The sequence below is a fragment of the Moschus berezovskii genome, chromosome X (genome assembly GCF_049115385.1).
Source record: "Moschus berezovskii isolate FMDL1 chromosome X, NW_MosBer_1.0, whole genome shotgun sequence".
NCBI classification, from domain to species: Eukaryota; Metazoa; Chordata; class Mammalia; order Artiodactyla; family Moschidae; genus Moschus; species Moschus berezovskii.
The window spans coordinates 44,911,884-45,991,988 of NC_142488.1; the positions used below are offsets into that span (position 1 = coordinate 44,911,884).

The 1,080,105-nt window shown below is 40.2% G+C and overlaps 6 protein-coding genes and 2 pseudogenes across 13 annotated transcripts; 2 read left to right on the forward strand and 6 right to left on the reverse strand.

Annotated features, from left to right (window-relative positions):
- Positions 1-150,820: 150,820 nt before the first annotated feature.
- On the forward strand, positions 150,821-153,251 carry LOC148773275 (Y-box-binding protein 1-like; annotated as a pseudogene).
- Positions 153,252-182,812: 29,561 nt separating this feature from the next.
- On the reverse strand, positions 182,813-183,238 carry LOC148773276 (Y-box-binding protein 2-A-like). Its single transcript, XM_088834263.1, has one exon. The coding sequence runs from the start codon at positions 183,236-183,238 to the stop codon at positions 182,813-182,815; it is 426 nt and encodes a 141-aa protein (XP_088690389.1).
- Positions 183,239-220,131: 36,893 nt separating this feature from the next.
- On the reverse strand, positions 220,132-224,279 carry SPIN4 (spindlin family member 4). The gene has a single exon (XM_055438595.2). It carries the CDS (start codon positions 223,763-223,765, stop codon positions 223,016-223,018), a length of 750 nt encoding a protein of 249 aa, XP_055294570.1. The 5' UTR covers positions 223,766-224,279; the 3' UTR covers positions 220,132-223,015.
- Positions 224,280-354,789: 130,510 nt separating this feature from the next.
- ARHGEF9 (Cdc42 guanine nucleotide exchange factor 9) lies at positions 354,790-870,384 on the reverse strand. Of its 7 annotated transcripts, XM_088834153.1 has the most exons (14): positions 869,907-870,384; positions 741,132-741,200; positions 738,705-740,294; positions 714,574-714,718; positions 709,535-709,629; positions 555,587-555,766; positions 492,464-492,655; positions 478,053-478,232; positions 437,588-437,820; positions 431,815-431,944; positions 421,762-421,893; positions 381,588-381,831; positions 374,612-374,680; positions 354,790-355,026 (listed from the first exon to the last, which is right to left on the reverse strand). In XM_088834153.1, exons 3-14 carry the CDS (start codon positions 740,238-740,240, stop codon positions 354,845-354,847), a joined length of 3,318 nt encoding a protein of 1,105 aa, XP_088690279.1. In that variant the 5' UTR covers positions 740,241-740,294; positions 741,132-741,200; positions 869,907-870,384; the 3' UTR covers positions 354,790-354,844. The 7 variants fall into 7 exon arrangements, with proteins under 7 accessions (XP_088690279.1, XP_055294760.2, XP_088690280.1 ...); XM_055438785.2 differs by lacking the exon at positions 741,132-741,200; XM_088834154.1 differs by lacking the exons at positions 555,587-555,766; positions 741,132-741,200.
- On the reverse strand, positions 586,268-586,912 carry LOC148773277 (uncharacterized). The gene has a single exon (XM_088834159.1). The coding sequence runs from the start codon at positions 586,445-586,447 to the stop codon at positions 586,268-586,270; it is 180 nt and encodes a 59-aa protein (XP_088690285.1). The 5' UTR covers positions 586,448-586,912.
- Positions 792,844-793,626, forward strand: LOC148773278 (large ribosomal subunit protein uL29m pseudogene; annotated as a pseudogene).
- A 128,395-nt stretch (positions 870,385-998,779) lies between the features above and the next one.
- AMER1 (APC membrane recruitment protein 1) lies at positions 998,780-1,030,083 on the reverse strand. 2 transcript variants are annotated; one of them, XM_055438782.2, is made up of 3 exons: positions 1,029,920-1,030,083; positions 1,009,546-1,009,599; positions 998,780-1,006,870 (listed from the first exon to the last, which is right to left on the reverse strand). In XM_055438782.2, the coding sequence occupies exon 3, from the start codon at positions 1,006,769-1,006,771 to the stop codon at positions 1,003,415-1,003,417; it is 3,357 nt and encodes a 1,118-aa protein (XP_055294757.2). In that variant the 5' UTR covers positions 1,006,772-1,006,870; positions 1,009,546-1,009,599; positions 1,029,920-1,030,083; the 3' UTR covers positions 998,780-1,003,414. The 2 variants fall into 2 exon arrangements, with proteins under 2 accessions (XP_055294757.2, XP_055294756.2); XM_055438781.2 differs by lacking the exon at positions 1,009,546-1,009,599.
- A 28,560-nt stretch (positions 1,030,084-1,058,643) lies between these two features.
- On the reverse strand, positions 1,058,644-1,070,521 carry ASB12 (ankyrin repeat and SOCS box containing 12). The gene is made up of 3 exons (XM_055393231.2): positions 1,070,367-1,070,521; positions 1,059,934-1,060,782; positions 1,058,644-1,059,503 (listed from the first exon to the last, which is right to left on the reverse strand). Exons 2-3 carry the CDS (start codon positions 1,060,715-1,060,717, stop codon positions 1,059,370-1,059,372), a joined length of 918 nt encoding a protein of 305 aa, XP_055249206.2. The 5' UTR covers positions 1,060,718-1,060,782; positions 1,070,367-1,070,521; the 3' UTR covers positions 1,058,644-1,059,369.
- Between the last annotated feature and the right edge of the window lie 9,584 nt (positions 1,070,522-1,080,105).

A 1,080,105-nucleotide genomic window follows, 5' to 3' on the forward strand; every position in this document is an offset into this window, starting at 1 on the left:
AGCATGATGAGGACATTCCTCAGCTTTCTCTAGATTCTCCAGCACGTGGAGGTCTCTGGACAGCAGTACTGGTGAAATGTGATAAGGTTAAACCCTAAGTTACTATAGTGGACTCTCCTGAGAAAAAGGCACAGATGCCTTTTGCCTGCCCGGTAGCCTCGGTGTGCCTGCTTGCACTTAAGTGTGGTGTCCAAGTCTCACTGTAATGGATTTGGCCTGTGATGGCTAATGATCTTATTAACGTTGATGATGATCCTCCAATTTGTTAGTCATCGGTGAGTTGGGAATTGATATAAATATAGTGTGAATTATCTGGCAAGAGAAACGTTTCAAGTGCTGACTAGATTATGGGATACCTATAGTTTAAATGAGCTTCCCTGGTGGCTTAGTAGTAAAGAATCCTCCTACCAATGCAGTAGACACGGGTTCATCCCTGGGTTGAGAAAATTCCTTGGAGAAGGAAATGGCAACCCTCTCCAGTACTCTTACCAGAGAAATCCTATGGACAGAGAAGCCTGGCCAGCTACAGTCCATGGGGTCCCGAAAGAGTCGGACATCTTTAGTGAATAAATTACAGTTTAAATAATCCCTTCTTTCACATTTTCTAATGATAATGAACATTTGCTGCTCTCTTGATTAAAATATCAAGTTTTTCATCCATAGCAGTTCAAACATCATAAAAATTTCTACGTCACACATTTTTCTATTATGTTTTTTTGAGAAAGCATTTATTTTTTCAAATCTGAGGCACAGATGTGCATATAACGTATATGCGAGGTTTAGATAATGCCCTTGTAAAAGCAAATACATGTAACTAGGACCAAAGTCAAGAAATAGAATATCGCCATCATACAGCCACTGGTATGCCTCTCAATCACAACCCACACCCTCCCCTATGGATATAGTCGTTATCTTGACTTTATGATAATCATTTCTAAAATGCTTTTTTAAAAACATAACTTTACAACTTTTGTATGCATTCCTAAACAATACAATTTATTTGAAGTTGTGTCAGTGGAGTCATACTGTTATGCTCCCTTTTATGGCCTGCTTCTTTCATTCTGTATCATATTTATTTGAGAGACTCATCCATCTTGTGCCTAGTAGCCTTAGACCTTTTGTCTCCATCATTGACTAGCATTCCAATGCATGATTTAACCAAAGTAATTGTGATATGATTGTATCATTCTACACTGGATGAACACTGGGGCTGTTTTTAGCTTTTAATCATGAACAATGGTGCAATGAACAATCTTGGGCATTTTTCATGGGACTATATTTAAAAGTCTCTTGGGTATACATGCAAGAACAGAATCACTGGCCCATAGAGTATACATATCTTCAGCTTTTCTACATGGTGCCAAATTGTTCTCTGTAGTGGTTGTACCAACTTATAGTCCCAGCAGCAACATAGAGAGTCCCTCTGCCTGCATATCTTCATCTACACCAAGTATTGCCAGAATTTAATTTAATTGTTTTCCTCTACTATTAAGTTTTTGCACATTCGCATGTTTATGAACATTTTGAACATTCTCTCCTATGAAAAGCCTGTTCATGTTCAACTCTTTCACCATTTTTCTATTCTATTTCCCATCTTGTTTTTATTGATACAGTGAGTTATTTATGTGTTTTAAATACGAATCCATTGGTGATTATATGTGTGGCTAAAATAATCTTTTGCTTTGTTGTTTGCATTTTCTCTTCTGTGCTGTGCTTTGTGAACAGACTTTAATTAAGACATGCTTACTTATATAACATACTTAATGATAGCATAGTCAAAATTTATCATTCTTTTCCTTATAGCTAGTGCTTTTCTGTTTCAAGCAGTCTGTCCCTGTCCTGGGGTCATGAAACTATTCTCTATATTGCCTTCAGAAATTTTTATGGTTTTTCCTCTCACAGCTAGATCATAATCCACCTACAAGTGATGTTTGTGTATAGTGTTGAGTAGGGTTTCTTTCTTTTTTTAATGTGGATATCTGATTGTCTCAGTGAACCACTTATTGAAAAGTCTGCCCTTTTCCGACTGATTTGGAGTGCCCCATGTGTCATACATCAAACATATACCTATATATGGGCTAGTTTGTGTACTCTCTATTAAGTACCATGGCTCTATTTATCTGTTTACTTAAAATACCACAAATTCATCCCTACAGTTCTACAGCCAATTCTGATATTTGGATAAGGCCTCTCAACTCTACCTTGTTCTTCAAGAATCTCTAGGTTATTTTTTGCCTGTCTCGAATCCTTTTCAAATATCAATTCATTAGAAAAAATTCAACCAAAATCCCATTTAGGGTTCTAATCGGGACTGCATTGCACTTTTAGATTTGATTTCTTGTCTATAATATAGAATGTTATTGAATGGATATGGTGTGCCTTTTCTTTTAATAAAAACTTCATTAATATGTCCCAATAATATTTCATTTTTTTCCCATAAGAGAGCATTTTATCCTAGGCATTTCATATTTTACAAATACTGCCTTTGAAATTTTCATTTTGTAAATGTGTTGCTGGGTAAATAGAATAAAATTGACTTCTGTATGTTAATATTTTATCCAATAAACAGCCACCTAAACTCTTTCATTGATTCTACCAATTTTTCCGTAAATACCTATAGAATTTAGTGTACAGAATTATATCATCTGCAAATAGTGCCAGTTTCACGTCTTCCTTTCCAAGCACTTTGTTCCTTCTTTTCCCACCTACTATACTTTCTGGGTGACAGTGGACATTCTTACTTGATGAAACTCTCGAAAGAAAGCTTTCAGTAATTCCAGGAATGATATTTTCTGTAGGTGTTGTGTTCTGTAGCAATCTGGATCCAATCAGGAGATGGAAAATATACAGTGGACAGGAGAAATTTAACATAAAATTAAACATAATGTTTAAACATAAGGAATCATTAAATATGACACATGTAGGATATATAGGATATAGGAAAACTCTATATGGTATCCTGGGTTTGAGAAGCATGCCCAAAGAAAGACAAACTTGGAATGGGGGTTTCTCCCCAAGGCTAGAGATCAACCTCATTGGAGAAGGTGTAGCAGAACCTACTGGATGGCAGGGAAGTTTGCTAATTTACCAGTGCCAGAGCCAGTCTGTGGAACCAGAGCTGGTCTACAGTGGCAGAGTAAACAGGAAGGTATCCTCTGGAGCATATCAGTGTGGGAAAGCTACAGCTCATGGCCAGCATGTGGACATGTAGTAGGAACAAGGGACCTGGTGGAGTTGGAGGCCTGGAACTAGCCATGTCCTATACATAGGATCAGGAGGGCCTCGATGTTGTGAGGGCTGCAGCCTTTGGATAAGTACAGGAGATAAACCTAGTGGTGGGGTAAGGTGAAGAATGAGTGCAATCAAGTAGGACGAATCAGCAAATAGGTGGCTTGGAGCACAAGATATCCCTATGAAGAGGCCCACAGAAAGCTAATGACCAGGCCACACTGGTTCTTCACAATAAATGAGAACAGTTATTCTGGGCCCATGCTTGGAGCAGAACACCTAGGCTATCATTACACTCACACTTCTGACAGTCAGAAGTCACAGGAGAGCTACTTCCTCCTTCAGTGTCCATCCAGTGTCTTCTAACTGAGAAAACAGAACATCATGATCACTCTAAAGGAGAGATTCTTAAAGTAATCCATCCATTATCAGAGAACTTATCTTATAGGGTGAAATTAGAACAGGGAGGCAATACATTTATAATTGGCTTCATATCCTTTATCAGTTTAGGGGAGTCCCTTCTATTATTACTTTGCTACACGAATCATAGGCACCCTGTTGTTTTCCAGTCACTAAATCAAGTCCAACTTTGAAAACCCATGGACCGCAGTGCACCAGGCTTTCTTGTCCTTCACCGTCTCCTGGAGTTTGCTCAAATTCATGTCTATTGAGTCAGCGATGTTATCTAACCGTCTCATCCTCTGTGGCCCCCTTCTCCTCCTGCCCTCAATCTTTCACAGCATCAGTCTTTTCCAGTGAGTCAGCTCTTCGCATCAGGTGGCCAAAATATTAGAGCTTCAGCATCAGCATCAGTCTTTCCAATGCATGTTCAGGGATGATTTCCTTTAGGATTGACTGGTTTGGTCTCCTTGTTATCCAACGGACTCTCAAGAGCTTTCTCCTTCACCACAACTTGAAAGCATCAGTTATTTGGCACTCAGACTTCTTGTTGGTCCAATTCTCACATCCATACATGACTACTTGAAAAACCATAGCTTTGACTATCCATACCTTTGTCAGCAAAGTCATGTCTCTGCTTTTGAATACACTGTCTAAAATAGGCAAAGAGTCAGACAAGACTGAGCAACTGAACTGAACTGAAAATAGGCACCCACTCTATCATAATACTGTTTCTCTGGTGAATTACTGATTGAAGCAACAGGACTGGCCATTTCCAGAGTTATAATAGACTGCTTATAATTCTTGTTGGACCCAGGACTCCTTGGACTGAAATGAGTTTTACTGCAAAACCCAGGCTCTGGCACAAAGTGGGTGTCATGGGGCTAGGGCAGAGACACTGTGACCTCTGCATTCTAGGCCTACCCAGGGCTTGCCTGTTCTACCTGCACGAAGAGACTAGGTGCATGGTGAGATTGCCTCTTACACCATGAGTGTGAATAGCACATGTTCTCCTCAGGAATAGACTAGTTTACACCTGAAATATAGCTCTACTCTCTTGAATAGTACCTGATTTAGTACCTGAGCTAAACAGGGAGAGAAGATATTTGGATTTCATTCAAAGCCATGCTCATTAGAACACTGTCCGTGGAGGAGCAGGGCAAAAGATGCCTGTGGGCTAGCAAAGTGCATGTATTTGCCAGTGTTGGCAACTTGAGTACTTTAACTGAACTTTTCTAGCTTGCCTTTAGGCTCAAAAGTGGAGAAAAATTGATGAGGGGAAATGTCCCATAATTTTGCCATTCTTAAATGACAAATTATCCGTTCTTTAGTGGTTGAACTGGCATCTTATACTGGGAAGGAGAGACTATTTAAAATAAATAAAAGCTTTATTCTTTAGGTGCATCCATATTCATAGATAGAATAAGATACCACTAAATCCAGAGGAGGGAAAATATTGTTATAGTTGCTCATCTTTGGAATATTGAACTCTCTTCCTAGTAATTCCAATGTATAAAGCATATTCACCTCTTTTGTTCAGAAGTCACACAGGACACATTAACCCATAGCCTTCTGTTCTCACCCAGGACTGGGTTGGCTTCCTATCCCAAGCACCATGACACCTTGTACAGGAGGAACTGAATATGAACAGTAGGTTTATCCTTTAAAGGCTGTTGGACCAACCGCCTGGGCTCTCTTAACCACCAGGCATGCGATGATGAGACACAAATGTGAAATCTGAAACTTGTTCACTAACAAAAGGAGAAACTCTCTAGGGCTGCCACATGGGAAGTTTTTACCACTGGGGATCCAAGCAGGCAGTCTCAATTGGTAGAAATCATTGAGAGCCAGGTTTTGTGGAGATACACACTTCTAGTCTGGTTTCTGAAGGTGGGCAGTGTAGCTGCAGCTGTTGGAGCTCTCCTTGCAGCAGGAAGGTGAATTTGTGAGTTCCCCACAAGCCACTGTCACAGAAAACTAATCAAAATGATCACATGGATCACAGCCTCATGTAACTCAATGAAGCTATGAGCCATGCCATGCAGGACAACCCAAGACGGACGGGTCATGGTGGAGAGTTCTGACAAAACATGGTCCACTGGAGAAGGGAATGGCAAACCACTTCAGTATTCTTGCTTCGAGAACCCCATGAATAGTATGAAAAGTCAAGAATATATGACACCGGAAGATGAGCCCCCCAGGTCAGTAGGTGTCCATTATGTTACCAGGGAAGAACAGAGATATAGATCCAAAAAGAATGAAGAGGCTGGGCCAAAGTGGAAATGATGGTGTTCTGTGGTGGATGTGTCTGGTGGTGAAAGTAAATTCTGATGCTGTAAGGAACAATACTGCATAAGAACTTGGAATGTTAGGTCCATGAATCAAGGCAACTTGGTCATGGTCAAACAGGAGATGGCAAATGTGAACAGTTACATTTTAGAAATCAGTGAACAAAAATGGATGGGAATGAACGAATTTAACTCAGATGACCATTATATCTATTACTGTGGTCTAGATTCCATTAGAAGAAATGGAGTTGCTTTCATAGTCAATCAAATAATCTGAGCTACAGTATTTGGGTGCATTCTCAAAAGCAGCAGAATAATCTCGGCTGGTTTCCAAAGCAAACCATTCAGCATTACAGTAATCCAAGTCTATGCCTCAATCACTAATATCAAAGAAGATGAAATCAAACAGTTCTATGAAGACCTACAAGACCTTATAGAACTAACACCCAAAAAAGATGTCCTTTTAATCTTAGAGGATTGGAATTCAAAAGTAGGAAGTCAAGAGATACCTTGAGTAACAGGGAAAATTTGAGCTTGGAGTACAAAATGAAGCAGGGCAAAGGCTAGCAGGGTTTTGCCAAGAGAACACACTGATCATAGCAAACACCCTCTTCCAACAACACAAGAGATGATTCTACACATGGACACCAACACATGGTCAATACCAAATTCAGATTGATTATATTCTTGACAGCCAAACATGGAGAAGCTCTATAAAGTCAGGAAAAACAAGATTTGGAGCTGGCTGTGGCTCAATTTATGCATTCCATATTGGAAAGTTCAGGATTAAATTGAAGAAAGTAGGGAAATCCATTAGACAATTCAGGTATGGAGGTGACAAATAGACTGAAAGGAGTAGATCTGGTAGAGAGAGTGCCTGAAGAACTATGGACAGAGTTTTGTAACACTGTATAGAAGGCAGTGACCAAAACCATCCCAAGGTGGAAGAAATGCAGGAAGGAAAAATTGTTGTCTGAGGAAGCATTACAAATAGCTGGGGGGAAAAAGGGAAGTGAAAAGCCAAGGAGAAAGGGAAAGCAAACCTTCCCAATTGAACAATGCAAAGAAATAGAGGAAAACAAGAGAATGGGAAAGACTAGGGATCTCTTCAAGGAAATTAGAGATACCAAGGGAAATTTTCATGCAAAGATGGACACAGTAAAGGACAGAAAAGGCAAGGACCTAACAGAAGCAGGTGACATTAAGAAGAGGTGTCAAGAATACACAGAAGAACTAGGCAAAATGGTCTTAGTGACTCAGATAACCCTGATGATGAGATCACTCTCTTAGAGCAAGACATCCTGGAGTGTGAAGTCAAGTGGGCCTTAGAAAACATTACAATGAGCAAAGCTAATGCAGGTGATGAAATTCCAGCTGAGCTATTTCAAATCCCAATAGATGATGCTGTTAAAGTGCTGCACTCAATATGTAAGCAAATTTGGAAAACTCAGCATTGGCTGCAGGACTGGAAAAGGTTTTCATTCCAATGCCAAAGAAGGACAGTGCCAAAGAATGTTCTAACCTCTGTATAGTTGCTCTCATTTCACGTGCTAGCAAGGTAACGCTCAAAGTCCTTCAGGCTACGCTTCAGCAGTAGGTGAACCAAGAAATTCTGGAAGTACAAGCTGGATTTAGAAAAGGCAGAGTAATCAGAGCATATTGCCAACATCTATTTAATCATATAAAAAGCAAAGGAATTCCAGAAAAACATCTACCTCTGCTTCATTGACTATGTTAAAATTTTCAACTGTAAGGATCACACCAAAAAAAAAAAAAAAACTGTAGAAAATACTTAAAAGGATGGTAATACCAGACCACCTTACCTGCCTCCTTAGAAACCTATATGCAGGTCAAGAAGCAATAATTAGAACCAGACATGGAACAATGGACTTCTTAAAATCAGGAAAGGCTTGTGACCCTGCTTATTTAACTTATACGCAGAGTATATCATGTGAAATGCCAGGTTGGATGAATCACAAGCTGGAATCAAGATTGCCAGAAGAAATATCAGCAACCTCAGATATGCAGATGATTTCACTCTGATGGTAATAAGCGTGAACTAAAAGAACTAAAGAGCCTCCTGATCAGGGTGAAAGAGGAGAGTGAAAAGCTGGCTTAAAACTCAACATTCAATATAGTAAGGTCATGGCATCTGGTCCCATCATGCACTTCATGGCAAATAGACGGGGAAAAATTGGAAACAGTGGTAGATTTTATTTTCTTGAGCTCCAAAATCACAGCAGAAGTTGACTGCAGCCAAGAATTTAAAAACTCCTGTTCCTTGGTAAAAAAAAGCTATGAAAAATCTAGAGAGAGACATCAGTTTGTGAACAAATGTCTGTAGAGTGAAGGCTATGGTTTTTTCCAATAGTCATGTATGGATATGAGAGTTAGAAAAAAAGGAAGGCTGAGTGCTGAAGAAATGATGCTTTCGAATTTTGGTGCTGGAGAAGACAACTTGAAAGTGTCTTGGACAGCAAGTAGATCAAGGCACTCAATCCTAAAGGAAATCATCACTGAATATTCATTGGAAGCAGAGCCAAACTCCAATACTTTGGCTACCAGATGTGAATAGCTGACTCATTGGAAAATTTCCTGATGCTGGGAAAGATTGAGGGTGAGAGGAGAAGCGGGCAACAGAGAAAGAGATGGTTGGTTGGCATCACTGACTCAATGGACATTAATTTGAGAAGCCTGGCATGCTGCAGTCCATGGGGTCACAAAGAGTCAGATATGACTTAGGGACTGAACAGCAACATGAGACTTAGCCTGGGAGGAGCCGAGTCTACTAGAATGACCCTTGTTCTGTCACTCCTGAACCATGGCAAAACAGTGAAAGTCCCCCTGTTGTGTCAAAGGCAGAATGGTACAGTCTTATTCCCTGTGTCTCTCACTCCAACCTGCTGTGCTCTGGCAGAAGATGCAGAGCAAGAATGCTGAAAGTTCACGTAGTTGTTTCTCCCTGGTTCAACTGAGAGAAGAGGGCATGGGGCCAGGGTAAACTCTGTGTTTACTTCTGGGAACCAGCTAGCTGTGCTTTGTGTTAACTATAACACCACAGAAACCTCCTCAAATCAATAATAATTTCTGAGGATGCCCAGGCTTCCTTACATAAGCTCCAGTTTCCCCCTAAGGATTATATGGGTGAGAGAGGTTTCATTCACTCTCCCTTTCTTCTTATTATAAACACCCCAAACCACACTCAGAGATTGCATGGGCACTGCAAGACTTGGCCTAGGCCTGGGTTCTCTGCCATCTGCAGCCTTGGTGCATTTTGACTGGCTCAGGGGAATTTAATCTTAAGAAAATAACTCATGGGGCCAATCCTCTCCCTAAAGAATATCTCTCTGGGACCAGAAAATGAACCAGAGACTGATGGCCTGAGCCCTCCTCTGGAAAATTTTTTCACCATCTGCCAACAGATGGCATGGCTGAGAGGGAGTGTCTACTAAGCACAGAACTTTGCATGGCTTGACCCTCTGCCTTCCATAGCTGTTGGAAGTTTAACACCCTTCATATCCTGAGGATGGTTTAACTTCTCAGAAGGATACATAGTATATTCCACTCATGATCTGGTGATCATAGAAACCACCATCTATCCACATTTATTTTCAACTTCTGTTCATTTCACTGTTGTCCTCACACCCTCCCCCCTCTTCTAGGATTTTGTTCCCCAGGGCTCCATGCCACAATTAGACAACCTCACATGCATCTGAGCTTTGGCTTTGAGTTCTCTGTGAAGTAAACTTTGTACTCAGGCTCAGCACAGAAGGCAGGGCCTAGAATGAAAAGATGTTCCAAGCAAGATGACTACTTTGGTAAAAAAATATATATATATCTTTTCCTTGCAGCCTGCTCGGCAGGATCTATTGGTTTTCACATTATTTATCCCACACATGCAGATGCAAAATGCTCATTTAAAAGCCTAGTAGACTCTGAGGCTAGAGCTGCCACTGACCATCTTTGACACAACAGAGAGCAAACCTATCTGACCACATACAGGTGTACCTTGGAGGTATTGCAAGTTTTGTTCCAGATTGCCACAATAAAACAAATACCAATAAAGTGAGTCACATGAATTTGTTGGTTTCCCAGTGCTTATAAAAGTTATGTATACTCTATGATGTTGCCTATTCAGTTAAAAAAATGTACCTATGTTCATTGGAAGGACTGATGCTAAAGCTGAAACTCCAATACTTTGGCCACCTCATGCCACTCACTGGAAAAGAGTCTGATGCTAGGAAGGATTGGGGGTGGGAGGAGACAGGGACAACAGAGAATGAGATGGCTGGATGGCATCACCAACTCGATGGACATGAGTTTGAGTGAACTCCAGGAGTTGGTGATGGACAGAGAGGCCCGGCGTGCTGTGATTCATGGGGTCGCAAAGAGTTGGACATGACTGAGCGACTGAACTGAACTGACTTTAAATAAAAATATTAATACTTTATTGCTAACAATTATTTTAGAAGCTTTATTTTCTTCCTCAGCATCTCCTAAACTCTCCAGGACCAGGCCAAAGATTATTCCCAACCACTGCTGCATTTTACCTCAGCTTGTTTTGCACACGACTTACCTTTCTAGAAAGGAAGCAATTTCACCAAAGTCAGCTGTAGACTGGTATGCAACCTTAGACTGAGATCTTGAGGGACAAAAAGGTATTGGGAAAAAAGAACTGAGGACAGGAATTAGTTGAAACTTTTTGGTAACAGAACAGTCTGTACAAGCCCGGTTTGTACATTTGAGTCCTTGACTTACCAAGTGAAATTTGCAATAACTGCTCATCGCTTTTTTGTTTTCCCAACAGCAGATGCCTAGTCCAGAATGTTCCTTAAATTTAAGACTTCTGACACATACTTGTGCCTAGAAGTGGTTCACATCAGAATCAGACAGGCTCCTGGACTGGCAAACTGAAAAGCAAGACCTTACTGGAGATGCACATTACTAATAGTATAGAAAAAACCATATTTGTAGAATACAAAGAAATAGTTGTAAAATATGACCAAGAATACAAAAAGGACAACACCACATTAAATAGAAAAATTTTTGAACATTTTGATTTAGTATTCACTTTAAAGAAAATCCATTTGGCTAATAAGTTGACAAGCACTTTCCAGACCTTAAATTATTTGAGGATTCTTCCACTCCAAACATGATTTTCCATTCCTTAAATTAGAAAATAAATCCATGTTTGAATTTTCCTGAACACCTTTACCACAATCAAAATGGTTACCATACCTGTCACCTCTAAAAACTTCTTTTTCCACTTTGTGTTACTTTCCTCTCTACTTAGCCCATCCCTGTCCCTGCTGCTGCTGCTGCTGCTAAGTCACTTCAGTCGTGTCCAACTCTGTGCGACCCCATAGACGGCAGCCCTCCAGGCTCCCCCGTCCCTGGGATTCTCCAGACAAGAACACTGGAGTGGGTTGCCATTTCCTTCTCCAACGCATGAAAGTGAAAAGTGAAAGTGAAGTCACTCAGTTGTGTCCGACTCCTCACGACCCCATGGACTGCAGCCTACTAGGCTCCTCTATCCATGGGATTTCCCAGGCAAGAGTACTGGAGTGGGGTGCCATTGCCTTCTCTAATCCCTGTCCCTAGGCAACCACTAATCTGCTTTCTTTCACTATTGTCTTTATTTCACTAAATGCCTTTTGCATTTTGTTGAATTTTTTATAAATGTAATAATATGCTATATTCTCTTTTTTGTCTTTTTTAACTCAGCATAATTATTTTGAGATTTTTTTCCAATACTGTTATTTTGAGCAATAAGTTATTTCTTATTGTTGTTGTATGATGTTTCGTCATATGACTAGTTGGGATGTTTTCAGTTTTAAATACTACAGATAAGCTGCTATGGATATTCATGTACAAGTCTTTGTGAGACCTATGCTTTCATTTCACTTAGATAAAATCTTAAGAGCAACACTATGTTAACTCTATGTTTAACATTTTAAGAAACCTCCAAACTGTTTCCAAATATCTGTAACATATAATCTCATCACTTACTCATATGATGAGTTCTTTTTTTTTGAACCATTCTAATAGTTGTGTTGTGATATATCATTTTAGTTTTAATGAATATCTCTTCAATAGCTTATAATGCTGAGCATCTTTTCATATGCTTAATTGCAGCCAATTTATCTTATTTGGTGAAGTGTCTGTCCAAATGTTTTCCCATTGTATTTGTTTAGTTTACTTGTTACTGATTTTTAGCAGTTTTTTTATATATTCTAATTACAAGACCTTTAATGCTTATATATTTGCACATTTTATCTCCCATTCTGTTTTACCTGCCATTTTCCTAATAATGTCCTTATTGGAATGAATTATTTTAATTTGAATGATATCCTACTTATTGATTTTGTCTATTATACTTTGGCTACCTATTTATTTTTGCCCAATCCAAGTTCCCTTAGACTTTTTCCCTATCATTTCTTCTGTAACTGTCATGGTGTTAGCTCTTAAAATTAAGTCTAATGTTAATTTCTCCTTTTTAATCCTTTATTTTTATTATTGTGGTATACCACATTTATTGATTTGTATATATTGATACATCATTGCATCCCAGAATGTGTCTAAATTTGTTTTAGGTTGTGCCTATATTTATTTTATTTCATTTTTTGATTGGAGGATAATTTCTTTACAATATTGTGTTGGTTTCTGCCATACAGCAACATCAATCAGCCATAGGTAGACACATGCCCCTCCCACCTTAACCTCCCTCTCCCTTCCCACCCCTTTGCTTTTTCAGTAGTGATTTGTTCAATTTCCACATATTTGTGATTTTTTTAGGTTTTCTTCCTGTTATTAATTTCTTTTTAGTTTCATATCATTGGAGTTAGGAAAGATTCTTGATATATTTTCAGTCTTCTTGAATTTGTTAAGATTTCTTTTGTGACAAACATATTATTCATCTTAGAGAATATTTCACGAGCTCTTAAGAATATGAATTGCTGCTTTGTATGGAAAGTTCTCCATATATCTGTTAGGTTCATTTGATCTAAGTTGTTGTTCAAGTCCAATGTTTCTTTTTTTGATTTTTCTGTCTGTGTTATTTATTCTTTGCTCATAGTGGATGACTGATGCCCCCTACTGTTATGTGTTGTTGCCTATTTCTACCTTTGGATCTGTCATGAATTGCTTTATTTATTTACATGGTCTAGTGCTGGAGATATTTTCTCCTGAGGAATTGACCACACATTTTGACCACGTATTTTCTTTCTCTCTTATCACAGTTTTTGTCCTAAAATCTATTTTCTTTGAAATAAGTATATCTACCCCTGCTCTATTTTGGTTTGTGTGCATATGGAATATCTTCTTCAGCCATTTACTTTAAGCATCTGTATGTCTTTAAGTCTGTAACGAGTTCACTGTAGGCAGCTTATGGTTGAGTCTTTTTTAAAAAAAAATTCCATTTAACTACCATGTCCTTTGATTCGACAATTTAGTCTATTTGCATTTAAAATAATTATTTATAAGTAAAACTTACTGAAGGCTTCACTAGTGGCTCAAGCAGTGAAGAATCTGCCTGCAATGCAGGAGACCCGGTGTTCAATCAGTCCGTGGGTCAGGAAGATCCCCTGAAGAAGAGAATGGCAACCTACTCCAGTATTCTTACCTGCAGAATTCCAGGGACAGAGGAGCCTGGCAGGCTACATTCCATGGAGTTGCAAGAGTCAGATACAACTGAGTGACTAACAGTTTCACTTTTAAGGACTTTTGCCATTTGTTAACTTCTGAGAGTATTATACATTTTTTGTTACATTCTTTTTCTTGTGATTTAGTAATATAGCCTGTAGTAATATACTTTGATTTCTCTCACTTTTGTGTATTGATTATAGGTTTTTGCTTTCTGGTTACAATGAGGCTTACATAAAATACCTTATAACCTGATAACAACATAAATTTGTTAGCATACAAAATATCTTTCTCCCAAACACATTCTATATTTTTGGTATCATATTTTACATGTTTTTATACTGTATACTCATGAGCAAATTATTGTAGCTTTATATTTTTTAACATTTGAACTATGGTTATGATTTACATACACCACTGAATATTACCTCCACTATAGTTTGGCCCCAGGTAAATACCAGGGAGGGAACACAGCTCCACCCATCAACAGAAAATTGGATTAAAGATTTACTGAGCCTGGCCTTAGAGAGCATCACTACAAACAAAGCCAGTGGAGGTGATGGAATTCCAATTGAGCTATTTCAAATCCTGAAAGATGATGCTGTGAAAGTGCTGCACTCAATATGCCAGCAAATTTGGAAAACTCAGCAGTGGCCACAGGACTGGAAAAGGTCAGTCTTCATTCCAATCCCAAAGAAAGGCAATGCCAAAGAATGCTCAAACTACTGCACAGTTGCACTCATCTCACATGCTAGTAAAGTCATGTTCAAAATTCTTCAAGCCAGGCTTCAGCAATATGTGAACTGTGAACTTCCAGATGTTCAAGCAGGTTTTAGAAAAGACAGAGGCACCAGAGATCAAATTGCCAACATCCGCTGGATCATGGAGAAAGCAAGAGAGTTCCAGAAAAACATCTATTTCTGCTTCATTGACTATGCCAAAGCTTTTGACTGTGTGGATCACAATAAACTGTAGAAAATTCTGAAAGAGATGGAAATAGCAGACCACCTGACCTGCCTCTTGAGAAACCTGTATGCAGGTCAGGAAGCAACAGTTAGAACTGTACATGGAACAACAGACTGGTTCCAAATAGGAAAAGGAGTGCGTCAAGGTTGTATATTGTCACCCTGCTTATTTAACTTATATGCAGAGTACATCATGAGAAACGCTGGGCTGGAAGAAGCACAATCTGGAATCAAGATTGCTGGGAGAAATATCAATAACCTCAGATATGCAGATGACACTACCCTTATGGCAGAAAGTGAAGAGGAACTAAGAAGCCTCTTGATGAAAGTGAAAGAGGAGAGTGAAAAGGTTGGCTTGAAGCTCAACATTCAGAAAACAAAGGTGATGGCATCTGGTCCCATCACTTCATGGGAAATAGATGGGAAACAGTGGAGGCAGTGTCAGACTGTATTTTTTTGGGCTCCAAAATCACTGCAGATGCTGATTGCAGCCAGGAAATTAAAAGACGCTTACTCCTTGGAAGGAAAGTTATGACCAACCTAGATAGTATATTAAAAAACAGAGACATTACTTTGCCAACCAAGGTCTGTCTATTCAAGACTATGGTTTTTCCCGTGGTCATGTATGGATGTGAGAGTTGGACTGTGAAGAAAGCTGAGTGCCGAAGAATTGATGCTTTTGAATTGTGGTGCTGGAGAAGACTCTTGAGAGTCCCTTGGACTTCAAGGAGATCCAACCAGTCCATTCTAAAGGAGATCAATCCTGGGTGTTCATTGGAGGGACTGCTGCTGAAGCTGAAACTCCAATACTTTGGCCACCTCATGCGATGAGTTGACTCACTGGAAAAGACTCTGATGCTGGGAGGGATTGGAGGCAGGAGAAGCCGGGGACGACAGAGAATGAGATGGATGGATGGCATCACCAACTCAATGGACATGAGTTTGAGTGAACTCTGGGAGTTTGTTATGGACAGGGAGGCCTGGCGTGCTGTGATTCATGGGGTGGCAGAGAGTCGGACACGACTGAGTGACTGAACTGAACTGAGCATGGCCCCGCCCATCAGAAAAAGACCAAGTTTCCCCTCAGTCTGTCTCTCCCACCAGGTAGCTTCCATAAGCCTCTTATCCTTCTCCATCAGAGGGAAGACAGACTGAAAACCACAATCCCAGAAAACTAACAAATCTAATCACATGGACCACAGCCTTGTCTAACTCAATGAAACTATGAGCCATGCTGTGTAGGGCCACCCAAGACGGACAGGTCATGGTGGAGAGTTCTGAAAAAATGTAGTCCACTGGAGAAGGGAATGGCAAACCACTTCAGTATTCTTGCCTTGAGAACCCCATGAACAGTATGAAAAGGGAAAACCCATATGAATAACAGCTGATCTTTCAAAAGAAACTCTACAGACCAGAAGGGAATAGCAGGATATATTTAAAAAGAAAGAAAAAAATTGCAACCAAGATTACTATAACCAGTGAGGGTGTCATTCAAAATTGCTGGAGAAATCAAAAGCCTTACAGCACAAAGGGAGGGCCTGGGGTGCCCAGAGAGGCACAGCATACAAACCTCTCCAGTGCACACAACACTCACAGCACAGAGGGCAAGCCCAGGGGATCAAGAGAGGTGTGACATACAAACCTTTCCAGCACACTCAAATTGCGGGGCACAGAGGGCAGGCCCAGGGAGCCAAAAGAAGAACACACAAGCCCCTTGACATACAGGGCAGGCTGGGGAGCCAAAACAAGTGTACACAAGCCACGTGACACAGAGGGCGGGCGCAGGGAGCCAAATACACAGAATCCCCACAACACAGAGGGTGAGCTCATGGAGCTGAGGGAAACCCCCACGAGTTTCCATGATGCAGAGGGCATGGTCGGGGAGCCCAGAAAAGATGCACAGAAATCAATACCTAGTAAGCTTATGTGTGCAGTGTAAGGTGGGACCAGGGAACAGAAGCACAAGCAAATATTCCAGGGACAAGTAGGGGGCTGGAAGCAGTGAAGATGTGCTGAGATGGCCACTTTGACTTGGCTGCGGAAATAGATGTGCCTAACACTGACAAAGCCAGAAGGACTGCCCAACAACATACTGAACCTATAGAAACCCCAAAACCTACTGCCAGACATGCACTGCCCAACTAACTTTCAGTTTACAGCTAACTAGCATTCCAAAGCAGAAAATACACCTTTAGTCAAGAGACTCAGATTCCAACATTTACACACAGCATTTGCGTGACCAGTGTAAAGACTATACAAGACACACTGGATGATTCTTTTTGAACACTGGTGTAATCTGAGAGTTCTGTGACTAGTTAGTAATATACCTATAACTAACTTGTTTACATGAAAGTGTTCTCTAAGATGACCACCCAGCAAGGAGTTCCAAGGAACCCATTTATTTTAGAAAACTCAAGCATTAGACTAAGGAAGTATTGACTGAATACAACAGAAGCAACCAACGTGTTTTTCAACTAACTTTCTATCTACAACTGACTAGCTTTCAGAGGCAGAAAATACACTTTTGGCCAAGAGGTTCTCATTTCAATATTAACAGAAAATACTTCTGAATAGTGTAGAGACTCAAACAGGACACACCAGATGCTTCTTTGTGAACAAGGTGTGATCTGAGAGTTCTGGGACTAGTTAGTATAATACCTACAATTAACCTGCTTAGGTGAAAATATACTCTGAGATAACCTCCTAATAAAGAGTTCCAAGGAGCTCTATCCTTCAGAAATTCAAGGTTTAGCTTAAGGAAGTTATTGAGTGAATACAAGAGCAATCAAAGTGTTTTTCAACTAAGTTTCAGTTTACAATTCACTAGCATTCTGAGCTGTAGTCAAGAGATTCATATTTCAAGATTCACACAATGGATGTTACTGAACAGTGTAGCGACTCAAGCAGGACACACTGGATCCTTCCTTGCGAAACTTGCCTTGAGGCAAGGATTTTGTAACTAGTTAGTATTATCCGTATAAGTAACCTGCTTAGGTGAAAATGTCCTCTGAGATAACCTCCTAACAAGGAATTCGAACCAGTGAGTTCCCTTCAGAAAACACAAGCATTATACTAATGAAGTTGCTGACTGAATAAAATGAAAGCAACCAAAGTTGTTTTCAACTAACATTCAGTCCGAAACTAATGAGCTCTCTGAGGCAGAAAATGCAGCTTTAGCCAAGAGGCTTGGGTTTCAAGATTTACACACAGCATGTTTCTGATGTATGTAGAGAATAAAACAGGACAAACTGTAAGCTTCTTTGTAGGAAGCTGGTAGGAATCCAGCTTTCTGTGATTGGTTAGTCAGTCAGTCAGTTCAGTTGCTCAGTTGTGTCTGACTCCTTGTGACCCCATGAACCGCAGCACGCCAGGCCTCCCTGTCCATTACCAACTCCCGGAGCTTACCCAAACTCATGTCCATTGAGTCCATGATGCCATCCAGCCATCTCATCCGTACCTCTAACTCTCTGGTGTTCTGTTGTTCAGATGTTAGCCACTAGAAGGCGGGCTAGAAAGTGAAAGTGAAGTCGCTCAGTCGTGTTAGACTTCCCTGGTGGCTCAGATGGTAAAAGCGTCTGCCTACAATGCAGGAGACTCCGGTTCGATCCCTGAGTTTGGAAGATCCCCTGGAGAAGGAAATGACAACTCACTCCATTATTCTTGCCTGGAAAGTCCCATGGACAGAGGAGCCTGGGATGGCAAAGAGTCGGACATGACTTTCTTTTTTTCTTATACTTTCTTTTTTTATATACCTATAACTAACCGTATGGATATGAGAGTTGGACTGTGAAGAAAGTTGAGCACCGAAGAATTGATGCTTTTGAACTGTGGTGTTGGAAAAGACTCTTGAGAGTCCCTTGGACTGCAAGGAGATCCAACCAGTCCATTCTAAAGGAGATCAGTTCTGCGTATTCACTGGAAGGACTGATGCTAAAGCTGAAACTCCAACAATTTGGCCACCTCATGCGAAGAGTTGACTCACTGGAAAAGACCCTGATGCTGGGAGGGATAGGGGGCAGGAGGAGAAGAGGATGACAGAGAATGAGATGGCTGGATGGCATCACCGACTTGATGGACACGAGTTTGAGTGAACTCTGGGAGTTGGTGATGGACAGGGAGGCCTGGCATGCTGTGATTCATGGGGTCGCAAAGAGTTGGACAAGACTGAGTGACTGAACCTAACTGAACTGAACCTGGTTAGGTGAAAATGTGCTCTGAGATGACTGCCTAACAAGGAGTTCCAAGGAACCTATTTTTTTTCAGAAAACTCAAGTGTTAGACGAAGGAAATGTTGATTGAATACAACAAAAGCAACCAACGTGTTTTTCAACTAACTTTCCATCTACAACTTGCTAGCTTTCTGAGGCAGAAAATACACCTTTGGCCAAGAGGCTCACATTTCAATATTAACACACATAATTTTTCCAAACAGTGTACAGACTCAAACAGGACACACTGGATGCTTCTTTGAGAACATGGGTGTGATCCGAGAGTTCTTGGACTAGTTAGTATTATATCTATTATGCTGGGAAAGGTTGGGGGCGGGAGGAAAAGGGGACGACTGAGAACGAGATGGCTGGATGGCATCACCAACTCTGTGGACATGAGTTTGAGTGAACTCCGGGAGCTGGTGATAGACAGGGAGGCCTGGCGTGCTGTGGTTCATGGGGTCGCAGAGAGTCGGACACGACTGAGCGACTGAACTGAACTGAACCTGGTTAGGTGAAAATACACTCTGGGATAACCTCTTTATAAAGAGGTCCAAGCAGCTTCTTTCTTTCAAGAAATTCACAGTTTAGCTTAAGGAAATTGTTGAGCGAATGCAACAAGAACAAGCAAATTGTTTTTCAACTAAGTTTCAATCTACAACTAACTTGCATTCTGAGCTGTAGTCAAGAGACTCAGATTTCAAAATTCACACAAAACATGTTACTGAATAGTGTAGAGACTCAAACAGGGCACATTGGACAATTCTTTGTGAACACTGGTTTGAGCTGAGTGTTCTGTGACTAGATAGTACTATACATATACTAACCATGTTCTCTGAGAGTACCTCCTAACAAGGAATTCCAAGCAGACTGTTACTTGCTGAAAACTTAAGCATTCAAATAAGGAAGTTGTTGTACTGAATAGTATAAAAAGAACCAAAGTGTTTTTCTCCTAACTTTCAATCTACAACTAAAGAGCTTTCCAAGGCTGGAAATAGACATTTAGTCAAGAGGCTCAATTTCAACATTCACACAAAGGATATTTCTGAACTCTGTAGAGACTCAAACAGGATACACTGGATCCTTCTTTGTGAACACTGTTTTGAGATGAGAGTTCTATGACTAGTTAGTACTATACCTATACCTAAGCTGATTAGGTGAAAATATACTCCTAGATGACCACCTGACAAGGAGTTCAAAGCCGACTGTTTCATTAAAAAAAAAAAAAAACCCAAAAACTGAATAAAACAAAAGAAACCAAAGTGTTTTTCAACTTACCTTCAGTCTACAACTAAATGATATTCCGAGGCAGAAAATACAGCTTTACCTAAGAGGTTCCAATTAGAATATTCATAAACAGCATGATATATAAACAGCATGTAGAGACTCAACAGGACACACTTGCTTCCCTTTGCTTAACTCTAGAGCTCAGCACAGAGTCACAAGTACTGCTAGTTGAACACTCATTCCTGGGGGGAAAGACTTTGCTTCCAAAACCTGTTTAGCTGTCATAATGGTGTAACCTGCTTTCTGCTTCTTATCCTGAACAAAAGAACTGGCATCTGTAAATATTTCTATGTTAGAATTGTCTAATGGTGTATCCATTAGATCTTCCGAAGCTGCATAATTTAAAGTTATAAATTGGGAACAATCATCATCAGGTGTTTCATTTTCCTTCTCAGAAAGAAAAGTGGCAGGATTAAGTTTCCACAAACTTTAAGCTTAGTTATTGGTCCTTCTAACAACGACTGTTATTTAAGAAGCTGACTATCTGTCATCCAAATATTAACCTTAGAGTTTAAAATTCACATCTTATTTTCTTTTTTTCACTAAAGCAGTTCACACTTTATTGACTTAATGTAATCATTTTAGATAATTATCATTATAAAATATGATTAGGATAATCACATAGATGTAAGTAGCAATGTTTATATAATCTTAAATGTGAAGACTCACATCATGAGAAGTCAGTACAGTAAGATTTTGCCCATTAGTAAACTTAAGAGATTTCGGCACTAATAAAGCAATAGTAGCTATCAACCTTAAATTCTTTAGATAAGCTACCATTTGTTGGTGAGGTGCTCGGAGTTGTGTCATAACTCCCAAGGCTATACCTTTTCTTTCAGTGACAAATAAATTAAACTCTGGCCCTGTGGGCAAGCTCATAGTGGGAGCTTGCAGGAGAGAAGTTTGAGGAACCTTAAAAGCCTTTTGAGTATCTGGAGACCAAACCAGCTTGTTGGTTTGGGCTTGCTGAGTTTCAGTTACAAGTTTATATAAAGGCTGGGCAAGTTCCTCATAACCCAGAATCTAACTGTGGCAGTAGCCTGTGATGCCCCCAAATCCTTTCAGTTGTCTTAAATTCATATAGGGGATGATTAACTATAGGCTTAATTTTCTCAGGGCCTATGGCCCTCCTCCCTTTGGATGTGATTAGGCATTCAAATCAATGACTGAAAAATACTTGGCTCATTCAGAAATTTCAGACAAAGTATAAGGATTAGGCACCACGGGCTGTAAAGGAACCACAGCCTCATTTATTATTTGTAAATCTTAAAATAGTTTCCATTTATCTTTTGACTGTTTCCCACCCAAAATACCCCTGTGCCTCTAAATATTCAATGATTGGCTTTAACCCTTCCTTAACCTTGGGTTTTAGAGGATACTGTTCTCGATGTGGAAATAGGTGAGGGTCTTTGAGCTGACAATGACATGAATAGAATTTGTACTCGACCCACACAGTTTTTCATACAGCCCACATTCTAGGATTTGCATCTTGTTCCGTTAATGGGAGAGAAAGAGAGGGTTCCATATTCATGAAATCAGAGGCATGGACATTGCTCAGTATATCCCTCGCCAAAAGGGGTGAGGGAGACTCTGGCACGATCAGAAACTCGTGTGAAACCAGCATAAATTTCCAGCTGCAGCTTAGAGGACAATTGAAATAATAACATTTAACTCATCCAGACAGTCCTATTACAGAAGTGGCTCAGGGAGAAAGTGGGCCAGGGGCTTCAACAAGCGCATAGTAACTTGCCCCAATGTCTAAAAGTAAATCGTCTGGTTTGATCCCCACAGTTGTTACCCAGGGTTGCTCAGGTGTAATTAGGATGGGAGCTTTTGTGGGGACCCCTGGGCACTTTAGTCCTCACTGTCTTGAGAATCCGACCCCTGGGGCCTGTGTCTCTGAGGATATTCTCTTCTCCAGTGTGGTCATTTGCAGACCAGACATGGAGCTGGGGGTGGCTTAGGCACCTGAGAGCAATCTTGCTTGAGGGGTCCCTCCTTTCCACAATAATAGCAAGTCCATCCCTTTTCACCTGGGTGGGTCCCTCAAGACATTTTCCTCTGGCTGTTTTATAGCAGACCTGAGAGCCGTCGCTGGGGCTTCAGTTTTCCCAGTCTTTTTTTGCCTCTTCTCCTCCCTATTCTTTGCATTAATAAACTGTCTGAGCCAGTTGGACAGGTTGTCTAAGACTGATTCATTCCATACACTTGTTTTAGTAGTTTATGGTAGATATCTGGAGCTGACTGAGTGAGAAATCTAATTTTCAAGATCACTCCTCCCTCTGCATTTTAGAGATCAATCTCATTGAATCTGTGAAGGTCTTCCCACAGTCTACCTAAGAATTTACCAGAAACTCCCTTCTCTCCCTGGTCTATGCTTGTCAAATTGGCAGAGTTTAAAGCTGTAACATGTGGTCACCTGAGTACTGCAAGAATATATCTGACAGAGTGACGCTGGTCCCCAACTTTATTTAACCATGCTATAATCCAGTCTGGCTCTGTTTTGGGGACTGTCTGATTCCAAGTAGCTATCTCATCCTCCCCCTTTTATTGACTTATTATCAAGTCATTCATTTCCCTAGGCAAAAGTTCAGTTCAGTCGCTCAGTCGTGTCTGACTCTTTGCGATCCCGTGAATCACAGCATGCCAGGCCTCCCTGTCCATCACCAACTCCCGGAGTTTACAAAAACTCATGTCCATCGAGTCCGTGATGCCATCCAGCCATCTCATCCTCTGTCATCCTCTTCTCCTCCTGCCCCCAATCCCTCCCAGCATCAGGGTCTTTTCCAATGAGTCAGCACTTCGCATCATGTGGCCAAAGTACTGGAATTTCAGCCTCAACATCAGTCCTTCCAATGAATACCCAGGACTGATCTCCTTTAGAATGGACTGGTTGGATGTCCTTGCAGTCCAAGGGACTCTCAAGAGTCTTCTCCAACACCACAGTTAAAAAGCATCAATTCTTCGGCGATCAGCTTTCTTCACAGTCCAACTCTCACATTCAAATGTGACCACTGGAAAGACCATAGCCTTGACTAGACGGACCTTTGTTGGCAAAGTAATGTCTCTGCTTTTTAATATGCTATACAGGTTGGTCATAACTTTCCTTCCAAGGAGCAAGCGTCTTTTAATTTCATGGCTGCAATCAGCATCTGCAGTGATTTTGGAGATCAAAGAAATGAAGTCTGCCACTATTTGCACTGTTTCCCCATGTATTTCCCATGAAGTGATGGGACCAGATGTCATGATCTTCTTTTTCTGAATGTTGAGCTTCAAGCCAACTTTTTCACTCTCCTCTTTCACTTTCATCAAGAGGTTTTTTAGTTCCTCTTCACTTTCTGCCATAAGGGTGGTGTCATCTGCATATCTGAGGTTATTGATATTTCTCCTGGTAATCTTGATTCCAGCTTGTGCTTCTTCCAGCCCAGCGTTCCTCATGATGTACTCTGCATATAAGTTAAATAAGCAGGGTGACAATATACAACCTTGACGTACTCCTTTTCCTATTTGGAACCAGTCTGTTGTTCCATGTCCAGTTCTAACTGTTGCTTCCTGACCTGCTTATAGGTTTATTAAGAGGCCGGTCAGGTGGTCTGGTATTCCCATCTCTTTCAGAATTTTCCACAGTTTATTGTGATCCACACAGGCAAAGGCTTTGGCATAGTCAATAAAGCAGAAATAGATGTTTTTCTGGAACTCTCTTGCTTTTTCGATCATCCAACAGATGTTGGCAATTTGATCTCTGGTTCCTCTGCCTTGACTAGACGCACCTTGGTTGTCAAAGTAATGTCTCTGCTTTTTAACATACTCTCTAGGTTGGTCATAACTTTCCCTCCAAGGAGTAAGCATCTTTTAATTTCATGGCTGCAATCCGCCTCTGCAGTGATTGTGATTCATGGGGTCGCAAAGAGTTGGACACGACTGAGCGACTCAACTGAACTGAACTCCTCTACCTTTTCTAAATCCAGTTTGAGCATCTGGAAGTTCACGGTTCATGCGTTGCTGAAGCTTGGCTTGGAGAATTTTGAGCATTATATTACTATTGTGTGAGATGAGTGCAATTGTGCAGTAGTTTGAGCATTCTTTGGCATTTCCTTTTTTTTGGGATTGGAATGAAGACTGACTTTTTCCAGTCCTGTGGCCACTGCTGAGTTTTCCAAATTTGCTGGCATATTGAGTGCAGCACTTTCACAGCATCATCTTTCAGGATTTGAAATACCTTCACTGGAATTCCATCACCTCCACTAGCTTTGTTCGTAGTGATGCTTTCTAAGGTCCACTTGACTTCACATTTTTGGAAGTCTGGCTCTATATGAGTGATCACACCATCATAATTATCTGGGTCGTGAAGACCTTTTATGTATAGTTTTTCTGTGTATTCTTGCCACATCTACTTAATATCTTCTGCTATACCATTTCTGTCCTTTATCAAGCCTATCTTTGAATGAAATGTTCCCTTGGTATTTCTAATTTTCTTGAAGAGATCTCTAGTCTTTCCCATTCTATTGTTTTCTTCTATTTCTTTGCACTGATCACTGAGGAAGGTTTTCTTATCTCTCCTTGCTATTCTTTGGAACTCTGCATTCAGATGCTTATATCTTTCCTTTTCTCCTTTGCTTTTCGCTTCTCTTCTTTTCACAGCTATCTGTAAGGCCTCCTCAGACAGCCATTTTGCTTTTTTGCATTTCTTTTCCATGGGGATGGTCTTGATCCCTGTCTCCTGTACAATGTCATGAACTTCCGTTCATAGTTCATCAAGCACTCTGTCTATCAGATCTAGTCCCATAAATCTATTTCTCACTTCCACTGTATAATCATAAGGGATTTGATTTAGGTCATATCCGAATGGTCAAGGGGTTTTCCCTACTTTCTTCAATTTAAGTCTGAATTGGCAATAAGGAATTCATGATCTGAGCCACAGTTACCTCCCGGTCTTGTTTTTGCTGACTATATAGAGCTTCTCCATCTTTGGCTGCAAAGAATATGATCAATCTTATTTCTGTGTTGACCATCTGGTGATGTCCATGTGTAGAGTCTTCTCTTGTGTTGTTGGAAGAGGGTGTTTGCTATGACCAGTGCGTTCTCTTGGCAAAACTCTATTAGCCTTTGCCCTGCTTCATTTCGTCCTCCAAGGCCAAATTTGCCTGTTACTCCAGGTGTTTCTTGACTGCCTTCTTACTTTTGCATTCCAGTCCCCTATAATGAAAAGGACATCTTTTTCCACGTCCGAGGTCTGGGGCGGCGGCCAGGAGGAGCTACCCCACGTCAGAGGTCGGGGGTGTCAGCCTAGAGGAGCAACTCAACGTCCAAGGAGCGGCGGCTGTGCAGGTGCAAGAGGGCTGAAAGGAGCTACTCCACATTCAAGGTCAGGAGGGGCAACCTCGTCCAAGGTAAGAAGGAGCAGATGCACTTCGTTGGAGCAGCCATGAAGAGATACCCCACGACCAAGGTAAGAGAAACTCAAGTAAGACAGTAGGTATTGTGAGGGGCATCAGAGGGCAGACAAACTGAAACCATAATCACAGAAAACTAGCCAGTCTGATCACACGGACCACAGCCTTGTCTATGAAACTAAGTCTTGCCATGTGGAGCCACCCAAGATGGACGGGTTATGGTGGAGAGGTCTGACAGAATGTGGTCCACTGGAGAAGAGAATGGCAAACCACTTCAGTATACTTGCCTTGAGAACCCCATGAACAGTATCAAAAGGCAAAATGATAGGATACTGAATGAGGAACTCCCTAGGTCGGTAGGTGCCCAATATGCTACTGGAGATCAGTGGAGAAATTACTCCAGAAAGAATGAAGGGATGGAGCCAAAGCAAAAACAACACCCAGTTGTGGATGTGACTGATGATAGAAGCAAGGTCCAATGATGTAAAGAGCCATATTGCTTAGGAACCTGGAATGTTAGGTCCATGAATCAAGGCAAATTGGAAGTGGTCAAACAGGAGATGGCAAGAGTGAACGTAGACATTCTAGGAATCAGTGAACTAAAATGGACTGGAATGGGTGAATTTAACTCAGATGACCATTATATCTACTACTGTGGGCAGGAATCCTTTAGAAGAAATGGAGTAGCCATCATGGTCAACAAAAGAGTCTGAAATGCAGCACTTAGATACAATCTCAAAAATGACAAAATGATCTCTGTTCGTTTCCAAGGCAAACCATTCAATATCATGGTAATCCAAGTCTATGCCCCAGCCAGTAACGCTGAAGAAGCTGAACTTGAATGGTTCCATGAAGACCTACAAGACCTTTTAGAATTAACACCCAAAAAAAGATGTCCCTAGGCAACAGCTTTCCCCAAAACTCAAGTTTCTGAGTCAGGGTTAGCATCTGTCCTAGGATATACTATAACTCTTTAAGTAGGGTTAAACTCTGGAGATAGAGTTTATCCTAGTTTCTCATAATACGTTTTAGAGGGGGTGGTTCTAGAACTGCTAGCTCCCACCTGCAAAGAAAAAAGCAGTGCCCAGAACCTTGCTTTATTCCGACAGAGGCGTTCCTTCCTGCTCTAGATGGGGTTGGAGACAGATTTTCCACCAGAGCTTTCCTTTCCTGGTAGGGCTTAGTCTGTTCTTACTGACAAAGGTGCCTTACTCATCCTTCCCAGTTCTATCACTGAGGTGGGATGAAGATGAATCAGTGTTAGACCTGATAGCATTCCAAATTGATGTCCAGTTCCTCACCATTAAGACCTTGATTTGATTTCCCTTCCTCCTCTGATGCCACACAGAGTGCAACAGAATGTTTTGGGAAATGGGATGTTTCCCAGGCTAAGACTACTAGGGGAAGGATCCATCTTCTATGTGCCTGTGCACATTCTTGAATGCAGTCCTGACTGCAGTATAATTGGTGAGTAATAATGGAAGAACAACAACCAAGATGTCCCTTCTGAGTGTCACTGCACCAGTATATGTGATAACGAAAGAGGTAATGAAGGGTCAGCCAGTTAGGAAAAAGTGACTTTTGTTCTCCAGCTATTATTGCCAATCTTTCTAGTTCATTCCCACAGATTCCACAGAAAGAATACCTAAGGAATTGAGACAGAAGCCACTGGAGAGCCTCCTCTGGTCCATTAAAAGCTAGCTCTATCAAAGGAATAAGCCCCCTGTACTTCCAATCTGACCAGATCCTGGGATTCCTGATCTGTGTCCTCAAAACTTCATGGTCACCAGAAGTGTTCCTATCCACACAGACTGGAGGTGCAACCATGACCTGACTCACTTTCAGGTCACTAACACCTGAGGCAGGCAGTTAAGAAAGCAACCTCTAGCCTGAAAGACGATCCTAGAGCCCGAACATGCTCCTAGTAAGGCTCAGTTCAGTTCAGTTCAGTTCAGTCGCTCAGTCGTGTCCTACTCTCTGCGACCCCATGAATCACAGCACGCCAGGCCTCCCTGTCCATCACCAACTCCCGGAGTTCACTCAAACTCATGTCCACAGAGTTGGTGATGCCATCCAGCCATCTCGTTCTCAGTCGTCCCCTTTTCCTCCCGCCCCCAATCCTTCCTAGCATCAGAGTCTTTTCCAGTGAGTCAACTCGTCGCATGAGGTGGCCAAAGTATTGCAGCTTCAGCTTTAGCATCAGTCCTTCCAATGAACACCAGGATTGATCTCCTCTAGAATGGACTGGTTGGATCTCCTTGCAGTCCAAGGGACTCTCAAGAGTCTTCTCCAACACCACAGTTCAAAAGCATCAATTCTTCGGTGATCAGCTTTCTTCACAGTCCAACTCTCACATCCATACATGACCACGGGAAAAACCATAGCCCTGACTAGATGGACCTTTGTTGGCAAAGTAATGTCTCTGCTTTTTAATATACTATCAAGGTTGGTCATAACTTTCCTTCCAAGGAGTAAGCGTCTTTTAATTTCATGGCTGCCATCAGCATCTGCAGTGATTTTGGAGCCCAAAAAAATAAAGTCTGACACTGTTTCCACTGTTTTTCCATCTATTTCCCATGAAGTGATGGGGCCAGATGCCATGATCTTTCTTTTCTGAATGTTGAGTTTCAAGCCAACCTTTTCACTCTCCTCTTTCACTTTCATCAAGAGGCTTTTGAGTTCCTCTTCACTTTCTGCCATAAGGGTACTGTCATCTGCATATCTGAGGTTAAGGCTAGGCACTTCCAAACTTGAGGTCTAAGTAAAAGTACATAGTCACAGCATGGATCACAAGTCCCTTGAAAGTCTATGATCTGACAGATTAGATTAGTAGTTTCAATTCCCAGGCAGTTATGAAATGGTCAAAGAGACCAGAAATTTTGACTGAAAAAAGTGAATTTGATCCACATGCCTCGTCCATCTCTAGTTGCTCCCTTGTAGGAAACATTGGGTGTCTCTTGACATTAGCAGGTCGGTATAATCCCCTGACAGGGTTTCTGCCATAAACTGTATGTGGTCACCACAGAACCACAGATTAGGATACATTTGCTTCAAACCTGTTTGAGCATTTCTTTCAATCAATCGCACATGCAGGTACACTATACAGTTAGTAAAGCAGAAAATGTGTTTACTATGAGACCAAAGAACTAGAACTCTGAGCATCCTTCAGTTCAGTTCAGTTCAGTTCAATCGCTCAGTCGTGTCCGACTCTCCGCGACCCATATCCTTACTCTGTGCTAAAGAATCCCAGACCAGCCCAAAGATAAAAAGTTGTGGTTGCCAGCTGTGTACTACTCCAGGATTCCTGACTTCTGGAAGAGAGGACTTTGATCTGGGGCCACAGATGAGGCTTGACCACTTGGAGCTTTTTGTGTAGCAACATTTTATTAAAGTATAATAGAGATAGGGAAAGTTTCTGACATAGACATCAGAAGGGGACAGAAAGAGTGCTCCTTTGCTAGTTTTTAGCAAAGTGTTTTATGTCCATTAACAAGGTGTTAATCAGATAAAAGAAACACCTCAAGGCTGAGGGTGTTTCACGAGACCCCTCTTCCACAATATGCATTTTTGAGATAGAATGGCACAAGGTGTGTCATCCCTGGCCATAAAACAATTGACATGATACTGGCTTGTTGAACCATTATCAGTCCAAGGTTTGAGAAAAAAAAAAAAGGTTAGTCTTAGAGAGAACCAAAAGGAATATTCCAAAGCAAATACTTGGTTTTATTAACATAACTTAAAAAAATTTCAATAAGAAAAATGCATTGTTTACGTCAAGGTTTGAGAAAAGTTAAGTTCAGGCAGAACCAGATGTCGTCAACAAAGAAGGAAAAAAAGATCTGTCACTTGCAGTTTATTTCCTCCTGCTGCGTGGGAACCTCTGGCCTCACCACCAAGGCTGTTACCACTCTTGAAAGTGTTGTATGCTTGAGTTTACAGTCTTGTTTCCATCAGAAAACTCAGGCATACAATTAAGGATGTTGTTGAAATGAATACTACAAAAGCAACCAAAATGTTTTTTAACTATCTTTCAGTCTAAAACTAACTAGCTTTCTGATGTATAAAGCACACTTTTAGTCAAGACGCTGCGATTTCAAGAATGATGAACAGCATGTTTCTGAACAGCGTAGAGACTGAAATGGGACACATTGGATTGTTTATTTGTGAACATTGATTGAGCCCAGAGTTCTGTGACTAGTTAGTACTATACCTATAACTAACCTGGTTAGGTGAAAATGTACTCTGAGATGATAGCCTAACAAGGAGTACCAAGCAGCCTGCTTCATTCAGAAAACTCAAGGGTTAAATTAAGGAAGTTGTTGACTGAATAAAACAAAAGAAATGACAGTGTTTTACAATTAATTTTCACTCTGCATCTAACTAGTTTTCCAAGCAGAAAATAAACCTTTAGTCAAGAGGCTTTGATTTCAAGATTCAAACACAGAATGTTTCTGAAAAGTGTAGAGACTGAAACAGAACACACTGTATCCTTTGTGAACACTGGTTTGAGCCAAGATTTCTGTGACTAGTTAATATTTCACCTGAAACTAACCTGGTAAGGTGAAAATGTACTCTGAGATGACCTGCTAAAATGAGTTCAAAAGACTGTTTCTATCAGAAAATTAAAGCATATGAGTAAGGAAGTTGTTGAACTGAAAACTACAATAGCAACCAAAGTGGCTTTCAACTAACTTTCAGTCTACAACTAACTCATCTTCAAAGCAGAAAATACACCTTTAGTCAAGAGGCTCCAATTACAAGATTCACACATAGCATATTTCTGAACAGTGTAGGGACTCAAACAGGATACACTGGTTCCTTTACTGTGAAAACTGCTTTGAGTCAAGAGTTCTGTGACTAGTTAACATGATACCTATAACTAACCTGGTTAGGTAAAAATGTACTTTGATTTGATGTCCTAACAAGAAATTCCAAACAGCCTGCTTCCTTCAGAAAACTCATGGGTTAGACTAAGGAAGTTTTTAACTGAATACAACAAAAGCAACCAGGGTGTTTTTCAACTAACTTTCAGTCTACAACTAAATAGATTTCCAAGTCATAAAAGACAGCTTTTGCCTAGAGACTGGGATTTCAATATTCACACAAAACATGCTTCTGAATGGTATAGAGACTCAAAGAGGACACACTGTATCCAATTCTCAAAAATGGTTTGAGCCCATAGTTCTGTGACTAGTTAGTACTATACCTGTAAGTAACTTGGTCAGGTTATAATGTACTTTTAGTTGAACTCTTAACAAGGAGTTCAAGCAAACTTTTTCTATCAGAAAACTCAAGAGTTAGGCAAAGGAAGTTGTTGAAATGAATACTATAAAAGCAACCAAACTGCTTTTCAACTAACTGTTAGTATACAATTAGCTAGCTTTCAGAGGCAGAAAATACCTTTAGTCAAGAGATTTCAAGATTCACACACAACATCTTTCTGAACAGTGAAGACTCATACATGACACACTGGATCCTTCTTTGTGAATACTGGCTTGATCTGAGAGTTCTGTGATTCTTTAGTACTGTGTCGATAGTTTCAGTAACCTGGTTAGGTGAAAATGTACTCTAGGATGACTGCCTAACAAAGAGTTCCAAGCAGCCTATTTCTTTCAGAGAATTCAAGGCTTAGACTAAGGGATTTTGAACTGAATGCAACAAAAGCAACCAAAGTATTTTTCAACTAATTTTCAGTTTAAAACTAACTAGCTTTTCAAGGAAGAAAGTACAACTTTAGCCAAGATTCAATATTCACACACAGCACATTTGTGAAGTGTAGAGACTCAAACAGGAAATACTGGATCCTTCATTGTGAACACTGGTTTGAGCTGAGAGTTCTGGGACTAGTTAGTGCTATACCTATAACTGACGTGGTCATGAGAAAATGTACTCTGAGACGACTTCTAACAAGGAGTTCCAAGCAGACCGTTTCAAAAAACTCATGTGTTCGACTATGGATGTTGTTGAACTGAATACTATAAAAGCAACCAACCTTTTTAAACTAACTTTCAGTCTACAATTAACTAGCTTCCCAAGGCAGAAAATATACCTTTACACAACAGGCTTGGATTTCAAGATTCACACACAGCATGTTTCTGACCAGTGTACAGACTCACGGGATGATTCTTTATGAACACTGGTTTGAGTTGAGAGGTCTGTGACTATAGAACCTAGTTATGTGAAAATGTACTCTGAGGATACCTTCTAACAAGTAGTTCCAAGCAGCCTGTTTCCTTCCAAAAGCTCAAGCGTTAGACTAAGGAAGTTGACAGAATAAAATGAAAATGAACAAAGTGTTTTTCAGCTTTCAGTCTACAACTAACTTTCTAAGGCAGAAAATGCATCTTTAGCCAAGAGGCTAGAATTTCAATATTCACACACAGCATATTTCTGCACAATGTTGAGACTCAAACAGGACCCACTAGATCCTTCTTTGTGATGAGTGGTTTGAACTGAAAGTTCTGTGTCAGATTTGTACTATACATATAACTAACCTGGTTAGGTGAAAATGCACTGTGAGATGACCTCTTAACAAAGAATTCCAAGTTGCCTGTTTCCTTCAGAAAATCAAAGTTTAAACCAAGGAAGTTGTTTACTGAATACAAATATAGCTACTGAAGTGTATTTCAACTAATTTTCAGTCTACAACTAACTAGCTATCCAAGGCTAATACAGGTTTAGCCAAGAGGCTCGAATTACAAGATTCACACAAAGCATGCTTCTGAATAGTGTAGAGACTCAAACAGGAGACACTGGATCTTTCTTTGTGAACACAGCTTTGAGATGAGAGTTCTATAAGTAGTTAGTACTATACCTATAACTAACCTGGTTAGGTGAAAATGGACTCTGAGAGGACCTCCTAACCTGAAGTTCTGAGCAGGCTGTTTCTTTCAGAAAGCCCAAGGGTTAGATAGAGGAAATTGTTGAATCAATTGCTACAAAAGCAGCCAAAGTGTTCTTCAACTAAAATTTAGTCTACAACTAACTAGCTATCCAAGGCAGAAAATACAGCTTTTGCCAAGAGGATCAGATTTCAAGATTCACACATAACATGTTTGTGAACAGTGTAGAGGCTCAAACAGGGCACACTGGATCCTTCTTTCTGAACACTGGTTTTGAGAGAGTTAACTTAGACAGGTTGATAAGGATTCTAAGCCAAGGACCCTTTAAGTAGGAAGTGAACATTTTTTCTTTTTCACATTCTTTTGCCTTAGACAAAAGGCCTCATAGGCCTACTTGTATCTCTTGTTCAAGGACATGCTTTTTTTTTTTGAGGTTTGGATGTATGTTATGGGAGATGGTCTGGGTATAACTTCGACAGCTTTGAGCTCTGGGTTAATCTGTTCCTTCTGGTTAGTCACATGCTGATGTCAACCCAGGATGTTTGTTTGTTATGGGAAAGGGTCTGGGCAACATTTTCACAGACTTGAGGCAGTTTTTTCTATTCTCAAAAACTAGCAGAAAAATATATAAGGTTTCACTGAAACTAGACAAAGCTGGTACTCTCCTGCCCACTTCCAGTGCCTCTTTCTGGAAGTTTTCTCTGTTCCTGTTACTTTAATAAAGTCTACACAAAGCTCTACATGAATGAGACTGTCTTTGGTCCCAGAGTTATATCATCTCCTTCGGAGACCACGAATTTGGGGGCACCTTTCACTGTAAGCTATCTTCTTGGAAGTTCATCCAGAATCTTCAAGACAAGGTAAGAATACTCAGAGTTGGGACACTTTTGCTCTTTTACTGTAAAGTCTATGTTTCCCTAGTGGATCAACTGGTAAATAATCTGCCTGCAATGCAGAAGACCTGGGTTCAATCCTTGGGTTGGGAATATCCCCTGGAGAAGGGAACGGCTACCCACTCCACTATTCTGGCCTGGACAATTGCATGGATTGTATAGTCAATGGGGTCATAAAGAGTCAGACACTGCTGAACAACTTTTGCTTTGTCTATTTTACTAATCCAGAAGCACATGGACCAAACTTCTTTTCCCCAGTTAGCTTTTCCTGGTCTCTCTGACGATTGAAAGGTTGCTGCTATGAGCAATGAATGATGCCAGAATTCGTGGCCTCCAGAAGACAGGAATTCAATCTGGGACCAGTGATGAGGCTGGATCGCTCAGAGCTTTTTGTGTAATAAAGTTTTATTAAAGTATAAAAGAGACAGAGAAAGCTTCTGACATAGACATCAGAAAGGGACAGAAAGAGTGTCCCCTTGATAATTTTTAGCAAGGAGTTATAGACCTATTAGCAAGCTGCTAATTCAGTTCAGTTCAGTTCAGTTCAGTCGCTCAGTCGTGTCCCACTCTCCGCGACCCCATGAATCACAGCACCCCAGGCCTCCCTGTCCATCACCAACTCCCGGAGTACACTCAAACTCATGTCCACAGAGTCGGTGATGCCATCCAGCCATCTCATTCTCCGTTGTCCCCTTCTCCTCCCGCCCCCAACCTTTCCCAGCATCAGAGTCTTTTCCAGTGAGTCAACTCTTCACATGAGGTGGCCAAAGTATTGCAGTTTCAGCTTTAGCATCAGTCCTTCCAATGAACATCCAGGATTGATCTCCTTTAGAATGGACTGGTTGGATCTCCTTGCAGTATAAGGGACTCTCAAGAGTCTTCTCCAACACCACAGTTCAAAAGCATCGAATCTTCGGCTATCAGCTTTCTTCACAGTCCAACTCTCACATCCATACATGACCACGGGAAAAACCACTGCCTTGACTAGACGGACCTTGGTTGGCAAAGTAATGTCTCTGCTTTTTAATATACTATCAAGGTTGGTCATAACTTTCCTTCCAAGGAGCAAGCGTCTTTTAATTTCATGGCTGCAATCAGCATTTGCAGTGATTTTGGAGCCCCCCAAAAAATAAAGTCTGACACTGTTTCCACTGTTTTTCCATCTATTTCCCATGAAGTGATGGGACCAGATGCCATGATCTTTGTTTTCTGAATGTTGAGCTTCAAGCCAACCTTTTCACTCTCCTCTTTCACTTTCATCAAGAGGCTTTTGAGTTCCTCTTCACTTTCTACCATAAGGGTAGTGTCATCTGCATATCTGAGGTTATTGATATTTCTCCCAGCAATCTTGATTCCAGCTTGTGCTTCTTCCAGCCCAGCCTTCCTCATGATGTACTCTGCATATAAGTTAAATAAGCAAGGTGATAATATACAACCTTGACGTACACCTTTCCCTATTTGGAACCAGTCTGTTCCATGTACAGTTCTAACTGTTGCTTCCTGACCTGCATACAGGTTTCTCAAGAGGCAGGTCAGGTGGTCTGGGATTCCCATCTCTTTCAGAATGCTCCACAGTTTATTGTGATCCACACAGTCAAAGGCCTTGGCATAGTCAATGAAGCAGACATAGAAGTTTTTCTGGAACTCTCTTGCTTTCTCCATGATCCAGTGGATGTTGGCAATTTGATCTCTGGTGCCTCGGCCTTTTCTAAAACCTGCTTGAACATCTGGGAGTTCATGGTTTACATACTGCTGAAGCCTGGCTTGGAGAATTTTGAGCATGACTTTACTAGCGTGTGAGATGAGTGCAATTGTGCGGTAGTTTGAGCATTCTTTGGCATTGCCTTTCTTTGGGATTGGAATGAAGACTGACCTCTTCCAGTCCTGTGGCCACTGCTGAGTTTTTCAAATCTGCTGGCATATTGAGTGCAGCACTTTCACAGCATCATCTTTCAAGACTTGAAATAGCTCAACTGGAATTCCATCACCTCCACTAGATTTGTTAGTAGTGATGCTTTCTAAGGCCCACTTGACTTCACATTCCAAGATGTCTGGCTCTAGGTCAGTGATCACGTTATCGTGACTATCTTGGTCGTGAAGATCTTTTTTGTACAGTTCTTCTGTGTATTCCTGCCACCTCTTCTTAATATCTTCTGCTTCTGTTAGGACCATACCATTTCTGTCCTTTATCGAGCCCATCTTTGCATGAAATGTTCCCTTCGAATCTCTAATTTTCTTGAAGAGGTCTCTTGTTTTTCCTATTCTGTTGTTTTCCTCTATTTCTTTGCACTGATCACTGAGGAAGTCTTTCTTATCTCTCCTTGTTATTCTTTGGAACTCTGCATTCAGTTGCTTATATCTTTACTTTTCTCCTTTGCTTTTCGCCTCTCTTCTTTTCACAGCTATTTGTAAGGCCTCCTCAGACAGCCATTTCACTCTTTTGCATTTCTTTTCCATGGGGATGGTCTTGTTCCCTGTCTCCTGTACAATGTCACGAACCTCCGTCCAGAGTTCATCAGGCACTCTATCTATCAGATCTAGTCCCTTAAATCTATTTCTCACTTCCACTGTATAATCATAAGGGATTTGATTGAGGTCATATCTGAATGGTCTAGTGGTTTTCCCTACTTTCTTCAATTTAAGTCTGAATTTGGCAATAAGGAGTTCATGATCTGAGCCACAGTCAGCTCCTGGTCTTGTTTTCGCTAACTGTATACAGCTTCTCTATCTTTGGCTGCAAAGAATATAATCAATCTGATTTCGGTGTTGACCATCTGGTGATGTCCATGTGTAGAGTCTTCTCTTGTGTTGTTGGAAGAGGGTGTTTGCTATGACCAGTGCATTCTCTTGACAAAACTCTATTAGTCTTTGCCCTGCTTCATTCCGTGCTCCAAGGCCAAATTTGCCTGTTACTCCAGGTGTTTCTTGACTTCCTACTTTTGCATTCCAGTCCCCTATAATGAAAAGGACATCTTTTTTGGGTGTTAGTTCTAAAAGGTCTTGTAGGTCTTCATAGAACCGATTAACTTCGGCTTCTTCAGCATTACTGGTTGGGGCATAGGCCTGGATTACTGTAATATTGAATGGTTTGCCTTGGAAACGAACAGAAATCATCCTGTCATTTTTAAGATTGCATCCAAGTACTGCATTTCGGAGTCTCTTGTTGACCATGATGGCTACTCCATTTCTTCTAAGGGATTCCTGCCCACAGTAGTAGATATAATGGTCATCCGAGTTAAATTCACCCATTCCAGTCCATTTTAATTCACTGATTCCTAGAATGTCGACGTTCACTCTTGCCATCTCCTGTTTGACCACTTCCAATTTGCCTTGATTCATGGACCTAACATTCCAGGTTCCTATGCAATATTGCTCTTTACAACACCGGACCTTGCTTCTATCACTGGTCACATCCACAGCTGGGTATTGGTTTTGCTTTTGCTCCATCCTTTTATTCCTTCTATAGTTATTTCTCCACTGATCTCCAGTAGCATACTGGGCACCTACCGACCTGGGGAATTCCTCATTCAGTATCCTATCATTTTGCCCTTTGTTACTGTTCATGGGGTTCTCAAGGCAAGTATACTGAAGTGGTTTGCCATTCCCTTCTCCAGTGGACCACATTCGGCTGTGGTCCATGTGATCAGATCAGCTAGTTTCCTGTGATTATGATTTCAGTGTGTCTGCCCTCTGATGCCCCCTAGCAATACCTATGGTCTTATTTGGGTTTCTCTTACCTTTGTCATGGAAAATCTCTTCACAGCCGCTCCAGCAAAGCTGCTAATTAGAGAAAGGAAACACCTCAAAACTGGAGAAGTTTCACCAGGCCCCTTACCCACAACATGCATGTTGAGATAGCATTGGCACAAGGTGAGTCATCTTGGGCCATAAGACAATTGACATGAATCTTGAAGAAAGGCAGATTTCCAAGCAAATTCGTAAATAGTTTGTTAACAAAGCTTAAGAAAACATTTCCATGAGAAAAAATGCGTTGGTTAGCTCCAGGCTTGAGATAAAGTTAAGTTCAAGGGGAACTGAGTGTCACCATGGCAACATAGGATTAGAAGACAAAAGAAAAAGGAAGTCTGCTAATTGCAGTTTATTTCCTCCTGCTGCTTGGGGACTTCTGGCCTCCCTACCTAGACTATTAACACTCTCATTCCCCCTTTTTCTTTAAGGAACATTCACAGTCCATCCCTTTTCATCTGTATGCCTGAGAGGGTAACAGGCAGGAAGGCCAGGGGTCTCCAAATGAAGGAAATAGGCTGAAAGTGTCAGACATTTTTCTCTCTCTTAAGCGGCAGGAGGAAACGAACTAGCGATATTTTTTTCCTTCTCTATGGGGGCAGGAGGAGAAGGGGACGACAGAGAATGAGATGGATGGATGGCATCACCAACTCGATGGACATGAGTTTGAGTGAACTCCGGGAGTTGGTGATGGACAGGGAGGCCTGGCGTGCTGTGATTCATGGGGTCGCAAAGAGTCAGACATGACTGAGCGACTGAACTGAACTGAATACAAATTTAAAAGGAGGTTTCTCTTAAAATACTGTGTTGCCATAATGACACCTGGTTTCACCTGAAGGTAACTATTCTCAAACCTTGAGTTAACCAATGCATTTTTCTTATGAAAATGTTTGTCTTAAGCTATATTAATGTACAAAGCCTCTTGATGAAAGTGAAAGAGGAGAGTGAAAAGGTTGGCTTGGAGCTCAATATTCAGAAAACAAAGATCATGGCATCTGGTCCCATCACTTCATGGGAAATAGATGGGGAAACAGTGGAAACAGTGTCAGACTTTATTTTTTTGGGCTCCAAAATCACTGCGGATGCTGATTGCAGCCATGAAATTAAAAGACGCTTACTCCTTGGAAGGAAAGTTATGACCAACCTAGATAGCATATTAAAAAGCAGAGACATCACTTTGCCAACAAAGGTCCGTCTAGTCAAGGCTATGGTTTTTCCCATGGTCATGTATGGATGTGAGAGTTGGACTCTGAAGAAAGCTGATCGCCGAAGAATTGCTGCTTTTGAACTGTGGTGTTGGAGAAGATTCTTGAGAGTCCCTTGGACTGCAAGGAGATCCAACCAGTCCATTCTAAAGGAGATCAATCCTGGGTGTTCATGGGAATGACTGATGCTAAAGCTGAAACTCCAATACTTTGGCCACCTCATGCGAAGAGTTGACTCACTAGAAAAGACTCTGATGCTGGGAAGGATTGGGGGCAGGAGGAGAAGGGGATAACAGAGAATGAGATGGCTGGATGGCATCACCGACTCGATGGAGATGAGTTTGAGTGAACTCCGGGAGTTGGTGATGAACAGGGAGGCCTGGCGTGCTGTGATTCATAGGGTCGCAAAGGGTCAGACACGACTGAGCGACTGAACTGAACTGATGCATTTACCTCAGACTCTGTCTTCAATTCGGTTCCGCCTAATGGCTATGAACCTACTTGACAAACCAGAATGTTATACTCAGATATTGTTCCCCTAATCTATGTAAATGAAACTATTTGTATGGCGATCTGCCTTTCTATAAGATTCGAGTCAATCGTTTTATGGCCCAGGATGAATCATCTGGTGCCAAGATTATCCCAAAATGCATCTTATGGATGAGGGGCCTGGTGCCATTCTGAGTTTTAAGACATTCCTTTCTTTCATTAACAGACTGCTAGTGACTATATACCCTGGTGGCTCAGAGGTTAAATCATCTGCCTGCAATGCAGGAGACCTGGGTTCGATCCCTGGGTCGGGAAGATCCCCTGGAGAAGGAAATGGCAACCCACTCCAGTATTCTTGCCTGGAGAATCCCATGGACGGAGGAGCCTGGTGGGTCCACGGGGTCGCAAAGAGTCGGACACAACTGAGCGACTTCACTCACTAGTGAGTCTATAACACCCAGCTGAAGACTAGCAGGGGGGTACTCTTTCTGCCCCCTGCTGATGCCTATGTCAGAAGCTTTCTCTGTCTCCTTTATACTTTAATACAATTTTATTACATAAAATCTCTGAGTGATCAAGCCTTGTCTCTGGCCCCAGATTGAATTCTCCTCCAGAAGCCAAGAATCATGGCGTATTTTTGTTCAGCAACAACTTTTCATGCCTCTGGGCATTTTCCCTTAGAGTGTTTCAGAGCAGATTTTAAAGCAATCAGTTTCAGATCTTCAGTCTTTCCTGGTTTTATATGGGCTTCAGTCTTTTATGTTCATAAAACATCCCTGGGCTTTTATGTTCATAAAATCCCTTTGTGACTCATTACTTCTACTGCGGTCAGGATTGTACTCAGGAATGTGCACAGGAAGACAGATACTTCCCCTAGTAGTCTTAGCTTGGGAGGCATTCCAGAAGGCTACTCTGTTGCACCCTGAGTGGGATCAGAGGAGAAGCAGAAATCATTTTTTATGAAAAAAGACTGGGCTTCAGTCTTTCCTTGTCTTTTTCTGCCTTTTCTCCTCCTCCTCCCTGCCATAATAAACTGTCTGAGCCAGTTGCAACAGGTTCTCTAAGAGTGATTTGGTCATACACCTGTTTTAGTAGCTTACAGCAGATATCTGGAGCTGGCTGAGTGAGAAATCTATATTTTAAGATCATTCCTCCCTCTGCACTTTTGAGATCAATCTTAGTGAATCTGTGAAGGACTTCCTGTAGTTTATCTAGGAATTTACCAGGAGCTTCCTTCCCTCCCTGTTCTGTGCTTGCCAGTTTGGCATAGATTAAAGTCTTAGTGAGCACCTGCTTGAGTCCTTCAAGAACACATCTGACAAAGCGACTCTGGTCCCCTCTTCTTTAGCTGTGTTATAATCCCAGCCTGACTCTGTTGTGGGGACTGTCTCATTCTCAGTAGGGAACGTGCATATCTCACCTTCCCCTCCTTTATGCTGATTCATTACCAAGCTGTTCATCTCAATAGGCAATAGCTTTTTCCCCAAACTCAAGTTTCTGAGTCAGGAGTTAGCTTCTGTCCCAAGACATTCATTACATATCTCCAAGTAAGGTCATAAAGTATAGCTAGTCCCATAAAGGATTCTATGTACTTTTTGGATTCTCTACTGCTGCTGCTAAGTCACTTCAGTCATGTCCGACTCTGTGTGACACCATAGACGGAAGCCCACCAGGCTCCCCCGTCCCTGGGATTCTCCAGGCAAGAACACTGGAGTGGGTTGCCATTTCCTTCTCCAATGCGTGAAAGTGAAAAGTGAAAGTGAGGTCGCTCAGTCGTGTCCGACTTTTGTATTCTCTAGATAGTCTCAATTGCAATTGGGACTGTTTGAATTTCTACCGAGACTGAGGCAACCCCTCCTGGAGGGTGTCCTGTTTCTCAGCCTGTTCAGTTAGAATCCCTGGATCCAGGGGCAAAGTAAGAGGAGGGGAGGGAGCTGAAGGTTTCACACCCAAATCTGCACCCTTACAACGTAAGTCTGGCAAGTCTCGCAGAGACTAAATGAGCAACACGTATGGCACATCTACCCATTTCCCTTGTTTTCTACAGAACCAGTTTTATTGTAAAACAGTGCTATAATTAAGAGACCCTTCAACTGGCCATCATTCCCCATCTTTCAAAGGATACTGTGGCCATTCAGTATCACTGAAGAAGATCAGAAATATATTTTTTAAACTCTGGGGATCAAACTTGTCCCAGCTTTTTAAAAATACACTTTAAAGTATGTGGTTCCGCAACTGTTAGGTCCCATCTGTAACAGAAAAAAGCAGCATCTACAGCCATGACGTTTTTCTACCAGAGGCGTCCCTCCCTGATCTAGATGAAGGTGGAGACAGACTTTCCACTGAAGCTTTCCTTCCCTGGTTGGACTGAATCTGTCCCTTATTGATGCAGGTGCCTTACTTGTTCCTCCCAGTTTTAGCACCAAGGCAGGGTGGAGATGCACCAGGGATAGGCCTGATGGAATCCCAGACTGATGTTCAGTTCCTCACCATTAAGACCTTTGTCTGATTTCTGCTTCTCCTCTGATGTCACTCAGAGTGCAACAGAATAGCCTTCTGGAATGCCTCCCAAGCTAGGACTACGGGGAAGTATCTGTCTTCCATGTACCTGTGCACATTCCTGAGTACAATCCTGACTGTAGTAGAATCGGTGAGTCATAAAGGGATGAACATAAAACTCCAGATGAACATAAAACCCTTCTGAGTGTCACCACACCAGTATATGATAGCAAAAGAGGTGGTCAGTGAGGAAAAAGTGATTTTTGTCCTCAAACTATTAGGGCCAATCCTTTCAACTCATTCCCTCAGATTCCACAGAGAAAATATCTAAGGAGTTGAGACAAAAGCCACCAGAGAACCTTCTCTGGCTCTCTAAGAGCTAGTTTTATCAGAGGAAGATACCCATTGCACTTCCTGTCTGACTAGATCCTGGAATTCCCAATCTGCGTCCTCAAAAAGCTCATGATCACAAGCATTGCTTTTATGCACATAGATCAGAGGCACAGCCATGACTAAGACTCACCTTCAGGTTGCTGGTCCCTGAGGCAGGCAGCCCAAAGAGTGATCTCTAGCCTGAGAGACGTTGGGACTCTCAGGAGCTAGAACTCCACCTCACTCACAAAGGTAGTCTTGTAACTTTAGGCTCCTATTAAGGCTAGGTGCTCCCAAACTTGGTATCTAAGTAAAAGTACATAGTAACAGCATGATCACAAGTACCTTGAAAGTCTATGATCTGACAGTAGTTCTAATTCCCAGGCAGTTATGAAATGGTAAAAGAGACTGGAAAGTTTGAGAAAGGAGAGTTCAGGGTCCACACGCTTCGTCCAACTCTGGCCTCTTCCCCCGTAGGAGACTTTGCTTGGCTCTTGACTTTGTCATGTCAGTATAATCCCTCAACAGTGTCTCTGCCATAAGCCATTTGAGGTTGCCATGGGATTGCAAATTAAGACACAACTCTTGCTTCACACTTGTTTGTGCATCTCTTTCAATCAATCACACATCCAGGCACACTGTAGAGTTAGTCAAGTAAAGCAGAAAATGTAAGGAAATGTCAAGGAGCACATTAGCGAGCTAACTGGATCTCTAGCTCCAGTGACATCTATCAGACTGGAAATCACCATCATGACCCCAGAGGCCCACAGGCAAGTTCTTGTCATGGTTATGCCTCTGGACCAAATGAATGAATTTGGTTAACTCAAGCCAGGGAAGGAAGCTCAGATGGAAGAACTGTCTCCAATCCCATCTAGAGCAGGGAGGAATGCCTCTGGTAATAAAAAACTGTGGCACTGGGCGCCCCTTTTTTCTCTCTTACAGGTGGGAGCCAGCAGTTCTAGAACCACCCCTTTGAATTGTATCTTGAAAAAGTGGTATAAGTTTGATCCTTAGAGCCTAAAAATTCCCTTATATACAGGTTTTCTTTGCCTTAACAGAAGACCTCACCTCCCCAGAGAGACAATCCCTGCTGGGAAAACATCTTATCAGTCAGTCTATCCCTGTCATTAGAGCCAATTTGAACACTCTCTGGTATAAATTTCAACTATGAAACTATGACTACAAAAAGGAGAGATGACATTTTTGACACCTAATGGTCATGGCTCCTGAGAAAACTTGCTAAAATGAATATTTTTGAAATTGCAAAACTGATTATTTATGCATGTGCAATTAGGAAAAAGCTGGCTTGCTAAAATACTTTCTTTGGAGCTCCAGCCCTGCCTGAGAAACAAAAACATGCCTGGGGAAAAACCTAAAGTTAAGTCTTATGTCCTTGAGATACACAGCCCACTCTGCCTGGGACTCCAGCCATGAGCAAATTGATAGAACTTCAAGCCAAGGGGGGCAAAAAAAAAACAAAACCCAGGGAAAGAGACATTAGATTTCAAGCGAAAAACAGAGTTCTCTATCCAGATTTGTGTGTGTCTTAGTGTGTGTCTTCGTGTGTGTCTTCATCCTTGGACAATATTGCTGAAGGCTAATTGGGCTAGAGAAGTAAGTGCTTACAAATCAAACAATTCTGAGTTCAATAAAATTAAACTAAAATGAATTCCACGCTTGTGAGAACTGGGAAATATTCACTATTGAATTGATATCTGGTATTGATGTTTGTTTATCGATCTAATTAGCATAGACATTGTGAAGATACTTTTGCAAATGATATAGCTTTGGCTGATTTATATTTACCAATCTATAGATTGATGATATAAAGTAAAGTTCATGATTGCTGAAGGAAATAGGACATGTGTTTACAATAAAATGTTATAAGGAATGGAACTGCATTTTACTAAGGGTAAAGGAAGTAAATCTGAAATTACATGTGGCTGTTCTCTGAATGGGCAAATAAAGTGATGAATACAAAAAATATATGAAAGGTTTGTGACAAATGAAAAAAAGGCTTGTGGCAAGTAGAAGAGAGTTTTGTGCACGATACAAGGTTCTTAAGACATCAAACTGCCTTTGAAGTGTTTTATTGTTACCTTGACAAAGTGAATAAATATTGTTTCACAGTGAATATAGGCTGGTTCAGTTCAGTTCAGTTCAGTTCAGTCGCTCAGTCGTGTCCGACTCTCCGCGACCCCATGAATCACAGCACGCCAGGCCTCCCTGTCCATCACCAACTCCTGGAGCACACTCAAACTCATGTCCACAGAGTCGGTGATGCCATCCAGCCATCTCATTCTCGGTCGTCCCCTTCTCCTCCCACCCCCAACCTTTCCCAGCATCAGAGTCTTTTCCAGTGAGTCAGCTCATCGCATGAGGTGGCCAAAGTATGCAGTTTCAGCTTTAGCATCAGTCCCTCCAATGAACATCCAGGATTGATCTCCTTTAGAATGGACTGGTTGGATCTCCTTGCAGTATAAGTGACTCTCAAGAGTCTTCTCCAACACCACAGTTCAAAAGCATCGATTCTTCGGCGATCAGCTTTCTTCACAGTCCAGCTCTCACATCCATACATGACCACGGGAAAAACCATTGCCTTGACTAGACGGACCTTGGTTGGCAAAGTAATGTCTCTGCTTTTTAATATACTATCAAGGTTGGTCATAACTTTCCTTCCAAGGAGCAAGCGTCTTTTAATTTCATGGCTGCAATCAGCATCTGCAGTGATTTTGGAGCCCAAAAAAACAAAGTCTGACACTGTTTCCACTGTTTTTCCATCTATTTCCCATGAAGTGATGGGACCAGATGCCATGATCTTTGTTTTCTGAATGTTGAGTTTCAAGCCAACCTTTTCACTCTCCTCTTTCACTTTCATCAAGAGGCTTTTGAGTTCCTCTTCATAGGCTGGTACCAAACTGGAATTTGGTTTTCTCTCCCTGTTAAAAGAACAAAGTTTTCTTGGAATGTGGCTTTTGGTAACAGAGTATGGCACACACAGACAAAGCTCATTCTGATTCTACAAAAATTAACCCCTCATCAGGGAATTTTAAATGAATAAACAATGGTTATAAACAGTGGGGGCTATGGGAAATTCAAGAAAGCTGCTTGGCTTTTCCAAGCTCCCTGACCACGGATTGGGGCACCCATTTTGCTGGACGGGTCATATAGACATTGGCAAAAAGCTTCACAAGTGCCTTGGAGACTATGACTTTTACTGGCATCCTCAGTCATTGGCAAGGAGAGTAGAACAAAGGGATCAGTTACATGGGATTTTGTCCAACTCTTTGCAGCCCCATGGACTATATGGTCCATGGAATTCTCCAGGCCAGAATACTGGAGTGGGTAGCCTTTCCCTTCTCCAGGGGATCTTCCCAACCCAGGGATCGAACCCAGGTCTCCTAAATTGCAGGTGGGTTCTTTACCAGCTGAGCCATGAGGGAAACCCAAGAATACTGGAGTGGGTGGCCTATCCCTTCTCCAGTGGATCTTCCTGACCCAGGAATCGAACCCAGGTCTCCTATATTGCAGGAGGATTCTTTACCAACTGAACTATCAGGGAAGCCCTGGGATTGAATAGACTGCCAAATAGGATTACAATTTTCATGACTTTTTGTCTGCCATATGACTGACTTCTAATCTTTGTTTACAGATATAAATAAGTTCTTCTCTTTGAGTTACTGATGGTTTAAACCAATTTACACCTGTGGGTAAAACTATAAAGATTTTTCTCTGCCTCATCCCTCCAGAAATGGGAGACACTTTGGTTCTGAACAGCCTTATCAGGTATAAATCTCAAAGGATACTGCTACTGCTGCTGCTAAGTCACTTCTGTCGTGTCCGACTCTGTGTGACCCCATAAACGGAAGCCCACCAGGCTCCCCCGTCCCTGGGATTCTCCAGGCAAGAACACTGGAGTGGGTTTCCATTTCCTTCTCCAATGTGTGAAAGTGAAAGTGAAGTCGCTCAGTCGTGTTCGACCCTCAGCGACCCCACGGACTGCAGCCTACCAGGCTCCTCCATCCATGGGATTTTCTAGGCAAGAGTACTGGAGTGGCTTGCCATTGTCTTCTCCGTCCAAAGGATACTAGAGCTCTAAAAAAAAAGAAAATCCACTCAACTGACTTGAGGCCTATGGCATGTATTATGTTTCACTGAATATTAAGTTCTAGTTTTGTTAATTAAGGTCTGTATTTACTAAGACTCTCTTCTGAAATAGTCCCTTGTGGTTATAATACATTGCTAAGAGGTTTAATTAAGTTACTAAAAAACATACTCTATATTTGTTTCTAAAGCTTATCTCAGTAACCAATCTATTAACTAAGGTCACATGTTCCAAGATCTGCAACCAGGAGATTAACAGCAGGTTATAGTCATTTAACAAACTAAGTCAGATTACCTGGAGATGTCACTGGACTATACCTAACAGAAGATCTTAAGTTCTCACTTATGATTTTACTGTTATTGCTAACTATATTTTTTCTATATTGCCTGTTTCAAAAAGTGTTGTCCCTTACACAATCAAATGTGTGACTGAGACACTGATATGATGATGGTGGATAGTTCCATATGGAATCCATAGTTATAATGGGGTGACTCTGTATATGAGAAGAAGCAAGAGGGAATATTTTCCCGTATCAAGAGACTAGTGAAACAGGTGCAGTCTAGAGACTTTTGCTACTCCTGGGCCTAGTCCAGTAACAGCACATTGAGTAGCCTATCAGTGAAATCTACAGACCTGGAAATGAGCCTTCCCAGAACTGTGGGACAAGATAGTCATGAAATGCCCCTGAGACCAGGGTCAAACTCATGACCATAAAGGGGCCCTGCAACTGGAAACTGGCACTTGCCATCTGCTTCTACAAAAAGTAAATCGTGGACACTACAACTGCTGACCTTCAACATCTTCTGAAAGGAATTCAGGGTGGAAATCAGAAATTAGGCACTCACTCTGTGATCTGGGAAAAGTGGACAAAACAGGTCTTCAGAAAAATATTTTCAGGATTGAATTTTCTTGAGTCCAAATTCTTTCATCTTCTCATACTTAGAAAAACGCTAAAATTGTTAATGGTGACAACTACTTTGGCTAATAACACACTAGGAGGCTGAGGCCTCCTTGGACAAACTTGACCACATCTCCCTAAAACACCTCCATTGGGGTTCAGGCTCATTCTTCTAAAAAGACATGGTAAGATTTGTCTGTTAAAGTTCAGTTGTCACTCTTTCAACTACTTCTAAGTGGGTTTGTTATGTCTGCATTCCCAAAACATATAAACATGTGAAGTGGCTCCATTCTTACAAACAGGGCACCCCCAAGCTGGGATGGACCAGGATAAAAGTTACTACCAAATGTACTCTGATTTCAATAATACTTTTACTGATTTTGGTCTCTGCATTTTAATCTACTTGTCTAGTTTTTTCTTTCTAAAGGAAACAATGACTTCAAAAACAAAGTAATGGTGATGCAGAGATTCTGGTCACTCTTAAAATGGACTCCCTTGATGTTACACTCTGGTCACAGATGCAATCATGGTTTACAAGCTCTCATGGTGGAAAACTATCTTGACTGTAATAATTATAATCATCTTATTCTTGCTGTTTGCTCCTTCTATCTAAGCGATTTGAGGCTTTTAAGTTACAAATGACTGTTCATTTTCCTACAATTTCTACTGTCTCCTCCAACTATCACTTGGGGCCCCTGAATTATAAAACCTAAATAAAAGAATAAGGAGAATAAGTTGCTTCAACAACTTAGGATTGGCACCCCTCACCCATAGAAAGCAGTTACAGACAGATTTTTTCCATCCTTTTCCCCTCAGCAACAATATTCTCCTCAAAGAAAAAGAGGGGAATGAGAAAGTTAATCTGGCAAGGTTGATAAAGAGTCCAAGCCTAAGGCCCCTTTAAGGAGGAGGTAAACATTCTTCTGTTTCACATTCTTTTGCCTTAGACAAGTAGGCCTCATAGACAGCAGTATCTCTGGTTCAAGGAGATATCTTTTTTGAGAATTGGATGCATGTTATGGGAGACAGTAAGGGTAAACCTTCCACAGCCTTGAGCTCTGGGTTAACCTGTTCCTTCTGGCTAATCTCATCCAGATGTCAATCCAAGATGTATGTTATGGGAAAGAGTCTGGGCAAATTTTTCATAGCCTTGAGCTGTTTTCTTTCTATTCACAGCAGTTAACAGAAAAGTGTATAAGGCCCTGATAAACTAGTGAGGTGGATACATTCCTGACCTATTCCAGTGCCTCTTGCTAGAAGTTTATCTATCCCTATTACTCTAATAAAAGGTAAACAAGACACTGAATGACTGAAACTGTCTTTGGAACTGGAGTTAAAACTTCCTGGGAGACCACGAATCCAGTGGCAGCATTCACCGTAAGCTATCAGTTTGAGTGGAGACATCTGTGACTAATTAGTACTCTACCTATAACTAACCTGGGTAGAAGAAAAGGTCCACTGAGATGACTGCTTAGAAAGGAGTTACAAGTGGCCTGTTTCTTTAAGAAAACTAAACTGTTAGGCTAAGTAAGTTGTTGACTGAATACAACAAAAGCAACAAAAGTGTTTTGCAACTACCTTTCAGTCTGCAACTAACTACCTTTCCAAGGCAGAAAATACACCTTTTCCCAAGAGGTTCCAATTTAAATATTTACAAACAGAGTGTTTCTCAAGTGTGTAGAAACTCAAACAGGACACACTAGATTCTTCTTTGTGAACATTCGTTTGAGCTGAGAGTTCTGTGAATAGCCTACCAGGCTCCTCCATCCATGGGATTTTCTGGGCAATAGTACTGGAGTGGCTTGCCATTGCCTTCTCCGAGTTAATATTATACCTCTAAGTAAACTTGTCAGGTGACAAAGTACTCTAACAAGTATTTCAAAGCAGAATTTTTCTTTTCAAAAACTCAAGAGTTTGAATAAGGAAGTTGTTGAACTGAATACTCCAAAAGCAACCAAAGTGTTTTTCAATTGAATTTCAATCTACAAATAACTACATTTCTGTGGCAGAAAATACAGCAATAACAAAGAGACTCCGATGTCAGGATTCACAGGTTGGATGTTTCTAAACTGTGTAGACAATAAAACAAAAGACACTGGATCCTTCTTTGTGATTTCTGCTTTGAACAAAGAATTCCATGACTAGTTAGTGCTATACATATACTTATCTTTGTTAGGTGAAAATGTACTCTGAGATGACCTCCTAACAAGGAGTGCCAAGGAGCCTGTTTCCTCCAGAAAGCTCAAGATAAAGATTTAGGAAGTTGTTGAACTGAATACAACAAAGGCAATTAAAGTGTTTTTCAATTAACTTTCAGTCTACAAGTAATAAGGTTTCTGAGGCCAAAAATAAACTTTAACCAAGTTGCTCAGATTTCAACATTCACACACGGCTTGTTTTTTATTACTGTACAGACTAAATAGGAACTACTAAATACATCTTGGTGAACACTGTTTTGAGACAAGAGTTCTCTGACTAGTTAATTCTATACCTATAACTAGCCTGTTTAGGTGAAAATATATTCTGAAATGTGCTCCTAATAAGGAGTTCCAAGCAGCCTGTTATGTTCAGAAAACTCATGAGTTAGACTAAAGGAAGTTGTGGAACTGAATACAACAGAAGCAACCAAAATGATTTTCAACTAACTTTCAGTCTGCAACTAACTAGCTTTCCGAGGCAGAAACTACAGCTTTAGCCAACAGGCTATGATTTCAAGATTCACTCACAGCATGTTGCTCAACCAGTGTAGAGGCTCAAACAGGACACACTGGATGTTTCTTTGTGAACACTGGTTTGAAGTGAGAGTTCTGTGTCTAGTTAATATTATAAGTATCTTGATCTTGTGAAAATGTACTCTTTGTAAATCTCCCAAAAAGGAGTTCCAAGCAACCTGTTTCTTTTAGAAAACTCAAGCTTTACACTAAGTATGTTGTTGACTGAAAATAACAATAGCAAAGAAAAACTTTTTCAACAAACCTTCACTCTGCAACTAACTAACTTTTTGAGGCAGGAAATACAGCTTTAGCCAAGAGGCTTGTGTTACAAGATTCACACACAGCATGATTCTGAACAGTATAGAGACTCAAAAAGGACACACTGTATCTTTCTTTTTGAACACTGGTTTGTCCGAGATTTCTGTGACTATACATGTACTATACATGTACTCTGAGATGACCTCCTAACAAGGGATCCAAAAGCCTCGTTCCTACAAAAACTAAAACATCAGATTAAGGAAGTTGTTGACTGAATACAAAAGAAGCAAACAAAGTGTTTTGCAGCCAACTTTCAGTCTACGACTAACTAGCCTACTGAGGGAGAAAATACATCTTTAGCCAGAACACTCGGATTTAAAGATTCACAGGCAGCAACTTCTGAACAGTGCAAAGACTCAAGAAAAACACACTGGATGGAGAACAAGATGGTGGGGGAGTACGTGGACATGGAGTACATCTCTCTCCATGGTTACAACAGGAATACACCTTAAGACACAGAAGTGCATGCAGAACACCAGCTGAGAGCTGCCAGGAGTACCTGAGCAGTGGAAAAGAATATATAGAACCATGGAAAGCTCAGTAGGATGAAGGAACTATGGGGGAAAACAGGAGTGTTAGTAGGACTGGACCTGCCCTAGGCTGGTAGGGGAGCTGAAGCAGGCGTCTGATCCTCACATCAGGGCAATTGTCAGAATCAGAGGAGAAAAATTTAAGGCTGAAAGTGAAACAGCTGATCTGTGGCAGCCTAAATGGAATGAAAATCAGACAGTCCTTTCCACAGCCATTCATACCCCAGACAGGGATACAGGTCCCCTGAAAGGTGCAGAGTTTGAATCCCAGGGCAAGGGCTGCTATTGACTGAGGAGACATGGAGGAGATGTGAGGGAAGAGATTGTTGCGGGAAATGCCTTTGGAGGAAAGCTGGGCAGCCATGGAAGCAAGGCGACACTGCTGAGTCACATGAAGGGAGTGGAGCCATCACCATAGCCTCTCTTTCCCCCTAATATGCCTGCATCAACAGCTGAACAATAGAAAGACTGGCCCATCAAATGCCTGATACAACGAACGACAGAGTAAGACCCCACCCAGGGTGCCTGTTTAAGTGCCTGATGAACCATTCCACAGAGTAGGACCCAATCAGGGGTCCCCTCTATGTGCCTGATGCACCAAACACCAGAGAAGGACCCCAGGCAAGGGAGTTGTTTAAGTTCCTGAATGGGCGGAGCTCTGGAGAAAGACTGGCCAAAGAGGCCTTCTGATGCTCTAAAAAAGACTCTGATAGGGCCATAACTCTTGCAGTGGAGGCAACCTATGTCCCTGCACACTTGATGCTGTCAGGGTCCCCACAATCCAAGCAGCTGCACCACGTCGATGCTCAACTCTCACTGGGGCAGAGCTGCCACAGGCAAAAAAACTTTTGCATCTATGTACACAGGGTTGCTTCATTAGAGTTCAACTCTTTGCGACCCTGTAGACTGTGACCTGCCATTCTTCTCTGTCAGGGAGAGGGGTTCTGCAGGCAAGAATACTGGAGTTTATTGACCAATACTGGTTACCATACCCTTCTAGAGCACTATATTTCCTGTTGCAATAGCTGTTAACTCTCCTGAGTACATGGTGCTGCCAGAACCCCTGAAACCCAAGCAGTTGCACCACCTCCACACCTGGACTTCACAGGGGCAAACTGAAGTCCTCCAAGGAAGCCTCAGGAGCAAACCTCAGTGGCTGACACACATGCAGAGGTGGTAATAAAACCATAATTGAAACCCATCAGCAGTGTGACTAAGGAAGAAGACACAAAATCTTCGCATCAGCTGTACAAGCTGAAGATTAAACCCACATGATCAACTATGCAGACTTTGTGTCTATGGAACATATAAAAGGTCAATGAGAGCTCCCACAAAAAAAAACAAAAACAAACCCACACACTAGTTCTGATAGCTGTGGGCATTGGAGGCAAGAACACAGGAGTAGGAAAATATTAGACTCTGAGCTGCCCCCACAGCAGGTCCAGAGATCAGTACAGTGTTGGAGGACATCCTAGGGAGAGATCAAGCCCTCAACCTTTGGAGTGGGGACATTGACTCTAAGACCCTAGGCTACCAGAGACTTAATAACCCTGAAAGTGAAAGTGAAGTCACTCAGTCGTGAGTATCAAATAGTGGGAACTCACACAAAGGAAACCGCTTGAATAAGAGACTCAGCATCACCCAACCACCAGTAGCACCCTGTGCAGGACGCCTCATCTAAAGAACAAACAAAACAAAAATACAAACCCAATCATCAGCAGATAGGATTAACACCTCACTCAGTCTTGCCAATCAGAGGAAAAACAAACAAACAACAACAACAACAAAAAACACCTCAGCACAAATCTCCCCCTGTACAAAGCTTACAAAAACCACTAGGCCAATCTTAGTAGGGCAGAAATCAAAAGGAAGAACGAATTCTACCTTGAAGCCTGGGAAAAGGAGACCTCAAACACAATAAGTTAAAAAACAATAATGAAAAGGCAAAGAGACACTACAAATGAAGGAACAAATTATAAACAACAAAGTCGAAATAAATGAAGAGGAAATAGGCAAACAACCTGAAAAAGAATTCAGAATAATAATAGTAAAGATGATCAAAACCTTCAAAACAAAATGGAGAAAATGCAAGAATCAATTAACAAAGACTCAGAAGAAGTAAAGAATAAACAAACAGAGACAATCAACACAATTACTGAAATTAAAAATACTCCAGAAGTAATCAATACCCGAATATCTGAAGCAGAAGAATCAGTGAGCTGGAAGATAAATTGGTGGAAATAATTTCTGAAGAGCAGAATAAAGTCAAAAGAATGAAAAGAACGACGATAGTCTCAGAGACCTCTGGGACAATATCAAATGCACCAACTTTCAAATTATAGTGGTCCCAGAAGAAGAAGAGAAAAAGAAAGGGTAAAAGAAAATTTTTGAAGAGATTATAGTTGAAAATTTCCCAACATGGAAAAGTAAATAGTCAATCAAGTCCAAGACGTGCAAAGAATCCAATACAGGTTAAACACAAGAAGAAACTCTCCAAGACACGTACTAATCAAACTAACACAGACTAAATACAATGAAAATATTAAAAACAGCAAGGGAAAAGCAACAAATAACATACAAGGGAAGCTCCATACATTTAACAGCTGATCCTCAGCAGAAACTCTGAAGGCCAGAAGGGAATGGCAGAATATAGTTAAAGTACTGAAAGGGAGAAATCTACAACCAAGATTACTGTATCTGGCAAGGATCTCATTCAAAATTGATGGAGACATAAAAAGCTTTTCAGACAAGTAAAAGTTAAGATAATTCAGTATCACCAAACCAGCTTTATAACAAATGTTAAACAAACTTATATAATCAAGAAATACAGAAAAATAAATCTACGAAATTAATCTCAAACAATTAAGATAAGAGCAGTAGGAACATATATCTCAATAGTAACTTTAAACCTAAATGGATTAAATGCTCCAACCTAAAGACATACTGGCTGAATGGATACAAAATCATGATCCATATTTGTGCCATCTACAAGAAACCAACTTCAGGCCTAAAGACACAAATAGATTGAAAGTGAGAGGATGGCAAAATATATTCCATGAGAATGGGAAACAAAAGAAAGCTGGAGTAGCAATCCTCATATCAGACAAAAATAGAACTTAAAGAAGATTACAAGAGATAAGGAAGGACACTATATAATGAACAAGGGATCAATCCACATGAAAGACATAACAATTGTAAATATCTATGCACTCAACATAGGAGCACCTCAATACATAAGACAAACACTAACAGACATAAAAGGAGAAATTGATAGTAGCACAATCATAGTAGGAGACTTTAACATCCCACTCACACCAATGGACAGATCATTAAAACAGAGTATTAATAAGGAAATACAAGTCTTAAATGATACATTAGATGAGATAAATCTCATTGATATCTTCAGGACTTTCTATCCAAATGCAGAAGAATACACCTTCTTCTCAAGGACACATGAAACATTCTCCAGATTAGACCACATCTTGGATCACAGACCAAACCTCAGTAAATTTAAGAAAGTTGAAATCATATCAATCATCTTATCCAATCACAATTCTATGAAATTAGATATCAACTTCAAGAAAAAACTGCAAGACACACAGACACATGGAGATTAAACAATGTGTTTTAAAATTACCAACAGGTTACTGAAGAAATCAAAAGGGAAGTAAAAAAATTTCTTCAAACAAATGATAATGAAAACATGACAACTCAAAACGTATGGGATGCAGCAAAAGTAGTTCTAAGAGGGAAGTTTGTAGCAGGACAATCCTATCTCAAGCAAAAAGAAAAACATCTAATAGACAATCTAACTTTACAATTAAAACAACTGGAAAAGGAAGAACAAAAAACCCAAAATTAGTAGAAGGAAATAAACCATAAAGATGTGAGCAGAAACAAATGAAAAATAAATGAAAGAAACACTAGTAAAGATTAATAAAACTAAAAGCTGGTTCTTAGAGAAGATAAACAAAATTGACAAACATTTAGCCAGACTCATCAAGAAAAAAAAGAGAGTAGAATCAAATCAACATAATTAGAAATGGAAAAGGAGAGGTTACAAGAGACAATGCAGAAATACAAAGAATTATAGTTCAGTTCAGTTCAGTTCAGTCGCTCAGTCGTGTCCGACTCTCCGCGACCCCATGAATCACAGCACGCCAGGCCTCCCTGTCCATCACCAACTCCCGGAGTACACTCAAACTCATGTCCACAGAGTCGGTGATGCCATCCAGCCATCTCATTCTCCGTCGTCCCCTTCTCCTCCCGCCCGCAACCTTTCCCAGCATCAGAGTCTTTTCCAGTGAGTCAACTCGTCGCATGAGGTGGCCAAAGTATTGCAGTTTCAGCTTTAGCATCAGTCCCTCCAATGAACATCCAGGATTGATCTCCTTTAGAATGGACTGGTTGGATCTCCTTGCAGTATAAGGGACTCTCAAGAGTCTTCTCCAACACCACAGTTCAAAAGCATCGATTCTTAGGCGATCAGCCTTCTTCACAGTCCAACTCTCACAACCATACATGACCACGGGAAAAACCACTGCCTTGACTAGACGGACCTTGGTTGGCAAAGTAATGTCTCTGCTTTTTAATATACTATCAAGGTTGGTCATAACTTTCCTTCCAAGGAGCAAGCGTCTTTTAATTTCATGGCTGCAATCAGCATCTGCAGTGATTTTGGAGCCCAAAAAAACAAAGTCTGACACTGTTTCCACTGTTTTTCCATCTATTTCCCATGAAGTGATGGGACCAGATGCCATGATCTTTGTTTTCTGAATGTTGAGCTTCAAGCCAACCTTTTCACTCTCCTCTTTCACTTTCATCAAGAGGCTTTTGAGTTCCTCTTCACTTTCTGCCATAAGGGTAGTGTCATCTGCATATCTGAGGTTATTGATATTTCTCCCAGCAATCTTGACTCCAGCTTGGGCTTCTTCCAGCCCAGCGTTCCTCATGATGTACTCTGCATATAAGTTAAATAAGCAAGGTGACAATATACAACCTTGACGTACACCTTTTCCTATTTGGAACCAGTCTGTTGTTCCATGTCCAGTTCTAACTGTTGCTTCCTGACCTGCATACAGGTTTCTCAAGAGGCAGGTCAGGTGGTCTGGTATGCCCATCTCTTTCAGAATGTTCCACAGTTTATTGTGATCCACACAGTCAAAGGCTTTGGCATAGTAAATGAAGCAGAAATAGATGTTTTTCTGAAACTCTCTTGCTTTCTCCATGATCCAGCGGATGTTGGCAATTTGATCTCTGGTGCCTCTGCCTTTTCTAAAACCTGCTTGAACATCTGGGAGTTCACGGTTTACATATTGCTGAAGCCTGGCTTGGAGAATTTTGAGCATGACTTTGCTAGCGTGTGAGATGAGGGCAATTGTCCGGTAGTTTGAGCATTCTTTGGCATTGCCTTTCTTTGGGATTGGAATGAAGACTGACCTCTTCCAGTCCTGTGGCCACTGCTGAGTTTTCCAAATCTGCTGGCATATTGAGTGCAGCACTTTCACAGCATCATCTTTCAAGACTTGTAATAGCTCAACTGGAATTCCATCACCTCCACTAGCTTTGTTAGTAGTGATGCTTTCTAAGGCCCACTTGACTTCACATTCCAAGATGTCTGGCTCTAGGTCAGTGATCACGTTATCGTGACTATCTTGGTCATGAAGATCTTTTTTGTACAGTTCTTCTGTGTATTCTTGCCACCTCTTCTTAATATCTTCTGCTTCTGTTAGGTCCATACCATTTCTGTCCTTTATCGAGCCCATCTTTGCATGAAATGTTCCCTTGGAATCTCTAATTTTCTTGAAGAGGTCTCTTGTTTTTCCTATTCTGTTGTTTTCCTCTATTTCTTTGCATTGATCACTGAGGAAGTCTTTCTTATCTCTCCTTGCTATTCTTTGGAACTCTGCATTCAGATGCTTATATCTTTCCTTTTCTCCTTTGCTTTTCGCTTCTCTTCTTTTCACAGCTATTTGTAAGGCCTCCTCAGACAGCCATTTCGCTCTTTTGCATTTCTTTTCCATGGGGATGGTCTTGTTCCCTGTCTCCTGTACAATGTCACGAACCTCCATCCAGAGTTCATCAGGCACTCTATCTATCAGATCTAGTCCCTTAAATCTATTTCTCACTTCCACTGTATAATCATAAGGGATTTGATTGAGGTCATATCTGAATGGTCTAGTGGTTTTCCCTACTTTCTTCAATTTCAGTCTGAACTTCGCAATAAGGAGTTCATGATCTGAGCCACAGTCAGCTCCTGGTCTTGTTTTTGCTAACTGTATACAGCTTCTCCATCTTTGGCTACAAAGAATATAATCAATCTGATTTCGGTGTTGACCATCTGGTGATGTCCATGTGTAGAGTCTTCTCTTGTGTTGTTGGAAGAGAGTGTTTGCTATGACCAGTGCATTCTCTTGACAAAACTCTATTAGCCTTTGCCCTGCTTCATTCCGTGCTCCAAGGCCAAATTTGCCAGTTACTCCAGGTGTTTCTTGACTTCCTACTTTTGCATTCCAGTCCCCTATAATGAAAAGGACATCTTTTTTGGGTGTTAGTTCTAAAAGGTCTTGTAGGTCTTCATAGAACCGATTAACTTCAGCTTCTTCAGCATTACTGGTTGGGGCATAGGCCTGAATTACTGTAATATTGAATGGTTTGCCTTGGAAATGAACAGAAATCATCCTGTCATTTTTAAGATTGCATCCAAGTACTGCATTTCGGACTCTTTTGTTCACCATGATGGCTACTCCATTTCTTCTAAGAGATTCCTGCCCACAGTAGTAGATATAATGGTCATCTGAGTTAAATTCACCCATTCCAGTCCATTTTAGTTCACTGATTCCTAGAATGTCGACGTTCACTCTTGCCATCTCCTGTTTGACCACTTCCAATTTGCCTTGATTCATGGACCTAACATTCCAGGTTCCTATGCAATATTGCTCTTTACAGCACCGGACCTTGCTTCTATCACTGGTCACATCCACAGCTGGGTATTGGTTTTGCTTTTGCTCCATCCCTTTATTCCTTCTATAGTTATTTCTCCACTGAGCTCCAGTAGCATACTGGGCACCTACCGACCTGGGGAATTCCTCATTCAGTATCCTATCATTTTGCCCTTTGTCACTGTTCATGGGGTTCTCAAGGCAAGTATACTGAAGTGGTTTGCCATTCCCTTCTCCAGGGGACCACATTCGGCTGTGGTCCATGTGATCAGATCGGCTAGTTTCCTGTGATTATGATTTCAGTTTGTCTGCCCTCTGGTGCCCCCTAGCAATACCTACCATCTTATTTGGGTTTCTCTTACCTTGGTCGTGGAAAATCTCTTCACAGCCGCCCCAGCAAAGTGCAGCTGCTGTACCTTACCTTGGACGAGGGGTATTTCCTCAAGGCCGCCCCTCCTGACCTTGAACGTGGAGTAGCTCCTCTCGGCCCTCCTGCGCCAGCGCAGCCACCGCCTGTTGGACGTGGGGTAGCTCCTCTCGGCCGCCGGCCCTGGCCTCAGGCGTGGGGTAGCTCCTCACGGCCGCACCTCTTTGTGTGGTTCGTTGCGCCGGGGCCGGCGTCTCTCGCGTCGCGTCTGCGCCGCCGGGGCCGGCGTCTCTCGCGTCGCGTCAAACAACTATATGGCAATAAAACAGATAACTTAGAAGAAATGGAAAGATTCTTAGAAAAGTTCAATCTTCCTGAACTATGAAGAAATAAAAATTATGAACAACCCAATTACAAGCACTTAAATTGAATCTGTGATAAAAAATCTCCCAAGAAACAAAAGCCCAGAACCAGATGGCTTCACAGGAGAATTCTATCAAACTTTTAGAAAAGAGATAATGCCTATCCTTCTAAAACTTTTTCAAAAAACTGCAGAGGAAGGAACACTTCTAAATTCATTCTATGAGGCCACCATCACCCTGATACCAAAACCAGACAAAGACAAAACATAAAAAGAAAACTACAGGCTAAAATAACTGATGAATATGGATACAAAAATCCTCAACAAAATTTAGCAAACAGAATTCAGCAACACATCAAAAAGCTCATATACCATGATCAAGTTGGGTTTATTCCAGGGATGAAAGGATTCTTCACCATATAAAAATCAATCAGTGTCATACACCATATTAACAAATTGAAAGATAAAAATCATATCACCTGAATAGATGCATAAAAAGCATTTGACAAAATTCAACACCTATTTATGATTCAGTTCAGTTCAGTCACTCAGTCGTGTCCGACACTCCGCGACCCCATGAATCACAGCACGCCAGGCCTCCCTGTCCATCCCCAACTCCCGGAGTTCACTCAAACTCATGTCCACAGAGTCGGTGATGCCATCCAGCCATCTCATTCTCTGTCGTCCCCTTCTCCTCCCGCCCCCAACCTTTCCCAGCATCAGAGTCTTTTCCAGTGAGTCAACTCGTCACATGAGGTGGCCAAAGTATTGCAGCTTCAGCTTTAGCATCAGTCCTTCCAATGAACACCCAGGATTGATCTCCTTTAGAATGGACTGGTTGGATCTCCTTGCAGTCCAAGGGACTCTCAAGAGTCTTCTCCAACACCACAGTTCAAAAGCATCGATTCTTCAGCGATCAGCTTTCTTCACAGTCCAACTCTCACATCCATACATGACCACGGGAAAAACCATAGCCTTGACTAGACGGACCTTTGTTGGCAAAGTAATGTCTCTGCTTTTTAATACACTATCAAGGTTGGTCGTAACTTTCCTTCCAAGGAGTAAGCGTCTTTTAATTTCATGGCTGCAATCAGCATTTGCAGTGATTTTGGAGCCCCCCAAAATAAAGTCTGACACTGTTTCCACTGTTTTTCCATCTATTTCCCATGAAGTGATGGGACCAGATGCCATGATCTTTGTTTTCTGAATGTTGAGCTTCAAGCCAACCTTTTCACTCTCCTCTTTCACTTTCATCAAGAGGCTTTTGAGTTCCTCTTCACTTTCTGCCATAAGGGTAGTATCATCTGTATATCTGAGGTTATTGATATTTCTCCCTGCCATCTTGATTCCAGCTTGTGCTTCTTCCAGCCCAGCGTTTCTCATGATGTACTCTGCATATAAGTTAAATAAGCAAGGTGACAATATGCAGCCTTGACGTACTCCTTTTCCTATTTGGAACCAGTCTGTTGTTCCATGTACAGTTCTGAATGTTGCTTCCTGACCTGCATACAGGTTTCTCAAGAGACAGGTCAGGTGGTCTGGTATTCCCATCTCTTTCAGAATGTTCCACAGTTTATTGTGATCCACACAGTCAAAGGCCTTGGCATAGTTAATGAAGCAGAAATAGGTGGTTTTCTGGAACTCTCTTGCTTTCTCCATGATCCAGCGGATGTTGGCAATTGGATCTCTGGTGCCTCTGCCTTTTCTAAAACTTGCTTGAACATCTGGAAGTTCACGGTTCACATATTGCTGAAGCCAGGCTTGGAGAATTTTGAGCATGACTTTACTAGCGTGTGAGATGAGTGCAATTGTGCGGTAGTTTGAGCATTCTTTGTCATTGCCTTTCTTTGGGATTGGAATGAAGACTGACCTCTTCCAGTCCTGTGGCCACTGCTGAATTTTCCAAATTTGCTGGCATATTGAGTGCAGCACTTTCACAACATCATCTTTCAGGATTTGAAATAGCTCCCCTGGAATTGCATCACCTCCACTAGCTTTGTTCGTAGTGATGCTTTCTAAGGCCCACTTGACTTCACATTCCAAGATGTCTGGCTCTAGGTCAGTGATCACGTTATCGTGACTATCTTGGTCGTGAAGATCTTTTTTGTACAGTTCTTCTGTGTATTCTTGCCACCTCTTCTTAATATCTTCTGCTTCTGTTAGGTCCATACCATTTCTGTCCTTTGTCGAGCCCATCTTTGAATGAAATGTTCCCTTGGAGTCTCTAAGTTTCTTGAAGAGATCTCTTGTTTTTCCTATTCTGTTGTTTTCCTCTATTTCTTTGCATTGATCACTGAGAAAGGCTTTCTTATCTCTCTTTGCTATTCTTAGCATTTGACAAAATTCAACACCTATTTATGATTAAAACGCTTCAAAAAATGGGCACAGGAGACACATACCTCAACATGATAAAGGCCATATATGAGCAGAGAGATTACTTTGCCAACAAAAGTCCGTCTAATCAAGGCTATGGTTTTTCCCATAGTCATGTAGGGATGTGAGAGTTGGAATGTGAAGAAAGCTGATCACCGAAGAATTGATGCTTTTGAACTGTGGTGCTGGAGAAGACTCCTGAGAGTCCCTTGGACTGCAAGGAGATCCAAACAGTCGATTCTAAAGGAGGTCAATCCTGGGTGTTCATTGGAAGGACTGATGCTAAAGCTGAAACTCCAATAGTTTGGCCACCTCACGCCACGAGCTGACTCACTGGAAAAGACTCTGTTGCTGGGAGGGATTGGCGGCGGGAGGAGAAGGGGACGACAGAGAATTAGATGGCTGGATGGCATCACCGACTTGATGGACATGAGTTTGAGTGAACTCTGGGAGTTGGTGGTGGACACGGAGACCCGGCGTGCTGTGATTCATGGGGTCGCAAAGAGTCGGACACGACTGAGCGACTGAACTGACTGACTGAACTGACAGCAAACATTATTCTCAGTGGTGTAAAACTGAAAGCATTGCCCCCAAGATCAGGAACAAGACAAGGGTGACCACGTTCACCACTAATACTCAACATAATTTTGGAAGTCCTAGCTACAGCATTCACAGAATAAAAAAAAGCAATCCAGTTTGGAAAAGAGGAAGTAAAGCTCTCACTGTTTGCAGATGATATGATACTGTACATAGAAAACCCTAAATATACCAGAAATTTGCTAGAGATAATCAGTAAATTTAGCAAAGTTGCAGGATACAAAATCAATACACACAAATCACTTTCATGTCTATATACTATCAATGAAAAATCAGAAAGAGAAGTTAAGGAATCAATCCTCTTCACCACTGAAACAAAAGGAATTAAATATCTAGGAATACACTTACCTAAGGAGACAAAATAATTGTTCACAGAAAATTACAAGACACTAATAAAAGAAAAAATGACATAAACAGATGGAGATATATTCCATGTTCCTGGGTAGGAAGAATCAATATTGTGAAAATTAATATGCTACCAAATGCAATCTACATATTCAATGTTATCTCTATCAAGTTGCCAGTGACATTTTCACAGAACTAGAATAAAAAAAATTCACAATTCATATGGAAACACAAAAGATCCCGAATAGCCAAAGCACTCTTGAGAAAGAAGAATGGAGTTTGAGGAATCAATCTTCCTGACCTCAAATTATACTACAAAGCTACAGTCATCAAGACACCATGGTACTGGCACACAGAAATATAGACCAATGGAACAAGGTAGAAAACACAGAAATAAACCCAAACACCTGTTCTGTTCTGTCACTCAGTCGTGTCCGACTCTTTGTGACCCCGTGGACTGTAGCCTACCAGGCTTCTCCATCCATGGGATTCTCCAGGCAAGAATACTGGAGTGGGTTATTGTTTCCTTCTCCAGGGGATCTTCCCGACCCAGGGATCGAACCCAGGTCTCCTGCATTGGAGGCAGACGCGTTAACCTCTGAGCCACCAGGGAAGCCCGGTACCTTATTTTTGACAAAGGAGGAAGAATATACAATCGGGCAAAGATAGCCTCTTCAATAAATGGTTTTGGGAAAACTGGACAGCTACGTGTAAAGGAATGTAATTAAAACACTTCTAACACCATATACAAAGATAAACTCAAAATGGATTAAAGACCTAAATGTAAGACCAGAAACTATAAAACTCTTAGAGGAAAACATAGGCAGAACACTCGATGAAATAAATCAAAGCAAGATCCCCTATGACCCACCTTCTACAGTAACAAAAATAAAAACTAAAGTAAGCAAGTGGGACCTTATTTAACCTTAGAAGATTTTGCACAGCAAAAGAAATTATTAGCAAGGTGAAAAGAAAACCCTCAGAATGGGAGAAAATAAAGCATATGAAATAACGGTCAAAGGATTAATTTCGAAAATAAACAAACAGCTCATACAGTTAAATAAAAAATAAATAAATAAACCTAATCAAAAAGTGGGAAAAAAAACCTAAACAGACATTTCTCCAAGGAAGGCATACAGATGGCTAACACATGAAAAGATGCACAACATCGTTCATTATTCAGTTCAGTTCAGTTCAGTCGCTCAGTCGTGTCTGACTCTTTGGGACCCCATGAATCACAGCACGCTAGGCCTCCCTGTCCATCACCAACTCCCGGAGTTCACTCAAACTCACGTCCATCGAGCTGGTGATGCCATCCAGCCATCTCATTCTCTTTCGTCCCCGTCTCCTCCTGCCCCCAATCTCTCCCAGAATCAGAGTCTTTTCCAGTGAGTAAACTCGTCGCATGAGGTGGCCAAAGTATTGGAGTTTCAATTTTAGCATCAGTCCTTCCAATGAACACCCCGGATTGATCTCCTCTAGAATGGACTGGTTGGATCTCCAAGGGACACTCAAGAGTCTTCTCCAACACCACAGTTCAAAAGCATCGATTCTTCGGTGCTCAGCTTCTTCACAGTCCAATTCTCACTTCCATACTTGACCACGGGAAAAATCATAGCCTTGACTAGACAGATCGTGGTTGGCAAAGTAATGTCTCTGCTTTTTAATACGCTATCTAGGTTGGTCATAACTTTCCTTCCAAGGAGTAAGCGTCTTTTAATTTCATGGCTGCAATCAGCATCTGCAGTGATTTTGGAGCCCAAAAAATAAAGTCTGACACTGTTTCCCCATCTATTTCCCATGAAGTGATGGGACAAGATGCCATAATCTCATGCAAAATAGGTAGCCAATGGGAATTTGCTGTATGGCTTAGGAAACTCAAACAGGGGCTCTGTATCAACTTAGAGGGGTGGGATGATGGAGGGAGAAGGAAGGGGGTTTCAAAAGGGAGGGGGTATATGTATACCTATGGTTTTCCCAGTGGTCATGTATGGATGTGAGAGTTGGACTGTGAAGAAAGCTGAGTGCTGAAGAATTGATGCTTTTGAACTGTGGTATTGGAGAAGACTCTTGAGAGTCCCTTGGACTGCAAGGAGATCCAACAAGTCCATCCTAAAGGAGACCAGTCCTGTGTGTTCGTTGGAAGGACTGATGCTGAAGCTGAAACTCCAATACTTTGGCCACCTCATGCGAAGAGTTGACTCACTGGAAAAGATCCTGATGCTGGGAGGGATTGGGGGCAGGAGGAGAACGGGATGACAGAGGATGAGATGGCTGGATGGCATCACCTATTCAACGCACATGAGTTTGGATGAGCTCCGGGAGTTGGTGATGGACAGGGAGGCCTGGCGTGCTCCAATTCATGGAGTAGGACCTGACTGAGTGATTGAACTGAACTGAGCTGATGGCTGATTTCATGTTGAAGTTTGAGAGGAAACAGCAAAATTCTATAAAGCAGTTATCCTTCAATAGAAAATACATTAATTAAAAAAAATAAAACCTAAGGGTCCAAACAAACATACGGAGGCCAGAAAACACGCTTTGGAATAACCAACAAATCACAGAAGAAATAAAAAAGGAAATCAAAATATGCATAGAATGAAATGAAAATTAAAACATGACAACCCAAAACTATGGGATTCAGTAAAAGTAATGCTATGAGTTAGGTTCATAGCAAGTCACGCCTACCTCAAGAAACAAGATAAATATCAAATCAATAACCTAACTTTATATCTAACACAACTAGAAAAAGAAGGGCAAAAAACACCATAGTATAAGGAAAGAAATCAGAGCAGAAATAACTGAAAAAGAAATGAAGGAGACTGTAGCAAAGATCAACTAAACTAAAAACTTGTTCTTTGAGAAGATAAATGAAATAGCCAAACTTTTAGCCAGACTCATCAAGAAAATAAGGGAAAAGAAGAATCAAATGAATAAAATTATAAATGAAAGTAGAGAAGTCACAACAGACAAAACAGAAATACAAAAGGCCATGGAGACTATTATGAGCAAGTATATGCCAAAAACTGACAACTTGGAAGAAATGGACAAGTTCTGAGAGAAAAAACATAACCTTCCAAAACTGAGCCAGGAAGAAATAGAAAATCTGATTAGACCAATCAAAAGCAAGGAAATCAAAACCGTAATGAAAAACCTTCCAATAAACTCAAACAGGGACTCTGTATAAACCTAAAGGAATGGAATGGGGAAGGAGATGGGAGGGAGGCTCTAGAGGGAGGGGACATATGTATACCTGTAGAGGAATTATACTTCAATTTTAAAAAATAAATTTTTTAAAAATAATAAAGAACCAACAAAATAAAAAGAATTCCAACAAACAAAATCCCAAGCAGGACCAGATGGCTTCACAGCTGAATTCTACCAAAACTTTAGAGAAGTGCTAACACATATTCTACTCAAACTCTTCCAGAAAATTGCAGAGGAAGGCAAACTCCTAAACTCATTCTATGAGGCCACCATCACCCTATTACCTAAATCAGACTAAGATACTACAGAAAAGAGAAATACAGACCAATAACACTGGTGAACAGGGATGCAAAAATCGTCAACAGAATTATAGAGAACAGAATCCCACAACATAGTAAAAGGTCATACATCAAGTGCGCTTTTTCCAGAGATGCAAGGATTCTTCATTATTCACAAATAAATCAATGTGATTCATCATATTAATAAATTAAAGAGAAAAGCCATATGAATATCTCAATAAAAGCAGAGAAAGCCTTTGGCAAAATTCAACACCCATTTATGATAAGAACTCTCCAGAAAGCAGGCATAGAAGGAACATATCTCAACATAACAAAAGCCATTATATGACAAACCCACAGCAAACCTTATCCACAATGGCAAAAAATTGAAAGCATTTCCTCTAAAATCAGGAATAAGACAAGGGTACCAACTCTCACTATTACTATTCAACTTAGTTTTGGAAGCCCTTGCCACAGCAATCAGTGAAGAAAAAGAAACAAAAAGAATTCAGATTGGAAAAGAAGAAGCAAAACTCTCACTGTTTGCAGATGACATGATCCTCTACATAGAAAACCCTAAAAACAGCACCTGAAAATTGCTAGAGTTAATCAATGAATATAGTAAAGTTGCAGGATGTAAAATTAATACACAGAATTCCCTTTCATTCCTATACACTAACAATGAGAAAACAAAAAGAGAAATTAAGGAAACAATCTCATTCATCATTGCAATGAAAGGAATAAAATACTTAGGAATAGGACTTCCCTGATAGCTCAGTTGGTAAAGGATATGCCTGCAATGCGGGAGACCCTGGTTTGATTCCTGGTTTTGGAAGATCCACGGAGAAGGGATAGGTTACCCATTCCAGTATTCTTGGTCTTCCCTTGTGGATCAGCTGGTAAAGAATCCACCTTGAATCTGGGAGACCTGGGTTCAACGCCTGGGTTGGGAAGATCCCCTGGAGAAGGGAAAGGCTACCCACGACAGTATTCTGGCCTGGAGAATTCCATGGACTGTACAGTCCATGGGGTCACAAAGAGTCGAACACAGCTGAGGGGCTTTCACTTCACTTCAAAGAAACAAAAGACTTATATATAGAAAACTATAAGACATTGATGAAAGAAATCAAATATGACACAAATAGATGGATAAATATACCATGTTCATGGATAAGAACAATCAATATAGTGAAAATGAGTATACTACCCAAAGCAATCCATAGATTTAGTGTAATCCCTGTGAAGCTACCAACATTATTTTTAACAGAAGTAGAACAAATAATTTCACATTTTTTAAAATGATAACACCAAAACCCTCAAATATCTAAGCAATGTTGAGAAACAGGAATGGGGCTGGAGGAATTAGCCTTCCTTACTCCAGACTATACTATAAAGCTACAGTCATCAAGACAGTATTGTACTGTCACAAACACAGAAGTATAGATCAAGGGAACAAAATAGAAAGCCCAGAGATAAATCGACATGTCTGTGGACACTTTATCTTTGACAAAGGAGGCAAAAATATAAAATAGAGAAAAGACAATCTCTTTAACAACTAGTGTTGGGAAAACTGGTCAATTATGTGTAAAAGAATGAAACTAGAGCACTGTCTTACACCATACACAAAACTCAACTTGAAATGGTTTAATGATCTAAGTGTAAGACCAGAAACTATAAAACTCTTAGATGAATACATAGGAGGAACACTTTCTGACATAAACCACAGTAAGATCCTCTAGGACCCACCTCCCAGAATAATGGGAATAAAAACAAAAATAAACAAATGAGACTTAATTAAACTTAAAAGCCTTTACAAACAAAGTGAACTATAATAAAGGTGAAAGGCCAGCCTTCAGAATAGGAGAAAATAATTGCAAATAAAACAACTGACAAAGAATTAATCTCCAAAATATACAAGCTGTCCATGCAGCGTAATACCAGAAAAATAAACGACCCAATCAAGAAATGGCTGAAGGACTAAACAGACATTTCTCCAAAGAAGACATACAGATGGCTATTAAGCACATGAGAAGATGCTCAACATCACTCATTATCAGAGAAATGCGAATCAAACCACAATGAGGTATCATCTCATGTTGGTCAGAATGGCTGCTATCAAAAAGTCTACAAACAATAAATGCTGGAAACGTTGTGGAGAAAAGGGAACCCTCTGACAATGTTGGTGGGAATGCAAACTAGTATAGCCACTATGGAGAACAGTGTGGGGATTCCTTAAAAAACTGAAAATAGAACTGCCACATGACCCAGAAATTCCACTGCTGGGCACACACACTGAGGAAACCAGAATTGAAAGAGACACGTGTACCCCAATATTCATTGCAGCACTGTTTACAATAGCTAGGACATGGAAGCAACCTAGATGTCCATCGGCAGAGGAATGGAAAAGGAAGTTTTAGTACTATACACAATGGAATACTGCTCAGCTATAAAAAGGAATGCATTGGAGTTGGTTCTAATACAATGAATGAAACTTGAGCCTATTGTACAGAGTGAAGTAAGTCAGAAAGAGAAACACCAATACCGTATATTAATGCACATACATGAAATTTGGAAAGATGTTAATGATGACCCTATATGTGAGACAATAAAGAGACACAGATATGGAGAACAGATATTTGGACTCTGCAGGAGAAAGTGAGGGTGGGATGATTTGAGAGAACAGCATTGAAACATGTATATTACCTTTTGTGAAATAGATAACCAGTCTAAGTTTGGTGCATGAAACAGGGCACTTAAAGCCGGTGGACTGGGACAACCCTGAGGATTAAGGATGTGGAGGAAGGTGGGAGGGGGATCAGGATGGCAGACACATGTATACCCGTGGCTGGCTCATGTTAATGTATGGCAAAAACCACCACAATATTGTAAAGTAATCTGCCTCCAATTAAATAAATAAATAAATTTAAAATAAAGAAAAAGACACATGTATCCCATTTTTCATTTCAAAACTATTTACAATAACTAGAACATGGAAGCAACTTAGATGTCTATCAACAGATGAATGGATACAGAGGTTTTGGTACATATACACAATGGAATATTACTCAGCCATAAAAAATAATATATTTGGATCAATTTTGATGAGGTGGATGAACTTAGAACCTATGATACAGAGTGAAGTGAGTCTGAAAGAGATAGATAAATATCATATTCTAACACATATATACAGAATCTAGAAGAATGGTACTGAAGAACGTATTTACAGGGCAGCAGTGGAGTAACAGTCATTGACAATAGACTTATGGACATGTTGAGAGGGGAGGAAAGGTTGAGATGTATGGAAAGAGCAACATGAAACTTACATTCATTTCAGTTCAGTTCAGTCGCTCAGTCGTGTCTGACTCTCTGCGACCCCATGAATCACAGCACGCCAGGCCTCCCTGTCCATCACCAACTCCCGGAGTTCACTCAAACTCATGTCCACAGAGTCGGTGATGCCATCCAGCCATCTCATTCTCTGTCGTCCCCTTCTCCTCCCGCCACCAACCTTTCCCAGCATCAGAGTCTTTTCCAGTGAGTCAACTCGTCGCATGAGGTGGCCAAAATATTGCACCTTCAGCTTTAGCATCAGTCGTTCCAATGAACACCCAGGATTGATCTCCTTTAGAATGGACTGGTTGAATCACCTTGAAGTCCAAGGGACTCTCAAGAGTCTTCTCCAGCACCACAGTTCAAAAGCATCAATTCTTCGGCGATCAGCTTTCTTCACAGTCCAACTCTCACATCCATACATGACCACGGGAAAAACCATAGTTTTGACTAGATGGACCTTTGTTGGCAAAGTAATGTCTCTGCTTTTTAATACACTATCAAGGTTGGTCATAACTTTCCTTCCAAGGAGTAAGCGTCTTTTAATTTCATGGCTGCAATCAGCATCTGCAGTGATTTTGGAGCCCCCCAAAATAAAGTCTGACACTGTTTCCACTGTTTTTCCATCTATTTCCCATGAAGTGATGGGACCAGATGCCATGATCTTTGTTTTCTGAATGTTGAGCTTCAAGCCAACCCTTTCACTCTCCTCTTTCACTTTCATCAAGAGGCTTTTGAGTTCCTCTTCACTTTCTGCCATAAGGGTAGTGTCATCTGCATATCTGAGGTTATTAATATTTCTCCCAGCATACCATAAGTAAAACAGAAAGCCAACAGGAATTCACTGCATGGCTCAGGAAACTCAAAATGGGGCTCTGTATCAACCTAACGGGGTGGGATAAGGAGGGAGATGGGAGGGGTTTCAAAAGGGAGGGGATATATGTATTTCTATGGCTGATTCATGTTGAAGTTTGATATAAAACAGTAAAATTCTGTAAAGCAATTATTCTTCATTAAAAATTAAATTAAAAAAAAGAAAAACAAACTGGATGCTTCCTTGTGCTCACTGGTTTGAGTCAAAAGTTCTGTGCCTAGTTAGTAGTATAGATAACTAAACTGGTTAGATGAAAATATACTCTCAGATGACCTGCTAAGAAATAACTCCAAGCAGCCTGTTACTTTCAGAAAACTCTAGCATCAGACTAAGGAGTTTGTGTAATTGAATGCACCAGAAGCAAACAAAGTGATTTTCAACTAACTTTCACTCTGCAACTAACTAGGTTTCCTAGGCAGAGACTATAGATGCAGCCAAGGAGGTTGGATTTCAAGATTCACACATAACATGTTTTTAACCAGTGCAGAGACTCAAACAAGGCACTCTAGGTGCTTTTTTGTGAATACAGGTTGGAAGTGAGATCTCTGTGTCTAGTTAATATTTTAAGTATAAGTAACCTGCTTATGTGAAAATGTACTCTTTGATGGCCTGTTAATAAGGAGTTTCAAGCAGTCTGTTTCTTACAGAAAACTCATGCATCAGACTAAGGAAGTTGACTGAATACAAAAGGTGCAAGCCAAATGTTTTCCAACTAACTTTCACTTTGAAACTAGCTTTCTGAGGAAGAAAATACAGCTTTAGCCAAGAGGTTTGGATGTAAATATTCACAGCAGCATATTCTGAACAGTGTAGAGACTCAATAAGAACACACAGGATGCTTCTTTGTGAACACTGGTTTGAGTCAAAAGTTCTGTGACTGGTAACTACTATACCTGGAACTAACCTGGTCACATGAAAATGTATGCTGAGATGACCTCCTAACAAGGAATTTCAAGCAGCTTGTTACTATTAGAAAACTCAAACACTGGACTGAGGAAGTTGTTTAATTGAATACATCAGAAGCAAACAAAGTGTTCTGAGACAGAAACTACAGCTTTAGCCAAGAGGCTTGGATTTCAAGGTTCACACACAACATGTTTCTAAACAGTGCAGAGACTCAAATGAGACACACTGGATGCTTCTTTGTGAATATAAGTTTGCAGTGAGAGCTCTGTGTCTAGTTAATATCATAAATATACATAACCTGGTATTTAAAAATATAGTCTTTGGTGACCTTCTAACCAAGGAGTTCCAAGCAGCCTGTTTCTTTCAGAAAACTCGTGTCAGAATGAGAAAGTTGTTGACTGAATACAAAAGAAGCAAACAAAGTGTTTTTTAGCAAACTATTCATCTGCAACTAGCTAATTCACTAAGGCAGAAAATACACCTTTAGCCAAGAGGGTCAGATTATAAGATTCACACCCAGCATGATTCTCAACAGTATTGAAACTCAAATGGTACACATGGATGCTTATTTGTGAATCCAAGGTTGAGCTATTAGTTCTGTGACTAATTAGTACTATACTAGTAATTAACCAGATTATGTGAAAATGGACTCTGACATGAATTCCTAACCAGGAGTTCCAAGCAGAATGTTTCTTTCAGAGAAATCAAGTTTTTGACTAAAGAAGTTGTTGAACTGAAAAATATGAAAGCAGCCAAAGTGTTTTTCAATGAACTTTCAATATTCAACTGACTAGATTTTCGAGGAAGAAAATCTATCATTAGCAAAGAGGCTCTGATTTCATAATTTCAAACACAGCATGTTTTAGAACAGTGTAGGGACTCAAACAGGATGCACTGTATCCTTCTGTGTGAATACTAGTTTGAGCCCAGAGTTCTGAAACTAGTTCTAATTATACCTACAACTAACCTTGTTAGGTGAAATGGATTCTGAGATGACCTTCTAACAAGCAGTTTCAAGCATCCTGTTTCTTATAGAAAACTCAAGCATCAAACTAAGGAAGTTGTTGAATGAATACAAAAGGAACAACCAAAGATTTTTTCAGCTAACTTTCACTCTGAAACTAACTTTCCGAGGAAGAACTTGCAGCTTTAGCCAAGGGGCTCGCATTTAAACATTCACAAAGAGCATGATCTGAACAGTGTAGAGAATTAGTAAGGACACACTGGATGCATCTTTTTGAACACTTATTTGAGCCAAAAGTACTGTGACTAGTAAGTACTATACCTTTAAATAACCTCATCAGAAGAAAATGTATCTCCTAAGAAGGCATTTCAAGCAGCCTGTTAATTTCAGAAAACTCAAGCATTAGATTAATAAAGTTGTTTAATTCACTACACCAGAAGCAAACAAAATGTTTTTGAACTCACTTTCAGTCTGCAACTAACTAGCTTTCCAAAGCATAAACTACAGCTTTAGCCAAGAGGCTCAGATTTCAGGATTCACATGCAGCATGTTTCTGAACAGTGAAGACACTCAAACAGGACACACTGGATCCTTCTTTGTGAACACTGGTTTGAGTCAAGAGTTCTGTGATTAGCTAACCCTATAACTATAACTAAGTTGTTTAGATAAAATGTACTCTGAGATGACCTCCTTATTCTAAGTAGCCTCTTTCAGAAACTCAAGGCCTACACTAAGGAAGCTGTTGAACAGAACATAACAAAATCATCCAAAGTGTTTTTGAACTGACTTTCACTCGGCAACTGCTAACTCTCCGAGGTGGACAATACAGCTTTAGCCAAAAGGCTTCAATTACAAGATTCACAAACAGCATGATTCTGAATATTGGAGAGGCACAAACAAGACATTCTGGGTTTTTCCTTGTGAACACTGGCTTTAACTGAGGGTTCTATGACTAATTAGTATTACACCTATAACTAACCTGGTTCTACAAACATGTACTGTGAGATGACTTGATAGGAAGGAGTTATGAGCAGCCTGTTACTTTCGAAATCCAAGTGTTAGTCTTAGTAAGTTGTAGACTGAATACAATGGAAGCAAGCAAAGTGTTTCTCAACTAACTTTCACTCTGGAAATAACCTGGCATTCTGAGGTAGAAAATAACTGCTTTAGCTAAAAGGCTCAGATTACAAGATTCACACACAACATGATTCTGAACAGTTTAGAGACTGAAAAAAGGACAAATGCGTGCTTCTTTGTGAAAACAAGGTTGAGCTGAGAGCTCTGTGACTAGTTAGTACTATACCTCTAACTAGTTGGTCAGGTGACAAAGTACTTTGACATGAACTCCTAACAAGTAGTTCCAAGCAAAATATTTCTTTCTGAAAATAGTTTGACTAAGGAAGTTGTTGAACTGACTACTACAAAAGCAACCAAAGTGGTTTTCAACTGACTTTTAAACTACAACTAACTAGATACTTGTGGCAGAAAATACAGCAATATCCAAGAGGCTCTGATGTCGAGTTACACGCAGCATGTTTCTGAACTGTATAGGCTGAAACAGTGATTTGTGTTTTGAATGGACAGATCTGTGACTACTTACTACTATGTCTATACCTATCCTCATTAGGTGACAATGTACTCTGAGATGATCTCCTAACAAGGTGTTCCAAACAGCTTGTTTCCCTCAGGGTACTCAAGGGAAAGATATAGGATACTGTTGAACTGAACACAGCAAAGAAAATTAAAGTGTATTTCAACTAACTTTCAGTCAATAACTAGCTATCTGAGGCCAAAAATAAACTTTAGTTCAGATGCCCAGATTTCAACATTCATATACAGCTTTTTTTTTCTTCTATCATTGTACAGACTAGAAAGGAACCACTGAATATGTCTTGGTGAACACTATTTAGAGACAACAGTTCTGTGACGGTTAATTCTATACCTATACTTAATGGGGTTAGCTGAAAATGTACTCTGAAATGACCTCATAATAAGGAGCTAATGGAATTCCAGTTTTCCCTACTTTCTTCAACTTAAGCCTGGATTTTGTAATAAGTACTTCATCATCTGAGTCACAGTCAGCTCCTGGTCTTATTTTTGCTAATTGTGTAGAGCTTCTCCATCTTTGGCTGCACAGAATATAATCAATCTGATTTCGGTATTGATCATCTGGTGATATCCATCTGTAGAGTTGTCCCTTGTGTTATTGAAAGAGGGTGTTTGCTATGACCAGTGTGTTCTTTTGGCAAAACTCTGCTAGCCTTTGCCCTTCTTCATTTTGTTCCAAGGCCAAATTTACCTGTTACTTAATTTCCTGCTTTTGCATTCCAGTCCCCTATGATGAAAAGGATATCTTTTTTTGGTGTTAGTCCTAGAAGTTCTTCAGTAACCTCTTTGTTAGTTTACTGTGTATCTGTCCAGAATATCTTTACGCTGCTGCTGCTGCTAAGTCACTTCAGTCATGTCCGACTCTGTGTGACCCCATAGACAGAAGCCCACCAGGCTCCCCCGTCCCTGGGATTCTCCAGGCAAGAACACTGGAGTGGGTTGCCATTTCCTTCTCCAATGTGTGAAAGTGAAAGAGAAGTCGCTCAGTCGTGTCCAACCCTTAGTGACCCCATGGATTGCAGCCTACCAGGCTCCTCCATCCATGGGATTTTCTAGGCAAGAGTACTGGAGTGGCTTGCCATTGCCTTCTCCATGTAGGTCTTCATAGATCCATTCAATTTCAGCTTCTTCAGCATTACTGGCTGGACCATAGAGTTGGATCACTGTGATACTGCATGGTTTGCCTTGGAAAGGAACAGAGATCATTCTGTTATTTTTGAGACTGCACCTAAGTACTGCTTTTCAGACTCTTTTGGTGACTATTTGGGCTAATCCATTTCTTCTAAGGGTTTCTTGCCCACAGTGATAGATATAATGGTCATCTGAATTAAATTTACCCGTTCCAGTCCATTTTAGTTAACTGATTTCTTAAATGTTGATTTTCACTCTTTCCATCTCCTTTTTGACCACTTTCAATTTACCTTGAAATGTGCAAAAGACATAAGACCACATGCATCTCAGGAAAGTCTTTTTCTCTAATCTCAAAAGTATTAAGATTCTAACAAGTGATAGTCAAAAGGGCAAAAGAAATCTGTCTTCAATAACATGGTTGCTGCTGCTGCTAAGTCGCTTCAGTTGTGTCTGACTCTGTGCGACCTCATAGACGGCAGCCCACCATGCTCCCCTGTCCCTGGGATTCTCCAGGCAAGAACACTGGAGTGGGTTGCCATTTCCTTCTCCAATGCATGAAAGTGAAAACTGAAAGTGAAGTCGCTCAGTTGTGTCCGACTCTTAGTGAACCCATGGACTGCAGCCTACCAGGCTCCTCTGTCCATGGGATTTTCCAGGCAAGAGTACTGGAGTGGGGTGACATTGCCTTCTCTGCAATAACATGGTTAATTGCATATAAAAAGTTAAAAAAAAAAAAACAGAAAGTCAACATTGCACATCAGCTATGTGTTGTTCTTAATTGCTCAATCATGTCATCTCTTGCAAACCCATGAACTGTACTTCAACTTTGAGAAAGAACATTGTATGTAAAATACAAAAAAAAAAAATGTACATTTTGAGAATGTGGCTAAAAACTCACCATATCTATTTTACAGAATGCCTTGTTAATAATAAGATAAATTCAGGACATGACTTTCTCAAGGTCAGTTCCATATTGTCTCAGATTTCCTATATTAGTGACAAAAATGAAAAACATAGAACAAGTAAGTGTTCTTTCTGATTTCATGTGTCTTTAGTTAATTTTTTTCTTTCTTTCTGTGTCTGTTTTTTCTTCATAGACCTGAATGATTATATGATATATGTGGCTTATTTGGCTATTGTCTATCTCCAGCTAACTTGGGAGTAAAATATAAATTCAGTGAGAACAAGGATTCTTTTTTTAAACACTGTATCTCCAGTGACTGAAACACTCTGTCACATGGTAGGTGCTTAACAAATATCTGGTGTATAAAAGAATGATTCCAGTATATTAATAGAGAGATAAATGCCACAGGTTCTATTATCATGGAACACATAAAATGAGATGAATGTTTGATAGAAATGTCATTATGTGTTTCTATATATATATATCTGCATATATATTTATATGCCTTTATGTGAAAGAGCAATGCTGAGTTAATTTGCTTCAATTTCAAATAATGACTAATATTTACATTAATAAAGCTGTTATACTGTGAAGTACAATAATATTTTGTTTCATTCTAAGTGTTTTCTAGTTTATTGATATTTTTGTCTTCTCTGAAAGTTTATTTTATTTTCTGATTTTTTTCTTTTAGTTTGGATTATACTTGGTTATCAATGTTGTGTTAGTTTCAGATGTACAGAAAAGTGATTCATTTATACATATGTCTATTCTTTTGCAAACTCAATTCCCATTTAGATTATTATATTCAGTAGAGTTCCCTGTGGTATACTGATGGTCCTTCTTGGTTATCCATTATAAATATAGCAATGAGTACATTTCAATTCCAAACATATTTAATTTAGTATGTCTTTTATCAAAGTCACTTTAAATCAGTGTTGGAATGTACAGTTTACTAATGAAAACATATTAATTAGAAAAACATACATTAGGTACAGTACCAGAAACTCAAAAACAAGTATCTAGTTTAGTATTTTTTTTCTCTTGAAAATCAAAAGCATTGAAATACATTGATTAAATGCTCTCCCCTCCAAGAGAGCTAACACATTCTCTTTACTGACAGAAAAACAAGAATGTTGATAACTGAGCTGTAACAAGACTCTGAGTTAAACTTTTTAAAAGTGAACATTATATCCTCTATAAATCCATGATCAATAGAGGCACTTGCTAATTTATCATTCCTGTTTTTAGACTATATGCAAGAGCATTTGACATTAATAATTACAAAATACACTGAGAGAAAACTAATTTTGATGAGAAATAGCAAATGATTTAGTTATTGTTTGCTTTAAAATGTATTTCCTTCTGTAACTATATTTTATGATTGTTCCATCTTTCTAACATTATATAAGTAGATTCATTTGAATCTCAGTAGAGAGGAGGCACAGACTATAAAAATACTTGAATAATGAGCATTTAGCTTTTCAAATAATATAAAGGAGACACAATAAAGTTAAGATTCTGATAAAATAATTTTATACTTGTAAGTAAAAAATTCAGACTAAATGTAAAACTGCACTCTGTACTAAAACGGATTTGGTTAACACCTAGTAAGTATATAAGGAAATCAAAACAAAGAAACAAACAGGAAAAAAGAGATGGTTGGTCATGCTGAATTTAACTTTTGTGTGGAGACACTAAATATTAGTGAAGCAACACTCAGGAAAAGAAAATGTGGTCAGTGTTGCTCAATTAAAAATAAATATTTTCCAGTATACATGATCTAAAGTTATGAGTCTTTCATGAAAAAAATTATTAGAGGACTGATATAGCAAAGTAATAACTGATGGTATAAACAGCAGCAGAAGCTTTACTGAACAGAAGATCTGTTTACACCTCAGTTTAAAGATAAAACACCTGACGAATGTATGGTAATAAAACACAGCGGAAATGCTATAATGGGAATATGGAAATAAGACAACTTTTTAAAGTAGACTGGTGAAATTAATGAGATACCACTGCACTTATTGGAATTGCCAAATACAAAAATCTGATAATACCAATTACTGGCAAATGTGAGGAACAACAGGAGATCTCATTGATTGTTATGAGGAATACAAAATGATACAGTCACTTTGGAAGCAATTTCTTTCATATCTAAACATTGCCATGCCATATGATCTAGCAATTAGCCTGCTAGATAGTTCAGCAAATGATATGAAAGCTAATGCCCACACAAGAACATGCACATGCATTATGTAACATCTTAATCCCTACTCTCTCTCACTCTCTCTCTCACACACCCACACAAACTGGAAGCCAGCAAAATGTCCTTTAATAGCTGAATGGAAAATAAAAACTAAGGTACTTCAATATAACACAATATTATTCAAGAATAAAAAAAAAATGAGCTATGACTAAGTAAAATAAGCTAGTCTGGAAAAGGTTATACACTATATAACACCAAGTGTATGACATTGTGGAAAAAGTAAACCTGTAGAGGCAAAAAAAAAAAAAAATCAGTGTTTTTTTTTTTTTTTTTTGCTTCGGAATAGTTTTTTTTTTTAGTTTGAATGCAGTTTGTCAACACTCAACTTTTCCTCTCCTAATTTGACACACAAATTGACTCATTTGGAGTCTCCATTGCCCCATAGCTCATATATTGTAATCTTATTGTGTGCATCTGAAGGCACCTCGAAATTGGGAAATTTGAGGTTACCTCTGGATGCTGTTGCGAGTTTTAGATTGTGCAACCTGGAGACAAATTTCACAAGGTCCATCTTGAGCTGGGTTAAGGTATCAACCATAAAGATTTTGTTGGAGGAAGCATTTTTATGTTTTTTTCCTGGAGAGCCAAATGAACAGCCCAGAAGAGAGAAGTCTGCACCTTACTCTTGTACTGACTCCTGGAAACTTCAGTATCATGTGTCCCAGTTCAGAGTAACAAACCCCAAGAAGGGAACATGTTTATAAAATGGTTGCCTGGAGTGGGTGTCAGAAGCTGAACATGTTAAGAAAGGCATTCACTTGGGTTGGGCACAATCCAGCATTTTGTGATATCAGAGCCTGAGCTTATGGGAGGATACACACACACATGTACACTTTTCAAACTCTGTCTAATGAGAGGAACTGGGAAATAATGAGTACACATAGAGCTCATATACTGGGTGCTAAATTCCATATTCCACTAAAAATAATTGGACCTTCTTGGAGAAATTTTTAATTCCATGGGTGAGGCAGGGAAAGTACAAGATGAGCCTGGAATATCTAGTAACAAAATCATCAAATTGTTCAGAGAATAATGAGGATATGTAAAAAGGACAGAGAAGCCAGCTTAAAGAAGTTCCCACTGTGCAAGGCTGGAACAATGCAAACATCAAAATAAATAATGATAATGAGATATGATTAATTAGTAAAATGAGATTATTAAACAAGTAGAAATAAATTAATAAATCTAAAACTTCATGAGAAACAAAACATTTACATATTTAAAATACAAAATAATATATTAACTACAAGATAGGGCAGAGTAACTTTACAGTGGAGACTGCAACCAGTTCAATCAAGTGATCCAAGTGAACAGCACTAACTATGGTACACATTGAAATCATGAACCACCTGATAGAATGAGATGATCTCCACATCCATTATTCTCTCTCAAGACTCCTTTGGCTATTCAGTGCCTTTTACATTTCCATATGAATTGTGAAAATTTTTGTTCTAGTTTTGTGAAAAATGCCATTGGTAATTTTATAAGGATTGCATTGAATCTGTAGATTGTGTTTAGTAGTATAGTTCTTTTCAGAATATTGATTCTTCCTACCCAGGAATGTGGAATATCTCACCATCTGTTTATTTCATCTTTGATTTCTTTCATAAGTCTCTTATAATTTTCTGTGTACAGTGCTTTTGTCTTGTTAGGTAAGTTCATTCCTAGATATTTTATTATTTTTGATGCAATGGTGAATGGGACTGATTCCTTAATTTCTCTTTCTGAATTTTCATTAGTATATAGAAATGCAAGTGATTTCTGTGTATTGATTTTGTATCTGGTGACTTTGCTAAATTCACTAATTAGCTCTAGTCATTTTCTGATAGTATCTTTAGTGTTTCCTTTGTACAATATCGTGTCATCTGCAAACAGTGAGAGTTTTACTTCTGCTTTTCCAATCTGGATTCCTTTTATTTCTTTTTCTTCCCTAGTTGCTGTAGCTAGGACTTCCAAAGCTATGTTGAATAATAGTGGTGAAAGTGGACACCTTTGTCTTGTTCCTGATCATAGGAGGAATGATTTCAGTTTTTCATCACTGATAAAAATGTTTGCTGTAGGTTTAACATATATGGACTTTACTATGATGAGGTAGGTTCCATCTATGCACATTTTTTGAAGAGTTTTAATCATAAATGGGTGCTAAATTTTGTCAAAGCCCTTTTCTTCATCTATTGAGCTAATCATATGGTTTTTATCTTTCAATTCATTGATATGGTATATCACATTGATTGACTTGTATATATTGAATAATCCTTGCATTCCTGAAATAAACCCAACTTGATCATGGTGTATGAGCTATTTATTGTGTTGTTGAATTCTGTTTGCCAGAATTTTTGTTGAGTATTTTTTCATCTATGTTCATCAGTAATATTGGCCTGTAGTTTTCTTTTTATTGTCTTTGCCTGGTTTTGGTATCAAGGTGATGGTGGTCTTGTAGAATGTATTTGGACATATTCCTTCCTCTGCAATTGAAAGAGTTTTAGAAGGTTAGCCATTAGATCTTCTCAGAATTCTCCTGTGAAGCTATCTGGTCTGGGCTTTTGTGTTTTGGGAGATTTTTGATCACAGCCTCAATTACAGTGATTGTAATTAGGTTATTCATAATTTCTATTTTTCCCTGGTTCAGTCTTGGAAGACTGAATTTTCTAAGAATCTGTCCACTTCTTCCAGATTATCCATTATATTGCCATATAGTTGTTCATAATAGTCTCTTATAATCCTTTGTATTTCTGCATTGTCTGTTGTAACCTCTTCTTTCCATTTCTAATTTTGTTGATTTGATTCTTCTCTCTTTTTTTTCTTGATGATTCTGGCTAAAGGCTTGTCAATTTTATCTTCCCAAAGAACCAGCTTTTAGTTTTATTAATCTTTACTATTGTTTTCTTCATTTCATTTTCATTTAGTTCTGCTCTGATCTTCATTATTTCTTTTCTTCTGCTGATTTGTTGTTGTTGCTCTTGTTCTTCTTTTTCCAATTACTCTAGGTGTATAGTTAGGTTGTCTATTCGATGTTGTTCTGTTTCTTGAGGTAGGATTGCATTGCTATAAACTTCCCTCATAGAACTGCTTTTGCTACATCCCATAGGTATTGAGTTATGTTTTCATTGTCATTTGTTTCTAGAAATATTTTGATTTCCCTTTTGGTTTTTTCAGTAACCTGTTGATTATTTAGAAATGTATTGTTTAATCTCCATGTGTTGGTGTTTTATACGTTTTTTTTCTTGTAATTTATATCAAGTCTTGCCGGGAGCCAGCGAGGGAAATCCTACCTGTGGCAAAGGTCAACTGGGGAAGAGGCCTGACGGGCAAAGGCTAATCAGGGCTCGAGGAACCCCCTGGACTTACCTGAGCATCTACCCCAAAGAAAACTGGAGTCTGACTGCTTTACTATCTTACGCCTCTTACCAAGTCCTCTAATACTTACAGGGGCTTCCCCCCAACCACCTTTCTCTGAAAACATTAATTCAGAGCTGTAGTTTAAAAGTTCTCCTCGGCTTAATAGGAGTGTTCCAATCCAAGCCCCTCTGATAGCTTTCTAACTTGCATGACAAGTTTGTCCGGGCTCTTACAACTATGAGTGTGACTGTTTATAGCCTCCCAGCCATGCAAGGACAGAAAGTCTGATATTCTAAAATACAGAAATCTGTTGAAGAAGTTAAAATCATTAGAATAGTACTAAAAGAGATTTCATTGTTGAATCAATGCTTGCTGCAAAGTTTCCTGTATCTGTTGTATCCTTGGAAATATATTAATCACATATAGAGAATATAAGTAGTAGCCTTTGATTTAACCACATCAGATCTTAAGTTAATAAATTCCTTTCTTGTAGCTCACTACACCTGTACCTTATAGGAATGTAACCTTGTCATGTGTATAGCACCTGACTTTAGGAAAATCAACTTAAAAGAATATAAGCCTTTTTCTAGCTAACTAACCTTTGTTAGGAGAGAGGGCCATAAACTGTTAGCAGGCCACCTGGCCAGAAGATGATGTAAACCACCCAAAACTTTTGTATATCACGAGACATACAAAAATGAGCCCTGATCCTGATAAGGGTCAAGACTGCTGACCCCGCGTGATTTTGGCGTGACTCTATACCTCTCTTTCTCTGTTTTTTATGTGCACAACTTAGGGTATAAAAGCAGCACTGGAAAATAAAGTTTTGGGCCTTGCTCACTGAAGCTTGGTCTCCCCGTGTCGTTCTTTCTCTTTTTCCATCCTTTTCTCTATTCTCCTTTTTCTGGTTGAGATCCTTGGAGCGCTGGGCCCTCTGAGTTTACTTATCTGCCTGGGCTTCTAAGACCCACTCGAGGGGGTGCCCTGGTGGGGTGCCTCAAGTGATTCGAGAGGGCGCCTGCGGCCTACGTAAACAGAGCAAGCCCCGTGCTGGGGTTTTATTGGTTTCCAGCGTAAACCAAGGAATCATCAGCCCCTGTCTCTCTCTCTCTCTCTCTGACGCCGACGCCGTTCATCCCGAGGATACCCTGGGTCATATCGGGGCTGGACCCCGATAAAGTCTCATAGTGTTGTGGTCAGAAAAGATGCTTAATATGATTTCAATTTACTTAAATTTATTGTGGTTTGATTTGTGACCCTAGATGTGGTGTATCCTGGAGAATGTTCCATGTGCACTTCTGCATTTGGATGGGATGTCCTGAATATATCAATGAGTTATGCCTCTTCTAATGTATCACTTAAGACTTGTGTTTCCTTGTTAATTTTCTGTTTTGATGATATGTCCATTGGTGTGAGTGGGGTGTTAAAGTCTCCTACTATTATTCTGTTACTCTCAATTTCTCCTTTCATGTCTGTTAGTGTTTGTCTTATGTATTGAGGAGCTCCTATATTAAGTGCATAGATATTTACAGTAGTTATGGCTTCCTCGTGGAATGACCCCTTGATCATTATGTAGTCTCCTTCCTTATATTTTGTAGTATTCTTTATTTTGTGATCTATGTTGTCTGATATGAGGATTGCTACTCCAGCTTTCTTTTGATTTCCATTTGCATGGAATATATTTTTCCATCCACTTACTTTTAGTTTATAAGTTTCTTTAGGACTGAAGTGAGTTTCTTGTTCAGTTCAGTCACTCAGTCATGTGCGACTCTCTGCGACCCCATGAAACACAGCACACCAGGCCTCCCTGTCCATCACCAACTCCCAGAGTCTACCCAAACCCATGTCTATCGAGTCGGTGATGCCATTCAACCACCTCATCCTCTGTCGTCCCCTTCTCCTCCTGCCCTCAATCTTACCCAGCATCAGAGTCTTTTCAAATGAGTCAGCTCTTCACATTAGGTGGCCAAGGTGTTGGAGTTTCAGCTTCAGCATCAGTCCTTCCAATGAACACCCAGGACTGATCTCCTTTAGAATGGACTGGTTGGATCTCCTTGCGGTACAAGGGACTCTCAAGAGTCTTCTCCAACACCACAGTTCAAAAGCATCAATTCTTCGGCGCTCAGATTTCTTCTCAGTCCAGCTCTCACATCCATACATGACTACTGGAAAAACCATAGCCTTGACTAGACAGACCTTTGTTGGCAAAGTAATGTCTCTGCTTTTTAATATACTATCAAGGTTGGTCATAACTTTCCTTCCAAGGAGTAAGCGTCTTTTAACTTCATGGCTGCAATCAGCATCCAAAGTGATTTTGGAGCCCAGAAAAATAAAGTCAGCCACTGTTTCCACTGTTTCCTCATCGATTTCTCATGAAGTGATGGGACCAGATGCCATGATCTTAGTTTTCTGAATGTTGAGCTTTAAGCCAACTTTTTCACTCTCCTCTTTCACTTTCATCAAGAGGCTCTTTAGTTCTTCTTCACGTTCAGTCACAAGGGTTTTGTCTTCTGCATATCTGAGGTTATTGATATTTCTCCCAGCAATCTTGATTCCAGCTTGTGCTTCCTCCAGCCCAGTGTTTCTCATGATGTACTCTGCATATAAGTTAAATAAGCAGGATGACAATATACATCCTTGATGTATTCTTTTTCCTATTTGGAACCAGTCTGTTGTTCCATGTTCTAAGTGTTGCTTCCTGACCTGCATGCAAGTTTCTCAAGAGGCAGGTCAGGTGGTCTAGTATTCCCAACTCTTTCAGAATTTTCCACAGTTTATTGTGATCCACACAGTCAAAGCCTTTGGCATAGTCAATAAAGCAGAAATAGATGTTTTTCTGGAACTCTCTTGCTTTTTCCATGATCCATCGGATGTTGGCAATTTGATCTCTTGTTCCTCTGCCTTTTCAAAAACCAGTTTGAACATCTGGAAGTTCCTGGCTTGGAGAATTTTGAGCATCACTTTACTAGCGTGTGAGATGAGTGCAATTGTGCGGTAGTTTGAGCATTCTTTGGCATTGCCTTTCTTTGGGATTGGAATGAAAACTGACCTTTTCCAGTCCTGTGGCTACTACTGAGTTTTCCAGATTTGCTGGCATATTGAATGCAGCACTTACACAGCATCATCTTTCAGGATTTGAAATACCTAGAAACCGTATATATGTGTTTTCTTTTTGTATCCATTCAGCCAGTCTGTGTCTTTTGGTTGGTTGGAGCATTTAATCCGTTTACATTTAAAGTATTTATTGATATATATGTTCCTATTGTCATTTTCTTAATTGTTTGGTGCTTGATTTTGTAGATCTTTTTCTTCTCTTGTATTTCTGACTATATAAGTCCCTTTAACATTTGTCGTAAAGTTGGTTTTGTGGTACTGAATTCGCTTAACTTTTGCTGGTCTGAAAAGCTTTTGATTTCTCCATCAATTTTCAATGAGATCCTTGCTGGGTAGAGTAATATCCAGGTAGAATATATCCTGCCATTCCCTTCTGGCCTGCATAGTTTCTGCTGAAAGATCAGATTTTAAACTTATGACATATGGGATTTCTCTTGTATGTTACTTGTTATGTTTCTCTTTCTGTTTTTAATATTCTTTGTGTTTAATCTTTGATAGTTTGATTAGTATGTGTCTTGGTGTGTTTCTCCTTGGGTTTATCCTATATGAAACTCCTTGCACCTATTGGACTTGATTGACTGTTTCTTTTTCCATGCTGGGGAAATTTTCAACTATAATCTCTTCAAAAATTTTCTCATAACCTTTCTTTTTCTCTTCTTCTTCTGAGACGCCTATAATTTGAATGTTGGTGTGTTTGATATTACCCCAGAGGTCTCTGAGACTATTCTCTTCTTTTCATTCTTTTTACTTTATTCTGCTCTTCAGAAGTTATTTCCACCTTTTTTTCTTTCAGCTCTCTGATCCATTCTTCTGCTTCAGATATTCTGCTGTTGAATCCTTCTAGAGTATTTTTAATTTCAGTAAGTGTGTTGTTTGTCTATGTATGCTTATCCTTTCTTTTTTCTAAGTCTTTTTAAATTTTTTCTTCACTTACTCCATTCTGTTTTCAAGTTTTTTGATCATCTTCACTATCATTATTCTGAATTATATTTCAGGTAGTCTGCCTATTTCCTCTTCATTTATTCGGACTTCTGTGTTTCTAGTTTGTTCCTTCATTTTTGCAGTATTTCTCTGCCTGTTCATTATTTTTTAAACATATTGTGTTTGAGGTCTCCTTTTCCCAGCCTTAAGGTTGAATTCTTTCTTCCCTTTGGTTTCTGCCTACCTAAGTTTGGTGCAGTGTTTTGCATAAACTTTGTATAGGGTGAGCTTTATTCTGAGGTGTTTTTTTTTTTCCCCCTCTGATCGGCAAGACTGAGTGAGGTGGTAATCCTGTCTGTTGATTATTAGGTTTATATTTGTGTTTTGTTTGTTGTTTGGATGAGGTGTCCTGCATAAGGTGCTACTGGTGTTTGGGCAATGACAGGTCTTTTATTCAAGTGGTTTTCTTTCTGTAAGTTCTAACTATTTGATACTCCATAGTGTTAATTTTCTGGAAGTTTAGGGTCTTGGATTCAGTGTCCCCACTCCAAAGGCTCAGAGCTTGATCTCTTCATTTTCCTTTCATTTGATGTTCCTTGTCCTTGGTTGTGTTCTCCAGGAAACAGATGCTGAGATGATATTAGGAATTTGGTATGTGTACTGGACAGTAATACCGTCAAGAATATATTTTTCTTCTTATCATCCTCTGAGATTTGAAGGTGATCTGGACAGAGATGCCTGGTCAGAAGTGTCCAGGTTACCTCTGCTAGTGTCCTCCACTTTCGCCCTTCTTGGAAATCTTTAGCTTCCCTGGTATTCAGATGGTAAAACATCAGCCTGCAGTGCGTAAGACTGGGAGAAATGGGTTCAATCCCTGGGTCAGAAAGATCCCTGGTTTGGGAAGATCCCCTGGAGAAGGAACTGGCAACTCACTCCAGTATTCTTGCCTTGAAAATCTATTTGACAGAGGAGTCAGGCAAACTACAGCCGATGGGGTCACAGAGAGTCAGACTCAACTGTGCAAGTAACATTTCTTGGGAATTGGGCTGAGGATTGACCTTTTCCGGTCTCGTGGCCACTGCTGGGTCTTCAAGATTTGCTGACATATTGAATGCAACACCATGATAATAACATCCTCTTGAGTTTTGAATAGTTCTACTGGTACTGTATCACATCCACTAGCTTTATTAACAGTAATGATTCCTAAGGACCTCTTGACTTCACGTCCTTAAATATCTGGCTCTGGGTGACTGACCACACCATCATAATAATCCCTTTCATTAGCATTTTTGTAGGGTTCTTCTATGTGTTCTTTCCATCATTTCTTAATCTCTTCAGCATTTACTAGATGTCTATATTTGATGTCCTTTATCATGCCCGTCTTTGAGTGAAATGTTCCCTTGATATTTCCAATTTTCCTGAAGAGATCTGTACTCTTTCCCCTCTTGCTATTTTCTTCTAGATTCATACACTGTTCATTGAAGAAGACATTCTCTCTCTGTGCTCTTCTTTGGAATGCTGTGTTTAGTTGGATGCACCTTTCCCTTTTTCCCTTTCTTTTTGTTTCTATTCTTTCTTTAGCTATTTGTGAAGCCTCCTGAGATAACCATTCTGCCTTCTCACTTTTCTTTTTCTTTGGGAGTGCTTTGCTTTCTCCCTTCTGCTCAATATTTTTTACCTCAGTCTATTGCTCTTCAGGAACACTCTAAATTAGATCTAATACCTAGAATCTACTTGTTACCTCCACTATATATTTATAAGGGATTTGATTTCAGTGGTACCTGGCTGGCCTAGTGATTTCCTCCACTTTTTTAGTTTAAGCCTAAATTTTCCTGTGAGAAGCTGATAATCTGAACCATGGTCAGCACCAGGTCTTGTTTTTGCTAACTTGTTTTGCTTCTCCTTCTTTGGCTACAAATAATGTGATCAGTTTGATTTTGGTGTTGACCATTTGGTAATGTAGATGTGTAAAGTCGTTTCTTGAGCTGTAGAAAAAGTTTATTTGAGAGGGTACGGTCCCAGAATGGTGGAGGGATAGGACAGCGAGACCACTTTCTCCCATACAAATTCCTCAAAAGATCTTTTGAATGATGAGAAACTTTCACAAAACAAATTTTGAACACTGTGGGAAGACACCAGGCACCCAGAAAAGCAAGAGAAAGTAGGAGAGAATGTAAAAGATGAAAACGGAGGCAAAAGATTTTGGGACAGAGACTCGTCCTATGGAGGGAGTCCTGAAGGAGAAGTTTCCATGTAGTAAGAAACCCTCTCACAGATGTGTCTGTGGGGAGCTTTGGAATCCAAGAGGACAACATCTCCAGGAGAAAAAAAAAAAAAGTCCCACAGAATACAAGCCTAACCTGAACTACTCTCAGAGATATGACACAGATACTCATGTCCAGCAGTACCAAGTGAGGGCCTGGCAAGGAGACATGGGCTACACTGTTGGTCCTTAGGGTAATTCCAGCAGTGAATGCCCTGAAGACAATATGAGGGAGCTAATGTGAGATTACAACCCAAACCATTGGATCGCTAGAGAGAAAAACAAGCAAGCCTTTCCCATGAAAGCTCAAAATCCACCAATGACCCCTGGTGCACTCACAAAAAAAGGATTGGGGGAATACAAAAGGAATACAAGCAGCTGCCTTATAGGGCCCTCTCCACCTGGAGTCAGAGAGGTAGGTTTGTGACAGCTAGAGCCAGAAGGCAAGGGGCTGCTGCGATCTGAGCCCCGGGGACTGCATCTTCTACCAAACTCTGAGCAGGCTACCAGTTGCTAACCATGTCTTCCTCGGATTCTGGACGGTTCATATCTTCCAGGAGTGTCATAGCCTGAGATCAGCTGCCCAGAGGAGACACATGGAACACCTGGAATGTATCCTCAAGGCGTAACCTGGAAACTGATCAGCCAGGACCAGGAAGATGCATGGACCCACTGGGACAGTGTACTTGCTAAGCACCTGGTCTCCTCAGTTGCTTGGACATGGGAAGGGAACAAAAAGCAGTCTTCCTGTGTCTGTGCTCTTGTTGAGCAGAACACCCAAGAACCTGAGCAGCTTAAATCTGGGACATGGAAAAAATGCAGGGCATACTTGGGACAATGCCCTTGTAGAACACCCTGGAGCCTAAGCAGTGTGGACCCGGAAAGTACATGCTGCATTGGGCTTTGACAAACCCAGTGTGGTCCATTCAATGTGAGCACTCCCCACACATGCAGTATTTGTTTTCAGAGTCCCTCAATCCCCAGAGCACAACTGAACAAGTGAGCCTAAATAGTGGCCAGCTTCTCCCCCTTGTGTCAGGGTGGAAATTAGACACTGAAGAGACATGTAAACAGAGGAAGCCAAAATAAAACCCTGCAGTTAATGCTGGGACTGTGCATTTAAGGGTCATATTTCATGCAAATTGAGACCAAAAGGACACAGGAGTAGCAGTAACAATTTCGGATAAAACAGACTTTGAAATAAAGACTGTGATAAGAGGCAAAGAAGTATCAATTCAAGAAGAAGTTATAGCAGTTATAAATATATATACATCCAACATTGGAGCACCTCAATACAACTTCTATACAATACAATACACTTAAATACAAATTCTAGCAAGTATGAAAAGGGAAATTAATAGCAACAAATTAATAGTGGGAGATTTTAATACCCCACTCACATCTGTGGATAGAACAACCAACAGAAAATTAGCAATGAAACACAAGCTTTAAATAATGAAATGGATCAATTAGACTTAATTGATATCTATAAGGCTTTTCACCTAAAAACAATGGATTTCACCTTTTTCTCAAGTACACACGGATCATTCTCCAGGGTAGGTCACATCCTGCACCATAAATTGAGACTTGGCAAATTTTTAAAAAATCGAAATCATTTCAAAGATATTTTCTAATTACAATGAGGTAAGACTAGATGTAAGCTACATGAGGAATGCAATTAAAAACACAAACATATGGAGTCAAAAGAGCACGCTTCTGAATGGCAAACAGATCACAAAAGAAATAAAAAAGAAAATCAAAATACGCATAGAAAAAAATGAAAATGAAAGCAAGACAACCCAAACCTATGGGATTCAGTAAAACGTGTCTAGGAAGGAGGTTCATAGCAATACAAGCCTACCTCAATATACAAGAGAAATATCAAATAAACAACCTAACTTAACACATAAGGTAACTAGAAAAAGAAAATAAGAATCTCAAAGTTAGTAGAAGGAAAGAAATCATAAAGATCAGAAACAAAATAAATTAAAAGGAAACGAAGGAGGCAAGAGGAAACATCAACAAAACTAAAAGTTGGTTTTTGAGAAGGTAAATAAAATAGACAAAACGTTAGCCTGGAAAATCAAGAAAAAAGGGGAAAAAATCAAATCAATAAAATTTGAAATGAAATTGGAGAAATCACAACAGAGAACACAAAAATATGAAAGATCATAAGAGACTACTATGAGCAATTATATGCCATAAAATGGACAACTTGGAAGAAGTGGGCAAATTCTTAGAAAAGTATATCATTCCAAAACTAAACTAGGAAGAAATAGAAAACCTTAACTGATCCATCACAAGCACAGAGATAGAAATGGCAATCCAAAATCTTCCAACAAACAAAAGCCTAGGACCAGATGGCTTCACAGGTGAATTCTACCAAAAATTCAGGAAGAACTAGCACAATCCTACTCAAACTCTTCTAGATAATTGCAGAGGAAGGTAAACTACCAAACTCATTCTATGAGTTCACCCATCACCCTAATAACAAAATGAGACAAAGGTACAACAACAACAAAATAAGAAAACTACAGACCAATATCACTGATGAACATAGATGCAAAAATCCTCAACAAAATTCTAGAAATCAGAATCCAACAACATATTAAAAAGATCATCTATCATGACCAAGTGGACTTTATCCCAGGGATGCAAGGATTCTTCAATATTTGCCAATCAGTCAATGTGATACACCATATTAACAAATTGAAAGATAAAAGCCATATGATTATCTCAATAGATGCAGAGAAAGCCTTTGACAAAATTCAATACTCATTTAGGACGTTGGGCCCTTGGTGATGTCACAGAGGGCCCCATTGTAGCTAGAACACATTGGCCATTGTGATGACTTCAGGGCAGAGGATAAGGAGGCTTATGGGGTTCAACTGGGGATAGGCTTTAAGGTGAAGTGGTGACACTTTCAGCAGGCGATCGAAAAAGTGATGTGGATTGACAGAACACCATCTTTTTGTCAGTGTATTCTTTCTGAATGTGGTGCTTGACTGGGAGGTTGGATCCAGCTTCTATTTTTATTTTTCCATTTGTTGAATCTAGACACGGTGGTGAGAGGGAAGGCCTGTGGGCATGTGCCCCTGTGGAGCAGATAGCCAAGTGGGAGAGAATGATATTAAACCAGAGGCCACAAATGAAGAACCACTAATGTGTTTTGTGTGGTCTACAGTGTTCCTAAAATTGATTGTGCTGAGGTTTAAGTCCTATCTGTCTCTTTGCCACCCCAGGGACTGTAGCCCTCCAGGCTCCTCTGTCCATAGGATTTCCCAGGCAAGAATACTGGAGAGGGATGTCATTTCCTTCTCCAGGCATAGAGGACTTTTTAGGGCAGTGAAACCATGCTGTATGATGTTATGGTAAATACATGACAATACATGTTTGTTAAAACCTATAGAACCTTACAGCAAAACAAGTGAATCAATGTATACATATTAAAAATATATTTTGACATGAAGAATCAAATAGAAAGTTTGAATAAACAATGTAATTATATGACAAATGTATGAATCCACCTCACTAAGATCCCCTGACTTGTGTACCTTTGGGAATGAAAATATTTGCAAGACTAAAATCAAAAGAGAAAATTACTGTAATCTAGTTGATAGTGTTATTTCTTATAGCTGTACAGGCTAACAATCCTGCTACTGTTATACATGTATACTTGAATTGAACAATTAAATAAATGACACATGAGTATACTTACCTGTATGTCTTTGTTCTTCTAGTTGAAAAGGTCTTAAAGAAATGATACTCCTGAAATCTGAAACAATGGCATAGAAGGAAGCACACATCTTGGTTCCCAATACTGTTTCCCAATAAAAGAAACCAGGCTTCTTGGAGAAATGACTGACTGTAGAGCTCAGAGAGGAAATTTAGAAGAGGAGTCTGGAGGATATTAATGTGTCCAAAAGGAAGTGCTAAATAATAAAAGAGGGCTTCTCTCATAGCACAGTTGGTAAAGAATCTGCCTGCAGTGCAGGAGACCCGGGTTTGATTACTGCGTCAGGAAGATCCCCTGGATAAGGAAATGGCAACACACTCCAGTATTCTTGCCTAGAGAATCCCATGGACAGAGCAGCCTGGCAGGCCACATTCCTTGGGATCACAAGAGTCGGACATGACTTAGCAACTAAACCACCACCAAATAATAAAAGAACCCCATGGTTATGGGTTTATGTAAAAGAAGACAGGAATTAGTTTACAATGGCCACCACTATAACCAGAAGAGAAACACAATAAATTATCTTTTGTGATTATACCCTAAATTTTAAAATAAATATCTATGAGTCCATACTGAGATAAATAAATGCTTCTATGCATGTGAGAGAATAGACCAATTTCCCTACAGACAAATTTCAGATGATTGACACAGGTAATTTAGCTCTCAGGGAGGTGGAATGTAACTCCCTATTCCTTAAGTATGAGTCAAACTTAGTGACTTCCTTCCAAAAATAATACAACAATATGGAAATGTGGAAAGGGATCAAAAGTGTAACTTGTCAGTGGAATAACCTGAAACCAATTCTTCAGCCATGTTCTCAAGGTCAACATTAAGGGGGATAAGGCATGTTGATAGTATCATACAATGCAAAAGACATTACACTTCTGCAGTCTTCCTCCCCACCAAGTCCATAGTCCCAGGAAAACACCAGACAAATAGAAGTAAGGGAACATTTTATAAATTGCCTTACTAGAACTCCTCAAAACTATCAAGATTATAAACATAAGGGAAGTGTGAGAAATTGTCACATCCAAGAAGAGCCTATCAAGAGATGGTTACGAAAGGCAATGTGGAATCTGGGATGAATTCCTGGAACAGAAAAGGGACATTAAGTAAAAACTAAGAAATTCTTAGTGGGAGAAATCTTAGAAATGAAATAGGCATTCTAGTTAATAACCATACATGTGATTTATGAGAAATTTATGATATATGGGAGCTATCTCTTTTTTTAAATCTAAAACTGTTCTAAGATTCTAAGTATTTTCCCCCCACATATCTGGTGGAAATTGTCACATGTGTGCATCCTCTACAAGTGGTTGTGCTTTTGTGTACTTACCACATATTACTGTACAGAATACATTAGTAAAGTTCCCTTATTTCAAGCCCAGGATTTCCGAAAGCATGTGTAAAAGCTGCAGTATATAGCCAAATGTGTTAGTCAGGTACTATGGCTAACTGTTGGACTTAAGAACAAATTGAATTTACAAGCACACTCTCAGAATGGAACTCGTTCATATGCAAGAGCCAACCTATATGAGACAAGTCTGCAACTCAGAAAAGGGTCGTCATCTGGCAATGCTGGTACCCTGATTTTCTACCTCTAGTTTCCAGACCTGTGAGAAATAAACTTCTGTTGTTCATAAGCCCTGTGTGCAAGGTATTTTGTTATACTGGCCCAAATCAAATAAAATATATGCACACACATACATCTGAAGAATATGATAAATGTAGAAGGAATCATTTTACACTGGGAGATAAAAGTTTGCTCAACAAATTGTGATGTAACTATTTAGTAACCTTCTGGATAAAGCTCCGAGGACTCAAACAAAACTTTGTGCACACCAGGACCCAGAAACCCCATTGAAATTGAGCCAGATCTGCCTTTGAGTGTTTGAGTGTCTTCTGCTGAGGCATGGGTCAGCAGGAGTCCGTTGGGACAGGGGCTCTGGCTGCAGCAGACCTGGGACATGCAGGGTATAGCATAAGAACTCTTAGAGGAGGTTGCCATTGGCCCCACCATGAAGCTGCCCAGCAAATGACCCCATAAAGTGCAGACCAATTATACCAAAGAGATTCTTGCACTGTTAAGAAAATTCTATAACCCACAACAGATTTCTGAACCTGGGGACATGCCAAAGGGACTGAGAACACCCAGGGAATTTGACTTTGGAGGCCAGTTCAGTTCAGTTGCTCAGTCATGTCCTACTCATTGTGAGCCCACAAACGCCAGGGTTCCCTGTCCATTATCAACTCCCAGAGCTTGCTCAAACTCATGTCCTCGAGTCGGTGATGTCATTCAAAGATCTCACCCTCTGTTGTCCCCTTCTCTTTCTGTCTTCAATCTGTCCCAGCATCAGGGTCTTTTCCAGGGAGTCAGCTATTTGCATCAGGTGGCCAAAGTATTGCAGTTTCAACTTCAGCATGAGTCCTTCCAATGAATATTCAGGACTGATTTCCTTTAGGATTGACAGGTTTGATCTCCTTGCAATCCAAGGGACTCTCAAGAGTCTTCTCTAATACAGTTCAAAAGCATCAATTCTTCAGCATTCAGCCTTTGTTGTGGTCCAACTCTCACATCCACACTTGACTACTGGAAAGAAACATAGACTAGGCAGACCATTATTAGCAAAGTAATGTCTCTGATTTTTAATATGCTGTCTAGGTTTGTCATAGCTTTTCTTCAAAGGAACAAGCATCTTTGAATTTCATGGCTGCAATCACCATCTGCAGTGATTTTGGAGCCCAGAAAAATAAAGTCTTTCACTGTTTCTATTGTTTCCCCATCTATTTTCCATGAAGTAAAGGGGCTGAATGCCATGATCTTAGTTTTTGGAATGTTGAGTTTTAAGCCAACTTTTACACTCTCCTCTTTCACTTTCATCAAGAGGGTCTTTAGTTCTTCTTCACTTTCTATCATAAGGATGGTGTCATCTGTGTATATGTGGATATTCATTTTTCTCCTGTCAATCTTGATTCCAGCTCGTGCTTCATCCAGCCTGGCATTTCACATGATATCCTTTGCTTATAAGTTAAATAAGCAGGGTGACAATATACAGCCTTGATATACTTCTTTCCCAATTTGGAACCAGTCTGTTGTTCCATGTGCAGTTCTAACTGTTGCTTCCTGACATGCATACAGATTCCTCAGGAGGCAGGTAAGGTGGTCTGGTATTCTCATCTTTTTAAGAGTTTTCCAGTTTGTTGTCATACAAACAGTTAAAGGCTTTGGCACAGTCAATAAAGCATAAGTAGATGATTTTCTGGAACTCTTGCTTTTTTGATGATCCAGTAGATGCTGCCAATGTGATCTCTGGTTCCTCTGCCTTTTCTAAAGCCAGCTTGAAAGTATGGACGTTCTGAGTTCACTTACTGTTGAAGCCTGATTTGGAGAATTTTGAGCATTACTTTGCTAGTGTGAGAGATGAGTGCAATTGTGTGGTAGTTTGAACATTCTTTGGCATTGCCTTTCTTTGTGATTGGGATGAAAACTGACCATTTCTAGTCCCGTGGCCACTGCAGTTTTTTCCATATTTGCTAGCATATTCAGTGCAGCACTTTCACAGCAACATCTAGAATTTGAAATAGCTCAACTGGAATTCCAACACTTCCAATAGCTTTATTCATAGTGATGCTTCCTAAAGCCCACTTGACTTCATGTTCCAGGATGTCTAGCTCCTGGTGAGTGATCACACCATCATAGTTATCTGGATCATGAAGATCTTTTTCTTGTACAGTTCTCTGTATTCTTACCTCCTCTTCTTAATATCTTCTGCTTCTGTTGGGTCCATACAATTTCTATCCTTTATTGTGCCCATTTTGGCATGAAATGTTCCCTTGGTATCTCTAATTTTCTTGAAGCAATCTCTAGTCTTTCCCATTCTATTGTTTTCCTCTATTTCTTTGCACTGATTACTGAGGAAGGCTTTCTTATCTCTTCTTGCTAGTCTTTGGAACTCTGCATTCAAATGGGTATATCTTTCCTTTTCTCTTTTGCCCTATCACTCCTCTTCTTTTCATGGCTACTTGTAAAGCCTCCTCAGACAAACATTTTGCCTTTTTGCATTTCTTATTCCTGGGAATGTTCTTGATCACCGCCTCCTTTACAATGTCATGAACCTCCATCTGTAATTCTTCAGACACTCTGTCTATCAGTATTAGTCCCTTGAATCCATTTGTCACCTCCACTGTATATTTGTAAGGCATTTGATTTAGGTCATACTTGAATGATTTAGTGGTTTTTCCTACTTTCTTCAATTTAAGTCTGAATTTGGCAATAAGGAGTTCATGACCTGAGCCACAGCAGTCAGCTCCTGGTCTTGTTTTTGCTGACTGTATACAGCTTCTCCATCTTTGGCTGCAAACAATAGAAATAATCTGATTTCGTTATTGACCATCTGGTGATGTCTATATGTAGTGTCATCTCTTGTGTTGTTGGAAGAGTGTGTTTGCTATGACCAGTGTGTTCTCTTGGCAAAATTCTGTTAGCCTTTGCCTTGCTTCATTTTCTACTCTAAGGCCAAATTTACCTGTTACTTCAGGTATCTCTTGACTTCCTATTTTTCATTCCAGTCCCTTATGATGAAAAAGATATCTTTTATGGGTGTTAGTTCTAGAGATCTTGTAGGTCTTCATAGAACCTTTCAACTTCAGCTTCTTCAGCATTACTGGTTGGGACATAGACTTGGATTACTGTTGATATTGAATAGTTTGCCTTGAAAACAGACAGAGATCATTCTGTTGTATTTGAGATTGCACCCAAATGCTGGATTTTGGACTCTAGTTGACTATGAGGGTTACTCGGGTTCTTCTAAGGGATTCTCGCCCACTGTTGTAGATATAATGTTCATCTGAATTAAATTCTCCCATTCAGGTCCATTTTAGTTCACTGATTCCTAAAATGTTGATATTCACTCTTGTCATCTCCTTTGATCACTTCCATTTACTTTGATTCATGGACCTTATATTCCAGGTTCCTATGCAATATTGTTCTTTACAACATTGGACTTTACTTCCATCACCGGTCACATCCACAACTGGGTGTTGTTTTTGCTTTGGAGGCCAGTAGGATTTGATTACAGAACTTCCACAGGACTGGGGAAACAGACTCTTGGAGGGCACAAGCAAATCCTTGTACACACTAGGAGCCAGGAGAAACGAACAATATTCCCACAAGAGATTAACCCAGACTTCCCTGTGAGTGTCCCAGAGTCTCCAGTGGATGCATGGGCTGACTGTGCTCTTCTGTAGGCTCAGGGTCACTGAATGCATCTGTGTGTGCATATGTCATTTTGAAGGTGGTCAAATTTACTGTCATTATGGCTACCATAGTTTGGCCTTAGCTCAAATGACAGGGAGGGCACACAGCCCTGCTCATCGACAGAAAATTAGAATAAAGATTTACTGAGTATGGTCTTGCCTATCAGAACAAGACCCAGATTCCTGCACAGTTAGTCTCTCCCATCAGGAAGCTCCCACAAACCTCAAATCCTTAAACATAAGAGGGCAGACAGAATGAAAACAACAATCACAGAAAACTAACCAAACAGGTAACATGGATCACAGCCTTGTCCTACTCAATGAGACTATAAGCCATGCTGTGTTGGGCCACCCAAGACAGATGGATGGGTCATGGTGGAGAGTTCTGGCAAAACATGGTCCACTGGAGCAGGGAATGGCAAACCACTTCAGTATTCATGCCCTGAGAACTCCATGAACAATATGAAAAGGTAAACAATGATTACACAGACAGATGAACTTCTCAGGTTGGTAGGTATGTAATATGCTACTGGAGAAGAGTAGAGAAATAACTCCAGAAAGAATGAAGAGATGGCGCCAAAGTGAAAACAGTGTCCAGTTGTGGATGTGACTGGTGAAGGAAGTAAACTCTGATGCTGTAAACAACAATATTGCATGGGAACCAGAAATATTATGTCCATGTATCAAAGTAAATTGGCAGTGATCAAACAGGAGATGGCAAGAGTGAACACAGACTTTTTAGGAGTCAGCAAAGCAAAATGGGCCAGAAAGTAAGAATTTAATTCAGATGACCATTATACCTACAACTGTGGGCAAGAATCCCTTAGAAGAAATGGAGTAGCCATCATAGTCCTGAAAAGATTCCAAACTGCAGTACTTGGGTGCAATCTCAAAAATAACAGAAAGATCTCTGTTTCCAAGGCAAACCATTCAAAATAACAGTAATCCAAGTCAATGCCCCAACCCCTAGTGATGAAGAAGCTGAGGTTGAATAATTCTATGATGATCTACAAGACCTTCTAGGACTAACACCAAAATAAGATGTCCTTCCAACACAGGGGACTGGAATGCAAATGCAAGGAAGTCAAGAAATACCTAGAGTAACAGGCAAATACAAAATGAAACAGGGCAAAGGCTAACAGGGTTTTGCCAAGAGAACACAATGGTCACAGCAAACACCCTCTTCCAACAACTCAAGATATGACTCTATATATGGACAACAGCAGGTGGTCAATATCAAAATCAGATTGATTATATTCTTTCCAGCTGAAGATGGAGAAGCTGTAGAGTCAGCAAAAGAAGACTGGGAGCTGACTATGGCTCAGATCATGAACTCCTTATTGCCAAATTCAGACTTAAATTGAGGAAAGTGGAAAAAAACCACTAGACCATTCAGGTATGACCTAAATCAAATCCCTTATAAATATACAGTGAAAGTGACAAATCGATTCAAGGGACTAGTACTGATAGTTCTGAATAACTATGTATGGAGGTTTATGACATTGTGCAGGAGGCAGTGATCAAGATCATCCCCAAGAAAAAGAACTGCAAAAATGCAAAATGGTTTTCTGAGGAGGTCTTACAGATAGACGAGAAAAGGAGAAAAGTTAAAGGCAAAAGAGAAAAGGAAAGATATAACCATCTGAATGCAGATTTCCAAAGAATAGCAAGGACAGCTAAGAAAGCCTTCCTCAGTGATCAGTTCAAAGAAATAGAGGAAAACAATAGAATGGGAAAAAGTAGATATCGCTTCTAGAAAATCAGAGATATCAAGGAAACGTTTCATGCAAAGAATAAAGGACAATAAAGGACAGAAAGTGTATAGATCTAAAAGAAGCAGAAGATATTAAGAAGAGGCTGTAAGAATACAGAGAAGAACTATACAAAATAGATTCTAATGACCCAGATAACCATGATAGTGTGATCACTTACCTAGAATCAGACATCCTGGAATGTGACGTGAACTGGGCTTTAGGAATCACTACAAATAAAGCTAGTGGAGGTGATGGAATTCCAGTTGAGCTATTTCAAATCATAAAAGATGATGCTGTGAAAGTGCTTCACTCAATATGGCAGCAAATTTGGAAAACTCAGCAGTGGCCACAGGATTGGAAAAAGTCAGTTTTCATTCCAATCCCAAAGAAAGGCCATGGCAAAGAATGTTCATGCTACTGCACAATTGCACTCATCTTACACATTAGCTAAGTAATGTTCAAAATTCTTCAAGCAAGGCTCTAACAGTACATAAACCAAGAACTTCCATGTGTTCAAGCTGGATTTAGAAAAGACAGAGGAAGCAGAGATCACATTGCCAATATCTGTTTCTTCATTGAAAAAGCAAGAGAGTTCCAGATAAACATCTACTTCTGCTTTACTGACTACACTAAAAGGTTGTGTGGGTCACAAAATACTATGGAAAATTTTTAAAGAGATGGGAATACCAGACCACTTTACCTGCCTCCTAAGAAATCTGTATGCAGGTCAAGAAGCAGCATTTAGAATTGGGCATGGAACAACAGACTGGTTCTAAATTGGGAAAGAAGTATGTCAAAGCTGTATATTGTCACCCCGCTTATTTAACTTATATGCAGAGGATATCATGCTAAATGCTGGGCTCAATGAAGCACATGTTGGTATCAAGATAGCTGGGAGAAATGTCAATAATCTCAGATATGCAGATAACACCACTCTCATGGCAGAAAGCAAAGAGGAACTCAAGAGCCTCTTGATGAAAGTGGAAGAGGAGAGTGAAGAACCTGGCTTAACCTTCAACTTTCAAAACCCAAAGATCATGGCATCCAGTTCCCACCACTTCATGGAAATGGTTAGGGAAGCAATGGAAACAGTAACATGCTTGGTTTTCTTGGGCTCCAAAATCACTGCAGATGGTGACTACAGCGGTGAAATTAAAAAACGCTTGCTCCTTGGAAGAAAAACTATGATAAACCTAGAAAGCATGGTAAATAACAGAGATACTACTTTGCCAACAAAGGCCCGTCTAGTCAAAGCTATGGTTTTTCCAGTATTCATGCATGGATGTGAAGTTGAAACATGCATATTATGATATGTGAAATGAATCACCATTCCAGCTTCGATGCATGATTCAGGATGCTTGGTGTTGGGGAGCTGGGATGACCCAGAGGGATGATATGGGGAGAGAGGTGGGAGGGGCGTTCAAGATGGGGAACACATGTACGCCTGGGGCGGATTCATGTCAATGTATGGCAAAACCAATACAAAAAGAAAGAAATAAAGAAAGCTGAGCACTGAGGAATTGATGATTTTGAACTGTGGTGTTGGAGAAAGAAGACTCTTGAAAGTCCTTTGGAATGCAGGGAGATTAAAGCATCAATCATAAAGGAAATCAGTCCTGAATATTCATTGGAAATAGAGGGTAACAGGCGGGAAGGCCAGGGGTCTCCAAAGAGAGGAAATAGGCTGCAAGCGTCAGATATTTTTCTCTCTCTTAAGCGGCAGGAGGAAACAACCTAGCGATATATTTTTTTTTCCTTCTCTGCTGCTACTGCTGCTGCTAAGTCGCTTCAGTTGTGTCCGATTCTGTGCAACCCCATAGACGGCAGCCTACCAGGCTCCTCCGTCCTTGGGATTCTCCAGGCAAGAATGCTGGAGTGGGCTGCCATTTCCTTTTCCAATGCATGAAAATGAAAAGTGAAAGTGAAGTCGCTCAGTCGTGTGTGACTCTTCGAGATCCCATGGACTGCAGCCTACCAGGTTCCTCCGTCCATGGGAGTTTCCAGGCAAGAGTATACAAATTTAAAAGGAGGTTTCTCTTAAAATACTGTGTTGCCATAATGACACCTGGTTTCACCTGAAGTTAACTATTCTTATCAAATAAAATCCATTGCCTTTTTTCCCCATTACATTAACTGAAGATTCACCTAATCTTGAGGCAGCTTCTGAGTTGAGAATTGTATTGTTATACAATACTCTTGATTCATTTTGAATCTTTAGACACTTATCTCTTGCCGAGTAGGCTCTTTTTAAAGGTGCTTTCACGTAGCACAGACATTACCTGTCCTAATGTCATAGCAGTTCGTGTCTTTTCGTTTTATGTATCCTGATCCTTTTTGAAGTGTCTGGAGTGGTATTCTGGAAAGACAGGATTGGTGAGGGAGTGACACAACCGTGTCCCAGTAGCAAGAGGGTTGCATGAATCCTTCTAGTCTTCTAATTCAAGAGCATCTCTTTGACCCAAGGGTGCATTCACCTAAACCAGGCAAGTGCTTAACTGCATGGAAAGCACTTTGAAGACAAAAAAGAAATGTTCTTTTTTTTTTTTTTTTGTAGCCATCCTAATACTTGCAGTAGTATCATTAACTGTTTTCTTTATTGATAGCAAAAAAAGACACTTTTTGCAGTGTAATTAGATTTTCAATAGCACAGAAAGGAATTGCCTCTGAAAGGGGATTCATGTATAATACTCATTTACAAGTGAGCATATAATTAATCACACAAATAATTTTTAACTATAATCAATAATAAAGACTGTTCTGTCGGAAAAAAAAAGTGAGCTAATTCAGAAAAAAAAAAACAGGATTCTATTAAAGAGATATTATTAACACACACACACACACACACACACAACTATTCTCAAACCTTGAGTTAACCAATGCATTTTTCTTATGGAAATGTTTGTCTAAAGCGATGTTAATGTACTATGTATTTGCCCCAAACTCAGTCTTCAAGTCAGTTCCACCTAATGGCTCAGAACCTACTTGACAAATCAGTATGTTATACTCAGACATTGTTCCCCTAATCTATGTAAAGAAACTATTTGTATGGCAATCTGCCCATCTACAAGATTCAAGCCAACCGTTTTATGGCCAGGGATGAATCATCTAGTGCCAAGATTATCCCAAAATGCATCTTATGAATGAGGAGTCTGGTGCCATTCTGAGTTTTAAGACATTCATTTCTTTCATTAACAGACTGTATAACATCCAGCTGAAGACTAGCAGGGGGGTACTCTTTCTGCCCCCTGATGATGCCTATGTCAGAAGCTTTCTCTATCTCCTTTATACTTTTATAAAACTTTATTACACAAAAGCTCTGAGCGATCAAGCCTTGTCTCTGGCCCCGGATTGAATTCTTCTCCTCTGGAGGCCAAGAATCCTGGTGTCTTTTTGTTCAGCAAAAACTTTTCAGAAGGACTGATGCTGTAGCTGAAACATGAATACCTTGGCCACCTGATGTGATGACTTGACTCATTGGAATAGACCCTGATGTTGCAAAAGACTGAATGCAGGAGGAGAAGGGTATGACAGAAGATGAGATGATTGGATGGCATCACTGACTCAATGGACATGAGTTTGAGCAACCTGCAGGAGTTGGTGATGGACAGGTAAGCCTGGCATGCTGCAATCCACGGGGTCACAAAGAGTTAGACACGACTGAGCTACTGAACTGAGCTGAACTGAGTGGTGAAGAAGATATCCATGCAATCAAAATAGCCTATTATGTGGAGTCAGAACTCAAACAGGGTGAAGAGATAAGATCCACAGAAGCAGGGATATTAGGTGTGTTGCATTAGATGTTAGAACTGGAGCAGGGAAAACATGATATCCATTTTAATACTTGTCATGGCAAGGGGAGGAGGGCATCCATGCATGCAAGTGGGCCAGCGCTATGAGGGTAATTAGAGGCTGAGTAGAACAAGGAGAGCACCTGCACATTGAGGTGTCCCAGTGCAGAGTATCAAAGCCCAAGCAGACTAAGGGGTGTATGTTTATAAAAGGGTTGCCTGGAATGGGTGTCAGAGTGTAAACATGTTGAGAAAGGCATTCACATGGATTGGGGTCAATCCAGCATTTTGTGATATTAGAGTCTAAGCTATATAAGGAGGACACACACACACAGGAATGCACATGTACACTTTCCAAACTCTGTCTAATGAGAGGAACTAAGAAACAATGAGTACATATAGGTTCATATGTTGGATTCTGAATTCCAACTTCCACTAAAAATAATTTGGCATTCTTGGAGAAATTGTTCATTTCATGCTTAGGGCTGGGAAAGTACAAGATGAGCCTAGAATATCTTGTACCAAAAGCATCAGATTGTTCAAAGAATGATGGGGAAATGTCAAAAGGACAGAGAATCCAAGTTAAAAGTTTCCAGTGTCTGAGGCTGGAACAATGTGAACATCAAAATAAACAATGATAGTGAAAGCTCATGATAGAATTAGTAAAATAAGAGACCATTAATCAAATAGACACAAATTAATTAATCTAAAGCTTGATGAGAAATAAAATGCATACTTGAAAATACAAAAGAAATATACTAATTACAAAAGAGGGGAGAGTAAACTGATAGTGGAGAAACTTGACTGCAACCATCTCAGTCAAATGTTCCAAGTGAATATTATCAGTAATGGGACATATTGAAATTCAGAACCACCTGATAGAATGAGATAATATAAATATTGTATCATTTCTGTCATTTTCCTGTCAAAGATGTAAAACATGAAATTCATCATGAATCAATAATGGAGAAACCAAAATTGAGGAATATTCTACAAAATACTGGCCTCTACTTTTGGCATCCAAGTAATCTGGCCTCATAGAATGAGTTGACAGATGTTCCTTTCTAACTCTGTTAAAATGCATGAATGGATAATTGGCAAGACTGTTTATTTAAATATTGTGGGTCTAGGTGTATTGCGGGGAGGGGGCTTTTCTGAGATTAGTTGGTGAAGAAGTTTAAAAATTACTCATTCTCCCTGCTATTTAGATTTTTGATGTCTTGAATCAATTTCAGTCATTTGTGTATTTCTGGAAATGTGTCCATTTCATTTAAATTTTCTTATTTGTGCCATAGTATACTCTTACAATTATATTTATTTCTCTAAAGTTGGTAACTTTTTTTCCTTTTTTATTCCTAATCTTAGTAATTTGAGTCTTATTCCTCTCTCTGATCAATATTTTAAAATTTGTGTCAATATATTGATCTTTCTAAATAACCAACTTTTGAATTGATGATTTTTCTGTGGTTTTTCTCTTCTCTATTTCATTTATTTTGCTCCTGTATTTATTGTTCGCTATGTATACTTACTTTTTTAGTTTGCTACATCCACTAACTTAGGTGTGGTGTGATTCTGTGTCATTTCTTCTCAAATTACTGTTGACCCTTGGACAATAGGAGTGTGAATTATGCAGGTGCACCTATAGAAATATTTTTTTCATTAGTAAATACTAGAGCATTACACTATCTGAAGCTGGTTGAATCAGCAGAGGTGAAAACACGGTTATGGAATAACCACATAGATGGAGGTCCAACTATAATTTAAATGCAAATTGTCACCTGAAGTAAAGGTTGGTACCCTATGCCCTGCATTGTTCACGGGTCAACTGTATTGTCTACTATATCTTGTGATTCTTTCTTTGATCCTTTGATTATCTAGGAGTATGTTGCTTAATATCCACATATTTGCCTGTTTCTCAATTTTTTTTTGTTTTCTAATTTCATTATATTCAGAGGTTGTACTCTATATGATCTCAATCATTTAATATTTATTTAGGTTTTTCTTAAGTCTTAGTATATAAAGTATCCTGGAGAATATTGCATGCACTCTTAAGAAGAATGCATATCCTGCATTGGATGGAGTGCTCTATAGATGTCTGTTAGGTCCAGTGGGTTTATATTATCATTCAAGTTCTCTATTTCATAGTTGATCTTCTGCCTAGTCTTTCTTTCCCTTATTGAAAGTGTATTAGTAAAATTAACAATCAATGTTGAATTGTCTATTGCTCTCTTCAATTCTATTAGCTTTTTTTCCCCTACATCCATTTTTGGGTTGTCTTGTTAGGTGCATGTATAATTGTTATGTGTTCCTAACAGAGTCCCCTTTATTATTATTATTTTTTAATTTATTTATTTTATTTGGAGGCTATCATTATAAAATATGTCTTTATTCCTAGTAAGAGTTCTTAATAAAATCCTTTGTGGTTGACATTAGTACAGTATAGCCAATATTCTCTGGTTGATGTTTGCATGATATATAGTTTTTAGCCATTTCACTTAAAATTTACATCTTTGATTCTAAGTTGTGTCTCCCATAGATAGCATATAATTGGAGCTTTTAAAAAAATCTAGTCTCAAAATGCCTGCTTTTCTATTACTTTGTTCAATTCATTCATATTTTTCATCATTATTAATATGATTAAATTTGGGCCTACCATTTTCTGTTTTCTTTTTTCTAACATTCATGTTATTTTTCTTTGTTTTTATCTTAATTGCCTTCATTTGTAAATGAATATTTTCAGTATAACATTTGGTTTCCTTTCATGATATATTTTAAATTTTGTTCTCTTAGTGATTACACAAGAACTTTCTGTTTATGCATTAACTTAGTAGCTGTAATTCAGATTTACACTAATTTAATGACAGTGAGAATAAACATCGAGATTCTGGGAGTCAGTGAACTGAAACAGATGGGAATGGGTGAATTTAATTCAGATGGCCAAAACTTCCAGAACTATGTTGAATAGTAGTGGTGAGAGTGGGCACCCTTGTCTTGTTCCTGACTTTAGGGGAAATGCTTTCAGTTTTTCAACATTGAGGATAATGTTTGCTGTGGGTTTGTCATATATAGCTTTTATTATGTTGAGGTATGTTCCTTCTATTCCCACCTTCTGGAGGGTTTTTCTCATGAATGGATGTTGAATTTTGTCGAAGGCTTTCTCTGCATCTATTGAGATAATCATATGATTTTTATTTTTCACTTTGTTAATGTGGTGTATTACATTGGTTGATTTGCGGATATTGAAGAATCCTTGCATCCCTGGGATAAAGCCCACTTGGTCATGATGTATGATCTTCTTAATGTGTTGTTGGATTCTGATTGCTAGCATTTTGTTAAGGATTTTTGCATCTATTTTTATCAGTGAAATTGGCCTGTAGTCAATGAATACAGTAAAGTTGCAGGATATAAAATGAACACATAGAAATCCCTTGCATTCCTATACACTAATAATGAGAAAATAGAAAGAGAAATTAAGGAAACACTTCCATTCACTGTTGCAACAAAAATAATTAAATACTTAGGAATATATCTACCTAAAGAAACAAAAGACCTGTACATAGAGAACTATAAAACACTGGTGAAAGAAATCATAGAGGACACTAATAGATGGAGAAATATACTGTGTTTGTAGATTGGAAGAATAAATATTGTGAAAATGAGTATACTACCCAAAGTAATTTAAACATTCAATGCAATGCCTATCAAGCTCCCAACGATATTTTTCACAGAGCTAGAACAAATAACCTCACAATTTGTATGGAAATACAAAAAACCTTGAAGAGCCAAAGCAATCTTGAGGAAAAATAATGAAACTGGGGGAATCAACCTGCCGGACTTCAGGCTCTACTACAAAGCCACAGTCATCAAGAGAGTGTGGTACTGGCATAAAGACAGAAATATAGACCAATGGAACAAAATAGAAAGCCCAGAGATAAATCCATGCACTTATGGACACCTTATCTTTGACAAAGGAGGCAAGAATATAAAATGGAGAAAAGATAGTATCTTTAACAATTGGTGCTGGGAAAACTGGTCAGCCACTTGTAAAAGAATGAAACTAGAACACTTCCTAACACCATACACCAAAATAAACTCAAAATGGATTAAAGATCTAAATGTAAGACCAGAAACTATAAAACTCCTAGAGGAGAACATAGGCAAAACACTCTCCGACATAAATCACAGCAGGATCCTCCAAGACCCACCTCCAAGAATATTGGAAATAAAAGCAAAAATAAACAAATGGGACCTAATTAAAATTAAAAGCTTCTGCACAGCAAAGGAAACTATAAGCAAGGTCAAAAGTCAGCCTTCAGAATGGGAGAAAATAATAGTAAATGAAACAACTGACAAATAATTAATCTCTAAAATATACAAGCAGCTCCTGAAGCTCAATTCCAGAAAAATAAACGACCCAATCAAAAAATGGGCCAAAGAACAAAACAGACATTTATCCAAAGAAGACATAAAGATGGCTAACAAACACATAAAAAAATGCTCAACATCCCTCATAATCTGAGAAATGTAAATCAAAACCACAATGAGATACCCTTTCACACCAGTCAGAATGGCTGCTATCCAAAGTCCACATGCAATAAATGCTGGAGAGGGTGTGGAGAGAAGGGAACCCTCTTACACTGTTGGTGGGAATGCAAACTAGTACAGCCACTATGGAGAACAGTGTGGAGATTCCTCAAAAAACTGGAAATAGAACTGCCATATGATCCAGCAATCGCACTCCTGGGCATATACACTGAGGAAACCAGAATTGAAAGAGACACATGTACTACAATGTTCATCACAGCACTGTTTATAATAGCCAGGACATGGAAGCAACCTAGATGTCCATCTGCAGACGAATGGATAAGAAAGCTTTGGTACATATACACAATGGAGTATTACTCACCCCTTAAAAAGAATGCATTTGAATCAGTTCTAATGAGGTGGATGAAACTGGAGCCTATTATACAGAGTGAAGTAAGCCAGAAAGAAAAACACCAATACAGTGTATTAACACATATATATGGAATTTAGAAAGATGGAAATGACAACCCTGTATCAGTTCAGTTCAGTTCAGTCGCTCAGTTGTGTCCGACTCTCCGCGACCCCATGAATCACAGCACGCCAGGCCTCCCTGTCCACCACCAACTCCCGGAGTTCACTCAAACTCATGTCCACAGAGTCGGTGATGCCATCCAGCCATCTCATTCTCTGTCGTCCCCTTCTCCTCCCGCCACCAACCTTTCCCAGCATCAGACTCTTTTCCAGTGAGTCAACTCGTCACATGAGGTGGCCAAAGTATTGCAGTTTCAGCTTTAGCATCAGTCCTTTCAATGAACACCCAGGATCGATCTCCCTTAGAATGGACTGGTTGGATCTCCTTGCAGTCCAAGGGACTCTCAAGAGTCTTCTACAACACCACAGTTCAAAAGCATCAATTCTTCGGCAATCAGCTTTCTTCACAGTCCAACTCTCACATCCATACATAACCACGGGAAAAACCATAGTCTTGACTAGACGGACCTTTGTTGGCAAAGTAATGTCTCTGCTTTTTAATATATTATCAAGGTTGGTCATAACTTTCCTTCCAAGGAGTAAGCGTCTTTTAATTTCATGGCTGCAATCAGCATCTGCAGTGATTTTGGAGCCCCCAAAAATAAAGTCTGACACTGTTTCCACTGTTTCCCCATCTATTTCCCATGAAGTGATGGGACCAGATGCCAGGATCTTCGTTTTCTGAATGTTGAGCCTCAAGACAACCTTTTCACTCTCCTCTTTCACTTTCATCAAGAGGCTTTTGAGTTCCTCTTCACTTTCTGCCATAAGGGTAGTGTCATCTGCATATCTGAGATTATTGATATTTCTCCCGGCAATCTTGATTCCAGCTTGTGCTTCTTCCAGCCCAGCGTTCCTCATGATGTACTCTGCATATACGAGACAGCAAAAGAGACACAGATGCATAGAACAGTCTTTGGGACTCTGTGGGAGAAGGTGAGGGTGGGATGATTTGGGAGAATGGCATTGAAACATGTATATTATCATATGTGAAACGAATCGCCAGTTCAGGGTCGATGCATGTTACAGGATGCTCGGGGCTGGTGTGGGGGGATGATCCAGAGGGAGGATAAGGGTAGGAGGGAGATGAGAAGGGGATTCAGGGAGGGTAACTCATGTACACCAGGGGCAGATTCATGTCAATGTATGGCAATACCAACTAATATAATATTGTAAAATAATTAGCCTCCAATAAAAAAATAATTCAGATGGCCATTATATCAACTTCTTGTAGGCAAGAAGCCCATAGGACAAATGGAGTAGCCCTCATAATCAACGAAGAGCCTGAAATGGAGTACTTGGGTGCAACTTCCAAAATGACAGAATGACCTCGATTCATTTCCAAGGCAAGTCGTTCAACATTACACTAATTCAAGTCTATGCCCCTGCCCCAGATGCCAAAAAAGCTGCAGTTGCTCACTTCTATGAAGAGCTAGAAGACCTCCTAGAACTAACACCAAAAAGGGATTTTCAATTTATCATTGGGGATTGGTATGCAAAAGTAGGAAGTGAAGAGATAACTGGAGTAACAGGCAAGTTTGGCCTTGGATTACAAAATGAAGCAGGGCAATACCTAACTGAATCCTGCCAAGAGAATGCACTGATCATAGCAAATATATATTTTTTTCTTTATTTAAATTCGTGCAGATTTAATATGATTTTATCAAAAAGTGGATACAAAAATCTTTAAAAATCTTAAAAATGGTTTACAAAATGGATTACAAGAACTTATTTGAATTGTCCCTTACGTGGCTGAATTCATTCATCTTCAATTATTTTCCCAGTATCTCATCATATTTCCACTCATTTGCACAAAAGTCCTGGAGTCTAATGGTTCCATGTTTTTAAACACAGTGTTTTTCTCTGTATACATTTCATTGCCCTTCATACCTTATCCACCTGGCAAACTCCTACACATCCTTTTATGATCTATTCAGGTCACCTTCTCTGCAAACCCTCCCTTGACATTGTTTTCCTCCAGTGTAGGAGGGATGCTTGTAATTCTCACACCATGCTTTATATCTGTCTCTTTGATGGCAACCATATAATCCAAAACTTAATACTCTGAGGATTTTCTTAAATGATCTCACTACATTTTCTTTCAATAATGAAAAATTTCTCAGAAAATCATAGTTAGCAAAGCCTCATTTCATTATAATTCTCGTTGTATCTATGTGAGATAAAAACTACTGGGATCATATATTTTCCATAGAAAAGAAAGGTCTCAAAAAAGATATTTTACGTTACAACATCTAAAATCAATTTTTCTATTATTGCTGGTATTACATAGATAAGAGTAACAAAGTCATCAGTATTTGAAATGAGCTGTAGACTTAAATTCCTTAAGAGAAATAGTTCTCTAATCAACTCCTTTGATTTTTCTCCCCATATCTCGCAAATGCTATCAACTTCTGGCAAGCAGTGAGTGTTAACCCGGGATGAAATTTAGAAACATTGTGAGATAGCATGTTAGAAATAGAGTTCAAGGAAACGAAGTCCTATAAGAAAGAAGGATTTGGAACACAGGAATGATTTCCCCACTGTATTGGTGATGCTGTATGTTGGGAGAGATTAAGAATAATAATAACCTCCTAATTATCAGCTTTCATTGAATGGAAAATAAAAGTAAAAGTAAGTAAGATAAATTATACAATCTCTTTAAATTTGGCTGAATAAAGTATCAATGAACTAAAATGAAATAGTATAAGATTTTAAAAATATATTTTTTTAAATAAAAAATGCATGAAATTGAAACTGTCCTGAATAAATTACAGGTACTAATCAGATATCTGGAGAAGGAAATGGCAACCCACTCCAGTGTTCTTGCCTGGAGAATCCCAGGGATGGTGGAGCCTGGTGGGCTGCCGTCTATGGGGTCGCACAAAGTCGGACATGACTGAAGCTACTTAGCAGCAGCAGCAGTCAGATATCAGAATTATGGAGAGAATTATGCAAAACATAATAGCTCTGGAGGAGAACAATGTGATCAAGTTTGCTAAAAGCACATTCAAATCTATTTTGCAGCTCGTTATGGAACTGAAAAAATTAATTAAACATGCAAAATCATTTCAAATTCAGTGTTCAAAGCATTAAGTCTAGAAATATTTATGTTCCTTTTAAAAAATAAATTGAACAGAGAACCATAGATTCAGAGAGTAAGATACAGAACAAAATAAATAATGCATCAAATTTAGCTAATATTTTTTCTATCTTACTTCTGAATTGAATCCCTACTCAGGCATAGAAGCAAATTTCTTCAGAGATTATGAGAAAGGAAATCAAGCTAATAATATGGAATTGAACCATACATAGACAATGATGTCAAAATAATTTTTAACTCAGAATCAATAGGTGATGAAAGACTTATGAAAATAATCCAGAGATTTATTTGACTTAAACCATATGCTTCCTAACCAAGGCAGCTTTATAGTAAAACTAGTCAAACTTTACATGGTCAGTGTTCAAAGCGTGCCTTTTTCACCATATAAGTGATTGCCCTCCAGTTTCCAAAATATAACATGCTAATATTATTTCTTAAAAGTTTGAATTGATTGTGCATTCACATTGTTCAATATGAAAGATATATAGTGAAAATTCTTCCTACCATGCCTGTCTCTCACCCAGGTACAACCTTTTTAAGCATCCTGTATATTCTCTGAGTCTCAAATAAAAGTGTCCTTTGAGAGTTGTCAGATAAAAGTTACTGTGAATATACAACTTTGTTTTTTCTTTTTACAAACAAAAATTTGTATTTTGTAGTTCCTCTCCTTGCTTTCATTAATAAACGGTTATTGTGGTAATCTTTTCATACAAACAGCATTTCCATTTATATGTAAATAAATTTTGGGGAAATGATTATTCTCTTATGAGTCTGCTAATTTCCTTAGAAATGCTGTTCCTTAGAATGCTTTTATTTCCAGTGTTCTATATGAGTGTCTTTCTTGTTTTTTATAAAGTTAGACTGTATGTGGGTAAACCTATGGCTGTTTCATGTTGATATTTGACAGAAACCCATGCAATACTGTAAAGCAATTATCCTCCAATTTTTAAAGACAAATAAATTTTAAAAAGAGTGAATCAGCAGAGTTGGCAGAAAATAAAATTAATTTGTGGTTTGTCTGTTTTATGATTTATAGAAATGACACCAATAATAGCATATGTTGCATATACATATGTGTGTTTGTGTGTGTGTGTGTGTACTGGTGTGCATTGTATGTGTATTATATATGATTTTGATTCCCTGGTGGCTCAGATGGTAAAGCGTCTGCCTACAATGCTGGAGACCTGGGTTCAATCCCTGGGTCGGGAAAATCCTCTGGAGAAGGAAATGGCAACCCACTCCAGTACTCTTGCCTGGAAAATCCCATAGATGGAAAAGCCTGGCAGGCTACAGTCCATGGGTTCGCAAAGAGTCGGACACCACTGAGCGACTTCACCTTACCTTAAACTATAAATTAATTTGAAAACCTGACTTTTTACAATTTCAATTCACTCATCCAATAACAGAATATTGATTGTTAATCGTCCAAATCTTCTGTTTGTCACTTAATAAAGTGTTATATATTTGTTTCTCACTTTTCTTATTTAAAAATCTTTAATTTATTTATTTATTTTAATTGAAGCTTAATTACTTCACAATACTGTGGTGGCTTCCACCATACATCGATACAAACCAGCCATGGGTGCACAGGTGTCCCTATGTCCTGAAGCCCCCTACCACCTCCCTGCCCACCTCATCCCTCTGGGTTGTCCTACAGCACCGGTTTTGAGTGCCCTGCTTCATGCATTAAACTTTCACTGGTCATCTATTTTACATATGGTAATATACATGTTTCAATGCTATTCTCTCAAGTCATCCCACACTTGCCTTCTCCCGCATAGTACAAAAGTCGATTCTTTACATCTGTGTCTCTTGTCGTCTTGCACATAGGGTTGTTGTTATTGTATTTCTAAATTCCATATGTTGCATTTATATAATGTATTGGTGTTTCTCTTTCTGACTTACTTCATTCTATATAATAGGTTCCACTTTCATCCACCTCATTAAAATGGACTCAAATATGTTTTTTTTAATTGCTGACTGATATTACATTGTGCATATTTACCACAACTTCCTTATACATTCATCTGCTGATGGACAAGTAAGTTGCTTCCATGTCCTAGCTATTGTAAACAGTGCTGCAATAAACATTGGTGTACATGTGTATTTTTCAATCCTGGTTTCCTTAGTGTGTATGCCCAGTAGTGGGATTGCTGGGTCATATGGAAGTTCTATTTCCAGATTTTTTAGAAATGCCCACACTGTTCTCCACAGTGGCTGTACCAGTATGCATTCCCACCAACAGTGCAAAAGGGTTCCCTTTTCTCCACACCCTCTCCAACATTTATTGTTTGTAGACTTCCTGATGGCAGCCATTCTGACCAGTGTGACATGGTACCTTATTGTGCATTTGGTTTGCATTTCTCAGATAATAAGTGAGGTTGAGTACCTTGATAATGAGTGAGGTTGAATACCTTTTTCTGTGTTTATTAGCTATCTGTATGTCTTCTTTGGAGAAATGTCTGCTTAGTTCTTTGGCCCATTTTTTGATTGCGTCATTTATTTTTCTGTTATTGAGCTGCATGAGCTGCTTGTATATTTTGGGGATTAATTATTTGTCACTTGTTTCATTTGCAAATATTTCTTCCCATTCTGAAGGCTGCCTTTTCACACTGCATATAGTTTCTTTCATTGTGCAAAACCTTTTAAGTTTAATTAGGTTCCATTTGTTTATTTTTGCTTTTATTTCCATTACTCTGCGAGGTGGGTCATAGAAGATCTTGCTGTGATTTATGTCAGAGAGTGTTCTGCCTATGTTTTCCTTCAAAAGTTTTATACATTCTGGTCTTACATTTAGATCTTTAGTCCATTTTGAGATTATTTTTGTGTATGCAAATAAAAAGTGTTCTAGTTTCATTCCTTTAGAGGTGGTTGACCAGTTTTCCCAGAACCACTCGTTAAAGAGATTGTCTTTTCTCCATTGTATATATTCGTCTCTGCCAAAGATAAGGTGTTCATAGGTTTGTGGATTTATCTCTGGGCTTTCTAATTTGTTCCATTGATCTATATATCTGTCTTTGTACCAGTACCATACTGTATTGATGACTGTAGTTTGTAGTATAATCTGAGGTCAGGAAGGTTGATTCCTCCAGCTCCATTCTTCTTTCTCAAGATTGCTTGGCTATTTCAGGTTTTCTATGTTTCTGTGGTTTTTCCAGTAGTCATTTATGGATGTGAGAGTTGGACTATAAAGAAAGCTGAGCGCTGAAGAATTTATGCTTTTGAACTGTGGTCTGTGAGAAGACTTTTGAGAGTCCCTTGGACTGCAAGGAGATCAAACCAGTGAATCCTAAGGAAATCGGTCCTGAATATTCATTGGAAGGACTGATGCTGTAGCTGAAACTCCAGTACTTTGGCCACCTGATGTGAAGATATGAAACATTGTAAAAGACCCTGATGCTGGGAAAAATTGAAGGCAAGAAGAGAAGAAGAGGATGAGATTGTTGGACGCATCACCAAGTCAATGGACATGGATTTGAACAATCTTCAGAGTTGGTGATGGACAAGAAAACCTGGAATGCTGCAGTCCATGGGGTTGCAGAGTCAGACACGACTGAGTGACTGAACTGAACTGAGTTGAACAAATTGTGAAATTATTTTTTCTAGTTTTGTGAAAAGTACTCTTGGTAGCTTGATAGGGATGGCATTGAATATATAGATTGCTTTCGGTAATATACAGATTTTCACTCTATTGATTCTTCCAATCCATGAACATGGTATATTTCTCCATCTATTTGTGTCATCTTTGATTTCTTTCATCAGTGTTTTTTAGTTTTCTATATATAGGTCTTTTGTTTCTTTAGGTAAATTTTTTTCCAAAGTATATTCATCTTTTTGTTGCAATGGTGAATGTGATTTTTTCCCTAACTTCTCATTCCGTTTTTTCATTGTTACTTTATAGGAATGCAAGGGATTTCTGTTCTAATTTTAAAAATTAATTAATTAATTTTAATTGGAGGCTAATTACTTTACAATATTGTGGATTTTTCTCATACATTGACATGAATCATCCACAGGTATACATGTGTCCCCCATCCCGAAACCCCTTCCACCTCTTTCCCCAGCCCATCCCTCTGGGTTGTCTCAGTGCACTGACTTTGAGTGCCCTGTTTCATGCATCAAACTTAGACAGGTCATCTATTTCACATATGGTAATATACATGTTTCAATGCTCTTCTCCCAAATCATCACACCCTCGCCTTCTCCCACAGAGTCCAAAATTCTGTTATTTCCTTTTACTTTATAGGGATATAAGGGATTTCTGTGTATTAATTTTATATCCTGAAAATTTACTATATTCATTGATCACCTCTAGTAATTTTCTGGTGGTATATTAGGGCTTTCTATGTAGAGGATCATGTCATCTACAAAGTGAGAGTTTTACTTCTTCTTTCCAATCTGGATTTTTATTTATTATTTTTTCACATATGATAATATACATGTTTCAATGCCATTCTCCCAAATCATCCCACCCTCGCCCTCTCCCACAGAGTCCAAAAGACTGTTCTTTACACCTGTGCCTCTTTTGCTGTCTCGTATACAGGGTTAAGTCTGAATTTGGCAATAAGGAGTTCATGATCTGAGCCACAGTCAGCTCCTGGTCTTGTTTTTGCTAACTGTATACAGCTTCTCCATCTTTGGCTGCAAAGAATAGAATCAATCTGATTTCGGTGTTGACCATCTGGTGATGTCCATGTGTAGAGTCTTCTCTTGTGTTGTGCAAGAGGATATTTGCTATGACCAGTGTGTTCTTTTGGCAAAACTCTATTAGCCTTTGCCCTGCTTCATTTTGTGCTCCAAGGCCAAATTTGCCTGTTACTCCAGGTGTTTCTTGACTTCCTACTTTTGCATTCCAGTCCCCGATAATGAAAAGGACATCTTTTTTGGGTGTTAGTTCTAAAAGGTCTTATAGGTCTTCATAGAACCGTTCAACTTCAGCTTCTTCAGTGTTACTGGTTGGGGCATAGGCTTGGATTACTGTAATATTGAATGGTTTGCCTTGGAAACGAACAGAAATCATTTTGTCATTTTTGACATTGCATCCAAGTACTGGCTTTCGGACTCTTTTGTTGACCATGATGGCTACTCCATTTCTTCTAAGGGATTCTTGCCCACAGTAGTAGATATAATGGCCATCTGAGTTAAATTCACCCATTCCGGTCCATTTTAGTTCACTGATTCCTAGAATGTCGACGTTCACTCTTGCCATCTCCTGTTTGACCACTTCCAATTTGCCTTGATTCATGGACCTAACATTCCAGGTTCCTATGCAATATTGCTCTTTACAACACCGGACCTTACTTCTATCACTGGTCACATCCACAGCTGGGTATTGGTTTTGCTTTGGCTCCATCCCTTCATTCTTTCTGGAGTTATTTCTCCACTGAGCTCCAGTAGCATACTGGGCACCTACCGACCAGGGGAATTCCTCATTCAATATCCTATCATTTTGCCTTTTGATACTGTTCGTGGGGTTCTCAAGGAAAGTATACTGAAGTGGTTTGTCATTCCCTTCTCCAGTGGACCACATTTTGTCAGACCTCTCCACCATGACCCGCCTGTCTTGGGTGGCCCCACACGGCATGGCTTAGTTTCATTGAGTTATACAGGGTTGTCGTCCATATGATCAGCTCAACTAGTTTCCTCTGATTATGATTTCAGTGTGTCTGCCCTCTAATGCCCCCTCCCAATACCTACCGTCTTATTTGGGTTTCACTTACCTTGGTCGTAGAGTATCTCTTCACAGCTGCTCCAACAAAGTGCAGCTGCTGTAACTTACCTTGGACGAGGGGTATCTCCTCAAGGCCGCCCCTCCTGACCTTGAATGTGGAGTAGCTCCTCTCGGCCCTACTGTCCCCACACAGCCACTGCCTCTTGGATGTGGGACAGCTCCTCTTGGCCACTGCCCTGACTTGGGCATGGGGTAGCTCCTCTCTGCCACGCTTCTGCCCATGGTCGGTTGCACTGGAGCCGGCGTCTCTCACGTCTGTGCTGCCGCAGCCGTAGGCAAAACCACTAGACCATTCAGATATGACCTAAATCAAATCCCTTATGATTATACAGTGGAAGTAAGAAATAGATTTAAGGGTCTAGATCTGATAGATCGAGTGCCTAATGAACTCTGGATGGAGGTTCGTGATATTGTACAGGAGACAGGGACAAAGACATCCCCATGGAAAAGAAATGCAAAAAAGCAAAATGGCTGTCTGAGGAGGCGTTACAAATAGCTGTGAAAAGAAGAGAAGCAAAAAGCAAAGGAGAAAAGGAAAGATATAAGCATCTGAATGCAGAGTTCCAAAGAATAGCAAGGAGAGATAAGAAAGCCTTCCTCAGGGATCAATGCAAAGAAAGAGAGGAAAACAACAGAATAGGACAAACAAGAGATCTTTTCAAGAAAATTGGAGATATCAAGGGACTATTTCATGCAAAGATGGGCTCGATAAAGGACAGAAATGGTATGGGCCTAACAGAAGCAGAAGATATTAAGAAGAGGTGGCAAGAATACACAGAACTGTACAAAAATGATCTTCACGACAAAGATAATCATGATGGCAGGATCACTCACCTGGAACCAGACATCTTGGAATGTGAAGTCCAGTGGGCCTTAGAGAGCATCACGACGAACAAAGCTAATGGAGGTGATGGAATTCCAACTCAGCTATTTCAAATCCTGAAAGATGATGCTGTGAAAGTACTGCACTCATATGCCAGCAAATTTTGAAAACTCAGCAATGGCCAAAGGACTGGAAAAGGTCAGTCTTCATTCCAATCCCAAAGAAAGGCAATGCCAAAAAATGCTCAAACTACCGCACAATTGCACTCATCTCACATGCTAGTAAAGTCATGCTCAAAATTCTCCAAGCTAGGCTTCAGCAATATGTGAATCGTGAACTTCCAGATGTTCAAGCAGGTTTTAGAAAAGGCAGAGGCACCAGAGATCAAATTGCCAACATCCCCTGGATCATGGAAAAAGCAAAAGAGTTCCAGAAAAACATCTATTTCTGCTTCATTGACTATGCCAAATCCTTTGACTGTGTGGATCACAATAAACTGTGGAACATTCTGAAAGAGATGGGAATACCAGACCACCTGACCTGCCTCTTGAGAAACCTGTATGCAGGTCAGGAAGCAACAGTTAGAACTGAACATGGAACACAGACTGGTTCCAAATAGGAAAATGAGTATGTCAAGGTTGTATATTGGCACCCTGCTTATTTAACTTATATGCAGAGTACATCACGAGGAATGCTGGGCTGGAAGAAGCACAAGCTGGAATCAAGATTGCTGGGAGAAATATCAATCACCTCAGATATGCAGATGACACCACCCTTATGGCAGAAAGTGAAGAGGTACTCAAAGGCCTTTTGATGAATGTGAAAGAGGAGAGTGAAAAGGTTGGCTTGAGGCTCAACATTCAGAAAACGAAGATCATGGCATCTGGTCCCATCATTTCATGGGAAATAGATGGGGAAACAGTGGATGCAGTGTCAGACTTTATTTTTGGGGGCTCCAAAATCACTGCTGATGCTGATTGCAGCCATGAAATTAAAAGACGCTTACTCCTTGGAAGGAAAGTTATGACCAACCTTGATAGTATATTAAAAAGCAGAGACATTACTTTGCCAACCATGGTCTGTCTAGTGAAGGCTATGGTTTTTCTCGTGGTCATGTATGGATGTGAGAGTTGGACTGTGAAGAAAGCTGATCACCAAAGAATTGATGTATTTGAACTGTGGTGCTGGAGAAGACTCTTGAGAGTCCCTTGGACTGCAAGGAGATCCAATCAGTCCATTCTAAAGCAGATCAATCCTGGGTGTTCATTGGAAGGACTGACGCTAAAGCTGAAACTGCAATACTTTGGCCTCCTCATACGATGAGTTGACTCACTGGAAAAGAGTCTAATGCTTGGAGGGATTGGGGTGGGAGGAGACGGGGACAACAGAGAATGAGATGGCTGGATGGCATCACCGACTCGATGGACATGAGTTTGAGTGAACTCCAGGAGTTGGTGATGGACAGGGAGGCCTGGCGTGCAGTGATTCATGGGGTCGCAAAGAGTCGGACACGACTGAGCGACTGAACTGAACTGAACTGATACAGGGTTATCATTATCATCTTTCTAAATTCCATATATATGCGTTCGTATACTGTATTGGTGTTTTTCTTTCTGGCTTACTTCACTCTGTATAATAGGCTCCAGTTTCATCCACCTCATTAGGACTGATTCAAATGTATTCTTTTTAAATGCTGAGTAATACTCCATTGTGTATATGTACCAAAGCTTTCTTATCCATTCGTCTGCAGATGGACATCTAGGTTGCTTCCACGTCCTGGCTGTTATAAACAGTGCTGCGATGAACATTGGAGTACATGTGTCTCTTTCAATTCTGGTTTCCTCGGGGTCTATGCCCAGAAGTGAGATTGCTGGGTCATATGGCAGCTCTATTTCCAGTTTTTAAAGGAATCTCCACACTGTTCTCCATAGTGGCTGTACTAGTTTACATTCCCACCAACAGTGTAAGAGGGTTCCCTTCTCTCCCCACCCTCTCCAGCATTTATTGCTTGTAGACTTTTGGATAGCAGCCATTCTCACTGGTGTGTAATGGTACCTCATTGTGGTTTTGATTTACATTTCTCTGATACTGAGTGATGTTGAGCATATTTTCATGTGTTTGTTAGCCATCTGTATGTCTTCTTTGGGTAAATATCTGTTTAGTTCTTTGACCCATTTTTTGATTGAGTCGTTTAGTTTTCTGGAATTGAGCTGCAGGAGTTGCTTATATATTTTTCAGATTAACTCTTTGTCAGTAGCTTCATTTGCTATTATTTTCTCCCATTCTGAAGGCTGTCTTTTCACCGTGCTTATAGTTTCCTTTGCTGTGCAGAAGCTTTTAATTTTAATTAGGTCCCACTTGTTTATTTTTGCTTTCATTTCCTATATTCTGGGAGGTGGATCATGGAGGATCCTGCAGTGATTTATGTCGGAGAGTGTTTTGCCTATGTTCTCCTCTAGAAGTTTTATAGTCTCTGATCTTACTATTAGATCTTTAAATCATTTTGAGTTTATTTTTGTGTATGGTGTAAGGGAGTGTTCTAGTTTCATTCCTTTACAAGTGACTGACCAGTTTTCCCAGCACCACTTGTTAGAGAGATTGTCTTTTCTCCATTAAATATTCTGGCCTCATTTGTCAAAGATAAGGTCCATAGGTGCATGGATTTATCTCTGGGCTTTCTATTTTGTTCCATTGATCTATATTTCTGTCTTTATGCCAGTACCATACTCTCTTGATGACTGTGGCTTTGTAGTAGAGCCTGAAGTCTGGCAGGTTGATTCCCCAGTTCCATTCTTCTTTCTCAAGATTGCTTTGGCTATTCGAGGTTTTTTGTATTTCCATACAAATTGTGAAATTATTTTTTCTACCGTTGGTAGCTTGATAAGGATTTTATTGAACCTATAAATTACTTTGGGTAATATATTCATTTTCACAATATTTATTCTTCCGATCCATGAACATGGTATATTTCTTCATCTATTAGTGTCCTCTCTGATTCCTTTCACCAGTATTTTATAGTTTTCTATATATAGGTCTTTTGGTTCTTTAGGTAGATATATTCCTAAGTATTTTAGTCTTTTCGTTGCAAAGGTGAATGCAATTGTTTCCTTAATTTCTCTTTCTATTTTCTCATTATTAGTGTATAGGAATGCAAGAGATTTATGTGTGTTGATTTTCTATCCCGCAGCTTTACTATTTTCATTGATAAGCTCTAGTAATTTTTGGTAGAGTCTGTACGATTTTCTATATAAGGATCATGTCATCGGCGAACAGTGAGAGTTTTACTTCGTTTCCAATCTGGATTCCTTTTATGTCTTTTTCTGGTCTGATTGCTGTGACCAAAGCTTCCAAAACTATGGTGAATAGCAGTGGTGAGAGTGGGCACCCTTGTCTTGTTTCTGACTTTAGGGGAAATGCTTTCAATTTTTCACCATTGAGGATAATGTTTGCTGTGTGTTTGTCATATATAGTTTTTATTATGTTGAGGAATGTTCCTTCTATTACCGCCTTCTGTAGGGTTTTTATCATAAATGAATGCTGAATTTTGTCAAAGGCTTTCTCTGCATCTATTGAGATAATCGTATGGTTTTTATTTTTCAGTTTGCTAATGTGGTGTATTACATTGATTGATTTGGAGATATTGAAGAATCCTTGCATCCCTGGGATAAATCCCACTTGGTCATGATGTATGATCTTTTTAATGTGTTGTTGGATTCTGATTGCTAGCATTTTGTTAAGGATTTTTGCATCTATGTTCATCAGTGATATTGGCCTGTAGTTCTCTTTTTTTGTGGCATCTTTGTCAGGTTTTGCTATTAGGATGATGGTGGTCTCACAGAATGAGTTTGGAAGTTTACCTTCCTCTGCAATTTTCTGAAAGAGTTTGAATAGGATAGGTGTTAACTCTTTTCTAAATTTTTGGTAGAATTCAGCTTTAAAGCTGTCTGGACCTGGGCTTTTTTTTGCTGGAAGATTTCTGATTACAGTTTCAATTTCCGTGCTTGTGATCGGTCTGTTAAGATTTTCTATTTCTTCCTGGTTCAGTTTTGCAAAGTTGTACTTTTCTAAGAATTTGTCCATTTCTTCCAAGTTGTCCGTTTTATTGGCATATAATTGCCGATAGTAGTCTCTTATGATCCTTTGTATTTCTGTGTTGTCGGTTGTGATCTCTCCATTTTCATTTCTAATTTTATTGATTTGGTTGTTCCCCCTTTGTTTCTTGATGAGTCTGGCTAGTGGTTTGTCAATTTTATTTATCCTCTCAAAGAACCAGCTTTTGGCTTTGTTGATTTTTGCTATGGTCTCTTTTGGTTTTTTGCTCTTATTTCTGCCCTAATTTTTAAGATTTCTTTCCTTCTACTAACCCTGGGGTTCTTCATTTCTTCCTTTTCTACTTGCTTTAGGTGTAGAGTTAGGTTATTTAGTTGAGTTTTTTCTTGTTTCATGAGGTATGCCTGTATTGCTATGAACCCTCCTCTTAGCACTGCTTTTACAGTGTCCCACAGGTTTTGGGTTGTTGTGTTTTCATTTTCATTCGTTTCTACTTTAATTTCTTGTTTGATTTCTTCTATGATTTTTTGGTTATTCAGCAACGTGTCCTTCAGCCTCCATATGCTGGCATTTTAAAAAGTTTTTCTCCTGTAATTGATATCTAGTCTTACTGCATTGTGGTCAGAAAAGATGCTTGGAATGATTTCAGTTTTTTTGAATTTACCAGGGCTAGTTTTATGGCCCAGGATGTGATCTATCCTGGAGAAGGTTCCATGTGTGCTTGAGAAGAAGGTGAAATTCATTGTTTGGGGATGTAATGTCCTATAGATATCAATTAGTTCTAACTGGTCTATTGTATCATTTAATGTTTGTGTTTCCTTGTTAATTTTCTGTTTAGCTGATCTATCCATAGGTATGAGTGGTGCATTAAAGTCTCCCACTATTATTGTGTTATTGTTAATTTCCCCTTTCATACTTGTTAGCATTTGTCTTACATATTGCGGTGCTCCCATGTTGGGTGCATATATATTTATAATTGTTATATCTTCTTCTTGGATAAATCCTTTGATCATTATGTAGTGTTCTTCTTTGTCTCTTTTCACAACCTTTGTCTTAAAGTCTATTTTATCTGAAATGAGTATTGCTGCTCCTGCTTTCTTTTGGTCTCTGTTTGCATAGAATAACTTTTTCCAGCCCTTCACTTTCAATCTGTATGTGTCCCTCGTTTTGAGGTGGGTATCTTGTAGACAACATTTATAGGGGTCTTGTTTTTGTATCCATTCAGCCAGTCTTTGTCTTTTGGTTGGGGCATTCAACTCGTTTACATTTAAGGTAATTATTGATAAGTATGATCCCGTTGTCATTTACTTTATTGTTTTGGGTTTGAGTTTATACACTCTTTCTGCGTTTCCTGTCTATAGAAGGTCCTTTGCCATTTGTTGGAGAGCTTTTTTGGTGATGCTGAATTCTCTCAGCTTTGGCTTATCTGTAAAGCTTTTGATTTCTCCTTCATATTTGAATGAGATCATTGCTGGGTACAGTAATCTGGGCTGTAGGTTATTTTCTTTCAACACTTTAAGTATGACCTGCCATTCCCACCTGGCCTGAAGAGTTTTTATTGAAAGATCAACTGTTATCCTTATGGGGATCACCTTGTTTGCTATTTGTTGCTTTTCCCTTGCTGATTTTAATATTTGTTCTTTGTGTTTGATCTTTGTTAATTTGATTAATATGTGTCTTGGGGTATTTCGCCTTGGGTTTATCCTATTAGGGTCTCTCTGGGATTCTTGGACTTGGGTGATTATTTCCTTCCCCATTTTAGGGAAATTTTCAACTATTATCTCCTCAAGTATTTTCTCATGGTCTTTCTTTCTGTCTTCTTCTTCTGGGACTCCTATGATTCGGGTGTTGGGGCGTTTAACATTGTCCCAGACATCTCTGAGATTGTCTTCATTTCTTTTAATTCGTTTTTCTTTTTTCCTCTCTACTTCATTTATTTCTACCATTCTATCTTCTAACACACTTATTCTATCTTCTGCCTCCGTTATTCTACTGTTGGTTCTCTCCAGAGTGTTTTTATCTCATCTATTGCATTATTCATTGTATATTGACTCTTTTTTATTTCTTCTAGATCCTTAGCAAACCTTTCTTGCATCTTCTTGATCTTTGTCTCCAAGTTATTTATCTGTAACTCCAATTTGTTTTCAAGATTTTGGATCATTTTCACTATCGTTATTCAGAATTCTTTATCAGGTAGGCTCCCTATCTCTTCCTCTTTTGTTTGGGTTTGTGGGCATTTATTCTGTTCCTTTATTTGCTGGGTATTTCTCTGCCTCTTTATCTTGCTTATATTGCTGTATTTGGGATGGCCTTTCGATCTTCTGGCAGTTTGTGGAGTTCTCTTTATTGTGGAGTTTCCTCTCTGTGGGTGAGGTGGACTGGTGGCTTGTCAACGTTCCCTGGTTAGGGAAAGTTGTGTCAGTGTTCTGGTGGGTGGAGCTGGATTTCTTCTCTCTGGAGTGCAATGAAGTGTCCAGTAATGAGTTATGATATTTTAATATGTTTGGGGTGACTTTGGGCAGTCTGTATATTGAAGCTCAGGGCTATGTTCCTGTGTTGCTGGATAATTTGTGTGGTATGTCTTGCTCTGGAACTTGTTGATCCTTGGGTGGTGCTTGGTTTCAGTGTAGGTATGGAGGCGTTTGATGAGCTCCTATCGATTAATGTTCTCTGGAGTCAGGAGTTCTCTAGTGTTCTGTCACTTCCAAGATGTTTCCCTCTATTTTAGCTTCTTTTGTTTACTGGTCTCTTCAGTGTCTAATTTCCACCCTGACACTAGGGGGCATTGGTGGACACTTTTTAAGGCTCACTTGTTTAGTTGTGCTGTAGGGAGAGAGGTACGCTGCAGACAAATATCACTGGTGTTTGTTGGGAGTGTTCACAGTGTCTCGGCCACACTGGGTTTGCCCCCGCTCACGGTGTGTGTGCTGTCCCAGTCTACACTGCACAGGCTCTAGGTTGCTCTACCGGGAACTGTCTGATTCCGGTGCTGGGTTGCATGTACATCCCAGGTCTAAGCCGCTCACATTCAGGTTCTCAGTTATTCCACAAAGACACAGACTTTGTTGGGCTTGCGTTTTGTGCCCTTCCCCGGTCCGAGCAGCTCAGGTGACCAGGTGTTTGGTGAGCAGAGTCGCTGCGGCTTATTGCTTCCCCAGTCCCTGTCGCTCGGTTTTCTGAGTGTACAACCAGCGCACCTTCTCAGGCGGATGTCGACTGGCCAGAAACCCAAGAATTCTTTGTTAGCAACAAAGCCTGCTTGCAGTTTGGTATCGCATGCCTCTCTGGGGCTGTGATTGCCCTCTTCTGGCTCTGACTTCCCTCCCCTGCCTGTCTTGGTGGGGGATGGGCCATCAGCAGCCGGCTAGCTCTGCTCAGCTCTTTGTTCTGTGAGTGGGGCTGACAGAGTCTTAGGTTAGGGCTTTTCACCTTTTTGCGGGGTAGCTATCCCACAGTTTGCTTTGCTAAATCCAGTTAGCTGTCTCAGATTGCCCTCGGGGCATTCAGGCCGGGTCCTCACTCTAAGCAGTGCAGCCAGCTCCCCCCTGCCCAGCCCCCACTTGCTAATGGCGGATGCTGGCATCTGTGCTGCTTCTCAGCTGGGAGTTACCATTGGGCGAGTTATCTGTGGGGTTTAAGTATTTATTTCTTTTTCCTCCCAGTTATGTTGCCCTCTGAGGTTCCAAGGCTTGCCACAGACTTGCCAGTGAGAGTGTTTCCTGGTGTTTGGAAACTTCTCTCTTTTTTAAACCTCCCTTCCTGGGACAGAGATACGTCCCTACCTCTTTTGTCTCTCTTTTTATCTTTTACGTTTTTTCCTACCTCCTTTCGAAGATAATGGGCTGCTTTTCTGGGTGCCTGATGTCCTCTGCTGGCATTCAGAAGTTGTTTTGTGAAATTTACTCAGCGTTCAAATGTTCTTTTGATGAATTTGTGGGGGAGAAAGTGGTCTCCCCATCCTATTTCTCTGCCATCTTCTTCCCTCCTCCTGGATTTTTTAAATTTGTTTTTCTTCTCTGATTGCTGTGACTAGGACTTTCACACGTTTGTTGAATAGCAGTGGTGAGAGTGAGAACCCTTGTCTTGTTCCTGATTTTTGAGGAAATGCTTTCAGTTTTTTGCCATTGAGGATGTTTTTTTGTGCGTTTGTCATATATGGCTTTTATTATGTTGAGGTATGTCCCTTCTATGCTTGCTTTTTGGAGTGTTTTTATGATAAATGGGTGTTGAATTTGTGAAAGACTTTCTCTGCATCTATTGAGATAATCATATGGATTTTATCTTTCAATTTGTCCATATGGTGTATCACATTGATTGTTTTGTGAATATTGAAGAATCCTTGCCTCTCTGGGATAAAGCCCACTTGATCCTGCTCTATGATCTTTTTAATGCTGTTGGATTCTGTTTGCTAGAATTTTTTGAGGATTTCTTCATCTATGTTCATCAGTGATATTGACCTGTAGATTTCCTTTTTTTGTGGCTTCTTTGGTTTTCATATTATGGTGATAGTGGCCTCGTAGATTGAGTTTTGGAGTTTACTTTCCTCCCTCAATTTTCTGGAAGAGTTTGAGTAGGACTGGTGTTAGCTCTTCTCTAAATTTTTGATAGAATTCACTTGTGAGGCCATCTGGTACAGAAATTTTGTTTGTTGGAAGATTTTTTATAGCTGCTTCAATTTCCGTGCTTGTGACTGGTCTGTTAAGATTTTCTATTTCTTCCTGGTTCACTTTTGGAAGGTTATATTTTTCTAAGAATTTGTCCATTTCTTCCAAGTTTTCCATTTTATTGGTGTATAATCGCTCAAAATAGTCTCTTATGATCTTTTGTATTTCTGTGTTGTCTGTTGTGATTTCTGCATATTCATTACTCATTTTCTTGATTAGATTATTTTCCCTTTTTTTTCTTGATGAGGCTGTCTAATGGTGTGTCTATTTTAATCTTCTCAGAGAACCAGATTTTAGTTTTGTTGATGTTTGCTGTAGTCTCCTTCATTTCTTTTGCATTTATTTCTGCTCTGATTTTTATGATTTCTTTTCTTCTACTAACTTTGGGGTTCTTCTGTTCTTCTTTTTCTAGTTGTTTATTTGATAGTTCTCTTGTTTCTTGAGGTAGACTTGCATTGCTATGTACCTCTGTCTTTAGCACATCTTTTCCTGAATCCCATAGGTTTTGGATTGTCGATTTTTCTATTTTATTTGCTTCTATGCATATTTTTATTTCCTTCTTGATTTCTTCTGTGATAAGTTTGTTATTCAGAAGGATGTTATTTAGCCTTCATATATTTCTTTTTTTAACAGTGATTTTCCTGTAGTTGACATATAATCTTACCACATTATTGTCAGAAAAGATGATGGAAGTGATTTCAATTTTTTAAAAAAATTTACCAAGTCTAGATCTATGGCCCAGGATGTGATCTATCCTGGAGAATGTTCCATCTGCACTTGAGAAAAAAAGGTACAGTCCTTTCTTTTTGGGTGAAATGCCCTGTAGATAACAATTAGGTCTAACTGGTCCATTATATAATTTAAAGCTTTTGTTTCCTTGATAATTTTCTGTTTGGTTGATCTATCCATAGGTGTGTGTGCGGTATTAAAGTCCTCCACTACTATTTTGTTACTGCAAATTTCCTCTTTCATACTTGTTAGCATTTGTCTTATGTATTGAGGTGCTCCTATGTTGGGTGCATATGTACTTGTAATTGTTATATCTTCTTCTTGGATTAGCCCTGTGATCATTTTATAGTGTCCTTCTTTGTCTCTTATCACAGTATTTATTTTAAAGTCTATTTTATCTGATATGTGTATTGCTAATCCTGCTTTCTTTTGGTTCCCATTTGCATGAAATATCTTTCTCCTGTCCCTCACTTTCAGTTTGTATGTGTACCTAGGTTTGATGGGGGTCTCCTGTAGACAGCATATATGGGGGTCTTGCTTTTGAATCCGTACCACAAGTCTTTGTCTTTGGGTTGGAGCATTTAATACATTTGCATTAAAGGTACTTATTGATAAGTATGATCCTGTTCCCATTTAGTTCGCTCTTTTGGGTTCATTTCTATAAACCTTTTCTGTGTTTCCTGTCTAAAGAAGATCATTTAGCATTTTTTGAAGAGCTGGTTTGGTGGTGCTGAATTCTCTCAGCTTTTGCTTGTCTCTAAAGCTTTTGATTTCTCCTTCATATCTGAATGAGATCCTTGCTCTGTAGAGTAATCTTGGTGGTAGGCTTTTTTCTTTCATCACTTTAAGTATGTCCTGTCATTGCCTTCTGGCCTGAAGAGTTTCTATTGAAAGATCAGCTGTTATCCTTATGGAAATTCCCTTGTGTGTTGTTACTTTTCCCTTGCTGCTTTTAAATATTTTCTCTTTGTATTTAATTTTTGTTAGTCTGATTAATATGTGTTTTGGGATTTATTGCCTTGCATTTTTTCCTGTTTGTGACTCTCTGGGTTTCCTGGACTTGGGTGTCTCTTTCCTTCCCCATTTAAGAGAAGTTTTCAAAACCATTATCTCCTCAAGTATTTTCACATGCCTTTTCTTTTTGTCTTCTTATTCTGGGACTTATGTTGGTAACATTGTCCCAGAAGTCTCTGAGGTTGTCCTCATTTCTTTTAATTCCTTTTTCTTTTTCCCTCTCTGCTTCATTTATTTTTACTATTTTATCTTCCATCTCACTTATGCTCTCTTCTCCCTCATTCTCTTTTAATCTCAGTTATTGCCTTGTTCATTGTTGATCGACTTTTCTTTATTTTGAGATCTTGTCCGCCGAAGAATTGATGCTTTTGAACTGTGATGCTGGAGAAGACTCTTGAGAGTCCCTTGGACTGCAAGGAGATCCAACCAGTCCATTCTGAAGGAGATCAATCCGGGGTGTTCATTGGAAGGACTGATGCTAAAGCTGAAACTCCAATACTTTGGCCACCTCACGTGACGAGTTGACTCAGTGGAAAAGACTCTGATGCTGGGAGTGATTGGGGGCGGGAGGAGACGGGGAAGACAGAGAATGAGATGGCTGGATGGCATCACCGACTCGATGGCCAGGAGTTTGAGTGAACTCCGGGAGTTGGTGATGGACAGGGAGGCCTGGCGTGCTGGGATTCATGGGGTCGCAAAGAGTTGGACACGACTGAGTGACTGAACTGAACTGAACTGAAACATTTCTTGCATCTTCTCAATCCTTGTCTCTCTCCTATATATCTGCAACTCCATTTTGTTTACAAAATTTTTGATCATCTTTACTATCATTATTCTGAATTATTTTTCAAGTAGTCTCCCTGTCTCCTCCTATTTTGTTAGGTTTGGTGGGTTTTTACCATGTTGCTTCACCTTCTAAATATTTCTCTGCCTTTTTGTTTTGTTTACATTGCTGTATTTGGGGTGCCCTTTCTGAATGCTGGAAGTTCATGGTTCCTCTTAATTGTAGAATCTTCTCCCTTTGGTGGTGTTGAATTAGTGGCTTGTCACAGTTTCCTGGTTGGGGGAGCTTGTGTCCATGTTATGGTGGGTATAGCTGGATCTCTTTCCTCTGGAGTACAATAAACTGTCCAGTAGTGAGTTTTGGATAATCTATGATTTTGACATGGCTTTCAGCAGCCAGTCTTTTAATGTTCAGAGTTGTGTTCCTATTTTGCTGGAAAATAAAGATGGTTTGTCTCGTACTGGAACTTGTTGTCTCTTGGGTGGAGCTTGGTTTCAGCTTAGGTATGGAGACATTCAGGTGAGCTCTTGTCTGTTAATGTTCACTGGAATCAGGAGTTCTCTGATGTTCTAAAATTCTGGAGTTAGGCCTCCTGCCTCTGGTTTTCAGTGCTTCACTTACAGTACCTTCAAGACTTCTCCATCCATACAACAAAAAAGAAAAAACCCCTAGGCTAATGGTAAAAGCATGATCCACAGTCAGGAACACCCAGAAAAATTCACAGAGTTATATTGAGAAGACAAGAGGGAGGAGGAATATATAAAGTTGATCAGGAGGAGAAAAGGGAGAGTCTAAAGGGGAGAGAGCAATCTAGCCCATAATCAAATCCCTAAGTGATCTCCACAGCCTAGGACACCCGGAGAGATTCACAGAGTTTTATATATATATATATATATATATATATATATATGAAAAGGGAGGAAGGGGATAGTTGTGACCTGGAAGAGAAAGGGAGAATCAAAAGGGGAGAGAGAAATCAAGCCATTAATTAAATCCCTAAGTGAAAATGGATACTGAAGATTAGATTCTTAAACGTACAAAATTGATAACAAATATAAAAAAGAAAGATTAAAAACCTAGAATAGAGGTTAGATTCTCAAAACTACAAAACAAAATTGATCACAAAGATTAAAATGATATATATGGAATTTGTTTTAAAAAATAGTTTTTTTAAAGGTAGTAATAGGCTATAAAAATGAAAATTAAAGGAGTAATAACATTTTTAAAAATATGAAAAAGTGATAAAAGTAAAAATACATCAAGGAATTTCTCTGGATCTGTTGTACATAGTGTGGGGTCAGTTCCGTTTAGGTTAGTCCCTTGTTCCAGCTTGTAGTTGTTCTCAAGGTGTATAGTTAACATTCAAATGCACAGTCTCAGCACTAACTGCAGGGTTTTAATTTGTTGCACCTGTCACTTCCAGAGTGGTTCCCTCTTATTTGTTTATTTTTGGCTTCTTCTGTTTGTAAGTATCTTCCTTGTCTAATTTCTGCCCTGACACATGGGGGCAAAGATTGCCACTTATTTAGGCTCACCTGTTCAGTTGTGCTCTAGGGAGGGAGGGACACTGCAAAAAAATACCTCTAGAATGTGTGCAGAATGCTTGCAGTGAATGGACCACACTGGGTTTGACACAGGCCAAGGTGACATGTACTTCTCACGTCCACACTGCTCAGGTTCCAGGGTGTTCTGCAAGGGTACTGTCCCAAGTGGGCCTTGAGTTTTATACACACCCCAAGTCTAAGCCACTCAGGTTCTCAGGTGCTCCACTCCACAAGGGTGTAGACATAGATGGACTGTGCATTTTGTGCCGTTACCGGGTCAAATCACCTCAAGCTGGGTGCTTTTTGAACACACTGTCCCAGGGGGCTGTGGATCTTATGCACCTCCCAGTCCCAGTTGCCTAATTTCCCAGGTGTGCTGTGAAGGCACAGGTCAGGTGTGCCACATGTCTCCTCTGAGGAACTGATCTCAGGCTGTGACACTCCTGGCAGATGTGAACTATCCAGAATCCTAGGAAGACATGGTTAACAGCTGGCAGTCTGCTTACAGTTTGGTGGAATATGCGGTCTCTGGGGTAGAGACTGAAGCAGTCCCTTGCCTTGTGGCTCTAGCTGTCACACACCTGCCTCTCTGTCTCCAGGCAGGGAGGGTCCTATAAGACAGCTGGCTCGCTCTTCTTTGGTATTCGTCCAATCATTTGTTCTGTGAGCACACCGGGCGTCAGTGTAAGGATTTAAAGCTTTTTGCAGGAAAGTTTTTTTGTTTGTTTGTTTCTCTGGAAGTCCCACAGATTGGGTTGCAATCTCACATTAGCTCCCTCAGATTGTCCTCAGGGCATTCAGGGCTGGACTTTATTCTAAGTATCATCAATGCAGCCCATGCCTCCTTTCCCTGCCCCCACTTATCTCTGATAGTCATTGCAGTTAGGCACGCATTCTGTCTGTGTGTGCTTTTTTCTCTCCTGGTGATGTTGCCCGTTGAGATTCCAAAGCTCCCCACACAGACACGACTACGAAAGGGTTTCTTACTGTATGGAAACTTCTCCTCCTTCATGACTCCCTCCCAAGGACAGGTCTCCATCCCTAAACATTTGTCTCTGTTTTCATCCTTTATATTTTGTACTACCTTCTCTCTAAGACGTTGGGCTACCTTTCTGGGTTCCTGGTATCCTCCAACAGTGTTCAGAATTCGTTTTGTGGAAGTTGCTCAACATTCATAAGATCTTTTAATGGATTTGTGTGGGAGAAAGTGGTCTCCCCATCCTATTCTTCCATCATCTTGGGACCATACCCTCAAAAATAACGTTTTTCAACAACACAAGAGACAACTTTACACATAGACATCACCAAACGGTCAATACAAAAATCAAATTGGTTGCATTCTTTGTAACCAAAGATGGAGAAACTGTATACAGTCAGTGAAAACAAGACGTGGAGCTGACTCTGGCTAAGATCATCAGCTTCTCATAGGAAAATTCAGGCTTAAACTAAAGTAGGGAAAACCACTAAGCCAGCCAGGTACCACTGAAATCAAATCCCCTAAGAATATGCAGTGGAGGTAACCAATAGGTATCAGTTCAGTCGCTCCGACATGTCTGACTCTCTGCAACCCCATGAATCACAGAATGCCAGGCCTCCCTGTTCATCACCAACTCCCGGAGTTCACTCAAACTCATGTCCATCGAGTCGGTGATGCCATCCAGTCATCTCATTCTCTGTCATCCCTGTCTCCTCCTGCCCCCAATCCCTCCCAGCATCAGAGTCTTTTCCAGAGAAATATGGATAGAGGTCCATAATACTGTACAGGAGGCAGTGAAGAAAACAATCCCAAAGAAAAACAAGAAGCAAAATGGTTATCTCAGGAGGCTTTAAAAATAACTGAAGAATGAAGAGAGATGAAAAGCAAGGGATATAGGGGAATGTACCTCCAACTAAACAAAGAGTTCCAAAGAAGAGCACAGAGAGACAAGAATGCCTTCTTCAATGAACAGTACATAAAAGAAAACAGTGCATAGAAGAAAAAGTACATAGAAGAAAACAGCAGAAAGGGAAACACTGTAGATCTCTTCAGGAAAATTATAAATATCAAGGGAACATTTCACCCCAAGATGGTCACAAGTAAAGATAGAGACCAAGTAGACACTGAAGAATTCATGAAGTGATGGACAGAACACATGAAAGAACTGTACGAATAGATCCTAACGAACTGGATTTTTATGATGGTGTGGACGGTCATTCAGAGCCAGATATTTTGGAGTGTGAAATCAAAAGGGTCTTAGGAATCACTGCTCTCATTAAAGTTAGTGGATGTGACAAAATGCCAGTTCAGTTCAGTTCAGCCGCTCAGTTGTGTCCGACTCTTTGTGACCCCATGAATCACAGCACGCCAGGCCTCCCTGTCCATCACCAACTCCCAGAGTTCACCCAAACTCATGTCCATTGAGTCGGTGATGCCATCCAGCCATCTCATTCTCTGTCGTCCCCGTCTCCTCCCACCCCCAATCCTTCCTAGCATCAGACTCTTTTCCAGTGAGTCAGCTCTTCATAGAACTAATCAAAACCCTAGAGGATGTTGTCATCATGGTGTTGCATTCAATATGTCAGCAAATTTGGAAGATGCAGCAGTGGCTTCAGGAGTGGAAAAGGTCGATCATTATCCCAATTTCCAAGAAGGGTAGTACTAAAGTATGTGCTAACCATCAGGTAATTGCACTCATCTCCCATATAGTATGGTCATGCTTAAAAACTTGCATGTTAGGCTTCAGAATTATACAAACCAAGAACTTCCAGATGTCCAAGACGGATTTAGAAAAGGAAGAGGCAGCAGAGATCAAATTGACAATCTGCTGGATCATAGATAAAGAAAGGGCATTGAAAATTACATCTAATTCTATTTCATCGACTATGCTAAAGCCTTTGCCTGTGTGGATCGTAACTAACTGTGGAAAGCTCTCCAACAGAAGGGAATGACAGACCATCTTACCTATCCCCTGAGAAACCTGTATGTGAGTCAAGAAGGGACTATGGGGCAACAAATTGGTTCAAGATTGAGAAAGCTGTACAACAGGTCTGTCTGCAGTCACCTTGCTTGTTTAACCTGTATGCTGAACACATCATGAAAAGTGCCACGCTGGATGATTTACAAGCTGGAATCAAGATAGACAGGAAAAACATCAGCAAACAGAAATATGCACATGACACAGTCTAATGGCAGAAACCAAAGAGGAACAAAAGATCTTCTTGATGAGGGTGAAGGAGGAGAGTGAAAGAGCCAGCTTAAAACTAAATATTAAAATTAAAAAAAAAGATTATGGCCTCTGGCTCCATTACTTCATGGAAAATAAAGGGGGAAAATGTGAGCATAATGATAGATTTCCTCTTTTTGGTCTCTAGGATCACTGTGGATATTGATGGAAGCCATGAAATCAGATGATTGTTTCTTGGTAGGAAAGCTATGAGAAACTAAGACAGTGTGTTGAAAAGCAGAGACATTACACTGCTGACAATGATCTGCATAATCAAGGCTATGGTCTTCCTACAGGTTATGTAAAGTTGTGAGAGATGGACTGTAAAAAGGCAGAGCACTGAAAAATTGACACCTTGAACTGGGGTGCTGGACAAGACTCCTGAAAGGCCCTTGGATTTCAAGGAGATCAAACCAGTCAATCTTTAGGGAGATGAAACCTGAATACTCATTGGAAGGACTGATATGAAAGCTGAAGCTCCAGTATTTTGGTCCTCTGATGCCAATAGCCGATTCTATGCTGGGACAGACTGAGGGCAGAAGGAGACAAAAGCATCAGAGGATGAGATGGCTGGATGGCGCCACCAATACAATCGAAATGTACTTGGGCAAACTCTGGAGATGTTGAGGAATGGGGAAACCTGGCGCGCCACAGTCCATGAGGATGCAAAGAATAGGAGGTGACTGGGTGACTGAACAACAGCAGTGACAGTGAGATACAGAAATGTTATTTTTATACAGCTCTATCTCCTCTTCTGCTTCTTTTGTGTTAACTTTGCTCTCCATCAAAGCTTGTACTTCTTTACAGTATGCTTAGTCTTGAACTTCCTCAGTCTCCATTCCAAATAAAGTTAGTCTCTTCTGGGAGAGCAACAGGCCTCCGTTCGTAGGGCCTACCACTCACCCTCTGCAGAATCACTGTGCTACTGCTCCAGAGATGGGAAAAGAACTTTTATTCTTGCAGTGCCATTCCTGTACAAGCAAGACTCTAGGCTGGGGGACAGGAGGGGATGTGGCATCACTGATCTTCTTTGTTTTTCTCTCCCAGTATGGAGTCTCTGCCCTACAGGGAACCTGGAGAAAAAGATTATTGACACCTAGTATCCTTAGCTTACTATGCTTGAGATAGAATTTCTTTTATTTTTGTAAATTTTATTAAAAATTTTAATTAGAGGCTAATTAATTTACAATATTGTATTGGTTTTGTCATACATTGATATGAATCCACTCCAGTTGTACATGTGTTCCCTATCTCGAACCTCCCTCCCACCTCCCTCCCCATATCATCCCTCTGGGTCATCCCCGTGCACCAGCCCTGAGCATCCTGTATCATGCATTGAACCTGGACTGGTGATTTGTTTCACATATGATAATATACATGTTTCAATGCCATTCTCCCAAATCATCCCACCCTCGCCCTCTCCCACAGAGACCAAAAGACTGTTCTACACATCTGTGTCTCTTTTGCTGTCTCTCATACAGGGTTATCGTTATCATCTTTCTAAATTCCATGAATATGCATTAGAATACTGTATTGGTTGTTTTCTTTCTGGCTTAATTCACTCTGTATAATAGGCTCCAGTTTCATCCACCTCATTAGAAATGATTCAAATGTATTCTTTTTAATTACTGAGTAATACTCCATCGTGTATATGCACCACAGCTTTCTTATCCATTCGTCTGCAGATGGACATCAAGGTTTCTTCCATGTCTTGGCTATTATAAACAGTGCTGCAATAAACATTGGAGTACATGTGTCTCTTTCAATTCTGGTTTCCTCTGTGTGTATGTCCAGGAATGGGATTGCTGGGTCGTATGGCAGTTCTATTTCCAGTTTTTTAAGGAATCTCCACACTGTTCTCAATAGTGGCTGTACTAGTTTGCATTCCCACCAACAGTGTAACAGGGTCCCTTTTCTCCACACCCTCTCCAGCATTTATTGCTTGTAGACTTTTAGATAACAGCCATTCTGACTGGCGTGAAATGGTGCCTCATTGTGGTTTTGATTTGCATTTATCTGAGTAAAACATGGGTAAAACACTCTCTGACATAAATCACAGCAGGATCCTTCATGACCCACCTCCCAGAATATTGGAAATAAAAGCAAAAATAAACAAATGGGACCTAATTAAAATTAAAAGCTTCTGCACAGCAAAGGAAACTGTAAGCAAGGTGAAAAGACAGCCTTCAGAATGGGAGAAAATAGTAGCATATGAAGCAACTGACAAAGAATTAACCTTAAAAATATGCAAGCAACTCCTGCAGCTCAATTCCAGAAAAATAAACGACCCAATAAAAAATGGGCCAAAGAACTACACAGACATTTCTCCAAAGAAGACGTACAGGTGGCTAACAAACACATGAAAAGATGCTCAACATCACTCATTATCAGAGAAATGCGAATCAAAACCACAATGAGGTACCATTTCAAGCCAGTTAGAATTTCTGTACTATGGATGTGAGCTGGTGGAGGAAGGGACTTTTGGGTCTCTCTTGCCTGTAAATAGCTTCTGCTGAGAACTGGGAAGGATTAAAGCATGATTAATGTCTTAAAATTTTGAGGAAAAAAGCAAGTCTTGTGTAATTAGCTATACCAATCTGAAATAGAGTTTCCATTGCATTGATCTGGGAAAGGTGGGAGATGGGGAATAGGTCGTGGTTCAAATGTCATAGACTCTAGCTGATCTTACCAAGTTTTACTATATTTTCTTGAATAAATGTTTCCCCAGGGCCTTCTCTGGTGTTGCTATGGTTAGGAATCTACCTACCAATGCATGGCACACATGTTCAATCTCTGGTCCTGCTCTAGGAAGATCCCACGTGCCAGGGAGCAACTAATACTGGGTACCACAACTTGTGAGGCCTTGTTCTAGAGCCAGCATACTGCCACTACTGAAGCCTGCAGGCCTAGAGCCAGTGTTCTGCAACAAGAGAAGCCACTACAATGAGAACTAATCACCACATCAAAGAGTACACCCTGTTCGCTGCAACTACACAGAGACCTGGAGTAACAACAAAGACACAGAGCACCAAATTTTAAAAATTAAATAAAAGATAAATTATTAAAAAAAAGTTTCTCCAAGTGCTTTAGACTTTGAAGGCCTTCCTAGATATATTAAATATTTGTTTGTTTAATATACCAGTTACTATTGTTTTGCTTATAGAGCAGATCCTTGGAGCTTCTCATGAAGTCACAATTCTAGAAGTTCTTTTTAAAATAGCTTATTTTTAGAGTGAATGAATGTAGGGCTGTTCTGAGCATGAAAATAATAAAGAGATCCCATTCTAGTTTTAATACTTTAAATGTATTATTTAACCTAAGTTTTTCTTCACTTATAATATGGATGATTCTTATATCTTTCTCACAGATTGTGGCGAGGATTGAATGTCTATGAAAATAGTGTTATATAAAACACCTAGCATAGAAGTTATCTCCCGGTAGCCATTTAAGAAATATCACTTATCTCCCCTTACAGCAAATGACTGTGTCAGGCTGTATAACTATTTTTGTGACCATCACAGTGTCTGGAATATGGTTTATGTGTGCAATAAATGTTGAACTGGATTTAAGGATGGGCAAATGACTGGATGTATGGGTGGGTGGTAAGTGATTTCTAAGGTTCTAATTATTGATTTATCAATATTAAAAACCAGAGGTGATGTTCAAAATATTTTAATGTTATATCCTGAGCAGAATAGAATTACATCCTGAGCATCAATTAAAATTGTTATTGGATCTCAAGAATGTCTACAGAATACACAGAATATAGTAAGAATAAAATATGGGGCCCCTGCTTCAAAAAACATTCAAAATTTCAAGATGATGACAGCAGATCATTAAACCAAGGTTGAGGCCATTTCAAGCATCCAAGAATATGGCCCTGTGTATTTGCACAGAACACATACCCATCAAGTACATCCTCACTCACTTTTGCCCATGAGTAGGATCCTAGGGAACTCATCCTGCTATTCCTTAGTTGCTCTGAGAGCCTAGAGGAGGGAGTTCAAAGTCAGGGGCTTGGGCAGCCTTACATGGAAGAAGACAGATGGCCAAGAGATGGAACACTCCTTAAGGCATCGTGTATATACCAAGCATTTGGGAAATATTCATTAACCTGAAAGCTCTATCATAATGCAAAATAAATTTTTAAAAGTGTGATTAAAAAATTCAATTTTAGAAAAGTTAGGGTCACATTACCTAAAGTTTAATAAACTTATACAGTTAGGGTGTCAGGAGTTCCAGAAGTCCTTTTGCAATTTCCAACTCTGTGTAGATTTGGTGCCACAATCAGGCATAGACAGTTTATTGGCACAATTCTGGTAGGGACTTCTAAGTTTGCGGCAGGGAGTCCACAAATCTTTGATTTAACGCACTTGTTATGCATGTTCTGAACTGGAGAATAGAAATACTAGGGCCCAAAGACCCACTCAGCCTTCAAGTATGGGGTTGCCTACCATTACCCTGTCTATGGGGAAGTCTCTGTGTTCTAATTTTCCCATATGATTTTATTTTAAATTTGTCTTTCTAAGTATTTCATAATATAAAAGTGGTAAACTATTAACATAGTGATTAGATAAACACACTTTATATATCTAAACTCTCAATAAATCAAATGTTCATATCATACAATGCTGTTGTGAGTGAAAGTTGGTCATCAATAAAAGTCTTAGTGCAAATAATGGAGTTAGTCTTTTAAAGTCATGTTTTTAAAGTTGTCTCACATTCTGGAGACTGAAGAAATGAAGTTTTATTTATCTTTCTTATTTTTTTCTTTTTAGGGATGAAGTTTTAAGGCTTCTTCGGCATAGTAAGTGTTCCTCTGGTGGCTCAGTCGGTAAAGAGCCTACCTGCAATGCGAGAGAGCCAGGTTTGATCCATGGTTTGCGCAGATCTCCTGGAGAAGGAAATGGCAACCCATTCCAGTATTCTTGCCTACAGAATTCCACGGACAGAGGAGACTGATGGGCTATAGTCCATATGATCACAAAGAGTCACACATAATTTACTGAGTGATTAACACTTTCACTTTCAATGCAAAGCAAGAAATGAGCAATCACTGGACAAGCTTAAAAAGTACACAAGCCTTGTCCTTTCAAAACTACTATCTCCCACCAATTTTTGATATACAGTGGAACATCTTGAATCCTAGGCTTAAACCTATAAACAAAACTGTCTCGATCCCCATATTTTCTTGGTGTCTTATTCCCTTAGGATTTTATTTTCTACTAAAAAATTACTGAAATCATACACTAGGTTCAGTTAAGTGTTAGAAGGATATAATCCAGTGAAATGACTAATAGTATGAGCTTTTTGGCATGCAAAATTAACAGCGGGAAAACAGGCTTATTTCCTGAAGTTCCAGAGTTATTCCTGAATAGAGTATGTTGTCATTTTCAAAAAAAAATTAATGTGCTATTTTTCTATAACTCAAAATATCCGATAAGAAATGTGCAAAAGACCTAAGACCACATGCATCTCAGGAAAGTCTTCGTTTCTAATCTCAAACTTACTAAGATTCTACCAAGCGATAGCCATCAGGGCAAAAGAAATCTCTCTTCAAAAACACGGTTAAGTTTCCATATAAAAAGTTTCAAAAAGCAGTAACATCAATGTTGTAAATCAAATACATGCTATTCTTAGTTGCTCAGTCATGTTTGACTCTTGCAACCCCATGAGGTGTACTTCAACCTTAAAAAAGAAGATTGTGTGTAAAATACATAAAAGAATGTACATTTTGAGGATGTGGCTAAAAGCTCACCATGTCTTCTTTATACAATGCTTTGACTAATAACAAGTTATAATTCAGATCACGACTTTCCTTTATTAATGACAAAAGTGAAAAACATAGAACAGATAAGTGTTATTTCTGATTCCATGTATCTTTAGCTAATTGAGTTATTTCTCTTCCTGCAAGGTTTTGCTCCATAGCCCAAAGTGATTGTGCAATATATTTGGCTTATTTATTTATTGTCTATCTTTGCTTAAATTGTGAGTGAAATATAAATTCAATGAGGACAAAGATTTTTTTTCTTTTTTTTTAATGCTGTATTTCCAGTGCCTGAAACGTTCCGACACATAGTAGGTGCTTAAGAAACAACTGGTGGATTCAGGAACAAGATGGCGGAGGAATAGGACGGCGAGACCACTCTCTCCTCCACAAATTCATCAAAAGAACATTTGAACACGGAGTAAAGTCCACAAAACAACTTCTGAATGCTGGCAGAGGATGTCAGGCACCCAGAAAAGCAGCCCATTGTCTTCGAAAGGAGGTAGGAAAAAACATAAAAGATAAAAAGCGAGACAAAAGAAGTAAGGACAGAGCTCCGTCCCGGGAAGGGAGGCTTTAAAAAGAGGGAAGTTTCCAAACACCAGGAAACACTCTCACTGGTGAATCTGTGGTGAGCCTTGGAAGATCAGAGGGCCACATAACCCTCTTTTTTTTTAAGATTTTTTTAAAACCCACAGACAACCCGCCAAACAGTAACTCCCAGCGGAGAAGCAGCGCAGACGACTGCATATTCCATTAGCAAGTGGGGGCTGGGCAGGGAGGAGCCGGCTGAACTGCTTAGAGAGAGGACTGGGCTTGAATGCCGCAAGAACAATTTGAGAGAACTGGGGAGAGCAAAGCAGACTGTGGGATAGCTTCCCCACGAAAAGGCGGAAAGCTTTAACCTAAGACTCGGCCAGCCCCGCTCACAGAATAAAGGACAGAGCAGAGCGAGCCGGCTGCGGTCGGCCCATCCCCCATCCCCTGCCGAGACAGGCAGGGAGCGCAGCCAGAGCCAGAGCGGGCAACAGCGGCCCCAGAAAGGCATCTGATACAAACTGCAGACAGGCTTGTTGCTAATCAGGACTTCTTGGGCTCAGGCCGGTCGATATTCCCCTGAGAAGGTGCGCTGGTTGCACACCCAGAAAACTGAGTGGTGGGGACTGGGGAGGCGATAAGTCGCAGAGACAGCGCTCACCAAACACCTGGTCCCCTGAACTGCTCGGACCAGGGAAGGCACAAAACGCAGGCCCAACCAAGCCTGCGCCTTTGTGGAGTACCTGAGAACCTGAACTTGAGCCGCTCAGACCTGGGAAGTGCATACAACCCGGCGCCGGTCTCAGACAGTTCCCAGGAGAGAAACCTAGAGCCTGTGCAGTGTAGACTGGGACAGCATACATGCTGTGAGCGGGGGCAAACCCAGTGTGGCCGAGACGCTACGAGCACTCCCCACAGACGCCAGAGATATTCGTCTGCAGCGTTCCTCCCTTCCCAGAACAGGACTGAACAACTGAGCCTTAAAAAGTGTCCACCCACCCCCTAGTATCAGGGCGGAAATTAGACACTGAAGAGACCAGCAAACAGAAGCTAAAACAGAGGGAACCACCTTGGAAATGACAGATAGAGACATCTAGAGGCTACTCCAAGAATAAGACCAAAAACCAGAGGCAAGAGGCTTAAGCCCGAATCCTGAGAACACCAGAGAACTCCTGACTCCAGGGAACATTAATCGATAGGAGCTCATCATACGTCTCCATACCTACACTAAAACCAAGCACCACCCAAGGGTCAACAAGTTCCAGAGAAAGACATACCATGCAAATTCTCCAGGAACACAGGAAACTAGCCCTGAGCTTCAATATACAGGCTGCCCAAAGTCACTCCAAACCCACTGACATCTCATAACTCATTACTGGACACTTCATTGCACTCCAGAGAGAACAAATCCAGCTCCACCCACCAGAACATCGACACAAGCTTCCGTAACCAGGGAACCTTGACAATTCACCTGTCCAACCCCACACACAACGAGGAAACTGCATAATAAAGAGAACTCCACAAACGGCCAGAAGTGGGAAAGGCCACCCCAAGAAAAGCATTATAAGCAAGATGAAGAGGCAGAGAAATACCCAGCAAGTAAAGGAACAAGATAAATGCCCATCAACACAAACAAAAGAGGAAGATATTGGGAAAATACCTGATAAAGAATTTCGAATTTTGATGGTGAAAATTATTCAAAATCTTGAAAGCAAAATGGAGTTACGGATAAATAACCTGGAGAAAAAGATTGAGAAGATGGAAGAAAGGTTTAATAAGGACTTAGAGGAAATAAAAAAGAGTCAATATACAATGAATAATGCAATAGACGAGATCAGAAACACTCTGGAAGGAACAAACAGTAGAATAACAGAGGCAGAAGACAGGATAAGTGAGTTAGAAGATAGAATTGTAGAAATAAATGAAACAGAGAGGAAAAAAGAAAAACAAATTAAAAGAAATGAGAACAATATTAGAGACCTCTGGGACAATGTTAAACGCTCCAACATTCGAATCATAGGAATCCCAGAAGAAGAAGACAAAAAGAAAGACCATGAAAGAATACTTGAGGAGATAATAGTTGAAAACTTCCCTAAAATAGGGAAAGAAATAATCACCCAAGTCCAAGAAACCCAGAGAGTCCCCAACAGGATAAACCCAAGGCGAAATACTCCAAGACACATATTAAACAAATTAACAAAGATCAAACACAAAGAACAAATATTAAAAGCAGCAAGGGAAAAACAGCAAATAACACACAAGGGGATTCCCATAAGGATAACAGCCGATCTTTAAACAGAAACTCTTCAGGCCAGGAGGGAATGGCAAGACATACTTAAAGTGATGAAAGAAAATAACCTATAGCCCAGACTACCGTACCCAGCAAGGATCTCATTCAAATATGAAGGAGAAATCAAAAGCTTTACAGACAAGCAAAAGATGAGAGAATTCAGCATTACCAAACCATTACCAACAAATGCTAAAGGATCTTTTCTAGACAGGAAACACAGAAAGGGTGTATAAACTCGAATCCAAAGCAATAAATAAAATGGCTATGGGATCGTACTTATCAATAATTACCTTAAACGTAAATGGGTTGAATGCCCCAACCAAAAGACACAGGCTGGCTGAATGGATACAAAAACAAGACCCCCATATATGTTGTATGCAAGAGACCCACCTCAAAACGACAGACACACACAGACTGAAAGTGAAGGGCTAGAAAAAGACATTCCATGCAAATAGAGACCAAAAGAAGGCAGGAGTAGCAATACTCATATCAGATAAAATAGACTTTAAAACAAAGGCTGTGAAAAGAGACAAAGAAGGAAACTACATAATGATCAAAGGATCAATCCAAGATGAAGATATAACAATTATAAATATTTATGCACCCAACATAGGAGCACCGCAATATGTAAGACAATTACTAACAAGTATGAAAGGGGAAATTAACAATAATGCAATAATAGTGGGAGATTTTAATACCCCACTTACATCTATGGATAGATAAACTAAACAGAAAATTAACAAGTAAACACAAACTTTAAATGATACAATAGACCAGTTAGACCTAATAGATATCTATAGGACATTTCACCCCAAAACAATGAATTTCACCTTTTTCTCAAGTGCACATGGAACCTTTTCCAGGATAGATCACATCCTGGGCCATAAATCTAGCCTTGGTAAATTCAAAAAAGTTGAAATCATTCCATGCATCTTTTCTGACCACAATGCAGTAAGATTAGATGTCAATTACAAGAAAAAAAACTATTAAAAATGCCAACATATGGAGGCTGAACAACACGCTGCTGAATGAACAAATCATAGAAGAAATCAAAAGAGAAATCAAAATATGCATAGAAAAGAATGAAAATGAAAACACAACAACCCAAAACCTCTGGGACACTGTAAAACCAGTGCTAAGGGGGAAGTTCATAGCAATACAGGCACACATCAAGAAAAAAGAAAAAAGTCAACTAAATAACCTAACTCTACATCTAAAGCAACTAGAAAAGGAAGAAATGAAGAACCCCAGGGTCAGTAGAAGGAAAGAAATCATAAAAATTAGGGCAGAGATAAATGCAAAAGAAACAAAAGAGACCATAGCAAAAATCAACAAAGCCAAAAGCTGGTTCTTTGAGAAGGTAAATAAAATTGACAAACCGCTAGCCAGACTTATCAAGAAACAAAGGGAGAAGAACCAAATCAATAAAATTAGAAATGAAAATGGAGAGATCACAACTGACAACACAGAAATACAAAGGATTATTACAGAATACTATCAGCAATTATATGGCAATAAAATGAATAACCTGGAAGAAATGGACAAATTCCTAGAAAAGTACACCTTTCCAAACTGAACCAGGAAGAAATAGAAATTCTGAACAGACCCATCACAAGCACGGAACTAGAGGCTGTAATCAGGAATCTTCCAGCAAACAAAAGCCCAGGTCCAGACGGCTTCACAGCCGAATTCTACCAAAAATTTAGAGAAGAGCTAACACCTATTCTACTCAAACTCTTCCAGAAAATTGCTGAGGAAGGGAAACTTCCAAACTCATTCTATGAGGGCACCATCACCCTAATCCCAAAACCTGGTAAAGACCCCACAAAAAAAGAAAACTACAGGCCAATATCACTGATGAACATAGATGCAAAAATCCTTAACAAAATTCTAGCAATCAGAATCCAGAAACATATTAAGAAGATCATACATCATGACCAAGTGGGCTTTATCCCAGGAATGCAAGGATTCTTCAATATCCGCAAATCAATCAATGTAATACACCACATTAACAAACTGAAAAATAAAAATCATATGATTATCTCAATAGATGCAGAGAAAGCCTTTGACAAAATTCAACATCCATTTATGATAAAAACCCTCCAGAAAGTGGGAATAGAAGGGACATACCGCAACATAATAAAAGCTATATATGACAAACCCACAGCAAACATTATCCTCAATGGTGAAAAACTGAAAGCATTTCCCCTAAAGTCAGGAACAAGACAAGGGTGTCCACTCTCACCACTACTATTCAACATAGTTCTGGAAGTTTTGGCCACAGCAATCAGAGCAGAAAAAGACATAAAAGGAATCCAAATTGGAAAAGAAGAAGTAAAACTTTCACTGTGCGCTCATGACATGATCCTCTACACAGAAAACCCTAGAGACTCTACCAGAAAACTACTAGAGCTAATCAATGATTACAGTAACGTTGCAGGATATAAAATCAACACACAGAAATCCTTTGCATTCCTATACACTAATAATGAGAAAATAGAAAGAGAAATTAAGGAAACTATTCCATTCACTGTTGCAACGAAAAGAATTAAATACTTAGGAATATATCTACCTAAGGAAACAAAAGACTTGTACATAGAAAACTATAAAACACTACTGAAAGCAATCAAAGAGGACACTAATAGATGGAGAAATATACCATGCTCATGGATTGGAAGAATAAATATTGTAAAAATGAGTATACTACCCAAAGTAATTTATACATTCAATGCAATCCCTATCAAGCTACCAACGATATTTTTCACAGAATTAGAACAAATAATCTCACAATATGTATGGAAATACAAAAAACCTCAAATAGCCAAAGCAATCTTGAGGAAGAAGAATGGAACTGGGGGAATTAACCTGCCGGACTTCAGGCTCTACTACAAAGCCACAGTCATCAAGACAGTATGGTACTGGCATAAAGACAGAAATATAGATCAATGGAACAAAATAGAAAGCCCAGAGATAAATCCATGCACCTATGGACACCTCATCTTCGACAAAGGAGGCAAGAATATAAAATGGAGCAAAGACAGTCTCTTTAACAAGTGGTGCTGGGAAAATTGGTCAACCACTTGTAAAAGAATGAAACTAGAACACTTCCTAACACCATACACCAAAATAAACTCAAAATGGATTAGAGAGCTAAATAGAACTAAATGTAAGACCAGAAACTATAAAACTCCTAGAGGAGAACGTAGGCAAAACACTCTCCGACATAAATCACAGCAGGATCCTCCATGACCCACCTCCCAGAATATTGGCAATAAAAGCAAAAATAAACAAATGGGACCTAATTAAAATCAAAAGCTTCTGCACAGCAAAGGAAACTCTAAGCAAGGTGAAAAGACAGCCTTCAGAATGGGAGAAAATAATAGCAAATGAAGCAACTGATAAAGGATTAATCTCCAAAATATACAAGCAGCTCCTGCAGCTCAATTCCAGAAAAATAAATGACCCAATCAAAAAATGGGCCAAAGAACTAAACAGACATTTCTCCAAAGAAGACATACAGATGGCTAACAAACACATGAAAAAATGCTCAACATCCCTCATAATCAGAGAGATGCAAATCAAAAGTACAATGAGATACCATTTCACACCAGTCAGAATGGCTGCTATCCAAAAGTCTACATGCAATAAATGCTGGAGAGGATGTGGAGAGAAAGGAACCCTCTTACACTGTTGGTGGGAATGCAAACTCGTACAGCCACGATGGAGAACAGTGTGGAGATTCCTCAAAAAACTGGAAATAGAACTGCCATATGATCCAGCTATCGCACTCCTGGGCATACACACCGAGGAAACCAGGATTGAAAGAGGCACATGTAGTCCAATGTTCATTGCAGCACTGTTTATAATAGCCAGGACAGGGAAGCAACCTAGATGTCCATCTGCAGACGAATGGATAAGAAAGCTTTGGTACATATACACAATGGAGTATTATTCAGCCATTAAAAAGAATACATTTGAATCAGTTCTAATGAGGTGGATGAAACTGGAGCCTATTATACAGAGTGAAGTAAGCCAGAAAGAAAAACACCAATACAGCATACTAACGCATATATATGGAATTTAGAAAGACGGAAATGATAACCCTGTATACGAGACAGCAAAAGAGACACAGATGTATAAAACAGTCTTTGGGACTCTGTGGGAGAGGGTGAGGGTGGGATGATTTGGGAGAATGGCATTGAAACACGTATGTTGTCATATGTGAAATGAATCACTAGTTCAGGGTCAATGCATGTTATAGGATGCTCGGGTCTGGCATGCGGGAATGACTCAGAGGGAGGATAAAGGGAGGAGGGAGGTGGGAAGGGGGTTCAGGAGGGGGAACTTATGTAAACCCGGGGTGAATTCATGTCAATGTATGGCAAAACCAACCAATATAATATTGTAAAATAATTTGCCTCCAATAAAAAATAAATTAATTACCAAAAAAAAGAAAAAGAAACAACTGGTGTATGAAAGAGAATGATTCCAGTATATCAATAGAGAGATACCAAGCACAGGTTCCATTACCATGGAACAACATAGAAGGAGATGAAAGACTGATAGAAATGACATTACATATTCTGTCTATATCTGCTATGTATTTATATGCCTTTATGTGAAAGAGTAATGCAGAGTTAATTTCCTTCAATTTTAAATAATGACCAATTGATATTGATAAAGCTATTATACTGTGAAGTACAATAATATCTTGCCTCATTATGTGGGAGACCTGGGTTTGATTCCTGGGTTGGGAAGATCCTCTGGAGAATGAAAATGCCACCCACTCCAGTATTCTGACCTGGAGAATTCTGGTCTATACAGTCCATAGGGTCTCAAAGAGACACGACTGATGGACTTTCACTTTCAATTTTTTTTTAGTTTATTGCAATTTTTGTCTTATATGAAAATTTACTTTCTTCTTTTATTTTATATTGGAGCATAATTGGCTAACCGTGTTGTGTTAGTTTCAGGTATACGGCAAAGTGATTCATTTATTCATATTTTATATATATATATATATATATGCTTTGTCAAATTCCATTCCCATTTAGATTAAAGAGTATTCAGCATAGTTCCCTGTGGCATAAGTAGGTCCTTGTTTGTTATCCATTTTAAATATTGCATTGTGTACACTTCAATCCAAAACATATTTAATTAAACATGTCAGTTATTGTAAGTCACCTTAAATCAGTGTTGGAAGTAAACAGAATGTACATTTTACTAATGATAACATATCAATTAGAAAAATATTCATTAGACACAGTAGGAGGCACTTGAAAACAAGTATCTACTTTAAGATTTCTTTTCTCTTGAAAATCAAAAACATTGGAACATATTTTTTAAAATAGTGTTCCCCCAAGAGAATTAGCACCTTCTCTTTACTAACAGAAAAAACAATGTGGATAACTGAAAAAGACTGTGAGTTAAACTAGTTAAAACCAAACATTAAATCTTCTAGAAACCTATGTTCAATTGAGTTGCTAGCTAATTGAGCTTCTCTGTTTATGGACTATATGAAAAAGCATTTGGACAATTATAATTACAAAATACACTGTGAAAAAACTCCTTTTGCTGGTTTTAAATAGCAAATAGTATAGCTATTCTTTTTAAAATATATTTCCTTCAGTAACAATGTCAACATATTTTATTTTTGTTCCATCTTTCTAACATTATATGAAGATTCATTTGAACATCAGTAGAAAGAAGCACAGACTATAAAAATACTTGAATAATGGGCATTTCGTGTTTTTTTTTTTCAAAATCACGTAAAAGAGACACATAATAAAGTCAAGATTCCAATAAAATAAATATATGCTTGTAATGTAAGTAAAACTTCAGAGTAAATGTACAGCTTCAACTGGTACTAATATAGACTTTATTAACACCTAGTATGTATATTAAAATATCAAAGCAAACAAACAAAAAAAGAAGGCCTTCATGCCGAATTTAAACTTTGATGTGGAGACACTAAATATTAGTCGGCAAAACAGTACTCAGGAAAATAAAATGTGGTCAGTGTTGTTCAATTAAAAATAAATATTTTCCAATATACATGATATAAAGGTATGAGTCCTTCCTGAAAAAATTATTAGAAGACTAATTTAGCAAAGTAATCACTGACGGTATAAACATCAGCAGATGTTTTGCTGAGCAGAAGATCTATTTAAACTTCAGATTAAAGATAAAACACCTGAAGAATGTATGATAATAAAACACAATGGAAATATGGAAATAAGATAACATTTTATAGTAGACTGGTGAAATCAATGAGACACCTACTACACACTTGTTGGTATGGCCAAATACAAATTCTGACAAAACAAATTACTGGCAAAGAGGAAGAACAATAGGAACTCTCATTCATTGTTATGGGAAATGCAAAATGATACACTCACTTTAGAAGCAATCTCTAAATATTGCCATACCATACAATCTAGCATTTATGCTCCTAGATAGTTCACCAAATGATTTGAAAGCTAATGACCACACAAAAACATGCACATGGATTATATAAAAGTTTAATTACGACTCTATTTCTCTGTCTCTCACACACACAAATTGGAAGTCTCCAAAATGTCCTTTAATAGCTGAATGGATAAACAAACTATTGTACATCAATGTAACAGAATAGTATTCAAGAATAAAATGAAATGAGCTATCAAATCACAAAAAGAAATGTATGAAACCTGCATGAATGTTATTGAGTAAAAGAAACTAGTCAGGAAAAGGTTATACACTGCATGATGCCAATTATAGGACATTCTGGAAAGGGTAAAACTGTAGATTCAATTATAAATATCAGAAATTTTTCCTTTTGCTTAAGAATAGTTTTATTAGTTTGAATACAGTTTGTCAACTCGCAAATTTTCATCTCCTACTTTGACACACAAGTACACTCAATTGAAGTCTTTGTCGCCCCATAGCCTATATATTGTAATGCTATTGTGTGCATCTTCACACACCTTGAAATAGGGAAGGTTTGGGACTGATTAGAATGGGACTGATTATTCCATGCTGATTTTGTATTCTGCATGTATTGAAATGATATGTTAGTTGATTTTTTTTTTTGCCTAATCTTCAGGGTTTTCTAAACAGATTTTCATGTCATCTACAAACAGAGGCAATTTTACGTCTTCTTTTCCATTTTATTTCTAGTTCTTGTCTAATTGCTTTGGCTGGGATTTTGGATACTATATTGAATAGAAGTGGTGAGGAGGGCACCCTTTTCTTGTTCTGATCTTAGAGGAAAAGTTTTTAGATTTGCATCACTGAATATGGTGATCGATGTGTACCTGTCGTCTAAGGACTTTTCACTTCTAGGTTCATTCCTTCTATACTTAATTGGCTGAGAGTTACTATTATGAAAGGGTGTAGAATTTTAACAGGTGGTTCTTTCTGCATCTGTTGAGGTGATGCTATGATTTCTATCCTTTATTCTGTAAATGCAGTGTATAGCATTTATTGAGATTTGTATGATGAACCATCCTTATATCCCAGGGGTTCATGTTACATGATCTCAATGTAGATTCTTTGAATGTGCTTTTGAATTTGGTTTTCCAATATTCTTCAGAAAATCTGCATGTACATTTCTTAGGGATATTGTTGTGTTATTATTCTTTCTTGTATTGGCCTCACCAGCTAGTATGTCAGAGTATGGTTGGGCTCATGAGGCTTTTGACAGAATTCTCATCTTCAGTTTTCAGGAAGTGTCATCATTAATTTTTGTTGAGTAGAATTCATTAATTCTAATAAATGTTCAGTAGAATGCACTAATGAAGCTGCCTAGTCCTGAGCTTTCATGTGTATGTGTAAGGGTGGGTGTCGAATTTTCATTATGGACTCAATTTCCTTACTAGATTTAAATCTAATCATATGTTCTTTTTTCTTCTTCTTCTTCATGATTGCGGTCTTGGTGGATTTTATGTTTATATCACTATATCATTTTTTTAAGGCTATTAAATCTTTTGGCATTTTTAAAATTCATATTGGGCTTCCCTGGTAGCTCAGCTGGTAAAGAATCCACTGCAATGCGGGAGACCTCGATTTGTTCAATTCCTGGGACTGGATGATCCCCTGGAGAAGGGATAGGCTACCCCCTCCAGGATTCTTGGTCTTCCCTAGTGGCTCAGACAGTAAAGAGTCCACCTGCAATGTGGGAGACCTGAGTTTGATCCCTGGGTATGGCAGATCCCCTGGAGGAGAGCATGGCAATGTACCCCAGTATTTGTGACTGAAGTATCCCCAAGGACAGAGGAACCTGGTGGGCTGCAGTCCATGTTGACATAAAGATTTGGACACGGCTGACTGACAAAGCATGCACACATTGTTCATCTCACTCTACTATGGTCTTTGTACTTATGCATTATCAGTTGTATTGCTTCTTCTTTCATTTCTGATTTTATTTATTCACATTATCTCTCTTATTAGTCAATCTAGCTGAGAGTTTATCAATTTTGCTTATGAGAAACAAAATATTTTGCTTCACTGAATTTTTTATTGATTTTCTGTATTTGTAGTCTGTAAAAATGTTTGCATGCTCAGTCATATCTGACTCTTTCAACCCAGTGGACTGTAGCCCACCAGACTCCTTTGAATTTTTCAGGCAAGAATACTGGAGTGGGTTGCCATTTTCTACTCCAGGGGATCTTCCTAATCCTGGGATCGAACTTGTGTCTCTTGAGTCTTCTGAATTGGCAGGTGGACTCTACCACAGAGCCACCTGGGAAACCCTAGAACAAAGTGTACCATGAAGGAAATGTGTATGGTATAAGACAGAGGAATGACAGGATAACCTACTTAAATGAAGAAATAAGAGAAAAGAGAAAACCTATCTTAGGAGGAAACATTTACGCCATGATCTGAGGGCTAAGCAGCTATCCACAATCAGAAAAGTGAAAGTGTTAGTCACTCAGTTGTGTCCCATTCTTTGGGACCCCATGGACTCCTATGTCCAGCCAGGCTCCTCTGTCCATGGAATTCTCCAGGCAATAATACTGGAGTTGGTTGTCACGCCCTCCTCCAGGGGATTATCTGTATGTCTTCTTTGAATACACACTTGTCCAAAATACAACCTGGAGAAGACCAACTGTACTCCTTCTGGACATTTGAAAATGCCTAATGGAGCTTTCAGGAATTGAAAATAGGATTCCTTACAATTTCTTCAATCTCCTGGATATGCTTTAGCCATGGTCAGGATGTTTTCACATTGGACTGAAGCCTTCCCTTGCAGACAGGCTACTTCATCTTCTGTGGCTAAGTCCTTTTGGAAAAAATAAAACCTGTCTGGGGAATTCCTCTCAAATTTCATAATGATCCAGGAACCTATTTACTGTTCGATTACTTTGACTAGTTTTACAACACTTTCACTGCACTCAACCCCCTCAGTCCTCTGATTTAATCAAACACACGAATGACATTTATTAAGATTCAGTTGGCAAAATTTGTTGAGTCCCTCCAATTGCCTTTGCCAAAATCATTGCCATTGATCTTATTGAATAACAGATTCACCCGTTTTGGAACACATAATCTCTTGCCATTTGAGATTGTCAAATGATAGCCACTTGTCTCTTGCCACTTTTGACCCACAACTGATAAAAGGAGAGGTGCTGTGATATTTCAACACATCTTGCAAACTGGAGATTTCCTCTATTGGAAGAAACACTTCCAGAAGGACCCTCTTCAATGCTGCTGAAAAGCTCCTATCAATGACTGCTAACCAACCCTTGTGCCACCAAGCTCCAGGAAACAGTCTCTTGGATTTGCATGGCACACCTAAAGAAAGAACCAATCCTGACTGAACTTGCACATCATCTGGTGATCTGAAAGTAAAGATTTTCTGAAATTGAAGAAGACGATATCTGATAAGATAGCTTTCCCAAGATATTCAGATTAGGTCTGCTGAAAGTGTATCTGACAAACCTCTGATGGTAGCACAATGCTTAAGATTGTCTCCAATGACTATGATCTTCATAACATGAACTTTAGATAAAAAGTACCTGAGAGTTCTCCCTCTTACTTCTTCTTGTTACTCTAATGTGTCTTCATTATGCTTGAAAACTGTGGACTTTCACTCTAACATGGGATACTACACCCAGGGAAGGTCCTTCCTGCGCTGGGATTTGGGGCTAAAAGTTGTTGAAAATGGAAAAATCTGGCTCTTGATCAGTTATGATTTCAGAGAAAGATCTCGATCAAAGGGGAGAAGTATAAAAATTAATAAAGAGAAACTTCAGGTAAAATAGAGTCGGGAGGCCAGAAGGAGAGGTCTCAGAAATTATAGGAGAGCACTACAGGATGAAGAAAGACTTCATCTTCTTGCCTGGCAAGATCTCAGCCAATGAGAGACTGCCAGGATTCAGCAAATGAAAAGCCACCACCCTTCAAACCCTCAGCCTCTCGTGCTCACATTGCTTAGTGTAGCCTTCTTAACCTTTCTTTCTTTAAGAGAGAGTTATCTTCCCCCTGTCAGGGAGACTTGCATGTGGCTCACCATGGTTGCAGACCCTGAATGGCAATTCTTTTAGATCTAGAATAAACTCATTTTTGTTGGAGCAATATCTAACAATCTGTTTTAGGTCACAATCTTAACACTAGTCTGGATAAATCTACACTAGTTTAGTGTCCTCTCAGTACTAGTATTCTAGGTCTGGCAGCCTTCCTTTGTCTCTGTGAAGGAAAGCAAAAACAAAACAAACAAAAATCATAGTAAGTTTGCTTGAGTGTGTCTTAAAATCATGCAGGTTTTCCTCTTGCCTAAAGTTACAAAATATACGTGATGCACATAGAAGGAACACCAGAGGTGGGGAAAGAAGCATGGAATTTTGAGAGAATACTGATAGAATGACCATAAAAGGCTATGAATCTCCCCAACCAAGGATGAAGAATGGAAAGTGGGTCCTCTCCTCACATCCACTCAAGCAAGCAAGAAGGTATTCAGTCCCCCTCACTAGAGCTCCAAGTGTGCCCCCTCTCCACCATGAACCAGAAGGTATTCAGACATGGTGGCAGGAACCCCAGGGCCAGGTGTATTTGCCCCACCCTACAGCTTGAGCCCCAACTAGAACACACCCCTACCACTTTAGACCTCACCATCACCATGGTAGCCATTGTCAGGTCTGCATCCGGTTTTCCCAGGAGTTGCCACAGGCCTCTCCAAGAGTCTAAGATTAAAGCCAGAAAGCCCTTGGCCCTTACCCACGAACCTCCAAGAAAGAGGCTCTTGCCTCCATCCCAAGCCCCCCTCCCCCACTTCCAAATTCAGAGCTGAAAAAATTCCCTCTTATCTCTGAGAAATGAGAGCAAGGGTGGCCTTATGAGTGCAGCAGGCGAGGCCACCCGCATGGAGCTGGCTGAGTCTGTCTCCCATTAAGTTGGGCAGAAACACCTGGTGCCGGGAGCCAGCGAGGGAAATCCTACCCGTGGCAAAGGTCAATTGGGGAAGAGGCCTGACGGGCAAAGGCTAATCAGGACTTGAGGAACCCCCTGGATTTAACCAAGCATCTACCCCAAAGAAAACCGGAGTCTGACTGCCTTACTATCTTACGTCTCTTACCAAGTCCTCTAATACTTACGGGGGCTTCCCCCCAACCACCTTTCTCTGAAAACATTAATTCAGAGCTGTAGTTAAAAAGTTCTGCTCGGCTTAATAGGAGTGTTTTAATCCAAGCCCCTCTGATAGCTTTCTAAATTGCCTGACAAGTTTGTCCGGACTCTTACAACTACGAATGTGACTGTTTACAGCCTCTCAGCCATGCAAGGACAGAAAGCCTAATATTCTAAAATACAGGAATTTGTTGAAGAAGTTAAAATCATTAGAATAGTACTAAAAATATTTCATTGTTGAATCAATGCTTGCTGCAAAGTTTCCATATTTTCTATTGTATCCTTGGAAATATATTAATCACATATAGAGAAAATAAGTAGTAGCCTTTGATTTAACCACATCAGATCTTAAGTTAATAAATTCCTTTCTTGTAACTCACTACACCCTTGCCTTATAGGAATGTAACCTTGTCATGTGTCTTTGGAGAATAGTGCCTGACTTTAGGAAAATCACCTTGAAAGAATATAAGCCTTTTTCTAGCTGACTAACCTTTGTTAGGAGAGAGGGCCATAAACTGTTAGCAGGCCTCCTGGCCAGAAGATGATGTAAACCACCTAAAACTTTTGTATATCATGAGACATACAAAAATAAGCCCTGATCCTGATAAGGGTCAAAATTGCTGACCCCGCGTAATTTTGGCGTGACTCTATACCTCCCTTTCTCTATTTTTTATGTGCACAAATTAGGGTGTAAAAGCAGCACTGGAAAATAAAGTTTTGGGCCTTGCTCACTGAAGCTTGGTGTCCCCGTGTCGTTTTTTCTCTTTTTCCATCCTTTTCTCTATTCTCCTTTTTCTGGTTGAGATCCTTGGAGCACTGGGCCCTCTGCATTTATTTATCTGCCTGGGCTTCTAAGACCCACTCGAGGGGGTGCCCTGGTGGAGTGCCTCCAGTGATTCGAGAGGGCACCTGTGGCCTACGTAAATAGAGCAAACCCCGTGCTGGGGTTTTATTGGTTTCCTGTGGAAACCAAGGAATTATCAGCCTCTCTCTCTCTCTCTCTCTCTCTCTCTCTCGCTGACGCCGACACTGTTCATCCCGAGGATACCCTGGGTCTATATCGAGGCAGGTCCCCAATAACCTGGCATCTTTGGGAGGTGTAGTTCCACCCCTAGCCCTAGATGAGGGCAACACAGAGGGGATGTGATCCACAAGGCCACTGCTGCTAGTGCCAAGGGAAAGGTGCCCATGAAGATCATCGCTAAGAGTGTGTGAGTCTTACTCAAGTGGTTGAGCGTGAAGAATGTGTATGGCTTCATCAGTAGGCAGGATTCCCAGGAAGATGTGTTCATTCACCAGACAGCCATCACTTGGAACAACCCTGGCAAGTACCAACTCATTGTGGGTGACGGCAAGAGGGTGGAGTTAGACATGATGCTGGGCAAGCAGTGCACAGAGGCCACAAACATAACCAGGCTAGCAGGTTAGCCTCAGTGAAAGGAAGCTTCTACACTGCCATCTGACCCCAATATCAATGGGGCTTCTACATCCACCGCTGTGTGCCACCACAAGGCAGTTCCAAGGGCACCAAGGACAATGTTGATGAACGGGAGGGAAGCAGTGAAGGATTCATCACTGCCCAGGATGTCAGAAGCCATCTGCTTGGGCACCCCCAAGACCAAAGACTGAGGCGCTTCCCACCCTTTTGCATGGCCCCAGCTGTCACCAGCCACCCATCGGTTCCAGCTATAACCTGTGGCCCCCCAATATGACCACCTGCCTGGGTCTGCCCCCACCTCAAGGCTGGAAGGCCATCTTTGGCAAGTCTGAGCCCAGCTACCTTCTGAGTGACCCTAGGGTCCTGGACAGCACTCCTGGTCCAAAATGGTCACCAGGCATCTCTGAGGAGCTGGAGACAGAGCACAGGGAGAGTGGATGCAAGCCAGCAGCAATTCACAACAGACAACCCCTCCAGGACATTGATAATGCCACTCAAATAACCTGTATTGCCACTTGCACCAAGGGCCAAGGGCCAGGACCCCTAGGGAGGAGAGGGCAAGATCAAGAAGAGCCCCACTGAAATACCTGCTTCTGTCACTGTGGCCAAGAAACAAGTTTTTCAGGAGAAACTCTTGGTCATGGATGCGCCCTCTGCCGCCTGGACTGAGTAACAGTTTGGCTCCCTCACCAGTGACTCCTTAGCCTGGGCTACAGGTGATGTCCCCTTGAGGAAATGATGCACTTTGTTGCAGCTCAGTCCAAACATCCACCTTGACTGTTAGATTTGGGCCCTGAAAAATATACATGCTCTTTATCCAAGGTGTGAAGATAAATTATAAGATCTGTGTACTTCTCAATTCCTTCATACCATCTGCTTTAGTAGTTTCTGTACACACATACCCACATACAAACACACTCACACACACTTCTGAATGTAATCTTTTTAAAGATCTGGTCAAAACCACAGCTATTATTCTGCAACCCCAGGTGAATTAGGTGAAGTAAATTTGAAAACTGGTTGTTGTTGTTTTTTTTTTTTTTTACTATTTTTTAATACAAAAACGAAGATTACCTCATACTGAAGGTGATCTGACATTGCTGTTGTGATATTACTCACCTGAATGGTCATTTTCTCAATAAAATCTTTCCTGTTGCTTTCATCTGTTATCACTGTTGTCTGACGTTTTTTAAAGCCTACTAGCCTATAATTTTACTGAGACCTTCCTTTCAATCTTTTCTTAGAATGAGTTTTAGCAGTGATCATAAACATTGATCTCTTTACAGTGAATTTAAGACTAATTCTGGACTTGCAGGTTGAAAGTCTAAGGGTATTCCAAAGCGTAAGAATACACAACACAGAAGTACCCCCAAATTCATTTGTTTTCATCTTCTTCCCCCTGCACTGGAAATGTAGCAATAAATTCCTAGTGTGTGCACTGATACCCACACTTACTGATTATATAGTACGTTATGAGGCAAAAAGAAGAAAACAGCAAAACATCATGGCAAGTAAAAAACGTGTCTCTCTGCAAGTAGAATTCACCTCTTTTGTATTCTCATTCTTTTAATGGGCTCAATTTAATACAATTTAAGTAAATAAATAAAGTGAGCATGAGGGGATGGGGTGATGAAAAATGGAGAGATGTTCATCAAAGGGTACAAAATTTCAGTTGTAGATGAGTGAGTTCCGAAGACCTAATGTACAGTATTGCCTTTCTCTGGGATTGGAATGAAGACTGACCTTTTCCAGTCCTGTGGCCACTGCTGAGTTTTCCAAATTTGCTGGCATATTGAGTGCAGCACTTTCAAAGCATCAACTTTCACGATTTGAAACAGCTCAATTGGAATTCCATCACATCCACTAGCTTTGTTCGTAGTAATGCTCTCTAAGGCCCTTACTTACACATTCCAAGATGTCTGGCTCCAGGTGAGTGATCACGCCATCGTGATTATCTTGATAGTGAAGATATTTTTTTGTAAGCTCTTCTGAGTATTCTGGCCACCTCTTAATACCTTCTGCTTCTGTTAGGTCCATACCATTTCTGTCCTTTATTGAGCCCAGCTTTGAATGAAATGTTTCCTTGATATCTCTAATTTTCTTGAAGAGATCTCTTGTTTTTCCTATTCTGTTGCTTTCCTCTATTTCATTGCACTGATCGCTGAGGAAAGCTTTCTTATCTCTCCTTGCTGTTCTTTGGAACTCTGCATTCAGATGCTTATATCTTTCCTTTTCTCCTTTGCTTTTCACTTCTCTTCTCTTCACAGCTATTTGTAAGGCCTGCTCAGTCTGCCATTTGCTTTTTTGCATTTCTTTTCCATGGCGATGGTCTTACTTATATGCAGAGTACATCATGAGGAACGCTGGGCTGGAAGAAGCACAAGCTGGAATCAAGATTGCCGGGAGAAATATCAATAATCTCAGATATGCAGATGACACTACCCTTATGGCAGAAAGTGAAGAGGAACTCAAAAGCCTCTTGATGAAATTGAAAGCGGAGAGTGAAAAGGTTGGCTTGAAGCTCAACATTCAGAAAACAAAGATCATGGCATCTGGTCGCATCACTTCATGGGAAATAGATGGAAAAACAGTGGAAACAGTGTCAGACTTTATTTTTTGGGGCTCCAAAATCACTGCGGATGCTGATTGCAGCCATGAAATTAAAAGACGCTTGCTCCTTGGAAGGAAAGTTATGACTAAACTTGATAATATATTAAAAAGCAGAGACATTACTTTTCCAACAAAGGTCCGTCTAGTCAAGGCTATGGTTTTTCCCGTGGTCATGTATGGATGTGAGAGTTGGACTGTGAAGAAAGCTGATCGCCGAAGAATCGATGCTTTTGAACTGTGGTGTTGGAGAAGACTCTTGAGAGTCCCTTGTACCGCAAGGAGATCCAACCAGTCCATTCTAAGGGAGATCCTGGGTGTTCATTGGAAGGACTGATGCTGAAGCTGAAACTGCAATACTTTGGCCACCTCATGCGACAAGTTAACACACTGGAAAATACTCTGATGCTGGGAAGGATTGGGGCCTGGAGGAGAAGGGGACGACAGAGAATAAGATGGCTGGATGGCATCACCGACTCTGTGGACATAAGTTTGACTGTACTCCGGGAGTTGATGATGGACAGGGAGGCCTGGCGTGCTGTGATTCATGGGGTCGCAAAGAGTCGGACACGACTGAGCGACTGAACTGAACTGAACTGAATGTACAACATGGAGACTATAGTTAAGAGTAGGTTATTGTATACTTGAAAGTTGCTATGAGAGTAGAGCATGAACATTCTCACCGTGACAACAAAAACAAAGTGCTAATTATGTGAGGTGAGTTTAGTTCATATCAGTCGCTCAGTCGCGTCTGACTCTTTGCAACCCCATGGACCAAAGCACACCAGGCTTCTCCGTCCATCACCAACTCCTGGAGTTTACCCAAACTCATGTCCATTGGTGATGCCATCCAACCATCTCATCCTCTGTCATCCCCTTCTCCTCCTGTTCTCAATCTTTCCTAGCATCAGGGTCTTTTCAAATGAGTCAGCTCTTCATATCAGGTGGCCAAAGTACTGGATTTTCAGCTTTGACATCAGTCATTCCAATGAAAGCTCAGGACTGATCTCCTTTAGGATGGGCTGGTTGGATCTCCTTGCAATCCAAGCACTTCTCAAGAGTCTTATCCAACACCACAGTTCAAAAGCATCAATTCTTTGGCGCTTAGCTTTCTTTATAGTCCAACTCTCACATCCATACATGACTACTGGAAAAATCATAGCCTTGACTAGACGGACCTCTGTTGACAAAATAATGTCTCTACTTTTTAATATGCTGTCAAGGTTGATCATAACTTTCCTTCTAAGGAGTAAGCGTCTTTTAATTTCATGGCTGCAATCACTATCTGCAGTAATTTTGGAACCCTAACAAATAAAGTCAGCCACTGTTTCCACTGTTTTCCCATCTATTTGCCATGAAGTGATAGGACCAGATGTTATGATCTTAGTTTTCTGAATGTTGAGAAATCTACTACTGTGGGCAAGAATCCCTTAGAAGAAATGGAGTAGCCATTATAGTCAACAAAAGAGTCTGAAATGCAGTACTTGGATGCAATCCCAAAAATGACAGAATCGTCTCTGTTTGTTTCCAAGGTCACAGTAATCCAAGTCTACCTTTTAGAACTAGCACTCAAAAAAAAGAAAAATGTCCTTTTCGTTATAGGGGACTGGAATGAAAAAGTAGGAAGTCAAGAAACACCTGGAGTAACAGGCAAATTTGGCCTTGGAGTACAGAATGAAGCAGGGCAAAGGCTAATAGAGTTTTGCCAAGAGAACACACTGGTCATAGCAAATACCCTCTTCCAACAACACAAGAGAAGACTCTATACATGCACATCACCAGATGGTCAACACCAAAATCAGACAAAGTTGGAAGCCAGGAGGAGAAGGGAACAACAGAGAATGAGATGATTGGATGCCATCACAGACTGAATGGACATGAGTTTTAGCAAGCTCTGGAATTTGTTGATGGACAGGGAGGCCTGGTATGCTGCAGTCCATGGGTTCACAAAGAGTTGGACATGATAAGAGAGACTAAACTGACTGACCTTACTTGGGAGTAAAGCATATATATTCAATAAGATCAAGGATTTTTTTAAGGCTATGACTCCAGAGACTGAAACATTCTGACAAATAGCAGGTGCTTAACAAATATCTGTTGTACAAAAGAGAATGATTCCAGAATATGAGTAGAGAGATAAAAAGCACAGGTTCTATTATCATGGAGCAACATAGAAGGAGGTGAATGATTGATAAAAATGCCATTATGTTTCTATCTATCTGTATATGTATTTTATGCCTTTATATGAAAGAGCAATGCTGAGTTAATTTACTTCAATTTCAAATGAAAACTAATATTTAAACTGATAAAGCTATTATACTATGAAATACAATAATATTTTGCCTCATTCTAAATGTTTTTTAGTTTATTGCTATTTTGTCTTCTTTGACGTTTTATTATGTTTTTTAAATATTTTCTTTCGTGTTGGAGTATAATTGGTTACAAATGATATGTTAGTTTCAGGTGTACAGCAAAGTGATTCATTATATATTCTTTTTAAAATTTGATTTCCATTTAGGTTATTACAGGATATTCGCCAGCATTGCCATTTGTGTACAGTAGGTCCTTGTTGATTATCAATTTTAAATACGGCAGTGAGTACATCTCAATTCTAAACCTAGTTAATTTAATATTTTTTAATAAGTCTCTTTAAATCAGTGATGGAGGTAAACATCATGTACATTTTTACTAACAATAACTTACTAATCAGAAAAATATCCATTAAGCACAGTCTGCTGCCAAGTCACTTCAGTCGTGTCCGACTCTGTGTGACCCCATAGACGGAAGCCCACCAGGCTCCCCCATCCCCGGGATTCTCCAGGCAAGAACACTGGAGTGGGTTGCCATTTCCTTCTCCAATGTGTGAAAGTGAAAAGTGAAAGTGAAGTCGCTCAGTCATGTCCGACCCTTTGCGACCCCATGGACTGCAGCCTACCAGGCTCCTCCATCCATGGGATTTTCTAGGCAAGAGTACTGGAGTGGCTTGCCATTGCCTTCTCCGATTAAACACAGTACCAGACACTTAAATACAAAATATTGATTAAAATGGTGATCCCCCAAGAGAACTAGCACATTCTCTTTACTGACAGAAAAACAAGGATGTTGATAACTGAATTATATCAAGACTCTGAGTAAAACTAGCTAAAAGTGAGCATAAATCTATGTTTGATTGAGGTGCTTGATAATTTATCTTCTCTGTTTATAGCCTATTTGCAAGGGTATTTGCTCTTTCATAGTGACAGAATTACTGACAGAAAATTAATTTTTCTAGAAAATAATTTAGTTACTGCTCTTTATAAAATATCATTTCCTTCAGAAACTATATCAACAGATTTTACAATTGTTCCCTTTTCCTATCATTATATAAGTGGAATCCTTTGAATCTCAGTAGAGAAGAGGCACAGACTATAAAAATACTTGAATAATGAACATTTAGTTTTTCTATACATGGACATCACTAAACGGCCAACACTGAAATCAGATTGATTATATTCTTTGCAGCCGAAGATGGAAAAGCTCTATACAGTCAGCAAAAACAAGACCAGGAGCTGACTGTGGCTCAGATCATGAACTCCTTATTTCCAAATTCAGACTTGAATTGAAGAAATTAGGGAAAACCACTAGACCATTCGGATATGACCTAAATCAAATCCCTTATGATTATACAGTGGAAGTGAGAAGTAGATTTAAGGGACTAAATCTGATAGAGTGCCTGATCAACTATGGACAGAGGTTCATGACATTGAACAGGAGACAGGGATCAAGACCATCCCCAAGAAAAAAGAAATGCAAAAAAGCAAAACAGCTGTCTGAGGAAGCCTTACAAATAGCTGTGAAAAGAAGGGAAGTGGAAAGCAAAGGAGAAAAAGAAAGATATACCCATTTGAATGCAGAGTTCCAGAGAATAGCAAGGAGAGATAAGAAAGCCTTCCTCAGCGATCAATGCAAAGAAATAGAGGAAAACAATAGAATGGGAAAGACTAGAGGTCTCTTCAAGAAAATTAGAGATACCAAGGGAACATTTCATGCAAAGATGGGCTCAATAAAGGACAGAAATGATATGGACCTGACAGAAGCAGAAGATGTTAAGAAGAGGTGGCAACAATATACAGAAGAACTATACGATCTTCACGATCCAGTTAATCACGATGGTGTTGATCACTCACCTAGAGCCAGACATCCTGGAATGTGAAGCCAAGTGAGCCTTAGGAAGCATCACTACGAACAAAGCTAGTGGAGGTGATGGAATACCAGTTGAGCTACTTCAAATCCTAAAAGATAATTCTGTGAGAGTGCTGCACTCAATATGTCATCACATTAGGAAAACTCTCAGTGGCCACAGGACTGGATAAGGTCAGTTTTCATACCAATCCCAAAGAAAGGCAATGCCAAAGAATGCTCAAACTTACCGCATAATTGCACTCATGTCACACACTAGTAAAGTAACGCTCACATCCATAAATGGCTACTGGATAAACTATATCTTTGACTAGACGGACCTTTGTTGGTAACATAACGCCTCTGCTTTTTAATATGCTGTCTATGTTGCTCATTACTTTTCTCCCAAGGAGCTAGCGTCTTTTAGTTTCATAGCTGAAGTCACCATCTGCATTGATTTTGGAGCCCCCCAAAATAAAGTCTGCCACTTTTTCCATTGTTTCCCCACCTATCTACCATCAAGTGATGGGACCAGATGCCATGATCTTAGTTTTCTGAACGTTGAGTTTTAAGTCAACTTTTTCACGCTCCTCTTTCACTTTCATCAAGAGGCTCTTTAGTTCCTCTTTACTTTCTGCAAAAGGTTGGTGTCATATGCATATCTGAGGTTATTGATATTTCTCCCAGCAATCTTGATTTCAGCTTGTGCTTCATCCAGTCCAATATTTCTCATGATTCATTCTGCATATAAGCTAAATAATCAGGGTGACAGTATACAACCTTGATGTACTCCTTTCCCAATTTGGAACCAGTCTGTTGTTCCATGTCTGGTTCTAACCGCTGCTTCTTGACCTGCATACAGATTTCTCAGGAGGCAGGTCTGGAAAAACCACATCTTTGACTAGATGGAACTTTATTGTCAAAGTTATGTCTCTGCTTTTTAATATACTGTCTAGGTTGGTCATAGCTTTTTTTCCAAGGAGCAAGTGTCTTTTAATTTCATTGCTGTAGTCACCATCTGCAGTGATTTTGGAGCCCGAGAAGATAAAGTCTGCAACTGTTTCCATTGTTTCCCAATCTCTTTGCTATGAAATGATGGGACTGGATGCCATGAACTTCGTTTTTGGAATGCTGACTTTTAAGCCAATATTTTCACTCTCCTCTTCACTTTCATCAGGAAGCTCTTTAGCTCTTCTTCACATTCTGCTGTAAGTGTGGCATCATTTGCATATCTGAGATTATTGATATTTCCCCAACAATCTTGCTTCCAGCTTGCGCTTCATCTATCCAGGCATTTTACATGATATATTTGGCTTATACGTTAAATAAGCAGGGTGACAAAATACAGCCTTGATGTACTTCTTTCCTAATTTGTAATCAGCCCATTGTTCCATGTCTGGTTCTAATTGTTGCTTCTTGACCTGCATACATATTTCTAAGGATACAGGTAAGGTGGTCTGATATTCCCATCACGTTAAGAATTTTCCACAGTTCATTGTAATCCACACAGTCAAAGGCTTTGACATAGTCAATAAAGTAGACATAGATGTTTTTCTGAAACTCTGTTGTTTTTTTCTCTGGTTGCTCTGCCTTTTGTAAATCCAGCTTGAACATCTGGAATTTTTTGGGTCATGTACTGTTGAAGCCTGGCTTGGAGAATTTTGAGCATTACCTTGCTAGCATGTTAGATGAGTGCAATTGTGCAGTAGTTTGAACATTCTTTGGCTTTTCCTATCTTTGGGATTGGAATGAAAACTGACATTTTCCAGTCCTGTGGCCACTGCTGAGTTTTCCAGATTTGCTGGTATATTGAGTGCAGCACGTTCCCAGCATCATCTTTTAGAATTTGAAATACCTCAACTGGAATTCATCACCTCCACTAGCTTTTTCGTAGTTATGACTCCTAAGGACCACTTGACTTTGGACTCCAGGATGATGGGATCTACGTGAATGATCACACTATTGTGGTTATCTGGATCATGAAGATCTTTTTTGTATAGTTCTTCGGTGTATTCTTGCCACTTCTTCTTAGTACATTCTGCTACTGTTGGGTCCATATGATTTCTATCATTTATTTTGCCCATCTTTGCATGAAATGTTCCCTTGGTATCTCTAATTTTCTTGAAGAAATATCTATTCTTTCCCATTCTATTGTTTTCCTCTATTTCTTTGCATTGATCACTGAGGTAGACTTTCTTATCTCTCCTTTCTATTCTTGATACTTTGCATTCAGATGGGTGTATCTTTCCTTTTTTTCCCCCTTTAGCTTCTCTTCTTCTGTCAGCTATATGTAAAGGTTCTTCACACAACAATTTTGCCTTTGTGTTTCTTTTTCTTGGCAATGGTCTTGGTAACTGCCTCCTGTTTAATGTCACGAACCTCTGTCCATAGTTCTTCAGGCACTCTGTTAATCAGATCTAATCCCTTGAATCTGTTTGTCACTTCCACTGTATAATCGTAAGGGATTTTATTTAGATCACAACTGAATGGTCTAGTGTTTTTCCCTACTTTCTTTAATTTAAGTCTGAATTTTTCAATAAGGAATTCATGATCTGAGTCACAGTCAGCTCCCAGTCTTGGTTTTTCTGAATCTATAGAAATTATCCATCTTTGGCTGCAAATAATTGAATCAATCTGATTTTGGTATTGACCATCTGGTGATGTCCATGTGTAGAGTCATCTCTTGTGTTTTTGAAAATAGGTGTTTGCTATATGACCAGTTCATTCTCTTGACAAACTCTGTTAGTCTTTGCCCTGCTTCATTTTGTACTCCAAGGCCAAAATTGCCTGTTAATCAAGTATCTCTTGACTTCCTACTTTTTCATTCCAGTCCCTTATGATGAAAAGGGCATCTTTTTTTTTTTTTTTTTTTGGTGTTAGTCCTAGAAGTTGTAGATCTTCACAGAACCTTTCAACTTCAGCTTCTTTGGCATTAGTGGTTGGGGTATAGACTTGGATTACTTTGATACTGAATGGATTTCCATGAAATTGAACAGAAATCATTAGGTATATTTTAGATTGCCCCCAACTACTGCATTTTGGGTGCAATCTTTTATTGACTATGAGAGCTACTCCATTTCTTCTACTTGGCCACAGTAGTAGATATAATCATCTGAATTAAATTCTCACATTCCAGTCCATTTTAGTTCACTGATTCCTAAAATGTCAATGTTCAGTCTTGTAATCTCCTGTTTGACCACTTCCAATTTACCTTGATTCATGAAACTAACATTTCAGGTTCTTATGCAATATTGTTCATTACAGTATCATACTTTTCTTCCATCACTAGTCACATACACAACTGGTTGTTGTTTTTCCTTTGGCTCTGTCTCTTCATTCTTTCTGGAGTTATTTCTCCACTCTCCTCCAGTAGCATACTGTGCACCTATTCACCTGTTGAATTTGTCTTTCAGTATCTTATCTTTTTGCCTTTTCATACTGTTCATGGGGTTCTCAAGGCAAGAAGACTGAGGTGGTTAGACATTCCCTTCTCCAGTGGACCACATTTTGTCAGAACTCCCCACCATGACCCATCCATCTTGGGTGGCCCTATAAGGCATGACTCATAGTTTCACTGAGTTAGACATGGCTGTGATCCATGTGATCAGTTTGGTTAGTTTTCTGTGATTGTGATTTTCATTCTGCTCTCTTATGGATGAGTTTAAGAGGCTTATGGAAGCTTCCTAATGGGAGAGACTGATTGTGGGTGAAACTTGGTTTTGTTCTGATCACAGGCCATGCTCAGTAAACCTTTATTCTAATTTTCTGTTGATGGGAGGGGTTTGTTCCCTCCCTTTTGTTTGACCTTAGACCAAACTTTGGTAGGGGTAATGAAGATAATGACAACCTCCTTCAAAAGGTCTTGTGCATGCTCTGTTCTATTCAGTTTCCCTGACCCTTTAACAGACCTCTGTTGTCCCACGTCTCTGCTGGGGTCTCCTGGACACTCACAGTCAAGTCTGTGTCAGTCTCTTGTGATGTCACTGCTCCTTTCTCCTGGGTCCTGGTGCACACAAGGTTTTGTCTGTGCCCTCCAGGAGTTTGTTTCCCCAGTCTTGTGTATGTTCTGTAATCAAATCCCACTGGCCCCCAAACTCAAGTTCCCTGGGGGTTCTCAGTCCCTTTGCCAGATGCCCTTGTTGGGAAATCTGCTGTGCATCCTAGTATTTTCTTAATAGTATAAGAATTTACTTGGTATAATTATTCTGCAGTTTGTGGATCACCTGCTCAGAGGCTTTATGGAGGAGACACTCAAACACTCAAAGACAGGACTGGCTCAATCTCGGTGGGGTCTCTGAGTCCTGGTGTGCACAAGGTTTTGTTTGAGCTCTGCGAGCATCTCTGGTGGTTATGGGGTTTGATTATAAACTTGATTCCACACCTCCTACCATCTTGTTGGGGCTTCTCCTTTGCCATTAGAAGTGGGGTATCTATTTTTGGTGAGATCCAACATTCTCCTGTCAATGGTTGTTCAGCAGCGAGTTGCAATTTTGGAGTTCTTGCAGGACAAGGTGAGTGCACATCCTTCTACTCTATCATCTCTCCTCCTTCTGTGACATGTATTATATAGTATCTTAATTCCTACTCTTACTGTCTTGCTCAAAACACACACAGAAATTGGAAACCACCAAACTGTCCTTTAATACCTGAATGGATAAACAAACTACGGTGAATCAATATAATGCAATATTATTCAATAATAAAAATAAATTAACTCTCAAATAAAAAAATAAGTGGATTAAACCTGAAGGATTGTTATTAAGTAAAATAAGTGAGACTGAAAAAGGTTGTACACTGCATAATGTGAATTATAAGACACTTTGGAAAAGTTAAAACTGTAGAGTCAGTAAAAAATATCAGAGGTATTTTTTTTTCTTTGAAAATAGTTTTATTAGATTGAATATCATTTGACAACACTCAAATTTTCCTCTCCTACTTTGACACACAAGTCCATTCAATCAGATTATCCATTACCTTATAGCTCATATACTACAATGCTAGCGTATGTGTCTTCAGGCATCTCAAAATCGGGAAATCTGAGGTTACTGCCGGTTGTTGTGGTGAGTTTCAGATTCTACAACCTGAACACAAATTTCAAAGGTCCATCTCGAACTACATTAAGGTATTGAACCTAGAATTTTTGTTTGGGGAAGTATTTATTTTTCTTTCCTGGAAAGCCAAATGAACAGCCCTGAAGAGCAGGAGGAGTCTACACCTTTCTTTCATACTGACTAACTGGAAACTTCAGCATTATGTACAGCAAAGTAAGGAGAAGTCAGTGTGACTTTCTCCCAAGTGAGCCTTATGCATGCTCTGGTAGATTCTGTCGAATTTGGAAGTGCCTTCTGTAGGGCAACTTCCCCGAGACTTCCTCTGCTTCATCTCTCAGACAAGAAAACAGAAATACATAAAAAAGGAGAAACAAATAACCAAGAAAAAGAACCACTTCAGGGACCAAATGGTGAGCAGAGAGAAAGTGGCTCCTGGTATTCTGGTTTTCCCTGAGGACCAGGCAGAGTTGGGCCATAGCTGATGTCACAGAGGGCCCTGCCCTAGCCAAAATGCATCTGACAATTGTGATGACTTCAGGGCAGAGGATAAGGAGACTTATGGGGTGTCACCTGGGAATAGTGTGTAAAGGGAAGTAGTGATGTTTCCTGCAGGCAATTGAGATAGAGGTATGGAGTGACAGAATGTCATCTCCTTGCAACTTTATTGTTCCTGAATCTGGTAGTCTACTGGCAGGGTAGGTCCAGCTTTTATTTTTATTTTGTCTGGAATCTGTTGAATCCAGACACTTGGTGAGCAGAGAAGACTGGCAGGCATGAGCCCCTGTGGATCCTAGAGACAAGTGGGAAAGAAAGATATTAAACCAAAGAACACAAGCAAGAAACCACTGATTTGATTTGTGTGGCCTACTGTGTTCCTTGAGAATAGATTTATGGACATGGGGGGAGGGGAGGAGAGGGTGAGATGTATGGAGAGAGTAACATGGAAGCTTCTATTGCTGCTAAATCAATTCAGTCGTGTCCGACTCTGTGCAACCCCACTGACGGCAGCCCACCAGGCTTCCCCATCCCTGGGATTCTCCAGGCAAGAACACTGGAGTGGGTTGCCATTTTCTTCTCCAAGGTATGAAAGTGAAAAGTGAAAGTGAAGTTGCTCAGTTGTGTCCGACCCTTAGCGACCCCACGGACTGCAGCCTACCAGCCTCCTCCATCCATGGGATTTTCTAGGCAAGAGTACTGGAGTGGCTTGCCATTGCCTTCTCCATTACCATATGTAAAATAGATAGCCAATGGGAATTTGCTGTATGTCTCAGGAAACCCAAACAAGAGCTCTGTATCACCTTGAGGGGTGCTATGGGGAGGGAGATAGGAGGGAGGTAAAAGGGAGGGAATATATGTATACCTATGGCTGATTCATGCTGATGTTTGACAGAAAGCAACAGAATTCTCTAAAGCAATTATTGTTCAATTAAAAAATAAATAAATTTAAAAAAAAATGATCATACTTAGTTTTAAGTCCTGTCTGACTCTTTGCCACCCCATGGATTCTTACCCGCCAGACTTCTCTGTCCATGAGATTTCCCAGGCAAAAATACTGTAGAGGGATGTTATTGACTTACCCAGCCCTAGAGGACGTTTTAGGGCAATGAATCTATTCCTGTATGATGTTATGGTAAATATATGACACTACATGTTTGTCAAAATCGAAGAACCTTACAACACAAAAAGTGAATCAATGTATGCATATTAAATAAATATGTGTTGACAAAAATAATGGAGTGAAGAATTTGACCAAACAGTATAATTATATTACAAATGTACTAAACCACCTCACTAAGATCCCCTGGCTTAAGAACCTTTGGAAATGAATGGATTTGCAAAACTAAAAATAAAAGCAAAACCAACAAACAAACAAAACACCAGTGTAGTCTAGTTGACAGTGCTTTTTCTCATAGGGGTACAGGTTAACAATCCTGATACTGTTATACATGTATACTTTAATTGAATAATTGAATAGATGATACATAATTATGCATACATATATTTCTTTGCTTTGTTAGGTGAAAGAGTCTAAAAGAAATAATACCCTGAAATCTGAACACAAACAATGTAGAAGGAAGCACAGATCTTGCTTGCCAATACTGTTTTCCAATTAAAGAAACCAGGCTTCTTGGAGGAATGACTTATCATAAGGTTTGGAGAGGAAATGTAGAAGAGAAGTCTGGATGATCTTATTGTGTCAAAAAGGAAGTGTTAAAAAATGAAAAAGCCCCATGTTAATGGGGTTATGTCAAAGAAGGCAGGAATGAGCTTCCGATGGCCAAAACTATAACAAGATGAGCAATGAAATAAATTAAGTCATCACTTGGGATTATACCCCAAAGTATAAAAGTACAAAAAAAAATTTATAAAAAAAGTATAAAATTAATATCTTTGAATCAATACTGATACAAATAAATGTTTGAGTACATGTGAGAGAGCAGACCAATTTCCCACGCAGACGAATTTCAGATAATTGATATAGGAAATTTGACTCTCAGGGAGGTGGAGTGTAACTCCCTATTCCTTAAGAGTGAGTTACACATAATGACCTCCTTCCAAAAAATACAGCCATATAGAAAGGGAGAAAAAGAGTAACGTAACAGTGGAATAATCTGACAAACACTATTTCAGCCAGGTGATCAAGGTCAGCATTAAGAATTATAAGGAATGTTGATAGTATCACAGGATGATAAAGACATTCCACTTCTTCAGTCTTCCTCCCCCAAAATTCATAGTCCTAGGATAGCAGGTAAACCATCAGCCAAATCCAAGTTGAGGAACATTTTATTAAATACCTAACTAGAACTCCTCAAAACTATCCAGATCATAAAAATAAGGGAAGTTGGAGAAGTTGTCACATCCAAGAAGTGCCAAAAGAGACATGGCTACTAAATGCAACGTGAGATCTGGGATGAGCTTCTGGAACAAAAAAAGTGACATTAGGTAAAAACTAAGAATATCTCAATAGAAAAAGTCTTAGAAATGAAGTAGGCACTCTAGTTAATAACACTAGTTGTGATTTATGGGAAATATTTGGTATATTGGAACTATCTTTGCTTTTTTGTAAATCTAAATTTGTTCTAAGTTTCTGTATTTTTTTCACATGTCTGGTGGTCAATGTCACATGCATGCATCCTTTACAAGTGATTGTGCTTTTGTGTACTTTGCTGTAGAATATTGTATAGACTACATTAGTACAATACCTTTAATTCTAGCCCAGGATGTCCAGAGGTCTGTTTAAAAAGCAGCAGTATATAGACAACTCTGATTGTTGGGTGAAGTGAAAGTGAAAGTCGCTCAGTAGTGTCCAACTCTTTGCAACCTCAAGGACTATACAGTCCATGGAATTCTCCAGGCCAGAATACTGGAGTGGGTAGCCTTTCCCTTCTCCAGGGGATCTTCCCAACCCAGGGATAGAACCCAGGTCTCCTGCATTGCAGGCAGAGTCTTTACCAGTTAAGCCACAAGGGAAGGCTAAATTTGTTGGTCTTGTGAACAAACTGGATTTACAAATGCACTCTCAGAATGGAACTCATTCATATATATGAGATATCCTATATAAGACAAGTCTGCAAATAGAAAAGGGCCCTTAGGTCACCATGTTTGTGCTCTGATATTGAACCTCTATCCTCCAAAACTGTGAGAAATAAATTTCTGTTGTTCAGAAGTCCCTCTGTGCATGGTAGCTTCTTATACAAGCCCAAGTGAACTAAGATATATGCACATACATTAAAATTAAGAATGTGATAGAGGTGGAAGGTGTCATTTTACACTAGGAAATGAAAGTTTATTCAAGAAATTGTGACACAACTATTAAGTAACCTTGTGGAAAAATATAAACTTGAAGAATTCTTTTTCTATATCCATATTTCACACATAACTTCCCTACCTAAAATATGGTTTATATATCTTTGATTGACAATGCCCAATTATTTTTCAAAGTTTAATTGAAGACTCCCCCTCCCTTCCCCTTCTCTCTCTTGTTGAGAAATTCATCATAAAGCAATTAGGTGAGACTGATCAAGACAGGAATTTACGACACAGGGGAATGGAATCATAGTGGGTCAGAGTGAGATATTAGAGGTCAAGTAGGAGTAAAGAAGGTATACATGCCATCAGAGTAGCCTAGTATAGGGAGTCAGAACACGAATAGGGTGAAGTGATAAGATCCACAAAAGCAGGGAAGGGAGGTGTGCTGCATGAGATGTCAGAGCTTGAGCAGAGAGAACAGAATATTCATGCTAGGAATTGTCATGGGCAGTCATTCCCAAAGTGGGGTTAAGAGGCATTCACAGAGAAGAGCAACTTGCCATGAGAGGCCCGTTAATTCTGCAGGATAGTAACTAGGAGGCTGGCCTGGCATACAGAATAAAAGGTTAAGTCCTGAAAAGTTGTTGCTGAGCCATGAAAGACACTGGGATTCTTGGCTTCTGGAGGAGAGGAATTCAATCCGGGGCCAGTAACGAGGCTTGATTGCTCAGAGCTTTTGTGTAATAAAGTTTTATTAAAGTATAAAAGAGATAGAGAAAGCTTCTGGCATAAACATCAGAAAGGGGCAGAAAGAGTGTCCCCATGCTAGCTTTTCAGTTCAGTTCAGTCGCTCAGTCGTGTCCGACTCTTTGAGACCCCATGAATCACAGCACGCCAGGCCTCCCTGTCCATCACCAACTCCCGGAGTTCACTCAAACTCATGTCCATCGAGTCGGTGATGCCATCCAGCCATCTCATTCTCTGTCATCCCCGTCTCCTCCCACTCCCAATCCCTCCCAGCATCAGAGTCTTTTCCAGTGAGTCAACTCGTCGCATGAGGTGGCCAAAGTACTGGAGTTTCAGCTTTAGCATCAGTCTTTCCAATGAACACCCAGGATTGATCTCCTTCAGAATGAACTGGTTGGATCTCCATGCAGTCCAAGGGACTCTCAGGAGTCTTCTCCAGCACCACAGTTCAAAAGCATCAATTCTTTGGCGATCAGCTTTCTTCACAGTCCAACTCTCACATCCATACATGACCACAGGAAAAACAATAGCCTTGACTAGACAGACCTTGGTTGGCAAAGTAATGTCTCCGCTTTTTAATATGCTATCTAGGTTGGTCATAACTTTCCTTCCAAGGAGTAAGCATCTTTTAATTTCATGGCTGCAATCAGCATCTGCATTGATTTTGGAGCCCAGAAAAATAAAGTCTGACACTGTTTCCACTGTTTTCCCATCTATTTCCCATGAAGGGATGGGACCAGATGCGATGATCTTCGTTTTCTGAATGTTGAGCTTCAAGCCAACCTTTTCACTCTCCGCTTTCATCAAGAGGCCTTTGAGTTCCTCTTCACTTTCTGCCATAAGTGTGGTGTAATCTGCATATATGCTAGCTTTTAAGAGTATGTTATATACCTATCAGCAAGCTGTTAATTAGAGAAAGGAGATGTATCAAAACTCTGAGTGGCACCAGGCCCATCACCCACAACATACATTTTCAGGTAACATTGGCACCAGCTGAATCATCCTGGGGCATAAAATGATTGACATGAATCTTGAAGAAAGACAGATTTCCAACTAAATATATAATTTCATTAACATAGATTAGGAGAACAATGTATGAGTAATGCACACAGGTTTGTTGAGCCCTTATTGGTTCTAAGTCTTAAGCAGAACCTACTTGAAGAAAGAGTCTAGGGTAAATAAATAACTTAAGAAAAGCATTTCCATAAGAAAAATGCATTAGTTAGCTCAAGGTTTGAGAAAAGTTCAGGTGGAACTGGGTGTTGTCGTGACAACACAGAATTTTAAGAGAAACCTCCTTTTAATTTTGTATAGAGAAGGAAAAAAAAAATCTGACATTTGTAGTTTGTTTCCTCTTGCCTCTTAAGAGAGACATAAAAAATGTCTGACACTTGCAGTCTATTTCCTCCGTTTGAAGACTCTGGCCTTTCTTCCTGGTACTCTCAGTCTGGAGAAGAGGAAATCCACAAGGAGGAGGTAGTATTGCATAGAAAGTCAGAGGCCAACCAGGAGCAGGAGGGCCTCCATGCCAGGAGGTGGGACAGCCCTGTGTGTGCATTAAGAGGCTGAGTAGAACAAGGAGAATATCAGTACATGGGGGTGTTCCAGTGAAGTGTATCAAAGCCCAAGCAGGGTAAAGGGGTCATGTTTATTAAAGAGTTGCATGGAGTGGGTGTAAGAGTCTAAGCATGTTGAGAAAGGCATGTGTTGCGGATAATCCAGCATTCTGTGAAATCAGAGCCTGAGGTATATATGGAGGATATACACACACACACAGGCATTTACATGCATATGTACACTTTCCAAATTCCGTCTAATGAGAGGAACTGGTAAATAATGAGAATATATAGGCCTCATACATTGGATTCTAAATTCTATTTTCGACTAAACATAATTGGGCATTCTTAGAGAAATTGTTAATTCAATAACTAGTGCAGGGAAAGTACAAGATGAGCCTTGAATATCTTCTACCAAAAACATTAATACTGGTCAAAGAATGATGGGGAGACGTGAAAAGGACAGAGAAGTCAATTTAAAATGTTTCCCACTGCCCAATGTTAAACACTGTGAACCTCAAAATAAGTAATGATGGTGAGAGATCATGATTCCTTTAGTAGAATAGACTATTGATCAAATAAATATAAATGAATTAATAAATCTAAAGCTTTATGAGAAATAAAATATTTACAAAGTTAAAATACAAAAAAAAATATTAATTGCAAGATAGGGGAGAGTAAGCTTGACTGCAACCACTTCAATCAAGTGATCCAAGTGAACATCATCAACAATGAGATACCCTGAGATACACTGAACCAACCGAAAGAATGAGATAATAACACAGTATCATTTCTGTCATTTTCCTGTCAAAGATGTAAAACATGAAATTCATCATGAAGAAAGAATGGATTAACCAAAATTGAGGAGAATTCTACAAAATAACTGGCCTCTACTTTTGGCATCTGAGTAATACTGGCCTCATAGAATGAGTTGCAAAATGTTCGTTTCCAATTCTATAGATACATGTGGAATGTGTGTATGGAGAATTGGCACGACTTTTGATTTAAGTATTCGGGAGAATTCACCAGCAAGGTTATCTGGGTCTAGGTGTCATAGGGGGTGCTTTTGGGAGGTGTGTTGGGGAAGAAGTTTAAAAAATTACTAATTCTCTCTCTTTGCTATTCAGACTTTTATTTTCTCCTTGAGTCAATTTCAGTCATTTGTGTATTTCTAGAAATTTGTCCATTTCATCTGTGTTTTCTAACTTGCACCATGGTATTCCCTTACAATTATATTTATCTAAAGTTGGCAGCAATTTTTCCTTTTTAATTCCTAATTTTAGTAATTTGTTTAATCTTCTTCCTCCCTTTGATCATTATCATTAAAGTTGTGTCAATTTATTGGTCTTCTAAGCAACTAACTTTTGATTTGTTGATTTTCTATGTGGTTTTTCTCCTATTTAATTTATTTTGATCCTACATTTATTGTTTATTATGCTTGCTTAATTTGATTTTAGTTTGCTACATCCCATAACTTAGGAGTGCTGTGTTTTTGTTTTCATACTTCTCAAAGTACAGATGTCCCTTGAACAAGAGGACAGTGAACTGTGAAGGTCCACTTACAGAAAGATTTTTTTTCAATAATAAATACTAGAGCATTATATGACCTGCAGGTGGTTGAATCTGCAGAGGTCAAATTCCAGATGTTGAAGAACCACATAGATGGAGGGTCGACTATAATTTACTCACGTATTACCACCTGAAGAAAAAGTTGTTGCCCTAAGCTTCACATTGCTTGAGAATCAACTGTGGTGCCTACCACTTATTATGATTATTTCTTTGATCCTTTGATCATTTAGGAGTATGTTGCTTAATTTTCAACATATTTGTTTCTCAAATTTTTTTGTTTTCTAATTTCATTATATTCAGAGGACAAAATTTATAAGACCTCAACCCTTTAATATTTATTTAGGTATTCTTATGTACTATCATGGAAAATATTTCATGTACTCAAAGAAGAATGTATACATTGCATGGGATAAACTGCTCTATAGATATCTGTTAGGTTCAGCTGGTTTATATTATCATTCAAGTTTTCTAATTCATAGTTGATCTTCTGCCTAATCTTTCTATCTACCTTTAAAAGTGGATTCAGTTCAGTTCAGTCGTTCAGTCGTGTCCAACTCTTTGAGGCCCCATGAATCACTGCATGCCAGGCCTCCCTGTCCATCACCAACTCCCAGAGTTCACTCAAACTCATGTCCATCGAGTCGGTGATGCCAACCAGCCATCTCTTTCTCTGCCGTCCCATTTTCTTCCCACTCCCAATCCTTCCCATCATCAGAGACTTTTCTAGTGAGTCAACTCGTCGCATGAGGTAACCAAAGTATTGGAGTTTCAGGTTTAGCATCAGTCCTTCCGATGAACACCTAGGATTGATCTCCTTTAGAATGGACTGGTTGGATCTCCTTGCAGTCCAAGGGACTCTCAAGAGTCTTCTCCAACACCACAGTTCAAAAGCATCAATTCTTCAATGATCACCTTTCTTCACAGTTCAACTCTCACATCCATACATGACCACGGGAAAAACCATAGCCTTGACTAGACGGACCTTTGTTAGCAAAGTAATGTCTCTGCTTTTAAATATACTATCTAGGTTGGTCATAACTTTTCTTCCAAGGAGTCAGCGTCTTTTAATTTCCTGGCTGCAATCAGCATCCGCAGTGATTTTGGAGCACAAAAAATAAAGTCTAACACTGTTTCCACTGTTTCCCCATCTATTTCCCATGAAGTGATGGGACCAGATGCCATGATCTTTGTTTTCTGAATGTTGAGCTTCAAGCCAACCTTTTCACTCTCCTCTTTCACTTTCATCAAGAGGCTTTTGAGTTCCTCTTCACTTTCTGCCATAAGGGTGTGCTCTGCATATAAGTTAAATAAGCAGGGTGCCAATATACAACCTTGACGTACTCCTTTTCCTATTTGGAACCAGTCTGTTGTTCCATGTACAGTTCTGACTGTTGCTTCCTGACCTGCATACAGGTTTCTCAAGAGGCAGGTCAGGTGGTCTGGTATTCCCATCTCTTTCACATCATGAATTCCTTATTGCCAAATTCAGACTTAAATTGAAGAAAGTAGGGAAAACCACTAGACCATTCAGATATGACCTAAATCAAATCCCTTATTATTATACAGTGGAAGTGAAAAATAGATTTTAGGGACTAGATCTGATAGATAGAGTGCCTGATGAACTCTGGATGGAGGTTCGTGACATTGTACAGGAGACAGAGTCTAAGACCATCCCCATGGGAAAGAAACAAAAAAAGCAAAATGGCTGTCTGAGGAGGCCTTACAAATAGCTGTGAAAATAAGAGAAGCGAAAAGTAAAGGAGAAAATGAAAGATATAAGCGTCTGAATGCAGAGTTCCAAAGAATAGCAAGGAGAGATAAGAAAGCCTTCCTCAGCGATCAATGCAAAGAAATAGAAGAAAAGAACAGAATGGAAAAACAGGAGATCTCTTCAAGAAAATTAGAGATTCCAAGGGAACATTTCATGCAAAGATGGGCTCAATAAAGGACAGAAATGGTATGGATCTAACAGAAGCAGAAGATATTAAGAAGAGGTGGCAGGAATATACAGAAGAACTGTACAAAAAAAATCTTCATGACCAAGATAATCACGATAATGTGATCACTGACCTAGAGCCAGACATCTTGGAATAGGAAGTCAAGTGGGCCTTAGAAATCATCACTACGAACAAAGCTAGTGGAGGTGATGGAATTCCAGTTGAGCTATTTCAAGTCTTGAAAGATGATGCTGTGAAAGTGCTGCACTCAATATGCCAGCAGATTTGGAAAACTCAGCAGTGGCCACAGGACTGGAAAAGGTCAGTCTTCATTCCAATCCCAAAGAATGGTAATGCCAAAGAATCCTCAAACTACCACACAATTGCACTCATCTCACACGCTAGTAAAGTCATGCTCAAAATTCTCCAATCCAGGCTTCAGCAATATGAGAACCGTGAACTCCCAGATGTTCAAGCAGGTTTTAGAAAAGGCAGGGGCACCAGAGATCAAATTGCCAACATCCGCTGGATCATGGAGAAAGCAAGAGAGTTCCAGAAAAAAAGTGGATTAGTAAAGTCTAAGAATTACTGTTGGATTGTTTATTTCTCTCTCCAATTCTATCAGTTTTTTTTTCCATGAATTTTTGGCTTTTCTTGTTAGGTGCATATGTAATTGTTACATCTTCCTAAATGCTTCATGTTGCTTTCCTCAGTACTATCTGACTGTTTGCCAATGCCATGAACTGTAGCCCACAAGGTTTCTTTGTCCCTGGAATTTTCCAGGCAAGAAGAGTGGAGTGTGTTGCCATTTCCTACTCCAGGGGATCTTCCTAACCCAGGGATCCAACTTTCTTCTCTTGCATCTTCTGAATTGGCAGGTGGATTCTTTACCATGGAGCCACCTGGGAAACCCTGGAACAGAATGCTCCAAGAAGGAAATATACACGGTACACCAAGACAGAGCAATAGCAGAATACATCTACTTAAATGCTGAAATAAGAGGAAAGAGAAAATCTGTTAGAGGAGGTAACATTTAAGCCATGATCCAAGGGCTGAGGATTTATCCATCAATATGAAAATGAAAGTGTTAGTCACTCAGTTGTGTCTGATTTTTTGTGACCCCATGGACTGTAGCCCACCAGGACCCTCTGTCCATGGAATTCTCCAGATAAGAATACTGGAGTGATTGCCATACCCTCCTCCAGTTGATTACATTTACATCTTCTTTGAATATACCCTTGTCCAACTTGTCAAAAATACAACCCAGAGAAGAAAATCTATAATCCTCCTGGACATTATAAACAGCCTAATGGAGCATTCAGGCACTGGAAATAAGACTGTTTCCAACTTTTTCCACCTCGTGGATGTTTTAGTCATGGTCAGTATGTTTTGACATTGGACTGATGCCTTCCCTTGCAGACAGGCTACTGCCTCTTCTGTGGCTAAAGTTCTTTTGGAAAAGATTAAGCCTATCTGGGGGAACTCCTCTCAAACATCATAATGATAAGGACACACATTATATTGGTCAATTACTTTGCATAGTTATTCAGCATTTTCACTGCACTTATCACCCTCAGTCCTCTGTATTAGTCAAATGCATTAAAGTATTTATTAAGACTCAGTTGGCAAAATTTGTTGAGGCCATCCGGTTACCTTGGCCAAATGCATTGCATTGGTCCTTCTGAAACACAGATCCACCCTTTTTGGAATTCATAAACTCTTACCCTTTGAGATAGGCACAGGAGAGCCACTTGGCTCCTTCCACGTTTGACCCACAATAGATAAAAGGAGAGGTGCTCTGATATTTCAACACATTTTTCAATATGGAGATTCCCTCTGTTCAAAGAAAGATTCCAGAAGGACCTTCTTCAATCTCACTGGAAAGGCCCTATCAGGTACTGCTAATCCACCCTTGTGCCACCAAACCCCAGGGAATAGACTTGGACTCACATGACACATCTAAAGACAGAACCTATCCTGACTGGCCTGCACATTATCTGTTGATCTGAAGCAAAGATTGTCAGAAATTCAAGCAGATGATATCTGATAAGGCAGATTTCACAAGATATTGAGATCTGGTCTTTTGAAAGTTTGTCTGCCAAACTTCTGATGTTGGCACGATGCTTCAGATGATCTCCAAAGTCTATGATCTTGATGGCATGAATTTTAGATAAACAGTGCCTCAGAGTTCACCCTATTACCCCTTCTTGTTACTCTAATGTGACTTCAATATGCTTCCAAACTGCATTTTCATTTTAACATGGGACACTACATCCAGGAAAGGTCCTTCCTGGCAATGGGTGTGTGTGGGGGGGCGACAAAAAGGTGTTGAAATTGGAAAATTTGACTCTTGATCAGTGACGTTTTGAGAAAGATCTCAATGAATGGGTAGAAGTGAAAAAATTAATAAAGAGAAACTTCCATTAAAGTAGAGTTGGGAGGCCAGAAGGGAGAGCTCTCAGAGATGACAGGAGAGCCCAACAGGAAGAAACAAGACTTCCTCTTCTTGCCTGGCAAGAGCTCAGCCAATGAGAGACTGTCAGGACTCATTCAATGAAAAGCCACCACACTTCAAACCCTCAGCCTCCGATGGACACATTACTTAATGTTGCCTTCCTAACTTCCTCATTCTTTCTTTAAAATAATTCTCTTCTCTCTGTAAGGGAAATTTGCATGTGGCTCACCATTTCATTACAGATCTTGAGTTGGAATTCTTTGTTGAAGTGGAATGAACTCATTTTTGTTGGAGCAATGCCTGACAGTCTGTTTAAGTCAACACAATCTTAATACAAGTCTTGATAAACCTGCGCCTCTTTAGTGTCTGCTGAGCGCTGAAGAATTGATGCTTTTGAACTGTGGTGTTGGAGAAGAGTCTTGAGGGTCCCTTGGACTGCAAGGAGATCCAACCAGTCCATCTTAAAGGAGATCAGTCCTGGGTATTCATTGGAAGGACTGATGTTGAAGCTGAAATTCCAATACTTTGGCCACCTGATGCAAAGGGCTGACTCATTGGAAAACACTCTGATGCTGTGAGGGATTGGGGGCAGGAGGAGAAGGGGATGACAGAGGATGAGATGGTTGCTTGGCATCACTGACTCGATGGACATGGGTTTGTGTGGACTCCGGGAGTTGGTGATGGCAAGGGAGGCCTGGCGTGCTGCGGTTCATGGGGTCGTAAACAGTCGGACACAATTGAGCGACTGAACTGTGTACTAATATTCTAGGCCTGGCAGCCTTCCTTTGTCTCTCTAAAGGAAAAAACAAAACTAACAAAAGCCACAGTAGGTTTCTTTGAGTGGGTCTTAAAATCATGCAGTTGTCATCTTTCCTCTAGTTTCACAAAATGTGTGACCCCATCCACACTAAGGATCCCAGAATAACCAATGCCACCACTGACAGTGAGCACCTGGCACCCAGTGCCAGGATTCCGAGGGAGGAGAGGGCAAGATCAAGAAGAGCACCACTGAAACACCTGCTCCTGTCGCTGTGGCCAAGAAAAAGGCCACCCCTGAGGAAGAGAACCTGTTAGTCATGGTTGCTCCCTCATCCACCTAGGGTGAGTAACAACTCGGTTCCCTCCCCAGGGACTACCAGGCCTGAGCTACAGGTGATGTACCCTTGAGGAGATGATGCCCTTTGCTGCAACTCATTCCACACATCCACACTGTTAGATTTGGGCCCTGAAAAAAAAAAGCCCTTTACCCAAGGTGTGATGATTAATTACAAGATCTTTGTACTTCTAAATTCCCTCATACCATTTGCCTTGGTAGTGTCTGTACACATACACACACACACTCACTCACTCACTCACACAGGCCACTGAATTTATTCTATTTAAAGATATGACCAGGACCACAGCTATTATTCTACATCCCCTGGTGAATCAAGTGAGGCAATTTTAAAAATTGCTCTTTATTTTTAATGCTAAAAAGAAAATTATCTCATACTGAAGATGATTTGACATTGCTGCTGTGATATCACTCACTGATCATTTTTAAATAAAACATTTCATGTTACTTTTAACTGTTATCACTGTTGTCTGAAATTTTTTAAAGCCTGCTAGACAATAATTGTACTGAGACAGTCTTTTCAATCATTTTTTAGAATGAGTTTTAGCAAAGATCATACATATTGATCACTTTAAAAGTGAAGAATTTAAGACTAATTCTGGACTTACATGTTGAGTGTCTCAGGCAATTTTAAAGGGTAAAATATATTTAAAAAAAAAAAAGAATCCTGATCTCTTTAATTTTCATCCTTTTCCCCTGCCCTGGTATTGCACCAATAAATTGGCAGGGTGGGAGCCTAACTATCCACACTTACTGTTTAGGTAGTACGCTATGAGGCAAAAAGAAGAAAAACTGAGCAAAGCATCATGGCAAGGAAAAAATGAGGCTCTCTGAAAGAAGGATTCACCTCTGCTATATATTTTTTTCTTTTAATGGGCTCAATCTAATACCATTTAAGTATACAAAAGAAAATGGGCATGAGGGGCTGGGGTTGTGGAAAATGGAGTGATGCTCATCAAAGGATACACATTTTCAATCTTAAGATGAGTAAGTTCCGAGGGCCTAATATTCATCATGGAGACTATATTAAAAGTACTATATTGTACACCTGAAAGTTGCTATGAATGTAGAGCAGGAATGTTCTCACCATGAAAATCACAACAAACTGCTAATTATGTGAGATGAAGAATATGCTGTTTAATCTTATTCCTGAAAACATTTTATAATATATACTTGTATAAAAGTGATCACATTGTACATCTAAAACTTACACTATATCTCAATAAATCTGAAAGAAAACATTAAAGGAAAAAGAATAGTGAGCATAAAAGCAGGTATAATTTTTGCTATGCATATCTCTGAAGCTGGAGAGAAATATCTAGTGCATAGTTCATGGGCTCTAGGGTACATGGACTCAGGAACTGTGGTTCCCAGGCTCTAGAGCCCAATTTCAGTAGATGTGTTGCACGGACTTAGTTGTTCTGCAGTTTGTGGAATTTTCCAGCTCCAGGGATTGAACCTATGTCTCCTGCATTAACAGGGGGATACTTTCCCACTGAGCTACCAGAGAAATTCTGGAGTTACTGTCTTTTTCTCTTTCATATTTTTCATTTAGTGTTACTACCGGTTGCTGTAGTATGTTTCCAATTCTGCACCCTGGCCTCAAATTTCACAAGGTCCATCTCAATCTGGGTTAATGTATCAAACGTTGAGTTTTTGTTGGGGCAGCATTTTTATTTTTTATTTTTCTTTCCAGGAGAGCCAAATGAACAGCCCCAAAATCAAGAGGAGTCTGCACCTTACACTCGTCACTGTCTGCTGAAAACTTCAGTATCACTTACAGCAACAAAAGGAGAAAAAGCCAGTGCCACTTGCATTGATAGCAGTGAATACATGCATTGAATGCAATGAATTGAATGACTGAATACATGTGAGAAAATAGACCAATTTTTGAAGACGAATTTCACATAATTAACATAGGTAATTTTGCTCTCAGGAAGGTGGAATGTAACTCCCTATTCCTTAAGAGTGAGTTACACATAGTGACTTCTTTCCCAAACAAATACAAGAATGTGGAGAGAGAGAAAACTTGTGACTTGAGAGTGGAATAAGCTGACAAACACCTACTTCAGCCTGGTAGTCAAGGTCACCATTAACAGGGATAAGGGATGTTGATAGTATCACATGGTGAAAAGGGCACTCCATATTTGCAGTCTTCCTCCCCCCAAATCCACCAGTTCAGTTCAGTTGCTCAGTCGTGTCCGTCTCTGCGACCCCATGAATCACAGCACGCCAGGCCTCCCTGTCCATCACCAACTCCCGGAGTTCACTCAAACTCATGTCCATCGAGTCGGTGATGCCATCCAGCCATCTCATTCTCTGTCGTCCCCTTCTCCTCCCGCCCCCAATCTGGGGGGCATCAGAGTCTTTTCCAATAAGTCAACTCGTCGCACGAGGTGGCCAAAGTATTGCAGTTTCAGCTTTAGCATCAGTCCCTCCAATGAACACACAGGATTGATCTCCTTTAGAATGGACTGGTTGGATCTCCTTGCAGTCCAAGGGACTCTCAAGAGTCTTCTCCAACACCACAGTTCAAAAGCATCAATTCTTCGGCGATCAGCTTTCTTCACAGTCCAACTCTCACATCCATACATGACCACTGGAAAAACCATAGCCTTGACTAGATGGACCTTGGTTGGCAAAGTAATGTCTCTGCTTTTTAATATACTATCTAGGTTGGTCATAACTTTCCTTCCAAGGAGTAAGCGTTTTTTAATTTCATGGTTGCAATCAGGATCCACAGTGATTTTGGAGCCCCCCAAAATAAAGTCTGAGACTGTTTCTCCATCTATTTCCCATGAATTGATGGGACCAGATGCCATGGTCTTACTTTTCTGAACGTTGAGCTTTAAGCAGTGTATACTATTTCTTGAGCTTTGTATAATGAACCACGCTTGCATCCCAGGGGTGCATCTCACATGATCTCAATGAGGGTTCTTTGAATGTGCTGTTGAATTTAGTTTGTCAATATTTTTGTGAATATCTGAATGTACATTTCTTAGGGATATTTGGTTGCAATTTTTTCTTATTGGCCTCATCAGCTATTGTGTCAGAGTAAAGTTCGCCTTATGATGATTTTGGTAGAATTCTATCTTCAGTTTTTACGAAGAATTATCATTAATTTTAATTGAGTAGAATTTACTAACAAGCTGCCTAGTCCTGGGTTTTCCCGTGTGTGTGTAAGGGTGTGTGTGGAATATTCATTATGTACACAAACTCCTTACTAGGTTTAAATCTATACTCTATCTCCTTACCTGATTAAATCTATTCAGATGTTCTATTTCTTCGTGATTCCAGTCTTGGTGGATTTTTTGTTTTTAACACTATATCATTTTTTTTCTCTGTTATTAAATTTGTTGGCATTTATTTTTCATATTTGGCTCCCATGGTAGCTCAACTCTTAAAGAATCCATGTGCAATGGAGGGGATCAAGATTTGTTCGACTCCTGGGTCATGAAAATACCCTGGGGAAGGGATAGGATCCCTATTCCAGTGTTCTTGGACTTCCCTGTTGGTTCAGATAGTAAAGAATCCGTTTACAATTCAGGAGACCTTGAATTGATCCCTGGGTTGAGAAGATCTCCTGGAGTAGGGCATGGCAACCCACTCCAGTATTCTTACTTGGAGAATTCCATGGACAGAAAAGCCTGGTGGGCTACAGTCCATGGGGTCACAAAGAATCGGACACAACTGAATGACTAACTCTTTCACTTTCCTGCTGGTGGATAGCTCCTTAACTCTCAGATCATGTCTTAAATGTTACCTCCTCAGATAGGTTTTCTGTTTTCTCTTATTTTCCCATTTAAGTAGGTTCATTTTGCTGTTACTCTTTCATAGCTGTAATAATTGCACTCTAATAGTTGCTCAGAGTAATAGCTGTTGTCCTGGTCAAACCTTTGAAAAGAATAGAATCAGAGGTGTATGTGAGTGTGTCTGTGTCTGTCTGTGTGTGTGTGTGTGTGTGTGTGTGTGTGTGTGTACAGAAACTACCAAGGCAGATAGTATGAGGGAATTTAAAAGTTCACAATCTTGTAACTTATCATCACACTTTGGGAAAGGGGCATGTATTTTTTCAGTGCCCAAATCTAACAGTCACTGTGGTTGTTGGGACTGAACTGCAACAAAGGGCATCATCTCCTCAATGGGACATCACCTGTTGCCCTGGCCAGGAATTCCCTGGGTAAGGAGCTGAGCAGTTAATCAGCCCAGGCAGACAAGGGTGCATCCATGACCAGGGGGTTCTCCTCCTCAGGGCCATAAATCTTATTGGCCACAGAGACAGAAACAGGTGCTTCAGTGAGGCTCTTCTTTATTGTCCCATCTTCTCCCTCAAAATCCTGGTTCTGGGTGCCAGACACATGCTGAGTGCATTGGCACGGATTATTCAGGTGGTGGTATCTGAAGCATGAAGGGGGCCTCTATCGTGAATCATACTAAAATTGCCCCCACTCTCTTTGTGCTCTTCCTGGGGCTCCTCAGAGATGCCTGGTGAGCCCCATGGACCGGGAGTGGTGCATCGACCCCTAGGGAGAATCAGACAATAGCTGGGGCCCCCACATCACCAAAGATGGCCCTCCAGCCTTGTGGTGATGGCAGACCCAGACAGGTGGTCACACAGGAGTTGGCTTGTAGTTGCCAGGATCGCTGGGCAGTGGGACACAACTGCAGCACTGCATGCGGACAGGAAGCATGTCACTTGTTGGTCTTGGGGTTGGCCAGGCAGATGGCATCTGAGACCCTGGGCTTCAGTGACGCCTTCACCACTGCCTTCATGTTCATCAACGTCATCCTCAGTGCCCTTAGCATCACTCTATGGTGTCTCACTGTGGTGGAAGAGAAGCTCTGGAGGAAGTGGGGCAGTTGGCAGCATAGTGGCTTCCCTTCACTGGGGTTAACGTGCTGGCCTGGTCATGTTAGTGGCCTTGGTGTCCCACTTGCCCTGAACCACTTCTACCACCATCTTGTGGTTGCCCACACTGCGTTGGAAATTGCTTTGGATATTCCGGGTAATGGCCCTCCAGGGAATGAACACATCTTTCTGAGTATCATGCCTGCTGACATAGCCATATAAATTCTTCAGTTTAAACCAACTGATGGAGCCTCGCACCCTCTTAGTGATGGTAATGATGGTCTTCCTGGGCATCTTTCTCTTGGCACCCACAGAGGTGACCTTGGAGATCACATCCTCGCTGAGGTTGCCAACATCTAGGGCTAGGGGTGAATCTCTGCCACTCAGTGATGCCAGGTGTTTCAGTGTGGCTTGAGGAGAGATGGAAGTGACCACCTCCATGAGGACTGTCTCTCCCTCCACACTCATGTGGCCATCCTTGCTGTCCTTTCTCAGAGAATCTGAGGGAAATCTGTCTTGAGGTTGGAAGCCTTGGATGGGGGCTCGGGCTGGAGGTTATGGCCATACACCCTCTGGTTTTAATCTGAGACTCTTGGAGAGGTCTGTGGCATCTCCTGGGACAATGGGATGTGGAACAAACAATGGCTGCTGAGAAGTAAAAGGTCAGAATTTCAGAGGTCCCCAGGTGGCAGGAGAAAATAAAATGCAAGCAGCAGACGCTATTTCTTTTCCTCTTCTCTGTTGAGAAAACCTGCTCTACCTAAAGTGAAAGTGAAGTCACTCAGTCATGTCTGACTCTTTGCGGCCCCATGAACTGTAGCCTATCATGCTCCTCCATCCATGGGATTTTCCAGGAGAGAGTACTGAAGTGGACTGCCATTTCCTTCTCCAGAGGATCTTCCTGATTCAGGGATCGAACCTGGGTCTCCTGCATTGTAGGCAGACACTTTACCATCTGAGCCACTAGGAAAGCCTTAGTCTGACTAAATCTAACCTTTTCTCTTTTCTCAAAACTTGGGCTGATAATGTCTCAACAAACGAGTATTCATGTCAGTTGTTTTATGGCTGGGGTTGACACACCTTGTGCCATCCTATCTCAGAATTACCTATTGTGGGAGAGGGACATAGTGAAATGCCCGCAGCCTTGAGATGTCTCTCTTATCTGATTCAGTTCAGTTCAGTTCAGTCGCTCAGTCGTGTCCGACTCTTTGCGACCCCATGAATCACAGCACGCCAAGACTCCCTGTCCATCACCAACTCCCGGAGTTCACTCAAACTCATGTCCGTCGAGCCATCTCATTCTCTGTCATCCCCGTCTCCTCCCACCCCCAATCCCTCCCAGCATCAGACTCTTTCCCAGTGAGTCAACTCGTCGCATGAGGTGGCCAAAGTATTGGATTAGCAGCTCATAAACAGATATAAAATCCCTTGTTAAAACTAGCAAGTGGATACTCTTTCTATCCCCCTCTGATGTCTATGTCAGAAGCTTTCCCTATCTCTATCACACTTTAATAAAACCTTGCTATACAAAAAAGCTCCAAGTAGCCAAGCCTCATCTCTGACACTGGATTGAAATCTTCTCCTCTGGAGGTCATGAATCCTGGCATAATACATGGCTCACAGCAGCAATCTTTCTTCTTGTGGTCTTGTCCAGAATCTCCAAGAAAAGGTAAGGATGCTTGGAGCTCCATTTCTTTGCTCTCCTAGTAAACACATTTTCTACTGTACTTCGCTAACTCTACAGTGTGCCTGTGTGTGTGAAAACAGCATGAAAGAGATGTGGAATTGGGCATGAAGTGAGAGTAGAGCCCTCCTCTGTAGTTTCAAAGTGCCTCATAATGACTGAAGGCAGTCCTAAGGGGAGCCTTATCGGGGGTTTATACAGGCCTGCCAATGACAAGATGCAACCAAAGTCCGTGAGAGGGAAGCCACCAGAAATGGGCAAAGTGTGTGGACAAAACCTTCCTTCTCCGTCACCTTTTCCTGGTCTCTTTGACCATTTCAAAAGTGCCTGAGGAATTTGAACTACTAACCAAATCTGTCAGATCACAGACTTTCAAGGGACTTGCAATCTATGCTACTGGTTGTTTTATCATGCATTGCAGACAAGAGCACATTCACTACCTAGGTGGAACTCTAACTCCAGGAACTCTCTCTCTCTCTCAGGCTAAAAGTTGCTGTCTTAGCTGCCTGACTCAGGGGCTAGAGACCTGAAAGTGAATTTTTATCATGGCTGTGCGTCTGATGTATGTGGATAGGAGCACTGTTGGTAACCATGAGGTTTTTGAGGACACAGATGAGGAATTCCAGGATCTGGTCAGATTAGAAGTCAATGGACTTCTTCCTTTGGTAACACTAGCTCATAGTGGACCAGAGGGAGCTCTCTGGAAGGATTGGCTCTAACAGGTCAAGGACAAATATCACTTTTTTCTCACTGGCCGGCCCTTTAACACCTCTTTTGCTATCATGTATACTGGTGTGGTGACACTTGAAAGGGACAATTTTGGCTTTATGTTTGTCCTTTTATGATTTATTGATCCTATTGTGGTCAGGAATATCCTCAGGATTGTGCACATGCATGCAGGAGATGGATGTTTACCCTGGTGGTCTTAGCTAAAGAGGCATTCTGGAAGACTACTCTGTTACACCCCAAGTGGCATCAGAGGAAGAAGATCAGGCAAAGGGTTAATGGTGAAGAACTGGACATCAACTTGGGATGCTACAAGGTCTACCCCTGGTGCATCTCAACCCTGCCTTAGTGGTAGAAGGAGGAGGGATAGTAGTGGGACACCTGCATTGGTAAAAGACAGGTTAACTATGGCCAGGGAAGAAAGCTTAGGTGGAAAACCTGTCTCCACTCTCATATAGAGCAGGGAGGAACACCTCGGTAGAAAATGCCACTGGATGCTGCTTTTTTCTCTCTTACAGATGGTAGCTAACAATTCCAGCCTCACTCCTTTTAACCACATCCTGAAAAAATGGAATAAACTTGATCCCCAGAGCTTAAAGAAGACACACCTGATCTTCCTATGTGATACTACATGGCCACTGTATCCATTGGAGGATGAAGAACAGTGGCCTGTTGGAGGGTCTCTTAATTATAATACTGTCTTACAATTAGACCGGTTCTATAGAAAACAAGGGAAATGGGTAGAAGTAGCATATGTGTTGCCTTTTTTTTCTCTCTGTGATACATGCCAGACTTAAGTCCTAAGGGTATAGATTTGGGTGTGAAACTTTCAGAACCCTCCTGTCCTCCTTCTATTCCTCTATATCTGGGGCTTCCCACTGAGAAAACTGAAAGTCAGGGCACTCCTCAGGGGAGAGCTGGGTGAGTCTCCTCAGTAGAAACTGAAATAGAAATTCAACTGCTCCAGTCTCAGTAAAGGTGCAAACTCCTGTCTCAATACAACTTAAGACTACTCTGCTTTCAATTGAAACTCAGAAAACTGAAGTAAAGGATGCACAGACAGCTAAAACTAAGGGTGAAATATAGGACGAGATGGGGGACAGGAGACAAAAAAATAAGGAAAAACAGGTTTCTCCAATCTATCCCTGGGTTTATATGCAAAGGGCAGTCAGAGAGGCTGAGGAACAGCCACATAAACTGTTGCCTCTCTATGAAGCACCCACCTGGAAAAAAAATCAATCTAAAGTATTAATAAGCCCTTTCTTATCAAGAAATACAAAAGAATCAAGGAAGATCTGAGAGAAAATTTGATGAAGACAGAAAAATATGTTAGCGCCTTTAAAGGTGTTTCTCTTCTTTATGATCTTACTTGGAAGGTGTGATGTGTATGCTGGGTCAGACGCTGATTTCTGACTTAAAGACTCAAGTTTTGGAGAAAGCTATTGCCTATGGAGATGAATAATGTGTCAATGAATAAGCAGGAAAGAGGGAGGGCAAGAGAGCCACCTTCTCTATTGGAACTCATGCAGTCTCAACTATAGAACCAGACTGGGAGTATAACACAGTTAAAGGAAGATGGGATCAGAGTCATTTTGTCAGATGCATTTCTGAAGAATTCAGGCGGGCACATGCTAAGACATTAAAAAATGCCAGACGGGCAGCATAGAACAGGAAGAGAAAGAAGCATCTGATAGCGTGTTCCTATATAGACTATGGGAAGCCCTTCACAGATTCACTGAGATTGATCCTGAAAGAGAAGAGGGAACAGTGATCTTAAAGGATGGATTTCTCACTCAAGTGGCTCCACATATCCACTGTAAGCTTCTAAGACAGGTATATGTACCAAATCAATCTTTAGATAATTTGTTACAACTGGTTCAGACAGCTTATTATGGCAGGGAATATGAGGAGAGGAAAGAAAGACCAAGGAACAGACTGAATCACTAATAATGGCAGTCAGTACCATTCTGATGCAGCCAGAGAAAAGTGCCCAGAGGAATACAGGTGGAAAGGGATGGATTTGCTATTACTGTGGAATGGAGGGGCACCTCAAGTGGGATTTCCATCAGGCTTCTAAGCTGGTCCTGGGTCCGTGTCCAGACTGAAAAGGACCACACTAGAGGAGAGACTGCCCCTAGATGGTTAGGCACCAGAGTCGAACTCTCAAGACAATCAGGACTGAAGCTGCCCGGGATACTCCACACAAGCTCCTGTCCTAATTATACCTGAAGAACCCTGGGTATTAATAACTATGGGGGTACGATCAATCGATTTCCTTTTGGATACCAGGGCAGCTTATTCTGTAGTTACTGAAGCCCCTGGCCCACATTATCCCTGATCCACTACTGTAATGGAACTGTCTGGATAATACAAACCTTATTGTTTCAGTTGTTCTCTAAGCTGCAACTGGGATTCTGTGCTGTTTACACACGAGTTTCTGATTGTGCCAGAATCTCCCTCATCCCTTTTGGGGATGGATTTATTGAGCAAGGACCATGCCTCTGATTTCACGAATATGGAGACCTCTCTTTCTCTCCCATTAATTGAGCAAAATGTAAATCTTAGAGCTGAAAGACTCGCATGTATTTCCATGTCAAATTAGTATCCTCTAAAACCTAAGGTTAAGAAAGTGTTAAAAGCTATCATTGAAAAATTAAAGGAGCAGGGGCTATTAATTCTGAAATGTTCCTGCTGTGAGCTGTGTGTTATGGTGGGATTCATAACCTCTGGTGGAGAGGATTTCAAACCAAGGTCAGAGACAGGGCATGACTACTTGGAATTTTTTATGTAGCAAAATTTTATTAAGGTATAATAGAGACAGAGAAAGCTTCTGACATAGACATCAGAAGGGGACAGAAAGAGTGTTCCCTTGCTAGTTTTTAGCAAGGTGTTTTATGTCTTTTAGAAAGCTATTAATCAGAGAAGAGGCACACCTCAAGGCTGAGGGAGTTTCACCTGTCCCCTCTACCACAATATGCGTTTTTATGATAGGAGGGCACAAGGTGTGTCACCACCCACCGATTGACAGGAATATGGATTTGTTGAGCGATCATAGGACCAAGGTTTGAGAAAAGAAAAAAAAAATGTTAGTCTTAGGTGGAACCATTTTGAAGAAAGACATATTCTGAAGCAAATACAGTTTCATTGACACAGCTTAAAAAAAGTATTTCCATAAGAAAAATGCATTGCACAGCCAAGGCAGAACCAGGTGTCCCCATTTCTGTTCAGTTCAGTTCAGTCGCTCAGTCGTGTTCGACTCTTTCTGATCCCATGAATCACAGCACGCCAGGCCTCCCTGTACATCACCAAGTCCCGGAGTTCACTCAAACTCATGTCCATCGAGTCGGTGATGCCATCCAGCCATCTCATTCTCTGCTGTCCCCTTCTTCTCCCGCCCCCAATCCTTCCCAGCATCAGAGTCTTTTCCAGTGAGTCAACTCGTCGAATGAGGTGGTCAAAAGTATTGCAGTTTCAGCTTTAGCATCAGTCCTTCCAATGAACACCCAGGATTGATCTCCTTTAGAATGGATTGGTTGGATCTCCTTGCAGTCCAAGGGACTCTCAAGAGTCTTCTCCAGCACCACAGTTCAAAAGCATCGATTCTTCGGCGATCAGCTTTCTTCACAGTCCAACTCTCACATCCATATATGACCACGGGAAAAACCATATCCTTGACTAGATGGACCTTGGTTGGCAAAGTAATGTCTCTGCTTTTTAATATACTATCTAGGTTGGTCATAATTTTCCTTCCAAGGAGTAAGCGTCTTTTAATTTCATGGCTGCAATCAGCATCCAAAGTGATTTTGGAGCCCCCCAAAATAAAGTCTGACACTGTTTCCACTGTTTCCCCATCTATTTGCCATGAAGTGATGGGACCAGATGCCATGATCTTCGTTTTCTGAATGTTGAGCTTCAAGCCAACCTTTTCACTCTCCTCTTTCACTTTCATCAAGAGGCTTTTGAGTTCCTCTTCACTTTCTGCCAGAAGAATGGTGTCATCTGCATATCTGAGGTTATTGATATTTCTCCCGGCAATCTTGATTCCAGCTTGTGCTTCTTCCAGCCCAGCGCTCCTCATGATGTACTCTGCATATAAGTTAAATAAGCAGGGTTCCAATATATAGCCTTGACTTACTCCTTTTCCTGTTTGGAACCAGTCTGTTGTTCCATGTACAGTTCTGACTGTTGCTTCCTGACCAGCATACAGGTGTCCCCAACATAGAATTAAAAGCAACCTATTTTAATTTTGTGTAGAGATGGAAAAAGTGTCTACCACTTACAGTTGATTTCCTCCTGCTTCTTGGGGTCTTCTGGCTTTCCTGCCTGTTACCCTTTCATTCTCCCCCTTTATTTTTAGGAGAATTATGTTGCCTAGGGAAACGGGAAGCATTCTCATTCCATTACTGCTTTCTGTCTGACAAGGGGTGTCATCCTTAAATTGGTTAGGCAACATATTCTCCTAACCTTCATATTGAGGGTCTCTGATCCAAAGACCCAAGTATTAGTTGGAGGAAGCTGTGACACTTATAGGAATTTGGACAACCATTTGTAACTTAAAAGGTGTCATACTGCTAGAAACAAAACCAGATACACAGTTCCAGATGCAGGGAGCAAACAGCAAAAACAGAACAATCATAATTATTACAGTTAAGACGGTTTTCCATCAATGGAAACTAGTTAATATCTCCCAAAGTAAAGTGACTGAGGCTTCAGGAGTGTCCAAAGCCTGAACCATCGTGTTCATGTGTTTAGTAAAGTGAGTAACATTAGAGATCATATCTTGTATATATGCACAACATTTGGCATAAATAATAGCACAAGTTACTCCTTGTGTGGCTGTTGGACTAACTAAGACCAATCTGTTTTGTAAAACCACCTTTCTAAGTTGTTGCTCAGCATTAAGTTCTGAAATAGCTTTTTGAGAATTTTGTAAGGCTTGTTGAGTATAGTCAGAGCATCCACTTGTAGCATGCTGCTGCTAAGTCGCTTCAGTCGTGTCTGACTCTGTGCGACCCCATAGACGGCAGCCAACCAGGCTCCACCGTCCCTGGGATTCTCCAGGCAAGAACACTGGAGTGGCTTGCCATTGCCTTCTCCGATAACGTCTGTATATCCTAGAGAGGGAATGAACATTACAGCCAAATAATTATACCAGTGAAATACAGACCATGGGCAATGAATTCTAAGGTGTGGAAATTAGCAAGCTTCTCTGAAAGCGCTGAAAAATATGAATTCATGAGTAAAAGCTAGTCCTAGGGTACATCTCCCTATCCAGCCAGGGGGAAGCCAAGCCCATAGGTAAGAGCCTGTATCCAGTAGGTCCCATTTTCAGCAAGCCAGCATGACTGAGGGATCCAGTCCCATTAGTGCCTCGCCAGGCAAAAGGAGGACCTTTACTAGAGTTAGAAAACACAGGCATGGTTATATTGAATAGTTCTTGAGGCAAAAAACCTAATCGTTTCCAGTTGGCTAACTTCTAGGAATGGCTCTATTTGTTCCCAGCATATGGGGGCACAAGACATTAGGTGTCTCTTTTCAAGAGTTAGCCATATGGCCTCATCCCATATTTGATAAACACCAGGTATAAAGTCATCAGCTCTAGACCCATTTGCCTTCTTATGGGCAGCAAAATACTCATTAAACAAAGTATAATCAAATTTAAGAGCCACATTATGTCCATAGTTAAGGTACAAAGTGTTACACCAGTCCACCTTATGATTGTTAAATGTCATCAGATTAAGAAGAGGCATCACACATGATTATTGTTGGCAAAGGTGGTCACAGACTTGGAGAAATTCCTTTCCCTAAATTGGAGACACCCATCACAGGAAGCCTTCCACTGATGAGGAAGGGAGTGCTCTGCAGGCCCAGCAATTAGACCAACTGTAGAATGCAGTGTATGAATGAGCCCAAGACAGGAAGGTGTTGTCTTGAGGGTCAAACGGCAGACTCAGGATTTTTGAAGTCAGCAGAAGCAGGCCCATATAGATTATCAGTCCCATCTGAAAAGTGAAAAAGTGAAAGCATAGAGGATAAAGAAATAAAATGACATGGCTTAGTCTGAGGTGTCAGGATGCCACTTTTTAACTGGAGTGCGGTGCACCCAGTAATCAATTCCTGGTATCGTGACGCAGTGAGAGAAGAAAGAATAACTTGGTAAAGTCCTTCCCAGAGAGGCTCAAGAGAATGCTCCCCAGGTCCCAATGTCTTTATCAGGACCTCATTTCCTGGCTCAAACAGGAATGCTTATTTGACTCAGGAATGCTTATTTGACTCAGGAATGCTTATTTGACTCAGAGGCTGGGTCAGGAGTCACCTACCAGAGTTCTCTAAAAGTCTGTTGAAAGGCTAAGAGCACAGTTACATAATTAGTTAATTCCAAGGCTATAGGGTCTATAAGCGGAGAAGGCAATGGGATGGAGGAACCTGGTGGGCTGCAGTCCATGGAGTCACGAAGAGTCGGACACTACTGAGCGACTTCACTTTCACTTTTCACTTTCATGCATTGGAGAAGGAAATGGCAACCCACTCCAGTGTTCTTGCCTGGAGAATCCCAGGGATGGGGGAGCCTGGTGGGCTGCTGTCTATGGGGTTGCACAGAGTCAGGCACGACTGAAGCGACTTAGCAGCAGCAGCAGCAGCAGCAGGGTCTATAATAAGGTCTGTGCATAAGATGGGTCTTCATAGAGACATTCAAAGGTGTGCATTCCCTCCTTTTCAAGGGCTGTTCAAGCTCTCATTAAAGCTAAGGATAGGACTTTAAACCAAGTATCCTGCATCTCTTTAGTTAATTTATGCAGATATCTCATAACAGTGTCATTAGATTTTTAAAATTTTCAAGATTGAAGTCTTCAAGAAAAGTGTAAGTGATATTCTATTCCTAGAGCTTTTGACACCCTGTGAGTTACAGAAGTTTTAAAGGCATGACAATTGTCACTCTGAAGGCTCTATGGCATACTAAACCTGGGAATAATTTCATGGATTAGAATTCTTATAACCTCCTTAGCTTGTTCACTACGACAGGGAAAAGCCTCAATCCATCCAGTAAAGGCATCCACTAAAACCTGTAAGCAAGAGAGTCCATTTTCTTTTGGCATATGAGTAAAGACAATTTCCCAGTCCTCTCCAGGATATTTTCCGCTTCATTGTAACCCCGATTTTGCTAGCTTTTCACTCTTTGGATTATTTTTTTTCTGACAAACCTCACATTTTTTGATAATGTTCTTTAAAGTTTTCATTACATTTTTGCCTCCATATAAACAAGAAGCCATCTGGTAAGTGCTTTCAATGCCACAGTGAAAGCTCTGTTTAAAAAACTTAAGAATCTTCCATTGAGCATTTTCAGGAATTGTTAACTGTCTGTCCTCAGACTATAACCATCCTTTATCAGTAATCTTTGCTCCTTTTTTTTTTTTTCATATCTTTCTAATTCTTCCTCAGTATATTGTGGTTTTTCCTGTTCAACAGTACCTGTCCAGATCAAAGCCATCTGTAGTGAAGGGGGATCATTAAGTGTCACCTTTCTGGCTTGACAGTCAGCCAGCTGAATATCCTCAGCTACTTACTCTCATCCCTGTTGTGTCCTTTACAATCCATAATAGCTACTTCTTTAGGAAAATATACAGCTGTCAAAAGTCTTTCAATTTCTTTGAAATGTTTAATAAGTTCTCCTGTTGCTGTTTTAAACAGTCTTCCTTCCATATTGCAGCATGAGCATGCAAAGTCAAATAAGCGTACTTAGAATCAGTGTAGATATTTACTCTCTGCCCTTTGATAAACTCTACAACTTGGGTCAAAGCCACAGGCTCCACTAGCTGAACTCTCATCTTGGAAGGAGAGGCTTTGCTTCTAAAACCTGTTCAGCCATCACCATGAGGTAACCTGCTTTCCACTTACCATCCTGAACAAAATAACTGTCATCTGTAAATGTTTCCATGTCAGGATTGTCTAATGGGGTATCCATCAGATCTTTCCATGCTATATAGCTTGAAGTCAGAAATTGGGTATAATCGTGAACAGGTGTTTCATTTTCCTTCTTGGCAAGGAAAGTGGCAGATGTTTCCACAACCTTTAAGCTTAGTTTTTGGTCTTTCTAACAACAATGGCTGGTATTTAAGAAGCCAACTGTCTGTCATACAAATAGTAACTTTAGAGTTTAAGATTCCACTCATATCATGAGAAGGCAGTACAGTAAGATTTTGCCCATTATTAAATTTAAGAGCTTCAGGTGCTAATAAAGCAATACCACAATTACTCTTAGACAATGTAACCACCCATGTGCCAGTACATCGAATACTCTACTTGAGTATCCTATAGGTTGCTGGTGAGGCCGTCAAGGTTGTGTCAAAACTCCCAAGGCCATGCCTTTTCTTTCAGTGACAAGCAGATTAACACTGACCCTGTGGGAAGGCTCAAAGCAGGAGGTTGCAGGAGAGCAGTTTAAAGAGCCTTAAAAGCCTTTTGCGTAAAATGTTCCTTTGGTATCTCTAATTTTCTTGAAGAGATCTCTACTCTTTCCTACTGTGTTGTTTTCCTATATTTCTTTGCATTGGTCGCTGAGGAAGGCTTTCTTATCTCTCCTTGCTATTCTTTGGAACTCTGCATTCAAATGGGTATATCTTTCCTTTCTCCTTTGCTTTTCGCTTCTCTTCATTTCACACCTATTTGTAAGGCCTCCCCACACAGCCATTTTGTTTTCTCCATTTCTTTTCCATGGGGATGGTCTTGGTCCCTGTCTCCTGTACAATGTCATGAATCTCCATCCATAACTCATCAGGCACTCTATCTATTAGAACTAGTCCCTTAAATCTATTTCTCACTTCCACTGTATAATCATAAGGGATTTGAATTAGGTCATATCTGTATGGTTTTCCCTACTTTCTTCAGTTTAAGCCTGAATTTGGCAATAAGGAGTTCATGATCTGAGCCACAGTCAGCTCCTGGTCTTGTTTTTGCTAACTGTATAAAGCTTCTCCATCTTAGGCTGCAAAGAATAGAATCAATCTGATTTTTGTGTCGACCATCTGGTAATGTCCATGTGTAAAGTCTTCTCTTGTGTTGTTGAAAGAGTGTGTTTTCTATGACCAGTGTGTTCTCTTGGCTTCACTAGGCCAAATTTGCCTGTTACTCTAGGTGTTTCTTGACTTGCTACTTTTGCATTCCAGTCCCCTATAATGAAAAGGACATCTTTTTTTGGATGTTAGTTCTAAAAGATCTTGTAGGTCTTCATAGAACCGTTCAGCTTCGGCTTCCTCAGCATTACTGGTTGGGGCATAGGCTTGGATTACTGTAATATTGAATGGCTTGCCTTGGAAATGAACAGAGATCATTCTGCTGTTTTTGATATTGCATCCAAGTACTGCATTTCGGACTCTTTTTTTGACCATGATGGCTACTCCACTTCGTCTATGGGATTCCTGCCCACAGTAGTAGATAAAATGGTCATCTGAGTTAAATTCACCCATTCCAGTCAATTTTAGTTCACTGATTCCTACAATGTCGACATTCACTCTTGCCATCTCCTGTTTGACCACTTCCAATTTGCCTTGATTCATGGACCTAACATTCCAGGTTCCCCTGCAATATTGCTCTTTACAGCCTTGGACCTTGCTTCTATCACCAGTCATATACACAACTGGGTATTGTTTTTGCTTTGGATCCATCCCTTCATTATTTACTTTTTTAGAGATCTCTTCAAGAAAGTTAGAGATACCAAGGGAACATTTCATGAAAAGTTGGGCTCAATAAAGGACAGAAATGGTATGGACCCAACAGAAGCAGAAGATATTAAGAGGTGGCAAGAATACACACAAGAACTGTCCAAAAATCTTCACGACTAAGATAATCACGATGGTGTGATCACTCATCTAGAGCCAGACATCTTGGAATGGGAAGTCCAGTGGGCCTTAGAAAGCATCACTACGAACAAAGCTAGTGAGGTGATGGAATTCCAGTTGAGCTATTTCAAATCCTGGAAGATGATGCTGTGAAAGTGCTGCACTCAATATGCCAGCAAATTTGGAAAACTCAGCAGTGGCCACAGGACTGGAAAAGGTCAGTTTTCATTCCAATCCCAAAGAAAGGCAATGCCAAAGAATGCTCAAACTACCACACAATTGCACTCATCTCATATGCTAGTAAAGTCATGCTCAAAATTCTCCAAGCCAGGCTTCAGCAATATGGGAATCGTGAACTTCCAGATGTTCAAGCTGGTTTTCGAAAAGGCAGAGGAACCAGAGTTCAAATTGGCCACATCCGATGGATCATCAGTAAAGCAAGAGAGTTCCAGAAAAACATCTATTTCTGCTTTATTGACTATGCCAAAGCCTTTGACTGTGTGGATCACAACAAACTGTGGAAAATTCTGAAAGAGATGGAAATACCAGACCACCTGATCTGCCTCTTGAGAAACCTATAAGCAGGTCAGGAAGCAACACTTAGAACTGGACATGGAACAACAGACTGGTTCCAAATAGGAAAAGGAGTATGTCAAGGCTGTATATTGACACCATGCTTATTTAACTTATATGCAGAGTACATCATGAAGAATGCTGGACTGGAAGAAGCACAAGCTGGAATCAAGATTGCCGGGAGAAATATCAATAACCTCAGATATGCAGATAACAACACCCTTATGGCAGCAAATGAAGAGGAACTAAAAATTCTCTTGATGAAAGTGAAAGAGGAGAGTGAAAAAGTTGACTTAAAGCTCAACATTCAGAAAACTAAGATCATGGCATCTGGTCCCATCACTTCATGGGAACTAGATGGGGAAATAGTGGAAATAGTGTCAGACTTTATTTTTTGGGGCTCCAAAATCACTGCAGATGCTGACTGCAGCCAGGAAATTAAAAGATGCTTACTCCTTGGAAGGAAAGTTATGACCAACCTAGATAGTATATTAAAAAGCAGAGACATTACTTTGCCAACCAAGGTCCGTCTAGTCAAGGCTATGGTTTTTCCCGTGGTCATGTATGGATGTGAGAGTTGGACTGTGAAGAAAGCTGATCGCCGAAGAATTGATGCTTTTGAACTGTGGTGCTGGAGAAGACTCTTGAGAGTCCCTTGGACTGCAAGGAGATCCAACCAGTCCATTCTAAAGGAGATCAATCCTGGGTGTTCATTGGAAGGACCTAGCTAAAGCTGAAACTCCAATACTTTGGCCTCCTCATACGACGAGTTGACTCACTGGAAGAGACTCTGATGCTGGGAAGGATTGGGGGCGGGAGGAGAAGGGGACGACAGAGAATGAGATGGCTGGATGGCATCACCAACTCGATGGACATGACTTAGAGTGAACTCCAGGAGTTGGTGATGGACAGGGAGGCCTGGCGTGCTGTGATTCATGGGGTCGCAAAGAGTCCGAAACGACTGAGCGACTGAACTGAACTGAAAAGCCTTTTGAGTGCCTGGAGACCAAACCAGTTTGTCGGTTTTGGCTTGTTGAGTTTCAGTTATAAGTTTATGTAAAGGCTGGCAAGTTCTCCAGAACGCGGAATCCAAATGTGTCGGTAGCCTGTGATGTCCCCAAATCCTCTCAATTGTCTTAAATTCATTGGTAGGGAATGCTTTAGTATAGTCATAATTCTCTCATAGACCATTAAGCCCATGGTCCTAGTCCCATCAGATATTATTAGGCTCATATATTTAACAGATTGTTTACAAAGCTGAGCCTTTTCCCACAATTCCTTATAAATGGAGCCAGCCAAAAATTTAGGAAGTCTTCTGAGGCTTTTGAGCAAACTTCCTCTGTCTCATCACATAGCACAATATCATCTATATATTGTAACATCACTGCCTCAAGGCTACTAAAGATTTATACATCCCTTGACAAACTCTGTCCAAATAAGTGAGGTGTGTCAGGAAACCCCTGGGGCAAAAATATCCAGGTTAACTGAGAATCTGGCTGGGTAAGGTCTTCAGAGGAAAATAAAAATTGTATTTTCTTCACCAATGGTATAGAATAGAAGGCATCTTTTAAATCAAGTACTGAAAAATATTAAGCTCTTCAGGAATTTCAGACTTAAAGTATAAGGATTAAGCACTATAGAGAGTAAAGGAACTACAGCCTCATTTATTATTTGAAAATCTTGAAATAATCTCCATATATCATTTGCTTTTTCACACCCAAAATAGGAGTGTTGCATGGACAGTCACATGGAATGAATAGCCCCTGGTCCTTTAAATTTTCAATGATAAGTTTTAACCCTTCCCGGGTTTTAGAGGATACTGCTTTTGATGTGGAAATATGTTTGGCAGTGACGGTAGCAGCATTTTGTGCTCAGCTCACAGTTTTTCCATCAGCCCACACTCTAGCATTTACATTTTGTTCAATTAATGGGAGAGAAACAGAGGCATGGACCTTACTCAGTATATCCCTCTCCAAAAGGGGTGAGGGAGACTCTGGTACTATCAGAAACTCGTGTGAAAACAGCACAGTGTCCCAGTTGTAACTTAGAGGACAACTGAAATAATAATGTTTGGCTCGTCCAGACAGTCTCATTGCAGTAGTGGATGGGGGAAAATGTGGTCCAGGGCCTTCAGTAAGCACAGAGTAAGTTTCCCTGGTGTCCAAAAGCAAATCAACTGATTGGCCCCCACACTTAATAATACCTGGTGTTCCTCGGGTATAATTAGGATGGGAGCTTGTATGAGGACCCCCAGGCAGCTTAAGTCCTGATTTTCCTGAGAGTTCAATCCTGGGGCCTGTGCTTCTGAGGGAAGTCTCTCCTCTAGTTTGGTACTTCTCAGTCTGGACTGAACCCAGGGGCAGCTTAGAAGCCTGATTGCCATCCCACTTGAGATGCCCCTCCTTTACACAGTGATAGCAAATCTGTCTTTTTCCACCTGGGTCCCTCTGGGCACTTTTCATAGGCTGTCTCAGAATAGTTCTATAAGGTTCTAAACCATAATAATAACAGTTTTATTATTAAAGCTTCAGTCTGTTCCTTGGTCTTTCTTTCCTTTCTTTCTGCCTTTCTTTCCTCTCCTAATATTCCCTGCCATAATAAACTGTCTGAGCTAGTTGCAAAGCATTTTCTGAAGATTGATTTGATCCATAGGCCTATTTTAGTAGCTTACAGCATATATCTGGACCAACTGAGTGATAATCTATCCTTTAAGATCACTCTTCCTTCTTCCCTTTTGGGATCAATCTCAGTGAATCTGTGAAGGATTTCTCATAGTCTATCTAGGAATTTACCAGATGCTCCCTTCTCTTCCTGTTCTGTGTCTGACAATTTGGAATTGTTTAAAGTCTTAGCACTTGCTTGTCTGAGTCCTTCAAGAATACAGCTGACAAAATGACTCTGATCCCATCTTCCTCTGGCGTGTTATATTCACAGTCTGGTTCTATAGTTGGGACTGCCTGATTCCTGGGTTGGGGTGGTGGTGGTGGTGGCTATCTCGTCATCACTCTTCCCTGCTAATTCATTACCAAGCTATTCATCTCCATAGGCAACAGTTTTCTCCAAAACTCGAGTCTTTGAGTCAGGAGTTAGCATCTGCCCCAGGATATACATCATGTACTTCCAAGTAAGATCATAAAGCAGAGTAACACCCTTAAAGGCTTTAATACGTTTTGCTGAGTCCTCCAATATTCTCCCAGATCTTCCTTGATTCTTGTATTTCTTGATAAGAAAAAGGCTTATTAATTCTCATAAACGGATTATTTTTCCTAATGGATGCTTCATCGAGAGGCAACAGTTTGACTGGCTGTTCCTCAGCATTTCTGTCTGCCATTAGCATATTATCCCAGGGATAGATTGGAGGAACCTCTTTTTCCTTATCTCTTTGTCTCCTGTCCCCATTTCATCCTGTATTTCATCCTTAGTTTTAGCTGTCTGTGCATCCCTTACTTCGATTATCTGAATTTTTTTTTGAAACCAGCATAATCTTAATTTGTATTGAGACAGGAGTTTGCACCTCTACTGAGGCTGAAGCAGTTTAAATTTGAGTTTCTACCGAGACTGAGGGAATCCTTCCGTGAAGGGTTCCCTGACTTTCAGTTTGCTCAGTTGAAAGCCCCTGATATAGGGGCAAAGTAGAATAGGAGGGATCTGAAGTTTTCACACCCAAACCTATACCTACAGGACATAAGTCTGGCATGTCTCACAGAGGGTAAAAAGGCAACACATGTGCTGCTGCTGCATTGCTTCAGTTGTGTCCGACTCTGAGCAGCCCCATAGACGCCCTCCCACCAGGCTCCCCCGTCCCTGGGATTCTCCAGGCAAGAGCACTGGAGTGGGTTGCCATTTCCTTCTCCAATGCATGAAAGTGAAAAGTGAAAGTGAAGTTGCTCAGTCGTGTCCGACTCTTAGCGACCTCATGGACCGCAGCCTACCAGGCTCCTCTGTCCATGGGATTTTCCAGGCAAGAGTACTGAAGTAGGGTGCCATTGCCTTATCCGAATATATATGTTACTTCTACCCATTTCCCTTGTTTTCTACAGGACTGGTATAATTGTAAGACAGTATTATAATTAAGGGACCCTCCAACCAGTCATTGTTCATCGTCCTCCAATGGATACCGTGGCTATTCAGTATCAATAGGAAGATCAGGCATGTGTTCTTTAAGCTCTGAGGATCGAATCTTTCTGAGGTTCTCAGGATGTAGTTCAAAGGAGTGAGGCTGGGGTTGTTAGCTACCATCTGTAAGAGAGAAAAAAACAGTGAACAGTGTCTTTTTTTCTACCAGAGGCATCCCTCCCTGCTCTAGATGGGGGTGGAGACAGGTCTTCCACATAAGCTTCCTTCCCTACTCGTAGGTAACCTGTCTCTTACAAACACAGGTGTCCCACTACCGCCCCTCCCCATTCTACCATTAAGGCATGGTGGAGATGCATCAAGGGTAGACCTGGTGACATCCCAGAATGATATCCAGTTCCTCACCAATAACCCTTTGCCTTATTTTTGCTCCTCCTCTGATGCCACCCAGGGTGCAACAGCATAGCCTTCCAGAATGTCTCCAAAGCTAAGACCCCAGGATAAACATCCATCTATTGCATGCCTATGCACAGGCCTGAGGATAATTCTGACCACTGTAGAATCAGTAAATCATAAAACGATGAACATAAAGCCCAACATGTCCCTTCTGAGTGTAACCAAACCAGTGTATGTGATAGCAAAAGAGGTGATGAAGGGCTAGCCAGCTAGGAAAAAGTGATTGTTGTCCTTGAGTTGTTAGTGTCAATCCTTCCAAAGCCACCAGAGAGCCTCCTCTCATCCACTAAAAGCTAGTATTACCAAAGGAAGAAGCCCATTGCACTTCCAATCTGACCAGATCCTGGGATTCCCGATCTGTGTTCTCAAAAACCTCTTGCTTACTAGCAGTGCTCCTATCCACATAGACTGGAGTCACAGCCATAATAAAGACTTGCTTTCAGGTCACTAGCCTCTGAATCAAGCAGCTAAAAGAGGGCCTTCTAGCCAGAGAGATGTTCTGGGAGCTATGGCTCCACCTAGCTACCGAACGTGCTCTTGTCTGCAGTGGGTGATAAAGTGATCAACATTGTGCAAGTTTCTTGAAAGTCTTTGATCCAATATGTTTGGTTAGTTATTCTAATTCCTCAGGCAGTTACAAAATGGTCAAAGAGACCAGGAAAAGCTGACCGAGAAAGGCATGTTTGGTCCACATGCTTTACCCATTTCTGGCCAGTCTCCTTGCAGGGATGTTGGGTGCCTCATGGTATTGGCAGGTCAGTACAAATCCCCAACAAGGCTCTCCTTGAGCCTGCCTTCAGTCATTATGAGTCTCCATGAAACCACAGTGTTAGGGCTCATCCCTCACTTTGCCAGGGTGCTTCTCTTTCATGCTGTTTTCACACACACAGGTACACTGGAGAGTTAGTTAAGTACAGAAGAAAACATGTTTACCAGGAGAGCAAAGAGCTAGATCTCTGAGCATACTTACCTTGTCTTGAAGATCATGGACAAGCCACAAAGATGAAAGGTTGATGCTGTGAGCCATGTGTTTTGCCAGGATTTGTGATCTCCAGAGGAGAGGATTTCAATCCGGGGTCAGAGACGAGCTTTGACTGCTTGGAGCTTTCTCTGCAGCAAAGTTTTATTAAAGTATAATAGAGATAGAGGAAGTTTCTGACATAGACATCAGAATGGGACAGAAAGAGTGCCTCCTTGTTAGTTTTTAGCAAGGTGTTTTATGTCTCTTAGAAAACTATTAATGAAATAAGAGAGACACTTAAGGCTAAGGGAGTTTCACCAGTCCCCTCTCCCACAATATGTACTTTTGAGATACGATTGCATGAAGTGTCTCATACCCCAGCCATAAAACAATTGACAGTTATATGGGTTTGTTGAGCCATTATCAGCCCAAGGTTTGAGAAAAGAAAAAAGTTAATCTTAGGTAGGACCATTTTGAAGAAAGGCAAATTCCAAAGCAAATAAGTAGTTTCATTAACATAGCTCAAGAAAATCATTTTCACAAGAAAAACACATTGGTTATCTCAAGAAAGAACCAGGGGTTCTTAAGACAGAATTAAAAGAAACCTCTTTTAATTTTGTGTAGAGAAGAAAAAGGAAAATGTCTGCCATTTGCAGTTTCTTTCCTCCTGCCACTTGGAAACCTCTGACCTTCCTTCCTTTTACCCTCTCAATTCCTTTTAATAGTCCATGCAACACTCCTATTTTGGGTTTTAAAAAGTCAAATGATAAACGGAAACTAGTTCTAGATTTACAAAAAATAAATGAGGCTGTGTTTCCTTTCCACCCCGTGGTGCCTAATGCTTGTACTCCATTTTCTGAAATTTCTGAACAAGCAAAATATTTTTCAGTCATTGATTTTAGTCCTAATCATATCCAAAGAGATGAGGGCCATAGGCCCTGAGATAAATAAGCCTATACTAAATCATCCCCTACATATGATTTTAAGACAATTGAGAAGATTTTTGGGCATCACAATCTACTGTTGCACTTGGTTTCTTGGTGATGGGGAACTTGCTCATTCTTTATGTAAAGTTATAACTGAAACTCAGTAAGCTCAAAATGACAAACTGGTTTAGTGTGCAGATACTCAAAAGGCTTTTAAGGCTCTTCAAACTGCTCTCTTGCAAGCCCCTGCTTTGAGCTTTCCCACAGGGTCAGAGTTTAATCTGTTTGTCATTGAACGAAGAGATATGACCTTGAGAGTTATGACACAATCCCAAAGACCTCACCAGAAATCTATAGGATACCTGAGTAGAGAATTACACTTAGTGGCATGTGGGTGGCCACATTGTCTAAAAGTAATCACTGACTCGATGGACATGAGTCTGAGCAAGCTCCAGGAGTTGGTTATGGACAGGGAAGCCTGGCGTGCTGCAGTCCATGGGGTCTCAAAGAGTCAGACACGACTGAGTGAATGGAACTGAATTTCTGTTATTGCTTTACTAGTGCCTAAAACCCTTAATTTTACTAATGAGCAAAATCTTACTGTACTGACTTCTCATGATGTAAGTGGAATCTTAAAGTTAATATTTAGATGACAGACAGTCAGCTTCTTAAATATCAGTCATTGTTATATGACTCAAGTTTCAGCTTTTCAACATGCATTATGGAAACTCCAGGAATTGATTCTTGATCCAGCCTCTGAGTCAAATAAGCCACTGTTTGAGCCAGGAAGAGAGGTCCTGATAAAGATATTGGGACCTGGGGAGCAATCTCTTGAGCCCCTCTGGGAAAGCCCTTACCAGGTTATTTTCTTCGCCCATAGCTTTCAACGTGCCAGGGATTAATTAGTGGGTGCACCACAACTCGAGTTAAAAAGTGGCATCCTGACCCCTCAGACTAAGCCATGTCATTTTTATGTCTTTATTCTCTATGCTTTTGCTCTTCACTCTTCAGATGGGACTGATAATCTATATGGACCTGCTTCTGCTCACTCCAGAAATCCTGAAGTCTGCCATTTGACTGTCAAGCCAACTCCTTCCCATCCTGGCCTCATTCCTAAGCCACATTCCACAATCGGTCTAATTGCTAGTTGTATGGAGCCCTCCCCTCTTAATTAGCTGAAGGCTTCCTGTAGTGGGCATCTCCACTTAAGGGAAAGGACTTTCTTCAAGTCTGTGACTACTTTAGACAACAATCATTATGTGATGCTTCTTCTTAATCTAATAACATGTAACAATCCTAAAATAGGTGTAACACTTTGTACCTTAACCATGGAAATAATGTGACTTTTAACTTTGATTATAATTTGTCTTTGTTTAACGACTATTTTGCTGCACATACAAAGACAAATGGGTCTAGGTCTGATGATTTTTTACCTGATGTTTATCAAATATGGGGTGAGGTCATATGGCTAACTCCTGAAAATGGACACCTAATGTCTAGTGCTAGGCTGGGAACAAATAGAGCCATCCCCAGAAGTTAGCTGACAACTTAATTATAACGACTAGAACAAATTAGGCTTTTTGCCTCAAGAAATATACAATTTAATCATTCCTGTGTTTTGTAACCCCAGTTCAGTTCAGTTCAATTCAGTCGCTCAGTTGTGTCCGACTCTTTGAGACCCCATGAGTACTCCAGGCCTCCCTGTCCATCACCAACTCCCAGAGTTCACTCAAACTCATGTCCATCGAGTCGGTGAAGCCATCCAGCCATCTCATTCTCTGCCGTCCCCTTCTCCTCCTGCCTCCAATCCCTCCCAGCATCAGAGCTTTTTCCAATGAGTCAACTCTTCGCGTGAGGTGGCCAAAGTATTGGAGTTTCAGCTTTAGCATCAGACCTTCCAATGAACACCCAGGACTGGGGGCAGGAGCAGAAGGGGACATGAGTTTGGGTAGGTTCTGGGAGTTGAGGCCAGACATGCTGCAATTCATTGGGTCACAAAGAGTCAGACACAACTGAGCAACTGAACTGAACTGACTGAAAGTTATTATTATTGGCACTTTCTTAATTGGTTTGGGTTTGTTTTTGTAGGTTTATTCTTCCCCTATGTTTCCTGCCAAGAGAAGTCCTTTAAGCATTTGATGTAAACTAATTTGGAAGTGTTAGATTCTCTTAACTTTTTCTTCTGTAAAACTAGTGTATGAATTTGGTCCAGGGTCTTGGGTAGGCTTTGTGTAAGGAGGGACTTGTCCCCGTGTTCTGATAGGTGGAGGTGAGATTTTTCCCTCTGATGGGCAGGGTCATTTGAGGTGGTGTGTTTTGGGGTGTCTGTGGGCAGCTTGTCTGCTGATGGTTGGATTTTCATTTCTGTCTTGCTTGTGATTTTTAAGAGGGGTACAGCACTGAATGATTCTGGCAGGTGGGTGGTGCTAGTCTCAGATTTAGATGAAGGCATTCTTGGGAGTTCTTGCCAGTTAATACGCCCTGATGCCAGGAGTTCCCTGGTGGTCTAGCATCCTCAACTCCATGCTCCCAGCCCAAAGTCTCAGGCCTGACTTATTGTTGGGGAACCAAGACACCAGAATCCATTTGTCATGACACTAAAGGGGATTGAAAAAAACAAAAACAAAAGCAAAACCCAGACTAATGGTAAAATCACAATCAGACAAACAAAAACAAAGGAACATACACATAAGAAACAAGACTAAAGAAAACAAATACAGAAGGAGTGAACTGATGAACAAATGAAGACAAAAATGAAATCAACCAATTAAAAACACCACTAACTTAAACAAAAAACAGAAAACAGAACCTAAGCAAATGACAACTGAGGACTGAAGCAAAGAAAAGAAAGTGACAAATATGGTAAACAAATAGAAAAGCAAAGAAAAAAACAATCTTTAAAAACTATAAAAGATCTCTATATATTAAAGAAAAATAAATAAAAAAGAACAAAAATGAGTAAAAAAAAGAAAAGAAAAGAAAAACACAGAACAGTAGAAAGCCATAGTCGAAGTAGAAATATATAAAAGAAATAAAAGTATGATTTAAAAACTCCCAAGAGAAAAGGGTGGTCCCAAGACGGTGGAGGAAGAGAACGGTGAGTCACTTTCTCCCCTACAAATTCATCAAAAGACCATTTGAATGCTGAGCAACTTCCACAAAACAAATTCTGAACACTGGCAGAGGACACCAGATACCCAGAAAGGCAGCCCATTCTCTTCGAAAGGAGGTAGGGTAAAATATAAAAGACAAAAAGAGAGACAAAAGAGTTTGGGATGGAGACCAGTCCTGGGGAGGGAGTCATGAAGGAGGAGAAGTTTCCAAACAGTAGGAAACCCTCTCACAGGCGGGTCTACAGGGAGTTTTGAAATCTCAGAGGGCAACATAACCAGCAGGAAAAATAAAATTAAAACACAGAATATGTGCCTAACCTCAATTGCCAGTGGAGAATTATCCCATACGCTCGCATCCACCACCAGCTAGCGGGGGCTGGACAGAGAAGTGTGGGCTGCATAATCGGTGCTTAGGGAAAGGACCAGGCCTGAATGCACTGAGGACAATCTGAGCAAGCTAACGTGAGATAGCTACTGAAACTGTGGGATGGCCAGAGAGAAAAATTAAAAAAAAGAGAGAACTTTCCTACAGCAGCCTGGCCTCCTCACAGAACAAAGGATTGAGTGAATTCCAAAATTCACTAGCCAGCTGAATACAGGCCCCTCGCTCCCCTGCCTAAGGCTGAGAGGCAGTCTTGTGACAACCAGAGCCAGAAGGCAAGGGGCTGCTCCAATCTTAGCCCCAGAGACTGGCATCCTCCACCAAATTGTGAGCAGACTCCCAGTTGCTAACCACGTCTTCTTGGGATCCTGGATGGTTGACATCTGCTAGGAGGGTTGCAGCCAGTGATCAGCTCCCCAGAGGAGACACATGGCACACCTGAGACGGTGCTCTTGTGGTGCGCCCAGGAAACCAAGTGGCCAGAATCAGGGAGTTGATTAAGACGAATGGCCCAACTGGGACAGTGCACTCACCAAACACCTGATTGTCTGAACTACTCAGGCCTTGGAAGGGCACAGAATCCACACCCAGCCAAGTCTGTGCCCTTCTGGAGTACCCGAGAACCTAAGCGGCTCAGACCTGGGAAGTGCACAAAACACAGGGCCCGCTTTTGCCAGTGCCCCTGTAGAGCTCCCTGGAGCCTGAGCAGTGTAGACTCAGGAAGCACAAGCTGCCTTGATCTGGGGCAAAACCAGTGTGGTCCATACACTGTGAACGCTACCCACACACACCAGTGATATTTGTTTGTAGTGTCCCTCCCTCCCCAAAATACAACTGAACAAGTTAGCCTAAATAAGAGACCACCTCTGCCCCTTGTGTCAAGGCCGAAAATAGACACTGAAGAGACTTGCTAAGAGAGGAAGCCAAAGAAATCAAAGGAGAGGGAACTGCTCTGCCAGTGACAGGTGAAATATGTTAAAACCATGTAGTTAACATTCACTAAGTATTGGAGGGGACCTATAGACCTACAGTGGAGAAGGCAATGGCAAGCCACTCCAGTACTCTTGCCTAGAAAATCCCATGGATGGAGGAGCCTGGTAGGCTGCAGTCCGTGGGGTCGCTAAGGGTCAGACACTGAGCGACTGAGCGACTTCACTTTCACTTTTCACTTTCATGCATTGAAGAAGGCAATGGCAAACTACTCCAGTGTTCTTGCCTGGAGAATCCCAGGGACGGGGGAGCCTGGTGGGCTGCCTTCTATGGGGTCGCACAGAGTTGGACACGACTGAAGTGACTTAGCAGCAGCATAGACCTACAGAACAAATACAGGCTGAAACGAGGAACTATCTGAAACTTAATTGACCAAACAGTGCCCTCAACAGCTCCAGAGAAATTCCTACATATATTTTTACTACTATCACTTTTTAATATTTTGAAAATTTAAATTCTTTATTACTCATTTAATTTTCACTTTTACAGTCTACTATTAACTTGCAAAAAAAGACCCTATTTTATTTTCATTATTTATTTATTTATTTAATTTTTATTGGAGGCTGTGATTCATGGGGTCGCGGAGAGTCGGACACGACTGAGCGACTGAACTGAACTGAACTGAACTGAATTATTTTACAATATTATATTGGTTGGTTTTGCCATACATTGACATGAATCTGCCCCGGGTGTACATGAGTTCCCCTTCCTGAACCCCCCTCCCACCTCCCTCCTCCCTTTATCCTCCCTCTGGGACATCCCCGCACACCAACCCCGAGCATCCTGTAACATTCATTGACCCTGAACTGGTGATTCGTTTCACATATGATAATATACATGTTTCAATGCCATTCTCCCAAATCATCCCACCCTCACCCTCTCCCACAGAGTCCCAAAGACTGTTCTATACATCTGTGTCTCTTTTGCTGTCTCGTATACAGGGTTATCATTTACATCTTTCTAAATTCCATATATATGCCTTAGTATACTGTATTGGTGTTTTTCTTTCTGGCTTACTTCACTCTGTATAATAGGCTCCAGTTTCATCCACCTCATTAGAACTGATCAAATGCATTCTTTTTAATGGCTGAGTAATACTCCATTGTGTATATGTACCAAAGCTTTCTTATCCATTCATCTGCAAATGGACATCTAGGTTGCTTCCATGTCCTGGCCATTATAAACAGTGCTGCGATGAACATTGGAGTACATGTGTCCCTTTCAATTCTGGTTTCCTCGGTGTGCATGCCCAGGAGTGCGATTGCTGGATCATATGGCAGTTCTATTTCCAGTTTTTTGAGGAATCTCCACACTCTTCTCCATAGTGGCTATACTAGTTTGCATTCCCACCAACAGTGTAAGAGGGTTCCCTTCTCTCCACACCCTCTCCAGCATTTATTGCATGTGTACTTTTGGATAGCAGCCATTCTGACTGGTGTGAAATGGTATCTCATTGTGGTTTTGATTTGCATTTCTCTGATTATGAGGGATGTTGAGCATTTTTTCATGTGTTTGTTAGCCATCTTTATGTCTTCTTTGGAGAAATGTCTGTTTAGTTCTTTGGCCCATTTTTTAATTGAAGACCCTATTTTTAAAGCAAAGTTCATATATATATTTTGTATAATTTATGTGACTGATTTTGTTCTGTATTTTTAATATTTTTTGAGAGTCTAACCTCTACTCTAGGTATTTAATCTTTGCTTTTGGTGTTTGTTATCTATTTTGTACCTTGAAGAATTAAATCTTCAGTATCCACTTTCACTTACGGATGTGATTACTGGCTTGATTGCTCTATCCAATTTGACTCTCCATTTTCTCCCCAGTTGAGTTCAGTTCAGTCGCTCAGTCCTGTCCAACTCTTTGTGACCCCATGAATCGCAACACACCAGGCCTCCCTGTCCATCACCAACTCCCGAAATTCACTCAACCTCATGTCCATCGAGTCGCTGATGCCATCCAGCCATCTCATTCTCTGTCCCCTCCTCCTCCTGACTCCAATCCTTCCCAGCATCAGCGACTTTTCCAGTGAGTCAACTCTTTGCATGAGGTGGACGAAGTATTGGAGTTTCAGCTTCAGCATCAGTCCTTCCAATGAACACCCAGGATTGATCTCCTCTAGAATGGACTGGTTGGATCTCCTTGCAGTCCAAGGTACTTTCAAAAGTCTTCTCCAGCACCACAGTTCAGAAGCATCAATTCTTCGTCAATCAGCTTTCTTCACAGTCCAACTGTCACATCCATACATGACCACTGGAAAAAAACATAGCCTTGACTAGATGGACCTTGGTTGGCAAAATAATGTCTCTGCTTTTTAATATGCTATCTAGGTTGGTCAAAACTTTCCTTCCAAGGAGTAAGCGTCTTTTAATTTCATGGCTGCAATCAGCATCCCCAGTGATTTTGGAATCCAGAAAAATAAAGTCTGACACTGTTTCCACTGTTTCCCCATCTATTTCCCTTGAAGTGTTGGGACCAGATGCCATGATCTTGGTTTTCTGAATATTGAGCTTTAAGCCAACTTTTTCACTCTCCTCATTCACTTTCATCAAGAGATTATTTAGTTTCTCTTCATTTGCTGCCATAAGGGTGGTGTCATCTTCATATCTGGGGTTATTGGTATTTCTCCTGGCAATCTTGATTCCAGCTTGTGCTTCTTCCAGCTCAGCATTTCTCATGATGTACTCTGCATATAAGTTGAATAAACAGGGTGACAATATACAGCCTTGACGCACTCCTTTTCCTATTTGGAACCAGTCTGTTGTTCCATGTCCAGTTCTAAATGTTGCTTCCTGACCTGCATATAGGTTTCTCAAGAGGCAAGTCAGGTGGTCTGGTATTCCCATCTATTTCAGAATTTTCCACAGTTTATTGTGATTCACACAGTCAAAGGCATTGGCATAGTCAATAAAGCAGAAATAGGTGATTTTCTGGAACTCTCTTGCTTTTTTGATGATCCATCATATGTGGCCAATTTGAACTCTGGTTCCTCTGCCTTCTCGAAAACCAGCTTGAACATCTGCAAGTTCACAGTTCACATAATGCTGAAGCTTGGCTTGGAGAATTTTGAGGATAACTTTACTAGCTTGTGAGATGAGTGCAATTGTGCGGTAGTTTGAGCATTCTTTGACACTGCTTTTCTTTGTGATTGGAATGAAAACTGACCTTTTCCAGTCCTGCGACCACTGCTGAGTTTTCTAAATTTGCTGGCATATTGAGTGCAGTACTTTCACAGCATCATCTTTCAGGATTTGAAATAGCTCAACTGGAATTCCATCACATCCACTAGCTTTGTTCATAGTGATGCTTTCTAAGGCCCACTTGACTTCACATTCCAAGATGTCTGGCTCTAGGTGAGTGATCACACCATCATGATTATCTTGGTCATGAAGATATTTTTTGGACAGTTCTTGTGTGTATTCTTGCCACCTCTTCTCAATATCTTCTGCTTCTGGTAGGCCCATACCATTTCTGTCCTTTATTGAGCCCATCTTTGCATGAAATGTTCCCTTGGAATCTCTAATTCTCCTGAAGAGATCTCTAGTCCTTCCCATTCTGTTGTTTTCCTCTATTTCTTTGCATTGATCTCTGAGGAAGGCTTCCTTATCTCTCCTTGCTATTCTTTGGAACTCTGCATTCAGATGCTTATATCTTTCCTTTTCTCCTTTGCTTTTCGCTTCTCTTCCTTTACAGCTATTTGTAAGGCCTCCCCAGACATCCATTTTGCTTTTTTGCACTTCTTTTCCATGGGGATGGTCTTGATTCCCTGTCTCCTGTACAATGTCACGAACCTCCGTCCACACTTCATCAGGCACTCTATCTATCAGATCTAGTCCCTTAAATCTATTTCTCACTTCCACTGTATAATCATAAGGGATTCGATTTAGGTCATATCTGAATGGTCTAGTGGTTTTCCCTACTTTCTTCAATTTAAGTCTGAATTCGGCAATAAGGAGTTCATGATTTGAGCCACAGTCAGCTCCTGGTCTTGTTTTTGCTGACTATATAGAGCTTCTCCATCTTTAGCTGCAAAGAATGTAATTGATCTGATTTTGGTGTTGACCATCTGGTGATGTCCATGTGTAGAGTCTTCTCTTGTGTTGTTGAAAGAGGGTATTTGCTATGACCAGTGTGTTCTCTTGGCAAAACTCTATTAGCCTTTGCCCTGCTTCATTCCGTGCTCCAAGGCCAAATTTGCCTGTTACACCAGGTGTTTCTTGACTTCCTACTTTTGCATTCCAGTCCCCTATAATGAAAAGGACATCTTTTTTGGGTGTTAGTTCTAAAAGGTCTTGTAGGTCTTCATAGAACTGTTCAACTTTTGCTTCTTTAGCGTTACTGTTGGGGCATAGGCTTGAATTACTGTAATATTGAATGGTTTGCCTTGGAAAAGAACAGAGATCATTCTGTCTTTTTTGATATTGCATCCAAGTACTACATTTCGGACTCTTTTGTTGACCATGATGGCTACTCCATTTCTTCTAAGGGATTCCTGCCCACAGTAGTAGATATAATCGTCATCTGAGTAAAATTCACCAATTCCAGTCCATTTTAGTTCCCTGATTCCTAGAATGTCGACGTTCACTCTTGTCATCTCCTGTTTGACCACTTCCAATTTGCCTTGATTCGTGGACCTAACATTCCGGGTTCCTATGCAATATTGCTCTTTACAGCGTTGGACCATGCTTCTATCACCAGTCACATCCACAACTAGGTGTTGTGTTTGCTTTGGCTCCATCCTTTCATTCTTTCTGGAGTTATTTCTACACTGATCTCCAGTAGCATTCTCAGTACCTACCGACCTGGGGAATTCCTCATTCAGTATCCCGTCATTTTGCTTTTTCATACTGGTCATGGAGTTCTCAAGGCAAGAATACTGAAGTGATTTGCCATTCCCTTCTCCAGTGGACCACATTCTGTCAGACCTCTCCACCATGACCTGCCCTTCTTGGGTGGCCCCACACGGCATGGCTTAGTTTCATTGAGTTAGACAAGGCTGTGGTCCCTGTGATCAGATTGACTAGTTTTCTGTGATTATGATTTCAATGTATCTGCCCTCTGATGCCCTCTCGCAATACCTACCATCTTACTTGGGTTTCTCTTATGTTGGTAGTTGGGTATCTCTTCACGGCTGCTCCAGCAAAGCACAGCCGCTGCACCTTACTTTGGACAAGGGGTATTTCCTCACAGCCGCCCCTCCTGACCTTGAACGGGGAGTAGCTCCTCTCGGCCCTCCTGCACCCACGCAGCTGCTGCCACTTGGACGTGGGGTAGCTCCACTCGGCCGCAGCCCCTGACTTCGGGCTAGTGGTAGCTCCTCTCGGCCACTGCCCCTGATCTCGGACATGGGGTAGTTCCTCTAGGCCACTGCCCCTGACCTTGGGCGAGGGGTAGCTCCTCTCAAACTATGAAATTAACACTGCTACTATGAATGTTTATATTCATAAAACTGATTATATATATATATATAATTTTATTATGTATATAAACAGATTAATATAACATTGATTATATTCTTTGCAGCAAAAGATGGAGAAGCTCTATACAGTCAGCAAAAACAAGACCAGGAGCTGACTGTGGCTCAGATCATGAACTCCTTATTGCCAAATTCAGATTTAAATTGAAGAAAGTAGGGAAACTCACTAGATTATTCAGGTATGACCTAAATCAAATCCCTAATTATTGTACAGTGGAAGTGAGAAATAGATTCAAGGGATTAGATCTGTCTGATAGACAAGAACTGAAGAACTATGGACAGAGGTTTGTTACATTGTACGGGAGACAACGATTAAGACCGTCCCCAAGAAAAAGAAATGCAAAAAGGCAAATGACTGTCTTAGGTGGCCTTACAAATAGCTGTGAATAGAAGAGAAGCAAAAATCAAAGAAGAAAAGGAAAGATATACCCATTTGAAAGTAGAGTTCCGAAGAATAGCAAGGAGAGATAAGAAAGCCTTCCTCAATGATCAATGCAAAGAAGTAGAGGAAAATAATAGAATGGGAAAGACTAGAGATCTCTTCAAGAAAATTAGAGATAACAAGGGACCATTTCATTCAAAGATGGGCACAATAAAGGACAGAAATGATATAGACCTAACAGTAGTAGAAGATATTAAGGAGAAGGAGAAAGAATACACAGAATGACTATACAGAAAAGATCTTCACAACCTAGATAATCATGATGGTATGGTCACCCACCTGGAGCCAGACATTTTGGAATGCGAAGTCAAGTGGACCTTAGGAAGTATCACCATGAACAAAGCTAGTGGAGGTGATGGAATTCCAGTTGAGCTATTTCAAATCCTGAAAGATGATGCTGGGAAAGTGCTGAACTCAATATGACAGCAAATTTGGAAAGCTTAGCAGTGGCCACAGGACTGGAAAAGGTCAGTTTTCATTCCAATCACAAATAAAGGCAGTGTCAAAGAATGCTCAAACTACAGTACAATTGCACTCATCTCACATGCTAGTAAAGTCATGCTCAAAATTCTCCAAGCCAGGCTTCAGCAATACATGAACTGTGTACCTCCAGCTGTTTAAGCTGGCTTTATAAATGGCAGAGGAACCAGAGATCAATTTGCCAACATCTGTTGGGTCATCTAAAAAGCAAGAGAGTTCCAGAAAAGCATATATTTCTGCTTTATTTACCACGTCAAAGCCTTTGACTGTGTGGATCACAATAAACTGTGGAAAATTCTGAAAGAGATGGGAACACCAGACCACCTGACCTGCCTCTTGAGAAATCTTTATGCAGGTCAGGAAGCAGCAGTTAGAACTGGACATGAAACAATGGACCGTTTCCAAATTGAAAAGGAGTATATCAAGGTTTTATATTGTCACCCTGCTTATTTAACTTATATGCAGCGTACATCATGAGAAACTCTGGATTGGATGAAGCACAAGCTGGAATCAAGATTTCCGGGAGAAATATCAATAATATCAACATACAGATGACACCACCCTTATGGCAGAAAGTGAAGAGGAACTCAAAAGCCTCTTGATGAAAGTGAAAGAGGAGAGTGATAAAGTTGGCTTAAAGCTCAACATTCAGAAAACTAAGATCATGGCATCCGGTCCCATCACTTCATGGCAAATAGATGGGGAAATAGTGGAAACAGTGGCTGACTTTTTTTTTTTTTTTTTTTGCCTCTAAAACTATTGCAGATGGTCATTGCAGCCATGAAATTAAAAGATGCTTACTCCTTGGAAGGAAAGTTATGACCAACCGAAACAGCATATTAAAAAGCAGAGACATTATTTTGCCAACAAAGGTTCGTCTAGTCAAGGCTATGGTTTTTCCAGTAGTCATGTATGGATGTGAGAGTTGGACTATAAAGAAAGCTGAGCGCCGAAGAATTGATGCTTTTGAACTGTGGTGTTGGATAAGACTCTTGAGAGTCCCTTATACTGCAAGGAGATCCAACCAGTCCATCCTAAAGGAAACCAGTGCTGAATGTTCATTGAAAGGACTGATGTTGAAGCTGAAATTCCAATACTTTGTCCACCTGATGCGAAGAGCTGACTCATTTGAAAAGACCCTGATGCTGGGAAGGATTGAAGGCAGGAGGAGAAGGGAATGACAGAGGATGAAGTGGTTGAATGGCATCACCGACTCAATGGACATGAATTTGGGTAAACTCCGGGAGTTGGTGATGGCCAGGGAGGCCTGACGTGCTGCAGTTCATGGAGTCACAAAGAGTCAGACACGACTGAGCAACTGAACTGAACTATGAACGTTATTATTAGTGCTATTAATTTCTTTTTTTTATTGGAGGCTAATTATTTTACAATATTATATTGCTTGGTTTTGCCATACATTGACATGAATTCGCCCGGGGTGTACATGAGTTCCCCTTCCTGAACCCCCCTCCCACCTCCCTCCTCCCCTTATCCTCCCTCTGGGTCATCCCCACATACCAGCCCCAAGCATCCTGTATCATGCGTCGAATCTGGACTGGTGATTCATTTCACATACGATAATATACATGTTTCAATGCCATTCTCCTATATCATCCCACCCTCACCCTCTCCCACAGAGTCCCAAAGATTGTTCTTTACTGGTTTGATCTTGCTGTCCAATGGGCTCTTAAGAGTCATCTTTAGTGTCACAGTTTGAAAGCATCTTTTGTTTGGTGCTCAGCCTACTTTATGGTCCAACTGTGACAATCGTCCATGACTACTGGAAATACCAAAACTTTGACTATATGGACATTTGTCATCAAAGAGATATCACTGCTTTTTAATATGCTGTCTAGGTTTGTCATAGCTTTTCTTCCAAGGTGCAAGTGTCTTTTAATTTCATAGCTTCAGTCACTTTCTGCAGTGTTTTTGGAGCCCAAGAAAATAAAATATGCCACTGTTACCATTTTTTCACCATCTGTTTGCCACAAAGTAATGCGACTGGATGCCAATGTTTTAGCTTTTTGAATGTTGAATATTAAGCCAACTTCTTCACTCTCCTCTATTCACCTTCATCAAGAGACTCTTTAGTTTCTCTTTGCTTTCTGCCTTTAGAGTTTTATCAGCTGCACATCTGAGGTTGTTGATATATTTCTCCAGAAATTTTGTTTCGAGCTTGTGCATCATCCAGCCCAGCGTTTTGCATGATGTACTCTGCATATAAGTTAAATAAGCAGGGTGACAATATATAGCCTTGGCATACTCCTTTCCCAAATTGGAACCAGTTCATTTTTCTGTGTCCAGTTCTAACTGTTGCTTCTTGACCTGCGTACAGGCTTCACAGGAGGCAGGTAAGGTGGCCTGGTATTCCCATCTCTTGAAGAATTTTCCACAGGTTGTTGGGATCCACACAGTCAAAGGCTTTGGAATAGTGAATGAAGCAGAAGTAGATGTTTCTTTTCTGGATTTCTCTTTATTTTTCTATCATCCAACAGATGTTGGCAATTTGACCTCTCGTTTCTCTGCCTTTTCTAAATCTAGCTTGTACATCTGGAAGTTCTCAGTTCATGTTCTGAACAGGATGCCTAGCTTGAAGGATTTTTAGCATGACCTTGCTAGCATGTGAAATGAGTGCAATTGTACAGTAGTTTGAACATTCTTTGGAATAGAATTTCTTTGGGATTGGAATGAAAACTGACTTTTTCAAGCCCTGTGGTCATTGCTGAGTTTTCTAAATTTGCTGGCATATTGATTGCAGCACTTTAACAGCATCATTTTAGGATTTTGAAAAGCTCAGCTGGAATTCCATCACCTCCATTAACTTTGTTCCTAATAAAGCTTTCTGAAGCTCACTTGACTACACAGTGCAGGATGTCTTGCTCTAGTTGAGTGGCCACACCATTGTGGTTATCCAGGGCATTAACATCATTTTTTAATAGAGTTCTGTGTATTTTTGCCACCTATTCTTAATATCTTCTGCTTCTGTAAGGTCCTTGCTGCTTTTGTTCTTTATTGTGCCAGTCTTTGCATGAAATATTCCCTTGGTATCTCTAATTTTCTTGAGGAGTTCTCTATTTTATTTATTTCTCTCTACTTCTTTGTGTTGTTACTTAAGAAGGCTTTCTTATCTCTCCTTGTTACTCTTTGGAATTCTGTCTTCAGATAGGTATACCTTTCCCTTTCTCTTTTCCTTTTTGCTTCTTTTCTCAGGTGTTTGTAAATTCTGTTAGACAACAATTTTGTCTTCTTGAATTTCTGTTTCTTGGGATGATTTTTGTTACTGCCTCTTGTACAATGTTGCAAATCATCCATTCATGATTCAAGCACACTGTCTATCATATCTAATCCTTTGAATATATTTGTCACCTCTGCTGTATAATCATAAGCGATTTGATTTAGGTCATACCTGAATGGCCTAAAGGTTTTCCCTGCTTATTTCAATTTATGTTTGAATTTTGCAATATGGAGCTGATGATCTGAGGAACAGTCAGCTTCAGGTATTGAGTTTGCTGATTATATAGAGTGATTTTGGAGGCCAAAATAAATAAATAAATAAAATCAGCCACTGTGTAAAATTTGGCTTAAAGCTCAACATTCAGAAAACAGATCATGACATGCAGTCCCATCACTTCATTGCAAATAGATGGGGAAACAGTGGAAACAGTGGCTGACTTTATTTTGGGGGGGGCTCCAAAATCACTGCAGATGCTGATTCCAGCCATGAAATGAAAAAACACTTACTCCTTGGAAGGAAACTTATGACCAACTTAGACCGCATATTAAAAAGCAGAGACATTACTTTGCCAACAAAGCTCTGTCTAGTCAAGGCTATGGTTTTTCCAGTAGTCATGTATGGATGTGAGAGTTGAACTATAAAGAAAACTGAGCGCCAAAGAATTGATGGTGAATTGTGGTGTTGGAGAAGACTCTTGAGAGTCCCTTGGACTGCAAGGAAATCCAACCAGTCCATCCTAAAGGAAATCAGTCCTGAATATTCATTGGAAAAACTGATGCTGAAGCTGAAACTACAATACTTTGACCACCTGATGTAAAAAACTGACTCATTTGAACAGACCCTGATATTGTGAAAGACTGAAGGTAGGAGGAGAAGGGGATGACAGAGGAGGAGATGGTTGGATGGCATCACTGACTCAAATGACATGAGTTTGAGTGGACTCTGGGATTTGTGATGGACAGGGAGACCTGGTTTACTGCAGTTCATGGGTTTGCAAGGAGTTGAACACGATTGAGCAACTGAACTGAACTGATAATATTGTACATGGATCTGGCCCCTGACGAACTCTCTGATATCATCTCCTCCCATTCTCCTCCTTGTTCACTTCTAGTGTGGCCACACTAGGCTGCTTTCCCAAACCTCCAGGCACATTACATCTCAAGGCACTAGCAATGTGATTTGCTCCTTCATTTTATTCATCACGCGTGCTTGCTTATTTGCTTCAGTCGTGCCTGACTCCTTGCGACATAATGGACTACAGCATGCCAGGCTGCTCTGTCCATGGGATTCTCCAGGCAAGAATACTGGAGTGGGTTGTCATGCCCTTCTCCAGGGGATCTTCCCAACCCAAGGATTGAACCCGTGTCTTTTATGTGTACCTGCATTGGCAGCTGTACCACTAGCACTACCTGTGAAGCCCCCTCAATTTATTCAGGTGTTTACTCAAATGTTGTCTGTTCTGAGAGGATTTCTCTATCCATATATGTAGAATAGCATGCCCAAGACCCTACTCTGTTTCTTTACTTACTCTGCTTTGCTTTTTTTTCAAACCCATCATCACAACCTGATGTATGTATAAGGTGTGTTGGGGGTAATCTGTCTCCTCTCAGCATGATGTAAACTAAAAGCACTATTGAAGGAAGGATTTTTTTTCTGGCTATTTCCCTCTTCTATACTTGTCATAACTATTTTGTGGTCCTGCCTCTGATTTAGTGTCAGAATTTGAGAGAACTCTGCTATCAACAAAGTAGAATAAAAGACCTGATTCTAGACTGTTGGTCCAAGAAGGGAATGACAGTCTGTCTCTTCCCAAAAGAATGTATGTAAGTTTCAAGAGAATAGATATTTTATTCACTGTCTGGTCAAGGTTGAGCCTCCTTCTGACTCAAAGCAAGCAGGTATGATATCAAATTTATCATGAAATAATCTGAAATCTGGTTCTAGTTGAGGAGGCCAGAAAGTTAGGGGATAAATACATAGATGGCGAACACGGAATTCTACATTGATTTTTTTTCTATCTTCCTCCCACTAAGATGTAGTTCCATATTTTACTCACTGCTGTATACTTAACTTCTAAAACAGAGTTAGACCTAGAGTGAAAATTTGGTCTAACTAAAAAGTTGTGGGATATATCCAAATCATGATGAGACTATGTAAGTCCTAAGGGTCAGGGGTATAAAGGTTATCGTGGCTGTCTTCCATCTCCCTTTAAAATAACAATGATTTTGTTTAGATTGTTCACTGCTCTGTTTTCAGGTTCTAGGCCAGCACTGAGCCTCACTCTCCTACTATATCCTAAAAGTCCAAAGTCATCATGGAATAATATAATGTTTGGTTCAGGACTTGGGGCCAAGTGAGAGAGCAGGGACTAGGAAACAACATTATATATCTAAAATGTATATATAGTTGTATTTTTTGTTGTAGTCCAAAGACAAACTCTACTTTGGTCACCTTATGCGAAGAGTTGACTCACTGGAAAAGACTCTGATGCTGGGAAGGATTGGGGGTAGGAGGAGACGGGGACGGCAGAGAATGAGATGGCTGGATGGCTTCACCGACTCGGTGGACATGAGTTTGAGTGAACTCCGGGAGTTAGTGATGGACAGGGAGGCCTGGAGTGCTGCAATTCATGGCGTCGCAAATAGTAGGACACGACTGAGCGACTGAACTGAACTGAAAGACAAACTATATAGTTTGTCACTTAGTACGTATTCACTCTTCTAACCCTTTAATGAAATTTATCACACTCTTTTTATGCTGTTTTGTAGTGTTTTGTACCCACCTTATATCTTGTTATTTGCCTGAAGGTTCAGTTCAGTTCAGTTCAGTAGCTCAGTCGTGTCCGACTCTCCGTGACCCCATGAATCACAGCACGCCAGGCCTCCCTGTCCATCACCAACTCCCGGAGTTCACCCAAACTCATGTCCATAGAGTCGGTGATGCCATCCAGCCATCTCATTCTCTGTCGTCCCCTTCTCCTCCCCGCCCCGAACCTTTCCCAGCATCAGAGTCTTTTCCAGTGAATCAACTCGTTGCATGAGGTGGCCAAAGTATTGCAGTTTCAGCTTTAGCATCAGTCCCTCCAATGAACACTCAGGATTGATCTCCTCTAGAATGGACTGGTTGGATCTCCTTGCAGTACAAGGGACTCTCAAAAGTCTTCTCTAGCACCACAGTTCAAAAGCATGAATTCTTCAGCGATCAGCCTTCTTCACAGTCCCACTCTCACATCCATACATGACCACGGGAAAAACCATAGCCTTGACTAGACGGACCTTGGCCTGAAGGTTACTTGAAAGATAAAAGACTATGTGTTAAAGGAAACTTTTTGTTTTGTCCACTGTCATATCCCAAACTCTTAAAACAGATCAAGGATTGGGGGCAGCCCTAATTCTGAGTGTCAGAAAGTAAGATAACTCCAATTTTATCATGGAAAAATATAAGGTCTATTTCTAATCTTGAGGTGAGTGGTGGGTGGTGGATAGCTGCCTCCCTACAGTCAGGATAAAATGTCCTTGAGAGGTGAAATATTTTCTTTTTCAGTCAATTGCCAGTGTTGTGGCTAGGGCCTGGGTATCAGGAGTGGCAAAAGTACCTAGAACAGAAACTTGCATTCTAAGGTCACTGTTACTGTTATTTTTGAAGTTGCAATCCATTTCCCAATTGGAAAAAAAAGAAGATACCTACAACAAAAACTAAAAGAAATTTCACATGATTTAAAGATTACTATTCATGTTGAATTTTTTTTAAACACAGAAATCAATACTATTATCAACTATGGTATATTTGCAATGAAAATATAAAACAAAAGCAAGGTTCACGCTAAATTTATGATAGTGTCTCTCTCTGCAGGGGAAGGAAACTTTATACTTTGCAAACATGCCAAATGTTGACATTTGCTAATTCTAAGTGAAGGTAAATACATGTTTCTTATTTCTTTCATGCTTTCCATACTATGTTTTCATTTTTCAAAATAAATAAAATGCAAAGAGAATTTAAAACAGTCGGAGATGGTTTTATTACAATGTTTTCAAAATTGAACATATCTAAGATATATGCATATACAACACACAAAGACATAAAGCATCTGAATAATACAAGCAATAAGCCTGTAATAGAGAAAACTTTAAATTTTGTATTTCACAGAAGAATATACATTCCTTTATAACAGAAAGCTTGAATAAACCAATTATCATTGAAGAGACAAAAAAGTGGATTAAAGATCTACCACTGAAATCGTCACCAGGATTAGACTGTTTGTATAGCTAGTTTTTAAAGAACAAATATAGCTAGTTTTTAAAGAACAAATAATTCTAATGTTATTTAAACTACTCCAGGATACAGTAAAATGATTGAAAACTCATAATTTCATTTTTTAATAGCTAGCACAATTTTAATAACAAAACTTGTAAAATACAATTTCACTTTGAAATGTAAATACAATAATACTAAATAAAATATTAGTTAATAATATCCAGCAATATATCAGATGATTATTACACCATAACCAAGTGGGATTTATTCCAGATACACAAATTTGGTTCAATATCAAATACATACCACTCTAATTCATTATGCCAACAAATTAAAGGAAAAAAATCATACTATTTTATCAATAGACACTGAAAAATATTTGATAAACTTCAGGAGCCACTTTTAGTAATAATGCTAAGTGAAACAGGACGAGATGAAATTCCCTAAACATGTTAATGGTTAATGACTATTTACCAATAACCAACAGCAAATGTCATATTAATAGAGAATACTGAAGACAAATCCATGAAAATTAAGAACCAGACGGGCATGTCTGTCATAATCATTATTCAACATTTTTTTGATAATCCAGATAATGTAATAATAATTAATATAAACATTGTAAGAAATAAAATGATCTTTATTTTCAGGTGAGATGACTGTATACCCAAAATTCCCAAATATTCTATTTAAAAAAAACAGTATAATTCAGAGGATTTCATAAGATGAAAATAGAAGGAAAATAACTCTAGTTTGTATATATTACCAAAAAATATAAATGAGGAGGAAAAGATACATTTCAAAATGTGACAAAAACTGTAAAAATATTTAGAGATAAATTTAATCAGATGTGACGAACCTATATGAAGAACATTACAAAAATACAACCAAAAGATTTTAATGATGTACCAAAATTCTCCAGTATTTACAATTAATATTACTATTAAAATTGTCCTCTAATAGAAATGCAGAAATGCAATACAATTCTAAGGTAGTACACTTTTTTTAAAAGTGGAAAGAATGCTGACAAGTTTCAAGTGAAAGAATGAGTGTCTAGGACAAATTACATAAGAAAAAAAAAAAGAAAATTAGTGACAGGGGACTTGCTTTACCAAAGTCCAAAGTTTATGGTCAAGCTAATACAATTAAAATAATGTGACACTGGCTCATAAACTGGAAAGTGGGTGATTTATTTAATAAATGTGATAGCATAACCAGGTATACAATGTAAACAAAATGTATAGTTGGACATCTATCTTATGCCATACACAAAAATAAATTCCTGATGTATCAAATAGTTATTAGGAAATAATGTAGGTAAATATTTGTATGACTAGGGATGGGAGCTTTCAGCTGAAAAAGACAAGAAACCCAAAAGCTTAAAAGGAGATAGGAATCTATTTAAATTAAAAAAAAAAAAACTGTACGGTAAAAAAGAGAAGATATCAGTAAAGTCAATATTAATGATAGAATGGAGAAAATCATAACACATGTGGGCTACAACTGATTATAAGCACCACATAAGAAATATATTTAGAATCACTACAGATTTAAAAGGAAAAGATCAACTATTCAATAGAAAATGAGCAAAACAGAGTTAGCAATCACAAAAAGTCCAAACAGTAAAAAACAAAAAACTCATTGAGTTTGTCAATTAAAGAGACAATACTATGTAATTTTTCACCATTCAGGTTTGCAAATACTAAAGTGTGCTGCTGTAGGAGATGCTGGAAAATGATCACTTTCATTTTGAATGGCAATTTTGTAGTATCTCTTAAAATTAAATATACACTTACCTAGCAATCCCATTTCTGGGACGATACTCTATAGAAATAAAAGCATCAGTATGTACTGTAGCAGTGCTATGGTGGAAAAAAAGAAAAATTAAAAGACCATCAAAAATGTAATGGTATATAAATGGTATCATTTTGGTACATAAGTATATACTGTGTATGCAGCTGTTAGAAGGAAGACAAGGAGAAATAGAAGGAAAGGGGAAATGAGTGATTCATTCAACAAATGTGATGGTACAATCAAGCATTCGATATAAGTACAATGTATAGTTGGACCTCTATCTTATACCATATACAGAAATAAATTCCAGGTGGAGATGGAAAAGATACAGAGGCCTGGGAGAGAGAGAGAGATATCTGTAGTTACTGACCAGAAGGATATGTCAAGTGAGAAAAGCAATTACAGAGAAATAATGTGGCTTGCTGTTTCTGTAGAAAGGACAACAAATTTCCTTTAGGAAAATGGGGAAAACATGGAAGGATATACATTATGTTCTTAACTTTTGTTACCTGGGGAGAAAAAAAAATGGTAAGGCAAATGGAGGAGGGGAAGATATAGTGTGTATACACCATTTCTTTTTCTTCATCTAGTTTTCCATTGATGGAATTTTATGAACATTTTTCAATTTTCTATTAGCATCCTATTTAAAAATCTTATTACAGAACCAGGTAATATAAAAAGTACCAAAGTATACGTGGGGCAAAATTGTGGAACTAGTCAATGTAAATTTGGCGCACAGTAATTAATAACTTCTTTAATCTCTGACACCAAAACTGTTCTCAAAATTTCACACAACATATTTTACATTTAATAGTTCCACAACTTCTGCAATAGTAAAACGAATCTTTAGGGTGTTTTCACCAAACCATAGACATAAATGTGAATATCATCATCAAACTTAATGAAGTAGACAGATGGCTTGGCCACAACTTGGTGGATGAAAATGCCGGTTCTCTTGGACCCATCATCTTTGGCGTGCTCCACCTGCTTGCCCACAAGGCTGTCGACAACTTCTCCAGGCTCCCGTTCTGCTGTAGGGAAATAGTAGTTGGAATCTGGAATGATGCGCAGGTCACCATCTTTGTAGTCATCCAGCAGTGTGTACATATAAAGGACTGGATCTTTCTCATAGGTGATGTAAAACCAAGTGTCCATCACAGGAGCTCGCGCCAGGACCATGCCCTTCCATTCATCTTTCGTACCGTGCTCACCCTCAAACACATGACCTACTGCCTTGCCAATCAGGGAATCTGCCAGGCGCGAATCAATGCGAGGAGTTGGCACTCTTTCAGGAAGGATCTCTAGCGCTAAAACTCTCTTATCTCGGTGCAGTTCTAGCCCATACACACTATCCTTGCCATCATATTTGATGATGTAGAGAGTGGGCTTCACAGAAACCTGCTCAAGCACGGTGCCCTTCCACTGCTCCACAGGCTCGTTGCCTTCTTTCCAGCCGTGTTGAATGCGGCAGCCAACGATGTTCCTACGGGTGAGGAAAGTGGGCTTGCGCCGCTGCTTCCTGTGGGTGTGCCTTTTCTTCATCAGGTATGCGGACACGCCATCTACGCCCATTGGAGGCACTGTTGGGGGCGACATGGCTAGGGTTTAAGGAGGCTCGGCAACGTTGCCACTTGCTAGATTAAAATAACAAAAAGTCAACGCTATCCAGTATGAGATCTTTTTTTCGTGATCTCCCAAAAAAGACAGATCCTGTCCTGTCCGTTCTCCTCCTTTCCCCAAAGGCAAGACTCTCACTAAGGCTTGGCAGAAACGTTCTAACTCTGGGCACTAGAATAGTGGGGGCCTCTTGACAGTATTCTCTCCCGCTCCGGAGAGGTATCTGCAAGCAGTGGCGGTTGCCGCTGGAGATGGCGGGCTTGCGTGTGTTGTCCGCGCCTTGAGCCCGCCCCGACTCCCAACCCTAAAGTCCCCAGAATTGACCACTTAGCTGTTATCGATGGTGCGGCGGATGCGGAACGGCGACGGAGGAGAGGACGGGAAAGAGATAAGAGGGATGGCTGCAGCGCCAAAGTCGCCGGCGGCGGCGGTTCTTTGAGAAGTCCGCGCGGCCTCGGTTTAGCAATGTTCCTCTGCTCGGCCTAACTCTGGCGCCAGGGTTTTTGCCGCTTCGGGAACCCGACCCCTCAGAGCCCGCCAGAGCCTCAGCCTCGGCCCCGCCCCCGCCATTCCGCCTTCCGCTCAGCTAGCAGCAGCAGCAGCAGCAGGGCGGGTTAGTGCGCACACTGCTTTCGTCCACACAGTCTCAGGCTCTCACTCCTTCATTTCCTCACGCGCCCCCCGACTGCTTCCCTCAAACCCAAGCCAGACTGTCTGGCTCCCCTCCTCCTACTCTCTGGCCGTCTGTCACCCACTACCCTCCTCCACAGCCTCTCCATCTGCTTTCTATCTTCCAGGAATTCCTCACAAAGCTTTTAAAAAATATAATATTCAACATACACACAGAGTTTGTCCATACAATTTTTTTTTCTTTTTGGATAAGTAAATGCTGTTGTACAGTCCACCATCTTGATCCAAAATCTCCTTTATATTTTCTACTTGGTAACTCGTGATAATGCTTTTCTAATATGTATAGTTTTCTGAATGCAAAATAAATGTACTGACACTGTGGAGATTTTGAAATTCAGTGAAATAAAAACTGAAACTAACCTTGATCTTACCATATAGATATACACCAAAATGTTAACACTTCTGATATCTCAATAAATCTATGCTTGTATTTCACAAAATTGGGAGCAACTTTCATATCTTTCCAGCTTCTTTTTAAATTCATATCATGAAGTTTTCCCACAGTTATTAAATACTCTGGAAACATTTTTTTTTAATTGTTCCATCATGTTCCTCTGTAAAGCTCTTCCGTTATTTATCCTAAATATTCTGAAAATGAATAAAACTAGTTTATCCTCATATATGGATTTATTGAGCTAGTATAAACCATTTTTTTCAAAGAATATTTAGTGACATGGAGATCTACATATAAGAACAATGTGTGAAAAAGCAGGATGTTGAAGCAAAATTGTGACTCCCAATTTTGTAGAGAAAGAAAAAAAAAGTTTTTTGTAGTACATATTTGCAGTTTTTCTGATTACAAAATTACTACATGTTCATATGGAAAATATGAAAACTAGAAAAAGAGGTATTTATAATTTCACCTATTTCAAGTCAAAGACCTGTTATCAGGATTAAATGAGAATGTCTGCATGTCTCTTATTCCTATATACAATTTACAAGATGGCAATATAAACCAGGGAAGTCTAGACTGCTCATTCTCATTCCTCCACTCTTTACTGGTGAGAAGAGAAGGCCTCATATTATTATCGGTTAAAAAGGCCATAATTCTTCTAGAAATGTAGGAAAACAGGAAAGAGAGGCAAAGCAGCAATTCGGGCTGCCTCCACATTTTATTATCTTCCAAGACAGGGAAATAATAGCTGATTGGGCAGAATATGTGTGGATTTTTTACTTCCCCATGTTTCTCAAGCTAAAGGCTTTGGAGTTGTGATAGCTTTCCAAAACTATATTACAAGAAAGTAATTCCAAGGAAGCAATTTCGAGAAAGCAAGAAAACTAGATATACTAAAAGGTATTTCCAAGCTCTCTAGAATTGCATAGTTGTGAACACACACATGTACAACTTACACAATGAAAGTCAGGTCAGTATATGTAAATGTCATGTCATTATGTTCCACAAATAATGCCCCCGCTAAATAATTCCCAAAACCAATATGTGCCAAGTTATTTTTGCTTAGAAGAGTGGGTGACAGGTGGGAGAAGATCATCTACCAGGCACAGAAATTCAGGACAAATAGTTAATCAGTCTTTTTGGTTATATACCTTAATAGAATTCTTGCTCACAATCTTACAGAGTAACCCAAGGAGACAAATAATTCCTAATATCTTTTCTTCTCTAAAACTATGATTCTGATGTTTAAATCATTCCCTAGCATTATAGATTCAGTGAGCCTCACTACATTAAGATACAACCTTTACTTTGTATGTCTGCCCATTATACTACAAATCCACTCAAGAAAAAACTTTCATCTTTTATCTCAAGTGCCTTATTCAGAGTAGGTATTCAAAATTATTTGTTAAATAAATAATAAGTGATTTCAACTGCCTTGCTCCAGTCCAAAAAAGTCCTCCAAAATGAAACAAGTAGTCTTATACAAGCTTCTGAAGATTGCAGTTCTGGTGACTTAAAATCTCTGAGGATAGCTTTATCTCTTCAAAACACCCATATTACTGATGTTATAAATATGTGTCTGTAAGTTTGAAAATGATAAGGACAACACGATAAAATGCAACATAGGCATACCTTGGGGATATTGTGGGTTCAGTTGCAGACCACTCCAGTAAAATTAATATTTCAATAAACGAAGTCACAACATTTTTTGTTTCTCAATGCATGTCAACATTATGTTTAACTATAGTATTGAATATTAAGTGTGAAATAAATAGTATGATGCTTAAAAATCCAAGATATATACGTTAATTGAAAATATTAACCATCATCTAATCCTTTAAAGTTCATGATCTTTTTTACTGGTGGAGGATTTTGCCTCCATGTTGATGGCTGCTGACTCATCAGGGTGGTGGCTGCTGAAGGTTGAAGGATTGGGGGGGCTATGCAATTTCTTAAGATATGATAACAATGTAGACTGCTATATCCATTGACTACTTTCACAGATGATTTCCCAGTGGCATGCAGTGCTATTTGATAGCATTTTACCCTCAGTAGAACTTGTTTCAAAATTGGAGTTAACCCTCTTAAACCTTTATCAACTAAGTTTATGCAATATTCTAAACACTTTGTTGTCATTTCGATAATCTTCACAGCATCTTAGCCAGGAATAGACACCACCTCCAGAAACAACTTTCTTTGTTCATTCATAAGAATTCATTTAAGTTTTATTATGAATATGTACCAATTCAGTCACATCTTCAGGCTCCACTTCTAGTTCTCTTGCTATTTCTATAACATCTGCAGTTACTTCCTCCACTGACATCTTGAACTCCTCAAAATCATCCAAGAGGATTGAAATAAACTTCTTACAAACTCCTGTTAATGTTGATGTTTTGATGTTTTCCCATGAATTACTAGTGTACTTATTTTAAACCTAGAATGGCGAATCCTTTCTAGAAGGTTTTCAATTTGCCTTGCCCAGATATCAGAGGAATCACTATCTATGGCAGACTATAGACTTATGAAAAGTATTTCTTAGATAATAAGACTTGAGTGTCAACATTACTCTTTGGTCCAATGGATCACAGAATGAATGCTGTGTTTGCGGGCACGAAAAAACATTAATCTATTGTACATCTCTGTCAAAGTTCTGGGTGACTGTCAATAAATGGTAATATTTTTCCCATAGTTTTATCTTTTTTTAAAAAATTATTTATTTTAATTGGAGGCTAATTACTTTACAATATTGTAGTGGTTTTTGCCATACATTGACATGAATCAGCCATGGGTTTACATGTGTTCCCCATCCTGAACCCCTCTCCCACCTTCCTCCCCATCCCATCCTATCCTCCTGGGTCATCCCAGTGCACCAGCTCTGAGCACCCTGTCTCATGCATCGAACCTGGACTGGCGATGAACATTATAATATTTTGAAAGAGATCTTTGTTTTCTGAGGTTAGGTCTCCAAAGTGGGCTTTAAATGTTCAATAAATCGTGTTGTAGACAGATGTGCTATCATCCAGGTTCTGTTGTGCCATTTATAGAGCACAGGCAGAGTAGATTAAACACAAATCTTAAGGGCTCTAGAGTCTGCTGAATAGTATAGGAACATTGGCTTCCACTTAAATTCACCAGCTGCATTAGCCCCTAACAAGAGAGTTAGCCTGTCCTTCAAATCTTTGAAGCCAGGCATTAACTTCTCTTTTTTAGCTATGAAAGTCCTAGAGGGCATTTTCTTTCAATAAAAGACTTCTATGTTTACATTGAAAATCTGTTGTTTGGTGTGTAGTTACCGTCAATGATTATCTTAGCTAGATTTTCTGGCAAAACTTGCTACAGCTTCCACATCAGCACTTGCTGCTTCACCTTGCAGTTTGATGTTTTGGAGACGGCTTCTTTCCTTAAACCTCATGAACCAACCTCTGCTAGCTTCAAACTTTTCTTCTGCAGCTTCCTCACCTCTCTCAGTCTTCATAAAAATGAAGAATTAAGGCCTTGCTCTAGATTAGGCTAATAGTGTGGTTGGTTTTATCTTTTATCCCAAACATTTAAACTTGCTCTGTGTAAGAAATAAGGCTGCTTTGATTTCTTATCATTTGTGTGTTCACTTTAGCAGTACTTTTAATTCCTTGAAGAACTTTTTTCTTTCCATTCACAATCTAGCTCTTTGACCCAATAATGCCTAGATTTTGGTCCATCTTGTCTCTTGACATGCCTTCCTAACTAAGCTCAATCATTTACAGCTTTTGATTTAAAGCGAGAGAGATGTCTCTTCTTTTCACTTGAAAATTTAGACGCCATTGTAGGGTTATTAACTGGCTTATTCAATATTGTCATATCACAGGGAAGAGACAGGAGGGAGCAGCCAGTTGGTGAAGCCATCCAAACACACACAACATTTATCCATTAAGTTTGTCATCTTATTGGGATGCTGTTTGTGGTGCCCCAAAACAATTACAATAGCAACATTAAATATCACTGATGCCAGAACACCATAACAGATATGATAATAATGAAAAAGATAAAGATATTGCAATAATTACAAAAACATAACACAGAGATATAAAGTTAGCAAATGCTGTTGGAAAAGTGGTGCCAATAGGTGCTTGACATGGGGTTGCAACAAAACTTCAATTTGTAAAACATACAATAAATTTGGAGCATGATAAAGAGAAACTCATTAGACCGAGGTATGCCTGTATGGGGATAACTATAACATCTACCTCAAGGTGTAGCTATGAGGATTAAATAAGAAAAATGCAAGTAAATTTCTTGGTATCTGAACTGTCATGTCAAGTACTTGTATAGCCTCTTAACTGCTGCTGCTGCTGCTAAGTCGCTTCAGTCGTGTCCGACTCTGTGCGACCCCATAGACGGAAGCCCACCAGGCTCCCTCTTCCCTGGGATTCTCCAGGCAAGAACACTGGAGTGGGTTGCCATTTCCTTCTCCAATGCATGAAAGTGGAAAGTGAAAGTGAAGTCGCTCAGTCGTGTCCAGCTCTTAACAACCCCATGGACTGCAGCCCACCAGGCTCCTCCGTTCATGGAATTTTCCAGGCAAGAGTATTGGAGTGGGTTGCCATTTTCTTCTCCCATAGCCTCTTAACTAGCCATTCCCTAAAACAAGCCCTTTTTTTCTTATCAGTTCTGTCTATAAACCACTTGGCTCATGCTCCACATCTGAGCCTTTGTTCTATTTCACATTTAAGCTTTCTTGGTGAAGGGAGAAGTGTGAATCAAAGAGACACTGTTGTGGGGTTTTGTTCCTTATAGTTAGTTTCAAAGCAATCTTTCAAATACTACAAGGTTCTAGAAGCCAAAACTTTGGATAAATAAAATAAAATGTTAAGGAACTTCCCTGGTGGTCCATTAGTTAAGAATCCACCTGGCAATGTAGGGGCATGGGCTTGATCCCTGATGTGGGGAGATCCCACATGCTGCAGAGCAACTAAATCCATGAGCTAAGCCCATGAATGTGGAGCAACTGAGCCCTAGTGCTGCAGCTACTGAAAGCTGAATATCTACAACCTGTGCACTACTACAAGAAAAGCCACCACAAAGAGAAGCCCACACACTGCAAGAGAGAGTAGCCCCCACTAGCCACGACTAGAGAAAGCCCCTGCACAGCAATGAAGACCCAGCACAGCCAAGAATAGAATAAGTGAAAGTGAAAGTCACTCAGTCATATCAGACTTTTTGTGACCCCATGGACTATACAGTCCATGGAATTCTCCAAGCCAGAGTACTGGAGTGGGTAGCATTTCCTTTCAGGGGATCTTCCCAACCCAGGGATTGAACCCAGGTCTCCTGCATTGCAGGTGGATTCTTTACCAACTGAGCCACAAGGGAAGGTCAAGAATACTGGCGTAGGTAGCCTATCCCTTCTCCAGTGGATCTTCCCAACCCAGGAATCAAACTGGGGTCTCCTGAATTTCAGGTGGATTCTTTACCAACTGAGCTACAGGGAAGCTAGTAGAATAAATAAATACAATTTAAAACATTGAGAATAAATTTGGGAGATACAGTGATAATAATAACTGGAAGGGTTATAGATATAAGCATAAATATTAATTCCATTGTACAAAGCAGATTGTAATACATGCTATGAAAAATACAAGTTAAGCCCTGGGGACTAAAAGGAGGTAGTGATTTCTTACTGCTGTGGAGATTGGAAAAGACAACTTGAAATGGTAAGACAACAAAGGGAAGACATTCAGTAGGAGATAAAATAGTGAGATCTATTCAGCCTAAGCAGGAAAGGGCTAAAGACACAGAGATATGCCTGGGCATAAGGTATGCAAAATATTGGTAAATAGCTTGTGGTAGGAGCACAGAGTGTGCCAGGGTAAAGAATAGGATATGTGATGGGAAACAAGATCACCAGCCTCAAATGCAGGGAGGGACTTGGCATTCTACCCACTACTGGGTGGGAGAAGATGATGTTCCAATTATTCTGATAGTGTAGTGTTGGCAGGTCCAAGTAGAGAGTTGATCTTCCATACCCTACCTGGCAGAAGTAGGCAGTTTTTCCCCAAACAGGCAGTACTTCCCTGTCAGAGTAGTATTAAGTGATATGATATCGAGCACATAGCTTATCTTCCATCCTCCACTCACCAAAACCAAGCAGTGCTATGCTGATTTTCTTGCCCATAGTAGTGTCAGTGAGGGTTTATGATAAGCTGTTACTCCAGAGTCATCTGGTGGTATGAAGCAGTGCTAGTGACATCTATACTATGACTTTTCTTAACCATCCCCCCATGTCAACTCAGCAGCAATGAGACTAAATAATGTAGAGTAAGGCAGGCCTAGTCAGAAGTCAAGTTCCCCAAACTCATTGTACCAGTGAAACCTAGTGAGGAATTGAGCTGTCATACACAACCACTATTCAATGAAACTGAACCGGGAGAATAAGGTGGGAATAAATGGTACTCAACTCTCCCTACATCCTAAGTGTTAGTGAAGCTCGGTGGTCAGATAAGCCTCTACGCCGCCTTGGAGGCAATGAGATGGCATTAGTCAATACACAATTTTCATGATTAAGGTATCGGAGATCTAAGAAGGGAGCTTAACTTTTATCCATCCAGCCCACGTGAAATGAGACAGCTTGAGTCACTGCTCCACTTTTGCAAAGGTAGTGCCAAAAGAAGAAAGAAACTAAGCATGCACATACATCCAACCCTCTAGCTACATAACAGGGGGATAATCTGATAAAGAAAAGTCAAATAGAAGGGAATCTCATAGTATAATAGGAAAAATGATAAGGATGCAAAGAAAATCATAAACAACAAAATCACAACTTGACTGAGACAATACACCTAATAATGCTGAAAGCAACTTAAGTCAAATGTTGAAATTGTCTGACATAGATTTTAAAACATTAAAATGCTTTTAATATATAAATTTGAATTATCTTGATACAGATGTAAAAAAATTGAAAATATCAGCAAAGAAATGCAAGGTATAAAAAGGAGCTAAATGGAAATTTTAGAATTGAAAAATGAAATAACAAGAATAAAAATCTCAACTGAATAAAAATCAATATGACTAGAAAGATCAAAATATAGAATCAACAAATTTGAGGTTAGATAAGTAGAATTTACCCCAAGTGAATAACAGACCAAGATAAACTCAGGAATTTTGTGAGACAATAACAAAAGAGCTAACATTTATAATTGCTTTAAAAGAAATGACATTCATATATATATATATATGCATGTACAAAATCTGTATACTGAAAATTAAAAATGTTAATGAAAGAAATTAAAAAGTCACCTAAGGAAATGGAAGGACTCTCTCCAAATCAATCTAAATTTTATGAAATTTCTATAAAAAATAAATGACCCAATCAAAAAATGGGCCAAAGAACTAAACAGACATTTCTCCAAAGAAGACATAAAGATGGCTAACAACCACATGAAAAAATGCTCAACATCCCTCATAATCAGAGAGATGTAAATCAAAACCACAATGAGATACCATTTCACACCAGTCAGAATGGCTGCTATCCAAAAGTACACATGCAATAAATGCTGGAGAGGATGTGGAGAGAAAGGAACCCTCTTACACTGTTGGTGGGAATGCAAACTAGTACAGCTACTATGGAGAAGAGTGTGGAGATTCCTCAAAAAACTGGAAATAGAACTGCCATATGATCCAGCAATCGCACTCCTGGGCATACACACCGAGGAAACCAGAATTGAAAGAGACACATATACTCCAATGTTCATCGCAGCACTGTTTATAATAGCCAGGACATGGAAGCAACCTAGATGTCCATCTGCAGACGAATGGATAAGAAAGCTTTGGTACATATACACAATGGAGTATTATTCAGCCATTAAAAAGAATACATTTGAATCAGTTCTAATGAGGTGGATGAAACTGGAGCCTATTATACAGAGTGAAGTAAGCCAGAAAGAAAAACACCAATACAGTATACTAATGCATATATATGGAATTTAGAAAGATGCAAATGATAACCCTGTATACGAGACAGCAAAAGAGACACAGATGTATAGAACAGTCTTTTGGACTCTGTGGGAGAGGGTGAGGGTGGGATGATTTGGGAGAATGGTATTGAAACATATATGTTGTCATATGTGAAACGAATCACTAGTTCAGGGTTGATGCATGTTATAGGATGCTCGGGGCTGGCATGCAGGGATGACCCAGAGGGAGGATAAAGGGAGGAGGGAGGTGGGAGGTGGGTTCAGGAGGGGGAACTTATGTAAACCTGGGGCGAATTCATGTCAATGTATGGCAAAACCAACCAATATAATATTGTAAAATAATTTGCCTCCAATAAAAAATAAATTAATTACTTAAAAAATAAAATGTTTTTTTTAAACCCCAAAAAAAGAACAAAATTTTTCATAAAAATATACAGAATTCTTCTTAGATTTATATGGACATGCACAGTATCAAGAATATCTAAAATTTTGAAACAGAACTAGATAGTATTAATAGGAAGAAGCATCCTATCTTAAAGTTGAATAGCTGCATTAATCGAAGAAGTGTGGTGCTTACAGGCCAATAGAAACATAGATCAATGAAACAGAGGGAGAACTCAGATATTGGCTCACACATTTACATCCATAAGATTTTTGACATATTCAAAAGCAATTCAATGGAGAAAGGATAGCCATTCAAAAAATACTGCTGGGGGAATTGAATATTCTGAGGCATTCATGCACACACACACAAACACACACAAATGCACATGACCTACACAGAAACTTCTTATCTTATACAAAAATTAACTTGAAATGAAAAACGAACTAAAATGTAAACTGGAAAGCTATAAAATGTTTACAAAAACAAACAAACAAAAAACTTTGGCACCTAGTTCAAGCAGAAGAATTCTTATACTTGACACCAAGAGTAGGATTGTTCATAGGAACAACCGGTAAATTTGACCTCATTAAAAAAAATTTTAGGGGGAGCACGGGAAGATGGTGGAGGAATAGGACAGGGTGACCACTTTCTCCCCCACAAAATCAGCAAAAGAACATTTGAACTCTGAGTAAATCCCACAAAACAACTTCTGAATACCGGCAGAGGACATCAGGCACTCAGAAAAGCAGCCCATAGTCGTTGAAAGGAGGTAGGAAATATTATAAAAGATAAAAAGAGAGACAAAAGAGGGAGGGACGGAGCTCCATGCCGGGAAGGGAGGCTTAAAAAAAAAAAAAAGAAGTTTCCAAACACCTGGAAACACTGGCGAGTGGAACCTCAGAGGGCCGCATAACTGGGAGACAAAAGACATAAATAATTAAAACTCACAGACTAAGTGCCCAGAGGAAACTCTCAGCGGAGAAGCCGCGCAGATGCCCTCACCCCCCACTAGCAGGCAGGGGCTGGGCAGGGAGGCGCCGGCTGCGGAGCTTAGAGGGAGAACCAGGCTTGAAAGCCCCAGGGCAAACTGAGGGCGCGAACTTAAAATAGTAAAGCAGAAGCCGCAGCTAAAAGGCAAAAAGGCTAGGAAAAGCCTGCGAAAAGCCCCAACCCAGGACTCTGCCAGCGTCGCCCACAGAACAAGGCGCTGAGCAGAGTCAGCCAGCAGTGGGCGGCCCATCCCCCAACCCCCCCCAACACGGGCGGGGAGGGTAGCCAGCGCTGGGACGGGGGCAGCCGCGGCCCCAGATAGGCTTCCCGTGCCAAGCTGCAGGCAGTCTTCCTTGCTGGCCAGGACTTCTTGGGTTCCGGCCGGTCGATATCCACCTGAGAAACTGCACCGGTTGTATTCCCAGAAAACCAAGCGGCAGGGACCAGGAAGGCGATAAGTAGCAGCAACCGCACTCGCCAAACGCCTGGTCACCTGAGCTGCTCAGACCAGGGAAGGCACAAAATGCAGGCCCAGCCAAGTCTGCGCCTTTGTGGAGTACCCGAGGACCTGAACCTGAGTGGCTCAGACCTGGGAACTGCATGCAACCCAGCGCCAGCCGCGGACAGTTCCCAGCAGAGCAAACTAGAGCCTAAGCAGCATAAACAGGGAAAGCACACACGCCTCGAGTGGGAGCATTCCCAGAGTAGCCGAGACACTGCGAGCACTCCCCACAGACGCCAGTGATATTTGTTAGCTGCATTCCTCCCTCCCCACAGTAGGACTGAACAGGTGAGCCGGGGAGAAAAAAGAAGTGTCCACCACCACATCCTGGTGTCAGGACGGGAATTAGACACTGAGGAGACCAGAAAACAGAAGAGATTTTTCAACAGAGGGAACTGCCTTGGAAGTAACAGAGGGAGAAGCCTTGAGCCTACTGCAAGAATAAGACTGAAAAACAGAGGCAGAGGCTTAAGTCCGAATCCTGAGAACACCAGAGATTTCCTGTTCCAGGGAACATTAATTGATAGGTACTCAGCAAATGCCTCCATACATACACTGAAACCAGGCACCACCCAAGGGTCAACAAGTTTCAGTGAAAGACGTACTACACAAACTATCCAGCAACACAGGAGAATAGCACTGAGCTTCAATATACAGGCTGCCCAAAGCCACTCTAAACCCACTGATATCTCAAACTCATTACTGGACACTTCATTGCACTCCAGAGAGAAGAAATCCAGCTCCACCCACCAGAACATCGACACAAGCTTCCCTAACCAGGGAACCTTGACAAGTCACCCATCCAACCCCACACACAACGAGGTAACTACATAATAAAGAGAACTCCACAAACTGCCAGAAGACGGAAAGGCCACCCCGAACACAGCAATATAAGCAAGAGGAACAGGCAGAGAAATACCCAGCAAGTAAAGGAACAGGATAAATGCCCACCAACACAAACAAAAGAGGAAAATATAGGGAACCTACCCGATAAATAATTTCAAATTTTAATTGTGAAAATGATTCAAAATCTGGAAAGCAAAATGGAGTTACAGATAAACTGGAGAAAAGGATTGAGAAGATGCAAGAAATGTTTAATAAAGAATTAGAGGAAATAAAAAAGAGTCAATATATAATGAATAATGCAATAGATGAGATCAGAAACACTCTGGAGGGAACAAACAGTAGAATAATGGAGGCAGAAGACAGGATAAGCGAGCTAGAAGATAGAATTGTAGAAATAAATGAAACAGAGATGGAAAAAGAAAAAAGAATTAAAAGAAATGAGGACAATATTAGAGACATATGGGACAATATTAAACACCCCAACATTTGAATCATAGGAGTCCCAGAAGAAGAAGACAAAAAGAAAGACCATGAGAGAATACTTGAGGAGATAATAGTTGAAAATTTCCCTAAAATGGGAAAGGAAATAATCACCCAAGTCCACGAAACACAGAGAGTCCCTAACAGGATAAACCCAAGGCGAAATACTCCAAGGCACATATTAATCAAATTAACAAAGATCAAGCACAAAGAACAAATATTAAAAGCAGCAAAGGAAAAACAACAAATAACACACAAGGGGATCCCCATAAGGATAACAGCTGATCTTTCAGCAGAAACTCTTCAGGCCAGGAGGGAATGGCAAAACATACTTAAAGTGATGAGAGAAAGTAACCTACAGCCCAGATTACTATACCCAGCAAGGATCTCATTCAAATATGAAGGAGAAATCAAAAGCTTTACAGACAAGAAAAAGCTGAGGGAATTCAGCATCACCAAACCAGCTCTCCAACAAATACTAAAGGATCTTCTCTAGACAGGAAACACAGAAAGGGTATATGAACTTGAACCCAAAATAATAAAGAAAAAGGCAATGGGATCATACTTATCAATAATCACCTTAAACGTAAATGGGTTGAATGCCCCAACCAAAAGACAAAGGCTGGTTGAATGGATACAAAAACAAGACCCCCATATATGTTGTCTACAAGAGACCCACCTCAAATCGAGGGACACATACAGACTGAAAGTAAAGGGCTGGAAAAAAGGGCTGCTGAATAATGAACAAATCATAGAAGAAATCAAAAGAGAAATCAAAATATGCATAGAAATGAATGAAAATGAAAACACAACAACCCAAAACCTCTGGGACACTGTAAAACCAGTGCTAAGGGGGAAGTTCATAGCAATACAGGCACACCTCAAGAAACAAGAAAAAAGTCAACTAAATAACCTAACCCTACATCTAAAGAAACTAGAAAAGGAAGAAATTAAGAAGCCCAGGGTCAGTAGAAGGAAAGAAATCGTAAAAATTAGGACAGAGATAAATGCAAAAGAAACAAAAGAGACCATAGCAAAAATCAACAAAGCCAAAAGCTGGTTCTTTGAGAAGGTAAATAAAATTGACAAACCATTAGCCAGACTCATCAAGAAACAAAGAGAGAAGAACCAAATCAATAAAATTAGAAATGAAAATGGAGAGATCACAACTGACAACACAGAAATACAAAGGATTATTACAGAATACTATCAGCAATTATATGGCAATAAAATGAATAACTTGGAAGAAATGGACAAATTCTTACAAAAGTATACCTTGCCAAAACTGAACCAGGAAGAAATAGAAAATCTGAACAGACCCATCACAAGCAAGGAACTAGAGGCTGTAATCAGAAATCTTCCAGCAAACAAAAGCCCAGGTCCAGATGGCTTCACAGCTGAATTCTACCAAAAATTTAGAGAAGAGCTAACACCTATTCTACTCAAACTCTTCCAGAAAATTGCTGAGAAAGGGAAACTTTCAAACTCATTCTATGAGGCCACTATCACCCTAATCCCAAAACCTGGTAAAGATCCCACAAAAAAAAAGAAAACTACAGGCCAATATCACTGATGAAAATAGATGCAAAAATCCTTCACAAAATTCTAGCAATCAGAATCCAACAACACATTAAGAAGATCATGCATTATGACCAAGTGGGCTTTATCCCAGGAATGCAAGGATTCTTCAATATCCTCAAATCAATCAACGTAATACATCACATTAACAAACTGAAAAATAAAAATCCTATGATTATCTCAATAGATGCAGAGAAAGCCTTCGACAAAATTCAACATCCATTTATAATAAAAACCCTCCAGAAAGTGGGAATAGAAGGGACATACCTCAACATAATAAAAGCTACATATGACAAACCCACAGCAAACATTATCCTCAACAGTGAAAAACTGAAAGCATTTCCCCTAAAGTCAGGAACAAGACAAGGGTGCCCACTCTCACCACTACTATTCAGCATAGTTCTGGAAGTTTTGGCCACAGCAATCAGAGCAGAAAAAGACATAAAAGGAATACAAATTGGAAAAGAAGAAGTAAAACTTTCACTGTTCGCTGATGACAGGGTCCTCTACACAGAAAACCCTAAAGACTCTACCAGAAAACTACTAGAGCTAATCAATGAATACAGTAAAGTTGCAGGATATAAAATCAACATACAGAAATCCCTTGCATTCCTATACACTAATAATGATAAAATAGAGAAATTAAGGAAACTATTCCATTCACTGTTGCAACGAAAAGAATTAAATACTTAGGAATATATCTACCTAAGGAAACAAAAGACTTGTACATAGAAAACTATAAAATACTAGTGAAAGTAATCAAAGAGGACACTAATAGATGGAGAAATATGCCGTCTTCATGGATTGGAAGAATAAATATTGTAAAAATGAGTATACTACCCAAAGTAATTTATACATTCAATGCAATGCCTATCAAGGTACCAATGATATTTTTCACAGAGCTAGAACAAATAATCTCACAATTTGTATGGAAAAACAAGAAACCTCGAATAGCCAAAACAATATTGAGGAAGAAGAATGGAACTGGGGGAATTAACCTGCCGGACTTCAGGCTCTACTACAAAGCCACAGTCATCACGACAGTATGGTACTGGCATAAAGACAGAAATATAGATCAATGGAATAAAATAGAAAGCCCAGAGATAAACCCACGCACCTATGGACACCTTATCTTTGACAAAGGAGGCAAGAATATAAAATGGAGAAAAGACAGTCTCTTTAACAAGTGGTGCTGGGAAAACTGGTCAACCATTTGTAAAAGAATGAAACTAGAACACTTCCTAACACCATACACCAAAATAAACTCAAAATGGATTAGAGAGCTAAATGTAAGACCAGATTCTATAAAACTCCTAGAGGAGAACGTAGGGAAAACACTCTCCGACATAAATCACAGCAGGATCCTCCAAGACCCACCTCTCAGAATATTGGAAATAAAGGCAAAAATAAAAAATGGGACCTAATTAAAATCAAAAGCTTCTGCACAGCAAAGGAAACTCTAAGCAAGGTGAAAAGACAGCCTTCTGAATGGGAGAAAATAATAGCAAATGAAGCAACTGACAAAGGATTAATCTCCAAAATATACAAGCAGCTCCTGCAGCTCAATTCCAGAAAACTAAGTGACCCAATTAAAAAAATGGGCCAAAGAACTAAACAGACATTTCTCCAAAGAAGACATAATAATGGCTAACAAACACATGAAAAAATTCTCAACATCCCTCATAATCAAAGAAATGCCAATCAAAACCACAATGAGATACCATTTCACACCAGTCAGAATGGCTGCTATCCAAAAGTCTACAAGCAATAAATGCTGGAGAGGGTGTGGAGAGAAGGGAACCCTCTTACACTGTTGGTGGGAATGCAAACTAGTATAGCCACTATGGAGAACAGTGTGGAGACTCCTCAAAAAACTGGAAATAGAACTGCCATATGATCCAGCAATCGCACTCCTGGGCATACACTCCGAGGAAACCAAAATTGAAAGAGACACATGTACTCCAATATTCATCGCAGCACTGTTTATAACAGCCAGGACATGGAAGCAACCTAGATATCCATCTGCAGATGAATGGATAAGAGAGCTTTGGTACATATACACAATGGAGTATTTTTCAGCCATCAAAAAGAATGCATTTGAATCAGTTTTAATGAGGTGGATGAAATTGGAGCCTATTATACAGAGTGAAGTAAGCCAGAAAGAAAAACATCAATACAGTATACTAAAGCATACATATGGAATTTAGAAAGATGGTAACCTTAACCCTGTATACGAGACTGCAAAAGAGACATAGGTGTATAGGACAGTCTTTGGGACTCTGTGGGAGAGGGAGAAGGTGTGATGATTGGGGAGAACGGCATTGTAGCATGTATATTATCATATGTGAAATGAATCAACAGTCCAGGTTTGACGCATGATACATGATGCTTGGGGCTGGTGCACGCGGATGACCTGGTTGGAGGATATGAGGAAGAGGGAGGTGGGAGGGGGTTTCAAGAAAGAGAACACATGTACACCCGGGGCGGATTCATGTCAATGTATGGCAAAACCAACCAATATATTAATGTAAGGTAATTTTCCTCCAATAAAATAAATTTAAAAAATAAAATAAAAATTTAAAAATATGTTCTATGAAACACTCTATTAAAAGGATGAATATACATTTTCCCGTGGTCATGTATGGATGTGACAGTTGGACTGTGAAGAAAGCTGATCGCCGAAGAATTGATGCTTTTGAACTGTGGTGCTGGAGAAGACTCTTGAGAGTCCCTTGGACTGCAAGGAGATCCAACCAGTCCATTCTAAAGTAGATCAACCCTGGGTGTTCATTGGAAGGACTGATGCTAAAGCTGAAACTGCAATACTTTGGCCACCTCATGCGACGAGTTGACTCACTGGAAAAGAGTCTGATGCTGGGAGGGATTGGGGGTGGGAGGAGACAGGGACGACAGAGAATGAGATGGCTGGATGGCATCACCTACTCAATGGACATGAGTTTGAGTGAACTCCGGGAATTGGTGATGGACAGGGAGGCCTGGCTTGCTGTGATTCATGGGGTCACAAAGAGTCGGACACGACTGAGTGACTGAACTGAACTGATACAAGCTACAGAAAGGAAGAAAGTATTTGTAAATTAAACAATTAACAAAAGTCTTATATCTCAAAAACATAAAATAATTTTTTCCTCAACAATAAAATAGCCTATAATCTAATCAGAAAATGATAAAAGACGTGAACAAACATTTCCATAAAGGATATACAGTCAGCAAATAAGCACAAGAGATCATTCACCATTAGGAAAATATTGATTATGATCATAATAAAGTATCATTACACATCTATCAGAGTTGGCAAAATTTTAAAAATAGTGACTATACAAAATGTTGGGCAGGTGGCAGAGAAACTAGTTATTTCTCACATTAATGAGTAGAATATAAAAAGATATGTTCTCTCTGGAAAGTATTTGGCAGTTTCTTACAAAAATAAGCATGGAAATACTATGTAACTCAGCAATAATACTCTTGAACATGTAGCTTGAGAAATAAAGACATGTTTATACAACCACATGTATGTAAATGATTATAGATGCTTTATTCATAATTCATAAAGTCTAGAAGGAAACCACACGTCTTCCATGGTGAGTGACTAAAAAAATAGTAATACAGTCAAACCATGAAATACCAATCAGCAATTAAAAGGAATATGTTATTGATACAAATCAAATTTTATATTTGTAATGAAAAGAATTATGCTGAATTTTTAAAAAGCCAATCATAAATTGTTGCTGCTGCTGCTGCTGCTGCTGCTTCTAAGTCGCTTCAGTCGTGTCCGACTGTGTGCGACCCCATAGACGGAAGCCCACCAGGCTCCCCCGTCCCTGGGATTCTCCAGGCAAAAACACTGGAGTGGGTTGCCATTTTCTTCTGCAATTCATGAAAGTGAAAAGTGAAAGTGAAGTCGCTCAGTAGTGTCCTACTCTGTGCGACCCCATGGATTGCAGCCTACCAGGCTCCTCCATCCATGGGATTTTCCAGACAAGAGTACTGAAGTGGGGTGCCAGTGCCTTCTCCGCATAAAAGGTTACATACTGTATTATTATATTTACATAGCATCCTTGAAACAACAAATTGTTTAATGACTTCCAAGAATAGAGATCTGGAATGGAAAGGAGGGGTGTGTGTGTGTGTGTGTGTGTGTGTGTGTGTGTGTTTATGTGTGCTCAGTCTTCTCCAACTCTTTGGACTCCATGGACTGTAGTCTACCAGGCTCTTCTGTTCAAGGGATTTCTCAGACAAGGATACTAGAGTTGATTGCCTTCTCCTTCTCCAGGGGATCTTTCCAACCTAGGGATCAAACCTGCGTCTCTTTGCATCTTCTGCATTGTCAGGCGGGAGGGAGGTGGTTGTAATTAAAAGTGAGGTATCTTTTTGGTGGATCTCGCTTTCATATTGACTGTGGTAGCTGCCACAATGGTCTATTCATGTGATAAAACTACATAGTACTAAATACACACAGACAGAAGTCCACATATAACTAGTGAAATCTGAATAAATTTGACACATTTTATCAATGTCAGTTTCCTGTTGTGATTTTGCACTCTAATAATGTCAGATGCTACCAATGGAGCAAACTGGACAAAAATTACAAAGAATATCTCTATTATTTCTTATAAATGCATGTGAGTTCACGATTATGTCAAAATATTTTTTAAAAAAGAAAGAGTTGAAGCTGTAGTATGTAAGATAATGAATGTTATTATATATATGTGGATAACTAGATGCAGAAAATTATATAATATAATAAAATTTCTTATTAAAATAAATAACAAAAATGTGATTTTATGTACAGGAAAAATACATAACGCAACTTTGGACAAGTCATTAAATGTCACTTTGCTTTGATCTCATCAGACAAAAAACACAAGATTTGAGCTAATTCTGCTCTAAAATCTTTTATTGTTCCAAGTTTCTATGATTCAATGAAAATGGAAAGCTGGAAAAGAAAGCTGGGATTCAGAAATGAGTTTGTGGTGTAGTTACTTAGCCAATGCATGTAAATTTTTATGAGGAAAAAATTCAACTAGGAAAGTTGAGGGCAAAGTGACAGCACTTTTAAATCAAAGATCCAGATTTTTGTTTTCTTTCTTGGGAACTATAAGGGATTTGTGGAGCTGCTAAATCACCTATAAAAATCTAATCTTATTGTAGTATTTTGGCAAGTGTGATAGTGAGAGTTGATGAGAAGAGTGAGCTTGCCAGTTGGATATATTATGAATAATGTCTTTAGGTTTGACTTTCAAGCGTGTTGGTTTAGGATTTGACACTGACTGTGTAGATCTTAATAAACTGTGGAAAATTCTTAAAGAGATGAGAATACCAGACCACCTCACCAGTCTTCTGATAAACCTGCATGTGGATCAAGAAGCAATAGTTAGAACAAACAAGGAACAACTGATTCAAAACTGGGACAGGAATATGATAAGGCTGTATATTTTCACCCTGCTTATTTAACGTATATGCAGAGTACATCATATGAAATGTTGGGTTGGATAAATCATAAGATGGAATCAAGATTGCCAGGAGAAATATCACCAACCTTAGATATATCAATGTTACCACCTGACTTATGGCAGAAAGTGAAGAGGAACTAAAGAGCCTCTTGATGAAGGTGAAAGAGGAGTAAATAAACTGGCTTAAAATTCAACATTCAAAAAACTAAGATCATGGCACATGGTCCTATCACTTCATGGCAAATAGATGAGGAAAAAACAGAAACAGTGACATATTTCATTTTCTTGGGCTCCAAAATTACTGCAGACGATGACTGCAACCATGAAATTAAAAGAATCTTGCTCATTGGAAGGAAAGCCATGACAAATCTAGACAGCATACTAAAAAGCAAACACAAAGATTTTCCGTCAAAGGTCTGCATAGTCAAAGCTATAGCTTTTCCAGTAGCCATGTGTGAATGTGAAAGTTGGAACATAAAGAAGACTGAGTGCCGAGGAACTGATGCCTTCAAATTGTGGTGCTAGAGAAGACTCTTGAGAGCTCCTTGGACAGCAAGGAGATCAGAACAATTAATCCTAAAGGAAATCAACTGTAAATGTTCATAGGAAGGGCTGATGCTGATGTTGAAGCTCCAATACTTTGGTCACCTAATGCAAAGAGCCAACTCATTGGAAAAGACCCTGATGCTGGGAAAGACTGAAGGCTTGAGAAGGAGAGGGTGACAGAGGATGAGATGATTGGATGGCATCACTGACTCAGTGGACATGAGTTTGAGCGAACTCTGGTAGACAGAGAAGGACAAGGAAGCCTGGTGTACTGCAGTCCATGGGGTCAGAAGAGTTGGACACCACCTAGTGACTAAGCAACATGACAACAACAATCCAGTTATCAAAGATTTCCTCTAAGTACTTGATTGAAAGTGGAGACCATTGATTAAAACCCAACCAAATTTTGTCTGCTAGTTTGATCCCTAACTATAGTTTTTTTATTTTTTTTTATTTTACAAAAATAGCTCTTTAAAGCTATAGGGAGTGGGTAAAATCAATGCACAGAAAGAAAATAACTCTGTATTATGGCAATTAATAAATGACACTTAAATTCTGGGTTTTATTATTTAACTCTGTTACTCAATTGCTGTATGACTCATACTTCCTGTGCCAGTTCCATACATATAAAAGACAGGAAGTACTATCTACCCCCTACTTTTCAGAAAAAAAATATGGAATTTAATTAGGTAGAAGGTCTGTTTAATGTTTTAAGCTACTTAAAAATAGGGAAATTTTTTTCTAATAAAAATTTTATTAAAAATCAAACTACTTAAAAATAATACTATGTGAATATAAGATCACTTCAATTTGTTATATTTGAAGAAATACAGAAAAAACTTTAAAATGACCTTATAAAACAGAATTTCAAAGCTTACTCTACTGGTTCTCAAGAGTAATGAATTTTGCTGCTGTTTTTAAAGTTCTTATTACAAAATCAAATTGGGTTTAATTACCATGAAATCACAAATATTGAGTATATTCTATTCTCTATGTAATATATTTTAAGTTATCACCATGCTGAAATTTACAGTAAAGAGTAAAATGAAACTTTTACCTTTGAGATATTTCTTTGAAAATCATTTTGAAAATAAAAAAGTTCTGTGATTAATGAGAATTATCTGAAGAACTAGTCCTTAGCTTTTCCCTCTTGACATATTTATTTTCTTCTATTAAAAAGAATGACACAATATAACCCCCACCATGGTCCTGTAGGTGGGTCACACACACACACAAACAAACAAACAAAAAAGCTCTTATAATAAAAGGTTATATTATTATGAGATTGATACAAAAAAATACCATATGTTTTGTTGTTGTTGTTGGGCACCAGAACAAAGCACAGATATAAAGTTAATGAAACGTAAATCAAATATAAATGAACTGAAAAATTCCCAAATACTCATGGAGGAGTTGATTCCCAATCCCACAGCTGATATATGAATCTTTAGACAATAGTTTTTAAGTCTAGAAACTCAAAAGTCTAGAGACTGCTTAGAGAAAAGGACATACAAATTCACTATAAGAAACTCAAACTATACATGAAAGTGTAAAAATAAAAAAAACAAAAGAAAAATAAAAATCACCCAAAACTTCACAACCCATACATCTGATTTCCATGGATAAGACAATCAATTTATATTCTCATATTGTTTAGAACCACATGTTAGATTACATCTACAGAAGCAAAATTATAACATATGTACATGCTTGAGTAAGGGACAGTCTTTATTTTTTTAATTTAATTTTATTTTTTAAATTTTTTATTAGAAAACTGAAATTTACAATGTGTTTACATCACTCACTGAGTACATGGCATTTAAAAACAACATCGTTACAGAAAGACAACAAAAATACAAAGTCTTAAAACCTACAGGATATGAAAAACATTATCCACTGAGGCCTTAAATGTAGTAGACTTTACATAAAGGGACAGTCTTTAAAAACAAAAAAGTGATTAAAACTCAGCCTCATATTTCTTCAAAAACAATGCTCTATCCAAAGAAAGACCAATAAAAATTAATTAGTATTTACATTTGTTTAAAGAAGTTCAGAGTACTGAAATTCATACCTCTCCACTAAGACATATTCTTTATTCTCAAGAATGTTTTCAAAGTCCATGGGATGCAGGATGAAAAGATATTTCTGGATTTGAGCAAGTCTGGTGTGGAACTGAAGATTGCATCTTAAGTCAGTGGATTTCACCCTATAGTAGGCACTAGACTTTGCTCAAAAGCTTGCAAAATAAGCATATCTCAGGTTCCAGAGGCTCTGATCAGAAGGTCTATGGTAAGTAGTTTTAAAAAAAATTAATTTATTTATTTTAATTGGAGGCTAATTACTTTCCAAAATTGTAGTGGTTTTTGCCATACATTGACATGAATCAGCAATGGGTGTACATGTGTTCCCCATCCTGAAACCCCTTCCCACCTCCCTCCCCATCCCATCCCTCAGGATCATTCCAGTGCACAGGCCCTTGGCACCATGTCTCATGCATCGAACCTGGACAGGTCATCTATTTCGCATATGATAATATACATGTTGCAAAGCTATTCTCTCAAATCATCCCACCCTCACCTTCTCCCACAGAGTCCAAAAGTCTGTTTTTACATATGTGTCTGTCTCACATATAGGGTCATCATTACCATCTTTCTAAATGCCAAGTATATGCATTAATATACGGTATTGGTGTTTTTCTTTCTGACTTATTTCACTCTGCATAATAGGCTCCAGTTTCATCCAACTCATAACAACTGATTCAAATGCATTCCTTTTAATAGCTGAGTAATACTTTGGCCACCTCATACAAAGAGTTGACTCATTGGAAAAGACTCTGATGTTGGGAGGGATTGGGGGCAGGAGGAGAAGGGGGCAACAGAAAATGAGATGGCTGGATGGCATCACCGACTCGATGGACATGAGTTTGAGTGAACTCCGGGAGTTGGTGATGGACAGGGAGGCCTGGCGTGCTCTGATTCATGGGGTCGCAAAGAATCGGACATGACTAAGCGACTGAACTGAACTGAACTGAACTGAATATATCATTGTGTATACATAACACAGGTTTCTTATCTATTCGTCTGCTGATGGACATCTAGGTTGCTTCCATGTCCTATCTACTGTAAACAGTGCTGTGATGAACATTGGGGTACACATGTCTCTTTCAATTCTGGTTTCCTCGGTGTGTATGCCCAGCAGTGGGATTGCTGCATCATATGGAGGTTCTGTTTCGAGTTTTTTAAGGAATCTTCACACCGTTCTCCACAGTGGCTGTACTAGTTTGCATTCCCACAAACCATGTAAGAGGGTTCCCTTTTCTCAGCACCCTGTCCAGCATTTATGATTTGTAGACTTTTTGATAGCAGCCATTCTGACCAGCATCAGATGGTACAACATTGTGGTTTTGGTTTGTATTTCTCTGATAATGAGTGATGTTGAGCATCTTTTTATACGTTTGTTAGCCATCTGTATGTCTTCTTTGGAGAAATGTCTGTTTAGCTCTTTGGTAAATTTTTTTGATTGGGTCATTTATTTTTCTGGAATTGAGCTGCATGAGCTGCTTGAATATATTTGAGATTAATTCTTTGTCAGTTGCTTCATTTGCTACTGTTTTCTCCCATTCTGAATGCTGTCTTTTAACCTTGCTCACGAGAGACGCCGGCCCCGGCGCGACGAACCACGCAAAGAGGCGCGGCTGTGAGGAGCTACCCCACGCCTGAGGCCAGGGCTGGCGGCCGAGAGGAGCTACCCCACGTCCAACAGGCGGTGCCTGCGCGGGTGCAGGAAGGCCGAGAGGAGCTACTCAGCATTCAAGGTCAGGAGGGGCGGTCTTGAGGAGATACCCCTCGTATAAGGTAAGGTACAGCGCCTGCACTTTGCTGGAGCGGCTGTGAAGAGATTTTCCACGACCAAGGTAAGAGAAACCCATATAAGATGGTAGGTATTGTGAGGGGGCATCAGAGGGCAGACAAACTGAAATCATAATCACAGGAAACTAGCCGATCTGATCACATGGACCACAGCCGAATGTGGTCCACTGGAGAAGGGAATGGCAAACCACTTCAGTATACTTGCCTTGAGAACCCCATGAACAGTAACAAAGGGCAAAATGATAGGCTACTGAATGAGGAATTCCCCAGGTTGGTAGGTGCCCAGTATGCTACTGGAGCTCAGTGGAGAACTAACCCTAGAAGGAATAAAGGAATGGAGCAAAAGCAAAACCAATACCCAGTTTTGCATGTTACCAGTGATAGAAGCAAGGTCCGGTGCTCTAAAGAGCAATATTGCATAGGAACCTGGAATGTTAGGTCCACGAATCAAGGCAAATTGGAAGTGGTCAAACAGGAGATGACAAGAGTGAACATAGACATTCTAGGAATTAGTGAATTAAAATTGACTGGAATGGGTGAATTTAACTCAGATGACCATTATATCTACTACTGTGGGCAGGAATCCCTTAGAAGAAATGGAGTAGCCATCATGGTCAACAAAAGAGTCTGAAATGCAGTACTTGGATGCAATCTTAAAAACTACAGAATGATTTCTGTTTGTTTCCAAGGCAAACCATTCAATATTACAGTAATCCAGGCCTATGCCCCAACCAGTAATGCTGAAGAAGCCAAAGTTAATCGGTTCGATGAAGACCTACAAGACCTTTTAGAACTAACACCCAAAAAAGATGTCGTTTTCATTATCGGGGACTGGAATGCAAAAGTAGGAAGTCAAGAAACACCTGGAGTAACAGGCAAATTTGGCCTTGGAGCACGGAATGAAGCAGGGCAAAGGCTAATAGAGTTTTTGTCAAGAGAATGCACTGGTCATAGTAAACACCCTCTTCCAACAACACAAGAGAAGACTCTACACATGGACATCACCAAATGGTCAACACCGAAATCAGATTGACTATATTTGCAACCAAAGATGGAGAAGCTGTATACAGTTAGCGAAAACAAGACCAGGAGCTGACTGTAGCTCAGATCATGAACTCCTTATTGCGAAATTCAGACTTAAATTGAAGAAAGTAGGGAAAACCACTAGACCATTCAGATATGACCTCAATCAAATCCCTTATGATTATACAGTGGAAGTGAGAAATAGATTTAAGGGACTAGATCTGATTGATAGAGTGCCTGATGAACTCTGGATAGAGGTTCATGACATTGTACAGGAGACAGGGACCAAGACCATCCCCATGGAAAAAAAATGCAAAAGAGAGAAATGGCTGTCTGAGGAGGCCTTACAAATAGCTGTGAAAGGAAGAGAGGCAAAAAGCAAAGGAGAAAAGGAAAGATATAAGCATCTGAATGCAGAGTTCCAAAGAAGAGCAAGGAGAGATAAGAAATACTTCCTCAGTGATCAATGCAAAGAAATAGAGGAAAACAACAGAATGGGAAAAACAAGAGACCTCTTCAAGAAAATTAGAGATTCCAAGGGAACATTTCATGCAAAGATGGGCTCGATAAAGGACAGAAATGGTATGGACATAACAGAAGCAGAAGATATTAAGAAGAGGTGGCAGGAATACACAGAAGAACTGTACAAAAAAGATCTTCACGACCAAGATAGTCACGGTAACGTGATCACTGACCTAGAGCCAGACATCTTGGAATGTGAAGTCAAGTGGGCCTTAGAAAGCGTCACTACAAACAAAGCTAGTGGAGGTGATGGAATTCCAGTTGAGCTATTTCAAGTCTTGAAAGATGATGCTGTGAAAGTGCTGCACTCAATATGCTAACAGATATGGAAAACTCAGCAGTGGCCACAGGACTGGAAGAGGTCAGTCTTCATTCCAATCCCAAAGAAAGGCAATGCCAAAGAATGCTCAAACTACCGCACAATTGCACTCATCTCACACGCTAGTAAAGTCATGCTCAAAATTCTCCAAGCCAGGCTTCAGCAGTATGTAAACCGTGAACTCCCAGATGTTCAAGCAGGTTTTAGAAAAGGCAGAGGCACCAGAGATCAAATTGCCAACATCTGCTGGATCATGGAGAAAGCAAGAGAGTTTCAGAAAAACATCTATTTCTGCTTCATTGACTATGCTAAAGCCTTTGACTGTGTGGATCACAATAAACTGTGGAACATTCTGAAAGAGATGGGAATCCCAGACCACCTGACTTGCCTCTTAAGAAACCTGTATGCAGGTCAGGAAGCAACAGTTAGAACTGTACATGGAACAACAAACTGGTTCCAAATAGGAAAAGGAGTACGTCAAGGTTGTATATTGTCACCCTGCTTATTTAACTTATATGCAGAGTACATCATGAGGAACGCTGAGCGGGAAGAAGCACAAGCTGGAATCAAGATTGCTGGGAGAAATATCAATAACCTCAGATATGCAGATGACACTACCCTTATGGCAGAAAGTGAAGAGGAACTCAAAAGCCTCTTGATGAAAGTGAAAGAGGAGAGTGAAAAGGTTGGCTTGAAGCTCTACATTCAGAAAACAAAGATCATGGCATCTGGTCCCATCACTTCATGGGAAATAGATGGGGAAACAGTGGAAACAGTGTCAGACTTTATTATTTTGGGCTCCAAAATCACTGCAGATGCTGATTGCAGCCATGAAATTAAAAGACGCTTACTTCTTGGAAGGAAAGTTATGATCAACCTTGATAGTATATTAAAAAGCAGAGACATTACTTTGCCAACCAAGGTCCGTCTAGTCAAGGCAATGGTTTTTCCCGTGGTCATGTATGGATGTGAGTGTTGGACTGTGAAGAAAGCTGATCGCCGAAGAATCGATGCTTTTGAACTGTGGTGTTGGAGAAGACTCTTGAGAGTCCCTTGTATTGCAAGGAGATCCAACCAGTCCATTCTAAAGGAGATCAGTCTTGGGTGTTCATTGGAGGGACTGATGCTAAAGCTGAAACTGCAATACTTTGGCCACCTCGTGCGACGAGTTGACTCACTGGAAAAGACTCTGATGCTGGGAAAGGTTGGGGGCGGGAGGACAAGGGGACGACCGAGAATGAAATGGCTGGATGGCATCACCGACTCTGTGGACATGAGTTTGAGTGAACTCCGGGAGTTGATGATGGACAGGGAGGCCTGGCGTGCTGTGATTCATGGGGTCGCGGAGAGTTGGACACGACTGAGCGACTGAACTGAACTGAACCGGTTCCTTCGATGTGCAAGAGCTTTTAAGTTTAATTAGATCCCATTTGTTTATTTTTGCTTTTATTTCCGTTACTCTGGGAGGTGTTTCACAGACGATCCTGCTGTGATTTATGTCAGAGTGTTTTGCTTATGTTTTCTTCTAGGAATTTTATAGTTTCTAGTCTTATATTTAGATCTTTAATCCATTTAGAGTTTATTTTTGTGTATGATGTTAGAAAGTGTTCTAGTTTCATTCTTTTACAAGTGGTTGACCAGTTTTCCGAGCACCACTTGTTAAGGAGATTTTCTTTTCTCCATTGTATATTCTTGCCTCCTCTGTCAAAGATAAGGTGTCCATAGGTGTGTGGATTTATCTCTGGGCTTTCTATTTTGTTCCATTGATTAATATTTCTGTTTTTGTGCCAGTATCATACTGTCTTGAGGATTGTAGTTTTGGAATATAGTCTGAAGTCAGGCATGTTGATTCTTCCAGTTCCATTTTTCTTTCTCAAGTTTGATTTGGCTAGTCAAGGTTTTTTTTTTTTTAATTTTCATGCAAATTGTGAAATTCTTTGTTCTATTTCTCTGAAAAATAACCATTGTTAGCTTGATATGGATTGCATTGAATCTACAGAATGCTTTGGATAGTATACTCATTTTCTCTATATTGATTCTTCTGATCCATGAACATGGTATATTTCACCATCTCTTTGTGTCATCTTTGATCTCTTTCATCAGTGCTTTATAGTTTTCTTATATATATAGGTCTTTTTTTTTCTTCAGGCAGATTTATTCTTATTTTGTTCTTTTCATTACAATGGTAAATGGAATTGTTTCCCTAATTTCTCTTTCTATTTTCTCATTATTAGTGTATAGGAATGCAAGGAACTTCTTTGTGCTAATTTTATATCCTGCAACTTTACTGTATTCATTGATTAGCTCTAGTAATTTTCTGGGTGTTTCTTTAGGGTTTTCTATGTAGAGGATCATGTCATCTGCAAACAGTGAGAGTTTTACTTCTCTTTTCCAATCTGGATTCCTTTTGTTTCTTTTTCTGCTCTGATTGCTGTGGCTAAAACTTCCAAAACTATGTTGAATAGTAGTGGTGAGTGTGGGCACCCTTGTCTTGTTCCTGATTTTAATGGAAATGCTTTCAATTTTTCACCATTGAGGATAATGTTTGCTGTGGATTTATCATATATGGCTTTTATTCTGTAGAAGTATGTTCCTTCTATGCCTGCTTTCTGGAGGGTTTTTTTTTTATCATAAATGGATGTTGAATTTTGTCGAAGGCTTTCTCTGAATCTATTGAGATAATCATATGTTTTTTATGTTTCAATTTGTTAATCTGGTGTATCACATTGATTGATTTGTGAATATTGAAGAATCCTTGCAGCCCTGGGATTAAGCACACTTGGTCATGATATATGATCTTTGTAATATGTTGTTTGATTATGTTTGCTAGACTTTTGTTAAGGATTTTTGCATCTATGTTCATCAGTGATATTAGCCTGTAGTTTTCTTTTTTTTGTGGCATCATTGTTTGGTTTTGGTATTAGGGTTATGGTGGCCTCATAGAATAAGCTTGGAAGCTTACCTTCCTGTACAATTTTCTGCAAGAGTTCGAGTATAATAGGTGTTAGCTCTTCTCTAAATTTTTGCTAAAATTCACTTTTGAAGCCATCTGGTCCTTGGCTTTTGTTTGTTAGAATAATTTTGATTACACTTCATTTTCTGTGCTTGTGATGGCTCTGTGAAGATTTTCTATTTCTTCCTGGTTCAGTTTCGGAAGGTTACAGTTTTCTAAGAATTCATCCATTTCTTCCAAGTCGTCCATTTTATTGTCATACAGTTGCTGATAGTAGTCTCTTATGATTCTTTGCATTTCTGTGTTGTCTGTTGTGATCTCTCCATTTTCATTTCTAATTTTGTTTATTTTATTCTTCTCCCTTTTTTTTCTTGATGTGTCTGGCTAATGGTTTATCTATTCTATTTATCTTCTCAAAGAACCAGATTTTAGTTTTGTTGATTTTTGTTATAGTATCCTTTGTTTCTTTTTCATACATTTCTGCCCTAGTTTTTATAATTTCGTTCCTTCTACTAATCCTGGGTTTCTACATTTCTTCTTTTTCTAGTTGCTTTAGGTGTAAGGTTAGGTTACTTTTTTGATTTTTCTCTTGTTTCTTGAGGTAAATTCATTTGCTGTGAAACTTCCCCTTGCACTGCTTTTACTGAATCCCATAGGGTTTGGGTTGTTGTGTCTTCATTTTCATTCATTTCTATTCATATTCTGATTTCTTTTTTGATTTCTTCTGTGATTTCTTGATTATTCAGAAGTGTGTTGCTTAGCTTCTGAGAAAGTCATTTCCTAGGCAGGTTGATAAGAAGTCTAGGGGTCCCCAAGGAGAGAGGGGTCTGGAATTCTCAAGGAGGAAGAAAGGACAAGCTTCTTTGTCCATCTACATTCCCTAGGATTACATAACAATAATGTATCCTGCTTGAAGACAGTCTCTGGAAAAAACCTTCTGGCTAATCCTGTTATTGTAAGGTGTTAATAATGGGAATATGTCTGGTGAGATCTTTATAATATCCAGACATTCTTCTGATTCACTGTAATAACTAGAGAGTATATATCTCCTTGTCTAACGTTAGCAAGGGGGTACTCTTTCTACCCACTTCTGATGCCTATGTCAGAAGCTTTTTCTATCTCCTTTATACTTTAATTAAAATTTATTACACAAAAGCTCTGAGCAATCAAGCCTTGTCTCTGGCCCTGGGTTGAATTCTTCTCCTCCGGAGACCAAGAATCCTGGCGTCTTTGCGTGGTTTAGCAACAACCTTTCATCTTGGGGGCTCACCTGAGGTTCTTCAGGACAAGGTAAGGATGCTTAGAGCGCTAGTTCTTTGTTCTCCTCAGTTCGGATCAGTTCAGTTCAGTCGCTCAGTCGTCTCTGACTCTTTGCGAACCCATGAATCACAGCACGCCAGGCCTCCCTGTCCATCACCACCTCCCGGAGTTCACTCAAACTACTGTCTATCGAGTTGGTGATACCATCCAGCCATCTCATTCTCTGTCGTCCCCGTCTCCTCCCACCCCCCAATCCCTCCCAGCATCAGAGTCTTTTCCAGTGAGTCAACTCGTCGCATGAGGTGGCCAAAGTATTGGAGTTTCAGCTTCACCATCAGTCCTTCTAATGAACACCCAGGATTGGTCTCCTCTAGAATGGACTTGTTGGATCTCCTTGCAGTCCCAGGGACTCTCAAGAGTCTTCTCCAGCACCACAGTTCAAAAGCATCAATTCCTTGATGATCAGCTTTCTTCACAGTCCAACTCTCACATCCATATATGACCACGGGAAAAACCATATCCTTGACTAGATAGAACTTTGTTGGCAAAGTAATGTCTCTGCTTTTTAATATGCTATCTAGGTTGGTCATAACTTTCCTTCCAAGGAGTAAGCGCCTTTTAATTTCATGGCTGCAATCAGCATCTGCAGTGATTTTGGAGGCCAAAAAAAAAAAAAAGTCTGACACTGTTTCCACTGTTTCCCCATCTATTTCCCATGAAGTGGTGGGACCAGATGCCATGATCTTTGTTTTCTGAATGTTGAGCTTCAAGCCAACCTTTTCACTCTCCTCTTTCACGTTCATCAAGAAGCTTTTTAGTTCCTCTTCAATTTCTGCCATAAGGGTGGTGTCATCTGCATATCTGAGGTTATCGATATTTCTCCCAGCAACCTTGATTCCAGCTTGTGCTTCTTCCAGCCCAGCATTCCTCATGATGTACTCTGCATATAAGTTAAATAAGCAGGGTGTCAATATACAACCCTGACGCACTCCTTGTCCTATTTGTTCTCCTAGCTAACACGTTTTCTACTGTACTTTACTAACTTTTCAGTGTGCTTGCGTAAATGAATGAAATGTCCTGCAAGAAGCAAGTGAGGAGCACTGCTCTGTGGTTCCGCAGCAACCTCATACAGCTTATGGCAGAAACCTGTCGGGGGTTAATACCGACCTGCCAATGCAAGAGACGCAAATTACGGTGGCACAGACACGAGAGACTCTGGCTCCTGCGCAACCAACCACACACAGAAGCATGGCTGAGAGGAGCTACCCCACGTCCAAGGTAAGGCACAGGGGCTGTGCTCTGCTGGAGCAGCTCTGAAGAGAAATTCCATGACCAAGGTTCAAGAAACCCAAATAAGACGGTAGGTATTGCGAGAGCGCATCAAAGGGAAGACACACTGAAATCATAATCATAGAAAACTAGTTGATCTGATCGCATGGACCACAGCCCTGTCTAACTCAATGAAACTAAGCCATGCCGTGTGGGGCCACCCAAAACGGGCGGGTCATGGTGGAGAGGTCTGACAGAATGTGGTCCACTGGAGAAGGGAATGGCAAACCACTTCAGTATACTTGCCTTGAGAACCCCATGAATAGAATCAAAAGGCAAAATGATAGGCTACTGAATGAGGAATTCCCCAGGTCGGTAGGTGCCCAGTATGCTACTGGAGATCAGTGGAAAAATAACTCCAGAAAGAATGAAGGGATGGAGCCAAAACAAAACCAATACCCAGTTGTGGATGTGATGGTGATAGAACCAAGGTCCGATGCTGTAAAGAGCAATATTGCATAGGAACCTGGAATGTTACGTCCATGAATCAAGGCAAATTAGAAGTGGTCAAACAGGAGATGGCAAGAGTGAACATAGACATTCTTGGAATCAGTGAACTAAAATGGACTGGAATGGGTGAATTTAACTCAGATGACCATTAAATCTACTACTGTGGGCAGGAATCCCTTAGAAGAAATGGAGTAGCCATCATAGTGAACAAAAGAGTCCAAAAACCAGTACTTGGATGCAATGTCAAAAATGACAAAATGATTTCTGTTCGTTTCCAAGGCAAACCATTCAATATTACAGTAATCCAAGCCTATGCCCTAACCAGTAACACTGAAGAAGCTGGTTTAACGGTTCTATGAAGACCTACAAGACCTTTTAGAACTAACACCCAAAAAAGATGTCCTTTTCATTATCGGGGACTGGAATGCAAAAGTAGGAAGTCAAGAAACACCTGGAGTAACAGGCAAATTTGGCCTTGGAGCACAAAATGAAGCAGGGCAAAGGCTAATAGAGTTTTGCCAAAAGAACACACTGGTCATAGCAAATACCCTCTTGCAACAACACAAGAGAAGACTCTACACATGGACATCACCAGATGGTCAACACCGAAATCAGATTGATTATATTCTTTGCAGCCAAAGATGGAGAAGCTGTATACAGTTAGCAAAAACAAGACCAGGAGCTGACTGTGGCTCAGATCATAAACTCCTTACTGCCAAATTCAGACTTAAATTGAAGAAAGTAGGGAAAACCACTAGACCATTCAGATACGACCTAAATCAAATCCCTTATGACTATACAGTGGGAGTGAGAAAGAGATTAAAGGAACTAGATCTGATAGATAGAGTGCCTGATGAATTATGGACGAAGGTTCGTGAAATTGTACAGGAGACAGGGACCAAGACCATTCCCATGGAAAAGAAATGCAAAAAAGCAAAATGGCTGTCTGAGGAGGCCTTACAAATAGCTGTGAAAAGAAGAGAAGTGAAAAGCAAAGGAGAAAAGGAAAGATATAAACATCTGAATGCAGAGTTCCAAAGAAGAGCAAGGAGAGATAAGAAAGCCTTCCTCAGCGATCGATGCAAAGAAATAGAGGAAAACAACAGAATAGGAAAAACAAGAGATCTCTTCAAGAAAATTAGAGATACCAAGGGAACATTTCATACAAAGGTGGGCTCAATAAAGGACAGAAATGGTATGGACCTAACAGAAGCAGAAGATATTAAGAAGAGGTGGCAGGAATAAACAGAAGAACTGTACAAAAAAGATCTTCATGACCAAGATAATCACAATGGCGAGATCACTCACCTAGAGCCAGACATCTTGGAATGTGAAGTCAAGTGGGCCTTAGAAAGCATCACTACGAACAAAGCTAGTGGAAATGATGAAATTCCAGCTGAGCTATTTCAAATCCTGAAAGATGATGCTGTGAAAGTGCTGCACTCAATATGCCAGCAAATTTGGAAAAATCAGCAGTGGCCACAGGACTGGAAAAGGTCAGTCTTCATTCCAATCCCAAAGAAAGGCAATGCCAAAGAATGCTCAGACTACCGCACAATTGTATTCATCTCAGACGCTACTAAAGTCATGCTCAAAATTCTCCAAGCCAGGCTTCAGTAGTATGTGAACTGTGAACTTCCAGATGTTCAAACAGGTTTTAGAAAAGGCAGAGGCACCAGAGATAAAATTGCAAACATCCACTGGATCATGGAGAAAGCAAGAGTGTTCCAGAAAAACATCTGTTTCTGCTTCATTGACTATGCCAAAGCCTTTGACTGTGTGGGTCACAATAAACTGTGGAAAATTCTGAAAGAGATGGGAATACCAGACCACCTGACCTGCCTCTTGAGAAACCTATAAGTAGGTCAGGAAGCAACACTTAGAACTGGACATGGAACAACAGACTGGTTCCAAATAGGAAAAGGAGTACGTCAAGGCTGTATATTGTCACCCTGCTTATTTAACCTATATGCAGAGTACATCATGAAGAACGTTGGACTGGAAGAAGCACAAGCTGGAATCAAGATTACCTGGAGAAATATAAAAAACCTCAGATATGCAGATGACACCACACTTATGTCAGAAAGTGAAGAGGAACTGACAAGCCTCTTGATGGAAGTGAAAGAGGAGAGTGAAAAGGTTGGCTTGAAGCTCAACATTCAGAAAACAAAGATCATGGCATCTGGTCCCATCACTTCATGGGATCTAGATGGGGAAACAGTGGAGACAGTGTCAGACTTTACTTTTTTGGGATCTAAAATCCCTGCTATGCTGATTGAAGCCGTGAAATCAAAAGACGCTTACTCCTTGGAAGGAGAGTTATGACCAACCTAGATAGCATATTAAAAAGCAGAGACATTACTTTGCCAACAAAGGTCTGTCTAGTCAAGTCTATGTTTTTTCCAGTGGTCATGTATGGATGTGAGAGTTGGACTGTGAAGAAAGTTGATCGCCGAAGAATTGATGCTTTTGAACTGTGGTGTTGGAGAAGATTTTTGAGAGTCCCTTGGACTGCAAGGAGATCCAACCAGTCCATTGGAGAGATCAGTCCTGGGTGTTCATTGGAAGGACTGATGCTAAAGCTGAAACTGCAATACTTTGGCCACCTCTTGTGACGAGTGGACTCACTGGAAAAGACTCTGATGCTGGGAGGGATTGGGGGCGGGAGGAGAAGGGGACAACAGAGAATGAGATGGCTGGATATCATTACCTACTCGATGGACCTGAGTTTGAGTGAACTCCGGGAGTTGGTGTTGAACAGGGAGGCCTGACGTGCTGTGATTCATGGGGTCGCGGAGAGTCAGACACGACTGAGTGACTGAACTGAACTGAACTGAAGTAAAATGGGTACTGAAGATTAGATTTTTAAAGGTACAAAATTGATAACAAATACCAAGAAGCAAACATTAAAAATCTAGTATTGAAGTTTGACTCTCAAAAATACAATATTAAAATATGAAACAAAATCACAAAAATTATTTTAAAATATATAAATGACGTTTATATAAATAGGTTTTAAAAATATAGTCTTTTTTCACAAGGTAATAGTAGGTTATAAAAATGAAAATTAAAGGAATAATAAAGAATTTAAAATTTTAAAAAATTAAATTAAAAATGATAATAGTAAAATATATCTAGGAATTTCTATGGAACTGTTGAGAGAAGTGTGGGGTCAGTTCAGTTTCAGATAGTTCCTTGCTCCAGCTCATACTTCTCGAGTTCTATAGGCCCCTTCCAATGTAGTCGATCCTAATTACAGGGTTTTATCTGTTGCACTTGTCACTTCCAAAGTGGTTCCCTCTTCTTTGTTTATTTTGACTTCTTCTCTTTGCAAGTCTCTTCAGTGTCTAATTTCTTCCCTGACACAAGAGGACAAAGGTGGTCATTTATTTAGGCTCACTTGTCCAGTTGTGCTGTGTTAAGGGAGGAATACTGCAAACAAATTTTCCTGGATTGTGTGGGGCGTGCTCTCAGTGTATGGACCACACTGGGTTGCCCCAGCTCATGGCGTGTGCTTTTTCCCATCTACACTGCTCAGGCTCCAGGTTGCTCTGCAGGAGTACTGTTCAAAGTGGGCCCTGGGTTTCGTTCACTTCCCAGGTCTAAGCTGCTCAGGTTCAGGTTCTCAGGTACTCCAAAAAGGCACAGAGTCGGTTGGGCCTGCGTTTTTGTGCCCTTCCCAGGTCCAAACAGCTCAGGAGACCAGGTGCTTGGCGAGCCCACTGTCTTCTGCTTAGAACTTGAACTCACGTGGCTGGGACTCAAGCCCATCCAAAACCTTGCTTGGGACTCGAAACCGCATGGCTGGGACTCAAACTCAGCCAAAACCCACGTTCTTGGTTTCAGCATCTAATGAAGCTCAGGTTCTTGATGTCTCATCACAGAAAGAATTCAGTGAAAGACAAAGTGGTGGGTAAGAATTGGATTTATTCAGATACAGAGAGAAGTACACTTCACAGACAGAGTGTGGGCCATCGCAGATGGCAAATGTGACCCTGAAATTTGGTGTGGTTAGTTTTTGTAGGCTGGGTAATTTCATATGTTAATGAGTGGGAGGATTATTTCAACTCTTTTGGGAAAGGGGTAGAGATTTCCAGGATTTGGGTCACTGCCCATTTTGTGGTCCTTTAACAATGCCTTGGAATTGTCGTGGCACCTCTGGGTATGTCATTTCACTTGCTAATTGAGGATCAATGTCTAGTCTTGTCTGCCATCTTGGTCCCATTTGATTCTAATTGGTTATATGCTGTGTCCTTGGGCTACATCATTCTTTCAAAAGTTGTGCCCTGCCCCTTTCCCGCCTGTTACAGTATGTATACTAATGACAAGGTGATTTTGGAATTATAACTTGATAGTAAGCAAGATAACAGAGTAGAAGGAAATGTGCTCATTTTCTCCTGAGAGAACTCCAAAATTGCAAATCGTTCCTGAACAACCATCAACAGGAGAATGTTGGATCCCACTGAAATAGATATCCCATGTCCAAGGGCAAAGGAGACATACCAGCAAGATAGTAGTAGAGGAGAAATCATGTTTATATCAAACCTCATACCTCCCAGAGATACTTGGAGGGCTCAAACAAAACCTTGTTTCCACCAGGACTCAGAGATCCCCACAGAGACTGAGCCAGACCAGCTTTTGAGTGTTTGAGTGTCTCCTGTGGAGGCACAGGTAAGCAGTGGCCTACCATGGGGGCAGGGGCTCTGACTGCAGGAGACCTGGACCACACAGTGTGTGGCATAAACCCTCTTGGAGGAGGTCACCATTAGACCCACCAAAGACCCACTGATCAGATGACCCACAAACTGTAGAACAACTACACCAAAGAAATTCTCGCAGTTTTAAGAAAATTTTAGGACTCAAAAGAGTTTTTGCAACCTGGGGATCTGGCAAAGGGACTGAGAAACTCCAGGGAATTTTACTTTGTAGGCCAGTGGGATTTGATTACAGAACTTTCACAGGACTGGGGAAACAGACACGTGAAGGGCACAAACAAAACACTGTGTGCACCAGGAGCCAGGAGAAAGGAACAGTGTCCCAATAAGAGACTGAGTCATACTTACCTGTTAGTGTTAGGAGTCTCTGGCAGAGGTGTGGGTTGACAGTGGTCTGCTGCAGGGTCAGGGGAACTTAAAACAAGAGTGCATGCACAAGTCTTATTGAAGGAGTCGCCATTATCTTTATTACCATTAACATAGTTTAGCCTTAGGCCAAACAACAAAGACAGAACAGAGCCCCACCCATCAAACAAAAATTGCATTAAGATTTACTGAGCATGATCCTGGGATGTGCAGCACTGGAGTGGCAGCTGTGTGGCACTGGAGTGACTGTGAAGAGATACCCCATGTTCACGGACAGAGAAGACACAGCAAGATGGTAGGAACTGGAGAGGTGGCTGCATGGTGCTGGAGCAAATTTCAAATACTAAAAGATGATGCTGTGAAAGTGCTGCATCCAATATGCCAGCAAATTTGGAAAACTCAGCAGTGGCCACAGGACTGGAAATGGTTAGTTTTCATTCCAATCCCACAGAAAGGCAATGCCAAAGAATGCTCAAACAAGAGCACAATTGCACTCATCTCACATGCTAACAAAGTAATGCTCAAAATTCTCCAAGCCAGGCTTCAGCAGTACGTGAAACATGAATTCCCATATGGTCAAGTTGGATGTAGAAAAGGAAGAGGAACCAGAGAGCAAATTGTCAACACCTGTTGGATCAACAAAAAAGCAAGAGAGTTCCAGAAAAATATCTACTTTTGCTTTATTGACTATGCCAAAGCCTTTGACTATGTGGATCACAACAAACTGTGGAAAATTCTTCAAGAGATGAGAATACCAGACTGCCTTACCTGCTTCCTGAGAAATCTGTATGCAGGTGAAAAGGCAACAGTTAGAACTGAACATGGAACAATAGACTGGTTCCAAATAGGAAAAGGAGTACGTCAAGGCTGTATATTGTCACTCTGCTTATTTAACTTAAATGCAGAGTACATCATGAGAAACGCTGGGTTGGATGAAGCACAAGCTGAATCAAGATTGCCAGGAGAAATATCAATAACCTCAGATATGCAGATGAAACCACACTTACAGCAGAAAATGAAGAAGAACTAAAGAGTATCTTGATGAAAGTGAAAGAAGAGAGTGAAAAAGTTGGCTTAAAGCTCAACATTCAGAAAACTAACATCATGGCATCTGGTCTCATCACTTCATGGCAAATAGATGGGGAAACAATGGAAACAGTGAGAGACTTCGTTTTTTTTTGGGCGGGGGGCTCCAAAATCACTACAGATGGTGGTTTCAACCATGAAATTAAAAGACACTTGCTCCTTGGAAGAAAAGCCATAACCAAACTAGATAGCGTGTTAAAAAGCAGAGACATTACTTTGCCAACAATGGTCCATCTAGTCAAAGCTATGGTTTTTCTAGTAGTCAAGTATGAATGTGAGATTTGGACTATAAAGAACGCTGAGGGCTGAAGAAATGATGCTTTTGAACTGTGGTGTTGGAAAAGACTCTTTGAGTCCCTTGGACTGCAAGAAGATCCAACCAGTCCATCCTAATGGAAATCAGTCCTGAATTTTCACTGGAAGGACTGATGCTGAAGCTGAAACTCCAATACTTTGGTCACCTGATGTGAAGAACTGACTTGTTGGAAAAGACCCTGGTGCTGGGAAAGATTGAGGGCAGGAGGAGTAGGGGATGATGGTTGGATGGCATCACCAACTCAATAGACATGAGTTTAGGTAAACTCCTGGGTTGGTGATGGACAGGGAGGCCTGGCGTGCTGCAGTCCATGGGATTGCAAAGAGTCGGACACTACTGAGCAACTGAACTGAACTGGACTGGACTGAATTGAGCACGTCCCCGCCCATCAGAAAAAGTCAGTCTCTCCCATCAGGAAGCTTACATAAGCCTCTTATCCTACCTATCACAGGGCAAGCAAAATGAAAACCACAGTCACAGAAGAGCAACAAAACTGTTTACAGTTTTGTTGAGGTAGAACACAGCCATGTCTACCTCAATGAAACTATGAGCCATGCCATTAAAAGCTACCCAAGATGGACAGGTCAGAGTGGAGAATTCTGACAAAACGTGGTTCACTAGAGAAAGGAATGGCAAACCACTTCAGCATTCTTGCCTTGAGAACTCCATGAACAGTACGAAAAGGCAAAAAGATATGACACTCAAATATGAACTCCTCAAGTCAGTAGGTGTGCAGTCTTCTCCTGGATAAGACTGGAGAAATAACTCTATAAAGAATGAAGAGACAGAGCCAAAGCAAAAACAACAGTTGTGGATGTGACTGCTTATGGAAGTAAAGTACAATGTTGTAATAAACAATATTGCATAGGAACCTGGAATGTTAGGTCCATGGAATCAAAGTAAATTGGAAGTGGTCAAGCAGGGAACATTGACATTTTAGGAAGCAGGGAACATTGACATTTTAGGAATCAGTGAACCAAAATGGACAGTAATGGGCAAATGTATTTCAGATGACCATTATATCTACTACAGTGGGCAAGAATCCCTTAGAAGAAATGGAGTAGCCATCATAGTCAACAAAAGAGTATGAAATGCAGTATTTGGGTACAATCTCAAAAATGACAGAATGATCTCCGTTCATTTCCAATAGAAACCATTCAATATCACAGTAATCTAAGCCTATGCCTCGACCACTAATGCTGAAGAAGCTTAAGTTGAATGGTTCTATGAAGACCTACAAGACCTTCTGGAACTAACACCAAAAAGACATGTCCTCTTTGTCACAGGTGACTGGAAAAGTAGGAAGTCAAGAGATACCTGGAGTAACAGACAAGTTTGGCCTTGGAGTACAAAATGAAGCAGGGCCAAGGCTAACAGAGTTTTGCCAAGAGAATTCACAGGTCATAGCAAACGACAATTTCCAACAATACAAGAGACGACTACACAAGGATATCACCAAGTGTAGATGGTCAATGGTCAGATGATCAATATAGAAATGAGTTTGATTACATTCTTTGTAGTCAAAGATGGAGAAGCTCTATAAGGTCAGCAGAAACAAGACAGAGAGCTGACTGTGGCTCACATCTCAAACTCCTTATTGCAAAATTGAGACTTAAATTGAAAAAATTAGGGAAAACCACTAGACCATTCAGGTATGACTTAAATCAAATCTCTTATGACTATACAGTGGAAGTGAGAAATAGATTTAAGGGACTAGATCTAATAGACAGGGATTTAAGGGATTAGATTTGATCGAGTGCATGAAGAACTATGGATGGAGGTTTGTTACATTGTATAGGAGGGAGTGTTCTAAACCTTGCCCAAGAAAAATAAATGCAAAAAGGCAAAATGGTTGTCTGAGGAGGCTTTACAAATAGCTGAGAAAAAAGAGAATCTAATAGCAAAGAAAGAAAGAAAGATATGCCAATCTGAATGCAGAGTTCCAAAGAATAGCAAGAAGAGATAAGAAAGACTTCCTAAGTGAAAAATGCAAAGAAACAGAGGAAAACAATAGAATGGGAAAGACTAGAGATCACTTCAAGAAAATTAGAGATACCAATGGAACGTTTCATGCAAAGATGGGCACAATAAAGGACAAAAATGGTATGGACCTACAAGAAGCAGAAGATATCAAGAAGAGGTAGCAAGAATACAGAAGAATTATACAAAAAATATACTAATGACCTAGGTAACCATGATGGTGTGATCACTCACCTAGAGCCAGACTTCCCAGAGTGCAAAGTCAAGTGGGCCTTAGGAAGCATCACTATGAACAAACCCAGTGGAGATGATGGAATTCCAGGTGAGCTATTTCAGATCCTAAAAGATGATGCTGTGAAAGTGTGCACTCAATATGCCAGCAGATTTGGAAAACTAAGCAGTGGCCACAGGACTGGAAAAGTTCAGTTTTCATTCCAATCCCAAAGAAAGGCAATGCCAAAGAATGTTCAAACTACCACACTGTTGCACTCATCACACACACTAGTAAAGTAATGCTCAAAATTCTCCAATTCAGGCTTCAACAGTATGTGAACTGAGAATTTCCAGATGTTGAAGCTGGATTTAGAAAAGGCGGAGGAAGAAGAGATCAAATTGCCAATATCCGTGACATCATAGAAAGGCAATAAAGTTCCAGAAAAGGATCTACATCTGCTTTATTGACTACACCAAAATCTTTGACTGTGTGGATGACCACGAACTGCAGAATATTCTTCAAGAGATGGGAGTACCAGACCACCTTACCTGCCTCATGAGAAACTTACATGAAGGTAAGAAGAAACAGAACCGGACATGGAAAAACAGACTGATTCCAAATAGGGAAAGGAGTACGTCAAGGCGGTATACTGTTACCCCGCTTATTTAACTTCTTTGCAGAGTACATCATGTGAAATGCCGGGCTGGATGAAACTCAGGCTGTAATCAAGATTGCCAGGAGAAATATCAATAACTTCAAATACATAGAAGATGCCACCCTTATGGCATAAAGTGAAGAACTAAAGACCCTCCTGATGAAAATGAAAGAGGAGAGTGAAAAAGTTGGATTAAAACTCAACATTCAAAAAGTAAGATCATGGCATCTGTTCCCATCACTTCATGGCAAACAGATGAGGAAGCACTGGAAGCACTGACAGATTTTATTTTCTTGGGCTCCAAAATCACTGCAGATGGGGACTGCAGCCATGAAATTAAAAGATGCTTGCTTCTTTGAAGAAAAACTGTGACCAACATAGACAGCATATTAAAAACAGAGACATTACTTTGTTGACAAAAGTCCATCTAGTCAAAGCTATGATTTTTCCAGTAGTCACGTATGGATGTGAGAGACTATAAAGAAAGCTGAGCACTGAAGAATTGATGCTTTTGAACTGTAATGTTGGAGAAGACACTTGAGAGTCCCTTGGACAGCAAGGAGATCCAAACTGTCCATCCTAGAGGAAATCAGTCCTGAATACTCATTGGAAGGACCGATGCCGAAGCTGAAACTCCAATACTTTGGTCACCTGATGCGAAGAACTGACTCATTGGAAAAGACCTAGATGCTGGGAAAGATTGAGGGCTGGAGGAGAAGTAGATGACAGAATATGAAATGGTTGGATGGCACCACTGACTCGATGGAAATGAGTTTAGGCAAGCTCTGGTAGTTGCTGATGAACAGGGAAGCCTGGCATGCTGCAGTCCATGGGGTCTCAAAGAGTCAGACCTGATGAGCTACTAAACTGAACTGCCTGAACTGAACTTGACATTACAATTTGGGCATTACCCTTTTCATGGGAAAATAACATTCTCTAATTTCCATTATATTAGAATGGTTTCTCTTTATGTTATGAAAACATATCTTAAAATGTTAAAATTTGCATTTTGTTAAACCGAGAAAGTTAATGAAGACCACAGTATGAAAGAAAAATAATAAGACATTGATTTCTAATTCATCCTCCTTAGTCTCTTTGTATTAAAGTTGTTATATTCATAAATACCACTTTACACAGTCAACTTTTCTTTATGTAAATTCCATATTCTTTGCTCAGTGAACCAAACTTAAGATAATAATCTGGCTTCCCCCACCTGTAATGGCCCACTGTCTAATTTTGGCAAAGTTCCCACTCATCTCTCTCTTTATAGCCTATGTCCTTATTTAAGCAAGAGTTTAGGTTCATAATGAGGAACTCTGGGCTGGAAGAAGCATAGGCTGGAATCAAGATTGTCGGAAGAAATATCAGTAACCTCAGATATGCAGACGACACCACCCTTATGGCAGAAAGTGAAGAGGAACTAAAAAGCCTCTTGATGAAAGTGAAAGAGGAGAGTCAAAAAGTTGGCTTGAAGCTCAACATTCAGAAAACTAAGATCATGGCATCTGGTCCCAACACTTCATGGGAAATAGATGGGGAAACAGTGGCAACAGTGGCAGATTTTATTTTTTGGGGCTCCAAAATCACTGCGGATGGTGATTGCAGCCATGAAATTAAAAGACCCTTACTCCTTGGAAGGAAAGTGATGACCAACCTAGATAGCATATTCAAAAGCAGAGAAGTTACTATGCCAACCAAGGTCCGTCTAGTCAAGGCTATGGTTTTTCCCGTGGTCATGTATGGATGTGAGAGTTGGACTGTGAAGAAAGCTGATCGCTGAAGAATTGATGCTTTTGAACTGTGGTGCTGGAGAAGACTCTTGAGAGTGACTGCAAGGAGATCCAACCAGTCCATTCTAAAGGAGATCGATCCTGGGTGTTCATTGGAAGGACTGATGCTAAAGCTGAAACTCCAATACTTTGGCCACCTCATTTGAAGAGTTGACTCACTGGAAAAGACTCTGATACTGGGAGGGATTGGGGGCAGGAGGAGAAGGGGACAACAGAGAATGAGATGGCTAGATGGCATCACTGACTCGATGGACATGAGTTTGAGTGAACTCCGGGAGTTGGTGATGGACAGGGAGGCCTGGCGTGCTGTGATTCATGGGGCCACAAAGAGTCGGACACGACTGAGCAACTGAACTGAACTGAACTTAGTTTCATCAGCTCTAACTCATGTCCTCTCTCCATTCCCATCTCAGTCCCCTGGACATAAAAGTCTAATCAGTGACAAAGATATAGGAGTTTTCTTAGATAAGTCACAGGTGACTTTTATGAAAACATTTATAGTCATTTTTAAATTGCTTTAAGATAGTAATGGTATAATAGTTTGAACACTGTTTGGCATTGCCTTTCTTTGGGATTGGAATGAAAACTGACCTTTTCCAGTCCTGTGACCCTTGCTGAGTTTCACAAATTTGCTGGCATGTTGAGTGCAGCACTTGAACAGCATCACATTTTAGGATTTTAAATAGCTCATGATAGCAAGGTAATGCTCAAAATTCTTCAAGCAAAGCTTCAACAGTATGTGAACCAAGAATTTTCAGATACACAAGCTAGATTTAGAAGAGGCAGAGAAACCAGAAATCAAATTGCCAACATCCTTTGGATCATAAACAAAGCAAGGGAATTCCAGAAAAACATCTATTTTTGCTTCATTGACTACACTAAAGCCTTTGATTGTGTGGATCACAGTAAACTGTGGAAAATTCTTCAAGAGATGGAAATACCTGACGACCTTACCTGCCTCCTGAAAAACTTGTATGCAGGTCAAGAAGGAACAGTTAGAACTGGACATGCGACCATGGACTGGTTCAGTATCGGCAAAGGAGTGCATCAAGTCTGTATTTTGTCACCCTAATTATTTAACTTATATTCATTACATCATGCGAAATGCTGAGCTGGATGAAGCACAATCTGGAATCAAGATTTCCAGGAGAAATATCAACAACCTCAGGGGTGCAGATGACACCACCCTAATGGCAGAAAAAGAAGAGGTACTAACAAGTCTCTTGATGAAAGTGAATGAGAAGAGTGAGAAAGCTGGCTTAAAATTCAACATCCAAGAAAAAAAAAAAAAACTTAGATAATAGCATCTGGTCCCATCATTTCATGGCAAATATTTGGGTGAAAAATGGAAACAGTGACAGATCAGTCATGAAATTAGATGTTTTATCCTTGGAATAAAAGCTATGACAAGCCTATAAGATGTATTAAAAAGCAAAGTCATCATTTTGTGGACAAAGGTCCATATTGTCAAAGGTATCATTTTTCCAGTAGTCATGTATGAATGTGAGTGTTGGACCATAAAGAAGGCTGAACAATTAATGTTTTTGAAATTGGTGCTGAAGAAGACTTGAGAGTTCCTTTGACAGAAAGGGGATCAAACCAGTCATACCTAAAGGAAATCAACACCAAAAATGCATTGGAAGAACTGATGTTGAAGCTGAAGCTTCAATACTATGGCCTCATGATGCAAAGGGTCAACTCATTTGAAAAGATCTGATGCTGTAAAAGAGTGAGGGCAGGAGGAGAAGGCGGAAGAGGATGAGACGATTGAATGGTATCACTGACTCAATGGAACTGAATTTGAGCAAATTCAGGGACACAGTAAAGGACAGGAAAGCCTGATGTGCTTCAGTCCATGAGTTCGTAGAGTCAGACACAACTTAGCAACTGAAAAATAAAGGTAGTAAATGCATGCAAGTTAATATATAAACATTTCATAGGAAACATTTTTAACACACTGATGGGATCAGCTAAAATGAAAAAAAAAAGAAATTCTTGAGTAGCTTGACAAAACATAGGAGAATTGTGTCAATGCTCCTGACTAGTTAAAATTGTGCATATATGACTAAAATGACTGTGCAGTGCAGGAGTGGAGAGCGGCAGACAGGAGATATCCTGTAAGGAGCCAGTAGCTGTGCTTTTCTGGAGCAGCCATGAAGAGATACCAAACATCCAAGGTAAGAGAAACCCAAGTAAGATGGTAGGCACTGAGAGAGGGCACAGTGGCTGCTGGCAGAGGAGTGGCTAGCCGAGGTTGGGCAGCACAGGAGCAGCCAGCAGCAGAGAGGAGATACCCTACATTCAAGGTCAGGAGTAGCGGCCGTGAGGACATACCACATGTCCAAGGTAAGGAGCAGTGGCTGTGCTTTGCTGGAGCAGCCATGAAGAGATACCCAATGTCCAGGATAAGAGAAACCCAAGTAAGACAGCAAAGCTGAGAGGGCATCAGAAGGCAGACAGCCTGAAATCACAATCACAGACAACTAGTCAATCTGATAACATGGACCACCACAGCCTTGCCTAACTCAATGAAACTAGGCCATGCCACGTGGGGCCACCCAAGACGGATGGGTCATGGTGGATAGGTCTGGCAGAATGTGGTCCACTAGAGAAGGAAATGACAAACCACGTCAGTATTCTTACCATGAGAACCCCATAAACAGTATGAAAAGACAAAATTATAGGACACTGAGAGATGAACTCCCCAGGTCGGAGGGGCCCAATATGCTACCGGAGATCAGTGGAGAAATAACTCCAGAAAGAATGAAGGGATGGAGCCAAAGCAAAAACAACACCCAGTTGTGGATGGGACTGGTGACAGAAGCAAGGTTCGATGCTCTAAAGAGCAATATTGCATAAGAGCCTGGAATGTTAGTTCCATGAATCAAGGCAAACTGGAAGTGGTCAAACAGGAGATGGCAAGAGTGAATGTCACCATTCTAGGAATCAGCGAACTAAAATGGACTGGAATGGGTGAATTGAACTCAGATGAAGATTATATCTACTACTGTGTGCAGGAATCCCTTAGAAGAAATGGAGTAGCCATCATAGTCAACAAAAGAGTCTGAAATGCAGTACTTAGATGCAATCTCAAAAACGACAGAATGATCGGTTCATTTCCAAGGCAAGCCATTCAATATCATGGTAATCCAAGTCTATGCCTTGAGCAGTAACACTGAAGAAACAGAAGTTGAATGGTTCTATGAGACCTACAAGGCGTTTTAGAACTAAGACCCAAAAAAGATGTTCATTTCATTATAGGGGACTGGAATGCAAAAGTAGGAAGTAAGGAAACACCTGGAGTAACAGGCAAATTTGGCCTTGGAGCACGGAATGAGGCAGGGCAAAGACTAATAGAATTTTGCCAGGAGAACGCATGGGTCATAGCAAACAACCTCTTCCAACAACACAAGAGAAGACTCTACACATGGACATCACCAGATGGCCAAAAGTGAAATCAGATTGATTATATTCTTTGCAGCCAAAGATGGAGAAGCTCTATACAATTAGCATAAACAAGACTGGGAGCAGACTGTGGCTCAGATCATGAACTCCTTATTGCCAAATTCAGACTTAAATTGAAGAAAGTGGGGGAAACCACTAAACTATTCAGGTATGACCTAAATCAAATCCCTTATGATTATACAATGGAAGTGAAATAGATTTAAGGGACTAGATCTAATAGACAGATTACCTGATGAACTATGGAAAGAGGTTCATGACATTGTACAGGAGACAGGGATCAAGATCCTCCCCATACATTGACATGAATCCGCCCCGGGTGTACATGAGTTCCCCCTTCTGAACCCTCCTCCCACGTTCCTCCTCCCCTTATCCTCCTTCTGGCTCATCCCCGCATACCAGCCCCGAGCATCCTGTAACATGCATCGACCCTGAACTGGCGATTCATTTAACATATGATAATATACATGTTTCAATGCCATTCTCCCAAACCATCCCACCCTCACCCTCTCCCACAGAGTCCCAAAGACTGTTCTATACGTCTCTGTCTCTTTTGCTGTCTCATATACAGGGTTATTGTTTGCATCTTTCTAAATTCCATATATATGCGTTAGTATATTATATATAATATTGTAAAATAATTAGCCTCCAATAAAAAAATGGATGTGTATTAAAAAAAATAAATCTTTTCAGTGATATAGATGCTTTAAAGCAGTAAGCAAGTCAAGGAGATGTAGCATGAAATTACATGCCATCTTCAGAGCATTCATAATTAAATAAAAATGTGTCACTTACAAGGTAAAAAAAAATAAAATAAAATAAAAAAAGATTCTAAAAAAAAAAAATCATTCCCAAGAAAAAGAAATGCAAGAAAGCAAAATGGCTCTCTGAGGAGGCCTTACAAATAGCTGTGAAAAGAAAAGAAGTGAAAAGCAAAGGAGAAAAGGAAAGATATACCCATTTGAGTGCAAAGTTCCAAAGAATAGCGAGGAGATACAAGAAAGTCTTCCTCAGCTATCAATGCAAAGAAATAGAGGAAAACAATGGAATGGGAAAGACTAGAGATCTCTTCAAGAAAATTAGAGATACTAAGGGAATATTTCATGTAAAGATGAGCTCAATAAAGGACAGAAATAGTATGGACCTGACAGAAGCAGACGATATTAAGAAGAGGTGGCAAGAATAAACAGAAGAACTGTACAAAAAACAATATTCATGACCCAGATAATCACAAGTGTGATGACTCACCTAGAGCCAGACATCATGGAATGTGAAGTCAAGTGGGCCTTAGGAAGCATCACTATGAACAAAGCTATTGGAAGTGATGGAATCCCAGTTGAGCTACTTCAAATACTAAAAGATGATGCTGTGAAAGTGCTGCACTCAATATGCCAGCAAATTTGGAAAACTCAGCAGTGGCCACAGGACTGGAAAAGGTCAGTCTTCATCCCAATCCCAAAGAAAGGCAATGCCAAAAAATGCTCAAACTACCACACAATTGCACTCATCTGACACACTAGTAAAGTCATGCTCAAAATTCTCCAAGCCAGGCTTCAGCAGTATGTGAACCGTGAACTTCCAGATGTTCAAGCTGATTTTAGAAAAGGCAGAGGAACCAGAGTTCAAATTGCCATCATCCACTGGATCATGGAGAAAGCAAGAGAGTTCCAGAAAAACATCTATTTCTCTTTATTGACTATGCCAAAGTCTTTGACTGTGTGGATCACAAAAAACTGTTAAAAATTCTGAAAGCGATGGGAATACCAGACCATCTGACCTGCCTCTTGAGAAATCTGTATGCAGGTCAGGAAGCAACAGTTAGAACTGGACGTAGAAAAACAGACTGGTTCCAAATAGGAAAAGGACTATGTCAAGGCTGTATATTATCAATGTGCTTATTTAACTTATATGCGGAGCACAGCATGAGAAATGCTGGGCTGGAGGAAGCACAAGTTGGAATCAAGATTGCTGGGAGAAATATCAATAACCTCAGATATTGAGCTGATACCACTCTTATAACATAAAGTGAAGAAGAACTAAAAAGCTTCTTGATGAAAGTGAAAGAGGAGAGTGAAAAAGTTGGCTTAAAGCTCAACATTCAGAAAACTAAGATCATGGCATCTGGTCCCATCACTTCATAACAAATAGATGGTAAACAGTGGCTGACTTTATTATTCTAGGCTCCAAAATCACTGCAGATGGTGATTGTGGCCATGAAATTAAAAGACGCTTACTCCTTGGAAGGAAAGTTATGACCAACCTAGACAGCATATTAAAAAGCAGAGACATTCCTTTGCCAACAAAGGTCCGTCTAGTCAAGGCTATGTTTTTCCCGGTGATCATGTATGGATGTGAGAGTTGGACTATAAAGAAAGCTGAGCACCAAAGAATTAATGCTTTTGAACTGTGGTGTTGGAGAAGACTCTTGAGAATCCCGTGGAATGCTAGGAGATCCAACCAGTCCATCCTAAAGGAGATCAGTCCTGGGTGCTCATTGGAAGGATTGATGTTAAAGCTGAAACTCCAGTACTTTGGCCTCCTGATGCAAAGTGCTGACTCATTTGAAAAGACCCTGATGTTGGGAAAAATTGAGGGTAGGAGGAGAAGGGGACGACAGATGTTGAGATGTTGGATGGCATCACCAGTTCAATGGACATGAGTTTGCGTAGGCTCTGGGAGTTGGTGATGGGCAGGGACGTCTGGTGTGGTGCAGTTTATGGGGTTGCAAAGCATTGGACACGACTTTGTGAATGAATTGAACTGAACTGATGACTAAAATGTGTTTACAGAAGGCTAGTTAAGCCAAAGTTGGCTGTATTCCAAAGTTAAGGCAGAATTGAGTTACCACCCAAACACTCATTTTTTACAGTTCAAGACTTCACAATCTCTCCCTGTCTTTCTGAAAATTAGACACAATCAACATAATAGGAAATTTCAGCAGGGTGGGAAGTTGCTGATTAGGAAGGCTAAATTGTTATTCTCTCATATCTTTTTAAAAATCAGCTTTATAGAGTTATAATTGAGAAATAATTATATATATATATATATATATTTAAACAGTACAGTTTAGTGGGTTTATATGTGTATACATTGTGAAATATCCACAATCAAACTAATTAACATGTGTTTTCTGTGGTCAGACCACTTAAATCTAGGTTCTTAGCAAGTTTCAAGTATACATTACAATTTTGTTAACTGTAGTCACTATATTGCCTGTGAATGCTAAGTCACTTCAGTTGGATCTGATTCTTTGCGACCCTATGGGCTGTAGCCTGCCAGGCTCCTCTGTCCATGGGATTCTCCAGTCAAGGGTACTAGAATGGGTTACTGTGACCTCCTCCAGTGGATCTTCCCAACCTAGGGATCGAACCTGAGTCTCTCTTATGTCTCCTGGATTGGCAGGTGGGTTCTTCACCACTAGTGCCATCTGGGAAGCCTACACTAGATCTCCAGAACTTACACATCTTGCATAACTGAAGCTTTGTACACTTTGACAAATTTCATCATTCCCCCAATAAGAAACTCTGACAAACACCACTCTACTGTTACTATGAATTTGAATATTTTAGATTTCATAGATACATGAGATTATGCAACATTTGTATTTATGTGGCTGGATTATTTCAGTTATCATAATGTCCTCCAGGTTTATCCATGTTATTACATGTCAGAATTTCATTTTTTAAGGCTGTTACTATTTCATTTTGTGTGTGTGTGTCACATTTTCTTTATCCATTCATCTATTGACAGACACGTAGGTTGTTTACGTACTTGCCTATAATGAATAATGCTGCAGTGAACAAGGGAGTACAGATATGTTTTATGGATATTTATTTCATTTCCTTTGAATATATACTCAAAAGTGGAAGTGAAGTATTGGATCATATGGTAGTTATATTTTTAATTTTGTAGGTAATCTCTGTACTGTTTTCCATAATGGTTTTATCAATTTACAATCCCACCAACAGTGTACAAAGTTCCATTTTTTCCACATCCTTGTCAACACTTATCTTTTTTTTTTTTTTTTATAATAGCCATTCTAACAGGTGTGACATCCTATTTCATTGTGATTTGTTTTTTAATTTCATTGTGGTTATACTGAAGAATAGTGTTATTGAACACATTTTTAAATGTTTGTTGGCCTTTTGGAGGTCTTCTTTACAGTCATGTCTATTCAGATCATTTGCCCATAGTTTAATACTCTGGCTTTTTTTTACACTGTTATTATTTCACTACATATTTTAAATACTAACTACTTATCAGGTACATGGTTTGCAAATATTTTCTCCCATCCTGAGGTTATCTTTCATTCTGTTGATTGTTTCCTTTGCTGTTCAGAAGCTTTTTTATTTGATGCAACCCCAAGATGACTAAAACAGTTAGTCACAGACTGAAAGTAGAGAGTTATTTAATTTGGTGGGAGTGTTTAGGACCCTGAGCCTGGGAAACAGCATCTCAGTAACTCTGAGAGAACTGCTCCAAGGAGGTAGGAGGGGGAGTCAGGCTACATACTAGTTTGCAACAAAGGAGGCAGGCAGTCTGAACATCAAAGGTTATTGTGAGGTAAGGAAAATCAGATATCAAGTAAAGGAATTTAGTGTTCATCTGTGTATGGGAAAATGAAAGCCTCTGGGATCACTGAATTCATTCCTTTTATATGTACCTCAGGTGCAAGCTTACTAAGTCGCTTCAGTCATGTCCAACTCTTTGTGACCCTATGAACTGTAGTCTCCCAGGTTCCTCTGTCCATGGGATTCTCCAGGCAAGAATAATAGAGTGGGTTGTCATTTCCTCCAAAAGGGGAATCTTACCAACACAGGGATTGAACTCGAGTCTCTTGTGTTTCCTGCATTGGGAGGCCAGTTCTTTACCACTAGCAAACACCTGGGAAGCTCGTATCTCAGCTGCTGCTAAGTCACTTCAGTCGTGTCCAACTCTGTCCATAGACGGAAGCCCACCAGGCTCCCCCATCCCTGAGATTCTCCAGGCAAGAACACTGGAGTGGCTTGCCATTGCCTTCTCCGTGTATCTCAGCTATCTGGAGCCAAATCCCACTTCCTGATTGTTTACATCCTTAATTCTTTGTTCACCTTAAGGTGTTACAGATGTGATAGATGGCTACTTCTTGCATTCCCAGAATTCCTCAGCAGTCACTGTTGGGGGGGGGGGTATATGCTGAATCACAGACGTTGTGTTCCATTTTGGGAGTCTCCATTCACATTTGGAGACCTGAAATCGCTGATTGCTATGACATGTCTTGTTTATTGATATGGCATGAGATATTTCATGTCACAGTCCCTCCCCATGGTCATGAACTCAACCATATTTGGGAAACATTTCATGACCATTTTGGGTTTTTTGTCCCATGGTGCTGGGAGGCTCATCCCAGATCAGGCAGAGGTCCCTATTGCTATGTCATTCCAGGTGTTAATTTCTGGATTAGGCCCATTGATAAATAAAGATTCTCTGGATCCTCTATCTTCTACCTTATAGGATCCAGGAGATATTTCCCTTGTTGGCTCTTCCCATAACTAGAATTAAACTATTACAATTACTTATGGCATACAGGAGCATGTTTCTGATCAACTACTACTTAACACCTGGTCAACATATTTGTTAAATGCCTGGTTACATTTTGTAAGAGATGACAATCTTATAAAATAAAGGTAAGTAATGTAGCTAGTAACATTGACAAAGTCATAGTGTAGCAGAGACACAAGTATAAACAATTTTGGAAACAACAAATGAAAGCCATTATTTGCATAACTATTTATAATCCATTTGTAATACCATCAAGTCCACAGTAGAGCCAGCTGGAGAAGCCAATCTTGCTAGGATTAGGTAGAGAGAAAAAGACAGATGTCTCATCCCCTTTCACAAAGCAAATTTCATCAACCTGTTGTAGGTCACAGCACAAGAGAATAAAGGTTATATGGAAAACAGATTTCAGCTAGTATGTTTTCCAAAGTCAAGATTATAAATCATACTCATCAGTTCATTCAGTCCCATGTAATTGACTCCTGATTGCATGAGGCAATCAGGTTTATATTAGAGTTTGTAATCTGTCATCAAGTTTATTGGCATTAAGCCTATGAGAAACATATTTGATATAATTGATGTTTCAGTATCTTCTAAACAAATAAACTTCATCACTTAGCTTAAATTGGCACAGCCTCAGAAACTTACGTTACCAAACATCTTGAAAGATCATTTAGTAGACGTTTCTAAAATATGATTATTTTAAGGCTTTAATCCCAAAGTTCTTATCTCATTTATATTTACCTTAAAGTTTTATCATGTGAAATTATTTTCTTACATGAGATTAATAAGATTTTATTTATTAAACATAGGTACAATAAAGCATTATACTTAATTTTGATGACTCAATGATGTCTATATCAATTTAGATCAACAAATTTAAACATTAATATCAGATATAAACTTAATATTGAATATTATTACCCAGTTCAGGTGAACCTGAAAGTCATCTTGGTCAGTTTTCTTTAAATTTAGGCAACTTTTATTAAAATTAAATAGAGCCTTTATAAATCCAATTCTAACAATATCTTTTGTAGTAGAGGAATTTAATATGTGTAGTATGTACACAGACATAAACAAACTAGAGATTTCATGGTTTATTAAAACTTAGATATGAACTAGGTATTACAGGATTGATATAAACTTACTAGTTAGCAAACAGTTGGACTAACTTAAAGTTGCTTGCTCAGATGATTAAAGTTTGCTATCTGTAAGATTTGGCTAAAGGAACAGTCTCAGCAATTTAAATTTAAAACTGCCACTTTTTCCCCCCCTTATCTTTCAGGTCTTGTCTGCTTAATTGGGCTGAGTCAAGGTTCTTGTGGCCTGTATTCATTCTTGTTTAGACACTTGCAAGAAAAACACAGTTGTTTAGTTTTTCAAAGAATGGTTCTGTCACCTAAAGTTACTAAAATCAGTGGCAAGATTTTGATCAAACTGAAATGTAATTTAGGAAATTCTATGTCTTATAACTTCAGAATTTTAAATCATTATGTCTTCAAAGCTTTGTATAAGGGAGTTAGCAAAAATCTTTCTAATAAAAAAATTGAATGAAAGAAAAATCACTTAAAAAATAATTAGCTCTTGCATGTTAGTTCCTAATTTACATATTTGTATGGTTTAGGTAACTATTGGTTTCCTCAGTATGTATAGTTAATATTTCATTAGTGGCAATCTATATGCCTTGCTTATTTCAAAATAATACTAAATAAAAGCTTCAGTCATCCTCCACAGTGATTTTGAAGCCCAAGAAAATGAAATCTACCAGTTTCCAATTTTCCCCCATCTATTAGCCATGAAGTGATGGGACTTGATGCCATGATCTTAGCTTTATTAATGTTGAGTTTTAAGCCAGCTTTGTCACTCCTCTTTCACTTTCATCAAGAGGCTCTTTAGTTCTTCTTCAATTTTTGCCATTAGTGTGGTGTCATCTGCATAACTGAGGTTGTTGATATTTCTCCTGGCAATCTTGATTCCAGCCTGTGCTGCATCCAGCCCAACATTTCGCATGATGTATTCTGAATAAATATTAAGCAGGGTAACAATATACAGCTTTGACATACTCCTCTGCCAATTTTGAACCATTATGTTGTCCCATGTCCAGTTCTAACTGTTACTTCTTGACCTGCATACAAGTTTCTCAAGAGACAGGTAAGGTGGTCTGGTATTCCCACCTCTTGAAGAATTTTCCAGTTTGTTGTGATCCACAAAGTCAAAGGCTTTGGCATAGTCAATTTTGGCCACCTCATGCGAAGAGTTGACTCACTAGAAAAGACTCTGATGCTGGGAGGGATTGGGGGTGGGAGGAGAAGGAGACGACAGAGAATGAGATGGCTGGATGGCATCACCGACTCAATGGACACGAGTTTGAGTGAACACCGAGAGTTGGTGATGGACAGGGAGGCCTGGCTTGCTGTGGTTCATGGGGTCGCAAAAAGTTGGTCATGACTGAGCGACTGAACTGAACTGAGATACTTTTATTATGATCCAAAGGATGTTGGCAATTTGAGCTCTGATTCCTCTGCCTTTTCGAAATCCAGCTTGTGCATTTGGAAATTCTTGGTTCATGTACTACTGAAGTCTAGCTTGAAGGGTTTTGAGCATTACTTTGCTAGCATGTGAAATGAGTGCAGCTGCATGGGAGTTTGAACATTGCCTTTCTTGGGATTGGAATGAAAATTTTTCCAGGTCTGTGGCCACTGCTGAGTTTTCCAAATTAGCTGACATATTGAGTGCGACATTTTTAGGATTTTAAATAGCTCAGCTGGAATTCCATCACCTCCACTAACTTTGTTCATAATAATGTTTCCTAAGGCCCACTTGCGGAGAAGGCAATGGCAAGCCACTCCAGTACTCTTGCCTAGAAAATCCCATGGATGGAGGAGCCTGGTAGGCTGCAGTCCGTGGGGTCGCTAAGGGTCGGACACAACTGAGCAACTTCACTTTCACTTTCACACATTGGAGAAGGAAATGGCAACTCACTCCAGTGTTCTTGCCTGGAGAATCCCAGGGACGGGGGAGCCTGGTGGGCTTTCGTCTATGGGGTCACACAGAGTTGGACTCGACTGAAGTGACTTAGCAGCAGCAGCAGCAGAAGCAGCAAGGCCCACTTGACTTCACACTCAAGGATATCTGGCTCTGAGTGAGTAACCACACCATCGTGGATATCTGGGTCATTAAGACCCTCTTTGTGTAGACCTTCTGTGTATTCCTGCCACCTCTTCTTAATCTCTTCTGCTTCTGTTGGGTCTTTGCCATTTCTGTCCTTTATTGTGCCCATCTTTGCATGAAATATTACCTTGTTATCTTCAATTTCCCTAAAGAGATCTCTAGTCTTTCTCATTCTATTGTTTTCCCCTATTTCTTTGCATTGTTCACTTAATAAGTCTTTCTTAGTTCCTTGCTATTCTTTGGAACTCTGCATTCAAATGGGTATATCTTTCCTTTTCACCTTTGCTTTTAGCTTATTTTCTTTTCTCAGCTATTGATAGAAAACCTCCTCAGACAACCATTTTGCCTCCTTGCATTTCATTTTCTTGGGGATGGTTTTGGTCACTAACTCCTATACAGTGTTATGAACCTCTGTACATAGTTCTTCAGGCACTCTGTCCACCATAGTTCTTCAGGCACTCTGAATTTACTTGTCATCTCCACTGTATATTCATAAGGATTTTGATTCAGGTCATACCTGAATTGTACGTCAAGGCTGTATATTGTCACCTTGCTTATTTAACTTATATGCAGAGTACATCATGAGCAACGCTGGGCTGGAAGAAGCACAAGCTGGAATCAAGATTGCTGGGAGAAATATCAATAACCTCAGATATGCAGATGACACCACCCTTATGGCAGAAAGTGAAGAGGAACTCAAAAGCCTCTTGATGAAAGTGAAAGAGGAGAGTGAAAAGGTTGGCTTGAGGCTCAACATTCAGAAAACAAAGATCATGGCATCTGGTCCCATCACTTCATGGGCAATAGATGGAAAAACAGTGGAAACAGTGTCAGACTTTATTTTTTAGGGCTCCAAAATCACTGCAGATGCTTATTGCAGCCATGAAATTAAAAGACGCTTACTCCTTGGAAGGAAAGTTATGACCAACCTTGATAGTATATTAAAAAGCAGGGACATTACTTTGCCAACAAAGGTCCGTCTAGTCAAGGCTATGGTCTTTCCCGTGGTCATGTATGGATGTGAGAGTTGGACTGTGAAGAAGGCTGATCGCCGAAGAATCGATGCTTTTGAACTGTGGTGTTGGAGAAGACTCTTGAGAGTCCCTTGTACCGCAAGGAGATCCAACCAGTCCATTCTAAGCGAGATCGATCCTGGGTGTTCATTGGAAGGACTGATGCTAAAGCTGAAACTCCAATACTTTGGCCACCTCATGTGACGAGTTGACTCACTGGAAAAGACTCTGATGCTGGGAAAGGTTGGGGACGGGAGGAGAAGGGGACGACCGAGAATGAGATGGCTGGATGGTATCACCGACTCTGTGGACATGAGTTTGAGTGAACTCTGGGAGTTGATGATGGATAGGGAGGCCTGGCGTGCTGTGATTCATGAGGTCGCGGAGAGTCAGACACAACTGAGCGACTGAACTGAACTGAACAGCATTTTATACAGCAGAGACATTACTGACAAAGGTCCATCTAGTCAAGGCTATGGTTTTTCCAGTAGTCATGTATGGATATGAGAGTTTGACTATAAAGAAAACTGAACGTCAAAGAATTGATGCTTTTGAACTATGGTGTTTGGCAAGACTCTTGAGAGTCCCTTGGACTTCAAGGAGATCCAACCAGTCCATCCTAAAGGAAACCAGTCCTGAATGTTCATTGAAAGGGCTGATGTTGAAGCTGAAACTCCAATACTTTGCCCACCTGATGAGAAGAGCTGACTCATTTGAAAAGACGCTGATGCTGGGAAAGATTGAAGGCAGGAGAAGGGGAGGACAGAGGATGAGATGGTTGGATGGCATCACCGACTCAATGGACATGAGTTTGAGTAAACTCTGGGTGTTGGTGATGGACAGGGAGGCCTGACGTGCTGCAGCCCATGGGGGTCGCAAGGAGTCGGACATGATTGAGTGACTGAACTGAACTGAATCTGGAGAGACTATTTTATACAGACATTCCTAAAGCATAATTATTCTTAATAGAGTTTATCTAAAAGCCAATTTTTCATTTATAATTTTTTAAGAAGTTTCTTCCCTCAAGATACTTTCCTTGCTGACAAACTTATAACAAATATAACAATATTTAACATATTAAACCTATGCACAATGAAAATATTATTCCTAATGTTAATGACTGTTAGAAATGTCTTTATTAGTTAGAGTAACAAACTTTAATACCAGGTATTTAATATTGAATATTTCCCAGTTCGTGTGAACCTTAAATTCATTTAGGTTAATTTCCCTTGTATTTAGAATTGTTTGATTTGTAAGTGCTTACTTTTCTTCAGGCCAATTAGGTTAGAGTTCATTTACAAATCAATTCCAGCAACATTAACCAAAAGCAAAGACACACATAAATCCAGACAGAGATCTCAGTTTTCTGCTTGAGACTAAACATGTCTCTTCAACCTTCCCTCCCCCCCTTGGCTTCAAGTTCTAATTCATCCATCTTTTTATTGATTTATTTTTATTGAAGTATAGTTTATTTATAATGTTTTTAATTCCTGTTATACAGCAAATTGATTTGGTTATACATATATATGCATTCTTTTTAAATATTTTTTTTTGTTATGGTGTACCATAGGATATTGTGTTATTTGCAGAATAATTATTTTACAGTTGTGTTAGTTTCTGTTGTACAATGTAAATCAGCTGTATGTATGCATATATCCTCACCCTCTTGAGCCTCCCTCCCACTCATCATCCCACCTCTTTAGGTCATCGCAAAGCACCTAGCTGATACCCTAGGTTATACAGTAGCTTCCCACTAGCTATCTCTTTTACACATGATAGTGTATATATGTCAATGCTACTCTCTCAATTCGTCCTGCCTTCTGCTTGCCCTACTGTGTAGGACGTAGCTTTTTTACCTTCATTTAATGGATGAAGACATCCAGAGAGATTAAGAAATTTGCCCGTGATTCAAGTCATTTAGTTAAGACTCCAACCCATGCTGTCTGGCCCCAAAACTTAAATACAAGCCTTTTCACTTGCCCTGACTTCTGCTAATCCTTCTATCTCAGCCTCCCCCCTGACCTCAGCTTCTCTGGTGCCTCTAGCACAGAATCCAGGCTCCCTGACACAGTTCAGAAGGGGTTCAGCCCTCCCTTCCCTTCTTTATTTTTTAAATTAATTAATTTATATTAATTGGAGGCTAATTAAATTACAACCTTATAGTGGGTTTTGCCATACATGAATCAGCCATGGGTGTACATGTGTTCCTCATCCTGAACCCCCTTCCCACCTCTTCAAGGACATGATAGAGTTAACTTCAAGCTTTCTCCTAGGTATATTTTTGTTTAACAAGCTAGCTTTTCTAATTGTATATGCAAGAAAACTTTTCTAATTGTATATGTCAAACTATTTTATTTTAACCAGCTTTCTCTGGAGTCTAATATCATGATCATACTGTTTTTCTTTTTTTTCTTTTTTTCTATGGCCATGGTCTCACAGTTGAAGTTTAAGTTAGAAAGTGATCAAATTGGCTTTGATATCAGGGTGAACTGACTGATAAAATGTTTTCCCAGCGGAGATTGTCCCTCCAGGAAGATGTGGTCTTAGTTTGATCGTCTCCAGGCTATTTATTATAGGAGGAAAGTCCTAGACAAAAGGGAATGTCAGTCCATTTTCCCATTCTCTGTCAATAAAGATCTAATAATTTTAGGTCATTTTTCTTTGTCATTGGATCATAGCTATAGGTTGACCAATCGTTTAAAGTTTTTCCAAGGGGTTCCCAGGTGGAGGGGTGGAACCTTAGAGGAAGCACTTCCCATACTAGCTCAGGCAGTTTGTACCAGATGTCTGCATGCCCAAATCAAGCCAACAAAACAAAACCAAATCAGAACCTCACCTGCCAGGAGTCACACTCCAAATAAAAAAGGCAGAGATGTCCAGAAATCAAAAGCCAAGTGACAAGAGTGCCCCCCAAATATGACAAAGTGATGCCCAGAAATCAAAAGCCAAATGGCATAAATGTCAAACACGACTTCCCAGTCCCACTATATCTGTGACCTGGCAGGTTCAGTGTTAGCAGCCTTTTTTAGTTCTGATATAGTTTCAAGCAATTCCTTGTTTTCCTGAAAATAAGTTACTCTATCATTTCCTCTTTTAGAAGGTTCTAGATACCAGTCAAAGTAAGAACGGTCAGCCTTTACTAACTGTGTGCACAAAATATCAATTTTGAAATATCAAAAGAGCCCCAATTTGGCCATTTTAGGTTGGGATCTCTTCTAGTATAATTTCCCCAATTAACTAGGTACTTGCAAGTATGAGCTCCATACCTATTGTACATGAATCTAGCTGGAGTATTAGTCAGAGGTTGACCTTCTGACACCCCTCCATTTCTGTTTTTGAGATTCTCTTTCCCATTTTAAGTTGAATTTGTCAAGGATAAAAATCACTAATGAAATTGTGTAGTGGGCTTGTGTGCTGCTTGTGAACTTAATTCCTCCAGGAGTCACTCCAGAGTCATTTCAACTCATCTTAGATGTCTCGGATTCTGCCTCTGGCAATCTAAGATCACCATGGCTGCTCAGGTCACTGAATGGCCAGTTCTTATGGGTAACTCCCAGATGAGCAAGTATTTTAATTAATGAGTTGTTTCCCTATGGGACCACTGCACCATATGAGGACTAGGCCTTCACCACTCCCATAAATTTCTCAGTCACCTGAGGAAACCGTACCTGTATGAGAGGAGTCTTGTCCCTTTTCTTTGGAGCACAGCTACCATGTATTTTCCTCACTTTTATCCTGATATATCCTATAAGGTCAGTCAAACTGAGGGAAAATGTCATGTCAGCTTCTTATCTAACCACTCAGCCAAGATCATTCAGTCCCCTACAATTCAGTGACTTCAGCATCTTTAGGCTGAGCCTTGGATATTCCTCAAGATTTTTTTCAATGAAGTCCCTCCACAGTACCTTTCCACTGGCATCTTTCAGCCAGCCCACTCTCCACCCTTCAGTATCTTTCAACTGGGTGGGAATTTCTCAGTATCTTTCAGCCAAGCCTCACTCAGTGTCTAGTGAGTGAGTATGCCCAGGGTATTTCACTACCCTCCCCACCGTATCTTTCTGTTAAGTAATTAGAATAGGAAAAAGGAGTCCAAAATGGAGGTGGCTAAAAGACAAAAAAGAGGTCGCAAAAAGGGAACAAAGGAAAACTCCACAGACCAAAGTGAGAATCTCAGGTGAAACAAACACACCCCACTCCTGGCTGACCCTAATTTGAATCGGACAGGTTCAGAGAGGAAGAGACAAAACTTATAAAAAGAGGGAGCCAATACAGATTGAGGCCTCTCATTTGGGGTTGGCCTGCCCTCACACCTCCGAGGGTGTACTATCCTCTGTTTGCTGAATAAAACTCTGAGCTGTAACCAAGCTGTAACACTGGTCTGCCATTTCAAATCTTTGTTGCAGCAAGATAGAATCAAGGAAATTACACACTCTCCCAACATATCCAAAAGGGTGGGGTCAGGTAACCTGTTCCATCACCAAATAAAACAAAATCTCAAATAATTTGGGAGATTTGAGAGCCAGGAGAGACTTACCCAAATTCGTCTGCACTCCTCAAGGAAGTGGATGGACACAAGGGGCTGCTGCTGGTATCAAAGTTCCCGTTCTTCCTGGAGTAGAGGTGAAAGAAGGAAGTCCACTGTGGGTCACTTCACCAGTCACCATAACTGTCGACCAAAAAGATGCACAACTCGAGAGTTTTGAGATAAGTTTTATTTGAGGCAACATGAAGACTGAAGCCCTGGAGATAGCACCTTATACATCTCCGAGATACTGCTCCAAAGAGGTAGTGGGGGAAGGTCAGTGTATAAGATTTTGGTGTAGGGGGAGCTCAACGCAACAAAGTGCTTACTTTACAAGAGGTTTTCTGCTAGTTAATAGGAGCCAATGTCATCATAAAGGGATTTAGTTCTTTTCTAGATATGAGGAAATGCAAGGAGGGGGCCGTGGGCGAGAGGAGCAACCCCACGTCCGAGGAGTGGCAGCTGTGCAGGCGCAGGAGGGCCAAGAGGAGCTACTCCATGTTCAAGGTCAGGAGGGGTGGCCTTGAGGAGATACCCCTCATCAAAGGTAAGGAGCAGGAGCTGCACTTTGCTGGAGTAGCCGTGAAGAGATACCCCACGTCCAAGGTAAGAGAAACCCAAGTAAGATGATAGGTGTTGAAGAGGGCATCAGAGGGCAGACACACTGAAACCATAATCACAGGAAACTAGCCAATCTGATCACATGGACCACAGCCTTGTCTAACTCAATGAAATGAAGCCATGCCGTGTGGGGCCAACCAAGACGGATGGGTCATGGTGGAGAGGTCTGACAGAATGTGGTCCACTGGAGAAGGGAATGGCAAACCACTTCAGTATTCTTGCCTTGAGAACCCCATGAACAGTATGAAAAGGCAAAATGACAGGATAATGAAACAGGAACTCCCCAGGTTGGTATGTGTCCAGAATGCTACTAGAGATCATTGGAGAGATAACTCCAGAAAGAATGAAGGGGTGAAAGCAAAGCAAAAACAATACCCAGTTGTGGATGTGACTGGTGATAGAAACAAGGTCCGATGCTGAGCAATGTTGCATAGGAACCTGGAATGTTAGGTCCATGAATCAAGGCAAATTGGAAGTGGTCAAACAGGAGATGGCAAGAGTGAATGTCGATGTTCTAGGAATCAGCAAAATAAAATGGACTGGAATGGGTGAATTGAAATCAGATGACCATTATATCTACTACCGTGGGAGTAGCCATCATAGTCAACGAAAGAGTCCGAGGTGCAGTACTTGGATGCAGTCTCAAAAACGACAGAATGATCTCTGTTCATCTCCAATGCACACCATTCAATATCACCGTAATCCAAGGCTATGCCCCAACCAGTAATGCTGAAGAAGCTGAAGTTGAATGGTTCTATGAAGACCTACAAGACCTTTTCAAATTAACACCCAAAAAAGATGTCCTTTTCATTATAGGGGACTGGAATGCAAATGTAAGAAGTCAAGAAACACCTGGAGTAACAGGAAAATTTGGCCTTGGAGCACAGAATGAAGCAGGGCAAAGGCTAATAGAGTTTTGCCAAGAGAACGCACGAGTCATAGCCAACACTCTCTTCCAACAACAGAAGAGAAGACTCTACACATGGACATCACCAGATGGTCAACACCAAAATCAGATTGATTATATTCTTTACAGCCAAAGATGGAGAAGCTCTATATAGTCAGCAACGGGAGCTGACTGTGGCTCAAATCATGAACACCTTATTGCCAAAATCAGACTGAAATTGAAGAAAGTAGGGAGAAGCACTAGACCATTTAGTTCAGTTCAGTTCAGTCGCTCAGTCGTGTCCGACTCTTTGCGGCCCCATGAATCACAGCACGCCAGGCCTCCCTGTCCATCATCAACTCCCGGAGTTCACTCAAACTCATGTCCATCGAGTCAGTGATGCCATCCAGCCATCTCATTCTCTGTTGTCCCCTTCTCCTCCCGCCCCCAATCCTTCCCAGCATCAGAGTCTTTTCCAGTGAGACAACTCGTCGTATGAGGTGATCAAAGTATTGGAGTTTCAGCTTTAGCATCAGTCCTTCCAATGAACACCCAGGATCTATCTCCTTTATAATGGACTGGTTGGATCTCCTGGCAGTCCAAGGGACTCTCAAGAGTCTTCTCCAACACCACAGTTCAAAAGCATCAATTCTTAGGCTATCAGCTTTCTTCACAGTCCAACTCTCACATCCATACATGACCACAGGAAAAACGATAGCCTTGACTAGACGGACCTTGGTTGGCAAAGTAATGTCTCTGCTTTTTAATATGCTATCTAGGTTGGTCAAAACTTTCCTTCCAAGGAATAAGCGTCTTTTAATTTCACGGCTGCAATCAGCATCTGCAGTGATTTTGGAGCCCCCAAAAATAAAGTCTGACACTGTTTCCACTGTTTCCCCATCTATTTCCCATGAAGTGATTGGACCAGATGCCATGATCTTTGTTTTCTGAATGTTGAGCTTCAAGCCAACCTTTTCTCTCTCTCTCTCCTCTTTCACTTTCATCAAGAGGTTCCTCTTCACTTTCTGCCATAAGGATGGTGTCATCTGCATATCTGAGGTTATTGATATTTCTCCTAGCAATCTTGATTCCAGCTTGTGCTTCTTCCAGCCCAGCATTCCTCATGATGTACTCTGCATATAAGTTAAATAAGCAGGGTGACAATATACAACCTTGATGTACTCCTTTTCCTATTTGGAACCAGTCTGTTGTTCCATTTTCAGTTCTAACTGTTGCTTCCAGACCATTCAGGTATGACCTAAATCAAATCCCTTATGATTATACAGTGGAAGTGAGAAATAGATTTAAGAGACTAGATCTGATATAGTGCCTGATGAACAATGGACGGAGATCATGACATTGTATAGGAGACAGAGATCAAGACCATCCCCAAGAAAAAGAAATGCAAGAAAGCAAATTGGTTGTCTGAGGAAACCTTACAAATAGCTGTGAAAAGAAGAGAGGTGAAAAGCAAAGGAGAAAAGGAAAGATATAAACATCTGAATGCAGAGTTCCAAAGAATAGCAAGGAGAGATAAGAAAGCCTTCCTCAGTGGTCAATGCAAAGAAATAGAGGAAAATAACAGAATGGGAAAGACTAGAGATCTCTTCAAGAAAATTAGAGATACCAAGAGAACTTTTTCATGCCAAGAAGAGCTCAATAAAGGACAGAAACAGTATGGACCTAACAGAAGCAGAGGATATTAAGAAGAGGTGGTAAGAATACACAGAAGAACTGTACAAAAAAGATCTTCATGACCCAAATAATCACGATGGTATGATCACTCACTGAGAACCAGACATCCTGGAATGTGAAGTCAAGTGGGCCTTAGAAAGCATTACTACGAACAAAGCTAGTGGAGGTGATGGAATTCCAGTTGAGCTATTTCAAATCCTGAAAGATGATACTGTGAAAATGCTGCACTCAATATTCCAGCAAATTTGGAAAACTCAGCAGTGGCCACAGGACTGGAAAAGGTCAGTTTTCATTCCATTCCCAAAGAAGGGCAATGCCAAAGAATATTCAAACCACTGCACAGTTGCACTTGTCTCTCATGCTAGCAATTGGAGAAGGAAATGGCAGCCCACTCGCGTGTTCTTGCCTTGAGAATCCAGGAACGGGGGAGCCTGTTGGGCTTCTGTCTATGGGGTCAAACAGAGTCTGACACGGCTGAAGCGACTTAGCAACAGCAGCACCACATGCTAGCAAAGTAATGCTCAAAATTCTCCAAGTGAAGCTTCAACAGTACATGAACCAAGAACTTCCAGGTGTTCAATCTGGAGTTAGAAAAGGCAGAGGAATCAGAGATCAAATTGCCAACATCTGTGGGATCATCGAAAAAGCAAGATAATTTCAGAAAAACATCTACTTCTGATTTATTGACTATGTCAAACCTTTGACTCTGTGGATCACAACAAACTGTGGAAACTTCTTCAAGAGAATAGAATATCAGATCACATTACCTTCCTCCTGAGAAATCTGTATGCCGGTCAAGAAGCAACAGTTAGAACCAGACATGGAAAAATGGACTGGTTCCAAATTGGGAAAGGAGTATCTCAAGGCTGTATATTGTTACCATGCTTATTGAACTTATATGCAGTGTGGTGGTGGTGGTGGTCGTGTCCTACTCTTGCGATCTCATGGACTGTATGTAGCCTGTCAGGCGCCTCTGTCCATGGGATTTTCCAGGCAATAATATTGGAGTGGATTGCTATTACCTTCTGCATGGTATCTTCCCAACCCATGAATCGAACCCAGGTCTCCTGCATTACAGGCAGATTCTTTACCAACTGAGGTATGAGGCCAGACATCATGGAAAGTGCCGGGCTGGATGAAGCCTAAGCTGGAATCAAGATTGCTGGAAGAACTATCAGTAACCTCAGATATGCAGATGATAGCACCCTTATGGCAGAAAGTGAAAAGGAACTAAAAAATCACTTGAGGAAAGTGAAAGAGGAGAGGAAAAATCTATCTTAAAATCCAACATTCAAAAAACTAAGATCACAGCATCTGGTCCCATCATGTCATGGCAAATAGATGGGGAAACAATGGAAACAATGAGAGACTTTATTTTCCTGGACTCCGAAATCATTGCAGATGGTGACTGCAGCCATGAAATTAAAAGACGCTTGCTCCTTGGAAGAAAAGCCATGACCAACCTAGACAGCATATTAAAAAGCTGAGACATTACTTTGCCAACAAAGTTCCGTCTAGTCAAGACTATGATTTTTCCAGTAGTCATATATGGATGTGAGAGTTGGATCATAAAGAAAGCTGAGTGCTGAAGAATCGATGTTTTTGAGCTGTGGTGTTGGAGAAGACTCTTGGGGCTGCCTTGGACTGCAAGGAGATCCAACCAGTCCATCCTAAAGGAAATCAGTCCTGAATATTCACTGGAATAACTGATGATGAATTTGAAGTTCCTGTATTTTGTCCACCTGATGTGAGGAACTGACTCCTTAGAAAAGACCCTGATTCTGGGAGATTGAAGGCAGGAGGAGAAGGAGATGACAGAGGATGAGATGGTTGGATAGCATCACTGACTCAATGGACATGAGTTTCAGCAAGCTCTGGGAGTTGGTGGTGTACAGGTAAGCCTGGAGTGCTGCAGTCCGTGGGGTTGCAAATAGACAGACGCGACTGAAATTTAATGAAATAAACTTGAAGAATCATGGCTCTGACTATACTGACTTTTGTCAGCAAATTGATGTCACTGCTTCTTAATATGCTGCTTACGTTTGTCCTAGAGTTCCTTCCAAGGAATAAAGGTGTTCATTTAGATTGTTTATTCAAGATTTTTCTTGTTTCCTTAGTTAAGATTTTATTGCTATAAACTTCCCTGTTAGAACTGCTTGTTGCATCCCAAAGTTTTTTGATCATCGTGTTTTCATGGTCATTTGTCCCTAGGTATTTTTCATTTCCTCTTTGATTTCTTCAGTGGTCAATTGGATTTTTATTGACATATTGTTTAGCATCAACATATTAGTGTTTATCAATTTTTTTTCCTATAATTGATATCTATTCCCATAGCATTGTGTTTGGAAAAGAAGGTTCATATGATTTCAAATTTCCTGACTTTACCAAGGCTTGTTTTGTGGCTAAAGATGTGACCTCTCCTGGAAAATGTTCCATGTGCTCTTTAAAATAAATTGTTTTCTGCTGCTTTCTAATTGTTTCATAAATATCAGTAAAGTCCATCTTGTCTCATATGTCTTTTAATCCCTGTTTTTGCTTATTGAGTTTTGGTCTGGATGATCTGTCCATTGATGTAAGTGAAGTGTTAAAGCCTTCCACTATTATTGTGTTACTGTCAATTTCAGTTTTTTTATGGCTAGCACAATTTGACATATATTCTGAGGTGCTCTTATATTGGAGTCATACACATAGTTAACAATTGTTACATCTTCAATGTAAGAACTGATTCCTTGATCGTTAAGTAGGGTTCTTTGTCTCTGTTAATAGCTTCTATTTTATATGTTCATATTGCCAAGTTGTTAATTGGATTTGATTTGTACGTATTTTTTTCTTTGCTTCCTCTTTGATTCACTTCTCTTTTCATTTGATGACTATCTTTAGAGCTATTTTTTATTGCTTTGTGTGTGTATCTATTTTAGATTTTTGGTTTGCAGTTTCCATGAGGCTTTGTATAGTAGTCTATATATATGAGATTGTTTCAGTTTTGGCCTGTTTCCAATGTATTTCCAATATGCTCCATTTCTACTCTCATAATTTCTGGATTTGATAGCATACTTTTGTGTGCATGATTTCCTACCTTTAGTTTTGGTTTGCCTTTCCTGGTGAGATTTCCCATTTTATATTTTTTTCTCATGGTTTCATTTTCAACCTAGAAAATTTCCTTTATTATTTGTTGTAAAGCTGATTTGATGATCTTTAGCTTTTGCTTGTCTGTAAAGTCTTTGATTTCTTCTTCAAATTTTGAGGAGTACAATATTCTTGTACTGAATATTTGCTAAGTACAATATTCTTGGTTGTAGCTGTTTCCCTTCACCTGTGTAAATATATTGTGTCACTCCTTTTTGACCTGCAGAATTTCTGAGAAATCAGAAATTTCTGATATCTAATTAAGGGAATCCCAATAAACTGATAATCTCGTGGGGATTCCCTTGTATGCTATTTGTTGCTTTTCCCTTGTTGCTTTTAATATTTTACTTTGTTTTTAATTTTTCTGAGTTTGATCAATGTGAATCTTGGCATGTTTCTCTTGGATTTATCTTGTATGGGACTCTCTGAGTTTCCTGGACTTCAGTGAGTATTTCATTTTCTATGTAAGGAATATTTTTAACTCTAATCTCTGGAAATATTTTCTCATGCCATTTCCTTCTCTCTTCAGCTTCTGGGATTCCTGTAATGTGAATGTTGGTTCATTTAATGTTGTCCCAGAAGTCTCTGAGACTGTCTTTATTTCTATTTTTTTTTTACCCTGTTCCATGATTGCCACTACTCTGTCTTCCAGTGCACTTACTCATTATTCCACATTTTTTACTTTGCTACTGATTTTTTCTAGTGTATTTTGCATTTCAATTATTGTATTGTTCATCTCTGTTTGTCTCTTCTTTAAATCTTTTAGCTCCTTATAAAATATTTCTTGCATCTTCTTGGTCTGTGTCTCCATTCTTATTCCAAAATCTTAGGTCATCTTTAAATTTTAAATTCTCTTTCAGTAAGATTGCCTGTCTTGTTTTCATTTAGTTGTTCTTGTGGGTTTTTATCCTGTTCCTTCATCTGGAACATATTTCTCTGCCTTCTCATTTTGCCTAACTTTCTCTATTCGTGGCCTGCTTTTTGTAGGATGAAGGATAGTAGATCTTGCTTCTGGTGTCTGCTTCCTGGTGGGTGGGATTGGTCTTGGGGCTACTGCAGGCTTTTTGCTGAGAGGGACTAGTGTCTGCCTGCTGTCAGGTGGAGCTGGACTACGTCCCTCAAGTGGGCAGGGCCATAATAATGTTGCGTTTAGAGGTGGCTATGAGCTTGGCATGACTTAAGGGTCCCGGTCTGCTCATGGATTGGACTGTGTTCCTTTCCTGATGGATGCTTGGACTGTTGCATTCTGATACTGGAGCCTGTAAACTATTTGGTAGGTCCAGGTCTTGGAGTCAAAATGGTGACCTCTGGCAGAACTCACTCTGCTCAATAATCCCTGGCCCTCTGCCACGATTCTCCTTGCACGCCAGTGAGCAACAACTGACCCCATCTGCCCAGGAGACTCTCCAAGACTCTCAGGTAGGTCCAGCCCACGTTCCTCTGGAGTTACTGCTCTGTATCAGTGTACATAAAACCTTGTGTGTATACAGAAACAGTTCAGTGTCTATTTTCCCCTGTTCTGTGGAGCTCCTGCTCTCAAGCCCCTCTGGCCCTCAAAGCCAAAAGCTCTGGGCAGGAGGGTGGATTTCTCCTCCTGATGCCAGGCCTTCAGGCTGAAGAGTCTGCCTTGGGGCTCAGAACTCTCTTGTTGGAGAACTTCTGTAATATAATCATTTTCAAGTTTGTTGGTAGCATAACTGGAAAATATGAGACTTGATTATGTTGTGAAAACACCCCTTATACATCTCATTGTGGCTTCTTTGTCTTTGAATAAAATAAATTTTGGAAGGTGCCAATCTGTTTTTGTTGATGATTGTTCAGCAGTTAGTTTTGATTTTTCTGTTTTCATAAGAGGGGTCTTCTACTCAAGTCCTTCTACTTCATCGTGTTTTCCAGCATCAAAGTGTTGCTTTAATTTGAATACCCGCTGCCTATTTTCTCAGCATATGTTCATCATTATCACCTTGATATTGGGTATGCAGGTGCAGTGACCCTTTCATGCTTCCATAATAGTGATGGCAGTACTTGGTACCTGCTTGCTATCAAGTCTCCTACTGGTGGCTGCAGCCCACCCATTCCCAAGTCAGTGGAAGCAGGGCTTTGCACCTGCTCAATAGTTTTGTAGTTGTGACTGCACCCTGTGCACTCCTGGGACAGGGGTAGCAAGGCTTTGAGTCTGCTCCTGGTACTCCTAGAGGTAGCTGCTGCTTGCGCACTCCTAGAACAGTGGGCAGTGTTTGGCATCAACTCTTGGGTTACCCCAGCCTGTGCTTGCATCTGGAGCCCAGGATGGCAGTGATGACTTGTGCCTGCCACTGCAGCTCCTGTAGGCAGTGTCCTGTTGTCTTGGAACACTCACAGGGAAACTAGCTCTCTTAAGGTGGTTCTGCCATCTTCTCATGTTCCCTCCAATAATGCTGCCCTGCTCCTCTGGTGGGTCCAGGATTCTTCTGAGTACATGCTTACTTAACAAAGCTCAGCCTCTTCCAGCTGTGTCCACACACCCAACCTCAATGATCTCCTTAGATCTGACCTTTGAGGCCTGAACTTTAGCACCCAGCCTTCATCCAGTCATGGATGAGTGTCTCAGGATAGGGAATGTAAGGTGGCTTGAGAACTTGTGTACAAATCACCCTCTGTTTTGCCTTCTGCAAACTGAATGCTGCTCTCTCATCCTAGGCTCTGAAGATCCCTTACTGTCCAGGTTGGTCTCCTTACTGGTGAGGGGACTTCCCAGGGTGTGGGAACACTTCCTCATTTACAGCTTCTTCCTTGGGGTGCAGAACCCATCCTGATTCCTTTTATTGTTTGTTTATTTTTCTTTTTGTCTTACCCAGATACATGGAGGTTTCATTGTCCATTCAGAAGTCTGTCTGAGTTCTGCCAGTCTTCACTAGCTATTCTTTGTGAATTATTCCACTTGTAGACATATTTTTAATTTTTTTGTGGGAGAATATCTTGTGCTTGACATCCTACTCCTCTGTTATGTTGATTGTGCCCCCTACATTGAGATGTTTTAAGAAGAAAGTAAGAATATAAAAGAGGACCAAACTCTAATGTCTCACCAAAAACCTACCAGAACTGGTAAGTGAATTCAGAAAAGTTGTAGGAAAAAATATTAATGCACAGATATCTGTCATTTTTCTATATATCAATAATGAACAATCAGTAATAGAAGTTTAAAAATCTCTTTTAAAACCACAACAGAAAGAATAAAATATATACAAATAATCTTAACCAAGGACCTACATAAACTATAGCCCAAAAAGTATAAAACAGTAGTGAAAGAAATTGAAGATGATACAAAGAAATGGAAAGATAACCTGAACATTAGTATTGGATAATTAATATTACTAAAATGTTGATATTATCCAAGTAAATCTACAGATTTAATGTAATCCTTAACAAAATACCAATAGTATTATTCTCAGAACAGAACAAATAATCTAAAATTCATATTGAACTAAAAAGAGCACTGAATTTCAAAAGCAATCTTGAGAAAAAAGAAAAAAAAATTACACTACTAGACTTCAGACTGTAGTATAAAACTATGGAAGTAAAAAGAATGTGGTACTGCCACAGCTACATATAAGTAAATAAATGGAACAGTAGAGAGAGCCCAGAAATAAACCCACAAACCTATGGTCAATGAATATATGACAAAAGAGACAAGACTACAAAATGAAGAAAACAGTCTCTTCAATTAGTGGTATTGGTAAAACTGGACAGCTGTATCTAAAATAATGAGATTAAAACATTTTTTCACACCATATACAAAAATAAACACAAAATGGCTTAAAATCTCAAAAGTACAAACAGAAATCATAAAAGTCCTAGAAGAGAACACAGGCAGAACACTCTTTAACACAAATCATACCAATATTTTTTGGTACTCTCTCAATGCAAAAAGAATAAAAGAATATGACCTGATTAAAATTAAAAGTCTTTTCACAGCAAAAATAAACCACTGACTAAACAAAAATACATATAAAATGGAAGAAAACATTTGCAAATGATATGACAGACAAGGATTTATTTATCCAAATATAGAAACTAGCACATACAATCCAATATAAAGAAACAAACAATTCAATCAAAAATTGGGCAGAAGACCTGAATAGTTATTATTTCCAAAGAAGACATACACATGCTTAATAGACACATGAAAACATGCTCAACATCACCAATTATTAGAAAAATGAAAATCAGAAAACAATGTGATATTATATCACACCTTTCAGAATGGCTATCATCAAACAGTTGACAAATAATAAATGTTGGAGAGAACATGTACCTAATGGAACAGTTGTACACTATTGGTGGGAATGAAGCTGTTGCAGTCACTATAGAAAACCGTAAAGAAGTTCTTCCAAAAACTAAAAAATAGAACTACTGCATGATCCAGTAATTCCATTTCTGAGTGTATAACAGGGAAAAAAATGAAAATGCTAATTTGAGAATATACAGGCACCTCAATGTTGATAGCAACACTAATTACAATAGTCAAGATATGGAAGCAATCCAGTGTTCTTCAACATGTTAATGGATAAAGAAGATGTGATAAAAGTCATAAAAAAGAATGAAAATTCTGTGGTTTGCCACAATATAGATGCCCCTAGAGGGTATTATGGTTAGTGAAATATGTCAACGAAAAATGCTCATTTTTTCACATGTATGTGGAATCCAAAAAATAAAACAAATGAATATACCCAAAAGTATTTAATGAATAGAAACAGACTCACAGATATAGTAAACAAACTAGTGGTTACCAATAGGAAAAGTGAAGTGGGATGAGGCAAGATATAAGCACGGGATTAAGAAATACATAAAAATCTGTGTAAATTAAACAACAAAGATACACTGTAAGGAGAAGGAATTATAACCATTATTTTGTAATAAGTTTACGTGGTGTATACCCATAAAAATATTAAATCACTATGTTGCACACCTGAAATTAATATAATACTGTAATTTTAAATAAACTTCAAATAAAATATCAAAGAAAGTCCAGGAACTCCCCAAACATGGGGATAGGTATGGCAATTCAGGTACATGAAGATTAAAAACTACCAAACAGCTTCATTCAAATGAGATTTTCAATGAGACACATTACAGTCAAGCTTTGAATGATTCTCTTTTCCAAGAGAAAAATCTTGAAACTAGGAAGGGATAAAAAGTTCAACTGATACAAGGGTATCCTGATAGAGCTATCAGCAGGTTTCTCAGTAGAAACATGCAACCTGAGAAAGAGTAGGATAAAATATTCAATGTACATTAAAAAAAAAAAACTACTCTTCACACAACAACAAAGTTCTCATTTATTGACAGTTTAAAACAAGATAAAAGAATGTATTATCATTGGACATGTTCCAGCAGAAATGCTAAAGAGAGTCCTTTAAGTTGATACAAAAGGGCACTAATGAGTAACACAAAAGCCTATGAAAGTATAAATTGCACTGGTGAAAATGCACTGCATAGTTAGCTATAATAGTGCAATAGTGGTAAGTCAACTAATTTCAAATCTCACATAAAGCTTAAGTTCAGTTCAGGCACTCAGTCGTGTCCCACTCCTTGAGATCCCATGAACTGAAGCACACCAGGAAATCCCTGTCCACCACCAATCCCTGGAGCTTGCTCAAACTCATGTCCATCATGTCAGTGATGCCATCTAACCATCTTATCCTCTGTCATCCCCTTCTTCTCTTGCCTTCAACCTTTCCCAGCATCAAGGTCTTTTTTAAGGAGTCAGTTCTTCGCATCAGTTGGCCAAAGTATTGGAGTTTCTGCTTCAGTATCAGTCCTTCCAATGAATGCTCCAGATTGATTTCCTTTAGGATTGACTGGTTTGATCTTCTTGCAGTCCAGGGGACTCTCAAGAGTCTTCTCCAACACCACCATAAAAAACCATCAATTCTTTGCACTTAGCTTTCTTTATGGTCCAACTCTCACATCCATACATGACTACTGGAAAAACCATAGCTTCGACTAGACAGACCTTTGTTGGCAAAGTAACGTCTCTGTGTTTAAATATGCTGTGTAAGTTGGTCACAGCTTTTCCTTCAAGGAGCAAGTGTATTTTAATTTCATGGCTGCAGTCAGCATCTGCAGTGGCTTTGGAGCCTCCCAAAATAAAGTCTTCCACTGTTTTCATTGTTTCCCCATCTATCTGCCATGAAATGATGGGACTGTATGCCATGATCTTAATTTTCTGAATGTTGAGTTTTAACTCAACATTTTCACTCTCCTCTTTCACTTTCATCAAGAGCCTCTTTAGTTCTTCTTTGCTTTCTGCCATAAGCTTGGTGTCATCGGAATATCTGAGGTTATTGTTTCCCAGCAATCTTGAGTCCACCTTTGCTTCACCCAGCATAGCATTTCACATGATGTACTCTGCATATAAATTAAATAAGCGGGGTGACAATACACAGCCTTGAGGTACTCCTTTCCTGATTTGGAGCCAGCCTGTTGTTCCATGTCCAGTTCTAATTGTTGCTTCTTGATCTGCACACATATTTCTTAGGACGCAGGTAAGGTGGTCTGCTGGAGAAGGCAATGGCAACCCACTCCAGTACTCTTGCCTGGAAAATCCCATAGGCATAGTCCATGGGGTCACTAAGAGTCGGACACGACTATGTGACTTCACTTCCACTTTTCACTTTCATGAATTAGAGTAGGAAATGGGAACCCACTCCAGTGTTCTTACCTGGAGAATCCCAGGGACGGCAGAGCCTGCTGGGCTGCCGTCTATGGGGTCTCACAGAGTTGGACACCACTGAAGCTACTTAGCAGCAGCAGCAAGGTGGTCTGGCATTCTGATCTCTAAGAATTTTCCAAAGTTTGTTGTGATCCACACAAAGGCTTTGGTGTAGTCAACAACGTAGAAGTAGATGTTTTTCTAGAACTCTCTTGCTTTTTCGATGATCCAATGGATGTTGGCAATTTGATCTTTGGTTCCTCTGCTTTTTCTAAATCCAGCTTGAATATCTGGAAGTTCAGGGTTCCTGTACTGTTGGAGCCTGGCTTGGAGAATTTTGAGTGTTACTTTGGTAGCATGTGAGTTGAGTGCAATTGTGTGGTAATTTGAACTTTGTTTGATGTTGCCTTTCTTTGGGATTGGAATGAAAACTGACATTTTCCAGTCCTGTGGCCACTGCTGTTTCCCAAATTTGCTGGCATATTGAGTCCAACAGTTTAATAGCATCATCTTTCAGGATTTGAAATAGCTCAACTGGAATTCCATCACCTCCACTAGGTTTGTTCATAGTGTTGCTTCCCAAGGCCCACTTGACTTCACATTTCAGGATGTCTGACTCTTGGTGAGTGATCACACCACCGTGGTTATGTGGGTCATGAAGACTTTTTTTGTATAGTTCTTCTGTGTATTGTTGCCACCTCTTCTTAATATCTTCTGCTTCTTTTAGGTCCATACCGTTTCTGTCCTTTATTGTGCCCATCTTTGCATGAAATGTTCCCTTGGTATCTCTGATTTTCCTGAAGAGATCTCTAGACTTTCCCATTCTATTTTTCTCCTCTATTTCTTTGCACTGATCGTGGAAGAAGGCTTTCTTATCTATCCTTTATATTCTTTGGAACTCTGCATTCAAATGGGTATATCTTTCTTTTCTTCTTTTTCTTTAGCTTCTCTACCTTTCTCAGACATTTGTAAGCCCTCTTCAGGCAACCATTTTGCCTTTTTGCAATTCTTTTTGTTGGAGATGGTCTTGATCACTGCCTCCAGTACAATGTCATGAACTTCCATCCATAGTTCTTCAGGCACTCTCTTTATGAGATCTAATCCCTGGAGTCTATTTTTCATTTCCACTGTATAATAGTAAAGGATTTGATTTAAGTCATACCTGAATGGTCTAGTGGTTTTCCCCACTTTCTTCAATTCAGCAATTCTGTCTCAGTGTATATCTGAAGGAAATTAAATCAATGGTCAAAGAATTATCTGTACCCTCATTTGACTGCAGCATTATTTACAATAACTGACACAAGGAAACAAGCCAAATGTCCATCAACAGATAAATGGTTAAAGAAAATGTAGTATATGTAGAAACAGAATACTATTAAACTATTTTCAAAAAGTAAATCCCATCATTTGTAACAAAATGGATAGAATGGATGGACCTTGAGGATGTTTCTTAAGTGAAATAATGCAGACTTATAAAAATAATAATCTCATATGTGGAATCTTAAAAAAAAAAACTTCATGAAAAAAGAGATCAGATTGGTAGAGTTGGAGCTAGTGGGTGTGGAGGTTGGATGAAGGTGGTTAAACAGTACAAACTTTCATTTATAAGATAAACAAGTACTGAAGATGGTATGTGAAACATAATATCTATAGTTGCCAAAAAATGATTTATTTGGAAATTGCTGAGAGTAGATCATTAAAGTTCTAAATACAAGGGAAAAAATTACAACCATTAAAGAACATGGATGTTATCTCTAATTATTATGGTAAATATTTCATAATATATGTATGGAAATTATTATGTGGTACATCTTCAACTTACACAGATTTTATGTCAATTATATATCTATAAAACTGAAGAAGTAAATAAAATACTTAAATTTTTCTTCAAAATTAAATAACACAGCTTAAGTCCTCATATTTCGTGGTTTCAAAACATATTACAAAGTTAGCTTAGACAAAATGTATAGTACTGGCATGAAGACCTGTATATGTATGTACACACACACACACACACACACACACATATATAAATGAAACAGAAAAGAGCCTACCTGAATCCATGTGTATACTGCCATCTGATCCTTGATAAGGGTGCCAAGAATACACAATGAGGAAATGATACTCTCTTCAACTAATGGTTTTGGTAAAACAGGATATCCACAAACAACAGAGTGAAATTGGACTCTTATCTTGCATCATACGGAAATAGCAAAAATGGATTAAAGACATAAATATGCCAAGTAAAACTCTAAAACTCCTAGGAAAACCATAGAGGGAAAGCCTCATGATTTTGCTGCTGTTAGTAATTTCTTATATATGAGAGAAAAAATAAAGGCTACAAAAGCAAAAATGGACATTAGGATTATATCTAACTACACAGTTTCTGCATAGTAAAGGGAAAAAATAGAGTAAAAAGAGTCTACAGCATGGGAGAAATATTTGTGAATTATGTAACTGGCAATGTATTAATACTCAAAATATATGAAGAATTCATTCAGTTTAGTGACCAACAAGTCCCAAATCACCCAATTAAGTAGTGGACAAAGGACTTGAACAGATATTTGCCTAAAAATGTGAAAATGGACAACAGGTATATGAAAAGGTGCTCAATATTATTAATCATAAGAGAAATGAAAAACAAAACCACAAACTACCCCACACCTGTTAGGATAGCCAATATCTAAGCAAAAACAAGCAAACAAAGAAACAGACAAAATCAGAAGTAATCGATGCATTTATTCAATTTTGAGAAATGAAATATGGTACAGTCACTACAGAAAAGAGAAATTCCTCAAATAATTTAAAATATATGATTGAGTTTATGATCGAGTAATCTCATTTCTTAGTATTTTTCCAAATATTTAAAATTTGAAACTTGAAGAGTCACATTAGTTCCATATTCCTTGAAACATTTGTCACAATAACCAAGAGGAGGCAAGCAATCTAAGTGCCCTTTGATAGATGAATCAGTAAGCCAAATATTAAATGCATACAATGGAATAACAATATTGTAAAATAATAATCCTCCAATTAAAATAAATAAATTTTAAAAAGAAGAAAATACTATCATATGTGACAATATGGATAAACCTTGAGGACACTATGCTAAGTGAATAAGCCAGTTACGTAAAGACAAATAGTTCAAGATTCACTTATATGTGGTGTCTAAGGTAGACAATATTGAATGGTTTGCCTTGGAAACGAACAGAAATCATTCTGTCGTTTTTAAGATTGCATCCAAGTACTGCATTTCGGACTCTTGTTGACCAAGATGGCTACTCAATTTCTTCTAAAGGATTCCTGCCCACAGTAATAGATATATGGTCATCTGAGTTAAATTCACCCATTCCAGTCCATTTTAATTCACTGATTCCTAGAATGTCTATGTTCACTCTTGCCATCTCCTGTTTGACCACTTCTAATTTGCCTTGATTCATGGACCTAACATTCCAGGTTCCTATGCAATATTGCTCTTTACAGCATCGGACCTTGCTTCAATCACCAGTCACATCCACAACTGGGTATTGGTTTTGCTTTGGCTCCATCCCTTCATTCCTTCTGGAATTATTTCTCCACTGATCTCCAGTAGCATACTGGGCACCTACCAACCTGGGGAATTCCTCATTCAGTATCCTATCATTGTGACTTTTCATACTGTTCGTGGGGTTCTCAAGGCAAGTATACTGAAGAGGAGAGTGAAAAGGTTGGCTTGAAGCTCAACATTCAGAAAACAAAGATCATGGCATCTGGCCCCATCACTTCATGGGAAATAAATGGGGAAACAGTGGCTGACTTTATTTTTTTGGGCTCCAAAATCACTGTGGATGCTGATTGCAGCCATGAAATTAAAAGATGCTTACTCCTTGGAAGGAAAGTTATGACCAACCTAGATAGCATATTAAAAAGCAGAGACATTACTTTGCCAACAATGTCCATCTAGTCAAGGCTATGGTTTTTCCATTGGCCGTATATGGATGTGAGAGTTGGACTGTGAAGAAGGCTGATCACCGAAGAATTGATGCTTTTGAGCTGTAGTGCTGGAGAAGACTCTTGAGAGTCCCTTGTACTGCAAGGAGATCCAACCAGTCCATTCTAAAGGAGATCAATCCTGGGTGTTCATTGGAAGGACTGATGATAAAGCTGAAACTCCAATACTTTGGCCACCTCATGCGACGAGTTGACTCACTGGAAGAGACTCTGATGCTGGGAAGGATTGGGGGCGGGAGGAGAAGGGGATGACAGAGAACGCAACGGCTGGATGGCATCACCGACTCGACGGACATGAGTTTGAGTGAACTCCAGGAGTTGGTGATGGACAAGGAGACCTGGCGTGCTGTGATTCATGGGGGTCGCAAAGAGTTGGATACGACTGAGCGACTGAACTGAACTGAAGTAGACAAATTCATGAAACAGAAAGAGTGTTATTTTCCAGCGTGTGGGGAAAGGAGGAAATAGGCAGTCGCTCTTAAATGGGTGTAAGGTTTCAGTTATGCAAGATTCTATAACAAAAATACTCTAGACTGGGTATCTTAAGCAAAATACATTTATTTCTTATAATTCTGGAGGCTGGGAAATCCAAGATCAGGATGCCAGCAGATGTCTGGTGAGCTTACTTTCTGATTCATAGATGGCCATCTTTCTCTGTGTTCTCACATGGTGGTAAAGGGGTGAGACATCTCTGGAGTATCATATAAGAGCATTAATCCCATTTTTGAGTACTCCAATCTCATGACCTGCACTATCAAAGCCCAAGATTTCAACATATAAATTATGGGGAGACAGAAACATTCAGTCCATAATATTCAGTCACTATTCTGACATCAAAATAATGTCCTTATCACCTGCAAAACACATACATTGCATCCCAACAGTTCCAAAGGTCTTTCTTCATTCCAACATTAACTCTAAAATAGAAGTTAAAAATCTCATCTAAATATCATCTAAATCAGATATGGGTGAGAGTCAAAGTAAGATTTATCCTCAAGCAAATTCTCTCTAGCTTTGAACCTGCAAAACCAAACAATTTATGTGTTTGTAAAATTCAATGGTGGGATTTGAAAGGGAAAATTAGGGTAAGAAAAAAGGTACCAAGTAAGTCTAAAACTTAACAGGAATCTTAAACATTCAGGTTCAGTAATAATTATCTTTTAACTCCACTGCAATAAGTAAAAAAGAAGAGCAAAATAAGAAGTAAAAGAAAAAAAGAAAATAATAAAGCAGAAATCAATAACATTGAAAATAGGAAAACAATAGAGTAAAAGCAATTAAACAAAAAACTGTCTTTAAAAATGTTCTATTGAAGCATATTTGATTCACAGTATTAGTTTCAGGTATACAATATAGTGATTCAATATTTTTTTCTAGATTATTCAAAATTAAAGTTATAAAATATTGACTGTGTTTGCTGTGCTATACAATATATCCTTCTAATTTGTTTTATGCATAGCAGTACTACCTCTTAATCTCTTATCCCTATTTTGCCTTCCCTTGTCCCAGTGTTAATTACTAGTTTATTCTCTATATCTGTAAGTCTGATTCTGTTTTCTTATATTCTTTTAAGTTTCACATTTTAGATTTCACTTATAAGTGATAACATGAATTATATGTCTTTCTCTTTCTTATTTATTCCATTAAGCATAATAAACTTCAGTTCCACCTATATTGTTGCAAATGGCACAATTCTATTATTCTATATGAGTAATGTATACACACACACACACATATATAACTATAAGCACACATATGTACATGCAGAAGAGTGCATGTTGCTGCTGCTGCTAAGTCACTTCAGTCGTGTCCGACTCTGTGTGACCCCATAGACGGAAGCCCACCAGGCTCCCATGTCCCTGGGATTCTCCAGGCAAGAACACTGGAGTGGGTTGCCATTTCCTTCTCCAATGTGTGAAAGTGGAAAGTGAAAAGTGAAAGTGAAGTCGCTCAATTGTGTCCGACCCTTAGCGACCCCACGGACTGCAGCCTACCAGGCTCCTCCATCCATGGGATTTTCTAGGCAAGAGTACTGGAGTGGCTTGCCATTGCCTTCTCCTAAGAGTGCATGTAAAACTTGTGAAATCTGAATAAGGTCTGAATTGTACCAATATTTATTTCCTGACTTTGATTCTCTTCTATAGTTCCACAAGATATTAACATTGGGGAATGCTGACTAAAAGGTGCATGGGATCTTCCTGTATATTCATCACCTTCCTGTTAATCAATAATTATTTCAAAATAAAAATGCTAAAACACACAGATGTGTGTTATAGTTATATATATATATATATATATAATTCAACATTTACTTATGATTAAAACTTTTAATAATTAACAATAGAAAAGGAGCATTCTCAACCTGATAAAAGACTTTCACAAATGATCAAGCTACAGCTAGCATCTACTTAAAGATAATAGACTGAATTGATGTTACCCATTGATGGGTAACAGATAAAGGGCATTTTTCACCATATCTATGCAACATTTTGCTAAAGCACAAACAGTCAAGAAAAAGAGGAAAAATATTTTCCAGTGTTGGAAAGAAGAAGAAAAATTGTTTTTATTTACAAACAATAAGGCCATCAACTAGAAAATTTCAAATAACCTACCAAAAGAATAGGAATTAATATTGCAGCAAGCACATATGATACAAAATAAATATACACAACTGTATTTCTATAACTAGGAATAAAAACTGGAAGATGAAATTTTATTTATTTAAAATTTTTATTTTATTGGAGTGTAGCTGATTTACAATGTTATGTTAGTTTTAGATGTACAGAAAAATGATTCAGTTATACATGTTCATATATTCATTTTTAGATTCTTTTCTCATATAGGTTATCACTGAATATTGAGTAGATTTCCTTTTTCCTAAACAGTAGGGTTTTGTTGGTTATCTATCCTATATATAGCAATATATGTGTGTTCATCCCGGACTTCTGGTTTATCTTACCTCCCACATTTCCATTTTGGTAACAATAAGTTCGTTTTCAATAACTATATGTCAATTTATGTTTTTAAAATAAGTTCATTTGGGTTTCCAGTTTAAGATGGCAAAGTAGAAGGAAATGTGCTCATCAACTCCTGCAAAAGCACCAAAATTGCAACTAACTGTTGAAATACCATCGACAGGAGGACACTGGAACCCACGAAAAAAGATATTCTACACTCTAAGGACAAAGAAGAAGCCACAGTGAGACAGTAGGAGGGGTGCACATGATAAAATCAAATCCCATACCCACCAGGTGGGTGACCCACAAACTGGAGAATAATAATACCAAAGTTCTCCCACTGTTGTGAAAGTTCTGAACACCACATCATGCTTCCCAGCCTCGGGATATGACAAAGGGTCTGAGAATCCCTAGGGAATCTGACCTTGAAGGCCAGCAGGATTTGATTATAGGACTTCCACAGGACTCGGGGAAACAGTCTGAGAGACTCCAGAGGGCACAAACAAAAGCTTGCACACAACAAGAAAGAGGAAAGAAGCAGTGACCCCGCAGAAGACTGAACCAAAACTACCTGCTAGTGTTGGAGGGTCTCCTGTGGAGGCATGGGTCAGCAGAGGCTCACCATAGGGACAGGGGTCATGGCAGGAGCAGTCCAGGAAGGTCCTCATTGGTGTAAGCCCTCTTGGAGGTCACCAATATCCCTACCATAGAGCCCATAGACCCCAGGACTGGGTCACCTCAGGCCAAACAAATACCAGGTAGGTAGCACAACCCCAGCCAAAAGCAGATAATTGGATTAAAGTTTTACTGAGCAAGGCCCTACCCACCAGGGCAAGACCCAGTTATTCCCACAGCCAGTCATTCCCATCAGGAAGGTTACACAAGCCTCTTAGCCTCCTCCATCAGAGGACAGACAGAAGAAGCAAAAGAAGCACAGTCCCACAGGGGCTAAAACAAAACCACATTACAGAAAATTAATCAGGATGAAAAAGCATAAAATTATGTCCCAGATGAAGGGACAAGATAAATCCCCAGAAAAACAACTAAACAAAGTGGAGATAGGCAATCTTCCAGAAATAGAATTCAGAATAATGATAGTGAACATGATCCAGGATATTGGGAAAACAATGGAGAAGATGCAAGAAATCTTTACCAAAGACCTAGAAGAACTAAAGAACAAACAGTGATGAACAATACACTAGAAAGAATCAACAGCAGAAAAACTGAGGCAGAAGAATGGATAAATGACCTAGAGAACAGAATGGTGGAAATCACTGCTACAGAAAAGAAATGAAATGAAGACAACATAGGAGACCTCTGGTACAACACTAAACACAACAACATTCGCATTATAGGGGTCTCAGAAGGAGGAGAGAGAGAAAGGACCTGAGAAAATGCTTGAAGATATAATAGCTGAAAACTTCCCTAACATGGGAAAGAAAACAGTCAACCAAGACCAGGAAGTACAGAGAGTCTCAGGCAGGATAAACCAAAGGAGGAACACACTGGCACACATGGTAATCAAACTGACAAAAATTAAAGAAAAAGATAAAATATTGAAAGCAACAAGGGAAACATGACAAATAACATACAAGGGAATTCCCATCAGGCTATCAGCTGATTTCTCAACAGAAACTCTACAGGCCAGAAGGGATTGGCATGAGATACTTAAAGTGATGAAAGGGAAGAAACTACAAGCAAGAATACTTTACCCAGCAGGACTCTTATTGACATTTAATGGATCAAAAGCTTTCCAGAGAAACAAAAGTTAAGAGAATTCAGCACCACCCAACCAGCTTTACAACTAAATGCTAAAGAAACTTCTCTAGGCAGGAAACACAAGAGAAAGAAAAGACCGACAGCAAATAAACCCAAAACAATTAAGAAAACAGTAATAGGATCATGCATGCATGCATGCATGCATTCACTTGCTTCAGTCGTGTCCAACTCTTTGTGACCCTATGGATTGTAGCCTGCCAGGCTCCTCTGTCCATGGGATATCCCAGGCAAGAATACTGGAGTGGGTTGCCATATTCTCCTCCAGGGTAATCTTTCCAACTTAGGGATCAAATCCACATCGCCTGCATTGCAGTCAGATTCTTTACTGCTCAGCTACTGGAGAAGCCCATAATAGGATTATACGTATTGGTAATGACTTTAAATGTAAATGAATTAAAGGCACTAACCAAAAGACATAGACTGACTGGACAGATGAAAACATGTCCATGTATGCACTTCCACTTATCACATCACTCTGCTTGAGCCCCCAAATTGTACGTGATTATTTTTATTGTTAGGTTAATCATATTCCCGTTATGGCTTACAACTGTAATCATCTTTTATTTTTTTGCTTGACTGTTGATTGTGAAAACGGATAAACATCGTTTGCCTTGTGATTATGTAATTATTACTCATTTAATGTCATTGTATCATACTTGGTCAACAGAAAAATAATAAAACTGAATTACAAAACCTATCATTTAATAGAAAAATTTGTAATCACTTTTTAAAAATTCAGATGTATATCAGAATTACCTTGGAATTTTTTGAAAAATAGAAATGCCCAGGTAGTGCTTTTTATTTCTCTAGAGTTTCAGATATATTTCTAATGAGCAACCATGTTTAAAAACAACTGTACTATATGAGGACCGATTACTTTCATTTAGTTTGCTTCACTTTTTCTACTTCATATGCAGTGCTCCCATTTCATTTAGCTTATGTTTTCCAATTTCTCCATCTCTTTTTTCCCTTGATTTTCTTTTCATCTTTATCAAGCATAGTAGAAAAGCTTTTGTATACATATATATAAATAACATGTATATAATATATATTTTTAAAAAGATTAATTTTTACCAAACTAAAATATTTTATTCTATTTGATGGACTTAGAATGCTAGATTTCTAATTTAAAAAATAGATATGTAACAAGCAACAAAGGTTTACTCTATAACACAGGAAAATATAGTCAATATCTTATAATAATATATAATGTAAAATAATTTCAAGAGTAATACATGTGTATATCTATAACAATCACCTTGCTGTGCACCTGAAAGATAGTAAGTCAACTTATTTCAATAATATATATATAAAGATAAAAAAATAAAATAAGTTTGTTTATTTTCTTTTTCCTTTTTAAATAGATTCCACATGAGTGATATCATATAATATTTAGCTTTTCCTGTATGACTTACTTAACTTACTATGATAATCTCCAAGTCCATCCATGTTGTTGAAAATGATATTATTTAATTCATTTTAAAGGTCAAAAAATATTTCAATGTATGTATATACCTACAACATCTTCTTTATCCATTCTTCTGCTGATGCACAACTAGGTTGCTACTGTGACTTGGTTACTATAAATAGTGCTGCAGCAAACATAGAGGTTCACGCATATTTGGCTGATTCATGTCAATGTATGGCAAAAAACACTACAATATGGTAAAATAATTAGCCTCCAATTAAAATAAATAATTTTTTAAATTGTTGTTTTCTCTGAACATATATGCCCAGAGGTGGGATAGTTGGGTCACATGGTAGTTCTATTTTTAGTTGTTTTTTTAATTAAATGAACCTCCATACTGTTCTGCATACCAGTTGTACAAAACTTAGACTTCCACTAATGGTGTAGTAGAGTTCCCTTTCCTCCAACTCTCTCCAGTATTTGTTGTTTATAGAGATTTTGATAGTGGTCATTCTGACAGATGTGAGGTGATATCTCATTGGAGTTTTGATTTGCATTTCTCTAATAATTAATGATGGCCAGTGGGCTGGCAAGGGTGCCTTCCCCAGGGATCGAACCCAGGTCTCCCTCATTGCAGGCAGAAGCTTTACCCTCTGAGCCGATGTTGAGCATCTTTCCCTGTGTCTCTTGGCCATCTGTATATCTTCTGTGGAAAAATGTCTATTTAGGCTTTTTGTCCATTTTTGATTGGATTGTTTGTTTTTTGATACTGAGCTACATGAGCTGTTTGTATATGTGTATTTTGAAGATTAATCCCATGCTGGTCTCTTCAATTGCATATGTTGTCTTCCATTCTGTGTATTGCCTTTTTGTTTTCTTTATGATTTCCTTTGCTGTATAGAAGCTTTTAAGTTTAATTAGATCCTATTTGTTTATTTTTGTTTTTATTTTCATTATTCTGAAATGTGGATCAAAAAAGATCTTGCTGTGATTTATGCCAGAGAGTGTTTTGCACAAGATTTCCTCTAACAGGTTTCTAATGTCTAGCCTTACATTTAGATCCTTGATCCATTTCTATTTTATTTTTATGGTGTTGGAGTGTGTTCTAAGTTCATTACTTTATGTGTATCTGTCCAGTTTTCTCAGCACCACTTATTGCAGAGATTGTCTTTTCTCCATTGTATATCCATGCATTCTTTGAAGTAGATTAATTGAAGTTAGGTACGTGAGTTAATTTCTTGGCAGTATATCCTGTTCCATTGATCTATATTTCAGGTTAGGTGCCAGGACTATACTATTTTGATGAGTGTGGTTTTGCAGTAGAGTCTGAAGTCTGGGAGTCTGATTCCCCCAGCTTCATTTTTTTCTCTCAGAATTGTTTTGGCTATTCAGGATCTTTATTGTTTCCATAAAGATTCCGTGGACGGTGACTAAAGAGGTGAAATTAAAAGATGCTTTCTCCTTGAAAGGAAAGTGTCAGTAACTCAGTTATGTTCGACTCTTTGCAACCCTGTGGACTGTAGCCTACTACACTCCTTTGTCCATGGAATTCTCCAGGCAAGCATTCTGGACTGGGTTGTCATGCCCTTCTCCAGGGGATATTCCCAACCCAGGAATTAAACCTGGGCCTCCTGCATTGTTGGCAGACTCTTTACAATCTGAGCTACAAGGAAAGTTTTGACAAACTTAGACAGTGTATTAAAAAGCAGAGACATCATTTTGTTGACAAAGGTCCAAATAGTCAAAGTTATGGTTTTTTCCAGTAGTCATGTATGGATGTGAGAGTTGGACCATAAAGAAGGCTGAGCGCTGAAGAATTGATGCTTTCAAATTGTGTTGCAGGAGAACACTCTTCAGAGTCCCTTGTACAGAAAGGAGATCAAATCAGTCAATCCTAAAAGAAATCAACCCTGAATATACATTGGAAGGGCTGAGCCTAAAGCTGAAACTCCCATACTTTCACCACCTGATAGGAAGAGCTGAATCATTGGAAAAGACCTTGATATTGGTAAAGATTGAAGGGAAAAGGAAAAGAAGGAGGCAGAGGATGAGGTGGTTATATGGCATCACCAACTCAATGAACATGAATTTGAGTAAACTCTGTGAGATAGTGAAGGACAGCAGCACCTGGCATGCTGCAGTCCATGGGGTTGCAAAGAGTCAGACATGATTTAGTGATTGAACAGCAACAACAAAGAAAAGATTTTGGATTTTCTTTGTTGTTGTTGTTGTTCTAGTTCAGTGAAAAATGTCAGTGGTTACCTGATAGGAAGTGCATTGAATCTGTAGATTGCCTTGAGCAATACAGTCATTCTGATGCTATTGATTCTTCCAAATCAAGAACATGGCATATCTTTCAATCTGTTTGTGTCACCTCCAATTTCTTTCATCAGCGTGTCATAGTTTTCATAGTAGAGAACTTTTGTAGCCTTAGGTATATTTATTTCTAGCTATTTTATTAATTTAAGGTGATGGTAAATTGGTTTCCTTAAATACCCTCTTTATTTTTCATTGTTAGAGCTTAGTGATCTCTATAAATTTTGTATGCTACAATTTACTGAATTCATTGATGAACTCTAGTAGTTTCCTGGGAGCACCTTTTGGATTTTCTGTGTAGCATTCTGTTTATGGGGTTCTCAAGGCAAGAATACCAAAATGATTTGTGTTTCCTTCTCCAATGGAACACATTTTGTCAGAACTGTCCACCATGATCCATCTGTCCTGAGAGGCCCTACGTGGCATGACTCATAGTTTCATTGAGTTATACAAGGCTGTGATTGTGGTTTTCATCGTGTCTGCCCTCTGGTGGATGAGGATAAGAGGCCTGTGTAAGCTTCCTAATGGGAGGGACTGGTTGTGGGGAAACCTGGGTCTTGCTCTGATGGGCAAGGCCATGCTCAGTCTTTAATCCAATTTTCTGCTAATGGGTAGGGCTGTAGGAGATAAAATAAAGTCTCTCACTGTTTCCATTGTTTCCCCATCTAGTTGCCATTAACATAAAGGTTAAGAGAAAAAATTGTTTAAAATAACTATAGCTTCCATATTATATTAATGGATACACAATAAAATATGTAAATTGGAACACAACTAAATAAGGAGAATAATTCAGATTGGTAGAATTTTCTCATGCAAATGAAAATTAAATTATCACGCAAAGGACAAAAAGGAAAGATATACCCATATTATGCAGTGACTCAAAAGTAAAGAATCTGTCAGCAATGCAGAAGCTGCAGGAGACTCAGGTTTGAATCCTGGGTAGGGAAGATACCCTGAAAGGGGGCATGGCAACCCACTCCAGTATTCTTTCCTGGAGAATCCCATTGACAATGGAGCCTGGGGGTTTACAGTCCATAGGGTCACAAAGAGTCAGACATAATTGAAGCTATTTAACATGCACACACAAGATGTATTATAAAAGCATAATAACCACCCATCAAAAATTATGATAAACATACAAACAATAAAGAAACAGAATCAAACCATACAACAACAAAAAAATCAACAACTCACAATAAAAATAGTAGAGACAAAGAAATGAACAAAGGAACTAATAAACAATCAGAAAACAGTTAAAATTCCAATAGCAATTCTTTATCTATTACTAATTAATCTGAATAAAAATTGTTAAATTCTCCAATTAAAAGACATAGATTTGCTAAATGGATGAAAAACCAAAACTCAACTATATGCTCCTAGAAGAGAATTGCTTAAGCTTTAAGGACACCACAAGACTGAAAGTGAAGAAAAATAAAAAATGTGTTTCACGCAAATGGAAGTCAAAAGAGAGCATGCATAGCTATACTTACATCCAAAAAAAAAAAATAGGCATTAGGAAAAAACTGTAGTGAGACAAAGAAGGATACTATACAATAATTAAGCAATTGATTCATCCAGAGGATATAAACAATTATAAACACTTATGTACCAAATATTGGAGTACCTAAAAAATTGTAACAATTATTAAGAAATCTTAGGGGAGAAATAGTCAGCAATGCAATAGTTGTTGGGGTTTCCAATTCTCACTTTCAACAATGTATAGATTATCCAGATAGAGAATCAATAAGGCAAATTTGGACTTGAACTATACTTTAGGACAAATAAATATGATAGATATATGCAGGACATTGCATTCAACAGCACCAGAGTACACATTCTTCTCAAGTACACAGTAAACATTCTCCAAAATAGATAGCATGACACATCACAAAAAGTTCTTAGAAAATTTGAGAAGACTGAAACCACACCAATTATCTATTCAGACCACAGTGAAATTAAACTAGAAATCAATAACAAGAGAAAGTTGGAAATTTTACAAATTGTGGAGATTTAACGAAAATACTTCTTAGCAAAAATGGGTCAAAAATCAAAAGGAAAATGAGAAACCATCTTGAGACCAATGAAATCAGAAGTTCAACATATCAAAGCTTATCTATCTAATACTACAAAAGTAGTTCTAAGAGGGAAATTCATAGTGAAAAATGCCTACATTAAAAAACATTAGAAAAATGGTAACCTGAACCCTGTATAAGAGACTCCAAAAGAGACATAGGCATTTAGAACAGTCTTTGGGACTCTGTGGGAGAGGGTGAAGGTGGAATGATTGGGGAGAATGGAATTGTAGCATGTATATTATCATAAGTGACCAGTCCAGGTTCGACGCATAAATTTTCCTCTGTTCATTTCTTTGCATTTGTGCTTTTTTAATAAAAATACTTTTAACTGTAAAAAAAAAAATAATAAAAATAAAAAACATGACATATCTCAAATAAACAACCTCAATTTACATCTCAAAGAATTAGGAAAGGAAGGAACTAAGCCAAAAGATAGCAGAGGGGAGAAAAATAACAAATGTGAGATCCGGGGTGAAAATTAATTAGAAACTACAAAACAATTTTAAAAATATCAATGAATCTAAGTATTGGCTTTTTCAAAAAATAAAAATAGTTGTCAAAATGTTATCTATATTAAGAAAAAATAGACAGGACTTACATAAATAAAATTAGAAATGAAAGAGAAGGCATTACAATCTATACCACAGCACAGAAATGCAAAGGATTATGAGAGATTCTATTAACAACACATACCAACAAATTGGATAACCTTTCTAGGTAAATTCCTAGAAATATACAAACTTCCAAGATTAAATCAAGGAGAAATAAAAAATAAAGAACACACTAATAATAATTATACAAAAATTGAATTATGAATCAAAAACATACCAACACAGAAAACACAAGGATCAGATGGTTTCACTGGTAAATTATAACGAGACCTTAGCAGAATCAATGTCAATCTTTCTCAGTCTTTTTATATATTGAAGAAGAAGGAAAATTTTCAAACTAATTTTATGAGACCATCATTACACTGATAGCAAATTCAGATAAAACACTACATAAAAAAATAACTACAGATCAATAACTCTGGTGAGTATACATGCAAAAATTGTCAGTAAAATAACAGAAAATGGAATTCAGAAGCACATTATAAAGAGCATTCACCATGATCAAGTGATATTTATCCCTGGGATACGAAGATATTTCAACATATATGAATCAATAAATGTGATCAGTTCAGTGTAGTCACTCAGTTGGGTCTGACTCTTTGCAACCCCATGGACTGCAGCACTCCAGGCTTCCCTGTCCATCACCAACTACCATAGCTTGCTCAAATTCATGTCCATCAAATTGGTGATTCCGCTCAAACTCATGTCCATCAAATTGGTGATTCCAGCCAGCAATCTCATCCTCTGTCATCCCCTTCTCCTCCTGCCTTCGATCTTTCCCAACATCAGGGTCTTTTCAAATGAGTCAGCTCTTCGCATCAGGTGGCCAAAGTATTGGAGATTCAGCATCCGTCCTTCCAATGAATATCCAGAACTGATATCCTTTAAGATTGATTGGTTTGATCCCCTTGCAGTCCAAGGGACTCTCAAGAGTCTTCTCCAACACTACAGTTCAAAATCATTGACTCTTCAGCACTCAGCTTTCTTTATGGTCCAACTCTCACATCCATACATGACTACTGGAAAAACCATAGCTTTGACTAGATGGACCTTTGTTGGCAAAGTAATGTCTCTGCTTTTCAATATGCTGTCTAGGTTGGTCATAACTTTTCTTCCAAGGAGCAAGCATCTTTTAATTTCATGGCTGCAGTCACCACTTGCAGTGATTTTGGAGCCCAAATAGTCTTTCACTGTTTCCATTGTTTCCCCATCTATTTGCCATGAAGGAACAGATGCCATGATCTTTGTTTTCTGAATGTTGAGTTTTAAGCGAGCTTTTTCACTCTCCTCTTTCAGTTTCATCAAGAGGTTCTTCAATTCCTCTTCACTTTCTGCCATAAGGGTAGTGTCATCTGCATACCTCAGGTTATTGATATTTCTCCTGGCTATCTTGCTTCTAGCTTATGCTTCAGCCAGTCTGGCATTTCACATGATGTACTCTGCATACAAGATATATAAGCAGGGTGACAATATACAACCTTGATGTTCTCCTTTCCCAATTTTGAACTAGTCCATTGTTCCATGTCCAGTTCTAACTGTTGCTTCTTGACATGCATACAGATATCTCAAGAGTCAGGTAAATAAATGAGATACAACACATTAAAAATCATATATTAGTAGATACACAAAAAGCACTTGAAAAAATATCACTTTCTTGATAATGGTATTCAACAAATTGGGTATAGAAAAATGTTCCCCACCTTAATTAAGATCATGTACAACAAGGTCACTTTTAACACCATATTCAATGCTGAAAAGTTAAAAATGTTCCTTCTAAGAATGGGGAAGAAAAAATGATCCCCATTCTTTCCATTCACACTTATCACAGTTCCGGAGGTCCTACCCATAGCCATTAGGTGTGAAAAATAAACAAAAGGCATTAATATACAGAAGGAAATGGTAAAATTCAGTTCAGCAGTTCAGTTCAGTTCAGTCGCTCAGTCGTGTCCGACTCTCCGCGATCCCATGAATCACAGCACGCCAGGCCTCCCTGTCCATCACCAACTCCCGGAGTTCACTCAAACCCATGTCCACAGAGTCGGTGATGCCATCCAGCCATCTCATTCTCTGTCGTCCCCTTTTCCTCCCGCCCCCAACCTTTCCCAGCATCAGAGTCTTTTCCAGTGAGTCAACTCGTCGCATGAGGTGGCCAAAGTATTGCAGTTTCAGCTTTAGCATCAGTCCTTTCAATGAACACCCAGGATCGATCTCCCCTAGAATGGATTGGTTGGATCTCCTTGCAGTCCAAGGGACTCTCAAGAGTCTTCTCCATCCCCATAGTTCAACAGCATCAATTCTTCGGCGATCAGCTTTCTTCACAGTCCAACTCTCACATCCATACATGACCACGGGAAAAACCATAGCCTTGACTAGACGGACCTTTGTTGACAAAGTAATGTCTCTGCTTTCTAATATATTATCAAGATTGGTCATAACTTTCCTTCCAAGAAGTAAGCGTCTTTGAATTTCATGGCTGCAATCAGCATCTGCAGTGATTTTGGAGCCCAAAAAATAAAGTCTGCCACTGTTTCTACTGTTTTTCCATCTATTTCCCATGAAGTGATGGGACCAGATGCCATGATCTTTGTTTTCTGAATGTTGAGCTTCAAGCCAACCTTTTCACTCTCCTCTTTCACTTTCATCAAGAGGCTTTTGAGTTCCTCTTCACTTTCTGACATAAGGGTGGTGTCATCTGCATATCTGAGGTTATTGATATTCCTCCCAGCAATCTTGATTCCAGCTTGTGCTTCTTCCAGCCCAGCGTTCCTCATGATGTACTCTGCATATAAGTTAAAAAAGCAAGGTGATCACTGAGGAAGGCTTTCTTATCTCTCCTTGCTATTCTTTGGAACTCTGCATTCAGATGCTTATATCTTTCCTTTTCTCCTTTGCTTTTCGCCTCTCTTCTTTTCACAGCTATTTGTAAGGCCTCCTCAGACAGCCATTTTGCTCTTTTGCATTTCTTTTCCATGGGGATGGTCTTGGTCCCTGTCTCCTTTACAATGTCACGAACCTCCGTCCAGAGTTCATCAGGCACTCTATCAATCAGATCTAGTCCCTTAAATCTATTTCTCACTTCCACTGTATAATCATAAGGGATTTGATTGAGGTCATATCTGAATGGTCTAGTGGTTTTCCCTACTTTCTTCAATTTAAGTCTGAACTTCGCAATAAGGAGTTCATGATCTGAGCCACAGTCAGCTCCTGGTCTTGTTTTCGCTAACTGTATACAGCTTCTCCATCTTTGGCTGCAAAGAATATAATCAATCTGATTTCGGTGTTGACCATCTGGTGATGTCCATGTGTAGAGTCTTCTCTTGTGCTGTTGGAAGAGGGTGTTTGCTATGACCAGTGCATTCTCTTGACAAAACTCTATTAGCCTTTGCCCTGCTTCATTCCGTGCTCCAAGGCCAAATTTGCCAGTTACTCCAGGTGTTTCTTGACTTCCTACTTTTGCATTCCAGTCCCCTATAATGAAAAGGACATCTTTTTTGGGTGTTAGTTCTAAGAGGTCTTGTAGGTCTTCATAGAACCGATTAACTTCGGCTTCTTCAGCATTACTCGTTGGGGCATAGGCCTGGATTACTGTAATATTGAATGGTTTGCCTTGGAAGCGAACAGAAATCATCCTGTCATTTTTAAGATTGCATCCAAGTACTGCATTTCGGACTCTTTTGTTGACCATGATGGCTACTCCATTTCTTCTAAGGGATTCCAGCCCACAGTAGTAGATATAATGGTCGTCTGAGTTAAATTCACCCATTCCAGTCCATTTTAATTCACTGATTCCTAGAATGTCAACGTTCACTCTTGCCATCTCCTGTTTGACCACTTCCAATTTGCCTTGATTCATGGACCTAACATTCCAGGTTCCTATGCAATACTGCTCTTTACAGCACCGGACCTTGCTTCTATCACTGGTCACATCCACAACTGGGTATTGGTTTTGCTTTTGCTCCATCCCTTTATTCCTTCTATAGTTATTTCTCCACTGAGCTCCAGTAGCATACTGGGCACCTACTGACCTGGGGAATTCCTCATTCAGTATCCTATCATTTTGCCCTTTGTTACTGTTCATGGGGTTCTCAAGGCAAGTATACTGAAGTGGTTTGCCATTCCCTTCTCCAGTGGACCACACTCGGCTGTGGTCCATGTGATCAGATTGGCTAGTTTCCTGTGATTATGATATCAGTCTGTCCGCCCTCTGGTGCCCCCTAGCAATACCTACCGTCTTATTTGGGTTTTCTTACCTTGGTCGTGGAAAATCTCTTCACAGCCGCTCCAGCAAAGTGCAGCCGCTGTACCTTACCTTGGGTGAGGGGTATCTCCTTGAGGCCGCCCCTCCTGACCTTGAACGCGGAGTAGCTCCTCTCGGCCCTCCTGCGCCCGCACAGCCACCGCCTGTTGAATGTGGGGTAGCTCCTCTCGGCCGCCGGCCCTGGCCTCAGGCGTGGGGTAGCTCCTCACGGCCGAACCTCTTTGTGTGGTTCGTTGTGCCGGGGCCGGCGTCTCTCGCGTCGCGTCTGCGCCGCTGATCAATGCAAAGAAATAGAGGAAAACAACAGAATAGGAAAAACAAGAGAGCTCTTCAAGAAAATTAGAGATTCCAAAGGAACATTTCATGCAAAGATGGGCTCGATAAAGGACAGAAATGGTATGGACCTAACAGAAGCAGAAGATATTAAGAAGAGGTGGCAGGAATACACAGAAGAACTGTACAAAAAAGATCTTCACGACCAAGATAGTCACGATAACGTGATCACTGACCTAGAGCCAGACATCTTGGAATGTGAAGTCAAGTGGGCCTTAGAAAGCATCACTACGAACAAAGCTAGTGGAGGTGATGGAATTCCAGTTGAGCTATTTCAAGTCTTGAAAGATGATGCTGTGAAAGTGCTACACTCAATATGCCAGCAGATTTGGAAAACTCAGCAGTGGCCACAGGACTGGAAGAGGTCAGTCTTCATTCCAATCCCAAAGAAAGGCAATGCCAAAGAATGCTCAAACTATCGCACAATTGCACTCATCTCACACGCTAGTAAAGTCATGCTCAAAATTCTCCAAGCCAGGCTTCAGCAATATGAGAACCGTGAACTCCCAGATATTCAAGCAGGTTTTAGAAAAGGCAGGGGCACCAGAGATCAAATTGCCAACATCCGCTGGATCATGGAGAAAGCAAGAGAGTTTCAGAAAAACATCTATTTCTGCTTTATTGACTATGCCAAAGCCTTTGACTGTGTCGATCACAATAAACTGTGGAACATTCTGAAAGAGATGGGAATCCCAGACCACCTGACCTGCCTCTTGAGAAACCTGTATGCAGGTCAGGAAGCAACTGTTAGAACTGGAAATGGAACAACAGACTGGTTCCAAATAGGAAAAGGTGTACGTCAAGGTTGTATATTGTCACCTTGCTTATTTAACTTATATGCAGAGTACATCATGAGGAACGCTGGGCTGGAAGAAGCACAAGGTGGAATCAAGATTGCTGGGAGAAATATCAATAACCTCAGATATGCAGATGACACTACCCTTATGGCAGAAAGTGAAGAGGAACTCAAAAGCCTCTTGATGAAAGTGAAAGAGGAGAGTGAAAAGGTTGGCTTGAAGCTCAACATTCAGAAAACAAAGATCATGGCATCTGGTCCCATCACTTCATGGGAAATAGATGGAAAAACAGTGGAAACAGTGTCAGACTTTGTTTTTTTGGGCTCCAAAATCACTGCAGATGCTGATTGCAGCCATGAAATTAAAAGACGCTTGCTCCTTGGAAGGAAAGTTATGACCAACCTTGATAGTATATTAAAAAGCAGAGACATTACTTTGCCAACCAAGGTCCGTCTAGTCAAGGCAATGGTTTTTCCCGTGGTCATGTATGGATGTGAGAGTTGGACTGTGAAGAAGGCTGACCGCCAAAGAATCGATGCTTTTGAACTGTGGTGTTGGAGAAGACTCTTGAGAGTCCCTTATACTGCAAGGAGATCCAACCAGTCCATTCTAGAAGAGATCAATCCTGGATGTTCATTGGAGGGACTGATGCTAAAGCTGAAACTGCAATACTTTGGCCACCTCATGCGACGAGTTGACTCACTGGAAAAGACTCTGATGCTGGGAAAGGTTGGGGGCGGGAGGAGAAGGGGACGACGGAGAATGAGATGGCTGGATGGCATCACCGACTCTGTGGACATGAGTTTGAGTGAACTTCGGGAGTTGGTGATGGACAGGGAGGCCTGGCGTGCTGTGATTCATGGTGTCGCGGAGAGTCGGACACGACTGAGCGACTGAACTGAACTGAACTGAACTGAAGCAAGGTGACAATATACAGCCTTGACGCACTCCTTTTCCTATTTGGAACCAGTCTGTTGTTCCATGTACAGTTCTGACTGTTGCTCCTGACCTGCATACAGGTTTCTCAAGAGGCAGGTCTGGTGGTCTGGTATTCCCATCTCTTTAAGCATGTTCCACAGTTTATTGTGATCCACTCAGTCAAAGGCTTGGGCATAGTCAATGAAGCAGAAATAGATGTTTTTCTGGAACTCTCTTGCTTTCTCCATGATCCAGCGGATGTTGGCAATTTGATCTCTGGTGCCTCTGCCTTTTCTAAAACCTGCTTGAACATCTGGAAGTTCACGGTTCACATATTCCTGAAGCCTGGCTTGGAGAATTTTGAGCATGACTTTACTAGCGTGTGAGATGAGTGCAATTGTGCGGTAGTTTGAGCATTCTTTGACATTCCCTTTATTTGGGATTGGAATGAAGACTGACCTTTTCCAGTCCTGTGGACACTGCTGAGTTTTCCAACTTTGCTGGCATATTGAGTGCAGCACTTTCACAGCATCATCTTCCAAGATTTGAAATAGCTCAGCTGGAATTCCATCACCACCACTAGCTTTGTTCGTAGTGATTCTTTCTAAGGCCCACTTGGCTTCACATTCCAAGATGTCTGATTCTAGGTCAGTGATCACGTTATCTTGACTATCTTGCTCGTGAAGATCTTTTTTGTACAGTTCTTCTGTGTATTCTTGCCACCTCTTCTTAATATCTTCTGCTTCTGTTAGGTCCATACCATTTCTGTCCTTTATATAGCCCATCTTTGCATGAATTGTTCCCTTGGAATCTCTAATTTTCTTGAAGAGATCTCTTGTTTTTCCTATTCTGTTGTTTTCCTCTATTTCTTTGCATTCATCACTGAGGAAGGCTTTCTTATCTCTCCTTGCTCTTCTTTGGAACTCTGCATTCAGATGCTTATATCTTTCCTTTTCTCCTTTGCTTTTCGCTTCTCTTCTTTTCACAGCTATTTTAAGGCCTCCTCAGACAGCCATTTTGCTTTTTTGCATTTCTTTTCCATGGGGATGGTCTTGGTCCCTGTCTCCTGTACAATGTCACGAACCTCTGCCCAGAGTTCATCAGGCACTCTATCTATCAGATCTAGTCCCTTAAATCTATTCCTCACTTCCACTGTATAATCACTGGGGATTTGATTTAGGTCATACCTGAATGGTCTAGTGGTTTTCCCTACTTTCTTCAATTTCAGTCTGAATTTGGCAATAAGGAGTTCATGATCTGAGCCACAGTCTGCTCCTGGTCTTGTTTTTGCTAATTGTATACAGCTTCTCCATCTTTGGCTGCAAAGAATATAATCAATCTGATTTCGGTGTTGACCATCTGGTGATGTCCATGTGTAGAGTCTTCTCTTGTGTTGTTGGAAGAGGGTGTTTGCTATGAACAGTGCGTTCTCTTGACAAAACTCTATTAGCCTTTGCCCTGCTTCATTCCATGCTCCAAGGCCAAATTTGCCTGTTACTCCAGGTGTTTCTTGACTTCCTACTTTTGCATTCCAGTCCCCGATAATGAAAAGGACATCTTTTTTGGGTGTTAGTTCTAAAAGGTCTTGTAGGTCTTCATAGAACTGTTCAACTTTGGCTTCTTCAGGGTTACTGGTTGGGGCACAGGCCTGGATTACTGTAATATTGAATGGTTTGCCTTGGAAACGAACAGAAATCATTCTGTCGTTTTTAAGATTGCATCCAAGTACTGCATTTCGGATTCTTTTGTTGACCATGATGGCTACTCCAATTCTTCTAAGGGATTCCTGCCCACAGTAGTGGATATAATGGTCATCTGAGTTAAATTCACCCATTCCAGTCCATTTTAATTCACTTGCAGAAAGCATGATTTTATATTTAGTATTTAAACTAAAAATCAATTCAATTAGTGAAAGAACACAAAATCAGCAAGGAGTAAACAAATATTAAAAATTTTTAAAAATCTGAAAAAAATAAGGTGGTAATCTCTTTTACAATAGTGCCAAAATCAATGAAACACTTAGAAATTAATTTAACTAAAAAGATGATGGGCCTGAACACTACATACCTTTGATGAAAGAAATTTAAGAAAAAAAAAAAAACAAAAATAAATGACAGTATATCCTGTTTTCTTGGATTAGTAGAATTGATATTTTTTCTAATGTACAAAGCAATTTACAGATTTAATGTAATCACAATCAAAATTTCAATATCATTTTCATAAAATAAAAATGACCATATAAAATTTATATGAAACCACAAAACACCCATTTTAGCAAAAGCAATTGTGAGACAAAACAGAAAAACACGAAAGCTTCACACTACCAATTTTCACATAGTATTACAAAGTTATAGTAATCAAAACATTATGATACTGGCATGGGCACATAGAACATAGGAGTGGAATACAAAGTCAGACATAAAGGTACACTTATGCAGTCAACTAATTCTTTCTTTATTAATTTTATTTTGCCTTACCAAATTGTGTTATATCTGCTATCTGTACAGCAGAAATATGTTGGTTTTGTTCAATAGCGTCCAACTCTGGGAACTCATGGTCTGCAGCATGTCAGATTGATCTTTCCTTCATCATCTCCCAGAGCTTGCTCAAACTCATGTCCTTTGAGTTGGTGATGCCAGCCAACCATCTTGTCCTCTGTTGTCACATTCTCCTCCTGCCTTCACTCTTTTCCAGCATCAGGGTCTTTTCCAGTGCCCTTTGCATAAGATGGCCTAAGTATTGGAACTTCAGCTTCAACATTGGTCCTTCCAATGAATATTCTGGGTTGATTCCTTTTAAGGTTGAATGGTTTGATCTCTCTGCAGTCTGAGGGAATATGAAGAGTCTTTTCCAATACCACAGTTTGAAATCATAATTTCTTTGGTGCTCAATCTTATCTATGGTCTACGTATAACATGACTACTGGAAAAAACAGTTTTGATTAGACAGACCTTTGTCAGCAAAGTAATGCCTTTGCTTTTTAATATACTATGTAGGTTTGACATAGGCTTTCTTTCAGGAAACAAGCGTCTTTTAAGTTCCTGGCTTTCATCAGCTTCCACAGTGATTTTGGAGCCCAAGAGAAGAAGATCTGTCATTGTTTCCATTGTCTCTCATCTATTTGCCATGAGGCAATGGGACCAGATGCCATGATATTAGTTTTTTGAATGTTGAGTTTTAAGCCAGCCTTTTCACTCTTCTATCTCCTTCGTCATATTTGCCCTGGCAATCTTGATTGTAGCTTTGCTTCATCTAGCCCAGAATTTCATAAGATGAACACTGCATATAAGTTAAATAAGCAGAGTGACAATATACAGCCCTTTTACAGTCCTTTTTCAATTTTGAACCAATCTGTTGTTCCATGTCTAGTTCTAACTCTTGCTTCTTGACCTGCATACAGGTTTGTCAGGAGGCTGGTAAGGTGGTCTGGTATTCACATCTCCTTTAAAATAGATAACTAATAAGAGAATACTGTAGAGCACAGGGGACTCTACTCAATACTCAGTGTTGACTTTAATCTGATGAAAATCCAAGAAAAGAGGGAATATATGTATTAATATATATACTTATCAGAGAAGGCAATGGCACCCCACTCCAGTACTCTTGCCTGGAAAATCCCATGGACAGAGGAGCCTGGTAGGCTGCAGTCCATGTGGTCGCTAAGAGTTGGACACGACTGAGCGACTTCCCTTTCACTTCTCACTTTCATGCACTGGAGAAAGAAATGGCAATCCACTCTAGTGTTCTTGCCTGGAGAATCCCAGGGACGGCAGAACCTGGTGGGCTGACATCTATGGGGTCTCACAGAGTCGGACATGACTGAAGCAACTTAGCAGCAGCACCTGCTGCTGTATAGATATTATACAATATCCTATACAGTATGTTTTTATTAGTTATCTATTTTATACATAGTCTCAATAGTATATATAATACATACTCACATATATTCCCACCTTTCATGGATTTCCTTCACATTTAGGTCACCACAGAGTATTGAGTAGAGTTCCCTGTGCTATACAGCATGTCCTTGTTAGTTATCTATTTGATATGTAGTATCAAGTCAATCCCAATCTCCCAATTCAGCTCAAAACCCCCTTCCCGCTTTGTATCTATACATTAATTCTCTACCTCTGTGTCTCAAATACTGCTTTGCAAATAAGATTATCTATGTCATTTTACTAGATTCCACACATATAAGACAATATATGATATTTGTTTTCCTCTTTCTAACTTACTTTACTCTGTATGACAGACCAAGTTCATAGCCATCACTAAAAGTAACACAATTTTACTCGTTTTTATGGCTGAGTAATATTACATTGTACCTATACACGCCTTAGAAAGCATCACTACGAACAAAGCTAGTGGAGGTGACGGAATTCCAGTTGAACTATTTCAAATCTTGAAAGATGATGCTGTGAAAGTGCTACACTCAATATGCCAGCAAAGTTGGAAAACTCAGCAGTGGCCACAGGACGGGAAAAGGTCAGTCTTCATTCCAATCCCAAAGAAAGGCAATGCCAAAGAATGCTCAAACTACCGCACAATTGCACTCATCTCACACGCTAGTAAAGTCATGCTCAAAATTCTCCAAGCCAGGCTTCAGCAATATATGAACCTTGAACTCCCAGATGTTCAAGCAGGTTTTAGAAAAGGCAGAGGCACCAGAGATCAAATTGCCAACATCCGCTGGATCATGGAGAAAGCAAGAGAGTTCCAGAAAAACATCTATTTCTGCTTCATTGACTATGCCAAAGCCTTTGACTGTGTGGATCACAATAAACTGTGGAACATGCTTAAAGAGATGGGAATACCAGACCACCTGACCTGCCTCTTGAGAAACCTGTATGCAGGTCAGGAATCAACAGTCAGAACTGTACATGGAACAGCAGACTGGTTCCAAGTAGGAAAAAGGAGTGCGTCAAGGCTGTATATTGTCACCTTGCTTATTTAACTTATATGCAGAGTATATCATGAGGAACGCTGGGCTGGAAGAAGCACAAGGTGGAATCAAGATTGCTGGGAGAAATATCAATAACCTCAGATATGCAGATGACACCACCCTTATGTCAGAAAGTGAAGAGGAACTAAAAAGCCTCTTGATGAAAGTGGAAGAGGAGAGTAAAATGGTTGGCTTGAATCTCAACATTCAGAAAACAAAGATCATGGCATCTGGTCCCATCACTTCATGGCAAATAGATGGAAAAACAGTGGAAACAGTGGCAGACTTTATTTTTTGGGCTCCAAAATCACTGCAGATGCTGATTGCAGCCATGAAATTGAAAGATGCTTACTCCTTGGAAGGAAAGTTAGGACCTTCCTTGATAGTATATTAAAAAGCTGAGACATTACTTTGCCAACAAAGGTCCGTCTAGTCAAGGCTATGGTTTTTCCCGTGGTCATGTATGGATGTGAGAGTTGGACTGTGAAGAAAACTGATCACCGAAAAATTGATGCTTTTGAGCTGTGGTGTTGGAGAAGACTCTTGAGAGTCCCTTGGACTGCAAGGAGATCCAAACAGTCCATTCTAAAGGAGATCAATCCTGGGTGTTCATTGGAAGGACTGATGCTAAAGCTGAAACTGCAATACTTTGGCCAAATCATGAGACGCGTTGACTCACTGGAAAAGACTCTGATGGGAAAGGTTGGGTACGGGAGGAGTAGGGGACGACCGAGAATGAGATGGCTGGATGGCATCACCGACTCTGTGGACATGAGTTTGAGTGAATTTCGGAAGTTGGTGATAGACAGGGAGGCCTGGCGTGCTGTGATTCATGGGGTCGCGGAGAGTCAGACACGACTGAGTGACTGAACTGAACTGAACTGATACACCCTTTATTCATTTATCTGTTGATGGACATTTAGGTGGCTTCCAAGTCCTGGCTATTGTAAATAGTGCTTCACTGGACATTGGGGTGCATGTGCTTTTCTGAACTATGGCTTTCTCTGGGGGTATGCTTAGTAGTGGGAGTGCTGGGTTTCATCATAGATCTGGTTTTAATTTTCTAACAAACTTCAAGATTGTTGTCCATAGTGGTTGTATCAATTTACATTCCAACCAGCAGAGTAATAGTGTTCTGTTTTCTCCACACCCTCTCCAGCATTTTTTATTTGTATTTATTTTGATGATGACTGTTCCAACTGGTGTGAGGTGATAACTCATTGTAGCTTTTACTTGAATTTATCTAATAATTAAGGATTTGGGATATTTTTCATGTTTTTGTTGGCCATCTGTATGTCTTCTTTGAAAAACTTTCTATTTACCTCTTCTACTCATTTTTGTTTGGTTGTTTGTTACTTATATTGAGCTCCATGAGCTGTTCATATATTTTGGAGATTAATTCCCTGTCAGTTGCTTAGTTTGCAAATATATTTTCCCATTTTGAAGGTTGTCTTTTCATCTTGCTTATGATTTCCTTTCTGTACAAAAGCTTTTAATTTAAATTGAGTCCATTTGTTCATTTTTGTTTTTATTTTCACTACTTTACAAGATGGGTCAAAAAGATCTTGCTACAATTTATGTCAAAGTGGGTTCTGTTTATATTTTCCTCTAAGAGTTTTATAGTTCCTGGCTTTATATTTAGGTCCTCAATTCATTATAGGGGCTTCCCTGGTGACTCAGATGTAAAAGAATCTACCTGCAATATAGGAGACATGGGTTTGATCCCTGGGTTGGGAAGATCCCCTGGAGAAGTGAATGGCTACCCACTCCAGTATTCTTGCCTGGAGAATTATATAGACAGAGGAGACTGGTGGGCTATAGTCCATGGGCTCAGTGATAGACTTTATTTTTTGGTCTTCAAAATCACTGCAGGTGGTGACTTCAGTCATTAAATTAAAAGATGCTTTCCCCTTGGAAGAAAAGCTACGACAAACCTAGACAGCATATTAAAAAGCAGAAACATCATTTTGCAAACAAAGGTCCATATATTCAAAGCTACGTTTTTTCCAGTAGTTATGTATGGATGAGAGAACTAGACCATAAAGAAGGCTGAGCACCAAAGACTTAATGCTTTTGAACAGTGGCTTTGGAGAAGACTCTTGAGAGTCCCTTGGACTGCAAGGAGTTCAAACTAGTCAATTCTAAAGGAAATCAAGCCAGAATATCCATTGGAATGACTGATGCTGAATCGTAAATACTTCGGACACCAGACACAAAGAGGGAACTCATTGGAAAAAACCCTGATGCGAGGAAAGATTGAAGACACAAGGAGAAGGGGATGACAAAGGTCAAAATGATTGAACGGCATCACCATCTTAATGGACATGAGTTTGAGCAAGCTCTGGGAGATGGTGAAGGACAGGGCAGCCTGGCATGCTGCAGTCCATAGGGTTGCAAAGAGTTGGAAATGACTGAACAACAGCAATCCACTATGATTTTATTGTTGTGTATGGTATTAGGGAGTGTTGTAGCTTTATTATTTTATATATGACTGTCCACTTTTCTCAGCACAACTTATTGAAGATATTGTCTTTCGTCCATTGTATAATTCAACCTCCTTTGTCATACGTTAGATTACCACAGATGCATGGTTTATCTCTGGGCTTTCTATCCTGTTCTATTGATGTATATTTCTGTTTTTGTGTCAATAAAATACTGTCTTGATTACTGTAACTTTGCACTATAGTCTGAAATTAGGGAGATTGATTTTTCCAGCTCGATTTTTCTTTCTCAAGATAGCTTTGGCTGTAAAAGTTCTTTAGAGTTTCTATACGAACTGTATTTTTTTTTGTTTTAATTCTGTGAAAAATGTCATTAGTAATTTGATAGGGATTGTATTACATCTCAACATAGCTTTGTGTTCAGTTCAGTTCAGTTCAGTCGCTCAGTCATGTCCGAATCTTTGGGACCTCATGAATCACAGCATGCCAGGCCTCCCTGTCCATCACCAACTCCCAGAGTTCACTCAAACTCACGTCCATCGAGTCGGTGATGCCATCCAGCCATCTCATTCTCTGTCGTCCGTTCTCCTCCTGCCACCAATCCCTCCCAGCATCAGAGTCTTTTCCAGTGAGTCAGCTCTTCCCATGAGGTGGCCAAAGTATTGGAGTTTAAGCTTTAGCATAAGTCCTTCCAATGAACACCCAGGATCGATCTCCTTTAGAATGGACTGGTTGGATCTCCTGGCAGTCCAAGGGACTCCCAAGAGTCTTCTCCAACACCACAGTTCAAAAGCATCAAGTCTTCAGAGATCAGCTTTCTTCACAGTCCAACTCTCACATCGATACATGACCACTGGAAAAACCATAGACTTGACTAGACGGACCTTCCTTGGTTGGCAAAATAATGTCTCTGCTTTTAAATATGCCATCTAGGTTGGTCATAAGTTTCCTTCCAAAGAGTAAGTGTCTTTTAATTTCATGGCTGCAGTCACCATCTGCAGTGATTTTGGAGCCCCCAAAAATAAAGTCTGAAACTGTTTTCACTGTTTCCCCATCTATTTCCCATGAAGTAATGGAACCAGATGCCATAATCTTAGTTTTCTGAATGTTGAGCTTCAAGACAACCTTTTCACTCTCCTCTTTCATTTTCATCAAGAGACTTTTTAGTTCCTCTTCACTTTCTGCCATAAGGATGGTGTCATCTGCATATCTGAGGTTATTGATATTTCTCCTGGAAAACTTGATTCCAGCTTGTACTTCTTCCAGCCAAGCGTTCCTCATGATGTACTCCGCATATAAGTTAAATAAGCAGGGTGACAATATACAACCTTGACGTACTCCTTTTCCTATTTGGAACCAGTGTGTTGTTCCATGTCCAGTTCTAACTGTTGCTTCCTGACCTGCATATAGGTTTCTCAAGAGGCAGGTCAGGTCGTCTGGTATTCCCGTCTCGTTCAGAATTTCCCACAGTTTATTGTGATCCACACAGTCAAAGGCTTTGGCATAGTCAATAAGGCAGAAATAGATGTTTTTCTGGAACTCTCTTGCCTTTTCCACGATCCAGCAGATGTTGGCAAGTTGATCTCTGGTTCCTCTGCCTTTTCTGATACCAGCTTGAACATCTGCAAGTTCACAGTTCACATATTGCTGTAGCCTGGCTTGGAGAATTTTGAGCATAACTTTACTAGCATGTGAGATGAGTGCAATTGTGCGGTAGTTTGAGCATTCTTTGGCACTGCCTTTCTTTGTATAGTATAATAATTTTCACAGTATTGATTCTTACAATACAAGAAAACAACATATCTTTCTATCTGCTTGTGTCATCTCTGATTTCTTTCATCAACTTCTTATACTTTTCAGAGTACAGATCTCTCTTCTCCTTGATGTTGCTGCTGCTGCTAAGTCACTTCAGTCATTTCCGACTCTTTGCGACCCCATAGACGGCAGCCCACCAAGCTCCCCTGTCCCTGAGATTCTCCAGGCAAGAACACTGGAGTGGGTTGCCATTTCCTTCTCCAATGCATGAAAGTGAAAGTGAAGTCGCTCAGTCGTGTCTGACTCTTAGTGACCCCATGGACTGCAGCCTACCAGGCTCCTCTGTCCATGGGATTTTCCAGGCAAGAGTACTGGAGTAGGGTGCTATTGCCTTCTCCGTCTCTTCTGAAATAGGTCTATTTCTAGGCTTATGTTTTCTTTTGTTGCATAGTAAATGGGATTGTTTCCTTAATTTATCTTTAGTGTTTTTCATTGCTAGAGTTTAAAAATGCAAGAGAATGATGTGTATTCATTTAATATTCCAATCTTTACAAAATATATTGATTAGCTCTGTTAGTTTTCTGGTGGCATCTTTAGGAATTTTTATGTATAGTTTCATGTTATCTGCAAACAGTGACAGTTTTACTTTCTCTCTTCTAATCTGGATTCTATTAATTTCTTTTTTTTTTCCTCTGATGACCATGGCTAAGAATTAAAAAATTATATCGAATAACACTGGGAAGAAAGGACACAAATGTGATGTTCCTGACCTTTGAGGAGACTCTTTCCTTTTTTTCACCATCGAAATAATGTTTGCTGTGGGTTTGCATTAGTTCAGTTCAGTTGCTCAGTCATGTCCAACTCTTTGCAACCCCATGGACTGAAGCACGCCACGCCTCCCAGTCCATCACCAACTCCCAGACTTTACTCAGATTCATGTCCATTGAATCGGTGATGCCATCCAACAATATCATCCTCTGTCATCCCCTTCTCCTCCTTCCCTCAATCTTTCCCAGCATCAGGGTCTTTTCAAATGACACAGCTCTTCACATCAGGTGGACAAAGTATTGGAGTTTCAGCTTCAACATCAGTCCTTCCAATAACACCCAGGATTGATCTCCTTTAGAATGGACTGGTTGGATCTCCTTGCAGTCCAAGGGACTCTCAAGAGTCTTCTCCAACACCACAGTTCAAAAGTATCAATTCTTCGGCGCTCGGTTTTTTTATAGTCCAACTCTCACATCCATACATGACCACTGGAAAAATCATAGCCTTGACTAGGCGGACCTTTGTTGGTAATGTAATGTCTCTCCTTTTTACTATGCTGTCTAGGTTGGTCATAGCTTTTCTTCCAAGGAGTAAGCGTCTTTTTATTTAATGGCTGCAATCAGCATCTGCAGTGATTTTGGAGCCCAAAAAAATAAAGTCTGACACTGTTTCCCCTGTTTTCCCATCTATTTGCCATGAAGTGATGGTACCGGATGCCATGATCTTTGTTTTCTGAATGTTGAGCTTTAAGCCAACTTGGTCACTCTCCTCTTTCACCTTTGTCAAGAAGCTCTTTAGTTCTTCTTCACGTTCTGCCATAAGGGTGATGTGATCTGCATGTCTGAGCTTATTGATATTTCTTGTGGTAATCTTTATCCCAGCCATTGATGTTTCTCCTGGCAAAATGGGTTTGCATATATGACCATTATTATGTTGAAGTAGGTTCCCTCTATGCCCACTTTCTGGACTTTATTTTTTTATTTTTTTCAGTCATAAATAGGTGTTGAATTTTGTCAAGTTTTTTTCCACATCTATTGAGATTATCGTATGTTTTTTATCGTTCAAGTTGCTCATATGATGTGTTACATTGATTGTTTTCTGCTTGTTGAAGAATTCTCACATCCCTGGTATAAACCACACTTGATCATGCTGTATGATTCTTCAATACATTGTCGGATTCTGTCTGATAGTATTTTGTGGAGGATTTTTGCATCTATGTCCATTAGTGATTTTAGCCTGTAATTTTATTTTTGTGATATCTTTGTCTGGTTTTGGGATCAGGGTAATGGTGGCTTTGTAGAAGGATTTAAGAATGTTCCTCCCTTTGCAATTTTTTTGGGAAGAATTTGAGTAGGATGTGTTTTAACTCTTCTCTAAACATTTGACAGAATTTGACTGTGAAGACATTAAGTACTTGGCTTTTGTTAGAAGATTTTTTTAAAAATTTATATTTTATTGAAGAAAAATTGCTTTACACAATTTTGTTATTTTCAGTCAAACCTTAACATGAATCAGACATAGGTATACATATATCCTCTCCCTTTTGAAACTCCCTCCTATCTCCCTCCCCACCTCACCCCATAGGTTGATACAGAGCCCCTGTTTCAGTTTCCTGAGCCATACAGAAAATTCCCATTGTCTATGTATTTTACATATGGTAATATGTTTCCATGTTATTCTTTCCATACATCTCACTTCCTCCCCTCTCTCCATGTCCATAAGTCTATTCTCTATGTCTGTTTCTCCTTTGTTGCCCTGTAAATAAATTCTTCAGAAACATTTTTCTCATTTTATTTGCATTAGAATATGATACTTATCTTTCTCTTTCTGACACATTTCACTCTGTATAATAGGTTCTAGGTTCATCCACCTCATCAGAACTTACTCAAATGTGTTCCTTTTTATGGCTGAGTAATATTCCATTGTGTATATGTACCACAACATCTTTATTCATTCACTTGTCTATAGGCATGTAGGTTGATTCAATGTTCTAGCTATTGTAAATATTGTTGCAATGAACAATGGGATACATGTATGTGTCTTTTACAACACTGGTTTCCTCAGGATATGTGCCTAGGAGTGGGATTGCTGGGTCATATGGTGGCTTTATTCCTAGTTTTCAAGGCATCTCCATACCATCTTCCATAGTGTCTGTATCAATTGACATTCACACCAACAGTGCAAGAGCATCTCCACACCCTCTCCAGCATTTATTGTTTGTAGATTTTTTGTTGATGGCCACTCTGACTGGTGTGAGGTGATATCTCATTGTGGTTTTGATTTGTCCCTTGGATTGCAAGGAGATCCAACCAGTCCATTCTAAAGGAGATCAATCCTGGGTGTTCATTGGAAGGACTGATGCTAAAGCTGAAACTGCAATACTTTGGCCACCTCATGCGATGAGTTGACTCATTGGAAAAGAGTCTGATGCTGGGAGGGATTGGGGGTGGGAGGAGACGTGGACGACACAGAATGAGATGGCTGGATGGCATCACCGACTCGATCGACATGAGTTTGAGTGAACTCTGGGAGTTGGTGATGGACAGGGAGGCCTGGCGTGCTGTGATTCATGGGGTCGCAAAGAGTCAGACACGACTGAGCGACTGAACTGAACTGAATAATGAGCAACATTGAACATCTTTTCATGTGTTTGTCAGCCATCTGCATGTCTTTGGAGAAATGTTTGTTTAGGTCTTTTCCCCACTTTTTGATTGGGTTTTTTGTCTTCCTGGTATTGAGCTGTATGAGCTGCTGTATATTTTGGAAATTAATCCTTGCCAATAACGTGTCAGACTTTATTTTTAGGGGCTCCAAAATCACTGCAGATGCTGATTGCAGCCATGAAATTAAAAGACGCTTGCTCCTTGGAAGGAAAGTTATGACCAACCTTGATAGTATTTTAAAAAGCAGAGACATTACTTTGCCAACCAAGGTCCGTCTAGTCAAGGCAATGGTTTTTCCCGTGGTCATGTATGGATGTGAGAGTTGGACTGTGAAGAAGGCTGACCGCCAAAGAATCGATGCTTTTGAACTGTGGTGTTGGAGAAGACTCTTGAGAGTCCCTTATACTGCAAGGAGATCCAACCAGTCCATTCTAGAGGAGATCAATCCTGGATGTTCACTGGAGGGACTGATGCTAAAGCTGAAGCTGCAATACTTTGGCCACCTCATGCGACGAGTTGACTCACTGGAAAAGACTGTGATGCTGGGAAAGGTTGGGGGCGGGAGGAGAAGGGGACGACCGAGAATGAGATGGCTGGATGGCATCACTGACTCTGTGGACATGAGTTTGAGTGTAATCCGGGAGTTGGTGATGGACAGGGAGGCCTGGCGTGCTGTGATTCATGGTGTCGCGGAGAGTCGGACACGACTGAGCGATTGAACTGAACTGAATTGTTTCATTTATTATTGTTTTCTCCTATTCTTTTCACCTTGCTGACTGTTTCCTTTGTTGTGCAAAAGCTTTTAAGTTTAATATTGTCCCACTTGGTTACTTTTGTTTTTATTTCTGTTACCCTAGGAGGTGGGTTATAGAGGATCTTGCTTTGATTTATGTCATCGAGTGTTCTTCCTACGTTTTCCTCTAAGAGTTTTATAGTTTCTGGTGTTCATTTAGATCTTCAATCCATTTTGATTTTATCTTTGTGTATGGTGTTAAGAAGTGTTCTAAAATCATTCTTTTACAGGTAGCTGTCCAGTTTTCACAGCATCATTTATTGAAGAGGCTGTCTTTGCCTCATTGTATATTCTTGCCTCCTTTTTAAAAAATAAGGTACCCATAGGTTCACCGGTTTATTTATGGGCTTTCCATCTTGTTCCATTGGTCTATATTTCTGATTTTGTTCCAGTACCATACTCTCTTGATAAGTGTAGCTTTGTAGTACAATCTGAAGTCAGAAAGTTTGATTCCTCCAATTCCATTCTTCATTCTCAAGATTGCTTTGGCTATTCAGGATCTTTTGTGTTTCCATATGAATTGTGAAATTTTTTGTTCTAGTTCTGTGAAAAATGCCATTGGTAATTTGATAGGGATTTCACTGAGTCTGTAGATTGTATTTGGTAGTATAGCCATTTTCACAATATTGATTCTTCCTACCCAGGAACATGGACTCTCTCTCCATTTGTTTATGTCATCTTTGATTTCTTTCATCACTGTCTTACAATTTTCTCTTACAGTTCTTTTGTCTGCCAAGGTAAGCTTATTCCTAAATATTTAACTCTTTTTGTTGCAATGGTGAATGGAATTGGTTCCTTAATTTATCTTTCTGATTTTTCATTGCTAGTATATAGAAATGTAAATGATTTATGTGTATTGATTTTGTATCCTGAAACTTTGATAAATTCACTGATTAGCTCTAGTAATTTTCTGATACTATCCTTAGGGTTTTCTATGTACAGTATCATGTCATCTGCAAACATTGATAGCTTTACTTCTTTTCTGATCTATATTCCTTTTATTTCTTTGTCTTCACTGACTGCTGTAGCTAGGAATTCCAGAACTATGTTGAATAATAGTGGTGAAAGTGGACACCCTTGTCTTTTTGTTGATCCTAGGGGTTTGCTTCCAGTTTCTCACTATTGAGAATGATGCTTGCTGTAGGCTTATCATATATGGTCTTTACTATGTTGAGGTAGGTTCCTTCTATGCTCATTTTTTGAAGAGTTTTAATCATAATGGGTGCTGAATTTTGTCAAAGGGTCTTTCTGCATCTATTAAGATGATTATATGTTTTTTTAAATCTTTCAATTTGTCAATATTCAAACAATCACATTGATTGCTTTGTGGATATTGATGGATCCTTGCATCCTTGGAATAGACGCAACTTGATCATGGTGTATGAGCTTTTTGATGTGTTGCTGAATTCTGTTTGCTAAAATTTTGTTGAGGATTTTTGCATCTATGTTCATCAGTGATATCGGTCTGTAGTTTTCTTTTTTAGTGTTGCCTTTGTCTGGTTTTGGTATCAGGGTGATGGTGGCCTCATAGAATGAGTTTGGAAGTGTCCCTTCCTCTGTAATTTTTTGAAAGAGTTTTAGGAGGATAGGCATTAGCTCTTCTCTAAATATTTGATAGAATTCTCCTGTGAAGCCTGGTCCTTGGCTGTTGGTGTTTGGGAGATTTTTGATCACAGCTTCAATTTCAGTGCTTGTAATTGGTTTGTTCATAATTTCTATTTCTTTATGATTCAGTCTTGCAAGATTGAACTTTTCTAAGAATCTATCCATTTCTTCCAGTTTATCCAATTCATTGCCATATAGTTTTTCATAATGATCTTTTATAATCCTTTGAATTTTGCATTGTTTGTTGTAACCTCTCCTTTTTCACTTCTAATTTTGTTGATTTGATTCCTCTCTTTTTTTCTTGATGAGTCTGGCTTGTCAATTTTGTTTATCTTCTCAAAGAACCAGCTTTTAGTTTTATTAATCTTTACTATTGTTTCTTTCATTTTTTTTTCATTTATTTCTGCTTGGATTTTTATTATTTCTTTCCTTCTACGAATTTTGGTGTTTTTTTTGTTGTTGTTCTTCTTCTTCATCTTCTTTTTCCAGTTGTTTTAGCTGTAACATTAGGTTGTCTATTCAATGTTTTTCTTGTTTCTTCAGATAGGAATGTATTGCTATAGATTTCCCTCTTACAACTGCTTTTGATGCATAGCGTAAGTTTTGAGTTGTGTGTTCATTGTCATGTGTTTCTAGAAATAATTTGATTTCCCTTTTGATTTGTTCAGTAACCTGTTGGTTATTTAGAAACGTGTTGTTTATTCTATATGTGTTTGTGTTTCTTAGTTTTTTTTCTTATAATTGATATCCAGTCTCATAACGTTGTATTTGGAGTAGATGCTTGATATGATTTCAATTTTCTTAAATTTACTGAGGTTTGATTTGTGCCCCAAGATGTGGTCTAGCTTAGAAAATGTTCCAAGTGCACTTGAGAAGGTGTATTCTTCTGCATTTGGATTGAATGTCCTGAAGCTATCTATGAGATCTATCTCATTCAATGTATCATTTAAGACTTGTGCTTCCTTATTAATTTTCTGTTTTGATGACCTGTCCATTGGTGTGGGTGGAGTGTTAAAGTCTCCTCCTATTATAGTGTTACTGTCAAGTTCTCCTTTTATGGCTGTTAGTGTTTTTCTTATGTATTGAGGTGCTCCTGTGTTGGGTGAATAGAAACTTACAATTGTTATGTCTTCTTCTTGGACTGATCCCTTAACCATTGTGTAGTGGCCTTCCTTATCTCTTGTAATCTTTATTTTAAGGTGTATTTTGCCGGATATGAGGATTGTTACTTCAGCTTTTTTTCGCTTCCCATTTGCATCGAATATATTTTTCCATCCTCTCACTTTCAGTCTATATGTTTCTTGAGGCCTGAAGTGGATTTCTTGTAGACAGCATAAATATGGATCTTGTTTTTGTATCCATTCAGCCAGACTGTGTCTTTTGGTTGGAGCATTTAATCCATTTACATTTAAAGTAATTATTCATATATATGTTCCTATTGCCATTTTCTTAATTATCTGGTGCTGATTTTGTATATCTTTTTTCTTCTGTTGTAATTCTTGACTATATAAGTCCCTTTAACATTTGTTGGAAAGCTGGTTTGGTGGTACTGAATTCTCTTAACTTTTTCTTGTCTGAAAAGCTTTTGATTTCTCCATCAATTTTGAATGAGATCCTTGCTGGGTACAGTAATCTTGGTTCTAGATTTTTCCCTTTCAGTCCTTTAAATGTATCCTGCCATTCCCTTCTGGCCTGCAGAGTTTCTGCTGAAAGATCAGCTGTTAAGCATATGTGATTTCCCTTTTATGTTACTTGTTACTTCTCCCTTGCTGCTTTTAATATTCTTTCTTTGTGTTTAGTCTTTGTTCTTTGATTAGTATGTGTCTTGGCGTGTTTCTTCTTGGGTTTATCCTGTATGGGATTCTTTGTGCCTCTTGGACTTGATTGGCTATTCCCTTTTCCATGTTGGGGAAATTTTCAACTGTAATCTCTTCAGAAATTTTCTCATATCCTTTCTTTTTCTCTTCTTCTTCTGGGACCCCTATAATAAAAATGTTGGTTTATTTGATATGGTCCCATAAGTCTCTGAGACTGCCCTCAGCTATTTTCATTCTTTTAACTTTATTCTGCTTTTCAGAAGTTATTTCCACCATTTTATCTTCTAGCTCACTGATTCGTTCTTTTGAATCATGTATTCTGCTATTGATTCATTCTAGAGTATTTTGAATTTCAGTAACTGTATTGTTTGTTTCTGTATGCTTATTTTTTAATTCCTCTAGGTCTTTGTTAGTTGATTCTTGCATTTTCTCCATTTTGTTTTCAAGGTTTTTGATCATCTTTACTATCATTATTCTGACTTCTTTTTCTGTAGCTAGTCTATTTCCTCTTCATTTATTTGGACTTTTGTATTTCTAATTTATTCCTTCATTTGAATAGTATTTCCTCTGCCTTTTCTTTATTTTTTTTAACTTATTTTGTTTGCGGTCTCCTTTTCCCAGGCTTCAAGGTTAAATTCTTTTCTTTCTTTTGATTTGTGCCCTCCTAAAGTTGGTCCATTGGTTTGTGTAAGCTTCATACAGGGTGAGATTTGTGCTGAGTTTCTGTTTGTTTTTCCTCTGATGGGCAAAGCTGAGGTAATCCTGACAGCAGATGCTGTCAGCAGGGCAAGGCTGAGGTAATACTGACAGCAGACACGTAATCCTGTTTGCTGATGATTGGGTTTGTATTTTTGTTTTGTTTGTCATTTAGTTGAGGCTTCTTGCACAGGTTGCTACTGGTGGTTGGATGTTGCCGGGTGTTGTATTCAAGCGGTTTCCTTTGTGGGAGTTCTATTTGATACTCCCTAGGGTTAGTTCTCTGGTTGTCTAGGGTCTTGGAATCAGTTCTCCCACTCCAAAGATTCAGGGCTTGATCTCGCTTCTTCCCTTCCAAGGGGCATGTTGGGCAAAGCCATGCTTGGCTAACATGTTTGGGGTTCAGAAGCCCTCAGAACCTTATATGTTCCTCCGGACTCCTCTCTACTTCTTAGAAATGGAGGCCCCTCTACCTGTTTGCCTCGCCTTCAAGGCAGGTTCAGCTTCTAAAGCTAAGACATTTCCTTTCTCTTCCACAGTTAAAACTTTCCAGAAAATCAGCCACCTGAGGCTGTTGTGTCTTGATAAACCATCACTGAAGTTACTCAAGCCTAAGGGCAGCTGAACCATCCCAGGGGGTCTGGGTGACCAGCACCTCCAAGGGCACCAAGGCACATGGTCTGTTTCCTTCTTTCTTCTCTTTTTGGTATTCCCATTAGACAAATGATACTTTTTAAAAAAATTTATTTTAAGTTTTTGCGTAGTCCTTAAATATTCTGTCCTCTTTTCATTCTTTCTTCTCTTTTTCAGTTTCTGAGGATTCTATTGAATCATCTATCTCAGAGATACTTTCTTCATTTGTATCTAATCTACTAAGGAGCCCATCAAAGCCATTCTTCATTTGTTTTTTTTTTTTTTACGGTGTTTGTTTATTTTTAATCTCTAGCTTGTGTTTTCTGGTCCTGTCTTAAGATTTTTATCTCTCTGCTTACATATCCTACCCTTTAAAAAATATTTATTTGGCTGTGCTGGGTCTTAGCTGCAGCTTGCAGGATATTTGATCTTTGTTGCATCATGTGAATTGTTTATTTGCAGCATTTGGGATCTTTAGTTGCAACACATGAGATCTAATTCCCTGACCAGACATGGAATCTGGGTCTCCTGCATTGGGAACATGGAGTCATAGCCACTAGACAACCAGGGAAGTCCCTATGTATTCTTACATGCAGTGTACTTTACCACTAGAATACTAAGCATATTTATCACTATTGCTTTATATTCCCAGACTGATAATCCAAACATTCTTGGTATGTCCTGATGCTTACTCTCTTCAAATTGTGTGTGTGTGTGTTCAGAGGTAAGGGTCTTTGCCTTGATACATATTATAATCTTTTTCCTTTATAGCCAGAAATGTTGTACTGGGTAAAAAGAACTGTAAAAAGGTAAATGCTGCTGCTGCTGCTGCTAAGTCGCTTCAGTCGTATCCGACTCTGCGATCCCATAGACAGCAGCCCACCAGGCTCCCCTGTCCCTGGGATTCTCCAGACAAGAACACTGGAGTGGGTTGCCATTTCCTTCCTTTAGTAAAGTGATGTGAGATGTGGGGGCAGGGAAAATGTCTTGTAGTCCTAAAATCAGGTGTCAGTTTTTTTAGTGAGCCTGTTTTTAGACTGTTAAATTCACAAATGTTTCTCAGTTGGGTCAGAATGGTTTAGAATGGGCTAGAATTGGTTATTTTACTTTTTTCATGTGGAAAGCTAGATTTAGCTATAATTGGGTACTTCCCTTCTGCCAGGGAGTTAGGTTCTGATAATACCCCAGCAGGTTAGGTTCTCATTAATTTCCTCTGGTGGTGGGCTTTTTTTTTTTTTAAGAAGAACACATTGTTTTGGCATATTTCAAAATTGTTCCTTTTCCGTGCTTCATACCATAAGCAAGATTGTTGTTATTCTCCAATTTTTATTGTTAGAACTTTGTTGAGTTCCTGGAGTTAAATCTCAAAGTTTTGTAAAGGACCCCTATGATTTTGTCCCAATTGATTTTTCAACTCTGATTTGTCCACATTGAGCTTTCAACAACTCATCAGTTACAGTTTGGGTAATTGATTCCCAAGTATATTCTGATCATGAGTCTCTGCTCAGGCAAACCATGACTCCAGTATTGAGTACAACAGTTTGCCCTGTGCTGTACCCAGCAGAAGAGATGTTGATTTTTCTGTCTCTTCAACTTTTCACTTGTTGTTAGGATAGAATGCTAACCTCTAAGCCACTTATCGAACTGGAACCAGAAGTTTTATATGTACCCCCACTCAGATATCTTGAGGTATACTTGACAAATAAAACTTGTAGATCAATATGGTGACATAGTCTTCCTCACAAGAAGACCTAGAAGAAACTATCTAAAGAAAAGGTACCAGAGTGGAAATACTGAAACCCAAGTGTGAGACTGAAGCAATCCCTGGAACACAGAGAGACTGAGAATGACTGGTTCAAAATGGTAAGAAGGGTGGCTATACTCTGACCACATTGCCATCCCACCCCCAGGCCAGCATGAAGTTATACCAAGAGGGCCTTCCTGAGCCTATAGTTTCCCTAGTGGGAAAAAAAAATGAGCCCAGAGTGAACATAGAGCTTCCCTAGCAGTGTGGGTCACTTCCTAGGAGGCCCACTCATTTTTAACCTCACAGACATGGCAGTAAATCTGCAGAGCTTGACTACTATAAATCAGATTGTGACAGAGAAGTAGATGGAGCTTTTAGCAACCTTGCATGTTGTCAACCAGGTCCCGTGGATGCTTCTGGTATGTCTGTTACCAGGGCTGCTTATGGGTCCTTGACTGTGCCCTAGGTGGGTCTCTAGGTTGTCAGGACTTCCTTAGGACTATAGTAGAGTAGGGCTAGATGTGGGTCACAGGACTATTTCAGGAAATACAGTCAGTCCCAGATCAGAGGGAAGTGTTGCCAGGGTCAGAGAATGGGTTCTCTTCTCGACGCCATGGCAGAAGGGGCTGATGGCAGGCCCATGGAAAATAAGACTGGAGTCAAGTCTACAGGAGGAGAGATAATTTCACATTTATAATGAACCATCGTTTTCCACCGCTGCACTTGTTGAAACAGCCAAAAGTTACCTAGATCAGTTCAGTTCAGTTCAGTTCAGTCAGTCGTGTCTGACATTTTGTGATCCCATGAATCGCAGCACGCCAGGCCTCCCTGTCCATCACCAACTCCTGGAGTTTACTCAAACTCATGTCCATCGAGTCGGTGATGCCATCCAGCCATCTCATCCTCTTTCGCCCCCTTCTCCTCCTGCCCCCAATCCCTCCCAGCATCAGGGCCTTTTCCAATGAGTCAGCTCTTTGCGTGAGGTGGCCAAAGTATTGGAGTTTCAGCCTTAGCATCAGTCCTTCCAATGAACACCCAGGATTAATCTCCTTTAGAATGGACTGGTTGGATCTCCTTGCAGTCCAAGGGACTCTCAAGAGTCTTCTCCAACACCACAGTTCAAAAGCATCAATTTTTCAGCGATCATCTTTCTTCACAGTCCAACTCTCACATCCATACATGACCACTGGAAAAACCATAGCCTTGACTAGGCGGACCTTTGTTGGCAAAGTAATGTCTCTGCTTTTGAATTTGCTATCTAGTTTGGTCATAACTTTCCTCCCAAGGAGTAAACATCTTTTAATATCATGGCTGCAATCACCATCTGCAGTGATTTTGGACCCCCCCAAAATAAAGTCTGACACTGTTTTCACTGTTTCTCCATCTATTTGCCATGAAGTGATAGGACCAGATGCCATGATCTTAGTTTTCTGAATTTTGAGCTTTAAGCCAACTTTTTCACTCTCCTCTTTCACTTTCATCAAGAGACTTTTTATTTCCTCTTCACTTTCTGCCATAAGGGTGGTGTCATCTGCATATCTGAGGTTATTTATAGCAGTGCTGAAACTTAACATTCATTTGAATTTCCTGAGTGACAGGTTCTACTTCAGTAGGTCTTGAGACAAGCCTTGAAATTCTGCATTTCAAACAACCTTCCAGATGATATTGATGCTGCTGGCCCACAGATCACCCTTTTATTAGCAAGATTCTAGGATAATATTCTTGGCCCCTGATCCTGATATTTAGAGGCTTCTCAATTAAATGCCCCCAAAAGGTCCTGAGTAGCTTCAACATGGAATTGACCGCAGTAACCACTCATTATTTACTCAAAGGGACACTGGCATACCAATAGCTTTATAGTGACCTCTTACATCTAATACCTGTTAGAATTTCAGGGAAAGGTGATCTCTGTAGGGGAGATAAATCTAACAGTTTTCCAGGAAGGTCCCGCTTTACCTGTGTTGATTTGCCTATACCTCAGTTTTATATGTTTCTCCACCAATCCAGTGACATATGCCTATTATATTCTCCAAATTCCTCAAACTTCCTGGCTTACTCTTATGGACAAACTCCCACATCTGTACATAGCTATTGGAAAAACAATAGCTTTGACTATATGGAAATTTGTGGGCAAAGTAATGTCTCTGCTTTTTAAAATACTGCCTAGGTTTGTCATAGCTTTTCTTCCAAGGAGGAAGCATTTTTAAAATTCATGGCAGTAGTACCGTCCACACTGATATTGGAGCCCAAGAAAATAGACTTTTTCAGTCTAAATTGTTTCACCATCTGTATGCCATGATTTTAGTTTATTGAATGTTGAGTTTTAACTCAGGTTTTTCAGTCTTCTCTTTCACCTTCATCAAGAGGCTCTTCATTTCCTCTTCACTTTCTGCCATAAGAGTGGTATCATCTGCATATCTGATGTTACTGATATTTCTCCTGGCAATCTTGATTCCAGCTTGTGGTTAATCCAGCCTGGGATTTCACAGAATGTACTCTGCATATCAGTTAAATAAGCACGGTGATCTATACAGCCTTGACACACTCCTTTTCCAGTTTTGAACCAATTCATTGTTCCATGTCCGATTTTAACTGATGCTTCCTGACCTGCATACAGGCTTGTCAGGAGGCAGGTAAGGTGATCGGGTATTCCCATCTCTTGAAGAATTTTCCACAGTTTGTTGTGATCCACCCAGTCAAAATCTTTAGGGTAATGAATGAAGCAGAAGTAGATTTTTTTTTTCTGAAATTATCTTGCTTTTTGTATGATCCAATGAATGTTGGCAATTTGATCTCTGGTTCCTCTGACTTTTCTAAATAAAGCTTGTACATCTGGAAGTTCTTGGTTCACATACTGTTGAAGCCTGGCTTGGAGGATTTTGAACATGAGCTTGCTAGAATGTTAAATGAATGCAATTGCATGGTAGTTTGAACATTCTTTGGCATTGCCCTTCTTTTGGATTGGAATGAAAAATGACATTTTCCAATCCTGTATGCACTGCTGGATTGTCCAAATTTGCTGACTTTAGCAGCAGCACCTTTTAGGATTTGAAATATCTCAGCTACAATTCCATCACCTCCAGTAACTTTGCTTTTACATTCCAGGATGGCTGGTACTAGGCGAGTGATCACACCATCATGGTTATCCGGGTAATTAGGATCTCTTTTGTATAGGTCTGTGTACTCTTGCACCTCTTCTTAATATCTTCTGCTTATGTTGGGTTCATACCATTTCTGTCCTTCATTATGCCTATCTTTGCATTAAAAGTTTCCTTGGTATCTTTTAATATTTTTGAAATGATCTCTAGTCTTTTCATTCTATTGCTTTCTTCTATTTCTTTGCATTGATAATTTATGAACGGTTTCTTATTTCTTCCTTGAAACTCTGAATTCAGATGGGTATATCTTTTCTTTTCTCTTCTGACTTTTTCTTCTGTTCTTTACTCAACTATTTGTAAGGCCTCCTCAGAAAACCATTTTGCCATTTTGCATTTATTTTGTGGGGATGGTTTTGAACACTGTCTTCTGTACAGTGTTACAAACCTCCATTCACAGTTCTTCAGGCACTCCACCTATCAGATCTAATTCCTTGAATCTATTTGTCAATTCCACTATATAATCATAAGGGATTTGGTTTACCTGAATACCTAAAAGGCCTGGTGGTTTTCCCTACTTTAAATTTAAGTCTGAAATTTTCAATAAGGAGTTCCTGATCTGAGCCAGAGTCAGCTCCCATCTTGTTTATGCTGAATGTATAGAACTTCTCCATCTTTGGCTGCAAAGAATATAATCAATCTGATTTTGGTGTTGACCATCTGTTGATGTTCATGTGTAGAATCATCTCTTGTGTTGTTGGAAGAGAGTGTGTGCTGTTCCCAGTATGTTCTCTTGACAAAAATCTAATAAGCTTCTCCCTGTTTCATTTTGTATTCCAAGGCCAAACTTGCCTGAAACTCCGGGTATCTCTTGACTTCCTACTTTCGCATTCCCATCCCCTATGGTGAAACGATATATTTTGTGGTGTTAGTTCTAGAAGGCCTGAAGTTCCATTCAGTTCAGTCGCTCAGTCGTATCCAACTCTAAACCCCATGATGACCTGGGGTCCATCATCAACTCCTGGAGCTTTCTCAAACTCGTGTCGATCAAATCGGTAATGCCATCCAACCATCTCATCCTCTGTCGTCCCCTTCTCCTCCTGCCTTCAATCTTTCCCAGCATCAGGATCTTTTACAATGAGTCAGTTCTTCGCATCAGGTGGCCAAAGTACTGGCGTTTCAGCTTCAGCATCAGCCATTCCAATATATATTCAAGACTGATTTCCTTTAGGATGGACTGATTGGATCTCCTTGCAATCCAAGGGACTGTCAAGAGTCTTCTCCAACACCAGAGTTCAAACGCATCAATTCTTCAGCACTCAGCTTTTTTTATATTCCAACTCTCATATCCATACATGACTACTGGAAAACACATCACTTTGACTAGTTGGACCTTTGTCAGCAAAGTAATGTCTCTGCTTATTAATATGCTGTCTGTCTAGTTGATCATAGCTATTCTTCCAAGGAGCAAACGTCTTTTAATTTCATGGCTGAAGTCACCATCTGCATTGACTTTGGAGCCCGAAAATATAAAGTCTGTAGCTGTTTTCATTGTTTCCCCATCTATTTGCCATTGAAGTGATGGGACTGGATGCCATGATCTTAGATTCTTGAATGTTGAGTTTTAAACCAGTTTTTCACTCTCCTCTTTCACTTTCATCAAGAGGCTTTTTGCTGCTGCTGCTACTAAGTCTCTACAGTCATGTCTGACTCTTAGCGACCCCATGGACTGCAGCCTACCAGGCTCCTCCAGCCATTGGATTTTCCAGGCAAGAGTACTGGAGTGGGTTGCCATTGCCTTCTCCGAAGAGGCTCTTTAGTTTTTTCCTTTCTGCCATAAGTGTGGTGTCATCTGCATATCTGAGGTTAGTGACATATCTGCTGGCAATCTTGATTCCAGCTTGTGCTTCATCCAGTCTGGCATTTCTCATGATGTTATCTACATATAAGTTAAATAGGAAGGGTGATGATATAAAGCCTTTACGTACTCCTTTACCAATTTTCAACCAGTCTGTTGTTCCATGTCCGGTTCTAACTCTTCCTTCTTGACCTGCATACAGATTTTGAAGGAGAAAGCTAAGGTGCGGTATTCCAATTTTGTTAAGAATGTTCCAATTTGTTGTGACCCACACATTCAAGGGCTTTGGTGTAGTCAATAAAGCAGAAGTATATGTCTTTCTGGAACTCTCTCGCATTTTCAATGATCCAACGGATGTTGGTAGTTGATCTCTGGTTCCTCTGCCTTTTCTAAATCCAACTTGAACATCTGGAAATTCAAGGTTCATGTACTGTTGGAGCCTGGCTTGAAGAATTTTGAGGATTACTTTGAAAGCGTGCGAGATGAGTGTAATTGTGCAGTTGTTTGAACATTTTTGGGCCTTGCCTTTCTTTGGGATTGGAATGATAACTGACCTTTTCCAGTCCTGTGACACTGTTGAGCTTTTCAAATTAGCTGGCATATTGAGTGCAGTACTGTAACAGCAGCATCTTTTGGGACTTGTAATAGCTCAACTGGAATTTCATCACCTGTAATCGCTTTGTTCAGAGTGATGCTTCATAAGGCCCACTTGACTTCGATTTTAGGAAGTCAAGGATGTCCGACTCTAAGTGAGAGATCATACCATCGTGGTTATCTGGGTCATGAAAATCTTTATTGTATAGTTCTGTGTATTCTTGCCACCTCTTCTTAATATCTTGTGCTTACAAAGAGTCGGACACGACTGAGGGACTGAACTGAAGCATCACTAGCTATTTATAAATGCATGAGAACAATCCCTTGCCTGTCACATTATTTGCAAATATTTTCTCCCAATCTGTGGGTTGTCATTTTGTTTTGCTTATTGTTTCCTTTTCTGTGCAAAAGCTTTTGAGTTTGAGTAGGCTCCCATATGTTTATTATTTCTTGTTTCCATTGTTCTAGGAGATAGATCAAAAAAACTTTGCCGTGATTTATTAGAGAGTGTTCTGCCTATGATTTCCTCTAGGAGTTTTACAATGTCCAGTCTCACATTTAGGTCTTTAAAGAGTCGGAAAGGACTGAGCAACTGAACTGAACAGAAGTGAATTCATTTTGAGCTTATTTTTGTATATGTTGTTAAAGACTCATCTAATTTCATTTTTGATACAGTTCAGCTCAGATCAGTTCAGTCACTCAATCGTGTCCGACTCTTTGCGACCCCATGAATCACAGTATGCCAGGCCTCCCTGTCCATCACTAACACCCGGAGTTCACTCAGCATCATGTCCATCAAGTCAGTGATGCCATCCAGCCATCTCATCCTCTGTCATCCCCTTCTCCTCCTGCCCCCAATCCCTCCCAGCATCAGACTCTTTTCCAGTGAGTCAACTCTTCGCATGAGGTGGCCAAAGTATTGGAGTTTCAGCTTTAGCATCAGTCCTTCCAATGAACACCCAGGACTGGTCTCCGTTAGGATGGACTGGTTGGATCTCCTTGCAGTCCAAGGGACTCTCAAGAGTCTTCTCCAATACCACAGTTCAAAAGCATCAATTCTTTGGTGATCAGCTTTCTTCACAGTCCAAATTTCACATCCATACATGACCACTGGAAAAACCATAGTCTTGACTAGACAGACCTTTGTTGGCAAAATAATGTCTCTGCTTTTTAATATGTTATCTAGGTTACAGTTAGTACTCCAGTATTCCCAGCATCATTTGTTGAGAGACTGTCAATCTGACATTGTGCACTTTTGCCTCCTTAGTCTTAGATTAATGGACAGTAGGTGCATGGGGTAATTTCCAGGTTTTCTATAATGTTCCATTCATCTATATTTCTATTTTTGTGCTGGTACCACACTGCTTTGATGACTGTACCTTTGTAGTATATTTTGAAGTCTGGGAACCTGATTCATCCAGCTTAATTTTTCTTTCTCATGATTGCTTTGACCATTTCATATCTTTTTGTCTCCGTAGAAATTTTAAGATATTTTTGTTCTAAGTTATGAAAAATGCCTTTGGTAATTGTAGGGATTGTGTTGAATCTGACGATTGCCTTGGGTAGTGTAGTAATTTTGACAATATTGATTCTTCCAATACATGGACATCTGTTTGGGTCATATTTGGTTTTTTAAAATTTATTTTTTAATAGAAGGATGATTGCTTCCCAGAATTGTGTTGGTTTTTGCTAAACATCAACATGGATATTTGATTTCTTTCATCAGTTTCTCATAGTTTTGAGGAATACAGGTGTTTTGTCTCCTTAGGTATGTTTCAGGTCTGTCGCTCAGCCATGTCTGACTCCTTGCGACCCCATGGACTGCAGCATGCCAGGCCTCCCTGTCCATCACCAACTCCTGGAGTTTACTCAAACTCATGTCCATTAGTCGATGATGCCATCCATGTGTCTCATCCTCTGTTGCCCATTCTCCTCCTGCCCTCAGTCTTTCCTAGGTGTGTTTCGGTTCGGTTCCGTCGCTCAGTCGTGTCCGACTCTTTGCGATCCAGTGGACTGTAGCCTACCAGACTTCTCCGTCCATGGGATTCTCCAGGCAAGGATACTGGAGTGGGTTACCGTTTCCTTCTCCAAGGTGTGTTTAGTCCTAGGTATTTTTTAGTCCTAGGTATTTTATTCCTTTTGATGTGATGGTAAAAGGAATTGTTTCTTGAATTTCTCTTTTTGATCTTTTCATTTATTGTTCAGTCACTCAGTCATGTCCATCTCTTTTGTACCCCATGGACTGCAGTGTGGCAGGGTTCCATCCTTTACTATCTCCCAGAGTTTGCTCAAACTCATGTCTTTTAGTTGATGATGTCATCGAACTGTCTCATCCACTGTTGCCGTATTCTCCTGCCCTCAGTCTTTCCCAGCATCAGGGTCTTTTCCAATGAGTCGGCTCTTAGCATCAGGTGGCCAAACTAATGGAGCTTCAGTGATAGTCCTTTCAACAAATATTCAGGGTTTATTTCCTTTAGGATTGACTGGTTTGATCTCTTTCCTGTCCAAGGGACTCTCAGGAGTCTTCTCCAGCACCACAGTTCAAAGGCATCAAGTTTTCAGTGATCAGCCTTTTGTATTGTCCAGCTCTCACATCCCTACATAACTACTGGAAAAACCAAAGCTTTAACTATACAGACTTTTGTCGGCAAAGCAATGTCTCTGCTTTTTAATACACTGTCTAGATTTGTAATAGTTTTTCTTCCAAGGAGCAAGTGTCTTTTTATTTCATTGTTGCAGCCGCCATCCACAGTGATTTTGGAGCCCAAGAAAATAAAGTTGTCACTGTTTCCATTGTTTCCCCATGTATTTGTCATGAAGTGATGGGACCCGATGTCATCATCTTAGCTTTTTGAATATTAAGTTTTATGTCAGCTTTTTCACTCTCCTCTTTCACCTTCTTCAAGAAGCTTTTTAGTTCTTCATTTTTTGCCATTAGGGTGGTGTCATCTGCATATATGAGGTTATTGTTATCTCTCCCAGCAATCTTGATTCCAGCTTGAATTTCATCCAGATTGGCATTTTGCATGATATACTCTGCATATAAGCTAAAGTAGCAGGTGACAATATATAGCCTTGATGTACTCCTTTCCCAATTTGGAACCATACTGTTGTTCCATGTCTGGTTTTAACTATTGCTTCTTGACCTGCATGCAGGTTTGTCAGGAGCCAGATACATTGGTCTGGTATTTCCATTTAAGAATTTTCCACAGTTTGTTGTGATCCACACAGTCAGACTTTAGCGTAGTCAATGAAGCAGAAGTATATATTTTTCTGGAATACCCTTGTTGGTGTATAGAATGCAACAGATTTCTTTTGCATATGTGTATTAATTTTGAAACCTGCAAGTTTATCTGATTCACTGATGCGTTCTAGAAATTTTCTGGTAGCATCTTCAGGATCTTCTATGTATAGTTCCATGTCATCTGTGAATAGTGACAGTTTCATTTCTTCTTTTCCAATTTGGATTCCCTTTACTTCTTTTTTTTCTCTGAGAGTCGACATCCTTGTCTTTTTCCTGATCTTAGAGGAAATTCTTTCAGCTTTCACCATTGACTATGATGTTAGCTAAGTTTGTCATATATGGCCTTTATTATATTGAGGTATATTCCCTCTATGCCCATTTTCTGGAGGGTTTTATCATAAATTTGTTCTGAATTTTGTCAAAAGCCTTTCATGTATCTATTGAGATATATATTTTTTATTCTTCAGTTTGTTGATGTTGTGTATCACATTGATTGATTTGTGAAGATTGAAAAATCCTTGCATACCTGTGATCATGGTGTATGGTCTTTTTAAATGTACTATTGGATTCAAATTTCTTGTGTTTTGTTGAGGATTTTTGCATCCATGTTGATCAGTGATATTGGCCTGTAATTTTTTTTTTTTTTTTTGTGGTATCTCTGTCTGGTGTTGGTATCAGGGTTACAGTGGCCCCAGAGAATGAGTTTGGAAGTGTTCCTTACTCTGCAGTCTTCTGCAACAGTTTCAGAAGATAGGTGTTAACCCTTCTCTAAATGTATGATAGAAGTCACCTGTGAAACCATCAGGTCATGGACTTTTGTTTGCTGGGAGTTTTAAAAATCACAGTTTCAATTTCAGTGTTTGTGATTGGTCTATTCATAATTTCTATTTCTTCCTGGTTCAGTTTTGGGATTTGCACCTTTCTAAGAATATTTCCATTTTTCCAAGTTGTCCATTTTTTTGGCATAGAGTTGCTCATAGTAATCTCTAATGATCCTTTGTATTTCTGTGGAGTAAATTTTAACTTATCTTTTTCCATTTCGAATTTTATTGATTTGAGTTCTCTCCCTTTTTTCCTTGATGAGTGTGGCTAAAATTTTATTGGTTTTGTTTATCTTTTCAAAGAACCAGGTCTAAATTTCACGAATCTTTACAATTGTTTTCTTTGTTCCTATTTCATTTATTTCTTCTCTAATGTTATTTCTTTCCTTCTGCTAACTTTAGTTTTGTTTGTTCTTACTCTAGATATTTTGGGTGTAAGGTCAGGACTTTTATTTGAGATTTTTTTTTTTTCTTGAGGAAGATTGTATGCTATAAATGTCCCTCTTAGGACTGCTTTTGCTGCCTCCCATAGGTTTTGGACTGTTGTGCTTTTTTTTTTTTTTTTTTTTGTCTCTAGGTATTTTTTTACTTCCTCTTTGATTTCTTCAGTGATCCTTTAGCTGTGGTATCATATTGTATTTTTTATCATTTTTATTGTAATTTCTCTCTAATCTTATAGCATTGTGATAAGAAAAGATGTTTGATGTGGTTTTAATTTTCTTAAATTTACTGAGACTCACCTTATGGCTCTGCATGTGGTCAATACTGGAGAATGTTCTGTGTGCACTTGAAAAGAATGTGTAGTCTGCTGCTTTTAGATGGAATGTTCTACAAATATCAATTAAGTCCACATGATATAAAGTTTTATTTAAGCCCTGTGTTTCCTCATTAATTTTCTGTTTGGATGGCAATGCAATTTAGGATGGGGTTTTTGTCCACACCAACAATGTGATTTATGGTGGGGGCTCTGAGTTACCTGGTATCAGTTCGTCTTCTGAGGGGACTGTAGACAGGGATCAGCCACAAGTACAGTGATAAAGCTCTAACAAAATCTTAAAAAACCTGAATGTGCTTTCCTGACTGGCAATACTCATGCATATTGTCACATATTTATTCTGGAAAGTAACATTGTCCTCACTCTACAGGAATAGGAAAATTGAAGCTCTCTGTTTGGCACTTTCTTACACTCTGCCATATGCTTCTTCCCTTGGCTGATTTTCATCTGTATCCTTTAGGTTTCATAAGGCATAACCATGAGTATACCAATAAATTCTGTGAGTCTTGTAGGGAATTATCAAACCTAACGGTGTTATTTGGCATCCCTAGACTCTCAGTTGGTGTCAGAAGAAAGGGTTGTCTTGTGTGAGCTCTTTCCCATAACTTCTCAATTGCTCTAACATTCACAATACGGTAGAATTTTCCTTGTCTTCTGAGACTTAGTTCAAACATTTCCTTCTTTGGTAGAGATGTCTAATATTCATTCATATCTAGTTCTTCTGCCCTTCTGAGTTTGTAGGACTTTTACAGTTTTCTGTTTCCTTAAAGTTGGATGAGGCCATATGATCAGTTCTGACTAGAGAATTTAACTGTAAGTGAGGAACAATCTAGGGCTCTCTCTTCATCTGTGGTGATTATAGAACTACATCTTGAGATGGAGGTGTAGCAAGGCAGCAGAAGCCCAGATTGTGTACTATCACATGGGTGATAGCTGCTCTGGAAAGTCACCTGGACTCAGAGCAGGATTTGTATGAGCAAGAAATGAATTCTTATATGTTAAGCCATTAAGATTCATATTGATTTATGAATACAACACAATATTGTAAAGCAATTATAATTCTATTAAAATAAATAAATTAAAAAATATAATGGATAAACAACAAGGAAAAAAAAGATTTGAGGGAATATCTCTTATTGCAGTACACTAAACTTATCCTGACTGATTACAAAGATCTTCCTCAATTAGAATTAACCACTCCATTTTCTGAGTGCCTTGAGGACTTAATCCATCCTTGTTATGGCCCATGTTTATATGTTCTCACTAAACTCTGAGACTGTAGGAAGAGATTTTATTTTAGTCATCTTGGTATCTCTTGTGTACCAACGACAAGGCCTAGCCCAAATTATATATTTAGGACAGCAAGTTGAATCAAATTCAGTTGGTTGGCAGCATGGCTGTTGTGGAGATGGACAAAGCCTCATCTAAAAAGCTGCCTTGAAGGACCTATTGGTGAGTTAAATAGAAGTAATACAGGCTTCTGAAGGAAACAGGACCACTGTATGGCCATGCACCATTTCTTTTACTCTTCCCCAATTATATGAGAAAACACTCATGGCCTACTGGAGAAAGAAGAAAGAAATGGGAGAGATGGGACCAGAATAGTGTGCTTCTAGTGAACATGAATTTACCTCCAAAAATTCCTCTCCAGCCATGTAGGCAAACCCAGATGATCTAATATACTTATGACCAGGCTAAACTGTTGCACTGCAGGTGGTTGTATTTGGGGGAATGCTGAAATCTCATTTTGTTATCTTGGACATGATAGGTAAAGGCCTGGGCGAGCAAGGTCCATCTAACCAGCATTCTATTCTATTCAGGACAGAAGCCTCTGGGAGGCAGGGGTAAGCAGGTCAACATAAATAGGTTAATTCCAAGGGGTCCAAAGGTTAAGCAGGCTAAGCAGCAGAGTGACTAAAACACTAAAGTAAGCCAAAACCAACAGCAGAGAACTTGGGCCTCCTGCTATTTGCTCCTGGTACTAGAGACAAAAGGATCTGTGGTCGTAGTCATCTGTTGGAAGTCTACACTAGAAAACTTAAAGAGACAGGGCTCTCGAGCAGAATATAGAGAGTGATACTCATTCCATATTCTTGCTTCCAACTCCCCTCAATCCATGCGGCACCCAGGAACACTCTTAAGAGTAAGAAACTCTGAGATCAGTTTGAAGTAGATTGCGAGATGAGTGACGAATAAGCATTTTATTAGGGTCAGTGTTTATTTCTTCTGGAGAAAGGCAGGTGAAGTAGTACCAGAACATACAAACTATTGTGTCTCTGCTGGTTAACATAAGATACCAAACAGGAGCCCTGTGGGCAGCAAGGAGCATGTATGTGTAGGAGACACCATGATGAAATAAACACTTTGGAGGATGGATAAATATGTCTATTTCAGAGGAAACAGGACTGGAAGCATTAGGAAATAGCTGGAGGTGAGGGATTCCTAAGTGCTACGGATTCTGGTTAGGTTCAAAAAGCAGCTTTTAAAATTATGGGAGAGTGTACAGGGTAAGTACTGGACTTGGCAGCTGCAAGGAAAAGGCGCAAAGTCAGGAATGGGTCTCCAAGACTTGTCAAAGGGTGAAGTGACATGAAGGACAGTCCTACCCATAAAGACATTTGAAGTGCCTCTGTTACAGAATCAAACTTGGTTTTTGTGGTCCACTCTTTAAGAAATGACATGGAAGGCCACAGACAGCCCATGGTATGCCTGGCTATAGAACAACAGGACTGGCAGGCTAGGTTGGGATAAGCTGCCCCCACCAGGCAAATTCCCTTTATTTAGCAATTGGTAAAACATACACACACAAAATAGCATCAGAGCTATGCCTAGAGGTGTCTTTTACTTCTTTTATTGAACTCCATAAATATTTTCATAAGGCTTTGTGTCATTACAACATCATATTTTTGTTAAACATTTTTTAAACACACAACTTTGACACTTGTTTGACAGGGTCAAACAATCAGATAGAAGAAATGAAATAATAAACTGGCAAGTGCAGAGCAGCAGGGGTAATCAAAATCACTGTTGCCCATCCATCCACCCCAGCCCACCCCATCCCCAAAGCACTAAAAGATCACTATTTGGTTTCACACTAGAATTGTTAGAACTCTCTTGTCTTGCTGCTGTCCTTACACATCCTTTAGAGACATACATGTAGAAGGGATGAAAGAGAGAGGGAGAAAGAGGAGTTGAGTTTCTGGATTAGGCCATTCTATGGCAGGTTCCAAGCCTTTTGGAGAGCAAATCCAGGCCTCATTGAGGTGAGGAAAAGGGATCTCTGGGCCATGCAGAAACAAGAGATTTACAGATTCCTTGGGGAGAGCACTGCTGTGGGGACACAGAATAGGCTTGGATTATGAACTCAGTTAATGGGCGCTCCCCTTGAGGCTGTCCATCACTGGTCTGCTTGCTGTCATTGGTTAGGGGAATTTTCTGACCAATGGTAAACTGATTTCTTATTGTTTTCACAAGTTATTAGCATCTGGTGAGACCAGTGAGTTGGGTGGGTGAGAGGTAGGTGGAAAGAGGTGATAATCCCTGATCCTGGAGCTCTGTGTCCTGCTTCCCTGGACACAGTCCCAGGGGAGCAGGAAGGGGGTGTGGGAGGGAGCTTGGCCAAGAGAAGTTGTAGGTCCAGGGACCTGTCCAAGCATCCTCTTTTGGTGCGCCCCCAAGCTCTGGAGAAACATGTCAAGGCCAGGCCTAATGGGAAAGAATGGAAAGTGGGAAAACAATGTACACTCAAGGGAGGTCTACACAGCCAGATATTCTGTTAGACAGGGAGGTCAATTTAGCTTCAGTTCAGTTCAATTTAGCTTAGGCACTCAGTATCAGGTTACTTGCCAAGGGGGCCTTAAGTACTTGGGTCTTGTGCTGAGCAGTGGTGGCCAGTCCCGAGCTCTAGCCTTCTGCTCAATTCAGGCTTATCCTTGGCTTACTCCTCAAGTCTCATTTGGGTGTGGTGGAATGTGAGCTTAAACAGCTTGTAATTTGATTCCCAAAGAGGAAAAATTCCCAGGCTGGACAGGGCCTGGTTTGGATTAGGAAGCATAAAAGCAGCAATCAAGCTAGCTATGTTAAGTGTCCCATGCAGCAACAGCTGCTACTCATTAAGCTGAGGTCCTTTCATGATGAAGTCTTCTTCCACAGGGTCCAGGACAGACTCAATCTCCTCATTAGAATGGCTCTCCATAGTAGGGCCCATCTTTACTCCTTTGTACTACATTCTTCTTACTCTTCAAGGTCTATCTACCCAAGAGGCCATGTGGAGAGGAGGAATAGGGAGTGCACATAGGGAGCCTTTCTCTTTGTTTGGGAAGTGTAAAGCCTGCCAAAAATTAACCTGAGGGCAACAACTCTGCCTCAGATCCTTTCTCGACAGGGAAATGTCCCTTGGGCTTCTCACTTGCTTACTTCAAATGTGGTGGGATGGGAGAATGTTGGAAATAGGGCATTCTTTGAGTTCCAGAAGTGGTTTAATTATGCTCATACCAGCAATCTTCCTGTGTAGGGGAGAGCAGGAGAAAGAAGGAAAACAGGGAGGAGGATGGAAGGAGCCATGGAAGATTATCCATGCAATCTGCTAACAATGGGGGAACTTACACCTAAGTCAGGAACTGTAAGTACATATCTTGGACTGAGGATGTCTCTTTCCATGCCCATGTTTATTCTTTTCTATAAGAGATTAATTACTCTCAGCCCTGGATTCTGTCTAAGTCAATAATTTGAATACAGCTGATGATCTTGGTCAGGTGAGCTCTGTTTTGACCTCTCACAGACTCTGAACAATGCTGCCTAAGCAATCTGCAAATTTGAAGCAGGTATAACCAGGCTGCTGAACTGACTGCAGTGGGGAACCATGCCCTAAACCTACCTGTTACTGGAGACAGTTGAATCCCTCCTTCAAAGGGCACAGTCTCAGCCTCTTTGCTTCTAGTTCAGACTTTTTAAGTTAGGGGAGGAAGAAGCCTAGAAGAAACCCCATAACCAAAGTGGTATGAAGAAGAGAGTAACTGACCCAAACTAAACCCCAGATACAAAACTGTCATGACCCAGCAGTGCTACAACATGGGAACCCCCAGTGCTAGAAGAAGAAACAGCCCAAATGCAGAACATTTTCTGAACAAAAGTCCCTTCTAGTATCATTATTCTGACGTTCTCTTACTTCTGTTTAGTTTCAATCCCTCCACAACACCTAAAACACAGTGAAAGCAATAGAAATATTGAGCAGTTATGTCACAGGGCACAACAGAGCATGTCCAGACTGGTATGACTAGGACAGAAGATGCAGGAAAAAGGCTATTTGGGGCAACTGCAGGGCTGCAGAAACATTCGCAGATGATCAGTCGAGGGAGAGGAGAAAGGGGATCCTTCCTTTACCCAATGAGAAGTAAAAGGAAAAAAAAGAAATTCAAAACTCCCAAACTCCACCATATTAAATTAAATTCAAAAGTCATCAGCATCAGTATCATCAGGAAAGTAAAAAACAATACAACACATCTATGTTAATAATGACAAGTCAATGAATCATTCACAGGAGAGCAAAAAGATTATCTCAACAAAAAAGGAACAAATAGAAATGTAAGTTTCTGAAAGTAAAGGGGAGGGGGGCAGGATAAGAACAGAAAACTTTTTAAGGGATCACATGTTTGGAAGTCATTGGTACTTCTTCCTACCAACTACAGATTTTACTTGCCCAAAACAACAGAAAACATTTTTGGTCCTTCTGCGTGTGTGAGTGTGTATGACTGTGAGAGTGTGTGTGTGTGTGTGTGTGTGTGTAAGTAGTTGGGTGGGTGAGTGTGTACACTCAAGACTTTGTGTGTTTTTGTGTATGTGTGTGTATGCATGTGTGTATATGTATATATATATATATAAATTTCAACAGTGCTTCTCCAAAAAAAGGTCCATCTATAAATATAATTTTATTTATTTTAAAATTATCTGCCTCCCTGTTGGTATTATTTTTTGAAGGGGGTTAACCTGCTGAAGTTTTGCCAGAATGGTGACTGGCTGCGCTTGGGTTCGGTGAACTCAAAGACCTGTGACTGAGCGATGCCATCGGGGACCAGGTATTGGCCCTGGTTTAACGGGTCCTGTGGTGGTGGGTAGGAAGGAGGAACTGAGCGGGCAGAGTTGACACCTAGAGTAGACGGGAGATCAAAGGGATATGGTATAAATTAAGTAGCAAGGGACTTCTCAAATCACCTAGTGCCCCACTTTAAATCCTTATCTATATTCAGAACAGAATAGGCTGAAGCACAAAGCATATGATTCATAATGCAAGGATGATTTCTCTGTTGCTCCCAAATAACTTTTTCATTTGCTGGTCAGTGTCTGAAATTTCAACATTACAGCTTCTATGTTTGTCTTTGTTTGATGACTTGATCCCATTACCCTGGAAGCAATGTCACATAAGCCATCATATATCATATTAAGCCATTGGCAGGTCAGTGAGAAGGAAAAACTTCTTTTCTAAAAGTATTTTGCTGTTTTTTTTTAATTCTTATTATTGTTTTCCAGCTTTATTGAGATATAACTGACATAATATTGTATAAGTGTAAGATGTTAAATGTGATGATTCATTACATGTATATACTGTGAAATAATTACCACAAATAATGTTAGTTAACACATCCATCACCTCATGCAACTACTTTTGTTTGTGGTAAGAACATTTAAGAACCTCTTAAGTATACAATACTCTTAGCACCTTCTAAGTATGCAATAGAGTATTGTTAACTATATTAACCATATTGTATATTATATCCCCAGAACTTCATCATATAACTAGAAGTTTGTGCCTTTCGACCAACAAATCCCCACTTTCCCCAATGCCAACCCCAAACCCTGGCAACCAGCAATCTATTTTCTGTTTCCATAACTTTGCATTTTTCAGCTTGCTCTTAAAAGAGACATCAGATAATATTTGTATTTTATGACTTATTTCTCACAGCATAACTCCCTAAAGACCATTCATATTTCCATAAATGATAGGATTTCTTTCTTTTTATGGCTGAATAGTATACCATGGTATGTATGTATATGTCTTTATTGGTTATATGGTTTATAAATAATTTCATTTTGTTAATAGTTTGTCTTTTGCTGAGCAGATTTCAAGTCCCATTTGCTTAGTTTTGTTTCTCTGGCTTGTGCTTTAGGTGTCATATTTAAAAACTCGTTGGCAAGACCAATGTCAAGGAGTATTTTCTCTATGTTTTCTTCTAGGATTTCTACATATGTGGGTCTTACACATAAGTCATTAATCAGTTTGAGTTAATTTTTGTGACTGGTGTAGTATGGGGGGAGGGTTGATGCAGTCCGCTGCATGTAAATATCTAACTTTCCCAATGTCATTAATAAAACAGTAGTTTTCCCTTGTGTTTTCACCCTGGCTCAGTGGTAAAGAAACTGCCTTCAATGCAGGAGATGCAGGTTTGTTCCCTGGGTTGGGAAGATACCCTGGAGAAGGAAATGGCAACCCACTCCAGTATTCTTGCTTGTGTAAGCCCATGGACAAAGGAGCCTGGTGGGCTACAGTCCATGGGGTCGCAAAGAGTTGGACATGATAAGTGACTAAAACAAAAACAACAAGTTTTCCCTTTCTGAATATTCTTGGCCCCCTTACAAATAGTAGTTGAACATAAGTATGGTTTTATAATTGGGCCCTCAATTCTGTTCCATTCATCTATATGTTTATTTTTAATGTAAGCACCATACTTTTTTGATTACTATAGTTTTACAATATAGTTTGAAATTGGGATGTATGATTGCCCCCAATTTTGTTCTTTCTCAGAATTTCTTTGGTAAATTAGGGTATTTTCTGGTTCTATATGAATTTTAGGACTCTTTTTTTTCTCCTTCTATGAAAAATGCCATGGAATTTGAGATAGCCGAATATACAAATGGCTTTGTGTAGTAAGGTCATTTCCACAATATCATCTTTAATCCATGAATATGCGATATCTATTTATTTGTGTCTTCAATTTTTTTCATAAATGTCTAATAGATTTAAATGTATAGATCTTTAACTTTCTTGGTAAACTTATTCCTAAGGATTTTATTATTTTCTTCTATTTCAAAGAGAGTTATGTTGTTAATTTCTCTGTGGATGTTTGTTGTTATTGAAACAAAACTGATTTTTGTACAACTGATTTTGTATCCTGAAATATTACTGAATTCTTTTACTATTCTAATATTTTTATGTCTTAAGAGTCTTGACAGTTTTATACGTATGAAATCATGTCATCTGAAAACAGAGATAATTGACTTCTGACTTTAATTGCTTTTTCTTTCCTGACTACTCTGGCTAGGACTTTCAGAGTTATACTGAATAGGAGTGATGAGAGTTGGTGTCCTCTTTTCCCTGATCTTGGAGGAAATGCTTTCAAACTCTTACCACTGAATATGATATTAGCAGTGAACTTGTCATAAAAAATTGAGGTGATCATGTGATTTTTACCTTTCTCTGTAAATGTGGTATATATTTATTGATTTGCATATGTAGATAATGTCTGCATCCTAGACATGAATCACACTTGATGATGGTGCATGATCTATTTACATGTTGTTGAATCCGGTTTGCTTGTATTTTGTTGAGAAATTTTGCATCTATACTCATCAAGGTTTTTGGCCTGTTTTACCTAGTAGTATCTTTGTCCAGCTTTGGTTTTGGGGTAATGCTGGCCTCATAAAGTGAGTTTGAGAGTGTTTCTTTCACTTCAAGTTTTTGGACTAGTTTGAGAAGGACTGGTATTCTTATTAAAAGGTTTCATGAAAATCACCAGTGAAATAACCTGTCACTGGACATTTCCTCGTTGGGAGGTTTGACTGATTAAATCATCTCACTTGTTATTTGCCTGTTCACATTTTGTATTTTTCCCCAGTTGAGACATAATAGGCATATTACATTGTATAAGATTAAGGTATGCAACATAATGATTTGATATATGTATATACTGGAAAAAGATAAGCACATAAAAGTTACTTAACATACATAATATCACATAGTTACAAAAGATTTTATCTTCTGATGAGAAATTTTAAGATCTATTCTCTTATAAAATCTCAGATATACAATATAGCTTTGCTAACTATTGGATGTGAGAGTTGGACTGTGAAGAAAACTGATCGCCGAAGAATTGATGCTTTTGAACTGTGGTGTTGGAGAAGACTCTTGAGAGTCCCTTGGACTGCAAGGAGATCCAACCAGTCCATCCTAACGGAGACCAGTCCTGGGTGTTCATTGGAAGGACTAATGCTAAAGCTGAAACTCCAATACTTTGGCCACCTCATGCGAAGAGTTGACTCACTGGAAAAGACTGATGCTGGGAGGGATTGGGGGCAAGAGGAGAAGGGGACGACAGAGAATGAGATGGCTGGATGGCATCACCGACTTGATGGACATGAGTTTGAGTGAACTCCGGGAGCTGGTGATGGACAGGGAGGCCTGGCGTGCTGTGATTCATGGGGTCGCAAAGAGTCGGACACGACTGAGCGACGAACTGAACTATAGTATTTATGCTGTATATCAGTTCCCTTATTGTTGTTGTTCAATCGCTCAGCCATGTCTGACTCTTTTTGACCCCATGGACTACAGCACGCCAGGCTTCCCTGTCCTTCATCATCTCGCAGAGTTCCCTCAAACTCATGCCCATTGAGTTGGTGATACCACCCAATCAGCTCGTCCTCTGTCTTCCCCTTCTCCTCTTGTCTTCAATCTTTCCCAGCAAGGGGGTCTTTTCCAATGATTTGGCTTTTTGCCTCAGGTGGCCAAAGTATTGGAGTTTCAGCTTCAGCATCAGTCCTTCAAATGAATATTCAGGGTTGATTTCCTTTAGGATTGACTAGTATGATGTCCTTGCAGTCCAAGGGGCTCTCAAGAGTCTTCTCCAAAACCTCAGTTAGAAAACATCAATTCTTCGGTGCTCAGCCTTCTTTATGGATCAACTCTCACATCCATACATGACTACTGGAAAAATTGACTATACTCTGTCAGCACAGCAGGCCTCTACTTTTTGATATACTCTCTAGGTTTGTCATAGCTTTTCTTCAAAAGAGCAAGTGTCTTTTAAGTTCATGGCTGCAGTCATCATCTGCAGTGATTTTGGAGCCCAAGAAAATAAACTCTGTTACTGTTTCCATTGTTTCCAAATCTGTTTACCATGAAGTGATGTGACCAGATGCCATGATCTTCATTTTTCGAATGTTGAGCTTTAAGTCAGCTTTTTCTCTCTCCTCTTTCAAATTCATCAAGAGGCTCTTTAGTTCTTCTTAACTTTCTGCCATAAGGGCAGTATCATCTGCGTATTTGAGGTTATTGATATTTCTCCTGGCAATCTTGATTCCAGCTTGTACTTCATCCAGCCTAGCATCTTGCACGGAGAAGGCAATGGCAAGCCACTCCAGTACTCTTGCCTAGAAAATCCCATGGATGGAGGAGCCTGGTAGGCTGCAGTCCGTGGGGTCGCTGTGGGTCGGAAACAACTGAGCGACTTCACTTTCACTTTTCACTTTCACACATTGGAGAAGGAAATGCCAACCCACTCCAGTGTTCTTGCCTGGAGAATCCCAGGGACGGGGGAGCCTGGTGGTCTGCCGTCTATGGGGTCTCACAGAGTCGGACACTACTGAAGTGACTTAGCAGCAGCAGCATCTTGCATGATGTACTCTGCATATAAATAAGCAAGGTGACAATATACGACCTTGATATTCTCCTTTCCTATTTTGAACCAGTCTATCATTTCATGTCTAGTTCTAACTGCTGCTTCTTGACCTGCATACAGTTTTCTCAGAAGGCAGATAAGGTGGTTTGGTATTCCCATCTTCTTAAAATTTTCCATAGGTTGTTGTGATCCACACAATCAAAGACTTTAGCAGAAGAAGATTTTTTTTTTCTGGAATTCTCTTGCTTTTCCTATGATCCAACTAATGTTGGCACTTTGATCTCTGGTTCCTCTGCCTTTTCCAAATCCAGCTTATAAATCTGGAATTCTAAGATCACATACTGTTGAAGCCTAGCTTGAAGGATTTTTAGCATTACCTTGCTAGTGTGTGAAATGACTGCAATTGTATGGTAGCTTGAACATTCTTTGGCATTGCCCTTCTTTGGGATTGGAATAAAAACTGACCGTTTCCAGTCTTTTGGCCACTCCTAGTTTTCCAAATTTGCTGGCATATTGCATGCAGCATTATAACAGCATCACTTTTTAGGATATGAAATAGCTCTGCTGGAATTCCATCACCTCCACTAGCTTTGTTTGTAGTGATGCTTCTCAAGGCACACTTGACTAAGCACTCCAGGATATCTGGCTCTAGGTGAATGATCACACCATCATGGTTATCTGGGTCATTAAGATTTTTTTTTTCGTATAGTTTTCCTGTGTATTCTTGCCACTTCTTCTTAATATCTTCTGCTTCTGTTAGGTCCATACTGTTCCTGTCCTTTACTGTGCCCATGAAGCATGAAATGTTCCCTTGGAAGCTTCAATTTTCTTGAAGAGATCTCTAGTCTTTCCCATTCTATTGTTTTCCTCTATTTCTTTACATTGTTCACTTCGGAGGCTTTCTTATCTCTCCTTTTTCTTCTCTGGAACTCTGCATTCAGATGGGTATATCTTTTCATTTCTCCTTTGCCTTTAGCTTCTCTTCTTTACTCAGCTATTTGTAAGGCCTCCTCAGACAATCACTTTGCCTTTTTGCATTTCTTCTTCTTTTGGATGGTTTTGATCACCATATCCTCTACTATGTTTAAACCTCTATCCATAGTTCTTCAGGCACTGTGTCTATCATATCTCTTGAATCTATTTGTCACTTCCACTGTATAATCATAAGGGATTTGATTTAGGTCATACCTGAATGGCCTAGTGGTTTTCTATACTTTCTTGAATTTATGTCTGAATTTTGCAATAAGCAGTTCATGATCTGAGCCACAGTCATCTTCTGGTCTTGTTTTTGCTCACTGTATAGAGCTTTTCCATCTTTGGCTGCAAAGAGTATAATCAATCTGATTTCAGTATTTGACCATCTGGTGATGTCCTTGTGTAGAGTCATCTCTTGTGTTGTTGGAAAAGGTTGTTTGCTATAACCAGTGCATTCTCTTGGGATTACTCTGTTAGCCTGTGCTATGCTTCATTTTGTACTCCAAGGCCAAAGTTGCTTCTTACTCCAGGTATCTCTTGACTTCCTACTTTTGCAATCCAGTCCCATATGATGAAAAGGACATCTTCTTTTTCCATGTTAGCTCTTGAATGTCTCTATATTTTGACCACATTTACCTATTTTCCCTAACCAACACTCCTTACATGTGGAAAACACCAATCTCTTCTCTGTTTCTATGAATTCAGTTTTATTAGATTCCCCACATAAGTGAGATCATGAAGTGTTTGTCTTTTTTTCTCTGCAATATTTCTTTTAGCAGAATGCCTTCCAGGTTAGTCCGTGATATGGAAAAGACAAGATTTCCTTCTTTATGACTGAATGTTTCATTGTGTGTGTGTTTGTATACATTTATTTTATCCATTCATCTGTCAAAGACACTGAGGTAGTTTCTGTGTCTTGTTTTTCAGTCGCTCAGTCGTGTCTGACTCTTTGCAACCCCATGTACAGTATCTTGCCACACTTCCCTGTCCTTCACCATCTCCTGGAGCTTGCTCAATCTCATGTCCATTGAGTTTGGACACTTAGTGATGCCATCCAATCATCTCATCCTCTGTGTCTTGGTTACCATGAATAATGCTGTAACAAACATGGGGTACAGAGATCTCTTCAAGATAGCTATTAGCTATTTCATTTCTTTAGATATATGTTCAGAACTGGAATTGAATTATATAGTAGTTCTATTTTTAAATTTTGAGGAACCTCCATATTTTTTTCATAGCAGCTGTATCAATTTACATTCTCACCAGCAGAACACAAGGGTTCTCTTTTCTCTACATCTTTCCCAGCACTTGTCAGCACTGTTCTTTTGATAACAGCCATTCTGGAAGTTGTGAGGTAATAGTTCACTGTGGTTTTTATTTGCATTTCCTGATGATTAATGATGGTGAGAAATTTTCATGTATATGGTGGCTATTGGAAAATTTTCTTTGGAAAATGGGTATTTATGAATTCTGCATATTTTTAAACTTTTTTTTTGGAATATAGTTTATTTTAGTTTCTGCTGTATAACAAAGTCAATCAGATATATATATATATATATATATATATATATATATCCATTCTTGTTTAGATTCTTTTCTTATAAAGGTCATTACAGAGTATTAAATAGTGTTCCCTGTGCTATACAGTATGTTCTTACTAGTTACATGTCAATCCCAATCTCCCAGTTTATCCCTCTCCCGCTTTCTGACTTTGTAACTATAAGTTTGCTTTCTATATCTGTGACTCTATTTCTGTTTTGTAAATAAGTTCATTTGTACCTTTTTTTACATTCCACATATAAGTGATATCATATGATGTATACCTTTCTCTGCCTCAGTTACTTCACTCAGCATGGCAATCTCAAATAGCATCCATGTCATGGATCCATCCATATCACCACAAATAGCATTATTTCATTTTTTAATGGCTGAGTAATATACCATTGTATGTATGTACAACATCTTCTTTATCCACTTATCTGTCAATGGACATTTAGGATGCTTCTATGTCCTAGCTATTGGACAGTGCTGCAATGGATATTGTAATAAAAGTGTCTTTTTATTATGGCTTTCTCTGGATATATGCCCAGGAGTGGAATTTTTGGATCATATGATAGCTCTATTTTTAGTTTTAAGGAGCCTCCATACTGTTCCCCATATTGGTTGTATCAGTTTACATTCCCACCAACAGTATAAGAGTTTTCTCCGCAATCTCTCTGGCATTTATTACTTGTGGATTTTTTTGATGATGGCTATTCTGAAAAGTGTAAGTTTTGTCATTGTAGTTTTGATTTGCATTTCTCCAATAATTAGCAATGTTGAACGTCTTTTCATGTGATTTTTGGTCATCTGTATATCTTCTTTAGAGAAGTATCTACTAGATCTTCTGCCCATTTTTTGATTGGGTTGTTTCGTATTTTCGATATTTAGCAGCATGGGATGTTTGTATATTTGGAGATTAATCCCTTATCAGTCGCTTTGCAAATATTTTCTCCCATTATGTAGGTTGTCTTTTCATTTTTTCTGGTTCCTCTTGCTGTGCAAAAGCTTTTAAATTTAATTAGGTCCCATTTGTTTATTTTTGTTTTTATTTTCTCTAGGAGGTGAATGCAAAAAGATATTGCTGGAAATTTATGTCAAAGAATGTTCTGCCTATGTTTTCCTCTAAGAATTTTACAGTATGCAATCTTCAGTTCAGTCGCTCAGTCGTGTCCGACTCTTTGCAACCCCATGAATCACAACACGCCAGGCCTCCCTGTCCATCACCAAATCCCGGAGTTCAATCAAACTCATGTCCATTGAGTCGGTGATGCAATCCAGCCATCTCATTCTCTGTCGTCCCCTTCTCCTGCCCCCAATCTCTCCCAGCATCAGAGTCTTTTCCAGTGAGTCAACTCTTCGCATGAGGTGGTCAAAGTATTGGAGTTTCAGCTTTAGCATCAGTCCTTCCAATGAACACCCAGGATTGATCTCCTTTAGAATGGCCTGGTTGGATCTCCTTGCAGTCTAAGGGACTCTCAAGAGTCTTCTCCAGCACCACAGTTCAAATGCATCAATTCTTCGGCGCTCAGCTTTCTTCACAGTCCAACTCTCATATAGGTTATTTATCCATTTTGAGTTTATTTTTGTGTGTGTGGTGTTAGAGAATGTTCTAGTTTCATTCTTTTATATGTAGCTGTCCAATTTTCCCAGCACCATTTATTGAAGAGACTGTCTTTTCTCCATTGTATGTTCTTGCTTTCTTTATTGTAGATAAACTAACCGTAGGTATGTGAGTTTGTTTCTTGGCTTCCAATTTTATTCCACTGATCTGTATTTCTGGGTGTGTGTGTGTGTGTGTGTGTGTGTGTGTGAGTGCCAGTTCCACTCTCTTTGTTAGTAGTAACTTAAAATTTTTTATTTTATATTGAAATATAGTTGACTAACAATGTTGTGGTAGTTTCAGGTGTACAGGAGAGTGATTCCATTATACATGTATCTATTCTATCTCTGATTCTTTTCCCATTAGGATATTACAGAGAATTGAGCAAATTTGCCCATGCTATCGGAGAAGGCCATGGCAAGCCACTCCAGTACTCTTGCCTAGAAAATCCCATGGACGGAGGAGCCTGGTAGGCTGCAGTCCATGGGGTCGGTACGAGTCAGACATGACCGAGCGACTTCACTTTCACTTTTCACTTTCACACATTGGAGAAGGAAATGGCAACCCACTCCAGTGTTCTTGCCTGGAGAATCCCAGGGGCGGGGGAGCCTGATGGGCTTCCGTCTATGGGGTCACATAGAGTCGGACACGACTGAAGTGACTTAGCAGCAGCAGCAGCAGCAGCAGCCCATGCTATACAGTAGGTCCTTGTAGTAGCATACTTTTTTTTTTTTTTTTGCTTACTGTACCTTTGTATAATAGTCTGAAGTCAGGGAGACTGATTCTTCCAGCTCAGTTTTTCTTTCTCAGGATGATTTTGACACCATAGAGTCTTTTCTGTTTTCATGTAAATTTGATTTTTTTGTTCTAGTTCTTTGAAAATGTCATTGATAATTTAATAGGGACTGCATTGAATCTGTAGATTGCCTTGGGTAGTATAGTCATTTTGACAATATTGATTCTTCCAATCCAAGAACATAGTATATAATTTGACCTGTGTCACCTTCAATTATTTCATTGGCATCTTACAGTTTTCATAGTAAAAATTTTTCCCTCCTTAGGTAGGTTTATTCCAAGGTACATTATTCTTTTTGATGCAGTGGTAAATGGGATTGTTTCCTTAATTCCTCTTCCTGATTTTTGTGTTTAATGTATAGAAATGTGAGTGATTTCTGAGTATTAATTTTGTAACCTGCTACTGTACCAAATTCATGGATAAGTTCTAGTGTGTGTGTGGGGGGGGTGGGGGTAGCATCTTTGGCATTCTCTATGTACAATATCATGTCATCTGTAACTGTGACAATTTTTCTTCTTTTCCAAATTGGATTCCACTATTTGTTCTTATTTGTCTGTTGGTTTAGGTTAGATTGTATTTTTTTCTTTTTTCCTGAAGTAAGATTGTATTGCTACAGACTTCATTCTTAGAACTGCTTTTGTAGCATCCCATAGGTTTTCGATCATCATGGTTTCATTTTCATCTGTCTCTGGGTATTTTATTTTTTAATTTCCTTTTTGTCCTCTTCAGTGACCCATTGGTTGTTTAGTGACATATTGTTTAGCCTCCATGTGACTGTGTTTTTTCCAGTTTTTTCTTATAGCTAATTTCTAATCTCTTAGCATTTTTGTTGGAATGCAGACTTGATATAATTTCAATTTAATTAAATATACTGAGGCTTCTTTTATGGCATAGCATGTGATCTATCCTGGAGAATCTCTCATGTGCACTTGAAAAGAATGTGTATTCTGCTTTTGAATGAAATGTTCTATAAATATCAATTAAGTACATCTTGTCTAATATGGCATTTTAAGGCTTGTGTTTCCTTACTGATTTTCTGTGTGCATGACCAGTCCATTGAAGAAAATGGGTTGATAAAGTGCCCAATATTATTGTGTTACAATTTCTCATTTTATGGCTGCTAGAATTTGCCGTATATATTGAGGTACTCCTATGTTGGGTGCATTCATATTTACAATTGTTATATCTTCTTCTTGGATTGATCCCTTGTTCATTAGGTAGTGTCCTTCTTTGTCTCTTGTAACAGTTTTTTTGTTTTTCTTTTAAAGTCTATTTTGTCTGATATGAGTATCACTACTCCAGCTTTCATTTCCATTTACAAGGAATATCTTTTTCCATCCTCTCATTTTCAGTCTGTAAGTGTCTCTAGATTTTAAGTATGTCTCTTGTAGACAGCATATATATAGGTCTTGTTTTTGTATCTATTCATCCAGTCTATATCTTTTTGTTGAGTTTCCATTGAAGGTAATCACTAATGTGTATTTTTTATTGTAATTTTGTTAATTGTTTTGGATTAATTTCTATAGTTCTTTTTCTTTCTCTTCCTCTTTTGTTCCCTACTGTTCTGATTTGATGTCTGTCTTTAGTGTTTGGATTGCTTTTTCTTTCTTTCTTCTTTGTTCATATCTATTACAGATTTTTGGTTTCTCTTTATCATGAGGTTTTGATATGGCAGTCTTTGTACATACAAGATTGTTAAAAGTTGCTGGTCTCTTAATTTCAAATGCATTTTCAATATCCTACATTTATACTCTTCTCTTCTCACTGTTGTTGGTTTTGTTATTATATTTTGTGTGGATGGTTGCCTACCTTTATTGTATGTTGCCTTCACCATTGAGCTTTCCCATTCATAATTTTCTTGTTTCCAGTTATGGCCTTTTCTTTCCCACATAGAGAAGTTCCCTTAGCATTTGTTGTATAGCTGATTTGGTGGTGCTGAATTATCTTAGCATTTGTGTGCCCATAAAGCATTTGTTTTCTCTGTGGAATCTGAATGAGAACCTAGCTGGGTAGAATATTCTTGGTTGCAGTTTTTTCCTTTTCAGCATTTTAAATATATCATGCCACTCTCTTCTGGCCTGCAAATCTACTGCTGAACAATCAGGAGATAAGTTTATGGAAATTCCTTTGTATGTTATTTGTTGCTTTTCCCTTGTTGCTTTTTAATATTTTCTCTTTGTCTTTAATTTTCATTACTTTGATTAATGTGTGTCTCAGCATGTTCCTCCTTTGATTTATCCTGTATAGGACTCTCTGTGCTTCCTGGTTTAGAGTAAGTGTATCCTTTCCCATTTTAGTGAAGAGTTTGGCTATTATCTCCTCAAACATTTTCTCAGGCCTTTTCTCTCTTCATCTTCTTCTGTCACCCTTATAATGCAAATGTTGGTACATTTAATATCCCAGAAGTCTCTAAGACTGTTCTCATTATTTTTCATTCTTTTTTCTTTATTCTGTTTTGCTGTAGTGATTTCCAGTAATCCATCTTCCAGCTCACTTATCTGTTCTTCTGCCTCATTTATTCTATTTATTCCTTCTACTGTATTTTTCATTGCAGTTATTGCATTGTTCATCTTTGTTCTTTTAAGCTCCTAGAAGAAACTGAAAGTGAAGTTGCTTACTCATGTCCGACTCTTTGCAACCCCATGAACTGTAACCTATCAGGCTCCTCTGACCATGGGATTTTCCAGGCAAGAATGTTGGAGTGGGTTGATATTTCTTTCTCCAGGTCTATAGTAAACATTTCTTGCATTTTCTTGGTCTGTGCTTCATTATTTTTCTGACTTCTTGAATCATCTTTACTGTCATTACTCTGGAGTCTTTCTCAGGTAGATTGCCCATCTCCACTTAGTTTCTCTGTGGTTTCTATCTTGTTCCTTCTTCTTTAACATATTTCTCTGTCATCTCATTTTGTCTTACTTTTTGTGTTTGTGGTCCCTTTTCCTCAGGCTGCAGGATTGTTTCTTTGACATCTTGTGCCAGCATCTTGTTGAGTGAGGTGAATCCAGGGTCCCTGTACAGGTTTTCTGGTGGGAGGGACTGGTGCCTGCCCCCTGGTGGAAAGAGCTAGGTGTTGTCCCACTTGTGGGCAAGGCCACGTCAAGCCATGTGTTTATAGGTGGTTGTTGGCTTAGGATGAATTCAGGTAGCCTGTCTGCAGATGGATGTGGCTGTGTTACCACTATTTTGGTTGTTTGACATGAGGCATCCAGGCACTGGATCCTACAGGCTGTTGAGTGGGTCGAGATTTTGATGCCAATATGATGACTTCTGGGAGAAATTATGTGGATAATATTCCTTGGAACTCCCACCACCAGTGTCCTTGTCCCCATAGTAACTCATAGCCAACCTCTGCCTCCCTATGAGACTAAGATTCACAGGTAGGTCTTGCCTAGGCTTCTATGGAGTCACTGCTTTGCCCTGGGTCCCAGTGCACATAAAATGTGTGATTCCTCCAAGGTTGGAATCACTGATTTCCCCAGTCCTGTGAAACTCTTGGACACAAGCGCCACTGGCCTTCAAAGCCAAATGTTTGTGAGCTTCTCCTTCCGTGGCCAGATCCTAGGCTTGGGAGCCTAACGTTGGACTCAGAACTCTCATTCCTGTGAGAGAACCTCTGCAATATAATAATTTTCAAGTTTGTGGGCTGCCCACCTGGCAGGTATAGGATTTGATTATATTGCAAAAGCACCCCCCACCACTGTCTTTTTTCTTCTTTGTTGTAGAATACATTTTTTTATAGGTTCAAGACTTTTTTGTTAATGATTGTTCAGCAGTTAGTTTTGATTTTGTTGCTTTCATGAGAGGAGGTGAGCTCAAGTCCTTCTACTCTGCCATATTGTCTGCTGCCCCTATTGTACATTCACCTTCAGGGTTTCATGTTACTAACTAGTATTCTTTCATTTCATCTTGAAGAACTTTCAGCATTTACTGTAAGTCAAGTCTAGTGGTGATTAACTCTTTCTGCTTTTTAAATTTTTTCTGGTCTGAAAAAGTCTTTTTCTTTCCTTTATTTTCTTGGTGGAGCATTCTTGGTTGGATGATACTTCCTTTTAGTAATTTGAATGCAACCATTTCTCTGTTGAGAAATCTGCTGATAGCCTCATGCAGGTTTCCATGCACATGAGATTTTTTTTTTTCTCTTGCTACTTTTAACCTTCTCTTTTTCTTTTGATTTTAGATAGCGTTATTAGAATGGGTCTTAGAGAAGACCATTTTGGGTTAAATTGTTTGGACATCAGTGAGCCACATGAACTTGGATATCCAAATATCTACCCAGAATTGGGAAGATCTAGCCATTGTTTGTATAAACAGTCTTTGTTCTCCTTTCTTCTTTTCTTATCCTTCTCAGACTCTAATATTTTGTAGATTGTTAATCTTAATTTTACCCCATAAGTCACATAGGCATACTTCATTCTTTTTTCAATTTTTTCCCCTAGTCTGACTAGACAATTTCAAATGACCTTTCTTTGACTTCACAGATACTTTTCTTCTGGGTGATTAAGTCTGCTATTGATGCTCTGTATTGTATTTTTTCATTTCATACATTGTATTTTCAGCTCTATAATTTGTTTGGTTCTTTTTATAATTTCCTCTGTTAAATTTCTTACTTTGTTCACAATGTTTCCCTGATTTTGTTGAACTGTCCCTCTTGTAGCTCTTTGAACTTCCTTAAAATAACAATAATATATTTTGAATTGTTTATCAGGCAAATCACAGATCTCCTTGTCTTTGGGTGTCAGTTTTTGGAAATTATTGCATTCCATTGGTGATGTCTTGTTTCCTTGACTTTACATATTCCTTCTAGTTTTGTGTTGCTGTCTTTGCATTAAAAGGGGCAGTCACATCCTCCAGTTTTTATTGACTAGCCTCTTCTTTGCATCCAATCATAGATTATTCTGTCTGGAACTTCTCCACTGAGCTCCCAGACTCTCAGAATGACACTCCCAGCTGCTATTAATTGTCAAAATCTGTGTTCTTTGGAGAGACTAAGGGAAAAAACTATTCTGCCATTTTGATGATATTGTCTAACAGTTTTCAAATATTGTGTCAAAAATATGACAGTACTAGAGGCCAAGAAATTATATATAGATATTAGGGAGGGAGTTTGGGGAGTGCTCATTTTAAGTTTTTAATTAAGCTTTTTATTTTGAGATCATTGTAAATTCACATACAGGAATCAAAAATATGGAAATATGCCTTGGACCCTTTATTTAATTTCTCCAATAATAGCATTTTGAAAAACTATATTATAATATTATAGTTAGGATATTAACATTGTTATAGGACACAGTCAAGAGACAGAACATTTCTCTCATCAAAAGGATTACTCTTATTACTCTTTTATAACCACACTTATTTCTTTCCTTTTCCCAATCTCTCCTTAATGCCTAGCAACCACTAGTATGTTCCTCATTTCCAAATTATATTATTTGAAGAACATTATATGAATGGAATCATACCATCTGTAACCTTTAGGTATCAGTTTTCCTCAATCATCAAGATTCCTTAGAAATTCACTCAAGTTGTTGCATGTACCAGTATTTCACTCCTTTTTATTGATGCATAATATTCTACGATATAGATGTACTAGTATATGCTTAATTACTCACCCACTGAAAGACATCTAAGTTATTTCCAGTTTGGTCTATTTTGAACAAAGCTGCTATGAACATATGTTTAGAAGTTTTTAAGTGAAAATAAATTTCCGCTTCTCTGGGATAAATGCCCAGATGTGTAATTGCTGGATCATCTTGTAGTTGTATATTTTATGTTTTAAGAAACTGCCAAACAATTATGTAAAACAGTGGCTATACTGTTTCACATTCTCACCAGCAAGGTATGAATGATTCTGTTTCTATACACCTTTGCCAACATTAGGTGTTTTCACTATTTATTTTTCTACTGTGCTTGTAAAAGATATGTAGTGATATCTCATTGTGATTTGCATATTTTCAATGATTAATGATGCTGAACATCTTTTCATATATTCAGCCGATACCCAAATATCATCTTCAGTGAATTATCTGTCTGTTGCCCATTTTCTAGTTTGAATGTATAATTTGTTTTTGTTTGTTTTCATTTATTTTTTACTATTGAGTTTTGAGATTCTTCTTTGTCTTTGTTGTTCAGTTGCTAAGTCGTGTCTGACTCTCTGTGACCCTGTGGACTGCAGCATGCCAGGCTTTCCTGTCCTTCACTATCTCCCAGAGTTTGTTCAAACTCATGTCCATTTAGTTGGTGATGCTATCTAACCATCTCATCCTCTGCCGCCCCTTTCTCCTTTTGCTTTCAATCTTTCCAAGCATCAGGATTTTTTCCAATAAGTTAGCTCTTCCCATCAGGTTGTCAAAGCACTGGAGCTTCAGCATCAGTCCTTCCAATGAATATTCAGGCTTGATTTCCTTTAGGACTAGTTTGATCTCCTGGTGTCCAAGAGATTCTCAGCAGTCTTCTCCAGCACCACAATTTGAATGCATCAATTCTTCAGCACTCAGCATTCTTTATGGTCCAACACTCTCATCCGTACATAGCTACTGGAAGAACCATAGCTTTGACTATAAAGACCTTTGTTGGCAAAGTTATGTCTCTGTTTTTTACTATGCCGTCTAGGTTTGTCACAGCTTTTCTTCCAAGGAGCAAGTGTCTTTTAATTTCACAGCTGCAGTCACTGTCCACAGTGATTCTGGAGCCCAAGAAAATAAACTCTGTCACTGCTTCTACCTTTCCCCTTCTATCTGCCATGGAGTGATGGGACTACCCTGGGATGGAATGCTATGATCTTAGTTTTTTAATGTTGAGTTTTAAGCCAGATTCTTCACTCTTCTCTTATCCTCATCAATAGGCACCTTAGCTCACTTTCTGCCATTAGAGTGGTATCATATGCATATCTGAAGTTGTTCAGTGCCATCTGTTTAAAAGGTTATCCTTCCTTCACCGAATTGCTTTTGTACCTTTGTCAAAAAATTGGTTGGCCATATTCGTGTAGGTCTATTTTTGGGTTCTCTATTTAACATAATCTACCATGTCTATTCTACCAACACCACCCTATCTTGGTTACTGTAGCTATTAGTGTTGAAATCAGGGTAGACTTATTGTTAAAACTTTATTCTATTTCATACTTATTTTAGTTATTCTCACATACTCATTTGATTTTGACCTGTCTCTAAAGCTTCTGGAGATGAGGACTGTACTTGTGGCCCTAGAGAGCTCCATAATGGCAAACTGAAACGAGTTGATGTACCAGGAATTAATTGCCAAATCTCAAGACAGTGTAAAAGGCAAATGTAAAGTGAAAAGGCCTCCCTTGGAGCTAGGCTCTGTCCTCTGCTTTTCTTCAGCCAGGCTTCCCTCCCCCAGAATAGTAGACTAAGTGGATAAGGCCCATGACATTATGGGCTTCCATGGTGGCTCATGTGACTTGGAAAAGGAAATGGCGACCCACTCCATTATTCTTGCCTGGAGAATTCCATGGACAGAGAAGATTGGTGGGCTATAGTTCACAGGGTCACAAAGAGTTGGACATGACTAAGTGACTAACACATTCTTGGTGGCTCAGACAGTAAAGAATCTACGTGCAATGCAGGAAACCTGGGTTAGGAAGATTCCCTAGAGAAGAGAATGGCTATCCACTCCAGTATTCTTACCTGGAGAATTTCATGGACAGAGGGCCATGACAAGCTACAGTCCATGGAGGTGCAAAGAGTCAGACACGATTGAGTGACTAACATTTTATTTCACATGGCATTATAGATTGTGTTGGAATCTATATTAAATCTGAATTAGAGAAATGAAAATAAAAATGCTCCTTATCGCTTCCAGAAAGGTGTCATTGGAAAGATTAAGAAAGCTGGCTTTCTTAGGTATCTCGGAAAACTCACTTGCTCTTCCCATATGTGTGTGTGTGTTAGTCGCTCAGTTGTGTCTGACTCTTTGTGACCCCATGGATTGTAGTGAAAATCACTTCTACATATGTAGTGCCCATGAGTCTCAAATATATCAGTCACCATAGTCCTGGACTAGGAGGGCCTTGAAAATGGAAACAGAAATAACAAAGGAAATTTTTAGGAATTCAGCGGTTTGAAACTAGATAAGGTTATTTGAAGACTAGATGAAAAGCTGTTCAAGTGAACAATTGTTTAGATACTGGGAGACAAGAGAGGACCTCCAAGGGATAGTCTTGAGACAAGGCAGAGAAGGAACGTGACACAAAGGCTTGGTATGAGCTAGTAGGACTGTTTTCTAATTGGTTGCTTTGTGCATGTTCTTCTGCTTTAAGGTTTCTCAGTGGAAAAATAAGCCAGTCTCACATAGACTTGGGAGAACTTGGGCTGAGGTAAAGGAATACCATCCCATTACGAAGGTCAGTGTGGTAGGGGCAGTGGAAGGATTCAGAATGAGAGAAGTTCAGGAAGAAAGAGCCTCCAGGAGACAGAGGTGGGCCACTAGGACAGTAGCCCCCTTGTAGCCTGAAGACTGTCCAGGCAGTTGGGGCTCATATCTCTAAGGAATAAGCACATTATCTCAAAGGATTCTCCTATCAACACAGATCATAGACTTAGTGTAATTAACTCCAGATTACTTTCTAACACTGTCCTGTTTTCACCACCAAGGAGTCAGGAGTGGTTGCCTTTAATTTCCTACCTAAAGTGAATCATAATTCCATGACGAGTGAAAGTGCCAGTGAGCATGTTCAAAGACTAAGAAGCAATAAGAAGTTAAAAGGATGCCCAAGCTAGGTGCATTGATCAACTGGAAATCAGATATCCACAGACACTAAACCTCTTCAATATAAAGGAACTTCATTGGGAATAATTAAGGGTGCATTATGTGACTGCTAGAATTTCAGGCAACTGGAATCTGACCACTTAAATGGTCACTCATTTTGAATCAGAGAGCCCTTTAAGAGAGCATAAGAAAGGGACTAAGGAAAATGAAGTCTCACTAAGATTGCCTACACTGGGGAGAATAATAATGGCTGTCAGTAATAGAAACAGCTTTCAGTGGTTGAGGTGAGACAAAAAATTGAGCTGTTCTTAACTAGCATGAAAGATCAACAGAACCCTGAGGTGGAGAGGAGGGAACAGTAGACTTGGAAACAAGCTGACTTAAGTTCAGAGTCAATTTATGCCAAGCATCCTCAGTTTCTTCATCTGGAAAATGAGACTAATAATGTTTATCTTTTTAGAGGTATGATAAAAGCGAAATGAAGGAACTTATACAAAATGACTGGTACTGAATAGCTTCTTGAATAAACAGAGGGTAGTTCCTTCCCTTTGTTCAATTAAGCAATTTAATGTTTTCTAGTTCATGAAAATGAGAAAATAAAGCTTCATTTCATATTCAAGTTGATTTCCGAGGTATTTTTCCTTTTAAAATACTTTATGATTCAAAAAGAGAACAAATATCTGAATTTTCTGTCTAGGTTCAGTTTGAAGTCCTCCATTCTGATTTGGGGTTCATGATTTGGCTGCTGCTGCTGCTGCTAAGTCACTTTAGTCATGTCCGACTCTATGCGACACCATAGACGGAAGCCCACCAGGCTCCCCCGTCCCTGGGATTCTCCAGACAAGAACACTGGAGTGGGTTGCCATTTCCTTCTCCAATGCATGAAAGTGAAAAGTGAAAGTGAAGTTGCTCAGTTGTGTCCAACTCTTCATGACCCCATGGACTGCAGCCTACCAGGCTCCTCCATCCACGGGATTTTCCAGGCAAGAGTACTGGAGTGGGGTGATGCCCTCAATTCAATGAAAGAAGGTTATATGCATATCCCTAATATATATTTATATATGTATTAATAAATTCCATATATTTACTAGTGTCCAACTGTTTCTAAATTGTTAATAAAGTTTTGTTTCTCACTTTTATTTAAGTGAAAATAAAAGAAACAAAGGTTCTATTTTTTTTCCTGTACCCAATGAGCTATCTGTGGACATGACAACCTTAAATTATTCACTCCTAAGCTTTAAGTCTTTTAAAGATCATTTACCACTTATCATCAGAGACACCTGGGAATTTGGACATTTCCCACAACCCTAAGTGAACTTTAGCATGGAAACAAGCATAGGAATATGCAAATACATAGTTTATGGCTTTTCAGCTTCACAATGAGAGTGAGTGAGGTCAGGGAGGTTGTAGTTAAAGGCAGTTTTACCTTTTTGTTTAGAGACTTTTCTCACAGTCATTGCAGCCTGCCTCTTCTGGTTTTCAGAAATCTCAAACCCTATAACATAAAAATAAATCATTTTGTTATGAGTAACATAGACCTTTTTAAAAATGTATAAATTAGTACAACTTTTCTGGAAGAGCAATATTAACACTTACCTACAACAATGCATTTCAATGTATAGAGGGGCAAAAAGGTGAGAACACAAGTTAAGAGGCTGTTAAATGGAGAGTGGTTGAATAAAATATGGTGAAAAGTGGAAAGACATTTCACAATCAAAAGCAAAAATACAAAGAAAAATGAGTTAAAAAAATAAGAGATTACAGCAGAAAATATATATAGACTTAAGTTTTACAAGGAGGAAAATAATTGAATGGCAAAAAGTAATTAAAGAAATAATCAAAATATCTGTGGATGTTCTTTGCCAATTTTTAACTGAGTTTTGGGTTTTAACTAATTGAGTTGTAGGAGTTCCTTATATATTTTAGAAATTATCACATTATGGTTTGAAAATATTTTCTCCCATTTAACAGGTTGCTTTTTTGTACTGTTGTTTTTTTCTTTTGCTGTGCAAAGGCTTTTTGGTTTTATGTTTTCTATTTTTGCTTTCCTGTCCATGTTTTTGGTGTCTATCCAAAAAATCATTGTCAAGACCAACATCAAGAAATATTTCCCCAATGTTTTTGTCTAGGATTTTTACAGTTTTGAGTCACATGTTCAAGTCTTCAGTCCACTTTGAACTGATTTGCACGTATGGCATAAAGTAGGAGTTCAATTTTATTCTTTTTCATGTGGATATCCAGCTTTCACATCATTCATTGAAGAAATTATCCTTTACCAATTGTGTATTTTTGGAATCCTTGAAGATATATTGAATATATATATATAGGTGTTTTTGAGCTCCCCATCCTATTGCATTCATCTACATGTCTGTCTTTATGCCAGCACCAAACTGTTTTAATTATTATAGCTTTGTAATATATTTTGAATCAGGAATTGTGATGTCTCCAGCTTTGTTCTTCTCTCTCATGGGTATACTGTGGATCCCCATGAATTTTAGGATTGTTCTTTTTTCCTGTTTCCATAAAAAAATGCTACTGGAATTTTAATAGGAGCACATTGAATCTATAGATGGACTTTAGTAAAATGAACATGTTATTAATATTGTCTTCCATTCCAAGAATACAGAATGTCTATTTATTTATGTCTTCTTTAATTTCTTTCAGTAATGTTTTGTAGTTTTCAGTGTACCAGTATTTTACCTCCTTGGTTAAGTTTATATCTAACTATTGTATTCTTTTTGAAGCAATTGTAAATGAGATTGCTTGCTTAATTTCTTTTTCATATAGTTTGTTGTTAGTACATAGAAACATAATTTACTTTTGTGCGTTGATTTTGTATCCTACAAATGAATTCACTTATTAGATGTAAAAGCTGTTTGTGGAGTCTTTAGGGTTTTTACATATAAGATGATCTCATCTGCAAACAGGAATAATTTTACTTTCTCTTTCCTGATTTGGAGGGATTAATTAGTTAAGCCTAATTGCTCTAGCTAGGACTTCCACTACTACGTTGACTAGAAGTGGTGAATATAAACATCTCTTGTTCCTGATCTTAGATAAAAAGCTTTCAGCTTTCCCCCCTTAAGTATAATATTAGCTATGAGCCTTGTGAGCCTTCAATATATGGTTGATATGTTGAGGTAAATTCCTTCTATACCTTGTCAATAGTTTTTATCATTAAAGTATGTTGAATTTTTTCACATGATTTTTCTGCATCTATAAAGATGATCATGTGACTTTTCCCCTTCATTTTGTTAGTGTGGTGTATCACATTGATTGGTTTACATATGTTAAACCATTCTTGTATCCCAGATAAATACCACTTGGTCATGGTGTCTGATCCTCTTATTTTATTGTTGAATTTTTTTCCCAGTGATTTACAGAGGACTTTCCCATGGATTTTGTTACACATATTGATTTGTAGTTTACCTTTCTTGTAGTGGAAGGCTTAATATTGTTAAATATCCATTCTGACTTGAAGCTATCTATAGAGTCAATGCAATTCTATGAAAACCCCAATGGCATTTTTTTTTTTTACAGAAACAGAAATAGCAAGCCTAAAATTTATGTGGAAACATAAAAGACCCATAATAGCTAAAGCAATCTTGAAAAAGAAGGGCAAAACTGGAGACTTCACAATTCCTGATTAAAAATATAATATGAAGCTACAGTAACTAAACCAGTATTGTATGGCATACAGAGAGACATATAGATCAATGGAATAGAGGGCCAGAAATAAACCCACACATATACAGTCAACATATCTTTGACAAGGCTGCCAAGAATACACAATGGGGAAAGGATAGTTTCTTCAACAAACAGTTTTGTGAAAATTGGATATCCACATGCAAAAAATGAAATTGAATTTCTATCTTACACCATACATGAAAATCAATGTAAAGTGGACTGAAGACTTAAATGTATGACTTGGAATTATAAAACACCTAGAAGAAAAAAAGGGAAAAATCTTCTTGACAATGATTTCTTAAATACCAAAAGCACTGGTAACAAAGCAAAAGCAGACAAATAGGACTACATCAAACTAAAATGACTCTGCACAGCAAAGAAAATAAACAACATATTAAAAAGGCAATTTATGCCACTCCAGTATTCTTGCCTGGAAAATTCCATGGACAGAGAAGCCTGGTAGGCTATAGTCCCTGGGGTCCGAAAGAGTCAGACATGCACACATCTATGGAATGGGAGAAAATATTTGGAAACCATGTATCTAAGGGCTTAATTTCCAAAATATATAAGAAACTTCTCTGCTCAGTAGTAAAAATTTTAAAAATTAAAAAAATAAAAACATATAGAGATTGAAAAAATGGTCAAAGGACTTGCATAGACATGTTCTCAAAGAAGTCATACAAATGGCCAACAGGTATAAAAAGTATTCTCCACATCACTAATTATCAGGGAAATCCAAATCTTAATCATAATAACATATCACTTCACTCCTGTTTAGAGAGCTATTCTAGAAGAAATAAAAGATGATTAGTATTGGCAAGAATAAAGAGAAACTGGACCTACAGTAAACTGTTAGGAATAAAAATGATTTAGTCACTATGGAAAACTACCATATGATCCAGCAATCCCACTTCTGGCTACATGTTCAAAATAATTGAAATCAGGATCTTGACGAGATATCAGTACTCTCATATTCATTGTAGCATTATTCCCAAAGGCTGTGATAATTGAAACAATCTAAGTGTCTGAGGATGGATACAGAGATAAAGAAAATGTGGTATGTATTTTTTTGTATATACACAGACACACACAAGAACATTATTCAGCCCTAAAAAGAATGGGAATTCTGCCATATGTGACAAGATGGATAAATCTGGAGGACATTTGCTAATTAAAATAATGTCTCAGAAGGACAAATTCTATATTTGCATGAATATGATGTGTATTAACTGGTCAAACTCATAGACAGATATAAGAATGGTGATTCCAGAGAGAATCACCAGAGAAAACAGGGAGCTGCTTTTCTATAGCTATAAAGTTTCATGTACATAAGATATGAATGGGCTTCCCTGGTGGCTCAGAGGTTAAAGTGTCTGCCTCCAATGAGGGAGACCCGGGTTCGATCCCTGGGTCGGGAAGATCCCCTGGAGAAGGAAACGGTAACCCACTCCAGTATTCTTGCCTGGAGAATCCCATGGACGGAGAAGCCTGGTGGGCTACAGTCCACGGGGTCGCATAGAGTCGGACACGACTGAGCGACGGAACGGCACAGAAGATATGAATAAATCCTAGAAACTTGTACAACAATAAGCCTATAGCTAAGATTAGTATATTGTGCCTTTAATTAGCCCCAAATTAGAATAAATAAATACATTTAAAAAAAAAAGGAAAAAATTAAGTACAGAGCTCATGGTGTTTTTGCCAGTTAGAAAACTAAGGCTGAGGTCTCCCCTAAAAGAAGAAATTTTGCTTTACAAGCTTCAGACCTACAAGCCCTATCCAAAGACATCTTTGGTCTATGCCCACGAGTTCAAGCCTATCCATGATGTTTGAACCTGAATGCCTGGAGTGCTTAGCCAGCCTTCACAATCACATAATGCAATTCTTATAATAAATTTCTTAATAATAATTTATCTCTTATTGGTTATGCTTCTCTTATTGAACCCTGACTGATACAAGGAATTATAGTTAGATTCTGTATTCTTCAACTGGAGTGTTTTTGATGATAAATTATTTTTAAGAAAGCAAGTTACAGAGTAATATGTATAGTATAATTATTATATTTTAGTATAATATTTATATTTTTATAAATAAAGTCTTACGTGTACACGTTTATATGAACTTGAGATTAGTATGAAAAGAAACACATCAAATTAATACTGATTATCTCACACAGCATAGGAGCAACAGAGAAGGGAACAGAATGCTAAACTTTATTATATTTCCATAGTGCTTAAATGCTTATTATGACTATGTATTTTATAATTAAAAAGTAAAAATAAAAAACAAAAATTATAGTAAATCCACATGACAGCCATAAAAATAATGATTAAATAGTAAATGATTTAGAGAAATGTTAATGGTATAATTTTAAGTGACAAAGATATAAATTTATATCTGTCATGAAGTGGCAGAGGTTGGGGGAGACAGAAATAAAGATTCAGGCGCTCTAATATATTTTTTCTTTTTCATTTAGACACATAGGAAAAAAGATGGGAAGGAAATATACCAAAATATTTATAAAATTTATCTCTGGGTAGTATGGTCATGTGTGATTTTTAGGTTTCTTCCCTTGTATTTTTGTGTTTTTTCCCCAAAATTGCTTTCAAAGAAAATGACTTACTGTTATAATCAGACCAAATTCTTAATATTTTTAAAAAGACGACCTGTTGGGAAGCAATTTCTGGAAGCTTTTCTATAGTGTGGGAGATATGTTGGAACCAGAGTGAATGGTATGAATCTTCTAGTTGATCTAGGATCTTCAAAAAACACACTAAAACAATTCCTCTAATAGCACTAACAATCTAGGCAGTGTCAGAGATTGTTGGTGCCTTCCATTAGGAGAAGCAGCCAGTAGAATTTTTGTAATGATTCTACATCATGTTCTAAAGCAGTGCCCAAATGCTAAAAGCAAACTGAATTCAATGGGACTTAAAGTGAATTATCAATGAGTACTCTACCCCAAACCTGAGAAGACTTAGATAAGACTAAGCAGTGTCTTTCTGATGATCCTTCCTTGCCTCTGGACAATTTCAATTCCCAATACTTCAGATAGGAGAATATATTTGTACCAGGACTCAAATGGTAGGGCCATTTTTTTTAGAGGCAGTTTCTTCCAACTTGAATACAGATGTTTTAAGGTATAATTCTCCTCCTTTAAGAGCGAGGTAAAACTAGAAACTCTGGTGTCTTCTCAAGGAATTTCAAAGCCTGGCTGTATTGTATTTTTATGCCAGAAAGGCAGGACCATGAGCAGGAGACCGGATAGTACTTTGTAAACCACAAGGTTAAATGCTAAATCCCACAGTTGGAAAGCAGTATAAAAAGTATCTCTACCAGCTATATTCCCTTTGGAAAGGAGAATGCTGCTGCTGCTAAGTCACTTCAGTCGTATCCGACTCTGTGTTACCCCATAGATGGAAGCCCATCAGGCTTCCCGTCCCTGGGATTCTCCAGGCAAGAACACTGGAGTGGGTTGCCATTTCCTTCTCCAATGTGTGAAAGTGAAAAGTGAAAGTGAAGTCGCTCAGTTGTGTCCGACCCTTAGCGACCCCACAGACTGCAGCCTTCCAGGCTCCTCCATCCATGGGATTTTCTAGGCAAGAGTACTGGAGTGGTTTGCCATTGCCTTCTCCAGGAAAGGAGAATAACTTATTTCAAATAAAAGAGTATGGTTTAGTGTGATTCTACATCATGCAAATGGTCCTGGTTTTAAATCATGCAAGTGGACCTGTTATATTTTCTATAATTTACTTTAAAATACTTTTATACAGAGAACATGATATATATAAGAACATTAATAGGGGCATTTAGTTAATACCTAAAGTGATCTAATCAGGAATACACACTCAGGAAGTGATTTGTTAACATACTGAACATTCAGAAGTCTTTGGTCAAGAGTCCACAACTACCAGCAATTCAGTCGCCTTAATTCATGAGGCCTAATTAGTCTAATACAAGTAAAAATGAATTTTCACTGATAAAAAAGAATGCTGTACAAGATGTGCCCTCTCCACAAATGTCATAAAGGCACTTTAGCCTTCACAAGAACTGGGTATAAGAATCCAGTGAACTCTATAGCCTATATATATATACTTCAGAAGGAAGCCTGAAGTTTAAGATTGAAAATGGGTACTATATTTTGGCCTAATCAGAGGATTTTGTCACCAGACTTTGACTAGGAAGTTAGCTGAAAGTGAAAGTCTGTCAGCCGCGTCTGACTCTTTGCAACTCCATGAACTGTATATAGTCCATGGAATTCTCCAGGCCAGAATACTAGAGTAGGTGCCCGTTCCCTTCTGCAAAATTACCAGATCTGCCTCGACTAACCTAAACTTTTCACAGAAGATGCTGTCGTGTATCTAAGGACAGAATTGCAACTTCACTGAATACAGAACAGGCTGTATGACTGCTTTTGTGTTTGTTTGCTAATACACTTTTGTATGTTTGGGAGAATTGAGCCTGAGGTTTGATTTAAGTGTAATAATCTCATCTAGTAGTGATAATGTAGGGGAAATCAACCTCTAAGTATCACTTAACCCTGACTAATAGAAACTATTGTTATCTGTCAAAAAGAACCTAATAATAGGAAACCACCAAAGTGGATTATATCAGTTTGCAACACAAATCTCTCTGCCTCTAGTAAAATGAAAACTAATTTAACTCTTCTATGTTCTTCATAGCCATATTCTTCTTTCTCCTCTCAGGTCACTTACCAATTTTTTCATCTTCCTGTACCATTTTCCTCTCTTCTCTGAAAGCTCTGAGCCAGCGTATCTTCTCCTCCAATTTCTTGGCAAAGAACAGATGTATCTCCTCAGTCTCCTTGTTATGAAGCTTGAAGGCATTTTTCATGCTTACATTAAAGTCATCATCTCTGCCATCTTCAATGTCCACTACCTCATATTTATCCATATCAATGCGGCCTTTGTAGTACAGGATGTCTCTCCGGATCAGGTCCTAGACAGAAAGAAAGAGAAGGCTTTTTGTTGGAGGTATGTGGAGAGTGGGTACAAGGACAGTTGGCACATAGGTACAGCAGAATGCTAACATTGCCATTGTTCTGGTGTATCAGTGAGAGGTGGTTTGGTTTAAATCTGGGCAGGTTACCTTAGCTTATGACACTAACAGCTGGCTAACTAGATGCTATTAGAGAAACCCTCTGGCCTACATCCATGGATTTTGTCTCAGATCTCAGCCTCAATGCACTTATGTGTTTACAACAAGACTGCTGATGTGAAGTAGGAAGCAGTAAGCCACACAAGCAATACTACAAAGGGCTTTTCCTCTTCCGAAATATTTGCAAGCCTTCCAGAAGTATGAAATGAACTGACTAGTTGCCTGAGTATATTCAGGAATCTAAGTGGGCCACTGAGACTGGCATATCACAGGGGGGATGAGTGATAAGAGTAGCTAGATTGCTGCTGGCCAGGAAGGATTACCTAGGGAAGGATGAACACTTAGAATTCTGGGTGTTTTTCGAAAAGGACTTGTCTAGCAGGAGACATGTGGGGAAAGTGAATAAAAAGCTTCATATGTTGACATAGATCAATCTCACAAATTCTATTGCATGAGAAAAAAGTAGTAGTTGGATAAAAAGAATATATTGCCTATCCATTATGATTGTCATTTTTATTCTTGGGTATGTGGAAGTGAGATTTAAGGGACTAGATTTAAGGGACTAAATCTGATAGATAGAGTGCCTGATGAACTATGGATGGAGGTTCGTGACACTGTACAGGAGACAAGGATCAAGACCATTCGCATGGAAAAGAAATGCAAAAAAGCAAAACGGCTGTCTGAGGAAGCCTTACAAAAAGCTGTGAAAAGAGGAGAAGCAAAAACCAAAGGAGAAAAGGAAAGATAAAAGCATCTGAATGCAGAGTTCCAAAGAATAGCAAGGAGAGACAAGAAAGCCTTCCTCAGCGATCAATGCAAAGAAACAGAAGAAAAAAATAGAATAGGAAAGACAAGAGATCTCTTCAAAAAAATTAGAGATACCAAGGAAATATTTCATGGAAAGATGGGATCGATAAAGGACAGAAATGGTATGGACAGAATGGAAGCAGAAGATATTAAGCTGAGGGAGCAAGAAAACACAGAAGAACTGTACAAAAAAGATCTTCACGACCAAGATAATCACGATGGTGTGATTACTCACCTAGAACCAGACATCCTGGACTGTGAAGTCAAGTGGGCCTTAGAAAGCATCACTACGAACAAAGCTAGTGGAGGTGACGGAAATCCAGTTATCTCAAATCCTAAAAGATGATGCTGTGAAAGTGCTGCACTCAATATGCCAGCAAATTTGGAAAATTCAGCAGTGGCCACAGGACTGGAAAAGGCCAGTTTTCATTCTAATCCCAAAGATGGGCAATGTCAAAGAATGCTCAAACTAACACACAATTGCACTCATCTCACACGCTAGTAAAGTCATGCTCAAAATTCTCCAAGCCAGGCTTCAGCAATATGTGAACCATGAACTTCCAGATGTTCAAGCTGGTTTTCGAAAAGGCAGAGGAACCAGAGATCAAATTGCCAACATACGCTGGATCATTAAAAAAGCAAGAGAGTTCCAGAAAAAAGTCTATTTCTGCCTTATTGACTACGCCAAAGCCTTTGACTGTGTGGATCACAATAAACTGTGGAACATTCTGAAAGAGATGGGAATACCAGACCACCTGGCCTGCCTCTTGAGAAACCTATGTGCAGGTCAGGAAGCAACAGTTAGAACTGGACATGGAAAAACATACTGGTTCCAAATACGAAAAGGAGTGCGTCAAGGCTGTATATTTTCAGCCTGCTTATTTAACTTATATGCAGAGTACATCATGAGGAACGCTGAGCTGGAAGAAGCACAACCTGGAATCAAGATTGTTGGGAGAAATATCAGTAACTTCAGATATGCAGATGACACCACCCTTATGGCAGAAAGTGAAGAGGAACTAAAGAGACTCTTGATGAAAGTGAAAGAGGAGAGTGAAAAGGTTGGCCTGAAGCTCAACATTCAGAAAACTAAGATCATGGCATCTGGTCCTATCACTTAATGGGAAATAGATGGAGAAACAGTGGAAAGAGTGGCTGAGTTTATTTTTTTGGGCTCCAAAATCACTGCGGGTGCTGATTGCAGCAATGAAATTAAAAGACGCTTACTCCTTGGAAGGAAAGTTATGACCAACCTAGATAGCATATTAAAAAGCAGAGACATTACTTTGCCAACAATGGTCCATCTAGTCAAGGCTATGGTTTTTCCATTGGCCATATATGGATGTGAGAGTTGGACTGTGAAGAAAGCTGATCGCTGAAGAATTGATGCTTTTGAACTGTGGTGCTGGAGAAGACTCTTAAGAGTCCCTTGGACTGCAACGAGATCCAACCAGTCCATTCTAAAGGAGATCAGTCCTGGGTGTTATTTGGAAGGACTGATGGTGAAGCTGAAACTCCAATACTTTGGCCACCTCATGCGACGAGTTGACTCACTGGAAAAGAGTCTGATTCTGGGAGGGATTGGGGGCAGGAGGAGAAGGGGACGACAGAGAATGAGATGGCTGGATGGCATCACTGACTCAATGGACATGAGTTTGAGTGAACTCCGGGAGTTGGTGTTGGACAGGGAGGCCTGGCGTGCTGTGATTCATGGGGTTGCAAAGAGTCGGACATGACTGAGCGACTGAACTAAACTGAACTGATACGGAATTGAATTAAACCCAGTCCATTAGACACTAATAATTACTCAATGCATAGTGCCTTTATATCTCTATTCATTTACTTGCTTGCTGCTGCTGCTGCTGCTGTGTCACTTCAGTAGTGTCCGACTCTGTGTGACCCCATAGACGGAAGTCCACCAGGCTCTCCCATCCCTGGGATTCTCCAGGCAAGAACACTGTAGTGGGTTGCCATTTCCTTCTCCAGTGTGTGAAAGTGAAAAGTGAAAGTGAAGTCGCTCAGTCGTGTCCGACCCCTAGCGACCCCACGGACTGCAGCCTACCAGGCTCCTCCATCCATGGTATTCTCCAGGCAAGACTACTGGAGTGGCTTGCCATTGCCTTCTCCGATTTACTTGCTTACTTACTTTTAATGACGTATTAAATTTTGATGAACCCACTGCCCATTCCAAAACCTATAACACCAAGGCAGCCCACATATTAAATCACATGCTCAAAATTCCTCTGCTTTCTATTCTATATAATTTTATCTCATCTACATGTATTCTGTTTATGTAAAGTTTTAAAAATACAAAACAATGCCACATAATATTTAGGGATATATACAAAAATTATGAGAAAAATACAACAAGGATACATGCCAAATTCAAGGGAATACAAATAGGAGAATGGGGACAAGAGAAAAGGAGGGAAATGGATGGAAGGGGAGAGGAGGAAGATGATATTTATAAAGATTTATTTCTTAAATTGAATGGTTTGCTTTGGAAACAAGCAGAGATCATTTTGTCGTTTTTGAGATTATATCCAAATTCTGCACTTCAAAATCTTTTGTTGACTATGAGCGCTACTCCATTTCTTCAAAGGGATACAAAATAAAGCAGGGCAAAGGCTAATAGAGTTTTGCCAAGAGAACGCACTGCTAATAGAAAACACCCTCTTCCAACAACACAAGAGACGACTCTACACATGACTCTACACTCTACAAGACTCTACAGAGTACACATCACCAGATGGTCAATACTGAAATCAGATGGATTATATTCTTTGCAGCCAACAATGGAGAAGCTCTATACAGTCAACAAAAGCAAGACTGGGAGCTAACTGTGGCTCAGTTCAGTCGCTCCGTCGTGTCTGACTCTTTGCAACCCATTGATCCGCAGCACGCTAGCTCTCCCTGTCCATTGAAACTCCCGGAGTCCAACCAAACCCCTGTCCATTGAGTCGATGATGCCATCCAACCATCTCATCCTCTGTTGTCCCCTTTTCCTCCTGCCCTCAATCTTTACCAGCATCAGGGTCTTTTCAAATGAGTCAGCTCTTCACATCAGGTGGCCAAAGCATTTGAGTTTCAGCTTCAACATCAGTCCTTCCAATGAACACCCAGGATCGATCTCCTTTAGGATGGACTGGTTGGATCTCCTTGCAGTCCAAGGGACTCTCAACAGTCTTCTCCAACACCACAGTTCAAAAGCATCAACTCTTCAGTGATCAGCTTTCTTTATAGTCCAACTCTCACATCCATACATGACCACTGGCAAAAACATAGCCTTGACTAGACGGACCTATGTTGGCAAAGTAATGTCTCTGCTTTTTAATATGCTGTCTAGGTTGGTCATAACTTTCCTTCCAAGGAGTAAGCGTCTTTTAATTTCATGGCTGCAGTTACCATCTGCAGCGATTTTGGAGCCCAGAAATATAAAGTCAGCCACTGTTTCCCCATCTATTTGCCATGAAATGATGGGACTGGATGCCATGATCTTAGTTTTTTGAATGTTGAGCTTTAAACCAACATTTTCACTCTCCCCTTTCACTTTCATCAAGAGGCTCTTTAGTTCTTCTACACTTTCTGCCATAAGGGTGGTGTCATTTGCATGTCTGAAGTTGTTGATATTTCTCCTGGAAATCTTGATTCCAGCTTGTGCTTCTTCCAGCCCTGCATTTCTCATGATGTACTCTGCAAAGTTAAATAAGCAGGGTGACAATGTACAGCCTTGACACACTCCTTTTCCTATTTGGAACCAGTCTGTTGTTCCATGTCCATCTCTAACTGTCTCTTCCTGACCTGCATACAGGTTTCTCAAGAGGCAAGTCAGGTGGTCTGGGATTCCCATCTCTTTCAGAATGTTCCACAGTTTATTGTGATCCACACAGTCAAAGGCTTTGGCATAGTCAATAAAGCAGAAATATATGTTTTTCTGGAACTCTCTTGCTTTCTCCATGATCCAGCGGATGTTGGCAATTTGATCTCTGGTTCTTCTGCCTTTTCCAAAATCAGCTTGAACATCTCCAAGCTCACGGTTCACATATGGCTGAAGCCTGGCTTGGAGAATTTTAAGCATGACTTTAATAGTGTGTGAGATGAGTGCAATTGTGTGGTAGTTTGAGCATTCTTTGGCATTGCCCATCTTTGGGATTGGAATGAAGACTGACCTTTTCCAGTCCTGTGGCCACTGCTGAGTTTTCCAAATTTGCTGACATACCGAGGGCAGCACTTCCATAGCATCATGTTTTAGGATTTGAAATAGCTCAACTGGAATTCCATTACCTCCACTATCTTTGTTCATAGTTATTGTTCTTCAGGTCCACTTGACTTCACATTCCAGGGTGTCTGGCTCTAGGTGAGTGATCACACCATCGTGATTATCTGGGTTGTGAAGATCTTTTTTGTACAGTTCTTCTTGCCACCTCTTCTTAACATCTTAACATCTTCTGCTTCTGTTATGTCCATAAAATTTCTGTCCTTTATTGAACCCATCTTTGCAGGAAATATTTCCTTGGTATCTCTAATTTTCTGGAAGATATCCCTAGGTTTCCCCATTCTATTATTTTCCTCTATTTCTTTGCATTGATCACTGAGGAATGCTTTCTTATGGCTCAGATCATGAATTCCTTATGGCCAAACTCAGACTCAAATTGAAGAAAGTAGGGAAAACCATTAGACTATTCAGGTATAACCTAAATCAAATCCCTTATGATTATACAGTGGAATGACAAACAGATTCAAGGAATTAGACCTGATAGACAGAGTGCCTGAAGAACTATGGATGGAGGTTCATGACATTGTTTAGGAGGCAATGATCAAGACCATCCTCAAGAAAAAGAAATGCGAAAAGGCAAAAGGGTTGTCTGAGGAGGCCTTACAAATAGCTGAGAAAAGAAGAAAAGATAAAGGCAAAGGAGAAAAAGAAGGACATACCCATTTGAATGCAGAGTTCCAAACAGCAGGGAGAATAAGAAAGGCTTCCTCAATGATCAATGAAAAGAAATAGAGGAAAACAATAGGATGGGAAAGACTAGAGATCTTTTCAAGAAAATTAGACATACCAAGGGAATATTTCATGCAAAGATAGGCACAGTAAAGGACAGAAATCATATGGACCTAACGGAAACAGAAGTTATTAAGAAGATACACAGAAAATACAAAATACAGAATTTGTGTGGCAAAAATACACAGAAGAACGATACAAACAAGATCTTAATCACCCAGATAACCATGATACTGTGATCATTCACCTAGAGCCAGACATCCTGTAATGCAAAGTCAAGTGGGCGTTAGGAAGCATCAGTACCAACAAAGCTAGTGGAGGTGATGGAATTACAGTTGAGCTATTTCAAATCCTAATAGATGGGGGAGGAACATGATGGCGGAGAATAGGACGGTGAGACCACTTTCTCCCCCACAAATTCATCAAAAGAACATTTGAACGCGGAGTAACGTCCACAAAACAACTTCTGAATGCTGGCAGAGGACATCAGGCACCCAGAAATACAGCCCATTGTCTTCGAAAGGAGGTAGGAGAAAACATAAAAGATAAAAAGAGAGACAAAAGAGGTAAGGACGGAGCTCCGTCCTGGGAAGGGAGGCTTTAAAAAGAGAGAAGTTTCCAAACACCAGGAAACACTCTCACTGATGAATCTGCGGTGAGCCTTGGAACCTCAGAGGGCCACATTACCGGGAGGAAAAAAAAAGAAACAATTAAAACTCACAGAATACCCGCCAAATGGTAAATCCCAGCAGAGAAGTAGCGCAGACGCCTGCATACGCCATTAGCAAGTGGGGGCTGGGTAGGGAGGAGCCAGCTGAAATGCTCAGAGAGAGGACTGGGCTTGAATGACGCGAGGGCAATCTGAGAGAACTGGGGATAGCAAAGCAGACTGTGGGATAGCTTCCCCGTGAAAAGGCGGAAAGCTCTAACCTAAGACTCCGCCAGCCCCACTCACAGAACAAAGGGCTGAGCAGAGCGGGCTGGCTGCGGTCGGCCCATCCCCCATCCCCTGCTGAGACAGGCAGGGAGGGCAGCCAGAGCAGGAGGGGGCAACTGTGGCCCCAGAAAGGCATCTGATACAAACTGCAGGCAGGCTTCTTGCTAATCAAGACTTTTTGAGCTCAGGCCGGTCGATATCCACCTGAGAAGGTGCACCAGTTGTACACCTAGAAAACCGAGTGACAGGGACTGGGGACGCAATAAGTCGCAGCGACCGCGCTCGACAAACACTTGGTCACCTGAGCTGCTCGGAGCTGGGAAGGCACAAAATGCAGGCCCAACCATGTCTGCACCTTTGTGGAGTACCCGGGAAACTGAACTTGAGCTGCTCAGACCTGGGAAGTACATACAACCCAGCGCTGGCCTCGGACAGTTCCTGGCAGAGCAACCTACAGCCTGTGCAGTGTAAACTGGGACAACACACGCTCGGTTAGTGGGGGCAAACCCAGTGTGACCGAGATGCTACAAGCACTCCCCACAGACGCCAGAGATATTTGTCTGCAGCGTTCCTCCCTTCCCAGAACAGGACTGAACAAATGAGCCTTAAAAAGTGTCCATCTGCCCAATTATATCAGGGTGGAAATTAGACAATAAAGAGACCAGCAAACAGAAGCTAAAACAGAGGGAACTACCTTGAAAATGACAGATAGAGAAGTCTAGAGACTACTCCAAAAATAAGACCAAAACCAGAGGCAAGAGGCTTAAGCCCGAATCCTGAGAACACAAGAGAACTCCTGACTCCAGGGAACATTAATCGATAGGAGCTCATCAAACGCCTCCATATCTACACTAAAACCAAGCACCACCCAAGGGTCAACAAGTTCCAGAGCAAGACATACCATGCAAATTCTCCAGCAGCACAGGTAAATAGCCCTGAGTTTCAATATACAGGCTGCCCAAAGTCACTCCAAACCCATTGACATCTCATAACTCATTACTGGACACTTCAGTGCACTCCAGAAAGAAGAAATCCAGCTCCACCCACCAGAACACCGACACAAGCTTCCCTAACCAGGGAACCTTGACAAGTCACCCATTCAACCACACACACAGCAAGGAAACTATATAATAAAGAGAACTCCACAAACTGCCAGAAGAGGGAAAGGCTATCCCAAGCAAAGCAATATAAGCAAGATGAAGAGGCAGAGAAATACCCAGCAAGTAAAGGAACAAGATAAATGCCCACCAACACAAACAAAAGAGGAAGATATAGGGAATCTACCTGATAAAGAATTTCAAATTTTGATGGTGAAAATGATTCAAAATCTTGAAAGCAAAATGGAGTTACAGATAAATAACCTGGAGAAGAGGATTGAGAAGATGGAAGAAAGGTTTAACAAGGACTTAGAGGAAATAAAAAAGAGGCAATATACAATCAATAATGCAATAGATGAGATCAGAAACACTCTGGAGGGAACAAACAGTAGAATAACAGAGGCAGAAGACAGGATAAGTGAGCTAGAAGATAGAATTGTAGAAATAAATGAAACAGAGAGGAAAAAAGAAAAACGAATTAAAAGAAATGAGGACAATATTAGAGACCTCTGGGACAATGTTAAATGCTCCAACATTCGAATCAAAGGAGTCCCAGAAGAAGAAGACAAAAAGAAGGACCAGGAGAGAATACTTGAGGAGATAATAGTGGAAAACTTCCCTAAAATGGGGAAAGAAATAATCACCCAAATCCAAGAAACCCAGAGAGTCCCCAACAGGATAAATCCAAGGCGAAATACTCCAAGGCACATATGAATCAAATTAATAAAGATCAAACACAAAGAACAAATATTAAAAGCAGCAAGGGAAAAGCAACAAATAAAACACAAGGGGATTTCCATAAGGATAACAGCTGATCTTTCAACAGAAACTCTTCAGGCCAGGAGGGAATGGCAAGACATACTTAAAGTGATGAAAGAAAATAACCTACAGCCCAGATGACTATACCCAGCAAGGATCTCATTCAAATATGAAGGAGAAATCAAAAGCTTTACAGACAAGCAAAAGCTGAGAGAATTCAGCATCACCAAACCAGCACTCCAACAAATGTTAAAGGATCATCTCTAGACAGGAAATACAGAAAGGGTGTATAAACTCGAACCAAAAAAAAAAATAAAGAAAATGGCAACGGGATCATACTTATCAATAATTACCTTAAACGTAAATGGGTTGAATGCCCCAACCAAAAGACAAAGGCTGGCCGAATGGACACATAAACAAGAACCACATATATGTTGTCTACAAGAGACCCACCTCAAAACGAGGGACACATACAGACTGAAAGTGAAGGGCTGGAAAAAGATATTCCATGCAAATAGAGACCAAAAGAAAGCAGGAGTAGCAATACTCATATCAGATAAAATAGACTTTAAAACAAAGGCTGTGAAAAGAGACAATGAAGGAAACTACATGATGATCAAAGGATCAATCCAAGAAGAAGATATAACAATTATAAATATTTATGCACCCAACATAGGAGCACCGCAATATGTAAGACAATTACTAACATTATGAAAGGGGAAATTAACAATAACACAGTAATAGTGGGAGACTTTAATACCCTACTCACACCTATGGTTACATCAACTAAACAGAAAATTAACAAGGAAACACAAACTTTAAATGATACAATAGACCAGTTAGACCTAATAGATCTCTATAGGACATTGCACCCCAAAACAATGATTTCACCTTATTCTCAACCGCACACAGAACGTTTTCCAGGATAGATCACATCCTGGGCCATAAATCTAGCCTTGGTAAATTCAAAAAAATTGAAATCATTCCAAGCATCTTTTCTGACCACAATGCAGTAAGATTAGATCTCAATTACAGGAGAAAAACTATTAAAAATGCCAACATATGGAGGCTGAACAACATACTGCTGAATAATGAACAAATCATAGAAGAAATCAAAAGAGAAATCAAAATATGCATAGAAATGAATGAAAATGAAAACACAACAACCCAAAACCTCTGGGACACTGTAAAAGCAGTGCTAAGGGGAAAATTCTTAGCGGTACAGGCACACCTCAAGAAACAAGAAAAAAGTCAACTAAATAACCTAACTCTACATCTAAAGAAACTAGAAAAGGAAGAAGTGAAGAACCCCAGGGTCAGTAGAAGGAAGGAGATTGTAAAAATTAGGGCAGAAATAAATGCAAAAGAAACAAAAGAGACCACAGCAAAAATCAACAAAGCCAAAAGCTGGTTCTTTGAGAAGGTAAATAAAATTGACAAACTGCTAGCCAGACTCATCAAGAAACAAAGGGAGAAGAACGAAATCAATAAAATTAGAAATGAAAATGGAGAGATCACAAGTGACAACACAGAAATACAAAGGATTATTAGAGAATACTATCAGCAATTATATGGCAATAAAATGAATAACCTGGAAGAAGTGGAAAAAATCCTAGAAAAGTTCACCTTTCCAAAACTGAACCAGAAAGAAATAGAAAATCTGAACAGATCCATTACAAGCACGGAACTAGAGGTTGTAATCAGAAATCTTCCAGCAAACAAAAGCCCAGGTCCAGAAGGCTTCACAGCTGAACTCTACCAAAAATGTAGAGAAGAGCTAACACCTATTCTACTCAAACTCTTCCAGAAAATTGCTGAGGAAGGGAAACTTCCAAACTCATTCTATGAGGCCACCATCACCCTAATCCCAAAACCTGGTAAAGATCCCACAAAAAAAGAAAACTACAGGCCAATATCACTGATGAACATAGATGCAAAAATCCTTAACAAAATTCTAGCAATCAGAATCCAACAACACATTAAGAAGATCATACATCATGACCAAGTGGGCTTTATCCCAGGAATGCAAGGATTCTTCAATATCCACAAATCAATCAATGTAATACACCACATTAACAAACTGAAAAATAAAAATCATATGATTATCTCAATAGATGCAGAGAAAGCCTTCGACAAAATTCAACATCCATTTATAATAAAAACCCTCCAGAAAGTGGGAATAGAAGGGACATATCTCAACATAATAAAAGCTACATATGACAAACCCACAGCAAACATTATCCTCAATGGTAAAAAACTGAAAGCATTTCCCCTAAAGTCAGGAACAAGACAAGGGTGCCCACTCTCACCACTACTATTCAACATAGTTCTGGAAGTTTTGGCCACAGCAATCAGAGCAGAAAAAGATATAAAAGGAATATAAATTGGAAAAGAAGAAGTAAAACTTTCACTGTTCGCTGATGACATGATCCTCTACACAGAAAACCCTAAAGACTCTACCAGAAAACTACTAGAGCTAATCAATGAATACAGTAAAGTTGCAGGATATAAAATCAACACACAGAAATCCCTTGCATTCCTATACACTAATAATGAGAAAATAGAAAGAGAAATTAAGGAAACTATTCCACTCACTGTTGCAATGAAAATAATTCAATACTTAGGAATATATCTACCTAAGGAAACAAAAGACTTGTACATAGAAAACTATAAAACACTAGTGAAAGTAATCAATGAGGGCACGAATAGATGGAGAAATATACCGTGTTCATGGATTGGAAGAATAAATATTGTGAAAATGTGTATACTATCCAAAGTAATTTATACATTCAACGCAATCCCTATCAAGCTACCAACGATATTTTTCACAGAACTAGAACAAATAATCTCACAATTTGTATGGAAATACAAAAAACCTCGAATAGCCAAAGCAATCTTGAGGAAGAAAAATGGAACTGGGGGAATCAACCTGCCAGACTTCAGGCTCTACTACACAGCCACAGTCATCAAGACAGCATGGTACTGGCATAAAGACAGAAATATAGATCAATGGAACAAAATAGAAAGCCCAGAGATAAATCCACGTACCTATGGACACCTTGTCTTTGACAAAGGAGGCAAGAATATAAAATGGAGTAAAGACAGTCTCTTTAACAAGTGGTGCTGGGAAAACTGGTCAGCCACTTGTAAAAGAATGAAACTAGAACAGTTCCTAACACCATACACCAAAATAAACTCAAAATGGATTAGAGAGCTAAATGTAAGACCAGAAACTATAAAACTCCTAGAGGAGAACGTATGCAAAACACTCTCCGACATAAATCACAGCAGGATCCTCCAAGACCCACCTCCCAGAATACTGGAAATAAAAGCAAAAATAAACAAATGGGACCTAATTAAAATCAAAAGCTTTTGCACAGCAAAGGAAACTATAAGCAAGGTGAAAAGATAGCATTCTGAATGGGAGAAAATAATAGCAAATGAAGCAACTGATAAAGGGTTAATCTCCAAAATATACAAGCAGCTCCTGCAGCTCAATTCCAGAAAAATAAACGACCAAGTCAAAAAATGGGCCAAAGAACTAAACAGACATTTCTCCAAAGAAGACAGAAATATGGCTAACAAAAACATGAAAAAATGCTCAACATCCCTCATAATCAGAGAAATGCAAATCAAAACCACAATGAAATACCATTTCAAACCAGTCAGAATGGCTGCTATTCAAAAGTTTATATGCAATAAATGCTGGAGAGGGTGTGGAGAGAAGGGAACCCTCTTACACTGTTGGTGGGAATGCAAACTAGTACAGCCACTATGGAGAACAGTGTGGAGAGTCCTCAAAAAACTGGAAATAGAACTGCCATATGATCCAGCAATCACACTCCTGGGCATACACACCGAGGAAACCAGAATTGAAAGAGACACATGTACTCCAGTGTTCATTGCAGCATTGTTTATAATAGCCAGGACATGGAAGCAACCTAGATGTCCATCTGCAGACGAATGGATAAGAAAGCTTTGGTACATATACACAATGGAGTATTACTCAGCCATTACAAAGAATGCATTTGAACCAGTTCTAATGAGGTGGATGAAACTAGAGCCTATTATACAGAGTGAAGTAAGCCAGAAAGAAAAACACCAATACAATATACTAACGCATATATATGGAATTTAGAAAGATGGAAATGATAACCATGTATACGGGACAGCAAAAGAGACACAGATGTATAGAACAGTCTTTGGGACTCTGTGGGAGAGGGTGAGGGTGGGATGGTTTGGGAGAATGGCATTGAAACATGTATATTATCATATGTGAAACGAATCACCAGTTCAGGGTTGATGCATGTTACAGGATGCTCGGGGCTGGTATGCAGGAATGACCCAGAGGGAGGATAAGGGGAAGAGGGAGGTGGGAGGGGGTTCGGGAGGGGGAACTCATGTACACCCGGGGTGGATTCATGTCAATATATGACAAAACCAACCAATATAATATTGTAAAATAATTAGCCTCCAATAAAAATAAAAATTAAAAAAAGAAAAAAAAAAAAAAAAACAAATCCTAATAGATGACACTGTGAAATTGCTGCACTCAATATGTCAGCAAATTTGGAAAACTCAGCAGTGGCCACAGGACTGGAAAAGTTTAGTTTTCATTCCAGTCTCAAAGAAAGCCAAAGAATGTTCAAAGTACTGCACAATTTCCCTCATCTCACACGCTAGCAAAGTAATGCTCAAAAGTCTTCAAGCCAGGCTTCAACAGTACATGAACCCTTACGTTCCGGCTGGATTTAAAAAAGTCGGAGGAACCAAAGATCAAATTGCCAACATCCGTTGGATCATAGAAAAAGCAAGAGCATTTCAGAAAGACATCTACTTTTGCATTATTGACTACCCCAAAGCCTTTGACTGTGTGGATCACAACAAACTGGAAAATTCTTCAAGAGATGGGAATACTAGACTACCTTATCTGCCTCCTAAGAAATCTGTATGCAGGTTAAGAAGCTACACTTAGAGCTGGACATGGAACAACAGACTGGTTCCAAATTGGGAAAGGAGTACATCAAGGCTGTATATTGTCAGCAATTCCTGCTTATTTAACTTACATGGAGAGTCCATCATGCAAAATGCCAGGCTGGATGAAGCAAAGCCTGGAATCAGGATTGCCGAGAGAAATATCAGTTACCTCAGATACGCAGATGACACCACCCTTATGGCAGAAAGTGTAGAAGAATTAAAGTGCCTCTTGATGAAATGGAAAGAGGAGAGAGAAAAAGCTGGCTTAAACTCAGCATTCAAAAAACTAAGATCATGGCATCCAGTCCCATCACATAATGGCAAATAGATGGGGAAACAATGGAAACAGAGACAGACTTTATTTTCTTGGGCTCCAAAATCACTGCAGATGGTGATTGCAGCCATGAAAAGACACTCGTTCCTTGGAAGAAAAGCTATGACCAACCTAGACAGAATATTTAAAAGCAGAGACATTAGTTTGCTAACAAAGTCCCTCCAGTCAAAGCTATGGTTTTTCCAGTATTCATTTATGGATGTGAGAGTTGGACTATAAAGACAGCTGAGCACCAAAGAAGACTCTTTTGAATTGTGGTGTTGGAAAATACTCTTGAGAGTCCCTTGGACTGCAAGGAGATCAAACCAGTCCATCCAAAAGGAAATCAATCCTGAATGTTCATTGGAAGGACTGATGCTGAAGTTGGAACTCCAATACTTTGGTCACCTGATGCAAAGAATTGACCCACTGGAAAAGACCCTGATGCTTGGAATGATTGAAGGCGGGAGGAGAAAGGGATGACAGAGGATGAGATGACTGGATGGTTTCACTGACTCAATGGACATGAGTTTGAACAAGCTCTGGGAGTCTGTGATGGACAGAGAAGACTGGCGTGCTTCAGTCCATGGGGTCGCAAAGAGATGGACAGGACTGAGCAACTGAACTGAGCTGACCTCATATTCCCAGGTCTTTCTAGGTGGCGCTGTGGTAAAGAGCCCGCCTGCCAATATAGGAGACCTAAGAGACATGGGTTTGATCCCTGGGTCAGAAATATCCCCTGGAGGAAGGCATGGCAACCCACTCCAATATACTTGCCTGGAGAATCCCATGATTAGAGGAGCCTGATGGGCTACAGTTCATAGGGTCTCAGAGAGTTGGACGCGACTGAAGGGACTTAAAACACATATACTCATGTTCCCAATCCTAAGTCTTCACACTGCATGGTAAACAGAGCTTTCCTTTTAGGGCTAAGGAAGACTGTCTTTCAGGATTCTCAGCATATCTCTGTTAATCTCAAAACCCTAGGTTGCCAAATATACCATGGTGTTCTTTTCCTTCCATAATGATTATGTATATAAATAAGCTTTTGCATAGAGACTGGTTCTAATCCATTGGGTAATCCTAATATTAAGTTTACAAGAAAGAGATAGGTCTGCTATACAGAGTGGGGCGGTGTAGTTAGAAGCCTGTTTCAGAGTTTGGATTCCTTTTACCATGCTCAAAGTGGACAAGTTCAGCCCTGCCAAAATAATGGGGTAGCTCCTTGATGGTTCAGCAGGTTAAGAATCCATCTGTCTGCAACACAGGAGACCCAGAAGATGTGGGTTCAATCCCTGGGTCAGGAAGATTCCCTGAGTAGGAAATGGCAATCCACTCCAGTATTCTTGCCTGGAAAATTCCATGGAGAGAGGAGCCTGATGGGCTACAGTCCAAAGGGTCATAAAGAGTTGGACATGACTGATCGATAAAGCATGCATGCACACCCATGAACTAACTTCTATAATCCCTAGGAACACTTTGTGAAACATATGCATAAAAAGTTCAGTTCAGTTCATTTCAGTTCAGTCGCTCAGTCGTGTCTGACTCTCCACGACCCCATGAATCACAGCACGCCAGGCCTCCCTGTCCATCACCAACTCCCGGAGTTCACTCAGACTCATGTCCACAGAGTCGGTTATGCCATCCAGCCATCTCATTCTCCGTCGTCCCCTTCTCCTCCCGCCCCCAACCCTTCCCAGCATCAGAGTCTTTTCCAGTGAGTCAACTCGTCGCATGAGGTGGCCAAAGTATTGGAGTTTCAGCTTTAGCATCAGTCCTTCCAATGAACACCCAGGATCGATCTCCCTTAGAATGGACTGGTTGGATCTCCTTGCGGTACTAGGGACTCTCAAGAGTCTTCTCCAACACCACAGTTCAAAAGCATCAATTCTTCGGCAATCAGCCTTCTTCACAGTCCAACTCTCACATCCATACATGACCACGGGAAAAACCATAGCCTTGACTAGACGGACCTTTGTTGGCAAAGTAATGTCTCTGCTTTTTAACATATTATCAAGGTTGGTCATAACTTTTCTTCCAAGAAGTAAGCATCTTCTAATTTCATGGCTGCAATCAGCATCTGCAGTGATCTTGGAGCCCAAAAAAATAAAGTCTGACACTGTTTCCACTGTTTTTCCATCTATTTCCCATGAACTGATGGGACCAGATGCCATGATCTTTATTTTCTGAATGTTGAGCTTCAAGCCAATCTTTTCACTCTCCTCTTTTACTTTCATCAAGAGGCTTTTGAGTTCCTCTTCACTTTCTGCCATAAGGGTAGTGTCATCTGCATATCTGAGATTATTGATATTTCTTCCAGCAAAGTAGGCCCTGTCAAACTAACTACAAAAGCAGGACAAGCTGAGGAAAATGTATCAATGTAATCTACTTTGATCCTGTAAAGTCTTGAAACCTACCTTACAATAGATAATACACATGCACATAGACGTGGACCACAGAGCTAATAGGTGGGTGCCCACCTGGCTAGAATATAGGCAGATTCAACCCTCCCTCTATTCCTAACTTCAGCCTGCTGCTTCCTTTCCCTCTGAATTGTTGTATCATAAACATTGTTAGCCTTCAAAATATTTAATAGTTTTCAAAAAATGGAAAGGATGCACATGATCTTAGAGCTAAATTAAAAGTATCAACTGAACCTCCTATTGTTTCTGTAGGTATCTGAGGATAATAATGAATGACAGAGAATTCTGTCTTTGTGGCAGGGGAATAGGACTAGAGGGATGTGTCATTAAAATTCTCCCTTTTCCCGTTCTTTCTGGCTCCCCAGAGGGCTGAAAGTGAGCTTTCAGACATCAGATTAGTCATAAAGCTAAGTGAAGGGATCTGATAGGAATGATTAAGAGTGACCCACTGTTCAGAAAGCCGATCAGAAAGGGTAGCTAAAGCCACTAAGCAGCACAGAATGGTGGAAAGAATATCAGTTAGAGTCTAAATTATGAGCTTGAATTTTAGTTGCTTAACCTCCTAGCTGTGTGGTACTGGGCAAATGAATTAACTTTGCTGAGCCTCAATTTCCTCAACTATAAAACTAGGAGAGTCATATTTACCTTGTAAAATTGTTGTAAAGCTCAAATCTATACAGGCAGTATCCAGGTCATGAGGCTAGCCTTATCTGATAAACATGGGGCTGAGATTTCTTGCTTTCAGACCAGTGTTTCATAGATCTTAAAAACTCCTTTTGATAAATGTAAAAACCAAACTGTCTCCTTTAGTTCATTTGAACTTTCAAAGTAAGTTAAATATTGTGACTGAAAATAAATAAAAGTTAAAGCAACTCTGAATGTTTTAAAATTTACATAGCTACCCCACTGTCCCTGGAAATTCCATAAACCTTTTCAGGGCAGGGGTGGTATTAGTGGTGGGTGGCAAATACTGTTTGCTACTCACTCACCAAAATCACAGATCTGTACCTGGGCTCACACTACTATCCCCTCCCTGACCCAAATAAGACTTCTATTCCAGTCCTTTCACACTTTAAGATCAAATTCACACATTCTTCTTCCTCAAAGCAGCTTTCCATGACTGCACCCTCTAGATCACATCATTACAGTTTTCCTTTTCTGAATGCTAGCACTGACTATGAAGACTATGAAGACACTTATGAAGACAACTATAAAGACTATGAAGACAACTGGCATTCAATTACCTCCCTAGTGAATTTGCATTAGTTCTGTTTTATATGTTTTATTGCTTATTTTGTCTGTCCATTCAGGTTGTGCCCCATACTGAGTTTTCCTTAGTTTTGCCTCACTTAGGAGTTATCCAGGGAAGGAGAGCTGATAAAGGCTCAAACGTTTTTTCTGCTCAGCTTCTACACATAGCAAGGGGACAAAGTGAGCCCTAGTTGTCTGCGGGACTATTTGGACTGTGATGCCCACATGCCAATTGTTAATGGTGATCTGAGTGCTTTCAAAGGCACATGGTGAATAGGTGTTCACTACAGATGCTATCTGGGTCTTGACAATTTCTCTGTCTAAATGGGGTTGTTTCTAATAGGATGGCCACCTTCTTCCTTTTCCTTTCTACTCATCCAAGTTGCAGGAGATTAAGGGATTTAGTGCTTCTCTAGGATGGTCCTGGAATCTGCAGCCAAGCACTCTGGCCCTGGCTCTAGCCGTGTCTCCAGGAAGGAGCTTATCCCCATCCCTGATATTACGTTATTGAAACAACTGGGAGCTGTTTGAACTTGGCCTTACTGGGTATTCAGGGGGTTTACTGAAACAATACAGTGCATTCTATACAAATGGCAGATGCTGCAGTCTGGGAAATGCAACTGTTCAAGATTGCAGTTTGCCTCACTTCCTTGTCAGCAAGGTTCTCCCTACCTCTTTTGAGGGGGCCCTGGCTACTCACCTCTAGTCTGACAACCCTGGTTTTCTCTTCAGATACTGGGGAAGGCACATGGTGCTAGGAATGGATTTATCTTTATCATTATAGCATTGCAGCATCTACAGTACATTCTCTTTTAAATTAATTTATTTTAATTGGAGGCTAGTTCAGTTCAGTTCAGTTCAGTCGCTCAGTCGTGTCCGACTCTCTGCGACCCCATGAATCACAGCACGCCAGGCCTCCCTGTCCATCACCAACTCCCGGAGTACACTCAAACTCATGTCCACAGAATCGGTGATGCCATCCAGCCATCTCATTCTCCGTCGTCCCCTTCTCCTCCCGCCCCCAACCTTTCCCAGCATCAGAGTCTTTTCCAGTGAGTCAACTCGTCGCATGAGGTGGCCAAAGTATTGCAGTTTCAGCTTTAGCATCAGTCCCTCCAATGAACATCCAGGATTGATCTCCTTTAGAATGGACTGGTTGGATCTCCTTGCAATATAAGGGACTCTCAAGAGTCTTCTCCAACACCACAGTTCAAAAGCATCGATTCTTCGGCGATCAGCTTTCTTCACAGTCCAACTCTCACATCCATACATGACCACGGGAAAAACCATTGCCTTGACTAGACGGACCTTGATTGGCAAAGTAATGTCTCTGCTTTTTAATATACTATCAAGGTTGGTCATAACTTTCCTTCCAAGGAGCAAGCGTCTTTTAATTTCATGGCTGCAATCAGCATCTGCAGTGATTTTGGAGCCCAAAAAAACAAAGTCTGACACTGTTTCCACTGTTTTTCCATCTATTTCCCATGAAGTGATGGGACCAGATGCCATGATCTTTGTTTTCTGAATGTTGAGCTTCAAGCCAACCTTTTCACTCTCCTCTTTCACTTTCATCAAGAGGCTTTTGAGTTCCTCTTCACTTTCTGCCATAAGGGTAGTGTCATCTGCATATCTGAGGTTATTGATATTTCTCCCGGCAATCTTGATTCCAGCTTGTGCTTCTTCCAGCCCAGCGTTCCTCATGATGTACTCTGCATATAAGTTAAATAAGCAAGGTGACAATATACAACCTTGACGTACACCTTTTCCTATTTGGAACCAGTCTGTTGTTCCATGACCGGTTCTAACTGTTGCTTCCTGACCTGCATACAGGTTTCTCAAGAGGCAGGTCAGGTGGTCTGGGATTCCCATCTCTTTCAGAATGTTCCACAGTTTATTGTGATCCACACAGTCAAAGGCTTTGGCATAGTCAATGAAGCAGAAATAGATGTTTTTCTGAAACTCTCTTGCTTTCTCCATGATCCATCGGATGTTGGCAATTTGATCTCTGGTGCCTCTGCCTTTTCTAAAACCTGCTTGAACATCTGGGAGTTCACGGTTTACATACTGCTGAAGCCTGGCTTGGAGAATTTTGAGCATGACTTTACTAGCGTGTGAGATGAGTGCAATTGTGCGGTAGTTTGAGCATTCTTTGGCATTGCCTTTCTTTGGGATTGTAATGAAGACTGACCTCTTCCAGTCCTGTGGCCACTGCTGAGTTTTCCAAATCTGCTGGCATATTGAGTGCAGCACTTTCACAGCATCATCTTTCAAGACTTGAAATAGCTCCACTGGAATTCCATCACCTCCACTAGCTTTGTTCGTAGTGATGCTTTCTAAGGCCCACTTGACTTCACATTCCAAGATGTCTGGCTCTAGGTCAGTGATCACATTATCGTGACTATCTTGGTCATGAAGATCTTTTTTGTACAGTTCTTCTGTGTATTCCTGCCACCTCTTCTTAATATCTTCTGCTTCTGTTAGGTCCATACCATTTCTGTCCTTTATCGAGCCCATCTTTGCATGAAAAGTTCCCTTGGAATCTCTAATTTTCTTGAAGAGGTCTCTTGTTTTTCCTATTCTGTTGTTTTCCTCACAAGAGAAGACTCTACACATGGACATCACCAGATGGTCAACACCGAAATCAGATTGATTATATTCTTTGCAACCAAAGATGGAGAAGCTGTATACAGTTAGCGAAAACAAGACCAGGAGCTGACTGTGGCTCAGATCATGAACTCCTTATTGCGAAGTTCAGACTTAAATTGAAGAAAGTCGGGAAAACCACTAGACCATTCAGATATGACCTAAATCAAATCCCTTATGATTATGCAGTGGAAGTGAGAAATAGATTTAAGGGACTAGATCTGATTGACAGAGTGCCTGATGAACTCTGGACGGAGGTTCGTGACATTGTACAGGAGACAGGGACCAAGACCATCCCCATGGAAAAGAAATGCAAAAGAGCGAAATGGCTGTCTGAGGAGGCCTTACAAATAGCTGTAAAAAGAAGAGAGGCAAAAAGCAAAGGAGAAAAGGAAAGATATAAGCATCTGAATGCAGAGTTCCAAAGAATAGCAAGGAGAGATAAGAAAGCCTTCCTCAGTGATCAATGCAAAGAAATAGAGGAAAACAACAGAATAGGAGGCTAGTTACTTTACAATATTGTAGTGGTTTTTGCCAAACACTGACATGAATTAGCCATAACAACAACGACAACAGTGAACACTTAAACAGGCATTATGCAGCAGAAACTACTCTAAATACTTTCCCCCCAGCTTTATTGAGGTATAAATAACAAAACATATATATTTAAGGTATACAATGTGATATTTTTATATATGTATATATTATGTAATAATTATCACAATCAAGTTAATTAACATATGCATCATCTCACATAGTTGTCTTTTTCTGATATGAGAAAATACTTCAGATCTATTTTCTTAGCAAATTTCAATTATACAATACAGTGTTGCTAACTATAGTCACCATGTGTATAATACGTTAGCTATCCAGAACTCATTTATCCTACATAACTGAAAGTTTTTACCCTTTGACCAATATCTCCCCATTTTCTCCACCCAAATGAGCCCCTGGCAACCACCATTCTACTCTACCTTTATGAGTTAGACTGTTTTAAATTCCATATATAAATGAAATAATACAGTATTTGTCTTTCTCTGCCTTATTTTACATAGCACAATGTCTTCTAGGTTCAACCATGTTGTTGGGCACAGCAGGGTTTCTTTCTTTTTCAAATACTGAATAATATCACATTGTGTATATGTGTGTGTATGATGCTACCTTTATGTGTACATCCCTTGGCAGCTACACTTTGCATTTATTAACTAAAATCGTTCTCACAATCTTACAAATTAGGTAGCATTATAATCCCATTTTATGAGAAACTGTGGACATAGAGCAGTTAAGAAACTTGCCCAGGAATAAAAGCTACCATTTATGGCATAGCTGGGATTTAAGTCTAAGCTATCTTGCTCTAAAAATCTGTTCTTGTTTTAACCACTGTGTATACAGCCATGAAATGAAAAGACACTTATTCCTTGGCAGAAAAATTATGATCAACCTAGACAGCATATTAAAAAGCAGAGACTTTGCCAACAAAGTTCCATCTAGTCAAGGTTATGACTTTTCCAGTAGTCATGTATGGACGTGAATGTTGGACTATAAAGAAAGCTGAGCGCTGAAGAATTGATGCTTTTGAACTGTGGTGTTGGAGAAGACTCTTGAGAGTCCTTTAGCCTGCAAAGATCAGTCCATCCTAAAGGAAATCAGTCCTGAGTGTTCATTGAAAGGACTGATGTTGAAGCTGAAACTCCAATACTTTGGCCACCTGATGCGAAGAACTGACTCATTTGAAAAGACCCTGATGCTGGGAAAGACTGAAGGCAGGAGAAGAAGGGGATGACAGAGGATGAGATGTTTGGATGACATCACCGACTCAACGGACATGAGTCTGGGTAAACTCAGGGAGTTGATGATGGACAGGGAGGCCTGGCGTGCTGCAGTCCATGGGGTCTCAAAGAGTTGTACACGACTGAGTGACTAAACTGAACTGATACTGCCTTTGAATAAAAACTTCCTGAATGAATGATTACTAAATATTTACTGTGTGCCAGCCCCTATAACTGTATTACCTCATTTAACACTGAGGTACAACACACTTGTACATGTACATGTACTTGCATGAGGTACAACATGCAACACTTCCCTTGCATGTAGATACTATTCAGTTCAGCTTGATGATTCCCATTTTGCAAATGAGGGGATAATAAAAGGCACCCAGGAGGTGCCCAAGATTACATAGCTGATGGGAAAAAGGAAATTGGTGGTCTCTTATCTGGCTCTAGAACCCATGATCTTAACATTATAGTTCACTGTATCCCATTACTTCAAGTGATTCTCCTCAAAGCCTCCTGAGGTGAATTCTATCATCAGGTTGACTTGACACTGATAAGAATAAAGACTTAAAGAACTGGTGCAAGGTTAAGCAAATTAGTAAGAGACAGTAGAGTCTTGGAATCAGGTGTTCTTGTTTTAAATCCAATGGTTTTAAAGTAGAAATCTTTTTTCTACTTTATTCCATCTCTGATGCATTTTTGAGTTGTCCCTAATGCCTCAACCTCCAAGTCTGGCCCTTAAGTTCATGAAAAAATGGTCCAAATGCAGAAAATTCCATGAACAGAAGAAATTCTCTCTCCAGCATCCCTATGTTCAATTTAGTTCCAATTCTTCCAGAATATGATGAAAGCAACAAAAACTATGCAGTTATGATGCAGGGGACAACAGAGCATGTCCAGACTGGAACAATTGAAGAAAGATAGGGAAAAAGCCATTTGAGGCAACAGCAGAGTTGTAAGAATATTGGTGGATGATTGACTGAGGAGAGGAAAAAGGGGTTCTCTCTTCCTCAGTAAAATATGAAAGGGAAGAAACAAATAAAGGGTAAAATTTCCAGAAGCAACTAAATAATTTCCAATATAATCATCTCAGGAGGAAAATAACAACAAAAAAAATTAAACAAAATTAAATTCAGATAACAATTATATGTACTACCGTGGGCAAAAATTCCTGAGAAGAAATGGATTATCCCTCACAGTCAACAAAAGAGTTCAAAATGCAGCACTTGGGTGAAATGAAAGTGAAATGTGCTCAGTCATGTCTGACTTTTTGCAACCCCATGGACCATAGAGTCCATGGAATTCTCTAGGCCAGAATATTGGAGTGAGTAACCTTTCGCTTCTTCAGGGGATCTCCCCAACCCAGGGATCGAACCCAGGTCTCTTGCACTGCAGGTGGATTCTTTACCAGCTGAGGCAGAAGGGAGGCCCAAGAATACTGGAGTGGATAGCCTATTCCTTCTCCAGAGGATCTTCCCAACCCAGGAATCAAACCGGGGTCTCCTGCATTGCAGGAGGATTCTTTACCAACTGAGTTATCAGTAAATCCTAGTACTGGGTACAATCTCAAAAACAACAGAATGATCTCGGTTTGTCCCCAAAGCAAACCATTCAATATCACAGTAATCCAAGTCTACGCTCCAACCACTAATGCCAAAGAAGCTGAAGTTGAACAGTTCTGTGAGGACCTACAAGACCTTCTAGAATCAACATCCAAAAAAAGATGTCATTTTCATCATAGGGGACTAGAACGCAAAAGTAGGAAGTCAAGAGATACCTGGAGTAACAGGCAAGTTTGGCCTTGGAGTACAAAATGAAGCAGGGCAAAGGTTAACAGTTTTGTCAAGGGAACATACCAGTCATAGCAAACACCCTCTTCCAACAACACAAGAGACAACTCTACACATGGACATCACCAGATGGTCAACGTTGAAAAAAATCAGATTGATTACATACTTTGAAGCCAATGATGGAGAAGTTGTATACAGTCAGCAAAAAACAAGACCTGGAGCTGACAGCGGCTCAGATTATGAGCTACTTATTGCAAAATTCAGGCTTAAATAGAAGAAAGTAGGGAAAACCACAGGCCATCAAATCCCTTATGATTATACCATGTAGGTGACAAATAGATTCAAGGGATTAGATCTGGTAGACAGAGTCCCTGAAGAACTATGGACAGAGGTTTGTAACAATGTACAGGAGGCAGTGACCAAAACCATTCCAGAGAAAAAGAAATTCAAGAAACCAAAGTGGTTGTCTGAGGAGGCTTTACAAATAGCTGAGAAAAGGAGAGAAGCAAAAGGCAAAACAGAAAGGTAAAGATATACCAAACTAGGGAGCACGGGAAGATGGCAGAGGAATAGGACAGGGCGACCACTTTCTCCCACAACAAAATCAGCAAAAGAACATTTGAACGCTGACTAAATCCTACGAAACAACTTCTGAATACCGGCAGAGGACATCAGGCACCCAGAAAAGCAGCCCATAGTCTTCGAAAGGAGGTAGGAAATAGTATAAAAGATAAAAAGAGAGGCAAAAGAGGGAGGGATGGAGCTCCGTCCCTGGAAGGGAGGCTTAAAAAAAAAAAAGAGAAGTTTCCAAACACCTGGAATCACAGGTGAGTCTGTGGCGAGCCTTGGAACCTCAGAGAGCCACATAACTGGGAGAAAAAAAAAACATAAATAATTAAAACCCACAGACCAAGTGCCCAGAGGAAACTCTCAGTGGAGAAGCAGCGCAGACGCCCGCACCCCCCACTAGCAGGCGGGGGCTGGGCAGGGAGGCGCGGCAGTAGCCCTTAGAGAGAGGACTGGTCCTGAACGCCCCGAGGGCAAGCTGAGGGCGCTAACGGGAGATAGCTAAGCAGACTGTGCAGTGAAAAGCCCCAACCTAAGACTCCGCCAGCCCCACTCATAGAACAAAGGACTGAGCAGAGCGAGCCAATTGCGGGCGGCCCATCGCCCAGCCCCTGCCGGGACAGGCAGGGTGGGCAACCAGCACTGGAAGGGTCAGCCACGGCCCCAGAGAGGCTTCCCATACGAAGCTGCAGGCAGGCTTCAGTGCTAACAAAGACTTCTTGGGTTCCGGCCGGTTGATAGCCGCCCGAGAAGGTGCACCGGTTGTACACCCACAAAACCGAGCGGCAGGGACCAGAGAGGCAATAAGTCGCAGCAACTGCGCTCGCCAAACGCCTGGTCACCTGAGCTGCTTGGACTGGGGAAAGCACAGAATGAAGGCCCAGCCAAGTCTGCGCCTTTGTGGAGTACCCGAGGACATGAACATGAGCGGCTCAGACCTGGGAAGTGCATGCAACTCAGCGCCAGCTGCGGACAGCTCCCAGCAGAGCAACATAAGAGCCTGAGCAGCATAAACAAGAGAAAGCACACATGCCGCAAGTGGGAGCATTTCCAGAGTAGTTGAGACACTGCAAGCACTCCCCACAGACGCCAGTGATATTTGTTAGCAGCGTTCCTCCCTCCCCACAGCACAACTGAACAGGTGAGCCAGAAAAAAAGTGTCCACCACCGCCCCCTGGTGTCAGGACGGGAATTAGACACTGAAGAGACCAGAAAACAGAAGAGCTTTTACAACAGAAGGTACTGCCTTGGAAGTAACAGAGGGAGAAGCCTTGAGCCTACTGCAAAAATAAGACTGAAAAACAGGGGCAGAGGCTTAAGTCCAAATCCTGAGAACACCAGAGATCTCCTGTTCCAGGGAACATTAATTGATAGGAGCTCATCAAATGCCTCCATACATACACTGAATCCAGGCATCACCCAAGGATCAACAAGTTTCAGTGAAAGACATACCACGCAAATTCTCCAGCAACACAGAAGAATAGAATTGAGCTTCAACATACAGGCTGTCCAAAGCCACTCCAAACCCACTGACATCTCAAAATCATTACAGGACAGTTCATTGCACTCCAGAGAGAAGAAATCCAGCTCCACCCACCAGAACATCGACACAAGCTTCCCTAACCAGGGAACCTTGACAAGTCACCCATCCAACCCCACACACAATGAGGTAACTACAAAATAAAGAGAACTCCACAAACTGCCAGAAGACAGAAAGGCCACCCCAAGCACAGCAATATAAGCAAGATGAAGAGGCAGAGAAATACCCAGCAAGTAAAGGAACAGGATAAATGCCCACCAACACAAACAAAAGAGGAAGACATAGGGAACCTACCTGATAAAGAATTTAAAATTTTAATTGTGAAAATGATTCAAAATCTGGAAAGCAAAATGGAGTTACAAAATAAAGTGGAGAAAAGGATTGAGAAGATTCAAGAAATGTTTAATAAGGAATTAGAGGAAATAAAAAAGAGGCAATATACAATGAATAATGCAACAGATGAGATCAGAAACACTCTGGAGGGAACAAACAGAGAATAACGGAGGCAGAAGACAGGATAAGTGAGCTAGAAGATAGAATTGTAGAAAAAAATGAAACAGAGACGGAAAAAGAAAAACGAATTAAAAGAAATGAGGACAATATTAGAGACCTCTGAGACGATGACAAACACACCAACATTCGAATCACAGGAGTCCCATAAGAAGAAGACAAAAAGAAAGACCATGAGAGAATACCTGAGGCGATAATAGTTGAAAATTTCCCTAAAATGAGGAAGGAAATAATCACCCAAGTCCAAGAAACCCAGAAAGTCCCTAACAGGATAAACCCAAGGCGAAATAATCCAAGACACATATTAATCAAATTAACAAAGATCAAACACAAAGAACAAAATTAAAAGCAGCAAGGGAAAAACAACAAATAACACACAAGGGGATTCCCATAAGGATAACAGCTGATCTTTCAACAGAAACTCTTCAGGCCACGAGGGAATGGCAAGACATACTTAAGTGATAAAAGAAAGTAACCTAAAGCCCAGATTACTGTACCCAGCAAGGATCTCATTCAAATATGAAGGAGAAATCAAAAGCTTTGCAAACAAGCAAAAGCTGAGAGAATTCAGCATCACTAAACCAGCTCTCCAACAAATACTAAAGGATCTTCTCTAGACTGGAAACACAGAAAGGGTGTATAAGTTCAGTTCAGTTCAGTTCAGTTCAGTCGCTCAGTCGTGTCCGACTCTCCGCGACCCCATGAATCACAGCACGCCAGGCCTCCCTGTCCATCACCAACTCCCGGAGTACACTCAAACTCATGTCCACAGAGTCGGTGATGCCATCCAGCCATCTCATTCTCCGTCGTCCCCTTCTCCTCCCGCCCCCAACCTTTCCCAGCATCAGAGTCTTTTCCAGTGAGTCAACTCGTCTCATGAGGTGGCCAAAGTATTGGAGTTTCAGCTTTAGCATCAGTCCCTCCAATGAACATCCAGGATTGATCTCCTTTAGAATGGACTGGTTGGATCTCCTTGCAGTATAAGGGACTCTCAAGAGTCTTCTCCAACACCACAGTTCAAAAGCATCGATTCTTCGGCGATCAGCTTTCTTCACAGTCCAACTCTCACATCCATACATGACCACGGGAAAAACCATTGCCTTGACTAGACGGACCTTGGTCGGCAAAGTAATGTCTCTGCTTTTTAATATACTATCAAGGTTGGTCATAACTTTCCTTCCAAGGAGCAAGCGTCTTTTAATTTCATGGCTGCAATCAGCATCTGCAGTGATTTTGGAGCCCAAAAAAACAAAGTCTGACACTGTTTCCACTGTTTTTCCATCTATTTCCCATGAAGTGATGGGACCAGATGCCATGATCTTTGTTTTCTGAATGTTGAGCTTCAAGCCAACCTTTTCACTCTCCTCTTTCACTTTCATCAAGAGGCTTTTGAGTTCCTCTTCACTTTCTGCCATAAGGGTAGTGTCATCTGCATATCTGAGGTTATTGATATTTCTCCCAGCAATCTTGATTCCAGCTTGTGCTTCTTCCAGCCCAGCGTTCCTCATGATGTACTCTGCATATAAGTTAAATAAGCAAGGTGACAATATACAACCTTGACGCACTCCTTTTCCTATTTGGAACCAGTCTGTTGTTCCATGACCGGTTCTAACTGTTGCTTCCTGACCTGCATACAGGTTTCTCAAGAGGCAGGTCAGGTGGTCTGGGATTCCCATCTCTTTCAGAATGTTCCACAGTTTATTGTGATCCACACAGTCAAAGGCTTTGGCATAGTCAATGAAGCAGAAATAGATGTTTTTCTGAAACTCTCTTGCTTTCTCCATGATCCAGCGGATGTTGGCAATTTGATCTCTGGTGCCTCTGCCTTTTCTAAAACCTGCTTGAACATCTGGGAGTTCACGGTTTACATACTGCTGAAGCCTGGCTTGGAGAATTTTGAGCATGACTTTACTAGCGTGTGAGATGAGTGCAACTGTGCGGTAGTTTGAGCATTCTTTGGCATTGCCTTTCTTTGGGATTGGAATGAAGACTGACCTCTTCCAGTCCTGTGGCCACTGCTGAGTTTTCCAAATCTGCTGGCATATTGAGTGCAGCACTTTCACAGCATCATCTTTCAAGACTTGAAATAGCTCAACTGGAATTCCATCACCACCACTAGCTTTGTTCGTAGTGATGCTTTCTAAGGCCCACTTGACTTCACATTCCAAGATGTCTGGCTCTAGGTCAGTGATCACATTATCGTGACTATCTTGGTCGTGAAGATCTTTTTTGTACAGTTCTTCTGTGTATTCCTGCCACCTCTTCTTGATATCTTCTGCTTCTGTTAGGTCCATACCATTTCTGTCCTTTATCGAGCCCATCTTTGCATGAAAAGTTCCCTTGGAATCTCTAATTTTCTTGAAGAGGTCTCTTGTTTTTCCTATTCTGTTGTTTTCCTCTATTTCTTTGCATTGAAAGGGTGTATAAACTCGAACCCAAAACAATAAAGAAAATGGCAATGGAATAATACTTATCAATAATCACCTTAAACGTAAATGTGTTGAATGCCCCAACCAAAAGACAAAGGCTGGTTGAATGGACACAAAAACAAGACCCCCATATATGTTGTCTACAAGAGACCCACCTCAAAACGAGGGACACATACAGACAGAAAGTGAAGGGCTGGAAAAAGACATTCCACGCAAACAGAGACAAAAAGAAAGCATGAGTAGCAATACTCATATCAGATAAAATAGACTTTAAAACAAAGGCTGTGAAAAGAGACAAAGAAGGAAACTACATGATGATCAAAGGATCAATCCAAGAAAAAGATATAACAATTATAAATATTTATGCACCCAACATAGGAGCACCGCAATATGTAAGACAATTACTAACATTATGAAAGGGGAAATTAACAATAACACAATAATAGTGGGAGACTTTAATACCCTACTCACACCTATGGATACATCAACTAAACAGAAAATTAACAAGGAAACACAAACTTTAAATGATACAATAGACCAGTTAGACCTAATAGATCTCTATAGGACATTCCACCCCAAAACAATGATTTCACCTTATTCTCAACCGCACACAGAACGTTTTCCAGGATAAATCACATCCTGGGCCATAAATCTAGCCTTGGTAAATTCAAAAAAATTGAAATCATTCCAAGCATCTTTTCTGACCACAATGCAGTAAGATTAGATCTCAATTACAGGAGAAAAACTATTAAAAATGCCAACATATGGAGGCTGAACAACACGCTGCTGAATAATGAACAAATCATAGAAGAAATCAAAAGAGAAATCAAAATATGCATAGAAATGAATGAAAATGAAAACACAACAACCCAAAACCTCTGGGACACTGTAAAAGCAGTGCTAAGGGGAAAATTCTTAGCAATAGAGGCACACCTCAAGAAACAAGAAAAAAGTCAATTAAATAACCTAACTCTACATCTAAAGAAACTAGAAAAGGAAGAAGTGAAGAACCCCAGGGTTAGTAGAAGGAAAGAAATCGTAAAAATTAGAGCAGAGATAAATGCCAAAGAAACAAAAGAGACCATAGCAAAAATCAACAAAGCCAAAAGCTGGTTCTTTGAGAAGGTAAATAAAATTGACAAACCACTAGTCAGACTCATCAAGAAACAAAGGGAGAAGAACAAAATCAATAAAATTAGAAATGAAAATGGAGAGATCACAAGTGACAACACAGAAATACAAAGGATTATTAGAGAATACTATCAGGAATTATATGGCAATAAAATGAATAACCTGGAAGAAATGGACAAATTCTTACAAAAGTACACGTTGCCAAAACTGAACCAGGAAGAAATAGAAAATCTGAACAGACCCATCACAAGCAAGGAACTAGAGGCTGTAATCAGAAATCTTCCAGCAAACAAAAGCCCAGGTCCAGACGGCTTCACAGCTGAATTCTACCAAAAATGTAGAGAAGAGCTAACACCTATTCTACTCAAACTCTTCCAGAAAATTGCTGAGAAAGGGAAACTTCCAAACTCATTCTATGAGGCCACCATCACCCTAATCCCAAAACCTGGTAAAGATCCCACAAAAAAAGAGAACTACAGGCCAATATCACTGATGGACATAGATGCAAAAATCCTTAACAAAATTCTAGCAATCAGAATCCAACAACACATTAAGAAGATCATGCATTATGACCAAGTGGGCTTTATCCCAGGAATGCAAGGATTCTTCAATATCAGCAAATCAATCAACGTAATATATCACATTAACAAACTGAAAAATAAAAATCATATGATTATCTCAATAGATGCAGAGAAAGCCTTCGACAAAATTCAACATCCATTTATAATAAAAACCCTCCAGAAAGTGGGAATAGAAGGGACATATCTCAACATAATAAAAGCTACATATGACAAACCCACAGCAAACATTATCCTCAATGGTAAAAAACTGAAAGCATTTCCCCTAAAGTCAGGAACAAGACAAGGGTGCCCACTCTCACCACTACTATTCAACATAGTTCTGGAAGTTTTGGCCACAGCAATCAGAGCAGAAAAAGACATAAAAGGAATACAAATTGGAAAAGAAGAAGTAAAACTTTCACTGTTCGCTGATGACATGATCCTCTACACAGAAAACCCTAAAGACTCTACCAGAAAACTACTAGAGCTAATCAATGAATACAGTAAAGTTGCAGGATATAAAATCAACACACAGAAATCCCTTGCATTCCTATATACTAATAATGAGAAAATAGAGAAATTAAGGAAACTATTCCATTCACTGTTGCAACGAAAAGAATTAAATACTTAGGAATATATCTACCTAAGGAAAGAAAAGACTTGTACATAGAAAACTATAAAACACTAGTGAAAGTAATCAAAGAGGACACTAATAGATGAAGAAATCAACCGTGTTCTTGGATTGGAACAATCAATATTGTAAAAATGAGTATACTACCCAAAGTAATTTATACATCCAATGCAATCCCTATCAAGCTACCAACGATATTTTTCACAGAACTAGAACAAATAATCTCACAATTTGTATGGAAATACAAAAAACCTCAAATAGCCAAAGCAATCTTGAGGAAGAAGAATGGAACTGGGGGAATGAACCTACCGGATCAGGCTCTACTACAAAGCCACAGTCATCAAGACAGTATGGTACTGGCATAAAGACAGAAATATAGATCAATGGAACAAAATAGAAAGCCCAGAGATAAATCCATGCACCTATGGACACCTTGTCTTTGACAAAGGAGGCAACAATATAAAATGGAGTAAAGACAGTCTCTTTAACAAGTGGTGCTGGGAAAACTGGTCAGCCACTTGTAAAAGAATGAAACTAGAACACTTCCTAACACCATACACCAAAATAAACTCAAAATGGATTAGAGAGCTAAATGTAAGACCAGAAACTATAAAACTCCTAGAGGAGAACGTAGGCAAAACACTCTCCAACATAAATCACTGCAGGATCCACCAAGACCCACCTCCCAGAATATTGGAAATAAAAGCAAAAATAAACAAATAGGACCTAATTAAAACCAAAAGCTTCTGCACAGCAAAGGAAACTATAAGCAAGGTGAAAATACAGCCTTCAGAATGGGAGAAAATAATAGCAAATGAAACACCTGATGAAGAATTAATCTCCAAAATATACAAGCAGCTCCTGCAGCTCAATTCCAGAAAAATAAACGACCAAGTCAAAAAATGGGCCAAAGAACTAAACAGACATTTCTCCAAAGAAGACAGAAAGATGGCTAACAAACACATGAAAAAATGCTCAACATCCCTCATAATCAGAGAAATGCAAATCAAAACCACAATGAGATACCATTTCAAACCAGTCAGAATGGCTGCTATCTAAAAGTCTACATGCAATAAATGCTGGAGAGGGTGTGGAGAGAAGGGAACCCTCTTACACTGTTGGTGGGAATGCAAACTAGTACAGCCACTATGGAGAACAGTGTGGAGATTCTTCAAAAAACCGGAAATAGAACTGCCATATGATCCAGCAATCACACTCCTGGGCGTACACACCGAGGAAACCAGAATTGAAAGAAACACATGTTCTCTAATGTTCATTGCAGCACTGTTTATAATAGCCAGGACATGGAAGCAACCTAGATGTCCAACTGCAGATGAATGGATAAGAAAGCTTTGGTACATATACACAATGGAGTATTACTCAGCCATCAAAAAGTATGCATTTGAATCAGGTCTAATGAGGTGGATGAAATTGGAGCTTATTATACAGAGTGAAGTAAGCCAGAAAGAAAAACATCAATACAGTATGCTGCTGCTGCTGCTGCGTCACTTCAGTCGTGTCCGACTCTGTGTGACCCCATAGACGGAAGCCCACCAGGGTCCCCCGTCCCTGGGATTCTCCAGGCAAGAACACTGGAATGGGTTTCCATTTCCTTCTCCAATGTGTGAAAGTGAAAAGTGAAAGTGAATTCGCTCAGTCGTGTCTGACCCTTAGCGACCCCATGGACTGCAGCCTACCAGGCTCCTCCATCCATGGGATTTTCTAGGCAAGAGTACTGGAGTGGCTTGCCATTGCCTTCTCCGTCAATACAGTATACTAACGCATATATACGGAGTTTAGAAAATGGTAACCTGAACCCTGTTACGAGACAGCAAAAGAGACATAGGTGCATAGAACAGTCTTTGGGACTCTGTGGGAGAGGGTGAAGGTGGGATGATTTGGAAGAATGGCATTGTAACATGTATATTATCATATGTGAAATGAATTACCAGTCCAGGTTTGATGCATGATACAGGATGCTTGGGGCTGGTGCACGGGGATGACCTGGAGCGAGGATATGGGGAAGAGGGAGGTGGGAGGGGAGTTCAAGAAGGGGAACACATGTACACCCGGGGGGATTCGTGTCAGTGTATGGGAAAATCAACCAATATATTAATGTAAAGTAATTTGCCTCCAATTAAAAAAAAATGATATACCAAACTGAATGAATAGATCCAAAGAATAATAAGGAGAGATAAGAAAGATTTAAGCAAACAATGCACAGAAATAGAAGAAAGCAATAGCATGGGAAAGACTAGAAATCTCTTAAAAAAATTGGAGATATCAGGGGAACATTTCATTCACGGATGGGCATGGTAAAGGATAAAATTGGTAAGGACCTAACAGAAGTAGAAGAGATTAAGAAGAGATGGCAAGAATAGACATAAGAACTATACAAAAAGGTCTTAATGACTCGGATAAACACAAATGTGTAGTCAGTCTTCTAGAGCCAGACATCCTGGAGTGTGAAGTCAAGTGGGCCTTAGGAAGTATTACTGCAAACAAAGCCAGTGGAGTTGATAGAATTCCAGCTGAACTATTTCAAATCCTAAAAGATGATGCTGTTCACAAGCTACACTCAATATGTCAGCAAATTTGGAAAACTCAGCAGTGGCCACAGGACTGGAAAAGGTCAGTTTTCATTCCAATCTCAAAGAAGAGCATGCCAAAGAATGCTCTAACTACTGTACATTAGTGCTCATTTCATAAGCTAGCTACTCAAAATCCTTCAAGCCAGGCTTCAGCAGTACATGAACTGAGAAATTCCAGATGTACAAGCAAGGTCTAGAAAAGGCAGAGGAACCAGAGACCAAATTACCAACATTCATTGGATCATAGAGAAAGCAAAGGAATTTCAGAAAATATCTATTTCTGCTTCATTAACTACGCTAAAGTCTTCGTGTGATGACAACAAACTGTGGACAATTCTTAAAGAGACGGGAATGCCAGACCACCTTACCTGTCTCCTGAGAAGGCTGTATGCAGGTCAAGAAGCAACTTTTAGAACAGGACATGGAACAACAGAATGGTTCAAAATTGGCAGAGGAGTATGTCAAGGTTGTATATTGTCACCCTGTTTATTTAACTTAGTTGCAGAGTGTATCATGAGAAATGCCAGGCTGGATGAATCACAAGCTGGAATCAAGATTGGCGGGAGAAATATCAACAGCCTCAGATATGCAGATAATACCACTCTAATGGCAGAAAGTGCAGAGGAACTAAAGAGCCTCTTAATGAGGGTGAAGGAGGAGAATGAAAAAGCTGGCTTAAAACTCAACACTCAAAGCAAATAGATGGGGAAAAATTGGGAGCAGTGACAGTTTATCTTCTTGGGCTCCAAAATCATTGCAGACAGTGACTGCAGCCAGGAAATTAAAAGACGCTTGCTCCTTGGAAGAAAAGCTATGACAAACCTAGACAGCATTTTAAAAAGCAAAGATATCACTTTGCCAACAAAGTATAGTCAAAGCTATGGTTTTCCAGTAGTCATATATGGATGTGAGATTTGGACCATAAAGAAGACTGAGCACGGAAGAATTGATTCTTTCAATCTGTGGTGCTGGAGAAGACTCTTGAGAGTCCTTTGGACTGCAAGGAGATCTAATCAGTCAATCGTAAAGCAAATCAACCCTGAATATTCATTGGAAGGACTGATGCTGAAGCTGAGGCTCCAACACTTTGGCCACCTGATGAGAAGAGCTGATTCATTGGAAAGGACCCTGATGCTGGGAAAGATTGACAGCAGGAGGAAAAGAGGGCAACAGAGGATGAGATGATTGGATAGCATCACCTATTTAATAGACATTAGTTTGAGCAAACTCGGGGAGATACTGAAGGACAGAGAAGCCTGGCGTGCTGCAGTCCATGAGGTCACATAGAGTCAGACACGATTTAGTGACTGAACAACAACAACAAGATGCAGAGGAGCAGAAACATAAGTGATATCATAATGGATAAGGAAAAAAAAAGCTTATCTAGATTTTTCAAAACAAAAGTGACAAAGAGGGAAGCAGCAAAAGTTAAGGAAGGGATCACATAGATAGAAGCCACTGGTGTCATTTTCCACCGAGTATAATGACCCTTAGAAAGCATCTTCATATATATATATTCACACACATATATGCACACTCTGAAACAAGCTACACGTTTTTCAAGCTGTTCTAGGTGGTGTACACAATCCCAACTTCCAGTTGGGGAAAGTTTTAGCTTAACTTTTTGGGAATGAATAGAATCTTGAGAGCTGGATAAGAACTTATTAATAATAACTGGGCCAAATTATCTCAGGAATCAGATAGGTCTTTCAATCTCTCTTATACTATCTCTGGCAGGAAAACATCTAGCTCACTTGGTGGTACATCTAGTGATGGAGGGGCTTCCCCAATGGCTCAGTAGGTAAAGAATTAGCTTGCAATGCAGGAGATGCAGGTTTGATCCCTGGGTTGGGAATATCCCTTGGAGGAGGAAATGGCAACCCACTCTGGTACTCTTGCCTGGAGAATCTCATCGACAGAGGACTGAGCATGCATGCTAGTGATGGAGACCTCACTATCTTACAAGGCTGATTATTTCTTTATTGGGTTGGGAGAAGACTAACAAGTACCTACTAGGTGTAAGGCCCTCTATCAGGCATTTTATATGCACTGATTTCATTTAATCTTCACAATCCTGTAGAGTAGCTGTTATCTTCATTTTACAGACAATAAAGTAAAGGTGGAGGAAGTGAAAAGTCATTTGTTTGAAATCATGTAGTTAGGGAGTGCTGGAACTAAGGAGCCCAAAATCTGACCATAAATTTTATTCTTTTTCTACCACTCCACATTCCTTCTATCTCCAAGGAAACCTTAGAAAATCTGAAGCACCAGGTTAAAATCATGATATTTTCTATCTAGTGCAACCTTCTCATCAACTACTCTAGTTAATGGCAAGATAGAAACTGGATTTTATGTGACATGACCTGCTCTTAGGAAACCAATGGTGAGTCCTTGTCACTGTACCTCCATTTAAATGTTCACCTCTGTTTGATAATCTATTATAGAATTCTGACAAATCTCAATGGGAATAATGACACAGAGGTTACTAATGAAAAGCCTGGAGCTAGCTTTCCTAGATTCAATTCCTGGCTCCATCACTCAATAGCTATGGTATCACCTTGGGCAAATTATATTGGGTTGGTCAACAAGTTACTTTGCTTTTTTAAGCAAAATAAAAGATACATTTTTCATTTTCACCAAGAACTTTATTGAACAATGTATTCAGGGTTTTGTTCCATTACCTTTTGTCAAATTTTAGGCAACTTCATAACCAAATAACTTCTCTGTACCTCACTTTATATATATTTAAAATGGGAAAAATAATAGTACTTACCTGATATGTTTGTTGTGATGATTAAATTGAGTTAATAAAAATAAAGGTCTTAGAACAGAATCATAGTGATACACAGTGAATGTTAGTCCATCACTGTCAATCTGTATTTTCTAGAATCTTTTAAATTTTGAAAACTGGTACATTTTCTCATCTATAGTGTTTTGATAGATCTCCTGGAACACATGATTCTGTTGAGTTTATCTACAGCAATTCTGCTGGGGACATCTGAGAATTATTTCAGTGACCAATGATGTATATATTTTTAAATTATTTTAGATCACAAGCCTGAAGAAGGCAGAGCTGGCTGGCACAGAGCAGGGGATCAATAATTACAGTATGAAATTCAGAACACTGAAGTGTTTTCTTACAACTACAGATTCTTTAGGTTTAAATTTACCCTCAACAAGTTTATGCTGTTTTTCCATTGACAGAGGAGTTTTATGTTCCTCTGTTAATTGTAAATTACTTGTCTTTAGCAGGGAGCTGACAGAATATCAATTTTTTTCTTCTTTCTTTGAACAGATCTTTTAAAATCATTGATATTATCTTAGAATCTTTAAAAACTAAATTTTACCCATTCTAGGATTCATGAAACTAATCTTTGTCACTCCTAGTAAACATCCTACCACATATAAAATGTTACATATTATCTATCCACTTGCTAGGGTCCCATGTTTCCTCTTCCTTTTAAAATATGAATTCATCAGAAAGCTTAGTGTAGTGACATTTCATTACTTAGCTTTCTTGTCCCCTTTCTTCCTTGTAAAAAGATGTATTCTGGGGCATCGTTTTTAAATCTGTGCCCAAGGCGAGCGCCTTACTCACCCAGTTCTAGTCTTGGCCCTTCTCCTTCTTTTCTTTTGTAGATTTCCTTTGCCAAAGGAATCTTCACCTTCAAGAGGCTCTGTCCATTTATTCCAGCTTTACCTCATGAGGAAAGTCTTTTATAGCAGTGACAAGAGGTCTCTCAAACACCCAGCAGACAAAGGACCTTGTCTCTTTCTATACCTCATTTTGGCTTCATGGTCATTTCTCAAAAGTTTACTCCCTATTTGCTTAATAGAAAGCCCTATTTTAGGTATCAAATAGAAATCCTCAACCATAGCCTCAACACAAGCATCATATATAGCTTTAATAGCCTTTGAAAAATCAAGCTGTAGTTGCTCATGCTCTGAGAAACAAGAGTCAAGAAGGCCCAGGTATGTACTTAGTGCCCTTTATACTCAAGAGTCTGAGTTAGCTTTGTTCTGGAAGGCGAGTCCACAGTTCTTGCTAGAAAAAGAAGGCTCTCATTGGAAGAAAACTATGCTAGCTTCAAGGTTCCACTTGTTTTTGTGATTCTTGTTGCCTACTACCCCCATCCTGCCAGGTTGACTTGCTTGAACCCCCAACCCTGCCTTGACTTCTGGTTTCTCCTTAGTCATTGGCTCGTACTAGCTGGCCTGGAGCTGATTCTCATTCCATTTTATTCTTCTGCTGCCCTTGCTCATCAACTAAGCCCACTGTCCATCTTGTTTCTTCCCTTTATTCCTAGCCTTTGCCTCACTATTTTGTGTCCTGGTTCCTGGCTCTGTCTCTTAGTTTCTTATATCTACCTCTTTCCAGAGCTGAGTTTCACATTTTACTTAAAGTAATCTCAGCCTTGGCAGACAGGTACCCAGATTAAAAGGGTCTGAGTTGTGCACAACTCTAAAATAAACCAGCCTCCTAATTGTTTTTCTGTGTCTCTCTATGACTAGTTGTTCTGAGTGTAAAAATGCCTCAGTGGGAAGAATAGGCAGATGCCTATGGGTAACATGGCTGATATGCTGAGAGTTTCCTTGGCTACCTAAATTAACCCTCAAAAATCTGCCTCCTGAATTGATGTAAGTCTAAGGAAGAGTTGGGGATAAATAATAAGAGGGCTGGGTGCTTAGCCAAGTCCCAGATTCCTAAAAATTACCTCTTCCAGGGCCAGGTCAAGACCGAGGCAGTAACTATCTCCATTAACTAGCCAGCTATCAGTTCCAAAGCTGGTACTTAAAAGCTTATCCCCAAACACTGAGGAGGTTTGACCTGAAACTCAATTTGTTCCCTCAATGTACCACCAAAGGCAAATGAACAAAGATTTAATAAAAGATGTGGCATACACAGAGAACAGTGGCTTAAAAACAAATGTGTGGTTCCTGTTCAAGGTTGAAAAAGAAAAGTCACTCAGTCGTATCCAACTCTTTGTGACTCCATGAACTGTAGCCCACCAGGCTCCTCTGTCCATAGAATTCTCCAGGCAAGAATGTTGGAGTGGGTTGCCATTTCCTTCTCTAGGTTAGAAAACATTATAGTATTTAACCTAATGTTTCATGACTTAGTATTCCCTTGCAAAGGTATTTTCTATAGGTGAGGAAGAGAACAAAGGGAGTGAATTATGGAGAAAGAGCCAAGGGTAGGATGGTGAATAAAAAAAAAAGAAAGTCACTCTAAGCATTCTTTGGTTTTGCCCTCCTCTTTTACTTTCCCTGGTGGAAATTCTTTCCACCAGTCCTTGGAGCCAAAAGTTATCTGAACTCCCTATCCTAAGGGAGGAGGTGGAGGAAACAGTATCCAATCCGGAGGAATCAGGCTGAAAACATATGCCACTCCCCTACCCTCCAAGGAGAAAATACTAAGAAACAAACACTCATACTGAGTTAATCATAAGAGTAAGACATTTTCTCAAATGATTTAAAGAGAAGGGACTGTAAAGGAGAGCACAGTTGAGAGTTATAGGTATGTGACTCACGTTATAGAGCAAATGGGTAGGGGAACAGGGAAACTTCCTATTACAAAGGTACCTACCTGTAAGGGTAAGTTAGGATGTCCCGTGTTGGTTCCTAGGGCAGTAAGGGCCAGATGGGCAAAGTTATTAGAGAAGAAATGGGAGGAGGTGCTTAGGGAAATCATTGTTCACAAACTAGGATAGAAATATTACAATATTTTTAGGAACTGGTACAGATCAGCAGTATAGTCTATCAACTCTTGGGGGAAGAGAGTGAGAAAGATCACCATAAAGAGCAGGAGGGAAAAGTGTAAAAAATATATCAACACAAAATTTATGAATTTCAGAGTTTCACAGCCGATAAGACAGCACTGCCTGTGATGTCAAGGCATACCAGTGATCATGATATGGAATTGCTGCTGATTTGCTGTCTTGTTTTTGCATAGCAGGGTTGCCCACCTCATTTGGAGCAAGGAATGACAGTGAGGCAGGGTCTGGTGCCTCCTGAGGTGACCATCTGAGGGTTACCTTCTTGCAGAGGACCATCTGGTGGTCAAACAGGAAGAAGACTCGCTGCTGGTTGCGGCCATAGGGCTGGTAGATCCAAGCCATCTCTCCAGTGTAGATCAGCTCCGAGCTCCTGTCTAGGATGTCCTCGCCCTGGAAAGGACATATGATAATGAGAGGCAGCCAAGCAGGAAGCATGGCGTCTTCATCTGTCTGGAGACACCTAGAGTTGACTATAAGCTGGGAAATAAGCAGGACAGAAAGGGACTAGTGAGGAAGAAGGAATGGAGGGAGGGGTCCCTGGGAGTCCCTGAAAGGCTCCATGAATTATAACGACCCATAGTCTTGTTTACCCTGAAGTCAAATGAGCCCCGCTACCCAGGACTGCTACAGTCCTTCTTTACCAGTTGCTCTCTGGCCGCAGAGGCACCAGCTGCCTTGAGATGTCTCTCTGTCTCTCTCTCTCTCATATTCTCCCTCTATTTTTTTTTCTATTAATCTCTCTTTCCATCACAATCTTTCATCCCAGTTCTAGACTTTAAGTCTCTTTCTTGTACCTGAAGAGTAAAGCCTGATCAGGTGCAAGAAGTCGCTTTGGTTCCCAAACAAGTAAAACAAGACAAGGAGGGAAAAGAAGGAGATGATTTTTGAGGGAGAGAAAGAGAATCCATTCACCCTCTTAAAATTGTGTTTCCTTCTTTTCTCAGTTCATTAAAATATACTGATTAAGTAGGAAATTTTATCACCACATTCTACCTTGGTCTGATATCTAGAAAGCCTGAATAACTTGCTTATCTTTCTTGTTAAGTAGAATCAGACACACACCAAAAGCCCCACCAAGACAATTAACTCTTAGCTAATTCTATTCCACAGTTTCCAAGGGCCTTTTATTTGTGGGAACTTTGATATGTAGGGGTGTATGTCAGATGCCAAGCCATATCTGGCCCTGTTCTTAAGGAGTTTACACCTCAGCAGAGGAGTCTAATACAGGTATGCTCAGAACTTGTGGAATGCAAGGCAAACCATGGGGACAAAGAGCAGTGGCTCCATGATTCAGGAGAGTTAATACTTACTGAGCACCTACAGGGGTCAGACATCATGCTACATACTTTCGCTTTCTCTTCTGAGCATCACAATAGCCCTGGGAGGTAGATAGGCTTGCTATCATCTGTATAGTCTGAGGGACAAAGGGGTCAAGTGATCAGCCATGGTCACCCAGCTAATTAGCCAAAGATCCATAATCCAAACCTAAGTCTGCAACTCCAGAAAGTGTGCTCATTTTTGCCAATACGTTATATTGTCTCTAGGCTAAAAAGGCACTGAAGGGTCAGTCCCTTCCTCTCTCTGGGTCTCAGTTTTTCTAGCTGTTAAATGAGGTATGTGAGGATGATCTCTAAGGTCCTAACCCTGACACTCTAATGCTAAGATCTCAGCCCTGCACCAAAAAGTTTCAAGTCAAAGTTAGACATGGGGACTCCTGCATTTTCCTGGAAACAATCAGAGGCAAACAATCTAGGCAAGGCAGTGGCATAAAGAGAGGGGTAGCTAGACATTGTATTCTTGAGCATATCACTTTTTTTTCAGTCTAAGAGACAGGAAGAAAAACAGGAGCACGGTGGAAATATTTTCTAATAATACAACCTCAAAAAGAAAGCTCAGCGATACTAGTGTGACTCCAGACCACAGCCCAGGGTCTCCCTGGAATTTTGGTAAACGTTCCTCCTTGGCGGGCCCACATACTAACCCAGAACCTCTGGAGGCCCAGGACTAGGAAAAGAATCCCTGAGAGTGTAGGGGCCATGCGAGGTTTTAGTGTTGGAGGGATGGGAAGCTAAAAGTGGTACCAATCGTCCATGCCCCAACTAGAGGCAGGCCAGGAACATGTATTAAAATCCATTTTAAATATGTATGAAGTGAAAAAAAGGTATAAAGGGGGCCAACGCCATACAAAGATGCCCAGGATGACTTTTAAAGACACAATTTGCTAAGCCGAGGATGATCAGACCATGGGTACTGTTCACTGCCATATGGTCTACCCACTCTACCAGCGAGGAGTACCCCAATTCTAACCATTCTGTTCTAAATACTTGCCATGAGTCCCACTTGGTGTCATTCTACCAAGAAGGAAACTTGAATAAATACACCTCTGTGCTCACCAAGCTGATTGTTGTCAGGTAACTCTCTTATGTTCACTGTTCCTAAGTTTCCTCACCTTTAAAATGACAATAATAATATGACAAACCTTATCGGGCGTTTGTAAGAATTATATAACATATAAAGTGCTTAGAAAAGTACATTCCACATAATGATAGCCATTATCTTGAATATTACTGTGTTGCCCAAATCTTGTGCCACATACTCATATTAATACTCATAACCCAATAAGGGATGTACTGTTCAGTTCAGTTTAGTCACTCAGTCATGTCTGACTCTTTGAAACCCCATGGACTGCAGCATTCCAGGCTTCCCTGTTCATCACCAAATACCGGAGCTTGCTCAAACTCATGTCCATTGAGTCGGTGATGCCATCCAACAATCTCATCCACTGTCGTCCCCTTCTCCTCCTGCCTTCAATCTTTCTCAGCATCAGGATCTTTACCAATGAGACAGTTCTTCACATCAAGTGGCCCAAGTATTGGAACTTCCGCTTCAGCATCAGTCCTTCCAATGAATATTCAGGACTGATTTCCTTTAGGGTTGACTGGTTTGATTTCCTTGCAGTCCAAGAAACTCTCAAGAGTTTTCAACAACAAAATACAAAAGCATCAATTTTTTGGCACTCAGCTTTCTTCATGGTCCTATTCTCACATCCATGCATGACTAGTGGAAAACCATAGCTTTGACTAGGTAGAACTTTGTTGGCAAAGTAATGTCTCTGCTGTTGAATATGCTGTCTAGGTTGCTCATAGCTTTTCTTCCAAGGAGCAAGCGTCTTTTACTTTCACGGCTGCAGTTACCATCTGAACTGATTTTGGAGCACCCCAAAATAAAGTCTGTCACTGTTTCCATTGTTTCCCCATCTATTTGCCATGAAGGACCAGATGCCACGATCTTTGGCTGAGTTTTAAGCCAGCTTTTTTACTCTCTTCTTTCACTTTCATCAAGAGGCTCTTTATTTCCTCTTCGCTTTCTGCCATAAGAGTGGTGTCATCTGCATATCTGAAGTTCTTGATATTTCTGTCAGGAATCTTGATTCCAGCTTGTGCTTCATTCAGCCCAGCATGTCTCATGATATATTCTGCATATAAGTTAAATAAGCAGGGTGACCATATATATTTTTGCCATATTCCTTTGCCAATTTGGAACCAGTCTGTTGTTCCATGTCCAATTCTAATGTTGCATCTTGACTTGCATACAGATTTCCCAGGAGACAGGTAAGGTAGTCTGGTATTCCCATCACTTTAACAATGTTCCGAATTTTGTTGTGATCCACAGTCAAAGGTTTTAGAGTAGTCAATGAAGCAGAAATAGATGTTTTTCTGGAAATCTCTTGCTTCTTCTATGATCCTATGGATTTGGCAATTTGATCTCTGGTTCCTCTGCCTTTTCTAAATCCAGCTTAAACATCTCGAAGTTCTCAGTTTATGTACTATTGAAGCCTGTCTTAGAGAATTTTGAGCATTACTTTGCTAGCGTGTGAGATGAGGGCGATTGTGTGGCATTGAACATTCTTTGGCATTGCCTTTCTTTGGGATTGGAATGAAAACTGACCTGTGGCCATTGCTGAGTTTTCTTTTTTTTTTTTATTTTTATTTTTATTTTTTATTTCTAAAAAAGAATTTTATTAAAAAAGCACAAATGAGTTTTCTAACTTGCTGGCATATTGAGTGTAGTACTTTAACAGCATCATCTTTTAGGATATGAAATAGCTCATCTGGAATTCATCACCTCCACTAGCTTTGTTCATAGTGATGCTTCTTAAGGCCCACTTGACTTCAGACTCCAGTATGTCTGGCTCTAGGTGAGTGATATCATCATCATGGTAACATGGGTCATTAAGATCTTTCTTGGATAGTTCTTCTGGGTATTCTTGCCACTTCTTAATATCTTCCACTTCTCTTATGTTGATACCACTTCTGTCTTTTATAGTGCCCATCTTTGCATGAAATATTCTCTTGGTATTTTCTGAAAGAGATCTCTAATCTTTCCCACTCTATTGTTTCCCTCTATTTTGCATTGATCACTGAGGAAGTCTTTCTTATCTCTCCTTGTGATTCTTTGGAAGTCTACATTCAGATGGGTATATCTTTCCTTTTTTCCATTTCCTTTCACGTCTCTTCTTTTCTTAGCTATTTGTAAGGCCTCTTCAGACAACCATTTTAACTATGCATTTCTTTTATTTGGGGATGGTCTTGATCACTGCCTGCTGTACAATGTTACAAACTTCTTTTCATAGTTCTTCAGGCACTCTATCAGATGTAATCCCTTGAATCTACTTGTCACTTCCACTGTATAATCATAAGGGATTTGATTTAAGTCATACCTGAGCAGTCTAGTGGTTTTCCCCACTTTACTCAATTTAAATCTGAATTTGGCAACAAGGAGTTCATGATCTGAGCCACAGTCAGCTCCAAGTCTTGTTTTTGCTGCCTGTATAGAGCTTCTCCATCTTTGGCTGCAAAGAGTAGAATCAATCTGATTTTGGTATTGACTATTTGGTGATGCCCATGGGTAGAGTCTTCTCTTGTGTTGTTCAATGAGGGTGTTTGCTAAGACCAGTACATTCTCTTGGCAAAACTCTATTAGCCTTTGCCCTGCTTCGTTTTGTACTCTAAGGACAAACTTGCCTGTTACTCGGGGTATCTCTTGACTTCCTACTTTTGCATTCCAGTCCCCTATGATGAAAAGGACATCCTTTTTTGGTGTTAGCTCCAGAAGACCTTGTAGGTCATGATAGAACCATTCCACTTCAGCTTCTTCAGCATTAGTGGTTGGGTCACAGACTTGGATTACTGTGATATTGAATGGTTTGCCTTGGAAACGAACAGAGATCATTCTGTCATTTTTCAGATTGCACCCAAGTACTGAATTTTGGACTCTTCTGTTGACTCTGAGGGCTACTCCATTTCTACTAAGGGATTCCTACCCACAGTAGTAGATATAATGGTCATCTGAATTAGAATCACTCAGTCCAGTTCATTTTAGTTCACTGATTCCTAACACGCCAAAGTTCATTCTCGCCATCTCTTATTTGACCAATTTCCATTTACCTTGATACATGGACCAAACATTCCAGTTTCCCATGCAATATTATTCTTTACAGCATTGGACTTTACTTCCATCAACAGTCACAAACACAACTGGGCATTGTTTTCGCTTTGGCTCTGTCTCTTCATTCTTTCTGGAGCTATTTCTCCACTCTTCCCCAGTAGCATATTGGGCAACTACTGACCTGGCAAGTTCATCTTTCAGTGTCATATCTTTTTGCCTTTTCATACTGCTCATGGGGTTCTCAAGGCAAGAATACTGAAGTGGTTTGCCATTCCCTTCTCCAGAAGACCATGTTTTGTCAGAACTCTCCAGCATATCCTGTCCGTCTTGGGTGGCCCTACACAGCATGGCTCATAATTTCATTGAATCAGAAAAGGCTATGATCCATGTGATCAGTTTGGTTAGTTTTCTGTGATTGTGGTTTTCATTCTATCTTCTCTGTGATGAATAAGGGAAGTATTGTTATTTACTCCTAAACCAATGTCAGAAATTAGAAGTAATATGCCCAAAGTAGAAGAATATAAGACAGAGTCCCTCTGAATGTCATGCTTTAAACCATCAAACTGCAGCAAAATAATGATGCCATCATGGAACATCTAGCTGCCTTGGAAGATTTCTAAGGTGGAAATGTCAAGTACTTAGGTTCTGGGGCTAGTGCTGCCGCCAACTCACTTCCTTGGGAAGTAGCTTAATTACCATCAATCTGCTTCCTCATTTAAACAATGTGGCTAATACAAAGGTTTCTGTTTGAGCCACTTTACATGGCTGCTTGAGGGCATCAAATCAGCTCATGTAAGGGAGAGAGACCTTAGAGTTTAGAGCTCTCTGCTTTGTCCCTCTGCCCCACTTGCACCACATAGTTCTTTGCCTTGACCCTTCGAGTGCAATCAATTCTTACCTCCTCTTCCCCTACATGTCTTTTGTTTTCTTCTATTCTTCCATGATTTTGCTCTTCTTAGGACATATTCGCCCTCACTGGATAGCCAAGGCCACATCTCATTCATCTCGATATCTCAGTATCTAGCACCCCATTCTAATTACAGGCTAATTATCTCATGTGGGGCTGTGTCCTGAGCACATCAAGGGAGAGAAAGACAAGGGAAATGCTATCCTTCTCATAGTTTATTTTTTATTCTTCCTGCTGGCAAGAGGGCAGGGAAGTAACAAATACATTCAGCTCCACATTTTATCTAATGGTCCCAGGAGTATGCTTCATCCAGTCACTTTAGCTTTCAAGTAGATGTTTCTGCTGCCTGCATCACATTGGGCTTTTGTATTTCCTCTAAATTCTTTGGATTCAGAAGTCCAATGGTAAAACAGAACATGCTCTTGAGTATTGTATAACCAGGCTGTTGAGGGGAGGGGTGTTATGAACAGGTAATCACAACTACACACAATCAAGTTCCTAAACACGAGCTGCAAATTTGGGATCCTGGTAAAAATCTCCAGGAAAAAAAAAAAAAAAAGATAAAAAGAAGCTGTCAGGGATATGTTCCTTTTCCCGTCCCTTCAAGTGGATCTAATGCATGTGAAGGGTAGCAAAGTGACAGCTTAACCAAATATCAGCATCAGAGAAATTAGAAATAGAAATTTCCAAGAAATTATAATTCTTGGGTACAGGTTCTTCTTCCTGCTGTTCCCCTAAGCTGTCCAAGGTACTTATTATTTAGAAGTATAGGTGATACTGATACTGACTTTTAGGAGTCCTAGAGGGTGAGGGAGAGCAAGGGGTACTCAAAGAATTCTAGGCCCCATAGGTTGACAGGGAGCAGGGATGGTAATGGGAGGTGGGCAAAAAGACCCAGAATGTTCATGGAATAAGTTAAGAGAGGGCCAGTTGTGGATATAATACAAGATCTCCTGCTCTCTAGCCAAATGTTATGATTTATTGAGAAGGCAACAATTGCTATTGCTTGTATACTACCAACTGTCCACCCTCTTTCCTAATTTCTCTTCAAGGGATATTAAGCTCTGAAGGTTCCTTCTATGACTCTTCTTTTTCATTTGACAAATTAAACTTGAATTATTCTGTAGATGTTTTTAACAGCTACCTTGTTTTTTCAAACATCTGGAGGAGGTAAGGGAGTAGCAGAGAGAGAAAAGCACTGCTTTATTTTCTTGATGTGCAAGGCTTGTCCACAGCAGCCCGCACCAAGCTGGCAGAGCTTCTCTCTGCATGTTCAACTGCTTGGGTAGGTGGAATATACAACGAGGGGAACAAGTGAGCTTGGGCCATCTAAGCCAAGAGCCAACCAGCTATGGAACAGACATATCCTGTTTCTTTCTGGGGGAGGCCCCAGCACTCATCCACCTTTAACCTTACTGGGATTTGGATTTCCCCCACCCAAGACAGTTTTACTCTCTTTCTTAGATATGGACACTTTACTGCAGAAACAAGTCCCTGTAATATCATAAAGGACAGCAACTTGGCTGCAGGAAGCAGAAGGCTACAAGAATATGTGGTGCAGCACTGAAATGAATACCCTTTTAATTGAATTATTAAAAATGGAAGCATTTAAACACTTTTGAATTTACATCTATCTCTTATGTTTACTTTTTAAAACAAAGTGCTTGTATTTGTATCTCAAAAAAAAAAAAAAAAAGACTGTGGAGACTAGATTCAAGTTTTAGTTTTGTCATTGACTTGCTATTTGGCCTTGCTGAGGAATAGGCTTCTCAGACTTTCACCATCATTACTCATATGTATATGCACACACATGTGCATAAGCATGGCCAGGGTCGTTGCTCAGGGAATTCACTAAAATCCCTAGTGACACTGACATTCTAAAAGTGTTTTAAGACTAGATATGGTACACTTGATCGAAACTTTGGGCCTGGCTTCTGAAATGTACCCAACAGGCCTTGCTAAAGAAAAGCCTTCCTAGAGGACAACCTCTCTGTAGCTGGTAAATTCCATAGTGACCACAGTCTGAAAAGTTAGCCACAAAGAATTTTTCTTCTAACCAACTTAGATAAAGAAGGGCTTTGTCAAGCAGGGTTGTGTGGGCTTAGATGAGATTAGAGGACAAATCAATCATGCTTACAAAAGAGGGAGAGAGTAACTGCCTCCTATCAATCCTACCTCAGACTTGCCTTTTTGTTTCTTACTGCCCCCAACCTATAGACATAAAAATATAAAATTTTTTCTGAGATGCTGAATCTCTAAACTATAGTTCAGTGCTTTCAAGTTGGGTGTGACTGAAACTTCCTGAGCAGGGCAAAGAATTTCAAGTTATTCTTGGTATTGTATGACCCCAGACACAGGGATTGGAGGCTCAGAGCACATGGAGGAATTAGAAAGTCTTCCAAGTATTGGGAAGGGGAAAATTGTTCCATGGGATAGAAAGTCAATTGCTGCTGGGAAACTTATATTACAAAGAATCCTATCAAGGGTAGAGAAAAAGATGCCTCCTAGCCAGCCACAGTTTCAGAGTACCTGAGACTTTATGGGCTTGCTAGAGGTCATTTGATCAGGCAACTAGCCAAAGCAAACCAGACCCAAAGGAAAGAGAATCTGTGATTTTCTAATAAGTCTGTGCCAGTGCTGGCTTCTTATGAGCAAGAAGGTCTCTTTAGAAGTTTCCTTCTTTTCCCTGAATCTCAAAGAATCAATGCTGTTTTCTATTCTATATGGGGACACTATCCTTCAAATAAGACTCAAAAATATGCCTACTGCTCAGAACTGTGGACATTTCCAGCCATTTACATTAAAGAGGAACAGAGGTCACAGAACAAAGGAAAGATGATTTTTTCTGGATCTTGGTTAAGTAACTCTAAGGCTGATATTTAATCCCCTCGGAAAGTGCTAAACTATATGAGAAGTTAGAGAAATACTACCTCTCAAATTATAGGAAATTATACCTGTGTGGAGGCCAGTGGAATGGGGAGCTGATTCAACTTTTACACTATGACCACGAGGCTTAAGATTGCCTCTTCCTCCGTGGTAGCATGTCCAGCTTTTTCTATCTTGTTTATATTAGCTATGAACTTTCATATTTTATAACTTGGGCCTGAGAGATAAATATGAAATGTCATTATTCCTGGTTCTCCTGATGGGTACAAGAGACAATAAATACTGTACTTAACATATAGGTACCTGTGAGGTGTTAAAACTCACAGCACTGTTTCTACTGAACAGACACCTCAGGAACTTCAGAGGAACCATGGCATTAGAGGCAAAAGCTCTGTTTAGTTGTTAGGCTGTGTATATCCTCTTCAAGTGAACATTTCAGATGACAAGGCTATAGTGACTTCACTGAAGGCTTTCTGAGTTCAGAGAAGTCATGATTGTTTCCAATAGAATTAAGACTCAGGGATTATTTTTATAATGAGATGATTAAAAAGCAGAATGTGGTCTATCACTTGGGAAGGGATGATGATCGTGACCTCAAGTGTGCAGGCTTAGAACTAGTAGATATGTCAGGATGAGGTGATCCCTGACAAGAGGAAAAGAAATAGGTTGGCTGGCTTGCATCAGAGAACCAACCTTGCATTCTGGGTCTGGGAAAGGATTTGTACATATTACGACTTATCCAAGTGTTTATCTGGTGGTGATAAAATTCCAGGATTTGAAATAGCTTTGAAAGGTTACTGAGTCAACCCAATTGTTTCTTAGTAACACCCAAAGAAATGAATCTTTCCTGTCCTAATAAAGTATTGCTACAGACTTTTCTCTAACTTTCTTAGAAATCTATTTAAGTACACAACACCTCTCATTAGTAGTGAGTTTTGCCTTGGTTCTAATCTAAATCCTTTCTCCTGCTTTTCAAATATAATTACCCTTTGTTCATCTTTGGCTAAAATGTGAGGTTCTGGTTAAGGTATTTGAACTCTCCAGTGTCCCTCCTTGTGAAAGTGTCCTACCTCCCAGTCCAGAACAGAGGCTTGCCACTGTGCAATCTTGTCAATATTCTCCAAGCGACGCTTGCGTTCATTGATCTGTTGAGTCACATTTCTCATGACAGCCAGAGCAGCTGCCACATACCTGTAGTCACTGTGAAGACAAAATTACAAGTTGGATGAGTTAATGTGCCATAGAACCAGTGTGCTGGGTGTAAACCCTAACATCCATTCTCCTGTTCCTACTTAGCAACAGAGCCCTCATTTTCAGATGGAAGCCATGCCATGTGGAGTAAAGGAATACATTTCCAAGAGGTGATTTATGTGATCTAGTTGTGTTAAGTGATATATAAATAGAAATGTTGGGACGAACTTTCAAGAAATCTCCTTTAAGAAAGACAGAAGGCCCTTCTTTGCTACTTACTACATCCTGATGCTTAGAATTTAGATGTGGAGGCTGAAGTTCTACCAGAAATCTTGGACCATAAGGACAACCTCCATACTCTTAAGGATAGGATAAGAGAAAACTGGAAAGAGTCTCTGATAATCATGGAGAAAGCAAGGCAGTCATAGGCTGCCTACCTGAAGGCTTTTTTTTTTTTTTTAACATGAATGAGAAATAGACTCATCTTTTTTATGTAATTATTTTTGTACTCTATTTGACACAATCAGCCAAGGATCAAGAAGGGAGCTTTACACATGGCATAGTCCAGACAACTTTACCATCTGTTCTAGCACCTATTTCTAGGGAACTCTGCCCAAAGTAACTATAAAATAACATCCAAACATTTCCCCCACAGAGATAGACTCCTTGGACACAAACCAGACTTTAGTCACTGACAAGTGGTATGGTCTTTGACAAGTCACATTTACCTTCTCAGTGACTCATATTTTTTTATCTGTAAAATGGGGGAGAATTACCGTAGAATTTGTTGAAATTTTATTAATCCATGACAACTGTTTTACTCTTGGCTTATAGCAAATGTTAGTAGTAGTATTAATACAAAGGAAACATTTCTCTAGTATAGATGCTATATGGGTTGTCTCTCAAAACCTCAGAAATATAATCCTAATCCCATTTTCCCGGGACTTTGGATGTCCTACTTGTTGAAGGTTATATCACCCTGCCAAGTTTTCTCTGCTTGTCTGCTCTAATTTCCAATCAAATAGCTCCTGTGAAAACCATGTTGAAAGTGAAATCCAAGATATTTGGTGGAATTACTGTAAACTGAGAAGGCAGGAGGATGAGTTATGGTTCAGTCTTAACTAACTTTTCCTTAAAGAGGCTGAACATGCTTTGTGGTCACTAACCTGTCCCAACACCAACTGGAAAGAAGAGAAGAGAAAGAGAAGAGCACAGCAGCTGTCTTTTTTTCCCCTAATATATTGAGCTGTGGGGTGGTAGATCAAACATAAGCACAGGAGAAAGGGAGTTGTAACTGCCAGGGCAGATGCCTCTTCTTATCTGGCTTCCCTGGCTCCAGTCTTTTCTCTGCATACCTTCCAGACTATAGTCTTCAAATGTTACTACATCTTATCACCCCCAGTAACAAGATACTCAGTAAACATCCTAAGCAGTCCATTCTGTCTCAAGACAACCCTGTTAACATGCGTGTGTACTCACACACACACACACACGTACCAAAAACTCTTTTTTATTCTGAGCCTAATGAATGTTGGCTATTACCAGTTTTTCTTACAGATCTCACTTCTGACTCATACTGAACTTACAATTAACCAACACTTCTTAAATTTCTTTAAAATATGCTTTTAGAAGCTGTGTTTCTCTCAGTTGGTCCTTGAATTGTTGACTTCTTAGACCCAACCACAAAATATTATATTTGTTCCTATTGCATTATGTTTTACAGTTACTTGCTCCAATCTATAGGAAGGTTAGCTGACCTGTCTAGAACAAGACAGTCTTGGTTCAGTCAGTATCTTCTGACTAGGGGAACTACCATGTTCTGTAAAACTGTCAAAGTTTTGCTCTGGCAAAACTATCTTAGCCTGCCATTTAGAAGCAGGGTAGGGTAATGACAGAAGGGGTAGTTGTAGTGTAGAAGCTGCTGACATAAATAAGCACCCTATTATTTAGGCTCATGTTATTCCACTCTCTGATTTGAGACCATCAGGAAAATGCCTTAAGCCACTTTCTGGGAAGTAAAGCATAGAGTTACCTGTATATATGGTAGCAACTAGCCACATTTAATTAAAATTAAACAAAATTTTAAAATTTAATTATTTAGTTGCATCAGCTACATTTCTCAGTTCTCAATATCCATATGCCAACAATGTCTACTACACAGTCTTATTGGATAGTACTGGTATGAGAATGCTCTACCTGACCCCATGTACTACTCAGCCATGAATTTATCACTGCCACTGTGCCATACTGTCAATCAATAAATAGCTGTGGTCTAGCCTGAACCCTGCTCAGAGCCCTCAGGCTTCCAGAGGGGGTCTGAGTCCAGCACCCTAGTGAAGAGACTGACTGAACCAAGGACTGTCTTGTTCTAGACAGGTCAGCTAACCTTCCTCTTGCACAGAGACTTCCTTCTTGTCAGCTTAAGCAAGGTTTGGTAGGGGGGTGAAGACATGTCACCCTTCTGTAAACAAAAGTAGCATTATTCTCCACTTATCACTCTCTATCCATCTAACCTTCTCCCTCATAAACTACTCTGATTGCCTGCATTTCAGACTTACCTAACTGAATACCTATCTTACTAAGCCTTCAAGCTGGCAGTAGCCTCTAATTGCCTTCAAATCCAAGTTACTCTGACATTTAGTGCAGGAGCTATCACCTTGATACAGATTCCTGAGGCCAGAAAGAAGGAACTGTCCATGGTCTGGGGATAGTGCTAGGTTCAGTCGTTCACCCAAATGAGGACAGGGATTGATGTAGCCTGCCACTGCCTGAAACATTCTCTCAGCACTCTAGTGCCTGGGGCTGGAAGAGGAGGAGACCAGAGACAAAGGGGGCAAAAAGGCCTTGAGGCAGGGGTTCCACTCACAAGGTGAAGGAGTATAGGAATGCAAATACCAGGGAGATATTCTATCTTATTGACTCCCACTAAACCCAAAAAGGCCTTAGGATTGCTTTGGCCTATAAGACTAACATAGTTTTTGGCTGTGCTTTTATTTATTGTTTGTTTGTTTGTTTTGTTTTTTAATAGAAATATAGTTGGTTTACAAAGTTGTGTTAGTTTCTGGTATACAGCAAAGTATAGCAGATTTTTTTCAGATTCTTTTCTATTATATTTCATTATGAAATACTGAATACAGTTCCTTGTGCAGTGGGACCTTATTGTTTATCTGTTTTAAATACAGTATTTTTTAAGCTATTTATTTTAATTGGAGGCTAATTACTTTATATTATTGTATTGGTTTTGCCATACATTGACATGAATCTGCCCCGGGTTTTAAAAATGGCATTTGGAGGACTTTTAAAAGCACCTGTGAAAATACATAATTTACATAATTAATATCATCAGTCCATAAGTTTGATTTTTAGAGCTTCCTACTAGGTAGGTTCCATGGAACAGATACTCAGGAGCAGGCAGGAGATGAGCTGTGATATAAAAACATTTGAGAATCACTCTTTGAATATACTGATTTTAGAACCATTGGTCTGAAAGCTGCTCCACTGAGATTTAGGTACAATAGTGGCTGTTTCTGGTCATTTAGCACCTTGAAATATACTTGTGGAGGCCATTTAAATTCATCACATCATGAGCTGGCAGAACTAGAAAAGGCCTTCCAGACTGTGTAGTATAATGGCCCATAAATCTTCCTGGGCATTTGGAGGACTCTGTAAAATGTTAGGCTCCCAGACCACTGTCCATACTTTGTGTCCCTGCTATGCCACAGACTTCCTCTTTGTCATTTTCTCTCTCTGGGACTCAGTCTCTCCAGTCATAGAATGAGGAAGTCTGACTAGAAGAACTTCCTTTAAGGCCCTTCCCATTTTAGGGTCATAAATGTTTTTCATTTTTATTTTTAATTTAGTGGGGTTCTTCAGTATCCTATTAGCTCTCACAAGTCTTCTCCTTCTAAAAGTTGGGACTTGGTTTTGGTAATGGGCTATATTGAATTTTTTAAGTGAGATTTAGTCACCTCCAAGTTTCATGTCTGAGTACTCCCATCCCCCAGCTAGTAAACAGAATCAAGGAGAAGAGAACACAGAGTCTTCCTTTGCAAAGTCTTTCTATACCTACTTCCCTCGCAGCCAATGGATCAAGGAAGGCAGAGCTATCACTGGTCGTGTTACTTACACAAAAGGAGAGCCCACTGCTGCCACATTTGGTTTCAAATTTGAATCTGTCCAGGGCTTCAGAAACATTGCAGCACATGACCCATGATGTGCTAAAGAAACGACATCAACTTAAAAATGAACCTAGAGATTGACTTAGAAGCTTGACATAAAGCCAGCTGACCCACACACATGGCCTTATGCAACTAAGTCTGGAAGTCATCTCCAAGGAAACTAGGCAACAGAGTTAAATGAAAGTAAGAAATGACCCTGATGAGAATGAGACAAAAACTAAAGGAAATTGGGCAAAGGCCTTCTTTATTCTTGGAGTACTCAATCAGGAGTAGAGTTGAGAGCTGGGCCAACAAGCCTAAGGTCAGATATTAAATATCAATCAAAAGCATGCTACAAATAGCCTGGGGGTTCTAGGTCATGAAATAAAGGATATGCAAAACTAGGGGATGGTTTACTGCAGGCCACTCCCATTGCTGGAGATGGCTCCCAGTACGGTGCTTTAATCCCTCAGTCATGTCTGACTCTGTGACCACCAAGCTTTTCTGATCATGGGATTTCCTAGGCAAGAATACTAGAGTAGGTTGTCATTTCCTTCTCCAGGGAATCTTCCTGACCCAGGGATGGAACCTGCATCTCCTGCTTAGCAGGCAGATCCTTTACCACTGATCCACCTGGAAAGCCCAACTTCCAGTATATACCTTACTAATAGGGGATTAGAAGTACTATTTCCATTCAGAGAGATAAATAAAGCTCTTTCATCCTTTTGGGATTTTCTTGAAAATACTGAAAAACTTTAAAAAAAAATTGCAGGGGAATTCTCAAGTCAATTTCCCCCTAGTTATGCTCTGGTTATAAGGGGAGGGTACAGTTTGGATGAGGCAGAAGAGGGAGGAAAAGACTAAAGAAGTCCAGGAATGCAGCCTTTCAGAATAATTCTAAGGTCAGTACAAGCTGACTAGTCTGTTACCAGGATATTTGACTCTATTAAGCAGAGAATAAAAAGTTGGTTCCCTTGGCTAATTTCCCAAGGTGAGGGAGTGATAAAGAATCTACCTGCCAGTGCAGAAGACACAGGAGATGCAGGTTCGCTCCCTGGGTTGGGAACATCCCCTGGAGAAGGAAATGACAACCCACTCCAGTATTCCTGTCTGGAAAATCCCAAGGACAGAGGTGCCTGGTGGGCTACAGTCCATGAGGTTGCAAAGAGTTGGACATGACTGAGCAGCCAAACACCTTCGCTTGGCTGAATTCAGGACTAAGGCCCAGGCTATAAGCTTCCTGAAGACAGTGTCTTAAGTTGTATAATGAGGCACACTGATTTTGTGTATATATTTATTTACAAGTTTATAAACAACTCTTATAAACACTACCTCATTTTATATACACAAGAGTCTTGGGAAGTAAGCAAGAATATATCATCATCCCATTGTACATATAAGCTAACAGCTCAGAAAAGGCAAAAGAACATATACTGTCAATAAGTACTAACATGTAGAGGAGCTTCTCTCCTTCACTACTGCCTCCCTCCCTTACCTATGGTCCTGGGCAGTATACTTGAGGAGCTCGGCCAACTGTAAGGGATACTTGCAGATCTTCTGTACTGGCGTCAAAAGAAAACCATCAATAGCAATGTCGATCATTTGCTGCAAGAGGCGACAGGCCTCAAAAAAGTGTTGGTAGCGGCTGTCCTTCATCAATTTGGAGAGCTCCATACAGGCGTCCAGGTGATTGTTGCAGTACTCAGAGTATATCCAGAATCCATCTTGCTGTGAGCAGAGGAAAGACAGAGAGAAAAGGAAATGCTACTGAAGACTCTAAAAGAAATTCTGGAGCTATGGAATGACAAACCGTCTTCTTATGTAGAAATATAAAAATGAAAACAACATCAGTCTTTTCTAAACTGATTCATAATTTAATAACAAATTATTTGGGAATTAGACAAAATTGCAAAAATTCATATATAAAAATAAATAAGTAGGAATAGCATGTAAATTCTATAAAAGAAGGCTAATGAGAGGAGACTGATCCTGAAAATAGTAAAACACAATATTGTAATAAAATTCAGGCACTGGATCATAGAGGTAGGTCAGAGGTCTATTTTTTGTAGTGGCAGACTAAATAGTTTTAGATGAAACTTAATCACTGAGAATAGCTAGAAAGTCTGGAAAAAACGTAATAAATTTCTATTTGAATGAATCACATCATCCAGAGTTTCAAATTGTCTCCAAAGAATATTCTGTAGGAAATACACCATGGAATTTTCAGGAGTAAAGAGGAGTGACGGAAACAAGTTAAACCCTTATGGCTGAGGAAAAGAATGTGTGTGTGTGTGTGTGTGTACATGTAAAGAAGGGAGGAGGAGAAGGTAATGGGAGTATATTCAAATGATATACCAAAATCAGAGGAATGTTAATATTAGATTAATCTGGGTAAATGGTATCTTTCATTTTATTGCACTTCACTGATATGTTTTTCATAAATTGAAAGTTTGGGAGGAAGACTTGGTTGAGCAAGTCTTTTGGCATCATTTTTCCAATAGCATTTGTTCACTTCATGTCTCTGTGCCACATTTTGGTATTTCTTGCAATATTTCAAACTTCTCCACTATTATTATATTTGTTATGGTGATCTATGATAAGTGATCTTTGATGTTAATATTGTAATTGCTTGTGGATGCTACAAACCTATATAACAAGGTGAAAGCAATACATAGGTGTTGTGTGTTATGATTACTCCACTGTTGCCCTATCTCTCTCTTCTCTGGCCTCACTATTCCCTAAGATACAACAATACTGAAGTCAAGTCAATTTATAATTCTACAATGATCTCTAGTGTTCATGTGAGAGGAAGCGTTATATGTCTTTAACTTTAAATCAAAAGCTAGAAATAATTAAACTTAGGAAGGAAGGTATATCAAAAGTTGAGACAGGCTGAAAGCTATAACTCTTGCAACAAATAGTTAGCCAAGTTGTGAATGCAAGGGAAACATTCTTGAAGGAAACTAAAAGTGCTACTCCAGTGAACACACAAATGATAAGAAAGTGAAAACAACCTTATTGCTGATATGGAGAAAGGCTGAATGGTCTGGATAGATCAAAATAGCCTAACTCAGAGCAAGACTCTAACTCTCTTCAATTCTGAAAAGTCTGAAAGAGATGTGAAAGCTGCAGAGAAGAGTGAAGCTGAGAGAACAAGATGGTGGTGGAGTAGCTGGACATGGAGTACATCTCTCTCCACAGATACATCAGGAATACACCTTCAGACACAGAAGTGCATACAAAACACAAGCTGAGAGCAGACAGGAGTACATGATCAGTGGAAAAGAACATATAGAATCACGCAAAACTTGGTAAAATGAAGAAACTAGAGGGAAAAACAGGAGTATTAGTAGGACTGGATCTACCTTCAGCAGGTAGGGGAACTGAAGCAGGGGTCTGATCCCCACAGTGGGGCAACTGTCTGAGTCACAGGAGAAACATTTAAGGCTGAGAGTAAAACAGCTGATCTGTGGCAGCCTAAATGAAATGACAATCAGACAGTCCTTGACACAGCCATACATACCCTGGACAGGGATGCAGGTCCCCTAGAAGGTGTAGCAGCTGGGAGCTGGAGTTTAGGGATTCTGGAGCAATCCCAGTGCGAGGGCTGCTGTTGACTGCGGAGAGATGCATCGAAGGGATGTGAGGGAGGAGATCATGGGGGGAAATGTCTATGGAGGGAAGTCGGAAAGCCAGGCAGCCATGGAAGCAAGGCGATACTCCTGAGTCACACATAGGGGGTGAAGCCATCTCCATAGCCTCTCTCTCCCCACATGCCAGCATCTGCAGCTGAACAATAGAGAGGGTGGCCCATCAAATGCTTCATGCACTGAACTACAGGGTAGGACTCCAGCCAGGGTGCTCCTTTAAGTGACTGATGCGCCGAACTACAGAGTAGGACCCCACCCAGCGTGTCCTTTTAAGTGCCTACTGCGCCAATCTACAGAGTAGACCCCAGTCAGGGGGGCCTCTCTATGTGCCTGACATGACAAACAACAGAAAAGGACCCCAGGCAAGGGATCCCTCTAAGTGCCTGAACAGGCGGAGCTATGGAGAAAGACTGGCCAAAGAGGCCTTCTGATCACCAGCTACAAGAGGCTTGAAAAAAGACTGATAGGGCCATAACTCCTGTCACGGAGGCAGTTTGTGTACCTGAACACTTGGCGCTGCCAGGGTCCCTGCAAGCCAAGCAGCTGCACCACCTTCACGCTCAACTCTCACTGGGGCAGAGCTGCCACACGCCAAAAAAACCCAAAACAAAACACTTTTGTGTTTATGCACACATGGTTGCTTTGGTCTTCTCCAACTCTTTGCGATCCTGTAGACTGTGGCATGCCAGGCTTCTCTGTCAGAGATGGGTTTCTCCAGGCAAGAATACTGGAGCTTATTGGCCAATACTGGTTGCCATACCCTTCCAGAGCACTATATTTCCTGCTGCCCTAGCCGCCAATCCCCCTGAGTACCTGGTGCTGCCAGAACCCCTGTGACCCAAGCAGCTGCACGACTTTCACACCTGGCCCTCAAAGGGGCAAACCCAAGCCCTCCAGGGCAGCCTCAGGAGCTAAACCCCAGTGGATGACACACGTGTACAGATGAAAATAAAGCCACAATTGAAATCCAGGGGGCAGTGTGTCTAAGGAAGAAGACCCCAAACCTTCCCAATAGCTGTACAAGCTGCAGATTAAATCCACAGGATAAAATAAGCAGACTCTGTGTCTATGGAATATATAAAGGCCATTGAGAGCTCCCACAAAAGAAAATGCACTAGCTCTGATTGCTGTGGACATTGCAGGAAAGAACACACAAGAGTAGGACCAGATTAGAACCTAAGCAGCCCCCACAGCAGGTCCAGAGATCAGCAGAGTATTGGAGGGCAACCTAGGGAGGTAAGGTGGATTGTGATTCCCAGAGTGGGAAAGGACTCTGACAGCAGAGACTCAAAAAAATAATTTATTACTCTTATTTTTTGACGTGTTCTGTAGATTATTTAGGATTTTTTCTTTTTTTTTTCTTTTTTCTCCCTTCTGTTGTAAATTTTATTGGCACTAAGAAACCCAATTAAGCTTCAGAGTTTTTTTTTTCTTTTTCCTCAGTCACATTTTTTATTGTTGTCATAAAACTCTGCCTCTACGTTGGGGGTTTGCAGTTCTGTGGAGTTTTCCTCTTTTATTTTTTTTCCTTTTTTTAATTTCAATTTTTTAAACCTATTATTATTTTTCTACGTTTCTTACTTTGTTTGCTTTTCCTACTGTTCTTTACCCTTTGCAGTTAATCTATAATGTATAGAAATCTTATTTATCTACCTCTATTTAACTTTGCATATCTATTATTTCTTTCTCTCCTTTCCACTCAACATATTTGTTAGTTTTATTTTCATTGCTTTATTTCCCAATTGGCACCTTGCTTTAGTTTTGTTTGCCAGTTTGTGCATCAATTAGTTTTGTTCTGGTAGATACAATTTTTGGTTTCCTTTGTTCGCCCGGTCAATCTATTGCAGTTATTTTTGTTGGACTGTTTTGATTTTTCTTATGTGTCTATATGTATATGTGTATATTTAGTCACACTTTCTATTGTTGTTATAAACCTCTGCCTCTACATTGGGCTTTTGCAGTTGTGTGGAGTATTCCTATTTTTTCCCCTTTTACTTTCTTCTTGCATTATTTTCTCGTTTCTCTTTTTTATACTTTTATTTTTTTTAAACCTATTACATTGTTTCTAAATTTACTTCGTTTAGCAAATTTGGAAAACTCAGCAGTGGCCACAGGACTAGAAAAGGTCAGTCTTCATTCCAATCCCAAAGAAAGGCAATGCCAAAGAATGCTCAAACTACCGCACAATTGCACTCATCTCACACGCTAGTAAAGTCATGCTCAAAATTCTCGAAGCCAGCAATACGTGAACCATGAACTTCCAGATGTTCAAGCTGATTCTAGAAAATGCAGAGGCACCAGAGATCAAATTGCCAACATCTGCTGGATCATGGGAAAAGCAAGAGAGTTCCAGAAAAACATCTATTTCTGCTTCATTGACTATGCCAAAGCCTTTGACTATGTGTATCACAATAAACTGTGGAAAATTCTGAAAGAGATGGGAATACCAGACGACCTGATCTACCTCTTGAGAAACCTATATGCAGGTCAGGAAGCAACAGTTAGAACTGGACATGGAACAACAGACTGGTTCCAAATAGGAAAAGGAGTGCGTCAAGGCTGTATATTGTCACCCTGCTTATTTAACTTATATGCAGAGCACATCATGAGGAATGCTGGGCTGGAAGAAGCACAAGCTGGAATCAAGATTGCTGGGAGAAATATCAATAACCTCAGATATGTAAATGAAATCACCCTTATGGCAGAAAGTGAAGAGGAACTCAAAAGCCTCTTGATGAAAGTGAAAGAGGAGAGTGAAAAGTTGTCTTAAAGCTCAACATTCAGAAAACTAAGATCATGGCATCTGGTCCCATCACTTCATGGGAAACAGATGGGGAAACAGTGGAAACAGTGTCAGCCTTTATTTTTTGGGGCTCTATTTTTTTTTTTTTTCATTTTTTAAAATTATTTTTATTATGGTAAAAATATATTACATTTACCATTTTAGCTATTTTTAAGTGTACAGTTTGTGGCATTAAGTACATTTCTTATGTTATGCAACCATCACCACTGTCTTAGTCTGTTTGGAATGCTGCAATGAAAATAAAAATACCACAGACTGGCTGGGTGGCTAGAAACAGAAATCTGCTTCTCACAGATCTAGAAGCTGGAAGTCACTAACCAAGGAGCTGGTGAACCTCCTTTCTGTTTCATAGACTGCCGTCTTCTCACTGTACCCAATACTGATATTATTAAGTTATTAAGTTTTTGGGGCTCTAAAATCACTGCAGATGGTGATTGCAGCCATGAAATTAAAAGACGCTTACTCCTTGGAAGGAAAGTTATGACCAACCTACATAGCATATTTAGAAGCAGTGAAATTACGTTGCCAACAAAGGTCCGTCTAGTCAAGGCTATGGTTTTTCCAGTGGTCATGTATGGATGTGAGAGTTGGACTGTGAAGAAAGCTGATCGCTGAAGAATTGATGCTTCTGAACTGTGGTACTGGAGAAGACTCTTGAGAGTCCCTTGGACTGTAAGGATATCCAACCAGTCCATTCTAGAGGAGATCAATCCTGGGTGTTCATTGGAAGGACTGATGCTAAAGCTGAAACTGCAATACTTTGGCCACCTCATGCGACGAGTTGACTCACTGGAAAAGACTCTGATGCTGGGAGGGATTGGGGGCAGGAGGAGAAGGGACGACAGAGAATGAGATGGCTGGTTGGCATCACCAACTCGATGGACATGAGTTTGAGTGAACTCCAGGAGTTGGTGATGGACAGGGAGGCCTGGCTTGCTGTGATTCATGGGGTTGCAAAGAGTAGGACATGACTGAACGACTGAAGTGAACTGAACTTGCCTTTCCTACTGTTCTTTTCCCCTTGTAGATAATCTCTAATGTATATAAATCTTATTCAACTACCTCTATTTAACTTTGCATATCTATTCTTTTTTAAAAAAAAATAATTTATTTATATTAATTGGAGGCTAATTACGTTACAATATTGTAGTGACTTTTGCCATAGATTGACATGAATCAGCCATGACTGTAAGTGTGTTCCCTATCCTGAACCCTCCTCCTTCCTCCCTCCCCATCCCATCCCTCAGGGTCATACCAGTGCACTAGCCTTGAGCACCCTGTCTTGGGTGTCAAACCTGGACTAGCGATCTATATATGCAATAACATACATGTTTCAACACTATTCCCTCAAATCATCCCACCCTCGCCTTCTCCCACAGAGTCCAAAAGACTGTTCAATACTTCTGTGTCTCTTTTGCTATCTCGCATATAGGGACATCATTATCATCTTTCTAAATTCCATATATATGTGTTAATATACTACATTGCTGTTTTTCTTTCTGACTTACTTCACTCTGTAAAATAGGCTCCAATTTCATTCACCCCATTAGAACTGATTTAAATGCATTCTTTTTAATGACTGAGTAAAAATCTACTATGTATATGTACCAGAGCTTTCTCATATATTCATCTGCCAATGGACATCTAGGTTGCTTCCATGTCCTGGATATTGTAAACAGTGTTGTGATGAACATTGGGGTACAAGTGTCTCTTGAATTCTGGTTTCCTCAGTGTATATGCCCAGCAGTGGGATTGTTGGGTCGTATGACAGTTCTATTTCCAGTTTTTTAAGGAATCTCCACACGGTTCTCCATAATGGCTGTACTAATTTCCATTCCCACCAACACAGTAAGAGGGTTGCCTTTCCTCCACACCCTCCCCAGCATTTATTGTTTGTAGACTTTTTGATATCAGCCATTCTGACCAGCATGAGACGGTAATTATTGTGGTTTGGATTTCCATTTCTCTGATGATGAGTGATGTTGAGCATCTTTTCATGTGTTCGTTAGCAATCTGTATGTCTTCTTTGGAGAAATGTCTGTTTAATTCTTTGGCCCATTTTTTGTTTGGGATGTTTATTTCTCTGGTATTGAGTTGCAAGAGCTGCTTGTATATTTATGAGATTAATTCTTTGTCAGTTGTTTTACTTGTTATTATTTTCTCCCATTCTGAAAGTTGTCTTTTCACCTTGCTTATAGTTTCCTTCGTTGTGCAAAAGCTTTTAAGTTTAATTAGGTCCCATTTGCTTATTTTTGCTTTTATTTCCATTACTCTGGGAGGTGGGTCATAGAGGATCTTGCTGTGATATATGTCAGAGAGTGTTTTGCCTATGTTTTCCTCTAGGAGTTTTATAGTTTCTTGTCTTACATTTAGATATTTAATCCATTTTGAGTTTATTTTTGTGTATGGTGTCAGAAAGTGTTCTAATTTCATTCTTTTATAAGTGGTTGACCAGTTTTCCCAGAACCACTTGTTAAAGAGATTGTCTTTTCCTCCATTGTATATTCATGCCCCCTTTGTCAAAGATAAGGTGTCCAAAGGTGCGTGGATTTATCTCCGGGCTTTCTATTTTGTACCACTGATCTAAATTTCTGTCTTTTCCCAGTACCATACCATCTTGATGACAGTAGCATTGTGTATAGTCTGAAGTCAGTCAGGTTGATTCCTTCAGTTCCATTCTTCTTTCTCAAGATTGCTTTGGCTATTTGTGGTTTTTTTGTATTTCCATACAAATTGGGAAATTATTTGTTCTAGTTCTCCAAAAAATACCATTGATATTTTGACAGAGATTGCATTGAATCTATAGATTGCTTTGGATGGTATACTCATATTCACTATATTGATTCTGCCAATCCATGAACATGGTATATTTCTCCATTTATTTGTGTCCTCTTTGATTTCTTTCATCTGTTTTATAGTTTTCTGTATATAGGTCTTTTGTTTCTTTAGGTAGGTTTATTCCTAAGTATTTTATTCTTTTTGTTGCAATGGTAAATGGAATTGTTTTTTAATTTCTCTTTTCTCACTGTTAGTGTATAGGAATGGTATGGATTTCTGTGTGTCAATTTTATATCCTGCACCTTTACTATATTCATTGATTAGGTCTAATAATTTTCTGGTGGTGTCTTTAGGGTTTTCTATGTAGAGGATCATGTCATCTGCAAACAGTCAGAGTTTTACTTCTTCTTTTCCTGTCTAGAGAAGATCCTCTAGCATTTGTTGGAGAGCCAGTTTGGTGGTGCTGAATTCTCTCAGCCTTTGCTTGTCTGTAAAGCTTTTGATTTCTCCTTCATATTTGAATAAGATCCTTGCTGGGTACAGTAATCTGGGCTGTAGGTTTTTCTCTTTCATCACTTTATGTCCTGCCATTCCCTTCTGGCCTGAAGAGTTTCAACTGAAGATCAGCTGTTATCATTATGGGAATCCTCTTGTGTGTTATTTGTTGTTTTTCCCTTGCTGCTTTTAATATTTGTTCTTTGTGTTTGATGTTTGTTAATTTGATTAATATGTGTCTTCGGTGTTTCACCATAGGTTTATCCTGTTTGGGGCTCTCTGGGTTTGTTGGACTTGGGTAGCTATTTCCTTCCCCATTTTAGGAAGTTTACAACTATTATCTCCTCAGATGTTTTCTCATGGCCTTTCTTTTTCTCTTCTTCGTCTGGGACTCATATGGTTTAAATCTTGGGACACTTGACATTGTCCCAGAGGTCTCTGAGGTTGTCCTCATTTCTTTTTAATTCTTTTTCCCCTGTACTTCATTTATTTCCACCATTTCTATCTTCCACCTCACTTATCCTATCTTCTGCCTCAGTCATTCTATTGTTGGTTCCCTCGATATTTTTTTTTTAATTTATTTTTATTGGAGGCTAATTATTTTACAATTATTTGTTGGTTGGTTTTGCCATACATTGACATGAATCTGCCCTGGGTGTACATGAGTTCCCCCTCCCGAACCCCCCTCCCACCTCCCTCCTCCCCTTATCGTCCCTCTGGGTCATCCCCACATACCAGCCCCGAGCATTTTGTAACATGCATCGACCCTGAACTGGCGATTCGTTTCACATATGATAATATACATGTTTCAATGCCATTCTCCCAAACCATCCCACCCTCACCCTCTCCCACAGAGTCCAAAAGACTGTTCTATACCTCTGTGTCTCTTTTGCTGTCTCGTATACAGGGTTATCATTTGCATCTTCTAAATTCCATATATATGCGTTAGTATATTGTATTGGTGTTTTTCTTTCTGGCTTACTTCACTCGGTATAATAGGCTCTAGTTTCATCCACCTCATTAGAACTGGTTCAAATGCATTCTTTTTAATGGCTGAGTAATACTCCATTGTGTATATGTACCAAAGCTTTCTTATCCATTCATCTGCAGATGGACATCTAGGTTGCTTCCATGTCCTGGATATAAACAGTGCTGCGATGAACATTGGAGTACATGTGTCTCTTTCAATTCTGGTTTCCTCGGTGTGTATGCCCAGGAGTGCGATTGCTGGATCATATGGCAGTTCTATTTCCAGTTTTTTGAGGAATCTCCACACTGTTCTCCATAGTGGCTGTACTAGTTTGCATTCCCACCAACAGTGTAAGAGGGTTCCCTTCTCTCCACACCCTCTCCAGCATTTAGTGCATGTAGACTTTTGGATATTGGATATTGGTTTTGATCTCAGTTATTGCATTATTCATTATTTATTGACGTTTTTATTTTTTCTAGGTCCTTGGTAAACATTTCTTGCATCTTCTCCATCCTTGTCTCCAGACTATTTATTTGTAACTTCATTTGTTTTCAAGATTTTGGATCATTTTTACTATCTTTATTGTGAATTCTTTTTCAGTAGACTCCCTATCTCTTCCTCTTTTGTTTGGTTTGGTGGGGGCACTTATCATGTTCCTTTACCTGCCGAATATTTCTTTGCCTTTTCATCTTGTTTATACTGCTGCGTTTGGGGTGGCCTTTGTGTATGCTGCAAGTTTGTGGTTCCTCTTTACTGGAGAGGTTCCTCCGTATGGGTGGGGTTGGACAAATGGCTTGTCAAGGTTTCCTGGTTAGAGAAGCTTGAGTCAGTGTTCTGGTGTGTGGAACTGGATTTCTTCTCTCTGGAGTGCAATGAAGTGTCCAGTAATGAATTTTGAGGTCTATGTTTTTGGTGTGACTTTGGGCAGCTTGTATATTAATGCTCAGGGCTATGTTCCTGTGTTTCTGGAGAATTAGTGTGGTATGTCTTGTTCTGGAATTTGTTGGTACTTGGGTGGAGCTTGGTTTCAGTGCAGGAGGAGGCTTTTGGATGAGCTCTTTTTGCTTAATGTTCCCTGTAGCCAGGAGTTTTCTGGTGTTCTCAGGTTTTGGATTTAAGCCTTCTGCCTCTGGTTTTCAGTCTTATTCTTACAGTAGCCTCAAGACTTCTCCATCCATACTGCACTGATGATAAAACATCTAGGTTAATGGAGAAAAGATTCTCCACACTGAGGGACACCCAGAGAAGTTCACAGAGTTACATGGAGAACAGAAGAGGGAGGAAGGGGATAGAGGTGACCAGGAGGAGAAGAGGGGAAGTCAAAAGGAGAGACAGATCTAGCCAGTGATCAGTTCCTTAACTGTTCTCCACAAACTGGAATACCAAAAGAGATTCACAGAGTTGGGTAAAAAAGAGAAGGGGGAGGGAGGCTATAGAGGTGACCTGGGGAAGAAAAAGGAGCGTAAAAATGGGGAGAGGGCAATCAAGCCAGTAATCACACTCCTAAGTAAAAATGGGTACTCAAGATTGTATTTTTAAAGGTACAAAATTGATAACAAATACCAAAGCAAAAGATTAAAAATCTAGAGGAGACATTAGACTCTCAAAAATACAATATTAAAAAAAAACAAAATCTCAAAAATTTTAAAAGTATATGTGAAATTTGCTTTAAAAATAAGGTCTTTTTTTGCAAGATAATAGTAGGTTATAACAATGAAAATTAAAGGAGTAATAAAGGACTTAAAATTTAAAAAACGATAATAGTAAAATATATCTAGGAATTTCTCTGGAGCTGTTGTGGGCAGTTTGGGGTCAATTCAGTTTCAGATAGTTCTTTGTTTCAGCTTATACTTCTTCTCAAGGTCTGTAAGCCCCTTCCAATGTAGTCAGTGCTAACTACAATGTTTTAAGCCATTGAAACTGCTACTTTCAAGGCGGTTCCCTCTGTTTATTTTGGCTTCTTCTGTTTGCAAGTCTCTTCAGTATCTAATTTATGCCCTGACACAAGGGAGCGGACATGGTCACTTATTCAGGCTTACTTGTTCAGTTGTGCTGTAGGGAGGGAGGAACAATGCAAACAAATATCAGTGGTGTGTACGGGGAATGCTCACAGCGTCTGGGCCACAGTGGGTTTGAACCCACTCATGGCGTGTGTGCTTTCCTGGTCTACACTGCTCAGGCTCCAGGTTGCTCTGCAGTTCAGTTCAGTTCAGTCGCTCAGTTGTGTCCGAATCTCCGCGACCCCATGAATCACAGCAGGCCAGGCCTCCCTGTCAATCACCAACTCCCAGAGTTCACACAAACTCATGTCCACAGAGTCGGTGATGCCATCCAGCCATCTCATTCTCTGTCGTCCCCTTCTCCTCCCACCCTCAACATTTCCCAGCATCAGAGTCTTTTCCAGTGAGTCAACTCGTCGCATGAGGTGGCCAAAGTATTGCAGTTTCAGCTTTAGCATCAGTCCTTCCAATGAACACCCAGGATTGATCTCCCTTAGAATGGACTGGTTGGATCTCCTGGCGGTACAAGGGACTCTCAAGAGTCTTCTCCAACACCACAGTTCAAAAGCATCGATTCTTCGGCGATCAGCTTTCTTCACAGTCCAACTCTCACATCCATACATGACCACGGGAAAAACCATAGCCTTGACTAGACGTACCTTTGTTGGCAAAGTAATGTCTCTGCTTTTTAATATACTATCTAGGTTGGTCATAACTTTCCTTCCAAGGAGTAAGCGTCTTTTAATTTCATGGCTGCAATCAGCATCTGCAGTGATTTTGGAGCCCCCCAAAATAAAGTCTGACACTGTTTCCACTGTTTTTCCATCTATTTCCCATGAAGTGATGGGACCAGATGCCGTGATCTTTGTTTTCTGAATGTTGAGCTTCAAGCCAACCTTTTCACTCTCCTCTTTCACTTTCATCAAGAGGCTTTGGAGTTCCTCTTCACTTTCTGCCATAAGGGTAGTGTCATCTGCATATCTGAGGTTATTGATATTTCTCCCAGCAATCTTGATTCCAGCTTGTGCTTCTTCCAGCCCAGCGTTCCTCATGATGTACTCTGCATATAAGTTAAATAAGCAAGGTGACAATATACAGCCTTGATGTACTCCTTTTCCTATTTGGAACCAGTCTGTTGTTCCATGTACAGTTCTGACTGTTGCTTCCTGACCTGCATACAGGTTTCTCAAGAGGCAGGTCAGGTGGTCTGGGATTCCCATCTCTTTCAGAATTTTCCACAGTTTATTGTGATCCACACAGTCAAAGGCTTTGGCATAGTCAATGAAGCAGAAATAGATGTTTTTTTTGAACTCTCTTGCTTTCTTCATGATCCAGCAGATGTTGGCAATTTGATCTCTGGTACCTCTGCCTTTTCTAAAACCTGCTTGAACATCTGGGAGTTCACGGTTCACATATTGCTGAAGCCTGGCTTGGAGAATTTTGAGCATGACTTTACTATCATGTGAGATGAGTGCAATTGTGCGGTAGTGTGAGCATTCTTTGGCATTGCCTTTCTTTGGGATTGGAATGAAGACTGACCTTTTCCAGTCCTGTGGCCACTGCTGAGTTTTCCAAATTTGAGTGCAACACTTTCACAGCATCATCTTTCAAAGTTTAAAATAGCTCAGCTGGAATTCCATCACCTCCACTAGCTTTGTTCGTAGTGATGCTTTCTAAGGCCCACTTGACTTCACATTCCAAGATGTCTGGCTCTAGGTCAGTGATCACGTTATCGTGATTATCTTGGTCGTGAAGATCTTTTTTGTACAGTTCTTCTGTGTATTCTTGCCACCAGGGGAACTGTCAAAAGCAGGCCCTGGGTTGCGTGCACTTCCCAGGGCTAAGCCACTCAGGTTCAGATTCTCGGGTACTCCACAAAGGCACAGACTCAGTTGGGCCTGCGTTTTGTGCCCTTCCCAGGTCAGAGCAGCTGAGACAGTTGTTTGGTGAGCACACTCTCCCCAGGAGTGTGGTGTGTCTTATCCCCTCCCTGGTCACAGCCTCTTGGTTTCCTGGGTGTGCAGTGGGAGCACTGTCTCAGGTGTGCCATGTGTCTCTGCTGGGGAGCTGATCTCTGACTGCAACCCTCCTGGTGAATGTCAACCGTCCAGGATCCCAGGAAGACTTTGTTAGCAACTGTTAGCCCGCTTGCAGTTTGGTAGAGGATGCCATCTCTGGGGCTGAGCTTGCCCCTTTCCGGCTCTGGATATCACCGGCCTGCCTCTCTGCTTCTGGAAAGGGATGGGCCAGTACACAGGTGGCTAGGTCTCCTCTGATATTTGCTCAGTCCAGCTTTCCTGGTAGCTCAGATGGTAAAGCGTCTGCCTACAATGCGGGAGACCCAGGTTCGATCCCTGGGTCGGAAAGATCCCCTGGAGAAGGAAATGGCAACCCACTCCAGTATTCTTGCCTGGAAAATCCCATGGACCGAGAAACCTGGTAGGCTACAGTCCACGGGGTTGTGACTTCACTTTCTTTCTTTCTTTTATTCTGTGAGCAGGCCCAGCAGTGCGTTAGGTTAGAGCCTTTCATGGGAAAGTTCTGTCTCTCTCTCTTTTTTCTTGTCTCTCTCTTTCTGGCTATCTCACAATTTGGGTTGCTATCTCACCTTAGCTCCCTCAGATTATCCTCAGGGCATTCAGGCCTGGTCCTTACCCTAAGCAATGCAGCCCACACCTCCCTGTTCAGTCCCCACTTGCTGGGGGACAGTGCAAAGGTCTGGGCTACTTCTCCACTGGAAGTTGCAGTTAAGCACATAATCTGTGGGTTTTATTTATTTATTTTTTCCTCCCAGTTATATTGCCCTCTCAGATTCCAAAACTGTCCACAGACCCGCCAGTGAGAGGGTTTCCTGGTGTTTGGAAACTTCTCCTCTTTCACGACTCCCTCCTCAGGATGGGTTTCCATCCCTAACTCTTTTGTCTCTCTTTTTATCTTTTATATTTTGTCCTACCTCCTTTTGAAGAGAATGAACTGCTTTTCTGGATGCCTGGTGTCCTCTGCCAGCGTTCAGAAGTTATTTTGTAGAATTTGTTCAGCGTTCAAATGATCTTTCCATGAATTTGCGGGGGAGAAATTTGTCTCCCCATCTTATTCCTCCACCATCTTAAGACCGCCCCCCTCTTTCTTTCTTTTCTTTCTTTCGTTTCCTCTCAACATATTTGTTAGTTTTATTTTCATTGCTTTATTCCCCACCTGGCACCTTGCATCAGTTTTGTTTACCAGTTTGTACTTAAGTTAGTCTTGTTCTTAACTGGTAAATATAATTTTTGATTTCTTTTGTTTTCTGGATCAATCTACTGTACTTTAGCTTTGTTGGACTATTTTCACTTTGCTTATGGGTGTATATGTACATGTATATATTCCATTATTTTAATTACTATGTACCTGATTTTGTAACTGCCATTTGTCCGGGGTTCATCTTTGGTTTCTCGTTTTGGGATATTTGTTTTACTCTCCCTTAATGGCATAACAAACCATTGTGGAAACTTCATTCCTGATCAGAGATCAAACCCTGAGACTTTGGAGTGGGAGTACTGACTCCAAGACCCTAGAGTACCAGAGAAATAACCCTAGGGACTATCAAATAGTGAGAACTCCCACAAAGGAAACCACTTGAATATATCACCTGGCATCACCCAATCACCAGTAGCACCCTGTGCAGGATGCCTGGTCTAAACAACAAACAAAACAAAAATACAAACCAAATCATCAGCAAACAGGAGTACCACCTCACTAGCCTTGCCCATAAGAGGAAAAACAAACAAACAAACACTGAGCACAAATCTCACCCTATACAAAGCTCACACAAAGCACTGGACCAACCTTAGGAGGGCAGAAACCAAAAGAAATAAATAATTCAGCCCTCTTCAAGGAAATAATTCAACTTTCCTTGAAACCTGGGAAAAGGAGACCCCAAACCAAATAATTTAAAAAAGAGAGAGAGAAAAGGCAGAGAATTACTGCAAAAATGAAATAACAAATTAGAAACACATAAGTCCAAATAAATGAAGAGTAAATAAGAAAACTACCTGAAAAAGAATTCAAAATAATGATAGTAAAGATGATCAAAAACCTTGAAAACAAAATGGAGAAACTTCAAGAATCAATTGACAAAGAACTAGAGGAATTAAAGTATAAACATACAGAGACAAAGAACACAATTACTGAAATTAGAAATACTCTAGAAAGAATCAATAGAAGAGTACCTGATTCGGAAGAATGAATCAGTGAGCTGGAAGATAAAATGGTGGAGATAAATTCTGAAGAGCAGAATAAAGTAAAAAGAATGAAAAGAACTGAGGACAGTCTCAGAAAGCTATGGGACCATTTCAGATGAACCAACATTTGAATTATAGGGGTCCGAGAAAAAGAAAGGGTATGAGAAAACTTCTGAAGAGATTATAGTTGAAAATTTCCCCTACATTGAAAAGGAAATAGCCAATCAAATCTAACACGCACAAAGAGTCCCATACAGGATAAACCCAAGGAGAAACATGCCAGGACACATACTGATCAAACTCACAAAGATGAAACACAAAGAAAGAATATTAAAAGCAGCAAGGGAGAAGCAACAAGTAACATACAAGAGAAACCCCATATGCTTAACAGCTGTTCTTTCAGCAGAAACTTTGTTGGCCAGAAGGGAATGGCAGGATATATTTAAAGGACTGAAAGGGAAAAAATCTACAACCAAGATTACTGTACCCAGCAAGAATCTCATTCAAAATTGATGGAGAAATCAAAAGCTTTTCAGACAAGCAAAAGTTAAGATAATTCAGTACCAGCAAACAGCTTTACAACAAATGTAAGAGGGACTTATATAGTGAAAAAATACAACAGAAGAAAAAAGATCTACAAAATCAACCACAAATAATTAGAAAATGGCAATAGGGACAAATATATCTATAATTACTTTAAATGTAAATGGATTAAATGCTCAAACCAAAAGACAAAGACTGGATGAATGGATACAAAACCACGTCCCATACAGATGCTATCTACAAGAAACCCACTTCAGACTTCAAGACACATATAGACTGAAAGTGAGAGGATGGGAAAATATATTCCATGCAAATGGAAGCAAAAGAAAGCTGGAGTAGCAATCCTCATATCAGACAAAATAGACCTTAAATTAAAAGATTACAAGAGATAAGGAAGGATACTACACAATGATCAAGGGATCAGTCCAAGAGAAAGACACAGCAATTGTAAATATCTATGCACCCAACATAGGAGCACCTAAATACATAAGACAAACGGTAACAGACATAAAAGGAGAAATTGACAGTAACACAATAATAGTAGGAGACTCTAACACTCTACTCACAGCAATGGACAGATCATCAAAACAGAAAATTAATAAGGAAACACAACTCTTAAATGATACATTAGATGACATGGATCTCATTGGTATCTTCAGGACATTCCACCCAAATGAAGAAGAATATACCTTTTTCTCAAGTGCTTATGGAACACTCTCCAGGATAGACCATATCTTGGGTCACAAATCAAACCTCAGTAAATTTAAGAAAACTGAAACTGTATCAAGCATCTTCTCTGACCACAGTGCTGAGACTAGATATCAATAAAGACAAAATGGCAGGGGAGGGATAAATTAGGAATATGGGATTAACATATATACATTACTACATATAAAACAGATAATCAACAAGGACTTACTCAATATTTTATAATAACTTATAGTGGGAAATAATCTGAAAAAGAATGGATATATGTATAACTGAATCACTGTAAAAAAATATTGTAAGAAAAACAAACACGTGGAGATTAAACAACATGTTTCTAAATTACCAACAGGTTACTGAAGAAATCAAAAGGGAAATAAAAATATTTCAGAAACAAACGACAATGAAAACACAACAACTCAAAACCTATGGGATGCAGCAAAAGCAGTTCTAAGAGGGAAGTTTATAGCAATATAATCCTATCTCGAGAAACAAGAAAAACATCAAATAGACAACCTAACTTTACACCTAAAGGAACTGTAAAATAAAGAAAAAAATCCCAAAATTAGTAGAAGGAAAGAAATCATAAAATCCCTAGCAGAAATAAAGGAAAAAGAAATGAAAGAAACAATAGTAAATATTAGTAAAACTAAAAGCTGGTTCTTTGTGAAGATAAAATTGACAAACCCATAGCCAGACTCATCAAGAAAAAAAGAGAGAAGAATCAAATCAACAAAATTAGAAATGAAAAAGGAAAGATTACAACAGACAATGTAGAAATACAAAGGATTATAAGGGCCTATTATGGACAACTATATGGCAATAAAATAGATAACCTAGAAGAAATGGACAGATTTTTAGAATAGTTCAATCTTCCAAGACTGAATCAGGAAGAAACAGAATTATGAACAACCCAATTACAAGCACTGAATGTGAAGCTGTGATCGAAAACCTCCCAAAAGAACAAAAGCCCAGGACAAGATGGCTTCACAGGAGACTAATATCAAACATTTTAAGAAGAGACAATGCCTATCCTTCTAAAACTGTTTCAAAAAATTGCAGAAGAAGGAACACTTCCAAACTCATTCTATGAGACCAGCATCACCCTGATACCAAAACCAAAGACAAAACTAAAAAAGAAAATTACAGGCCGATATCACTGATGAACATAGATGCAAAAATCCTCAACAAAATTTTAGCAAAGAGAATTCAGCAACTCATCAAAAAGCTCATACACCATGATCAAGTTGTATTTATTCCAGGGATGCAAGGATTCTTCAATATATGGAAATCAATAAATGTGATAGATCATAGTAACAAACTGAAAGATAAAAACCATATGATAATCTCCATCAATGCAGAAAAAGCCTTTGAGAAAATTAAGCACCCATTTATGATTAAAACTCTTCAAAAAATGGGCATAGAAGGAACTCACCTCAACATAGTGAAGGCCATATATGATAAGCCTACAGCAAACATTATTCTCAATGGTGAAAAACTGAAAGTATTCCCCATAAGATCAGGAACAAGACAAGGGTGTCCACTTTTGCCACTATTATTCAACATAGTTCTGTAAGTCTTTGCTATAGCATTCAGAGAAGAAAAAGAAATAAAAGGAATCTATATCAGAAAAGAAGAACTAAAGCTCTTACTGTATGCAGATGACATGATTCTGTACATAGAAAACCTGAAAGATTGTATCAGAAAATTACTAGAGCTAATCAGTGAATTTAGCAAAGTTGCAGGACACAAAATCAATACACAAAAATCACTTGCATTTCTATATACTAACAATAAAAATCAGAAAGAAAAACTAAGGAATCAATACCATTCACCATTGCAACAAAAAGAATTACATATCTAGGAATAAACTTACCTAAGGAGACAAAAGAACTGTTCACAGAAAATTATAAGACACTAATAAAAGAAATCAAAGATGACATAAACAGATGAGAGATATTCCATATTCCTAGGTAAGAAAAATCAATATTGTGAACATGAGTATACTTCTAAATGCAATCTACAGATTTAATGCTTTCCCTATCAATTTACCAATGGGCATTTTTCACAGAAATAGAACAAAAATTTTCAAAATTCATACAGAAACACAAAAGACTCCAAATAGCCAAAACAGTCTTGAGAAAGAAGAATCGAGCTGGAGAAAATAAAGCTTCCTGACTTCAGGTTATACTACAAAGCTACATCAAGACAGTATGGTACTGTCACAAAAAGAGAAAGATAGACCAATGGAACAAGATAGAAAGCCCAGAAATAAACTCATGCACCTATGGATACCTTATTTTTGACAAAGGAAGCAAGAATATAAAAGGGGCAAAGACAAGCCTCTTCAATAAATGGTGCTGGGAAAACTGGACAGCTACACGTAAAAGAATGAAATGAGAACATTTCCTAACACCATACACAAAGATAAACTCAAAATGGAATAAAGACATAAATGTAAGACCAGAAATTAAAAACTCTTAGAGGAAAACATAGGCAGAACACTGAATGACATAAATCAAAGCAAGATCCTCTGTGACCCACCTCCTAGAGTAACAGAAATAAAAACAAAAGTAAACAAGTGGGACCTGATTCAACTTAAAAGCTTTTGCATAGCAAAGGAAACTATAAGCAAGGTGAAAAGACAACCCTGAGAATGGGAGAAAATAATAGCAAATGAACTGAGAAAGGATTAATTTCCAAAATATACAAGAAGCTCATACAACTCACTACCAGAAAAACAACCAACCCAACCAAAAAGTGCGAAAAAGACCTAAACAGACAATTTTTTTTCCAAAGAAGACATACAGATGGCTAACACATGAAAAGATGCTCAACATTGCTCATTATAAGAGAAACGCAAATCAAAACTACAATGAGATATCACCTCACACCAGTCAGAATGGCCCTCCTCAATAAGTCTACAAACAATAAATGCTAAAAAGGGTGCAGAGGAAAGGGAACACTCTTGCACTGTTGGTGGGAATGTAAATTGATACAGCCACTTCCATACTATGGAAGTCGGTATGGAGATTCCTTAAAAACCTAGGAATAAAACCACCATCTGTTCAGTTCAGTTCAGTTCAGTCGCTCAGTAGTGTCTGACTCTTTGCGAACTCATGAATCACAGCACGCCAGGCCTCCCTGTCCATCACCAACTTCCGGAGTTCACTCAAACTCATGTCCATCGAGTTGGTGATGCCAACCAGCCATCTCATTCTCTGTCGTCCCTGTCTCCTCCACCCACAATCCTTCCTAGCATCAGACTCTTTTCCAGTGAGTCAGCTCGTCGCATGAGGTGGCCAAAGTATTGCAGTTTCAGCTTTAGCATCAGTCCTTCCAATGAACACCCAGGATTGATCTCCTCCAGAATGGACTGGTTGGATCTCCTTGCAGTCCAAGGGACTCTCAAGAGTCTTCTCCAGCACCACAGTTCAAAAGCATCAATTCTTCGGCGATCAGCTTTCTTCACAGTCCAACTCACATCCATACATGACCACGGGAAAAATCATAGCCTTGACTAGACGGACCTTGGTTGGCAAAGTAATGTCTCTGCTCTTTAATTTGCTATCTAGGTTGGTCATAACTTTCCTTCCAAGGAGTAAGCGTCTTTTAATTTCCTGGCTGCAGTCAACATCTGCAGTGATTTTGGAGCCCCCCAAAATAAAGTCTGACACTGTTTCCACTGTTTCCCCATCTATTTGCCATGAAGTGATGGGACCAGATGCCATGATCTTCGTTTTCTGAATGTTGAGCTTCAAGCCAAACTTTTCACTCTCCTCTTTCACTTTCATCAAGAGGCCTTTGAGTTCCTCATCACTCTCTGCCATAAGGGTGGTGTCATCTGCATATCTGAGGTTATTGATATTTCTCCCGGCAATCTTGATTCCAGCTTGTGCTTCTTCCAGCCCAGCGTTCCTCATGATGTACTCTGCATATAAGTTCAATAAGCAGGGTCTTGGTGGAGAGGACTGACAGAATGTGGTCCACTGGAGAAGGGAATGGCAAAACACTTCAGTATACTTGCCTTGAGAACCCCATGAACAGTATCAAAAGGCAAAATGATAGAATACTGAATGAGGAATTCCCCAGGTCGGTAGGTGCCCAGTATGCTACTGGAGATCAGTGGAGAAGTAACTCCAGAAAGAATGAAGGGATGGAGCCAAAGCAAAACCAATACCCAGTTGTGGATGTGACTGGTGATAGAAGCAAGGTCCGATGCTGTAAAGAGCAATATTGCATAGGAACCTGGAATGTTAGGTCCATGAATCAAGGCAAATTGAAAGTGGTCAAACAGGAGATGACAGGAGTGAACGTTGACATTCTAGGAATCAGTGAACTAAAATGGACTGGAATGGGTGAATTTAACTCAGATGACCATTATATCTACTACTGTGGGCAGGAATCCCTTAGAAGAAATGGAGTAGCCATCATGGTCAACACGAGTCCGAAATGCAGTACTTGGATGCAATCTTAAAAACGACAGAATGATTTCTGTTCGTTTCCAAGGCAAACCATTCAATATTACAATAATCTAAGTCTATGCCCCAACCAGTAATGCTGAAGAAGCAGAAGTTGAATGGTTCTATGAAGACCTCCAAGACCTTTTAGAACTAACACCCCAAAAAGATGTCCTTTTATAAAATCACCATATGACCCAGCAATCCCACTCCTAGGCATATACCCTGAGGAAACAAAAATTGAAAGAGACACGTGTATCCCATTGTTCACTGCAGCACTATTTACAATAGCTAGAACATGGAAGCAACCTAGATGTCCATCAACAGATGAATCAATAAAGAAATTATGGTATATAGTCACAATGGAATATTAGTCAGCCATAAAAAGGAACGCATTTGAGACAGTTCTGATGAGGTGGATGAACCTAGAACCTATTATACAGAGTGAAGTGAGTCAGAAAGAGAAAGATTAATACCGTATTCTTACATATATACACAGAATCTAGAAAAATGGTACTGAAGAATTTACTTACAGGGCAACAGTGGAAAAACGACATAGAGAATACACTTACGGACATGGGGAGAGGGGAGGAGCGGGTGAGATGTTTGGAAAGAGTAACATGGAAACTTAACATTACCATATGCAAAATAGATAGCCCACGGGAATTTTCTGGATGGCTCAGTAAACTCAAAAAGGGTCTCTGTATCAGCCTAGATGGGTGGGATGGGGAGGGAGATGGGAGGGAGCTTCAAAAGTGGACATATGTATACCTATGGCTGATTCATGTTGAGGTTTCACAGAAAACAGCAAAATTCTGTAAAGCAATTATCTTTCAATAAAAAATGAATTAATTAAAAAAACAGTGACGTTATCAGACTTCAGCTCATGAGATCTAAGGAAAGATGCCATCTTCATAATATAAAAGCACAAGGTAAAACAGTTAAGTATAATGTAGAAGCTGCAGCAAGTAATATAGAAGATGTAGCTAAGATAGTAAAGTGGCTACACTTTATAAGCAGACTTCTATAGAAGAAAGAGGCTGCTAGGACTTTTAAAGCTAGAAATGAAGTCAACACCTGGATGCAAAACTTCAAATGGCAGTTGATTCTTTTGTTATGAGTTAATATAGCTTCAGTGACTTCAAGTCCAAGTCAAAGTGTCTTTGGTGAAGAGGGGGAGTTAACCGCTGCGTTCACTAACCCAGGCCTGGGTTTCACTCTTAAAATTCACTGCATGGTCTTCACAGACAAGAAGTAAATGTTCTTGATGGGAGCACGGGAAGATGGCGGAGGAATAGGACGGGGCGACCACTTTCTCCCCCACAAAATCAACAAAAGAACATTTGAACACTGAGTAAATCCCACAAAACAACTTCTGAATACCAGCAGAGGACATCAGGTGCTCAGAAAAGCAGCCCATAGTCTTTGAAAGGAGATAGGAAATAGATAAAAAGAGAGACAAAAGAGGGAGGGAGGGAGCTCCATCCCCGGAAGGGAGGCTTAAAAAAAAAAAAGAGAGAGAAGTTTCCAAACACCTGGAAACACTGGCAAGTGGAATCTCAGAGGGCCGCATAACTGGGAGACAAAAGACATAAATAATTAAAACTCACAGACTAAGTGCCCAGAGGAAACTCTCAGCAGAGAAGCTGCGCAGACGCCTGCACCCCTCACTAGCAGGTGGGGGCTGGGCAGGGAGGCGCCAGCAGCGGTGCATAGAGGGAGAACCGGGCTTGAATGCCCCAGGGCAAACTGAGGGCTCGAACTTAAGATACCAAAGCAGAAGTTACAGCTAAAAGGCGAAAAGGCTAGGAAAAGCCTGCGAAAAGCCCCAATCCAGGACTCTGCCAGCCCCGCCCACAGAACAGGGTGCTGAGCAGAGCGAGCCAGCAGCGGCCGGCCCATCCCCAGGCCCCCGCCGATGTGGGCGGGGAGGGCAGCCAGAGCCGGGGTGGGGGCAGCCACGACCCCAGAGAGGCTTCCCGTGCCAAGCTGCAGGCAGGCTTCCTTGCTGGCCAGGACTTATTGGGTTTGGGCTGGTCGATATCCACCTGAGAAAGTGCACCGGTTCTACTCCCAGAAAAACTAGCGGCAGGGACCGCGAAGACGATAAGTCGCAGCGACCGCGCTCGCCAAACGCCTGGTCACCTGAGCTGCTAGGACCAGGGAAGGCACAAAACGCAGGCCCAGCCAAGTCTGCGCCTTTGTCGAGTACCCAAGGACCTGAACCTGAGCCGCTCAGTCCTGGGAAGTGTATGCAACCCAGCGCCAGCCGCGGACAGCTCCCAGCAGAGCAACCTAAAGCCTAAGCAGCATAAACAGGGAAAGCACACACTCCTCGAGCGGGAGCATTCCCAGTGTAGTCGAGACACTGCGAGCACTCCCCACAGATGCCAGGGATATTTGTAAGCTGTTCCTCCCTCCCCACAGCAGGACTGAATAGGTGAGCCGGGGGAAAAAAAAAGTGTCCACCACCGCATCCTGGTGTCAGGACGGGAATTAGACACTGAGGAGACCAGAAAACAGAAGAGATTTTTCAACAGAAGTAACTGCTTTGGAAGTAACAGAGGGAGAAGCCTTGAGCCTACTTCAAGAATAAGACTGAAAAACAGAGGCAGAGGCTTAAGGCCAAATCCTGAGAACACCAGAGATCTCCTGTTCCAGAGAACATTAATTGATAAGTTTTCATCAAATGCCTCCATACATACACTGAAACCAGGCACCACCCAAGGGTCAACAAGTTTCAGTGAAAGACATACTACACAAACTATCCAGCAACACAGGAGAATAGCACTGAGCTTCAATATACGGGCTGCCCAAAGCCACTCCAAACCCACTGACATCTCAAACTCATTACTGGACACTTCATTGCACTCCAGAGAGAAGAAATCCAGCTCCACCCACCAGAACATCGACACAAGCTTCCCTAACCAGGGAACCTTGACAAGTCACCCATCCATCCCCACACACAACGAGGTAACTACATAATAAAGAGAACTCCACAAACTGCCAGAAGACGGAAAGGCCACCCCGACCACAGTAATATAAGCAAGATGAAGAAGCAGAGAAATAACCAACAAGTAAAGGAACAGGATAAATGCCCACCAACATAAACAAAAGAGGAAGATATAGGAAACCTACCCGATAAAGAATTTCAAATTTTAATTGTGAAAATGATTCAAAATCTGGAAAGCAAAATGGAGTTACAGATAAATAAACTGGAGAAAAGGATTGAGAAGATGCAAGAAGTGTTCAATAAGGAATTAGAGGAAATAAAAAAGAGTCAATATATAATGAATAATGCAGTAGATGAGATCAGAAACACTCTGGAGGGAAGAAACAGTAGAATAATGGAGGCAGAAGACAGGATAAGCGAGCTAGAAGATAGAATTGTAGAAATAAATGAAACAGAGATGGAAAAAGAAAAAAGAATTAAAAGAAATGAGGACAATATTAGAGACATATGGGACAATATTAAACGTCCCAACATTCGAATCATAGGAGTCCCAGAAGAAGAAGACAAAAAGAAAGACCATGAGAGAATACTTGAGGAGATAATAGTTGAAAATTTCCCTAAAATGGGGAAGGAAATAATCACCCAAGTCCAAGAAACACAGAGAGTCCCTAATAGGATAAACCCAAGGCGAAATACTCCAAGGCACATATTAATCAAATTAACAAAGATCAAACACAAAGAACAAATATTAAAAGCAGCAAGGGAAAAACAACAAATAACACACAAGGGGATCCCCATAAGGATAACAGCTGATCTTTCAGCAGAAACTCTTCAGGCCAGGAAGGAATGGCAAGACATACTTAAAGTGATGACAGAAAGTAACCTACAGCCCAGATTACTATACCCAGCAAGGATCTCATTCAAATATGAAGGAGAAATCAAAAGCTTTACAGACAATCAAAAGCTGAGAGAATTCAGCATCACCAAACCAGATCTCCAACAAATACTAAAGGGTCTTCTCTAGACAGGAAACACAGAAAGGGTATATAAACTCGAACCCAAAACAATAAAGAAAATGGAAACGGGGTCATACTTATCAATAATCACCTTAAACGTAAATGGGTTGAATGCCCCAACCAAAAGACAAAGACTGGCTGAATGGATACAAAACCAAGACCCCATATATGTTGTCTACAAGAGACCCACCTCAAATCGAGGGACGCATACAGACTGAAAGTGAAGGGCTGGAAAAAGATATTCCATGCAAATAGAGACCAAAAGAAAGCAGGAGTAGCAATACTCATATCAGATAAAATAGATTTTAAAACAAAGGCTGTGAAAAGAGACAAAGAAGGAAACTACATAATGATCAAAGGATCAATTCAAGAAGAAGATATAACAATTATAAATATTTATGCACCCAACATAGGAGCACTGCTATATGAAAGACAATTACTAACAAGTATGAAAGGGGAAATTAACAATAACACAATAATAGTGGGAGACTTTAATACCCCATTTACATCTATGGATAGATAAACTAAACAGAAAATTAACAAGGAAACACAAACTTTAAATGATACAATAGACCAGTTAGACCTAATAGATATCTATAGGACATTTCACCCCAAAACAATGAATTTCACCTTTTTCTCAAGCACACACGGAACCTTTTCCAGGATAGATCACATCCTGGGCCATAAATCTAGCCTTGGTAAATTCAAAAAAATTGAAATCATTCCAAGCATCTTTTCTGACCACAATGCAGTAAGATTAGATCTCAATTACAGGAGAAAAACTATTAAAAATGCCAACATATGGAGGCTGAACAACACGCTGCTGAATAATGAACAAATCGTATAAGAAATCAAAAGAGAAATCAAAATATGCATAGAAATGAACGAAAATGAAAACACAACAACCCAAAACCTCTGGGACACTGTAAAAGCAGTGCTAAGGGGGAAGTTCATAGCACTACAGGCACACCTCAAGAAACAAGAAAAAAAGTCAACTAAATAACCTAACTCTACATGTTAAGAAACTAGAAAAGGAAGAAATGAAGAACCCCAGGGTTAGTAGAAGGAAAGAAATCGCAAAAATTAGGGCAGAGATAAATGCAGAAGAAACAAAAGAGACCATAGCAAAAATCAACAAAGCCAAAAGCTGGTTCTTTGAGAAGGTAAATAAAATTGACAAACCACTAGTCAGACTCATCAAGAAACAAAGGGAGAAGAACCAAATCAATAAAATTAGAAATGAAAATGGAGAGATCACAACTGACAACACAGAAATACAAAGGATTATTACAGAATACTATCAGCAATTATATGGCAATAAAATGAGTAACTTGGAAGAAATGGGCAAATTCTTACAAAAGTACACCTTGCCAAAACTGAACCAGGAAGAAATAGAAAATCTGAACAGACCCATCACAAGCACGGAACTAGAGGAAATAATTGGAAATTTTCCAGAAAACAAAAGCCCAGGTCCAGACGGCTTCACAGCTGAATTCTACCAAAAATTTAGAGAAGAGCTAACACCTATCCTACTCAAACTCTTCCAGAAAATTGCTGAGGAAGGAAAACTTCCAAACTCATTCTATGAAGCCACCATCACCCTAATCCAAAAACCTGGTAAAGATCCCACAATAAAAGAGAACTACAGGCCAATATCACTGATGAACATAGATGCAAAAATCCTTAACAAAATTCTAGCAATCAGAATCCAACAACACATTAAGAAGATCATGCATTATGACCAAGTGGGCTTTATCCCAGGAATGCAAGGATTTTTCAATATCCGCAAATCAATCAACGTAATACACCACATTAACAAACTGAAAAATAAAAATCATATGATTATCTCAATAGATGGAGAGAAAGCCTTTGACAAAATACAACATCCATTTATGATAATAAACCCTCCAGAAAGTGGGAATAGAAGGGACATATTTCAACATAATAAAAGCTATATATGACAAACCCACAGCAAACATTATCCTCAACGGTGAAAAACAAAGCATTTCCCCTAAAGTCAGGAACAAGACAAGGGTGCCCACTCTTACCACTACTATTCAACATAGTTCTGGAAGTTTTGGCCACAGCAATCAGAGCAGAAAAAGACATAAAAGGAATACAAATTGGAAAAGAAGAAGTAAAACTTTCACTGTTCGCTGATGACATGATCCTCTACACAGAAAACCCTAAAGACTCTACCAGAAAACTACTAGGGCTAATCCATGAATACAGTAAAGTTGCAGGATATAAAATCAACACACAGAAATCCCTTGTATTCCTATACACTAATAATGAGAAAATAAAAAGAGAAATTAAGGCAACTATTCCATTCACTGTTGCAACAAAAAGAATTAAATACTTAGGAATATATCTACCTAAGGAAACAAAAGACTTGTACATAGAAAACTATAAAACACTAGTGAAAGTAATCAAAGAGGACACTAATAGATGGAGAAGTATACCGTGTTCGTGGATTGGAAGAATACATATTGTGAAAATGAGTATACTACCCAAAGTAATTTATACATCCAATGCAATCCCTATCAAGCTACCAACGATATTTTTCACAGAACTAGAACAAATAATCTCACAATTTGTATGGAAATACAAAAAACCTCGAATAGCCAAAGCAATCTTGAAGAAGAAGAATGGAACTGGAGGAATTAACCTGCCAGACTTCAGACTCTACTACAAAGCCACAGTCATCAAGACAATATGGTACTGGCATAAAGACAGAAATATAGATCAATGGAACAAAATAGAAAGCCCAGAGATAAACCCACGCACCTATGGACACCTTATCTCCGACAAAGGAGGCAAGAATATAAAATGGAGTAAAGACAGTCTCTTTAACAAGTGGTGCTGGGAAAACTGGTCAGCCACTTCTAAAAGAATGAAACTAGAACACTTCCTAACACCATACACAAAAATAAACTCAAAATGGATTAGAGAGCTAAATGTAAGACCAGATTCTATAAAACTCCTAGAGGAGAACGTAGCAAAACACTCTCTCACATAAATCACAGCAGGATCCTCCATGACCCACTTCCCAGAATATTGGAAATAAAAGCAAAAATAAACAAATGGGACCTAATTAAAATCAAAAGCTTCTGCACAACATAGGAAACTATAAGCAAGGTGAAAAGACAGCCTTAAGAATGGGAGAAAATAGCAAATGAAGCAACTGATAAAGGATTAATCTCCAAAATATACAAGCAGCTCCTGCAGCTCAATTCCAGAAAAATAAATGATCCAGTCAAAAAATGGGCCAAAGAACTAAACAGACATTTCTCCAAAGGCATAAAAATGGCTAACAAACACATGAAAAAATGCTCAACATCCCTCATAATCAGAGAAATGCAAATCAAAACCACAATTTCACACCAGTCAGAATGGCTGCTATCCAAAAGTCTACATGCAATAAATGCTGGAGAGGGTGTGGAGAGAAGGGAACCCTCTTACACTGTTGGTGGGAGTGCAAACTAGTACAGCCACTATGGAGAACAGTGTGGAGATTCCTCAAAAAACTGGAAATAGAACTGCCATATGATCCAGCAATCGCACTCCTGGGCATACACTCCGAGGAAACCAGAATTGAAAGAGACACATGTACTCCAATGTTCATCGCAGCACTGTTTATAATAGCCAGGACATGAAAGCAACCTAGACGTCCATCTGCAGATGAATGGATAAGAAAGCTTTGGTATATTTACACAATGGAGTATTACTCAGCCATCAAATAGAATGCATTTGAATCAGTTCTAATGAGGTGGATGAAACTGGAGCCTATTATACCGAGTGAAGTAAGCCAGAAAGAAAAACATCAATACAGTATACTAATGCATATATATGGAATTTAGAAAGATGGTAACCTTAACCCTGTATACGAGACTGCAAAAGAGACATAGGTATATAGAATAGTCTTTGGGACTCTGTGGGAGAGGGTGAAGGTGGGATGATTGGGGAGAACGGCATTGTAGCATGTATATTATCATATGTGACCAGTCCAGGTTCGACGCATGATACAGGATGCTTGGGGCTGGTGCACGGGGATGACGTGGAGGGAGGATATGGGGAAGAGGCAGGTGGGAGTGGGGTTCAAGAAAGGGAACACATGTACACCCGGGGTGGATTCGTGTCAATGTATGGCAAAACCAACCAATATATTAATGTAAGGTAATTTGCCTCCAATAAAACAAATTAAAAAAAAAAAAAAGTCCAAGTCAGTGCTCTTTTACCATTATGAAATCCTGAAGTCTTTAAGTATTATGTTAGATCTACTTTGCCAGTGCTCAATAAATGGAACAACAAAACCTAATTTACTGAATATTTTAGGCCAGCTGTTGAGACTTCCTCAGAAAAAAATTTCTATCAACATGTTACCACTCATTGACAATACCCAAGAGCTCTGAGAGAGATGTACAATGAGATTAATTGTGTTTTCATGCCTGAAGTTGACTGGTTCTATGAAGACCTAAAGACCTTCTAGAACTAACACCAAATACAGATGTATTTTTCATCGCAGGGGATTGGAATGCAAAAGTAGGAAGTCAACAGATAACCTGCAGTAACAGGCAAGTATGACCTAGGAGTGGGATTCCATGGTAGCTCAGATGGTAAAGAAACAGCCTTCAATGCAAGAGACCCTGTTCGATTCCTGGATCAGGAAGATCCACTGAAGAAGAGATAGGCTACCTACTCCATTATTCTTGGACTTTCCTAGTGGCTTGGGCTCATAAAGAATACGTCCACAATATGCGAGACCTGGGCTTGATCCCTGGGTTGGGAAGATATCCTAGAGAAGGGAATGGCTACCCACTTCAGTATTCTGGTCTGGAGAATTCCATAGACTGTACAGTCCATGGGGTTGCAATGTGTTGGATATGACTGAGTGACTTTCACTTTCTTTCATGACCTTGGAATACAAAAGGAAGCAGGCCAAAGTCTAACAAGTTTCGACAAGAGAACACACCGGTCATAGCAAACAGCCTCTTCCAACACAAGAGATGACTCTACACATGGATGTCACCAAATTATCAATACCAAAATCACACTGATTACATTCTTTGCAGCTGAAGATGGAGAAGCTCTATACAATCACCAAAAACAAGACGTGGAACTGACAGTGGCTCATATCATGAACTCCTTACTGCAAAATTCAGACTTAAATTGAATAAAGTAGGGAAAACCACTAGGCAATTGAGGTATGATCTAAATCAAATTTCTTATGATTATACAGTGGAGATGATGAAAAGATTCAAGGGATAAGATCTGATAGAGTGCCTGAAGAACTATGGATAGAGGTTTAAACATAGTAGAGGAGGTGGTGATCAAAACCATCCCCAAGAAAAAGAAATGCAAAAAAGGCAAAATGGTTGTCTAAAGAGGTCTTACAAAGAGCTGAGGAAAAGAAGAGACATGAAAGGAAAGGGAGAAAGGGAAAGATATAACCAACTGAATGAAGAGATCAAAAGAATAGAAAGGTGAGATAAGAAAGACTTCTTAATTGAACAACGCATAGAGGAAAACAACAGAAAGGGAAAGATCTCTTCAAGAAAACTGGAGGTATCGAGGGAATATTTCATGCAAGGATGGGCATGATAAAGGACAGAAACGGTAAGGAACTACAGAAGTTGAAGAGAGTAAGAAAAGGGGGCAAGAATACACAGAACTATTCCAAAAAAGTCTTAATGATTTGGATAACCACTGTGGCATGGTCACTCACCTACAGTCAGACATCCTGGAGTGTGAAGTCAAGTGGGCCTAAGGAAGCATCACTACAAACAAAGCTAGTGGAGGTGAGGGAATTCCAGCTGAGCTATTTCAAATCCTAAAAGATAATGCTGTTAATGTGCTGCACGTAATATTTCAGCAAATTTGGAAAACTCAGCAGTGGTCACAGGACTGAAAAAGATTAGTTTTCATTCCAATCCCAAAGAAGGGCAATGCCAAAGAATATTCAAACTACCAAACAATAGTGCTCATTTCACATGCTAGGAAGGTAATGCTCAAAATCCTAGCTAGACTTCAACGATATGTAAATTAGAATTTCCAGACATATAAGTTGGATTTATAAAAGGCAGAAGAACCAGATATCAAATTGCCAATATTCACTGGATCACAGAGAAAGCAAGAGAATGTAGAAAAACATCTACTTCTGCTTCGTTGACTATGCTAAAGTCTTTGACTGTGTGGATCACAACAAACTGTCAAAAATTCTTCAAGAGATGGGAATACCAGAACACCTTACCTGTCTCCTGAGAAGGCTGTACCCAGGTCAAGAAGCAACAGTTAGAACAGGACATGGAACAATGGACTGGTTCCAAACTGGGAAAGGAGTATGTCAAGGCTGTATATTGTCACCCTGGTTATTTAACTTAGATGCAGAGTATACCATGTGAAGCCCCAGGCTGGATGAAACACAAGCTGGAATCAAGATTGCTGGGAGAAATATCAATAACCCCAGATATGCAGATGACACTACCCTAATGGCAGAACGTTGAGAGGAACTTAAGAGCCTCTTGATAAAGGTGAAAGAGGAATGTGAAAAAGCTGGCTTAAAACTCAATATTCAAGACACCAAGATCATGGTATCTGGTCCCATGACTTCATGGCAAATAGAAGGGGAAAGACTGGAAGCAGTGACAGATTTTATTTTCTTGGGGTCCAAAACAACTGGACGATGACTGCAGCCATGAAATTAAAAGACACTTGCTCCTTGGAAGGAAAGCTGTGACAAACCTAGACAGCATATTAAAAAGCAGAGACATCACTTTGCTGAAAAAGGTCTGTATAGTCAGATCTATGGTTTTTCCAGTAGCCATGTACGGTTGTGAGATTTGGACCACAAAGAAGGCTTAGAACCAAAGAATTAATACTTTCAAATTGTGTTGATGGAGAAGACTCTTGAGAGTCCTTTGGACAGCAAAGAGTTCAAACCAGTCAATACTAAAGGAAATAAAGTCTGAATACTCAATAGGAGGACTGATGGTGAAGCTGAAGCTCCAATACATTGGCCACCTGATGTGAAAATCTGATTCATCAGAAAAGACCCTGATGGTGGGAAAGACTGAAAGAAGGAAGAGAAGATGGCAACAGAGGATGAGATGATTGGATGGCATCACTGATTCAATGCACATGAATTTGGCAAACTCCAGGAGACAGTAAGGGACAGGGAAGCCTGGTGTGCTGCAGTCCCTGGGTCACAAAAAGTTAACATGATGTAGTGACTGAACAACAAAAACAACAATACAGGCCCTAGATCAAAGAATGATGTTGATGTTTAAGTCTTAGGATTAAATAAAATCTGTAAGGCTATAGCTGACATAGATTCCTCTGATGGATCTAGACAAAGAAAATTGAAAACCTGGAAAAGATTCACATTCTACATGCCTTTAAGAACATTTGTGGTTTATGGGAAGAGGTCAAAATAATCAGTGTTAATAGGATCTTGGAAGAAGTTGATTCCAACACACATGGATAACTGAAAATTTCAAGACTTCAGTGGAGGAAGTAATTTCAGATGTGGTAGAAACAGCAAGACAACTAGAATTAGGAGTGGAGGCTGAGGATGTGACTGAATTGTTGCAATCTCATGATAAAACTTTAATGGATGAAGTGTTGCTTCTTATTGATGAGCAAATAAAATTGTTTCTGAAGATGGAATCTACTCCTTATGAAGAAGCTGTGAAGATAGTTGAAATGACAACAAAGGATTTAGAATATTACATAAGCTCAGTTGCTAAAACAGTGGCAGGGTTTGAGACAGTTTCCATTTTCAAAGAAATTCTACCATGAGTAAAGTACTGTCCATCACCATTGCATGCTACAGAGAAATTATTCATGAAAGGGAGTCAATTGATATGGCAAATCTCATTGTTTTAATTTAAGAAACTGCCACAGCTACCCCAACCTTCAGCAATCAACACCCTGATCAGTCACCAGCTATCAACATATTGAGGTAAGACTCTCCACCAGCAAAGGATTATGACTTGTTGAAGGCTCAGATAACAGTTAGGATGTTTTATCAGTAAAGTGTTTTTAAGTAAGGCGTATATTGTTTATTAGACATAATGCTCTCACACACTTAGTAGACAATAGTATAACATGAACATAAGTTTTACATGTACTGGGAAACCAAAAACACTGTGTAGCTCACTTTACTGTGGTGGTATGAAAACAAACTGACATATCTGAGGTATGCCTGTATGGGTACCCTTTGTAGTGTTCTTATTTTTTTAATATAATTTTATTTATTTATCTATTTTTGGCTGTTCTGGGTCTTCATTACTGTGTGTGGGCTGTTCTTATTTTTTAAACTTTTCTGTAAGCTTGACATTATTTCTAAGTGTTACAAAAACCTCTACAATTTTTTGTATCCACTGTTCAGTACACATTCAAAAAATAACCTGGTGCATAACAACCTAATAAATGAGTAAAACCTAAGAGAAATAAAAAATAGAAACTGATAGACAAAGAGTTTTTATACATGGGCTTAAAATTATTATTAAAAAACTAAATAGGCAAGCCATACAGATCAAAAGAAGTCAGAAAAATGCATATCTGATAAAGAACTTGCATCCACTGTATAAAAAAATACTAGAACTTAACAATAAAAAGTCAAACAACCTATTTTTAAAAATCAGTTTTGCCTTTTGGAACTTTCTGGAACTTTTTTCTGAATATTTTCCATCTGCAGTTGGTTGAATCCACAGATTCAGAACCTGCCACTATGGAGGGTCAACTGTATTGATGGATCCTGACAAGTTACTGAATCCATTAATTGGGTTGAGGTTTTTTTTTTGGTAGATTCCTTAGAATTTTGTACATACATAATCACATGATTTCTGAATAAAGACAGCAATTTTATTTCTTCTTCTTAAATCTGTGTGCCCCCTATTTTCTTTTCTTGACTTATTGGACTAGCTAGGATCTGTAGTATCGTGTTAGTGATAAGAGCAGGCTTCTTTTTTCTTACACCTAATTTTTAGGGGCAAGGATTCAATATTTTACCATTGCGAATGATATTAGCTTTCTTTTTTTTCCAAACCCATGTCCATCGAGTCGGTGATGCCATCCAGCCATTTCATTCTCTGCCGTCCCCGTCTCCTCCTACCCCCAATTCCTCCCAGCATCAGACTCTTTTCCAGTGAGTACCTTTTATATATGGGACTTGGACATCTGTGGGTTTTGTTATCTGCAAGGTGTCCTGGAACCAATCCCCTGCAATACTGGGGAACAGCTGTTGCTAAGTCACTTCAGTCGTGTCCGACTCTGTGTGACCCCATTGATGGAAGCCCACCAGGCTCCCCCATCCCTGGGGTTCTCCAGGCAAGAACACTGGAGTGGGTTGCCATTTCTGTATATAAAATCAATTGTATTTCTATATCATCACAACAAACTACAGGAAATTGAAATAAAAATGCAATTTATAAAGTGGCAAAAAATTAATTGCTTGGAAATCAATTTTTAAAAATAAGATCAAGACCTATACAAATGATAACTATAAACAATACTGGGAGATTTAATGTAATCCTAATCAAATTGCTAGAAGAGTTCTTTTTAGTTGGTCTATTTCTTGCTTTTTGGTAGAACTAAGCAAGCTGATTCTTTTCCCCCTAGTTTTATCCAGAAATAACTGATATACATCACTGTATAAGTTTAAGGTGTACAGCAAGATGGCTTGCTTTACGTATATTGTGAAATGGTAATCACAATGTTTATTTAACTTCCATCATCTCATATAGTTACAATAAAGAGAAAAAAATTCTTATTGTGATAAGATAAATGTATATAGAAATGCCTAGAGGGGTGGGATGGGGAGGGAGATGGGAGGGAGTTTCAAAAGGGAGGGCATATATGTATACCTATGGCTGATTCATGTTGAGGTTTGACAGAAAATAGCAAAATTCTGTAGCAGTTGTCCTTCAATAAAAAATAAATTAAAAAATCATCTAAAATAAAATTATTTTGAAAAAAAGTGAATACGAAGGAGTTTACCTGCTTTCAAGACTTGCAATGAAGCTAGATTATTCAAGATGATGTGAGAAAAAATTGTAGCTATGTATGGTGATGGATGTTAACTAGATTTATTGTGGCAATCATTTCATAATATATATAAATATTAAATTATTATTCTGTACAACTTAAACTGATATAATGCTATATGAGAATTATATCTCAATTAAAACAAGAAAACAGAGGGTGGTATTACTATATAAATAGTCACACAGATCACTGGAACAGAAGAGTTTTCTTAAAGATAGAAAAAACATATATGATCAACTGATTTTTTACAAAGGTGCCCAGGTAATTCAATGGGGAAATTAGCAAGCTTTTTCAACAAAGGTGCTGGAATGGCTGAATATCCATATGGAAACAAATTAACAAATTTACCTTGATCCTTTCTTCACATTGAATATAAAAATTTACCTCAAAAATTATCATAGACCTAAATATAAATATTAAAGCTACATAATATCTATAGGAAAAAAGGATAAAAACTTCGTGACTTTGTATTGGGCAAAGATCTCTTAAATAAGAAGCAGAAAACATGAACCATGGAAAAATGATTAACTGAATTCATAAAATTAAAGTTTTATGCCTTTTCAAAGACAATGCTAAGAAAATGAAAGACTAAGCCACCGACTGAGGAAACCTTTGAAAATCACATATATGACCAAGGACTTGCAAAGAGAATACAGAAATAACTCTTGAAACTAAATAATATGAAAACAGACAACCCACTTATTAAACAAGGCCAAAAGACAAGGACACTTCATCAAAGATTTTATACAGATGGCAAATAAGCACATTTAAAAATGCTCAATATCATTAGCAAATGCAAAAATAAAATACAATAAAATGCCACTATATATATATTCCATCACCTCCATTAGCTTTGTTCGTAGTGATGCTTTCTAAGGCCCACTTGACTTCACATTCCAGGATGTCTGGCTCTAGGTCAGTGATCACGTTATCGTGACTATCTTGGTCGTGAAGATCTTTTTTGTACAGTTCTTCTGTATATTCTTGCCACCTCTTCTTAATATCTTCTTCTTCTGTTAGGTCCATACCATTTCTGTCCTTTATTGAGCCCATCTTTGCATGAAATGTTCCCTTGGAATCTCTAATTTTCTTGAAGAGATCTCTTGTTTTTCCTATTCTGTGGTTTTCCTCTATTTCTTTGCATTGATCACTGAGGAAGGCTTTCTTATCTCTCCTTGCTATTCTTTGGAAGTCTGCATTCAGATGCTTATATCTTTCCTTTTCTCCTTTGCTTTTCACTTCTCTTCTTTTCACAGTTATTTGTAAGGCCTCCTCAGACAGCCATTTTGCTTTTTTGCATTTCTTTTCCATGGGGGATGGTCTTGGTCCCTGTCTCCTGTACAATGTCACAAACCTCCGTCCAGAGTTCATCAGGCACTCTATCTATCAGATCTAGTCCCTTAAATATATTTCTCACTTCCACTGTATAATCATAAGGGTTTTGATTTAGGTCATATCTGAATGGTCTAGTGGTTTTCCCTACTTTCTTCAATTTCAGTCTGAATTTGGCAATAAGGAGTTCATGAGGTGAGCCACAGTCAGCTCCTGGTCTTATTTTTGCTAACTATATACAGCTTCTCCATCTTTGGCTGCAAATATAATCAATCTGATTTCGGTGTTGACCATCTGGTGATGTCCATGTGTAGAGTCTTCTCTTGTGTTGTTGGAAGAGGGTGTTTGCTATGACCAGTGCGTTCTCTTGACAAAACTCTATTAGCCTTTGCCCTGCTTCATTTCGTGCTCCAAGGCCAAATTTGCCTGTTACTCCAGGTGTTTCTTGACTTCCTACTTTTGCATTCCAGTCCCCGATAATGAAAAGGACATCTTTTTTGGGTGTTAGTTCTAAAAGGTCTTGTAGGTCTTCATAGAACCGTTCAACTTCGTCTTCTTCAGCGTTACTGGTTGGGGCATAGACCTGGATTACTGTAATACTGAACGGTTTGCCTTGGAAACGAACAGAGATCATTCTGTCATTTTTAAGATTGCATCCAAGTACTGCATTTCAGACTCTTTTGTTGACCATGATGACTACTCCATTTCTTCTAAGGGATTCCTGCCCACAGTAGTAGATATAATGGTCATCTGAGTTAAATTCACCCATTCCAGTCCATTTTAATTCACTGATTCCTAGAATATCTATGTTCACTCTTGCCATCTCCTGTTTGACCACTTCCAATTTGCCTTGATTCATGGACCTAAATTCCAGGTTCCTATGCAATATTGCTCTTTACAGCATCACCGACTCTGTGGACATGAGTTTGAGTGAACTCCGGGAGTTGGTGATGGACAGGGAGGCCTGGCGTGCTGTGATTCATGGGGTCGCGGAGAGTCGGACATGACTGAGTGACTGAACTGAACTGAACATATATATTAGAATGGCTAAAATTAAAAATACTGATAATATGAAGTTCTGACAACCATGTGGAACAACTACAACTCTTATAGATTAGAGTGAGAATGCAAAATGATACAGCAACTTTGGAAAACAGTTTGGCAGTATCTTATAAAATTAAATAATCACCTACAATACAGCCCAGTAATCCCAAACATGGAAGTAACCTAGTAAACAACCCAGATGTCCTGGAATGAACTAGTGAATGAGTGGTATATCCACACAAGAGAATATCACTAAACAATAAAAAAATAAATAAACTACTAATACATGCAAGAATATGGATGGACATCAAAGAAATTAAGTTAAACAAAGTCAACATAAAATATCATTATGGTATATTTCCATTTATATGAGATTCTAGAGAAAGCAAAATTATGGTAACAGAAAGCGTATCAGTGTTTGCCAAGAGCCGGAGTGGGAGCAAAGTTTGATAACAAAGAAAAACATTAGAACTTGATGAAATGATAGAAATGTTCCATAATCTTTATTATGGTGGTAGCTACACAACTACATGCGTTTGTTAAAACCCATCGAATTAAACATTTGGTAAATCTTATTGCTTGTAAATTATACTTAAACAAAGATGATAAAAAATGAAATCCTAAAAAAAAGAAAACTTAGAACTGAATTTAGAAAGGGTAAACGATCTAATACTTTTAAAAACGTGAATTAATACATAAAGAAGGATCAGTTAAGTTCAGTTCAGTCTCTCAGTCATGTCTGGCTCTTTGCGACCCCATGGACTGCAGCATTATTATGGACAGCAATCCCATGAACTGCAGCATTATTAAAGAAGGATAATACACCATGATTAGCTAGCATTTATCTCAGCAATACAATGCTCATTTAAGATATGAAAATTGTTTTATCTAAATCACCATGTTAACAGATTACAGGGTAAAAGCATAAGATCATTTCAATAAATTAGTGGTTCATTTGACAACATCTGGAGACATTTTCAGTTGTCACAACTGGAAGTGTTGCTACTGACCTCCAGTAGATAGAAAATGCTTAATAGGTATACAAGGCACAGGGTAGACTCTAATTGAGAGTCAGTATTCCACATTCTACTTTCCCAACTCAATATTATATTTATGATATTCACACACATTGCTATTGGGTACACACATCTAGTCTTGTTATTTCTTACTACATATTAACCCAGAGTAAGCATCCCACATATGGTTCACATCCATGCCTGGTGATAAATACCTAAGCTGCATCTAACTGCCCTCATGACACACAACACTGCCATGCTATCAACAACCTTGTAAATGTTCCCTTTCTCATGGACCTCTGAGAATTTCTCTGGGATATATTCTCACAATTGAAACCAGTAAGTCGTAAACATGTTTAACTTCGGCTTTTCTGGTAGCTCAGACGGTAAAGTGTCTGCCTATAATGCGGGAGACCCAGGTTCGATCCCTGGGTTGGAAAGATCCCCTGGAGAAGGAAATGGCAACCCACTCCAGTATTCTTGCCTGGAAAATTCCATGGACTGAGAAGCCTGGTAGGCTACAGTCCACGGGGTCGTGACTTCACTACCCAGGTGTTTTATGGAATGACTAAATCAGTTAAAGCTGTAAAAAAAAGAAAAGAAAGGACTTAACATATCAGGCCTGAGACTGCTATCCCTAAAAAGGCCTACTTGAAAGGTTGGCCCTTGGCTGGCATCTTGGAATTTGGATCTCAAGAGGGTTTTCACCTTTCCCTGACAACAATAGCTCACTGTGCCTAAGCTATTTGTATGAACACTGTGGTTTATGCTGAACACCTGCTTTCCTTCTGTGAGTCTGGAATTTTGGTACACACTAGGCAGAGAGTGCCTACATAACCAGCCTCCCATAGACATCTTAGGCATTGAGTCCTTAATAATTTTCCCTGGTAGACAACATTTCACATGTGCTGTCACAACTCATTGTAAAGGGAACTAATTACACCCTGTGTAACTCCACTGGGAGAGGACTCTGAAAATTTATACCTGGTTTCCTTCAGACTTTGTCCCATTTACCTTTTCCTTTTGGTGATTTTGCTTTGTATCCTTTAGTTGTATTAAATCATAACCATGAGTATGACTATATGCTGAGTCCTGGGATTTCCAACAAATCACTGAACATAGGGGTTGCCTTAGGGCTATCACCTCAACATAAATTCCCACAGTCAAAGTAGGAAAATTTGTAAGAAGACTTACTTTTAGCTGTATACTTCCATGTGTCATTTGAATTTTATACCACATGAATGTGTTATCTTTTTAAAAATAAATACTTTATAAAAATGGGGAGAAAAGTTGTCAAAATTAGGTTACCTGTGAATAAGACCCAAAAAGATATTATAGAACCATAGAAGTATAAAGTGAAACCTTCCTAAATCCATGTGAGAAGCCCAAAGAAGGTAAGGAACTTACCCAGTTACCGAGACAGTCATATTTATGGCTTGCATCCTCACTTCCCTGTTTCTAGTGCTCCTTTCTCTTAAGTCATGTGGCCCCTTTTCCTACACAAGTCACTTCCTCTACCATAGTGTTCTCCCCTAAATGCCTTGCAGGGTCCACTTTCATGGTGACCATAGTTTTTCCTTTTTCTCAGACTCCTGGAATATGTGAATAAGTTCAGAGTCCCTACCAAAATGTTGGGTCCCATGGAAACTGAGCCCAATAGAAATAGAAAAGAGAAGTTGAAGAAAAATCCTACTGGTAACTATCTGGAAGGAGAGAAAAAGAGGGGAACAGTAAAGAAAGAGTCCTTGGCCAAGTCATCGTATCATTCCAAGTTCTCATACTGTAGCAAGGGGGTGAACATCAAGGTCAGAGAGGAATGCATCCACTACTGTGGGACAAAACAGCTGAGTAGAACCAGATAGCTCAGAGACTCCTTGCATGAATTCCAAATGTCTCTCAAAACCCTCCCCAAAGGGGAAGATGCTTACGTGCTCCAGGAAGCAAGGTCCTATCTCACTGAGATGGGGGTCATCATTGTTGTACTGTTTCTCCAGGTCTCTTACAAAGCCCATCTGAAACCTGTAGATGTCTTCAATGTTCCCAAAGATCACCTTCAGTTGCTCATCACTGAACATGTCCCTTCTCTTCCGGCATTGCTTCAGGTAGCCCTGCAGACAAAGTAAAAATCCAGGATGAGGATGCCCTTCATTCCTTGAGGGTTTTACCACTTCTTAAGCATTTGGGATCCTTACTTCAGTTCTATGGTGTAAACAGGAAATAATCATTTCCATTTTTCATACAAGAAAATTGGGGTTTAGAGAAGGAAGTCACTCGATCAATGAATAATTAGGAAAGCTGGATCTTAAGGAAAGGTCTCCAGAGTGCAAAGATTCCAGAGCATAGAGCTTTGCCCACCATTCTCTATGACAAGGACCCCCAAAAGTGATAGGACTCTTTCTCAGAATCTGGTTAAGCACAAATAATTTCACTCGCTTTAGTAGCTTTTGGGTTAGCTGAACTGATTCACAACTCTAATGTTCTATTTCTTGTAGGACCAGTCCAACAGCTCTGGTAGGAAAACTTCCCAAAAAGGAACAGACAAAACCAAACCATTCTTAAAGTAAATGTCGTAGTCATCTGAGGTAGCTGGTTAGGAGAGATTGTTTAGATGAGCTTAGTGAGAAAGCCCATAGGTGCCCAGGCATGGTGTTTTCAACAGGGTACGTGTTTAGGACACATTTGTGAATAAATGGATGAATTAATACAGCTAGCCACTGATGAAAAAGGAATCAATGAAAGAAATGCTTAGTCTGATAAGAGAACTGAGATAACACAATCAGACTCAGAACACATTGTAAGTCAAGGCAAAGGAAACAAACAAACAAACATAGTTTTCCATTCTGAACCTCCAAGTGTACATTTTTAACTAACTGTAATGGTCTTCATTAGAAATCATTAGCATGTAAAAATGTTCCTGGTGGGAATGAATTATGCTCACTTGCTTTCATCTAAAAACTAAATGTGAGTTTTATAACACCTGTTGAGCCCCTAATGAAGAGCATTATGGTGAATGACTTATCACTTCTGGCCCTGTCTAACTCCATTTGTCTCCTCTAACACAGTTTGCAATGAAGGCATCTAGGCTACTCCAGGAAGATTCTCATTCCTGGTTTCAATGCCCTTTACCAACTCCTACCAAAATCTCACTTCACTTTTATCTTCTTACCCTCCAATTCAGGCATTAATGAGTAAGTGTCTTTTAACAATTTGCAAATTAATAGTTTGTGCCTGTGTTGACATTTATTTAATTAATAGCTTATGCCCTCCCTGACTACTATGCTCAAGATGTCCTGCGGCTGCTAAGTCACTTCAGTCGTCCAACTCTGTGCGACCCCATAGACGGCAGCCCACCAGGCTCCCCCGTCCCTGGGATTCTCCATGCAAGAACACTGGAGTGGGTTGCCATCTCCTTCTCCAATTCATGAAAGTGAAAAGTGAAAGTGAAGTCGTTCAGTCGTGTCCGACTCTTCGTGACCCCATGGACTGCAGCCTACCAGGCTCTTCCATCCATGGGATTTTTCAGGCAAGAATACTGGAGTGGGTTGCCATTGCCTTCTCTGCAAGATGTCCTACATTCATTTATATCCAATTCCTGACAAAGAGGAAGACACTCTCTACTCCCAGAATATCCTTTTAGCTTTAGTCTCTTCACTAAAGTTCAGTTCAGTCGCTCAGTCGTGTCCGACTCTTTGTGACCCTGTGAGTCACAGAATGCCAGGCAGGTTCCCAAATTCTGCTTTCCTCAAAAACTTTCTTTCACTAATAGGAAGAGAGGTAATAAATTCCTGAAGGTTCCTCTCTGCCTAATATGTAACTCCTAGTTTTCTTATCTCTATTTTCCTCCCTTCTCTCCCCACTCTCTCTTCTTCACTCTTAACACCTTTGAAAGTGTCTTAGCTATAGTAGAGCAAGGAAATCAGTGAGCATATCACCTGGCAGGAACTTTTCCATCTTGACATTAAGCAAGGGGCAGAGACCTACTCACCCCTGTTCCCACTTTTTCACCCTAAAGTAGGCTTGTGAGTATAACTGGAATACAATGGTAACAATGTTACAATGTAACATGTCACTTCTGGGTTAGAAGTAAGTACTAGTGAGTGACAAGAAACAGACGAACTCAGCCTGGACAGCTCATTCATCCCCTGATAAGTCAGTTCATGAAATACTTAATAGTTTTGTTTACTGCTCCCATTTGAAAGATCTCAGGGAAGTGACAAATTACCATTAAATCCTTAAAAGTGCAGTAAGGATGCTATATCTTAACATGAGTATGGAATACAACAGAAATAGGGAAAAAAGGAAAAAATGGTGTCTGAAAAAGAGACAGAGGTGTCAGAATGGCTTCCTAATTCCCCCAATATGCTATCCATTACCTTTGTTAAGGATACAATTTTCTTTATATTACATTATATAGAAAGGGAATGTGCCATAACTAGGGAATGTAAAGTTATATATTAGGCGAAATGTAACTATCCATAGGATGGTAGGGCCCTAGAATGTACTGTCAACTGTTTTTCTTTAAAGCTAATGCTAGATTATAAATAAATATATTATGGTGCATTTAGCTTAATGGAATATCACACAGCCATTAAAGTCAGAAAGACTATCTTGTAACATGGAGATGTGTTTATGGTATGATGTTAAGAAGTAGAATACAAAATGGTGTCACTGTGTCTTTATGATTAAAAATAAGACAAAAGTCTTAGAGAATATAAAGAAAATACAGCCTCGAAAAGATTGCCTTGAACACAATATTATCAAGGAAAGGAGGAGAATCCCATGTCTTCTTAAATTCTCCAGCCCTAGTGTTTAAGACATATGACTTGCTGAAGGGATTACAAATAATGGATAGAAACTGCTTTTATTGAGCTTCCCAGGTGACTCTAGAGGTAAAGAACCTGTCTATCAATGCAGGAGACATAAGAGATGTGGGTTCCATCCCTGAGTTGGGAAGATCACCTGGAGGAGGGCATTGCAACCCACTCCAGTACTTTTGCCTGGAGAATCCCATGGACAGAGGAGCTTGATAGGCTATAGTCCATAGGTTCACAAAGAGCCATACATGACTGAAGTGACTTAGCACACACATGTCCTTATGAAGGAAATTAAAAAGGGGACATAAGGATATGGGAGTAGCCAGAGAAACCTTAAATGTCATCCTTAGCCCCTATTTCACCCAACTGCCTAGACTTCTGAGGGGAGAATGGCCAGGAGAGTTGACTAGTTCTCTGGAGTCTTGATTTTATTTTTCACTCTCTTCTTTGGCTGACTCAGTGACTTTACCGAATTTTCCACAAAAATAATGAACAGGGCATTGATTAGGGGTCAGTCAATCTTTCTTTCTTCTTACCCACTCATTTTTAAGGATGTATAAGTTTAAGATGAGTTGGTGACTTTCAAAAAAAAATAATGCCATTTTAAGTTAGGGATAAAGGGGAAACAGACTGAGAAGGTGGAATGAGAGAAGTAATAGAAAGGCAATCACACTACTGCAGGGGAGCATCATTCATTTCTGAGCCCTGTTTTCAGAGAAACACGAAGAAAAGGATACAGAGAAAGCAGGAAATAGACAGGGCAGAGAGGGGCCTGAAAAGCAACACCATGAAGAATGGTGGAATGCCAGGGTTGTTTGTCCTGGAGAAGAGAAGTTGCAGAGGACCTCTGAAGGCTTGTCACAGGGCAAAGGGAGCAGAAGGGGTCTATAGATCTTACTGTCAAGCATGCTTTGAACACCTTCTAGCTCCATCTGAATGGTAAGAGAGAATAAGGTGATATGGCAGTAGGTGTGAACTAACTGAACAAAAGTAGTTTCTGAGAGCCTCACCTCTCCTAGGAGTAAAATAAGCATGAATGTGAAGGCAATACTGTGGGAGTTATCAAATCAATCACAATCAGCATGAATTAGCCCTGCTATTGCCATGATAATAGGCAATGAAGGTTGACTATTAATTTTACTATTTCTAAACCCTCCGTGTTGATCTAAAAGTCTAAATCTAATGCATTGAGCTAGAATCAGTGCCTCATATGAGATGCAAATCAAAATCATGACCTCCAGAGGAGATTCCGAAGACTTGCAGGAAATAAGATGAATCAAAGAACCTCTGGATCAACTATGGTTTTAAAAAACCTTTAGGGAAAGGCCTGTGCAAACCTGGACCTCTATAAAATGTATATATCAGAAAAGATTTCCAGGGCCTCATTCACTTCCGACTCTCTACTGATATCATGCACTGTTTTGTCTGGAAGCCTGACAAGAGACCTGATATATGTCTTGAAAATAATTTCAATATAATTAGGGAATGATAACGATGGTTGCCTGTTCATAGCCTGTATCTCTAGAGCTTTTCTTCTTTCAAATTTTTGTCCATGAAGTCTTTTTTCAGATTAAATGAAACCATTAAAACATAAGAGGATGACAGGAAGATTTGCAACTTGGAAAACTGCCAAAGGATTAATATCTGGAATATACCAGGAACTCTTATAAATCAGCCAAAAAAAAAGAGAAACTACAGGAAAATGGGCAAAGGATAGGAACAGGGCCTCGATTGTTGAGGTGGTATGGATAGGTAGGGCCTAGAGCAGCCAGAAAACCCTGGGCTGGTCACTGCAGGCCAATGAGCTGCCTCATCCTTTTAGTTTAGTGTGCTATACAAATATTATTGTTTATTTCAATGCATTATTTACTACATATACACCAAGATATAAAGACAATTGGGAATAAATCAAGATAGGCAATTCATAGAAAGAAAAAGTCAGTAAGTTTGAAAACTCCAGGCTTAAACATATCGAATGTAAATGTCTTGAAGCTATAGTATGATAAACTCTATCAGGTCTAGGAAGAATTCCTTGATGTTGTATGAGACACTAATACAAATGACCATAGAAAACTAGTCCAGCTTTTCTGGAGGCATTTGAGGACAGAATTTATTTCACAGGTATCAGATGACTGAGATTGTCTTACTCAGAGAGTATTTAACTTTGTTTAACCTGTGTCTCAGTTTCCCTGATCATAATATGATTTTTAAGACAAGAGTAAATACCATAAACCATTGGTCAAGATGGCCTAGAAATAAGCCAATTCTCTTTTATATCACTGCTTTTATTTAGAAAGAAGAATGTCATCTTTTCAGAGAATTCATTAAAAAATATACTTTCTTTTACTGGCCTCACTGAATTACTTTGATAAAAATAACTCTATTTTCTACTTCCACATTTGTAAAATGAGGGTAGTGTAATTTAAATGTTGGTGAGGCACTTTCTGCTTCTAGGAGTAACTAATAAATGAATAAATAAATACAAAAAATGAACATTTTCTGATAGTGACTCTTTTCTATACTGAACACAATATTTATAGATCTCCCTTAACCTACAGAAAGAGTAGATACAATGCTAATACATTTGTGCATGAGTAAGATGCCTCCATCGGTATCAGTGAGAAAATGGCAGAAAATGAAGAAGTAACATGGATTACTATCACAGTGTTCTTTAGTGAGAGCATACCTAGATCTCACAAAATCAGAGAAAGTAATATCCAGACAGCACTTTTAGAGCAACTCTTCCAATCTGCTAATTTTAGAATTAGGGAACAAGGTCCAGGATGGAAATGATTCACCTGTGGTTCCTCAATCAGTTAGTAACTAAGCTGGGACCTAAACTTAGGAATCCCAATTCTGGTTTTGGTATTCTTTCTTATAAATCATATTGTTCCTCATACCTTTTGGTTTAGAGGTGACACAACCCTGAGCTAAAATATTGTCTTCTGACCCAGCTACACACAAGTTTCTCTACCCTTATTTTGTCCTAGCTAAATGTTCCTTTGACATCTGTGGTTGCAGGATGGGACAAAGAGATATTTCCCATTTAAACCATTAGCTTCAGCATTAAGAACAATTAAGAGATATGGAACTCACAAATCATCAACAAAAACTTTGGTAGGTTAGTTGGACTGGGAAATTTCTCAAAGCAAGGAATGACACTCCATCTTTTGGAAAGATAAATTCTTGCATTGCTGTCCTGAGCCCATGCCCAAGAAATCTGGGAAAAGAGGCCAAGATATTTGAGAGTTGAGAATAAAATCCATCTAAGACTTAACAGATTCCCTCTGGGCCAGTGCCTGAGAACTCTAGGAAAGTAATTTTGTCTCTTAGAGATTCAGTCTGCTGATCTCAAAAATAGTTATGACAATAATAACCTATTTCCTGTATGAAAATGAAATGTCAAGATGTGAATGTACTTTGCCAAAACAGTACATACACGTGCACTTGTAATTAAATCTGACTTTCAAAAATACTTATTGAGCATCTACCATCTGCCAACCACTGTGCCAGGTGCTGAGTATGTATCAGTAAATAAATGAAGAAAACTGTCCCTCATGGAATTTACTTTATAGTAGGGGAGAATGGGAAATAGATGGAGAAACAACTTTATTTTCTTGGGCTCCAAAATCACTGCAGATGCTGACTGCAGTCATGAAATTAAAAGACGCTTGCTCTTGGAAGAAAAGCTGTGACAAACCTAGAGAGCATATTAAAAAGCAGACATTACTTTGCCGACAAAGGTCCATCTAGTCAAAGCTATGGTTTTTCCAGTAGTCATGTATGGATGTGGGAGTGGGACCATAAAGAAAGCTGAGTGCCAAAGAATTGATGCTTTTGAACTGTGGTGTTGGAGAAGACTCTTGAGAGTCCCTTGGACTGCAAGGAGAGCCAACCAGTCAATCCTAAAGAAAATCAGTCCTGAATATTCATTGGAAGGACTGATGCTGAAGCTGAAGTTCCAATACTATGGCCACCTGATGAGAAGAATTGACTCATTGGAAAAGACCCTGATACTGGGAAATATTGAAGGCAGGAGGAAAATGGGACGACAGAGGATGAGACAGTTGGATGGCATCGCTGACTCAATGGACAAGTCTGAGCAAGCTCCAGGAGTTGGTGATGGACAAGGAAGCCTGGAGTGCTGCAGTCTATGGGGCTGAAAAGAGTTGGACATGACTGAGCGACTGAACTGAACTGAACTGAGGTAGGACTACTTTAGGCAGAAGGGAAAGCCAATGGAAAGGCTATGAGTGGGGAGCATATCAGGCCTTTTTAAGGAACAACAGTAGGCCATTGTGGCTAAAGTAGTGAGAGCACACGAGAAAGGAGCAAGAGATGAAGTCACAGAAGTAAGGAAATGTTGATCACACAGGTTTGTAAGTAATAATGAGAACTTTGTCTTTGTCTTCTACTCAGGAAGGAAAGGTGTGCCACTGGAAAGTTTTGAGCAGAGGAGTGATAAAAACTTAGTTATTGACATTGTCCCTTGGCAAAGAACAGAATGTACTAACTTGTATTAAAGATTACAAGACAGCTATCATTTTTAAAAATTTGTATTGGGGTATACTTGAATTACAATGTTGTGCTATTTTCAGGTGTACAGCAAGGTGACTATTATACATAAATATATCCTGATTCTTTTTTTGGATTCTTTTCCTATGTAGGCCAAACATTTCCCTAGTGGCTCAGACAGTAAAGTGTCTGCCTACAATGCAGGAGACCTGGGTTCGATCCCTGGGTCGGGAAGATACCCTAGAGAAGGAAATGGCAAGCCACTCCAGCATTCTTACCTCAAAAATCCTGCAGATGGAGGAGCCTAGTAAGCTACAGTCCACGGGGTCGCAAAGAGTCGGACACGACTGAGCCACTTCACTTCACTTTCACCTATATAGGCCATTACAGAATATTGAGTAGAGTTCCCTACGCTACCCAGTAGGTCCTTACTAGTTATCTATTTTATATATAGTAGTATGCAGAGGTAAATCCAAGTCTTCCTATTTATCCCTTCTCTACTTACCCCTCAATAACCATATGTTTCTTTTCTATGTCTGTAACTGTCTGTTCCACAGATAAGTTCATTTATGGCCTTTTTTAGAATTCCACATATAAGCAATATCATATATTTGTCTTTTTCTTTAACTTACATCACTCAGTATGACTATCTCTAGATTCATTCATGTTGGTACAAATAGCATTATTTTGTTATTTTTTATGGCTTATTAATATTCCATTGTATATATATACCACAAAATTATTAATACATTCCTCTTGATGATGGACATTTAGACAGCTTCCATATCCAGGCTATTGTAAATAGTTTAAGATAATTATCATTTTATAACAGTACTCCACACATTTTAATATGCATTGTAAGTCAAATGTTAACCTAGTTAAAATGCAGATTTGAACTCGGGTCTGGAATGGAGTTAAAGATTCTGAATTTCTAAAAAACTCAAGGTGATTCATATGCTGGTGGTCAAGGGCAGAATAATTTGAGGGTAGGAGATATGTCCAAGGCCTGGTAAAGAGCAGAACTCCACTAAATTTTTACCGAATGAATGATATATCAGTGGTTTAATACCCAATGTTACCTAACACATTCAAGAGGGTAATATTAAAAAAAATATATTAACCATTTATAAGAAGACAGGAGGAAGAGAAAAAGATAAAAGAGAGACATGGATGGATAGGTAAATAGAAGAAAAGGGAAAGAAGGAAAGAAAAACTACATTCTCCCAAATACTTACAATATTAGATTTACTTAATTTCCTCAATGAATTAAAGAGTTTGGTAAAATGAAGCCAGCTTTTTCACTCTTCTCTTTCACTTTCATCAAGAGGTTCTTTAGATCCTCTTCACTTTCTCCCATAAGGGTAGTGTCATCTGCATATCTGAGGTTATTGATATTTCCCCCGGAAATCTTGATTCCAGCTTGTGCTTCATCCAGCCTAGTAGGTCACATGATGTACTCTGCATATAAGTTAAATAACCAGGGTGACAATATACAGCCTTGACATACTCCTTTCCCAATTTGGAACCAGTCCATTGTTCCATGTCCTGTTCTAACTGTTGCTTCTTGACCTGAATACAGATTTCTCAAGAGGCAGGTCAGGTGGTTTGGTATTTCCATTTTTTTAAGAATTTTCCACAGATTGTTGTGATCCACACAGTCAAAGGTTTTGGTGTAGTCAATAAAGCAGAAGTGTTCTTGCCTGGAGAATCCCAGGGACAGGGGAGTCTGGTGGGCTTCTGTCTAGGGGGTCACACAGAGTCAGACACGACTGAAGTGACTTAGCAGCAGCAGCAGCAGATATTTTTCTGGAACTCTCTTGCTTTTTGGATGATCCAACAGATGTTGGCAATTTGATCTCTGGTTCCTCTGCCTTTTCTAAATCCAGCTTAAACATCTGAAAGTTCTCATTTCACCTACTGTTGAAGCATAGCTTGGGGAATTTTGAGCATTACTTTGCTGGCATGTGAGATGAGTGCAATTGTACGGTAGTTCGAACATTCTTTGGCATTTCCTTTCTTTGGGATTGGAATGAAAACTGACCTCTTTCAGTCCTGTGTCCACTGCTGAGTTTTCCAAATTTGTTGGCATATTGAATGCAGCACTTTAACGGCATCACCTTTCAGAATTTGAAATAGCTCAGCTGGAATTCCATCACCTCCACTAGCTTTGTCCATAGTGATGCTTGCTAAGGCCCACTTGACTTCACACTCAAGGATGTATGGCTGTAGGTGAGTAATCACACCATTGTGGTTATCTGGTTAATTAAATCTTTTTTCTATAGTTCCTCTGTGTATTCTTGCCACCTCGTTTTAATATCTTCTGCTTCTGTCTGGTCCATACCATTTCTGTCCTTTATTGTGCCCATCTTTGCATGAAATATTCCCTTGGTGTCTCTAGTTTTCTTGAAGAGATCTCTAGTCTTTCCATTCTAGTGTTTTCCTCTGTTTCTCTGCACTGATCACTTAGGAAGGTTTTCTTATCTCTCCTTGCTATTCTTTGGACCTCTGAATTCAGATGGATATATCCTTCCTTTTCTCCTTTGCATTTTGCTTCTATTCTTTTCTCAGCCATTTGTAAGGCCCCCTCAGACAACAATTTTGCCTTTGTGCATTTCTTTGTCTTGGGGATGGTTTTGATCACTGCCTTCTGTATGATGTCATGAACTTCCATCCAGTGTTCTTCAGGAACTCTATAAGATCTAATCCCTTGAATCTACTTGTTACTTCTACTGTATAATCATAAAGGATTTGATTTAAGTCATACCTAGTGGTTTTCCCTACTTTCTTCAATTTAAATCTGAATTTTGCAATGAGGAGTTCATGATCTGAGCTATAGTCACCTCCTGGTCATTTTGTTGACTGTATAAAATTTCTCCAACCTCGGCTAAAAAGAATGTAATCAATCTGATTTCAGTAATGACCGTTTGGAGATGCCCCTTTGTAAAGTGTTCTCTTGTGTTGTTGGAAGAGGGTATTTGCTATGATCAGTGTGTTCTCTTGGCAAAACTCTGTTAGCCTTTGCTCTGTTTCATTTTGTTCTCCAAGGCCACACTTGCCTGTTACTCTGGGTATCTCTTGACTTCCTACTTTTGCATTCCGGTCCCCTATGGTGAAAAGGATATCTTTTTTTGATGTTAGTTCTAGAAGGTCTTGTAGGTTATCATAGAACCATTCAACTTCAACTTCTTCAGCATTAGTGGTTGGGCATAGACTTGGATTACTGTGATATTGAATGGTCTGCCTTGGAAGGGAACAGAGTTCATTCTGTCTTTTTTCAGATCGCACCCAAGTACTGCATTTTGGACTCTTGTTGACTATGAGGGCTACTCCATTTCTTCTAAGGGATTCTTGCCCAGGATAGTAGATATAATGGTCATCTGAATTAAATTTTCCCATTCCTGTCCATTTTTGATCACTGATTCCTAAAATGTCTATGTTCACTCTTGCCATCACCTGTTTGACCACTTCCAATTTACCTTGATCCATGGACCAAACATTCCTGTTTCCTATGCATTTTTGTTCTTTACAGCATCGGACTTTACTTCCATTACCAGTCACATGCACAACTGCACATTGTTTTAACTTTGGTTCCATCTCTTCATTCTTTCTAGAGCTATTTCTCCACTCTTTTCCAGTAGCATATTGGGCATCTATCGACCTGGGGAGTTTATCTTTCATTATCATACCTTTTTGCCTTTTCATACTGTTCACGGGTTGTCAAGACAAGAATACTGAAGTGGTTTGTCATTCCCTTCTCCAGGGGAACATGTTTTATCAGAAGTATCCACCATGACCCGTCCGCCTTGGGTGGCCCTACACAGCATGGCTCATATTTTCACTGAATTAGACAAGGCTGCAATCCATGTGATAGGTTTGTTTAGTTTTCTGTGATTGTCATTTTCATCCTGTCTGACCTCTGACAGATAGCACTAAGAGGTTGTGGAAGCTCTTTGATGTGAGAGACTGGCTCTGGGGAATCTGGGTTTTGTCTGATGGGTGGGGTTGTGCTCAGTAAATCTTTAATCCAATTTTCTCTTTATGCATGGGGGCTGCATTTCCTGAAGCAAACCTATGTTAGGAGTAATGACAACCTCCTTCCAAAGGGCTTATGCCAGTACTGTTGTATTCAGTGCCCCTGACCCTGCGTCAGGCCACTGTCGACCCATGCCTCCACCATATCATGATGTCTTATGATAGCTGTCCTTCTCCGTCTGACTTCATTCAGTATGACAATAAATAGATCCATCCATGTTGCTGCAAATGGCATTATTTCATTTTCTCTAATGCCTGCTGAAGCCCCAATACTTTGGCCACTTGATGTGAAGAACTGACTCATTGGAAAAGACCCTGATGCTGGGAAATATTGAAGGCAGGAAGAGAAGGAGACAACAGAGGATGAGATGGTTGGATGGCATCACTGACTCAATGAATATGAGTTTGAGCAAGCTCCAGGAGTTGTTGATTGACAAGAAAGCCTGACATCCATGGGTTAGCAAATAGTTGGACACGACTGAGCGACTGAACTGAACTGAAAATGAAACCCACTGGAGAAATCATAAAATCAAAGGTTATAGGAGTTAAGGGCACCTTCATGGCCACAGGTTAATTAGTGACTAAGTTAAGACGTGAAACCCAGCACTCCATGTCTACAGAGCCCTTGTTCTTTCTATCCTACCTTACTGCTTTGAGGAAGTGGAAGAAGATAAACTTTAACTTTCCTGGACGGGGTGAGAAAATGAGTTTAGGTGAAGAAAGTTAAGGTCCAAAGTCCTTGGCCTTAATATTTTCACATGCAGTTGTTGTTGGTATGTATTAGTTACATGTGGATATTTAAATTAAAATGAAATAAAATGTACAATTCCATTTCTCAGTCATACTAGCCACATTTCAAGTACTTAGCAGCCACAAATGGTTGACCAGTGGCTACTGTAACAGAGACTACATATATACAACATGTTCATCACTGCCAAAAGTTCTACTAGGCAGCACTACAGAAACAAGAAATTTACATTCCCACCAACAATACAAGAGGTTCCCTTTTCTCTATGTTCTCTCCAGCATTTATTGTTTGTAGGTTTTTTGATGATGTCCATTCTACCAGTGTAAGGTAATACATCACTGTGGTTTTGATTTGCATCTCTAATAATTAGCAATATTGAGCATTTTTTCATGTGCCTCTTGGCCATCTGCATATCTTCTTTGGAGAAATACCTATTTAGGTCTTCTGCCCATTTTTTGATTGTGTTGGTTTTTTGTTATTGAGCTGCATGAGCTGTTTGTATACTTTGGAGGTTAATCCCTTGACAGTTGCTCTATTTGCAAATATTTTCTCCCACACTGAGGGTTGTCTTTTCATCTTGTTTATGGTTTTCTTTGTTGTGCAAAAGATTTTACAGTCACTAAGAGGAACAGTATGGAGGTTTCTTACAAAACTAAAAACAGAACTACAATGCTGTGTTGTGATTAGTCACCCAGTTATGTATGACTCTTTGTGACCCCATAGACTGTAGGCTGCCAGGCTCCTCTGTCCACGGGGATTCTCCAGGCAAGAATACTAGAGTGGATTGCCATGCCCTCCTGAAGGGGATCTTCCCAACCCAGGGATCAAACCCAGGTCTTCCACATTGCAAGAGGTTTCTTTACCATCTGAGCCTCCAGGGAAGCCCAAGAATACTGGAGTGGGTAGTCTATCCCTTCTCCAGGGGAACTACCCAACCCAGGAATCAAACAGGGGTCTCCTGCATTGCAGGCAGATTCTTTACCAGCTGAGCTACCAGGGAAGCCCCAGAACCACCATATGACCCAGCAATTCCATACTGAGCATATACCATAAGAAAACAACAGTTCAAAAAGACATTCACCCCATTGTTCATTGCAGCACTGTTTACAATAGCCAGGACATGGAAGCAACCTAAATGTCCAAAGACAGATGAATGGAAAAGAAGATGTGGTGTATATACACAATGGACTATTAGTTGGTCAAAAAGGAATAGAATTGGATCTCTTGTACAGACATGGATGAACCTACAGTCTGTCATACAGAGTGAAGTAAGTCAGAAAGAGTAAAACAAATATGGTATATCAATGTATATATGTGGAATCTAGAAAAATGGTACAGATGAACCTATTTGCAGGGCAGGAATAGAGACACAGATGTAGAGAAAGGACATGTGGACGTGCAGCAGGGCAGGGAGAGGGGTGGGATAAAATGGCAGATTGAGATTGGCATATATATTAGACTGGCCAAAGAGTGCATTCAGGTTTTCCCCTTAAACCTTACAGAAAAACTCAAATGAACTTTTTACCCAACCCAGTACACTATCATGTGTAAAAAAAAAAAAAAGATAGCAAGTGAGAAACTGCTATGCATTACAGGGAGCTCAGCTCAGTGCTCTGAGGTGATCTAGATGGGTAGGATGGGGAGAGGTTGGGAGAGAGTTCCAAGAGGGAGGAGATATATGTATACATGTGGATATACGTACACATGTGGCTGGTTCCCTTTGTTACATAGCAGAAACTAACACAACATTGTGAGGTAACTACAGCCCAATTTAAAAAACAAGAAATAAGAACTTTAATATGTTTAACAAGCTCGCACAGGGACTTTGGTGTACCTTCAAGTTTGTAAACTACTGGCTTAAAGGGATGTGTGTGTGCTATAATGAAGTCAGGCCCTTACATGGGGTGGCAACAACTGGATCAGAAACCAAGAGAATAGGGATAGAGATTCCAGTGAGGGGACAGAGGAAGGGAGGGAGGGAGAGGGAATATGAATATGCATATGAAAGTTAGACAAACAGATAGATAGCAAAAAGGGGAGAAATAAACAAAGGGAGAGTAATCCCAAGGGAGCAGTTTCATCCACTGAACAGAGTCTAGATCAGTCAACTACTTTTTCTAACACCTTGGGACTATCACAGATATAGCCCAGGAAGGTTGTCAGTTCTTCATGGAAGTGTCCTCTATCTTATCCCAAGGGCACTCACACAGATCATCAGAGTTGGGCCTACCTCACAAATGTCCTTTAGGTGCTTGATGTAATGACGCTCGGTGCTCATGATCTCATTGATGACGTTGGCCCGCATCTGGTCCCGGTTTTGGAGTGGCCGGCCCAGACAGAGGCAGTCTGAGTTGGGGTCCAGGTGCCCATTCTGAACATCACTGGGCCCTTCCTCTACCCCATCCTCCTGGTTCACCCATAGCTGTAGAGGCAGGCAGAAGAAGAATAATGGGTTAGCTTCCTTCTTTGAGAAGTTTTCAGCCAAGTAGAAAAAGGATAAACTAAAATCTTCAGGTATTCATAAAGCCAGAACCTTCAACCAGAGCCCTCTTAAACTGAATGCCAGGACTGGCTCTAGGGTGACTTGTTGGTCTTATCTATGAGTCTATGCCTCTCTAGGCCTATAGTGACCTATCCATAAAATGGAGGATGGAGAAGAGTAGGACTAAATCATTTCTAAGAGACTTCTTGGCTAGGAAGGTTTCAGAGGAGAAAAGAGTTATGGCAAGCAGAACTCATTTGTGCTGGAGCATATTGAGCCATCACAGCTGGATCAAAAAATGCAGATTAAATTATAATCTTGGGAGGTGAAGGGTCCAAGATGGTGACATAAGGAGACCCTGATCTCACCTCCTCCCATGGACACACCAAATCTACACCTATACAGAGAGTAATTTCAAAACTGGACTTCATTTTATTTTTATAGAGCAATTTTTGAGGGCTGATTGGATAGTTACTGCACATAAAAGGACCAGATAGAAATGGGTAGTGAAGATGGAAACATGCTATCTATGAACCACACTGCTGAAGTAGCACTTTGCAATAGTGAGGGATATTGCTGAGCAAAGACTCACCTAAACCCAGGAGTTTAAAGAGTGGATGCACAAACTTAGGGAACAAACTTATAGTTACCAGAGGAGAAGGGTTGGGGAGGGATAGATTGGGAGTCTGGTACCGACACATACACACTGCTGTATTTAAAATAAACAACAAGGACCTACTGTATAGCACAGGGAACTACTATATATCTGCTCAATATTCTGTAATAACTTAAAATAATTTGAAAAAGGATACATGCATACATATAACTGAATCACTTTGCTCTACATCTGAAACACAGCATTGTTAATCAATTATATTCCAACATAAAATGAAAATCAAAGAAGTAAAAATAAAGAGCTCCTAGACACCTACACTATACAATTGGAGAAGGAAATGGCAACCCACTCCAGTGTTCTTGCCTGGAGAATCCCAGGGATGGGGGAACCTGGTGGGCTGATGTCTATGGGGTTGCACAGAGTCGGACATGACTGAAGTGACTTAGCAGCAGCAGCAGACTATACAGTAAGGAAATGCATTTACTAACACAAAAGCTTCATTACCACTAAATCAATCTTACAAGAAATATTAAGGGGTTTTCTTCAAGTGGAAAAGAAAAGCTCATAAACAGAAATAAAATCTATTAAAGAAAAAATCTCAATGGTAAAGGCAAATATAGAAAAGGCAGTGTATTAGCCACTTAAAAAGCAATGAAGGTTAAAAGACAAAAGCAGAATAACCAACTATAACTATACTAATTTGTTAAGGAATACATAAAATTAAAAAAGGCAAAATGTGACATCAAAAACATAAAATGTGAGGTGAGGAAATAAAAGTGCAGTGCTTTGAGAATGCCTTCAAATTGTCAGTGTGATAGACAGCTATATGTTGCTGTTTGCTGTTCAGTCTCTAAGCTGTGGCCGATACTTTGCAATCATGGACTACCTTCACTGTCTCCCGGAGTTGGATGCTATATAACCATATCATTCTCTGTTGCCCTCTCCTCCTTTTGCCTTCAGTCTTTCCCAGTATCAGGGTCTTTTCCAATGAGTCAACTCTTCACATAAGGTGGCCAAAGTATTGGAACTTCAGCATCATTCCTTCCAATGAATATTCAGGGTCGATTTCCTTTAGGATTTGCTTGTGTGACCTCATAGTTCAAGGGATTCTCAAGAGCCTTCTCCAGCACCAGAGTTCAAAAGCATCAATTCTTTGGCGCTCAGCCTTCTTTATGGTCCAACTCTCACATCTGTATATGATTGCTTGAAAAACCATAGTTTTGACTATATAGACCATTATAGGCAAAGTGATGTCTCTGTTTCTTAATACACTATCTAGGTTTGTCATAGCTTTCCTCCCAAGGAGCAAGTGCCTTTTAATTTCATGGCTGCAGTCACTATCTGCAGTGATTTTGGAGCCCCCAAAAATTAAATCTGTCACTGCTTCCACTTTTTCCCATTCTAATTGCCATGAAGTGATGGGCCCACATGCCATGATCTTCATTTTCTGAATGTTGAGTTTTAAGCAAGTTTATTCACTCTCCTCTTTCACCCTCATGAAGAAGCTCTTTAGTTCCTCTTCACTTTCTGCCATCAGGGTGGTATCATCTGCATATCTGAAGTTGTCGCTATTTCTCCTAGCAACCTTTACACCAGCTTGTGATTCATCGAGCATGATATTTCACATGATGTACTCTGCATACATATAAACAGGGAATCAATACACAGCCTTGATATATTCCATTCCCAATTTGGAGCCAGTCAGCTTTTCCATGTAAGGTTCTAACTATTGTTTCCTGACTCACATATAGGTTTTTCAGGAGACAGGTAAGGTGGCCTAGTATTCCCATCTCTTTAAGAATTTCTACAGTTTGTTGAGAACCACACAGTCAAAGGCTTTAGCATAGTCAATGAAGCAGATATTTTTTTCTGGAATTCCCTTGCTTTCTCTATGATCCAAGGGATGGTGACAAATTGGCCTCTGGTTCATCTGCTTTTTCTAGACCCAGTTTGTATCTCTGGAAGTTCTCAGTTCAGGTACTAGTGAAGCCTAGCTTGAAGCATTTTAAGCATAACCTTACTAGTATGTTAAATGAGCAATACAGTATAATAGTGTGAACATTCTTTGAAATTGCCTTTTTTTGGGGATTGAAATGAAAACTGACCTTTTCCAGTCCTGTGGCCACCTCTGAGTTTTTCAAATTTGCTGGTATATTGAGTGCAGCATTTTCACAGCATCATCTTTTAGGATTTGATTTTTTTTCAAATCAAATAGTTCAGCTGGAATTATATCACTTCCACTAGCTTTGCTTACACTAATGCTTCCTTAAGGTCCACTTGACTTCACACCAAAACATGTCTGGTTCTAGATGAATGACCACAATATCATGATTATTTGAGTCATAGAGACATTTTGTATAGATTCTCTGTGTATTCTTGCCACTTCTTAATCTCTCCTGCTTCTGTTAGGTCCTTACTGTTTCTCTCCTTTATCATGACCATTCTTCCATGATATATTCCCTTGATCTCCTCAATTTTCTTGAAGAGGTCTCTAGTATTTCCCATTGTATTATTTTCCTTAACTCATTTGCATTGTTCATTTAAGAGAGTCTTCTTATCTCTCCTTGCTATTCTCTGGAACTCTTCATTCAGTTGGGTATATCTTTCCGTTTCTCCCTTGCCTTTCACTTCTCTTCTTTCCTCAGCTATTTGTAAGCTTCCTCAGACAACGATTTTGCCTCTTGAATTTCTTTGGCTTTGGGGTAATTTTAGTCACTGCTTTCTGTACAATGTTACGAAACGCTCTCTATAGTTCTTTAGGCAATCTATCAGATCTAATTCCTTGAATCTATTTGTCACCTCCACTGTATAATCATAAGGGATTTGATTTAGGTTATACCTCAATGACCAAGGGGTTTTTCCTACTTTCTTCAATTTAAGCTTGAATTTTGCAATAAGGTGTTGATGATCTGATCCATAGGCAGCTCCAGGTCTTGCTTTTGCTGATTGTATACTATATCTCAATCTTACGCTTCAAAGAATATAGTCAAACTGAATTCGGTATTGAGAATCTGGTGATGTCTATGTGTAGAGTCATCTCTTGTGTTGTTGGAAAAGTGTGTTTGCAATAAGCAGTACGTTTTCTTGGCAAAACTCTGTTAGCCTTCGCCCTGCTTCATTTTGTACTCCAAGGCCAAACTGGCCTGTTACTCCAGGTATTTATTGACTTCCTACTTCTGCATCCGAGTCCCCTATGATGAAAATAACATCTTTTTTAGTGTTAGTTTTAGAACGACTTGTATGTTGCCATAGAACTGATCAACTTCAGTTTCTTTGGCCTCAGTAGCTTGAGCAAGACTTGGATTACTGTGATGTTGAATGGTTGCCTTGGAAATAAACTGAGATCATTCTGTCATTTTTGAGATTGCACCCAATTACTGCATCTCAGACTCTTCTGTTGACTATGAGGGCTATTCCATTTCTTTTAAGGGGTTCTTGCCCACAGTAGTAGGTATAATGGTCATCTGAATTAAATTTGCCTATTACTGTACATTTTAGTTCACTGATTTTAAGATGTTGATGTTCTCTCTTGCCATCTCTTACTTGACCATGCCCAATTTACCTTTATTTGTGGACCTAATATTCCACAATATTAGGTCCTATTAGGTCCTATGCAATATTGTTCTTTGTAGCATCAGACTCTACTTTCACCACCAGACACATTCATAAGTGAGCATCATTTCTGCTTTGGCCCCATTCATGGATCAGAGCCTTGTGGCAAAGGGAATTGTGTAACTCAATGAAGCTTGAAATATTCAATGCAGGGTCACCCAAGATAGATGAGTCATAGTGAAGAGTTCTGACAAAACATGGTCAACGATAGGAGGAAATGCAAATCACTCCAGTACTCTTGTTGCTGGAACCCCATGAACAGTGTGAAAAAGCAAAAAGACATGACACTGGAAGATGAGCCCCCCAGGTCAGAAGGTGTCCAGTATGCTACTGGGGAAGAGTGGAAGGCAATTACCAATAGCTCCAGAAAGACAGTTATATACAGGTTGATATATATGAACCTCATATCAACTATAACCCAAAAACCTACAACGGGTACACAAAAAATAATGAGACAGAAATTCTAACAACACACTAAAGAAATCCATCAGACTCCAAAGGGAGAATCCAAGAGAAGAACACAGGAATAGAGAAGACCAAATAAACCCAGAAAATAATTAAACAAATGGCAATAAGTGCACATCTATTAATAATTATTTTAATATAAATGTATTAAACATTTTATATCAAAAGGTATAGGAGAACTGAATGAATAAAAAACAAAATCCATCTGCATGCTGCATACAGGAGACTGACTGAAGGCCTAAAGGCATATGTAAACTAAACGTAAAGAGAAGGGGAAAAAAATATGCCATGCAAATTAAAAAAAAAAAAAGAATCTGGGGTGGCAATGTTTATACCAGACAAAGCAAACTTTAAAAAAAGACTGTAACAAAAGACAAAGAAGGGTAATATATGATAAAGAGATCAACACAACGAAAGGATTTAACATTTGTAAACCTTTATGCATCCAACATTAGAGCACCTAAATGTATACAAAATGTTAGATAAAATAAGATAAATCAACAGTAACACAATAATAGTAGAGGACTATAATATCCGAATTACATCATCTAGACAGAAAATCAATAAGAAAACAATAGCCTTAGGCAATGCAGTAAATCACAAATGGACTTAATAGATATATATAGAATATTCGATCCAGAAACAACAGATTGCACTTCCTTTTCAAGTGTATAGGAACATTCTTCAGGATAGATCATAGGATGCCATAAAATAAACTTCAATAATTTAGGAAAGCTGAAATCATATCAAGTATCTTTTCCATACACAAGGATATGAAACTAGAAATACAATAAAAGAAAATTTTAAAAAGCACAAACACATGGAGAATAAACAAAATAACATGCTACTAAAGAGCAAATGGATCAATGAAAAAAATTGAAGGGGAAACTTTAAAAAAATTCCTTGAGACAACTGAAAATGGAAACACAACTGTAAAAAATCCATGGGATGCAGCAAAAGGAGTGCTAAAAGGGTAGTTCATACTGATACAGCAAGAAAATCTGAAATAAAAAACCTAATACACCATTTAAAGGAAGTGGAACAATAAGAACAAACAAAGTCCAAAGTTAGCAGAAGAAAGAAAGTAATAAAGAGCAGAGTGGAAATAAATGAAATATAGATTTAAATATAGAAAAAATCAATGAAACTAACAGTTAGTTCCTTGAAAAGATAAAGAAAATAGACAAACATTTAGCACAAGTCTAATGTTTCATAGGATTCACAATTCTACCAAATATTTAAAGAAGAGTTAATACCTATCCTTCTCAAATTATCCCCAAACATTAAAGAGCAAGGAACACATCCCAAATTATTTTATGAGTCCAGCATTACCCTGATAGCAAAGCCAGATAATCACATATGAACAAACACACACGCACAGAGTTCAGTTCAGTTCAGTCGTTCAGTCGTGTCCGACTCTTTGCAAACCCATGAATAACAGCACGCCAGGCGTCCCTGTCCATCACCAACTCCTGGAGTTCACTCAAATTCTTGTCCATTCAGTCGGTGATGCCATCCAGCCATCTCATTCTCTGTTGTCCCCTTCTCCTCCTTGCCCCCAATCCCTCCCAGCATCAGAGTCTTTTCCAGTGAGTCAACTCGTCGCATGAGGTGGCCAAAGTATTGGAGCTTCAGCTTTAGCATCAGTCCTTCCAATGAACACCCAGGATTGATCTCCTTTAGAATGGACTGGTTGGATCTCCTTGCAGTCCAAGGGACTCTCAAGGGTCTTCTCCAGCACCACAGTTCAAAAGCATCAATTCTTCGGCGATCAGCTTTCTTCACAGTCCAACTCTCACATCCATACATGACCACTGGAAAAATCATAGCCTTGACTAGATGGACCTTGGTTTGCAAAGTAATGTCTCTGCTTTTTAATATGCTGTCCAGGTTGGTCATAACTTTCCTTCCAAGGAGTAAGCATCTTTTAATTTCATGGCTGCAATCAGCATCCTCAGTGATTTTGGAGCCCCCAAAAATAAAGTTTGACATTGTTTCCACTGTTTCGCCATCTATTTCCCATGAAGTGATGGGACCAGATGCCATGATCTTCGTTTTCTGAATGTTGAGCTTCAAGTCAACTTTCTAACTCTCCTCTTTCACTTTCATCAAGAGGCTTTTGAGTTTCTCTTCACTTTCTGCCATAAGGGTGATGTCATCTGCATATCTAAGGTTATTGATATTTCCCCAGGAAATTTTGATTCCAGCTTGTGCTTCTTCCAGCCCAGCATTCCTCATGATGTACTCTGCATATAAGTTAAATAAGCAGGGTGACAATATACAACCTTGACGTACTCCTTTTCCTATTTGGAACCAGTCCATTGTTCCATGTCCAGTTCTAACTGTTGCTTCCTGGCCTGCATACAGGTTTCTCAAGAGGCAGGTCAGGTGGTCTGGTATTCCCACCTCTTTCAGAATTTTCCAGTTTGTTGTGATCCACACAGTCAAAGGCTTTGGCATAGTCAATGAAGCAGAAATAGATGTTTTTCTGGAACTCTCTTGCTTTCTCCATGATCCAGCGGATGTTGGCAATTTGATCTCTGGTTCCGCTGCCTTTCCTAAAACCAGCTTAAACATCTGGAAGTTCACAGTTCACATATTGCTGAAGCCTGGCTTGGAGAATTTTGAGCATGATTTTACTAGCGTGTGAGATGAGTGCAATTGTGCGGTAGTGTGAGCATTCTTTGGCATTGCCTTTCTTTGGGATTGGAATGAAGACTGACCTTTTCCAGTCCTGTGGCCACTGCTGAGTTTTCCAAATTTGCTGGCATATTGAGTGCAGCACTTTCACAGTATCATCTTTCAGGATTTGAAATAGCTCAACTGGAATTCCAGCACCTCCACTAGCTTTGTTCATATTGATGCTTTCTAAGGCCCGCTTGACTTCACATTCCAAGGTGTCTGGCTCTAGGTGAGTGTTACAGTCCAAAATATCTGATGAAAACAGATATCAAAATCTTCTACAAAATATTGCAAAATGCATTCAGCATCACATTAGAGGGATCATATACCATTGTTAACTAGGATTCATTTCAGCAATGCAAGAATGTTTTGAATTTCATAAATCAGTGTGATACACCATATTAAAAATCATATGATCATTTCAGTAGATGCAGAAATAACAGTTTGGGCACACCTGAAACTAATACAGTACTGTTATTCAAATATGCTCCAATACAAAATAAAATTTTTTAGGAAAAATTTTGGTTTTGATGCTGACCAAATTCACTACTAATTTAACATAAAACTTCTCAACAGAGTGAGTACAGAGGGAACATAATTCATAATAAAGGCCATGTATGACAAACCTACCAGACCACCTGACCTACCTCCTGAGAAAACTCTATGCAGGTCAGGAAGCAACAGTTAGAACTGGACATGGAACAACAGGCTGGTTCCAAATAGGAAAAGGTGTACGTCAAGGTTGTATATTGTCACCCTGCTTATTTAACTTATATGCAGAGTACATCATGAGGAATGCTGGGCTGGAAGAAGCACAAGCTGGAATCAAGATTGCCGGGAGAAATATCAATAACCTCAGATATGCAGATGACACCACCCTTATGGCAGAAAGTGAAGAGGAACTCAAAGGCCTCTTGATGAAAGTGAAAGAGGAGAGTGAAAAGGTTGGCTTAAAGCTCAACATTCAGAAAACGAAGATCAAGATCATGGCATCTGGTCCCATCACTTCTTGGGAAATAGATGGGGAAACAGTGGAAACAGTGTCAGACTTTATTTTTTTGGGGCTCCAAAATCACTGCGGATGCTGATTGCAGCCATGAAATTAAAAGACACTTGCTCCTTGGAAGGAAAGTTATGACCAGCCTAGATAGCATATTAAAGAGCAGGGACATTACTTTGCCAACCAAGGTCCGTCTAGTCAAGGCTATGCCTTTTCCCGTGGTCATGTATGGATGTGAGAGTTGGACTGTGAAGAAAGCTGATCGCCAAAGAATTGATGCTTTTGAACTGTGGTGCTGGAGAAGTCTCTTGAGAGTCCCTTGGACTGCAAGGAGATCCAACCAGTCCATTCTAGAGGAAATCAATCCTGGGTGTTCATTGGAAGGACTTATGCTAAAGCTGAAACTCCAATACTTTGGCCACCTCATGCGACGAGTTGACTCACTGGAAAAGACTCTGATGCTGGGAGCGATTGGGGGTAAGAGGAGACAGGGAAGACAGAGAATGAGGTGGCTGGATGGCATCACCGACTCGATGGACATGAGTTTGTGTGAACTCCGGGAGTTGGTGATGGACAGGGAGGCCTGGCGTGCTGTGGTTCATGGGGTCGCTAAGAGTTGGACACGACTGAGCGACTGAACTGAACTGATGACAAACCTACAGCTCACATAATATCCAGTGGTTAAAATCTGAAAATTTTTCCTCTAAGATCAGATACAGGAGAAAAATAACAACATTTGCCACTTTATTCAAAATAGTATTCAAAATCCTAGACGCAGCAATTAAGCTAGAAAAAGAAATGAAAAACATCCAAACCTGAAAGAAAGAAGTAAAAATATCATTATTTGCAGATGACATGATACTATATATAGAAAACCCAAACGACTTCACTAAAAAACTCTTATAACTAATAAATATATTCAAAAAATTTGCCGGATACAAAATGAAAACACAGAGATCTGTTGCATTTCTATAAACTAATAACAAATTGTCAGAAAGAAAAATAAAGAAAATCCCACTCACAAGTCCATCTAAAAGAATAAAAGTCCTAGGAATAAATTTATCAAAGAAGGTGAAAGACCTCCTATACTCTGAAAACTATAAGACATGGAGGACACTGGAGACAATTGCAAACAAATGGAAAGGTATACTATGTTCATGTCCTGGAAGAATCACTATTATTAAAAAGGCATACTATACTAAGCAGTCTATAGATTCGATGTAATCCTTATTAGGTACCAAAAACATTTTTCAAAAAACTAGAACAACTAATCCTAAATATCATGTGTAACCACAAAAGACGCCAATTAGCCAAAGAAGTCTTGAGAAAGAACCAAGCTCAAGGCATCGAGCTTCATGAATTGAAACTATAATACAAAGCTGCAGTAAACAAAACAGTATGGTACAGGAATGAAAACAGACACAAAGATCAATAACCAATTAACAATGTTGATAGTTGGTAGTTTCAGCTGAACAGCAAAGGGACTCAGCCTTACATATACATGCATCCGTTCTCCCCTAAACTCCCCCTCCTATCCAGGTTGGCACATAACATTGAATAGAGTTTCATGTGCTATACAACAGATCCTTGTTGGTTATCCATTTTAAATATATAGCAGCATGTACATGACCTTCCCAAAGTTCCTAACTATCCCATCCCCCTAGGAACTCTAAGTTCATTTTCTAAGACTGTGTATTTCTTTCTGTTTTGTAAGTAAATTCATTAGCATCATTTCATTTTGGATTCCACATATAACGGATGTCATACAATATTTCTCCTTCTCTGTCAAACTATTTTCACTCAATATGACATTCTGTAGGTTCATCCTTTTTGCTTTGGTGGTTTTTTTTTTTTGTACTTTTCCTTGTTTTATTTGTTTTTATTTTTCATGATTTTTGTTTGTATATATTACTTACCAATTTTTTTTTTTTTGTCATGACATGCAGCTTGCAGGGTCTTGGTTCCCTGACGGGGGTCAAGCCTGGACTCCTATGGTGGGAGCTTAGAATATGGCCACCAGACTGCCAGAGAATTCCCAGGCCAAGGGAATATCAATTGGTGTGAGCTCTCTCAGAGGTTTGCACCTTGGCACCAAGATCTAGATGCACTAAACTGCCTGCAAGCTCCAGTGCTGGATGCCCCAGCCCAAACAACCAGCAAGACAAGAACACAAACCCCACCCATTAGAGACAGTGTGCCTAAAGTCATACTAAAACACCTGAACATACACCTTTGACATGGCCCTGGCCACCAGAGGAACATGACCAAGCTCCACCCACCAGAACGCAAGAAACAGTCTCTCTCAATAGGAAGCCTACACAAACCTTGGACCGATCTCATCCAACAGGGGGCAGACACCAAAAGCAAGAGGAACTACGACTATGCAATCTGTGGAAAGAGTAGTTTAGACAAAATAAGATGACACAGAAACATACTGCATATGATAAAGCAACATAAAAAAGGTAAAAGACCAAACAAATGAAGAGGAAATAAGCAATCTACCTGAAAAAGAATTCAGAGTAATGACAGTAAAGATTATCTAAGATCTTAGAGATAAGGAGAGATAAGAAAGCCTTCCTCAGCAATCAATGCAAAGAAATAGAGGAAAACAACAGAATAGGAAAAACAAGAGATCTTTTCAAGAAAATTAAAGATATCAAGGGAATATTTCATGCAAAGATGGGCTCGATAAAGGACAGAAATGGTATGGACCTAACAGAAGTAGAAAATATTAAGAAGAGGTGGCAAGAATACACAGAAGAACTGTACAAAAAAGATCTTCACGATGAAGATAATCACGATGGCGTGATCACTCAACTGGAACCAGACATCTTGGAATGTGAAGTCAAGTGGGCCTTAGAGAGCATCACTATGAGCAAAGCTAGTGGAGGTGATGGAATTTCAATTGAGCTATTTCAAATCCTGAAAGATGATGCTGTGAAAGTGCTGCATTCAATATGCCAGCAGATTTGGAAAACTCAGCAGTGGCCACAGGACTGGAAAAGGTCAGTCTTCATTCCAATCCCAAAGAAAGGCAATGCCAAAGAATGCTCTAACTACCACACAATTGCACTCATCTCACACGCTAGTAAAGCCATGCTCAAAATTTTCCAAGCCAGGCTTCAGCAATATGTAAACTGTGAACTTCCAGATGTTCAAGCAGGTTTTAGAAAAGGCAGAGGTACCAGAGATCAAATTGCCAACATCCGCTGGCTCATGGAGAAAGCAAGAGAGTTCCAGAAAAACATCTATTTCTGCTTCATTGACTATGCCAAAGCCTTTGACTGTGTGGATCACAATAAACTATGGAACATTCTGAAAGAGATGGGAATACCAGATCACCTGACCTTCCTCTTGAGAAACCTGTATGCAGGCCAGGAAGCAACAGTTAGAACTGGACATGGAACAACAGACTGGTTCCAAATAGGAAAATGTGTGCGTCAAGGTTGTATATTGTCACCCTGCTTATTTAACTTGTATGCAGAGTACATCATGAGGAACGCTGGGCTGGAAGAAGCACAAGCTGGAATCAAGATTGCCGGGAGAAATACCAGTAACCTCAGATATGCAGATGACACCACCCTTATGGCAGAAAGTGAAGAGGAACTCAAAAGCCTCTTGATGAAAGTGAAAGAGGAGAGTAAAAGGTTGGCTTGAAGCTCAACATTCAGAAAACGAAGATCATGGCATCTGGTCCCATCACTTCATGGGAAATAGATGGGCAAACAGTGGAAACAGTGTCAGACTTTATTTTTGGCAGCCATGAAATTAAAAGACGCTTACTCCTTGGAAGGATAGTTATGACCAACCTAGATAGCATATTAAAAAGCAGAGACATTACTTTGCCAACAAAGGTCCGTCTAGTCAAGGCTATGGTTTTTTCTGTGGTCATGTATGGATGTGAGAGTTGGACTGTGAAGAAAGCTGATCGCCGAAGATTCGATGCTTTTAAACTGTGGTGCTGGAGAAGACTCTTGAGAGTCCCTTGGACTGCAAGGAGATCCAACCAGTCCATTCTAAAGGAAATCAATCCTGGGTGTTCATTGGAAGGACTGATGCTAAAGCTGAAACTCCAATGCTATGGCCACCTCACGCGACGAGTTGACTCACTGGAGAAGTCTGATACTGGGACGGATTGGGAGTGGGAGGAGACGGGGACGAGAGAGAATGAGATGGATGGATGGCATCACCAACTCGATGGACATAAGTTTGAGTGAACTCCGGGAGTAGGTGATTGACAGGGACACCTGGCGTGCTGTGATTCATGGGGTCACAGAGAGTCGGACACGACTGAGCGACTGAACTGAACTGAAGATCTCAGAAATAGAAAGGAAGCAATGGATTAAAAAGTTCAAAGAAATGTTTAACAAGGACCTAGTATAGCTAAAGAACAAATAAACAGTGATGAACAATATAGTTACAGAAATGAATAAATCAGCTAGGAGAAATCAATAGCAGAATAAATGAGGCAGAAGAATAGATAAGTGAGGTGGAAGACAGAATGGTGGCAATCACTGGTGTGGTAGAGAATGAAGAAATAAAGAGTGAAAAGAAATGAGGGCACACTCAGTAACATCTGGGACATTAAGAATGAAATGGCACGATGTATTTAAAGTGATGAAAGGCAAGAACCTTCAACCAAGAATACTCTACCCAGCTAAACTCTTCTTCAGATTTGATGGAGAAATCAAAAGCTTTCCAAACAAAAGTTAACAGAATTCAGCACAACCAAACCAGCTTTACAACAAATACAAAAGGAACTTCTCTAGGCAGGAAACAAGAGAAGGAAAAGACCTACCTACAAAAATAAAACCAAAACAATTAAGAAAAAGGTAATAGGATCATTAGGTAATAGGGTTTCCCTAGTGGCTCAGATAGTAAAGAATACACCTGCAATGTGGGAGACCTGGGTTCCATCCCTGGGTTGGGAAGATCCCCTGGAGCAGGGCATGTCAACCCACTCCAGTATTCCTGCCTGGCAAATTGCCATGGACAGAGGAACCTAACAGGCTACAGTACATGGAGCCACAGAGTCAGAAATGACTGAGTGACTAAGGCACAATAGGATCATACATATTAATAATTACCTTAAATGTAAATGGATTAAATGCATCAACCAGAAGACAGAGACTGGCTGAGCATATGAAAACCTGTGCATCTTTGCACTTCCACTTACCACATCACTCTGCTTGATCCCTCAAACTGTATGCAATTATTTTATATTGTTAGGTTAATCATGTTCCCATTATGGCTTGCAATTGTAATGGTCTTTTATTTTTTGTCAGGCTATTGACTGTGAAAACTGATAAACATCATTCACTATTGTGATTATGTAAATATTACTCACTTGATAACACTGTATCATGATTGGTCAACAGAAAAATAATAGAATTCTATATAACCAAAACCACCATGTAATAGAAACACCTGTAATTACTTTTTAAATCCAGATGCATACCAGAATTATCTTGATTTTTTTGAAAAATGCAACTGCCCAGGTATTGTTTCTTTTCTGCCACCACTCCAGATATGTATCTTCTTTTTTTATTTCTTAAATTGCTTTACTTACTGTTTTTAAAAATTTGTCTAATTTATTAAAGTATAATTTATGTACAATATTATATAAGTTTAAGTTCTACAACATATTGTTTCAACATTTATATGCTTTAAGAATTTGAACACCATCTGTTAATATACAAGGTTACTGAGCAGCCATGTTTTAAAGCAACTGGACTATCTTTTACTTTTATCTAGTTTGTTTCACTTTTGCTATTTCATATTCAGTGTTCCCATTTCATTTACTTTATGCTTTCTAATGTCTCTGTCTCTTCTATTTTTGATATTATTTATTAAGACTTTATCAAGTGTAGTAGAAAACCTCTTGTATACATATATATAAATAAAATCTATCATATAAATATTTTAAGAAACTTATGAATTTTTGCCTCACTGAAAAATTTATGACATGTTTATTCCACTTGTTTGACTTAGTATAAATAGAATGCTAGATTTCTAATTTATTTTATCATTTTTATATTATCAAGAAAATTTATTAAAATCTGACATAAATTTAGAGGTTCTCTTCCCAATTTAAACTGAATAACAAAGAGTTTTCCACTGAGATACTGAAAACACTAATCTTTTTTTTTTAATTTATTTTAATTGGAGGCTAATAACTTTACATTATTGCATTGATTTTGCCATACATTGACATGAATCTGCCCCGGGTGTACATGTGATCCCTATCTTGAACCCCTCTCCCACATCCCTCCCCTTCCCATCCCTCTGGTTCATCCCAGTGCACCAGCCCCGAACATCTGGTATCATGCATCGAACCTGGACTGGTGATTCATTTCATATATGTTTCAATGCCATTCTCCCAAATCATCCCACCCTTGCCATCTCCCACAGAGTCCAAAAGACTGTTCTATACATCTGTGTTTCTTTTGCTGTCTCATTCTTGCCAGGATAATCCCATGGACGGAGAAGCCTGGTAGGCTACAGTCCACGGGGTCGCAGAGAGTCGGACACGACTGAGCGATGGAACGAACGAACGATACAGGGTTATCGTTATCATCTTTCTAAACTCCATATATATGCGTTAGTATACTGTATTGGTGTTTTTCTTTCTGGCTTACTTCACTGTATAATAGGCTCCACTTTCATCCACCTCATTTGAACTGATTCAAATGCATTCATTTTAATAGCTGAGTAATTTTCCATTGTATGTATGTACCACAGCTTTCTTTTCCATTTGTCTGCCGACGGACATCTAGGTTGCTTCCATGTCCTGGCTATTGTAAACAGTGCTGCAATGAACATTGGGGTACACGTGTATCTTTCAGTTCTGGTTTCCTCGGTTTGAATGCCCAGCAGTGGGATTGCTGGGTCATATGGCAGTTCTATTTCCAGATTTTTAAGGAATCTCCACACTGGTCTCTATAGTGGCTGTACTAGTTTGCATTCCTATCAACAGTGAAAGAGGGTTCCCTTTTCTCCACACCCTCTCCAGCATTTATTGTTTGTGGATTTTTGGATAGCAGCCATTCTGACCGGGGTGTGATGGTACCTCATTGTGGTAGTGATTTGCATTTCTCTGATAATGAGAGATGTTGACCATCTCTTCATGTGTTTGTTAGCCATCTGTATGTCTTCTTTGGAGAAATGTCTGTTTATTTCTTTGGCCCATTTTTTGATTGGGTCGTTTATTTCTCCAGAACTGAGCGGCAGGAGCTGCTTGTATATTTTTGAGATTAATTCTTTGTCAGTTGCTTTGTTTGCTATTATTTTCTCCCATTCTGAACGCTGTCTTTTCACCTTGCTTATAATTTCCTTTGCTGTACAGAAGATTTTCAGTTTAATTAGGTTCCATTTATTTATTTTTGCTTTTATTCCTATTACTCTGGGAGATGGGTCATAGAGGATCCTGCTGTGATTTATGTCTGAGAATGTTTTGCCTATGTTTTCCTCCAGGAGTTTTATAGTTTCTGGTCTTACATTTAGATCTTTAATCCATTTTGAGTTTATTTTTGTGTATGGTGTTAGAAAGTGATCTAGTTTCATTATTTTACAAGTGCTTCACCAGTTTTCCCAGCACCACTTGTTAAACAGATTGTCTTTTCTCCATTGTATATTCTTGCCTCCTTTGTCAAAGATAAGGTATCCATAGGTGCGTGGATTTATCTCTGGGCTTTCTATTTTGTACCATTGATATATATTTCTATCTTTGTGCCAGTAGCATACTGTCTTGATGACAGTAGTTTTGTGTATAGTTTGAAGTCAGGCAGGTTGATTCCTCCAGTTCCATTTTAATTTCTCAAGATTGCTTTGGCTAATGGAGGTTTTTTGTATTTCCATACAAATTGTGAAATTATTTGTTCTAGTTCTCTGAAAAGAGAAGGAGAAGGCAATGGCAAGCCACTCCAGTACTCTTGCCTAGAAAATCCCATGGATGGAGGAACCTGGCAAGCTGCAGTCCATGGGGTCGCTGAGGGTCGGACATGACTAAGCGACTTCACTTTCACGTTTCACTTTCACACATTGGAGAAGGAAATGGCAACCCACTCCAGCGTTCTTGCCTAGAGAATCCCGGGGACGGGGGAGCCTGGTGGGCTTCCGTCTATGTGGTCACACAGAGTCGGACACGACTGAAGTGATGCAGCAGTTCTCTGAAAAATATCATTGGTAGCTTGGTAGGGATTGCATTGAATCTGTAGATTGCTTTGGATGGTATACTCATTTTCACTATATTGATTCTTCTGATCCATGTACATGGTATATTTCTCCATCTTTTATGTCATCTTGGATTTCTTTCACCAGTGTTTTCTAGTTTTCTATATACAGGTCTTGTTTCTTTAGGTAGGTTTATTCCTAGGTATTTTATTCTTTTTGTTGCAATGGTGAAAGGAATTGTTTCCTTTATTTCTCTTTCTGTTTTCTCATTGTTAGTGTACAGGAATGCAAGGAATTTCTCTAGTAATTTTATATCCTGCAACTTTACTATATTCATTGATTAGCTCTAGTAAATTTCTGATAGAGTCTTTAGGGTTTTCTATGTAGAGGATCATGTCATCTGCAAACAGTGGGTTTTACTTCTTCTTTTCCAATCTGGATTCCTTTTATTTCTTCCCCTGCTCTGATTGCTGTGGCCAAAATTTCCAAACCTATGTTGAATAGTAGTGGTGAAACTGGGCACCCTTGTCTTGTTTCTGACTTTAGGGGAAATGTTTTCAATTTTTCACCATTGAGGATAATACTTGCTGTGGGTTTATCATATATGACTTTTATTATGTTGAGGTATGCTCCTTCCATGCCTGCTTTCTGGAGGGTTGTTTTTTTTTTTTTTTTTCATTCATGGATGTTGAATTTTTTCAAAGGCTTTCCCTGCATCTATTGAGATAATCATATGGTTTTTATCTTTCAATTTGTTAATGTGGTGTATCACATTGATTGATTTGCGGATATTAAAGACTCCTTGTATCCCTGGAATAAAGCCCACTTGATCATGATATATGATCTTTTTAATATGTTGTTGGATTCTGTTTGCTAGAATTTTGTTAAGGACTTTCACATGTATGTTCATCAGTGATATTGGCCTGTAGTTTTCTTTTTTTGTGGCATCTTTGTCTGGTTTTGGTATTAGAGTAATGGTGGCCTCATAGAATGAAACTGGAAGTTTACCTTCTTCTGCAATTTTCTGGAAGAGTTTGAGTAGGATAGGTGTTAGCTCTTCTCGAAATTTTTGGTAGAATTCAGCTGTGAAGCCATCTGGTCCTAGGCTTTTGTTTGCTGGAAGATTTTGGATTACAGTTTCAATTTCCATGCTTGTGATGGGTCTGTTAAGATTTTCTATTTCTTCCTGGTTCAGTTTTAGAAAGTTATACTTTTCTATGAATTTGTCCATTTCTTCCAAGTTGTCCATTTTATTGGCATATAGTTGCTGATAGTAGTCTTTTATGATGCTCTGTATTTCTGTGTTGTCTGTTGTGATTTCTCCATTTTCATTTCTAATTTTATTGATTCTTCTTTCTTTCATGATGAGTCTGGCTAATGGTTTGTCTATTTTATTTATCTTCTCAAAGAACCAGCTTTTGGCTATGTTGATTTTTGCTATGATCTCTTTTTTTTTTTTTTATTTCTGCCCTAATTTGTATGATTTCTTTCCTTCTACTAACCCTGGGATTCTTCATTTCTTCCTTTTCTAGTTGCTTTAGGTGTAGAGTTAGGGTATTTATTTCATTTTTGTCTTGTTTCTTGAGGTAAGCTTGTATTGCTCTGAACCTCCCTTTAGCACTGCTTTTATTGAGTCCCATAGGTTTTGGGTTGTTGTGTTGTCATTTTCATTCGTTTCTATGCATATTTTAATTTTTTTTGATTTCTTCTGTGATTTGTTGGTTATTCAGAGGCGTGTTGTTTAGCCTCCATGTTTGTATTTTTAATAGTTCTTTTTTTTTTCCCTGTAGTTGACATCTAATCTTACTGCACTGTGATCAGAAAAGATACTTGGAATGATTTCCATTTTTTTTTAATTTACCAAGGCTAGATTTATGGACCAAGATGTGATCTGTTCTGGAGAAGGTTCCGTGTACACTTGAGAAAAAGTGGATATTCATTGTTTTGGGGTGAAATGTCCTATAGATATCAATTAGGTCTAACTGGTCCATTGTATCATTTAAAGTTTGTGTTTCCTTGTTAATTTTCTGTTTAGTTAGTCTATCCATAGGTGTGAGTGGGATATTAAAGTCTCACACTATTATTGTGTTATTGTTAATCTCCCCTTTCATACTTGTTAACATTTGCCTTACATATTGTGGTGCTTTTATGTTGGGTGCCTATATATTGATAATTGTTATATCTTCTTCTTGGATTGATCCTTTGATCATTATGGAGTGTCCTTCTTTGTCTCTTTTCACAGCCTTTATTTCAAAGTCTATTTTATTTGATATGAGTATTGCTATTCCTGCTTTCTTTTGGTCTCTATTTGTGTGCAATATCTTTTTCCAGCCCTTCACTTTCTGTCTGTATGTGTCCCTTATTTTGAGGTGGGTTTCTTGTAGACAGCATATATAGGGGTCTTGTTTTTGTATCCATTCAGCCAGTCTTTGTCTTTTCTTTGGGGCATTTAACCCATTTAATTTAAGGTAATTATTGATAAGTATGATCCTGTTGCCATTTATTTTGTTGTTTTAGCTTCAAGTTTATAAAACTTCTGTTTCCTGTCTAGAGAACGTCCTTTAGCATCTGTTGCAGAGCTGGTTTGGTGGTGCTGAATTCTCTCAGCTTTTGCTTGTCTGTAAAGCATTTGATTTCTCCTTCATATCTGAATGAGACCCTTGCTGGGTATAGTAATGTCGGTTGTAGGTTTTTCTCTTTCATCACTTTAAGTGTGTCCTGCCATTCCCTCTGGCCTGAAGAGTATCTATTGAAATATCAACTTTTATCCTTTCAAGATGTTCCTATTTTATTTTCTCTGCACTTGACAAAATATCCTCAGAGAAATGTTCCATTCCGTCACTCAGTCGTGTCTGACTCTTTGCGACCCCGTGGACTGTAGCCTACCAGGCTTCTCCGTCCATGGGATTCTCCAGGCAAGAATACTGGAGTGGGTTACCATTTCCTTCTCCAAGGGATCTTCCCAACCCAGGGATTGAACCCGGGTCTCCCGCATTGGAGGCAGACGCTTTAACCTCTGAGCCACCATATATCTCATTATGATTATATAATTTTTCTTTTCCCTTATGTTTCTTCTGATTTTTGCTTTATATATCGTTGCTTCTGTATTGTTAGGTGTCTAATGGTTTATGATATATATCTTCTTTGTGAATTGTACCTTTTATCCTTAAAAATATTCACCTTTGTTTCATTTAAAATTTTTTTAAAAAGCAGCAAGTGAAAAAAAAAAAGAAGTCAATCCCCATAAGGTTACAAATAGAAATGCAATAGGCCAGAAAGAAGTGGCATGATATATTTAAAGTGATGAAAGGGAAAACCTACAACCAAGAATACTCTCCATAGCAAGGCTCTAGTTGAAATTTGAAGGAGAAATCAAAAGCTTTATAGATGAGCAAAAGCTAATAGAATTCAGCACTACCAAAACAGCTTTACAACAAATGCTAAAGGAATTTCTCTAGGCAGGAAACCCAAGAGACTAAAAACACCTAGCAATAAAACAAACAAACAAACCCAAAACAACTTAGAAAATGTCAATAGGAACATACACATAAAAAATTAATTTAAATGTAACTGGATTAAATTATCCAACCAAAAGATGAAAACTGCTTGAATGGATACAAAAACAAGACCACTATATATGTTGTCTACACTTCAGATCTAGGGACATATTCAATATGAAAATGCAGGGACTGAAAAAGGTATTATGTGCAAATGGAAATCAAAGCTGGAGTAGCAATACACATATGAGACAAAATAGACATTAAAATCAGACTATTACAAGATACAAAGAAGGACACTACACAATGATCAAGAGATCAATCTAAGAAGAAGACATAACAATGGTAAATATATATGCACCCAACAGAGAAGCACCTCAACCTATAAAGGAAATGCTAATAGCCAAAAAAGGGAAAATTGACAGTGTACTCCACTTACACCAATTGATAGATCACTCAAACAAAATTAATAAGGAAACACAAGCCTTAAATGACATATTAGACCAGATAGAATTGATATTTACACAACATTCCATCTGAAAGCAGAATACATTGTCTTCTCAAGTGCACAAATAACATTCTCCAGGATAGAACACATCTTGGGTGACAAACCAACCCATGGAAAATTTAAGAAAATGAAATCATATCAAGCCTCTTTCCCAACAACAATGCTATGTGATTCAAAATAATTACAGGAAAATTAAACAGTAAAATAACACAAAGATATGGAGGCTACACAGTATACCATTAAATAATCAATGGATCACTGAAGAAATCAAACAGGAAATCAAAAAATACCTGAAGATAAGTGACAATGAAAACATGACAATCCAAAAACAATGGGGTGCAGCAAATGCAGTTCTAAGAGGGAAGTTTATATCAGTAGACTTCTACCTCAAGAAACAAGAAAAATCTCAAACAATCTAACCTTATACCTAGGTCAAGTAGAGACAAAAAGGAATAAAGAAAACATAAAGATAGTAGAAGGAAAGAAATCATAAAGATCAAAGTAGAAATAAATTGAGATGAAGAAAACAGTAGCAAAGATCAATGACACTAGAAACTGGTTCCTTGAGAAGATGAACAAAATTGATAAACCTTTAGCCAGACTCATCAAGAAAAAAGGGGGGAAGACTCAAATCAATAAAATTAGAAGTGAAAAAGAAGCTACAATGGATACTACAGAAATACAACAGATTATAAGAGACTACAGCAAGCAACTATATGCTAATAAAATGGACAATCTAGAAGAAATGGACAAATTCTTCAAAAAGTTCAACTTTCCAATGCTAAACCATGAAGAAATAGGACACGTGAAAAGACCAATCACAAGTTCTGAAATCGAAACTGTAATTTAAAAATTTCCAACCAACAAAAGTTCAAGACCAGATGGCTTCACAGGCAAATTCTATCAAACATTTAGAAATGAGTTAACACCAGTTCTTCTGAAACTCCCAAAATACTGCAGAGGAAAGAATACTCCCAAGCTCATTCTATGAGAACCTCATCACCCCGATACCAAAGCCCCATAAAGATTTCCCAAAAAGAAAACTACAAGTCAATATCACTGATAAACACACACACACACACACACACACACACAAAAAAAAACCTAAACAAAATATCAGCAAACCAAAACCAACAATATATTAAAAGGAGCATACACCCTGATCAAGTAGAGTTTATCCCAGGGATGCAAGGATTCTTTAATATATGCAAGTCAATCCCTGTCATATATTACATTCCCAAATTGAAGAATATAAACCATATGGACATGTCAATAGATGCAGAAAAGTTTTTTTAAAAGAAGTTCAACACTCATTTATGATAAAAAAAAAAAAAAACTCTTTGAAAAGTGGTCTAAGATGGGACCTACCACAACATAATAAAGGTCATACATGAAAAACCTACAGCTAAGTTTATACCCTATGGTAAAAAACTGAAAGCATTTCCTCTAAGATCAGGAACAAGACAAGGATGTCCACTTGCACCACTTTAATCCAAAACTGTTTTGGAAGTCCTAGCCAAGACTATCAGAGAACAAAAAATAAATAAAAAGAATCTAAATTGGAAAGAAGAGGTAAAACTGGTACTGTTGAAGATAACATGATACTATACATAGAAAATACTAAAGATACTACCAGATAACTAGTAAAGTTCATCAATAAATTCAGTAAAATTGCAACATAGAAAACTGATACATAAAAATCTCTTGCATTCTTATACATTAACAATGAAAGAACAGAAAGAGAGATAAAGGAATCATTTCCATTTACCATCATAACAAAGATAATAAGATACCTAGGAATAAACCTACCAAAGGAAGCAAAAGATCTATATTCAGAAAGCTATAAGATACTGATAAAAGAAACCAAAGATGACAGAAACATATGGAAAGATAAATCATGTTTTTTGATTAGAAGAATCAATATTGTGAAAATAACAATACTACCCGAAGCAATCTACAGATTCAACACAATCCCTATCAAACTGTCAGTGGCACTTTGCACAGAACTAGAACAAAAATATTTATAATTTGTATGAAAACACAAAGGACCCTGAACAGACAAGCTATCTCCAGAAAGAAAAACAGAACTGGAGGAATAAGGTTTCCTGACTTCAGATTATACAACAAAGCTACAGTCATCAAAACACTTTGGTACTGGCACAAAAAGAGGAATATAGACCAATGTAACAGGATAGAAAGCCCAGAGATAAGCTTCATGCATTTATGAGGACCTGATCTTTGACAAAGGAGGCAAGAAAATACAAAAGCAAAAACACAGTCTCTTCAATAAGTGGTGCAGGGAAAACTGGACAGAAATTAGAACACATCTTAACACCATACACAAAAATAAACTCAAAATGCATTAAAGACCTAAACATAAGGCTGGATATTACAAAACTCTTAGAGGAAAACGTAGGCAGAACATTCTTTGACATAAATCACAGGACAATATTTTTTGATCCACCTCCTAAGAGTAATGAAAATAAAAACAAACAAAAGTGACCTAACTAATCTTAAAAGCCATTTTACAGCAATGGAAACCATAAACAAAATGAAAAGACAATTCTCAGAATGGGAGAAAACATTTCTAAGGAATCAACAGACGAGGAATTAATCTCCAAAATATACAAACAGCTCATGCAACTCAGTATCAAAATCAATGAAACCAACCAAAAAATGGGTGGAAGATCTAAATAGACATTTCTCTAACAAAGACATATAAATTGGCAATAAACACATTAAAAGATCAACATTGCTCATTATTAGATAAATGCAAATCAAATCAACAATGAGGTATGACCTCATACCAGTCAGAATGGCCATTATCAAAAAACCTACAAACAATAAATGTTGGGGAGGATGTGGAGAAAACAGAATGACCCTATACTGTTGGCGGCAATGCAAACAAGTACAGCTACTGTGGAGAACAGTACGGAGGTTCCTTAAAAAACTGAGAATACAGCTTTGTTGCTGTTGAGTTGCTTAGTCATGTCCGACTCTTTGCAACCCCCATGGAGTGTAGCACACCAGGCTTCTCTGTCCTTCACTATCTCCCAGAGTTTGCTCCAACTCATGTACATTGAGTCAGTGATGACATCCAACCATCTCATTTCCTGTCGCCCCCTTCTTCTACTGTATGATCCAGCAATCTTACAGCTACCAGTTGATCCAGCAATCCCACTCCTTGGCATATATCTGGCAAAAATCATAATTCGAAAAGATACATGCACCACAATGTTCACTGCGGCATGATTTACAATCACCAGGACACAGAAGCAGCTCAAATGTCCATCAAAAGAGGAATGGATAAAGAAGATGAGGGATATATATATACAATGGAATGTTAGTCAGCCACAACAAAGAAGAAAAAAATATCATCTGCAGCAACATGAATGGACCTAGAGATTTTCATACTGTGTAGTAAATCAGAAAAAGACAAATACATTAATAGGATATTATTCATATGTGGGATCTAAAACATGGTTACAAATGAACTTATCTACAAAACATAATAAGAGTTAGAAATGTAAAAATAAACTTATGGTTACAAGTGTATATGGGGAGAGGGATAAATTGGAAGACTGGAATTGACAAATATATACTACTATATATAAATAGATAATTAATAAGGTCCTAGTGTATAGCACAGGGAACTCTACTCAATACTCTATAACAGCCTATATGGGAAAAAAACTGGAAAAGAGTGGATTTACGTGTGTGTCCGTGTGTGTGTGTGTGTGTAACAGATTCACTTTGCTGCACACCTGAAACTACCAGAACATTGTACTGGGTTGGCCAAAAAAGTTTCATCTTTTTTTAAGTAAAAATAAGATACATTTTTTTTTTTCATTTTCACCAAGAATTTTAATAAACAATGTATTCACCATTTTGTTTCACTACCATCTGTCATTTTTGAGGCAACTTCATAATCCCATATTCCCAAAAGTTTTGGTCTTTTTGAGTAAAAATACTGTTCTAGGTGCCATTTTGTCTTCCAGGGAATTGAAATTCTTTCCATAAAGAGAATTTTTTAAAGAGTTAAATAAATGGACAGCTAAAGATGTGATGTCTGGTGAGTGCATTGGATGAGTAAGAACTTCCCAGCAAAGCTGTAACAGTTTTTGCCTTGTCATCAAAAAACTTGTGGTCTTGCGTTATCCTGATGGAAGATTATGTATATTCTGCTCACTACTTCCGGATGCTTTTTGTTGAGAGCTGGCTTCATTTGGTCTTACTTGTTAGAAATAATAATTTGTTTTTTGGCAAGGAGCTCATAATTGCAGATGCCCTTCCAATTTCACCATATAAGTACCTTCTCTGGATGAGGACAAGCCTTTGGTGTGGTTGGTGGTGGTTCATTTCACTTTACCCATGGTCTCTTTCATTCCACATTATTTTCATTGCCTATCACAAAATTTCTTGTAAAATGGAATGTTTTTATTATGTTTAAGTAGAGAAAAATGCAGAAATATGGTCAAGGAAATTTTTTTTTCTTGCTTAGCTTATGTGGAAACCTTTTCTTGACTATGAGGGTTATTCCATTTTTTCTAAGGGATTCTTGCCCACAGTAGTAGATATAATGGTCATCTGAATTAAATTCACCTATTCCAGCCCATTTTAGTTCACTGATTCCTAAAATGTTGATGTTCACTCATGCCATCTCCTGTTTGACCACTTTCAATTTACCTTGATTCCTGGACCTAACATTTCAGGTTCCTATGCAATATTGTTCTTTATAGCATCAGACTTTACTTTCAGCAACAGACACACCCATACCTGGGTGTTTGCACTTTGGCTCTGCCTTTTCATTCCTTCTGGAGCTATTTCTCTACTCTTCTCTAGTAGCAACTTGGGCACCTACTGACCTGGGGAGTTCATCTTTCAGTGTCATATCTTTTTGCCTTTTCATACTGTTCATGGGGTTCTCAAGGCAAGAATGCTGAAGTGGTTTGCCATTCCCTTCTCCAGTGAACCACCTTTTTTCAGAAATCTCCAACATGACCCATCCGTCTTGGGTGGCACTACATGGCATGACTCATAGTTTCATTGAATTGGACAAGGCTGTGATCCATGTGATCAGTATGGTTATTTTTCTGTGACTGTGGTTTTCATTCTGTCTTCCCTCTAATGGATGAGGATAAGAGGCTTGTGGAAGCTTCCTGATGGGAGGGACTGTATGTGGGGTAAACTGGGTCTTGCTCTAGTGAGCAGGGCCTTGCTCAGTAAATCTTTAATCCAATTTTCTGCTGATGGGTGGGGTTGTGTTCCCTCCCTGTAGGCTGGCCTGAGGACAAACTAGGGGTAATAGCAGTAATGGTGACTTCCTTCAAAAGGACTTATGCCAGCACACCAAGGCTCCAGGACTGTTGTATTCAGTGCCCCTGTCAACCCATGCCTCTGCAGGAGACTCCTGGAAACTCCCAGGCAAGTCTGGCTCAGTCTCTTGTGGAGGTCACTGCTCCTTTCACTGGGTCCTGCTGCACACAAGCGTTCTGTTTGTGCCCTGCTAGCAGCTTTGGCAGGTGTTAGGTTTGATTCTAAATGTGACTTTGCCCCTCCTATTGTCTCTTTGGGGCTTCCTCTTTGCCCTTGGACGTGGGGTGTCCTATTTGGTGGGATCCAACATTCTCCTGTTGATGATTTTTCAGCAGCTAACTGTAATTTTGGTATTCTTGCAGGAGAAGATGAGTGCACATCCATTCAATATCACAGTAATCCAAGACTATACCCCAACAGCTAATGCAGAAGAAGTTGAAGTTGAATGGTTTATGAAGACCTACATGACCTTCTAGAACTAACACCAAAAAAAGATGTCCTTTTCATCATAGGGAACTGGAATCCAAAAGTAGGAGGTTAAAAGATACGTGGAGTAACAGGCAAGTTTGGTCTTGGAGTATAAAATGATGCAAGGCAAAGGCTAACACAGTTTCACCAAGAGAATGCACTGGTCATAGCAAAAACCCTCTTCCAACAAAACAAGAGATGACTCTACACATGAACACCAACAGATATTCAACACCAAAATCAGATTAACTATATTATTTGCATCCAAGGAAGGAGAAGCTCTATACAGTCAGCAAAAACAAGACTGGGAGCTGACTGTGGCTCTGATCATGAACTACTTATTGCAAAATTCAGACTTCAATTGAAGAAAGTAGGGAAAACTACTAGACCATTCAGGAATGAATTAAATCAAACACCTTGTGATTAAACAGTGGAAGTGACAAATAGATTCAAGGGGTTAGATCTGACAGACAGAGTGCCTGAAGAACTATGGAAGGAGGTTTGTAACACTGTACAGGAGGCAGTGATAAAAACCATCCCCAAGAAACAGAAATGTAAAAAGGCAAAAGGTTTGTCTGAGGAGGCCTTACAAATAGCTGAGAAAAGACTAGAAGCTAAAGGCAAAGGAGAAAAGGAAGGATATATCCATTTAAATGCAGAGTTCCAAAGAATAGCAAGGAGAGATAAGAAAGCATTCCTAAGTCATCAATACAAAGAAGTACAGGAAAACAATAGAATAGGAAAGACTAGAGATCTCTTCAAGAAAATTAGAGATACCAAGGCGACGCGAGAGACGCCGGCCCCGGCGGCGCAGACGCGACGCGAGAGACGCCGGCCCCGGCGGCGCAGACGCGACGCGAGAGACGCCGGCCCCGGCGGCGCAGACGCGACGCGAGAGACGCCGGCCCCGGCGGCGCAGACGCGACGCGAGAGACGCCGGCCCCGGCGCAACGAACCACACAAAGAGGTGCGGCCGTGAGGAGCTACCCCACGCCTGAGGCCAGGGCCGGCGGCCGAGAGGAGCTACCCCACGTCCAACAGGCGGTGGCTGCGCTGGCGCAGGAGGGCCGAGAGGAGCTACTCCACGTTCAAGGTCAGGAGGGGCGGCCTTGAGGAGATACCCCTCGTTCAAGGTAAGGTACAGCAGCTGCACTTTGCTGGGGCGGCTGTGAAGAGATTTTCCACGACCAAGGTAAGAGAAACCCAAATAAGACGGTAGGTATTGCTAGGGGGCACCAGAGGGCAGACAAACTGAAATCATAATCACAGGAAACTAGCCGATCTGATCACATGGACCACAGCCGAATGTGGTCCACTGGAGAAGGGAATGGCAAACCACTTCAGTATACTTGCCTTGAGAACCCCATGAACAGTGACAAAGGGCAAAATGATAGGATACTGAATGAGGAATTCCCCAGGTCGGTAGGTGCCCAGTATGCTACTGGAGCTCAGTGGAGAAATAACTATAGAAGGAATAAAGGGATGGAGCAAAAGCAAAACCAATACCCAGTTGTGGATGTGACCAGTGATAGAAGCAAGGTCCGGTGCTGTAAAGAGCAATATTGCATAGGAACCTGGAATGTTAGGTCCATGAATCAAGGCAAATTGGAAGTGGTCAAACAGGAGATGGCAAGAGTGAACGTCGACATTCTAGGAATCAGTGAACTAAAATGGACTGGAATGGGTGAATTTAACTCAGATGACCATTATATCTACTACTGTGGGCAGGAATCCCTTAGAAGAAATGGAGGAGCCATCATGGTGAACAAAAGAGCCCGAAATGCAGTACTTGGATGCAATCTTAAAAATGACAGGATGATTTCTGTTCGTTTCCAAGGCAAACCATTCAATATTACAGTAATCCAGGCCTATGCCCCAACCAGTAATGCTGAAGAAGCTGAAGTTAATCGGTTCTATGAAGACCTACAAGACCTTTTAGAACTAACACCCAAAAAAGATGTCCTTTTCATTCTAGGGGACTGGAATGCAAAAGTAGGAAGTCAAGAAACACCTGGAGTAACTGGCAAATTTGGCCTTGGAGCACGGAATGAAGCAGGGCAAAGGCTAATAGAGTTTTGTCAAGAGAATTCACTGGTCATAGCAAACACCCTCTTCCAACAACACAAGAGAAGACTCTACACATGGACGTCACCAGATGGTCAACACCGAAATCAGATTGATTATATTCTTTGTAGCCAAAGATGGAGAAGCTGTATACAGTTAGCAAAAACAAGACCAGGAGCTGACTGTGGCTCAGATCATGAACTCCTTATTGCGAAGTTCAGACTTAAATTGAAGAAAGTAGGGAAAACCACTAGACCATTCAGATATGACCTCAATCAAATCCCTTATGATTATACAGTAGAAGTGAGAAATAGATTTAAGGGACTAGATCTGATAGATAGAGTGCCTGATGAACTCTGGATGGAGGTTCGTGACATTGTACAGGAGACAGGGAACAAGACCATCCCCATGGAAAAGAAATGCAAAAGAGCGAAATGGCTGTCTGAGGAGGCCTTACAAATAACTGTGAAAAGAAGAGAAGCGAAAAGCAAAGGAGAAAAGGAAAGATATAAGCATCTGAATGCAGAGTTCCAAAGAATAGCAAGGAGAGATAAGAAAGACTTCCTCAGTGATCAATGCAAAGAAATAGAGGAAAACAACAAAATAGGAAAAACAAGAGACCTCTTCAAGAAAATTAGAGATTCCAAGGGAACATTTCATGCAAAGATGGGCTCGATAAAGGACAGAAATGGTATGGACCTAACAGAAGCAGAAGATATTAAGAAGAGGTGGCAAGAATACACAGAAGAACTGTACAAAAAAGATCTTCCCGACCAAGATAGTCACGATAACGTGATCACTGACCTAGAGCCAGACATCTTGGAATGTGAAGTCAAGTGGGCCTTAGAAAGCATCACTACTAACAAAGCTAGTGGAGGTGATGGAATTCCAGTTGAGCTATTACAAGTCTTGAAAGATGATGCTGTGAAAGTGCTGCACTCAATATGCCAGCAGATTTGGAAAACTCAGCAGTGGCCACAGGACTGGAAGAGGTCAGTCTTCATTCCAATCCCAAAGAAAGGCAATGCCAAAGAATGCTCAAACTACCGGACAATTGCCCTCATCTCACACGCTAGCAAAGTCATGCTCAAAATTCTCCAAGCCAGGCTTCAGCAATATGTAAACCGTGAACTCCCAGATGTTCAAGCAGGTTTTAGAAAAGGCAGAGGCACCAGAGATCAAATTGCCAACATCCGCTGGATCATGGAGAAAGCAAGAGAGTTCCAGAAAAACATCTATTTCTGCTTCATTGACTATGCCAAAGCCTTTGACTGTGTGGATCACAATAAACTGTGGAACATTCTGAAAGAGATGGGAATCCCAGACCACCTGACCTGCCTCTTGAGAAACCTGTATGCAGGTCAGGAAGCAACAGTTAGAACTGGACATGGAACAACAGACTGGTTCCAAATAGGAAAAGGTGTACGTCAAGGTTGTATATTGTCACCTTGCTTATTTAACTTATATGCAGAGTACATCATGAGGAACGCTGGGCTGGAAGAAGCACAAGCTGGAGTCAAGATTGCTGGGAGAAATATCAATAACCTCAGATATGCAGATGACACTACCCTTATGGCAGAAAGTGAAGAGGAACTCAAAAGCCTCTTGATGAAAGTGAAAGAGGAGAGTGAAAAGGTTGGTTTGAAGCTCAACATTCAGAAAACAAAGATCATGGCATCTGGTCCCATCACTTCATGGGAAATAGATGGAAAAACAGTGGAAACAGTGTCAGACTTTGTTTTTTTGGGCTCCAAAATCACTGCAGATGCTGATTGCAGCCATGAAATTAAAAGACGCTTGCTCCTTGGAAGGAAAGTTATTACCAACCTTGATAGTATATTAAAAAGCAGAGACATTACTTTGCCAACCAAGGTCCGTCTAGTCAAGGCAATGGTTTTTCCCGTGGTCATGTATGGTTGTGAGAGTTGGACTGTGAAGAAGGCTGATCGCCGAAGAATCGATGCTTTTGAACTGTGGTGTTGGAGAAGACTCTTGAGAGTCCCTTATACTGCAAGGAGATCCAACCAGTCCATTCTAAAGGAGATCAACCCTGGATGTTCATTGGAGGGACTGATGCTGAAGCTGAAACTGCAATACTTTGGCCACCTCATGCGACGAGTTGACTCACTGGAAAAGACTCTGATGCTGGGAAAGGTTGGGGGCGGGAGGAGAAGGGGACGACGGAGAATGAGATGGCTGGATGGCATCACCGACTCTGTGGACATGAGTTTGAGTGTACTCCGGGTGTTGGTGATGGACAGGGAGGCCTGGCGTGCTGTGATTCATGGGGTCGCGGAGAGTCGGACACGACTGAGCGACTGAACTGAACTGAACTGAAGGGAACATTTCATGCAAAGATGGGCACACTAAAGGACAGAAATGGTGTGGAACTAACAGAAGCAGAAGAAATTGTGGCATGAATATACAGAAGAACTATACAAAAGAGATCTTAATGACCCAGATAACCACAATGGTGTGATAACTCATCTCAAGCCAGTCATCCTAGACCACGAAGTCAAGTGGCCCTTAGGAAGAATCACTACAAACAAAGCTAGGGAGCTGATGGAATTCCAGTTGAGCCATTTCAAATCCTATATTATGATGCTGTGAAACTGCTGCACTCAATATGTCAGCAAATTTGGAAAACTCAGCAGTGGCCACAGGACTGGAAAAAAGTCCGTTTTCATTCCAATCCCAAAGAAAGGCAATGCTAAAGAATGTTCAAACTACCACACAATTGCACTCCTTTCACACGCTAGCAAAATAATGCTGAAAAGTCTCCAAGTCAGGCTTCAACAGTACATGAAGCCAGAACTTCCAGACGTTCAAGCTGGATTTATAAAAGGCAGAAGAACCAGAGATCAAATTGCCAACATCTGCTGGATCATAGAGAAATCAGGGCAATTCAAGAAAACCATCTACTTCTGCTTCACTGACTAAGCTAAAGACTTTGACAGTGAGGATCACAACAAGCTGTGGAAAATTCGTAAGGAGATGGGAATACCAGACCACCTTACCTGCCTCCTGAGAAACCTACATGCAGGTCATGAAGCAACAGTTAACACCGAACATGGAACAAAAGACTGGTTTCAAGTTGGGAAAGAAGTACATCAAGGCTGTATATTGTCACCCTGCTTATTTAACTTATATGCAGAGTACATCATGCTTAATGCCAGGCTGGATGAAGCACAAACTGGAATCAAGACTGCTGGCAGAAATAGCAATAACCTCAGATACGCAGATGACACTACCCTTATGGTAGAAATTGAAAAGGAACTAAGAGGTCAGTCTTCATTCCAATCCCAAAGAAAGGCAATGCCAAAGAATGCTCAAACTACCGCACAATTGCACTCATCTCACACGCTAGTAAAGTCATGCTCAAAATTCTCCAAGCCAGGCTTCAGCAGTATGTAAACTGTGAACTCCCAGATGTTCAAGCAGGTTTTAGAAAAGGCAGAGGCACCAGAGATCAAATTGCCAACATCCGCTGGATCATGGAGAAAGCAAGAGAGTTCCAGGAAAACATCTATTTCTGCTTCATTGACTATGCCAAAGCCTTTGACTGTGTGGATCACAATAAACTGTGGAACATTCTGAAAGAGATCGGAATCCCAGACCACCTCACCTGCCTCTTGAGAAACCTGTATGCAGGTCAGGAAGCAACTGTTAGGACTGTACATGGAACAACAGACTGGTTCCAATTGGAAAAGGTGTACGTCAAGGTTGTATATTGTCACCTTGCTTATTTAACTTATATGCAGAGTACATCATGAGGAACGCTGGGCTGGAAGAAGCACAAGCTGGAATCAAGATTGCTGGGAGAAATATCAATGACCTCAGATATGCAGATGACACTACCCTTATGGCAGAAAGTGAAGAGGAACTCAAAAGCCTCTTGATGAAAGTGAAAGAGGAGAGTGAAAAGGTTGGCTTGAAGCTCAACATTCAGAAAACTAAGATCATGGTATCTGGTCCCATCACTTCATGGGAAATAGATGGAAAAACAGTGGAAACAGTGTCAGACTTTATTTTTTTGGGCTCCAAAATTACTGCAGATGCTGATTGCAGCCATGAAATTAAAAGACGCTTGCTCCTTGGAAGGAAAGTTATGACCAACCTTGATAGTATATTAAAAAGCAGAGACATTACTTTGCCAACCAAGGTCCGTCTAGTCAAGGCAATGGTTTTTCCCGTGGTCATGTATGGATGTGAGAGTTGGACTGTGAAGAAGGCTGATCGCCGAAGAATCGATGCTTTTGAACTGTGGTGTTGGAGAAGACTCTTGAGAGTCCCTTATACTGCAAGGAGATCCAACCAGTCCATTCTAAAGGAGATCAACCCTGGATGTTCATTGGAGGGACTGATGCTGAAGCTGAAACTGCAATACTTTGGCCACCTCATGCGACGAGTTGACTCACTGGAAAAGACTCTGATGCTGGGAAAGTTTGGGGGCGGGAGGAGAAGGGGACGACAGAGAATGAGATGGCTGGATGGCATCACCGACTCTGTGGACATGAGTTTGAGTGTACTCCGGGGGTTGGTGATGGACAGGGAGGCCTGGTGTGCTGTGATTCATGGGGTCGCGGAGAGTCGGACACGACTGAGCGACTGAACTGAACTGAACTGAAAGAACCTCTTGATGAACTGAAAGAGGAGAGTGAAAAAACTGGCTTAAAATTCAACATTCAAAAACACTAAGATCATGGCATCTGATCCCATCACTTCATGGCAAATAGATGGGGAAACAATAGAAAGAGTGACAGAGTTTATTTTCTTAGGCTTCAAAATCACTACAGATGATGAATGCAGTCATGAAATTAAAAGATGCTTGCTCCTTGAAAGAATAGCTATGACAAACTTAGCATATTAAAAAGCAGAGACAGTACTTTGCAATCAGAGGTCTATACCATCAAAGGACAACAGAGGATGAAATGGTTGAATGAACTCAATGAACATGAGTTTGAGCAAGCTTTGGGAGATGGTGAGGGACAGGGGAGCCTGGTGTACTTCAGTCCATGGGTTTCACAAATATTTGGACATGACTAAGCAACTGAACAACAAATATGGAACCTGAATACCAAAGTAATTATCATAACCTAGTTGGTGCAAATGATTTTCAACACTTGATTTGGATATTTTGAGTATGTTGGCTATCCCCCACATGGTATAATATTGTTTGTTTTCAGTTAATGTCTCAATTTGATCACCATTGAGTTCAACTGATCTACCTGACCACTGAGCATCATCTAGCAAGAAATCTCCAGCACAAAACTTTGCAAGCCAAGTCTGACACATTCACAGCACCTGCTTCATACACTGTACAAATTATTTTGCCTTTCATTTGCATTTTTATCTTTCTTGAAATAAAAAGTATAATATGACCAAAATGTTGCTATTTTCTTCTATCTTCAATATGTAAATGGCTACACAAAAATTCACCAATTTTGATGGTTTTTTTAAATGTATGCTGATATGACAGCTTTCACAATACAATCTAACAGGATCGTTTCAAATGAAATTAAAGACAATTAAGTGCTACTAGAGTATCTTCTGGGAAAAAATAAAAGAAAAAAAAAACCTTTTTGTCAACCCAATAATTCAATTATACTCCTATAATCTGTTTTAAAAAATGAAGTCTTGCCATTTTCAACAACATGGATGAACCTAGATGTTATTATGCTAAGTGAAATAAGTCAGACAAAGAAATACAAATACTATACGCCTTTATTTATATGTGGAATCTATAAAACAAGTGAAGAAACTAAACAAAACAGAAACTGACTCATAGAGAACATACTGCTGGTTGCCAGAGGGGAGAGGAAGGGGAGACCAACAAAATTAGTGAATGGAATTAAGAAGTACAAACTTTCAACTGTAAAATAAATAAGTCACAGAGCTTTAATGTACAATAGGGAATACTGTCAATAATAGAGTAACAACTTAATATAGTGACAGACTATAGTCTTAATGCTGGGATCATTTAATAACATATAATAATATAGAATCACTATGCTGTATGCCTGAAACATAATATTGTATATTAATTATAACTATATTTTTAAAAAGCTATATATCTTGGGTGCCACATCTGTATTATTATCAAACACTCCTATGTACTTGGAGACCAAAGTTAGATACTAGAGTGGGCATCTTGATTCAGGGCCTCTGGTGTAGATTTCTATCAAAGGATATAAAAATAATCTCTACACTTTGATTGTATAACTCCTTTTTTATGCAAACATCTCTACTTCCTCAAAGTTGGAGCAGAGGATGGCAGAGTTTCTCATACTACATAATAATAACAATAATAGCAACAGCTTTTGACTGAGTACTTACTATATATCAGTCACTATGCTAAGAGCTTTCAATCCTGCAGGCAGGCACATGAGTTTTACCATTTCACAGAAGAGGGGACTTACAATCAGAAAAGTTAAGGAATTTGTCCGAGGTTACACAGTTCAGAAGCAAAGTAGCTGGGATAGGAGTCAGACACTCTGACTCCAGAGCCTGTGTTCTTAACCACTGTGCTAGCACCTTTGTGCTTCTTGTTCTAAGGGAGACAGAACTTGGCCCAAAGTGAGCTAAGAATTGTTAGAATGATCAGAAATGAGTATAGTGGATAGAGACTGAGACTATACATCCCAAATCATGAAGGTAAAGGGATGTAGGAAAAACCTCCTTTGGGGAGGATGTTTGAAATTTCCTTGGATGTAGGATGACGACTTAGCTTAAACCAGGGAGATTGCTCATTTCATCCCAGTTCTAGGGGAAGTGGTTAAAATCTGCCAGGGAAATTAGCCAAAGAGCTTGTCAGTTGTATTCATAGCCTTAATCAACAATCCATCTTTCCGCTTCCATATTCCCCAGATTTTCCCACACTCCTGCCTCAAGAAGCTGAGATTAAGCAATTTAGATGCAACCCTATTTCTGTCACCAGAAAAGCCTGTTGGTGGGTGACCTTAGGGGACAGTGGCATTGGGATGAAGCCACAGGGACAGTAGTTATTTCCCAAGTCTATGGATTCTCCTCTCTCCCTTTGCTTTGCAGAGTAGGGAGCATGGTTATTACTTAGTAACCTTGGGATGTCACTAGCGTATATTCTACTTATTTGCTACAGGCCACAGAAAATAGGGCTCACTCAACTGTAATACATTTTGCAAAACAGCTAAGAGTGCAAAAATGTATCTATACCTAGAACCTATCAACTTCTGCAAATGCTCTATTGAAAATCTGTTTCCAGCTTCTGAACGTCAGATTTATATCTTTGATATATTAATAGCTGGCATTTAACACAATCAGTAGGCAATAATGTGGGAGGATTACTCGAGGAACAAGCCTGTTCACATCATATACATTATGCTATTTATAACAATAAAACCCCATCCTCTAATAATCCATTAGCTTTCCCCAGCTTCTCACAAAGCAAGCTTAGTCCTGCTATAAAAATGGTACTATAGGCAAACATTTAAGAGATAAGAATATTTCTTTGATTCTCGCAAGTTTAAGACAAATCAGGTCAAAATTCTGGTTTTAGATGGCTTGAATGAGATGACTCTTTGGAACAATTCAAGTAGGAAGGAACACAGGATATTAGAAGGGGAGGGCATACAGGGAAGTCAGGGCAAGACAAAAATCATAATTAGGTTTAAGCTACACTCCAATTGAAAATGAGAGGGCAGAAAGGCAACTGCAACCTGGGAGATGCAGATCCCTTACACAGAATTTGGTGGAAGAATCCCTTCTGGCTAGACCATTCATAAGAAGATTCTCAGCAGACAAAGCTTTTCTTTACTATACTGTAACAACCCCAGAAGTCCACTACTTGGATTAAGATACTGTCTTAATCCTAAAGAACAACTGGCAGATTCATTCACTCATTAAATCTGTTAAGTGCTTACTGTATACTAAATACCAGAGATATAGCAGCAACAGGGAAAAAAATCTGCCTTTTGTGGAGCTGATATTCTAGGGATGATATTTCTCAGCCTTGAAAAAAGTGTCACATAAGATCCAATTGGCTTTCCTGGTAGCTCAGACTGTAAAGCATCTGCCTACAATGCGGGAGATCCGGGTTTGATCCCTGGGTCGGAAAGAACCCCTGGAGAAGGAAATGGCAACCCACTCCAGTATTCTTGCCTGGAAAATCCTACGGACTGAGGAGCCTGGTAGGCTACAGTCCATGGGGCTGCAAAGAGTCGGACACGACTAAGCGACTTCACTTTCCTTTCCTAAGATCCAATTATTGTGCCTCCCACCAAGCCCAGGATCTCATAAAAGACACCTTGAGCAGGAGGCTATGACTCTCTGATCTAACCTCTAAGTTTCCTGCTCTTGAGAACGTCCCTGTTCTATGGAGATGAAGGCCCTTTTCTGCTTGCACATTAAAGTGCACTGACCCAGTTCAGCCCATGAGCTTTTTCCCTGGGTGTGCTAAGTACCCAGAGTACCATATCAATCTGTTTCCCAACAATTTGTTCAGGCTGCTCACAAGTGTGAACACACTATTCATTGACACTGAAATGAGCATACACAGGCTCCTGGGTGACAAGTAAGAAGACTGTCAGTAAGTAAGCTCAGCAGTAAAGAATCTGCCTGCAATGCAGGAGCCACAGGAGACATGGGTTCAATACCTGGGTTGGAAAGATCCCCTGGAGGAGGGCACAGCAACTCACTCTAGTATTCATGCCTGGAGAATCCCATGGACAAAGGAGCCTAGAGGGCTACAGTCCATAGGGTTGCAAAGAGTCAGACAGGACTAAAGCAATTTAGCAAACATGCACACAAATAAGAAGATAAACAATGGCCTAAACCTGGCAAATTGGAAGGCTTTCTTGGAAGCACTTTCAGAGTACTTGAAGACAATTTCCTTCAGCCTTTACTGAACTCTAAGCAAGCCTGTGTTAATGTAATTCAATTTAACAAATATCTACTTTGGACCTATTCTGTGCCTAATCATTGTGAGCAACATGGGGTAAGCAAGACAACTGACTCTTCTTCCCTCATTTCTAGAGAGTACTTTCAAAATCAGAAAAAAAAACAAAAACAAAAACCTCTGTTTTTCATCTCTTCCTTTTCCATTTCCATCGATGTGGCCCCCATCTCCTGGGTGATCTCCCAGCTCTAATCCCTGCCCACACACCACTATCAGGCTGGTTTCCTTGATGAACACTTTGATTGGCTACTCTCACACTCCCAAATTCTCAAATAGCTCCCCATTGCCAAGTCCAAGTCTCTCACGTTACAGAGACATTACAATAATATGGCTTCAGTCTACATTTCCATCATTACCTTCTATTATGCGCCTTCAGAAATACTGGACGTTTCCCAAACTGTTTAACTTTCTGTCCAGAAACATTCTCAATTATAATCTTTAATTCCATATTTGAAGATGGAAATTTGTTTAATCCCACATTTGAACATGGAAATAATGCAGTCCAAAAACTTTCAACTGCTACAGCAACTATAAATCAACATCTCAACTTCCTAATAAACAAACTGGGGACCATAGAGAAGAAATGACTACTAAGGTGTTAGCAACATACCCAGATCACCATTTTGATATGTCTTTTTATTTTCTATGCATCTTCCATTTTTCTTGTGTTTTTTTTTTTTTTAAGTTACATAGTTGGTACAGGAATACATTGCTTTGGAAAAAATTAAAATAGAAAAAAGGGAAAAGACTCCAATTGGTAAAATCAGGAATAAAAGAGGGAATATTAATACCAATCTAACAGAAATAAAAAGGATTAAAGGAAACACTCTGTACATACCAACAAATTAGACAACCTGAAAAGATGGACACATTCCTAGAAAGAAAGAAACTACAAAAAACTACAGAAATTGACTCAAGAAAAAATAGAAAATCGGAATAGACCTATGACAAATAAAATGACTGCATTAAATCAAAATGACTGCATTAGTAATCAAAATGACTGCATTAGTAATCAAAACTTCCCACTTGGGAAAAGCCAAGGACTGATGACATCACTAGTGCATTCTATCAAATATTTACAGAAGAATTAACATCAAACTTTCATAAGCCCTTCCGAAAAACATTAATAGAAATGCAGAAATTTTCAACAAAATACTTTGCAAATAAAATCCATTAAAACTTAAAAAAATTCTTCACCTTACCAGATAGGATTTATCCCAGAAATGCAAGGTTGTCTCAACATAAAAATCAGTCAACAGAATATACTATATTAATGAAATAAAGGTTTAAAAAACAGACATGATCATATCAGTAGACACAGAAAAAGCATTTAACAAAATTCAACACCCTTTCTAATAAAGGGCTTCCCTGGTGGCTCAGAGGTTAAAGCGCCTGCCTGCAATGTGGGAGACCTGGGTTTGATCCCTGGGTCAGGAAGATCCCCTAGAGAAGGAAATAGCAACCCACTCCAGTATTCTTGCCTGGAGAATCCCATGGAAGGAGGAGCCTGGTTTAGCCCATGGGGTCGCAAAGAGTCAGACACAACTGAACGACGTCACTTTCACTTTTCTTGATAAAAAAAAAAAAATTACACTCAACAAATTAGGATTAAAAAGGAACTTTTTCAAACTGATGATTCAAATTTATTTTTAAAAACACAGCTACTATCACACTTAATAGTGAAAGACTGAATGTTTTCATCCTATAATCAAAATGAACATCACTTCCATACAACATTTATACTGAACATTATGACTAGAGCAACTGGGGAGAAAAGAAACAAAAAGGCATTCAGATCAGAAAGAAGAAGCAAAATTATTCATGTATGACATATTCATATGTAAAAAATCTTAAGAAATCCACACATAAATCAAACTCCTTTTATAACTAATTATAAATGAGTTCAGCAATGTTGCAGGATATAAGATCAATATACAAAAATCAATTGTTTTTCTAGACATTAGTAATAAAAAATCAAAATGAAATTGAGAAAACAATTTACGTACATTAGAAAGAACAAAATACTTAGGAATATATTTAATAAAAGAAGTACAATATTTGTACACTGAAAAATGCAAAACATTGTTGAAATAAAGTAAAGAGGACCTAATTTAAGAGAAAGATGCCTTAAATTGTGGAAGATTTAACACTGTTAAGGTGGTACTCTGCAAAATGATTTAGATTCCACTTGCTCCTTGGAAGAAAAGTTATGCCCAACCTAGATGACATATTAAAAAGCAGAGAAATTACTTTGCAAACAAAGGTCCAACTAGTCATGGTTATGGTTCTTTCAGTAGTCATGTATGGATATGAGAGTTGGACTATATAGAAAGCTTAGTGCTGAAGAATAGATGCTTTTGAACTGTAGTGTTGGAGAAGACTCTTGAGAGTCCCTTGGACTGCAAGGAGATCCATCCAGTCCAACCTAAAGGAAATCAGTCCTGAATATTCTTTGGAAGGACTGATGCTGAAGCTGGAACTCCAATACTTTGGCCACCTGATGTGAAGAACTAACTTATTTGAAAAGACCCTGATGCTGGGAAAGATTGAGGGCAGGAGGAAAATGGGATGGCAGAAGATGAGATAGTTGGATGGCATCACCAACTCAATGAACATGAGTTTGAGTAAACTATGGGAATTGGTGATGGACAGGGAGGACTGGCATGCTGCAGTCCATGGGGTTGCAAAGAGTCGGACACAACTGAGTGACTGAACTGAACTGAACTGCAAAATGATTTAGATTCAATACAATCCCTATCAAAAGTTTCAGACTGAGTCTTTTCAGGAATTGACAAGTTGATTTGAAATGTCATATAGAAATTCAGGTGACTGAGAGTAACCAAAACATTTTGAAAAAGAACAAAGTTGGAAGACTTACACTTCCTGATTTCAAAATTTACTACAAACTTTTAATAACCAAAATGTAAAATACTCTCACAAGAATAGACATAAAGATTAACGTGATAGATGGAAGTTTGGAAATATACCCTACACTTATACTGAATTAAGATTTTTCAAAGTTGTCAAGACAATTCAAGGGGGAGAGTATAATCTTTCCAACAAATTGTGCTGAGACAATGGGATATCCAAATGCAAAATAATAAATTTGTTCTCATATTAATTCTATATATAAAATTAATGCAAACTGTATCAAAGACCTAAATATAAGAGGTGAAATTATAATTAAGAGAAAACACAGAAATAAACTTTTGTGACCTTAGATTAGACTAACTTCTTATACATGACATTTAAATCACAAGTAACCAAAGGGAAAAAATATAAATTAGGCTTCACTGAAATTAAAAACTTTTGCATTGTAAGTGATAGCATCAAGAAAGTGAAACAACCCACAGAATGGGAGAAAATATTTGCACATCTTATATCTGAAAAGGATCTAGCATCCAGAATATATAGAATTCAACAGTGAAAAGGCAAATAACCCACTTAAAATGGGCAAAGTATCTGAATAGAAATTTCTCCAAAAAAGATAATGGCAATAAACACATAAAAAGATACTCAATACCATTAGCCATCAGAGAAATAAAAAACAAAATCATTACGAGATACCAATTTATACTCACCAGGATGGCTATAATGAAAATGAAAGGATAATATCATGTACTGATGAAAAAGTAGAGCTATCAGAACCCTCATATACTGCTGGTAGGAATATAAAATGGTGCAGTCCCTGGGGCAGTTCCTCAAAAAGTTAAACACATAGTTACCATATAATCCAACAATTATATTTTTAGGCATATACTCAAGAGAACTGCAGATATATGAACAAACAAAAACTTATATGCAAATGTTAATACCAGCATTATTCTTAATAGCCAAACAGTGAAAACAACCAAAACGTTCATTAATTAATAAATAGATAGACCAAAATGTGATGATGTGGTGTACATATATACATACATACATATATATAATATATACAAATACACACAAGAATGTATGTATCCCAGCAAATTTGGAAAACTCAGCAGTGGCCACAGGACTGGAAAAGGTCAGTCTTCATTCCAATCCCAAAGAAAGGCAATGCCAAAGAATGCTCAAACTACCACACAATTGCACTCATCTCACACGCTAGTAAAGTCATGCTCAAAATTCTCCAAGCCAGGCTTCAGCAATATGTGAACCTTGAACTTCCAGATGTTCAAGCAGGTTTTAGAAAAGGCAGCAGAACCAGAGATCAAATTGCCAACATACGCTGGATCATGGAAAAGGCAAGAGAGTTCCAGAAAAACATCTATTTCTGCTTCAGAAATAGATGCCAAAGCCTTTGACTGTGTGGATCACAATAAACTGTGGAAAATTCTGAAAGAGATGGGAATACCAGACCACCTGACCTGCCTCTTGAGAAATCTGTAGGCAGGTCAGGAAGCAACAGTTACAACTGGCCATGCAACAACAGACCGGTTCCAAATAGGAAAAGGAGTACGTCAAGGTTGTATATTGTCACCCTGCTTATTTAACTTATATGCAGAGTACATCATGAGGAACGCTGGGCTGGAAGAAGCACAAGCTGGAATCAAGATTGCCGGGAGAAATATCAATCACCTCAGATATGCAGATGACACCACCCTTATGGCAGAAAGTGAAGAGTAACTCAAAAGCCTGTTGATGAAAGTGAAAGAGGAGAGTAAAAGGTTGGCTTGAAGCTCAACATTCAGAAAACTAAGATCATGGCATCTGGTCCCATCACTTCATGGGAAATAGATGGGGAAACAGTGGAAACAGTGTCAGACTGTATTTTTGGGGGCTCCAAAATCACTGCGGATTCTGATTGCAGCCATGAAATTAAAAGACGCTTATTCCTTGGGAGGAAAGTTATGACCAACCTAGATAGCATATTAAAAAGCAGAGACATTACTTTGCCAACCAAGGTCTGTCTAGTCAAGGCTATGGTTTTTTCTGTGGTCATGTATGGATGTGAGAGTTGGACTGTGAAGAAAGCTGATCACCGAAAAATTGATGCTTTTGAACTATGATGTTGGAGAAGACTCTTGAGGGTCCCTTGGACTGCAAGGAGATCCAACCAGTCCATTCTAAAGGAGATCAATCCTGGGTGTTCATTGGAAGGACTGATGCTTAAGCTGAAACTCCAATACTTTCGCCACCTCATGCGAAGAGTTGATTCACTGGAAAAGACTCTGATGCTGGGAGGGATTGGGGGCGGGAGGAGAAGGGGACACCAGAGAATGAGATGGCTGGATGGCATCACTGACTCGATGGACATGAATCTGAGTGAACTCTGGGAGTTGGTGATGGACAGGGAGGCCTGGCATGCTGTAATTCATGGGGTTGCAAAGAGTCGGACACAAGTGAATGACTGAACTGAACTGAAAATGTTAAATTTCTATATGTGGATTACAACTTTATAAAAATGAAGAAAAAGTTAAAACAGTCTAGATAATGTGAAATTCTGCTTTGCCTACTCCTCATCCTAGTTATTTTCTACCTTTTCTGAGGAAACCATGGTTATAGATTTAATCAGTGGATGAAGCTAGAACCTATTATACAGAGCAAATTAAGTCAGGAAGAGAAAAACAAATATCATGATTAATGCATATATATGCAATCTAGAAAGATGGTACTGATGAAACTCTTTGCAAGGCAGCAAGGGAAGCACAGACAGGGAATAGACTTGTGGACACAGTTGGGGAAGGAGAGGGTGGGATAAACTGAGAGAGTAACTCTATTCTTTCTTGGTTCCTCTTTGTATTATTTCCTTTATTTTTTCTTTATGTGAGAGTGAGTGTGTGGGTTTCTTAATGTGTTCCTGTCTAATTAATGTTGCTTTTTCCATTTATCTTGGAGTCCTGTGTGTCCATTGTTTTGTTTTGTTTTTTTTTTTTTTTGCTTGTTTGTTTGCACGTTTGACTTTTTGCTCTATTTCTTCCTTTCATTTTCTTTTCCATGTTGCATGACTTGTGGAGTCTTGGTGCTCCAGCAAGGGGTCAGGCCTGAAAGTAAGATGTGGGAAACCCAAATCCAGGACACTGGATCACCAGAGAACTGCTGACTTCATGGAATATTAATTGATGAGAGCTTTCCAAAAGGCTTCAACCTCAACCCTAAGACCTGGCCCCACAAAAAGGCCAGCAGGCTCCAGTGCCGGATGCCTCATGCCAAACAACTAGAAAAACAGGAACACAAACCTACCAATTAGCAGACAGACTGTCCAAAGTTATACTAAGCACACAGATACCCTATAACATACCACTGAGCATGAAACTTTCCTTTAGAGAGTCAAGAAACAGCTCCACCCACCAGTAAAAGGCATCAGTCCCTCTGACCAAGAAATCTTCACAAGGCCCTAGTCCAGCCCCACCAACTGGGAGCAGACTCCACAAGCATTAAGAAGGTATAAGAGATGTTTAACAAGGACCTAGAAGAAATAAAGAACAGACTGACAATCAGCAATGAACAACATAATAACTGGGAAAAAAATACACTAGAGGGAACCAATAGCAGAATAACTGAGGCATAAGAATGAATAAGTGAGCTAGAAGATAGAATGGTGGAAATAACTGAAGCAGAGCAAATTAAGGAAAAAAGAATAAGAAGAAATGAGAACAGTCTCAGAGACCTCTGGGACAACATTAAGTGCAACAACATTAAAATTATAGGGGTTCCAGAAGAAGAGAGAAAGGGGATTAAAAAAATATTTGAGGATATTACAGTTGAAAATGTCCCTAGTATGGGAACAGAAATACCCAACTAAGTCTAAAAAGTCTAGAGAGTCCCATACAGGATAAACCCAAAGTGAAATACAACAAGACACATATTATTCAAACTAATAAAAATCAAACACAAAGAAATATTAAAAGCAGCAAAATATTAAACATACAAAGTACTTGCCATAAGACTAACAACTGATTTTTCAGCAGAAACTCTGCAGTCCAGAATGGAGTAGCAGGATATATTGAAAGTGATAAATGGAAAAAAATATCAAGATTATGCACCCAACATACAAAGTGATGACTGGAAAAAAAAAATCAAGATTATGCACCCAACATACAAACATATGTCTCAATACATAACAAAAATGCTAACAACTATAAAAGAAGATATCAACAGTAAACAGTAATACTGGGGGACTTTCAAACTCTACCCACACCAAAGGACTGATCATCCCAACAGAAAATTAATGAAGAAACACAAGCCTTAAATGACACAGTGATCAAGACAGATATAATTGATGTCTATAAGACATTTCATCCAAAAACAGAAGGATACACATTTTTACCTAGTGCACACAGAAAATTCTTGAGGATAGATCACCTCTCGGGTCACAAATCAAACACTGGTAAATATAAGAAAATAAAAAACTGTATAAAGGTTTTTTTATGACCAAAACACTGTAAGATTAAATATCAATTACAGGAAAAAAAAAAATCTCTAAAAAAAAAAAAAAAGGAGGCTCAACAATATGCTTCTACATAACCAAGAGGTGAATGAAGAAATCAAGGAGGAAATAAAAAATACATAGAAACGATCAACAAAAACATGACAAATCAAAACCTATGGGATGCAGTAAAACAGTGCTAATAGTGACATTTATAGCAATCCAATCCTCCCTGAAAAAAAAAATGAGAAAAAGAAATAAACAACCTGCTGCTGCTGCTAAGTCGCTTTAGTCCTGTCCGACTCTGTGCAACCCCATAGAGGGCAACCCACCAGGCTCCTCCGTCCCTGGGATTCTCCAGGCAAGAACACTGGAGTGGGTTGCCATTTCCTTCTCCAATGCATAAAAGTGAAAAGTGAAAGCGAAGTCGCTCAGTCGTGTCTGATCTTAGCGATCCCTTGGACTGCAGCCTACCAGGCTCCTCTGTCCATGGTATTTTCCAGGCAAGAGTACTGGAGTGGGTTGCCATTGCCTTCTCCAATAAACAACCCAAGCTTACACATAAAACAACTAGAAAAAGAAGAAAAAGAAAACTCCAAGTTACTAGAAGTAAAGAAATCATGAATATCAGAGTGGAAATAAATGGGGATAAATGAAGGAAACAATAGCAAAGATCAATAGAACTAAAAGCAAATTACTCAAGAAGATAAACAAAATTGACAAGCCTTTAGCCAGACTCATCAAGAGAAAAAGGGAGAAGATTCAAATCAAAAACTTAGAGGTGAAAAGGGAGAAGTTACAACAGACAACGCAGAAATACAAAGGATCATAAGACCACTTACTATGAGCAACCGTATGCCAATAAAATGAACAACCTGAAGAAAATGGGTAATTTCGTAGAAAAGAACACTCATCTAAAATTGAATCAGGAGGAAATAGAAAATATAAACAGACCAATCACAAGCACTGAAATTGAAACTGTGAAAAAAAATCTTCTAAAAAACAAAAGCCAAGGACCAGATGGCTTCCTACGCAAATTCTATCAAATGGTTAGAAAAGAGCTAACACCTATCCTGATTAATTTCAATCTCTTCCAAAAAATTACAGAGGGAGTAAAACTCCCAAACTCATTCTAAAAGGCCATCATCACCCTTATACCAAAACCCAAAAGAGATACCAGAAAAAAAAAGAAAAAGAAAGAAAGAAAATTACAGGATGATATCAAGGATGCAAAAATCCTCAAAAAAGTTCCAGCAAACAAAATCCTACAACACATTAAAAGGTCATATACCATGATTATATGGGATTTATCCCATGGATGCAAGAATTCTTTAATATATACAAATCATGTTCTTAGGGTGGTATCAATTGCATATCTGAGGTTATTGGTATTTCTCCCGGCAATCTTCATTCCAGCTTGTGCTTCATCCAGCCTGGCATTGTGCGTAATGTACTCTGCATAGAAGTTAAATAAGCAGTCTGACAATGTACAGCCTTGACGTACTCCTTTCCCGATTTGGAACCAGTCCATTGTTTCATGTCCAGTTCTAACTGTTGCTTCTTGACCTGCATACAGGTTTCTCAGGAGGCAGGTAAGGTGGTTTGGTATTCCCATCTCTTTAAAAATTTTCCACAGTTTGTTGTGATCCATACAATCGAAGGCTTTAGCATAGTCAATGAAGCAGTAGTTGTAGTAGAATTTTCTGGAATTCTCTAGATTTTTCTATGATCCAACAGATGTTGGAAATTTGATCTCTAAGCCCATCAACTGCTTAGACCTTGATAGAATTTAGGTTTCTATGAGTCAAAGAATCACAAAAGGAATAGTTTGATTAAATAAGGTAAAATCATGCAGAATTTACTTCCAAAATATTGTGTGCAGAGTCGTGTGCCCTGTGGGTGGAGAGAGGGGCATATGGGTAACAAAAAAGTAACATTTGTACATGTATAGACATTTATTGACTTTGCCAGAACTTTCGGAAGTTCACTTTTCTCTGAAATCTATTCATCTCCTAGAAAGGTCACAATACTTGACAGACATCAGAAAAACTACTTCAGTGTGGTGACCTGGCAAAATGGAGCCACATTAGAGTCAGACCTATTATGTTGTCTAGGCTATACCACTTGCTACTCTACAGGTAGTGTCTCACTAACTAACCCTATAGAACTGTGCCAGTGCCCCACACTTTGCATGTTCCTTGTTTAGGGTTCTCCTGCAACATCTGCCTTGTATTTCTAACCCCTTCTCAATCCTATCCAGGTTGAAATAGTCTCCTGTAGCTACACATTTGCCTCTTTCTTTCTACTACTGAACTCCTGAACCACATCTCTTCCCTCAACATCCTCTGCCTTTCACCTGCTGACCTGTATACAAATGTTATGGAGTCCAGAGGCTGTGGTGAGGGAGGAAAGGAATTATTACTAATGGGCAGGTGTTTATTTTAGGAGTAATGAAAAAGTTCTAGAACTAAATAGTGGTGATGGTTTTACAGCATCATAAGTGCACTTAGCTGTATACTTTAAAATGGTTGAAATGGTAAAATATATATATATATATATGTTAAGTGTATTTTACATCAATGTTAAAAATTATAGAGTATGGATTAGAAGGATTCTTGGAGTTTATCTGGTCCAATCCCTCCATCTTCTAGGTGAGAAAACTGTGATCTAGAAAACAGAAAGGATTTGAGTAAGGTCAGAACTTAGGCAAGTCATTTAATTCCTATATAAGTTTTCATATCTACTATCATATTCTTGTAGGATCGGCTCCAGGTCTAAAGTACTTCTGTTGCTGTTGTTCAGTTGCTAATCATGTCTGACTCTTTATGACCCCATGAACTGCAGCATCCCAGGCTTCCCTGTCCTTCACTATCTCCCAGAATTTGCTCAAACTCATATTCATTGACTTGATGATGCCATCCAACCATATCATCCTCTGTGGCCCCCTTCTCCTGCCCTCAATATTTCCCAGCATCAGGGTCTTTTCCAAGCGTCCACTCTTCACATCAGATGGTCAAAGTATTGGAGCTTTGGCATCAATCCTTCTGATGAATATTCAGAGTTGATTTCCTTTAGGATGACTGGTTTGATCTCCTTGCTGTCCAAGGGACTCTCAAGAGTCTTCTCCAGCACCACAGTTTGAAAGCATCAGTTCTTTGGTGCTCAGCCTTCTTTATGGTCCAACTCTCACATCTGTACTTGACTACTGGAAAAACTATAGCTTTGACTATATGGGCCTTTGTCAGCAAAGAAATTCTGTATCTCCTCAGTAACTACTTGCTGATAATCTGTTGGAGGAATTTATAAGCACTTCATTTTACAGATGAGAAAACCATTATTGGTTCATTGCATACTGCCTCCCTCTGAATTCCCTGTCATCTACTTATTGGAGCACAGCCAATAATTCAATGTTGGACCCACTAACATCAACCACTTGTCATGGCAACAGAGTCACCCACTGTCTGCAGCCTGACACTACACTCTCCCTACTAAGCTGTACTTCCCCCAGTGTATGCAGTTGGAAGGGTCCTCACTCATCTCACAGCCTCAGCCAGTCCCAACCAACATGGGGAGGTGTTAGCTTTTGTCCTGTATCATTTTGTACTCCAAGGTCAAACATGCTTGTTCCTCCAGGTATCTCTTGACTTCCTACATTTGCATTCCAGTCCCCTATCATGAAAAGGACATCTTTTTTTTGTTGTTAATTTTAGAATCTCTATTATGTCTTTATAGAACCGTTCAACTTCTTCGTCATTAGTGGTCAGGGCATAGTCTTCAAGTACTGTGATATTGAATGGTTTGCCTTGGAAAAGAACCAAGATCATTCTGTCATTTTTGAGGTTCCACCCAAGTACTGCATTTCAAACACTTTTGTTGACTATGAGGGCTACTCTATTTTTTTCAAAGGGATTCTTGCCCACAGTAGTAGATATAATGGTCATTTGGATTAAACTCACCTACTCCTTTCCATTTTAGTTCACTGATTCCTAAAATGTCAATGTTCACTCTTGCCATTTCCTGTTTGACCACTTTCAATTTACCTTGATTCATGGACCTAACATTCCAGGTTCCTATGCAATACTGTTCTTACAGCATCGGACTTTACTTTCACCATCAGACACATGCACAACTGGGCATTGTTTCCACTTTGGCTCCACCTCTTCATTCCTTCTGGAGCTATTTCTCCACTCTTCTCCACTAGCATATTGAACACCTATTGCCCTGGGGGCTTCATCTTTCAGTGTCATTTTTGCCTTTTCATAATATTCATGGGGTTCTCATGGCAAGGATGCTGAAATTGTCGGTCATTCCCTTGTCCAGTGGACCCTTTTTTTGTCAAAAGTCTTCTTCATCTATTTTTTAACAAAGAACTCCAATCCACCACCACCTCAAGTGGATTTCTCCTTGTATAAATGCATCTTTTTCCAGCAAACAGGGGAAAAAGCAAGCAAAGTGAAAGAAGAAAACTGGCCATTTATGGAACTGTCAATAAAGGAAAATGCTTTCCTTTCACCTTTAAGGAAGTAACCTGAAATTGTGGTTTGCTCTGGTCTTGCCTTTTCCAGGATCATCCCTATAGAAGGATCAAGGATAAATCACACTAGATGTGCCACTTTAGATATGCTGTTATATAAAAATATCCTATCTTCAACTTTCCACTCATTGCCTTAATACGTCATCCAAAGACAGCCATATCAGTCTTACCTGAGGAAAGAAAATAAGTGAATTTTTCCATCAGCTCTAAATGTCCTATTCCAAAGCTAGAGGGTTGTATTTGTGTCTGAGGTGGGAGGAAGAGCCAGGGAATAGTCTCCAATCTGCCCCAATCAAGAAAAAGAAATTAAAGCCAGAAATAAAGCTCTTGGGAAAGTAATAAAATCTGAAGGGAAGAGAATGGTTTGGTCAGCTGTCCTCATGTTATATAATTCCTTTGGATCGCATCTCAAGACTACTGACTATTCTGAGTTCAGCCAGTTAATGCAAGAACCTAAGGAATACAATCTCATCTTGAACCAGTAATTGCTGCCCAGGAGTTAGAACTCTAGTTCTTTGAGACTGGCAGAGATTCAGTGCTCACCCTATTTTTGGCATATTGTGCTACCAATCCAACCTGAACCTCAGTTTGATGCTTATTTGGGACAATAGCTCACCTGAGCAGATGTACTGCTCTGGGAAGCAACTTGCTTCAAAGACTTACTTGGCAAGATCAAGTAAGAGAAGAGAAGATAAAGAGAGAATGAGGTACATTCCAAAGCCAAACTTTATATACTTGGAGATTTCATAGCTACTGTAAGATGTTTCCGGATCCCGCTGAGGGGAATCAAGTAAAGGAGAGGCTGGCCCTAGCAGAGTCATGAAGAGGCCTGGAGACTAGCAGTCTAATAGCCAGGGATACTTTGGCTCTAGGCCAGTCCAGAAACTTGTCATTAGTAAGTGGGACCTAAGAATCCTGCCATATTGGAACTGGAACTGGAAGACAAATAAGAGCCAAAAGAGAACTGTCAGGGCCAAGCTATCATGAGCAGGTGGCTCTGACAGTACCAGGGGCATTCATTTGTTAGGCAGCTTCCTTCTGCACTGATCTGATCCTCTGTTTTACCTGTGGTCTCTCCCTTTTAAGGAAGCCAACTCAATCTTCAGGCTTCCTTCAGGTTAAAAGCAAGTCTAATCTCTCATGCAGGCATAGGCTTCAGAGCTGTTAACCTCCTTTCACGTGAATTAACTCTTTCGAACTCCACAATGGTCATGGAGAATGCAGAAGGCACTGAATTGTGATCCTCAAGAAGCTGAAGCTTTAGGTATTACTCTAAGGTCTCTGGAGAAGATAGTCTCTCTCTCTGCTCTGATTTTCAGCTGTAACCTCTCTCCCCTGCTCTACAAGCCTTTGAACTCTCTATATGAGAGAGGGCAAATTATGCCATATCAAACTGTAGCATGCTATTCAAATATCAGGGTCTGATATTTAAGGAAAATTGGGGCTCACTGTCCTCATTTTACAGGTGAGAAAAAAAAAGTTTCAAAGACATAAAGAAATTATTTTAAAGGTCACACTGATCACAAGTACTTGGGTATAAGATATGAAGTCAGCTCTATCTGATTCTCAGGCTAGTCTCCTAGAATTTGAAATACTTCTTAAGGGGCATGAAGTCCCTGTGGAGGACCAGCTGGCACCAACCAAATGGAGGTGCGAAAAGTAAGTGTGCTTTCAATCTCTCCCTTTCCATAGTGTTTTGTGTTTCTTTCCACTTTTTTTCTCCCATCTACCTTTTCTTTTTTGGTTTTGCTGACTTTGTTTCCTTGCTTCCTTCATGGTCCCTTCTCTCCTCCAAATCTTTCTCAAGCAGAAGTCTGATACCAATCATTCACACTTCAGTATGAAGAGGCTAAAGCCTTCTCCTTTCTTCTCTGAAGTCCGGATCTTAAAGCCAAGTGGTAATTATAAAATGAAAGGAGAGTAATTATTTTTTATTGGATTAATCTCATGCAGCTCAATATCAAAAAGCAAATATCCTAATAAAAAAAAATGGGCAGAAGATCTAAATAGATATCCTCCAAAGAAGACATACAGATGGCCATAAAGGACATGAAAAGATGTTCAGCAACACTAATTATTAGAGAAATACAAATTAAAGCTACAATGAGATATCACCTCACACCAATCAGAATGGCCATCATCAAAACTCTACAAACAATAAGTGCTAGAGAGGGTGTGGATAAAAGGGAACCCTCCTACACTGTTGGTGGGAATACAAATCAGTATAGCCATTATGGAGAACAGTATGGAGATTCCTTTAAAAATTAAAAATAAGAACTACCATATGACCCAGAAATCCAACTCATTGATATATACCCAGAGAAAACCATAATTACCAAAGATACATACACCCCAATTTTCCAGGACATGGAAGCAACATAAATATCCATAAACAGAGGAATGGATAAAGATGTGGTACATATACACAATGCAATATTACTCAGCCATAAAAAAAGACTGAAATAATGTCATTTACATCAACATGGATGGACCTAGAGATTGTTATACTGAGTGAAGTAAGCCAGAGAAGCACAAATACCATATGATACTGCTTATACATGGAGTCTTAAAAAAAAAAAAAGAGTACAAAAGAACTTATTTACAAAACAGAGGTAGAGACATGGGTGTAGAAAAACAAACTTATGGTTACCAGAAGATAAGGCAGGGATGGATAAATTGGGAGACTGACATATATACTACTATATATAAAAGAGATAACTAATAACCTGCTGTATAGTGCAGGGAACTCCACATAATACTCTGTAATGGCCTATATGGGGAAAAAAATCTTAAAAATAAAACAGTATATGTATAACTGATTCACTTTCTGTACTAATACAACATCATAAATCAACTACATTCCAATAAAAAATTAAAAACATTTTAAAACATGAAATGAGAGGCTCTGATTTCTAATAGAGAGCAGCCTGGCTTCAAATTAAGAAGACGAGCCTCGGGCCAGGATATTTTCACCTCAGAAAGTTCCCTATTCAACTGATACAGGTAAAGATCAAAAGCAAATTGTCTCTTAATTTAGAATCTGGCTGTATAAAGGACAGAAGGGCACAACTTCTTTGCTGAACAGCTTCTTTACACAACCTTGCATCATCTTCCTGTTGGTACTCACTGGCTGGTGCCTCATAGAAACAGCCTTACCACATCCTGGGGATGGAGTGTTACCTATTAATGTGTCAGTGGTTCCTCCACTCTCTATTCAACAACTGTAGTGTGAAGCCAAATCCTTCTTTCTCCACCAGAAAGCTCCATCAAACCAATTTGATACACCATTCTGACTGAAAGCAGACAGGTAAACACAGGTGATCTTGGTTATAGAATCATGGAATAAGCTCAAACTGGTGCAGATATGGCCATCAGAAACCACCAAGTCCAACTTCCTGAATTTTTAGTTGAGACACTGAGGCCAAGAAGAGGTCCCTCCCTGACATCCCTAGAGAATCAGCATCAGAGTTGACCCTTAAATTCAGATCTCTGACTTTACAGCCCAATGCTCCTGCTACCTTCACTGTATTTTTCTTGGATGGTAATCTGTCAAGTGTTTCATCTCTCTGTCTCCAAGGAGCCCTATCATTCCCTATTCCCCCAAAGAGAATGCCTCCTGTTCAACACACACAAACTGATCTTTGATATTCCTACACAGCATATTTCCAATAGAGAAGGACCACCCAACCTCAAAAGGCTAGAGAAATTCTGCCCAGAGCTCCCTATTCATACACCTCTCCTGCCCTCTTAGCATCATTCACCTGTTCCTTGACTCCTTTAAGGCAAAAAACTCAACAAAAGTCACATTGCAACTCAGATCTCACTGGATCTGAGTTCTAATCCTAGTCAAGGAAAGGGGAAGTTAGTCCAGTCTACCATACTCAGGGAGTACCATTCTTGGTGGGGGAGTCTAGTTTCTTGCTTAAGGCTCTGGCCTACTTTTGCTTTGTTCCTGTCCTATTGTAGAAGAGAAAATGTCTCTAAAAAGGCAATGGTACCTATTTGTATTTAGGCCGTGAAACATCAGACTCCCTTGCTGGTTGGATCTCTAACAGGAATGGTACAGACAAGGCCTGAGCCCTCAGGCCCTTTTTTCTGTGGCTCACATCCTAGGGATTGGCAACCAGCCTTTATGTCCTCTAGAAATGACCACCCTGAGTTAACCTGAGGGACCAAACCCATTCTGGGAACAGAATTAAAGGAAAAAAAAAAAAAGGTCAATTCTCTCATTCAACACTAAGGCATTCACAAATCAAGGTTCTTCAAAGACTCACCTCTGAAAACCAAAAAAGAGACCCATGGGCATCTAAGTATGATTTTTCTGGTGACCCTCTAATAAGCAGGACAAAGTTCCTGGGAGGAGGCCTCTCAAAATGCCAGATAACTTCAGCCCTTGTCTACCTAGCTCAAGGAGGCAGCTTTGCTAAGTGCTAGACAGTCACTTTTGTTCAAGGATTAGTAAATACTGGTAAGGAGACGGTAACAGCAGTAATAATAACAAGAAGAAAAAGGTAAGAGGCTTACCTTGATTCATAATGACATATATGACCAAAAAAGAAACATATATAACCAGAAATATATGTACAATTATCATGATTTTACAAAATTGTGTACTTCCCAAAGAGCCTCAGAAATAGATTTCATCCCCAAGCATTCAATCAGTCATGATCTTCCTCTCCTCAAGTCATCAAGACCACCAAAACAATGTAGACGTGCTATTAGGGAGGCCCAGTCTGATCCCTAAATGAACCTAGGGGTTAGCTACACAGAGAAAAACAGGCCCTAGGCCTGAGATCATAGTCTTAAAACTAAGGCAGCCAATCAAATTTCCAATTAATGTTATGGATGAAGCAACAGAGCCTTGGAAGGAAAGCCCCACCATGAAGGGAATGATTCACAGTGTCTTCTACTGTTGCAAGCTCTTAAATATCATCTGTTTCATGCAAATAGCAATGTTTCAAGAAACTGGCTTAGATTACAATGTAAGGGCTAACAGCTTTAATCAAGAAGTAGCTTAGGCTTATCTGACAGATGTTAGCCAGGTTCTCAAAAGTCCAAGATGAGTTAGTTATAATTGTGCCTGGAGACTGGGACACAGACTATATGTCCTTCATGGTTATTTTCAATTTGAGGATTCTAAGTGAGACCTTAGAATGAGACCAAAGTAATGTCTCTAAAAAGCAGAGACATTACTTTGCCAACAAAGGTCTGTCTAGTCAAAGCTATGACTTTTCCAGTAGTCATGAATGGATGTGAAAGTTGGACAATAAATAAAGCTGAGCGCTGAAGAACTGATGCTTAAAGAGACACATGTGCTCCAGTGTTCATCGCAGCACTGTTTATAATAGCCAGGACATGGAAGCAACCTAGATATCCATCTGCAGACAAATGGATAAGAAAGCTGTGGTACATATACACAATGGAGTATTACTCAGCAATTAAAAAGAATACATTTGAATCAGTTCTAATGAGGTGGATGAAACTGGAGCCTATTATATAGAGTGAAGTAAACCAGAAAGAAAAACACCAATACAGTATATTAACGCATATATATGGAATTTAGAAAGATGATAACGATAACCCTGCATATGAGACAGCAAAAGAGACACAGATGTACAGAGTCTTTTGGACTCTATGGGAGAGGGTGAGGGTGGGATGATTTGGGAGAATGGCATTGAAACATGTATATTATCATATGTGAAACGAATCGCCAGTCCACGTTCGATGCATGATACAGGATGCTCGGAGCTGGTGTACTGGGATGAACCAGAGGGAGGGAGTGGGGAGGGAGGTGGGAGGGGGGTTCAAGATGGGGAACACTTATACACCTGGGGCGGATTCATGTCAATGAATGGCAAAACCAATACAATAATGTAAAGTAATTAGCCTCCAATTTTTAAAACAACAACAACAACAAAAAATTAACGCTTTTGAACTGTGGTGTTGGAGAAGACTCTTGACAGTCACTTGGACTGCAAGGAGATTAAACCAGTCCATCCTAAAGGAAATCAGTCTTGAATATTCATTGGAAGGACCGATGCTGAAGCTGAAAGTCCAATACTTTGGCCACCTGATGCGAAGAACTAACTCATTGCAAAAGACCCTGATGCTGGGAAAGGTTAAAGGCAGGAGGAGAAGGCGAAAACAGATCATGAGATTGTTGGATGGAATCACTGACTAGATGGACATGAGTTTGAGCAAGCTCCATGAGTTGGTGATGGACAGGGAAGCCTGGTGTGCTGCAGTCCATGGGGTCACAAACAGTTGGACACAACTGAGCGACTGAACTGAAGTGAGACCTACAGGGTGACCTACTTTAATATGGAGGAAATCATCTTATCTCTGAGCTGGATGACTCCTTATGAAAAAAATCAGCTCCAATTAGCCAAAAGATGAACTGGATAATGTTATCCAAAGTGTGTGTATAATGAGAAGCAATTAAGGTGGATCATGTGAATGCAAATGACTGCTAATAACACCATTTGAAACTTTAGTATGAAAAAGAGAAATTTCTGTAATCCAGGAAGAAAGGCCCTCCCTGCTTATGTCATCCTTAATTCACAGATCTTATAATAAATCATCTCTAGCATCACAAACAAGAGTTTCTACATAGATGGTTAAGAGTAGAGGTCTTTGTCCACCTGAAACTTGAATGGGTAAATAAGAGCATATTTGAACTCAAGAAATCAAAACACCGTTGCCATTAGCCTAAAATGGGAAGTAGGTCCTCAAGTGTTAACAGTCGTGTTAGCAGCCCATGTACACCCTTTCCTGACTGTTCTGTAGTCCAGAACGCACAGGATTAAGATTCAGGAGGGGGGAACATCACTAAAAGTGGTAGATGGGGATGCACAAATAATAAGTCCCTCTACTGAATCACCCTTTAGCTGACTAAGACCAACAGAACCAAGTTTTTCAGAATTCTGGAATCTAATCCAAAACTTACAGCAAGTAGGGAACTCTTTTTAAAAAATTTTATCAAGACAGAGTTGATTTACAATGTTGCATTAGTTTCAGGTGTACATCAATGTGAATCAGTTATACATATACATGTATTCACTCTTCTTTTTAGATTCTTTTCCCATACAGGCCATTACAGAGTATTGAATACAATTCCCTGTGCTATAGAGTAGGCCCTTATTATCTATTTTATATATAATAGTGTGTATATGTCAATCCCAATTTTCCAATTTATCCCACTTGATGAAGAAAAGGGTAGCTAAAATTTGATAAGAGAATTTTGAAGTATTTTGCTAATTTGTCTACCATTTCTGATTCCCCAGCAGCTGAGAGAAAGGTGGCCCATATTCCTCCTGCAGCTTGTTTATGCCAACGGGCTAATGACCTTGTTCTTAAAATACTGTGGCTGTGTGTTTTGATCTTTTTGATCCTGAGGGTCAGGCATAGAGACTGACCTTTGTCTTATACCCCTACCCAAGGCTAAATTGGCTTTAGAGGTCATGACTGCCTTTGTTGAAAGACTTAAAGACTTTCACTGCCCATGGCCATCTGCGGCAAAGGATGGCAGAAGGGGCAAGCAGCAAATGGATCCAATACCATAGGAAGAAAGAGACTGAGGAAAAATTTCTTGGGAGAATAAAGACTCAGAAGGGCCACTGTGCACACTGAGGAAGTCAGAGTACAACACACATGCCCTGAACTAGATGTATGCTCAGTAAAAGCCTGAGTAGATTGTAGGCTTGCACTTCTGGAGGATCTGTAGGTCCCATGCAATCAGGAATGTAGAAGAAAAGTAAGGCAGAGTTGTAGGCAGTCTGGATTAGTGTTGAAAGAATGCCCCAAATCTTGGCCAAGTTGCAAAGACCTTGTCAGTAATTTGTTTATTTTGGCTTCAGGTATTTAAAAGCAATCTCGGTCAGTTCACTGGCTGACTAATGAAATAATGGAATGGAGACTTCCATGATTACACATGGCAAGGAATGCAGTCTTTGCAGAAAAAAAAAAAGTTTGGAAAAGTCACTAAATAAGTAGGCAATTTTATTCCTCAACAAACAACAGCTACAAACTCTGAGGAAGGAAGAGAATCTGGATTTCCAGAGTTATCAAACTATAATATTCAAACTGCCCAGTTTTCAACAACAAAAAAAATTACAAGACATACAAAGAAACAGGAAATTATAGCCCATCCACAGGAAAACAACAGACAGAAACCATACCTGAGGAATTCCATACGTTGTACTTACTAGACAAAGACTTAATATCACCTGTTTTAAGTAAGAATCAGCAAGCCGGAGTTCAAGTCCTGGCTTTGTCACTAATTCCCTACATGAGTAAGAAAGTCACTTCCATTATCTGAGTCTATGTTTCCTCAGGATTTATAAAATGAGGAAATTAGGATGACCAGTGGTCACAAGCTGGGAACTGACATTTCAATTTAGCCTACTGATATGTTCAGTTTATTCTTCACAGTGTTTCTTTTAAAATGTGAATTACTGGTCAACATTTTTAAAACATGAAGATTTTTACATGAAATCCAATTTTTGGCTTTTCTTGAAAAATCTGGAAGATCTGAGCTCGATGGACTTTCACACTTGCCAAGAACCATCCAAGTCACTTTTGCTCCCTTTAGATAGGGCATAGATTTCCCAACTTGACACAGGCTCCCACTTACCCTAGTACCAGGCTGTTTTACTCATGTAAGCTACCTGCTTGGCCCTGTAAACATCTAAGTCAGCTACTCCTGGCTAAGATGGGTCTTTACCGCTTTAAATCTACTGTGAGTCTAGGGGTTTATATAGGTGAAAAGTTTCCCAAGTGCAATGAAAAAAGAGACACTATATAATCCAAAGCCAAGTAATACTCTGGGGCAGTGGGCTTTCCTATAAAAGGAAGGTTTAGTTTCTGTGACATCTGATCTGCACAACCCTAAGGAATGATGGTAATGATCTGACTAGCTCATCCTTTCATCTTCTGCCAGAAGGCCAGAAACCAGGGAGATCTAGAATTTTAAGAAACATGGAAAATGTACGCTGATGGCTTCTGAGTAGGCTCTTTACACTCTGAACAAACCCATGCCTTGTCACTTAGGCCTCAGTGGGATGTTAATAGCAGGTTGTTATGTATTCTGTACAGAGCCTACTCTCGAGTGGGCAGTAAGCTGACCCCAGACCATAGCCCAAAGTCAGAACAAAGGCCAATTTTTACATGGTGATAAAAGAAATAGGCCTGAATGATTTGGAATTAGGGCCCCAAATGGGATAGGAGGGCCACCACAGGAGTGGGATTTTCTACTTAAGAGACACATCATATCCTGGCAGTTGGCTCTCAGCTCCCCTAGGGGACACCAGCCCAGAAAAGCAGCTGAAGATGTCAGCCCTTAGATGTAAGGATTGGTGTTCAGCAAGCTCTAATTCACTTAACCTGATCAATTGTTGTGGAGGAGGAACTGGCAACCCACTCGGGTACCCTTGCTGGGAAAACCCATGGATAGCAAAGAGTTGGACACAACTGAGTGACTGAGCATGCATGACCAACTGCTGAGAAAGTAAATCAACTCCTGCATTGCTGTAGTGAAGTCATATCCCCAGAGATATGAGAGAGACTGATAACACACACACACACACACACACACACACATCTATGTACATACAGACTAAAATTCTGAATAATAGGAGAGGCAGATATTTGACTGGATAGAAGACATATAAACTCAGAAGTTTCTTGTGCAGCACCCAAAATGGTATCACACTTCCTATTTACAGATATCCAGCATACCTCAGGTTACAAATGATTTTCACAAGACTTAATTATCCCCATTTTACAAGGAGGAAAATTGGGCTTCAAAAATATACAGAAAACTGTTCAAGGTGCATACTTGGAACTGAGGCAAGAATCTGGGTTTCTCAGATTCCACATTGGTTTTAAACCTAATTAACAGCAGGTAAGTCTACCTTGGATAGAACAGCACTAAACATCCTAGGGCTGATGTTCACATAGCAATGAGACTTCCAGTTAGGACATGGAAATGCTCCACTATGTCAGTGACCAATTTGGTCCAATGATCCACAAAGATGTCCAGTTGGTATAGAGTTAGGAGGAAAGTCTTTTCTTTGCCATTATACTTTTATGTTATATGCCAAATATCCTAAGGACAGTATTCTCAAGGAGTTACTGAATCTTAGCTCAGGATGAGACTGGATAAACAAGGCAACAATACTACAACATAGAAGTATGTCACCTCAGGAAACCAACATCTACCTACATCAGTACTAATGAAGATTCCATAGATGAGTGTTACTTATCTATATGTCCTACCTAGATATGTCAGAGCTTGAATAGATTCTAGAGAATGCTTCAGAGATGAAGGAGAAACTAAAAACCCATGATGATTTGTCAAGTGTTTGGAAAACCCAAGATCAGAACTCAGGTCTCTCATTTTCTATATAGCTAACACTGCCTCCACAGTACAATTCTAACCTCAACCAAAATCAATGTAGAAGAATGTTGTTAGCAATTCTACTTTTAAATACCTACTAGCAAAGAGCCTGGGCTTCCCTGGTGGCTTAGTAGTAAGGAATCCACCTGCCAATTCAGGAGATGTGGGTTAGATCTCTGGGTTGGGAAGATTCCCTGGGGAGGGAAATGGCAACCCACTCCAGTATTCTTGCCTGGGGAATACTATGGACAGAGGAGCCTTCCAGGCTATAGTCCATGGGGTCGCAAAAGAGACGGACACAACTTAGTGAGTGAACAAACAACAACAACAACAACAAGAAAAGAGCCTACATAACCTCTGCCATTCAATTCCTTGAGTAACACAATCTTACCAGAATGTAAACCTATACATAAATGCTCATTTATGAGAACTGAAAGGTCTAACTTGGCATCAATTTTCACATCATTCATGCAACACTTTAACCCAATTTCCTTTTACTGGTGACACCACAACTGCTAGCTGCTAAAGTTCCATTGTATTCCCCTTTAGAGATCAGAAGTCCATTTACTTATCACTTAAAAAGGTTTGCAATGATCAAAAACTCATTACAAATACAATCTGAGGCAACATCTTGGTTTCTCAAAGAATAGACACTGGTATAATAGAATACTGGAATTCTAATTTATGATTTAGGCTCTTTCATTAATGCTCCTGGTCTGCTGTCATGGTTCTCAGTCTAGATTTGTGCTATTTGATACAGTAGCAATTAGCCACATATGGCTAATAGGCACGTGAAATGTGACCAGCGTGAATTGAGATGTGTATAGAATACACATCAGATTTCAAAAACTTAATAAAATACTAAAAAATTTATAGTGATAATATATTATTATACCGTAATATTTTAGATATATTGGGTTAACTAAAATACATTAAATTACTTTCACTGATATCTTCTTAATTTATTTTAGTGTGGCTAATAGAAAATTTTATAGTTGTGGCTTGCATTTGTGGCTCACATATTTCTATTGGACTATACTGGCCTAACCAAAATTATTCTCAATATCAAAGATTCTGATTTAACCAGCCTAGAGCTGGGGTTTTAGTGTTTGTGTCTTTTAAGCTACCGAAGTGAATTATTTCATTGTGCAGCCAAGATTGAGGACCACTAGGCTAGACTCTATACCATGTATGTCTGGCTCAGCCAGGGGTCTCCTCAAAGGTCAGCTTCAGCCCACCCATGTGGCTACTGAAGCTATTTGGTTAGAGAAACACTCCTCTTGGTCTTGGATGTATGAGCATCAATGTCAGTTCATTGATATTCTAAAGCTTGGTTCTGTTATTTGTCTCCTTGAGTCTTTCTGCTTTTCCCAGTATTTTATCCCACCCCTTGAATTACATTTTATTATAAAAATGACATTTCACTGAAGATGAAATACATGCAGATTTGGGTGATTTTCACTGAGTGCAATTTAATCCTTTTTTTAAAGAGGGGGCTGTCAGTCCAAGGCACACAAGCTGTCTGTATACAGGGTCTCATTCTAGTTACAAAGGCCCATGGTTATTGTTGTGGTCTTTCTAACTACCCCTGGGACAAATTCATCAACCAACAAAGCTGAGTTTGGACACATGGTCTGTGGAGACTCTGATGGAAGACACCATATATGTTAGAGGGAAAAGGACTGGATATTTCATTAAGAAATTCTCAGTATAGAGGGGATGAGAGGACATTTTGTCTACCTCTTTGCTTCTGAGCAGTGCCCTCACTTAAATTACTGTAACCAGATAACAGTGCTTCCTACATTTGCAACTCTCCTAGGAAGGAGGCTTCTTTCAATCACTATGGTCAGCCTTGATACACAGACCTCCTTGGAGCTATTAATAATAAGGTGGTGGTGGTAGTGATAATAAAGCAAGTTACCATGTGCTAAGTACCCACCATGTGCCAGACACTTTATTCACACAGTAATCTCATATAACCATCATAAAATTTCTGCTATTCTTATTTTTCAGATGAGGAAATAAGGCTCAGGAAAGATAAAAGTCTTGCCAAAAGCCATAGAGGCAGGAGGTAGTAAAAATGAGACTGCATCTTCATCTTGGATTATCTGATTCCAAATGCCCTGGTCCTTCCCTCATGTCACACTTCTATCCTTCGGCCCTTCATTCTCCAAGGACCCAAGCAACTCTGATCTTTTGTTTGAGGTCAGGATTTCACCCTCATCTTACAAAAGAAACTAACAAAAGGTAATAGTAAGGATGGCTATAAGACACCCTGGTGTGGCTTTGGTACTTGTATTGCCACAAATCTGTTTTAATATATATTATTTTGTTCACTGTGATATCCCCTAGCATGAAATAATTGTCAACACCATTTTGCATATGGGGAAAATCAGAGCTCATGACTGCCAAACAGCTAATTAATTCCAACTCATAACACTAAGGAAGGCCAAGAGCTGGAACACCAGGCCAGTGTTCTTCCCCCTTTAGCATCCTGTTTAGGTAACACAGAGGAAGCAGAAATTGCTAAGGATCCCCTTCTCAAGGACCCCTTCTTTTAAGGGCCAGGTCCTTCGTGGTATACCTTGAAGGTCGTATGTTAAAAGGGCCAAGGCCTTGGCAGCCTTACCAAGGTGCCTGATTCCCACCCTTGGCAGATCTTAGTTCCCAACCACCTTGCAAAAAGCAAGATTTGCAGTCAGTAACTCTAGCTCTTGAGAGGGTAGGGAGCCCAGATTCTTACATTAACAGCTGTAGACAATCATGAGACAACACGCAGGGGTGTTCACACTTCCCTAAATGAGAGAAAAGAAGCAAAGGAAGCAGAGAAGAGTTGGGAGGGGAGAAAGAGGGTGGGAAGAAAGCTATAAAAAGAAAGGATAAAAAAATAAGAGGCAAGTAAAAGAAAGAAAGCAGAAAAGAGAGATAAAAAAGGTAAAATTTCACAGCAATATAGAGTTGAAAAGGTCTTCAAAACCATCAAGGCCAAAAGGGAAGTGATTTGTGCAAAGTCACAATGGGTAGAAGGTGGGAGGCAGGAGATGGGGATTGTTATAAAAACAAGAAAAAAAACCTCAAAATTAGAAGGGCAAAGATTAAAGAAAGCCCAAGTCCTAGGTAGGAGACCAAAAACATGGAGGAAAACTGTGAGGAGCCACAAGAAGGGGAATGAGAAGGAGAAAAGGGGCTGGTGAGGGGGAAGCCAGGGGCAAGTAGCCAAGGAGAAAGGAGAGGAGAGTGAAAGCTGACACTCACCCTCACAAAGCTGGCAGGAAACCATCCCTCCTCATCGTCGATCTGGCCCCACCACCAATCCTTGTTGGAAGCATCCAAGACTTTGATGACGTCGCCAGCCTTAAATGCCAACTCCCGGTTGGCCATGGTGACGTGATCCCATACTGCCTCAGCACTAACGATGGAATCTCCAGTGATCAGCTTAGGAGACAAAATAAGAATGTGTTCAGTCCACACATCTAGCTACCTTACTTCCCCCGCTCCCCGAAGCTCTACTACTTATGGAAAAACTCACATATTAGTGGTGAAAGGTGGGGGTAATGGAGATGACACTGGAAGAGCAAGCTCTACTGGACCACAAGACAATACTAACAACTCTCCATTAGCCAGTGGGTAGAATGACCCAGAATGTGTATATGGACTATGCAGGCCTCAAACTTTTATCCCTACTCATGAGCGCCTCCCCTAGAGAAGAAAAAGCTCCAGTCCATCTGCCCTTGATGCTTCAAGGCAGCTCTGGATCTGGAACGAGTGAAGAGTCTGAAACCAATGGCTAAAATGAGGCTCGAGCATATTTGCTCTAAATTCTCTGTTCTCCCCATTTCCTCTTCTTCAACTGTCCAATTGAGAGTTGGTGATACATTATTTAACTCTACTGTACCTCACCCTCATGAGTTACAGACTATGGCATTCTTCACATATAATGGACCCCAGTCCTGCAGCCTCCTGTTCTCACCCACACATGATGCTATCCAGAAAATTCATGTGTTCATGGGTATGAAAGAATCTGGCATTTTGTGACGCCTTGCTCCCAGGAAACTCAACCTTGTCACAGATTCACTCAGTGATTTATACAACAACCATGTGAGATACATAGGGAATCTAGGTTGACTTCTGCATTTGCTAGATGTCAAAACTGAGCCACAAGGAGATTAAAGGGTAAGCTCAGATCACTCAGAAAGGTAGGGGCTACGTACGTTGGTCATTAGACTTTATGGCCAGCAGGACTTGGCTCCACATATTAGCAGGCAGACATCTATGCCACTTCCACATAAACACACACACATATGTTCATGACATTGGTCTAGGCACAGTGATGAGGATGGGTATGGGGGAATAGGCTGTTTCTCTCTGGCTGCCATCTTGACCACTGTATTATTTGTTCTCCTTTCCCCTACAACTGGTTTCAGCCTGTATGGGTCATCAATCTTCTTGGCATTTGGAGGAACAATTTCCAGAATAGAGAACATATGGCTCATCAGGCAAAGGACTTAAACATTCCCTTCCCAGATATGAATTGCTGAACATGTCCTCTAGAAGTCATCTTTTCCATCAGTCTACTCTGATGAAGGACACCAAGGTAATTATTGGCTCTGCAATACCAAAGTCAAAATAATTCAGACAACAGAGACAGAATATGGATCATGCATCCTCTCATACAGGTCTGCCTTTCAACATACCAGCCAGATAATAATCCTATGGTCATGATATTAATGCATAACACATGACACACATAGGAAAAAACACATACACTTATCTTATGACTTAGTTAAGACATTCTGTTGGTTAGCTCCTGCCTAAGGAATCCTTCATTGGGTTATAGCCATTGTTCTTTTGATAGAAGGCATAGAGGGAGCTCCTCAGCTTGGATGCAAAAGAGATTTCAAATAGGACCTTTTATAATACCACCTTTCGAGTACCTCATGAATTACTGTTTACAAAGTGTTTCACATCTACTGCATCATCTGATCCATATGAATGAGCTGGGTCTCACTATTACCCATATTTTAAAGATGAGGAAACTGAGTCTCAGAGTGGTGAACTGGTCCTTTGGCCAATCATACATGTAATAAATTATAGAGCTCGGTCTTTTGACTGCATGTGCACTAATATCTATCATGCCATACTACCAATGTCTACTAATTAGCTATAATTAACTCATAGAACTCCATTCACACCATAAACCAGATGGTTCCTATTCTTTAAGAACCCCAAAGAAGGAGATTTGGACAGCCACTTTCAGTCACAGGCACCCCTTCTAAATGGAATTTCATTTAAACTTGCTTTTTAACAATTACAGTAAAAGTCAATTTCTTCTTGTTCTGGCCACAGTGGAGGAAAAGAATTGCTGGTCACTGGCCTCAATAAAATAAGTATTTACAGAGAAGTCTCCCCTCTCCTGCCAAAAATGGGTACCAACAGGGTGTTACTAGAGCCTAACAAGTACCTGCAGCCCAACTCAGAGCATCATGAGGGTTTAAAGTTTTGTCACTGGCTGTTTATCAAGGGTCAAAAGAGTATCTTGGCATCAATTACAAATACTCTGCTCAAGACTCTAACTGTGATGCTGTTTGAATTACCCTAGGTCCAGGTCTACTTGATTCTGCTACCTGTATGTTTTTCACAGTGCAGTCTTCTTTTTAGGGAGTCCATTCTTGGCTTTCCCCAGCAGCAGCTGGCTCATTCTTGTCCCCATTTAATCTAGTTGACCTGCCTGGGCCCTCAGGTCATAAAGTCCAGCTATACTCTGGACAAAACCAATCCCTAGATAGGACCCTGTGGCCATAAACCAACTGTAAAGCCTGTTGTCAGGGCCTACTTGGAGTCAATGACAAAGCTGGATAGCACTTCAAAGATCATCACCCTTAATACCTCATTTTATAGATTAGGTATAATATAGCAGTAGTGACTTGCCTAAGATCACCAGATGGCCAACCTCCTTCCCGTTTTCCCATCATAACACCATCGATAGAAAAGGTGGAAAAAGGATACCTGGATTTAAGACCTTGCTAAAGAAGGAATGGCAAAGATGATAATATTAGCTAATACAGAGCACTAACTATATGTCAGACACTATTATAAGCACTTTATATACATAAACTCATTTAATCCTCACAGCTGCCCTATCCTACAGATGAGGAAACTGAAGCTCAGAGAAATTAAATAATTTGCTCAAATCCATACAGTCAATAAGTACTGAAGCCATAATTCAAATGCAGGCACAGTCTGATTTTTATAGCATCTTTGCTCTTACAAACTATACTGCCTCTGAGTCTCACTTTCTTCATCTGGTAATTGAAGATAATTCTACACTCCCACATGATTCATGAACTGTAAGATACTGAACCAAGAATTGACAAATGTGTGTGCAGACAATGAGAAGAGGGCACTTTAGAAGGGGATGTAGCTATATAGGGCTCCTGTGTTCTCTAGTCACAAATGCAAGCAGGAATAAGGGGATGTTCTTCCCTTATCCTCTGAGATGTTTTAAAAGTAAGCTAAATTTGGGCTGGAAATTAGTTTCAAATCTCCCTTTTTGTATATAGAATTGACTTTTAACTTGCTACAATTTTTCATAAATACGACTTTTCTCTGCTCATCCATTTTTCACCCAACACTGTACCAACAGTGAATGCCCTTCAAGCAGTATGACAAAGTGGTTAAAGGGAAGCAAACCTAGCTTCAGTTCTGGGCTCTGCTAATTTAGAACGTAGAAGTGACAATGGGAGGTGAGGAATACAAGAGAAGCCACATAAGTAATCCAAAATGGAACTGTCAGCATGTAACTAAGGATACCAAGAGTACACTATCACAAAAGCCATAGACAAAACTTTCAATCTATACAAGCTTCAGTTTAGTTTCTTCATATGCAAAATGGGGTTATTAATATCTGCCTCACAGGCAGAATTGTAGAGAAAGTGAAGTGAGTGCTAGATGTATAATGTCTAGTACTGTGCCTGGTATACTCTGGCCTAGTGCAAGACTTCAGAGGAAGGAAGGATCATTTGTGGGCTCTAAAACAGTTTTGTGGTGCACTGAAGTAGACCTTAAAGAATATGTATGATTGTAACAGATAGAGAAGGAAACAGAAAAGGTATGTGAGGCAGACTAAAGTCTCAAAGGTAAAGAGTATAGGAAATTTGATGGTAAACATGTAGTGAAGTTTGAAAAGGGCTGGGAAGATTGGGATGGAAAGACAGCTAGAAAGGTGGGCTGGAGTCTGGTTTGAAGGCTTTAAATTTCATTTGAGGAAAAGGAGATCAAAGTTGATTTGGTAGAGGGAGTTCAATCCTAAGTATGATCATTAAAGCATAAGGATAAGTAATGAGGAAATTCTTGTTTGGGCATAAAAGATGATGTTTTCTCCAATGTGCTGAATGCTGCTGGTCAGCAGGACATGCAAGTTGATTTGAAGTTCAAGAGAGAGCAAGGGAGATAGTTGTACAGGTTTGAGAGCCAATGATCCAGAAGAAATTATAGAAACCAAGAAGTTTGCCCTGGAAGAAAGTGCTAAGAAAGAAGACGAGAAACCTAGGAAAACAGCAATAAAGGGAGGTGAAGAAGAGAAGAGGAGCCAGAGAAACAAATGAAAATGGAGTTGTCAGCACATAGTTAGGATACCCAGGGGTGCAATCTCACAAAAACCAAGGACAAGTGTTTTGGGCAGCAGGAATTGATCAAATTATCAAATAAAACAGAGCTACCTATAAGAGGAAGAAAAATCAAGAAAAATCTATTTGGGAGTGGCTGTATCAAGGCTTAAATTCTCCATTTCTTATTTATAACTGGTTTATGACCCCACCAAAATCCCTAATTTCCCAATGGTCACAACTTCTTCATCTTGAGATCCCATCATCCCCAAAAGCCAGGAAATGGTACTGGGTTACTCCAGTAAGGTGCCCAAATAGCACTTAGCCTTGGGACACTGTTGATGTGACTTCTAATAAAATATTTCCCAATCCTCAGGGCATTTCAAGTACAGGACAAAATATATGTTGGTTCTTGCTCAGACTTACCACTCAGTGGGACACATGGTGTTCTGCATTCCCAAACCAAAGACACTTTTGGACATGAATAAAAAGATGAAGAGGGAGAAGAGTCATAATTCTTAAAGGAATAATATCCAATTCCTTTTTAATCTAGATTTCCCAGCAATTCTAATTTCAAATATTCTATTCCATTGTCCTACAAATAATCTGTTATCAGACCCATGTGTCCTGATTTTTTACCTGAAAATATGATCACTATACACTGTAGGCATTGGGAGTTTGATCTCTCAGGCTGGTTTCTGATCAACAATGAGGCATGTGCCTGTAGGTAACTTGGAGTGGCCAGTTGGCCCTTTTAGGAGGAAGGAAAGAAGGCAAGGAAGAGGGAGGAAGAAAGAAAAACAGAGAGGAAGAGAAGCACTAGTTGAAAACATGTGCCAGGCATTGGGTAAGGCGATTTCTTTTGTGATCTTAGTCTCTATAGCTCTCCAAGGTAAGCATTAATATACTCATTTTTACTGAATATAACCTGTGACGTTACCAAGTAGCCCACAGTCACCCAGTTAGTAGATGGTCGAGCAGATATGAATGTCTAGCTGACCTTATTTTATAGCTTTGCTTTTGTGAATCCCCAACACTACCTATCAAAAAGGCAAGGTGAGAGGGCTCCCAGCTGGTTTCTCTCTCCAGGGAGACCAGTCCACCCTGTGAATTATCTAAATCAGTAGTTCTCAATCCCCTGGAAGGCTTGTTAAAATACAGATTGCTAGGTCCCATGAGTCTCTTATTAAGTAAGTCTGAAGTGAGGCTTGAGAACTTACATTTCAAACAAGTTCCCAGGGGATGCCTGCTGGTTCAGGGACCACACTGTTGAACCACAGCCCTAGAGGGTCTTTCTAGTCTAGGCTTTACCCCTGCCTTTCCTGATGCCTCATTCTCCTAAGGATCCCCATGGCACCCCACTCCTTGTTTGGTTACAAGGTACTGCTCAGTGGTTGGTATGTCTAAGAATGAGTATTTTGGGTCACGTAGGGAGCATTCCCCGGAGAAGGCAATGGCAAGCCACTCTAGTACTATTGCCTAGAAAATCCCATGGATGGAGGAACCGGGTAGGCTGCAGTCCATGGGGTCGCTAAGGGTCGGACACAACTGAGCGACTTCACTTTCACTTTTCACTTTCACACATTGGAGAAGGAAATGGCAACCCACTCCAGTGTTCTTGCCTGGAGAATCCCAGGGATGGGGGAGCCTGGTGGGCTTCCGTCTATGGGGTCACACAGAGTCGGACACAACTGAAGTGACTTAGCAGCAGCAGCAGCGTCTGGGAGCATTCCCAATGCCAGGCCTAGTAACACAGAAATAAAACCCTCACCCAGTTTTCTTGTCTTCTTTCTTTCTTGTACCGCTTTTCTTCCTCTTCACATTCTTGACCTCTAGCTGAATAGTACCACCCCCAAAATAGTTATTTAATTAGCCTGGTTGACTGCCAAAAATACTAGAGTTTTAATGGCAAGGAGCAGCAGAGGAAAGGATTAAAAAACTGTTGTTCAGAATAATGTATGTCCAATTGCCATGAAAAATAGCTGAGCCTGGCTTTCCTTCTGAGAAGCTTCACAAGGGGATAAGAAGCGGCCTGAAGGATTTTGCCTTTCTTTAAGGTTTTTTACAGTTAATACTTGCCCCCATTCTCTCAAAAGGTCCCCTCCCTTAACAGCTGCTGCTGCTGCTAAGTCACTTCAGTCGTATCCGACTCTGTGTGACCCCATAGACGGCAGCCCGCCAGGCTCCCCCGTCCCTGGGATTCTCCAGGCAAGAGTACCGGAGTGCCCTCAACAGCTAGGCATGGACAAAAGAAAATCCCTTCCTTTGTTCCATTTGGCTGATTGGTGTTATTTGCTCAGTCATGTCCAACTTTTCATGACCCTATGGACTGTAACCCTCCAGGCTCCTCTATCCATGGGATTTTATAGGCAAGAATATTGGAGTGGGTAGCCATTCCCTTCTCCAGGGGATCTTCCTGACCCAGGGATTGAACCTGGGTCTCCTGCATTGCTGGCAGATTCTTTATTATCTGAACCACTAGGGAAGCCCTTGTTTCCTTTACGCACATTTAAAATAGCCTGGGCTTTTATTCTCTCCTGAATAAACCAGAGATATTTTTCATACGACCTTGTAAACAGACTGTTATCTTGCCCAAATTGTTCAAGGACAAGACTCTTACCCATTTCTGGGTTACAAAGGTGCAACCCAGACTGTTTCAACAATAGTGGGGAGGTATCAAAAGACTGGCTATTAGAAGAAACTCTACCAGTAAGTCACTGAATCATCTTGGATGGGTCCCTTTACCTGTCTCAGTTTCTTTATCTGTCAAGTTATAGACTTGAATCAAACAGCCCTTTCCAGTTCTGGCTTTCTACTAAGGGTAACACTTGAGCTTTGCAAAGGTCAGGAATTTCATTATTGTAGATTATTTCTTCTCACTGATCTTTGCACTTTATAGTAAGTAAGTGTTAGTCGCTCAGTCGTGCCCGACTCTTTGCGACCCCACGGACTGCATGCAGCCCACCAGGCTCCTCTGTCCATGAGATTTTCTAGGCAAGGATACTGGAGTTGGTTGCCATTTCCTTCTCCAGGGGATCCTCCCAACCCAGGGATCGAACCCAGGTCTCCTGCGCTGCAGGCAGATTCTTTACAGACTTAGCTACAAGGGAAGTTTTGCACTTGATAGGACTTTTTTTTATTGCTCTCTACTCAAGAAAATGAGAACTTGGCACTGGCTAGTCCCTACCTGAATATAACTCATTCAGGCATTGTTAGTGACACATTAAAGCACATTAAAGGCCAGTCAGACTGACTGGGAAAACTGAGGAATGGGTTTTCCACTTTAGCCCCTGACTGCTCTATTCAAAATTCAGTGGGGGGCCATAGGGCAGTTGGAGCGGGGGGTGGGGGGTGGGTGGCACGGACTTTCTTAGTGGTCCTGTGGTTAAGACTCTGCCTTCCAATGCAGGGAACTTGGGTTCAATCCTTGGTGGGGGAATATGCCATGGAGCAACTAAGCCTCATGGCAACAAGAGAAGCCCACACAACACAAATAGAGAAGCCCTTGCACCACACCTAGAGAAAGCTCACGCACCACAATGAAGACCCAGTGCAGCCAAAAATAAGTTTTAAAAAATGTCCGTGGCAGGGAAAGCTTCCCTGGTGGCGCAGTGCTAAAGAATTTGCATACCAATGCAGCAGCATGGGTTTAATCCCTGATCTGGGAAGATCCCACATGCCTTGGGACAACTAACACAACACACAATACTGAGCCTGTGCTCTAGAGCCCATGAACCACAACTACTGAGCGCACATGCCACAGCTACTGAAGCCCATGTGCCTAGAACTCGTGCTGTGCAACAAAAAAAGCCACTGCAATAAGAAGTCTCCACACTGCAACTAGACAGTAGCTCTAGCTTGCTACAACTAAAGGCCCATGCATAGCAACAAAGACTCAGCAGAGTCAAAAATAAATAAAAGTTAGTAAGGACATTTGGTCTTTGTTCTAGCCACATAACTCCTCAGATAAATCATCTTTCTCATGACATCAGCTCTTACTACCTCCAGTCCCATATTTCCAACTACCTGTTTCACATTTCCCTGGGAGCCTGCTACTGCCTCCAATAAAACATACATAAAACTCATAATATTAAGGCCCCATTCCCCTGCATCCTTATTTTTCTCATTTCTGATAAACTTTCTGGGCCTGCTGATTTTTTCTTCTACATATAGATATGACCCTTTATTGTCTTTTTCAATGCCATATCTTAGGCCTGGGCCTTATCACCTCAAGTTGCCTCCCAGCTGGCCTTCCTACAGCTCACAGGTCTCTCTCCTCCTTAATAATGCACTTCATAAAACTTCTTTGTTGGTGCCACTATCCATGCTCAAGAAGCCTCAAAAACACCCTACTGTCAATTTCTCAAAGCTCTCCTTAATCTAACCCCATCTACGGATCCAATCCTTGTCTTGAACCAACAGGGACCTTCCACTCTGGTAACACAGAGTCTCTTTCAGGCAGATGATTCCTACCTCTTGACTGATTCAGTCATTCCCTTGTCCATGGTGAAATGTAGGGACATGAGACATGCTTCCTCTTCCTTGCCATATGATCTTGGCCCACCTGCTCCTTAATCTTGTCCCTGACGACTCCACCCTGTATCTTCTCTCCCTTGCCTCTTTCACTAATTTCTACCTAGGATAAGAATATATTAAATAACATAGAGTTATTCAAGTTGTTAACCAGGGTGTTATTCTCCAAACAGATTGTATACTTGTGAACAGTAATTCTAAAACATCTGCTTAATCTATAATGAACAACATTGCTTTTAGCCTCTAAAGTTCTGTGCCCAGAGCCCTAAAACCAGGTAAGCTCTGAGGAAGATCACAGCAAAAGAGTTAGCATCTCTGTCAGGTTGCAGAATATTCTATGGGGCCAAAGAAATTGTTTGCATAATATGTACCAGATGACATATAGGCCAATCCATTGCTGATAGGATTTATGGCCAGGTGAATTCGGGTGGGCTTGCTTTTGCTGAACATCTTCACAGATGCTCAATGGTCATCAGGGAAAGAAGAAATGTCAGGTAAGAAAAAAACCTGATTTTTTTTTTAAATCATAAGGATTGCTATTTGTTTTCCATATGACTTAATACTTGACACCTAGCTAGTTTCAGCTTTAATCTGGATGCTGCAATCACCAGCTAGTTTCAGCTTTAATCTGGATGCTGCAATCACCCATAACCAGATAATTTCATTTCTGAGCAGAATAATTAATGCATTCAAGTGATGGTGACTCTAAATGTATTGAAAGGAAATATGCAAATATTGCCACTTTTCATGATGTGATTATCTTTTTCCTAGTTTGGGCATGTGATTTGTGAATCATTAGGCATTGGCTTCCTTCAATATCCCACTGTTAACATAATTTTTCACTTTAACAAAATGAAGGTTGGCTTTAGCCACACCTGGCAGACACGCAACCCAGCCCAGCTGGCTTGATTTGAAAGGAGAGGCTAGATGCAGGTCAGCTCAGCAAGAACAAGACAGACCACCTGATCCAGAGGCCAATATGTCAAAAGCCAATTCACATCTGTCAGCTCCTAAAAGCTTGGTAAATTCAGATAAGCATCTTAAGATATGAAGCCATCCAGGACATTTTCTCAATTATTATAGACTAATAACAAAGGATAACACCTCTTTCTAGACCTCTTCTAAAAGAAGTTAAGAAGTGATCTCAGCTATAATAGTGACCAAATATATGAGGTAAGGCAAGTTGCTTGTTTGGTTTACACCTTAACAATGGACTCTTCTAGTATGACACTTCAGTCATTAGCTCAACCTAATGGGCCCAGGAGTTTCTGAAGTGAGACCCAGATGCTGCCCTCAAAGCCTATGATGTCAAGAGTTTGGTCTTATTGAAGGAATAGGTCCTTTAGAGAAAATGCAGCCAATAGGGCCAAGAATTGCAAAGATCAGAGAGAAGTGTTTCCAGACCACCAATCATGATAGCATTGGCTGCAGAGGTCTCCCTCACCAGAGTAGCTCCCAACCTGATAAGCATTAGCATGCACCTTCAAAGCATCTTGGAAGTAACAGTTACTGTCAAGTTGTTGGGGAATTTTTTGGCATCATCCAGGTGCCTCTGATTCTTTATACTAGTTTCTCAATTGTCATTCCTAGACTCTTTGCTCAGAATCACCCCAGCATTCTTAACAAGCAGCCCGAGTGATTCTAAATCATATATCACACTGAGACCAAGTGTCTTTTAAATTTTCTAGAGCCTGAGTTTGAAGTACAAGAATTTCCTCTAACTGCAATGGTTTCCAAAGAAACCAGAATCTCTGAAATTCTGGCTCTTGGCTTCTCCTCCTTGTGTCAGTTTTCAGGCAGGCTAAATAATTACAGTAGTTTGTCTAAGTGGATTTTCCAAGGCTGCCTCAAGAGATTATCTGCACCTGCACCCCTACTTTCACTCCCTCCTAGACCTTCAACATTGACGCCCCTAATAGAAAATTTTTGCAGCATCTCTCTACACTACAATCTAGAAGCAATTTCCTAGAGCTATGTTCAATCTACCCAAGTCAGCTCCCAATACTCTAAGAGAAAAATTATCAGTAAAAAAAAAAAAAAATGACCCAGCAGTGCTCTTTCCACGAGTTGAGTCAGAAGCATGTCATCCCAAGCTGGAGGTCACTCTGACCCCTACCTATTTCTTGAGTCATACTGCGACCTATCTCCAAGATACTCCTGCCCTGATTATCTCACCCTTCTTGGACTTCCTGTGGCTACTAAGTTCCAGCTACCCATGTGGGTTGCTTGTTTCCTACATACCTTGAAAGATGGCCAGGGCAAGTCTAGGGGATAGGCAGGAGATTCAAAAAGCCCCAAATGCTTGAAGTGACCTATCACCCATCACCCTACACCTGGGTTCTTGAATTTCTTTACATAGTTCCACTGAGACGAGACTTGGGAGCTTTAACTTTTTCTGGACTGTGACTTGAAGGCCAGCCTTGGAATTCCTCCAAGGGATTGGTGTGGGGCTCCTCTAGGTTTACAGAAGGGTTAGGAGGTGGGGGCTAGAACTACATGAAGAATTTGTCCTCCGTGTCTCCCACATGAATAGTTCTATACTCATCAACACCGCAGCCAGAGGGTGGGTGGGCAAAGCAGCGAGAAGAAGGAAAAGTCATTTTTTATCCATTTGACAGATGTCGTGTTAAAATCTTGTAGGGGAAAGAGGACTGTAGGTGGGGGGGGGGGAGGAGCAGAGGAGGAGATAGGTTGGAACTAATAGTTCTAATGTATTCTTAAATGTGGCTATCTGGTCTAAGGTAGTGATAACAGGAACAGCATTTAGTAAGGTATACTGTGACCTGCTTCTATACTTGGAGAAGAGACAGAAAAAATAAATATATTTCAACCAACTTAAACCACCTTGAAGTCTACTGAGCATGCCCACCCAGGACACTGGTTTGCAAAGTCTCTAGCCTTGGCAAGGCATTTCCAAAGAGAATGTAATTATCTCCTGGGTAGTCCTTATAGCCCAAAAGTAAAATCTGCATTTAAACAGTCCATCAGAAAGTGAAAGATGGTTTCCAGTGGCTTATTGATTTTCCTCTTCTCTTTTACTCCCTGCAAGAGAAAAGACATTGGCCAAGGAATTTAGCAGTGTTTCTGGCCCTTGTCAGTAGTTTCCTGTTCAGGGATGGGTCATTTTTCTCCTGACAAAGTCTAGCACTGTCCTGGGTTCCTAGCAGACATGATAAATGATTGATGAGCAGGAATGGTCAGTGAGCATTCACTAGATCAGGCCCCCGGGGACTCAAACTGGCTGAGCTGTCTCCCCTTCAGACTGTGTCCTTTAAGACTACAGACAGAGGGATGTAACATCTAAACCTAGGCTAACAATGAAGACACAAGAGAAGCACAATCAGACCCACCCTCAGGGCCCAGGAAGGATAGAATGCAGATTGGATGCAAACATTCCATCTGTGTTTGCAGGAAAAGTGATTGTGCTGGTAACAAAAGATCTTCAAGTAGGTCAGTTAGGCTTATGTAAAAGATCCTCTGCCTGTCTGGGCTAGGTAAAGGAGGTAAGAGTGGAGATGGAAGGGACCTAGGAAAGCTGACTGAGGGACAAAGCATCCAGCAAGATGCTAGGGCTTGAACCTACTCTTCTTGACTCTGTCTCAGGCTCAAAAGCCTGAAAGAGTGAATTATTATACTCAGAGAAGGCCAGGATTGGAGACTCCCAAGAGCTAGCATATCTAGTTCAGGCTAACAATTTTACAGATAAGAAAACTGAGGTTCTAGTAAAAAGAGGTTGGCTAACATGTCAAGTTAGTCAGCAGCAGAGCCAAGATTAGAAACCAAGCCTACAATAGTTTAAAAGGACAGTTGTCAATTGTTTTGGTTAAAAATTGCTCCCCTGAAATTATCAAAACATTGTTAATCAGGTATACCCCAATACAAAATAAAAAGTTCACGATTTTGTAGTCAATGTATGGCAAAACCAATACAATAATGTAAAGTAATTAGCCTCCAATTAAAATAAAATATTAAAAAAATAATCAATTGGTTAAAAAAATAAACATCTATCCCAGTATCTACCTACTACTAATGTAGTATGTGTTTTATAAAAAATCTACACAAAAAAGTAGAAATGAAATGATGATATTGACAATTTAATATATAAAGAACTTGCAATATTTTCTTCCTAAATTTCCGTTTGGAGATCAGTTTTAGACATTTTCTGATGCTCTTTCCTCCCTCTGCCCTACAGATGTCACCCCTTGAATACTACAACCATCACCTGCCTCACCCTCCTCTCAGGGCCCCAAACCTGACCCTCCCTGGAAATGAAGGCTAAGTAGAGTTATTTCCAGTATCTCATTCACCACTAAATGTTTTTGCTAAGAAATCTGAAATTCAAATTTATACTAAAATGAAAATGCTATTGAAAAAACAGTGGGAAGGGAAGAATGGGCTCCAGGCTTGACTTGGTTACTGAGTATTGAACTTAAGCAAATTTAACTTAAGCAAATATAACACCCTGAGCTAGCTGGACCAGCTTAGTTCAAATGGAAAGTTAGGTTGTCTTTGACAGATGCTGCTGTCAAGAGACAGAGGGGAATTGAAGAAGACATGGAAACAAGGAAGTCAGAAGTGGGATGGAGTGAGATAAGAAAGGTCAGAAGACAAAACTTGACTATTTCAGATTTTTGCCATGGGCTACCTTTACCCAGAATAGAACTTTATTACAAGGATGGCCTTTAGGTTCTGCTGCCAGAAGAATGAGTACTGCTTTCTCCACCCAGTTCAAGCCATCGGGTTCAAGCCACCTAAAGTAGTTTCAAGAAAAGAGAAAGCGGCTCACCTACCATGATCTTAACATATTATAGTTTCTAAAATCCTTTCATATTCATTACACATTCATGAGCTCACTAGATCCTGCCAGCAATTCTGGGGAGTAAGAAGAGCAGGGATGAGACCTCATTTGTAAAATGAGAAAACAGGCTTGGACAAAGGAAGTCCCTCAGGTATCCCATGAGCAAGGGCAAAAAGAGAACCCAAATTTTCTGACTTACAGTCCAGAATTTTTCTAATAATAAAAAATGGTTAACATTTACTGAGTACTTAATATGTGTCAGGGCTTCCCTGGTAGCTCAGACAGTAAAGCATCTGCCTACAATACAGGAGACCCGGGTTCAATCCCTGGGTCAGAAAGATCCCCTGGAAAAGGAAATAGCAACCCAATCCAGTATTCATGCCTGGAAAGTCCCATGGAGGTTGGAAACGACTGAGTGACTTCACTTTCACTTTCACTTTAGTATGTGTCAGGGACAAATCTAAGTTTTTACATATACTAACTTACTTGAAACCCATTTTAAAAATGAGAAAAACATGGCTCAGAACGATGAAGTGATTGCTGAAGGTCACACAGGGTCAGAACCAAAACCCAGGTAGTCTTACTCTAGAACCAGTGCTCTTAACCTCTGCTCTCCACAACATATCCTCATGCTCCCACAGGATCACAGAAAATCCAAAGCATAGCAAGATATAGAACAGGGTGTATATTACCATAAACAGAGAAATATATATTCATATATGTTTTACATATCCATGTAACATTTCTCTGGAAGGATTCACTGATGGCCTCTGCAGAGGAAGCCAAGTGGCTGGAGGGCAGGGCTAGAGTGAAACTTTTCACTATGTACCTTTTGGACCATGTGACTGTATTTTCTTTTCAAAAAGAAAGTAATTTTTAAATGAGTCTTCTATAGTCAAGAGAGCTGAAGAAACCATGTGGCTACTTCTTGGCAGAGCTCTGGCGACTGACCCTTCCCTATCCACCTCTCTGAGTGCTCAAAATTTAAGAACAGAAGGTGTCTCTCTCCTTTTTTATTCCAGTTTCCTAACCCCTGACATTGCTTGTCCAATCCCCTAGAAAGGTTAGTATTATAGTCATTCCATAGGTTTCAGTGGCACAAGTGAAAACAGCAACAGTTTGAGTTAGGCTCTCATAGCCAATCTGTGAGTTATAGGAAAATAATGTATTAGTGGCCGGACAGATGACAAAAGACACAAAAGGCCTTCTTCCCCAGAGCCTAGCACCCAAGGCCTGAGATCCACAGATTCTTTCATTTCCTTCCTCTCACCACTTTTATCTCAGTGTGCCTACCCACCCTTCTCCTGGGCTGAGAAAGGAAAAATACACAAGCTAGAAAGGCTCTAAGAAATTTGGCCTAGCTTGTGAGTCTGCGGTGTACAAAGAAAAATACACAAAGGGAGAAAAGGTCAGCCTAGCACGACTGAGCGACCTCACTTTCACTTTTCACTTTCACACATTGGAGAAGGAAATGGCAACCCACTCCAGTGTTCTTGCCTGGAGAATCCCAGGGACGAGGGGAGCCTGGTGGGCTGCCGTCTATGGGGTCGCACAGAGTTGGACACGACTGAAGTGACTTAGCAGCAGCAGCTATATTTTAATGTTCACATCAAGGATGGTAAGAGTCAGCCCAAATGGTCTCAGGGAACTCTCTCAGCTGTGGTTTCTGGATCTCTACTATTTAACTCTCAAGAGTTGGCAAAATACCCCACAGATTAAGGCCCTTAAATATTTCTTCATATACCTTTAGGTCCAACCCCTTAGGCAGGTCAGTCACACAGGGCTTCTGTACTCAGGAAGCTGTGAGGAGGTGGGAGTAGCTAAGGTAGACCAAGCGCCTTCAGGGATCCTCCTGAAGTGAATTAAATGGGCAGCACAATTCCCTCTCACAACAGCTTAGCATCTTCTCCAACGCTTCACTGCTTCTAATATGCAGGAGACGAGTAGGACATGAGCTGTTGTGGAAGGAATGACAGGTCAGTGCCTCTCATGGGCAAGCAGGGCACTTCTGGGTTAGGCTGTGCCCCAGAAAGCCCCTGTCCCTTGCTATGTGTCAGAGACAAACCTAAATTTTTAACATTAAGTTGCCACCAGCAACTTCCTTTTAGTACTGGACTTCATGGGGTGATAGCTTGGGGCCATAGAAAGAACACTGAATAGAGTCTGAAGGCAAGGCTTCTGGACCAGAATCCACCATTACCTAATCCTGTACCCTTAGACTCAGTATTCTCATCTGCAAAATGGAGACAATACTAGTTTATAACAGGTTGTGGGGGGGGGAGAAATTGAGTGAGAAATAAAGTGAAGACAAGCTCCTAGATTACCTCCAAACTACCTGTAATCACAACTTGGATAGATTCGTAACAATTAACAATAGTAAAACATGGTCAACATTTTAAAAGACACTTTCACATATTTTGTTACCATGAATTCTTGCACCCCACAATCCTGAAACTTAACAGTTAAGCCCATTTTATAGACCAGAAAAGAGACTCAGAAGGAATTTGCCCATAATTTATGGGAGGAGAAATCTGAACTTGTGCTAATAGTCTAGTTCTTCAACAAGGCAGGTGGAAATGGCCCTGAGCACAAAACTTAGAATAAGGCACATTCTCAGGGTCAATACTGGAAATAAAGGCTACATCCTCTGGCACACGGCAGGTACAGGCTATCTAGTACCTTGCTTTTTCTAGTTTAGGAAGAAAACTGTTTCTGATGCTCCCCACTTTCCCTACCTAGAGTTCCTAAGGAGCCAAAGCTATATGACCACATAAATGTTGCAAACCTGTATTCTGGGAAAGGACTGACCGGGTACTGAAAAGCATCTGTATGAGTGAGGGTGATCCCAGCATCACCCAGTATCAGATCAACCTGACCCCATGAGGTTGCCTCTCTGGTCTTTCTTTCTACTGCTACTCTGTAAGTTAGGCCCAGTAGTTGGCAGGTATTGAGATCAACTAAGAATAGGGGAGATACAGCTTTATGGGTGAAGAACAAGTACATCTGCAAAACATTTTCTCAACTGGATCTATCTGAGCTTTGCCAGAGTCTGAGAGGCAGTATTGGTGATTTTACATATAGACCAAATAAGACTCAGAGAGAGGAAGGGAACCTGACTGAGACACACCCCAAGTGGCAGAATAGCAACTGAAATGTGTATGTGTGTTTGAAATTTTACTGCATTCTTTCTTCAGGTAAGGAACAATATACAAGAATATTAGAATTTTTTTCCATCTTCAAAATCTTCTACCCTAAGTGTAAAATCATAGTAAGAAATTGGTTTCTTGATTTCAAGCCCAAAGCTCAGAAACAGACATGAGGCTGTCACATTCAACAGTAATCCCCTGGGGCTTTGAGGATGGTGCTAAAGGGCAGACCTGGCACACTGGCCACCTGTCTCATTGCTCCCCACCCTTTACCCAGACACAGTTTAGGGCCCCTCCTTCTAGCTCCAGCCTTTGGTACTAAGGGCCAGAAAGGCCTCTCCAGGACACCCCGACCTGGTTTCCAGCTTGAGAAACTCTAAAAATAGCAGGTCCTCATTAGTGGGGCCAGATGGTCCAAGCTGCTGTGCCTAGGGGCAGGGCTGTGGTCATTAAGGATGTGGCTGTTCTCTCCATCCACCACTAACCCAGAAGAGGCTGAACCGCTGCTCCCCTTTATGCATCCTATGTACTTCCCCTCACAATCTCCCACTGACAATTTAGATATAGTTACTCTGGTCCAAGTTGTTATTTCATTCCCAAGAAAAACAAACTTTAATATCAGTTACTTTAGGTTTTCTAGGATATTACTTCACAATTGTACCATTCCCTAATGATCTGTAAGTAGATTAGGGAATAGAGGAGCAGGCTCACACTTTCTGCACTGATCAATGCCAATTTATCTTCTCCATCTGCCTGTTAACATCTCAGGGCTCAGTTCTAAGTTTTGTTTGAATGATGGAACCTGATATAACACATGCCACCTTGAGTATCCATTTTATTTCTGAGCTCACTGCTCCCTGAAGCCTGATTTCAGGGATAAAGGGGCAGAGCAAACTGATAGAGGCCCCACCAGATGGGGCCAGTGCCCTGTTGTGCCTACTTGAAAGACTGGGACAGCTGACTGGTCTTAGGGATACAATGTGTTCTTCATCAGAATGTGTCCCGTAAGGATGTGTGGGACCTGTGTGTGTGTCCCATAGATGGGTTCAAATGTGTCTCAAGGTGGGGGGGTTGTTTGTTCAAGTCCTTAGGAGTGTGTGCCCAGGGGTAGGAGTATATCTCAGTATGCATCTCAGTATACTTTACATGTATGTGAATGCGCAGTTATGTTTTATATGCATCCATGTATGCCCACACAAATTTGCATAAACATGCCTCACGTGTATATGTGTGTACTCTGCCTGTGCCAAGCATGTGCAAATGTGAGTGTGCCCCATGGCAAACTGAGTGTGTGTGCTCCAAGTGTGTCAATGAGAAAGTATATGCCACATGTGTGTCCTGTGTGTATCCTAAATATATTCCACACATGTCTGAGTGTGTGCATCACATGTGACCTATAATGTGTGAATATGGGCAGAGGCCATTGATAGACAGCAAGACTGAACTAATTTTCCTCCTGTACAATTCGTTTCTATCATCTTTCCCCTAAGACACCTGGGTTAATCTGCTCCCAAGAAGGTCAGAGCTCACTGACTCAAATTTCATGTCACTTTCTGAATATGTTGTTCATAGGTGCTTTTCCCAAGAGGCTTAGCTACCACTCCAATTATCCAAGAGGCCTCAAAAAGAAAGACAAGGATCAAGGACCAGCTCTTAAGACTTTGGGCAAGTCCTTACCTCTCCCCAGACAGCAGTTTCCTTAGCAGTACCATGAGGGAGTGGGCTTATGGGTTGCTCCTCATTCTTATCCAGTGACTTTCTCAGTTTAAGCATCATGGACTAACTGATCTCTCCTACCACCACTACCACAACAAAAAGAAAGTGCACATATATGTGCATATGGATTAGCACCTACAGATGCCTCATTCAGCTAGGCTCCCTTTAGCCCTGGACAGGCTATTGGTTGCTTCCCTACATTTGTCTTTCCACACTCATTTTTCCAGTGTCTTGAGCCACTTGGAGTAAAAAGGATAAAGTCCTAAATGCATACAATGTTCACCAAAGCTCAGGCAAAGTGAGATGGGGTTTATCCAAAGCATTCCTTTCCCATCTTTTGGGATGACTGTGGGAACTAGTGATGGTACTAAGCCATCTTTTAGGCTCAAGGTACAACTAGATAAATCTACAAAGAGAAAACCTCCAAACAGGACGTGAAGGGTCACAGGATGTAGGGCCACCCTTCTGAATTTGGCAAGGCCTCTCATGCATCCATGGATGATATATGGGCGGACTTATAAGTCAAATAACTGTATCTGAGCTGCCAATTAGTAATCCAATGCCAACCTAGTCAGAGTTACGTGGTGACATCTGCCTAGTTTTCTCTGCTATCTTGACTAACTTTTATAACAAGACATGGATAAAAAGCAAAGTGCAGAAGGCATCTTTACAAAGAACTCCTTGCTCAAGGCCATTTCGTATGGGTGGGTTGATAACATCTAACTATATATGCAATGCTCTTAAAAGCACACCACTGCTTTTAAGCGGAAACACTAATAGTTTCAATTTACTTAGCCTTAAAATGGGGAGAATAATCCCAGCCTTGCTCACCTCACAGGGTTGTGAGAAAAGAAAAACTTGGCAGGAACAGACGACTATAGAGGACTACACAATAGTCCTTATCTTCTTGCCCTGTTCCCGAGGTAATGAGACTTTTCCAAAGTAATACAGATAAAGGTAAAAAGTGCAGACTTGTCCTAATTAGGTCATTTGTCCAGAGCTTGTGAACTCTAAACACAGCTCTTAATCATATCATGAAACCCAGTAATGCCCATCACAAATTCTTGTCAAGGACCTTAGAGCAAAGAATTGGTTTTTAAAAGCCAAGTACCCAGGTGATTCTGGCTTGATGGATTTAAGAAGGCACTAAATAAAAATACAATTAACTTTGGCTTTCTTCTCTTTTATCTTTGCAGGAGATAGGGAGACAGAAAGCTAGTCTGGTATTCATAGTACCATGTGTGGCCAGGTGGCGGGGTAGGTGGAGATGGGGGTAAATAAAAGAAAGCTTCTTATAAGAAAAAAAAAAAATTCCAGCTTCCCACCAATGACCCAAGATATGGGCGGGGACATAGGGATTCTATCCTTCCAAGGGAGGAAAATAAAAGAGGCCTCCATGTTGTAACAGAGAGAAATGAAGCACAAAGACAATGGAATTTGTTAAAGGTCACCCAGCAACTAAGTTCATATTTATAGCCCTTCTTTATATTCATGTGTAAGTTTTTAACAAATCCTTTACAGAGAGGATTTGTTGAAAGTACAGGCCTACCAAGTGTCAGGCCCTTCAACTACAGCAGTCACCCAGGGATTTTAGCCTCAGAAAGTTCTCAGGGATTATCAGCCCCATTTAATAGAAAAGAAAACCAACTCAGAGAGGCTAAGTGACTCGCCCAAGGTTACAGAGCTAAAAAATGACAATTAGTTCAGTGATCCTTTGCTTTCTATCATACCATACAGATTTCCTTTACCATTCCTGAAAGACAAGAGCAGCTTGCAAGTCCCATGGATAGGAACTCACATTCTTGCAAGCTATAGCTCCAGTACTGCTTCAAACATACTGTGTGTTTCCTTTGTTTTGAGCCCAGTTCCCCCACTTCCAAAATGAGGAAATTGGACTCAAGACAGCTGTAACACCCCCTTTCTAGAAGACAGAGCTGTCCAGAATGATTTAAATGGCACTATAACTTCCAAAGCTTGAGCCCAGATCAGGCACTATATGACAATACATCCTTGAGTCTCATTTTTCTCATCTGCAAAATGCAGGTAGTCCCTGTTTTACTTACTTCATAGGGCCACGATCAAGTGAGACAATGTGCAAAACCCACTGAAAGGCTTGAGACAATGTTCAAGAGAGGCAAGAATCAAGCAAGCATCCACTAGCACCAGAGGCTTTTCTCTAAATCTGAGTAGAGAAAATGTCAATACACTTTCTATCCAATAAATTTTTCTGAGCCCTCCTATGCAGTTCAGTCTAGATTTTCAAAACAAGTGCCTCAGCTGGCTGCAAGGTCCAAAGGAAATTAGTAAAGCTCTCCACTGCCTATTAGGCCCTAAACACAAAGCAGTCTCATCATTACGCCTGTTCTGAGCATTCCCCACCATGTCAGCTCTATCAAAGCTTCTCCTAGGGATTCCTGGCTCTACCATGCCTCTTTCCAAATGTCAAAGCACCCACTGCCCAGCCCCACTGCCAACCAGCAGGGTTCACAGAGAGAGGAGGATGGAAGAGAGTGGGCAGAGGAGAGGCTGTGGGAAGTACAGCTAAAAGTAGATACTGCCTTTAGGAACCACACTCTGAGGGGGCGTGGGTGGGCTCTTAGCACATCCTTCCTGCAGCCTGCTGGGCAGGGAGGTGCATCCTTCCCCTCCTCTAATGAAGGCAGGCAAACAGGTCAGAACTGCCAGAACCATTCCCAGATCTGGCTATGGATGCACAATGCTAGATGCCTCTGGACCCTGAGGGTGGATGGCTGAGCAGCACAGTGTTGCACCCAGGGAGCTCTGCCTCAGAAGAACTGATGTAGTCTGCAGAAGATTCTCTGCTCCCCTACCTGCATCTGACTGCCTGGCACCCTAAGGGCTCTGACAGGCCTTTTCCCCTTTAGGAGGTTACATAATACTTTTGTTCTCCCAGCCTCTCTCTAAGAGCTCTCTCCAACCAAACCTGAGAGAGCATCCAGGTCTCCTGATTCAGCCAAGGGAGCACAGAGCCAGAACTTTATAGCAGAGGTAGAAGGTTATAGGGGGCAAGGGGCTGATTGGATGACTCAGGATACCAGACCCATCACTGTAACTTTGAATAAATCCCTTTCTCCCTCAGTGCCTTAATTCTTTCACTTGTAAAACAGGATGGGGAGAGGCATGCAGATTTCCAAAATACTTTAATTGCTGCCCCCATGTGATTTTCTATGTGAATCCTGGCCACGTAAATGAAAGGCACATACCATCACCACCACCCACCCACCCTGGCCTCCTCCATCGAACGTTGTCTTATCTTCCAAGCAATTTGGTTGTGCTGGGCAACCATCCCTGCTCTTCTAACTCCAATTCTCCTCATGAACGAGGTCTGCACTAGCAAGTCTGGAAATCTAGACTCTCCTCCACTCAACCAGACAAGTTCTGATTTTTCATGCCATGTTTAATAGAGAAATTTGTGGCTAAAATTTCACTTGAGAACACGATTCTCATACTAAATCTATTTCTCATTTTAGTCAGATGGAAACAAGAGGCCTAGTGGAGAAGGGCATTTATCAAGTTCTGGCAGCAAGGTAGATACAGAGCCACAGCTTGATTTTAGTAGGCCCAAGGCCATTTCTAGAGTTTTTTCTCCTACTAAAGATCTGCCTTCCATATGCTGTCTCTCCATCATGCATTCACAATTTCCCCTCTTCTCTACTACCAACTCTCAATCTTGATGCTGAAAGCCCAAATGCCCAGTTCTTGTCAGGGGCCTGAAACTAGCACAGAAGAGTGATAAAAGCAAGAACGAACTGACCTCGGACACATCCCTCCCTTAACCTTTCTGTTTCCTCTAGGTTATCCCTTTGTTCCTTTCTTCAAACTTTTCTCTTGAATTCTGCTGTATGTCAGTAACAACTTTTAAATTTTCAGAGTCATGTCCACGTTCTTACCACATAGTTCAGTATGCAGGCTACATTGGAAGAACTGAAAAGATCTGCTATCAAGAGACCTGGGTTCTAGGCCAGGAATGATCACTTTCTCAATACGTGACCTTGAGTAAGACACTTAATCTCCCAGTGCCTCAGTTTCCTCAACTACTTCCAGATTTAAGGGAACAGCCAATGAAATAAGTGCAAAACTTTATTCATTTAAATTTATATTAGCACTAGTAGTAGTATTAACTAAATGAATGGTTACTTAAAATACTGTAGGAAAGGGGTTCTGAGGTGTCAAGAGCCAGCTGCTTGCCTCTTAGGCTTTCCCAGACCTATAAGGCTGGCATTTTATCTATAAGAGGCAATTTTCAATTATCCATGCAACATGTCTCTTGAACAAATACTAAATCCCAAACTAACATCCCCCCTGCCACTCAATTCACAGTAGATTTCACTTCCCTGTGGGCAACCAGTGTGTGCTCAATGAATATAACCCCATAGTTCAGTTATTCTAGAAGAGACATAAGCTAAATATAATTAGGAAGGCAAGTCTACTACCTCCAAAATAACCCTGTGCATCCCAAACCTGCTAAAAGAGATCTTTGGATCACCAACTTTGAATAATAACATTCTTAATCATTTTGATCATTAGTATTAATCACAAAGTAAGCACAGATCATTAAACCTGGAAGAAATCTTTGAAGCTATCTAATCCACCTGATCTTACTTTGCAGATGAGGAAACCAAATTTCAGAGGGGAGAGGTAATTTGACCAAGGTCACCCAGCAAATGAACAGAATCTTCTCCACCATTATAGAAAATGCATAGGAACTTTTTTTCCTGAAAGGAGAAAAAGGAAAGTTCAAACTATTTCACAGCTGATAATTTAAAATCCAAACAGACCCTCAGACTATTCACTCTATAGGGTTGAATCCTCCATTTTGGTGTGGGCACAAGCCCCTAGGATTCATCCAGGCCCCCACAATCCTAGAATAAAATTTCACCATCTGTGAAGCCTGCCTATTCATGTGTGCAACAAGCCAGATTCAGGCTGAGCTGACATTTCCTTTGAACATAGCAGTCATTCTCAACCCTGACTGAACATTCTTGTCACCTCAGGGAGCTTTAAAAAAAATATTGATGCCAGGCCTCACCATGACCAACTCAATAAGAGCTCCCCCAGAGATCTTAGGAATTGTTGTTAGTCTTGTTAACTCCCCAGGTGATTCCAATGTGCAGCTAGGGCTGAAAACCACTATGTTAATAGAAACAATGCAGTCAACGAAAAGAAATACACATACAGAGTTACATGAACTGTTTGAAAACCAAATATATTATTTTAAAGCTAAACCTATGATGCCCTGCTTTTTCCAAAGAGGGGAAAAGAAAGTGGTACCCAAAATCTACAGTTGTGGCACTGACCCTCAGGTAAATTCTGGACTCGATTAGGAAACATTAGGTTTGAGGGTATTCAAAGAAAACAGGGAACCCCAAAGCCTGCAACAGGATTTACTAGGGGTAAGATACCAAATGACTCACACTTCTTCTCATGGGGTCACTGGCTTGGTAGATGATTGTTATGAAACTTGCATACAAATTGATGTCCACAAAGTATACAACAAATCCATCAAGCTACATTATCCTCATCAACAGGCTGATAGGATAGATGATGGTAGCGCCCAGTGGATTCTGCACTATCTGACCAGATGTACACAAAAGTTAACTGGCTCCAATTCCAAGAGGCAGCTTTGATGAGTTGCCAGAGGAGCTAGCAATAATCACATAATATTCAACACTTCTTTGAATCAACAGCTTGGATGATACTTATTCAGTTTTTAAATGATGCAATGGTAGAAGAGACTGCTAATCTGTTTCATGGCAAGGGGAAAAAAAAGAAAAACCCCCAAAGCTAGGATAGACCAACCAAAGAAAATAAAAGTTCACTTGATGCAATGCTAGAAGGAACTGCTAAGTTTTAGCACAATGAAGCAAAATTTTAAAAAGTCATAAAAAGCTAGAGTAATCGATCAACCAAACAAAATTTAGTGCTTGGTTCAAAAACACCTGAAGTTAGGTTCAAAAGGCCAATTTCACATGAGCATAGATGACTGGACGAGGCAGCAAAGCCATTGAGAAGGCTTTTAACCCTCTCTGCATGGTTGAATTACCTTGGGATACTTATTTTTTCTTTAAAAATAAAAAGTTGCCTGGAACCTATCATGTGACAATTCAATCAGAATCTCTTAGAGTGGAAACTTGGCACAGGTATTTAAAAACTCTCCAAGTGATCTGTATGTTCACTGAGGGCTGAGGACCAGAAGAAGATTGCAAAATTAGGTATTTCATAGACAAAGTCCTTTTTTAACTTGATCCTGATCAGATGGCAAATGGTATAGTATGATCAGTTCTGGGACAGACACACAGACACACACACACACACAGACAGACACACAGACACACACACAGTGTTTTAGGCTTCACCAATTCACACTGCCTTTCTCCTTGAAGATCCCAAATAGTTTTCATGAGACTACGGGGAACTCTTTGATGTATATGCAAGATTAAAAAGCAACATTTTGCATCGAACTTGGACCGGCGATTCGTTTCACATATGATAATATACATGTTTCAATGCCATTCTCCCAAATCATCCCACCCTCGCCCTCTCCCACAGAGTCCAGATGCTCGGGGCTGGTGTACTGAGATGAACCAGAGGGATGGGAGGGGGAAGGAGGAGGGAGGGGGGTTCAAAATGGTGAACATATGTACACCCAGGGCAGATTCATGTCAGTGTATGGCAAAACCAATACAATAATGTAATTAACCTCCAATTAAAATAAATAAATTTAAAAAAAGAAAAAAACTATTTTATTACAAATAAAAACTACAATGAGGTAAAAAAAAATAAAAAGCAACATTTTATTGAATAAAGAATTCTGTCTAAAATTGCTATATAAATGAAAGGTATGAAAAAGCACTAAAAATGAAAGCAAGTAACTGAGGAAGCTAGTATGATTTCAGGGATGATTCATGCTCCTTCCCTCCACCTGAATCCATTCAGCAGCACACTAACTGGGAATGATAAAATTTGACTCTTTTTCCCCTGTCCATTTGAAAGGCAGACCCACTACCATCCCATAAATCTGACTTTTACCTCTTACATCAGTAAAACCAGGAATAACAATCCTTCCTATCTACTTCACGAGGTTGATGTGATGCTCTAAATTGGGAAAGATACAGAATTGCTTTGTATAGGCCCATGCACTAACAGGGGATTATTAGTATTGTCATTACTGGATTATTTCCCCAGTCTTCTCTCCCCACTAGGCCCGTTCCCCTCTAGAGTTTCCACTCAGTACTTTGGTGCCAAGGCAAAGCACCATACCAGATACTCTTGAGAGCTGTACCTACTTAATGACAGGAGACACTCTGGGTAGACATCAGAAGAGCTAAGCTTTGATAAAGGATTCCTGGAAAGCCAGAGACTCAGTTGGCCCAAACAAGTTGCAGAGCTAGAAATAAGGGCTAGAGGGTCTAAGATTCCCTACCCCCATCCCACTTTTTGGGGCAAAGCCAATGGGACTGAATCCAGATGTTTTGGGAGGTCTTCTGAGGAGGCAGTTATTTTTGGAGAATAGCTCAATTTCCAATCATGTCTCTATACAGAGCAAGTACTCCACAGGCAAAGGAGAGCAGAGGCCAAGATGGCAAAGAGAGGCTAAAAGGAGGACATGCTTTGGCAGCATCTCTGCAACTGCTAAAGTGTACCCTCTGATCATAGCCAAGTACTCCCAGTCTAGACCTCACCAGAGTGCAGAAGAGCACCTCACCCACAGGTTCATTGGGATCCTTCAGGTCCCTAGCAACTTAATTTCTCTCTCTCTCTCTCACACACACACACACACGGATGAGAAAGTCTGAATCAGGGTCCAAATCCTGTTCATCAAACTAACAATCAAACTGGCCTCTCCAATTTGCCCAGCTATCTCAGTTGGGAAAATTCAGAGACCAACAACATAGAAACAAACAAACAAAAAACCAATTTCACACTGCAGCTAGGTTGGGAGAGTTTCCCTCAGTTCAGTCAATTCAGTTCAGTTCAGTTGCTCAGTCGTGTCCGACTCTTTGCGACCCCATGAACCACAGCACGCCAGGCCTCCCTGTCCATCACCAATTCCCGGAGTTCACTCAAACTAGCCACAGCCAAAATTGGAGTACACTACACAGGCAGATGTTACAGGTTCTGACAGATAGAAGCTGTCTCAATGGAGAGGGGAGAAGCACTGTTCAGTTTGTTCCCACATGCTATCCATTTGGGCTTCTCAGGTGGCTCAGGTAGCAAAGAATCCGCCTGCAACGCAGGAGACTTGAGTTTGATCCCTGGGTCTGAAAGATCCCCTGGAGGAGGGCACAGCAACCCACTCCAGTATTATTGCCTTGAGGAATCTCATGGATGAGGGAACCTGGAGGGCTATAGTCCATAGGGTTGTAAAGAGTCGGACAACCACTGAAGCAACTAGCATGCATGCATGCTATCCTTTTACCTCCTCCCTGCATCAGTCAAAAATCATGGTGGACAAAAACATTTTTCAGGGCCTTCAGATCCCCTTGCACTAAAGCTAGACTGTGAAATGGCTCATTTAATCTTAAGGAGAAGGCAGTGACTAGAGAGGGATTTGAACCCAAGAGCCTTCAAATAAATAGTCCCATGACTGGGATGCAGCTAGGCTCTGTATGCCTTCCCTGGATATGTTTTCTAGGCATTTGTGGGCAATGAGGATTTTGCTCTTTCTTTATCCTCTCCCCAAAAGCATCTTTCCAAGTCCTGCCTTGCCAGCTCCCGCCTTTCTCCAAAAGTGCTTGTGCCTGGACCTTTAAAGTGCCCTAGACCTCAGCGGGAGCTATATGATGCAGCAGTTGCTTGGATACTGGTCAAGGACATTTTCTTGAATCCTCTAGTGGGAAGCTTGTAGCAAAAAGTATCCTCTACAAAGGAGTTAGAAGGAAAGGGAACAAGGAGCTCTGTCAGAAAACGTTAGGGACAAATCAGAGAGGAAAAGCCCTCTTCTTTTCCTTCTTACCCCTTACAGCAGGGATGGTGGGGGAGAGAGAGGAGGCTGTATCAGGGAAGAGAGGAAAAGCTTAGAAGGGGGAAGATGAAGAGAAGAGACAGGAAAGGGGGGGGAAAGTAAAAATGCAGAGGGTTCCACTCCTCTCGGCTGCATTTTTCATTTTCTCCCACTCTTTTCTCTTTTTGCTTACTCTCACAATCTTGAAGAAGAAATGCCAAGCCTTTAGGATCTACACAAGTAAAAAGTAACCCTGTTCACTACTCCCTAAACTCCCTTTTAGCTGCTCTAGGGTAGCCTGCCATCTGGCTAGCAACATTCCCTTATGTGCCTAAAGATAAGTTAATTTGAAAAACGTTTACCCATTTCACAAACTAAATTACTGATGAAAGAGCTCTTTCAAGCTACCCCTTTAGTCTGCAGCTGTGTAGGGTAGGGGAAAACCAATAGAGGGGGACACTCATCCACCTTAGCACCAGTCAAATCCTTATAGGCCTTAGCACAAGGAGGCCTTTCAGAACTGGGGAACTCAATTCATGTCCTGCTGTTTTTCTTCATTCCTAGCACATTCAATCCTATCCAGATTCAGGAGTCTGTATCCAACACAAACACAGAGTAGATGTAGCATACACACCCACATATATACTGTCACACATCCTACACACATACATTTACAAAGGCTTTCTGCCAAGGGTCTGTCAGGCATCCAAAGGTGAAGGCTGTGGCATTTCATGACACATACTTTGTCATAAACCTGGTTCAAAGACTAGCCTTGGAGAATCCTTGAAGAAAAAATCAAAAAGCATTCTATTGTTGTAGTCCAGTTTTCTTCCCACATAACTAGGTAAAAGAATCTCTTAGGTAAAACAAGTTTCTCCAGATACCAACAACCAGATATTTCTTCCTTCCCCCCTCCCATCACCCCTTGATGAACATTTATTAACATTTCATTTGCCTTTTCAGTTATCTTCCCAGTTCATTAGCCTCTGATTTCAAGTGCCTATGGACACCCAAAATCACAGAATTCAAAAACACAGTCCAACCATCCCCAAATGCCATATTATAGAGAATCCCCAAATTGCTCAATGTCAAGAAGTCGCTGAACAGAGAAGACCCAGGTCTGTAGCTGCCTGGCGTACAGCCTTTCCTTCATCACTCTCCAACATTGTCTCAAAACAAAGTGTCCAACTAAAATATCAGGTTACTTTACACAATACTGTTGGAGCAAATGCAGGAAGGGAGGGCAAATGGGACTCACTAGATTCTCTTTGCAAAAAAAATCATGTTCTTAGTTCAACCCAGGGACTCCCACAAAGGGACTAAAGAGTAAATAATAAGAATCAATGCCAGCAAACTTCCCAGATCACGCTTACAATATGGTGCCAACCAAATTAAAATCAGTTTCTCACCCACACAGAGCCATCGAGAGCACACCTTGTGGCCCAAAACCTCTTCTAATGCCATAAAATTATACTCTTTGGGCCCCAAGGTCTGGACAATTTCAAGAGCCCCCTTCACAGCCTTTCTCTCTTAAAAATCTTTTCCAAACAGTCCGAACAACAGTACATGGTACTTGAAAGCACACTGCCAGCAGATTTGCACATCACTCATGAACAGTCGCCCACATGGGTGCCGGGGGAACATGTGAGTGGATGTTTTATGTGTCCTGATTCATTGCTATATGAGAAAGAAATGGCACTCTTTCAAGTCAGGTAAGCAACAGAATGAAGACCTGCCAACATCAGCGGGGCGGGGGGGGCACGTTATATTATGCACACTGGCATTAGAGACAAATTTTTTACTGGATTTGACAAAAGCTTTCTTAGGGGAAACAGAAATATAAAAATAATAACAACAGCAAAAATAACAGCAATCACCACCACTACCACCTGATACAGACATGCAAATAAATATCAAATTGAAATGTTGCTTCCAGCTCATGTTTTCCATAGCTTTCATCCCTTTCCATCCAGTCTTTTGGGGGGAGGGTGCTCAAAACTCTCAATTTAGCATGATCCATAATTTCATTTTGAAATGGAAACCTTCCAAATAGAGGGACCTCTGATTTTAAAGAACAAGGAAGCAAACAAAACCACCATTTTCTCATTAGCACTAGCAAGTTCTATTTAAAACGTAGTTCAAGAACATCACTGCAAATGAGATTACCCCAAAGAGGCATATCTAAATATATTATTCCCAAGGTTGGTAGAAAGCTAGTTTTAGTTGTTTTTGGAGGCCATAGAGACAAAATCCCCAAACTCAAATTCACAGGTACAATTTTTGGGAAAAAGAACCCAAACAGTTACTGTCAACGTCTTCCCTTGCTAATTCATAAAAATCAAAGAACACTTTTATGCCACATACCATGATTCCAAAGAAATTGACATTTAATTATTTTTAAGAAATGTTTTAAACGTGGCTTCTTTCCAAATTGGAAACTGTAAACGCTGGACAGCAAATTAAGATTCAGAGGACACACTCACCAACTGCCAGCACAACGCACCACACCACATCACTTCCCATATTCTCGCTTCTCATTAAGAGGCTGAAGAATAATTTCCCTAAATCCATTCCTGTATCAATTTCTTTCCTCTAAACATCTAGTGCAACACTGTTTTTCCTAAGCTACCAGAAATTCATCATGCTCTTCCCACAATCTCCCTTGCCCCAGACAAACCCAAATGCCATCTTCTGATGGCAAGAAAGAAATTCTGACTAAAATTCTCTGATGGAATTTAAAGGTCGTTTTCCAGAAAATGAATTGACAAAACACCACAATCAGCAAAGCCATTGTGTAAGGATGCAGAGCTTGCTTCATGAACGTCACATCAATGAAGAATGCACACACACACACACACACACACATGCACACTTAAATAGAAAGCATTTCTTTATCAACAATTTTACTCAAGCAATAAGCAACTACACTCACAGGCATACTTAAAAGACAAGACATAACAAAAATTTTAGGGAGAGATAATATACCAACGTCATACATATCACAGCGAGGCCATGTTGAAGCTCAAAACGTTTTCCCCCCTGAGTAAGAAAGCGTGTTCTTTCTCTCCCTCTCTTTCCCTGTCTCTCTCTCTCTCTTTTTTTTTTTTTTCCTTGGAGGTTCTCGGGATGAAATCAAAGCGAGAATTCCAGACAGCTCAGGCGGCTGGACTCCATTCAGCGCGTTCCCAGAAAAAACATGAGTATGACATTTACAAGCAGAAGGACTACAATCACGGCAAAAACGACTACAGTTTGCACATCCAGGGTCATGGTGCAATGCAGAACACTGTAGTGTTCCAAATGAGGGGCTGGCAGATTGGGAGATGTCAGTCTCTGTTCTGTCAGACTGTCCATACAGCCACCATGCTAGAAAGGAGAGGAGGAAGTCGGGTGGTTGGGGAAGGGCTGGGTTTGGCGCCTGAGTTTGGTATGGGAGGGGGGAAGGGGGGATGGGGACAGGGGTGCTTGCTTCCCCCTTCTCAGAACTGAGCTGATCTTTCTTCCCTAGCTGAGAAATCTTAGCTTGCGCTGAAGTCTGCAGAGTCCAGCATTCTCTCTCGGGCGCCACGGAAAAAGGCAAAATCCTGGCTTTCAAAGGGAAAGGCAGGAGAAACCAGCGCGAGGTTCTCTGGCGCCTGCTCAGTCTGTCTGTCCGGGGGTGCGTCCGTCCACCTGCCTGGCTGGCTACCGGTCAGTCTCGGTCTCCTCTATTCCCTCGCTTTTCTACGCTCGCTCTGTTCGCCGGGCTCCGGGCTGCCAGCTACTCTTTCGATCCCTGCCTCGCTGGCTCTCTTCCTCGCCTCTCCCCACCCCCCAGCCCATATTCTGCGTTTTTATTCACCGAACGACAGCCGGCGCCTGCGTGAGGTGCAGCCAATATGCTGACAGGCCCGCCGACCAATAACAGGTACCGCAGAGGAGCGTTTACTCGCCGGGGGGGCGGTACTTGAGCTGGCGTGCTACCAGCGGCAGCCAATCGGTGAACACATGGTCCCCTGAGCCGGCCCGCTCTATCCAGCCCAGCCGGAGCTCTAGGCTGCCAATTCTGGCGTGGGGGTGGAGAGCTTGTTGTGGGTGGGTTAAGGGAGCTGAGGAGAGAGGGGAGGGAAAGGCCTGGGAGAGAGGAAGGGAATGGACAGAACGGGCCAGAGGGGAGAGAGCATGGCAGGGAGAGAGGAGGGAATTGACGAGAAGACGGTGAGAAGCAGAAGGGAAAGAAAAGGAAAGATGGGAAAGAGAAAGAAGAAATAGCGGGGGAATGATGAAGAAATAGAAGCTTGGGGGAAAGGATGGAAAAAGAATGGGGAGAAGGGGAAAGGAATGGGGTGGGGCGCGGCGGGAAGCGACCCTTTGGAGCAACTTTGGAGCCTGGGCCAAGGAGGAAGCAAAGATGCTTTTTGCCACTGCCTTTTATAGGGCTTCCCTGGTGGCTCAGATGGTAAAGCGTCTGCCTGCAATGTGGGAGAGGGTTCGATCCCTGGGTAAGGAATATCCCCTGGAGAAGGAAATGGCAACCCACTCTAGTACTCTTGCTTAGAAAATCCTGTGGCCGGAGGAGCCTGGTAGGCTACAGTCCATGGGGTTGCAAAGAGTGGGACACGACTGAGCAACTTCACTTCAAGTATTTATAGGCCGCTCACAATTAGATATACAAATCCAACAAATCAGTACTGTGTACAGAACCACAAGGACACTTACAAAATTCAATTATATTTGTCTTTTTCTGATATCTCTGCATTTGCAGATCAGATTTCTTTTCTACTTCTGGTTTCCTTGAACAATGACAGCTTGCACTATTCCAGCATACTGGGTACTAGAAAGAGAGGACAGTTTTGCATTGGAAAAACCTCTACAAAACCTATAAAACTTTCAATCTGCTTTAAGTCACTGCCCTGTTCTGTCTTTGTGGTCTGGTGTCTGAAATGGAGAAGCCCTGGAGTAGAGACAGGTTTCAGATTTACTCCTAGGCCTACTTCAAGCTTCCTATAGGACTTTTGGGCAACTCCCTTTCCTTTTTGGGACTCCATCTCCCTTCTGCCACAGAACTTAGACCTGTCACAATTCAGTGAAACCTCTGAACACTTGCTGCTGCTGCTGCTAAGTCGCTTCAGTCGTGTCCGACTCTGTGCGACCCCATAGACGGCAGCCCACCAGGCTCCCCCATCCCTGGGATTCTCCAGGCAAAAACATTGGAGTGGGTTGCCATTTCCTTCTTCAATGCGTGAAAGTGAAAAGTGAAAGTGAAGTCACTCAGTCATGTCTGACTCTTCGCGACCTCACGGACTGCAGCCTACCAGGCTCCTCCGCCCATGGGATTTTCCAAGCAAGAGTACTGGAGTGGGGTGCCATCGCCTTCTCCGTCTGAGCCCTTACCTCATAAAAATACATAGAGCAGGCTCCTGGGCCCTCAAAACCAAGGACTAACTGACACCGAATATCTCTAAGGGCCTTTCTTACCCTTACATAGGACTGTACACATGAACAGATAGACATTGGTGGAAAGGGGAAAGAAACTAGATTATCCAGGGATAGAACTAATTAATTTCTGGTATTTCTACCATACTATAAATTCTAAGAGGAATGAGAATTGCTCTCTATTCTCTCAAAATCTTTGAGTCCAGGACAGTCACCTATTCAAACTTGGAGAGTGGAAATTATGAGTCAGTGTAGGTCATAAATAAAATGTCACCTAGCCATACAAGATAGAATAAAACCCAATGAAATGCCCACTTTAAAAGTTTGACTTGTCACATCACCTATGAATGATTTGTGCCAAAGCAAACAGCAAAATATCTTGAATCAGATCAAGCTTCTAGACCTAGCTATTGATTTATATGATACACAGAGGACAGAAAAACATTTTAAACTGCAATATGGTGATACAGACTGTAAAAAACTACAGGACCAAAAATCTGGTTCTCTAGCAAGTAAACAAGGAGAAAAAAGAGTGATTGATTCAGGTGGAACTTGTATATGTGTGCATCACCACCCATATGTGACATTTATGACACAAATGGAAACTTGAACAGGCTGAATATTCAATAATATTAAGGAATCACTATTAATTGTTTAGCTGCGGTAATGATATTGTGGCTAAGTTTAACAAAATGAGGAGAATAGGGGTACATCTTTGTGATCTTGGATTTGGTAATGGTTTCCTAGACATGACTTGAAAAGCACGAGCAACAAAAAATAGAAAAATTGGGTTGGTCAATGTTCAAAAACTTATGTGGTTCAAAAGACACTAGCATGAAAACATATATACTGGCTAAACATATACAGTGGAAAACATATCCCCACTGGCTATCTCTAAAATATATGGTAAAAATTTGCTATGTAATATATAGATAGCCAGTGGAAATTTGCTGTATGACTCAGGGAACTCAAACCGGTGCTCTGTGACAACATAGAGGAGTGGGACGTGGGGGAGGCGGGTGGGAGGTTCAGATGAAAGGGTATACCTATGTCTGATTCATGTTGATGTATGGCAGAAACCAACACAATATTGTAAAGCAATTATCCTTCAATTGAAACTAATATTTTTTTTAAAGTGACAGAAATATGAAAAAATGAGTATGAAAAGAGAATACACAGAATGAAATAGTTCCAATTATATATCTGACAAGGGAGTGTATCTAGAATACATAAAGAGCTGTTATAACTCAATTATTTTAAAAAACCCATAAAGACAGAATATAGATCAATGGAACAAAATAGAAAGCCCAGAGATAAACCCACGCTCCTATGGACACCTTATCTTCGACAAAGGAGGCAAGAATATAAAATGGAGAAAAGACAGTCTCTTTAACAAGTGGTGCTGGGAAAACTGGTCAGCCACTTGTAAAAGAATGAAACTAGAACACTTCCTAACACCATACACCAAAATAAACTCAAAATGGATTAAAGATCTAAATGTAAGACCAGAAACTATAAAACTCCTAGAGGAGAACGTAGGCAAAACACTCTCCGACATAAATCACAGCAGGATCCTCCAAGACCCACCTCCCAGAATATTGGAAATAAAAGCAAAAATAAACAAATGGGACCTAATTAAAACCAAAAGCTTCTGCACAGCAAAGGAAACTCTAAGCAAGGTGAGAAGACAACCTTCAGAATGGGAGACAATAATAGCAAATGAAGCAACTGATAAAGGATTAATCTCCAAATTATACAAGCAGCTCCTGCAGCTTAATTCCAGAAAACTAAGTGACCCAATCAAAAAATGGGCCAAAGAACTAAACAGACATTTCTCCAAAGAAGACATAAAGATGGCTAATAAACACATGAAAAAATGCTCAACATCCCTCATCATCAGAGAAATGCAAATCAAAACCACAATGAGATACCATTTCACACCAGTCAGAATGGCTGCTATCCAAAAGTCTACATGCAATAAGTGCTGGAGAGGGTGTGGAGAGAAGGGAACCCTCTTACACTGTTGGTGGGAATGCAAACTAGTACAGCCACTATGGAGAACAGTGTGGAGATTCCTCAGAAAACTGGAAATAGAACTGCCATATGATCCAGCGATCGCACTCCTGGGCATACACACCGAGGAAACCAGAATTGAAAGAGACACATGTACTCCAATGTTCATTGCAGCACTGTTTATAATAGCCAAGGACATGGAAGCAACCTAGATGTCCATCTGCAGATGAATGGATAAGAAAGCTTTGGTACATATACACAATGGAGTATTTCTCAGCCATCAAAAAGAATGCATTTGAATCAGTTTTAATGAGGTGGATGAAATTGGAGCCAATTATACAGAGTGAAGTAAGCCAGAAAGAAGAACTTCAATACCGTATATTAACGCATATATATGGAATTTAGAAAAATGGTAACCTGAACCCTGTATAAGAGACTGCAAAAGAGACACAGGCATTTAGAACAGTCTTTGGGACTCTGTGGGAGAGGGTGAAGGTGGAATGATTGGAGAGAATGGAATTGTAGCATGTATATTATCATAAGTGACCAGTCCAGGTTCGACGCATAAATTTTCCTCTGTTCAAAAAAAAAAAAAAAAAAACCCAATTTAAAAATTGGCACAGGATCTGAGTAACATTTTTCCAAAAAATGGTCAATAAGACATAAAAAGATACTCAATATATTAATCATCAGTTCAGTTCACTCACTCTGCCGTGTCCAACTCTTTGCAACCCTATGGACTGCAGCACACCAGGCCTCCCTGTCCATCACCAACTCCCGGAGTTTACTCAGACTCATGTCCATTGAGCTGATGATGCCATCCAACCATCTCATCCTCTGTCGTCCCCTTCTCCTCCCACCTTCAATCTTTCCCAGCATCAAGGTCTTTTCAAATGAGTCAGTTCTTCACAGCAGGTGGCCAAATTATTGGAGCTTCAGCTTTAGCATCAGTCCCTCCAATGAATATTCAGGACTGATTTCCTTTAGGATGGACTGGTTGGATCTCCTGGCAGTCCAAGGGACTCAAGAGTCTTCTCCAAAACCACAGTTCAAAAGCATCAATTCTTCGGCGCTCAGCTTTCTTTACAGCCCAAATCTCACATCCATATGTGACAACTGGAAAAACCATAGGTTTGACTAGATGCACCTTTGTTGTCAAAGCAATGTCTCTGCTTTTTAATGTGCTGTCTAGGTTGGTCATAACTTTTCTTCCAAGGAGTAAACATCTTTTAATTTCATGGCTGCAGTCACCATCTGCAGTGATTTTGGAGCCAAAAAAATAAAGTCTGTCACAGCTTCCACTGTTTCCCCATCTATTTGCCATGAAGTAATGGGACCAGATACCATGATCTTAGTTTTCTGAATGTTGAGTTTTAAGCCAACTTATTTACTCTACTCTTTCACTTTCATCAAGAGGCTCTTTAGTTCTTCTTCACTTTCTGCCATAAGGATGGTGTCATCTGTATATCTGAGGTTATTGATATTTCTCCTGGCAATCTTGGTTCCAGCTTGTGCTTCATCCAGCCCAGCGTTTCTCATGATGTATTCTGCATGTAAGTTAAATAAGCAGGGTGACAATATACAGCCTTGAGGTACTCCTTTCCCTATTTGAAACCATTCTGTTTCTCCATGTCCAGTTCTAACTGTTGCTTCCTGACCTGCATACAGATATCTCAGAAGGCAGGTCAGATGGTCTGGTATTCCCAGCTCTTGAAGAATTTTCCACAGTTTATTATGATCCACACCGTCAAAAGCTTTGGCATAGTCAAAAAAGCAGATGTTTTTCTGGAAATCTTGCTTTTTCGATGATTCAGCGGATGTTGGCAATTTGATCTCTGTTTCCTCTGCCTTCTCTAAATCCACCTTGAACATCTGGAAGTTCACGGTTCACGTATTGCTGAAGCGTGGCTTGGAGAATTTTGAACATTACTTTGCTAGCCTGTAAGATGAGGGCAACTGTGCGGTATTTTGAGCATTCTTTGGCATTGCCTTTCTTTGGGATTGGAATGAAAACTGACATTTTCCAGTCCTGTGGCCACTGCTGAGTTTTCCAAATTTGCTGGCATATTAAGTGTGGCACTTTCACAGCATCATCTTTTAGGATTTGAAATAGCTCAACTGGAATTCCATCAGCTCCACTAGCTTTGTTCATAGTACTGTTTCCTAAGGCTCGCTTGACTTTGCATTCCAGGATGTCTGGCTCTAGGTGAGTGATCACACCATCGTGATTATCTGGGTCGTGAAGATCTTTTTTTTTTTTTTTTAATAGTTCTATGTATTCGTGCCACCTCTTCTTAATATCTTCCGCTTCTGTTAGGTCCATACCATTTCTGTCCTTTATTGTACCCATGTTTGCATGAAATTTTCCCTTGGTATCTTTAATTTTCTTGAAGAGATCTCTAGACTTTCCTATTCTATTATTTTCCTCTATTTCTTTGCATTGATCACTGAGGAAGGCTTTCTTATCTCTCCTTGCTATTCTTTGGAACTCTGCATTTAAATGGGTATATCTTTCTTTTTCTCCTTTGCGTTTCACTTCTCTTCTTTGCACAGCTATTTGTAAGGCCTCCTCAGACATCCATCTTGTGTTTTTTTTTTTTTTTTGCATTTCATTTTCTTGGGGATGGTCTTGATCCCTGTCTCCTGTACAATGTCATGAACCTCTGTCCTTAGTTCTTCAGGCACTCTATCACATCTAATCCCTTGAATCTATTTCTCACATCGACATTTTAGGAATCAGTGAACTAAAATGGACTGGAATGGGTGAATTTAATTCAGATGACGATTATATATATCACTGTGGGCAAGAATCCCTTAGAAGAAATGGAGTAGCCATCCCAGTCAACAAAAGAGTACAAAATGCAGTACTTGGGTGCAATCTCAAAAATAACAGAATATGTCTGTTCATTTCCAAGGCAAACCATTCAGTATCACAGCAATCCAAGTCTATGCCCTGACTCGTAATGCTGAAGAAGCTGAAGTTGAATTGTTCCCTGAAGACCTACAAGACCTTCTATAGCTAACACCGCAAAAAGATATCCTTTTCATTATAGGGGACTGAAATGCAAAAGTAGGAAGTCAAGAAACACCTGGAGTAAGAGGAAAATTTGGCCTTGAAGTACAAATGAAGCAGGGCAAAGACTAATAGAGTTTTTCCAAGAGAACGCACTGGTCATAGCAAACACCCTCTTCCAAGAACACAAGAGTAGACTCTACACATGGATATCACCAGATGGTCAACACCGAAATCAGATTGATGATATTCTTTGCAGCCAAAGATGGAGAAGCTCTATATAGTCAGCAAAATCAAGACTGGGAGCTGACTGTGGCTCAGATCATGAACTTCTTATTGACAATTTCAGACATAAATTGATGAAGTAGGGAAAACCACTAGACCATTCAGTTCAGTTCAGGTATGACCTAAATCAAATCCCTTATGATATTAATCATCAGGAAAATGCAAATGAAAGATATTTGCTATCGCAGATTTGTAATGAGATACCACATTACACATGCTAGGATGGTTATAATCAAAAAGCTATATAATAAGTGTTGGGGAGGATGTGGGAAATTGGAACCTTCATAACACTGCTGGTGGGAATGTAAAATGATGAAACCACTTTGGCAAATAGTCTGGCAGTTCCTCAAAAACTTAAACATGGAGTTACCATTTGACTCAACAATTCCACTCTTAGATACACACCTAAGAAAAATTAAAACATGCCTACACAAAAACTTGTACATGAACATTAATAACAGCATTATTCACCATAGCCAAAAGATGGAAAGAATTCAAATTTCCATCACCTGCTGAATGGTCGCATCTCCATTGATGCCTTACTCCTTCTTTACTCCCTTTGCCTTGGGGACACATTCACATGACCTGTCTGATTGCATTATCTTTGCTTCCTGCTTGGGTTCTTCATTTGGTCTTTAAGGCCATGATTTCTCAAAGTTCCTCTAATCTCAGTCCCCTTTTCTTCTTATTTCACACTTGAACTGAATGATGGACCTACCCATTCCCAAGCTTTTAACTACCTGCCACCTACATTACACACTGAAGTACCACCTTTCAACAAGGTTACAGGACACCAGTGGGGGAACAAAACAGACATAGGTCTTTGCCTGCAGGGAGCTTACAACCTCCTTGGGGGTTAGCTGATAAGCCCCAGGTAACTCTCTTGAATTCCAGAGATGAATCTCCACCTGCCTTCTGGATGTCTCCTGAATATCTCACAAGAACCTCAAATTTGGTAAGTCCAAAATCAAAGCAGTTTTCTCCCACCCTTGCCAGTTTCCTCTTTCCCCTGAGTTCCCTGTCCCTTGGGAATGTCACACACAGAATTAGCCAAGGAGATACCATGGAAATATCCATAAGTCTTCCCTTTCCCTCACCTTGCTGCTAGCCAACCAGTCTCTAAGTCTTGGTGATTCTCTTCCTCCTTGAGGAATGTGTTCTTCCTCTCTCTCCCTACTGCCAGCTATTTACTGTGGTCTTTTGCACTGCTCTCTCTCCCCAGTTCAGCCTCTACTCTCCTGGACAAATTATCTCTTTCAAAAGCAGTCCTGCTCTTCTTAATCCTATGGTGGATACTATACACTGGATGCTGAGGATCCATGCCACCCTCCTTCTAGCTTGCCTTCCTGTATTGCTGAAAAGCTATTAATAAAAACCAAAATGAAAACAACCTGTGATTTCTCAAACTTCTTTGCATCCATTGTTTTGGATGTGATTTATTTCTGCCAATCATAGGCATATGCACAATATTTGAAAGAAAGTGATAATACAGAAAACATACTTCTGCTGTTTCTGGAGACAAGTAGAATGGTGGGGTTTTAGAGTTTTCTGCAGCTGTGTTACCTTTCCATAAGTCCCAGTGTCTAGACCCTGTTTTGTGTCTTTGAACAAGCAGGGAATGAGACTTATAAATATTTTTACTTATTTATTTTTGCTGTGGAGGATCTATCAGCACAATGATACTCTAGTCAATAATTAAGGCAGTGGAAGATTCCTAATTCCTAGATTGCAAATCAGGTACAGTGTTCCCACAGCTCCTGATGCCTTACCTTCTTTCTTCTGGCAGAGAAAACAGCTGGATTCATTCTGAGAGTCATTCCTGGAGGCCTAGTCTAAAGCTTGCCCCTTCAGCCCTTCTACCAATTTTGGAAACTCTAAATTTTCTATATTAAAACTCTGCTGAAAATAACTAGAGCAATATGATTTCCACAGCTGAACCCTGAGTTATACAGTTCCTCTGTTCAAAGGCCTTCCATGGCTCCCCACTGCCTTTAAGGCAAATTCTGTAGCATGGCATACAATGGCTTGCCAATTAGGTATCCTTTGCTTGACACTTAGCAGGTGCTTCATAAACATCTGCTGAATGCATGAATAGCTCCTTCACTTAGTTGTTTCTACTCAGAGAATTATATCTTCCAACCACAGAAGGTAACCTTATGAGACCTCAGAGAAAATCTACTTTAACCCCTCACATTCTAGGTTAGGAAACTGAGGCCCAGAGAAAGTAAGTTATACACGATTACATAGTTAATTGCTGTCAGAGCAGAAAACAAAACTCATTTCTTGAGTCTTGAAAGTACTTTTGGGGGATTTCAAACTTTGAAACATGACATTTGATCCCAGCCCCATTTATTTGCAGTTAGCTTTCTGTGTAAGGTGACTCCCAATTTCAATTTCAAAAAATTAGAAGAGGCCCTGATATTTCAAGAAGCACCTCAAAGGCAGCCTTTCTGCTGACAAGAATCAAGGAATCAGAGAATCTCTTGGCATAGTAAAGTCCCAATTCCATCCTTCAATTCCTCATCCAGCTTTCAGCCCCAACACCCACGACAATAGGGAGGTTCCTCTCTAAGATAACCTGGTAGTCCTTTGGATAATTTCAGTTGGTGAAAAGTTCTTTCATCTTTCTGAGCCAGATATTATCACTACTTCTATTACAGCCACTGCTGAGGAGGTAATGACAAGAATTAGAATAATTATATATTCTATATATATTCTATATTATAAATATATATTTATATATATAATTATATATTATATAATAATATATAATTATATTATCCAGAATATAAATATTTGTTTATAAATATTAATATATATTATACATATTTATAAATATATATATAATAAAATTTATAAATATTGTCTAGAATGTAAATGTTTCCAAATTCACACTGAAATTATTATAAGTACCCAGCATATTTCTCAGGATCCAAAGGGAACTCATTAGATAATAATAAATGCTTATAGAGTGCTTACTCAGAGCATTGTTCTAAGCCTTTTACATATATTAATTATTTTAATCCTCACAATAACACTATGAGGGAGATATTATTACTGTCATTATTTTACAGATGAGGGGATTGAGGCATAGACCTTAAATAACTTGCTCAATGTCACATGGCTAGTCAGTGGTGGAACCCAGGTGCAAACCCAACCCTGTCTGGCTCTAGAGCCTATACTTTTCAACACTATGCTGTATAAATGCCACTAGGTGACACACGTTCCACCTTCCAATAGCATTTGACATGATATCTCCTCAGTCACAGGAATAAACTGTTTCAATGTTCTGACTTGAATCCAAATGGTTTATCACCCAGGAAAAATGGCTGTCTGAGGAGGCCTTACAAATAGCTGTGAAAAGAAGAGAAGCGAAAAGCAAAGGAGAAAAGGAAATATATAAGCATCTGAATGCAGAGTTCCAAAGAACAGCAAGGAGAGATAAGAAAGCCTTCCTCAGTGATCAATGCAAAGAAATAGAGGAAAACAACAGAATATGAAAAACAAGAGATCTCTTCAAGAAAATTAGAGATACCAAGGGAACATTTCATGCAAAGATGGGCTCAATAAAGGACAGAAATGTATGGACCTAACAGAAGCAGAAGATATTAAGAAGAGGTGGCAAGAATACACAGAAGAACTGTACAAAAAAGATCTTCACGACCAAGATAATAACGATGGCATGATCACTCACCTAGAGCCAGACATCTTGGAATGTGAAGTCAAGTGGGCCTTAGAAAGCATCACTACAAACAAAGCTAGTGGAGGTGATGGAATTCCCGTTTTTTCAAATCCTGAAAGATGATGCCGTGAAAGGGCTTCACTCAATATGCCAGCAAATTTGGAAAACTCAGCAGTGGCCACAGGACTGGAAAAGGGCAGTCTTCATTCCAATCCCAAAGAAAGGCAATGCCAAAGAATGCTCAAACTACTGCACAATTGCACTCATCTCACACGCTAGTAAAGTCATGCTCAAAATTCTCCAAGCCAGGCTTCAGCAATATGTGAACCATGAACTTCCAGATGTTCAAGGTGGATTTAGAAAAGGCAGAGGAAACAGAGATCAAATTGCCAGCATCCGCTGGATCATGGAAAAGGCAAGAGAGTTTCAGAAAAACATCTATTTCTGCTTCATTGACTATGCCAAAGCCTTTGACTGTGTGGATCACAATAAACTGTGGAAAATTCTGAAAGAGATGGGAATACCAGACCACCTGACCTGCCTCTTGAGAAACTTGTATGCAGGTCAGGAAGCAACAGTTAGAGCTCGACATGGAACAGCAGACTGGTTGTGAATAGGAAAAGGTTGTATATTGTCACCCTGCTTATTTAACTTATATGCAGAGTACATCATGAGGAACGCTGGGCTGGAAGAAGCACAAGCTGGAATCAAGATTGCTGGGAGAAATATCAATAACCTCAGATATGCAGATGACACCATCTTTACGGCAGAAATTGAAGAGGAACCCAAAAGCCTCTTGATGAAAGTGAAAGAGGAGAGTGAAAAGGTTGGCTTGAAGCTCAACATTCAGAAAACTAAGATCATGGCATCTGGTCCCATCATTTCATGGGAAATAGATGGGCAAACAGTGGAAACAGTGTCAGACTTTATTTTTTGGCGCTCCAAAATCACTGTGGATACTGATTGCAGCCATGAAATTAAAAGACGCTTGCTCCTTGGAAGGAAAGTTATGATCAACCTAGACAGCATATTAAAAAGCAGAGACATTACTTTGCAAACCAAGGTCCGTCTAGTCAAGGCTGTGGTTTTTCCAGTGGTCATGTATGGATGGATGTGAGAGTTGTACTGTGAAGAAAGCTGATCGCCAAAGAATTGATGTTTTTGAACTGTGGTGCTGGAGAAGACTCTTGAGGGTCCCTTGGACTGCAATGAGATCCAACCAGTCCTTTCTAGAGGAGATCAATCCTGAGTGTTCATTGGAAGGACTGATGCTAAAGCTGAAACTCCAATACTTTGGCCACCTCATGCGAAGAGTTGACACACTGGAAAAGACTCTGATGCTGGGAAAGATTGGGGGCGGGAGGAGAAGGGGACGACAGAGAATAAGGTGGCTCGATGGCATCACCGACTCGATGGACGTGAGTTTGAGTGAACTCCGGGAATTGGTGATGGACAGGGAGGCCTGGCATGCTGTGTTTCATGGGGTCGCAAAGAGTCGGACACGACTGAGCGACTGAACTGAACTAATGATAACTCGGTCTTAAATATTTGCCTTCTCTCAGGGAAAAGCCAATGCTTGGTTTTCTCGTGGTTCAAATAGCTCCCAAAGCCCCACTTCTATCAGAAAGCATACCCAAGGAAAGTTCCACATTTTGTCCTGACCCCTATTGCTATTCATTCATTGGCCATCCAACTTCCACCTCAGCCACCTCATAGTCCCTAATGTTTTCCATGGACAATCTGAAGATATTAAACCTTGTCTGTTAATTTTCTTGGCAACCTATATGACTAGATGCTCTTGCACATTCATGATGTCAGTTCTATTTAGGAGAGGCAATTCCCTGAGGACAGGAACTCTTGGTTAGTTCAGTTATTCAGCACAGAGATCACTACTCCCTCCAAGTCAGTTAAATTCAATAAGCAGTTATTTTGACAGCTAAGGGGTAAAGAGAGCCTCTTGGGAAGATTACAGTCTAGTGGGGAAAAGAGTCACAAATGCATGTAATTTCAAAGTCATAGTATTTTAAGCATAATCAGATAATGAATAAAGTTTTGATGATTATAGAGCAAATCACAGAATTCCATACTTGAAATGGGAAAAAAGTTATTTCCTCCCAACCTTCCTTTGTAGGACTCCTCACTACAATATATGTGATGGGGTAGAGGAAGTAGAGTTAGAGGAAGAAACATCTACTTTGGACTAGGCTTTTCAACATATTTTATTTAATCCTTCCCAGAAGCCCCCAGAGAAGTAACTGTTACTGTTATTTTAAAGAGTAGGAAACTAAGGTGAAGGATATTTACATCATTTGTTCATAGCCATATAGGTATCCAAATCCAATCAGTTCAGTTCAGTCGCTCAGTCGTGTCCGACTCTCCGCGACCCCATGAATCACAGCACGCCAGGCCTCCCTGTCCATCACCAACTCCCGGAGTACACTCAAACTCATGTCCACAGAGTCGGTGATGCCATCCAGCCATCTCATTCTCCGTCGTCCCCTTCTCCTCCCGCCCCCAACCTTTCCCAGCATCAGAGTCTTTTCCAGTGAGTCAACTCGTCTCATGAGGTGGCCAAAGTATTGCAGTTTCAGCTTTAGCATCAGTCCCTCCAATGAACATCCAGGATTGATCTCCTTTAGAATGGACTGGTTGGATCTCCTTGCAGTATAAGGGACTCTCAAGAGTCTTCTCCAACACCACAGTTCAAAAGCATCGATTCTTCGGCGATCAGCTTTCTTCACAGTCCAACTCTCACATCCATACATGACCACGGGAAAAACCATTGCCTTGACTAGACGGACCTTGGTCGGCAAAGTAATGTCTCTGCTTTTTTAATATACTATCAAGGTTGGTCATAACTTTCCTTCCAAGGAGCAAGCGTCTTTTAATTTCATGGCTGCAATCAGCATCTGCAGTGATTTTGGAGCCCAAAAAAAACAAAGTCTGACACTGTTTCCACTGTTTTTCCATCTATTTCCCATGAAGTGATGGGACCAGATGCCATGATCTTTGTTTTCTGAATGTTGAGCTTCAAGCCAACCTTTTCACTCTCCTCTTTCACTTTCATCAAGAGGCTTTTGAGTTCCTCTTCACTTTCTGCCATAAGGGTAGGCGGCTGTGAAGAGATTTTCCACGACCAAGGTAAGAGAAACCCAAATAAGACGGTAGGTATTGCTAGGGGGCACCAGAGGGCAGACAAACTGAAATCATAATCACAGGAAACTAGCTGATCTAATCACATGGACCACAGCCAAATGTGGTCCCCTGGAGAAGGGAATGGCAAACCACTTCAGTATACTTGCCTTGAGAACCCCATGAACAGTAACAAAGGGCAAAATCATAGGATACTGAATGAGGAATTCCCCAGGTCGGTAGGTGCCCAGTATGCTACTGGAGCTCAGTGGAGAAATAACTATAGAAGGAATAAAGGGATGGAGCAAAAGCAAAACCAATACCCAGTTGTGGATGTGACCAATGATAGAAACAAGGTCCGGTGCTGTAAAGAGCAATATTGCATAGGAACCTGGAATGTTAGGTCCATGAATCAAGGCAAATTGGAAGTGGTCAAACAGGAGATGGCAAGAGTGAACGTCGACATTCTAGGAATCAGTGAATTAAAATGGACTGGAATGGGTGAATTTAACTCGGATGACCATTATATCTACTACTGTGGGAAGGAATCCCTTAGAAGAAATGGAGTAGCCATCATGGTCAACAAAAGAGTCCGAAATGCAGTACTTGGATGCAATCTTAAAAATGACAGGATGATTTCTGTTCGTTTCCAAGGCAAACCATTCAATATTACAGTAATCCAGGCCTATGCCCCAACCAGTAATGCTGAAGAAGCCGAAGTTAATCGGTTCTATGAAGACCTACAAGACCTTTTAGAACTAACACCCAAAAAAGATGTCCTTTTCATTATAGGGGACTGGAATGCAAAAGTAGGAAGTCAAGAAACACCTGGAGTAACTGGCAAATTTGGCCTTGGAGCACGGAATGAAGCAGGGCAAAGGCTAATAGAGTTTTGTCAAGAGAATGCACTGGTCATAGCAAACACCCTCTTCCAACAACACAAGAGAAGACTCTACACATGGACATCACCAGATGGTCAACACCGAAATCCAAATCCAATAGCAGGATTTAAATTGAGATCTATTTCCAAAGCCCACTTTTTCTTCCTCCAATATCCCTGATGAGTTTTGTTCAGCAACCACTAGAATATCTTCAGTAACAACAACAACAACAAAATCTCATCCTGAAGCTTCCAAAGTCATTATTCATTTTGAACTAAAATTCACCCTTCTCTGGTTTCTGTCCATTTGTTAGTCTCTGGGCCATGCAAGAAGGATCTACCCATCTAAGCAACAGTCTTCTTAAGTGTTTGAAGATATCTATCATGGGTTCAAACTCTGATCCTCCCCTGAACACCCATCTTACACACACACACAGTGGTTTTCCAAGTAAACATGACATTTCTTTAAGCTTTACCCTTGTGGAATGATTTACAGCCCCCTCCCCAGGTTGGTTGCTTGGGGAGTTTTCCCACACATCCCTCAGAACACATATGCAGGTGGAAGTGACAATGGGGAGTATGGTGAAACTGTCACCTCCCTTATTCTAAACAGTAGTTCTTAGGAAGAGCTACCTGTGAACTCATGTTCACCTAAAATGACTGATGCTTTCGTGTGCTGCTGTGCCCCCACAATGCCTTGAGAAGCTCATGGCAAAGTGAAAAAAAGACAGTGGTTGAAAAGCTAAAGCTGTATGACCTCAAACAAGTCCTTGCTGCTGCTGCTAAGTCACTTCAGTCGTGTCTGACTCTGCGCGACCCCATAGACGGCAGCCCATCAGGCTCCCCCGTCCCTGGGATTCTACAAGCAAGAATACTGGAGTGGGTTGCCATTTCCTTCTCCAATAAATAAGTCCTTAAACTTACTTAAAACTTAACTTACTTAAAACTTAAAACACCATGACTTTTTTTAACGTTGTAACTTAAAGCATTGGTTGTTTTAAAATTTCAACAGCCTTGCCAAAAATGTGGCAGACATGGAGTTGGTCTCAAGTGGGGGTACCCTGAGGAAAGAGGAGTGATTGGTTTAAGTTAAAGAATAAGGTTGCACATAATTGTACGGTTGTGTGGGTGGCATTTTACAGGGAAAATCAGACAGGATTAAGAATTTGACTCTGCCTGAAGATTTTTCTCCTAGCTGCTAATCTACAATTCTAGGTGTAATTACATCTCTTCGAAAGGAGTCCATCCCTGAACCATCCAATCACTATCTAGTCCATTACCCTGCTTTTCTTTCTAGCCTTGAAATGTTATAATTATTTGTTTATTGGTTTGTTTTCTCCCTTTATAAAGTGTAAGCTCCATGAAGGTAGAGACTGTTTTGTTCATTGCTGCATCTCTAGCACCTAGAAAAGTTCTTGGAATTCAATAAATATTTTTAAATGAGTGAATAACTAAATGGTAAATGAATGAATGAGTGAATGAAGACCAAGGCATAGTCCTCTTGATTCACAGTTTAGGATGTAGAGGAAATGTGTCACGGAATTATTCTCTGCTGTGGCCTGTGAATACCAACCTTTGCACTGCCTCCCTTCCCCCAGGGCTTTCGTTAGTCAGAATTTCTCCAAAGGGACTAAAATTTCCAGATTACAGTCTGAGAATTTCAGGACCTCTTTGGTTTTCCGTTCCCTGTTGGCAAAAGCCATCCTAAACCACCACTCAGAAGGAAGCCCTTCCCTCAAGAAACATTGCCTATACCGCCCTCGTGTGGCCAAAGACTGAATACATCGCTGAATAAATACCCAGAGCAAGCATTTCCTCCTGTTTCTTTACGTGATCTATTTTGGACCTATTTCTTTCTCTCTCTCTCATTTTTTTTTTTTATTTTTTGCGGGGGATGGAGGTGACGGTGGAGGCTTATTGCAGTTCCATTTCAAGCAAGCTGGCGGGTCAGACAACTTGCCTCTACTCAGAGTAGAAAGGACTGGTTAGAAGAAAGTAGCAAGGGTCTAAAAGACCCTTCAGAGGAAGTACAATGCTTTCATACCAGGCTCAGGATCTTTCTGGGAAGGCCAAACCCAATAATGCATTAATTCAGTATTGATATGGGCAGTAAACATTTCCCTGAGGCCCGGTGTTTAGTTTAGGAGCCTAGTCAGAATAGTTCCATCCTTGGGCCTCATGACTCACTCAACCAGATACTTCTCTGAGTCCTATGCCTAAGTTTATTTATTTACAGGTTCCATTTAAACTGAAAACTGCTGAACAGTAAGGACACTAAGCATTCATCATCAAATTAAGCATGGTGCTTTGCTCAGAATAGATGCCCAACAAGCATTACATAGATAAGCAGGTAGATTGCCTGGTAGGTAGGTAGATGATAGGAATAAGTTAAAACTGCAATAGGAGGGGAAGCAGTTAGTTCAGCTAGGGAGTTTGTAAGATACTGGATTATGTGTCAGAGGAAGACTAAGTTTAGTTTAGGAACTATATTTTCTATAGAAATCCAAGATAGTCTAGCAGTGAGGCTCTGAGTGAATATGTAAAACAGTTGGACACTACCAAAGATTGGTAAAAAATAAAAAGATGTGTGCAAGACACATAGATGGATAGAGGTTTGTAGAGATTTGTGAGGGTCAAGATGAGACTTCTGAAAGTCTTTGTGGATTGATGTGGAGACATCTGAAAAAGATATTGTATGAAAAAAGAAATATGCAGAATTAATTTTGTTAATATTCTCCAAGGCAATCTACAGATTCAATTCAGTCCCTATCAAGATACTGATAATGGCATTTTTCACAGAACTAGAGTAAATGATTCTAAAACTGGTATGGAAACATAAAAGACTCTAAATAGCCAAAACAATCTTAAGAAAAAAAGAACAAAGCTGGATTTATCATGCTGTGTATGTGTGTGTGCTTAGTAACTCAGTCATGTCTAACTCTTTGTGACCCCATGGACTGTAGCCGCCAGGCTTCTCTGTCCACAGGAATACTCCAGGCAAGAACACTGGAGTATGCTGGCATTCCCTTCTCCAGGGGATCTTTCCAACCCAGGGATGGAACCCAGGTCTCCCATACTGCAGGCATCTTCTTTACCATCTGAGCCACCAAGAAGCCCAAGAGTACAGGAGTGAGTAGCCTATCCTTTCTCCGGGGGATTTTCCTAACCCAGAAATCAAACCGGGGTTTCCTGCATTGCACCCTGAGTTACCAGCTGAGTTACCAGGGAAGCCCAGGTATCATGTTCCTTGATTTCAAACTAGACTACAAAGCTACAATAATCAAAACGGTATACTGCTGGCACAAAAATAGACACATCTATCAATGGAACAGATTAGAGAGTCTAGAAAAAAGCTCACCTTTATATAGTTAACTAATCTACAACAAAGAAAGTAAGAACGTACAATGGGGATAAAACAGCCTCTTCAATAAATGTTGTTGGGAAAAATAGACATACATATGTGAGAGAATCAAACTGGACTATTTTCTCATACCATATATCAAAATTAAACTCAAAATGAATTAACGGTTTGAATGTTAAAACCTGAAACCATAAAAATTCTGGAAGAAAGCAGATGGTATGCTCTTTGGCATCAATCTCAGTAATATTTTCTTTTAGGTGTCTCCTCGGGCAAGGGAAACAGATGCAAAAACAAACAAATTAGGCTACATAAAGCTAAAAAGATTTTATGTGGTGAAAGAAACTATCAACAAAATGAAAAGGCAGCCTAATGAATGGGAGAAGATATTTGTAAATGATATAGCTGATCAGATGTTAATGTAAAGATACACAAGGTATTCATATAACTCAATATTGGAAAAAATATCTAACTGGAAAATTGGCAGAGGACCTGAATGGACATTTTTCCAAAGAAGACATAGAGATGGCTAACAGATATGTGAAAAGATGCTCAATATCACTAATCATCAGGGAAATCAAAACCACAATGAAATATCACCTGTCAGATTGGCTATCATTAAAAAGACAAGTGACAGTACTGGAAAAGGTGTGGAGAAAAGGGAATCCTTGTGCACCGTTGGTGGGGCTGTACATTGGTGATGCCACTATGGAAAACAGTTCCTCAAAAAATTAAAAATAGAACTTCTATATGATACAGTTGGAGAAGGCAATGGCAGCCCACTCCAATACTCTTGCCTGGAGAATCCCAAGGATGGAAGAGCCTGGTGGGCTGCCGTCTATGGGGTCGCACAGAGTTGGACACAACTGAAGTGACTTAGCAGCAGCAGCAGCAGCAGCATATGATACAACAATTTCACTTCTGGGCATCCAAAGAAAGCAAAAGCACAATTTGAAGATATATATATATATATATACCCCTATGTTCATTGCAGCATTATTTAGAATAGCCAAGATATGGAAGCAGTCTAAAGTGTCCATTAATGGATGGATGGATAGAGAAGATGTGGAATATTACTCAGCCTTAAAGAGAATGGAGTCTTGCCATTTGAGACAACATGGGTGGACCTAGAGGGTATTATGCTAAGTGAAGTAGGTCAGACAGAGAAAGAAAAATACTGTATGATTTCACTTATATGTGGATTCTAAAAAAAACAAACAAATGAGCAAACATAACAAAACAGAAACAGACTCAGATACAGAGAAAAAAACTGGTGACTGTCAGAGGGGAGAGGGGGAAGGGATGAGTAAAATAGATGAGAGAGATTAACAGGCACAAACTTCCAGTTATAAAATAAATAACTCATGGTAATGTAATGTACAACATAGGGAATATAGTCAATAATATTATAATAACATCGTATGGTAGCAGATTATAACTAGAGTTACTGTCATGATCATTTGGAGGAGTATAAGAATATTGAATCACTATGTTGTACACCTAAAACTAATATAATATTATAAGTTAATTATACTTCAGTAAAGAAGTACAAAGAAATATGCTGAATAGTACATAAATGTATGGTTTGGGGGATGAAAAATAAAGAAAATAAAATAATTTTTCTCATATCTGCATAAAGAAACTCTAGTAACCTCTAATGGGGGGACCTGGATGAATAAGGTTCACTCATTGTATACATTTTAAAAGTTTGCTTGACTTGTAAAGATGTGACTGTTATATTCATTAAAATTAACTTTAAAAATGTTAAATATGCTGTGATGTTAATATGCACCCCCTTTTTCTTTCTCTCTGCTTCAATTAACCTGGTTACAAAGAGCCCTACACTAGAAGCAGTACAGTTTGAGAGTCTGAACATAAGCATTAGAGTCAGCTTGCTGAATTTCAACCTCAGTTCTTCCAGTTGTTTATTGCTTGACCTTGAGCAAGTTTCTTAATGTTTTTGAGCCTCATTTTTTTTCACCTTTAAAATGGGGAGAATTCTATAATGTCCTGGTACTCACTCTGTCCTTCATTTTAAGCAAGCTCCAGACTCTTAGTATTGTCGTTTCCTCACCAGAAAAATAGAGAGACTCTTACAGTTGTTGGTGAGGGTTTAACGAGTGAGTTCATGTAAAGCACCTAGAATAATGCCTGGCATATAGGAAGCTCAGTAAATTCTAACAATTACTGTTACTTGAAGATTTGAATATTATCTTTTCCCCCTATTTTAGGCAAATCATATACTCTCTGAGCCTCATTTTCCTCATCTATAATAGAAGAAACAAATAATACCTACTAAAAAGATGATAATATAATGAACTTGAAAATTCTATATGGAGTAAAACATTTGGTTAAGAAGAGAATAACTGTTATAGTACAAAAAGTGAGGGGAATACTAAATGAAGATTCTACTTATTCAATGCTCCCCATCCCACCCCCAGTATTCTGAATGAGATCATATCTAAGCAGCAAGTGGAAATCTCTAAAGGTCATGAGTCATTTGTGTATTAAATGTCAAAAAGTTAGTCCTGGTTCCCACTTCTCCAAAGCAGAGTGGTGAAAAGGGGCTGAACACCACTAGTTGCCACTTCATCATGAGATGCTAAATGTTTCTGTATAGCTGTTCTTATTTCTGGAGGTGCTGAGACTCATTGATTCCTCCACTGTGCTCAGAAGCTTCTGCAAAAGGAAACTTGCACTCAGTCCCAAAGGCTCACCCTCCCACCTCCACACATACAACCAATTTATAAAGTACAAAAAAAGTCACTTAAGCAGGAGTACCAGTTCTCCAGATCACAGCAAACAGCCCTTACAGGCTCTCATTTTATGACATTATCTGGTTGGGACCTCACAACAGCTGAAGAAGGCTAGCAAGGGGTGGAGGGTAATCAATCATTCCCACTTTACATAAGGGGAACACTCTGGTTCTCAGAAGGAAAGAGACTTACCTCACCTCTCACCGCTTCATGGTAGAATGGAAAGAACAAAGAATTAAAAGCCAGAAAACTCAGTTCTGGGGACAGTACTTTCTAGTCCATAAAGTTCTATACATTAAGGATTTTTAAGAAACTATTATGCCAGGGCTAGGCCTGGAACCCAAATTTCTTGTCCTCCAGATCAGAACTCTTACTACACTGATAGAAAAGAGAAAAGCAAATAAGGATCAAGCAAAATTATCTGCCCCTCCCCCAAGAATAACTGCAGTTCACATTGAAATGGAAATTCACAGCTTCTTAAATAAGCCTTTTGTCACATTTCAACCTCATGGCAAACTCGTGAGAGAAGTGCAGCCGGAAATAGGAAATTAAAATTTTAACCACCCCTATGTATACTTCTTCTTTCTCTCCCCTGCTGTATTTTTTCTCTTTAGCACTTAGAACATACTATATACTTTATGTAATAATTTACTTAGCATGTATCTACCTTACTAGAAAATTTGTTCCACAAGAACAGGATTTTGTCTGATTTGTTCACAATTCGGTGCCTAAGACAGTGTTTGGTACACAGCAGATGCTCAATATGTATTATTGAATAAGTGAATGAAGGAGTGGGGAGGGCAGTGTGCATGTGTGTGTGGGAGATAGAGAAAAAGAGAGGGATAAAATGACCCCATTTTGCATATTAGTAAAATGGTATCCAAAGGAGTTAAGCAATTTTCTCAGGAAGGACTTCTGGAGCTTCCCATTTCAGCCTGTACCCCTCACCTAACTGCCTGGCTGGTTCAGCGGCATCTCACTTGAATCAAAGAAAATATTTATCACAAATTCCTCTGCCTTTTTCTAGGGCCAGCTCCAGGCATGGTTGACTATAGGCAAATAATTTTTTCCTTCATCAGTTCACTCATCCATTCCACAAATATTCATAGGAGTGCCTGCTCTGTACACAATAGGCATTCTGCCAGGCCTCATTGACCTTTACACACCCAAATACATATGTCTCACAAACATTCAAATGGCTTCCCTGAGTTTTCACAATCTCTAGAATTTATAATGGTGAGGAAGGAAGGAGCAAGAGTTATTTGAGTTCCCAGCATGTGGCCTAAGAGTTCTGTTCTCTTCCACAACCTACCTGGTGATTTCACGCCTACCTTATAGGACTGTTGGGGAGATTAAACTAGATACACATGCAAAACAGAGCAGTGCAGTGCCTGTCACAAGATGAACACTGGCTTTGTAAATGCTAGCCCTTATTCTCAACCCGAAGGAAATGGCAACCCACTCCAGTATTCTTGCCTGGAGAATCCCAGGGACAGAGGAGCCTGCTGGGCTGCTGTCTGAGGTCACACAGAGTCGGACACAACTGAAGCAACTTAGCAGCAGCAGCAATCTCAAGCCCTACTGCATTCATGATCTTATTACTGGTACCTCTTACCACTGGAATGAAGGAAGCCAGGCAAACATCCACTCCTGGCAAGCGGAGTGAGTAATGCTCAATGTCTCATCCTGGCTTTGTTTGATCAGTTCAGTTCAGTCGTTCAGTCATGTCCGATTCTTTGCAACACCATGAACCGCAGCACGTCAGGCCTCCCTGTCCATCACCAATTCCCAGAGTCCACACAAATCCATGTCCATTGAGTTGGTGATGCCATCCAACCATCTCATCCTCTGTCGTCCCCTTCTCCTCCTGCCCTCAATCTTTCCCAGCATCAGGGTCTTTTCAAATGAGTCAGCTCTTTACATCAGGTGGTCAAAGTATTGGCGTTTCAGCTTCAACATCAGTCCTTCCAATGAAAACCCAGGACTGATTTCCTTTAGGATGGACTGGTTGGATCTCTTCTCAGTCCAAGGGACTCTCAAGAGTCTTCTCCAACACCACAGTTCAAAAGCATCAATTCTTCTGTGCTCAGCTTTCTTTATAGTCCAACTCTCCCATCCATACATGACCACTGGAAAAACAATAGCCTTGACTAGACAGACTTTTGTTGGCAAAGTAATGTCTCTGCTTTTTAATATGCTGTCTAGGTTGGTCATAACTTTCCTTCCAAGGAGTAAGTATCTTAATTTCATGACTGCAATCACCATCTGCAGTGATTTTGGAGCCCAGAAAATAAAGTCAGACACTGTTTCCCCATCTATTTGCCATGAAGTGATGGGACCAGATGCCATGATCTTAGTTTTCTGAATGTTGAGCTTTTTAAGCCAACTTTTTCACCCTCCTCTTTCACTTTCACCAAGAGGAAAAGAAGATATGTCATCTCTCCCAGTCTCAGTTTCCCCAACTTTGTATGAAGACTGTTGTGATGCCTACATAAATGCATGTATGTCACGGGGCTTTGGAAATGCAAAATACCCCAAAAATGTGAGATTATTATTTCATTAGAATAATAAAGATGATCATTATTTGAACCCTTGCTATGTGAAATACACTGTTTCAAGTGCTTTACATAATTTCATCTTCATAATAGTATCAATGACCAGTGACGACTATTATTCTAATTCCATAGATAAAGTGTGATGGTTAATGGAATGCATCAATTTGTCTGGGCCACAATGCTCAGATATTTGGTCAAGCATTATTCTGGATATTTCTGTGAAGGTATTCTTTTAGGTGATATTAACATTTAAATCTGTGGGCTGTGGGTGAAGCAGATCATACTTCACAGTGTGGGTGGGCCTCAGTTGAAGGTCTTAATAAAACAGAGACTGACCTGCCTCTAACAAGAAGGAATTCTGCTAGCAGACTGCCTTCTGACTCAGACTGCAACTTTTCTCAGATTGCCGGCTTACCCTACAGATTTGGATTTGGATCTCCACAATCACAGGAGCCAATTATTTAAAATAAATCTCTCTCTCTCTCACCCACTGTGTATGTGTATGTTTGTGCTTACTTATTTATAAAGTTGACCTTTGAACAATGGAAGGGTTAAGGGTGCTGAGCAATAACACAGTTGAAAATCCATGTATAACTTACAGACAGGCCTCCATATCCACAGTTTCACATCATGTAGTACTGCAGTCTATATTTTGGTGAAAAAATGCACATATAAGTGGACCCACTCAGTTCAAACCTGTGTTATTCAAAAGTCAACTGTGTGTGTGTGTGTGTGTATGTGTGTGCACGAGTACATACATATCCTGTTGGTACTGTTTGTCTGGAGAACCTTGATTAATACATAAGGAAACTGAAGCTTAGGATGGTTAAATCCTTTGCCCCAAATCACACAACTAGTCAGTGACAGAGCCAGAAATCTAGAGGTTTTCTTTCACATTTCCTCCCTATCCTATACCTCTCTCTCTCAATCCAGCATCAATTTCCATTGATTCTATCTTCAAAATTATGTCCAATCTGCCCTCTTCTCAGCTCCAATGACTTTATTATGCAGCAGTTTCTTAACTGGGCTTGACTTCTCCACTTTCACTCACCTGAATCTAGTCTCTATAGCCTGAAAAAGTTAATTTCTCATATCACAAAGCAGATACCATTATTCTACAACTTCAAATGCTTCCTACTGTACTCATAATAAATAGCACTTGTCAGTGTCTAGCACTATCACACACAGTGTTAGCATAACTCAATCTTTACCATAACAGTATGGATAGACCATTATTATCTTCATTTTTCAAAGGCCATAATTGAGACACTGAAAGGTTAGGTAACATGTTCAAGGTCACTAAACTAATAAGTAGCAGAGTGAGAGTTTGAACCTAGGCAGTCTGGTTGAACATGCTATTGAACACAGAACCATACTATCTTTGAGTATAGTGATATATATCTTCCCTGATATATACCTTCCCTGGGCCTGCAAGCTCCCTGAACCTAGAAGATCCTGGGTGATCTGGTCCCTGCCTGTCTTTCTAACTTTTATCATGCCACTTGTCTCCCTTTCTGACTGTGCTCCAGCCAAACTTGCCTTCTTTCTGTCCCTTGAGCATATGAAACTATCTCAATCTTAAAGACTTTTCACACACAGTTCCTGCTGCCTCTCCCAGACTCCCCACAAACTTCACTATATTATTCTTGATATTTTATTATAATGCAAGTTTGTTAAGATTTTTCTCCAAATCTCTACGTAGCTTACTCAACTTGAATGCCACTTCCCTTGTATGCCACACAGGCATTTTGACAAAATATTTCTTCATGGCAACAGGACTTCTTAGAGCTAGCTGAATGCATTTATTTTCTGCTACTGCTTGGTTTTCATTATTGAACAGCTTAATCACTTGCAGAACTAGTCACATTCTCTCTCTCTCTCTCTCTCTCTCATACTCACACACTTATACACACAACTACCCCCACAGACAACTACCCCACACACTCACACCAAAAACAACCTGATGAACAAACTTCTCAAAACAGTAGGTTCCTAAGAAGAAGATCCTCTCATCATGTCATGGGACTGCTTGGGGGCCTTTTTGTCTCTCCGCAAGCAGAGAATTCAGCAAGCCTTGGGGTGGGGTCGGAGGGATAGTTATTTGTGAATGAAATTCCTGTTGGATCTCTTGGCACTCAGAGAAGAGTAAAGTTGGGTCTCATCTTCTGAGAGCTGAATTCAGGGTAGTAGAAAAAATTATATTCTTCCTACCCACATGTGTACCTCTTCTGTCCTGTCAAGAATAATAATCTTCCCCTATGGGTAGGGAGCAACAAAATTTACACAGCTCCTTCCTATCTACTCACACATATGATTCTCACAGAAAACTGGAAAGATACATTAGGCTATGTGATGATTAATTTTATGTATTAACTTGACTGGGCCATAGCGGGGCTAGACATCTGGTCAAAAATTATTCTGGGTGTTTTTTTATTATTTTTAATAGAAATATAACTAGATGTGTTCATTCTTTTCAAGTTATATGATATATGATAGCAGAGAATTTCTTTTTATCTCTGCCACCTCCAGACCTAGATCAGTGTCAATTCATAGTAACCTCTATATTTTTGTTGAATTAATTCAGAAACTCAATAGCGTCTATGAGATAAGGTACTTTGCCCCATTTGATGGATGAGAATACTGAGATTGAAAGAGGTTTGACAATTGTCAAGTGTTTCAGAGTTGAGAAGTATGAAAGCCAGGCCCTTCAATGTCAGACTTGTGATACTGAGATCAGTGTTCCCTCCACTCAAGGTACTGTCTAACCTAGCACAAACTGACATTGCAGATACAAGCTATGAATAAATACACTGAACAATACCATCAAAAGTGAGCTCATATTTTTTTTCTTTTTTAACACTATCTACTGAGACAGATTTTATTCTGTAAATGCCAACTGATGTTTTATGTTCAAGGATCTTTGTATAACATGTGACACTTGCAATCAGTTCAATAGTTGAATGTTCAGCAAAGAAATCTTACCGTAATGAAAAGCTCAGTATGAATTTCCAGGGCTTTGGAAATGAAAGAACAAGGAGCAATGACCTTTTGACCAGTCACATTATAAAATGGTGGCTAAATATGCACTCTTATTTTTTCATAATGGACCACTAGTTAAATTTTACCCAACATTTACTTCTAGAAATCTGAGAATCTCAGATCTGGAAGGATTTTGGTAATCATTAATAACCCCATTTAATAGGTGAGAAAACTGAGGTTCAAAGCACTCCTATTACACAGCAGAGCCAAGATTAGAAGTTTCTTGCTTTCCAGGCTATAACAGAATTTACTACTCCTATCTCTTGTATTCTGGGTGTGTCTTTTCTTTTTTTCTTTTTAATTGAAATATAGCTGAATATGTGGATTATTTTCCAAGTTACACTCAGTTTGTGGTCTTGGATAAAGTACCCTCTCTATCTGAGGCTCAATTTTCACAATCAATAAAATTAGTGGCATGAAAAAAAATTTTGTGTGGGAAGTAGGGAGAACACAGAGAAAGAAAAACCCTTTTCCAAAGCTGTAAGCAACAACCACTGGAGTGGGGTGCTGCACCCCACTCCAGTACTCTTGCCTGGAAAATCCCATGGATGGAGGAGCCTGGTAGGCTGCAGTCCATAGCGTCGCTAAGAGTCAGACACGACTGAGCGACTTCACTTTCACTTTTCACTTTCATGCATTGGAGAAGGAAATGGCAACCCACTCCAGTGTTCTTGCCTGGAGAATCCCAGGGACGGGGGAGCCTGGTGGGCTACCGTCTATGGGGTCGCACAGAGTCGGACACGACTGAAGTGACTTAGCAGCAGCAGCAGCAGAAAGCAACAACCTAACACATGAAGCAAAAACCTAGGTGCTCTGGATAAATCAAAAGTAGGAGATCCAATCTTTTGCCTGCCCCTGTCCATCCCCTTCCCGTGAGGAACTGCCATGGCAACCCTAGGGATCTGAGGCAGGGAGTCTACAGTCCTTTTGTATAAAGCGCCAAATAATAAATATTTCAGACTTTTCAGGCCATACAGTTTCTGTCAAAACTACTCAAATCTGCCTTTGTACAGTGAAGGCATAGTGAGCATGACTGTCCTCCAGTAAAACTTTCCGTTCCGTTCCGTCGCTCAGTCGTGTCCGACTCTTTGCGACCCCATGGACTATTGCCTACCAGGCTTCTCCGTCCATGGGATTCTCCAGGCAAGAATACTGGAGTGGGTTACCGTTTCTGTCTCCAGGGGATCTTCCCGACCCAGGGATCGAACACGGGTCTCCCGCATTGGAGGCAGACGCTTTAACCTCTGAGCCACCAGGGAAGCCCAGTAAAACTTTAGGGACACTGAAATTAGAATTTCATATAAATTTCCATGTAATTTCATATATGTGTGTCACAAAATATTCTTCTTTCAATTTTTCCCAACTATTTAGAAATGTAAAAACCATTCTTGGTCTGTGGGCTGGATTTGACCATTAGACTGTAATTTGCTGACCCCCGATCTAAAGAGTTGGGCTAAATTATACCCAATATCAACCAGATTGGACATTATAGCTGAGGCAGTCCAGAAGCAACTTAAGCAGTATAGAAAGTGAAGCCTGAAATTATATTGTTGCCATGGAAATTCCATAAAGTAGATAACAGAGTACATTGGGTCTGCTCAAGAGTAGGGGACCACATAAAGGAGAAGGCTCAAATTCTGAACCTACCCCTCACTTTCCCAGGCTGATCTGCATTTCAAACTACTTGACAATTCATCTACTCTCAGAACTTCAACTGTAACCAATGCCTCCCAATCCTGTGAGCTCAATGTGTAGATCACAAACTGCCTATTAGCTATCTCCCATTTGAGGCTGGTTGAGCATCTTAGACTTAACGTAGCTCAGACTGTATTAGTCATCTACCCTCTCTAAATACTGCTCCTCATTTTGTATTCCCGATCTCTGTGAAGGATATTACCATCCACTTGGTCTCACAAAAAGACTGTCACCGAGGGGACATAATGGAAGGCTAGAATACATCAAGTTTTGATTGATCCTTCACCAGAGTGAGGGCAGCATTTTTACTATTGGCCACATTTTAGCTGTTGGTCACATCTATTAGGTTGTAGCTCGTAGTCCAAAGCTGAGTTCAAGCCCTAAATCTCTGCATTTCTACACTGATAGGCATACATGTGGGTTAACTGTGACAATAATTGTAGGTTGTCTCCCAATGGCCCTTTATTCCTTTGTATCAGAAATCTTGCCCCTGATTGTTAGCTGTGCACATAACCAGCCAGTTTATATGACTACATTTCCAAGTTTTCCTTGCAGCTGGAAGTGTCCATGTGACTTAGTTCTGACCAATTAGATTTAAGGAGAAGTATTAAATAGAATTTCATGGAAAGTTTCTTTTAAAAGGAGGGTCAAGTACTTTTCCTCCTCTTTTATGCTTCCTCATACCTAAAATGTGGATATTAATAAATGTTCTAGAGCTTCAACACCCATCTTGGATCATGGAGCAAACTCCAGAATAAAAACAAAATGCTAAGGATGGTGGAGCACAGAAGTCCCCAAAGACTTCTTATAGCTACCATATTGGCCCAGGTATGCCTATATTCTGACCTATTTTATGTGAAAGAATGAAATCTTCATGTTTTAAGCCACTGTGAATAGATTCCTATTATTCATAGCAGAAATAAATCAACCATTAAACTTACCAGTGACCACTCTATCTTGCTTATGGAGAGATTTCCACCAACTCAAATACCGTGGCTTTTATATTGGCAACATGAAATTTGTCATGGAATTAGTTCAAGATTCCATAGTCTCCAAAGCAGTGGCATATCAAGAGTGGAACAATAGGAGTAGACAATCCCTAGTACAGGTAATGAAAGAATACACTACCTATAGATTTTTTTAAGACTAAAAGTAAAAGTGTACTTTTATTATCACCATGCACCAGCAATTTTAAATAATCTCAGTAAGAGAATATTCCTCCTTGAAAAAAATCTTTCATTGGTCAAAACGCTAAACAACTATTGTTATTACTGTGTTTTAGTAATATATACAAACAGTTTCAAAGCAACTTTTGTTACTTATCCTTTAATAATATTGTATTCTACATGGAAGTTGATTCAGAGTTGATTCAGCTGATTCCAGTTGTACACTTGCCACTCCCAACACGCACACACATTTTACATGTGTTCCTTTAGTTCATTTTACTTTGAAAAGGTTTGTGTGCATGGGTGCTAAGTCATTTCTGTCATATCCAACTCTTTGTGACCCTATGAACTCCTGGAGGAGCCCACCAGGCTCCTCTGTCCGTTCTGGGATTCTCCAGGCAAGAATACTGGAATGGGTTGCCATGCCCTCCTCCAGGGGATTTTCCCCACTCAAGGATCAAACCCATGTCACTTAAATCTACTGCATCGGCAGGTGGGTTCTTTATCACTAGTGCCACCTGGGAAGCCCAGGCTAAGGAGCATTCAAAGTAGCTTTGGGTGCATTTCATGTCTGCAAATCCCTGTGGGACTAAATGTTCCAGAATTTAAATAGCAGGTTTGAAGTAAACAAAGATAGCACAATAATTGTAGTCAAAGATACAATGTAAGTTATTTTAATTCTGTCATTTGTGACCAGTTGGAGTTTTTATTTGTGTTTAAAATATAGAACAGAGAAAACAATACAAACTACACAGTGTAGTAGTTTTGTTCAATAAGTACAGATTTGAGATCAAATATGAGATGTTACTGAATTTGAATGTCTTTAAAATTGAATTATTCTTCTTTTTCATTGTTAATTACTTGAAAATTAAAAAATCAATAAAATAATTATTAGAACTGATTATTACATGATTACTGAAAATAATTTTGTCAAATAGAGAAGAGAGTATTAAAAATGATCCATTCCAGATGTTACATATGTTAAGTATATCATACCTCCAAAATACTAATAATATACTTAATAGTCTCCAGAATCCCAGAAAGCAAGAGACTGATTCACTGATAATCCATACAGAATCAACCCCTAGTTAGCCCCACTACAGGCCAGGAGCCCAAAGATCACTTGATCATTGACTTAGACACAAAATTCCCTTGCATGCATCTACCCACTCTGTATTCATTCTAGCTCCACATTCAGCCATCTGAGATTTGGATGACTGGCCAGAAAGGAGAAAGATACAGATCATCTATAATGCTCAGTACAGTCCTTTCATACAGATTATCATCACTCTGGCCCAAGCCACCATCACCTCTAACCTGAACTATTACAAGAGCCACCTCACAGCTCTTTGCTCTACTACAATGTATTATTCTCTTAAAATTTAAGTCAGATTAAGTCCCTCATCTGTTTGAAACCTTCCAAAAATTACCCGTCTCACTCAGATTAAATGTCCCCATGACAGTGGCCTCCTTGTGTTCCTTAAACAAACCAAATGTGCTCTCTCTCTCTTTCTCTGGCTGTTTTTACATCCATTTCACCTAAATATCGCTACAGAGCTTTTATCTTCATTTCCTTCACATCTCCACTCAAATGTTTCTTAGTTAGAGAGGTTCAACTGACATCCAATACATTATTCCAACCCTATCTCTATTCTCTTGCTAGGTTTTCTTTTTCTTCTTAGAGCTAAGCACTTTCTGACATATTGCATAATTATTTGTGCAATTGTTTAGTGAGCCCCTTCAACCCCTTGAATGTAAGATATATGATAGCAGAGAATTTCTTTTTATCTCTGCCACCTCCAGAACCTAGATCAGTGTCAATTCATAGTAACCTCTATATTTTTGTTGAATTAATTAAGAAACTCAATAGCGTCTATGAGATAAGGTACTTTGCCCCATTTGATGGATGAGAATACTGAGATTGAAAGAGGTTTGACAATTGTCAAGTGTTTCAGAGTTGAGAAGTATGAAAGCCAGGCCCTTCAATGTCAGACTTGTGATACTGAGATCAGTGTTCCCTCCACTCAAGGTACTGTCTAACCTAGCACAAACTGACATTGCAGATACAAGCTATGAATAAATACACTGAACAATACCATCAAAAGTGAGCTCATATTTTTTTTTCTTTTTTAACACTATCTACTGAGACAGATTTTATTCTGTAAATGCCAACTGATGTTTTATGTTCAAGGATCTTTGTATAACATGTGACACTTGCAATCAGTTCAATAGTTGAATGTTCAGCAAAGAAATCTTACCGTAATGAAAAGCTCAGTATGAATTTCCAGGGCTTTGGAAATGAAAGAACAAGGAGCAATGACCTTTTGACCAGTCACATTATAAAATGGTGGCTAAATATGCACTCTTATTTTTTCATAATGGACCACTAGTTAAATTTTACCCAACATTTACTTCTAGAAATCTGAGAATCTCAGATCTGGAAGGATTTTGGTAATCATTGATAGCTCCATTTAATAGGTGAGAAAACTGAGGTTCAAAGCACTCCTATTACACAGCAGAGCCAAGATTAGAAGTTTCTTGCTTTCCAGGCTATAACAGAATTTACTACTCCTATCATTTGAATTCTGGCAAACAGTTAAATAAATGCTTTCATCATACAATATTCACTACTTCAGTCCCCTAAAAATATTATGCAATTTCTCCATCAATCTTCAATTACATAGTCTCCACAAGGTTTCTGTTACCCTCTCTTCTTTCTCATACACAATTAGCAAAACTTCAGATTCCTCTATTAACTTAATCTGTTGTCAGTGGGTGGCTATGGATCCCTACACGATAATATACTTAGAGGAGGAGGGAAGTATCTCCTAGATCCAGCTTCTAGAAATACTAGGACGTTAATTTTTTTAAGGCAAATTTCATGGCATTAGTTCATTATGAAAGAAGTCCTTTACCAAGATCATGACTCTCTATTCCTTTCTGCCTTTCTCAGCAACATTTGATGATTCTGTGGAGCAGTGGAGAGGGACACTGACAGAGTCAGAAGACTCCTGTGCTGGACTGAGCTTTACCTTCATGGAGCTGTGTGGCCCTGGGCAAGTCTCTCCCACTCTCTGGTCACAACTTTCCTGGATGGACAACACGGGTCTGATGGTCTTTTCCTGTTCTACAGCTTTCTGGTTCTACAAACATTTGAAATAGCCTTATGGGACCCCACAGAAAGAGGAAGATCTGAGAAGAGTCTCTTGAAGCCCTGGCAAATACAGACTGAATGACTTCAAGAACCACTGAAACAGAGGTCTGAGGAAACTCCTCTGAACACAGTCCTAGCCCACACAAGATTTATGCCTCCCTTCCAGAATGGAAACAAAAAAGGAATTAATATCCGTTTTTTCCCAAAAGCTTCAGGCTACTTTCCTTCAGCTTCAGGTTATGGGCAGCAGCGGGGAACTGTAGGCTGGCATTGCCATCAGTGCCTGCTGACCCAACCCAGCTGCCCTCCAAGACTCTCTTGTCGATGCCTCCCAGCTGAGGACAAAGGCATGGTGGCCTCCCATGCCCCAGAGTCCCAGACCAGACTTGAGCTACCCCTCGCTGAGTCAGAGAGTCATCAAGATGAAGCCACCACTTCCTCTCTGCAAAGGAAGTCATTCCAAGGTCTCCAGGTAGAGAAGGGAACATAATAGCATACAGTGAACTGTTTGGAGGATGATAGTAAACACACACACAAGCACACACTCCTTGGATGGGGGTGGTGGAGTAGTTCTAACGGAATGGGGCCAGACCCATTTCCAGAATGGCATTTTCTGTAGCCTCTCCTTGGCAAAGCCTCAAGTGTGGAAAGGGTGACCCCAGCCTAGGCAAGGAAAGGCTTCAGGACTCTCCCAGGCAGCTTCTCTGAGAGGGGCTCTCTGGCTCTCCCAGTAAGGGGATACATACAGCCTATTTGGGGGACCATGCAGTTCTCCTATAATGCCCCCTCCACAATCCCAGGCTTTATAACATCCCCTCCTTCCCAACCCCGTGCAACTCCCCCAATCCTCTCTCCTGAGAGACTCACTGCTCCCAGAGAGTCCCTCTACCCACCCCCTTGCCTCTCTGGTCTGCCAGGTGACCCCTCCCCCACTCCTATCCCACTCCGGGGTGGTAAGAAAGAGGACGGAGAAGGGAGGGGGCTTTCCTCACAGGCAGGCAAGCAAGGACTCCTAAAATGGCCACAGCAAGCTTGCTGGTATCTCAAGGACAGCGGAGAGGGCTGTGTGCAGAAGCTAGGGGGCTCACTGCATGGCGGCTGATGAAGGAACTGGGGGTGGGGCTAGGGGACTGAAGCTGGGGAAGCTGCGGTTATGTTCACTCACCATTCCCGATCCGCCCCTTATCCACTGCATGGTGCTAATGAAGTCCGGCTTCTCGTCAAGGCCCTGGAGGCTGTCGCGGGTTGTTTCTGGCAGGCTGGGATGGCAGGGCTGGAGCAAGCGAAAGCCCCAGCGCCCCCTCCCCCTCGTTTCCTTCACAGCCCTACAGCCCAATCCCCTCCTCTCTGGACCTCGCCTTCATTCAGGTTTTTCCATCCCTGCAGCAGGCTCTGCCTCTCTGCCCCACAGCTCCCGAGGTGCTTGGCCTGGGGAGATGTGGGAGGGGGGTTCCCACCGACTGCCTTTGTCCCTTGCCAAGGCGTGAGATCTGGGAGGCAGGGGTGCAGGGAGATGATGTGGGTGAATAACCTCCGCCCAGGAGAAGGCAGCTGCCACCTCTGCCTGCCTCCGGCTGTGCTGGAGTTAGATGCTGCTTATTGTGGGGCTCCCCAATTGTGTCGAGTCAGCGAAAAGTCCTTTCCAAAGTTGCCAGAGGTGTTGGGCCAGCCTTTGAAATAATAAGATCCTGCCCCCGTGAAGCCATGCCAACACTCTCCTGCTTTATCACTTTCACTTCTCAGAACAACCTTGTGGAGGCAGGCATTGGTATCTCCATCTTACAGATAAATAAGTGGAGGTTTAGATGATGAAAGAGACCTGCCTAAGGTCACATAAAAAAGACAGTCTCAGCTTTACCCTCTGCAGTTTCCATGCTTCTTTTTGCTATAATTCATACACACACACACACACACACACACACACACACACACACACCCTCATGATTCTTCCTGATACCCTCAGGAATATAAAAGGTAGCTTGTTGATGGATGAATTTTCCATTTGCTTATTTTGCTGAGAATAAGTCAAATGAACATCAGCAAAACAGGCAAACGGAGAAACCACCCACCTCTTCATGATGTCTCTGCTAAGTCACTTCAGTCGTGTCCGACTCTGTGTGACCCCATAGATGGAAGCCCACCAGGCTCCCCCGTCCCTGGGATTCTCCAAGCAAGAACACTGCAGTGGGTTGCCATTTCCTTCTCCAATGATGTCTCTAACTCTATGCAATTCAACCCAGACTGGCCCCTCTGCATCTGCTGGGAGTTGATGCTGTTGGTCACATTCATACCCATTATTGTTTCATATAGTCTTACAATAACTTTGTGAGGAAGACATGACAGTGAATGTTAATTAATTCAGTTCAGTTCAGTCGCTCATGCGACCCCATGAATCACAGCACGCCAGGCCTCCCTGTCCATCACCAACTCCCGGAATTCACTCAAACTCATCAATCAAGTCGGTGATGCCATCCAGCCATCTCATTCTCTGATGTACCATTCTCCTCCTGCCCCCAATCCCTCCCAGCATCAGAGTCTTTTCCAGTGATTCAACTCTTCGCATGAGGTGGCGAAGAGTTGATACATTGGAGTTTCAGCTTTAGCATCAGTCCTTCCAATGAACACCCAGGATTGATCTCCTTTAGAATGGACTGATTGGATCTCCTTGCAGTCCAAGGGACTCTCAAGAGTCTTCTCCAGCACCACAGTTCAAAAGCATCAATTCTTCGGCGATCAGCTTTCTTCACAGTCCAACTCTCACATCCATACATGACCACGGGAAAAACCACAGCCTTGACTAGACGGTCCTTTGTTGGCAAGGTAATGTCTCTGCTTTTTAATACACTATCCAGGTTGGTCATAGCCTTCCTTCCAAGGAGTAAGCGTCTTTTAATTTCATGGCTGCAGTCAGCATCTGCAGTGATTTTGGAGCCCCCAAAAATAAAGCCTGACACTGTTTCCACAGTTTCCCCATCTATTTCCCATTAAGTGATGGGACCATAGACATGAACATTGAAGACTAGAGAGTGAAAGATATTTGCCCATGGTAGCACAACCAAAGAAGGCAAGAATCCAAGGCTCCTGACCCACAGGGAGGTTCAAGCAAGAAAGGGATTACAAAAAGCAGAGATTGGGGTTATAGCAAGAAGGAATTAAAATATGACATCAGAAAGAAGTGACTGAAGGCAATTGGTATGAAGACATCACTGGCATGCCCCACACACTACCTTATTGTCCTCTCCTTTCTAGCAAATTCTCACCTCTTCATCCAAGGCATTGTTTTGGCCAAACAGAGCTGGCCTAATATCAAAATAACTGCCTTAATGAGTATTCAGTCCTGGGAGAGGTATAAGCAGAAGCTGAATTTTCCTTTGGCAATGGATTCCTGAATCAAATGGGAACTTAGCCTGGGTGACCTTTCAACTTCCTTTCAAGTCTGATGGTTCAGTAATCAGAGATTCTACAATGTCTCCTCACTGTCTCATCTAGGGACCTTCACTCACACTGAGGCTCTTGAATGCACCTCCCTGGCCAACCAGCACATTCAAGGTCTCATGGCTCCATAAAAATCTCTTTTAAGACCTGACACTAGGCACGCAGCCTCTAGAAAGCTTTTCCAAAATACTCTAAGACCTGATTTTATCACCTTTCATCTAACTTCTATAGTGCCACCTTTAGTTTTCTCAATTGGAAATAATCCTTTACTCACTGATTGTTACAGGCTGAATTGTGCACCCCTCCCCCAAATTTGTACGTTGAAGTGCAAACTCCAGTGCCTCAGAATGTGACTATTTGAAGACAGGGTCTTTAAAGAGATAGTTAAGTAAAAATAAGGTCATTGTATAGGCCCTATTCAAATATGTCTGGTGTCCTTACATGAAGAGGAAATTTGGACACAGGTGAAGACCATGTGAAGACAAAGGAGAAAACAGCCATCTATAAGATAAGGAAAGAAGCCTTGGAAAAGACTACCTTGATCTTGGACTTTCTAGCCTTTGGAGTTGTAAGAAAGTAAATTTATGTTATTTAAGCCACCCAGACTGCAATACTTCATTATGGTAGCCCTGGAAAATTAATACACTAGCTATGTGTACATTTTTCTATTTAATGTCACTTAAGTGGAAATATAAGTTGTTTTTTCTTTTTTTTTAAGCAGAGGCAATGAATTACTAACCTGGCTATTTCCTACAGTAGTGACTGGCACATAGGAGATATCCAATAAAATTTGGAATTTTTTTAATGCATACGTTCAGTCAACAATATTATTGAGGGGATATTTGTATACATATAGCTGATTCATTCATTGTACAGCAGAAACTAACACAATATTGTAAAACAACTGTACTCCAATAAAAAAATAAATAAAAAGACAAAACATAAAAAATATTATTGAACTTCCTTGTTCCAGGCATTGGGCTAGCTATTCAAGATACAAGACAAAGTTCCTCATGGACTTTGTAATCTACTTGAGTGGAGAAAAGATAAACAACAAAAAAGTAAACAAGGTAATGAAAGGTTGTGACACATGCTTTGAAGGAGATACACCAATTTGTGTGATAGTGAGAAGCCTTGGGATTATAGAAGTTGCCTATATCAATAATGATCCAGTCAGGAAAATAAAAATCACTCCAGATATTTCTTCTGTATGGTTTAATACAGAGAACAAATCACACTGTCAAAACAAAGAAGCCAAATAGGGGATGGTGGGGCAAGCCAACATGTAGCAACCATAGAAAACTGTTACTAATTTTCTACCCATCTAGAGTTAGATGGGATTTTCTAGGCAAGAGTATGGAGGAGCCTGGTAGGCTGCAGTCCGTGGGGTCGCTAAGGGTCGGACACGACTGAGCGACTTCACTTTCACTTTTCACTTTCACACATTGGAGAAGGAAATGGCAACCCACTCCAGTGTTCTTGCCTGGAGAATCCCAGGGAAGGGGGAGCCCTGTGGGCTTCCATCTATGGGGTCACACAGAGTCGGACACGACTGAAGTGATTTAGCAGCAGCAGCAGCAGAGTTAGATGGGTAATGGGAAAAGGTAATGTTGTCAGTACCCAGAAACTGGTATTAAATTGAAGCTAAAAGCATGGGGTGGTTGGCGCCATGAATAGAGGAATTGTCCCCAGAAGCTAGAGTCACTGAGGAGATAGAGCCACTTCCAGAATACACCTCTCTGAAGCAGGAGGTAAAGGAATACTCTTCCTCCTGTCCACCAGTCTCCCACAGGTGCCTTCCTTTGGACAAAACAAGTGAGAGAGCAAGGGAATCTAAGAAATTTTAGTTTGCAGGAGAAGAGGGAAGAATTGACCTGAGGGCAAATATTTCAGTGCTAATGTATGACATGTGTAGAAGAACAGATAGGCATAGACACTATCAAATCCAACATGTCTGGAGTGCTATTTGCCTAAAACACATGAGCAGCCATAGGTGATACAATGAGGTGGCACTAGTGGTAAAGAACCTGCTTGCCAATGCAGGAGACATTTAAGAGACACAGTTTCAATCCCTAGTTCAGGAAGATCCCTTGGAGAAGGGAATGGAAACACACTCCAGTATTCTTGCCTAGAGAATTCTATGGACAGAGAAGCCTGGGGTCACAAAGGGTTGGATGCAACTGAAGCAACTTAGCAAGTACCCAATGTAGAAGGTTAGAGTATAAACTCTGAGGCCAGAACTGCTTGAATTTAATTATTGACTTTGGTACTTACTCAGGTAGGTATTTAATGTTCTGCATCTCAATAGTTTTCTTATCTGTGAAATAAGGGTAATAATATTGTCTACTTCATTAGATTGCTTTGAGCATTTGATAAATTTGTCCATGGAAAGAAAGTACTTAGCTCAGAACCTGGCAGTCAGTAAGTATTCAGAAAAGGTCTGTGCCCCAGACTTCTCCTTTGAAGTCCTGTGATCTCCCAAAAGCCTATTTGGTACTTAGCCTGGCATCAGCTCTCAGTGGACAAGTGCCAAATGCTGTCCTCTCTTCAGCCATGTGCAGCATGAGGAGAGAGACAATCATAGGTATGTCCCCAGCTACATTCTCTTTATTTGAATCCATCGTGATTCAAGGAACTCAGAGGCAGGCTTCTGAGGGCAGAGCTACCAGCACAAATTAGTCACTACCTACTGTCGCTGTGGCTTTGTGCAGAATAAAGAACTGAATTCACTTAGAGTTGGGTAACCTGGGTCAAGTGCCCAGCTTCTCTGCATCACATTTATCAATTATCCAATGAATAAACTAATCGTCATTTATGTAATAGTCTTCAGTTCAGTTCAGTCACTCAGTCTTGTCTGACTCTTTGTGACCCCATGGACTGTAGCACACCAAGCCTCTGTGTCCATCACCAACTCCCAGAGTTTACTCAAACTCATGTCCATTGAGTTGGTGATGTCATCCAACCATCTCACGCTCTGCTGTCCCCTTCTCCCTCCTTCAGTCTTTCTGGTTGGGTCTCCTTGCAGTCCAAGGGACTCTCAAGAGTCTTCTCCAACACCACAGTTCAAAAGCATCAAATCTTCGGTGCTCAGGTTTCGTTATGGTACAACTCTCACACCATACATGTCTCTGGAAAAACCATCAGTTCAGTTCAGTTCAGTCGCTCAGTCGTGTCCGACTCCCCGCGACCCCATGAATCACAGCACGCCAGGCCTCCCTGTCCATAACCATAGCTTTAACTAAGTGGAACTTGTGGGTAAAGTAATGAACTGTCTAGGTTGGTCATAGCTTTACTTCCCAGGAGCAAGCATCTTTTAATTTTAAATGGCTGAAGTCACATCTGCAGTGATTTTGGAGCCCAAGAAAATAGTGTCTTATTGTTTTGATTGTTTCCCCATCTATTCACCATGAAGGGATGGGACCAGATGCCATGATCTTCATTTTTTTGATTGTTGAATTTTAAGCCAGATTTTTGACTCTCCTCTTTCACTTTCATCAAAAGCCTCTTTAGTTCCTCTTCACTTTTTACCATAAGGGTGGAGTCATCTGCATATCTAAAGTTATTGATATTTCTCCCAGAAATCTTGATTCCAGCTTGTGCTTCATCCAGCCCAGCATTTTGCATGATGTACACTGCCTATAAGTTAAATAAGCAGGGTGACAATATACAGCCTTGACATACTCCTTTGACAATTTCAAATCAGTCCATTGTTTCATGTCCGTTTCTAACTGTTGTTTCTTGATGTGCATATAGATTTCTCAGGAGGCAGGTAAGGTGGTCTGGTATTCCCATCTTGTTAAGAATTTCCCAGTTTGTTGTGATACACATGGACAAAGGCTCTGGCATTGTCAATAAAGCAGAAATAGATATTCTGGAAATCCCTTGCTTTTTCTCTGATCCAATGCATGTTGGCAATTTGATCTCTTGCCTCTTTTAAATCCAGTTTGAACATCTGTAAGTTCTCTGGTGATGTACTGTTGAAGCCTCATTTGGAGAATATTGAGCATGATTTTGCTAGCATGTAAGATGTGTGCAACTGTGTTGGGATTGTAAAGAAAACTGATTTTTTACAGTCTTGTGGTCACTGCTGAGTTTTCCAAATTTGCTGGCATATTGAGTGAAGCACTTTCACAGCATCATCTTTTAGGATTTGAAATAGCTTAGCTGGAATTCCATCACCTCCACTAGCTTTGTTTGTAATGATACTTCCTAAGGCCCACTTGACTTCAGATTCCAGGATGGCTGACTCAAGGTGAGTGATCACACCATCATAGTTATCTGAGTGATTAAGATTTTTTTTTTTGTATAGTTCTTCTGTATATTCTTGCCACCTCTTCTTAATATCTTCTGCTTCTGTTGCTACTGCTGCTAAGTCACTTCAGTCGTGTCCGAATCTGCGTGACCCCATAGACGGAAGCCCACCAGGCTCCCCCATCCCTGGGATTCTCCAGGCAAGAACACTGGAGTGGGTTGCCATTTCCTTCTCCAATGTGTGAAAGTGAAAAGTGAAAGCGAAGTCGCTCAGTCGTGTCCGACCCTTAGCGACCCCACGGACTGCAGCCTACCAGGCTCCTCCATCCATGGGATTTTCTAGGCAAGAGTACTGGAGTGGCTTGCCATTGCCTTCTCCGTCTGCTTCTGTTAGGTCCATACAATTTCTGTCCTTTATTGAGCCCATCTTTGCATGAAGTTTTCCCTTGGCATCTCTAATTTTCTTGAAGAGATCTCTAGTCTTTCCCATTCTATTATTTTCCTCTGTTTCTTTGCATTGAAAACTGAGGAAGACTTTCTTAACTCTCCTCGCTAGTTTTTGGAACTCTGCCTTCAGATGGGTTTATCTTTCCTTTTCTCCATTGCCTTTCACTTCTCTTCTTTTCTCAGCTATTTGTAAGGCCTCCTCAGACAACCATTTTGCCTTCTTGCATTTCTTTTTCTTGGGGATGGTTTGATCATCACCTCCTGTACAATGTCATGAACTTTTGTCCATAGTTCTTCAGGAACTCTGTCTTTCAGATCTAATCCCTTGACTCGATTTGTCACTTCTACTATATAATCATAAGGGAATTCATTTAGGTCATAACTGAATGGTCTAGTGATTTTTTCCTACTTTATTCAATTTAAGTCTGAATTTTGCAATAAGGAGTTTATGATATGAGCCACAGTCAGCTCCCAGTCTTGTTTTTGCTGACTGTATAGAGCTTTTCGATCTTCATCTGCAAAGAATATAATCAATCTGATTTTGATATTGCTCTGGTGATGTCAATGTGTAGGGTCATCCCTTGTGTTGTTGAAAGAGGGTTTTTACTATGACCAGTATGTTCTCTTCACAGAATTCTGTTAGCCTTTGCCCTGCTTCAATTTGTAATCCAAGGCCAAACTTGCCTGTTACTCCAGGTATCTCTTGACTTCTTACTTCTGCATTACAGTCCCCTATGATGAAAAGGATATCTTTTTTGGTGTTATTTCTAGAAAGACTTCACAGAACTGTCTAACCTCAGCTTCTTTGGCATTAGTGGTTGAGGCATAGACTTGGATTACTGTGATATGGAATGGTTTGCCTTGGAAACAAACAGAGATCATTCTGTCATTTTTGAGATTGCACCCAGGTACTGCATTTTGGACTCTTCTGTTGACTATCAGGGCTACTCCATTTCTTCTCCTGCAGTAGATATAATGGTCATCTGAATTAAATTCACCCATTCCAGTCAATTTTAGTTCACTGAGTCTTAAAATGTCAATGCTCACTCTTGCCATCACCTGTTTGAGCATTTCCAATTTACCTTGATTCATGGACCTAACATTTCAGGTTCCTAAACACTATTGTTCTTTACAGCATTGAACTTTAGTTCCATCCCCAGTCACATCACAACTGGGCATTGTTTTCACTTTAGTTCCATCTCTTCATTCTTTCTGGAGTTATTTCTCCACCTTCTCCAGGAGCATATTGGGCACCTACCGACCTGGGGAGCTCATCTTTCAGTGTCATATTTTTTTGCCTTTTCATACTGTTCATGGGATTCTCAAAGCAAGAATACAAAATAGCTTGCCATTCCCATTTCCAGTGTACCACCTTTTGTCAGAACTCTCCACTATGACCCGTCTGTCTTGGGTGGCTCTAGATGGCTCATATGGCTCATTGAGTTTCATTGAGTTAGAAAATGCAGTGGTCTGTGTGATCTGTTTGATTAGTTTTCTGTGACTGACAATCAAATGTAGCCTCCAAGAATAGATGTGATTCCCAGAGTCACAGAGTAAGTTAATGGCTGAAATGGAATGAGACTAAGACCTTTGATTCTCGACAGAGAGTGGAATGTGGCAGTGAAAAAGGATAAAAGTTAAATGTACACAACTACTATGATGCTAGTATTGAAAGTCCAATGCTCAAATTCACCTTATAACCTGTGAAGTCTTGACAAAATATTATTTACATATATCACTTATCTATTCTTATTTATTCATTTGTAAATTCAATAAATATGTGTGCCTATGTGGCAGGCATATTATGTTAACCACTGATCATATAACAATGAACAAAACAGACACCATTCATGCCTTCATTTCTATCCAATAAACAAGTAAATGAGGTAAATGAATACGCTAATACAGATGGTGACAAATATTATGAGAGAAAAAAAGTGAAAGAATCGAGAGTAACTGTGAGGGAAGGCAGAATTTAGATTAAAAAGGTTTCTCCAAGGAGATGACATTTAAGTTGAGGACTATAGCCTGAATGTGAGTCAACCATGTAAAGAGGTAGGGGGAAAGTATTCCAGGCATAGAAAACAGAAAGTCCAAGTGATTCGACTTCCCAAGTGGCATTAGGAGTGAAGAACCCACCTGCCATTGCAGGAGACACAAGGACATGTGGGTTCAATTCCTGAGTTGGGAAGATTCCCTGGAAGAGGGCATGACAACCCACTCCAGTAGTCTCATCTGGAAAATCCCATGGACAGAGAAACATGGTAGGCTACACAGTCCATAGTGTTGCAAAGAGTCAAACATGACTGAAGCAACTTAGCATGCATGCGCACAGAGAGCCCCAGGAATTAGAAGCCCAATGAGGCTGAAACAGAGAGAGAAAGTAGGAGAGTGTACAAAACATATTTGACAGAAACACGTCATATAAAGCCTTTATCTTGAGAACAACAGGGAGAGAGGGGAGGGAATTGAGGGGTTTTAAGCAAGAGAATGAGTTGATCTGATTTACATTTGTATTGTAAAAGACGACTTAGGTTGTTAAATGATAAACAAATTGATAAAGAGACAATAGGTTGAAGTTATTATAGTTATCCAGGAGAAAGATGATGTAACTTGTGATGGAAAGGCAGTGAAGATGATGAACAGAAGTAAAAATATTTGAGATATATTTTAGAAGTAGAAACAACAGAACTTGGTGATGGGTTGTATGTAGAATATGAGGCAAAGAGAGGAGAAATTAAAGATGTTTTTAGGTTTCTGGCTTGAACAACTGGGTAGATGGTAGCACCATTTGCTGATATGAAGAGACTAGAATAAACAGATTTGAGGAGGGGAGGAAATCAAGACTTCCATTTTTGATGTATTAAGTGTGAGCTATACTTTAGTCATACTGTTAGAAGAGATGTCAGAAAGACAATGTGATATACAAGCCTAAAGCTCAGGAGCAAATATCTGCTGGGAAATATACATTTTGGAGTCACCCTCATGTAGACAGGATGAAATTATTTAGAGAGAGAATGTAGGTAGGAAAGGGTCCTGGACCCTCAAGAATTAGACTAACATTGAGTAAAGAGGGAGGGGTCAAAAATGGAGACTGAGAAGTAGTGGTCAGTAAAGTAGAAAGAAAACCAGAAGAAATCTTATTCAGATAAAAACATTCTGAGAAATGACACTGAGAATTTGAATGGACGATTATATTAATAGAGATATGACCACTGTATTGGTAACACAGTCATAGCCATCAGTCTTAACAAGAGTAGCTTCATTAGCACAAAGGTAACAGAAGTCATCCTGGAATGAGCTGAGGAGTGAATGAGGGGGAAGAGTTAATGAAGGTAAAGATTTTGGAAGAGTATTGATATCTCTTTGAAAAGTTTTGCTCTGAAGGGAATAGGAAATAGGGTAATATTTGGAATGGTATGTGTGATCCAGGAAGTTGTTCTTTTTTAAAATTTAAATAAGAGTTTAAGAGCATGCTTATATGATGATGAGGGTGAGAAGGAAAGGTTGATGACACAGGATCTTGTTACTTGAAGCATGGTCCACAGACCAACAGCATTATCATCACATGGACACTTAGAACCTCAGGCCCCATTCTTGACCTACTGAATCACTATCTGCATTTAACTAGAAATACAGGTGATTTGCCTGTATTTTAAATTCTCAGAGGCACTGGTGCAGCAGAAGGGATACTCACTTGAGGAGCAAAATCCTCAAGAAGGTGATAGGGAAAGGTCCAGAGCATAAGAGATGTTACTTGCTCTTGGCAGGAACAGAGCTACTTCTTATACTCCAGCAAGAAGGAAGAAAAAAAATGCACAAGGGTGCAAGTGCTTCTGAGCAAGTATATAACAGTCCTCTAAGAGCAATGGTTCTCAGTCTCGGTTACACACTGGAATCATGAGAGGAGATTTAAACAGGAAGTGTTGAGTATCCAGCTGAGACTTGTGGTAAAGTAAAATCAGTCATCTCAACTGTGGGACTTTGTATTGAGTTTACCTTGTTGTTCAATCACAAGTATAAAAAGGATAGGTGGTTGGTGAAATCTGGGGTAGATTTGCCAGGAAAACACAATAGAAAAAGAAATGGGAAATAGAGCTGAAAATGTTTTCAAGGAATTGATAATAATGACAGACCAGATAACCTAAGTTGGACAGAGAAGAGAAGACATGAGAAGGGATGATGATTATGGGGTAAGGTTAATGGAATTATATATCTTGATGATGTGGAAGAATTGCTGGAGTAGACGTACCAGTTTAAGTGGGCTGGAAGAATAGGACAGTGATCAGAAGGGAAATGCCTGATATTGAGATTCTGGAGGCAATTCATTTAGATATTTGCTATAACAAAACCAAAGATTACCACAGGAGTTTTCTGACTGCGGTAGGATGAAAGTGAGGCCAGGGTTGAATAAGCCAACTACAGGAATATTGAGGTTAGAGAGACCAGAGAAAGATGAAGACAAGTGATGATTCAGGAGCTAAAGTCTTCAATGAATGAGGAAGAATATCCAGAAAGATACTCCACCAGCTAACAATTATGCTTAAAGCACCTACTATGTGCCAGGTTTTGTTCTAGGTACTAGGGATACAGAAGTGAACAACACAGATTAGATCTCTATTCTCAGGGAGCTTATATTATAATGAAGAAATTTAGATATTAAACTCCTAAAACAACAAGTTAATATTAGGTACTGAATAGTTATTATGAAAATAATAAACAGTTCAGTTCAGTTCAGTCACTCACTCGTGTCTGATTCTTTGCAAAACCATGAACCGCAGCATATCAGGCCTCCCTGTCCATCACCAACTCCCGGAGTCCACACAAATCCATGTCCATTGAGTCGGTGGTGCCATCCAGCCATATCATCCTCTGTCGTCCCCTTCTCCGACTGCCCTCAATCTTTCCCAGCATCAGGGTCTTTTCAAATGAGTTAGCTCTTTGCATCAAGTGGCCAAAGTATTGGAGCTTCAACATCAGTCCTTCCCCTGAACACTCAGGACTGATTTCCTTTAGGATGGACTGGTTGTATCTCCTCGCAGTCCAAGGGACTCTCAAGAGTCTTCTCCAACACCACAGTTCAAAAGCATCAATTCTTATGCACTCAGCTTTCTTTATAGTCCAACTCTCACATCCATACATACTGGAAAAACCACAGCCTTGACTAGAGAGACCTTCGTTGGTAAAGTAATGTCTCTGCTTTTTAATATGCTGTCTAGGTTGGTCAAAACTTTCCTTCCAAGGAGTAAGTGTCTTTTAATTTCATGGCTGCAATCACCATCTGCAGTGATTTTGGAGCCCAGAAAAATAAAGTCAGCTACTGTTTCCACTATTTCCCCATCTATTTGCCATGAAGTGATGGGACCAGATGCCATGATCTTAGTTTTCTGAATGTTGAGCTTTAAGCCAACTTTTTCACTCTGCTCTTTCACTTTCATCAAGAAGCTCTTTAGTTCTTCTTCACTTTCTGCCATAAGGGTGGTGTCATCTACCTATATAAGGTTATTGATATTTCTCCTGGTAATCTTGATTCCAGCTTGTGCTTCCTATAGCTCAGTGTTTCTCATGATGCACTCTGCGTATAAGTTAAATAAGCAGGATGAAAATATACAGCCTTGACTTACCCCTTTTCCTATTTGAAACCAGTCTGTTGTTCCATGTCCAGCTCTAAGGGTTGCCTCCTGACCTGCATATATGTTTCTCAAGAGGCAGGTCAGGTGGTCTGGTATGCCTATCTCTTTAAGAATTTTCCACAGTTTATTGCAATCCACACAGTTAAAGACTTTGGCATAGTCAATAAAGCAGAAATAGATGTTTTTGTGGAACTCTTTTGCTTTTTCCATGATCCATCAGATGTTGGCAATTTGATCTCTGGTTCCTCACCTTTTCTAAAAGTAGCTTGGACATCTGGAAGTTCACGGTTCACATATTGCTGAAGCCTGGCTTGGAGAACTTTAAACATTACTTTACTAGCGTGTGAGATGAGTGCGATTGTACGGTAGTTTGAGCATTCTTTGGCATTGCCTTTCTTTGGGATTGGAATGAAGACTGACCTTTTCCAGTCCTGTGGCCACTGCTGAGTTTTCCAAATTTGCTGCCATATTGAGTGCAGCACTTTCATAGCATCATCTTTCAGCATTTGAAATAGCTCAACTGGAATTCCATCACCTCCACTAGCTTTGTTCGTAGTGATGCTTCCTAAGGCCCACTTGACTTCACATTCCAAGATGTCTGGCACTAGGTGAGTGATCACACATTCGTGATTATCTTGGTCGTGAAGATCTTTTTTGTACAGTTCTTCTGTGTAGTCTTGCCACCTCTTCTTAATATCTTCTGCTTATGTTAGGTCCATACCATTTATGTCCTTTATCAAGCCCATCTTTGCATGAATTATTCCCTTGGTATCTCTAATTTTCTTGAAGAGATCTCTAGTCTTTCCCATTCTGTTGTTTTCCTCTATTTCTTTGCATTGATCACTGAGGAAGGCTTTCTTATCTCTCCTTGTTATTCTTTGTATCTCTGAATTCAAATGGGTATATCTTTCCTTTCTCCTTTGCTTTTCACTTCCCTTCTTTCACAGCTATTTGTAAAGCCTCCTCCAATAGCCATTTTGCTTTTTTGTATTTCTTTTTCTTGGGGATGGTCTTGATTCCTGTCTCCTGTACAGTGTCACGAACCTCCATCCGTAGTTCATCAGACACTCTGTCTATCAGATCTAGTCCCTTAAATCTATCTCTCACGTCCACTGTATCGTCATAAGTGATTTGATTTAGATAATACCTGAATAAACAGCGTGATATAATAAAAGGTAACTGAGGAAGGAAGACATTATTTTAGCTAAGTGGCCAAGGAAAACCTCTCTGAGAAGATGACATCTGAGCTTACACCAGAATGATAAGAAGAAACCAGCTGGGACTTCCCTAGTGGCCTAGTGGTTAAAAATCTGCCTTGCAATGCAGGGGACACGGATTGATCCCTGGTCAGGGAAATAATATTCCACATACCACGGAGCAACTAAGCCTGCATACTGCAACTACTGAGCCCATGTGCTCCAGAGCCCACACCCCACAACTAGAGAGCCCACATGCTGCAACTACTGAAGTCCTCACACTCTGGAACCTGCATGTCACAACTACTGAGATTGGGTGCCACAACTGGAGAGAGTCTGTGCACCACAAGGAAAGATCACACACTACAATGAAGATCCTGTGTGCTACAACTAAGACCAGACACAGCAAAATAAATAAATTAGTTAGTTTAAAAAATGGACTGGGGGAAGAGCATTCTAAACAACAGGAATGACAAAAGGAAAGGCTCAGAACTGGAAATTAGACTGATATGTGTGAGGGGTAGAAAAAGGTCAACATGGCAGAATGTAGTAAAACATAAGAAAGTGGTGGGAGATGATGTCAGAGAAGCAGGTAAGGCCAGAATATCAGGAGAGGAAAGTAAAAAAAGAAAGGAGTGTTTGTGCCAGAGGCAGAAGACTTGTGCTTCCAAGGAGTTGAGAGTTTTGAAGGCAGGAGAGGAAGAAATGATAAACATGATACATGTCATCCCAAATAAGCAAAAAAAAGGAAAGAATTTAAAGCAAGATGTTAGTGCAATAGGAAAAGTGTGTATAAGTATATATCTAAATATATGGACTTAATATATACTGGCTTAGACTTTGAGAAGAAAAATCCAACTAGATGAATTTTTAAGGTCATCTATCCCTTTGCTGCTACTCAAAGTCTGGAACTCAGACTGGTGACATCAGCATCACCTGGGAGTTTATTAGAAATGTAGACTCTCAGGTCCACCCCAGACTTACTGACTTAACACCAGTATTTTTTCTAAATTCCTAGCGATTCACATGCACATTAAAGTGTAGAAAGCCCATCTCTAGACCAAACTCGTGCCACTAGGTTGGAGTCATTGAGGTAATTTTCTTTGCTGAAAAAAGGATAGGAAACATCTTCATGTATATATGGATGCATAATTAATAGAGATGTTGAGATCAGCTAGGGTTCCTGATTTGGGGAAGAAGGTTTGCCGAACACATGCACTCCCATTTCTTCTGAGGGAACATCAGCTAAGATATTCACTTGCCTAGGAAAACAATTCCTCATCCTTAAGCTCCCCTAGCAGCTCAATGATCTTGCAGATTCAAGCCAGAGTAGAGATCCAGTGGATCCCGAGACACTTGAAATAAGCTCTTAATGTAGCTTCAAGCAGCCCAGGGAAGAGCAGGAAGAAAGTAGTCACACTTGTCTTTCTTCAGGCCTCAGCAGGCAGAGCTGAAGCCTGAGCTGCTACAGAAATCACTTCCCTGAAATGTAAGGGTCATTGGCCCAACTGCCTTCCCCCAAGGAAACTTTAGCTTGATCACAGGAACCAGTCAGATGAAAAGCCTATTCCTTCCTCTGTGGTAGAGATCCATTAGTTACTCTTCTCCTGTAAGCTCTCCATGGAGTCTTTACCCTCAAATGTAGATAAATGAAGTAATTTCACATTCATCTCATTCAAACCCTTTTCCTAGCACTCACCTCTTTCCTCCTTTTCTCCCTCTTCTCTTTCTCCCATATGCCATGCCTTTTGGCCTCAAACAACTTCTTGTTTATCTAAGAGTTTTCCAGTCCACTACTCATTTTTAGTTACAAAAATAGGAGCTGAAATAACTTCATGAACTACTATCTTCAGTTGGGTGAACAGAAAAAATCCCTATCTGGGCAGAGGTATTGCTTGTGTATCTGCTCAAAGATTCTATGGCAAAACAAACTCACATGTTGATGTCCAACCTTATGAAGTGATGAGCTTCCCATTATTGAAGGCAACAAAATAGAGTCTGGAAGAACACCTGCCAGAGATGCTGTAGAATGAATCTTCCATTGATGGAAGGCTGTGTTAGAGAACCATGCAAAGAAGTCAGTGAGTCAAGATGAAAAAAACACTGGAATGGGAGTCAGATGACTGCTGAGTTGCTGTGTGACCTTCAGTCTTTTCACCTGTCAAATGTTGTTGTTAGAGTCTCTTAATGCTTTTTGATCTGTGGTTTTACAGAGTGTAGAGAATGTCCTTCAAAGGCCATTTCTTTTTATGGGGGACATGAGGGAGGCTGAGTAGGAGGAGCTCTGGGCCCCACTTCAACCAGAGTAGTTCTCCTTTCATCTGCTTAATGCATTAAATTTCTAGGTAAGATTCTTGTTAAACAAAGCATCCCTGCTGCTAAAAACAAACCAAGACTATATCAAAAGCTGAAAATGGAAAGTCTGGCCAACAGCCCATCAGTGCTTTAAGTTTTGGGATGCTCAACAAATATATATGGATATATTTTTTTTTAATTGGGATATTTCATATAAAAATCTGAAGTTACAGCTTCTTTAGAAACATCAGAAGGTCTGGCAGGCTAGGACTGGTATTCCCAGCATACAGCCATCAGCTGGAGCTAGGTGGCAGCTTCCTTCTTTAGAGCCAGTGTGCCTGACTACTGGCCCCTATCTAGCCTCTGCAGACATCTGAGTGGTGATTCCTGCTCTCTAGGGCTCTCTGACCTTCTGCTTCTTTACCCCTTCATAGTTCCAGGGGGCTTCCCAGGTGGTGCCAGTGGTAAAGAATCCACCTGATAATGCAGGAGATGCGGGTTTGATCCCTGGGTCAGGAAAATTCCCTGGAGGAGGGCATGCCAACTCACTCTAGAATTCTTGCCTGGAGAATCCCATGAACCGAGGAGCCTAGTGGGCTATAGTGCATAGAGTTGCAAAGAGTCAGACATGACTGAAGTGACTTAGCATGCAGACACAGTTTCAGGCAAACTCAGAATGGGATGATTTAGGAATGACTTTGTCTGTATAGGCATGTCGTCCATGCAGAGCAATGCCTTTAAAATTTTAGTATTCATGGATGTTCTGAATGAATATTCTGATTCAGTTCAGCCTGGCATGGAACCTAAGGTTCTGCATTTCTAATAGATTATCAGGTGATGCAGATACTACTGACCCATGGCCCACACTTATGGAAGTGAGAGGCCAATAGAAAAAACAAAGAAGAAGCAAGAGCCATGGGCTCTAGTCCCAGTTCTCATTGAGAGATTCTCTGAGAAAACTACTAAAACTTCTGCTAACCATTCCCCAGGCCTGGGGATGGTAAGAGTGGGACGGTAAGAGGACAAGAAGAGACTCTTCCAGCCAGAGGCATGCTTGGTCAGGAAAAGCATTGCAAAGCAAACCAGCAAGGTGTCCATTTAACAGAAGGTAAGTTTCCTTCAAGAGCACCTGTCCCCCACCCCCGACTCCCATCAACCTGGATGACTTGAGTCACCTCTCAGTTTCCAAATTCTGACTCCTGAACTCCAAGGACATTTTTTTTTTTTTTTGCTGGTGAAGGTGCTGAGGAGAGTAAGGGGAGAGGGGAGAAGAAAAGAAGGGAGAAATAGGGGGAGAAAAAAAAAGAGGAAATGAAGAGAATAAGTAGAAAAATAAGAGAATAAGGAGGAGAGGTAAAAGCACAAAGTGATGGAGGGAGAAAAGGGAGGGTAAAGAAGTTAGAGGAGGAAGCAGTGGAAGATGAGGAGGAAGGGGGAAAGGGAAAGAAGAAGAGGGAGGAGGAGGTGGGAGGAAAGGAAAGGAGGAAGAATCGGAAAGAGGTGAGCTTAAGAAGTCAAGGCTAAGACTTTCCCTAAAGGCTCCTTCCTTGCTAAATTTCATCCTCATCTGACCACTCCTCACACAGGATATCTTCACAGCAGGATCCTAAGGTCCCTTTTAGTGATCTTCTGAAATGCTATGGCAACAGGACAAGGTGACTCCATCCAGTCTAGCCTCCTAGCTTACCTATGATGCAATGTCTCTTCTTCCTCACCAGTTACATAACAGGAGACACCCATCCACACCCATGGGTCCTCTTCCTGGCATAGGTGGATTAACAGAATTCAGCAAGCTTCTGTGGAAGCCCAGAGGTGAGAGGTAAACCAGGAAGGGAGAAGGCATCAGCTCTACATGCATACGTACCTCTGCCCCTGCCCCTGTTGCCTCTGCCTCTATGGCATTTTTTCTTTATCCCCTCCTTCCCATACTTATAACAGTTGCTTCAGGCCTAGGCTTTATTTCTCTCCTGACCATCACATCAACTGCTTAAGTGCCAATATACCTCCATTTTTGCTGCCATTCAATCCATTCTCACTCTACTTCCAGAGTTAGAGCCCTAAAACATTATTTGACTCTCCTCTCATGAAACATTTTTAATGAATCCCCATGGCTTACAAAATGAAACTCAAACTATTTAAAAAGATATCAACAAGTCTCTATAACCTGGCCCTGCTGCTGCTGCTGCTGCTAAGTCGCTTCAGTCGTGTCTGACTCTGTGCAAATCCATAGACAGCAGTCTACCAGGCGCCCCCGTCCCTGGGATTCTCCAGGCAAGAACACTGGAGTGGGTTGTCATTTCCTTCTCTAATGCATGAAAGTGAAAGTGAAGTCGCTCATTCGTGTCCGACTAGTAGCGACCCCTTGGACTGCAGCCTACCAGGCTCCTCCACCCATGGGACTTTCCAGGCAAGAGTACTGGAGTGGGTTGCCATTGCCTTCTCTGAACCTGTTCCTGATGATGCTGCTGCTGCTGCTAAGTCGCTTCAGTCGTGTCCGACTCTGTGCGACCCCTTAGACGGCAGCCCACCAGGCTCTGCCATCCCTGGGATTCTCCAGGCAAGAACACTGGAGTGGATTGCCATTTCCTTCTCCAATGTGTGAAAGTGAAAAGTGAAAGTTAAGTCGCTCAGTCGTGTCCGACTAGTAGTGACCACATGGACTGTAGCCCACCAGGCTCCTCTGTCCATGGAATTTTCTAGGCAAGAGTACTGGAGTGGCTTGCCATTGCCTTCTCCGGAACCTGGCCCTAGATCTTCTAAACACTCTTTAGTCTCTCTGAGTATCTACATTTTCCAGCTCACATGCTTTTAAAATAATATCATTTGATATACAAGCAGCTCATGCAGCTCAATTCCAGAAAAATAAATGACCCAATCAAAAAATGGGCCAAAGATCTAAACAGACATTTCTCCAAAGAAGATATACAGATGGCCAACAAACACATGAAAAGATGCTCAACATCACTCATTATCAGAAAAATGCAAATCAAAACCACAATGAGGTACCATCTCACACCAGTCAGAATGGCTGCTATCAAAAGTCTACAAACAATAAATGCTGGAGAGGGTGCAGAGAAAAGGGAACCCTCTTACACTGTTGGTGGGAATGCAAACTAGTAAAGCCACTATGGAGAATAGTGTGGAGATTCCTTAAAAAACTGGAAATAGAACTGCCAAACAACCCAGCAATCCCACTGCTGGGCATACACACTGAGGAAACCACAATTGAAAAAGACATGTGTACCCCAATGTTCATCACAGCACTGTTTACAATAGCTTGGACATGGAGGCAACCTAGATGCCCATCAGCTGACAAATGGATAAGAAAGCTATGGTGCATATACACAACGGAATATTACTCATCTATTAAAAAGAATGCGTTTGAATCCATTCTAATGAGGTGGATGAAACTGTTATACAGAGTGAAGTAAGTCAGAAAGAAAAACACCAATACAGTATATTAATGCATATATATAGAATTTAGAAAGATGGTAACGATGACTCTACACGCGAGACAGCAAAAGAGACACAGATTTAAAGAACAGACTTTTGGATTCTGTGGGAGAATGCAAGGGTGGGATGATTTGAAAGAATAGTATTGAAACATGTATATTATCATATGTGAAATAGATTGCCAGTCCAGGTTCGATGCATGAGATAGGGTGCTCGGGGCTGGTGCCCTGGGATGACCCTGAGGGACGGGGTGGGGAGGGAGGTGGGAGGGGTTTCAGGATGGGGAACACATGTGCACCCGTTGCTGATTCATGTCAATGTATGGCAAACACCATACAATATTGTAAAGTAATTGGCCTCCAATTAAATAATTTTAAAAATATCATTTGAGAAATGTTTCCCCTACTTCTGCTTGTCTAAGTCCTAGCCATCCTTCCAGGCATGGTTCAAAAGTTATCTCTTCTAGGAAGCTTCAACCCAAATTGAAATCCATCTCTCTTTTTCTGTATGCTCATGACATTTTACTGGCAACCTTTTTATGTCACTTGTTACTGCTTGCCATATGTAGTTAGATGTTTATGAGCTTGTCTCCCCCATATAATTTTGTTTCCCCACAGCCTCTGGTGGAGCACTTAGTGTTCAGAGGCTTAGAAAATGTTTGTTTAATGAATTAATGTTCAGAGAAGGCATTTTAAAAAGGGCTCCACATGGGTTCAGAGAAGGGTAATTCTGAGAAAGGCACAGTGACTCATGTGTGGTTCACCTTTTACTGGAGGCTTTAAGGCATACTAGGGGTGTCTCTATCTCTGCCCTGCCCCACTAATGCTCCTTTTGGTTCTTCACATTCCAATATTAGAATGACCCCCTTTTGGAACTGGAGACATTTTGGAGGTCTCTGAGAAATGCAAGTAACCTTGAAAGGGGGCATGCAGCCTAAAGCACTGATTTTCAAAGGGTAGACTGCAAGCCGTCAATGAACTAAAGTGGACCCATTTGGGTAATAAAACCAATTAGGTGTGTCCTGATTAGCTTTTTTTTTTTTTAACTGAAGAGAAAGTTTCAGGCTACATGGCAAATAGTAAGGCATTAATGCCTTACTACATGGCGAATAATAAATAATGTCTAACTACATGGCAAATAATAAATTATATGAAAAGTTTGTTTCTATTTTGTACGTTAGATGTGATGTTGAATATATAGTTATGAGTTTGAGTGTACTCCGGGAGTTGGTGTTGGACAGGGAGGCCTGGCGTGCTGTGATTCATGGGGTCGCGGAGAGTCGGACACGACTGAGCGACTGAACTGAACTGAACTGAATGTAGGTTCCAGTCAAAAGAGTTTGAAATATGTTTTCCTAAGCCAACATTGGCTGAGAGCAAGATAAAGTAACATAAGCTATTTACTTTATCTCTCTGAATCCCAGTTTCCTCATCTGAACAACAAGAATACTAATAGTATCTATATCAAAAAGTTGCTGTGAAGAGTAAACAAGTGAATACACATAAAGTCTTTAGGACAGTTTCTGGCACATGTTAACCCTGATGATGGTGACTAACTGTGGGATGGAGGTAGGGGGTAGGGTTGAAAAGATTGCAGTAAGGGTCTCTAAGGATGGTAAAAGACCTTGACAGATCTGTTGTTGACCACATGAAGTGACACTCATACATAGTGGGTACAAATATTATACAAACTATATGTAGTTACACACACACACACATACTTGTACACGCAATAGCCCCACACAAACTATAGTCCCTACCAGTAGTGAATCATGCCTGTTACTTTGCTCCTGTGAGGAATCTGAGCCTGTCACAAAGCAAAGTGTTTGGGGTCTAATATTCAGCATAGCCAGAAAGAAAAGGGGGCCTAGGATGGGGGTACAGTTGTGTTAGGAGCAATGAAGATATCCTAGTCTCCAAAGCACAGAGCATACATTGAATTAACCTCATGAAACCTTTGGAGTCAGACAAATAAAATACAGGCAGGTATAAGACCGCTTGCTTATTTTCCATCAGTCTTTCTTTCCTTTTGGGGTGTGATTCTTCTGTGAGCCTGCTGCTTTGTCTGCTCAGGATGGTTAGGTCTATCTTATATTCTTGGGGAGATGTAAAGGGATATAAGTAGGCAGTGGCAGGGAAGAATTCTTGTCATTAATTTTTATTCAAAGAATATTTATTGAGTACCTTCTATGTGCTAGGCACTTCCTGTTCCTGGTACTGGGGATATTTTGGTGAATGAAGCAGTCAAAAGTCTTTGATTTCATAGAACTTATGCTCTAGCAGAAAGAGGCAGATAACAAGGAAAAATAAATAAATAAAATTTATGGTATATCATATGGTTAAAACTGCTCTTAGGTTAAAAGGCAGAGAAGAAGATGGGGGTAGCAAGCATGCAATTTTTAAAAGGATAGCTAGTGACAATATCACTAAGAAGACATGTGAACTAGACCTGATTGAAGTGAGAAAGCAATGTAGACATCTGAGGTCAGAGTGTTCCAGGTGAAAGGAATAGCAAGAAAGGCCTAAGACTGGAGTATGCCTGGTGATTTGGAATAAGAGAGGGAAGGGCAGTGTAACTGGAATGGAGTATCATGAGTATTAGGCTTTTACTCTAAGTGAGGTGGGAGAAAAATGAAGAATGGTGAGCCAAGAAGTAATAAGTGACATGATTTGACTTAAGTTTTAACAAGCTCATTCTGGCTGCTGTGTAAAGAATTGACTCTAGGGGGTTAAAGGAGGAAACAGAGAGAACAGAAAGAAGAATAATGCAGTAATAGTAAGAGACGATGGTGGTTTAGACTAGAATGGTAGCATGGGAGAAATAATCAATTCCACATGAATTTTGAAGGTAGAACCAACTGAATTTCCTGATGAATTGGATGTGGGATGTGAGAGAAAATGAGTCATGGAGGATTTTGATCTGAGCATCTAGAAGAAAGTAGTTGGGAGTTACTATTTACTGAAACAGATTGTAAGAGAAGCAGATATGGGGTTTTATATCAAGAGATCAGTTTGGGACATTTAGTTTGAAATGCCTACTAGATATCTAAGTGAAAATATTGAATAGGCAGCTAGATGTGTCTAGGCAGGCTGGGCCAGAGATATAAACTTGGAGTTATTAATGTATAAATGTTATTTAAAGTCATGAGGCTAGATGAGGAATTCACCAAAGCAGCAAATATAAATGGAGAAGAGAAAAGGTCCAAGGACTGAGCCCTGGGGCCTTCCAACATTTAGAGACTAGGAAAATGAAGAGAAATGAGCAGAGGAGTCTGAGAAGGAGCAGTCAGTGAGGAAGGAGTGAGACCAGAAGAGTGTAGTGTCCTGGAAACCAAGGAAGACCGAATTTCAATGATGAAGGAATTTGTCAAGTACAGTTAAGAGGGGTTCTTTTAGGGGTTAGTAAAAGGGTTAGCCCCATGGCAAGCTGATATAACAGTGGTATGTGTTTTAGGAAAGGGGAAGGGTTTGCTCCCTAGATAACAGCTTCTTGAGTGGTCTATATAGAGGCAGTGTAGCATAAAGATTCTGGTTCAAGAGGCACATGGACCTGGGCTGGACTGGCCAGCAATTCTGTGTCCTTGGTGTGTCATGTGGGACATTTAATACAGAGAGCAGAGCAGCTGTAGTTGTGAACCACATTGAAAACACTGGACTGCCAGTAATAGATATATAGGGAGCAGCTACCCATAGGGTACAATTAGAAGCACACTGAGAGTAGTCAGAAGCATACTCTCCAAACATCCTCCCATTCCAAGATCAGATTCTAGCCTTTCTTGTTTATTCAATCAACACTATGTGTGAGACACTGTTCTAAAGTGTGAAAGTCGCTCAGTTGTGTCTGACTCTTTGCAACCCCATGGACTATACTTTCTATGGAATTCTCCAGGCCAGAAAACTGGAATGGGTAGACTTTCTCTTCTCCAGAGACACTGTTCTAAGCACTTACAAATAATAACTCAGTGAATCTCCACAACAACCCTGTGAGGTAAGTTGTATAATTATCCCATTTTTACACATGAAAAAACTGAGGCAAGGGAGAGTCTAAGTGACTAGTTCAATTGCACACAGTTACTAAGAGGCAGATCCAGAATTTTAACTGCTGTCTGCAGTGTAAATGTTCTTAACCTTTTCAACCAGGCACTAGCAGAAGTGGGCCAATTCCTGCACACATGTTATTTTTGTGTATTCTTGCACATCTTGAAAGAGTTGTTCAAAAAAAAGGAAAATCATGCAACAGAGAACCTAACGTGGTCCACAAAGTTTAAAATATTTACTATAAGGTCCTTTACAGAAAAATGTTACCATCCTCTGCTCCATGCTATAAAAGGGGAAGAGAATACCTCTAATTGTTTTGTGGGTATATCAAATGACATAATATATAGAAAGCAAATGTATGTGCTCAAAAATAGCAGTTTTTCATGATTAATTTTATATCTTTCTGCTATTAACTCTCTGTTTCTTTCACTCTTCTCCAGAAGAATTCTTCTTAGATTTGATTCATTCCAGTACTCCCCATCTTCCCCATCAACCTTTGCTGAAATATTACCAAAAATAATTGAGCTAAATGGAAATATCAACCATTTATTAGTTGATGTCACCATTGACAGAACACATTAGAAAATTTAAGTTCAGTAGGACTTTCAGTGGCATTAAATTCCTAAATGAATTGGATGAAGCAAGTAAGTTCTATTTAAGAAAGTTTTGACAACAAACGGTAAATAAGTGACTAGATAATACTTCCAGAGATAGAAAATCAATATATGATGGGTTATGTCTCCTAAAAAACAAAATTTTGAATAAATATCTAGAAAACTTTAAAGAAAGTGATCTTTCATTTGGCTATTACATATAAGGAAAAATTATAGAACATCGGAGCTCAAAGACTCCATAGAAATTCTCTAGTCAAACGCTTTCAGAATAAAGATGGGGCCCATAGATAGGAAGATACTTACACATGGTCACACAGCACATCTGGAACTAGCATCCTGTTCTCAAAATGTAGCACATTTTTCATTAAACCGGTGGTTGAAAACTAGTATCTTGGGGCTAGAGTCTGTTTAGTTTGTATCACAAAATTATAAGAAAATTTGATCCAACATTTAAAAAGAATAATATTGCACAAAAATCTGGATTTCCAAATTCCACAGAACTAAATTATAAGATCTGGCAAAATAGGTCCACTTCTCCAAATGACCAGTGTCCAATGGAGCTAAGTAGTGGCTGCCTCCTTTAGAAAGGGTTTTGCCATGTTCCTCACCACTTTCAAATGAATTCATTCTATAATACCTCTCATGTAACTTATCAATTAAACTCCTAGAGACATATAAGATTTACCTCTCCCTCCTTAAATTTTGCAGCATTCTTCCAAACAAGGGTTAGCAGGTAGCATATGCCATTTTTGTCCTTCCCACTGTTTGTAATACAGATGTGATAGCTTGAGTTCCAGTAGCCAACTTGTGACCTTAAGGATGAAAACCATGTGCTAAGGATGACAGAGTCACCATACCAGCCCTGAACAGCCTACCTCTAGATCATTTTTACATGATAGAAAAATAAATGCTTAGTTATTTTAGCTACTGTTATATTTCATTTCTGTTACCAGCAGCTGAATGTAATTCCTAACACATAAGACAAGCATTGGGTTGGCTTTGAGGCAGTAAAGATGAATGCTGGAGGGAACAATAAAATGGCAATCCACTCCAGTATTCTTGCCTAGAAAATTCCATGGACAGAGAAGCCTAGTGGGCTACAATCCGTGGGGTCACAAAGAGTCAGACACGACTGAGCGACTAACACACAAAACACACACAACCCAAATAACTACCCTATAATTCTAAAACACCTTTAAATAATCTTTCTCCTGGTCCCTTCCTTGTCCCAGGCATTTTATTTCTTTATCATAAATGATACTCTTTCTGCCTCTAATCAATTATTCATATCTGCTCTCCATTAAATAAATGCCTACTTACTTGATTCAATTCAATAGTCATGTGAGCCTGGGAGTGTGCTAGGCACCGGGGTATATACATTTGAATGAGACTCCATCCCAATCTGGTTGGGATATCTGGACCATTGTTGGGTAAGTAAATAGGTAAGAGTATTAAATTCTGTAGTTAGTTTCGATCCCATGGGTTCAAATTCCAACTCTATCACTTCTTAGTTGTGGGACCTTGGGTAACCTAATTAACCTCTGCATGCTTCAGTCTCCTTGTCTGTAAACTGGAAATAGTAATACTGTCTGCTTTAAGAGGGTCATTGTGAGGATTAAGTGAGGCTAATGCATGTAAATAAATAGAGGAAAACAACAGAATAGGAAAGACTAGAGATCTCTTCAAGAAAATTAGAGATACCAAGGGAACATTTCATGCAAAGATGGGCTCAATAAAGGACAGAAATGGTATGGACTTAACAGAAGCAGAAGATATTAAGAAGAGGTGGCAAGAATACACAGGAGAACTGTACAAAAAGATCTACATGACCAAGATAATCACGATGGTGTGATCACTGACCTAGAGCCAGATATCCTGGAATGTGAAGTCAAGTGGTCCTTAGAAAGCATCACACGAACAAAGCTAGTGGAGGTGATGGAATTCCAGTTGAGCTATTTCAAATCCTGAAAGATGATGCTGTGAAAGTGCTTCACTCAATATACCAGCAAATTAGGAAAACTCAGCAGTGGCCACAGGACTGGAAAAGGTCAGTCTTCATTCCCATCCCAAAGAAAGGCAATAGCAAAGAATGCTCAAACAACCGCACAATTGCACTCATCTCACACGCTAGTAAAGTTATGCTCAAAATTCTCCAAGCCAGGCTTCAGCAATATGTGAACCATGAACTTCCAGATGTTCAAGCTGATTTTAGAAAAGGCAGAGGCACCAGAGATCAAATTGCCAACATCCGCTGGATCATAGAAAAAGCAAGAGTTCCAGAAAAACATCTATTTCTGCTTTATTGACTATGCCAAAGCCTTTGACTGTGTGGATCACAACAAACTGTGGAAAATTCTGAAAGAGATGGGAATACCAGACCACCTGACCTGCCTCTTGAGAAACCTGTATGCAGGTCAGGAAGCAACAGTTAGAACTGGACATGGAACAACGGACTGGTTCCAAATAGGAAAAGGAGTACGTCAAGGTTGTATATTGTCACCCTGCTTATTTAACTTATATGCAGAGTACATCATAAGGAACGCTGGGCTGGAAGAAGCACAGGCTGGAATCAAGATTGCTGGGAGAAATATCAATAACCTCAGATATGCAGATGACACCACCCTTATGGCAGAAAGTGAAGAGGAACTCAAAAGCCTCTTGATGAAAGTGAAAGAGGAGAGTGCAAAAGTTGACTTGAAGCTCAACATTCAGCAAACAAAGGTCATGGCATCTGGTCCCATCACTTCATGGGAAATAGATGGGGAAACAGTGGAAATATTGTCAGACTTTATGTTTTTGGGCTCCAAAATCACTGTGGATGCTGATTTCAGCCATGAAATTAAAAGACGCTTACTCCTTGGAAGTAAAGTTATGACCAACCTAGATAGTATATTAAAAAGCAGAGACATTACTTTGCCAACAGTGGTCCATCTAGTCAAGGCTATGGTTTTTCCCGTGGTCATGTATGGATGTGAGAGTTGGACTGTGAAGAAAGTTGATCGCCGAAGAATTGATGCTTTTGAACTGTGGTGCTGGAGAAGACTCTTGAGAGTCCCTTGGACTGCAAGGAGATCCAACCAGTCCATTCTAAAGGAGATCAATCCTGGGTGTTCATTGGAAGGAGTGATGCTAAAGCTGAACCTCCAATACTTTGGCCACCTCATGTAACGAGTTGAGTCACTGGAAAGGGCTCTGATGCTGGGAGGCATTGGGTGCGGGAGGAGAAGGGGACGACAGAGAATGAGATGGCTGGATGGCATCACCTACTCGATGGGCATGAGTTTGAGTGAACTCCGGGAGTTGGTGATGGACAGGGAGGCCTGACGTTCTGTGATTCATGGGGTCGCAAAGAGTTGAACACGACTGAGCGACTGAACTGAAACTGAACTGAATGACAACTAAAAATGTCGCTCACCATCTATCTCTACAGTAATTATGTCACTAACCAGTACAATCACTGACTTTTAACATACCGTGGAAACAGTTCAGGTTGGAGATCAGGAATTAGGCACTCTGTATTCTGGGAAACTGGAAGAATAGACCTTCTAATTGGTAGATATTTTCAGAACATTTTTTTCCATGAACCCAAACTCTCGCATCTTCCCATGCTTATAAAAGCACACTAAAACCATTAACTAAGACATCTATTTTTCATGACTAACAGCAAACTTCTACCAAGTTGTGTGCTTGGTTGCATGTACTCATGTCACCAAAATTACATATATGTTGATCTCCCCTCTTACCTCTTTGGGGCAGTTTCTCAAGGCTGTCTCCTCTGCTACAGTCCCCAGTAAGTTCCCAAATAAAACTGAAACTCACAGCTCTCATGTTGTGTCCTTTTTTTTTCCAATCAACACTTAACAGACACTTTAAAATGGGGAGATTATCCTGGATTATTCTTAAATGTGGAAGCAGGAGGCAGAAGAGTAGGTATCAGAGTGATGTGATATGATGTGAAAAAGACTTGACCAGCCAGTGCTGGCTTTGAAGACGGACTGTAGCCTTAAGCTAAAGAATGTCAGCAGTGTCTGGAAGCTGGAAAAAGCAAGAAATGCATTCTCTCCTAAAGTCTCCAAAAAGGAATACATTATCCCTGACACCATAATTTTAACTAGTGAGACCCATTTCAGCCTTTTGCATTCCATAACGTTAAGGAAATTAATGTTGTTTGTGTTAAGCCATCAAGTGTGTGGTAATTTGTGCAGTAGCAATAGGAAGTGAATACACATGGTAAGTGCCCTATAAATGATAAATACAAAATGAAATAACTCTTGATCCAAGTTCATATTTGCTAAAAAAGCAAAGACTTTTTCATTTGATCCCTGCAACCTATCCCTATTTTAGTGTTGGGGAAAGTGAGTGAAAAATATGTGAGCAGTGAATTAGTGGCAAGGTACTTTCCCCTTACTTGCTACCAGCTGCTGCTGCATGACTAGTTTATGACTTGTCTTTTCAGCTCCAACAGTGGCAATTTTGCAGACAGACTCCCACATCTGCTGTAACTAAAGTGTGGAAATTCGTTGCTAAGCCATGTAATTTGTTGCTAGGCTTTCTTCCCCCTCTCAGGCCCCAACACATTTCAGCAACTGGAAGTTAATAATCTGCCAGCAAATTAAATTTGGTGAAAAGATCAGACAGCATGTTAATTGGGAACCAGATGATCCAAGTTCATCTTGGAGAACTGTGTGACCCTCTACCCGTACATCACCATTGTGAGTTGCTGCTTCTCCACCAGATGCATGAACTCCTGGACCTCTGTGAATCTAAAGGGGGCCACATTCATTTATTTGAACTGCTAATGAACATCTTCATCTTTTGCCTGCTTTTCTCTGCCTCAAATGCCCTAAGCTCATGTTTTCCAGAGTGTTGTAGTTAAAGGGTGATTATGCATGATGGAAGTCTTATTGCATAGGGCAGATGTTCTCACTACTGGCTGTATATGAGAATTGTCCAGGAGCTTTCCAAAGACATAATGCCAATGTCCTACCCCAGAAATACTGATTTAATTGGTCTGGGTGGGGTGAGTATTTAAAAAAATGAGTATTAAATGTGAATGTTAAGAAAAAAAAAAAAAACCTACACGGGTGATTTTCATAGCCAACCAAGAGTGAGCGCCAGTGGAGCAGTAATTCAGAATACAGACCTGGAGCTCAAAGTCCAGCTCTGCTATTCACTATTTGTGCAACTCTGGGCATGTTGCCTGACCCATTTGGGCTATGGCTTCCCCATCTGTGAAACATGGAAGACAATCCCTATAGCATAACACTGTCACAAAGTATTAAATGAATTAGCACATGTAAAGCACTTAGAACAGAATTTATAAGCAATTAGTGTCAGAGTCAAACAAAATTATTGATTTGCAGCACTTAGAAATTCTTCTACCATGCAGTAAGTATTCAACAAATGTCAGATGTTATTACATCAACAAGATCTTTAATACATGCTTATTTTAAATGTGTATTTCAGAATAGATAACTAAAATCAATTTATAAAACCAGTATAAAGCTCTTTTATAGTATCAAATTTTTTAAAAATGCATTACTTTCAGGTAAAATAATAAGTAAAGTTATCACTGAAAAAGGCAAAAATTCTTCAGTATAAGAAACACTGCTCTATCCTCTTCCCATGGCCCCTCTTTCTACTAACTTGTTATACCCAATCCTACCTCTTCTTCCAAGCCCGGTATAACATACATGCCAGTTTTGTCAGAAAGTCTCCCCTGATCTCCACGTCTGGAAATATTTGCCTCCTGCTCTGAATTCCCACAGCTTCTTTCTCTTATATGCATCTCAAACATATCCAACAAAAAACTTGGAATTTTCACTAATTCCCTTCCCCTGCCCCCATTTTCCCTATTTCATTAACCAGCAATGCCACCAATCACATAATTGATGGGGCCAAAAAACTAGTGGCAATATTCTGATTTTTCACTTTCCCTAACACCCCATCCAGTCTGTCAGCAAAGTTCATCAGTTTTATCTTTTAAATATTAATATTTCCAGACTCTGACCACTTCGTCAAAACCAACAGTCTCTGCCACCTGGATGTTGCAGCAGTCTGCTCACTGGGCTCCCAGCTCCCTTAGGCCCTGGAGACCATTCTCCTACTAGAAACCAGAGAGCCATTAAAATCATGTTACTGCCCACCTCAAACTCCTCCAGTGGTTTCTGACATAAAATCCAAACAAGGCCTCCAAAGCCCTGCAAGATTTAGTACCAGTCTCTCAGAAGACATTCGCCTATGCCTCTTCCCTCCTTCCCAGATGTAGTCACTGGGCCTTCTAGAGGGGATTTATTCAAAAACCAAAGGGGAAAAATGAAAGGAATTTGTTTGGATTTACATTTCAGAAAAACCTTACTCTGGCTGAAGTGTGGAGAGTAGATCTAGAGGGACCATGAAGGTGAACACATTGAGGAGGTATTGTTGCCATAGGCTTGGGTAGAGGAAAGATTGAAGTTCAAATGCCACCTCCAACACTTAGCTAGCTTTATAAATTTGGGCCCCCACTCTTGACACTCCTGGCGCAGATCTAAGTGGTTTGTTTGTAGTAGTAAGTCATATAATCCTTTCTAATTGTTTCCTTTTCTCAAATTAGGGATTAAAAAATAGTCCCTGATTTTCAGGATTATTTTGAAGATTAAATAAATTTGTTTGTAATTGGTCTTGTTGTTAGAGAAAACACTGACAGAAACCACATGCTCTAGGAAGACACGATAGTAGCCACTTGTATAAATTATCTTACAAAAAGAAGTCTTTTTTTTTTTAATTTTTATTTTTATTGGAGGCTAATTATTTTACAATATTATATTGGTTGGTTTTGCCATACATTGACATGAATCCGCCCCGGGTGTACATGTGTTCCCCTTCTTGAACCCCCCTCCCACCTCCCTCTTCCCCTTATCCTCCCTCCAGGTCATCCCCGTGCACCAGCCCCAAGCATCCCATATCATGCGTCGAACCTGGACTGGTGGTTCATTTCACATATGATAATATACACACTACAATGCCATTCTTCCAAATCATCCCACCTTCACCCTCTCCCACAGAGTCCCAAAGACTGTTCTATACACCTATGTCTCTTTTGCTGTCTTGTATACGGGGTTAAGGTTAACATCTTTCTAAATTCCATATATAAGCATTAGTATACTATATTGATGTTTTCCTTTCTGGCTTACTTCACTCTGTATAATAGGCTCCAATTTCATCCACCTCGTTAGAACTGATTCAAATGCATTCTTTTTGATGGATGAAAAATACTCCATTGTGTAAATGTACCAAAGCTTTCTTATCCATTCATCTGCAGATGGACGTCTAGGTTGCTTCCATGTCCTCGCTATTATAAACAGTGCAGCAATGAACATTGGAGTACATGTGTTTCCCTCAGTTCTGGTTTCCTTGATGTGTACGCCCAGGAGTGCAATTGCTGGATCATATGGCAGTTCTATATCCAGTTTTTTGAGAAATTTCCACACTGTTCTCCATAGTGGCTGTACTAGTTTGCATTCCCACCAACAGTGTAAGAGGGTTCCCTTTTCTCCACACACTCTCCAGCATTTACTGCATGTAGACTTTTGGATAGCAGCCATTTTGACTGGTGTGGAATGGTATCTCATTGTGGTTTTGATTTGCATTTCTCTGATTATGAGGGATTCGCTGATGACATGATCCTCTACACAGAAAACCCTAAAGACTCTACCAGAAAACTACTAGAGCTAATCAATGAATACAGTAAATTTGCAGGATATAAAATCAACACAAAGAAATCCCTTGCATTCCTATACACTAATAATGAGAAAATAGAAAGAGAAATTAAGGAAACTATTCCATTCACTGTTGCAACGAAAATAATTAAATACTTAGGAAAATATCTACCTAAGGCAACAAAAGACTAGTACATAGAAAACTATAAAACACTAGAGAAAATAAAGAGGACACTAATAGATAGAGAAATATACCGTGTTTGTGGGTTGGAAGAATAAATATTGTAAAAATGAGTATACTACCCAAAGTAATTTATACATTCAATGCAATCCCTATCATGCTACCAACGATATTTTTCACAGAACTAGAACAAATAATCTCACAATTTGTATGGAAATACAAAAAACCTCAAATAGCCAAAGCAATCTTGAGGAAGAAGAATGGAACTGGGGGAATTAACCTGCCGGACTTCAGGCTCTACTACAAAGCCACAGTCATCAAGACAGTATGGTACTGGCATAAAGACAGAAATATAGATAAATGGAACAAAATAGAAAGCCCAGAGATAAATCCATGCACCTATGGACACCTTAGCTTTGACAAAGGAGGCAAGAATATAAAATGGAGTAAAGACAGTCTCTTTAACAAGTGGTGCTGGGAAAACTGGTCAGCCACTTGTAAAAGAATGAAACTAGAATACTTCCTAACACCATACACCAAAATAAACTCAAAATGGATTAGAGAGCTAAATGTAAGACCAGAAACTATAAAACTCCTAGAGGAGAACGTAGGCAAAACACTCTCCGACATAAATCACTGCAGGATCCTCCAAGACCCACCTCCCAGAATATTGGAAATAAAAGCAAAAATAAACAAATGGGACCTAATTAAAATCAAAAGCTTCTGCACAGCATACGAAACTATAAGCAAGGTGAAAAGATAGCCTTCAGAATGGGAGAAAATAATAACAAATGAAGCAACTGACAAAGAATTAATCTCCAAAATATACAAGCAGCTCCTGCAGCTCAATTCCGGAAAAATAAACTACCCAATCAAAAAATGGGCCAAAGAACTAAACAGACATTTCTCCAAAGAAGACATTAAGATGGCTAACAAACACATGAAAAAAAAAGTCCTGTCCTTTAACGACCCTCCACAGAGGGGCGAAAGATCTGGAAAATCATACCAGATTTTGTTCCACTGAAGCTGGGGAACTTGGTGTAGTCAGGGCTCTTGTTGGCTTTCAGGGTGGGAAAAGGTGTTACAAAGCCAGAGGGAAGGGACTCAGGGGATAATGGACCTGAATTCAAGCTACAGAATCACCTTGGCCAGTATTTGTTGCCCTTCCAGTTACCTGGACTTTCCCAGCCTCTATATTTTGTTGGCTTGACTGCAGCCTCAATTGGCCTCTATAAATTCCACCTTAGAACAATGATAAGATTTTTCATGGAATTTGCCAAGATTAATGCTGGCTTTCTCCCCTCAGAGCAACTTGCTGAAATTCCGGTTAATTTATGCATACACACACACAGAAACACACCCAAACATACCATAGAACTGAAGCTCTGTCACCCACTTCCAGTCTCAAAGATTAGAGACCTCTTACCCTTCACCCAGTCAAAACTTCCTTAGTCTGTGACAGTTTTACTCCTAAACTGTCAGTGTCCCCATACATAACAAAGCCCAAAGACCTTGGCCTGGCCTGCAATGGCCTTTCCACCTCTTTATTCTCCCACTCATTTTAAAGGTCAAGTTCAAATGCCACTTCCTCTAATCTTGGATGTCCATCAGTACAGTATCTATTCCATTCTGAATAGGGCTGGAGCTTAATTGAAGAGCGGAAAGACAGGACAGGAAGGCAGGCACCATTTTCACTACTCTAAAACATCTAATCTCTCCCTTTTGCCAAGTCAAGTTTAACCTGGAATATTCATTAGGTACAAGCTCTTTGCCTAGCACTTTTTAAGAATTCTTTCATTTACCCCCTCCCTACAGCCCTAAAACAGAGAAGGCAATGGTGACCCACTCCAGTACTCTTGCCTGGAAAATCCCATGGACGGAGGAGCCTGGTGGGCTGCAGTCCATGGGGTCGCTAAGAGTCGGACACGACTGAACGACTTCACTTTCACTTTTCGCTTTCATGCATCGGAGAAGGAAATGGCAACCCACTCCAGTATTCTTGCCTGGAGAATCCCAGGGACAGGGGAGCCTGGTGGGCTGCCGTCCATGGGTTCGCACAGAGTCGGACACAACTGAAGCGACGCAGCAGCAGCAGCACAGGCCTAAGAAGTGAGGACTATCATTTTAACTATCCCCCTAAGTAGAATGCCAGTTCCACAAGGTCAAGTTTTCTCTCTGTTATGTTCACTGCTACATCCCAAGTACCTAAAACAGTGCCTGAATAGCATGTGTTCAATACATATTTGTGAATAACAGGCACCATTTTCTGAGTGAGGAAACTAAAAAATACCTAAAGCTTAAGTTTTCTGGTTTGGAGAATTTAAATGATTTGCCCACAGTCACAAGGGTAATATGTAGTAGAATCAAGACTGGAATGAAAACAGACTAGCCTGGGGCCCACACTCTTACCCATTACCTAAGAAGTGAACAGCTATTGCAGTTGTAATAATCACATCCATTTATTCAATAAACTACTTTTCTCTCTGTAGCCAGTAGCAACACACATTTTATCATTTGTTTAGGTCATTCACACCCTGGAGCCCATGCTTTTAAACTGTGGGCAATTCCTTTCCCTTGGCATTTGCTACAGTGGTGCTCTCAGGTATTCTAGGCTTCAGATTCTACTTTTTTGCATCTCACTATCTGTGGCAACCCACTCCAATGTTCTTGCCTGGAGAATCCCAGGGATGGGGGAGCCTGGTGGGCTTCCGTCTGTGGGGTCGCACAGAGTCAGACACGACTGAAGCGACTTAGCAGCAGCATCTGCCCCCTCTAGTACTTTGGAGAGCTCATTTCCAGTGAAGCATCGTTCCATCCTTGGACTCTTGCAAGGAGAAAAGATGGCAAAGATACCTTCTAATTTTAAGTTGGAGCCCCTCCTTGGTACCTTGTGACCTTGTGTAAGACAGTTCACCTTTCTGATGTCTTCATGTTCATCTTCACTGCTGAGAAGTGGGCAGAAGAAAAGTCTTTGTGTCCAAGTTTAGCAACAGAGGATGTAAAAATGATTATTTTGTATACCCAGTAACAGCTTAGTGTGTGTTCAAGTGTGTATTTCATTTCAAAGAGAAGTCAAAAGAAGATTCAAATGAAGTTTAGAATAGGGGTAGACTAGAAAGTTATCCCTCAATGAATGCTTCTGGGATCTCTGACACAGTAAGTTCTAGATGATAAGCCTCCTTGCCATTAAGGTCACCACACGGTGTTTTTTTTTTTTTTTTTTTTTGCCTGTATAAATCGGGTTTTGACCTGTATATTTGGCCTTGTTGCTCTCTGAGCCTCCACTATCCTACTGCTGAGCAGCTGCTGCTAGGTGGGGGGAGCTCATCCAATCCCTCTTTGTCCTGGGCTTCCCTATCAGCTAACTGGAAGGTGCTTGCTGAAGAGGTTGGTTGGTGAGCTCTAAGCAGCTGATATTCCTAGTCAATGAACTGACCCAATTTAGAAGATTTTTTTAAACCTGAGAGGGCTGGGTTTTATGCTGCAGTATACAGCAGTGTACAAAGTGACAAGGGCAGCAAGCTTCAAGGTTTTTTAAATCATTCAACCAATTGATCACCCGCTGAGAGCCAGACATGTACAATACCATGATGAGGAAGCCTCAGATCTTGCCTTAACACAATTACATTGTATTAGTGTGTGTGTGGAGGGTAACAGTGGAGATAATACATTATACAGCTCTGAGACAGGGTAGAATATGTTAAGTGCTTTTGGAGAATTACAAATAGAGCCTGGAAACTGTACGGGTGTTCAGCTAAAATCTATATAGGTGAATGGAAGGGGACGGCATTAAATGGAGCAGGTTCAACACAGGAAAGGCTCAGAAATGGGAAAGCAGCTGCTGCTGATGCATGAAGCCACTGGAAGAACTGTGTTTATATATTAACTTTTTAAAAAATTTATTTATTTTTTATTGGAGGCAAATTATTTTACAATATTATATTGGTTGGTTTTGCCATACATTGACATGAATTCGCCCCGGGTGTACATGAGTTCCCCCTCCTGAACCCCCCTCCCACCTCCCTCCTCCCTTTATCCTCCCCCTGGCTCATCCCCGCACGCCAGCCCCGAGCATCCTGTAACATGCATCGACCCTGAACTGGTGATTTGTTTCACATATGACAACATACATGTTTCAATGCCATTCTTCCAAATCATCCCACCCTCACCCTCTCCCACAGAGTCCCAAAGACTGTTCTATACATCTGTGTCTCTTTTGCTGTCTCATATACAGGGTTATCATTTGCATCTTTCTAAATTCCGAATGGATAAGAACTGTGTTTAAAGACAGTGACTCATATGCCAAAGAGGATGGACCCGAGGGGAGGTGAGATGAGAGGTAGGGAGAACAGTTAGGAGGTTGTGGGGTGAAAAGCATTACCAGCCTTCAATTACGGCAAAGAAGAAGCAAGATAAGACATAATTAATATATCATAAAACTAGAATCTTCAAGACCTGACAAATGATTATAATGGCAGGGGAAGAGGGAGGAGTCAAAGAAGACTAAGGTTTAACAGCTACATGATTAGGAGAATGGTAGAGCTAATACCAGCAATCCCTCAGAAGGAGAGCCAAGTTTAAGTGAGATCCTAGTTGTGGTAGCAGGGAAAGCATCTGGATTGAGTTGGAAATGCCTAAGGGACATATAGATGGACAAGTCCAGCAGGCAGTTGACATACAGATCTGAATATCAGTAAGCACAGTAGTACTGATGGTCTTTGGGGGAATTCATCAGATGATGGGTATCATGGGTTGAATTGTACCTCCCCCCAAACTGATACACTGAAATCCAAAACCACAATGCCTAAGAATATGCACTTATTTGGAAACAGGGTCACTGTCAGTCAGTCAGTCAGTTCAGTCCCTCAGTCGTGTCCAACTCTTTGTGACCCCATGGCCAGGCTTCCCTGTCCATCACCAACTCCCAGAGCCTACTCAAACTCATGTCCACTGCATCAGTGATGCCATCCATCCATCTCAAACTCTGTCGTCCCCTTCTCCTCCCTCCCACTTTCTATCTTTCCCAGCATCAAGGTCTTTTCCAATGAGTCAGTTCTTCGTATGAGGTGGCCAAAGTATTGGAGTTTCAGCTTCAGCATCAGTCCTTCCAATGAACATCCAGGAATGATTTCCTTTAGGATGGACTGGTTGGATCTCCTTTATTAGTTTCCCAGGAAACAAAATTAATAAAAGATGGCAGAGTAGAAGGATGTGCACTCATCTTCTGGGAGAACACCAAAATCACACCTAGCTGCTGAACAACTATCAAAAGGAGAATGTTGGAATCTACCCAAAAATGATACCCCACATCTAAGGGCAAAGGAGAAGCCGCAGCAAGACAATAGGAGGAGTGGTGCAATCCTGTTTAAAATCAAACCTCATGCCCGCCAGAGACACTTGGAGGGTACGAACAAAACCTTTTGCACACCAGGACCCACGGAAAGGTTCAGTGAACCCCACAAGAGACTGAGTCAGACCTGCCTGTGACTATTTGAGGGTTTCCTATGGAGGCATGAGTCAGCAGCAGCCTGCCACAGGAACAGGGGCTCTGGCAGCAGAAGTCCTGGGAGGTGTGTCATGTTGCATAAGTCCTCTTGGAAGAGGTTGCCATTATCCCAACCATACAGCCACCAGATGGGTAATACACAAACTGGAAAACAATTATACCAAAAAACTTCTTGCACTGTTGTGTGAAAGTTCAGGCTCCACAACACACTTCCCAACCTGGGTATCCAACAAAGGGATGGGAATCCCCAGGGAATGTGACTTTGAAGGTCATCGGGATTTGATTACAGAATTTCCACAGGACTGGGAAAACGAGACTCTTGGAGGGCACCCTTGTGTACACCAGGACCCAGGAGAAAGGAGCATTGACCCCACAGGACACTGAGCCAGATTTACCTGTAAGTGAGAATCTCTGGCAGAGGTGTAGGTCAAAAGTGGCTTGCTATGGGGTCATGGACAATGACAGCCACAGTTCTGGAAGGCCCAGAATGCTGATATAAGTTCTTACGGAGGAAGTCACCATTTCCCCTACTATAGTTTGGCCTAAGGCCAAACTAAAGGGAAGGAACAAAGCCCCACCCATCAACAGAAAATCAAACTAAAGATTTACTGAGCATGGTCTTACCCACCAGAGCAAGACTCAATTTTCCCCACATCTAGTCCCTCCCATCAGGAAACTTCCAAAAGCCTCTTATCCTCATCCTTCAGAAGACAGATAGAATGAAAGCCATAATCACAGAAAACTAACCAAAATGATCACATGCATCACAGTCTTGTGTAACTTAATGAAACTATGAGCCATGCCATAAAGGGCCACCAAAGACAGACAGGTGTCATGGTGGAGAGTTATGATAAAATGTGGTGCACTGGAGAAGGAGATGACAAACTGTGGGAGATAATGAAGGACAGGGAAGCCCAAATGCTGTAGTTCATGGAGTCGAAAAGAGTTGGACATGACTGAACGACTGAACGACAACAAGGAAATTATGAGGAATTAACAGATTGGGCATATGTGAAAGCCCAGGGTCAAGGGAAACAAGATCTGACCAAAAAAATGCTCAGCTCAGTTCACTTCAGTTCAGTCGCTCAGTCGTGCCTGACTCTTTGCGACCCCATAAATCACAGCACGCCAGGCCTCCCGGTCCATCACCAACTCCCGGAATTCACTCAAACCTACCTCCATCGAGTTGGTGATGCCATCCAGCCATCTCATTCTCTGTCATCCCCTTCTCCTCCTGCCCCCAATCCCTCCCAGCATCAGAGTCTTTTCCAGTGAGTCAACTCTTTGCATGAGGTGGCCAAAGTTTTGGAGCTTCAGCTTCAGCTTCAGTCCTTCCAATGAACACCCAGGATTGATCTCCTCTAGAATGGACTGGTTGGATCTCCTTGCAGTCCAAGGGACTCTCAAGAGTCTTCTCCAACACCACAGTTCAAAAGCATCAATTCTTCGGTGCTCAGCTTTCTTCACAGTCCAAATCTCACATCTATACATGACCACTGGAAAAACCATAGCCTTGACTAGACGGACCTTGGTTGGCAAAGTAATGTCTCTGCTTTTTAATATGCTATCTAGGTTGGTCATAACTTTCCTTCCAAGGAGTAAGCGTCTTCTAATTTCATGGCTGAAATCAGCATCCACGGTGATTTTGGAGCCCCCAAAAATAAAGTCTGACACTGTTTCCACTGTTTCCCTATCTATTTCCCATGAAGTGATGGGACCACATGCCATGATCTTTGTTTTCTGAATGTTGAACTTCAAGCCAACTTTTTCACTCTCCTCTTTCACTTTCATTAAGAGGCTTTTTAGTTTCTCTTCACTTTCTGCCATAAGAGTGGTGTCATCTGCCTATCTGAGGTTATTGATATTTCTCCCAGAAATCTTGATTCCAGCCTGTGCTTCTTCCAGCCCAGCGTTCCTTATGATGTACTCTGCATATAAGTTAAAGAAGCAGGGTGACAATATACAACGTTTATGTACTCCTTTTCCTATTTGGAACCAGTCTGTTGTTCCATGTACAGTTCTGACTGTTGCTTCCTGGCCAGCATACAGGTTTCTCAAGAGGCAGGTCAGGTGGTCTGGTATTCCCATCTCTTTCAGAATTTTCCACAGTTTGTTGTGATCCCCACAGTCAAAGGCTTTGACATAGTCAACGAAGCAGAAATAAATGTTTTTCTGGAACTCTCTTGCCTTTCCCATGATCCATCGGATGTTGCAATTTGATCTTTTGTTCCTCTGCCTTTTCTAAAACCAGCTTGAACATCTGGAAGTTCACGATTCACATATTGCTGAAGCCTGGCTTGGAGAATTTTGAGCATGACTTTTCTAGCGTGTGAGATGAGTGCAATTGTGCAGTAGTTTGAGCATTCTTTGGCATTGCCTTTCTTTGGGATTGGAATGAAGACTGACCTTTTCCAGTCCTGTGGCCACTGCTGAGTTTTCCAAATTTCCTGGCATATTGTGTGAATCACTTTCACAGCATCATCTTTCAGGGTTTGAAATAGCTCAACTGGAATTCCACCACCTCCACTAACTTTGTTCATAGTGATGCTTCCTAAGGCCCGCTTGACTTCACATTCCAAGATATCTGACTCTAGGTCAGTGATCACACCATCGTGATTATCTTGGTGATGAAGATCTTTTTTGTACAGTTCTTCTGTGTATTCTTGCCACCTCTTCTTAATATCTTCTGCTTCTGTTAGGTCCATACCATTTCTGTCCTTTATTGAGCCCATCTTTGCATGAAATGTTCCCTTGGTATCTCTAATTTTCTTGAAGAGATCTCTAGTCTTTCCTATTTTGTTGTTTTCCTCTATTTCTTTGCACAGCTCAGTAAGGTTTTTCTTTGATACCATTTATCTCTTTTGGGTTGCATTTGCTCCACTAGTTGCTGATAAGTTCTCAAGTGCCCTTGCTGGTAAGTCACTTCAGTCGTGTCCGACTCTGTGTGACCCCATAGACGGAAGCCCACCAGGCTCCCCCCTCCCTGGGATTTTCCAGGCAAGAACACTGGAGTGGGTTGCCATTTCCTTCTCCAATGTGTGAAAGTGAAAAGTGAAAGTGAAGTCGCTCAGTCATGTCCGACCCTTAGTGACCCCACAGACTGCAGGCTACCAGGCTCCTCCATCCATGGGATTTTCTAGGCAAGAGCACTGGAGTGGCTTGCCAGTGCCCTTAGTCCATTTTAAAAAGAATCCTGAAAAGCAGAGATATTAATTATAAGATTCTGGAACTCAGTGATAACATGTATTCGATATCCGCTGTGTGTCAAATATTTTACACTTTGAATTTTCATGACAGTCCTGTTTTCCTTATTTCACAGATAAGGAAACTTAAGTTCTGAGAAATGACCTGCCAAAGGCTATAGAGCTTGTTAGTGGCAAAAGTGGAAGGAGACTCTAGGCGTTTACGATCCTAAAACCCTGAATTTTCCCTCACTTTGAGGAAAGAAAATGGATTTCTTGACTGATACAGACTGTGATCAGTTGTGTGATAGCTGTCTGTAGCACTTGATGAGGAAGGCTGCATTGAGGCTCATTGGGAAAGAGGGGCCCTAACTGATTATTGCTGTCTGATTTGGACATAGACTGAGCATGTGTGACATATTTACCATCTTGTACTACACCATACAATCAATCACCATTGGGTAAGGGAAATAGGACAAGGGATTCTTATTCTTTGTATTACTTATAAATGTGCTTTGTCATTCCTAGTATGGTCACTTTGCTATTGAGAAAATTAAATATAGGAAAGTAGTATATAACATTACATACTTTCAGAATTTCCTGAGAACATTTACCAACACACAGTTGTGGCATGATGCAACTTGAAATTGTTTTTCCAGTAGAAAACCCTCACCTCCCATCTTCCCTCACCACATGGAGGCCTGATAGATTTTAATAACCATCCAGTAAGCAGGACAATGGTTGAGAAATTTACATATAAAGGATGAAAGATGGCAATGCATGTATGCATGTTTGTGTGTGTGTGTGTGTGTGACTCAGATGTTCAAAAAAAATCAGGTCTTGGGAACTAAAAGGAATTGTTGAGTTCTGCCCCAAGCCACAGGTGTGAGGCCTTGTACCAAGCTCACAGAAGTGGAGCCCAGAATCAAGAAGAAAGCTAATTGGGCCCCTTTGTAACCATTGCCAAAAGCCCCTAACCATCACTAACAAGCTTCCTGACTCTAAATTAGGCAAAGATGCCCACTTGAGTAAACACCCTACAGCACCCCAACCAATCACCTAATGCCAACCTTCCAGAAGGAATTTTCTTTATCTTGAGGCTATACAAATTGGCTATTAACTTTTGGAAACTGTTGATTCTCCCTGGTTTGCCAGGAGGTCGGTCCACTGTGCTGTCAGTGCCCACGTTATCTCTGCTCTTTGTTCTTAATGATCTCCCTTTCTTCTGAAATGCTCTGTGTCTGGAAATGTTGGAAATGGAAATATTTTTCCAACCCATGCTTGGACTGCCTCAACATTTGGTGACCCATCTGGGGACTCTCAGGGGCTCTACCCCGTTCTCCTTTCTTCTTTATTTTCCTTTTCCTCAAACCCTCTGCCAATAGGCAAGTGGCTGTGGAATCAACTGAGGAACTCTGGTCAGAGTTGCTCTCTGTTGTGTTACAAAGGTCCCACTGCCCACTGTGCCCAAGTAGCTGCCACCCAAACAGGTGAGGGTTCTCCTTTCTTCTTTTTCCTGCTTCTCCTTTTAAGGTGAGGACCAGGCCAATTAAAAGTGTGCAGGTATGGGTTGGGCAGTTAAAAGCCATTAGGACACCTGTCACTTTAAGATTCCTGTGATAAGATAGGTCCCAGGCTACTGACCAGTGCATTTTCACACAGTTTGTGCCTAGGCTTGGGCCTAGCTGCACAGTTTTGTACCACTCTCTCACGTGCTCAGGGGTCCCCTCTCACTGTTGGACACAATCGTTGGGATCATGGACCATTTGTGCCATTAGCTACAAAATACCTTGTCACACGTGGAGGGTTCACTGGGACACCTGGAACACCTTCTGTGGCTGGTGAACTCTTGTTACCCGCACTGTAAGAATGGGCTCGAGTATGTGTTGAGAACCTCCCTTACACTCACCTCTAGGCTATGTTTTCAGGAACTGGAAAAAAACTGACCCTGAAAATCTTAAAGAGACTCAGATTCTTCTGCAACAAAACTTGAAGTCAGTACAAATTGGGGAACCAAGAAAAATGGCTTCTTAATGGCACACTAAATTATAGCATAATCCTCCAACTTGATCTCTTTTGTCATTCCTTACACTCAAATAAGCCAGAATCCAGACCTAAGGGACTCATGTTGGATATCTATTTCTGTTGATGCCCTATCTTCTCATTCCCTTCCATCTCTTCTTTCATCAGATCTCCTAGCCCAGGACTTTCTCCCATAAGAATCCTCTTCTAACTCCTCATATCTCTCAGAGCTGAGGAGGGCGGGGGCGGGGAGGTGAGGAGGGGATGAGAAAAAAACCAAGCTTTCTCTACTCCTGCAAATTCCCTTAATCCTTCAGATTCTTCTGATCAAATGAAGACCCCACTTCACCAAAGGAACAATCCCTGCTCGGACATCTTCAGTCAGTCTGCCCCTGTCAGCCGAGCCAATTTGAGCACTATTCGGTTTATACTTTAGCTATGATACTATGGCTACAAAAAAGGAGAGATGGAATTTTTGACAAAGGACGGCCATGATATTCTTTAAACCCTGGAGAAAGCTGGTTAAAATGAAATCTTTTTGAAATTGTAAAACCGGTTCTTTTTGCATGTGCAATTAGAAAAAGTGGGCTTGTTAAAATGCTTTTTTTTTGAGCTCCAACCCTGGTATAGAAGAAACATGCCTAGGCAAAAGTCTGTAGTTAACTCTTATCACGTTATTGAAATAGACAACCCACTTTGCCTGAGATATCAGCCGTGGGCAAATTAGTAGAACTTCAAGCCAAGGAAAAGAAAAGGGCAAAGAGACCTTTTAAATCTTAAAGCAGAAAACTGTGAGATCTCTGTCTGTCTGGATATATACGTATGTCTCAGTGTATGTTTTTGTCTCTGGATAATATTGCTGAGGTTAATTTGTAAATTAGCTCTAATTTAATTGGCCTAAAGAAAAGTAAGTGTTTGCAATCAAACAACTCCAAATTCAAGAAAAATTAAACCAAGTGAATTTCAGGTTCACGTGAACTGGGAAATATTCACTATTAATGTTTGTTTGTGAATCTAATCAACATAGACATATCTTAAGAATTCATTGTGAAGAAACTTTTAAGGATAGAAAATGCAAACGAGACAAAAACTTCATTTACCAATCTACAGCATATTAGTATAAATGACAGTTCATGGTTTCTGAAGGAAAGTAAGATGTATGTTTTCAGTAAAAAGGTATAAGGAATGGAATTACATTTTATTAAGGGAAAAAGAAGTAAGTGTGGCTTACAGATGGCTGTTCTAGAATGGGCAAATAAAGTGATGAATACAGAAAGTGCAAAAAACGTTTGTGGGAAGTGAAACCCAAGAAGAGAGTTCTGTGCATGGTACAAGTTTCTTAAGATATTAAACTGCCTTTGAAACCTTTTATTATTACTTTGACTAAGTGAATAACTATTGTTTCACAGTGACTATAAGCTGGTACTAGACTAGAATTTGGCTTTCTCTCCCTGTTAAAAGAATAAAGTTTTCTTGGAATGCAGCTTTTGATAACAGACTCTGTAAATTTCTTTGCCTTTTAGTGATTTATATTTGTTTTTAAAACTTATTGTTACTGTGATAAAATAAATATTATTTCACAATGATCTATGAAGACTATGGCATGCATAGACAAAGCTCATTCTGCTTCTACAAATATTAACCCCTCACTGTCAGACTTTTAGTATCCTGATGTCCTTGAAACATGGCAACAGCCTACTCCTAAGTCAGGCGGAGCAGGAAATGGCAACCAACTACAGTGTTCTTGCCTGGAGAGTCCTGTGGATGGAGGAGCCTGGTGGGCTGCTGTCCATGGAGTTGCATAGAGTCGGACATGACTGAAGCGACTTAGCATGCATGCATGCATTGGAGAAGGAAATGGCGACCCACTCCAGTATTCTTGCCTGGAGAATCCCAGGGATGGAGGAGCCTGGTGGGCTGCTGTCTATGGGGTCACACAGAGTCAGACACGACTGAAGAGACTTAGCAGTAGCAGCAGCCGCAACACAGGGGATTTAAAATGGATAAACAATGGCTATAAATCAAATAGCCTGGGCTATGGGAAATCCAAGAAAGTTGCTTGGCTTTTCCTGGCTCCCTGACAAACCTCATTTTTTTTTTTTTTATGGGATAAAGCCTTTCCTGGCTGTAGAATTGATATTCTCACCTTAGAGAAAAATTGGTTAAAAATGTGTCTTCCAGTTGGGTATACATTCTAAAATCCCTAGCAATTAAGGCACCTACTTCACTGAACAAATCATACAAGCCTTAACAAAAACTTTACAAACTTCTAAAAACTATCACTGACAGTATCATCCTCAATCATCAGGCAAGAACAATAGGACAAAAATTAATAATGAGGGATGAAATAAACTGCTACATATGATTATAATTTTCATGACTTTTTGTCTGACATATTTACTGGCTTCTAATCTTTGTTTTCAGATATAAAGAAGGTCTTCTCAAGCTACTTACACTTCAAAACAATTTGGTGATTTATACCTGTGGGCAAAATTAAAGCATTTTTCTTTTCTCTCTGCCTTGTCCCTCCAGAAATTTGCAACACCTATGTTCTGAAAGGCCTCATCAGATAAATAAAAGACTGTCTCCTGACATATACAGAAATATCAAATTATTTTGGGGACTTCTAGAGGAAAAAATCCTCACCTAAGCAAAATTTGATGGCAGGCCTATGCATCTATAATCAATGGACAAAACGTATTTTAAAAAAAAATTTGTCTTGACTGTGTTTAATAAAAATGGGTGTAACTTCAAAAAATTTATGTTTCACTGTATGTTTAATTCTAGTTTTGTTAATTACGGTCTATCTTTGCCAAGACTCACTCCCCAGTAGTTCCTTGCGGTTATATTATACTATTATAAGATTTAGCTGAGTTAATAAGAGGACATTCTAAGTTTGTTTCTGAACCCTAACTTCATAATCAATCTTTGGAAAGAATCAGACTCTCGATGATCTATAACCAGGAGATTAACAATAGGCTATAATTATTTAACAGACTAAGTCAGATGATCTGGGATATACTGGGCTGCACCTAATAAAAGTTCTTAAATTCTTACTTGTGACCTTACTATTATTGCTAGCTATATTGTTTTCTATATTGCCTGTTTTACAAAATTGCTGTCTCTTACATTACCAAATGTGTGACTGAGCCTCTAATAAAATGATGATATATAGTTCCATATGAAATCAATGACTGTAATAATGAAAACTCTAGATATGGGAAGAAGCAACAAGAGGGAATATTTTCCTAGGCTGTAAGAGACTGCTAGTAAGATAGATATGGTCCAGAATTTTGCTATTTTCATGGCCTAGTCCAATAAAGGCATATTCAGTGACCCATCAGAGAAATCACTAAAGTTGGGAATGAGCAATCCTAGCACCATGGCACAAAATGATTGTAAAATGCCACCAAATCAATGATCAAATTTATGGCCATGAATAGGCCCTGCCAACTAGAAACTGGCACTTGCTACCTCTACAAAGATTAAATCAGGATCCACTGTAACTGCTGACCTTCAACACTTCTTGAAAGGAGTTCAGGGTGGGAATAACAAAATGAGGCACTGTGTTCTCTGGGAAAAACTGCCAGGATTGGCCTTCAGATAGATATTTTCAAGTAAAGGTTTTCATGAACCCCAATTCTTGCATGTTCTCATATCTAGTGAAACACCAGTACCATGGGCCAATGTCTGGTCCCAGTTCTCCTGGATAGCCTCCCTTCCAGGCTCCTTGGCAGCCTTTCTATTTTCTTTGGGCCATGTAACTTTTTGTTAAGTTTCTGTCTTCTAGAACACAACAAATCTCCAGATGCTGTTACAACAAAGATACCAGCCGGTTAACACACAGACTATGCTGGAACCAGACACCTTGTCATCCTTTAGACTCTCATCTCTCTCTGTAAATGCACCCTGACAGAGAGTAGGCATTGGGACTCGGGACCGACAATGCTCCTGTCTAGCCTGAAGAAGCCAGAATGATATTTGCCCCTTACCCCAGTGACCTAGGTCCCCATGTCCCAAGATGGAGATAGGCAAGTAGTTAGACATGAATAGGGTGTTAAGGGGCCAACTTTGGCTCATTGATAAGAAGAGAGAAGAATGTTGAGCCTTGCCCAAGATCACAGGTGTGAGGCCTTCTACCAAGGCCACAGAAGTAGAGCCCAGAACCAAGGTCACTTCCAAAGTTAATTGAGCCCCTTTGTTCAGTTCAGTTCAGTTCAGTTCAGTCGCTCAGTCGTGTCCGACTCTCCGCGACCCCATGAATCACAGCACGCCAGGCCTCCCTGTCCATCACCAACTCCCGGAGTTCACTCAAACTCATGTCCACAGAATCGGTGATGCCATCCAGCCATCTCATTCTCCGTCGTCCCCTTCTCCTCCCGCCCCCAACCTTTCCCAGCATCAGAGTCTTTTCCAGTGAGTCAACTCGTCTCATGAGGTGGCCAAAGTATTGGAGTTTCAGCTTTAGCATCAGTCCCTCCAATGAACATCCAGGATTGATCTCCTTTAGAATGGACTGGTTGGATCTCCTTGCAGTATAAGGGACTCTCAAGAGTCTTCTCCAACACCACAGTTCAAAAGCATCGATTCTTCGGCGATCAGCTTTCTTCACAGTCCAACTCTCACATCCATACATGACCACGGGAAAAACCATTGCCTTGACTAGACGGACCTTGGTCGGCAAAGTAATGTCTCTGCTTTTTAATATACTATCAAGGTTGGTCATAACTTTCCTTCCAAGGAGCAAGCGTCTTTTAATTTCATGGCTGCAATCAGCATCTGCAGTGATTTTGGAGCCCAAAAAAACAAAGTCTGACACTGTTTCCACTGTTTTTCCATCTATTTCCCATGAAGTGATGGGACCAGATGCCATGATCTTTGTTTTCTGAATGTTGAGCTTCAAGCCAACCTTTTCACTCTCCTCTTTCACTTTCATCAAGAGGCTTTTGAGTTCCTCTTCACTTTCTGCCATAAGGGTAGTGTCATCTGCATATCTGAGGTTATTGATATTTCTCCCAGCAATCTTGATTCCAGCCTGTGCTTCTTCCAGCCCAGCGTTCCTCATGATGTACTCTGCATATAAGTTAAATAAGCAAGGTGACAATATACAACCTTGACGTACACCTTTTCCTATTTGGAACCAGTCTGTTGTTCCATGACTGGTTCTAACTGTTGCTTCCTGACCTGCATACAGGTTTCTCAAGAGGCAGGTCAGGTGGTCTGGGATTCCCATCTCTTTCAGAATGTTCCACAGTTTATTGTGGAGCCCCTTTGTAACCATTGCCAAAAGTCCCTGATCATCACTAACATGATTCCTGACTTCATATTAGGCAATTCCTGACTTCATATTAGGCAAAGAAGCCCACTCCAGTAAACACCCTATAGCACCTCAATCAATCACTAATGCCAATTTTTCAGCAAGAATTTTCTTTGTTTTGATGGTATAACAATTGGCTATTAACTCACAAAAACTGTCAACTCTCCCTGATCTGTCAGGAGTTGTCAGCCTGCTGTGCCCACGGTGCTCACTTTATCTCTGCTCTTTATTCTTAATAAACTCCTTCCCTTCTGAAATACACTGTGTCTGGAATTTTTTTTCCAATACACACTCAGACTGCCTCAACAAGAACTAGGCTAGGCTCAAAAATAGTCAAACTGATAATCACCACCTTGTCTTTAATTGAAGCTGACCATGTACAGGACTGGAGCAGACAGCATCCTACAAGGTGTGATTTATGAGACCAGTTCTCCTGAATTTCACCCACACCACCACCACCAACTTGTTGTGGTCCCCAGAATTCCACTATTAGAATCTATCCAAAGGATAATCACTATCTCAAAATGATCCCAGGGAATGAAAGTATATGCCTGAGTAGAAAAGCCTAATGCCTGGGAAACGACTCCTTAGAAAGAAATGTGAAAAGTGTTTGTCTCTGACTCAGCTGATACACTTAAGGGGTGATCCCTCTGAAGGAGCATTTACATTTTCTTAGGGTAGTAAAGACCTAAAAAGTGCCTTCAAGGCACCCCAAAGAAAACTATGTAATAGTTGATTCTAAGACCAAGTGAAATGTAGGGGGTTGAAGGGCTCTTTGACTCTATTATTTTAGCAAAAGAGGAACAGGATTGAGAAGCAGAAAATGGGAGTTCTAGTCCTGGCTGAGCAACAAACTCACTTTGTAACTTCAGAGAAGTCACTTAACTCCACAGGGCCTGTAAAGTGGCTACAAATATTTACTCTTTCCATATCACTGAGGCATCTTGGTGAACTTAGAAGAAATAAAATTGGATGGTGTTAAAGGTTATCTTCATCAAGCTTTGGTACAGTTAAGTTTCTATTCATACTGTGAGAAGCATTCCACGATTGTATCAACCCCCTTCCAAGAATTGGTTTTGTCTTTTGCCCGTCCCTCACCCTCTCCCCACATTCCGTCTTCTCCTCTCCTCTCTTTTATTCTCCCTCTTTATTTTCTTCTTCCTCCTCCTCTTCTCCCTTCTCTCTCTCTTATATGCACTGTTCCTAGGATGATACCACACATATTCTTGGCTGTTTACAGACAGCTGTTATTCCTATGCCCTGACTTCCACTTTCTCCCCAGGTTCAACATCCCTTGACCATTTTCCTCTTTTCCCTTTTCATTCTTCATCTACAGTTTCAGTCTTATGGGAATTTATGCAAGAGATTTTAACTTGCAATGACTTTATAGCTTATACTCTCAGTTCTTCCAGAAACTGGAGAACCCACAGCCCCTCCAGTCTAGATACCCTTCAATGAAGACTCTGAAGAAATAAGATCTGGCTGACGTGATGACAGCAATCTCCAATATGAGGGACACTGTCAAATATCCTTCTTTTCCTTATCAATGTGTTATGGTCCTGTCATTTAAGCATTTAGCTCAATCTTCCTTTCTTTCTTTCCCTCTCTCTCTTTCTTTCTATTCCTCTTAGAAAGAGCACTGGGTTGGGAGTCAGAAGACTGCTTGCTAATGCCTGGTCTCTGCCTTTCATTAAAATGTCTGTCCCCAAAACTCTCACATTTGATAACTTTCCCTACCTCCTCCTTTCTTTCTTGTCATATGAGTGATTGGTGCATTTCATTCTTCACCTTTCCCTACATAGGTTAATGATCCATACCACATACTCAGAGTACTCAGGAAAACAAAACACAAACTATGACCTTGAGGATATATTTATGTACTTGAACAAACATTTTTTACCTTAAAGACAAAGTTCCTGAGCTTAAGCAGCAACCAATGTGATAGGAGAGGCTAAGAATCTGTGTTCTGAAGGACATCGCACCAAACTTGAAGTTAAAAACTTTGTTTGCATTTCTCTACTCTGTCATTTACAGTCTGTGTGTTGTTTGACTATTCATTTTAACCTCTTTGAGCCTCAGTTTATTCATTTAGAAAACAGTATTAACAATGGTCTACAGTATAACCCACCATAAATACTTATATAAATTCAAGGCTTACATAAATTCAATCATGTTACTAAATTTTTTAAACCAGGGATTCTCAGCACAGGCTGTACATCTTTGAATCACCTGGGAGGATTTTAAAAATGCCCAGGCCCAACCCCAGACTAGTGATATCAGAATCTCTAAGTGTGGGAAACAGACATAAGAAGCTTATAAAGATCCTTAGTTGATTTCAGGTGCAGCCGGGATTGAACCACTTGTTTAAACATCAAGCATCTATGAATAATACCATCCCCACTGACTGAGCAGTAGATGAAGTGGCAGGTATGTATCTGACAATCTCTTTTAAGGATATATCAACAAATCACATGTAAGCAATGACAATATATGGAGATGTCATAAGACCTATACAAATAAAAATTCTCCAGAACAAAAAGAAGGAAATGGTTGATTCCAATTGAGGAGTCAAGAAAATCTTCAGGGAAGAGGTAGCATTTGAGTTGGACTTAGAAGCACGGTAGAATTCAAGAAACAGAAATGAGGGACAACAGGGAATGGTTAGTTCAGGCAGAAGAAATGTCAAATTCAAAGCCAGATATTGTTTTAAGTGCCTAACATATGTCTAACTCTCACAGCAATATAATATATCCTTTTACACTTGAGTAATCAGACCTGAGAAGTTAATTTAATGTCACAGAGCCAGGAAGTAGCCAAACTGGATAGCTGATTAAGCAGGCAGTCCATACTCTGATCATAATTTCTACAGTTTCTCTAACATGAGCAGTGTTCTGTCTTGTGAAGATTAAAGGCTTGATGATGATGAGAGGGATGAGAGATGAGGCAGAGAGATAGCTAAGTAGAATCATCAGCCTAGGATATAATGGAGGTCTGAACCATAATATTAAGTATTTGAGTTATTTTCTATGGCTTGGAAGTGTTTGTCCTTTCTGCAAAGGAAAGGAAAATAAAATGAGTTTATGCTTAATTAGGAAGGGTTTGAGTTAACTCTAAGAAAAGAGTGCCCAGTAGTGAAGGTTGTTAAAAAAGGGAAACAGAACTGGAGGGAAGGAAATTGGGGGAATCTCTTAGGAAGGGTAGGGGATGAAGAAGACCACCTAAGGTCTGTCAGAGAATTTCCAGATCACCTAAGCTCAATTAATAGCCCAGTTTGGTCCTTGAAACATGATAGAAATCTACGATGACAGAAATCAATAGATAAACCAATCTTTGCAATCAGAATCTGAACTTACCAATGAGTCACTAGGTAATTTCCAGGCAGAAAGGGAGTTTTTAGGAAGGCTGAGAATGCTCTCCTTCCCTTCTATCAATACAAAGAGCAGGAGCACCAAAGGCCAACCTCTTCCTTCAAGGTGATTTCCCAGAATTGTCACCCCATACTTTTTCTTACCTCCTACCTTCTCTTTCTTCTAGACTCCATTGGCAGTGAGCTCAGGATGCTCCTCCTAGGAGACAAGGCACTCCCTTCACACTTTCAGTTCCACCGTTTCATATATATATCCCTCTTGTTTTAAGCCAAATGATCCCTTTCCTTTCCCATCTTGTAGGAGCCACCTTGCCCCACCCTATTTGAAATTTTCCAAAACAAGTGAGGACACTCACCCCTGCCTTTTATTCCAAATGAGGCTTTTCTAAACTTTGCTATAGGAATACTGGGCTAGAGCTGGAGCCAGAGACCCCTAGAAACTAAGGAGAAATTCTGCTTGAAACAGAAAAATTAGCCAGTTCTTCCCACTGATTTTCCTGACCTGTTCATTAAATACTTTCTCCAAGGGCCTGGTAGGATGTAGTATAAGGCAAAGAGTACTAGCTAGGGAGTCAGAAGACCTGGCCTTGATAGATTTCCCAGCTCTGGTTATCATCGCCCTTGTCTGAATCTGCATCTCCCATCTGTAAAGAAATAAGACAATAACATCAAAATAGAGGCCACTGACCATTAAGTGCTTCTGAATGGGACGACATATAACTGATTGTGAAACAATCTTGCCAAAAAATGAATCTGAGTCTGATCAAGGCCTCTAGATGTCTCTTATTTGCAAGAAATAGAATAGTGGGGAACATTGAAGTCTACCACAAAGATGTGGTCAGCGAAACACAGACCAGGCTGTGGAAAGCACTATAAGACAAATCAAGCAGTTTAGGTGTGTTCAATAAATACACTGAGAGAAAGAAAAAGAGAGGTGGAGAGAAAGAGAATCTAAATTCAACAGAGTCTTAAGAGACATGTCAGTCATTTTTAATATATGGATCTTATTAGGATCTGTATGGGAATACAGCTGTTTAAAAATAACATTTCTGAGACATCAAGGAAATCTGAACATTGATTGAATACTAGGTTTGATAATGGTATTAGTTATAATGTTTAGAATCCTTGCAATTTAGAGAGATATGATGTCCAAGATTTGCTTCAAAATAATAAAGAGAATTTTGGTGAAGGATTAGATGGAGAAATGGATAAATTACTAATTGCAGAAGCCATATAATGGGTACAGGGGGGTCATTATACTGTTTTCTCTACTTTTATAGATGTTTCAAAGTTCTCATAATAAATGAAAATGTTTAAAAAAAGGAAGTATAGATTGGTGCAATCATTTTAAGGAGCCTCGGTACTGCAGTAGTAAGAATCAACCTGTCAATGCAGGAGACATAGGCAACATGGGTTGAATCCCTGGGTCAGGAAGATCTCCTGGAGAAGGAAATGACAACCTGCTCCAGTATTTTTGCCTGGAGAATCTCATAGACAGAGCAGCCTAGTGGGCTACAATTCATGAGGTCGCAAAGAGTCAGATATGACTGAGTGACTGAACAGAGCAGAGAGAGTTCTGAGGGCACACCTTGGAGACTATTGTTAGGTGAAAGAATGCATGTATAAAGGTGGGGGCATTTAAAACCCTTCCATGTTTTAAGCTCAGCATTGCTATTTTGGTATATTTTCTGTATACCTTAACACTCGATCTGTGGTAACCCAGGCCTACTTGAGATTGGCTTAAGGATAGACCAAGTCACTTACAGTTTAGACTGAGGGAGATCTACTTTTGAGCACAAACAAAAGCAGAGAAATAGTACAAAAAGTAGATTTCCCAGCCCCCAGCCCTAGACTGTTTCATGGCTTCGGAGCCCCTGACATTGTTGTCACTTGAACAATTTGTCTCCAGGACTTTTACCCTAGTACTAGGAACAGACTGTAGTGTAAGATATGTCATTTTTTTTTTAGTTTGCCTCAGAGAGCTGTCTGTCCTTGACAGGCCTTCCGCTATACCCCAGTAAATAAGGTACACCACACCTCCAACGAAAATGACTTATACCACAGAGGCCTATATCCCCCACCTCCCACCCCTGGTAGTTTCCCAGGTCCAATCATCACAGTGGTATTTACAACGTTTTTCACATGTAGTAAAATAAAAAGCCTTAATTTCTAGGAATAAGAGAGCCAGAAAAACTTGGGGGAAGTTCAGGGTTCACAGTCTTATACAAGGCCTTCCCTGACTGGGTAACAAAGGACTGGGAGATTTGGAGTGCACTCTTCTGTGAACTCCACCAAATAAACATACCACAAGCAAGTGTATTGTTAAATATGGGTCTCTTGGCCACAAGGGTACAGCTGTGGATCCTAAGCTGGGAGAACTCTTAGGAGACTGGGTGGGGCAGAAAGTCTCTCAGAGAGGGACTCTGTTAGAGTATCTCTCTCATTTGTCAACTTCACAGTCTTCTCCCATCTTATTACAGCCATAAATCAAAAATGGAAACAGCTCTGAGAATTCTATAATTCCTAAAGGAGTAGCTTCAGTAATTTTCTGGTTCCTGAGAGTCAGGAAATCAGAAAGGAGATAGGATGCTGGGTGATTCCTGTCCACAAACTGTCTCTGAAATATACCCCAACTTTCTGAGGAACAAATCCTTGCCTACGGTGAATTACATGGCTTTCATTCCTGCTTCCAACCCTAGATCTGGGCTTCAGGAATCAGTCTTCTATAAAATCCAACAAGCATGGTGCCATCTTTAGAACAAAAACTTTTCACCTTTTCCCCAAATTTAGCTTTGCTGAATGTCTAGTTAGTAGGTATATCTCCCTACTCATTCTTATCCCAGACCCTTCTTATTCCCAGGACTAGATGCTTTCCAAACAGATTGGGTTGGGAGAGTCTGACAGGGCAACACCCCAGTGTGTCAGGATCTAATAAGATGAGAAGTTCTGCTTTTCAGTGCTTGGGACTCCCTTTCAAGCCCTCTCCTATCTCATCTGGTAGAGGCAAACAAGTATTAATTATGTAACTCCAGCCCACCTCCAAGTGTCAGATACTCAGGCACCTGGACAGAACGAATGTCTTTTGCCAGATTCCCTCCTTGCTCAGACCCTTGAAGCTGCTAGGACTTTCTGGATACAGAGTCCATTTTCTGGGTAAATAAAATCCACAAATAATCTAAAACCTTCAGCTACTACCATATTATTGGAATCCTTTCTCCACCTAAACTTTTTTGGTTATGGAAATTTTCAAGCACATCAGTTCAGTTCAGTCACTCAGTCGTGTCCGACTCTTTGTGACCCCACGAATCACAGCACGCCAGGCCTCCCTGTCCATCACCAACTCCCGGAGTTCACACAAACTCATGTCCACAGAGTCGGTGATGCCATCCAGCCATCTCATTCTCTGTCATCCCCTTCTCCTCCTGCCCCCAATCCTTCCCAGCATTAGAGTCTTTTCCAGTGAGTCAACTTGTCGTATGAGGTGGCCAAAGTATTGGAGTTTCAGCTTTAGCATCAGTCCTTCCAATGAACACCCAGGACTGATCTCCTTTAGAATGGACTGGTTGGATCTTCTTGCAGTCCAAGGGACTCTCAAGAGTCTTCTCCAGCACCACAGTTCAAAAGCATCAATTCTTTGGCGATCAGCTTTCTTCACAGTCCAACTCTCACATCCATACATGACCACGGGAAAAACCATAGCCTTGACTAGACGGACCTTGGTTGGAAAAGTAATGTCTCTGCTTTTTGATATATTATCAAGGTTGGTCATAACTTTCCTTCCAAGGAGTAAGTGTCTTTTAATTTCCTGGCTGCAATCAGCATCTGCAGTGATTTTGGAGCCCAAAAAAATAAAGTCTGATACTGTTTCCACTGTTTTTCCATCTATTTCCCATGAAGTGATGGGACCACATGCCATGATCTTTGTTTTCTGAATGCTGAGCTTCAAGCCAACTTTTTCACTCTCCTCGTTCACTTTCATCAAGACGGCTTTTGAGTTCCTTTTCACTTTCTGCCATAAGGGTGGTGCCATCTGCATATCTGAGGTTATTGATATTTCTCCCAACAATCTTGATTCCAGCTTGTGCTTCTTCCAGCCCAGCATTCCTCATGATGTACTCTGCATATAGGTTAAATAAGCAAGGCAACAATATACAGCCTTGACATACTCCTTTTTCTATTTGGAACCAGTCTGTTGTTCCATGTACAGTTCTGACTGTTGCTTCCTGACCTGCAAACAGGTTTCTCAAGAGGCAGGTCAGGTGGTCTGGTATTCCCATCTCTTTCAGAATGCCCCGGCGGAACAGACATGAGAGACGCCGGTCCTGGCGCAACCAACCACGCAAAGAAGTGCTGCTGAGAGGAGCTACCCCATGCCTAAGGCCAGGGCCGGCGGCCGAGAGGAGCTACCCCACGTCCAATAGGCAGTGGCTGTGTAGACGCAGGAGAGGAGCTACTCCACGTTCAAGGTCAGGAGGGGTGGCCTTGAGGAGACACCCCTCGTCCAAGGTAAGGTGCATTGGCTGCAATTTGCTGGAGCAGCTGTTAAGAGATATTCCACACCCAAGGTAAGAGAAACCCAAATAAGACAGTAGGTATTGCGAGGGGGCATCAGAGGGCAGACACACTGAAATCACAGTCACAGGAAACTAGTTGATCTGATCACATGGACCACAGCCGAATGTGGTCCACTGGAGAAGGGAATGGCAAACCACTTCAGTATACTTGCCTTGAGAACCCCATGAACAGTATCAAAGGGAAAAATGATAGGATACTGAATGAAGAATTCCCCAGGTCGTTAGGTGCCCAGTATGCTACTGGAGATCAGTGGAGAAATAACTCCAGAAGGAATGAAGGGATGGAGCCAAAGCAAAAACAATACCCAATTGTGGATGTGATTGGTGATCGAAGCAAGGTCTGATGCTGTAAAGAGCAATATTGCATAGAAACCTGGAATGTTAGGTCCATGAATCAAGGCAAATTGGAAGTGGTCAAACAGGAGATGGCAAGAGTGAACATAGACATTCTAGGAATCAGTGAACTAAAATGGAATGGAATGGGTGAATTTAACTCAGATGGCCATTATATTTACTACTGTGGGCAGGAATCCCTTAGAAGAAATGGAGTAGCCATCATGGCCAACAAAAGAGTTCGAAATGCAGTACTTGGATGCAATCTTAAAAACGACAGAATAATTTCTGTTCATTTCCAAGGCAAACCATTCAATATTACAGTAATCCAGGCCTATGTTCAACCAGTAACGCTGAAGAAGCTGAAGTTGAACGGTTCTATGAAGACCTACAAGACCTTTTAGGGCTAACACCCAAAAAAGATGTCTTTTTCATTATAGGGGACTGCAATGCAAAAGTAGGAAGTCAAGAAACACCTGGAGTAACAGTCAAATTTGGCCTTGGAGCATGGAATGAAGCAGGGCAAAGGCTAATAGAGTTTTGCCAAGAGAATGCACTGGTCATAGCAAACACCTTCTTCCAATAACACAAGAGAAGACTCTACACATGGACATCACCAGATGGTCAACACTGAAATCAGATTGATTATATTCTTTGCAGCCAAAGATGGAGAAGCTCTATACAGTTAGCAAAAACAAGACCAGAAGCTGACTGTGGCTCAGATCATGAACTCCTTATTGCCAAATTCAGACTTAAATTGAAGAAAGTAGGGAAAACCACTAGACCATTCAGATATGACCACTGGTCTTAGGGCCTAGGAAATCTTTATTATCAGTAATTCCTTCCACTAGAACTACCACCCAAATACCTACTTTTACGTTTCAATATTTCTTTTCCAGTATGGAGGAAGACATCAAGTCTCATGTAAAGAATTGCACTAAATACCCGTCCCAGATACTGTACACACAGGAAGTGTGGAAGAAGTTTCAGTTCAGTTCAGTTGCTCAGTCACATCCAACTCTACAACCCCATAGGCTGCAGGACGCCGGGTCTCCCTGTCCATCGCCAACTCCCGGAGTTTACTCAAACTCATATCCATTGAGTTGGTAATGCCATCCAACTATCCTCTGTCGTCCCCTTCTCCTCCTGCCTTCAATCTTTCCCAGCATCAGGGTTTTTTCAAATGAGTCAGTTCTTCACAGCAGGTGGCCAAAGTATTGGAGCTTCAGTTTTAGCATCAGTCCTTCCAGTGAATATTCAGTACTGATTTCCTTTATAATGGACTGATTGGATCTCCTTGCAGTCCAAGGGACTCTCAAGAGTCTTCTCCAAAACCACAGTTCAAAAGCATCGATACTTTGGCACTCAGATTTCTTTACAGTCCAACTCTCACATCCACACGTGACTACTGGAAAAATCATAACTTTGACTAGATGCACCTTTGTTGGCAAAGTAATGTCTCTGCTTTTTAATATGCTGTTTAGGTTGGTCATAACTTTTCTTCCAAGGAGTAAGCGTCTTTTAATTTCATGGCTACAGTCAACATCTGCAGTGATTTTGGAGCAAAAAATAAATAAATCTGTCACTGTTTACATTGTTCCTCATCTATTTGCCATGAAATGATGGGACCAGATGCCATGATCTTAGTTTTCTGAATGTTGAGTTTTAAGCCAACTTTTTCACTCTCCTCTTTCACTTTCATCAAAAGGCTCTTTAGTTCTTCTTTGCTTTCTGCCATAAGGGTGGCGTCATCTGCATATCTGAGGTTATTGATATTTCTCCCAGCAATCTTGATTCCAGCTTGTGCTTCTTCCAGCCCAGCGTTCCTCATGATGTACTCTGCATATAAGTTAAATAAGCAGGGTGACAATATACAGCCTTGACGTACTCCTTTTCCTATTTGGAACCAGTCTGTTGTTCCATGTCCAGTTCTAACTGTTGCTTCCTGACCTGCATACCGAATTCTCAAGAGGCAGGTCAGGTGGTTTGGTATTCCCATCTCTTTCAGAATTTTCCACAGTTTGTTGTGGTCCACACAGTCAAAGACTTTGGCATAGTCAATAAAGCAGAAGCAGATGTTTTTCAAGAACTCTCTTGCTTTTTCGATAATCCAACAGATGTTGGCAATTTGATCTTTGGTTTCTCTTCTTTTTCTAAATCCATCTTGAACGTCTGGAAATTTATGGATCTCATCTTGTTGAAGCCTGGCTTGGAGAATTTTGAGCATTTTAGTAAGGTAACTAGTGTGTGAGATGAGTGCAATTGTGCAGTAGTTTCAGCATTCTTTGGCATTGCCTTTCTTCAGGATTGGAATGAAAACTGACATTTTCCAGTCCTGTGGCCACTGCTCAGTTTTCCAAGTTTGCTGGCATATTAAGTTAGAAACTTTCACAGCATCATCTTTTAGGATTTGAAATAGCTCAACTGGAATTCTATCACCTTCACTAGCTTTGTACTGAGCGACTTTACTTTCACTTTTCCCTTTCACACATTGGAGAAGGAAACGGCAACCCACTCCAGTGTTCTTGCCTGGAGAATCCCAGGGACGGGGGAGCCTGGTGGGCTTCCGTCTATGGGGTCACACAGAGTCGGACACGACTGAAGTGACTTAGCAGCAGCAGCAGCAGCAGCTTTGTTCATACTGATGCTTCTTAAGGGCCACTTGACTTCAGACTCCAGGGTGTCTGTCTCTAGGTGAGTGATCATACCATCGTGGTTATCTGAGTCATGAAGATCTTTTTTGTATAGTTCTTCTGTGTGTTCTTGCCACCTCTTCTTCACATATTCTGCTTCCGTTAGGTGCATACCATTTCTGTCCTTTATTGTGCCCATATTTGCATGAAATATTCCCTTGGTATCTCTAATTTTCTTGAAGTGATCTCTAGTCTTTCCCATTCTATTGTTTTCCTCTATTTCTTTGCATTTATCACTGAGGAAGTCTTTCTTATCTCTCCTTGCTATTTTTGGAACTCTGCATTCAGCTGGGTATATCTTTCCTTTTCTCCTTTGCCTTTCACTTCTCTTTTTTTCCAGCTATTTGTAAGGCCTCCTCAGACAACCATTTTGCTTTTTTGCATTTCTTTTTCATTGGGATGGTCTTGATCACTGGTAAGACCTTTTTATTGTTAGTTCTAATCCTCTTATCTTAAAATATAAAATGTGGAAGTAGATCTGGTAAGACCTTTACAACCTTGAAACATTCTTTTGATTTACTGTAATAACCAACTGAAAAACTATATAGATTCCTTCCTAAGACTAGTGAGGGGGCCCTCTCCATCCCCATTCTGATGTCTATGTCAGAAAGTTTCTCTGTCCATTTTTATAGTTTAATAAACTCTTCTACACAAAAACTCTTGAGTGATCAACCCTGGTCCTGAAGCTAAATCTTCTGAAATCGTGAATCTGACATTGTTCATATAAACTATCATACCATTCTGTTTAATCCTGAGTCAGAAGGCAGGACCTCAGAGATCTGAGATGCAGTAAGGGTAGATTTGAATCTCCTGGAACCTGGGAAATGTAGCCAGGGCCCCTCTGTCCAACTTACAGCAAGGAATCCAGCAGGCATAACATTTGGTGATGTCTCCCTCCATATAGTTATAGTCCAGGAACAAAAAAATAAAGGCAACCCAGGTTCTAGTTCCTTCCTTCCTTTCAGTCGCTCAGTCGTGTCCGACTCTTTGCGACCCCGTGGACTGTAGCCTACCAGGCTTCTCCGTCCATGGGATTCTCCAGGCAAGAATACTGGAGTGGGTTACCATCTCCTTCTCCAGGGGATCTTCCTGACCCAGGTATCGAACCTGGGTCTCCCGCATTGGAGACAGACGCTTTAACCTCTGAGCCACCAGGGAAGCCAGGCTCTATCAAATGTTTTATGTTTGATGCTTTAATGCTGATGTTTGAAGCTGAGTGGGTTTGGAGGACTTGTTCTGTATTTTATCTTGATAGAAATAATTTGTTCTCTGGGTTTAAGTTATTTTTGTGCATTTGCCTTGGCCCTTGGAGGCCCCAAGGGAAAAAGTGATAGGTGTGCCTAATCCAAATCTAAAGTGGATCTGCTTTTTTACTGAAGGAAAAAAAAGAGTGATACAAAATTGCTCACCAGGACTCTTGGTATTAATTGGCTAATTGAGCTCCTCCCTATCCTTCTCTCTTGAGGACAGCTTCTTCATTTGATCTCTTGTTTTTTTGCCTCTGATCTGAATGTTATTTCCAAGCATGCCACAGTAACCTAGAGAGCCACTCTAATGTTCATTTAAAAGTGGTTTTTCATTAGTTCTTCTGCCAAAATTACCCATGGAAAGTATTAGGCCCACATGTAATGATAACAAAAAATGTCAAAATACAAAAATTTTAAAATAGGCTTCTTCCTACAGGCACCATTGCCATTTCACCCAAGGTGAAACTCTGTCAGAAGCCAAAATATTAACCACCAATAGTGACTCCAGTATCTTCCATTCCAGAAAATAAGAAACTAGCAAGGACCTTGAAGGGTCATCTGGTTACCTCCTGATTCCAGATTAGTGAATATACAATACATTAGCAGTCAAATCAATTATAGGAGTGGCTTCTGGGGGTATTGATGACCAATACGTTTTGACTTACAAATACACTTATCTACTATCTTCCTAAAGCATGCCATGAGTGATACTCATTCACTTGGGGTGACTCTTTCATGTTTCAGATCTCCTTTGGTTCCCTGGTATATTGTATCATTTTATCTCCCAAGTTGCTAACGTCATTTGGAAAATAACTAACTCTGTGGAGAACATCAAGCAGGGGCTGGTCCATATGGTGTTGAATAGCATGAAGATCTATTATTCTTCTGTATTTTAATTTTTAATTGACACCAAAGACAACGCTGGAAACCTGATACCTATCCTTGGGAGCTTATAATTCTTCCCTTTATTATTTCTAATTCCAAGTTAAGGACCCCCACAAGGCATTTTGAAACATGTGCTTGCAATAAGTGGGAGACCATGTGAAGGCTTTGGAATTGCACTTCTGGATCCTTAATTTCCTCATTGAAAGTAGTGTGCACAAAGGGTCTGGCAGGGAACAGGCATTTAATAAATGTACAAATTCTTCTCAGCAAATGATGATCCAGTGCAGTAGCAGTATTAATTTCCCTTTTTCCTTTAACAGGGCTCCTCAATTCAATACCACTTCAAAGGCTAAGAATTCTGGCCTGGTCTATCCTGCTCTTTATCTTTATTTTATTCTTTTCATTCCCAATCCTTCCTTCTTCCTCTTTCATTTCACACAATCTCTTTCTTAATTCTCTTTCCTTCGTCTCTAACTAGCACATTGAGTTCTGTTTGTGCACAGCTAGTGAGAAAACATGAATCAGCTGAATGGCGTATATCTTGCCAAGTGAATCTGATGGATTGGAAGCCTCATTCCTACTGTGGTGTGTGATTATTATTTTGATTAAGCCTCTGGAGAAAACGGTGACAACTAAGACAGGGCCACCAACACATGCCCACTTCATAAGTCTTTGCTGTAGGCCCAGTAGTTGGCTTGACCTTCTCTAACACTCAGGCCATTCCCCAGCCCCTAGCTCAGAGAGTCAGAAAAATTGGCTCTTCATCTTCAGTTCAGTTCAGTTCAGTTCAGTCGCTCAGTCGTGTCCGACTCTCTGCGACCCCATGAATCACAGCACGCCAGGCCTCCCTGTCCATCACCAACTCCCGGAGTTCACTCAAACTCATGTCCACAGAGTTGGTGATGCCATCCAGCCATCTCATTCTCCGTCGTCCCCTTCTCCTCCCGCCCGTCTAGTCAAGGCAATGGTTTTTCCCGTGGTCATGTATGGATGTGAGAGTTGGACTGTGAAGAGGGCTGATCGCCGAAGAATCGATGCTCTTCATCTTACAGCACTCTATATTTGGGTGGAAGAAAAGGGAGGAGGGAAGAATCAAGCCTACAGCTAAAATATTTATGAAAACTGACTAACTAGGAGATCATCTCTAGGCAGAAAACAATGATAAAAATAGTCACTTGTAGCTGAAATGAAGCTAAACTCTGGTGGCTTCAAGTAATTTCATTCTTTCTTTTTCTAACACAAACAAGTTTCTGCTACAGTTAGCACTACTCAGGCAGTTGGACAAAGACTGGCAAGTGCCAAGCCAGATCCTAATAGTGAGTGTGCATCAGGACTGCCAGAAACAGCTGCTTATATTTCTGGGATTGATGGAAGAAACAGAGGAAGTAGCTGAATTCTTGGGACACAGTGAGGATACCTGGGCTCAGGTGGAGTTTGTTAGACTGTGTATTAGTTTGCTAGAGCTACCACACAAAGTACCACAAACCAAGTGGCTTAAACAACAGAAATTTATCTTCTCAGTTCTGGAGACTACAAGTCTGAAAAAAAGGTGACAGCAGAGTTGGTTCCTTCTCAGGACTGTGAGGGAGAATCAGGTCCATGCCTCTCTCCTAATTTCTAGAAAACTATTTCTAGCAATATTTGACATTTCTTGGCTTGTAGATCATGCCTTAATCTTTATGTGTACATATATGTGTGCAAATTTCCCCTTCATATAATGATGTCAGTCATATTGGATTAGGGGTCCACCCTACTACAGTATGGGCTTCTCTGGTGGCTCAGATAGTAAAGGATCTCCCTGAAATGCAGGAGACCCAGGTTCGATCCCTGGGTTGGGAAGATCTCCTGGAGAAGGAAATGATAACCCACTATAGTATAGTTGCTTGGAGAATTACATGGACAGAGAAGCCTGGCAAGCTATAGTCCATAGGGTTGCAAAGAGTTGGACACGACTGAGCGACCAACACTACTACAGTATGACTTCGTCTTAACTAAGTACTTCTGCCATGACCTTATTTCCAAAAAAAGGTTACATTCTAAGGTACTGGTGATGGGAACTCTAACATATTAATTTGAAGGGGACATAGTTAAACTCATACCAGTTCAAGGGACAGTAGTGGTAAAGTCTGAAACAGGCATAAAAAACACTCTTTATTGTTTTTGTTAATGAAAAGAACAGGCAACATCATCTATTGAATTTGTGCTAGGTACTGGGCTGGGTTCTGAGATGCATTGTTTCATTATTTGCATCACAAATCTATATAGTAGGTACTTTACTCTTATTATGCCCATGTTTCAGTGGACAAAACTAAGGCCCTAGAAAGAGAAATTACTTGCTCCTAAAGGGAATTTGACTAGGCCCAAGTCATGGATCTAGTAAATGGCAGAGTGACATTTGAACTCAGATCCATATGACACCAAGGCATCTCTGAAATGCTCTTTGCACTGTGTTGTTGTTGTTCAGTCGTTCAGTTGTTTCCAACTCTTTGCGACCTCATGGACTACCTCATGTATAGTGAGATAACATCACTATCTCCCAAAGTTTGTTCAAACTCATGTCCACTGAGTCAGTGATGCTATCCAACCATCTCATCTTCTGTCAACCCCTTCTCCTCCTGCCTTCAATCTTTCCCAGCATTAAGGTCTTTCCCAATGTGTTGGCTCTTCGCATCAAGTGGCCAAAATATTGGAACCTCAGCTTCAACATCATCCCTTCCAGTGAATATTGAGGGTTGATTTCCTTTAGTATTTGCTTGTTTGATATCCTTGCTATCCAAGGGACTCTCAAGACTCTTCTCCAGAACCACAGTTCAAAGGCATCAGTTCTTTGGCTCTCAACCTTCTTTATGATCCAACTCCCACATCCCTACAAGACTACTGAAAAAAGCATAGCTTTGACTATACTTTGATGGCAAAGTGGTATTCTGCTTTTTAATAGCCCATCTAGGTTTGTCAGAGCTTTACTTCCAAGGAGTAAGTATCTTTTAAATTCATGGCTGCAGTCACCATCCACTGTGATCTTGAAGCCCAAGAAAATAAAATCTGTCACTGTTTCCATTTCCCCCCCATCTATTTGCCACAAAGTGATGGGACTGGATGCCATGATCTTAGTTTTTTGAATGTTGAATTTTAAGCCAGCTTCTTCACCTTCCTCTTTTCACCTTCATCAAGAGGCTCCTTAGTTTCTCTTCACTTTCTGCCATTAAAGTGGTATCATCTGCATATCTGAGCTTGTTTATATTGATTCCAGCTCATGAGTCATCCAGCCCAGCATTTTGCATGATGTACTCTGCATATAAGTTATACTTTGCACCATACTTTTTTGCTAATTAGGATGCCCCCACTTGCCCCATTTCAGGACATGAAACACTAGAACCTGAAGAGAAATTCTGATTTTAGAACTAGTGGGATCTGTTTAGGGATCTTGGGTGGCTGAAGCATCTTCCTTGGAGATCGTTAAGAGTAAGAGACCTCTCTGCAAGAGGTGTGATGAGAGGCTATCTAAAGGTAGAGATGTGGGTAAGATGATCTCCAGTAAATGGCAGGGGTATAAGTGGCAGGAGGAGATTTTAGAAGGAAAGGATGTAGAGATGGTAGAGTTCTAAGGAACCAGTACAATTAGTGAGACATAATAGTGCATACTCACATAGCACTTATTATATACTAAGCACTGTTTAAGCACTTTATTTATATTTACTCATTCAACCATCAAAATTACCCTATAAGGTGGGATCCATCTTTGTCCTTGGTTTATAAAAAGGAAACTAAGGCACAAAATTTTGAATAACTTGTCTAAAATTTCACACACAAAAAAATACATATTGAGACTGAGATTTTAATCTAAGCAGTTTGATTCCAGTCAGCCCCAAGAAAATTTCTTTTCTCTGATTAAACAATTCACTCAGATACACTACCCATACTGTGAACTGCATGTTATCCAGTTCAGCTTATGTTAAGCATTAAATTGTCTCCTTTAATCTTCACAAAAGCCACATGAGGTATGACATCTGTTATTATATCAGTGCCATGGGATAGCAGAAGAAACCAAGGTTAGATTCACAAGCAGAACTGAGATTCAAATCTAGGTCTGGCTTACCTCAACACTAGGCAGCTCTGTGTCTCACTGCCTCATGGTTTGCTGGGCTGATTGCTAAATCAATTCCTTCCAAGATAAGAAAGCTGATAAAAGGTGTGATTGCTCTTAAAATGTATATGTATTTCAACAGAGATTCTTGGAAACACAAATCCTTCCCCAGAGTAAAGTTCTTCTTAATTAGATATTTCATCTCTTTTAGAAAGTTAGACTGCTTAATGGCAAACATTTTTTACATGCAAGCACCTCTTGAGAAACCTGTATGCAGGTCAGGAAGCAACAGTTAGAACTGTACATGGAACAACAGACTGGTTCCAAATAGGAAAAGGAGTACATCAAGGCTGTATATTGTCACCTTATATGCAGAGTACATCATGAGGAACGCTGGGCTGGAAGAAGCACAAGCTGGAATAAAGATTGTTGGGAGAAATATCAATAACCTCAGATATGCAGATGACACTATCCTTATGGCCAAAAGTGAAGGGGAACTAAAAAGCCTCTTGATGAAAGTGAAAGAGGAGAGTGAAAAAGTTGGCTTGAAGCTCAACATTCAGAAAACGCAGATCATGGCATGTGGTCCCATCACTTCATGGGAAATAGATGGAAAAACAGTGGAAATAGTGTCAGACTTTATATTTTGGGCTCCAAAATCACTGCAGATGCTTATTGCAGCCAGGAAATTAAAAGACGCTTACTCCTTGGAAGGAAAGTTATGACCAACCTAGATACTATATTAAAAAGCAGAGACATTACTTTGCCAACAAAGGTCCGTCTAGTCAAGGCTATGGTTTTTCCCGTGGTCATGTATGGATGTGAGAGTTGGACTGTGAAGAAGGCTGATCGCCGAAGAATTGATGCTTTTGAACTGTGGTGCTGGAGAAGACTCTTGAGAGTCCCTTGGACTGCAAGGAGATCCAACCAGTCCATTCTAGAGGAGATCAATCCTGGGTGTTCATTGGAAGGACTGATGCTAAAGCTGAAACCCCAATACTTTGGCCACCTCATGCGATGAGTTGACTCACTGGAAAAGACTCTGATGCTGGGAAAGGTTGGGGGCTGGAGGAGAAGGAGACGACAGAGAATGAGATGGCTGGATGGCATCACCGACTGTGTGGGCATGAGTTTGAGTGAACTCCGTGAGTTGGTGATGGACAGGCAGGGCTGTCGTGCTGTGATTCATGGAGTCGCGGAGAGTCAGACATGACTGAGCGACTGAACCGAACTGAACTGAACCAAGAACGCTTGACATTCTGTGTGTACCAATGTATGAGATGGAGGAGATTTCTATATATTGATATTAGTTCAAGGGATATTATAAATAAATTAAATAGTTATGCAAATTATATGTAAACACATTTAATAACATTCTTTCAGGAAAGGGATGCCAACAAGCCAATAAAGTAGGCAGTGTTTTCTGTTCCACTAATGGCTAAGCTGGGAAACTCTGTATACCCTCTATAAGCAAATGGAGATGAGTTTGTCACCTTAGTTCCCAGGAATCTGTATAAATAACTATATAATTCCAAGGTCTAATGTTTTCCCTGTATGTTCACCTGTATGGTCACTGATTCTGTCCTACAACTCAAGAACACCATGTGTTAGTGAAAAGAACCTTCTGTATGAGAAGAGCTAGGTTCTAGTTGAATTTCTGCTTTGGACTATGTATGTATCCATCGGCAAGTTATTTGACTTCTCTGAGTATCACTTACCCCTGATTATAAAGGAAGGGATAAGATATAATTATCTCTGAATTTCTTTCCATTTAAATATTCTGTGTTTAATTATTAAAACATCTTCAAATTCTTAGCCTTTGAATCATTAATGGATTGAGTGAGAAAAGCATCATCTCTTAAAGTTCTATTAAAATGTACTTGTAGGAAGAAACTACTGGAGAGCATTTGCAAGTAGATCTATTTAGACCTCACCTGCTTATAGGTACAAGAAATACCAATGTTTGCTTTGTAGATTCATATCTCACTTACTCAGCCAGGCCTGTATCTCTCCCTCTCTGAGTAACTTAGGTTCAGGACCTAAGATAGACCCTAGGAAAATTTCTATAAAGAAAGCTGTGTGGAGTGCATTTTGACAGATGGTTGGAGGCACCAAATTATTTTATATTATTATTAATTTTTGTTGGATTATAGTGACTTTACAATGCTGTATTACTTTCTGCCCTACAGTGAAGTGAATCAGTTATACATATACATATATCTCCCCTTTTTTAGATTTCCTTCCCATTTAGGTCACCACAGAACACTAAGTAGAGTTCCCTATGCTATACAATAGGTTCTCATTAGTTATCTATTTTATGCATAGCAGTGTGTATATGTCAATCCCAATCTCCCATTTCATCTCACCCCTCTTCCTCCCTTTGCATCCATAAGTTTGCTTTCTACATCTGTATTTCTATTTCTGCTTTGCAAATAAGTTCATCTGTACCATTTTTCTAGATTCCGCATATAAGTGATATTATATAATATTTGTTTTTCTCTCTCACATATTTCACTCTGTATTTTCACTCTCTAGGTCTATCCACATCTTTGCAAATGGTGCTATTTTGTTCATTTTTATGGCTGAGTAATATTCCACTGTATATATTTACCATATCTGCTTTATCCATTCTTCTATTGATAGACACTTAAATTTCTTCTATATTCTGGCTGTTGGAAATAGTGCTGCAATAAACATTGGGGTGCATGCATCTTTTTGAATTGTGGTTTGCTTTAGGTATATAACCAGGAATGGGATTTCTAGGTCATACGGTAGTTCTATACTTTTATGGTAATTTTAGTTTTTTGAGGAACCTCTATACCATTCTCCATAATGGCTGTACAATTTACATTCCAATCAACAGGGTAGCAGGGTTTCTATTTCTCCACACCCTCTCCAGCATTTATTGTTTATAGATTTTTTGATGATGGCCATTCTGACCTATGTGAGGTGATGCTTCATTGAGGTTTCTATTTGCACTTCTCTAGTAAGTAGTGCTACTGAGCACTACTTTACATGTGTTTTTTGGCCATCCGAATGTCTCCTTTGGAGAAATGTCTATTTAGATTTTCATCCTGTTTTTGATTGGGCTATTAGTGTTTTGGATATTGAGCTGCATGACCTATTCACATATTTTGGAGATTAATTCCTTGTCAGTTGTGTCATTTGCAAATATTTTATTCCATTCTGAGAGTTGTCTTATTGTTTTGTTTATGAGTTACTTTACTGTGCAAAAGTTTTTAAGTTTAATTAGACACCATTTGTTTATCTTCTTTTAATTTTTATTACTCTAGGAGGTGGATCAAAGAGGATCTTGCTGAAATTTATGTCAAAGAGTGTTCTGTCTGTTTTCCTCTAAGAGTTTTATAGTTTCTGACTTTACATTTAGGTGTTTAATCCATGTTGAGTTGATTTTTGTGTGTGGTGTTAGGAAGTGTTCTATTTTCATCCTTTTCATGTAGCTGTTCATTTCTCCCAGCATCACTTATTGAAGATATTATCTTCTCTATTGTATATATATTCTTGACTTCTTTGTCATAGATTAAGTGAGCATAGGTGTGTGAGTTCATTTCTGGGCTTTCTATGCTATTCCATTGGCCTATATTTCTGTTTTTGTACCAGTACCATCTTATTTGATTACTGTAGCTTTTTAGTATAGTCTGAAGTCATGTAGCCTGACTCCTCCAGGCACATTTTTCTTTCTCAAAAAGACTGCTTTGGCTTTTCAAAGTCTTTTGTATTTCCATAAAAATTGAAAAATATTTTGTTCTAATTCTGTGAGAAATTCCATGGGTAATTTGATAGGGATTTCACTGAATCTGTAGATTTCTTTGGGTAGTATAGTCATTTTCAAAATATTGATAACTTTTAATCCAAGAACATGGTATATTTCTCCACGTGTTTCTGTTGTCCTTATTTCTGTCACCAATATATTACAGCTTTCTGAGTACAGGTCTTTTGGCTCCTTTATTCCTAGATATTTCATTTTTTCATGTGATATTAAATGAGATTGTTTCCTTAATTTCTCTTTCTTAACTTTCTTTATTAGTGTATATGAATGCAAGAGAGTTATCTGTATTAATTTTGCATCCTGCAACTTTATCAAATTCATTGGTGAGCTCTATTAGTTTTCTAGGAGCATCTTTATGATTTTCTATATATAATATCATGTCATATGCAAACAGTGACAGTTTGACGTCTTTCCCAATATGGATTCCTTTTATTTCTTTTTCTTCTCTAATATCTGTGTCTAGGACTTCCAAAAGCATGTTGAATAAAAGTGGTATGAGCAACATGGTTATATTGTTGTTGATCTTAGAGGAAATGCCTTCAGCTTTTCAACATTGAGTATGTTATTAGCTGTCAGTGAAGTGAAGTTGCTCAGTCGTGTCCGACTCTTTGCAATCCCATGGACTGTAGCCTACCACGCTCCTCCATCCAAGGAAGTTGCCAGTCAAGAGTACTGGAGTGGGTTGCCTTGGTTTATCATATATGGCCTTTATTAAGCTGTGGTAGGTTCTGTCTAACTTTTGGAGAGTTTTAACATAAATGAGTGTTGAATTTTATTAAAAGTTTTTTCTGTATTTATTGATATGTTTATATCAATATACCATATATGTTTATATGGTTTTTATTCTTTAATTTGTTAATATAGTGTATCACATTGATTGACTTTCATGTCTTGAAGAATTCTTGCACCCCTGGGATAAATCCAAATTGATCAGGGTATATAATACCTTCAATATATTGTTGGATTTGGTTTGCTATTTTATTGAGGATTTTTGCATCTATATTTATCAGTGATATTGGCCTGTAACTTTTTTGTGTGTGGTATCTTTGCCTGGCTTTGGTATCAGGGTGATGATACCCTCATAAAATCAGTTTGGGAGTGGCCCTTTGTCTACTAATTTTTGGAAGAGTTTGAGAAGGATATGTATTAGCTCTTCTCTAAATGTTTGATAGAATTTGCCTGTGGAGCCATCTGGTGTTGGACTTATGTTTGTTGGAAAATTATTAATCACAGTTTTAGTTTCATTAATTGTGATTGGTCTGTTTACATTTTCTTTCTTCTGGTTCAGTATTGGAAGTTTGAACTTTTTTTAAGAATTTGTCCATTTTTTTTTCCCCAGTTGGCCATTTTATTGGCATATAGTTGCTTGTAGTATTCTCTTACGATCCTTTGTATTTATGCTGTGTCAGGTGTAACATAATTTTACTGATTTGATCCTCTCCTTTTTTTCTCTTGATGAGTCTGGCTAAAGTTTTTATAGCTTTGTTTTTCTCAAAGAACTATTAGTTTCATTGATCTTTGATATTGTTTTCTTCATTTCTATTTCATTTACTTCTGCTCTGATCTTTATGATTTCTAGTTTGGGTTGTTTTTTTTTTTCTCTCTTGTTGATTTAGGTGTCAAGTTAGGTTGTTTATTTGAGATTTTTCTCCTTTCTTGAGGCTAGATCGTATTGCTATAAATTTCCCTCTTAGAGTTGCTTTTGCTACATTCTGTAGGTTTGGGGTCACCATGATTTCACTGTCATTTATTTCTAGATATTTATAAATCTCATCTTTGATTTCTTCAGTGATCCATTGGTTATTTAGTAGCACACTGTTTAGCCTCCATGTGTTTTGGTTTTTTACAGCTTTTTCCTATAATTGATTTAAAAAATTGTGGTTGGAAAAATGCTTAATATGATTTCAATTTTCTTAAATTTACAGAGGCTTGATTTCTGATCCAAGATAAGATCTATCCTGGAGAGTATTCCAAGTGCACTTGAGAAGAAGGTGTATTTTTCTACTTTCAGTTGGGATGTCTTTATAGACTTTATAATAAAGACTTACAAGAGATAAGGAGGGACACTAGATAATGGGATAAATCTGAGAAGATAAAACAATTGTGGATATTTATGTACCCAACACCAGAGAAGGCAATGGCAACCCACTCTGGTACTCTTGCCTGGAGTATCATTTAAAGCTTGCATTTTTTAAATTTTCTGTCTGGATGGTCTATGCATTGGAGTAAATGGGGTGTTAAAGTCCCCCACTATTATGGTGTTACTGTTGATTTCCCTCTTATGCCAGTTAGCATTTGTCTTAAGTATCAAGGTCCTTCTGTGTTGGGTAGATGCTGCTGCTGCTGCTAAGTTGCTTCAGGTGTATCAGACTCCGTGCGACCCCATAGACAGCAGCCCACTAGGCTACACTGTCCCAGGGATTCTCCAGTCAAGAATACTGGAGTGGGCTGCTATTTCCTTCTCCAATTTATGAAAGTGAAAAGTGAAAGCGAAGTTGCTCAGTCATGCCTGACTCTGAGCGATCCCATGAACTGCAGCCTACCAAGCTTCTCCATCCATGGGATTTTCCAGACAAGAGCACTGGAGTGGGTTGCTATTGTCTTCTCCAGTGTTGGGTACATAAATATCCATAATTGTTTTATCTTCTCAGATTTACCCCTTGATCATTTTCTAGTGTCCTTCCTTATCTCTTGCAACAGTCTTTATTATAAAGTCTATTTTGCCTGATGTAACTGTTTCTACTCCAGTTTTCTTTTGATTTCCATTGCATGAGCTATCTTTTTTCATGCCCTAACTTTCAGTCTATATATGTCTCTAGGTCTGAAGTGGGTTTCTTGTAGAGAGCATATATATTTGTCTTATTTTGGTATCCATTCAGCCACTCTATGTCTTTTGGTTGGAATATTTAATCCATTCACATTCAAGGTTCAGAAGCAGAAGATATTAAGAAGTGGCAAGAATACATGGAAGAGTTGTACAGAAAAGGTCTTAATGACCTAGATAGCCACAATGGCGTGATCACTCACATAGAGCCAGACATCCTGCAGTGTGAAGTCAAGTGGGCATTAGGAAGCATTACTACCAACAAAGCTAGTGGAGGTGGTGGAATTCCAGCTGAGCTATTTCAAATCCTAAAATATGATGCTGTGAAAGTGCCACACTCAATATGCCAGCAAATTTGGAAAAATCAGCAGTGGCCACAGGACTGGAAAAGGACAGTTTTCATTCCAATGCCACAGAAGGGCAATGGCAAAGAATATTCAAGCTACCACACAGTGGTGCTCATTTCACATGCTAGCAATGTAATGCTCAACTTCCTTCAAGCTAGACTTCAATGGTATCTGAACTGAGAAATTTCAGATGTAGAAGCTGGATTTAGAAAAGACAGAAGAACCAGAGATCAATTTGACAACATCTATTTGATCACAGAAAAAGCAAGGGGATTCCAGAAAAGCATCCGCTTCATTACTAAAGTCCTTGACTGTGTGGATCACAACAAACTAGATAATTCTTAAGGAGGTGGAGATACCAGACCACCTTACCTGCCTCCTGAGAAATCTGTATGTAGGGCAAGAAGCAACAGTTAGAACCGGACATGGAACAATGGACTGGTTCCAGATTGGGAAAGGAGTATGTGAAAGCTTTATATTGTCACTTTGCTTATTTAACTTATATGCAGAGTACATGATGTGAAATACCAGGCTGGATGAATCACAAGCTGGAATCAAGATTGCCAGGAAAAATATCAATAACTTCAAATAAACAGATGATACCACCTTAATGCAGAAAGTGAAGAGGAACTAACTAAAGAGCCCCTTGATGAAGGTGAAAGAGGAGAGTGAAAAACCTGGCTTAAAATTCAACATTCAAAAAATGAAAATCATGGCACACTGTCCCATCACTTTATGGCAAACAGATGGGGAAAAAATGGAAACAGTGACAGACTTTATTTTCATGGCCTCCAAATTCACTGTGGATAGTGACTGCATACATGAAATTAAAAGGCACTTGTTCCTTGGGAGAAAAGCTATGACAAATCTAGATAGTGTTTTAAAAAACAGAGACATCACTTTGCCAACAATGATCCATATAGTCAAAGCTACGGTTTTTCCAGTAGTCAGGTATGGATGCGAGAGCTGGACCATAAATAAGGCCGAAAGCTATAAAAATGACCCTTTCAAACTACGGTGCTGGAGAAGACTCTTGAGAGTTCCTTGGAAAGCAAGGAGATCAAACCAATCAATTTTAAAGTAAGCAAATCAGCACTGAATATTCATTGGAAAGATTGATGGAGAAGCTAAAGTTCCAATACTTAGGCCACCTGATGCAAAGATCTAACTCATTGGAAAAGACTGATACTGGGAAAGATTGAAGGCAGGAGGAGAAGAGGGTGAAGTGGTTGGATGGCATCACTGACTCAGTGGACATGAGTTGGAACAAACTCTGGAAGATGGTGAAGAACAGAAAAGCCTGGTGTGCTGCAGTTCATGGGATTACAAAAGGTCAGACATGATTAAGGAACTGAACAACACATTTCCTGCTGCATTATGTCTCTCCTTGGACCAGTGTATGGGTGGAATTTTCACCAGTGTCAGTAATGCAGACTGCGGCAAGAACAGCCTGGGAGACTATGAGCAGCCCTGATGAAAAAGACCCTTATACCCACTGCTCCGTAGTCTTAACTGGCCATTGCAGAGAAAAGAAAGAGTGTGACACAATAGAATCCAGGGGAGGAATCAGAGACTCAGAGAAAAAGAAGATCTACAAGCTACAGGAGGATTGGAAGAAGAAAATAAAAACAAAGAGGGAAGTGTCAAGTAGGAGAGAGATAAGCCAACACAGTAAGGAAGTGAGCCTGAGGAAACAGAACTAAAGAAGGCTGGCCAGGATAATGAGAGAACAAGAGAAAGAATAGAGCATGATAAAAGAAAAGGAGAAAAACGCAAAAGTAGCTAAAAGGGCTTTGAACAGACAGAAAATGAGAATCAAAGAAAGGAGAAACAAAAAAGAGGCAATTAAATGAAAGAGGGGGTCATAAATTATTAGGGACCTAACCAATATATTTTTTTGCTTCATATTACACAATCTTGTCTATTTTCAAAATAGGATTGCATTTGACACCTATCAAGGTGATAGCCTTGACAAGCAAATACGAAAGATACAGGTTTTGATATTGACCACACATTTACAAGTTGTGGTAAATAGGACAAATTAGAGACGGAGATAAAGAGGGTCTTCTCGGGTGACACTGGTGGTAAAGAATCTGCCTGCCAATGCAGGAGACACAAGAAACACAGGTTTGATCCCTGGGTGGGGAAAATCCCCTGCAGGAGTATCCCTTTCCAGTACTCTTGCCTTGAAAATTCCATGGGGAGAGAGAGAAGCCAGGCAGAGGCTTAAGAAGCCAAGAAATTTTTTTTCCAAAGTAGGAATAAGTAAAGACGGAGGAGAAAGTGGAGGAGGTAGTAGAGGAGTTGGTGGATATGGAGGATGAGAAGGAGGGAGGGAGGGGAAGTTGAGATAGAAAAATACACATTTGCATACTTCAAAGCTAATTTTTGTTTTTGGATTGGTAGCCTTAATATTCACTCTTTCAGCAAATGAATGTGGTTACTTTTTTTCTGCACCTCCATCTCCTAAGCCTGTATCCATCTCTCCATCCCTACAATCCCAACCTCTATCCAGGCCTTCCTAAATCACCATTTGGGGTATTGGAACTCCATCTATCCTAGCTTCTCTGCCTCCCACCCTACATTCTGCACTAAACTCTTATTCCCAATCACTTCCTGAGCAATTCCTGCACTCTGGGATATTTACCCGGGTATGCCAGAGTTTGGGTTGCCAGGATAGAGACTGGAAGCTGTCTTTCTGTCTAGCCACCAAGACAACAGCATAGGATTCTCCCCAGTTTTGGCCAATGGTGTCTGGGCTATGGTCTGAAGAGTTTAATTTCCTCTAGGTGAAGATTCCTGTAAAGAAAGACAAAGAGAGGGAAAGAGAGAAGGATAGATAGAAAATTTTAACAATTTCCTAACCAATTAGTTTTCTATCAAGCTAATTTGTCATTATTATTCTATTAAAATATAACTCATTATTAAATTAGTTCAGCACCAAGAGTCTCCAGTTACATATTTATTGTACTTAAATGAGACAGTTAATATGTTTAGAAGTTATCTAAGTATAGTCATGGTCTAATTGAATAAAGCAAATGTTAAGTTCAGAGAGATCCTCCAATATTCCCTCTCCCCATGCACCCAATCCCTTTGTTCCTATCTTGTCTGTTACATGTATAGTATAATATAGTGTTAATTGTTCAGCTCTGACTCTACAACCCGATGGACTGTTTAATGTCTGAACCACCAACTCCATTACAGATATAATATGTCCGTAATTAGAAGTTGACTCTCCTGCCTCCTCAGCTGGACTTTGAGTTTCTTGGCCACAGGACTGGAAAAGGTCAGTATTCATTCCAATCCCAAAGAAAGGCAATGCCAAGAATGCTCAAACTACCACACAATTGCACTCATCTCTCACACTAGTAAAGTCATGCTCAAAATTCTCCAAGCAAGGCTTCAGCAATATGTGAACCGTGAACTTCCAGATATTCAAGCTGGTTTTAGAAAAGGCAGAGGCACCAGAGATCAAATTGCCAACATCCTCTGGATCATGGAAAAAGCAAGAGAGTTCCAGAAAAACATCTATTTCTGCTTTACTGACAACGGCAAAGCCTTGACTGTGTGGATCACAATAAACTGTGGAAAATTCTGAAAGAGATGGGAATACCAGACCACCTGACCTGCCTCTTGAGAAACCTGTATGCAGGTCAGGAAGCAACAGTTAGAACTGGACATGGAACAACAGACTGGTTCCAAATAAGAAAAGGAGTATGTCAAGGTTGTATATTGTCACCCTGCTTATTTAACTTATATGCAGAGTATATCATGAGGAATGCTGGGCTGGAAGAAGCACAAGCTGGAATCAAGATTGCCGGGAGAAATATCAATAACCTCAGATATGCAGATGACACGACCCTTATGGCAGAAAGTGAAGAGGAACTAAAAAGTCTCTTGATGAAAGTGAAAGAGGAGAGTGAGAAGGTTGGCTTGAAGCTCAACATTCAGAAAACAAAGATCATGGCATCTGGTCCCATCACTTCATGGGAAATAGATGGAAAAACAGTGGAAACAGTGTCAGACTTTATTTTCTTGGGCTCCAAAATCACTGCAGATGGTGACTGCAGCCATGATATGAAAAGATGCTTACTCCTTGGATGGCAAGTTATGACCAACCTAGACAGCATATTAAAAAGCAGAGACATTACTTTGCCAACAAAGGTCCATCTAGTCAAGGCTATGGTTTTTCCCGTGGTCATGTATGGATGTGAGAGTTGGACTGTGAAGAAAGCTGAGTGCCGATTAATTGATGTTTTTGATCTGTGGTGTTGCAGAAGACTCTTGAGAGTCCCTTGGACTGAGGAGATCCAACCAGTTCTTTCTAAAGGAGATCGGTCCTGGGTGTTCATTGGAAGGACTGATGCTAAAGCTGAAACTGCAATACTTTGGCCACCTCATGCGACGAGTTGACTCACTGGAAAAGGGTCTGATGTTGGGAGGGATTAGGGGCAAGAGGAGAAGGGGACAACAGAGGATGAGATGGCTGGATGAGATAGCATCACCGACTCGATGGACATGAGTTTGAGTGAACTCCAGGAGTTGGTGATAGACAGGGAGGCCTGGCGTGCTGTGATTCATGGAGTCACAAAGAGTTGGACACGACTGAGCAACTGAACTGAACTGAACTGAAGGTAATCATGTATCTTCATCTCTGAGTTGCCTAAGATATACATGAGTTGGCCTAAACAAATATTTGTTTTGTATATAGACCTCTTTCCTTCCTAGTTCGATCCTGTGGGGGGCAGGACAAAGGGAGAAATTAACATATATTGGGTACTTAGTTAGCAGGCAACATGCCTATCCTTTTCAGATGCATTATTTCCTTCAATACTCAAAATAATCCTAGGCAGTAGATATCATTACCTTTATTTGACTTATAGAATAGTGAGACCGTAAGAGGTTGCCCACCGTCACATAGCTCATCACTATCAGGGCCTAGATTTGGATGGAGGTCTATTCAGTTGCAAAAGCCACGCTCCTATGTCTACACTACCTTAGCACCTATTAAGTAAAGCCTCTTAATATCCAAAGCCACTTTTAAAAAAAAATAATAATCGTCCTATTTAAGCCTTGTAAACACTGATTCCAGTAAGCACCCTCTACTTCTCAAAACTTTCTCTTCCCTTTGCTTCTGTAGCACTATTCTGCCCTGGTTTTTTTCCCATGCTTTTGACACTATTTTTCAGCCTTCTCTGCCTGCTGGTCTCTGACTTTTTGTTCTAGCTGTTCACACTCTCCTTAGGAACTATCATTGAGTCTCAAAATTTTTCTGAGCATCTGGAAGCCTCCCAAGATCGTATTTTCAACTCTACACTTTTTTCCAAAGTTTAGGCCCAAGTCACTACTGCCTCCTGAACCTATCAAATCCAACATGTCTAAAATTGGACTTATCAGGCTAACCTCCACACCCCAACTTCTCCCAACCTTGCCCCTACTCCTAACTTCAGCAGGACAAGATGACAGCTTCACTGATAACCAGGAAAATGCAAATTTAAGCAGCCAAAAATGATCATTTTAGCCCCATCAGTGTGACAGAAGTGTAAATGTCTGATAATATTAAATGTTAATGAAAGTACAGGAATACTTTTCCTCTTACATGTTTCTGGAGAGTGGAGATGGGGTCAGAACAGTGTTTTTGGAAGTCATTTGGCAGTGCCAATTCAAGTTTTAAATGTGACTAACCTAAAAACAAACAATTTTACTTATTAGTATTTACTCTAAAAAATATTGGCATACTATACACAAAAAGAAATATATGACTAAAAATTATTAAACTGTACATTTAAATGGGTAAATTGTGTGATAACTGAAGTATACCTCAATAAATTCCTTGTCTAGCTGATAAAGATCTGTATTGTCAAAGCTACGGTTGGTAAAGAATATGCTCACATTGCAGGAGACCTTGGTTCAATTCCTGGGTCAGGAAGATCCACTGGAGAAGGGATAGGCTACTCACTCCAGTATTCTTGGCCTCCCTTTGTGGCTCAGCTGATAAAGAATATGCCTGTAATGCGGGAGGCCTGGGTTGTGAAGATCCCCTGGAGAAGGGAAAGGTTGCCAACTCCAGTATTCTGGCCTACAGAATTCCATGGACTGTATAGTCCATGGAGTCTAAAAGAGTAGGATATTACTGAGTGACTTTCACTCACTCAATCGTGGTTTTTCCAGTAGTTATGTATGGATGTGAGACATGGACCATAAAGAAGACTGAGAGCCAAAGAATTGATACTTTCAAAGTGAGGTGCTAGAGAAGACATTTGAGAGTCCCTTGGACAGCAAAGAGAACAAAGCATTCAACTTTAAAGTAAATCAACCCTGAATATTCATTGGAGGAATAATGCTAAAGCTGAAGTTCCAATAGTTTGGCCACCTAATGGGAAGAGCTGATTCATTGGAAAAGACTCTGATGCTTAGAAAGACTGAAGGTAAAAGGAGAAGAGGGTAGCAGAGGATGAGATAGATAGCATCACTGACTTAATGGATATGAATCTGAGCAAATTCTGGCAGATAGTGAAGGACAGGCTAGCCTGGCATGCTGCAGTCCATGGGGTTGCAAACAATTGGACACAACTGAGAAACTGAACAACAATTTTTAAACCAAACACTGTTCTAAGTGTTTTACAGCAAACTTAGAAAGTAGGTATTATTATTAATAATCCTATCATACATAAAAGAATACTAAACCAAAGAGAGGTTAATGCTACTTACCCAAGGTCAGATTCCCTGAAGAGATGTCAAGAATAGTTTGTTTTTTTTTTTTTAATAATAATGAAGTCAAGCAGTGAAAAGTAAAACAGATAATAGCTAAATAAGTCTATGAGGAGAGTTTTCTATCCACAAGAGTATTTGAAAGTGGTGAGTAATACAAGGTGTTTGGTAATATTTTGCATGTTTTCTTGGTAGGAATAATTACTGATTTAGTAGAACCAAGAAGACATGCATAAAACAAAACTGATAATGATTATAATAAAGATAATTAAATATTACTAAATGTTTACATCACCAGAAAATTGGATTAGAGATTTACTGAACCCTGTCCTTCAGAGTCAGACACGACTGAATGACTGCACTTTCACTTTTCACTTTAATGCATTGGAGAAGGACATGGCAACCCACTCCAGTGTTCTTGCCTGGAGAATCCCAGGGACGGGGGAGACTGGTGGGCTGCCGTCTATGGGGTCGCACAGAGTCGGACATGACTGAAGCGACTTAGCAACAGCAGCAGCAGCCCTTCAGAAAAAGACCCAGTTTCCTCCACAGTCAGTCACTCCCATCAGGAAGCTTCCATAAACCTCTTAACCTTATCCATCAGAGGGCAGACAGGATGAAAACCACAATCACAGGAAATTAATGAAACTGATCACATGGATAACAGCCTTGTCTAACTCAGTGAAACTATGAGCCATGCCTTGTGGAGCCAACTAAGATGAACAGATCATAGTGGAGAGTTGTGACAAAACGAGGTGCACTGAGAAAGGGATTGGCAAACCACTTCAGTATTCTTACCTTGAGAACCCCATGAACAGTTCAGTTCAGTTCACTTCAGTCACTCAGTGTGTCCGACTCTTTGCGACCCCATCGACTGCAGCATGCCAGGCCTCCCTGTCCAACACCAACTCCCAGAGTTGACACAAACTCATGTCCATTGAGTCGGTGATGCCATCCAACCATCTCACCTTCTGTCATCCCCTTCTCCTCCTGCCTTCAATCATTCCCAGCATCAGGGTTTGTTCAATGAGTCAGCTCTTAGAATGAGGTGGCCAAAGTACTGGGTCATCAGCTTCAACATCAGTCCTTCCAATAAATATTGAGGACTGATTTCATTTAGGATGGACTGGTTGGATCTCCTTGCAGTCCAAGGGACTCTCAAGACTCTTCTCCAACACCACAGTTCAAAAGCATCAATTCTTCAGCGATCTGCTTTCTTTATACTCCAACTTCCACATCCATACATGACCACGGGAAAAACCATAGCCTTGACTAGATGGACCTTTGTTGGCAAAAAATGTCTCCGGTTTTTCATATGCTGTCTAGATTGGTCATAACTTTTTCCTCCAAGGAACAAGCATCTTTTAATTTCATGGCTGCAGTCACCATCCACTGTGATTTTGGAGCCCCAAAAAATAAAGTCTGACACTGTTTCCCCATCTATTTCCCATGAAGGGATGGGACCGGATGCCATGATCTTAGTTTTCTAAATGTTGAGCTTCAAGCCAACTTGTTCACTCTTCTCTTTCAATTTCATCAAGAGGCTTTTGAGTTCCTCTTCATTTTCTGCCATAAGGGTGGTGTCATCTGCATATCTAGGTTATGGATATTTCTCCTGGCAATCTGAATCCAGCTTGTGCTTCTTCCAGCCCAGCATTCCTCATGATGCACTCTGCATATAAGTTAAATAAGCAGGGTGACAATATACAGTTTTGATGTACTCGTTTTCCTATTTGGAACCAGTCTGTTGTTCCATGTCCAGTTCTAACTGTTGCTTCCTGACCTGCATATAGGTTTCCCAAGAGGCAGGTGGTCTGGTATTCCCATTTCTTTCAGAATTTTCCAAAGTTTATTGTGATCCACAGTCAAAGGTTTTGGCATAGTCAATAAGCAGAAATAGATGTTTTGCTGGAACTCTCTTGCTTTTCCCATGATCCAGAAGATGTTGGCAATTTGGTCTCTTGTGCCTCTGCCTTTTCTAAAACCAACTTGAACATCTTGAAGTTCACGGTTCACGTATTGCTGAAACCTGGCTTAGAGAATTTTGAGCATGATTTTACTAGCATGTGAGATGAGTGCAATTGTGCTGTAGTTTGAGCATTCTTTGACATTGCCTTTCTTTGGGATTGAAATGAAAAGTGACCTTTTCCAGTCCTGTGGCCACTGCTGAGTTTTCCAAATGTGCTGGCATATTGAGTGCAGTACTCTCACAGCATCATCTTTCAGGATTTGAAATAGCTCAACTGGAATTCCATCACCTCCACTAGTTTTGTTCGTAGTGATGCTTTCTAAGGCCCACTTGACTTCACATTCTAAGATGTCTGGCTCTAGGTGAGTGATCACACCATCGTGGTTATCTTGGTCATGAAGATCTGTTCAGTTCAGTTCAGTTCAGTTGCTCAGTTGTGTCTGACTCTTTGCGACCCCATGAATCACAGCATGCCAGGCCTCCCTGTCCATCACCAACTCCCGGAGTTCACTCAAACTCATGTCCATCAAGTCGGTGATGCTATCCAGCCATCTCATTCTCTGTCGTCCCCTTCTCCTCCTGCCCCCAGTCCCTCCCAGCATCAGAATCTTTTCCAGTGAGTCAACTCGTCGCATGAAGTGGCCAAAGTATTGGAGCTTTAGCTTTAGCATCAGTCCTTCCAATGAACACCCAGGATTGATCTCCTTTAGAATGCTTTAGGTTGGATCTCCCTGCACTCCAAGGGACTCTCAAGAGTCTTCTCCAACACCACAGTTCAAAAGCATCCATTCTTCAGCGATCAGCTTTCTTCACAGTCCAACTTTCACATCCATACATGACCTCTGGAAAAACCATAGCCTTGATTAGATGGACCTTGGTTGGCAATGTAATGTCTCTGCTTTTAAATATGCTATCTAGGTTGGTCATAACTTTCCTTCCAAGTAGTAAGCATCTTTTAATTTCATGGCTGAAATCAGATTCCGCAGTGATTTTGGAGCCCAACAAAATAAAGTCTGACATTGCTTCCACTGTTACCCCATCTATTTCCCATGAAGTGATGGGACCAGAGGCCATGATCTTTGTTTTCTGAATGTTGAGCTTTAAGCCAACTTTTTCACTCTCCTCGTTCACTTTCATCAAGAGGCTTTTTAGTTCCTCTTCACTTTCTGCCAAAAGGGTTGTGTCATCTGCATATCTGAGGTTATTGATATTTCTCCCAGCAATCTTAATTCTAGCTTGTGCTTCTCCAGCCCGGCGTTCCTCATGATGTACTCTGCATATAAGTTAAATAAGCAGGGTGACAATATACAGCCTTGAAGTACTCGTTTTCCTATTTGGAACCAATCTGTTGTTCCATGTCCAGTTCTAAGTGTTGCTTCCTGACCTGCATACAGGTTTCCCAAGAGGCAGGTCAGGTGGTCTGGTATTCCCATCTTTTTCAGAATTTTCCACAGTTTGTTGTGATCCACACAGTCAAAGGCTTTGGCATAGTCAATGAAGGAGAAATAGATGTTTTTCTGAAACTCTCTTGCCTTTTCCATGATCCAGTGGATGTTGGCAAATTGATCTCTGGTTCCTCTGCCTTTTCTAGCTTGAACATCTGGAAGTTCACGGTTCGCGTATTGCTGAAGGCTGGCTTGGAGAATTTTGAGCATGACTTTACTAGCGTGTGAGGTGAGTGCAGTTGTGCGGTAGTTTGAGCATTCTTTGGCATTGCCTTTCTTTGGGATTGGAATGAAAACCTACCTTTTCCAGTCCTGTGGCCACTGTTGAGTTTTCCAAATGTGCTGGCATATTGAGTGCAGTACTTTCACAGCATCATCTTATAGAATTTGAAATAGCTCAACTGGAATTCCATCACCTCCACTAGCTTTGTTTTTAGTGATGCTTTCTATGGCCCCCTTGTCTTCACATTCCAAGATGTCTCGCTCTAGGTCTGTGATCACAGCATCGTGATTATCTTGGGATTTCCCTGGGGGTCCAGTGGTTAAGACTTTGCCTTCTAATGTACGGGATGTGAGTTCAATTCCTGCTATTGCTGACATAGAAGATCTGTTAGGTCCCTACTATTTCTGTCATTTATTGAGCCCACCTTTGCATGAAATGTTCCCTTGGTATGCTATTTAAAATAAATAAATTAATTAGAAAAATAAAAATTAAGAAATAAAGAAAACACTGTGAGAGGTGAAGGGAGGACTGAGTGTAGAACACTGGCTTTGGCTAAGAAAATAACTTGAGTTCCACCTTCTCTGATTTCCCAGTTTAACATAAGCATGTGTTTTACATGCCTTGGCTAAGGCAGAGAACATTGCAGTTTCTCATTCAAAGGCCTTGTATCCTCCCTTGGAGGATATCTTTGGTTTAAATCAGCACTGAATTTCCAGAGGGTCCTTCAAATCCCAGCTCAAAAATGAGCAGTCTATGAAAGTTCACATGATCCTCTTCTGCCCCCGCTCCCCCTAGTCAGATGTAACTCATCATCTGGGATTTCATAGCACATATATAGAACTTCTGCTTATGTCCTCAAAATTTTGTCTCTAAATCAATTTGCATGTAATGCATTTACTCTGATGGTTGGGGTGATCATGCCTGACTATCAACGAGGAATTGGACTGTTATTTCACAATGGAAGTAAGGAAGAACATGTCTGGGGTACATGAGATCCCTTATGGCATCTCTTACTATTACCATGCCAGTGATTAAAAGTCAGTGGAAAACTATGACAACCCAAGCCAGATAAGACTGCTAATGACCTTGACTTTTCAGAAATGAAGGTTTTGGTCACTCTGTCAGGTAAAGAACTACAGTCAGCTGAGGCTTTTGTTGAGAGTAAAGGGAATACTGAATGGATAGTGGAAGAATGTGGTTATGAATACTAGCTATGATTATGCGACCAAAGTGAAGAGGAACTCAAAAGCCTCTTGATGAAAGTGAAAGAGGAGAGTGAAAAGGTTGGCTTGAAGCTCAACATTCAGCAAACAAAGATCATGGCATCTGGTCCCATCACTTCATGGGAAATAGATGGGGAAACAGTGGAAACAGAGTCAGACTTTATTTTGGGGGGCTCCAAAATCACTGCGGATGCTGATTTCAGCCATGAAATTAAAAGATGCTTACTCCTTGGAAGGAAAGTTATGACCAACCTAGATAGTATATTAAAAAGCAGAAACATTACTTTGCCAACCAAGGTCCGTCTAGTCAAGGCTATGATTTTTCCAGTGGTCATGTATGGATGTGAGAGTTGGACTGTGAAGAAAGCTGATCACCGAAGAATAGATGCTTTTGAACTGTGTTGCTGGAGAAGACTCGAGAGTCCCTTGTACTGCAAGGAGATCCAACCAGTCCATTCTAGAGGAGATCAGTCCTGGGTGTTCATTGGAAGGACTGATGCTAAAGCTGAAACTCCAATACTTTGGCCACCTCATGCGACGAGTTGACTCACTGGAAAAGACTCTGATGCTGGGAAGGATTGGGGGAGGGAGGAGAAGGGGACGACAGAGAATGAGATGGCTTGATGGCATCACTGACTCGATGGACATGAGTTTGAGTGAACTCCGGGAGTTGGTGATGGACAGGGAGGCCTGGCGTGTTGTGATTCATGGGGTCGCAAAGAGTTGGACACGACTGACCAACTGAACTGATACTGATACTGAACTGATAGAAATGAGGACTATAATTATCGTGACTATTTCCCTCTCATTTTGTTTTAAATAGGTTTGTGTGAGTGTTTCTTCCTGGATGTTTTCACTAGATTAACTTTTTAATCAGTAAAGTAGATTTCCCTCTATAATATGAGTGGGCCTCTTCCAATCAGTTAAAGGCCTTGATAGAAGGCCCCAAGAAAAAGAGTATTTTCCAGTGCACTGCCTTTAGATTTTAACTGGAACTTCAGTTCTTCCTCCTTCTAAATGGAATATTGACTCCCCTTGAATTCAGCCCACTTGGTGCAGTCTGTAGATTGGATTTTCCAGTCTCCACAATTATATGAGCCAATTCCTCATAATAAATCTCTTTATGTATGTGATTAAATACAAATATATATAGATTCTGTTCTTTGGAGAGCCTTAACTAATACAGACAGAGAAAGGGGAGACTGGTTTTAAGTTAGAAGAGACTGTGTCTTTCTTTACCACTGAAGTGGGAGTCTCTTGAAAGGAACTGGGTTTGACCCTTTCCTATATCCTGAGGGCTCAGCACAGGACCTGGTACAAAGTAGGCACTCATGTAATCCCTATTAACCTGATGAGAGTTAAATTAACTGATCAATCAGTCCTAGGCTATGTCAGTGGAGCATGGCTAAGCACCTGAAGGAAGTTCTACTTGCTAGGCTGCCTAGAGTGGCCATGAAGCCACAGTGTAGGAAACAAACTCATCAAAAATAGTTCAACACTTTCTGAATAGTTTAAATAGATCAAAGCAATGAGTGGCTTTCAAAATTTAAAACTATCTGTCACAAGCATCGCAATAAACAAAAGCAACTTTCAGAATGAATTTACTTCATCTTTATGTCTCAAGCAACATTGTACTCCTTTCAGAAGTTTTTACAGAGCAACAGGAAGGATGATACAACAGACAGCCTTAGCCCTCTAATGTATTATCATCCTTAATCTTTAAGTTGTTGTAAACTAAAATCTTTCCAAATATAACAAAAGCAAATATTCACCAGGCACATACCACATGCCAGATTTCTTGTTTATATATTCACATATATTAATTACTTTAGCTCTCAGAATGGCCCTAAGAAGTAGGTATTAGTCTTATTCCTAGTTTATAAAAGAAACTGTGACACAGAATAGTTAAGCAATTTGTCTGAGGTCACAAGGTAATATAGCAGACCAAACAGGATAACACACTGTCTAGCTCCAGAGATAGTCACTTTTTTAAAAGAGTAAGTCACAAACCCAATTGTCATAATGCAGAAATCAAGCTTTATCTTGGATCCCTTATTGAGGTATAATTTGTCAGCTGGAGAGAAATGAAAGGAAGTTGAGCAATGTTGTGCCAAGCCATATTGTAAACCAAGGAAAAAAAGAAAAATCAGTAATACTGATCCTGTATTTATTTTAAATTCTGATATTTTGTCACATGTGAATTTTTACATTAATTTCAGTATTTTAAAGTATTTTATTAAAATATTATTTATACTTATTATTGAGTTTTTTTGGCACCCTCCTTAAATTGTGTGCCTTACTCACCTCATCTTAGTTTCAGCCCTGGAATTAAGTGGAGCAGAAGGAAAAAAAGAACATCTCTAATCACTTTGATCTATCCAGTGCTGCTTTCTCTATAGGTGCCCTGGAGCACCTATTTCCTGGGCAATCCAGATAATAGTGGGGCCTGGTTTTATGAGTATAGCCATGGATACCTCTTTGGATACCACAATACACCTTTGGTTAGGCTAAAGGGACATCTGAGGGCATCCTTTTTTTTTTTTTTTTCAAGAGGAAGGAACGTAGGCCTAGGGATGTGAAGGAAGAGAAAGGCCCCCAAGTTACCCAAGGCCAGGCCTAGAGCCCAGGGCTTCTGACTCTTCATTTAGTACTATTTCAATGGCTTGCCATCAGAAGGGAACTTTGGGTACTGTGGTATAATAAAAGTTAAATATTTGGTCCTTGTCCCCAGCTCCTGGCACATGAGCTTCCAAAACCCTTGGAAACTCCAGAGTAACAAGAGTATCTTTTATAAGCTAAAGGTATAACTGATCAATAGGGGCCTTTGGAGCTTCATATCCTGGGAGGGAAAGGCATCGTATTATTGCCCCTATTTAACAGAGTCAGAGTCTCAAGTTGATCTTAAACAACCTTAAGATTAGCTAACATTAGCAAAACCAGTATTGGACTTGGGTGTCTTGATTATCAAGTCTGTGTTAATTATACTACATCTAACTGTATTATCTTTCTAGCCTTGGATTTTAAAGTTCCTTTCTTCCTGAGAATCCAGACCATTTGATGTAAGCCATTTTTATTACTATTATTACTCTCATAAAAAGACCAAGGATGGACCAGGACTACAAAAACAGTTGCTTAAGTATTTCAAGTACTGTGAATGCCGTAGAATTCCCCAAGGATTTCTTGGTGACTTCCATCATTCCCTTTAATCATTGAGTCTGGACACTTTATCTTGCTGGAACCACCTCCCTGGATTTCACTTCCTGAGGCCTCACAAAGTCTGGCTTTCCCAAAGCAAGGGCCTTATCACACATGAATAGTTGTTGCCTTTGAGCATACAAAAACTATTGATTAGAAGTATGCTGATCATTTGTTCTCTGAGTAAAAAGAGGACCAGCATGGAGATCTGGCTGAAATGAAAACAGGTGTTCAGATTTGTCTGTTGATGCCCTTTGTATTAGGAGTAATGAACCAGTTTGAATCTGGACCAAGGAATTCAAGTGAGGAAAGGCTGGCAAGAAAGCAAGTGAGCAGAGGCAGCAAACAGAAGGCAAGCCAAGTGCCATAGAACTTTTCCTCGGGACCACACTTTGCAACTACCAAACTAACAAAACTAAACAAAACTCTCAACTTCATGACACCTCTCCCTGACCAAGAGCTTTTGTCATGCAACAGGTTTGAACTGCTGTGACTAGGTGTCTATTTCTGAGCAAGAATATTCAAGTTGGAGAGTAATGATTAGTGAAAGCTAAGTCACTAGGCCAGATATCTCTGGGGATTGAATTCTTAGCTGTAATTTCTCACCAGGGTTTAACCACAGAGCTGTAGCTACTTGTTCCCACATAGACTGACTCATGCAGACATAGAGACATATTAGAAAACAGGTATCTGCACACACCTCAAGCAAAAAGGTGCAAATTAACAGGCCCATAGATACAAATGCATACAAAAAAGTATCGAATGTCAAAATACCCAAAGATAAACTCAGATAAAAATATATTGATATAGAGAGATACAGGTATATAGAAAGGGAGAGACAGAAAGGGGGGCACACACAAAGACTTCGGTTAAAAAAACACATTGTAGTCATGCTCAAGGACAACCATACATGCATAAAAGAAGTACTCTAATTCAGATATGTAGATGGACAAAGATGCAAATATATTAGTAGGTATATTGCAGCCATGAAATTAAAAGACGCTTGCTCCTTGGAAGAAAAGTTATGACCAACCTTGATAGTATATTAAAAAGCAGAGACATTACTTTGCCAACCAAGGTCCGTCTAGTCAAGGCAATGGTTTTTCCCGTGGTCATGTATGGATGTGAGAGTTGGACTGTGAAGAAAGCTGATCGCCGAAGAATCGATGCTTTTGAACTGTGGTGTTGGAGAAGACTCTTGAGAGTCCCTTGTATTGCAAGGAGATCCAACCAGTCCATTCTAAAGGAGATCAATCCTGGGTGTTCATTGGAAGGACTGATGCTAAAGCTGAAACTGCAATACTTTGGCCACCTCATGCGACGAGTTGACTCACTGGAAAAGACTCTGATGCTGGGAAAGGTTGGGGGCGGGAGGAGAAGGGGACGACGGAGAATGAGATGGCTGGATGGCATCACCGACTCTGTGGACATGAGTTTGAGTGTACTCCGGGAGTTGGTGATGGACAGGGAGGCCTGGCGTGCTGTGATTCATGGGGTCGCGGAGAGTCGGACACGACTGAGCGACTGAACTGAACTGATATGTGAACAAGCATGCATATGCACAGAGATATAACAAAAAAAAACTACACTTACTACACTCACATAAGTACTCAACAGACATGGATATGAAGACAGAGAGGAAGAGAAGCCTCTGAACCCCTAAGCATCAGGTATTACATCTGCATTTATAAAACATCTTCTCCAAGGAAATGCATATAAACATGCCACCAGTTAGCACCGAAGATGATCATGAACCCAAAGGATATAATAAATGTAAATCAAATTACATATGCCTTAAAAATCTCACAGTCCACCATCCAGTCTGCTACAGGAAAGAAAGCCAAATACATTGGCAGAAGCAGGGTGTGTGTAAGTCATAAAAAGTCCTCAATTTATCTCATAGGAAAATTAACCTCAGGGAGAAAAGGTTAATGCTCCCATTTTTTTTTTTTGGTAGTCTTAAAATAAACCCATTTTAAAACCATTTTAAAAATTGTTTCCATTCCACATACTGGAAGCTCTAATATTTGCAATTTGTCTAATAAAAAGAAAGCTTGGAGAAAATAAATGATTTTGGATGTCCAGTAAGTTCCAAAGGAACTAAGAAAAGAGATCTTACCTCATTAATATGCTCAGTTCCTGGTCCCTGAGGTTTCAAGTATCCACCAATGTTCTTGCAGGTTTCTAGTGTCTTGGAGCCCTGGTCAAAGTTATCTGTGGTAAAAGAATACCCTTTAGATTGAATACCGACTGCAACTTCTTTTAGAGAGGTTCTGGCTGCTGGTCAACCTAGTAACCACTCAGAACCACCAGAACTGAGGTGAATGAGGCACGGGAGGTAAGGTCATGCTCAAGTGATTCCAGTAATGGGGAGAAATATCGGAAAGAGAAAATTTTTTTAAAGTAGCATTTAAAAATCACATAAAGCTACACAGAAGGAAACTTAACCAAGGAGTTGAAAAACCTACACTCTGAAAACTATAATATTAATGAATGAAATTGGAGATGATAAAAGGGATGGAAAGATATCCAGTGCTCTTGAACTGTAAGAAGTAATACTGTTTAAATGGCCATACTCCCCAAAGCAATCTACAGACGTAAAGTAATCCCTACCAAAATACTCATGACATTTTTCACAAAACTATAACAAATTATCCCAAAATGTATGTGAAGTGAAAGTTGCTCAGTTGTGTCCTACTCTTTGTGACCCCATGGACTATACAGTCCATGGAATTCTCCATGCCAGAATACTGGAGTGGGTAGCCTTTCCCTTCTCCCAGGGATCTTCTCAACCAAGGACTGAACCCAGGTCTCCCACATTGCAGGTGGATTCTTTTCCTGCTGAGCCACAAGGGAAGTCCAAGAATACTGAATGGGAAGCCTATCCCTTCTCCAGTGGATCTTCCTGACCCAGGAATTGAACCGGAGTCTCCTGCATTGCAGGCAGATTCTTTACCAACTGAGCTATGAGGGAAGCACTCCCAAAATGTATATGGAACCACAAAAGATCCTGAAGCCACAGAAATAATGAAATATTGACATTTGCAGCAATGTGGATGCACCTAGAGAATAATATGCTTAGTCTAATAAGTCAGAGAAAGAATGTACTATATGCTACAAATTGCAGGTAAAATATAAAATAAAATTAAAGTAAATCAATATGCAAAACAGAAACAGACTCACAGATATAGAAAATAAGATTGTGATTGCCAAAGAAGAGAGTTAAGGAGAGAGGGATAAATTAGGAGTATGAGATTAATAGACACACGTGGTCTGAAAGACATGGTCTGAGGTTCAGTCTGGCCCTAACAAATTTTTCCTGTTTTTTTTTTTTGCTGTGAGATTAAAGAGCAGTATAAAATCCTGTTGTTACCATAAATGTAGGTTTATGTTCCACATAAAGAAACTTAGTGGGAGAGTAGCAATGCCTGAAGAGCCTGGTGCTGTGCTCTTGATGTGGTGAGCAAGTCTGTGATGGATGGTGAATGTGTTTTCCTGAATTGTTATCACCCCAATGTTGTACTTTTCTTTCCTCCTTTATTTGGTTAAAATTGTAGAATTTTTTTTTTTTGGCCTACCATTTTCCTAATAATTTTTGATGATATAACTCTTCATCCCCCTGTCTACCCAAGTAACTCATTCTTTAATAAAGCTTGTTATTTTGGCATAATTTGGTAGGGTTCAAAACAAATATGTACCAGTATAGTTGTCATTTTATTTTAAATTTATATATATATACCATGACTTGGCTTACAATAGTTTTATGATTCTAACCACTTATATAGGCCATTTGGTTATCATTTATGAAAGAATAATGTGAAGCTAAAGTAATTGCTAAGCTCTGAATGGAAATAAAATGTTCAAGAAAAGTAATTGCCTCTGCTTTATTTTGTCCTCAAAATAAATATTGGAAATAGCCAGGCACTGAACTTGGGGTTAAGGGTGCTGTTGTTTTAATCTAGTGTATTTGCTTACAAGAGACAAAATGCAAAAATGGACTACTAAGTAGATTTAAAATGTTGTGAAATAGTCTATATTGCAACTGTTTTGGAATTTGCGCATTTATTCCATTTATTGGCTAGAAAAATGAAATTTTTAATAATATAAACTATTATATATAAAATGGATAAGCAACAAGGATATACTATGTAGTATAGGTAGTTATACCTACTATCTTACCCATAACCTATAATGGAATATAATCAGCAAAAATACTGAATCGCTATGACATGCCCATGAAACTAACATAATACTCTAAATTGACCACATTTCAATTAAAAAAAAAAAAAAGAAAGAAAACCAGAAAGAGAACTCAGGTCTTCTAACACCTGTCTCAGTCATTAAGCATATCTAAAGGACCTAACAGAAACAGAAGATATAAAGAACAGGTGGCAAGAATACACAAAAGAACTGTACAAAAAAGATCTTCACAACCAAGGTAATCACGATGGTGTGATTACTCACTTAGAGCCAGACATCTTGGAATGTGAAATCAAGTAGGCCTTAGAAACCATCACTACGAACAAAGCTAGTGGAGGTGATGGAGTTCCAGTGGAGCTATTTCAAACCCTGAAAGATGATGCTGTGAAAGTGCTGCACTCAATATGCCAGCACATTTGGAAAACTCAGCAGTGACCACAGGACTGGAAAAGGTCAGTTTTCATTCCAATCCCAAAGAAAGGCAATGCCAAATAATGCTCAAACTACTGCACAATTGCACTCATCTCACACGCTAGTAAAGTCATGCTCAAAATTCTCTAAGCCAGGCTTCAGCAATATGCGAACCGTGAACTTCCAGATGTTCAAGCTGGTTTTAGAAAAGGCAGCCGAACCAGAGATCAAATTGCCAACATCCTCTGGATCATGAAAAAGGCAAGAGAGTTCCAGAAAAACATCTATTTCTGCTTCATTGACTATGCCAAAGCCTTTGACTGTGTGGATCACAACAAACTGTGGAAAATTCTGAAAGAGATGGGAATACCAGGCCACCTGACCTGCCTTTTGAGAAATGTGTATGCAGGTCAGGAAGCAACAGTTAGAACTGGGCATGGAACAACAGACTGGTTGCAAATAGGAAAAGGAGTACGTCAAGGTTGTATATTGTCACCCTGCTTATTAAACTTATATGCAGAGTACATCATGAGGAAAGCTGGGCTGGAACAAGCACAAGCTGGAATCAAGATTACCAGGAGAAATATCAATAACATCAGATATGCAGATGACACCACCCTTATGGCAGAAAGTGAAGAGGCACTCAAAGCCTCTTGATGAAAATGAAAGAGGAGAGTGAAAAGGTTGGCTTGAAGCTCAACATTCAGCAAACAAAGATCATGGCATCTGGTCCCATTATTTCATAGGGAAACAGTGGAAACAGTGTCAGACTTTATTTTTTGGGGCTCCAAAATCACTGCGGATGCTTATTGCAGCCAGGAAATTAAAAGACGCTTACTCCTTGGAAGGAAAGTTATGACCAACCTAGATAGTATATTAAAAAGCAGAGACATTACTTTGCCAACAATGGTCCGTCTAGTCAAGGCTATGTTTTTTCCCGTGGTCATGTATGGATGTAAAAGTTGGACTATGAAGACAGCTGATCGCCGAAGAATTGATGCTTTTGAACTGTGTTGCTGGAGAAGACTCTTGAGAGTCCCTTGTACTGCAAGGAGATCCAACCAGTCCATTCTAAAGGAGATCAATCCTGGGTGTTCATTGGAAGGACTGATGCTAAAGTTGAAACTGCAATACTTTGGCCACGTCATGCGACGAGTTGACTCACTGGAAAAGACTCTGATGCAGGGAGGGATTGGGGGCAGGAGGAGAAGGGGATGACAGAGAATGAGATGGCTGGATGGCATCACCGACTCGATGCACATGAGTTTGAGTGAACTCCGGGAATTGGTGATGGACAGGGAGGCCTGGCGTGCTGTGATTCATGGGGTTGCAAAGAGTCGGACATGACTAAGCGACTGAACTGTACTGAACTGAACTCAGCAACCTCTAAGGACCTTCTTAGTTTTGACAGTGAAGGATTATCTCCCTTCAGAATTCTTCACTCTTTCCTTTCACCACCTTGCTGGCTTCTGGGGGTTTCTGAGGGATATGATGCTACAAAAGATCCAAGTTTGCAATTTCTTTGGCTCCTACCTTAATGAAATTCTGGCAAGGAATCGCAGGGTTGGAAATAAGCTCCAAGTCAAAGCATCCCACATGTTCTCCACACATGAATTGAAGATAATATAAAAGAAGTGGCCAGTTCAGAGCAACAACAGATCTTTTGGGATTGAGGGAATCTTTGGCTCGTAGACAACTAGGATCAAGGTTCCCAGAGCTTGTAGACACTATAGAAAACTTTGGAAAGGAATGTTATGAAATCTTGTGTATCCTTAGTATTCATGCAAATTATGTTGCTATAAAAATGACTGGTGGTGGGGTCTGTTAGGAGACTGTTTGTGTGTGGTCTAAGGCCCATGGGTAAGAGAGCATGGATTCTCCCAGTTGTACCAAAAGATGGAGCTTTACTTGCAAGTGACAACAGTCTAGCAGGCAGGGTCAGTGGCCTGAGTTAGAAAGGGTATACCCTGAAGTTCTAGGAGGTAACTGGTTTTGGTTGGGGGAAATCTGTTTTGAGTGAGGTAAATGAAGTTGCCTTGAGCCTTGAGGGGCTTTCCATGGTCAGTGGTCAGCAAAACAGGGAAGGATTTGGACCCACAGAGAGTAATTCTAAGCAAGATGCAAGAGAGACAGGGCTAGAATGACACCATGGGAGGTGGGAACAATGGGACTAGTCCATTTGACACCAGGAGGAAGGTGTATATAGGAGTACCATGAAAATGGTGAAGAGGGGGAACTAGAGTTTATGAGACCTGGAAGGTACTGGGTATAGAGGGTCTGGGGGGGGAAATAAGGCTTTAGCAAGATGGGATATTTGAGTGTATTGAGATTAAAGGCCTCAAATAAGAAAAGAAGAGCATGGAGAGGGAAAAATTGATACCTTGTCATTGCTAATGTGAATTTTCAAGTGCCAATGAGGAAGAGTACTAGGGAACTGGGGGAAAGAGTTGTCAGAGAAGTAGGGTAATGTCAACACAATCTGTCTGTTCATGAGGCCTGCCAAGCATGTCCCACCTCAAGAAAAAAAAAAGGGCATGAAAGGCTTACCTGTGCAAAGCTTCCTGGATCTCCTCCAACCCACTTGATCCAGCTCCATGGGGATGCTCTGTGAGATGGACAGAGAATGGCATTTTTCCAGAAGGATTTTGAGTGGTGCAGTCCTTGGTGATGGTTCAGCTGGGGGAAGGAAAGTCTGCAAAGAAAACTGTTCAGGATCAGTTACTCATGGGGTTGGGGTGTGGGCCAACACTTTGCTTAAACAAAAGAACTTCCAATCTGAAATATCATCTGATCCAGCCTCCAAATTCAGGCAGGGTTACTATGTATTATCAATAAATGTGATCAAAGATCCAAATACAAAGAGCTTAAAAGACATCAAGGAGTGTAGAAAAGGAAAATAAACTAACCTATTTAAAGAAAATAGTATCTGTTTGTTTACTCTTTCTTAGGCATTTTTTGTGTGTTTGGTTACTATTAAGATGGAGGAAGTGAGGATTCTGCATCTGCTATAAACTTTAACCTTTACTCAATGTGAGGCCTGGGGCAAGTTAATTTATCTCTCTAAGTATCAGTTTCTTCAACTACATAAAAGGGATTGTGATAACACCTAACTTGCAGAATTATTAGGATTCAAAAATGAGGTAATGCATGTAAAGCACAAAAATGAGAATGAGAGAGTGAGAGACAATGATTGAAAGAAAGACAAACTTTCTCTTGCCAGAGCACATTTTAGCTAAGACCAAGTCCTCTCCTTTGATATCAACATAACCATCTGTTTTTTATCCCAACCTTTCTTTTCCAAAATCCTGACCTCCAAGTGGAAAAAGAGGGAAGTAACTAACATCTATGAAATAACTGTATAGCACAATATTATGTATTAGATACCCTGCTGAGTATATTTATGCATATTGTCTCATTCAGTCTTCATAACTACTCCATAAGGTAGCTAGTAGCCCATTTTACAATACGGAAACCAAGGGTCAGAAAAAATAAATGAGTTGCCCACAGTCTCACAACTACTAAATTGTAGGTCTATCTAACTACAGACCAGAAAAGATAAATAGTTCTTTGAGTTGACATTCTTAAAGTTCCCTCTTAATATCCGTAAGTCACATGAACATAGTACAGGTTTCTTTCACCTGTACTATTCATCCCTGAGAAGATTGGATGTGGAGAGAAGTTAACAATTTGGATGGAACAAGTGTAAAAAACTAATAAAAACTTCAATTAAATAAAGTCCATACATGCATTAATATACAGTATCTGTCTTTCTCTTTCTGACTTACTTCACTTTGTATAATAGGCTCTAGGTTCATCCACCTCATTAGACATCCTGTATGGGAGGGGAGTTTAGGGAAGAATGGCTACATGTATATGTATGTCTGAGTCTCTTTGCTATTCACCAGAAATTATTGCAACATTGACTATACTCCAATACAAAATGAAAAGTTAAAAAGAAAAAATAAACAAAGTCCAGAGATCAGAACGGGGAGCTCTTAGGACCTGTAATGATAGCAGAGCCCAACAAGAAGAAGAGTTCTTTCCTAGCAAGTGAAGTGAAACTGTTAGTCACTCAGTTATATCTAATTCTTTGCAACCCTATGGACTATAGCCCACCAGGCTCCTTTATCCAGGAGATTCTCCAGGAAAGAATATTGGAGTGGGTTGCCATTCCCTTCTCTAGGGGATCTTCCCCACCCAGGGATCAAATCCCAGGGATCCCAACCAGGGATCTCCTGCATTGCAGGCAGATTATTTACCATCTGAGTTACTGGGGAAGCCCTTCTTATCAAGGACTAAGTCAATGAAAAGCCGAGGGCTTTTTGTTTACTATAGCCCTCCAAACTTCCTTTTCATCTCTAAGAACATGTTCTTGGGGCTTCCCTGGTGGCAGAGTGGTAAAGAATCTGCTGGCCAATTCAGGAGACATAGGTTCCCTGGTCTGGGAAGATCCCATATTCCATGGAGCAACTAAGCCTGTGAACTATAACTATTGAGCGTATGCTCTAGAGCCTGGGAACCACAACTACTGAGCCCATGTGCCACAACTATCGAAGCCCAGGCACTCTAGAGCCCATGTTCTACAGCAGGAGAAGCCACTGCAATGAGAAGCCTGGGTACTGCAACAGTATATTAATATATATATATATATATATATGGAATTTAGAAAGATGGTAACGATGACCCTATATGCGAGACAGCAAAAGAGACACAGATGTAAAAAAACAGACTTTTGGACTCTGTGGGAGAAGGCAAGGGTGGGATGATTTAAGAGAATAGCATTGAAACATGTATATTATCATATGTGAAATAGATCACCAGTGCAGGTTTGATGCATGAGACAGGGTCCCCAGGGCTGGCACACTGGGATGACCTGAGGGATGGGATGGAAAGGGAGGTGGGAGGGGGTTCAAGATGGGGAACACATGTACACCCATGGATGATTCATGTCAATGTATGACAAAAACCACTACAATTTTGTAAAATAGTTAGCCGCCAATTAAAATAAATAATTTTTAAAAAATAAATAAAAACAAACAAACAAACAAACAAAAAGCTCTAGATATAAACTATTACCTACACTATGCCTGGAGACCTCAGTCCTCAGGAAAAGTAGAGAGAGTCAACCAATTTATAAAAATAGCAATAAGAAAGAATCCAATAGACCTCTTTGGGGTGGAGAAAGGCCCTATATTTAGCTCTTTAGCACTCACATTGTACTTAGAAAACAAGTCAGTCTTAGCAACTGTGAGACATTATATGGGAGATCCTTTGTCTATGTAAATGACCTCCTCCTAGACCCAGAAACCCAAGCCCTTTGTTCCTATGCTATGACTATTGGGCAATTTCAGTGAGAGATGTGCTTATGGGCAAATAATCAGGACTCAAAGGAGCTCAAATAGTCACCTTTGTATGCTCTTGGGACCCAGGTGCTAAGCAAAGTTCGGAAAGATGAGTCTCAAGGGTCTCAACTTCCTCCTACATGGAAGGTCCCATACCCTACTTTTTTATTACTACAGCAGTCAAGGTACCAGGACACAACTCCTAGATTCACCACTCTCGAGTCAAGCTGTAGAAGGAAAAAGAAGATGCTCAGTTCACCTGCGAACCTCTGGGAGACCTCTGATATCTATTCAAGACTACAGATTAGTGCCATTCAGATGAATATTCAGGAAATTGAATTTCTCAGGTTAAGCCTGCTGCTCCGCCTATACTTTATTACAGTTACCCTCTTGATTTTCTTTTCCAGGGAAACTCTTTCCATATTTGTTATACTCAGACCCCATAAGTCTCATGCCTTAGACACCATGATGTGACACCTCTTTCTTGTCTGTCTGGCTGGCTTAGGCTATTCATAGATACATCCTTTAAGACTGGCCATCACCAAGGTCACCAAGCGCCTGAACAAATCTCACTGTTGGGTATGATTTATGGCCTGATCTGGCCATAAAACAAAATTTTGCCAATGGTAACTTGCTTGAGTGCTACCTATTGGCCATTACTGTACCCTTTGCCAACCTAACACAAGTCAATGGGAGTTGGTTAGGTTCCACTCTCAATTCTGCAAAACCTAAATGAGTTAACTCAGAAAGAAAAAATATTTTAAAGGTCGGGGAAGTTGAAGCAATATCTGGCATCATGCCCTTATGCTTTGTGAGTTACCCTTGGTGAGATGAAAAACCACTCATAAAGATGTCTAGTGATCTCTTCATTGGGGCACTTAACTCATCCTTCCACTGTAACTGGACTATGGAGCTACTGAACTCTCAACTCTGGGTTGCTAGATTCAAATATGCTAAAGCTAAAAGCTTCCCAGGACACACTTCAGAAAGAATTACCTGATGTGAAAGTCTAACCACCAATCCTTGGGGCTGGAAATGGAACCTTCTTCCCCAAAATTGGAAAACAAGTGGCACAGTGTATGGATACTAGACCTACAACAATACCAATAACTTCCCTAACAATAATAATGGAGCCTGGTTTGCAGATGCCCACAAACAATTATATACGTCTATCTGAGTTGAGATTGGGGGAGGATCTGGGGAATGTATGGGGAACAAATCTCTGAAACCCTGACCAAGATTGTGGAAATGGATGATGAATAAGACCATGCTACACTAACCATTCCTTGCACACCCTCTTAATATCATTTCACTCACCTTCTGAAACACCATTTGTCAACTAATGAGAACACATCCCTCATGCCAAACATCACCCTCAATAGTGACACAGTATTAGTGACTACAGATAAATACTGATGGTATCTATCACTTGCCCTTAGATAACACTGTCACCCAGACCCTGAGGACCCCAAGGCCTAAGAATAACAAAAGGGGTAGGCTCAACACCCCTTGCCACCACAGCTCAGCAGGAAATAGTCAGAGAGATCTTGGTGCCCCTACTCCCAAAAGTCTATTGACAGCTTGGCAGGGGTGGCACTCCAAAATAGGCAGGCTCTAGATCTTTTGAATGCAGAAAAAGGAGAAACCTGTGCCATCCTGAATGAGACTTGCTGTTTTGGAGTTAACACCTCAATCAAAGTTGAAGAAAGCTTTTCAGTCTTCAAAAAGATCATATAAATCACCCAAGATCTTAATGATTGAGCAGGGGCACCTCCAGATTGGCTCCAGTCCCTCTTTGGGATCTTCTCTTGGAAAGGAGGGATTTGGAGTTGGCTACTGCCCCTGCTGATCCCTGTTGTCACCATACTAATTCTGCTCATGGTTGTTCCATGCATTATCAACTGCTTAACTCATTTTATTTCTGCCCAGGTAACCGAATTACAAAATGCCATAATGCTACAGAGCGGATACACAGAACTACAGATAAATACTGATGGTATCTATCACTTGCCCTTAGATAACACTGTCACCCAGACCCTGAGGACCCCAAGGCCTAAGAATAACAAAAGGGGTAGGCTCAACACCCCTTGCCACCACAGCTCAGCAGGAAATAGTCAGAGAGATCTTGGTGCCCCTACTCCCAAAGAATTGGGCCTCCCATCTCTTGAGGGGGGCATGTTAGGCAGTTAGAGTAGGAAGAAAAGGGTCCAAAATTGCAGTCAGAGGAAGTGATGACTAGGAGATCACACACACACAGAGTGTGAACAAAGAAAAAAAAAGGAGAACTGTAGAACTGATTGAAGACTTTTGCTGGGAAAACATACCTGGCACATCCGCTTCCCTGTTTGGTCTCAGGCTCATGCCTCATTTTCATAGGGCACAAGCAATTAAGCCCCAGGTACCACCCAGGGGAGGGTAAAAGTGATATAAAAATGAAAGCCAAGATTGAATGGGGCCACTCCTGCAGGGTTTGGCCTGCTCTCATGTCTCGAGAGTGTACTGCTTACTGCTTGCTCAATAAACCTTGCCTCCCCGAGCTATCCTGTTCTGTCATTTAAATTCTTTGCTATGACAAGATAAGAACCAAGGGAGAGAAAATTGACCTAGCACTTTCCTTCCCCACCACCTAGTGTCAGTAGATTGGCTTTGCTGCCCATCAGGTGAGTAGGCCAAGTTTGGTTTGGAAACAATAGCAAAACTCAAAAAGAAGAGGAAAGACTCATATTCTTTCCTGGCAAGAACTCAGCCAATGAAAAGCCATGGACTCTTTATTTACTATAGCCTTCCCAACTTTCTTTTCTCCTGTATAAAAGAGTTCTCCTTCCCTTTCTGTGCAAGGACATATACATGGCCTGCCAAAGTTGAAGACCATGAATTGCATTTCTTTGCAGCTTTCCAAGAAACCCATCTTTGCTGGAGAAATATCTAGCAGTCTATTTGTTTTAGGTCAACACGGGTAAGGTTCTCCGCCAAATTCGTAACCCAGATTCCAAGGGCTGAGACAAGTTATCAAAGTCAGTTAATTCTTAGGCACAACAAAAGCCACTGGGTAGTACTGAAAATAAAGCAGTAGAAGGTACAAGTTACTGTACTAAATGTGTATGAATCCTTAGACATGGTCTCAAGGTTGCTTTTTATAATTCTCCTTAAATCCTAACTAACTCTGTCTCCTAGATCCATAAATTGTTAGAGCTGGAAAGCCGCTTATGGTCATACAATCTAACCCCCTCATTAAACAGATGGGAAAAAAACTGAGCCCCAGAAATGGAAGGGGTTCGATCATTTAATTCTTTTGATTTTGGATAAAGGGAAGGGGAGATACCCACAGAGCATGAAGTCAAATTCTACAGTAAGATTTTGGGGATACTTGCCCCTAAATCCTCTTTATATGATCTGAACATCTTCACTTCTCTGGTAACAACTACTGACACTCCACTAATTTCAACATCATTTTGCGGTAGGGGTTTACCATTCTCTGTGAGGATGAAAACAGACCTCCATATTGATTAACCTAATTAAATCGCTTTCCAGGTTGTACCTGGGGCCAGAGCTCTAGTTGGAGGAGTATACATTGTATTAAGGCTGCCATAACAAATCACCACAAACTGAGTGGCTTAAACAACCAGAATTTCTTCTCACAGCTCTGGTGGCTGGAAGGTTGAAATCAAGGTATCAGCAAGGACATGCTCTCTATGAACACTCCAGGGATGAATATTTCCTTGCCTCCTAGCTCATGGTACCTCTCAGCAATCCTTGGAATTCCTTGGCTTGCAGGTATATTACTCCAACCTTTGTATCAGTCATTCCATGGTCTTCTTCCCTGTGTCTTTGTGTTATTGTACAAATTTCTCAATTCTCATAAACACATCAGTCATTGGATTAGGGCCCACACTAATCCAGTATGATGCCATTTTAACTTGACTGCATCTACAAACACCCTATTCCCAAATAAGGTCACATTCACAGGTACTGAGGGTTAGGACTTGAAGATCTTGCAAAATTCTATGCAATTCAGGAGGACGCAGCCTTTTGGAAACTGAGCTTGGAGGGATACCAGAACTAAGCAGCTTTAAGCTAAGAGGACAGGGGTAGGGGCCTCTAAAGCGGTCAGAGGCTAAGAAAAACAAGATGAAAGTCAGCCAACTGTACTTTTACTAAGGCACATTCTGAATTAAGGTTACACTATCCATAGCCTATAATGTCTTTAAGGAAAATATACTACTGGCTGCCAAATTGGGGCTGCAACAGCATCAACTTCACAATTTGGTGCATTCAGAAACACCTTGATGTAGTACTCATTTTGGACTTTCCTCTTCCTTTTCAAGTGTCCTTTAAGGACTGGATAGCAGAACCCACAAGCAGTGGGAGGCAGTCTTACTCACTCAGGGAGTACCCTGCCCACCTCTCCATATATATATATATATATCAGTCAGTTCATTCACTCAGTCGTGTCCAACTCTGTGACCCCATGGACTGGAGCACACCAGACATCCTTGTCCATTACCAACTGCCAGAGTTGACTCAAACTCAAGTCCATTGAGTTGGTGTTGCCATCCAAACATCTCATTCTCTGTTGTCCTCTTCTCCTCCTGCCCCCCAATCCCTCCCAACATCAGGGTCTTTTCCAATGAGTCAGTTCTTCTCATCAGGTGGCCAAAGTATTGGAGTTTCAGCTTCAGCATCAGTCCTTTCAATGAATATTCATGACTGATTTCCTTTAGGATGGACTGGTTGAATATCCTTGCAGTCCAAGGGACTCTCAAGAGTCTTCTCCAACACCACAGTTCAAAAGCATCAATTCTTGATTTCTCAGCTTTCCTTATAGTCCAACTCTCACATCCATACATGGCTACTGGAAAAACCATAGCCTTGACTAGATGGAAATTTGTCGGCAAAGTAATGTCTCTTCTTTTTAATGTGCTGTCTAGGTTGGTCATAGCTTTTCTTCGAAGGAGCAAGCATCTTTTAATTTCATGGCTAAAGTCACCATCTGCAGTGATTTTGGAGCCCAAGAAAATAAAGTCTGTCACTGTTTCCATTGTTTCTCCACTTATTTGCCATGAAGTGATGGGACCAGATGCCATGTTTTTTGCATGTTGAGTCTTAAGCCAGCTTTTTCACTCTCCTCTTTCACTTTCATCAAGAGGCTCTTCACGTTCTGCCATAAGGGTGGTATCACCTGTGTATCTGAGGTTATTGGTATTTCTCCTGGCAATCTTGATTCCAGCTTGTGCTTCATCCTGTCCAGCATTTCTCATGATGTACTCTGCATAAAAGTTAAATAAGCACGGTGACAATTTACAGCCTTGATGTACTCCTTCCCAACCAGTCTGTTGTTCCATGTCTGGTTTTAACAGTTGATTCTTGACCTGCATACAGATTTCTCAGGAGGCAGGTAAGGTGTAGGGGTTAATAATAGGCCACCTGTTGCTCTGGCTAAGTCATGGGAAAAGAATAAAAGCAAATTATAGCAATACAGTACAATTTAAAGTACCGAAAGAAGGGAATCATGAGCAATGTTTAACAATGGTTCATTAAAGTTCCAATAGCCGGCCGTCACTTATTTTTTTTTTACCCCCTCACCCCCATTTTTAAAAGCTGCCTTAAGAGACATATATATGGCTGGTATCGTTCTGAGATTTCTGAATTTCCCATGCTTAACCCCAGTTTCAATACCTGAGAGAGTATTACTTAATGCAAAGGGGCATTTTCAGAGGCCTCAGCCCACTCTTCTTCAGGACCCTGCACTGATATTTCATCTTTAGCTTTGCTCTTGGCAATCCTTCACTTTGGAGCTCCATGTTGGGCACCACTTGCTGTGATCAGTGCAGCAAATAGCGATCAAAAGTGGTCAATGCACAGTCTGGGAAAAAGAAGCTAGAGACGGAATTAAAGCTTTAAAGATGGGACTGGGGGACTAAAGACCTCTTGGATCAGGAGCCCCATTCCTTGGCGTCACAACACTTTTATTTAGTGTCTTGGCAAGCAGAAAGTATCTGTTGTGCTACAATGAAGTCAGCCTCCGGTGTCCCCAGTCTTGTCTTTCATTTTATTGATTACTTTGAACTATCTTTGTTATTTTCTTATAGAAGTGGTATCACCCAGCTGGAGGTCAGAGACCCACATACGCCTTGGGAAAACATCTTCGTGTGTGCACAAGCAGCATTCTGAACTTGTGCTGACCTGGCATTCCAAGGTCCACACTATGTTTTCCCTTAGCGTTGCAGGGCTTGACGGCCCCAACTAATCAACATGATGTACTTTTGTTTAGATTATACTGTATTGCTATATTTTGCTTTTATTCTTTCCCCATGGTGTTTTTCTCATGGTTTAGCCAGAGCAACAGGCTGCTGAATATTAACCTCTGCATTTCCGGTTCTAACTGTTGCTTCTTGACCTGCATACAGGTATGTCAGGAGGCAGGTGAAGGAGGTCTGGTATTCCAATCTCTTGAAAATTTTTTCACACTTTGTTGTGCTCTACACAGTCAAAGGCTTTAGCATAATCAGTTAAGCAGAAGTAGAAGTTTTTCTGGAATTATCTTGATTTTTCTATGCACCAACAGATCTCGGCAATTTGAACTCTGATTCTTCTACCTTTTCTAAATCCAGCTCAAACATCTGGAAGTTCATGGTTCATGTACTGTTCAAGTCTGCCTTGGAGAATTTTGAGCATTACTTTGCTAGTATGTGTGATATATATGTGTGTATATATATATTTAACCTAAGAACTTCCTTACTTTAAAACAAAAAAAAATAAATCAGCTTTACCATAATGGGTCTTACAGATGCAAATAAAACATTAAGATAATTAATGTTAATTAGGTTGATTAACAAGGAAATAAGATAAAACTGAGGAGAACTTTAGAGACTTCTTCCCAACAAGGCAGAAATATTAAAAAGACTCACCTCCCCACCTCCCAGAGTAATGGAAATAAAAGCAAAAATAAACAAATGGGGCCGAATTAAACTTAAATACTTTTGCACAACGAAGGAAACTATAGGAAGGGGAAAGGACAGCCTTAAGAGTGGGAGAAAATAATAGCAAACAAAGCAACTGACAAAGAATTAATCTCAAAAATATACAAGCAACTCCTGCAGCTCAATTCCAGAAAAATAAATGACCCAATCAAAAAATGGGCCAAAGAACTAAACAGACATTTCTCCAAAGAAGACATATAGATGGCTAACAAACACATGAAAAGATGTTCAACATCACTCATTGTCAGAGAAATGCAAATCAAAACCAGAATGAGGTACCATTTCCCACCAGCCAGAATGGCTGCTATCCAAATGTCTACAAGCAATAAATGCTGGAGAGGGTGTGGAGAAAAGGGAACCCTATTACACTGTTGGTGAGAATGCAAACTAGTACAGCCATTATGGAGAACAATGTGGCGACTCCTTAAAAAACTGGAAATAGAACTGCCTTATGACCCAACAATCCCACTGCTTGGCATACACACCGAGGAAACCAGAATTTAAAGAGACACATGTGCCCCAATGTTCATCACAACACTGTTTATAGTAGCCAGGATATGGAAGCAATCTAGATGTCTATCAGCAGATGAATGGATAAGAAAACTGTGGTACATATACACAACAGACTATTACTCAGCCATTAAAAAGAATACATTTCGGGGTGGTCCTAAGATGGTGGAGGAATAGGACGGGGAGACCACTTTCTCCCCCACAAATTCATCAAAAGAACATTTGAACGCTGAGTGAATTCCACAAAACAACTTCTGAATGCTGGCAGAGGACACCAAGCACCCAGAAAGGCAGCCCATTGCCTTCAAAAGGAGATGGAGAAGTCTTGAGGCTACTGTAAGAATAAGACTGAAAACTAGAAGCAGGAGGCTGAAGTCCAAATCCTGAGAACAACAGAGAACTCCTGACTTCAGGGAACATTAATCAATAGGAGCTCATCCAAAAACCTCCATAACTACACTGAAACCAAGCACCACCCAAGGGCCAAGACGTTCCAGAGCAAGACATACCACGCAAATTCTCCAGCAACACAGGAACATAGCCCTGAGCTTCAATATACAGGCTGCCCAAAGTCACACCAAAACCATTGACATCTCATAACTCATTACTAGACACTTCATTGCACTCCAGAGAGATGAAATCCAGCTCCACCCACCAGAACACCGATACAAGCTTCCCTAACCAGGAAAACTTGACTAGCCACCTGTCCAACCCCATGCACAGCGTGGAAACTCCACAATATAGAGGAACCACATACTGCCAGAATATGAAAAGGCCACCCCAAAAACAGCAATACAAACATGATGAAAAGGCAGAGAAATAATTAGCAGGTAAAAGAACAGGATAAATGCCCACCAAACCAAACAAAAGAGGAAGAGACAGGGAATCTATCTGATAAAGAATTCCGAACAATGATAGTGAGAATGATCCAAAATCTTGAAAAAAAAAATGGAGTTACAGATAAACAGCCTGGAGACAAGGATGGAGAAGATGCAAGAACTGTTTAACAAGCACCTAGAAGAAATAAAAAAGAGTCAATATATAATGAATAATGCAATAAATGAGATCAAAACCACTCTGGAGAGAACCAACAGTAAAATTACAGAGGCAGAAGATAGGAAAGAAATGAGGACAATCTCAAAGACCTCTGGGACAATGGTAAGCATCCCAACATTCGAATCATAGGAGTCCCAGAAGAAGAAGACAAAAAGAAAGACCATGAGAAAATACTTGAGGAGATAATAGTTGAAAAATTCCCTAAACATTTTAATGGGGAAGGAAATAGTCACCCAAGTCCAAGAAACCCAGAGAATCCCAAACAGAATGAACCCAAGGCAAAACACCCCAAGAAACAAATTAATCAAATTAACAAAGATAAAACACAAAGAAGAAATATTAAAAGCAGCAAGGGAAAAACAACAAATAACACACAAGGGGATCCCCATAAGGATAACAGCTGATCTATCAATAGAAGCTCTTCAGGCCAGAAGGGAATGGCAGGACATACTTAAAGTGATGAAAGAAAATAACCTACAGCCCAGATTACTGTACCCAGCAAGGATCTCATTCAAACATGAAGGAGAAATCAAAAGCTTTACAGGCAAGCAAAAGCTGAGAGAATTCAGCACCATCAAACCAGCTCTCCAACAAAGGCTAAAAGATCTTCTCTAGACAGGAAACAGAGAAAGGGTGTATAAACTCGAACCCAAAACAAAAAAGTAAATGGCAACGGGATCATACTTATCAATAATTACCTTAAATGTAAATGGGTTAAATGCCACAGACAAAAGACAAAGACTGGCTGAATGGTTACAAAAAAAAAAAAAAAGACTCCTATATATGCTGTCTACAGGAGACCCACCTCAAAACGAGGGACACATACAGACTGAAAGTGAACGGCTGGAAAAAGACATTGCACGCAAATAGAGACCAAAAGAAAGCAGGAGTAGCAATACTCATATCAGATAAAATAGACTTTAAAACAGGGGCTGTGAAAAAAGACAAAGAAGGACACTACATAATGATCAAAGGATCAATCCAAGAAGAAGTTATAATAAGAATAAATATATATGCACCCAACATAGAAACACCACAGTATGTAAGACAAATGCTAACATGTATGAAAGGGGAAATTAACAATAACACAATAATAGTGGGAGACTTTAATACCCCACTCACACCTATGGATAGAACAACTAAACAGAAAATTAACAAGGAAACACAAACAAAATGATTAAATCGACCAGTTAGACCTAATTGATATCTATAGGACATTTCACCCCAAAACAATGAATTTCACCTTTTTCTCAAGTGCACATGGAACCTTCTCCAGGGTAGATCACATCCTGGGCCATAAATCTAGCCTTGGTAAATTAAAAAAAATTTGAAATCATCTCAAGCATCTTTTCTGACCATGATGCAGTAAGACTAGATCTCAATTACAGAAGAAAAACTATTAAAAATTCCAACATAGGGAGGCTGAACAACACACTGCTGAATAACCACCAAATCATAGAAGAAATCAAAAAAGAAATCAAAATATGCATAGAAATGAATGAAAATAAAAACACAACAACCCAAAACCTATAGGACACTCTAAAAGCAGTGCTAAGGGGAAGGTTCATAGCAGTACAAGCTTACCTCAAGAAACAAGAAAAATGTCAAATAAATAATCCAACTCTACACCTCAAGCAACTAGAAAAGGAAGAAATGAAGAACCCTAGGGTTAGTAGAAGGAAAGAAATCTTAAAAATTCAGGCAGAAATAAATCCAAAAGAAACAAAAGAGACCATAGCAAAGATCAACAAAACCAAAAGCTTTGAGAAAATAAATAAAATTGACAAACCATTAGCCAGCCTCATCAAGAAACAAATGGAGAAATATAAATCAACACAATTAGAAATGAAAATGGAGAGATCACAACAGACAACACAGAAATACAAAGGCTCATAAGAGACTACTATCAGCAATTATATGCCAATGAAATCGACAACTTGGAAGAAATGGACAAATTCTTAGAAAAGTACGACTTTCCAAGACTGAACCAGGAATAAATAGAAAATCTTAAGAGATCCATCACGAGCACAGAAATTGAAACTGTAATCAAAAATCTTCCATCAAACAAAAGGCCAAGACCAGACGGCATCAAAGCTGAAATGTACCAAAAATTTACAGAAGAGCTAACACCTATTCTACTCAAACACTTCCAGAAAATTGCAGAAGAAGGTAAACTTCCAAACTCATTCTATGAGGCCAACAACACCCTAATACCAAAACCTGACAAAGATGCCATAAAAAAAGAAAATTACAGGCTAATATCACTTTTGAACATAGATGAAAAAATCCTTAACAAAATTTAAGCTAACAGAATCCAAAAACATATTAAAAATATCATACATCATGACCAAGTGGACTTTATCCCAGGGAAGCAAGGATTCTTCAATATCCACTAATCAATGTAATACACCACATTAACAAATTGAAAGATAAAAAGAATATGATTATCTCAGTAGATGCAGAGAAAGCCTTTGACAAAATTCAACACCCATTTATGATAAAAATCCTCCAGAAAGCAGGCATCGAAGGAACATACCTCAACATAATAAAAGCTATATATGACAAACCCACAGCAAGCATTATCCTCAATGGTGAAAAATGGAAAACATTTCCCCTAAAGTAAGGAATGAAACAAGGGTGCCCACTCTCACCACTATTATGTAACATAGTTTTGGAAGTTTTGGCCACAGCAATCAGAGCAAAAGAAAGAAATAAAACGAATCCAGATTGGAAAAGAAGTAAAATTCTTACCATTTGCAGATGACATGATCCTCTACATAGAAAACCCTAAAGACTACACCAGAAAATTATTAGAGCTAATTAATGAATATAGTAAAGTTTCAGGATATAAAATTAACACACAAAAATCCCTTGCATTCCTATACACTAACAATGAGAAAACAGAAAGAGAAATTAAGGAAACAATTCCATTCACCATTGCAAAGAAAAGAATAAAATACATAAGAATATATATACCTAAAGAAACAAAAGACTTATATATAGAAAACTATAAAAAACTGGTGAAAGAAATCAAAAAGGACACAAATAGATGCAGAAATATACCATGTTCATGGACTGGAAGAATCAATATAGTGAAAATGAGTATACTACCCAAAGCAAACTTTAGATTCAATGCAATCCCTATCAAGCTACCAATGGCATTTTTCACAGAACTAGAACAAATAATTCCACAATTTACATGGAAATACAAAAAAAAAAAAAAAAACAACAAAAACCTTGAATAGCCAGAGCAAACTTGAGAAAGAAGAATGGAATTGGAGGAATCAACCTGCCTGACTTTAGGCTCTACTACAAAGCCACAGTCATCAAGACAGTATGGTACTGGCACAAAGACAGATATATAGATCAATGGAACAAAATAGAAAGCCCAGAGATAAATCCATGCACTTATGGACACCTTATCTTCAACAAAGGAGGCAAGAATAAACAATGGAGAAAAGACATTCTCTTTAACAAGTGGTGCTGGGAAAACCTGTCAACCACTTGTAGAAGAATAAAACTAGAACCCTTTCTAACACCATACACAAAAATAAACTCAAAATGGATTAAAGATCTAAATGTAAGACCAGAAACTATAAAACTCCTAGAGGAAAACATAGGCAAAACACTCTCCAACATAAATCCCAGCAGGATCCTCTATGACCCACCTCCCAGTATACTGGAAATAAAAGCGAGGAAATAAGATAAAACTGAGGGGAAACTTGAGACTTCTTCCCAACAAGGTGGAAATATTAAAAAGACTCACCACCCACTTCCCAGAGTAATGGAAATAAAAGCAAAAATAAACAAATGGGGCCTAATTAAACTTAAATACTTTTGCACAGCAAAGGAAACTATAAGCGAGGGGAAAAGACAGCCTTCAGAGTGGGAGAAAATAATAGTAAACAAAGCAACTGACAAAGAATTAATCTCAAAAATACACAAACATCTCCTGCAGCTCAATTCCAGAAAAATAAATGACCCAATCAAAAAATGGGCCAAATAATTAAACAGACATTTCACCAAAGAAGACATACAGATGGCTAACAAACACGTGAAATGGTGCTCAACATCACTCATTGTCAGAGAAATGCAAATCAAAACCACAATGAGGTACCATTTCCCACCAGCCAGAATGGCTGCTATCCAAATGTCTACAAGCAATAAATGCTGGAGAGGGTGTGGAGAAAAGGGAACCCACTTACAATGTTGGTGGGAAAGCAAACTAGTGCAACCACTATGGAGAACATTGTGGAGATTCCTTAAAAAACTGGAAAAACAACTGCCATATGACCCAGGAATCCCATTGCTGGGTATACACACCTAGGAAACCAGAATTGAAAGAGACATGTGTACCCCAGTGTTCATTGCAGCACTGTTTTTAATAGGCAGGACATGGAAGCAACCTAGATGTCCATCAGCAGGCGAACGTATAAGAAAGCAGTGGTACACATATACAATGGAATATTATTCAGCCATTAAAAAGAATATATTTTAATCAGTTCTAATGAGGTGGATGAAACTGGAGCCTATTATATAGAGTGAAGTAAGTCAGAAAGAAAAACACCAATACAGTATACTAACACATATTTATGGAATTTAAAAATTGTTAACAATAACCCTATGTGCTTTGCCAACCAAGGTCCGTCTAGTCAAGGCTATGGTTTTTCCAATGGTCATGTATGGATGTGAGAGTTGCACTGTGAAGAAAGCTGATCGCCGAAGAATGATGCTTTTGAACTGTGGTGCTGGAGAAGACTCTTGAGAGTCCCTTGGACTGCAAGGAGATCCAACCAGTCCATTCTAAAGGAGATCAATCCTGGGTGTTCATTGGAAGGACTGATGCTAAAAGCTGAAACTCCAATACTTTGGCCACCTCATGTGATGAGTTGACTCACTGGAAAAGTCTCTGATGCTGGGAGGGATTGGTGGCGGGAGGAGACGGAGACGGCAGAGAATGAGATGGCTGGATGACATCACCGACTCGATGGGCATGAGTTTGAGTGAACTCTGGGAGTTGGTGATGGACAGGGAGGCCTGGCATGCTGTGGTTCATGGGGTTGCAAAGAGTCGGACACGACTGAGCAACTGAACTGACTCAACTGACTGATATGCGAGACAGAAAAAGATACACAGATGTATAGAACAGTCTTTTGGACTCTGTGGGAGAGGGCGAGGGTGGGATGATTTGGGAGAATGGCATTGAAACATGTATATTATCATACGTGAAACAAATCTCCACTCCAGGTTCAATGCATGAGACTGGGTGCTCGGGCTTGGTGCACTGGAATGACCCAGAGGGATGGGATGGGGAAGGAGGTGGGATAGGGGTTCAGGATGGAGAACACATGTACACCCGTGGCAGATTCATGTCAGTGTATGGCAAAGCCACTACAATATTGTAAAGTAATTGGCCTCCAATTAAAGTAAATAAATTTACATTAAAAAAATTTAAAATCTATCATTTCAGTTCATTTCAGTCACTCAGTCGTGTCTGAATCTTTGCCCCCCATGAATCACAGCATGCCAGGCCTCCCTGTCCATCACCAACTCCCGGAGTTCACTCAAACTCATGTCCATCAAGTCGGTGATGCCATCTCATTCTCTGTCGTCCTCTTCTCCTCCTGCCCCCAATCCTTCCCAGCATCAGTGTCTTTTCCAGTGAATCAGCTCGTCGCATGAGGTGGCCAAAGTATTGAAGTTTCAGCTTTAGCATCAGTCTTTCCAATGAACACCCAGGATTGATCTCCTTTAGAATGGACTGGTTGGATCTCCTTGCAGTCCAAGGGACTCTCAAGAGTCTTCTCCAGCACCACAGTTCAAAAGCATCAATTCTTCGGTGATCAGCTTTCTTCACAGTCCAACTCTCACATCCATACATGACCACTGGGAAAACCATAGCCTTGACTTTGTTGGCAAAGTAATGTCTCTGCTTTTTAATATGCTATCCAGGCTGGTCATAACTTTCCTTCCAAGGAGTAAGCGTCTTTTAATTTCATGGCTGCAATCAGCATCCGCAGTGATTTTGGAGCCACAAAAAATAAAGTCTGCCACTGTTTCCACTGTTACCCCATCTATTTCCCATGAAGCGATGGGACCAGATGCCATGTTCTTTGTTTTCTGAATGCTGAGCTTCAAGCCAACCTATTTATTTATTTATTTATTTTAGTGTTAACTATAGATTTTTATTTTGTGAAAAGGCAAAATAAAAATCTATAGTTAACACTAAAAAATAAATAAGAAGAATACATTTGAATCAGTTCTAATGAGGTGGATGAAATTGGAGCCTATTATACACAGTGAAGTAGGCAAGAAAAGAAAACACCAATACACTATACTAATGAATATACATGGAGTTTAGAATGATGGTAATGGTAACCCTATATGTGAGACAGCAAAAGAAACAGAGATGTATACAAGAGTCTTTTGGACTCTGTGGGAGAGGTTGAGGATGGCATGATTTGGGAGAATAGCATTGAAACATGTATATTATCATATGTGAAATGGATGACCAGTCCAGGCTCGATGCATGAGATAGGGTGGTCAGGGCTGGTGTACTGAGATGACCCTGGGGGATAGGATGGGGAGGGAGGTGGGAGGGGGCTTCTGTATGGGGAACACGTGTACACCCATGGCTGATTCATGTCAATGTATGGCAAAAAGCACTACAATATTGTAAAGTAATTAGCCTCCAATTAAAATTTTAAGAAAATAAAATAAACAAAGAGCAAATATTAAAAGCAGCATAGATCAGTATGAAACAATACTTATTTTTTCAGCAGAAGTGACAATAAAATATTTTAATGCAGATACAGATCATTTAGAAGGCAAGGAAACTCACAATCTGTTATCAAATGTAGTTCAACATTCCAAGAAAATTTTGTCATCTCTTAACAAAGAGAGAAAACCAAACTCTAGGCCTACACCTGCCTACCTTCAGTAACTAAATTCACTTTCTTTTTTTCTATTTTTTTAAATTTATTTATTTTAATTGGAGGTTAATTACTTTACAACTTTCTTAATTAAACATAAGCATTCCCAGCCTGACTTTGTACAAAACTCTTTTCTCAGGGCTCCCTTTTTAGAAACCTCTCGTAATTTTTTGTATCTATACTTATTTGTCCAGTATTTTCGTTCCCATATAGAAATAACCAGCGTTAGGGAAAAAAATCACTTTCTTCCTCTAAACAAAATGCATTTCCATTCCTCATACCATCTTTTTCTGAAAATACAAATCCTACTTTCCTTGAATACTGAAATAGTTTTCTTACTATCCCTGTAGCTTTAATTGATATATTACAATTCTAAACCATAAAAGTCTTAATCTTTAATGAAAACGGACGAGCAAGTATTTGTATGTTCTGTCACACCAGTCGACAAGCTACAAAGTTGATAATAGGCATTTTGCCTCCAGCTTCAATATTTTGTTTCTGATAAACCATGCCTCAAGTTACTTGTCTATCATATGAAAATAATAATAATGATAATTAGTTTTGCAATCAATTTACATATGGAAAAGCACTCTGCAAAGTATAAAGTCCTGTACAGTAAAGAATGCTTATCTTTCTTCCCCTTTTTCCCTCAATTTGTACTCTACTAATCCTCACTAAAATGTTAGCTGCTGGAATCAAGATTGCAGGGAGAAATATCAATAACCTCAGATATGCAGATGACACTACCCTTATGGCAGAAAGTGAAGAGGAACTCAAAAGCCTCCTGATGAAAGTGAAAGAGGAGAGTGAAAAGGTTGGCTTGAAACTCAACATTCAGAAAACAAAGATCATGGCATCTGGTCCCATCACTTCATGGGAAATAGATGGAAAAACAGTGGAAACAGTGTCAGACTTTTTTTGGGGGCTCCAAAATCACTGCAGATGCTGATTGCAGCCATGAAATTAAAAGACGCTTACTCCTTGGAAGGAAAGTTATGACCAACCTAGATAGTATATTAAAAAGCAGAGACATTACTTTGCCAACAAAGTTCCGTCTAGTCAAGGCTATGTTTTTTCCCGTGGTCATGTATGGATGTGAGAGTTGGACTGTGAAGAAAGCTAATTGCCAAACAATGGATGCTTTTGAACTGTGGTGTTGGAGAAGACTCTTGAGAGTCCCTTGGACTGCAAGGAGATCCAACCAGTCCATTCTAAAGGAGATCAATCCTGGGTGTTCATTGGAAGGACTGATGCTAAAGCTGAAACTGCAATACTTTGGCCACCTCATGCGACGAGTTGACTCACTGGAAAAGATTCTGATGCTGGGAAAGGTTGGGGGCGTGAGGATAAGGGGACGACAGAGAATGAGATGGCTGGATGGCATCACCGACTCTGTGGACATGAGTTTGAGTGAACTCCAGGAGTTGGTGATGGACAGGGAGGCCTGGCGTGCTGTGATTCATGGGGTTGCGGAGAGTCGGATATGGCTGAGAGACTGAACTGAATGCCAAACTTGAGGTACAGTCTCTTCTTGTTATATTTTGAAGAATGGAATATTTCCTTCCATATCAGTAAACAAGGATGCCCCAGTAATCAGCCATTGCAGCCCTCCAATGTGAGCTGGTGAGTGGTAAGGGAACTCAGGAAGAAGAATATCTGCCATCTAGTAACCATCAGACTACAATCACTCCCCTTGGTGAGTCATGAGAAACTCAGAATGTGGAAACAGGATACCAGCCCAGATAGCTCAGGTGCATATCAAAGAATGATTTCAGTGAACCCAGACTCTTGCATCTTCCCATACACAGAAAAGTGCTAAATTGCTAAATTCCTTAACTTGGGCTATCTGGTTTTCCTTAACTAACAGTAACCTTTTGATGTTCAGACTACCTGCCTCTTTTTGAAAAACTTCTATATAGCCTGGCTCCTCTCCTCGCCTCCTCAGATTAGTTCTCCCAGAGATACTTGAGAAGCTGTCTCCCAGGCTTGAAGTCCTAAAAATTCCCACATATAACATTTATAACATAACATTTCCCAATTAAAACATAACTCTCAACTTCTTAGGTTGTGAATACTTTTTAAAGTAAAACTGGAAATAGAACTGCCATATGACCCAGCAATCGCACTCCTGGGCATACACACCGAGGAAACCAGAACTGAAAGAGATATGTGTACCCCAATGTTCATCGCAGCACTTCCTTCCAAGACATGGAAGGAACCTAGATGTCCATCTGCAGACCAATGGATAAGAAAGTAGTGGTACATATACACAATGGAGTATTACTTAGCAATTAAAAAGAATACATTTGAATCAGTTCTAATGAGGTGGATGAAACTGGAGCCTATTATACAGAGTGAAGTAAGCCAGAAAGAAAAACACCAATACAGTGTACTAACGCATATATATGGAATTTAGAAAGATGATAACGATAACCCTGTATGCGAGACAGCAAAAGAGACACAGATGTATAGAACAGTCTTTTGGACTCTGTGGGAGAGGGCTAGGGTGGGATGATTTGGGAGAATGGCATTGAAACATGTATATTATCATATGTGAAACGAATCACCAGTCCATGTTTGATGCATGATACAGAATGCTCGTGGCTGGTGTACTGGGATGTACCAGAGGGATGGGATGGGGAGGGAGGTGGGAGGGGGGTTCAAGATGAGGAACACATGTACACCCGGGGCAGATTCATGTCAATGTATGGCAAAACCAATACAATAATGTAAAGTAATTAGCCTCCAATTAAGATAAATAAATTTTTAAAAATTCAAAAAAGTAACAATCTTGTTTTTAATAACTTATGCAAATAGCTAATATTTATTGAACCATGACTCTTAACAAGACAATACTATAAGTAATCACTTATGTGTATTTACTCATTTCATCTTCCCCAAAACCCTATAAAGTAAGTATTATTACCATCTTTATTTTAAAGACATTCCCTGACTCAGAGGGTAGTTGTGTGATGAAATTAGTCCATATGTGTAAGTGCTTGAGTGCATAATAAGCACTTTTTAAATGTTAGCTATAGTTACTAATATCAATCCCCTGGTTTTCCTAATACAGAGGGTGAGGCACAGAGAAGTTTCAATTCCCTTGATAAACTCCAAATTAAGGACTCTGAAGAAAGCCCATCCCTACATTCTGATATTATTCCCTTGAAGGTAAACCTCATCATTGTGGGGTGCAATGATGTGGGGTATAGCCCCAGGCTTGACCACAGCCAAATCTGAACCAAAGCAGTTGCAGTTGCCAGAGTCAGTTAGCTCTGTAGGGTAGAGAGAATAGATCTCAAAAAATAAAACACCCTGGAGGAAGCAAGCTGAGCAGTTTCCCTAGGAAACACAAAAAGACCTAAGCCATTCTGAAAACAGGGTTTTTCACCTCTATTAGCATGTAATGATCCACTGTAATTACATGGTCTTTGCTACTTAACAATGTACTGCTTTCATATTCATTTTGTCAATTTAGCCTTACACTGGACCTGCAAGGTGTCTTTGGGAAGGATGAAGATTTGGTAGATGCTAAAACCCAAAGGGAGAGGGGGGTTTGTCAGGAGAAATTTGTGGCTGATCCTAGACTAGAACTCTCATATCACACTTGCCTCCCAGTTTCTGTGTGTTAGGGGAAATCCTGTCCCTGTTGCACTGTTTCCCCATCATCTGTGAAATAGAGTGATTGGATCAGATGGTCAACAGGACCCCTGTCCTACACCAATGTTCTCTGGCATTCAGCTTTTCCATTCCACTTTGCTTATTCCCTGGACCTCAATGCTTGCCTAGGCTGCTGTTTACTACTCCAAGGAAAGATAAGCAGCATCTCTGAGCAACCAGCAGAGGGCACAAGAAGCCTGCCAAAGAGATTTAATCCAAAACAATCCACTGCACAGCAAGAAGTCTCCCACTGGACTCAGAGAAATAGCTGAGAGGAAAAAAACTAGAGAATGGCAAAGAGGAAAGATACTCAGGAATTATCTGGTACAAATTCTCTGTATCATATGAGAAATTGAGGCCCAGAGAGGGGAAATATCTGTCTTAAGTTCACAAATTCAAGAATATAAATGGCACTAGAAGCCAGTTTCCTGACTTCAAACACTTCCTTCATCAGCCTTAACCAGTTGCAATAGTGTTTTGAGTTGTTTTCCTGGCTTGATATTGTTCACAATTATTAATAATTTACCAAAATTTAATAATTGCAACAGTTACCACTTTGTGGAAACCTGCAATGTGTCACAAAGTGTGATAGACTGGGTACTCTAGTTCATTTGATTCCCCATAACAAGTCCCCTTATATAGGGTGTGTTTTGTCCTGTTTCAAAGATGAGAAGGAAAATCCCACCCAAGCCTTTGTGATTGCAAAGCCCGTGCTTTTAAAGAACCTACAAAGCATCTCTGTATCCAGTCCACACAGCCACTTAGTGAGGTGCTGTGCTCATCTATGACCCTTTTCCTAGTGACTGGTAACATCAGACATGCAGTCTCCAACTGCAATTATCAGCTAATGGAATCATTAAGTATGTTTGTTTGCCTGTTTGATTGTTGGTCTTAAAACCACTGCAGTAAAATTTACTCCTAATAATATTATGCCAATCTTTATATTCTTAAAGCTTACCAAATATGATAAAAATAGAAATAAAATATTTATAAACATATGAATTCCCTTCCAGAAAAAGCAGACTTATTGCTTTTGTCCTGTTGGGACCCAATTTCTCTCAAAGTATGATTTGAAAGATGACAGGACAGGTTGAGAACTATCAGGTTAGACTACTCCCATCACCACCGCCAAGAAGAATTTTAATTAACTACCCTTAAAAAACACTTTGCCCTAAAATTATATGGATAAACTATAGCATATCTGCTTATAAAGACATTCTTAAATCTCAAAGCAAGATAGTCCGTTCTCGTACTTATCCAACATTCCTCCTCCTACTTTTAGCACATTTCTTTTTGTCCATGCATGAGGGCATGGTGAGCACCTGCTTGTCATCACTCAAGTAAAATCCCTGGAATACTACAGACAACTAGACAAAAGCACCAGACTTGGAGTCAAAAGTAAAAATTTGAATCCAAATTCTTCCACAATCTATGACTCTGGATAAGTCATTAAACTCCTCTCAGCTTGCCTCTTCACTGGTAAAATGAGGATAATCACTGCATCCTCACAAGGTTACTTTAATTAAATGAAAACAATGTAATGTGACTGCACCCTGACAGGTGTTGGATATAGTGAATGCTGGAAGAACATTATTGGGCTGTTTTGTACCTACATTCTTCAGGCTGAACAACAGAGTGTAGTTGTCAGAAGATGCCTAGAGATTTTCCAGACACCAAGAAAGCCCCTTCCCCTCCACAGGGAAACTGAGGTCCAACAAAATGAAAGGACTTGTCTCAAAGTCATACGGACAACTGGGAACAGAACTGAGACACAAATTCAGGTCTCCTGACACTCATTCCCAGAGGATTTGCTGGACACCAGTCTCTGAATTCATCTCCTGTTGGTGGGGAAGGATAGGGTGGCAAAGCCATGGAAATGCCCCACAGCTAAGGAAAATAGACTATGGCTGTCTTGAGCATCATTAAATGACCCTAGTCATTCTTCTGGCATTCCCAGAGCTTCAGTTTTTGTTCAAAGTTGAACTGAGATGTAACTGCAGGCATTCAGCCCAAAGAAGGGACAAAAATTTCCCAGTATTTTAGGATGAGTCAATTCCCAGGCAACTGACTGGTGGGAACATTCCTTCTGGGACATTCCTGATGGAAGGTAGGGTTATGGGAAAGGCATGAGAGATTAACTGGTTTCTGGGGTTCTGAATGTTTCAAATAGTGATTTGGAAAGTCAGCTCCCATCTTACCTGAGTACTCAGGACTCCAGTACTGGACTTGCTGGCTTTCCTCTCTGCACCTGCTGTTCTCATATCCAAGTCAGAATCCTGGGGCAGTCCTGCCTGGATGGATGCCCCGGGCCCCTTGCAGGCCTCTGGTTCCTCCATCTCATTGGGCTTCTCTTCTAGCTTCTCCATCACAGCTTTAGTGGTTAACTTGGCACAGGTGCCCAGCTCAGGGGGCTGTCCAGCACTGCCATCTTCCTTAAGGATGTTGACCACAGTCTCAATGTCTTTATCAAGTTCCTCTGAGGAGTTCTCCCTGGTGAAGACATGGCCATAATGGCAACTGCACCCAGTCTGTGGAGTTGGGTCATCCTGGAGCTCAAAGACAGATGAGGTGGAGGTTGAGACTAAGGCAGCAGCAGTGCAAGGGTCTTCAAGGGCCTGGCCCAAAGTCTTCTTGCCCTCAATGTTCATTTCAAATGTGCATGAGGCCTGTGAGGCCTTTTGGTGACAGTGCTGGCACCTCTCAATGACACTGCCCCACACCATAACCTCAGGGGTCTGGCTGAGTCGGAAGGAGGCCTGGGAAGCAGCATCCTCTATGATGAGAGCTTCACTAACACCACTGATGAAGTAGGTCTTGTCACGCCGGTGGCTCATCTGCAGCTCTTCCCGGGATAATGCACGCCACTTACGGGCCACCTCGGCCACATTGCTGAAGAACTTGACAACACTACCAAAAGGCACAGCCTTGTCTCGACGCAGGTGCCTAAACCTCTCCTCATAGCCCCTTTCCACATTCCCTTCCAAGGTGTAGGCCTTAATGGCAGACTCAGGATCCTGGATTCTGGAGTCTCCAGCTGATCTATACGGGGCCTCGCAGTCTCCAGGGAATGTGTGTTTCAGGTAGCTTCTGGCCCACCTGCCCCTACCAGGCTGTTCAGAGGACTCTTTTTCCCAGTGATCCTCCTCCACATGGATGCCAAAATCTTCAAAGGCCAACACTTTCTGGTTCTTGGGCATCAGTCTTTGCACATCTGCAAGAAACGGCTCCAGGCCCTCAGTGTGTTCTGAGTAGGAATAACGAAAAGGCTTTGGGGCCTCCTGGGCCTTTCTCATATGGTAAATATGTGACACCTCCTGGGGTTCCTGGACCTTGCTGCTCCTAGGAATAGTATTCTTGGAGGTCCCAGTCGAAGGCTTCAACCTCTTGAATGACTTCATTCGATCCTTTAATGTGACTTTGGGCTTCAACTCTGATGGTCTGGAAGTGTCTCCCAGTAAAATCATGGACTGGGGTCTCTTCCCCTGACTGGAGGCCCCTTTTCTACGACTCATAAAATTCCAGATCTTGTTGACTTTGATTTTCTTCTTGTTATGACCATTCTCTTCCCTGGAGTTCAAATCACCTTGGTCACACTTCTCAGACATCTCCAGCCCTACCTCTCTGGCCAGGCCTTCTACCTCAGGGTGGCCTGGGAAGACCTGAACCAGGTAACCATTGGGCACCAGATCAGAGAGGAAGGTAGTCCGACAGCTGCTGAGAGTCTCCATGGTCATAGCAGGGGATGGAGCCACAAAGGTATAGAGGGAGTGTTGGTGAGTTATTTCCAGCTGACAAGGAGAGAGAGATAAAGAGAGAGGGAGAGAGAGAGAGCTAGATTATGCAAAGCCACAAACAAGGTTCTTTGCAGATTTGTCACCATCAAATAAATGATTCATACTTTGTCACCACTGGACCACCAAATTTTTAGGACCTTTGCAAAGCAAAAGTGCATTCATTTGGACCCAACTAATTTAGGATTGGGGAAGATCACAGCTTATCCTGTGTGCCAAAACATCCTTCAATTCTTATTTAAATGCAAATATACTTGAGAAGGACAAAACTTAACAGCTATTATTATCAGATCTTGATAATTGAGTAAATACATTAAAGAGCAAAAAAATAAATTAAATAAAATAAAAACCCAAGGTATCTCAAAAGTCTATCACTTTGATCCTCTCATTTTAGAGAGAGGCTCTAGAGACCCAGAGAAGATACTTATCTTGTCTAAACTACAAAACCAAGGGAGCAGCCGGTAGGGATTCAGTCCATGGTTCCCTCTCTCTCGTTTGCTCCTCCATTCACACAGGAAAACAGCAGGAAGTGAGTTCACCAGTCAAACACCCACTCAGCACTGACCCTTTAGCTAAGAGCTGGACACCACTAAGATTATGGGCACATACAGCTACTCTTCTGAGATCATATGCTACTGGGAGAGACTTGTAGACATAAACAATTACAATACAGCCTGATAAGTGCTCTAACAGAGGTATCCCCAAGGGCAGCAGAAGCTTAGAGGGAAGGAGAGAAGGAACAGTAGAGGAGGTACCTCTTCAAGGAAGCAAAAAGGAGATTAGAGACCCCAAGAATGTTTCCCAGAACAGCTGGGACTAGAACTAGAAACTCACCTATGATGAAGTCTTTCTCAATTCAGTGCTTTTTGCTCCTCTGCCCTGAACAGGCTGGGAGAGAATTTGCTATGAAGGAGAGAGGCAAGAAGGCAGGTTAATATTCAGAGGCTGAAAGGAAAGAAAGGGAAAAAAGGAGAAAGTGGGTGGAGCCCAGAGCTTAAAGACAGTTTCTGCCTTTTTGATGGTTGTCCCGGGTGTCAGGTTACTAGCTCAGGGTCTGTTTGTTCCTCTTCCTCTTGTCTGGTCTGCAGAGTTAATTTCACTTGACCTGAAGTATGTCTTTAATCTGTGTCTTTCCTATACTTATGAGCACAGCCTGTGCAGAATCTTTTTGACTCACAAAATGTTCATTTGATCATTTGAGATTATCCATTTTGGGAAAATGAGACCAAAAAGAGGAAGGGACTTGAAACAACTGACAAAGGATTAATTTCCAAAACTTACAAGTAGATCATACAGGTCAATACTAGTAAAACAACCCAATCAAAAAGTGGGGAAAAGGACCTAAACACACATTTCTCCAAAGAAGGCATACAGATGGCTAACAAACACATAAGATGTTCAACATCGCTCATTATTAAAGAAATGCAAATCAAAACTACAACGGGATATCACCTCACACCAGTCAGAATGGCCATCATCAAAAAAGTCTATAAACAATAAATGCTGGATAGGGTTTGGAGAAAAGGGAACCCTGTTGCACTGTTGGTGGGAATGGAAATTGATACAGCCACTATGGAAGACAGTATGGATATTCCCTTTAAAACTAGGAACAGAACCACCATATGACCCAGCAATCCCACTTCTAGGCATATACCGAGAGGAAACCAAAATTGAAAACACATGCACTGCAATGTTCATTACAACACTATTTACAATAGTTAGAACATGGAAGCAACCTAGATGTACATCAACAGATGAATGGATAAAGAAGCTGTGATACATACATACAATGGAATATTCAGTTCAGTTCAGTTCAGTTCAGTCACTCAGTCGTGTCCGACTCTCCGCGACCCCATGAATCACATCACGCCAGGCCTCCCTGTCCATTACCAACTCCCGGAGTTCACTCAAACGCATGTCCACAGAGTCGGCGATGCCATCTAGCCATCTCATTCTCTGTCGTCCCCTTCTCCTCCCGCCCCCAACCTTTCCCAGCATCAGAGTCTTTTCCAGTGAGTCAACTCGTCACATGAGGTGGCCAAAGTATTGCAGTTTCAGCTTTAGCATCAGTCCTTCCAATGAACACCCAGGATTGATCTCCTTTAGAATGGAATATTACTCAGTTGTAAAAAGGGACACATTTGAGTCAGTTCTAATGAAGTGGATGAACTTAGAGCCTATTATACATGGTGAAGTAAGTCAGAAAGATTAAAACAAATATCATATACTAACACATATATATGGAATCTAGAAAGATGGTACTGATGAAAGTATTTGCAGGGCAGCGATGGAGACACAGACATAGAGATCAGATTAATGAACATGGAAGTGGGGAGGAAGGAAAAGGTGGATGTATGGAGACAGTAACATGAAAACTTATATTACCATATGTAAGATAGATAGCAAATGAAAATTTGCTGTATGACTCAGAGAACTCAAACTGGGGCTCTGTAACAACCTAGAGGGATGGGATGGGCAGGGAGATGGGAGGGAGCTTCAAGAGGGAGGGGACATAGGTATACCTATGGCTGATTCATGTGACTATTTGGCAGAAACCAACACAATTCTGTAAAGCAATCATCCTTCAATGAATAAACTAAATAAATTCAAAATTAAAAAGCAAAAAAGAGGAAGAGACTTGACCTAGGTCATATGCCAAGCCAGTGGCGGGCCAAGAATAGAAGCCTAGTCCTCCTGCCTTCCAGGCCAGGAAGTTTCCTTACCTCAGTCCCACATTTCTACCCTCATCCACTAATTCTATTTCTCCAACTAGGCTTTCTGTACAACTCAAGATGATAATAACAATAGCTAACATTTATAAGTATGAGGAACTACATTAAAATGTCTCTTTATTTACTTAGATCTCACAACTCTATGAGGTGGCTACAATTGTCATCTGAATTTTAAAGATAGTTGAACCAAGGTGCAAAAAGTTTAAATGATTTACCTAGATTCTCCATATATACTCCTAATGGACTGTAGCCCACCAGGTTCCTCTGTCCATAGGATTCTCCAGGCAAGAATACTGGAGTGGGTTGCCATGAACTCCTCCAGGGAATCCTCCTGACCTAGGGATCAAACATGTCTCTTATGTCTTCTGGCAGGCAGGTTCTTTACCACTAGAACCACCTAGGAAACCCCATGTTCTTCATAGCCACTAATAATATATTTGTGATTTGAATCCAGGCAACGTGAACCCAGAGGCCATGCACTTAACTATTACACTATATTCCCTTTCTAGAACAGGGATTTACACAGAATGATGGTTCATCACAAGTCTCCCTGCTTCGCTGCCTGTCTCCTGATTTCCTTTGGCAACATCAGAACAGAATAAGCTTCCTAAAAGGCATCTGGATACATGGCCCAGAGTGGAGCATGGTTGGGAAGGAGGGCAGTAGATAAGGGGAGATGATGACCATTTCTGACAACCCTCCTACAAAAAGTCTTCCCAAACTAGGCAGGTAAACTCAGGACTCTCACTTTCCCCAGTTTTCCATCTTGTCATAAACCTTCCCCTTGAGATTTGCTTCAAATGCATTGCCTCTCCAAAAAAAAAAAAAAGAATATTCCCAGAAAAGATCCAGTCTTAGCCTTTAAGTATAACTAAAATTGAAGAAACTTTGAGATTCCCTAGTCCACCCACTCACTATTTCACAGGATGAAACTAAGGCACAGAAAGTCACGTCAAAATGTTCACTGCAGCACTATCTACAATAGTCAGGAGCTGAAAACAACTTAAATGCCCATCAACAGAGGAATGGATAAAGAAGATGTAGTACATATATACAATGGTAGAAGTGAAAAAGTTAAGTGTTATTTGCTAAGTTGTGTTTGGCTCTTTGTGACCCCATGGACTGTAACCCAACAGGCTCCTCTGTCCATGGAATTCTCCAGGCAAGAATATTAAAGTGGGTAGCCATTACCTTTTCCAGGGGATATTCTGACCCAGGGATTGAACCTGGGTCTTCTGCATTGCAGGCAGACTCTTTACCATCTGATCCACCAGGGAAGTCCATAACAGTATATTACTCAGACATAAAGCCATTTGCAGAGACACGGATGGACCTAGAGATTGTCATACTAAGTGAATTGACAGAGAAAGACAAATTCGTGATATCACTTACATGTATAATTTTTAAAAGTGGTACAAATGAGCTTTTTTACGAATCAAAAATAGTTTCATAGATGTAGAAAACAAACATACGGTTACAAAAGAGGAAAGGGGGAAGAGATAAATTGAGAAGTTGGTATTGACATATTGGGCTTCCCAGGTGGTGCTAGTGGTAAAGAATCCTCATCACTATATATAAAACAGATAACTAATAAGAACCTACTATATAGCCCAGGGGCCTCTACTCAGTACTCTATAATGACCTATGTGAGAAAATAATCTAAAAAATAGTAGATAACTGATTCATGTTGCTGTACAGCAGAAGCTAACACACATTGTAAACTAGCTATACTCCAATGAAAGTCAATTTCAATTTGAAAGAAATAAAAGAAAAGTATACTAAGGGCTATTTGTAGCTGTGAAAAGAAGAGAGGCGAAAAGTAAAGGAGAAAAGGAAAGATATAAGCATCTGAATGCAGAGTTCCAAAGAATAGCAAGGAGAGATAAGAAAGCCTTCCTCAGTGATCAATGCAAAGAAATAGAGGAAAACAACACAATAGGAAAAACAAGAGATCTCTTCAAGAAAATTAGAGATTCCAAGGGAACATTTCATGCAAAGATGGGCTCGATAAAGGACAGAAATGGTATGGACCTAACAGAAGCAGAAGATATTAAGAAGAGGTGGCAGGAATACACAGAAGAACTGTACAAAAAAGATCTTCACGACCAAGATAGTCATGATAATGTGATCACTGACCTAGAGCCAGACATTTTGGAATGTGAAGTCAAGTGGGCCTTAGAAAGCCTCACTACGAACAAAGCTAGTGGAGGTGATGGAATTCCAGTTGAGCTATTTCAAGTCTTGAAAGATGATGCTGTGAAAGTGCTGCACTCAATATGCCAGCAGATTTGGAAAACTCAGCAGTGGCCACAGGACTGGAAGAGGTCAGTCTTCATTCCAATCCCAAAGAAAGGCAATGCCAAAGAATGCTCAAACTACCGGACAATTTCACTCATCTCACACGCTAGTAAAGTCATGCTCAAAATTCTCCAAGCCAGACTTCAGCAGTATGTAAACCGTGAACTCCCAGATGTTCAAGCAGGTTTTAGAAAAGGCAGAGGCACCAGAGATCAAATTGCCAACATCCGCTGGATCATGGAGAAAGCAAGAGAGTTTCAGAAAAACATCTATTTCTGCTTCATTGACTATGCCAAAGCCTTTGACTGTGTCGATCACAATAAACTGTGGAACATTCTGAAAGAGATGGGAATCCCAGACCACCTGACCTGCCTCTTGAGAAACCTGTATGCAGGTCAGGAAGCAACTGTTAGAACTGGACATGGAACAACAGACTGGTTCGAAATTGGAAAAGGGGTACATCAAGGTTGTATATTGTTACCTTGCTTATTTAACTTATATGCAGAGTACATCATGAGGAACGCTGGGCTGGAAGAAGCACAAGCTGGAATCAAGATTGCTGGGAGAAATATCAACAACCTCAGATATGCAAATGACACTACCCTTATGGCAGAAAGTGAAGAGGAACTCAAAAGCCTCTTGATGAAATTGAAAGAGGAGAGTGAAAAGGTTGGCTTGAAGCTCAACATTCAGAAAACAAAGATCATGGCATCTGGTCCCATCACTTCATGGGAAATAGATGGAAAAAGAGTGGAAACAGTGTCAGACTTTGTTTTTTTGTGCTCCAAAATCACTGCAGATGCTGATTGCAGCCATGAAATTGAAAGACGCTTGCTCCTTGGAAGGAAAGTTATGACCAACCTTGATAGTATATTAAAAAGCAGAGACATTACTTTGCCAACCAAGGTCCGTCTAGTCAAGGCAATGGTTTTTCCTGTGGTCATGTATGGATGTGAGAGTTGGACTGTGAAGAAGGCTGATCGCCGAAGAATCGATGCTTTTGAACTGTGGTGTTGGAGAAGACTCTTGAGAGTCCCTTATACTGCAAGGAGATCCAACCAGTCCATTCTAGAGGAGATCAATCCTGGATGCTCATTGGAGGGACTGATGCTAAAGCTGAAACTGCAATACTTTGGCCACCTCATGCAACGAGTTGACTCACTGGAAAAGACTCTGATGCTGGGAAAGATTGGGGGCGGGAGGAGAAGGGGACGACGGAGAATGAGATGGCTGGATGGCATCACCGACTCTGTGGACATGAGTTTGAGTGTACTCCGGGAGTTGGTGATAGACAGGGAGGCCTGGTGTGCTGTGATTCATGGGGTCGCGAAGAGTCGGACACGACTGAGCGACTGAACTGATACCAAGGGCACAGTACATATTTATGTACCAACCACAGCTACAGAGCTGGAAAGAATACTGGAAACTGTTTATCTGGGCCCCTCATGTTGTAGCAGAGTAACTGAAAATGACAAAGACCAAGGACCTACTCCAAGAACGTAAGTAGTAAATGAATGAGTAGAGTCAGGCTTTCCAGTATGGTGGCCAGGCCACTGTGCCCCTCTGGTTCTTTCACTGCTTTAGTGTTTGGAGGAAATCCATTGACAAAAACAAAGACTACAAAGCTGTATTTCCCTATGAGGGAATATTTAAGAATGGATACAATAAAAATGTATTTTAAAACAACCCAGTTTGTTCTGGGCACTGTTTTATGAGTCTCAGGATATAATTATGATTAAGAAAAGAGATATATGAGGTGAACCCTTATTAATAAATCTGATAAGATTCATTGGACCAAAATGATACGAAGGCACAAGTAGAGTCATCATCATAGCACACAACAGGGACCTCCTTTGTCACAAAACAAACCTGCTCCATTCGTGCCATGATGGAGCACTTACCCAAATTTTCATTACTTGTTTACATGCCTGACTACCTCATAAGAAATGGAACTTTTCCAGGAAAATACCGATACGAAGTCTTGTTTACTTTGCTGTCCTCATTATTTACCAGGTGCCTAACATACTACTGATGTTCAATAATGAGGTTATAAATCAGGCTGTCAGCAAATCAAGGCCCGCCACTTGCACTTGTAAATAATGCTTTATTGAAATACAGCCACACTCATTCATTTACATATTTTCTATGGATGCCTTTGTTCTACAAAAGAAGAACAAGTAGTTTCAGTTGAGACTGTATGGCCTTCAAAAGCCTAAAATATTTAGTATATGACCCTTTACAGAGAAAATTTGTTGACTCCTGCTGTAATATTTTGTGTGTATAGACCTTTATAGTTCACTTTTACATTCCTCTAGAGTGGGTATCTATGGCTCGATTTTCAGATAATCACAACAAGACTTAGGAGAATGAACTGATTTATATTACTTATAAGTATTCCACATATCTGGGTAAGATTTAGCAATAGAAACATTTTTTCACTTGCTTAGTCAAAGGCCTCTGGCCCCCCAGGCAATGAGTAGCAGAGCAAGGACAAGAACACTGGGCATCTGGTGCCAAGTCCAATGCCTATTCTTTTGTACCTGACTACTTTCCTAGAAGTTTTAAATAGTATAATGAAAGATGATCCATCACTGATTCCTAACTTGGTGCTATTGCATAGTATAAGAATTGTTTAGACCAATAGTTACTCATTCCCAACCTCACTTGGAACCTTAATACAGTTCTCCTAATTAACAAGCAATCTTATAATCAGCTTTCTGTGCCATGTAAGTTTTGTCAGCATTAATGAGTTATGGCCAGCATAATAAGACTAATAATAACTAATATGTCTTTAGCACATACTCTGAACCAAGCATGGGGCTAAGCACTATTTTACATGTATCATCTCACCACTCCTCATCACACAGCTAATAAATATTATAAATCTCTTTTAAGTGGAGAAAAGAAGGCTCAAAATAGAGAGATGGCGTGCCCAAGGTTACACTTAGAGACAGGATATGACCAAATATTTTTTGATGCCAGAGTCAGCGTTTTTTAATCATCACACACACTGCTTCTTTAAGTATAAAGCAGTGTCTGGCATATCATATCCCTCAATTAGCAATTCCTAGGATTATGTTTTATAACAGTAGCTACCTTTTATTGAATGCTTATGCATTTTCTTAAGTTGAATCTTCACAACCACACAATGAGGCTGGGACCATTATTATGTCCATTTTGCAATAGAAGAAGCTGAGGTGCAAAAAGACTAAGAAGCTAGCAGATAGTTGGAAGTATCAATGTACCTTGTACACTAGGGGAAGAGGGGATTGAGATTCAGGCCTGGAAGAAATCTGTAAAAACTACCTGGTAGTTCATGATCCCCCCAACTCCAGACAGAGTGATATAAAGGAAAGTGAGTAGCTTTGGGGACTAGTGAAACCTGAGGGAATAATGCCCACTTTCCTTCAAATGGTTGTGATAGGGATGAACTGCCTTCTAGATCTTTCACTTTCTGTAGAAAAATAAATAGGGCATTTCAATACGTGGAGAAGAGCCAAAGGCAACTGATGCTTTAAAGCCTCCTTAAAAAGGTGATAATAGCAGTGATGAATTTCTTCCTTGGGACTCACCTTACTCAGACCACTCACCTTTGCTCTTGCTAAGGAGAGATAAAAATCAGATTCCTCTACTTTTAATATTTCATTTAAAATATTAGCATTACACGCATAAGACAATGAACCCAGCTCTGTCACTTTCTCATTGGACATAAAGTTGTGCATGTAACTTTCAATTTCCAAGCCTCAGTCTCTGTATCTACAAAATGAGGAGAAAAACATCCCCCTCAGTAGGATGGTATAAAGACATGCCAAAAGTCCCAGCATATCGGGGGAAAATATCGGGATGGAAACTCCACCTATCATAAACTGGAAGTGAATGGAGAACCTGGACCATTTTCAGAAATGACAACAGCACACTTTGATACACAGTCTCTGAGGTGCTTCCCTGATAAACAGCATTCTAAGCAGATGAACTGTCTTATCTTAAGGAGAAGAGACAACTGGAGTCTGAAACCACAGGAGAACAGAAAGACTGACCACTCAGCCTGAAAAATGGCTAAAAACATAGACTTACTAGGAAAACCAGAGGAAATATGGCCAAAGACCTCCAACAAACAAAGGAGGCAAATCTAAAAGGTTCTAGTTGCAGATAGTTGACCTGACCATCTTTTTTTTTCCAAATTCACTTAATTTAAACAAACAAAAACTGCAAAACAGTTCACATATTTCTCCTATCCACCACACCCTACCTCTGGCAATTACCAATATGATTCCTCTGCATGTATATATATATTTCCTGTGTGTGAGTATATATATATACACATATATATCAATGTGTTCTTCTAGTACTTTTATGATTCCAGGTCTTACATTCAAGTCTTTAATCCATTTTGAATTAATTTTTCTATGCAGTATAGGATAGTGGTCCATTTTCATTCTTTTGCATGTGACTGCTCAATTTTTCCAACACCATTTATTGAAGAGACTGTCCTTGCTCCATTGTATATTGTTGGGTCCTTCGTCATAAAATGTTGCTGCTGTTCAGTCACTAAGTTGTGTCCAACTCTTTGCAGTCCCATGAACTGCAGCAAGCCATGCTTTCATGTTCTTCACTATCTCCTGGAGTTTGCTAAAACTCATCTCCCTTGAGTCAGTAATGCCATCCAACCATCTCATCCTCTGTCACCACCTTCTCTCCTGCCCTCAGTCTTTCCTAGCATCAGGGTCTTTTACAATATCAGTTCTTCACATCAGGTGGCCAAAATATTGGAGCTTCAGATTCAGCATCATTCCTTCCAATGAATATGCAGGATTGATTTCCTTTAGGATTGACTGGTTCGATCTCCTTGCTGTCCAAAGGACTCTCAACAGTCTTTTCCAGGATCACAATTTTTTAAATTAATTTATTTATTTTAATTGGAGGCTAATTACAATACTGCAGTGGTTTTTGACATACATTGACATGAATCAGCTATGGGTGTACATGTGTTCCCCACCCTGAACTCCCCTCCCACCTCCAACCCCATCCTATCCTTCAGGGTCATCCCATTGTACCAGCCCTGAGCACCCTGTCTCATGCATCAAACCTGGTCTGGTGATCTATTTCACATACTGTAATATACATGGTTTAATGCTATTCTCTCAGATCATCCCACCCTCGCCTTACCCCATACAGTCCAAAAGTCTGTTCTTTACATCTGTGTCTCTTTTGTTGTCTCACATATAGGGTCATTTTTACCATCTTTCTAAATTCCACACATATGCATTAATATACTGTATTGGTGTTTTTCTTTCTGACATATTTCACTCTGTGTAATAGGCTCCAGTTTCATCCACATCATTAGAACTGATTCAAATGCATTCCATTGTGTATATGTACCACAGCTTTCTTATCCATTCATGTGCCGATGGACATCTAGGTTGCTTCCATGTCCTGCCTATTTTAAACAGTGCTGAGATGAACATTGGGGTACACGTATCTCTTTCAATTCTGGTTTCCTTGGTGTATATGCCCAGCAGTGGGATTGCTGGGTTGTACGGCAGTTCTATTTCCAGTTTTTTAAGGAATCTCCACACTGTTCTTCATAGTGGCTGTACTAGTTTGCATTCCCACCGTCAGTTTAAGAGGGCTCCTTTTCTCCACACCCTCTCCACCATTTACTGTTTGTAGACTTTTTGATAGCAGCCAATCTCAACGGGGTGAGATGGTACCTCCTTGTGGTTTTGATTTGCATTTCTCTGATAATGAGTGATGCTGAGCATCTTTTTATGTGTTTGCTAGCCATCTGTATGTCTTCTTTGGAGAAATGTCTATTTAGTTCTTTGGCCCATTTTTTGATTGGGCCATTTATTTATTTGCTTTTTCAGATATTGGTCCATAAGATCTTTTATTTATTTTTTTAAAATTTATTTTATTGGAGGCAAATTACCTTACATTAATATATTGGTTGGTTTTGCCATACATTGACATGAATCCGCCCCGGGTGTACATGTGTTCCCTTTCTTGAGCCCCTCTCTCACCTCCCTCTTCCCCATATCCTCCCTCCAGGTCATCCCCGTGCACCAGCCCCAAGCCTCCCATATCATGTGTCGAACCTGGACTGGTGATTCATTTCATATATGATAATATACATGCTACAATGCTGTTCTCCCCAATCATCCCACCTTCACCCTCTCCCACAGAGTCCCAAAGACTGTTCTATATACCTATGTCTCTTTTGCAGTCTCGTATACAGGGTTAAGGTTACCATCTTTCTAAATTCCATATATATGCGTTAGTATACTGTATTGGTGTTTTTCTTTCTGGCTTACTTCACTCTGTATACTAGGCTCCAGTTTCATCCACCTCATTAAAACTGATTCAAATGCATTCTTTTTGATGGCTGAAAAATACTCCATTTTGTGTATGTACCAAAGCTTTCTTATCCATTCATCTGCAGATGGACATCTAGGTTGCTTCCATGTCCTGCCTATTATAAACAGTGCTGCAATGAACATTGGAGTACATGTGCCTCTTTCAATTCTGGTTTCCTCAGTGTGTATACCCAGGAGTGTGATCGCTGGATCATATGGCAGTTCTATTTCCAGTTTTTTGAGGAATCTCCACACTGTTCTCCATAGTGGCTGTACTAGTTTGCATTCCCACCAACAGTGTAAGAGGGTTCCCTTTTCTCCACACCCTCTCCAGCATTTATTGCTTGTAGACTTTTGGATAGCAGCCATTCTGACTGGTGTGAAATGGTATCTCATTGTGGTTTTGATTTGCATTTCTCTGATTATGAGGGATGTTGAGCATTTTTTCATGTGTTTGTTAGCCATCTTTATGTCTTCTTTGGAGAAATGTCTGTTTAGTTCTTTGGCCCATTTTTTGATTGGGTCACTTATTTTTCTGGAATTGAGCTGCAGGAGCTGTTTGTATATTTTGGAGATTAATCCTTTATCAGTTGCTTCATTTGCTATTATTTTCTCCCATTCTGAAGGCTGTCTTTTCACCTTACTTATAGTTTCCTTTGCTGTGCAGAAGCTTTTGATTTTAATTAGGTCCCATTTGTTTATTTTTGCTTTTATTTCCAATATTCTGGGAGGTGGGTCTTGGAGGAATCTGCTGTGATTTATGTCGGAGAGTGTTTTGCCTACGTTTTTCTCTAGGAGTTTTATAGAATCTGATCTTACATTTAGGTCTCAAATTCATTTTGAGTTTATTTTGGTGTATGGTGTTATTTTCCTGTAATTGAGCTACAGGAGCTGCTTGTATATTTTGGAGATTAATTCTTTGTCAATTGCTTTATTTGCTATTATTTTCTCCCATTCTGAAAGCTGTCTTTTCACCTTCTTTATAGTTTCCTTCATTATGCAAAAGCTCCTACGATTAATTAGGTCTCATTTGTTTATTTTTCTTTTATTTCCATTACTCTCGGAGGTGGGTCATAGAAGATCCTGCTGTGATTTATGTCAGAGAGTGTTTTGCCTATGTTTTCCTCTAGGAGTTTCATAGTTTCTGGTCTTACAGTTGCAGGATATAAAATTAACACACAGAAATCCCTTGCATTCTTATACATTAATAATGAGAAAATAGACAGAGAAATTAAGGAAACAATTCCATTCACCATTGCAATGACAAGAATAAAATAGGAATAAATCTACCTAAAGAAGTATAAGATCTATATATAGAAAACTATAAAACACTGGTGAAAGAAATCAAAGAGGACACAAATAGTTGGAGAAATATACCATGTTCATGAATCAGAAGAATCAATATAGTGAAAATGGGTATACCATCCAAAGCAATCTATAGATTCAATGCAATCCCTATCAAGCTACCAACGGTATTTTTCAGAGAACTAGAACAAATAATTTCACAATTTGTATGGAAATACAGAAAACCTCGAATAGCCAAAGCAATCTTGAGAAAGAAGAATGGAACTGGACGAATCAACCTGCTTGACTTCAGACTATACTACAAAGCTACAGTCATCAAGACAGTATGGTACTGGCACAAAGACAGAAATATAGATCAATGGAACAAAATAGAAAGCCCAGAGGTAGATCCACGCACCTATGGACACCTTATCTTTGACAAAGGAGGAAAGAATATACAATGGAGAAGACAATCTCTTTAACAAGTGGTGCTGGGAAAACTGGTCAATCAGTTGTAAAAGAATGAAACTAGAACACTTTCTAATACCGTGCACCAAAATAAACTCAAAATGGATTAAAGATCTAAATGTAAGACCAGGATCACAATTTGAAAGTATCAATTTTTCAGTGCTCCACCTTCTTTATCATCCAACTCTAAGTGTACATGAATACTGGAAAAAGCCATTACTTTGATTATGCAGACGTTAATTGAGCATATATGCATGAGTTTATTTCTGGGCTCTCTAGTCTGTTCCATTAACCTATGTATCTGTTTTTCTGCCAAACCATACTGTTTTCATTACTATATATTTGTAATGCAGATTGAGATCAGAGAGTGTGATATCTCCAGCCATTTTCTTCTTTCTCAAGAATCCCTTGACTAGTCAGGATCTTCTACAGTTTCACATAAATTTTAAGAGTTTTTGTTCTATTTCTGTGAAATATGACAATGGAAACTTTATCAAAGTATAATTGACATACAATATTGTTTCAGGTATACTGCAAGTGAGTGAAGGTTGCTAAGTTATGTCCGACTCTTTGTGACCCCATAGACTATACAGTCCATGGAATTCTCCCGGCCAGAATACTGTAACGGATAGCCTTTTCCTTTACCAGGGGATCTCCCCTACCCAGGGATCAACACAGGTCTCCCATATTGCAGGTAGATTCTTTACCAGCTGAGCCACAAGGAATGCCTTTGCAGGTGTGCTGCAAAGTGATATGTGTGTATGTATATATACATATACACATACACACATACTCTTTTTCCAGATTATGTTCCTTTATAGTTTTTTTTTTTTAATGTTAAGTATAGTTCCCTGTGCTATACAGTAGATCCTGTTGGTTATGTATTTTACATATAGTAGTGTGTATATGCTAATCCCAAACTCTTAATGTATTATTCCTTCTTTTCCCCATTAGTAACTATAAGCTTATTTTCTATATCAGTGGGTCTATTTCTGTCTTGTTTATAAGTTCATTTGCATCATTTTTCGAATTCCACATATAAGCAATATCATATGATATTTGTCTTTGGCTTAATTTACTTAGTATGATAATCTCTAGGCCCATCAATGTTGCTGCAAATAGCATCATTTAATTCTTTTTTATGGGTGAGTATGATAACTCACCTGGAGCCAGACATCTTCTAATGTGAAGACAAGTGGGCCTTAGAGAGCATCACTATGAATAAAGCTAGTGGAGGTGATGGAATTCCAGTTGAGCTATTTCAAATCCTGAAAGATGATGCTGCGAAAGTGTTGCACTCAATATGCCAGCAAATTTGGAAAACTCAGCAGTGGCCACAGGATTGGAAAAGGTCAGTCTTCATCCCAATCCCAAAGAAAGGCAATGCCAAAGAATGCTCAAACTACCACACAATTGCACTCATCTCACACGCTAGTAAAGTCATGCTCAAAATTCTCCAAGCCAGGCTTCAGCAACATGTGAACCATGAAATTCCAGATGTTCAAGCAGGTTTTAGAAAAGGCAGAGGAGCCAGAAATCAAATTGTCAACATCCGCTGGATCATGGAGAAAGCAAGAGAGTTCCAGAAAAACATCTATTTCTGCTTTATTGACTATGCCAAAGCCTTTGACTGTGTGGATCACAATCAACCGTGGAACATTCTGAAAGAGATGGGAATATCAGACCACATGACCTGCCTCTTAAGAAACCTGTATGCAGGTCAAGAAGCAACAGTTAGAACTCGACATGGAACAACAGACTGGTTCCAAATAGGAAAAGGGGTACGTCAAGGTTGTATATTGTCACCCTGCTTATTTAACTTCTATGCAGAGTACATCATGAGGAACGCTAGGCTGGAAGAAGCACAAGCTGGAATCAAGATTACTGGGAGAAATATCAATAACCTCAGATATGCAGATGACACCACCCTTATGGCAGAAAGTGAAGAGCAACTAAAAAGCCTCTTGATGAAAGTGAAAGAGGAGAGTGAAAAGTTTGGCTTGAAGCTCAACATTCAGAAAACAAAGATCATGGCATTTGGTCCCATCACTTCATGGGAAATAGATGGGGAAACAGTGGAAACAGTGGCAGACTTTATTTTTTTGGGCTCCAAAATCACTGTGAATGCTGATAGCAGCCATGAAATTAAAAGATGCTTACTCCTTGGAAGGAAAGTTATGACCAACCTAGATAGCATATTAAAAAGCAGAGACATTACTTTGCCAACAAAGGTCCGTCTAGTAAAGGCTATAGTTTTTCCCGTGGTCATGTATGGATGTGAGAGTTGGACTGTGAAGAAAGCTGATCGCCGAAGAATCGATGCTTTTGAACTGTGGTGCTGGAGAAGACTCTTGAGAGTCCCTTGGACTGCAAGGAGATCCAACCAGTCCATTCTAAAGGAGATCAATCCTGGGTGTTCGTTGGAAGGACTGATGCTAAAGCTGTAATTCCAATACTTTGGCCACCTCATACGATGAGTTGACTCACTGGAAAAGACTCTGATGCTAGGAAGGATTAGGGGTGGGAGGAGACGGGGACGACCGAGAATGAGATGGGTTGATGGCATCACCAACTCGATGGACACGAGTTTGAGTGAACTCCGGGAGTTGGTGATGGACAGGGAGGCCTGGCGTGCTGTGGTTCATGGGGTTGCAAAGAGTCGGACACGACTGAGCGACTGAACTGAACTGAACTAATATTCTACTGTGTGTGTGTGTGTACTATTTTTTAATCACTCAGCTTTAGGAGAATTTTGATACGGATTTTATTGAATCTGTATATTGCTTTGGATAGTACACACATTTTCACAATATTATTTCTTTGGATCCACAAGCATGAAATATCTGTCCATTTATTTGTATCTTCTTCACTTTGTCCATTAATGTCATATAGCTGTCAATGTACAAATTTCTCACTTCCTTGGTTAAATTTATCAATATTTATTTTAATCTTTTTGATGTAATTGCAAATGGAATTGTTTTCTTAATTTCTCTTTTTGATAGTTCATTATTAGTGTATGGAAACACAGCAGAATTTTTGCATATTGCTATTTTATTCTACAATTCAACTGAATTCATTTTCTAACAGCTTTTTAATGATGTTTTTCAGATTTTCTATGTGTAATATGTTGTCTACAAATAGTGACAATTTTACTCCTTCCTTTCCAATCTGGAGTGCTTTTATTTATTTTTCATGTCTTACTGCCCTGCCTTGGACTTTCAATACTTTCAATATATATTGAATAAAAGTGGTTAGAGTAGGCATACTGTTCATTATTACAAAGAAAAATATTTCAGCTTTTCCATGTTGAGTGTGATATTAGCTCTGGACTTGTCAATATTGCTAAATTATATCATTGTCAAAGTTATGTTGAGATACCTTCCTTGTATATCTTATTGGTTGAGAGATTTTAAAATCATAAATAGATGTTGAATTCATAAATATATGTTGAATTCTTTCAGATGCTTTTTTGCATTTATTGAGATAATCACATGATTTTTATCATTAATTTTGTTAATGTGGTGTGTCACATTGTCTTATTTGTGGATTTTGAAACAGCATTGATCTAGAGATCAGACAAGATGTTGTTGCTGCTGTTCAGTGATTCAGTTGTGTCCAAGTCTACGATCCCATGGACTGCAGGACACCAGGCTTCCCTGTCCTTCACCATCTCCGGGAGCTTGTTAAAACTAATGTCTATTGATCAGTGATGCCATCCAACCATCTCATTCTCTGTCGTCCCCTTCTCCCCCTTCCTTCAATCTTTCCCAATATTTGGATTTTTTCCAATCATTCAGCTCTTCATATCAGGTGGCCAAAGTATTGGACCTTCAGCTACAGCATCAGACGTTCCAATGAATATTCAGGATTGCTTTCCTTTAGGATTGACTGATTTGGTTTCCTTGCATTCCAGGGGACTCTCAAGAGTCTTCTCCAACACCACAGTTCAAAAGCATCAATTCTTTGGCACTCAGTTTCCTTTGTGGTCCAACCCTCACATCCATACACGACTACTGGAAAACCATTTCTTTGTCTAGACAGACCTTTGTTGGCAAAGCAATGTCTGTGCTTTTTAATATACTGTCTAGGTTGGTCATATATTTTCTTCCAAGGGGCAAGAATATTTTAATTTTGTGGCTTAAGTTACCATCTACAGTGATTTTGGAGTCCAAGAAAATAAAGTCTGTCACTTTTTTCACTATTTCCCCATCTATTTGCCATGAAAGGATGTGATCAGATGCCATGATCTTAGTTTTCTGAATGTTGAGTTTTAAGCCTGCTTTTTCACTCTCAGACAAGGTGGCAGAATAACAGACTGTGAACTCAGTTTCTCTCATGAGTACACCAAAATCACAGCAATCTGCAGAACAACCATTGGTTAAAAAGACCAGAATCTTCCAGAAAAACAATCTTCTAGAAGAAAAGACATAAAAAAGGAATCATTGTGAGATAAAATAGTCAGACTCACGATATAATCAAGCCCAGAACAATAGGTCACCCATGAACTGGAGGATGTTGCAAAGGTTCTTGTCAAAGAGTGAGAGTTCTAATTCCCACACCTTGCTACCCAGTTTGTGATCCTGAATTACCTTAAATGTCAATGTACTAAATGCTTCCATCAAAAGGCACAGAATCGCTTAATGAATATAATGAATATAAAACATAACACACACATACACACACATATGTATGCTGCCTGCAAGAGATTGTCTCAACTCTAAAGACACAGACTGAAAATGAGGTGATAGGAAAAGGTATTTCATGCAAACAGAAATCAAAAGAAAGCTGGAGTAGTAACACTTATAGCAGACAAATAAACAGATTTTAAGATAAAGACTCACACAAGACAAAGAAAGATGCTACACAATGATGAAGGATGCTACACAATGATGAAGGATGCTACACAATGATTAAGGATAAATCCAGGAAGATATAACCATTGGAAAGATATATGCACAAAACATAGAAGCACCTAAACACGTAAAGCACATATCAACAGTTACAAAGGGAGAAATCAAAAGTAAAACAATAAAGGGAATTTTAACACCCCACTTGTATCAATAGACAGATCACGCATACTGAAAATCAAAGGGGAAACATTGGCTTTAAGTGATACATTATACGAGAGAAACTTAATTGATATTAATAGATCATTCTATCCAAAAACATCAGAATACACATTTTTCAAGTTCAAATAGAAATTGGTCAAATGCTGGGCCAGAAAGCAAGCCTTGGTAAATTTTAAGAAAACTTAAACCACATCAAACATCTTTTGCTACCACAATGCAATGATACTAGAAATCAACTGCAAAAAGAAATTGCAAAAAAGCCCCAAACAAGTGGAGGGTAAACAAGATTCTACTTAGTAACCAACGGTTTCACTGAAGAAATCAAAGGGGAAACCAAAAAATACAGAGAGACAAATGAAAAAGTAAACACCATGATCTAAAAATCTATGGGGCACATCAAAAGTAGTTCTGATGTGAAATTTACAGCAATATAATGTCACTTGATGAAACAAGAAAAATCTCAGGTAAACAAAATCTAATCTACACCTAAAGATATTATAGAAAGAAGAAATGAAGCCCAAAGTTACTAGAGGAAAGAAATCATAAAAGTCAGAGCAGAATCAAATAATACAGAGACTAAAATAACAATAGAAAAGGTCAATGAAACTAAAAGCTGGTTCGTTGAAAAGACATACAACAGTGATAAGCCAGACTCATCAAGAAAAAAAAAGGAGAGGGTAAAATAAATAAAATCAGAAATGAAAACTGAGAAGTGGCAACCAATACCCCAGAAATACAAAGGATCATAGAAAACTAATATGAACAACTATATGCCAAAAAATGGACTGCCTAGAAGAAATGGACAACTTCAAAGAAAGATAAAATTTCCAAGACTGAAACAAGGAGAAACAGAAAATGTGGATAGGCAAATTACTAGTGATGAAATTGAATCAGTAATTAAACACTCCAAACAAACTTTGCAGCCAAAGATGGAGAAGCTCTATACAGTTAGCAAAAACAAGACCAGGAGCTGACTGTGGCTCAGATCATGAACTCCTTATTGCCAAATTCAGACTTAAATTGAGGAAAGTAGGGAAAACCACTAGACCATTCAGGTATGACCTAAATCAAATCCCTTATGATTATACAGTGGAAGTGAGAAATAGATTTAAGGGACTAGATCTGATAGATAGAGGTGCCTGATGAACTCTGGACGGAGGTTCGTGACATTGTATAGGAGACAGGGACCAAGACCATCCCCATGGAAAAGAAATGCAAAAAAGCAAAATGGCTGTCTGAGGAGGCCTTACAAATAGCTGTGAAAAGAAGAGAAGCAAAAAGCAAAGGAGAAAAGGAAAGATATAAACATCTAAATGCAGAGTTCCAAAGAATAGCAAGGAGAGATAAGAAAGCCTTCCTCAGCAATCCATGCAAAGAAATAGAGGAAAACAACAGACTACGAAAGACAAGAGATCTCTTCAAGAAAATTAGAGATACAAAGGGAACATTTCATACAAAGATGAGCACGATAAAGGACAGAAATGGTATGGACCTAACAGAAGCAGAAGATATTAAGAAGAGGTGGCAAGAATATACAGAAGAACTGCACAAAAAGATCTTCATGAACAAGATAATCACGATGGCGTGATCACTCACTTAGAGCCAGACATCTTGGAAAGTGAAGTCAAGTGGGCCTTAGAAAGCATCACTACGAACAAAGCTAGTGGAGGTGATAGAATTCCAGTTGAGCTATTTCAAATCCTGAAAGATGATGCTGTGAAAGTGCTGCACTCAATATTCCAGCACATTTGGAAAACTCAGCAGTGGCCACAGGACTGGAAAAGGTCAGTCTTCATCCCAATCCCAAAGAAAGGCAATGTCAAAGAATATTCAAACTACCGCACAATTGCACTCATCTCACACACTAGTAAAGTCATGCTCAAAATTCTCCAACCAAGGCTTCAGCAATATGTGAGCCATGAACTTCCAGATGTTCAAGCAGGCTTTAGAAAAGGCAGCCGAACCAGAGGTCAAATTGCCAACATCCACTGGATCATGGAGAAAGCAAGAGAGTTCCAGAAAAACATCTATTTCTGCTTCACTGACTATGCCAAAGCCTTTGACTGTGTCGATCACAATAAACTGTGGAACATTCTGAATGAGATGGGAATACCAGACCACCTGACCGGCCTCTTGAGAAACCTGTATGCAGGTCAGGAAGCAACAGTTAGAACTCGACATGGAACAACAGACTGGTTCCAAATAGGAAAAGGAGTACGTCAAGGTTATATATTGTCATCCCGCTTATTTAACTTATATGCAGAGTATATCATGAGGAACGCTGGGCTGGAAGAAGCACAAGCTGGAATCAAGATTGTTGGGAGAAATATCAATAACCTCAGATCTGCAGATGACACCACCCTTATGGCAGAGAGTGAAGAGCAACTAAAAAGCCTCTTGATGAAAATGAAAGAGGAGAGTGAAAAGGTTGGCTTGAAGCTCAACATTCAGAAAACAAAGATCATGGCATCTGGTCCCATCATGTCATTGGAAATAGATGGGGAAACAGTGGAAACAGTGTCAGACTTTATTTATTCTGGCTCCAAAATCACTGTGGATGCTGATTGCAGCCATGAAATTAAAAGACGCTGACCCCTTGGAAGGAAAGTTATGACAAACCTAGATAGTATATTAAGAAACAGATACATTACTTTGCCAACCAAGGTCCGTCTAGACAAGGCTATTGTTTTTCCAGTGGTCATGTATGGATGTGAGAGTGGGACTGTGAAGAAAGCTGATTGCTGAGTAATGGATTCTTTTGAACTGTGGTGCTGGAGAAGACTCTTGAGAGTCCCTTGGACTGCAAGGAGATCCAACCAGTCCATTCTAAAGGAGATCAATCCTGGGTGTTCGTTGGAAGGACTGATGCTAAAGCTGAAATTCCAATACTTTGGCCACCTCATGCGATGATTTGACTCACTGGAAAAGACTCTGATGCTGGGAGGGATTGGGGGCGGGAGGAGACGGGGACGGCAGAGAATGAGATGGCTGGATGGCATCACCGACTCGATGGACATGAGTTTGAGTGAACTCCGGGAGTTGGTGATGGACAGGGAGGCCTGGTGTGTTGTGTTTCATGGGGTCGCAAAGAGTCGGACGTGACTGATTGATTGAACTGAACTGAGATCGCTTCACAGTTGAATCCTATCAAAAATTTAAACATCTATATTTATCAAAAAAAAAAATGAACACTTCCAAAACCATTCATCACCCTCGTACCAAAGTCAGACAAAACTATACCAAAAAAAGTTAACTACAGTTCACTATAGTCGACTGTATCAGTTGTCACTGATAAAAACACAAGTGCAAAATTTCTCAAAAAGTATTAGGAAACCAAATCCAACAATACATCAAACAGAGCACACACCAAAATCAAGCGGGATTTATCCTAGAGATGCAAGGACTTTTTGATATTCACAAATTCGTCAATGTGATCCACAACATTAACAAACTGAAAAATAAAAACTGTATGATCATCTTAATAGACATAAAAAGGCTCTTGATAAAATTCAACATCAATTTATGATTAAAAAACCTATCCAGAAAGTGGAATTACAGGGAATATAACTCAATGCAATAAAGGGCATATATGACAAACCCACAGATAGCATCATAATCAACAGTGAAAAGCTAAAAGCATTTCCTCTATAATCAGGAATAAGATAAGGATGCTCACACTTGCAAATTTTACTCAGCATAGTACTGAAAGTCTTAATCATAGTAATCAGACAAGAGAAAGAAATGAAAGAAATCTAGAATGGAAAGGAAGTAAAACTGTCACTGCATTTGATACGTTGCTATAAACAAAAAATCTTAAAGACACCACCAGAAAACTACTAGGGTTAATGAATGAATGTGGTAAAGCTGCAGGATACAAAATTAAAACACTACTGCATTTGTAACCACTAAAAGAACTCATCAGAAAGACAAATTAAGAAACAATCTCATTGACTGTTGCATGAAAAACAGTAAAAATATCTAAGAAAAAACCATAAGGAGGTAAAAGAACCGTTGTTGTTCAGTTTCTCAGTCGCATCTGACTTTTTGCAACCCCATGGACTGCAGCACGACAGGCTTCCCTGTCCTTCACCATCTCCCAGAGTTTGCACAAACTTATGTCCATTGAGTAGGTGATGCATTCCAACCATCTCATCCTCTGTTGCTTCCTTCTCCTCCCACCCTCAATCTTTCCCAGCATCAGGGTCTTTTCCAATGAGTCAGATCTTCTCATCAGGTGGCCAAAGTATTGGAGCTTCAGTTCAAAAACATCAATACTTCAGTGCTAAGCCTTCTTTATGGTCCAACTCTCACATTTGTACATGACCACTGGAAAAACCATACCCTTGACTAGACGGACCTTGGTTGGCAAAGTAATGTCTCTGCTTTTTAACACGCTGTCTAGGTTTGTTACAGCTTTTCTTTCAAGGAGTAAGCATGTTTTAATTTCATGCCTGGAATTATTGTCTGCAGTGATCTTGGAGCCCAAGAAAATAAATTCTGTCACTGTTTCTATTGTGTCCCCATCTATTTGCCATGAAGTAATGTGACCAGATACTATGTTTTTTGAATGTTAAGTTGTAAGCCAGTTTTTCCACTCTCTTCTTTCACCTTCACCTGAAAGCTCTTTAGTTCCTCTTCACTTTCTGCCATAAGGATGGTGTCATCTGCGTATCTGAGGTTATTGGTATTTCTCCCAACAATCATGATTCTAGTTCGTCATTCATCCAGCCTGGCATTTTGCATTATGCACTCTGCATACAAGTTAAATAAGCAGGGTGACAGTATATGCAACTTTGATATACTCCTTTCCCAATTTTGAACCAATCCATTGTTGCATGTCCGGTTCTAACTGCTACTTCTTGCATTGTATGCAGGTTTTTGAGGAGGCAGGTAAGATGGTCTGGTATTCCCATCTTTTAAAGAACTTTCCATGGTTTGTTGTGATCCACATAATCGAAGGCTTTAGTGTAGACAATGAAGCAGAAGATTTTCTGGAATTCTCTTGCTTTTTTCTATTATCCAATGGATGTTGGCAGTTTGATCTCTACTTCTGTCTTTTCTAAAATCCAGCTTATACATCTGGAAGTTCTTGATTCACATACTGTTGAAGCCTAGCTTGAAAGATTTTGAGCATTACCTTGCTAGCATGTGAAATAAGTGCAATTGTGTAGTAGTTTGAACATTCTTTGGCATTGCCCTTCTTTGGGATTGGAATGAAAACCGACCTTTTCCAATCCTGTGGCCACTGTTGAGTTTTCCAAATTTGCTGGCATACTGAGCACAGCACTTTAACAGCATCACCTTTTAGGATTTGAAATAGCTCACTTAAAATTAAACCCGTAAGTCACCAAGATGACACAAATGGATGGAAAGATACATCATGGTCTTGGATTCAAAAAATTAATATTGTTAAAATGATCATATTACCCAAGGAAGTCTATAGATTCAATGCAATTCCTATCAGAATACCAAGAGCGTTTCTCTCAGAATTAGAAAAAGTAATTTAAAAATTTTTATGGATATGTGAAAGACCTCAAATAGCAAAAGCAACCTTGAGAAAGAAAGAAGATTAACAAACCTGGAAAAACTACATGCCCTGATTTCAGACTATATTACAAAGTCACAGCAATCAAAAGAGTATGGTACTGGCACAAAATAGGCATATAGACCAGTGGAACAGAATATAGTGCCCAGAAATAAACCAACATACTTAAAGTCAATTAATCTACAACAAAAGAGGCAAGAATATATATGGAGAAAATATAGTCACATCAGTATATGGTTCTGGGAAAACAAGAAATGAAATTAGAACATTCTCTAACTTGGTATACAAAATAAGCTCAAAATGGATTGAATATCTAAATGTAAGACTGGAAACCATGAAACTCCTAGAGGAAACAGACTCTGACATGAGTCATAGCAATATATTTTTTTGCTCTGTCTCCTAAAGTAAAGGAGATAAAACCTAATTTGCACATCAAAGGAAGCCATCAACAAACAAAACGACAGTCCACTGAAAAAATATTTGCAAATGGAATGACTGAAAAGAGGTTAATATCCAACCTTTATAAACAGCCGATATAATTCAACATAAAAAATAGCCCAATCAGAAAAATGGGCCTGAATAGACATTTTTCCAAAGAGGACATGCACATGGCCAACAGGAACATGAAAAGATGCTTAACATCGCTAATCATCAGTGTCCACATGTTCAGTCATTCAGTCGTTTCCCCCTCCCACCTCCCTCCTCCCTTTATCCTCCCTCTGGGTCATCCCCGTGCACCAGCCCCGAGCATCCTGTATCATGCGTCGAAGCTGGACTGGTGATTCGTTTCACATATGATAATATATATGTTTCAATGCCATTCTTCCAAATCACCCCACCCTCATCCTCTCCCACAGAGTCCCAAGGACTGTTCTATACACCTGTGTCTCTTTTGCTGTCTCGTATACAGGGTTATCCGGAGAAGGCAATGGCAAGCCACTCCAGTACTCTTGCCTAGAAAATCCCATGGATGGAGGAGCCTGGTAGGCTGCAGTCCATGTGGTCACTAAGGGTCAGACACGACTGAGCGACTTCACTTTCACTTTTCACTTTCACGCATTGGAGAAGGAAATGGCAACCCACTCCAGTGTTCTTGCCTGGAGAATCCCAGGGACAGGGGAGCCTGGTGGGTTTCCGTCTATGGGGTCACACAGACTCGGACACGACTGAAGTGACTTAGCAGCAGCAGCAGCATACAGGGTTATCATTACCATCTTTCTAAATTCCATATATATGCGTTAGTATACTGTATTGGTGTTTTTCTTTCTGACTTACTTCACTCTGTATAATAGGCTCCAGTTTCATCCACCTCGTTAGAACTGATTCAAATGTATTCTTTTTAATGGCTGAGTAATACTCTATTGTGTATATGTACCAAAGCTTTCTTATCCATTCGTCTGCAGATGGATGTCTAGGCTGCTTCCTTTAATTCTTAGCTAACTTTTTTCCTTCTTTAAAAAACTTTTTCTTTTTAAAATAAATTTATTTTATTTTTTCCTATGTTTCAGTACTCTTTAGTTATATTTATTTTTTCCACGTTTTTGCTTTTCTGTTTTTGCCAGTGTAGTTTTTAATATTCATTTCCAATTATGAGTTTGTTTATTGGCATGATTGATCCCTTCTTTTGTGATTCCTTTTTATTTTTCTCTCTCTTCTTTTCCATTTGTAAGTATGTGAGTTTGAGTGTTCTTGTTTGCTGAGTGTTGCTTTCACCATTTGTTTTCAGATTTGTCTTCTGTGCTGTTTGGCTTGTGGAGTTTTTGTGCTACCTTAAGGGGTTGGGCCTAAAGCTCTGAGGTAGGAGACCTGAATCCAGGATTTTGAATCACCAGAGAACTCCCGATCCAATGGAACATTAATTGGTGAGAGCTCTCCCAAAAGACCTCCATCTCAACACAAAGATCAGGCCCACCCAAAGGCCAGCAAGCTTCAGTGAGGAATGCCTCATGGTCAACCTTCAGCAAAACAAGAACATAATACTGACCTGCTGCTGCTAAGTCACTTCAGTCATGTCCGACTCTGTGTGACCCCATAGACGGAAGCCCACCAGGCTCCCCCTTCCCTGGAATTCTCCAGGCAAGAACACTGGAGTGGGTTGCCATTTCCTTCTCCTATGTGTGAAAGTGAAAAGTGAAAGTGAAGTTGCTTTCGACTGGTAGGACTGCAGCCTAACAGGCTCCTCCATCCATGGGATTTTCTAGGCAAGAGTACTTGTTATACCCAAGGTACTGCCTCCATTCTATGAATGGAGACTGAGTGGCAAGAGGAAGCCCCACCTTCCAACCATTCTTGCCTTGGGACTTACCTCTTTTACAGGTAGCTAGAGGTAGGATGAGAAATGTTCCTCTTAAAAAGAAAGGCTTCAAGCTGAGAGCTAGAGAGAGAGGAACCCTTCTTTTCTCGGATTCAGGAGTATTTAGTGAAGTATTGCCTCTCTCATCTGAGAGGGAGAAAAAATGGAGTGGTCTTGGTTCACAGGCCACAGACTCTCACCTTTCTTACTGAATTTCATATTTTCAATAGATGCTTCTTAACTTGCTGTTTGCCCTAGGATCATTTACATTCTAGAACTTTTAACAACTCATAATTTTTTCTTTTGCTTCATTTATTAACTACTGTCGTTCACTGTCAACAAGAAGGTATTAAGGGCAGCAGGTTCCATTGGGTGGCCTGTGCCCCATTGGGAAATGAACAACACCCATTGGAAACTTTTCAAAGGTACACAAGTATGCAGACATGGCAAAATTTTAAAGATGTTTAAAAATGACTTTATCTTGGAAAACATCACCATAGTGGAAAGGGGGTGGACTATAAAAACCAAACATAACTTTTCATTCATTCATTAATTAAATATGCACTGACTCACTAATAGGTCAAGTACTAGTCAAGGCTATGGAGCTATAAAAGTGAAGAAAGGAGAAAAAATATCTGGCCTTAAAGAGTTTACACTCCAGTAGGTTAAACCATATGACATTACTAATATTAGACCATTGTTGAACAAAAACAGCCATTTCAAACATTTCAACCTAATAGTAGGGGGAATTCCCAATTCTACATCTTGTAAGCTATCTGACCCCAAATACATCATTCTATCTCTCTGAACCTGAGTTTAACCATGTGGAAAATTGAGATAATAATGATTTGTGTGTGTGATGATTCTATAGGTTAGTAAGTGGAGAACTGTCTACCACAGTGCTTAACACAGAGCAAGCACTTGTTGCTGCTATTGTTCAGTCACTGAGTTGTGTCCAACTCTTTGGAACTCTATGGACTGTAGCAAGCCAGGCTTCCTTGTCCTTCACTATCTCCAGGAGATTGCTCAAACTCTTGTCCATTGAGTCGATGATGCCATCGAATCATCTCCTCCACTGTCATCCGCTTCTCCTCCTGCCCTCAATCTTTTCCAGTATCAAAGTATTTTCCAACGAGTCAGCTCTTTGCATCAGGTGGCCAAAGTATTAGACTTCAGCATCATTCCTTCCAATGAATATTCAGGATTGATTTCATTTATGATTGACTGGTTTGATCTCCTTGTAATCCAAGGGACTCTCAAGGGTCTTCTCCAACACCACATTTCAAAAACATTAATTCTTTGGTGCTCATCTTTCTTTGAGATTACCAAGAGAAATATCAATAAAATCATCTGTATACCTAAGGTTATTGATATTCTTCCCAGCAATCTTGATTCCAGCTTGTGATGCATCCAGCCTGACATTATGCATAATGTATCTGCATAGAAGTTGAATAAACAGGGTGACAGTATACAGCCTTGACATACTCCTTTCCCAATTCTGAACCAGTCCATTGTTCCATGTCTGGTTCTAACTGCTGCTGCTTGATTTGTGTATAGGTTTCTCAGGAGATATGTAAAGTGGTCTGATATTCCCAGCTTTTTAAGAATTTTCCACAGCTTGTTGTGATCCACAACATCAAAGGCTTTAGCGTAGGGAATGAAGAAAAATTAGATGTTTTTTCTTCTGGAATTCCCTTGCTTTTCAATGATCCAAAGGATGTTAGCAATTTGATCTCTGGTTCCTGTACCTTTTCTAAATACAGTTTTTACATCTGGAAGTTTTTAGTTCATGTATTGCTGAAATACAGCTTGAAGGATTTTGAGCACTAACGTGCTAGCAGGTGAAAAGAGAGCAACTGTGTGGCAGTATGAACATTCTTTGGCATTGCCCTTCTTTGGGATTGGAATGAAAACTGACCTTTTCCAGTCCTGTGACACTGCTGAGTTTTCCGATTTTGGTAGCATTATGGTATGCAACGTTTTAAAAGCATCATCTTTTAAGGCTTCAAATAGCTCAACTGGAATTCCATCACCTCCTGTAGCTTTATTCATAATAATGTTTCCTAAGGTGCACTTGACTTCATATTCCAGGATGCCTGGCTTTAGGTGAGTGATCACACCGTTGTGGTGATCCCAGTCATTAACACTTTTTTGTAGAGCTATGTATATTATTGCCACCTCTTTTAATCTATTTTGCTTCTGTTAGGTTCATATTTCTGTCCTTTATTGTGCCCATCTTTGCATGAAATATTCCCTTGGTATCTCTAATATTCTTGAAGAGATCTCTAGTCTTTCCCTTTCTACTGTTTTCCTGTACTTATTTGCATTGTTCACTTAAGAAGTCTTTTTCATTTTTTCTTTCTATTCTCTGGAACTGTGTATTTAGTTGTTTCTATCTTTCATTTTCTCCTTTACCTTTCACTTTTCTTCTATTTGTGAGAACAAACAATAGATATTATGAAAATTAATAAAGGAAGTCTTAACTAAAATTGAATTACCATTATCTTCATTATCTCCACCAAACTTTGGTCTAAGGTCAAACAACAGGGAAGGAATATAGCTCAATCCATCAAGAGAAAATTGGATTAGCGATTTACTGAGCATGGCCCCACCCATAAAAACAAGACTCAGTTTCCCACACAGTCAGTCTCTCCCATCAGGAAGCTTCCATAAGCCTCTTATCCTGATCCATCAGAAGGCAAACAGAATGAAAACCACAATCACAGAAATCTAATAAAACTGATCACATGGACTAAGCCTTGACTAACTCAATGAAACTATGAGCCATGCCCTGTAGGGCCACTCCAGATGGATGGGTCATGAAGAGTTCTGACAAAACATGGTGCAGTGGAGGATGGAATGCCAAACCACTTCAGTATTCTTGCCTTGAGAATCCCATGAACAATATGAAAAAACAAAAAGATTGATTCACTGAAACATGAAATCCCCAGGTTGGTAGATGCCCAATATGCTACTGGAGAAGAGTGGAGAAATAACTACAGAAAGAATCAAGAGACAGAGCCAAAGCAAAAACAAGTCCCAGTGGTGGATGCAACTAGTGATGGAAGTAAAGTCCGATGCTGTAAAGAACAACATTGCACAGGAACCTGGAATGTTACGTCCATGAATCAAGGTAAAGTGGAAGTGGTCTAACAGGAGATGGCAAGAGTAAACATAACTACTGTGGGTAAGAATCATTTAGAAGAAATGGAGTAGCCCTCATAGTCAACAAAACAGTCCAAAATGCACTACTTGGGTGCAATTTCAAAAAAGACAGAATCATCTCTCTTTGTTTCCAGGACAAGCAATTCAATATCACAATAATCCAAGTCAATGCCCCAACTAGTAATGCTGAAGAAGCTGAACAGTTCTATGAAGACCTACAAGACCTTCTAGAACTAACACCCCAAAAATGTATCCTTTTCAACATAGGGGACTGGAATGTAAAAGTAGGAAATTAAAAGATACCTAAAATAACTGGCAAGTTTGGCCTTGGAGTACAAAATGAAGCAGGGCAAACGCTAACTGAGTTTTGCCAAGATAATGCCCTGGTAATAGCAAACACACACTTCCAACAACACAAGAGAAGACTACACATGGACGTCAGCAGTTGGTCAATACCAAAATCAGATTGATTACATTCTTTGCAGCCAAAGATGAAGAAGCTCTATAAAGTCAGCAAAAACAAGACCAGGAGCTGACTGTGGCTCAGATCATGAATTGCTTATTGCCAAATTCAGACTTAAATTTAATAAAGTATGGAAAAACCACTAGACTATTCAGGTATGACCTAAATCAAATCCATTACGAGAAATGAAAGATAGATTCAAGGGATTCGATTTGATAGACAGAGTGCCTGAAGAACTATGGCTGGAGGCATGTGACACTGCACAGGAGGCGATGATCAAGACTATCCCCATGGAAAGGAAGTGTGAAAAAGCAAAATGATTGTCTGAAGAGGCCTTACAAATAGCTGTGAAAAGAAAAGAAGCCAAAGGGAAAGGAGAAAAGGAAAGATATATCCATCTGAATACAGAGTTCCAAAGAATAGCAAAGAGAAATAAGAAAGCCTTCCTCAGTGATCAATGCAAAGAAATAGAGGAAAACAATAGAATGGGAAAGACTAGAGATCTCTTCAAGAAAATTAGAGATACCAAGGGAACATTTCATGCAAAGATGGGCACACTAAAGGACAGAAATGGTATGGACCTAACAGAAGCTGAATATATTAAGAAGAGGTGGCAAGAATACATGGAACCCTACAAAAAATATCTTCATGACGCAGATAACCACTTTGGTGTGATCAGTCATCTAGAGCCAAACATCCTGAAATGCGAAGGAAGCATCACTATGAACAAAGATAGCGGAGGTGATGGAATTTAAGTTGAGCTATTTCAAATCCTAAAAGATGATGCTGTGAGAATGATGCACTCAATATGCCACCAAATTTGGAATACTCAGAAGTGGCCACAGGGCTAGAAAACTTCAGTTTTCATTTCAATCCTAAAGAAAGGCAATGCCACAGAATGTTCAAACTACCCCCCAATTACACTCTAACAAAGTAATGCTCAAAATTCTCCAAGCCAGGCTTCAACAGTAAGTGAACCGTGAACTTCCAAACGTAAAAGCTGGATTAAGAAAAGGCAAAGGAATCAGAGATCAAATTAGCAACATCCATTGGATCAGAGACAAAGCAAGAAAATTCCGGTGAAACATCTACTTCTGCTTTATTGACTACTCCAAAGATTTGACTCTGTGGATCACAACAAACAGTGGAAAATTCTTAAAGAGATGGGAGTACCAGACCACCTTACCTGCCTCCTGAGAAATCTGTATGAAGGTCTAGAAGCAACAGTTAGAACTGGACATGGAACAATAGACTGGTTACAGATCGGGAAAGGAGTACGTCGGCTGTATATTGTCATCCTGATTATTTAACTTATATGCAGAATACATCATACAAAATGCCAGGACAGATGAAGCACAAGCTGGAATCATGATTGTCTGGAGAAATATCAATAACTTCAGATATACAGATGACACCACCCTTATGGCAGAAAGCAAAGAGAAACTAAGAGCTTCTTGATGAAAGTGAAAGAGGAGAGTGAACAGGTTGGCTTAAAACTCAACATTCAAAAAGCTAAGGTCATGATATCCGGTCCAGTCACTTCATGGTAAATAGACAGAGAAACGATGGAAACAGTGAAAGGCTTTTTTTTGCGGGGAGGGGCCTCCAAAATCACCTCAGATGATAATTTCAGCCATGAATTTAAAAGATGCTTGCTCCTTTGAAGAAAAGCTATGACCAATCTAGACAGCATACTAATAAGCAGAGGCATCACTTTGCTGACAAAGTCTGTCTAGTCAAAACTGTGGTTTTCCCAGTAGTCATATATTGATGTGAGAGTTGGACCGTAACAAAAGCTGAGTGCTGAAGAATTGATGTTTTTGAACTGTGATGTTGGAGTAGACTCTTGGGAGTCCTTTGGATTGCAAGAAGATCAAGTCAATCAATCCTAAAGGAAATAAGTCCTGAATATTCATTAGAAAGACTGATGGTGAAGCTGAAACTCCAATACTTTGGCCACCTGATGCAAAGAACTGGCTCATTGAAAAAGACCCTGGTGCTAGGAAAGATTGAAGGCAGAAGGAGAAGGTGACAACAGAGGCTGAGGTCATTGGATGGCATCATCATCTCAATGGACATGAGTTTGAGCAAGCTCCAGTAGTTAGTGGTGGACAGGGAAGCATGGCATGCTAAATTCCATGGGATCACAAAGAGTTGGACAAGCATGAGTTACTAAACTGAAATGAACTAATTAAAGTTGAAGTTGAGGAGGGAGGAAGATGGTGGAGGAATAGGACGGGGAGACCACTTTCTCCCCCACAAATTCATCAAAAGAACATTTGAACGCCGAGTAATTTCCACAAAACAACTTCTGAATACCGGCAGAGGACATCAGGCAGGCAGAAAAGCAGTCCATTGTCTTCAAAAGGAGGTAGGAAAAAACATAAAAGATAAAAAGAGAGACAAAAGAGGTAGGGATAGAGCTCCGTCCTGGGAAGGGAGGCTTAAGAAAGAGAGGTTTCCAAACACCAGGAAACACTCTCACTGGTGAGTCTGTGGAACCTCAGAGGGCAACATAACTGGGAGAAAAAATAAATAAATAATTAAAACCCACAGATTACATGCCCAAAGGTAACTCCCAGTGGAGAAGCAGCGCAGACGCTGGCATTCGCCATTAGCAAGCGGGAGCTGGGCAGGGAGGCATGGGCTGCGTTGCTTAGAGTAAGGACCAGGCCTGAATGCCCCGAAGGTAATCTGAGGAAACTAACTTGAGATAGCAAAGCAGACTGTGGGATAAGTACCCCGCGAAAAGGTGAAAAGCCCTAACCTAAGACTCTGCCAGAATTGCTCACAGAACAAAGGACTGAGCAGAGCTAGCCGGCTGCGGACCGGCCCATTTCCCATCTCCCACCAAAGACAGGCAAGGGAGCGCAGCCAGAGCTAGAAGGGGGCAATCGCAGCCCCAGAGAGGCATCATCTAGCAAACTGCAAGCAGGCTTCATTGCTAACCAAGACTTCTTGGGTTTCTGGCTGGTCAACATCCGCCTGAGAAGGCGTGCCAGTTGTACACCCAGAAAACTGAGTGGCAGTGTCCAGGGAGGCGATAAGTCACATCGACCAAGCTCGCCAAGCACCTGGTCACCTGAATTGCTCAGACCAGGGAAGGGCACAAAACGCAGGCCCAACCAAGTTTGTGCCTTTGTGGAGTACTCGAGTACCTGAGCCTGAGTGACTTTGACCTGGGAAGTGCATACAACCCAGGGACCGCCTCAGACAGTTCCCGGCAGAGCAACCTAGAGCCTCTGCAGGTAGACTGGGACAGCACACATGCTGTGAGTGGGGGCAAACCCAGGTGGCTGAGACACTGTGAGCACTCCCCACAGATGCCAGTGATATTTGTTTGCAGCTTTCCTCCCTCCCCACAGCACGACTGAACAACTGAGCCTTAAAAAGTGTCCACCACTGCACCCCTAGTGTCAGGGCAAAGATTAGACACTGAAGAGACCAGGAAACAGACGAAGCTAAAAAAGACAGAACCACCTTGGAAGTGACAGATGGAGAAGTCTTGAGGCTACTGCAAGAATAAGACTGAAAACCAGAGGCAGAAGCATAAGTCCAAATTTTGAGAACACCAGAGAACTCCTAACTCAGGGAACATTAATTGTTAGGAGCTCATCAAACGCCTTCATACCTACACTGAAACCAAGCACCACCCAAGGGTCAACAAGTTCCAGAGCAAGACATACCACACAAATTCTCCAGCAACACAGGAACATAGCCCTGAGCTTCAATACACAGACTGCCCAAAGTCACTCTAAACCCACTGACACCTCATAACTCATTACTGGACATTTCATTGCACTCCAGAGAGAAGAAATCCAGCTCCACCCACCAGAACACCGACACAAGCTTCCCTAGCCAGGGAACCTTGAAAAGTCACCTGTCCAACCTCACCCACAGTGAGGAAACTCCACAATAAAGAGAACTCCACGAACTGCCAGAAGACGGAAAGGCCACACCAAACACAGCAGTATAAGTAAGATGAAGAGGCAGAAAAATGCCCAGCAAATAAAGGAACAGGATAAATGCCCACCAACCCAAACAAAAGAGGAAGAGAAAGGGAACCTACCTGATAAAGAATTCCGAAAAATGATAATGAAAATGATCCAAAATCTTGAAATCAAATTGGTGTAACAGATAAATAACCTGGAGACAAGGATCGAGAAGATGCAAGAAAGGTTTAATAAGGATATAGAACAAATAAAAAGAATACAATGAATAATGCAATAGATAAAACACTCTGGAGAGAACCAACAGTAGAATAACGAAGGGAGAAGATAGAATAAGTGAGTTAGAAGACAGAATTGTAGAAATAAATGAAACAGAGATGAGAAAAGAAAAAAAATAAAAGAAATGAGGACAATCCCAGAGACCTCTGGGACAATGTTAAACGCCCCAACATCTGAATCATAGGAGTCCCAGAAGAAGAAGACAAAAAGACCATGAAAAAATACTTGAGGAGTTAATAGTTGAAATTTTCCCTAAAATGGGGAAGGAAATAATCACCCAAGTCAAAGAAACCCAGAGAGTCCAAAATAGGATAAATCCAAGGTGAAATATCCCTAGACATATATTAATCAAACTAACAAAAATCAAACACAAAGAACAAATATTAAAAGCAGCAAGGGAAAAACAACAAATAACACACAGGGGGATCCCCATAAGGATAACAGCTGATCTTTCAATAGAAACTCTTCAGGCCAGGAGGGAATGGCAGGGCATACTTAAAGTGTTGAAAGAAAATAACCTACCCCCTAGATTACTGTACCCAGCAAGGATCTCATTCAAATATGAAGGAGAAATCAAAAGCTTTATAGACAAGCAAAAGCTGAGAGAATTCAACATCACCAAACCAGTTCTCCAACAAATGCTAAAGGACATTCTCTAGACAGGAAACACAGAATGAGTGTATAATCTCGAACCCAAAACAACAAAGTAAATGGCAATGGGATGATACTTATCAATAATTAACTTAAATGTGAATAGGTTGAATGCCCCAATCAAAAGACAAAGACTGGCTGAATGGATACAAAAACAAGACCCCCATATACGTTTCTTACAAGAGACCCACCTAAAAATGAGGGACACATACAGACTGAAAATGAAAGGCTGGAAAAAGATATTTCATGCAAATAGAGACCAAAAGAAAACAGGAGTAGTAATACTCATGTCAGGTAAAATAGACTTTAAAACAAAGGCTGTGAAAAGAGATAAGGACACTACACAATGATCAAAGGATCAATTCAAGAAGAAGATATAACAATTATGAATATATATGCACCCAACATAGGAGCACCACAATATGTAAGACAAATGCTAACAAGGATAAAAGGGAAAATTAACAATAGCACAATAATAGTGGGAGACTTTAATACCCCACTCACACCTATGGATAGATCAACTAAACAGAAAATTAACAAGGAAACACAAATGTTAAATGATACAATAGGCCAGTTAGATCTAATTGATATCTATAGGACATTTCACCCCAAAACAATGAATTTCACCTTTTTCTCAAGCGCACATGGAACCTTCGCCAGGATAGATCACATTCTGGGCCATAAATCTAGCCTTGGTAAATTAAAAATTTTGAAATCATTTCAAGCATCTTTTCTGACCACAATGGAGTAAGACTAGATCTCAATTACAAGAGAAAAACTATTAAAAATTCCAACATATGGAGGCTGAACAACACGCTGCTGAATAACCACCAAATCATAGAAGAAATAAAAAAAGAAATCAAAATATACATAGAAATGAATGAAAGTGAAAACACAACAACCCAAAACCTGTGGGACACTGTAAAAGCAGTGCTAAGGGGAAGGTTCATAGCAATACAGGTGTACCTCAAGGAACAAGAAAAAAGTCAACTAAATAATCTAACTCTACACCTAAAGCAACTAGAAGAGGAAGACATGAAGAACCGCTGGGTGAGTAGAAGGAAAGAAATCTTAAAAATTAGGAAATAAATAAATGCAACAGAAACAAAAGAGACCATAGCATACATCAGCAAAGCCAAAAGCTGGTTCTTTGAGAGGGTAAATAAAATTGACAAACCACTAGCCAGACTCATCAAGAAACAAAGGGAGAAAAACCAAATCAATAAAATTAGAAATTAAAATGGAGAGATCACAACAGACAACACAGAAATGCAAAGGATCATAAGAGACCACTAACAGCAATTATATGCCAATAAAATGGACAACTTGGAAGAAATGAACAAATTCTTAGAAAAGTACAACTTTCCACAACTGAACAGGGAAGAAACAGAAAATCTTAATAGAACCATCACAAACATGGAAACTGAAACTGTAATCAGAAATTTTCCAGCAACAAAAGCCCAGGTCCAGACGGCTTCACAGCTGAATTCTACCAAAAATTTAGAGAAGAGCTAAAACCTATCCTACTCAAACTCTTCCAGAAAATTGCAGAGGAAGGTAAACTTCCAAACTCATTCTATGAGGTCACCATCACCCTAATAGCAAAACCTGACAAAGAAACCACAAAAAAGAGAACTACAGGCCAATATCAATGATGAACATAGATGCAAAAATTCTCAACAAAATTCTAGCAATCAGAATCCAACAACACATTAAAAAGATCATACATCATGACCAAGTGGGCTTTATCCCAGGGATGCAAGGATTCTTCAATATCCACAAATCAATCAATGTAATACAACACATTAACAGAATGAAAAAGAAAAACCATATGATTATCTCAATAGATGCAGAGAAAGCCTTTGACAAAATTCAACATCCATTTATGATCAAAACCCTCCAGAAACTGAGAATAGAAGGAACATATCTCAACGTAATAAAAGCTATATATGACAAACCCATAGCAAACATTATCCTCAATGGTGAAAAATTGAAAGCGTTACCCCTAAAGTCAGGTACAAGACAAGGGTGCCCACTCTCACCACTACTATTCAACATAGTTCTGGAAGTTTTAGTCACAGCAATCAGAGCAGAAAAATACATAAAAGGAATCCAAATTGGAAAAGAAGAAGTAAAACTCTCATTGTTTGCAGATGACATGATCCTCTACACAGAAAACCCTAAAGACTCTACCAGAAAATTACTAGAGCTTATCAATGAATATAGTAAATGTTCAGGATACAAAATCAACACACAGAAATCCCTTGGATTTCTATACACTAATAATGAGAAAATAGGAAGAGAAATTAAGGAAACAAATCCATTCACCGTTGCAATGAAAAGAATAAAATACTTAGGAATATATCTACCTAAAGAAGCAAAAGACCTGTATATAGAAAACTATAAAACACTGGTGAAAAAAATCAGAGAGGACACTGACAGATGGAGAAATATGCCGTATTCATGGATTGGAAGAATAAATATTGTGAAAATGAATATAGTACCCAAGTAGTTTATAGATTCAATGCAATCCCTATCAGGCTACCAATAGTATTTTTCAAAGAGCTAGAAAAAATAATTTCACAATTTGTATGGAAATACAAAAAAATACTTGACTAACCAAAGCAATCTTAAGAAAGAAGAATGGAACTGGAGGAATCAACCTGCCGCACTTCAGGCTCTACTACAAAGCCACAGTCATCAAGACAGTATGGTACTGGCATAAAGACAGAAATATAGATCAATGGAACAAAATAGAAAGCCCAGATATAAATCCATGCACCTATGGACACCTTATCTTTGACAAAGGAGTCAAGAATATTCAATGGAGAAATGACAATCTCTTTAAAAAGTGGTGCTGGGAAAACTGGTTCAGTTCAGTTCAGTCGCTCAGTCGTGTCCGACTCTCCACAAACCCATGAATCACAGTACGCCAGGCCTCCCTGTCCATCACAAACTTCTGGAGTTCACTCAAACTCATGTCCATAGAGTCGGTGAGGCCATCCAGCCATCTCATTCTCTGTCGTCCCCATCTCCTCCCGCCCCCAACCTTTCCCAGCATCAGAGTCTTTTCCAGTGAGTCATCTCGTAGCATGAGGTGGCCAAAGTATTGCAGTTTCAGCTTTAGCATCAGTCCTTCCAATGAACACCCAGGATTGATCTCCTCTAGAATGGACTGGTTGGATCTCTTGCAGTACAAGGGACTCTCAAGAGTCTTCTCCAACACCACAGTTCAAAAGCATCAATTCTTCGGCGATCAGCTTTCTTCACAGTCCAACTCTCACATCCATACATGACCAAGGGAAAAGCCATGGCCTTGACTAGACGGACCTTGGTTGGCAAAGTAATGTCTCTGCTTTTTAATATACTATCAAGGTTGGTCAAAACTTTCCTTCCAAGGAGTAAGAGTCTTTTAATTTCATGGCTGCAATCAGCATCCACAGTGATTTTGGAGCCAGAATAAATAAAGTCTGACACTGTTTCCACTGTTTCCCCATCTATTTCACCATGAATTTATGGGACCAGATGCCATGATCTTTGTTTTCTGAATGTTGAGCTTCAAGCCAACCTTTTCACTCTCCTCTTTCACTTTCATCAAGAGGCTTTTTAGTTCCTCTTCACTTTCTGCCATAAGAGTCGTGTCATCTGCATATTTGAGGTTATTGATATTTCTCCCAGCAATCTTGATTCCAACTTGTGCTTCTTCCAGCCCAGCGTTCCTCATGATGTACTCTGCATATAAGTTAAATAAGCAAGGTGACAATATACAGCCTTGACGTACTCCTTTTCCTATTTGGAACCAGTCTGTTGTTCCATGTACTGTTCTGACTGTTGCTTCCTGACCTGCATACAGGTTTCTCAAGAGGCAGGTCAGGTGGTCTGGTATTCCCATCTCTTTCAGAATTTTGCACAGTTTATTGTCATCCACACAGTCAAAGGCTTTGGCGTAGTCAATGAAGTAGAAATAGATGTTTTTCTGGAACTCTCTTGCTTTCTCCATGATCCAGCGGATGTTGGCAATTTGATCTCTGGTGCCTCTGCCTTTTCTAAAACCTGCTTGAACACCTGGGAGTTCACGGTTCACATATTGCTGAAGCCTGGCTTGGAGAATTTTGAGCATGACTTTACTAGTGTGTGAGATGAGTGCAATTGTGCAGTAGTTTGAGCATTCTTTGGCATTGCCTTTCTTTGGGATTGGAATGAAGACTGACCTTTTCCAATCCTGTGGCCATTGCTGAGTTTTCCAAATTTACTGGCATATTGAGTGCAGCACTTTCACAGCATCATCTTTCAGGATTTGAAATAGGTCAACTGGAATTCCATCACCTCCACTAGCTTTGTTTTTAGTGATGCTTTCTAAGGCCCACTTGACTTCACATTCCAAGATGTCTGGCTCTAGGTCAGTGATCACGTTATCATGACTATCATGGTCGTAAAGATCTTTTTGTACAGTTCTTCTGTGTACTCTTGCCACCTCTTCTTAATATCTTCTGCTTCTGTTGGGTCCATACCATTTGTCTTTTATTGAGCCCATCTTTGCATGAAATGTTCCCTTGGAATCTCTAATTGGAAAACTGGTTAACCGCTTGTAAAAGAATGAAACTAAAACACTAACACCATACACAAAAATAAAGTCAAAGTAGATTTAAGATCTAAATGTAAGACCAGAAACTATAAAATTCCTAGAGGAGAACACAGGCAAGACACTCTCCGACATAAATCACAGCAGGATCCTCCATGACCCACCTCCCAGAATATTGGAAGTAAAAGCAAAAATAAACAAATGGGACCTAATTAAAATTAAAAGCTTCTGCACAGCAAAGGAAACTATAAGCAAGGTGAAAAGACAGCCTTCAGAATGGGAGAAAATAATAGCAAGTGAAGCAACTGACAAAGAATTGATCTCAAAAATATACAAGCAACTCCTGCAGCTCAATTCCAGAAAAATAAACGACCCAACCAAAAAATGGGCCAAAGAACTAAACAGACATTTCTCCAAAGAAGACATGCAGATGGCTAACAGACACATGAAAAGATGCTCAGCATCACTCAGTATCAGAGAAATGCAAATCAAAACCACAATGAGATACCATTTCATGCCAGTCAGAATGGCTGCTATCCAAAATTCTACAAGCAATAAATACTGAAGAGGGTGTGGAGAAAAGGGAACCCTCTTACACTGTTGGTGGGAATGCAAACTAGTAAAGCCACAATGGAGAACAGTGTAGAGATTCCTTAAAAATCTGGAAATAGAACTGCCATAGGACCCAGCAATCGCACTCCTGGGCATACACAACAAGGAAACCAGAATTGAAAGAGACACATGTACTCCAATGTTCATTGCAGCACTGTTTATAATAGCCAGGACATGGAAGAAACCTAGATGTCCATCTGCAGACGAATGGATAAGAATGCTGTGGTACATATACACAATGGAATATTACTCAGCCATTAAAAAGAATACATTTGAATCAGTTCTAATGAGGTGGATTAAACTGGATCCTATTATACAGAGTGAAGTAAGCCAGAAAGAAAAACACCAATACAGTATACTAATGCATATATATGGAATTTAGAAAGATGATAACAATAACCCTGTATACAAGACCGCAAAATTGACCCAGATGTATAAAACAGTCTTTTGGACTCTGTGGGAGAGGGTGAGAGTGGGATGATATGGGAGAATAGCATTGAAACATGTATATTATCATATGTGAAATGAATCGCCAGTCCAGGTTTGATGCATGATAAAGGATGCTAGGGGCTGTTGTACTGGGATGAACCAGAGGGATGGATGGGGAGGGAGGTGGGAGGGGGGTTCAAGATGGGGAACACATGTACACCTGGGGCAGATTCATGTCAATGTATGGCAAAACCAATACAATAATGTAATTAGCCTTCAATTAAAATAAATAAATTTAAAAATAAAATAAAATTGAAGTTTAGAAACATTGTAGAGGGAGCTCGTGCCCTATTACTCATAATTGAATTCTCCCAAACAGGAAGAAATGTACCTTTTATATCCAATAGAAAATGTTTGCTATACTACTACCCCAGAAACAGGAAGGAAGATTTTCTTCTTGCCCAACAATAAGCCCAGCCAATGAACAACACCACAGCTCAGCTAATGAGAAAACTTCACCATCCTGAGATCTTGCTGCTGCTGCTGCTGCTAAGTCACTTCAGTCGTGTCCGACTCTGTGTGACCCCACAGACAGAAGCCCACCAGGCTCCCCTGTCCCTGGGATTCTCCAGGCAAGAACACTGGAGTGGCTTGCCATTGCCTTCTCCGATCCTGAGATCTTACTTTCCTCCAATAAACCTTCATTTAGAACAAGCCCTCCCAATTGCCTATTTTTCTATAAAAGCAAACTTTGTTTTTTGGATTTACTTATGGTCCACCTGCAAGGAGATTCAACCAGTCCATTCTAAAGGAGATCAGTCCTGGGTGTTCATTGGAAGGACTGATGGTGAAGCTGAAACTCCAATACTTTGGCCACCTCATGCGAAGAGTTGACTCACTGGAAAAGACTCTGATGCTGGGAGGGATTGGGGGCAGGAGGAGAAGGGGACAACAGAGAATGAGATGGCTGGATGGCATCACCGATTCAATGGACATGAGTTTGAGTGAACTCTGGGAGTTGGTGATGGACAGGGAGGCCTGGCGTGCTGTGATTCATGGGGTCACAAAGAGTCGGGCACGACTGAGCGACTGAACTAAACTGAACTGATGGTCTACCATAGGTTGTATTTTCCTGGTTCCAATTTGTCTATTTCCAAATAGATTCACTTACCTGAAGAGATAACTAGATGTTTTATTTTTAAATTTGACAGTTATAATATCAGAATTGGGAATGGAAGGAAGCAACTTCTATAATTGTGCCCATGACCTCCCTGACTTGTCACCCTCTTTTGGTTTGATGAGTCTCTCAGATCCTGGGCCCACTCTCTTTTCATTTTGAGTTCTCCAATTTAATTCAGAACCATGAAATGCTTTATCCTTTGTGGTCCAAGGCTCTGTCCTTGTTGTCAATGCTTTATCATAGAGAAGTAATCAATTATTTTCCTTTTGGAAGTATGCTAACACTTTGGTGCACTTCCTCTTGGAATAAAATTGGTCCAGCTAGCAATTTTCTTTTGTTCTTGGAAAAATCCTGAGAAATAGGATCCCAGTCATCTAAACGCTCTAAGGGCATCCCTCCTTCAGGGTCATTTAAGAACTATGAGCCCTACATATACACATTTTTAAATAAATGGGCCAACATGAACAAGACTAATCTAGAACTGCAATGGCCATTATGATGAACTTCTAGTCTTCAAGCTTATTTTTCTCAGAAGTCATAATTCTAAGATAAAATGAATTAAATTTCACCCTTATTTTAATTGGTAGCTGGAGTCTTCCAATTGTATTCACAACTCCACAATCACTTCTTTGCAAAATACAATTTTTAAATTAATTGATGTGAACAAACAATTGAAATAAGACGAAATGGCTTCTGAAATTTCCTTTTCCCCTCACACATTTTCTTCGTGTTTGTAGACATCTTGTGCACCTATGCCATCTTCCATTCTCCTCCTTTTTGAAAACCTGCTCCTTTAAAATCAGGCACTCTGAGGATTCAAATACTAAAGACTTAATTACTGCTTCTAAGTTAACTAGAGCAAATAAACGATTAGAAGGAAAAATGTAAGTATCTATCAACCTAGATTTTTTATACTTTGGCCACCTCATGCGACGAGTTGACTCACTGGAAAAGACTCTGATACTGGGAGGGATTGGGGGCGGGAGGAGACGGGGACAACAGAGAATGAGATGGCTGGATGGCATCGCCGACTCGATGGACATGAGTTTGAGTGAACTCCGGGAGTTGGTGATGGACAGGGAGGCCTGGTGTGCTGTGATTCATGGGGTCACAAAGAGTCGGACACAACTCAGCGACTGAACTGAACTGAACTGAAATATATTCTAAAAGGCCCAGGAGAAAACCTGTTTTCTGTTTCTGTCTTTCTGTTTGTTAAAGATTCTTTGTAATTTACCCATCCTGTTCAATGGGAAAAAAACACTTTGTTTTAAATAAGTACACCTTAGGGGTCATTTTTAAGGAGAGGATTTCAAGCCTCTCAAGAGACAATGGAATGCATTCTTTGATTATTATGCAGGAGTTTCTGAAAGACGGATTTGCTCTAAAACAGCTTTAAGAGGACTCATACCTACAGCAAATAACCTGAACCTAGATCATCTGCCAGAAACACAACTTGGATCCATCTATTCTTTTGACTTTTGTGTTATTGCACCTGATACAAAACTAAAATTTAAAATAAAACTATAAGATCTCTATTTGCATCTGTCTATATGCTCATGTGTATCTAAACACGTGTATATATGTGTGACTTTTTTTTTCTCTTCTAGCTCTGTATGGCATTGTTAAAATTAATTTGAAAAAAGTTTTATTTAATTGGCATAAAACAAACAAATGCTCATATGAATTAAATATAAAAAAACTAAACAGAATGATTTTCAAGTTCACATGATCTAGGGTGCATGCTTCAGTTGTGTCCAACTCTTTGTGACCACATGGACGATAGCCCACCAGGCTCCTCTGTCCATGGGATTCTCCAGGAAAGAATACTGGAGTGGGTTGCCATTCCTTCCTCCAGATCTTCCTGACCCAAGGATCGAACCCTCATCTTCTGCAACTCCTGCATTGCAGGCGGATTATTTACCAACTCAGCCACCTGGGAAACACATGATCTAGGGTGAATTTTTAGTAAATAAAAGCCAACTTAAAGTTTGTGGTTTAATTGAAACGGGTGTGTCTTTGGAGTTAGCACTGAAAACTTTCACTCTGCCTGGGTTGATTGGTCAGATAAATTCACATTATCTCTGTCACAAAATTTCTTAGGAAGCAAACAACTTGATATGATGAAATTCCCATAAGCAATCTTAACATAGTGGTTGAAAACACATAAATTAAATGGATATAAATGAGTTTAATGTTTCTAAGTGAACGTTTAAAATAGTTTCCCAAAGTCTTTTTGGTAACCTGAAACTTTAGTTTTGCTAAGTTATATTAAACTATAGGTAAACATCAAATATCTAGATCGTTTCCAAATAAAATATTGAAACATTACTAAGAATATGTTCATCCACTTCTGTTTTCCTTTACAAAAGAACTAAAGATATTTGGGTCTCTTAGTAGACATTCCATATTGAAAAATGTGGAACAAGGAAAATACAATTTTAGGAATCATGAAATTTATTCATAAATTTGCCAGTAACAGACCATTCACAATTGTTTAAGGCTACTAGGAATAATAAGCGGAAAGAAAGTAATTTTGTCCTAAAGTGAAGCTAATTGTTTTAGTATCAGTTCAGTTCAGTTCAGTCGCTCAGTCGTGTCCAGCTCTTTGTGACCCCATGAATCACAGCACGCCACGACTCCCTGTCCATCACCAACTCCCGGAGTTCACTCAAACTCATGTCCATCGAGTCGGTGATGCCATCCAGCCATCTGAATCTCTGTCGTCCCCGTCTCCTCCCACCCCCAATTCCTCCCAGCATCAGATTCTTTTTGTGAGTCAACTCGTCGCATGAGGTGGCCAAAGTATTGGACTTTCAGCTTTAGCATCAGTCCTTCAATGAACACCCAGGATCGATCTCCTTTAGAATGGACTGGTTGGATCTCCTTGCAGTCCAAGGGACTCTCAAGAGTCTTCTCCAGCACCACAGCTCGAAAGCATCAATTCTTCAGCGATCAGCTTTCTTCACAGTCCAACTTTCACATCCATACATGACCACTGGAAAAACCATAGCCTTGACTAGACGGACCTTGGTTGGCAAGGTAATGTCTCTGCTTTTTAAAATGCTATCTAGGTTGGTCATAACTTTCCTTCCAAGGAGTAAGCGTCTTTTAATTTCCTGGCTGAAATCAGCATCTGCAGTGATTTTGGAGCCCAAAAAAATACAGTCTGACACTGTTTCCACTGTTTCCCCATCTATTTCCCATGAAGTGTTTTAGTATAGGAAAACGTAAAAGACAGAACAAAAGTTGAATGGAAATGAAAATAGTAAGTTGTATAAGGGTGATGGAAAGGAATCTTTGAAATCTGAGTTTTATGTGTGATCATACTGGTTAAGATTAAAATAAATTTGTTTTTAAACGATTTTAATATCAAAAATACACTGTGTAAAATTGGGATTTGGTTTTTCTCTCTGTAAGGACAAGGTATTAGTCAAAGCTATGGTTTTTCCAGTAGTCATGGACAGATGTGAGAATTGGATTATAAAGAAGGCTGAGTGCCAAAGAAATGATACTTTTGAACTGTGGTGCTGGAGAAGACTCTTGACAGTCCCTTGGATAGCAAGGAGATCAAACCAGTCAATTGTAAAGAAATCAACCCTGAATATTCATTGGAAGGACTGATGCTGAAGCTGAAGCTCCAATACATTGGCCACCTGATGCAAAGAGCCAACTCATTGGAAAATACCCTCATGCTTGGAAAGACTGAGGGCAGGAGAAGGGTGTGACAGAGATTGAGACAGGTGTATGGCATCACTGATTCAATGGATATGAGTTTGGGCAAACTCCTGGACATAGTGAAGGATAAAGAGGCCTGGCGTGCTGCAGTCCATGGGGTTACAAAGAGTCAAATACAATTGAGCAACTGAGCAACAACAACAAATTATTGGACTATTGATCTGCTCCTAATAAGAGCTTGTGAAAGTTTTTTTTTCCTTTTCTTCAAGTAATCTGTTTAGAAAATAAAGATGTGTGTTTTATCAAAATTATTTCCTATGCTTCCTGTTGTCTTAATCAAGTCTTTGATTGCTTAAGGTGATTGAATTTTCTCACCTTTAAAAAAATCTAAACATTGCTTACAACTATGTAATCTTTTGTGTTGTCTTTGAAATCTTTTATTGTTACTTTGTTCAAATAGATAATTATCATTTCTTAATAATCTGTGGTCTTTTTGTTTGATCAAATGTTCAAATTTTTTATATTGACAAACTTCCTCCAAATCAGGTTCTAAGTGAAGTTTTTTGACCCTTAGCTCATGTTGGGCTCCCATCAGAGGGCCCTTGGAAAAGTCTCAAAGGATTTGTTTCTCACCTGATAAAATCTTAAACTAGTCAAGCTTGATATGTTAAATTACATGAGAAGCATGTCAAGAACAAATACTACAGCTTTGTACCTTATATATGAAAGCATGCATGCAAAGTCACTTCAATCGTGTCCAACTCTTTGTGACCCTATGGACTGTAGTGCACCAGGCTCCTCTGTCCATGGGGTTTCCCCAGGCAAGAATACCAGAGTAGGCTACCATTTCCTTCTCCATGGATCGAACCCATGTCTCTTATGTCTCCTGCATTGGCAGGCAGGTCGTTTACCACTAGCACCACCTAGTGCAAGCATCTCTTTATATATGTATAGGTATGTCTTAGTACAAGTGTTCTAATATGAAATGTTACTTAATACAAGTGTTCTATATATAATGTTACCAGCCATAATTTTAACATGTATGTCACAGAAATAAACAGATGCCTTGTCAATTTCATTATAATGAACTTTCATCAAATTTTTTGTAATGAGCATTTTCAGGTCTTTTTGATATTTATAGACAGTTACTGCCTCACTGTGATGCTTTTTCAAATGCTTAACCATCAGAAAAACTCACAGAAAGGACACTGGTAATTTGTCTGAATACAGATTTTTGATGTCTTCAAGAACATAGTACTAAACTAGACAAGAATTTATAAAATTCTAATAGAAAATCAATTGTTTTAATGTTTTGTTTCCAGGTATAAAGGACCCCCTTCTCTTCTACTTTAAGTTAAAGCAATTGGCAAATTGTATCTTTGCAACAAAGGTTGTAGCATTTATCATTTTTCTTCTTACTTGATCCTTAAAAGTTCTTTTTTAAAAATTTATTTTAATTGGAGGTTAATTACTTTACATTATTGTATTGGTTTTGCCATACATTGATATGAATCTGCCCTGGGTGTTCCCCATCTTCAACCCCCCTCCCACCTCCCTCCTATCCCATCCCTCTGGTTCATCCCAATACACCAGCCCCGAGCATCCTGTAACATGCATCAAACCTGGACTGGCACTTTGTTTCACGTATAATATACATGTTTAAATGCCATTCTCCCAAATCATCCCACTCTCACTCTCTTATTAAATATTCTTGTTTTTCATGCCAATGTGTAAGTTTAATAGGAGTATGTTCTCCATGTGACAGGATGTCTAATGCACCTAACTGCTGCTACTTTTGATTCACAGCTAGTAAAAGGGGAATATACTTCAATATTGTAAAGTCTTACTTGTTTTTATCGAAATTATCCATGCTTTATTAAAGCAATCTTTTCATACCACATTCCCAGGAAATGAAGACTCTTAACACCATTCTGCAACCTGGAAATTTTGTTTACTACAAAAGACACTTTCAAGAGGGTCTTCTCTAGCCCCACTGGAAAGACACCTATCAGGTACTATGACTGATTTTTGTGTCACCAAACTGAAAGGAGCAGACTTTTGGAGTCACATGTTACATCAAAAAAAAAAAAAAGAAAACCACCAAGCTCCTGACTGGGTCTGCAAATCAATTGGTGACCCAAAAGTACAGAATTCCAAGAACTCAAGGAGACAGCATCTGATGGAGGCAAGTTTCTCAGGATGTCTTGGCCAGGTTTATATATCTTTTTAACCTCTGCTTGTTCTTGTTTTCCTTTTTCTTTCTCTCTTTCATGGAAAGACAATGCCCACAATATTTTATACAGGACCCATTCCACATTTCTTAATCTATTATCAAAAGGAGAAAGCACTCCAATTATTGGATTTGTCACTAGGAATCTCAATCTGTTCAAGACAGTAATGTCCCTTTAGTTCACCCTGTAAATAAATTCACTAACTTGTCCTGTGGGTCCATTTAATAAAGTTAGGTTACTAAACTCACCTAACCTCAATCCTTGCTTTAATCTAACCCAATCCAGGTACGGGAAAATGAGATAACTTAAATATCTATATAAGAGTCTCTGTGGGACAGTCAACATAAATGATGCCCTTTATAAATTTGCTAACATACCTATATATTCAGACAGCTTATCAGTTTAATGATGCCAATGCCTCTATACCAGTGAATGCATCTACAGATACCATCTCTTGCGTGGGAATATATGTTGAGACCCTGACTCTTGATCAGCAATGTTGTCAGTGAAAAATATTGATCACAAGGGAAAAATGTGAAAATAAGTGAAGGAAACTTATACTAAAAATGAAGCTGGAGAGTCCTACAGAAGGAGCTCTCATGACCTTCCATTCATTGTCAATTTCCCCAAACAGGAAGAGACATACCCTGCATCTCTAAACAGGAAGAGACTGTTACTTTACTACCCCAGCAACAGGATGGAAGAGTTTTTCCTTGCCCAGAAACAATCCCAGATGATGAAAAATGCTACAACTCAATCAATGAGAGGCCATCAATGCCATAAACTCTTATTTTTCTCCAATGAACTTTCATTTAGAACAGTACCATGTAGTGTAGAGTGAAAGTCACTCAGTCCTGTCTGACTCTTTGCAACCTCATGGAATATACAGTCCATGGAATTCTGCAGGCCAGAATACTGGAGGGGGTAGCCTTTCATTTCTCCAGGGGATCTTCTCAACCCAGGGATTGAACCCAATTCTCCCATGTTGCAGGCGGATTCTTTACCAGCTGAGCCACAAGTGAAGCCCAAGAATACTGGAATAGGTAGCTTATCCCTTCTCCAGTGGATCTTCCTGAGCCAGCAATCAAACCGAAGTCTGCTGCACTGCAGGCAGATTCTTTATCAACTGAGCTATCAGGGAAGCCCACTTTCATTTAGAACAGTACCTTAGAGTAGCAAAAAAAAAAAAAAAAAGTCTAAGAAATGGGCAAGAGCAGCAGGAGATGAGTGAGAGGGTAACAGACAGGAAGGACAGGGGTCTCCAAACAGAGGAAATAGTGTCAGACATTTTTTATCTCTCTCTTAAGCGGCAGGAGAAAACAAACAAGTGTTAGATTTTTTCCCCTTCTCTATACCCATTTAAAAAGAGATTTCTATTAAAATTCTGTGTTGGCGTAGTGACTCCTGGCTCCACCTGAACTTAACTTTTCTCAAACCTTGAGTTAATCAATGTGTTTTTCTTATGGAATTGTTTATCTTAGGCTATGTTAATGAACTATGTATTTACACTAGACTCTGTCTTTTTACAAGTTGGTTCCACTTAAGACTCAGAACCGATAAGGGGTCAACAAACCTGTATGTTTTACTCATACATTGTTCTCCTAATCTGTTAATGAAACTATACATTTACTTGGAAACCTGTCTTTCTTTATTTTTTTAATTAATTTATTTTCTTTAATTGGAGGCTAATTACTTTATAATATTGTAGTGGTTTTTGCCATACAAAGACATGAATCAGTCACAGGCACACATGTGTTCCCCATCCAGAACCCCCCTCCCTTCCCATCACATCCCCCAGGGTCATCACAGTGTACCAGCCCTGAGCACCCTGTCTCATGAATTGAACCTGGACAGGTGATCCACCTCACATCTGATAATATAAACGTTGTATAGGCTCCAGTTTCATCAACCTCATTAGAACTGATTCAAATGTATTCCTTTTAATTGCCAAGTAATATTTCATTGTGTATATGTACCAAAGCTTTCTTATCTATTTGTCTGCAGATGGACATCTAGGTGGCTTCCATGTCCTCACTATTATAAACAGTGCTGTGATGAACATTGGAGTACAAGTGTCTCTTTCAATTCTGGTTTCCTCAGTGTGTATGCCCAGGAGTGCGATTGCTGGTTGACAGTTTTATTTCCAGTTTTTTAAGGAACCTCCACACTGTTCTCCATAGTGGCTTTACTAGTTTGCATTCTCACCAACAGTGTAAGAGGGTTCCTTTTTCCCCACACCCTCTCCAGCATTTATTGTTTGTAGACTTTTTGATAGAAGCCATTCTAACTAGCATGAGATAGTACCTCATTGTGGTTTTGATTTGCATTTCTCCTATACTGAGTGATGTTGAGCATCTTTGCATGTGTTTGTTAGCCATCAATATGTCTTCTTTGGAGGAATGTCTGTTTAGTTCTTTGGCCCATTTTTTGATTGGGTCTTTTATTTTTCTGGAATTGAGCTTCAGAAGCTGCTTGTATATTTTTGAGATCAATTCTTTGTCAGTTGCTTCACTTGCTATTATTTTCTCCCATTCTGAAGGCTGTCTTTTCACCTTGCTTATAGTTCCCTTCGTTGTGCAAAAGCTTCTAAGTTTAATTAGGTACCATTTGTTTATTTTTGCTTTTATTTCCATTATTCTGAGAGGTGGGCCACAGAAGATCCTGCTGTGATTTATGTCAGAGAGTAGGAAACCTGTCTTTCTTCAAGATTCATAACAATCATTTCACGGTCCAGAATGACTCACCTGGTGCCAATGTTATCTCAAAATGCATGTTGTGGGTGAGGGGACTGGTGCCACTCTTAGTTTTGAGACATCTCCTTTCTCTAATTAACAGCTTACTGATAGGTATATAACGTACTGTTAAAGTCTAGCAGGAGGACATTCTTTTTGACCCCTTCTGATGTTTATGTCTTTCTCTATCTCTTTCATACTTTAATGAAACTTTATTACACAAAAGCCCTGAGTGATCAAGCCTTGTCACTGGCCTCGGATTGAATTCCTCTCCTCCAGGGGCCAAGAATCCCAGCGTCTTTCATGACTGAACAGCACACTTTCACGAGCACTTTGGAAAATAGCAACAACAAACCTTTTTACAGAAAATTTTACCAAGGTTGAATTGTCTTAAAATACACAAGTGGAAACAAGAGTTAGATGTAGAGGAGCACTTCTTGAAAGTGAAGATTGTTAAATACTAGATGTGAAGGATTCTTTATAGCAGGCGTTGATAGACTACCAAGTTTGGGGAAAATGCATTCAGGGGCCTGTTTTTGAAAGGCCCTTAGGGAAGAATGATTTTCACTTTTTAAAGTGTTGAAGGAGAAAGATGAGGAAGAGGAGAAGGAATGATAAAGACCACAGTGGCCCTGAAGCCCAAAATATTTGCAATTCAGTCCTTCACAGAAAAAAATTTGCCAATACCCATGCTAGGAGAACTTGCTCATCCTACCTCCTTGGGGCCTTAGTTTCCCCATGTCAAATTTGGGAAGAATTCTTGACCTAATCACCTCAGGTGACTAGTGTGAGGATATTAGGGGAGTCTAAAGGTCAGAGTGGAGGGGTGGGAGAAAGATGTGAATGTGCTGAACAGGAAATTACTATTTGGGAAACCTTGAGACCATGTTGTGGAGCTCTAGGATGGCTTGGGGATTGGGAAGAGATAATTAGAGCTGGGAGTAATTCTGAGTATGTTAAAGGAAGCAAAGAGGAAGCAAGAAGAGGAGATGATAACAATATCTTATATGAGAACCATCCCACAGGTAAAGTTACAAAGGCAATAATCAGGAAAAAGGAAAACAAAAAGGTATCAGACAAGCTTGCTGTTCCTAGAAGAGAGACTGAGAAGAAACAGATGGTTCAGCTCAGAGAAAAAGGCATAGAAAACAACCCACTAATTTGTGGAGAAGTTAATTAAATGAACTGAAGTCAGAGAAACAAAGATAAATGGCCTCCGTTTCTGGGATGCTTGAAGCACTGAGTAGGTATTTTAAGCCCAGTCTTGATTGGTAAAGGCCAATTACAGAACGTGCTAAGAGACTCAGACAGATACTCCATTCTGTTCCCAGCAAGCAATCTTCAGTCTTTATTCCCTGGTGTTGAGGAGCTCACTCATTCTTGAAGCAGTCCTCTATGATGAACCTTTTAGCTAGGACCTTCTTTTTTGTGTCATCTGTCTTCCTATAGTTGCTTTCCCCTAATTATGATTCTTGGGATCAGCACCAAGTGGGTCAACTCCTTTACTTATATAGTCAGAGGGATCTGTGACACGTATAAGGAAAAGAATATCAGATTTGGAGTCAAAACCCTGATTTGAAATCTTGGCTCTAGTATTCAATCCTGCTGAACCTCATTCTCCTGCTGGAGAATGGTCAAAATAATATCTTCCCTGTGACTTCAAGCTTATTTGTGCAGATCGAGTAATCATAATAACATATAATGATTTTAATAGAACAATATGTAAACTTGTAAAATTTACACAATTATGAACAATTTTGACTATTGCTACTCCATGAACATAGACAGAGGATGGGCTTTGGAGTCTGTCAGACTCAGGTTATGTTCCCAGGGCTGGCCTCAATCTGTTGCCTATATATGACTGTTTCCTTTTTGCCATTCCTTGAATGGCTAAATCAGAGTTGATTTCTATTGCTTGTAGCTCAGAACCTTGCCTGCTATGCTGAACTGTCCCTCTTGAGGCATAGTCCTATGGAGGGAGTCTCCTGGAGGCTAGGAGTGAGACTTTCTTAGTAATCTACTATGTCCAGAAAAGGACTGGGTACATGCTAGTTGATTCACGGCATTAAGTGTCTAAAGCTATTCTCATGCTACTCACTGCTTCATGCTCCCAGACTTAAGATGCATCAGCAACATGACCAAGTATTCCAAGGCTCAATTAATACTGTTTGCATTGATCCCTCTTATTTCTGATGCACTGGGTACATCCAGTGGCATCAGGGGTCAGCCTGTCAGCACCCTAAAAGTAGTGATAGAAATCTGTATTTGTTAGGTAGGCTCAGAATGTGATAACGAGGGTTTCTGAATCATATTTCTCAAATAAAGGAGCTTTGGGGTGAGCTCTAAAGATGTGTCCTTCAGAACTGCTTTCCTCCTCCTTCCTTTCCTTTATCCTGTTGACAGAGATGTTGAGAACACAATCAGACAGTCCTTAGTTACTGATAACCTGAGTCTACACTCTGGTTGCCACAAACATTTGGTAACTTGATATGGCAGCATGCCTCTGGGCAAAGGCAGGGGTTCGTGTGTCAGTCAAAAAGTTGCGAACCTGGGAAATGCGGTTTGCTTGCTATTGAGAAAAGATGGCTGCTGCCAGTTTGGCGGTTTTCTGCAGAAGAGTCTCGGCCGCTCTGAAGGCTTCTACGTCGTTAATAAGTTCTCAGGCCCTTGCTAGCACAGGTTGCAGGTTTTCTTAGTCTGTTGACTAAGAATACAGCAAATGTCACATCTTTTCACCAGTGTAGATTACTTCATACCGCATTGTCTAGGAGAGGACCGGAAGAATTTTTTGATGACCCAAAGAATTGGGGGAAGAAAAGGTGAAATCTGGAGCTTCGTGGACCTGTCAGCAATTAAGGAACAAAAGTAATGAAGATTTACATAAACTTTGGTATGTTCTCCTGAAAGAAAGAAACATGCTCCTAACTCTAGAGCAGGAAGCTAAGCGGCAGAGGCTGCCAATGCCAAGCCCGGAGGGCTTAGAAAAGGTAGTAGATTCCATGGATGCATTAGATAAAGTTGTCCAGGAAAGGGAAGATGCCCTCAGACTTCTTCAGACTGGTCAAGAAAAGCCTAGACCCAGTGCTTGGAGAAGAGACATCTTTGGAAAAATCATCTAGCACAAGTTCAAGCAGTGGCCTATACCTTGGTACCTAAATAAAAGATACAACAGAAAACGATTCTTTGCAATGCCCTACGTGGAATATTTTGTCAGGCTGAGAATTGAGAAACAAGCCCGCATCAAAGCAAGGAAGATAAGTTTAGCATGAAAGAAAGAAAAGTTTCTTCAGAAAAAGTTTCCACATCTTTCTGAAGCCCAGAAGTCAAGTGCTGCCTAAGACATCTTAACCATAATTTACTATTTTTTTTCTTGAATTACATACAAAAGTAAATACTAAGTGGTTTATAAATAACTTGTGGTTTTAGTCAAAGGACTGTCAACTGTTTTAAGAGTTATTATGGCATGCTAATTTTGGAAGTGGTCAAAATCAGATATAAAGTTCAGATTAAATTTCCATTTTATAAATAAAAAAAAAAAGTTGCAAACCTTTGGGAGTGTGCCAGACCTGGTACATGAGCCTACAGTCAGTTCCCTGTAGACAAGTTCCAGCTGCCATACCTCTCTTTGTCACAGTCTAGCAGTCAGCACAGGTGCATCTCTGTGGGTGCTGAAAGCTGACAGCACAGCTTCTCTTCTCCCCACCCTGATCCCCAGCCCACCAAGCTATGAAAATCAGCTTTAGCTCCACTCTCAAGAATAATGTAAGCTCCACCTTCTCCTTCTCATCTCAGCTCTGGTGATTGATACATAGCTACCCATCCCCTGCACACATGTATCACAAGATGGGAAAAGAAACTTCTCTTGCCCATTTTGTTGCTGTTGTTCAGTCACTAAGTTATGTCGACTCTTTGTGAGCCCATGGACTGCAGCACACCAGGTTGTCTTTCACTATCTTCCAAAGTTTGCTCAAACTAACATCCATTGAGTCAGAGGTGTCATCCAACCATCACATCCTCTGTCACTCCCTTTACCTCCTGCCATCAATCTTTCCCAGCATCAGGGTCTTTTCCAATGAGTTGGCTCTTTCTGCGGTTCTAGAGAAGACTCTTGAGAGTCCATTGGGCAGGAAGGAGATCAAATCAGTCAATCTTAGAGTAAATCAACCCTGAATATTAATCGGAAGGACTGATACCCCTTTTGAAAGACTGCCAATTTTATATCTACTCTGCAATGATGTTCCTTGACCCTAATGAAAAGAATAGTAAAGTCTTAGGGTGCTTAACAGATTCACAATCATTCTTTCTTTTGATGTTCACAACAAGCTTCTAATGTACATATTACTTGCCATCATTCTAACAGAGGAGAAAGTGAAGCATAGAGTAGTCAAGTAATGTGTCATGGCTAACCTGGATAGAGAGTGAGTCCTTGTTCTGAAGGTTTCAGTCAAAATTTGATTGTCCTTTTCTAGCAGGCAGTAGGGGACTTTACATATTACATGGCAGGAGGAGGACAGTGTTAAGCCAGATTATCTCCATTTCAACCTAGTACTCTAGATTTGTAAGTAGTAGAGCAAGGTCTCAAACTCAGGTCTTCTGCCTCATCATTCAAAGCTCTTTGCATAACACTACTAGATATAAGGACTTCAAGAGCAAGTGCCACATCCTATACATCACTTTTATGTTCTCTACCCAGTATGGCAGAGTATCATTGATTGAAGGGATGGTCAAGGAAAACAGTGGGAATTTAGAAAACAAAATTCTTTTTTAATTTTTTAAAGTTTTCTATATTTGTTTTTAATTGGAGAAAAATTGCTTTACAATGTTGTGTTGGTTTCTGCCTTTCAACAATATGAATCAGTCCTAAGCATAGATATCTTTCCTCCCTTTTGAACTTCCCTCCTTAAATTATTGGTTGAACTGCTTATTGACTCAATGGTGATGGTAAACACTTGTGGAGTTGTTACTGTGTGTCAGGCACTGCTGTAGGTGCTTTTCACTATTAACTCACTTAATGCTCAGAAAAAGACCACAAAGTAGGTAATATTATTTGTATTTTACTGATGAAGAAACTGAGGCACAGAGAAGTAAAATAATACAACTGGCAAGTTTTGGAGTAAAAGTTCAAACCCAGACAGTCCAGCTGCAGAGTTCTGTCCCTAACCATTCTGCTACATTGTCACTCAGTATGAAGTGAATGCATGCTTGCATGCATGTTCTCCAAAATTGCAGTTCACTGACCTGCCAAGAAGCACCATTTTCAAATACATACTGGAAACTGGTGTATCAGTTCAGAAGATACTGGGTTAACATTAGAATGTGGACCAAATAGTGCAGGTGTGGACCTGAGTCTTCATGGAGCTCCCCTTTGTCAGTTCATCTTTCTTCTCTTTTCTCCCTATTCATAAATCCCAGTTAAAGCCCTCTCTTCATATTGTTCCTGCTTACCAGCTAGAAACCTGGCCCCACCCTAGTTGAATTTCCTGTGTTCCTTGGCCAAATTCCCAGCCAGAGGAAAACAGCCCACTGCTCTCAGTTCATATTCTATAAACCAGCAAGGGCACAGCAACACTGTAAGCACAAGTAGCAGGAAACCCAGGGTTGTGCCTAGCCCAACAGAAAGAATAAGCTCCAATTCAGAGTCCACAGAAACAGAAGTCACCACTCCAAAGTATCTCACACTTCAAGGAGGGCATAGGAAGAGGCAGCTTCTCCTTGCACTGATGGCCATGATTTTCAAACTTGTTCCTGCTTAAGCAACACAACTCCTGTCCACAGTGCAATGCTGATGAAAGCCCAGGTCACCAGGAGCAGGGATGAGATAACGGTAACAATAATAGCTACCATTTATTCAGCCTTTACTTTGTGGCACAAATTTCTGAGTACTGTCAATCACCGTTTTCCTTGACCATCCCTAAAATCCTGTAATACAGGTGCTATTGGGCTCTCATTTTACAGATAGAAAACAGAAATTAAATGACTTGCCCAAAGACACATAGCTCCTAGGTAGAAGAGTCAAGACTGCTTTCCAGGACCACCTGAAAGCTTGAGATCTCTTAATCACTACCCTCTGCTGCTTTTCTAATGGTCTTATAGGGCCCATGTAGCCCTACCATGTGAGTATTTTGAGAATTGGAGGTATGACTAATGGAGATGTTACCATCTTATGTGACCATGAGGGAGCAGGTGCTGGCCCAAATTCTCTTGCATGTACCATTGAGCAAACAACTTCACATTACAGATTGTGGTACTAGGAACCACAGAAAGAAGTCAATTTACCTAAGGTCCTTAGTAGCAGGGCAACTCATCCTGGGATGCCTTTCAGTACTCTTTAAGCCTACCTTTCCCCACACTTTCCTCTTTCAGCAATCCACACAGAATTAGAGTCAGACAGTCCCCAGATGAGAGTTTCTGAATGCTTCATCCTTTTTTGCTTAAAATTCAAGCCAATTTACAATTTTAACTTCTATACTATTGTACTGTTATTATTATTCGTTTTCTGTCTCTTTCATGCACATACACACACATAGACAATGCCATAAAATTGCATTCTTTCTACGTGCCAGAAAACATAGACTTTGGCATCCTCAGACAGGTGACTGTTTAGGATTTCCTAGATTTTTCTGATGTCAGACGGGTCCAAAACCTGGGGCAAAATGACTCTGGAGAAGGAAGAGGGTTGCTAAATTCCCTTAAGTCTTACTGTATGCCCCTAGTAGGCTAGGCAGGTAGCACAAGGGATTTGGGGCCAAGTGGGTACAGAAAAGTGAAGCAGGAATGTCAAAGGCTAACTTCACTGGTTCTTAATACTTTGACAAAGGACCTTAAAGACCATTTCATCTGACCCTCTTCTCTCCCCACTCCTCAACAACCATTGCCAGCATTTGTCACCATCTAATGTGGCCTCTTGAGAAACCTGTAGGCAGGTCAGGAAGTAACAGTTAGAACTGGACATGGAACAACAGACTGGTTCCAAATAGGAAAAGGAGTACGTCAAGGCTGTATATTGTCACCCTGCTTATAACTTATATACAGAGTACATCATGAGGAACGCTGGGCTGGAAGAGCACAAGCTGGAATCAAGATTGCCAGGAGAAATATCAATCACCTCAGATATGCAGATGACACCACCCTTATGGCAGAAAGTGAAGAGGAACTCAAAAGCCTCTTGATGAAAGTGAAAGAGGAGAGTGAAAAGGTTGGCTTGAAGCTCAACATTCAGAAAACAAAGATCATGGCATCTGGTCCCATCACTTCATGGGAAATAGGTGAAGAAACAGTGGAAACAGTGTCAGACTGTATTTTGGGGGGCTCCAAAATCACAGTAGATGGTAACTGCAGCCATGAAATTAAAAGACGCTTACTCCTTGGAAGGAAAGTTATGACCATATGATAGCATATTAAAAAGCAGAGACATTACTTTGCCAAACAAGGTCCGTCTAATCAAGGCTATGGTTTTTCCAGTGGTCATGTATGCAGTGAGAATTGGACTGTGAAGAAAGCTGATCGATGAAGAATTGATGCTTTTGAACTGTGGTGCTGGAGAAGACTCTTTAGAGTCCCTTGGACTGCAAGGAGATCCAACCAGTCCATTCTAAAGGAGATCAATCTTGGGTGTTCATTGGAAGGACTGATGCTAAAGCTGAAATTCCAATACTTTGGCCACCTCATGAGACGAGTTGACTCACTGGAAAAGACTCTGATGCTGGGAGGGATTGGTGGCGGGAGGAGAAGGGGACGACAGAGCATGAGATGGCTGGATGGCATCACTGACTCGATAGACATGAATTTGAGTGAACTCCGGGAGTTGGTGATGGACAGGGAGGCCTGGCATGCTGTGATTCATTGGGTCGCAAAGAGTCAGACATGACTGAGCGACTGAACTGAACTGAACTGAATGTTTAAATCTTTCCTATGACACTCCCCATGGGGCTTTCCTGGTGGCTCAGCAGTAAAGAATCCACCTACAATGCAGGAGCTGCAGGAGATGTGGGTTTGATCACTGGGTCGGGAAGATTCCCTGGAGAAGGGCATGGTAACCCACTCCAATATTCCTGCCTGGAGAACCCCACAGACAGATGAGCCTGGTGGGCTACATCCATAGGGTCACAAAGAGTCAGACACAACTGAAGCAACTTAGCATGCAAGCATGTGTGGCACTCCCATAAAGCAAAAATTAGCTGGCATCCTTCAGTAGTGGAGAGTTCATTAACCTTATAACAGAACATTTCATCATCAGAAATGGTATGTTTGTGTGAAGCTGAAATATGTCACCCTATAGCTTTAAGGTAAGCATGTTAAGTATTCACTAAATACTTAATATTCTCACACTTTTCCTTCTATGCATACGTGGGTAGAGACACAGAGGCCCTATCTGCTCTTTCTTCTCTATATTAAAGCTCCAGAACCAAAGACTTCATCTCCCTGAGTTTCCTCTGTTGAAGGTATTAAGCACCAGCTCCTTCAATCCCTCTGCAATCTGCTCACCTGACCACATTCCTGGTTTGTTGGGCCCTCTTTCATATCTGGACTCAGTCATTTTTCTTAGTTTTCACAGCACTGGCACTGCCTTTGTCATAGTATACACACTGACTACTTTGCATACACATATCTATAGGATAATGAAAATAGAAAAGACCTTGGGAAACATATGGTCCAGCCAACCTTAAATAGTAAACACTGATAGAAACATTGAAGTCCACAGAAAGGAAGAAACATTGTTAATAAATACCTTTCTCTCTTTTGGCTAGCATCTTTCCCCTAAGACAATATTCTTAAAGTATGGTATAGCCCACTTGAGTCATAGGCACCTAATACAGAAACCCTGGTAGTTGGGACCAAGAAATATACATCTTTAACCAGTACCCTCAGTGATTCTGAGGCACACAGAGTTTGGGAACTAGGGCTTAAGAATGAAAAGTGAAGGTCTTTTGTGTCTGTTCTTACTCATGGAAAGCCACTGCCATGTTCAGTTCAGTTCAGTCACTCAGTCTTGTCTAATTCTTTGTGACCCCATGGACTGCAGCATGCTAGGCTTCCATGTCCATCACCAACTGCTATGTAGCAAGAGATAAGACACTGCCCACCTCATGTTGCTGGGAGGAACCTGAAGGGGAGTAAAACCCTAGTGAAGTAATTGAAAAAAGAAAAAAGCCAGCCCATCTGGGTCAAGAAAGAAATTAGTTACCTTGAGAAAAGGGTAATTGTAATATTCTACATATATTACATTTGTAGAATCCAAAACCTATATTTCATATTCTCTCAACAGGCTATTGTGTTGGCTCTTTCACATAGGAAAAAAGTTACTAATGTTATATTTATACAAAGATGAACTTTGAAAGCCTGTTATAATGTACATTGTTTGTAATTAATTCATTGATTAGTTTTTTGTTTACCTTTATTTAACTTTCTTGTTAATGAATGTCAACAGAGAGCCCCAGGGTCTGTCTGTGTCTAGGTTTTGGCTATGTTCTAGAAGTGATGGTGGGAACAACATCAGGGCATAAATGAGAGCATTCCGAGAAGATATTGAGGCTGGAAGGAACAAAATTGTGCCTACTGCAGGCTCCTTTGTTACTTTAGCAGTTTCTAGCTTTGAGAAGTTTCTAGCTTGTGGTAGTACATGTCCATCAACCAATGAATGGATAAGAAGATGTGGTATCAGCTGTTGAAGGAATGAAAATATGCCATGTGTTACAACGTAGATTTATCTAGAAGGTATTATGTTTAGAGAATGAAAAATACTTTATCCACTTCTATGTGGATTCTAAAAAATAAAAAAAAATGAATAAATACAACAAATCAGAAAGACACTAGCAGTTACTAGAGAGGAAAAGGTTAAGGGGAGGGGAAAATAAGTGGTACAAAGCGATTAAGTGGTACAAACTACTAGGTGTAAAATAAGTTACTAGGATGTAATGTATAGCACAAATAATATAGTCAATATTTTATGATAAAATTGCATGGAGTATAATCTATAAAAGTATCAAGTTATTATGTTGTATGTGTAAAACAAATATAATATTGTAAGTCAACTATACTTCAACTTAAAAAAAAGTTGTAGTATATTCAGACAATGAAATACTATGTAACAATGGAAATTAAGGAACTATAACTATGAAAAACTCTAGCTTCTCACATTTGAATGTGTACATAAATAATATGAAAGTGAAGTGCTAGTTGCTCAGGTGTGTTTGACTGTTTGTGACCCCATGGACTGTAGACTCTTCTGTCCCCAGGTTCTTCTGTCCATGGAATTCTCCAGACAAGAATACTGGAGTAGATAGCCATTCCCTTCTCCAGGTGATCTTCCCAATCTAGGGATCAAACCCAGGTCTCCTGCATTACAGGTAGATCCTTTACTGTCTGAGCCACAAGGGAAGCCCCTGAATAATGTGAGGATCTTATTAAAATGCAAATTCTGATTCAGTAGGTATGTAGTAGGACTTGAGATTTTGCATTTCTAACAAGTTACCAATTGATGTCAATGCTGCTGATCTGGACACCGTACTCTGAATATAAAGAGCACCTCTCAGCAAAAAGTGAGGGGAGGGTTCTCATTTCTTTCTTTCATAAACATAGTCTGTAGCTCTCCAAGGCCCCTTAGGTCTCTGAGATTTATTTCCCAAGCTCTTCCTGAGATCCCCACATAGAGTTACAACAAGATTCAGAGAACTTCCTTTCAAGCCAGTAAGTCAGTCTTCTCCTCTGCAAAATCCACTTGTAAGTTCCTGGAAACAAATGAATCACTGAGAGTAGAATTTCAGGCATGTGAAAGAGAAATCTGGGGGCAGGGAACCTTCCTAGCACTCATCAAACCACACCATAAAAATAGCCACCACACAACCCTCTGTTACACTTGCCTGTATTTTTTATTACTTCTGCCTACTGCTTCCTCTTCTTACTGTGAAGAATAAGTTGATAAGTCCTTCTCTTCTACACAGGTCCCCCAAGTTATCAGTTTGCCTCTTTTCTACTGGGCCTTTCTCTTTGTTTTCCCTCACACCCAAGGTCACATCCCTTCTAATAAATGTAAAAAGTTATCTGGAGAGAAGGAAAATTATATATGTTAGGAACTCAGAAATACATAAAAAATGGAAAAGTTTGAAGAAACACTATGTGAAGGAAAAAAAGTATTTTTATTATTCTTTATAATATTAACTGAGATATAGTTAATTAGCAATATTATATGTCATATGTATAACTTAGTGCTGAACAATTTTTAAAAATTATAATACACTTTATACTTATTATCAAATATTACCTAAACTCCCAGTGATGTACAATATATTATTGAAACTTATTTTACATATAGTATTTTGCATCCCTTAATCACCTACCCCTATTATGGCCCTTTCCACTTCCCTCTCGCCACTGATAATCACTCGTATCTTCTCTAAATGTGAGTCTGTTTCCTTCTTGTTATATTCACTAATATTGCTGTTAATTTTTTTATATTCCACATATAAATGATATCATACAGTACATTCCATTTTATTTTTGGATGTGTAGCCAGGAGTAGAATTGATGTATTATATTTTAATTATCTGAGGAAACGCCATAATGTTTTCAAAGTGTCTGCACCAGTTTACATTCCCACCAACATTGTACACTGCTCCATTTTCTCACCAACATTTGTTATTTGTGGTCTTTAAGTATTATTTCATGTACCAATTGAACGTTTTCAGTTTTTTACTGTTTGGAAAAAAAAAATAGTCTATTCAGGACTTATGCCCATTCATTAATAGGGTTCTTTGTTTTTTTCTTCCTCTCTTTCTTTGGCTATCCCACAGTTTAGATTTCTATCTCACATTAGCAACCTCAGATTGCCCTCAAGGCATTCAGGCCGTCCTTCAGTTCAGTTCAGTCACTGAGTCGTGTCCGACTCTTTGTGACCCCATGAATCACAGCACACCAGGCCTCCCTGTCCATCACCAACTCCCGGAGTTCACTCAACCTCATGTCCATCGAGTCAGTGATGACATCCAGCCATCTCATTCTCTGTCGTCCCCTTCTCCTCCCGCCCCCAATCCCTCCCAGCATCAGAGTCTTTTCCAGTGAGTCAACTTGTCTCATGAGGTGGCTAAAGTATTGGAGTTTCAGCTTTAGCATCAGTCCTTCCAATGAACAGCCAGGATTGATCTCCTTTAGAATGGACTGATTTGATCTCCTTGCATTCCAAGGAACTCTCCAGTGTCTTCTCCAACACCACAGTTCAAAAGCATCAATTCGAGCATGGGAAGATGGCGGAGGAATAGGACAGGGCTACCACTTTCTCCCCCACAAAATCAGCAAAAGAACATTTGAACGCTGAGTAAATCCCACAAAACAACTTCTGAATACCAGCAGAGGACATCAGGCACTCAGAAAAGCAGCCCATTGTCGTCAAAAGGAGGTAGGAAATAATATAAAAGATAAAAAGAGAGACAAAAGAGGGAGGGACGGAGCTCCGGCCCAGGAAGTTAGGCTTAAAAAAAAAAAAAAGAGAGAGAGAGAGAAGTTTCCAAACACCTGGAAACACTGGCGAGTGGAACCTCAGAGGGCCACATAACTGGGAGACAAAAGACATAAACAATTAAAACTCACAGACTAAGTACCCAGAGGAAACTCTCAGCAGAGAAGCTGCCCAGACGCCCGCGCCCTCCACAAGCAGGTGGGGGCGGGGCAGGGAGGCGCTGCGGCAGTGCTTAGAGGGAGAACCGGGCTTGAACACCCCAGGGCAAAATGAGGGTGCGAACTTAAGATACCAAAGCAGAAGTTGCAGCTAAAAGGTGAAAAGGCTAGGATAAGCTTGCAAAAAGCCCCAACCCAGGACTCTGCCAGCCCCGCCCACAGAACAGGGCACTGAGCAGAGCGAGCTGGCATCAGGCTGCCCACCCCCAGCCCCCACTGATGCGGGCGGGGAGGGCAGCCAGCGCCGGGGTGGGGGCAGCCACGGCCCCAGAGAGGCTTCCCGTGCCAAGCTGCAGGCAGGCTTCCTTGCTGGCCAGGATTTCTTGGGTTCAGGCCGGTAGATGTCTGCCTGAGAAAGTGTGCCGGTTGTACTCCCAGAAAACCGAGCGGCAGGGACCGGGAAGGTGATAAGTAGCAGCGACCGTGCTCGCCAAACGCCTGGTCACCTGAGCTGCTCAGACCGGGGAAGACACAAAACGCAGGCCCAGCCAAGTCTGTGCCTTTGTGGAGTACCCGAGGACCTGAACCTGAGCCACTCAGACCTGGGAAGTGCATGCAACCCAGCGCCAGCCGCAGACAGCTCCCAGCAGAGCAACCTAGAGCCTGAACAGCATAAACTGGGAAAGTACACATGCCTTGAGCGGGAGCATTCCCAGTGTAGCCGAGACACTGCGAGCACTCCCCACAGACGCCAGGGATATTTGTTAGCTGCGTTCCTCCCTCCCCACAGCAGGACTGAACAGGTGAGCCGGGAAAAAAAAAAAAAGTGTCCACCACCGCATCCTGGTGTCAGGACGGGAATTAGACACTGAGGAGACCAGAAAACAGAAGAGCTTTTTCAACAGAAGGAACTGCCTTGGAAGTAACAGAGGGAGAAGCCTTGAGCCTACTGCAAGAATAAGACTGAAAAACAGAGGCAGAGGCTTAAGGCCAAATCCTGAGAACACCAGATATCTCCTGTTCCAGAAAACATTAATTGATAGGTACTCATCAAATGCCTCCATACATACACTGAAACCAGGCACCACCCAAGGGTCAACAAGTTTCAGTGAAAGACATACTACGCAAACTATCCAGCAACACAGGAGAATAGCACTGAGCTTCAATATACAGTCTGCCCAAAGCCACTCCAAACCCACTGACATCTCAAACTCATTACCAGACACTTCATTGCACTCCAGAGAGAAGAAAACCAGCTCCACCCACCAGAACATCGACACAAGCTTCTCTAACCAGGGAACCTTGACAAGTCACCCATCCAACCCCACACACAACGAGGTAACTACATAATAAAGAGAACTCCATAAACTGCCAGAAGACGGAAAAGCCACCCTGAACACAGCAATATAAGCAAGAGGAACAGGCAGAGAAATACCCAGCAAGTAAAGGAGCAGGATAAATGCCCACCAACACAAACAAAAGAGGAAGATATAGGGAACCTACTCGATAAAGAATTTCGAATTTTAATTGTGAAAATGATGCAAAATCTGGAAAGCAAAATGGAGTTACAGATAAATAAACTGGAGAAAAGGATTGAGAAGATGCAAGAAATGTTTAATAAGGAATTAGAGGAAATAAAAAAGAGTCAATAGACAAAGAATAATGCATTAGATGAGATCAGAAACACTCTGGAGGGAACAAACAGTAGAATAACGGAGGCAGAAGACAGGATAAGCGAGCTAGAGGATAGAATTGTAGAAATAAATAAAACAGAGACGGAAAAAGAAAAAAGAATTAAAAGGAATGAGGACAATATTAGAGACATATGGGACAATATTAAACACCCCAACATTCGAATCACAGGAGTCCCAGAAGAAGAAGACAAAAAGAAAGACCATGAGGGAATACTTGAGGAGATAATAGTGGAAATTTTCCCTAAAATGGGGAAGGAAATAATCACCCAAGTCCAAGAAACCCAGAGAGTCCTCAACAGGATAAACCGAAGGCGAAATACTCCAAGACACATATTAATCAAATTAACAAAGATCAAACACAAAGAACAAATATTAAAAGCAGCAAGGGAAAAACAACAAATAACACACAAGGGGATCCCCATAAGAATAACAGCTGATCTTTCAATAGAAACTCTTCAGGCCAGGAGGGAATGACAAGACATACTTAAAGTGATGAAAGAAAATAACCTACAGCCCACATTACTATACCCAGCAAGGATCTCATTCAAATATGAAGGAGAAATCAAAAGCTTTACAGACAAGAAAAAGCTGAGAGAATTCAGCATCACCAAACCAGCTCTCCAACAAATACTAAAGGATCTTCTCTAGACAGGAAACACAGAAAGGGTATATAAACTCGAACCCAAAACAATAAAGAAAATGGCAACGGGATCATACTTATCAATAATCACCTTAAATGTAAATGGGTTGAATGCCCCAACCAAAAGACAAAGGCTGGCTGAATGGATACAAAAACAAGACCCCCATATATGTTGTCTACAAGAGACCCACCTCAAAACGAGGGACACATACAGACTGAAAGTGAAGGGCTGGAAAAAGATATTCCATGCAAATAGAGACCAAAAGAAAGCAGAAGTAGCGATACTCATATCAGATAAAATAGATTTTAAAACAAAGGCTGTGAAAAGAGACAAAGAAGGAAACTACATAATGATCAAAGGATCAATCCAAGAAGAAGATATAACAATTATAAATATTTATGCACCCAACATAGGAGCACTGCTATATGAAAGACAATTACTAACAAGTATGAAAGTGGAAATTAACAATAACACAATAATAGTGGGAGAGTTTAATACCCCACTTACATCTATGGATATAGATCAACTAAACAGAAAATTAACAAGGAAACACAAACTTTAAATGATACAATAGACCAGTTAGACCTAATAGATCTCTATAGGACATTTCACCCCAAAACAACGAATTTCACCTTTTTCTCAAGGGCACACGGAACTTTTTCCAGGATAGATCACATCCTGGGCCATAAATTTAGCCTTGGTAAATTAAAAAAAAATTGAAATCATTCCAAGCATCTTTTCTGGCCACAATGCAGTAAGATTAGATCTCAATTACAGGAGAAAAACTATTAAAAATGCCAACATATGGAGGCTGAACAACACGCTGCTGAATAATGAACAAATCATAGAAGAAATCAAAAGAGAAATCAAAATATGCATAGAAATGAATGAAAATGAAAACACAACAACCCAAAACTTCTGGGACACTGTAAAACAGTGCTAAGGGGAAAATTCTTAGCAATACAGGCACACCTCAAGAAACAAGAAAAAAATCAACTAAATAACCAAACCCTACATCTAAAGAAACTAGAAAAGGAAGAAATGAAGAACCCCAGGGTTAGTAGAAGGAAAGAAATCGTAAAAATTAGGGCAGAGATAAATGCAAAAGAAACAAAAAAGACCATAGCAAAAATCAACAAAGCCAAAAGCTGGTTCTTTGAGAAGGTAAATAAAATTGACAAACCACTAGCCAGACTCATCAAGAAACAAAGGGAAAAGAACCAAATCAATAGAATTAGAAATGAAAATGGAGAGATCACAACAGACAACACAGAAATACAAAGGATTATTAGAGAATACTATCAGCAATTATATGGCAATGAATAACTTGGAAGAAATGGACAAATTCCTAGAAAAGTACACCTTGCCAAAACTGAACCAGGAAGAAAGAGAAAATCTGAACAGACCCATCACAAGCACGGAACTAGAGGAAGTGATCAGAAATCTTCCAGCAAACAAAAGCCCAGGTCCAGACGGCTTCACAGCTGAATTCTACCAAAAATTTAGAGAAGAGCTAACACCTATTCTACTCAAACTCTTCCAGAAAATTGCTGAGGAAGGAAAACTTCCAAACTCATTCTATGGGGCTACCGTCACCCTAATCCCAAAACCTGGTAAAGATCCCACAAAAAAAGAAAACTACAGGCCAATATCACTGATGAACATAGATGCAAAAATCCTTAACAAAATTCTAGCAATCAGAATCCAACAACACATTAATAAGATCATACATCATGACCAAGTGGGCTTTATACCAGGAATGCAAGGATTCTTCAATATCCGCAAATCAATCAATGTACTACACCACATTAACAAACTGAAAAATAAAAATCATATGATTATCTCAATAGATGCAGAGAAAGCCTTTGACAAAATACAACATTCATTTATGATAAAAACCCTCCAGAAAGTGGGAATAGAAGGGACATATCTCAACATAATAAAAGCTATATATGACAAAGCCACAGCAAACATTATCCTCAATGGTAAAAAACTGAAAGCATTTCCCCTAAAGTCAGGAACAAGACAAGGGTGCCCACTCTCACCACTACTGTTCAACATAGTTCTGGAAGTTTTGACTACATCAATGAGAGCAGAAAAAGACATAAAAGGAATACAAATTGGCAAAGAAGAAGTAAAATTTTCACTGTTCGCTGATGACATGATCCTCTACACAGAAAACCCTAAAGACCCTACCAGAAAACTACTAGAGCTAATCAATGAATACAGTAAAGTTGCAGGATATAAAATCAACACACAGAATTTCCTTGCATTCCTATACACTAATAATGAGAAAATAGAAAGAGAAATTAAGGAAACTATTCCATTCACTGTTGCAAAGAAAAGAATTAAATACTTAGGAATATATCTACCTAAGGAAACAAAAGACTTGTACATAGAAAACTATAAAACACTACTGAAAGTAATCAAAGAGGACACTAATAAATGGAGAAATATACCGTGTTCGTGGATTGGAAGAATAAATATTGTGAAAATGAGTATACTACCCAAAGTAATTTATACATCCAATGCAATCCCTATCAAGCTACCAACAATATTTTTCACAGAACTAGAACAAATAATCTCACAATTTGTATGGAAATACAAAAAACCTCGAATAGCCAAAGCAATCTTGAAGAAGAAGAATGGAACTGGAGGAATTAACCTGTAGGACTTCAGGCTCTACTACAAAGCCACAGTCATCACGACAGTATGGTACTGGCATAAAGACAGAAATATAGATCAATGGAATAAAATAGAAAGCCCAGAGATAAATCCATGCACCTATGGACACCTTATCTTTGACAAAGGAGGCAAGAATATAAAATGGAGAAAAAACAGTCTCTTTAACAAGTGGTGCTGGGAAAACTGGTCAGCCACTTGTAAAAGAATGAAACTAGAACACTTCCTAACACCATACACCAAAATAAAGTCAAAATGGATTAGAGAGCTAAATGTAAGACCAGATTGTATAAAACTCCTAGAGGAGAACGTAGGCAAAACACTCTCTGACATAAATCACAGTAGGATCCTCCAAGACCCACCTCCCAGAATATTGGAAATAAAAGCAAAAATTAAAAAATGGGACCTAATTAAAATCAAAAGCTTCTGCACAGCAAAGGAAACTCTAAGCAAGGTGAAAAGACAGCCTTCTGAATGGGAGAAAATAATAGCAAATGAAGCAACTGACAAAGGATTAATCTCCAAAATATACAAGCAGCTCCTGCAGCTCAATTCCAGAAAAATAAGTGACCCAATCAAAAAATGGGCCCAAGAACTAAACAGACATTTCTCCAAAGAAGACATAAAAATGGCTAACAAACACATGAAAAAATGCTCAACACCCCTCATAATCAGAGAAATGCAAATCAAAACCACAATGAGATACCATTTCACACCAGTCAGAATGGCTGCTATCCAAAAGTCTACAAGCAATAAATGCTGGAGAGGGTGTGGAGAAAAGGGAACCCTCTTACACTGTTGGTGGGAATGCAAACTAGTACAGCCACTATGGAGAACAGTGTGGAGATTCCTCAAAAAACTAGAAATAGAACTGCCATATGATCCCGCAATCGCACTCCTGGGCATACACACCGAGGAAACCAGAAATGAAAGAGACACATGTACTCCAATGTTCATTGAAGCACTGTTTATAATAGCCAGGACATGGAAGCAACCTAGATGTCCATCTGCAGATGAATGGATAAGAAAGCTTTGGTACATATACAAAATGGAGTATTTTTCAGCCATCAAAAAGAATGCATTTGAATCAGTTTTAATGAGGTGGATGAAATTGGAGCCTATCATACCGAGTGAATTAAGCCAGAAAGAAAAACATCAATACAGTATACTAACGCATATAGATGAAATTAAGAAAGATGGTAACCTTAACCCTGTATATGAGACTGCAAAAGAGACATAGGTATATAGAACAGGCTTTGGGACTCTGTGGGAGAGTGTGAAGGTGGGATGATTGGGGAGAATGGCATTGTAGCATGTATATTATCATATGTGAAATGAATCACCAGTCCAGGTTCGACGCATGATACAGAAGGCTAGGGGCTGGTGCACGGGGATGACCTGGAGGGAGGATATGGGTAAGAGGGATGTGGGAGGGGGGTTCAAGAAAGGGAACACAAGTACACCCGGGGCAGATTCGTGTCAATCTATGGCAAAACCAACCAATATATTAATGTAAGGTAATTTGTCTCCAATAAAATAAATTTTAAAAAAAAGCATCAATTCTTCGGCTCAGCTTTCTTCACAGTCCAACTCTCACATCCATATATGACCACGGGAAAATCATAGCCTTGACTAGACGGACCTTTGATGGCACAGAAATGTCTCTGCTTTTTAATATGCTATCTAGGTTGGTCATAATTTTCCTTCCAAGGAGTAAGCATCTTTTAATTTCATGGCTGCAATCAGCATCCGCAGTGATTTTGGAGCCCGAAAAAAAAATCTGACACTGTTTCCACTGTTTCTCCATCTTTTTCCCATGAAGTGATGGGACCAGATGCCATGATCTTAGTTTTCTGAATGTTGAGCTTCAAGCCAACTTTTTCACTCTCCTCTTTCACTTTCATCAAGAGACTTTTTAGTTCCTCTTCACTTTCTGTCATAAGGATGGTGTCATCTGCATATCTCAGGTTATTGATATTCCAGCTTGTGCCTGTTTCAGCCCAGCGTTCCTCATGAGGTATTCTGCATATAAGTTAAATAAGCAGGGTGAAAATATACAGCCTTGACATAATCCTTTTCCTGTTTGGAATCAGTCTGTTGTTCCATGCCCAGTTCTAAGTGTTGCTTCCTGACCTGCATACAGGTTTCTCAAGGGGCAGGTCAGGTGGTCTGGTATTCCCATCTCATTCAGAATTTGCCACAGTTTATTGTGATCCACACAGTCAAAGGCCTTGGCACAGTCAATAAAGCAGAAATACATGTTTTTCTGGAACTCTCTTGCTTTTTCCATCATACAGAGGATGTTGGCAATTTGATCTCTGGTTCCTCTGCCTTTTCTAAAACCAGCATGAACATCTGGAAGTTCATGGTTCATGTATTGTTGAAGCCTGGCTTGGAGAATTTTGAGCATGACTTTACCAGCGTGTGAGATGAGTGCAATTGTGCGGTAGTTTGAGCATTCTTTGGCATTGCCTTTCTTTGGGGCTGGAATGAAAACTTACGTTTTCCAGTCCTGTGGCCACTGCTGAGTTTTCCAAATTTGCTGGCATATTGAGTGCAGCACTTTCACAGCATCATCTTCCAAGATTTGAAATAGCTCAACTGGAATTCCATCACCTCCACTAGCTTTTGTTCGTAGTGATGAGGCAGTCCTTACCCTAAGCAATGCAGCCCGCTCCTGCCTGCTCAGCCCTCGCTTGCTCCATTCTGTTCCGTTCAGTCGCTCAGTCGTGTCCGACTCTTCGCGACCCTGTGGACTGTAGCCTCCCAGGCTTCTCCATCCATGGGATTCTCCAGGCAAGAATACTGGAGTGGGTTACCATTTCCTTCTCCAGGGGATCTTCCCGACCCAGGGATTGAACCCGGGTCTCCCGCATTGGAGGCAGACGCTTTAACCTCTGAGCCACCAGGGAAGCCCCCTCGCTTGCTGGTGGTGGATAAAAGTGTGTGGGCTATTTCTCTGCTGAGAGTTGCCGTTAGGCATGTAATCTGTGGGTTTTATTTATTTATTTATTTATCTCTCCTGGTTATGTTGCCCTCTGAGATTCCAAAACTCCCCACAGACCCGCCAGTGAGAAGGTTTCTTGGTGTTTTGAAACTTTTCTTTAAAGACTCCCTTCCCAGGACGATTGAAGTCACTCAGTCATGTCCAACTCTTTGAGACCCCATGGACTCTAGCCTACCAGGCTCCTCCATCCATGGGATTTTCCAGGCAAGAGTAACGGAGTGGGTTGCCATTTCTCATCCCTACCTCTTTTGTGTCTCTTTTTATCTTTTATACCTTGTCCTACCTCCTTTCGAAGACAATGGACTGCCTTTCTGGGTGCCTGATGTTCTCTGCCACTATTCAATAGTTGTTTTGTGGAAGTTGCTCAGCATTCAAATGTTCTTTCGATGAATTTGTGGGGGAGAAAGTGGTCTCTCCATCCTATTCCTCCGCCATCTTAGGACAGCTCTCTTTGTTTTTTGATATTGAGTTGTACTGCCTTTTTATATATTTTGCATATTAACCAATCATTGGTCATATCATTTGCAAAGATAGTCTCAATTAGGTAGGTTGCTTCTTCATTTCATTAATGGTTCATTTCATTTCATCAATTCATTCATTTCCTTTAATGTGCAAAAGCTTTTAAGTTTAATCACATTCTGTTTCTTTATTTTGCTTTTGTTTGCTTTAGGAAACAAATGAAAATATAATATTACTAATTAATTATGTCAAATTGTGTTCTGGCTACGCTTTTTTCTAGGAATTTTATGAATCCTGGTTTCACATGTAGGTCCAAATAAATATTGACTTTATTTCTGTTTATGGTGTTAGCAAATGTTATAGATTCAATCTTTGACATATAACTGCTCAGTTTTTTAAGTACGAGTTTTCTAAGTACTTCGTGAGGGAAGCACACCCCTAGTCTGCATTACTGCAGCATTGTTCACACCCCAGTCTGTCACTGTTGACTTTTCACCTGCCAGTCACTGTCCCCTTGTTGTTGTTCAGTTGCTAAATCCTGTCTGACTCTTTGTAACCCCATGCACTGAAGCACACGGGGCTTCCCTGTCCATTACCAACTCCCAGAGCTTGCTCAAATTCATGTCCATCAAGTCTGCGATGCCATTTAACTGTCTCATTCTCTGTGGTCCCCTTCAATCGTTCCCAACATCAGGGTCTTTTCAAATGAGACAGTTTTTCACATCAGGTGGCCAAAGTATTGGAGTTTCAGCATCAGTCCTTCCAGTGAATATTCAGGGCTGATTTCCTTTATGATTGACTGGTTGGATCTCCTTGCTGTCCAAGGGACTCTCAAGAGTCTTCTCCAACACCACAGTTCAAAAGTGTCAGTTCTTCGATGCTCAGCTTTCGTTATGGTCCAACTCTCACATTCATACATGACTACTGGATAAACCATAGGTTTGACTAGATGGACCTTTGCAAAGTAATGTCTCTGCTTTTTAATATGCTGCCTATTGTTGCGTTCTGTTTGCTAATATTTTGATGAGGGTTTTTGCATCTCTGTTCATTAGTGATATTAACTTGTATTCTCTTTTTTAAAAAGTCTTTGTCTACTTTTGTTATCAGGGTGATTTTGGTTTTGTAGAGTTAGTTCAGACGTTTTCCTTCCTCTGAAGTTTTCTTGAACAATTTGAGAAGGATAAGTGTTAACTCTTCATTATATGATTGCTAGAATTTCTCTGCAAAGCCATCTGATTCTGAAATTTTGTTTCAAGGAATTTTTATAATTACTGCTTAATTTCAATTACTGATAATTGACATGTTCATTTTCTATTTCTTCCTGGTTCACTCTTGGAAGACAGTACATTTCTAGAAATTTGCCCATTTTTTGGAAGAAATATGGGCTAAGTTTTGTACCATTGTACAGAAATCAGTGACCAAAACTATCCCAAAGGAAAATAAATGCAAGAAGGCAAAGTGGTTCAGAGGAGGCTTTATAAATAGCTGAGGCAAGAAGAAAAGCCAAAGACAAGGGAGAAAGGGGAAGATATACCCAACCAAATGCAGAGTTCCAGAGAATGGAAAGGAGAGATATGAAGGCTTTATTAAGTGAACAATGCAAATAGAGAAAAACAATAGATGGGAAAGGCTAGAGGTCTCTTGAAGAAAATTGGACATATCAAGAGAACATTTCATGCAAGGATTGACATGACAAAGGACAGAAATGGTAAGGACCTAGCATAAGCAGTAGAGATTAAGAAAAGTTGGCAAGAATAAACAGGAGTTATTTAAATTCCTAAAAGATGACATTGTTAAAGTGCTTCACTCAATGTCAGCAAATTTGGAAAATTCAGCAGTGGCCATAGAATTGGAAAAGCTCAGGTTTCATTCTAATCTCAAATAAGGGCAATGCGAAAGACTGTTCAAACTACATTAATATTGCACTCATTTCACATGCTAGTAATTTTATGCTCAAAATCCTTAAAGCTAGTCTTCAACAGTATGTGAACTTAGAACTTCCAGATGTACAAGTAGGGTTTAGAAAAGGCAGAGATCAAATTGCCAACATTCATTGGATAATACGAAAAGTAAGAGAATTCCAGAAAAACATCTACTTCAATGAATATTCGGATACATGTGTCTCTTTCAATTATGATTTCCTCAAGGTAGATGCTCAGTAGTGGGATTGCTGGGTCATATGGCGGCTTATTCCTAGTTTTTAAGGAATCTCCATACTGTTCTCCATAGTGGCTGTATCAGTTTGCATTCCCACCAATAGTGTAAGACTGTTCCCTATTCTCCACACCCTCTCCAACATTTGTTTGTATACTTTGATATGGTTATTCTTACAAGTATGAGATGATACCTTATGTTAGTTTTGATTTGCATTTCTCTAATAATGAGCAACATTGAGGATCTTTTCATGTGTTTATTAGCCATCTGTATGTCTTCTCTGGAGAAATATCTATTTAGGTCTCTGTACACTTTTTGATTGGGTTGTTTGTTTTTTCTGGTTTTGAGCTGCATGAGTTGCTTATATATTTTAGAGAGTAATGCTTTGTCAGTTGTTTCATTTGTTATTAATTTCTCCCACTATGAGGGTTGTCTTCACCTTGCTTATGATTTTCTTCATTGTGCACAAGTTTTTAAGTTTACCTATGTCCCAAGTGTTTATATTTGTTTAATTTACATTATTTTGGAGATGTTTCAAAGAGAAGCTTGATGTAGTTTATGTCAGAGAATGTTCTGCCTATGTTTTCCTCCTAGAGTTTTTATAGTTTCTGGCCTTAAGTTAAGGTCTTTAATCCATTTTAAGTTTATTTTTGTGTATGGTATTAGGAAGTGTTCCAATTTCATTATTTTACACATAGCTAACCAGCTTTCCCAGCACGACTTATTGAAGAGGCCATCTTTTGTCCATGGTATATTTTTATTTCCTTTGTCAGAGATAAGGTGCCCACTGTTGCCTGGATTTGTATCCAGGCTTTCTATCTTGTTCCAATGGTCCATATTTCTTTTTTTTATGTTTATGCTATTTGATGCCTGTAGCTTTGTAGTATATTCTGAATTCAGGAAGGTTGATTCCTCCAGTTCCATTCTTCTTTCTCAAGGTGGCTTTGACTATTTGGGGTCTTTGTGTTTCCATGTAAATTGTGCAATTATTTATTCTAATTCTATGAAAAATACTTTTGGTAATTTGATAGGGATTGCATAGAATCTACAGATTGATTTGGGTAGTATACCCATTTTCGTTATATTGATTCTTCCAGTTCAAGAATATGGAATATCTCTACATCTGTTGGTACTGTCTTTGATTTCTTTCATCAGTGTCTTAGTTTTCTACAAAAACATCTTTTCTTTCTTTAGGTCAAATTATTCCTAAATATTTTCTTCTTTTTATTACAATGATGAATGGGATTGCTTCCTTTATTTCTCTTTCTGATTTTCCATTGTTAGTGTATAGGAATGCAAGGAATTTCTCTGTATTAATTTTATATCCTGTGATTTTACTGTATTTATTGAATAGCTCTAGTAATTTTCTGGTGGCATCTTTAAGGTTTTCTATGTAGAGAATTATGTCATTTGCAAAGAGTGAGACGTATCTGTTTTTTTTTTTTCCAGTCTGGATAATTATTTCTTTTCCTTCTCTGATTGCTGTGGCTAGAACATTCAAAACTATGTTGAATAATACTGGTGAGAGTGGGCACCCTTGTCTTGTTCATGATCTCAGAGGAAATGTTTTCAGTGTTTCACTGTTGAGAATGATGTTTCCAGTGGCTTTGTTGCATATGGCTTTTAATATGCTAAGGTATGTTTCTTTTATGCCTACTTTCTGGACAGTTAGTTTTTAATTATAAATGTGTGATGAATTTTGTCAAAGGCTTTCTCTTCATCTATTGAGATGATCATGTGGTTTTTATCTCTCTTTGCTAATATGATAAGTCACATTGATTGATTTGCATATATTAAAGAATCTTTGCATCCATGGGATAAAGCCCACTTGATCAAGATATATGATTTTTTTAATGTGTTGTTGAATTCAGTTTGCTAGAATTTTGTTGAGGATTTTTCTATCTATGTGAATAAGTAATATTGACTTATAGTTTTCTTTTTTGTTGAATCTTTGGTTTTGATATCAGGATCATGGTGGCCTCGTAGAGTGAATTTGGGAGTTTTCCTTCCTCTGCAGTTTTCTGCAAGAGTTTGAGCAGGGTAGGTATTAGCTCTTCTCTAAACTTTGGTAAATTTCACCTGTGAAGTCATTGGCCCTTGATTTTCGTTTGTTGGAAAAATTTTTATTATAGTTTCAATTTATTATTTTGTGATGACTCTGTTCATAATTTCTATTTTTTTCTGGTTCAGTTTTGGAGGGTTATAGTATTCTAAGAATTTGACCATTTCTTCAAAGTTGTCCATTTTATTGGTACATAGTTGTTCAATGTAGTCTCTTTAGAATCTTCGTATTTCTGTATTGTTGGTTGTAAACTCTCCCTTTTCATTCCTAACTCATAAGATGTTTTGATTCTTCTCCCTTTTATCTTGATGAGTTTGGCTAATGGTTTGTCAATTTTGTTTATTTTCTTAAAGAACCAGTTTTTAGTTTTATTGATCTTTTCCACAGTCTCCATTTTTTTCTTTTATTTCTGCTCTGTCTTTGATTTCTTTCCCTCTACTAACTGTTTTATTGTTGTTGTTGTTATTATTATTCTATTTCTAGTTGCTTTGGAGTTCATGATCTGAGCCACAGTCAGCTCCTGGTCTTGTTTTTGATAACTGTATACAGCTTCTCCATCTTTGACTGCAAAGAATACAATCAATCTGATTTAGGTGTTGACCATCTGGTGATGTCCATGTGTAGAGTCTACTCTTGTGTTGTTGGAAGAGGGTGTTTGCTATGACCAGTGCATTCTCTTGACAAAACTCTATTAGCCTTTGCCCTGCTTCATTCCGTGCTCCAAGGCCAAATTTGCCTGTTACTCCAGGTGTTTCTTGACTTCCTACTTTTGGATTCCAATCTCCTATAATGAAAAGAACATCTTTTTTGGGTGTTCGTTCTAAAAGGTCTTGTAGGTCTTCATAGAACCGTTCAACTTCGGCTTCTTCAGCATTACTTGTTTGGGGCATAGGCCTGGATTACTGTAATATTGAATGGTTTGCCTTGGAAACGAACAGAAATCATTCTGTCGTTTTTAAGATTGCATCCAAGTACTGCATTTCGGACTCTTTTGTTGACCATGATGGCTACTCCATTTCTTCTAAGGGATTCCTGCCCACAGTAGTAGATATAATGGTCATCTGAGTTAAATTCACCCATTCCAGTCCATTTTAATTCACTGATTCCTAGAATGTCTATGTTCACTCTTGCCGTCTCCTGTTTGACCACTTCCAATTTGCCTTGATTCATGGACCTAACATTCCAGGCTCCTATGCAATATTGGTCTTTATAGCACCGGACCTTGCTTCTATCATTGGTCACATCCACAACTGGGTATTGGTTTTTCTTTTGCTCCATCCCTTTATTCCTTCTAGAGTTACTTCTCCACTAATCTCCAGTAGCATACTGGGCTCCTACTGACCTGGGGAATTCCTCATTCAGTATCCTATCATTTTGCCCTTTGATACTGTTCATGGGGTTCTCAAGGCAAGTATACTGAAGTGGTTTGCCATTCCCTTCCCCAGTGGACCACATTCGGCTGTGGTCCATGTGATCAGATCAACTAGTTTCCTGTGATTATGATTTCAGTGTGTCTGCCCTCTGATGCCCCCTCGCAATACCTACTGTCTTGTTTGGGTTTCTCTTACCTTAGTCGTGGCAAATCTTTTCACAGCTGCTCCAGCAAAGTGCAGCCGCTGTATCTTACCTTGGATGAGGGGTATCTCCTCAAGGCCGCCCCTCCTGACCTTGAACGTGGAGTAGCTCCTCTCGGCCCTCCTTCGCCCACGCAGCCACCGCCTGTTGTTCGTTGGGTAGCTCCTCCCGGCCGCTGGCCCTGACCTCAGGAGTAGGGCAGCTCCTCTCGGTGCACCTCTTTGCCTGGTCGGTTGCGCCGGGGCTGGCGTCTCTCGCGTCTGTGCCACCGGGCCGGAGTTTCTCGCGTCTGCACCGCCGGGGCCGGCGTCTCTCGCACTGACTGTGGCTCAGATCATGAACTCCTTATTGCCAAATTCAGACTTACATTGAAGAAAGTAGGGAAAACCACTAGACCATTCAGATATGACCTAAATCAATTCCCTTATGATTATACAGTGGAAGTGAGAAATAGATTTAAGGGGCTAGATCTGATAGAGTGCCTGATGAACTCTGGACGGAAGTTCGTGACATTGAAAAGGAGACAGGGACCAAGACCATCCCCATGGAAAAGAAATGCAAAAAAGCAAAATGGCTGTCTAAGGAGGCCTTACAAATAGCTGTGAAAAGAAGAGAAGCGAAAAGCAAAGGAGGAAAGGAAAGACATAAGCATCTGAATGTAGAGTTCCAAAGAATAGCAAGGAGAGATAAGAAAGCCTTCCTCAGTGATCAATGCAAAGAAATAGAGGAAAATAACAGAATAGGAAAAACAAGAGATCTCTTCAAGAAAATTAGAGATTCCAAGGGAACATTTCATGCAAAGATGGGCTCGATAAAGGACAGAAATGGTATGGACCTAACAGAAGCAGAAGATATTAAGAAGAGGTGGCAAGAATACACAGAAGAACTGTACAAAAAATATCTTCACGACCAAGATAGTCATGATAACGTGATCACTGACCTAGAGCCAGACATCTTGGAATGTGAAGTCAAGTGGGCCTTAGAAAGCCTCACTACGAACAAAGCTAGTGGAGGTGATGGAATTCCAGTTGACTATTTCAAATCTTGAAAGATGATGCTGTGAAAGTGCTGCACTAAATATGCCAGCAAATTTGGAAAACTCAGCAATGGCCACAGGACTGGAAAAGGTCAGTCTTCATTCCAATCCCAAAGAAAGGCAATGCCAAAGAATGCTCAAACTACCGCACAATTGCACTCATCTCACACGCTAGTAAAGTCATGCTCAAAATTCTCCAAGCCAGGCTTCAGCAATATGTGAACTGTGAACTCCCAGATGTTCAAGCATGTTTTAGAAAAGGCAGAGGCACCAGAGATCAAATTGCCAACATCCTCTGGATCATGGAGAAAGCAAGAGAGTTCCAGAAAAACATCTATTTCTGCTTCATTGACTATGCCAAAGCCTTTGACTGTGTGGATCACAGTAAACTGTGGAAAATTCTGAAAGAGATGGGAATACCAGACCACCTGACCCGCCTCTTGAGAAATCTGTATGCAGGTCAGGAAGCAACAGTCAGAACTGGACATGGAACAACAGACTGGTTCCAAATAGGAAAAGGAGTGCATCAAAGCTGTATATTGTCACCTTGCTTATTTAACTTATATGCAGGAATCATCATGAGGAACGCTGGGCTGGAAGAAGCACAAGCTGGAATCAAGATTGCTGGGAGAAATATCAACAATCTCATATATGCAGATGACACTACCCTTATGGCAGAAAGTGAAGAGGAACTCAAAAGCCTCTTGTTGAAAGTGAAAGAGGAGAGTGAAAAGGTTGGCTTGAAGCTCAACATTCAGAAAACAAAGATCATGGCATCTGGTCCCATCACTTCATGGGAAATAGATGGAGAAACAGTGGAAACAGTGTCAGACTTTATTTTGGGGGGCTCCAAAATCACTGCAGATGCTGATTGCAGCCATGAAATTAAAAGACGCTTACTCCTTGGAAGGAAAGTGATGACCAACCTTGATAATATATTGAAAAGCAGAGACATTACTTTGCCAACCAAGGTCCGTCTAGTCAAGGCTATGGTTTTTCCCGTGGTCATGTATGGATGTGAGAGTTGGACTGTGAAGACAGCTGATCACCGAAGAATTGATGCTTTTGAACTGTGGTGTTGGAGAAGACTCTTGAGAGTCCCTTGTACCGCCAGGAGATCCAACCAGTCCATTCTAAGGGAGATCAATCCTGGGTGTTCATTGGAAGGACTGATGCTAAACCTGAAACTGCAATACTTTGGCCACCTCATGCGACGAGTTGACTCACTGGAAAAGACTCTGATGCTGGGAAAGGTTGGGGGCGGGAGGAGAAGGGGACGACTGAGAGTGAGATGGCTGGATGGCATCACCGACTCCGTGGACATGAGTTTGAGTGAACTCCAGGATTTGGTGATGGACAGGGAGGCCTGGTGTGCTGTGATTCATGGGGTCGCGGAGAGTCAGACACGACTGAGCGACTGAACTGAACTGAATTGAATTGAGTTGCTTTGGGGTTATGGTTAGGCTGTTTATTTGATGTCTCTCTTGTTTCTTGAGATAGTCTTGTATATAGACTTTTTTCTTAGTACTGCTTTTACTGAATCCTTTAGGTTTTGAGTTGCTCTGTTTTCATTGCCATTAGTTTATAAGCATATTTTTATTTCTTTTTTTTTATTTCTTCAGTGATTTGTTGCTTATTCACAAGTGTCTTGTTTAGCCTCAATGCATTTTATTGCATACTCCCCCCCTCTGTGTTTGATATCTAATCTTACACCATTGTGATCAGAAAAGATACTTGAAAAGATTTCATTTTTTACAAATTTATAATGGCTTAATTTGTTGCCTAGGATGTGATCTATCCTGGAGAACGTTTCATATGCACTGAGAAAAAAGTGAAGTCTATTGCTTTTGAATGAAATGCCCTATAGATATCAATTAGGCCCAACTGGTCCATTGTATTTTTCAAAGCTTGTGCTTCCTTATTAGTTTTCTGTCTGGATGATCTGCCCATTGCTGTGATTGAGTTATTAAAGTCCTCCACTATTATTGCATAACTGTTGATTTCCCCTTTAGTAATTGTTAGCATTTACCTTATGTATTAAGGTGTTCTGATGTTGGGTGCATATGTATTTATAATTGTTATGTCTTCTTCGTGAATTAATAATTTAATCGTTATGTAGTGTCCTTGTCTCTTGTATCAGTCTTTAGTTTGAAGTCTATTTTATCTGATATGAGTATTGCTATTCCTGCTTTCTATTTTATTTCCTTTGGCATGGAATCTTTTCCCGTTCCTTCACAGTTAGTTTGTATGTGTTCCTAGGTTTGAGATGAGTTTCTTATATACAGGATATATAGAGGTCCTGTGTTTGTATCTATTCAACCAATCTGTCTCTTTTGGTTGGAGCATTTAGCCCATCTTCATTTAAGATAATTATTGAAAAGTATGATCCTGTTACTATTTACATTATTGTTTTTGGTTAGTTTATTTTTAATTAATGTATTTATTTTAATTAGAGGCTGATTACTTTACAATATTGTGGTGGTTTTTGCCATACATTGCCATGAATCAGCCATGGGTGTACATGTGTTCCCTATCCTGAACCCTCCTGAACCCAACCTCCCCATCTCATCACCAGCCCTGAGCACCCTGTCTCACGCATCAAACCTGGTCTATTTCACACATGATAATAAACATATTACAATGCTACACTTTTGAATCATCCCACCCTCGCCTTCTCCCACAGAGTTCAAAAGTCTGTTCTTTACATCTGTGTCTCTTATGCTGTCTCGCATATAGGGTCATTGTTACCATCTTTCTAAATTCCATACATATGTGTTAATATACTGTATTGGTACTTTTCTTTCTGACTTACTTCACTCTGTATAATAGGCTACAGTTTCATCCACCTCATTAGAACTAACTCAAATCTATTCTTTTTAATGGCTGAGTAATACTTCATTGTGTATATGTACCACAGCTTTCTGGTACATTTGTCTGCCGATGGACATCTGGTTGCTTCCATGTCTTGGCTACTGTAAAGAGTTCTGCAATGAACATTGGGGTACACGTGCCTCTTTCAATTATGGTTTCCTCAGCGTGTATGCCCAGCAGTGGAATTACTGGGTTGTATGGCAGTTCTATTTCCAGTTTTTTGAGGAATCTCCACACTGTTCTCCATAGTGGCTGTACTAGTCTGCATTCCCACCAACAGCGTAAGAGGTTTCCATTCTCTCCACACCCTCTCCAACATTTACTGTTTGCAGAATTTTGATAGCAGCCATTTTGACCAGCATGAGACGGTATCTCTTTGTGGTTTTGATTTGTATTTCTCTGATAATGAGTTATGTTGAGCATCTTTTCATGTGTTTGTTAGCCATCTATATGTCTTCTTTGGAGAAATGTATGTTTAGTTCTTTGGCCCATTTTTTTTTTGGCTGGGTCATTTATTTTACTGTAATTGAGCTGCAGGAGCTGCATTTATATTTTAGAGATTCATTCTTTGTCAGTTGCTTCGTTTGCTATTATTTTCTCCCATTCTGAAGGCTGTCTTTTCACCTTGCTTATAGTATCCTTCTTTGTGCAAAAGCGTTCACGTTTAATTAGGTCCCATATTTTTAATTTTTGCTTTTATTTCCATTATTCTCGAAGGTTGGTCATACAGGATCCTGCTGTTATTTATGTCAGAGAGTGATTTCCCTACGTTTTCCTCTAGGAGTTTTATAGTTTCTGGTCTTCTATTTAGATATTTAATCCATTTTGAGTTTATTTTTGTATATGATGTTATAAAGTGTTCTAGTTTCATTCTTTTACAAGTGATTGCCCAGTTTTCCCAACACCACTTGTTAAAGAGATTGTCTTTTCTTCATTGTATATTCTTGTCTTCTTTGTCAAAGATAAGCTGTCCGTAGGTGTGTGGATTTATCTCTGGGCTTTCTATTTTGTTCCATTGATCTATATTTCTGTCTTTGTGCCAGAACCATGCTATCTCAATGACTGTAGCTTTGTAGCATAGTCTGAAGATAGGCAGGTTGATTCCTCCATTTCCGTTCTTCTTTCTCAAGATTGCTTTGGCTATTCGAGTTTTGTTGTTGTTGTTTTTTTTTTTTTTGTATACAACTTGTTTTTTCCTTACAAGTTGTGAAATTATTTGTTCTAGTTCTCTGAAAAATACAGTTGGTAGCTTGATAGGGATTGCAATTAATCTATAGATTGCTTTTGGGAGTATACACATTTTCACTATATTGATTCTTCTGACCCATGAACATGGTATATTTCTCCATCTATTTGTGTCATCTTTGATTTCTTTTATCAGTGTTTTATAGTTTTCCATATATAGGTCTTTTGTTTCTTTTGGTAGATTTATTCCTAAGTATTTTATTCTATTCGTTGCAATCGTAAATGGAATTGTTTCCTTAATTTCTCTTTCTGTTTTCTCAGTGGTAGTGTATAGGAATGTAAGGGGTTTCTGTGTGTTAATTTTATATCCAACAACTCTAGTATATTATTTGATTAGCTCTAGAAATTTTCTGTTGGAGTCTTTAGGGTCTTCTATGTAGAGGATCATGTCATCTGCAAACAGCGAGACTTTCACTTCTCCTTTTCCAATCTGGATTTTTTATTTCTTTTTTTCTCTGATTGTTGTGGCTCAAACATCCAAAACTATGTTGAATAGTAGTGGTGAGAGTGGGCACCGTTGTCTTGTTCTTGACTTTAGGGGAAATGCTTTTAATTTTTCACCATTGAGGATAATGTTTGCTGTGGGTTTATCATATTTGGCTTTTATTATGTTTAGGTATGTTCCTTCTATTCCTGCTTTCTGGAGGATTTTTATCACACATGGATGTTGAATTTTGTCAAAGGCTTTCTCTACATTTATTGAGATGATCATGTTTTTTACCTTTCAATTTGTTAATGTGGTGTATCACGTTCATTGATTTGTGGATATTAAAGAATCCTTGAATCCCTGGGATAAAGCCCACTTGATCATGATGTATGATCTTTTTCATATGTTGATGAATATTGTTTGCTAGAGTTTTGTTAAGCATTTTAGCATCTATGTACATCAGTGATATTAGCCTGTAGATTTCTTTTTTTATGGCATTTTTGTCTGGTTTTGTTATTAGGGTGATGGTACCCTCATAGAACGAGTTTAGAAGTTTACCTTCTTCTGCAATTTTCTGGAAGAGTTTGAGTAGGATAGGTGTTAGCTCTTCTCTCAATTTTTGGTAGAATACTGCTGTGAAGCCATCTGGTCCTGGGCTTTTGTTTGCTGGAAGATTTCTGATTACAGTTTCGATTTCTGTGCTGGTGATGGGTCTATTAACATTTTCTATTTCTTCCTGGTTCCATTTTGAAAAGTTATGCTTTTCTAAGAATTCATCCATTTCTTCCAAGTTGTCCATTTTAATGGCATATAGTTGCTGATATTAGTCCCTTATGATCCTTTGTATTTCTGTGTTCTCTGTTGTGATTTCTCCATTTTCATTTCTAATTTTGTTCACTTGATTCTTCTCCTTTTTTTCTTGATGAGTCTGGATAATGATTTGTCTATTTTATTTACTTCTCAAAGAACCAGCTTTTAGCTTTGTTAAGTTTTGCTATGGTCTCTTTTGTTTTTTTACATTTATTTCTGCCCTAAATTTTATGATTTATTTCTCTCTACTAACCTTGGGGTGCTTCATTTCTTCCTTTTCTAGTTGCTTTAGGTGTAGAGTTAGGGTATTTATTTCATTTTTGTCTTGTTTCTTAAGGTAAGCTTGTATTGCTATTAACCTTCCCTTTAGCACTGCTTTTACTGAGTCCCATAGGTTTTGGGTTGTTGTGTTTTCATTTTCATTCATTTCTAAGCATATTTTGATTTCTTTTTTTATTTCTTCTGTGATTTGTTGGTTATTCAGAAGTGTGTCATTTAGCCTCCATGTTTGCATTTTAATATTTTTTTTCCTGTAGTTGACCTCTAATCTCATTAGACTGTGATCAGAAATGATGCTTGAGATTATTTCAAATTTTTTGAATTTACCAAGGCTAGATTTATGGCCCATTATGTGATCCATCCTGGGTAAGGTTCCATGTTCACTTGAGAAAAAGGTGAAATTCATTGTTTTGGGGTGAAATGTCCTGTAGATATCAATTAGACCTAACTGGTTCATTGTATCATTAAAGTTTGTGTTTCCTTGCTAATTTTCTATTTAGTTGATCTATCCATGGGTGCGAGGGGGTATTAATGCCTCCCACTATTATTGTATTACTTTTAATTTCCCCTTTCATACTTGTTAGCATTTGCCTTACATATTGCCTTGCTCCTATGTTGGGTGCATGTATAATTGTTATATCTTCTTCTTGGATTGATCCTTTGATCATTATGTAGTGTCCTTGTCTCTTTTCATGACTTTTATTTCAACATTTATTTTATCTGATATGAGTATTGCTACTCCTGCTTTCTTTTGGTCTCCATTTGCGTGAAATATGTTTTTCCAGCCCTTAACTTTCAGTCTTTGTGTGTCCATTGTTTTGAGGTAGGTCTCTTGTAAGCAGCTTATATAAGGGTCTTGCTTTTATATCCATTCAGCTAGTCTTTGTCTTTAGGTTGAGGCATTCAACCCATTTACATTTAAGGTAATTATTGATAAGTATGATCCCGTTGCCATTTACTTTGTTGCTTTGGGTTCGAAATTATACAACCTTTCTGTGTTTCCTGTCTAGAGAAGAACCTTTAGCATTTTTTAGATAACTGGTTTGGTGGTGCTGAATTCCCTCAGCTTTTGCTTGTCTGTAAAGCTTTTGATTTCTCCTTCATATTTGAATGAGATCCTTGCTGGCTACAGTTTATTTATCCATAAATCTCCAGTTTATTTATTCATGCCTCCATTTTGTTTTCAAGATTTAGGATCACGTTTGCTATTATCATTCTGAATTATTCATCAGGTAGACTCCTCATTTCCTTTTCCCTTATTTGGTCTGGTGGGTTTTTACCTTGTTCTTTTATTTGATGGATATTTCTGTGTCTTTTCATTTTGTTTAGTTTACTGTTCTTGGGATCTCCTTTCTGTGACATGATCAATTGGATTCATTCCAGGATGACAAGAATGACTCAACATATGCAAAACAATCATGATACACCACATCAACAAAAGAAGACGAAAACCACCTGATGGTCACAATAGATGCTGAAAAAACATTTGATAAAATTCAAACATCCATTCATGAAAAAAGAAAACTTTTCTTCAAGTGGGTATAGAAGGAACATAATTTAACACTAAAAGGCATTTAAGACAAATCGACAGCCAATATGTCTGTTACTGTGCATGACCAAGGAGGTGAAAGACACATTTCAATGTGTCTTTGGATATTCGATGGAAGTCAATGGATATTCAATAAAGGAGGCAAGAATATACAACAGGTTAAAGATAGTCTCCTTGGCAAGTGGTACTGGGAAAACTGCACAGCCACATGTAAATTAATGAAGTTATAAAGCTCCTTCATTCCATACACAACTCCATACACAATAAACCCAAAATGGATTAAAGACTTAAATATGACATGACACTATAAAACTCCTAGAAAAGAACATAGGCAAAAGATTTTCTGACATAAATTGCAGCAATATTTTTCCAAGTAGTCTCTCAAGGCAATAGAAGTAAAAGCAAAAATGAACAAATATACTCCAATAAAAATTAACTATAAAAAAGAAAAAAATGGAGAAATAGGACTTAGTCAAGCTTACAAGCATTTGCACATCAAAGGAAACCATAAACAAAACAAAAGACAACCTACAGAATGGGAGAAAATATTTGAAAACATATGACTGACAAGGGACTAATTTCCAAAATATACAAATGGCTCATAGAACTCAATTAAAAAAAACCCAATCAAAAACTAGGCATAAGACCTAAATAGATATTTATCCATAAAAGATATACATGTGTCCAACAGGCACATGAAAAGATTCTCAACATTGTTAATTATTAGAGAAATGCACATCAAATCTACAATGAAGTATCATTCACACCAGTCAGAATGGCAATCATCAAAAATCTACAAATACTAAATGCTGGAGAGGGAGTGGAGAAAACAAAACTCTCCTACACTGTTGGTGGGAATGTAAATTGGTGCAGCCACTATCGTGAACATCAAGGAGGTTCTTTAAAAACTAAAAATAGAGTTACTACATGATCCAACAATCCCACTTCTGGGTATATATCTGGAGAAATACATGGCTCAAAAGGATTCATGCACCCCAATGTTCATTGCAGCACTGCTTACAATAGCCAAGATATAGAAGCATTGTAAATGTTCATTGACAGAGGTATGGATAAAGAAGATATGGTACATTTATACAATGTAATATTATTCAGTCTTTTGTTGTTGTTAAGTCATTCAGTCATGTCTGACTCTTTGTGACCCCATGGACTGCAGCATGCCAGGCTTCCCTGTCCTTCACCATCTCTTGGAGGTTGCTCAAACTCTTGTCCATTGAGTTGGTGATGCCAGCCAACCATCTCATCCTCTGTCATCCCCTTCTCCTCCTGCCTTCAATCTTTCCCAGCATCAGGGTCCTTTCTAATGAGTTGGCTTTTCGCATCAGGTGGCCAAAGTGTTTGAGCTTCACCAGTCATTAAAGAGAATGAAGTAATGCCATTTGAAGCAACATTGATGGATCTATTGATTGTCATACTGAGTGAAGTCATACAGAGAAGAACTATTATATGACATCCCTTATATGTAGAATCTAAAAAGAAATGATACAAATGAACTTAAAAAAAAAAGACAGACTTATAAAATGAACTTATGGTTGTCAGGGAGAAGGGATAGTTAGGGAGTTTGGGATGGTCATGTACACAGTACTGTATTTAAAAGGGATAACCAACAAGGACCTATTGTATAACACATGGAACTCTGCACGGTGTTATCTGGCAGCCTGGATGGAAAGGAGATAATGAATACATGTATTTGTATGGCTGAGTCCCTTCACTGTTCACTTAAAACTGTCACAGCATATAGCATAATGGGCTATACCCCAATACAAATAAAAAGTTCACAAGAAAAAATGTCTATACACAACACATACATATGGGTAAAACTTTCATGAAGAATGGAAGGAGTGTCAAGGAATACCAATAGGGGCACTTTCATGTCTTCCACAATGAAGAACCAATGAATCAACTCTAACACTTGTTTAGTAAATTTCAGGAAGCGACAGACCATTTTTGAGAGGAAGAGGAGGCACCAAGTAGGCAAATGAACATGAAATGTGGAGCTAAGGGGGCATCATTACCATCTTTACAGAACCAACACAGGAACCAACATAATCTGCAAAGTTTTCTCCAACATGCCAAGTGCTTTCATATAGTAAGGAAATAGGAGTACAGATAGTAAGAAGAGAAGTAGACCTGGGTTTTAGGTTTAATTATGATAATTTGCCACAGACCCTTGAACAAGTTTGTAATTAAACAGATTTCCTTTCTCCTATTGTACAATAAGGGGAGTAATGAGATCAAACTCACTTTTATTGGTATCATTAGCATTATTCCTGACATTTGAAATGCCATTGGTTTTTCACTGTTCCCTTTTTCACCCTCCACATTACCAAATCTTGCATATTCTACATGATAAATATGTCTTGAAGATATTCCTTTCTCTTCATCCCCAATACCTTTCTCCTAATTGAGATTTCTATCATCTCTCATTTACACTATTGTTATCATTATAAAATGCATCTATCTGTTCTCCATATTGCCTATCTGAGCCCATCCCTTGTAAGCATCATTTACAATGCCATCAAGATTTCTTTTATAAAAATGGGATCATATTATTTCCTTCTTCAAAAAACTTTAATAACTCATTAGATATAAAGTCTAAACCCCTTAAATTTGCAGTCAGAGTCCTGTATAATCTGGCCAAAATTTTAACAATAACAAGAAGAATTAACATATTTTGAACTTTTACTATGAACCAAACACTGTTCCAAGTCTTTTACACATATTAATTCATTTAATCATCATAATTTAATAAACTTTATAAGGTAAGTGATACACGTTCACAATCCCTTAATATAAATCTTAGAAGCCAGATACGTTTTAGAATCTAAAGGTTTTTAGACTTTGAGAAGGTGAAAATGTCAATTGCTATGAAACACCTCTAGCAGATCTAGGGCAGTACTCCATAATCAAATACATTAATATTTTGTAGCAAAGTGCATAACTATTCAAATTAACTGGGATATAGACTATAAATATTCTTATGTCAGTTCACCAAATTAATTCATGGGTTTATAAACAAATTAATATATGGTTTTCACAGCTTTTTGGATTGTGGGAGCTGTGGATACAAAGTTATGTTGTTTATCTGAGTTTTCAAATGAGGCACAGAAAACCTTAGGAAATTGTCCAAAGAAAGTCTAACAGCTAACAAATGCCACAGCTTGGATTGAACCTAGGCAGTCTGGTTCCATAATTGGTACTATTAACCAGTCTGTCAGAGGCCCCTCAACCCAGTATTGACTCTCTCACTCCTAAACCAGGACCTGATGTCCCTTGTTCCCCGTGCAGCTCAGATTTTTCACCTTCCTCTCCTACACTTCTTCAAATCTACTCTTTATTCAATGTGTATTTCCAATTCTGGTCATCTCAGTCAATGTTAATAAATTCTTAGAGCCCCCACATGGGCTTTACTCAGACTTCTCTCCTAACTTTCCTCCTATTGAATGGGGCTTGTGTATGTGTCTACCTCAACACTGCAGTATACTTCAAGGTCCTTTGAAAGTAATAACCTTTTCTTAAATTGATTTTGCTTGGCCCCAAGTAGGCAGTCAGGCAAAAATTCTGGAATGAATGAATACAGGCATCTTATGCAGCAGCGTGTGAGTTGATTCCATGAACCAGAATCTGTATCCTGAACATTTTGAGAGTGGAAAGTGATTTAAGTAATGAGAAAGAGAGTGACAGATGGATAGAGAAAGAAGGATTATCATGAGAAAAGAGTAGGATCATAAACACTTGGAGACAAAATGGTAAAAGGAAAATAAGAGTGAATGGCCATACAGAAAAACAAAAACAAACAAAAAATAAGGCAGATCTGAACAGCCTGGAATTTCTTGCCGAATGGAAAAAGGGAGTGACTTTTGTGGAGACTGGGCTAGGGAGGAGGCTCTGTGAGCCCAAAGTTAAGAGTCCACTTGAGGGCTAAGGCAGTATCCCATCATCCAGAACTACCCAACTAGCCCACTTTTCCAAGCCCTGTGACTGCCAGCATTTCAAAATAATATGGCAGTGCTATTTGATGGATATGTGTAGAACTGTGGGCCACTTAAATAGCGAGAGTCACTGAATCCAGACACTCTAGAAGCTAGAATGTCAGATGACAAAGCTCCAGTTCCAGCCCTCAGGCTAACCTTTGAAAAGTCATTCACCCTTCTTTTATGATAGATTTTGGAGGAAAAAAGGTTGGTAAGAGTCTGTTCCTCAATACAGGGACAGCCAGCTCCTTCAACATGCCCTCCTTCAACTTTTGTTCTCTAGCCCTTCAACTTTTATTCAGGTCATGCAGGCTCCTCACGCTGGCATACAACCTCTTTCCTTCCTCACACCTATCCAAATGGTACCTGTCCTGGAAACTTGATTGCTTCTAAGTGGCAAAAGCACTAGACTAAGAGACAGGAAACCTAGATTCTACTCTAGGCTTGGTGCCATACTAGCTGTGTGATCTTGAGCTGCTCACTTTCCTTCTGGGATTCCAGGCTTTTGATCTATATAGTACATCACAGTGTTCACTTTGTAGGCAAATCCTGGTCTGTGATGTGCTGAATAGATCAACATCCTAGGCTCCCAGAGACTCTAACTCTCAATGGGGCATGGAGCATATCCTTCTCTCTAGGCTTCATTTTCTCCCATTTGCACAATGAGGAGTGAAAATGTCAGTAAGTAAGGACTCTTCCAAGCTAACAGTCTCAGTATCTGGTGAAAACATTGCCTCACCCTACTCCAGCTCCCCTTCTAGGCCCTGGTGGTATTTGTTCTTTTCTGAAGCTTATCTCCTTGTTTCCTTGACTCAGCTACAGTTGAAGCAGAAAGTTATCCCTACAAACATGGAACTCCCTCCTTTTTATTCAGTATTTTGTGCTTATTTCCTAATAAATTTTTCAAATGTCCTTGTCATAAAATGCTATATAGAAGGATATGAGAGAGAAGTAAGTCCAAGGTATGCATAAGGAAAAGAAGCCCAGAATAATAAAGCCATTTGCTTAGGTACACATAGACGAGAAGTCACAAAGTTAGAAAAAAGCTCCTATTCTAATGTGTTTTTTTTTCTCCTAAAAGTCCACTGTCAGCCTTGCTGAGAATCACTATTATTTGGTTATTGGAAGTATGTATGTGATGCTAAAGCCCCAGAGAAAGATGCTCCAAATATACAATTCTGTGGAAGGAGAAAGCACAACCACATGAAGTAAGATTATTTGACGGTTGTTCCTAAATATATTGTCTTATATTTAATTTCTGGTTCCAATTATCTCTGGGCTTATAACTGCAGGAATAATCTTCAACTTCTAGAAAGTAAAAGTTGAAATGCCTCTGGAGAGATCCTATTCTATTATCCTTATCTTACAGGTATGGAAGGAGAGGCTGGCCTCCAGAGAATCCTCTCTTAATGCCTTGCTTGAGTATCTATGGAAAATCCTGTCTAGGAGAACAACAGGTGATTTTTACTGCCTTCTTTTAAGTGAATACAAACACTACCATTCCCAATGTCCCAGAGCTGCAGTGTATCCTAAGCTCAAGAAAGAAAAAAAGAAAGATTAACCACAGTCCAAAAAATAAGTTCAGGCTTTTTCCACATAGTAAATGTGCAACCAAGTCCTTTCAGATTAAAATGTAATGTCATTTCTACTTTCAACACCACCTCTCCACTCTTATGAACTCTGAAAAGCAGCCATGTATATAGAGGAATTTAGAAAGTTATACACATGCCCAGACAAGATATATGCTCACAAAAATCCCAAGAAGACACTAAGTTTTCACTTTGGGTAGATTTTTGGGCTCATAGTAAACCTAGCAAAGTGGTAAAGGAATGTCACAGCAGACAGCCAACTGCAAAGATCAGAACAGGTGGTTATATTCTTTTTACTTCAGGGGAAATAGCTGTTTGTTTCTTTAAGCTTCTGATACTAAGGGAAATCTGAAATCTGTGTGAAAACATTAGCTGACCATGACCTATACAAGTGGAGAACTCATTGATCACACATGAGAAAAAACAGTCTCTGTAAAAACAATTTAGAAAAGTTTCAAAACAACGGAACTACTATAACCTTCAGCAAATAAGAAAAAGGAATTACTGGGAAAGAGAAGAATCTGATTTCTTTTTTAAAAAATGATTTATTTTAATTGGAGAATAATTACTTTACACTATTGTGATGGATTTGCCATACACATCAACATGAATCAGCAATAGGTATACATGTGCAATGAACACTGGGGTACATGTGTCTCTTTCAATTCTGGTTTCTTCTGGGTATTTGCCCAGCTGTGGGACTGATGAGTGATATGGCAGTTTTATTCCCAGTGTTTTAAGAAATCTCCACACTGTTTCCATAGAGGCTGTACCAGTTTAAGAGGATTCAATTTTCTCTTCACCCTCTCCAGCATTTTATAGTTTGTAGACATTTAGATGATGGCCATTCTGACTGGCGTGAGATGATATCTCATTGTGGTTTTGACTTCTGTAATAATGAGTGATGTTGAGCATCTTTTCATCTGTTTATTAGACATCTGTGTGCCTTCTTTGGAGAAATGTGTGTTTAGGTCTTTTGCCCACTTTTTGATTGGATTGTTCTTTTTTCTGGTATTGAGTTGCATGAGCTGTTTGTATATTTTGGAGATCAACGGTTGTTTAATTTGCTATTATTTTATCCCATTCTGAGGGCTGCATTTTCACCTGGCTTATAGTTTCCTTCACTGTGTCAAAACTTTTAACTATAATTAGATTCCATTTGTTTATTTTTTATTTTATTTCCATTACTATGGGGGGTGAGTCTGAGAGGACCTTGCTGTGATTTATGTAAGAGAGTGTTCTGCCTGTTTTCCTCTAAGAGTTTTACAGGTTCTGGTTTTACATTTAGGTCTTTAATCCATTTTGAGTTTATTTTTACATGTAGTGTTAGAAAATATTCTAGTTTCATTATTTTATGTGTACTTAACCAGTTTTACCAGCACCTCTTGGTGAAGAGTATCTTATCTCCATTGTGCATTTTGGCCTCCTTTGTCAAAGATAAAGTGTCCATAGGCATGTAGATTTATCTCTGGACTTTCTATTTCCTTCCATTGATCTGTATTTCTGTCTTTGTGTTAGTGCCATACAGTCTTCATGACTGTAACATTTTAGTAGAGTCTGAAGTCAGGGAGGTTGATTCCTCCAGTTGCATTCTTCTTTTTCAACATGGTTTTGGCTATTAGACAATTTGGGTTTCCATTTAAATTGTGAAATTATTTGCTCTAGTTCTATGAAAAATACTGTGAGTAGTTTGATAGGGATTGTGTTGAATATACAGATTGCTTTGGGTAGTATACTCATTTCACTATATTAATTCTTCCAAAACAAAAACATGGCATATTTCTCCATTTATTCATGTCATCTTTGATTTCTTTCATGAGCATATAGCAGTTTTCTGTATATAGGCTTTTCTTACTTTTTAAAATTAATTTATTTTTATTGATAGTTAATTGCTTTACAGACTTTTGTTGTTTTCTGCCAAACCTCAACGAGAATCAGCCATAGGTATACATATATCCTCTCCCTTTGGAAATTTCTCCCCATCGCCCTCCCACCCCACCCCTCTAGGTTGATACAGAGACCCTGTTTGAGTTTCCTGAGGATACAGAAAATTACCGTTGGCTATGTATTTTACATATGGTAATGTAAGTTTCCATGTTACTCTTTCCATACATCTCAACCTCTTATCCCATCTCCCCATGTCCATAAGTCTAATCTCTATGACTGTTTCTCCATTCAGTTCAGTTCAGTCGCTCAGTCCTGTCCGACTCTTTGCGACGCCAAGAATCACAGGACGCCAGACCTCCCTGTCCATCACCAATTCCCGGAGTTCACTCAAACTCATGTCCATCGAGTCAGTGATGCCATCCAGTCATCTCATTCTCTGTCGTCCCCTTCTCCTCCCGCCCCCAATCCCTCCCAGCATCAGTCTTTTCCAGTGAGTCAACTCGTCGCATGAGGTGGCCAAAGTATTGCAGTTTCAGCTTTAGCATCAGTCCTTCCAATGAACACCCAGGACTGATCTCCTTAAGAATGGACTGGTTGGACCTTCTTGCACTCCAAAGGACTCTCAAGAGTCTTCTCCAACACCACAATTCAAAAGCATCAATTCTTCAGGGCTCAGCTTTCTTCACAGTCAAACTCTCACATCCATACATGACCACAGGAAAAACCATAGCCTTGACTAGACGGACCTTGGTTGGCAAAGTAACGTCTCTGTTTTTTAATATGCTGTCTAGGTTGGTCATAACTTTCTTTCCAAGGAGTAAGCATCTTTTAATTTCATGACTGTAATCACCATCTGCAGTGATTTTTGGAGCCCAAAAAAATAAAGTCTGACACTGTTTTCATTGTTTCTCCATCTATTTGCCATGAAGTGATGGGACCAGATGCCATGATCTTCGTTTTCTGAATGTTGAGCTTCAAGCCAACTTTTTCACTCTCCTCTTTCACTTTCATCAAGAGGCTTTTTATTTTCTCTTCATTTTTTTGCCATAAGGGTGGTGTCATCTGCATATCTGAGGTTATTGATATGTCTCCCGGCAATCTTGATTCCAGCTTGTACTTATTCCAGCCCAGCATTCCTCATGATGTACTCTACATATAAGTTAAATAAGCAGGGTGACAATATACAGCCTTGACGTACTCCTTTTCCTATTTGGAACCAGTCTGTTGTTCCATGTCCAGTTCTAACTGTTGTTTCCTGACCTGCATACAGGTTTCTCAAGAGGCAGGTCAGGTGGTCTGGTATTCCCATCTCTTGAAGAATTTTCCACAGCTTATTGTGATCCATACAGCCAAAGGCTTTGGCATAGTCAATAAAGCAGAAATAGATGTTTTTCTGGAACTCTCTTGCTTTTTTGATGATCCAGAAGATGTTGGCAATTTGACCTCTAGTTCCTCTGCCTTTTCTAAAGCTAGCTTGAACATCTGGAGATTCACGGTTCATATATTGCTGAAGTCTGGCTTGGAGAATTTTGAGCATGACTTTACTAGCGTGTGAGATGAGTACAATTGTGTGGTAGTTTGAGCATTGTTTGGCATCGCCTTTCTCTGGGATTAGAATGAAAAGTGACCTTTTCCAGTCCTGTGGCCACTGCTGAGTTTTCCAAATTTGCTGGCATATTGAGTGCAGCACTTTCACAACATCGTCTTTCAGGATTTGAAATAGCTCAACTGGAATTCCATCACCTCCACTAGCTTTGTTCGTAATGATGCTTTCTAAGACACACCTGACTTCACATTCCAGGATGTCTGGCTCTAGGTGAGTGATTACACCATCGTGATTATCTGGGTAGTGAAACTCTTTATTGTAAAATTCTCCTGTGTATTCTTGCCACTTCTTCTTAATATCTTCTGCTTCTGTTAGGTCCATACCATTTCTGTCCTTTATTGAGCCCATCTTTGCATGAAATGTTCCCTCGGTCTCTCTAATTTTCTTGAAGAGATCTGTAGTCTTTCTGTTCTGTTGTTTTCTTCTATTTCTTTGCATTGATCGCTGAGGAAGGCTTTCTATCTCTCCTTGCTATTCTTTGGAACTCTGCATTCAGATGCTTATATCTTTCCTTTTCTCCTTTGCTTTTCAATTCTCTTCTCTGAAAAGGTTTCGCGTCACCGCCGAGGACTGGTGGATCTCGGAACTCCCTGAGAGCGGCTGCCTCTCATTTCTCCATTGGTGCCTTGTAAATAAACTTTTCCATACCATTTTGCTAGATTCCATACATATGTGTTAGAATACAGTATTTTTCTTTATCTTTCTGACACACTTCATTCTGCATAATCAGTTCTAGGTTCATCCACCTCATTAGAACTGACTCAAGTATGTTCCTTTTTAGGTGGAATAATATTCCAGTGTGCATATATACCACAACTTCTTTATCCATTCAGCTGCTGATGGACATGTAGGTTGCTTCCACGCTCTAGTTATTGTAAATAGTGTTGCAATAGACAATGGGATACATGTGTCTCTTTCAATTTTGGTTTCCTCAGGATATATGCCTAGGAGTGGGGTTGCTGGGTCATATGGTGGTTTTATTCCTAGTTTTTTAAGGAATCTCCATACCATCTTCCATAGTGCCTGTATCAACTTACATTCCCAACAACAGTGCAAGAGCATTTCCTTTTCTCCACACCCTCTCCAGCATTTATTGTTTGTAGACTTTTGATGAGGGCCATTCTGACCGGTGTGAGGTGATATCTCATTGTAGTTTTGGTTTTCATCCCTCTCATAATGAGCAATGTTGAGCATCTTTTCATGTGTTTGTTAGCCATCTGTATGTCTTCTTTGCAGAAATGTTGTTTAGGTCTTTTTTCCCACTTTTTGATTGGGTTGTTTGTTTTTCTGGTATTGAGTTGTATAAGTTGCTTGTATATTTTGGAAATTAATCTTTTGTCAATTGTTTCATTTGTTTTTATTTTCTCCCATTTTGAGGGTTGCCTTTTCAACTTGCCTATAGTTTCCTTTGCTGTGCAAAAACTTTTAAGTTTAATCAGGCCCCACTTCTTTACTTTTGTTTCTATTTCTGTTACTCTAGGAGGTGGGTCATAGAGGATCTTGTTTTGATTTATATCATCAAGTGTTCTGCCTGTTTTCCTCTAAGAGATTTATAGTTTCTGGTCTTGCATTTAGGTCTTTAATCTATTTTGAGTGTATCTTTGTGTATGGTGTTAGGAAGTGTTCTAATTTCATTCTTTCATATGGAGCTGTCCAATTTTCCCAGCACCATTCATTGAAGAGGCTTTATCGTTGTATATTCTTGCCTCCTTTGTCAAAAATAAGGTACCCATACTTGCATGAGTTTATTTCTGGGCTTTCTATCTGGTTCTATTGGTCTATGTTTCTGTTTTTGTGCCAGTACCATACTGCCTTGATAACTGTAGCTTTGTAGTATAACCTGAAGTTAGGAAGCTTGATTCCTTCAGCTCCATTCTTCTTTCTCAAGACTGTGGTCGCTATTTGGGGGCTTTTGTGTTTCCATATGAATTGGGAAATATTTTGCCCTAGTTCTGTGAAAAGTGCCATTGGCAATTTAATAGGGATCTCATTAAATTGTAGTATAGTCATGTTCACAATATTGATTCTTCCTCCTCAGGAACAAGGAATATCTCACATCTGTGTATGTCATCTTTGATTTCTATCATTGGTGTCTTATAATTTTCTATGTAGTTCTTTTGTCACCTTAGGTAAGTTTATTCCTAGATATTTAATTCTTTTTGTTGCAATAGTGAATGGGATTATTTATTAATTTCTCTTTCTGATTTTTCATTGTAAGTATATAGAAATGCAAGTGAATTCTGTGTATTGATTTTGTATCCTGCAACTTTGCTAAATTCACTGATTAGTCTAGTAAATTTCTGATACTGCTTTACGGTTTTCTATGTACAGTATCATGTCATATGCAAACAGTGAGAGCTTTACTTCTTCTTTTCCAATCAGGATTACTTTGATTTCTTTTTCGTCTCCAGTTGCTGTAGCTAGGACTTCCAGAATGATGTTGAATAATAGTGGTAAAAGTGGACACCCTTGTCTTATTCCTGATCATAGGGGGAATGCTTTCAATTTTTCACCATTAAGAATAACGTTTGCTGTAGGCTTATCATATATGGCCTTTACTATGTTGAGGTAGGTTCCTTCTAGGCCCATTTCTTGACGAGTTTTAATCATAAATAGGTCCCGAATTCTGTCAAAGGCTTTTTCTGCATCTATTGAGATGATCATATGGTTTCTATATTTCAATTTGTTAATATGATGTATCACAGTGATTGATTTCCATATATTGAAGAATCCTTGCGTCCCTGGAATAAACCCAACTTGACCATGGTGTATTAGCTTTTTGATGTGTTGCTGAATTCTGTTTGCTAAAATTTTGTTGAGGATTTTTGCATCTATGTTCATCAGTGATATTGGTCTGTAGTTTTCGTTTTTTGTGTGTTGTCTTTGTCTGGTTTTGGTATCAGGGTGATGCTGGCCTCATAGAATGAGTTTGGAAGTGTTCCTTCCTCTGTAATTTTTTTAAGGAGTTTAGAAAGAAAAGCATTAGCTTTTCTCTAAATGTTTGATAGAATTCTCTTATGAAGCCATCTGGTCCTGGGCTTTTGTTTTCTGGGAGATTGTTGATCACAGATTCAATTTCAGTGCTTGTAACTGGGTTGTTCATAATTTCTTTTTCTTCCTGGTTCAGTCTTGAAAGATTGAACTTTTCTAACAATCTGTCCATTTCGTCCAGGTTATCTATTTTACTGCCATATAGTTGTTCATAATAGTTTCTTATAATCCTTTGTATTTCTGCATTTTCTGTTGTAATCGCTCCTTTTACATTTTTAATTTTGTTGATTTGATTCTTCTCTCTTTTCCTGATCAGTCTGGCTATGGGATGGTCAATTTTGTTTATCTTTGCAAAGAATCAACTTTCAATTTTATTAATCTTTACTATTGTTTCTTTCTTTCTCACTTATTTCTACTCAGATTTTTGTGATTTCTTTCCTTCTATTATTTTGGAGGCTTTTTCCTTCTTTTTTTTCCAGTTGCTTTAGGTGTAAATTTATGCTGTGTATTCCATGTTTTTCTTGTTTCCTGAGGTAGTATTGTATTGCTATAAACTTCACTCTTAGAATTGCTTTTGCTGCATCCCATAGGTTTTTACTTGTGTTTTCATTGTCATTTGTTTCTCGAATTTTTTTCATTTCCCTTTTGATTTCTTCAGTAACCTGTTGGTTATTTAGAAGTGTGTTGTTTAATATCCATGTGTTTGTCTTTCTTACACTTTTTGCTTGTAATTGATACCTAGTCTCATAGCATTGTGGTCAGAGAAGATGCTTGATATTTCAATTTTCTTATATTTACTCAGGCTTGATTTGTTACCCAAGATATGGTCTATCCTGGAGAATGTTCCATGTGCAATTGAGAAGAACGTGTATTCTTCTGCATTTGGATGGAATGTCCTGAAGATATAAATGCGATTCATCTCATCCAATGTGTCATTTAAGACTTGTGTTTCCTTATTAATTTTCTGTTTTGATGATATGTCCATTGGTGTGAGTGGGGTATTCAAGACTCCAACTATTACTGTGCTACTGTCAATTTCTCCTTTTATGTCTGTTAGTGTTTGTCTTATGTGTTGAGGCACTCCTATGTTGGCTGCACAGATATTTACAATTGCTCTGTCTTCCTCTTGGACTGATCCCTTGATCATTATGTAATGTCCTTCCTTATCTCTTGTAATCTTCCTTATTTTAAGGTCTATCTTGTCTGATATGAGGATTATTACTCCAGCTTTCTTTTGCTTCCAATTTGCATGGAATATATTTTCCATCCTCTCACTTTCAGTCTATATGTGTCTTGAGGTCTGAAGAGGGTTTCTTGTAGACAACATATATGTGGGTCTTGTTTTTGTATTCATTCAACCAGTCTTTGTCTTTTGGTTGGAGCATTTAATCCATTACTATTTAAATTAATTATTGATATATGTGTTTCTATTGTCATTTTCAAATTGTTTGGTGTTGATTTTGTAAACCTGTTTTCTTCTGTTGTATTTCTTGACTATATAAGTCTGTTTATCATTTTTTGTAAGCTTGTTTGGTGGTACTGAATTCTCTTAACTTTTGCTTGTCTGAAAATCTTTTGATTTCTCCATCAATTTTTAATGAGATCCTTGCTGGGTACAGTAATTTTGGTTGCAAATTTTCCCCTTTCAGTCCTTTAAATATACCCTGCTTTCCCTTCTGGCATGCAGACTTTCTGCTGAAAGGACAGCTATTAAGTATATGCAGTTTCACTTGCATGTTACTTGTTGCTTCTCCCTTGCTGCTTTTAATATTCTTTCTTTGTGTTTAATTTTTGTTATTTTGATTAATATGTGTTTTGGCATGTTTCTTCGTGGGTTTATCCTGTATGGGACTCTTTGTGCCTCTTGGATTTGATTGGTTATTTCCTTTTCCATGTTGGGAAATTTTCCACTATAATCTCTTCAAAACTTTTCTCATACCTTTTCTTTTTCTCTTCTTCTTCTGGGACCCCTATAATTCGAACGTTGGTGCATTTGATATGGTCCCAAAGGTCTCTGAGAATGTCCTCAGCTCTTTTCATTCTTTTTATTTTATTCTGCCCTCCAGAAGTTATTCCCACCATTTTATCTTCCAGCTCACTGATTCATTCTTCTGCTTCAGATATTCTGCTATTGATTCCTTCTAGAGTATTTTTAATTTCAGTAATTGTATTGTTTGTCTCTCTATGTTTATTCTTTAATTTTTCTAGGTCTTTGTTAATTGAGTCTTGCATTTTCTCCATTTTCTTTTCAAGGTTTTTGATCATCATTCTATCATTATTCTGAATTCTTTTTCAGGTAATTTTCCTATCTCCTCTTCATTGATTTTGACTTCTGTGTTTCTAGTTTGCTCTTTCATTCGTACAGCATTTCTCTGCCTTTTCATTGTTTTTTTAAGTTACTGTGTTTCAGGTCTCCTTTTCCAAGGCTTCAAGGAAAGTTGAATTCTTTCCTTGAAGAAGGTTGAATTCTTTCTTCCTTTTAGTTTCTGCCCTCCTAAGGTTGGTCCAGTGGCTTATGTGAGCTTCATATAGGGTGAGATTTGTGTTGAATTTTTGTTTTCTTTGTTTTTCCTCTGATGGGCAAGACTGAGTGAAGTGGTAATCCTGTCTGCTGATGATTGAGTTTGTATTTTTGTTTGTTTGTGGTTTAGATGATGCATCCTGCACAGGGTGCAACTGGTCATTGGGTGATGCCGGGTCTTGTATTCAAGTGGTTTCCTTTGAGGAAGTTCTCACTATCTGATGCTGGCTGGGGTTAGTTCTCTGGTAGTCTAGGATCCAGGAGTCAGTGCTCCCATGCCAAAGGCTCAGGGTTTGATCTCTGGTCAGGAATGAAAATTCCACAAGTGGTTTGTTATGGCATTCAGTTCAGTTCAGTCGCTCAGTTGTGTATGACTCTTTATGACCCCATGAATCGCAGCACGCCAGGCCTCCCTGTCCATCATTAACTCCTGGAGTTCACTCAAACTCATGTCCATCAAGTCGGTGATGACATCCATCCATCTCATTCTCTGTCATCCCCGTCTCCTCCTGCCCCCAATCCCTCCCAGCATCAGAGTCTTTTCCAGTGAGTCAACTTGTCGCATGAGGTGGCCAAAGTATTGCAGTTTCAGCTTTAGCATCAGTCCTTCCAATGAACACCCAGGACTGATCTCCTTTAGGATGGACTGGTTGGATCTCCTTGCAGTCCAAAGGACTCTCAAGAGTCTTCTCCAACACCACAGTTCAAAAGCATTTAAGGGAGAGTAAAGCAAATATCCAAAAATGAGAAACCAAAGATGAACTCCAGACAAATGCAGTTACAAAATCAAGCAAATAATAAATCAAATAATGGAATATACACATATACATATACACCCATGAGCAAAGTGAAAACAGTCCAACCAAAACAAAGTACAGTAGATTGATCCAGTGAACAAGGGAATTCAAAATTATATTTACCAGTTAAGAACAAAATGAACTGAAACACAAGCTGGAAAACAAAACTAAAGCAAGGTGCAAATTGGGGAATAAAGCAATGAAAATAAAACTAACAAATATGTTGAAAGGAGTGAAAGAAGAAAGAAAGAATAGATATGCAAAGTTAAATAGAAGTAGGTAAAGAAGATTTATATACATTAAAGATTAACTAAAAGGGGAAAAGAACATTAAGAAAAGAAAACAAAGGAATAAATGTAGAAAAAATAATAATAGGTTAAAAAATTAAAATTTAAAAAAAGAGGAAAGAGAAAAGTATCGGCCAAAGTAGATACAAAGTTTTATGACAATAATAAAAAATGTGACTGAGGGGAAAAAAGCTCAAAAACTTAGTTGGATTTCTTAGTGCTAATAAAATCAACAATACAACAGAGGAGGAAAAAAAGAAAAAATGTCCAAAAGAATCTTCAGAACAAGTCAAAAGATAAGAATAATAAATGTTTTTCTTGAGTCACTGCTGTCAGTGTCTTTTCCCACGCTGGGAATCACAATCTACCTTGCCTCCCTAGGATGCCCTCCAACACTGTCCTGATCTCTGAACCTGCTGTGGGGGCAGCTCATATTCTAATCTTGTCCTGCTTCTGTGTGTTCTTGCCTCCAATGTCCACAGGTATCAGAATTAGGACATTTTCTTTTGTGGGAGCTCTCAATGTCCTTTTATATATTTCATAGACAAAGAGTCTGCCTAGTTGATCATGTGGATTTAATCTGCAGCTTGTACAAATGGTGGGAAAGTTTTGGGTCTTTTTCCTCAGCCACACTGCCCCTGGGTTTCAACTGTAGTTTTATTTCCACCTCTGCATTTGGGTCTTCCACTGGGGTTAGCTACTGAGGCTACACTGAAGAGCTTGGGTTTACCCCTGTGAGGGCCAGGTGCAGAGGTGGTGCAGCTGCTTGGGTCGCATGGGTTCTGGCAGTGCCAGGTACTCACGGGGGTTGGTGGCTAGGGCAGCAGTTAATATACTGCTCTAGAAGGGTATGGCAGCGAGTATCAGCCAATATACTCCAGTATTCCTGCCTGGAGAACCCCCTCTGTGACAGAGAAGCCTGGCATGCCACAGTCTACAGGGTCACAAAGAGTCAGATAGGACCGAAGTGACCCTATGCGCATAAACATAAGATTTTTTTTTTTTTTTTTTGCCTGTGGCAACTCTGCCCCAGTGAGAGTTGATCGTGAAGGTGGTCCAGCTGCTTGCCTTGTGGGGACCCTGGAGGCGCCAATTGTACAGGGACACAGAGTGCCTCTGTGGCAAACGTTATGGCCCTGTCAGTCTTTTTTCGAGCTTCTTGTAGCTTGTGATCAGAAAGCCTCTTTGCCCAGTCTTTCTGCATAGCTCCACCTGTTCAGGCACTTGGTCTTTACTTTCTTTAGGCAAATTTATTCCTAGGTATTTTATTATTTTTGCTGCAATGGTGAATGGGATTGTTTCCTTAATTTCTCTTTCTGATTATTCATTGTTCATTTCAGTTCAGTTCAGCCACTCAGTCGTGTCCAACTCTTTGCAACCCCATGAACTGCAGCTTGCTAGGCCTCCCTATCCATCACCAACTCCCGGAGTCCATCAAAACCCATGTCCATGAGTCGTGATGCCATCCAAACATCTCATCCTCTGTTGTCCCCTTCACCTCCTGCCCTCAATCTTTCCCAGCATCAGGGTCTTTTCACATGAGTCATTTCTTCACATCAGGTGGCCAAAGTATTGGAGTTTCAGCTTCAATATCAGTCCCTCCAATGAACACCCAGGATTGATCTCCTTGAGGATGGACTGGATGGATCTCCTTGCAGTCCAAGGGACTCTCAAGAGTCTTCTCCAACACCACAGTTCAAAAGCATCAATTCTTCAGCACTCAGCTTTCTTCACAGTCCAACTCTCACATCCATACATAACCACTGGAAAAACCATAGCCTTGACTAGATGGACCTTTGTTGGCAAAGTAATGCTTCTGCTTTTTAATATACTATCTAGGTTTGTCATAACTTTCCTTCCAAGGAGTAAGCGTCTTTTAATTTCATGGCTGCAATCACCATCTGCAGCGATTTTGGAGCCCAGAAAATAAAGTCAGCCACTGTTTCCACTGTTTCCCCATCTATTTGCCATGAAGTGATGGGACCGGATGCCATGATCTTAGTTTTCTGAATGTTGAGCTTTCAGCCAACTTTCTCACTCTCCTCTTTCATTTTCATCAAGAGACCCTGTAGTTCTTTTTCACTTTCTGCCATAAGGGTGGTGTCATCTGCATATCTGAGGTTATTGATATTTCTCCTGGCAATTTTTCATTGTTAGTGTTTTCTAGGAATGCAAGTGATTTCTGTGTATTAATTTTATATCCTTCAACTTTACTCTATGTGTTGATAAGCTCTACTAATTTTCTTGTGGCATAATTAGGGTTTACTATGTAAAGAATCATGTCATCTGCAAACAGGGTGAGTTTTACTTCTTTTCCAATATGGATTCCTTTAATTTCTTTTTCTTCTCTGGTTGCTGTGGCAAGGACATCCAAAACTATGCTGAATAGTAGTGGTGAGATTGGGTGCCTTTGTCTTGTTCCTGATTTTAGAGGAAATGCTTTCAATATTTTGCCATTTAGTATAATGTTTGTTTTGAGTTTGTTGTCTGTGGCTTTTATTATGTTGAGGTATGTTCCTTCTATGCCTACTTTTTGGAGAGATTTTATCATAAATGGGTGTTGTATTTTGTCAAAGGCTTTCTCTGCCTTTACTGAAACAATCATATAGTTTTTATCTTTCAGTTTGTTAATATGGTGTATCACATTGATTGATTTGTGAAAACTGAAGAATCCTTGCATCCCTGGGATAAAATCCACTTGGTCATGATGCATGATTTTTTAAATATGGTATTGGATTTTTGCCTCTATGTTCATCAGTGATATTGGCCTGTTGTTTTCTATTTTGAGTGGCATCTTTGTCTGATTTTGGTATCAGGGTGCAGCTGGCCTTGTACAATGAGTTTGGGAGTTTTCCCCTCCTCCACAATTTTCTGAAAGAGTTTGAATAGATGTTATCTCTTCTCTACATTTTTGGTAGTTTTATTATAGTTCTGATTTCTATGCTTGTGATTGGTCTGCTCAAAGTTTCTATTTCTTTCCAGTTCATTTTTGGAAGGTTATTCTTTTCTAGAAATTTGTCCATTTCTTCCAAGTTGTCCATTTTATTGCCATATAGTTGGTCATAGTAGTCTCTTATGATCATTTGTATTTTTATGTTATCTGTTGTAATTTCTTCATTTTCATTTCTAATTTTATTGATTTGAGTCTTATCCCTTTTTTCTTGATGAGTCTGGTTAATGGTTTGTTTATTTTGTTTATCTTCTCAAAGAACTAGCTTTTAGTTTTATTGATCTTTGCTATAGTCTGCTTCATTTCTTTTTCATTTATTTCTGCTCTTATTTTTGTGATTTTTTTTTTCTTTTACTAACTTTGACATATTTTTGTTATTCTTTTTCTAGTTGATTTAGGTGGAAAGTTAGGTTGCTTATTTGATGCTTCTCTTCTTCCTTGGGACTTTCCTGGTGGCTTAGTTGGTAAAGCGTCTGCCTACAATGCGGGAGACCTGGGTTCAATCCCTGGGTTGGGAAGATCTCCTGGAGAAGGAAATGGCAACCCAATCCAGTATTCTTGCCTGGAGAATCCCATGGACAGAGGAGCCTGATTGGCTACAGTCCATGGGGTCGCAAAGATTTGGACATGACTGAGTGACTTCACTTTCTTCTTCCTTGACATAGGCTTGTATTGTTATAAACTTCCCTGTTAGCACTGCCTTTTACTGAATCCTGTAGGCTTCAGGTTGTTGTGCTTTCATTATCATTTGTTTCTATGCATATTTTGATGTTTTTAATTTCTTTGGTGATCTATTGGTTATTCAGAAGCATATTGTTTAGCCACTATATTTTTTTGTTTTTTATAGTTTTCTTTCCCGGTGGTTGATATCTAATCTTATGTCATTGTGATCAGAAATGATGCTTAAAAGGATTTCAATTTTTTTTAAATTTACCAAGGCTAGATTTGTGGCCCAGGATGTAATCTATCCTGGAGAATGTTCCATGTGCACTTGAGGTAAAAGTGAAATACGTTGTTTTTGGATGAAATGCCCTGTAGATATCAATTATCTCTAATTGTTTCAATGTATCATTTAAACTTTGTGTTTCCTTTTTAATTTTGTCTGGATGATATGTCCATTGGTGTGAGTGGAGTATTAAAGTCCCCCACTATTTTTGTCTTTCTGTAAATTTCCACTTTCATATTGGTTACCATTTGCCTTATGTATTGAGCTACCCCTATTTTGGGTATATATATTTATAATTCTTATATCTATTTTGGGGGATAGATTACTTGATCACTATGTAGTGTCTTTCTAATTTGTTTCTTATAGTGCGTCTCTTATAATTTGTCTCTAAAGTGTCTCTTAAAATGGTCTTTATTTTAAAGTCTATTTTATCTGATATGGGTATTACTATTCCCACTTTCTTTTGGTCTCCATTTCCAGGCAATTTATTTTTCCAGCCCCTCATTTTCAGCTTGTATGTGTCCCTAGGTTTGAGGTGGGTCTCTTGTAAACAGCATATATAAGGGTTTTACTTTTGTATCTATTCAGCCAGTCTTTGTCTTTCGGTTGGTGCATTTAACCCATTTATGTTTCAGCTAATTATTGATAAGTATGACCCCATTACCATTTACTATATTTTTTTGGGTTCATGCTTGCAAAACTTTTGCTTCCTGTCTAGAGAAGATCTTTTAGCATTTGTTGAGGAGCTGGTTTGGTGGTGTTGAATTCTCTTAGCTTTTGCTTGTTTGGAAAGCATTTAGTTTCTCCTTTAAATCTGAATGAGATCCTTGTTGGGTAGAATAATCTTGGTTGTAGGTCTTTCCCTTTCATCAGTTTAAGTACATCCTACCATTCCCTTCTGGCTTGCAGAGTTTCTTTTGAAAGATCACCTGTTATCCTCATGGTGATCCCCTTGAATGTTATTTGTTGCTTTTCCCTTGCTGCTTTTAATATTTTCTCTCTTTGTTTGATCTTTGTTAGTTTCATTAAAATGTGTCTCAGCATATTTCACCTTTAGTTTATGCTGTATGTACTCTCTGGGCTTCTTGGACTTGGGTGACTATTTCTTTTCCCATTTTAGGAAAGTTTTCAACTATTTTTTCCTCAAATATTTCTTCATGCCCTTTCTTTTTGTCTTCTTTTCCTTGGACACCTATGATTTGAATGTTGGGGCATTTAACATTGTTTCAAAGGTCTCTGAGGCTGACCTCATTTCTTCATATTCTTTTCTTCTTTTTTCCACTCTGCCTCATTTATTTCCACCATTTTGTCTTCTAGCACATTTATCCTTTCTTCTGTCTCAGTTACTGTACTGTTGGTATCCTCCAGAGTGTTTTTAATCCCAGTTATTGCACTATTCTATTTCTTACTTCCACTGTATAATCATAAGGGATTTGATTTAGGTCATATCTGAATGGTCTAGTGGTTTTCCCTACTTTCTTCAATTTCAGTCTGAATTTGGCAATAAGGAGTTCATGATCTGAGCCACAGTCAGCTCCTCATCTTGTTTTTGCTAACTGTATAGAGCTTCTCCATGTTTGGCTGCAAAGAATATAATTAATCTGATTTCGGTATTGACCATCTGGTGACGTCCATGTGTAGAGGGTCTAGATCTGATAGATAGAGTGCCTGATGAACTCTGGACGGAGGTTCGTGACATTGTACAGGAGACAGGAACTAAGACCATCACCAGGGAAAAGAAATGCAAAAAAGCAAAATGGCTGTCTAAGGAGGCCTTACAAATAGCTGTGAAAAGAAGAGAAGCGAAAAGCAAAGGAGGAAAGGAAAGACATAAGCATCTGAATGTAGAGTTCCAAAGAATAGCAAGGAGAGATAAGAAAGCCTTCCTTAGCGATCAATGCAAAGAAATAGAGGAAAACAACACAATAGGAAACACAACAGATCTTTTCAAGAAAATTAGAGATATCAAGGGAACATTTCATGTAAAGATGGGCTTGATAAAGGACAGAAATGGTATGGACCTAACAGAAGCAGAAGATATTAAGAAGAGGTGGCAAGACTACACAGAAGAACTGTACATAAAAGATCTTCACGATGAAGATAATCACGATGGCGTGATCACTCACCTGGAACCAGACATCTTGGAATGTGAAGTCAAGTGGGCCTCAGAGAGCATCACTATGAACAAAGCTAGTGGAGGTGATGGAATTCCAATTGAGCTATTTCAAATCCTGAAAGATGATGCTATGAAAGTGTTGCACTCAATATGCCAGCAAATTTGGAAAACTCAGCAATGGCCACAGGACTGGAAAAGCTCAGTCTTCATTCCAATCCCAAAGAAGTTCAGTTCAGTTCAGTTCAGTCGCTCAGTCGTGTCCGACTCTCCGCGACCCCATGAATCACAGCACGCCAGGCCTCCCTGTCCATCACCAACTCCCGGAGTACACTCAAACTCATGTCCACAGAGTCGGTGATGCCATCCAGCCATCTCATTCTCCGTCGTCCCCTTCTCCTCCCGCCCCCAACCTTTCCCAGCATCCGAGTCTTTTCCAGTGAGTCAACTCGTCTCATGAGGTGGCCAAAGTATTGGAGTTTCAGCTTTAGCATCAGTCCCTCCAATGAACATCCAGGATTGATCTCCTTTAGAATGGACTGGTTGGATCTCCTTGCAGTATAAGGGACTCTCAAGAGTCTTCTCCAACACCACAGTTCAAAAGCATCGATTCTTCGGCGATCAGCTTTCTTCACAGTCCAACTCTCACATCCATACATGACCACGGGAAAAACCATTGCCTTGACTAGACGGACCTTGGTCGGCAAAGTAATGTCTCTGCTTTTTAATATACTATCAAGGTTGGTCATAACTTTCCTGCCAAGGAGCAAGCGTCTTTTAATTTCATGGCTGCAATCAGCATCTGCAGTGATTTTGGAAGGCAATGCCAAAGAATGCTCAAACTACCGCACAGTTGCACTCATCTCACACGCTAGTAAAGTCATGCTCAAAATTCTCCAAGCTAGGCTTCAGCAATATGTGAATCGTGAACTTCCAGATGTTCAAGCAGGTTTTAGAAAAGGCAGAGGCACCAGAGATCAAATTGCCAACATCCGCTGGATCATGGAGAAAGCAAGAGAGTTCCAGAAAAACATCTATTTTTGCTTCATTGACTATGCCAAGGCCTTTGACTGTGTGGATCACAATAAACTGTGGAAAATTCTGAATGAAATGGGAATACCAGACCACCAGACCTGCCTCTTGAGAAACCTGTATGCAGGTCAGGAAGCAACAGTCAGAACTGGACATGGAACAACAGACTGGTTCCAAATAGGAAAAGGAGTACGTCAAGGTTGTATATTGTCATCCTGCTTATTTAACTTATATGCAGAGTACATCATGAGGAACGCTGGGCTGGAATCAAGATTGCTGGGAGAAATATCAATAACCTCAGATATGCAGATGACACCACTCTCATGGCAGAAAGTGAAGAGGAACCAAAAGGCCTATTGATGAAATTGAAAGAGGAGAGTGAAAAGGTTGGCTTGAAGCTTAACATTCAGAAAAACGAAGATCATGACATCTGGTCCCATCACTTCCTGGGGAATAGATGGGCAAACACTCGAAACAGTGTCAGATTTTATTTTTGGGGGCTCCAAAATCACTGCGGATGCTGATTGCAGCCATGAAATTAAAAGACGCTTACTCCTTGGAAGGAAAGTTATGACCAGCCTAGATAGCATATTAAAAAGCAGAGACATTACTTTGCCAACAAAGGTCCGTCTAGTCAAGGCTATTGTTTTTCCCGTGGTCATGTATGGATGTGAGAGTTGGACTGTGAAGAAAGCTGATCACCGAAGAATTGATGCTTTTGAACTGTGGTGCTGGAGAAGACTCTTGAGAGTCCCTTGGACTGCAAGGAGATCCAACGAGTCCATTCTAGAGGAGATCAATCCTGGGTGTTCATTGGAAGGACTGATGCTAAAGCTGAAAGTCCAATACTTTGGTCACCTCATGCAACTAGTTGACTCACTGGAAAAGAGTCTGATGCTGGGAGCGATTGGTGGTAGGAGGAGACGGGGACGACAGAGAATGAGGTGGCTTGATGGCATCACCGACTCGATGGACATGAGTTTGAGTGAACTCCGGTAGTTGGTGATGGACAGGGAGGCCTGGCGTGCTGTGGTTCATGGGGGCGCTAAGAGTCGGACACGACTGAGCGACTGAACTGAACTGAATTGAACTGAATAGCACTATTAATTACTGATCGACTGTTCTTTATTTCTTTTAGGTCCTTGTTGAACATCTCTTGCATATTATCAATCTGTGTCTCTAGTCTATATATCTGTAAATTCATTTTGTTTCAACATTTTGGATCATCTTTACTATCATTATTCTGAATTCTATTTCAAGTAGATTATCTTCTCCTTGTTTGGTTTGGTGGGGTTTTATCATGTTCCTTCACCTGCTGGCTATTTCTCTGCCTTTTCATTTTGTTTAGATTTTGGTGTTTGTGGTCTCCTTTCTTCAGGCTGGAGGGTTGTAGTTCCTTTTAATTGTGGAGTCTGCTTCCTGTGGGTGTGTTTGGATCAGTGGCTTGTGAAGGTTTCCTCCTTAGGGAAGCTTTCGTTTGTGTTCTGGTGGGTGGAACTGAATCTTGTCACTCTGGAGGGCAATGCAGTGTCCAGTAGTACATTTCGGGGTGTCTGTTGGTTTGGTATGACTTTGAGCAGCCTGTCTTTTAATGTTCAGGGTTGTGTTCCTGTTTTGCTAGAGAATTAGTGTAGGGTGTCTTATACTGGAGCTTTCTGGCTCTTGGATGGATCTTGGTCTCAGTGTAGATATTGAAGTTTTGGGGTGGGCTCTTATCCATTAATGTTCCCTGAGGTCAGGAGTTCTGTGTTGGTCAAAGATCTGGAGTTGAGCCTCCAACCTCTGGATATTAGTTCCCCTCTTACAGTAGCACCAAGACGTTTCTGTCCACACAGAAGAGAAGACAAAATCCCTAGGCTAAGGGTGAAACAACTCTCCACAGACAGGAACACCCAAAGAGATTCACAGAGTTATATAGAGAAGAAAAGAAGAAGGTTGGAGATAGAGGTGATAAGGAAGAGAAAAGAGAGAGGCAAAAGAGAAGAGGGCAATCAAGCCAGTAATAAAATCTCTCATCTTGAAGAGATTGTTTGTCTTTCTGGGTATCTGGGGTCCTCAGTCAGTGTTCAGAACTTTTTTTGTGGAAGTTGTTCCACTTGAAGATTATCTTTTGATGCATTTGTGGGGGAGAAAGTGGTTTCTGTTTCCTATTCCTCCACTACCTTGGGACCACCCTTCTTTGATTTCCATAAGTACCACATTATAATAATCAAATGCCCAATTTTCAACAACAAAAAAATTTCACAAGTCACACAAAGAAACAGGAAAACATGGTTAATTCAGAAAAACAAAATAACTTGACAGAAATCATGTCAAAGGAGGTCCAGACATCATATTTACTGGAAAAGTACTTTAAAACAATTTTCTTAAATATACTCAAAGAGCTAAAGGAAAACATAGACAAAGAACTGAAGGAAACCAGGAAAATGATACATGAACCAAATAATAATATCAAAAAAAGATAAATAGAAATTAAATTAATACTAGAACTGAAAAGTACAATAACGGAAATGAAAAATTCACCAAAAGTGACTCAGATAAAGTTTGTGCAGGAAGAAGAATCAGCAAACATAAAGATATGATAACAGAAATAATCAAATTTGAAGAGCAAAAAGAAGAACAAATGAAGAAAAGTAAACACAGACTAATGAACTTGTGGGGCAAGATCAATCAAGCCCAACATATGCATTAGGGGAATCCTAGAAGAGAGAGGAAAAGGGGAGAAAGAATATTTGAAATAATGCATGCATGAAAAATCCAAAATTTGTTGAAAGACATGAACTTACAAGAAGCTCAAAAAACTCCACAAGGGAATAAATTTAGTGACCCACAAAGAGCAACAAGGAGACTGTTGTAAGTCAAGACAAGGAAAATCAACTTATGAATAAGAGATCCTCAATAAAAATATAAATCAATTTCTCACCAGAGATTTTGCAGGCGAAAGGCAATGGTTGATAAGAGGTGCTGAGAGAAAAAAAAAAAAAAGGTGGTCACCTTAAAATTGTATTTCCAGGAAAAAAAGTCCTCTACGAATGAAGAAATTGAGACATCTAAAGATAAACAAAGTCTAACGGAGATCATTACCTCTAGACCTGCCTTCCAAGACATGCTGAAGATAATCTTTTAGGTTGAAATGAAAGGACAATAAACAATGTTAACTCAAAGCCCTGTGAAGATATAACAATCTCTGACATAGGCATAAATAAAAACCAATATCATAGTAATTTTGTTTTGTAACCCAAAGCATTGGAGCTTCAACTTCTGCAACAGTTCAGTTCAGTCCAGTTCTTCAGTCGTGTCCAACTCTTTGTGACCCCATGAATCACAGCACACCAGGCCTCCCTGTCCATCACCAACTCCCGGAGTTCACTCAAATTCATGTCCATAGAGTCGGTGATGCCATCCAGCCATCTCATTCTCTGCCGTCCCCGTCTCCTCCTGCCCCCAATCTCTCCCAGTATCAGAGTCTTTTCCAGTGAGTCAACTCGTCGCATGAGGTGGCCAAAGTATTGGACTTTCAGCTTTAGCATCAGTCCTTCCAATGAACACCCAGGATTGATCTCCTTTAGAATGGACTGGTTGGATCTCCTCGAAGTCCAAGGGACTCTCAAGAGTCTTCTCCAGCACCACAGTTCAAAAGCATCCATTCTTCGGCGATCAGCTTTCTTCACAGTCCAGCTCTCACATCCATACATGACCACGGGAAAAACCATAGCCTTGACTAGACCGACCTTGGTTGGCAAAGTAATGTCTCTGCTTTTTAATATGCTATCTAGGCTGGTCATAACTTCCCTCCCAAGGAGTAAGCGTCTTTTAATTTCATGGCTGCAATCAGCATCCAAAGTGATTTTGGAGCCCCCCCCAAAAAAATAAAGTCTGACACTGTTTCCACTGTTTTCCCATCTATTTCCCATGAAGGGATGGGACCAGATGCCATGATCTTTGTTTTCTCAATGTTGAGCTTCAAGCCAACATTTTCACTCTCCTCAAGAGGCTTTTTAGTTCCTCTTCACTTTCTGCCATAAGGGTCGTGTCATCTGCATATCTGAGGTTATTGATATTTCTCCTGGCAATCTTGATTCCAGCTTGTGCTTCTTCAAGCCCAGCGTTCCTCATGATGTACTCTGCATATAAGTTAAACAAGCAGGGTGACAATATACAACCTTTACGTACTCCTTTTCCTATTTGGAACCAGTCTGTTGTTCCATGTACTGTTTTAACTGTTGCTTCCTGACCTGCATACAGGTTTCTCAAGAGGCAGGTCAGGTGGTCTGGTATTCCCATCTCTTTCAGAATTTTCCACAGTTTACTGTGATCCACACTGTCAAAGGCTTTGGCATAGTCAATGAAGCAGAAATAGATGTTTTTCTGGAACTCTCTTGCTTTCTCCATGATCCAGCGGATGTTGACAATTTGATCTCTGGTGCCTCTGCCTTTTCTAAAACCTGCTTGAACATCTGGAATTTCACGGTTCATATATTGCTGAAGCCTGGCTTGGAGCATTTTGAGCATGACTTTACTAGCATGTGAGATGAGTGCAATTGTCCGGTAGTTTGAGCATTCTTTGGCATTGCTTTTCTTTGGGATTGGAATGAAGACTGACCTTTTCCAGTCCTGTGGCCACTGCTGAGTTTTTCAAATTTGCTGCCCTTCCAATGAATATTCACCGTTGATTTCCTTTAGGATTGATTGGTTTGATCTCCTTTCAGTGCAATGGATTCTCAAGAGTCTTATCCAGCACTACAGTTGGAAACCATCAATTCTTTCCAGTCAGCCTTCTTCATGGTCCAACTCTCACATCTGTACATGACAACTGGAAAATCCATACGTTTGACTATACGGACCTTTGTTGGCAAAGTGATGTCTCTGTTTTTTAATGCACTATGTTTGTCATAGATTTTCTTCCAAGGAATAGGCGTCTTTTAATTTTGTGGCTGCAGTCACAAACTGCACAGTTTCTGGAGCTCAAGAAAATAAAATCTGTCACTGTTTCAACTTTCCTTCCATCTATTTGCCATGAAGTGATGGGACCGTATGCTATGATCTTCGTTTTTTGAATATTGAGCTTTAAGCCAACATTTTCTCTCTCTTCTTTCACTTTCGTCAAGAGGTTCTTTAGTTTTTCTTCACTTTCTGTCATTAGAGTGGTAATATCTGTATATATGAGGGTGTTGATACTTCTCACAGCAATCTTGATTCCAGCTTGTGAGTCAACCAGCCAGAAATCTCGCATGATGTACTCTGCTTACAAGTAAGCAGGGTGACAATATACAACCTTGATGTACCCCTTTCCGAATTTTGAACCTCTCCATTGTTTCATGTCCGGTTCTCACTGTTGCTTCTTGACCTGCATACAGGCTTCTCAGGAGGAAGGTAAAGTGATATGATATTCCCATCTCTTTAAGAATTTTCCAGTTTGTCATGATCTGCACAGTCAAGGGATTCAGCATAGTCAATGAAGCAGAATTAGATATTTTCTGGAATTCTCTTGCTTTTTCTATGATCCAACTAAGATTGGAAATTTGATCTCTGGTTTCTGTGCCTTTTCTAAACCCAGATTGTATCTCTGGAAGTTCTCAGTTCAATTATTGTAGAAGCCTAGTTTGAAGGATTTTGAGCATTACCTTGCTAGTATATGAAATTGGCACAGTTGTATGGTACTATGAACATATTTTGGCATTGCCTTTCTTTGAGATTGGAATGAAAACTGACCTTCTCCAGTCATGTGTGTTGAGTGCAGCACTTTAACAACATCTTTTAGGATTTGAAATAACCCAGCTGGAGCTCCATAACGACCACAAGCTTTGCTCCAGATAATGCTTCCTAAAGCCCACTTAACTTCATACTCCTAGATGTCTGCCTCTAGAAGAGAGACCACACCATTGTGGTTCTCTGGGTCACTGAGATTTTTTCTGTATGGGCCTTCTGTGTATTCATGCCACCTCTTCTTTATCTCTTCTACTTCTATTAGGTTCTTGTGGTTTCTGTCCTTTATTGTGCCTATGTTTGCATGAAATATTCCCTTAGTATCTCCAAATTTCTGGCAGAGATCTATAGTCTTTGATATTCTATTGTTTTCCTCTATTTCTTTGCATTGTTTACTTAAGGCTTTCTTATCTCTCCTTGCTATTCTCTGGAACTCTGAATTCAGTTGGGCATATCTTTCCCTTTTTCCTTTGCCTTTGACGTCTCTTCTTTACTCAGATATTTGTAAGGCCTCCTCAGACAACCAGTTTGCATCTTTTTCCTTTGAAAGTTTTGGTTACCACCTCCTGTACAATGTTGTGAACCTCTGTCCATAGTTCTTCGGGCACTCTGTGTGTGTGTGCATGCTACGTTGCTTTTGTCATATCAGACTCTGTGAAACCCCATGGACTCTAGTCTGCCAGGCTCTATTGTCCATGGGATTCTCCAGGTAAGAATATTGGAGTGGGTTGCCATGCCCTCCTTCAGGGGATCTTCCTGACCCAGGGATCAAACCCATGTCTCTTATGCCTCCTGCATTGGCAGGTGAGTTCTTTACCATTAGCCCCACCTGGGAAGCCCTCAGACACTTTGTCTACCATATCTCATCCTTTGAATCTATTTATCACCTCCACTAGGTCATTATAAGGGATTTGATTTTGGTCATATCTGAATGGCCTAGTGGTTTTCCCGACTTTCTTCAATTTAAGTCTGAATTTTGCAATAAGAAGCTCATGATCTGAGCCACAGTCAGCTCCAGGTCTTGCTTTTGCTCACTCTATAGAGCTTCTCCATTTTCTGCTGCAAAGAATATATTATAAGCAATCTGATTTCGATATTGACCATCTGGTGATGTCCATGAATAGAATGGCCTCTCTTGTTGTTGGAAGAGAGTGTTTGCTATGACCAGTGTTTTCTCTTGAAAAAACCCTATTAGCTTTTGCCCTGCTTTATTTTGCACTCCAAGGCCAAACTTGCCTGTTACTCCAGGTATGTCTTGATTTCCTACTTCTGCATTCCAATCCCCTATGATGAAAGGACATTTTTTTTTTTTTTTGGTGTTAGTTCTAGAAGGTCTTGTAAGTCTTCACAGAACCATTCAGCTTCAGCTTCTTCAGCATTAGTGACTGGGGCATAGACTTGGATTACTGTGATGTTGATTGATTTGCCTTGGAAACAAACTGAGATCCTTCTCTCGTTTTTGAGATTGCACCCAAGTACTGCATTTTGAACACTTCTGTTGACTGTGAGGGCTACTCCATTTTCTTCTGAGGGATTCTTACTCACAGTAGTAGATGTAATGATCATCTGAATTAAATTCACCCATCCCTGCCCATTTTAGTTCACTGATTTTAGTTCATTTAGTTAGTTAGTGAACATTTTAGTTCACAGAATCCTAAAATGTTGATGTTCACTCTTGCCATCTCCTGTTTGACCACTTCCAATTTACCTTGATTCATGGGTTTAACATTCCAGGTTCCTATGCAATATTGTTCTTTACAGCATCACACTTTACTTTCATCTGTCATATCCACAACTTGGCATCATGTTTCCCCAGTAGCATATTGGACACCTACCGACCTGGGTGGGCCCATCTTCTGATGTCATATCTTTTTGCCTTTTCATACTGTTAATGGGGTTCTCAACGCAAGAATACTGAAGTGGTTTGCCATTCCCATCTCCAGTGGACCACGTTTTCTCAGAATTCTCCACCATGTCCATTTTTCTAAGGTGGTCCTCCATGGCATCGTTCATAGCTTCATGGAGTTACACAAGGCTGTGATCCATATGTTCATTTTGGTTAGATTTCTGTGATTGTGGTTTTCGTTCTAGAGGCTTCAGGATTATAGTTCTTGCTTCTTCTCTCTGTCTTCTGATGGATGAGATGAGAATAAGAGGCTTTTTCCACCTTCAAAACTTCTCTATTGCATGTTCCAGGACAGTGAAATATAATGACCAAGAGACACATGGACCAGTTCACAAAGCTGTAGTGTTGCCTGACTCCCAAAGAGGCATCTCCAAGTGTTGGCTGCATTTTTGTTCAGTCAAAGAACATGAGGAAGAGAGGGTAAGAGATGTAGGGAAAGAAATGAAGATATTGTCCTAGATGGTGAAACAGATGAAGAGGATAAACATTTATTCACAGTTCAGCCATAATGCCCTACACTCTGCTTGGAATATTATCCTTGCTTCTTCTTACATACCCTACAAAGGTTCTCACTGGCCCACATCAGTGAGAAGTGATTTTTACTTCTTCTGATTTTCTGAATATTAAGATCACACAGGTTATAACTTAACTATCATTTGCTGCTCCAAAAGTGCAGTGAGGACGTCTTAGATGTGAAGAATTCTGGGCTAGGGTCCTTGCCCCTCTGACCTCCCCAGTAATCTCTTTCCACCCATCCTGAGTCTCTCCTCCCCTCTACAACATTGCCTGGTCCAAGGCTAAGCACATAGTTGACCTTCAATAAATGCTGACTGTCTAAAAGTTAGTCTTACTATTTCCCACCCTGCTCTCCTTTTTACCCAAACACTCTCCCAAACCAACTCCAACCTTTAACCTTCCATAGGTTCATCTCTGCATAAGGGAAAGAGGTTGAGTAGCTCATTCCTACCTTTGCAGATTAATTTACATTTGCGGGCTTCTGTCACAGGAATAGCATGGGCTCAGACAGAGCAGCTGCTTCTCCACCACAGTCTTAAGACTGGCCAAGCGGTCTGTATTACTTTGCTACATAACATTCGGGGGGGGGGGCGGAATTAAAAGACAGAAGTAGGAAAAACTTTTTCCTATGATTCTAAGCTGAGATACATCATGACCCCAGGGTATACCATTCATTCTTGACTCAACAGAAAGGAAGTTGACACACAAATTCTAGTTATAGGCAAGAAAAGATTAGTGCAGAAAACTCTGTCCCGATCATTCAGTTCAGTTCAGTTCAGTCACTTAGTCGTGTCCGACTCTTTGCGACCCCATGAATCACAGCACGCCAGGCCTCCCTGTCTATCACCAACTCCCGGAGTTCACTCAAACTCATGTCCATCGAGTCGGTGATGCCATCCAGCCATCTCATTCTCTGCCGTTCCCGTCTCCTCCTACCCCAATCCCTCCGAGCATCAGACCCTTTTCCAGTGAGTCAACTCGTCGCATGAGGTGGCCAAAGTATTGGACTTTCAGCTTTAGCATCAGTCCTTCCAATGAACACCCAGGATTGATCTCCTTTAGAATGGACTGGTTGGATCTCCTCGAAGTCCAAGGGACTCTCAAGAGTCTTCTCCAACACCACAGTTCAAAAGCATCTATTCTTCGGCGATCAGCTTTCTTCACAGTCCAGCTCTCACATCCATACATGACCATGGGAAAAACCATTGCCTTGACTAGACCGACCTTTGTTGACAAGGTAATGTCTTTGCTTTTTAATATGCTATCTGGGTTGGTCATAACTTTCCTTTCAAGGAGTAAGCGTCTTTTAATTTCATGGCTGCAATCAGCATCCACAGTGATTTTGGAGCCCCCAAAAATAAAGTCTGACACTGTTTCCACTGTTTCCCCATCTATTTCCCATGAAGTGATGGGACCAGATGCCATGATCTTCGTTTTCTGAATGTTGAGCTTCAAGCCAACCTTTTCACTCTCCTCTTTCACTTTCCTCAAGAGGCCTTTGAGTTCCTCTTCACTTTCTGCCATAAGAGTGGTGTCCTCTGCATATCTGAGGTTATTAATATTTCTCCCGGAAATCTTGATTCCAGCTTGTGCTTCTTCCAGCCCAGCATTCCTCATGATGTACTCTGCATATAAGTTAAATAAGCAGGGTGACAATATACAACCTTGATGTACTCCTTTTCCTATTTGGAACCAGTCTGTTGTTCCATGTCCAGTTCTAACTGTTGCTTCCTGACCTGCATACAGGTTTCTCAAGAGGCAGGTCAGGTTGTCTGGTATTCCAATCTCTTTCAGAATTTTCCACAGTTTATTGTGATCCACACAGTCAAAGGCTTTGGCATAGTCAATGAAGCAGAAATAGAAGTTTTTCTGGAACTCTCTTGCTTTCTCCATGATCCAGCGGATGTTGGCAATTTGATCTCTGGTGCCTCTGCCTTTTCTAAAACCTGCTTGAACATCTGGAAGTTCACGATTCACATATTGCTGAAGCCTAGGTTGGAGAATTTTGAGCATGACTTTACTAGCGTGTGAGATGAGTGCAACTGTGCGGTAGTTTGAGCATTCTTTGGCATTGCCTTTCTTTGGGATTGGAATGAAGACTGAGCTTTTCCAGTCCTGTGGCCCTTGCTGAGTTTTCCAAATTGGCTGGCATATTGAGTGCAGCACTTTCATAGCATCATCTTTCAGGATTTGAAATAGCTCAATTGGAATTCCATCACCTCCACTAGCTTTGTTCGTAGTGATGCTCTCTAAGGTCCACATGACTTCACATTCCAAGATGTCTGGTTCCAGGTGAGTGATCACACCATCGCGATTATCTTCATCCCGTTCATTACCAAAGGTCAAGTCAAAGTTTCAGCAAAATGCTCCACTTCCTCTTAGACTCATTATTAGGTTAGTGATCTCTCTCACATCCCAAGCCTAGGAAGGTAAAGAGCCTCAGAGTTCTGGCGAGGGAGATATAGTGAGAGGTGAGGAGAAGATCTCAACCCAGGGAAAATCAGTCTAGGTTTCACATATATAACCCAGTGTTTCTCTCTGGGAAACAGTGAGTGGCCCAGCCAACTCTATCTTGAACTAAGGGACAGGTGATTACAGGGAAGCTTGAAGTGAGAATGACATTCTAAGAGATTAAGTTTATATTCTGGACGATAGCTCCCATACACCCCTAGGGTAGTAAGATTCTTGTGAATTTGCCTACATATAAGGATTTTTAAGGCTTTATATAACTAAATACAGGGGACTTCTGAAGCTACTGCAGCTTCTCTGTCTACAGCTAAAACTCTCTGGCTTATATGTCAACTTATAACAGCCTAAAGGCAGCTCTAATGCCAGTACCAAGCAAAAACCTTTACTCTGTGGAAGGCTTACTACCCAGGCAATTTATATATCCTGCTCTTACCTCAACCTCTTGACCAAGTATCCTCTGTCCTTAGGGAATTAGAATTTTATAACTAGGAATGACAGAGCTATGAGGGCCCTTAGAAATAACTTGCTTCCATTCCTCATGGCTCAGTAGTGAAACTGAAACTAAAACCCAGAGGGATCAGGGACTTGATGGAGACATAGCAAGAGAGTGGAATAGCCAGTACTAGAACTCTTGACACTTAATCCAGTGCTCTCTTCATACTACCACACTGCTTTTTTCATGACAGAATTAATAACAGCTAACATTAATTGTGGGCTTACTCTGTGTAAGGCCCTGTTCCAAGTGCTTTACTACAAAAATTCATTTAATTCTCGTAATAAGCTGATGAGGTAGTTACTATTATCCTGGTTTACAGATGAATAACCTGACGATAGAGAAAAATATGCTCTATTTATTCCCTATCTATGAAGTCAGATTTGAACTGTGGTGTTGGAGAAGAGAGAGTCCCTTGACAGCAAGGATCAAACCCGTCAATTATAAAGGAAATCAGTCCTGAATATTCATGGAAGAATTGATGCTGAAGCTGAAGCTCTAGTACTTTGGCCACTTGATGTGAAGAATTGACTCATTGGAAAAGACCCTGCTGCTGGAAAAGGTTGAAGGCAGGAGGAGAAGGGGACAACAGAGGATGATATGGTTGGATGGCATCACAGACTTGATGGACATGAGTTTGAGCAAGGTCCAGGAGTTGGTGGTGGACAAGGAAGCCTGGCATGCTGCAGTCCATGGGGTCACAAAGAGTCGGACACAGCTGAGTGACTGAACAGAACTGAACTATGAAGTGAGAATGGGGGCCAGAGGCCAGGAACGTCCACCAATGATAGCCAGACACTGCTATCAGAGAGGAAGAACTAGTCTGTGAGAGAATGGGGTGGGAAAAGATGGCTGTAAATCAATCAAGTACACCTTAGTATGAATTAATCACAGGATATTTCCTAAAATCTAGCTGAGATCAAATGGCATGGAAGAAATTGGGTTTTAACTGAGGGGAGGAACAGAAGGGAAGGGGAAAGAGAAAATACAGGGAACTGTGGAGCTATGGCACTTGGGAGCTAAGGGGAAAGGGATGAAGCAAATGAAGCAGGCAATTAAAATACCTTGAAGCTGGGCACTATGCCCCACATTCACCCATCTTCACCCCTTATTTCCTGGAATCAGACTCTCAGGACTCATGAGGTCTAATGTTTTCCATACCAGAAAAAAATAAAATCAAGACACACACACAAACAAGAAAAGGAGGGCTGGTAATCAAAATTGGGGATGGGAAGAGCAGAGACCCCAGACACAGGGCCTAGTGCTTTCCCATCAGCCCTTTGTCTACTTTTGCAGATGGAGAAAGTCACAAGGCACCTGTCCTCCAACCTTGGAGAACAATATGAGTACAGCCCATTTCCTGCTCAGGATTCTGTCAGAAGCCAAGACAGACAAGCAGGGAAACTTTGCCCACCAGCCCCTGTTCAGCTCCAGAAATCCATTCCCACTGTCCTGATTATCAGCTCTTCTCTGAAACCCTAGCTGACTCTTATTTCACCCGACCCTCCTCCCAAGTCTTATCCCCCTGGTTATTTCTCATTTTCCTCCACAGGAATAAAAATGGTAAGACTAAGAAAAAGAAAAGCAAATGTGCCTTCATCACTGGTTTGGGGCTAGGAAAAAAGTGATGGAAGCTATTGACTAAAATCAGGCTTCAGGATTATCTGACTTCAACAATGTTCATGACCCAATTTCTTTAGTCTACATTCACTTGTCCTCTAACCCTACCCCCAACTCCCAACAACCCCCCATCACCAGAGACAGGAAGAACAGAGTACTAACTATATAAACTCTCCCACTTCTAGCTTCAAGGTCCTCAGCCCGAGGGTCCAAACTTCCCTACCCATTTTCATCGTCCAACATCCCAATTCTCTTGTCCTCCTGAACCCCAGTGTAGCTTACAGAATGGTAGTTATGAAAGCATCAAGATATCAACAAGCAGGTTGGGGGGATGGGTAACCAAGGAAAAAGTTAACAAATGGCTTGTTTAAGGGGGTTACTTCTGGGAGACCAGAGATAGTCTGGGGTAATGGCACTCTGATCACTGCTTCTGACGAGCTATTATGAATAATTTCCCTCTCATTCAGATCATAGCTGTGAAGGTACAGGGGTAAAGAGCACTTCAAAACATAATTTTACCTTTGTGAGTGCCTGCATCACTCACTGATTTTCATCCCACCTTCCCTCATCCATCTATTTTTTTTTAATCATTTTCTTCCCCTTTTGTTTCTCTCCTCAGTCTTTACATGGTCAATACTTGGATTGAAATATACTTGGGAGGAATTTCAAACTGTTGACTACATTTTTTCCCTCCTCGTTCTTTTTTAAATCAGGAAAATGCCTTTCTGAAACAGAACAAACTGTGGTGTTTTGTTTGCAAATGGTCATTAACGAGGTTTTCTAGAGCTCAGTTACATTTTACTTGAGGGTGGTCCTCAATTAGGTTTATTAGGATCCAGTTACCTAATAAATGGATGGAAAAATAGGAGAGATAGGCTAGTTTAGAAGGATGCCTTGGGAGCTAGACTGAGAGCTTGGCTTTAGGTTTTAGGCAAGGGCCAGTACTATCTGCTTCTGTGTCCAAAAGCCAAGAGTGACTTCAGATAGCAACTATAAGCTAATTGAAGCTAGCTGTAAGCTTTGAGAATCAAACTAGGGGAATGGGGAGTGAACCTTCAAAGGCTACTTGTTTCACTGATGCTGCTCTTCCCACTCATAACCCAAAAGGTCGTGGTCAAGGGGGCTTCCACAAAGCACTTGGGAACTCAGTCTGTGCCTTCCTTCCTTCTTCCACTGGCCATTGTCCCCACAGCCCTCAACTGTAGCATTAACAATGGCTTTGGTATCTGAGAACAAGCTCCAAAAATAGCCAGTCCTAAGAGACAGGCCACAGGCCCTGGCAGAAAACTGGAGACAGTAAAGACCTTCTCACAAAAGAAGTGTGAGAGATGTTCAGATAGGAATATCTGGAATATATCTATCTGAATAGATTCATTACCACAACATTTTGCAGTGATGGTAGAGCCACTAGAGAGGCAGAACCAAGAACATCAGAACTCAAAGAATAAATAGCTTAGTCTAGACCATCTCTTGGGTACCAACCCAGAAGATAATCTAAGAGCCCAAGGAGTTCCACTGGGAGCATACTGGGCTTCCATGGAATACATCTTTGCTGAAAATCACAAATCTAGTCTAATCAAGTTGTATAGATGACAAACCAAAGCCAAGAAAGAGCAAAGTACTTGTCAAATGTAATGCCTCAAACTCAGGCCTCCTGACTCAACACCACAAGAATCAGAAATACTTCAAACTTATGTAGTATTTTAGTTCTTTTTAAACTGCATATTTCCACAGATCATGTAATTTGCTCCTTCCTGTGGCAAAATAGGTATTATTTTCCCATTGTTTGACCAATGAGAACTTGAAGCTCAGAGTGTGTTAGCAGTCTGTCTAAGATGACATAACAAAGTAGTTTTAGCCACATTACATTCAGATTGACTTCGGCAAATCAGCAGTGCCCAAAGTGTTAACAGCTTAGAAATAGCTCTGTGGTTCCCACCCATAACCTTCATCACTAAGCTGTACTTCTTACATCATCCATCTCAGAGAAAGGACATCAATCAGCACTAAAAACATTCCAAGTTGTTCTATCCTTCCATATGCCTCTATTGCACTCCACCCAAAAATCTTCAGATACACCAAGAATGCCAAGGCAGATATGGAAATTCCTTTCTTTAGATATATGGGTCTGCACTTATTTTCAGGCTAAATTCATCCGTTTCTTAATTTTCTGAGCACCTAATGTTTAAGGCCTTTAAAGAAAAAGAAAACAGAAAAATGTAATACTTTTTTATGCATGTAACTAAGTAGATAGTATAATAGCTAGTTCAGGTGTGGAGCATGGGGAAGAGGAGGGAGAGAGTGAGAGAGGCTGAAACTTCAGAGAAGAGTGTACATTTCCTCTGAAGTACATGCATTTTGAAGGAATGGACTTTGGGATGACCATGTGGAAGAGGCCTTAAAGGATAAACAAAATTTAATCATGTGGAGATGGGAGGAGTACAGAATATTTCAGATGGAAGGCCTGAGGAAAAAAAAAGAGGATAAAATTTTTGGTGTGCATATGAAGAAAAGCAAGTTGCTAAATTTAGCTGAATTCAGGAGTTTTAAACTAGAGTAGAAGGGATAGCAATAGAGAGGCAGTTTGTTGTCAGACAGAGTTAGACTTAAGGCTAAATAGCTTGTTCTATGTTCTACATTGTTGGACTGTTGACATCATCAGATTTGTTTTAAACAGGAGAGTGATACCATCAGATTTGTTTTTAAACAAATTGTCCAGGAGAGAAATTATGACAGCTTGAGGACGAAAATAGTGAGACGGGTTGAAAGGAAGGAATTTTCAATCAGCCAAATAGTTTTTGTAAAAACTCTGAGTTCTGCAAGATCATCACTGCACAAGACATATACTGCATAAGACAAAATAAAGAGCTTTCACAGAACCACGAGCAAAATATGAACAAGCTACCACAGACAAATGAGGACTAATATGAAAAGAAAATTTACAGAAAAGAAATATAAATTGCTAATAAGTGTATTTTTATGTGCTTAACCTCTGCAATAGTAAGGAATATGTATATGGCTCAAAATACCATATTTCATTTGTACAATGTACAGAATTTGAAAGATGACTTAATGAATGTATAGAAAGAGGAATATGTGATAAAACAAATATAGTTAAATGTTAATGGTAGACTCTAGGTAGTGGATATATGGGTGTTCACTGTATAATTCTTTCAACTTATCTGTATGTTTGAAAATATCCATAATGAAATATTGGAGGGGAGGGGCAGAATTTTAAAGCATAACTCTTCTGGCACAACAATTCCATTTCTAGGAATCTACCTTACAGAAATAGATGTTCACATGTACATAAAAAATAACCAAAGAGGTATCCTGAAGCCTTATGTGTCATAGGAAAGAACTGGAAATCATTTAGCTGTACATCAGAAGAAATATTTAAATACATTATGGTATACCCATACTATGAAATATGTAGCTGTTTTTAAAAATGAGGTAGATCCATATACTGAAATGAGATGTCCAAAATATATTGTGAAGTCAAAAATGCAAATTACTGACTCAGCTATAAAGTGTGATCCATTTAAATTTAAAAGCAACAGTATTAGCTTGATATAGATGTATATAGTTTTGGACACATATAGAAAAAAGGATTAGAAGAATACACAGAAAACTGCAAACTATATTTACCTCTGGTAGGAAAATATAGATGTAAGGAGCTTTTCCTTTTTATTCTGTATACATTTATAAAGTTTGAATTGTCTGCAATATGACTGTTTATTGGGGCTTCCCAATAAACAGGTGCGTGCATGCTAAGTCGCTTCAGTTGTATCCAACTCTGTGAGTCCCTGTGGACAGTAGCTTGCCAGGCTCCTCTGTCCATGGGATTCTCTAGGCATGAATACTGGAGTGAATTCCCATGCCCTACTCCAGGCGCTCTTCCCAACCCAGGGATCGAACCTGCATCTCTTATATCTTATGCATTGGCAGAAGGGTTCTTCACCATTAGTGCAATTGATAAGAAAGTGACACTAGTGGTAAAAGAATTTGCCTGTCAATGCAGGAGATGCAAGAGGGGCAGGTTCTATCCCTGGTTTGGGAAGATCTCCTGGAAAAAGAAATGGCACCCCACTCCATTATTCTTGCCTGGGAAAATTCAATGGGCAGAAGAGCTTGGGGGGGTAGGGCAGACTACAGTCCATGGGGCCACAAATAGTCGGGCACAACTGAGCAATTGAGCACATAGCACTTTTAACTGTACATTACTTATTTCCCCCCATATTTTATTTATCTGTTTGCCGTTCATTCATTTATCTATTGATTTCACATCCATTTATTAATTATTCATTTATCTACTTATTAATCCATCTATCCATTTTTTGATTGAAGTCTTTTTGTAAAGTTTTTTTTTTATTTTTACAATGTTGTGTTGGTTTTTGCCATACAACAATGCAAATCAGCCATAATTATACATACACCCCATCCTTCCCTAGACTCCCTCTCCTCCCCCCCATCCCATCCATTGCTGTGTAGCATAGAGCCCAGTCTGGCACTGTATTTTCTTATCTTTTGATGCATTTCAAAGTAAGCTGCAGAATTACACTTATATTTTAAAATTCAATAAAAGACAAAAGATATTATTAACATTGACTATAAAGACTTAGCAGTTGAGTCAACTGGGACAAGGTTGCGTATGTTGGATTCTAAGAAAGAGAAGATGACCATGGCTCTGAGGTTCACTGTGTAAACACAAGGCAAAGAGCTCAAAAGCTCCCCTCTGTAAGAAATAGAAAAAAAAAAAAGGTCCAATGTGCCAGGTGCTAAAGGCAGAGCAATGGTCACTGGAAATCTGAAAAAGAATTGTTGGTAGAGGATGGAAAAGGAAGTGGATTTGAAAAAGGAAATATCCTAAGAATTCAGCTCAATGACACACCTTCTGACCTTCCTCTAACAAGGACAAGGAGTCCCAGTCTGCAATACAAAGATTGTTTTGTAAGCCTTCAGTTCACAATGAATCCCAGTTTTATAACTTCAAATCTGGACAAAGTCTCTCTGGATTCATCCATGGGGGATACAAATTATATATCTTTCCTAGCTCTTTAGAGCTAGAAAGGACCTAAAGAATCAATGAGGCAGACCTCCCCTACTTCCATAACAGTGGAAAAAGTGAGGCTCAGAGAGGGAAAGAGACTTGATTAAACTAAAGTCTCCTGACTCCTAGGCAAAAGTTCTTTCCAGCTCTGTAGCAGGATTGGCTAGGCTTCTTCAGTATCACCAGACACATCAGAAACCTGGATCTACTCTTGATTCCACTGGTGGTTTCCAAAATCTTTTTTTCTGGAGAGGATACACCATTAAGTCAAGTCACATGATCTGGAAGACTGTCTTCCCTTGCCCTTCTCCAAGTCTCCACTGTGCCCTATGTCCTTCAGCCTCAGTCAGACAGTGAGGATTACACTCAGTCCATCAGTGTCATCCTCCATCCCCCAGCAGCCAACAAGGCTGACCACCCTCACTCCTAGCAAAGGGCCAGACCATTTGCAATTCATTGGCAGCCATCTCAAGGATGGGTCACCTCCAGCCCTATGGTGTTTCTTCTCCATTGTCATTAGGACGTACTGTCTACCATTAGACAGGGAAGCACTGCCATTCCTTGAACTTCTGAGTAGAATGAAGATTGGGCAAGGCATAGTTTTTTACGGGAGACTACACAATGTCACGGTATTTGTTCACTGGCACTGCCCAGCTCAAAAACCAAGCATGGCTGCAAGTTTGCTAAATTTGACTTTCCAGGAGCAGGTCCAAACTGTCTAGTGTTTGAGGGCTCTGTTTGCAACCCCAATTTCTATTTCCCTTTTTTGGATCAGCAGTCACACTAGCCATTAGCTGTCAGTTCCTTCAAGCTAGGCCTCAACAGTATGTGAACTGAGAATTTTCAGATGTACAAGCTGGATTTAGAAAAGGCAGAGGAACCAGAGATCAATGCCAACATCTTCTGGATCATAGAAAAAGCTAGAGAATTCCAGAAAAACATCTACTCTGTTTCATTGACTTTGCTAAAGCCTTTGACTGTGTATAACACAATAAACTGTGGAAAATTCTTAAGGACATGGGGATACCAGACTACCTTAACCTGCCTCCTGCAAACCCTGTATGCAGGTCAAGAACAAGAAAAACAGTTAGAACTAAACACAGAACAACAGACTGGTTCCAAATTGGGAAAGGAGTATGTCAAGGCTGTATCCTATCACCCTGCTTGTTTAACCTATTTGTAGAGTACATCATGTGAAATGCTGGGCTGGATAAATCACAAGATGGAATTGAGATTTCTGGGAGAAATATCAATAACCTCAGACATGCAGATGATACCACCCTTATGGCAGAAAGTGAAGAAGAACTAAAGAGCCTCTTGATGAAAGTGAAAGAGGAGAGTGAAAAAGTGACTTAAGACTCAACATTCAAAAAACTAAGATCATGGCATTCAGTCCCATCATGTCATGGCAAATGGATAGGGAAACAATGGAAACAGAAACAGACTTTACTTTCTTGGGCCCCAAAATAATTGCATATGATGACTGCAACCATGAAATTAAAAGATGCTTGCTCCTTGGAAGTAAAGCAATGACAAACTTAGTGTATTAAAAAGCAGAGACATTACTTTGCCAACAAAGGTCCAGATAGTCAAAGCTATGGTTTTTCCAGTAATCACGTACAGATGTGAGAGCTGGACAATAAAAAAGGCTGACCACCAAAGAACTGATGCCTTCACACTCTGGTGCTCGAGAAGACTCCTGAGACTCCCTTGGACAGCAAGGAGATCAAACCGGTCAATCCTAAAGGAAATCAACTCTGAATATTCAGTGGAAGGTCTGATGCTGAAGCTGAAGTGCCAATAGTTTGGCCACCTGATATGAAGAGCCAACTCATTGGAAAAGACCCTGATGCTGGGAAATATTGAAGACAGGCAGAGAAGGGGATGACAGAGGATGAGATGGTTGAATGGCATCAATGACTCGATGGACATGAGTTTGAGCAAGCTCTGGGAGATTGTGAAGGACAGGGAAGCCTGGTGTGCTGCAGTCCATGGGGTTGCAAAGAGTAGGACACAACTGAGCAACTGAACAACAACATATCCATGAAGGCACACATGTTTTTCATGTGCCCAGGAATTTTATCCCAGTCTCTGCTGTCTTCCTCTGTTACCGTAAACTCTACCCAGAGCACTTCAAGGCCCATCACAAATGCCTCTTGAGGACCCACCCAAACCAGAAATTCTCATCTAATATCAGAAAGTCTTAAAGTTTCAGGCCTCAGAAGGTGGACTGACCTACCTTAAGTGACCAGCCAAGATTAGAATCTAAGGCTTCCAAATTTCTAACCTAGTGTATTTTTATGGCTCTACATGATTTCTGCCTTTTCCGTACACCCCCCTCAAAGCAACATTCTGCCTTATAATATGGTCTGTGATCCTTGTACCTGCCTTTCCCATAAATGACTTGAAGCTCTCTAAGGGAAAGAGCCTATTTCATTCATTAATCTCTACCCTCATCTCCAGTTGCTCAGTACAACACACCACACCAGCAGACACTCTGCATTTTTGCAAAACAAGACAAAGCAAATGCCTTTTCAGTGACTAGAAAGCAATGCAGTTGTCATAGGACAATCCAAGCAACATCAAAGGAGGCCCTGAGTTTTTACTCTTCAGAGACCTTGGCTGTTGGGAAACACTACAGCCATTGAAAGTCTATCTGTTGGATGGACATTAGAGTCACACCTCAGCCAGTGAAAGAAGGGAGAAGCATTTTAGTTCCTTTAGGGGTCCATCTTCAAGATGTTGTGGAGATCCAATTCTACAACTCCTGTAAATTCAAAAGTGCAAAAAACTAAAGCCCACTTTTTTTTTTTTTACAATTTTATTTTTACTGGTCAAAGGGATTTTTTTCAGGTAACCCAGTGAAGTCTAATTCTCTGACTTTACAGAAGAGGGACTTGAAGTCCAAAGACATGATGGGATTTCTCTAAAGTCACGACATGAATGAATGATAGACTCTCCCAATTTCTTGTACAAGCCTTTTTCAGCCCCAGCAAATGAATAGATGGTTGTCACAAACCTCATCTTAAGAACTGAAAGAGCTGCAGCCTAGATGAGCAGAGACTCCACTACTTCCTGGCATTCCTTTTTATCATTGGACATATCCAAACCTTGCTAGGTGTTAAATGGGATAATTTATATAAAGCACTTATCAAATTGCCTGATACACAATAAAAATACTCCTCCTTCCCTGTTAGAATGAAGTTTCTTTATAATAAGCTTAATCCTGCCTCCTGGTGGTTTCCACTCTGTTGAAATCTGACTCATCCTAGGTTCTCCTTTCTAGAGATACTTAAGACAAATAATTCTTTTCCACATAACAGCTTTGAAGGCATTTGAAGAGAACATCCCTGCTCTACTTTCCCTCCTTCAAAATGGTTCACTGAAAGACTATCCTTCACCCACTAAGATTTCACCTTCCTGCAAATAGGGAGATTGAGCTTGGCCTCATTTTCCACAAAATCATGACATTTATAACGAGAGGTTGTCATTCGGTCTCTGCCTGGAGAGTTGGACCAACAGAAGTGCACTTACCTTGTGGCCTCAAGCCCCTTACACCACAAGCAAAGGCTGAACTGAGCACAACACCCCAAGGTGGCCAAATGTTTAAGTGTTGGTCCTCAGGGGAGCCAGTAGCTTCACACTGCTACTGGTAGCTTCCCCAACCTTGTCCTTGGCTCCTTACCTCCCCCATCTTTCTTCCTCATTTCCCCATCCCATTTCCACAGTAGAACTCAGCTACCTTACATCCCTAAATCTGTAAGCTCAATTGTTAAACCATGCAAACTGTTAAGCTTTGAGTCGTGTCAGGAAGGTGCTCCTGCTCAACTACCTATCCTGGCATGCCCCAGTGGTCCCTTCAGGCTCCCCAGGTAGCCCTTGTCCCCAAGGGCATTTTCCCCAAGCTGGTGGCAAAAGTGGGCCTTTGCCCTGGCCGGCACAAGGCACTAGTTCCGCAGAGCGCCTACAGTGGGAGTTACCATGCAAGCACTGAGTGGTAGAAGCGCTCCGTTGGACGACTGGACCTAGGGGTGGGTGGGTCCTCACCTAGGTTGCGCTCCTTCCGCTACGGGTCAGGCCTGGAGGAGAGCGGCAGGCTGGATGGAGGGTCCCCGTCCTGGAGGAGAGCGGCAGGCTGGATGGAGGGTCCCCGTCCCTCGTAGCCAGGAGTTGGACTGATGAGCCGCAGGGCTAGGGGGCCGGCGGAGGATAGCACAGAGGCAGCTTCGGAAGGGGCGCCGCTGCGGAGGGAGCGCTGCTGGTCGCCGCCTAGGCAGCCCAAAAGAGAGATCCCGCCACCGGTTGCTGTGACAGCCCCTGGCCCCAGCTGCGCCTCGCTTGTAGGCCGCAGTCGCTCTCAGCAGGTTACCGGCACGCCGGAGAGATCTGGCGGAGGTGCGTGCGGCGTCAGCTAGGGGTCAAGGAGGTTTGCATTCAACTGAGCCTCTCCTGGCGCTGCTGCTCGCCAGCTACTGGGCGTCAGGGAGGCGGGTTCCTTGGGTCACAATTGGCGGAAGATGGAGCCTTAGAGGCGAGCAAAGTGAGTGGGAGTGGTAGGGAGGGGCCCCAACCCTGAAGTTCAGATCGGAACTCTGCTGCCAGCACGGAGAAGGCTGGCTGAAGGCCAACGCACACTCCCTCCCAGGGGCGGACTTGGGCAGCCTAGATACTCCAGGGGGTGGAGGCGGAGGTACCTGAGCTAGGGTGAGTGGCAGAGCGTCAAACTCGCTGCTCGTTAATGCCACCCACCTCCCCGCCCTGCCGTGTGCTTGGGTCGCGAAGACTGACTTGGTCCATCAATACCTGATGTAACACAAACATTTCATTAGCCAAATGTCTGACCTCTCTGGAGCCAAAGGCTGGAAAGACAGATTAAGGAGGGATCCTCCCCTTTCCCGACCTCTCTGAGAAGCCGCCGGAGAGCAGCCGTACGGACCACCACACCCTGGCCTGGAGTCCCCATCTCACGCCCCCGGGAGGCCCGGCAATTTGTGAGGGAAGGAGAGGGTGGGGTAGGATGGCGCGACGGACTGTCGACAACCTTTTCCTGGATCCATTCAATCCGCTACTCCAAATTTCCTGGCAATTACAACATCCCCAGGAGGGCAGATTCCCCGCCTGTTAATCACAGTGGGCATTTTTAAACCACCTCCCCCCTATCTTTTTGAAAATTTAGCTGGCGTGCTTCCAGCCTACAAGCTTGGGATGGTTGGGAAAAGACACAGCTCCACAGCTCAAGTGTGGTGGGCAGGAGGACTTGAATGTTGCTTTCCTTCAGCTCTCGCCAGATGTGTACTAGAACACGAAGGAACATTGCCTCTTAGATATCCCACCTCCTGGCTGAGGAAACCTACATTTGAGCCCTTGCTTGCTATGTGGAAGGAACTGACTTCAGAATTTTTCCGGAGGGTTTAGTGAACACACCTCTGTTTTTAAATAGAGAAGTTAAGCTAATCAAGCTAGAAATTATACTAATGAATCTGTATAACATGCTAAGGGGGCGGGGGCGGGGGTGGACTCACATGAATCACTTCAGCACTCTAAAAACATCAGTGTTCAATGGATGGAATTGTGTGAGGCAGCACTCCTCTGGAAAGGATTTTCTTGAAATTCCGCCAGTAGGTTGAAAAGCAACCATCCTTGACAAATGGGTGTACCGAACAAGTTTATCCTGTAACATTGCCACGGAGATGTGAAACGGGACCTGACTTTCAGGATAGACTGTCAACTCCATACAAAAGCCAGATCTGGGGCTTCTCTTACATTACACTCCTCCTACTCCTTTCCTAACTCTCACTTTCTCCTTTTGCTCCTAGTCTTTCTTCCAGGGTATGTAGTATCTGATAGGAGTCTGAGAAGACTTCACCACCTCCAAACTGAGAGGAAACCCATGAGCTAAGCATTCAAGTCTTTAGACCTTCAATGGTGGTGGTTTAGTCGTTAAGTCATGTCTGACTCTTGCGACCCCATGGTATGTAGCCCACCAGGTTCAGAGGAGTCCATGGGGATTCTCCATGCAAGAATACTGGAGTGGATTGCCATTTCCTTCTCCAGGGGCTCGTCCCAACCCAGGAATCGAATCCAGGTCTCCTGCATTGTAGGCAGATTCTTTACCAACAGAGCTTTGAGGGAAGCCCTTTGACCTTCAGTATTCTTCATCTATTAAATGAACCTAATGAAAGGACCTTCTTCCCAGTATTTCAGAAAGGATTCAATGGGTTGATCTATGCCTGGCCCATAATCAGAGCTCTGTATTTCTCTTCCTCTTCCACAACGAAAGAAAGATAGTGATTCCAAGATTGCCTTTGATTCTCATTGTTGTACATGGTCCATTGCCCTTGATGAAGGCAGAACCAGCAAATGGATGGTCACCATTGGATGACCATACTCTGAGGGAAAGGGCCTAGCTTCCTGCTTTAAAAACAAGCCCCTTCATGCTTTCCATAGGGCCTGGCATTTTTTTTCTTTTTAGTTTTCCCTGTGCTTTGTAGGATCTTAGTTCCTTGACCAGGGATTGAACTTACGCCCCTTACAGTGGAAGCATGGAGTCTTAAACACTGGACCACCAGAAGTGTCCCTACAGGCTTGTCTTGATGAGCTCAGATCAGAAACTTCAAAACAAAGGCCAGCTCTTTCTACATACTATATGTAGATCCCTGAGAATATCCCTTGGTGAAGGAAATGGCAACCCACTTCAATATTCTTGCCTGGAAAATTCCATGGACAGAGGCACCTGGGGGCTCTAGTCCATGGGGTCACAAAGAGTCAGACACAACTGAGCAACACAAGTTGCAGGCATGCTTTTGAAAATAGGTAAGAATACATATTTTGATTGCCATATTTCTTTTTCATCATACGCACGCTGGTAATAACAATAATAATGTCTGTGCTGGATAACAGCCTCTGCAATTGGTGATAACAAGAGAAAAACCCTTTCCCCAGCCCTTATATTTCATTCTGTCATCTTCCTCTTAGATCCATAGTTGTGTTTTATGCCTTCCATCAACTTTAAAACGTATACATTTTGTGGTAGACTGAATAATTACTTCACACAAATATCTATATCCTAATCCCTGAGACTTATAAAATGTTACCTTACATAACAAAAGGGACTTTGCAGATGTAATTAAATTAAAGCTCTTGAGATGGGGAGACTATCCTGGATTATCCATCTGGGCCCTAAGTACAAACACCTGTATCCTTATAAGAAGGAGACAGAGGGAGATTTATACACACACAGAATAAAGTGATGTGATGATGGAGCAGAGTGAGTTTTAAAGCTGCTGACCTTGAGGATTGTACTGATGAGGCCACAAGCAAATAAATCCCAACTGCCACCAGAAACTGGAAGAGATAAGGAAATTATTCTCCTCCAGAGCCTTTAGAAGAAAAAGCCCTGTCAACACCTTGCTTTTGCCCCATAAAACTAATTTTAGGCTTTTGATATCCACGACAGTAAGAGAATAAATTTAAGTCACTAACTTTGTGGTAATTTCTTGCAGTAGCCAAAGAAAATGAATACACTTTTATAATCATATTTAATTCTATCTCACCTAGTTTGTTGTCTGTGTCTTTGCTCCAACTCCCTACCAGATTTTAAACTACAATGCACAGCAAAGGGCAGTCAACAAATTTCTACTTACTGGACAACTAACTAACCTAATGAATGAATTAACTGATGTTACTCATCAGCAAGGATCAGCAAAGTGGTCAGAGTAGGGAAAGAGTGCCTAGCTCATTGTAACCCATATCTATTGCTTCTATACCTTAATGATGTGGTGGGTTCAGTTGGTATATTTCTTCTTAAACAAAGAACAATACATTATGTAATTTCTAAATATCCTACAGGATGTTAATTAGGCAGTAAGGTATGCTGAAGTAGTTACATAAGGGCTTGAGTTTTAAATCCCAGCTCTACTATCAGTTCACTTGTGACCTTGGGTAGGTAATGCTCCAACTCAGAGCCTCTGTTTCCCTATCTGTAACATAAGGGAGTTTCTAGACTATCTGGAAGATCCCTTCCAACATTGTTCAATAGTTCTTAGAATTACACCTCTGTTCTGTGACTGTCTGCATCCCCTTTATTTTTACACTTTGGTGGGGAGGTGTTAAATCAGTGATGGTGAGGTTGTAAGCAGTAAGAAAAGAAAGAAAATCAAGAAATGATGGTACTGGAAGGAAAGCATCAAAGCTTTTTAATCTTCTTGAAAGGAGATGGCATATTCCCATGCACGTGCAGACGCAACATATTTCTGTACCTCCACTTTGGCCTTTTACAATCACTTTACTCAGAGTACCTCACAGTATATATTCTCATAGCACTAACATTCTCTGGTTTCATTTTCTAGTCAATGTCACAGTAATCCTAAGAAAAGAATAACAGTGTTCCAGTACTGGGTTTCCTCAAACACCCACCCCAAAATGTCACTTGTATCAGCAAAAATATACAGTGGCTTTTCATTGCTTTAGAAATATAGTCTCAAATCCTTTGCATGACATTTGGAGGCTTTCTGTGATCCAGCCCTGGCTTCCTTTACTAATAAATTCATCATTATTTGAAGTCTGTGCTTCAGCTGACATTGTCACATCCTTTCCAAAACTGCTGTTTTGCTATGCTGCTCCCACTGCTTGGAAAACCCTGGCCCCTCTATTCCACTCCCTTTCACCTGCCTAAGGAAATTTTATTCATCTTTCAAAGCTTAACCAAATGACACTTTCTCCATGAAGCCCTCCCTGATCCAGCAAAAATGAAGCACCTCTTCCCTTCCCTTACTTAAACACTATTTATTTCATATATTGAGTTGGCCAAAAAGTTCATTCAGGTTTTTCCATACAATGGAAACCTGAATGAACTTTTTGGCCAACCTAATATTTTCATCTTCTTACACACAGAGTAGAGTCCTGGTCGATACTCACCAAATCAGTCCACAAAATAAACCTAAAACGTCCCATACTTAAAAATGCCCCTCATACGTTGTGAGGTAGTTCCTCACAATGTTAATTATAGAGTCACCATATGACCTACAGTTCCTCTCCTAGGTTCATAGGAGCATCATTTATAATAGCTGAAACAAACCAAATGTTATCAACTGATGAATGGACAAACAAGATGTTGTCTGTCCATACAGTTGAGTACTATATATTACTCAACTTTTAGGATGAACTAAAATATGGATGAACCTTAAAAATATCATGCTAAGTGATGGAAGCCAGACACAAAAGGCCATATACTATGATTATATTTACATGAAATATCCAGAAAAAGCAAATTAATAGGGATAGAAATTTGGTTAATGGTTGCCAGGGACTGGGGGAGAGAAGGAAATAGGAAACAACTGGAAATGGGTATGGAGTTTCCTTCTGGGGTTCTAAAAAGATAACAGTAATGGTTGCTGAATTCTGAATATATTTAATTTCACTGAGTGGTATACTTTAAGAGTGGATTTTTATGGTATGCGAATTATACTCAAGAAATATATTTTTTAAAACACATGCGATATCCCATGTAAACAGAATCATAGGAAAAGACCAAGATTCCAGTATGGGTTTGCATTTTCCTAATAATTCCTCCTTACAGTCTGATTTCTTTTTAGCCTCTCACCTAATTTCTTCCTGACCTTGGCTTAAACTGCTTCTGACCAGATGTACAGCAGAATCTTTGTAAGTCAGTCAAATGTTTTTCCACAAGTTCTTAACTACCAGTTTCCTTGGAAGCAGACTGCAGGGTGTTAATTGTATAAAACGAATACAGGGCTTCTCTAACTTTCCCTCTCCAAAAGGCCAGTACGCCTATGACTCAGGCCTATTCTAGATGGTCCTAGTAAATAACCAGACTTTTATCCAGTAACCTGTGGGTTACCCCAAACAGCTTTCTGCTCTGCCTGGCAGAGGCCCAAGATGTTTCTCTTCATGTGTTCATCACTTACTTGCAAGGAAGGACTTGCCTGAAAGACATGCTGCTCCCTGCCAACACAGTGCAGAGAAAGACTTTACTGCACTTTATCTGGAGGAGGGGGTTGGGGATAGAGGACTTACTAGAGAGAGCTCCACAGGAGAAGTAGAGAGAAATCCTTATCAGTTTGGGACCACTAGTCTGAGAAGGTGGGAGAGAGGAAGCAATGGAGAAAGATATATGCCATACATCTCTTTACTGGTGGAAGGGAAGCCATGGTATTTACAGATCTTTGGGATGGGCCCAATACCTCAGCCAAACATATCAACCAAACAGAAATACCCATCAAATGCTTTGATAATAGAACAATTCCAGGAGAAACTGCAATCACCTTAGGCTTGAGAAGACTATGTAATTCAGTCAGTTAAGTTCAGTTCAGCCCAGCCACTCAGTCGTGTGCAACTCTTTGAAAACCCATGAACTGCAGCACACCAGGCCTCCCTCTCCATCACCAACTCCTGGAGTCTACCCAAAGGCATGTATCGAGTCGGTGATGCAATCCAACCATCTCAACCTCTGTTATCCACTTCTCCTCCTGCCCTCTATCTTTCCCAGCATCAGGGTCTTTTCAAATGAGTCAGCTCTTCCCATCAGGTGGCCAAAGTATTGGAGTTTCAGCTTCAACATCAGTCCTTCCAATGAACACCCAGGATTGATCTCCTTTAGGATTGACTGTTTGGATTTCCTTTCAGTCTGAGGGACTCTCAAGAGTCTTCTCCAACACCACAGTTCAAAAGCATCAATTCTTCAGCGCTCAGCTTTCTTTATAGTCCAGCTCTCACATCCATACATGACCACTATGTAATTGACAATTGGGAAGTGGGTAACTTATTAGTTACTTAAGGGATAAAATTCTACGTTTATCTTTCCTTATCAGTTCAGTTCATTCAGTTCAGTCACTCAGTCGTGTCCAACTTTTTGCGACCCCATGGACTGAAGCATGTCAGGCTTCCCTGTCCATCACCAACACCCAGAGTTTGCTCAAACTCATGTCCATCAAGTCAGTGATGTCATACAACCATCTCATCCTCTGTTGTCCCCTTCTCAAACTGCCTTCAATCTATCCGAGCATCAGTGTCTTTTCCAATGAGTCAATTCATCAGATGGGCAAAGTATTGGAGCTTCAGCTTCACCATAAGTTCTTCCAATGAATATTCAGGACTGATTTCCTTTTGGAGTGACTGTTTGGATCTCCTTGCAATTCAAGGGACTCTCAGGGGTCTTCTCCAACACCGCAGTTCAAAAGCATCAATTCTTTTTTTTAATTTATTTATTTTAATTGGAGGCTAATTACTTTACATTATTGTATTGGTTTTGCCATACATTGACATGAATCTGCCCCTGGTGTACATGTGTTCCCCTTCTTGAACCCTCTTCCCACCTCCCTCCCCATCCCATCCCTCTGGTTCATCCCAGTACACCAGCCCCGAGCATCCTGTATCATGCATCGAACCTGGACTGGCGATTCATTTCACATATGATAATATACATGTTTCAATGCCATTCCCCCAAATCATTCCACCCTTGCCCTCTCCCACAGAGTCCAAAAGACTGTTTTATACATCTGTGTCTCTTTTGTTGTCTCATATATAGGGTTATCATTATCATCTTTCTAAATTCCATATATATGTGTTAATATACTGTATTGGTGTTTTTCTTTCTGGCTTACTTCACTCTGTATAATAGGCTCCAGTTTCATCCACCTCATTAGAACTGATTCAAATGTATTCTTTTTGATTGCTGAGTTATACTCCATTGTGTATATGTACCACTGCTTTCTTATCCATTCGTCTGCAGATGGACATCTATGTTGCTTCCATGTCCTGGCTATTATAAACAGTAAAAGCATCCATTCTTAAGCGTTCAGCTTTCTTTATGGTCCAACTCTCACATCCATACATGACTACTGGAAAATCCATAGCTTTGACTATCTGGACCTTTGGTGGCAAAGTAATATCTCTGCTTTTTAGTATGCTGTCTAGGTTGGTCATAGCTTTTCTTCCAAGGAGCAAGAGTCTTTTAATTCCATGGCTACAATCAGCATCTGCAGCGATTTTGGAGCCCAAGAAAATAAAGTCTGTCACTGTTTCTATTGTTTCCCCATCTATTTGCCATGAAGTGATGGGACCGCGTGTCATGATCTTAGTTTTGTGAATGTTTAGTTTTAAGCCAGCTTTTTCACACCTCTTTCACTTTCATCAAGAAGCCCTTCAGTTCCTCTTCGCTTTCTGCCATAAGAGTGGTGCCATCTGCATGTTGAAGTTATTTATATTTCTCCTGGCAATCTTGATTCCAGCTTTTGCTTCACCCAGCCCAGCATTTCGCATGATATACTCTGCATATAAGTTAAATAAGCAAGGTGACAAGATACAGCCTTGACATACTCCTTTTCCTATTTGTAACCAGTCTGTTTTTCCATGTCCGGTTCTAACTGTTGCTTCTTGACCTACAGGCAGATTTCTCAGGAGGCAGCTAAGGTGGTCTGGTATTCCCATGTCTTTAAGAATTTTGTACAGTTCGTTGTGATCCACACAGTCAAAGTCTTTGGCATAGTTAATGAAGCAGATGTTTTTCTGGAACTCTCGTGTTTTTTCTATGATCGAACAGATGTTGGCAATTTGATCTCTGATTCCTCTGCCTCTTCTAATCCAGCTTGAACATCTGTAAGTTATTTGTTTATGTACTATTGAAGCCTAACTTGGAGAATTTTGAGCATTACTTTGCTAGCGTGTGAGTTGAGTGCAATTGTGCAGCAGTTTGAATAAAAACTGACCTTTTCCAGTCCTCTGACCACTGCTGAGTTTTCCAAATTTGCTGGTATATTGAGTGCAGCACGTTCACAGCACCATCTTTTAGGATTTGAAATAGCTCAACTGAAATTCCATCACCTCCAGTTGCTTTACCAGAATGTCTTGCTCTAGATGAGTGATCGCACCATCGTGGTTATCTGGGTCATTAAGATCTTTTTTGAAGAGTTCTTCTGTATACTCTTGCCACCTCTTAATAACTTCGGCTTCTATCAGGTCCATACCTCTTCTGTCCTTTCCTGTCCCCATCTTTGCATGAAATGTTCCCTTGGTATCTCTCATTTTCTTGAAGAGAGCCATAGTCTCTCCCATTCTATTGTTTTCCTCTATTTATTTGAATTGATCACTTAGGAGGGCTTTCTTATCTCTCCTTGCTATTCTTTGGAACTCTGCATTCAGATATCTTTCCTTTTCTCCTTTGCCTTTAGCCTCTCTTCTTTTCTCAGCTATTTGTAAGGTCTCCTCAGTCAAACATTTTGCCTTTTTGAATTTCTTTTTCTTGGGGATGGTCTTGATCACTGCCTCCTGTACAATGTCATGAACCTCCATCCATAGTTCTTCAGGCACTCTATCTATCAGATATAATCCCTTGAATTTGTTTCTCACTTCCACTGTATAATCTTAAGGGATTTTATTTAGGTCAAACCTGAATGGTCTAGTGATTTTCCCTACTTTCTTCAATTAAAGTCTGAATTTTTCAGTAAGGAGTTCATGATCTGAGCCAGAATCAGCTCCTGGTCTTGTTTTTGCTGACTTTATAGAGTTTCTCCATCTTCAGCTGCAAAGAATATAATCAATCTGATTTTGGTATTGACCATCTGGTGATGTCCATGTGTAGAGCCATCTCTTGTGTTGTTGGAAGAGCATATTTGCTATGTCTAGTTTACCTAGATTCATGGACCTAAGATTCCAGGTTCCTATGCAATATTGTTCTTTTACAGCTTTGGAATTTACTTTCACCATGAGAGGCATCCACACCTGGGCATTGTTTCTACTTTAGTCTCTCCTTTTCTTCTGGAGCTATTTTTCCACTCTTCCAGTAGCATATTGGGCACCTTCTGACCTGAGGATTTCATCTTTCAGTGGCATATCTTTTTGCCTTCTCATACTGTTCATGGGGTTCTCCAGGCAAGATTGCTGAAGTGGTTTGTATTTTCTTCTCCATGGACCTCGTTTCTCAGAACTCTTCACCATGACCAGTCTTTCTTGGGTAGCCCTATACGGCATTTCTCATAGTTTCACTGAGTTAGATAGGCTGTTATCTATGTGATCTGTTTGGTTAACTTTCTGTGATTGTGGTTTCCATTCTGTCTCCCCTTGATGGATGAGGATAAGAGGCTTGTGCAAGCTTCCTGATGGGAGGGACTGGATGTGAGGAAAACTGGTTCTTACTCAGGTGATCAAGGCCATTCTCAATAAATGTTTAATCCAATTTTCTGCTGATGGGTGGGGCTGTGTTCCCTCCTTGTAATTTGGTCTGGGGCTGTGTTCCCTCCTTGTAATTTGGTCTGAGGCCAAACTATGGTAGGGGTAATGGTGACCTCCTCCAAAAGGATGTATGCCAGCATTCCCTGCCTCCCAGAACTGTTGTTGTCAGTGCCTCTAACCCTTTGGCAGACCACTGTTGACCCACACCTCCACCAGAGACTGTAGAACACTCACAGGCAAATCTGGCTCAGTCTCTTGCAGGATCACTACTCCTTTCTCCTGGGTCCTGGTGTGCACAAGGTTGTTTCTGCCATCCAAGAGTCTCTGTTTCCTCAGTTCTGTGGAAGCTCTGTATTCAAATCCCACTGTCTTTCAAAGTCAAATTCCCTGTGTTATATATATATATACACACACAGGCTTCCCTGGTAGCTCTGCTATTGAAGACTCTGCCTGCAATGCAGGAAACTCTTGTTAAATTTCTGGATCAGAAAGGTCCCCTGGAGAAGGGATAGGCTACACACTCCAATATTCATGGGCTTCCTTGGTGGTTCAGATGGTAAAGAATTCAACTGCAATGTGGGAGACCTGGATTTAATCTCTTGGTTGGGAAGATCCCCTGGAGGAGGGCATGGCAACTTACTCCAGTGTTCTTGCCTGGAAAAGCCCCCTGGACAGAGGATGCTTGGTGGTCTACAGTCCATGGGGTCACAAAGAGTCATACCCGACTGAGCAACTAAGCACAGCACAGCACACAGCAAATACACTCACACATACACATATGCATATATATGACATATCTTTAATATATATATGACATTTAGGCTGTTTTCACGCTTGGCTATTTAAACAGTACTGTTATGAACACTTGGGTGCATGCATCTTTTTTAATTAGAGCTTTCTCCAGCTATATGTCCTGGAATAAGATTACAGGATCATATCGTAACTCTACTTCTAGATTTTTAAGGAGCTTCCATACTATGCTCCGTAGTGTATGAACCAATTTATATTCTTAACAATAGTGTAAGTGGATTCCTTTTTCTCCACACTCTCTCCAACATTTCTTATTGTTGGCATTTTAATGATAGCCATTTTGGACCAGTGTGTGATGATGCTCCATTGTAGTTTTCATTTGCATTTCCCTAATAATTAGCAAGGCTGAGCATCTTCTCATATGCCTGTTGGCCATTTTAAGTTTTCTTAGGAGAAATGTCTATTTTGGTCATCTGCCCATTTTTTTTTTAAATTAACTTTTGTGAGCTGTTTATTTACTTTGGAAATCAATCCCTTGTCCATAGCATAATTTGCAAATATTTTCTTTGCTTTATGTTTTGTTTATGGTTTCCTTTGCCATGCAAAAACATTTATGTTTAATTAGGTCCCATTTGTTTATTTTTTTCCATTTGTTTATTTTTGTTTTTATTTTCCTTACTTTATGTGATGGATCCAAAAAAGCTTTTGCTATAATTTATTTCAAAGAGTATTCTGTCTATGTTTTCCTCTAGGAATTTTATAGTACCTGGCTTTACATTTAAGTCTTTAATCCAGTTTGAGTTTATTTTTGTATTGGTGTTACAGAAAGTTCTAGCTTCATCTTTTACGTGTAGCTGTTCAGTTTTTCCAGCAACACTTGTTGAAGAGACAGTCTTTTCTCTGTTGTATATTCTTGACTCCTTTGTTGTAGATTAATTTAACAATAGGTATGTAAGTTTATTTCTGTGTTTTCTATCCTATTTCACTGATCTATATTTCTCTTTTTCTGCCAGTGCCATACTCTTTTAATTACTGTAGCTTATTAGTGTAATTTGAAGTCAGGCAGGGTCATTCCTCCAGCACTATTCTTCCTTTTCAGGATTGCTTTTGCTATTCAGAGTCTTTTGTATTTACATACAAATTTTTTAAAATGTTCTAGTTCTATGGAAAATGCTATTGGTAATTTGATAGGGATTATACTATTCTTTTAAAACTATTCCAAAAACTAGCAGATGAAGAAACACTTCCAAACTCATTCTATGAGGCCACCATCACCCTGACACCAAAACCAGACAAAGGTTCCACACACAAAAAACAAAATCACAGGCCAATGTCACTGATGAACATAGATTCAAAGATCCTCAACAAAATACTAATAAATCATCTCCGATAATATATTAATAGTATCATACACCATGATCAAGTAGGATTTATCCCAGAGATGTAAGAATTTTTCAATATCCACCAATCAATTAATGTGATACAGCACACTAAAAATTGAAGGATTAAAACCACATTGTCATTTAAATGATGCATAAAAGGTTTTGATAAAATTCAACATCCACTTATGATAAAAATCTTTTCAGAAAATTGACATAGAGGGAACCTACCTCAAAATAATAAAGGCCATACATGACAAACCCACAGCTAGTATCATCCTCAACAGTGAAAAGCTGAAATTATTTCCTCTACATTTAGGAAAAAGACAAGGATGCCCAATCTCACCAGTTTTATTCAACATAGTTTTGGAAGTCTTAGACATGGCAATCAGAGAAGAAAAAAATAATACATGAAAAGAATCCAAATTAAAAAAAGAAGTAAAATTGCCACTCTGCAAATGACATGATGCTCTATATAGAAAATCCTAAAGACACTACAAGAAATCTACTAGATCTCATCAATGAATTCGGTAAATTTGCTGGATACAATGTTAATATACAGGAATCTGTTGCATTACTATTCACTAACAATGAAAGATCAGAAAAAGAAATTAAGGAAACAATTACATTTACCATTGTATCAAAAACTATAAAACACCTAGGAATAAACCTACCTAAGGAAGCAAAAGACTCATACTCTGAAAACTATGATGCTGATGAAAGAAATTGAAGACAACACAAACAGATGGAAAGATAAACTGTGTTCTTTGATTGGAAGAATTAATATTTTTTTAAATGACCATATTACTGAGGCAATCTACAGATCCAGTGTAATCCCTATTTGTGGACTTTTAAATTATAGCCATTGCTGCAGATGTAAGCTGATACCTCCTTGTGCTTTTGATTTTTATTTATGTGACAAGTAGTGATGTTGAGAACCTTTTCACATTCCTGTTAGCCATCTGTGAATCTTCTTTGGAAACATGATTACTCAGGTCTTCTATTTTTTTAACCAGGTTGGTTGTTTGTTTGATATTGAATTGTATGAACTGCTTATATATTTTAAATATTTTTGTCGAAGGTTTCCTTTGTTGTGCAAAAGATTTTAAGATCAATTAGGTCCTATGGGTTGTTTTTACTTTTATTCCCTTTGCCTTAGGAAAGCGAAAGTGAAGTCGCTCAGTCGTGTCCAACTCTTTGTGACCCCTTGGACTGTAGCCAACCAGGCTTCTCCGTCCATGGGATTCTCCAAGCAAGAATAGTGGAGTGGGTTACCATTTCCTTCTCCAGGGGATCTTCCCGACCCACGGATCGAACCTGGGTCTCCCACATTGGAGGCAGACACTTTGACCTCTGAGCCACCAGGGCAGCCCTTGCCTTAGGAGACAGATACCAAAAAAAAAAAAAAAAATTCTACAATTTATGTTAAAAACTGTTCTGCCTATATTGTCTTCTAGGACTTTTATGGTTTCCAGTCTTACATTTAGGTCTTTAATCCATTTCAAGCTTATTTTTTATATGGTGTGAGAAAATGCTCTAATTTCATTGCTTTATATCTAGCTGTCCACTTTTACCAGCAACACTTATTGAAGAACTTGTCTTTTCTCCATTGTATGTCCTCACCTACTTTGTTGTAGATTAATTGGCCATGAATGTGTGAGTTTATTTCTGGGCTTTCTACTCTGCTCCATTAATCTATGTCTGTGTTTCTGTGCCAGTAGCATTCATTTTGATATCTGTAGGTCTGTAATGTAGTCTGAAATCAGGGAGTATAATACCTGCATCTTTGTTAAGATTACTTTTTCTATTATGGTCTTTTGTGGTTCCATATAAATTTTAGGATTATTTGCTTTCGTTCAGTGAAAAATGTCACTGGTATTTTTATACAGATTATGTTAAATCTGTAGATTGCTTAAAATAGTATGACTGCATTAACAATATTAATTTCTGCATTTTTGGTATCATCTTGAATTTCCTTCATCATTTTTTATAGTTTCAGAATATAGGTTTTTCAATTCCATTTTTTAAGTTTATTCCTAGGTACTTTATTCTTTTTGATGCAATTTTAAATGTTTCTTTTTTGGCTTTCTGATTATGAGAGTATATAAAAGCAGCAGAATTCTGTATATATCAGTTGCTGCTGCTGCTGCTGCTAAGTTACTTTAGTCATGTCCGACTCTGTGTGACCCCATAGACGGCAACCCACCAGGCTTCCCTGTCCCTGGGATTCTGCAGGCAAGAATACTGGAGTGGGTAGCCATTTCCTTCTCCAGTGCGTGAAAGTGAAGTCGTTCAGTCGTGTCTGACTCATAGCGACCCCATGGACTGCAGCCTACCAGGCACCTCCATCCATGGGATTTTCCAGGCAAAAGTACTGGAATGGTTTGCCATTGCCTTCTCCGATATATCAGTTGTAATCTCTGTAAAATCAGTTGTAATTTCTCCTCTTTCATTTCTTACCTTATTTTAGTCCTCTTTCTTTTTTTCTCAGTGGGTCTAAATAAAGGTTTAACAATTTTGTTCATCTTTTGCAAAAAGCAACTCGATTTCATTGATATTTTCTATCATTTTCTGGTTACTATTTTATTCATTTTATTTATTTATTTATTTATGCTCTGATCTTTATTATTCTCCGTATTCTGCTGGCTTGGGATATTATTCATTCTTCTCTTTCTAAGTCCTTTAGATGGGAGTTTAGGTTTGTTATTTGAAATTTTTCTTTTCTCTTGTGGAAAGACTGTATTGTTATTAACTTCCTTCTTAGAAGTGCTTTTACTGCATCCTGTAGTGTGCGCACTCTTCAGGATCAGTCTCAGTTTCTTACAGCCCTCCAGTAAGTCACACTGATTTTTGAATCAGTTAAGTGGACTTATCTTTACAGTGTTGAACCCCAATGCCTAAGTGCCCAATATATGGCTCAAGCTCCCCAGGAAAGATTCCTGAGTCCATGATATTCTTCTCCTCTTCTGTGTTTCCTGCTAGGAGTATGGATCCAGACCTGATTGCTTCTCTCTTCCTATACCATTTCATGTGAATCTTTCTTTATAGCTTTGTTCATAGAACCTTACTGCCAGCCTCCAGTTTGTTTTCAGTGAGAGTTGTTCTACATGTAGATGCATTTATTATGTGTTTCATGTGGAGGAAGAATCTTCCTAATCTGCCATTTTGACCTCCCATCCTCTGAAGTTTTTCTCATTTGATCTTCTTTTAGTCCACCATTTCTTCAGTTTCCATCTCCAAACAGCTTTTCTCTTCTTTGTGCCTGATGTCACCACCTGTAAATTACAGTAGCATACTTAATATACTTAAACACCTCTCATTCAAGCAAAGTTAGGGGCAAGACTAAATCCAAGTCTTACTGAGTGTCACTCATTCATGCTAAATACTTCACATACATTATGTCACTTATCTGATCACAAAACACTCGATATAAACTGGAAAGGGAAGAGAGGTTATTTCTTCACACCCATTCAAGGCCCAAAGATCATAGTGTTCGGCTAGTGCTTATAACAGGGGAAAGGACACCCTAGAAATGATGCTGCTTCAGACTTGGGATTTGGTTCATTATCTTTTAGAGAAGAGGTGATCTGGAGTCTGGTTATTAATTATTAAATAAAAGAGCAGGTTCAGCTGCCTCCTCAGCCTTACCTATGGAATCATAAAACAGTCTTTAAGCATAGGCACATACAAGCTTCTAAATTTTCTTATTGCCTAATTACCTTAAACGTAAATGGGTTGAAATTTTCAAAAAGGCTAGGAAACAATTCTCATAGCCATCAATAGTTCAGTGTTGAGTTCGTGAATAGTTTTTAAAGTTTGGGACAAACTGTAGTATTTGCTATTTGAAGTACTATTTGTAATTGGCATATTACGATGTAACATTGGTCTTCATTTCCATCTTAAAACGCCTAAAAATGCCTAACAGGTTTTTAGATTTGTGAATTTTAGTTGAAATGTATTTTACGATGTTACTAAACCTGCAGAAATATTGAAATATTTCAGAGAACTTATTCACTGTACATTTAATTTATTTTATTTATAAAAGTTATGAACTGTAGAAAGTTTTACTTGTTGGGTCAAATGCTTGTTGCTTCAAATGCTTGTTGCATTTGAAGTGCTAGTTACAAGAAAATCAAATACCTTCAATGTATAAATGCTATTAAGTTTTTAAAGGACTCTGGAGTATAAGTAAGTTTGTTTAAAGAAATTTAGTCTGTTCAACTTGAAAAAAATAAATAAATAAAATTGGAAAAAAAAAATAATAAATTTTCTTATTGCCAACTGCATAAAAGCTGAGACCTTATCTAAATAATCTTCTTCACAAGGTCTATTATCCAGCCACTGTTTGGTGAAACAGTTCCCATAAGCATAGCAATCATAGTACTGATACTAAAATAAAAGCTTAAGGAATTGCTCAAGAAAAATCTTGTGGCTAACTTTTACAAATCCAGTGAAAAAAAATGGAAGCCTCAACTTTCCTATTTTCATGCCTAACTGTGTGCTTCTGGAGCCTCTCAGGGAAGACTAAAGATAGGACATAAAGATCTTTCTGCATTGACAAGCTATTTAGTTTCATTTCTATATGTTAATATGTACTTTTTGAAAGTGAACTTTTCATAAAAACTCCATCTCTGATTCTTTCCTATCGTAGTTTCCCAAAACACTATAATGAGACTTCTTAAGATCCCCCAGGTTCAGAAGGATACTTATGAGGGTTTTTTGGTGATAGGTAGATGGTTAGAGGAGAGTCGGACACGACTGAGCGACTGAAATGAACTGAACTGAACTGAACTGAACTTAGATGGTTAGAGATGATTCTGAGACCCAGTAAATGTCCTTATCAGTGACTTCTACACCTCCAAAGTGTTTGGGGATTGTACATTGCACTTGAGAATTTTGGACAGACTTATGAAGTAGAGAAAGGAGGGAAAAGCGAAGTCATTCCAAAAGACACAGATATTTCACTGAAGGGAAATCATACTACTGATCTTTATATAGATAGCAAATTAACACTTGAAAAGATGATCCTTATTAGTCATAGGGATATTCAAAGTAAAGCCTCCATGAAATATCACTATACACCTATAAGAATGTATATCAAAAACCAAATATAGAAATTAAAAATAAAATAGTATAACACCAAATGCTGGGGAGGTCCATTGCTGTTAGTAATATAAAATGATCATACATTCTGGAAAACAGTTTGACAGTTTCTTAGACAAGAAGCCATCCAATTACCACAATCTAGCTTGAACTCTTGGGCATTTATTCTATAGAAAAAAGAAACTGTTGTTCACACAAACACTTATATATGAATATTCATAGAAGCTTTGCAGCTAAGTCGCTTCAGTCGTATCCGACTCTGTGCGACCCCATAAACGGCAGCCCACCAGGTTCCCCCGTCCCTGGGATTCTCCAGGCAAGATTACTGGAGTGGGTTGCCATTTCCTTCTCCAATGCATGAAAGTGAAAACTGAAGTCGCTCAGTCGTGTCCGACTCTTAGCGACCCCATGGATTGCAGCCTACCAGGCTCCTCCATCCATGGGATTTTCCAGGCAAGAGTACTGGAGTGGGGTGCCATTGACTTCTCCTCATAGAAACTTTACTTGTAATAATTAAAACCCAGAAATAGCCCAGATGTCCTTTAGAAGCTGCGTGGTTAAATCAATAATGATACAGTCATATCATCAAATAGGAGAAGGCAATAGCAAGCCACTCCAGTACTCTTGCCTAGAAAATCCCATGGATGGAGGAGCCTGGTAGGCTGCAGTCCGTGGGGTCGCTAAGGGTCGGACACGACTGAGCGACTTCACTTTCACTTTTCACTTTCACACATTGGAGAAGGAAATGGCAACCCACTCCAGTGTTCTTGCCTGGAGAATCCCAGGGAAGGGGGAGCCTGGTGGGCTACCATCTATGGGGTCACACAGAGTCGGACACGACTGACATGACTTAGCAGCAGCAGTAGCAGTAGCAGCATATCATCAAATACAAATCAGCAATAAGAAGAAACAAACTCTTGATACACACAACTTGTATGAACCTAGAGGGAATTATACTGAGTGAAAAAAAGGCAATCCCCAAAGTTGCATAGTGTATAATTCCAATTTTATAATGTTCCTGAAATGATATAATTATAGATATTAGTGGCTTCCAGTTGGTTAGGAAGGTTAGTAGGATGGTAGTGACTGTATCTATAAAAACATTGCCTAAAGGATACTTTCTACAGTACAGTTCTTTATCTTAGTTCTGGTGATGATTACACATGTTATAAAATTGAATAGGACTTAATTACCTCCACACACACACTTATACTTGACTGCATATAATACTGGTGAAATCTGAAAACTGGTGAAATCTGAAAACTGGATTGTATCAATAACAATATTCTGATTGTGATATTGTACTAGAGTTATGCAAAATGTTCCTAATGGGTAACATTAGAAAATGGATAAAGAATATACAGGATCTCTCTACATTATTTCTTACAACTGCATGTGAATCTACAATTAGCACAAAATACAGTCTTTTTTTTTAATAAAAAGGATAAATCATGCCAAATGTATTACATATCTTTTGTTAAGATCTTAATGAGAAGGAATGAAATCAGTTATCAAAGAATTAAAATTTTAATGAATAATTTTAAAAAGAGCATTTACCTTGTAATACCTCTGGTTTACGAAAGGAAGATAAGTTTGATTAAAATGGTCAACCAACATATAGATTTGTACAAAATCTTAAAGAGGTAAATATATAGAGATTTCTTTTAAAAATATGAAGCTATGGTTTTATTCTGTTTTGACCACAGAGAATGTAGATGTGGTCACCGTTGACTGTCCAAAGTCTTTTACCCTTTATTATAAGTGCCCATTTGAAAGCATCTTTTGTTCTGAGGGTTATAAGCGCCACCCCTCCACTCAAGATTGATTAGAAGCCTATCAATTTGAATCAATCCCCAGGCTAATCTGTAGAAAAGAACTAGCCATCTCTGATTGTACATCCCCAGTCAAGCCAGCAAGATACTGAATGATGATTTAGCCTCTTGCCATTCCCTATCTAAGCCATATTCCTCAAGTCTAGGATCCTGTGCTGAATTGCACCTACAGGCACTTCAGGTGTTTGCATGTTGGGGGTGATGGAGAGACTGGGAATGGCTCCTATATTTTGCTGCATCCTTGTTTTCTTGCCTAAAGAACTCTTGACTGCATGTTGACAAGTTCATCTATTACAATTAAACCCCGGACTAAAAAAGAACAGACTGTCCTGCGCAGTACTCTTGCTAGAGTAATTAGTAAATATAAAATAGAGGAAAAGATAAAGAAAATATTGCTTTCTGAATCACCCAATAGGTAGATAGAGGAGGTTAAAAGGAGTAGGTGGAGTAGTTTACTGGTTCCTGGGCAGAGAAGAATGATCTCATAGGTCTTACTCGTTTTGGATTCTTCTGATGCACCTAATAGTGCCTGAGCATGTCTTGGCATGAGATCCAGGCTTTGTGCCTCTTTGTGCCCACAACATTGCTGTGGCAGTCTATTTTCTCACAACTCTGAGAGTGAGTCACAGAAGAAAACAAATAAGCACTTCCTCATATGTCATAAGCCTGTAGTCTGGTGCTGAGATCCCAGTAAGTAGACTCTTGCTGGCAAGATTTGCTTAGTCCCTTCTGAAGCAATCACACATGTTAACTTCAAATAAATCTGACAGTAGTGAAGAAGCCAAAGTTGAACAGTTCTATGAAGACCTACAAGACCTTTTAGAACTAACACCCAAAAAAAGATGTCTTTTTCATTATAGGGGACTGGAATGCAAAAGTAGGAAGTCAAGAAACACCTGGGGTAACAGGCAAATTTGGCCTTGGAGCACGGAATGAAGCAGGGCAAAGGCTAATAAAGTTTTGTCAAGAGAACGCACTGTTCATAGCAAACACCCTCTTCCAACAACACAAGAGAAGACTCTACACATGGACATCACCAGATGGTCAATACCAAAATCAGATTGATTATATTCTTTGCAGCCAAAGATGGAGAAGCTCTATAGAGTTAGCAAAAACAAGACCAGGAGCTGAGTGTGGCTCAGATCATGAACTCCTTATTGCCAAATTCAGACTTAAATTGAAGAAAGTAGGGAAAACCAGTAGACCATTCAGATATGACCTAAATCAAATCCCTTATAATTATACAGTGGAAGTGAGAAATAGATTTAAGGGACTAGATCTGATAGATAGAATGCCTGATGAACTCTGGAAAGAGGTTCGTGACATTGTACAGGAGACAGGGACCAAGACCATCCCCAGGGAAAAGAAATGCAAAAAAGCAAAATGGCTGTCTGAAGAGGCCTTACAATTAGCTGTGAAAAGAAGAGAAGCAAAAAGCAAAGGAGAAAAGGAAAGATATAAACATCTGAATGCAGAGTTCCAAAGAATAGCAAGGAGAGATAAGAAAGCCTTCCTCAGTGATCAATGCAAAGAAACAGAGGAAAACAACAGAATAGGAAAGACAAGAGATCTCTTCAAGAAAATTAGAGATACCAAGGGAACATTTCATGCAAAGATGGGCTCGATAAAGGACAGAAATGGATGGACCTAACGGGAGCAGGAGATATTAAGAAGAGAAGGCAAGACTACACAGAAGAACTGTACAAAAAGGATCTTCACGACCAAGATAGTCACGATAACGTGATCACTGACCTAGAGCCAGAGATCTTGGAATGTGAAGTCAAGTGGTCCTTAGAAAGCATCACTACAAACAAAGCTAGTGGAGGTGATGGAATTCCAGTTGAGTTATTTCAAATCTTGAAAGATGATGCTGTGAAAGTACTGCACTCAATATGCCAGCAAATTTGGAAAACTCAGCAGTGGCCACAGGACTGGAAAAGGTCAGTCTTCATTCCAATCCCAAAGAAAGGCAATGCCAAAGAATGCTCAAACTACTGCACAATTGCACTCATCTCACATGCTAGTAAAGTCATGCTCAAAATTCTCAAAGCCAGGCTTCAGCAATATGTGAGCCGTGAACTTCCAGATGTTCAAGCAGGTTTTAGAAAAGGCAGAGGCACCAGAAATCAAATTGCCAACATCCTCTGGATCATGGAGAAAGCAAGAGAGTTCCAGAAAAATATCTATTTCTGCTTCATTGACTATGCCAAAGCCTTTGACTGTGTGGATCACAATAAACTGTGGAACATTCTGAAAGAGATGGGAATACCAGACCACCTGACCTGCCTCTTGAGAAACCTGTATGCAGGTCAGGAAGCAACAGTCAAAACTGTACATGGAACAACAGACTGGTTCCAAATAGGAAAAGGAGTACGTCAAGGCTGTACATTGTCACCCTGATTATTTAACTTATATGCAGAGTACATCATGAGGAACGCTGGGCTGGAAGAAGCACAAGCTGGCATCAAGATTGCTGGGAGAAATATCAATAACCTCAGATATGGAATTGACACTACCCTTATGGCAGAAAGTGAAGAGGAACTCAAAAGCCTCTTGATGAAAGTGAAAGAGGAGAGTGAAAAGGTTGGCTTGAAGCTCAACATTCAGAAAACAAAGATCATGGCATCTGGTCCCATCACTTCATGGGAAATAGATGGGGAAACAGTGGAAACAGTGTCAGACTTTATTTTTGGGGGCTCCAAAATCACTGCAGATGCTGATTGCAGCCATGAAATTAAAAGATGCTTACTCCTTGGAAGGAAAATTATGACCAACCTTGATAGTACATTACAAAGCAGAGACATTACTTTGCCAACAAATATCCTTCTAGTCAAGGCTATGTTTTTTCCCGTGGTCATGTATGGATGTGAGAGTTGGACTGTGAAGAAAGCTGATCACCGAAGAATGGATGCTTTTGAACTGTGGTGTTGGAGAAGACTCTTGAGAGTCCCTTGTACCGCCAGGAGATCCAACCAGTCCATTCTAAGGGAGATCAATCCTGGGTGTTCATTGGAAGGATTGATGCTAAAGCTGAAACTCCAATACTTTGGCCACCTCATGCGACGACTTGACTCACTGGAAAAGACTCTGATGCTGGGAAAGGTTGGGGGCGGGAGGAGAAGGGGATGACAGAGAATGAGATGGCTGGATGGCATCGCCGACTTGATGGACATGAGTTTGAGTGAACTCCGGGAGTTGGTGATGGACAGGGAGGCCTGGCGTGCTGTGATTCATGGGGTTGCGGAGATTCGGACACGACTGAGCGACTGAACTGAACTGAACTGAGTTAATCAAGTGGTTACATATTTGATTACCCATCCTGGGGGAGTTATCCATGGCTTCCTTTTCCCCTCCATTCAAAAATCCTTGTAGTCTAGTTTCTAGCTGCATTTCACAATCATATCCTTCAATTCTGGAAGAATTATATTCCAAATCAGCAGAATTGTCCATTTCTGAGACAAGCCTCTTAGATGTGTGAAAAGTAAAGACTGTTATTAAGCATGGGAGGCTATCAGGTAGACCTTGAAGGAATTAAAACATTAGTGGGTAGATCTACGTTGTAACATTAAACATTTCTGTTTTATTCACAACCAAAAAGTAGCCAAGAAAATGTTGTCTCTATTGTTTCTGGAGAAACGACAGAGAATGAGGTGGCTGGATGGCATCACTGACTCGATGGACATGAGTTTGAGTGAACTCCGGGAGTTGGTGATGGACAGGGAGGCCTTTCGTGTTGTGGTTCATGAGGTCGCTAAGAGTTGGACACGACTGAGCGACTGAACTGAACTGAACTGAACTGATTGTTTCTGGGAAAACCATGTATTCTTCAAAGAAATTCTAAAGATAATTGTTAGGGATATTATCTTGATTAAGAAATGAAAATTTATAAGCTTAACAGAGCCAAAGAAGAAGATAAAAGAAGTATTCCCTCTCTCAAGTACTCTTTAGTCTTGTGTGGGGACTGCTAGTGAAGGCTGAGGCTGAAAGAGGAAAGGGAAGTTGAGGTATAGCCATTACAACAGTTGTTCCTAGACAAAGAGGATGTGGGGGTTGTCTCACTTCCTCCCCATCTGCTTTCAGCAGTGGAAGTGCATTATAAAAATACAGAGGCTTTACTTGCTATAGAAACCAGTTGGGCCTATCTGATTCGCAGAGATCTCAGAGAACCAATAAGTTGTTCAATTCCAAGGGGTACAATTCACATTGAGTCTAGGTGAATCTTACTCCCTGGAGTTGTGCATAACACAGATTGTTCAACCCTATATACAGCAACTCCAACTCTTAAGGGACTATTAACAATAACGGAGTGAAAGTAAGGAGATAAGGGTGATCATTGGCTGTTGATTACTGGTCTCCCAACAGCCAGGCAGGACAAAAATGATGCCAAGAGCAACAGTTCAGCTTCTCAGTTCAGCTTCTAGGCAGGCATTATTAAACACCTCCTGACTATGAGACACCAGAAGATGTGATCCAGAAATGTTGCAGAACAGTTTCTTTTGGAGAGCTAAGGAGAGAATCCATTGCAGGAAATAACAAGACAAAACAAAAAGGTAGCAATTCATACATTACTGTCTGAAAGTCACTGTCACAGTTGTGGACAAAAATGTATTCTGCCATATGGATAAACAAAGGATGTTGCAGCCATAAGCCACAGCAGCTGCCCCTGACTGTGTACCCTGAGGGGATTCAAGATGGAAAAAAACAAGATACTCACCCTAGATAGTTAAAGTGCATATAAAAGGAATGATTTAAATGAGCCCAGACTCTTGCATCTTTCCATACAAAAACGTGCTACATTCATTAACATGAGATATCTAGTTTTTCTTAAATTAATCATAAACTTTTAATCTTCCCACTACTTGGTTTTTGTTTCAAAAACCTCTGTATAGCCTGCCTTCTCCCTTACCTCTTTGAAGCAGTCCCTCAGAGTTCTCTAAGAGGCTGCCTCCTAGGCTTAAGTTTTCAGCAACTCTGCTGAATAAAACATAGCTCTTAATTTTTAGGTTGTGCTTCTTTTTTTTTTAATTGGCTGCTTTGGCAACCAACAAAGGGACCCAGGGCAGCTTTTTTAGCCTGGTATCAGCAGAAGCCTCTTCAGCCTGTTTGACTCCTTGCAGAGTCCAGATGAATTTGTGTGAGTCTCACCTGGTTCTTGGATCTCCCGTTATTGGCTGATGATCATAAGTTTTATTTGATGGTGTTGAATTCCTCTCTGGAAGAGAAAGTTATCCTTGAAACTTGGTTTCAAGAAAAGGTATCTGGGTTATATTCAGTTAAAAGATACTGCAAAGATTTTTGCTCAGTTTAGTCACTGAGTAGGTTATCCTCACTTCAAAGACTGAGAAGAATTTGCACAGTTGAAAGATACTGAGTGAAGTTGGACTGGGTAATTAGGTACAAGAATGGCTTTTTGTTTTTCCTTGAATTCGCTATTTTAAGATAGTGTTAAAATAAAAGCTAAATTATCTCACGAGAAAATTCAGTTCCAAAGAAGGTATATCTCCTCCCAGCCAGTAATGATGTTCTCAGACAACTGAGAAACTTATGGAAGAGTGGAGGCAAGTCCTCATATCATGCAGCTAACCCTATAGGGAAACACATTCATTTTAATTATCTTGACAAAGTAGCCTCAGAATGGAGACCAAAACTTTCAAAACAAGAGAAAAAGGAGTGAAAGATTGCCAGGGTCCAACTAATACCCGACTGAGGTTTCAGTTCAGTTCAGTCACTCAGTCATGTCCTACTCTTTGCGACCCTATGGACTGCAGCACCCCAGGCTTCCCTGCCCTTCACCAACTCCCGGAGCTTGCTCAAACTCATGTCCATCGAGTTGGTGATGCCATCCAACCATATCATCCTTTTTCTTTCCCTTCTCCTCCTTCATTCAATCTTTCCCAGCATCAGGGTCTTTTCCAATGACTCAATTCTTCCCATCAGGTGGCCAAAGTATTGGACTTTCAGCTTCACCATCAGTCCTTCCAGTGAATATTCAGGACTGACTTGCTTTAGAATGGACTGGTTGGATCTCCTTGCAGTCCAAGGGAATCTCAGTAGTCTTCTCCAACACCACAGTTCAAAAGCATCAATTCTTTAGCGTTCAGCTTTCTTTATAGTCCAACTCTCGCATCCATACATGGCTACTGGAAAAAAACATATCTTTGACTAGATGGACCTCTGTCAGCAAAGTAATGTCTCTGCTTTTTAATATACTGTCTAGATTGGTCATAGCTTTTCTTCCAAGGAGTAAGTGTTTTTTAATTTCATGGCTGCAGTCAGCATCTGCAGGGATTTTGGAGCCCAAGAAAATAAAGTCTGTCACTGTTTCCATTGTTTCCCCATCTATTTGCCATGAAGTGATGGGACAGGATGCCATGATCTTAGTTTTTTAAATGTTGAGTTTTAAGCCAGCTTTTTCACTCTCCTCTTTCACTTTCATCAAGAGGCTCTTTAGTTTTTCTTTGTTTTCTGCCATAAGGGTGGTGTCATCTGCATATCTGAGGTTTATATATCTATAAAACTTACACTTAAAATACTTATTTAATTATAAATTAAAGCAACCTCACCCTGAAAAATAACTAAGATGGGGCTGTTTTATTGCATACACAGTTAACTCAGAGAAAGCCAACTTGATAATACATCTTTTAAGAATTCTGATCTTAAAGAAACTAAAGTCCTTTGAGGAAGAACATATATTTCTCTTTTTGTGTCTTTTAAAAGTAACAGTAAATAGTAAATTTAGTAAATTTACTAAAATAGTAAATATTAATAGTAGCAAATGTTCTACATGATCTTCTGTGTGTGTGTGTGTGTGTGTGTCTGTGTACTGAGAACACAGTCTCTGCCATCTGCAAGATACACATAGGGGATATATTTGGCAACCAATCAAATAGACTGGAATGCTATGCAGTATTTTCTCTGTGCCAATTCTCAGTGTATTTTTGCCATTTTAACCTGTGTTGTATCAGCCTGTACAATGAAGATCTTTACTTTCTTATGATATTTTTGGGAGTAAACTTTCTGGGTCTTACTTAGGCAGCATCCTTTGTAATCTATTGTGGGGATGCCTCTTGCATCTTATTGATTTGAGATATTATTAAGATATGTCTCCTTAACAGGCAAGTGATAAACCTTTTAAATTGGAAAAACTTCTAAACCGATAAATGTTTAAGAACATTCATTATAAAGTTGTTTTAGTGGTACCTGTATAAACAGAAACAAATTAGAGTGTGGGAAATATATATGTATGTATATATATAGTCTTTCCTGGTAGCTCAGCTGGTACAGAATCCACCTGCAATGCAGAAGAACCCAGTTCAATTCCTGGGTCAGGAAGATCCCCTGGAGAAGGGATAGGCTACCCACTCCAGTATTTTGGGGCTTCCCTGGTGGCTCAGATGATAAATAATCTGCCTACAATGTGGGAGGACTGGGTTCATCCCTGGGTCAGGAAGATTCCTTGCAGGAGGGCATGGCACCCCACTTCAGTATTCTTGCCTGGAGAATCCCCATGGACAGAGGAGCCTGGCGAGCTGCAGTCCATGGTGTTGCAAAAAGTTGGACATGACTGAGCGAATAAGAACACACGCATTGTTCAACTTAGTGTGCTATGGTCCTTTTTATTTGTGCAAACTTCTAATGGGCAGAGAAGCCTGGTGGGCTACAGTCCATGGGGTCACAAAGAGTCAGACATAACTGAGTGATTAAGCACAGCACAGTATAACAGTCAACTTAAGAACTACATTAATTTAAAGCAAACAAACAAAAAAGTTTGGGAAGCCTTATTTCTGGTGTCTGCTTCCACTCAATGGGTCCTAGAGATGTCAGTAAAAATATTAGAATAACTAGTGTTAATTAGGTTGATTAACAAGGAAATAAGAAACAACTAAAGAGAATAGAAGACAACCTGGCAGAGAAGTAGGAGGACATGGAGTTCATATCTCCCCACAAATGCATCAAGAATACATCTACAAATTGAACAATTCTCATAGAGCAGAGGACCTTGGACACATAAAAGGACATGAAAGATCCCTACATAACTGGCTAGGAGGAAAGAATAAGGGGAAAAAAGAGGAAAGGAAGCAGGACACGACCCTCACCCATCAATGGAAGAGCTGAAGGAGAGGAAAGTGTGCTTTTTGCACCTGAGAAAGGCCCCTCACCAGTGAGGAGATCAGTTGGGACAGAAGAGGAACTTTGAGGGTTACTGAAGGAGAGTACAGTAATAAATCTGTGGCATACAAGACAAAGTGGGATCTACACAGATGGTCTGTATCATAGTCCTGCACACCCCAACTAAGACATGTGTATGCTGATTCAGATGAGGACTGGAACTTGAGGTTTGGAGAGCAAACTCTGGGAGAGGACTGACTGCTATTGGCTGGGAAGAGAAGGCCTGAGGGGATAAGAGTGAGGAGGTCTGTGATTGGGAAGGCTTGTGGGGGAAACCAGGACTGCCATAGAAGCAGAGTGCCAATATTAAATGACATGCAAGGAACAGAGTCACCATTGCAACCTCTCTCCACATGCACCAGCTCCTGCTCCCCAAGGCACTGGGAGGGGCCACCACTAGGGCCAGCTCTCTCATGCTTGCAGATGTTGACCTTTCCACTTAATTCATTACCTCTGGGCTAGCTCTCACATGTCCTTGGCCAGGCAGCAGGAAGGGCTCTGCCAGGACTGACTCTCCTGTGCCTGCTGGCTCCGACATGAATATTCAGGACTGATTTCCTTTAGAATTGAGTGGTTGGATCTCCTTGCAGTCCAAGGAATTCTCAAGAGTCTTCTCCAGCACCACAGTTCAAAAGCATCAATTCTTCACTGCTCAGCTTTCTTTATGGTCCAACTCGCACATCCATACATGACTACTGGAAAAACCACAGCTTTGATTAGACGGACCTCTGGTGGTGAAGTAATGTCTCTGCTTATTAATATGCTGTCTAGGTTGGTCACAACTTTCTTTCCAAAGACAAGTGTCTTTTAATTTCATGGCTGCAGTCACCATCTACAGTGATTTTGCAGCCCAAGAAAATAAAATCTGTCACTGTTTCCATTGTTTCCCCATCTATTTGCCATGAAGTGATGGGACAGGATGCCATGATCTTAGTTTTTTGAATCTAGAGTTTTAAGCCAGCTTTTACACTCTCCTCTTTTACTTTTATCAAGAGGCTATTCAGTTCTTCTTTGCTTTCTGACATAAGAGTGGTGTCATCTGCATACCTGAAGTTATTGATATTTCCCCTGGCAATCTTGATTCCAGCCTGGCATTTCACATGAAGAGAAGACTCTACACATGGACATCACCAGATGGTCAACACCGAAATCAGATTGATTATATTCTTTGCAGCCAAAGATGGAGAAGCTCTATACAGTTAGCAAAAACAAGACCAGGAGCTGACTATGGCTCAGATCATGAACTCCTTATTGCCAAACTCAGACTTAAATTGAAGAAAGTAGGGAAAACCACTAGACCATTCAGATATGACCTAAATCAAATCCCTTATGATTATACAGTAGAAGTGAGAAATAGATTTAAGGGACTAGATGTGATAGAGTGCCTGATGAACTCTGGACAGAGGTTCATGACATTGTACAGGAGACAGGGACCAAGACCATCCCCATGGAAAAGAAATGCAAAAAAGCAAAATGGCTGTCTGAGGAGGCCTTACAAATAGCTGTGAAAGGAAGAGAAGTGAAAAGCAAAGGAGAAAAGGAAAGATATAAGCATCTGAATACAGAGTTCCAAAGAATAGCAAGGAGAGATAAGAAAGCCTTCCTCAGTGATCAATGCAAAGAAATAGAGGAAAACAACAGAATAGGAAAAACAAGAGATCTCTTCAAGAAAATTAGAGATTCCAAGGGAACATTTCATGCAAAGATGGGCTCGATAAAGGACAGAAATGGTATGGACCTAACAGAAGCAGAAGATATTAAGAAGAGGTGGCAAGAATACACAGAACTGTACAAAAAAGATCTTCACGACTAAGATAGTCACGATGGCATGATCACTGACCTAGAGCCAGAGATCTTGGAATGTGAAGTCAAGTGGGCCTTAGAAAGCATCACTATGAACAAAGCTAGTGGAGGTGATGCAATTCCAGTTGAGCTATTTCAAATCTTGAAAGATGATGCTGTGAAAGTGCTGCACTCAATATTCCAGCAAATTTGGAAAACTCAGCAGTGGCCACAGGACTGGAAAAGGTCAGTCTTCATTCCAATCCCAAAGAAAGGCAATGCCAAAGAATGCTCAAACTACCGCACAGTTGCACTCATCTCACACGCTAGTATGGAGAAGGAAATGGCAACCCACTCCAGTGTTCTTGCCTGGAGAATCCCAGGGATGGGGGAGCCTGGTGGGCTTCCGTCTATGGGGTCACACAGAGTCGGACACGACTGAAGTGACGCAGCAGCAGCAGCAGCAGCACACGCTAGTAAAGTCATGCTCAAAATTCTCCAAGCGAGGCTTCAGCAATATGTGAACTGTGAACTCCCAGATGTTCAAGCAGGTTTTAGAAAAGGCAGAGGCACCAGAGATCAAATTGCCAACATCCTCTGGATCATGGAGAAAGGAAGAGAGTTCCAGAAAAATATCTATTTCTGCTTCATTGACTATGCCAAAGCCTTTGACTGTATGGATCACAATAAACTGTGGAAAATACTGAAAGTGATGGGAATACCAGAACACCCGACCTGCTTCATGAGAAACCTGTATGCAGGGCAGGAAGCAACAGTCAGAACTGTACATGGAACAAGAGACTGGTTTCAAATAAAAAAAGCAGTATGTTAAGGTTGTATATTGTCACCTTGCTTATTTAACTTATATGCAGAGTACATCATGAGGAACGCTGGGCTGGAAGAAGCACAAGCTGGAATCAAGATTGCTGAGAGTAATATCAATAACCTCAGATCTGCAGATGACACCACCCTTATGGCAGAAAGTGAAGAGGAACTAAAAAGCCTCTTGATGAAAGTGAAAGAGGAGAGTGAAAAGGTTGGCTTGAATCTCAACATTCAGAAAACAAAGATCATGGCATCTGGTCCCATCACTTCATGGGAAATAGATGGGAAGACAGTGGAAACAGTGTCAGACTTTATTTTTTGGGGCTCCAAAATCACTGCAGATGCTGATTGCAGCCATGAAATTAAAAGACGTTTACTGCTTGGAAGGAAAGTTATGACCAACCTAGATAGTATATTAAAAAGCAGAGACATTACTTTGCCAACCAAGGTCCGTCTAGTCAAGGCTATGGTTTTTCCCGTGGTCATGTATGGATGTGAGAGTTGGACTGTGAAGAAGGCTGATCGCCGAAGAATTGATGCTTTTGAATTGTGGTGCTGGAGAAGACTCTTGAAAGTCTCTTGGACTGCAAGGAGATCCAACCAGTCCATTCTAAAGGAGATCAATTCTGGGTGTTCATTGGAAGGACTGATGCTAAAGCTGAAACTGCAATACTTTGGCCACTTCATGCGATGAGTTGACTCCCTGGAAAAGACTCTGATGCTGGGAAAGGTTGGGGGTGGGAGGAAAAGGGGATGACAGAGCATGAGATGGCTGGATGGCATCACCGACTCAATGGACATGAGTTTGAGTGAACTCCGGGAGTTGGTGATGGACAGGGAAGCCTGGCGTGCTGTGATTCATGGGGTCGCAGAGAGTCAGACACGACTGAGCGACTGAACTGAACTGAAGACATTCATGTATGTCAGCAAGCAAACCAACACACATGGTGACATCCAGAAGGAGAAGATAAAGGGAAGGGCTGGAAAAGAATATTTAAAGAAGAAATGACTGAAAACTTCTCAAATTTGATGAAATACATGAATCTACAAACTCAATTGTCTCAGCAAACTCCAAGTAGAATGAAAAGAAAGACACCCACTACCCACACTTAGACACATTATAATCAGCTGTCAAAAGTCAAGAAAGAAACTGAATCTTGGAAGCAGAATGGGAGGCACAACTATCACATATAATAGATCCTAAATAACTTTATCAATTAATTTCTTATCAAGAATCTTGGAGACAAGAAATCAGTGAGCTGATATATTCAAACTGATGAAGGAAAATAATAAACTCTCAACTGAGAGTGCTATGTCCAGCACAACTACCCTTCAAAAATTACTGAGAAATTATACATACTAAAAAAAAAAAAAAAAAACTAAGTAGTTTCATTGGAGAAGGCAATGGCACCCCACTCCAGTACTCTTGCCTGGAAAATCCCATGGACGGAGGAGCCTGGTAGGCTGCATTCCATGGGGTCGCTAAGAGTCGGACACGACTGAAGCGGTTTAGCAGCAGCAGCAAGTAGGTTCATTACCACAAGACCTGCCCTGCAAGAGATGCAAAAGGAGGGAATTCATAATATTGAAAATGAAAAAAAATACTATACAGTGGATTGAAGCTGTATGAATAAGATCCTCGGAAAAGGTAAGCTCATGGATAATTATAAAATCTACTGCTATTGTAATTTTGGCGTATAACTCCACTTTTTAATTTACTACAGTATTTGAAAGACAGATATATAAAGCAATTATTTATCTGTTATTGGACATGCAATGTATTCAGATGTAATTTTGACAGCAATCTACAGTTCATTATCAAATTAGCAATAACATTTTCCACACAATTAGAATAAACTTTTTTACAATTTGCATGTAAACACTAAAGATTCCAAATAGCTAAAGCAATCCTGAGAAAAAAATTGGAGCCTGAGAAATCAGACTCCCTGACTTCAGGCTATACTCCAGTGCTGCAGTAATCAAGACAGTATGGTACTGGCACAAAAACGTAAATATAGATCAATGTGACAGGATACAAAGTCCAGAAATAAACTGATGCACCGATGGTCACCTGATTTTTGACAAAGGAGACAAGAATATACAATGAAGAAAAGACAGTCTCTTCAATAAATGATTCTGGTAAAACTGGACAGCTATATGCAAAAGAAGGAAATTAGAACACTCTCTAACACCATACACTAAAGTAAACTCAAAATGGGTTAAAGATTTAAACTTAAGGTCAGATACTATAAAACTCTCAGAGGAAAATATAGGGCAGACCACTCTTTGACATACTCATGGCAAGATCTTTTTTGACTCGCCTCCTAGAGTAATGAAAACAAAAACAGAAAGTAAAAATGGGACCTAATCAAACTTAAAATCTTTCGCATAGCAAAGGAAACCATAAAAAAGAGGAAAAGACAACCCTCAGAATGGAAGAAAATATTTGCAAATGAAGCAATTGACAAGGGATTAATCTCCAAAATATTCAAATAGCACATGCAACTCAATACCAAAACAATCAAACAGCCCAATCAAAAACGTGTAGAAGACCTAAACAGACATTTCGCCAAAGATAACATACAGATGGCCAAGATGGAAAAGATGCTCAACACCACTAATTATTAGAGAAATGCAAGTCAAAACTACAATAAGTTATCATCTCACATTGGTCAGAGTGGCCATCCTCAAAACATCTCACTGTTGGTGAGAATGTAAATTGATACAGTCACTATGGAGAACAGTAAGGAGGTTCCTTAAAATATGGAACTACCATATCACCCAACAATCCCACGTCTGAGCATGTCTCCTGGAGGAAACCAGAATTCCAAAAGATACATGTACTGTGATGTTTATCGCAACACCATTTATAATAGCCAGGACATGGAAGAACTTAAATGTCCAGCAACATAGGAATGGATTAAAAAAAGATGAGCACATCATATACAATGGCATCTTTCTGAGCCATAAAAAGGAAAAAATAATGTTCCATTTGTGGAGTCATCGATGGACCTAGGAACTGTCATACAGAGAGAAGTAAGTCAGAAAACCAAATATCATATATTAATGCATATATATGGAATCTAGAAAAATGGTACAAAAGAACCTATTTGCAATGCATGAATAGAGTCATAGTCACAGAGAACAAATATATGAACACCAAGAGGGCAAATCATGGCAGGATAAACTGGGAGATTGGGATTTATATATATACACTACTATTTATAAAATAGCCAATGAGAACCTATTGTATAGCTAAGGGAACTCTACTCAATGCTCTGCAGTGACCTAACTGGGAGGGAAATAAAAAATCAGGGGATATACATGTATATAGCTGATTTACTTTGTTGTGCAGCAGAAACTAACACAGAATTGTAAAGCAACTATACGCCAAAAAATTTTTGAAAAATGAAAACATCAAAAAGGTATTCCATACAAACAATAACAACAGAGAGCTGGAGGGGCTATCCTAACCTGAGAAAAAATAGAGTGTAAATGAAAAAATACTATGAGAAAAAGAAGGACACTATATTTTAATAAACAGCTTAGCACAGCAAAAGATAAAATTATAAACATTAACAGACCTAACAAATGGCCTTCAATATAGGAAGCAAACCTTGATCGAACTGAAGGGAGAGAGCAAATTCCTTGACTCATGCACATTACCTAAACTGATTCAAGAAGAAACAGAAAATTTAAACAGACCTGTAACCATTAGAGATTGAAACAGTAATCAAAATTTCCCAACAACAACAACAAAAAGCCCTGGACCGGATGGCTTCACTGGTGAATTCAACTAAACATTTAAAGAAAAATACCAATCACTCTCAAACTCTTCTAAGAATTGAGGAAGAAGAAACACTTCCTCATTTTATGAAATCAGTCTTACACAGATACCAAAGCCAAATAAAGACATTACAAGAATAGAAAATTAAGGGGGTGGTCCTAACATGGCAGACGGATAGGATGGGGAGACAACTTTCTCCCCCACAAATTCATCAAAAGAACATTTGAATGCTGAGCAAATTCCACAAAACAACTTCTGAATGCTGGCAGAGGACATCAGGCACCCAGAAAGGAAGACCATTGTCTTTGAAAGGAGGTAGGACAAAATATAAAAGATAAAAAGAGAGACAAAAGAGGTAAGGACAGAGATCCATCCCAGGAAGGGAGTCTTAAAAAAGAGAGAAGTTTTCAAACACCAGGAAACACTCTCTCTGGCGGGTTCATGGCGCGCCTTGGAATCTCAGAGGGCAAAATAACCTGGAGGAAAAATAAATAAATAGGTAAATAATTAAAACCCATAGATTACGTGCCTAACAGCGATTCCCAGTGGAGCAGCAGCACAGATGCTCTCATCGCCCACTAGCAAGCAGGGGCTGGACAAGGAGGCACAGGCTACATTGCTTAGGGTAAGGACCCGGCCTGAATGCCCCGAGGGCAATCTGAGGGAACTAACTTGAGATAGCAACCCAGATTATCAGATAGCTATCCCACGAAAAGCCCTAACCTAAGACACGGCCAGGCCCACTCACAGAACAAAAGACTGAGCAGAGCTAGCCAGCTGCAGACCGGCCCATCCCCAGCCAGAGACAGGCAGGCGAGGGCAGCCAGAGAAGGAAGGGGGCAATCACTTCCCCAGAGAGGCATCATCTACCAAACTGCAAGCAGACTTTGTTGCTAACCAAGACTTCTTGGGATTCTGGGCAGTCGACATCTGCCGGGAGGGTCACAGCCAGAGATCAGCTCCCCAGAAGAGATACACAGCACACCTGAGAAGGCGCACCCATTGTACACCCAGAAAACAGAGCAGCTGGGATGGGCGAGGTGATAAGATGCAGCCTTCCACTGGGGGTGACTGCGCTCGCCAAGCACCAGGTTACCTGAGCTGCTTGGACCTGGGAAGGGCACAAAACAGAGGCCCAACCAAGTCTGCACCTTTGAGAACCTGAACCTGAGTGGCTTAGACCTGGGGAGTGTATGCAACCCAAGGCCCACCTCAGACAGTTCCCGGCAGAGCAACCTAGAGCCTGAGCAGTGTAGACTGTGAAAGCGCACACACACTGTGAGTGGGGGCAAACCCAGTGTCTCTGAAACACTGTGAGCACTCCCCACATACACCAGTGATATTTGTTTGCAGTGTTCCTCCCTCCCCAGAGCATGACTGGACAAGTGAGCCTAAAAAAAGTGACAACCACCACCCGCCTTGTGTCAGGGCGGAAATTAGACACTTATAACCCTGTATACGAGACAGCAAAAGAGACACAGTTGTATCGAACAGTCTTTGGGACTTTGTGGGAGAGGGTGAGGGTGGGATGATTTGAGAGAATGACATTGAAACATGTATGTTGTCATATGTGAAACGAAAAAAAAAAAAAAAAAAGAGAGACAAGCAAACAGAAGAAGCTAAACAAAACAGAGGGAACTGCTTTGGAAGTGACAAGTACAATTAAAACCCCGTAGTTAGCATTGACTACATAAGAAGGGACCTATAGACCTTGAGAAGTATAAGTCAGATCAAGGAACTATCTGACACTGAACTGACCTCACACTGCCCACAATACCTTCAGAGAAAGTCCTAAATAAATTTTTACTATTATCATTTTTTAATTTTTTAATTTTTAAGTCCTCTATTACTCCTTTAATTTTCATTTTCATAAAAACAATCCTATTTTAAAGCAAACTTCATATATATATATATTTTACAATTTTTGTGACTTTTTTTTAATATTGTATTTTTGAGAATCTAAGGTCTACTCCAGATTTTTAATTTTTGCTTTTTGTTATCAACTTTGAACTCCGGGAGTTGGTGATGGACAGGCAGACCTGGCGTGCTGTGATTCATGGGGTCGCAAAGAGTCGAACATGACTGAGAGACTGAACTGAACTGATCAACTTTGTACCTTTAAGAAACCAATCTTCAGTACCCATTTTACTTGGGAGCGAGATTACTGGCTTAATTGCTTTCTCCCCCTTTTGACTCTCTTTTTTCTCCACCAGGTAGCCTCTATCTCCCCCCTCTCGCTTTTCTTCTCTACCCATCTGTGTGAATCTCTTTGTGTGTTCCAGACTGTGGAGAACACTTAGGGAACAGATTAGTGGTTGGATCTGTATCTCTCCTTTTGATTCCCCCTTTCCTCCTCCTGGCCACCTCTGTCTCCTTCCTCCATCTTCTCTTCTCTGGGTAACTCCGTGAAAATCTCTGAGGGATCCAGACTGTGGAGAGCACATAGGAAAGTGATTACTGGCTAGCTTGCTCTCTCCCCTTTTGATTCCCCCCTTCTCTTCCTGGTCACCTCTATCTCCCTCCTCCCTCTTCTCATTTCCATGTAACTCTGTGTACCTCTCTGGGTGTCCCTCACTGTGGGAAACTATACATCATTAACCTAGATGTATTATTGTCAGTGCTGTATAGATTGAGAAGTCTTGAGGCTACTGCAAGAATAAGACTGAAAACCCAAGCCAGGAGGCTTACGTCCAAATCCTGAGAACACCAGAGAACTCCTGAACACAGGGAATATTAATCGATAGGAGCTTACCAAATGCCTCCATACCTACACTGAAACAAAGCACCACACAAGGGCCAACAAGTTCCAGAGCAAGACATACCACACAAATTCTCCAGCAACACAGGAACATAGCCCTGAGCTTCAAAATAGGCTGCCCAAAGTCACACCAAAACCACTGCTATCTGAAAACTCACTACTGGATACTTCATTGCACTCCAGAGAGCAGAAATCCAGGTCCACCCACCAGAACACCAACACAAGCTTCCCTAACCAGGAAACCTTGACAAGCCACCATCCAACCCCACCCACAGCATGGAACCTCCAAAAGAAAGAGGAACAACACACTGCCAGAATACGGTAAGGCCACCCCAAACACAACAAAATAAACAAGATGAAAAGACAGAGAAATACTCAGCAGGTAAAGGAACAGGATAAATGCCCACCAATCCAAACAAAAGACAAAGAGACAGGGAATCTACCTGATAAAAAATACCGAATAATGATAGTGAAAATGATCCACTATCATGAAAACAAAATGGAGTTACAGATAAATAGCCTGGAGAGAAAGATAGAGAAGATACAAGAAAGGTTTAAAAAGGACATCAGTTCAGTTAGGTCGCTGAGTCGTGTCCAACTCTTTGCAACCCCATGAATCACAGCACGCCAGGCCTCCCTGTCCATCACCAACTCCCGGAGTTCACTCAAACTCATGTCCATCGAGGCGGTGATGCCATCCAGCCATCTCATTCTCTGTCATCCCCTTCTCCTCCTGCCCCCAATCCCTCCCAGCATCAGAGTCTTTTCCAATGAGTCAACTCTTCGCATGAGATGGCCAAAGTATTGGAGTTTCAGCTTTAGAATCAGTCCTTCCAATGAAGACCGAGGACTGATCTCCTTTAGAATGGACTGGTTGGATGTCCTTGCAGTCCAAGGGACTCTCAAGAGTCTTCTCCAGCACCACAGTTCAAAAGAATCAATCCTTAGGTGATCAGCTTTCTTCACAGTACAACTTTCACATCCATATATGACCACTGGAAAAACGATAGCCTTGACTAGACGGACCTTTGTTAGTGAAGTAATGTCTCTGTTTTTTACATGCTGTCTAGGTTGGTCATAACTTTCCTTCCAAGGAGTAAGCGTCTTTTAATTTCATGGCTGCAATAAGCATCCACAGTGATTTTGGAGCCCCCTACCCCCCCAAAAAAAAGCCTGACACTGTTTCCACTGTTTCCCCATCTATTTCCCATGAAGTGATGGAACCAGATGCCATGACCTTCGTTTTCTGAATGTTGAGCTTCAAGCCAACCTTTTCACTCTTCTCTTTCACTTTCATCATGAGGATTTTTAGTTCCTCTCCACTTTCTGCCATAAGGGTGGTGTCATCTGCATATCTGAGGTGATTGATATTTCTCCCAGCAATCTTGATTCCAGCTTGTGCTTCTTCCAGCCCAGCGTTCCTCATGATGTACTCTGCATATAAGTTAAATAAGCAGGGTGACAATATACAACCTTGACGTACTCCTTTTCCTATTTGGAACTAGTCTGTTGTTCCATGTCCAGTTCTAACTGTTGCTTCCTTACCTGCATACAGGTTTCTCAAGAGGCAGGTCAGGTGGTCTGGTATTCCCATCTCTTTCAGAATTTTCCACAGTTGATTGTGATCCACACAGTCAAAGGCTTTGGCATAGTCAATGAAGCAGAAATAGATGCTCTTCTGGAACTCTCTTGCTTTTTCCATGATCCAGCAGATGTTGACAATTTGATCTCTGGTTCCTCTGCCTTTTCTAAAACCAGCTTGAACATCTGGAATTTCACGGTTCACATATTGCTGAAGGACCTAGAAGAAATAAAAAAGAGTCAATATATAATGAACAATGCAATAAATGGGATTAAAAACACTCTGGAGAGAACCAACAGTAGAATAATGGAGGCAGAAGTTAGGATAACTGAGGTAGAAGATAGAATGGTAGAAATAAATGAAACAGAGAGGAAAAAAGAAGAAGGAATTAAAAGAAATGAGGATAGCCTCAGAGACCTCTGGGAGAATGTTAAATCCCCCAAGATTCGAATTATAGGAGTCACAGAAGAAGACGACTAAAAGAAAGACCGTGAGAAAATACTTGAGGAGATAATAGGTGAAAACATCCCTGAAATGGGGAAGGAAATAGTCACCCAAGTCCAAGAAACCCAGAGAGACTCAAACAGGATAAACCCAAGACACAGTTTAATCAAATTAACAAAGAACAAATATTAAAAGCAGCCAGGGAAAAGCAACAAATAAACACACAAGGGATTCACATAAGGATAACAGCTTATCTTTAAACAGAAACTCTTCAGGCCTGAAGGGAATGGCAGGACATACTTAGATGATGAAAGAGAAAAACCTATAACCCAGATTACTGTACCCAGCAAGGATTTCATTCAAATATGAAGGAGAAATCAAAAGCTTTACAGACAAGCAAAAGCTGAGAGAATTCAGCACCACCAAACCAGCTCTCCAACAAAAGCTAAAGGATCTTCTCTAGACAGGAAACACAGAAAGGGTGTATAAACTTGAATCCAAAACAACAAAGTAAATGGCAATGGAATCATACTTATCAATAAATACCTTAAATGTAAATGGGTTGAATGCCCCAACCAAAAGACAAAGACTGGTTGAGTGAATACAAAAACAAGACCCTTACACATGTTATCTACAAAAAACCACTTCAAAACAAGGGACACACACAGACTGAAAGCGAAGGGCTGGAAAAAGCTATTCCATGTAAATAGAGACCAAAAGAAAGCAGGAATAGCAATACTCATATCAGATAAAATAGATTTTAGCAGAAAGGCTGTGAAAGGAGACAAAGAAGGACACTACATAATGATAACAGGATCGATACAAGAAGAAGATATAACAATTATAAATATATATGCACTCAGCATAAGAGCACCACAATATGTAAGGCAAATGCTAACAAGTATGAAAGGGGAAATTAACAATTACACAATAATAGTGGGAGACATTAATACCCCCACTTACACCTATGGATAGATCAACTAAACAGAAAATTAATACTTTGGCTACCTCATGTGAAGAGTTGACTCACTGGAAAAGACTCTGATGCTGGGAGGGATTGGGGACTTGAGGAGAAGGGGACGACAGAGGATGAGATGGCTGGATGGCATCACCGACTCGATGGACATGAGTTTGAGTGAACTCTGGGAGTTGGTGATGGACAGGGAGGCCTGGCGTGCTGTGATTCATGGGGTCGCAAAGATTCGGACACGACTGAGCGACTGAACTGAACTGAACTGAATATCCCATTGTATATATGTGCCATACCTTCTTTATCCATTTTTCTGTTGATTGACATTTAGGTTGCTTTCAGGTCTTGTGTATTGTAAACAGTGTTTCAATAAACATCGGGGTGCATGGATCTTTTGGAATTATGGTTTTCTCTGGGTATATGTCCAGGGATGGGATTGCTGGGTTATATGATAATTCTAATTTTTAGTTTTTTTAAGAAACCTCCATACTCTTCTCCATAGTGACTGTATAAATTTACATTCTCACCAGTAGTGTAATAGGGCTCCTTTTTCTCCACATCCTATCCAGCATTTATTGTTTGCAGACTTTTTTGATGATGAACATTCTGATTGGTGTGAGGTGATAACCTCATTTTAGTCTGAGTTTTTGATCTAAATTCTTAGTGGATCTAAAAAGAGTTGTTGATTTTCCACTTGTTCAGTTTGTGAGAATGAGACTGACAATTACACGCCAGACTGGAACCCAGAATTCCATTCATCCTTTTTAAATAAACTCAGCAGAATTCACTCAGCACCTACTACATGTCAAGCATTGCTCTAGGTTCTAGGAATACAACAGTGAGTAAGATAGACAAATGTCCATCTCCTAATGAGTTTACATTCTCATTGAAAAAGACAGGCAGTAAAGAAATAGACATTCAAAGTCTACCTATATAACAACACGATATTTATATTTAAATCAACTTTTTGTTTAGACATTTATTTTTAAAGGAAATTATACACTAGTAAAAGTGGAGAACCAGTGGTGTGTCATTATTAGAAGATAAGCATAAAATAAATTTGTTACTGTTAAGAAATTTTCATAGGAATTACCTTCTATAAGTATGTGTGGTGCCATCTCTGGAAGCCACGCTACACTTCTTTAAGCATTGGTTTAGTTGAACCCATCACTTTTCTCTGATGGGAAAATTAAGATTGAGAAGTAAAAAGTAGTTTGAGCACATCTGAATAGTCAGACCTCATATTGCCAAAGACCAAATATATTCTCCAAAATTTCTATCAACGGGAAGGAACTCACTGGAAAACTGCATGTCATTACACAGTTTGTGGATGGCACAACTCTGGTACTCCCTAGAGTTATGCCAAGCACAAACTAGACTACAATGTGAGTGGTACTCTTTGGAGTTGAACAGTGAACAACCTGTGTAACCATATGCAAGGCCTTCAGGACTCAATATCAGACAAATAGAGCACAATGCTTAGAACTGCAGGATCTGGATATATCTCTTTCCAGCTGACTTCAGAAAAATGACTTTTTCCTCTAACTATCCTGATAATTATAATATCTTCTTCATGATGTTGGGATAGAAATTAAATGAGATTACTGATGTCATTCTGCACTGTTCTTGGCATCTGATAAGCACTCAAAACATATGAACTATCATTATTTTACAGAGCTCCAGCAGCAAAGAATTTAAAAAAGATTCCCAGTGATTACAGAATAAAAGATGTGAACAGAAAAATCACTAAAGAAATACAAATGGATAATATACACATTGAAAAATACTCAAAGTTATCTAAATGTGAATTAAGCAAGTCAGCATTTTTCTCCTATCAAATTAGCAAAGCCCTTTTAGAATGTGCATACCATTTTCCAGAGAGTGAAGTGTAACCGAGATTGCTGGTGAAAATACAAATTGATATAGCCAATCTGGAAATAATTCCAGCTACGTATATCACGAGCTTTCAAACAACGAATTCCCGAGTCTGGGAATTCCATCTCTGGGGATTTGTCGTTCAGTTCAGTTACTCAGTCATGTCCAACTCTGCGACCCCATGGAGTGCAGCACGTGAGGCCTCCCTGTCCATCACCAACTCCCAGAGTTTACTCAAACTCATGTCCATTGAGTCGGTGATGCCAACCAACCATTTCATCCTCTGTTGTCTCCTTCTCCTCCCACCTTCAATCTTTCCCAGCATCAGGGCCTTTTCAAATGAGTCAGTTCTTAGCATCAGGTGGCCACAGTTATTGGAGTTTCAGTTTCAACATCAGTCCTTCCAACGAATATTCAGGACTGATTTCCTTTAGGATGGACTGGTTGGATCTCTTTGCAGTCCAAGGGACTCTCAAGAGTCTTCTCCACCACCACAGTTCAAAAGCATCAATTCTTTGGGGCTCAGCTTTCTTTATAATCCAACTCTCACATCCATACGTGGCTACTGGAAAAACCATAGCCTTGACTATATGGACCTTAGGTTCTTATTTGAAATACAGAAACACTTTACGCACAAAGATTTACACCACAGCTTCATTAAAAATAAAACCTCAGTAGTTACCTCAACTTACATTCACTTTAGAAAACATTCATAAATTAAAATTATGCTTATTTTAAAGTTTGCAGCATATTGGCAAATAATCCTCAAGTGACTTGAAGAGGGGGAATGCCTGTGTGGTTGTGTTCAATTAATAAAACAAAAACAAAAATTAACATATGTAGCATGATATAAACTCTATAAAAATATACAATGCAAAAACACTCTGGAGGAAAATAAAATGTTCATTAACAATGTCTCTAGGCATGAGATCATGCCTAGAGAGATTTAATTTTTTTCCATATTTTCCAGAATGCATACAATGAGCTTTTATTTGGTAAGTTTATTTTTTTAACTTTTAATTTTTATTGGAGTATAGTTGGTTTACAATATTGTGTTTATCTCAGGTGTACAGCAAACTGAATCATACATAGATATAGCTATAGTTATAGATATAGATATACAGTATAGGTAGATATGTGTATGTGTGTGTATATATATATATATATATTCATATATATATATATGGATATGGACTTCTCTGGTGTCTCAGATAGTAAAGAATCCTCCTGCAATGTGGGGGAGACTGGGTTCCATCCCCAAGTTGGGAAGATCCCCTGGAAGACGGCATGGCAACCCACTCCAGTATTCTTGCCTAGAGTTTCCCTGTGGACACAGGATCCTGGTGGGCTACAGTTCATGGGTTCACAAAGAATCAGACACTAATGAAGTGACTAAGTGCGCACACACACACACACGCACAAACATATATTCATTCTTTTTCAGATTCTTTTCTCATATAGGTTATTTCAGAACTCTATATGTTGAATAGAGTTCTCTATGCTATACAATAGGTGCTTGCTAGTTATCTATTTCATATATGTATGTGTGTGTCAGTCGCTCAGTCATGTCTGACTCTGCTACCCCACCAGGCTTCTCTGTCCATGGAATTTTACAGGCAAGAATACTGCAGCAGGTTGCCATTTCTTACTCCAGGGGATCTTCCTAACCCAAACCTGCATCTCTGGTGTCTCCTGCATTTGCAGGTGGATTCTTTACAACTGTGCCACCTTGGAAGACCCACAAGCCACTCCAGTACTCTTGCCTAGAAAATCCCATGAATGGAGGAGCCTGGTAGGCTGCAGTCCATGGGGTCGCTAAGGGTCGGACACGACTGAGTGACTTCACTTTCACTTTTCACTTTCACACATTGGAGAAGGAAATAGCAATCCAGTCCAGTGTTCTTGCCTGGAGAATCCCAGGGACAGGGGAGCCTGGTGGGCTTCCATCTATGGGGTCACACAGAGTCAGACACGACTGAACTGACTTAGCAGCAGCAGCAGCAGTGCATGTATGTTAATCTCAATCTCCTAATTTATTACTTTGCCAACATTTCCCCTTTTGGTATATTTGGTAAATTTATAACCAGAAATGATTTCATTTTTAAAAAATAGTTTCCGAGCCTAAGTCCTAGCCCTCTAGTGGTAATATTTGAATATTACAGACCTGTGTGCCAGGGCCACTACAATCCCGTTTCTAGTCAGGTTCCCAGCATCCTGTCTTCTTCAACAAGTCATTTCCTGTGAAATGTCATGTCTTAAACAACAGAAAGACTTAAATGCCCCACCTGCCTGTTTATGTCTGAAAAAGTAATTACTCCAGCCTGTGGACAGCATTTAGTGTACCAGTTGCCCTCAAATACAGTATTTCAACTCCCATAATTCTCCTGAAGAACAGGAATTATTATATTTTTTATTATACAAGTAGGGCTTTTGTTAAAACCCAGAGAGGCAAATGAACTTGATTAAATCACACGGTTTATAAGTGGCAGGGTCAAAATTTCAAACAGGCTTGACAGTTTCTAAAGTCTGAGATTTTTTCTTTCCACGTTGAAAAAAATTGAGCTGAGAAGCAAATCTTCTAGAACAGTAAACTTAAACACCAGTATATTACTATCAAAAGAAGGGTCATGGGGTTGGGCTTTCCTGATAAGAGTGTAGCTAAGACAGCATTTCCCAAAATATGACATCCTCCTACTAAAAGGAGGGCTCCCTGTTCAAGTAAGTTTAAGAAATGCTGCAACTCTATTTTTCCTATTAAAGATTCTCAATGCACATTAGCAGAGTAGAGGTTCCTAAAAAAGTTTGTCTTTATCATGAAATTTGATCATGAGACACCTCACACTCACTTTAGGAAAAAAAAAAACTATTAACATTCAGCAGGATATCCATTTGAAGGGATCATACATATAGAGAGAGCAGGTATCTTTGAAGAGATGTCAAAGAATAGAAAAAAATAATCCAGAAAAGGAAAATAGAGGTTAGAGTCCAGTTTCATGAAGCATCAATCAGCAACTTGCCAGAGCCTTTCCACAGAATACACTCTATACATACTCTGTAATGCTGCTGCTGCTAAGTCACTTCAGTCTTGTCCGACTCTGTGCGACCCCATAGACGGCAGCCTACCAGGCTCCCCCGTCCCTGGGATTCTCCAGGCAAGAACACTGGAGTGGGTTGCCATTTCCTTCTCCAATGTGTGAAAGTGAAAAGTGAAAGTGAAGTCACTCAGTCATGTCCGACTCATAGCGATCCCGTGGACTGCAGCCTACCAGGCTCCTCCATACATGGGATTTTCTAGGCAAGAGTACTGGAGTGGCTTGCCATTGCCTTCTCCTACTATGTAATAAATTCTATTAAATTTAGCCCATCCTGGGAACTCCTGATACACAGATTGCCCAGAGAAGTGTAGTCTCCCTTCCTGACTGGGGCACCTTCTCCTCTACCTGATTGTAGAGAGCCTATGCACCACAGCCTGAATTGGCCATATGAGCCTCCTCTGTTTATCTCTTGCATCTCAACAGAGGGAAGACAAAGTCAGAGGCAAGAAGAGGACAAAATAGTAAACGTGATATGAGATCCAGAGCACAGAATTAGAGGGATGAAGCTTACAAAATTGCAAGTGCAGTCACTAGAAAGGAGAAATGAAACAAGTAACAGAGCATTTACTTTACCAGGCATTGTTTCAAGTGCTTTAACTCTATTAATTTATGTAATCCTTACTATAATCCTATTATATAAGTACTGTTATTATCACTGCTATTATCCCTTCTGTGCTCATGGGGAAGTTGTAACTGTGAGAGATTTAAAAACTTGACAAAGACCACAAACTATAGCAATGAGATTTGAAGCTAAGCAGCTTGGCTCCTAGGAATGCCAGACCACCATACCTGCCTGTTGAGAAACCCATATGCAGGTCAAGAGACAACAGTTAGAATCAGACATGGAACAACAGACTAGTTCCAAATTGGGAAAGGAGTATGTCAAGGCTGCCTATTGTCACCTTGTTTATTTAACTTATATGCAGAGTTCAGTTCAGTTCAGTTCAGTTCAGTCACTCAGTCGTGTCCGACTCTTAGCGACCCCATGAACCACAGCACGCCAGGCCTCCCTGTCCATCACCAACTCCCGGATTTCACTCAAACTCATGTCCATCGAGTCGGTGATGCCATCCAGCCACCTCATTCTCTGTCGTCCCTGTCTCCTCCTACCCCCAATCGCTCCCAGCATCAGAGTCTTTTCCAGTGAGTCAACTCGTTGCATGAGGTGGCCAAAGTACTGGACTTTCAGTTTTAGCATAAGTCCTTCCAATGAACAACCAGGATTGATCTCCTCTAGAATGGACTGGTTGGATCTCCTTGCAGTCCAAGGGACTCTCAAGAGTCTTCTCCAGCACCACAGTTCAAAAGCATCAATTTTTCGGTGATCAGCTTTCTTCACAGTCCAACTCTCACATCCATACATGACCACGGGAAAAACCATAGCCTTGACTAGACGGACCTTGGTTGGCAAAGTAATGTCTCTGCTTTTTAATATGCTATCTAGGTTGGTCATAACTTTCCTTCCAAGGAGTCAGCGTATTTTAATTTCATGGCTGAAATCAGCATCCAAAGTGATTTTGGAGCCCAAAAAAATAAAGTCTGACACAGTTTCCACTGTTTCCCCATCTATTTCCCATGAAGTGATGGGACCAGATGCCATGATCTTCGTTTTCTGGATGTTGAGCTTCAAGCCAACTTTTTCACTCTCCTCTTTCACTTTCCTCATGAGGCCTTGGAGTTCCTCTTCACTTTCTGCCATAAGGGTGGTGTCATCTGCATATCTGAGGTTATTGATATGTCTCCTGGCAATCTTGATTCCAGCTTGTGCTTCTTCCAACCTAGCGTCCCTCATGATGTGCTCTGCATATAAGTTAAATAAGCAGGGTGACAATATACAACCTTGACGTACTCCTTTTCCTATTTGGAACCAGTCTGTTGTTCCATGTCCAGTTCTAACTGGAGAGTACATCATGTGAAATGCCAGGCTGGATGAATCACAAGCTGGAAGCAAAATTGTTGGGAGAATTATCAATAACCTCAGATATACAGATGACACTACCCTAATGGCAGAAAGCAAAGAGAAACTAAAGAGCCTCTTGATAAAGGTGAAAGAGAAGACTGAAAAAGCTGGCTTAAAACTCAACATTCAAAAAATTAAGATCATAGAATCTGGTCCCATCAATTCAGGGCAAATAGATAGGGAAAAATGAAAACAGCAACAGACTTTATTTTCTTGGGCTCCAAAATCACTGTGGAAGGAGATTGCAGCTATGAAATTAAAAATGCTTACTCCTTAGAAGAAAAACTATGACAAACCTAGACAGTGTATTAAAAAGAGAGACATCACCTTCTAACAAAGGTCCGTATAGTCAAAGCTCTGGTTTTTCCAGTAGTCATGTATGCATGTGAGAGTTGGACCAAAAAGAAGGCCGAGTTCCAAAGAATTGATGCTTTCGTACTGTGCTGTTGGAGAAAACTCTTGAGAGTCTCTTGGATAGCAAGATTAAGCCAGTCAATGCTAAAGGAAATCAATCCTGAATCTTTACTGGAAGGACTGATGCTGAAGCTCCAATACTTTGACCACATATTGTGAAGAGTTGACTCATTGGAAAAGACCCTGATGCTTGGAAAGATTGAACACAGGAGGAGAAAGGGACAATAGAGGATGAGATGGCTGGATGCCATCACCAATTCAATGCACACGAGTTTGAGCAAACTTCGGGAGATGGTGAGGGACAGGAAAGCCTAGCGTGCTTCAGGCCATGGGGTTGCAAAGAGTCGGACAGTACTGAGCAACTAATCAAAAAAATACTTGGCTCCAGAGTCCATATTTTAAGCACTAGGATTACACCACACCCTTACCTAATCTTTCTCATCTCAGAAAATAATACAAACTTCAGTCTTGTTGCAGAAAAATCCCAAACCTAGGGGTCATTCTTGATTTATCTCTTTTCTCTCAGCTCTTCTTCCACTGTGAAGCCATCAACAAATCCTGGTGATTCTATCTCCAAAACACATCTTAATTACAAGATTGTCTCATCTCCACTCATCACACCCTAGTCTGAGACACCAATCATATTTCACATGGATTACTACAATAGCCTCATCATTGGGCTCCCATTCTGCTACAAGTATTCTCCATGCTTCAATCAGAAGAATCAAGCTTAAAACTCTGCACCAGATTATGTCATGAAAGTGAAAGTGTTAGTCACTCAGTCGTGTCCTAATCTTTGTGACCTCATGGACTGTAGCCTGCCAGGCTCCTCCATCCATGGGATTTTCCAGGCAAGAATACTGGAGTGCGTTGCCATTTCCTTCTCCAGGGTATCTTCCCAATCCAGGGATTGACCCCGGGTCTCCTGCATTGTAGTCAGACTCTTTACCATCTGAGCCAACAGGGAAGCCCTGCCTTTATTTAAAACCTCCTATCATATTTAGAATAATCCAAACCCCTTTTTGTGGTTTAAAAAACTATGTGTGATCTAGCCACTTCTCCAGTTTGACTTCATTTTATACTCACTTTCTACACACTTAACTATATACCAGCCCCACTGAAACAGGAGGGTAGGGGGCAGGGCACAAACTTTGAAAGAATGAAATAGCCCAAGGACAGAACCTAAACTGATTAGAATCAAAGAGATCCAAGATGGCAGACTCAGTTCAGTTCAGTCACTCAGTCGTGTCCGACTCTCTGAGACCCCATGAATCACAGCACGCCAGGCCTCCCTGTCCATCACCAACTCCCGGAGTTCACTCAAACTCCTGTCCATCGAATCGGTGATGCCATCCAGCCATCTCATTCTCTGTCGTCCCCTTCTCCTCCCACCGCCAACCTTTGCCAGCATCAGAGTCTTTTCCAGTGAGTCAACTCGTCGCATGAGGTGGCCAAAGTATTGCAGTTTCAGCTTTAGCATCAGTCCTTCCAATGAACACCCAGGATTGATCTCCTTTAGAATGCATTGGTTGGATCTCCTTGAAGTACAAGAGACTCTCAAGAGTCTTCTCCAGCACCACAGCTCGAAAGCATCAATTCTTCGGCAATCAGCTTTCTTCACAGTCCAACTCTCACATCCATACATGACCAGGGGAAAAACCATAGTCTTGACTAGACGGACCTTTGTTGGCAAAGTAATGTGTCTGCTTTTTAATATACTATCTAGGTTGGTCATAACTTTCCTTCCAAGGAGTAAGCGTCTTTTAATTTCATGGCTGCAGTCAGCATCTGCAGTGATTTTGGAGCCCCCCAAAATAAAGTCTGACACTGTTTCCACTGTTTTTCCATCTGTTTCCCATGAAGTGATGGCAGACTAGTCAACTTCAATTAGAACTTGATTCTCATTATACCCTCATTGTAACACATCAGCAAGCTGAATGACACACCCAGAGGTACCATTACAGTTCCAAGACCAACAATCAAAAACCAAAAGCTGAGCGGTGGCACAATTCCTGGAAATCTCTATCCCTTCCCCAGAAATATTTGGAATAATCCTCCCACTCATTAGGCTATGAAATAACTCAGCCTATAAAAGTTAACTACAGCACATTTTGAGGCCACATTCACCCTCTGCAATAGCCCACACTCTGTTTGTGGAATGTGTTTCTGAATAAATCCACTTCTCACATATCACTTTGTCTCTCACTGAATTCTTTCCATGATGAGACATTAAGAACCTGAGCTTCATTTGGTCCTGAAGCAAGGCCTGTGATCTCAGTTAAAAGAGCATGGGTTTAGGCTACATTTTGAATCCCAGCAAGTGGGTTAAAGTCCCAGTCTGAGGTAAATGGTTTCACTATCAACCTTTCTTTTGTCCCTCAAACACATGATGGTAGTTCTTACCTCTGGGCCTTTGATTTTGCTGTTTACACTTGCCAGGTATATTCTTTCCTTATTCTGCTTGACTACCTTTTCTCATCTTTCAGCTCTCAACTGAAATATTACCTCTTCATAGAAGCCCTCCCTGATCATTCTCAGTTCAGTTCAGTTCATTTCAGTTGCTCAGTCGTGTCTGAATCTTTGCGACCCCATGAATCACAGCAAGCCAGGACTCCCTGTCCATCACCAACTCCCGGAGTTCACTCAGACTCATGTCCATCAAGTCGGTGATGCCATCCAGCCATCTCATGCTCTGTCGTTCCCGTTTCTGCCTGCCCCCAATCCCTCCCAGCATCAGAGTCTTTTCCAGTGAGTCAACTCGTCGCATGAGGTGGCCAAAGTATTGGACTTTCAGCTTTAGCATCAGTCCTTCCAATGAACACCCAGGATTGATCTCCTTTAGAATGGACTGGTTGGATCTCCTTGCAGTCCAAGGGACTCTCAAGAGTGTTCTCCAGCACCACAGTTCAAATGCATCAATTCTTCGGCGATCAGCTTTCTTCACAGTCCAACTCTCACATCCATACATGACCACGGGAAAAACCATAGCCTTGACTAGATGGACCTTGTTTGGCAAAGTAATGTCTCTGCTTTTGAATATGCTATCTAGGTTGGTCATAACTTTCCTTCCAAGGAGTCAGCGTCTTTTAATTTCCTGGCTGCAATCAGCATCCGCAGTGATTTTGGAGCCCCCCCAAAATAAAGTCTGACACTGTCTCCACTGTTTTTCCATCTATTTCCCATGAAGTGATGGGACCAGATGCCATGACCTTCGTTTTCTGAATGTTGAGCTTCAAGTCAACATTTTCACTCTCCTCTTTCACTTTCATCAAGAGGCTTTTGAGTTCCTCTTCACTTTCTGCCATAAGGGTGGTGTCATCTGCAGATCTGAGGCTATTGATATTTCTCCCAGTAATCTTGATTCCAGCTTGCACTTCTTCTAGTCCAGCGTTCCTCATGATGTACTCTGCATATAAGTTAAATAAGCAGGGTGACAATATACAACCTTTACGTACCCCTTTTCCTATTTGGAACCAGTCTGTTGTTCCATGTACAGTTCTAACTGTTGCTTCCTGACCTGCATACAGGTTTCTCAAGAGGCAGGTCAGGTGGTCTGGTATTCCCATCTCTTTCAGAATGTTCCACAGTTTATTGTGATCCACACAGTCAAAGGCTTTGGCATAGCCAATGAATCAGAAATAGATGTTTTTCTGGAACTCTCTTGCTTTCTCCATGATCCAGCGGATGTTGGCAATTTGACCCCTGGTCTCTCTGCCTTTTCTAAAACCTGCTTGAACATCTGGGAGTTCACGGTTCACATATTGCTGAAGCCTGGCTTTGAGAATTTTGAGCATGACTTTACTAGTGTGTGAGATGAGTGCAATTGTGCAGTAGTTTGAGCATTCTTTGGCATTGCCTTTCTTTGGGATTGGAATGAAGACTGACCTTTTCCAGTCCTGTGGCCACTGCTGAGTTTTCCAAATTTGCTGGCATATTGAGTGCAGCACTTTCACAGCATCATCTTTCAGGATTTGAAATAGCTCAATTGGAATTCCATCACCTCCACTAGCTTTGTTCGTAGTGCCTGATCACTCTACTTCTGGTATATTCTTTGCCCAGTCACACAGGATCATATGCTTTCTTCACGGTTCTCATTACCATTTAAAACAATTATTTCTTTGTTTACTGGTTCTCAGCAGTTGTTAGCCCCATGACTGCAAGGATTTAGCTATGTTAATTTGTCACCATACCTCCAGCACCGAAAACAGTGCATGGCGCATACCTTTTCCTTTAGGTCACAAGTGAGGAATTAGAGGCCCAGAAAGTAAAGGATATGTACCCAGGTTAGTGTCTGAGGTTAGACTGCAGAGGAAGGGATTCTAAGGGTACCCAGGTTAGTGTCAGAGGTTAGACTGCAGAAGAAGGGATTCTAAGGGGAGTCTTCCATGACAGTATCAGTCAGAACTGGGACAAGCATGGAGGCCTCAATTGGACCAGGAAGGGACTCTTCTATATCTTATTCCAGCAAGATCTCAGACTCTTTCTCATTTGATGCCCACCAAAAGAAGATGAACTGAGGTCTTATTAGTTTACCAGCACTAGGCTCACGCCACTCCTGAGGACAGTGAGTATACAGGAGACTCCAAAATTGTACACAGTTTGGCGTGTGTATTTCCCTATTTACTCTGTTTTTCACCTTCATTTTTTTTCTTTTTTCTTTTTTTATTGGAGGCTAATTGCTTTACCCAGTCCATTCTAAGGGAGATCGATCCTGGGTGTTCATTGGAAGGACTGATGCTAAAGCTGAAACTGCAATACTTTGTCCACCTCATGCGACAAATTGACTCACTGGAAAAGACTCTGATGCTGGGAAAGGTTGGGGGCGGGAGGAGAAGGGGACAACCAAGAATGAGATGGCTGGATGGCATCACCGACTCTGTGGACATGAGTTTGAGTGAACTCCGGGAGTTGGTGATGGATAGGGAGGCCTGGCGTGCTGTGATTCATGGGGTCACGGAGAGTCGGACACGACTGAGCGACTGAAATGAACTGAACTGAACTGAATTGCTTTACAATATTATATTGGTTGGTTTTGCCATACATTGACATAAATCCCCCCCGGGTGTACATCTGTTCCCCTTCTTGAAACCCCCTCCCACCTCCCTCCTCCACTTATCCTCCCTCCAGGTCATCCCAGTGCACCAACCCCGAGCATCCTGTGTCATGCATCGAAACTGGACTGGTGATTTGTTTCACATATGATAATATGCATGTTTCAATGCCATTCTCCCAAATCATCCCACGCTCGCCCTCTCCACAGAGTCCCAAAGACTGTTCTATACACCTGTGTCTCTTGCTGTCTCGTATACAGGGTTATTGTTACCATCTTTTTAAATTCCTTATATATGCATTATATACCGTACTGGTATTTTTCTTTCTGGCCTACTTCACTCTGTATAATAGGCTCCAGTTTCATCCACCTCATTAGAACTGATTCAAATGTATTCTTTTTAATTGCTGAGTAATACTCCACTGTGTATATGTACCAAAACTTTCTTATCCATTCGTCTGCAGATGGACATCTAGGTTACTTCCATGTCCTGGCTATTATAAACAGTGCTGCAACGAACATCGGACTATATGTGTCTCTTTCAATTCTGGGTTCCTCGGTGTGTGTGCCCAGAAGTACAATTGCTGGGTCATATGGCAGTTCTGTTTTCTTAAGGAATCTCCACACTGTTCTCCATAGTGGCTGTACTCGTTTGCATTCCCACCAACATTGTAAGAGTGTTCCCTTCTCTCCACACCCTCTCCAGCATTTATTGCTTGTAGACTTTTGGATAGCAGCCACTCTGACTGGTGTGAAATAGTATCTCATTGTGGTTTTGATTTGCATTTCTCTGAATATGAAGGATGTTGAGCATTTTTTCATGTGTTTGTTAGACATCTGTATGTCTTCTTTGGAGAAATGTCTGTTTAGTTCTTTGGCCCATTTTTTGATTGGGTCGTTTATTTTTCTGGAATTGAGCTGCAGGAGCTGCTTGTATATTTTGGAGATTAATTCTTTGTCAGTTGCTTCATTTGCTATTATTTTCTCCCATTCTGAAGGCTGTCTTTTCACCTTGCTTATACTTTCCTTTGCTGTGCAGAAACTTTTAATTTTAATTAGGTCCCATTTGTTTATTTTTGCTTTTATTTCCAATATTCTGGGAGGTGGGTCATGGAGGATCCTGCTGTGATTTATGTCAGAGTGTTTTGCCAATGTTCTCCTCTAGGAGTTTTGTAGTTTCTGGTCTTACATTTAGATCTTTAATCTATTTTGAGTTTATTTTTTTGTATGGTGTTAGGAAGTGTTCTAGTTTCATTTTTTACAAGTGGCTGACCAGTTTTCCCAGCACCACTTGTTAAAGAGATTGTGTTTTCTCCATTGAATATTCTTGCCTCTTTTGTTGAAGATAAGGTGTCCGTAGGTGCGTGGATTTATCTCTAGGCTTTCTATTTTGTTCCATTGATCTATGTTTCTGTCTTTATGCAAGTACCATACTGTCTTGATGATTGTGGCTTTGCAGTACAGCCTGAAATCCGGCAGGTTGATTCCTCCAGTTCCATTCTTACTCCTCAAGATTGCTTTGGCTATTCGAGGTTATTTGTAATTCCGTACAAATTATGAGATTATTTGTTCTACCTCTGTGAAAAACACCGTTGGTAGCTTGATAGGGATTGCACTGAATGTATAAATGATTTTGGGTAGTATACTCATTTTCACTGTATTTATTCTTCCAATCCACAAACATGGTATATTTCTCCATCTATTAGTGTCCTCTTTGATTTCTTTCACCAGTGTTTTATAGTTTTCTATATATAAGTCTTTTGTTTCTTTAGGTAGATATACTCCTAAGTATTTTATTCTTTTCGTTGAAACAGTAAATGGATTAGTTTCCTTAATTACTCTTTCTATTTTCTCATTATTAGTGTATAGGAATGCAAGGGATTTCCGTACATTGACTTTATATCCTGCAACTTTACTGTATTCATTGATTAGCTCTAGAAGTTATCGGGTAGAATCTTTAGGGTTTTCTGTGTAGAGGATCATGTCATCAGGGAACAGTGAGAGTTTTACTTCTTCTTTTCCAATTTGGATTCCTTTTATGTCTTTTTCTGCTCTGATTGCTGTGGCCAAAACTTCCAGAGCTATGTTGAATAGCCGTGGTGAGAGTGGGCACCCTTGTCTTGTTCCTGACTTGGGAAATGGTTTCAATTTTTCACCATTGAGGATAATGCTTGCTGTGGGTTTGTCATATATAGCTTTTATTATGTTGAGGTATGTTCCTTCTATTCCTGCCTTCTGGAGGGTTTTTATCATAAATGTATGTTGAATTTTGTTGAAGGCTTCTCTGCATCTGTTGAGATAATCATATGATTTTCATTTTTCAGTTTGTTGATGTGGTGTATTACATTGATTGATTCGCGGATATTGAAGAATCCTTGCATTCCTGAGATAAAGCCCACTTGGTCATGATGTATAAACTTCTTAATGTGTTGTTGGATTCTTACTGCTAGAAGTTTGTTAAGAATTTTTGCATCTATGTTCATCAGTGATATTGGCCTGTAGTTTTCTTTTTCTGTGGGATATTTGCCATGTTTTGGGATTAGGGTGATGTTGGCCTCATAGAATGAGTTTGGAAGTTTCCCTTCCTCAGCAATTTTCTGGAAGAGTTTGAGTAGAATAGGTGTTAGCTCTTCTCTAAATTTTTGGTAGAATTCAGCTGTGAAGCCGTCTGGACCTGGGCTTTTGTTGGCTGGAAGATTTCTGATTACAGCTTCTATTTCCGTGCTTGTGATGGCTCTGATAAGATTTTCTATTTCTTCCTGGTTCAGTTTTGGAAAGTTGTACTTTTCTAAGAATTAGTCCATTTCTTCCAAGTTGTCCATTTTACTGGCATATAATAGACGTGATATGCCGGCTCTGGAGGTGCAGGCGTGAGACCCCAGCTCTGGCACAACCAACCACGCACAGAAGCGTGGCCAAGAAGAGCTACCCCACGCCTGAGGTCAGGGACAGCAGGCGAGAGGAGCTACCAGATGCCCAAGTCAGGGGCAGCGGCAGAGAGGAGCTACCCAACCACGAGGTTAGGGCCAGCGGCCAAGAGGAGCTACCCCACGTCCAAGAGGCGGTGGCTCCGTGGGTGCAGGAGGGCTGAGAGGAGCTACTCCACGTTCAAGGTCAGGAGGGGCAGCCTTGAGTAGATTCCCATTGTCCAAGGTAAGATGCAGCGGCTGCACTTTGCTGGAGCAACTGTGAAGAGATATCCCACAACCAAGGTAAGAGAAACCCAAATAAGACTGTAGGAATTGTGAGGGGGCATCAGGGGGCAGACAAACTGAAATCATAATCACAGAAAACTAATTGATCTGATCACATGGACAACAGCCCAGTCTAACTCAATGAAACTAAGCCATGGCCTGTGGGGCCAACCAAGATGGGCAGGTCATGTCGGAGACGTCTGACAGAATGTGGTCCACTGGAGAAGGGAATGGTAAACCACTTCAGAATACTTGCCTTGAGAACCCCATGAACAGTATCAAAAGGCAAAATGATAGGATACTGAATGAGGAATTCCCCAGGTCGGTAGGTGCCCAGTATGCTACTGGAGATCAGTGGAGAAATTACTCCAGAAAGAATGAAGGGATGGAGGCAAAGCAAAACCAATACCCAGTTGTGGATGTGACTGGTGATAGAAGCAAGGTCCGATGGTGTAAAGACCAATATTGCATAGGGACGTGGAATGTTAGGTCCATGAATCAAGGCAAATTGGAAGTGGTCAAACAGGAGATGGCAAGAGTGAACGTAGACCTTCTAGGAATAAGTGAACTAAAATGGTCTGGAATGGGTGAATTTAATTCAGATGACCATTATATCTACTACTGTGGGCAGGAATCCCTTAGAAGAAATGGAGTAGCCATCATGGTCAACAAAAGAGTCCGAAATGCAGTATTTGGTGGCAATCTCAAAAATGACAGAATGATCTCTGTTTGTTTCCAAGGCAAATCATTCAATATTACAGTAATCCAAGTTTATGCCCCAACCAGTAACGCTGAAGAAGCCGAAGATGAACAGTTCTATGAAGACCTACAAGACCTTTTAGAACTAAAACCCAAAAAAGATGTCCTTTTCATTATAGGGGACTGGAATGCAAATGTAAGAAGTCAAGAAACACCTGGAGTAACAGGCAAATTTGGCCTTAGAGCACGGAATGAAGCAGGGCAAAGGCTAATAGAGTTTTGCCAAGAGAATGCACTGGTCATAGCAAACACCCTCTTCCAACAGCACAAGAGAAGACTCTACACATGGACATCACCAGATGGTCAACACCGAAATCAGATTGATTATATTCTTTGCAGCCAAAGACGGAGAAGCTCTATACAGTTAGCAGAAACAAGACCAGGAGCTGACTGTGGCTCTGATCATGAACTCCTTATTGACAAATTCAGACTTAAATTGAAGAAAGTAGGGAAAACCACTAGATCATTCAGGTATTACCTAAATCAAACCCCTTAGGATTATACAGTAGAAGTGAGAAATAGATTTAAGGGAGTAGATCTGGTAGACAGATTGCCTGATGAACTATGGACGGAGGTTCATGACATTATACAGGAGAAAGGGACCAAGACCATCCCCATGGAAAAGAAATGCAAAAAAAGCAAAACGGCTGTCTGAGGAGGCCTTACAATTAGCTGTGAAAAGAAGAGAAGCAAAAAGGAAAGGAGAAAAGGAAAGATATAAGCATCTGAATACAGAGATCCAAAGAATAGCAAGGAGAGATAAGAAAGCCTTCCTCAGCGATCAATGCAAAGAAATAGAGGAAAACAACAGAAAAGGAAAACCAAGAGATCTCTTCAAGAAAATTAGAGATTCCAAGGGAACATTTCATGCAAAGATGGGCTCGATAAAGGACAGAAATGGTATGGACCTAACAGAAGCAGAAGATATTAAGAAGAGGTGACAAGAATACACAGAAAAACTGTACAAAAAAGATCTTCATGACCAAGGTAATCACGATGGCATGATCACTGACCTAGAGCCAGACATCATGAAATGTGAAGTCAAGTGGGCCTTAGAGAGCATCACTACGAACAAAGGTAGTGGAGGTGATGGAATGCCAGTTGAGCTATTTCAAATCCTAAAAGATGATGCTGTGAAAGTGCTGCACTCAATATGCCAGCAAATTTGGAAAACTCAGCAGTGGCCACAGGACTGGAAAAGGTCAGTCTTCATTCCAATCCCAAAGAAAGGCAATGCCAAAGAATGCTCCAATTACCACACAATTGCACTCATCTCACACGCTAGTAAAGTCATGCTCAAAATTCTCCAAGCCAGGCTTCAGCAGTATGTGAACCGTGAACTTGCATATGTTCAAGCAGGTTTTAGAAAAGGCAGAGGCACCAGAGATCAAATTGCCAACATTTGCTGGATCGTGGAGAAAGCAAGAGAGTTCCAGAAAAACATCTATTTCTGCTTCATTGACTATGCTAAAGCCTTTGACTGTGTGGATCACAATAAACTGTGGAACATTCTGAAAGAGATGGGAATCCCAGACCACCTGACCTGCCTCTTGAGAAACCTGTATGCAGGTCAGGAAGCAAGAGTTAGAACTCGACATGGAACAACAGACTGGTTCCAAATTGGAAAAGGAGTATATCAAGGTTGTATATTGTCACCCTGCTTATTTAACTTATATGCAGAGTACATCATGAGGAACGCTGGGCTGGAAGAAGCACAAGCTGGAATCAAGATTTCCGGGAGAAAAATCAATTAACTCAGATATGCAGATGACACCACCCTTATGGCAGAAAGTGAAGAGGAACTCAAAAGCCTCTTGATAAAAGTGAAAGAGGAGAGTTAAAAGGTTAGCTTGAAGCTCAACATTCAGAAAACTAAGATCATGGCATCTGGTCCCATCAGTTCATGGGAAATAGATGGGAAAACAGTGGAAACAGTGTCACACTTTACTTTTTTGTGCTCCAAAATCACTGTGGGTGCTGATTGCAGCCATGAAATTAAAAGAAGCTTGCTCCTTGGAAGGAAAGTTATGACTAACATAGATAGCATATTGAAAAGGAGAGACATTACTTTGCCAACAAAGGTCCATCTAGTCAAGGATATGGTTTTTCCCGTGGTCATGTATGGATGTGAAATTTGGACTGTGAAGAAAGCTGATCGCTGATGAATTGATGCTTTTGAACTGTGGTGCTGGAGAAGACTCTTGAGAGTCCCTTGGACTGCAAGGAGATCCAACCAGTCCATTTTAAAGGAGATCAATCCTGGGTGTTCATTGGAAGGACTGATACTAAAGCTGAAACTCCAATACTTTGGACACCTCATGTGACAAGTTGAGTCACTGGAAGATATTCTGATGCTGGGAGGGATTGGGGGCAGGAGGAGAAGGGGACGACAGAGAATGAGATGGCTGGATGGCATCACCGACTTGATGGACATGAGTTTGTGTGAACTCCGGGAGTTGGTGATGGACAGGGAGACCTGGCGTGCTGTGATTCATGGGGTCGCAAATAGTCGGACAAGACTGATCGACTGAACTGAACTGAGTCTCTTATGATCCTTTGTATTTCTGTGTTGTCTGTTGTGATCTGTCCATTTTCATTTCTAATTTTATTGATTTGTTTTTTCTCCCTTTGTTTCTTGATGAGTCTGGCTATTGGTGTGTCAATTTTATTTACCCTCTCAAAGAACCAGCTTTTGGCTTTGTTGATTTTTGCTATGGTCTCTTTTGTTTCTTTGCATTTATTTCTGCCCTAATTTTTAAGATTTCTTTCCTTCTACTCACCGTGGGGTTTTTCATTTCTTCCTTTTCTAGTTTCTTTAGGTGGAGAGATAGGTTATTTACTTGAGTTTTTTCTTGTTTCTTGAGGTATGCCTGTATTGCTATGAACCTTCCCCTTAGCACTGCTTTTATAATGTCCCATAGGTTTTGGGTTGTTGTGTTTTCATTTTCATTGATTTCTAAGCATATTTTCATTTCTTTTTAATTTCCTCTATAATTGTTCATTATTCAGCAGCGTGTTGTTCGGCCTCCATATGTTGTAATTTTTAGTAATTTTTCTCCTGTAATTGAGATCTAGTCTTCCTTCATTGTGGTCAGAAAAGATGCTTGGAATGATTTCAATTTTTTTGAATTTACTAAGGCTAGATTTATGGCCCAGGGTGTGATCTATCCTGGAGAAGGTTCCGTGGGCGTTTGAGAAAAAGGTGAAATTCATTGTGTTGGTGTGAAATGTCCTGTAGGCATCTATTAGGTCTAACTGGTCTATTGTATCATTTAACGCTTGTGTTTCCTTGTTAATTTTATGTTTAGTTGATCTATCCATAGGTGTAAGTGGGTTATTAAAATCTCCCACTATTACTGCTTTGTTGTTAATTTCCCCTTTCACACTTGTTAGCATGTATCTTACATATTGCGGTGCTCCTATGTTGGGTGCATATATATTTATAATTTTCACATCTTCTTCTTGGATTGATCCTTTGATCATTATGTAGTATCTTTCTTTGTCTCTTTTCACAGCCTTTGTCTTAAAGACTACTTTATCTGATGTGAGTATTGCTACTCCTGCTTTCTTTTGGTCTCTATTTGCATGGAACATCTTTTTCCAGCCCTTCACTTTTGGTCTGTATGTGTCCCTCATTTTGAGGTGGGTCTCTTGCAGACACCATATATAGGGGTCTTTTTTTGTATCCATTCAGCCAGTCTTTGTCTTTTGGTTGGGGCGTTCAAACCCATTTACATTCAAGGTAATTATTGATAAGTATGATCCCGTTTTCATTTTCTTTATTGTTTTGCGTTCGAGTTTATACACCATTTCTGTGTTTCCTGTCTAGAGAAGATCCTTTGACACTTGTTGGAGAGCTGGTTTGGTGACGCTGAATTCTCTCAGCTTTTGCTTGTCTGTAAAGCTTTTGATTTCTCCTTCATATTTGAATGAGATCCTTGCTGGGTATAGTAATGTGGGCTGTAGGTTATTTTCTTTCATCACTTTAAGTATGTTCTGCCATTCCCTCCTGGCCTGAAGAGTTTCTATTGAAAGATCAGCTGTTATCTTTATGGGGGTCCCCTTGTGTATTATTTGTTGCTTTTCCCCTGCTGCTTTTAATATTTGTTCTTTGTGTTTGATCTTTGTTATCTTGATTAATATGTGTCTTGGAGTATTTCGCCTTGGGTTTATCCTGTTAGGGACTCTCTGGGTTTCTTGGACTTGGGTGATTATTTCCTTCCCCATTTTAGGGAAGTTGAACTTCCCTAAGTATTCTCAAGTATTCTCTCGTGGTCTTTCTTTTTGTCTTCTTCTTCTGGGATTACTATGATTCGAATGTTGGGGCGTTTAACATTTTCCCAGAGTTCTCTGAGAATGTCCTCATTTCTTTTAATTCGTTTTTATTTTTTTCCTCTCTGTTTCATTTATTTCTACAATTCTATCTTCTAGCTCGTTTATCCTGTCTTCTGCCTCCATTATTCTACTGTTTGTTCCCTCCAGAGTATTTCTGATGTCATCTATTGCATTATTCATTGTATACTGACTCTTTTTTATTTTCTCTAGATCATTGTTAAACCTTTCTTGCATCTTCTCGATCCTTGTCTCCAGGTTATTTATCTGTAACTCCAGGTTTTTTTCAAGATTTTAAATTATTTTCACTATCAATAATCGAAATTCTTTATCAGGTAGATTCCCTATATCTTCCTATTTTGTTTGGGTTGGTGTGCATTTATCCTGTTCCTTTACTTGCTGGACATTTCTCTGCCTCTTCGTCTTGCTTATATTGCTGTGTTTGGGGTGGCCTTTCTGTCTTCTGGCAGTTTGTGGAGTTCTCTTTATTGTGTAGTTTCCTTGCTGTGTGTGGGGTTGGACAGGTGACTTGTCAAGGTTCCCTGGTTAGGGAAGCTTGGGTTGGTGTTCTGGTGGGTGGAGCTGGATTTCTTCTCTCTGGAGTGCAATGAAGTAATGAGTTATGAGATGTCAATGGGTTTGGAGTGGCTTTGGGCAGCCTGTATGTTGAAGCTCAGGGCTATTCTCCTGTGTTTTTGGCAAATTTGTGTGGTATGTCTTTCTCTGAAACTTGTTGACCCTTGGGTAGTACCTGGTTTCAGTGTAAGTATGGAGGCATTTGATGAGCTCCTATGGATTAATGTTCCCTTGGACAGGAGTTCTCTGGTGTTCTCAGGGTTTGGACTTAAGCCTCCTGCCTCTGGTTTTCAGTCTTATTCTTGCAGTAGGCTCAAGACTTCTCCATCTGTCACTTCCAAGGCAGTTCCTTCTGTTTAAGTTTCTTCTGTTTGCTTGTCTCTTTAGTGTCTAATTCCCATCCTGACACAAGGGGGCGGTGGTGGACACTTTTTAGGCTCACCTGTTCAGTCCTGCTGTGGGTTGGGAGGATCCCTGCTAACAAATATCACTGGCATCGGTGGGGAGTGCTCGCAGTGTCTCGGCTACACTGGGGTTGACCCTGCTCATGGCGTGTGTGCTTTCCCTGTTTATGCTGTTCAGGCTCTAGGTTGCTCTGCCAGGAACTGTCCAAGGCTGGTGCTGGTTTGTATGCACTTCCCAGGTCTGAGCCGCTCAGGTTCAGTTACTTGGGTACTCCACAAGGGTGCAGGCTTGATTGGGCCTGCGTTTTGTGCCCTTCCCCGGTCTGAGCAGCTCAGGTGAACAGGTTTTTGGTAAGCGCTGTTGTTGCGACTTATCACCTCCCCGTTCCCTGCCGCTCGGTTTTCTGGGTGTACAACCAGCGCACCTTCTCAGGTGGATATCGACTGGCCAGAACCGAAGAAGTCCTGGCCAGCAACGTAGCCTGCTTGCAGCCTGGTATCGGATGCCTCTCTTGGGCCGCGATTGCCCGCTTCCGGCTCTGGCTGCCCTCCCCTGCCTGTCTCAGCGGGGGATGGTGGCTGGGCCAAACGCAGCTGGCTAGCTCTGTTCAGCCCTTTGTTCTGTGAGCGGGTCTTGTGGTGTCTTAGGTTGGAGCTTTTCACCTTTTTGTGGGGTAGCTATCCCACAGTCTGCTTAGCTATCATTAAGTTAGTTCCCTCAGATTGCACTCAGGGCATTCAGGCCCAGTCCTTACTCTAAGCGATGCAGCCCACGCCTCCCTGCCCAGCCCCCGCTTGCTGGTGTGGCATGCGGGTGGTTGCACCCCTTCTCTGCTGAGAGTTACCGCTGGGCAATTAGTCTGTGGGTATTAATTATTTATTTATTTTTCCTCCCAGTTATGTTGCCCTCTGAAGTTCCAAGGTTTGCCACAGACTGGCCAGTGAGTGTTTCCAGGTGTTTGGAAACTTCTCTCTCTCTTTTTTTCTTTTTTTAAGCCTCCCTTCCTGGGACGGAGCTCCGTCCCTCCCTCTTTTGCCTCTCTTTTTTATCTTTTATATTATTTCCTACCTCCTTTCGAAGACAATAGGCTGCTTTTCTGGGTGCCTGATGTCCTCTGCCAGCATTCAGAAGTTGTTTTGTGGGATTTACTCAGCGTTCAAATGTTCTTTTGATGAATTTTTGGGGGAGAAAGTGGTTTCCCCATCCTATTCCTCTGCCATCTTCCTGTCTCTCTTGTTTTTCAACTTCTTATCTGAAAGGGAACTAGTATCTCATTCAATTCTTCTCATCGGGTAGTTATGGAGATTAAACAGGATAACACAAGATATACATAAATCACTTAGCACAAGTCTTGACATGCAGTAAATTCTCAAAAGTGTTTATTATTGTTATTGCTATTATTATCCATCTATTCTCCTGCTGAAAACTTTTCCTCAGCCTCAAGTGTCTTGAAAGTAGATTTTAAAAATATTTTGATGTTAAAAAATACTCACCCAAGGACCTTTGTAATCTGGCCATTTTCTAACTCTGCCACCCCATCTATTTTCATTTTGTTGCCTATACTTTGATAACATATTCTAGCCACTCTACCTAACTCTAGTCTCCAAACACACTGTGTGCCTTCCCACCTCTGAAGCTTGACTTGTGTTCCACCCTTTTTGGCTCAATATTCATTTTTCTTCCTTTCAAAGTACTAGCAATTTTTTAGGATTTCTCTCAAAACAGACTAAATAGGTCCTATCCATGAGGTGAACACAGATAGATATTCCTTACAGTAGCCTCAATAAATCCAGCTCTTAGAAGTCCTCAAGTCTGGGACAGAAAGTGACAGAGAGATTGCCATCCTCAGACCTTGCAGCTTGCTTAAGCTATTTTTAGGGCACGATTCTTTCCCATACATTTTCTCCCTCTACTAGGTTTGATGCCTCGCTGGAGAGTAAAGATGAAAAAAGGCAGCAAAACTGAGGCTCAGATCAATATATAAGAAATGGCCCCTGGTGAAAAGCAGCAATATGCCCTTCAAGGATGTCCAGTTATACTAAAAGCCATTATCTTACTTATGGGGTTAAGGAGAAATGCCAGAACACCAGCATCCAGCTGCATGTCCCTCTTTCCCAGGCTTTGTGTTCTAGGACCAGTATAATCCTAATTCCTAGCTTCCTCTGCTCTCATGGAAGATCATCAGGTACTGTGAGAGATGGAAAGAACTACCTCTTGTCACACAATCTCATTCTCTTTAAGTCCTTTCTGGTTTACTCCTACAGGTAGAAAAGATTGTTGACTGTTCTGTTCTTGAGCTGTCAGGGTCTGAAGTAGACCAAAGCATAGTGATTAAATGAGAAAAAGAGAGAGAGTGAGAGAAACTGAAACTAAAGTACATGATGTTTGGAGGCAGAGCCTCTTCCTGGACCTTCCCTTTCTGGGCCTTTAATATAATTATTATGATAGGATATCATCCTCTCAGTAGCTATATTACCTTTACTATTTCACTTCTCTTTGTCTTATTTTTCATGTAAGTAAAATGGCAATAGCATCTCCCTCATAGAATAGAATCCTTACTAAAATTAAGTAAAGATTCACTAAACTAATATATACCTGAAGAATTTATAACAATGCCTAGCACATAGTAAGTGCTTAAACCATGTCAGTTATTCTTATTGTTGCTGTTTATTTTCTCAGTGACTTACTTATCCCAGGGAATGAAAGGCACAGAACATGAGAGCAGCGTGAGCCCTTAGATACCATCTAGCCTTACTCTCTCAGGTTTCAGATGGGTAAACTGAGCCTCAATGAGAAGAAAGGATGCACCCACATTGACTTAGCTCAGTAGTAGGCCAACCAGGAATGATACCTAGGCCTTGTGACTCCTACTGCTGTGTTCCTCCCAAAGGAACACTGCTTATTTGTTCTTTGGCAGGAATAGAAGAAAATGGTAATCTTTGTGTTTTCTCAACTAGCATACTCAGCATTCTAGGCCTGATTCTTTCCTGTGGAAAGAAGGCCTCACTTCCAGCTGAAAAATTCACAGGCCTCAGTGAACAAGGGTATGAACAAAAAGACTTGGATGGAGTAGCATGAATCCAGCCTGGTATGCAGTGAAGGATGGATGAGGGAGATTGACCTTTAAGAGCTGAGGCAGGCAAGGAGTCAAGAGTTCTGCCAAGTCTGGAGGTGATAGAGGCTCTAAGCATGCAAGTCTGAGAGCCACTAAGTAGAAGGAACCTCCAGGGTATCTCAAGGTGTCCCAAGATGAAAAGCCTGCTGAGAGGCTCACGGGAGTGCCTCTGGTCTTCACAGGATGTCAGTTCACCTTCCTGAGAAGGCTGGGAAGACATTGCCTGGCAGAACTCTGACTCACTTCCCCCAAACAAATGTACCTTCATAGAGGCTCAGATGGCACTTCACTAACTCTACAACCCCATACTCTCCCAGAAGTTCCAAGAGATAAAGAGATCTGGAAAAACTTAAAAGATTTCACAGTCTGTCACTGACCCCATCCACTATTCTTTTCCAGAACACTCACCTCACCCTTGTATACAGGGCAGGGGCCCTGGATCCTCAGACACTTCCCTCTCACTCCTCTTAGAAAGCACTGGCATGTTTAAGTAGCCTGTCACATCCAGTGAGAGTATTAGTTGGTTCTCGATCCATGAAGGGGGTAACTTTGAATAAAGGACCTTGGGTGACTGAAAAGCTTCAAATTTCTGGCACTTTGAGAAGTAAGTAAAGAAGATGATTTAAAACAAATTGGATTCCTGCAGCAATTTTTGCTATGTGATCTTCAGATAATTATTTAAGTTTTCTGTGACTCATTTATAAAATGTGAACCATACTACCTAGTTCATAGTTATTAAGGGAGACTATGTAGAAAGCCTACCTAATACAGTGCCAGGCAAATAGTAGTTGATTAAATAAGAGATAGTGTAATGATGCCGTTAAGAGAAAGGACTCTGATGCCAGATCACTTGGGTTAGAATCCTGACTCTGCCATTTACTAGCTGCATTCCCTTGAGCAAGCCATTGCCTGTTCCTCCACACACACACACACACACACACACACCAAATCTTCACCTTTCTATGCCTCAATTGCCTCCCAGACAAAACGGGAGTGATAACAATATAAATATCTCACGAGCTTGTCCTCAGAACTGAATTAATTAGCTTTTGTAACATGTTTAGAAAAGTACCTGACATGTGAAAGAAAGTGAAAGTGTTAGTCACTCAGTCGTGCCCAACTCTTTGCGACCCAATAGTCTGTCCATGGGATTCTCCAGGCAAGACTACTGGAATGGGTTGCCATTCTCTTCTCGAACCCACAGATTGAACCCTGGTTTCTTGTATTGCATGCAGATTCTTTACCATCTGAGCTGCCACAGAAGCTGACATGTAGTAAACTATTATTAAATATTATCTGTTATTGAATTAGAGACACAAATATAGAGAACAAATGTATGGATACAAAGGGGGAAACTGATGGAATGGATTGGGAGATTGAGATTGACATATATACACTGCTCCTGCTACTGCTGCTAAGTCACTTCAGTCGTGTCCGACTCTGTGCGACCCCATAGATGGAAGCCCACCAGGCTCCCCCTTCCCTGGGATTCTCCAGGCAAGAACACTGGAGTGGGTTGCCATTTCCTTCTCCAATGTGTGAAAGTGGAAAGTGGAAAGTGAAAGTGAAGTCGCTCAGTCGTGTCCGACCCTTAGCGACCCAACGGACTACAGCCAACCAGGCTCCTCCATCCATGGGATTTTCTAGGCAATAGTACTGGAGTGGCTTGCCATTGCCTTCTCCGATATATACAGTACTATGTATAAACTAGATAATTAATGAGAATCTACTGTATAGCACAGAGAACTCCACTCAGTGCTCTATGGTGACCTAAACGGGAAGGAAATCCAAAAAAGAGAGGATATATGCATATCCATAGCGGATTCATTTTGCTGTACAGTAGAAACTAATACAACATTGTAAAACAACTATACTCCAATAAAAATTAATTAAAAATAAAAAATGTGTTAGTTGCTATTATTACTATTTCTGCTGTTTTTGTTATTCTCTGCTAAAAAGTGGTCAGAGCTGCAGAAAGTTAGAAGCAGTCTCTAACCTCTTACTATTCAAAGTAGGAAAAAAGCAAACTTTCAGGCCCATTCGCAGATCTTCTGAAAATGAATTTGCATTTTCATAAGATTCCTCAGAAATTCCCATGCAAATAACAGTTTGAGAAACAATGGACTTCAGGTAACAGACATAGAGCTTCACAGGGGTAAATGGGAAAGTTAGGAGAGAAAACAAACAGCAGGGCTAGAGGGTTAAGAGTTGGGGAATGAGGATGGAATGAGGTCAAAGCAAGGCCTTTGATAGAATAACCCAGGCAAATCTGAATGATACTTGGCCCAAATATCTCAGATGGTGTCCTAATGAAAATTAGAAAAAGGCACATATTATATGTGAGGATGCAGTCCCACAAGGGCAAGACTTGGTAAATGGAGTTCAGGATTTGTTTCAGCACATGGTTTCACACTTAGCCTGGAGCCCTAGTTCAGTGCTCCAATTTGCACAACTATGCATTATGGAAAGTACAGAAGGACAGATACCAGGAAGTCACAAATTTACATGAATCCAAGTGGCTATGTGGCTACTACATACGTGTGGTAACCACCATCCAAGACAGCCCCCAATAATTCTTGCCTCTTGGTATTTATACCCATCTGTAATCCCCACCCTGCATAGGGCTGACCTGTTTAGCAAATAGGATATTGTGGGAAGTGTGACTTCTGAGGCTAGTTCATAAAAGACATTGCAATTTCCACCATAGCCATCTCTTGGATCACTTGCTCTGTGAAAATTCAGGTGCTGTGTCATGAGGACACTCAAGTGGACCGCACGGTGAAGAACTGAGATCTCCAACCAAAAAATAACATTAATTTTCTAGACATGTGAGAGACCCCTAGAAGTTGTGTGGGATAACAAATGGTTACCTCACTTTTGAGATATTTTGTAACACAGGAAAATATAAACAATACTACAGGTTTTCAAAAATCCAATGTCACCGGGGAAACCCTAAAGGGGCAAGGTAAATAACAACCACAACAGTGATAAATATTTCCATTCACAGGCAACTCAGCCTGGGTGAGTCCTCAGAGGGCATGAACTCCAAGCTTCTTGGGCTACAGATAGGAAAACTGAGGCCCAAAGGCACAGAGCCAACTGGTAGCCAAGTATACTTGTCTTCTCATGTGTGTTTTGTTTTTTGTTTTTTTTTGCTATTTCATATTACAATGGGAATCCATATGTATCTTAGCCTATAAGTTGGAAGGAAGAGGTAGTCAAAATTGAATTCTCTTGAAGCATTCTGCTACAGTGCCTAGTAAATAGGCAAATCCTAAATGACTGCATGTCTTTTCTTTTCTCTTCTCTCTTTTGTCTCTCTCTCTCTCATCTTTAATACCTCAACATGAATGAGTTGATGATTCTCCCACAAAGCTCGCATCTGATTGGTTAAGAGACTATTTCTTTCTCTGCTAAAGTTCCTTTCCATGGCCTAGAAAAAAATGTAAGGTTCCAAAGACAAAAGTAAAATTCTGGAGGTATGTTCAATAAGCTCAAAGCTGTAGTACACATATAAAATATTTCTATTTTTAAGATAAAAATTGGAATTTTCATGAATACACAGAAATTAAGCAACACTTTTCTGAACAACCAGTTGATCCAGTAAGAAATTAAATGGGTAGATAAGCTCAAGATGGTGGAGTAGGAGGACATGAGCTCACCCCTTCTTATGTAGACACCAAAATGACAACCAACTGATGAACAATCTTTGACAAAAAATAGAACCTAAGCCCTACCAAAAAAGATACTCCACATCCAAAGGCAAGGAAGAGGCCCCACTGAGATGGTAGGAGGGGCAAAATTATAATAAAATCAAATCCCATACCCACCAAGCATGTGACTCAAAAAGAGGAAAATAATTGTACCACAGAAGTTCTGCCACAGGAGTGAAAGTCCTAAAATCCTAGTCAGATTTCCTAGTCTGGGTTTCCAACAGCAGGAAGGGAAGACCCCAGAGAATCTGGCCTTAAAGATCAGCAAAGTTTGATTTCAGGAATTCCACAGGGGTGAGGGAAGCAGACACTCCACACTTGAGGTCACGCACAAGGTCATGTGCACACCAGGACCCAGGGAGGAAAAGTAGTAACCTCATAAGAAGCTGGGTCAGACCTACCTGCCAGTATTGGTGGATCTCCCACAGAGGTGGTGGGAGAGGGGAGCAGCTGTGGCTAATGCCAGGGACAAAAACACTGGCAGCAGCAGATCTAGGGAATAATCATCAGCTTGAGGCCTCCTGGAGGCCACCATTATCCCACCCACCCTGTAGACTGCAGGCTCCCATGCTGCGATATCTCAGGCCAAGCAACCAACAGGAAAGGAATACAGCCCTGCCCATCAGCAGAAAAGCTGTTAAAAGTCTTCCTGAACAAAGCCCTGCCCACCAAAGGGGGAAAAAATACCCAGTTCAACTCGACAGTAGGCAAGAACAACATTGTCCCATCAGGAACCCTGCACAAGTCTCTTAAGACAATTTCATCCACCAGAGGGCAGACAGCAAAAGCAAGAACTACAAATCTGCAACCTACAAAATAAAAACCACAATCGAAGAAAGTTAGATAAAATGAGATTGCAAAGGAAAATGTCCCAGATGAAGGAACAAGATAAAACCCCGGAATGACTAAGTGAAGTGGAGATAAGCAATCTACTGAAAAAGAAATTAAGAAAAACGATAGTGAAGGTGATCCAAGATCTTGAAAAAAGAATGGAAGCAAGGGTAGAGAAGATGCAAGAAATATTTCACAGAGAACTAGAAGAATTAAAAAAAAAAAACACAGGTGAAAAAGACAACTCAAGGGAGAAATACACTAGAAGGAATCAATAGCAGAATAACTGAGGCAGAAAAATGGATAAGTGATCTGGAAGAAAGAATGGTAGAAATCACCATCAAGTAACAGAATAAAGAAAAAAGACTAAGATGAAATGAAGACAGTTTCAGAGACATTTGGGACAACATTCAATGCACTACCATTCATATTATAGGGGTCCCAGAAGGACAAGAGAGAAAGAAAGGGCCTGAGAAAATATTAAAAGAGATAATAGCTGAAAACTTCCCTAACACAGGAAAGGAAGCAGTCACTCAAGTCCAAGAAGCACAGAGTCCTACACAAGATAAACACAAGGAGGAACATGTTGAGACATATAGAAATCAAATTGAGAAAAATTAAAGACAAAGTAAAGATATTAAAGGAAACAAATAACATATAAGGGAATTCCCATAAGATCATCAGCCAATTTTTCAGAAGAAACTCTGCAGGCCAGAAGGGAGTAGCAAAATATATTTAAAGTGCTGAAAGACAAGAACCTACAACCAACAACACTTTACCATGAAGACTCTCACTCAGACCTGGCAGAGAACTAAAAACCTTTACAGACAAGCAAAAGCTAAGCAAATTAAGCACCACCAGATCAGCTTTGAAATAAATGCTAAAAGAAATTCTCTAAGAAATAAAAGAAATAAAACACAACTAGAGACAGGAAAATTACAAATGGAAAGGTCACTGGTAAAACCAAACATATAGTGAAGGTAGGAAAACATCTGCACACAAATAAAAAATCAAAACCATCAAGAGTGAGAAGAGGAGAGCATAAATGAAGAATATAGGAAATGCATTTGAAAGTTAAAGACCAATTTTAAACAATTATGTTTATACACAGAATGTAATATAAAAGACTCATGGTAACCACAAAACAAAAATTTACAATATATACACACACACAAAAGAAAAAGCAACTGAAACACAACACTAAATTTATTCATCAATTCACAGAGGAAAGAACAAAAGAGGAAGGAAAGAAAAAAGACCTACAATGACAAATCCAAAACAGTTAACAAAATGGCAATAAGAACATGCCTGTATTCTCTACACAGGAAATCCTAAAAATGCTACCAGAGAAATACTAGAGCTCATCAGTGAATTCAGTAAAGTTTCAGAATACAAAATAAATACACAGAAATATGTTTCATACCTATACAGTGACAATAAAAGATTAGAAACTGAAATTAAGAAAACAATCCCATTTACCATCACATCAAAGAATAAACTACCAAGGAATATAACCTAACTATGGAGACAAAAGACATGTACTCAAAAAACTATGACACTGACGAAAGAAATCAAACATGACACAAATAGAAAGATAAACTGTGTTCTTGGGTTTGGAGAATCAAAGTTGTGAAAATGATTATATTACTCAAGGCAATCTACAGATTCAGTGCAATCCCTATCAAATTACCAATGGCACTTTTCACAGAATTAGAATTTGAAAACCTTAAAATTTGCATGAAAATTTAAAAAGGCCCCAGATACCCATAGTAATCTTCAGGAAGAAAAATGGAACTGGAGGAAGCAAGATCCCAGACTTCAGGCTATACTACAAAGCTATAGTCACCAAAACATTATGCTACTGGTATAAAAACAGAGATATAGATCAATGGAACAGGATATAAAGCCCATTAATAAACCCACACACCTATGGCCTATTAATCTACAACAAAGTAGGGAAAACTACAAAATGGCAGAAAGACAGTCTCCTAAATAAATGGTGTTGGGAAAACTTGACAGCTACCTGAAAAAATGAAATTAGGACATTCTTTAACAGCATATGCAAAACTCAAGGATTAAAGACCTAAAAGTAGGACCGCATACTATAAAACTCAGAGGAAAACATAGGCAGAAGAAGACGTATGTCAAAGAAATACATCTCAACATCGTTTTCATTCCATATCCCAGAATAATGCAAATAAAAACAAAAGTAAACAAGCAGGATCCATTTAAACACAAGTTTTTCCACAGCAAAGGAAACCATAACCAAAATGAAAATACAACCCACAGAATGGGAGAAAATATTTCCAAACAATGTGATCAAGAAGGCATTAGTTGGGAGGAAGGAACAAGATGGAGGAGGAATAGGACGGTGAGACCACTCTCTCCCCCACAAATTCATCAAAAGAACATTTGAACGCGGAGTAAAGTCCACAAAACAACTTCTGAATGCTGGCAGAGGACATCAGGCACCCAGAAAAGCAGCCCATTGTCTTTGAAAGGAGGTAGGAAAAAACATAAAAGATAAAAAGAGAGACAAAAGAAGTAAGGACGGAGCTCCGTCCCAGGAAGGGAGTCTTTAAAAAGAGAGGTTTCCAAACACCAGGAAACACTCTCACTGGCGAATCTGTGGCAAGCCTTGGAAACTCAGAGGGCCACATAACCCTCTCTTTTTTTTTTAAGATTTTTTTAAAACCCACAGATTACCCACCAAATGGTAACTCCCAGCGGAGAAGCAGTGCAGACACCTGCATACACCATTAGCAAGCGGGGGCTGGGCAGGGAGGAGCCGGCTGAACTGCTTAGAGAGAGGACTGGGCTTGAAAGCCGCGAGGGCAATCTGGGAGAACTGGGGATAGCAAAGCAGACTGGGATAGCTTCCCCGCGAAAAGGCGGAAAGCTCTAACCTAAGATTCTGCCAGCCCCGCTCTCAGAACAAAGGACTGAGCAGAGCGAGCTGGCTGCAGTCGGCCCATCCCCCATCCTCGGTCGAGACAGGCAAGGGAGGGCAGCCAGAGCCGGAGGGGGCAATCGCGGCCCCAGAAAGGCATCCGATACCAAACTGCAGGCAGGCTTCGTTGCTGATAAAGACTTCTTGGGCTCGGGCCGGTCGATATCTGCCAGAGAAGGTGCACCGGTTTTACACCCAGAAAACCGAGTGGCAGGGACTGGGAAGGTGATAAGTCGCAGCGACCGTGCTCGCCAAACACCTGGTCACCTGAGTTGCTTGGACCGGGGAAGGCACAAAACGCAGGCCCAACCAAGTCTGCACCTTTGTGGAGTACCTGAGAACCTGAACTTGAGCTGCTCAGACCTGGGAAGTCCATACAACCCAGCACCGGCCTCGGACAGTTCCCAGCAGAGCAACCTAGAGCCTCTGCAGTGTAGACTGGGACAGCACATGCGCTGTGAACGGGGTCAAACCCAGTGTGGCCGAGAAGCTGCGAGCACTATACACAGACGCCAGAGATATTTGTCTGCAGCATTCCTTCCTTCCCAGAACAGGACTGAAAAACTGAGCCTTTAAAAAGTGTCCACCCACACCCTAGTGTTAGGGCGGAAATTAGACACTGAAGAGACCAGCAAACAGAAGCTAAAACAGAGGGAACCACCTTGGAAATGACAGATAGAGAAGTCTAGAGGCTACTCCAAGAATAAGACCGAAAACCAGAGGCAAGAGGCTTAAGCCCAAATCCTGAGAACACCAGAGAACTCCTGATTCCAGGGAACATTAATGGATAGGAGCTCATTAAAAGTCTCCATACCTACAATAAAACCAAGCACCACCCAAGGGTTAACAAGTTCCAGAGCAAGACATACCACGCAAATTCTCCAGGAACACAGGAAACTAGCCCTGAGCTTCAATATACAGGCTGCCCAAAGTCACTCCAAACCCACTGACATCTCATAACTCATTACTGGACACTTCATTGCACTCCAGAGAGAAGAAATCCAGCTCCACCCACCAAAACACCGACACAAGCTTCCCTAACCAGGGAACCTTAACAAGTCACCCGTCCAACCCCACACACAACGAGGTAACTACATAATAAAGAGAACTCCACAAACTGCCAGAAGACAGAAAGGCCACCCCAAGCACAGCAATATAAGCAAGAGGAAGAGGCAGAAAAATACCCAGCAAGTAAAGGAACAGGATAAATGCCTACCAACACAAACAAAAGAGGAAGATATAGGGAATTTACCTGATAAAGAATTTCGAATTTTGTTGGTGAAAATGACTCAAAATCTTGAAAGCAAAATGGAGTTACAGATAAATAACCTGGAGAAAAGGATTGAGAAGATGGAAGAAAGGTTTAATAAGGACTTAGAAGAAATAAAAAAGAGTCAATATACAATGAATAATGCAATAGATGAGATCAGAAACACTCTGGAGGGAACAAACAGTAGAATAACAGAGGCAGAACACAGGATAAGCAAGCTAGAAGATAGAGTTGCAGAAATAAATGAAACAGAGAGGAAAAAAGAAAAAGGAATTTAAAGAAATGAGGACAATATTAGAGACCTCTGGGACAATGTTAAACGCTTCAACATTTGAATCATAGGAGTCCCAGAAGAAGAAGACAAAAAGAAATAGCGTGAGAGAATACTAGAGGAGATAATAGTTGAAAACTTCCATAAAATGGGGAAAGAAATAATCACCCAAGTCCAAGAAACCCAGAGAGTCCTCAACAGGATAAACCGAAGGCGAAATACTCCAAGACACATATTAATCAAATTAACAAAGATCAAACACAAAGAACAAATATTAAAAGCAGCAAGGGAAAAGAAACAAATTACACACAAGGGGATTCCAATAATGATAACAGCTGATCTTTCAACAGAAACTCTTCAGGCCAGGAGGGAATGGCAAGACATACTTAAAGTCATGAAAGAAAGTAACCTACGGCCCAGATTACTATACCCAGCAAGGATCTCATTCAAATATGAAGGAGAAATCAAAAGCTTTACAGACAAGAAAAACCTGAGAGAATTCAGCATCACCAAACCAGCTCTCCAACAAATAATAAAGGATCTTCTCTAGACAGGAAACACAGAAAGGGTGTATAAACTCAAACCCAAAACAATAAAGAAAATGGCTATGGGATCATACTTATCAATAATTACCTTAAGCATAAATGGGTTGAATGCCCCAACCAAAAGACAAAGGCTGGCTGAATGGATACAAAAACAAGAACCCCATATATGTTGTGTACAAGAGACCCACCTCAAAACGAGGGTCACATACAGACTGAAAGTGAAGGGCTGGAAAAAGATATTCCATGCAAATAGAGACCAAAAGAAAGCAGGAGTAGCAATACTCATATCAGATAAAATAGACTTTAAAACAAAGGCTGTGAAAAGAGACAAAGAAGGAAACTACATAATGATCAAAGGCTCAATCCAAGAAGAAGATATAACAATTATAAATATTTATGCACCCAACATAGGAGCACTGCAATATGCAAGACAATTACTAACAAGTATGAAAGGGGAAATTAACAACAATGCAATAATAGTGGGAGATTTTAATACCCCACTTACATCTATGGATAGATCAACTAAACAGAAAATTAACAAGGAAACACAAACTTTAAATGATACAGTAGACCAGTTAGACCTAATATATATCTATAGGACATTTCACCCCAAAACAATGAATTTCACCTTTTTCTCAAGCACACATGGAACCTTTTCCAGGATAGATCGCATCTTAGGCCATAAATCTAGCCTTGGTAAATTCAAAAAAAATTGAAATCATTCCAAGCATCTTTTCTGACCACAATGCAGTAAGATTAGATCTCAATTACGGGAGAAAAACTATTAAAAATGCCAACATATGGAGGCTGAACAACACACTGCTGAATAATGAACAAATCATAGAAGAAATCAAAAGAGAAATCAAAATATGCATAGAAATAAATGAAAATGAAAACACAACAACCCAAAACCTCTGGAACAATGTAAAAGCAGTGCTAAGGGGGAAGTTCATAGCAATACAGGCACACCTCAAGAAACAAGAAAAAGGTCAACTAAATAACCTAACTCTACATCTAAAGCAAATAGAAAAGGAAGAAATTAAGAACCCCAGAGTCAGTAGAAGGAAAGAAATCGTAAAAATTAGGGCAGAGATAAATGCAAAAGAAACAAAAGAGACCATAGCAAAAATCAACATAGCCAAAAGATGGTTCTTTGAGAAGGTAAATAAAATTGACAAGCCACTAGCCAGACTCATCAAGAAACAAAGGGAGAAGAACCAAATCAATAAAATTAGAAATGAAAAATGGAGAGATCACAACAGACAACACAGAAATACAAAGGATTATTAGAGAATACTATCAGCAATTATATGGCAATAAAATGAATAACCTGGAAGAAATGGACAAATTCCTAGAAAAGTACACCTTTCCAAAACTGAACCAGGAAGAAATAGAAAATCTGAAAGACCCATCACAAGCACGAAACTAGAGGCTGTAATCAGAAACCTTCCAGCAAACAAAAGCCCAGGTCCAGACGGCTTCACAGCTGAATTCTACCAAAAATTTAGAGAAGAGCTAACACCTATTTTACTCAAACTCTTCCAGAAATTTGCTGAGGAAGGGAAACTTCCAAACTTATTCTATGAGGCCAAAATCACCCTAATCCCAAAACCTGGTAAAGACCCCACAAAAAAAGAAAACTATAGGCCAATATCACTGATGAACATAGATGCAAAAATCCTTAAAAAATATTCTAGCAATCAGAATCCAACAACACATTAAGAAGATCATACATCATGACCAAGTGGGCTTTATCCCAGGAATGCAAGGATTCTTCAATATCTGCAAATCAATCAACGTAATACACCACATTAACAAACTGAAAAATAAAAAAAAAAACATATGATTATCTCAATAGATGCAGAGAAAGCCTTCGACAAAATTCGACATCCATTTATGATAAAAACCCTCCAGAAAGTGGGAATAGAAGGGACATACCTCAACATAATAAAAGCTATATATGACAAACCCACAGCAAACATTATCCTCAATGGTGAAAAACTGAAAGAATTTCCCCTAAAGTCAGGAACAAGACAAGGGTGCCCACTCTCACCACTACTATTCAACATAGTTCTGGAAGTTTTGGCTACAGCAATCAGAGGAGAAAAAGATAAAATGAATACAAATTGGAAAAGAAGTAAAATTTTCACTGATCGCTGATGACATGATCCTCTACACAGAAAACCCTAAAGACCCTACCAGAAAACTAATAGAGCTAATCAATGGTTACAATAAAGTTGCAGGCTATAAAATCAACAAACAGAAATCTTTTGCATTCCTATACACTAATAATGAGAAAATAGAAAGAGAAATTAAGTAAACTATTCCATTCACTGTTGCAATGAAAGAAATAAATACTTAGGAATATATCTACCTAAGGAAACAAAAGACTTGTACATAGAAAACTATAAAACACTAGTGAAAGTAATCAAAGAGGACCCTAATAGATGGAGAAATATACCGTGTTCGTGGATTGGAAGAATAAATATTGTAAAAATGAGTATACTATACAAAGTAGTTTATGCATTCAATGCAATCCCTATCAAGCTACCAACAATATTTTTCACAGAACTAGAACAAATAATCTCACAATTTGTATGGAAATACAAAAAACCTCAAATAGCCAAAGAAATCTTGAGGAAGAAGAATGGAACTGGGGGAATTTACCTGCCGGATTTCAGGCTCTACTACAAAGCCACAGTCATCAAGACAGTATGGTACTGGCATAAAGACAGAAATATAGATCAATGGAACAAAACAGAAAGCCCAGAGATAAATCCACGCACCTATGGACACCTTATCTTTGACAAAGGAGGCAAGAATATAAAATGGAGAAAAGACAGTCTCTTTAACAAGTGGTGCTGGGAAAACTGCTCAGCTACTTGTAAAAGAATGAAACTAGAACACTTCCTAACACCATACACCAAAATAAACTCAAAATGGGTTAGAGAGCTAAATGTAAGACCAAATTCTATAAAACTCCTAGAGGAGAATGTAGGCAAAACACTTTCCGACTTAAATCACAGCAGGATCCTCCAAGACCCACCTCCCAGAATATTGGAAATAAAAGCAAAAATAAACAAATGGGGCCTAATTAAAATCAAAAGCTTCTGCACAGCAAAGGAAACTATAAACAAGGTGAAAAGACAGCCTTCAGAATGGGAGAAAATCATAGCAAATGAAGCAACTGATAAAGGATTAATCTCCAAAATATACAAGCAGCCCCTGCAGCTCAATTCCAGAAAATTAAGTGACCCAATCAAAAAATGGGCCAAAGAACTAAACAGACATTTCTCCAAAGAAGACATACAGATGGCTAACAAACACATGAAAAAATGCTCAACATCCCTCATAATCTGAGAAATGAAAATCAAAACTGCAATGAGATACCATTTCACACCATTCAGCATGGCTGCTATCCAAAAGTCTATATGCAATAAATGCTGGAGAGGGTGTGGAGAGAAGGGAACCCTCTTACACTGTTGGTGGGAATGCAAAGTAGTACAGCCACTACAGAGAACAGTGTGGAGATTCCTCAAAAAACTGGAAATAGAACTGCCATATGATCCAGCAATCGCACTCCTGGGCATACACACCGAGGAAACCAGAATTGAAAGAGACACATGTACTCCAATGTTCATCGCAGCACTGTTTATAATAGCCAGGACATGGAAGCAACCTAGATGTCCATCTGCAGATGAATGGATAAGAAAGCTTTGGCACATATATACAATGGAGTATTACTCAGCCATTAAAAATAATGCATTTGAATGAGTTCTAATGAGGTGGATGAAACTGGAGCCTATTATACAGAGTGAAGTAAGCCAGAAAGAAAAACACCAATACAGTATACTAACGCATATATATGGAATTTAGAAAGATGCAAATGATAATCCTGTATACGAGACAGCAATAGAGACACAGATGTATAGAACAGTCTTTGGGACACTGTGGGAGAGGGTGAGGGTGGGATGATTTGGGAGAGTGGCATTGCAACATGTATGTTGTCATATGTGAAACGAATCACCTGTTCAGGGTCGATGTATGTTACAGGATGCTTGGGGCTGGTGTGCGGGGATGACCAAGAGGGAGGATAAACGGAGGAGGGAGGTGGGAGGGGGGTTCAGGAGGGGAAACTCATGTACACCCAGGGTGGATGTACATGTACATGTACATGTCAATGTATGGCAAAACCAAACAATATAATATTGTAAAATTATTAGCCCCCAATAAAAAAAAAATAAAGTTTGAGATTCCATAAAAGTCTCAGCAAAAAATAAAAAAGGGTCTATGGTTATATAAATAATCAGGTCAAGTTTATTGAGAACAGATCTATTTTTTTAGACAAATCTTAATTTGGTTATATTTGGAAAAAATGAGGGTGATTTTAGGGAGAAAAGGATGTTTCAATAAATGTTAAATCCTAGTTTGTTAATGGCGGTCTACCAATGGAGGTAGTAAGACTCATTTCTTGGATAGTTCCTTGCTGTTATGTGATATTAATGTAAAATTTAATTGAATTCTTAAAGAACACCCTAAGTTTGTTTCTGAAGCTTATCTCAGTGATCTATCTTTGGATGAAGATCAGATGCCTCGTGACCTGCAACCAGGACTGAAAAAAAAAAAGATATAATTTAAAGGACTGTCTTCAACCTGGATGGAAGGACTTTTTTCAGAAGAAACTACACTACACCAGGATGAGAAGACGACGACATCAGAGGTAGACAGCTTGCCCAAGATGCTGGACCTGATTCATATGATCATTTATAATGTTTTCTTGACTTCTTAGCCCTCTGCATATAAATCAAATGCTTTTCTACCATAGGCCTGATCCTATGCTAGTTTTAGAAATTAATCCAATTGTCAGGTTTGTAGACATGTAAAAGCTCATTCTGCTTATACAAAAACTCTGTTAGACTTGTGCCATCCTAATGTCCTTAAACCATGGCAACAGTCTGCTTCTAAATTGGAAAATTAAAAACAATAGCTGGAAATCAGAGTCAGGGCTATGGGAAATCCAAGATGGCTGCTTGACTTTTCCCAGCTCCCTGACAAACCTTTTTTTATTTGATGGGCCTCCCTGGCTACAGGGCCTCCATAATGAAAAATCACGGAATATTAAGTTTTGTAAATTGTTGAATTAAGTTTCTAGTTTTGTTAATGTCTAGTGTTTACTAAGACTCACTGCTGAGACAGTTCCTTGTTACGTGATACTGCTAAAAGATTTAATTAAGTTATTAAAAAGGACACTCCTCAGATATGCAGATGACACCACCCTTATGGCAGAAAGTGAAGAGGAACTCAAAGGACTCTTGATGAAAGTGAAAGAGGAGAGTGAAAAGGTTGGCTTGAAGCTCAACATTCAGAAAACGAAGATAATGGCATCTGGTCCCATCACTTCATGGGAAATAGGTGGGGAAACAGTGGAAACAGTGTCAGACTTTATTTTTTTGGGCTCCAAAATCACTGCGGATGCTGATTGCAGCCATGAAATTAAAAGACACTTATTCCTTGGAAGGAAAATTATGACCAGCCTAGATTGCATATTAAAAAGCAGAGACATTATTTTGCCAACCAAGGTCTGTCTAGTCAAGGCTATGGTTTTTCCCGTGGTCATGTATGGATGTGAGAGTTGGACTGTGAAGAAAGCTGATTGCCGAAGAATTGATGCTTTTGAACTGTGGTGTTGGAGAAGACTCTTGAGAGTCCCTTATACTGCAAGGAGATCCAACCAGTCTATTCTAAAGGAGATCAATCCTGGATGTTCATTGGAGGGACTGATGCTAAAGCTGAAACTGCAATACTTTGGCCACCTCATGCGACGAGTTGACTCACTGGAAAAGATTCTGATGCTGGGAAAGGTTTGGGGCCTGAGGAGAAGGGGAAGACAGAGAATGAGATGGCTGGATGGCATCACCGACTCTGTGGACATGAGTTTGGGTGTACTCCGGGAGTTGGTGATGGACAGGGAGGCCTGGCGTGCTGTGATTCATGGGGTCGCAGAGAGTCGGACACGACTGAGCGACTGAACTGAACTGAACTGAACTGAACTGAAGCCATGAAATTAAGACGCTTGCTCCTGGAAGAAAAGCTATGACCAACCTAGACAGCATATTAAAAAGCAGAGACATTACTTTACCAATAAAGGTCCAGCTAGTCAAAACTATGGTTTTTCAAGTAGTCATGTATGGATGTGAGAGTTGGACCATAAAGAAAGCTGAGCACTGAAGAATTGATGCTTTTGAACTGTGGTGTTGGAGAAGACTCTTGAGAGTCCTTTAGACAACAAGGAGATCAAACCAGTCAATCTTAAAGGAAATCAGTCTTGAATATTCATTGGAAAGACTGATGCTGAACCTGAACCTCCAATACTTTGCCTACCTGATGCAAGAGGACAACTCACTAGAGAAGACTCATTGATCCTGGAAAAGACTGAAGGCAAAAGAGTTGTGTCAGAGGACGGGCTATTTAGATAGCATCACCGACTCAATGGACATGAATCTGAGCAAACTGGGAGATAGTGAAGGACAGAGAAGGCTGGCATGCTGCAATCCATGGGGTTTCAAAGAGTCAGATCCAACCTAGTGACTGAACAACAACAATAAATATTATATTAGGGGTTGCATTAAATCTGTAGATTGCCTTGAATTGTGTGTACAGTTTAATAATGATAATTTTTCTAATTCTTGAATACAAATATTTTTCCAATTTTTTATATCATCTTGAGTTTCTTTCAACAATGTCCATAGTTTTCAGTGTCTTTCACCTCCTTGGTTAAGTTTATTCGTAGGGATTTTATGGTTTTGATTCAGTTGTAAATTTGATTATTTTCTTGCTTCTTCTTTCATGATTAATGTTAATATATAAAATATATTCCAAATTAATATATAGAAATGCAATATATTTCTGTGTATTAATCTTACCTGCAACATTTCTAAATTCATTTCTTAGTTTTAATTGTTATTTGATGAAGTCTTTATGATTTTCTACATATAATATTATGTCATCTATAAATAGTGAAAGTTTTACTTCTTCTCTTCCAATTTGGATGATTTTATTTATTTTCCTTGTCTGAATGCTGTGGCAAGGACTTCCAGTATTGGATTATACAGAAATGATGAGAGTGGGCATCCTTGTATTGTTCCTGATCTTACAGGAACAGCTTTCAGCTTTTCACTGTTGATTATTATGTTAGCTGTGGGTTTCTCATAGATGGCCTTTATTACGAGGGACGATGTTTCCTCTAAAACACCTTTTTTGAGAGTTTTTATCATGAATGGATGTTAAATATTGCAAATACTTTCTCTGCATCTATTTATATTATCCTGTGATTTTTGTTGTTTGTTTCATTAGTGTGGTGTATCACACTGATTTATTTGTGGATATGGAGTCATTCTTGCATCTCTAGAATAAATCACACTTGATCATGAGGTATGATGCCTTTAATGTACTGTTGAGATCAACTAGGTAATATTTTATTGAGAATTTTTACATCCTTATTCATTAGACTTGTAATTTTAATTTTCTATAGTGTCTTTTGTATCAGGGCAATGTTGGTCTCATAAAATGAGTTTGGAAGTATTCCATCCTCCTCAATTTTTGGAATAGTTTAAGAAGAATAGGCACCAACTCTTCTTTAATTCTTTTGGTAGAATTCTCCAGTGAAGCCATCCTGACCTTAATTTTTATTTGTTGTTGATTTTTATTTATTTTTTATCAGTAGTATTTTGACTACTGATTTAATTTCATTACTAGTAATAGGTCTCCTCAAATTTATAATATCTTCCTGATGCAGTTTTGGAAGATTGTATGTTTCTAGGAATTTATTAATTTCTTCTAGTTTGTTCAATTGTTGGCATATAATCTTCGTAGTATTCTCTTATGATTCTTTATATTTCTGTGATATCAGTTGTAACTTCTTTTCCATTTCTAATTTTATTTGCTAAGGCCCTCTCCTTTTGTTTCTTGATGAGTCTGGCTAAAGGATTATCAACTTTGTTTATCTATTCAGTGAGCCAGTTCTTAATTTCATTGATCTTTTCTATTTTTATCTCTATTTTATTGATTTCTGCTTTCACTTTTATTATTTCCTTCCTTCTGCTTATTTTGTGCTTTGTTTTCTCTTTACTTCTAATTACTTCAGGTGAAGAAAATGGATTGTTTATTTGATATTTTTCTTCTTTCTTGAAGTAGACCTGTATCACTATAAACTTCTCTCTTAGATATGCTTTTGCTGTGTTCTATAGATTTTTGAAAGTTTTATATATATTTTCACTTGTTTCAAGGTACTTTTTATTTTTAATTGGATAATAATTGTGTGTCTTTAACTCTGAAGTGGGTTTCTTTTAGGCAGCATATAAATGAATCTTATTTTTTATCCATTCATCCCCTCTTAGTCTTTTGAATAGAGTATTTAGTCCATTTACTTTTAAAGTGATTACTGATAAGAAAGGAAATTAGTGAAAGTCTCTCAGTCATGTCCAACTATTTGTGACCCCATGGACTATACAGTCCATGGAATTTGTCTAGGCCAGAAAACTGGCAGGGGTAGCCTTTCCCTTCTCCAGTGGATCTCCCCAACCCAGAGATTGAACCCAGGTTTCCAACATTGTAGGAGGATTCTTTACCAGCGGAGACACAAGGGAAGCCTGTAGGTATGCATTTAATTGTCATTCTGTTACTTGTTTGCTGGTTGGTTTTGCTGTTTGTTTTCTTCTTCTTTTAGTTTCTTCCCTTTTGATTTGACAATTTTGTTTATTGTTATGCTTGGGTTTCTTTCTCTTTGTTTTTTTGTGTCTCTTTTGTAGGTTTCTGATTTGTGAATACCATGTGATAGATAGATAGATGACAGTAATGTAAGTTCCAAAACATTCTAAAAGCTCTACATTTTTATTCCCCCTTAACATTTTGTTTCTGATGTCATATTTTACATCTTTATGTGAGTTCTATAACTGTTATAACTGTTATGTAGCTATAGTTGGTTTTACAACTTCTGTTTTTCGTCCTCTATAATAACTTTTTAAAGTGTTTTTTTCCACTATCTTTACTATATTTGCCTTCAGCAGTGACATTTTTTTTCTTTTATATACTCTCCTATTTCTTGTTATGGCCTTTTCTTTTTTGCTTAACGAAAATCCTTTAACATTTCTTGTAAGACTGGTTCAGTGGTGATGAACTCTTGACTTCTGCTTGTCTTGTAGACTACCTCTCCTTCCATTCTGGATGATTCCCTTGCTAGGTATAGTGTCCGTGGTTGTAGGCTTTAGTCCTTCAACACTGTAAATATATCACACCATTCTGGTCTGCAAAGTTTCTGTTGAACAATTAGCTGATTGTCTGATAGAATTTTCCTTGAATGTGATTCTTTTTCTCTTGCTGCTTTCAAAATACTTACTTGTACTTGTGCTTTTTTAATCATGCTGTTTTTATGAGTATCTCTTTGAGTTCATCTTCTTTGAGACTCCGTGCTTCCTCTACCTGGATATCCATTTCCTTATTTAGGTTAGGGAAGTTCTGTGTCATTATTTTATCAAATGTATTTTCTACTCCCTTTTCTCTCTTCTTCTAGTACCACTATAATGCTAATGTTAGTACGCTTGATGTTTTCCTGGAGTTTCTTTAAACTATCCTCATTAAAAAACATATTTTTTTGATTTGCTAATTTGGTGATTTCTACTATTCTGTCTCCAAGTCTCATGCATTCTTTTATATCACCCAATCTGTTGTTGATTCTTTCTAGTGTATTTTTCAGTTCAGTTATTATATTCCTGAGCTTTAATTTTATATTTTCTGACATTATATTTTCTAATCCTTTGCTGAAGTTCTCACTGTGTTCTTCTATTTTCCCCCTGAGTTCAGAGTATTTTTATGACAACCACTTTGAACATTTTATTAAGTAAAATATATATTTTTAATTAGTTTTTCCCTAGGTTTAATTTTCTTTTGTTTGGAATGTATTCCTCTAATTTCTCATTTTGCTTTACTTTTTGTATCTATGAAGTTAGGTGAAACAATGGCCTATCCTGTTCTTGAAGGTATGTCCTCATGTAGGGGCATCCCGATCGAGTCTACTTGCGGCCAGTGATTTTGGTGAGAATGGTGGATCTGAAGCAAGTGTGGGCCAGGGCTTTTCTCTGGGATGCATTGATGACTGTTGCCTTCATGGAGGAGTGGAGCTGGAGGTAGATGGGCTAAAGCTGTAGCCCCATGTGAGTTAGGTCTTCACCAGGGGCGTGCTGGAAGATGCTGCATCAGCAAGGACTGTGAGTGGGGTTAGAGCCAGAGCCTGATTCAAGGTACAGTTTCCCCTGGGCTTACTGGTGGCCATCTTGTCAGAAGGGTTGCTGGTTCCAGAGCCTGGTGCATGCTGGTGGAAATGCTGGGACAGTTTTTGCAGGTCACGTTAAGCACCAGGCTTCTCCAGTGACTCAGCAGGTAAAGAATATGCCTGCAATGCAGGAGACACAGAAGATGTGGGTTTGATTCCTGGGTTGGGAAGATCCCCTAGAGAAGGGAATGGCTATCCACTCCAGTATTCTTACCTGGAGAATTCCACTGGGGTTACAAACAGTCAGACACATCTAAGGGATTAAACTTAAGCATCAGAGATGGAACAAGATGGCGGAGGAATAGGATGGGGAGACCACTTTTCCCCCCACAAATTCATCAAAAGAACATTTGAACGCTGAGTAAATTCCACAAAACAACTCCAGAATGCCGGCAGAGGACATCAGGCACCCAGAAAAGCAGCCCATTGTCTTCGAAAGGAGGTAGGAAAAAAAACAAAACATAAAAGATAAAAAGAGAGACAAAAGAGGTAGGGACAGAGCTCCATCCCGAGAGGGGAGACTTAAAAAAGAGAGAAGTTTCCAAACACCAGGAAACACTCTCACTGGCGAGTCTGTGGCAAGCCTTGGATCCTCAGAGGGCAACATAACCGGGAGGAAAAAGAAATAAATAATTAAAACTCACAGATTACGCACCCAATGGTAACTCCCAGTGGAGAAGCGGTGCAGATGCCCGCATCCACGATTAGCAAGTGGGGGCTGGGCAGGGAGCAGCCGGCTGAACTGCTTAGAGTGAGGACCAGGCCTGAATGCCGTGAAGGCAATTTGAGAGAACTAACTGGAGATAGCAAAGCAGACTGTGGGATAGCTACCCTACATAAAGGTGAAAAATCCTAACCTAAGACTCCACCTGTCCCGCTTACAGAACAAAGGACTGAGCAGAGCTAGCTGGCTGCGGACAGCCCATCTGCACCGAGACAGGCAGGGGAGGGCAGCCAGAGCTGGAAGGAGGCAATTGAGGCCCCAGAGAGGCATCCGATACCAAACTGCAAACAGGATTCCTTGCTAACCAAGACTTCTTAGGTTTATGGCCGATCGACATCTGCCTGAGAAGGTGCACCGCTTGTACACTCAGAAAACCGAGTGGCAGGGACCAGGGAGGTGATAAATCGCAGCGACCATGCTCGCCAAACACCTGGTCACCTGAGCTGCTTGGACTGGGGAAGGGCACAAAAGGCAGGCTCAACCTAGTCTGCGCCCTTGTGGAGTACCCGAGTAACTGAACCTGAGAGGCTTAGACTTGGGATGTGCATGCAATGCAGTGCTGGCCTCGGACAGTTCCCAGCAGAGCAAACTAGAGCCTGTGCAGTGTACACAGGGACAGCACACACGCTGTGAGCGGGGGCAAACCCAGTGTGGCCAAGACACCAGGAGCACTCTCCACAGACACCAGTGACATTTGTCTGCAGCATTCCTCCTTTCTCAGAAGAGGGCTGAACAGCTGAGCCTTAAAAAGTGTCCACCACCGCCCCCTAGTGTCAGGGAGGAAATTAGACACTGAAGAGACCAGCGAACAGAAGTTAAAACAGAGGGAAGCACCTTGGAAGTGACAGATAGAGAAGTCTAGAGTCTACTAAAAGAATAGACTCTACTGAAAAAGAGACAGGAGGCTTAAGTCCAAACCCTGAGAACGCCAGAGAACTCCTGATTCCAGGGAACATTAATCGATAGGAACTCATCAAATGCCTCCAAACCTACACTGAAACCAAGCACCACCCAAGGGTCAAAAAGTTCCAGAGCAAGACATACCACGCAAATTCTACAGCAACACAGGAACATAGCCCTGAGTTTCAATATACAGGTTGCCCAAGTCACTCCAAACCCATTGACATCTCATAACTCATTACTGTACACTTCATTGCACTCCAGAGAGAAGAAATCCAGGTCCACCCACTAGTTCACTGATGCAAGCTTCCCTAAACAGGGAACCTTGACAAGCCACTAATCCAACCTCATTCACAGTGAGGAAACTACACAATAAAGAGAACTCCACAAATTGCCAGAAGACAGAAAGGCCACCCCAAACACAGCAATATAACCAAGATGAAGAGGCAGAGAAATACCCAGCAAATAAAGGAACAGGATAAATGCCTACCAACCCAAACAAAAAAGGAAGAGATAGGGAACCTACCTGATAAAGAATTCTGAATAATGATAGTGAAATTGATACAAAATCTTGAAAACAAATTGGAGTTACAGATAAATAGCCTGGAGACAAGGATTGAGAAGATGCAAGAAAGGCTTAACAAGGATCTAGAAGAAATAAAAAAGAGTCAATATACAATGAATAATGCAATAGATGAGATAAAAAACACTCTTGAGGGAACCAACAATAGAATAACGGAGGCAGAAGTTAGAATAAGTGAGTTAGAAGATAGAATGGTAGAAATAAATGAAACAGAGAGGAAAAAAGAAAAACGAATTCAAAGAAATGAGGACAATCTCAGAGACCTCTGAGACAATGTTAAACGCCCCAGCATCCGAATCATAGGAGTCCCAGAAGAAGAAGACAAGAAGAAAGACCATGAGAAAATACTTGAGGAGATAATCGTTGAAAATGTCCCTAAAATGGAGAAGAAAATAATCACCCAAGTCCAAGAATCCCAGAGAGTCCCAAATACGATAAACCCAAGGCGAAATACCACAAGACACACATTAATCAAATTAACAAAGATCAAACACAAGGAACAAATATTAAAAGCAGCAAGGGAAAAGCAACAAATAACACACAAGAAGATCCCCATAAGGATAACACTGATCTTTCAATAGAAACTCTTTGGGCCAGGAGGGAATGGCAGGGCATACTTAAAGTGATGAAAGAAAATAACCTACAGCCCAGATTACTGTACCCAGCAAGGATCTCATTCAAATATGAAGGAGAAATCAAAAGCTTTACAGAGAATCAAAACCTGAGAGAATTCAGCAGTACCAAAACAGCTCTCCAACAAATGCTAAAGGACCTTCTCTAGACAGGAAACAGAATGAGTGTATAAACTCGAACCCAAAACAATAAAGTAAATGGCAATGGGATCATACTTATCAATAATTACCTTAAAAGTAAATGGGTTGAATGCCCCAACAAAAAGACAAAGACTGGCTGAATGGATACAAAAACAAGACCCCTATATATGGTGTCTACAAGACACCCACTTTAAAAATGAGGGACACATACAGATTAAAAGTGAAGGGCTGGAAAAAAGATATTCTACGCAAATAGAGACCAAAAGAAAGCAGGAGTAGCAATACTCATATCAGATAAAATAGACTTTAAGACAAAGGCTGTGAAAAGAGACAAAGAAGGACACTACATCATTATCAAAGGATCAATCCAAGAAGAAGATAAAACAATTATAAATATATATTCACCCAACATAGGAGCACTGCAATATATAAGGCAATTACTAACAAGTATGAAAGGGGAAATTAACAACAATGCAATAATAGTGGGAGACCATAATACCCCACTCACACCTATGGATAGATCAACCAAACAGAAAATTAACAAGGAAACACAAACTTTAAATGATACAATTGACCAGTTATACCTAATAGATCTCTATAGGACATTTCACCCCAAAACAATGAATTTCACCTTTTTCTCAAGTGCACATGGAAACTTTTCCAGGATAGATTACATCCTGGGCCATAAATCTAGCCTTGGTAAATTCAAAAAAATTGAAATCATTCCAAGCATCTTTTCTGACAAGAATGCATTAAGATTAGATCTCAATTACAAGAGAAAAACTATTAAAAATGCCAATATATGGAGACTGAACAGCTGCTGAATAATGAACAAATCATAGAAGAAATCAAAGAGAAATCACAATATGCATAGAAATGAATGAAAACGAAAACACAACAACCTCTGGGACACGGTTCAATACAGGCACACATCAAGAAACAAGAAAAAAGTTAGCTAAATAACCTAACTCTACACCTGAAGAAACTAGAAAAGGTAGAAATGAAGAACCCCAGGGTCAGTAGAAGGAAAGAAATCTTAAAAATTAGGGCAGAAATAAATGCAAAAGAAACAAAAGAGACCATAGCAAAAATCAACAAAGCCAAAAGCTGGTTCTTTGAAAGGATAAATAAAATTGACAAACCACTAGCCAGACTCATCAAGAAACAAACGGAGAAGAACCAAATCAATAAAATTAGAAATGAAAATGGAGAGACCACAACTGACACCACAGAAATAAAAAGGATCATAAGAGAATACTATCAGCAATTATATGGCAATAAAATGGACAACTTGGAAGAAATGGACAAATTCTCAGAAAAGTACAACTTTCCAAAACTGAACCAGGAAGAAATAGAAAATCTTAACAGACCCATCACAAGCATGGAATTAGAAGCTGTAATCAGAAATCTTCCAGCCAACAAAAGCCCAGGTCCAGACGGCTTCACAGCTGAATTCTACCAAAAATGTAGAGAAGAGCTAACACCTATTCTACTCAAACTCTTCCAGAAAATTGCTGAGGAAGGGAAACTTGCAAACTCATTCTATGAGGCCAACATCACCCTAATCCCAAAACATGGTAAAGATCCCACAAAAAAAGAAAACTATAGGCCAATATCACTGATGAACATAGATGCAAAAATCCTTAACAAAATTCTAGCAATAAGAATCCAACAACACATTAAGAAGATCATATATCATGACCAAATGAGCTTTATGCCAGGAATGCAAGGATTCTTCAATATCTGCAAAACAATCAATGTAATACACCACATTAACAAACTGAAAAATAAAAATCATATGATTATCTCAATAGATGCAGAGAAAGCCTTTGACAAAATTCAACATCCATTTATGATAAAAACCCTTCAGAAGGCTGAATAGAAGGATCATACCTCAACATAATAAAAGTTATATATGACAAACCCAAGGCAAACATTATCCTCAATGTTGAAAAACTAAAAGCATTACCCCTAAAGTCTGGAACAAGACAAGGGTGCCCACTCTCACCACTACTGTTCAACATAGTTCTGAAAGTTTTGGCTACAGCAATCAGAGCAGAAAGAGACATAAAAGGAATACAAATTGGAAAAGAAGAAGTAAAACTTTCACTGTGCGCTGATGACATGATCCTCTACACAGAAAACCCTAAAGACTCTACCAGAAAACTACTAGACCTAATCAATGAATATAGTAAATTTGCAGGATATAAAATCAACACACAGAAATCCCTTGCATTCCTATACACTAATAATGAGAAAATAGAAAGAGAAATTAAGGAAATTCTTCCATTCACTGTTGCAAAGAAAAGAATAAAATACTTAGGAATATATCTACCTAAAGAAACAAAAGACTTATACACAGAAAACTATAAAACACTGGTGAAAGTAATCAAAGAGGCCACTGATAGATGGAGAAATATATCGTGTTTGTGGATTGGAAGAACAAATATTGTGAAAATGTGTATACTACTCAAAGTAATTTATACATTAAATGCAATCCCTATCAAGCTACCAATGGTATTTTTCACAGAGCTAGAACAAATAATCTCACAATTTGTACGGAAATACAAAAAACCTCGAATAGCCAACGTAATCTTGAGGACGAAGAATGGAACTGGGAGAATCAACCTGCCAGACTTCAGGCTCTACTACAAAGCCACAGTCGTCAAGACAGTGTGGTACTGGCATAAAGACAGAAATATAGATCAATGGAACAAAATAGAAAGCCCAGAGATAAATCCACGCACCTATGGACACCTTATCTTTGACAAGAAGGCAACAATATAAAATGGAGAAAAGACAGTCTCTTTAACAAGTGGTGCTGGGAAAACTGGTCAGCCACTTGTAAAAGAATGAAACTAGAACACTTCCTAACACCATACACCAAAATAAACTCAAAATGGATTAAAGATCTAAATGTAAGAACAGAAACTATAAAACTCCTAGAGGAGAACATTGGCAAAACATTCTCTGACATAAATCACAGCAGGATCCTCCATGACCCACCTCCCAGAATATTGGAAATAAAAGCAAAAATAAACAAATGGGACCTAATTAAAATTAAAAGCTTCTGCACAGCAAAGGAAACTATAAGCAAGGTGAAAAGACAGCATTCAGAATGGGAGAAAATAATAGCAAATGAAGCAACTGACAAAGGATTAATGTCCAAAATATACAAGCAGCTCCTGCAGCTCAATTCCAGAAAAATAAACGACCCAATCAAAAAATGGGCCAAAGAAATAAAGAGACATTTCTCCAAAGAATACATACAGATGGCTAACAAACACATGAAAAGATGCTCAAAATCCCTCAGTATCAGAGAAATGCAAATCAAAGCCACAATGAGGTACCATTTCATGCCAGTCAGAATGGCTGCTATCCAAACGTCTACAAGCAATAAATGCCGGAGAGGGTGTGGAGAAAAGGGAGCCCTCTTCCACTGTTGGTGGGAATGCAAACTAGTAAAACCACTATGGAGAACAGTGTGGAGATTCCTTTAAAAAACTGGAAAGAGAACTGCCATACGACCCAGCAATCCCACTCCTGGGCATACACACCAAGGAAACCAGAATTGAAAGAGACACATGTACTCCGATGTTCATCGCAGCACTGTTTATAATAGCGAGGACATGGAAGCAACCTAGATGTCCATGTGCAGAAGAATGGATAAGAAAGCTTTGGTACATATACACAATGGAGCATTTTTCAGCCATTTAAAAGAATACATTTGAATCAGTTCTAATGAGGTGGATGAAACTGGAGCCTATTATACAGAGTGAAGTAAGCCAGAAAGAAAGACACCAATACAGTATACTAAAGCATATATATGGAACTTAGTAAGATGATAACGATAACCCTGTATATCAGACAGCTAAAAAGACACAGATGTATAGAACAGTCTTTTGGACTCTGTGGGAGAGGGCGAGGGCGGGATGATTTGGGAGAATGGCATTGAAACGTGTAAATTATCATATGTGTAACGAATCGCCAGTCCAGGTTCAATGAATGAAACAGGATGATCAGAGCTGGTGTACTGGGATGAACCAGAGGGATGGGATGGGGAGGGAGGTGGGTGGAGGGTTCAAGAAGGGGAACACATGTACACCCGTGGCAGATTCATGTCAATGTATGGCAAAACTAATACAATAATGTAAAGTAATTAGCCTCCAATTAAAATAAATAAATTAAAAAAAAAAAACACTTAAGCACCAAGCACTTTTAAATCTGCTGCTTCTGTGCTGGGACTGGAAATGAGTATGTTTGCTCACACACCCTTTAGTAGCAGAGTCTTGATTTCCTAGAGTCCTCCAGTTCTCTCATTTATAAGTCCTACTTGTTTTCAAAATCAGTTCTGGGGTTTTGTCTTCCTGGTGCAAGACCTCCGGGCTTAGGTGCACATTGTGGAGCTCAAATTCTTCACTCCATAGAGGTGATCTCGAAGTTTGTGATATCCTCTTCCTCTTCCAGGGGTATGTGTCGTGACTGGATCACTTCTTTTTTGCTTCTACCTGCCTTGATATATTTTCTTCTTTATATCCTTAGTTGTAGAAGAGGTATTCTCAGAGAGGTTTTTTAATATATATTTTTATGTCAATCTTGGTGTATTTGTGGGTGGAGGTGAGCTCAGCAACTTCCTACTCCACCATCTGATCCCACCTCCAAGCTCTTCACAGGGACAATTTTATAAATGCATCAGAGTAAAGCAATAATTATAAATGGCAAAAGACTTAATTTCCACACTTAAAGATCTGCCTAGAGTTGCAAATTGTCAAAAAAATTTGATTATTTCTGTGACAAATAACATTTCAAGACAATAACTAGAATTACAAGTGATAGCATACCAGGACATAGCAGATCTCTAGGAATTTCATACAATTTCTGGAATACTCATGTTAATAGCACATATCTACAAAAATATAACCCATCAAGGACTAGCATCAGTTATTTGACAATGCTTTCTCTATAATTTAATATATCAAATAAGCCTAACTAATAATCTTTTTATAAGTACGGAGAAAAAATATTTTGAGATGTTCCCCTTCAGTTCAGTCTCTCAGTCGTGTCTGACTTTTTGTGATCCCATGAACCACAGAACACCAGGCCTCCCTGTCCATCACCTACTTCCAGAGTCCACCCAAACCCATGTCCATCGAGTCGGTGATGCCATCCAGCCATCTCATCCTCTGTCGCCCCCTTTTCCTCCTGCTCTCAATCTTTCCCAACATCAGGGTCTTTTCCAATGAGTCAACTCTTCGCATCAGGTGGTCAAAGTATTGGAGTTTCAGCTTCAACATCAATCCTTCCAATCACCCAGGACTGATCTCTAAGATGGACTGGTTTGATCTACTTGCAGTCCGAGGGACTCTCAACAGTCTTCTCCAACACCACAGTTCAAAAGCATCAATTTTTTGGCACTCAGCTTTCTTTATAGTCCAACTCTCACATCCATACATGACTACTGGAAAAACTATAGCCTTGACTAGACGGACCTTTGTCGGCAAAGTAATGTCTCTGCTTTTTAATATGCTGTCTAGGTTGTTCATAACTTTCCTCCCAAGGAGTATGCATCTTTTAATTTCATGGCTGCAATCACCATCTGCAGTGATTTTGGAGCCCAGAAAATTAAAGTCAGCCACTGTTTCCCCATCTATTCCAGGGGACCTCTCAAAAATCCGAAGGTTTCTTTGAGGTAAAAAGAATTCATTAAAAGTTTGATATGGGGAGGAAAGTGTTTGTAAAAAACACCAAAAAATTTCAAAATTCTTGGTAAAACAGGATCAGTAGGTCACTGTGAAACAATACATAGTTATCTAGTGAACCAAAATAGCTAAGGAATTCACAGGTAAATATAGGTTACATAATTCTGAGCAAAACTTAGCTCGTTTAATATTGAGAAGATTAGGCTTTCTTAACTAATCAAAGACACTGTGTATATAGTGTGAAACAAAATCTTTGCTTTCAAGGAGATTATGTAAAAGGGTAAGGAAAAATCTTTCATAATCTCTTATCAGGACAAGAACAGAAGTCCAAACAAACTTTTCCCTCTCAGCAAAGGAAAAAAAAATAAGTTCCAGTTTTACATAACTAGATTATTAATATTAAAGCTTAGTTTGAAAACCCATATAACATATTCATGCAAACTTAATAACACATAAAGCTTCTTTTCCAATACATCTTTTCCACAAACCTACAAGTTTCCTATAACCATTTATATGTTGTATAATCTTTTTCCCTTCTTATTTCAGAACAATCACTTTACCTTAGGACAAAATTGTTTTTTCCTGTTGTCAAAAATGAATTTTTATTTTTCATACCTTCTTTTACCAAAAGCATACTCTACTTTTTGTAGATTGTCATTTTTTTCCATCATTGTTATTTCTAGCAGTCTTGTAAAAAACAAAAAGCAAAACAACAACTTCGTTCTCTTACAAATCAGTTTTCTATTTTTTAAAGCTTTTTGCTGACAACTCCAACTATATTAATTGAAATATATTTTTTCTATTTCAAAAATATGCAAATCTTATCTAGAAAAGAAATTAAGCAAGACATTTGTTAAAGAATAATGGCAGATTTACTTTTAGAGAATGGCATAATTGCCTATGTACAATATTAAGTGACTATAAAATCCTTCTACATAATATAGTTAAAATAAACCACACGTTCTTGGAAGATTGAAGTATGACATTCACCTATGTCAATGCATTCATCCTGAGATTGCTCTGCTAGATTGTGAATTATACATCAAGCAGAGGCAGCTGGATCTTCCACATCATTACTAAAGAGGGTTGCTCTAAATTGAGTAGGCAAAATAAAGGTATAAAATCTGGGGCAACTTCTTAAGTCATGTCAGAGATATCAATATTTGGAAAGTTATCTTCAGGGTAAGAGTCTTGCAAATAGTTATAAGAAATGCGGGCACTCTTTTAAGAAAAATTTTCAGCTACAAATATGAAAAATAAGGCAAAGATTTCAGTTCAGTTCAGTCGCTCAGTCATGTCCGACTTGTTGCAAACCCATGGACACACACCAGGCCTCCCTGTCCATCACCAACTCCCAGAGTTTACCCAAACTCATGTCCATTGAGTCAATGATGCCATCTAAACATTTCAACCTCTGTCATCCCCTTCCCCTCCTGCCTTCAGTATTTCCAAACATCAGGGACTTTCCAAATGAGTCAGCTCTTTGCATCAGGTGGTCAAAGTATCGGAGTTTCATCTTCAACATCAGTCCTTCGAAAGAACACCCAGGACTGATCTCCTTTACGATGGACTGGTTGGCTCTCCTAGCAGTCCAAGGGACTCTCAAGAGTCTTCTCCAACACCACAGTTCAAAAGCATCAATTCTTCTACGCTCAGCTTTCTTTATACTCCAATTTTCACATCCATACGTGACTACTGGAAAAACCATAGCTTTACTAGAAAGACCTCTGTTGGCAAAGTAATGTCTCTGCTTTTTAATATGCTGCCTAGGTTGGTCATAAATTTCCTTCCAAGGAGTAAGTGTCTTTTAATTTCATGGCTGCAGTCACCATCTGCAGTGGTTTTGGAGCACCCCCCAAAAAAGTCTGTCACTATTTTCCCATCAATTTACCATGAAGTGGTGGGACCGCATGTCATAATCTTAGTTTTCTGAATGTTGAGTTTTAAGCCAAATTTTTCACTCTCCTCTTTCACTTTCATCAAGAGGCTCTTTAGTTCTTCTTCACATTCTGCCATAAAGGTGGTGTCATCTGCATATCTGAGGTTATTGATATTTCTCCCGATAATCTTGATTCCAGCTTGTGCTTCCTCCAGCCCAGCATTTCTCATGATGTACTCTGCATACAAGTTAAATAAGCAGAGTGACAATATACAGCCTTGATGTACTCTTTTTCCTATTTGGAACTAGTCTGTTGTTCCATATAACGTTCTAACTTGCTTCTGGAAATGTATACAGATTTCTCAAGAGGCAGGTCAGGTGGTCTGATATTCCCAAAGATTTATGACTTACAAAATAATGATTACAGCCTGGACTTAAGGAGTTATCACTGTGTATGTGTAGCACAATCACAAAAAACTAAGCAAAAGGATCACATGGGTCAGAGGTTTGTGTAACTTAATGAAACTATAGGCTATGCCATGTAGGGCTACCCAAGATGGATGGGTCATGGAGAAGAGTTCTGACAAAATGTGGTTCACTAGAGAAGGGAATGGCAAACTACATCATCATTGTTGCCTTAGAGAACACAATGAACAGTATGAAAAGGCAAAAAGATATGACACTTAAAAATGAATCCCGCAAGGCAGCATGTGGCCAATATACTACTGAAGAAGAGCACACACACACACACACAAAAAGCTCCAGAAAAAATGAAGTGGCTATGCCAAAGTGGAAATTAAGCCCAGCTATGGATGTGCCTGGTGGTGAAAGTACAATCCAATGTTGTAAAAAACAATATTGCATAAGAACACGGAATGTTAGTTCCATGCATCAAGATAAATTGGAAGTGGTCAAACAGGAGATGGCAAGAGGGAACATTGACATTTTAGGAGTAAGTGAACTAAAATGGACAGGAATGGGTAACTTTAATTCAGATAACCATTTATCTACTACTGTGGACAAGAATCCCTTAGAAGAATTGGAGTAGCCCTCATAATAAACAAAAGAATCCGAAATGAAGTAGTGGGGTCAGTTCAGTTCAGTCTCTCAGTTGTGCTCAACTCTTTGTGACCCCATGAACCGCAGCACGCCAGGCCTCCCTGTCCATCACCAACTCCCAGAGTTTACTCAAACTCAAGTCCATTGAGTCGGTGATGCCATCTAATCATTTCATCCTCTGTCGTCCCCTTCTCCTCCTATCTTCAATCTTTCCCAACATCAGGGTCTTTACAAATGAGTCAGCTCTTCGCATCAGGTGGCCAAAGTATTGGAATTTCAGCTTCAATATCAGTCCTTCCAATGAACACCCAGGACTGATCTCCTTTAGGATGGGCTGGATGGATCTCCTTGCAGTCCAAGGGACTCTCAAGAGTCTTCTCCAACACCACAGTTCAAAAGCATCAATTCTTCTACGCTCAGCTTTCTTTATAGTCCAACACTCACATCCATACATGACTACTGGAAAAACCATAGCCTTGACTACATGGACGTTTGTTGGCAAAGTAATGTCTCTGCTTTTTAATATACTGACTAGGTTGGTCATAACTTTTCTTACAAGGAGTAAGCATCTTTTAATTTCATGGCTGCAATCAACATGTGCAGTGATTTTGGAGCCCCCAAAAATAAAGACAGCCTGTTTCCACTGTTTCCCCTAGTACTTTGGTAAAATCTCAAAAACGACAAAATGCTCCTGCCTTGTTTGCAAGGCAAACCATTAAATACCACAGTAATAGAAATCTATGCCCCAATTAATGTCAAATAAATTGACATTAAATGATACATTAGATGAGATGTATGTCATTGATATCTTCAGGATATTCCATCCAAATTTAGAAGAATACACCTTCTTCTCAAGTACTCCAGGATAGACCACAGCTTGGGTCACAAATCAAACTTCAGCAAATTTATAAAAAATTGAAATTGTATCAAGCATCTTCTCTGACCACAACTCTATGAGACTATATATCAATTACAAGATAAAAACTGTAAGAAACAGAAACACATGGAGATTAAACAATGCATTTCTAAATAACCAATAGGTTACTGGAAAAAATAAAATAAAATTCTAGAAACAAATGACAATGAAAACACGGCAAATCAAAACCTATGGGATGCAGCAAAAGTAGTTCTAAGAGGGAAGTTTATAGCAATACAATCCTAAAGAAACAAGAAAAACATCGAATAGACAACCTAACTTTACACCTAAAGCAACTTGAAAAAGAAATAGAAAAAACTCCAAAATTAGTAGAAGGGAAAATTCATAAAGATATCAACATAAATAAGTGAAAGAAAGAGTAGTAAAGATTAATAAAACTAATAGCAGATTATTTGACACGATTAACAAAATAGACAACCACTTAGCCAGACTCATCAAGAAAAAAAGAGCAAAACCAAATCAACAAAATTAAACATGAAAAAGGAGATGTTACAACAGACAATGCAGAAATACAAAGGATTATGAGAGACTATTATGAACAATTATATGACAATAAAATAGATAACCTGGAAGAAATGGACAGAGACTTAGAAAAGTTCAATCTTCCAAAACTGAAGCAGGAGGAAATAGAAATTATGAATATTCATTTATAAATAATTATATTTTTCTTAGAGCTAATGATTGTCTTACTACTGTTGTTGTTTAATTTTCTTCTCGTTTTACATCAGTTCAGTTGAGTTGCTCAGTTGTGTCTGACTCTTTGCGACCCCATGAATCACAGCACGCCAGGCCTCCCTGTCCATCACCAACTCCCGGAGTTCACTCAAACTCATGTCCATAGAGTCGGTGATGCCATCCAGCCATCTCATTCTCTGTCGTCCCCTTCTCCTCCCACCGCCAACCTTTGCCAGCATCAGAGTCTTTTCCAGTGAGTCAACTTGTCGCATGAGGTGGCCAAAGTATTGGAGTTTCAGCTTTAGCATCAGTCCCTCCAATGAACACCCAGGATTGATCTCCTTTAGAATGGACTGGTTGGATCTCCTTGCAGTCCAAGGGACTCTCAAGAGTCTTCTCCAGAACCACAGTTCAGAAACATCAATTCTTTGGTGATCAGCTTTCTTCACAGTCCAACTCTCACATCCATACATGACCATGGGAAAAACCATTGCCTTGACTAGACGGACCTTTGTTGGCAAAGTAATGTCTCTGCTTTTGAATATGCTATCTAGGTTGGTCATAATTTTCCTTCCAAGGAGTAAGCGTCTTTTAATTTCCTGGCTGCAATCAGCATCCACAGTGATTTTGGAGCCCCCAAAAATAAAGTCTGACACTGTTTCCACTGTTTCCCCATCTATTTCCCATGAAGTGATGGGACCAGATGCCATGATCTTTGTTTTCTGAATGTTGAGCTTCAAGCCAAACTTTTCACTCTCCTCTTTCACTTTCATCAAGAGGCCTTTGCGTTCCTCTTCACTTTCTGCCATAAGGGTAGTGTCATCTGCATATCTAAGATTATTGATATTTCTCCTGGCAATCTTGATTCCAGCTTGTGCTTCTTCCAGCCCAGCGTTCCTCATGATGTACTCTGCATATAAGTTAAATAAGCAGGGTGACAATATACAACCTTGACGTACTCCTTTCCTATTTAGGTAACACAAATTCATCCAAATCTCTGTCAGCTATTCAGCTGTCATTTCAAAATATTCAGCAACCTCAGTTATTCAATCAATTATATACATATTTGAGGAATTCTTGCATTTGTTGTTTTCCCCCTTGTTTAAAGAAAGTACATTCTTTGGCAGAGCAGAGCTCGCTGAAAAAGAATATACTGAAGGCAAAATTTTGAGAACTTGCATTTCTGAAGATGTCTTTATCTTGTTCTCACATCTGATTGATAATATGGTTGGGTATTATGTCTAACTCATGAATCATTTTATTGGGGGGTCACACTGACTGAAACTGCCCACCCTGGCCAGGTACCATAGTAACCATTTGCATGAGTTGTTTTACAACAGGAGGTACTGGTAAGGAACATGGAACTAATAAGCCATCACCAACCAGAAGAGTTCAGGAAAGGTCAAAAGGAAACACCACATGTCCGACCACATCCCAGAATCATTCTCTCTGGCATCCATCTTGGCTGAACAAGGCATCCACCACCAGGAAGGACCCTGAGTCAGAATGATTGGCTAAAGACAACATGGAAACTAATTTCATCACCATAAAACCCGAGACTGTGAGCCCCGTGGCAGAGCTGTTCTCCTGGGTTCCCTTACCCTACTGCTCTCCATTTGGGTGCCCTTTCCCAATAAAATCTCTTACTTTGTCAGCAAAAAAAAAAAAAAAAAGGAGATGTTACCACAGACAATGCAGAAATACAAAGGATTATGAGAGACTATTCTGAACAATTATATGACAATAAAATAGATAACCTGGAAGAAATGGACAGATTCTTAGAAAAGTTCAATCTTCCAAGACTGAACCAGGAAGAAATAGAAATTATGAACATCCCAATTACAAGCACTGAAATTGAAGCTGTGATCAAAAATCTCCCAGAAAACAAAAGCACAGGAGCAGATGGCTTCACAGGAGTATTCTATCAAAAATTTAGAGAAAAGCTAATGCCTATCCTTCTAAATCTCTTTCCAAAAATTGCAGAGGAAGGAACACTTCCAAATGCATTCTATAAGGCCACCATCACCCTGATATCAAAACCAGACAGAGACAACACAAAAAAAGAAAACTACAGGCCAATATCAGTGATGAACTTAGATGCAGAAATCCTCAACAAAAGCTTACTAAACAGAATTCAGCAACATATCAAAAAATTCATACACCATGATCAAGTTGGGTTTATTCCAAGGATGCAAGGATTCTTCAGAATATGCAAATAAATCAATGTGATACACCATATTAACAAATTGAAAGATAAAAACCATATGATCATCTCAATAGATGCAGAAAAAGCCTTTGACAATATTCATCACCCATTTATGATTAAAATGCTTCAAATAATGGGCATAGAAGGAACCTACATCAACATAGTAAAGGCCATATATGATAAGCCTACAGCAAACATTATTCTCAATAGTGAAAAACTGAAAGCATTCCCCCTAAGATCAGAAACAAGACAAGGGTGTCCACTTTTACCACTATTATTCAACACAGTTCTGTAAGTCCTAGCTACAGAAATCAGATAAGAAAAAGAAATAAAAGCAAGCCAGATCAGAAAAGAAGTAAAGCTCTCACTGTTTGCAAATGACATGCTACTATACATAGAAAATCCTAAAGATAATATCAGAAAATTACTAGAGCTAATCAGTGAATTTAGCAAAATCACAGGATGCAAAATCAATACATAGAAATCACTTCCATTTCTATATATTAACAGTGAAAATATCCGAAGGAGGAATTAAGGAATCAATCCCATCCACCATTACAACAAAAAGAATTAAATATCTCATAATAAAGTTACCTAAGGAGACAAAAGAACTGTACACAGAAAATTATAAAACACTAATGAAAGAAATCAAAGATGAGATAAACAGATGGAGAGATCATCCATATTCCTGGGTAGGAAGAATCAATATTGTGAAAATGACTATAATACCAAATGCAATCTACAGACAGTGTCAGTGTGATCCCTATCAAATGATCAATGACATTTTTCACAGAACTAGAACAAAATATTTCACAATTCATATGGAAACACAAAAGACCCCAAACAGCCAAAGTAGTCTTGAGAAAGAAGAATGGAGCTGGAAGAATCATTCTTCGTGACTTCAGATTATACTACAAAGCTACAGTCATCAAGAAAGTATGGCACTTGCACAAAAACAGAAATATAGATAAATGGAAGCAGATAGAAAGCCCAGAAATAAACCCATGCACTTATGGGTGCCTTATTTTTGACAAAGGAGGCAAGAATATACAATGGAGCAAAGACAGCCTCTTCATTAAATGGTGCTGGGAAAACTGGACAGCTACATGTAAAAGAATGAAATTAGAACACTTTCTAACACCATACACAAAGATAAATTCAAAATAGATTAAAGACCTAAATGTAAGACCAGGAACTATAAAACTCTTAGTGGAAAATATAGGCGGAACACTGAATGACATAAATAAAAGAAAGATTCTCTATGACCCACCTTCTAGAGTAATGGAAATAAAAGCAAAAGTAAACAAGTGTGACCTGACTAAACTTAAAAGCTTTTGCACAGCAAAGGATACTATAAGCAAGGTGAAAAGACAGCCCTCAGAATGGGAGAAAATAATAGCAAATGAAACAACTGTCAAAGGATTAATATCCAAAATATACAAGCAGCACATACAACACAATACCAGAAAAACAAACAACCCAATCAAAAAGTAGATAAAGGACCTAAGCAGACATTTCTCCAAACAAGACATAGAGAAGGCTAACACATGAAAAGATGCTCAACAGTGCTCATTATCAGAGAAATGCAAATCAAATCTACAATGAGATATCACGTTATGTCAGTCAGAATGGCCATCATCAAAAAGTCTACAAACAGTAAATGCTGGAGAGGGAGTGGAGAAAAGGGAACACTCTTGCACTGTTGGTGGGAATGTAAATTGATACAGCCACTATAGAAGACAGTATGGAGATTCCTGAAAAAACTATAAATAAAAGCACCATGTGACCCAGCAATCCCATTCTTAGGCATAGATCCTGAGGAAACCAAAATTGAAAAAGACACATGTATTTCATTGTTCATTGCAGCACTATTTACAAAAGTTAGAACATGGAAGAAACCTAGATGTCCATCGACAGATGAATGGATAAAGAAATTGTGGTACATATACACAATGGAATATTACTCAGCCATAAAAAGGAACACATTTGAATCAGCTATAATGAGGTGGATGAACCTAGAACCTATTATACAAAGCGAAGTAAGTCAGAAAGAGAAAGATAAATATAATATACTAAGGCAAAAAGCAGAGACATTACTTTCCCAACAAAGGTCCGTCTAGTCAAGACTATGGTTTTTCCAGTACTCATATATGGATGTGAGAGTTGGACTGTGAAGAAGCTAATCGCTGAAGAATTGATGCTTTTGAACTGTGGTGTTGGAGAAGACTCTTGAGAGTCCGTTGGACTGCAAGGAGATCCAACCAGTCCATTCTAAATGAGATCAGTGCTGGGTGTTCATTGGAAGGACTAATGCTAAAGCTGAAACTCCAATACTTTGGCCACCTCATGTGACGAGTTGACTCACTGGAAAAGACTCTGATGCTGGGAGCGATTGGGGGCAGGAGGAGACGGGGACGACAGAGAATGAGATGGCTGGATGGCATCACCGACTCTATGGACATGAGTTTGAGTGAAATCCGGGAGTTGGTGATGGACAGGGAGGCCTGGCGTGCTATGATTTATGGGGTCTCAAAGAGTCAGACATGACTGAGCGACTGAACTGAACTGAACTGATGGCATATATACGGAATCTAGAAAAATGGTACTGAAGAATTTATTTACAGAGCAGCAATGGAAAATCAGACATAGACAATAGAGTTATGGACATGGGGAGAGGGGAGGAGAGGGTGGGGTGTATTGAGAGAGTAACATGGAAACTTACATTACCATATGTAAAACAGATAGCCAGCAGGAATTTGCTGTATGGCTCAGGAAACTCAAAAAGGGGCTCTATATCACCTAGAAGGATGGGATGGGGAGGGAGATGGGAGGGAGTTTCCAAAGGGAGGGGATATATGTATACCTATGGCTAATTCATGTTGAGGTTTGACAGAAAACAACAAGATTCTGTAAAGCAACTATCCTTCAATTAAAAAATAAATAATATTTTAAAAAATGGTCAGAAAATCTACATAGACATTTCTCCAAGTAAGACACACAGAGGACCATAAAGCACTTGAAAAGATGCTCAACATCACTAATTATTAGAGAAATTAAAATAAAAACTACAATGAGGTACCAGTTCACAACAGTCAGAATAGCCATCATCAAGAAATCTACAAACAATAAAAGCTGGAGAGTATATGGAGAAAAGGGAACCCCCCCCCCACTGTTGCTGATAGTGTAAATATGTGAAATCCTTATGGAGAACCATATGGAGGTTTCTTTGGAAACAAAGAATAGAGCTAACATATGATCCAGCAATCCCATTTCTTGGCATATATCTGGAGAAAAACATGTTTTGAAAGCAGACCTGCAACACAATGTTCACTGTATTACTATTTACAATAACCACACAAGGAAGCAACCTAAACGTCCATCTACAAATAAATGGATGAAGAAGACGTAGTAATAAATATAATGGAATATTTACTCAGCCATTAAAAAGTATGAAACAATGCCATTTGCATCAATATGGATGGATCTGCAGATTATAGATTAAGTGAAGTAAGTCAGACAGAGAAAGACAAATATCAATCTCACTTATATGGAGAATTTTTTTTAAAAGTGATACAAATTAGCTTATTTATGACACAGAGACAGACTCAAAGAGTTACAGAAATTAAATTATGGTTTCCAGGAAGGGAGGGTAGAGGAGAGGAATATAACGGGAGTTTCGGATTGGTATGTATACACTGCTATAGATAGATACCCAAAAAGGACCTACAGTATAACACAGGGAACTCTGCTCAATACTCTTTAATATCCTAAATGGGAAAATAATTTGAAAAAGAATAGATACATGTATATGTATAACTGAATCTCTTTGCTGTACACCTGAGACTAACAACATTTTTAACCAACTACCATTCAATATAAAATAAAAACTTAAAAAAAGTTTAATCAATTGACCAATAATGTAAGGGTTTCCTTTTAGACTCGTATTTATAATATATATGCCAATACTACAAAGAGTTGATTAGAGCACCTTTGTAGTAAGATTTAAAATCAGGAATATGTGTCTTTCAAATTCATTATTCTCTTTCAACTTTTTCTGGCTATTCTGAATCTGTTGCATTTCCACATGAATTTTAGAATAAGTAAGGCAATTTCTGCAAAGAATCCAACTAGTATTGTTAGTAGAGACTGCATTCAATCTGTAGATCATTTGCAGGAGTCCATTTTGTTTAGTATTTTCATACTTGCTCCATCTCCTTTTTGATTATTGTTTTCATGATGATTATTGTTTTCATATCAAATACTTTTACTTTAAACTGAAGTTTGTCTTTGAATCTAAGTTGTGTCTCTTATATGCATATATTATGTTTATCAAATCTGTCAGTATCTTACTTCTAATTATAGAGTTTAGTCCACTTACATTTAATGCAATTAAGGATAAAATACTATTTATGCCTACCATTTGTCTATTTGGCATCATATAGTTCATGTCTTTTTGTTATTCTATCATTGCATTTTTGTAGTTAAATACATACTTTTATGTATACTAGGAGAAGGCAATGGTAAGCCACTCCAGTACTATTGCCTAGAAAATCCCATGGATGGAGGAGCCTGGTGGGCTGCAGTCCATGGGGTCGCTAAGGGTCGGACACGACTGAGCGACTTCACTTTCACTTTTTACTTTCACACATTGGAGAAGGAAATGGCAACCCACTGTAGTGTTCTTGCCTGGAGAATCCCAGGGACGGGGGAGCCTGGTGGGCTTCCGTCTATGGGGTCACACAGAGTCGGACACGACTGAAGTGACTTAGCAGCAGCAGCATGTATACTATTTTAATTCCCTTGTCACTTCATTTTTTAAAAAATACATATTTATTTTATTTATTTGTTTGACTGTGCCAGTCTTAGTTGCAGCACACAGGACCTTCAGTCCTCATTGTGGCATATGGAATCTTTAGTTACGGCATGCCAGCTCTTAGTTGCAGCATGTAGGATCTAGTTCTCTGACCAGGAATTGAACCTAGGTCCCCTAAATTGGGAGTGCAGAGTCTTAGCCACTGAAGCACCAGGGAAGTCCCTCTTGTCAACTATTTTCTACACAATTCTATTTTCTTAATGGGTTCTCTGAGGATTATAATTAATATCTTAATATATAATGATGCATTAGGTGGATTACCATATTTTTTTCAATAATAATCAAAAAATTTTGCTGCTGTATTACTCCATCTCCCCATTATGCTGTTATTATCACAAATTATAGATTTGTAAATCATGTGCTTATCAACATTGATTTATAATTATAGCTTTATGCAGTTGTATTTCAAATCAGGTAGAACTAAAAATGAGTTACAAAAATACATTTATACTGTTTTTAGCATTTACCTTCGTAGATATGAAATTTTAGAATATATATATATATTTAAAATTTCTATCTCATTGATATTTGGTAGGAAATAATCCTCCTACTTTCTTTTATGCGAGAATAAGTTGTCATATTCAGTTCTTTAGACAAGGTTTCTTTTAGTTCTTTGGAAATGTTTAAAATAGTACATTTAACTCACATCTGAGTTTTCTCAGGGGCGGTTTCTATTAAAGGTTTTTCTCCTTTGTATGACTCTTACTGTCTTATGTCATTACGTATCTGATAACTTTTAATTAAAATTCTACATTTTAAATAACATAATGTGGCAACTCTGAAAATCAGATTCTCTTAGCTTCTCAGGATTTACTGTTGCTGCTTATTGTTGTCATTGTTTTTTCATTTCTTTTGTGAGTTTTATTAGCTATTTTTGTAAACTCTGTGTTTTTTTCTGTATAGCTATTGAAGTCTCTGCCCAGCTTGCTTAGTAATCTGCTAATAATTGGACAGCAATTTGTTTAAAGTCTTGGAAACAATAAATGCCCCCATCTTTGCTGAGGAATACTGTATGTTTGTTGGCCATGCCTTCAACACTCAGCCAAGCAGTTGATAACCATACATTACCTTCCTATCCCTACTTGTACAGAACTCCAAGGTCAGCTAGTGGAGAGGGTACAGGTTCCTCTCAGTTCTTACCCAAGCATGCACACAGACCTAGGCATATGTAGGCCTTCTAGATTCCTAGGAATATGTTGGAGCTTGTCAAAGTCCCTATCTACAATACAGCTCAATCCTCTGCTTTTCCTTTAAATCTTTTTGTTAATCTACTGTTTTCCACAAACATTATTCATTATCTCTGCTGCTGCTGCTAAGTCGCTTCAAGCATGTCTGACTCTGTGCGACCCCAGAGACAGCAGCCCACCAGGCTCCCCCGTCCCTGGGATTCTCCAGGCAATACTGGAGTGGGTTGCCATTTTCTTCTCCAATGCAGGAAAGTGAAAAGTGAAAGTGAAGTCGCTAAGTTGTGTCCAACTCTCAGCGATCCCATGGACTGCAGTCTACCAGGCTCCTCTATCCATGGGATTTTCCAGGCAAGAGTACTGGAGTAGAGTGCCATTGCCTTCTCCTGTTCATTATCTCAGCCAGATGAAAATTTAAAACACATATCTGTGGTTGTTTTCAACAAATACCTACATTCTACACCCCCCACCCCCCGCCAAGAGAGAAGAATTTTTATCACTGGATGAAAGCTTAAAATTCAACATTCAGAAAACTAAGATCATGGCATCCAGTCCCATCTCTTCATGGCAAATAGATGGGGAAACAACAAAAACAATGAGAGACTTTATTTTTTTGGACTCCAAAATCACTGCAGATGATGACTGCAGCCATGAAATTAAAAAGATGCTTGATCCTTGGAAGAAAAGCTATGAGCAACCTAGTCAGCATACTAAAACGCAGAGACATTACTTTGCCAACAAAGGTCCATCTAGTCAAAGCTATGTTTTTCCAGTAGTCATATATGGATGTGAGAATTGGACTATAAAGAAAGCTGAGCGCCGAAGAATTGATGCTTTTGAACTGTGGTGTTGGGGAAGACTCTTGAGAGTCGCTTGGACTGCAGGGAGATCCAACCAGTCAATCCTAAAGGAAAACAGTCCTAAATATTCATTGGAAGGACTGATGCTGAAGCTGAAACTCCAATACTTTGGCCACCTGATGCAAAAATAATTGACTCCTTGGAAAAGACCCTGATGCTGGGAAAGATTGAAGGCAGGAGGAGAAGGGGACAACAGAGGATGAGATGGTTGAAAAGCATCACTGACTTGATGGACATGAGTTTGAGTAAGCTCTGGGAGTTGGTGATGGACAGGGAAGCCTGGTGTGCTGCAATCCATTGGGTTGCAAAGAGTTGGACACGACTGAGAGACTGAACTGAACTGACAGCTGAGTTGGTCTTGTAAGGGGGATCTTGCAGTAAACCAACAGACAGATAACAATTCTTTGATAATAATTCTTTGAGAGAGTTGTTTCATTCTACTTCCTCCAGTGGCTGTCAAGATGCTTTGGAATATGGGCTGGTATTTTTTTTTAAGTTTATGGCATAATTGATGTGAGAGTTGGACTATAAAGAAAGCTGATCGCCGAAGAATTGATGCTTTTGAACTGTGGTGCTGGAGAAGACTCTTGAGAGTCCCTTGGACTTCAAGGAGATCCAACCAGTCCATTCTAAAGGAGATCAATCCTGGATGTTCGTTGGAAGGACTGATGCTAAAGTTGAAAGTCCAATACTTTGGCCACCTCATGCGACGAGTTGACTCACTGGAAAAGACTCTGATGCTGGGAGGGATTGGGGACAGGAGGAGAAGGGGACGACAGAGAATGAGATGGCTGGATGGCGTCACTGACCCTATGGACATGAGTTTGAGTGAACTCCGGGAGTTGGTGATAGACAGGGAGGCCTGGCGTGCTGTGATTCATGGGGTCGCAATGGGTCGGACACAACTGAGCGACTGAACTGACTGAACTGATGGCATAATTGGACAGAAGTTAGAGCCTGGATGCATCTGCCTGCAACGTGAGAGACCTGGGTTTGATCCCGAGGTCAGAAGATCCCCTGGAGAAGGAAATGGCAACCCACTCCAGTACTCTTGCCTGGAAAATTCCATGGATGGAGGAACCTGGTAAGTTACAGTCCATGGGATCACAAAGAGTTGCACAGGACTGAGCAACTTCAATTCTAGAGCCTGGAACTTACAATATCATACAGAAAATCATAATACCATACAGCTCACTATTCTTACTGAGATTCAATTTTGTTTCTTGAATAAACCCTACTCAGGTTTCTAAAAGTCTTTTATTAACTTCAGTGTTTTGAAAATGTTGATTTTGACAAATTTTACCAGGTTTCACCTTGCTGTTATAACAGGGAAAAATTTTGGAGCTCCTGCTGCCTATCCTTTTCACTGACATCATCTGATACAATTACTTTTTAATTGGTTAAGAAAAAAGTAAACAAGTATGCAATTCTGCTTTGTATTATTACCTACATAATTACATGTATTGGAGTTGTTAATATTTTCATGGGGATTCAAACTAGAATCTGGTGTCACTTCCTTTCAAGATAAAGAATTTCCTTTAGTATTTATTGTAAGGCATATCTTCACGCAACACATTCTTTGTTTTAATTTGTGAATGTCTTAATTTCTCCTTCATTTTTAAGGATAACTTTGCCATGTATACAATTCTTGTTTCATCGTTTATTTTCTTTCTCTCTGCACCCTGGCTATGCTGTCCAACTAATTCCATTGTTTATGATAACAGGTCAACTCTTATTCTTGGGATTTTCCTGTGTATGAGAAGTCATTTTTCTCTTTTCAAGAGTCCTTGTTTTGGGCAGTTTAATTGTGGTTAGATGTGAATATTTTTGAATTTATCTTACATGAAGTTCACTGAGCATTTTGGATGTGTGGATTAATGTTTTTTTAATAAAATTGGGATGATCCCAGCTAATATTTGTTCAGATATTCTTTATTTCTCTTTCTCTGATTGTCTTCTGAACTCCCACTATGTGTATCCTTGATGGTGTCCCACAGGTCTCTTTATTCTTTCTCATTGTTTTTTTTTTTTTCTTTCTCTCCATCAGACTGGAGAATACCAAGTGATACATCCTTCAAGTTTACTGATTCTTTCTTCTACCAAGTTAAATCTTCCACTGAGCACCTTTAATGATTTTTTTAAAATTTCAGTTATTTAACTTTTCAACTCTAGAAGTTTTATTCAGTTCTTTTTTTAAACTTTCATTATCTTTCTCTTTGTGCTTAGTCACCCAGTCATGTCCTACTCTTTGCAACCCCATGGACTGTAGCCTACCAGGATCCTTTGTCAATGGAGATTCTCCGGGCAACAATACTGGAATGGGTTGCCATGCCCTCCTCCAGGGGATCTTCCCAACCCAGGTATCATACCCAGGTCTCCCACATTGCAGGCAGATTCTTTACCATCTGAGCCACCAGGGAAGCATCTTTCTCTTTAGTAAATCTATATTTAGTGAGTCATTGTTTTAACGCATTTCTTTAATTCTTTAAAGAATTAAAGAATTCTTTAATGTGCATAATTTTTGGTAAAAAAAAAAAAACAAACCTTTTAACTAATATAATGTGACAACTCAGGAAATTAGTTGCTCTCTTTCACAAGATTTCTTTATGGCTCTTATTTTTGTTACTGTTTGTTTAGTGGCTTTCCTCATCTAACTCTGTGAAATCTGTATTTGAAATATGTGGAGACTGAAGTTCCTGCTCGGATAGCTTAATGACCAACTAATAAATGAATAAAAATATCCTTTAATGCCTGAAACCAGTACATTTTCTATTTCTAGCTGCTACAAAGGATTTCAGTGTATATGTTGGAGCAAGCCTTAAATATTCAGTTAGACTGTTTTCAACTCTGCCTTAGCTTTCATGATCATAGAGAAGCGTCACAAAATCAGACAGAAGTGACAGATGAAGGCCTTTTCATGTCTTTCCATTCAAATAAGGAAAAGAACATTAATAAATGAAATAGAGAATATAAAAACAACAAAGAAAATCTACAAAACAAACAACAACAACCAAAAATCTTTTTTCTTCAGAGAGGTAAAAAAGTGGCAAACTTTTACTTCAAGTGTCCAAGAAAAAAGAAATTTCAAATTACTAAAATCAGAGATTGACATTAACAATAATTTTACATAATAAAAAGTATTATAATGGAGTGCTATGAAGAATTGCATGCCAATACTTACCCTGGATGAAATGGATAAATTCCCATGAAAACACAAATTATTTAAAATGATTCAAGAAAAAAATAGGAAACATGAATAGACATATTAAATAAAAGAGAGTGATTTAGTCATCTAAAATCTTACAAAAAGAAGCCAAGGATGATTTCTACTGAATTCTACTGGACCACTTTTCAACTCATCTTATGAGGTCATTACTGTGCTCATTCACCAAGTCATGTCTGATGCTTTGTGACTCCAGGGACTGCAGCCCATCTGCTTCCCCTGTCCATTGGATTTTCCAGGCAAGAATACTGGAGTGGGTTGCCATTTCCTCCTCCAGGGGATCTTTCTGATCCAGGAGTCAAACCCGCACCTCCTGCAACTCTAGCTTTTTAGTGGGATTCTTAACCCACCAGGTTCCTCTGTCCATGAGATTTCCCAGACAATAATACTAGATTGGGTAGCCAGTCCCTTCTACAGTAACAATTGGATATCCACATGCAAAAGAGTGAATTTGGATGTTTACTTCCCACCATACATAAAAATTAACTCAAAATGGAAGAGATACCTGCATGTAAGAGCTAAAACTAATTTTAAATTATTCAATTTTTAGATAAAAACTGTAATGGGTTGAATTGCATTGCTCCCCTCCAATTGTTGCATTTATAAACTTGAGCATGTGGCCACATTTGAAGAGAGGGTCTTTACAGAGGTAGTAATCTTATAATGAGTCCATTAGGATGGGCCCTAATCCAACATGATTGGTTTCCTTATAGAAAGGGAAAATTTGCACAGACACACACACACACATAGAGATGATACCACATGAAGATGATGACTAAATGGCACCTCTGCAAGTTGAAGAACTCCAACGATTGCCAGCAAACCACCAGAAGTTTGGCAAGGGTCATGGAACATAATTTTTCTCATAGATCTCAGAATGAACCAATTCAACTGACACCTTGATCATGGACTTCTAGCTTCCAGAACTATGGGACAGTACATTTCTGCTGTTCACTAACACATAACCATAGGAGTAAATCTTCATGATATTAGGTTAAGCAATGGTTTTTATAGTCATCCCTGGTTTGGAAAGATCCCCAGAGGAAGGCATGACAACCAACTCCAATATTCTTGCCTGGAGAATCCCATGGACAGAGGAGCCTGGTGGGATATGGCCCATAGGGTCTCAAAGAGTCAGACACGACTGAAGCAACTTACCATGCATGCACACTTATATATTAAAGCAAAATAACTAGTGACAAAAGAAAAAGAAAAACAACAGATCAATTAGACTTCATCAAGATTTTAAAATTTTGTGAATCAAAAGACTATCAAAAAGTTAAGAAGTAACCTACCGATGGGAGAAAATATTCGTAATTCATATATCTGATGACATTGGGTGCATTCAGGGTAGTATGGCTGTAGACTGGAATTCATATATCTGACACATGCTCATTCACTTCAGTTGTGTCCAACTCTTTGTGACCCTATGGACTGTAGCCTGCCAGGTTGCTCTGTCAATGGGATTTTCCCAGAAAGAATACTAGAGTAGGCTGCCATGCCCTCCTCCAGGGGATCTTCCCAGGGATCAAAACTGCATCTCCTGCATTGCAGGTCGATTCTCTACTGCTGAGCCACCAGGGAAGGCCTTCATATATCTGAAAAGAGCCTAGTATTTAGAATATATACATAACTTACAACACAACCAGAAAAAGGCAGATAATGTAATTTTAAATGGACTGCAGATTTGAAGAGATGTTCATCCAAAGAAGATCTACAGTGGTAAATAAGCACAAGAAAAATGCTCAACATCATTCTTTATTAGGAAAACACATTCAAAGTGCAATGTAATGCCACTTCACATTTGCAGTTACGACCATAACAACAAAAAAAAAGTTTCTCCCTTTATGTAACTTTATCCTCTTGTATTTTGCAAAGCAAAAGTTTTCAGTTTTCTAAAGGTCCATTTTAACAGTTTTTCCTTTTATACATCACACATTTGTTATCATGTCTATGAACTCGTGGCGTAGCCCTAGATCTCCGCAAATTTTCTTCTATTTTTTACGTGTTATAGCTTTACATTTCACTTTTAAGTCTCTGTTCTGCTTTAAGTTGTCAATGCTGTTATTGAGTTTTTAATTTTGCTTTACACGGGTTCATTGTTATTGCAGAGAGTTGAGATTAACTTTTGTATATTGATCTTATAGTTTTAACCTTGCTAAACACTTGAGTTTGGGTTTTCCAAGGATGCTTTTATTTCCCTATTCACAGGACACTGAATTCACAGTTAACTTTTCTTTTCTTTTAGCATTTGAAAAATATTCTGCCACTTCCCTTTGTCCTTCATGGTTTTGGATGAGAAATCTGCTGCCATTCAAATTCTAGCTCCCCTGCAGAATATATCAAGATGGCAGCATAGAAGGATGGGGAACTCACTTTCCTCCACACACACATCAAAATTACACCTACATGTGGAATAATTCTCACTAAAAACTAACTGGAAACTGGCAGAAACTTCTGTACAACTAAGGTTGTAAGAAAGATTCATGGGTAATTGGGTAGGAAGGGAAGAAAAGTGATCAGGTCAGGACCTGTACACCTGGGAGGAGACTCACAGGAAAAGAGAGAATACATGGGTGGAAATCTACCTGAGGAATGAGTGCTTTGAGCCACAGATTGGGTGTCACAGTTCTGGAGTCCTACACAGGGAGTTGAGCCCCCTTGGGTGGTTGAAAGAGGGCTGGGACTAACAAGAAAGCTGAAGGAAGCCTGGACTCTGCTCTTGAGGAGCATGTGAACCCTGCTTTTCCCTCAAGGCAGGGCAGAAAGGGCAGATTGAAATCACATGGCTGGCCAACTCATTTCCCACAACCACCTAGCTCTGTGCCCCAGCCTGAGCCAAGCAAAGCCCCAGCCCCACTTACTCTATATCATTGGTAATAAGAACATTAATTCAATTAGGAAAAAATAATATATGAGCACAGTGAGAATTTTTATAATGAACTGGAAAACTATTTTTAAAAACCCAATCAGAAATGAAGAATTCAATAACTGATATGAAAAGCACACTAGAAGGAATGAAGAACAGATTAAGTGACACAGAAGAACATCTAAGTGATCTGGATGATAGAATAATGGAAATCAATGGTTAGAACAGGAAATTATTTTTTTTTTCATGAGAACAGTTTCACACTGCTATATTTAAAATGGATAACCAACAAGGACCTACTGTATAGCAAAAAAAAAATCTTATTTTAAATGAGTGATTATAAAAAAATAATAAATGTCTATAAAGTGAGCAAGTAAAAACATGAGAACAGTTTAAGAGGTCTCTGTGATAGCAATAAGCATACCAACATTCACATTACAGGGGTCACAGAAGGAGAAGAGAGAGAGATCAAAATTGTATTTGATGAAATTACAGCTGAAAATGTCCCAAATCTTTTTTTTATTGTTTTCCTTCCCTGTTTTATTTATTTTTTAAAATTTATTTATTTTAGTTGGAGGCTAATTACTTTACATTATTGTATTGGTTTTGCCATACATTGACATGAATCTGCCCCAGGTGTACATATATTCCCCATCTTGAACCCATCCCATCCCTCTGGTACATCCCAGTACACTAGCCCCGAGCATCTTGTATCATGCATCGAACAAACAGATATCCAGGTACAGAAGCATAGAGTGTCCCAAACAAGATGAACTCAGAAAGACGTATGCCAAGACAATTAATAATTAAAATGGTAATTTTAAAGGTGAGAAAGAATTCTAAAGGCAGTAATAGGAAAAAAAATCATATACAAGGGAATACTGATTTTTCTGTACACAATTTGTAGACCAGAAGGTAGTGTGGCATGATTTTTTGGAAGTGATGAGGGGGAAAAACCTGCAACCTAGGATACTCTACCCAACAAGATTATCATGTTGAATTGAAGGAGAAATAAAAGATCTTCTCAGACAAGCAAAATTTAAAAGTCCATTAATACTAAAACTGCATTAAAATAAATGCTGAAGGGTCTTCTCTAAATGGAAAAGAAGTAAGAATCTATTCAAAAGGGAAAAATCATGTAAACTGTAAAAGGAACTACACTACAAAAACCAGTAATGGATAAACATGAACTTTTAATATATGACATCAAAAACACAAAATATGAGGAAGGGGAGAAAAACGTAGATATTTAGAATGTGCTTGAACTCAAATAACAGCCAGTTTGAACTTAAAAAACTACCACCAGGTCAACATATATGAAACACATTGTAATCAAAAATCTACAATAGATACAAAAAACTAAAAATAAAGGAACACAAGCATAAAACTAGTGAAGTGAAAGTCGCTCCATCATGTCTGACTCTTCACAACCCCATGGACTATACAGTCCATGGAATTCTCCAGGCCAGAATACTGGAGTGGGTAGCCTTTCCCTTCTCCAGGGGATCTTTCCAACCCAGGGATGGAACCCAGGTCTCCCACATTGCAGGCAGATTCTTTACCAGCTGGGCAACAAGTGAAGCCCAAGAATACTGGAATGGGTAGCATATCCCTTCTTCAGCGGATCTTCCTGACCCAGGAATCCAACCCTGGTCTCCTGCATTGCAGGCGGATTCTTTACCAACTGAGCGATCCGGCAAGAAAAGTGTCAAATTACAAGGAAAGCAACAAAAAGAAGTAATGATCAGAGAACTACCAAAAAAAGAAAAAAAACAGAAAAGAAGTAATAACTTGGCAATAAGTACATACCTATGAATATTTACTTTAAATATCAATGGAATAAATGCTCCAATCAAAAGACACAGGGTGATGGGATAAAAAAGCAAGAACCATCTATGTGCTGCCTACAAGAGACTCACTTCAGACCTAAAGACACACACAGACTGAAAGTGAGGGGATGGGAAAAGACATTTCATGTAAACATAAAGAACAAGAAAGCAGAGATAGCAGTACTAATATCAGACAAAATAGACTTTAGAACAAGGGCTATAACAAAAGATAAAGAAGGACATTATATAATGATGAAGGGATCAATATAAGAACAGAATATTATATTCATGAAGATATATGAACCAAAAAATATGAAGGCAATACAGAAGCACCTAAATATGTAAAGCTATTAATAATACTAATAGATGTAAAGGTAGAAATTTACAATAATACCATAATAGTAGGGGACTGTAACACAACTGGAATCAATGGACAGATAATCCAGACAGAAAATCAGTAAGGTAACAATGGTATTAAATGACACAATAGGCCAGCTGGAATTAATAGATACGTATAGGACATTCCCGGAGAAGGCAATGGCAAGCCACTCCAGTACTCTTGCCTGGAAAATCCCATGGACGGAGAAGCCTGGTGGGCTGCAGTCCATGGGGTCGCTACGAGTCAGACATGACTGAGCGACTTCACTTTCACTTTTCACTTTCACACATTGGAGAAGGAAATGGCAACCCACTCCAGTGTTCTTGCCTGGAGAATCCCAGGGACGGGGGAGCCTGGTGGGCTGCCGTCTATGGGGTCACACAGAGTCGGACACGACTGAAGTGACTTAGCAGTAGCAGCAGCATAGGACATTCCATCCAAAACCAGTGGAATACACATTCTTTCCAAGTGCACACGGAACACTCTCCAGTTTATGTTACATGTTAGGCCACAAAACAAGGCTTAACAAATTTAAGAGGATAGGAAATATATCAAGCAATTTCTCTGATCACAGTGTTATAAAACTAGAACTCAATTACAGTAAGAAATATGGAAAAGAACAAACACATGGAAACAAGACAACATGCTGCTAAAAAAACAAAGGGCTAAATGAGGAAATCAAAGAGAGAATCAGAAAATACCTCAAGACAGAAAAAAATGGGATCATAACTCTCCAAAATCTATAAGATCCAAAAAAAAAAAAAAGCAGTCCTAAGAGCGAATGTTATAGTGCTACAGGGCTTCTTAAAGAAACAAGAAAAATCTCAAATAAACAACCTAAAGTACCACCCTAAACAATTAGAAAAAGAAGAAGAGTCTGAATAGGCAAAAAATAAAATATTAAAGATCAGAGAGAAAATAAATGAAATAGAAACCAAATAACAATTTAAAAAATCAATGAAGCCAAGAGCTGTTTTTTAAAAGATATAATAAAAGATAAATAAAACTGATAAACTTTTAGCTAGACTCACCAAGAAGGAGAAAGGATGGAGACATAAACAAAATAAGAAACAAAAGAGGAAAAGTAACAACCAATACCACAAAGATGCCAGAAGTCATAAGAGAATACTATGAACTATATGACAACAAATTGGACAACCTAGAAGAAATGGACACATTTCTAGGAACATACACCTGGCAAGAAGAAACAGATAATTTGAAAAGATCAAACACTAGAAGTGAAATTGAATTTGTAATTAAAAAAAAAATAACTCCCAGCAACCAAACTCCAGGACCAGATGACTTCACAGGGGAATACTACCAAACATAGAATGTAGAAATAATACCTATCTTTCTAAAGCTATTTGAAATAATTGAAGAGGATGGACCAATCCTAAGTTCACTCTATGAGATCACCACTACTCTGATAACAAAATCAGACAAAGACACAATTTAAAAAAAAAGAAAATTTCAGGCCAATATCTTTGATGAATACACAAACAAAATCCTCCCAAAAAATATTAACCAAATGAATCCAACAATATATAAAATAGTCATACATCATGACCAAGTGGGATTTATTCCAGGGACTCAGGGATGATTCAATATTCATCAATCAATGTAACACACCACAGCAATAAAAGGAAGAATACAAATTACATGATCGTCTCAACAGACGCAGGAAAAGCATTTGAGAAAATTCAATATCCATTCATGATTAAAAAATAAAAACTATTATCAAAGTTAATATAGAGGGAACATATCTCAAACATTAGCTAGACCATTTATGACAAATCATAGTTAACATCATACTCAATGGTGAAAATCTGAAAGTCTTCCCTCTAAATTGAGGAAAGAGAAACAAGGATGGCCACTCTCACCACTTCTATTTAACATAGCATCAGAAGTCTTAGCCATTGCACTCAGACAATAAAAGGAAATAGATGGCATCCAAATTGGGAGAGAAAGAGTAAAAGTGTCACTACTGTCATCTACATGATACTTTATATAGAAAACCCTAAAGTCTCTGCCAGGTAAATGAATTCAGCAAAGTTTCAGGAGACAAGATTAATGTACAGAAATCTGTTACTTTTCTATACACCAATAATAAACTACAAGAATAAGAAAGTGAAAAAAACATCCTGTTTATTGGATTTTTTTGGACCTTCAGTTGTATGAACCATTTATATATTTTGTATATTAGCCTCTTAGTAGTGATATCAATTGCAAATATTTCTTCCATTCCATATGTTGTCTTTTCATTTTGCCAATGGTTTCTTTTGCTGTACAAAAGCCTCTAAGTTTAATTAGGTCCCATTTGTTTAATTTTGCTTTTATTTCTTTAGCCTGAGGCAGATAAAAAAATTGCTATGATTTATGTCAAAGAATGTTCTGCCTGTGTTCTCTGATAAGAATTTTAAGTTTTATCTTTCAATCTTTAATTCATTTGAGTTTATTTCTGTGTGGTATAAGGAACTATGCTAATTTCATTCTTTTACATATAGTTGTCCAGGTTTCCTGGTACCACTTATTAAAGAGATCGTCTTTTCCCTGTTGTATAGTCTTCCAACCTTTGTCATAGATTAAGTGACTATAGTTGTGTGGATTTATTTCTGGGCTCTCTATTCTGTCCTATTGTTCTATGTGTCTGTTTTTGTGCCAGTACCACACTGTTTTGATTACTGTAGCTTTGTAATTCAGGGAAGGTGTTACCTACAGCTTTGTACTTTTTTACTTTTTTCTCAAAATTGCTTTGGAAATTTGCGCTCTTTCATGTAAAGGCCTAAAATATAAATTTTAGAATTATTTGTTCTAGTTCTGTGAAAAATGTCATGGGTGTTTTGAGGAAATTACATTAAATTTATAGATTGCTTCGAGAAGTTTGGGCATTTTAGCAAAGTTAATCATTCCGATTCAAGAACACTGGATACCTTTCCATTTCTTTGTATAATCTTTAATTTCCTTCCTCAGTATTTTACAGGAGAAGGCAATGGCACCCCACTCCAGTCCTCTTGCCTGGAAAATCCCATGGACGGAGGAGCCTGGTGTGCTGTAGTCCATGGGGTCGCTAAGAGTTGGACACGACTGAGAAACTTCACTTTCACTTTTCACTTTCATGCATTGGAGAAGGAAATGGCAACCCACTCCAGTGTTCTTGCCTGGAGAATCCCAGGGGCGGGGGAGCCTGGTGGGCTGCCGTCTATGGGGTCGCACAGAGTTAGATATGACTGAAGCGACTTAGCAGCAGTGTTTTACAGTTTTCAGAGTATAAGTCTTTCAACTTGTTGGTTAAGTTTATTTCAAGGAATTTTATTCTTTTTGATGTGATTTCTACACTTGATCTTAGCCAAAAAAATGAGAAGACTTGAATAGACATTTTTCCAAAGGTGACAGATGGCTAACAGGAACATGAAAAACTGTTCAACATAATTAACCATTAAAGAAATTCAAATTAAAACCACAATGAAATGTCACCTCACACCTTATAGAATGGCTATCATCAAAGTTTGGCCAAAAAAAAGCAGATATGTCATATATATACAATGGGCTTCCCTGGTGGTTCAGATGGTAAAGAATCTGCCTGCAATGTGGGAGACACGGCTTCAATCCCTGGGTCAGGAAGATCCCCTGGAGAAGGGAATGGCAACTCATTCCAGTATTTTTGCCTGAAGAATTCCATGTACAGAGGAGCTGGTGGGCTACACTCCATGGAGTGGCAAATGAGTCAGAAACAACTGAGCAAACTAACACACATACAATGGAATATCACTCAGCCATATTAAAGAATGTAATTCTGCCATTTTCAACAACATGAATGGACCTAGAGAATATAATGCTTAGTGATTTAAGTCAGAGATATCACTTATATGTGGAATCTAAGAAAATAAAGAAAACTGGTAAATAGTAAAATAGAACAGACTCACTGATATAGGAAAGAAACTAATGATTCCCAGTGGGGAGAGCAAAGAGCAGAGGGGCATAATAGTGGTACAGGGTTATGAGAAATGAACTACTATGTATAAAATAGAAAAGCAACAAGGATATATTGTGCAGCACAGGGAGACACAGGGGCTTACATTATTTTGTAACATCTTTTAGTGGAGCATAATCTAAAAATACTAAAGCAATATGCTGTATACCTGAAACATATATAATTCAATCATATTTCAATATGAAAAGAATTATTTCTGAACACTGAATTATTATTTACTAAAACCAGAAAAAAATAAATTCAATAAAATTCTGACTTCCTTTAATAATTGTTAAAATAAAATCAAATTATTCTTCCTCTACAGCAATATATTGTTTCTCTATGGCAGCTTTCAAGGTTTTTTCTTTTCTTTAATTTCCAAGTTTTAATTATATTGCTTGAATTTATCCTATTTGGGACTCATTAAGTTTCTTGAATATGTAAGTTTATGCCTTTCAACAAAATTTGGAAGTTTTCATCTATTATTTCTTCATATACTCTTTCACCTCCACTCTCTTTTCTTTCCTTCTGCAACTCAAATGATACAAATATTATATCTTTTTTTTAGTCCCACCAGTATTGTGGTTTTGTTCATTGCTTTCAACCTATTTTGTCTCTGTTGTTCAGATTGCATAAATGCCACTAAACTGTCTTCAAGTTCACTGATTGTTATCTTCAATTTTGAGCCTACCCACATTTTAATTTTTTTTTTTTTAGTTTTTAAATTTCTATTTGGTTCTTTTTGCTAACTTCTAATTCATTCTTGAGACTTTCTGATTTTTCATTTGCTTCAGGAGAATTTATTATTGGTTACTGAAGCATTTTTATGATGGCTGCTTTAAAATCCTTTTCATATAATTCCCAACATCTGATTTATCTCAGTGTTGACATCTGTTGGTTGTCATTTCTATTTAAAGTTTGATTTTCCTGGCTCTTGTATAATGGGTGATTTTTTAATTATATCATGGATATTTTGTATAGTGTGTTAGGAGACTCTATATAAATGTTTTATGTTGGAAGGAAGTCATCCTGTTTAACAGTAGCCTGGACTACTTTTGTTAGCTGTGGCTTTGATGGTAGTTTTCTTTGGGTCTTTATCATACTATTTTAGTCTTCTTGGTCTATCTGGTCCTGATGGAATTCCCATTTATTTCTGATGCTGATGCCTGGGGGTTAGAGAGAATCCCCCAGGCCAGGCTACCTGGTGAACCTAGATTTGGTGAAAACAGTCACTGTCCTGCAAGGAGGAGGAGCATATCCCAGGCTGGGCCATTTTTTAAATAGGATACCCCTTGCTGGTACCACCTAGTTACTTGATGTCTCTTAATAGTAGTCTCTGAGGCCTGGCAGAGAAGGAAAATTATTGCTTTTACTGCTTTTTATCAGCCAGACTCCCTGTCAATCTTCTTTGCTGGTGCTGTTGGAACCACATGATGTTGTCAGAGGGATATCTGTTCTTTCTGGGAGAAGCTTAAACCTTCCTTGGCAGCCTTCTGTTGTTAGGTTTGGGGTCAGGAAATGCCAGGTCTATGTCACCTTTTTTTCATGGGTTGGAAGATCTATGATGTTCTGCTGTTGTGCTACATTCCTCCAATTCTATGATCCCTAACCAGTTGACCTCTTCTTACCACTTTTCACGTTCTCCTCTGGTATGTCTTATGTTATTTCCAGAACTTATCATTGTACTTTAAGTGAAGCACATCTGGACCAGTGTGTGTTAGTTGCTCAGTCATGTACAACTCTGCGACACCATGGACTGTAGCCCACCAGGCTCCTCTGTCCAGAAGACACCCGTAAAACATTTTTAAAAACCATTACTACCTGTCATAAAGAAGAGTAATGTATTACATTTGCCCTTAAGGAACAATAGGCTAGTCAGAGAGATGAGATAAGAATATAAACATAACAATAGCATTTACTATTTACTATGTTTCAGTTTATAGTTAGTAAGCATTCAGTTTTCAAATTTGCTGGCATATTGCTGGCATATTGAGTGCAGCACTTTCACAGCATCATGAGTTTAAGTTAATAAGTGTTTAAAATTTTATAACACCTTCTGAAAGAGGTACTAATCAGTTGCCCATTTTAAATATGTGCAAGAAAATTTAAGCAACTTGCTCAGTGTCACACGGCTGTCAGTCGTTCAGTCATGTCCAACTCTTTGTGATCCCATGGACTATAGCCTACCAGGCTCCTCTGTCCATGGAGTTCACCAGGCAAGAATACTGGAGCGTATTGTCATTCCTTTCTCCAGAAGATCTTCCCAACCCAGGGATCAAACCTGGGTCGTCCACATTGCAGGCAGATTCTTTACCACCTGAGCCACCAAGGAAGTCTTATGGCTAGTAACTAACAAAGTCAGGACTGGAACCTAAGCAGTCCTACTTAAAAGCTGTTACTCTACTATACTAAGTTGGGTAACAACACAAAGAGGCAAATAAATAGGGTTCAGAACAGTAAATTAATGATGTGGAAATCAGGATGAGGTGGCATTTGGGAGGTGTCCTGAGGGATAAGAAGGATTTCAATGGGTAAAGGTGGTGAAAGTCTAGTTTGAGAGAAGAGCATGTATAAAGACCCTGTGGTGGTATTCCTATTGAGGAAACCACTCTAGTATATAGAGTGGTGAGAGTGAGGACTATATATAAGTTTGGAGTCATAAGATAGAAGTCTTTGAATGCCAAGTTGAGGAAGTCAGTATTAATTTCATAGGCAATATGACTTCACAAGAGGCATGACCTTAGTAGTTTGGTGATTTCTAAAGAACATTCTAGTGGCAGTAGCTGAGAGTAGATAAATGGAGTTCATGGAGACTAGGGGTGAAGGCCTGACCTAGGACAATGGCAGCCAAGATGGAAAGGAGGAAATTGATTCAGGAGATATTTAGGAGGTAGAATCAAGATAATTTAGTGACTTATTAGATACGGTGACTGAGCAAAAGAAAGGAGTCAATAATGACTCTTTTTAGGAGTCTGGGTGGCTGGTAATGCCATTAAGTGATATGTTGAATTCTTTTGCCTTCAAGAAATGTAAAAAAGCAGTAGAGCATCACCTGTATATCAGTCTTTTGATATGTGAAGACTATTATTCTGTTGACAGGCACATTTCTTTTCTCAAGGAATACTTCTTTTCACCTTTCCTCATAGATCTTATTTCCAACTGTTTTAATAACTTTCCTTTGCTCTCTTTTGGATATACTCAAATTTCCAGCACTCTTAGGATGTAAGACACAAGCAGACTGGTGAGGGTGGAGTGAAGAGAAAGAGTGAAGAAGAGAGAAACTGTGTAGTGGAATAATGAGGTTATGGCATAGGATATAAGGACCTAAATTCTGACCTTTAACTTAGTGGAGACAATGATGCAAAAGACCTGTGGTTATCTTACCCCATCAGTGCTGTGTTTATCCTGTCAGAGCCTTGTCCATTTTGGTAAGGAATAAGAGGAAAATAAAGTGGTAATGGAGTCTTTAGGGTTAAGATAAGGAACTAAGAGCCCTGGGGCCTAACTCCAGCTCAGCCTCAGGTCATCTGAGGGGCCTCAGGAAAACCTTTTCCAATCCAAGTACTCCCCTCTGCTAAAGATGACATTCTGTTAGGTTGAACTATATGAAATTGCCAATACTCACCTAGTTTTGACTGGCACAAACAGCAGTATCACATGGTTCAACTTAATATTTTCATCTATTATAATCATGTGCCTGCTTACCTTACCACTTTCACACAGTATGTATGCATGTGCAATCAGAAACATATACATGGAAACACACACCACTGCTAAATTGGCAGAGCCTTTATGATTGAAACAATTCTAGATTTCTGAAAAAAAAAATTCATATTTGTAGTGTTTGCCCATCTCCATGGAGGAAATTACTCTCATCATTGCCAATTTCATCTACCAATGTGATGTCTTCCCTCGTAGCTCAGTCGGTAAAGAATCTGCCTGCAATGCAGGAGACCGGGGTTTGATTCCTGGGTTGAGAAGATTTTCTGGAGAAGGAAATGGCAATCCCCTCCAGTATTCTTGCCTGAAGAATCCCAAGAACAGAGGAGCCTGGCAGGCTACAGTCCATGGGCTTGCAAGAGTCAGACACGACTTAGCAACTAAACCACCACTACCATGTGATGTCACTGAATGTGGAGTTGGGAAGAGATGTGCATGCACAATTCATTCTTAAGAGTTCGTACAAGTTGGCTGTAACATACCACTGCTTATCTCTACATCCCTTTATAACATTTAGTAAAGGATCTCAGTATGAGGGCAGTAATGGTCAATTTGAACATGAAGCCTCCTCCTGAAGAATCCAAATTGCACAGAAAATGCCAGTAATAATGACAACAATTTTGGCACTTTGCTTTACAGTTTTCCAAATAATTTGCATATCTATTTTAGGAGGAAGACAGGAGGGAGACAGGATAGGAATTCATATTCCTACCTGATTGAATGAGGAAGTTGGGGTTAAACTGAGATTGAGAGGTCGGGAGCATTAAGAAAGTGAATTCCTTTAGTTATGGCAATTAAAAAAAATATGCCCCACACATACACATCAAAAATAAAACTCTTAAGTCACTGTATCCAATGACTGGATAATTCATGTACTACAACAAGCTAATAGAATATCATTTTTAGCAGAGGGGATCTGGCTACTGGTAGGTACAAATGACTTTTCACAGGGCCCTGACTTTGTAAGAAAAATGAGCTCATAGAGGGCAGACAACCAGTACCAAAGCATTTGAATACTACTACCATTTTGCATTTCTGTAGCCTTTTACAACTTTTTAAAAAGTACCTTCACATTTAGTATCTACTGCATTCCCAGGTGGCCCTAGTGGTAAAGAACCCACCTGCCAATGCAGGAGACATAAGAGAGGCTAGTTCAATCCCTGGGTAGGGAAGATCCCCTGGAGAAGGGCATGGCAACCCACTCCAGTATTCTTGCCTGGAGAATCCCCACAGATAGAGGAGCCTGGTGGGCTACAGTTCTTAGGGTCGCAAAGAGTCAGACATGACTGAAGTGACTTAGCATGCATGCATTTTCCAGTAGGAAAAATGAAGGTAGTCTCTGCTGACGGACAGGATTGGTGGGAGAGAGAGGCTGAGTAGGCATTAATGACCCCATTTAGCAGGGGAGAAAACATGCTCAGGGCTGGTAACAGACCTATTCAGAATCTCAAGGACTTCCCTGTTACACGCTCTGGCTGCTCTCTGCACAGGCCTGTCCCAAGCCATTTTTTTTCAACTTCCAGGTGAGTAGGGTCCTTCAGACTGGCATACCTCTTAAGTCCAGCCCCAGAAGTGGCATTATAAATATCCTACAAATACTTGGCTTTAAGGCCTGAAAGCAACCCTCAAGGGAGGGACCCTGCGGAAAGCATTTTGGTCAGTCCTTTGTTTTCACCCTGTATGTAAATACAGTTCACATGCCTACACAAACAGTTGTTGGCAACTCATAAAAGCTCAGCCTTGACACCAAGCACCATCCATTGTTATCTCCTTCCTGCTCACCTGTTTGGTCCCACTGTTCCTCACTTTCTTCCCCCTTTGCACCTGGACTTCTCATGCCTACCTTAAGCTCCTTACTTAGATGATGGTTTTAATTCTGATTATACAGCTCAGACCTTAGCATGCTCTTCCAGGTACAGCCTGCTACAGGTTTCCTGGCACCAGGCACTTCCAATTTCTGATAAAAGAAACAAATTTGTCACTCATTCTCCTTGAAGTCTCCAGTTCTATCTTCCCTTGGGGTGGGATATGGGACCTTGATCCTGGATGCTGACAGCTCTGGGTTTTCTGGGATGCTTAAGTCTAGCCACCAACAGGCACTCACAAAACTCAATGAAAGAAATATGAGGGGCCCATACTCATATTTCTTGAGGAGCTTAGGTCTTCACAGAAGGTGACCAGGTTGACTAGATTCTCAACCACTATAGGGTCCACACATACCAAGGATCCAAATTGAGGTTGCCTATGTGCCAAGGGTACAGGCCACAATGACAACTGAGATTGACCATCATCTGGGTAGGGCCCACATGGGCCAGGCACTGGATAGAGAAGTTTTATACACATCATTGCTAATCCCCACAAGGTATAGATCATTTCTTCCATTTTACAGATGAAGATGTTGAGGCTTAGAGAAGGTCCACTTATCCAAGCTCACAAAGTAGGTCGTGGAACCAAAAAGAGAATCAAGGTCTGTTTGACTGAAAACTCATACCACTTAGCCTCTTGCAGGTGTTTAGGAGTAATAAAAAAAAAGGACCTAGGTGAATTTGTCTAAAGTCTTGTTCTGAGACCCACACTTGAAGAGGGCCACTAATAGTAGAGTGCATTCAGCATGGATTAAGAAGGCTGGGGAAGGGACTTAGACCAAGAACATATGAGGAAAGACTGGAAGGATGTAATGCTGTTTAGCCTGGAAAAGAGACAACGCCAGATAACAAGAATCAGGCCATGTCATTCTTTGCTCCCTTCTAACTCAGGTCAGGAATCAAAGTCTTTTCAACAGTCTTCTCATCTCTCTCACTCCAACATTACCTCTGTGACCTCATCCCTTCACTCACTCCACTTCAGGTACACTGGACTCATGGTTGTTCCTGGTATTTATTATCTTCTCTTACCTTGAGGTTTCAGTTCTTCTCTCAAATGTGATCTGCACAGTGAGTCTTCTCTTGACCACTCTATTTTAAATTGGAACTTCCTGTCTTTCCTTTATATCCCTCCATTGTACCTATCACCATCTGACATATGATAACTTTATTTATTTTCCTTCATTATCTGCCCATCTGCAGAAAAAAGTAAGTCCCATAAGCGGGGGCACAGGGGGAGGGATTTTTTTTTTTAATCTTGCTTATTCACTGCTGGACGCTCAGCACATAGAATAGGTACTTAACTTTTGTTGAACCAAAGAATACCATCTCTGCCTTCAGATCTGGAAGGACTGTTATGGGGCAAAGAGAGTAGATAGCAAATAGGGTCTGTGTGACTCCCAGGGACTAAGCTAGGCCTATTCCAGCTCAACGTAAGTAGGGACATCTTAGGCATTAAAACTGCCCCAGGAATCTATGCCAGTGGAGGTGAGCAAGAGCAAGACAGATGATATAGGAAGAATTTAAGCATCAAAAAGGAAAGGATATAGAAAGGACAACAGTCTGAGATTCTGTGTTCTCCAGCTCGTTTAATGATGGAGAACCTGAGGCTCTGAGATAAGTTTCCATCAGTTGCAGGTAGAATGGGAACTAAAATCTTGGTGTCCTAAATTGTAGGACAGTGAAATAATCTTTTCCTTCAATAAAGGAGCATTTTGTGGCAGGGTAATTTCTGGAAATATTCATATTTATTTGTTTGCTGCCCCTCTATATCCCCACACCCCAAACCCCTGCTACATGGAGGTAACCAGGCCTTAAAAGACCTCTTGCAAGATGGATTTCATAGTGTAGAAAGCCAAAGCAGGCTGACATCACTGAATCTATCACTCTTTTATAAAAGTATGAAGACACCATTGATACAAAATCATAAAGGACAAGGGAAAGTCCTGAAAGAAAAAAAAATGAAGAGGGATCGCTCCCACTCCCAGCCCCACGTGGGAATCGAGAGCTCCTAGGTCTGGGGCAGTAGAGAAGCACAAAAACTGCTTAGGGCAGTGCCTCAAAGATGGGAAGGAGACGGTTTTAAGGTACCTAGAGGGAGGCAGGACCTAGGACCTTGGGTCTCTCAGCTTCTCTTCCATCACTGCAGGCATGGAAAATGAGGATATCAGTGGTGACTGGAATAGATTAGAGATTAGTTGCCCTTGCCTTAATTTCTGGGTAATACAAGTACCCCTCGGATTCCAGTGCCAACCTTAAGTGGGTCCCCAGTCATGAAAAACATGGAATTTTCTGCTTCTCTGCTAGAATGGGAGGTTTGGAGTCAGAATTCAGTTACTTTAAATAAAACAAATAAGGACTATTTTCTTGCCCAACTACATCTGAGTTTGTGGATGGACACGGATGTCCATTCCATTTTCTGCCTCTTGAAGGACATAAATATTAATTTTAATCACAGCATTTGTGGACAGACAGAGCATCCACTTCCTGTTGGCACTGGGTTCTACATAGGAGCCCACTGGAAATCTCATGAGGTTCTCCATGGGCTGAGAGAAAATATGTTCAGGCACCCAGAGGGAGGAAGTGGAAAAGCAGGAGAGAAACTGAAGCAACAGAGGAGAGTAGCCTTCAAGAGCCCATCAGACAGCAATTATTCTTCCAGAAAATGAGACTGTTTCTCACTGTGACTGTTAAGTGATTTGCAATTAACTCTTCATCAGGAAATGTTCCAATTGATGGTGAAGGTCTGAGTGGCCAGAAACCAGTTCTCCAAGCTCACATCTATTGATTCCCTCTGCTAGTCATCTTTTCTCCCCCAGGCTGCTTATTAGCACGTTTAAATGGGAGAAGGGATAGGCCCACCTGACTGGGAACAATTCCCAGAGATCCAGGGTAGAGGTGGGAATGGGGGAAAGTAGTTGCTCCCTGGGCTCACAAGGGCCTCTGACCTGGGCTTGGAGATGAAGTTTGGTTGGGCTCAGTGGTATAAAGAGGTAGCCAGAGGTCCAATTTAGCTTTAGGATGCTCTGACTTTGGGCCCGCTGCTGAGATTCAACCCCTAGAACCCCAACGTACATTGAAACAGCAGTTTCACTACAAGTGCAACAGAAAAAGCAGGAGATTTGTGTGAATTTTTGTAAGGGTCTTAAACCTTACAAAAATCACCAGATCTTTCCGACCCAGGGATCGAACTCTCATCTCCTGCATTGCAGGAAGATTCTTTACCTGCTGAGCCATCAGGGAAGCTTAATGTATGCCCATGCCATCCATATATTATTATTGGGGAAACTGAGACTCACAAGAAGGGATTTGCCCACATCCTCACTGATTAATGAGGGGGAAAAATTACAGCAGAAATCTAAGCCTCCCTGACCCCCAAGAATTTCCCATGGATGTAATAAAGCCTTTCCAGGTGTTGCCCCAAAAGTCCCCTGAGCAAATATGCTTCCTTTCTTGACAGCCCAGGACAGAGAATTCCATTTATATACATCATTATCAACTTCCCTCCCAGAATGTTCTTTTTTCTCTCTTGCTAATTTGCGTCTATTTTGGCTATGCTTGATTCATGACGTCCTGGGGGCCAATAAGCATTAGTCTGAAAAGGGGCCCCAAGAAGCCTAGCAGCAGTATCCACAGCACATTCAAGCAGCTATTTTAGTCCTCCTGGCTTGGACATGGCAATTGGGCAGAACTCAAGAAAGCCCACCAACAGGTGCCAGACACCCTTGCTTACCAGGGACAAATGGTAAGAATTTGGATTAGAGAAATCTGAGCCATTAACACAGTCACCTTCTCCTAGTTGATGGCACAGGTAATAGAAAGGGGGAAAGTGATTACTGCTTAGGCTAGAAAAGGCCTGGAAATCAGGATATGACCCAGGTGACTGAGTTTTTGCTGTGGTACACCTCTGATGCCAGCAGATGAGATGACTTGCAATAAGGCAGAAGCCACATGCTCCCCATTCAACCCCACAATTGATTAGGTGGGGCAACCTGGCCAGCATCTCTGCCCATAGGCCTGAGCATCTCTGGGGCAGCCTGGCTAGCAGCTCTGCCCATAGGCCTGAGTAAAGGATGCTATTCTTTCCAGGTTGGCCTGAGAGTCTTACCCTTAAATGTGTCCTTTGGCTGGAGCCATGGGTAAGAGATTCACACCTCTGTCTCCCAGCTGGTGGGGAGGCTAACACATTTACATGAACTGAGGTTAATTTCAGAAGTGCTAGCCAGATCCCTGGCAGGTTTCAGGCCATGGACAATATGATGGAGAGTACTACATCATCAGATTGAGATGCAGGGCATGGTTTGGATGAACTAAAGTTAAAGTTTCCTTTACTTTCAGCTCTGTCTTCTTTCCCCCTTGCTAGTTGACTTCCCCACATCCCTTTGCTTTCTTCATTTCCCTTCAAGGGCAAACCCAGCAACCATGGGTCACAGGCATACAGATGTGGAACAAACCACAAAAATGCACTTTAGTGACCGGGGGTCCCTCTTGAACCCAGTTTATTAACATTCAATAAAAGAAATATTCGTTGTTACAAACAGGCAGTGCATCAAGATATCCAGACATCAATGCGAACTAGGATTAGAGAGGTCACAATCCAGGCAAATCCATGATGTCTCAGGGATAGGGAAGGGGAAGCTAGGGCACAACCAGGGGCCATGCTTCCCATTTTTCACTGGGAGAGAAAGAACTCTTACACCTGGGGTAAGGATGTACTGCAGTTTCCAACTTCTTCCCTTTGTCCCCCAGCCATTTTATTTAACATGACCTAAGTATACATTCTTGGTTCCCCTCACCCCCACCCCGCCCCCATATACATCAGGGAAAATAAGCACCAATAGTAACAAGAATAATAATTAAAGCCCCGTCTCTCAGTAGGTCCAGTCCTCAAACACACACATGCCATGTGAATTTTCTTCTTTGGAGTGACTGTATAATGGAAAAGTAGGGAATCAGGCCAGCAAGCCATCACCCTAATAGTCACTGTTCCCCAAAGTTCCATCCATGTGTGAGCTGGAGCACAGCAGGGAAGTGGGAATGGTGGAAGAGGAAGAGATTCCCCCAAAGCAGCAAGAGGGGTCAAGGAATTCCCCACCGTCTCTTCTGGGTGAATGTCACAATCAACTGAGCTCCTGGAAAGTCCCATGTAAGGGTTTCCTCAATGAGATGGCCAGTTCCTGATGGTTCAAGTATCACTTTCATTTGTCTCTCCCAGCTTCTTGGGGAAAGGGGGAATAGTTGAGAAATCTCCTGCCCTCCTTACTGGGTGGAGAATACCCCCAAAATGCTCTTTGGAGAAACCCAACATGACAAATAGCAAAACATGGGCATTCTGGTTTCAAAACTAGAGTGGAAAACATAAAGAGGAAAGAGAGAGACACAGACATGAGTACATCTAGAAGATCTACACACAGGGAAGGGCGAGTCTGAAAGAAAAATATAAAACCATAAGAAGACATGCTATCTACCAGGTTCCACATGCCTGAGTCACCTGGCATCTGTCTTAATACCTGGGCATCTTATGCTGTCCCTATCATGGAGGGAAGGGATGGACAGTGCGATACATCAGGGATGTGGAGAGGGGAAAGAGCGAGGGTCCTGGGCAATTGAGATGCCAGCCCTCTGCACAAGCAGCAGCAATTTTTGTGTCATCTTCGTTTTGTCTAAAACTGTAAACAGCACCGCTTAAAAATAAAATATATCAGAAAAGAATTGATACATTGTTTTCCATGAATATAAAATGCAAACAATACAAAAATAGATAATTGACTTTTGATATATATATATATATATTAAAAACAACTTGGATGCAACATACACATGGGTAAACTTGAAGTCTCCCTGCTAAATCCCGTCTCCCTCTAGCAATTGGGCCTGAGGGCCAAGGGCAGGTGGGGTGGTAGCACTGGCAAGTGTAGGAAAGTCACTGGCAGCAGGATGAGGGGAATGCACCTGGGTGTGGGAAGCTACTTCCTTCCTTGGTACAGTATTGAGGGAGAAAAGACTGGTGTTGACCAAAGCCTTTGGCCCAGAAGGCTTGTGGACTGGTGCCTAAATTGAGTCCAGATGATTGGGGCAGGCCCTAAAAGAGCCCCAAGGCAGGGCTTCCTTGAAGGCGTTAAAACAGAGAAACTGACAACCCTGGGAGTGATGCTCTAGGTGGTCTTCTCTATCCACAGTCATTGGTCCCCTAAGGATCAGTCTCATTTGGGAATTCTCAGGATCAGAGCTATCTGACACTATATATAAGCCTGCTTGCTGGAGAGCAAGATAAGAGCAATCACCTTCTCTCAAGTCGTACTTTCTTGTGAAGTCACATCCAAAAACATTGACCTTGCAATGCTGAAATGGCGTTCATTTGTGGACTTAACATCTATATATTTAGTAGTCTGGGACATATTTGGTGTTAGCCAAACAAACACTGGTGTATGTTTGGGGAGAGGCCTAGAGCTTGGCTGGCTCTCCCAGTGTCACCCTGTGCTGTCACACAAGTCCCCAGCTGATCCCAATTCCTCTTCTAGGCCACAGCTGGGATTCAGAAATGAAATGCTTGGATCTAGAGTAGACTCAAAGGAGCCTGCTTTTGCAGCCATGCACCCTGACTGCCTTATTTCTGGTGGTGAGGATCCTGTCTCTGGGCGGGCCAGGACAGTGAAAGGACTTGCAGGCAGCAGTGTTCAAACCATGAGCTAATGCTCAGCCCTAAAACTTACAGTGATATGAGACCTTCCGAAGCCCAGCAATGTGTCAGGGCTATGACTGCCCCCTTCAGAGGTGGCACCTCTTGCTTCCCTCTTGTTACAGAGGGCAGCTCTCAGCCCTTGGCCAAAGGCTGACCACCTACTTTTTCTCTTCTCAGATAGGTTGGTGATCCAGCAGGCTCTGGTGGTTGGTGATGGCTCAACTACCTGCTGTGGTTGGCACAGTCTACATACAAACAGGAGCTTGAGTTGCCCTGAAGGACAAGCAGAGACAGAAGAGGCAAGTGGTGAGCGTTCCCCTGTTGTAAAGGCATTTGGTGAGTGTCTCCTTCATGCCAAACAGCCAGGCCAATTTTAGTCCCACCCTCCCAGGGCAACTTTGGTGAGAAGTCAGAAGTGGGGCACTTCTCTATTGGAATACTATGCTAGGGTTGAGGAGGGCCTTTCTCACCTTCTTTGATTCTCCAGCTTCATGACTGACAGATTTCTTCACAATGCAAAGTCAGCCTGGAGAGCTGGTCTGTGTCCCTTGCGTGTTGGTGTCAGCACCATGCAAATTCATGTGATGCTTCCAGGGATATAGCTTCTACCATACAGGTTTACTTTTTGTGGGGAGGGGCACTGGGCCAACCCCAATCCAAAAATTGGTGACAAAGACCAGCACAGACACATCCCATGGCCAAGGGGCAGTTTTCCCACAAAGTCATCTTGACTTGGGGTGGCAGGCAACAGCATCTCTTCTGGAATAGCAAGAGCCCTGTTTACCTCTTAATAGGCATGGAGATGGGTGGAGGATGGGGACAGGATCAAGAGAGCAAGGATCATAATTCAGGTCAACATATCTAGGTAAAAAGTTTCATATACCATTTCCAATGGTGAAATTTAAAAGGACCCCTCCATATTGGTGATTAATGAGAGATAGAGCCTGGTAAGATTAGCCTGTTGCAATGTCTTCCTGACAGCAACACTTCCTCACCAATATTTCCAAGCTAGTTTAACATGAAAACTGTGTGAATGCAGAAATAAGGGTGCCATTCTTTCCATAAGGAGCTGCAAAGACCACACAAATTGGAGTCCTTCAGCTTGGTAGTGAGGGCAGATCACAGTCTTTCCTCTCAAGATGCCCAGTCTTATGATGATACTAAGAACTTGGCTAATTGGAAAATGAAGTCTCTTTAGAAAAACTGGAGCAGCAACCTAAATACCCTTGGTGTCTTGTCTCTTGGGAATGCTAGCATGAAGCCTCTTTAAAGCATCCAGTGAAAGGGTGGGCAAGGCTTAAGGAACTTTTAGTATTTGGGGGAAAGCAATTTTCCCTTTTAAGAAGCTGAGTTGACATGAGCTCTGCAATGTATGAAATCCTCTCTCCTGATGAAAAGAATGAATTCCTTTTCCTATCCTTCTCCTGCAACCTGTAAAAATCCCATCCCCTAGAGCCGAACCTAGTTTAGGCCACTTCTCTTCCCGTATCTCAATTAAAAGAATGTGTTCCCTGTAATGAGATAACGAAAATTTCCTTTGGAGAAAAAAAGAACCAAAATTCAAAAGCATCTGCAATTCAGGCTGTCACAAGCTTAAAGAAACGAAGAAGGAAAAAAAAAAATCCCATTTTTCCGGAGCTCAAGACTTATGGTAGTGTCTACAATATAACCCAATTTTATCTTGTTTGCAACTAGATGAATTTGGTCATTACATTAAGGAAATTAGCATTTCTGTCTTCAACCCAAGCTATAGCAGGCCAGGTTAAAAGACCCTCACTGGTTATGATGCCTAAGTCCATAGCAACAGGCAGTAAGACACATGCTACTTGATCCTCTCTGAGGACAGCTAGCTGGGGCTACTAGATTATACCATCTGATGTGATGGTGGCAGCTATGCCAAGACCAAAGGAAGTGGGAGTGGGGAGAATCTGTACCATAATTTCACACTGCTAATAGCAAACAAGCTCCTTGTCCCCAAGTGGGAGGCAGTGTAGACCTGGCTGCTCATCTACTGGATGGAGAAATGGCAGAGGTGCTAAGGGTTCAGACTGTGTCAAGGATGCATGGTGTGTGTATATATATATATATATATATATATATATAAGATCACTACCTTGGCAATTGGAATAGGCACAAAATTAGAGCATCTCAAACCCTGCATGGGTCACAAGGTAAAAACCCAAAAGCAAAAATTGGAGCACAGAAGCAGCAATCTCCCAGGGCAGATGTACTTGAGCTGAATGTGGCCACAGATGGCAGACAAGGGAAGTGGGAAAACAAAGGTGAAAACTCATAGGAGCTTTCCTTGGCCAAAAGGATTTTCAAGTTAAACAGCAACCCCCACCCCCACCCCTCTGCCCAACCCTGATCCCCATTCACATGCTCAGGCCCCATGCCCCTCACTCCATAAATGATGATGACTACTCAGCTAGTTTTCCATTCATAGCAGTGGAGGAGCAGCTGGTGAGGAGAGAGGCACCTTGCTCAGCCTTCTCCTTTGACAGGTCAAGGCTGGAAGCCCCATAGTGAATGGGCTGAGGCTCTGGGGGCTCAGGCTGGATCCTGGGCAGCTGAGGGATGCCATGAGTAATGCCCACTGGCTTGGCCTGGGGCACAGGGCTGGGGCTGAAGCCTCCAGAAATGGAGGAGCAACTGGGCTCTTCAACAGGCAGCAGCACATCTTGAGGCCTGGCCCTCACACTCTGGGAGGCCTTTGGCTGGAGGTTATAACAAGGGCCCATGGGCAGGGGTAGGTGTGAAGGCCGAGCTAGCTGAGACTTGGATTCCCCAGGTGCCCTTGGCTCTGGCCCTGACACTGACAGCAACATTGACATGGTGAGAGGAGATATGCAACAGACTGCCTGCCCAAATGGATGGCTAGAAGGACCATTCAACTGGCTAGGACTTATCCAGGCATGGCCAGGTCCCACTGGGAGAGGACAGGGAGCCCAGGCAGGCCAGTCGTAGTTTCCTGGAGGTTCAGTATAGAGAGATAGGGGACTGTCTCGGCCCCATTCTTCCTCCTCTTCATCTGAATCTTCTTGCTGGGCCTGAAGCTCATCAGACTCCATATAGCCTTGGGTCAGGTGAGAATTGGAGAGTTCCAGCTCCAGGGTCTCAGCAGTGTCAAGGGAGCGGCTCCTCCTGCTGAGGGCCATGGCAGCAGGTGGAGGACGAGGGTGCATGCCAGGTAGTCCCAAGTATCGAGGGAGACTGCTCACACCCCAGGGTAGGCCTTGGTAGAATCGGCTGCGGTAGTTGTTGAAGGCATGTTTCTGGTAGTAGCCCAGTTCAAAAGCTTCTAAGGAGGCTGCAAGGTCTTCATCATTGTGGAACTCAGGATTTTCTTCACACTTGCCTTCCCCATCCCGTTCCACATCAGCGATATCAAAGGTCACCATGGGAGGCAGCTCAGGAAGGTTTTGAGTGAAGGATGAATCAGAGTCAGAGCTGCAGGACATGCTGGAGAAGAGGTTCCCATTGCTGGTGAACTCTACGAGGGCCTGAGAGAAACTCACAGTAGCATTCCCTTCCTTCTCAACATCCTCTTCCTCTGGCTCCTCAGGGGGTGAATAAGTAGGGTAGGCCCTCCTGGGAGATCCTCCAAAATTTGCTTCTTGCATGTCTGGCTCAAACATAGCGTCACTCTGGAAAAGTTGCATCAGGCAAGTACTTTGATCTTTCTTGGAGCAGGTTCCCTCAAAACGTTTCTCCAAAGGACGGAAGTCCCTCCAGTCTGGCTCGCTGCTTGCAGTGGCAGGGAAAGCTGATGTGGTTCCTCTGTGAGAAGTCTGAGAGGCCCCTGATGCCCCTTCCACCAGACCCATCACTGATGGGCCTAAAGGCCTCATTTGATACTCTATGATGGGCTTCTCCTGCCGCACCTGGGCCTCTCGAACTTGAGCCTCTTGACCACGGATCTCTTGGCCACAGGTCTCCCTGGCATAGGCCTCTCGAGGTCGGGCCTCTCTGACATAAGCTTCCCGGGTGTGGGCCTCTCGAGCATGGGCCTCTCTGGTGTGAGCCTCTTGGGCACATGCCTCCCGGGCCTCTCGCTGCTCCCGCTGAAGCTCCCAATATAGCAACTGTTTCTGGATGGCCACTAGCCGTTCTTCCTCTGTCTCCATTGCCCCAGGTGGCCGAGGGGAAGAAAAGGGCTCAAAGTTCAAGAAGGGGTCAAACATCTCAGAGCTGTGACCATGGAGGTCATAAAGGCAGTCATCCCCAGGTGGGGAGTTCTCAAGACTATCATCTGGCTCATAGAATTCATAGAGGGCATCACCACTATAACTGTCTCGGGGCAAGCAATCCCTATGGACAAGCCCCAGGGCCTCACCTGAATCATCCTCAAGTCCTGGTGTAGTGGAGTCATAATAACCCTCATCACTATTGGGGGCGGACTCTTGCTGATCACTCTGAGGAGTCAAAAGTTCCCCAGGGGCTGAGCCAGGATAAGACCTAACTGGGTCAAGAAGCATGTAGCCAAGATGGCGTGGGGATGTGGTGGGATGATAACCTGGATTTAGTATGGGCCTTGGGTACATATGGGAACTTGCCCACAGATATTCTAAATCATCATCATCTTCTTCCTCCTTGACTTCTTCTCCCTCCTCTAATTCCACCTCCTCTTCCTCTTCTTCCTCATCATCATCATCAGGCAAGGCCATCTCTTCGCCCCCTCCTTGGTAGGTCACCAAGCAGGAACTTCGTTTGGTTCCATCTCGGTTGGCCCTCTGGCCTCCAGAGGCCATGCTATCTGTCATACTATCCATATCCTGTTCTGCTATTATGTCACCACAACCTGTCAGTGAGTCAAAACTCTTCAGAGATGTGACATCCCCAAAGAGGAGGCTCAGCTGGTCCCCTAAAGGGCCATTGGGTGGGTTTACCTCTCCTGCCACAAGTTTCTCCCCTGTTTCTGGACTATGGAGCTCCTCTGGGCCACTGGCTTCAGGGGCAGGTTTGGGTTGCAAGAGTGCTGAGGCAAAGACCTCCAAGCTTTTTTCTGGATCTTTAAAGGCTGCTTTCTCAGTGGCTGCCAGAGAAGTCTCTGATATTGAAGAAACTTTCGGCCCAGGGACATCTTGGGATTTGGCATTTTCCTTTCTTGGGGCTTGGAGGACCTCATCAGTGTGGGACAGAAGGGCTGAGCTCACATACTCATGAGGCCTGGCTCTGGCCCCCTCAGACTCCTTGGTTCCTGGATTGCTTTGCTCAGACCCAGAGACCTTGCTCTTCCGGTGACGCCGGATACTACTGAAAAAACCTTTCAGGCCTTTTTTTGGCTTGGGCACAAAGTGAGCCTTCTCAGCCCCAGCTTTCTCTGTGGCTCCAGCCACAGACCTCTTGCATCTGGAGCCTGTCTCTAAAGACCCATGGACACTCTGAGAGCTGGGAAGTCGGCATGATGACTCAGGCAAAGGTAAAGAGAGGCCAGTTCCTTCACTGACAATGTCTTCAGGGTCATGGACTGCTTCACTCAGGCCATCGTGGGTCTTGCTCTTGCTAAGACCCTTCTTAGAGCTGCCTTTCCCAGAACCTTTGCTTCGTCCCCCTCCAAAGAAACTAGGCAGGGTACAGATGCCCTTCTTGCCACCAAAGAGTTTCATGGCAGTTTTCTTCAGCCTACCTGGACCAGATGAGGGTGGCCCTGATGCGGGCCTTTCTGTTGTCTCAGATGCCTTGTTTTTGGCCCCTTTCTCTGTCCCTTGATCCTGGGTATCCATAGAGACTGTTGTTCCCTTGGCCTGAACAGCTTCATCCTTTCGGGTCTCCATGATGGTGGGGAAAACTCAGGTGTATTCAGCTAAAAAATGCAGCCTGTTGGCTTCTTGTACTGTTATAACATCATCAGTCAGGAAGCATCACAGCTGGGGCTGAAGATAAGAGAAACAAAGAGAGACAGTACTGGTGAGCAAGCATCCAGGCTGGGTTTGTTTTCACAGGTGTCTGTGGTTTCAGGCTTGAACTGAACCACAAAGAAAGAAAATGTAGCGAAAACCTTAATGCACTCCATATGCTTGGCTTGCTGGGTCAGCCCCCTGTGGGCCGCAAAGCAGCAAAACCATGCATTGAGCAACAGGCAGCCATGACCCCTACCCCACTTGCTGGGTCTACTCACTTCAGGTCACCTAAAGTTCAGGGGAGCACACTGGGCAGGTGGAATTGCAGTTATGAAAAAGGCCCAGGTGCTATTGGCCACAGAAGGGATTATCAAGGGGGGGTCGTGTAGGAAGGTGGAAGGGAAGTCAGCTCTGATGACAGAAGTTTTGAAAAGCAGCTGGCAAAAACAGCCCATTAAGTATTCACTGGGTTCTGTAAGAACCAGGCTTCAATTTCATATTAGCCAGGGCTCTCACTGACATTTTGGCTGGAACTGGGTAGAAAAGTAGACCTGAAGTTTCACTTTCTTCCTTCAGGCTACCTAAATTGCCTGTAGGTCCATGCTCAGACCTTCAAAAGCCCAGAATAGGAGCCTTGCAGACCCACATTCCAGAGCTGCAATCCAGAATCAGCTGAGATGGTATGGTAGCCTCGGGGCAAGGCACTCTCTGGGATTCAGTATCCTCTGTCCAAGAGGCCTAGAAATACCTCCCTCTAATAGTGTTTATGTGAGGGATAGGTCTAACCTAGACTCTCTAGTGACTATTCTGCTGATAACAGATTTTAATGTTGTCCACAGCGGCTTCCCTGATGGCTCAGACAGTAAAGAATCTGCCTACAATGCAGGAGACCCAAGTTCATATCCCTGGGTTGGGAAATCCCCTGGAGGAGGGAATGGCTACCCACTCTAGTATTCTTGCCTGGAGAATTCCATGGACAGAGGAGCCTGGCAGGCTACAGTCCATGGGGTCTCAAAGAGTCAGACACGACTGAGTAACTAACACTTAACGCTTTCTGTAACTGAAACCACCATGAGAACCATGAGACAGACTCTTTCTTCTATGCTCCTTTCATTATTTTGACACCCATCTAACTTCCTATCTAGAAAGGGAACTCCTTGAAGGCACAACTCCACACGACTCATGTCCCTGGTCAGTTAGGCTCTGAACAGCTATTTCAATAAACAAACCTGATGCAAGACACACCCTTCTGGTCTAGGCTCCCAGTCCTCTAAATAGCCAAATGTCACAGAGATAGAAAAAAAAAAAAAAAAAAGAAGGGCTAGCCACCACCTATCCCAACATATCCCCCTCCCCACCCCCATGGTTTGATGTATCCATTCCAGTGACTATGGCTGATTAACAGCTGGATCAGTGACCAGCCTGCTAAAGCCCAGTGACCCCTTCCTGGAAAGTCCCTCACCACTGTCCTCTCTTTGCAGGGTAGCCACCAGCACCTAAGGAGCTTGGGTAGGGAAGGGAGAGAGAATAGCTGCTGGGAGCCAGAGAGAGAGAGAAAGAGGGGCAAGCAACACTATTGTCCTAAGAGTAGCTGGCTGGCACATCAGCCTTGGGACTGGTTGCCACGGTAAAAACACTCTCACATTCACCTACAGTGGGAAACTAAGAACTAGCACTCTGGGGGTGGAGAGAGCCTGGCAGCTACACTCTATCCTCTGACCACATTAGAGGAATCTTCCTGGAGTCCCTGATCTTGTCTTGCAAATAGTAATTTTGTGCCTTGTACCATGCTTGGTCTGACACTTGACTCATCAATGTGATCTAAGCTTCCATCAGAAGTACTCTGCAGAACTGAATATTAAACTTGTTACATGATAATGTTTGATTACCCCGAAAACAAGAGAAAAAAATACCATCATCTGATCTCTTCTCTGCAGAAATCTGTATTGCAATTTTCTCAGGTTAGGTTTTTGTTTTTTGAATCTGTGTGACATATTTTAACATGGCATTGTTACAGCTCAGCCCTGCTACTGATAGGACCACAATAAACAGTGCTACCCATCAAATACACAATGATACACACACACACACACACACACACACACACACACTGAGAACTCTGCGCCAGGGTCTAAAGGGAATAGGGACCCTATCATCTATCTGAGTCCTTCACTTTCCAAAGCACAGATGTTTTTACCTCAGCCCTGAAATTATTGACAATGCTGTCATTATGGTGTTGGGCACTGAGGAGATGGGGTGGCAATAAGTAGAGTTATTTGTGAAATTCTATTCCCCTCTATGGAATTAGTGAAAGGAACCTCACTAGAACACTTGGCTAAATGATAATTAGTAAGCTCAGTGCTGCCAGAAGGGCTCATAACCCCAGTCCTTGCTTTTGGGAAGCTCCTAGGCTAACAGGGAATCCTCTATATAACAAGAGAAGAGCCCTCCTTACTGGTTAAGGTGAGTGCTGAAATATCATTCTTCATACCTGATGATCATATCCCAGAATAAACTTGAAAGGCAAAAAGATAATCCCTGGGCTCAAAAAAGAGAATGCCTTGAGAAGTAGGCATTCAATCTGGGCCTTTTTAGACAGGAGTGAGTGAAACTTTGAATTATTTAAAGGAAAGGATGGCCAAGACTAGTAAGTGCGGTTGGGCATCAAGGAAAAACCAAAGGCTAAGTGAAAAACCTTATAGGCTTACCCATTCTTGTGAATTGAAGGCTTAATTGTCCTACAGGTTTTGGAGCTGGAATTCCTGCAAACAGAAGAATTAGGCAAACTGAATCTCAAACAGGGCTGCTTTATAAAACCTTGATGTCTTGGCTAGAGGGTAGTCCCTTTGGGCTTTCTCTTGCCCTTGCTTCTTTGCTCTGTTGGAGTAGAGGCCAGCCCATAGCTCTCTACATTGTCCCCTTCTCTGTAATAGGGATCAGCAGTATGCTGTGGAAGGAGCCATGGTCCACAGAGTTGGGTTCCCGATCATGCCAAGACATCCGTCTAAGCCTTGGGCACTTGTGAAATGGAGATCAAAATAGCTTGTCCATCTGTGGTCCACTGCAGTGATGTGAGGTTAAATGGGATAATGAACACCAAAAGCATTTTGTAAACTGTAAAGTGCAAAGCAAATGAGAAAGACCGGCATTCCTGTTATTTCAAGTCAGATCCCAGTTTCCTAGGAAGTAGTTGTTTGTTGTTGTTTAGTCACTAAATTGAGACCATGTGTAAAAAGTCACTCATTTGAGAAAGCCATTCAACTACAGGAAGTCCAAGGAGCCAGACGCCTCGGCCCATTCTGAGGAAAAGCCAAGTGTTAAGGGATTTTAAAGACGTTTGTGGATTTATACAAAGTCCTCTGTTAAGGGCAATTTAAAAAGCCTTCTGTATATGTGGTGGGAGTGGATGAACTAGGCAGGGTTGTATCCTCGGGAATCAAATTCTCTTCCCCCAGCTTCAGGTCCTCCTCCTAACTAGGCTCAGGGCCATCTTTGCTGGCAAAGGCCAGAGTTGAAATTATGCTGTCTCCTACCTCCCTGCTTTTGTCCCTTCCAGAGCCATGTACCCCTCCCATAGTGTCTCTGCCCTGTGTCCCCCCCAAAGCAGTAGGACAGAAGCTGGCAGGAGTCGCCTGTAGCTAATGCCCCCTAAGCCCAGCCCCACCTAGCCATCTGACTCAGGCCTCTTTTCCATACTCCTTACTACCTCACCAGGTCCCAATGCTGTCCTTTCCCAGTGGGCTGTGCTACCTTTGCTCGGGACCAGAGTTCAGGAGAGTAAGGTGGGGCAGAAGGCAAAGGGGACTGCAAAGGGACAGATTCTGCAGCTCCCTCAGGCTGAGGCTGGCTCCCTTCATAGTTTCTGCCAAGAAAGTAGTGCTGCTAAGTGCAGAGTCCCTCCACCCTAAGGTTTCTCAAACTGCATGCCTATCTAAGTTTCAGCTGGACTGGTGGGTGAGGGAATACTCTAAGGCTACCCTGTGATCCCTGGCAGGGGCCACTTGCTGCAGCTATTGCTAGCATGGCAGGAATTGGGCTGTGTCTATCCTTGCTCCAGAGAGGCCAGCCTCAGGCCATTCTTAGACCAGTGGGAGGTTAGGTCAGAGCTACTTCCTCGTCCTCTCCTCTCAAAATACAGCAAGAGACCAGTCAGTCACAAATTTGCCCCAGGAATCCATCTCAGTAATGGGGAAACAGCTGCAGTGAGTATTGCACATTCTTCTCCCAGCCCTATTTCCTGGGACCAGCTCAGCCAACTTAGAGAAGGCTGAGTTCAGGGAAGAAGTGCGTGGATTTATGCAGTAGCTCCAGTGGCATGGCCTCAACCAGTCGTAGTTTCCCAGACCTCCTCCAAGAAGATTTCCTGGGAGCAAGCCCACTCTGGGTGCATCCTGCGCTTGTACATGCAGTGGAAGGTGGTCTAAAGAAGGAGTAATAAGGACAGGATATCCAGCCACCCTCCCCCCACTTCCTGAGAGTCAGCCAATTCTGCACTGTAATCAGCTCTCCCTACCTGGGGGAAATGCAGCAAGTTCTCTCAGTTTCAACTGGAAAATGAGGCTATTAAGAGTGCCTACCTTTTAAAGCTATTTTAAGGAATTAAAATCTGATGTATATACAGTAACAAATAAAATCCATTATATAACAGAGGCTCAAAAACACAGCAACTAGTTTTACATATATTTTATTCAAACTGCTGCTGCTAAGTCGCTTCAGTGTGTCCAACTCTGTGCGACCCCATCGAGGGCAGCCCACCAGGCGCCCCCGTCCCTGGGATTCTCCAAGCAAGAACACTGGAGTGGGTTGCCATTTCCTTCTCCAATGCAGGAAAGTGAAAAGTGAAAGTGAAGTCGCTCAGTCGTGTCTGACTCTCAGCGACCCCATGGACTGCTGCCTACCAGGCCTCTCCATCCATGGGATTTTCCAGGCAAGAGTACTGGAGTGGGGTGCCATTGCCTTCTCTGTTTTATTCAAACTGTAGTTGGACAATTTCCAGCAGCAAAACCACCTCAGTCTGGGTTGACTAAGGTGCTTACCAGGCTCAAACGGTATGTCACCAAACCTTCTTGGGCCTCAATTTCCACAAGTGGCAAATGAAGGAGGCTTCATTTCTTCTCACAGAAGGCTTCAGTTGTTCTTTTAGTCAACTTCTGATTTTGGGGGCCCAAAATGTTTCCTCAAATCAGCTACTGATTAACAGCTCTGGTTTATCTGGGAATTTCCACTAGCCAGGTTCTCTAGCCCAAGCCAAAAAGGTCAACAATCCAAACTTAGCTAAAGTACCGATACAAAGGAAATTCAAATCAACAAATGTCCTTCATCCACTCCTGGTACTTGTTTAATCACTAAGTCATGTTCTACTCTTTTGTGACCCGCATAGACTGCAGCCTGCCAGGCTCCTCTGCCCACGGGATTCCCCAGGCAAGAATACTGCAGTAGGTTGTCATTTCCTATTTCAGGAGATCGTCCCGACCCAGGGATAGAACCCACATCTCCTGCATTGGCAGGCAGATTCTTTACCACTGAGCCACAAGGGAAGCACTCATGGTACTTACCAGCTTATAAAATGTTCCCCATGTCCTCACTCACTCCCATTTCTCCTTCCCAGCAATCCATTAATCAGGCCTGGTTGCTGTTGCTGTTTAGTCACTAAGTCATGTCTCTTTTGCAACACTATGGACTGTACCCCACCAGGCTCCTCTGTCCATGGGATTTTCCTGGCATGAATACTGGAGTGGAGAATACTTTCTTCTCAAATGCACATGGAACATTCCCAGGATAGACCACATCCTGGGTTCACAAATCAAGAATCAGTAAATTTAAGAAAACTGAAATCATATCAAGCATCTTTTCTAACCACAATGCTGAGACTAGGTGTCAATTACAGGAAAAAAAAACTGTATAAAACACAAACACATGGAGATTGAACAGTACATTTCTAAATAAAAAACAGGTTATTGAAGAAGTAAAAAAAGAAATCAAATACTTGCTAGAAAAACATGACAGTGAAACCATGATGACCCAAAACCTATGGCATGCAGCAAAAGCAGTTCTAAGAGGGAAGTTTATACACAATCCTACCTCAAGATACAAACAAACAAAAAAAATTTAATAGACAACCTAACTTTACACCCAAAACAGCTGGAAAAAGAAGAACAAAAGAAAAGACCCAAAGTTAGCAGAAGGAAAGAAATCATAAACATCAGAGCATAAGCAAATGAAAAGGAAATGAAGGGACAATAGTTAAGATTAATAAAACTAAAAGCAGATTCTTTTTGAAGATAAATAAAATCAACAAACCTTTAGTCAGACTCATGAAGAAAAAAAGGGAGAAGAATCAAATCAACAAAATTAAAAATGAAAAAGAAAAATACAACAGACAATGCAGAAATACAAAGCATTATAAAAGACTATTATGAACAACAATATGGCAATAAAATGGATAACCTGGAAGAAATGGACAGATTCTTAGAAAAGTTCAATCTTCCAAGACTGAACCAGGAAGAAATAATGAACAACTCAGTTACAAGCACTAAAGTTGAAGCTATGATAAAAACTCTCCCAAGAAACAAAAGCCCAGGACCAGATGACTTCACAGGAGAATTCTATAAAACATTTAGAGAATAGCTAATGCCTATCCTTCTAAAACACTTTCAAAAAATTGCAGAGAAAGGGACACTTCCGATTATTCTATGAGGCCACCATCACCCTGATACCAAAACCTGACGAAGACAACACAGAAAAAGAAAACTACAGGCCAATATCACTCATGAATATAGATGCAAAAATCCTCAACAAAATTTTAGCAAACAGAATTCAGCAACACATATAAAGGCTCATATATCATGAACAAGTGAGCTTTATCCCACAGATGCAAGGATTCTTCAGTATATGCAAATCAATCAATGTGATACACCATATTAACAAATTGAAGGATAAAAACCATATGATTATTTCAATAGATGCAGAGAAAGCCTTTGACAAAATTCAACACCCATTTATGATAAAAAAAAAAAACCTCTCCAGAAAGCAGGCATAGAAGGAATATATCTCAACATAATAAAATCCATATGTGATAAACCCACAGCAAACATTATCCTCAATGGCAAAAAATTGAAAACATTTCCCCTAAAGTCAGGAACAAGACAAAGGTGCACACTCTCACCACTACTATTCAACATAGGTTTGGAAGTTTTAGCCACAGCAATCAGAGAAGAAAAAGGGAAAAAAGGAATCCAGAACAGAAAAGAAGAAGTAAAACTCTCACTGCTTGCGGATGACATGATCCTCTACATAGAATACCCTAAAGACACTATCAGAAAATTGCTAATCAATGAATATAGCAAAGATGCAGGATATAAAATTAACACACAAATCCGTTGCATTCCCATACACTAACAATGAGAAAACAGAAAGAGAAATTAAAGAAAAAATCTCATTCACCACTGTGATGAAAAGAATAAAATACTTAGGAATAAATTTACCTAAAGCAACAAAAAACCTACATATAGAAAACTATAAAACAATGGTGAAAGAAATCAAAGATGACACAAATAGATGGAGAAATATACCATGTTCATGGATCGGAAAAATCAATATAGTGAAAGTGAGTAGACTACCCAAAGCAATCTACAGATTCAGTGCAATCCCTATCAAGCTACCAATGGTATTTTTCACAGAACTAGAACAAACAATTTCACAATTTGTATGGACATACAAAAAACCTCGAATAGCCAAAGTCATCTTGAGAAAGAAGAATGGAACTGGAGGAATCAACCCGCCTGACTTCAGACTATACTGCAAAGCTACAGTCATCAAGACAGTATGGTACTGGCACAAAGACAGAAATATAGATCAATGGAACAAAATAGGAAGTCCAGAGATAAATCCATGCACCTATCGACACCTTATCTTTGACAAAGGAGGCAAGAATATACAATGGAGAAAAGACAATCTCTTTAACAAGCGGTGCTGGGAAAAGTGGTCAACCACCTGTAAAAGAATGAAACTAGAACACTTCCTAACACCATACACCAAAATAAACTCAAAATGGATTAAAGATCTAAATGTAAGACCAGAAACCATAAAACTCCTAGAGGAGAACATAGGCAAAACATTTTCTGACATAAATAACAACAAGATCCTCTATGATCCATCTCCCAGAGTAATGTAAATAAAACCAAAAATAAACAAATGGGACCTAATTAAACTTAAAAGCTTTTGCACAATAAAGGAAACTATAAGCAAGATGAAAAGACAGGCTTCAGAGTGGGAGGAAATAACAGCAAACAAACAACTGACAAAGAATTAATCTCAAAAATATACAAACAGCACATGCAACTCAATACCAGAAAAATAAACGACCCAATCAAAAAATGCACCAAAGACCTAAACAGACATTTCTCCAAAGAAGACATACAGATGGCTAACAAACACATGAAAAGATGCTCAACATCACTCATCATCAGAGAAATGCAAATCAAAACCACAGTGAGGTACCATCTCACGCTGGTCAGAATGGCTGCTATCTAAAAGTCTACAAACAACAAATGCTGGAGAAGGTGTGGAGAAAAGGGAACCCTCTTACACTGTTGGTGGGAATGCAAACTAGTACAGCAACTATGGAGAACAGTGTGGAGATTCCTTAAAAAACTGAAAATACAACTTCCATATGACCCAGCAATCCCACTGCTGGGCATACACACCGAGAAAACCAGAATTGAAAGAGACATGTGTACCCCAATGTTCATTGCAGCACTGTTTACAATAGCTAGGACATGGAAGAAACCTAGATGTCCATCGGCAGACAAATGGATAAGAAAGCTGTGGTACATTTACACAATGGAATTATTACTCAGCTATTAAAAAGAATGCATTTGAATCAGTTCTAATGAGGTGGATGAAACTGTAGCCTATTATACAGAGTGAAGTAAAAGTCAGGAAGAAAAACACCAATACAGTATATTAACGCATATATATGGCATATACAAAGATGGTAATGATGACCCTATATGTGAGACAGCAAAGGAGACAGAGACAGATATAAAGTACAGACTTTTGGACTCTGTGGGAGAAGGCAAGGGTGGGATAATTTGAGAGACTAACATTGAAACATGTACATTACCATATGTGAAATAGATCATCAGTCCAAGCTTGATTCATGAAACAGGACACTCAAAGCCAGTGCACTGGAAGAACCCAGAGGGATGGGATGGGGAGGAAGTGGGAGGGGAGTTTGGGATGAGGACACATGTACACCCATGCCTGATTCATGTCAATGTATGGCAAAAACCACCACAATATTGTAAAGTAATTAGCCTCCAATTAAAATAATAAATTTAAAATAAAAGAAAAAAAAATTGAAAGATAAAAACCATATGATAATCTCAATAGATATAAAGAAAGTCTTTGACAAAATTCAACACCGATTTATGATATAAACTCTTCAAAAAATGGGCATAGAAGGAATCTACCTCAACATAATAAAGGCCATATAAACCCACAGCAAATATTACTCTCAATGGTGAAAACCTGAGAGCATTCCCTCTATGATGAGGAATAAGACAACAGTGCCCACTCTTGTCACTGTTATTCAACACAATTTTGGAATTCCTAGCTATGGCAATCAGAGAAGAAAACAAAATAAAAGGAATCCAGGTTTGAAAAGAAGTAAAACTCTCACTGTTTGTAGACATTTTACTATATATAGAAAATCCTAAAGATACTATCAGAAACTTACTAGAACCAATCAGTGAATTTAGTAAAGTTGCAGGATACGAAATCAATACACAGAAATCCCTTGCATTCCTATACACTAACAATGAAAAATCAGAAAGAGAAATTAAGGAAATGATCCCAGGAATAAATTTACCTAAAGCAACAAAAGACCTGTATATAGAAAAGTATAAAACACTGATGAAAGAAATCAAAGATGATACAATTAGATGGAGAAATATACCAAGTTCTTGGATTGGAAAAATCAATATAGTGAAAATGAGTATATTACCCAAAGCAATCTATAGATTCAACACAATACCTATCAAACCACCAATGGTATTTTTCACAGAACTAGAACAAATAATTTCACAGTTTGCATGGAAACACAAAAGACTCTGAATAGCCAAAGCCATCTTGAGAAAGAAGAATGGAACTGGAGGAATCAACCTTCCTGATTCAGGCTATATACTACAAAAGCTATAGTCATCAAGACAGTATCGTATGTGTGCTCAGTCACTCAACCATGTCCAAATCTTTGCGACCCCATGGGCTGCAGATTTCTCTGTCCATGGGATTTCCAGGCAACAATACTAGAAGATGGGTTGCCATTTTCTCAACCCCAAGACAGTATGGTACTGGCACAAAACAGAAATATAAACCAATGGAACAAGATCTAAAGCCCAGAGATAAACCCACACACCTGTGAGCACCTTATCTTTGACAAAGGAGGCAAGAAAATACAATGGGGCAAGGACAGTCTCTTCAATAAGTGCTGCTGGGAAAACTTGACAGCTATCTGTAAAAGAATGAAATTATAACACTTCCTAACACCTTGCTGCTGCTGCTGCTAAGTTGCCTCAGTCATGTCCGACTCTGTGCGACCCCACAGATGGCAGCCCACCACAGTCCCCCATCCCTGGGATTCTCCAGGCAAGAACACTGGAGTGGGTTGCCATTTCCTTCTCCAATGCAGGAAAGTGAAAAGTGAAAGTGAAGTCGCTCAGTTGTGTCCAACTCTCAGCGACTCCATGGACTGCAGCCTACCAGGCCTCTCCGTCCATCAGATTTTCCAGGCAAGAGTACTAGAGTAGGTTGCCATTGCCTACTCCGTTCTAACACCATACACAAAGATAAATTCAAAATGGATTAAAGACCTAAATGTAAGACCAGAAATATAAAACTCTTAGAGGAAAACATAGGCAAAATATTCTCTGACGTAAATTACAGTAAGATCCTCTATGAGCCACTTCCCACTGCTGCTGCTGCTTTGTCACTTCAGTCCTGTCTGACTCTGTGTGACTCTAATGGACTGCAGCCTGCCACGCTCCTCTGTCCATAGGATTCTCTAGGCAAGAATACTAGAGTAGGTTGCCATGCACTCCTCCAGGGGATCTTCCCAACTCAGGGATAAAACCTGGGTCTCCTGCATTGCAGGCAGATTCTTTACCACTGAGCCACCAGGGAAGTCCCATGACCCACCTCCTGCTGCTGCTGCTAAGTCACTTCAGTCATGTCCGACTCTGTGTGACCCCATAGACGGAAGCCCACCAGGCTCCCCTGTCCCTGGGATTCTCCAGGCAAGAACACTGGAGTGGGTTGCCATTTCCTTCTCCATGAGTAATGGAAATAAAAACAAAAATAAACAAGTGGGATCTAGTTAAACTTAAAACGTTTTTGCAAAGCAAAGGAAACTATAAACAAGGTGAAAAGACAACCCTCAGAATGGGAGAAAATAACAGCAAATGAAACAGCTGACAATTAATTTCCAAAATATACAAGCAGTGTATGCAGCTCAATACCAGAAAAAAATGAGCAATCCAATCAAAAAGTGGGCAGAAGACCTAAACAGACATTTGTCCAAAGAAGACATAAAGATGACTAATAAAACACATGAAAAGATGGTCAAGATTGCTCATAATTAGAGAAATGCAAATCAAAACTACAATGAATAATTTAAAAAAAAAAACTATAATGAAATATCACTTCACACCAGTCAGAATGACCATCATCAAAAAATCTACAAACAATAAATTCTGGAGAGAATGTGGAGAAAACGGAACCCTTTTGCACTGTTGATGGAAATGTAAATTGATATAGCCACTATGGTAGACAGTATGGAAATTCCTTAAAACACCAGGAATAAAACTACCATATGAGACAACAATCCCAGTTCTGGGTATATACCCTGAGAAAACCGTAATTGAAAAAGACGCATGTACCCCAGTGTTCACTGCAGCACCATTTATAGTAGCTAGGACATGGAAGCAACCTAGATGTCCAACAGATGAATGAATATAGAAGATGTGGTACATATATATACAATGGAATATTATTCAGCCATAAAAAGGAACACATTTGAGTCAGTGCAAAGGAGGTGGATGAACCTAGAACCTATCATACAGAGTGAATTAAATCAGAAAGAGAAAAACAAATATCATGTATTAACACACATATATGAAATCTACAAAGATGGTACTGATGAACATATTTGCATAACAGCAATGGAGATGCAGACATAGAGAACAAACTTATGGACACAGGGTGGTAGGAAGGAGAGGGTGGAACGAATGGATAAAGTAGCATGGAAACATACACTAACATATGTAAAATAGACAGCCAGTTGGAATCTGTTGTATGACTCAGGGAACTCAAACTGGGGCTCTGTGACAACCTAGAGGGGTGGGATGAGGTGGGAGGGAGGCTCAAGAGTGAAGGGACATAGTATACCTATGGCTGATCCATGTTGATGTAGGGCAGAAACCAATACAATATTATAATTATCCTTCAATTATAAATAAATACATTAAAAATAAGAATACTGGAGTGGGTTGTCATTTCCTTAGGGGATGTTAACTCCTTGTAACAGAGAAGGAAATTGTTTAGGCTTGGGAGAAGACTTGCCTAAGGTCACACAGTGGATGATTACAGATCCACACAAACTTCCAGGCCTCTGAGTCCCAATTCTATGCAAATCTGCTGCGCTGTGCTGGCCCCTAATCAAGGAAGAAGACTTAAGAGTGAGAACTGTGCAGGTTCCCCTCACACCTGCAAGATCCATCCTCTTCCTCTCCCATCACACTCTTGTACCATCCAGCTGAGCCTTCTCTTCAGTATTTCCAGTCCTCATTGATTACCACTATTTTAGCCCCACTTAGAACATTCCAGAAAGCTTTCTGTGGCTATTATTCTTATCCAGAAACCCCACTATCACCACTCCCAAACCGTGGAACATGTTCCTCTACTCTTCTCCTTGGGAGATAAGTTTGAGGGGCCAAAACAAAGGTTCAAACAGAAACCTGCCATTGGGGACAAACATAAAGGTAGAGACAAAATGAAAATAAAGAATTTCAGCTATTGTTTAAGGAAAATGACCTACAAGATCTGGAATTTGAATGAACATTTCTAAAGCCCACAGCCAAAGTCTACTCTCAAAACCAGCTTTTTCAGGACCTGAAGGAAGGACTGTCTAGCTTGGTACTCTTTGGCAGAGCTGTAAGTGATGCTGGTAGAACCCCAATCAAGCTATCCCTGCAACCACTCCTCCCCTAATTTGCAGCCTTCCTGAGACGCACCTCTTCTTAAGGGGGCATCTGACCAACTCTAGATGCAGCATAGACCCCAAAGTGAGCCCTCTAACCCCTGTTCCCATTTCCTCAACACCAGCCCCTCAAATGAATTATATTCAACTGTGAGTAATTCATTCTGGCCAGCCTCAGCCTGTCTGTTCTTTTCTCTTGAATGCAGCCTCCTTCATCTTATACGGCAGTCACCACATCTAGCATAGACCAGCAGCTCAAACAATGTTGGTTCAACTGAATTCTAATTCAGCTAGAGCTTATCAGCCCAGAATGAAAATGCCAGCTTCAGTCCTTTCAGGCTGTGAGATTTGAGAAAGTGACCTAACCTTTTTGAAGAAAATGCTACCTACCATATGGAGTCACAGTAAGGATTAGAGATGATAAATATAAAAGATAGATTACTTGCTAGGTACTAAGCAGATGTTCAATAAAGGGCCCTTGTGATAGGTCCTCTTGCAGCTACCTTCTCCACTCTGCTGCTGCTGCTGCTAAGTCACTTCAGTCGTGTCCGACTCTGTGTGACCCCACAGACGGCAGCCCACCAGGCTCCCCCATCCCTGGGATTCTCCAGGCAAGAACACTGGAGTGGGTTGCCATTTCCTTCTCCATTCTAGTTCCTCAGATTTCCACTCACTACGATGAGGATGACAAAAGTCTCTTAACAGTGTTCCCTCTGGTCCCTCCTGCTACAGCACTGAAATTCCACTCCCTTGCCTCCCCACTTCCATCTCATCCATCCTGCACACCCTTGCAAGATTCATTTTCCTACAATTCTGATTTCAGTGCATCACACCTTGACTTACCAAATTATTCAGCATTGCCTACAAGATTAAGGCCAACTCCCTTTTCCTGACCTTCAAGACATGCTCTCTGCATGTTGCTTGCAGGTTTCCTAGGCTCACTTCTCTGCCCCTTAGCCTCAGCCCCAGATATACAGGGCGTATCCAGTCCAGGAGGTATGGTCACTCAGATTCTGCCTCTGCCTAGAAATGGGCTTACCTGGTGAAACTTCTTGATGCAGCAGCTTTCTCCTCAGGCTGCTGAGGCTCCCTCTCCAGCTTGCCTGGAATGGTGGGGGCTCTGGGAACCACCTACTTGCCACTCTCCTCTAAGGCTCCCAAACCGCCTTAGAAAGGAATATATTCAAAGAAGGTGTCATGCCTGCATCATAAGGCTTCTATTATTTCAGTACTAACTCAGCAAGGGTGAGATCAAAGACAGGCAACAAACCTCTTTCTTCCTCTGTTCAGATGAAGGGGAGAGGAGCTAACTCCAGGGAAAGAGACGTGATAAGGCAGTCAAGAAAGCCTGCAGAGGAGCAGCTGGATCAAGTGAACAATGGAGACTCCTGACTTTCCTAGGTATCCTCTATATGTACCATATCCTCTATATGCACAATACCCTAAGTGAGAGACCTCAGTAAAGAAACTGAGGTTTGGGAGGGGATCAGCTCGGTGTGCTTAGAGGAAGAAGCATTAAATTGAGGCCCAGGAACTTTGTGCTCTTATGTAACCTTTGGCAAACAAATCACTTCCCTGTCTGGGTCTCAGTTTTCCCATTTAGAAATGGGAGACTGAACTGGGAATCTGCTTCCTCCACGCTGCATGAAGCTGGGGAAAGGACAGTCCTGTGTTTAGTTTTCCAGTGACTGCTGAGTCAGGTGGAGAAGGCAATGGCACCCCACTCCATTACTCTTGCCTGGAAAATCCCATGGACAGAGGAGCCTGGTAGGCTGCAGTCCATGGGGTTGCTACGAGTCGGACACGACTGAACGACTTCACTTTCACTTTTCACTTTCATGCATTGGAGAAGGAAATGGCAACCCACTCCAGTTCTCTTGCCTGGAGAATCCCAGGGACGGGGGAGCCTGGTGGGCTGCCGTCTATGGGGTCGCATAGAGTCGGACACGACTAAAGCGACTTAGCAGGAGCAGCAGCAGCTGAGTCAGGAGTCATGTTGAGGAAATGTCATTTTGGGGGTTCTAGGCTTCATTGGGAGGCCTGGATGACTATCTGGTTGGGCCCACTGCAGAACAGAGGTGAACTGCAGCCCTGCCTCACTCCATATGCCTCTCACTTCTACCCTCCCCCCGCAAGCCCACCCAACATTCTACTTTTCTGAATGTGCTAGGCCTAGCCTATGAATATATGAAATGTACAGATTCTTGAGGGACCACAGCTGGCCAGGCCCAGCCCTCTCTCTCTGGAGAAGAGCTGCAGCCCCCAGTTGAGGGGCACTGTCTAGAGAAGAGGTGTTAGTATCTGCTAGGAAACCCAGCAGGGTTAAAAAAAAAAAAAAACCTGTTGATGAAAGCAGTGAAGGTTCTGCAACAAGAAATGCAGATCAAAATGTTGCAAAGCTCCCCATCCCCACCCCCATTGCCTGCCTCTGACTCCACCAAACTCCCTCAGGCCATTTTCTTCATTGTACTTATTATCCCCTAATCCCAAAAGGGGAGGTGCAGGGGAGCAATGCACCCTCGCTCAGCTAGCACCTGCACTTCTGCAGTGGTTCTGGTTTCCCTGCCTGCTTTCTAGCAACATTAACAGGTTTGAAAAATAAGACCAAGGAGACATGAAAGACTCTGATTATTTAACACACACACACACACACACACACACACACTTGGTTTAAGTATAGCATGAGAGGCTCAGATTACATCTGAGAAAGAACTTCCTGGCCATGAGATGGGTAAACCAAGAATGAGTGACACAAGAAGTCTATGAAATGCCTCTTCCAAGGGCTTTACATTTATCATCCAGTCTATCTGCCTGGACAGGACTTGAGGCAGGGGAACTGAAGAAATAACACTAGGCAGCTCTCTTCTAGCCCCTTCTTCCTCTTTGGCTCTTCAAAGAAGCCAGACTTGCTGCTATTTCTCTCATTCCCTTCATCATCTGGTTCAGAGAGTGTAAATTCAACAGTTCTTGAGGAATTTTTAACACCTCCACTATACTATGAGAGAAACACTGGATTGTCAGCTTCTTTCAACTACTTCTGTTCTGAAACTTTCAGCCCCTGACAGGTTGTAGACCAAGACTGAAAAAGCAAGAGACGTGAAAGGGGAGGAGTTCCTAGAAAGCTAACCAAGCTTCTTTTCACTCTTGATGAATGGGTGAGGTAAGAAGAGGGGTTGATTAATGTGATTTGCACTGATTTATGCTGAATGTATACAGTGGATAAGAGGAGCTGCACAGGAGGCAGCTGTTGGTGGTAGTGTTTAGTTGCTAAGCCTCTCCCTAAATTCTGTGTGAACTTAAGCAAGTCTCTGCTGCTTTCCAAGGCCTCAGGATTCCCATCTGCAAGAAAAGAAGTCCAAACTGGTGCTTCCTGAAGGCCTGTCCAGTTGGGAGAAAAACAATCAGCAAAGGACTAAGGGGCACTCAGCCTTTACCACATTGGTATATAGAATCCCAACTCTGTCTTTCCCTGCTGCCCCACTAAGATCCCCTGCAAAGCCAAAGAGAGGCTGACAATATACAGTTTCCCTCTAGAGATAGCCTACTCCCCTAATTCTTCCAGATCCAAAGATGACTTTTTACCCGCCCAACTTATGGCACTCTTCCAATCCCTTTCTAAGAACCCATTCTAAAACCCTTTCTAAAATCCTGTTTTATTGTGGCATATCTGCACACAAAAAATATCAGGACCTCCCAATTCCCCATTCTTTGATGGCCCCTTTCTTCATTCCTTCAAGATCAGACCCGATTTCACAACCTGGTATTTGGGAAACCCAACACCACTGGGCCACAACTTCCTTTTTACCTTGCTGTTGCTGTTGTTCAGTTGCTAAGTCATGTCTGACTCTTTAAGACCCGAGTAACTGCAGCATGCCAGGCTTCCCTGTCCTTCACTATCTCCCAGAGTTTGCTCAAATCCATGTCCATTGAGTTGGTGATGCCATTCAACCATCTCATTCTCTGTTGCCCCCTTCTCCTTCTGCCCTCAATCTTTCCCAGCATCAGGGTCTTTCCCAGTGAGTCAGCTCTTTGCAACAGGTAGCTAAGTATTGGAGCTCCAGTTTTAGCATCAGTCCTTCCAATGAACACCCAGGACTGATCTCCTTTAGAATGAACTGGTTGGATCTCCTTGCAGTCCAAGGGACTCCCAAGAGTATTCTCCAATACCATAGTTTAAAAGCATCAATTCTTCAGCACTCAGCCTTCTTATGGTCCAACTCTCACATCCATACATGACTACTGGAAAAACCACAGCTTTGACTTTACAGATCTTTGTTGGCAAAGTGATGTCTCTGCCTTGTAATATGCTATGTAGGTTTGTCATAGTTTTCCTTCCAAGGAGCAAGCATCTTTTAATTTCATGGCTGCAATCGCTGTCTGCAGTGATTTAGGGCCCAGAAAATACAATCTGTCACTGCTTCCACTTTTTCACCCCTCTATTTGTCATGAACTGATGGGAAAGAATGCCATAATCTCAGTTTTTTGAATGTTGAGTGTTAAGCCAGTTTTTTCACTCTTTTCTTTCACTTTCATCAAGAGAGTCTTTAGTTCCTCTTTTTCTGCCATTAGAGTGGTATCATCTGCATATCTGAGGCTGTTGATATTTCTCCCTGCAATCTTGATTCCAGCTTGTGATTCATCCAGCTCAGCATTTCACATGATGTATTCTGCATACAAGTTAAATAAGCAGGGTGATAATATACAGCCTTGATGTACTCCTTTCCCAATTTTGAACCAGTCCATTGTTCCATGTCCAGTTCTAACTGTTGCTTCTTGACCTGCATATAGGTTTCTCAGAAGGCAGGTAAGGTGGCCTGGTATTCCCATCTCTTGAAGAATTTTCCACAGTTTGTTGTGATCCACACAGTCAATGGCTTTAGTGTAGTTGATGAAGCAGAAGTAGATGTTTTTCTGGAATTCCCTTACTTTCTCTATGATCCAACAGATGTTGGCAATGTGATCTCTGGTTCCTCTGGCTTTTCTAAATCCAGCTTGAACATATGGAAGTTCTGGGTCTTTTCTGGTTGAGACTGTAAGGGGCCTTTCTACCTTGGAGCCATACAACCTCAACCAGAAAAGACTGTCACTTCACTCATCCTGCTTGCCAGCTACTCCCTCCCATTCCTAATTTTGCTTATACAACTACCCTTTGCCTAACCAAAACCCCTCTAATTTCTGCAGGCTTCCCAGGACAATACCCCATGTACACATAGATCTCTAATCTCTCTCCATGGCAGCTGTCTCTAATTCATGAATTAGCTGGGGACTGGGCAATGCATTTCCTGAGCTTATAAAGTTAGACATTGTGCTTTATTTTTTAAATTGTAGATGAAACTCATTCCCCTTCTCAATCTTCATTATGTATTAGTTCAGTTCAGTTGCTTAGTCGTGTCCGACTCTTTGTGACCCCATGAATCACAGCATGCCAGGCCTCCCTGTCCATCACCAACTCCTGGAGTTCACACAAACTCATGTCCATCGAGTTGGTGATGCCATCCAGCCATCTCATTCTCTGCCGTCGCCATCTCCTCCTACCCCCAATCTCTCCCAGCATCAGACTCTTTTCCAGTGAGTCAACTCGTCGCATGAGGTGGCCAAAGTATTGGAGTTTCAGCTTTAGCATCAGTCCTTCCAGTGAACACCCAGCATTGATCTCCTTTAGAATGGACTGGTTGGATTTATTTGCAGTCCAAGGGACTCTCAAGAGTCTTCTCCAGCACCACAGTTCTAAAGCATCAATTCTTCAGCGCTCAACTTTCTTCACAGTCCAACTTTCACATCCATACATGACCACGGGAAAAACCATAGCCTTGACTAGACGGACCTTTGCTGGCAAAGTAATGTCTCTGCTTTTTAATATGCTATCTAGGCTGGTCATAACTTTCCTTCCAAGCACTAGGCGTCTTTTAATTTCATGGCTGCAATCAGCATCTGCAGTGATTTTGGAGCACAAAAAATAAAGTCTGACACTGTTTTCACTGTTTCCCCATCTATTTCCCATGAAGTGATGGGACCAGATGCCATGATCTTCGTTTTCTGAATGTTGAGCTTCAAGCCAACATTTTCACTCTCCTCTTTCACTTTCATCAAGAGGCCTTGGAGTTCTTCTTCACTTTCTGCCATAAGGGTGGTGTCATCTGCATATCTGAGGTTATTGATATTTCTCCCGGCAATCTTGATTCCAGCTTGTGCTTCTTCCAGCCCAGCGTTCCTCATGATGTACTCTGCATATAAGTTAAATAATCAGGGTGACAATATACAACCTTGACGTAATCCTTTTCCTATTTGAAACCAGTCTGTTGTTCCATGTCCAGTTCTAACTGTTGCTTCCTGACCTGCATACAGGTTTCTCAAGAGGCAGGTCAGGTGGTCTGGTATTCCCATCTCTTTCAGAATTTTCCACAGTTTATTGTGATCCACACAGTCAAAATCTTTGGCATAGTCAATGAAGCAGAAATAGATGTTTTTCTGGAACTGGCTTGCTTTCTCCATGATCCAGCAGATTGTGGCAATTTTATCTCTGGTGCCTCTGCCTTTTCTAAAACCTGCTTGAACATCTGGAAGTTCACAATTCACATATTGCTGAAGCCTAGCTTGGAGAATTTTGAGCATGACTTTACTAGCGTGTGAGATGAGTACAATTGTGCAGTAGTTTGAGCATTCTTTGGCATTCCCTTTCTTTGGGATTGGAATGAAGACTGAGCTTTTCCAGTCCTGTGGCCATTGCTGAGTTTTCCAAATTTGCTGGCATATTGAGTGCAGCACTTTCACAGCATCATCTTTCAGGATTTGAAATAGCTCAACTGGAATTCCATCACCTCCACTAGCTTTGTTCGTCGTGATGCTCTCTAAGGCCCACTTGACTTCACATTCCAAGATGTCTGGCTCCAGGTGAGTGATCACGCCATCGTGACTATCTTGGTCATGAAGATCTTTTTTGTACAGTTCTTCTGTGTATTCTTGCCACCTCTTCTTAATATCTTCTGCTTCTGTTAGGTCCATACCATTTCTGTCCTTTATCAAGCCCATCTTTGCATGAAATGTTCCCTTGGAATCTTTAATTTTTTTTGAAAAGATCTCTTGTTTTTCTTATTCTGTTGTTTTCCTCTATTTCTTTGCACTGATCGCTGAGGAAGGCTTTCTTATCTTTCCTTGCTATTCTTTGGAACTCTGCATTCAGATGCTTATATCTTTCCTTTCCTCCTTTGCTTTTCGCTTCTCTTCTTTTCACAGCTATTTGTAAGGCCTCCTCAGACAGCCATTTTGCTTTTTTGCATTTCTTTTCCATGGGGATGGTCTTGGTCCCTGTCTCCTGTATACTCAATAAATATCTGAGACTTGAGTATCATTTTTCTAATCATTTTCATGTGAATCAGGACAATTGCCAGTTGGGAACATAAAGGTCTTCTCCAAAGCTTTCCAGACATTAAGTCCTTCCTGAGCATTCATTAACCACTATGCATTGCTAGGGTTTCATGGAACTTCGGCTGAGATTCAGGTTTCATTTACCCCTGTGAGAAGTTCGGCAAGAACCCAGACATCCATGGTATCAGGGAAACAAAGTAGAGGCAGGGAAATTTAATTATAGTTTGTTTCCTATTATAATTTAAGTTAGAAAATTCCCAAGGGATGCAGGTGGCCTGGAGGAGTTCTGAGAAAGAAGAGGTCATCATGGATTGCAAGAGATGGAAAGGCACTAAGGAGGTAGGCCCAGAGCTGAGAGGGAAGAGAATTTGAACAGTGTAGGGTGAGTGAATCTGAGTGTGGGGAGGGGAGTCATATAGGGCATGTATGTTGGGTGGCTGCTGGTTTGAGATAGTGCAGAGGACATGTCCAGCTTTAAACCAGAGATGCCCAAATGTAAGTAGGGGGACTGTATTGGTGCTTGGTCAAAGTGAAAGGAGGTGACTGTAGTGTCCTATCTTCAGTTCTTGCTAGTATCACAAAAGTCCCCAGCTAGCCTTCCATTAAAGTGAGGGATTTATTGGGTCACATTTTCTCCTCTCAGAGGTGCCTAGGCTTTGCCAGGGCCCTGTAGTGTACAGTGTTTTCCACCCTCAGAGGTGTGTTAAAGGTCCAAGAAGAGACTTTCAAGTTCCTGGACAGCTCCTGGGCTTCCCTGGTGGCTCAGATGGTAAAGAATCCACCTGCAATGCAGGAGACCTGAGGTTCAATCCCAGCGTTGGGAAGATCCTCTGATGAGGGCATGGCAACCCACTCCGGTATACTTGCCTGGAGAATCCCCATGGACAGAGATGTCTGGGGGGCTACAGTCCATGGCATGGCAAAGAGTCAGACACGACTGAGCGACTAAGCACAGCACAGCACAGGTAGCTCCCTCCCTCTTGTTCCTCAGAAAGGCCTAGAGTCCACAGAAAGGGGCACACTTCCCTGCAGACTGAACAGTGGGTGGGGCCAAATGAGAGGAGCTGCACTGAGGGAGGGGGCTTTGCTGGACTTCCCAAGGAGAGGGGGTGGGGAGTCCAACAAAGCAGGACCCTCCATCAAGCCCATGTGAATGCAGCAGGCAGGTAAAGCTGCAGGAGATATTTGTGTGAGGGGCAAAGGTTCACCTTGACTCCTGCGGCCTACGCCAAGGCAAGCTTGGCCCATGGAGGCTGGCTCTGCAGGGACTGTCCTGAGCTGTGGCACGCCTGGCACAGCCCCTCACCGCCGGGAGATGCCTAGGCCAAGTCTGATGGTCACCAGTCAGAGGTGTCTGCAGCAGACAATGACAGCGGCCCAGCAGGCTGGGTATTTTCTGTAACTTTGAAGTTGGAGGATTTGGCTGCTTCTCTAGCTCTCTCACACACACCCAAACGGCTGTTTCTCTACTACAACAATTGCTCCCCCGACCTATGGCACAGAACCGCGCGCCCCCCCGCCCCCCGCACACCACACCACACCACACCATGGTTATCGCTATTTTTAAACCAGAGGTTGGAGAGAAAAGCGCGGCCGGTACGCTCCAAGGGGACAGGAGGCGAGGCAGGGCGGGGGAAGGGTAGCAGGGACAGGAGGGAGGCGCGGGGGCGAAGGGGAGTTTGACAAAGCGGCCTTGCAGCTCTAACCCAAGGACTAGCTTGAGCTGCCGCCTTAACCCAAGGTACTGCAATAGATGGGTTGCCAGCCCCTCTGTCCGCGGAGGCGGGCGCCAGATGCGCCCGGAAGCCCAGGAACAGGGGGCGCGGCTGGTTGGGGCCTCAAGGCCGAGGTTCCAAAGGGAAGTGAGCAGCCCACAGGCCCAACTGAGCTCGTCCCGGGAGGAGACAGACAAAGTAGATACCCTAACCCACGCCAAAGCAAGTACCCGTCGGGCCCAAGCCAGCGCGTAGGCTTCGTCCCTAGAGGAGAGGGAGAGGCAGGAGATGCGCCGGGAAGGGGAGGGGCGGCAGCCGGGCCGCTGTGATGAGCGATACTCGTCTAACACAGCTGTTCCAGCTAATGTGCTACAACAAAGCTGTAGAGCTCCCGGCCTACAAAAGCACCGCTGGGGGTGCTGGTTGGCTTCTCCCCTCATGAGACCACAGGGCAGCACGTGCCGGTTGCCTCCCCTGCCTCCCCCGAGAGCCCCGAGGCATGGCCCAGGATAGCCCGCCGGCCTGCCTTCCTCTTTCCACCTCTAGCCGCGGTCGCTAGCGCTCAGAGGACATGGCTCTGACCCTCACCAAAAAGTCCTCAAAGCTGGTTCCAAAGGGGAGCGCAGAGCGGTCCGGAGCGCCGACCGGCCCAGCCCTTAGAGCTCCTTCCTAGGCGACCAGAGTGGAGCACGAGAGACTGCACCGTAAGGCGGGCAGGCGGAGGCTCCTGCTGCGCGCAATGCTTACCCGGCCCGGTCCGGTTTCCAGCCCGGTTTTTGTCTCTTGCGCCGCCCTGGCCGGAGCTGGAGCCTTGGCTGCTACGGCTGAGAGCGTCGCCACCGCCGCCCCTGCCGCCGCTGTGGCTCCAGTCACCTCCTGCACCAGCTCCCCTTCCCCAGGCTCTGGACTGCTCCCCCATACCCCTCCCCCCAACCCGGACTTCACAGCCACAGGGTGGGGTATTGGCTTCCTGATTGGCAGGCGTGTGGTCCAATCACCACGGGGAGAAGGCGTTTCCTGACTCGCCCACTGTTTTCCTTGGTGCGTTTCTCTTTAAATGCAAATAAGCGCGGGCGTGGTGTTGGCAGCGGGTGGAGAGGCTCCAGAGCCCTTAGCTGGGACTCCTCAGTCCCCCACCCCCTCACGCCGGGCGGGTAGCTGCTTGGCGACGCCGTAAGCTCCAGGGGCTGGTCCCGTCAGTATGGAGCTCTCTGGAGCCTGGTTTCGCTTTTGCATGCACTTTTATTTCCGTGGCCGCGGTGCAATCGGGCCGCGGCGCGCTGGTCGCCACCGGTAGTTTATTCCAGAGCAAGAGGCCAGCTGGGAGAGGCGGGGCGGAGAGGCTGGGGTTCCTGGGGGACTACAACGTACCCCCTGCACTTTGCTGGCCCCATCCTTAGGCGTAGAAACAGGGCCCCGGGCGCCTGCCCCGGAGCCGCTCAGAGGGACCCACCTGCCAACACGTCAATTGCAGCTCCAGCGTCCCAGCTTCCTCTGCCTTTTCGGCACACTGCAGCCTTAAGAGACCATAGAGTCCAGCTTCTACCAGTTACTGAAAAGTCTGTTGCTGCCCAGAGAAGAGAAAGTGCTTCCCCAAGGTCACCTATCCTGCTAGTAACTGGGGCAGATTTGGAATTCAGGACCCGGGCTCCCAGTCCAGGGCTGCTTTCACTTTTCTTCTTTGTAAAGACCTGTTTCCGTGATTGACTCTCACCCTAATTTCCCACTTTTTATGGAACTTGAGGGGATCCCCAAAGTCTCTAGTGGCCTTCTCAGTCCTTTGATGTTGAGCTAGGCTTTGTGCAGTTCCCTATCCCGTAAAAACCTGGGTGTTGAGAGAAAAATCTTGTCTGAGTTCAGACTGGAGGTCAAAGTTGAAGGTGGAATGAGGAGGCCTGTACCAGCCTTGCTGCTGAAGTGTCTGGGATGTGGTAGGGGGCCAGCCTGAACTTGGGTCTCTAACCTGAGGGCATTAAATGGCATTAGTGGCTGTCAGGGCCAGGTGAGCTGAGACAACAAAGAATCCAGTTCTACCACTAGCTCAGGAGTATCCAGAAGGCCCAGCCCTAAATCTTTGTGAATGTCTAAAAAGCAGGGGAGGGGGACGAGGAGGGGTGGAAGTGGTACAGTTGAGGAGAGGGGAGGGATTAGAGAAGGATGCCTGCCATTTTTTGCATTGCAGGAGGAGTGCTGTCTGTTGCTCTATTGGGTTCTATCTGCCTTGAAAAGATCCAGCTGCTAAACTGGTAAGAAGAGGACTACTGTGCCTGTGTGTGTGGACCAAAGGAAGTTACACAGTTTCTAGGGCTGGGATCTGCTCCAGCTCTGCCTCAGACTTGCTGTATGACCTTAGCCAGTTTTCTTCTGTGTGCCAGACCATCACACCATCTTCCCAACGAGGGTGTAAAACTGATCAAGTATATAGAGTCTTCCAACTCTGACAGTTCAACTCAATTTTTTTTTTAATATTACATGACTTTCCATGACATTCTATACTTTGTCAACAAACATCAGTATTTGAACATCATACCTCCTCTCCTCGTCTTAGGTCCAAATAAGTGTCAGAGAGAAGGGGGCTGCGGCTGGCTCATTGTGCAACTTTGTTGGGCAAGTGCCTTCTTCTCCCTAGCCTCAGTTTCCCCATTTAGATGGCTGGACTGTAGTGTTTCCCTGGAGCTGTGATTTCCTGCTTTGTAAAGCCCTGATTCTCATTTATTGGACCTGATTTGGAGGTGTCTTTTTTCCCAGTACCTCCTTCATAAACTTCTTCACTGTCTCATGCCTCTGGTTGCCTGCCACCTGTTCCCATTTCACCCAGAACCTTGATTCTCTGGAGTAGACCAAAGATTACAATTTGGAGGAGACAGTTTCTAATCTGGAGTCCAGGGAAATACAGGGCCAGGATAGTCTCAGCTGTGGGAGCAGGAAGATGAGATGTACAGAGTAGTGAAGTGGTGGGCTTAAAATAACACTGAGGTGAGGGGCACTGATGCACTGTTCCTGTCACAGGAGCTAGTCCTTTACCTAGCTACCAACAATATTCCACACCAGTCAGATTTGGGACTGATAAGTATTTGACATTGGGCTGGGCCCAAAAGAAATAGGGATTGCGGAAAATGAAAGTAATTTTTGACATGATAAAGAGGTCCCAGATGGGTGCACTTCTTCTTGGTGCTGATATTTCTAAGTCTCAGGTGAAGATTGTATATATGCATGTTAAGGTAGAAGGGATGTTGTGGGGGATGGCACAGCTCCTTGTTTGTATGGCCCACTCCTCCCCAGGAACAATGTATGGCAAGACCAAGTGTGGGCATAAACTTATACCTCAAACTGCTTTCTCGAAGAGTGCCCTCCAGGCCCCCATTATACATGCTGACTGATAAATAATCAACTTGTTTGGTCACTGCAGGGGCTGGTGGTGGAGAGCAAGAATATGTCCTTACGTTTCTTCACCTACAAAGTGGAGATAATCTCTCTGCTGCTCAGTACCTTGTTCCTGTGGTGAAAAACCCATGGGAAGAGATGTGCAGGCTGTTTAGAGGCAACTCTATAAAAACAGATTGAGTCACAAGACTACAATGCTCATTTCTTTCTTCCCCAAACGTTCCATGGGCACCTCCTCTATGGCAGGCCTGGTGATAAGCATTGGGAGAAGTGGGTACAGTGATAACATTCTGGGAGAAAGGGGAAATTGGTGATAGAGTTCTGAGAGGAGCTGAAAGGTAGACTAGAGGTCTAGCAAAGGTGATCTGGAACACTGCAGATGAAAAGATTTATTCTCTCCAGGGGGAGGGGGAGGGGCATCAAAGATTCTTGGAGGATGGCCTTGATGGTTATGTCAAGTTAAACAAGTTAGAAAAGTAGGTGTGGGGAAATTAACAAGATGGTGCCAGTCAGGCTCTCTCACCCCATGCTATCATGCCCTCTTGCTCCATGTTCTGTAAACAATGATTTTGCACAGTTATGTAACAGCTGAGATCACTTATAGCACTGCACATGCGCATCACAAGGTACTCATTTGGTTACGGCTACTTTGTGCAGTACCCCTGTATGAGCTTCACCATGAAAGTCCTGGCTGCTACTTCTTTGGGGTTACACTGGAGCAACATCATGGTTATGTTATATGAGGTTATGTTATGGCTCTGTTATAGCTATGTTATGGTTATGTTGTGGCAGCTGCTATGGCTGCTGCATCCTTCAGGAGAGAGACTGTGTTATGGCTGCCATGCCAGCCAGGAAAGAATAAAAGAAAGTGAAGTCACTCAGTCATGTCCGACTCTTTGTGACCCCATGGACTGTAGCCTACCAGGTTCCTCCGTCCAAGGGATTTTCCAGGGAAGAATACTGGAGTGGGTTGCCATTTCCTTCTCCAGGAGATCTTCCCAACCCAGGGATTGAACCCGGGCCTCCTGCACTGTAGGCAGACGCCTTACCGTCTGAGCCACCAGGGAAGTCAGGAAAGAATAAATGTGTCTGCAATTCCTACAGTTCCGTGAGTCTCTTTCCAGCCTCCTAGCTCACGCCTTGCTTACCCTGGGTTCAGCGAACATTGCACACAGTGTGAACAGTGAGACAATTGGCACCATGAGGTTGGCTCATGGGTGATTTCCAGGATAATTCATGCTGATGAATATTCTTAAGTACCTCTGCCTCCAGTTTCCTTATCCCAGAGTGAGCCACAGCTTACCCCTGCCTCAGGTGGAGACTCTCCAAGACACACAGGTAAGTCTGGTCCAGGCTTCTATGACATCAATGATTTTGCCCTGGGTCCTGGTGAGCACTAGACCTTGTGTGCACTCTCCAAGAGTGGAATCTCTTATTTCTCCCAGTTCTGTGGAGCTCCTGCACTGAATCTCTCCTGGCCTTCAAAGCCAGATGCTCTAGGGGCCCCTCCCCCCAATGCCAAACCCCTAGGATGGGGAGCCTGGTATGGGGCTCTGAACTCTCACTCCTGTGGGAGAACGTCTGTGATAACAATTGTTATCTAGTTTGTGGGTTTCCTACCTGGGGAATTAATTATATTGCAAGTGTGCCGCTCTTCCTGTTTCATTGGCTTTCTTCTTTATGTCTTTGGATGTAGAATGTCTTTTCTTGGAAGGTTCCAGTCTTTTTTATAGATGGTTGTTCAGCAGTTAGTTGTGATTTGGTATGCTCATTAGAAGGCATGAACTTAGGGTCCTTTCCCACCATCTTATCTCTCCCATCCAGAGATTCTTTTTGATTGAGCACAGACACACCAAGTTTCCCAGAGAAGGGGGTCTCTTTCATATTTATACCCTCTGTGCCCAAAAGAGAATTTAGCACAGACTTAGTGCTAATCATGTGTTTGCTGAACATAGTCAAACAAGGCATCTTCAGGTCTAATATTGAGCTTAATTGCCAACACGCACCATTGAAATGTGATGTTGTCACTCTCATCTGCATCAGACCATGTGTTTGGTGCCACATCCATGGTGATTAAAAACTAGACACAGTTTATGGCCTCAGGGCAGCCAGTGTAGGAGGAGGCACACAGCCAATCTGACTAATACCCTGCAGTATCTGACTTGGGCAAGGCACTTGATGAGGTTACCATCTGCTAAACTGAAGAATATAGGAATAGGATTAGAGGATGTTATGATTCTGTTTAGAACAGTCTGAGTATGACTTGTTTTAAATTTCCCCTTCTGGGAACTTTGCACTTGCTAAGTTCAGAGTGCCCCTACTGTTTGTCCTCAAACTGACACAGTTTGTGCCTCATTTTCTTCAGATATCTATCAAGTGTCACCTTATTAGTGAAACTTTCCCTGGATATTTGAAATATAAAATAGAAAATGCCCATTCCTACCTCCTTCATTCTCCAATCCTTTAACTGTCCTTTTATTCTTACCCATAGAATTTATCACTTTCTGGTATATTATTTTTATTGTCATTTAAAAATTATTTATTTTTAATTGGGGGATCATTACTTTACAATATTTTGTTGACTTCTGCCATATATCAATGGCAAGCCACTCCAGTACTATTGCCTAGAAAATCCCATGGATGGAGGAGCCTGGTAGGCTGCAGTCCGTGTGGTCACTAAGGGTTGGACACGACTGAGCGACTTCACTTTCACTTTTCACTTTCACACACTGGAGAAGGCAATGGCAACCCACTCCAGTGTTCTTGCCTGGAGAATCCCAGGGACGGGGGAGCCTGGTGGGCTTCCGTCTATGGGGTCACACAGAGTCAGACACGACTGAAGTGACTTAGCAACAGCAGCAGCAGCCATATATCAACATGAATCAGCCATAGGTATATGTATTTACTCTTGAACCTCCCTCCCACCTCCCACCCCATCCCACCCCTCTAAGTTATTGTCTATTTTTCATCATGCTAATGGAAGCTCCACGAGGGCTGACAGACAAGTAACAAAATACATAAGTAAAGTATATTGTATGTCAGATGGCAATATATGACATGAAGAAAAATAGAGCAGGAAAGGGGTACAAGGAGTATTGGTGGGAGAATACTGCTTTAAATAGGGCAGTTGAGGTAGCACTTATTGAAAAGGTGAAAGTCAAGCAAAGATCTGAGGGAACTGAGGGAGCAAACTATGAGAATATGTGGAAGAGAAGCAGTCCAGGCAGAAGGAACAACAACTAAAAAGATCCTAAGGTGGGAACATGTTGGAATGTTAGAGGAATGACAAGGAAGCCAGTATAGCTAGAGCAGAATGAGTGTGGGGGAAAGTGGTAGAAGAGAGGGTCAGAGAGGACATGGGAGGCAGATGGCATATGACTTTGTCATTATTTAAAGACTAAGCTTTGCAGATTTTGAGTTGAGAAGTTGACATGATCTTAATAAAATGGCTAGGGAGTTGTAGTGTCAAGGAAGGAAGCGGTGAGACCAAATGGAGGCCCCTACAGGGATCCAGTTGAGAGGTAATGGTGGCTCAGAACAGGGGAGAAGCAGTAGACATGCTGAGAAGTAATTGAGTTCTAGATGTATTTGGAAAATAAAACTGGCCAAACTTGGTGATGAAGGGTGTGAGAGAAGAGTAAGGAATAGGAGCTTAAAAAACTGTGAGAGGAAGGGACTAGCAAAGTGAGACCAGAACCAGGAGATCTGACTCTCCCAGAAACTATATAAAAGATGGTATTACCAACAATGTATTTGTCAGATGCTGCCCAGAGGCACAGAACGATAAAAGTAGAAAAGATGACATTGGGTATGGATCTGAGTAGTCACTGGTGATGTGGACAAGGCCAGTTTGGAGCAGGGATAAGGGTGTATGCCAGACTGCAATGGAATGTCAAGAGTTTGGTCTGAAAGAAAAGGGAGAATGTATGCAGTTTCCTTGCTCTAGAAGTGTGACTGCAAAGAGATGGTAGCTAAAGGGGACCCTGAGTTTCAGGTTTGTTTTTATAAGATGAAATAGTATGAGCTTGCTTATAAGCTGAGGAAGAAAAACCAATCAGGGGGAAGATATAGGAAACAGGATAATCGATGAGTGGAAGGCCCTGGATGGGGTTGGGGATGGGATCCAGAGCCCCTGGAGATGCACTTGACTTGGAAGAAAGACTAAGACAAGAGAGAAGGATGTGTAGATGCAATAGAATGTATTGTTATGGAAAGTTGATGATACCACATCTATGACCTCTACCTGCTCTGGTAAGTGGGAGGCAGAGTCCTTCAGGTGAGAGGTAGCTTGGGAGATGTGAGGAAACCTGCTATTATTGGACAAAGTTTGAAATAGTTACTGCAGAGAATGTGTAAGTAGATAAAGACCTTTTTAAATTTCTTCTGTAGTGTACATCAAACCAGGCTTAGAAGAAGACAATGGCTTGATCCAAAGTTTGTGTGTTACTAGGTGAGAGATTGAAATTATTGAATGAACACAGGGTAAAATATAGTCAAGGAAAGAAGTGAAGACAGGGGAGAGGAGCAAATAGAGAGAAGGTAGGGGATAATATGGTGTCTAAAACACAGGAACTTCCTAAGTGAACAATGCAAAGAAATAGAGGAAAACAATAGAAAGGAAAAGACTAGACATCTCTTCAAGAAAACTAGAGATACAAAAGGAACATTTCATGCAAAGATGGACTCAATAAAAGAGAGAAATGGTATAGACATAACAGAAGCAGAAGATATTAAGAAGAGGTGTGAAGAATATACAGAAGAACTATACAAAAAAGATCTTAATGACTCAGATAACCACAGTGATGTTATTACTGCTGTTGCCACTACCATAGTTTAGCCTCAGGCCAAACTACAGGGAGGGAATACTGTCATCAGTTCAGTTCAGTTCAGTCACTCAGTTGTGTCCGAATCTCCGCGACCCCATGAATCACAGCACGCCAGGCCTCCCTGTCCATCACCAACTCCTGAAGTTCACTCAAACTCATGTCCACAGAGTCGGTGATGCCATCCAGCCATCTCATTCTCTGTCATCCCCTTCTCCTCCCGCCCCCAACCTTTCCCAGCATCAGAGTTTTTTCCAGTGAGTCAACTCATCGCATGAGGTGGCCAAAGTATTGCAGTTTCAGCTTTAGCATCAGTCCTTCCAATGAACACCCAGGATTGATCTCCTTTAGAATGGGCTGGTTGGATCTCCTTGCAGTCCAAGGGACTCTCAAGAGTCTTCTCCAGCAGCACAGTTCAAAAGCATCAATTCTTCAGCGATCAGCTTTCTTCACAGTCCAGCTCTCACATCCATACATAACCACGGGAAAAACCATAGCCTTGACTAGACGGACCTTGGTTGGCAAAGTAATGTCTCTGCTTTTTAATATATTATCAAGGTTGGTCATAACTTTCCTTCCAAGGAGTAAGCGTCTTTTAATTTCGTGGCTGCAATCAGCAATACCCATCAGCAAAAAATGGATTAGAGATTTACTGAGCATAGCTTTGCCCACCAGAGAAAGACCCAGTTTTCCCCACAGCCAGTCCCTCCCAGCAGGAAGCTTCCCAAAGCCTCTTATCCTCATCCATCAGAGGGCAGACAGAATGAAAACCACAATCACAGAAAACTAACCAAACAGATCACATGATTCACAGCCTTGTCTAACTCAGTGAAACCATGAGTCATGCCATGTAGGGCCACCCAAAATGGATGGGTCATGGTGGAGAGTTCTGAGAAACATGGTTCCCTGGAGGAGGGAATAGCAAACCACTTCAGAATTCTTGCCTTGAGAACCCCATGAACAGTATGAGAATGCAAAAAGATGTGAGCAAAGGCATAGAAGTGGGGAAAAGCATGGTAGTTTGGGTAACCAATTGAGTCTGGTTTGAATTCAGTATGTTTCAACAAGAGCTAGGCAGGGGACTAGACTGGAGAGGGCCCTGAAAATCCTGGGTCTTGTGAATGACTTACTGAATGTATAGAGAACATATTTCCTGATTTCCCAGGACAAATCTGGAATAATTACATTTTATTAAAATAAAATTGACATACAAAATTGTATGAATTCCAAATATATAGCATAATGATTTGATATTTGTGTATATTGTGAAATAATCATCACAAGTCTAGTTAACATCTGTCACCATACATAGTTACAATTTTTTTTCTTGTGATGAGAAATTTTAAGATCTACTCTCTTACAACTTTCAGACAAGTAATACAGTATTGAGCATATTCACCATGTTGTATATCTCAATGAATTATTTATTTTATAACTGGAAGTTTGTACTTTTTGACATCCTTCACTCATTTTATCTACTTCCAACTACTGCCTCTGGCAACTACCAATCTCTTCTCTGTGCCTATAAGCTCATTTAAAAAAAAATTAGATTTCATATATAAGTGAAATCATATACTATTTGTCTTTCTCTGTCTGACTTGTTCACTTGGCATAATGCTCTCCAGGTCCATCCATGTTGTTGCAAATGAAAAGATTTCACTATTTTCTATGTCAAAATAATATGCCAGTATGTGTGTGTTTGTGTGTGTGTATCACATTTTCTTTACCCATTCATTCACTGATGAACACTTTGGTAGCTTCCATATCTTGGCTAATTGTAAATAATGCTGCAGTGAACATGAGTTTGCACATACATAGTATCTTTGTTTTCTTTGGATAAATACACATAAGCAGGATTGCTGGATCATATGGTAGTTCTATTTTTTAATTTTGAGGCACCTCCATACTGTTTTACATAATGGCTTTTACATTTACATTCCCAACTGTTCACAAGGGTTCCATTTTTTCCACATCCTTGCCAGCACTTGTTATTTCTTATCTTTTTGATAATAGCCATTTTAACAGGGGTGAGGTCATATCTCATTGTGGTTTTAATTTGCATTTCCCTGATGATTAGTGATATTGAACACTTTTTCATGTACCTGTTGGACATCTGTATCTTCTTAAAACAAAGGTTGATTCACCTGAATTCACCTCTACCCATTTTTAAATCAGGTTGTTTGTTTCTTTTGATGTTGAGTTGTATGGGTTCTCTTTATATTTTATATTAACTCCTTATAGGATATATTGTTTGCAAGTATCTCCTCCCATTTGGTAAATTACTTTTTCATTTTGTTGATAGTTTCCTTTGCTGTGCAGAAGCTTTTCAGTTTGGTGTAATCCCACTTGTTTATTTTTGCTTTTGTTGCCCTTGCTTTTATTGTCAAATCCAAAACTAAGACTGATGTCAAGGAGCTTATCACCTATGTTTTCTTCTAGGAGTTTTATGGTTTCAGGTCTTATGTTCAAGGCTTTAATCCATTGTGAGTTAATTTTTTTGTGTGGTATAAAATAGTGGTCCAGTTTAATTTTTTGTTGCATGTGCCCATCCAGTTTCCCCAACACCATCTGTTAAAGAGATAGTGTCCTTTCTTCATTGTATATCTTGGGTGTTTTGTCAGAAATTAATTGACTATATATGCTTGGGATTTTTCTGGCAGCATTAATTTATGCACTATCTTATGGGTCCAGAGCATTTGACTGCTTATAAAACATTTGCACATTTATCATTTCATTTGCTTCTAGAATAAATCTGAGGTAAGCAGAACAATTTTTCTACAGATGTGGAAACTAAGCCCCAGAGTAGGGAAGAAACATGCCCAAGGCCATACAGTGAGCCAATGATAGAGCCCGAACTAGAACCCATGAGATTTCTTGTTGCCGAAGACAAGGATTTTCATATGATACCATGTTCTGCCTCATGTATGAGTAGGAGCACTGGGGAGGAGGGGGTCAAGCCCTGATTTCATATCATAGGCCTGGGCAGTGTGTGTACAGGGCTCTGTCTTACTGAGAATGGTAGCAAACCCTTAGTTGTCAGAGGCCTCAGCCCTGGCCCTCATCATACAGTTGACACTCAGGAGTGATGCAGCAAAGGCAGGGAAACGTGGCTGGGTCAATAGGAGGAACAGAGCTCTTCTCAATTCTCTATTTTTGCTGGTATTTTCTAAACCTTAAAGGGGCTTCATTGTTCTAGCCACAGGGAAACCCTGCTCTTCCATGTATAAGCCATCTTATTTTTTAAGACATCTTCTCAATGAGATGCAAGATGAACAACCATCTGTTTCATCCTGGTACCATCTGAGCTAGTCACAGATGACATTAGCTTCCAGACACTACTCTACTTGCTAGCTCCTATTTTGCCAGTCTACTGCCAGCACAAGATGCCTCCTCCCAGTAGAAAAGTGGAGCATGGGCTGATGGCAGTGTCTGCTCAAGTGACCCCTTCAGTGCCTTCAGCTGCAGTACCTTCACCTCCTTGACCCTCACAACACCATCTTCCCTCCATTTTACCACCTGTTACTAGGCTTCACCTAGAAATGCAGAACCTCCATTATAGCCTTATTGTGTGCTTGCAGATGTGACATTCCTAGAACATTATGGTTTGACCCCAGAGAATCTCCCATTCTTTCATGCAAAAAATATTCATTCAGATCTACTCCAAGGCAGAAACTGCAAGGTCCTGAGAGAAGCAGAAGAGATTAAGACAAGATGCCAAGAATACACACAAAAAAATTGTAAAATAATGTTCTTAATAACCGGGATAAACATGATGGTGTGGTCACTCACCTGGAGCCAAACATCCTGGAGTGTGAAATCAAGTGGGCCTTAGGAAGCATCACTACAAACAAAGCTACTGGAGGTGATGAAATTCCAGCTAAGCTATTTCAAATCCTAAAAGATGATGCTGTTGAAGTGCTGCACTCAATATGCCAGAAAATTTGGAAAACTCAGCAGTGGCCACAGGACTGGAAAGGTCAGTTTACATTACAATCCAAAGAAGGGCAATGCCAAAGAATATTCAAACTGCATTTATTGCTTACTAGTAAGTAACTATAGTTACTAGCAACTCAACAACAGCAAATTCTATGGCTGGTTCTGTGTTTTCAGTTTAGTTCAGTTGCTCAGCCATGTCCGACTTTGCAACCCCATGGACTGCAGAATGCCATGATTGCCTGTCCCTCACCATCTCCTAGAGCTTAAACTCATGTCCATTGAATCAGTAATGCATCCAACCATCTCATCCTCTGTCGTCCCTGTCTCCTCCTGCCTTCAATCTTTTCCAATGAGTCGGCACTTTGCATCAGGTATCCAAAGTATTGGAGTTTCAACTTCAGCATCAGTCCTTCCAATGAATATTCAGGGTTGATTTCCTTCAGGATTGGCTGGTTTGATCTCCTTACAACCCAAGGTACTCTCAAGAGTCTTCTCCAACACCATAGTTCAAAAGCATCAATTCTTCGGTGCTCAGCCTTCTTTATGGTCCAACTTTCACATCCATACCTGACTACTGGAAAAACCATAGCTTTGACTATATGGACCTTTGTCAGCAAAGTGATGCCTCTGCTTTTTAATACACTCTCTAGGTTTGTCATAGCTTTTCTTCCAAGGAGCAAGCAAATTTTCATTTCATGGCTGTAGTCACCATCTGTAGTGATTTTGGAGCCCAAGAAAATAAAGTCTGTCACTGTTTCCATTGTTTCCCCATCTATTTGCCATGAAGTGATAGGACTGGATGCCATAATCTTAGTTTTTTGAATGTTGAGTTAAAACTAACTCAAAAAGCCAGCTTTTTCACTCTCCTCTTTCACTTTCTTTTTTTTAAATTTATTTATTTTAATTGGAGGCTAATTACTTTACATTATCGTATTGGTTTTGCCATACATTAACATGAATCTGCCCTGGGTGTACATGTGTTCCCCATTTTGAACCCCCCTCCCACCACCCTCCCTATCCCATCCCTCTGGTTCATCCCAGTGCACCAGCCCCGAGCATCCTGTATCACGCATCGAACCTGGCTCTTTAGTTCCTCCTCACTTTCTGCCGTAATGGTGGTGTTATCAGCATATCTGAGGTTATTGCTATTTCTCCTGGCAACCCTGATTCCAGCTTGTGCTTCATCCAGCCCAGCATTTCACACGATGTACTCTGCATATAAGTTAAATAAGCAGGGTGAGAATATACAGCCTTGATGTACTCCTTTCCCAATTTTGAACCAGTCCATTGTTTGATATGTGGTTCTACGTATTGCTTACTGACCTGGATACAGGTTTCTCAGGAGGCACATGAGGTACTCTGGTATTCCCATCACTAAGAATTTTCCACAGTTTGTAGGGATCCACACACTCAAAGACTTTAGTATAGTCAATGAAGCAGAACTATATGTTTTTCTGAAATTCCCTTGCTTTTTCTATGATCCAACCGATGTTGGCAATTTGGTCTCTGGTTCCTCTGCCTTTCCTAAATCCAGCTTATACATCTGGAAGTTCTTGGTTCATGTATTGTTGAAACCTAGCTTGCAGGATTTTCAGCATGAACTTTCTAGCATTTGAAATGAGTGCAATTATGCCGATGTTTGAACATTCTTTGGCATTGCCCTTCTTTGGATTGGAAAAGGACTTATGCCAGCACGCTGCAGCTCTGAGGACTGTTGTAGTCAGTGTCTCTGACGTTTCAGCAAGCCACTGTCAACCCATGTCTCCGCCAGAGATTCCTGGACATTCACAGGTAAGTCTGGTTCAGTCTCTTGTGGAGTCACTGCTCCTTTCTCCTGGGTTCTGGTGCAGCAAGGTTTCGTTTGTTCCCTCCAAGAATCTGTTTCCCAGTCCTTTGGAATTTCTGTAATCAAATGCACTGACCTTCAAATTCCCTGGGATTCTCAGGCCCTCTGTCGAATCCCCAGGTTGGGAAATCTGTTGTGGGCCCTAGAACTTTTGCAACTGTGTGAGAACTTCTTTGGTATAATTGTTCTCCGGTTTGTGGGTCATCTGTTCAGCAGCTCTAAGTGTAGACCTAATGGAAACCTCCTTCAAGAGGACTTACGCCACACACCGCTCATCCGAGGACTATTGTGGCCAGAGTCCCTGTCCCTGTGGCAGGTCACTGCTGGCCCATGCCTCCACAGGAGACAGTCAAACACTCAAAGGCAGGACTGGCTCAGTCTCTTGTGGAGGTCACTGCTCGTTTCTCTAGGTCCTGGTGTGCATGAGGTTTTGATTGTGCCCTCAAAGCATCTCTGGTGGGTATGAGATTTGATTTTAAACATTTGCGCCCCTGCTACCAACTTGTTGGGGATTCTCCTTTGTCCTTGGATGTGGAATATCTTTCTTTTGTGGGGTGTGACATTCTTCTGTCAATGGTTGTTCAGGGGCTAGTAGTGATTTTGGTGAACAGTATGAAAAGGTAAAAATATAAGACACTGAAAAATGAACTTCCCAGGTTGTTAGGTGACCAATATGCTAAATATGCTACTGGAAAAGACCAGAAAATAGCTCCAGAAGGAATGAAGAGTTTGAGCCAAAGCTGAAACAACACCCAGATGTGGATGTGTCTAGTGGTGAACGTAAATTTCGAAGCTGTAAGAACAACATTGCATAGGAACCTGGAATGCTAGGTTCATGAATCAAGGTAAATTGGAAGTGGCCAAACAGGAGATAGCAAGAGTGACCATCAGCATTTTAGGAATCAGTGAACTAAAATGGACTGGAATCAGTTCAGTTCAGTTTAGTCACTCAGTCGTGTTCGACTCTCCGCGACCCCATGAATCACAGCACGGCAGGCCCCCCTGTCCATCACCAACTCCCAGAGTTCACTCAAACTCATGTCCACAGAGTCGGTGATGCCATCCAGCCACCTCATTCTCCATCGTCCCCGTCTCCTCCTACCCCCAATCGCTCCCAGCATCAGACTCTTTTCCAGTGAGTCAACTCGTCGCATGAGGTGGCCAAAGTATTGCAGTTTCAGCTTTAGCTTAAGTCCTTCCAATGATCACCCAGGATTGATTTCCTTTAGAATGGACTGGTTGGATCTCCTTGCAGTCCAAGGGACTCTTAAGAGTCTTCTCCAGCACCACAGTTCAAAAGCATCAATTCTTCGGTGATCAGCTTTCTTCACAGTCCAACTCTCATATCCATACATGACCACGGGAACAACCATAGCCTTGACTAGAAGGACCTTTGTTGGCAAAGTAATATCTCTGCTTTTTAATATATTATCAAGGTTGTTCATAACTTTCCTTCCAAGGAGTAAGCGTCTTTTAATTTCCTGGCTGCAATCAGCATCTGCAGTGATTTTGGAGCCACCCCCCCCCCCCAAATAAAGTCTGACACTGTTTCCACTGTTTTTCCATCTATTTCCCATGAAGTAATGGGACCAGATGCCATGATCTTTGTTTTCTGAATGTTGAACTTCAAGCCAACCTTTTTACTCTCCTCTTTCACTTTCATCAAGAGGCTTTTGAGTTCCTCTTCACTTTCTGCCATAAGGGTAGTGTCATCTGCATATCTGAGGTTATTGATATTTCTCCAAGCAATCTTGATTCCAGCTTGTGCTTCTTCCAGTCCAGCGTTCCTCATGATGTACTCTGCATATAAGTTAAATAAGCAAGGTGACAATATACAGCCTTGATGCACTCCTTTTCCTATTTGGAACCAGTCTGTTGTTCCATGTCCAGTTCTGACTGTTGCTTCCTGACCTGCATACAGGTTTCTCAAGAGGCAGGTCAGGTGGTCTGGTATTCCCATCTCTTTCAGAATGTTCCAGTTTATTGAGATCCACACAGTCAAAGGCTTTGGCATAGTCAATGAAGCAGAAATAGATGTTTTTCTGGAACTCTCTTGCTTTCTCCATGATCCAGCGGATGTTGGCAATTTTATCTCCGGTGCCTCTGCCGTTTCTAAAACCTGCTTGAACATCTGGGACTTCACGGTTCACATATTGCTGAAGCCTGGCTTGGAGAATTTTGAGCATGACTTTACTAGCCTGTAAGATGAGTGCAATTGTGCGGTAGTTTGAGCATTCTTTGGCATTGCCTTTCTTTGGGATTGGGATGAAGACTGACCTTTTCCAGTCCTGTGGCCACTGCTGAGTTTTCCAAATTTGCTGGCATATTGAGTGCAGCACTTTCACAGCATCATCTTTCAAGATTTGAAATAGCTCAACTGGAATTCCATCACCTCCACTAGCTTTGTTCGCAGTGATGCTTTCTAAGGCCCACTTGACTTCACATTCCAAGATGTATGGCTCTAAGTCAGTGATCACGTTATCGTGATTATCTTGGTCGTGAAGATCTTTTTTGTACAGTTCTTCTGTGTATTCTTGCCACCTCTTCTTAATATCTTCTGCTTCTGTTAGGTCCATACCATTTCTGTCCGTTATCGAGCCCATCTTTGCATGAAATGTTCCCTTGGAATCTCTAATTTTCTTGAAGAGATCTCTTGTTTTTCCTATTCTGTTGTTTTCCTCTATTTCTTTGCATTGATCACTGAGGAAGGCTTTCTTATCTCTCCTTGCTATTCTTTGGAACTCTGCATTCAGATGCTTATATCTTTCCTTTTCTCCTTTGTTTTTCGCTTCTCTTCTTTTCACAGGTATTTGTCAGGCCTCCTCAGGCAGCCATTTTGCTTTTTTGCATTTCTTTTCCATGGGGATGGTCTTGGTCCCTGTCTCCTGAATGGGCGAGTTTAATTCAGATAACCGGTCGGTGGCGGCTCTTAGAGGGAGAACTGGCCTTGAGCGCCCCAGGGCAAACTGAGGGCGCAAACTTAAGATAGCGAAGCAGACGCTGTAGCTAAAAGGCAAAAAGGCTGCGAAAAGCCCCAACCTAAGACTCCTCCAGCCCTGCTCACAGAACAAAGGACTGAGCAGAGCGAGCCAGCAGGAGGCAGCCCATCCCCCAGCCCCTGCTGACACAGGCAGGGAGGGCAGCCAGCGCCAGAAGGGGCAGCCGCAGCCCCAGAGGGGCTTCCCATACCAAGCTTCAGGCAGGCTTCCTTGCTAAACAAGACTTATTGGGTTCAGGCTGGTCGATATCCGCCTGAGAAATATGCCAGTTGTACACCCAGGAAACTGAGTGGCAGGGACTGGGAAGGCGATAAGTCACAGCGACCATGCTCGCCAAACGCCTGGTCACCTGAGCTGCTCGGACCGGGGAAGGAACAAAACGCAGGCCTAGCCAAGTCTGCGCCTTTGTGGAGTACCTGAGGACCTGAACCTGAGCCACTCAGACCTGGGAAGTGCATGCAACCCAGCGCCGGCCGCGGACAGCTCCTGACAGAGCAACCTAGAGCCTGAGCAGCAAAAACAGGGAAAGCACACACACCGCAAGTGGGAGCATTCCCAGTGTAGCCGAGACACTGAGAGCACTCCCCACAGATGCCAGGGATATTTGTTAGCTGCGTTCCTCCCTCCCCACAGCAGGACTGAACAGGTAAGCCGGGGGAAAAAAAAGTGTCCACCACTGCATCCTGGTGTCAGGACGGGAATTAGACACTGAGGAGACCAGAAAACAGAAGAGCTTTCTCAACAGAAGGAATTGCCTTGGAAGTAACAGAGGGAGAAGCCTTGAGCCTCCTGCAAGAATAAGACTGAAAACCAGAGGCAGAGGCTTAAGACCAAATCCTGAGAACACCAGAGATCTCCTGTTCCAGAGAACATTGATTGATAGGTACTCATTAAAGGCCTTCATACGTTCACTGAGACCAGGCACCACCCAACTGTTAACAAGTTTCAGTGAAAGACATACTACGCAAACTATCCAGCAACACAGGAGAATAGCACTGAGCTTCAATATACAGGCTGCCCAAAGCCACTCCAAACCCACTGACATCTCAAACTCATTACTGGACACTTCATTGCACTCCAGGGAGAAGAAATCCAGATCCACCCACCAGAACTTCGACACAAGCTTCCCTAACCAGGGAACCTTGTCAAGTCACCCATCCAACCCCACACACAACGAGGTAACTACATAATAAAGAGAACTCCACAAACTGCCAGAAGACAGAAAGGCCACCCCAAGCACAGCAATATAAGCAAGATGAAGAGGCAGAGACATGTCCAGCAAGTAAAGGAACAGGATAAATGCCCACCAACACAAACAAAAGAGGAAGATATAGGGAACCTACCCGATAAAGAATTTCGAATTTTAATTGTGAAAATGATGCAAAATCTGGAAAGCAAAATGGAGTTACAGATAAATAAACTGGAGAAAAGGATTGAGAATATGCAAGAAATGTTTAATAAGGAATTAGAGGAAATAAAAAAGTGTCAATATATAATGAATAATGCAATAGATGAGATCAGAAACACTCTGGAGGGAACAAACAGTAGAATAACGGAGGCAGAAGACAGGATAAGCGAGCTAGAAGACAGAATTGTAGAAATAAATGAAACAGAGACGGAAAAAGAGAAACGAATTAAAAGAAACAAGGACAATATTAGAGACTTATGGGACAATATTAAACGCACCAATGTTCGAATCATAGGAGTCCCAGAAGAAGAAGACAAAAAGAAAAACCATGAGAGAATACTTGAGGAAATGATAGTTGAAAATTTCCCTAAAACGGGGAAGGAAATAATCACCCAAGTCCAAGAAACACAGAGAGTCCCTAACAGGATAAACCCAAGGCGAAATACTCCAAGACACATATTAATCAAATTAACAAAGATCAAACACAAAGAACAAATATTAAAAGCAGCAAGGGAAAAACAACAAATAACACACAAGGGGATCCCCATAAGGATAACAGCTGATCTTTCAACAGAAACTCTTCAGGCCAGGAGGTAATGGCAAGACATACTTAAAGTGATGAAAGAAAGTAACCTACAGCCCAGATTACTATACCCAGCAAGGATCTCATTCAAATATGAAGGAAAAATCAAAAGCTTTACAGACAATCAAAAGCTGAGAGAATTCAGCATCACCAAACTAGCTCTCCAACAAATACTAAAGGATCTTCTCTAGACAGGAAACATAGAAAGGTTATATAAACTCAAATGGAAAACAATAAAGAAAATGGCAATGGGATCATACTTATCAATAGTCACCTTAAACATAAATGGGTTGAATGCCCAAACCAAAAGACAAAGGCTGGCTGAATCGATACAAAAACAAGACCCCCATATATGTTGTCTACAAGAGACCCACCTCAAAACGAGGGACACATACAGACTGAAAGTGAAGGGCTGGAAAAAGATATTCCACTCAAACAGAGACCAAAAGAAAGCAGGAATAGCAATACTCAGATCAGATAAAATAGATTTTAACACAAAGGCTGTGAAAAGAGACAAAGAAGGACACTACATAATGATCAAAGGATCAATCCAAGAAGAAGATACAAAATTATAAATATTTATGCACCCAACATAGGAGTACCGCAATATGTAAGACAATTACTAACAAGTATGAAAGTGGAAATTAACAATAACACAATAATAGTGGGAGACTTTAATACCCCACTCACTCCTATGGATAGATCAACTAAAAAGAAAATTAACAAGGAAACACAAACTTTAAATGATACAATAGACCAGTTAGACCTAATAGATCTCTATAGGACATTTCACCCCAAAACAATGAATTTCACCTTTTTCTCAAGCACACACGGAAACTTTTCCAGGACAGATCACATCCTGGGCCATAAATCTAGCCTTGGTAAATTCAAAAAAATTGAAATCATTCCAAGCATCTTTTCTGACCACAATGCAGTAAGATTAGATCTCAATTACAGGAGAAAAACTATTAAAAATGACAATATATGTAGGCTGAACAACACGCTGCTGAATAATGAACAAATCATAGAAGAAATCAAAAGAGAAATCAAAGTATGCATAGAAATGAATGAAAATGAAAACACAACAACGCAAAACCTCTGGGACACTGTAAAAGCAGTGCTAAGGGGGAAGTTCATAGCAATACAGGCACACCTCAAGAAACAAGAAAAAAATTAATTAAATAACCTAACTCTACATCTAAAGAAACTAGAAAAGGAAGAAATGAAGAACCTCAGGGTCAATAGACGGAAAGAAATCGTAAAAATTAGGGCAGAGATAAATGCAACAGAAACAAAAGAGACCATAGCAGAAATCAACATAGCCAAAAGCTGGTTCTTTGAGAAGGTAAATAAAATTGACAAACCATTAGCCAGACTCATCAAGAAACAAAGGGAGAAGAACCAAATCAATAAAATTAGAAATGAAAATGGAGAGATCACAAGTGACAGCACAGAAATACCAAGGATTATTAGAGAATACTATCAGCAATTATATGGCAATAAAATGAATAACTTGGAAGAAATGGACAAATTCTTAGAAAAGTATAACTTTCCAAAAAGGAACCAGGAAGAAATAGAAAATCTGAACAGACCCATCACAAGCACGGAATTAGAGGCTGTAATTAGAAATCTTCCAGCAAACAAAAGCCGAGGTCCAGACGGCTTCACAGCTGAATTCTACCAAAAATTTAGAGAAGAGCTAACACCTATTCTACTCAAACTCTTCCAGAAAATTGCTGAGGATGGGAAACTTCCAAACTCATTCTATGAGGCCAACATCACCCTAATCCCAAAACCTGGTAAAGATACCACACATAAAAGAACACTACAGACCAATATCACTGATGAACATAGATGCAAAAATCGTTAACAAAATTCTAGCAATCAGAATCCAACAACACATTAAGAGGATCATACATCATGACCAAGTGGGCTTTATCCCAGGAATGCAAGGATTCTACAATATCCACAAATCAAACAACGTAATACACCACATTAACCAACTGAAAAATAAAAATCATATGATTATCTCAATAGATGCAGAGAAAGCCTTCGACAAAATTCAACATCCATTTATGATAAAAACCCTCCGGAAAGTGGGAATAGAAGGGACATATCTCAACATAGAGCAGAAAAAGACATAAAAGGAATACAAATTGGAAAAGAAGAAGTAAAACTTTCACTATTCGCTTATGACATGATCCTCTACACAGAAAACCCTAAAGACTCTACCAGAAAACTACTAGAGCTAATCAATGAATACAGTAAAGTTGCAGGATATAAAATCAACACAGAAATCCCTTGCATTCCTATACACTAATAATGAGAAAATAGAAAGAGAAATTAAGGAAACTATCCCATTCACTGTTGCAAGGCAAAGAATTAAATACTTAGGAATATATCTACCTAAGGAAACAAAAGACTTGTACATAGAAAACTATAAAACACTAGTGAAAGTAATCAGAGAGGACACTAGTAGATGGAGAAATATACCGTGTTCGTGGATTGGAAGAATAAATATTGTGAAAATGAGTATACTACCCAAAGTAATTTATACATTCAATACAATCCCTATCAAGCTACCAAAGATATTTTTCACAGAACTAGAACAAATAATCTCACAATTTGTATGGAAATACAAAAAACCTCGAATAGCCAAAGCAATCTTGAAGAAGATTGGAACTGGAGGAATTAACCTGCCGGACTTCAGGCTCTACTACAAAGCCACAGTCATCAAGACAGTATGGTACTGGCATAAAGAAAGAAATATAGATCAATGGAACAAAACAGAAAGCCCAGAGATAAATCCACGCACCTATGGACACCTTATCTTTGACAAAGGAGGCAAGAATATAAAATGGAGAAAAAACAGTCTCTTTAACAAGTGGTGCTGGGAAAACTGGTCAGCCACTTGTAAAAGAATGAAACTAGAACACGTCCTAACACCATACACCAAAATAAAGTCAAAATGGATTAGAGAGCTAAATGTAAGACCAGATTCTATAAAACTCCTAGAGGAGAACATAAGCAAAACACTCTCCGACATAAATCGCAGCAGGATCCTCCAAGACCCACCTCCCAGAATACTGGAAATAAAAGTAAAAATAAACAAATGGGACATAATTAAAATTAAAAGCTTCTGCACAACAAAGGAAACTATAAGTAAGATGAAAAGACAGCCTTCAGAATGGGAGAAAATAATAACAAATGAAGCAACTGACGAAGGATTAATCTCTAAAATATACAAGCTGCTCCTGTAGCTCAATTCCAGAAAAATAAATGACCCAATCAAAAAATGGGCCAAAGAACTAAACAGACATTTCTCCAAAGAAGACATACAGATGGCTAACAAACACATGAAAAAATGCTCAACATCCCCCATAATCAGAAAAATGCAAATCAAAACTACAATGAGATACCATTTCACACCTGTCAGAATGGCTGCTATCCAAAAGTCTACATGCAATTAATGCTGGAGAGGGTGTGGAGAAAAGGGAACCCTCTTACACTGTTGGTGGGAATGCAAAGTAGTACAGCCACTATGGAGAACAGTGTGGAGATTCCTCAAAAAAACTGTATATAGAACTGCCATATGATCCAGCAATCGCACTCCTGGGCATATACACCGAGGAAACCAAAATTGAAAGAGACACATGTACTCCAATGTTCATTGCAGCACTGTTTATAATAGCCAGGACATGAAAGCAACCTTGATGTCCATTTGCAGATGAATGGATAAGAAAGCTTTGGTACAATGGAGTATTTTTCAGCCATCAGAAAGAATGCATTTGAATCAGTTCTAACGAGGTGGATGAAACTGGAGCCTATTATACAGAGTGAAGTAAGCCAGAAAGTAAAACATCAATACAGTATACTAATGCGTATATATGGAATTTAGCAAGATGGTAACCTTAACCCTGTATATGAGACTGCAAAAGAGACATAGGTGTATAGAACAGTCTTTGGGACTCTGTGGGAGAGGGTGAAGGTGGGATGATTTGGCAGAAAGGCATTATAGCGTGTATATTATCATATGTGAAATGAATCACCAGTCTAGGTTCGACGCATGATGCAGGAGCTTGGGGCTGGTTCACGAGGATGACCTGGAGGGAGGATATGGGGAAGAGGGAGGTGGGAGGGGGTTCAAGAAAGGGAACACATGTATACCCGGGGCGGATTCGTGTCAATCTATGGCAAAACCAACCAATATATTAATGTAAGGTAATTTGCCTCCAATAAAATAAAAAAAAAAAAATTCAGATCACCATTATATCTACTACTGTGGTCAAGAACCCCTTAGAAGAAATGGAGTAGCCCTCATAGTCAACGAAAGAATCCAAAATGCAGTACTTGGATGCAATCTCAAAATGACAAAATGATCTCAGTTTGATTCCAAGGCAAACCACTCAATATCACAGTAATCCAAGTCTATGTCCCAACAACTAATGCCAAAGAAACTTAAGTTGAACTGTTCTATGAAGACCTACAATACCTTCTAGAACCAACACCAAAAAGAGATGTCCCTTTCATCATAGGGGTCTGGAATGCAGGAAGTCAAGAAATACCTGGAGTAACAAGCAAGTTGGTTTTGGAGTACAAAATGAAACAGGGCAAAGGCTAACAGAGTTTTGCCAAGAGAATGCACTGGTCATAGCAAACACCCTCTTCCAACAACACAAGAGGCGACTCTACACATGGACATTATCAGATGGTCAATATCAAAACCAGATTCTATTCTTTGTAGCCGAAGATGGATAAACTCTATACAGTCAGCAAAAACAAGACTGGGAGCTGACTGTGGGTCATATCATGAACTCCTTATTGCAAAATTCAGACTTATATTGAAGAAAGTAAGGAAAACCACTAGGCCATTCAGGTATGACCTAAATCAAATCCCTTACAATTACACAGTGGAAGTGACAAATATATTCAAGGGATAAGATCTGATAGACAGAGTGCCTGAAGAACTATGGACGGAGGTTTGTAACATTGTACAGGAGGTGGTGATCAAAACCATCCCCAAGAAAAAGAAATGCAAAAAGGAAAAATGGTTGTCTGATGAGCCCTTACAAAGAGCTGAGGAAACAAGAGAAGCAAAAGGCAAAGGAGAAAAGGTAAGATATACCCATCTGAATGCAGAATTCCAAAGAATAGCAAGGAGAGATAAGAAAACCTTCCTAAGTGAACAGTGCAAAGAAACAGTAGAAAGACTAGAGGTCTCGTCAGGAAAACTAGATATACCAAGGGAACATTTCTTGAAAGGTGGGCACAATAAAGTAGAGAAATGGTATGGACGTAACAGAAGCAGAGGATACTAAGAAGATGTGATAAGAATACACAGAAGAGCTATACAAAAAAGATCTTAATGACCCAGATAACCACAATGGTGTGATCACTCACCTAGAATCAGACATGTTGGAGTGGGAAGTCAAGTGGGCCTTAGGAAGCATCACTACAAACATCTAGCAGAGGTCATGAAATCCAAGCTGAGCTACTTCAAGTCCTAAAAGATAATGCTCTTAAAGTGCTGCACTCAATAGGCCAGCAAACTTGGAAAACTCAGCAGTGAACACAGGACTGAAAAAGGTCAATTTTTATTCCAACCCCAAAGAATGGCAATGTCAAAGAATGTTCAAACATCTACATCATTGCCCTCATTTCATTTCATTTCAGTTGCTCAGTCATGTCCGACTCTTTGTGACCCCATGTACCACAGCATGCCAGGCCTCCCTGTCCATCACCAACTCGCAGAGTCCACCCAAGCCCATGTCCATTGTGTCAGTGATGCCACCCAACCACTCATCCTCTGTCATCCCCTTTTCCTCCTGCCCTCAATCTTTCCCAGCATCAGGGTCTTTTCCAGTGAGTCAGCTCTCCGTATCAGGTGGCCAAAGTACTGGGGTTTCAGCTTCAACATCAGTCCCTCCAATGAACACCCAGGACTGATCTCCTTTAGGATGGACTGGTTGGATCCCATTGCAGTCCAAGGGACTCTCAAGGGTCTTCTCCAACACCACAGTTTAAAACCATAAATTCTTTGGCGATCAGCTTTCTTTATAGTCCAACTCTCACATCCATACATGACTACTGGAAAAACCATAGTCTTGACTAGACGGACCTTGGTTGGCAAAGTAATGTCTCTGCTTTTTAATATGCTGTCTAGGTTGGTCATAACTTTCCTTCCAAGGAGTAAGCGTCTTTTAATTTCATGACTGCAGTCACCATCTGCAGTGATTTTGGACCCCAGGAAAATTAAGTCAGCCACTGTTTCCCCATCTATTTGCCATGACGTGATGGGACCGGATGCCATGATCTTAGTTTTCTGAATGTTGAGCACTCATTTCACATGCTAGCAAAATAATGCTCAAAATTCTCCAAGCTAGGCTTCACAGTATATGAAGTGTTAGCTTCCAGATGTTCAGCTGGATTTAGGAAAGGCAGAGGAACCAGAGATCAAATTGCCAACATCCGTCAGAACATAGTAAAAGCAAGGGAATTTCAGAAAACAACATCTAGTTTTGCTTCATTGACTATGCTAAAGCCTATGAGTGTGTGGATCCCAACAAACTGGAAAAATCTTAGCGATGGGAATACCAGACCACCTTACTTGCCTCCTGCAAAACCTGTATGCAGGTCAACAAGCAACAGTTAGAACAAGACATGGAACACAGACTGTTTCCAAATTGTGTATGTAATAGTCAATGCTGTATATTTTCACCCTGTTTATTTAACTTACATGCAGAGTACATCATGCGAAATGTTTGACTGGATGAAGCACAAGCTGGATTCAATATCCAGGAGAAATATCAATAACTTCAGATATGCCGATGACACCACCCTTATGACAGGTAGTGAAGAGGAACTAAAGAGGCTCTTGATAAAGGTGAAAGAGTGAAAAAGCTGGCTTAAATCTCAACATTCAAACAACTAAGATTATGGCATCCAGTCCCATCACTTCATGGCAAACATATGGGGAAACAATGGAAACACTGACATATTTTATTTTCTTGGGCTCTAAAAATCACTGCTGATGGTGACTGAAGCCATGAATTTAAAAGACACTTGTTACTTGGATGAAAAGCTATGACAAACCTACACAGCATATTAAAAAGCACAGATATTTCTTTTCTGACAATGATCCATCTAGTCAAAGCTATGGTTTTTACGGTAGTATTGTATGGATGTAAGAGTTGGTTTATAAAGAAGGCTGAGCACCAAAGAATTGATGCTTTTGAACCGTGGTGTTGGAGAAGACTCTTGAGAGTCCCTTGGAATTCATGGAGATCAAACTAGTGAATCCTATAGGAAATCAATCCTGAGTTTTCATTGGAGGAACTGATGCTGAGGCTGAAGTTCCAATAATTTGGCCACCTGATGCGAAGAGCCGACTCATTGGAAAAGCTCCTGATGATGAGAAAGATTGAAGACAGGAGGAAAAGTGAATGACAGAGGACAAGAGGGTTGGATGGCATCACTGATTCGATGGACATGAGTTTGAGCACACTCCTGAAGATGGTGAAAGCCAGGGAAGCCTGGCATGCTATAGTCCATTGTGTCATAAAGACACGACTGAGTGACTGAACAGCAATAATGTCTTTGCTCACTGAGTTTCCCCCACTAATACCTTTTTTATTTTTTTTGCTCTCTACCAGTTACAACATTTTCCACCATTCAAGGCCAAGATCAAACACCACCTCTTCCGTTATCCTTTCCCTCAAATTTGTAGCTGAAGGAGAACTCTCCGGTTTCTGCAGACAGTGGACCATTTGCAGTTTGGATCTTGTCTTTGGTAGCCAGCTTTCTGAATAAAGCAAAATAATTTTCCTATTGCAGGAAATAATGCAGACTTGTTAGTGTCATGTTCAGAGGAGAGCCAGCCCTAGGCTTATGGCAATTCCAGTATAGAAGGGAGGGTGGGACATAGGGAGAGAAGAAAAGAAAATAAATGTTAGAAGGAAACAGGGAGACAGGGAGAGAAGGGTTAAAATTTGGCTTTCTTCGAAGCTGCATTCCCACTAGTCTAGCTTATAGTCAAGATCTAACTGGGAAAACAAAGTACCTGGAAACTGGTGATTGTAATGGGGGATAGGAAGGAAGCTAGATTATCATCTAGGGGTAGTGCCAACAAGAGACTAAAGGCCAAGAGTGAGCTTTCATTCCAAGCACCTTCTCCTCGTATCTCCTAAGGAAAGTTGCCTCAGAAGATTCATCATCAGAATTTGAGATGATCCATTTTAACTCCTGGTCTGTTGTCTGGACGGGAAAGAGACCAAGGTACCAGGCCTTAAAGTTGTTTCTGTCCATAGAAGCACAGGCAAGTAGAAGAACAATAACTCAGAGGTCTGGAGAGCTGAGCTACCAATAACATGGGCATTTAATTTTGAAAGGTTCTCAATCTGCTTATCTTGGAAATAGGGCAAAGAGTTTCTTCCTTTCCTCTCTGTCTATGATTTGGTATGCTCCTACATCCTCATCAAATGCAAGTCTTCTGGCATGCCAAGAGTATCCACACATTTTCAAAGGTCAACCAGAGAATCTGTATTCTGGGTGGCACAGGAGAGGCTACTCTGGGCAGGCCCCATTTGAAGGGTATATTTTCCTAGGGTCCTAAAGTATTGGGCTGGCCAAAAAATTCATTCAGGTTTTTCCATACTATCTTACAGAAAAACCCAAACGAATTTTGTGGCCAACCCAATAGATGGAGCTGCTGAACTTGACTCCAAATCTCCTAAACCTTGACTAAGGGGATGGGGATCAGAGCAAGGAGTGGGGTCCCAGATAACTCACCCACCAGGAACCCAGATTGAAAGAAAGGTAAAAGATACCTGTGGCTCTCTGCCCTGAAGTCTGTGTTTGTAGTATATTCCAGTCCTTTATTTCTCTTGTTTCTTGGACATAAACAGTTGCACTGCCCTCCAAAATGCCTTGTGCATTTGAAAGTCTGGAAGCTGCGTGGGGTAGGACCATGGGGATAGAAGGCCAGTTTTCTTGCCTTCCTTTCTAAAGGCTCTCAAGAAGTAGGAGCTAGGGAGTGTGTGGGCGGTAAGAAGAAGGAGAGGCAAGTAATTTTCAACCCCATTCCCTGCCTCCCATCCTGCATGATAGGAGGTAATTATGTAGGGGTGTGGGGGATGGGTCTGTCAAGGCATCTCTCAGGAAAAGCTCTAAACATCAAAAGTACTTCCCACATAGCTATTATCTGGGTTTGCATCCTCTATGCCTTCACCTTGTATCTTTTTAACTGCTCATCCATGTCCTCACCCTCAGTTGTGCAGGAGATATAAAAGAAGGTATTGTGAAAGGATGAAGATTTAGCAAAATTGAAGGTGCCTAGATCTGAATTTGGGTGGCTATCTGTGCTGGTTCAGGCCCCATTTACCTCCTTCCCCTGTTCTTCTCCACACCATAGGTTGACTGAACACTGCAGGCTGCATTTCCCAGGCTTCCTAGTCAATCATCTTCTGGTTGGGTTGAACCAGTGGAAGGCACTGATGGGAGGGTAAGAAATGTGGGGAAGCCAGGGTACTTAGGCTCTACCTTTTGTGCCTTTGGTGGCATCTCTGCTGTGTCTCTTCTATGGCTTCTGCTGTCAGTATACTTCCAATTCTGCTGTGTGATCCAATTCCTGTCTCAGGTCATACCACCTCCTTCCACTGTCCATTTTTCACCATGCCTTGTTCTGCCAGATGTTGCAAGAGGGGCTGACCCTTCTAGGTTGTGTTTCCCAAGCTCATATTATTTGACCTCTAGTTTTCTCCAGTGAGACTGGAAGCAGACTGATGGGCAAGAATGATGTAAAGGAAAGGGTGTTTCTGTCTTTCCTCTTGTTTGGATACCCATGATAGACATGTGATTTCACTTTCCATCAGGTGACCCAAGTCCCTAGACTCTGGACATAACCTCTTCCCTCATCCCTTCAGCTTAAGGATGGTGTTAGACTCCTGCTATCACTAATCTATAACTTCCTGTCCTTCTTAGATTCTCTGCCTATTACCTATGTAACCATTTTCAATGTTAAATCTGTTGTCATAAATATTTGGTAATTTGTGTTCCTAGCTAGATCTTGACTATAAAATAGACTAGTGATAATGCAGCCTATGATTCAAGGTGAGTGAATGGGAAACTCCTGGGTCATTTGACTCAAATAAGGTGTTTGACAACTGTAGGAGACAGGAAGAATAAAAGAAAAGCAGGCCCTGGCAAGGGCTGCAAAATAAATTTATAATTATAGATAAACTGGATGCTATAAGGCATGAGACTTTTAGAACAAGTCCAGAGGGAACAGTTCATAATCTTGAAAACAAGATATGATCCTGGGGTCGGAAAACCGATCCCAGACTGTTTCTCAATTGACATCTCAAAGTCACATGTTTTATGTATCTGGTGGAAAACCTATAGATAAGAATATTAGTTACTGATTTGTTATTGATTACTGTTTCTTAATTACTCAGTGGTTAATGATCATTTTGTTCTTTGGCCCCGAAGGCCACATGAGTTATAGTTTAACTCCCCGCATATTCTTTCATTCATGGCTGAAAGTATAATAAAGCTGGTTTAGATTCGGTTTTGCCACCTTCACCTTGGAGCGGTGTTGGTCCCCTGATCTTCACTTTTCTCTGAATTCTTGTGCCTTGTTTCTCATTCTCTTGCCATATCCCGCTTTCAGAAACCCTGCTTGTCGAGCCGGTCTTGACAGGCAACAGCCCCTGAAAAGGTGGCTTTCATTCACCACAACCTGGTGTCAATAGATTGGTTGTGGACCCAAGTTTGGTTCAGTTAACAATATTAGCCAGAGATTCAATGGAGACACAGGGCTGAACAAGATGATGCTACCCTTATACTTACCTGATTTCTTTAGGACCTTGCTCCTAGGACATTACAGTGCCAGTTGTTTCAAGGATTTTGGTGGGGAGGTATAGGCTATTGGGTTAGTTTTATCTTTCAGTAATCAGACTCCTATGACTGTTGAATGCCAGATTAGTATAATTCTTTCCCATGACCAGCCAGACACCTTCCCCCAGTGAACTCTGTGCCCCCCCACAACCTAACACACACCAGACACAACAGCCCCCAGGATTTATTTTCTGAGGATTTTATTGTGGAGGATAATACAGGAGAGCAGCTTTGGGTGAGTGCGTAGAGCTGTAGTTCCCTCCAGTGACCTGGGTCCCCAGGTGATTTCTTGGAGGCATTGTAGGTTTCTCGGCAGGCTGCAAGATTACACTTGGTGTTTGAGGTAGCTAATCAACATGGGGGGAATATCCAGCTGGTCGATGGCCTGTGGCTGGCTGGTGTGGCACAGGGATCTGCGGATAACTAAACGAGCCTGTGATAGTAGTGACCGTGGAGTGGCTACAGTAAGGAAAAACAGGTTTTGAAAAGCAATTCTCAGTGTGGTTCTCCCACCCAAGCCTACATCCATCCTGCCCTGGCTACTGCAGCCCTAACTTCTCTCTCCCTTCTAAAAAATGTCCCCCTCGCTGCCCTAAAATGCATGGTACCAATGGGGACACACTGAAGCCTAGAGAGAGCATGTTCAACGCCACAAAACTGTCATTGGCAGAGCCAGAACCACAAATTGGGATTGTGCAAACCTTACCTCATCTTAGTGAACCTTTCCCTAAAAAGGAATCTGTAACCTCTTTTCTACTAGGGCCCCAAGAAAGAGAAGACAATGGTGTTTTCTCCAATTTACCCCAGAAATATTAACTTAGGGGGTGATTTGTGTCCCTGAGACATCTAAGCCAGGAGACCTATTAGAGCTGGTCTGCTTGACACTCACCTCGGGCCTGTACCAGCAATGCAGTGCCTTTATCATATTGCGAGTTCAGGTCCAGGGAGAGAGATGGAAGGTAGATGTTAGCACCAAAATCAATTAACAGCCGGATGTACTCTGGCTCACAATTATGGTGGAGGCAGATTTCGAGGAGGGTGCGGGGCTGTGAGATTCGAGCCAATAGGTGCTGGTCAGTACAGTTGTAGTCGGGGTCTGCCCCATGGAGCAAAAGCAGGCGGAAACAATCAAGGTGACCATAGACTGCAGCCAAATAGAGGGGGCCAGAACATGAAGCTATGTTCGATGCCCAGACTGGTAGTTTCGCCTTGACATTGACCTCTGCACCATGACCCAGGAGCTCCTGAAGGATGGCAACAGCACCATCACGGGCAGCTGTGAGCACAGGGGAGCAGTTGTTGTAGATGCTACCACCAGGACAGGCACCAGCTTCCAAAAGCACACGCACACAGTCCAGATGGCCATGACTGACGGCAGTAAAAAGTGGTGTCTGTGCCTTGACGTCTAAACTGTCAACATCAGCACCATGTGCCAGGAGGACCTGCAGGCAGCTAAGGTGGCCATAAGAAGCAGCCAAGCGCAAGGGTGTCCCAGGGACACCCCAGCCACTCCTACTGTTGATAAATCTTTTGTAACGCTCCTGGCACAAAAGCTGGTCCAAAGTATAGGAATCATTGTTGTACACTGCTTGATTGAGAGCTTGCTTCTCTCCTGTGTCGGTGTCCTCCTCCTCATCAGGCTTCAGGAGGGAGAAGATCTTGGTGATGTCCATGAGGTTTTCACCTTGGCTGACTGGAGCAAAACTATTCTCATTATGAGCAGGAGGATATGCCAGATCTGTGGGTGACAAAAACAGGAGACTGAGGGCTGCCATCAAAAGCCTGGATGCTTGCTCCCCCATCCTTCACTATCAGGCTCCTCACTCATTGGCCCCCTGCTTCTAACTCCTACTCCATCTTATTTCAGACCCTAGAGATGGCTGCCAAAATAGATCAGGTCATTTCACAGTCTGGTACCTTTGCATATGTTGTTCTGCCTACCCTTCAAACTCCTACTTCTGGGAAGCCTTCCCTAATCTCCACCCCTTCTCAGGGATTCTAAAGGATTACAACTAGGCATTAGCTATGAACTTTCATATCTTATTTCCACTTATCTGTGCTTCATCAGTGTGTAAACTCCAAGGTGAGGACTCCTGTATCCATCTTATTATTCCTCCACACCCAGCAGAGCCTACATGATGGCTAGGGAGTTGGTAGATGCATCTTTGTTCAGAATGTGTGGGCTGATGAGATGGTTCTGGTCTGGCAGTTGCTAGGCCAACAGAATGGTGCTTTGTGGTGTCAAGTAGTCATCCCTGAGCATTCTGACATCAGTCTTATGGGGGCAGGCCCTCAACTCTACCTCTCAGCCTTTTAGATGAGATTCAACAACTTCATGGGCTTCCCTAGTGGATCAGATGGTAAAGATCTGCCTGCAGTACGGGAGACCTGGGTTTGATCCTGGGTTGGGAGATCCCCTGGAGAAGGAAATGACAACCCACTCCAGTACTCATGCCTGGAGAATTCCACGGACAGAGGAACCTGGCAGGCTACAATCCATGGGATCACAAAGAGTCAGACACAACTGTGTGACTAACTTTCTCTTTTACTTTTCAACCTCTTCATAGCCCCTCATATGTGATGTCTGCTCAGACTCTGGCCCCATGCTTCAGGCAACAGAGTTGCTCAGGAAATTGATGCTGAATGGCATTCACTGATTAAATAAATAAATGACATTATAAGAAATACACTTCAAGTGAAACAAACTTAAAGAGATAGTAAGAAATAGTTGAGGTTTCCAGGGCAAGTTCTCTGTTGACAACTAGATTTTCCACCAGGACCACTTCAATCCAGGAGTCCCTTTGATTGCCAGCAACTCTTTGGAAATTACGGCTTCTCCATCTCTCTTCTGTTGTTGTTCAGTTACTAAGTCAAGTCCAACTCTTTGTAACCCCATAGACTATAGCATGCCAGGTTTCCCTGTCTTTCACTATCTCCCAAGGTTTGCTCAAACTCATGTCCATTGAGTTGGTGATGCTACCCAACCATCTTATCCTCTGTTGCCCCCTTCTCCTCCTGCATTCAAACCTTCCCATCTCTCTGAGTCAAGCATTTTCCCATCCTCTCTGTTCTACCCAGCCTGGAACCTTGCTGCAACCCTCAGCTCTTGTTTCTTCGTTACCCCCAGTTCAGTTCAGTTCAGTCGCTCAGTCGTGTCCGACTCTCCGCGACCCCATGAATCACAGCACGCCAGGCCTCCCTGTCCATCACCAACTCCCGGAGTTCACTCAAACTCATGTCCACAGAGTCGGTGATGCCATCCAGCCATTTAATTCTCGGTCGTCCCCTTCTCCTCCCGCCCTCAACCCTTCCCAGCATCAGAGTCTTTTCCAGTGAGTCAACTCGTCGCATGAGGTGGCCAAAGTATTGCAGTTTCAGCTTTAGCATCAGTCCTTCCAATGAACACCCAGGATCGATCTCCCTTAGAATGGACTGGTTGGATCTCCTTGCGGTACAAGGGACTCTCAAGAGTCTTCTCCAACACCACAGTTCAAAAGCATCAATTCTTCGGCGATCAGCTTTCTTCACAGTCCAACTCTCACATCCATACATGACCACAGGAAAATCCATAGCCTTGACTAGACAGACCTTTGTTGGCAAAGTAATGTCTGCTTTTTAATATATTATCAAGGTTGATCATAACTTTCCTTCAAGGAGTAAGCGTCTTTTAATTTCATGGCTGCAATCACCATCTGCAGTGATTTTGGAGCCCCAAAAAATAAAGTCTGACACTGTTTCCACTGTTTTTCCATCTATTTCCCATGAAGTGATGGGACCAGATGCCATGATCTTTGTTTTCTGAATGTGGAGCTTCAAGCCAACCTTTTCACTCTCCTCTTTTACTTTCATCAAGAGGCTTTTGAGTTCCTCTTCACTTTCTGCCATAAGGGTAGTGTCATCAGCATATCTGAGATTATTGATATTTCTCCCAGCAATCTTGATTCCAGCTTGTGCTTCTTCCAGCCCAGAGTTCCTCATGATGTACTCTGCATATAAGTTAAATAAGCAAGGTGACAATATACAGCCTTGATGCACTCCCTTTCCTATTTGGAACCAGTCTGTTGTTCCATGTCCAGTTCTGACTGTTGCTTCCTGACCTGCATACAGGTTTCTCAAGAGGCAGGTCAGGTGGTCTGGTATTCCCATCTCTTTTAGAATGTTCCACAGTTTATTGTGATCCACACAGTCAAAGGCTTTGGCATAGTCAATGAAGCAGAAATAGATGTTTTTCTGGAACTCGCTTGCTTTCTCCATGATCTAGCGGATGTTGGCAACTTGATCTCTGGTGCCCCTGCCTTTTCTAAAACCTGCTTGAACATCTGGGAGTTCACGGTTCACATATTGCTGAAGCCTGGCTTGGAGAATTTTGAGCATGACTTTACTAGCGTGTGAGATGAGTGCAATTGCGGCGCAGATGTGAGAGACGCCTGCCCTGGCAGCTCAGACGCGAGAGACCCCGGCCCCGGCGCAACCGACCAGGCTAAGAGGCACGACCAAGAGGAGCTACCCCATGCCTGAGGCCAGGTCCGGCGGCCGAGAGGAGTCGCCCCACGTCCAACAGGCGGTGGCTGCGCGGGCACAGGAGGGCTGAGAGGAGCTACTCCACGTTCAAGGTCAGGAGGGGAGGCCTTGAGGAGATACCCCTCATCCAAGGTAAGGTACAGCGGCTGCACCTTGCTGGAGCAGCTGTGAAGAGATTCTCCACGACCAAGGTAAGAGAAACCCAAATAAGAAGGTAGGTATTGGGAGGGGGCATCAGAGGGCAGACACACTGAAATCATAATCACAGGAAACTAGTTGATCTGATCACATGAACCACAGCCAAATGTGGTCCACTGGAGAAGGGAATGGCAAACCACTTCAGTATACTTTCCTTGAGAACCCCATGAACAGTATCAAAAGGCAAAATGATAGGATACTAAATGAGGAATTCCCCAGGTCGGTAGGTGCCCAGTATGCTACTGGAGATCAGTGGAGAAGTAACTCTAGAAGGAATAAAGGGATGGAGCAAAAGCAAAACCAATACCCAGTTGTCGTTACCCCCAGGCTCTACAAAATCATTCATTGCCCAGTGACTGACTCAACATAATGCTTTGACCTTTCTTGTCCTGTTTGTAATGCTCCAAAATCAAAGTCACCCAACTCAGCTTGTAATGTCATCAGGATAAGCTGGTAGGTTTTTCAGAAGTTGAGTCTTCATCCTCTCTCATATCCTGCAGCTCTGGGCTCAAGGTCACACACCTTTTATTCACCATCGACCTCAACCTCTCTTTGTTACCCTGGGACCTCGAATATACACTTCATGGAATAAATTGTGAGGTGGGTGGATGGGTCTCCCTCAACTTTAACTCCCCCTATAAGTCAGCATCAACTCCATATATTTATTATTTATCCATTTTTTGGGGTGCAATTATAACAAGAGGATTTTAGAAATCAGGCAGGTCTAAGTTTGCAACTCAGCACCCCTATTTTCTATCTGAGTAACCTTTGGGCAAGTCTCTTCCCTTCTTTGGGATTCAGTTTCCTCATTTATAAGACAGAAATAATCGTCCCTGCCTCATGGAACTGTTAAGAGAAAGAGAGAGTGTGTGTATGTATGCTTAGTCATTCAGTCATTTCTGATTCTTTGCAACACCATGGACTGTAGCCCACTAGGCTTCTCTGTCCACAGGATTCTCCAGGCAAGAATACTGGCATGGGTAGCCATTTCCTTCTCAGGGGATCTTCCTGATTCAGGGATTAAATCCAACTCTCCTGCATTGCAGGCGAATTCTTTATCGGGTGAGTGACCAGGGAAGCCCCAAGAGAAACAGAGCTACCACATGTTAGATCTTCAAAGGTGAGCTTCCTCTGTGCCTTCAGTCTCTCCACTGGTTCCTCTCCCTCAGCCATCTTTGGAAACAAAACACTTCTATGGTCCTTTGTCCTACTCTAGCTACATTTCTTTTCTTCTTAACCTCCAAGTCACTTTTCCACCCTCTGCAGTGACTCCATTCACCCTTAATCACACACTGAATAGTTCTTTAAAAGTCATCCTTGTGGTTAAATCTACTGGTTATTTATCAGATCTTTCCTTTTCTGACTCTTCTGGAACATCTGACCACTTCTTCCTATGTAGTCTTATCTTGACTTCCTGGCCAGCACACTCTTCTGATTTCCCCCCTCTCTGTTCTCCCCTGAGATAGTTTTGTCCTCCGTGTTCTCTCCTTCTTCTAGAGCTACAGCTTTCACCTTTATCAGGATGATTTCAAGCCCACTACTCCAAGTACCCCAACTCTCTCTTCAGCAAAGGTATGTATTCATTGAATTCTCAGTTACTTCAAAATCAGAAGTATCACACCATCACTACTACAATTACCATCACCAAATGATGTCCACATCTCAGTTCATCATTATCCAACTGGTCAACCAAACCAAACACCCACGACTAATGTCAGGCCTTGTTATCTCTTTCTCCCATCCCCATCTAACTGATTACCAAATCATATGGATTTTACTTCCTAGAGACATCTATAAGCTACCCCTCTCAGGTTAATCTTTTGCATCAACTCTTACAGTAGTCTCCTAGCTAGTTTACTTCTTCAGTAACTTCTTCTTATTATGGCTAAAGTGATCACTTAAAAATATAAACCTTTTCTGTGCCAATTCTCTATTTTAAATCCTTTAATGAATCCCCTTTCTTTCAGAGTATAGCCCAGATGCCTTGCTAAGCTTACGGGTCCCTCATAAGAAAACCTTGGCCAAAATCTCCAGCCTCACTTTCTACCACTGCTCTACTTATACTCCAAAATCCGTCAATAAGGGAGGAGAAATTATGGCTCCTGATATATATCATGCTTCCTTCTTTCACATGCAACTTCCTTGGATGGGTTGCTTCCTTGAGTCTTTGCTCTTATAGCACTAAAGGCAGAAATATAGATCAATGGAACAAAATAGAAAGCCCAGAGATAAATCCATGCACCTATGGACACCTTATCTTTGACAAAGGAGGCAAGAATATTCAATGGAGAAAAGACAGTCTCTTTAACAAGTGGTGCTGGGAAAACTGGTCAACCACTTGTAAAAGAATGAAACTAGAACACTCCTTAACACCATACACAAAAATAAACTCAAAATGGATTAAAGATCTAAATGAAAGACCAGAAACTATAAAACTCCTAGAGGAGAACATAGGCAAAACACTCTCCGACATAAATCACAGCAGGATCCTCCGTGACCCACCTCCCAGAATATTGGGGAAAAATAAACAAATGGGACCTAATTAAAATGAAAGCTTCTGCACAGCAAAGGAAACTATAAGCAAGGTGAAAAGACAGCCTTCAGAATGGGAGAAAATAATAACAAATGAAGCAACTGACAAAGAATTAATCTCAAAAATATACAAACAGCACATGCATCTCAATTCCAGAAAAGTAAACGACCCAGTCAAAAAATGGGCCAAAGAACTAAACAGGCATTTCTCCAAAGAAGACATACAGATGGCTAACAAATGCATGTAAAGATGCTCAACATCCCTCATAATCAGAGAAATGCAAATCAAAACCATAATGAGGTACCATTTCACGCCAGTCAGAATGGCTGCTATCCAAAAGTCTACATGCAATAAATGCTGGAGACGGTGTGGAGAGAAGGGAACCCTCTTACACTGTTGGTGGGAATGCGAACTAGTACAGCCACTATGGAGAACAGTATGGAGATTCCTTAAAAAAACTGGAAATAGAACTGCCATACGACCCAGCAATCACACTCCTGGGCATACACATTGAGGAAACCAGAATTGAAAGAGACACATGTACTCCAATGTTCATTACAGCACTGTTTATAATAGCCAGGACATGGAAGCAGCCTAGATGTCCATCTGCAGATGAATGGATAAGAAAACTTTGGTACATATACACAATAGAGTATTACTCAGCAATTAAAAAGAACACATTTGAATCAGTTCTAATGAGGTGGATGAAACTGGAGCCTATTATACAGAGTGAAGTAAGCCAGAAAGAAAAACACCAATACAGTATACTAAAGCATATATATGGAATTTAGAAAGATGGTAACGATAACCCTGTACATGAGACAGCAAAAGAGACACAGATGTATAGAACAACCTTTTGGACTCTGTGGGGGAGGGCGAGGATGGGATGATTTGGGACAATGGCGTTGAAATATGTATATTATCATATGTGAAACGAAATTGCCAGTCCGCATTCGATGCATGATACAGGATGTTCGGGGCTGGTGCACTGGGATGACCCAGGGGGATGATATGAGGAGGGAGTTGGGAGGGGGGTTCAAGATGGGGAACACATGTATACCCGGGGCAGATTCATGTCAATGTATGGCAAAACCAATAAAACAATTTTTAAAAAAAAGCACTATAGCAGTCATCACACTGTATCATAACTCCTGTGTGGATCTGTTTTGTCCCCACTGCAGATTGGGAGTCCATATATGGAAGTAGTAAAACATGGTCTAGGATTCTGTTTCAATCTCATCTCTATCACTTAGTAGCTGTGTGACCTAGGGCAGATCATTTAATCTCTCTGTGTCTATTCCTTTATCTGTAAAGATAGAGTAATAGTAGTATCTGTCTCAGAGGACTATTGTTAGTATTAAATGAGTTAATACATTTTAAATATTTATACTACAACTTGAATGTAGCACTCAGTAACTATTTTCACTATGATTATTATTATTACTTAGGTCTTTAATTTCTATGATTGCTGCTCCCTCCTGAGGTTCAGTTCAGTTCAGTTCAGTTCAGTCGCTCAGTCGTGTCCGACTCTCAGCGACCCCATGAATCACAACACGCCAGGCCTCCCTGTCCATCACCAACTACCGGAGTTCACTCAAACTCATGTCCACAGAGTCGGTGATGCCATCCAGCCATCTCATTCTCTGTCGTCCCCTTCTCCTCCCGCCCCCAACCTTTCCCAGCATCAGAGTCTTTTCCAGTGAGTCAAGCCGTCGCATGAGGTGGCCAAAGTATTGGAGTTTCAGCTTTAGCATCAGTCCTTCCAATGAACACCCAGGATCGATCTCCCTCAGAATGGATTGGTTGGATCTCCTTGCAGTCCAAGGGACTCTCAAGAGGCTTCTCCAACACCACAGTTCAAAAGCATCAATTCTTCGGTGATCAGCTTTCTTCACAGTCCAACTCTCACATCCATACATGACCACAGGAAAAACCATAGCCTTGACTAGACGGACCTTTGTTGGCAAAGTAATGTCTCTGCTTTTTAATATGCTATCTAGGTTGGTCATAACTTTCCTTCCAAGGAGTAAGCGTCTTTTAATTTCATGGCTGCAATCACCATCTGCAGTGATTTTGGAGCCCCAAAAAATAAAGTCTGACACTGTTTCCACTGTTTTTCCATCTATTTCCCATGAACTGATGGGATCAGATGCCATGATCTTTGTTTTCTGAATGTTGAGCTTCAAGCCAACCTTTTCACTCTCCTCTTTCACTTTCATCAAGAGGCTTTTGAGTTCCTCTTCACTTTCTGCCATAAGGGTAGTGTCATCAGCATATCTGAGATTATTGATATTTCTCCCAGCAATCTTGATTCCAGCTTGTGCTTCTTCCAGCCCAGCGTTCTTCATGATGTACTCTGCATATAAGTTAAATAAGCAAGGTGACAATATACAACCTTGACGCACTCCTTTTCCTATTTGGAACCAGTCTGTTGTTCCGAGGTTAAAGCTCCATAACTTCAATTTAGAGATGGAATAGAATCCAGGTTTCCCTACTCCCCATCCTGTCCTTTCTATTACCACCTGAAAAGCAAACACACACCCCTCCTTCTTGCCTCAAGCAGTTGTAGTGTAGCTCCCAGAATCCTCAGGTTTGAGAGTCATGCTGGATTCCAGAACCTTAATCATATGATTTGTAAAGAAATAATTTCTTTACGAAATCACTAAATAAAATAAATTTTACTATTTTACAATATTACTGTCTTACTCTTGGGGGAGTGATGTTCAGGGAAATGAAGAGGAAAGGGAGTGTGAAGGGAAATGCTGAAGATCTTACCAAGGTCATATTATGAGCCTACAGCAGGGCCAATATAATGAGCCTCCACAGGGAGAACAAGACATAAACCCCAGCAGCCTTGGGTACTTGTACCTCATCTCATTAGATAGGATAAGAAAATCTAAGTCATCTACTGTCTAACCTCTCTGTACTATTGTTTATTAATCAGAGTTATTATGTGTGGCCATTCTGTGCAAGGATCCTTCTCCTGATTCCCAAAGTGCAGGGGTTTTAAACTCTTTGGTGACATCAGCCCCTGTGACAATCTTGTTAAGTCTCTGGCCCCATCTCAGAATGATTTTTAATTTTTTATTTCTTTTTTAGATTAATTAATCTATTTTAATTGGAAGATAGTTACTTTACAATATTGTGATGGTTTTTTTGCCATACATCAACGTGAATTGGCCACAGGCATTTGTGTCCCTCCATTCATAAGATATATAGAATTAAAGGAAACCAATTATATTGAAAAATAGCTATCAAACTATTTTTAAAATTGCATGATATAGTAATAAAATTTCTTTATTAACACATTAAATAATAAGTTCTACTAATAATTTCTAAGTTATAATGAGCACAAATGATATTTCTAGATCTCTGTCACAACTGTAATATGAAAGGAAATATCTATGATTTCTTCTGGTGACCAAGTTACAGGAACTAGTAATATGATTGCTATTTGCTGCCTGCATTCATCCTTGAAGGAAGTAGTAAATTTCAGTTAGATTAGGGGGAAATAAAAGTGTTTGTTCATATCATCTGTATTTTTGGACTCTTTGAATTCTATCTAAGGCCCTCTTGTGGGGGTGTCTCTGAATCTAGGTTAAGAACTCCTTTGGGAGAGTGGCTGGTTTCAGTGGGCCTCAGAATAGTCTGCCAAGCATTAATAGACTATTTTTAATGCTCATTTTCCCCTCCCCTCCACATCGAGGAGCTCTGCCTTTCTGTCCTTGAGCCTATCCTTCTGCATCCACACATACTCACAAATACTAAACAAGGACACAAAGACAAATCTTCCTCCTTCCTGTATTGTATAACTGCAGCAATTTCCCTGAAGAAGTAGGCCCATTTGAATCCCAGAGCCCAGGCAGACATACTTTCCTGGGACAAACACAGCAGGAACCCATCCTTCTCTCTGTGGGCAGGTTTCCTCACTGACCTCCCAAGCACCGCCAGAAACCAGACCCAGTGGAAACAGACTACAAAGGGTGGTGATCATAGGTTCACTAGCCGGCAGCCCTAAGAGTTCACTTGTTCCTGATAGCATTGTCATATTCTAGGCTCCAGGTACTCACCAGGCTGCCCCTACACCTCTGCGAAGCACTGGCCTTGGTGGCCCCTCCAATGGAAGCCCCCTACTGTCCCAGGGGCAGGAGCAGGCAAAGCCCCCAGTTTCCACTGTTAATAACACTGCCTGCAGTCTGGCTGAATAGATCCAGAGAGCTAATTTTAGGCTACCCTCCACCCCTCCTCCACCTCTCTCTGAAGGCCGTGTTATCTTACTAATGCCATTCTGGGAGAGATCCCTTTGAGAGCAGGGCCATCCATGGGGAAGTCTTGGAAGGACTGACTGACAGGTGTCTGGCTGTGCTGAGACTTAGGCTGCTAGTGTGTCCAGGGTACCCCTCTCCACCATTTAAACAGGCTACAAGGCCAGACCAAGGGGTCAGAGAAGGCCCAGTCTTCCTTAGCACACCCTCCTCTGGTCCCAGGCCTCTTCTTTTTCTCTTCCTAACTTAGCCTCTTTGGATTTCCTATTTCCTATTTTTGCCCACTCCTTCCCCTACTCCAATACCCCTACTCCCAAGAGTGAGGAGGATGGTGGGAAGCAGAGAATGCCATACTGGAACATATATCAACAAGGTTTTCCAAAGTTTAGAAGGCCCTATGTGCGCTAAGTCACTCAGTTGGCCCTTATCATTTTTAAATGTCTCCCTCATCCACCAACCCACCAGACTCAGCTTAAAGAAAATATTCACAGCCTTTCTACCCTTTCACACCTAAGACATCAAACTAGATTCATGTGTCCAGTACTAGGAACTCTGTCAAAAGCTCAGATCTTTAAAGTATTGTTTCAGCTCTCTGGTTGCCATTAAATGAAGGAAATGGTAGAGAGAGATCTTTAGAAATAGTCACATTATCTATCTTAGATGTGACCCAAAAAGCAAGTGGAAGCGAGCACATTCTTCCCCCTGGGAAGAAATGCCAGCCTAGCATTTTTTTATACAAACTACACCACAAACCATCTGATCATGCCTGAGAAACATTTTATGGAGAAACTATTGAGGAACCACTATGTGTAAGGTTCTAGATGTAGGAAGAACTTTAAAAAAATTTAAAATATGGTATCCTTGAAAGAGTTCACAATTTATTAGGAAAAACAGACATGAAAACAATTGGTATTTCTCATAATGCAACAATGGTTATCTTGTGTCCATATCAATCTCTCAGATTAGTCCGGGGGTAATTGCAGGGTTCCATGTCCCTACATGCCACCAAAAACAATAATAACTTGAATTTTCCTACAGAGATTGCAGTCTATATAGAACATTGATCCCAAGACCTCAGAGTGCTTTTTTTCCCCCTTCCAACTATCACAGAAGAGAAGATTCCAGTCAGGAAAAAAAGAAAAGCCAGTGAGGGAATGAGAGATGTGTTGCAATTAAATACCGGCAGCTGTGTTTTACATGATTACTTTGGTATTAGAATCTGCATATTGAAAGGAAATGTCCACATTTCTGGGATGTTCAATGACTTCTGCTTAAATGCTTCCAAAAATAGGACACTCTCTACATCCAAAAGTAGTACATCTCATTATTGGACAGTTCAGTTGGTCCTTCTTTCTGCCAAGCTTCTATCTGCATCTATAAAACACTCCTGAAGTAAACTGTTGATCCAATCTTCACTTACCATTAGAACCTCAGACAACACAGTCACTTTGTTTTTCCCAAAACAGCCCCCTGGGGATATGATCCCAGATATCATCCGTGGAAACAGCACAGTTCCATCAACTATTTATTTCAAGATCTATCCAATTCCTTCCCAAGTCTTGTCTGCCAATTCATGAAGTGGTAGTGCAGCCTGCTTACACATTAACAGCACCAGGGAGTTAACAGGAGGTCAGTTAACTCCTTAGGAAAGTGTCAAGTGTGTCCCAGCGTGATCAATGACTGACCATTGGAAACGTCAAAAAACATATATCCTTCAGCTTAGGTTGAGGCAGTGGCCTGTAGCTGTTTATTACATGCAAACCTGGTTAGCAGCCAACAAACAAGCTATTTATGATGCAGTATTATTCTTGAAAAAAATAGGATTTTTTAATAGAAAATTTTAGAGATAATTGCATATTAACATACAGAGATCCCCTGTAGACTTTACTATTTCCTCCAATGGTAGAATTTTGTAAGACAATGCAGTGCCTTAAGTAGAATGTTGACATTGATTCACCTATCTTATTCAGACTTCCCAAGTTTACCTGTAGTCTTGTGTGTCTCAGTGTTTGTTTACTTCTGCACAATTTTATCACATAGTAGGTTCTTGTGTATACCACCCCAATATATAGAATATACAGACAGAATACAGAATAGTTCTAGCACATTAAGGATACCTCAGAGTTCCTTTTTATAGCTATATCTATTTCTTTCCCACTCTCCCTCCTTGGTCCTTAACCTAGCAATCTCTAATCTCTTTTCCATTTCTATAATTTTGACATTTCAAAATTATATAAATGAAACCTTATCCTTTGAAAGTAGCTTTTTTCCCCACACCCTGTGCCCCCACATGCCCTTGGGACTCTTCCAAGTTGTTGTCTGCATCGTTTGTTTCTGTGGTATGTGTGGACCATGAATTGTTTAACCATTGACTCAGTGAAAGACATCTAGAGTGTATGTAGTTATTTGGCTATTAAGGAAAAACATTCTATGAACATCTGTGCACAGGTCTTTATCACTCCATTTATATCAAAGGATTTATGAGTACAGTGATTACCCTAACCCTAAAGTAATTACTCCCATTTTACTCTTCCATGTCAGGATTGTTTTAGCTATACTAGGACCTGTAGCTTTTAATTATCAATACCTTTTAGAATAAGCTTGCCTATGTCTACAAAAAATTGCTGAGAATTTGGTAGAAACTGTGTTAAGTCTATATAATAATTTCAGGAGAATTGACTGCTTTACTGTGTTTAACCCACGGTATTATTTTTTTTTTTACTTATTGGAGTGTAGTTGACTTACAGTGTTGTGGTAGTTTCAGGTGTATAGCAAAGTGAATCAGTTATACATATATCCACTCTTTTTTAGATTATTTTCCCATATAGGCCATTACAGAGTATTGGGTAGACTTCCCGGCAGTATAGAATAGGTCCTTTTTGTTATCTATCTTTATATATAGTAGTGTGTATATGTCAATCCCAGTCCCCTAATTTATCCCTATTCCTCCTTCCTCCCTGGTAACCATACACTAGTTTTCTAAATCAGTAACTATTTCTGTTTTGTAGATAAGTTCCTTTGTATTATTTTTTTAGATTCCACATATAAGTGATATTGTATGATATTTGTGTTTTTTACACATGGCATGTTTTTACATTTATTTAAATCCTTAATTTCTTCCATCACATTTTGTAGTTTTTAGCATATGTATCATGTACGTATTTTATTAACTGTATACCTAAGTATTTGAATTTCTTTGAATATATTATAAATTAAATTGGATTTTGATTTTGCTTTCTATGTGTTCATGTAGAAATATGATGTGTGTGTGTGTTTTGATTTTATATCCTGCCACAATGCTGAATTTACCAGTTCCAGTTTTTTTGTTTTTTGTATATTCCTTTGGATTTTCTATGTAGTCAATTATGTCATCTGCAAATAGGGACAATTTTATTTCTTCCTTTTCAATCAGTATGTATTATTTCCTCTTCTTGTCTTATTGTAGTAGTTAGAACTTCCAGAAATATACTGAGTAAGAGTGATGAGAGTGGATGTCTCTGCTTTTTCCCAGTTTTGTGGGGAAACATTTAGTCTTTCATCACTAGGTATGATGTTAACTATCAGTTCAGTTCAGTTCAGTCGCTCATTCATGTCTGACTCTTTGCGACCCCATGAATCACAGCACGCCAGGCCTCCCTATCCATCACCAACTACCGGAGTTCACTCAAACATGTCCATCGAGTTGGTGATGCCATCCAGCCATCTCATTCTCTGTCATCCCCTTCTCCTCCTGCCCCCAATCCCTCCCAGCATCAGAGTCTTTTCCAGTGAGTCAACTTGTCGCATGAGGTGGCCAAAGTATTGGAGTTTCAGCTTTAGCATCAGTCCTTCCAATGAACACCCAGGATTGATCTCCTTTAGAATGGACTGGTTGGATCTCCTTGCAGTCCAAGGGACTCTCAAGAGTCTTCTCCAGCACCACAGTTCAAAAGCATCAATTTTTCGGTGATCAGCTTTCTTCACAGTCCAACTCTCACATCCATACATGACCACGGGAAAAACCATAGCCTTGACTAGACGAAATGTTGTTGGCAAAGTAATGTCTCTGCTTTTTAACATGCTATCTAGATTGGTCATAACTTCCCTTCCAAGGAGTAAGCTTCTTTTAATTGCATGGCTGCAATCAGCATCCGAAGTGATTTTGGAGGCCCAAAAAATAAAGCCTGACACTGTTTCCACTGTTTCCCCATCTATTTCCCATGAAGGGATGGGACCAGATGCCATGATCTTTGTTTTCTGAATGTTGAACTTCAAGCCAACATTTACACTCTCCTCTTTCATTTTCATCAAGAGACTTTTTAGTTCCTCTTCATTTCTGCAATAAGGGTGGTGTCATCTGCATATCTGAGGTTATTGATATTTCTCCCGGCAATCTTGATTCCAGTTTGTGCTTCTTCCAGTCCAGCGTTCCTCATGTTGTACTCTGCATATAAGTTAAATAAGCAGGATGACAATATACAGCCTTGATGTACTCCTTTTCCTATTTGGAACCAGTCTGTTGTTACATGTCCAGTTCTAACTGTTGCTTCCTGACCTGCATATAGGTTTCTCAAGAGACAGGTCAGGTGTTCTGGTATTCCCATCTCTTTCAGAATGTTCCACAATTTGTTGTGATCCACACAGTCAAAGGCTTTAGCATAGTCAATGAAGCAGAAATAAATGTTTTTCTGGAACTCTCTTGCTTTTTTCATGATCCAGCAGATATTGACAATTTTATCTCTGGTGCCTCTGCCTTTTCTAAAACCTGGTTGAACATCTGGAAGTTCACGGTTCACGTATTGCTGAAGCCTAGCTTGGAGAATTTTGAGCATGACTTTATTAGCATGTGAGATGAGTACAATTGTGCGGTAGTTTGAACATTCTTTGGCATTGCCTTTCTTTGGGGTTGGAATGAAAACTGACCTTTTCCAGTCCTGTGGCCATTGCTGAGTTTTCCAAATTTGCTGGCATATTGACTGCAGCACTTTCACAGAATCATCTTTCAGGATTTGAAATAGCTCAACTGGAATACCATCACCTCCACTAGCTTTGTGCTTCATGATGCTCTCTGAGGCCCACTTGACTTCACATTCCAAGATGTCTGGCTCCAGGTGAGTCATCACACCATCGTGATTATATTGGTCTTGAAGATCTTTTTTGTACCGTTCTTCTGTGTATTCTTGCCACCTCTTATTAATATCTTCTGCTTCTGTTAGGTCCATACCATTTCTGTCCTTTATCGAGCCCATCTTTGCATGAATTGTTTCCTTTGTATCGCTAATTTTCTTGAAGAGATCTCTTGTCTTTCATATTCTGTTGTTTTCCTCTATTTCTTTGCATTGATTGCTGAGGAAGGCTTTCTTATCTCTCCTTGCTATCCTTTGGAACTCTGCATTCAGATGCTTATATCTTTCCTTTTCTCCTTTGCTTTTCACTTCTCTTCTTTTCTTCATCTTGGTTCATGAACTTCCCTTATATTCATGGCTTACTGAGTATTTATATCAGGAATGTAGGTTGGATTTTGTTAAATACTTTTTCTACATCAATTGATGTGGTCATATAAGTTTTCTTCTTTAACCTGTTCATATGGTGGATTACCATCATTGATTTTGAAATGCTGAATCACTTTGATCCTTGAAATAAATTCCACTTGGAAATGGTGAATAATCTTTAGTGCTTCATGGGGTTAGGTTCCTGGAGGAAGGCATGGCAGCCCACTCCAGTATTCTTCCTTGGAGAATCCCATGGACAGAGGAGCCTGGTGGGCTACAGTTCATAGGTTTGCAAAGAGTTGGACCCAACTGAAGCAACTTAGCATGCAAAGGGTTATGTTTGATAATATTTTGGTAGGAATTTTATGTTTAGGATGAAAAATAATGGTTTGTAGATTTCTTTTTTCTTTCTCTCTTTGATTTTGGTATCAGGGTAACACTGACCTTATAAAATGAGTTTAGAAATCTTCTCTTTTCTTCCATTTCTGGAAGAAATTGTGTAAATTCGTAAGATTGGTGTTAATTCCTTAAAAGTTTGGTCGAAATTTCCAGTGAAACCATCTGGACTGAGAGATATTTTGGGGAGTGGAGTTTTTACATAATGAATTGCATTTCTTTATTGGATACAGAACTATTCATATCAGTTATTAAATATTTATTAAAGTGAAAGAGGATAGTGAAAAAGTTAGCTTGAAGCTCAACATTCAGAAAACTAAGATCATGGCATCTGGTCCCATCACTTCATGGGAAATAGATGGGGAAACAGTGAAAACAGTGTCAGACTTTATTTTTGGGGGCTCCAAAATCACTGCAGATGGTGATTGCAGCCATGAAATTAAAAGACGCTTACTCCTTGGAAGGAAAGTTATGACCAACCTAGATAGCATATTAAAAAGCAGAGACAATACTTTGCCAACAAAGGTCCATCTAGTGAAGGCTATGGTTTTTCCAGTGGTCATGTATGGATGTGAGAGTTGGACTGTGAAGAAAGCTGAGCACCGAAGAATCGATGCTTTTGAACTGTGGAGTTGGAGAAGACTCTTGAGCGTCCCTTGGACTGCAAGTAGATCCAACCAGTCCATTCTAAAGGGGATCAGTCCTGGGTGTAGACTAGAAGGACTGATGTTAATGCTGAAACTCCAGTACTTTGGCCAACTCATGCGAAGACTTGACTCACTGGAAAAGACTCTGATGCTGGGAGGGATTGGGGGCAGGAGGAGAAGGGGACGACAGAGAATGAGATGGCTGGATGGCATCACCGACTCGATGGATGTGAGTTTGAGAGAACTTCGGAAGTTGGTGATGGATAGGGAGGACTGGCATGCTGTGATTCATGGGGTCACAAAGAGTCAGACACGACTGAGCGACTGAACTGAACTGAACTGAACTGAATGTTTTGGTAGTTGGTGGATTTTGAAGGTCAATTTTCTCTAAATTGTCATGATTATAAGTGTGAAATTGTTCGTAGCATTTCCTTTTAAAACTAATCAGTCATTTTATTATAGATATTTATTTACCATCTTATTCACTTTAAAATGAAATCTTTATATTTTTGAGAATTCTTATGTTCACAGCAAAATTGAGAGGATGGTACATAGATTTCCCAAATACTCTGTCCCTATGCACAAATAGTCTTTCCCATTATCAACATCCCCTACCAGAGTGGGCTATTTATAACAACTGATGAACTTACATTGACATATCATAATGACCCTAAATTTATAGTTTGCATGAGGGTTCATCCTCTGTGTTATATGTTCTATCAGTTCAGTTCAGTTAAGTTTAGTCGCTCAGTCGTGTCCGACTCTTTGCGACCCCATGAATCACAGCACGCCAGGCCTCCCTGTCCATCACCAACTCCCGGAGTTCACTCAAACTCATGTCCATTGAGTCGGTGATGACATCCAGCCATCTCATTCTCTGTCGTCCCCTTCTTCTCCTGCCCCTAATCCTTCCCAGCATCAGAGTCTTTTCCAGTGAGTCAACTCGTCGCATGAGGTGGCCAAAGTATTGGAGTTTCAGTTTTAGCATCAGACCTTCCAATGAACACCCAGGATCGATCTCCTCTAGAATGGACTGGTTGGATCTCCTTTCAGTCCAAGGGACTCTCAAGAGTCTTCTCCAGCACCACAGTTCAAAAGCATCAATTCTTCGGTGATCAGCTTTTGGATTTGGTCAAATATTGATATTTAATTATATGTAACCATCATTATAGTATCATTCAGAGTATTCTCATTGCCTCTGAAATCCTCTGTGCTCCACCTATTCATCCTACCCCTACCCAAGCTCAGGCAACACTGATGTTTTTATTTTCTCCATAGTTTTGCCTTTTTTAGAATGTAGCATTTTCAGATTGGCTTCTTGCACTTAGTAATGTGTATTTAAAATTCTGTTGACCTAAAACAAGTAGACTATCAGATGTCTCTCAAGCAAAAATGAATTTATTCAATATCAGCATAAAATTGCAATTTGGAGTCAATAACCATGGCGAGTCATGTGGAAGTCCTCCCACAGTAAGAAAAGGAGAACACTTTTATAGAGAGGTAAAGAAAGTTGGGAGGGCTATAGTAAACAGAATTCATGACTTTTCTTTTCATTTTTTAAAAATTTATTTATTTTAATTGGAGGCTAATTACTTTGCATTATTGTATTGGTTTTGCCATACATTGACATGAATCTGCCCCGGGTGTACATGTGTTCCCCATCTTGAACTCCCCTCCCACCTCCCTCCCCATCCCATCCCTCTGGTTCTTTGTCAGAGTTCTTGCCAGGAAAGAAGTCCTTCTTTCTATTGGGTTCTGCTATCCTCACAGGGCATGAGAGCTCTTCCTTCTAGTCTCCCATATCTATTTAATTGAGGGTTCTGTGGTTTTGTTTTTACAGTTCCTGTATGTCTTAAATTACTTAATATCTCATTTCCTTTTAGTGCTGAAGAATTTTCCAATGTCTGGATGTTCCACAGTTTATTTGTAAGTTCACCTATTGAAGAATATTTTGGTGACTTTTAAGTTTGGGAGATTATAAATAAGGCTGCTAGAAACATCTGTATGCAGGTTTTGTGCAAAAGAAAATACTGAAAAGTTTTAGTCACTCAGTTGTGTCCAACTCTTTTTGACCCACCAGGCTCCTCCGTTCATGGAATTCTCCAGTCAAGAATACTGGAGTGGAGAACCATTCCCTTTTCCAGGGGATCTTCCTGACCCAGGGATCAAACCCATGTCTCCTGCATTGAGGATGGATTCTTTACTGTCTGAGCAACCAGGATAGCTCATCTGGGGGAATATAAATTATCAACTCCTTTGGGTAAATTCCAGAGTTTGATTGATGGAATGGTATGGTAAAATCATATTTAGCTTTGTAAGAAACTGCCAAAGTGTCTTCCAAAGTGGCTGGACCATTTTGAATTCCCACTAGCAATGAACAAGAGTTCCTATTATTCCAGATCCTTCTCAGCACTTGATGTTGTCAATATTCAGGGTTTTGGCCATTCTAATAGGTGTACAGTAGTATCTTATTGTTTTATTTTGCATTTCCCTGATGACTAAGACATAAGCATATTTTTATATGCATATTTGCCATTTGTATACCTTCTTTGGCAAGGTGTCTGTTACGATGTTTGTAACATTTTTTAATTGGGTTGTTTGTCTTTTTATTGTTGACTTTTAAGAGCTATTTTTGTAATTTCTATTAAGTCTTTTATCATAGGTATCTTTTAAATTTTTTATTGGAATATAGTTGCTTATTACTTTCTGCTGTACAGATGTCTCTTTTGTAAAAGTTTTCTCCAAGTCTATGGCTTCTCATTCTTTTACCAGCGTCTTTGCCTATCAGAATTTAAAAAATTAAGTTCATCTTATCAATTTTTTCATGGATGCTGCCTTTGGTGTTGTATCTAAAAAGTCATTGCCATACCCAAGGTCATTGAGGTTTTCTTCTAGGTTATCTTCCAGGAATTTTATAGTTTTCCATTTTACACATAGGTCTGTGATCCATCTTTAGTTAATTTTTGTCAAAGTGTGAGCTCTTTGTCTAGATTCATTGTTTTTACATGTGAATATCCAGTTGTTTCAGAA

Coding starts and splice junctions, on each gene's coding strand:
- LOC148773276 (XM_088834263.1), bottom strand. CDS start 183,238: ATGAGTGTGGAGGGAGAGACAGTCCTCATGGAGGTGGTCACTTCCATC.
- SPIN4 (XM_055438595.2), bottom strand. CDS start 223,765: ATGTCGCCCCCAACAGTGCCTCCAATGGGCGTAGATGGCGTGTCCGCA.
- LOC148773277 (XM_088834159.1), bottom strand. CDS start 586,447: ATGGACAGTCTGACAGAACAGAGACTGACATCTCCCAATCTGCCAGCC.
- ARHGEF9 (XM_055438785.2), bottom strand. CDS start 740,240: ATGACCATGGAGACTCTCAGCAGCTGTCGGACTACCTTCCTCTCTGAT. Junction 714,719..738,704: donor CTGGAGTCCTGAGTACTCAG/GTAAGATGGGAG, acceptor TTTTCTTTGCAG/ACTTTCCTTCCCCCAGCTGA. Junction 381,832..421,761: donor AGATGGTCCTCTGCAAGAAG/GTAACCCTCAGA, acceptor CTTTCTGTCTAG/GACCTGATCCGGAGAGACAT.
- AMER1 (XM_055438781.2), bottom strand. CDS start 1,006,771: ATGGAGACCCGAAAGGATGAAGCTGTTCAGGCCAAGGGAACAACAGTC.
- ASB12 (XM_055393231.2), bottom strand. CDS start 1,060,717: ATGGACATCACCAAGATCTTCTCCCTCCTGAAGCCTGATGAGGAGGAG. Junction 1,059,504..1,059,933: donor ATTGCTGGTACAGGCCCGAG/GTGAGTGTCAAG, acceptor TCCTTACTGTAG/CCACTCCACGGTCACTACTA.